Source organism: Aedes aegypti, chromosome 1, assembly GCF_002204515.2.
Source record: "Aedes aegypti strain LVP_AGWG chromosome 1, AaegL5.0 Primary Assembly, whole genome shotgun sequence".
Taxonomy (NCBI): Eukaryota; Metazoa; Arthropoda; class Insecta; order Diptera; family Culicidae; genus Aedes; species Aedes aegypti.
In genome coordinates this window covers 280,156,833-281,294,339 of record NC_035107.1, presented here as the reverse complement: position 1 = coordinate 281,294,339, position 1,137,507 = coordinate 280,156,833, and the positions used below count along the sequence as shown (strand labels likewise).

The 1,137,507-nt window shown below is 39.0% G+C and overlaps 14 protein-coding genes, 2 long non-coding RNA genes and 1 other non-coding gene across 28 annotated transcripts; 9 read left to right on the top strand and 8 right to left on the bottom strand.

Annotated features, from left to right (window-relative positions):
* Positions 1-1,590: 1,590 nt before the first annotated feature.
* On the top strand, positions 1,591-24,912 carry LOC5577197 (serine/arginine repetitive matrix protein 2). The gene is made up of 6 exons (XM_001663243.2): positions 1,591-1,851; positions 2,016-2,316; positions 2,471-4,551; positions 18,061-19,821; positions 24,094-24,354; positions 24,414-24,912. The coding sequence occupies exons 2-6, from the start codon at positions 2,043-2,045 to the stop codon at positions 24,519-24,521; spliced, it is 4,485 nt and encodes a 1,494-aa protein (XP_001663293.2). The 5' UTR covers positions 1,591-1,851; positions 2,016-2,042; the 3' UTR covers positions 24,522-24,912.
* A 14,284-nt stretch (positions 24,913-39,196) lies between these two features.
* LOC5577199 lies at positions 39,197-125,435 on the bottom strand. Of its 9 annotated transcripts, none has more exons than XM_021837972.1 (9): positions 124,987-125,435; positions 119,336-119,894; positions 74,502-78,737; positions 47,413-48,766; positions 47,043-47,348; positions 46,657-46,976; positions 40,781-40,982; positions 40,437-40,722; positions 39,197-40,231 (listed from the first exon to the last, which is right to left on the bottom strand). In XM_021837972.1, exons 3-9 carry the CDS (start codon positions 78,249-78,251, stop codon positions 40,042-40,044), a joined length of 6,408 nt encoding a protein of 2,135 aa, XP_021693664.1. In that variant the 5' UTR covers positions 78,252-78,737; positions 119,336-119,894; positions 124,987-125,435; the 3' UTR covers positions 39,197-40,041. The 9 variants fall into 9 exon arrangements, with proteins under 9 accessions (XP_021693664.1, XP_021693666.1, XP_021693665.1 ...); XM_021837974.1 differs by having other exon boundaries at positions 119,336-119,857; XM_021837973.1 differs by having other exon boundaries at positions 119,336-119,831.
* Positions 125,436-134,422: 8,987 nt separating this feature from the next.
* LOC5577196 (zinc finger protein 14) lies at positions 134,423-146,230 on the top strand. The gene is made up of 3 exons (XM_001663245.2): positions 134,423-134,655; positions 134,729-135,548; positions 143,801-146,230. The coding sequence occupies exons 1-3, from the start codon at positions 134,630-134,632 to the stop codon at positions 146,066-146,068; spliced, it is 3,114 nt and encodes a 1,037-aa protein (XP_001663295.2). The 5' UTR covers positions 134,423-134,629; the 3' UTR covers positions 146,069-146,230.
* A 10,577-nt stretch (positions 146,231-156,807) lies between these two features.
* On the bottom strand, positions 156,808-170,585 carry LOC5577198 (zinc finger protein 271). Of its 3 annotated transcripts, none has more exons than XM_001663246.2 (4): positions 170,378-170,585; positions 169,583-170,193; positions 157,490-157,573; positions 156,808-157,429 (listed from the first exon to the last, which is right to left on the bottom strand). In XM_001663246.2, the coding sequence occupies exons 1-4, from the start codon at positions 170,383-170,385 to the stop codon at positions 156,873-156,875; spliced, it is 1,260 nt and encodes a 419-aa protein (XP_001663296.2). In that variant the 5' UTR covers positions 170,386-170,585; the 3' UTR covers positions 156,808-156,872. The 3 variants fall into 3 exon arrangements, with proteins under 3 accessions (XP_001663296.2, XP_021693662.1, XP_021693663.1); XM_021837970.1 differs by having other exon boundaries at positions 169,583-170,190; XM_021837971.1 differs by lacking the exon at positions 170,378-170,585 and adding an exon at positions 170,274-170,334.
* A 15,827-nt stretch (positions 170,586-186,412) lies between these two features.
* On the bottom strand, positions 186,413-975,731 carry LOC5564746. Its single transcript, XM_021837966.1, has 8 exons — positions 974,453-975,731; positions 898,921-899,136; positions 791,374-791,585; positions 664,350-664,485; positions 608,606-608,739; positions 340,857-340,931; positions 340,258-340,384; positions 186,413-188,558 (listed from the first exon to the last, which is right to left on the bottom strand). The coding sequence occupies exons 2-8, from the start codon at positions 898,988-898,990 to the stop codon at positions 188,422-188,424; spliced, it is 891 nt and encodes a 296-aa protein (XP_021693658.1). The 5' UTR covers positions 898,991-899,136; positions 974,453-975,731; the 3' UTR covers positions 186,413-188,421.
* On the top strand, positions 248,954-249,709 carry LOC110674155. Its single transcript, XR_002498697.1, has 3 exons — positions 248,954-249,224; positions 249,292-249,506; positions 249,564-249,709. It is a non-coding gene; the product is annotated as an uncharacterized LOC110674155 (long non-coding RNA).
* On the bottom strand, positions 284,051-284,123 carry Trnaf-aaa. Its single transcript has one exon. It is a non-coding gene; the product is annotated as a tRNA-Phe (tRNA).
* On the bottom strand, positions 309,791-311,429 carry LOC5573134 (DNA ligase 1). Its single transcript, XM_021837967.1, has 2 exons — positions 310,910-311,429; positions 309,791-310,847 (listed from the first exon to the last, which is right to left on the bottom strand). Exons 1-2 carry the CDS (start codon positions 311,322-311,324, stop codon positions 310,438-310,440), a joined length of 825 nt encoding a protein of 274 aa, XP_021693659.1. The 5' UTR covers positions 311,325-311,429; the 3' UTR covers positions 309,791-310,437.
* LOC5579518 (extensin) lies at positions 539,223-594,616 on the top strand. Its single transcript, XM_021837968.1, has 2 exons — positions 539,223-539,388; positions 593,280-594,616. Exons 1-2 carry the CDS (start codon positions 539,374-539,376, stop codon positions 593,898-593,900), a joined length of 636 nt encoding a protein of 211 aa, XP_021693660.1. The 5' UTR covers positions 539,223-539,373; the 3' UTR covers positions 593,901-594,616.
* Positions 623,167-642,051, top strand: LOC5579517. Its single transcript, XM_021837965.1, has 7 exons — positions 623,167-623,446; positions 623,523-623,680; positions 625,449-625,517; positions 625,650-625,748; positions 626,099-626,259; positions 640,270-640,375; positions 640,501-642,051. The coding sequence occupies exons 1-7, from the start codon at positions 623,362-623,364 to the stop codon at positions 641,986-641,988; spliced, it is 2,166 nt and encodes a 721-aa protein (XP_021693657.1). The 5' UTR covers positions 623,167-623,361; the 3' UTR covers positions 641,989-642,051.
* Positions 682,105-697,221, top strand: LOC5577694 (alkaline phosphatase, tissue-nonspecific isozyme). The gene is made up of 2 exons (XM_001663428.2): positions 682,105-683,186; positions 696,565-697,221. The coding sequence occupies exons 1-2, from the start codon at positions 682,136-682,138 to the stop codon at positions 697,188-697,190; spliced, it is 1,677 nt and encodes a 558-aa protein (XP_001663478.2). The 5' UTR covers positions 682,105-682,135; the 3' UTR covers positions 697,191-697,221.
* Positions 975,732-1,082,239: 106,508 nt separating the features above from the next.
* Positions 1,082,240-1,083,917, bottom strand: LOC5577696 (cyclin-dependent kinase 2). The gene is made up of 2 exons (XM_001663426.2): positions 1,083,520-1,083,917; positions 1,082,240-1,083,461 (listed from the first exon to the last, which is right to left on the bottom strand). The coding sequence occupies exons 1-2, from the start codon at positions 1,083,642-1,083,644 to the stop codon at positions 1,082,666-1,082,668; spliced, it is 921 nt and encodes a 306-aa protein (XP_001663476.1). The 5' UTR covers positions 1,083,645-1,083,917; the 3' UTR covers positions 1,082,240-1,082,665.
* Positions 1,083,918-1,099,329: 15,412 nt separating this feature from the next.
* On the top strand, positions 1,099,330-1,100,459 carry LOC110674154. The gene is made up of 2 exons (XR_002498696.1): positions 1,099,330-1,099,693; positions 1,100,202-1,100,459. It is a non-coding gene; the product is annotated as an uncharacterized LOC110674154 (long non-coding RNA).
* LOC110674153 (heat shock protein 70 A1-like) lies at positions 1,100,337-1,102,691 on the bottom strand. The gene is made up of 2 exons (XM_021837963.1): positions 1,100,580-1,102,691; positions 1,100,337-1,100,484 (listed from the first exon to the last, which is right to left on the bottom strand). Exon 1 carries the CDS (start codon positions 1,102,488-1,102,490, stop codon positions 1,100,580-1,100,582), a length of 1,911 nt encoding a protein of 636 aa, XP_021693655.1. The 5' UTR covers positions 1,102,491-1,102,691; the 3' UTR covers positions 1,100,337-1,100,484.
* A 707-nt stretch (positions 1,102,692-1,103,398) lies between these two features.
* LOC110674152 (heat shock protein 70 A1-like) lies at positions 1,103,399-1,105,589 on the top strand. The gene has a single exon (XM_021837962.1). It carries the CDS (start codon positions 1,103,568-1,103,570, stop codon positions 1,105,479-1,105,481), a length of 1,914 nt encoding a protein of 637 aa, XP_021693654.1. The 5' UTR covers positions 1,103,399-1,103,567; the 3' UTR covers positions 1,105,482-1,105,589.
* A 9,217-nt stretch (positions 1,105,590-1,114,806) lies between these two features.
* On the bottom strand, positions 1,114,807-1,117,083 carry LOC110674151 (heat shock protein 70 A1-like). The gene has a single exon (XM_021837961.1). It carries the CDS (start codon positions 1,116,873-1,116,875, stop codon positions 1,114,959-1,114,961), a length of 1,917 nt encoding a protein of 638 aa, XP_021693653.1. The 5' UTR covers positions 1,116,876-1,117,083; the 3' UTR covers positions 1,114,807-1,114,958.
* Positions 1,117,084-1,118,050: 967 nt separating this feature from the next.
* LOC110674150 (heat shock protein 70 A1-like) lies at positions 1,118,051-1,121,542 on the top strand. Of its 2 annotated transcripts, XM_021837960.1 has the most exons (4): positions 1,118,051-1,118,217; positions 1,118,335-1,118,394; positions 1,118,470-1,118,537; positions 1,118,615-1,121,542. In XM_021837960.1, exon 4 carries the CDS (start codon positions 1,119,625-1,119,627, stop codon positions 1,121,539-1,121,541), a length of 1,917 nt encoding a protein of 638 aa, XP_021693652.1. In that variant the 5' UTR covers positions 1,118,051-1,118,217; positions 1,118,335-1,118,394; positions 1,118,470-1,118,537; positions 1,118,615-1,119,624; the 3' UTR covers position 1,121,542. The 2 variants fall into 2 exon arrangements, with proteins under 2 accessions (XP_021693652.1, XP_021693651.1); XM_021837959.1 differs by having other exon boundaries at positions 1,118,051-1,118,537; positions 1,118,615-1,119,011; positions 1,119,075-1,121,542.
* Positions 1,121,543-1,137,507: the final 15,965 nt, after the last annotated feature.

Below are 1,137,507 nucleotides of genomic sequence, written 5' to 3'. Positions count from 1 at the left end.
GGAGCGTGCCCCGCTCAAGTGTCACAATTCTCAGACCGAGTGAATTTAGTACACCGGTGGATTAGACCATTGCTGGTTATCAATCATTTGTCATATAAATTACTGGAAACCAGTAAACCTGATGATTTGACATGTATCCAGCAAATTTAATTGCTGAATTCCAGCAAATAATTTCAGAAGTGCTGTACATCAGCAAAATGATGTATTGCTGAATTGGTTTCAGCAAATGAAATTGCTGGAAGACTGATCAAAATTTTGGTGAGTAGGCGTGATAATTGTTATCATTACGTACAACCGGTACCAAATATTTTTTCGAAAAAAGTTCCCAATGGACTACCTGCTTTGCTTTTGTTCACAGTTGATCAGCAGAAGTTTTCTCGTTTCATTTTGTATGGGGAAAGGCATCTAACTTCAAATTTCTCGTAAATGAAAGCATTAGTCGAAAAAATATTTGGTAGGCGTGATAGTCGTTATCATTGCGTGCAACCGGTACCAAATATTTTTTTCGGGAAAAGTTCCCAATTTTGAGAAATAAATCGTTAGATGCATTTCGCCATACAAATATTTTTCGCGTTACCTTTTAGCGATTTTTCGTGCAAATAGCTAATCAGGGCATGTACACTGAGAAAAATCCACACGTTTGATCCATGTGTTTAAAATTATGGATCGATTCATGAACGTCTACATCGATTTGTTGTGATTTTCTTACAAACTTTGTGTGTGTTACACATTCAATTCTTTAGTTTTGCTTCATGGACTGATTCATCAACCGACAACATGAATTCCATAATTTTCCACATAAGTTACTGAAGCTTTCCATTTCAAATTCGTACACTGATAGAAAAGACATGGTAACGTTGACTATATCGAGAGTTGATTTTTGTAGAACATATTCCATTATTGAAAGAACGGAAAGAACAAAACGGTGGTTATTGTTACTATGTTCTGACAGCAACTCGTCATAGTAATACGAACCATGATTATAGTTATTATCATAAAATGAATAGCAGGCTCTAACCTCAGACTTTTTATTGAAAAATGATAAAGTTGCTCTTAAAGAGCTGGATACCAAAAAAATTGGCCAGCCGCATTTGGCCCGTGATCTCAAAAGGTCGGCCAGGCCTGGTCTATTTCATGCTCTAAATCGTCCGTGAGTGACAAAAATTCTTTGAAGTTCGTTTTTGCTCCATCATAAAGCTAAGTATGCTGTTCCGCTCAAGAAAAGTAAAAATTTCTGCCCAAGAAATGCTCAAGAAATTTCCTACAGTGAGCTCCATTTGAATTCACATTTCTTTTCAACTGCGTACTGCGATCAAAGAAAAATGCTTTTCTTGCAAGAAATTTCCCACGCATCGAGATAGGCAATTACTTTTCTGTTGAAGTGCATACTTCGCTTAACCACAGTGTTCATTTTATCACCTCCTTCCCTAACTAAATTTTGGACCAACAAGCTTGCGTGATTTAATTTTTACAGGAGTGCCTAATATGATAGCTTTCACTATTCACCGCTAGGTGGCGCACCGGTACCCAGTAAAGCGTCGCCGCGCGTCCATTTTTGTTGTTTTTGGTGCACGCTTTGTCGCGAACTAGCTGAGAAAGCGCAGAGAAAAAGCAAAGCCAGATCAAAGCAAACAACGGCCAACTGAAAACCGGATTCCAGCGACCGAAAGTCGATTCGCAATGAAAGTTTTTCGTGAAAATTCGTGTGAAATACCACCAAAAGTGCATAGGAAGTGAAATTGTGACATAAAGTTTGTGAATTCATCAAAGTTTTACCCGTTTGAATTCGATAGATTAGTGTAAACGAGGGTCTTAGGTGCCGAGGAAGCTCTCGCTTCGGGTTTGTTGTTGGTAAGTGCAGGGGTTTCCAATTTCCATCGCGGCGACAAACGACAGTGGAATTGAGGTTAGGGTTGCATTTCAAAAAATGGCGCTCCTTCCAACCGATGATGACGTCGTTCAGTTTGTTTTGACTCAGATCGTCGAAAATCTTTAATTTCGATTTTTAATTTTAGTGCGTAATACGCAGTCAGAAGGACGCAATGCCGGTCAAATCTCGAAAAAGGATCGCATCACGGCGGAGGGAAACCGTTTATCCCGAAAGTGACGTTTCGTTGAAGGAGTTTGTTAATAATGATCGTCGTCGGAAGGGACCACGAATTGACCAGCTGACGGTGCCTCCGGATTCGCCTTCGGTGATATTGCTTTCCAGTGCGGAAAATACGCCGAGGCCGGAGGGCGGTTTATTGGATGTTGATTCCGTTCAAGGCAGAGCCACCCGGCTGACCGACGTCGACATGGTTCTGGAAGAGACAGGTAACTTTCTAGTGTTGTTCCACGGCCGGTGGCAGATCTTATTGTAGAGACTTGTACACTATTTTACTTCTTTTTTTTAATCTGTTGCTACCAGCCCTGTTGTCAATAGAATTAAGTGAAAGCGTATAATAATTTATCCATGGTATAATTTCAGATGTGCGTTCGCGCAGAGGAGGCACCCAGCTGTTTGCGTTGAATGAGACCAACACGAGCATTGTAAATCTGGACGAGACAGATATGATTATTCGCGATCGCCCAAAATCATCCGTTGCTCAGCGCTGGACCAGAAGCGGATCTTTGGCTCCAGCTGAAGTCGGAGAAGCACGGCGTAGTTCAGTTTATTCGATGGTTACGAAGCGTAATCGAAGACGAGCACGTTCGGTGGCACCAAACTCTTCAGTTATAACCGAAGACACTGGGAAGAAGTCCTCTGCCAACCAGGACGTAAATGTAGATGGAGGGAAAAATCTGTCCCAGATTACGGAGGAACAATCGAACTCGTCGAGTTCTGACGGCTCGAATGTAACGCCAAAACCTGTTGTTCGAGAACTTGTTATCCAAACGAGAACCATGTTGAGGCAAGGAAAAAAGTGGTCACCGGATCTTAAGAGGGCAAAGTCTGCTCCTCGGTCGTCGATGGAAACGGAAGTGGACAAATCCCTTGATTCGAAAGTTTCTCGAAGAAAAAGAAAAGTTCCGGAACAGATTCCTGTCGTCTCGAAGGTAGCTAACGATAAAGGCCAAGTCATTGACGCTAATCGATCCATTTCATTGTCAAAGAGCAATTCACCGGGAGTAAACCCCGAAAAGGTGATCGATGGATCCACTGTAGATAATACGAATGCATCAACGAAAGTGTCCCATCGAAGGCGACACGACGATCAGAAAAAGTCCAAACGATCCCAGCCAGAACTACCAGGCGATGAAGTCCAATCTAATGTGTCGAAACGGAAACGTCCCAAACCTGCTCCGGATAAGAGCCAGGAAACACCCAGTGACACAAATCGTTCATTGGGAATATCTGGGAGTGAAACAGTTTCTTCAACGGATGAGTCTATTCGTAAAAGGCCTCCTGCAGGACGTGGGAAGAACATCTATTCGACTGTCGATAATAATTCTTCAAAATCTAAAGATTTAGACCTAGATTTGGAATCCAAACGCCCTCGAACGCGATCCGTTTCCCGCGGTCGTCAACCGCAGATTAATTTGCACACACGGGGAAGGTCCCGTACTCGAACCGCTACCAAAGCGCCTGCAAGCCCTGATAAGTCTGATCTGGATTCGACTTCGAAACGTGCCAGAACTAGATCTGCATCTCGAGCTCGTCTCCCACAAAGTGAAGGTCAAAAACGGAGGGGACGATCCCGAAACAGGGTCGTTTCCGAGTCTAACAATATTGAACCCCCAACCGAATCGAAACGGCCTCGAACTCGATCCGTTTCGCGAGCTCGACATCTTGACATTGGATTGAAAAAGCCTCGCCAGAAACGGAATGAGTCTGAGTCAAATGCTTCTATTCAACCGAATAAATCATCCACTTCCATTCAATCGGATCCACCAAATCCGCCTGCCATTGAATCTCAAACACCGAAAATCGAGTCGAACACGTCTAAATCCAAACGCCCTCCATCTCGCATGCGAAGCAAATCCGTAGTTCGTACCAAGTCTCCGGCCGCGGATCGTAGCACTGGAAGATTCCGAACCCGTACAGCGACAAAGCTCGCCACCCCAACCCGCTCTAAATCAGTTCCGCGGAATATTCTTTCGCCACCGCCATCTACAGGAAACAATTCCACCGCCAGCGAACACCACATTCCAATCTACCGGAAGTACGCCGAGCAGGTTCTGCAGCTTACTACGTCCCGTTCGGCTGCCAAACCAAACAAGCCACAACCCGCGACGAAAAACGTCGCCAAATCAGGTGACGACATCTACATGTTCGATTCGCCCAGTCAGGGATCTTCCGCAAGTGATGGTAACGAAGCCACTACCACCGGAACCGGCAAACCATCATCATCCAAGGGATCTACCGCCAAGAAGCGATCTCGGTTGGGCAGTGTATCGCGCAATAGCAAGAAGACACCGCTCAAAAAGTCGCACCATCAGCATCCGACCGTGTTCGGCACGGATATGTACAAAATTAGCAGCGTGGTTAAGAAGATCGGAGGCGGACCGGTAAGGAGGAAGCAGGACGATTCGACGATGGGGGGCGAAACGGCGACGAAGAATGTTGTGGTAAGTTTTAGGATTAAGGTTTGCTTTTCGGAAATTTGAGGTCTATTTATGCAGTTGTTATACGAATGATTGTCTTGTTTCTTATGAGATTTGTTTAGACAATTATGCGTATACCTAACGGCAGTATAATAATACACGGTGGAGCGTTTGTATCAAAACACAAGGTTGGTAGCAGGTTTCTTTTTTGAGACTCGGTCTTAATGCAAGTCCCTGAAAAATATTATTTTTAAATGAAGGTTTCTAAAGTTTTTATTGAAACCAAAATCACCTCATAAATCACTTTTTTCTTTATTTTGTTTGCACTGAATCCTGGTGCATAATTATAGAGGGCCCCAGAGGAACCTTCAAAGACTTTTACGCGAGTATTCCACAGGATCTTCAGGAGTTTCTTCCGAGATACCTTCAGGAAAAGCTTTAGGAATTCTTCAAGAGTTTCCTCTGTAATACTTTCAGAGACTCCTTCAGGTATTCCTCCCCTAATTCTCCTAGGAATTACTCCAGCAATCTTTCAAAGGATTCTTAGAGAAATTTCTCCAAAATTTGCTTCAGAAATCTCTTGAGCTATTCAACGCTAATTCCACAAGAATTACCCTGATTTTTTTTCCAGAAGCTTTCCCAAAATTTCTTACAGCTTTCTCGGATACTTCCACCGGTCTCTATATAGGGTAGATTGCCAATTATTGCGAGAATATACCACGTACAATCTTGTGACGTGGTATATTCTCAGGCAGTGTCCGTCCATTTATTATGTAACGCTAAAACTGAAATTTTTCAACCCCCTCTCCCCTCCGTAACGCTTTTTGATTGGAATTTGTTTAATTTTTCTATAAGCGTTACGCGTATGGAGCCCAAATAGCCGTAGCGGTAAACGCGTAGCTATTCAGCAAGACCAAGCTGAGGGTCGTGGGTTCGAATCCCACCGGTCGAGGATCTTTTCGGATTGGAAATTTTCTCGACTTCCCAGGGTATAGAGTATCTTCGTACCTGCCACACGATATACGCATGCAAAAATGGTCATTGGTACAGTAAGCCCTCAGTTAATAACTGTGGAAGTGCTCATAAGAACACATAAGCTGAGAAGCAGGCTATGTCCCAGTGGGGACGTAACGCCAGAAAGAAGAAGAAGAAGAATGAGCCATAACGCTTGATCCTCCCTCCCTCTAGAGCGTTACGTAATTTGTGGATAACGCCTTATGACACACAATACAATGATCGGTATCGGCCACTATGAAGAAGTGAAATTCAAGAACGGAAAGTCGAAAAATCGTTTCAATAAAATTATCGAGGATTAGTCGATTAAATGGAGTAATTAAAAAAATCACGATGAGGAGAGGTGTGATCAAGATTTCTTTTGATTTTGCAGCGCTATTTCCAAGCCAACCTGTTAGCGAAGCCCTGCTAAGCCTTCGTCGTTATTGCGTTTCGCCAAACCAAATGACTTCGAGGTCGACAACCAGAAGAAAAATTATTTTCAAGCGCTATGTAGACGATATTTTTGCACCTGTGAAAGGACGATGTTTAGACCAAATCGTGTTAAATTCCTAACACAACTCAATAAATTTTACAGTAGAAAAAGAAGTCGAAGGACACTTCTCTTTTCTTGATTTAATGATCAGCAGAAAAGAAGATAGCACATTAATGTTTGGCATGTATCGCAAACTTACTTCCACCCTTCCACTGTCGCTATATTACCTCCGACTCCAACCACTTCGATGTGTAAAAGCAAGCCGCTTTTGGAGCACCTATGGAACAAGACGCATTCAACAAAGAAAACACCACATTCACGTGACCACCAAAATAAACAGGTATGACCGATCATTTGTGAACAAAATTGTATCAAGAACCAAAAGCAAAAAAACACAGACAAAACATAACAAAAAATGAGGATCCAATAAGCGGACAAACAGTTTGCCTTTCTTCCCGAAATTAACGAACCCTATTAGAAGCACACTCTATCGGAAGGCCTACATAGGGGGACGGGCCTGGTGTAGTGGTTAGAATACACGCCTCTGACGCCGATGACCTGGGATCGAATCCCATCCTCGAGACAGTTACTTATGACATAAATGTTATAGTGACGACTTCCATCGGAAGTCGTTGGTCCCGAGATGAAGTCCAGGGCTTAAAATCTCGTTAATAAAGATATAAAGAAATAGTCAAGGTCGTGCCCAAAAGCTACAAGATCCTACGTGATTTACTGTGAAACCTTACAAGACAAGGTTCCACCGGACGAACTGGCCACATCGTTTAGGGCGCGGTTGGCCTGCTCAGTGAAATGTAACAGTTGCCCAGGCAAGTAATAAGCTAAAGAGAAAATCGATGAAGATAAATAGATCATTGCAGTTATGCCCTTATGATACTGAACGCGACATTGTTTCGGAAAAAGTCGATCAAAGTCGTGGGAGAGAGAGTTATAACATTCGGGCTGTCGCGCTGTTGTACTTTGTACAACAGTTGTGATTTATATGCTATCATTTTGCAACAAAGATATCTATCGCCACCAAACCAAAATGTATTCCTCAAAAATCATCTTAAGAACAATACTTGACAGTTTTTATTTACAGTATGACCCATTATAATAAGGTACAATCAACAAATGTACATGGAAGTCGCATAATAATGAACGCACTATGTACGGTTTGAGGGAACCACAGTTTGAAATCGTCATATCTCAAAATCCAGATAATATAGAAACTTGGGGTCTTTGCTAAAGTTGTTCTGGAGGTGAAGCGTTATTTGATGGTACCTCATTTAATTCGGAATTTGACTGCTAGGTGCCACTAGTGGGCATGGAAGTTTTACTTTTGTTTTGCAGATATTTCAGGATTATGACCATTTATCGGCAAAGTTGTTTAGTAAGGTAAGGACTATCATTTTTCGAGCCAGTTGATTCGAAATTTTGCCACTAGGCGGTGCTAGTGAGCATGAAACTTTTGTTTACAGATATCTCAGGAGCCTGGCCAATTAGAAAGATAGTGTCTTCGGCAAAGTAGTTCAGTAGCTCAAGGGCAATCATTTTTTGAGCCAAGAAACAGGATATTTTGCCAAAAGGCGGTGCTAGTGAGTATGAAATTTTTGTTTTGCGAATACTGCAAGATCTTGACTTTTTAGATTGGCACCTTCGGCAAAGTTGTCCAGAAGCTCAGGGACTATCATTATTTTGCAAAATCTCGAACTTTAAGGATTAAACAAAGAAAGAATTAGAGCTACTGAACAACTTTGCCGAAGACGCCATATTTCTAAGTGATCAGGCTCCTGAGATATTTGCGAAACAAATGTTTTATGCTCACTAGCGCCGCCTAGTGGCAAAATTTTGAATCAACTAGCTCAAACAATGATAGTCCTTGAGTTACCGAACAACTTTGCCGAAGACGCCATCTTTCTAAGTGGTCAGAATCATGAGATCTGAGAAACAAAAGTTTCATGCTCACTAGCGCCGCCTAGTGGCAAAATCCCGAATTTCTTGGCTATAATAATGATAGCCCTTGAGCTACTGAACAATTTTGCTGGAGACGTCATATTTCTAAGTGGTCAGACTCCTGGGATATTCGCAAAACCAAGGGTGTTGTACACAGTACAACGCGCGACTACTCGCGTTACAAAAATTCACGCGACGACCGAAAGGTTAAAAGTAAAATAACCAGTGTTGCATTTGAACACGTTCAATTTGCGTTCCAGTTCAAACATTTGAACGAGGAATTCATGTAGGCTTGAACAATGAGCAGTTCAAAAATTTGAACCCGTGCGAGCTGAAAATTGAACGTGAAATGAAAACTGTCGTCATGGTCAGGCTTGAGAACTGTGACCACAATTTGCCAAAGTTCATCGATTTTGCCAGTCAACCAAAACACAAAGCAGCAGCAGCATCAATACCATCAGGCGTTGCGCTGCCAACGGTTCACACTCTGCTTGACTGTTTTTGTCTCTCCACTATGACCGTTTTCGAGCAGCCATCTCGAGGTGAATGATTGAAAAATATGTTAAATCATTCAATCGCTAATATTTCGCTTGTGTTTTCAACTAAATGAAATCTATTAGCGCTAATAGCAAGAGCACAATCATTCAGTTGCAATACATATAAACAAGTTCAATTTCATGCTGCCTTTATCGAGCAAAAATGCAAAACCCCGAAAACCGGAAAATCCTGTCACCACTGTGTCCGAGTCATTTCGCATTCGGGTTTGAAAAAACGTTGCGAAGAAGAAGAATACAGTTTTGAAGAGCCATGACATTTTTTTGTTTTGAACGGTCATGGTTTGCTTTGGATTTTGATGGTCGTGTAGAAAAATGTGAATGTCGAGGTGGTAAATGTTTGCTACAGTACATTTCGCATCCCTGCACGAAAAAAAAATGTGCGGTAAAAACGGTCCTATAACACTTCCCCGAATACCATTACCCCGAAAACCATCTCCCCGAATGCAACGTTACCCCGAATGACACATTACCCCGAAAACCATTACCCCGAATGGTAAATTACCCCGAAAACCAGTTCCCCTAATACGACACTTCCCCGAAAATGAGAAGAAAGAAATTCTTCAAGGAAGCTCGCGAATTTGAGCCTGAAAGTTTTCGGCTTAGTAACTACAGTTATCTCTCCCTAACTCGATATTGAAAGGATCATCGAGTTAGGGAGGTATCGAGATACAGAACACATTTTTTTTCAATTTTCGAAATTTTGATTGTTTCGACAAAGTACATTTAAAATAGTAAATTAAATGTGAAAAATAGTAAATTTTTTGTACATTTGCCAACGTGACACTTTTTGCATAGTCTTCAAAAATTTAATTTTTTATCACCCTGAAATGACCTGTGAACCTTCATTTTACTATCACTATAATCATAATTATCAAATTTATGAAATTTATGAACATTTGGAGAATATTTGGAAATTTCCATGAAAATATCGAGTTAGAGAGGTAAACTTGCATAGGAAACTGAAACAGATCGCATCGAGTTAGGGAACATCGAGTTAGAGAGGTTTCAACTTACAGAGGGATCATAGTATGCTAGATTGAAGGGACCGCGCATTCCATCGAGTTAGGGGAAATATCGAGATACAGAATATCGAGTAAGGGAGAGTTAAGTTACTACTATTCCTATTGGTGATTTTTTATTCTTTCAAACATCGGCTGTTCTTTCGAGGTTGTATAATGGCAGTGTAAAAATTTTAATCAATGATTTTCTCTTCATTGAGTTATAGGCTGTTCTTTCGAGTTGTACCGTTTGAGTTGAAGTTTGAGCGATAGCGGTAAAAAAATCGACTGCCAAATTGTCTTGAGCGAAATTCAAAGTTGGCAGTGACTTCAAAAAATAAATGAAAATAAGCCCCTGCATTACTTGTCTGTATTACATCTTGTCAGTATTACAATTTCCAAGAAGAGATTTGTCCTTCTTTTAGTTATCGGCTATTCTTTCGGAAGTTGCACTAGCAAAGTGATTGTTGGCATCATAATTATTGACGCTTTCAACAGTGATTTTTTTCTTCTTTTATCATAGGCTGTTCTTTAGCGATGTACTTTTGAAATAGTGGTCAGTTTAATATCAGTTAACATTTTCATCTGACATTTTTCAAACCATAGTCTAATGACATTTTAGAATATGTTGAACTCGCATTGCCTCCAGCAATATAAAAATATAATTATACATTACCAAATAATATAACGCTTTTGAAAGAGGGCGGGAAATGTCTCTAATATTAACATGTCAGCATTATCATCAGTTCGAAAAATGATTTATTGCTGTGAACACAATCATTCTCACAAAATCAAGTACACGCCTGTGAGTAAAATTTGGGTTCTCACCTGGCTCATGAAGAATAGCTGTTGATTAAAAGAATAATAAATCTTTGATAACATTAAGAACAAAAATTCAAATGAAAATCAAAATTCTATGAAATAGGTATATGGGATTCATTTGTCGGATCTTCAATTTTTCGTGCCAAGAAAATTCGGGGTTATGGTCCATTCGGGGAAATGGTATTCGGGGTAACGGACTATTCGGGGTAATGGTTTTCGGGGTATTGGTTTTCGGGGTACTTGACCATTCGGGGTATTGACTTTCGGGGTGATGGTTTTCGGGGTAATGGTATTCGGGGAAATGTTATAGGATCGTAAAAACTACCATTTTAGGGGGTTAACTTAAGCGCTCGCACCGGCAATTTTCAGCAGACCAGAAATGCGCTTGATTTTACCATGTCTGTAGTTGGAATCAGATTGTTGTAAATTATTTCTGTCAAATGTACCAGTAATGCGGTAGGGTGTACCGTAAAGTAAATTGGACTGAATTTCCATGGTAGTTTTAAGAATGGGCGTAGTCAGCTAAAATAGTTATTTTTACCATAGAATTTTTTCCCGTGTGGTCATGGTAGATACATGACAAATTTTAATGCGGAAGTTTAGATGTTAGGAAAAAATTATGAATCCATATATGTGTAATGATATGAATTCAATGTGTTCTGATTAAGTTTTTTTCTGGTTTTCAACTTCATTGTGCATTTTGAATTAAACGGACCGTTTATGAGCAGACGCAGAATCTTGCACCAGAGTTCAATGCTTACTTGGTTCTCGTGCAAAATTAGAACACGTTCAGTTCACTTTTGGCTCGCGTTCAGTTCAAAATGTATCACTGAAAATAACCCTCAGTAACTGGCGCACTGCCGTCTGTGTCCTTCCTTATAGATTGGACGTATTAGGCTATCCATCTAACCAATAAGCATTTCTACGTCCTATCATAGCTTCCGAAGTTTTCGATGGATCGATAAAACTTGAGCAACCTTACAGTTCCTTAGGAGGGTACACAGCCGACCGTCATTGCTAATATTCACCGTTCAACAACTGTCACCGTCGTTTTACCGGTCAGAAAATTTCACTGAGATCATTGCACATGGCGGGCACTGGCATGATATTGTGACGCGTGCAATTAACCATTGCATAAAATCTCCGCATATCGTATATCACCTATCACACATTCTTTGTGTTGTCTATTTTTTATGTAGGGCAAACGCTCCCTTAGTGGAGGTAGCTCCAATAGTGGAGGTAGTGTGTTTTGGCATGTTTCGCGCTAATAAATGATTATGTGATATTTTTGTATTATGTACGATGCGAAAATGATACAAGTAATCGAATAATATTTATGAAATTTAACCGTAAAACTATTTAAAACAATTATTTTGCTTATTTTTTTGCTCCTTTGCACCTATAGTGGTGCATCAGTACCCATAGTGGAGGGTCCCATAAGAAATCAATGGTTTGCGCCACTAAAGGAACCATCCTTAAAATATACCTCCACTAAAGGAACAGTGTTCCTATTATTGGTGCAAGGCTTTTTGCAGGGAAATTTCAAATGAATCGTAATTTTTATACATTCGAATGATAGAAGGATTTGAAATCTATCGAATGATACATTAAAATCATATATTTCATGATCCTAACACCGTGTTTTAGCAGTTTTCCCTTAGGTGCACCACTAATGGTACACTTGCCCTAGATTCGCTTTTCTTCAACTATTGGGCACTAGCTAATGCAGTGGCGATTCCCTAACCTGAAATCTACATGTTCTACGGATCAGTGTCTGCATATTTCAATATACAGTCAACAACGCCGATCCTCAGTAGGATCCGTCATCGTTGAAATCTTCTTTGTTTGAATGTTTTTTTGACAATACATGCACGAATCTGGTTGAACGTGCATTCAGTTTTTCTATTACTTTTTCTACACTGATTCTCATCCACCTACTGACAGCAAATTCAATTTCGCTAGTGAAATAATTCATTTCCGTCAGAAACCCAAGGCGTCACATTGCCGTTTTCTTACACCAGTAATATAAAATTCATTTGTAATTTTTATATTCAATTTTCAATTTCAGTGCCTCTAGGTGAAATTGAATTTTGAAATGACACCAACAGTGGGTGAAATTGAATACGTGGGGGCTACCCCGTTTGGCATAAAGTCATTTGGCATAAAGCCGTTTGGCATAAAGTCATTTGGCATAATGGTCATTTGGCATAATGGTCATTTGGCATAATGGACGTTTGGCATAAAAAAAATTAGAAACATAAACATAAAGAGCTTTTTTTTGTATGGTATAAGGCTATCCATGAGGACTTTTCGTGATAGGACTGACAGCTAAAAGTGTGAATGCAACCGAAATGAAAGATTAAACAAATCATGCGAGTGTTATCGAATCTTCACATTTTCTTTTGTAATCGAAAAGTCACTCCGATCGCGAAACGTCTAAAGCACATGATAAACAAAGAAACCAGCTGATCGCAGCTGTCTCATGGATTGCCTTATTTAGTTGGAGCTGCCTGACAGCTTAACTTGTCAAGGCTGAACCCTCGGTCTGGTTTTTGCCAAGTTTCTCCTCTACCAGGACCAATACTCAGACGGATTAGGCAATGGCGCCCACATGAACACTATTTTTTTTATTAGTATTGTGACGTGGTAGTTTTTGCAAACTACCCATATTCCTTTGCTTCTGAGAAAAGCATTGTGAAAATCAGCAGCTCCATCAAAACTTGTTTGAAATAGTAATGTAGTAGTGTCATCACTAATACTGTCTAGTCGAAATGGTTTTGAATAATTTGTCATTCAAGTGCTATTCTGATTACTCCTGTCTTTTACGTAAGATTAGAGTCTTAAATGTCAATTGTCAATTGTGAAACCCTAATAATCGATCAATTGTGAACCCTAATGATCGATCTCAGCGTCTTACTTTCCATAGTCATTTTTATAGTGGATATTGAAGAGTAAAGTTACCTTAGGCTTCTATTACAGTCTCCTACAAGATTCACTTTTCGGTGGCAAATGCAATGCTTCATAAAGCCTACTGTCTACTTGTAAATTTTGCGAAAAAGAAGCTGGAATAAGATTATTTATACCCCTGTTACAAAAGAGGTATTTCTTATTATGGCAATGTAAAAACCATATTAAAATAAGATTGTCGTCACTTATTTCTACTCAGTGAATCTACTAGTCATTTTCCTAAGAGTTCCTAAGTATTCCCTACGTCGTATATGATAACGATGTATCTTGCTAGCTAATAGTAAGAGTGGCTACGGATCATTCTGGTTAGCAAAAGGCAAACTGAACGTCACCAATAGTATTAAAGTCAACTTCGAATAGATTTATTATTTGAAATGGGCATCAATTCTATCAATGACGCAGAATGTCCGTTGGATCACATACATCCGAGATATTATTGCATCTATGCCATATGAATTATGACGCGGCATTATGCAAAAAATGCCAAAATGTGATACCGCCACTACAGGTTACGCCTTTGGTTTCCATCATATGGGCTAATGGATTATGCCCTCCCATCGCGGCAAGGTCGCATAACCAAGGGGAGGGTGCTACTTAAAAGAAGAGCTTGTGATCAAAAGAAGGGAAATCGTCGATGAAAATGTTAGCGGTTATAATGGCAACGTAGGAAAGAAGGCAAAATTGTCAATGAAAATGTTAGTATTTACAATGCCAATCACTAGTTAAACAACTGAATTAGAAAGAACAGCATATGATCAAAAGAAGGAAAAATCACATATGAGAATGTTAACAATGATAACGCCAAAAACATAGTAGTATTTTCAGCTTTACAATGGTGCGCACAGACCACTAAATTGCAATAATAGGAAAATAGGAAGTATCCATAAAAACTTTTCCTCAACTCAGTTTTCAATGATTATTCCAAACGTCCATTGATGATTTTTTTTTTGATGATTTGGTTCTACCATCTATTGTAGCAAGGCATCTTCCTATAGCACTGGAATAATCTGAAAAGCGATTTGATCAAGATTGTGCTGTTGTTCGTGAGCAGTCAGTCTCCTGTATGAAGGGCCAAAAACGGATGTGCGGACCCGCAAGCAGAAACACTTGCACGAAACCCGCGGCAGGGGAAAAGAATCTTCTTCCAGAAGAAAGTATTCACGAACAATTTTACAACCAAGCCCTCGATTGACAGAATACTCCCAATAGATGGGATCGAAGAGCCCGCCCTCAATCCACGAAATGTTAACAACAGGGAGGAGGCAGTCCCAAGCTCCCTGTCCAAATCGCTTCATTCGGGTGCCCTGATGGTCCCTCCCAACCCAGTTATATATGATATAAAAAGATAAATAAATACAATATAAATTAGAACAATCTCACCAAGTTAGTTGGAACCCCATGCAGATTTGTAACACTTGATGAACTGGATGAATTCTCCGATGACCAATGATCAGGTCCGTCACACTCGGGCTCAGATTGGGTACCACTTCTAGTACTGCATTTGGTCCCTCGGTAGTGCAAAAGGTACCCAAGTTATGATTATGCCAAACGTCCATTATGCCAAATGACTATTATGCCAAACGACCGTTATGCCAAATTATTTTATGCCAAACGGCTTTATGCCAAATGACTTTATGCCAAATGACGTTCCCCCGAGCTTGTTTTTGTTCGTTTTCGCACTGATCGGGTATCATTCGCCTGAATTTTAACGACACTGCACATTGGTCCACGGAACGAAATTAAGTGGAATAAATTAATAACTTGAAAAATATAAGAGATAGGGTTTTGGTGTCTTCTGAACATTTGTTTGTCTGGTCAAGGCGCGTTATATGCAAAAGTGTCCTAAGCGCCAAATTTCATAGCTTTTGAAATTCGCTCTCAAACTTTTTTATTTTAAAAGATAGCGCAACAAAATGTTCTACAATATTGAAGATTATAGAAAATATGAAAACTTTGTAGAACATCATTTTTTCTATATCTGATAGTTTTAAAGATATAGGTCACTTTAGAACTTTATGGTCAAAAATCGATTTTTCCTCAATACTAACGAAAATGTCAATTTTTCAGGCCTACTATGTTCTGAAGAGTTTTAGATATGAGCAAAATACACATTTTCTCTGAAGACGTCATACCTCTAAAATTTTCATATGAAAAGATATAAGCGTTTTTGTAGTTTTTTCATCCCCTTTTCCAAGCGTAACATTTCAAAATGGCGCAAGTGAAATCAAAAAATTTTCCCGTTACTTGAATAAGCATATCTTAAAGTGCATTTTAAGAAAATTTGGTGATAGTGATTTTTGATTTTCTCTAATAAATGTGTTCTGAATTATCCCTTAATTTTACTTAGAAAACAGATTTTTTCAACTTCTTGAGATTCTTATTCAATTACAGTCGAACATTTTGTAATACATTCAAAAATATTTAATCATTCTTAGCATGAACAAGAAGATTGTAGATGTTTATCATGCCTATTTTTATTCATATCGTTAATAATTACAGAGATTTTCGTTCTTTGCCATACAATACCGTCAATGGAAGGAAAACTCGACGAATTTAAATGAAGTCCTGCCAATATAAGCTGCAGCTTTCACTAGATTGGACAATGCCAATGCAGTTGCATTCCCTTTTTTTAAGTTTATATAAGTTTGAACTAGTACACAACACTGAAGACGGCATTGAGATCGAAATACGCGTATCTGTCGAAGGATACAAATTCTGGTGGAATTAAATGGTGTTGTACTCAATTCGGTTTTTTATCTACTTAGTAAAAATGAGTTCAAAGCTACTAAAAATAAATATATGTACCCCGCTTAAGGTGATTATAAAACGAAGCCAAACTTAGAATATTCAAGTGCACAAGTAAGGAGAATCTGAAAACAATTCGCGTTGAAAATCAATCAAATTACTTCCTTGCTGGTGGTGGCCAGCAATGGAATAAATTTTCAACGTAGAGCGCTGTTTGGCTCTCAAGTCTTGTGCTCTTGAAAATTTGAGGTGCGGCTTCGTTCTATAATCACCTTAAATGAGGGATTAGTAAAGGTTATAAATAAACGATAATAAGTAGTTTTTAATATTTTAATAGATTTTAATCAAATGTTTATTTTCCAATGTTCTATTCATACGGAGGCCGAGTGCATATAATTGACATAGTTAAGTATTTTCTAGTTCAAAAAACACTTATACAAACTTTAAAAAAGGGAATGCAACTGCATTGGCATTGTCCAATCTAGTGAAAGCTGCAGCTTATATTGGCAGGACTTCATTTAAATTCGTCGAGTTTTCCTTCCATTGACGGTATTGTATGGCAAAGAACGAAAATCTCTGTAATTATTAACGATATGAATAAAAATAGACATGATAAACATCTACAAACTTCTTGTTCATGCTAAAAATGATTCAGTATTTTTGAATGTATTACAAAATGTTCGACTGTAATTGAATAAGAATCTCAAGAAGTTGAAAAAATCTGTTTTCTAAGTAAAATTAAGGGATAATTCAGAACACATTTATTAGAGAAAATCAAAAATCACTATCACCAAATTTTCTTAAAATGCACTTTAAGATATGCTTATTCAAGTAACGGGAAAATTTTTTGATTTCACTTGCGCCATTTTGAAATGTTACGCTTGGAAAAGTGGGTGAAAAAACTACAAAAACGCTTATATCTTTTCATATGAAAATTTTAGAGGTATGACGTCTTCAGAGAAAATATGTATTTTGCTCATATCTAAAACTCTTCAGAACATAGTAAGCCTGAAAAATTGACATTTTCGTTAGTATTGAGGAAAAATCGATTTTTGACCATAAAGTTCTAAAGTGACCTATATCTCTAAAACTATCAAGTATAGAAAAAAATGTGTTCTACAAAGTTTTCATATTTTCTATAATCTTCAATATTGTAGAACATTTTGTTGCGCTATCTTTTGAAATAAAAAAGTTTGAGAGCGAATTTCGAAAGCTATGAAATTTGGCGCTTAGGACACTTTTGCATATAACGCGCCTTGACCAGACAAACAAATGTTCAGAAGACACCAAAACCCTATCTCTTATATTTTTCAAGTTATTAATTTATTCCACTTAATTTCGTTCCGTGGACCAATGTGCACTGCTACGGATAGATGATTTCAGTTTTTTATCTTTTGCATCAATCAATGTATTCATTTTTTCTCCATGAAGTTCCACAATAGATTATTACAGGAATTTCTCTATTATATCATCCAATGATCAACGATCTTTCAAAGCTTTCTCAAGTTAATTGAGCGTTTCTATTAGGATATGCTACTATTATTATCCAATCAATTTCTTCGATTATGGCAATACAAACTTCTTCAGCGATTTTCCTCGAGGTGTCATTTGGTTTTTTCATCATTTTGTTACGATTAAAAACAGAATTGAAAAAATACTGGAAAATCCTAAAATAGTTCTTCAAGGGTTCAGAGATCATTGCAGAATAATTCAAGACTTCATTGAGATTTTTATAATATCTGTGGAGTCCGGGGTAAATTTTGAAGGTATCCGTAGAAAAAAGACATCGTATTCCAGAAGGTAACAAATGCATGAATCAATTTCTGATGAAATTCCAGAAAAAAAATCAGAAGAACGGAATCTATGTCGGCCGAAATCATTCTGCCACAAAAACTTTCCGCTTAGATCGAAAGGCACACACTTAGTTTCGATAAAGCCCACTTCAAGCGTTCTAGCAAAAGAATATTCAAATTCATGGCACCAATTTCCTTCTGTTTTCCAGCACACGTCAAAGTTGGTCGCAATGGTGCAGTCGCAACAGCCATCCAACGTCCAGCATCCAGTTCCTCGCAGTCCTTCTCCAACTCACGTCGACGATATCGACGACCATCACCATCACGACGAGCCTGAGGACCGCGGTTTCGAGATAGAGAACATCCCGGATGTCGAAATTCCAACACCTCTCTCTCCTCCCCGGCTAAACCCACAGATTCAACGCGTCCTGCAACAGAGGCCTGGTCCCCAATTGCACACTCCGGATAAAACTCAACCGAACGCAACCCTCAACTTTTCCCCCCTCGGAGCATCCTCGCCTTGGCGCATACAGAATGAAAACATCCTTCCGAAGACGTTCTACTTTGCGCGCTCCAAGGATCTTCTGCCATCGTACGAAAGTGATCTTGTCGTTCAGGACGAAAGTCGTGTGGTGAAACCTGTTACTCCCCCTGCACCGGTACCAACTCTTCCTGTCATAGCATCCCCAGTCAAGCCGCAGTCTCCACGGCCAGCTAACGTCACATCCAATAACGAAGAGAAACCACCTGCGGTCGTCTTTGCAAACATTCAGAAATCCTACGATCAGCTCAAAGCCACCAGCGAAATGAGCGAAAAGCTCATCGCCGCCATGAGAAAGTACAAATCGAACATTCACAATCAGTCGGCCTCGATGTTGGGCAACGAAAGCACACCCGAGGAACTTTTTGCCAAGTTCCGAGAGTACGAAGAGAACATGAAGAAGACGTATTTGAAACTGAAGCAATGGTACGACCGATCCAGACGTACGTACACCCAATCCATGAAGGCCATCGAGCAAGCCGCTCCGAAAACCCAAGCCCAGCAGGAACTGGTGGACAACTTTCGCCGTAGCTCGCAACGGTTCATAACGATGATGAACGATCTGGAATCGGCCATGAACGATTCCAACATCGAGAATCTATCTCCACCAAAAGCAGCAGAGAATCCCAGTCGCCCTGCTTTCAAGGATATCATTCTCACCGAGCGGAACATGAACGATCGCAATCGAAGCCCGTTAAAGTCCCTGGACATTGTGAATATACCACCGAGATTCTCTCCGATAAAATCGCCGCTGGTGAAACCCTCCTTCACGTCGTTTACCGCCAATAAATCCATCCCACACATTTCCAAAAGCAGAGAACTGTTCAGTCGATTGAGTCTGATGAAGCCAAGTCAGCCAGAGGTTTCGATCGCAGCCCCAGCGGAAAGTGTAATAGAAGTAGCTGATACGGTGGTAGAAGATCATCCTACGGAAAAAGAGCACGACCATGAACAACCACAGAAGGATCTTTTCGGTTTCGAAACTGACTGCGAAGAGGATGACGAAGACAATAACGTTTCCGTCGCTCCAACGTCAGTGAATATCACCCGCGAAACGCTCAAGGAACGGCTGCAGAGCGTTCGGAAGTTGCTTCCCCAATCCGTCCGGAAGGCGGGAGGATCATCAGTCAAGCAGCAGCAGCAAAGCATGCCTCGAATATTCACCAGCCCTCAACGGAAGCGAACGTACTCGATTCAGAGTGCATTCAGCTCCTCGACGCCTCTGCAGGACAAGCGGAACCGGTGGGCCAAACGGAACCGAAAGGAACCAGCGATCGAATCGACCGAAAAGGATCCTAATGTATCGGCTATCGGGGTGGTGGAGGCTGCGGAAAAAGAGACCACCAGAGCGCAACAGGAGAGTCCACCGGCGGCAGTGTTCGATGAGCCGGAGCAGGAGTTTGCGTCCACATCGCTGAACGGTGCTGCGGTGAGTAGAATTGCAGGGTGGATTTCGCAATTTTCACTTTTAAAAGAAGAAGTGATCGTGATTTACAGTCACCCCACAGTTATGGATAGCACACAGATATGGATCAGAGTTGGATTAAAATGGGAATATCTCATCATATACAGGTGCAATTTTGCCGAACACATTTTACCTACGTTAATCATAAATCTGTATAGCATGAAATAGGGGTGATCGGGGCAATATGGGCCGCCTAAGGAAAACGTCATAAAATGCATAGCAAAACAGCAAAATCTATCGTTTAAATGCAAGTGACTTGTACTACAACATGTATTCTTCCATGTTACGTCGATAGTTAATGTTAACATTGACTAGAAAATTTGTTTAGGGACCTTTTTGAAAACCTTGTTTATCTGCGTGTTCACCAACCATATGGGGCATTATGAGCCATCCAACGGGGCAGTATGAGCCACCTCATTCAATTGTATGATTTTCATTTAAAACAATATAGAGAACAGCTGATCATTAACTGTACAATATTAGAAAGGACATTTTTTAAAATTTGCTCGAAATTATTAAATCTAGCGCCTTATTTTTGATAGATACATAACACATAGTAGACAGACCATGTAATTCTAGTATTAAATTGTAACACTGTCCATACTCGCATAACAATCCCATTCATATAGGAAATCCCATATAATATGGGACTGTTATGCGAGTATGGGCAGAACACTTGGTTCAACTCGTTAATGAATGTTCGAATCCTCTGAGCAGAATCTCAAATAGAGAAAATTAAAAGTAGATGGAGTACCGTGTACCTTTTAATTCCGCTCCTAAATGCTTATCTTTGACAGATACGCGTATTTCGGCTACCACTTGCAGTCTTCTTCAGTGTCAGTTACTTATATCCACTGAGTTCGAGTAACTGACACTGAAGAAGACTGCAAGTGGTAGTCGAAATACGCGTATCTGTCAAAGATAAGCATTTAGGAGCGGAATTGAAATGTACACGGTACTCCACCTACTTTTAAGTTTCTCTACTTGGTGCAACTTATTTTCTATCGAAGTGTTCCATTTGTAATGGTGCACCAAGATTACTATGCAGTAAAAAAATATCTAGTAAATTTTGGCAATGTATATTTTATGTTCAAAACACTGTTATTATGGCTTAAATCTGGGTGGCTCATTTTGCTCCGCCCCTTCACTTTTTAAATAATATTCACTTTTCCAAAAAAAATTGTTTACTGGAAAATCTAATTTCGCGCACGAATTATTTAGTATTATCAGAAGTTTCAATGGATTGGTAAAATTTACCAGAATAATAGATAGAATTGTCTTAAAGCCTTAAAGCCTTAATTTCAACTTCTATTCATTTCTCTCGTCGCTCGCTTGCGATTCTATCCATCTTGTAATTTCATTACTTTCGTTACTCCCTTTCACTCTGAGTATAGGTATTGTTATTCACCGAAAAAAGCCATTAAATTTTCATAATAATAAAGCCTTAATTAAAAACTGCCAAAATTATAAGCTTTTCATGACAAAGGAAAAATGTGTACATTTTTGTGAATAATTCGAGTGTAGAAACGAATATTCTTACGTTTTTTTTATTATGGTGGCTATTTGAAGCATCCTCTAGCAGATCATAATGACACTAGACATTAAAACACTGTTTTTGAGGTTAAATTCGGGGTGGCTCATATTGCCCTGTATGTCCATATTGCCCCCATTGCCCCTATTTTTTCCGTCCGTAGGAAATAAAATGTCAACCATATTCCCAGAAGCGTTGATTTATAACTGTGGGGTATTGAAACCCATACCACAGTTATGAATAGAGATGTACCGAATAGTTGAAATATTATTATTCGGCGAAACGAATATTCGGCCGAACATTCGGCCGAATAATAACTTAATATTCGGTCAAATAAAATCTAAATATTCGGCCGAATAACACCCGTATGTGCGTCCAATTTCTTAAAAACTACATTTTTAATTCTGAGTCAATATAAAAAAGACAGTTTTTTTTAAGTAGGGAAAGCTGAAGTATAAATGGAAATGAATGATCGTCTTCTTGAGCTTTTGAAACCGTTTGCAGAAATCATAAGTTCTGAGGATTTCTGTATTTCTGAAGCTAGGAAGCTGTATCCTATTGTTGATTTTTGTTTAAGAAATTTGGTTTACTATTCATCCGACTTTTGGAAGTGTTTCATAAAAATTAAGGCAAATAGACCGCAGACCCCTGACTCTCATGATAATAGAAGAACGTGATCAGTAGGTTTTGCAAAGAATATAGAACGTATAGAAAGTCCTGATAATTGACGGACTTTAAAGTGAAGATGCATCGAAGCCAAACCTGCATCGAAGAGCATGAATCTAGAGAATCTGACAGCCGTTCGCGCTGAATATTTGAATGATTGGTCAACACCAGCGATTGACCAGAAAGTTAAATTTTCAGCACAAACGGTTGTCTGGTTCTCTAGATTTGTGCTCTTGAAAATGCTGGGTTTAGCTTCGATGCATCTATACCTTGAAAACAAATGTTCAAACGCTTCTAACTAGCCAAGCGGTACGTTACAGCTACTGCAAGATGAGATACAATTTGATTTGCTGAAAATGGTAACGACATAGAACAGAGAAATTCTCACTTTTTCAATATTTGACATCAAAGTCTATTCAAGGTGTCCATAAAAAGAAAACATTGGTCACCACTTGAATAAATTATTAATTTTTTAAATTTTTATTACATAAACATAATATTTGTTTTACAGTTTAGTTTATTTTGTTATTATTTGGTCACTATAACGGATTTCATTATTCGGCAGAACGAATATTTGGCAAAATAAAAAAAAATCGAGATATTCGGCCGGCCGAATATTCGGTACATCTCTAGTTACACTGAACCAAGGAATCATGTCATATTTATCTGAAAACACATATAGTTTTTTTCCATGTAGCTTTTCACATAACGCTCATCAATTTATCACATAAACTTGTTCGATTTCTTTTGAATTAAGTTCATCTGATAGAACACATACATTCAATGCAAATTTATCATACGAACCATTGGATTTTGCCAATGAGTTTTATGTGAAATTCAGATGACAGTTATTGATATTGTTAGTGATTTTTATAAGAAATTATAATGAATTTGAAATGATGCTTTGTCAGTTTTTTTTTTTCCAGTAGAATTGATGAACAATATAATCATAATTTAAAAAAATACTTTATTGATACATTATCCGCATTTGTGTGAATAAACGATGCATTAATTACATTAGATAACCGATTAATTTAGATATGAAAAATTAATTCTTCTGGGTAGTCTTCTGGATGGTCCTTCCGATCTTGTTCCATTGACTTCAGCTTGCAATGAAGTTTATGTATTCTGTAAATTCAAGTCCAAAAGGATTAACTTAAATTCAACTTTTTTGTTTATGTATAATCAACTTACCTTTTACTATCCTAATCAAAGTTTTATGATTCACTTCTTCAAACTATAATTTATTTCCAAATACACCGATGATTTAAGAGTCAAAATAGCCATCACGAGGATTCCGCTATGGAACAGTGGCTAAATTTTCACATCTGCAAATCCCATAACATTCATCGGATTAAATACATAACTTTTGTTCATATATGTTTCACAGGGTTGATAATTGAATATTATGAGGTATCATAATGAGATTTATGTGTTTTTTACATGACTATCAATGGACACACATGATGTGAATCGGATTTCATTTATCGGGAGAGTATGTGACGTTTTTAATATTTTTTATGATATTTGTTGGTTCAGTGTATGAATAAATGATAAGACGATTCCAAAAGAAACGCCATTATGTATGCTATCACTAACACACCATTCGTTTACTTTGCAGTTAAATTGCTTTTATAGTGTTCTGATCCATAATATGAGTCGATTTGATCCATAATAGGGATCTGCCTCTTCCACTGATCCACATCTGTGGGGTGGACATCGTTTGGAATTTCTATTGAAATCGACACTTTTTGGTAAATAAACGCGAATTTTGAGCTGTATTCACAAAAACAACTATATTCTGCAGTGTCAGGAAGGTAATTTCAATTTGTACAGCGTCACCATGTTTTTTAATCATATATTGTTCTGAAAAATGACCCTTAGTTGATCCATAACTGTGGGGTGACTGTATGTTAAAAAAAAATTTAACGCTTATAAAATTTTATTCAACACGAATTTGATTTTGGATTTCCCGTAACAACCCTTGCTATGTTAAATGTTAAAGCGCACAAGGTTTCTAACCTGTTACTTATCCACAGAACCGGACATACGGTCGGGAGCCGCGAAGGAAAGTCAAACGACACAGGAACATCTATCTGGCAAATTTGGGACTCAGCGACAGCGAGGTGGAAGAAGAGGTGGTGGAGAACGCGTCGAGTGAATCTGATCCGGAATGGGCCGGATCGGATGCGGAGTCTGCAGCAGGTAAACGTCGCAAAAAACGGAAGCTAAAGAAGAAAACAACCAAGGAACCGGAGCCCGGTGCGAAAAAGAAGAAACAGAAGAAAACCGTTGAACAGGTAAGGAAATCGTATTTGAAAATGGGTTATTGAAACTGACCGAATTGTTCCGTTTTCAGACGGCCGAGTTCCAGAATTTTGTCAGCGAATTCAACAACATGTGCGATCAGGTAAACCAATACGAGTTGGTGATCGAGGAGACCGATACTGTTCCACCGCCTGTCTAGTTAAGCAAACCAAGTGTCATTGGAGAACTCATCATGCATAGCGATACTTTGCTCTGAGTGAATCTATCTTTCAAAGTTCTTTATTTTAGTCCAGCATTTATTTTAGCAATCTTTTACAATCAGTGTAATTTTCGTTTTTGGTAGGTTAAGATTTATTCCTCCAGAGGATATCGTTTTTAATATAGACCGTTTTTTATTTTGTAAGCTGCACTTTCAACTCATTCGAGTATGTTTGTAATGCATTTTCTTCTTATAAATAAATATTGAAGAACTAAAAAAATGCAGTACAAATAGGAAATTTGTTGATATACAATTGTAACACATGACAACCTAAATTTTAACATCTATCTATATATTAACCTACTAAAATGAATTGTGAAACAACTTTTAATCAATTTTGAACGATCAATGTAGAGAAATTCCTTTCCCTCACAGGCTTTGGAGTTTTCAGCTGAAATGGCCCATCTTCTGACCTGACACATTTCACGTTGCCCAAGCCAAGACGTGAGAGGTGTTACTATCGGACCCATACCGTATACCAGCCAACAACGGGAACTGGGTGGCGGATAGGTCTCAACAGCTAGCAGCTATTGGGATGACAGGACGATACCCAATCCAAGAAGTAGTCTCTAGCCAAATGACGGTTTTGCGATAGCAAAAATCAGCGGCGTGTTCTATTACAGTTGTTACGCGCCCCCAAGGTGGTCGATTGAGGAATTTTCCCACATGATCGACAGGATGATAGACGAACAAGCTAATCGGCAGCCAGTAGTGATAGCTGGCGACTTAAATGCATGGGCAGTGGAGTGGGGTAGCCGCTGCACCAAGCAAAGAGGCCAGCTATTGTTGGAATCCCTGGCCGCATTAAATGTAGAGCTGGCAAATGTGGGTACAGTGAGTACTTTCCGCAGAAATGGTGCGGAACCGATTATAGACGTGACGTTTTGTAGTCTTAACCTTTTAGGTACCATGAACTGGCCACGGCGTGTATATGGGAAAGGTTTATCACAAAAAAATAGGCATCGCTAAATCTTTCACCATTCGAAAATATAGGTTCTTAGCTTTCATTTGACGTGTTCCCCAAAAAAATCCACCGAGGGATCCCGAACATTTTTTTATTTAAAATGTTTGTTCTTTAGAGTACATTATTTTTAAATGTAATCATTGCAAAAGACAGCTTCGTTGGATAAAAGTTTTATTTCCATATAAAAGTTTATAAAATAAATATATATACATATCTATTGAGTTTCATTTTGTAAAAACAAAACTGTCCTATGTGATTTTGAGGATTTATTGAACTATAGGACACTTATTCGATTAGATATGTTGTAAGTTCGACTGTTCACTTATTCATACTGTGGAAGTATATCTAACCGAGCACTGTTTCTTTTCATGGTTAGAATAAATTAAATTTATTTTTCTTCAGTCTGGCATTACACCTCTGCTGGGACATAGCCTGCTTCCAAGCTTAGAGTTCGTTGAGTACTTAGATATTGATTGAGAATTTTCTTTGCCAATCAACCGTTAAAGATTAAAAGTAGAATGGATCAACATTACAACGGCCTACGAAAGTAAATGGAATATGCTTAAACGCCCTGTTACCCAAGCCTTAGCAAAAAGCTTAAAAATCCTCATTAAGAATATTATCCAGGCACCCGGAGTAAATGACACTACACAGACTTTGTTAATTGTATTGAAGTTATTTTGATGTTTTTAGCTTGGAATTTCAAAATTTAATAAGAATATAGTGGAAGATATTTCCTGTTAAATCAAATCATAAAAATAATTCCTCCGTGAAAGTGGTTTTCTGACAAGCAGAACAACAATAATACAATTTTCACAATTACTGTAGTAATTAAAACACGTAAGTAGCTTTCAAACAAGAAAGCTTTACCATTTTATACTCCTTTAAGATTGATATCATATTCATATAATATATGGTTTCAACGTGAGATATGGTTAATTATATGATTATTGGCAACGGTAAGTGTTATGAGGAAGAATAAAAAGTTAAATTTCATGTGCCCACTTACCCCGTAGAGTTGAGTAACTGCAATTTACAGTAGATTTTTATGACTTTATTCTAAGGGTTTCAATATCTCGAAAGGATAGCTTCCCATTCGTGCGGACATCAGCGAGTACAGGGTGCAACTTTTGCAATTTTTTGGGCTATTTCATGAAAGCAACATCAATCAAGTGGCTGCATTTATTGGTCGTAACAAAATGAGCTCCATACAGCATGTATTTTACATTACCTTTTGGAGCTTTTTGGGGGGTTTTGCGATGATAGCGACTCAAGAGTCTGCCTTGAGCTCTACCTCTGTTTTTACAGAAGCTCATAAACTTAAGTCAGGAGGAGTCAAATTAGGATCTCCAAATTCAAATCATGTGTCACTTTTTTATGTCAGATGTCCATGGAATTTCCGTTGCAGAGACATAATGAACAAACTTCCAAAGATATCGAATTTATCGACTGTTTCGTACTGAATGAAAAAAAAATGACTCAATGATTCTTTTGGTCTGGTCCAAACTGTTAGTACTTACTTGGTCATGGAATGGCGTTTCTTGAATCTTGAATAGATTTTCTGTTCCTCAAATGTGGCATTTTTGATTATTTATGAAGCTAGATTGTGCCTGTTGACCACGATATTTTCTAGGATTTAACAGTTGAGTTAACACAACTGCAAGACTATTTTCAATTCAAAGAGTCACTATTTTGGCATGTTGCTTTTAATATCATATTAATTGTGGAAAACATGACAATATTAACCCAGCAGCAAGTGATATTGATTTGTAAAAATCAAGCATAATTTTTCAAATCGGCGTATCTAACATTTGGATGGATTCGAGAAATATGCGATGCAATATATTGTAAAGCATTTTAAATCTTTTTTAAAATGTTTTGTATTTTTTCTATTGTTGTGTTTTCTACAAGTTGAAAAAAAGAACACTGTTTCTAACCACTATTAAACAATTACGATTCGTTTTGAATTAGATTGAAAAACTGGTGAAATTATCGATTAAACCCTTTTGCTTTGTGCTGCTCACATACACCATGATGATTCGTCGATACCATACCTTGATTGATACATACACCTTGCTTGATGCGTCGGTTTGACAGTTCATTTTTCACATGCGTCACGTCATATACACCAGTATTGTTTTGAAGTTGCACATACACCGATTTGCAAATTCCCTTAAAACCTAATAGAGTTCGTTAATTCGACAGTTTCTACGTTCAACTACAGCGAATATTGGTTTGCGAATGTTTCCAATTTCAACTCGACTAACAGGAGCACCGGACGGAGCTGTGAGTAACAAAAGTAGATGGAGAACAGTTCTTGTGAGAAATTTGGTAAGACACATTGTCTAGAACCGAATACTGATGATGTTCCACATCAGTTTGCCGACGCGTCAGCTAGCTACAATTCTCGCATAATCTGAGATAACGCCCTAAAAGCCATTGGTAACCACCTGTGTAGCTCGTTGTTTCTGAGTAAATGAATGAATAAGCATCCAAACCAACACCACTGGCAGGTAGAGAATGATCCTTTCTTCACCATAGAGTTGTTAAATAACGAGTAAATCAATTCAAATACTCAGAAATAACGAGCTACTCACATGGTTACCAATGGCTTTTAGGGCGAGATCAGAAGTTATGCGAGAATTGTAGAAATCCGAATTCCTCGATTTCCAACATGTTTAGTGATTCGGAAACGGTATGACGTATCTGCTGATTCAAATTTTATGTTTTGATTCGGCATGTAGGTCGCTTCACTATGAGCATATGTACGGCGTATGTGCTAGCATGAAAATGTTGACAATTGAGTCGCTTTACAAACACAGGGTGTATGTAGCCAAACTAAAAACACTGAGTAAAGTGCACATAGGGCAGAATTGAAATTTATTTCAAAAAATCGAAATATGGTTTTAGGAATACTTTTGTTGGCTCAATATGTAGATTATGCGTTTGTCAAGCCCATGCAATGCAAATCTCGGTTTGTTTATTTTTGCAGATACGTCGGATTGAAGAATTATGGAGTTCTGTTTGATCTTTCGACCTTGACACTTGCTTTTGCCGGGGCGAGCGACGAGGGCAGGATCAAACATGTCGCGCGTTGGTCTAGTAAGTGAAAAAGTGGCGTGATCGGTGAGTTCGGTTGGAGTAACTGAAAAAGTGCCGCGATCGGTTAGTTCTGTTTGATCCTTCGACCTTGACGCTTGCTCCTGGGCAGTGCGTCAAGAAAGCCCGAACAGTTTTTTTTTTTTTTTTTTTTTTTTTTAATTCTTTTTGGGTCGCGCGCTTATTTTTTTTCCTGAGTGCTTTTTTATAGCCGAGCAAACGAGTGAAGCCGAAAGTGGATTGTGGCTGCTCAGTCAAGGATAACGGATCAATTGGTGAGCTCGTTTCATGCTACTATTTCTAATCTATAAAATATGTATGACTGCACATTCAATCGTTACAATGGTGGGATGTAAATATGATTTTTCAACAAACTATGGATGGTTCGTCACTGTGAGTGTCGACACAAACTCTGATTCAGGATTTTTTTATGTTTAACTTTTTTTTCAGAACACCTCTTATATACCTTTATTTTTGTAATTAAAAAAAAACTTTGAATGGTTCGACACTACAAGTGTAGACTTGCGAAAGGTTCACTTTATTCAACAAACTTTGGATGGTTCGCCACTGTAAGTGTCGGCATAAGAATAAGAGTGTTCTATGATGTCCCAACCAATTTTTTGTTTCTTTTCAAATGAGTAAAATATAATAACACATGCTTTCGTCCTGACAGCTGTAGGAATGTTACATTTAGGTATTTGTTCAACAAACTTTGAATGGTTCGTCACCTCAAGTGTCGGCATAATTTTCCTCTACATAGAAATTGTTCATATCAAATGAAAATATTATATTTACGTATAAGCATGTATATATCTCACAAATCATTGTTTATCATGGTCTAATCGCTTATCAAAGTGAATCCTATGACCCAACGATCCTCCCCATTAACAAACATCCCTCCCAGTAACCTTTGTGGAGATGCAGAGGCAAACACGGTCTCCAAAAAGCAAAGGTTACACACTAACATTCCTTCCCCCAATCCCACCTGACTGCAAGGACGTGGCCGGCGCCGTTATTGACCCTGTATAAATAGAGGCACTGAATTATGTACACTGAAGAAGATTATGGCCAATCCCAGCCGAACTTCTAGTTGATTCTTTGTGCATTTTCACTGACTTCGGTCAATTACGGAATAGCAACCATTGATATGTGTAGTCAGTCTAAGCTAAGCTAAGCTAAGCTACGTCGGATTGAAGAATTATGCTTGAAATGGTTCAAAAGAGCTCTATTTCGTATCAATCGTTTCGCAGCGTCCATTTATTACGTAACGCTAAAATCAGAAATTTTTGACCACCTCACCCCATCCCCCTCCGTAACGTTTTTTGTATGGAAAAATTAAACGCTATTCCCCCCTCTCCCTAGAGTGTTACGTAGTTTGTGGAATTTTCAGGATGGTTGATTAGATCTCATCGGTCGAGTATATATTTCTTACACACAATATATACTGCTTCGCGACTAAAAATGGGTGAACCAACGTGCGAAGTTTGATTTTTGACCAACTTCGCCGCGTCGCAAGTCGATTCTCAATAGTGCGCATAATACACACGGCGGAGGGCATAGATGCGCACTATAGCGAAGTGACTCGCGACGCGGCGAAGTTGGTCAAAAATCGAACTTCGCACGTTGGTTTACCCATTTTTAGTCGCGAAACAGTATAAAAAAAAATAAAACAATCATGATAGGCGAATCAAATTCTCAGTTAATGAGTAACCGAAGAACTCTTATTTGAGAACTTGGCTTTGACTCAATAGGGGTGTAATTCCAGAAAGAAGGAAAATAAAATTAATCTTTTCTAAATATGAACAGAAACAGTTATACACTAGAATCAAATACACACTTAAATCCGAATGCCGATCTCAGCTGTGCAAATCTCGGTAAAAGGTCGTTTGTTGACATCTTAGTAAAAGTGACGTTTGGTAACGGCACCCAAAGGTGCTGTTTTAAGTAAACTTGATGTAAGGCTGACATATCAGTTAAAATTAATTTGCTTACCGCTCAGCTGTGCGGATCTTGGTAAAAGAATGAAAATTAGTTGAACTCAACTGAGTGTGTCCTCCACTGTACGAGTAAGTGTCGTATCCCCAAGATCACATAGGACAGTTATGTCTATTACAATATGTAATCTTATATATCTATGTTATATCAACTTTCATTTGAAATTTGGGCTACCATCGAGCTTGAGAAAAAAAAAACTGTCTTTTACCATGATTATATTTGAAAATATTGTACTTCAAGGAACAAAAATTTAAAATAAAAAAAAATGTTCGGAATCCCTCGGTGGATTTTTTTGGGGAACCCGTCAAATGAAAGCTAAAAACCTATATTTTCGAATGCTGAAAGATTTAGCGATGCCTATTTTTTTGTGATAATATTGTTCTACCAGACACGCCGTGTGGCGCGTTGATGACGGTTATACTCATAGCGATCATCAATCGATTCGCTATAGTATAATATCAGGCGGGCGGAAGGCAGCGCGATGTAACTCAACCCAAGCCCGAGGATGGAGAACAGCGCCTTTCGACGGCGAAGTATTCACTGAAGCCCTGAGGCGCGAATGGAACACTCTGGACCTAAACGGTGAAGAGCTAGTTGCTAAGATATCACGAGCGTGTGATGCTTCTATGCCGAGAAAAGCCCCTCCTAGAGAGAACAGGCCGCCGGTGTATTGGTGGTGCGAATCAATTGCAAATCTTCGAGCACGCACAGAAACACAAAGTGAAGAACGCGGTGCAGCATTCAGAGAGGCAAAGTTGGCTCTCAAAAAGGAAATCAAGAGTCGAAACCGGGCATGCTTTGATAGTCTATGCGAGAGTAGACTCAGCTCAGTATGGGAGAAAAATAAATTTGTATGATTCCACGGGATTATTCCTTAGGATGAGAGAAAAATTTCCTGAAAATTTCAGCTCATTTGGTCGTTCCATGAGCTGGCGCATTTGAATTGAAGTTAATATGGGATTTTCAGCTTAAACATATGGAAAAAAGCACATTATATAGGAAAATTGTCGATCGCGTGCAATTGAACCCAGAATGTCAAAAACAATACTTCATATCATAGCGAACAATATTGTAGAAGATTGATATATTGATAGATATTGATTAAAATTAATTGATTTCACGGGAGTGCTGATCTAAGTCTAACTTTCGACACCTGAAAGGGTAAGGAAAATGAGCTTAAATCCAGATACAACCTTCTGCAATTATGTTCATTAGGCTATTAACTAGTGTATTTATCATTCTGGGCTCAATTGAACTCGATCAACTATTGTACGGTAAAAAAGAGTGACATATTGTCAGTTTTCAATATATGTGAAACGATTATCTCATACAAACTTCAAATTGAATGCGCTCCACCCGCTGAGCAATAGAGTTGAAATTTTGAGAGAGCCTTTTTCTTACCCTGAGGCTCATATCTAGGGGGTGCCCCGTTGAGTTTTACAACTTTTTTGTTTGGGGGCCAGTCTAATGCGAAAGTGCCAATTCTAGTCCATGGGGTGACGCCTACAGAGTGGTTATGGCTAAGACCTAAGGTACCATAGCGCCCCAAGAGAAGTCGCCCGAGTAGCTGCGATCGATAATCAATGTACTCTTCCCGCACCATCCCATAAGCCCATGGCTCCCAGCGCCGTATGCGGCAGATGAAGGAGAAGAAGTGGCGAGAGTGACGAACGAAGAGCTGGCAGAAGTCGTGAAATCATTCGCGTCAAACAAGGCACCGGGACCCGATGGTATCCCAAATGTTGCCTTAAAAGCGGCAGTGAACACGGATCCGGACATGTTCAGAACCACGATGCAACGCTGCATTGATCAAGGAATCTTCCCGGATGTATGGAAGCGACAGAAATTGGTGCTACTACCAAAGGCGGGGAAACCACCAGGTGACCCGTCGGCGTATAGACCTATCTGTCTACTAGATACGACGGGCAAGTTATTGGAGAGGTTGATTCTCAACAGACTAGTACCGTATACGGAGAGTGCGGACGGCCTGTCCAACAACCAGTTTGGATTCAGAAAAGGTAAATCTACTCTGGACGCCATCCAGTCGGTCGTTCAAACAGCTGAGGTGGCAATCGAGCATAAAAGGAGCGGCATCCGTTACTGCGCGGTTGTCACTCTGGATGTGAAGAATGCGTTCAACAGCGCAAGCTGGGAAGCAATAGCACACGCGCTTCACCGCCTCAAGGTACCGGTGCAGTTGTGTAAGCTTCTAGAAAGCTATTTTGATGGTAGGATTCTACTGTATGACACAGAGGAGGGGCAGAAAAGCGTTCGAATTACCGCGGGAGTACCTCAAGGTTCAATCCTGGGCCCGCTGTTATGGAATGCGATGTACGATGACGTACTGAGGCTGCCCCTTCCGACGGGTGTTAAGATTGTTGGCTTCGCCGACGATATCACCCTAGTGGTCTATGGTGAATCGATGGAGGAAGTAGAGTTGACAGCAGCGCACTCTATTTCCCTGGTTGAGGAATGGATGAAGTCTAGGAAACTAGGACTGGCCCGTCACAAGACTGAGGTGGTGGTGGTCAACAACCGCAGGTCCGAGCAACGGGCGCTTATCTCGGTAGGTGATTGCACCATAGAGTCCAAGCGATCCCTTAGGCATCTTGGGGTAATGATCGATGACAAGCTGAGCTTCGCTAGCCACGTTGAATATGCCTGTAAAAGGGCATCTACGGCTATAGCGGCGCTTTCGAGGATGATGTCTAACAGCTCTGCTGTAATTGCCAGTAAACGCAAGCTGCTGGCAAGCGTGGCGCTATCCATACTAAGGTATGGAGGACCAATCTGGTCAAAAGCGCTTAGAACGAACAGAAACCTAAAGCGGTTGGAAAGCACGTACAGGATAATGTGCTTAAGAGTAGCAAGTGCATACCGGACGGTATCTAAAGAGGCCGTGTGCATCATAGCCGGGATGACGCCCATCGGGCTCATCATAGAGGAAGATGTTCAATGCTTCAACCAAAGGGGTAAAGAGGAAACGCTTAGAAGCTGGCAGCAGGAATGGGATAACTCCACTATGGGTAGATGGACCCATCGGCTAATATCAAATGTGTCAGATTGGTATGGTAGAAACCATGGGGAAGTGAACTTCTACCTGACGCAGTTTCTGTCAGGACATGATTGCTATAGACCGTACCTGCACTCAGAATCTCCTGCGTGCCCCAATTGTGCTGGTGTGGAGGAAACAGCGGAGCATGGTCGTGTTCGATTGCCCCCGTTTCATTGTTGTGAGAGGTCGCATGCTCACTGCATGCGGAGGGGACACGTCCCCCGACAATATTATAGAGAGAATGTGTGCGCAGCACTCGGCAGGAATGCAGTAACTACGGCTGTCACTCACATTATGTTAGAATTGCAGCGCCTATAGCGCGCCGACCAAAAATTGGCTGAAGAGGATTAGCACTGCTGAGGCTGGTCTTTTGTAACATTGTTTAAGTCGGCTAGGAGAAGTAGTTTGCCTACGCTACTTCTGCTACACGTGTTGTGCTATTTGCACAGGCCCCTCCCCGAAGAAATACCGTAAAGTGGTTCCGGGGAGATAAGGGTCAGAGGCCAAGGGTAATGTCGATGTACTGTTTACCACTTGAGCAATTCTAAAAGAATTGCTCAAGCACAGTGCATATGCTGGTTTTAGCGGGTCGTCGTCATCCCCGCATTCGCTGAGTTACCTTCTCAGGGGATCTGTCTGCAGATTTCCACTTTGTAAACAACGAAAAGGGACGAAGATACTTTATGCCCAGGAAAGTCAAGGAAATTTCCATTACGAAAAAATCCTGGACCGACCGAGAATCGAACACAGACACCTTCAGCATGGCTTTGCTTTGTAGTCGCGAACTCCAACCACTCGGCTAAGGAATGTTAGTCAGAAAACCATTATTACTGGAGACCGAATAGACCTCTGCATCTTCACAGTTGTCATGGAAAGGATAATGGGTCAATGGGATAGATAAGGTAAGAATCTGGGAGTCAAATTCAAGGACGACCTTTCACATGGATTTCGAAGCTTTTCATCAGTACAGTCGATCATGGGAAATTGATTTCAATTTGTATTTTATATTCTCTAGGATCTACTATAATATGCTTTTGCATGTGGCTTTTCTTTTTCATTTTTTTTATTATATTTGTTGCCTTAGCTTATTTCCACAACTTTTAGAGGGAAAGTACGATTATTTCCAGATTAGGAGTAAAAACTGATGATTATCGCACCCGAACAACGCAGGTTCGAGTTGGAAACCGAAAATATTATTATAAAAAATATAATTATGCTGGTTTTTATGGTATAAAATCAATAATAATAATAATAATAAATACACAGTTTCGCTTGTGATTGACACCTTTTGACGGTTCAGTTCGTATTTCTTGTTCGCGTGTTTGAACGATCAAACGTGATAGAAAATAAATATTTGTAATTATTAGACGAAGGGTCGATTAACTCGAACCCCTCCTATTAGAATAACTTAGTACTCGCTCACTGTTCAATCACTCATATTAGTGTTCACGATTGCTTTTTACAAAAACAAGAAACAAAACCCTAAATAATAAACGGAACAAAATAAACAAGGGGGACTAGAATTGGCAAACTAACTAAATTGTTCTGATTGGTCGTCTTTCTCTCTCTCTCTCTCTCTCTCGGTCTTCATCACACTCTACGCCGCAGCACTGCCCATAACTGCATATTTGTAACATTCGACAAAAGTAGGAATTGAGTAAATGGGATACCAAGTTTGCATTTTACTGCAGTATGGGAGGAAACTAAAATTTCAAAAAATCATTAAAAATTCAAAAGAGCTTATTTGAGGCTGAAATTTTGTACAACTCATACCACATATTGGGTGAATAGTCAAAAAATAATTCTGATAGAAATTTCGTTGCCACTACATTATGAGGCTCATGTATAATCTCAATGTGACTATTATGCGGTTACAATTGCCAATGTGACAAAACAACTTGGTATTTTTTTCGAATTTTCTAGAGCAAACTCACAGATTTTAGTAAGTTGATCGAACGTATTTATCATTTGATGACTCTCCCCGGTATTAACTCCAATTTGTCAAAAATGTCGAATGTGACTGTTATGCAGTTATGGGCAGAGCAGTCTATCTTATCTTTTTTCGCCGTTTTGCTTTCTATACTTACTAAATTAGATAGCTGCTTTGCGTAATGCTTTCCTTTTTGATTGGATTACTCACTATCGCAACGTAACACCACACGGGGATTTTTTTTTTGCTTATTAATCTCTACAGTTAAATGCTTTTGCTTTTGTTCATTGTTTGCTTGTTTTATGTTTTTATCTCTCTTAAAATACGACTAACCTTTTGTGTTTTTCAATCGTCGGTAGATTATTTTCCAGGGGTTTAAGGTTTGGTTTACTGTATTTGATTTTGATATACATTGTTGCATTAATTTACTGGTTAAATTCTGATCGCTATTGGTTAGATTTTTTTCTTTAAATGGTAATATTAAATATTCATTTCTGTTTGTGAAATCGTACGCAGGGTCGCGCCTGTTTGGGGTTTGGGGTAAGCACTAATTTTCGACTTGTAAGAGTTCTGTGCCGATTTTCCGGCTATCATACAACGAAGTAGGCCAAAATCGTATGAATAAGTCGGAAATTAGTGCTATACTTCAAGATGTCCAGGTAGATTCAAGGAGAGCTCCTCAAATTTTGCTATCGGTTTTTGGGTTAAGAGCATAGAAAATAGGATACATGCCGCATTCGTCTGCCTAATGAGTATCCTGCATTGCACTGATTTGGATGGGTTTCGGAAATACATTAGGCCAGCACTATGTAGTAGGTAATGGTGTAGTAATACAATAGATAAATTCAGTTGAGTAGGATTCAATCATACGAATTAGAACTTTGTCTGATTGTTCCATGAGGTTCGTAATAGTTTCAGTAGATGTCGTTGGAGGCGCATGCGAATATGCTAAAAACCAACTTATCGCAAATCCTATGGAACTTAAAATAGCAGAGATGGTTGTATCAGTAGGATCAAATTGTTATGAAACGAAAAGGTATAAGTTTAGAGTACAAAACGTAAAATAAGCACTGTCAATATGTGTCAATGGATACCGAAAAAAGTATCAGAATCAGGCATAAAGTAAATATGAAATTCTTCGACAATGTGCAGAAAAGATAAAATTCATCTCAATAACATCTTATCCAAAGATTGTTTTAGGCTTTTCTTAAAAATTCCACAAGGTATTATTCCTTCAAGGTTTGGGGTTCAGTTTTTGAACATTTGGTCGCTATTTTAACGTAGTTCTCTAGAAAGTGATCAAAGTCCTTCAAATTTTGAAGAACACAAATCTATACAATCGAACACCCACTAAAATTGAAAACAGATGTTTCGTTCTTCAGATTTGTGCTCTTCAAAATTTAAAGTTTGGCTTCGATTCATCTTCATCTTAAGCCGAATGCCATCTAGTCATTTTTCCTTTTCCTCCTTGCAGCGACTCTTGATTGATACTCTGCATACTTTAGAGATTCGACATTAATTTGTTTAGGAATACATTCAGAGACTCGTCCAGATGTTCTTCCAGGAATTCATCCTAAAAATTTTCAAGTGATTTCTCAAGGAAGGCTTAGATGAATACCTCCAAAATTGACTTCAAATCTTTTTCAGCAGTCCAATGTAGATACTTTGAGAAGTTTTCAGAGGTATTCTTTCAAAGATTCATTCACAAATTTCTTAAGAAAATCCTCTAGGAATCCATTTTGTGATTCTTTTAATGATTTCTCTAGGATTTGAAGCATCTTCAAGAATTCAAGCAGTAAAATATCTGATTTCTTAGGATTTCTTCCAATATTTTTTAACGGAAATCTGGAAGACAAATATGCAAATAGAAATGCTGGGAGAAATTACTGCACTAACAGCTCTAGTGTTTGCTGATGTGAAGTCTTAAATGAAATGTTGAAGTATAAGTAAAACTTTATTACTTGAGAAAAGCTTGAAAAAAACTGCAGGAGTAATGAAGTGTGTGGATGAAATCGTAGAGAAAATTATGGACGAACTTCATGCTGAATCGCTGATAGAGTATATCAAGGAGTTCCTAGTAAAGTTATTAATAGATTTTCTTGGATATTAACTGGCGAAATGGCAAGTGAATTCTTTAAGCAATGCATATATCAATTGCTGGAAGAATACTTGAAAAATCTGCGTAGGAAATCCTGGAGGGATTCCTGTAGTTTCCTGAAAAAATCCTTCAACGAATTTTTTCATAAACTTGTGGACTTTTTGGGAGAACTCTAGTAGGATTATTTGGAAGATCCGCAAGAGTTACGACTGAAGAAAGCGGTGGAAAAAATAAGGAAAAAACTGGAGGAAATCGTAATTACGTAATTGCTGGATTTTCTGGAGCAAGTTCTGGATGAATCTCTCCCTTGCATCCATTGAAAAATTGCTGGAGGAAATTCTGGACGAATTCCTAAAGATTTTATGAGGAATGTCTAGAGAAGTTCCTGTAAGGATGCCTGGAAGAGTCCCTAAATGTATTCCAGAAGAGATCTTTGGAGAAATAACTATAAGAATTTATAAAGCTTGCCCTCGAAAAATTTAAAAATAGAGCCCCGAAGAACTTGTGAAATAATCGCGTAGCAGTTTCTGAAGATTTCTCTGAAGTCTTTTAACAAAGAGCTCTAATGTTTCCATTTCCATTAAAAGAAAGGCTATCTAGAGGGGCTGCGATGGGTAGAACTTATGCCAAATAACCCCAAATGCATAAAATATCGATCAAATTTTTTAAATAAGATCTTCTGCCAGCCCTGCTCAAAGGCTTCTCAGGTATTCCCCAAAAAAATCTCTCATCTAGGAATACTTCCAGGTATTTAAAGGGTTCTTCGAAAGTACTCGTCTGAAATTTGAAGTGAAATGATGTGGTATGAAGCCACAGTCGGTACAGAACTTGTTATCTTGTACGGATCCTTTATGTAGCTAGCAGAAGCAGGAAAATAGTCTTTAATGATAAAGAATTTGCTTTCAACAAAATAATCATGTTGAACAATTCAGCATCTCTCAATGCATATTTGTGTTTATTCTACGAGTGGCATGAGGTGAGAATTGTCGGTCTCGGATCGTACTCGTCCTAAAAATCAAATGGAGAGCTGTCTTGATATAAACTCCTCTGCGATGGAAAGATGAGGCGATATTCTGAGGAGTAAAAACTTAACTCAAAATTTTCAACACAGATCCTCAAGCGATTCGAGAAAAAGTGCAAAAAAATGCGAGTATTTTTTTCTGGTACTCTCTCTCTCTTGTTGCGATGCTCACCTTTACTCACGCTTCAAAAGAACTCTTGAGTGTTCCGTCCGAACAAGACAGTCATCGGAGAGTTTTAGCATTTTTCCGCTCCCTCGTAAAGAAGCAAAGGCAGCACGCTGCTCTAGTGTACGCCACCGAACTCTGATGATGTTGAGGAGTATTATCAAGCCTGAGGAGAGTCACTTCAACCGAGTCGAGGCCGACAATTCTCACCTCACGCCCCTCGTAGAATAAACCCAATTGAGATTCCCATCTAGCAATTTTGTAACCTTCTGGAATTTTTCCCAAAACTTCTTCTAGAAGTCCGCGTTTATCGAATAGTGGCGCCATTTTGAAATAAAATTTAGTCTGTTGTATTTGTATGGTAATAAATAACAAATTATGGACACACGTACTTTTCTAGTGCTGGATAATCACAATTGAAAACTCAACAAAACATATAAATCCGAAAAGAAATGGCACTGACTTGAAAAACATATGAAATTGTGAACGACAAACCTAAAACTGCGCCATCTACTGTACATCTGTTGCTGTACTATGTGTAACAAGTGTCGTTATTTCTAGCCTTTCTTTACCACTAACCGACCGAGTATTATCAATGAATACATTTCGAACCTAGCTGCTGTTTCTGTTTGGTATACTCTTTTGTCCTAAATACCGAGTAAAAGTGCGCTTCACAACATATTGGTGCATCCTCTGTTCACGATCTCTAACAGTCGTTCCCTTTCGTTTTTTGATCTTTCTATTGTGTGTTGCCTAAAGTAGTCTATATACGTACTCAGTTTCAAGTGGATTAAGTTTCCAAACTTTCTAAATTCTATAGCCAGAAAAAATAAATGCTTACCCAACAGGTCTCGCTCGTTACAGAATTTCAACCACTTCCGCAATCGAAAGGTCAGTACCCACGACACATCGCAATCCACAATTGTCCATAAAATTGGGTAGATTCTGTAGGCGCCATTTTCTGCTTTTTTGTATGTTTCAGTACTGTACAGTCTCTTTGTTTTTTTGGAAAATTTGTTCGATTAATACTTTCTTCTATGTGCAACACTGTTTCAAGTGCTCATCTTCTTCTCGGTATTTGAGTGCTTTTCACGACTTAAGATTCGAAAACCCCTGTTGTTCCTGGAAAGATCTACATTTGACTCTCCTTGCGCCACTGGAACGTGCCGGATTTGACTCCTATGCTGGACGAACCCTGGTTGCTGCCGCCACTCGACAGCATGTTGTTCGTCCTCCGGATCAGCTGGGCAGCCGAGTCGATCCGGTTGCGAATCAGCCGCATGGCCGGATTCGTTGCGATGCCACTGCGCTTCGAGGATTTTCTGTGGAGGAAAAATAAGTTTAGTTTTATCCCATTAGCCCACAGCTGGTAACAGATCTCTTTTTAGCGACAAGTTCTCAATTTTTAGCGAAAGGTCTCTAAAGACTCTATTTCAATCAAAACAGTCTCTAAGGTCACTTTTTTGGGTCTACCCCGCTTGGCACAATGCTACTTGCTGTCAGCCTCAAGTCGGTCCATCAACTTACCCTCCCTGCTGTTGCTCCTTCTGGTTGTTCCCCAGGATGATGCGCATGTGGGTGTCCCGCGCAAAGTGGTTATCCGGCGGGTGCATAATGGTGCTATTGTTCGACAGACTGATGTTCATCTCTTCGAACTGTTTGCCGAGCAGGGCCAGCGACGAGGGCGGTTGATTCTGGCCAGGTGAGCTCACGTCGCTGCTTGGCGAGTGCGGTGGAGTCGCGTACAGCGGAGACATACAGCCCAGATCAAAGAGGTCCGCGTCGTTCGGGTGGTTCATTCGAATGTTTGAAGCTATGGGGGCGAAAGTTAGTTGGGATCAGAAGTTCTCCTAATAGACTTGAACACTTACCGATATTTGTCTGGTACTCCTCCACGTTTGGCAGCATTTGGGAATGTTTTTTGCCTCCGAACTTGTTGTTAGTGCCGCTGTTGCCCGCACCGGAGACCTGCTGCTGGTGCGGTTGATGCTGCTGCTGGACAATGTGGTGCGACTTAGAGTTGTGATGTCGGGAGTGCTTCTGCAGCTGTTGCGTGAAAGACATTGGGGCTTGCTGGAAGACGAGGTTTAAAAGTAGTGGTAGATAGAATTAAAAAGTTTGAAGTGAATGAACATGTACCCAGGCAGTAGCCTGGGATAGTTCAACTCGGAAGTAAAAGCAGCGCTTGAAGGTACTCCCAAGAATGGAAAGACCATACAGTCAAATTCGACACCATAGCTGATACATTAAAGAACCTATGCAATGCTTATTATATTAACACCATTACTTTGTCTATAGCATCGTCCAAACTATTCGTTGACTGCCAAAATTGCTTATTGGCTAAGTTACGGGCTATCCCCATGTCGATAGCTTGGCAGTCCTGTAGACAGCAATAAAGGAATTCATGAACGAGTTTCTAGAGGAATATCAGGAAACGCTTCAGGCGGAATCCCTGGTGGAAGGATTACTAAAACCTATACTGGAGTTGGTAGAAACTCTAGATAAATTTATGGTGGAAATCATTTGAGAAATCCAAGGGTGTATCAAATCAATCAAATGAGTAAAATTGAAAAGCCGTCCTAAGTCCAGAACCAGTTTCAAGGCTTAACCCAGAAAAGTAAAAATCATCATTCGCAAAATTGCAGGTTATCAATGCGCTTGGAAGATATTGTTTACATGCAGTTATTTGCTATGTGCTGCTGCAGTGCGCTGTTAGCAATTTAATCAGCAAATTCTGCTATATTCCTAAAATGGATGTTTTCGAGAAAATTGATTACGCCATCATAATTGTTTGGTCGTTATATTGTATGGTTGTATACATTTTAGAGCCAGCGCCACGTTGGGGTAGCACTAAAGAGCCACCAGTACCTCTCTTGGAGAAATCATCGCTAGTTGTTGTTGTTGTTTGAGAGAGACTTTCATTGATAATTATCCTTTCTATTCTAAGTAAATTGTTAGCATTACAACTGCTAACACTGTCAACGATAATTTTCTCTTCAATTATTCAAGCTATTATTTTAAGTAGCACTCTTTATTTTTCTAATTCCCTGTGTTTTACGCCAAACGTCCATAATGTCATATGGCTATTATGCGAAATGACCTTTATGTCAAATGACTTTATGCCAAACGGGGTAGCCTTTTTTAACCCGAAGGTCATTCGTCCCTATAAACGTCATCGCTAATATTTACGGAAGAATCTCTGCAAAATCTGAAATTCCTGTAGAAATTTCTAGTGGAAAGTGTTGTTGGTACTAGAATCTCCCACCAATGGAATTCCTAATAAAATCTATGAAGTAATTTCTAGTAAAATGTGTGGCTAAATACTGGAACAAACTCCTGGCAAAATTGTTTGGTGGGATGCATGTAGAAATTGTAGGAGTTGGTACTAGTATATATCACTAATAGAATTCCTAATATAATCCATTAAGTAATTTCTAGAAAACTTTCTGATGAAATACTGGAACAAACTCATGGCAAGATATTTTGGTGGAGTCCTTCTAGAGAGCTCTAGAGGTGTCCATGGAGGAGTTGCCACTAGAATCTCTAACTAATGGAATTCCTAATTAAATCCATGAAGCAATCTCAAGAAAAACTTCTGATGAAATTCTGAAACAAACTCCTGGATAATTATTTAGAGATTTTTTTCAAAAGATAACTGTAATTCATGAAAAGATTGCTCTAAAAATTCCCGTTTGAATTTTTGAATAAAATTCTCCAGGGAATGCTGCAGAAACTTGTTGTGTAAACATTGACAGAATCTACATGAAAAGAGAAAACTGAAAAATTTGAGCGATTCAGAAGTGGCGCAACATGCTACATCAAATCGTCTTGAATAAAAATATCTATAATAAAATCCCTGAAACAGTTTTTGGTGGAATCCTTAGAGGAATTCCATGAAACTAGATAAATTTTAGTGAACCTTGTTGAATTTTTGAAGAATTGCCAAGGAGGAAACCATGCAGTAATGTTTGTTGGAACTTCTGGTGGTATCCCTAGAAGGGTTCCGATGGAATCTCTGAAAGGAATTCTGGTGATTCCTAGAGCATTTTCTGGTAGAATACCGGAAGGAAATTCTGGAGGAATTTTTGGAAAAAAATCCCTGTAGTGCATAGTTTGTTGAAGGATTCCTGAAGGAATTTTTGGATGATTTGCAAGACTAAAGGATTTTGAAATCAATGGAATCGCTATGAGTTTGTTTGGAGAAATTCATGGACGAATTTCTGGTGAAATACCAGGAAATACATTCGGAAAAAATCTCTGGAAGAATCCTTAGATGGTGGCATAATGGAGGAATTTCTGGTGGAATCCCTGGATAAATTTCTAATTGGATATCCGAAGGAATCCCTGAAAGAATATCAAGAGGAAACTGCACGGAAAAAAATATCTGTGGTTAAAATTACTATTGTAGCTGACTATGCCCATTCTTGAAACTACCATGGAATTTCGAACCAATTTACTATGTTTACGGTACATCCCACCACATTACTGGTACATTTGACATAAATAATTTACAACAATCTGATTTCGACAACAGACATGGTAAAATTAAGCGCATTTCTGGTCTGCTGAAAATTGCCGGTGCGAGCGCTTAAGTTAACCCCCTAAAATGGTTGTTTTTATCGCACATTTTTTTTGCGTGTATAGGGTAAAAGCACCGGTTTTGGCCAGCCTAAGAGAAAATGTCAATAAAAATTAAATGGGAAGCCGTATTTATACTACAAATATGTCAAATGCAAGGTTTCAATCCATATTATATGTGTAAAATATCAAAACTGAGGTAAAACCATTTTTCCGCTTTCAAAATCCCGTTGGTCAATATAGGCCAACGGAACCAGTTTCGGCCAGAGATTTAACTTCGGTTCCTAAATTGGCCAATTGCATTGATTTCTCATGAGAGTGGCCAAATTAGGAGTGCCCTGGCCAAATTAGGTGTATGGAACTTAAAATTATAAAGAAAATGAATTGTTTTTATTATGTTTTGAATCAATTTGGGCGAGTAAATGAATGTAGCTCTATCATATGAATGTGATCTACTGAACACAAAAGGTTTCATGCTGATTGGCTATGTAAAATGGTGTATAATCCACTATGGCTACAACTGGCGTATGGCCAAAACCGGTGCTTATACCCTTAAAAAAAAGACACGGACACCGTCTTCAGCCATTTAGCTGCACAGACTGTAACTTAACACTAGACAACGGACAAGCATGCTCCAGTGGCACAGCAGAGAAACATTCCTGACGAAAAGTTTCAATGGCTGCAGCGGGAATCGAACCCACACCCCATGACACGATGCGCTTAAATGCATGGTGACACTAACCACACGGCCACGAGGCCCCCTTTAAGAATTTCTAGAGGAATTTCTATTATAAGACCAATAGCGGAATTCCCGAGTTTTTTTTTTACACAATTTTCTAGTTGAATGAGTAGGAGTAATTCTTAGGGGAACTCCTGTAAAACATAATTTGTTAAATAATTTGAATTTCTGCAGGATTTTTTGGAGGATTCTCTAGAATATTTCTGGTGGATCCCTAGAAGAATTCTAGAGGATTTATCAGTTGAATTTTGAAATCCTTGAAAGAGTTCCTGGACGAATTTGCTATAGAAAATTCTGTGAATCTTTAGAGGAATTTCTGAACAAATTTCTGGTGTTATTTCTAGAGAAATGCTCGAAAATATCACGGGAAGAAACATCTGAAAATTACTGCTGGAACAATGATGATATTTCTGGTGGAATCCCTGAAAAAAGGCATAGAGGAATCCCTAACTATATAAATTTCTGAAGGAAAACTAAAGGAATTATGTGAGAAATCTTTGGAGGAATGTAAGGCAGAATCTGTAAAAGAATTTCTGGTGAAATCACTAGCGGAATTCCTGAATACTTGAAAGATCTCCGACGGTATGTTTGGAAAAGATTTTAAAGGAAGCACTTGTGGCTTTTTTGAAAAAAAAAAAAAAAAAATAATTTGGATGAATCGCTAGAGCGATTTCTGGAGGATTTTCCAGGAAGAATCTTGGAGGAATTCGTGCAGTAAATTCTGAAAAATACTCTGATGAAGAAATGGTGATAAAATCCTCAGGGAAATCTCTAGATTTTTTTTAGTTTAACTTTTGCTGGAATTCCTGGTAGTTCTTCTGAAGAAATTACTTGCGGGGGGAAATTCTTGAATGAATTTTATGAAAGATTCCCAGAAGTAATTTTTAACGGAACATCGGAAGGGTTCTGTGGAAGTGATTTCAGGTAGTAATTCCTAGAAAACAATTATAATTAGAAAACAAGATTTCAGGTAGTATCTAGAAAACAATTTAATTGAATTGAAAGGAATTGGAAGAATTCCTAGAGAACTCTCTGCAACTTATGAGGAATATCTTGAAGCATTTCCGGTGGAATCTTTGGAGGAATTCTTGATGGAATACTTAGGAGAATTTCTGGTTGAATCTTTGGAAGAATTGTTGATCCTATGGAAAAAAAAAAAATCCGGTAGAATCTGTGGAGACTGTTTGGTGTAATCTCTTGAATCCCTCGATGAACATTAAGGGGAAACTGGGTAAGAATCTTTAGAGAAATTTATAGTGAAATCAGTTTACTACAATTCCTGGACACCTAAAAATGTTTTCCATTGAATCCTTAGTAAACTTTCTAAATTAAATTCAGAAGGAACCACTAGATAAACTTCTGATGGAATACCTAGAGGTTTCATAGAAAAAAAATTCTGGAGGAATTAGTGCAGTAATTTTTGGACAAATCTGTCGAGTAATTTGTAATAAAACATTTGGAGAATTATCTAAAAAAATAGTAGAACTTTTGCTTAAACTTCTGAAGAAATGTCCTGAGTAAGAAATTCCTGCATGAATATTTGAGTTTTCCTGAAGAATTACCTGTAGTATTTTTGATGGCGGAACGTCAGCAAAATTCTCTGGTAAGATTCCCAAAGTAATTTCAGGTGGAATCCGTGGAAGAATTCCTACAAAAACTTATGGAAATTGAAGTAATTTCTAGATATATCTTTGCAACTCAAGACGAATCTCTTGAAAAATTTCCGGTGAGATCTATGGAGGAATGCTTAGAAGAATATCTAATTGAATCTCTTGAAGAGATGCTGTTGGATTCTTAAAAAAAAAAAAAAAAAAAAAAAAAAAAACAGAATACGCGGAGAATGTTTGGTAAAATCTGTGGAGGAATGCCTGGTAGATCTGGAGAAATACCTGAAGGAATCCTTAGAAAAAATCTGGTGCAATCCCTGCTAGAAATCCAGAAGAACAGAACGAATCTCAGTGATTGCGAGAGAACTTACTAAAGGAAATTCTAACTATTCCTGGAAACGTTCGTTGATTTGAAGTAAGATTGTGCTACTTTTCCCTGAATATCGTAAACTGAATGACCCATTTTTTGACGGCACAATTGTCATCAAAATGAGAACTAATAGGCTTCTAACGTTTAGCTCACTGACGTAGCCGTTCTTTTTGTGTATTCAGAGCTTCAATGTCTCTGTCTTCAGTACCATTCTGATGTTCATTGTAGTGCTGCTATCACCTTTCAATTGTCTACGTTTATCTGTCATCATGATCCCATCCTGATCCCTGCCCAATCGCAATCGTATCAGATAGTGTTGAGCTCATGTTAGAAATTGAGTGTTTTTATTCAAAGCTAGCACTTTTTCGTATTGTTCGACATTCAATACAACAGAACAGAATCAGAACATAACGCCATCGTGTGGCGACCTAATTTTTAACAACTCAAACTCACCTCATTGCTACTACCAGTGGATTGACTAGAGATGACACTTTTCCGCTTCTGCAGGCTACTGTTGTCCGATTGCATCGTATTTTCGTAGAAGTTACTGTTCTGCGTTGAGCTCGTCGTTGCATTCAGCGACGGGGAGTTGTTGTTATTGTTATTGTTGTTGCTGCTGCTGCCGCCGATACTGTTGCTGGGCATCAGCAAATTCGGATTCGGAAAGGGGCCCGAAGGCGACGGGTTGTGTATCGAGGATGACAGCGGTAGCTCGTCCGGGGATTTGAAGTTCAGGCTCTGGTGGGCTGCCATTTTACCGCCGTCCAGGTCGTCTGAAATAAGATGATTCAAAGTGTTGGAGAATTGTTTCTTTATATAACAGAGATGAAGTAACTTACTTTTGGTGAAATTCTCCAATATTCGGAGAACGTTGTTTCGGTTGGATTTCGCGGCCAATTTTATTGGCGTTCGACCACAGTGATCGGATTTATACGGGTTTGCGCCGTATTTGAGCAAATAGGTAACGCACTTTTCGTGTCCTTCCTGGGCGGAGATGCCCAGTGCCGTGGCACCCTGCTTGCAGGCATGATCCGGAATGGCACCGTAATACAGCAGCAGCTGCATCACCTCGTGATTGCCCTGCCAGGCGCACGAATGCAGCGGAGTCCGCGACTCGAGATCCATGGCGTTGACGTCGGCGTTTCCTGGAATCAGATAATTATATAAATTGTATGGAATGATATTACAGAAACCAAAGGAAGATCTTACCTAACGTGATCAGCAGTTTCACCATTTCGGCGTGACCCTGCCAGGATGCTACATGTAGTGCCGTTCGACCTTCGCTGTCCGGAATGTTGACGTCAACGTTCGAGTATTCCAGCAGGAACTTCACCACCTTGAGCTTATTCTCCAGAGCCAGAATATACAACGTTGTACGGGAATCGGCATCCTTTGAATTCACATCGCAGCCAAACTTAAGTAGCGTTTGAACGCACTCAAAGTGTCCTTCTAAACAGGCCAACCGGAAAGCTGTCTTACCATCGTGAGCTCGTTGATCAATGCAAGGCCGATGGACGTTCAAAATTGCTTCCAGCACAGCGTTGTGCCCTTCTTGGGCCGCCAAGTGCAGAGCAGCTTTGCCTTCATTATCACATTCATCAATCTTGGCACCGGATTCCAGCAGTTGAATGCAAATGTCGGCATATCCTTCGAAAGCCGCGTAATGCAGAGGTGTCCATCCTGCGTTATCTCGGTGCGTTTCATCCAAGCCTCGATCCAGAAGCTGCCTCACAGTTTCCAAATTACCCTGAGCAGCTGCTACGCTCAGAACTGTTCGACCCTCTGAATCCATACAATCGATTCCACATCCCCAAAACAGCAGCAGCTTCACGACGTTAGCGTGACCTGAAGTACAGGCTGCCCAAAGGGGAGTCCTACCCATATGATCAGCCATATCGGGATCCGCACCGTTTTCCAGCAGTAATTCACAAATTTCCGAATTGCCTTCGAATGAACTTACCAGAAGCGGGGACATTCCTTCATTATCCGTTTGATCGGTGTTTGCGCCATACTCCAACAGAGTTGAGATCACTTTACTATATCCGGAACTTCCGCACAAGGCCGCAACGCACAACGCGTTTCTTCCGTCCAAATCCGTATGGTTTACATCGGCTCCATTCTCCAACAGGATCTCCACGATATCGTAATGCCCCATGTAGGAAGCTGCAATAAGCGACGTCCGACCCTGCTTATCGATCGAGTTCACGTTCGCTCCGGCCTCGATCAGTATCTTGACGATGTCCTCGTTTCCACTCCAGGCCGCAGCCCGCAGAGCCGTTCGGCCTTCCTTATCGGCACGGTCTATTGCACAGGCACCACTCTCGATCAGTAGCTTCACCACATCCGTATGCCCTCCCCAGGAAGCCGATCGCAACGGTGTCCAGCCGTCCCGATCCGCGTGATTCACGTCAATCTTCCGGAATCGACCGGTACCGTCGTTGAGGGGCTGCTTGTAGTACAGTAGGAGCCGGACGATTTCGATGTGCCCGTTGCGTGCGGCAATGTTGAGCGCCGTTTGGCCGTTGAGATCTTCGATTTCCAGGTCAATCGGGTCCTTGCAGGCCTGTTGGTGATGAAAGAGGAGACGGTTAGTTAAGGACAGGCATTTTGTTTACTGGGTTTTAACCATTATGGTCATTCAGGACAGGTATGTATATCCAATAAACACACTGTCGTATATAATAGCACAATGAAGTACAAAAGTGGAGGCGATAAACGTACATTTTGCATACAACCTTATAGAACGGTCCTATAACACTTCCCCGAATACCATTACCCCGAAAACCATCTCCCCGAAAACCAGTACCCCGAAAACCATTACCCCGAATGCAACGTTACCCCGAATGACACATTACCCCGAAAACCATTACCCCGAATGGTAAATTACCCCGAAAACCAGTTCCCCTAATACGACACTTCCCCGAAAATGAGAAGAAAGAAATTCTTCAAGGAAGCTCGCGAATTTGAGCCTGAAAGTTTTCGGCTTAGTAACTACAGTTATCTCTCCCTAACTCGATATTGAAAGGATCATCGAGTTAGGGAGGTATCGAGATACAGAACACATTTTTTTTCAATTTTCGAAATTTTGATTGTTTCGACAAAGTACATTTAAAATAGTAAATTAAATGTGAAAAATAGTAAATTTTTTGTACATTTGCCAACGTGACACTTTTTGCATAGTCTTCAAAAATTTAATTTTTTATCACCCTGAAATGACCTGTGAACCTTCATTTTACTATCACTATAATCATAATTATCAAATTTATGAAATTTATGAACATTTGGAGAATATTTGGAAATTTCCATGAAAATATCGAGTTAGAGAGGTAAACTTGCATAGGAAACTGAAACAGATCGCATCGAGTTAGGGAACATCGAGTTAGAGAGGTTTCAACTTACAGAGGGATCATAGTATGCTAGATTGAAGGGACCGCGCATTCCATCGAGTTAGGGGAAATATCGAGATACAGAATATCGAGTAAGGGAGAGTTAAGTTACTACTATTCCTATTGGTGATTTTTTATTCTTTCAAACATCGGCTGTTCTTTCGAGGTTGTATAATGGCAGTGTAAAAATTTTAATCAATGATTTTCTCTTCATTGAGTTATAGGCTGTTCTTTCGAGTTGTACCGTTTGAGTTGAAATTTGAGCGATAGCGGTAAAAAAATCGACTGCCAAATTGTCTTGAGCGAAATTCAAAGTTGGCAGTGACTTCAAAAAATAAATGAAAATAAGCCCCTGCATTACTTGTCTGTATTACATCTTGTCAGTATTACAATTTCCAAGAAGAGATTTGTCCTTCTTTTAGTTATCGGCTATTCTTTCGGAAGTTGCACTAGCAAAGTGATTGTTGGCATCATAATTATTGACGCTTTCAACAGTGATTTTTTTCTTCTTTTATCATAGGCTGTTCTTTAGCGATGTACTTTTGAAATAGTGGTCAGTTTAATATCAGTTAACATTTTCATCTGACATTTTTCAAACCATAGTCTAATGACATTTTAGAATATGTTGAACTCGCATTGCCTCCAGCAATATAAAAATATAATTATACATTACCAAATGATATAACGCTTTTGAAAGAGGGCGGGAAATGTCTCTAATATTAACATGTCAGCATTATCATCAGTTCGAAAAATGATTTATTGCTGTGAACACAATCATTCTCACAAAATCAAGTACACGCCTGTGAGTAAAATTTGGGTTCTCACCTGGCTCATGAAGAATAGCTGTTGATTAAAAGAATAATAAATCTTTGATAACATTAAGAACAAAAATTCAAATGAAAATCAAAATTCTATGAAATAGGTATATGGGATTCATTTGTCGGATCTTCAATTTTTCGTGCCAAGAAAATTCGGGGTTATGGTCCATTCGGGGAAATGGTATTCGGGGTAACGGACTATTCGGGGTAATGGTTTTCGGGGTATTGGTTTTCGGGGTACTTGACCATTCGGGGTATTGACTTTCGGGGTGATGGTTTTCGGGGTAATGGTATTCGGGGAAATGTTATAGGATCTATAGAACATGTACGTATATGACCTCCAGTTGTTTTACTCCTATGCACTCTCGTATACGATTTTGTACCTTTGCGGTGACCTTTTTCAGCTTTGACCTATATAATATTTTTAATAATATTTTTTTTATATTTTGGCTCCAGTTTCCATTATTTCCAGGCAGTTATAATGGAATTTTGACCACAAAACTATTCACCAAAGTACTGTGAAGCCAAACTGCACGGTCGGTTACGGATGTCATATGGGGTCTGTTCGATATTTGTCGACAATTGGTCATTTGAGACATTGCAAATAGTTTTATAAGAATTTTAGACAAGATTTATTCGATTACTTGGACAACAACAACTGGATGGGTTACTTACAGAATTTTTAAGAGAGTTCTGAAATCTTAAACAGCATTCTTGCAGATTTCAACACATGATTTTTAAATTATTATGTTGATCGATTCTGTCACAATTCTAAGCACAGTTTTGCTGATCACTGATCCCTTTGGCAGGCTTCTCGCAAAAACTAGGACAGGATTATCACGTAGTAGATTTGGATTCTGTCAAAATCCTTTCCGATTTGTTGACAGAAATCTGAGGTTGAATTTAGGTTGAAACTCAGGGCTGATTTTTCATAACAATTGAATGCTAGATTCTAATGCAATCCAGAAATAAATTCTCACAAAAACCTGAGCAAGATTAACATTAAATTCACGGATGGATTGTCACATAATCGTGAGCAAGATGCTCTGTAGCAAATACATTTGTTCAATTTCTCCGGATTTTTTTCATTAGCTGACTCGTTCAATTTTAAGAAAATGTAGTAGAATTGTTTGTGAACTGGAAAATTTTGGCCCACCGCACAGTATTGTTTCTCAGATTCGTTGGGCTTGCCTGTCCTAGAGGAACTTCGGATGGAATTCCTGGTGAAATCTCTGAAATATTCTTGATTTTTCACAGATGAGCAATCTCTAGACTAATTACGGAAGGGAATCGATGATAAATATCATTAGAATAATCCCTGATAGTTATTTCTAGAAAAATTGTTGATCATTCCCACAGGAAGGAAATCGAGAATGATTGCCAACGGAATTTCTGGTATAATCACTGAAACAATGTTTGGGTAAATTTTTGGAAAATCTCTGTAGTAATTCCTGGATCTTTTTAGTGGAACATACTGAGGAATTCTACTAAAAATAACTACAGTCAACTTTTCCTTACTTGATGTTTTGTATCTCGATATCGAGTTAGAGAACCATAGTAAAAGTTTGTTTTCATGGCTACCTCGATCCCTTGAATCATATTTGCATTGATTTTTTGTTTTATAACTCGATACCTCCCTAACTCACTGATCCCTTCAATATCGAGTTATGGAGAGTTGACTGTACTACTAAGAAAAGAAGAAAAATCCCAAAAATTCTTGAATAATTGTAGGGAAACTGCTGGTAGACAACCTGAAGGTTTCTCCAGTTGAATCATAAGAACCTTTAAAGAGTTTCTGGATATAATCTCTGCAGGAGCTTTTGGGATTTTTGAAGGAATTCTTGGTAAAACAGCTGGAAAAATCTTTGAAAGAATCCCTAGAGAAATTACTGGAGAAATCCCTACATAAATTCTTAGAAGATTCCCTAGATAAATATCTTAGCGAATAGATGAAAGAATTCCAGGTGGATTTCATGGAGAAATATAAAGAGGAAGCGGTAAAACAATTCCTTGAGGAATTTCTGATGGACTTACTAGTGTGATTCCTGTAAAATACTCCTGGGAGAATCTCTAGATAAATTCTTGATGGAATTACTAGATGAACTTTTGAAACGAATTTCTGTTGCAATCACTAGAAAATTCTGGTAGAATTCATGTAGGGATTTCTGAAGGATTTCTCAGAAAAAAAAGAATCCTGGAGGAATTCATGCAGTAGTAGGAATTTTATTAGAAGTTTTGCTGGTATCCCTAGTTGACCGGTAAAATTCATGGAGGAATTTACTGAATAAATATTTGATAGATTTCCTAGATAAATCCCTGTAGTTATTTTTGGCGAACCTTTACAGGGTTCTCTAGAAAAATCCCTACAAGTATTTCAGGTGGAATCCGAGAAGAATGGAATTTATGGAGGACTGCTTGGACAAATTTCTGGTAAAATCTCAGAAGGAATTGCTGTTGGAGCACCCAACCCTGAACACTGTATATGAGCCGGACACAATCAACAGGGGACGAACAAGTGATCCACAAGCATATGATCTCCCAAGACGAACAAGCAGTTCGCCGCATCAAAAAAGCGAGTAAATGGCAAGCTCCAGAACACTCTACAGCTGATCCTATCTTTTCGCGGTACAACGCTTTCAGATCATGTCTGCATTGGGTTATTGGGAATTCCGGTGCCGACATACTTCCCATCTCCGCTACTGTGTTTCAATTGTCGATCATACGGCCACACCCGAAAAGCTTGTCAACAGCCCGGTATTTGCCGACGATGCTCACAACCGCTCCATTTAGCAGAAGAAGAACAAGGCAACAACACTCCACACTATAGTTCACGGGACTGCGCTAAATTCAAAGAAGAAGACAAAATTATCCGCATAACAGTTGACCAAAATATCTAATTTGGTGAAGCAAGGCGACTTTTCAACAAAGAAATTAGGAGAGAAACTGTTGCTCACTCGATGCAAAACCAGCTAAAACAAGAGCTAGCTGTGAAGGACAAATTAATAGCGACACTCCAAAAACATGGAACCGACTTGACTAAAAAGTACGCTGCCCTTACGCCAACTCCTCGAGATTCACTGGTCTCTATAGCACGCTATGCAACACCAACCAAGATAACAAGCTTTCCATGGTTGACGAAAGTATAGTGTCCTCAGCAACCCCTAAGCTTCCGAAAAAGAAACAGAAAAATGAGACGATTCAGGTATCCAACCCTCAATCCGTCGACCTTAAAGCTCCAATGTCCATCAATTGGAAAGTTCCAACGCTACCAGGCGCTGTCGTATCTGATTCCGTTGCTTACGACCTCTACAACAGAATGAAACCTGCGCCACCGTCTAGTTCTTCAAACTCTGATTCGCCAAGTGCGAGATCCTGACCAGGGATGTTCCGGATTTTTCCGATCAGCCTTTGGCGTGGTCAATTTTCTGTTAAATGCAAGTATTTCTGCACATTTAACTGTGAACCAGTATACTCCCTTGAACTTCTATATAGTATTCAAATCAACTACCACGCCAAAGAGTAACAGCATCCACAGCAAACCAAGTACCTCCAGCCCAGTTCGCGAGCGTCCTCGACGTGGTGAGAGAGCGTGCAGTAATCTCCCACCTCCCAAGCTTGGGAGTGGATATCTGAGAGGGACATGAATGAGGCCTGTAACGAGCGCTTTGCATTCTCGCCTCCCTTCTGGAATCCAAGATCCTCCTTCGAACGACGCTGAACGATCCCTTACTTCTTCATTCGCTATGCAGTCTTAGGGCTATGCAGAACTTATGCGGTATGGGCCTATTCACATGACTTTCCAAAACAGCTGATCGGGAAGCGCTTTGACAGTTCTTCTATGAAAATGACAGCCTCGTGTATGCACCGGCCATCCACCGATGTAAACAAATGCATAGACGGACCTGTCACATGATAAGGCCTATAGGCCTTTTCACATGACGTTTCAAATCAGCTGATCCGGAAGCTCTTTGACAGTTCTTCTATGAAAATGACAGGCTCGTGTTAGCATCGGTCATCCACCGATGTAAACAAATGCATAGACAGACCTGTCACATGAAAAGGCCTATTAGGTCACACCGTAGCGAGTTGCAGAATTGGAAACATGACGTCACTCTTATTTATAGGCACTCTACCCGAAACCTGTCGTGATTAGTGATCCTATATAGAGAGATACGCGGAAGTAAAATGGAAATATTTGGCAACAGACCAGCAGTGCTGATTTTGCTCGGCGTCGAGAACAATATTGTAACACGGACATGACTTCCTCATCGCTAAAAATATTATTTTTTGACGTAGAAGTACGTCTTTCTTCTCTATACAGGAGTGAAATTGGAATTTCAAAACCAAGAGCGTTACGCTGGCATGAAATATTTTAAACGTTTATAACTTTTCGCTGGCTTAACGAAATTTCTTGATTAGCACCTCAATCGAAAGATAAGAAATCAAAGCTTCATGTCGTTTTCTTACTGAATCCCACATACCTGTCCAAATAGTTAAATAACTGTTTTAAAATAGAACGTTGATTTCAAGCAAATCTATAAATAGGGGTGGCTAGAGAAAATTTGACGTCATTTGCTTTTCACTCTCCGATTGGCTCGCATCTCAGCAGGCGACAGATCGGCTTGCTCTGACCAGGCGTGCTTCTCAGGCACAGACATCGATAGCAAAGGACCCCCCGTTTGTCTTGCTTCGCTCAAATCAAACTGTCGAGCGAGCGAGAGAAGATGCCGTCCGAAGCCAAAACCATCACCGCTGCCGCCGCCTAGAAGAAGAAAAGGAAGCAGTCCACAGGTGAATTTGCGGTCAAACTGTGAACACGGTCGGGCGAGTCATTCTCGCTTTGTGCTTCACCGCTTGTTTGCGTTCACCCAGCCATCGTCATTGCCGCCGCAAATTTCATCGGCCGAGGAGCTGTTGACGCGCTTCAAAATTTCGTCTCGTGATGAAATCATCATTGGTGGTCAAGAAGCAATCCCGTTAGGAGCAAATACCAGAAGCCCCCTGAGTTTTGCTGGTCCGAGAAGTGTTATTTATCCGTAACAACATCGAAGCTAACAAAGCCATCGGTTCTTTTCAGAGCCATCAAATTTGTGGAAAAGAGTTAAAAGAGAAATATTTCCGACTTTATTTATAACTTCTAATATTCCTAAATCAATTTCACGGCTTCATACAAAATTTCATTTGTCATGAATAATTTATGACTCAACCATTTGAGATTGTAATCGCGGACGCTGCTGCAAAGCCGTCGAGGTGAGTGCTCAACATTTCACAACGATTGTAAAATAGAGTGGCTCTTCCAACAGCACCTTTTTTGTTCCATATTTTATGGGAACACTTTAATTAGGAAAATTATCCCATGTAACAAAATTGCGACATATTTAGAATGCTTTTGAAAAGACATTCTCATTGAACAATTGTAATAATTTTAGCACCCATGGATCAGAAATTTACCGTCATAATAAAGAAAACTATTGATTATCAATAGCTCGTATTGAATATTTAGGGAATGCCAATCATTCCAACAATTCATGTTCGACCAATTTCTCACGTATTAGTATTCTCCACAATTTTCAAGTAATTCCAAGCCCAACACATTATTAGCACATACCCATTTCCCAGATTGGTCGATCAAAAGGGAAAAGCACAAAAGGGAGGAGCATCATCTGCTATTCCAAGGTTATAAAACATGCTGCCTTCGTTGGATTCAGTTTCATTCCATTTCCGCTTTCGAGCTGGTAAGAGCTCCTCCGAACTTGCTTAGCGAGAAGTACCTCGCTGCTAGAAGTCTGCTGAGCTGTTAATCCAGAATCTGGTTTGTGAAATCGCTCAAGATTTCAAGATTGAGCTACGTTTCCAGATTTCAACTAAATCCCTGTGATCCGCTACCCTGTTGCTGTTGTGCACCCATGAAATATTTAGCTGGTTTGTCGAATAAACTGAGAACTTATTCACATCTTCTTATTCTTCTTCTTCTTGGCATTAACGTCCTCACTGGGACAGAGCCTGCTTCTCAGCTTAGTGTTCTTATGACACTTCCACAGTTATTAACTGAGTGCTTTCTTTGCCAAAGTTTCCATTTTTGCATTCGTATATCGTGTGGCAGGTACGATTATACTCTATGCCCAGAGAAGTCAAGAAAATTTCCATTGCGAAAAGATCCTGGACCGACCGGGAATCGAACCCAGACACCTTCAGCATGGCTTTGCTTTGTAGCCGCGGACTCTAACCACTCGGCTAAGGAAAGCCCCAACTTATTCACATGCATTTGCAACTTTTTCGATTTTCCATACAAAATGACCAACTTTGGTAAGTTAGATCTCAGTTATTTATGGAAATATTTTCGAAAGAAACTTTCACAGAACATCAGATGTAACTTGAGTTTTAACAAATATTTTTGAATAATTTTTCCAATCACAAGTTTATAAGTAATAACGGTTTGACTAAACTGTAATTTTTGACGAAAAATTCAAAACTTTTTATCTTAAAATCTGATAGCCTTACACAAAACTGTCTTCAGCAAACTTATTCATCTCGTCAAAATCTACAACTTTGCTGAAGATACCATGAAGCTATTCCTTCAATATGTTTAGTTATGTCAATTATAAAAAATCGTCAAAAAATTCACTTTAGTCAAACCGTTACTGGTTTTCAACGTGTGATTGGAAAAATCACTCAAAAGTATATGTTAAAATTTAAGTTATGTCTGATATTCTGTGAAAATTTCATTCAAATCGGTCCATTAATAACTGAGATATAGTTTATCAAAGTTGGTCATTTTGCATGAAAAATCAAAAGAGTTGCAGTTTTTTTTTTCTCAGCGACGAATCACACCATCAACGAAAATAGCGCGAAAGCAATAACCAATCGCGTGCGAGTAGCAAACGGAGTGACGAAACAACCAAGCGAGAACCCCACCACTCACCATCGGTGAACGGAGCTCGAGCAAATAAAACCACTGGTTGTTCTGCTCCCAGCTCATTCACAAATCGAACGGCATAATGAACGGTTGATCCGGAGCAGCAAAGAAGAGCGCGTGAAAGCCACAGCAGTGTGCGAGTAGCGAATGGAACCAGAGAGCAATGAAGCGAAAGCAACAACTGAAAATCATTCAGTGGACGGATTAGTAGTCAGCGCCTACCGGCGACCTGTTGGAAAGTAACGCCAGCGAAATATACACCATCTGCCTCTCCTTACCATTCATATTCTTGTACTTGATGAATTCAATGAAATGGTTTGGTTTGGCGATGGAGCAACAACTCGTTTAGGATGATTTTACTTGACAAAGAGTTGTTGATAAATATTCCAATCAATAAGAGTTGTTTTGAAAAGTTCACTTTTAGCAGAATTTTCCTCGGAAAATTTCTGCTTTACCAAAAAGTTGTTAATGAAATTCCTGCAGCAAAGGGTCGAGTTTCTCCCCACGAATATTTCCAGCCAGGACCAGTCATGGAGGACAATCCATCCCGAGCACCACGGCCCCAGCTTCCAAAATTCTCGAGTACGGAAATTGGAAAATGTATTAAAATTGCGACAGATTTTAAATACTGTTCAATAAACTGTTTCTTGACAAATTGTAATGAGCAACTATAGATCTGAATTGATTTTTCTACATGTTGTCTATTGCGTTAATCTGAGAAATAGGCTATATGAAATTGATGTCTTGGCAAGGGATGTACAAGATGAGCATTATGCTGTTATTGCATCCCGAGGGCAGCGTTCTCGGACCATCCTCAAATTGTCGTATTGTCGATTATTCGTGATAAATCAGATATTGTATGATGCTACGAGATGAATTAAGAGATTATAGCAAGTATGTGAGCACATTAAGAAATATTACTAGCTATACTGTGTTTATCACGAGAAGTTCTTACTAGCTCGAAAGTGTAAATGAAATGAACCGAATCCTGTTGTTGTTACAGAGGGATTTTAATCCGAAAGTCATTCGTCCCTTAAATGAACCGAATCTGTCGAAGATAGTATGTTTTACATAATTTGAATTGCAGACGATGCTCCTCCCTTTCGTATTCTTCGCCTTCTTCTGATTGACCAATCTAGGATAAGGTACATGAAGTTGATGTCTTGGTTAGGGATTTACATATCTTGGAAAATTCACATGCGCTTTCGTATGGACAGTAAAAATATCAACATTATTTTAATAGATTACAATAAATTAAAATCACGCATGTTTTGGTTTCGTGCACATTTTAAATATTTCTGATCAATGTTTAATGTGTTCTGATTTATATACTATGACATTTGCAATAAACTAACATGTAGAAAAGATCAATAGTTGCTCATTACAATTGGTCAGGAAACAGTTTATTGAACATTATTTAAAATCTGTCGCAATGTTAATACATTTTCCAATTTCCATACTCGAGAATTTAGGAAGTGTTCCCCCATTATATGATAAATCAACGATGCTGTTAGAAATACCATACAATGCTGAGTAGTATGATGTTATTACGGTCCGACGGCGCTGCAGCGGTAAATTCTCAAACTCATGTAATTATGTGGGGAAAATTATGTGAACCAAATTGTAGTATACCGCGATATTTAGATCATTATAGATAAATCAGTAAATATCATCCAATAAACCCTTTTATGAACGTATGTTGGCCCTGAAAAGGGCCGATTGAGCTTGGATGCTGTGACCACAAGTTTACCACGAGTCGAAATCTAGAAGCGCGGATCGGTCAACCTAGAAATCTTGAGCGATTTCACAAACCAGATGCTGGATTGGCAGCTTGGAGATTAACAGCTCAGCAGATTTCTAGTAGCGAGGTTCTTCTCGCTGAGCAAGTTCGGAGGAGCTCTTACCAGCTCGAAAGCGGAAATGGAATGAAACTGAATCCGGCGAAGAAAGCATGTTTTATAACCTCAGAATAGAAGATGATGCTCCTCCCTTTTGTGCTCTTCGCTTTCTGATCGACCAATCTGGGAAATGGGTATGTGCCAATAATGTGTTGGGCTTAGAATTACTTGAAAATTGCGGAGAATGCTAATGCGTGAGAAATTGGTCGAACATGAATTGCTGGAAGGGTTGACATTAACTAAATATTCAATACGAGCTATTGATAATCAATAGTTTTCTTTATTATGAAGGTAAATTTCTGATCCATGGGTGCCAAAATTATTACAATTTTTCAATGAGAATGTCTTATAAAAAGCATTCTAAATATGTCGCAATTTTGTTACATGTGATAATTTTGCTAATCAAAGTATTCCCGTAAAATATGGACCATCAAAGACACTGTTGGAAAACCACTCTATTTTACAATTGTTGTGGAATGTTGAGCACTCACCCCGACGGCACTGCAGCAGCGTCCGCGATTACAGTCTCAAAATGTATGTTAAATTATTCATGACAAATGAAATTTTGTATGAAGCTGTGAAATTGATTTAGGAATATTAGAAGTCATATATAAAGTCGGAAATATTTCTCTTTTAACTCTTTTCCACTAATTTGATGGCCCTAAAAAGGGCCGATGGCTTTGTTAGCATTGATGCTCTTACAGATAAATAACACTGCGGGATGTAATCAGTTGATTGCCATGGTCAAACGGGGAATCCTCAACTCAAATGTGTAAATTTGGGCAAGTGATTTGCTTATACGACGAACCGGAAGTTTCGTGGCGTGGATGGCGCACAACAGTAACAGGTAGTGGATCACCGGGCTTAAGTCGAAATCTGATGATGGCGGCGATGACGACGGCTGGGTGAACACAAACAAGCGGTGAAGCACAAAGCGAGAATGACTTGCCCGACCGTGTTCACAGTTCGACCGCAAATTTTCCTGTGGACTGCTTCCCCTTCTTCTTCTTCTTCTTCTTCTTGATGGCGGCAGCGGTGATGACTTTGGCTTCGGACGGCATCTTCTCTCGCTCGCTCGACAGTTTGATTTGAGCGAAGTAAGACAAACGGGGAGGTCCTTCGCTATCGATGTCTGTGCCTGAGAAGCACGCCCGGTCAGAGCCAGACGATCTATTGCCTGCTGAGATGCGATCCAAGCGGAGAATGGAAAGCAAATGACGTGAAATTATCTCTACCACCCCTATTCATAAATTTGCTTGAAATCAACATTCTCTTTTGAAACAGTAATTAAACTATTTGGACAGGTATGTGGGATTCAGTAAGTAAACGACATGACCCTTTGATGTCTTGTCTTTCAATTGAGGTGCCATTCAAGGAATTTCGTTAAACCAGCAAACAGTTATAAGATTTAAAAATATTTCATGCCAACGTAAGGCTCTAGGTTTTGAAACTCCAATTTCACTCCTGTATAGAGAATTTTTATTTTACTTTCAAACTGTGCGGCATAATCAAATGCAAACGCATTCAGTTCCCGATGGTTAGTGCCTGTGCTTTTACTGTTCATAAGTCGCATGGTGGAACTTTCCCCGAGGTCGTGTACGACTATGACAAAAGCCAGGATCAGCAATTGGTGTATGTTGGTTTGTCGCGGGTTGCTTCACTGCAAGGACTATTTTTGACAAACTCTACCATTTTTTTCAAGTTCCATCACGCCAAAGGCAGCATTTCTCCCAAGAGGGTTGACTTAAGGAATGAGCTGCAGCGCTTAGGCAATCATCGATTAGTGACGCTTTGAGACAAACTGCGTGAAATACTAAATGCTCATGCAATGGGTATTGCTACAGACCAAAGCACTGGACCGATTCTATCGATTCTAACAATTGAAGCACCCGAGCTATCAAACATCTAATCTACTGGAGGAGTTTGGCGAACTACAACTGGAGCCAGAAACCGATCACCCAACCAAACAACACAAGGAAGCAACGACCAAACAAACAAATTCAATCATCTGGCATTATTCCTGGAACACCAAACACTGGTTCTCGGAACCACAGAACGACAAATGGTTCTTTTCAGGACTACCAAAATGAGTCCAAAAAGAGTTAACTTCTGAAAACTTCATCCGATCAATAACAACACAAAACTAGTACACTTACAAATTCATACACATGACAAATCAAATTATTAATCATCGTAGTTCTACGTCAACCCCGCGGTAATGTAATAGACATTACCCACCCCAATTTTTTTTTTCGTTATAGATCTTTGAGCTACACATTCAAACTAATAAACAGCCCAAAAAATCAACAACTAAAAATCGCATTGAAAAAAAATCAAAAAAGAAAAATATTTCATTTATTTTGCTTCATGCAAAATTACTTTTATTTTTTTTACCGAAATAATTTCAAGTGGATAACATTACTCTTCAAGAAAAGTTCAAAACAAACATAACGCATGTTCGTTTGGCTCACACTTTGACAGCTCTCGCTGCTCGATTGGCTCACACTTTGACAGAAATGTCAGCTTCCGCGAATCTCTCTTATAAAGGATTTCTAGTCGTGATGTGTCTGCAAGAAACAAAATGTAGATGGACACAAGCTTCTTCTTCTTCTTCTTTCTTCTGTGCGAGCCATCACTCGACTTAAAGTAGGGCCAGTCAAGTTGACTATATGCCCTGTTTCTCCAAGGACGGGTTCCGCAATTGGCGTTACAAGTCCAGCTTACACTTTTTAACGAAATCTACCATTTCCTTATACAGTTCCATATTTTTCGTTTCAAACATTTCTGCTAAATTTCTATATGCACATTCGAAGCTATATCCAGCTCTAACGTTGTTGTATCGTGGGCAGAACAGAATCGAATGTTCTGCAGTTTCCTCCTCTTCACACAGATCACAATCACCATCTTCCACTATCTTCATTCTAGCTAACCAGTTCTTCGCATAATTATGTCCAGTCATGATTCGATTCAGTAGCCGTATGTCCTGGCCTTTGAAGTCTTTCCCATAATACCATGGCTTATCATATAGCTGTTGCTGTAGCTCAAAGAATCTCTTTCCTTTCTCTTGTGAGTATTCTTGATACCACCACTGCGCCGCTTGCGTCGTTTGTTCTCGGATCTGTCTCATAACATCTTTTGCGAATAGTTGATGTTCCATCACAGATGTTTGGTTTAAGCCTTCCGTCGCTAACTGGTCTGCAATTTCATTCCCAATCACACCTACATGACTGGGAATCCATTGGAATGTGGTTCGCCATTTCCGAGCTGTTTCCAATATGTAGGCTATGACTGTCTCTGCTGCATGCGACTCCATTGCGTCTGCCAACATGAAACATGCTGTCATAGAATCCGTATAAATGACGTAGTGTTGCAGTTGTCCTTCTTCTACAAACTGCATGGCCACACTCAACGCGTTCAGCTCCACCGCTGTAATACTAACATCTCCTTCCAGCCGAAAAGATCGCCTGATGTCAAAATCTTCGATAAAGATTCCTATTCCGCATGTTTCTCCTGATTTTGAAGCGTCCGTGAAAATTCTTCCACGGCCATGGTATTTCTCATTCATAATCGCTAGCGCTGATTGCTTCATTTTTACCGGTGGTAGGTTTATTTTCTTATGTCCTACCATTCCTAGTGTCGAGTTTATCTCAACTGTGTTCGATACCTGGTTCTCCGTATTTAACTTCTCCACAACCATTATTTTGTCAAACAGCTCCTTGTTTTTGAAAAATATCCTCTCCACGTAGGAGAACTTATCTTCACTTTCGTCCTCGATTGCTTCCATGTTTCTTAGTTGTTCTGCTATCACGTTGTTTCTCTCGAAACATCTTGCAATATTCTTACCAGTGACGTAGTTGAATCGTTCCTCTAATGGTTCTTGTCCTGCTAGTGATGTCAAAGCGTTCAGTGGAGTGCTTCTCGTGCACCCTGAGATTTTCCGTAGACATTGGTTGTTTACTACGTTCAACAATTTTTTGTTCGTCTTTTTGGTGTTAAATATTACCGTACACCCATACTCCATGACGCTTCGTATAAGTGCAACGTAGATACCATTCAGAGTTTGTGGATGACTTCCCAATTTTACTCCGCTTATCACCTTAAGCATATTCAATCTATCCACTATTTTTGCTCGGGTCTCTCGAACATGCTGACCGAAACTCAGGTAACGGTCAATCGTCACTCCCAGGTATCGGTGACACTTCACTGTTTCCAAGGGGACGTCCGCTACATTGACAGCCAACGCTTTGTTGTTGTTTGTGAAAAGTATCGCTTTAGTTTTTTCAGCGTTGATGCTAAAGTTTAACTCTTGCGATAAACAGCAAAACTCATCGAGTTTCTCTTGCACTTTGTTCTGCAGAGCTTCCATATTTCTACCGCGAACTAAGATACCGAAGTCGTCTGCGTACTGGACCAGGACGACGTCACCATCGGATATCCCGTGCAGCCCAGCCGTGTATAAGTTGAATAGGGTCGGCGAGAGTACGTCTCCCTGCGGCAACCCATTGCTGATTGTCCTTGATACTGTGCCATCTCTCAGATGCATAATCACCCGGCGATTGCGAAGAAATCCCGTTATCCATGTTACAATGTCGTTCGGCACCGAATACGACAACAATATTCGTTCCAACGTTTCCGTCTGCACGGCGTTAAAAGCATTCGATAGATCAATGCAGATCATCGCAGATACAAATCCTTGACGCTTGTTGGCCTTGATGAGATTCACCACGTAGGTGAGGCAAGTGTTTGTAGACGAATGTTTTCGAAATCCAAAGGAGGTTCGAGGTAATATACTGCGCGTTTCATCGAATTCTTGTAACCTATCCAATACTACAGTGTTGACTATCTTCGTTGTCGTAGGTACCAATGAGATCGGCCGCTTCCCTGCAGCAGTATTCTGATCCTTGCCTGGCTTCGGTATTGCTACCACTTTTATTGTCTTCAGAGTGTCGTCCGGACTTCCGTTCTTCCACATCCGATTAAGATCTGCTATCATGTTGCGTTTCACTTCTGGACTCAACTGCCGGAGCATTTCGTAAGTAATACGGCCCTCTCCAGGGGCTGACCGCTTCTTTTTTCTATTTAAAACATTCATCAGAATCTCCTCATTTAGTAGATCGGTTGTTGTTACTCCTCGTTGAAGTTGCTGGTATTCGTTTTGTCCGAAGTGGGTGTTCATGAACTCCTCTGCTTCTTCCCGTGAATCGTAGATAACATTATTTTCTTTTTGAAGCCTCTCCTACCCGTCAATCGTCCTATCTTGCCCCAAAGCTCTTTCGACCCAAAAAAAGGGTTGATTTCATCAGGAAAACTTTGCCACTTAAGTTTTATTTCCTGCCTTTTAGTGCGTTGGAAAATTGCTGCCTTCCTTTTAAAATCCATCATGTTTTCCAAATTGGATTCACGATTGAATTTCCTTCTTGCTTCCGTTTTCTGCTTCCAAGCTTCGTCAACTGTTTCCGTCCACCAGAATTTCGACTCCCGCGTATCCTTTTTTCGATGTTCTTTGCTAACTCTCTTAACGTTTCTCTGCAAGTCCTCGATCCCTTTTACAGATTCCCTTCTAATTGCGCCAACTTGTTGTTGATTTTCTGCTGATCATAAACATATCTTGTTGGTCTTCTTATTGCTCCTATGCTTACCCCGATCTCGATAGCTAGATGATGGCCTCCAATACCCATATCCAACACTTTCCAACCCATATCGGTGAATATGTTGGGTGAACTCATCGTAAGGTCTATAGCGGTTGCTGTCTGGTCTAGCCGAATTGGAACGTACGTTGGCGATCCGTCGTTCAGGATGAGAAAATTGAAATCGTCTACAAGTTGCATTAGCACCTCTCCTCGCTTATCTGTACGATCACCCCAGCAATGATGGTGTGCGTTTAGATCTCCACCGAGCACAACCTTTCGGAAAGGTCGCAATACTCCGAAAATTTTTGTTAGATCGTCTTCAACTACTTTGTATTCAGCAGTTGGACTAACATAAATAGACACTAGTACCAGCTCCAAAGATATCACTTTCAAAGCAGTAGCTTGAGTGAAATCTGACAGAGTAGGTAATGTTATGTGGGAAAAATTGAAATCTTTCTTTATCAAGATTCCTGCTCCACCATAACTATCGTAGCGGGAGTCTAGGATTTGGTGATATGTTGAAATTTGATATTTGGAAGTCTTCTCGTGTTCTTTACTTGTCCATGTCTCTGAGAGTAATGCTGCGTCATATTCTCCAGATGCCAATACTCGTTGTAGTTCTGCTTTGTTCTTGTGCATGCTTTGGACATTGCACTGCAATATCCTGAAGGAGCTGCTTATTTCCGACGTGAAGATCCTTACAAGATTGTCTTGGCTAAATCGAAGCATTGCTTCGAGATAGTTTTGAACTTATCTTGTACATCTTCTGGCATATCTTGATCAATACACAATGAATAAAATTTCATTACCTTTTTTTGGAAACCTCGGTTGGCGGTTTCCATTGTACTTCGCTTTGCTTCGCTGATCATCTTTTCCAGTTGTTCCTTTTCAGTGACTCGGTGTGGGTTGTTGAGCCCTACTCCGTCTTCCCGTTCGCTTCTGCATGATTGCTGCTCACTATTTCGCGCTTGCTTCTCTGCATTCGATTCCTCATCGGTGTGTCGTCGTTTCGTATTCTTCTTCTTTTCCTTTTCTTTCACGTCCGGCTTGTACAGCTTTACCGCCGGCTGAACTGGTTGTCGTGGAAAGTTCGTTCGCTCCCATTGCTTCTTCAGTGACTCCCGGTTCTCCGTAGCCACTTCCGCGAAGGTTTCCGGTAGGGTTGGATAGTCTTCGTAGTTGTTCAGCAGTTCAAACTGATTCTGACTGAACACTGAACACATATCTCTGGCTTCTGCGTACGTGAGGTTTTGCTTGGCACGGATTGCGTTGATGTTCGCTTGCTTCTTCTTCTCAGGGCATGTTGGGTCCGTTGTTTTGTGGTTCATCTTGCAACTCGCACATTTCGTCGGGTTTTCACAAGCATCGTACTGGTTTGTTTCTTCGTGACGGTCACCGCAATTCTTGCAGCGTCTGGCTCCTTTGCAGTTGAGTGTTCTATGCCCATATCTTAGGCACTTTTCACACAACTCCACCTTTCTGATGAACGGTACTATTCTGGTGATACAGCTAAACAGCCGCACCTTCTCTGGCAGTTTTGATGAACGGAAGGTTACGCTCATCCGGTTCAGTGGAATTTGAACATTGTTTTCCCTCTGGTGCAGACGGCGTACCCGAACAACGGGCCATTCACTGTCCAAACCTAGTTGTACCTCTTCCTCAGTGATATCTGCTGGTACTCCTGCAATGATACCAGCGATTGTTACCAAGTGGCTGGGGATGTAAGCTCGGTAGTCTCCTTCAGATGCGTTGATCATTTCCACGAGTGTGTTGGCCTTAATTAAATTGTTGACCAGGACCATGATCTTGAATCTGCCCAGGTATTTCATGTCGATGATGTGTCCGCGGAATCCATCCAATTTTCGCAAGGTTGCGCCAAGCGAAAATTTGTTGATTTTCGCGTTCTTTTCCGTAGTGTTCTTCCTCAGTTCGACATAGACGCGGTATGGCGCTGTGTCTCCGCAGGTGTATTGGAAGGTTTCTTGCTCTCTTCTCGCTTCACTGCCATGGTTTCCGTTGGGGTGTCTTATCTCCGTCGATTGGCCGCTTGTAGCCCATGATATTGGGGGACCGGTGCCCCCAACGGCTCCCTCGGAACCTTCCGGCTCCAGCATGTTAGCCTTAACCTCACTCTTTTCACTCCGCTTTTTCTTCCTCCTTTCCTCAAAAGAAAATGGCCGCGGTTTAGCAGCGTGCTCCCGCCGCGATTGCGAAAATTTTTCTCTTTTATCTCTTGTCACTTTCTTCACTTATCTCTATTTGCTTTCTCTAACTAAAACTATTAACTATCACTATTTTTCGATCACTTCACTAAAGTAATATTATACGAAAATCCAACAACCAAGATTCGAGAAAAAATACACTCTTCCTTTCTTCTCAGTGGCCAAACATGGAATGTTGGCACAAAACAAGCACGCAAAACAATGCGCTCGGGCGGTCGTTCGAAATCTGACACAAGCTTCGGAAAGAAAATCCTTGGAAACGGATACGAGTTTTTGTTTAGCAAATCAAGCATAATTCTTCAATCCGACGTATCTGCAAAAATAAACAAATCGAGATTTGATTTGCATGGGCTTGACAAACGCATAATCTACATATTGAGTGTACAAAAGTATTCCTGAAACCATTTTTGGATTTTTTGAAATAAATTTCAATTATGCCCTATATGCTCAGTGTTTTTAATTTGGCTACATACACCCTACGTTTGCAAAGCGACTCAACTGTAATATTGTTCATGCTAGCACATACACCGTACATATGCTCATAGTAAAGCGACCTATATGCAGAATTAAAACACAACATTTTAATTAACAGATACGTCATACTGTTTCCGAATCACTAATTATGTTGGAAATCGAGAGATTCGGATTTCCACAGCTGCTGCTAGCTGACGGGTCGACAAACTGATGTGGAACATCATCAGTATTCGATTTTAGACAATATTTCTCATAAGAACTGTTCTCCATTTACTTTTGTTACACACAGCTCCTTGCGGTGCTCCTGTTAGACGAGTTGAAATTGGAAACATTCTCGGATACCAATATTCGTTGTAGTTGAACGTAGAAACTAATGAATTGACTAACTATATTCACTTTTATGGGATTTTGCAAACCGGTGTATGTGCAACTTCAAAATAATACTGGTGTATATGACGTGACGCATGTGTAAAACGAACTGTCATACCGACGCATCAAGCAAGGTGTATCTATCAATCAAGGTATGCTATCGACGAATCATCATGGTGTATGTGAGCAGCACAAAGCAAAAGGGTTTATTCGATAGTTTTACCAGTTTTCCAATCTAATTAAAAACAAACCGGAATTGTTTAATAGTGGTTAGAAGCAGTGTTCTTTTAGTCAACTTATAGTAGACACAGCAATAGAAAAAATGCGAAACCTTATAAACAGGATTTAAAATGCTTTACAATATATTGCATCGCATTTTTCTCGAATCCTTCCGAGTGTTAGATACGCCGGTTTGAAAAATTATGCTTGAAATGTTCAACGCATGGGTGCTGGTATGGCAATCAAGACTGGAACGCCTTTCTAGCTTAAACCTTTATTAGTCGCCGTCGAGCTCTTTGCGTCCATGAAAATTACCGTGCGGAAGACGAACCGAACCAGGAGCTACAGAAGCAAACCGAAGAGGCGAAACAATTCTCGAACTGGTGGTCGAAAACGACATGATAATATTGAACAACGGTTCCCACACTCGAATAGATTCAGTAACTGGTAACTCTCAAGCGCTCGACATCTTTATGTGTTCCACATCCATCTGTCCTCGCTAACAATGGTAGGGATGAACCAGAAGCCTTAGCTTATGAATATGAAATTAAATCCTCCAATGCAACGTACCCTGATAGTTTAGACGGCAACATAAATCAGACTGGAATGCGTTCAAGCAAACTCAGCGACCGTATCTATATGAAAAAGTACAACCAAGACTTCACTTCGAAGAAACTCTTATGAATCCTAAAGTGTTACGATGTGAGAGTGAACCGAGAGTGATTAACGTAACAAACAAATATGATTTATTAACGGTACTTCTAAATACAATAAACGAATTAAAATGTGCGACCGGCGTGTACTGCTACGATTGCCTAGATGACAAGTACCACCCATCATCCGGTTGGATGACACCTGTCGGGTGACAGCCGTGATCAAAGGCGCATAGGGTGATACCCCAACACCTTCCCGTTTAGTAGAGCTGGTACGGTTCGTAGCGCACCGGTGTATGCCGCTGTCTTGAAGAGCGACGTGGGAGCGCTTCATCTAAATCAGTTGCTCTTGTTGGCATCCGAGCTCGACGTTGTTGACTTGCTGGTTCAAAAAGCTCTCGTAACAACTCTCGTTGCATTTGGTCGAATCCTTCCGGTTCTCCTGGCGGTGGTTCTACACTAGCAGCAAGGGAGTCTTCAGGTTGATTGAGACCCCATGCGCCTAGCAGTATATCCAACGGTATGGATGGTTCGACTTCACCTGGTGTTTGATTGACGTCGTTGTAGCGTTTACGAAGTTGATTACTGTGAGAGCGGATTAGACGTTGTCGCTCCGGAAGCCACACATTGTACATCACTCGTCCGACACTGTTTCTCGTTGAACTGACGATCTTGCTTGTTGTTAGTAGCTTTGGTGAACTTGCTAGGCGGTCGAAGGAGTTCCAGAGACGTGCGCAGTGGACGACCAATAAGGATTTCAGCGGGCGATTTCCCACCAGGTGCACTTCGACAGGGAGTTGATCGGTAGCAGGTGAGGAAGATGTCGAGTGCTTCGTCCAAGCCTTCCCCTCCCGCTTGGATTTTCTTGACGGTCCTTTTGAAGGTGTCAACGAAGCGTTCCGCCTGACCGTTGCTTTGCGGGTGAAACGGTGCTGTTTTGAGATGCATAATCCCATTTGCTTTACAGAACTCTTCGAAAGTATCGCTGGTTAGCTGTGGCCCATTGTCGGTTACCAGAACCTCCGGCATTCCGAACCTCCCAAAAATTTTCCGAAGACTGGAAATTGTAGCAGCGGTAGTGATACGTTTAGTCAGAATTATTTCCGGCCACTTTGAAAATGAATCCACTACTCGCAGGAAGTACGTGTCGTTGATAGGGCCAGCGAAATCTGCGTGCACTCTTTGCCAAGGTTTTTCGAGGATTGGCCACGATTCCAGTTTCGTTTTAGTTTCAGCTTTGGCGACCGAGGCACATTCTTGGCAAGTGCGTACCAAAGCGGTGATGTGATCATCGATGTTGGGCCAATACACGAAATTCCGTGCCAACGATCGCATGCGTTCAACGCCGGGATGACCTCTGTGTAGTTGTCCGAGTACTTTCTGCTGTAGCTTCTTCGGTACCACAATCCGATCGCTGTACATGAGAACTTTCTGGGCCACGTACAACGACTCACGACGCGCAAAGAATTGATTAACCTCCGGTTTTCCGGAGAGAGATTTTGCGTCGCTCGGCCAACCCTTCTGCACAAATTCCATGACTTTCTGTAACGTCCGATCCTGGCTGGTCTCGGCGGCTATCGTCTTGTACGAGATCGGGAGATGCTCGATGGATTGGCAGACGATGTTGCAGATGACTGTTTCGACCTCGATCGTAGCAATGATAAAATCCTCGTCTGGCTTTACATGGGAGTTGATTAGGCGAGAGAGAATGTCTGCGTGCCCGATGTGGTCTGTTGAGATGTACTCGATCCGGAAGTCATATAGTAGCATGGTGAGGGCCCACCTCTGAAGGCGGTTGGCTGTGTACGGCGGAATACCACGCTTCGAACCGAAAATCGCTAGCAGCGGTTCGTGATCGGTCTGGAGAACAAATTGCCTTCCGTAGATCATCCTATGGAATTTGGTGACCGCGTACACCAGACCAAGGGCCTCCTTTTCTATCTGGCTGTAGCGGGATTCGGCAGGAGTTAAGCTTCGGGATGCGTGGTAGATGGCCTTCTCTTGTCCGTCAGGAAACCGGTGTGCTATGCGGGCGCCTATGCCCACATTTGACGCATCTGCCGACACAACTATTTCCAAGCGAGGATTGTAGTGCGTCAGCATGAGCGGTGATTGAAGAATTTCCTTCAAGCGGTCAAAGGAACGTTGGCAAGCATTGGACCACTGGAAGCTGGAACCCTCCTTCAGCAGCTCGTCGAGCGGCTGTCGTAATGTGCGCATTTCTCGGATGTATTTTCCATAATAGTTTACCGCACCCAGGTACGATCGCAGTGTGGAGACATCGTGTGGAGGAGGCATCAGGGCGGGTGCCCTCCGAATCCAGAAGTTGACCCAGGTACTTGACTTGGCGCATGAAAAATCTACACTTCTCGAGCTTGACCGTGAAACCGTACTCTTGTAGGCGTTGTAGAACAAGGCACAGGTTCCGTTTATGTTCCTCGGCATTTCGTCCACCGATCAGGATATCATCGAGATATGGACATGTGCACGGGATACCACTCAGCATGGCATCCATAATCTGCTGGAAAGCGCCAGGTGCACTTTTGACGCCGGGGGAAAGCCGATTGAAACGGTAGAGCCCTTTATGGGTGTTGATGGTGACAAGTTTCTTGCTTTCTTCGTCGACTTCAACCTGAACGTCGGACGCGTATACAGATCTATGTGGCTGAACATCGTGCATTGCGCCATCCGGTTGAAAATGTCCACCGGGAGCGGGAATGGGTAGCTGTTCGATTCGAGCGCGCTGTTTAGCCCAGTGGAAAAGTCCGCACAAATGCGGACAGTGCGATCGGGCTTGCAGACTACGACGATTGGTGCTGCCCAATCCGCGTATGTGACTGGTGTGATGATGCCCGAACTCTCTAGGCGCTTCAACTCGTCCTCAACAACGGCCTCCATGTTATAAGAAACTGGCCGCTTGGGTTTGAATACGGGATGAGCGTCCGGCTTGAGCGTGAGGTGCACCTGTGTTTTGGTGCACCGTCCCATACGGTTGGTGAAAACATCGGGGAACTTTTCCTTTATTTCGAGTACTTGCTGATTTGGTTGCGGGCTGCTGACCAGCTTGCAGAAGGACGAAAACGGAACGTCCCATAGCCCAAACTCATCCATGAGGTCTGAGCCTAAAACATTCAGAGAAAGGTCAGCACAACAAACGTAGCAATTACCTTCCTTTTGAGTCCCGCCGATAGTGTACGATGCTCGAAACATGGCCTCGATGCCCAGTCTGTCAACGGAAGCCGTCTGCACATGACAATCCGGCTGAGACGTTTGAGGAGCTCCGACCTTCATCCAGTTCTGCTTAGAGATGATCGTTATGTCCGAGCCAGAGTCCAGTTGCAAATCGACTGGAACACCGTTGATTGCCGTCTCTACGTAACGCCGGCTGCGATTCACATTTTTCACGGTCACGATCTTGGCTGCGTGGTTTTTGTTTTGCTGCTTCCCCTTGTTCTTCTTGGAGCTTGGCTTGGATGCGAAACAGGAACAATAGCCTTCTTTATGGCCGGCGCGGTCACAGTCGCGGCATTTGTGGCTTTTGAAACTGCACTGGCTGGAGAAATGCATACCGCCGCATGACCAACACGGCGTCTTCGGCGTGTCGGATTTGCTGCCACCAAACCTGTCCTTCTTACGGCGGTTGCCGTTGGGAGAATTGGCACGAACAGCATGAGTTGCAGCAGCATCAGTGGTGGAGGCAGACTGACTGCCGATGAGTACGGTGTCTTTCTTCAAGTTGATTAAACTTTTGCATTCCTCCACTACCTTCTCCAGCGTTATGTCCTGCGTTTCGTTGATCTTCGATAGCAGGCGCATCCGAATATCAGCGTCCTTGGGTGACTTCAATCCGCACACGAAAATAAGGCACTTGAACTGGTCCTCTTTGAGCTCCTGTAGTTTGAAGTCGACACAAGCACGGTTGACTTTGCAGGAGTAGGAGATGAAATCTTCGTTCTCATCCTTCGCCGTCTGCAGGCATTGGTACCGGCGATGGAAGGTGGAAACAGGGCTACCAAAGATGGTATTTAGTTTGGCAACCGTTTCGTCGAAGGAAAATTCCCTCGACAGCTTGGGGAGAATGAACGAAGTGTACCTTTCGTGTGCGGCGGGATTGAGTTTGCGAAGCAGCAGTCGCACCTTTGCGTCGTCGTCCAGTTTGGAAGCGTCTTTTTCGAAAAGGTCCGCATATCTGGAGAACCATGCGTCGAAAGAGCAACCGCTCTCTAGATCGTAAGCAAACTTGGTGATATTGCTCGCAAAGGAATCTAGGACCAGCTCGTTCCGACTGGTGTTTTGGACATTGCCGCCATCTGCTCTGCCATTTGGGTCATCAAGGTATGCTGATTGTTGAGCAGCTGCAGGATGGTTTCCTTGAATGGTTGATCCGCATTGGAACCAGCTGCCTGCGCTGCTGGACCGAGTGGCAATGGCGTTGGCATGGCGAATACAATGCTGCAAACGACGCGACGTTTTTACGACGATTTTCGCGAGAAAAAACAATCGGTCCGACCTTTTACCGACTCTTGTGATCAAAGGCGCATAGGGTGGTACCCCAACATAGAGCGCAAAGCAGGATCAATATTAGGCACCCAATGCTGCAAAGGCTACAAATTTCATCGAAAGTTGCCATGCTGGAGTTTTATATCGTACCTGGGACAATGGAGCAATCCCCGATCCGTGGGAGCTGTGAAAAATAATGACAATTCCCAAACCGTTGCAGAGCGGACGGCTATAAACCAATAGCTGCTTGGGAAAAGTTTTCGAGAGAATGGACAACCATCGGCTCATCACGGAGCTGGAAACAAACCAGAGACAGGACCCACGTCAACACTTGACTGTTCTCGCATCGCTTTGAAAACGACGAACATGTTGAGATTGTGACTCTCGACATATCCAAGGCTTACGACACTACCTGGAAATCTGTCATCCTCCACACATTTAAAGTTTCCAGTTTTTTTGCAAACAGACGTTTCCAGGATGGTTTGGATGGATGGATCGCCAATGGATCTAAATCTAGCCTCAGAAAAGCAGACAATGGCGTGCCACAAGGATCTATTTTGTCAGTTACGGTTTTCCAGGTAGCAATGCAGCTTATTTTCAAAAAAAAATCTACGGATACTGAAATTCGTTTTTATAGGCTGATGATTTTCTTCTCGTAATGAAAGGAAACATTCGTCAATTACTTCACCAGAGCATGACTTCAATCGTAACAGAATGGGCAGCCAGCGCAGGTTTCTCCATTGCTCCGGCTAAACCTAAGCTTATGTGCTGTCGTCAATGCCACCGTAAACGAGATCGAGCGATCAACACCAACAGCATTCCCATCCCGCAAGTACGGAAAATTAAAATTTTTGGAATTCTGGTAGACTCAAAACTCAATTTTAAACAGCAGCTGTAGCAGTAGAATCAATATCCTTCAAATTTTGGAGGAGAATCCGGATCTCGTTTCATACGATTTGAACAAAATCAAAAATTAAAGAATGGTTCATACTTTGTTTATGTATATGCTTTATTATATATATGCTATATATAATATCAAATGACCTTCCGACAGACCCCACGAGACATACGTATAAATACAGTTTATGAAACTTGAACATTTTTGTTTGAATTTCATTACAATCTGTTCAAATTTCTGTGAAATAAAACGTTACGAGATTTTAGTTGTTCAAAATAAATCAGGGACGCAAGGAACAATTAAAAAAATACTCACATTTAACGCCCGCTCTAGCAGCGTATGGTTTCCTTCGTTGGCCAATATGTGAATCAACGCCTTGCCCTTGTGCAGCTCCGCATCGAACATATCATACTGCACCCGATCGTTTTGAATGTCGGACTTGGAGTCCCCGATGCCACTTCCATCACCCCCTCCCACTCCGCTCTCGCATCTTTCCACCATCTCATGATGTCCACCGTCGTACCTATCCACCCCAAATCCCCCGGAACCACCAGCAGCTACCAAGCTCAGTTGATCCCCACCCATGCACGGCTGCAGATTCAAGTTGATCGACTTCTGCAACTCCTGTTGGCAGCTCTTCTCGCTCGAGATCAGCAGCTCGGCCAGTTCGGAATCGATGTTCTGCGACCGGTCGGACAACACCGGAGAATTGATGGCCGACGATTCGCACGACAGCACCGTATCCGCATTGTTGATGCCCGTCTCGATGAGCAGCTTGAGCACTTTGCAGTCAGTCGGGAGATTCGGTTTGAAGAAATCGTTCAGGAACCCGATGAATTCCTCGTTGAGCTCGGCGTTCAGGTAGCGCTCGAGCATCTGGCGCGTCTTGGCCGCCAGATTGACGTCGTTTTTGCACTCATCCTCGCACAGGGCGCAACAGTTGAGCAGATTAGTGTAGAAGCAATCGCTCAGGTTGGATTTGGTTTCCAGCAGAATGAGGAGCAGATCGAGGTCGATGTTCTTGTTGGTGAGATACTCGCCGGTTTTTATGAGGTGGTACAGATAGAGGCGAAGCTTGTTCGGACAGAGCTGGTCGGCAACCATGGTGTAGTACATGGAGACCATGACGTGGCCCTCGTTCAGATCGCAGAGAAACTTCTTGGTGGAGAACTTGACGTCGATAAGCCAATCGCAGAACGAGTTGTGGAAGATTTTCAACGCGTAGGGATTGCGAGGACTGTACTCGACGATGTTCCGCATGAGATCAAGGCGTTTTTCGAACTCTTCCATTTCGAGGGAGTAGTTGTGGGTGCGCAAACAGTTGAAGAGGAAGTACTTGTCGACGTAGTTGTTGCACACTAGGAGGATGTTCAGGATGGGTCGGATTTTGTTATACTGCTTCTTGTTGAATGACTTTTGGCAAATGTACAGGTAGAGCCCATTCAGAGTGCACGGGATAAGCTTTATCTCCCGGAAGGTGAAGAAGTTCTCCTTGATTCCGGTTAGGACTTTGTACAGGTATAGGAGACACCCGTTGGATTTGATGTAGAGCTGATTCAGACTTTCAATAATATCTTTGGTAAGATTGATGCCACGGAAATCCGTATTCAGTCTATTGATGATGTACTGCTGGACGTCTTTGACCACGTGGCTCTTGCGCAGGTCGTCTAGCGTGAGTCGCTTGAACCCGGTGAACAATTTGGTAATGTTTTTGTTCTGCTTCTTCGCAGTGCAGACCATGAACAGCCACTTAGGCATCAGGTGTATGTGGTTGGAGAGCAGCTCGGCAATGTTCCGACTCTTGGTGACCTGTTTGCCTTTGAGAGTAGAGATGAGGTTCCCATCCTGGATATAGTTCTCGTCGATAGAATCGATCAGCAGCAGCAAGGCATTCTTGGGCGGGCAGAGTTCCAACAGGGGAAACAGTATTGCTTTCTTGAAACAATCATCCGGGTTCTTCTCGATGCTGTCGACGGTTATGGACTCAAAGATGTCCGGATTGCTTAGCAGCATTTCGTAGTACCCGTCGGCAATGACTTGCCGGCAGTTTTTCGACTTTGGTAACGGTGGCGGAATGTTGGCGGGTTCTACTGGGGACGATGATTCTTCCGCCGGGGCCGAAGGCTGAGGTTTTTCCGGTTCGAGATTTTTGATCTCCGTGGGGACCTCCTCGTTGATTTCCTCGTCCAGTTTGATATCGGACAGATCGGCAATGCCTTCGCCACCACCGTCCATGATTTCCTCGGAGTCCGCTTCGGATTTAGGGGGTTCTTTGCTTGGGGTGATTTTGGTTGGTGAGCGTATGCTGCTTCCGATCGCCACGGGGATTTTGGACACTTTTGATCGACCGGGACTCATCGTTTTGTCTTTCTTCGTAATCGATTCATCGACGGTTTGTGTTTTTTGCAGGGGAGGATGAGTAGTGTACGGGTAGTTGGGCATTTCCTTGTCTCGGCTAAGACTTTCCACCGGTTCGGACTGTTGGCGACATATTTTCTTCTTGGAACAGAACTCGGCGACCCGCTCGTTGATTTTGATTTCCGACAGGATCATTTCCTCCAGTTCTTCGTCGTATTCGACATTTTCCTTCTCGTCAGCTTTGGCTTCGGCGGCTTCCGGAGGTTTTTGGTCTGCCTCCGGCAGAGCTTCATTACTGCTAATTTTCGATTGAGGTTCAACATCGTTACACGTGAGATCGTTTGAATTAGGAGCAGCGTTTAGGTTGGCTGTGGCTGTGCAGATAAAGCTCGAGTGGCTCAGGATTTGTAGGATAATACTACGGATGAACATGCTCAGACTGTGACACTCGGGGTTCTGAGAATTTACAAAGTAACACGCCAGGAGGCGTCGGTTGAGCATACCTTTGGTGCCGGAAGTTCCGTCGATGATGTCGTTGCAGATCGATGTTTTGCCGGATCCATTGGATCCCAAGACTAAGTACCCGAGGGAAGGGAGATCGGCCCCGCGACTTGACGGTTGTACTGGTTGAGCTCGCGGGAAAAATCCCGATGTAGAAGATGGCACACATTCGGCAGGTTCCACGCCAGGCGGTACTGGAACCGGTTTCTTGGATGCTCGTTGCTCCAAGCACATGGCAATCTTTTTGAGAACCCATTCGCGGTTCAAATAGGCATTGATTTCCGAACTGAGAGACGGATCGTAGACCTTTGCGGATCGATTACTGCTTTCCTGGTGGGATCCACGGCCGTTGAGAAGCTGGTTGTTGCCAGAAGGAGGTTTCTGACTTAGAGGAGGATTCAAAGGCGCAGGTTCTAGGTCAAGTTGCTCGTTGTCTTCTTGACTTCTCTCAGCAGAACGATTCCTGTGTAAATTGGTGAGCATTTCTAGCTTTTCATTGCATCGAGCCTCGAGCTCATCCAGCGACTCATTTATATCTACATCCAAATTCTTGTCCTCCTCTTCGTTGGCTAGGGTTTTGTAACCGAGAAGGGAGTGATCGATTTGGTCTTCATTCGATTGAGGGCCGCCATTCATTGAATCGTTCAAAACGTTTTGCTGAACCAAATTCGCGAAATGCTCTTTCCGCGCCAGGTAGGAAAAGTTCGAGCCTTGGTATTCTTTGTGCAGTTCGATCTTTTTGTGCATTTGGGAGGTGTCTTTTAGGAAGTCCCGTATTCGCCTGTCCTCCAGTTCGGCGTTAATTATCTTCACGTCCCTATCCGGACAGCTATTGTTTAAATTATCGTCGACGGCACGCGTCGAGCGACGATGGTCACCAGCCGCCGATTGGAGCGGTGCTTTTGGGGTTGCCCCCTGCGGCGGTTTTGGACGATCGGATTTCTTCAGTGGTGTCGCGTACAGACTGTCTTTGCTGTTCATGGCCAAATTGTTCTGTATTTTGTTGTTATTTTCGTGCTGCTGGTGATGTCCCCTGCCTGAGGCGCACTCATCGTCTACTCCTCCACTGGCAGTCGCACTGCCACCTTCCTCCTCATCCTCTTCACCTGTTCCGTTGCGCAGCTCCCGACACGGTAGGTTTTCGTAGATGTCATCACCGTTCGACATTTTACCGTTGGCTATTTTCCCATTCATCGACGAGGCCATCGAGGCGTTAATGCTCCACTATTTTTATTAGCGTTGTTGTACGTCTTAATTGATTCTCCAAACTCGATCCATTTATTAATGCGCGTTTGCGTCCAATCGCTTAGTCATCGCGATACTGCTTTCCTCCTGAACCACGTTGTGGACTAACATTGCGCTTCCATCGTTTCTCTTTTCCTCCGCTATTCGTCCACCGCAGAATTGCACCAGAAAGTTACGATCGTTCACACACTTGTACTAACTCCGCTTCGGAGTGCAACTCAGTGACTGCAAAATGTTACCCAACTCTCTCACCGCTTTGTCGCATCCAATCGTCGAAAGTCGTAGGTCTTCACAAGTACAACCTCCAGGTTTCGGGTTCTCGTCGATTAGGGATCGTCCGTCAGTCTCGTCACCGACTGCGTATACGAACACGAAGATACTACACCGCGCACTAGTTTGCCACTATTCTTGCCGCTGGTTGAAGTCGCGGTTTTTGCGCCAATCGATCTAAAAATAAAACAAGAAGAAAACCGATGCAAAGATACACCCGATTAGTAATGGTGCATATGTGTGGTGGGTGCTATTACTGGCGCTCTGCGCATAATTGTCCCATGTTCCAAAATATGCAACCGGTAACAACATGATTGAAGATTTTAACACATTTGTGCCTTGTAATGGCAAAGTTTGTAAAATAATTAAATTAATAAGAATAAAGTGTTCAATGGAATAAAGAGTTTCATATAATAGAAAAAACGTAAGTTTAGCTACGAAATTCAAAGTGTAGTAGTTTGAGTAGTAAGATTGTTGTACATACACTACACACCGAATGTATGGAATCGCTGCAAAACTGAACTGCAAACCGAAATTAAGGAAAAAGGTTTTATCAGCTAAAATAAATAATCTTAGTGGCTCAAGGCAACATTTCAAAAGACGTTCCCGAAAATCACATTGAAATTGCTCTTTGGAATCTCGAATTAAAAATTTATTTTAGGTGATGCTAAACTTTTCAAGGTGCAGCAATATTCAGTATGAGTGTAGCAATACGCGATTTCATATTTAGGATGGGTAGTGTAAGTGAGATAATGAGAAAATTAATAAGTAAGTTAACATAGTTAATGGTCCTGATCATTTGGCTGAACGCCATTTGGCCAAAAGGGTCATTTGGCCGAAAAGTAACAATAATGGGAAACTATAAATGGCATGTCAGAAAAAACATGTGCAGCTCATGAAGATATGAGCCATATGTTATGAATGAAACTGTGCAGAGTGCGAATGTGAGTCTTCTACGATCATCATTTTTTCCACAATTTTGTCAGTTTTCAGAATAAAATCGATTATTACCGTGTAGTAATAGTAAATCGTCACTCAACTAGCAAGAAATCACCCTTTTGAATTGTTACGCGAGATAGGTAGTGTTCGGATGTAGAAGAACCTTGACAGCCTTTTTATCTTACGAGGCTTAAAGCTAAAACGATAATCTTTATTAGTTAAATATAGTTGATTGATAGTCATTAACTTACGATAGTCTTCTCGCATTGTTCCAATTTACGGCCTATACTGAACGATTCCGTACAAAGATTGATTGTCCCTTTTAGAGAAAAGCACGTTAATTAAGGGCTAATTCAATAAGATATAGGTTAATGTTACCTATTATCGAGCTCTATTATTTCAGAGGACTACAGCTAACCCGAATACATTTGCACAGTATAATTCACAGTTTCTGGGCAAATAAACCAATTTAATTAAATTCATATCAGTGATATTAACACGGAACTTACTTTTACAAAGTTTCTTCTCTCAATCAGCAAACTAATCTTTTTCTCAAATTAATAATTCAACGTTAACATTCAGTGTTTCAGAAAATCATCTCACCATGTTTCATACTTCGCTACATATACGCTATGTCGTGGTGGCTTGACAGCCAGTTCGCATTCATCGGCGAGTTCACTGCCTGCTCGTAATCCAGTGATGCCGGAACATCCCCCGCCTCGTGGATCCGGATGCTGCTCATTAGGAAGGTCGCCGGATACACTATCTCCAACCTCCATCACTGCCAGTTTGACCGCGCGACGTCTAAGTCTTCCATTTCCATTTGCCGTCTTCACGATGGCCTGCCTTACTCTTCCATCACGCCCCTGGATAACTTCTTCTACTTTGCCTCGTATCCATGTTCTGCGATCACCATCCGCAACGTAGACCAAATCTCCCACTTTTACAGAACGTACGTCGTCGAACCGTTTGGATCTACGATTGATGGTAGGGAAGTATTCTCTTATCCATCTCTTCCACAGTGCGTCAGATAAGTATTGACTTCTCTGATAACTGCTGCGTAAAGTTGCTGCAAGACTAGTGGGATTTATAATCGGTTCGTGCGAACCAGATGAGTTCCCAAGAATAAAGTGGTTCGGAGTCAGTGCCTCATCATTTCCACATTCCTGAGGCATGTATGTAAGCGAGCGAGAATTGATAAACCACTCTGTTTCTACTAGAACTGTTAACAGGATTTCATCGTTGAGCTTACGGCCATCATCGAGAGATCTCATGGATTGCTTTACGCTGCGCACCATACGCTCCCACACCCCTCCCATATGTGGACCAACGGGAGGGTTGAACGTCCACTTGGTCTTGGCATCTGTGAACGTGTTAGCGCATTTGTCGTTGATCTGTCTAATCTGCTGAGCCAATTCACGTTTGGCCCCGACAAAATTCGTGCCGTTGTCGGAGAAAATTTGTACTGGAGGTCCCCTCTTGTGGACGAAACGTCGAATTGCCATTACACATGACTCACTGGACAAGTCATAGGCCATTTCTAAATGGACGGCTCTAACCACAAGGCAAGTAAAGACGACGACGTATCGCTTTTCCTTGTGACGTCCAACGGTGATTTCCAAAGGGCCAAGGTAGTCCACACCTACGTAGCAGAATGGTCTTACGTATGGAGTCAGTCGCTGAACCGGTAACGGGGCCATTCGTGGAGATTGCGGTTGGCATTTTTTAATTTTACATCGCTGACAGGCCCTCATTACTTTGTTCACAACCGATCTTAAACTTGGTATGAAGAATCGTTGTCGAACTTCATCAACGATTGTTTCTTTATTTGCATGCCCGTATTGGCAGTGGTAGTGATTAATAAGCCGAAATGTAACCACATGGTCTTTCGGAAGGATTATAGAAAACCTAGAGTCGAAGGAAGCGTAGCCTGCGTTAGCAGTCCTACCGTCAACTCGTAAGACTCCGAATTCATCCGCAAATGGAGATAATTTGTACAGAGGGCTCGTTCAATACTCACCAAATTCTCAGGCGGGGAATCACGGTTCTTCAGGAGTACCTTTACTTCGTCCGGGAAGGTATCTGCTTGCGCGATGCGCCACAGAATGGATTCAGCTCTTTCGTACTCGTTTTTCTGGAGGGGTACGCTGATAACTGGAATTGATCTTTGCAGACACTTGAGCTGAAGATTCGTTGCTTTGATGGTTTCAATTGGTTGGCCCTTAATTCGCAGCCGGCAGTTGTTGATGAAACGGCACACCATAGCCATAGTTCGCAGCAATACGTTCCATTTTGAAATATCTTCCACTTTTATTAGTTCCTGCGGAATTGCGATGTGGTGGAGTAGATAGCAAGGTCGTAGTTCATCCGGAACATTCAGTGCTATCTTTCGTTGCTGAGGCCATGTTTCTTCTGGGCCGTATAAGAACGCAGGTCCATTTAACCACAAACCCATGTTTTCGGGGTCAGTGTGTCTTCCCCATTTGGTTAGACAATCCGCTACGTTTTCCTTTGTGGGCACCCAACGCCAGTCGGTTATCTGCGAATGCGAAAGGATTTCTCCTACTCTATGCGCAACAAATCGTTTGTATTTACGATTGTCCGAACGTATCCACGATAGCACAGTGCTCGAATCGGTCCATAGAATACAGCGGCCAATTGCGAGGGTGTGACATTCTATCGCACACTTGAGCATTCTTGCCCCCATAACCGCAGCCTGTAATTCCAGTCGCGGTATTGATTGGTGCTGTAAGGGAGTGACTTTGCTCTTCGCCATTATTAATGCGCAGCGTACACCTTGTTCATCAACTGCTCGAAAATACGCCGCACAACCCATAGCCAACTCGTTCGCATCGGTAAATATGTGCAATTGCAACGAGTTGAACTTATTTGGGCTTGCATCTCCAAAGTTAGGACAAGGGATTCTCAAATGTCCGATTCCGGGGAGTAGTTGTATCCAGCGTCTCCATTTTCCAAATTCTTCATCTAAAACATCCTGATCCCACATAGTGCCACTTCTCCAAAGATCCTGAATGAGCATTTTTTCATGTATCGAAAATGGAGCTAGCAAGCCGATTGGATCAAACAAGCTCATTATGCAGCGGGCAACAATTCTTTTTGTTGGACGACGGTTTCCAGATATATATGGTTCCAAGTCTCCATGGAATCGAGTTGAGAAGGAGAAGAAATCACCCTGAGGATCCCAAATCAATCCTAGAACACGCTCCCATTTCTCTTGCGTAATGCCGCCAAGCACAACCGGTTCCTGATTCTTGCCTTCTCCCAGCGCGTGTAACACGTCGCGACTGTTACTCACCCAGTTTCTCATCTCAAATCCGCCACGTGCATGTATGTCTCGTACCTGCTTTGCTCTAATGATAGCTTCGTCGGTAGTGTTGGCACTATCGACGTAATCGTCCATGTAGGTTTTGTTAATTATTGCTGTTACAGCATCGGGAAACACCGTTGCGTATTCAAGTGCATTTTTACGCATGACATGTTGTACGGAGCAGGGCGAACACGTGGCCCCAAACGTCGCAACGTCCATAACATATATCTCCGATGGCTGACTAGAATCGAATCTGAAGACGAATCGCTGAGAGTGTCTGTCCTTCGGGATTATCCGTACCTGATGGAACATTTCTTTAACGTCGCCTCCAAAGGCAATCGGTCTCTCTCTGAAGACGCAAATAACAGATGGCAGTGAATTCAACAGGTCTGGTCCTTCTAAGAGCTGAGAATTTAGAGACACACCATCCACTTGTGCCGCCGCGTCCCACACAAGTCTTTTCTTCTCAGGTTTTCTAGGATTTGTCACCACGTTGAGAGGCAAATACCATACACGATTCGGATCAGCGCTCGCTAACTCGTGGTCGGTGGCCTTGTGGGCGTACTGCTTTTCAACGTAATCTCTAATTTGTTGATGCACATTGGCGCGTAGATCAGGATCTCTGGCAAGCTTTGCTTCTAGACTTTTCAATCTCTTTACTGCCAAAGGCCAATTGTTCGGGAAACGCACCTCATCAGTTTTCCAGAGGAGTCCCTTCTCATATCTATCACCGGCAAGTCGAGTGGTGTTATCAAGAATGTGACGGGCGCGTTTGTCGTCTGCAGATTCTGGCAATGGCGAAACACAAACTACCGCTTCTTCCAAAATGAACTGTTGGCGTTTCAATTCATTCAATTCCTCAGTCGCTTTGCAGCTACAATCGTGAACGCCTATGAAATCATTTTCATTTTTATCGCTCCTGCATGGACCATAAATCACCCAGCCGAGGGCGCTTCTTACCGCCACTGGGTCGCCTGGTTGACCAATTTGAGTTTCAAGCGGTGTAAATATTTCCAAATTTCGTAAGCCAATTAGAATTTTCGGTTCGGCGTCAAGGTATGAGAGAGCAGGTAGGTCACGCAGGTGATTAAACCGTCAAGTTAATTCTTCCATCGACAGACTCTGCTTGGGTAGATTCAATTCACCAACGGTGTGAGCGCCTTTTAGGCTAAACCGTTGATTCTGTCCCCTCGCTGATATCAAAACATCCACTAGTTTTGAAGTTTTCTCTGTCCTCGTAACGTTCGAGGTCCAAATTAACTTCAACGGTACTGTTTCACCTGAAAGCCCGAGACTCCTTGCCAAACTCGATTCAATCAACGTCCTAGAAGACCCTTCGTCTACAAAGGCGAACGTGTCAATTCTTCGATCTCCATTGTACAGAGTGACTGGAACTACTTTGAATAGGACCGATCCAGTCACTGGACCATGGGCATTACATTCTGCATCAACGACTCTCGAAGCGGTTGTTGTTCTTTTTTCAGCTTGATGGAGTAGCGGATTATGACGCTCTCGACAATTTTCGATGTTGCAACGTATTCTTGATCGACACTTTGCACTGTGGTTGAACAAACATACCTCGCAGAGATTACACCTATCTACTGCCGCAAGACGAGATTCCAGCTTCATTCGCTGGAACTTTTCGCAGTTTCGCACCCTATGATCCGTTCCATTGCAGATAGGGCACGGTATCCTTGAAGGAAATTTGTCTACTTCATCGTCGTTGTGAGCATAGACGTGCCCTTTCTGATCGTGCTTCCCTTTTTCGTGCTTGATTTTTTCGATCTTCGGTTGTGTCAAGACAGTTACTTCGCTCGTATCGGCCACCAAAACATCCATAAATTTGGCAAATTGCTTCAAGGTCGGCATTGGGTATGCCCGTTTATATCGAACCCATTCCAATTTATACGCCGCTGGTAGTTTATCAACTAACTCTTCCATCAGCGTTGGATTGGCTAGGTGGCTCTGAAGGTCAGCTGCTATCATGTGGTCACTCAACTGTTGCACCGTCATGCCAAAGTTTATCAGAGAATCCAGCCTTTCAGGTTTAGGTGCTTCCAAGCGACGAACCTTGCCTAGCAAGTTTTTTACCATCAGCTCAAGTCGTCCATACAATCGTCGTAATGTCTCGATGATCGATGGCACACTCCTAGGAAACATGTGCTTCGAGACGACTGCTTCTCTCGCTGGTCCTCGAAGACACTCTCGAAGGCGGATGATATTCTCTACATCTGAGAAACCACAAGTCGCGTTTGCCCCTTCGTAGCTGCTATAGAAGATTGGCCACTCCTCAGGCTCGCCAGAAAATATCGGCAATTTCTTTGGCCAAACCTGCCGAGCGGCTATTTGATTACCAGTAGGTCCTACACCTTCCGGATTCTGAATCGCTTGAAACCTCTCTATAGACAGCCTCCGGAATGCGCTTTGTGGTACCTGTTCTTCTTGATCCTCGAATGCTTCATGATCTGACGCATCAGGTGAGTTCAATTCTTTGCGCTCCTCCGTATGATGGGAGCTGCGTTCCGACTTCTTAGAAGGAAGAAATGGTGGTACTGAACGACTCACACTGTTATCGTCTTGCTGTCGTTGGCTCGCTAGCCATTCTTTAGCCTTACGTATTCCGGTGGTACTGGTGTAGTCGGAGTCCTTTTCCTCATCAACGATCTCGTCAAGTTCTTGCATTTTCCGTAATAATTCCTCTTGCAATCGAATTTTTTCTTCTCGCAGAGCTCGCTGTCTTTCCTGCATGATACGATCTTCCTCGAGCCGCTTTTCAGCTTCAGCCAGTTTCATCTCCGCCAAGAGTTGCTCTGTCTCTATCTTTCTTTGTAGAGTTAGAGCACGGGAGCGCGATATCGACGAAATAGATTTGATCGTAGGGTAGGTGTACCAGTTTTGGCCACCCTAAGGAAAAATATTGTTTATACATAAATCAAACGACCTTTGGTTACTGTCAATACATCAAACGAAAGCTTTCAATCCATGCTCAGCAGGGAAAATATAAAAACTAATCAGAAACCTTGTTTTTGTATTAAAAATGGTGGTGGCGAATACTGGACCACTTGCACCAGTATTCGCCACGATTTTAATTTCGGTTCCTAAATTCGCCACTTACGTTGATTTCTTATGGAGGTGGCGAATCAGGAACAGGTGGCGAAAATTAGGTGCAAAGGAGCAAAAATTTTAAGGAAAATGATTTTTTTCTATTATTTTCTGAGAAAATCTTGCGGTTTCCAAGAATGTTTCCGTATCATCTTAAAGCAATTTAGCGAACACTAAACAATTAGCAATCATATATGTCGTAAAACGGTATATAATCTGGGGTGGCGAATAACTGGTACATGGCGAATACCGGCACACCTTCCCTATTAGCTTTGTTTGTAGCAACGTTAGGAGCCTCCGGGTGCTTTTTCGGGGTCACTCCAGACGTAGCCACCATGGGGACCTTAAGTCGATTTTCACCAGCACCCTTCTGCGATCTGGTTTTCTTCGATTTCTTGTTGATATCGGTGGGCGGTTGACACGTGCGACAATTGAACGATCTGTTCTCAACGCCGGGAGTCTCACCGACACACTTTAGATGAAACCAAACTTGGCATGCATCGCATTGGACCATCTGCGGGTCAGCATCATTGGGTTGATTGCAAGCCCCGCAATCGTGGTCCTGACTGGCATGGGGTGGGTCTACTGTAGCCATCAGAGTCGAGTGATATCCTTTAAGATTGTTCGGATGTAGAAGAACCTTGACAGCCTTTTTATCTTACGAGGCTTAAAGCTAAAACGATAATCTTTATTAGTTAAATATAGTTGATTGATAGTCATTAACTTACGATAGTTTTCTCGCATCGTTCCAATTTACGGCCTATACTGAACAATTCCGTACAAAGATTGATTGTCCCTTTTAGAGAAAAGCACGTTAATTAAGGGCTAATTCAATAAGATATAGGTTAATGTTATCTATTATCGAGCTCTATTATTTCAGAGGACTACAGCTAACCCGAATACAATTGCACAGTATAATTCACAGTTTCTGGGCAAATAAACCAATTTAATTAAATTCATATCAGTGATATTAACACGGAACTTACTTTTACAAAGTTTCTTCTCTCGATCAGCAAACTAATCTTTTTCTCAAATCAATAATTCAACGTTAAGGGGACACGGGAGACCGTGTTATTTTCCCTATCTTCCGTCTCTCTCTAACAATAATCATCAAAACTTTGTGGAAGCAAATCTCGAGTTTTAGTGAACCGATGAAGCTGAAAATTTATCGGGTTGTGCACTACATATACAGAATCAAAGTGATACATTTTCGCATCGATATATGGAGTGGTTCTTGGGATTTGCTTCTTGAAATGGATAGGGTGATTGTGATCACGTCCCGTGCGGCCTTAACATTCAGTGTTTCAGAAAATCATCTCACCATGTTTCATACTTCGCTACCTATACGCTATAGGCCTTTTCATGTGACAGATCCGTCTATGCATTTGTTTACATCGGTGGAGGACCGGTGCTAACACGGGCCTGTCTTTTTCATAGAAGAACTGTCAAAGTGCTTCCTGATCAGCTGATTTGAGACGTCATGTTAATAGGCCTATGTCGTGGTGGCTTGACAGCCAGTTCGCATTCATCGGCGAGTTCACTGCCTGCTCGTAGTCCAGTGATGCCGGAACAGGTAGTAACACTATAATATAAATTGACGCTTACATTGAGCTGTTCTTTACTCTTCCACAATACAGTTGTTGTGGAAGCGATGTAGGTACGATAGGCAAACAATTTCAACACTAAATAAATCGCACTCGCTCTTTCCGCGTGCGTAGTAACATGAGATGGATGGATATTAGCCTGGGACACGGTTATATGAAAAAATTAGATTCTCGCTCCAGTCCACTTTTTGAATTGCATTTAGGTCTTATAACAACTGTGCAAAATTTCAGCTCGACCGGAGAAACTATATTTTAGCGCCAGCCGTTCAAAGTTTGTATGGGATTTACTATGGGAAAACTTACTTTTGCAAAGAAATATCGCCAGAGGTCGCCTATTGACCTCTATAAAAAGTCTGAACACATATCTCGATTGGTATTTTGTAACCGTTTGGTTACAAATTGTGGATTTTTGTTTTTATATTTATTTGTATGTTTTGGAACCTTCACGTTTCTCGTGTAATGACTGCAGAAGATACCACAGAAGCGTTAGGGTTTGTGCCGCTGTAAATGTCTTCGTCCGCTACCAAAACATGTCGGAATATGGCAGAACGATGATTGATATGGAGCGAGATGGCATGTTAACAAATAAATTATGATGAAAGTGGGAATTCTTTATAAGAACGGCCATTGCCCATATTCGTCTCTTTGTATATCAGGCGTCCGTGTGCTGTGGTCAAGTGTTAAGTGCAGTGCAGTGAAAACGTTTACGTACAAACACCCCCCTCCCCCCCCCCCCACCCCCCTTTGTCCCTTAGCAGGAGCTAAGTGGACGTTTGGGAAAGAAATACGCTCAGGTAAAAATCCTGCTCTGCACCATTCCGAGCGAACATTTTGTAATTTGTCTTCGTCCAATAGGACCTCTTGTTCTTGCCTTTATTTTCACCGTCCAGCACACGGTTCGGCACGTGAAGCCGTCAGGCTTCCGCGTCTAATCGTCAAAGACCGTAAGTCCTCTACAGAGGACCAATATCTCGGGCCCTTGGCCCTAATCGCCAAGGAGATCCCCCTCTCGGCCGTCCAAGGTGGCCATGCCACGGCCGGCCGATTGCGTCTAAGAGGGAAGACGCCTGCATCCCACCGTCCAGCAACGCCCGCTGGCCCGTCAACGGACCGGAATACCAGCCCGTACATCTGCCCGCTTCGCCATTCCGGCGAGAGTTCCGGCCGCACAGCAGGATTGAGTCGCTGTGTCGGCCATTCGCATCCACCAACCAACGGCAGCGGTATGTACCGGTACAAGCATTAAAACTAGGTCACACTTAACAAATTAACACTGCAATTGAAAACACAGAACAACACGCACACGACACAAATAGGAATTTTAATAAAAATATATAAGTAAAGTGAAAGTTCCGTTTTGTTAGTTTTTGTACGTGAAAGTCCTTGATTACCCAGTAGCTAGCCGACCCTGGGATTGCCGGAGAGATCTTGCGTCTTGAGTTGGCCTGGCACTGTAGCATTTCCCGCTTAGTTTCAATTTCTACGATGAACAACATTTCCGAAGACCGCAAAGCAATCCGATGCTTATGAAAAAAGTTATTAAGCATAGACTATTGGGAAATTTTGTCCGATTTTGTTATTATTGTTATTCCTTTACGTGTTAATCAACGTCGCCTTGCCCATAGGTTTTCATTGAATAACTTTTTTCACAAGTGTCGGATTGTTTCGCGTTCTTCGGCAATATTCTCCATCGTAAAAATACCTATCGAGGTCTGTGTTCAGAGTTTTTATAGAGGTCAATGGGCGACCTCTGGCGATTTTTCTTTGCAAAAATAAGTTTTCCCATAGTAAATCCCATACAAACTTTGAACGGCTGGCGCTAAATTATAGTTTCTCCGATCGAGTTGAAATTTTGCACAATTGTTATGGGACCTAAATGCAATCCAAAAAGTGGACTGGAGCGAGAATCTAAATTTTGTCTCACACTAATGGATATGGGTTATGAACGGGGTCCGCGTGGTCTGAAGTGATTAAAATTCTAAACTTGTAGCCAACTCAGTTATTGGGTCACCAAGTGGCTCGGTAGCTTAGTTGGTAAAGCGCTCGTCTAGCATACAAGAGTCCTGGGTTCAAATCCCAGCCGAGCACGTGGATTTTTTTTTTCATAATTTCACCCATAATTTGTCCATCTTTACCACGCGTAATGAGTTAATTAATTTAATAACCATGCGGATTGGATTACCAAACAGCTCAATATAAGCGTCAATTTATAGATTACGTTTGTTTTCGGAAGTTCAAGGAAAATCTTAATAAGCCGTTGGACTCAAGACATGATAGATTATGTTTGTTTAAGTCTGCATGAGTATGAATCTTCTTCATAAACCTCCGAGAGTTACGCTAGTAGAATCGAATACCTTTACTCAAAGTCGTTTTTGAATAACCACAAACAATAGTTGAACTCGAAACTTTTAGAGCACATATTATTCTTTGGGAAATCTTTGCAAACCACTGTAAGCCCCTGTGAGGCCAGTCGGAATCACTATGAGTTCTTTTGGTACATATTGGGAAGTTATAAACACCCCAACAGTAACAATAACATACGACAATTACGCATTTAACGGCAGCACAGAACAGGGAAGTCAAACTACGCGCGCCTCGAGCGTTACATCATATTTCGTTATAAATGAGTTCTCAATGTTGTTTAATTTTTTGTGGGGCTCACAGCGCACCCAGCAGCTTTGAAGAAAGAGCAAGTGAACATGTGGGTTGCTTGCTGCTTTCGGTTTACGGCGTTTGCGGTGAATTGACGACGATGTTTTGCCAACACACGACGGCCGGCTGCCACCAGCATGTTTCGCTTCACTCTCGTGGGAGGCACGGCACAATACAGCAGTAATACGCTTCTCGTCTCCTATGGGCTTGGAGACCGCTACTTTGCGGTTCGTCGTCATCAGATTGGTAGCATATTGCGCAGACGGCAGGCGCCACAAGTGGGACTTTGGGTTTTATGGGACCATTCGGGGGTAATTTGCGCTTGGATTTTGAGTTGAATGCGTTCGATTCGATTCGGGTTTATCGGCAATCATTCGGCGGATATGAGTCAATCCAGTGCAATATTTCGAGAAGAGTTTAAGTTAAGCTCATTTACAAAATTGGCTGGGAATGGGAAATTAATTATGCTGACCTAGTTGGCTTTTGCTTTTTGATTGTTCGCACTGATGGTGACGAAACAGCATTAATTCAGGCTTGCTGGGGTAACGACTAGCTATTAATTATAACATCACTTGAAATCAATCTTCTCAAAAGACTAATTTTTATAAAAATCGTAAGGGACCGTCCATGAATGACGTATCATTTTAGGGATGGGGGGTTGGGTTACGACTTTGCTACGAATCATGTATTAGGTATGGTAAAATAGGCTACGATGGGGGTGGGGGGTGTCAAAAATTGACCAAAAAATGCTACGTCATTTATGAACGGTCCCTAATGTTTTTCTCAATTATCCAGCTGAGCTTGAAACTTCTTTGCTAGACAATTCACGATCTTTTATCTAAATAGGCGTAAGTAATTGGACCATTTTGTATGAACAATCTAAAAAGTTGCATAAGTATTATCCAATACTGCTTTCGATGATGCTATATCAACTGGTGAGCTCGTTTCATGCTCCTGTTCCCAATGAGTTAAATATGGCGGTTTTAATATTGACACAGCGATAGGGATACTACGTACCTATTTGTACTTGTTATTCAGCATCAACCAGTGCATAGTCAATTACGGTCGGAATGAATCTTACTTGAAATTCTGCATAGTGCTGGAATGCAACATGCCTTAATTTTGTTTATTTATTTTTAATAATACAAGATCCCCCAATGGTTTGACATTAGAAGAGTCGACTTTTTCTATAGAGATTGATGCATGACTGTTTGAATTGATGTTACGCGATAAGCATTATGCAAAATCTTTGAATAGTTCGTCATCAAAGCCCTATTGTGCGTTCAGTCATTTCTTTTTCAGACTCTTTCAATTGAAGCAACATTACTAACTTTATTATAATTGGGGACTGTGTAGTTTCTGGATCAACCCTGGGTCCCATACAATAAAGCGTGACAAATCTTGTAATTCAAACCATTCCCATTTTTTGCAAACTCCCAGTTATTTTCTCGTAGAAGTGTAGAGGAATCAACACGCTTCCTTAAAGCGACTTACAGGTCATATTTTCCTTCCATCCTAAATTGACCTGCATTCGAACGTAGCCGGCGCCGGTATTGTTAAGTACAAATAATAGGAATTCCAATACTTGCTCACTGAAAGCGTAACTAATCCCTAGTTGCGTCCTCGTGCAAGTATTGCTGTTCTTTCAAAAAGAGAGTAGTAATTGCGGCGGTCAATCATGCTAATGCTTAACTTTTTTTGATAAGCTTCAGTATTTTTCCTAATTTATGAAGAAGACTTTCCATGTTCTACGGAATAGCTTTCCGAGCACAGCACTAGGGAAAAATTTCCACATTTCTCGTGAAAGCTTTTTCCTGCTATTTGGATAAACTTCTCCAGCTCATTGTAGAAGTATTCTCCAGTTTCTTAGGAAGCTTTTTCAATGTCTAAGCATCGAAGAGAATCCTTCTTGGAATTTCTGGAGACAACTTTTCCTACACAATGGAAATGTTATTAGAGCTTTAAAGAACAATAATATTGAACTGAGGAGGAGTTTTATTCGACTTCTGATATCTCCAGCTCCTTGTGAGAAGTTTCAAGATTTTTCCAACTTTCAAAATTGCAGAAAGTGGACTTCCAGCTGGTTCCAGAACCAAGGAGAAGAAACTCGAGCTCTAGAATAAAGTTTTTATAACTCATTTGAACAACTTTCCCAGCTTTTCAGAGAAGCTTATAGAGCTCTAGTTAAATAGCTTTACTGTTTTACAAGCTTTAGAAGATACTTTTTCCAGCTTTTATTGGAAGTTTTCTTACAAATTCTTGGACCTAGTCGAGTTTAGTACACGCCACTGAAAACGGCCTTACAGTTGAGTTCGAAATCCACTATCTGCCAAAGGATACAAACTCTAATTGGAATTAAATGATATAGTACTAAATTAAATTTTCATTTACTTACAGGTATTTTTACTTTGAACAAGTTTGTACCTTAATCGTAGAGAAGCCTTCCTAGCTTTCAAAGGATTGCTTCCTTTGTTAGGGAAAACATTCCACAAGCTTTGTAGAGAAGCTTTTTATTTTCCGGTAGAAATTTTCTTCAGTTTCTTGGATAAACTTTTTTATCTTTCGGTAGGAGTTGTGCATTCTACAGCTTTTTGATAAAGGTATCTCTGAATTTAAATCTTTCTTTAGAAACTAGTCTTCCAGCTAAAATAAATAGCTTTTCAAACCCCTGGGAGAAGTATTGTCCACCTTCAGAGGGGAGATTTGATCAGCTACTTTTAGAAACGGTTTAAGCTTTTTCATCTTTAGGGAGTAGATTTTTTCAACTTCTTGTAGAAGGTTTTAAAGCTTCAGGACAAAAAAAATAGTTCCACTTTCTGAAAATAAATATCTCCTGCTTCAGCGAGAAGATTTGCATGGGCATAACCAGACGGGGGCAGCGGAGAGTAGTTTCAAAATACTATCCTAGCAAATTGTACAGAAAAGCTGATATGGCTTTTTCAAGGATTTTGCAAATGTCTTCAGGTTTCCTGAGGAAGCTTTAAGGATTTTTGCTATATAATTTTCCAAGCATTCTTGCTCGGACTATTCTAGGAATTACCACAGATATCGCATAAAGAGAAGATATAATTGTTCCAGCAAAAATTATTACAAAAAGCAATTTAATCTAAACATTTTTCTTAGATATTTTAGGTATTTTTTCAAAAATTCATAGAGAGATTTCCAAAATATGGAAATTTCCAAGAGTTTAAAGTTTCAAGAATTTAACCAGAAGTTCCTACAATTTTATGTTTTGATTTCCTCTAGGTATTATAATAAAGTGTACCCGGCACTTCCCGCAGAAGTTTCTTCAGGAGTCAATCCTGTTGCTTCCTTAAATTATTTTTTTCTAATAATTCATCAAAATATTGAAACAAGAATTCTACAAAGGATATTACTATAAGTTATCTATGAATATCTTTAAGAACTCTGCCAAAAATTAATCTGCAAAATATATAGGATATATCAGGAAAGCTATCACTTCCTGGATGTTTTAAATTTCTGCATGTGATATTCAGGCTTGATAATTCTCCTCAACATCATCAGAGTTCGGTGACATACTCTAGAGCAGCGTACTGCCAGTGCCTCTTTGCGAGGGACCCAAAAAATGCTAAGCAGCGAGGCAACGAAAAATGAGCGAGGAAGATGCAGCACAAAAAAACCGAGTTAAATTCCATCAAAAAAGGGTGCTCTCACAACTCCCCGAAGACTGTCTGTTCGGGCGGCAGACTCGAGAGTTCGTTTGAAGTGTGAGTGATGCATCGCAACGAGAGAGAGAGAGAGAGAGAGAGAGAGAGAGAGAGAGAGAGAGAGAGTGTCTGAAAAAATCCTCGCATTTTTCTGCACTCACACTCGAATCGCTTGAGGATCTGTGTTGAAAATTTTGAGTTTATTTTTTTCTCCTCAGAAAAACGGCAAAATCGCCTCCTCTTTTCATCGCAGAGGAGTTTCTATCAAGCCTGGTGATATTCTTAGAAAAAATCCTGGATACACCCTTGGAGGACTTTCTAATAGAATTCCTTGAGAATTTTTAAAGAAACTTATGCATGGACTTTTCAGAAATTTTTGGAAAAATGTATGTTGAAAATGAATGAATCTTTTTCAGCTTGTTCAAATAAATGCTAAGAGATGTTTCCGAGAAAATAATTGTGCGGAGTTTCTAAAAAATCTGCAAAGAAGCTCTTATATGAATCCCTGTAAGAGATTTTGGTTTTCAAATGTGATTCTTTATTCTTGAAATATTTGTTGAAATTAATTCTGAAATGACATAAATTTTCAAAAAAATTTCTGAAAATATATTAAAAGAATGTTTACAATTTTTCTCAAAATCGTCCCTGGAGCAAATTGTGAAGAAATCCTTAGATGTATTTCATGACAAATCTTTAATGAAATTCTTCCAGAGATATCGATAAAATAATCCTTGATAGAATTCTGAAACATGTATGGCAGATTGCTGGAAAAAATACTAGGAAGAATGTCTAAAGGAATATCGCAAAAAGCAAATAGAAATGTAATGTCGAAGAAAATCTTGAAATAGTTTTGAATTGATCCCTGAAATAAACATTGACAGTATTCCTGAAACCCTGTGTGTAATTCCTAAAGGAAATGAAATGAATGTTTAATTGTAGGAACCCTTAAAAAAGTACTTAGAGGAATTCAAGAAAAAAAAAACTAGAAAAATCTTTGGACGAATCTTTGCAATAAATGTTACGATTAAATTGGAAAATATCTGACGGACTCCTCAAACGAATACTTCGAATAACTGTTGAAGGCATGCCTGCAACAATTTTTGAGTTATTTTTGGAAGAAATGTTAGTGGAATTTTTATACTTGAATCCTAGGGGGTGCGAACTGGATATCAACAAGCAGCCAGGCTCCTGTCAAGCTCAAGTTTTCATCAATATGATCCGAGTATGCCTAGAAGTGTGCGGTCATTATTTCGTCACGTTAAAAATGCGTAATATTTTCAGAACGTTTATGAAATATATTTATTTTTAACCTACGGTTAGAAACTATCTGTTTCAGCTGAATCATTGGACTTATTGCCCTCATCAAATTGCAGAAACTTAGTGTAAAGCATTTTAAGTGTGCACCTTGAAAATGGTTTCCTGCGATACAAGCAAACAAAAAACGGTTAGCACTGGTGGAAAAATTTGTATTCACATTGAATGATCAAAATGTTCGAGACCGCACCCCTCAGCTCGAATATATGAAAGTACTGTTTGAACGTGTTATATCTTGTGTCAATAACTGGCCAGGCTCTCTACCAATCCAATTTTTAAACTTTTTACAATATTGATTTTTTCAAACCGGTAATGCTAATGAGGGATTCCACGGAGGCATGCAAGTCGATTCTGATCGACCATTTCAAAAATATCTGAAACTTTGCACAGTTTTTCAGTTCCATCTAAATCGTCATTTTCCGATATCAAATCTTAAAGTTGAGTCACGACTAACTTTTCAAAAGGGTGTATGTGAAAATGGTTCAAAAATATTCAAAAAGCTGCACAGCAAAAACGGTTCGTTCGATTGTTAGACAACTAAAGAAACAAAGTTAGACAACTAAATAAAGATTCCAAAAAAAATACACACAGTAAAAAAAAAAAATTGCATAAAAAAACATCATTTTTGTCACAAAAACTCAGATATCTCAAAACCCTATCGGAATACCAACGTAATTTTTTGAGGGAAAACGGTCCATTATATTAGCTATCTACCATAAAAATTTGGTGATGGTAAGCCAATAAACAAAAAAGTTATGACATTTCAAATATTTCACAAATTTGACACTTAGTGATTTTTTTTTTTTTTTCATTGTTAATTTTTTTTAGGACCGCAGTTTGTTGCTGAATTTTTTGTTAAGGGTACCACATGATGTTAACAAGTTGTTTTCATGATATTTTATTTAATTATTCTTAACTATTATAGCATCTATTAGAAAGTAAGACGCGATCCAGTGTTGTGATCTAAAGTCTTGATAGTGTCATATTTTTTATTGTACGTAACTGAAGAAAAATTCTCTCAATAGTGTTGAAACCTTTTGATAAAAGAAACCTATAAGAAATGTAATATTGAAGACAAAAGCTACAAAAAAGGTTTCTATACAGGTATACGACTAGTTTACCTGCAAAAAGTTTACCTCGTAGAGAACAAGGCGGGTCTATACCCAGGTGATCTAGTATACGTAAAGCAGGTCGGTTTTCTCGGCGCTGGTTTTCTCCACAAAGTTAAAATCTGATTACACCTGGGTATAGACCCGCCTTGGTAGAGAATAGACTTTGTTAATCATATTTGGGAGAAAGCGAGTAACTTCAACAACATCATAAACATGATAGGTACATACCATGAACATACTCACGAAAAAGCTAAAAATATACTACCACTATGGTTATAAAAGATTTAATTGTAAAATTTTTCTTCAGTCAAGCAAACGACACCAAACTAGTCAGTAGAAACTTAAAAGTGATTTTGTTTATTAAAATCTAACGAGCAACATGAGTAGTCGCTTTCTCAACTGTTGCAGGCCGTTTGCAAAAAAAAAAGTGTTCGAAAGAGCTACGAAATCTCACCGAAAGCACCATAGATAAACTGAAAGCGGCTGGTTATGCTCCAATGTCTACATTGAATACAAATTTACGCATTTGTACGTCCTGCCGTTTAAACGTTGACAAACGGGCAATCTGTACATCATCGGTGGATCAGGTTGCAGGAAGTTCGAAAACAACAACAACTGAGGAATTACTAGATGCACCGACAACAACTGAGGAGTTACCAGAAGTACCAAGTGCAGATAGTCTTGCCACGGTACCATCAGCGACATCTGTTTCAACAAATCAATCAGAAGATGAGTGCATCCAGAAGGTCAACATCGAACGCTTCAACGAAGGGATAGCTGGAATAAAAGTGACTCCGATTAAATGGACGAAGATGGGTTACGTCAATTATCCCGAGAAAAAATACCGTGAAATCAACGAAGCTGTACGAAGAAACCTTTTCAAATTAGGACATGAGGATGTGGAAAATACAGACTACGATGAGGTAATTATGAATATGAAGGAAAGGTTCTCGAATCTAGCCACGACAAAGAAAGAAAAATTATTGATTTTGTCGATGCTGCCAAGCTCGTGGTCTATTCAAGACGCCATTGATGAGTTCAAAACCAATAGAAATACAGCAAAAGAGGCAAAACAATTCAAAAATAACTGTCTTGCAACCAAAAATGCTAGGTCGAGTACTTCATTAACAGATGAGACAAAAGAAAAAATAATTCAATATTTGGAAGACGATGAAGTAAGTAGAGCTATGCCTGGCCAAAAAGATTATGTATCTGTAAAAAAAGATGGAAAGCGTCAAGCAATTCAAAAACGATTAATGATGACTACTTTGAAAGAAGCGTATACACGCTTCAAGGAAATTAACGAAAATATTAAGGTAGGTTTTTCCTCATTTGCAAGCCTTCGTCCAAGGCAATGCAAGCTTCTATCCAATTCAGGAACACATAATGTTTGTGTGTGCACAACACACGAAAATATTAACCTAATCTTACATAGTTTGAAAAGAATCAATTTATTAAAATGTTAAAATGTTAACTGGTAGTCTTTTGTGTGAAAATACAACATCAAATTGCTATCTACGATCTTGTTCGGATTGTCCAGATTCTTCATCATTGGAAAATACTTTATTCGCTGAGTTTGAAGAAAATTATATTGATCAGTTATCATTTGAGCAATGGGTGACCACGGATAGGTGTGACCTAGAAACTATTGTAAAACCTGTAGATGAGTTTGTGTCATTTTTTTGCTTGAAATTAGAAAGTTTAATTCCTCACGACTTTATTAAAACAGAGCAATCCCGCATTTTAAAAAATACGAAAAATACATTACAAGATGGTGAATTTTTAGTCATTTGTGATTTTTCTGAAAACTATAGCTTTGTATTGCAAGATGAAGTGCAGTCCCATCACTGGAACGTACAACAAGCTACAATTCATCCATTCGTTATTTATTTCAATGGAAGTACGCAAATTGAACATTTTAGTTTTATTGTAATTTCCGAAGATTTAAGACACGACTCAGTATCTGTAATTTTTTTTCTTTCCCAATTGATTAACTTTTTACGCGTTGATAAGGATAAAGAAATCAGAAAGATATATTTCATGTCTGATGGAGCAGCATCGCAGTACAAAAATCGTAAGAATTTTTCGAGCCTATGTCAATTTAAATCAAAGTACGGAATTGATGCAGAATGGCATTTCTTTGCTACGTCACATGGCAAAGGTCCTTGTGATGCTATTGGAGGAACCATAAAGCGCATGGCCACAAGAGCAAGTTTAGCCAAAGAACGTGAGCATCCAATTAAAACTGCAAAAGAACTATTTGATTGGGCGAATCGCAGAAAAGAAGAAGATTTAACAAAATTATCATTTTGTTTTACTACTACTGAAGAGTACGAATTAACGGCATCAGAGCTCAGCGAGCAATACAATAACGCGAAAACGATCCAAGGAACCCAAAAATTTCACTGTTTCATTTCATTGTCAGAAAATAAAATTAAAGCAAAACTATACTCGAACTGTACTGATAATGATGCAAAAGTGTTCGATATTGTAAAAAAAATTGAATAACAATAAATAAATAAGGCTGATACAAATATTAAATTTCTTTTATGTCCGAGACCACTTGGAAGGTACGAGGGGGGGGATAAAAATAAATAAGGAACAAAAAAATTAAAAAGGAAAAAAAAGTTATTTTTCGAATTTTTATTTTTAACGATAATTGTTAAACTTTTTAAAAACGTCCTCTGGATCATTATTTTACTTGTTTTTTACTTTAAAAATTGAAAAAAACCTAACTGATGTCAAAAAAATGATGAATCTTTTTTTTTCTCCCCTTCAAAATTTTCGGATTTTTGAAGGGGGGGGTGACATAAAAGAAAATTAATATTTGTATCAGCCTAAATAAGTATTAATAAAATGTTTTCATGATCTCATAACGCATACCCAAATCCAAAACTTTTAAAGTTTATATATAACATTTAGAAACTCATCGATCATACTCTAAAAAAAATATCCTGGTAAAAAAAAAAATATTTTCGTGTAATCTGTTAATTCATTTTAATTTATACATATATACATATACATATAATATTTATACATATAATATACATAATACTAATGAATACATGAAAACGACTTGTTTAATTCACGCAAGGCCCTTAACAATAAAATCAGCAACAAACTGCGGTTCCCGTAATAATTTACACCGAAAAAAAAATTTTGTTTCTACTAAATGTGAAAATTGTGACATGTTTGAAATGTCATAACTTTTTTGTTTATTGGTTTACCATCACCAAATTTTTATGGTAGAGGTTTGGCTAATATAATGGACCGTTTTCCCTCAAAAAATTACGTTGGTATTCCGATAAGGTTTTGAGATATTTGAGTTTTTGTGTCAAAAATTATGTTTTTGAATGCAAAAAAAAAAAAAAAAATTTACTGTGTGTATTTTTTTTGGAATCTTTATTTAGTTGTCTAACTTTGTTTCTTTGGTTGTATAACAATCGAACGAACCGTTTTTGCTGTGCAGCTTTTTGAATATTTTTGAACCATTTTCACATACACCCTTTTGAAAAGTTAGTCGTGACTCAACTTGAAGATTTGATATCGGAAAATGACGATTTAGATGGAACTGGAAAACTGTGCAAAGTTTCAGCTCAATAGAAAAAAATGAATTAAAAAATTTACCAAATTTCGGTGCTGTTGCTTGGAATCACTCTAATGACAAGCTAATCAGAAAAAAATGAACCAAGAAGGTTTTCAAACTTCACTTTGCTAACTGTGAATAAAAAATAAGGATGGATGTCTTTCATAGTTTAAAGTTTTGTTCAAAAATGGTGCAAATATTGTTGTTAATCATAATCAATTAAATAACATTTTTGTAGTGCTTGATTTCAAATCAAATTTTTGACGACTTCTCCCATAAAAAAATCTGTTTTACCGGTGATGAATTTCTGTGGACATTTCGGCGAATTTTAGTAGGGTTCCTTGAAAGGTATCTGACTACTCTATGGCATATTTCTGTAAAAAATGCTTTCTATAATTCTTGGATTTCTGAAGAATTTCCACCAAAACTTAACGAAATCATAGAAGTACATTCCAATACAACATGATTTAAGGTTACAAGCTAAGATTTGCGTGAAACTTATATATTCTCATGTCGCCAACTGCGAATATTTTTGCGAGTTTACATGAAAAGTTTCACTAAAGGCTGGAGCCAGCTTTCTACATAGCAACACATTCCTACAGGGTAGGCTTTACGCTACTCAACTTTTCACCATATTTGGATTACCATCCAGGGAAAGATAAAGTACAAAGCGTACAGCCATCCTACCGTAACGTCGAACCACTTTTTGTCCGTTCGTACTCCTATATTTGATCATTGCTATATTTGCGATAAGAACGCTTGATACAGAAGAAAAAAAAAACACTCATCCAAGCAAAGTTCTACCCTTCCATCGTTCTGCGGTCAACGGTTGGAAATAGAGTGATATACCTCTATATGACGAAACTCTTCTATCTACTAACCGCCACTATGTATCATATTTTGTTTGCTTTCTGCAGGATTGCTGGCAGCCAAAAATCGATTTTTCATCATTCTTTTCAACGAAACGTCGGTCGGTCGGTTGGTGTTGGTAGCCCGGTAGCAGCTGATGGCTTTGAATTTGAAACGTAAACGAGCTGTCTTCGTTCGGTCGTTCGCAGCTCAGCTCAAGTGGCTGCCGCTACTCATGTTTCATGTACGTGTGCATATTAGGGTGGCATGTAATGATCAAACTACACAAATTTTGAGATACACCCCCCAAATTGGTTGCTTTGAATCCAATGAAGCTATTGTAAAAGTTTGGGCGGAATCCGTTAGCTAAGGTTTAGTGCAAAATGTGTATGGAAGATCAGAACAATTGCTATAGTGCTTAGTGGTGTGAAACCTTAAATAAAATTACAGAATCTATTTTTTTGGAAGTATAACTGTAAAAAAAAACTCTCAAGGGATGTCCGAAAGAGTCCCTAAGAGTGTTCCGAATGAAATCTCTGGAGAAATGACTAGTAGAATTCCTAAAACTTTCCCTCCAGGAATCTATGAATAAAGTCCGAAAAGAATTATCGACAACGAATTTGAATTAACAGCAAGGATATAGGGAAAAAATGACATTGAAGACAATTTCAATCAAAAAAAGTCTAATGAAGTATTGAAAAAAGAGACTTATTAGAGTCTTATAATAAATTTGTGACGAATCCCTAAAAAATGGCTTGCTGGCCTGCAAATGAACAAATTTGGAGGGTGTCACTTAAGATTTTTGTATGATGATCATTGAGCCACCCTAGTGTACATACTCTGTGGCTATCTCGGTTTCCATCGAGTGAGTTATAAGAGCGGCACTGCCTACACTTACTTACTTTGGTGAGCAGACATTGTTTATTTATCAATGGCGAACCAATTAAAAACAACACAGAATCGAGGTTCAATGTCACGGTGGGCGACACTTGTTCTATACGCGCGTGAATCCTTGCCAGGCGTGACGTGTGAACCATGCCGCGATTCCCGGAAGTTTCGCGTGGTGACCATGACAAAGGAGGTACAGCCGGTCGGACACCGAAGAACTGTGAAAGCCGATACTAACAACCAGTTGAGTGGTCGGTGATAATTGGCTTTCCACTCATTAGCACTCTCATCCTCATTTCGCCATCATCGTGACTATCCGGTGCATTTTAGTAGACACAGGCATAGCCACCAGTGGAGTGTAATCGTGACGGAAAAGTGAGTGCTTCCGTGCATTATAGTACGCCTCTTCCAACCGTGGACCACAGATTATGGCCTCGTTTGCAGGAGATATAATGCATCTACAGTTCAATGTAATGGTCATGCATTAGCAGCCACGTAACATTGTATCTATGTATGTACCAAGTGTGCATCGCACTATTTTCCACGATAGGCAACAGTGCTAGTTAGTAGACCAGAGCGCCCACCAGTTAGAAAAGAGGTGGATTATCTGCCCTGGAGGGAAACGCCTCTCGAACTAATCACCAGATTACAAGTATGTGATGAACGCTCTCTGCAGCTAGTTGAGATTGCGCGGGGGGCTTTTACCGGGGGGGGCCTGGCGCTTCATCTTCGAGTGGTCATGATTTTCCGTGCATCAGAAGTGAAAAGTATGGGTGTATAGAAGGTAGAAGTCAGGAATCACATTTGAAAAGGTTCGACCCTGACATCATGGGTTGTTCTACTTTGATGAAAGCACTGTATACGATGTGTATAACTTTGCATATCCCTAGCCCTAATTTAAATATATGAGAACTGTCGAAGTCATATTAAATTCTAATAACTAATCAATGTTGTAATATATGCTTCGTTTCATGAAGTATAAAAGCAAGATTATATATCAGGAAGCTTTGAAACGCTGAAAAACCAATGTCAAAGACATTATTCTTTTAAACAGGCAAGATTATAAAATGGACATTTATAAAGTTCCGATTATGTCTAAAGGGGTCGTCCATAAATGACGTAGCTTTTTAGGGGGGAGGGGGGTCTTCACGAATTTGTGACGATGTGTGACGAGGGGGAGGGAGGGGTCCTAGCTAGTGGACGTAGCATTCTAAATCACTTTGGTAAAATAAGAGGCGCTGAAAAATGGCATACAATTATTTTTTATCAAACTTGTTTTTTTTACCTATAAAGTTGGGTTACTAAATGATGATTCAGCTTCATAACATCCATATGACAAGATTGAAGAAAATCTAAGAAATTTTAGATTTTTTTGATAAATGCCATCAACTTACTTTTACTTTTGCTGGCTCTACGTCCTTCAAGACATGACCTGCGCCACAATGTTTCGCCAACAAACTCGGTCCATGGCTACTATGATGAAATGCGATCAAACAAATTTCTTGAAAGCTTCAAATAATCATGTAAACATTATATTTTATTTATGTCCTAATAAATTAATTTATAAATCAACAAATTAAAAGTTAAATAAATAATTTAAAAATCAATGCTTTAACGACTTGGAAAACTTTGGATTTTCTGACAAAGCTTTAAAAAACATATGTTTGTTCTTGCTAATATAACATTAAAACAAGATATTTATTCCGTGATTTATGCTTTCAATGTTGCAGAAGATCTTCACCCTATCAACTCATCAATTTGTTTTGATCAATCAATAATCAATAATCTTGATAAAATAGCCTGGACAATAGATTTGAGTGTTATCGAAATTGTTCTATCATTCAATTTTCTTAAAAACTCGGTAATTTGAAGAAAGATTAGTTTCATTATATAATTGTTTCATATAGGTGGTGCAAGATTATTTCAGTATGGGGAACGATAATGAAGTTTAGCTGACATATTAATAAAGATGAATAATTTGTTTAATAATCGCTAAGTTTCCAAATATTATAAGTGTAATATTTTATATATCTGGCCACTGATTGCTGAATCGAATTGCATTTGGATAATAATGATGAATATCCATTTCGCATTAAGATGTTTCAATAATGTTGATCATTTTCATTGCAATCTATTTCCTAACAAAGAATAATTTAAAAACAATCTATTTTATTCGTTATTGTTAGGTTCATCAAACCAATTAGAGATTTTTCCTTTTTTTCTACATTTTCAGTTGTAAACTAGTTTTTTGTGGTATACAATTCAGCCAACATCTTTAGTTTATTCAAAACTATTTTGCAAATTACTCTTGAGCGCTACTGTATATCAAACAATTATCCGTTAGATTATCATTACGTTTCAGTCAGTAATTAATATCAAACTTTGTATTGAACTTCTGAATTCCAATTTTTTGTTTTGACCAAATTGTTAAGGAAAACTAATTAAAAAATGATAGGGGGGGGGGGGGTTGCTTGATATGCTACGTATTTTCCAAGGGGGGGTATCAGCATTTGTGACGAAATGCTACGAGGGGGGAGGGGGGTGTAAAAAATCAGTGAAAAAATGCTACGTCATTTATGGACGACCCCAAACAACCCGTCTGCGAAAATTTTGCATACAACGGCGATTTTGTTTTCATTTATAATCACGTTCCTACGAAACTTTAAAGCGAACAGCTTAGGTACTTGCAAATTGCATGATACTGATGACCGGAAAAATGCCTAAATTTATGCTCTGACTACAGACAAACAGACGTAACACTTAGAACAAATCTCGATCAAAATCATAGTCACGAGAACATGTACGCCCAATGCTAAAATTAGTGTATTTGGCTGACGGGCCAACAGATGGCGGTAGTGTGTAAACGTCAAACGCGAACAAAAAGGATGCGAGCGCCGCGGGTGGGGGATTGGCCACCTACCATATATTTGAAACGACCGTTAAAAAGGTGGTCGATGGACAATGAAGAGAGTGTGACGTCGGTTTGTCTGTGCTCTGACCATACTCTATAGAGCACGTGGCCTCAATACTGTTGTAATGTTCTAATCTGAAATATTTACAGCTGTATATGCTGTTGTAGTGTTGCTTTTGTTGTGAAATGTTTCAAAAGTTCCAGAAGATTCTATGAATAAAGGAGTATAATCCAGACTTGATAGAAACTTCTCTGCGATGCAGGTACTCTCTCTCCCTCATTGCGATGCTCACCATCACTCACACTTCAAACGAACTCTTGAGTCTGCCGCCCGAACAGACAGTCCTCGGGGAGTTGTCAGAGCACCCTTTTTTAAGGTAATTTACTCTGTTGTGTTTTGTGCTGCATTTTCCTCGCTCATTTTTCGTTGCCTCTCTGCTTACCATTTTTTCGCTCCCTCCCAAAGAGGCAAAGGCAGCACACTGCTCTAGAGTATGCCCCTGAACTCTGATGATGTTGAGGAGAATTATCAAGCCTGGTATAATCTTATCAAAAATTCTTGAATATTATCCTGAATAGCTGTTGCCCTGTTGTATGATGTATTGTCATTTTTCAAAATCAGAGATGTGATGAAAATATCATAAACTCATGAAAATATCGAGTCATGGAACAGGAATGTTATAGAAAGTTGTCTCTTACACCATAATAAGCTTAAATTTTTGTTTTTAGTATGGATCCATGAGTCGATATCAAGGTTTACTGTAAATTAATGAAACTCGAATCATTGGCGCATATTCATCTCATTCATATTTATCATGTTTTTGCATATGTCGAGCTCGTTTTTGAACCTGAGTTGGAACTGGAGAAACACGTTCCACATTTTTAACACCAACCCGATTCAAGTTCGACCGAACTACAGTTTACTTGAAGTTGATTTGTTTACGTTTCAGTCGACAACCAAATTCCTAAACACACGACAATGATGAAGGGTTCGAGGATATTCTACGAATTGGAATGAACAATGTTCCAGAAAACTCTAGAATATTCTGTCAAAAAGCTCAAAAAGTGTTCCACGATTTGCAATTTGTTTAAATATTAAAATTGACTATTGCAGCGCTCTTATATTGCTGTTGTAGCGCTCAATGAAACTTTTCGGTGAAACATTTCATAGCGTTACTGACAGACAGACAACTCTGGGATTTTATATACATGATAATGATAAGACTCCCTCTTCGAGGCATCCGCAAATACTCCATTACCAAATCACTGCCTGACGCAATGTCGAGAAGAGAGCTATCCCAAAATAGATAATATTGTGCTTATCGCGATGGCAGTACAAAGTGAAACAGCTGCCGAAAAAAATCGGTATCCAGCAAAAGACGCCAACGGCGAAGGAGCACAGCATGCACTGTCTAATATGCATGACGCGAAACAATAGTTGAAAGTTATGTCGACTCGCATGGTTTAGGTAGGCTAAACCCTCGAACATTCTTGCCCTAATTTTTAGCGAACTCCTGCCGAATTCCGAGTAAAAAATTCACGAACTTCACGCGAGATCCATGGATTATTGCACCTAGCAACCGGTCACGGATTTCTGGAATGATTGTTGAAAATTGGTAGGTTCTTTTTGGAATTCCTGAAGAAATTCTTGAGATAACTTAGACATCACAAGATTCATGGCGAATTATTCTCAAAATATATGGTTAATTTCCAATACACAACATTTTAGGCGCATTTCTGACATAATTTCCAACGAGTTCTGATTTAACGGATTCCTTGAGAGATATAAGATGCATTTGTCTGGTGATCTTGAATAAATTCCTTGCAAGACTCTTGGTTTAGACATATTTAACACTTGAGAAATGTCGAGAACCGGAAAAGATCCTTGACGGATTCAAGCCGCAATTTAAGAAGCAGATTTATCTTGATATCTTCGGTAAGATCTCTGTTGGAATTCGAGAATGATGCTTGGAATATATTTAGGTTATTCCTGGCAGGATTTTGTGCAGGTTCTTATTAAGATTACCAATTATTTTTCACCAGATTCTTGGTAATTGGGGATTCTTTCCTTGTTTCTCAATTTTGTTTTGTACAATATTTCTGGCGGATTATTGGCCTTCTGTAGATTTCATGCCGTTTTTTGACGATACTTGATAAATATTTTCTGGGATTATTACTTATATCCTTCTATGAAAAATCATGAGATTTGAAATTCAAAATACGAACGATTTAAGAGATTCGACAGATTCGAGGGATATGAGAGATTTGACAAGTATGACAGATTCGAAAGATACGAGAGATTCGATTGACAAGAGAGACAAGAGAGATTAAATATATTTGAGAGATTCCAGAAATTCGAGAGGTTCGAGAGATTCAAGAGATATAAGAAATTTGAGAGATTTGAAAGATTCGAGAAGTTTGGAGAGGTTCGAGAGATATGAGAAATTCGAAAGATTCAAGGGATTCAAGAGAAATAAGAGTTTAGAGCAATTCAAGTGATTCATGAGATACAAGAGATTCGAGAGATTCGGGAGGTTTGAGAGATTTGAGAGATTCAAGGGATATAAGAGTTTAGATAAATTCGAGAGATTCGAGGGATTCCATACAAAGTCGTTGGTAGATTCCTTGATAGTTTCTTTACGGATTTCTGAGCAGCTTTCAAGTAGCGACCTTTCAAGATCCTTTGGATTTGTAAGGAAAATTTTCAACGGTTTTATATGGAAGTTCGCAATGCATTTCTGAAATTTTTCTTCTTCTTCTTGCCATTACTTCCTCACTGGGACAGAGGAATCTATGACAAAAGGTCGAAAGACAAAAGGTAGAAAAGACAGAAGGTCGAAAGACAAAAGTTCGAAGAACAAAAAAGAAGCGACAAAAGGTCGAAAATCTTTTTTCTAAGAAGGAAAAATTTCCCACCAAGCAAATCACTTTCGACCTTTTGTCCTTTCGACGTTTTGTCTTTCAACCTTTGTCCATAAACCGGGACAAAGCCTGCTCCTCAGCTTCTTATTCAATGAGCACTTCCACAGTTATTTCCTGAGAGCTTTCTTTGCCAAATTTGCCATTTTCGCATTTGTATATTGTGTGGGAAGCACGACGATACTTTATGCCCAGGGTGGTTAAAGAAATTTACATTACGGAAATCCTGGACCGGCCGAGAATCGAATCCAGACAACCTTCAGCATAACGTGGCTTTGTAGCCGCGGACTCTAACTACTCGGCTAAGGAAGGCCCCCATTTCTGCAAATAATATTGACGAATTGGGGGAACGAGAAAATCATTGATAGAATTTTGGACACCTTTGTGACGATGTATTGAACTAAAATTTCTGCAGGATGATTTCTTGCAATCTCCGTAGCAAAGCACAATCAATCAATCAGAAGCATGGGAGTTTCTCTTCCAGAAACTTGGGAGCTTCTTTTCCAGAAGCTTAGAAGCTCCTCTTCCAGAAGCTTAGAAGCTTCTCTCCCAGAAGCTTAAAAGCTTCTCTTTCAGAAGCTTAAAAGCTTCTCTTCCAGAAGCTTAGAGCTAGAAAGCTCTTGCTGAAACTTAGAAGCTTCTCTTTCTGAAGGTTGAAAGCTTCTCTTCCATATGCTTGGAAACTTCTTTTCCAGAAGCTTGAAAGGTTTTCTTCCAGAAACATGGAAGCTTCTCTTCCAGAAGCTGGGAAGCTAGGAAGTTTCTCTTGTAGAAGCTGGGAAACTTCACTTGTAGAAGCTGGGAAGCTTCTCTTCCAACAGCTGGGAAGCTTCATTTTCAGAAGTCTGGAAGCTTCTTTCTCTGTAGCTGGGAAGCTTCCCTTCCAAAAGCTTGGAAGCATTTTTTTCTAGAAGCTTATAAGCTTCTCTCACAGAAGCTTGGAAGCTTCTCTTCTAGAAGCTTGTATGCTCCTCTTCCAAAAGCTGGGATGCTTCTCTTCCAGAAGCTTGGAAGTATTTGTACAAAAAACTTGGAAGCTTTTCTTCCAGAAGTTTGGAAGCTTCTCTTCCAGAAGCTTGGAAGCTTCTTTTTCAGAAGCTTGGAAGCTTCTCTCCCAAAAACATGAAAACTTCTCTTCCAGAAGCTAGGAAGCTTCACTTCCAGAAGCTGGGAAGCTTCTTTTGTAGAGACTAGTAATTTTCTCGTCCAGAAACATGAAAGCTTCTCTTCCAGAAGCTGGGAAACTTTTCTTCTAGAAGCTTAAGTAGGGAAGCTTATCTACTCAAATTTAAATTTTCAGTTCCAGAAGCTGGAAAACTTTTTCCCAGAAGCTGCAAAACTTCTCTTCTTAGAAGTTTCGCTTTAATAAGCTGAGAAGGTTTTTTTTTCAAGAAGCTTGGAAACTTCTCTTCCAAAAGCTCTTAAGATCCTTTTTAGAAGCTGGGAAGCTTCTCTTCCAGAAGCTTGGAAGCTTCTCTTCCAGAAAGAACGCGTAAATATGAATCTCACCCTAAGCAAGGGGTAGTATCTAAACTTCCAAAATGATGGAATTTCCCCAAGCAATTTCCACGATCGTTAGCTCGCCATTACTGTCACCATCCATCCATATATTACTGTCACTGTCTATTTTTTCATCCGCGACGACGACGACGACGACGACAAAGCAGTAAAAAAAAGTGGAAAACCGTCACACCGCGTGCTCAGCTAGAGCGTCAACAACCGCGAGAACATCATCGCTTGTCGATCAAACGTCTGCAGGTCAGGCTTGCATACAGTTAGTGGGTTCACCTAGATATAGCTATCTAGCTAGTTGGGGATGCATGCATGGTGACGAAATGACGAAAGGAAGAGAAACATTAAACTGAGAATGATCCGAAGCGGTCTTGCGTCATGAAAAGTGTTAAGTTCTTTCGTTGGTGAACGTGTGATCGTCGACACTCGTCTTTGATGTTGGTTACGATAGGGTCCGTGGTATCGGATGTCTGATATGATATCATTAAAATAGCTTCATTATCTCGATGATTTTTTGAGAATATTCCAACTATCCTAATGATTTTGTGACTCAGAAAAGCAATATTGGATTGTAATCTATGTATGAGAAAGAGTCTGCCATAGACAATCTGCTATTGGAATGGCATAGTTTATGGACGAGGGGGCCCAGATAGCCGTAGCGGTAAACGCGCAGCTATTCAGCTAGACCAAGCTGAGGGTCGTGGGTTCGAATCCCACCGGTCGAGGATCTTTTCGGGTTGGAAATTTGCTCGACTTCCCAGGGCATAGAGTATCTTCGTGCCTGCCACACGATACACGCATGCAAAAATGGTCATTGGCATAGTAAGCTCTCAGTTAATAACTGTGGAAGTGCTCATGAGAACACTAAGCTGAGAAGCAGGCTCTGTCCCAGTGGGGACGTAACGCCAGAAAAGAAGAAGAAGAAGTTTATGGACGACTCCAAAGCCGTTCCGGCGCAAACTAGGTAATCGAGTTTTCTATTCATCATGTAATTTAGAGCGATGTAGGCTACTAGTGCGGAGCACCATAGATAGGACGGATACAGTCAATTCTTCACAAATTGATACCTTCTGTAGTGGAAAAGGGGGAACACTACAAATGTATATTTTGTAGCTAACAAGAGTTTCTCGCTTCAATTGCGTCTTTGCTCCCAAGTCCCCACAATCCCTTCAATATCGCAATGGAACGCCTTGACTGTAGCTTCGATCTCTGTACTGCGGCGACCCGTGGTTTATGATGCTTTCCAAATGAGCCAGAACAAACGACTTCGAACGACATAACGATGGACGGGTCGGTGAAATAAGAACCGGCTCCATTGCCCCATTATCATCAGCGTGGTTTCCCTGCTGCCAGAAGACACGCGCTCACATAGTTTGCATAACTAGGTGATGTATAGATTAGCTGTGAATGCATCCTCTGCTCTTCGATCTACATATAGATATAGATAGGTAGGTGGTGGACAGAGAGCATACGAAGTAGGCGCTGACTGACTTGATGCAGCAATGCGATGACGAAGAGGTCTTTGTAGGGAGCCGGATCCTATTCTCGGCACTATTGATTCGCTTCGGCATACCAGAATGAATCTTGGACCTGCCCAAGTAGTTCTTTACCCTAGGTAGGGTTTGCTGTCGGCGACGAAAGAATCGATTCGTTAGGTAAACTGTGGCGGCAAACGAGAAGAAATATTGTTGTTTCCGAACACGTGACCTGATTTCCGCGTGCGGCATCTTCCGAGTAATGCTACCTGCGACTATATTTTGCAGAGCAAGTTGTGGACCCGGTGATGCAGTGTGGAAGTGCTTGCAACCGCATATACTCGTACTCAATAAGTTGAGGATTAACAGAGTTCAGCTGGAAGTAAATACTAAGCACATGAATGAGAGTAAATAATAAAGAAGACAACTACAGTTAACTCTTCATAGCTCGATAAAAAGGAATACAGTTAACTCTCCCTTACTCGATATTCCGTATCTCGATATCGAGTTAGAGAACCATAGTAAAAGTTGGTTTTCATGGCCAACTCGATGGTCCCTTGGAACGCAGTTGCACTGCTTTTGTGTTCTGTAAACTCGATACCTCCCTAACTCGATGGTCCCTTCAATATCGAGTAATGGAGAGATGACTGTATTTGTTCTACAACTCGCTATCAAGATTGGAACATCGAGCTATGAAGAGTTGACTTACAACCATTTACACTTGTTCTTCATTGTTTTGCCTTACATACCAACTGGTTAAGAGCCTACGTTTCAACTCAGCTATTTTCCACATCTCTGGAGTTATTCAATATCTCAACATTACATATTTTAGAATTCTTTATCTTTATAATCGCCTGTCTTGATATATATATATACTTTCATTAACAAAATGTAGATAATTAACTGTAGTACTGTAGTACATTCGACCAAACTGGAATTCAAATTCAGTCGCATTCAGTAAAGACTTGCTTTGTAGTTGCATTTCAACCAACAGAGCTAAGAAAGGCCCCACCCAGCTTACAGTGCTCAAATTGTGGCGCTCAGAACGCAAAAGCCGATAGGCAGAACGAATCCAGTATGACGATTGCTAGCCTAATTTAATGTGTTTATTGATTTGGTGCTTCATTTACATGCCAACGGCGAAGTGTATTGCGCTGGCTCGAGATTAAGTTGATATGCATTTGCAGGACGGCTTTTAATTGACAGCCTAGAGAGAGGGGTGGATTGCGAACAAATGATCTTCTATGCTATTTTTAGCGCAGCTACTCAGCTTGATTGGCAATTTCTTTCACATTCATTGGTTTTGTAATTGATTTGGATTTGTTTACTCAAACCCCCTTTGGAAGCTTGATGTAAGGTTAGTCACATCAAATGTCACAAATCCAATTATGAAAAGAGAATTTGAATTTACTTCTTTCTTATTAGACGGTCACTACTGAACTATAATTTTAGAGGGAAGCTACTGAAAAGAGATTACAAGTTTCTTCTACAACACAAAATCTTGCAGACTCTCAATTTGTCATCTAGATTATGTCACTTTCTATGTTTGGTTCGCCAAAAATTAAAATCTTCCCTAGAAGCTTAAAAGATCATCTTCCTAAAACTGGAAAATTTTTTGTTCCATGAGCTGGGAGGCTTCTGTTTCATGAGTTGGGAAGCTTCTTTTACAGAAGCTGGAAAGCTTATCTTCCAGAAGCCTAGAAGATTTTCTTCCAGAAGCTGGAAAGCTTATCTTCCAGAAGCTTGGAAGCTTCTTTTCCAAAAGCTGGGAAGCTTCTTTCTAGTAGTTGAGCAGTTTTTCTTTCCAGAAACTGAAAATCTTTCTTCCGGAATCTTCTTTAGGGAAGCTTCTCTTCCAAAAGCTGGAAAGTTCCTTATCCAGAAACTGGAAAGTTTCTCTTCCAGAAGCTGGGAATAAGCTTCCTTCCAGAAGCTTGAGAGCTCTTCTCAGTAGTCTTTGACAAACATGACAAGAATGCAATAAACTCGGAAACGAGGCCGTCTAATTCGCTTCAACTCAATTGCAAAACAACTCAATTAACTTGGACATGGACTTGGGATGAGCCAATCCATCATCATCATCACATGGAGACATTTTTTTCCGATTATTGTGATGGAATTCTATTTCCTTTTGAACAAAAAATAGAGACGAAGAATGATTACTGGTGGTTGGGTGGTGGATGCCAGAAGAGATCCGCCGAAAGAACGAAACAAACAACATATCCGCAGCACAGTGAGAAACTCTTCGGTTGTCATTTGTTGTCGCACACAGGAGTAATTCGGGTAAATCATGGCTTAATGATTTTTCTGTTTTTTGCTACTTTTTTCCAAATAACATTTTTCCCCGAATGGCTGAGTTCACGAGAATATACACCAGCACTATCTCCACCTTCAAGAAGGGAGCCATCAATATAACATACTCTATATTGGTTGATACTTCTTGCGAAATAGCCAGACGTCCGCTCTTCCCGTGAAGCGAATTGAGTGGTAAATGTCCTGTAAGGAAAGTGACAAGCATTTGAGTGCGCTTCGGATGCCCAAGCAAGCGTTTTTTTGTTTTCACCACTGCAGTGTTTTTTTTCGGTTTTCACTTTTTACTGGGCAGTGCTGGTGACGAAATGGATCAATCAAATAAACCAAACGGCTGCTATGGAAATCATAGATAACGTTGTGTGATTGACAGAACAGTAATTCTCGCGATGCTCTCAGAATGTTAAATCCCATAGGACAGTGACGGCTTTGTGGTCAGCGTCGAAAAAGTTACCTTCAATGATCCATTGAAAGTGATTGGAAACCGCCCTGTCAACGATGGATTGTCTATCAATTGGTGAGCTCGTTTCATGCTTCTATTTCAAATAACTTAAAATAATTTAAAGTTATGTAAAGACAGTTCTTTTTGTGACAATGGTTTTGATGTTACGTTTATGTATATACATTCAAAACCATTGCATAGTTCGTAACTACAAGTGTCGGCATATTCTTATTTATGTTTACATAGCACATTGAAATAAACATACCTATACATTTATTTTGAAAAGTTTGATACTAAGAGTGTCGATGTTTTCTGTATATACTGATAAACGGCTATCTGTTAAAACTATATGATGTAAATTGTGAATCCTCCCTACTAAAAAAAAAGTCTTTTCCTGTGATAAGCATGGAAATGCAGAGGTATACTTGGTCTCTTATAAAAATGGATATCACAAACATTCCAATCTTTAATAACGACCGTAACTTCAAAACACAACCTATAAATCTGTTTTTGTAATTACAGAATCCTTGTATGGTTCGTCACCATAGATGTCGACATATTTGATATTCAGTCTTCATCTATGTCAATATATGACTTTTTTAAAAGAGGTTACATGAATCGCATCACTTACCAAGGTGAATCCAGATTGTGAGCTATAACCCAATCACTAACAAAAACTCCATTCCGTTACAACCATGAAGATGCAATTAACATAGGTGCTATAAAAATCCTCAGTGGCAGGATGGTTAATTAGATAGAACGATAAGTAATCAAAAGCAGTGAATTAAATTATCGCGGAAATGAGACGAAAATAGGCATTTTTCAAGCAACCCGACAATTAGTTGCCGCCATTATCTGCGAGAAACAGATTTCGTGAACTGCTATAATTGTTGATCATTGTGCTGACGAGAAGCCAAGATCGATCCGATCATATGCACTGATCCAACTTTATCGGCTCTAAACTTATCGCGATAATTATCATACGAGAAATAAACAAAAATGTTTGCCGCCGGCGGGGTTCGAACCCATGCCCATGAGCAAAAACGTTTTCAAAACGCGCGTGCACCTTAACCACTCGGCCACGCCAGCTAAACGAAGGGGGAGAGAAATTTGGTATATAAAAGCTACATGCTGAAGCGAAGGACACTCAAAACGACGAAAGAAGAGAAGAAAAGAAGGAAGCCAACTTTTCGTTGCTGGTGATAATATAAATTCGCTGCTGCAGACAGGGATGCCAAGTCAATTTTTCAAAAATCTGGAAGATTTAAAAAAAATGTCTGGATAAGTCTGGATTTCCTATATCGCACATGGAGAACCATTTTATCTGGATCTTCCAGATTTTTGTAAAATGGGGCCTCGAAAATCTGGAATATTCCAGACAAATCTGGAAGGTTGGCAACGCTGGCTGCAGATCTCATGAGAGCACACTCTCGCAGTACTGGACGGGTAAGATATTATCGCACGTCTCTTTTCGCCGGAAAATCGGCTTGAGCGATAGGCTTATGATTATCGCAGTGACCGATAATTTCACTCCCTGATCAAAAGTAGGACGTATTTGGTCATTCTCGACTATTCAGATATTGCCAAAAATACTGAGTACGGGTCTTAATAGAACCGCCAATCAGTTAAAAAAGCTTCAAAAACTTTTCGGGGAAGTAGGCTATTCGGGAAAACGGGACATTCGGAGAACTGGCGTTCGGGGGAACGACATTCGGAGAAAAGTAGTACAACCTACTAAACACGGTTATAACTTAATTAAGATTGAATTCGAACCGGATTCAAGAACATGACGTTACAGTTCAACATCTTTCAAGTTTTTTTTATGATTTTTTAGTTGTCGCGAATTGCAAGCTTTTAAGAGAAATGTAATGGATGCTATCCAATACAATATATTTTGTAACATGAAATTCTTCATGAAACGTTATGAAAAAATCATCATTTACGAAGTTTTTCTTGAATAAAAGGTTCTAAATTGTTGTTCAATTCATTACTGGATTAGAGCAAGTGTTCTTTTACACCAACGGCTTTAGTTCTCTTCCGAAGGAAGTCGTTACTTTGACTATTTGTGTCATTAGTGACTATCTCGGGGTGGGATTCAATCCCAGGTCCTCAGGGCGTATGTTCCAACCACTACACCAGGTCCGTTCCCTTAATATATTACTTTGTTTGGTATCAGAGGATGGAAGAGATCTTAGAGAACGTTTATTTTATGTTCGCAATTTAATATATTGCCAGGGTCATGGTTTAGGAAGCATTTACGTATAATAAGTTTTATATGGTTTTATTTTTTGTTAAATTTTGATACAAAAAAGTGTAGAGGTCTAGAAGAGATTTTTGAGAAAGAAGTTTTGTTTAAAGACAACTTTCAATACTAGATCAAAAGTTTTTAGCAAAACAGAGCCGCTTATCACTCTGCTATGATGGTGCAATCACCTTAAATATTGAATCGACCAAAGCTTTAAATCAATTCTTCATTGGAACTGTAATCTTATATTCTTTGAGTAGCACTTGCAATTTTTTTTTTTGTGAAAAAATTTGAAAACTATTTTAAATGAAGTTCTGAACAATAGTTCCGTAATTCGGGGTGTAGTTGATCAGTGAGGAAAAGTGGATCATTCACGTACCCACATGTATAAACAGTCAAGAGTGCTTAATGACATTTGAACACACGTAAACTTCCCTGGCCACGATCACAGGGTTTGACGGTGCCAAAGTAGAAGGTGCACCATAATAATACCCGCCTGTGAAATATATCAGCTTCCCAATACTTTGGCACACCTCTAACGGTTCATGATTTATCATGAAACGGCTGCATTCAGGCGGAGGATCTGTTAATATGTTTCGGCATATTATTAGGTCCTCTTCGAACGGAGGGACCGCCAGGGCTCATTAGATACTTATAAACCAGCGCTGGTTGTTTATGGTTCAGTTCGTTTACCACGAGCTGTAGCATCCTTTGTACTAATCAGTAATGGTTGTTAAGTTTCGAAGCTAACGTGTGATCAATCGTGTTATAACGCAACATAAGAATGGGTGTTTGATGGAACTGCGCGTAACACTCGTTGTTATTAAATTTAGTGATTGTGAGGGTGCTAATAGTGATTTTATAATAAAATCTATGGTGATGAAAATTTGAAAATTAAATTGGAAGTGATTCTGATAGTTTTGTTAAAAATATAATAATGATGATGTATAATGATGTGAACTCTACTAATTTAATAAAGGCCATAATACATTTTGCAATCATTTCTCTGAATATAAACATTATTGCCTAGTTCTTCAAACATGCATGATAAACGTGTTAATAATGACAGCGAGTGCAGAAGAATGGATCTAAGTGATTTTGTTTTACTTTAACTTTTTTGATAGTGCTAAATTGTAGTTTGAATAGTAATGACTCTACAGCAACAAAAATAATGAAACATTTGAATTGAGTATCTTTTAATTACTTAGTAATGCTAACAGATGGTAAATGGTAATAACAATGAATTTATATGAAAATGGTGTGATATGAAAAGTGATATAATGGAAAGTTGAAGAGTGATAATCGGTGATATACGTGATAGTGTCGAAAATAAAAGTGACGATAGTGAGTGATGAAATGAAATGGGGAATGAGGACCTTTTAATAAAACTATTTCGTTCTTCACTTTAACCACTCTAGTAGCATTTCAGGCCTTACCATAGTTTGATAGTAGTCTGAACTACTAGACTGCAAAACTACGGTAAGGGCTGATTGCTGCTAGGGTACACAGTGACCATTTGAGCAACATTGCTTAGGAACGTCTGTGTGATGAACGTAATAGAGGCTTATAAAAGCAAATGTTGGGAAGGAGCTTAGGGCAGATTAAGAGTCCCAGTACTAACCCTATCGCTACTGACAAAAAAAAAAAAAGAGTGCTTAGTGACATTTGAACACACGTAAACTTGCATACGCTCGTCATACACAGTTTGTTTTTGTTTTCCTCAAAGAAACTTACACACAATTTCCAGACTCATCAAAATGCATATGGAAATATTACCCAATTTGAAAAATTTACACCCGGATTCTGGATGTTTTTCGAGACAGAGTGCATATTGTTTTCCTCTAAGATTCACAACTACATCTACGATAGGGCACTCATACCATTGGGCGTGATAACCACTAGAGAGCTATGATTCGATTTCAATTAGCACAATTTCTGTGACATTTTAGTAGTCGCGTTGCAGTATTTTGAACAACACTGCTGGAAAAACCTCGCTTGTTGTACACCACAGCAGCGTGGTAGTTCCTACGGTTGAAAATCGCGCAAAGTCTGAAAGGGTGAATTAATGACAACAGAAATATATTTTTATAATTATTTACTCGAACATAACATCGAAAACATGCCATTTGATTGATTATCAGAGTGGAGCTTGAGTGCTCAAAAGTGTGAAGTTTATAGACCACTTGCTTGGAAAAAGCAACGAAGCGGGACCAAAAAAGACCCAGAAAGAGATTATTCAGGAACAAAAATTAGTCTAAAAACTTCAAAAATTTTAAACAAATTCAAGAAAGTCTTCAGAATTCACTTCAGATTGCTAAAAAGATGTCACCTTAAAATGTACAGGAAAGTTCTCAGGTCTCCAGGAATGTATTCAATTATTCTTCCATGGAATTGCCAGGATTCCTCTATGAATATCTCTACAAAATACTCCAGAGGTTCCTTGAAATTCGCAAGGCAATGAATCCCAAGGTCTTCAATGAATTTTTCCAAAAATTCATTCAGTAATTCTTCCGTCGAATTTTTTTGGAGTTCCTTCCAGATTGTCATTCAGGACTTCTTCAACAATTAAAACAGTTGTCGGTATGAAAATTCCAGAAATTGCACCAGCAATGCTTCCAAGTATTTCCCCAGAGATTCGTACAGAAAGTGCATTGTCATTTTTGCACGATTTATATCTAGGATGTCTCCATAAATTCATCCAGTATCCTTTTATCCTTTCCAACGCATTTTTTTGAATCATTCAAAATTTTTATTTTTGTTCTCTCTTATATTTTTACCAAGTATGTTTTCTTGACTCCTTCAGGAAATTCCCAAGGAAGTCCTCACGAAATTTATTAAAAATATTGGAGATTTTTTGCATAATTTGTTAGAAAAAAATTCAGAAAAATTAAAACATTGAGAAGTATTTTCTAAAGAAAATCCTACAGCAATGCTGCCCAACGTACGGCCCGCGAGCTTATTTTGTGCGGCTCGCAAAGGAGTCGAAGATTTCCCTGATAAAAGCTCTTTAGCTACATCTGATGATCTCTTGCAGAAGATAACTCGTACAAGGAATTGTAATGGAACTTCGGACCTTTTAGAAAGTTTTATAGATTTATCTAGATAAATTTATGGAACAATCATTAGAAAAACTATCATACGATACCTTCAGCTTCAATTAAAAAAGCAAAAATAGGCGTAAGGTCTCCTTGAGGATTTCTGGTCTGGAAGATTTCTTGTAGAGGTCTTTGCAAGAAATGTTGAAATTTAAGGTGTGATTTCTGGACGAATCGAAGAAATCGTAAGAGAATCCCTGAGTTTTTTGTTTGCAACAATATCTATGGAAATTACTGGAAGTATCATCGTTAAAATCCCAAGAGCACAAATCTAGTGTACCAGACAACCGTCCTTGATCGATTGGTCACTCGCTGGTGGTGACAAATCAATCAAATTTTTAGCTCGAACTGGTGTATACTTCTTGAGATTTGTGCTCTTAAAAATTTCAGCTTTGGCTTCAATGCTTCTTTACTTTAAAATAGAGATGTGACTCAGTTATAGCATCTCAATATTGCATAGGTCATTCAACCTCGATGTTTAAAAACCAAATCGCAATCAAAAGTCCCAGTTTATCAAATTTAAAGTTATGGCCACAAATTTGTGCCAGCTACTCCTCTGTGCGTCGGTTCGCCGCGTGAATGACGTGCTCTAGACTTTATCGATTTTTTGCCTACACACTTTTCCCCTTCGAATCAGGCAGCAGGCAGGGCAGCCTTCCCCCTTCGGGCTGCTGCCATCATTGTTTCAAGCTGATACCGCAATTGCATCCCTGCCCTTACTACTTACTATGATGATGATGAAAATGTGAAATGATTGGTAGCAAATCAAATTCTGAGAGATGCATAATAAGCAGCGCTAAACAATGGTCGTTTATATTCCGTACCTGTTTCGAGACGGCGTTCGCGTTGCCGTCTGAAGTCTCGAACCGGAGATGGCAAGTCCTTTTTTGGCAATGTGCTAGATTGATCGGTGTGTGTCGCGTAGGAGTGTTCGGTTTTTTTTTGCCACCTTGCAATCTTCAATAACGCTTAGATGCAGTCTCAAACGGAAGCAGCAGTCTCTCTTCTCAGCATCACCACATAATGGCACAAAACGTCGTGATCCCAAGGTATTGCACTGGCTTCTTCCGCATCGAACCCATGAGTAATCATCATCATTCCTCCGGGGCGTTGTAGCTGTAGGTAGGCCTTTACTTTTACTGCGCTGCATACAATTGCATGTTGTTCATGTCTTCTCCTTTCGTGATTTTGATGGCTGAGGCTAAACTTTTGCACAATTCTCTCTCACATCTATCATCATCTTCAAACATTCACTGCGGAGCTTCTTCCCCGGAGCTCACCAGAAGACCCCAAAGGGCCACAATCCGAATCTGCATAGAGCTGTGGCAACGATTGTCACTACAGGGCTGGTAGCGAATGGGTTTCTTAAGAATAGGAACTTCACTAAAAGAAAATAAAAAATAAAAACAAATAGAGACCTAAAAGAACCATAAGATAAGACTTTCTATATGATTTTTTTTTAGAAAAGCCGGCCAGACATTTCTCTATGGAATTGTGACAAGTATTACTGTATGCATAAGGGATCCTCAGAAAAAAGAACTGCAGAATCGGCGTAGGAACTACTTGAAGAAAGCATGTAAAAATTAATGAAGGTAATTTCGTTGAATTTACTGGAGAAAATTCTGAATAAATTCCTTCATTTCTTGATAAATCTCCTAGACGAGTTTGTGGGAAAGCTCTAGAAGATTTTCTGGAGGTATGTCTGGAGCAGAGCTCCTGAAAGTACTCAAAAAGTTGACTGGTAAAATCACTAGAAGAATTCCTGAAGCTCGAGGAATTTGAAAAAGAAATTTCTGGAGAATAAACTCGTAAAACTTTTCCGAAAGTTTCTTGCCCGCGGCCCGCGGATTCATTTTGTGCGACCCACGAAAATCTTGGAGACAATTCTCATATCTGGCCCTGTTAACGCACTGCCAATTGATGTTTGAACATTCCAGGGCAAATTATTACCATCTTAGATACTTGAATATTAAGTATTATTTTATTATGAAGATTTTTTTCACATTATTTGTGATCCTCCTGAACATGCTTTATTCATTATTCAATAACTCAAACTTTTCATTTTCAAAACATTGGTTAAATTTTATGATTGAGTACAAGAAATATCTCTAATAACTTCTATTAGCGAAATTATATAAAGTTCGAACAAATATTGTCGACAAAAAGCTGTAGGCCAAACACAATCTCACTGAATAAGGTAGATTCCAACAGGCTTTCGAGCATGAATTTTGTAACTGAGAAAGATTGCTACAAACCTAAAGGTAGATCAATAGCTTATACAATTTTAGACAAAATGTTCACATCAATTACACGTAAAACTTGGGCATGATTCTCGCGAAATATTGTGCAAGATTATCACAGCATCCTTAGTAGGATTTCATAGAATCCTATCCATTAACAGCCTGGGAAAGGTTTCCAACAGTAATTAACGAATTTCTCACACAATTTTGATCCGGACTAACTTCTCTAGATTCTAGAACAGTATTTCAAAATGAGTCTAGATAGGATACTGACAATATCCTTAAAAATCACAGGATTATTGCAAAATCTTCATCCTAATAAACGTTGGGCACAATTTTCTGACAAAAGCCCAGGGTTCAGGGCAGAATTTTAAAAAGAATCGTGGGTTGGTTTTTTACAAAATCCTGAGCACAATTCTCGCAGAATTTTCGGCAAAATTATCAGAAAAGTAAATTTATATTTTCAAACTCTCCCAAATAAATTTTTATCGCTTTAATTTGATTTCACTAAAAAGTTTGAAATTACTGTACCAACTATATTTCACCCGCCACACAATATTGTATTTGAGCTACTCAAAAAATGTGAACAGGCCTGCTCTAAAATTCAGTACAGTCTAACCTCCTTGAGTCGATATATGAAGGGACCATCGAATCATCTAAATATCGAGTCACACAACAGAAATGCTTTGGAAATCTGTTTGAGGGGATGGTCCCCTCATAGAAACCATGAAATTTAAAAATTGACGCTTAAATTGAGCTGTTCGGTAATCCAACCCGCATGGTTATTAAATTAATTAACTTATTACGCGTGGTAAAGATGGACAATTTAAGGGTGAAATTATGAAATTTTCACCCATAATTTGTCCATCCAGGTTTTACTGTACCATGACTCACTGCAAGAAGAAGGAGGAAAACAGTGACTTTGGAGACCATTTTGATTAACAAAAGAAACTATAGAATTCATCTATTACAAATAAAGAGTTTTTAGAGATTTACTTAAAATAGATACCATGTCATAAAGAGATAAAAAATCTAAAAAGAAAAACACAATCTTGTTTTGTCATTTATTTTTAATTTAGGAAGAGAACAAAAAGATACCAGACAGAGACCAAAAATAGACCGAAATGATACAAAATAGGAATCAAGAGAACCAAACAGAAACCAGGATATAATAATTTTGAACATTTTTCTCAAACAATCCGACATTTTTTATGATCATATTTTTTTTTTGTTCTATCGATTTTTGTTTTACTGCATCTGTTCAGTTTTCATTTCATGCGCCCAGTTTTTATTGATCTTTTTTGGTATACCCATGTCCTTTGTTTAGTGCATGTCGGACTACTCCATTACTATTGAGAAATAATGAAGTAATCGTTTTTTATACAATTTTAAACATTGAAAAGCGCGCCCTGGTTCGGCCACTAAGCTGATTGAATAATACTGATTTTGACCATGCGATACTTTGGCATAACAAATTATAGCTCCTACTTATAAGGTTCAAAGTCGTTTCTTGTAACTATTGACAGATAGCATCGCATTAAACATTTAGATTCCTTGAAACAAGAAGCTTATTTTAGAAGATAGGAGGTGTGCTACTTCGTGAGGCCTTCCTTAGCCGAGTGGTTAGAATCCGCCGCTACAAAGTAAAGCCATGCAGAAGGTGTCTGGGTTAAATTCCCGGTCGGTCCAGGATCTGTTCGTAATGGAAATTTCCTTGACTTCCCTGGGCATAAGAGTATAATCGTACCTGCCACACGATATACAAATGCGAAAAATGGCAAATTTGGCAAAGAAAGCACTCAGTTAGTAATTATGGAAGTGCTCATAAGAACACTAAGCTGAGAAGCAAGCTATGTCCCTGTGGGGACGTTAATGCCAAGAAGAAAAAGAAGAGATGTGCTACTACACTGAACTTGCCTCAAGGATTTAAGGCAACCTCAGATGCTGATTGAGTCATTTTTTCATTTCGATCTCATCAACATGTAGGACAAATAGGTTGGTTTTAGTGGTTTGTTACTCTCCTATACTCTTCCGACCGTTACTTATTAGCATTAACGAGAACAGCTACAAGAAGAGTATGGTATGGTAGATCTTACCTCGTAACGAAAAGGTGATCTACTTGCGTTATGGGATTTACTTATTAAAATCTCCAAAAATTTCTTTCAGAAAATTGCGGGGATGACTCCACGAATTTCATAGAAATTCCAACCAAATTTTCGCTAAAGATTACGTTAAGATGTTACGAGATTCCTCTTACTTCAATGAATTTATCCAGAAATATCTCCAGCAAATTGTAGGTGTTTTTTTTTCGAAAAGCACTGGAGAAATTTCGATTTAGGAAATATTTTTAAACGAAATATTTAACTAATCTCTACTCAAACATCTGTAGAAATTCCTGATGAACGATCATTGCGTTAAAAAATCTAAAATATAGATAATTATTGGAAAAATAATCAATTACATCACTGGATAGTATCCTGCCCGATTTACTGGATTTTTTTTTTAATACGACGAAAGCCCTGACGAAAGTTTGTGCCTGATGGAAACAATAGTTGTCTTATTTGATGGTGTGAAACTTTAATTATGCAGAATTTCCTAGAGAAATGTTTAAAAGACTGCAGTAGTAACTCCTACATGAAATTTTAGGAAAAATCTTAAAGAAATCATGCGTATTTTTTCAAAAAGACCTATCTAACTTTGAGAGGCCCTTTTTGTTTATTTTTTCTTAAATCAATAACTGAGCCACATTAACCTTTTCTGTTGCGTTTTTTATGTGTATGAAACGCTAGCCAAGACCATTGTTTTTCGATTTATATTGAAAAACTTCTTAAAAGCTTTAGTATAGCACTGTTACAATCAAAAAGAGCGATAGAAGAGAGAATATCTCAATGTTTGAAAAGGTCATTTTGAACAGAATGATGGTCCACAGCAACGAAAATTAAATTAGGTTCGGATTTCGACATGGGCATTCGACCACTCATCAACTGGTTGGTCTTGCTCTTCTAGACATAGAAAAATCATTCGACATTGTTTTACATGAAGGATTGATTTTTTTCAACCAGTTTTGTTTGAATAATTCAAAATTATCTGTGAAATCGAACACTTCATGTGAATTATCAGAACTCCAAGTCTTAAAAACTTCCTGTGAGAGTAACACCAGCCTTAAGGCAGCATTTTGGATCCAATATTATACAATATTTTTACTCAGGTAAGAGTTACCTGAGGGATGTCAAAAATCTTTGATTGCGGATGACACAGGCCTCTCCGCCAAAGGACAAAGTCTGCGTGTCATCTGTAGTAGATTGCAAAAGTTTGGATAGTTTCTCTTCAACTTGCAGAAATGGAAGATTTCTCCTAATGCTTCTAAAACTCAACTAATAATATTCCCACATAAACCAAAAGCTCTTTATTTGAAACCTTCAAGTAGACATGTTGTCACGATGAGAGGGGTTCCAATAAATTGGTCAGATTAAGTTAAGTATCTAGGGCTCATGTTAAATAAGAATTTAACTTTCAAAAATCACATTGACGGCATTTGTAACAAATGTAACAAATTTTCAGGCCAGGCTGTACCAATATGGACTAGATGTTGTAATACCAGGGAGAAATCTCTGCAAAGGATCCAAAATTAAATTTTGAATGTGATTCTGAAGCTTCCTCCCTGGTATAGTACCAATGAGTAATAACTTGTAATATTCAATGTTGAAACATTGAAGCAATTAATGACAAGTAAAATAATTAATAATTTTGGAATAACTAAAAGATTTAGCGTAGGAACTCCTGGAAGTATTCCTGTTGGATTTTTATATATAATCCCTTAACGAATTTCTCACAAAAAAAAAAATCTAGAACAAACCACATGGATAAAAGAGATACTTAGAAGACCATCGATTGAAAATAAGATACTTTTAGAGGCCTGCATTAAAACAGACACCGTCTCTAAATAGAGACCCGCTACCAGCCCTGTAATTATTATCATATTCGTGTGTGCACTTTTTTCAGCTTTTCTTTCGTCGTTAGTTTTCGCCCAGCATCTTCTTTGTGCCGCTTTTTTAGTTAGTTGCCTCTGCACAGCAAAACCGGATTGTTGCCTCTGGCTGGAGCCCTTTTCACACACAAAAAAAAAAGACCCTCACAGCTTGGATCCCATCAGAGAACTTCCTTCTACGATTCTTCGCCCAGATTCTTTCCCAATATGCCACAAAAACAACAAACTCCCAGAGGAGAGTCCTTACCCTTTTTCACTAACACACCCAATTTTTATCGCGAGCTTTTCATCCATTCACTGACTGCTTCCTGCTTCCCCGAATCGGGTTTCGTCCCATTCACGCAAATTCAATCCAGGCAGCGTTCCGCCACCTCCTCCCTTTTAACTTCACTTCACTTCAATAATGGTGGGCGGCTGCTTTCATCAATTTCACAGGAAAAATCGCACAAAACTCCACTTTTGGGCGCCCACCCCGAATCTGTTACATCACTGGCTACGCGAAACGGACCACCGCGGACCGGAACGGATGCATTTTCCACCGAAAGTAAGCGAAAAACCAGACAGCAAGCACTCAACGCGTCGCGCTCGGATTCACTTGCACTTCTGTGTCTGTCGTCGTCGTCTTGAAGAAAATAAATTTTCACCACTGCTGCTTGCTGCTGTTTTTTCAGCATCGGCTCCCCGCTGCGCGCGTTCGTTTCATCATCCATCGACCGACAAAACGCCATCCGCGAAGAGCTGTCAAACATAGTTTCCACACGTTGCATGCAATCACGATCCACAAATTCCGTCCACTGCGTGCTGAAATACAGTCAGATCTCCTAAAGACGTTGCCACCCATTTTTCTCCAACCGCACAAGTTTCAAAGCGCTGAAAGTGGCGGATGGGTGTCCTTAATATATTATTTACGATGCTGAGTGAACTAAATCAGAAAAAAAAACACCAGTGGAGCAGCTGGCAACTTTGGCGCAAAATATCGAATAGAAGCCTTAAGGCCCAAACGCACACTGAAATGAATTTTATTGTAGAAACTACTGAATCCATGGTAAAATTAAGAACTGCACCAACGATTTTCAACCGACTACATTAAACTGTTAACTCTACCAAAACATAGTCAACATCACTACACAAGAAAATTTCTTCTGTTGATTTAACCAGAGGTGTAGTATTTTTGACTAGAAACATTCTTGATTTGAGAAGCTTGGCATCATACTTTTGACCATACTGTGTTGTACGGTAGGTGTCGCGGATTGAAATACAATGCTTTGTAGTGGATGCTACTATGGACATAGTAAAATTTACTGCACTGCTCAGTGATTTTCACCAGATTATAGTAAACTTAACAGATTTTTGTAGTCGGTTGAAAATCGTTGGTGCAGTTCCTAAATCTACCATGCACTGAGAACAGCGTTGCAGTTGAAAATACTATATCAGAGGGTTAAATTAAATACACAACGCCACTTGATTTGTGCAGACTAAATTCGCATTTATTTAGAATATTTAAAAAAAGAGAGAACATGTAAATTGATTATTTGTTTGAAATTCTATTTTCTACAGGGAAGTGCTTAAAAGAATTGCTGATCATTGAAAGAAAGAACATACAAATACTGTTTATATTGGAAGCTCATTTTTTCTGGGCTTGTCACTCGTCAGATTATGGTATCGGCTTATTTGAAGCCTGGTATATTTTATTTATAAAAAGCATAACATGCATTTTTTTTAGTGAAGAACATCAAAAGAAAATTTTCTATTTTTGTTACTTAATCTGATAATTTTGGAGCTTGATAAGTTAAGTGCGTAAAAAGCGATAAAAATCCACGACTTCTATGTGAGGTAGAACATGAAAAAATCAGCGAATGGAAGAACAGTTCAGTATCGTTGGATTCGGAAATTTGTTGAAATTTTCTGTGTTTGTTAGACAACTGATCTTTTTAAGCCAAGCAAGCGCTTATCTTGAGAAGTGATCAAAACCAGCGAATATTATAAGTGGAAGAACCTAAAAATATGGTATATAAACAATGTCAGAACAAAGCACCTTCGTTAGTTTAGAAGTCAACTGAAATTTTTAGTTTTTAATACAAGCTGGATTATTGGAATCTGGTAAGCTCCAAATAATCAATATCAGCGAACATGAGAGAGGAAGAACAAGTCACGTTAAGAAGTGATCGAAATCAGCGAGTGTTTTACGAGGAAGAATAGATAATTTTCATTAGTTTGGAGTTAGAATTCTTCTGATTTACTCGACGAATCTCTTTGACGCATGCGAAACTGAAGATTTATTAATCCAACGATTGTTTTAACATGAAAAACATATCAATTTGATATGTGATCAAAGTCACTTTTGAATGCATAAATTTCTCTCGTTCGGGAAATCGATTATGAATTGTCTTACTTTGTTGGTAGAAGTATAATTTTGGAGACTGGTAAGCTCCATTTATAAGACGTGATCAATATCAGAACAGATAATGAGAAATTATCAATATCAGCGAATGTTTTGTGTAGAAGAATTGAAATTTTCTAGTTTGGGTTTCCGACGAATCTTTTAAAACCGGACAAGCTCCATCCATAAAAAGTGTTCATACATACAATTGAGTTTCAGGACGGAAATATCAATTTTAATCAAAATCAGCAATAGTCTAGAGAAAGAACGACAATTTTTTTATGTACACTCAAGTAAGCAGCCCTCTGGAATACACGAGTACACGCATATTGTGAAAAGTGTGAAAGTTAGTTGTGATTTTATTCAGAATATCTCTTCACTCCTTCAAGTGATGTGCATTATAAATACATTCGATGGAAGTGACACATGAAGTGTATGTGTCAAATTCATTGATTACATTTGAGATAATCGTGCTTTCAATGTAAACAAAGATTGGCAATACAGTATTGATTTTGCACATACTATCCATGTGCAAAACTCCATTGCAAAACTCCATGTAGATTGGGACATGAATCAAATGGGAACTTTATTTTGAGTGTATGATAGGAATAACAAATTTGAGAAATGGTCAGAATCAGTTAATGTTTCAGAGTTTAAATTTTAAAACAGTCCATGTTACGAGATGTTTAAGAACAACTGATTTCTTATTTTATAAATGACGTTTTGACAGAAGGCAATGTCGTAACAAGTGAAAATAGTAGAAATATCAACATGGTTGTCGTTCGTAAAATTGACTTTTTTTGTTAGTTCAGGAAAATTAAAATTTTCTGGTATAGTAATGCGAAAGATCCTTTGAAGCCCGGTAAGATTCATCCTTGAGAAGTGAAGAAGTCCACAAATATTATGAGACGAAGAACATGTAAATTGGAGAAGTGGACAAAATCAGTGAGTGTTTTATGAGAAAGAACCGGTCGATTTTATTAGTTTAGGAAGCCCACTGATTTTTTTTGGTTGCGCTCTCGAAAAAAAAACTGATTGACTTCCATTCAGAAAATTGATTATAATTTTCTTGGAGTTGTTACCTTACGGATCTTTTAAAGCTTGATCTGTTTTATCAATGCACATAATGATCAAAATGTGTTAAAGGAAGAATGTGATGAGTAGGAATATAATATCAGATATGATCAAAATCAGTGAATTTCATGAATGGAAGAATAGGACAATCGCATCAATCAAGGAAAATCACTGAAATTTTCTGGTTTTGTTGCTCGATGGTTCGTTTGAAGCCTGGTAAGTTCTGTCGATGCAATGGGACAAACACCAGAGACGATTATAAATATTAAGTAAAGAAGAAATTGTAATTTTTAAGGCGTAGTAGGCCGTCATTGAAATTTGTACTGATTGAGGCTAATTCGTCTCATTAAAGAAAATCACTTGGTTTTGTACTGACATAGCTGAAAAAGTATCAGCATACTTTCTGCATGTAAGCGCAAGTAGTGACCCGGATAAAAACGTATCATTCAGTGAATGGAATAAACCATTAATGTACAATATAACGTATTGGATACAATACAGCGTATTGTAATTGAATGTCGAAGCAATATTATTCATGTTTGGATATACAATTCAAAAACAATATAATATATTGTAACAGAACATTGTATTGTTTTAAATTGGTTTTATACCTTACAATTTTGATCAAATTCCTATTTTCGCGTAAAACAACTGTTGCTTTTTTCTATGTAGCTTTGCTGAAAGAAATAAACAAAACAAGTTCAAAAAGCAAGAAATATTGGGTGGAAAATGTTCAAAAAGTCAAAATAAGTAATTTTTTAGAAGTCACTTGACATTAGCTGACATGCAACCATGATACAGTTTGTTGAATTGTTTTTGTATTGTACAACAATACACGAATTGTTTATCAAGACAATACATGAACAATATATCATATTGTGTTTTCAAAATGTTTGTATGAGAAAATATCTATATTTGTATTGTTACGATACTTAACCACCCATACATTATATTGCAAAAATCTCATATACCATACAGTGAACTGTTCAAAACAATATATTGTACTGTAACTGTATTGTCATTTTGCAATATACTGTATTGTATTTCCAATATATTGAATGGTACTGTTTCAATACGTTATATTGTTTTTGTATTGTATTTTTTTATCCGGGGATACTTTTCTGAATCAGTGTTGCTTAAGTTGACTGAGTTTTATTACTTTGAAATCGCAAGCTCCAAAATCATCATTGCGTTTAAAACGAATGACGGGCTACTTAGCCTTAATGTGATCAACATCGGAAGGAAGTACGTGCAATTTGCGATCATCTGCCAACATTATGAGGAGGAGGATGATTTAACTCTTGGAGATGATCAAAATCAGCAGATGTTTTGCGTAGAGGAACAAGAAAATTTTGTTAGTTTAGGAAATGCACTGAAATTTACTGATTTTGTTACATTAAATCAACGAATATCATGAGAAAAAGAACTTGTAAATATTAGAAATGATCAAAATCAACAATAGTTTTGCGAAAAGAATAGGTCAACAAGTTTAGTTAGTTTTAGGAAGCCCACTGAAATGTTTTGGTTGTGTTACTCGAAAATATGTAAATGTTTTCCGTTAAGAAAAATGATTATGATTTTTTCAAGGCTTGATGCGATCCATCCATACAAAATTAAGTGTTTTAAGATGAGGAGCATACAATCGCAGATACAATGATCATAATATGTAATAGTTTTAAAGGAAGAAATGCACATTCAATTAGAAGTCTTTTTTTACCACAGCTTAGTAAGCTGTGTCAAATGGAAAGATAAAAAAGAGTAGGAATTTATTATTTTTAGAGATGATCAAAATCAGCGAATGTGAGTGAAGGTACATGACAATTTCTTTATAACATGAAAAATTATTGAGAAATTTGCAGTTTTTATTTGATTTTATACTTAACGTATCTTTTGAAGCATGACAAGCTCAATTCATGTGGTATTATTTTTTCGAGAAGAACATAAATTTTGTCAGTTTATAAATTAGATTAAAATAACTAAATTTGTGGTTCTGGTGGGTAAATGATCTTTCTGAAGACTGGTAAAATCGATTCAAGGGATTCAAGGGCTTATCAATGTGTAAATTTGTTTTTAATCAAATTATATGATATCGGTGAATACAGTAAAGAAGTAAGTAGTAAAGTAAAGCGAAATAAAATCAATTAATATTATGTAAAGATGAACATATAAATTTGTAAAAGTGATCAATATTGAAAGAAAGTACGTACAAAGTTCGTTTGTTGTGTAAGTTTTACTGGTGTTTGTTATGAATTCTTTATTCTATCTTATGATTTTGGTACCTTTTATATGTTTCTACCTACGACATATTTGTACTATAAACAAGGCACAGAAGGGACTTCCCAGACTGTTTTATTCTTCATTAGCAGAATATAAAAGTTTTGTTACTTGATGAACATTTCTGGAGCCCGGCAAAATTACTCCATAAGAAGTGATCTAAACCAGTGATTGTTCTTAAGACAAATAATATGTAAATTTGGTAAGTGGTCAAAATCAGCGAATGTTTTGAATGGAAGCATAGTATTTTTTTAGTTTCGAGTAATTTACTATTTTGCTTTTATTTCGTTACGCAACCTATTTTAAGAGCCTGGTCATCTATTGGTTTTCATAAGAACATAAATTCTGTAAGATTATAAGCTAGATTAAAAAAAATGTGCCTTTGTTGTACAATGGATCTTTCTCGAAACTAGTAAGCTCGATTCAAAGAGAATGATTATTCTAATATCCAAGATTCAGTGATTGTTGCTTATCAGTGTTTAAATTGGTTATTTAAAAAATATTATGAGATTTTTAGGTGTGCTGCTCAATTTATCTGCCAACATCTAACTATGTTTCACTATTAGTATGAAAGGAAAACAACTAATGTTGTTTATTGAAGAATGTACAAACTTTGTTGTTGTTGTTGTTGATGATCAATATGGTCTTGCAGTTTTTTGCTAGTTTTTTGTTAGTGTCTGAATGAGCTTCAAACGACAGCTTTAAGGTGTTGATTAAAATTTAACAGTTTGTTTTGAATAGCTTATAAGGTTTAAAATAAATTTTAAAATTTTATACATTATGAAAAGCCATAAACGTTTTGTAGCAAACTGTTAGACAATTTCAGGCTAGCTTTAAAAATTTATCAACTTAAATTAAATTATGTATAGTATTGAAATTTTTTCTAGCTATATTAATAATATTAAATACATAATATATTATTATTGGAGTTACCTTGGATAAAATAAATTGAATTTCAAATGTTTGTTATTGAGTTCCCTAAAGAAGATTACATTTTAATATAATTAAGCTTGATTCAAATCAGTAGGAAGAACAAATAATTGGACTGTACCTTGAAAATCAGGATTAAGATTTTCTGGTGAATTTAACTCATATCAACCCATCCCTTTGATGATGGCTCAACAACTTACGACTTTATCCGTACGGTCATGAAGCTCACTTTTATATGTCTCTAACATAACTGCATTAAGTGTAAGAAAAGCACAGTAGTCACAGTTGTATAAAATAACAGGTAGTCATGCAAGGAATGATACAGAAGAGTGTACTTATATATTCTACACAGGATTCTAAGGAGATAAAAGGAGATAGAATCAAACATGTGTTAGAATCAAAATACAAATGGAGATCATAATTCCAATGTTAATTAAGAATAAGTGTTGAACAAAGCATTAGAAGTTTGATGTAGCAGAACAGATAGAAGTTTTAATTAGAAAACAAGTAATTGTAGACCTTCAATATGTGTTTGAATCATACGAGTTTGGATAACAAGATAATTGTTTGTAATAAATAGTTTTGGTTCTATGAGTAGAGAAGAAGGCGAATGTAGTGTAATAAATAAAGCATATCAGATAAGTTGAATAGAAAGCAATATATCCGAACAAAATCATTTAATTATTTTTCCAGTGTATTCTTTCTTCGCACAGATCCATCGAGAGTCGATCGAGAGTGTAGACACAAACGAACACGAAGATGTTCATCGATGCTCGGGAAGCATGCTCACGCTGTGCCGGGATGATGATATTCAGCGCGGCTACGAATTGGAGAGAAAGAGATGAGGAATAAAGCCAAAAGGAGATAGAAAACAACTTCGATGACGGGATGGATTTGGGGGTTTGACGAACATGATTGCGTTGAGCCAAGTCAGTTTATTGGTGATTTTCTGCGCGAATTGTTGGTGCGTGCGGTGTGATTCTGAGAAAAAAAAACACGTTTTGACGCGATTTGTTGTGTTTATAAATTTAATTATAATTTAATAATAAAATTCCAGTTTTTAATAGTGTTAAAAAATCATGGCTTTATTATTTTTGAAAATTCAAACGGTTTGTCGTAAATGTGTGAGAGGCGCAATGGTAAAAAATAGTGATGTTATCATAGCAATGATGTGTGCTCCCTTTGGATACTACAAACTAGAATAGGGGTGAATAATCGATAATTTGTCAAATATTTTTCCTTGTATCATAGAAGAATAATTTTTAAGAATTAGAGGAGTTTCAGCGTAATAAAGTTGTATAAAAAAGTTTAAAGTTTAAGCAATGAATTTGTGTTATAGAATTCTCTGATAATCCTTTACGGGATTCAGTGATAATTGAGCACTGAATTGAATCAAAACTTTTGTTGCAAATCTGAACTGAGGCTCTGTGAAAACATTATTAACTAATACCAAAAAATCCTGTTTAAAAATTTGGCCAGAACTCTCCACAGCTGATCAACGTATACTAACACGACTAGAATCGGTCACACGCGGCTGACCCATCCGTTCTTACTAAAGATAGAACCACCGCCAACATGCGAATACTGCGAATCAATGCTAGATGTCGGCATATGATCCTTCAATGTAGAAAATTCGACAGACAATGACAAAGAAATTACATTAGTTCAACAAGTTTACAAGATGCATTAGCGAATGTAGAATTAATTTTAAAAAGATTTCAAAGTTTCTTCATAAAAGAGGATTATACACAAAATTTCAAAAAAATAAAGGTAGTTAAACTGATTTCTTTAAGATTATAACATACTTTCTAAACTACACAAATGCACCTTCTTGGTGTCAAGTGTCGAAAATAAACAAACAAACAAATTACAACCAAAGAATCCTGACTAAAATTTTGTCCAGAACTCGCCTAGTATTCTTATATGATAGGGGTTATTTATTGTAAGTTTGTCAAAGATTTTTTTTCATAGAAATTATGTTCCGTGTTATGTGAGAATCCTTTCAACAATTCTGTGGAATCCCACTATTTTAACTAGGTATCAGTTGATATGTAGATTTATTCGTTTTGTGGATGCTTTTACATAGGCACCGTGCAAAAGCTGATTTATCATTGGATTTTTTATTGATGAGTCTGTACCTCAGGAATTTTCTTTTGACAAACTATTCAACACCTTTTTAAATGCTTCAAAAATGTTTTGTTGAAATCGTTCCAGATATAGTTTTAGTCTACCATGTTTATCAATAGAGCTTATTAATTCTATAGGAAGAGAGACGCGACGTTCGTCATCAGTATTATATCGCTATGTCTTTGATTGTTCTTCATGATTGTATGACTTCAAAAACGCTGTTTATAAAGAGGTATTTCCAAAACAATCTTGTTTCAAAATATGAATCTCAAAAAAAAAATCCCATTTTGGCGCCCTTGGCGGGTGCCAACCTGGCCAACCGCACGCTACGGCACTGGCTATTTGTGAATGGGCCCTAAGTAAGCCTATTCTTGATTGTAATAATTCAATTGTTGAGCATCGTGTAAAGAATATAAGTGGTTTTCTTGAAAAATCGATGTTAAATTGGAGAGACCAAACGGTATTGACTGATCCGCTGGATATGATACACCGCGCAGCTGTTGTAAAGTTTCCAAAAACGCGCATTTGCCCAAAATTCCACGTGGCAAATGATCCAGGAAAGGAACCACCGCGTTCGGTGAAACGCCGCAATGTTATCCCCCATAAGAATGAAGTAAAAAGTGAGCAAAACCGTGGTTATACGCCGCGTGTCATTTTGAGCAAACACGCTAATACTACTTTTATTTTCAACAGTAAATCAGCGTTGCTCTCAGTTTGTCGCAGTGTTTAAACAGAAATTAAACATGCGTAGTCCAACGCCAAAATTCGATAGCGATACGGCCCTGTTTCGACGGGAACATCAAAAAGAGCAAAAGCCATCATGTTTTATTCCCTTTTCCATGCTCCCACGCGTCGCAGCATACTTTTTTGACAACCGGTCGCCTGCTCGTCGGGTCGAGGGGGTGTGTGTACACATCGCGCATCGTGTTGCGGTGCGGGGTGGAGGGCTTCTTGAAGTGCATCGTTCTGCTGCTGCTGTCTTGTGTCGCCGCGGTGGAGAAGAAAAAGGCAAAAAATCTAAAATGTCCATCATCATCGGTTGCTGCAAATTTTGATCGGATTTGTTGCGCGGCTTTTGACACGGGTTTTGCCCCGGTTGTGAAACATGGACACGGACACCATCCCCGATATGTGAGTATGGATTACGTGGATTTCGAGGAATTGCGATGGGAGAATGAAATTGATTGTTTTTTTTTCTCCATAGCCCGAATGACAATCCGGAGACTTACTGCCGGTTGTGTTTTTCTGGCTTCTACGTGGAGCCGCTTTTTCCGCCGGATGGCCATCCGAAACAGGCGGTGATCGATCTGATTGCCCGGTTGGTGGACATCCACGTGACGATGGAGATGGACTACCGGTGCGCGGTCTGTCGGATGTGCCAGATGACGCTGGAGGGATTCCACAAGTATCGGGAACGGTGCCGGACATTGGATGATGTGCTGCAAAGGAAGCGCATGGAATTGATGCACTTCCAAGTGAAGGTGGAGCAGCAGGAGGAGCTGGCCCAGAATGCGGTGGGGTTCGAGGAGGACATGGTTTACTGTTTGAGTGATACCGATGATGAGGATCAAGGAACTGGAGGAGGTGTCCTCGGGGAAGGTCTTGAACACGAGCTGGAAGTAGGACTGGTGGAAGACGATGGGGAGGAGATCGACGAGGAAGTGGAGGAAGAGCTGATCCGAGGGGACATGTTGATAAAGCCGGAACCGTACGGAATGGACGATCATGCAGGAAAAACCGTCGAAGAGGAAGAATACGACGATGACGATGATGACGACGACCAGGAACATCATTCTTCACCCCCGAAAAATTTCGACACTGAGCAGGTTGTGGACCTGTTGGAAGATTCGGAGGGAGAGGATGAAAAATCAATGGAAGCGTCCACGAGGGCCAGTAGCGAAGCGAAGGGTGAGGACCGGGAAAAGGAGGAACCGCTGAAACCGTTGCCGTTTGAAGTCAGTTCGGATGGGGCCTATCGCTGTACGGTGTGCCAGGAGACGTTCCGGCTGATGAAGGAAATAAAGGTAGGTTTGATTAAAGGACATCGACTGACGCACTTGTTCATTAAGGGTCCAAAATGGCCAATACAACAATGAGATACCTCCTGGAGTTAGTTCTACTGGGAATTTTTTCAGGTGGTTTACTAGATATGCCTCCTGGCATTCCTCCAGGGATTCCTCCAAGATTTCCACTAGAAAAATCTTTGGCAATTTCACTAGGGATTCCGAAATGAATCCCTCCCAAAATTCCAATTGGGTTTTCTCTAGATACTCTACGAAAGACTCCTTCCAGGATTTTTTTTTTCATTATGAATTTTACCAAGAAATATGCAAGCAATTCCACTAGGGATTCTAACGTAAATTTCACCAGAAATATTTTCAGCAGTTTCACCAGGAATTCCAACAAGGATTTCTTCAGAAATTTGTGGAATTCTTCCAGAAGCTCTCCCGAAAAGTACTTTGAGGATTCAACTAAAGATTTCTACAAAAATTCCTCCAGTGATACTTCCAGCGATTCCTCCTGAAATCCGTTCTAGGATGCTTTCACAAACTCTTCAAGATATTTCTTCAGAGATTCCGCCAGTGAAGCATTTTTTACCAATTTCTTTCAAATGTTCCTCAAGGAATTTTTTAAGTCTTTTAATCTCTATAACCTTCTTCTTGGATTTTCTCTTAAAGTCCTGCTCTACTAGTTCCTACCAAAGTTCCTCTACGAATTGCTAATGGGCTTCTTTTTATTTTTTTCCATGGGTAGCTGCTGGTATTATTCCTGAAATTTCTTTATGAATTCCTATTAAAATTTGTGGGGGGATGCCATTTGGCATAAAGCCGTTTGACATAAAATAATTTCGGTCGTTTGGCATAATAGTCATTTGGCATAATGGATTTGGCATAATCATTGAAAACTAAGTTGCTATGTTTTTGGCGTTACCACTGCTAACATTCTCATATGTGATTTTTCCTTCTTTTGGTCATAGGCTATTCTTTCTCATTACGTCGTTAAACTAGTGGTTTGCATTATAACTACTAACATTTTCATTGACAATTTTGCCTTTTTTCCTACGATGGCATTATAACTACTAATTTTTCTCTTCTTTTGACCACCATATATTCTTATAAGTAGCACTTTTGAAATTTCTAATTTCTTCTCTTTTACGCCAAACGTCCATTATGCCAAACGACTTTATGCCAAATGACTTTATGCCAAACGGGATAGCCCTAAAATTTGTGCAGGGATTTTCCAGAGATTTCCCTAGATATTTCTCCGAAAATTTTGCAATGAATTCCTTTAAGAATTTCTGCGAAGATTTTTTCACGATCTCCTGTAGGGAACCCTCCAGGAATCCTTGTGTGGATAATTTTCCGATTAAATGCAGAGGAATTCCTGATGCAATTCCATAAGGAACAACTAGGGGAATTCCGAAAAAAACAGGAAATAATAACTGAAATAATTTTATAACGAACTTGTGGACGAATCCCTGGAAAAACTCCTATTAGAATTTCTGGAAACATTCCTGGAAGAATTGTTGAAGACATCTCAGGAGAATTTTTTGGTAGAAGTCCTGGCATTATCCTTTAGAAGTTTTCAGATGACGCTATGTACGAATCTCAGTAGGATGTTATGAGGTAATCTTTGGAAGAATATTTACAAGCATTTCTGAGTGTATGTTAGGAGTAATTGCTGGAAGATTTCTAGTTATTAAAACTTGAGAAACCCCTGATGAATTCCTGGTCAATCCGTTGAGGAATTATCGGAAGTATTTTTGGAAAAAAAACTGAAGTAAATACACAAATACCGGTAGAAAATTCTAAAGAAATCATTTCTCAATCAATTTATTAAAGAATCTCTGAAAGAAACACTGGAATAATAAAAAAAAAACATTTGAGGGATCCTTGGAGAAAATCTTGAAGGAATCTTATGTTAAATGTCTGAATATAATTCTGAATATGTTCTAGGAAAAATAATTGCACAACACTCTGAGAGAATTTCTTTACACATATCTTAGAGACTTCCTGAAGATAATCCAGTAGTATCAATCCTAATTATTTGGATTAATTCATGTGGGAATTTCTAGTGGAATCCCTGTAAGGCCGTGAATAAATTTCAGCAGAAATTTTTGAAGCAACTCTTAGAAGAATTCATTGCAGATTCCTTTTAAAATTTTCTAGACATGTCTCTGGAGAAATACCTGTACAACTAGAGGAATGGATCATTAAAATAACCAAAACGGCCACTATGGAAAGCATAGATAGCGCCACCGTAGCCTTGTGTGTTTGACAGAACAGTAATGCTTTCAGAATGTTAAATCCCATATACAGTGGCGCTTCTGTTTCGATGCGGTGAGCACTTGCAAAAACTACCTTCAATGATCCATTCCCGAATGAAAAAGCCAACCCATGAGTAATTCCTAGAAGAATCTATAACGGAACCCGTGGAGATATTCTTAGTGTCTGCAAGAATTGTTTAAGAAATTACTGTAGAAAATCAAAAGTCGAAATTGTAGAGAATTATTGAAGAAATAGATTTAAGAATCTCTACCAGATTTTCCGGAGGAACCTCTGACAAAGAGGCAAGAAATGTCGGGAGATCCCTGGAAGAAATCCCAAAAAGAATGGTAGCAAGAATTCTTCGAGGAGTTCATGCCTGGAGCCATTTATGGATAAATCACTGAAGCAATCCCTGAAAGAATCTTAGTCGGACCACGGACTCTCTGTATAAAACCTCGAGAGAATATTTGGAGGAATTGCTTGGAATATTGCCTGGCAAAATGTCTTGAAGAATTCATGTCATGAGCATCCTTGGAAGGATTTCAGGAAGAATCCCTTGAATTTTAAAAGAAACTCTTGTTCGCATCCCTGGTGAAATTCTAGTTAGAATTCTTAGTGACACTGCTTAAGATTTTCTTGGTAGAATTCATGGTGGAAACCCTGGTAAAATTCCTGAAAAAAATCCTGGTGGAATTCCTGAAAGAATCTTTGACAGAAAACCTAAAGAAATTCCTAGTGGAAATCTAGAAGGAATTCCTGTTGAAATTCCTGATGGAAATTTTGGATGCATCTCTGAAGGAATTTCTTGTTGAATTTTTGGTGTGAATATGCTGAAAAAAATCCTGGCTGCATTTCTAGAGGAAACTGTGGTTGAGTACTTGTAAAAATCCTAGTTAAATTCTGCTGGAGAGTTTACCTACTGGTAATCTTGGGGAAATTCCTGGTAGAAATCTTGGTGGAATCCCAGGTGGTATTCGAAATGAATTGCTCTCGTAATTCCTATAACAATTCGTGTTCGAATTCCTAGATGAATATCTTGTGGAACACCTAAAGAAATCCCAGTAGCATTCTAGGAATTATCCCCGGCAAAACAATCTTGGAGGAATCTCTGAAGGTGCTCTTATCGAAATCAGTTGCAAAAATCAGGTCGTGATCAAAAAAGTTCTTATAGTTGACGGTTTCTTTTAGATAAATATCACGAATTTCGATCATATCTTTGTGCCAAATTGTCCTGATTGGACAGGATCGGAACCAGTTCTGGGTGGGTTAACAGTTGTTATATTTGATCTGGGTTCCCAGATAACCGTAAATGCGCAGCTCTGCAATTCTTGTCGTGAAGTTAAGTCTATTCCATGCTGAAACACATATATGCTGACCGAATATTTCTCTGAGAATATCTTTATGATTTTTTTGGGGAATCCTTCGTGCCATTACGACAAATATTACTGCTCGTTTTATTGTATGCATTCTTCATATTTTTCCCACAAACTTTTATCAGAAATTAATTCAAGCATTTGTCCAATGTTTTATTTAGATATTACTCCGAACAATTCTTCATGGGTTCATTTAGTTATTTTATAAAGATTTCCTATGGAGTCCCTCTAAGAATTTCGCTACAGATGCCTTCAAGAATTCAACCTAGTTTTTTACGGATAACCATATACCGTAAGGACGTAATTCACCGCTCATGCTCCATTCACCGCTCATTGAATTATTTTGAAAAATTTGAACAAATTTTCGAAGTTAAAGTTATTAGCATGTATAAGTATACCAAAATAGATTGTATCACAATGAAATTCACATGATTCTATATTATAGATAATGAGCTTGAGCTTGAGCTTGATTGGCCGCTCGTGATTGCTACTCCAGTATCGACAGATCAGCTGCACTTACACAAGAAACCAACCAGATGACTGCTTGGAACTAACAGACACCTTGCTGGTGATCTTCTATTTTTAGGCGATAATGATGCCTGCCACGTCAGAATGCAGGCCAATGAGGGGAAGGGGGAGGAATTGATGATGCATTAAACTGGCTCCCACGGTAGACCGTATATACCACTGCGTCTACGCCAGTTCATGCGGGAAGGGTGAAGGTGTGGGGTATTTTTTATGGCCGAGCGGCTTGCTGGTTTGGTTAGCAGACTGCCTATGTATTTGGCGTAAGGAAAGGCGTACTATAATGATGAAAGAATGGAAGCGTAGGGAAACGGTTTATTTCTGTCCGTCTCAGGTTCTAGCAAATGCTATGAACTGTGATAGATCAACTGTAATATATTAGAGTGGTAGATAGAAGCAAGTGAAAGATACAACTACAAAGTACGGGCCTGGGATTGAACCCATGACCTTCTTTTTTTAAGGCACTCTATGCTCGTGGGTTGTGCTACTTTTTCCAGAATGTCGTTTCTCCGAACGCCAGTTCCCCGAATGCCAGATCCCCGAGTATCCCGTTTCCCCGAATAACCCACTTCCCAAAAAAGCTTTTGGAACTCATAATTTTCATATCTTTATACAGTTCAGGGTGGTGAACGTACTGGTCATCTAATATGCACTCTTCTTTATTTGATTGGCGGTTCTTACTTGTTTCCCAGTAAACACACGATCGTTAATAATAGCGTATAAGAGTACAAACGTGGAGGTGATATACGTACATTTTACATACGGCCTTATAGCATATGTGCGTATATAGCCTCCACTTTTGTACTCTTATGCACAATCATATCCGAATGTGTGTTTACTGGGTTTACCGTCCTCAGCATTTTTGGCAACATGTGTATAGCCAAGAATGTCCAATTACCTCCTTCTTTTGATTGCTCATCGTTCTTTCTAATTCACCAACCTGCCACTGAAAACTATTATTGTGCCTATTTGAACTACACCTCTTTTCGGGGACGGGAAAACGGGTCATTCGGGGAAATGGAATTCGGGGAAACGGGTCATTCGGGGAACTGGCGTTCGGGGAACCGACATTCGGGGAAACGACATCCGGGGAAAAGTAGCACAATCGTGCTCGTGGCCACTACTGTGCCGGATTCAGGTGATCTGTAGCTTCTTTATCGATACAGATCTATTTTTAACTTATCTATATTTACATCAACTTTCACTCTCTCCTACTCTTTTACTCTCACACCGAGCAGGTAGGAGAGAGCTCTGCTGTTTTTGAGGCTAGCTGCCTGCGAAGAGGGTCAGTTTGTCTCAGTCACCATCTGATACTGACGGAGGATGGATGTGCTCCCCAAAGCACAGTCCTCCGTAAGGCGTCTTCTGGTGGCTGGACGGGTTTTTTGTGGAGGGGCTGGGAATCGAACCCATGACCTTCCGCTTATGAAGCGAAAGCGTAACCTCAAGGCTACAGACCCCCCTAACCCATGACCTTCTGCTTATTTTTATTTTTTTTTTATTTGCAACGTCTTGCATAAATTTCCTACAAACTGATTTACTTAACGAATACTTCTTATTCTACGTTTAAACTCAACTCTGGACTGATTAAAATCGAACACATCATTCACAATACTAAAACCAAAACTACGAATATAACTAGTTTGTGGGCTATTCTGACCATAGGCAGTTCTATGCGTTCTAGGTGCCAAGAGTTGGCGACTACGTAAATAACGGCTTGAAGCGAGAAACCCTACTTTCGCTAATAAACCGCTACAATCGATATTGTGCGCAATCAAATCAAATAAAAACATTCGCTTTAATTTGGTTCTCCTAAATGATAGTGTTTCCATATTCAGCAACATGTAGCGACTCTCATAGTCCGGAAGATTGACAGGGTCGTTCCACGGTAGTGACCTGAGTGCATAACGAAGAAAGCTACGCTATACTTTCTCAATGTGGAGCACCTGAGTAGTGTAATAAGGTGACCACACACTGCAGGACTAACAGAACTAACTGCAGAAATGTTCTTTGGATGAAACTAGAGATGTGAGTTTATTCTGCGAGTGGCGTAACGTGAGAATTGTCGGTCTCGTATAGCGAGGTGACAATACTTGACTCGAATGAAGTGACTCTCCATTTGATTTACACACGCAGCGAACAGGACTATCGAATTTCATAAATTTTGCCTTATGAAAGGAGGAACGATTATTGCAATACGAACGCTTTATGTATCGTTTAAGCATCACTCCACATCAAGGCATCAATAGGCGCGTGGTGTACGCTCGGGCCTGTCGTTCGCAAGGTTCTTGGTTCAATTCCAGGTTGCTGCGTAAACGTTTTTCGTTTTCATATTCTGGTTTCATAAGGCAAATTTATGAATTTCAACCCGATTTCTTGTGACGAATTTTCATAAGGGATTCCTATGTTTATCGATAGTCCATTTGCCTGAGTGCACGGCGAGTCGAGAATTGTCACCTCACTATACGAGACCGACAATTCTCACCTTACGTCACTCGTAGAATAAGACCAATGTACCGAATAGCACTATTCGGCTCTTGACCGAATACCGAATAGCTGAAATATTATTATTCGACCAAACGTATAACCTAATATTCGGCCAAATAACAGTTATATTTTCGTACAATTTATCAAAAACAATTTTTTGATCCTGGAAGCAAGTTTTTCAAAGTAGAGTAAGCTTATTATACGGTAAAGAATTGAACGGAGTATGAATGGAAATGAATGATCGCCTTCTCCAACCGTCAAACAGTCAAAGAAATTATAAAAATCAGATTTTTAAAATCTTAAATTCTGAGGATTTTTGTATTTCTAAAGTTAGGGGACTGTATCCTACGGCAGGCACATTTTTGATTCACTTCACGTTTTTTAAGATATTTGATTCATACGTTGCCAGATTCCTAATCCGACTTCTGGAAGGGCTTAATAGAAAGTGGAGCAAATAGACCGCCGATCACTGACTCGCATTATAAAAGAAGAACGTGATCAGTAGGTGTCGCAAAATAAAAAGATAATTGATGGACTTAAAAAAGTCTAAATTTCCTAACGCATTAAACTAGCCAAGCATCAAGTTACCTTAGAGCTCCTGCAAGATGAGTGAAAGGTTGATTTGCAGATAAAAGTTTATGTATTGATCAGCCTAATGCCATATAACGGAACATTCTCACATTTTCGTTCATGGCTCGTTATCTTCCACGAACGATAAATGTGACGCGTGTTGTTTAAATGTAGGCGGATAAATGGGACGAAATTATAGCTCGTGTGTCAATGATCGTTAAATTTTTCAAAGCCTGATTAAGGCTAAGTAACCCATCATTCTTTTTGGCAACAATGATGACTTTTCAGCTCACATTGTAAGGTGATAAAACTCAGTCTTTTATTTCAAATCTTTAAATTGTGTATGACTGCACATCTAACCGTTACAACGGTGGGACGTAAACATGATTTTTCATCAACTGATAGGATTGAGAATCGCTTCATGGGATATTTGAAATGTAACAGGGCCATGATCAGTATCAAAATCAGCATGAGTGACCAGTTGGCTACAAAGGGGACTAGTCGGTTAAGGCATAATCAATCGTAGTAAGAGGAAAAACATGTAGGGCTATCAGGTTATTGAAATATCACGAAGAGGAGTCGTCAAATAAATGGCATGTTTGGCATTAAAATCACCCATAACAAAACATTTTTACTTATTGCGAGACAATTTCCGCAAGTCATTTTGAAGCAATCTTGCTGCCCAGTGCATTGAAAAGATTTGCCTGTGAAGCTATGAAAGTATTTTTACCAAGCTGTGTTTCAACAAAAACACTCAAAGTTTCAAAACTTTGTTTTCAAATGACGAAAAAAGTTGATGTTTTATACGCCTATGAATGATGACTGCAACTCACCCACATGCCATATCAAGTGATCATTATGATAAACAAAAAAAAGTTTGGATCTCTTTTTATTGGATCCAGGATTCAAATAATTTTAAGTAATAACTGCTATATGTATGTTATAAACTTTCTATCTTTATTCTCTACAAAGTTGTTTTGTCTTTACGGTGTCTATTGGCCAAAAATAACCTCAATGAACAAAAAAATTAATCATATTCTTTCCGTTTTGCAGAACCACATCCGCAAGCAGCACCCGGAGCAATCGATGATCTATTCTTGTCGCTTTTGTGCCAAGAAATTTTCGGACACTAATTCCCTGCGGGCGCACACCCGCTTCCACACGATGGATTTCCCCTTCTCGTGCGAGGAATGTGGCGCCAAGTTCACGATGAAGGCCCGTCTGGACAATCACGTTTCGCGCTACCACGACAAGAACTCTCCGAGCTATACGGACAAGCGTTTCAAGTGCACCTTGTGTCCTCGGATATTCCTACAGGAGTCGGGTCGCAATTTGCATATGTTGCATTTCCATAATAAGAAACCCGCAGAATTTCTGCCGACGGAGGCCATTCCGGTGTTGCAGGTTTTGTCTTGCGACGGGTGCAATGAGCATTTCGATACCCGGGAAGGGATCGATGCGCATTTTGCCGAGCACCACGCGAACGACGACGAAGAGTCCAGACCGAAGATGTCCAAACGGCACAAATGTCCGGATTGTCCGAAAGTGTTCCGTCACCGTACTGCGCTGCGTTCTCATTGTGTCATAAACCACGGAACCATGCCTCACAAGTGCGATATCTGTGGAAGCAGTTTCGAGCGAAGGACCAAGCTGGAGAAGCACAAACAGAACTGGCACGGGGAGGATTCCAAGAACAAGGTACTAGAGCGCTACAAATGTGACCAGTGCGAGAGATTCTTCGTACGGAATCAGGATCGCTTCCGCCACGAGCAGGTTGTGCACAACATTGAATCGCCCGCGAAATTGCCGACCGTTTGGGAAGGTCGTAAGAGTAACTTCCCCTGTTCCAAGTGTGAACGGAAGTTCCCCTCGATGAAGACCATGCGAATACACTTTGCCCTCAAACATCCGGATGTCCCGGTGCGCTTCAAGTGTACGGTTTGTTCCAAGCTGTTCAAACACAAGACCTCACTGCGGGAACACATGATGAACCACACTGGGGAGCATCCGTTCGGATGTGACCAATGTGAAGAGAGATTCATCCGCAAGAAGGACGTCGATCGCCATATGGAAGAAATGCACGGATCGGACGACGACGATGGCGAAAAGAAGGTTCGCTTCCCTTGCCCGTACTGTCCCCGGAAATTGATGACCAAGACTGCTCGCGCAATTCATGTCACGCATAATCACGCGGACAAGGAACCTATCGCGAAGCAGGTACTATCATCTCTTCCAAAATCCATGGCCTGTCAGTACTGCAAGAAGGTGTTCACCAATCGGAACACCCTTAAGTTGCATATTCTCAATCATCTGGGTAAGCTACCGCATCAGTGCGACCAATGCGACGCCGGATTCTACAAACCGGCCGATCTCCTACGTCACAAGCAACGCTACCACACCGGGGGATCATCCTTGTCGCTGGCCAATCGCTTCAAATGCGCCTACTGTCCCCGCATCTTCATCCGCAAATCTGCTCGCCGCTACCATCATACCGTATTCCACGGTATCGAAAGGCAAGCAAAGCTTACCGGCTCCGGTTCCAGCGGCCATAAACGGACAAAGATCAAAGTCGAACCGGACAGCACCGAGTATCCATGTTCGCTCTGCTCCCTGGTCTTTGTCACCGGACAAATGCTCCAGACCCATCACCAGCAGCACCATCCGGATCAGCAGTTCTTCTACAAATGTCCCCACTGTCCGAAGCGTACCGTCCACCGGAATGCCTACGTGTCCCACATTCGTCTGCATGTCGGTGGCTATCGCTATCCATGTGATCAGTGCAACGTCAAATTCGACCGGCAGGTCCTTTTGATTCAGCATAAAAAGCGCTACCATTCGGACGACTCCAAGGACGTCCAGCGGTTCCACTGTCTGATCTGCAACCGCGAGTTCCTCCGCAATCAGGACCGCGTTCGCCATCAGATCGTCGTGCACAACTATCAGGTGCAGAGCAGCGGATCGCAACCCGCTCCCAGTCCGGGGCCGTCGTCCGCTGGTGGCAAGAATCAGCTGCTGCTCAAAATCAAACAGGAACGAGTGCAACTGGACGTCCCGAGTGAACCGGCCGAGGAGGATTCCCAACAGCCGAAGAAGAAAGTATTTGCCATCTCCAGCGACGTGGAGGAAATCGATGATGATGATGATGATGAACAAGAAGCTCCGCCTGAGGCGGAAGAGGATCAGGAACAGCATCAAGAACAGGAAGAACACTATCATTCCGAGCAAGAAAGCGGCCAGGAAAGTCTGGTGCCAACGATCTCCAACGTGGTGTCGATCAAGCAGGAAGCGATGGCCGCACGGAAGGAATACAATGAATACTAAGCAGATGTCGACGTGTGAGTGTTTGCGCGTGTTTAGGGAGGTAAGGTAAGGTAAGAGATGCATTTATTTCGAATGATTCCTGACGATTTTCAAAAAAATATAACTTTAAATGCTGCTAAATAGTAATAAAGAGTTTTGCGAATTTGAGAAATTCGAAGCGATTGTGTGGACAGTTTTGTTAGGCCGAAATCATAGTCAATACTTTAATATAAATAATAAGCCAATCTAATTAGACTCGTTTTCGTATTCGAAATTCTTTCTTCCGACATTTGCACTAAATGACCAGCCCGCTAAAGTCTGCCGTATGTTATACGCTTCATAATATTCGCATTTTTAAACATTTGATATAACTCGAGATTCATTCATGCGACATCGCGGCACGAAGCCTTTGCGGGATGCGTTGATCTTCTGATAGAACTTACGACTGGCACAGCTGTTCCATCTCCTCGCACTCCGTCTCTTCCAGGCGGCTTTTTTTTCTCCTAAAAGAGGCGGGTCTGCTATTGCCGTTTCCGTCTATAACGCCTGCGCTGCATTCTTCTTCAGAATCTGCCTACACTAATCGTCAAACCAATCGTTCCATCGATTCCGGCCCACGTACCCGACGTTGCTCTCAGTTGCATTGTTGATGGCTGCTTTCACTGTTCTCCAGTAGTCCTAAAGAAGCGCTTCATCCAGCTCACCCTCTTCCGGTTATGCAGCCTCGAGGCAGGGAGTGAAATTATCGGTCACGGCGATAATCATAAGCCTATCGCTCAACGCGATTTTCCGGAGGAAAAAGGCGTGCGATAATATCCTACCCGTCCAGAACTGCGAGAGTGTGCTCTCACGAGATCTGCAGCAGCGAATTTATATTATTACCAATAGGGCGATTCAAATTTTAAAAATGTTTGAAAATCCAAGCTCCCGTATGCTCCTTACCATCCTTACCACAAAAATAGTGTTATGTGAAATTTTCAGCTTTCTAGGTGGTGTTTTAAAGGTGGCCCAAATACAATGTAACCAACATTCGATATTACTATGGAGAAATTTTGAGAAAATGTTCCAAACATACTGGTACTGTAATGTAAGTAGAAACTTATCATCCCATATTGAAAACTCATTACCAATGGCTTTTAGGGCGAGATCTCAACTGCCCATACTCGCAAAACAGTCCCATTTCAATTTTCATCACTTTTGAGTTTTCTTCATGAATCTTCTTTATTGTTAGTGTACTTCATGGTATCATACTTAAAATTGAATTTTTGTATGGACAAAATGCGAAAAAAATACCAAATCATGTGCGTCCCATATTGAAAGTATCCGCATAACAGTCCCACTAGTAGATTACGACAAAATTCATGTACCGTCAAACGGGGTGACTTGCAACGGCGGGGTGACTTGCAACACATTGTAATTTACAACTAAATTTCACTATAAAACACAAATTGCAAAAGAAAATTTGTTTTAAATCGGTGCTTCAATACATGTGACTTACAATTCAAGTAGGGGCCACGATTAAAGCTGTTATTATAAATATGTTTATACAATAAACATAATTCTTTTGAATGTCTTGAAAACTGAATCTTGATGGAGGTTCAAAATCGTGACCTGAAAACGTGAGAAGGATTCAATTTACAAAAGTAATACTCTACATGTTGTTTCTATAACTAATAAATGACAATATGACGAATTTTATTTTACGAAAATGTAGCAACAACTTTTTAATAAAAATATTTTTTATATAATTGTACCTATGCGGGGTGACTTGCAACACTTTATTTCTAACCCAGACAACCAAAATGCACGTATAACGAAATCACCTGGAGGCTTTGTATGTGCAAAATTTCACTTATAAGATGTCGCGAAAAGGCCTTCTACGTACAAAAGTGGAGGCGATATGCGTGCATATATTATGTGATGAATAATAACATACAATGCGAGTGTATAAATAATCTACCGAACTAACCTGTGACCTTATGCGACTTAACTAATGATAATAAATGTTGATTTGACAGCTGCTACGGATTGATGCGACTTACTTTGTACGAGTGTACGGGACGAAGCAAAATGTACAAATGAACTCAGAAAAGAAGTATTTTATGCGAGGAAACTCATCAATCTGGCGAGCTTATCCACGGTGTTTTGCGAGTTTGATGTAATTAGTATGAATAAACGAGTTGTAACGTGAACTTTAATGCGATTTCTGGTTGTCTGGGAAGCCATTTGAAGTTTTATAAAAGTTAAAAACGTTTGTGTTAGGTCTACATCGAATCAAAAGAGTAATAATTTATCATTCAACTACAAACACTCGTTAAAAATATTGTTCAGTTAAGATATTAGACCTTGATGATTTAACGCCTCTTTTTCCCATACAAAAATAGCTCAATTAATTTCTTACAAAAAGGTATGCAAAATGCTCTTGTACTGGTTCGAATGCTTTAAATACATGAATAACAATACTTAACAAGTGTGACTAATAAAAAATATCAACATTTTGTTGGAAAAAACTAAATTAGCATTGAGTGTTGCAAGTCACCCCGCACAAGGACATTTAAAAAATTTTACCTTTTTGATGACTTTTGATATGAAAAAATAATTCGATTCAATCTTCTACCATCCCATTCTGTAGGCGGGCCGGCCATTCAAAGTTCTACAAGGAATTTAGATTTTTAGATGACTTTTAGATCATGGTTATGGTTGATTGAAGTTGAAAAGTGTTGCAAGTCACCCCGTTTGACGGTACCCTTATTCCTATTATGATTTCTGTAATCTTGCATCGTAGTTTTCATCCCATAAGAAAAATAAATGCTACAAATTACAGTGTTTTAAACTATCTGCACTCCATAACAAATGTTGTTTTTTATTTTTGTCTAGAATGCTTCTGGTGCGATGAGTGATTGAAACATATCTAGTCCTTATGAGAGTCTAAATTGAAAATAAGATAAATAGCTTCCCTCTAAGTCAAACCTATAGCTGTCATAACTTTTGTCTTCTGACCAATTACCTAAATCTCCGGTAGGTTCATCTTTCTAATGACATGGAGTGGAGGCTTTTTGGGCTAACATGGGAATTAGCATACCATCACTGGTATCGTCGACTGGTCAAGCAGTACGTTTAGCGACACTAATGGTGATAATTAAGAAGGTCCAATGAAAAGCCAGCATTATGGATATCTAAGAAATGTCCAACAGCTTTTTCGAAATCAGGCTAATTAAAACTTACCCGCCTTAGTACCTGTGTGTCAGATACTACAACATGCTGCAGGTGAATCCTAACTACTTTTCCTATATGGCCGGCCGCAACGCATTCATCAAACCCAGGAATGTCTTGAGGACTATCACTATCACCACCATATTATTTTATATTGTATAATAAGTATTGCAATTAAAATATGAAAGCACTATAGTAGCAAAAGGAAAAGTCCCTTGGAATCCATGATAAACTTGGCAATAAATGTGTCAAGATGCGCGATAACTAAGTAAGCGAGTCCCATGTAATGGGACTGGTATGCGGGTATATTTGAATTTGAAGAGGAAAGTACTCGGATAACGAGTCCCATTGGCAAGTATCTTGGATTTGTATATAAAAAACAACCGTATTCACAATATTTTAGTAGTTGTTCATTTTCTTGTACTCTAATGATAATGTGTTGAGTAATGTCACTAGAATTTTCTGCTGCCTGCAGCGGCGTTACGAAAACCTTTGCAATAATGTTCAATTGCGTTTTTCTCGACATGATGATTTTCCTGATGGGACTGTATTGCGAGTATGGGCAGTCAAGTAATGCGAGAGTTTCTTTATTATGGTTTGAAGAATGAGTTTTTACTATGGGATAATAAGTTTGTACAAACATTACAGTACTAGCGTGTTTGGAATAGCATTGGGCAAATTTGACCAGAACATCGATGTTACTGAATCGATTCAAATAAGGAGTGCTGAATCAATTCACCGATTAAATCGAATCATTTGAATCGATGTTTTTGAATCGATTCGAATGTCAAGCTCATATGATAATTTACAAAAACAAGCATTCAAAATTAGACCAAATGAAATTGCATATGATTCTTCAATTTCGCCGATTGAATACCGCTTGAAATTGAAATTTATATATTAAACACTTCAAAACTATGTCAACTCGTTAATACAATCTTATTAATTACATCATTTTGAATCGAAACAAAAAATCGAATGAAGAAAATCGATTCACTCGATTTTGAGTGCTCCTAACATCGATTCAAAACATCGATTAATCGGAACAAAAAAATCGATTTTCGGAACATCGATTCAAAATCGCCCATCGCTAGTTTGGAACATATCTCAAAATATGTTCATAGTAATGTCCATATAAACCTACATTGTCTTTGGGCCACCTTTAAATCACTACCTATAGAAAGCTAAAAATTTCACATATGGGAGATTGGATTCTTTAAGATTTTTAAATTTTGAACCACCCTAACCACCAGCAACGAGAAGTTGGCTTCCTTCTTTTCTACTCATGTTTCGTCGTTTTGAGTGTCCTTCGCTTCCGCATATAGCTTTTATATACCAAATTTCTTTCCCCCCTCGTTCAGCTGAAGTGATCGAGTGGTTATGGTGCGCGCGCGCTCTGAAAACGTTTTTGCGAACATGGGTTCGAGTCCCGTCGGTGGCAAACATTTTTGTACTTTACCTTGTGATAATTATCGCGATAAGTTTAAAGCCGGGGCCTTCCTTAGTCGAGCGTCCACGGCTACAAAGCAAAGCCATGCTGAAGGTGTCTCTGTTCGATTCCCGGTCGATCCAGGATCTTTTCGTAATGGAAATTTCCTTGACTTCCCTGGGCATAGAGTATCATCGTACCTGCCACACGATATACGGATGCGAAAATGGCAACCTTGGCAAAGAAAGCTCTCATTTAATAACTTTGGAGGTACTCATAAGAACACTAAGCTAAGAAGCCGGCTCTCTCCCAGTTGGGACGTAATACGCCAAGAAGAAGAAGAAGAAGAAGAAGTTTAAAGCCGATAAAGTTGGATCAGTGCATATGATCAGATCGATCTAGGCTTTTCGTCAGTACAATGATCAACAATTATAGCAGTTCACGAAATCTGTTTCTCACAGATAAAGGCGGCAACCAGAGGCGCGTCCACGTTCGGAACCATGGGTAGGACAAACGTTGGCAAATCTTTTGTGCACAGTGAACCTCAGAAAAATTTCAACCCTATGGAATCCTAGACTGGGGATTTAAATTGACTATATTAGAGGGGCTCAAACACAAAGGGGTGTAAGCGTCAACACAAGAAATAACATAATCCTTGGCTTTTTTTGACTTTCATACAATTAGTATAGAATGAAAACTTCAAAGTAGATTTTCTCAAAACTAGTTTTTTTTTTCACTGACACATTTTCTATGTTAGTCGTTACCACAAGACTAAAAAGGCTTTCCGTCTTTACTGGGCTAGATAAGACTGAGTGCCTTAAAAAATAGGAAATTAGAGACCTCTTGCTTGAAAACGGAGACAAAAATAAATCATACGGTGGTCGAAAAAAGACCAAACAGGAACTAAGAAAATAAAATGATATCTTATAACAGCCATTAGATAAGAGTTTTATTCTTCATAGAATTACTTAATTTTCTCTAGGAATTTTATCTGATTTTTTTTCAGATGAAATATTCAGATATTACTCCGGAAATTTCTAAAGGATTATGACGAATTTTCCTAGAGAATTACTCCAAAAACATTGTTTTGGATGCCTCAAGAATTCAACCTGGATGTACCCAATAAATTCTCCAGAAATGCCGTCCAGAGATTTAAGGGATTCCCTATGAAATTGTCTTTTGGAATTCATATAAGATTGCTATTAGAGATTTATTTTCTAAAAATACCTTTAGCAATTGCTCAAGAGATTTCTTCCTAGGTTTCTGCAGAAATTCCTCCTGTAACACTTTGAGATTTTCTCAAGACATCCTTGAAAGTTTTTTTTAAGAATGTGTCCAGGGAAAGGCCAAGAAAAATTTTCTGATTTTTTTTTTAAGATTTTGCCCTGACGGGGCATTTGTCTCTGCTGATCCATGAGGCACTTTTAAAGAATCCTGAAGTAACCTCATATGAAACAAGTGAAACCTTTAATGTCACTCTGTATGAACAATGATCTCTGAAATAACGCCAGTACTCATGAAAAAGTTTTAGAAGATTTCCTAGATAATTTGCTAAGATAATCTAAATAATCAATCGAGTCACGGGATAGTATTTCGCAGGGTTTTCTAAAGGAATTTCTCGGCATTGGACAGAATCTTTAAAGAGATTTAATGTAGGAATGATTGGAGGAATTATTGGGAAACTTGTTGGAGTATTGGCTGGTGTGAAATCTTAAATAACCTTGTGAAATTGCAAGGAAATTTTTTGGGAAACTTTAAAAAAAATGAGTAATATTTGGATGAATTGCTAGAGAAATTCCTAGAAAACAATAGATTTTTTCAAAGAACCTCTTGAAGAATTTTGGATTTCTGGGAGGAATTGTGGATGAATACTTGGTGGAATTCACATGAACCTACGGAGAAATTCTTGCAGGGTTTCTTGAAAAACCCACAGCTTTTTTTTTAATCTCTGAAATAAACTTTTGAAGATTTCCTCGGGAGAAATTCCGTAGAAATCTTAGGAACATCTTCTGGAGTAACAACTGGAAAATTCAGTTAAAGGATTAGTTAAAAATTATCTGGTGAAAATTCTAAGATAGTTTTGGGGAATAAAATCAAGGTAATACATTAGAAACTTACTGGAGGTAATAGCTTTGGAGTTCTCAAGGATTTCCTGGAGCAAATTCTGGAGATGTTTTTTTCTGAATATCCTTTGGAAAATCTCTGGAAGAATTTCTGGGAGAATTGATAGAGAAATATCTAGAAGAATTTCTAGAGAGATCCCTGTGCGAGACCCTGAAAAAAATCTAAATAAAATCACTATGATAATTCCTGAAGCTTTTCCTTGGAGAATCGGAGACAAAATTCTTTAAGAGCCTGTTGAAACCGTTATAGTCTGTGAAGGTTTCTTAGTAACCTGTGCAATTTTGCAATAGAATTCAATGCGAGCAGAATTAGCAATGTATTAAACAAATTTGACAAAAATAGATCAAACTGCTCATCATTACAACCAGTAAGGTTGTTCTAAAAAAAAATGCCGTGAGTACCAGGTCCCTACGCACCATTTGTTCATCGATTTCAAGGCGGCATACGATAGTATCGACCGCATAGAGCTATGGAAAATCATGGACGAGAACAGCTTTCCCGGGAAGCTCACAAGATTGATCAGAACAACGATGGACGGTGTGCAAAACTGCGTGAAGATCTCGGGCGAACACTCCAGTTCGTTCGAGTCTCGGCGGGGACTACGACAGGGCGACGGACTTTCGTGCCTGTTGTTCAATATTGCGCTTGAAGGTGTCATGCGGAGAGCCGGACTTAACAGTCGAGGCACGATTTTCACGAGATCCGGACAATTTGTTTGCTTCGCGGACAGCATGGATATTATTGGGAGAAAATTTGAAACGGTGGCAGATTTGTTCACCCGCCTGAAACGCGAAGCAACAAGAGTCGGGCTAATGGTGAATGCGTCGAAAACAAAGTACATGCTGGTTGGCGGAACTGAGCGCGACAGGGCCCGCCTAGGAAGCAGTGTTACGATAGACGGGGATACCTTCGAGGTGGTGGACGAGTTCGTCTACCTCGGATCCTTGTTGACGGCTGACAACAATGTTAGTCGGGAAATACGAAGGCGCATCATCAGCGGAAGTCGTGCCTACTATGGGCTCCAGAAGAAACTGCGGTCAAGAAAGATTCACCCCCGCACCAAATGCACGATGTACAAAACGCTCATAAGACCGGTAGTCCTCTATGGGCATGAGGCGTGGACTATGCTCGAGAAGGACTTGCAAGCTCTTGGGGTTTTCGAACGCCGAGTGCTAAGGACGATCTTCGGCGGCGTGCAGGAGAACGGCGTGTGGCGGCGAAGGATGAACCACGAGCTCGCTCAACTCTACGGCGAACCCAGTATCGTGAAGGTAGCTAAAGCTGGAAGGATACGCTGGGCAGGGCATGTTGCAAGAATGCCGGACAACAACCCTGTAAAGATGGTGTTCGCCACGAATCCGGTCGGAACAAGAAGGCGTGGAGCGCAGCGAGCTAGGTGGATTGATCAGGTACACCAGGACCTGGAGAGCGTGGGTCACAGTCGAGGATGGAGAGAAGCGGCCATGAACCGAGGAAATTGGCGAAATATTGTTGGCGAGGCTTTATCAAGATAATTGATGTAAAGCCAAATAAGTAAGTAAGTAAGGTTGTTCTAATTTCCTAGATAACAAATTGATGAACAGCCAAAATTCTGTTAATTTGTGTAGTTTTTTTTTTCTTTGCTCCGAATCAGAAGAAAATGAATATTCTTGAAAAATATTTCACAGAAATCGTCCTCTGCTCTGAATATTTTTTATGAATAAGGCCACAAATATAAGTGGGAATTTCATCAAATCGTTTTTCAGAAACTAACTGTGGGAGTTCTATAGAAATAGTTTTGAAAAACGTCAAGAAATTCAGCAACACTTTGATAGAATATATCAAGAATGGTCGCACTTTCAGAAATACCTTTCGCCATCAAACGATGGGACGGGTCTTAGAGTAATCAATTACTTCATCCAGAGATTCTTCAACAAATTACTATAGAACGCTCATGGCAATTTGTCTCAGAATATTTACAGGGTTTTCTGTAGATATTTTGAGGAAATCATTCATTTAATCATTCAAAAATGCCATAATGGATTGGTTAATTTGTTCTTTTAACGGTTAAAGAAGTTTCTTGTAACAATTCTTACAGTTAGTTTCCTGTTGATATTCTCAATCGCTCTTCCCACAAATTCAAGCTTTCTGATGATTTTGTTTTTTTTTTTTTTTTTTTTGTTGAATCGTGGGTAGGACAATCCTTTGACTGTCCTACCCAGGTCTTTTTGTACGTAGTACATGTCCTACCTGTCCTACCCACTTCCCGCGCCACTGGCGGCAACTAATTGTCGGGTTGCTTGAACAATGCCTATTTTCGTCTCATTTCCGCAATAATTTCATTCACTGCCTCGAGGTGCTGCGCGTATGTCGCTGCGACATCCGGTTTTTTGAGCCGCTCTAGGTCATACCGGGGCGATCATCGGTAACGTACGTTGTTAACGACGGAGAGTTTTGGGCGCAGTTCAACCATCACCAGATGATGGTCAGAGTCGATGTTAGCGCCACGACGGGTTCTGATGTCGATAATGTCGGAGAAGTGCCGTCCATCAATGAAAACGTGGTCGATTTGTGATTCTGTCTGCTGTGGTGATCTCCAGGTGTATCGGTATGGAAGACTGTGCTGGAAGTAGGTGCTACGAATGGCCATATTCTTAGAGGCAGCAAAATCACTTAGGGTAGAAGCACCAGTTTTGGCCATACGTCAGTTGTAGCCATAGTGGATTATACACCGTTCTATAAAGCCAATCAGCATGAAACCTTTTGTGTTCAGTAGATCACATTCATATGATACATTCATTTACTCGTTCAAATTGATTCGAAACATAAGAAAATCAATTGATTTTCCTTTAAATTTTAACTCCCATACACCTAATTTGGCCAGGGCACTCCTAATTTCGCCACTCTCATGAGAAATCAATGCGATTGGCCAATTTAGGAACCGAAGTTAAATCTCTGGCCGAAACTGGTTCCATTGGCCTATATTGACCAACGGGATTTTCAAAGCGAAAAAATGGTTTTAGTTCAGTTTTGATATTTTACACACATAACATGGATTGAAAGCTTGCATTTGACATATTTGTAGTGTAAATACGGCTTCCCATTTAATTTTTATTGACATTTTCTCTTAGGCTGGCCAAAACCGTTGATTTTACCTTAGTCGTAAGCCGTTTTCGTTCGTCAGCCGGTGAACTTTCCAATAGTCGGTCTGAATTCCTCCTTCTGGCTAACCTGAGCGTTTAGATTTCCTATGATGATTTTGACGTCGTGACTTGGGCAGCGGTCGTACTCGCGTTCGAGTTGCGCGTAAAAAGCGTCTATATCATCAGCAGTGCATCCGGAGTGAGGGTTGTGCTGAAGTTGAAGAACCGGCCTTTGAGCCTCAACTTGCAGATTCTCTCATTGATCGGCCACCACCCGATAGCGCGCCTCTGCATATCACCCATCACTATAAAAGCTGTTCCCAGCTCGTAAGTGTTGTCGCAGCTCTGGTAGATGATCTAAACATTCGCATCATTGATCCCTTCCAACACACTTCTTGCAACGCTACGATGCCGAATCTGCGGTCCTTCAGCACGTCGGCGAGTATGCGTGCGCTCCCGATGAAGTTGAGAGATTTACAGTTCCACGTACCGAGCTTACAATCGCTAGGCCCTTTTACGTCGCTGTAGTCTTCGCCAATTGTTCCGGTTAGTATTCTCTGTAGGGCCTGACACCAACCCCTTAGATTTCCGGAGCACCATTCCCCCTAGATGGTCGGAGGGCCATAGTGCACAGTTTAGCTTAGAGTCCTTCTCTGACGCTCGGACGATGATCAGCCGCCTCTGACATGGGGAACAGACGCTGTTGTGATCCGCTCCTAACATGGAGTACAGGCGCTCCAGGTTTGCAGAAGCAAAAGCCATATGCAATGTAACTAAGAAAGCCCTTCGATGATGGTCATCAAACCAGAATACTGAAAATACTAAAAAAACAGGAAAAGTTCTCAACAAAGAATTTGCCAAGCTTTTTTCCGTAAGTTTCGAACCAAACTTTTATTTCCTAACCGATTATTAAAAACAACTAAAAGCGCTTCCCAAATCAGGAAACTATTGACGACTCCATGAAGTGGCCCATGCCAGCGGAGGACATAGAACCTTCAGACCCCCTGTCCGCCCAACCCATTTCCTCGTTCCCCAACTGGTTGTGCTTACTGCTCATGTGGTATACCACGCTCTGCTGGTGCTTGAACTCCTGCCCACAAATGCGGCACGGATAAACCTTGGCTTTACCCGCGCCGCCCTCAACCTTACATTTGTGCACGAACGTATACTGTTTGCCGCAGAGTTCGCAGTCGAACAGCTTCCCAGCCCCGTGCAGCTTGACATGCAGCTGGAAACTTTTGGGCGACCGGTAGATTTTCCCACAGTGTTCGCATTTGTACTCCGGAAGGATTCCCACCTCTCGACCGCGGTAGATTATCACCTCGTTGTGCTGATTGCGAAGGTGCAGCGTCAGATTGTACGACTGGGTGAACCCGCGGTTGCAGATTTCACACACGTATGGCGTCTCCCGGGTGTGGATCCGTATGTGGATCTTGAGCGTTACCGACTGGGTGAAACTTTTGGAACAGTATGGGCACACGTATGGTCGTTCTCCTGGAAAAGAAGGGGCTGTTAGTATTGGTCGGCTTAGTTGGGCATGTCGTTTAGTTGTACCTGTGTGAGTTCTCCTATGGAGTTTCAGTTTGGAATTCTCACAGAATCCCTTATCGCAGAACTCGCATTTGAACGGTTTTTCACCTGGAACGATAATGGTCAGATTTGAAAATCTGTTTAAGAAATGAGTAATTCTCGCTGAAATCAAAACACATCTTTAGAATTCACTTGTTTGTCGCTGTTCGTTAGAATTTGCTAAAACTAGGAGAAAAGCGTTTCCCTCTTTCCCATGGTAGCTCCAGAGCTCCACTGGTTTTCGACGAATTTTTCGTCTCAAATTCGATGAATACTTAGCAATAGTTACTAGAATATGGTTATATACTCATCTGATTAATCCAAAAGTCAACTAACAGTTTCAATATTAAAACTAAAGAAAAACAATCAAAAAAATTTAAACCGGTTTCGAAAAATTCAAACTATTTGCAATATTGTTTGTTCAAGTACTTGCTATAGTAACGCTTTTTTCGTAAATAGTCGATCAAAGTCGTGGGAAAAAGAGGATCAACTCGGATTGGTGAACCCCTTGTAAGCCAGGAAGCTTAACAGTTTGCAATAAAGGCCATTTTTATTAGAAAACTTAGGTATGCATTTCTTCACGCGATATGTACAGTTTTTAAAACCATTTTTTTTTTCATAAAACGACGTGTTTTTCTCTTGCCTGCAATAGCCAAATAGTCTATAGGTTACGGGCACAGGATTTCATTTTTGAAGAATAAAAAAAGTTGAATTAGAAGATAGAAAATGGCGTCTACGGCTCAGAAGGCAGGAATTACGCAGTTCGCTGGAGAAGGTTTTGATACCTGGCTGTTCCGGGTTGAAACGCAACTTGCGGCGCATGGGGTGAAAAAGGCAATTGGGTTGTTTAGTGAAGAAAAATTCACTGTTTGTTCCAGCTTGATCGAGAGAGCTCATCTTAACACGATTTTATTGCACTTCAATATCTCCATGTTGATTTTATAAATGATTAAAAAGATTTCAATCCGTCGAATCAATGACATTTCAATTTACACAATGACAGTACTGTAAGGGAGTAATGAAGAGTATTCAAGTGATCTATTCAAGCAACTACGCATTCTAAGCAGGCTAGGGGGACTGGGGGCAAGAAGGACACCTTAAGATATATAGGTTCAAATCATGGTTGATTAGCACAATTTTTGAAGATTATTCCAGTGTAGGGGCAAGCTCATCTCTTGTTCTAAATGATGTTATCGATAGATTTCAAAAATATAAGAATTACATGATGATTTGAGATTTTTGAAAATGTCCCTTCTTATGAGGTTTTTGGACGAGGCACGGGGCAAGAGTGCCACTGGTATGGGGCAAGAAGACCACCAGAGCAAAATGCCACAAATTTTGTGTATTATTATTTTTCCACCTAAACGATAAATTCTAGAGTAAGTAAAGATAAAAACTGAGGGATAAAAGTTGACTTATAGTTAAAAAGTTAAATTTTACGAAATTAATTCAGTTCCCATCTTATTTGGCGGTAACAATAATAGTGAAAAATTTCAGAAATTATTTTGAATGTCCAAGATGGTTTATTTTGATTTTATTTAGTAGGAAGCATTGATTTAATTCAATATTAAACAAGAAAAATAAAAGTTCATTTGATTTTATATGAGAAAATCGCGGTGTCCCTCTTGCCCCATAAGACATACTGTTTTTATATATGTAAAAATGAATGTCGAAAGAATTTTTTCGAAAAAGATTCCTTACAGGTATATTAAACAATTGAAAATCATCGATACTGTGCGGAAAAATAAAAATGTTTTGTATTTATTGGGAGTCAAACCTTGTTTTCCAGTCTTACATTCTTATAATATTTCGCATTTTTTGCGTTGGTGAGTTAAATACATTTTTCTAATTTTTTGTACTAAACATTTTTAACTGTTATATTTACACAACCCTCAATTAGTATTCAATTTATTCTTATCCTGCATTAAACATCAAAAAATTGATTTGAACTACGTGAAATAAGAGGTGGCACTTTTGCCCCGGGTGTCCTTCTTGCCCCATGTCCCCCTATATGCTACGAGATAGAAACCAAGTAACAAACATACTGTCAGTTATTGGATTAATCTTGGCTTGAAAAGACGCTTATAATTTACTACAATGGCGCAGTCGGTAGAATACAGGTGAGAAATTTAAAGTTATCTAGCAATCAATAATGCTTTCGATTAGCAAAAGCAGTAATCATATAGACTTATTATTAACTGGGAGGGAGAAACCAATACGAAATATATGTACGTCAAGGTGAGCCGGGATTCTGCTGTCACGAACTGTCACTGTGAGCCCAGATGTAAAACAATGGACAAACATGATAAAAGCGCGTAATTGATTAAAACGTATTTTTGCATTTTATCAAATGTGACAAAAAATCGATTGAAAAGCTATTCATGCTTATTCAAAAGTAATGTCACAATAGCACCTTTTATCCTGATTGAATATAAAGTGTTCAAATACGCATTATATTAATTTTTCCAATAAAAACGAAAATTAAATGCACAGAAAACTTTGGCCCTTTTTCAATGTTTGTCCAGAACGATCGAAGGAACACAACAAAAGAAAACTAGCGATTTCCATCAAGTCTGCCTTGAGTGTCGTTGGCAAGCTGGAGTTTTCTTGCAATTCTTAATAACTTTGTGTCATATTTCGTGTGTAATATCGGTGCCTCCCTCCCAGATTATTAATATAGTTGTCTCCGACGGACATGGGCGGAGATGACAATTATGATTGGATTTCTGATGGAAATAGGCAGAAATCCATACAAAAAGGTCTCTGATGGACAAAGGCAGAGAACCTAAAGCTAGATTCTGACGGAAATGGGCAGATATCTAGAATAAAATTGGTCTTTGATGAGACAGAATCTAATTCTGAGTAAAAAATAAATAGAAATTTTGCTTTGTGCGATAAAAGAAAAAGTCCAGAATAGAATAAAATTCGGAGAGGGAATAATTCGTCCCCTTGATGCTACAACTAGATAACTCGAAATTTGAAATTTTTGACTTCAATATGCCAAAACATTTTTATTAATTAGATCTGTAAAATACCTACAGCTCATAAGCGTGTGATACAAAATACACAAGTTAAAGTTTATTTTTCAACCATATCCTCTGCGATTAACCGTCACCTTGTAAAACGGTCATATTTTCAAATTGGCACATCCCAAAATTTTGATTTTCAAGTTATCTAGTTGTAGCATTAAGGGGACGAATTCCCAATTCCCGGTGTATCAATAGAACTAACAAACTTTTCCATGTTTGTTGATTATGCATGACTGTAAGATAATGGTGGCGAAAAATAAACACAGCTTGGCGAGTAAACACAAACAGACTAATGTAGTATGTGTGAAAATTGCTTATGGAATATTTTTCGGATTCTTAACTCGACTCTGCTTGGTGGCCGTGCTGTAATGGCCGTAAGGCTCTAAACCGCATCATGTCATGGAGCATGGTTTCAATCTCTGCTTCAGCTTTCGAAACTTTTAGTGAGAAATGTTCCCAAACGATGTCGATGTGTAGCTGGAACGGCTTAAATGGAGTCTGGGGTTTAAAAATAAAATATGATTAACAATCTTCTATCTAAAACATGCAAGTTTGTTTGTAGTAGATGATCATCAATTGCTGATGGAGTTCTGCAAGTGGTTGAAAACAGAGATTGTAAATTGTTGTTCCCTAGAAGGCTACAATGTAAAAATTCTGCTCCACAAAGCCATATAGGGACAATTCATGTAGATCAGATTCCGCATATACAAAAAAACAAGTTTTGAAAATTAACAGAAGCGTAATTTGACCAATCGTGCAATGTTGCGACGCGTTATCTTGATTTTAATGTGAATTTGTTCTATGCATATGCATGGTATCGTATGAACGAAATAAAATTTGACTAGCCGCATTATTATTTAATCACAAATAGTACAATTTTACAGTAGTCTCCGCCATATTGACAATACAATCTGTGTTAAAATAAAAGAATCTCCTGTGGTTCTGTGGTGTTATTTCTGCATCTGAAAATATAACTTCATTTTGGTGGCCAAAACAACCAAAATCTTACGCGTTGTCTGAATTTACATGGATATAAAAAAGTCTGTAAATGATTTTTTTAACATAGTGTAAATTTGCGTATTCCTTTCGTGTGTTTTAGAATTGGCGCAAAATAACATGAAATTTTTAAACCGTGTATATTCTTAGTGGTCAGTGTTAACCAAGTAAGCAGACTAGTTCGTCAGACATGACACATGCCTTTTATTAATATTAAAATCATTGTCGATGCTACAAATTTTGCTTCAGGTTGAGTTACGGTCATATCAATTGCCGTTCAAAGTGAGAATGGTTAATTGGAAGACAAAATCGTGAGTTCTGCAAATCTAAAAAAAAATATATAGAAGCGATTATATCTTGCATAAACTAATTCCATATATTATTCAAAACTACAGCAACCAAATACTTGTACAAGAATAGAAAGACAAACAAGAACAATACAAATACTTGTAAAAGGATAGAAAGAGGGAGTAATGTAAGGGAGTAATGAAGAGTATTCAAGTGATCTATTCAAGCAACTACGCATTCTAAGCAGGCGTAGAAAATACGAGATAGAAACCAAGTAACAAACATACTGTCAGTTATTGGATTAATCTTGCCTTGAAAAGATGCTTATAATTTACTACAAGTACGTCCCGAAGTAAAATTTGCCGAGGGGTGATTCAAAAGTGATTTCCATACTAATTTCAAATCTGTTTTAAAAATAGTTCCAGGTAACGGAAAATTGTGAAACTTTAGATTCTAGTTTAATTTTTAACGTAGATTCAGAATATGTAAGAAAATTGATACCCCTAAACAAGCCAATTGTTGAAAATCCACCAGCGGATGGAGCTACAGCTGAAGTGAAAGCGAGTTTTGAAGAACGAGATGAAAAAGCGAAGGTGTTAATCGTATCATATATTGCAGACAGTCATCTAGAATATGTTCACGACATGGATTCAGCTAAAGAAATGTGTACTAGTTTGAAGAGAACGTTTGGTACAACCGGATTTGCTGCTTTAAATTCCATTCGTCGTTGTTTACATAATTTTAAAATGCCGGAAGGAGGATCATTGAAAGAACTTTTTGCAAGTTTGATGAACGCCAGATGAGGCACGCAGGGTCAAAAATGTGTGATAAAGATGTAATAAGTGAACTATTCATGACTCTACCACCATCATATGACACGGTAACAACTGCATTGAACAATTTAAAGGACGAGGAACTCAAGATCGACATTGTTAAGGCAAGACTGGCAGAAGAACAGAAGAGAGCAGGACGAGAAGAACATTGTGGAGCAGCGCATGACGAGGCGGTTCTCGCAGCAAGATAAGGGCGAAATGGAAAAGATGAAGTATTCATTGGATAGGTATGGTGAAGCACGGCCAGGATTCAGATGCAGGAATATGGCAGGTTTTCCAGGAAATTGTTTCGGATGCGGTGAATTTGGACATCGGCGGTTCGAATGCCCCAAACTATTGAAGAAAATTAGTAGATCACATGTAGCTAAGGTATCAATAGATCGAAAAGTAGGGAAGAAAATGTACTGGAATGAATTATTTATAGTGGCGCAAGTCGGCACATGATGAATAACAAAGATTTATTTGATATGCTCGAAGATTTGCCTGAACCGGTGAAGATAGAATGCGCCAAGGATGGAGAGAGTATGAGGGCTTCAAAAGATGGAACTGTGTCAGCAAGATCTGTTATCGATTGGAGTTGGAGAAGTCGTTTACGTCCCGAATCTTAAGTTTAACCTGTTAGCATTGAGGAAGTTGGTAAAAAATGGAATAAACGTTGATTTTCAAGCAGAAAAAGCGGTAATAATGCAAAGCAATCGTATAATAGGAATTGCTGAAGCTCGTGGAAATTTGCATTACTTTTGAATGTGGAAACTGAGGAAAGAAGCTGTTCTGGTTACGAAAAAAGAAACACAAACGGCAAAGATATGGACAACTTGGATTTGAAAAACCTAGAAAAGCTAACGTAATTAGAAATGGTTGTTGGTTTGTAAAAGCTGAAGAAATGTGAGGAGATATTTTGTGAACCTTGTGCTGAAAGCAAGTTAGTTCGGCTGCCGTTCAATGGACCCGTGACAAGTCGAATGCTGGAAAGAATTCATACTGATGTATGCGGAAAAATAACGCCCCAACATATGCCGGAAAAATACTTTGTATCTTTTATTGATGATTTCTCACATTATGCTGTTGTATTTATAATGATTGAGTTTTCCAATATTTCAAAGTGTACGAAGCTATGATCACAGCCAAATTTAGAATCTACAGTGGCATCCAAAAAGAATCTACAGTGGGATATACACACCAGCAAAACGGAGTAGCCGGAAGATTCAATCGAATAATCGTAGAGAAGATGAGAACAATGTTAGTTTCTTCTGGTGCACCAAAGACACTATGGGGGAAGCTATTCTAAACTCTGTATATGTAACCAATAGAAGTCCTTGCGAAGCATTGGTAGATTCAATTACACCTGCGGAATACTGGAATGAAGAGAAACCTGCTGTTAGTAAGCTGCGTGTGTTCGTTCTTTAGGATTTTCCTGGATTCCGAAGCAGAAACGTGGAAAGCTGGATCCCATTGGACAACGATGCATGATGTTGGGTTATGCTACAAATGGCTATTAACTAAGGGAATATGAAAAACGAAAAAGGTTTGTAGACCGTGATGTCAAGTTAATTGAATCTGTATTTCCTTATAAAGAAGATGATACTGTGCCATCTGGAATTGCAGTTTCTGCTGAAATACTAGTTATGCAACCGAAGGAAATCTCATGTAGTGCTGAAGCGGATTCTGAAACCAGCATAGTGAACTCCAATCAACAAACTAATAAAATTGATGAAGAGGGTGCGGATGAAGATTACACTTCAGCAAACGAGGAAAAACAAGTTGCACTCCCGCCACAATCACATGGGAACTCTCAATAAAATGTTCCGACGTCCAGTGGCCGGGATTGCAGTAGACCAGGTTGGATGCATGATTTTGTTTCTTCCAATCGAACATTCTCTGCTGCTGTAAATGATTCACAGATCCCATCAAAATACTCTGATATAGAAGGTCACCCTAACCAGAACGATTGCAAAAAAAAGCAGTAGATGAAGAATTGAGGTCTTTAAAAAAAAAATAAACTTGGGATTTTGTCAAATGTCCAGAGGAAGCTGTTCGATTGGTGCCTTGTAAATGGGTTTTCACTATTAAATCAGATGCTGATCGAAATCCGGTAAGATATAAAGCGAGGCTAGTAGCGAGAGGGTTTTTGCAGCACAAGCACGTGGACTACGAGGAGACATTTGCTCTAGTAGCTAAATTGGCAACAATAACGACGTTACTTGCGGTAGCAAATGAAAGTTTTTCAAATGTATGTCAGGACAGCATTTTTGAATGGAAAATTGCAAGAAAAGGTGTATATGGCGGTACCGGAGGGAGTTACAGCTACTAGAGGAGAAGTGTGTCTACTAAAACGTTCTTTGTATGGCCTAAAACAATCTCCAAGGTGTTGGAACAATCGTTGTAATGATTTTTTGAATGGACTAGGTTTCTATCGTTTCCGCCATGATTACTGTGTGTATGTTAAAGAATTAAATGAAAATGCTGTATACTTGGTAATATATGTTGATGATCTACTACTTGCTGGAAAAATGTAGAAACTGTAAGAGGTATTCAAGAAAAACTAAAAAACTAATTCGAGATGGCTGATATGGGCGAAGTACCTACATCATTTTCTCGGAATCGAAGTAGAACGCAGTATAGAAAAAGGGTCGATGGCACTTTTTCAAACAGGACAAATTGACAAGCTTACACTTAATTTTGGAATGGAACAAGATCAAGACTCCAGCCAGAAGTTAGCCTAAATTTGGAGAAACACAATGGCGACTGTAAGAATCCTTATCGAGAGCTTATTGGCGGTTTAATGTATATAATGATGGAAACAAGACCTGATTTTTGTTACATTGTTGGATATTTGGCTCGATTTCATGATGCCGCTGGTGAGCAACGCTGGCAACAAGCAAAACGTTTCCTAAGATACCTACAGGGCACTGAGAATACGAAGCTGATATATCAGAAGCAATCAAATCAGCCAATGGTTCAAGTGTTTGCTGATGCAGATTATGCAAGTGATGAAACTGATAGAAAATGCGTGTCCGGATATCCTATGAAAGTTCATGGCAACACGGTTATTTGGTCATCGAAGAAGCAACAATCCGGTGCCATGTCATCTACGAAAGCAGAGTATGTAGCAATGAGCTCTTGTTGTAGTGAAGCTATATGGTTAGAAGTAGTGATCCTTTATAGAGAGATAAGCGGAAGTAAAATGGAATGATTTGGCAACAGACCAGCAGTGCTGATTTTGCTCGGCGTCGAGAATAATATTTTAACATGGACATGACTTAATCATTGCTAAAAAGTGTATTTTGTTTCGTTATAGATCTTTGAGCTACATATCCAATCTAATAAACAGCCGAAAAAATCAACAACTAAAAATCGCATTGACAAAAATTTAAAAAGAAATATATTTATTTTTTTTGCTTCATGCAAAATTACTTTTACCGAAATAATTTCAAGCGGATTACATTACTCTTCAGGAAAAGTTCAAAACAAACATAACGCATGTTCGTTTGGCTCACACTTTGACAGCTCTCGCTGCTCGATTGGCTCACACTTTGACAGAAATGTCAGCTTCCGCGAATCTCTCTTATAAAGGATTACTAGTTAGAAGGACTATCCAGCTTTATAAAACCGCTAATGGCTGCCGAAAGCAGGCTCGCTTTCTGGTAGGAATCGATCGATTTGACGTTTGGCTTGGGTCATTTATATGGAACAGACCCAAGCCAAACGTCATATCGTTTGAACCCTACCAGAAAGCGAGCCCATTTACGGCAGCCATTGCCACTCGTAAAAAGCTGGATTACAAGATATGCTGCCATTAGAGAATATAATGCTCAATACATGTGTTTGAGCACAACCAAGGTGCCATGGCAAAAACGGAAGAGACAAAACGTGTGAAGCACATAGACGATAAATATCATTTTATCCAGCTTTTTACGAGCGCTAATGGCTGCCGCAAATAGGCTCACTTTCTGGTAGGGATCAGTCGATATGACGTTTGGCTTGGGTCCGTTCAATATTAAACGACCCAAGGAAAACGTCAAATCGACTTATCCCTACCAGAAAGCGAGGCCGTTTACGGCAGCCATTAGCGCTTTTAAAAAGCTGGATTTGAGATGCTGTAGAATAACACAAAATCAATATTATGTTCCAACCCGTGATCAAGAGGCAGATATTTTGACGAAACAATTGACCATTCAAGCAAGTCAACAAGAGGGGCTGTTGAAGCTAATCAAAGGAGGTGTTGACTAGTAATCCTTTATAAGAGAGATTCGCGGAAGCTGACATTTCTGTCAAAGTGTGAGCCAATCGAGCAGCGAGAGCTGTCAAAGTGTGAGCCAAACGAACATGCGTTATGTTTGTTTTGAAATTTTCTTGAGGAGTAATGTAATCCGCTTGAAATTATTTCTGTAAAAGTATTTTTGCATGAAGCAAAAAAATAAAATATTTTTCTTTTTAAATTTTTTGTCAATGTGATTTTTAGTTGTTGATTTTTTCGGCTGTTTATTAGTTTGGATATGTAGATCAAAGATCTTTAACGAAACAAAATACACTTTTTAGCAATGAGGAAGTCATGTCCGTGTTACAATATTATTTTTGACGCCGAGCAAAATCAACACTGCTGGTCTGTTGCCAAATCGTTCCATTTTACTTCCGCTTATCTCTCTATAAAGGATCGCTAGTGTTGACTATGCTACAATTAATAGCCTATAGTATACAATACAATACATGTATACAATAGCCTATAGTTTTACTGGTATTCATGGTAAACATTCTCCCTTTTAAAAGGCACGAGTCTTCCACGGCTCAACGATCCATTCCTATCATAACGAAATCGTCCGCAAAATCTAGGAGCATATGTGACCGCGTGACGATGGTACCGCTTCTTTGCACGGCTACTCTCCTCCTTCGAGGGCAATGTTGAATAAAACGTTCGAAAGCGCATCTCCTTGCTTCAATCCATCTAAAGTTACACGAATCTGTCTAATCAGTTTTGTCGGAAAACCATGTTCTATCATTATCCGCCATAAATCATTTCTCTTCACTGAATCGTACGCCGCCTTGAAATCAATAAACAGATTGTGAATATGCAAGTTGTATTCCCGGAACGTATAAAGGATTTGTCGCAAAGTCAACATTTGATTCATTCTTGATTGGTCCTCACGAAAACCAGCTTGGTATTCGCCGACGAAGGACACCTCCAGCGGCCTCAATCTGTTGAACAGAATACGTGATATTATTTTGTACGACGAACTGTGAAGCCACTCCAGCCAGCTAGCAGGCAGTTCTTCCTCCCATATCCTCAACAGAGTAGTACCACTTCCCCTACGCTGCAGTATTTCGTACAGTTGCGCACTACCTTGCTTGAAAAATCCGGCAGAGAGCTCGTCTTTTCCAGCTCTCTTGTTGTTTTTCAACTATCTGATTACCTTTTGAAACTCCTCTGGTGACGGACCATCGCTGATGGTTAATCTGTTCTTAGACTCATGTTCTCTCCGATCAACAAATGCTCAAAGTGCTCTTTCCACCTGGCACCGACCATAGTTTCGTCTGTCAGCAAGTTATCTTCACTGTCATTGCACTTGACGTTAGACAGCGCTGTTTTTCTCCGCATGCCATTGACAGTTTCGTAAAATCTCCGCATATCATTTTATTCCATGCTGTTCCGCGCCTCAGTAATGATATCTTTTTCATACAGCTTTTTCTTTCTGCGGTGAATCCAGGTTCGTCCCACTTGGGTTCAGATTGGGAACCACTTCTAGTACTGCATTTGGTCCCTTGGTAATGCAGAAGGTACCCCAATTTGACAGATCGCAGTACACTTTTCACGGCATTCAGGATTTTGCTCTATTACGTTATGTGCCATAAAATTTTGGACAACTGCAAGCGACATGGAGGTCTTTATTTTGTCTTTGGTGAATCTTTTTCTCGATTGCTCTCGCTTCTTTGTACCACTCTCTATTCTGCCGGGTTCCAGACACTAACTTCCGGCTTCTGGCAACATTTTTCTCGTCTGTCACCTTTTGGCACTCCTCATCAAACCAACCGTTCCTAGGTCGTCTTAAGGCTAAGTAGCCCGTCATTCACTTTGACAGCCATGTTGGTTTTTCAGCTTATAATTTAAAAGTGATAAAACTTAGCCATCATAAGTAATATTGATTCTGAAAAGTATCACTACTTGCGCTTACATGCAGAAAGTATGTTGATACTTTTTCAGCTGTGTCAGTGTAAAACAAAGCGATTTTCTTCAATTCGAAATCGTTAGACGAATTAGTCGCACTCATCGATACCAAGTACAAATTTCGATGACGGCCTACTTCGCTTTAAGTATTACACCAAAGACAAAGACACTGTTATAATCGAAAAGAGCGGGAGAGGAGAGCATCTCTCATTGTTAAAAACGTCTGCTAGTAAACTTCAGTGAGATTTCACGTGAATAAATGCCTAAGATTTCTAAAAATGACTTTTTGCTAACTGTTCAGCTTAAGCAACACGACAGGTACACTATTTTTAGTAAACCAAGCTTATCTTCTAATTTCAACATCTTCTAGGGAACAGCAACAAACAAAATTTTTAACAATATATACTAATGACGGTTTGGTTTTTGCGAGAATTATTCAAATGTAAATAAAAATTTTGGTCTGGGATATTTGGCATTAGGGTGAAGATGAATTGAAAACAAAGCTAAAATGATCAAGAGCACAAATCTGGAGAACGAAATATCCATTTAAGCTGAAAACTTGATTGATTCGTCACTTGCTGGTGGTGACAACTCGAGCATATTTTCAGCTAGAATAGGTGTTAGATTCTTCTGATTTGTGCTCTTGAAAATTTGAGTTTTGGCTTATCTTTACCTTAAGGGCATATGGCATAATAACTTCATCTACAGACATCTTTTGAAAGAAGGGATGAAATTTCTAGTTATGCCAAATGGCCCGTTCCTTCAAAATTACCTGTATGCCACCGGACGTGTGTGGTCATTAGATATTTATCCGAAAAGCCCTTATTGCAAAACGGACATCTGTGTCGGATGGGGAAAGCTCGGTCTTTCTTAATCATGACGCCATAGGAAACTGATTCGTCCAGCTTATGCTTCCCTCGCTTAGCCTTAATCTTTGGCGCTTTCCCAAGCGTTTCCAAGCGCACATCACTTCCCTGCACCGTTAACCGATCGTCCAATCCGTTAAACATGAACCCATCCGCAGCGTCCTCATCGATCCGCAGTTCCGTTTCCGGTTCAAGCGGAAGCAGCTCATAATCTTCGTCATCGCTTCCGTCGGTTCGCCTTAGGCTATCGAAATCCACCTCGGGTTCCACCTTGATACTGACCACTTCCGAGCTGGGCATAATCTGGAAGCAACTCTCCGGGATGCGATACGACGTGATTATTCTCCGCCGACATTTATCGCACGTCTGATACCCCTCCGCGCCGAGCGGAAGTGAAGTCGTTTTCAATTCCACCAGCACCGGTTCCAAATCCGATCGGAATTCCTCGGCCACGCTCAGAATGTGACGAAACGGTCCACTGCATGGGTTGGCGCAAAAACTGCAATCGTCCATGCTGCTACGGAGTAGAGAACCAAAGTTGGCCGTGATTAATTCGATCGATTGTACAACTCAGTATGCCATGACAACTGCACTAACTGGCGAAAAATTACTGCGTAAGAAGATGTTGTCACACCATCATGGCTTACATGGCAACGAAAAACATCATCGGGCTTTGTCACACGAGCTAAAATTTTACTTACGGGTTCATCGGTAGCAACTTTTTCAATGTAGTTTTTTGTTACACATCGATACACTGAATATTTAGAAAATTTCTGATGTTGTTACTGGTTGAAAACACGAAAAAACTACAATATTTCGGAAATATAATATTATCCTGTTATGGCTAGGTGGCAGAATATTATTTTTTTTTGCTTTTTGTTGTGACCAAGATTGTGATTGTTTACCATTTTTCTTTGTTTGTTCCGTCTTGACATCCAAAAGTTTTGTTTGGGTGTGGGGGGCACGGCGAGAAAAAAATGCTGTTTAAAATCGTTTAAAGCCAGCTTATGGTAGCAACGTGTTTCACGCATATCGAAAGTTATGATAAACTTATATATGTTTATATATTACAGTTGAAAGACTATGTAATAATTCTTGTCATTAATTCTTATATATTTATTTTGTTTTTTTTTTGATAGTGAAAAGAGAATTGAAAAAACTTGAGCAAAATTCTCAAGGTGCTTACATTTATCAAAACTCAAACCGCTGTAATCAAAATGCGCATGACGGTTTACAGTTTGGCTAGTAACCGCTAGAGCCGCTAGGAGTGCAACAACGTTGCACAGTGGGAGAAACATAAATATTATGAATCCGGTAGAAATCAAGACCAATCCATTTATTTTCGGGCCCCGGGACTCGGGACTAATAGGCAAATATTTTCAAAGCTAAACGATCACTCCGACATCTGGTGGCTAGTAGGAAAACCGGCAAAAAAGAGGTTGGGTTGAGAACTTACCGTGAGCAGCATAGGAAGGACCACACAATTTACACTTTTTCTCGGAATAGTTATTTTGTAGACGATCAGAGATCATTGAGAAACAGAATAAACTTTGATTGATTATGAACTATTTTTTGGGTTGAAGAATTGAATTTTGGACGTAAACAAACATTTTCAGTGACATTTCACTCGTTCTTCCCCAGCGACCTCTATGACGGTGGCGCATTATATTGCGGCGCTTATATTGTGTATTTCTTTCACTACTGGACTGCGAAGTGCGGTCTCATAAGTGCGAAAATGCGAATAAAAGTGCGGGATTGCAATGAATTCTGTTGGTGTCTTCAGAGCACTTATTCTTTGATTTACGAAGAATAAGTCTCCCGAAGACACCTACCTGATTTGACGCAATTGCGCACTTTCATTAACGTTTCCGCACTTGTAAAAACTTCTGCGATAGTCCAGTGGTGAAAGAAATGCGCAATATTAAATCCACATCCAGCGGCGGCGGTAACGCGCAGAAGATATGCGCGCAATTCAAACGCAACGTCAAAATTCAAGTAGGCTTGGATTCTTTCGTTCTTCAAGGACGCAAATGTTTCAAATTTGCAAAATCTAAAACATTTGGTGATTTTCATTATCACTGCGACGGTATATCGACATTTTCAGATAATCGCATTACGTGGATTTATCTTGCAGAGCACAATATTTGCCTATGCTAATTATGAAATGCGTTCTACATATTTGAATCACTTAATTGTCTTCAATGATTTTTATAAGCTTTATGTTCACTACATACAAAAAAATTGTGCGGTAAAAACTACCATTTTAGGGGGTTAACTTAAGCGCTCGCACCTGCAATTTTCAGCAGACCAGAAATGCGCTTGATTTTACCATGTCTGTAGTTGGAATCAGATTGTTGTAAATTATTTCTGTCAAATGTACCAGTAATGCGGTGGGGTGTACCGTAAACATAGTAAATTGGTCTCAATTTCCATGGTAGTTTTAAGAATGGGCGTAGTCAGCTAAAATAGTTATTTTTACCACAGAATTTTTTCCCGTGTATGTATGTGTGGGCCATGTAAGATACTCTATGCCCTGGGAAGTCGAGAAAATTTCCAACCCGAAAAGACTCGACCTCGACCGGCGGGATTCGAACCCACGACCCTCAGCTTGGATTACTTTGATCTATTCTTCCCGCCAGGAGCACCACTGTTGCCTGCCGAGCAGTTGGTGATGCATGCAAAATGCAAACCCACTTTATGATTATAAATAGCAGTTTATCCTGACGTCCAATCTAAATGTGGTCTTCGGCAAAGTTGTAGCTGAAAAGATTTCATATGAGTAGAGTTTGTTCACTTTTTCATTAAATATTATGACGACGAGATAGAGGGCTGAACACAAAATGTTAGCGTTTTCCATAGTAATCTCCTTATAAACTTCAAATGGCGTGTGCACAGTCAATTTTCTTTCGAATCACTTCAAACTTTGGGATGATGCTATTTACTATAATTAAAATCGTTTAAGCATTGGGGAGCAAATATTTCAAAATTTGCATCACTCTAATGGGCTGTATCGCGCCCGAAACCGGTCGACGAAAAGGTAAATTTTAAAACTTTTTGACGATTTGTAAGAACGATAAGTGTTATGTATTATCTCCGTCACGTCTCGTGAATGTCTAATTGGCTTGTTTAGTGAATAAAAATTCACAGTTTTTTGTAGGTTGATCGAAAGAGCACATTTTCACGATTCTATTGCACTCCAATATCTTAATGTTGATATTATAAATCGTTAAAAAAAGATTTCAATCCGTCGACTCAATGACATTTTAATTTACATAACACAGCTCGACACGAAGTAAAATTTGCCGAGGGGGGATTCAAAAGTGATTTCCATACTAATTTCAAACGTGTTTTAAAAATAGTTCCAGGTCACGCAAAATTGTGAAATTTTGGATTCTAGTTCAATTTTCAACGTAGATTTGGAATATGTAAAAAACTGGATACCCTTAAACAAGGCAATTGGGATAGTTGTAGAGATTGGCTTCATAAAACGTTACAAGCATAGGAACATCTCGAAATAAATAAGCACGCACGGTAGCTCTAGCTATTGGTGCGATTAGGGTTAATATCGACGAAAATTAAGTTCTGAAATGCGGTAGACGTGAAGTTAACCTGCTTTTCAAATGAGTTTTATATCCTGAAAATAAACAATAAAATTATATTTTAATCTGTCCACAGCTCAGGAAGTCTCTCTTCTGCGCCTAGGTCAACCAGTATTTATAGCTCAGTAATCCCGTAGGTACGAACAAGTAAAAGGTACCAGAATCATAAGGAACAATTAATATAACTTGAGATAGGTAGACATGACAATGAGTAAAACAAAAAACACAATAAGCTCAACCAAAAGTTAAAAATTTTAAAAGTTTTCAAAAAAGTTGCCAAAAATGGATTCATTTTGTTGCCAAAAACTGGAGGTGCCAAAAAGAGAGTATGCCAAAAACGAAATCCCACTGTTGTTGATTATTTATCAATAGTTTTATTGTAGGTCACTTATTTCTGTATTGAATAAGATCAATGCGCCCATAAGTACTTTCTAATCATTATTGAGCGAATCGTACCAATTATATTTATCCAGTATTTGTTGAAAATGTGTGGATCACGTGTGTTATCATGGTAAAGAGGTTAACCTCCCAAGTATCATTATTAGCTGAATACCATAGTGTATTCGACTGAAACAAGCTTGAAAGTGATTTGTTCAACTCTTATTTAACAAAATGTTTGTTGAACTCCTTATTTTTTTTGTTCGGCTATTCTCAGTAATATCTGGAAAAGAATGCACTTAAGCCCATTTAGCAAAAAAGAATAGTACACCAATTTTTAGGGCTAAAAAGTGTACATGTACTCTAAAAAGAGTACGTCTGGTAACCCTAATCAGATTCCAAATTTTATCAACTGCGTAAAATCTACTATAAGCCATTTTTTTTATTTTTTTAGACGTTCGAATGATGGGTTTATGGACACAAGGTCGAAAGACAAAATGTCGAAAAAACAAAAGGTCAAAAATGATTTGCTTGGTGGGAAATTTTTCGTTCTTTAAAAAAGATTGTCGATCTTTTGTCCCTTCATTTTTGTTCTTTGACCTTTTGTCTTTCGACCTTCTGTCCTTTCGACCTTTTGTCTTTCGACCTTTTGTCATAGATTCGTTGCACCAACCAGTGGTGATTATGAATGTTATACATTTACCTTGAATGCCACACACTAAATTACTGCCAACCCTATTAAATCCTACCATGTTGATGTTACATATAATAATCTTGATTTGTTTTGTCTCATTCTCCCCGCCAATTAATCAGTTATCCCAAGTAACATTGGTAGCTGAATAACAGCTTATTCAGTTAAAATGCTGTTTATAAAACCTCTTTCAGCTGAATAAGCTGTTATTCAGCTACCAATGTAACCTGGAATTCTATTGTATCGTCACAAGTAACCACGCGAATAGAAATGGCCATCGAGTTCGTTCCTTAGTTCCGTGTGTTTTACGACTATAATCCGGAAAACTACTCTCGGCTACAACCATTAATATCTAGATAAGTTGTTTATTCACCATTGTCATCATCATGAGAACTTAAGGATACCAGCACCTCTATAATGTTGCTACTTGTGTTGCCATTTTAAAGGACCGATAATTGGCTTACACAGGTTTGAATTCGGACTTGAACGTCTGTTATCTGTGACCTGTCATGAAACTACTTTGGCAGTTTTCCAATCTTAGTGAAAAATAACGTAAAACGACTAACTTGTCCAAATTGTATGCACGTCCAAATCAAATATGTTACTCTATTTTATATCGGTTGTTTATAATGATACAGACTATCAAAAAAAGTTTTCATTTTCGAAAAAAATGAAGCTTGAAGCCTTATTCCATACAAAATAAATGATGTTACCACCGACAATCTGACGTGCCACTTTACTTCTGAACCTGGCAAGACATTTTCAACGATTTCATTCAAAAATTGAAACTCGAGTAGTAACGATCGTTCTGTCTTTTCTATCTTTGAAACGTAATTGACACGAGAAACTGCAGACAAGATGTTAAAGAACTGCGAAGAAATTTCCAGCTGATCGATTTAAACACCATGTACACATATGTTTCAATTAATAGAATTTAACCATTATTGGAGACTATTAACCTCGGATGGGAAATGTATTCTGACTAAAAACCATCAAATGCCGCATTATGGCAATACGCTGTTTGGTAGCGCTGTAACGTTTTTTTTTTCTTTTTTTTTTTTTTAGGGCACTCCGTGCTTGTGGCCACTACTGTGCAGGAATCTGTTTATCTGTATCTTCCTTACCGATTCCTTTCACTCTCTTCTGCTCTTTCGCTCTCACACCGAGCAGGTACGAGAGTGCTCTGCTGTTGGTCCAATCGATTTCCATAAGCCATAGTCCATTGCTCTTGCGGTGGTTCGTTTTGCCGTGTTCCTGAGTCGTTTGAGGCTAGCTGCCTGTGAAGTGGGTCAATTTCTCTGAGTCACCATCTGATACTGACGGAGGATGGATGTGCTCCCCTAAGCACGGTCCTCCGTGCGGCGTCTTCTGGTGGCTGGACGGGTTATTTTTTTTTGAGGGGCTGGGAATTGAATCCATGACCTTCCGCTTATGAAGCGAAAGCGTAACCTCAAGGCTACGGACCCCCCTGTTTGAGTTCTTACACAGCTTTGAAGCAGAAATTTGCTCCAGTTTGGATGTTTGTGATGACAATGATTTATTCCGTGATTCACATGTGGTAAGAAAACTACAGTTTTTTTTGGTAGATGAACTGTTTCGGAACAAATAAATAAAACACTATTATCGGAATTTTCTCAGCATTTTAGCGATTTATTCATCATCGGCCTCGTGGCCTTCTTTGTCTTTGGTAAATGTTGTTCGGTCTGAATTCGCAGCAAAAAAAAAAAAATCGATTATTGTTGGGATATATATTTACAACTTCTTAGCTGGACAGTTAGTTATTTTGTGTTACTGTTTTTCTCTATCCGTTTTGCTTATCGTACGTTTGATTCCGGGTTTTACTTTTTGATTTGCTACAAGAAATCTCACATTTATGTATTTAATCTCATTAGTTAAGGTTTTGTGACGTTTTTGCGCTAGTTTCTCCGGAATTTCAAACTGACTATTTTCAACATTGATTTACTCATTTTGACGCTCTATTATCATTGTCATTTCAATCATGTGTGGATGAAGCAGAAACGGCTTTCACTTTCAAAATGATGCCAATAGTGTAACTGATTCAGATCTCTTTTATGAATCCGTCTCTTTGTTCTGTCGCTCCCAGAAATCCATTTCATGTTATCAAAATAAATTTACCGCTTTTACATATAGTTTTACACAACGTTAAATACATCATTCAGCTCCCCGCAACACGTTGACATAGTGGTGCATCAGTTTCATTCAGTTCAATCATATTTATTGACACATATCCTCACGTGCATCCACATCCCTTTCAGCCAATCAATGCTTTAAATACGGATTTTCCTGCGCAATCCCTATCGGAAAAAATGCCATAGCATTCGCTTGTAACGTTTTCACGTGTCAAACAATCCACGTGGGAGCACATATTTTGCACTTCATTTATTTATGACGAGTCCCTTTACTGGAATTTTTAATTACGGTAGCATTTTTGCCCTTTTATTTCTCAACTCGTACTCATCCGGAGCTCTTTTCAGACCTTTTGTCGATGAAACTGATCACCAGTGACATTTTCTTTGTTTCATTGCTCTCATATAGAGAACAGACATCCATGTTAGAAATGAAAATCTTGTTAAAAGTTCTGTAAGGATTCAAACCAGGATAGGTGTCATTAAATGACGTACACCTCAATCAGTGGTGAAAAAAAAATCTAGGTGAGTTTATTATTTACCACTGTCAATTAAAGTTACCGTTTCTGTTTGATTTGTCACACGAATTTGATATCAAACTGCGATGTCTATTCGCTGTATTGAAAGATTAAAAAGTTGGATCTACAGCATGAACTATTTGAGAACTTCGACCCCAGAGAACAGTTATTCAAGTTGAAACATGTGTAAAGAGTTTAACGGTCATTCATAATCGCAACACAAGTATTTTATTTTGAATCCTCGCACTACATTTAAGGAGATTTTTGTTCTGGTTTCATGGATGTCTCTATATTTCGACTTTTAGGAAAGATGGTGAACACCCTTATTACATAAAACATGTCATCTCCAATCACTCTTACATTGAGGAGTAATCTTTTACATTACATTGATTACATTAGTTATCAAACACTCCCTCACTCAACCGTACAAACATTCATTTGCATCATTTTATTAACCTCGAGTACGAAACATCTAAATATTCACAACAAATCACGTTCACAGAAGTCTCTTTGCACATTTACGGATCATGTGGGACTTTTTTCATGCGATTTTTATTTTGCCTAATCGCTATTTCAATACAATTACAGCTCTTTACAACCTTGCATCTTCGGGACTGCAGAAAAGTTTGATGCTTTTCTTATATTTGAAAAAATCATTCGAAAACGTCTAATATTATAGCAAAAAAATGCTGCTCGCCTGGCAACACTTGTCTACGGAAAGATTTTCCAAATAATTGTAAATTAGTGTTTTTATCAAAGTTGAAAATAAGATTCTAGGGAACATTTCACAAAGTTTTTTTTTATTTGAACATCTGTAGATAATAGCTTTGGAATCATTGCCTCCTTTTTCCCAAAAGTTAGTGCCCGAACTTCACCTCAAACTACAGAACAACACGTTTTCCGTCCACCCGGATTAGACATTCCTTTGTTGCATTGTTTCCTCGAAGCTGAAGGTGGCAGTGAACTATCTCGAGGTGGTCCGCAATCGGTGCGGTTGGTGATGCAGGTGTAGGGCCACTGTCGCTACCAGGAACGCCAGGAGCGAGCTCAACCATGGGGATACCACTGGGGCCAAGCGGTGCGATCCGTTTGGGGATGTCACTGCAATGGAAGGGAGACAGAAAGTAATGAGATAAATTAGTATCAACTTATGGTCTTATTGTTTTATGGAAAGTATCCAAATCATGGATTTCTTTAATTATATTCTACATTTGTTTAGGCGATGATTTCGATAAAGGAAAAATTTAGATCTCTCCTTTTTTTCAAGACTTCCAGTGCTTCCAGTGGACGATTTGCCCTTTGAAGGAAGAACCACACTAGACAATGGACTAGTATGCAATGCCCAGTGGCACAGTCGAAATACGTTTCTGACGGAAGGTTTTTCCGAACTGAAGCGGGAATCGAACCCACACTCCTTGACTCGACTAAATGATTGATAACACTAACCGCACGGCCACGATTCCACCACGAATTTCTATGGGCGTACATCTGAAGATTCCTCAACGAAGTCCTCCAACTGAAATCTCCAGGAGCTTTTTTGGGAATTCTACCGAAATTCATCCGATATGTCTAACAGGATTTCTTTGGATTTCCTCCAGAATTCCCTCTGGAAATTTGCTTCAAGAATTCCTCCAGGGATTTCCTTAAGGAATTCTTCCGGGGATTGCATTATGAAAGTCCTCCAGGCATTTACTCTAGAAATTCATTCTGTGATTTGTTTCAGAGAATTCATCCGGAGATTTGCTCCAAAAATTTCTTTAAGAATTTTCTCCAAGAATTCATCGGAGATTTCCTCCAGGAATTCCTCCGGGGATTTTTCGCAAGATTTTCTCCAAGGATTTCAAAGGCTACCCTCAAGAACTCAGCGGGAAATTTTCTCCAGGAATTTCTCAGGAGATTTTCAATAGAAATTTCTCCGGTGATTTTGTCCAGGAACTCATACAAGAATTTCCTCCAAAAACCTTCTTGGCGATTTGCTCCAGGAATTAATCCGGGAATCGCCTTCAAGAATTCATGTGGGGATTTTTCCAAGAATTCCTCCGGGGATTTCTACCAAGAACTCCTCTGGGGATTTTCTTCATGAATTCCTCCGGAGATTTCGTCCAGAAATTCTTCCGGGCTTCTCTCCAAAGATTGCTCCGGGGATTTCCTCTGAAAGCATTTCTGGGAATTTGCTCCAGAAACTCCTTCGGAGGTTTCCTCCAGGCATTCTTCTAGACATTGCTCAGGAGATTTCGTCCAGTAATTCTGTCGGGGAATCGGTCCAGGAATTCCACGGGGCATTTCGTCCATGAATTCCTTCTCAAATTTCTTCTAGAAACTCTTCTGGCGATTTTCTCCACGAATTCCTCCGGAGATTTCTCCCGTAAGGTTTTCACGAGAAATTCCTCCGGGGATTTTCTTCAGGATTTTTTACAGAAGATTCCCACCAGAAATTTCCCTGGAGTTCAGAAATTCATCTGGAGTTCCTCTAGTGATTCCTCTGGATTTCATCCAGTAAGTGCTGAAAAGTTCCTCCGGAGCTCCACCAGAAATTACTTCGAATTTCGCCCATAGTTTCTCCAGGAATTTTTCCGGAGATCCTCAAGCAATTACCCCGGGGTACCTCCAGAAACGCTTCTGAAGTTTGTGAAGAAACGCATCCGAAGTTTCTCCAGAAGTTCCTCCATGAATTGCTCCAGAATTCCTCCAGGAAAACTCCAAAGGAATCGCTAGGATTTAGTCCAGATTTTCTCCAGAAATTCGACCGGAAATTTCTACAGAGTTCCTCCCGAATTCTACTATAAATTCCTCCTGAGTTCCTCGGAAGTTCTCTCAGCAATTATTATTATTATTCAGTATTTCCTCTGAAGTTCATCCCGAGCTTCATCGGGTATTCCTATATCCAAAGGAATATAGGAATACCTGTAGTTTCTTTTGGTGTTTTTCCAAAGTTCTTCCAGGAATACCTTCAGAGTTCCTTCTGGATTTTTTTTTTTCAGATTTCCCCCATAAGTTCCTCTGCAGTTCCTTCAGCAATTCATCCAAAGTTCCTTCAGAAATTTCTTGATAGTTTATTCAGGAATTCTTTAGGAGTTTCTTCAAGAAATCCCTCAGAGTACCTCCGGGAACCTCCGAGAGCTCCTCTGGGGGTTTCTTCATAGTTGCTCCGGACATTTCTTCAAGATTTTTTTTATGATTCCTTCAGTAATTCCTACAGATGTCCTGCAGGAAATCATCTAGAGTTCCACCGGGAGCTCCTTAAGAGTTCGTGCGGTATATTCTTCAGAGCTACTCCGGGAATTCCTCCAAGAATTTCTTCAGAATTCCTCCAGGATTCGCTTCATAGTTTCTTCAAGAATTCCTTCGGAGTTTGTCCAGGATTCCTTTCAGAGTTTCTTCAGGACACCTTTCGGAGTTCCTCAGAGTTTCTTCAAGAATTCCTTCGGAGTTTGTCCAGGATTCCTTTCAGAGTTTCTTCAGGACACCTTTCGGAGTTCCTCCATGAATTCCTTCGGAGTTTCACCGGGAATTCTTTCAGAATTCCTCCAGAAATACCTCAAGATTACTCCATAAATTCCTTGGAATTCCTCAGGGATTCTCCAAAAGATTTTTCAGGATTCCGGCGAGATTTCCTCCATTGTTCCATCAGGAATTTCTCCGGAGTTTCTCTGAAATTTCTTTGGAGGTCCTTCAACAATTTTTTCAGAGTTCCTCATGGAAGTTTTTCAGATTTTCTCCGGAAATAACTTTGGAGCTTCACCGGGAATTCGGTCGGATTTCATTGTTTTTACAGGAATTTTATTCGGAGTTTCATCCAGCAATTCCTCGCAACTTCCTTCAGATTTCCACCGGAAATTCTTCCAAAAAGTTACTCTGGAGTTTCATTGGAATGTCCTTCAAATTTCATAGTTTCTGCGGGAATTTCTGCGGAGTTCCTTAAGCAATTACCCCGGAGTTCCTACAAAAACGCTTCTGGAGTTCCTCCAGAAACGCATCCAAAGCTTCTCCAGGAATGCCTACGGAGTTCTTCCAAGAATTGTTCCGGAGTTCCTCCAAGAGTTCTTTGGGAGTTTCTCAAGGATTTTGTCCAAATTTCCTCAAGAAATTCTTCCGGAAATTTCTACAGAGTTTCTCCGGGAATTTCTTCAGAGCTTCACTGGTAATTCTTTCCGAGTTCCACCAGAAACTTCTCCGGAGTTCTTCATGTAATTATTATTATTATTCAGCATTCCTCCGAAGTTTCTCTAGAGCATCACCCGGTATTCCTCTGGATATCCTTCGTAAGTTCTTTTGGAGGTTACCCAAAAGAATTTTGGGTTCAGGAATTTTTTTTTCAGGAATTCTTCCAGAGTTCCTCAAGATTTTTTTTTCGGGAAATTCTTCCGGAGTTCTTTCAAAAACTTCTTAAAAGTTCCTCCAGAATTTCCTGCAGAGTTTCTACGGGAATTTCTTCGGAGTTGCTCCGGGCCAGTGTTGTGAAAAACTCAATTTCTCACAACTCACGCTTGAGATTTTTCATACGTGAGTTGTCAATCATGCAACTCAGCAGTCAAAAAATCATGGATGAGTTGGCTCGCCTTTTTAACTCATTGTCTCGTATTTCCACAGTTTACTCACACACGGCAATAATTTCTTGTTAGTCTGGTAAAATTATGGTAATCCTTTCTAACGTAAACAACAACACTCAGGTAACACGAGTTTTTGTCGGGTTTTGCGACTGAATCATTTTTTACGGTTTGAGTTGATTGAGTTGATTTTGCATCAACATTTCAAGCGTGAGATTTGCGAAGTAGATCTCTAATGAGTTTGCTCTCACGGGAGAGCGTATTGAATGAGATTTTGAGTGTGAGTCTATCAACACTGCTCCGGGCATTTCCAGACGTCTCCCGGGAAATCCTCCAGAGCTCCGCCGGGAACTGCTCCAGACAGACAAATACTTAGAACAAATATCAAGTAAACCATAGTCATGAGGACAAGTACGCCCCATGCTAAAGTCGGTGTGTTTGGCCGACGGGTCAACAGATGGCGGTAGTGTGTAAACGTCAAACAAATATTAAATCCACATCCAGCGGCGGCGGTAACGCGCAGAAGATATGCGCGCAATTCAAACGCAACGTCAAAATTCAAGTAGGCTTGGATTCTTTCGTTCTTCAAGGACGCAAATGTTTCAAATTTGCAAAATCTAAAACATTTGGTGATTTTCATTATCACTGCGACGGTATATCGACATTTTCAGATAATCGCATTACGTGGATTTATCTTGCAGAGCACAATATTTGCCTATGCTAATTATGAAATGCGTTCTACATATTTGAATCACTTAATTGTCTTCAATGATTTTTATAAGCTTTATGTTCACTACATACAAAAAAATTGTGCGGTAAAAACTACCATTTTAGGGGGTTAACTTAAGCGCTCGCACCTGCAATTTTCAGCAGACCAGAAATGCGCTTGATTTTACCATGTCTGTAGTTGGAATCAGATTGTTGTAAATTATTTCTGTCAAATGTACCAGTAATGCGGTGGGGTGTACCGTAAACATAGTAAATTGGTCTCAATTTCCATGGTAGTTTTAAGAATGGGCGTAGTCAGCTAAAATAGTTATTTTTACCACAGAATTTTTTCCCGTGTATGTATGTGTGGGCCATGTAAGATACTCTATGCCCTGGGAAGTCGAGAAAATTTCCAACCCGAAAAGACTCGACCTCGACCGGCGGGATTCGAACCCACGACCCTCAGCTTGGATTACTTTGATCTATTCTTCCCGCCAGGAGCACCACTGTTGCCTGCCGAGCAGTTGGTGATGCATGCAAAATGCAAACCCACTTTATGATTATAAATAGCAGTTTATCCTGACGTCCAATCTAAATGTGGTCTTCGGCAAAGTTGTAGCTGAAAAGATTTCATATGAGTAGAGTTTGTTCACTTTTTCATTAAATATTATGACGACGAGATAGAGGGCTGAACACAAAATGTTAGCGTTTTCCATAGTAATCTCCTTATAAACTTCAAATGGCGTGTGCACAGTCAATTTTCTTTCGAATCACTTCAAACTTTGGGATGATGCTATTTACTATAATTAAAATCGTTTAAGCATTGGGGAGCAAATATTTCAAAATTTGCATCACTCTAATGGGCTGTATCGCGCCCGAAACCGGTCGACGAAAAGGTAAATTTTAAAACTTTTTGACGATTTGTAAGAACGATAAGTGTTATGTATTATCTCCGTCACGTCTCGTGAATGTCTAATTGGCTTGTTTAGTGAATAAAAATTCACAGTTTTTTGTAGGTTGATCGAAAGAGCACATTTTCACGATTCTATTGCACTCCAATATCTTAATGTTGATATTATAAATCGTTAAAAAAAGATTTCAATCCGTCGACTCAATGACATTTTAATTTACATAACACAGCTCGACACGAAGTAAAATTTGCCGAGGGGGGATTCAAAAGTGATTTCCATACTAATTTCAAACGTGTTTTAAAAATAGTTCCAGGTCACGCAAAATTGTGAAATTTTGGATTCTAGTTCAATTTTCAACGTAGATTTGGAATATGTAAAAAACTGGATACCCTTAAACAAGGCAATTGGGATAGTTGTAGAGATTGGCTTCATAAAACGTTACAAGCATAGGAACATCTCGAAATAAATAAGCACGCACGGTAGCTCTAGCTATTGGTGCGATTAGGGTTAATATCGACGAAAATTAAGTTCTGAAATGCGGTAGACGTGAAGTTAACCTGCTTTTCAAATGAGTTTTATATCCTGAAAATAAACAATAAAATTATATTTTAATCTGTCCACAGCTCAGGAAGTCTCTCTTCTGCGCCTAGGTCAACCAGTATTTATAGCTCAGTAATCCCGTAGGTACGAACAAGTAAAAGGTACCAGAATCATAAGGAACAATTAATATAACTTGAGATAGGTAGACATGACAATGAGTAAAACAAAAAACACAATAAGCTCAACCAAAAGTTAAAAATTTTAAAAGTTTTCAAAAAAGTTGCCAAAAATGGATTCATTTTGTTGCCAAAAACTGGAGGTGCCAAAAAGAGAGTATGCCAAAAACGAAATCCCACTGTTGTTGATTATTTATCAATAGTTTTATTGTAGGTCACTTATTTCTGTATTGAATAAGATCAATGCGCCCATAAGTACTTTCTAATCATTATTGAGCGAATCGTACCAATTATATTTATCCAGTATTTGTTGAAAATGTGTGGATCACGTGTGTTATCATGGTAAAGAGGTTAACCTCCCAAGTATCATTATTAGCTGAATACCATAGTGTATTCGACTGAAACAAGCTTGAAAGTGATTTGTTCAACTCTTATTTAACAAAATGTTTGTTGAACTCCTTATTTTTTTTGTTCGGCTATTCTCAGTAATATCTGGAAAAGAATGCACTTAAGCCCATTTAGCAAAAAAGAATAGTACACCAATTTTTAGGGCTAAAAAGTGTACATGTACTCTAAAAAGAGTACGTCTGGTAACCCTAATCAGATTCCAAATTTTATCAACTGCGTAAAATCTACTATAAGCCATTTTTTTTATTTTTTTAGACGTTCGAATGATGGGTTTATGGACACAAGGTCGAAAGACAAAATGTCGAAAAAACAAAAGGTCAAAAATGATTTGCTTGGTGGGAAATTTTTCGTTCTTTAAAAAAGATTGTCGATCTTTTGTCCCTTCATTTTTGTTCTTTGACCTTTTGTCTTTCGACCTTCTGTCCTTTCGACCTTTTGTCTTTCGACCTTTTGTCATAGATTCGTTGCACCAACCAGTGGTGAATATGAATGTTATACATTTACCTTGAATGCCACACACTAAATTACTGCCAACCCTATTAAATCCTACCATGTTGATGTTACATATAATAATCTTGATTTGTTTTGTCTCATTCTCCCCGCCAATTAATCAGTTATCCCAAGTAACATTGGTAGCTGAATAACAGCTTATTCAGTTAAAATGCTGTTTATAAAACCTCTTTCAGCTGAATAAGCTGTTATTCAGCTACCAATGTAACCTGGAATTCTATTGTATCGTCACAAGTAACCACGCGAATAGAAATGGCCATCGAGTTCGTTCCTTAGTTCCGTGTGTTTTACGACTATAATCCGGAAAACTACTCTCGGCTACAACCATTAATATCTAGATAAGTTGTTTATTCACCATTGTCATCATCATGAGAACTTAAGGATACCAGCACCTCTATAATGTTGCTACTTGTGTTGCCATTTTAAAGGACCGATAATTGGCTTACACAGGTTTGAATTCGGACTTGAACGTCTGTTATCTGTGACCTGTCATGAAACTACTTTGGCAGTTTTCCAATCTTAGTGAAAAATAACGTAAAACGACTAACTTGTCCAAATTGTATGCACGTCCAAATCAAATATGTTACTCTATTTTATATCGGTTGTTTATAATGATACAGACTATCAAAAAAAGTTTTCATTTTCGAAAAAAATGAAGCTTGAAGCCTTATTCCATACAAAATAAATGATGTTACCACCGACAATCTGACGTGCCACTTTACTTCTGAACCTGGCAAGACATTTTCAACGATTTCATTCAAAAATTGAAACTCGAGTAGTAACGATCGTTCTGTCTTTTCTATCTTTGAAACGTAATTGACACGAGAAACTGCAGACAAGATGTTAAAGAACTGCGAAGAAATTTCCAGCTGATCGATTTAAACACCATGTACACATATGTTTCAATTAATAGAATTTAACCATTATTGGAGACTATTAACCTCGGATGGGAAATGTATTCTGACTAAAAACCATCAAATGCCGCATTATGGCAATACGCTGTTTGGTAGCGCTGTAACGTTTTTTTTTTCTTTTTTTTTTTTTTTAGGGCACTCCGTGCTTGTGGCCACTACTGTGCAGGAATCTGTTTATCTGTATCTTCCTTACCGATTCCTTTCACTCTCTTCTGCTCTTTCGCTCTCACACCGAGCAGGTACGAGAGTGCTCTGCTGTTGGTCCAATCGATTTCCATAAGCCATAGTCCATTGCTCTTGCGGTGGTTCGTTTTGCCGTGTTCCTGAGTCGTTTGAGGCTAGCTGCCTGTGAAGTGGGTCAATTTCTCTGAGTCACCATCTGATACTGACGGAGGATGGATGTGCTCCCCTAAGCACGGTCCTCCGTGCGGCGTCTTCTGGTGGCTGGACGGGTTATTTTTTTTTGAGGGGCTGGGAATTGAATCCATGACCTTCCGCTTATGAAGCGAAAGCGTAACCTCAAGGCTACGGACCCCCCTGTTTGAGTTCTTACACAGCTTTGAAGCAGAAATTTGCTCCAGTTTGGATGTTTGTGATGACAATGATTTATTCCGTGATTCACATGTGGTAAGAAAACTACAGTTTTTTTTGGTAGATGAACTGTTTCGGAACAAATAAATAAAACACTATTATCGGAATTTTCTCAGCATTTTAGCGATTTATTCATCATCGGCCTCGTGGCCTTCTTTGTCTTTGGTAAATGTTGTTCGGTCTGAATTCGCAGCAAAAAAAAAAAAATCGATTATTGTTGGGATATATATTTACAACTTCTTAGCTGGACAGTTAGTTATTTTGTGTTACTGTTTTTCTCTATCCGTTTTGCTTATCGTACGTTTGATTCCGGGTTTTACTTTTTGATTTGCTACAAGAAATCTCACATTTATGTATTTAATCTCATTAGTTAAGGTTTTGTGACGTTTTTGCGCTAGTTTCTCCGGAATTTCAAACTGACTATTTTCAACATTGATTTACTCATTTTGACGCTCTATTATCATTGTCATTTCAATCATGTGTGGATGAAGCAGAAACGGCTTTCACTTTCAAAATGATGCCAATAGTGTAACTGATTCAGATCTCTTTTATGAATCCGTCTCTTTGTTCTGTCGCTCCCAGAAATCCATTTCATGTTATCAAAATAAATTTACCGCTTTTACATATAGTTTTACACAACGTTAAATACATCATTCAGCTCCCCGCAACACGTTGACATAGTGGTGCATCAGTTTCATTCAGTTCAATCATATTTATTGACACATATCCTCACGTGCATCCACATCCCTTTCAGCCAATCAATGCTTTAAATACGGATTTTCCTGCGCAATCCCTATCGGAAAAAATGCCATAGCATTCGCTTGTAACGTTTTCACGTGTCAAACAATCCACGTGGGAGCACATATTTTGCACTTCATTTATTTATGACGAGTCCCTTTACTGGAATTTTTAATTACGGTAGCATTTTTGCCCTTTTATTTCTCAACTCGTACTCATCCGGAGCTCTTTTCAGACCTTTTGTCGATGAAACTGATCACCAGTGACATTTTCTTTGTTTCATTGCTCTCATATAGAGAACAGACATCCATGTTAGAAATGAAAATCTTGTTAAAAGTTCTGTAAGGATTCAAACCAGGATAGGTGTCATTAAATGACGTACACCTCAATCAGTGGTGAAAAAAAAATCTAGGTGAGTTTATTATTTACCACTGTCAATTAACGTTACCGTTTCTGTTTGATTTGTCACACGAATTTGATATCAAACTGCGATGTCTATTCGCTGTATTGAAAGATTAAAAAGTTGGATCTACAGCATGAACTATTTGAGAACTTCGACCCCAGAGAACAGTTATTCAAGTTGAAACATGTGTAAAGAGTTTAACGGTCATTCATAATCGCAACACAAGTATTTTATTTTGAATCCTCGCACTACATTTAAGGAGATTTTTGTTCTGGTTTCATGGATGTCTCTATATTTCGACTTTTAGGAAAGATGGTGAACACCCTTATTACATAAAACATGTCATCTCCAATCACTCTTACATTGAGGAGTAATCTTTTACATTACATTGATTACATTAGTTATCAAACACTCCCTCACTCAACCGTACAAACATTCATTTGCATCATTTTATTAACCTCGAGTACGAAACATCTAAATATTCACAACAAATCACGTTCACAGAAGTCTCTTTGCACATTTACGGATCATGTGGGACTTTTTTCATGCGATTTTTATTTTGCCTAATCGCTATTTCAATACAATTACAGCTCTTTACAACCTTGCATCTTCGGGACTGCAGAAAAGTTTGATGCTTTTCTTATATTTGAAAAAATCATTCGAAAACGTCTAATATTATAGCAAAAAAATGCTGCTCGCCTGGCAACACTTGTCTACGGAAAGATTTTCCAAATAATTGTAAATTAGTGTTTTTATCAAAGTTGAAAATAAGATTCTAGGGAACATTTCACAAAGTTTTTTTTTATTTGAACATCTGTAGATAATAGCTTTGGAATCATTGCCTCCTTTTTCCCAAAAGTTAGTGCCCGAACTTCACCTCAAACTACAGAACAACACGTTTTCCGTCCACCCGGATTAGACATTCCTTTGTTGCATTGTTTCCTCGAAGCTGAAGGTGGCAGTGAACTATCTCGAGGTGGTCCGCAATCGGTGCGGTTGGTGATGCAGGTGTAGGGCCACTGTCGCTACCAGGAACGCCAGGAGCGAGCTCAACCATGGGGATACCACTGGGGCCAAGCGGTGCGATCCGTTTGGGGATGTCACTGCAATGGAAGGGAGACAGAAAGTAATGAGATAAATTAGTATCAACTTATGGTCTTATTGTTTTATGGAAAGTATCCAAATCATGGATTTCTTTAATTATATTCTACATTTGTTTAGGCGATGATTTCGATAAAGGAAAAATTTAGATCTCTCCTTTTTTTCAAGACTTCCAGTGCTTCCAGTGGACGATTTGCCCTTTGAAGGAAGAACCACACTAGACAATGGACTAGTATGCAATGCCCAGTGGCACAGTCGAAATACGTTTCTGACGGAAGGTTTTTCCGAACTGAAGCGGGAATCGAACCCACACTCCTTGACTCGACTAAATGATTGATAACACTAACCGCACGGCCACGATTCCACCACGAATTTCTATGGGCGTACATCTGAAGATTCCTCAACGAAGTCCTCCAACTGAAATCTCCAGGAGCTTTTTTGGGAATTCTACCGAAATTCATCCGATATGTCTAACAGGATTTCTTTGGATTTCCTCCAGAATTCCCTCTGGAAATTTGCTTCAAGAATTCCTCCAGGGATTTCCTTAAGGAATTCTTCCGGGGATTGCATTATGAAAGTCCTCCAGGCATTTACTCTAGAAATTCATTCTGTGATTTGTTTCAGAGAATTCATCCGGAGATTTGCTCCAAAAATTTCTTTAAGAATTTTCTCCAAGAATTCATCGGAGATTTCCTCCAGGAATTCCTCCTGGGATTTTTCGCAAGATTTTCTCCAAGGATTTCAAAGGCTACCCTCAAGAACTCAGCGGGAAATTTTCTCCAGGAATTTCTCAGGAGATTTTCAATAGAAATTTCTCCGGTGATTTTGTCCAGGAACTCATACAAGAATTTCCTCCAAAAACCTTCTTGGCGATTTGCTCCAGGAATTAATCCGGGAATCGCCTTCAAGAATTCATGTGGGGATTTTTCCAAGAATTCCTCCGGGGATTTCTACCAAGAACTCCTCTGGGGATTTTCTTCATGAATTCCTCCGGAGATTTCGTCCAGAAATTCTTCCGGGCTTCTCTCCAAAGATTGCTCCGGGGATTTCCTCTGAAAGCATTTCTGGGAATTTGCTCCAGAAACTCCTTCGGAGGTTTCCTCCAGGCATTCTTCTAGACATTGCTCAGGAGATTTCGTCCAGTAATTCTGTCGGGGAATCGGTCCAGGAATTCCACGGGGCATTTCGTCCATGAATTCCTTCTCAAATTTCTTCTAGAAACTCTTCTGGCGATTTTCTCCACGAATTCCTCCGGAGATTTCTCCCGTAAGGTTTTCACGAGAAATTCCTCCGGGGATTTTCTTCAGGATTTTTTACAGAAGATTCCCACCAGAAATTTCCCTGGAGTTCAGAAATTCATCTGGAGTTCCTCTAGTGATTCCTCTGGATTTCATCCAGTAAGTGCTGAAAAGTTCCTCCGGAGCTCCACCAGAAATTACTTCGAATTTCGCCCATAGTTTCTCCAGGAATTTTTCCGGAGATCCTCAAGCAATTACCCCGGGGTACCTCCAGAAACGCTTCTGAAGTTTGTGAAGAAACGCATCCGAAGTTTCTCCAGAAGTTCCTCCATGAATTGCTCCAGAATTCCTCCAGGAAAACTCCAAAGGAATCGCTAGGATTTAGTCCAGATTTTCTCCAGAAATTCGACCGGAAATTTCTACAGAGTTCCTCCCGAATTCTACTATAAATTCCTCCTGAGTTCCTCGGAAGTTCTCTCAGCAATTATTATTATTATTCAGTATTTCCTCTGAAGTTCATCCCGAGCTTCATCGGGTATTCCTATATCCAAAGGAATATAGGAATACCTGTAGTTTCTTTTGGTGTTTTTCCAAAGTTCTTCCAGGAATACCTTCAGAGTTCCTTCTGGATTTTTTTTTTCAGATTTCCCCCATAAGTTCCTCTGCAGTTCCTTCAGCAATTCATCCAAAGTTCCTTCAGAAATTTCTTGATAGTTTATTCAGGAATTCTTTAGGAGTTTCTTCAAGAAATCCCTCAGAGTACCTCCGGGAACCTCCGAGAGCTCCTCTGGGGGTTTCTTCATAGTTGCTCCGGACATTTCTTCAAGATTTTTTTTATGATTCCTTCAGTAATTCCTACAGATGTCCTGCAGGAAATCATCTAGAGTTCCACCGGGAGCTCCTTAAGAGTTCGTGCGGTATATTCTTCAGAGCTACTCCGGGAATTCCTCCAAGAATTTCTTCAGAATTCCTCCAGGATTCGCTTCATAGTTTCTTCAAGAATTCCTTCGGAGTTTGTCCAGGATTCCTTTCAGAGTTTCTTCAGGACACCTTTCGGAGTTCCTCAGAGTTTCTTCAAGAATTCCTTCGGAGTTTGTCCAGGATTCCTTTCAGAGTTTCTTCAGGACACCTTTCGGAGTTCCTCCATGAATTCCTTCGGAGTTTCACCGGGAATTCTTTCAGAATTCCTCCAGAAATACCTCAAGATTACTCCATAAATTCCTTGGAATTCCTCAGGGATTCTCCAAAAGATTTTTCAGGATTCCGGCGAGATTTCCTCCATTGTTCCATCAGGAATTTCTCCGGAGTTTCTCTGAAATTTCTTTGGAGGTCCTTCAACAATTTTTTCAGAGTTCCTCATGGAAGTTTTTCAGATTTTCTCCGGAAATAACTTTGGAGCTTCACCGGGAATTCGGTCGGATTTCATTGTTTTTACAGGAATTTTATTCGGAGTTTCATCCAGCAATTCCTCGCAACTTCCTTCAGATTTCCACCGGAAATTCTTCCAAAAAGTTACTCTGGAGTTTCATTGGAATGTCCTTCAAATTTCATAGTTTCTGCGGGAATTTCTGCGGAGTTCCTTAAGCAATTACCCCGGAGTTCCTACAAAAACGCTTCTGGAGTTCCTCCAGAAACGCATCCAAAGCTTCTCCAGGAATGCCTACGGAGTTCTTCCAAGAATTGTTCCGGAGTTCCTCCAAGAGTTCTTTGGGAGTTTCTCAAGGATTTTGTCCAAATTTCCTCAAGAAATTCTTCCGGAAATTTCTACAGAGTTTCTCCGGGAATTTCTTCAGAGCTTCACTGGTAATTCTTTCCGAGTTCCACCAGAAACTTCTCCGGAGTTCTTCATGTAATTATTATTATTATTCAGCATTCCTCCGAAGTTTCTCTAGAGCATCACCCGGTATTCCTCTGGATATCCTTCGTAAGTTCTTTTGGAGGTTACCCAAAAGAATTTTGGGTTCAGGAATTTTTTTTTCAGGAATTCTTCCAGAGTTCCTCAAGATTTTTTTTTCGGGAAATTCTTCCGGAGTTCTTTCAAAAACTTCTTAAAAGTTCCTCCAGAATTTCCTGCAGAGTTTCTACGGGAATTTCTTCGGAGTTGCTCCGGGCCAGTGTTGTGAAAAACTCAATTTCTCACAACTCACGCTTGAGATTTTTCATACGTGAGTTGTCAATCATGCAACTCAGCAGTCAAAAAATCATGGATGAGTTGGCTCGCCTTTTTAACTCATTGTCTCGTATTTCCACAGTTTACTCACACACGGCAATAATTTCTTGTTAGTCTGGTAAAATTATGGTAATCCTTTCTAACGTAAACAACAACACTCAGGTAACACGAGTTTTTGTCGGGTTTTGCGACTGAATCATTTTTTACGGTTTGAGTTGATTGAGTTGATTTTGCATCAACATTTCAAGCGTGAGATTTGCGAAGTAGATCTCTAATGAGTTTGCTCTCACGGGAGAGCGTATTGAATGAGATTTTGAGTGTGAGTCTATCAACACTGCTCCGGGCATTTCCAGACGTCTCCCGGGAAATCCTCCAGAGCTCCGCCGGGAACTGCTCCAGACAGACAAATACTTAGAACAAATATCAAGTAAACCATAGTCATGAGGACAAGTACGCCCCATGCTAAAGTCGGTGTGTTTGGCCGACGGGTCAACAGATGGCGGTAGTGTGTAAACGTCAAACACGAACTAAAACTATGTGAGAGTCTCCGGGAATTTCTTCAGATTTTCTCCGGAAATTCCTCTGGAGCTTCACCGGAAATTCCTTCGGATTTCCGCCATAGTTCCTCCAGGAATTTTATCGGTGTTTCTTCAGGAATTCTTCAAAGTTCCTCTAGTAATTCATCGGAAATCCTCCGGAGTTCCACTAGGATTTCTTCTGGAGTTGCTCCAAACATTCCTCTAGATTTCGTCGGGAAAATCCTACAGAGTTCCTCCGGAGTTCCTTCAGAGTTCCTTCAGGAATTCCTTCCTTCCAGATATTCTTACGGAGTTGCTTCAGCAATTTGCTTGGATTTGATCCAGCAATTCCTCGGTAGTAACTTTGGAGCTCTACTGGGATTTCCTTTGGATTAGCTTCATAGTTCCTCCAGGAATTTCTCTGGAGTTCCTCAAGCAATTACTTTGTAGTTCCTAAAGGAACGCCTCCGGAGATCCTCTAAGAGTCGCTCCGGAATTCCTCCACCGAATCCTCTGGATTTCCTCTAGGTTTTTTTTTTATCAGATATCCTCCAGGAATTCCTCTGGAGCTCTATCGAAAATTCCTTCGGAGCTACACCGCGAATTCTTCTAGGAATTCCTTTAGAGTGCACCCGAGTACTCCTTCGGAGTTCTTTCGCGAATTCCTTAGAAGCTCAACCTACCAGAAATTCCTCAGCAGTTCATTCCGAAATTCCTCCTGAAATTTCTGCGGAGTTCCTCTAGGAATTCCATCGTTGTATCTCCAGGAATTTCCTAACGAGTTGCTTTAAGAGTTCTCCAATAAATTCTTTTAGAAGATCCTCCAAGATTTACCAAGGATTCCGTACCCGGAAATTCTTCCAAAATTTTCATTTTTTCGTTCATGAATTGCTTAAAACTTCCTTCAAGAATTCCTAAGTCCATCTCCTAAGTCGATTAGTTCCACCAGGAGCTCCACTAAGCAGAGAATTCATAAGCTCGCCAGAAATTCCGCCAGGAATTAGTTCATCTGTTTCGCCAGGAACTCCTTCGTAAATTTCTTGATATTTTCCAAAAGGCATTCATCCAGTAGGTCCACCAGTAAAGTTATACTTTCATTTGTTTTAAATTTCGCTCTTTGCATTTAACGTGGCCATTGACCGACAACCACTTTCAACAGCACTTTCTCGGCGCTGACCATATTCCTGCAGCAGTAGCGCAACCAGGATTTGGCTCTAGGGGGGGTTTTGTGAACCTGAAGATAATGTGTTTTTTGGAAAGCAACACGGATGTAAAAAAATTCTAACAGAAAAACTAAAAAAATTGCTAGATTGACAATAAAGAAAAACCATAACAACATTTGCAAAATTGAGCTTTTCTCGTCCACCCTGCACATCAATTTTTTTTTTTGGTGAAATCAGCAATATTTTGCTGAAATTTTTCAAGCTGATATGTTCTGAAAATCAAATTGCTGAGTTGCAGTAGAAACCTGCTGATTACTTAGCTTTCTGATCTAAAGATCAGGAAATCTGTCCTCTGAAAATGTCAGATCGACAAATTTTAGCAAAAATTAGTAATTTGGTGTGTTGGCATACATTTTTTCATACGAAAATTTGTGGTTTTACAGCATAGCAACGGAAATTATCTTTCCTGACATTTTTATTTGTGATCATTAAAAACTATGGAATTGCTTCTCCGTAAATTCGCTTACTCTCTGGGGGTGATAAAATTCGGCCAAATATTGAGGCAGCTTGAAAATTTTTCATAACATCGAATTTTGAATCAATCAGCTTTTCAAACGGTCTCGATATGCATACGTATCTGCATGTTTGTTTGACAAACTTCTCATAAAAAAAAACCCTGAAAAATCGAGAAAAGTAAGGTTTTTTTTTACTCTTTTATGGTTTTCAAATTAGAAAGCCACAACTTAGAATAACATTATTGTTAATACAACTTACTGTCCAGTGTTTGTGCATTTTAGTGTTGAATTGCAACAATATATTTGATAATTCTTAAAAAAAATCTGCTCTGGGGGGGTTTTGACCCCCTAAACCCTCCCTTGGTTGCGCCACTGTCCTGCAGCCCTTAGCTTTTTTTAAGCTTCGCTTTGATTGATGGCCATTACTTTGCCCTCTAATGGTGGTACTTTGTCTCGAATTGAGCGAAACAGTACGGTGAGACGACGACGGTTCATCCAAGTTTTCATTATGTTCGTTCCCATTGAACGATGAAAGGTTGTATTACCACCTTTAGATAGAAGAACCACAGATAACAAGACCACAGATAACAGACGTTGAAGTCCGATTGTAAAACCGTGTAAGACAATTAACGGTCATTTTGAATGGCAAAACAAGTAGCAACATAGTGGTGGAGCTGTCATCACTAAGTTCCCATGACGATGTCAGTGGTGAATATGAAATATTTCAAGATACACTGATTGACGCAATTCGCTGTGTGGTGGCGCTAGTGATTGGAAGGAGTTTCAATTTGAATATTTACACAGGTTTTCAGATTTTTTTTTGTTCTGTTATCTGTCATAAGACGTCTTTTCAAATGACAACATCAGTAGCACCATTATGGTGGCGTTGGTGTCTCTAAGTTGCCAAGATGATGACAGTGGTGAATAACAAACTCATCTAGATATTCATATTCACCAGCGGTTAACGCAACACGTTGTATGGAGGCGCTAGTGATTCCAGTGTATATCAGTTTGAATTTTTAAACGTGTTTTCTGAAGGTTTTTGTTCTAGCACGGATATCTGTTATTTGTGGAAGAATTTTCGATTAGATGAAGTTCATAATGTATGATCGACGAGCTGAGCTATAATAATGCATCTTAGGCAGACCCAAAAAAGTTCCTTTAAACACAGACAAACAGACGGAACACTGATGAACTTTCCTTCGGCCTTATTTAACCATCATTTGTGGCGTTCTTATCGCTAATTTCCCATGGCGACGTCCGTGGTGAAAATGAAATATTTCAAGCTACTTATATTCACCACTTATTGACGAAATGCGCTGAATGGCGGCGCTAGTGTTCTCAACGTATTTCAGTTTAAATCTTTACACAGGTGTCAGTAGATTTTTGTTCAAGCATGGATATCTGTTATTTGCTCCGGAGTTATTGATGAAAAGTCCATTCTTAGGGATGCCTAAAACGCTAGATCACTGTAGGACAAGCAGGTTTAGCACCCTCTTGGGTGAACAACAATCTTGAATGCAAAACGAGTCCATTTTCACCGCAGGTGAATCAGTCCAACTCCCTCATTCTCTTGTTGACCAAAAAATAAGTGAGGCGAGCGTTCATTGGTCAATCTTTTTTTTATGTAAAAGGATACCGCGCTTCCTTTGCGTCAGCGTTGTGATAAACTTGAAAGCCCGGGCAAGACACTTTCACCACCGACGAACGACGCTTGTTATCGGATGGAACAATGAGAAGCGTTAGAATGATGGGGAGCAGCGAAAAATTATGGTCAATTAAATTTAATTAAAGACGTTCACCGTGGGGGTGGTGCGAGTTTCTGGGGCCAAGCGCGGAAGATCAACTTGATTTGATGATGGGTTTAATATTAACTGAATGGGACGGGATGGAAGCAGGGGTGGGGTTCTCTTCCGTATTTGGATGATATGAGGTGCTTTCCCGTTCAACGTTATCGTTTCTTTCAGTCGAAGCAACAGGCAAAAAGGTGCGAGATGAAAGGGCACTCGACAATCCGAGCAATTAATCTAGCAAAATGCTTTTAGATCCCACTTTTGTTGAGGGTGTTTTTAGGGGATTTTATTGATAAATAAAAAAATTTACTCCTTTATATTCTTTATGGAGATAAAAGTAATGGCAATGAAAGCAGCAACATCATGGTGGCGCTAGTATCGCTATGTTCTCATGACGATGACAGTGGTGAATGGAATCTTATCTAGATATTTATTTTTACCATTGACACAACACGCTGTACGGTAGCACTAATGATTTCGAAGTATTTCATTTTAAATCTGTACCTAAAATTTTGCGGAGATTTTTGTTCTTACACGAATTTCCATTCTCAAGTAAATTATGTTTTGCAAGATCAAACATAACCAAATCACAGATAAAAGATGTTCATGCTACAACAAAAGTTATCTGAAAACCTGTGAAAATATTCAAACAAAAACAAATTGAAATCACTAGCGCCACCACACAGCGTATTGCGTCAAACAATAGTGAATATAAGTATCTTGAAATGTTTCATATTTACCACTGTCATCATCATGGGAACTTAGCGATAACAGCGCCACCACGATGTTGCTACTTGTGTTGCCATTCAAAATGACCGTTAATTGTCATACACAGTTTTACAATCGGACTTAAACGTCTGTTATCTGTGACACAACATTTGAGAAGTCGTTTGTTCTGATATAAACGTCTGTCCTTCTGTGAGATTACGACTATGAAAATAACTGCGATTCGAAGAACGCTCTACTCATTCAACGTCAATAATCAAGACGCATTCCTACTCCGATGATGATGATGCAATCGTAATGCTGTTTTTCACCAAAAACCCCTTTCCCACTGCTGACAGGAAACCCCACCGAAGTTCAAAGAACAAATAAACCCTCAAGCATCCTTTCATTCGCTTCAAGTCACACCATTAAAAGCCAGGACTTGAATGCCGCCTTTCGTCGAAAGCGAGCCCCACTCCTCTGCCGTGCCGCGTCACAGACAGTGGTATACTGTCAGCAGCTCCCAGTTTGCTGTTGCTCCCAGAACGCATTCTAACCGACCAAACGAGCGAAAGATATGATTTGATGCGGAAAATTTGGCCGGTTCGTACTAGGGGGTTCGTTCACTACGAGAGCATTAAAACACAGATAACAGAGGTTTATGCTAGAACAAAAATCTTCTGAAAATCAGTGTAAAGGTTTAAACTGAAATACGAGGAAAGCATTAGGGCCACCCCGCAACGTGCTGCGTCGATCAGTGGTGAATATGAATGTCTAAAGAAGTTTATTATTCACCACTGTTATAATCATGGCATCCTAGCTATATCAGCGCCATTATGTTGCTACTGGAGTTATACGGTTTTGTAATTGGATTTCAACGTCTGTTATCTGTGATTATGGGCACTTTGCGATAACAGCGCCACCACGATGTGGCTATTTAGGTTGTCATTAAAAATTACCGTTGAATTCCTTACACAGTTTTCAGGTTGACCTTGGTCACAGATAACAGATGTCCATGCTAGAACAAAAATCTTCTGAAAACCTGTGTGAAGATTCAAACCGAAACACGCTGAAATTACAAGCCGACACACAGCGTATTGCATCAATCAGTGGTGAATGTAAGTATCTTGAAATATTTCAAATTCACTACTGACATCGTCATAGGAACTCAACGATAACAGCGATGTTGCTACTTGTGTTTTTATTTAAGGGGCGGTCCACTAATTACGTAAGACAATTTTCGTGATTTTTCAAAATGATAAGATTTTTTGTATGAAAATCAAAAATAAATTGTATGGCGCGTTAGAAATCTCAACCCCCCCCCCCCACAACCCCTTACGTAATTAATGGACAGTCCCAAAAATGTCAGTTAATTGTACATGAACGGCTGTTATCTGTGCCTTGGTTGTCTGTTTGCTGTCGTTTAAATTACTAGCGATGATGATTATTAACATTTTGAAATGTTTCATGATATAAAATTTTTCACTACTGGTATCATCATCAATACCCGAGGTGTTGCTACTAGCCTATTAAATAGTGTAGCCATTTTAAAAGACTGTTATATTCTGTACATTGCTTTGAAATTCAACTTAGATATCTGTTCTTCGTGCGTAAACTTCACTTAGTGTCCATAGATCGCGCTTTATGAACGCCCCCCAAAGGGCCCCGATCCCGGAAAAATGTTAACGATACGATGAGTTTTCCATTGCTCTCGCCTTCTTGCTTGCTCATGGTGGTGACTAAAAAGTGACGGGAAGGGAGAAATATCGCGGCGGCAGCTCCCGGAGCGCAGCCGGTCTTCGGTTTGGGCTCGTTTGGTCCATCTGCCAACGAACCAACTTGAAGTCGCTTCTTTCAAAGGTTCATCTTCAACTTTCAAGCGACTGCGGCCACGCGCAACAGTTGGGTTTGGCCACAGAGAACAGACATGCAAGTCAAAAAGTTTAAGTGTTGTGAAAAAGACATTTCTTATGTTTGGAATGGCAACACAAGAAACAGCACTGGGATGGCGTTGCTATCGGGAAGTTCATATGAATTAGTGTTAAACGTCAAACCCTGAAAGACACTCGCGTAGAAGAAGCATGGCCCGGGCTCCCACATTTTAGGGGTCTTTAAAAAACACGACAACAATATTTATAGTTAAATTTTCACGCATGCAATAGTACATAATTTTCGGAAACGCACCATATGATTTGAAAGATTAATTTTGTTTTCAGTAAATCCGGAATAATGGGCTAAATTTTTGAAAGTAAACTCTAATATGCAAAATTACTAGAACAAAATATTCAAACATTCAAAATGGGATTTTGTCGACTTTACGAGAAACAATGTGATCAATAAAGATTCAAAAACGATTTGGATAAACAAGTGAGGTGCCATCTTTTTGCTTAAACTCTTAAAGATTTTCTAACATGGCTTTTCCAACTACAACGAAGTTTAAGACTAGATTCGAATGCAATTTATTTATCTGCAGATCAAGTAATAGATCATAATTATTTGATCATTTATTTTGAAAATTACTCTATCGATCACATCGCAGACCTGGTAGCGTTGAAGTGCCTTGACTATAGGAACTTTAGAGAACTCTAGCTTGAAAAAATGGATTAAAAAGATACCCAAAAAGGAAACAAAAAAGAGACCGAAAATGGATCAAACGGAAAACAAAATGTAACCTTAAATAAACCAGAAGAAGAGAGTGATGGCCTCGACATTTCTTTTTTTTTTTTTTGTAATTCTTCATTACGACAGTGTTACTGCTCGTACTACTGTATGTATTTTTTCATGATTTTTTCTAGGAATTTCGTGACAATTTAGGTATTTTCCCAAAGATTCAGAGATAATAATTTTTTACTGTGGAGTTCCTCCTGGAATTTTTCAAAAGAATTTCTCCAAGAATTTTGTTTCGGATTTTCCAAGAATATAACCTGGATTTAACAGGGATAATAATAGAAACTACCCATGCATTTCTCCAAAGATTCTTTAGATATTTTTCAAGGAAGGTCTAAGTCCTCCATGATTGTATCAGGTGATTCTTCCATTAATTTCCTTAGTAACAACTGTAGAATTCGGTTGAAGGATTAGTGAAAAAAAAAAAAATATCTGGAGGAACTCCTAGTATAGTCTTTGGAAAACAATCTCTGAGGAAATAACTGTAGGTGAATCGTTGGAGTGCTCAAGGTTTTCTTGGAGAAAGTCCTCTAAGCATCCTTTGCATCGCTGGAAGAATTTCTGGGAGTATTAGTAGAGAAATCTCTAGAAAAATAAATCTAGAGGGATCCCAGTATGGGTCTTCAGATGAAATCTCTGGAAAAATCACTAGAAGATTTCTTGAAGCTTTTCCATGAGACATGTGATAGAAAATTCATAAAGAACCTGCTGAAAAGCTGCAAAGCCTTTGATTTTTTGTCTCTCGAGCCCGTAGAATGTTGCATAAGGATTCACTGCAATCCTAATTAGGGAAAAAGAGACTCTTGAGATTTTGATTTAAGTTAAGATCTTAGAGATCTTCGATTAAAAATAGAGACTATTAAGAGACTTTCATTAAAATAGAGACCTACCCAACAAACATTAGTAGCTAAATAACAGTTTATTCAGCTGAAATATGTTTGACGGTGGTTGGTTTAACTCTTACTCCGTGAAAATGTTTGTTGGGAAGTATCTAGAAAAATACCTGCTACCAGCCCTACAGCAATTTCTTTAACTCTTACTTTTGCTGGCTCTACGTCCTTCAAGACATGACCTGCGCCACAATGTTACGCCAACTAACTCGGTCCATGGCTGCTAACCTCCAATTTCTCGATCGCCCCACACTTCCAAGATCCTGCTCCACTTGGTCAAACCACCTAGCTCGTTGCGCTCCTCTTCGTCTTGTACCGGCCGGATTTGAGGTGAACACCATTTTTGCGGTATTGTTGTCCGGCATTCTCACAACGTGTCCCGCCCATCGTAGCCTTCCAGCTTTGGCGACTTTCTGGATACTGGGTTCACCGTAGAGTTGCGCAAGCTCGTGGTTCATTCTTCTCCTCCATACGCCGTTGTCACATACTCCGCCGAAGATCGTCCTAAGCACATGTCGTTCAAAAACTCCTAGCGCTTGCAGTCCTCTTCGAGCATTGTCCACGTCTCATGCCCGTTGAGGACTACCGGTCTTATCAGCGTCTTGTACATGGTACACTTAGTACGGAAGTGAAGTTTACCAGACCGCAAGGTCTTGTGGAGGCCGTAGTAATCCGGCAATGCTACGTCTTCGAATTTCTCTGCTGCAGTTGTTATTCGACGATTATTTTTGTTATCTAAGTCAGAAACTTCCATATAGCGTTAAACGCCTAGAGGTATGCAGCACCCTATACATGTTCCGTAATTCATTCAATTTTGTACGATTTATACTCCATTATCAAAGTTACCCCAAAACAGAAAACTGACTTCTTATTATATGAAAAATAATATATCCATTCAGAACAAATCTTTTGGCAATCTATCAAGTGCTATCGATAGCTAGGATGTCAGTACTTGTTTTAAAAATATAAATTGTAATTCTTTGAAACAGCATGCATAAATACTGAAGTTATCTTCTAAAAAACTATCAAAGTTACCCAGTTTTACGGTAGAATAAATACGTTGAGATCATCAGCGCCACTACACATCGTATTGAGTCAATCAGTGGTGAATATAAGTAACTTGAAATGTTACATACTCACCACTGATATCTTCATTGGAACACATGAACACGACATCAGCGTCATCACGATGTTGTTAGTTTATTTGCATAGCTTTAAAAACTGAACTTGTATGTCTGTTCTCCGTGGTTGAATTTTGTATCACAGATAGCAGACATCCATTCTGAAATTTGAAATATGTCACAAAGACTACGTAATGAACACAACCGTCGTCAAAACTGGCGTGTTATGTCACGTCATGGTGAATAATAACAGAACATTTTGATAAGTTTCATAATTACCACTGTCATTATCATGGAAACTTTGTGATAGCAGCGCCACTAAATTGAGGTTTGTGTTACCAGTTCAAAAGCTTGTCAAATTCCTTACCCAGATTTGACATTGGATTTGGACGTCTGCTTGTTTTCTGTGTTCCCGCTTTGCAATTGATTCTCCTGTTCTCCAGAAAAATCTCTACCCAGTGGCTACTGCAGTTCGGAGCATTGTCGAGAAAGTTTTCTCCGACGCCTCGTTAAACATGAATTTTCACAGCTCATCCTCTTCTCTGCCTCTGCTTCATCCTCTTTGGAACACGCCATCATCCACCGCCCAGGAAAAGGAATTTTAATAAACAACTTAAAGCGAATCGGTCCGGCGACGACGGTCGCCATTGTATGCATTTGTGTTGGAATGTCGGCCGAGAGGGGCCTTTCCTCCATCTACTCCTAGAGAAATTATGGGAAATAAATCCAGAGCCAGTGCTCTTTGGAGACCACAGATAACGGACGTCCAATTCAAATATCAAAAATGTTTAGTCAAATTAACGATCATTTGAAATTGAAACATAAGTAGCAATACCGTGGTGGCGCTTAGTTGCTAAACTGTACAAGATAATCACCACTGCGTCACGTCTTACTTTGTTTGATGGCACCCGCGTTTTTATTTCGAATCCATAAACAAGTTCTGAGAAGAATTTCGTTCCAGCATGGATGTCTGTTCTCGGTGCGAAAACGAACCACTTCGGAGTTCGGAAAATTTACACATTTTCACGGCTTCAAACCGAATAAACATATTGTCCTTTTAAGCCGGTCAATCCGAGCACCCAGAGCACGCTCTCATTAGAATGTGTCCAATGCCGATAGGATTCCGTTTCAACTGAAGTGTGCGACCAAAAGAATCAGCTTGGCATGAAATCGTTGTCCTGAGGACTGTATCGATAATAAAATAGTAACATTCAAGACATTTGTTCAGACATTCAAGTCTGATAACAAAAAACTGTGTAAAACAATTAATCGTTTCAAATGACACAAATAACAACATAATGGTGGCGTCGGAATCGTTTAGTTTCCGTGATGATGACAGTGGTGAATAAATAACTTATCTAGATATTTATATTCACCATTGATTGACGCAACATGTTGCATGGTGGCGCTAGTGAATACAACATATATCAGTTTGAATCTTTTACTACACTTTCGCTCCAGTATGAATATCTGTTATCTGTGCTTGTTCTCCAAGCTTAATGCATCCACAGATAACAGACGTTCAAGTCTTATTACAAATCTGTGAAAGACACATAATGCACCCCACACACGCTCAGTCTGTTTGACCTACATGGCTCCACCCCCAAGTTAGTCAAACCAATTTATGCTCGTACGACCGCTTGACGAACTGTCAGATTTTGTTGCACCAACTTTTCTCACCTTATTTCGAGTGATCTCTGCTCGTATAGTGTAACTGGAAAGGAGGATATTTTAGATTGTTGTGTGAATACGATGCAGTAGAATTTTAAACAATTCGGCTGATAAAAACTCCTAAGTGCAAAAGTAAATTAAAATGCAAAAGTAAAATAATCCCAGGGGTTTATCCAGAAATTTCCTAAATGAAATTCTCCGTGAATCACAATACAGAAACTTATCTAGGGAATCCTGCAAACATTCCTTCAAGAATTCTTCCAAAAATTTCACCAGGATTTACTCCAGAAAATCCTACACGGATTCCTCCAGAAGTTAACATAAGATTTTTTCAGCGATTCCACATAGAATTCCGCTAGGATTCCTAAAAAAACCCTCCAGAGTTTCTCCCAAAACATCCTTCAGTGATTTCTTCATAAATTCCTAAAAAAAATCCATTACAGATTTCTACAACAAATTTTCAAATTCATTCCCAACAAAATTCCTCCAGAAAATCACACAGTGATTCCTTTTTTAATTATTTCAAGGGTTTTATCAGAAGTTTCTAAGTGAATCCTTCAGAGATTCCTCTAATACGTAATCCTCCAGAGATTGCTTTTGAAAATATTCCAGATTCCTCCAGAAATTTCTTCAGTAATTCATCCAGAATATTATGCAGAAATTATTTCAGGAATTTCTAAAGTATTCATAAAAAGAGATTCCTTCAGGAATTTCACTGAGAGTTCAAGCAAAAAATTCCAGCTCTCCTTCAGAAAATTCTCCAAAGATTTTTTCAGAGATTACTTGAGAAGTCACTTCGGGAATTCCTCCAAAGTTTTAAGCATAAGAGATTAATCCAGAAAATTCTTTATAAATTGACTACAGAGCTTCTTCATAAATGACTTCAGAGCTACCTCCTATTTTTTTTTTAATATTTCCCTTCAAATTTCTTGACATATTCCTCCAGAAATTCTTCCTCGAATTCGTTCTAAAAATCGTCTGGGAATGTATCCAGAAATTGCTGGGAAGAATTTACTCCAACAATTTCATAAAAAAAGGATTTCTTCAGAAATTTATACACAGGTTTTTTTTTTCAAAAATCCTACAGAGATTCCTGTACGATTCTTCTATAAAGTACTCCAGAGATTTTTACGGAATTTCCTCAAAGAACTCCATCAGCAGTTCCTCCAGTAATTTATTTAATAATATCTCTTGAATATTTATAACTAATTCTTTCAGGTTGTTTTACTTGAATTCCTCTATGATTTGGTTCAGGAATTTCTGTAGGAATTACTTGCAAGGGATTTTACAAGAATTCCACCAGTAATACGTCTAGAAATATTTCCAAAAGGTACTTCGAGAACTCCTTTAGAAATTACTTCAAAGCTTCCACCAGAATTCGGAAGAATTTCTGTGAGTGTGAATCGTGCAATTGTTGTAAGAATTCCAAAATGAATTGCTTAAGTGCTGCCTGGAGGATTACTTGAATATATTCTTCTTTGTAGAATCCCTTTGGAGGAATCTCTAAAGGAATTTCTCCAAGAACACCATTAAAAATTCCTGCAAATATTCCTAAAGGAGTTTTTGAATGATTTTCTAGAGGAATGTCTTGCGGATTTGGTGAAGGAATTTCCAAAGAGATTAGGAATCCCAACACAGAATCGCAGGAAGAAACCCTGAAGAGACCCCGAGGACAATTCTAGAAGGAATTTCTGGAAAAATCTCTAGAGGCATTCTCAAAGCAAATGTTTGGAGGCATGATAAATTACTGTAGGGCTGTTGTACAAATTTTCTGAAGTAATTTGTGGTGCGATCTCCAAAGAAGTTTATTGAGAGATCCTTGTATCCTTAGAGGAATTCCTTAATGCACTTCCTCAGAAAGTTTTAGGAGAACTTTGGAGGTTATTCTGAAAGGTTAACTGAAGAATTTTCTAAATAAACCCTGGCGTAATTTCTTCTTCTTCTGAAATAATCTCTACAGGATTTTTTGAAACTGTTCTTAAGCGATTGCTTAAGTAACCCCTAGAGCATTTTTGGGAGAAATCCGTGGAGTAGTTTCCGAAAAAAAGAGGAATTTTCATAACATCCCTGGAGGAATTTTTGGAAGAACCCCTGAAAACACGTTTGGAGGAATCTGTGAAATGATTTTGAATTTCTTATGGAACTTCTGAAAAATTTCTAGAGGAAACCTTTTAAACTTTTATACACGTTTTGAGGAATCACTGAAGGAATAACTGGAAGAAATTATTCAATAATAAAATTGAATACTTGGGAAGATATCTGAAGGGGTACTTGGAGAAACTTGTAGAGTGATTTCTTATGAAATGACTGGAGAAATACACGGAGTAATCCCTGCAAATATCCCTGAAAAAATATATGGAGGAATGCCCCAAAGATTTCCTGAAGTTGACCCTCGAGAAATTCATATAGGAATCCTTGAAAGAATTTCTAAAGGAATTTCCGAACTGACACTTTGAAGAATTTATAGATTTTTAGAATTTAGAACTTTGAGAGAATATTTTCAGCAAGATTTTTTTTAATGAATGTTTGAAGAAAAACTTGGAAGAATTTCAAGAGATATTCCTGATAGAATCAGGATAGTGCAATTTCCAGATGATACAGAAATTACTAGGGAAATTTTCAAAGAACTGCTTGGACGAATTCCTGGAGTAATTTCTACATAATTTTCTGGAGGAATGAAATATATAAATATAAACAATTAAAATAGTGACTTAACTTACTTTTTGTTGCAAATAATGAATAGTGACCAAGTCACTAAATAGTGATTCGCCACCAGCCCTGAGAATTCTTGAAGTAATTACTGGAAGTATCCTTGGAGAAATATCTCGAGGAACTCCTGAAAAAAGTAACAGGTTGTTTCCAAGATACGACCGCCAAGTTGACGTTGGATAACGTTAGCCTCTTCTATTTCCTGGCTTGGGACCGTCACGAACTTATGAAAGTTTTCTACTGCTAAAAATCCAATTAATTTTCACACTATTTGTTGCATGTCAATTCTGATTTATTATAGACATTTGTGTTAATACAAAATAATCACTTTACATGTATTCAGAAGCTTAGTCCGTTATATTGAAGAATTGATTTTTAAGTATAAACTTAATCATTGTTAGTTTGTATCAATTAATTCAAAATATTTGAATCATTCCTTAACAATAGAAAATATATTGTATTCCGACAGCACTGCAGTAGCGTCTTTGGAAACATTCTCAAATTGTCGTTTTGTCAATTATTCATAACTAATCAGAGATGAATAATAGCAAGAATGTGGTAAACACATTAGCAAATATAACACAAATAACTCTTTAGTACACATTTGTTAGCCCTGAAAAGGGCCGATTGAACTGTGAGAATCGAGTAACTATTATTTAGTTCACCGACAGTTCTGTTGCTGTGAGAATTGCCAATACTGTTGCGCTTCATGGTAGGAATATTTTCAAAACTCTTTCAAAATTGAATTGTCGTCCTGAAAAGGACGGTTGGGTTTGGATATCGTCGATCGCCATTCCATGCTCAGGTTTGATGGATTCAGTGCTAGTTTTGAATTCTGGTTTCGGTGATGGAGGTGATTTAACCTCAAAATCTGTACAGCGTACGGCCCTACCACTTCAGAGCGTAGCCGACAGAATTCTGGATGACTTCAGCATACCGCGGGTTTTCTCGTAGATGAGACCGAAGGTACGCTTGACGTCACCACGGCGAGCCAGACGGCGGTGGTTTTGTGATGATGCAATTGATGTTGTCACGCAAAACCTTGCGATGACGCTTGGCGCTTCCTTTTCCGAGTCCGGTCTATCTTCGGCAACGATTGTAATAAAACTGATGCTTGGCCGCCGGCTCGGCTCCTTTTATGCGGTACGCTATGGATGAATTCTTCTTGCTCGCTCGCTGTTCACTGTCCGTCTCGCTCGCTCGCAAGAGAAGGTCATAAAAGGGACCGGCAGCCGCGCACATTCAATCATTCATTTGTTTCAATCCGCCCAGAGAACACTACGACGATGGCTCTACCAAGCAGACTGCCCGTAAGTCCACTGGTGGAAGCGGCCCCACGAAAGTCGCTCGCTAGAGCGTCTCAGCCACCGGAGGAGTCAAGAAGCCGTATCGCTATCAGCCAGGAACGGTCTCTCTGCGTGAGATCCGTCGCTACCAGAATTCGACGGAGCTGCTGATCCACAAATTGTTTTTCCAGCGCCTGGTCCGTGAAATCGCTCAGGACTTCAAGACCGATCTGCGATTACAGAGCTTGGCCGTCATGGCCCTGCAGGAAGCGAGCTAGGCCTATCTTTGAGGCTACCAACATGTGCGCGATCCACTCCAAGCGTGTGACCATCATCCCGAAAGCCTTCTAGCTCGCTCGTCGTATCCGTGACGAACGAGTTTAAATTGAATTGGGACACAAGCAAAACGGCCCTTTTCAGAGCCACAACAATGCATTCCACGTAAAAGAGTTACGGCTAGAGATATTTCACCTATTATTATTAATTAATTTATTTATTTAATTGCCAATTGAAATTTCGGATGATTAGTTTTCCAGTGAAATGGCAAACAAAGTTTTACTTAGGTTCCCGTCGGGCGGCGGTAGCATTTTTGCAGTCTTCTCTGTGCGATTATTTGGTTTCGATCGACAATTTCTTACCAAATCAAATCATCAATGAAGCTGTTGCTGATAAGTTTTAGCTTTCAAATCGACAAGTTTATACTGATCGCTTTGTCATGCATGTGGTTAGCGACGACGACGACAACGGCATTATTCAATCATCGCTAAATGCGAGGCAAACCGGAATCCTCATTCTAGTGCCGTCCCCAATTTATCTCTCATGCACACAATGTCGAAGATTGCCCTGCAAGAGCACGATGGGAAATTGATTTCTTGGCCCTGTGATTCTCGAAAAGCACTAATGTTGACGCTAATGAAAGATTGCATGCAAATGACTGACCGAAATATGAATTCATCACATCCATTCACCAGTAATGTCGCTCTTAACGGTGTAAAATTCTCATAACTCTCTTTCAAAATGAAATTGTCGTCCTGAAAAGGACGGTTGGTGGTAGTCACAATCGATCGAACTGGGTTTTCATTCCATTGTTAGACAGAAACACACCAAAAGATTACCGAAGACGATTTAATTAAAATGCGGTCGTGCGCGTGAAGTGGAATTTGATTGGCTTCGACTGAACACGAAATAATGGAGAGGGTCCTATAACACTTCCCCGAATACCATTACCCCGAAAACCATCTCCCCGAAAACCAGTCCCCCGAAAACCATTTCCCCGAATGCAACGTTACCCCGAATGACACATTACCCCGAAAACCATTTCTCCGAATGGCATATTACCCCGAAAACCAGTTCCCCGAATGCGACACTTCCCCGAAAGTCGCGAATTTGAGCCTGAAATTCCATCTTTCTCGTTCTATGTAAGACAAGCGAGGTTTTCTTTGCAGTGTTAGAATAATTGTCGACGTAATAACTACTAACATTACTATCAGTTATTTTTTATTCTTTCAATCATCGGTTGTTCTTTCGAGATTGTATAATGCCACTGTATAAGTTTTAACCAATGATTTTCCCTTCTTTAAATTAAAGGCTGTTCTTTCAAGTTGAACTGTTTGTTAATGTTTGAGCGAAAGCTATCAAAAAATCCGACTGACATAATTGTCTTAAGCGAAATTAAAAGTTGACAGGGACTTCAGACGAACGATCTTGAAAATAAGCCCCTGCATTACTTGTCTGTATTACATCTTGTAGGTATTACAACTTCCAACAAGAGATTTTTCCTTCTTTCTTATCTTCGGCTATTCCTTCAAAAGTTGCACTTGTAAAGTGATCATCGGCATCATATTTTTTAACGTTTTCATTATTGACTTTTTCTTCTTATATCATCGTCTGTTCTTTAGCGATGCACTTTTTAAATAGTTGTCAATATAGTATCAGTAAAAATTTTCATCTGAGATTTTTCGAACCATAGTCTAGTGTCATTCCAGAATATGCTGACCATCAATCAAGCATTACCATCAAATAATATAATGCTTTTGAAAGAGGGCGGTAGAGGTCTCTAACATTAACATGTGAAAACGAAATCAGTATCAGCGCTATCAGCAGTTTGAAAAATGTAGCAATGAATCTGTGAACATAACCATTCTTACAAAATTAAATGCACGCCTGTGAGTGAGATTTTGGTTCTTACATGACCCTGAAATAAGAGCTGTTGATTAAAAGAAGAATAAATTGCTGATAACAAGAACACGAATTCAAATAAAAATCAATTAGTAAATTATATTCCATTAGCGTCTTCCAGGCTAGTACCGTTATTTAGTACCATTGAGTATTGAGGAAAAGTTTTCTATTTCCGAATCTTTTTATTTTTTGTCATATATATTAGCGACAATTTGATAGACAATGACCTCCCATGAACAAGAGAAGACGTGCTTAGTCTCAAAAAATTATTTTATTAAATGTATGGTGTTCATTTGTCGAATCTTCATTTTAAATTTTCCGGGGCAAGAAAATTCGGAGTTATGGTCCATTCGGGGAATTGGTATTCGGGGTAACGGACTATTCGGGGTAATGGATTTCGGGGTATTGGTTTTCGGGGTACTTGACCATTCGGGGTGTTGACTTTCGGGGTGATGGTTTTCGGGGTAATGGTATTCGGGGAAGTGTTATAGGATCATGGAGAGAAGTAAGAAGAAGACCGAAAGGGGCGTTTCCCTTTGAATGACGAAAGAGGCTAAGATATCGCGCAATGATGTCTGTGTCAGGAATACACAAGAAAAATGTGCTTTTCTATGAAAAATAAGACATGCTTCGATATTTCTCAATTTTTCAATAGTTTAGTCATGAGAATCAATAATTTTCATTATTGGAGTAGATTCGTAGAAAGATTTCCAATCGATTGGTGCAAGAATCTTGAAAATCTATCCGGGCGTTAGTAAGTTATTAACAGTCAAAATCTAACCACTTTTCGTGACGCGAGCGATTTTTCGTTTTTCGAAATTGTACCCCAGTATGTTGCCGTAAGACGTTATCCAACGTCAAAATCCAATTAATTTTCACACTATTTTTGTTGCATGTCAATTCTGATTTATTATAGACATTGTGTGTTATGTTATGTATTCAGAAGCTTAGGCGATTATATTGAAGAATTGTTTTTAAGTGTATACTTCATCATTGCTAATTTGGTGCGAATAATTCAAAATAACTCTTTTGCATTGATTTTGTGGCCCTGAAAAGGGCCGTTTGGTTTGTTTGTTGGTTGGTTAACATTTCAGCACTGATAGAACCGGTCGATGGAAGAAGAAGCCTGAGCGGTAAATCTTGCTCTCCAAACAAATATTCCGGGTGAACGTTAGATCCACGCATGATCCACTAAGATTGGTTGCTTTAGTGGGATCCGAAGCCAGTTTGAGGTTGAGGTACTTCTCCATGAAGTCCGCAAACTCCATGTTCTTCTCTTTGCTCATATCGATGTTGAAGTTGCCTGTCACGATGATTGGCATAGTCTCCTTGTGATACTTGAACAAGTTCCGCGCCATGAAGAACTTCTTCTGCTTCTTCGTTGTATCCGGGGAAATGTAGAGACAAACCAGTAGTGTCCGACAATTCATTGTAGTGATCTCGGCAGCGCAGATGTCACCATAATCATCTGACAAGCCCAGCTCTACATTATAACTGGTGCAGAGTTTGCGGATCGTGTGCGGCACAGCCATCGTTGTTGCTGAGTTGTTTTGATATATAGCGACACCTGCAACTCTAACGTTATTACGCTTAGCAGTTGTGATACAGGTGAATCCATTCAATACCGTGTGGCTTTGAGCACCATCCCATGCTTCGGAAAAGGCCAGGATATCCACCATCATCAGCACAGGATCGGCAGAGATATCGGATGCGTGTTCCACGAGGTTTTGAACGTTTAAGCTCATCAATCTGCAAGCAGACTTGCAGCGTTCGATGGCTTCAACGATTTCCAGGATGTCAAAGACCTCAGAAGGGCACGGTTCCTTCTCCCAAACTTCGGACATGATTGTTCACAAGTACAGAATGCAGTACACAAGCCACTTGATTTTAGATGTTGGTTCATTAATTGGCTGGATATATTGATTTGATGTCTGTGTTAGGGAAACCAATGGTATAAAGAGTGTAAAACTTGTCCAACCCTGTGTATGTTGACAATTCTCACAAGCCGAAATTTGACGATCTTTTCTTTAAATTGAGTGCATATATAGATTTAGCCACAGGTACCTATTTTCAATTTTACCAAAACCATTCTCCACGTCGAAGTGGAGGATTAAAGTGATATTTGTGATACATATAATAGGAAATATCGTTTAAGCTAACTCTTTATCAAAATGTTGGTGGCCTTGAAAAAGGCCGTTTGTTGTGAAAGATGATGTTGACGGTGTGACTGAAGGAAGGTCGAGGCCCATCAGATGACTCGACAGGACGGATTCGTTGTTGACTCTGAAAGAGTGGGAGAAAAGAGTTATATATTTCATAAAGTTTTGCGTTAAATTATATTTACCAGATGGTTGAGCCTTATATCACGGGTTGCAAAACATCCATGATATTTTGAAGAATGCATCAACAAAAGAATCAAGCATAATATTGCGATAGGTTGGTGGCCATGATCTGATATCCAAAATTAATCGGTACTTCGTCACAGAAACAGACTGTGCACTGGGCAGAGCTCAACTGCAGTTTATGAAACCTTCGAATAGACGATGTTCCACTGTTGGTGCTGAACGATTTGGAAGAGAACGACACGAATCACATATTATGCAAACCTTACATCATCAAATTACATTTACCAGATTATCGAGCCTTGAATCGCGGGTTACGAAACGTCTTCTCTCACGATGCAAGGATTTGCCAAAGAAAGCATATCGATAGACGGGTTGGAGATTTCAAAACCAGGCACAGCAAAACGGGAGGAAAGCCGACACTCTACCGTCATGAATGCACTGGCTGCAGGAATAGTTGTCGATGGGAACCATTTACTGGACAATGTTTCACTGTTAACGCTGAACGATGTAGAAGAGAACGAAAATAATTAGTTATTTTGTACATCTTAGCCTAAAAGACTATTTACCAGATAGTTGAGCCTTGTATCGCGGGTCACGAAACATCATGAAGAAAGCGTATTGATGGACGGAGTGAGAACGAAGTCAACGACGGGAGTAGAACTCAGAATAAGGCAGAGCTCAACTGGAGGCAGGCCGAGATTCTCAATTTGCAGACCGTTCAAATCTCAAGCACTGAGAGTATCGGTCGGTGGTATGAGAAATACGCACAGTATCTCTTGCACTGTATGCGAATGTTCCGGGTGAACGTCAGATCCAGACATGACCCTCCCATGGTAGTCGCTTGAGATCGATCTGAGGCCAAATCTAGGTGCAGGTATGTCCTCATGAAATCGATGAACTCAAGGTTTTCCGGCTTCAACACGTCGATGTTGAAATCCCCCGTTACGATGATTGGCATGGACGTTTTGCTGTACAGGACCAGATTACGCGCCAAGAAAAATTTCTTTTGCTTGATCGTGGTGCCTGTAAAAGAAAAGAATTTATTATGAAAATGAGAAACACAAACTCCGTTTTAGTCATACCTGGTGAAATGTACAACGAAAACAGTAACGTGCGAGTACCCATAACCGAGATTTCGGCGGCGCAGATATCACCGTACTTGTCTGCTTCACCCAACATTGCATCGTAGCTAGCACTGAGCTTGTCGATGGCGTGAGAAACGGCCGCGGTGGATGCTGCTGTGTTCTGGTAAATGGCCACACCGCCAGCTCTTGTTTCGTCACGTTTCTCCTGGGTGATGCAGTCAAATTCAGCCAGGACCGCCTGTGTGCCATTGTCCATCCATGTTTCACTCAGTGCAAGCAAGTCCACGGCACTGAGAACACGGTCTGTTGTAATGTCTAATGAGTGTGCGTTCAGGCTTTGCACATTTATACTCATCAACATAACAGCAGACGTGTTTGATGCTATTGTTGCCATAACATCCTCGCCGATGGTACGCAGACGGTGGTTATTTAAACGTACAAGCTCTGTTCGGAGATCTCTGATTCTTGGCGTTACAGCGGCTTTTCCGTGGTGAAACTTGAAATCGTTGCTCTGGTTCGTCAGGTACAGTCCTTCGATGGAAGTAACCCTTGAAAGGCCAACGTAAACCAGTTGCTGCTCCTGGCTTTTCTCGTAGTTGTACACAACTTCTGAGAATGTGCCTCCTTGCGATTTGTGTACCGTAAGGGCACAAGCGCTCACAACCGGAAATTGAACCCTCTTGCACTTAACTCCACCATTGAGGCTAATGTTCGCTGATCGCTTGGCGATTGGGGTCCACTCAGCTTTCAGAACACCAGGCTTGGAGTATACCAGTGGTCTGGCCTTCACTCTCAACATTCTTCCAATGGAGTCGTTCTCAAATTTTATCCACAACCTAGTAATCTGCTGCTGAGTATCGTCTTCGTCGCGTTCGACGAACATTAGTTCTCCGATCGCACCGTTAACGATTCCGTCTTCAACGTCGACATTGGTCGTCAACATGTACGGAGTACCCACAGCAAGCCGCAGTAGGTACGGCAGGCAACCAGTCTCTGCTACACTCATCTTATGCACCTTTGTGCGAGCACCAGCCAGCTGAGAGTTGTCCTTGAAACCGGAATAAATGTCATCCGCCGTACATTCAGCTGCCTCCCGATCCACTAATGCGATGGAATTGTATCGCTCCACGTCGACGTTTCGATGAAACAAGCGGATTGCACGCGGCACGTGTTGCTGACACCACTCCGCTGTACGGAATCTGCTCTCAATGATGACGACTTCGTCCGGAGACAACTGCTCTCCATTACCGATTTTGGTAAGGATGGTGGAGAATTGCTCATTGGTTTGTCGCATAACCTGGACCAACGGGTAGAACTCGAGAGACTGCCATAAGACGGCACCGTGCATTGAGTTGACACTCGGCTTGAAGACTGGGCGTGCGTTTACTGGAGGTAGCTGACGAAGATCACCGCAAAATACAATCTGCATTCCACCAAACGGATCATCATAATTCCCGGTGATTTCCTGGAGTCGAACGTGGACGGTGTTCAAAACATCAGCACCAAGCATGCTGGTTTCGTCGATGATGATAGCTTTCACGTTTGCGAAAGCGTTGCGGTACAACTGCAATGCCTCAAAGCTTAGCTTCGAACTTTGCCTCCGAGACATGGTGATCCGAAAGGCGGAATGCACTGTAGTTCCTCCGATAGCCACAGCTGCTTTCCCAGTTGATGCGCAAGCAACATACGCATTATTCTGGGAATTGTGTGCTTGGCTAAAGCGATTCACGGTCTCCATGAGTATTCGCAAAGTGAACGTCTTGCCACAACCTGCCGGGCCTGTGAAGAATATCTGCACGGGTTTGATACTGTCATCGAAGCTGTGCAAACTGTGAATGATGTGCAAAATCAAATCACGTTGCTCCGCATTTGTTGCACGTACCATCTCACAGTACTCCTGCTTGGACATGACGTTTGCACGCTGCTTGACGACTGCCGCCATGGGTCCATTGGGCAAGTTATTTATGTCGTCATCGTTCGGTTCCATGCTGATGGTGCGAACGTACTCATCGCGCTTCTTGTTAGCAACCTCTTGCTGTACGTCATCTTCATCAGACAGACGGATATACTCGGCTACGACCTGGTCCAAGTTCAGCTCGCAGTCGTACTCCTTGTGTTTGGCGAGTATAGCAGCCTCGTTGTCTTCATACAACATGAGGAACTTATTGCGATCGAGTACATCGCAGACTTCATTTCTGAATGGCAGAAAGAGCAGCACCATCTCCCGTTTGTACTCAACTAGTTCCGACATGTTGTATCCACACCAACGCAATATACGGGGAAATCTGCGTATCTTGTACGTATTCTTCGCCCTTCTTTCCTCCGTATAAAGTGCTGCAAAATCCGCCAAGCACACTTCGTCCATGCCTTCACGTGCCTCATAGCGTTGTATAATGTTGAGGGTCCAAACATCGGTGGAGTCTTCTTCGAGTTCTTCTTCGTCCATTTGCTTCGTCCGTTTCCGCGACTTGATCCGCTCGTGTGGCCACATCGTCGGAATGAATTCCACCTATAAGATAAAATAAGTGAGAATTATCATGACCTGCACCAATATGTAACAAACAAAATAGTACCTTACGGCTAGCTTCCGACATCGGTTGCCTGAGCAAATACCACGCAGCTTCCTGGGCGGACATTTCCACGCTGTTGAGCATTTTGATGCTAACTTTCTTCAGCAATCCATTATAGTCGTGATCGGGATGCTCTTCCTGAAGCTTTATCAGCTCGCGGTGTAAACTGCTTATGCCCCTGTTTGTTTTGTTGACATACTCAACAACATAAGCAGCACACGAGAACTCCTCCAAGACAAACTGCAGGTCCATGTTGGAGCGCAGAATCTTACCAATCCAGGGATTGAAAGGGTTGGTCCAGAGTTCTGACATGGAGCGTTTCAGCATGACTGTCGGTCGCCGAATCGAGGAACGGATCACGTCAAGGTAGTACTCGTACGTGCAGTTGCGGTCAACAAGGAACGCTTCCATGCTATCGTATGCCTTGGTTTCGAGAGCATCCCGCATGCTCACAGCAGCTCTGCGCAACTGATCAAGTCGGCCATCTCCTGTTGTGATCGGGAGTAGTACCCTGGTCTGATCCATCGGCCAATATGGTATATTGAACCGGCACCGCTTATCATTGCGTTTGAAGCAAGTAAACGTATGCTTATGGACCTAGAAAACATTATACTCATAAGTAATAACTCATCACACTATACATACTTTCAATTTACCTGATTGCCATAAGTTTCAGTTAGGTCATCTGCACGGACGGAGCAGAGCATGTCGATCAGTTGAACAGTGGCAGGCATATTCTCTGACATGTCTTCCCGAGGATCGTTAGCCAACCAGAGAAGAATGTGAGCGTGCGGACTGCCACGGTGCTGGAATTCTATGCGTTTGAAATAATCAACAACATAGTACTTCCCAAACGGACTGTATCGTGTGGACGAGAGCAGCTGCATGATCACATTCACCAGTTTGTTGAAATATACACAACAGGTCACGGGATCCTCGCTTACGAGGGTAGCACGCTGTAGCGCAGTCAGCTGCTGCATGATATCTGCTACACCGGCGTCACTGGATCCGTTTGACAGCTTATGCAGTACGGTGAGCAAATGCGGCCATCGAATTTCATTTGCGCTCAATGTGAGGAACATGGTTGGCTTCCCCAACTGGCGGATCATGGCAAAGACATCCCGCTTCCTTTGCTGCCAGTACTGGATCGAGTTAGGGATGGATTTAAGGAAGGACAGATTACGCTCGATACATGTCTCCAAAAACTCCCGGTCTTGCAGCTGAGCGCGAGTTATGTTGGCCGTACCCATGCATTTGAAAGTGTTCTTCAATCCCTCGGAAACTCGCAAGCGCATGATCTTCATCGCCATGAAGAGGATATGCTCCGGCTTTGCTCCTCGTCGATCACGGCGTCTTATTTCGCTAGTAGCCATCATGAATGGCGTTACGCGAACTTCAGGATTGAAGGATCTTGGATATCCCAGATATATGTCCGGGAAGGACAACTCTTCCGCAAATTCATCATAGATGATGGATAGTGGAGTTCTGTTCTGGCCTGGCGCAATTTCGAGACATTTGTCCTCATTCCACAACAGGGTATGCTGTTGACCAATGAGAAGCTCAACCTCGTTCGATGCGTCGATAACCTCCAAATCGAAAGATGTATTTGCCGTTTGGGGTATTCCAAGTTGCTGTACTGGCTCGATGGCCGCCAAATGTTCTTCACTAAACGTAATGCCGTTTCGCCTATACAGCGGTGTGGCGACAAGGTAGTTAAGCCAGGCATTAACCGTACCTTTCTTGACGTACCCGGACAAATAGCTTGACTTGTGTATCATGTGCTTCTTGATGCACACATTGAATGCACAGTCGTCGTCAAGCTGCCGTGGAAGCTCCTTCACCATCGCAGACACATCCACCGGAACGTTGATAATTTGACCAATAATGGCCAAACTACCTATTTAACAAAAATTATACAGGGAAATGAATAAAATATACCGTAAAACGGGGTAACTTTGATAGTTTTTTCGAAGAAAACTTGAATATTTATGCATGCTGTTTCAAAGATTTACAATTTATATTTTTAAAACAAGTACTGACATCCTAGCTATCGATTACAGTCGATATATTGGTAAAAGATTTGTAATGAATGGATACATAATTTTTCATATAATCGAAAGTTGGTTTTCTGTTTTGGGGTAACTTTGATAATGGAGTATGATTCGAACAAAATTGAATGAATAACGAACATTTGTAGGGCATTGCATACCTCTAGGCGTTTAACGTTATATGGAAATTTCTGACTTAGATTACAAAAATGGACCCAGTTTGTGAAAATGCTTTTCGCTAAGAGATTTGAGACCGATTTCAAGTTCTATGATAACTAGGCTGTCAAAGATGAGTGACCAACTATTCAAAACTATATCAAATAGTGATCGTAGAACAGATTGTTTGTAAGCGTTTCGAAAATGCTAAAATTGTGTAATTTTTTTAAATTCGTATAAAAAGCCTAAAATGTTCTTGATTCAAATGAAAATCGCTCTTACATGAAGTGTCATACTAATATTCTTTAGTTTTGCATTCGTTTTGCTTAACTGATTAACAGAAATTATGATATTTCGTTTAGTATGTGGTGGGTTACGCACTATCAAAGTTACCCGCATTATCAAAGTTACCCCGTTTTACGGTATCTATAAATAAAAATACCACTATAAACTACAAACCTGCTGCATGCCGCAGACGGCGCAGCTGCATAAAGCAGATTCTTGGTGAAACCAGTCTGGTGGTGATTGGATCAAGTGGAGGCAGATTTGACGGAAATTTTGGATATGTAAAGCCATTCGTCTGGGACAGTGTAGGGATCAGGCCACGTTTTAAGCTGCTTCGACAAGTAAGACACGCTGAGAATCCATCAACAGTTTCGAAATAGTTCGCTGCCATCAACACGGCACCATCGGCATTACTAAGTGGTTTGAGATCATTCTGAAACCAAATTCGTGCACACACGTCACAGGCATAGCCGAACTCGTTTTCGATGAAACGTTTCTCGAATTCTCGATCAGCACGATCCAAGTTGGGTTCTCCCTGAGTTAAATACAGCGAAGGATCCTCATCTTCATACCGATCATCGCCATCGTCTTCTTCCGGGATAACAGGAACATCATTGGCTTCTTCTTCCATGGGATACGATGAGGAATCACGAAATGCGTCAAGCACCACTGGAATATCACCGACGTTTGATTGTTCTCGAACATAACGTGGTGATGGGGTGCGTACCGGAATCGTACGAGTGGTGTTGAATTCTCCTCGAGTAGAACGTGATAGGAGAATAACTTTTAGACACAGTTTTTGACAGCACAATAAAAATGATAAAATTTAAAGCAATTGTTAAGAAACGATGTTATACGATGCAGACAAAACAAGCCGCATCTTCTTGAATATTTTATTTCAAAATTACTCGAATAGCTGATTAACTGAAAGTATTCAACGGCTAATGGGAGTAAGTGGTATAATCCGTGTTGTAAGCAATCACTGTATTCGCCACGTTTTCACTGATATTCGGCAGCGCTTTCCTTAAACATTCACGACACAAGCGATTAAACGGATGTCGGAAAGAAAAATGTCAATTGAATGCACCGACCCCGACCATTTCGCTAGGAAATGTTAAGGTTTAGTTTGTTTCTGACATTTTTCGTAATAGGCTGTCATGTGTTTCTCGATGTTCATTCTACCGCTCGTGCTGTGTGTAAGAGGTGACGGTAGCGGATGAAAGTAGCAAAATAAAATGACTGCTAATCATGGCAACGAAACGAACGTCGCGCAAAGTGTCGAATGTTTGCAGCACTGGTAGGGTACAATTCAATTGATAAATTAAACAGATATAACTTTAAGAATTTATTCAGCTCTGACCCCAAACATTAATAAAATATAATTGGATTAATACAATATTTCTAAATCATTTATTCAGTATTTATATAATATTTATTCAATAAACTTATTATCCTTTACCTTTTATTACATCAGAGTGAAAACTGTGGATTGATCAGAAAGACGTGTAAATGTGAAAAGCTTTTTAATCGATTGCAGCAACTAAAACAACACCTAATCGGTTGTTCCAGTATATGGATTTCGTGATCAAGCCTCTCACTCTTCATTAACCACCCATAAGTATGTGTTCCGAAAATAGAAACGTCAAATCAATCAAAATCAAAATAAATATTTGAAAATAGAAAATATGATTGAAATTATCGCAAGTAAAGCACTTACAGACCGTTACCAGACACAGGAAAGAAAGTAACAAATAATATCGAATTACAGGGTCCTACAGTAAACAAAAAATTACTTAAAAGAAAATTCTTCAAAAATGTATATTCTTATATCATAATTTCAGCGATTAAACTTTTAACGCTTTGAATGAAACGCAAAAGCCGGAAACCCAGATTTACAGAATAACATTACACTGCAATTCAGTAAAACGAACATAAGATATATCCTTATTTATTTCTATATAATTATTAATTATACTTTTGAATATTATATGCTAGATAGAACTAGTCGGGAATTCTCAACTACCTTTTAGCGGTACGAATTATTAATAACGATTAATGATAAATAACACTGCGGAACACGATTTTGTCTCAAGCATCAAAATACCGCTATTAACTTAACTAAGAGTTGCTCAGTCTAATGCCGTTTTCAAAAATATCACAGCACGACTAGTTTTTGAGACATTGGCTGTTGAAAATGCAAATTTTCCTATATCAGCCAACTTGCATGCAAGTTTGACAGCTTGTATGGAAATTTATTTGCTTAATTTGCCACAGAATTCAAACTTCATGTGTTAAACAATACTCATCATAAAAAATCATAATATTGTCGGCGCTCAAAAATTATTTTTTGATGGTTCTGAAAATAGTTGTATTGTGCCGTTTAAGAGAAACGAAGAATTTTGTATGGTGACTGCAAACATGGCTTTACATGTTGAAAAAATCAATTTAATCTAAAATTAACCGTGCAATTTCAACCAAATTATATCTTAAATGAAAGTGAAAGTCCTATTTTGCATGCTTGGTGGATAAGATCACAAAAAAGTTTGATAAATCATACTTTAAATTTTATGTCAACATCAATAAAACCAGTGTTTTGGTCATCTAAAAATTGTGACGTGTTGGAAAATTTCTGAGAACGGCATCAGATTCACCAACCACAAATCAACAAGAGACACACAATTTGGTTCTCTTGACAAGCCTAAATGTCATTTTTGTTACGCTGTGTAATCAGAGTAACAAGCGAATTCCCTACCTTGTCGCGAAGTCCCTTCACCAGCATCCCAAGCAGCAGATGAAGCAGCGTCGTCCTTGGCCATTCTCATTCTGGCTCGATAACACCGAGCCCTTTCTGCATCAGTTTTCGGTTGTTTCTTCGGTGCTTCGTCCGGTTGCTGCTCCTTTATACGCTTCCGCGAACTGCGCATATACTTCGCAGCCAAATGATCAGACATAGTATTCTGAATTCACTACTCACAGTTTCACAAAACTACACTTGAAAAAATATCACGCAACTTTGAATGATACTATCACGAGAACATTCGCAACAAATTGTACGAAATAAGGTGAAATACAAATCCTTTATTGATATGGTATGTGAATTTGATGTCTGTGATAGGGAATATGCCTTTTGCGTGCAATAGATTATGGTAAAATAGTTCTACTTTTATGTTATTTATTGTTCAAGAGAGGCAGATTTGGGAGCTGTTAATAATCACATTGAACTTTTAGGCAAGAAGAGGCATGTATGACATTTTTATAATTCGATCCACTACGAATTTTATGAATGATATCAATATTTATTCAGTAATTTGATAAATGCACCATTTACACTGGCTCTGAGTGAAAAGCAGCCAAATTGGCGCTTCGCGCTAGGGGAAGATTCAAATTTGACGTCCATCGTTTTTCGGGGTTTCACCCTCTCTCCCCCAAATGATTGACATCATTTTTGAATGACCCCTAGTGAAATTATTAAATTTTATGGTCGCATAAACCAAATTGTATTTGTATTGTACGCCATGTAAAAATTCCATCAATGATCACTATTACCAAAATTTTAGCAATTTTCAATAGTGTACCTATAACAAGTAATCCATAGTTTTTTGCATTGGCATTGACACGTAGATAAATATGCAATCAATTTGAAGGATTAGTTTTCTAATTAACAAGGTAACAAATGCATTTGATATTTTTTTTGTTTCAAAATACAAATAAATCGCACTACCAAAAATTCAAACTGGAGCAGTGTTATGTAATCAGAATTCTCAGTTATGTCAATAGTAGAGAGAAATTTGCAGTAAAATTGGCTTCCCCGTTTTTGCCCGTGTGCCTTAATGCTAGCGGATGAGTTAAATCTGCTTCTCCGGCAATTGATTGTCTGCTGGTTCGCGCCCGACCGCAATGTAGTCAGTTTCTCGTCGTCGCGATTGGCCAACTCAAGATGCGAAGAGTGATGCTGGTTTTCTTGTCCACACACTAAGGGTGAGTCACGAATTTCGATAATAACTCAGCAGCGGAACGTTCGGTAAACAAAATTTGTAGATATTGTTGGAATTTTACTGATTTTGGTAAAATGTTTACCGCAAATCACTAAAAATTTCACCAAAACTATTATTTTTGATTCACCGACAGTTCTGTTGCTGTGACTATTGCCAATAATGTTGCGTGAAATATTTTCGAAACTCTTTCCAAATTAAATTGTCGTCCTGAAAAGGACGGTTGGGTGAGGATATCGTCGATCGCCATTTCATGCTCAGGTTTTGTGAATTCAGTGGTAGTTTTGCTGTCGGTGATGGGGACGATTTAGCTTCCAAATCTGTACAGCGTATGGCCCTGCCACTTCAGAGCGTAGCCGACAGAATTCTGGATGACTTCAGCACACCGCGGGTTTCCTCGTAGATGAGACCGGAGGTACGATTGACGTCGCCACGGCGAGCCAGACGGCGGATGGCGGGCTTGGTGATGATGCACTGGATGTTGTCACGCTTGGCGCTTTCTTTTCCGAGGCCGGTCTAACTTCGGCAACGATTGTAACAAAACTGATGCTCGGCCGCCGGCTCGGCTGCTTTTATGCGGTACGCGATGGATGAATTCTTCTTGCTCGCTCGCTGTTCACTGTTCGTCTCGCTCGCTCGCAAGAGAAGGTCATAAAAGGGACCGGCAGCCGCGCAAATTCAATCATTCGTTTGTTTCAATCCGTCCAGAGAACACTACTACGACGATGGCTGGAAAGCAGCCCCTCGCAAGCAGCCGGTCACGAAAGTCGCTCGCAAGAGCGCCCCAGCCACCGGAGGAGTCAAGAAGCCGTATCGCTATCGGCCAGGAACGGTCGCTCTGGGTGAGATCCGTCGCTACCAGAATTCTACGGAGCTGCTGATCGACAAGTTGTATTTCCAGCGCCTGGTCCGTGAAATCGCTCAGGACTTCAAGACCGATTTGCAATTACACAGCTTGGCGTCATGGCCCAGCAGGAAGCGAGCGAGACCTATCTTTGAGGGTACTAACATGTGCGCGATCCACGCCAAGCGTGTCACCATCATGCCGAAGGCCTTCTAGCTGGCTCGTCGTATCCGTGGCGAACGAGTTTAAATTGAATTAGGACGCAATTTCAAGCAAAACGGCCCTTTTCAGAGCCACAACAATGTATTCCACGTAAAAGAGTTACGGCTTAAGATATTTCACCTATTATTAATTAATTAATTTATTTAATTGCCAATTTAAATGTCGGATGATTAGTTTTCCAACGGCAAACAAAGTTTTACCTAGGTTCCCGTCGGGCGGCGGTAGCATTATTACAGTTTTCTCTGTGCGCTTATTTGGTTTCGATCGACAATTTATTACCAAATCAGCTTTGGTTTTAGCTTTCAATTTGACAAGTTTATACTGATCGCTTTGGCATGCATGTGACAAATGACTGACCGAAATATGAATCCATTCACCAGTAATGTCGCTCTTCACGGTGTAAAATTCTCATAACTCTCTTTCAAAATTAAATTGTCGTCCTGATAAGGACGGTTGGTGGTAGTCACAATCCATCGAACTGGGTTTTCATTCCATTCTTAGACAGAAACACACCAAAAGATTACCGAAGAAGATTGAATTAAAATGCGGTCGTGCGCGTGCGCGTGAAGTGGAATTTGATTGGCTTCGACTGAACACGAGATAATAAAGAGAAGTAAGAAGAAGATCGAAAGGGGCGTTTCCCTTTGAATGACGAAAGTGGTTAAGATATCGCGCAATGATGTCTGTGTCAGGAATACACAAGAAAAATGTGCTTTTCTAGGAAAAATAAGACATGCTTCGATATTTCTCAATTTTTCAATAGTTTAGCCATGAGAATCAATAGTTTTCATTGTTGGAGTAGATTCGAAGAAAGATTTTCAATCGATTGATGCAAGAATCTAGAAAATCTATCCGGGCGTTAGTAAGTCATAAACAGTCAAAATCTAACACTTTTCGCGACACGAGCGATTTTCGCCTTTCGGAATTGTACCCCAGTATGTTTCCGTGAGACGTCATCCTACGTCAAAAGATATAGCTTAAACAAAGTGTCCGCTTTAAAACGTGAACAGTCCTTAACTGATTAATAATATAATCACTGAAATCTGTCCAAAACAACTCTTTAATCGTAATTTTGGCCCTGAAAAGGGCCGTTTTTGAAAGCTCTTCTTAGACTCTTCCGTACGTGATAGTAACAAGGATGTTACTACCGCGTCGGAAGACTGTCCTGTCGATACTTACAAATTGCATTTGTAAGTATTTCTTCCTTTTCCGTTGGCGTGCCTTCCTTTTGATCGTAGAAAGATTTCTACGATCAAAAGTCACGCGCTTCTTACGGACGGGACCTCCAGGTTGCGTCATCTCGGACGCTTGAAACGAAACTGATGGCAAACAGTTAGTTAGTTAAAATTTACTTTTATTCAATATTGTGTTTGTATTACATTGTTTCACGTTCGAGAGATTCAGTTTTACTTTTCAGCTCAGATTAAATTTGTGTTCAAATACATGTTTATCACTTGCTCGTTTGCATGTTTGACCATTTATCGACTAGGCGATTTGATTTTGAAACCTTAACAACTACTATTTACAATATTTACATACACATACACCTAAAACTACTATTTACAAAATGTACAAGGAATTAACTAAATCATATTCAGAGATACCGCATTTGTTCCTAAACTTATCAACATGTTTCCTAATGCGATCATCGATTAGATCAATCACAGCTTGTTCATGTACTTCCATCGTTGGGGTATGTAGGGGTAAGTTTAAAATCATTTTTAATGTTTTGTTTTGAACGATTTGAATTTTCCGCTTATGAGTGTAAGCGCACGATTCCCACACTGGAATAGCATAATCAATAATTGGCAAAATGATTTGTTTATAAACTGCCAATTTGTTTGTTTTAGACAGCCTGGATTTCCGATTGATGAGGGGATACAGAGCCCTAACCAACACTGAGCACTTTTTGACGATTTTATCAACATGGGAGCGGAAGAGAAGTTTCTCATCATACAAAACTCCTAGATAGACAACTTCAGGCGACCATTCAATTCTAGATCCATCCATAACTACTTTGCAATCACCTGCCGGTTTTAACTTTGGAGATTGCTTATACAAAAACATGATGGCCTGTGTTTTGGAAGAATTTATTTTGATCTTCCATGTTTTTGCATAATCGGCAAAGGCATCCAAGCTTCGCTGAAGTTTATTTTTGAGCTCCTTTGGAGCTCGGCCCTTGACGGTGATTGCAGTATCGTCTGCAAACAGGAAAAGACCACTTCCGTCAGGAAGTCTCGGTATGTCAGATGTATATATGTTATACAGAATCGGGCCCAGCAGACTACCCTGAGGAACGCCTGCTGGAATGGTGAACTCTTTAGATTCCCGGCCATTCAGTGAAACCTTGAAATGCCTTTGACTGAGGTAGTTTTGTATAATTTTGACCAGGTATGATGGTATGTTCAGATCAACAAGCTTGTAAACCAAGCCGTCGTGCCATACGTTATCAAATGCTTTCTCAACATCTAATAACGCCATGGCAGTCGACTTGGACACAGCTTTGTTTGATCTGATATTGTTGGTCAATCGGAGCAGTTGATGGGATGTGGAATGGCCGCGGCGAAAGCCAAATTGTTCAGGTAACATAATGTTATTTTCCTCTACAACGACTAGGAGACGAGACAGGATGAGTTTTTCGAACAGTTTGCTCAAAGAAGACAAGAGACTTATTGGCCGGTAGCTACTCGGGGACGTAGGATCTTTGCCAGGTTTGAGTATTGGGATGATTTTGGCGAGCTTCCATTTGGAGGGAAAGTAATGGAGCTCTAAGCATTTGTTAAATACATTGCTTAGTAACGAATACACTTTATTACTCATCCTTTTGAGTACTAGATTGAAAATCCCGTCAAGACCCGGAGCTTTCATGTTCTTGAGGCCCTTTACTGCTTGGCAAACCTGTTCAGGGGTAACTCTGGCTTCTTGGGGAACAACACAAGGAACGGTTTCCAAATGGGTAATACAATCAGTGACTCTATTTTCAAGAGGACTAGCGATAGTTGAACCTAGATTGTGCGACGTTACCAGGTGCTGGCCAATTGCTTCAGCTTTTTCCGCAGGAGTAATCAGGATAGAATTTTGAGTTTTGAGTGGAGGGATAGGCCTCGGCTTGTTTTTAAGAATTTTAGATAATTTCCAGAACGGTCTGGAGCGTTCGTCCAGACTTTGGAGAACTCGTTCAAAATTCTTGTTCCTAATCATCTCCATGCGGTCTTTAATGTGCTTATTCAGCGCAATGACTTGATATTTTTTATCAAGATTTCCAGTTCTCTGGAACTGTCTTCTACAGCTATTCCTAACCGCAATCAGATATTTTGTGTGGGAATCGATGCTTACATACTCACCCCTTACAGGAACCCTCCGTACACATCTTTCATCAGCCTCGTTGATAGCGGTCTGGAGCGCCTCAATAACACCGTCGATGTCTTCCGTGGTATCGATGACTGGATCCTCCTCAATAAGGTTGTCCACTGTTCGCTGGAAATTCACCCAGTTCACTCGATGGTAGTCTTTCAGTTGTCGAAGGGGAGCAGCCGACGGAGTAGCGCCTATTTCACACACCACCGGCAGATGATCAGAGCTAAGGTCGTTGATAGTGACTGGTTTGGTTATCGCGTGATTCGCCAGGAAGATGTCCAACGTCGAAGGTATTCCAGCTTGTGAGATGTAAGTGGGATCGTCTGGATGTTCAACGGTGTAGTATCCCAGTTGCAGATGATCGAAGAGAAGACATCCATTCTTGTTCCTCCGATGATTGCCCCAAAGTTCATGCCGCGCATTTAGGTCTCCACCAACAATTAGCTTGGTGTTGGTCCTGGTGATTTTAGCGAGATCATTCTTGAACTGTTGTGATGTACCGCTTTTATCTTGACATTGTTTGGGGCAATATGCTGCAACAATCGCCACAACGCCAATGGATGTTGCTACTTCCACTCCGAGAGACTCTATAACCGTGGTGTTTAGGTGCGGCATCAAAGAGAAACTTACTCCGTTTTTCACTATTATAGCAACTCCTCCTCCTGCTGAGCTGACTCGGTCCAATCGAATGGTGCTGTATTCCTGGATCGAGAACGCATCCTTCGGTGTGAGGTGGGTCTCCGTTATTATGCCCACATCAATGTCATGCTCTTTAAGAAACGCGCTAAGCTCTAACTTTTTCGCTCGAATGGAGCGAGCATTCCAATTTAGTATTTTGAAGGGCCTATGGTCCATACTTGATAACAATGTTGGCCAGAGCATTCAGCTGTTCAGCCTTTGTGCGGCAAGTGTAACAAGCCGCAGTGATCTCCATGAAAATGCTCATGAGTTCGGCTGTGGAGAACAGCTGAGTGGAAGGTGCGTCCTGGGGCGGAGGATCGGTGACTACGCTTGCAAACGTCCGGAATCCAGCAGGGGGAGTAGCTTGCCGTTGGTGGTTTTCGCTTTTCGCATTTGCACCTTGCTTCCTTCCTAGGGGTGGGAACGACTCGGGAGTGTACTCCGGTAGCTTCGGTGGCTTCCTTCCTGGTTGATTAATGGATGATGCCTGTTTCCGGATCTGTAGAAATTCGGCGCGTTTCGGGCACGAGCGATCAGTAGCTGGATGCTGACCTTGGCAGTTAGCACATCGGGGCATCGAAGTAGCATCTTGTTCACATTCATCAGTGGGGTGGGTGGCGCCGCAACGATTGCACCTGCTGTACATGTGGCAATTACGTGAGCCATGGCCAAAGTGGAGACAGTTTTGGCAATGTGTCACGTCATTTTTCCGTTGGCGGTACCGATCCCATTGTACCACAATGCTGTCGACCGTCTTGATTTGTTGCAGCTGTTTCAGCGTCGTCGATCCCTTCGGGAAATGGATCAGGTACTGCGTGTCCCTGACTTTGGAATTTCCTTCCGCACGGCGCGTCATTCTGTACACTGCGAGCGGCTCCACTCCGATTTCGAGCTTCAGTTGATCCTTAAGTGAATCAGGGAAAACGTTGGGAAGCCCGCTCAGAACCACCTTGACTGGACGAGAATCCACACGGTCGTGGGTGTAGAATTCTGCCTCCGTTTCCGCCAGGAGGGAAATCACTTTGGCGTGTTCCGCTTCGGTGCTGCAGGTCACTTTAATCCCGAATCGGGTGATCTTGAAGATTGGCTTGATGTTCGCCTCGTAGATCTTTTTCCGCAAATCGCCGAAGGAGTAATTCACCACCACAATCGGAGGAAGCTTCAACCTGGGGGCAGCCGCTTGGTTGACTGGTGCTTTGCTCACTGTGGCAGGGGTCGCCTCATGACCAGCTGCAATTTTCACCTCTTCTGCAAGTTGTAACCTGACAGAGGTCGCCGTATGACCATCTGCTATGTTGTTGTTCGCTAGCAAGGCGAAACGATTCCCCGAGAGAAGCGGATCGCTTCCGTCCATTCCGTCGTCCAACTTCTTCCTTTTCTTCGTGTGTTTTGGATTCACTACTGGATCAGTCGCCGGCTGCGACATGCTAACTCACTTCCGAACTGAACTTTGCTTTTAACTTTTTATTACGAGAGCTTCCAATACACTTCCGTACGCGACGAGTGTCAAACTTCGAATGATGGCAAACAGATGATGTCTGTATCTTTTATACACCCAAAATTTGGACCTAGGCTCCTCCCCTTCTATAGCCAATCATAGACATCATTAAAGAAGATTAATTGGCGAGATGGACCGTGATCGGTCTTTGCCGTCCAACTAGACACCCCAATGAAAAAAAAAAAAAGAAGATAACTTTTGCGTCTGCTAAGAAGAAATTGCATCTGGCGGTACTGAGGAAAATTTTATCTTGGCTTTGGCAATGACGGCGCATCACAACGGAGATTGGAAAACATGCGAACGCAGTGACGACATCAGGCCTTATCGTTCAAATATATCGTTCCGTCACAGGGGGAGGGAGAGGGTCTTCCATAGTGTTACAGCCCTTATACACAATTTAAATCTTCCATACAAAAGTTGTTACGTGGGGAAGGAGGGGGTCTAGAACTGGCACATTTTGGGTTATGTAATATTTGAATCATTCCTTAACAATAGAAAATATATTTATTGCATTCCGCCAGCACGACTCGGAAACATTCTCGATTTGTCGTTTTGTCAATTATTCATAGCTAATCAGATATTGTATGATGCTACGAGATGAATAAATGTAAGAATATGGTAAACACATTAGCAAATATTACACAAATAACTCTTTAGGACACATTTGTTGGCACTGAAAAGGGCCGATTGAACTGTGAGAATCGAGTAACGCGGACACATTTTGCCAGCGAACAGGTTGAAATCCTCCTCGCCCGATAAGATTTGCGGTGGCGATGATGATGGGCGCTTGAACAAGCGGCTTGAGCTGATTTTCTTCAGCCATCTCGTAGCCAGCGATTTCACAAACCGGACACTGGATTTGCAGCAGCTTAAGGTGAAGATGAATCGAAGCCAAACCTCAAATTTTCAATACATACGTTTAAGCTGAAAACTTAATCGATTGGTCACTCGCAGGTGGTGACCAATCGATTAAGTTTTCAGCTCAAACGGGTTTTCGGTTCTCCAGATCCGTGCTCTTGAAAATTTGAGGTTTGGCTTCGATTCTTCTTCACCTTAATGATTGCAAATTATTGATGCTGATTTTCTTGTCTACACACTAAGGGTGAGTTACGAATTTTGATAATAACTCAGCAGCGGAACATTCGGTAAACAAAATTTGTAGATATTGTTGGAATTTTACTGATTTTGGTAAAATGTTTACCGCAAATCACTAAAAATTTCACCAAAACTATTATTTTTGATTCACCGACAGTTCTGTTGCTGTGACTATTGCCAATAATGTTGCGTGAAATATTTTCGAAACTCTTTCAAAATTAAATTGTCGTCCTGAAAAGGACGGTTGGGTGAGGATATCGTCGATCGCCATTTCATGCTCAGGTTTTGTGAATTCAGTGGTAGTTTTGCTGTCGGTGATGGGGACGATTTAGCTTCCAAATCTGTACAGCGTATGGCCCTGCCACTTCAGAGCGTAGCCGACAGAATTCTGGATGACTTCAGCACACCGCGGGTTTCCTCGTAGATGAGACCGGAGGTACGATTGACGTCGCCACGGCGAGCCAGACGGCGGATGGCGGGCTTGGTGATGATGCACTGGATGTTGTCACGCTTGGCGCTTTCTTTTCCGAGGCCGGTCTAACTTCGGCAACGATTGTAACAAAACTGATGCTCGGCCGCCGGCTCGGCTGCTTTTATGCGGTACGCGATGGATGAATTCTTCTTGCTCGCTCGCTGTTCACTGTTCGTCTCGCTCGCTCGCAAGAGAAGGTCATAAAAGGGACCGGCAGCAGCGCAAATTCAATCATTCGTTTGTTTCAATCCGTCCAGAGAACACTACTACGACGATGGCTGGAAAGCAGCCCCTCGCAAGCAGCCGGTCACGAAAGTCGCTCGCAAGAGCGCCCCAGCCACCGGAGGAGTCAAGAAGCCGTATCGCTATCGGCCAGGAACGGTCGCTCTGCGTGAGATCCGTCGCTACCAGAATTCTACGGAGCTGCTGATCGACAAGTTGTATTTCCAGCGCCTGGTCCGTGAAATCGCTCAGGACTTCAAGAGCGATTTGCGATTACACAGCTTGGCGTCATGGCCCAGCAGGAAGCGAGCGAGGCCTATCTTTGAGGGTACTAACATGTGCGCGATCCACGCCAAGCGTGTCACCATCATGACGAAGGCCTTCTAGCTGGCTCGTCGTATCCGTGGCGAACGAGTTTAAATTGAATTAGGACGCAATTTCAAGCAAAACGGCCCTTTTCAGAGCCACAACAATGTATTCCACGTAAAAGAGTTACGGCTTAAGATATTTCACCTATTATTAATTAATTAATTTATTTAATTACCAATTTAAATTTCGGATGATTAGTTTTTCAACGGCAAACAAAGTTTTAGCTAGGTTCCCGTCGGGCGGCGGTAGCATTTTTGCAGTTTTCTCTATGCGCTTATTTGGTTTCGATCGACAATTTCTTACCAAATCAGCTTTGGTTTTAGCTTTCAATTTGACAAGTTTATACTGATCGCTTTGGCATGCATGTGACAAATGACTGACCGAAATATGAATCCATTCACCAGTAATGTCGCTCTTCACGGTGTAAAATTCTCATAACTCTCTTTCAAAATTAAATTGTCGTCCTGATAAGGACGGTTGGTGGTAGTCACAATCCATCGAACTGGGTTTTCATTCCATTCTTAGACAGAAACACACCAAAAGATTACCGAAGACGATTGAATTAAAATGCGGTCGTGCGCGTGCGCGTGAAGTGGAATTTGATTGGCTTTGACTGAACACGAGATAATAGAGAGAAGTAAGAAGAAGACCGAAAGGGGCGTTTCCCTTCGAAAGACGAAAGTGGCTAAGATATCTCTCAATGATGTCTGTGTCAGGAATACACAGGAAAAATGTGCTTTTCTTCGAAAAATAAGACATGCTTCGATATTTCTCAATTTTTCAATAGTTTAGCCATGAGAATCAATAGTTTTCATTGTTGGAGTAGATTCGTAGAAAGATTTCCAATCGATTGGTGCAAGAATCTAGAAAATCTATCCGGGCATTAGTAAGTTATTAACAGTCAAAATCTAACCACTTTTCGTGACGCGAGCGATTTTTCGTTTTTCGAAATTGTACCCCAGTATGTTGCCGTAAGACGTTATCCAACGTCAAAAATACTAATAGAATCAAACTTGTTTGATTTTGGCCGACCGATGCGCCAACCGTCAAATCTGTTTCACAAACTTTCAAAATGGTTCGTCAAGCAGCATCATACATGGTCAAACATAGCGCCAACATGACCAACAACCTGGAGGTGAAGTCAATGTTGGTCAAACCGTCTGGGCGTCTGTGGGCTGCATAACGGTTGCTACGATTGACAACACAACTAGCAACACAATGGTGGCGCTAGCAGCGGGACACATGAATGTTGCTTTATTACTTTTTGATACAGTCCTTATAACGAGCAAATGTCTCAAATGCTAATCCCCCTGTCCCTGTGGAGTATTATTTGGAGGGGGACACCAACCAACCGTCGGAGGCGATGGTAAATGGTTCCGACAGTCGGCAAGCAGCCGTAATGAAAAACGACTTTTCTGCTAGAAATTGGCCCCAAAACGGAGCCACTGGGCATCACGTTGTGAACAAAAGGGCGATTCTCGGAGTGGAAAACTTTTTGGTCATCGTCAGTGCGGGAGTAAGAAGGTTGGAGTTTCAGGTTGTTGGGGACAATTTTTGTCTGCACCGATGAGCTTTTGTCATTGGATTATCTGGTTCCGGTCAGCTGGTAATGTGGAATTTGATATTTGTTAATTTGAATAGTTTTGGGGGATTCAAAAAGTTTAATCACAGACAATAGGCATCAAGAACAGGATTTTTTCTTAAGGCAGTGCGAGAATTGAGACTGATTATTGTAACCCGTCGCTAATCAGCGTGTTGCTTCCGTCAGTGGTTAATATAAATATCTAGATAAGTTTCATATTAACCACATCAGAAAATGTTTTTTTTACTCGAGCATTTGTTTAGCAGGCTCAAAAGCCGTCAGGCATAATTAAGCCGAATTCATTTGATTTATTTTATATTCCTTCTTAATGAGCTACTTTAGTTTTGAAATATGTATTGCTGTTTGCATTAGAGATGAAAATGTTGAGAAAACGTCCTCCAAATGCGGTAACACAAAATAATCAAAGGACACCTAGCAACGATTAGAAAAATCATCGCCTCCATAGCAAGAAAAATCCATCTTTGACATCGCATCTCTTGTGGAAAATCTTACTGCGTTTGGTGTTCCCGCATTTCAAACGCAAACAGCAATATAAACATTGGAATAAATGTGTTCACCTGATCGGTCAAAACAACCGCCGTATTCAATTAAGTATAACTTACTGACTCAACCATTATTTTCCACCGACCGTCAGTTGTTTACAATGTCCCTAAACAACGAGCACAATAATGAAGCGTGACGGGGAAAAACTTTCCCGTTGCCGGTTACCCTAAATTTTGTGATTTTTCATCAGCACAGCTCTCGCTCCATCGTCGCCATCGCCAGTAAGGGCAAAATTGCCCCAGGTTACCCGGAAGAGCGCCTACCAATTTTGATCGATAAACTTTTCCTTGTCGCCATTTTTCCGGTCTCGTGCTCCATCCAAAGCGCCACCTGTTCCAGGGAACGAAACCCATATACCTACGCGCGGGTGGATGGATTGGAAAACTTTCGCTTTTTACCTTGCGGGCTGCGGAACACAAAGGCGCGACAGGTTAGTGAGTACCTACTGAGTAGCGTTGGTTGCGGCGCTTCAGGCGAATAACGGGGAGTGTTGTGCGAGAAGGTCGCTATCATCAGGCAGAACAGTGAACAGAGAGTTTGAGAGAGACAAGGAACCATGGAGAATAATAATCAAATTTATTTCGCCCTAACTGCCAACACGTAACCTATTTGAACTTTAAATTAATTTTCGAAACTTTTTTCCGCGTGTTATCCGGTGTCGCCAGATGGCGGTGATGGACTGTTAGCGGTAGAAATGGGTGATTTTCGATTGTTGGATTCGAGACTTTCCGATATTTGGTGGGATTCGGTCGTTTGAAATGGCAACACAAGTAGCAACATCGGGATGGCGCCGGTATCGTTGAGATCACAATATAATAACAGTGGTGAATGATACAATCAAACAAACAGACATAACACTCGGATTTATTCCATTGTACAGCAAAATAGCACTCAATTCTAATATTTAGTAGGGTAAATTGCCAATTATTGCATGTTTAAGGAAGCAGCGTCAAATATGTCACAAATCCCTAAAACTTTATTAAACATCGCTCATAACCTGCAAATATATTACGCTGTCAGATTTCCTTAGATGTTTGTGGCTTTAAATTAATTTGGTTGACATTATCCCACATTCATGAGTCCTTGCAAAAATCCAATTATTTCACACTTTAAAAACATCCTCATTCTATTATTGCATACTTGAGTCCAATTATTGCATACATCTTTATCCCTCCCCTTGGGTAACGACCACCAGTCGCGGTAGCAAGTGTACACTAGGGCGGTTCAAAATTTAAAAATGTTTGAGAATCCAATCTTCCATATGTTCCTAACCATCCTTTTCATGAAAATAGTGTTCTGTGAAATTTTCAGCTTTCTAGGTGGTGATTTAAAGGTGTCCCAAAGACAATGTAGGTTTATATGGAAATTACTATGGAGCAATTTTGAGAAATGTTCCAAACACGCTAGTACTGTAATGTAAGTTCAAACTTATTATCCCATAGTAAAAACTCGTTCTTAAAACCATAATAAAGAAATTTGCTGAAGAGAGAAATTCAATCCTACGGATAGCAGAACAGATATTCATGATTTTGTTTGCTATTATTTAGCTTAATATAGGATTAAAGTCCTGCAAACATGTACAAAAATCGCGAACAAAATTAGCTCAAAAGGAATTTGTTTCTTCAGCAACATCCTTCATTAAGGTTTGAAGAATGAGTTTTCAATATGGGATTATCATTTTTTACTTACAGTACAGTATTAGCGTGTTTGGAACATTTCTCAAAATTTCTCCATAGTTATTTCCATATAAACATACATTGTCTTTGGGCCACCTTTAAATCACCACCTAGAAAGCTGAAAATTTCTCAGAACACTATTTTTATGGTAAGGATGGTAAGGAGCATATGGGAGATTGGATTTTTAAACAATTTTTAAATTTCAATCGCCCTAATGTACACCACTATTGCTAGGAACAAGTATGCGATCACCAGTTCAGCTAATAACATCAATAGCAGTTACTAAGAACAAGTAAGCCAATGTGATGGATTGTACTCAGGTGGTCAGATCATTGATGCGTGCCACTAGTTCTCTCTTTTATTCTCCCGACATTCTTATCAAGCGCAAATATTGACGTCACTATTTGCGCTGCATAAGAACAGCGGGAGAATAAAAGAGAGACCTAGTGGCACGCATCAATGATCTGCGCCACCTGAGTAAAATCCATAACATTTGGTCAGTGTATCTCAGTCACCATCCAATACTGACGAAGGAAGGATGTGTTCCCCAATACACGGTCCTTCGTGCGGCGTCTTCTGGTGGCTGGACGGAGTTTTTGTGTGGGGGGATTGGTAATCGATCCCATGACCTTCCGCTTACGAAGCGAAAGCGTAACCTCGAGGCTACGGGACTTTCAGTAATGAGAGTAATGTTTATTGTTAAGAACAGTATTGTGGAAAACTCAAATTTTCATAACTCACGCTTGAGATTTTTCATGCATGAGTTGCCAATCACGCAACTCAGCAGTAAAAAAACATGAGTTATAGTAATCCTTTTTAACGTAAACAACAACATTCGGGTTTCACGAGTTTTTGACGGGTTTTGTGACTGAATCATTTTTTACGGTTTGAGTTGGATGAGTGATTTTGCATCAAAATCTTAAGGCGAAGTAGGCCGTCATTGAAATTTGTGCGCGTCGATGATGATTGTTGCTAATCATGGGGCAGGACACTAGATCCAGTATTAAAATATTAATATTTATTAATGATATTAATATTGATATTGAGAAGATTATCAAGTATGCATGGAGTTTTGCTGTTTGCCTGTTGCCAGAGTTGCCAAGGTAAATTGATTATCTATGTGAAAAAACAGGTTGTGTTTATCGTCAGATCGTCTGAGCAATATATATGAGAAATCCGTCCGAAGCAACATAGACCACACTGCACAGTGGTACCGCCCATAGGTCATAAATCAAATAACAAAATGTCTTGTTTGTCACTCCTTTACCTTTTCATGGATTAATTATGATCTCAAGATTGTAAAAACATAAACATTAATGCCGTTCCTGTATAATATTCATAGTAGGGCTATGAATGATGGAGTGTATTTTTCATGTGTTAAAAATACGTTGAAAATTGAGAGATTTCAGCACTTTGTTTATTGTCTTCGCAAACCAAAATCAATTTATTTATCAATCAGTTTAGATTACAGAATCTTAGTACAGATGTATATCTATCACTTCCAATACATTTTAGAAAGTTATGTGACATCTAGGAGTCAGTATTGATGTGAGTAATGAGGATAGAAATATACTCACTTGGTAACTACATCACTTTTTTTAAGTACATTTTTGAACATGTTCTTAGATTCTACCCCATTACCCCGAATGCTATTAACCCGAACGCCATTACCCCGAATTCCAAAACCCCGAACGACCCTGTAGTAACTTGATGGTCGCTTTTCTCAAAGCGTCTTTACGAGCCAAGATTAAACCAATAACTGACAGTCTGTTTGTTTCTTATTTTTCTCAGCTTGCTTATTTCTTATATCTCTAAGCCTGCTTATCAATTCAATTACAGTTCATTGCTTCCTCACAGACCCATCACCCCGAATGACATTACCCCGAATTCTAATATCATGGAGAAATGTCATCAATATCATCATGGCAAAATAATTGTAAATTCGGGGAAATATCATTCGGGGTGATGGAATTCGGGGTAATGGAACATTCGGGGTAATGGAATTCGGGGTGATGGCATTCGGGGAAATGGCATTCGGGGTAATGGGGTAGAATCAGCTGCAAATATTTGCAAATAAGTTAGCAGCGTGCCTTCAAAGTTGTTAGTTCTTACTAATTAAGGCAATGATAAAAATATTCATAGAATTTATTACATACCAGTATAATTGTAGCTAACTGGAATGAATGCACAAAATAATAAAATTTTCATCACTAATACTTCAATTTAATATGAATACACTTGCAACATTGTGTATTGATTTAATGAGTAGTTTTAGTGACGGCGCTTAGACAATAATAACCCTAATATATTAGTAATGGTATAACAGCCATTCTAATATATATGACATGACTTTCCAAAGTGTGGAAGGAACAGCATGAACGTGTTATTTATTTTTTGCATCAAAATAAGACCTTCAATGAAATTCCAGTATCTATAGATCCCGCGCTTAAAAATAAAATTGTGAGAATAAAAAACATATTAAGAAGCAACAATATATAAACAAGTAATTACTTCATTATTTCATAGTTATAAGTATTTGAAACATAAGGTTAATTACATTAGGTGACATGTTCGTTATTTGATTTTGGTAGAGATTTGATTTGAAATTGGCTTAATCAAATGATAAATATTTCAAGTATTTATTTGGTATATACATCTCCGGCATTTAGAAAAGTGTTCAATAGCTTTTTACATCCACATACTAAAAAGTAGGCTTTTGAACATGTGAAGCAACTCTTAGCAGGGAATCTTCTCGAGTTTGAAAAAAAAATCCTGATATATTGCTTTTAATGTTTAGATTTCATGGTTCTTTTCAAGATATTAAATACTTTAGTTCATTTTGGACTTGGAAGGAGAGATAATTACAAAGTCGATTTTAAGCACATATAATCATTCATATAACAGAGCCTTCGCATTATGATCTCCGCATACTAATAAGAATTTTTGAAGTGATATGAATTAAGACATCAACCTAGATAGAGTTTAAACAGTCAAAAATAATTATTTTGGCAATTTCTGATGGTATTTGCCACCAGATATTGAGTAAAATGATTTATGACCGCTTCGTAGAACAAATGGAACCACTGTGCACTGGCTAGAAGGAGACTGGCACCTTGTACGATGCATCACATTCTGTGAAGCTCCATTGTCATCAATGCCCCACATCTTTCTACGATCTCCGGGCCATTCCCCAACTCGATTCCGATGCAATTTGTCTCCTATGGTATGTCAGATCGGCAAGGCATACAATCCACGATCCCTAGCCTCTTGTTTATAAACCCCACCATTGACTTAAATTCAAGACACTTCTGTCTGATGTATTTAGGAAAATCGTAGGTAACTCGATGATATCATAAAAATAATATATATTAATCCATATTAACGGATATTAATACCATTATTAATGAGTGTCTTACCCCATGTTGCTAATTTATCTCACGATTTCAAATCAAAGAAAATCAGTTGGGGTTGCACAGACACAGCTGAAAATGTATCAGCATACTTTATGCATGTTAGCGCGTACAGTGATGCTTTTTCAAGTCAATATATACTGCTTCGCGACTAAAAATGGGTGAACCATCGTGCGAAGTTTGATTTTTGACCAACTTCGCCGCGTCGCGAGTCACTTCGCTATAGTGCGCATCTATGCCCTCCGCCATGTGCATTATGCGCACTATTGAGAATCGAGTTGCGACATGGCGAAGTTGGTCAAAAATCGAACTTCGCACGTTGGTTAACCCATTTTTTAACGCGAAGCAGTATAAACTATCAAGACTGAGTATTATCACTTTGAAATGCAAGCTGAAAAGTCATCATTGTTGCCAAAATGAATGACGGGCTGCTTAGCCTTAAGCGTGAGATTCGGGAAGCAGATCTCTAATGAGTTTTCTCTCAAGGGAGAGCGTATTGACTGAGATTTGAGTGTGGGTCTGGTTACGAATTGCTTTACTTAGAGGTATTGTGATAAAGATCATTAAATGAATATTAAAAACTTTATTCTTGGATAAATTTACGCAAAGCTTCTCCAATTTCAGAAGTAAGATATGTTTTGAACAACAACAGATGTTTTAACTGTAGATCTTTCTAAGCAAAATTTAAATGATCAATGCAAATGGCCTGATCGTTGAAACCAATGGATATAATGCTTGATTATTCAAAGAAATATTGAAATAAATAAATGGTTACTGTTTCAAACCATGTCCCTAAATGGTGGAGACATTGACAGAAATGTGTGAAATAAATACTAAATGTCATTTTTTTCGCGACCCATCAGAGATCGGCTCGCTACTAGGGGTTTGGTACCAGGAGTACCGGTACCGAAAGTAGCGGTATTACCGACCAATTTTTGGTACCGAAATACCGGTACTAGAAGGCATTGCGTACCGGTATTTTCGGTACTGAAGAAAATATAAAAATCGTTTGATCCAATATTTTTTCACAATACATACATGGTTAACGACGAACTCGTCAGGTCCATCAAGGAACGCATTACATGAAGACTTATTCTAATTATCATCTTTTCAGCGCTAAGGATGGTTTTTCTTCCTACATAGAAAGAACGCTCATTGTTTGCATCTTGTTTTCGTTAAAAACCTTTAAAAACATGTGTTGGAACATTGAAAAAAAAAAAAAAAAACTAAGGGTGTAACTATTGAACGAAAATGGTTCAGCAGATCCTATGGTTACCAACAAGATTATCTAATTTTTACCAATTATCGAATACAAATAAAGCTGCTGATGATGAATATCAAGCTTCTTGACAACACGCCATAAATATAAAACAATATTTCAGGGTATCGAACCATTTGAAAGTGCTTCAATTATGGCACAAGGATTGTTCGGAATAATTCATATATTACGAGTCTATTCAAAGCGAAATATATGTTAACACTTCACGATGCATGGGGAAAAACCTGATGGATTTAGAAAGAGCTTTTTCAGTGCCTGAAAGTTTCGTTACAAAAATACGCACATGTATGGCAGAAAACATTGAACTTTGAACATGTTTTGCATTTAAAGTCCCACTTTATGAATGAAAAGCAAATGTGAAGATAGTCAATAAATTATTCATTTTGAACGATTTTGGACATATTTGGTTAGAATTATAATTCATAAAAATGAAGAGTAAGCTTTAGCAAACTTGTGTTGATTGACGAATTAGAAAAAGTTGCAAATATTTTATCCAATACTGTGTGCTTTAGATTTATTTCAAAAAAAACTTCCAGTACCGGTATTTTACCAGTACTACCGGTATTGAGAGTTACAGTACCGTAGAACCGGTACTCGTCAAAAGGGGTCGGTACTAGGAACCCTACTCGCTACCCACAGCTTGGGAAACCATGATATAAGCTATCTTTATACCAAATATCATACTTCATATTTCCAGTGAAAACTAGATGTAAGATTTTTGATATTAAATACAGCCAGTGACAAAAGTTAGTAACCAAATGCTGTTTTTCCATACAAAATGCTCAAGTTTGGGGTGCTGTATCTCAGCTTCTGATAGTTCGAATTTGCTGAAATTTGGATGACGAACTACAAATAACTTAAAGTTTTACCTGTAAGGGAATTGTTACATTGCAGTCATTTTACATAGAGTTCCAGAAAGTTGTTCAAAGACAAAAGTAAGCAACCGAGAGACTTTGTAATTTAATTCTAAAACGGTAAGTTGTGGGTTGTTGGTCTGTTCCACAAAGTTGCACAAATTTGCAGAACACACCAACTTTCCGTTTTAGAATTAAATTACAAAGTATCTCGGTTACTTACTTTTGTCTTTGAACAACCTTCTGGAACTCTATGTAAAATGACTGCAATGTAATAATTCCCTTACAGGCAAAACTTCAAGTTATTTGTAGTTCGTCATCCAAATTCCAGCCAATTTGTACTACCAGAAGCTGAGATACAGCACCCCAAACTTGGGCATTTTGTATGGAAAAACAGCATTTGGTTACTAACTTATGTCACTGACTGTAGCTCTAGTCTGAATGCTCCAAATAGCAAATCCCACCTCACTGCAAGGACGTAGCCGGCGCGGTTATTAACCATGCACAGGCATTGCAGAATGCGCTCTCATTTGAGTATGAAGCACGATCAAAGCAAGCAAAGAAAAACATCCCATCTGTTGCGGTCCACGATCGTCATTGTTTCGCAAGGTGTAACAAGTCTGATAAATGGAAGCAGCGAGCGAGAGCGATGATAAAATGCATTTTTCTCGCTTGTTAACCGTTGGTTGTAGGTGTTTTTCTTTACTGGCACGATAAACCATCCACGAACTTCCAATAGCAATAGTGTCCCCCAGGCTTGGAGCATGTTTAGAGGGGTTTTGCACTACTATCCCCCCAATCTGATCAAAGTTGTAGCAGTATACGAAAAACAGTCTCTCATAAGCAGCATGTTATGGTAGTTACAGAAAGCGATACGTGAGAGATTCTCTCAATTTTCTCAGGATTCAATCCTTGACCATGCATAAACAGGGTTCTGGGTCATTTGACCGATTGTCGTTTGGCTGAACGCCATTTGGCCGAAATAGAAAACAGAAGTGAAATACAGTTAGCATGGATTTATAATTAATTTCAAAGCTGAATTTCGCGGAACTTGTTCAGCTTTTTTCATAAAGAAGGATAAATCATCATTAACATCAAAATAATAAGCTCTTAAGTGTTAGTTCAAGAAACAGTCAGTACTGAAAAAAAATAAATGTAAACAACTATTCACTTCTCTGCTAGCGACAATAGCCACCAGCAGATGTTTTCACATGGCGTTTGTAGTTAGCTTTTGACAGTAACTAAAACGGATTAAAACTTAAATATTCGTCTTTCTGCTAGATCGGGTTGCTTTGATCCTCCGAATCGTACTAAGTAATACATTTCATAATTCTAGCAACCGGGGCATTCCTTAGTCGAATGGTTAGAGTCCGCGGCTACAGAGCAAAGCCATGCTGAAGGTGTCTGGGTTCGATTCCCGGTCGGTCCAGGATCTTTTCGTAATGGAAATTTCCTTGACTTCCCCGTGCATAGAGTATCATCGTACCTGCTACACGATATACAAATGCGAAAATGGCAACTTTGGCAAAGAAAGCTCCTCAGCTAATAGCTGTGGAAGTGCTCTTAGAACACAACGCTGAGTAGCAGGATATGTCTTAGTGGGGACGTTAATGTCAATAAGAAGAATAAGAAGAATTATAGCAATCACAAGTCTTGGCTTCTTCTTTTCACAACGAAGAAACAGTGAGCTTCTTTGACGTAAGTGTTCACCGAGTCGTTTGGTTTACTGCTATACTGAAGCAACGGTGCAGAGTTCAGTACACATGCTGCAATCTTAATCAAGAAGGAGAACGACATCTTACCTTGGTTAACCGTTGAGCTAAAATATATGTTTTGAATAAAACTCTTTATGATAAAACGTTCAAGCCTTAATTCAAATAACTATGAACAATACGTTTATCCTGAAACAACAGCCTATGAGCATAAGTAGGAAAAATTTCTTATGAAAATTTAAGCAATTATAATGAATATAATCGTTTCATAAGTTCAACTACAAAGAACTACTGATAGTAATGACACCAGTATAACTCGGAAGAATAGCCTATGTTTAAAAGAAGAATAAAAAAACTGATGAAATCATTGAAAAAGACTTGAAGTTTTATTACAACGTTGGTAACCCAGAGACGAATCAACCATCAGCTTAGAGTATTGACGTAATGTGTGGAGTGCTCAACTTTGTCCTGAATTAACGGATCAATTTTAGCATTCTCTTGGAGCTAAAATCAACAAATCAAAATCAGTTAGTATGAGGCCGAACATATGAATTCTACACATCAGCGTTGTAACAATTTTTTTTTGTTCGGTTTTCGGCCAAACGACCCGTTCGGCCAGATGGCTTTCGGCCAAATAGCGTACGGTTAAACGACATTCGGCCCAATAGCCGGACACCATAAATAGAGGCACTGAATTATGCACACAGAAGAAGATTATGGCCAATCCCATCCGAACTTCTAGTTGATTTTTTGTGCATCTTCACTGACTTCGGTCAATCACGGAATAGCAATTGACGTTGCCTATGAATGATGATAGCAACTCCATCACATGCTCCATCCAACCGATCATTTTGTTATACAAAAAAAAACGGATTTTTCTTCTGAGTTTGAATCCAGGTTTAAAATAAGTCTAAGTAATAATTGCAATATGTATGTTATTAACTGCTAGGATATTTAACAGTTCATTCTCTTCACCATTCAACGGACTTGCTCCCAATTTAAAAAGTTCAAAAATTTATTTGGATCCATTAGAGAAACGTAATTCAATGAAAATTTAATTTGTAAATTTCACGCCAACTTGTACTGCTGTATAGTTGCGGGTTTGAACTTTAATCATTAATCATTTGTTGCAATTGTTCAGATGAATTCAAAACCAGAAGTAGATATATTTCGAGGATTTTCCTTTGGTTAAGAGATGAAATTGAAATTATGGAGGAGCAAATTTGGAATAAGTAGCGCCATTTGAGTTAAAAAAGTTTGAAGAAATTTGATAAAATAGGTGAATAGGTTAGATTTTTAATCAAACGATTATTAATTGAATAAGTTCTGGGAACGATTCACGATTCTGGTCATCTGTCTGATACGTGACTCCACAATTTGCTTGCGGGAATGGAAATCCCAATAAATCACTGTTGATTGCCTTCACACCCCTAAAATCTTATCACGAGGAAAATTGTTCAGGAATACTTCCAGAAATTCTATGGCTAATGAAATTGACATAAAATTAACCTGTTTCGATTTCAGATTTTCATCAGTCCAATCGAAACGCTCAATTGCATGCCAGATACCGTAGAAGCATAAAACTAGCTGAAGCGCTAAAGTTGCACTCGCCAATGTACTTTTTGGCAGTTAGCAGACCATCAAACGTGTAAGCACATGATGCTCGAAACTGCAAACAACGCCAACTACAACGAACCTTTACTGCCAATAGTTTCACAACAACCCATAAACCGACAAAACAGCTTATTAAGACCATTCCAGCCATCCGCGGGTCCAGTTGGTCTATAAAACACTTTCGGAGAAAATTTTCTCCCATCAACCAGTTTACAACACACAATTCACTGCCTTCAGCCTTTCCTCGGATCCCGACTCGAACCGCCATCCATTTTTCACCGTCAAAACGATCGTCTCGAAATGAGCTTTTCATCGTTTCCACTTACGGTGTCAGTCAGTCAGTAAGTCAGCCAGTCTCAACCAGGATCTCGAATGGCCACGCTCACTTTTGAGTGAATGTCCTTTTTATGGTCGTCCTTCTTCTACAACCCCACCCAGAAGGGGATCCGGGGATGGTCATTCCAGCAGAATAGATTTACGAGCTGCTTTTGGCATTTCTTTGCTCTGCGATTTTCCCCGCTGGCATGGTGCTGGTTGCCTTATCACCTCCCGGTGCGATGTCACTTTCTCAGCCAGACTGTTGGAAGGAAAAAAAACGAGAAGAAATCGCAGCCATAATAAAAGGGTGACTCACCCTGGCCGTCTTCTGACCGCGCGCCAAATCCTTGGATGGTAGGGTGTGGCTTTTTTTTTTTTCGAAAGTTCTCGGAACGAAAAGTTCGTGTGCTCTTCTGATTACAATTTGCACGACAAGAGAAAACTCAAAGCTCTCTGATGTCATCTATTCAACGTTGCTGTTTAAGAAGACGGGAGGCTTGGAAGCTTCTCCTCAGAAGCTTGGAAGCTTCCCCTCAGAAGCTTGGAGCGTCTCCTCAGTAGCTTGGTGCTTCTTCTCAGATGCTTGGAGCGTCTCCTCAGAAGCTTGGAAACTTCTCCTCAGAAGCTTGGAAGCTTCTCCTCAGAAGCTTGGAAGCTTCTCCTCAGAAACTTGGAAGCTTCTTCTCCGATACTTCTCCTCAAAAATTTGGAAGTTTCCCCTCAGAAGCTTGGAAGCTTCTTATCAGAAGCTTGGAAGCTTCTCAGAAGCTTGGAAGTTTCCTCTCAGAAGCTTGGAAGTTTCTTCTCAGAGGCTTGGAAGCTTCCTCTCGGAAGCTTGGAAGCTTTCTTTCAGAAGCTTGGAAGCTTCCTCTCAGAAGCTTCGAAGCTTCCTCTCTGAAGCTTAGAAGCTTCTTTTCAGAAGCTTGGAAGCTTCTCATCAGAAGCTTGGAAGCTTCTCGTCAGAAGCTTAGAAGCTTCTCCTAAGAAGCCAAGCATCCAAGATTGAATACTCACTTGATAACATTTATTTTATTCTTGGGTTTACATCACAGACAAACAGACATAACACTCGGATTTATTTCATCGTACAGCAGAATAGCGCTCAAGTCCAATATATGAGTGTGTATTTCTTATTCAAAAGAGAACACGTACTTTCACTTTTGAGCACCTACTTCCGGAAAGTAAGCCGCACTCTAATCGGATAGCCTCTAGCAGAGGCGACGAAAATCTAAGCCAAATGGAAATCTGGGCTTGCTGCTGCTGGCTGGTGCTGGTGCTGTCGTTGTCGTCTGACTGCGTTTATAAACGACCGACGAGCGCATGGTTGGTTGGCTGGAAAATTGTGGCAATTCAAAGCCAATGTGCCTCGCTTCCCGTTTGCTTCATACAAACGCGTTCGAGTGCGCTGCGTAGGGTGAGGAAAACGGGAGGCTAAAAGAGAAGAAATTTTATTCGGCTGGTGATTTAACGATAGGGCGTTAAGAAAATTTAACTAGATTTTTTTTTAAAGTTCATTTGGGTTTAGTCTATTTAAAGCTTTTTTAACAGGTTCTTAAAAGAGTATCATCATTGGTTAGAATTTTGCAACGCTGTAAGGCAACTGCCTGATTGGAGGAAGTAGGGCAGATCTTGATGACTTTTCCTTAATTAAATTCTGGTGACATCTTTAACTGACCCCTTGTTACTCTTCTTCTTGGCCTTGTGTTCTTAACGAGACAGAGCCTGCTTCTCAACTTAGTATAATAGTGTCCTAAGAACATTTCCACAATTATTAACAGAGAGCTTTCTTTGCCAAAGTTGCCATTTTCGCATTCGTATATCGTGTGGCAGATACGATGATACTCTTTGCCCAGGGAAGTTGAGAAAATTTCCATTACGAAAACATGCTGACCCGACTGGGATTCGAGCCCAGACACCTTCAGTATGGCTTTATTTTGCAGCCGCGAACCCACTAGGCTATGGAAGGTCCCGTTATATGGCGCAGTGTTATTGAATTTTTTAGAGATCCTTGGACGATTTTTACTAAGATTCTTAGTGGACACAAAACGAGTTCCTTCCGATACTTCTTAAATTTTTTTGAAAATGTACCGAAAGATCTTTGGCAGGTTCCTTATGAGAGAAGCATTTGCAGAAGCATTTAGTGATCTTTGGCAGATTAGTGCTGAGATTAGACCGAGTGCTGAAATACTGAAATGTGGGTTATGCCGTTAGGACATAAAAGTTCAATAAGATGACAAATCAGGCACTCGCAAGATCATCGTTTATAGGAACAGGCTGTAAGGTCAAACGCCATGAAGCAAAATTTCCGTTAACTCGAATTCTATTCGGCTTAATAGGTGACGACTGAAAAGACCGTAAGAACGATAGGTTCGTCAGATTAAATGAATTGCTATAGAAAAAAGCCAACGAGTTGCAATGGTAATATCTGGCCAATGGATTACAATGAAATTGTATCAAGATTCTATTCTATTCTATTCTTAACGCTTGCACAGCCAATATTGAAAAGCATCCTGGAAATACCAAAATTTCTTCTGATATTCTCTTGTCAGCATTAATGTTTGCAGCATATCAATGATATGATACAAATATTGAAACGGCCAGGCCCACTGTGCAGACTAGGGGTTTTGAGGTAATTCAAAAATAAACGGCGATTGGATTATTCACGAATGAATAACATGATAGACGGATAATTTTGAAATATTTTAAAGGAAGAAACGGGTACAATCGTATCAACGGTTCCCTTTAGGGATATAGGAAAAGTTGGTGGAAGTGGCGTTGCTAGGAAAATTAATGCGCACTCCGTTGTTGTTTGTAAACCTTTTCTGGGATGGGACACAGGTATTTCTCCCGTATGTCCTGGCTCTAGAACCTAGGCTTAAGCGCCCTTACTCGCTCTCTGAAACGATAAGATAACTAATTCTGACCTCCCTCATATTTTACAGCAATCTATGACGTGATGTAATAATAATACAATGGAAACATAAAATGACACGGAACAATCTCACCAATTTCAGTCAGCTTTAGTCTCAAATGATCTCTTCACTCAAGAGACTAACCGTTTCCGTAATTATCCATAACTCGCTCCTGTGTTACGTGTCCAATTTAATTTTGGTTGAATATTACACACATTTAGCAGCATTTCACTTTTATCCATGCGTCATGGTTTTTTGGAACGATTTCCTTTCACTCGTGGAATGTCACTTTTGTTAATACTAAACGCTGATCGAATTTCGAGATTAAACTCATAACAGATTGGAGAAGATTTTCCAAATTCCTTATTCCACACATGTTACAAAAGCTTCCTTCAAACTGCACAGAACGATTCACGGTCTCTTCAATTAACTCTGCGATTAACAAATGTAATGCACACCACGGTTGTCTCAACATTTAGGATCCGTTTTGCTCTATCCATTCAAATTTGTGTCGATCACTATTTAATCAAATATTAAAAATCTGGACTGGAAAGTTTAGGAATCATCAGCCGAATTTCACCAAACCGCAAATAAGCAACACAAGACAAAAAAAAACACGGGTTAGAAATTTTCAAGTCTTTTTTCGAAGCAGCTCCACCAGTTTTTTCGTTTTTTCTCCTATTAAAATAATAATTACCGCGATAACTAGAAAAGCACGATGCATTTCAATCTATGCTCAAATATTTCAGAAGAAGACACTTTTTTTTCGAAAACAGCACCAGCCGTTTCACCAGCCGAATCTAATTATTTGCGGAGATGATAAAAACGTGACAGAACAATTTTAAACACACCCGTTCGCGCGCACAGCTTACTGCGATCCCGTAGCACAATTATATCAAGATTTGTTACAAATAACAAATTTCGTTTCATTTTTGATAGAAGCACTTTGAGCTGATGGAGGAAATTATAACATAATGAAAGCAAAATCAGTTATAATAACAAAGGCTGTTTCAATCTTAAACATAATTAAAAAAAATGAGAGTAATTGGTTATAACAAATTTTGTCATAATTCAGTTATGGAGAAGAACAAAATTAGTTATATTTTTGTTTTATTTCAAACATAATCAATTACATTTTTGTTTAAATTATAACATATTTTGCATCAATTTTGTTTAGTGTAGAGGAGTTTTTTAAAATAATTTTTGTTATTTCAACCTGGGCTTGAAAAAATCTTGAAATTCACTCTACTGTAGCTAAGCAAAGCAAATCACAGTCAGCGAAGCTAGTGAAACTCACGCCTATCGCAGCTGTAGGCAAAAAGCCTTGAAAATAGCAAAACACCCGTTGCTAAGGGCAACCCAAAATTACGGTAGAAACATGTTTTCCGCTGCATTTCTCGCATTTAGAGCGTTCAATGACACTAATGATTTAGAAAACTCATGCACCCAACATAGGCTACTTGATGAGATTCATGTTTTTGAACTACTGTACTGGGAAGAGCCACGTGACTTCCTCGAAATTCAAGCCTACTACTATTACCATTCCCAGCATTTCAAAATTTTAACTACTAACCAGCCAAAATTATAATAAATTTTTTTTAGAAAAAACGCGCTTACTGAGAATCTAAATCTGTAACAACTCTGTTCTTTATTCTTTAATCTGTAACAACTCTCTGGTCGGGATGTCATGTAGTAGTATAATACAAAACAGGAGGTGCAGGAGCTACTAACCTGAACGACACACTAAACTGACTGTATGCTCGAATATGTTTTACATCATCAACCAGCTTAATAATTTTGATGCTACCTTTGATTGGAAGGCACACGGTTAATTTTCGTTCAGCATTTCGGTGATTGTGAAAATGATTTAAAGAATATAGAGAGCAATTACGAGCAAAAATTAGTAGATGACAAGTTATATTTTTTGTGACTCATTGTTCCTGGTATAATATTTTTTTCCTATTTATCGAATATTTAGAATTTGTGATGATCATCTCGGACCTCCCACAACATCCACAGCTCCTCAAGAGCATAAGAATAAATTGTTCAACAAATTTTATTGGCTTATCACAGAGATCAACACAGATTTGTAATATTATTATGTCAAAAAATGACTGTCTTAATGTATAATTCGAAGCCTATTGGGTTTGGCCGCATGTCTTTGTGACTTGTCGTCAATAAGGCAATCCATGAGACAGCTGCGATCAGCTGGTTTTTTGTTTACCATGAGATTTTGACGTTTCGCGGTCGGAGTTACCGTTCGATTACAAAGGAAAATTTTAAGCTCTGATAACACTCGCATGTTTTGTTTACCCTTCCGTTTCGGTTGCATTCACACTTTTAGCTCCCGCATAGAAAATTACGGTTTGGCTTGTTTTTGAAACAATAAATTTCCTATTACTGGTAATGTTAATGTACCACAAACGGTTGTTTTTATGTAGTACTATATAAGCTCTTTAGTTCGATACAATAAAAGATGGTTTAAGTAATGTTTACTGAAATGTGACTGAGAATCAAAACTTATAACCATTAAATATAATAAATGACCTATTTGGGAAACAGTAGCCACCAGATTTAAAAAAAAAAACACTAATAAATTTATACTTAGTTAAAGCAAATCTGATTGAGAAATAAAAACTTGCGTTTGTTTTTCGATTCGATTGGGATTTCAATTAAAACTAAAACAAATTATAAACTAAATTACGCCATTTATATAGAAAACAAAAATGAGTTTTTAATCTTCGAAATGAAAACATTTTCACCTTCAAAATTAAAACATTTTGAAACATCTGAATTAAATTTTCTTTAGTGTCTAGGTAGATGTTTTTTAAGAGTGTATTGTTTTCAGTGGCTAGCCGGGAGGTTGAAAACATCATCCTGCGGTAAGTTTTTTTTTCATTATTATGGTTTAATGCTGAGTTTTTTGTGCTGTTGGTGTTAATTTTGCAGATGGAGATCCAATTTATCGGTTGGTGGAAGAAGATTCATCAATTACTTAAAAAGTCTATCGGGATTTGAGTGACCAGGATGGCAGTTCCAAAAAGTTCCGTCGATGGCTCAAAGTTTCGTGGAGCAAAGGATCAACGTTTGCTGCTCTCATGCTACTGGATTCGAAGAGGCGATGTTGGGCGAGTTATTGATCGCATTTGAACCCGAAGTGTAAGGTAAGCGCCTTAAATTGTAAATTTATTGTACAAGTGATTGAACTTTGAAACTTCTAGGTTCAGATACAAGACCAAATTCGACGGAGCTTGCAATAAAGGTCGAAGAGAGCACAGCGAAAAAGGAACCGTTATATCATTTTCAAGAATACACCATATTTTTTTCCTAGAAAAGTTTAGAATAAAACGGCTTCCAAAAGAGTGTATGAAATGTTTTTCTTTTGATTCACACATGTAAGATAAACAGGAATAAAATACCGTAAAAAACAATAAATCGATTATACCACATACGTTATTTCTTCCCATGCAATTTTTATGGTTGAACAATTCTTCTACTGTTTGCTTTACATTGTTTTAACCGTGAAATGGATAGTATATCTACCATTTGTGAAACCATGAACGAAAAAATTTGTTCGAGAAAATCGGCGTTTTTTTATGGTTACATAACTTAACCGCCTATTCCCCACATTGTTATTTATCCAATTACCATTCACCAAACTGTCAAACCCGTTTGTGGTACTGTTCGTTTATTGTTAATTTGGATGTTTTACGAAACTGTTTTGATATTGTCGTAAGTGGTAGTGGATAGTTTGAGAAATAGTGCCTGTACTGTTTCGGTTTATCCGGGCTGTCAGTCCTATCGCGGAAAGTCCTCATGGATAGCCTTATTCCAAGAAGCTCGGTGTTGTGATTGACTATTGTTTAAAATTTAAAGACTTTAAAGATTGGAATCAGAAAAAAATGCGATACTTTGTTTTAGGTGTAACTTTTTATCGCGTGGGTAAATATTAATGAAATTTTGGGTAATACTAGTTTAGAGTGTTATGTTTATGAGCCTTTGTACGTGTCATAAATTCTTTTATTCTTTTGACTTTTACTGTGCCCCGTGTGTTGGTGCTGTCTCACTCTCTCTCACGGGCAACTTGAAAATAGAGCGCACAGTAAAAGTCAATTGTTTTATAGCATGCACAGGCGATCTGTAGTTTTCAAGATGTATTCGAAACAAGAAGAGCTACGCCAGCAAATTTTAGCGCGGTGATCGATAATCCTGATCAGTCGCACAGATGGATCGGCAAAAGGCTTGGAATCCACCATTCCACCGTGTCCTGCGTTGTAAAGATGTACCAGTAGACGAAGGACATCGAGCGGCGCGCTGGAAGCGGCCGAAAACCGAAAACGGAATATATACCCAAAGAAGGCGCGGAAGATAAGGCAGTACTTGAGGAATAACCCGAACCTTTCCACCCGAGACGTGGCCAAAAACGTCAATTCGTCGAAGTGGTTCGACCAGCAGACCATGAAGCGGGCTGGGCTAACCCCTCTACCAGCAGCATAATTGCAGCATAAACTTTTTTGTTTCTCTATATTTTTGCACCATTTTTCCACAAGTTCTCAACAATCTCTTCTAGATTTAGAATCTGAGTCGGTATTGATCATTGTTTAACTAAATCCGAAGATATTCCAAAATTCCTTGGGGGACCGACGCGTAACCATAACCCCCCGTTAATTTCTTAGGCTACAGAATTTTTGTCGCATTTGGATGTTCACTCTTCGGAACAATACATTAATGAGAGTACGTTGTGAACAAATGAAGCAATTTGGTGCAGCCGTCTATGAGTAAAGAGCATTTAGGTATCTGGTACCACACTGGCCAAATAAAGATCTTGAAAACATCAAAAAACATAATATCGTAATTTTCAGATATCACCGAGAATTCTTAACTGACTTGTATGATTTTTTCAGAGTAGCTTCTTATAATCTGGCGTTATATAGTCCATATTTTATTTCTTTTTTGATAAACTGACCAAATACAAAACGATTGCCTAAGACATTTTATATAGAGAATGTCGGTCTCCCAAGGAACATTGGAATATCTTCAAAACCAGATCACCAATGATTATTATCAACACGGATTCTTAAGTTAGAGAAGTTTTTTGAGAATTTGTAAAAAACTGGTGAAAAAATTTGAAAAACAACAAAGTTATAACGATTTGAATACATATATTGCGGTAAAAAATGAAGCTGCTGGTAGAGGGGTTAAGGTCAGGAAGGCACAAATCGAACTGACAAGCAAAACACGGTGGCCAAATTGCGTGCGTGGAAGCTGTACCGTGAGTGGCTGGTCAAGTCAAGCTGTCTCGATATGGACGACGAGACATACATCACTGCGGCCACCAAACAAATCCCCGGCCTCGAGTTTTTTTTTGTTGGGACGTCCCACATGGAGGTTCCGGAGAGAAAGATGGAGAAATTCGCGAAGAAGTACCTGTTGTGGCAGGTGAACTGCGAGTGCAGACGGTACAGCAAGCCATTCGTTACAACCGGCACCATAAACGGGCAGATTTATCGAGAGGAATGCTTGCAGAGTCAGGGAATTCTTTTTCCGGCTAACGTTTTTAAAAACCAACTACTTACACTGACAAGTGATAAAAGAGGGCGAGCTCCGATGCCGGGTCGCTTTTATTGAATTATTATGCTTAGCTAGCGCATTCCATGCCCTAACACCTGACCGCGTGGCGTGATGCGCCACGTCGTGCTCCTATTGGCTAATCCACCTAACAGTTATTCCTAACTACTCCCCGTCTACTCGAAAGCCGTCCCCGGCTTTCACGATCCTTTGCTGCTGCGGAGATTTCGTCGGCCCTTGTTATTGTGGAATTAGCCTCGGTTGCTTGATGAGATGGTCCTTGTTGTCTTCTTGGGTTGATGTCGGGGTCTCTAAATCCGTCTCGATGGTTCCCGTACTGGTTCGTCTTGGTGTCCAAAGCGTCTTCGATTTGCACGGTAAGAATGATAGAACGGTCCACGTGATTATTGCTGCTAGGAGTATAATTATTACTGTTGACAATGTTCCAAATGAGAGCCAGCCAACCAGATGTAATTTCCAGTGTATGTTGTCTGTTGTCATATTGAGATGCTCTATATGACTTCGGTGTTCCAGGTTAAAATCCTGTAAATACTCTAAAGGCATTTTGTTTATAACTTTTGAAGGAGTTACCGTAAGTCCCGTTGTTGGAAGATATAATTTCGGTGATACGTCAACATTACTATTGGAGTACTCTTCGTTGTTTAGCTTGATGGTACAACCGGAGAACTGGATAAGGTATGATCCTTGTAGATCTCGTCCCTGTCCCGAACAATTTGACGTCAAGGTGATGTTCGTTACGCTAATCAAGATGTTGGCATCGTTTATTCTCTTAATCACGTCCTGGTTGTAGACTTTTTCGATGGGACAACTAGCTGGTTTACCAGCGACTAGTTGTTGGATGCATTCACCTGGTGGTTCTAGTTGAGAGCTTTTGCAGACATATTCATTCTTATATCTTGTACATGGTGTACTGGATAGGAACGAATTCGGTCCCTTCAGGTAATACATTGTAGTTAAATGAATTCTATGGTTGTTGGAAATGACTGGTTCTATGTAGCATAATTGGTACTCTGTCTCCTTGACTCGTGGAATTTTGAGGGTATAGATAATTTCATCCTTACCAAACAGCACGTAAGCACTGGAAATATCTAATATGTTATCCAGTAGACTCATTCTAAGACCGCTGTTCTTGAGGAATTCCTGGGCTATGGTTATCTCGTCTGGTGAAATGATGCAGCTACTGGGGATGTTGCTTCGGGCCAATGTAACTGCTTCCTCTAGTACTTCTAGCTGATCAATTAGCTCATCTAAATTGAAAATCAAATTAACGGAGTCAAAGCCTTCTATAATTTTGTTCTGAAAATTGCCCTGAATATTTGCAATTGAGTTGATAGCTTCGGTAATGTTTTTCAATTTGATCTCGAGTGCGCTATTAATTCTGACCTGTTTATTGTTCTGATCAATGAGAGAATTAAGTGTGCTGTTAATAATTACCAAATCATCTGCATCTGGACTACCAGACACATATTTCCACGCACGGCCTAAGCTTTCCCATCGTTTCTGCCTAGAGGGTCTCAATTTTTTAAACATAGAGTGAAGCTTCTTAGATTTTACTTTAACAATCGAACTTAACATGTGTTGGTCAGAGATTTTCGCCTGAATTGTTGTATCTAAATTTTGAATAGTATTTGCGAGAAGATTTAAATTAATGTGGTGCCCTATTCTCAAGTAACCGCTGCTGATTCTGGCTGTACCTATTGGAATGATTATCAATGGGTTTTTCCCTACGTCGTGTATTAGTAAGTCCGCGTGTGTCGTCGTCGTCAGTAGACATAATCTGAAAAGTATTAATCAATTAAGTTCTCTTTACGTTTATTTTGTGTGATTTTATATTTTGTCCGTCTGTCACTGTCTTTTCAGTCTGGTTAACAATCTCTACTTGACGGTATCGATGACCATAAGGGCTCGGTTTTGCTTTCCCTTTCACTAGAATGGGATTTGTAAGAGTCTTGTAGTCGTCTTTATTTATTACGGGTAATTTGCTATTATGTTTGTCTGCTATGGATTTTATATGGTCTCTTGCAGTCTGTATCTTCCTAAGTTTCGAGGCATTAATCTCAGCTCGGTTCAAAGAAGAACAATTGCCGAAAATAATCTCTCGAGGCTTAAGGCTCGTCGTGCTATGGGTTGAGTCGTTGTAGAGTGAGGTAGTTAATGCTAAACCTTCAGGTAATGGAAGGTTCTCAAATTTTTGTCTGTTCGCCAAATACATCTCAAGTAAAGTATTGTGAAAGCGTTCCACAATACCATTAGCATTGCTATTGCTGGCGAAATGCAATGCGATGCCCTGTTGTTCTAGGAATTCTCTGAATCGGGGATTTCTAAATCCTGGTGCCTGATCACAAGTGATCATTTTTGGCAAACCAAAGAATTTGAAATACTCGATTAGAGTACTGATCAACTCGTCCGTAGTTTCATTTGAAATTTGGAAAATTTGCGCGAATTTTGAAAAAGAATCTACTAATGTTAAAAATTTATATTGTTCTTTAATATAGACGTCGATAAAAACATTTTCAAAAGGACCTTCATATATTCTTCTAGAAATCGGAATTTTGAAAGGTTTACGTTCGTATTTTGCGAATTTGCAATCTCCGCAGTTCTTGATGAACGTTTTAATTTTTCCTAACATACCAGGAAAGTAAGCAGATTTTCTTGCTTCCTCGTATGTCAGTTTATAGTTTCTGTGATTAAAGTTATGGCATTTTTCGATGAAGTCTTGTTGGTCCGTTCCTGAAATGATATCTGGTAAAAGAATATTAGAATAGTGAAACTTAAGGCGTTTAGAGAAATGCTGCTTGAGTATTTCGTCACATGTTCTGATAATTCCAGCTGGTGCGAAAATTCCGTTGCTTGTTGAAGGGTTTATGTATTTTTTCAGAATGTCAGTAAGATTTTCTTTAGTATAAGTTTCCTGATGAAATACGTGGCGGACTTGTCCAGGAAATATTTTGCATATGATGTGAGAGCTTTTCGAGGGGTCGTTACTCACCCTTATTATAATTTGATTTTTAAATTTGTTGATAATTTCTGGCCCGTATATTTCGTCATTATCAAAACATTCATTCGACAGTTCATGCAAATTTAATTCACTGGGTGGAATTCTTGACAGCCCATCTGCTACTACGTTTTGTTTGCCCTTTTTATAAATGATTTTGAAATCATATTGTTCAAGATATAGTCGTTGACGTGTCACCCTACCCGTGGCATCGGTCAACTTCAGTTCTTTCGTAAGTGGTTCATGGTCCGTGTAAATTACAAACGGTCTTCCATACAAGTATGGCCGAAACCGTTTTGCAGAAAAATAAATAGCAAGAAGTTCTTTCGCTGTAGCTGAATACTTTTCCTCAGCTTTAGAAAGTGTACGCGAGAGGTAGGCTATTGGCCTTTCCTTTCCGTCTACCAATTGAGACAGTACTGCTCCAATAGCAATGTTGGAAGCATCTGTCGTCAATATAAATGGTTTTCCGAAATCGGGATAAACTAGTAACAAGTCTGAGGACATGATTTGTTTAAGTTTTGTAAAAGCGGTTTCGAATTCATTTGTCTCATAATTTATTATTTTGCTCTTTCCTCTCAACTGGCTAGTGAGGGGCTTAGCAATATTAGCAAAACCTGGGATAAATCGCCGATAGTATCCTACGGTTCCCAAGAAAGATTTTAACTCTTTTGGAGTTTTAGGTAGAGGCCAGTCTAAAACAGCCTTTATTTTCTGAGGATTTGGCCTTACGCCCTCCGTTGTGACGATGTGTCCAAGGAATTCAACTTCTTTCCGAAGGAATTCGGACTTATCGCACTGAACCTTAAGGTTGGCATTACGAAGAGTTTCTAACACCATTGAAATATCTTTGATATGCTCTTTTAGGGACGTCGAAAAAATAATGATGTCGTCCATGTAGACGAAACATCGAATTCCTAGATGCTTCCGGAGTACTGAATCCATCAGCCTCTGGAACGTGGCCGGCGCATTTTTTAACCCGAATGGCATTCGAACGAATTCGAATTTGCCATGGTCAACATTAAATGCGGTTTTTGGCACGTCCTTCGGGTCAATTTCTATTTGATGAAACCCGCTGGCCAAATCCAATACGGTAAAATATTGGGCTTTTCCCAACCGGTCGAGGATTTCACTAATTTCCGGGATTGGGTACCGATCTGCAGGAGTTTTTTCATTTAACTTCCTGTAGTCTACGACAATCCGGTATTTCTTTTTGCCCGAGTTATCCAGCTTCTTGGGGACGACCCAAATGGGTGAAGTCCACGGAGAAGATGATTCCCTTATTATGCCCGAGTTGAGCATTTTTTGAATTTGTTCAGAAACTTCCGTTCTCAGATGATACGGATATTTGTAAGTTTTTTGGTGTATTGGCTTATCGTCACTTGTTTCGATACGATGTTTGACTTCATGTGTAAAAGTCAACTTTTGCTCTTCGTAAAAAAATACATCTCTGAATGGTTTCAAAGCCTTTATCAATTCACGCTTTTCCTCTTGGTTCAGGTGATCCGCGGGGAAATTCAATTTACAATGCGTTTCGTTTTGATTAAGAACGAAGTGTTCATTTTCGAAAGGTTGCAGTTCCTTTACCTTGACATGCTTGGTGCTAGATAAATGAACTTTAGCACGGTTACCTTTGGCTAAATACAGTCCAGGTTGTAACTTGACGCTGCTTGTTAAATTCATTTCATTTTCAATGAGAAAGGTGCCATCGGATGTGGTGCTTATCTCAAGCAAGTTATCCGATTGCTCATGAAGGTTAATCGAGCACGGACTGTATTTTGATAGTTGATACCTTGTATCTCCAATGACAAGTTGATGTTTACCGGAATCGATTTTGGCTTTCATCTTGGCTAGGTTCTCGTAGCCAACGAGACCATCAAAAAATTTATGAAATTTAAATAAATGGTAGGGAAGTGTTTCGGAGAATGATTCTGAAAACAAATTTGCGTGTACCAGTTTATCTATGGTAAACTTTCCATTTTTGTTTGTTACTATCGATGGATGTTTAGCTATTGAAGCCTTTTTAACGTGTTCCGGATTAATATAGGACTTATTGGCTCCTGTGTCGATCAGAAAATTCAGGTAGCCCTTAGTCGTCGGAAATCTGAAGTATGGTATAAAATTTAGGTCTTCGCGTTCTTTACACGAACCTGTTGAAAATTTAAATCATCTTCTACCAATTCAATTGCTTCTTCTTCAACTTCCTCTTCTTCTACATATTCGTCTTCCACTAGGTCTACTTCCTCGGTATTGTTAGTTTCTATACGTGGTCTTTGGTGGAACGACCGTCGCTGTGAGGCGGCATCAGGTTTCCTAAATTTATTTGCACTTGCACTGCTTGCACTGGTTTGTTGCGGGGCACTGAACGTTTTTTGCTTGTACACTGGTTTTCGCCTTTCGGCATTTTGATTCAACGTAACGTATTGATACGCATCCTCAAGATTGCTGGGATTAGTGGTTCTTATAATGCTAGCTAGTGGTTCTTGGATATTATCCAAGTATTTTGTTATTGTTATTTTCTCTAGCAATTCTATAGTTGATAAAGGGTTTAATTGCAGGTTGGACTTAATTCTCGTTTCCAACTCTTTAATTTCCATGTAAAACTTATTATGGGTTTTGTCACCCTTTCTGATATTAAATAGTAAGTTCAAATTTGTGGCGATATCGCGCTGATCGCCGTAGTGCTGCAAAAGCACTCTTTTTATCTCCGGAATGGAGGTCGGGTTGCCGTTTGCGCATAGTGTTACGCGGGCTTCACCCTTGATTTTGTTTTTTATTGCCTGCACGTAGTAGGCATTCATGGTATCGGGTCCACCATTCTGGCCCTTTATTTTAAATGTATCGTATAATTGGTCGACTTCGTCGAGCCAAATTGTTAATTCCTTTTTGTTACCGTTAAATTCCGATGACTGTTTAATGGGATCAGGGACGCTGTATGCATTAGCGTTGCCGCTGATTATGTTTGTAAGCTCAGCTATTTGGAGCTTGAGCTGCTCAATTTCACTGCTATTGTCACGTGGCATTGTGGTAGGAAAGCGAAGCGGTATTAAAAGAGGATTGGTACTTACAATAAAATCTGTAGCATCCGGTCCTCAGGTTCGGTGAGCGGATTGGTTGATGTCGTCCTAGTAGGTCGATGTCGCTGCGATGCTCGAAGGTCTGCAAATGTTGAAGTCCTCGTGCTTATGCCTAGCGTGATCCGGTCCTCCTGGAGCAGTTTCACCAATCACCTTTATTTTCACACTCACTATGTAGAAATCCCACTTCTGACACCAGTCAGGGAATTCTTTTTCCGGCTAACGTTTTTAAAAACCAACTACTTACACTGACAAGTGATAAAAGAGGGCGAGCTCCGATGCCGGGTCGCTTTTATTGAATTATTATGCTTAGCTAGCGCATTCCATGCCCTAACACCTGACCGCGTGGCGTGATGCGCCACGTCGTGCTCCTATTGGCTAATCCACCTAACAGTTATTCCTAACTCAGAAGTGTTTGTTGCCCTTCCTCCGCTCTCGCCGTGGTCCCACGCTGTTCTGGCCGGATCTCGCGAATTTATGACAAAAGGTCGAAAGGACAGAAGGTCGAAGAACAAACAAGAAGGGGCTAAATTGCGACCTTTAGACCGTTTTTGAAAGAAGGAAAAATTTCCCACCAAGCAAATCACTTTCGACCTTTTGTCCTTTCGACGTTTTGTCATTCGACCTTTTGTACATAAACTGTTATTAAATCCCTGAAAATTCAAGAGGTATCCTATTTAAAATTAATTTTTGGTGATCATTTTTGTTTGTCTCATTTTTTCTGAGTCCAGCCTTTGATTGTGTCCGTCTAGCCAATCTCAAGCTTCTTCTTCTTGGCATTAACGTCCTCACTGGGACAGAGCCTGCTTCTCAGCTTAGTGGTCATATGAGCACTTCCACAGTTATTAACTGAGAGCTTTCTTTGCCAAAGTTGCCATTTTCGCATACGTATATCGTGTGGCAGGTACGATGCTACTTTATGCCCAGAGAAGTCAAGGACATTTCCATTTCGAAAAGATCCTGGACCGACCGGGAATCGAACCCAGACACTTTCAGCATGGCTTTGCTTTGTAGCCGCGGACTCTAACCACTCGGATAAGGAAGGCCCCCAATCGCAAGCTATTGTTTTTTTTTTAAATAGAGCCAACGTACATCGCAAAAAGTGCCAGGCAAGAACGTCCCGCTGCACCACATTATGTCGCGCGTCCAATAGGGTCCTAAAGGCCTGTTCCAATTTTAATGCCAAACGCTTAAGTTTAGGCCAAAAACACATGTTTACTCAATTTTTTAACATGTTTTTTTTTTTGTTTAAGACCAAAAAACATTTTTTTTAGATTTTGTCACATTCCTTGGCTTAAACACAAATTTTGGGTGTATTTTGCTTTCCGTGTCCCTTCCGAAATGTCAGATAGGAACAACCCCAGTGTTGAAACTAAAAGCCCTGTGGTGTTTTTGTCGATTAAGCGAACGTCAAACATGATCAAAAACGTCAAGGTTCATTTATGGACCCAATTTTTAAATTAAAGTTTAAATATGATATAGTCGTTATTTGAGCGGGAAAAATTGCTAAAATAGTTGCAGTAACATGCTCTTTCGTGTCAATAAATAAAAACAAGATTTCATTGAACATTTTAGGACCCAATTCACGTTCTGGTGCGTCCACCAGAGTTCAGCCTATGCTATGTAGGGTGAGCTTCGCAAAACCGTAAGTACCTACGTACGCAACGTTGCATGTAAGTCACATAGCACTGGCATACAAAAAGCGTTAATAATAGAGAAGCTTAGAATCGCACACGTCAGCTAGAAAGGGGATAGTAGAAGAAGATAGGCCGATCGAAACGACCGAAAATGGAAACCTTAGCTAAATGTTCAAAAAATGTCATTTTTAAGTCCTTGTTTCTTTAAAAGCCATGTGTTACTTAGTGGTAGTTGAAAAAGTTGAAGTACGTTTCACGTTTCCTTTGTCTTGAGTTTTACCGTTTCTTGTTGAGGAATCCGCCTTACAAAGCGTTATGGAGTCAAACTGGTTGGGAGATCTCTGCCCGTGACCAGAAACAGGATAAAGTCGAGTTCTGAGATTCGGTTGTCTGTCTGGATTTGTTGGTTAGGTTTATGTGGGCCTAGTTATTGAAACGTAAGATTCCGTCGAGGCCAGGTTGAAGCCTGAGTCGGTTGACTTGTTCTCGAAAACTGTTGAGTATTTGGAAGCTGACTCTTCGGCCAATATGCCAGTATCCGGACATCGTAAAACACGACGAGTGATCCTCCTCGGAGGGGTCGCTCTAGCAACTTGTTCCAAATCAAGTCCGGAAGTAAGTAGCAGCATTGAGGCCCAGATAGCCGTAGCGGTAAACACGCAGCTTTTCAGCATGGCCATGCTGAGGGTCGTGGGTTCGAATCCCACTGGTCGAGGATCTTTTCGTAAAGGAAATTTTCTCGACTCCCAGGGCATAGAGTATCTTCGTAACTGCCACACGATATACACATGCAAAAATGGTCAATCGGCAAAGAAAACTCTCAGTTAATAACTGTGGAAGTGCTCATAAGAACACTAATCTGAGATGCAGGCTTTGTCCCAGTTGGGACGTAACGCCAGAAAGAGGAAGAACGTCCTGATCATTGCTGACGAATGGAAGTAGAATACGCGAAGTAAAAGGACTGGGCGAAGCAAAACCCAATGGTCTTATCCACTGGTGTCCTGAACTAACTCGATAGAAGAATTGTGACACTTGAGCGGATCCAGAACACGTGGGAAGCATACGGAAGCATGTCCCGCTCAAGTGTCACAATTCTCGGACCGAGTGATTTAAGTACACCGATGAATAAGAGCCCATGCACATATTTCATAACGCTGAACGGGGTGGGTGGGTGTCCTTAAGATGTTACAAAAATTCAAAAAATAATTATACAAAATGCGTAACGGTGGATTGGTGGTTGTAAAAAATGACCATTTTTGGCGTTATGAAATTTGTGAATAAACTCTAGTGCAAGAATGCTCGAAAGTGATTAGTCTAGTGAAAACGGTATAACAATTTATTATAGATTGCTTATGACGATAGCATGTTTCCTGTATCAATGTTTCCTTCAACTTTAATTGCTCCTTGCGGATGTAGAGCATTGGAGCATATGCATTTTTCGTGCCCAAATCTGCTTTCTGTGCTAATTTTCCGCTTATTGCAACGGATATATCGAGAATAGTCTTGGGGATTCAGTTGTCCGTATGACTTTCTTTCTCCTAAAGCGAGCGCCTAAAAGGCCGGAAAATATCGATTTGCGATAAACGGGAAACCCAATGGAACATAGTTCAAGTTGCCTCGTCGGATAAAGGGCTATGGTTCGTCTTCTGAATGCATGTATCGTTTCGGCGAATGACGATGCAAGCCTTTGGAACAGGCAATTTGTGGCTTCCTTCCCGAATTGTCCAATTATTGGCCGTAGGTTCTGGAAACCGACTGATAGAATCCAAAAAAAAAAACGGCAGAAGCAAAATGACGGATATCAGCATGAAAAAAGCATTTTTCAGACAATTTCTTACAAAATGTCAACTCCAAAATTCTTCGAAGGCAAAGCACGGGAAGGTTCAATAAAAAGTTTCCAGCCTTGTCGCAGAGCTTCTTCTGCCAAATAATCCCATATCGCTATATAAAGTGCAAAGTGCAGTGTGCTAGGGATTCAAGTCTAGTATAGGGTGTATTGCTTTCGATCGTAGTCCTCGGAGTCGTCGTCGTTTTCTGAATCACATATGTATTTCTTCGCTGGAAAACCCGGAAAGCAAATAGTCGTCGTTGGTGCTGACACTGAGGTTGGGCTTGATGGAGAAGACGAAGTTCTGAGGGTGGGTGGCGGTACAACAGCGTACAACCCGCAAAATCGACTGTTTTACGGAACACAGTGGAGATATAAATGGAATTAATTTGAAAATTAGAAGACTTTTCTGGAAAAACATCATTTTTGTGTGAAATTTTTTTTCGTTCATTCTAATCGAATTTTGATAAAATTTCTCACTGAGTGGTAAAAGAAAGTGCCGCCGAATTACCAAAAGTGCTCGCATCGAATTGTGTAAGGCGGCATCCATTTATTACGTAACGCTAAAATTTAAATATTTGCCCTCTCCGAGCGTTACGGAGCTCTTTGTATGAAAATTTTTAATTTTTTGTATGAGCCGTAACGCTTTAGCCTACTCTCCCCTACCCCTAGAGCGCGTTGAAATTTAGCGTGACATAATTTGTGTACTATCCCTTACTTACAATATAGGTTCATTTTCCAAGTGTATTTTGTGAAAAGTGTTATGGTTCATCCACTTGCACACCAAAACTGCAATAAAACTATTATATTTCGATAAATAACTTCAGTGCAATTAGTTCAAATATCCAGTGAGAAGTGGAAGTCACCGAAATCGCATGTACGAAAACATATTGCTGTGTGCATTTGAAATGCAAATATCAAATGCGGGAACGCCAAATGCGGTAAGATTTTTAACAAGGAAGGCGAAGTCAAAGATTGTTTTTCTTTGCTAGGTTGGCGGCGATATGGATCATGGTTGCTTAGTATCCTTTGATTAGTTTGTTTTTCCGCATTTGAAGCCCAGTCAGATCAGATTTGCACTTCAGACGCAAACAGCAATACCGACCGAAATCTGATTAGTGATCGACTGAGCCCTGCCACCCTGTGTGAATTACTCCACCGAATGCTTATTTACATTATGGAAAACTTCCAATCACACGCCGTAAAACTTATATAGTTCACACAATTTTAAGAAATTTCCTCAACCACCGCATATAATCGAGAAAGTAAACAAATTTTTTCATCCGTACGGACTGAGAAAAAAACATGTGCGCATCAATATGTGCGTGATGCTCGGCGTAGAAAACGATTCCTTTGATTGTGATTGTTTTCGTTGCATTGTGAGCCGTTATTGTTCGGTCAAAGTAATTGTGCTTACTTGTTTGGGCTGCATTTCGATGGGGGTTTCTCCAAACTCACGCGTGACGCGTGAAACCAATCGGAATCTTGTCAAAGCTCAATGTTTTCGTTTACATTAGAAGGGATTGATATATTTCTGGCAGGCAAATATGGTATTGAAGCTTTACGTGAAAAAACTGAGGACAAACAAGCCAATGAGACAAACGCATAAGTCAACTACAAATCAAGCGTGAAACAACTCAACCATGTCAATTGAGAATTTGAGATTTTCGCAATGCTGATATGAAGAAGATTTTACCGAAGTGCCAAAGAAAATTTCAGTGAATAATAGAGTTGCAAGCAAAACATAACCATCGAATTGAGGAAAGAATTCTCATTAAGTTTTGGAAGGAATTTGTCACTGAATGGAGAAAATTGTCACACTTAATTTAGGAAGTAATTCTTACCGTATTGATGGCGTTAAGGAAAGATTTCTCGTCAAAAAATATCTGAAGGAATTCTCACCGAAGTGCGTAAGGAAATCTCACCGAATTGTCAAAAATACTCTCATCAAATTTTTATGTGAATTCTCAAAGATTTTCCGACTGAATTCGAAACCGAATTAATAAAATCAAAATGTGGAAAGTTCTCTCTGAATTGAGTAAAAGATCATACTAAATTGCAGAAGTCAAGTCGTAGCATGGTGAGTGAATTAATTAATTTCTCACAGAGTTCGGAAAGGATTATTCATCAACTGGCAAAAGGAACTGTGATTAAATTATAGATGGAATTCTTACTCATTGCAGGAATTATCTCACCAAATATTTGAAGAAACTATCACAGGATTGCATAATAAATTATCAAATCAAACATCAAGTTCTATCTGGATCACGGAAGATATTTTCACTAAATTGCCGAGAGCGTTCTCACCGAATATGCTCACTGAATTTTGAAAAGAGTTCTCACTGAATCGCAACAAAATTCTTACCAAAATGTCACGAAAACTGTCATCTAATTCTCTAAGAAACTCTCACAGCAATTGCCAAACGAATTTTCACCAAATTGACGAAGGAAGTTTCACTGAATATCTGAAAGACTTCTCACCGAATGGCTGAAAGAACTCTCGCAGACGAGTTCCGGAAGGAATTTTCACCAATTGAGGATTTCTCACTGACCGACAAAAGGAACTGTCAAAATATTATCAAAGGAATCCTTAGCAAATTGCAGAAAAATCTATCCGTATTTATGAAAACATTTTCACCGAATTGCGTAAGAATTTCTCACCGAATTTCAGAAGAAGCTCTCATGCAATTGCCAAAGAAATTCCCACGAAATTGATAAACGAAATCTCACTGAATTTTCAAAAGCGAATTTCCTTCTGTGGAATGATTCTTACCGATTGGTCAATGGAATTTCAACGAATTTTTACATAATTTTACAAGGAGTTCTCACCAAATCGCCAAAAGTTTTACAGCCGAATTGTCGAAAGAATCCTCACCAAATTTTGGAAGGAGTTCTCATCGAATCGCCACAAAAACATACCAAGTTGTCAGAAAAATTCTCAACCAAAACTCACAAAATTGCAACAGGAATTCTCACTGTAGATCTTAAGGGACTGTGCACCGAATGGAAAGAACTCTCGTCGAGTCCCGAAACGAATTCTTACCAATTGAGGATTTCTCACTGACAGACAAATGGAACTGTCATAAAATTGTCGAAGGAATTCTCATCAAATTCCACAAAAAAATCTTGCCATATATCTGAAGAAATTTTCATCCCATTACAGGATGAGCTCTCACCGAATGGCCAAATGAATTCTCACAAAATTGCCGGAGAATTCTTTCTGATTTTTTTTTTAAATAATTTCGATTTGTCAATGGAATTTCAACAAATTTTCACAGACTTTGAGAATGAGTACTCACCAAATCGCCACATTTTTTTCGAATCGACACAAAAACATACCGAATTGTAAGAAGAATTATCACCCAAATCTCGAAGAAACTTACAAAATTGCGATTGCAGATTGACAAGGGAACCATTCATTCATTCTCACCGAATGGAGAGAACTCTCGCCGAATACCGAAAGGAATTCTCACTGACTAACAAACGGAATTGTCAAAAGAATTTTCAGCAAATTGCAGGAAAATAATCTTGGCGTGTATATGAAGGAATTCTCAACGAATGGGATTAGAAATTCTCACCGAATTCCTGGATGAGCTCTCACCGTATTGCCAAATAAATTCTCAAGAACTTTCCGAAAGAATACTTACTGAATTTTTAAACGAGAATTCCCTTTTGTAGTGGGAATCTTACCGATTTGTCAATGGAATTTCAACCAATTATTGCAGAATTTTAGAAGGAGTTCTCACCAAATCGCCAAAAGTTTTATAGCCGAATTGTCGAATGAATTCTCAAACAAATTTTGAAAAGAATTCTCATCGAATCGCCACAAAAATCATACCTAATTGACGGAAGAATTCTCACCCAAATTTCGAAGAAACTCACATAATTACCGAAGGAATTCTTGACAGTTTGACAAATGGAAGTAACTCTCGCCGAATATCGAAAGGAATCCTTACCAATTGAGGATTTTCACTGACCGACAAAAGTCATGAAATTGTCAAAGGAATTTTCAGCAAATTGCAGAAATAAAAATTTTGCCGTGTATCTAAAGAAATTCTCACCAATTGACGTAAAAAACTCTCACCGAATTCCAGAATAAGTTTCATCAGAATTTCAGAAGGAGTTCTCACCAATTTTTTTTTTCGAAAGAATTCTCACCAAATTTAGGGAGGAGTTCTCATAGAATCGCCACAAAAATCATACCTTATTTTTAGAAGAATTCTCACCCAAATCTTGAAGAAACTTACAAAATTGCCGAAGGAATTCTCACCAGATTGATGAAAGAACTCTTACCGAAGAGTTACTTACTCTCTCAAAGACTGCTCACCGAATGGAGAGAACTTTTGCTGAATACAGAAAGAAAATCTTACCGATAACTGAGGATTTCTTACTGATAGACAAAAGGAACTGTCATAAAATTGCCGAAGGGATTTCCAGCAAATTGCAGAAGAGCAAAAAAATCTTGCCGTGTCTGTGAAGAATTTCTTACCGAATGGCACCAGATATTCGCACCGAATTCCAGGATGAGCTCTCACCGGATTGCCAAATGAATTCTCACTGATTTTTGAAAATAAATTTCCTTTTGTGGAGGGATTCCCACCGATTTGTCGAAGTAATTTCAACGAATTTTCACAGAATTTTAGTTCGCACCAAATCGTTGAATTTTTCGAAAGAATTCTCACCAAATTTAGGAAAGAGTTCTCATCGAATCGCCACTAAAAACCGTACCGAATTTTCAGAAAAATGTTCACCCAAATCTCGAAAAAAAAAGAGTTCTCACCGAATGGATAGAATCAAATCGCCAAAACTTTTTTAGCCGAATTGTCGAAAGAATTCTCACCAAATTATTGAAGGATTTTCACCGAACCGCTACCGCAAATTGCAGAGAAAAAAATTCTCCCTGTGTTTGAATAAATTCTTACGGATTTTCAGAAGGAGCTCTCACCGAATTGCCAAATGAAATTTTCGAAATGCTAAATGAAATCTCACCGAATTTTCGGAAGGGATTCTCATAGATTTGCGGAGACAATTCTCACTGATTTGTCAATTGAATTTTAACCGAATTCATGAATGAATTTTCTTAGGAGTTGTCACCGAATCGCCGAAAAAATATTCATCGAAGTGTCGAGAGAATTGCGAAAATTTGTTTACCAAATTTCTGAATGGATTTTCACCAAACTTCGAAAAGGGTTCGCATCGAATTGCCGGAAGAAATCTCGCCGAATCAATGAAATTATAAGAATGAAATAATAGTCAAATTGATAATAGAATTCACATCTACCGTGAGGGATCGAAATTCGTATACCTAAGGTCGTATACCTAAATCTAAATCCGTCCACTTCATACAAAACGCCTACTATTTGTATAAAGTGTACAGATTTTGAGCCTGTACGAATTTCGATCCCCTACTGTATATGGAAGCAATTTTCACTGAAGTGACTCTTATCGAATCGAAGGCATTATTCATTACAAGTTAAATGAATTTCCACTGAATTTCGAATTGATTTCTCGCTGGAAAGAAGGAACTATCATCAAATTATCGATTGTGCTACTTTTCCCCGAATGTCGTTTCCCCGAATGTCAGTTCCCCGAATGACCCTTTTCCCCGAATGCCATTTCCCCGAATAACCCAGTTCCCCGAAAAGTGGTACTGTTCGAATAGGAGCTCTAATAGTTTTTAGTAGCAAGATGGTGAACTAGAAAGAACGATAAGCAATCGAAAGAAGGAGGTATTTGGTCTTTCTGGACTATACACATAGTGCCTAAAATGCTGAGGACGGTAAAACTTCTAAAAACCGCCAATCAAATAAAGAAGGCTGCATATCAGATGACCAGTACGTTCACTTCCCTCAAATGCAAATTGTCATTATGATTGCCAAAAACTTTTCGGGGAAGTGGGTTATTCGGGGAAACGGGATATTCGGGGAACTGGCATTCGGGGAACTGGCGTTCGGGGAAACGACATTCGGGGAACCGACATTCGGGGAAAAGTAGCACAACCCAAATTATCGACAAAAAACCACACCAAATAGCGGAAAAACTTCTTGTCAAACATCTTCAGAAATTCTCATTGAATTTCCGGAAGGGGATTCTCATAGAATTTCAAAAAACTCACCGAATTTTGAAAGGGAATCTCACTAAATCACAAAAAGGAAGCTCACCGAATTGTGGAAGTAGTAGTGAAAATTTATCAAACAGTTTCAACCGAAGATTGTTCCCGTTGACCCCACTGCGCAGCAGCTTCAGCAGAGCGGGCGGAAGCGAGTTCGTGTGTGCACAGCAAATTACACACTTGGTCGGTATAAGCCCAAGCCTAGCCTATATATCCTAGCGCTGTTTCGTCTAGAGAAGAGAAGAGCCCACATTACGCTTCCTCGTACCGGGATGATACTTATGGGATCGGATTTCAGCGTGGTTGCGTGGTTTCGAGAGGGCTGCTCTCGGGTCTTGGTTGGGTGTATTATTTGAAAAGTTTTCGCTGCACTGCATTTTTATAAGGATCGTCTTGTGTGTTTTATTTGGTTTTATATGGTTTAAACAATCGTTGGCCGGTTGCGAGGGGTACGAAGTACGGAGTTTTTGTTGTTGTTTGCGGCAGAACGTGGATAGAAAGCTTAATGAGGATGTAACTAGTTCGCGGAAAGTATGTCGTTGTTTACTAGGAGGATTGACGAAGAGTACACTCGTATCTACGGCTATACGTTAAGTTCAATGTGTAGATTTACCGAAACTCATAATTGCGTATAAATACAAAATAATTTTCGTCAATTGCGTCCTAAAGCCCTGCCCCAGTTTTAGTACCAAACGATTAAGTTTGGACAGAAACTACCCAATTTCAAAATGATTTTCATTCGCTAAAATCTCAAAAAGCGATTTTTCTGGCTTTTGAGACTTTGTCACGCCGCTTGGTTTAAACTCAAGTATTGGGTGTGTTTGGTTTTCAGTGTCCCTTCCAAAATGTCAGATTGGAACAACCCCAGTGTTAAAAAGTAAAACCCCTGTGGCGTTTTTGTCGACAAGTGAAAGTCAAATATGTTAAAAAATGTCAAGTTTCAAATTTGGACCAATTTAAAAATTAAAGTTTAAATATGGTATAGTTGTTGTTTGAGTGGGAACATTTTCCAAAGTAGTCGAACACGCTCTATTGTGTTATTGAATAAAACCAAGATTTTATCAAAAAAAAAAAAATTTGGACCCTATTACATATAACTTACAAGGTGTCAAAAATTACGTACAAATTTCATAAGAGAACACTTGTGAATTGATTTCTTGACTGGTTTTCGCTCTTCCATAAGATTCTTATGAAACACAAAACGTCCGATATTCAAAAGTAATTATTGTCGTTATCGTTAGAGATCTTTCATAAACTTTCATTTCTCGATAACTTGTTCAAATCAACGTAAGTAACTTTCATACGGTTTTGAGAAAAGTAATTGAGAAGAATCACAACCTGTCTTCTAAAACTGTTTTAAAATGAATCACCTTTTTAACATGTTTTCGCCGTGTATATCGCTCAAATTTGGCGTACAATCAGATCGCGTTCAAAAACTACGTAGTTTCTATTGTTTTCAACAAAAATAATTATAACAAAATGATAAGCCGTTTCATGCAGTTACTTTCGACGTTTTTCTACCAGTGTAAAATCGGCTCAAGTATTGTTTTGTTTTGATTAGTGGTTAAGTCACTTTGTCTCTCTATACAGCGAGGCGGCGAAAGTAGTGGTTAGGTTGTGAAAGTTGAAAATCTTACTTTCGTCGTTTCGTAAATCCGGAAATTAAACGTTCTAAAAGTGAAAAATCTAGTTGGATAGGAGCGGAACATGTGGAATTTCGTCTGCGAAACACGTAGGATCAATAAAGTAAGTTTATTCACTTTTCTGACTTGAGACTATTTGAATAGGAGGGGACGGATCTGGTGTAGTGGTAAGAACACACGCCTCTCACGCCGAGGACCTGGGATCGAATCCCATCCCCGAGATAGTCACTAAAAATTTCAGTGACGACTTCCTTCGGAAGGGAAGTAAAGCCGTTGGTCCCGAGATGAACTAGCCCAGGGCTAAAAATCTCGTTAATAAAGATAGAAAAAAAAAAATATTTGAATAGGTTTTCGAGATTTCTTTAATTCAAAGAAAAATTTTCTAAATATATAATGGCTCCAAAGAATTCCATAATTGATATCTATAACCCTTCATAAGAGTATCTTATGATATTACACCCATTTATATTATGAACGCAGTGATCGATTAAAGTTCACAAGTTTTACTTATGAGTCTCATTAGCTACTTCTTATGTCTTTAGTCCATTAGAAATTCGTATGAAATTCTTACGAATTTTTTGATAGGAAGACGACTCTTTTTTACAAGTGTAATAAATTGTTACGAAAATCGTACTCCATTAGATTGTCTTATGAAAGCCAATGATCAATGCTCATGATTAATAAAACGAGTTTCTTATGAATTTATATCTGTTTATCTTATGAGTATTGTTTCATAAGTCTGTTATGGAATTTCATAAGACTATCGAATTGAAAAACAAAATACTTCTTATGTCGATATTGCATAAGAAAATCTTGTGTACCTCATACGTTCCGTTTCCTCAGTGTACACATCCAATGTGTAACCGAAGTTAAGCGTGTACGGAATGCGAATCATGATCGAAACATATTTAGGCGAATGAAAATTTGCTTTTGCTTCAACCGCTAAATCCATTGCTAAATCATAGCTTAACTTTCGAAGCAAGTTGATGAATTTTGTATAATGAAGTATGAATTTCTATCCTCGGTTGAAAACTTTTGTGGTCGAACTCTATCAGCAATATTGCACTGTCTTCACGACATCGAACTGCAGATAATAGCTTCATTTAATTAAACTCCAGCTAGAGCAATTTATGGCGTGCTTCACCAGTGATCCCTTTCCTTTCGCCAGATGTCTTTAAACTCCCATTGCAAGTGCAAAAGGACGCGAGGAGAATAGTTCTAATTATGCTAAATGCTTTCTTCGCACTGCTCCTGTCTGACTGCATTATATTATCCACGTCATTCTGCGCTTCTATTGCGCTCGCCTTTCGATTATTATGGTTACGCTTCTAAGATGTTTGGGGAAGAATAATGGTTTTCAGGTCGTGCGGAAGAAGTTGGTAGGAAAGTGCAATTTACACCAGGGGTTATTCGGAAAAGTTACTCTGTCTGAAATCGGTGAATGCTTCTGTGGTATAGAGATAGCTGGGGATTTTTTTTTAATTCCGTACGGGTTTGGGCCGATAGGTCTCAGATTTTCATGAAACTTTTTCCACAGGCAGGGCTCATCAATATATGAATAAAAAAAAATTGAGAAAAATTCAGGGTCGCCTATTTTCCCGGAAAACTCAGTTGGAAATTTTTTGTTTTCCCCTGACACTACTTACTTTGAAAAATCATAACTCAAGAACGAAGCATCATAGAAACAATTTTTTTTTTATAAAAATGAAAGCCTATTTTTTTTAGAAAAAAAAACTGAAAACAGTTTTTTACAAAATATTCGACCGTTGAGAAAATTCGTAAAGAAAAGCCGGAAAAACTATGTTCCAACTCGTGGAAAATTTTCAAAAATATATTTTTGAGAAGATAATTTTATAAGTTTTGATCCCTGAAATTTTTGAAATGTACTTTTTTTTTCGTTTTTGAGTTATGGCCAATTTTGTGAAAAATGGCCATAGCTCAAATATATATTTCAATCGATGCATCGGAAAAACAAAGATTTTTTATCAAAGCAATTGCAAATTTTATAAAACATCTGAAAAAAAGATATGGGATTGGTTTTAATGAAGTATAAGTCGGAATGGATGATATTTTTTATGAAAAATTACACCGCTAAGAAAAACTGAAAAAAATGTTTCTGGCTCAATTTTTCATTACACTAAAAAGGGAAAAAAAATTTTTTTTGAAAATTTCCCACGAGTTGGAGCATAGTTTTCCGGCTTTTCTTTACGAATTTTCCCAACGGTGGAAAATTTTGTGGAAAACTTTTTCCAGTTAATATTTTTTTTTATTCCTGAGAAAATTTGCTTTCATTTTCATAAAAAAAACTTTGTTTCTACGATGTTTCGTTCTTGAGTTATGATTTTTCAAAGTAAGTAGTGTCAGAGGAAAACAAAAAAAAAATCCAACTGAGTTTTCCGGGAAAATAAGCGACCCTGAATTTTTCTCAATATTTTTTATTCATATATTGATGAGCCCTGCCTGTGGAACAACTTTCATGAAAATCTGAGACCTTTCGGCCCACTTTGTACGGAAATAAAAAAAATCCCCAGTTATGAATAAAAGGAAAGGCAAGGAAAAGAAATATGAATAGAAATAGGAATAGGAACAGGAACAGGAATATGAATTCTAACTAAGTGCTAAGCCGACTGAGGCATTTCTTATGCATCGAAGAAGCACTAAATTAGAATGCCGAGACGGAACTTCGCCGAATATTGGCTAACTAACCTCTAATTGTCAGCCGATTGTCAATATATGATTCACATATCCCATAATGTTAATATAAAGCTTGTTAGAAAACTAACTCCTACTGGCTAAGTTCTAGACTGAAAGAATGATCCTCAACTCTTAAAAGGAGTTCGTACTGGTTACTGAAACTTCGTCGAAGACTGTACTGCACTGTCTCTTAACAAAAGGAAAATATTCGACAAAACCCCCAAATGGATGAAATCTCATAAGCCCTGGGCTTACTATATTGCCCCTACCAAGTGTTTTTGATAAGGGACCTGACTATACAATGGTATGAACATGAACATACAGTTAACTCTCCCTTACTCGATTATCTGTATCTCGATATCGAGTTAGAGAACCATGGTAAAAGATGGTTTACATGGCTACCTCGATGGTCCATTGAATCGCATTTGCACTGGTTTTGTGTTCTGTAACTCGATACCTCCTTAACTCGATGTTTACTTCAATATCGAGTTATGGAGAGTTGACTGTATGTTCTATTAGATACAAGATACCGGTTCATGGACAAAAGGTAAAAAAAAACAAAAGATTGTAAGACTAAAGGTCGCAAGGACAAGAGGTCGAAAATGATTTGCTTGGTGGGAAATGTCCTTTTTCGAAAAAAAAAATTTTCGGTCTTTTGTCCCTTCTTTTGTTTTAACCTTTCGGTCGTCGCGCGAATTTTTGTAACGCGAGTAGTCACGCGTTGTACTTTGTACAACACCCTTGGCGAATATCCCAGGAGTATGAACACTTAGAAAGATGACGTCTTCGGCAAATTTGTTCAGTAGCTCAAGGGCTATCATTATTTGAGCCATAAAATTCGAGATTTTGCCGCTAGGCGGCGCTAGTGAGCATGAAATTTTTGTTTTTTTTTCAGATCTCAGGATCCTGACCACTTAGAAAGATGGCGTCTTGGGCAAAGTTGTTTGGTAATTCAAGGACTATTATTGTTTGAGCTAATTGATTATAAATTTTGCCACAAGGCAGCGCTAGTGAGCATAAAACATTTGTTTCGCAAATATATCAGGAGCCTGAACACTTAGAAAGATGGCGTCTTCGGCAGAGTTGTTCAGTAGCTCAAATTCTTTCTTTTTTTAAGCTTCAAAGTTCGAGATTTTGTAAAATAATGATAGGTTTTGAGCTTCTGAACAACTTTGCTAAAGGTGCCTGTCTAAAATGTCAAGATCCTGCAGTATCCGCAAAACAAAAATTTCATTCTCACTAGCGCCGCCTGGTGGCAAAATATCCTATTTTTTGGTTCAAATAATTATAGCCCTTGAGTCACTGAACTACTTTGCCGAAGCCACTATCTTTCTAAGTGGTCAGACTCCAAATATGAGATATCTGCAAACAAAAGTTTCATGCTCACTAGCGCCGCCTAGTGGCAAAATTTTAAATCAACTAGCTTGAACAATGTCAGTCCTTAACACACTAACTACTTTGCCGAAGACACCAGCTTTCCAAATGGACAGGCTCCTGAGATATCTGCAAAACAAAAGTAAAACTTCCATGCCCACTAGTGCCACCTAGCGGTCAAATTCCGAATTAAATGGGGTACCATCAGATAGCGCTTCAACTTCAGAACAACTTTAATAAAGACCCCAAATTTCTATATTATCTGGATATTGAGATCAGGGAATGTCTGAAAACTCAGTGCAGTGCCAAAAACATGCGTGCCACTCAGAAATTGATTGTGCGTCTCCCATTCTTTGCGAGTAAACTCAAAGCAAGGCGCAGGAGTCAATTTGTTTTTGTGCGAGACAAAGCAAAGCACAATCTCTACTCTTTCAGTCTCTTTCGTAAAAGCACAAAATCCACTCTAGAAAATTTTCAACAAAGTATGCTTTGAAAGCAGACAAGCTCAATAAGTGCTTTGCAAAAACTTATTGGTGTGTATCTTGACATATTTGGTAAAGTCAGAAACACAAGGTAGTGACGAATTATGTTCAACTTGTTTAAGAGTTTTGACAGTCACATATCAATGAAATGAATTCAAGTGAATTTGTTTACGCGTGTACGAAACGCAAAGAGTCAAAATGAGACAACTCGATACCGTGCATCCCAAAGCACATTGCGAGTCAGCACTGCGAGGGTGCAGTCAAGAGAAAAGTACTCCTGCACGTCTCTTTCGAATTTTGGGTGCTATCTCGCTGCAGTGCGTGTAGCACCGAAAGAGATTTGAGTCGCACCCCATCCCTGATTGAGATATAACGATTTGAAACTGTGGTTTCCTTTAACCGTATATAGTGCGTTCATTATTATGCGACTTCCATGTACATTTGCTGATTTCACCGTATTATAAAGGGCCATACTGTAAATAAAAACTGTCGAGTATTGTTCTTAAGAAGATTCTTGAGGAATACATTTTGGTTTGGTATCGATAGATATCTTTGTTGCAAAATGATAGCATATAAATCACAACTGTTGTACAAAGTACAACAGCGCGACAGCCCGAAGGTTAAGATCTCTTGTTCTTTAAATTTGATGCCTTTCGACTTTCTATCACAGATTCCAGGATATTAATTTGCGGCAATATTTTAAAAATGGTTGGTTGGTTTGACTTTATTAACGAGATTTTTAGCCCTAGGCTAGTTCATCTCGGGACCAACGGCTTTACTTCCCTTCCGAAGGAAGTCATCACTATAACTTTTTACGTCATAAGTGACTATGTCGGGGATGGGATTCGATCCCAGGTCCTCGGCGTGAGAGGCGAGTGTTCTAACCACTACACCAGGTCCTTCCCCATTTTAAAAATGATTTTATCATCATTTATTTGTTCATATAGGGTAAAATGTTTCGAAATGTAATACATAGATGACCCGATTTTGTCAGCCCCTTTTTCAAAACGTTTTTCAGCCCTCCTTCAAAAAGGAAACAAGTTATCAGAATTCTTTCTTCGCTATGTTACGCATAGTCACAATAACTTTAATACAGTTGAATAATATTTGGAGAAACTTTGATAATAAAACGGTGAGAGCAAAAAGTGCTCCGTAAAAAGGGGCAGACAAAATCGGGTCAGTACTGTATACCCAATAATTTGTATATGCCTAGAAAAGATTATTTTCTTTAATCTACGATAGAAATTAATTCTGTTCGATCATAACTTCACCAATACTCAACAGATATCAAATTTACGTGCTTTTCAATATTACTGTGTTGTTTTCAAAAAGATTAATAAAATATTAAGCATAGAAATAGTGTTGACTCAGTCATTGCACAAAAACTACATAAAACATAAACTTTTAATGAAACATGCAAACTGAAATGGATTGTTTTAATAGCGTCTTGACAATTTTCGACGAATAAGCCACACTCTAACATCAAGGCATCGTCATTGTTTAGATTTTCGTAAGTAAAACCTTGCGAAATCCAGTTAGGGATCATGCACAAATTACGTCACGCTCCAAGGGGGGGAGGGGGTCGAGCCAAGCGTGACATGCCTTACAACATTTTCGCAGGACTCATACAAAAAGTGTGACAAAAAGGGGGGAGGGGGTCGGAAAAGTTGAAATTTAGCGTGACATAATTTGTGTACCATCCCTTAATAAATTCACTTAAGATTTGAACGATGTTCATCATTGCGAAAAGAAAATCTTGTCTTCAATCACCTCCAGAAGACGTCCACCAAAATCGCATTCCGCCTCGTTTGATGGAAAAAGTTCAATCTCGACGGTCGGTGATAAGTGTCACCATCTGTGTGCGCTACGACGACGACACTTCTTCACTGCCTTCCAGTTTTGTGATACGGGCGGATGGGCTATCCAGGTGACAACCTGTTCCAGACATGTTTTTCCACGAAACTTTACTCGTTTGGCACTGGAACACAATAGTCTCGGAACCGCGCGGTTGTGGCTCCGCCAAGACAGCTCCAGCTCAGTCAAGAGAGGACTAAGAAACCACCCGCTGCACAATGGGTCGTGGACAGAATTTATCCGGACAAAACCTCTAGCGCTTTTTACATTACATTAATTTCTTATATCTAGGTGCTCTGTGTTCGGCAACACTATCATCCTTTTTTTGTTAGAAATAAATCAAGCTTGCAATAACATTTTGTTAACAACATTTAACATTTCATTTGCCGTAGCAGTTCAGAATTTTTATAGGTGAGTTGATTTCACCTGCTTATAAGAGAAAAAAAAGCTTCAAATCTACTGAACCTTAAGCGGTTTATGGACAAAAAGTCGAAAGACAAAACGTTGAAAGACAAAACGTCGAAATTTATCTGCTTGGTGGGAAATTTTTCCTTCTTTGAAAAAAGATTTTCGACCTTTTGTCCCTTCGTTTTTGTTCTTCGACCTTTTGTCTTTCGAGGTTCTGTCCTTTCGACCTTTTGTCATAGCTTCGGCTTAAGCACGGCTTTGGAAGCGAAATATTAAAAAGGTTGCATCGCAGCGCCATCTATGCGGAGAAATTTCAACTGTTGTCATCAAATCCAAGATCCAATAATTCCCAGATGAGTCTCTGAAGACTCCAACGCAAAAAACGCTCTTCTAAGACGCTAGAGGATTTGGCAGACTAAATTCTGTTCCTTGCTCAGTGTGCGCTGGTTACAGGGAGGGGTTGCCGGTAATAAAGTACCCAACAACAGCCAGAGTGCAGCACTGTCGGGCCAATTCCAGTGCGCTGATATGGTGGCGGTGGTGGTAAACATGTTTTGGTTGTCACCGAGACTGATGGGTAGTGGGTTGCATAGAACAACATGGCGTACATGGCAGCCTGAAGAGCGTTGTCGCTTCGGTTGACACCTTTTCGCGGTGATGGCCTTCTCCTGGCGGATATGGCAAAGGGCGGGTACCCACGGGAAGATACCACGGTGACATTTCACCGTAATGGAGAAAGTTTTAGCTTTTGGGATAGATTTCTCAAGAGCTGCAAAACGATGTTCTTCTGTGCTAATCTACTTTTTCTTCAAGTTTTTGTGGGGAGGACAAAGCGTAGTACAATAGGTGCCACGTTGCGAGTCACACTCCAAGATACATGTATGGGAGTGATGAATTGCCTTTAGGGATAGTGAGAAACAGATTGCGTGAGCCCTTTAACAGCTGTCAAGACACTTTGATTAACTCATGATTTTTCTTCTGGATTTCTTCTTCGTGGTAGTTTATTACTTCTGAAAAAGAGCCCCGGATGAAAATGAATATTGTATCTATTATACATTTACGATCTATCTGATTTGAACTATTTCTTGTTACTTTTAAACTATTCATATTGGGTGTTTTGGACTCATTCCAAAATTGTTAGAGTGTCACCCCATGTCTCGATAGCATTGAACAAGCGTGAACAAGATGGAAATTGAGCTGTCAATATACGAAAAACTGAAAAATGGTAGAAACTTCATTTATCATTCGCTTTATGGTTCAGAATGATTAATTAATTAATAAAGTATACAGTCACAAGATATGGGTGGCACTTGTTTTAAAAATATAAAATTGGCAACAATTGCATTTTCAAACGAAATATTCAAAAAAAAAGATCAATGTTACCCCAGATTATGGTAACTTGTTACCCATGGTTTTTCTTACAGTGACATACAGTTGGGTCTTCAATTAAACGTGAGTTTCTATAAGATACAGTTAAGTGTTATAGGAGACCTAGGGCTTTCATAAATCTTTGAATATCTTGTATGTATTAAGAGATGGCATAGTACTGTCTTTGGCGAAGTTTCCGTACCCAGTAAGATCTACCTTAAAGAGTAGAGGATTACTCTTTTGTTAAGAACTTGTCCGGTAAGAGCGCTTTTTCTAACTGTCATATGACATGCGATGATCATTTAGACACGGAATTCCGCCATCAGACGTGCATTAAAGTTTTGTTTTGCAGATTTCTCATAATCAATACGACTTAGCAAAATTATCGATGGTTTTATTTTTTCAGTAAGTTAATTGAAAATGTTGCCACCAGCAGTAAGCATAATACTTTTGTTTTGCAGATATCTCAGGATTTACATTACTCAGGTTTTTGGCCGATCTTTGTTCGAGCAAGTTGATTCAAAATTTTGCAACCAAGTAGCGCTAGTGAGCATGAACTGTTGTTGTGCAGATATAGCTCAAGATCAGTGAATCGATTCTCAGACTTACACGCAGCAACAGAGACGTTCTCCTCACCTATCATTATTGCAACAATATTATTCAGCAACAACAGATTATCACAACTTGAACCTGGCTCCTATTCGCGACGAAATTTTTTGCCTTTTCTCTCTATCAACGTTTTCGTTGAACACGTAGAACTTGACTAGAGACAGCCTCCTGACACCGTCCATACAACCCCATTTAAAAATAACGAGCAAACATTTATGGTTCCCACTTGGATGTGGTTCCCACTGACAGCTCAATGTGTGTAAACAAATAACCGTTTGAGGAATAACAATCGATGGTGGTGAAATCTATTTCTCCGAAAAATTTCTTTTCCCGCATAACAACAGTTATTCGAACAAACAAACGGTTGCAAACTATTGGATTGTAGTACAGCAAGTCAATTTGGGTTGATGAGATTAGCTAGAAACACATTTCAATATTGAAGGAAAAATTCCATAATATGATTAGGCCAACGTACGTTGTTGCTCTTGAGTTTGATGCTGACCACGAAAACATGGCTGCCTAGCGCCGGGTTGACAGAAAGGCAGGAAACTAATCGGTATGAATTGAATGGCCGACTAAAAAAAGGTCACAAAGAAACTTCAGGAGTTCAACCAAAAACCTTTGAATTATTATTAGCACGCTCCTACCAATACGGCCAGATCATCACCTTGAGAGTAAGGTTGCCCAATTGCCAATACAAGACTCGTTGTTGGCTAGCAGTTCGTAGCTTAGACTCTTTTTGTCTGCAATAGTGCGCCCGGTGACTGTGCGGTTTGTCAGTCAAAGACAACAAAAATGACGAACTTCTACGCGCTGATTTTTTTTTTGGTTTTTCGTCATCGGTCAGTGACGAAATTGATTATTACCAACCCTGAAAACCTCATCCAGCGGAGCAGTTTTTCCAAAAATGCTGATAAGTCTAAACATAACAATTGTAATTTCTAATGTCTACTAGGTTTGCTGGCATGGAATTTCATTCAAAAGGGTATTCATGCTTCGGTTTGAAGCAAACCCGATTGATTTGTGCTGAGACGTTCATGTGTGGGTTTGAATGGTTGGCTCATTGATTTATGTAAAAACGGTGGTAGGTCATTTGGTATCAGGTATCAGGTATCAGAAGGCCGGCTCCAAAGGCACGTTCCCCACCAGTTGGGAGATTTGTGCCATCGCCATATTTGAGCCTATTTCATCATCTACCCGATGGGAGAGGAAAGGGAAGGGAAAGATGGGAGGAAATAGGAGTGGGGTCCCTTGAAGAGGGAAAATCGCATAAGCGAAATGAGAGCATGTAGCTCCATACCACAATGGGTTCGAACAGCGCCCTAAAAAGGGCACTGCAAAACGCATGAGCGTAAAGAGAGCCTATAGCTCATTACCACAGCGGGTTAAGAATAACAGAATGTCCTGAAGATTCAGGCTTCTGTATTCAGTTTCACTTAATAAGTGTTTACCAAGTAATTGGAATCGCATTTGCGCAAAAACTGGACAGTTACATATCAGGTGATACGAAGTTCCATAATCGGAGTCACAACTATCACACACAAATGAGTCAGCACGCTGAATATTTGCCATGTGATAGTTGAGTCGGCAGTGGCCTGTCAACGCTCTGACCAAGAGACTGCAATTCTGCTTTGACAGATTTGTTAAATACTTCGCCACCTTTGGAGATGGCTCAGTAATATACAATTTTGTTTGACGACACGACTCCAAACTATTCCAATATTGCTTGTGCTGAGTTGCCGCCCAAGAGTTTATCTGAAGCTTCACCCAGCACTTCGAAATTGGAATAGCCGGCTCAGGGCCAATGAAGTCATGCGATGCTCCATCGCGAGCTAGCTCATCAGCCAATTCATTTCCAGCGATGGAAGAATGGCCAGGTACCCATACAAGGTTTACAGAGTTGACTGAATTCAGTTCCTCAATTTGAGTTCGACATGCGATAACAAGCTTCGACCTTGAGTTGGCCGAAGCGAGAGCTTTTATAGCAGCCTGACTATCTGAACAGAAGTATATGACTTTACCCATTACGCGCTGTTGAAGTGCTGATTGCACTCCACACATAAGGGCAAATATTTCCGCCTGAAAAACGGTGCAGTTTCTACCAAGTGAGTAAAACTGATTCAGCCTTAGCTCACGAGAATATACTCCTGCACCAGCTCTACCTTCAAGAAGGGAGCCATCAGTGTAACATACTATATTGTTTGATATACTTCTTTCCAAATAGCCAGACGTCCACTCTTCCCGTGAAGGGAATTGTGTGGTAAATGTCCTGTAAGGAAAGTTACAAGCAATTGTGAGATCACTTGGAGCAAGGACAATTTTGTCCCAATTCACCAAAAGTGGAAACAACGAAGTGTGTGTAGATCTACGATTCACTGGATTTTTCTCCAGTAGATCCAGTACCCATAAACGGTAAGAGCAAGAAAGTGCTTCTTGTTTAAGATATATGTGTAGTGGCGCAACGTCGAAAAGGGCCTCGAGCGCTGCTGTGGAAGTTGTAGAGAACGCACCAGACATCGCCATCAAGCACATCCTTTGGAGATGGCCCAATTTTGATTGGATTATTCTCACTTCGCCCTTTTGCCACCACACAAGACATCCATATGCCAATATTGGTCGAACAACTGTTGTGTAAATCCATTTGATATATTTGGGTTTGAGGCCCCAAGTTTTACCAAAGGTTCGCCGGCATTGACCGAAGGCCATGCAAGCTTTTTTGACTCTGAAATCGATGTGAGCTGTCCATAAAAGTTTGGAATCTAGAATGACTCCGACATACTTTACTTGATCAGTCACATTAATCTCAGTGCCAAAAAGACGTAAAGGTCGAATTCCATCGCGGTTTCGTCTTTCCGTAAAAAGAACAATAGATGTTTTATTCGGGTTAACCGAAAGGCCATATTGGCGACACCAACTCTCGACTACCTGAAGAGCACTTTGCATCAGGTCGAATAGGGTGCTTATGCACATACCAACTATCAGAGCTAGATAGTCGTCGGCAAATCCATAAGTTGGAAAACCGCAATTATTGAGTTGCCTCAATAGCGTATCTGCTACGAGATTCCACAAAAGTGGTGACAAGACTCCCCCTTGGGGGCATCCGCAAACACTCAATTTTCGAATCGCTGCTTGACGCAATGTCGAGAAGAGATGTCGGTTTTTGAGCATTTGATGAATCCAATTGGTAATCATTGTAGGTAGCCCATGGTTTCGTGCGGCTTCCAATATGGCATCGAAAGACACGTTATCAAAGGCACCCTCAATATCCAAGAAAACACCCAAGCAGGATTGCTTCTGAGCGAATGCTTTCTCGATATCGTATACAACTTTGTGTAAAAGAGTCACAGTGGACTTTCCAGATTGGTAAGCATGTTGATTCACTTGAAGAGGCATGTTTGCCAAATAAACATCACGGATGTGATGATCGATAATGCGTTCCAGACATTTCAGAAGAAAAGAGGTCAGACTGATTGGTCTAAAACTCTTCGCTTCCTCATACGACGCACGTCCTCCTTTTGGGATAAACTTTACAGTAATATCACGCCAGGATTTGGGAATGTACCCGGTAGCAAAACTGCTTACAAGTAGCTTTTTCAAAACATGTTTGATAGACTCAAATCCCTTTTGGAGCAGAACAGGATAAATCCCATCCGCTCCTGGAGATTTGAAAGGAGCAAAACTATTAAGTGCCCATTGAATCGATTCAGTAGTTACGATACTGCGAGCCGAGGCCAGAGACTCGTAACTACATGAAAAGACATTTGGTTCATCCGTAGATGCTATGTCCACACATCCGGGGAAGTGTGTATTGAATAAACATTCTAAAACTTCTTCATCGGAAGAAGTAAAGTCACCATTAGGTAAGCGAATTTCGTTCACTTGGAAATCCTTAGATTTTGCAAGAATTTTGTTCAACCGACTGACTTCACTCAAACTGGAAACATTTGTACAAAGGTTTTTCCAGCCGGATCGTTCAGCAGAACGAAGAGCCTTCTTGTAAGCCTTGCGAGCTGACTTGAACGACTCTGATCCAGCTGAACGGCGTCTGTTCCAACTCTTTCTACATTGTTTCCTGAGTCTAGTCAGATCGGAATTCCACCATGGGGTCCCTCTTGTAGTCTTTACAGACCGCAGAGGACATGCTTCTTCAAAAGCTTCCATAATGTAGGATGTTGTAGTATCAACGGCATCATCCAGATCACTTGGATTTTCAATGGACGGAGAATATCCATGAAATTTGGTCGCAACCAATTCAATGTAGAGTTCCCAGTTTGTTGACCGGGGATTCCTAAAACGCAAAGTCTGCGCAGTTACATTTGAATGTTCAAAGAAGATGTAGCGATGATCAGATAATGATTCCTCATCTGATACATGCCAATTCGTCAACTCGTGACTGATTCTATTCGAGCAGAGCGTTATGTCTAACACTTCTTCTCTATTAGAAACCATGAAGGTTGGGCGATTGCCTATGTTAAGTAATCCAAGGTCTGTACTACTTAAGTATTCCATCAGACTGGAGCCTCTCAAATTGATATCCGAGCTGCCCCAGATGATGTGATGAGAATTGGCATCACTGCCCACAATCAGCGGAAGGCCTTTTGTTACGCAGTGTACGACAACTCGTTTGAAGTCATCCGTTGGGGATGGTTCATCATGTGGTAAATATACCGAACAATAGACGTATTTCCTGTTGAGGTCACCAACAGAAACATCGATTGTGACAGCACATACATCTCTGGTAGTTAACTCAGAAATGAGTGTAGCAACGATTGCTTTATTAACGAGCACGCATGCGCGGGGCATGGAGCGCGAGTTTGCCATTTCAAGCTTGCTAAAAGTAGCAAAAACTGGGTCCACAAGGTTACCTAGATAGAAGTTCCCTCTACGAAAGTAGGGTTCTTGAACTAGCGCCACTTGGGCTGCACCATTTTGCATGAGTCTGCAAAGATTGATCGTTGCTGTTCTTTTATGCTGAAGATTGATCTGAGCTAACCTAACCGTAGCCACTACCCAAACTAGGCAGGATTAAGCTTTTTGCAATCTCAGCACGAAAAAGACCAGCAACGAAAAAACCAGATCGGTATCTATTTAAAGTCGCCAAAGGCGAAATAGCACAGAATACACTGTGTAAAACGCATAATGCGAATCCATGTAGGTGATTATTTAAATTAAATGTCAACATATTCATAATCCCACCCTTATTAAGCCTCAGGATAGAGACTGAAGAAGGGCAGCCGATTATCTCGGAGAAACACAAGGCCACCTGCACCATTGCTCCGGGTAGCACAGGAAGGACTCAATACTGTGGAGGGCGCCCTGGTACCCCACAGGCTCCGTTAGCGGTTAGGTTTTATTTAGACCCCCCTAACCATTCATTCCTAGGCACGGTACGCATCACACCATAAATTAGGGGTCACCTGTGAGGTGGACTTTTACCACCGGAACAGGCAGTCCGTAGTGTTAATTCTTAGCCAGTTGAAACAACCGCTACCGACACTACGCGGCTATCTAGGCTGCTCGGGAAAAGGAGGTTAATATTGATGATTAATTCCTGACGTGCCCAAGCAGCCCGCAAAAATCCAGCGGAGCAGTTTTTCCAAAGATGCTGATAAGTCTAAACATAACAATTGTAATTTCTAATGTCTACTAGGTTTGCTGGCATGGAATTTCATTCAAAAGGGTATTCATGCTTCGGTTTGAAGCAAACCCGATTGATTTGTGCTGAGACGTTCATGTGTGGGTTTGAATGGTTGGCTTATTGATTTATGTAAAAACGGTGGTAGGTCATTTGGTATAAAGTCGTTTGGCATAAAGTAGGTTGGCATAATGGTCATTTGGCATAATGGTCGTTTGGCAGAATAGTCGTTTGACATAATGAGTCTAAAACCAATATACTTGTTTTTTAATTATGAATCGTGGTTTACGGCCAACCAGCCGAGTGGAAGTTTAACAACTACCGAAAAGCTTAACATTACATATAATTTACAATTGGATTAGACGGACAAATATGATGTGAAGATTTGCGAAAAAGTTATACGTCTTCTCAGTGAGAATCGAACTCACGACTCCCCGATCTTTAGTTGGGGCGCGTTACCACTACGCCATGAGAGGACTCATGAACGCAGAAGTTAACCTGAATTCGATTTCAGCTTAATAATCACGTGGTCCTTTTTCGCAAAGTGCACCTCTTTCGGAAGAATTAGATGCCCATCCAAACACAACGCTTTCTATATATATCCAATGTCTAGCCCGAGAGCGGATTGTTTTTTATTCCTATACCTAATGGTTTTGATCTCGGTAAAAATTTAAAAAAAAGGCCGATATTCATTCTAAGTCACCATTTATAAATCATTTATAAATACAATCTGCTAAACGACCATTATGCCAAATGACCATTATGCCAAACAACTTTTATGCCAAACAACCATTATGCCAAACGACTTTATGCCAAACGGGGTACAATCTGTAAAAACAGAATGGAATATGAAAAGCTTAGCAATCATATAAAAAGTAGACCATATTCGCTAGTTTCGTCTCAGGATCAAAACCTTTCCTTTCATGATTTTTCTATTGCTATTTTCACCATAATGTCTCTGGTATACATAATGTTATAAAAGGTGGTGTTACTGTGAACTGTATGGTTTCTCTACGTTATTTTTTATACTACATACAATACTTCCTGACCTTGCGATGGTCAAATTATACCACTCGAATAACCACCACGATAAAAACCATACGCCGGGCGCCATAAACATGCGACGACTGTTGTTCTGAGCTCCTTTTTATGACGGTGTGGTGTCACTCTATAAGCTCAGGTGGGTCTTCTGCCCGAAAAACTTTCGCAGATCAGCGTGTGCCGAATGAGAGAGCGGAAAAAAAGGGTCGAGACAATAACGATAATGATTACGGTGATAAGCTGGGAGGCGTCCGGCGGCCATTGTGTGTGTGAGCGGTGGTTGACAAAATTGAGGGCGGTTTCGGTCTGGTGGTTGATGGTGCGTGAAAAAGAAAAGGGTCATTTCTTATACGACCGGGGCTTCAACTTAAAGTGGGGATTGGGCCTTAATCGCAGAGATCTTTTGTTGACGTTTTGCGGAAGGTTTTACGAAATGTTCAGCAGTTATGCTGTCTCTCTAATAAAATTTGCTACATCCTTATAGAAGTTGGTGATACGTTTTTATGCAGAGTTAATCGTCAATCGTTGTAACAAATTGCTTGGAATATACTATGTGAATTTTATACTGATGGTTTAGACATGGATCACATATCAATACGTCAACGTCATGTTATTGCTTTCCAACTTATAAGCTGAGGAAATTTGTCAAGTTTGTAAGATTGCCTCACAGGTATTGGAGACTTAACGTGCATATACTCGGGATTCGAATTACCTCCGTGAAAATGAAAATCAAATTATATTGAAATTGAATTAAGGACTCAATCATACACTGTATTCAGAACACCAAACAATCATTTTCAGGTGAAAAGTACAAACGATACCCTTCAGTTCGATGACACGTGTATCTGTAAATTCAAGCATAGTAATTTTCCCTAGAAGTTCCAAACCCATAGGACACAAAAGTGAATTATTTATCAAAGCCCGCATCATCATAGCTTGCAAATGATAAAATTATCTGGTTACATAAAACGCACCAGCTGAGGGCCATTAAACATGAAATTTCTTTGGAATTGACCTGCGCGACCACAAATGATTCCAGCTTACAATTTCAATGACTATTTCCGTGGCTTGTCATCAATAACGAGCTTGGAGTAAAATAAAAGAACAAGTAGAAATAGAAGCTCGATTAAGAAACCTATCAAATCGAAAAAAAAACCAAACTCTTTGGTTTTACTCCTGGCTCGCTGTTAGTCCAGTTCATCATGTACGAGTTTTCACCGATGAGAGAACAATATTCAACGCAGCAACAGTCAGCCAAATATAATGGAACGCGTAAGCTCTGCAAAAAGGGTGGAAGCAATTTTAATTAAATCCACAAGTTTCATTCTAACTTTGTTTAAGTCGTTATGATCACCCTTCGCCACCCTTCGCAATCCCATTGGATGAACGAATGTAGGAAGCGTGTAGCCCTAACAGAGTGCTTTCTTTGGATGGGCTTCTCCATGCGAAAGTCGTAGCAACAGATATCAGCAACACCAGCGATAAGCCGCGCTGCTGTAGCGATAGTGGAGCGAACTGTGGGTACAGCAAATAAAAGATCTCTCCCCCGCAATGGCAGCTACCGTGCCAACCCTTCCTCCGCAGCACAAATAATTTATAATCCTGATTATCCGAGCATTAATGCAATTCATTTTCAATAACCAGCAACATGGGAGTCAGCTGATGATAACGAGCGGGTGCATTGGGGAATGACACGGACGAAGTGCATCGTTGCGTTAGTTGCAGGCGGGAAATGTACCCTGTGGATTAGGGTGTGGATAATTTTTCGAACGTTCTCAAAACCAATCGTTCGTGTGCTCTTCTAAATTGCAATAGTTTGGAAGTTAAGCTCCCCCAGAGCAGAAAAAAATAAGGCTTAGAATAAGGCGGGGCAAAAGTTTGACCTGAGTGATATATTTATAAGCCTAAGCGTAAGCAATGATGACCGTACAATTCCTAGTTGCTACTCCGTGATTGACCAGAATAATCAAAGTTGCAAAAGGAATCAAGAGGTGTAGCTTGGTAGTTGCTTTCCATCTTCAATGTACAGTATCGAGAACTCCAAACATTAAAAGTCAATAACGGCGCACGGTGTGCTGGAACACACATATTATCGGACTTGCATGAACCTCCGATCTTTTTTCACTAAAAGTTAGCCTTGGTTGTCAAAAAAAGCTTGCTGAATATTAAAAAATCTTTCATCGGCAAAAAATTGAAAAAAGACGATTTTTTGTATTTTTCCATATATGAGTTCATAGGAGAATATTAGAGATACACTAATATGATGACTTTTAACGACCTAATGACCGATTTGACATGACATATCTTTAACATGAATGAATTCTTAGATTTAAGCATCATTTCCTACATACACTAACACAATATGACCAGCCCATGGTGGTATGCCGTATTTTATATAATGGAAATTTCACTTTTCACTTCAGAAAAGCTCATACGAACGCTTTGTATTCTTCTTTCTGAATCAAATCAGTAATATTTTACGTATGCGGTATAGTTTTCTAATCATAATAGGAATTCCCAGAAATTGATACACATGGCAGTATAGGCTGTATTCATGTGCTTATACGCGCACAAGTTTTGAAAGCGGGTTCACTATAACATGATTAACAGTAAATGGCTTATATAGCCTTAAGGTGGTCTCAAGCTCATCATGATACAAGTTTTGTGCAGTCACTTATCCACTCATATGCAATGGACACATTATATTTGGGGTTTGAAGTGCCTGATTTTGAGTAAAAGGGCTGGATTACTTCGGATAAATGTGGCGACGGTAACAAATCGATCCAACGTAATCCAGCCCTTTTATTCATGACTTCGCACTTATGGAGGGCACATTTTGCGAAATAGACACAACAATTTCAATAACCAACATGGACACATAAATTTTAGTATCGCAAAACGAGGTATCTTTGAAAATGCGGGTAACTTTGATAGTGCACGTACTAAACAAAAATTATGTTATTCAGTTAAGCAAAATGAATGCGAAACTAAGGAGTATCAGTGTGACACTTCCCCCTGAGCTGTTTTCGTGCCAATCAAGAGTATATGAGGCTTTATATTCGAATATTAAAAAATGATGAGATTTTGGTACTTTCAAAACGCTCACAAACAATCTGTTTTACTATCACTATTTCATGAAACTATAATGAGTTCGGTACGTATGCTTGATGGCCTAGCTATAGTAGAACATGAATCCGGTATCAAATCTCATAGCGAAAAACAGTTTTACAATTTGGAATCATTTTTGTAATCAGAGTCACAAATTCCCACATAACATTAAAAACCTAGAGGTATGCAACACCTCATGTACTTTACGGGATTCAGTCGATTTATACTCATTCATGTTCCAAAAACGATTGATTTATGGTGAATTCAATGTCGAAAATGATTATCGATAGATATCTATTCAGAGATATATTTTTATACCCATTATTATCAACTTATAATGGTGTTTATCATGTTTGTTTTGCATGAAAACCTTTTTAAAGATGTTTTTTGTTCAATAAATTCTGTACTTTAATTGATAAAATCTAATCCAGTTTCTCTATTAACATTCTCCAATCCAATTCAAACTGTGATGATGTCAAACAATAGTTTGGTTTGGATTTTCATGTGCTTATCTACTCATTATCAATATTACTCCATTACTAAAAAACTGACTTTCGATTATATGAAAAACTATAGATTCATTAAGATCGAACCGTTATGCAATCTTTCATGTACAATCGATAACTAACAAATCAGTGTTTGTTTTACAAATAAAAAATAAAATATTTCGATTTTCTCTCAAAAAACTATCAAAGTTACCCCGTATGTGAAGGTAATTAAGGATACGTTAATGATGTGAGGTTTTAGCAAACGCACCCAACCAGCGGCTGCAAGATTTCAATATAAATCGGCATGACAACTTTTCAAATATTATATAATATTGTTACTCATACAAGGAATATACTGCCCATAAAGGCATAACTGTCCCATATGGAAATAATAGGCATTGAGAAAATTGCGCTCAAAGTTTGAGTTTCGTCTTCCCATCTAAATGTTCATAATTTTCTAGTGCATTTCTGCATGCCTTATTTATTTAGCACCACCGCACACATAACACATTTTGCTTCTATTGATCAGCAAAAAATATAATCTTGCACAGCTCACGTTTTGCAATTGTTATTCGCATTGAAAGTCTATATGGAGACTATTATGCCTTGATTTTTCAATATGGGACTGCACACGCTTCATATTTTTCCGCAACTTTTCCGAACAAAGTGTGTTAAATTTTATATGCATAGTAAAGTACACATAAAAACATGAATGTGGCGACGAAGAAAGGTGTTGGTTCGAAAATCCATATGGGACAGTTATGCTTTTATGGGCAGTATAAGACTATCATAGATTTTTTTTTATTTTCACATCTTACATTTTCTGTATAAACCCTGTATATGTTACGATATTTTACAATATTTGTATGCGTTCTAGTTTTGGATGTAGACATACCGTATACAGGTTTGCGTAAAATCTTCCTCCATCTTTCAATCAAAACAAATGTGAATAACAAGATCAGCTAGAGTGAACATACCATACAAAATTGAAACAGTACATTGCCCTATATAATTGTATGGCGGTTTATTTTAATGGTTGCATGTAATTAAACAATTGTCTGTTATCTTAAAAAAGCTTTATGTTCAATAACGAACTCCAATGATTTCAATTATTCAGTAGAATAGGAAACATTGATTGAAACTTGATAAGTTGTAGTATGTTTACCTTAATAAATTTATGTAAAAATGCGATGTCGTTAATAAACGGCATACCACCATGGGCTGGTCACATTGTGTGAATGTAGGTATAAACTATGATCAATTTGAAACGTCTTGTAATCGATTCGTGATCTAGATATATTAAATAAGTCTTTGAGCTACTGCAATTCATCAAAATTAGTGTAACTCTAATATTCTCCTATGAACTCATATATGGGAGAAGGGTAAAAATACAAAAATCGACTTTTTCAATTTTTTGCCGATGAAAGATTTTTTAATACTTCGCAAGCTTTTCTTGACTATCAAGGTTAACTTTTAGTGAAAAAAGATCGGAGGTTCATGCAAGTTCGATAATATGTGTGTTCCAGCACACCGTGCGGCGCCGGTCACGTCCTTATACGGTCATCGGAGAAGGGAAGAAATGTTAGTGTGACATCCATTGTTACTAGAGACCGAGATCACCTCTGCATCTCCATGGTTGTCATGGGAAGTAGTTTTGATAGTGGGTAGAGATCATAGCTGCATGATCCGGATTCACCCTGGTAAGTGATGCAATTCATGTAACTTAAGTTTAGAAAATCACCTATCAGTACTCTTAAGATGTTGTTGTCTTGTTGTCCTATCACACGGTAAGTTGGCACTTTTAGCATCGAACAGGCATTGCATTTTATCTCATCTTTTGAGAAATATACGGATCGAATAAGACGATATCATCTTAGAGCTCTTTGATCGATTTTTCATCAATATATTTGGTTCATTTGATGCAAGATGATATCTTTCAAACTCAGCAGTCCACGCGCAGTGCATCGTTGCGAAAAATTGTCGAAAAAAGTGACAGTAATTTAAGGTGAATTCATAGTGCAACCACAGAGAACAGACGTTCATCTTTTCTTGTCAGCGTGTGTAAAGCATTGTACTGGTAATTTCAAAGTATGTCGTCATGCTCCTGTTACGCGGCGCTGTCGTTAGATTGAGAACGCTACAAATTTGCCGCTTTTTACATTTTGGCGCTAGTGTCGATATCAAAAATTGCCACTTGTCGCTAGCGTTGCTTTACTGTTTCTGTTCGGGATGAACCACTGCAACCAGTTTTCTTTGATCTTTTGTGGTATACCCGTGTCCTTTGTTTAGTGCATGTCGTTCTACTCCATTACTATTGAGAAATAATGAAGTAGTCGTTTTTTTTACAAATATCATTCTTTAATATTTTGCATAGAGCCTCTTTAGAAAAAGATACCACTATTTATACCTTTTGGAGAAAACAGTTTGTCACCATTAAACTCTCAAAAGCGCGCCCCTTAATCAGGTTCGGCCACTAAGCTGGTTGAATGATACTGATTTTGACCATGCATCGGTACTCTAGCGTATCAAATTATTGCTTCTACTTATAAGGTTCAAAGTCGCTTTTTGAAACTGTGAACAGGTTTTATCGCATGAGACACATGGGCGTAAATAGCCATCAGATTTGAGGGGGGCCACGGCCCCTTATCATGAGAATTAAAAGTTTTACATTAGATTCAGGATTTAGATAACTTTACAATGCTTGTTTCGATAATATTTGTGAACCGATTATAGTGGAGCACTTTCATACAAAGGTATATTAAAACTTGAATAAGGTTCAACATCGATTGATCAACTTTGTTACCAAATGTCTTTTTTATGGAAAAATAGTATATAGTATAACACTGCGACGTTTTACATTGCCAAGATGACGTATTCAACCCAATTAAATATATCTCGCATGAAATACAAAGATTTTAAATTCTGCTTTTCATCAGGATCAATCAGGAAACAAATTTACCTTTCCAATTCGATTTGAAAATTTTAGCAGAGTACTAAAACAAGACAAAGTTTCAAAGGTATCAGTTCAATTAAGGTTGAAGATCAATGTGAAATTCTATCCTCTTGAAACCGAAAAGCCAAAACAAAACCCAAAACTTCAAAGAAAAAAGCGCTTGCTAGTTTGAAAATATGGATTACTGTTGCTCAGTATTTCTGTAGCGAGCGATTCATTTGTCGTAACCTCTCGAAACCAAAATTTTAACATAGGATTGAATAATACCTTTTTTGTTCGAGTTGAAGACTTTACATCCCAAAGCTGCTTGGCTATCGTCATATTAAAGGATTGAAAGTTTTCTTTTCAAATAAAGCTGTCGTCATCAAATTCGTACGATAACAGTTGTTTGCAGAAAGAAATATGGAATTAATAATAAAGGATTTAATAATATTCAATTGGAGTAAGGTAGGGAAAAGGTTCGGCCTTAGTGGTATAATCAAAATTTTCATAAAAACAATAGCAGTTGAAGAGAAATAAATACCACACAGTGAACCTCATTTGCTATAATTTTGCTAAACAAACTTGTGTTAAAATATTTATCAAGTTTTAGTTATAAGAGTTTAAACATTGATTGTCTTCGTTGGCCGAAACACAAAATATCGACACTTTTACGACAGACATACTTTATATCAGCCATAAACTTATGTTTACAGAAAAATACACACTAAATTTTCATCAAAAAATTGCCCAAAACAAAGTTAATTGTAATATACCAAAAAACAGTTTTTCGCAAAACTAAGTGAAAATGTGAAAAATGTTGGCCACTTTTTTCGCACAATCAGACAAATTTCGCTAAACTTTAAGATAAAATGTGGATCCGGTTTATTTGTAAATTTCGTCGCCCCACTATGGGCCAAAAATTACACTCCAGAGCATTCTTACGATAGGCCTAGAAACGCCTAGAAGGACGTTTGTCATAAAGCAGTTTCATACAAGAACATGTAGCATTTTGAAGAAGGCATATAATTCTCATTATGCCAAAAGTCCAGATGCGAAACGTCTTTATGTGAAATGTCCCATCACCCCGAAAAATTCATGAGCTCATTCTTAAAAAACAATCAGTTTTTATACAGGCGATTGACATAGATGTGAGTAAAGGTCGCCTAACAAACGGCTGTTTCATTGGGCTTGGTAAAATAAGGAATCTGAGCCAAGAAAAATTTAAGAATATTTTGTGATTTTGCATGCAAAAATTCTAATATTAGTGTGACTTACAGAAAATCGTTTGCAGTTTCTAGATTTGTTCAAACTTTAACTTCTAGGTTTGTTCTAAGGAAACAAATAGTAACATTGAGAGGCGAATGACCGCTTTTGTGGTTAAAGCCTCGTTAAAACAACCAACCAAATAATAACATGGTCTTATTACCTTATCAATATAAGAGCTTCCCAAAATTGGTGTTGCGACCTCCACGACTTTACTCGGTTCGATGTTGTTTTTTTGTGCGAATCTGCCGCTATCTTACTATACATAAAGAAATTTCAAAGTTCACAGTTTTGCTGTCACATTTGAATGCAACTGCTTCGCTGTCGTTTACTAACCAGCAGTTCATATCTGTTCCCGACGTCTCAGAGACAAACTCATCGAATGGCTCATAAATTTGAATATACAGTTTTTGAAATTTCGCGAAAAAAAGAATACAAAATAATATTTGCTTGCTGCATCATTGTTTATTTTTGAAAAACATTTTTTTTCAAAACTTTACCATAACTTATATACACAATTTTTTTACAGTAACAACGATTCGTTCTAGATAATGGATCATAGCTGCGATATGCTTGTTTTAAAATTTCAAGAAACTATGGTTTTCTAATTAACATAGGAGTATTAAATTAATTAACTGAATTGGATTACCGAACAGCTCAATATAAGCGTCAATTTATAGGAGTATTGTTAATGGATCAAATCAGTTCTGCTATGTCTAAAACGTGTTTCAATGAATTTCAATATCGGGAAAGGCCAAAAAGTTAACAGTATGGCAATATGAGACGTTTTAAAACTATATATTTCTATTGCCTGTCATTAAACGCGTTCATAAGGGGGCCCAGATAGCCGTAGCGGTAAACGCGCAGCTATTCAGCATGACCATGATGAGGGCCGTGGGTTCGAATCCCGCTGGTCGAGGATCTTTTCGCAAAGGAAATTTTCTCGATTCCCAGGGCATAGAGTATCTTCGTACCTGCCATACGATATACACATGCAAGAATGGTCAATCGGCAAAGAAAGCTCTCAGTTAATAACTGTGGAAGTGCTCATAAGAACACTAATCTGAGAAGCAGGCTCTGTCCCAGTGGGGACGTAACGCCAGAAAGAAGAAGAAGGGCAAGTTTGATACTGAACACTAATTTCAACTAAATTGTTATTTCTTTTCCATTTTTTTCGAGGGGCCAAGACCATGATTCAGGGGGGCCAGGCCCCCCCTGGCCCCTCCCTATTTACGCCAATGATGAGACATTTAGATTCTTTGAAACAAAAAGCTTTTTTTTTAGAAGTTAAGAGGTCTGCTACTCCACTGATTCGGAATCGTTTCCCTTCTAGATATCGAAAGATAAACTCTTGAACTTGGAAAGAAATTGTATCATGCGTTGAAACCAACCTCAGATGCTGATTGAGCCATTTTTCCACTTCGACCTCCTCATCATCTAGGACAAATAGGTGGGTCTTAGTGGCTTGTTACTCTCTTATACTCTTCCGACCGTGACTTATAAGTATTCACAAGAACATATACAGCAAGAGTACAATTTGGTAGATCTTACCCCGTAACGCACCTCGAAAAGGTGATCTACCCGCGTTACGGGTTAGCGTTGCTTAGTGTGCTAATGTATTTTGACGTTCACTAGTGGCATCGTGTTGTCGAAACGAGTTTGTATGTCGGGCTGTCTGGGTTAGTGGCGCTGATGGTTGATTCGATCCTTTACACATGGTTTAGATGAAATTTTGTTCGAGCCTCCATGTCTGTTCTCTGTGGTGCAACTATGGATCCAGCGGAACACTATGGAACCCAAAACAATCAATTGAAAGTGAATCCATATAAGTTAGTAAATGATGCACTTTTAATTAGATCAAATAATCATTGGATTTTACTTGTAGATTTGCAAACCACCATGAGATACCATTCGTACCCGCTTCCTTCAGAATTTTACTTGTAGATTTGCGAACCACCATGAGATACCATTCGTACCCGCTTCCTTCAGAATTTTGCTGGTATTTTATCGAATATGTATCGACTAACTGAATTATCTTTTCACGATCTCCAAAAGAGATGCGTTCAGCAATAACCTTGGCTGGTTCTCCGGAAACTCAAAGTGTGGCTCTCCCTTTGGGTTTGAGAAAAAAAAATAGAAGAAATGATTTATGCAATACTAACGCCAATATCTTCACCAGATATTGTAACGAGCATGTCGTTAAGTTCTTTCCGTGAATGTTTATCCCCGTTGGAATTATTATTAAACTACCAATAGAATATAAAATATATAAAACTTTGAGCCAGCCTAACATGAATTCACCGCATGAGCGTTCATTTAGTTCATTCTACAGTCACCCCACAGTTATGGATCAGCTAAGGGTCATTTTTAAGAATAAAATATGACTACAAACCATGGTGACCTTGTACAAAACAAAATTACCCGCCTGGCAATGCCAAATATGATTGTTTTCGAGAATTCATATAAAAAATCGCGATTATTTACGAAAAAGTGTCGATTTGTCCATCCCACAGATGTGGATCAGTGGAACAAGAGGGTCCCTAATATGGATCAAATCGACTCGTATTATGGATCAAAACACTACAAAAGCAATTTATCTGTGAACTAAATGAATGGTGTGTTAGTGAAAGTATACATTTCGGCGTTTCTTTCGGAATCGTCTTATCGTTGATTCATAACTGTGGTACGGGTTTCAATGCTCCACAGTTATGAATCAACGATTCTATGAATACGGAAAACATTTTATTTCATACGGACGAATAAAATATGCTCGAAGATATTATGATTGATTGCAATGCTGTACAGATTTATGGTTCACGTAGATCACGGCGTGTCTGGTAGAACAATATTATCACAAAAAAATAGGCATCGCTAAATCTTTCAGCATTCGAAAATATAGGTTTTCAGCTTTCATTTGAAGGGTTCCCCAAAAAAAATCCACCGAGGGATCCCCGAATTTTTTATTTTAAATTTTTGTTCCTTGAAGTACAATATTTTCAAATATAATCGTGGTAAAAGACAGTTTTTTTTTTCTCTCAAGCTCGATGGTAACCCAAATTTCAAATTAAAGTTGATATAACATAGATATATAAGATTACGTATTGTAACAGACATAACTGTCCTATGTGATCTTGGGGATACGACACTTACTCTTACAGTGGAGGACACACTCAGTTGAGTTCAACTAATTTTCATTATTTTACCAAGATCCGCACAGCTGAGCTGTAAGCAAATTAATTTTAACTGATATGTCAGCCTAACATCAAGTTTACTTAAAACAGCACCTTTGGGTGCCGATACCAAACTTCACTTTTACTAAGATGTCAACAAACGACCTTTTACCGAGATTTGCACAGCTGAGATCGGCATTTGGATTTAAGAGTGTATCTTATTCTACTGTATAACTGTTTCTGTTCATATTTAGAAAAGATTAATTTTCTTTTCCTTCTTTCTGGAATTACACCCCTATTGAGACAAAGCCAGGTTCTCAAATAAGAGTTCTTCGGTTACTCATTAACTGAGAATTTGATTCGCCTATCATGATTGTTTTTTTTTTATATTGTGTGTAAGAAAAATATACTCGACCGATGAGATCTAATCAACCATCCTGAAAATTCCACAAACTACGTAACGCTCTAGGAGGAGGGGGAATAGCGTTTAATTTTTCCATACAAAAAACGTTACGGAGGGGGATGGAGTGAGGTGGTCAAAAATTTACGATTTTAGCGTTACGTAATAAATGGATGCTGCCAAACGATTGATACGAAATAGAGCTCTTTTGAACCATTTTTACAAATCAATATCACTTGCTGTTGGGTTAATATTGTCATATTTTCCACAATTAATATGATATAAAAAACAATATGCCAAAATATTGACTCTTTGAATTGAAAATAGTCTTGCAGTTGTGTTAACTCAACTGTTATATACTTGAAAATATCGTGGTCAACAGGCACAATAAGCAAAAATGCCACATTTGAGGAACAGAAAATCTATTCAAGATTCAAGAAACGCCATTCCATGACCAAGTAAGTACTAACAGTTTGGACTAGACCAAAAGAATCATTGAGTCAATTTTTTTTTCAAACAGTACGAAACAGTCGATAAATTTGATATCTTTGGAAGTTTGTTCGTTATGTCTCTGCAACGGAAATTCCATCTGACATAAAAAAGGGACACATGATTTGAATTTAGAGATCCTAATTTGACTCCTCCTGACTTAAGTTTATGGAGTTACTGTAAAAACAGAGGCAGAGCTCAAGGCAGACTCTTGAGTCGCTATCATCGCAAAACCCCCCAAAAAGCTCAAAAAGGTAATGTAAAATGCATGCTGTATGGAGCTCATTTTGCTATGACCAATAAATGCAGCCACTTGATTGATGTTGCTTTCATGAAATAGCCCAAAAAATTGCAAAAGTTGCACCCTGTATTCGCTGTATCCGCAAGAATGGGAAGGTATCTTTTCGAGTATCTTATCTTTTTGAAATTCCAAGATAAAAACATCAAAATAACTTCAATACTATTAAAAAAGTCTGTGTAGTGTCACTTACTCCGGGTGCTTGGATAATATTCTTCATGAGGATTTTTTAAGCTTTTTGCTAATGCTTGGGTAACAGGGCGTTTAAGCATATTCCATTTACTTTCGTAGGCCGTTGTAATTTTGATGCATTCTACTTTTAATCTTTAACGGTTGATTGGCAAAGAAAATTCTCAATCAATAACTAAGTACTCAACGAAGTCTAAGCTGGGAAGCAGGCTATGTCCCAGCAGAGGTGTAATGCCAGACAGAAGAAGAATAAATTTAATGTATTATAAGAGAACAGTCGAACTTACAACATATCTAATCGAATAAGTGTCCTATAGCTCAATAAATCCTCAAAATCACATAGGACAGTTTTGTTTTTTACAAAATGAAACTCAATAGATATGTATATATATTTATTTTATGAACTTTTATATGAAAATAAAACTTTTATCCAACGAAGCTGTCTTTTGCAATGATTACATTTAAAAATAATGTACCGTAAAACGGGGTAACTTTGATAATGCGAGTAACTTTGATAGTGCGAGACCCACAACATAATAAACGAAATAACAAAGTTTCTGTTTATCAGTTAAGCAAAACGAATGCAAAAGTAAAGAGTGTTAGTATGACACTTCATGTCAAAGCTATTTTTGTTGGAATAAAGTACATTTGAGGATTTATATGCAACTATTTAAAATTTGCAAGATTCTAGTATTTTTGAAACGCTTACAAACAATCTGTTCTACGATCACTATTTGATGAAGTCATAATGAGTTTGTTACTTATCCTTGATAGCTTAGTTGTAGTAGAACATGAAATCGGAATTTTTTATTGAACCGTTGAAAAGTTTTGCCACAATTTTTTCTTTTAAAGATGTGTTGTTCAATTGAGCTGTGCTGTGAAAAGATTTTTTTTGCGTTAGTCTGAAACATTTTAAACGAAAAATTATCTGCTCTCGTATGAAGACTATTTTTGCATTAAGTCGCATTAATAGATCTTTTGATTAGAGCTTTTGATATTTTGCAAAAAAAAAAAATCATTCTTTTATCAAGTAATTTTCAGCGAGTGTTACGTCCAAACTGGGACTGAGCTTGATTTACAGCGAAATATTCTATGAGCGTCACGAGTTTTATTTACACAGAAAAAAATCCGTTCTCGTATCCGTGAACAGCAGGCGTGAACTCGTCAACAACAAAAATACACCGTGAACTAGATCATGTATACGAGACCAATCATGGTAGTTCACGGTGTATTTTTGACAGTTCACGTTTTCCAGAACGCTTTTTTGAGCGTGTAGTAATGCTCTATAATGTCACAACAATTTTTGAAATTCTTAGCTCGGATAATCTCTGAACGAACACCACGCTTGTTTAGAACCTACCAAAATTGATTGCTGTGGGCTCGGTGGTGTTGATCTCGGTAAAAGCTTAAAAAATGCCAAAAATGCTTAAAAAATATTTATTTCAAGTCAATCATTATGCCAAACGGCCATTATGCCAAACGACCATTATGCCAAACAACTTTATGCCAAACGGCTTTATGCCAAACGACCTTATGCCAAACGACTTTATGCCAAACGGGGTACAATCCTGTGGCCAAGGCCGTCAAAACGCCCGACACACCACAACCCGATCGTCAGTGGCCATTTCTGACCCCACCGTCAGCTTCCGAAGTTTCCCCGGAGCACGCCGGAAGAGGGCCGTCCGTTACTTTACGCGCCCTAGGCAGGGCATATCGGCGAGTTCATCGCCCAAACGAGCACGTTTTCCGTTCCGTTGGTGACGACCAGCGGAACTCAGACGCACGTGCCGCGTCATCGCCAGCATCGATGAATCGCTAGAGGACCATCGGTTCACCCCCACACTGAGGAAACGGAACGTATGAGGTACATAAGAATTTCTTATGGAATAACGACATAAGAAGTATTTTGTTCTTCATTCGAGAATCTTATAACATTCCACAACAGACTTATGAAATAACACTCATTACATAGACAGATATCATTCCATAAGAAACTCTTTTTGGATATCAAACGCATTGATCATTGGCATTCATAAGACAATCTAATGGAGTACGATTTTCTTAACAATTTCATACGAAAATCTTATGAATTACGTGGAGAGATGCTTATAACAAAATATTCACGATTGAGATTCATAAGCGCGCGTATGACAATGATTAGTAACACTTGTGAAAAAGAGTCGACTTCCTATCAAAAACCACGTAAGAATTTCATACGAAATTCTTTTGGAATAAAGACATAAGAAGCATCTAATGAGACTCATAAGAAAAACTTGTGAACTTCCATCGATCATTGCGTTCATAATACAAATAGGTATAATATCATAAGATACTCTTATGAAGGATCATAGTTATCAATTATGGAATTCTTTAGGATCATTATGTATTTAGAGAATCGCTCTTTGAATTTAGGAAAATAAAGATATTCATAAGATCTCTAATGATAACGACAAGAATTTCTTGTGAATATCGGACGTTTTGTGTTTCATAAGAATCTTATGAAAGAGAGAAAATCAGTCAAGAAATTAATTCACAAGCGTTCTCTTATGAAATTCGTACGCAATTTCTGGCTCAGTGCATGACGAGCAGCAGCAGCAGCAGCGAATAGAAGCAAACCGCTTTCTCCCGCCGGCGCAAGGTGGAAGAGTTCACCGCCACCGCTTCCCGTTCATGCGTCGGTCGGGCGCCGTCATTAACTAAGGTCGTGAGTACTCACTTAAATGTTCTTGTCCATGAACCTATGCATGCTATAAAACGTTTGACTTTCACTGTGCGCCCTGTTTTCAAGTTGCTCGTGAGAGAAAGCGAGACAGCACCAACATATGGCGCACAGTAAAAGTCAAAAGAACAAAAGAATTTATAGCACGTACAGAGGCTCATGCGCATGTGATTTTTCCCGCCGCAACATAGTTACCGTTGCTAGGCGTCGATACGGCATTTTTATGCAAGCCGCGAATTTAAATTGAATTTGCACGAAACCCGTTTGATTTGCCATTAGAACCACACCGAGACAAGCACACACACGATAGGTAGTCAGGGACAGTAGATGGGAAAGGTAGAAAGAGAGAAGAGAGCGAGAAGCGAAGAGAGAAATGAACACTTTGTAGTTAGGAAAGATGAAATAAAAAGCTCAAATGGAAGCTCCGTTTTATGGCAGACAGAACAGAAGTATTTCAATGAACACTGCAGGCAATAAATGTTGATACCCCTGAAAATATTTTTGGAAATAATGTCCCTATGAAGTGAAGGTGATCGAAGGTTTCTTCATGTCGTTCGTGTTTCGTTTGTAGAGTTCTTTTTTTGTTTATTTTACTGGGGAGGTTGGCTCCGAAACCAACCGGGCAACTTTTTATTCGGACACATTCTGGTCCGAAGGGAATACTAGACTTGGCCAGTTATGATAAAAATCGTCATCGCTGTTTTGTCACCGACCGACGATCGTTTTCACGCTTCTGATAGTTATATTCAGAAGTCGATATTAGTAGTGGAATTTCTGCGAACCGTTTTAGTCAGCCACCTTACTTCCCGTCCAAATCTGGAAAACTGAGCCTTATTCCCCCTGAAAGGTCTCAACGGTCGGGCAACCCTAATCTTGGTGGATGGTCTCCCTCGGGAGTGGCGCTTAAATCATCCTTCTACCTGATTTTTATCATTAAGAAAAAAAAAAACCTTTGAATGGTTCGATGCCAGGCATTACAATCTCATCTGATCACTGAGATCATCTTTGGAGAGATATTATCCTCAATCCAAGAGTGCTTTGATGTGATTTTATCTTTTGATCTGATACTTCAAAAGATATTGTTGTCAATTGCTAGGGCATTTTAATCGTATTCTTGCAAGGCTTTTAGGAGGGCTGAATATAGCAGATTCTCTAATGAATTGGCAAATTATACAAACATGAATAGATAAAGAGAAGCTTATGTGAGTTAAACGATGTGGTATGTGATTTCTGGCAAAATATTAAGGATAATCATGTACATAATTCGAATAATTCCCTAGCAAATTGTTGAGCAGGAAGATGTTACTTTTGAAATTCTTCACGGATATTTTTTATGATCTATGGTTTTCAGGCTAAAATTTTAGTTGGTTCTTTACAGAATCACATCATCTCTCCCATAATCGATTTCTAGAAACACATTGCAAATTACATGCACGGTGATCCAGATTGTGGTTATGTTACTTGTGAGAGAATCATGTGATCTCGTGAGAAAGTATTGTAATCTCTGAGATAAAAAAATATATTTAATTTTACTATTTTCTTTATATTGCAACAAATTGTTTAATAGTCTAAACAATATTTAAGACTTATTTCAACAACAGTGTACCTAATATTCATACAAGGATAAATACTTGACACTCCATGCGCAACATTTTGTCGGTTGAGTATTTCTTCTCCTTTTGGCTTTTGGCCACCCAAATAATCTTTAAAATTGAAGCGTTCGAGATGCTGACGCTATCGGTGTTTCCGAAATTGATTAATCAGAATCGTCGTTTTCGATGTTATTCGGTTTGATGCTAGGAATCGAATTTATACATCTTATTAGCCCACCTTCTTGATTGAGGGGGTATGCTACGGCCGGAATAATAAAACCATCGACATAATCCTTTCAATTGCTCCTCCGGCAACTTTTGAACGAACTCAGTGTTGTAATCCAAAGGCACAGTCACATAAAAATGGAATAGATCCACGAACTTCTAGCAGACCCACTATTAGCCGATTTCACAATGAGAAAGTCATTCGAGCTAGGACGCATTCAAGCTCTCCAGAGAGAGAGATCAGAGAGCGAAATTTGATAAACAGGGAACTCAAAGTGACGTTTGAGGGACTAATACGACAAACTCAATTCTTCACAAGAAGCATGTTTCAAGATTTGCTTGAAACTAAAAAGGGATTCAATTCGCAGCACCCAGGGGGCAAATGCCCCGGGCCCCCCGATGGAGGGGGCCCCCCGAGGAATCAAAATGAAGAACAAAAAACATTTTGATACACCTCACAATATTTTATCTTTAGTGAAGTTAATTTTCCAATATTTGAGTAATTTTTTTTCTTTGCCTTTTTTTCTTTGTCAATTATCATGCTTGAATGTATTTTAAAAATGAATATTTGGCCAAAATCTTCTAAATTCTACTCTAATTAGTTTTAAAAATATATTTGAATTAAAAATGCGCTTAACGTTATTGCATGATCTGAAGAAATACGGCTAAACCTGTAAAGCACTGCTCAATTCAAAGAGTTGAGAGCGCTGTTTGGTTCTCAAGACTTGTGCTTTTGAAAATTTGAGGTGTGGCTTCGTTCTATAATCACCTTAAATACTTTTTTTTTTGTATTCCGTAGTTGATAAAGTTTTCTTTGAATTCAGTGAAGGCTTTGAGTAAAATTTGAATATAATTACAGAATAAGGACTGCCATGAATAAAGTGCATGAATATCGATTTTCATACAAAAATGGTCAAGTTTAGGGAATTGTATAACAGCTTCTAACGTGAACTACGTCTCATAAATAACTTGAAATTTGATTTATAGAAAATTAATAAAATTATATTCAAGAATTTGGAAGCTAATAAAAAAATGTTATTCTGAGAAAAATGACAAAATTTTCAAATTGGAATATTTTTGCAAAAGGCATGTTTTTGTCTGCAAAATATCTAAGTATCAAAATTTTAATATTTTTGTCAAAATGGGTGGAGTTTAAGTACTTAGACATATTTGCATAGAATTTTATGATTCATTTATATGTTTAATTTGAAGCTACAGTTAACTCTCCCTTACTCGATATTCCGTATCTTGATATCGAGTTAGAGAACCATAGTAAAGGTTGGTTTTCATTCATCGCAGTTGCACTGGTTTTGTGTTCTTTAATTCGATACCTCCCTGACTCGATGATCCCTTCAATATCGAGTTAGGAAGAGTATTTTCAACATGCAGTTCAAATTTCAGGTCAATCAGCCTTGTGTACTTTATTTTTGCTAGTAGGGGCACTAATTTTCCCCAACTGTAAAAATTTTATTTATTTATTTATTTTTTTTTCATAGAATGCGGTAACCGGAGAAAAACTGGAAACTTGTTTTGAATATAATCAAAAGTAGCTTTGGAAAAAAACGGCTTTGAAGATTTTAAGAGAAGGAGAAGAAAGCTTAAAAACAGTCGAATTTTTCAATGTATATCGCTAACAAACGAAAATGTCACTACTTTGAATTTGGCCCCCTCATATGTTTGGACCAATCATCTCGTTCAAAACTCAAATTCAATGCGTTAGTTGGAATCCCAAAACGTGCTGAATTTTGTATAAAAGAACCCCCTTCATGAGATCTGACCCGGGCCCTCCGAAGCCCAAATCCGGCACTGCTTACATAAACAATTTCATAAGAGTACCACAAAGTACAATAGAATAGTATTTTGAGCCGTTTTGAGTTGATATGTACTAATATTAAAAAAGTGGTCTATAACAGTTTGGATGGTGAAATTTTGAAAAAATCAAAGAAACTTTAGTAGCTTTTTACGCCTTATAGGGTAATTCGCCAAATGGAGTGCGGTTCGAAGAGCCAGAGCAAGCATGAATTGTTTTTCGTTGCGTCGCCGGTTTTGTTTTGTTTCTCGGTTTTCGCCCGGCAAACGGCAGTGCGGTTTGAAGAGCCTGAGCAAGCATGAGTAGGGTTTTGTTCTACTTCGTCGTAAGTGCTACAATTCGTCGTATCAAACTTTAAATGTTCCACCAAGGCGGATATTGAAACTTACCTGAAACATAGATTCATTATCCAAGTGTTATTTTGTGAAAGCTGTTATGGTTTGTACACTTGTACACCAAAAATGCAATAAAACTAATGTATTTCGGTAAATAACTTCAGTTCAATTATCCACTTTGCACTTTTTCACCGAAATCGCATGGACGAACACGATTTGAGAGAAATGCTTAGCGATCGACTGAGCCACACCACTTTCCAACACAAGTTTCTTTCCGCCCCCCGTGGGTTATTTACTTTGCCGGGCACTTATTTTCACTATGGAAAACCTTCGTACTTCATCACTGAAGGATTTCATTCCAATCACACGCCGTAAAAGTTCTATAAATCACCAAATTTTACGAAATTTCCTCAACCGCCGCGTATAATTGAGAATGTAAACAAAGTTCAATCCGTCGTACTGAGAAAAAAAAAGCTTGTGCGCATCAATGTGTGCGCGACGCTCGACGTAAAAATACGGTTCCTTTGATTGTGTTGTTTTCGCTGTACTGTGAGCAAATGCCATAATTGTACGGTCAAAATGAATTGTGTTCATATGTTTGGGCTGAATTTTGATGACGAACAATTAATTTTAAAGGAAATTAGTATTAGTACTATCATGCTGAAGGAATGGGGAGATGCCCGTAGATCTAAATATTCTAGTAAAACATTTTATATTAGCGTTGATATGTTGTGTTTTAACCACTCAATACACACAGTGAGCCGTAAGTTGTGAGACGAATCTGGAAACTGATTGCGACGGAGTTGAAAACGATACGACGGATTGAGAATACGGTAAGATGCATTTTATTTGCATTATTTACAAAAATAGATAAAGATTTATCAAAATGTTATTGTACAATGCTAAAGCCGTTTTGAGAAAGAATTTTTTGGCATCGGTTTGTATCAGCATCATTCACTGCAATACTGGGAAAATTGCAGTTCTCACTGATCAATGCTTAATACGATGGACACTAGCACATCACCCTATTTCATTGCGTCACCGGATTGTTGCGTTAAGTGATGCTGAAAGTGGATTGTGGCTACTCAGGCAAGGATGAAAGATCAATTGGTGAGCTCGTTTCATGTTTTTATTTCAAATTGTAAAATTTGACGTAAATATGATTTTCAACAAACTATGAGTTAGATAGCAAGACTGGCTCCGTGGGTGTGAACCTCCCAAAAGTGCAACGCAGCGCAATCCTGGGGTACCTCGCGGGGGTGGACTCAAAGCAAAGGGGCAGTTTATCACCGGGTTTTCGCGGTCTTTCGACGCAGCACAGTTGAAATCGGTTTTAATATAAACACACACCATACTATAACTGCAGTTTATTCGAAAGTTTGATATCTTTATGTTAAAATATTCAAAAGTAATCAGAATTTGATAATTTTTGATAGTTCAAATATGGCCAAATAGGAAACCATTATAGCCATAAATGGTACAGCTTCAATACTTAAGACAATTTGTGTATTTGTGCTACAAAGCTGGATATCGCATTCTCTCCGAAGAAAACTGAGTTAGTAAGGAACTCACTCAAAGCCATTCACAAAGAGCAATGCGGGGCAAAGCTTCGCACGTTACATTCCGCAGAAGATATCGATTGAATTGAGAGTATTTCAGCTCCAGCTTGTAGGGTAAGTTATACCTTAACATATCACTTTCAACACGTAGTACTGTTTTGTTCTGTAGTTGATTGTACTTCGAGAATATAATATTTAGTGCGTCTACTCAAATGCAAACTTTTCCCCATAGTGGCAGCAAATTTTCGCATTGTACGAGGCAAAATTTAACATTGAGTAATGGACCACATTATGACGTGCATATTGCTTAGACGGCTCTATGGACCGATACAAGAATTCACTATTTGACGTTTGAGCGGTGCCCTGTTATTTACGTGACCATGTCAACGAGTGAATTCGGCATCGCTCAAAAATGAAATGAGTGAACTCGTGCATCGGTCCATTTATACTCTTTTACTTTTCTTGTCTACGAAACGTTAAGAAGAAATTCTTGGCGCAAATTTCAGTTGAATTTCCCTGTCATAATGTTTTGTCTCTTAGTTTTGTACATTTCATCCATTTTTAGTGGTCTGCTTACATTATTGTGTCAGACTGAAGCATATGAAGGTACATTGATTGTTTTGCTTTGTAAATCTAATGCATAGTTCTGTCCACGGCGCCTGCGAACTTTTGCCTCAAATCCATGGTAATAACAAAAACGTCTCTAACTGAGAGACAAACCATTCATTTCTTTTTGAATAAAGTAAAAAACAATGCAAATCTCATAGTGTCTAATCACTCACAATTTCTTCGAAGTTCAAGGGAAGCTGCATTCAGCATCCCCTCAATCATTGGCTACCAATCTAACGATCGTTACCACTCTCAGCGATTGTTTGGTTTCTCGCTTACGCGGGAATATGCGAGAATAAGATGGCCTTTTGCTAAACCCCAAATTGCCTAATTGATCAGTTCTTTAGAAATTTGCAATCCGGGCAGTCGCTTTGCATTGAAGTTCATTTTGTTTCGTAATTATGTAAATAGTATAAGAATGATGATTGTTCATTTGAAAACTGTAAATACGAAACTGTTAATGGCGAAACATTGAACCATCATGTCCATAACTTGTACACCTACCCTGTATTGTAATAGTCTTAAATGTACATCATTCGCCCATGGGCCTGTTTTAGTCTGAGGCGTTTTAGTATGTAACGACGTTTTAAGCATTATCCTGCTCTACCCCGGATTACGGTACTTTATAATACGGGGCCTTCCTTAGCCAAGTGGTTAGAGTCCGCGGCTACAAAGCAAAGCCATGCTGAAGGTGTCTGGGTTCGAATCCTGGTCCGTCCAGGATCTTTTCGTAATGGAAATTTCCTTGACTTCCCTGGGCATAGAGTATCATCGTATCTGCCACACGATATACGAATACGAAAAATGGCAACTTTGGCAAAGAAAGCTCTCAGTTAATAACTGTGGAAGTGCTCATAAGAACACTACGCTGAGCAACAGGCTCTATCCCAGTGAGGACGTTATGCCAAGAAGAAGAAGAAGAAGAAGAAGAAGAAGAAGAAGAAGAAGAAGCACAAGAAGAAGAAGAAGAAGAAGAAGAAGAAGAAGAAGAAGAAGAAGAAGAAGGAGAAGGAGAAGATAATTCGTAGTGACATTAAGATGCTTCATAAACTTCAGTTTAATACTTAGTAAAAGTGTAATTGTGAGCAAAACCCCCAAACTCATTTTATTTTGGTTTTAAAATTCAATATTCAAGTTATTGTCAAATAATTTTGAATAGATTCATCTATTAGTCGCTTATGGGTGGCGCCATAAGTTTAATATGTTCAGCTCTATTTTGTATTTTCCTATGTGTTTTGGATTCAGAAGTGCTCTTCGAATTTTGGGTTTTCACAACTTTCGAAAAAATAAGCCACACCCTACTGTGGATTTATATCGGTACTGCTTCTAATTCTGGAGGGTGCATGGGAAAGCGTTGGGGATGGAACGGGCGGCTGCAACAGGTAGTACTTTTCTTGTTAAATATTAGCAACAATGGCCGTTCATGCGGGGAATGGCAGCGGCAGAAAACTCTGGAGTGTCGGACGAACATGATTCAGGGAAAGTGTGAACATTTCCCGCAACTGACTATTGGTGCAGAGTTTTTGCATTGAGGGATATTTAATTTTATGTATGTTTAATTAAAGTGATTCTTGATTAACGTTTCATAGCTGTGTAGAGCTTCTGCTTGCATTCATTTCAACTTATTGTTCATTGTCATAATGCATTGAACGGAGAAATTTCCATTTTTTTCATTTTTAATCATTACAACAAATAGTCTCTTACGAAGCACCGAGCAAAAACATCATCCATTGTTACCCAACTGCTGTTCAGCGGAAGTTGGTCCTCGGTAAACGAACTTTCGTCCAACAATGCACTTACTTCTCATTGTTATTACGCGGAAAGTGCCACACTCAAGTTGGAATATAAGTTCATCCGAGCGCCCAGTATTCCCAGGAATGAAGCTCCGCAAACCGGTTGGAACTAAGGTGTAAAACTTTTGTCCAGTTAAAGCGATAGCTGTTCCTCTGTGGACCGTTGCCGGGAAAGCAGATTCTCCCAGAAGCGGAAGCAGGAACCTTCGCCATGGAGCAAGTTTGTTAAGTTTTAGTTGTTTATCACCGAGAGGAAACGAATTTTTAAGACGGATGGCTAACGATAACATTGCAGGGCGGGGAAAGAATGGTTCAACTTAAAAAGTGCAGAACATGTTGTGAAAGCGTTACGCCGTGCTCGGAACAAAAAGTAAAGTTGACAAATCCTTCTGGGGGTAGATTCATAGATGATTTCCTGAGTATATGTTGAATTGTTGTATGAAATACTTGATCCCAAAAAAAGTGGTCTGATTTCCAGATAATCGACAACCGAGTGCTTTCTCCAGGAAACATTAAGATTACTCATTCATAGAACTATTAGATTTTTTGATAATAAATGCTGCAGTAAATTAGGTGCATTGAGAATTTGATCGTTATCAAAAGAATGTGCTATGTTTCTGTAAAATTTAATGGAAGCTCAGAGAAAATAACCCGGTGATTTCAGAATTTTATTTCCATGTGTCCCATACTTTGTCTCTATTTTACACTTCAGCCTCTTTTAACGACGGTTCTATTTTTTACAACCATTTTTATACGATCACTTTTTTACGACCGAAATTAACGATCGTTCAAATAGGTGATCAACATCTTAACAAGTCATCAAATTAGACGGTCATGCTTTTCCCCAAAGCTATTGAGTAGATAACATGCGGTGTCCATTGAAAAACGGAGTTCCTCCATCAAGCGGCGCTAGTGGGAATCAAAATTTTGTTTTTATTATACATTAAGATCCTGACTATTCAGAAGAATGGCGTCTTCGGCAAACTTGCTCAACAGCTCAATCGGTATCGTTATAAAAGCCGTGAGATTCGGAACTCCACCATCAGACGGAGCTAATGGGCATGACACTTTTTTTTTGAATTTTTTTTTATTAGTATTATTCCAAACATTACATTCATTCTTTCTTATATCTAGGTGTTCTGTGTTATTAGATAACACTATCATCCTAATTTGGTAAAACAAATCTAAGATTTTATTAACATTTTGTTAACAACATATTACATTTTATTTGCCATAGCAGTTCAGATTTTTTACAGGTGAGTTGATTTCACCTGCTTATAACGTTTTCAATATACTTAACCTAACTTAACCTAAACATATAACGCATTAATCGTGGCAATAGAAGATTGTAACGATTTTTGCTTGAAATTATTGATTATTTAATTTGACATTTGTTCCAATGTTTCAACATTGGATATTCTATGTAACTCATTAGTACTATACCAGGGAGGAAGCCTCAGAATCATTTTCAAAATTTTATTTTGAATTCTCTGCAAAGCTTTCTTCCTGGTATTACAACAGCTAGTCCATATTGGTACAGCATACAACATGGCTGGCCTGAAAATTTGTTTGAATATCAAAAGCTTGTTTTTAAGACAAAGTTTTGATTTTCTATTAATAAGGGGATAGAGACATTTTACATATTTGTTACATTTGGCTTGAATGCCCTCAATGTGATTTTTGAAAGTTAAATTCTTATCTAGCATGAGCCCTAGATACTTAACTTCATCTGACCAATTTATTGGAACCCCTCTCAGCGTGACAACATGTCTACTTGAAGGTTTCAAATAAAGAGCTTTTGGTTTATGTGGGAATATTATTAGCTGAGTTTTGGAAGCATTTGGAGAAATCTTCCATTTTTGCAAGTATGAAGAAAAAATATCCAAACTTTTTTGCAATCGACTACAGATGACACGCAGGCTTTGTCCTTTGGCGGAGAGGCCTGTGTCATCCGCAAACAAAGATTTTTGACATCCCTGAGGTAACTCAGGTACACTCTCCACACTATTATGGGTCACTCAAGGAACCATCTCACATTCAAATTGATCGTTTTTCTTGAAAAAGCGTCAACTTCTTTATTTTTTTTTTCACTATCCGATCATTGAAGGTCTATTCTTTCGTTTTAACCACATATATATTCATATTCTTTTCAAAACTTGTTCGGAAAAGCTCAAAAGAACCAAGGTAACCAAAACCACTATTATGGGTCAAAATCAAGTTCGTAACAATTATGGGTCAATCTGTCACATATAATGGGTCACTCTTATAAGAATTAAATGATGAAACTCCTGAAACTCTTACAACGCATTTCTTTTTATTTTGAATAAAGAAACAGGCTTTTGAACAAATGTCCGCATTGAAGAGATACTCTCATTAACAAACAGACATAACAATTAGGTTAAATATTAAAGAACCCCGCATAATCACAGTAAAATATACAGTTTCTTCAATAATTATGTAGATTGAAAACGAACAAATTTATAAGACACAGACATTTGAACAAAACAACCGCATTGAAGAGAATGTGGTCATAGACAAACAGACATAACTCTCTGATCAGCATCAGTGAAACCCATTTAATCACAACAAAAGAAGCAATTTCATTAATAAGTAGGTATGTAATTTAAAAAGAATCAAAAACAAAAACGTTTATTTTCCGAATTCAGTCTCATACATTTTTAACAATCAGCTGTCTGCTTCCTTGTAAGTTAAATCTTTTCTCTTTTCACAATGATATGTTTTAATGAAAAATCAATTTTACTTCAATTTAGCCCGATTTAGGCATCAATGTCCTCTTTTTCTTCTTCTGCCGAGGAGGGTTGTTTTCCTTTTCTTGCTGTTGTTTTTCCTTCTGTAACTTTTTCTCATCTCTTTTCTTCTTTCTGATGCTTTGTTCTTCCTCCTTCTGAATTCGAGCCAGTTTCCGCTTTTCAATCCTTGCTACTTTTGCTTCCTCTTCTTGTTTTCGTTCTTCGTCCTTTTTATCATACCATTTTCGCCATCTATTGCTGGTTGCGACTGATGGTACATGTTCCTTTCTCCTCTGTTTGTCATTTCCATTTCGCTCGTTGACCTTTGGCCAAATGAAAATTCCTTCAAACGGATCATTTGATGCAGCTTCTTCATCTTGGCTCATGTCGTCATTGGGTTGAACAGGTTGTGGATCGTTTATTTCATCTAAAAAAAGAAAAGGTTGTATAAAACGACTAGACCTTTGAGAAAACTGTCAATTGGCTTACCTTCTACAGCATTTTGTTGCACAATAGGTGTGCAAGAGCCATCCTCTCCAATCGTTAACTCCAGAGTAATACTTTGAAATTGCTGAAGAGGTTCTGTGAACATCAAACCTTCAGACTTATCCTTCAGAGACTTCCAGTAGTTGAAGAGTCCCAACTCATCTAGTGAGCCATACCAATAATCGTTTTTCCAGTCCATTGTGAATCTTGTTAGTTGATCCTCGCTGAGGCCCTTTTCAAAGTAATACAGTTGGACCTTGAATGCATCCTGGTCATCCTCCGGTTCAACACTATCCGATGAATTCTCTGCCTCCTGTTGTGCATCGCTCTCAGTGTTTTCCGTAAGAACTTTATTTGCATTTGCAGGCAGTCTACTGAAATCAACTTCATTTACATCCCAAGGAGAAAGACCACACATTTTGAACGCTTTTTTCAAACACTCCTTCGAGTTCGAAAAATTGTCCAGTGAAGTCTTCAGGAGTGAACAGAAATTGACCTTGGTTACTTTAGCGTCACTGCGTCCCAAAAGATGCTGTCGTAGAACTTTATTCCAAATTTGTTTGAATGGACCAAAAAACTGTCTATCCAATGGCTGCAGGATACGCGTAGAGTTGGGATAGAGTGCAATCAACATTATTTCGTGTGCTGTACAGAACTCAGTAAGTTCAATACTGATGTGACTTTTATGTCCATCCACAAACACAACAACGGGAAATTTAATGTGATTATCCAACAGCCATTTATAAAAATCGTTTGTCATGTATTCAAAAAAAGTCTTTGACGTCTGCCAACCTTCATCAGAAACGCCTACAGACCAGCCATTCGGTGTATTTTCAACGATTTCGCGGGTTACTCTTTTTCCCGGATACAGGATCATTGGTGGTGTAAGCGTTCCCTCAGCATTGCTTCCAAAAAGGACAGTGTAATTGTCTTTACTTGAATTGTTGTGGACGAAGTACGAGTTTTCGACATTTGGTCCACAAATCGCGTTGAAGTCCTGCGGAACAAGTTTAAAGCCCGATTCGTCGAAGTTGTAAATTCTTTCCGGCTCGTCAAAGATCGATAGATCAATGCCGTCCTCTTGCAGGGTTTCTTCCACCTCTAGAAACCAGTGACGGATTTGCTGCTCCGTAACGACCGCCCCGGCTTTTGAGAGTTTTGTGACGCGTTTTTTCCTCAAGTCCGGGTGTCTCTCCAAGAAACAACGGGTCCAGTTTCTGCCTATTGGATGTTGTTAAACGAAACACATTTATGTTTGTTATTCAATTAGCTATATTCAACTTACATGGAAAAGTACTGGGGATATTTCTCGTCTTCCGGATTTTTTCTGCATAATCGCTTACAGTGCTGAGTATATCCGACTCACTCAATGGAAATCCAGCTCTTGACATGTAGAGAACCCATGTCTTAATTCGAGCTTCTTCTTCCGCTGTCAAAACTGTTCCAGGACCAGGTTTTTGACCTTTCGGAGGCGTTCGAATGTAACGTTGGACAGTTGAAAACGGAACATGAAACATCTTAGCTGCTCTTCGCATTTTTCCGGTCTTTCGTGCTTCCTCAATAGCTCGTTCCAAATCCTCCGGATGGTACTGCTTCCGAGGGGAAGATTTGCGCTTGGAACCACTAGAAAAATCGTAGTCGACAATCACATTTTAGCATGAATTATGCAGGGTGAAGTTGCACATCATGAGTGACCCATAATAGTGAAAAACTATGTGTTTCATGGCAGTAAAATGGGTCACTTATGTTTTGCTTGAAATTTCGGAAATCTCGCGATAATCATTCGAATTTCTTTATGAAGAATGTGAATCATACCTGTTTTTCGATGTTGAAGCCATTTTTCAGCCGTGAATAAGATAGTTTCACTCTTTAGAGACTAACAAATCTAGAGCACAAACTTTAGAATGTTTACAAATCCAGCATTACTTTGACAGATGAATGGGCGTCTAGCGGCAATCGATTAAAAACGCGCTTATTTCGGTGTTGAAGCATGCGTGTGACGTATTCAATGCTACATAATAAATTTGTTTACGTATGAAACATAATTATATTGATAAATAGTTTATAATATAATAGCTTTTGACGATTAAAGTTAATAGTGACTAATAATAGTGTGTGACCCATAATAGTGTGATGAGTGTAAGTCAGATGTGAAAATATTGTATAATATTGGTCCTAAAATGCTGCCTTGAGGAACACCAGCTCTTACAGGAAGTCTTTCAGATCTGGAGTTCTGATAATTAACCTGAAGTGTACGATTTGACAGATAACTTTGAATTATTCTAACAATGTATGTTGTAAAATTAAAGTTTTTCAATTTTACAATCAAACCTTCATGCCAAACACTGTCAAATGCTTTTTCTATGTCTAGAAGAGCAAGATTAGTAGAATAGCCTTCAGATTTGTTGGAACGGATCAAATTTGTTACACGTAAGAGTTTATGAGTGGTCGAATGTCCATGGCGGAATCCGAACTGTTCATTGGCAAAAATTGAATTTTCGTTGATGTGGACCATCATTCTGTTTAAAATAACCTTTTCAAAAAGTTTACTGATGGAGGAAAGCAAACTGATTGGACGATAGCTAGAAGCTTCTGCTGGATTTTTGTCTGGTTTTAAAATTGGAACAACCTTAGCATTTTTCCATTTGTCAGGAAAATATGCTAATTGAAAACATTTGTTGAATATATCAACTAAAAATGATAAGCTATTTTCTGGAAGTTTCTTGATGATGATGTTGAAAATTCAATCATCACCAGGAGCTTTCATATTTTTGATTATTTTAAAAATAGTTCTCACTTCTTCCAAATCAGTCTCCCAGGCATTTTCGAAAACGTTCTCTTGATTGAGAATATTTTCGAACTCCTGAGTAACTTGATTTTCAATTGGACTAGTAAGTCCTTAATATCTTGATTTGTTTCTGCAAATCCTGCCATATAATTTTCATAGCAGGATCACGAGTACGTTGAAATTGCCTTCTCCTCACGTTTTTAAGACGGATCAAGAGTTTAAGATCATCGTCTATAATCACGGATTCAAATTTTACTTCACATTTTGGAATTGCAATGCTCCTGGCTTCAACAATGGAATTTGTTAAAGTTTCAAGAGCATTGTCAATATCAAGTTTAGTTTCTAAAGAAATGTTAACATCAAGATTAGAGTCAACATACGTTTGATATATATTCCAGTCGGCTCGTAAATAATTAAAAGTGGAACTAATAGGATTGAGAATCGCTTCATGGGATATTTGAAATGTAAAAGGCACATGATCAGAATTAAAATCAGCATGAGTAACTAATTGGAAACAAAGATGACTAGAGTATATTTACCAAGCTGTGTTTCAACAGAAACACCTAAAGTTTCAAAAACTTTAGTTTCAAATGACGAAAACAGTTGATGTTTTATACGCTAATGGGCATGAAATTTATATTTTGCAGATTTCTCAGCATTCTGTTCACTTAAATGTCGTAGTCTGTGAAGTTTTTCAATAGGTCAGAGGCATTTTTTATTTGAGCCACGAGACTCCAGATTTAGCCAGCAGGTGACGCTAGATATTTGCGAAATCAAAATTCTATGCTCACTAGTGCCGCTAGAATAATGATAGCCTTTGAGCTATTGAACAAACTGCGAAGACACAATCTTTCGAAGTGGTCAGCCTCCTTAGATATCCACAAAACAAAAAAAATCAAGCTCACTAGCGTCTCTTGGTGGCAAAATGTCAAATCTCAACTTTGTCTCGAAGTCGACATCTTTCTAAGAGGGCAGGATCCTGGGATATCCACAAAATACTAGCGCTACCACCGCATGTTAGTCCAGATCATCAGATCTGGAAATATCATGTTACAAAAGTCACAATTTTATCCCTCAAGAATAATGTAGTGCATGTTCGAATAAGCACCCCTGATGGCAGAGTTCTCAACTAAAACTCCCAAAGGTACTTAGTATAGATTTTTTTTCTAAAACTGTATATAACGCGTATTCTTATAACGCCCCCCAAACATGTGTCTTGTAGGAGATCTACTGTATTCAGCTTATAGTGTTGCCAGCATAAAAAAACGATTGTGTTTGCTATGTGTACCACAAAATTCATACCTAAACTTTATTCAAGGTTTGACTCAAATAACGTGCAGAAAATTGCATATATTGAGTATTATCAATTCTACTTGATCAGTGTTGCCAGCTACCATATAATTTTGAACTCTTAATGAAAAACTGAGGCTTTACCGAAAATCAAATTCACCACATCTGTATCAGCCGAAAGTGGAAACGGAGCCTTCTTGATGTGCGGAATAAACGTAGCGTTGACATCGCATCCGACCATCACCTCCTCATCGGCGAGGTGCGTCTTCGCATTGCGCGGATTCGTCGACAGGAGGAAAGAGTCGGACGTCGATTTAACACACGCCGACTGGAAGATGCCACAGTGAAAAGGTCCTTCGTCGAAGAACTGGAAACTCGTGCTGCTAATATTTCGGAAAGTGGCAGCGTAGAAGAGCAATGGACCGCCATCAAGAATGCCTTCATCACTACCAGCGAAAATAATCTGGGTGAGCTACGCACTCGGAGAAAACAGTGGATTACCGATGAAACCTGGAGGAAGATAGAGGAGCGGAGAGAAGCCAAAGCCGCGATAGAGCGGGCACGAACCAGAGGAGCCAAGGCACTTTCCCGTCAACGATACTCGGCTCTAGAAAGGGAAGTTAAGCGCTCATGTAGGCGGGACAAACGAGCGTGGGCGGACTCCCTTGCTGACGAAGGTGAGAAAGCCGCAGCAACCGGCGACATTCGTCTTCTCTACGATATCTCACGACGCCTTAGCGGGGCAAAGATGAATACGACGATGCCCGTAAAAGACACGACTGGACAACTGTTAACCGACCCCACTGACCAGCTAAAACGCTGGTTTGAGCACTTCGAAGAACTTTTCCAAGTGTCAACCCGGCCACCAACACCTCAGCATGATCCGCCTAGGGTTCGGCGTATTAGTCGCGTTAACACCGAAGCTCCATCACTGCATGAGATAGAAACAGCCATCCAAAGTATGAAATCCAACAAAGCCCCTGGGGTCGATCGCATATCAGCCGAGATGCTCAAAGCAGACCCCGCAATATCCGCTCAACTGTTGCATCAACTATTCCGCAATATCTGGGACACCGCGACTTTTCCGGCCGACTGGATGCAAGGCGTGTTAGTGAAGGTACCCAAAAAGGGTGACCTCACTGTATGCGATAATTGGCGGGGCATCATGTTGCTATGTATTGTTCTCAAAGTTCTATACAAAGTGATCCTAAACCGGATCCAGGAGAAGATCGATGCGACTCTCCGTCGACAGCAAGCGGGATTCCGTGCCGGACGATCCTGTGTGGACCATATTGTCACGCTCCGTATCATCTTGGAGCAAGTCAATGAATTCCAAGAGTCCCTGTATATGGTATTCATTGACTACGAAAAAGCTTTCGACCGACTCAATCACGAAAATATGTGGGGTGCCCTGAGACGCAAGGATGTTCCTGAGAAAATCATCGGCCTCATGGAAGCGCAGTACGAGGCCTTTACGTGCAGAGTATTGCACAACGGGGTCTTGTCTGAACCCATCCGGGTTGTAGCTGGAGTGAGGCAAGGATGTATACTATCACCACTACTGTTCCTCATCGTAATTGACGAGATCCTGATAGGCGCCATTGACCGTGAACAAAACCGTGGGCTGCGGTGGCAGCCTATTACTATGGAGCACTTAAATGATCTCGATATGGCTGATGATATTGCTATACTAGCTCAACGGCGCTCTGATATGCAGAGTAAGCTAGACGATCTTGCCGAACGCTCCTCAGCGGCAGTTCAATCGTTGGATGTAAACACGGCCGGCCCTTCCAGGTTCACAGTAGCCGGGCAAACAGTGGAGAACGTCGAAAACTTCCAATATCTTGGTAGCCAACTGGCGTCTGACGGCGGTACCAAGATCGACATAGGTGCACGGATCAAGAAGGCGAGGGCTGCTTTTGCGAGCTTAAGAAATATTTGGAAGAACAGTCAGATTAGTCAACGCACCAAAATTCGAATACCGTTTTGATTCATATTACGGACAGCTTCAAATTCCGGACACTCTACTTTGTATGGGAAACATTTCACACGAAATGTTTCATTTTTTGCCGTTTAAACGATCTCGATTTCAAGGCTCGTTTTAGTAAGCATTTTCCATAAATATCTTTGAAAATTTATAATGCCCAACTACTTTAGATGTCTCTTAAGTGGTTTGACGATTTCAATTGATGATTTGACTGTTACATTAATGATTATCATGAGCTGTCCGGAATTCGAATCAAAGTGTCCGGAATATGAGGCAAAAGTGAGGAAGCGTCCGGAATAAGAATCATGAAAAGGCCACACATTTTGATTTATTAAAAAATATTCAAGTTGCGCAAGCGAACTCTTTACCCACCATTCGAAAGTTAAGGGCTTCCAACGCTTGATAACGCTAAAGAATCATACAGAATGATTTATTTTGTATGCTCTTTGCTGGGTTATACTTCACTGAGACCTTAAGTGTCCGTAATATGAATCAAAACGGTATTCAATTCCAATGTCAAATCTGTGCTGTTATACGCCAGTGAAACGTGGTGTGTATCAGCGGAGAACACTCAACGGCTGCAGGTGTTCATCAACAGATGCCTGCGGTATATAATTCGGGCATGGTGGCCACACAACTGGATTTCTAATGCTGACCTCCATCGTCGGTGCCACCAGCAACCGATACAAACCGAAGTTCGACAACGAAAGTGGGGGTGGGTCGGCCACACTCTACGTCGCACAGTGGCCCAAAGCTGGCCAAAAGTCAAAAAAATAAAGTTTGCAAATTCCTTCTTGAATATATTTTCTTGATTTCTTCAGTATTGAATAACAATTCCCCAAAGTTTCAGATCGATCGGTGTACATTTCGATTTTTCACAGCATGTGACCTGGAGAGATGTCAGCTGAAATTGACCCTTTTGAATTCTTCAAATTTCGTGAAGGTTATTCTATAGAAATTGCAGTTTCTGTACTAAATCATGACCAAACCTTTCTCAACCGGTCTCATTCGAAAGAATATACCTTAAGCTTTGTTTTGAAGATATTTTAAACCATATTTGACATGTTTACCATTTGAGATTGTCAAGAAGTGTGTTACATAGAGCTCCTTAAAAAATAAGTCATTTTTTCAAAGGTAGTGCAAGATATCTGGGAAACGCTCTAAAATGATCAATTACCCCTCAATGTGTAGCAAATATTCCATAGTTTTCGATGTACTATGGCTTCACTTGCGCTTTTTTGCGCCAAGATAAGAAAAATTATTTTTAGTTACACTACGAATCAGCCCATTAGACCATCATACTTGATATAAATATCACATTTTTTACCTTTATAAGCTCCCGAATAGATTCAAAAACCATCTTGAGCTTGCCCACGATATTTAACTTCAAATTGGCATCAAAAGAATGACGTTTCATTTGATTTTGATCTGGATACGGATTTCATTGATTGAATTACAAAAATGTGCTATTTTAAACAAATTCTGTCAAATGTACCGGAAATATCGATTTTCTGTTTCAGCGACTATTTCTATCAAATTACCTCTAAAAATCATGTTTTGTCAAATATTTAGCATTTTTAAACGTTTTGAGTGAGAATTGTACTTTTGGTCAGCATTTGTATGGGATGCGGCCACTGTGGTCGGGGCGGAAACGAAATCTGCAAACAAGCGCTGGAATGGAATCCAGCAGGACATCGCAGCAGAGGCAGACTCAGAGGATCATGGCGGCGCAGCCTCAACAAAGAAATAAAAGAAGTCGACGGAAATTTGACCTGGCCGCAGGTCAAGGCGATAGCTAGCAATCGCCCAGGATGGAAATCTTTCACGTCGGCCTTATGCACCAGAATGGGTGCCCAGGACCCATAAGTAAGTAAGTAATGAAAAACTGGATTACAGCGGTAGAGTTTTGTTATCTCGCTGAGCATTCAATGTTTCTATTGTGCTCAAATTTTGAGATACTCAGCTTTTCTTAACTCTTCTTAAACAGAATTGCCAGCCATATGAATATTTCTACGTCGACACTTGCTTAGACTTTGGTGAACATTTGGTAAAGTTCCATGATATCTGCAAATAACTCCTTCATATAATGGATCATTAAAATAACCAAATCGGCCGCTATGGAAAGCATAGATAGCGCCACCGTAGCCTTGTGTGTTTGACAGAACAGCAATGCTGTCACAATGTCAAATCCCATATACAGAAGCGCCTTTGTTTTGATGCACGATTTTATTCAAATTTTTTATTAAAAACGATTGCAATAACTACCTTAATGATCCATTGCCCATTGCGCGGTGACGTCATCATAAAATCGCTCTCTTTCCCTCCTTCGGGAAATTTGAAAACAACGGTGCCAGTACCTGTCAAAGTTGACAGGTACTGGCACCATTGTTTTCAAGTTTTGTTGAAGAGCGAAAAAGAGAGAATTTCGCCGTGAAATGCCCAATTGGCTCTTTTGATTACAATCGAGCAGTGTTGCCATCAATTGCCAGAATACGAAAACTTGAATAGGCAGGCGTTTTGACAAGTTCTCAATCCATGCTTCAAGTTTGCCGAATACATAAAAATCAGTATTTCCACACCTAGACGTTGCATTTTTATAACGTATCTAAATAACCCTGATATGTTTACGGCCGATTCTTTTACAACAGTCGTGAAAAGGAGGTCAGGGTGTATTTGGGGTCGCCAAATTGAATGCCGCATTTAAATATTATTCCAGCACCGGAGGTCATATAAAATATTTCTTAATAAATCATTGATTGGTTTCTGGCGAGACCTTTAGCGGGTTTCTTGGGAAATCCTTGGCAGATTAAAGACTGGAACGTGCAAGAATTGGTCAACTTCAAATAGATGTGGTTTTGTTGAAAATGCATTAAAAAAAAACCTGAAATTTAGCAGTGTATATAAAATGGTTGCTATGCTGATTTTTCACTTTTTGATCCCCAGTTTTTAAAATGATGTCTATGTATTGAAATTTTGCTCGCGCAGCAAGAGAATCCGACATTCTCGTACGAATGTTATGCGAAGGCGGATTTCAAGCAGCTTCCGGAAAAGAAGTGTTATACTGCATCATGATAAGGGACGCAATTTTCAAAATCATCAAAGCATCGAAAATCCCGAAATAAAAGCTTGTCCTGCATGCCACATGCACGAGTGGTCTAAAAAGTGATATTGATGTTGATACGTCTAGGAATGCCTTGAAAAGCGGCTGCTACCATTCCTAAAGCAACATAATAGACCTATGCTGTTCTGGCCAGACATGGCGAGCTGTCACTATGGGGAAAAGCCATTCGAGCGTTACGATACAAACAGCTGTGTTTTGGTACCCAAAGATCACAACAATCCCAGCAACCCAGAATTGCGCCCTATCGAACGGTATTGGTCCTTGGTCAAATGGAATGTCAAAAATATTAATAAATCTATGGATAACAAGAAGCAGTTTAAATAAAACTGGCTTTCGGCGACAAATAACGTCGATGAGACCATTGTGCGAAATTTTATGGAAGGGGTTAACCTGAAGGCACGGCAGTTCGGATTTGGCAAACCAAAATAATAAATGAACGTTTTATCATTTGAATATATGAATTAAGCTACGAAAAGAACATAACAAGTTTTTTTTTGTATTATTAGTTTTGACTGAAAGATACGATTTTTTGTCAATTAATTTTTGTGCGTTCCTGTCTTTATTGCAGAAGCCTTATTGGTGAATTATTAGCGAGTTCTTGACGAGAACCTTATAAAATTCTCAGGAAAAAATTGCCAAGATTCTCAGCGACTTCAAATAACATTTCTAGTGGATTTCCAGCACAACGATTGATGTCTGACGAGAGAAGCAGGTCGTTAGGGTCTCTTCCCGTGGATACGAAATAATTCCTCGAAGATGAAACGTTCTAGCTCACGATTTATTTTAGACTGCTATGTACAACGTAAGTGTGTCCTATTTATACTCCACTCTTCCCTATTCACTTGTATAGAATTTTCTAGTAGTGTATTGTTGCATACAAAAATGTGTTGAAAGGTAAATGTTATACAATTGATGGATTGAATCTTCTGGAACTGTCAGACAATTATACAATGCAAGAAAGGTAAACAATGATTTACAATGATGTGATTGTGAGTAAATAAGGGTGAAGAGCCGAAATTGCATTTAATCATTCATCACATTAATCTGTGTTTTCCTTATTTTAAACAAAGGCTGTTCTTTCAAGTTATATTTCACAGTGGATATTGTGTGCTTTTGAGTAAAGAAAATTATCCAGGCTCAACAATCAAGAATTCATTTGATCTTAAAATTGTTTCAGCAGCTTCTAGGTAATGATCAAACCACCTTGACCTAACAACTAACAAACCATTGGATCTGAAAATTAATGCGCCTTACGATCTTTTGGAATGATCGGGAATATTCGACTTAATGATCATTTAGGATTAACGACCATTTCGGCTTAATGACCCTTTCGACTTAGTGGCGCTTTGGCCTAACGGCATTTGGTCTAATGGTTTTCGGCCTAAGACCAGTTAATTAAGTGCACATATGAATCAAAAAAATCAAAATATTTTTTTTGCCACCACGTTGCATAAAAGCCTACTTTATATCAAGGGGACGAAGTATACAACGGCCTACTTTTCCCAAAAACAAAAAAAAAGTGCTGAAAAGTGCTACTTTTCAGCACTCTTTTCGGTGCTATGGGAGTCATCAACTAAACATTTGCGTCTTTTCATACGCCATTTATGAAATAATCCTGTACATCTCAATGACTAGTTTTTGTCCATGCTTCTCCTTCTGAAACCGTTGCACGATCCGTATCCGACTTGAGTGAGCCCAGTGAGTCATTCAGATTCAGATGACCGCAGTATACTAAAAGGTTGCTGTAGAGTAAATCCTAAAATATCCTGAACCTAACTTCACGCTCTTCACGATTCGTGCAGGCAGTTTGGCACATGAGAAATAACTTAAAAAAGTGGGCTTTTTTAAATGGTCCGTCGTCGAATTTGAATCAATATTGGAGTGAGAAAATTTGTGACTGTTATACTCAAGATCGATCTGCTGTGTCACAGCCTACCTGTCGATGTCGATGCGTCGCATGGGATAACATGCAAATATTCTTGAAATATTATTGTGCTGTTGGAAATAATTCAATTAAACGGTATTACTCGTAATACCAAAACATGTTGCATGGAACACGTTGCAAAACTCGATGTTTTCAGCACTCGTTGTATTTATCTAACTCGTCGAGCCTCGTTGGATAAATGTACAACTCGTTCTAAAAAAACCGTAATTTCACAACTTGTTGCATAGATAACTATTAACAATTTTATAACCCTGTGTTAAATATTTAGGATGCTTTACAAATACGTTATCAATTGCACTGGGTTTCATTAAGGTTTTAATCAATCTCTAAGAAAAATAAAATTGAAAAAAATCGGATTTTGTTTGGAAACTATCAGGGATTGAATCCTGAGAAAATTGAGAGAATCTCTCACGTACCGCTCTCTGTAACTTTCATAATATGCATTACATTATGAGAGACTGTTTATCGTATACTGCTACAATTTTGATCAGATCGGAGGGATAGCAGTACATGATAAAAACTCTCTGAACAAGCTCCAATACTGGGGGACACTATTGCTATCTAAAGTTCTTGGATTGTTTATCGTGCTAGTAAAGTAAAACATCTATCCCCAACTGCGAACAAGCGAGAATAAAAGATTTTATCATCGCTCTCTCTTTGGGGCTCTCGTTTGATGTTACTATTTATCAAACTTGTTACAACTTGCGATACATTGCTGATCACGGACCGTAACAGATGGGATGTTTTTCTTCGCTAGCTTTGATCATGCTTCAAAATCAAATGAGAGCGAATTCTGCAATTCCTGGAAACTATATTCGCTCCCAAACCGACAATTCGTCCGCTGGGGTATGCTGCTGTCGTCATGATTATGGTTTCCGAGAGCAATGTCAAACCCTGGGAGGGAGGCACCAATACTACTCACAAAATATGGTACAAAGTTATTTCAAACTTCAAGAAAACTCCAGCTTGCCAGTGACAATCAAGGCAGACTTGATGGAAATCGCTAGTTTTCTTTTGTTGTGTACCTTCGATCATTCTGGACAAACATGGAAAAAGGGCCAAAGTTTGCTATGCATTTCATTTTTGTTTTTATTGGAAAAAATAAAATGATGAGTATTTGAATACTTTATATTTAATCAGAATAAAAGGTGGTATCGTGACATTACTTTTGAATAAGCATGAATAGTTTTTCAATCGATTTTTTGTCATATTTGATAAAATGCAAAACTATGTTGTTATCAATTACGCGCTTTTATCATGTTTGTCCATTGTTCAAGATCTGGGCTCACAGTGACAGTTTGTGACAGCAGAATCTCGGCTCACCTTGACGTACATAAATTTCGTATCGGTTTCTCCCTCCCAGGTTAAACCCATTCATGGTTTCAAAACATTCGGAACAAAATATTTATTTTCACCGCTTAAGTGAGGTAATGTACACTGGTCCCACAGTTATGAATCATTTAAGACTCAGCTTAAATTTGAAAAATTATAGAGAGCAAAATAAACAATATTTTTTATGAAATCAATGCAAAATGGTAAAGTAGGGTATATACCTGCAGTTTATGCACAATGATGTCATAAAAATTGTTGAAAACATTTGAAATTTTCACTTATTTGAACATTGTCTTAAACCACAATTTATGAATCGGCAAAAAAGTTGTCCACAAATATGAATCAATGTGAACCCGATTTATGAATCAGTTATTTACTTTCAATTATTTTGCAATTAAATGCTATATAGTTCATATGTTTATTAGAACACTGCCCCGAACAATGTTAATTATATCCGGAGATGAACCAGAACCAAGTATTTCAAGAATCTGCATGACATTGCATGATTTTTAATGTTGCTACTGAGCGAGCTGAACTAGTGTTGAAGAATTCATGAAAACATCTTTGAATAATTTTTAATTACATTGTAATCATGTTTTAGTCAACTTGGATTGTAGAGTGATTCATATTAATTTTAAGAGCACTGTAAAAATAGTGCACTAATAATTTTAAAAATTTAGTAACTGGTTCAAATTTTAACGCAAATTAGAAATATGTAAACAAACCAAGAAATAAATTATGTTCTCCTTGAGGTTTGTCTTGATGCTACCGTGAGGGCCCCTAACTCTGCGCAGCTCCTAACTCTGCGCACTTTTACCAAAATCCACCAAAATCTGGTAAAATACTTAAAATTTTGGTTTAAACTTTTTTCCATATATTGCTACAATAGAAACAAAAAATAACGCGAAGAATTTTGTTGACAAATTTACGTTTATTACTTTAATAAAAAATAAAATAGCTTTAAAACTATTGAAAAACGTCCAAATTGACTGCCCGTTAGCAAAAATGCTAAGAGAGTACCTCATCACTTAAGTCATTTGAAGCAAATTAAAGAGAATATACTTCAGATTTTTAGTATGTAAGCACTAGTTTATTTATCGAGCAATCATCACTGGTAAAGTGCAACTTATTTTCTCTTCATTTTCTTTTTCTTCTTTAGTGCGCATAATAAGGAACCATTTTTCAACTATGTTCCTTACTATGCGCAGCAGTTATAAAACGTTATTTTCAACATACTGAAGGGGGGGGGGGGTCTGGGAAGTGCGACATCCTTCACGATACAGCTGCAATCCTTTCTCCATCGGATTCTTGGCGGGGTTACATTCAGTCATACCGAACTTCTCCAAGATCTTCGTGGCAGCTGTTTCTTGGGTCAACTTCAGGTCACCATGCTCCGGATTGTAAGCGAGCCGCATCCCCAAGAAAAACCTTGCTTCGCCGCAATCGGTCATTTCGAACTCATCGGAAAGACGGCGCTTCAGCTTCTCAATTGTTCGAATGTTCCGTCCGGCTATCAGGAGGTCGTCGACGTACAGCACTAAGAAAACTTCATCGCCTTCAGTGTTGCACACGTAGAGACAGTAGTCACGGTGGGATCTGCTGAATCCCAGCTTCAGAAGCGCTGAGTTGAACCTTTCGTTCCAGCAACGTGGTGCTTGCTTCAACCCGTACAACGACCTCTGCAGCTTGCACACGCTGCCGGGCTTCGCCTTCACGCCTTGGGGTACTTCCATGAACAAATCTTCCTTCAGCATACCGTGGAGGAACGCTGTCTTGACGTCCATCTGGTGCACCTTGAAACCATGATGAACCGCAACGGCTAGCACCACTCGCACGGTAGACAGCTTAGCCACTGGTGCGAACGTGTCCTCGAAATCGATTCCAGGACGTTGAAGGAAACCCTTGACCACCAGTTGCGCCTTATGACGAACCGTCCAGCCTCGTCCTCCTTGAGTCGGAATACCCATTTCGTTTTGAGTAGCTTCACGCCGGCGGGCACGCCACTATCTTCCAGACATCGTTGGCCTTCATTGAACGGAGCTCGTCCTGCACCGCCTGGTTCCAGAGGGCACGATCCTCGCGGGTACGGATTTCATCGTATGTTTCGGGAACCTCTGAAGGGGAGGGAGGACCAACAGCACTAGCTCTAAATCCAGTAAGATAATCAAGGAACTTGACGGAAGAGTAAGGACGGGTCGAACGGACCGACCGCCGCATCATCAGGTTGGATGGCGTCCTCATCAATGGCTTCCTTGGCATGTTCTTCCCCCTCTTGCTCGTAGATCAAGGGTACCACCAGTATCTCTTCCACGCGATCTCTTGCATTGTTGGCCCACGGAAAGTAGTTTTCATTGAACTTGACGTCACGAGCAATCACGATTCTCCTTTCGTCCTTGTCCCACAGCCGGTAGCCATTGGGCGCGTAACCAACCATGATCAGCTGTCGACTCTTCGCGTCGAGCTTCTTCCTCCGTTGACACGGTGTCCAGGCATAGGCTTGACAACCAAAAACGCGCGCCTTCTCCAGACTTGGCTTCCGACCGTACCATAGTTCAGCAGGCGTAACGTTTCTTGGAACAGCCGAGGTTGGGCTCCGATTGATCAGGAACACGGCCGACAGCACCGCTTCACACCAGCACGATTTTGGAGCATGAGATTCAATTTGCATGGTACGTACCTTCTCGATAAGGGTCCTGTTGAATCTCTCCGCCACTCCATTTTGTTGCGGAGAGTAGGCTACAGTTGACTCGACCTGAATCCCCTTCGCTTTGTAGTAGTTCTTCTGGCTGGTTGAGAAGTACTCACGTCCCTGGTCCACGGTCAGTTTTGAAATCTTCGTGCCACATGCCGCAGTCGCCATCGCTTCAAATTCCTTGAATTTTTCAAAAACTTCCGATTTCTTCCTGATCAGGTACACCACAGCGAAATGCGAGTAGTCATCGATGAACGAGACCAGATAGCGATGACCTTCCCAGGATGCAGGCTCAATCGGCCCACACACGTCCGAATGGATACGCTCCAACGGTCTGGTCGCCCGGTCTCTTGCACCATCGAACGGGTCCCGGTTGAGTTTTCCCAGGACACACACGTCGCAGAACTTGATCTTCTCCGGCTTGAAACGCACACCAAGGGCCAGGTTCTCACGCACCAGAGTGGCCATTCCACTTTCACTGATGTGACCGAGACGACGATGCCAGAGGGTAGCACTATCCGCTTCAGCCAAGCTTGCATTGGCCCGTTGCACTGCGATTTCTATAACGTAGAGGTTGCCCCGCATATGTGCCGTCGCAATCGTCTCACCATCCTTCTTCAGCGTTACGTATTTTTCGTTCAAAATGACTTCCACGCCGGCCTTCGTCAGCTTTTTCACGGACATGAGGTTATCCCTGAGAGAGGGAACAAAGAGAACATCATTCGCATGCATCAGAACGCCACGGTTGCTCATTCCGCTGACAACACCTAATTCCTTGGCCACGAGGGATTCTCCATTCTTCGCTACATCAATGTGCACAGGTTTATCGAGGACTTCCATGGTCGAAAAATGCTGCTTCGTGTTCACCATATGGACGCTGGCCCCCGAGTTTAGCAGGAATTCGATCTTCTCACCGCATCTCTCCTTGCTTTTACCGCCGTCCGCACGGCCGCCCGCCATATAGACAACCGATCTTGGCTCACTGGCAACGTTGGCGTTCGTCTTCTTCCGGCAATCCTTCTTCATGTGGCCCCGTTTGCCACAGGCATGGCACTTCCCGTTGAACTTCTCGCTTCCTTGCTTCTTCCGTTGGTCACCGGCGAATGCAGTTGGTTTTTCGTCGTTGCTATGTATCCTGTCCAAACGCTTCGACTCGTCGCTTAGCAATCGGGTTTTCATCAACTCGTATGTCAACTCGTCCTCCGGCAAATTTTCAAGGGCTGTCATCAGGGGATCGTAGGACTCCGGGAGGGTCAAACTGAGGCCCGCACAGACGTCGCTTTCTTCTAGTTTTGAACCGGCCACCCGGAGCTGCCGAACGAAGTCCTCAAACTTCAGCAAGTGAGCACGCAACGATGCCCCTTCCTTCAGCTGCAGACGAGCGATTTGCTTCCGTATAACCGTTTGCTTTCCGGCCGACTTCTTGGCGAACGTATCTTCGAGAACCTTCCACATTTCCTTGGTTGTAGACTTCTTCCGGATACATCCCAGATACTCGTCGGAGATAAGGCTCACCAGCAGGGACTTCGCCTTACAGTTCATGTCCTTGAGCTTGGCTGCTTCCCCGGCTTCTGCTGGAACATCCTTGACGACTGCATCCCACACCTTCGAGGCTTCGAGGTAGACTTGAACGCGGAACTTCCAGGTATCGTAGTCGGTTCCGGAAAACTGCTGGATCCCGTGAACGGCTACTTCCTTCTTGCTGTCGCCCATAACCTCTTGAAATCTTGAGTAAAACGCAGCTTGAAGAACTGAAGCTTTATTACAAACGTCTTTATTGGATGACGGTTAAGATTGGAATGAATAAATTACATTACAGTTTATAAGCCTATGGTTGCTGTGATGTAAATCCAGCAGTCAGCGAGTGCTAGATTTCTAACACTCCCTAACCATGCAATAACATAATTTTGATTTTTTGTATAGTTTCATGAGTCAATATCGAGTAATGGAACATCGAGGTTTAATTGTATTTGCTGTATAGAAACGCTAATAAAGTACTGTTATTGATCTGCAATAGGAATCGTTCATTAATTACGTCACGCTTATACAGAGCGACGATACTTCTCGATTGAGCGATGAAAAATACATTAAGAATGGATTTACCCTTTCGCTTAAACTATTCCGTGATTGACCGAAGTCAGTGAAAATGCACAAAGAATCAACTAGAAGTTCGGCTGGGATTGGCCATAATCTTCTTCAGTGTGCATAATTCAGTGCCTCTATTTATACAGGGTCAATAACGGCGCCGGCCACGTCCTTGCAGTCAGGTGGGATTGGGGGAAGGAATGTTAGTATGTAACCTTTGCTATTTGGAGACCGTGTTTGCCTCTGCATCTCCACAAAGGTTACTGGGAGGGATGTTTGTTAATGGGAAGGATCGTTGGGTCACAGGATTCACTTTAATAAGCAATTAGACCATAATAAATAATTATTTGTGAGATATAAACATGCTTATATGTAAATTTAATATTTTCATTTGATATGAACAATATCTATGTAGAGAAAAATTATGCCGACACTTGAGGTGACGAACCTTTCAAAGTTTGTTGAATAAAGTGAACCTTTCGGAAGTCTACACTTGAAGTGTCGAACCATTCAAAGTTTTATTTTTGATTCCAAAAATAAAGGTAAAAAGAAGAAGGTGTATTGAATTTAGCGTTGGGCAAAATTGTCTATAACATCGATGTTACTGAATCGATTCACATTTGAACTGCTGAATCGATTCACCGATTCAATCGAATCTTTTGAATCGATTCGAATCGAATTCAAATTTAAAATATAGTTTGAAATGAGACCAAATGCAATTACATTCAATTTTAATATACCTCAATTAAATAAGTTCTGAAACTCAATAGAACAGATTTACTATTGCAAAGAGCTTATTAAAATTTGATTTATTTTTCATCATGCCATTAAGAAATATTCATAATTTTCAACAAAATGAATCGAATCCAAAAATCGAATAAAGAGAATCGATTCACTCGATTTCTTATGCCCCAAACATCGATTCAAAAAATCGATTAATCCGAATGAAAACATCGATTTTCGGAACATCGATTCAAAATCGCCCATCACTAATTGAATTAAAAAAATTTAGACATAAATAATCTATGAATCAGAGTTTATGTCGACACTCACAGTGACGAACCATTCATATTTTTTTGAAACATCATATTTACATCTCACCGTTGTAACGATTAACGGTTCAGTCATACATATTTTATAGAATAGGAACAGTAGCATGAAACGAGCTCACCAATTGATCCGTCATCCTTGAGCAGCAACAATCCTCTTTCAGCTTCAGTCGTTTGCTCGGCTATATAAAAGCACTCAGAGAAAATAGGCGCGCGACCCGTGATGGAAAACAACTGACGACTACTCGGGCTTTCTTGAAGCACTGCCCAGGAGCAAGCGTCAATGTTGGAAGATCATAAAGAACTAATCGAAAGCGGCACTTTTTCACTTTACTCGATCGACGCGCGACATGTTTGATCCTGCCCTCATCGCCGGCCCCCGCAGGAGCAAGCGTCAAGGTCGGAAGATCAAACACAACTCAGTAACAGTAATTATCATAGATTAAGTTATAAATAAAATTCACTTCACTTAGTAAACTTCTATGTTAGAGACATTCCACGCTCCACTGGGGACGTAGAGCCGTATAAAGCAAGAAAATGAATATTAATTCAGAGTTCAAATGCTAGTAATGCTTTTAGTAAAATACTTCAACTGTTATAAAGAATTTATCGAGTGCGCAGAGTTAGGAACCTAAATGCGTAGAATAAGGAGCATTGCAAAAATGAGTGCGCAGAATTAGGAACACGGACACCCTTGAGAAAAATTAAAAATTTGCAATAAAAATCATTACTTAGTAAAGCTTTTATATTTTTTCCTTACACATAAGATCAATAAGTATTTGCTCTCAAATTTCAGAGTATTGTGTTTTGTTTTCAATTAATTACAGCTGTTTGAAATTTGAAAAGCCTAAAGTGCGCAAAGTAAGGGGCCTTCACGGTATTGATGTATAAATATTGTTACGAGCAACAATTTTTCAGTTATTCAATATTGGCTATGTTTTGAAAAAGCACATTTTTTGTTCTTGTAGACATCCTAATCCATATCCGATCAGCAAATGGACAAAAATTAAAAAAACTGCCATTTCGGCAATTTTCTTCGAATTCCCTTAATGATAGCTCCAACGAACATTCAGGAATGTCAGGTTCAACAGCAGATTCCTTCATATATTTTCTTCTGAATTCCTTCGGGAATTAACGCCATCTATCTTTTGTCTTATGTCATCCTCAAGATATTTATTCAGACACTACTCTTGGAAATATTTCTATAATACAGTACTGACCCGATTTAGTCAGCCCCCGATTTTGTATGCTCCCGGTTTCGTTAGCTTATTGAACCGATTTTGTCAGCCTATTTTGAATACATAAAAAAATTGTCTTTGTCATGTTGTACCACGTTTACATTGATACTGATGATGATGTTCGATGTCATGCAAGCATGGGCTTAGTCAGAGGGGGCAATGGCAATGCCTCCTTCCCAGTAGAACATTTTTCTTCTTAAATTAATGTTGTGTTTGAATTCTTCAAAGATTGTCTCCAGCACCTGTATTCATACAATAGTTACGTCTATAGAATCTACCAAAAAATCAGGCTTTTTAAAACATTTTGCCATCAATTGTTCTAAGGTTTTATCAACAGCCCGTCATGGAGATATGCACAGCCGAGTAGTCAAACGAATTTCATAAGATTTGGATAATACGTAAATCGTGTTTCGTTTCTTAGCAACTTGACAATTGTCGATTAAAATTGAAAAACCGACACAGCCAAGTTCACGAAAAAGAAACTAGGTGTTCATTCGTGAATTAATCCAAGAATTTCTTTTAATACTACTCCTAAAATTATTCTATGCAATCTTGATGAAACTTTTTAGCCTAGGATTAAATTGTTGAAGAATACTTACGGTAATCATCTCACGAGATTTTTCCATAATACGACCAGGAACTAAGATCTTTTTCAAACATTTAACAGGCATAGGAATAATTTAAGATATTTATTCACGACATCATTGGATGTCATTTATCAATACCTCTAAGAACATAAAAAATAATACGGAAACTAATGAAAGTTTCCAAAAATATTACTGTTTGGTTTTCATACTGTCCAGGTTCAGTTGCAGGTCGAATTCTTGACGAAATGCCTGTAAATGTCTGAAATAATTCTATTAAAAACTTCAACACACTTCTGGGTATTTTTTAGTAAAATTTTAATGGAAATCTTAAATTGAAACAATCCATGAATTATACCTAAATGAATTCCAAGAAGAACTTCGAGGCAATTACTGATGCCTAGAAAACAAACTTTGAACAATTTTGTATGATTTTTTTTTAGGAATTTCGGTGTGCTAAGAAAATTCCTTAAAAAATTCAACGATCATATAGAACTAGGACTCCGATTGATTCCGGTTGTCTTACTTGCCAGAGCAATATTACCGATCAAATTTTTCCAATAAGTATCTTCATCTTCATTCGAAGCTTCAGAATATTTCAAATAAGTAATTCTCCAAGACGTTAAATGGACCCGTTACTCAAGATGCGAAGAACCATTCTTTGTTTACTGTGAAAAAGGAGGGTGTATATCCTGCATAGTTGTATGGTTCATGCAAAAAGGAAGCGAAGGTAGTGTATAAAGTTCGTTTCGGTGCGAAATTTGAGATTGAAGTTGTGAGGGCCGCTCTTCTCCCCCCTGATAAACAAAAAACCTGCCCATGTCCCTCGCCCCCTTAAAAGTCTATGTAGATTGTAACGTGGTTCATAAGCAAATATAAACGCGTCAAAATTTGAAAAACGGAAACAAAAAATATGACCCGATTTTGTCAGGTTCCCCATTTTGTCAGCCTAGAATTCATCAAGGGGCTGACAAAATCGGATCCCTACTGTATTCCAGGAATGTCACCAGAAATTACTTCAATAATCTATTTCCTGTGGAGTTTCTCTGGAGATTCTCAAAAGTTCCCCTACTGATGTGGCTGAGAAAACGTATAAAAATTATTTAATAGTTTTGTTTTATAATAATTTTCTCAAAAATCCTATTGCGTATTCCTACTGCGCTGCTTTCAATTCCGGAAAGCTTCAAATTCCAGACAAATTTAAGCATTCGTATATCACTTGGCAGCTTCTTTTTAACAACTACCGAAAAGCTAAACATTACATATAATTTGCAATTGGATTAGATGGACAAATTGATGTGAAGATTTGCGAAAAAGTTACACGTCTTCTCAGTGAGAATCGAACTCACGACTCCCCGATCTCTAGTTGGGGCGCGTTAACCACTACGCCATGAGAGGACTCATGAACGCAGAAGTTAACCTGAATTCGATTTCAGCTCAATAATCACGTGGTCCTCTTTCGCAAAGTGCACCTCTTTCGGAAGAATTAGATGCCCATCCAAACACAACGCTTTCTATATATATCCAATGCCTAGCCCGAGAGCGCATTGTTTTTTAGATATAGGAATAGCACACTACACTAGCCAGCAACTGCGCTGGCTGAGGTTTCTATTGTGTGGGCTTCCAATGGGTCGCGACGTTCTCAAACGACCGGTTACGGAACATGAGTCCGTTGCTCGATAAATACTTGTTTTAATTATGAATCGTGGTTTACGGCCAACCAGCCGAGTGGAAGTTTAACAACTACCGAAAAGCTAAACATTACATATAATTTGCAATTGGATTAGATGGACAAATTGATGTGAAGATTTGCGAAAAAGTTACACGTCTTCTCAGTGAGAATCGAACTCACGACTCCCCGATCTCTAGTTGGGGCGCGTTAACCACTACGCCATGAGAGGACTCATGAACGCAGAAGTTAACCTGAATTCGATTTCAGCTCAATAATCACGTGGTCCTCTTTCGCAAAGTGCACCTCTTTCGGAAGAATTAGATGCCCATCCAAACACAACGCTTTCTATATATATCCAATGCCTAGCCCGAGAGCGCATTGTTTTTTAGATATAGGAATAGCACACTACACTAGCCAGCAACTGCGCTGGCTGAGGTTTCTATTGTGTGGGCTTCCAATGGGTCGCGACGTTCTCAAACGACCGGTTACGGAACATGAGTCCGTTGCTCGATAAATACTTGTTTTAATTATGAATCGTGGTTTACGGCCAACCAGCCGAGTGGAAGTTTAACAACTACCGAAAAGCTAAACATTACATATAATTTGCAATTGGATTAGATGGACAAATTGATGTGAAGATTTGCGAAAAAGTTACACGTCTTCTCAGTGAGAATCGAACTCACGACTCCCCGATCTCTAGTTGGGGCGCGTTAACCACTACGCCATGAGAGGACTCATGAACGCAGAAGTTAACCTGAATTCGATTTCAGCTCAATAATCACGTGGTCCTCTTTCGCAAAGTGCACCTCTTTCGGAAGAATTAGATGCCCATCCAAACACAACGCTTTCTATATATATCCAATGCCTAGCCCGAGAGCGCATTGTTTTTTAGATATAGGAATAGCACACTACACTAGCCAGCAACTGCGCTGGCTGAGGTTTCTATTGTGTGGGCTTCCAATGGGTCGCGACGTTCTCAAACGACCGGTTACGGAACATGAGTCCGTTGCTCGATAAATACTTGTTTTAATTATGAATCGTGGTTTACGGCCAACCAGCCGAGTGGAAGTTTAACAACTACCGAAAAGCTAAACATTACATATAATTCACATCAATTTGTCCATCTAATCCAATTGCAAATTATATGTAATGTTTAGCTTTTCGGTAGTTGTTAAACTTCCACTCGGCTGGTTGGCCGTAAACCACGATTCATAATTAAAACAAGTATTTATCGAGCAACGGACTCATGTTCCGTAACCGGTCGTTTGAGAACGTCGCGACCCATTGGAAGCCCACACAATAGAAACCTCAGCCAGCGCAGTTGCTGGCTAGTGTAGTGTGCTATTCCTATATCTAAAAAACAATGCGCTCTCGGGCTAGGCATTGGATATATATAGAAAGCGTTGTGTTTGGATGGGCATCTAATTCTTCCGAAAGAGGTGCACTTTGCGAAAGAGGACCACGTGATTATTGAGCTGAAATCGAATTCAGGTTAACTTCTGCGTTCATGAGTCCTCTCATGGCGTAGTGGTTAACGCGCCCCAACTAGAGATCGGGGAGTCGTGAGTTCGATTCTCACTGAGAAGACGTGTAACTTTTTCGCAAATCTTCACATCAATTTGTCCATCTAATCCAATTGCAAATTATATGTAATGTTTAGCTTTTCGGTAGTTGTTAAACTTCCACTCGGCTGGTTGGCCGTAAACCACGATTCATAATTAAAACAAGTATAGCTTCTTTTTGTTCAGCGAAGTACAAAAATATTTCCGTTGAAAAAAGATCTTGGACTGGCCGGGAATCGAGCCCAGCATGATTTTAGGCTAAGGAAGGCTCCATGCAATTAGCTAAACGGTGTACTAAACAACGGATTGGGCATATAGAAGAAACAAGCATAAATCATTACGATACCTCATTGGAATGCTTGTTCTGATCACATGTTGTTATTTGTATAATCTTTGTCCCACTGATTGCGAACTGACCTCGTCAATTTCGCCTCCAGTACTGACAAACGGTTCAATCCCATAATGCGTTCATTGCAACAGCACCTACTGTCACAGCCCAGGTTATGCAACCCAATTCACGTTGACTCACTCACTCACGATCAATTGTTTACGCATACATTACCGGCCGGCCCCACTCCGATGATGACTTGTCAATTTGTGTGTTCCGATAAAGATACCCACCAACTGCATGTCCTATGCAAAACACATCAATCCATTCAACCGTAAAACCAGCAAAAGCCAAAGCTCACTTACCGTTCCTATACAACACTGGGATATCAAAGTGTACCGTAAAACGGGGTAGCTTTGATAGCTTTTGAAGGAAAGTTTTATTATTTCTAATACATTTTCGAGCTGTTCAGTGGAATACCTCTGAATAACTGCAAACCCGAATTTAGTACTATACTATTGCTCTTAAATTTTGCATTAGTTTTGCTCATATGATTAACATCATTATCGAATTTACACACATTACGATATCTACACATGTAGTTCATACAATATAGGTTCGATCGGTGTGTCGTCGCTTGGGGTTCGTTATGCCAGTCAACCAACCAGCCAGGCTAGAAGCAAAAGAGCCGTTTTACGCGCGCACGTTTCCAGCATGTTAAAATTTCAATTTATGCGTATTTTGCATAAATTAACAAGCGTGATTACAAATTTCATGCATGTCAACATAAGTGAGTGGGTGCGGGCAGGCAGCAGCGCTAGCAGTAGTAGGAAGTTATGTGGGGTAGGGTTCGACAGGTGATTACATCACTCCGGTGCATGAAAGCTGTGGCGGGTGTGGACCACAATGAATTCAATGCGAGGAGCGGTGATTAGGGGCACGCGATGCACTTTGTGCCAATTTGGGAAATGCGCTTTCTACAAATAAATGCTGGGCACAGTGGCTTGAGGCCGGTCAAAACGTCAAACGTTAAGGCTTCTAAAATCGTCTAAATATGTTTTTTTTATGCTATCGAAGGACGATTTCCCAAAATTTGCGAACGAACATTGATCAGCATTGTTTTCGATTTTTTGTAGCATTTTAAGTATGGACAAGTCTGCAAAATTTGAAATCGCAACAAAATCACAATCAATTTGAGCTTACCAGGCTTGATTTGAAAGTATAGTATTTCGATTTGATGATAGACATCCACTTTTCAATTAATTAAGGTGCATTTATTTTAACAGGGAAGTTGTTGTGCAATAATTTTCAAACCTATTGATTATTTTTGAGTTTCTGAAGTGTTTCGGAAAAATAAGACAATTGCTTTAAAACAGCAAATCATACTTACTTTCATATGTACAATAGTTTGGCATGCCCCTCTTTTCCCTGGAGGTAAAAGATTTCACATTCATGATTCGTTTAGCATTTAGCAGTTTTTGATTGGTGAACTTGCCAAATGCGAATTTAAATTTTATATTCAAATCTCCATCATACTTCATAATTCGGTTAAAATTCAAAGGTAAGCCATTCTAAGCCATTCTTACTATCTTTAAGCCGTACCAAGCCATTTTATTGCATTTGAAGTGGTTTTAAGGCATATTAAGCCATTTTGAAGCCATTTAGCCATTTTAAGCGATGTAAAGCCAATTTTGGGCCATTTTAATTAATTTAAGCCATTAAAAACCATTTTAAGCTTTTGAAAGCCATTTTAAACCATTTGAAACCATTTTAAGGTTCAGATGAATCGAAGCCAAACTTCAAATGTTCAAGAGCACAAATCTGGAAAACCAAACTCAAATCACTGTGAGGCGAGCAAACTCTTTAAACTCTAATATGTGTTAGAGTTCAATTTGTAGTTTTAAACATACTCTAATAATCCCTCCCCTAAATTAAATATAAAAAGGTCATTGCAAGCAATTTCAAGCCGTCCACGGCCCTGTTCAGGTTTTTTAAGACATTCATCAGCTGTTATTGAACGTTTTAGGCAAAATCCAAAAATCCCAAAATCCAAAGTCCAAAATCCAAATCCAAAATCCAAAATCCAAAATCCAAAATCCAAAATCCAAAATCCAAAATCCAAAATCCAAAATCCAAAATCCAAAATCCAAAATCCAAAATCCAAAATCCAAAATCCAAATCCAAAATCCAAAATCCAAAATCCAAAATCCAAAATCCAAAATCCAAAATCCAAAATCCAAAATCCAAAATCCAAAATCCAAAATCCAAAATCCAAAATCCAAAATCCAAATCCAAAATCCAAAATCCAAAATCCAAAATCCAAAATCCAAATCCAAAATCCAAAATCCAAAATCCAAAATCCAAAATCCAAAATCCAAAATCCAAAATCCAAAATCCAAAATCCAAAATCCAAAATCCAAAATCCAAAATCCAAAATCCAAAATCCAAAATCCAAAATCCAAAATCCAAAATCCAAAATCCAAAATCCAAAATCCAAAATCCAAAATCCAAAATCCAAAATCCAAAATCCAAAATCCAAAATCCAAAATCCAAAATCCAAAATCCAAAATCCAAAATCCAAAATCCAAAATCCAAAATCCAAAATCCAAAATCCAAAATCCAAAATCCAAATCCAAATCCAAAATCCAAAATCCAAAATCCAAAATCCAAAATCCAAAATCCAAAATCCAAAATCCAAAATCCAAAATCCAAAATCCAAAATCCAAAATCCAAAATCCAAAATCCAAAATCCAAAATCCAAAATCCAAAATCCAAAATCCAAAATCCAAAATCCAAAATCCAAAATCCAAAATCCAAAATCCAAAATCCAAAATCCAAAATCCAAAATCCAAAATCCAAAATCCAAAATCCAAAATCCAAAATCCAAAATCCAAAATCCAAAATCCAAAATCCAAAATCCAAAATCCAAAATCCAAAATCCAAAATCCAAAATCCAAAATCCAAAATCCAAAATCCAAAATCCAAAATCCAAATCCAAAATCCAAAATCCAAAATCCAAATCCAAAATCCAAAATCCAAATCAAAATTTTAAACCATTTTAAACCATTTCAAGCCGTTCAAGGCCATTTTAAAGCAATTTGGAAATCGAAAATCGAAAATCGAAAATCGAAATCGAAATCGAAAATCGAAAATCGAAAATCGAAATCGAAATCGAAAATCGAAAATCGAAAATCGAAAATCGAAAATCGAAAATCGAAAATCGAAAATCGAAAATCGAAAATCGAAAATCGAAAATCGAAAATCGAAAATCGAAAATCGAAAATCGAAAATCGAAAATCGAAAATCGAAAATCGAAAATCGAAAATCGAAAATCGAAAATCGAAAATCGAAAATCGAAAATCGAAAATCGAAAATCGAAATCGAAAATCGAAAATCGAAATCGAAAATCGAAAATCGAAAATCGAAAATCGAAAATCGAAAATCGAAAATCGAAAATCGAAAATCGAAAAATCGAAAATCGAAAATCGAAAATCGAAAATCGAAATCGAAAATCGAAAATCGAAAATCGAAAATCGAAAATCGAAAATCGAAAATCGAAAATCGAAAATCGAAAATCGAAAATCGAAAATCGAAAATCGAAAATCGAAAATCGAAAATCGAAAATCGAAAATCGAAAATCGAAAATCGAAAATCGAAAATCGAAATCGAAATCGAAAATCGAAAATCGAAAATCGAAAATCGAAAATCGAAATCGAAAATCGAAAATCGAAAATCGAAAATCGAAAATCGAAAATCGAAAATCGAAAATCGAAAATCGAAAATCGAAAATCGAAAATCGAAAATCGAAATCGAAAATCGAAAATCGAAAATCGAAAATCGAAAATCGAAAATCGAAAATCGAAAATCGAAAATCGAAAATCGAAAATCGAAAATCGAAAATCGAAAATCGAAAATCGAAAATCGAAAATCGAAAATCGAAAATCGAAAATCGAAAATCGAAAATCGAAAATCGAAAATCGAAAATCGAAAATCGAAAATCGAAAATCGAAAATCGAAAATCGAAATCGAAAATCGAAAATCGAAAATCGAAAATCGAAAATCGAAAATCGAAAATCGAAAATCGAAAATCGAAAATCGAAATCGAAAATCGAAAATCGAAAATCGAAAATCGAAAATCGAAAATCGAAAATCGAAAATCGAAAATCGAAAATCTAAAATCTAAAATCTAAAATCGAAAATCGAATGCTTTCGTGCCTTCGTGGAATCTCAAGTGCGGTACTACGGACAGTGTAACAAAATTATGAGCGACCTACAGCGTGAACTGGCCAGTTTGGGAGGTCCACAGCCATACGTCCCGGTGGCAGGCTACGAGGACGATGAGGCGAACGGTCTCTCCGGCCGGGTGAACAATATCGAACTGGGTGTCAATCCTGGTTACAAGCGGGCACGTGTTCTATGCTCGTACGATGCAAAGGACGGCACCGAGCTGAATCTCACCGCAAATGAGGTTATCTTCGTTTGTGAGTGCAATCCGTCGAACAGCGATTACATGAATGGCAAGCAGGGCATTTTTGGAGTTGTTGGATGATTAAATGTTTCCTATTTTGCGATTAAATTTAGTGTATACTATGCTGGAGTAATTTTTCAGTGTCAACTTAATGGGGGAAAGCCAATTTAAAAATGATTGTTATATACCCACTATTGCTTAATATTTATTTGGAGTTAATTTTTGAACGAATATAATCATTACGTTACGATAAAAAAAATTCGAAAATCGAAAATCGAAAATCTAAAATCGAAAATCGAAAATCGAAAATCGAAAATCGAAAATCGAAAATCGAAAATCGAAAATCGAAAATCGAAAATCGAAAATTGAAAATCGAAAATCGAAAATCGAAAATCGAAAATCGAAAATCGAAAATCGAAAATCGAAAATCGAAAATCGAAAATCGAAAATCGAAAATCGAAAATCGAAAATCGAAAATCGAAAATCGAAAATCGAAAATCAAAAATCGAAAATCAAAAATCAAAAACCAAAAATCAAAATCGAAAATCGAAAATCGAAAATCGAAAATCGAAAATCGAAATCGAAAATCGAAAATCGAAAATCGAAAATCGAAAATCCAAAGTCCAAAATCTAAAATTCAAAGTCGGTGGAATTGGATTTTGCATTTTGGATCTTGGATTTTGGATTTCTGATTTTGGATTTTAGATATAAGATTTGGATATTGAATTTGGGCTTTGGATTTCGGGTTTGGATTTTGGATTTTGTATTTCGGATTTCAAATCTTGGATTTATGATTTAAGATTTTGGATTTTGCATTTCGGATTTGTGATTTTGGACATTGGATTTTGGTTTTCAATGAATTATTTAATAAATTTTGTCCAACCGTTCCAACCATAGAAGCGCTCCACTGTGCATGGGATCGTATTGTTGGGCACTGGATATTTGACTGGTTTTGGCGCGAGAAATTGCTTCGGGGTGGAGGTTGATTGGGAAATGTTAGGGGGCACCAATAAACACCGATTAGGGAGTTAATTAAGTTTTATTGCAGATCGATAGGTGATTCCGCTCGTTTGTTTCAGCTCACAAGGAGATTAAATTTTGATGTGACACGGACACGATTGGTTTAAAATTAGTTGTACGAGATTTTTGTGATGTACGTTGGCTTAAATATTCAATCGATAGTATGATTTACAATTCGCTAATCACTTACCTCGTTCTGGTATGGGCTCTTTTCGACTGCTTTCCAGAGGGGCTTGGGATACTTCTGAGTAGACGGTTCCGACTTCGGCCAAGCATCGCAGTATTAGCTGTCCTGTTGAGTAATGCGAGGGAAGGAGCTACCGAGAAAGAGAATGGAAATTGTTGGCGTTAAAGTGAATAAATACACTGAAAGGATCCTGGAGGAAACTTTGAAAAGATTGGAGGGAAGCCTTGGAGGGATTTCTGGAAAAAAAATCCTGGAGGAATCCTGGAAGGGATACCTGAAAGAATCCTTGGAGAGATTCCTATAGAAATCATTGAAGAGTTTCCTGGAGGAATCCTTGAAAATTTTCCTGGAAGAACCTTTGGAGGGGTTTCTGGAGGTACTCTTGAAGGGATTGCTGGAAAAACTCTTGAAGGCATTCCTGGAGAAACCTTGAAGGGATTCTTGGATGAATCCTTGACGGCATTCCTGGAAGAACTCTTGAGGAGATTACTGAAGGACCCCTTGAAGGGGTTTAGTACACTCTAAAAATGAGAGTTTAAATTTATCTGATGGTCCAAATCTGGGTCAAAATTTGCAACATCTCATTTTTCATCTGAACTCACCTGTATTTTGAGATTCTTTGACGCCCAATGCAGATTGTCGTTCGTAGGATGCAGAACCGTTAGCTCAGTTTCAACCTGAAATAAAATACAGAGAAAAAAACAATCAATTTAATCAGTTCTGTCCACTTCTCTTCATCCCATTCTCATACAAAGAGTGAACTGAATTGACTGATGGCATTTTCACTCAGTCATTTGAGAGTGGAACGAGGAAAGTAGGTTCGTTTTATCGTGTTTGTGCGTTGTTATTTATTGCTGATGGATGCTGTCATCACGTGGCGTCACTATCTCTGTGTATACGATTTTATGATCCTTGTCAATTATTATTGCGAGTGCGACCACGTTATGCGAGCACATGACAAACGATGCTACAAAGTAGGCATCTCCGTACCTACCAACATGATGAAGACAGGGTAGTAAAAAAAATAATCAATTTGACAGATCTGCCATTTGCCTCGATGGCGTGTCAGTTCGGAGTTTTTATGACGTGCGTGAAAAGTTCGTAATATTTTGAGAATTGCGTTGTTGTTTTGTGAAACTTTCAAGCATGATAGATGTTCGCAACTTAAAAGTGTTGGGAACAGGGGTTGAATTCTGAGAAAATTGAGAGTATATCTCGCAATCATGATCCGCAATACACGTCCTGAGAGTTTGGTTATCCTCTACTGCTACAGCTCAGATTATATCGGGGGGATAACAGGGCATGTTGAAACCCATCTAAGCAAGCTCTAAACTTGAGGGACACTTTTACTATCAGATGTTCGGGGATTGTTTATCATACCAGTAAAATAAAACGCCTGCCCCGCGAGAAATAAGCGAGAAATGTGGGTTTTATAATCGCTCTCTCTATCTCTTTCATGGACCGATGCAGATATGATGTTTTGCTTCGCTTGCTTTGAGAAACACTGTAACGGCAGTAAATTTTCCTTGGAAATTCCATACGCCTAATCGATGATGAAAACCATCGGTGATGAAATGATCCTTGTCAATCAATAGCTCCAGTTGTCGCATAATACAGTTAAGTGTCACATAAAGCCGGCGTTGGGCGCCAATATTCTGAAATGCACTAACTTTCGAACTAAGCCCACCAAAATGTCCTCTAAAAACTTTTAAGCCGCTTGTTTTTGCCCAACTTTACACATTTCCATCAGCCTCGGAGTGGCGTGCTTTTAGGGGCCGATGTTATTAGGACGAGGAAAACCCGGCGTGTGAAGGTATCGGAAATTTACAACATTATGAGTACTTTTCCCCCGGTTGCCATTTGGTTGCCATCGCACTTTTATGAAGCATCCATCCATTCGGCGGAAGTGTTTTTTGCACCTCTTCCTCTTTGGTGTGCGAGCCTATTGTTTTACGGTCGTTGGAAATGAAAAATGGGCCTATGGTACCGGGAGGCTGCCATTAAAGCCTTTCCTGCGCTGCAGTTCATGGTGTAACCATTAGTTGGTTAACCAGAGTGGAGTGTATTATTATTTTTTGTCGTTAGACTGTATGGTCGGCAGATGGTGCCATTCCCATTATGGTTGAGAACTATTATTATACTTGGTTTCTCCTGCTTCTCCATATTTTCAGAGGGCTCACTAAAGATGTAATGCTTGTTTCCGGTTTGATAAGTGTCGATTTAATGAGGTGTGATAGATGTTCATTGAGGACGAAGAGTTGTGTTTTTCCAGATCCCAATTGTTTATTTTATATACTTTTGAAAGAAACTATGATGCCTAAAATAAGTTCAAAATATTGTTCATAAATCCAGTGAATTCAGAAATACTCACCACGATTGGCGAAACCCTTTTTTTTCTCTTTTGACTGATGTTCAAGCTTTTCCAGTCCTTTTATAAAATCACACACCATACCGTTGTTCTGCTTATCAATGAACCAAATCTACCCTGAAACCAGACTCTGTTGCGCCACCATTAATACTAATTTGAAAGAGCCGTATCGTGGGCCTACCTCGCCTCGTTAGTGCAATGCTTTTAACGCCAGACAAAAGCATTTGGGAATTTCGACCATTCGTTGACTTGGCTTCGACTGCATTGGGCAACAACATTCCGCACACACACACATATAACAAGGTCGGACGTGTGCATCCGTCGATATCGCGTAAATTATGATTCAATTTTGTTTTTGATTGAAATTGAGCCAAAATAGTGCCCACGTGACTTGTTTGCTTTCGGTGCCGCGATGGGTTACAATAATATTGCATTCTGCTAATAGATTGGATAAATTTCCGCTGCTCTCCTGTGGGTCCTATTAGAGCGGAAATAACAGCACCAATGTATATTGATGAATATTTCAGTCAATGAAACAAACTACATTTTCTTGCAATAGGCTTTGGATTGGATTTGGATTGGATTAGGATTGGATTAGGATTGGATGGATTTGATTGGATTTGGATTGGATTTGATTGGATTTGGATGGATTTGATTGGATTTGGATTGGATTTGAATTGGATTTGATTGGATTTGGATTGGATTTGGATTGGATTTGGATTGGATTTTGGATTGGATTTGGATTGGATTTGGATTGGATTTGGATTGGATTTGGATTGGATTTGGATTGGATTTGGATTGGATTTGGATTGGATTGGATTGGATTTGGATTGGATTTGGATTGGATTTGGATTGGATTTGGATTGGATTTGGATTGGAATTTGGATTGGATTTGGTTGGATTGGATTTGGATTGGATTGGATTTGGATTGGATTTGGATTGGATTTGGATTGGATTTGGATTGGATTTGGATTGGATTTGGATTGGATTTGGATTGGATTTTGGATTGGATTGGATTGGAGTTTGGATTGGATTTGGATTGGATTTGGATTGGATTTGGATTGGATTTGGATTGGATTTGGATTGGATTTGGATTTGGATTGGATTTGGATTGGGATTTGGATTTGGATTTGGATTGGATTTGGATTGGATTTGGATTGGATTTGGATTGGATTTGGATTGGATTTGGATTGGATTTGGATTGGATTGGATTGGATTGGATTTGGATTGGATTTGGATTGGATTTGGATTGGATTTGGATTGGATTTGGATTGGATTTGGATTGGATTTGGATTGGATTTGGATTGGATTTGGATTGGATTTGGATTGGATTTGGATTGGATTTGGATTGGATTTGGATTGGATTTGGATTGGATTTGGATTGGATTTGGATTGGATTTGGATTGGATTTGGATTGGATTGGATTGGATTTGGATTGGATTGGATTTGGATTGGATTTGGATTGGATTTGGATTGGATTTGGATTGGATTTGGATTGGATGATTTGGATTGGATTTGGATTGGATTTGGATTGGATTTGGATTGGATTTGGATTGGATTTGGATTGGATTTGGATTGGATTTGGATTGGATTTGGATTGGATTTGGATTGGATTGGGAATTGGATTTGGATTGGATTGGATTGGATTGGATTGGATTTGGATTTTGGATTGGATTTGGATTGGATTTGGATTGGATTGGATTGGATTTGGATTGGATTTTGGATTGGATTGGATTTGGATTGGATTTGGATTGGATTGGATTGGATTTGGATTTGGATTTGGATTTTGGGATTTGGATTTGGATTGGATTTGTGATTGGATTTGGATTGGATTTGGATTGGATTTGGATTGGATTTGGGATGGATTTGGATTGGGAATTTGGATTGGATTTGGGGATTGGATATTTGGATTGGATTGATTGGATTGGATTGGATTTGGTTGGATTTGGATTGATTTGGATTGGATTTGGATTGGATTTGGATTTGGATTTGGATTGGATTTGGATTGGATTTGGGATTGGATTGATTGGATTTGGATTGGATTTGGATTGGATTTGGATTGGATTTGGAATTGGATTTGGATTGGATTTTTGGATTGGAATTTGGATTGGATTTGGATTGGATTTGGATTGGATTTGGATTGGATTTGGATTGGATTTGGATTGGATTTGGATTGGATTTGGATTGGATTTGGATTGATTGGATTGGATTTGTGGATTGGATTTGGATTGGATTTGGATTGGATTTGGATTGGATTTGGATTGGATTGGATTGGATTTGGATTGGATTTGGATTGGATTTGGATTGGATTTGGATTGGATTTGGATTGGATTTGGGATTGGATTTGGATGGATTTGGATTGGATTTGGATTGGATTTGGATTGGAATTTGGATTGGATTTGGATTGGATTTGGATTGGATTTGGATTGGATTTGGATTGGATTTGGATTGGATTTGGATTGGATTTGGAATTGGATTTGGATTGGATTTGGATTGGATTTGGATTGGATTTGGATTGGATTTGGATTTGGATTGGATTTGGATTGGATTTGGATTGGATTTGGATTGGATTTGGATTGGATTTGGATTGGATTTGGATTGGATTTGGATTGGATTTGGATTGGATTGGATTTTGGATTGGATTGGATTTGGATTGGATTGGATTTGGATTGGATTTGGATTGGATTTGGAATTGGATTTGGATTGGATTTGGATTGGATTTGGATTGGATTTGGATTGGATTTGGATTGGATTTGGATTGGATTTGGATTGGATTTGGATTGGATTTGGATTGGATTTGGATTGGATTTGGATTGGATTTTGGATTGGATTTGGATTGGATTTGGATTGGATTTGGATTGGATTTGGATTGGATTTGGATTGGATTTGGATTGGATTTGGATTGGATTTGGATTGGATTTTGGATTGGATTTGGATTGGATTTTGGATTGGATTTGGATTGGATTTGGATTGGATTGGATTGGATTTGGATTGGATTTGGATTGGATTGGTTGGATTTGGATTGGATTTGGATTGGATTTGGATTGGATTTGGATTGGATTTGGATTGGATTTGGATTGGATTTGGATTGGATTTGGATTGGATTTGGATTGGATTTGGATTGGAATTTGATTGGATTGGATTGGATTTGGATTGGGATTTGGATTGGATTTGGAATTGGATTGGATGAATTTGGATTGGATTTGGATTGGATTGATTGGATTGGATTTGGATTGGATTTGGATTGGATTTGGATTGGATTGGATTTGGATTGGATTGGATTGGATTTGGATTGGATTTGGATTGGATTTGGATTGGATTTGGATTGGATTTGGATTGGATTTGGATTGGATTTGGATTGGATTTTGGATTGGATTTGGATTGGATTGGATTGGATTGGATTTGGATTGGATTTGGATTGGATTTGGATGGTTGGATTGGATTGGATTGGATTGGATTGGATTTGGATTGGATTTGGATTGGATTTGGATTGGATTTGGATTGGATTTGGATTGGATTTGGATTGGATTGGATTGGATTTTGGATTGGATTTGGATGGATTGGATTTGGATTGGATTGATTTGGATTGGATTTGGATTGGATTTGGATTGTTGGATTGGATTGGATTTGGATTGGATTTGGATTTGGATTGGATTTGGATTGGATTTGGATTGGATTGGATTGGATTGGATTTGGATTGGATTTGGATTGGATTGGATTTGGATTGGATTTGGATTGGATTTGGATTGATTTGGATTGGATTTGGATTGGATTTGGATTGGATTGGATTGGATTTGGATTGGATTTGGATTGGATTTGGATTGGATTTGGATTGGATTTGGATTGGATTTGGATTGGATTTGGATTGGATTTGATTGGATTGGATTTGGATTGGATTTGGATTGGATTTGGATTGGATTTGGATTGGATTTGGATTGGATTTGGATTGGATTTGGATTGGATTTGGATTGGATTTGGATTGGATTTGGATTGGATTTGGATTGGATTTGATTGGATTTGGATTGGATTTGGATTGGATTTGGATTGGATTGGATTTGGATTGGATTTGGATTGGATTTGGATGGATTGGATTTGGATTGGATTTGGATTGGATTTGGATTGGATTTGATTGGATTTGGATTGGATTTGGATTTGGATTTGGATGATTTGGATTGGATTTGGATTGGATTTGATTGGATTTGGATTGGATTTGGATTGGATTTGGATTGGATTTGGATTGGATTTGATTGGATTTGGATTGGATTTGGATTGGATTTGGATTGGATTGGATTGGATTTGGGATTGGATTTGGATTGGATTTGGATTGGATTTGGATTGGATTGGATTGGATTTGGATTGGATTTTGGATTGGATTTGGATGGATTTGGATTGATTTGGATTGGATTTGGATTGGATTTGGATTGGATTTGGATTGGATTTGGATTGGATTTGGATTGGATTTGGATTGGATTTTGGGATTGGATTTGGATTGGATTTGGATTGGATTTGGATTGGATTTGGATTGGATTGGATTGGATTTGGATTGGATTTGGATTGGATTGGATTGGATTTGGATTGGATTTGGATTGGATTTGGATTGGATTTGGATTGGATTGGATTTGGATTTGGATTTGATTGGATTTGGATTGGATTTGGATTGGATTTGGATTGGATTTGGATTGGATTTGGATTGGATTTGATTGGATTTGGATTGGATTTGGATTTGGATTTGGATTGGATTTGGATTTGGATTGGATTTGGATTGGATTTGGATTGGATTTGGATTGGATTGGATTGGATTTGGATTGGATTTGGATTGGATTTGGATTGGATTTGGATTGGATTTGGATTGGATTTGGATTGGATTTGGATTGGATTTGGATTGGATTTGGATTGGATTTGGATTGGGATTTGGATTGATTTGGATTGGATTTTGGATTGGATTTGGATTGGATTTGGATTGGATTTGGATTGGATTTGGATTGGATTTGGATTGGATTTGGATTGGATTTGGATTGGATTTTGGATTGGATTTGGATTGGATTTGATTGGATTTGGATTGGATTTGGATTGGATTTGGATTGATTTGGATTGGATTTGGATTGGATTTGGATTGGATTTGGATTGGATTTGGATTGGATTTGGATTGGATTTGGATTGGATTTGGATTGGATTTGGATTGGATTTGGATTGGATTGGATTTGGATTGGATTTGGATTGGATTTGGATTGGATTTGGATTGGATTTGGATTGGATTTGGATTGGATTTGGATTGGATTTGGATTGGATTTGGATTGGATTTGGATTGGATTTGGATTGGATTTGGATTGGATTTGGATTGGATTTGGATTGGATTTGGATTGGATTTGGATTGGATTTGGATTGGATGGATTTGGATTGGATTTGGATTGGATTTGGATTGGATTTGGATTGGATTTGGATTGGATTTGGATTGGATTTGGATTGGATTTGGATTGGATTTGGATTGGATTTGGATTGGATTTGGATTGGATTTGGATTGGATTTGGATTGGATTTGGATTGGATTTGGATTGGATTGGATTGGATTTGGATTGGATTTGGATTGGATTTGGATTGGATTTGGATTGGATTTGGATTGGATTTGGATTGGATTTGGATTGGATTTGGATTGGATTTGGATTGGATTTGGATTGGATTTGGATTGGATTTGGATTGGATTTGGATTGGATTTGGATTGGATTTGGATTGGATTTGGATTGGATTTGGATTGGATTTGGATTGGATTTGGATTGGATTTGGATTGGATTTGGATTGGATTTGGATTGGATTTGGATTGGATTTGGATTGGATTTGGATTGGATTTGGATTGGATTTGGATTGGATTTGGATTGGATTTGGATTGGATTTGGATTGGATTTGGATTGGATTGGATTGGATTGGATTTGGATTGGATTTGGATTGGATTTGGATTGGATTTGGATTGGATTTGGATTGGATTTGGATTGGATTTGGATTGGATTTGGATTGGATTTGGATTGGATTTGGATTGGATTTGGATTGGATTTGGATTGGATTGGATTGGATTGGATTTGGATTGGATTTGGATTGGATTTGGATTGGATTTGGATTGGATTTGGATTGGATTTGGATTGGATTTGGATTGGATTTGGATTGGATTTGGATTGGATTTGGATTGGATTTGGATTGGATTTGGATTGGATTTGGATTGGATTTGGATTGGATTTGGATTGGATTTGGATTGGATTTGGATTGGATTTGGATTGGATTTGGATTGGATTTGGATTGGATTTGGATTGGATTTGGATTGGATTTGGATTGGATTTGGATTGGATTTGGATTGGATTTGGATTGGATTTGGATTGGATTTGGATTGGATTTGGATTGGATTTGGATTGGATTTGGATTGGATTTGGATTGGATTTGGATTGGATTTGGATTGGATTTGGATTGGATTTGGATTGGATTTGGATTGGATTTGGATTGGATTTGGATTGGATTTGGATTGGATTTGGATTGGATTTGGATTGGATTTGGATTGGATTTGGATTGGATTTGGATTGGATTTGGATTGGATTTGGATTGGATTTGGATTGGATTTGGATTGGATTTGGATTGGATTTGGATTGGATTGGATTGGATTTGGATTGGATTTGGATTGGATTTGGATTGGATTTGGATTGGATTTGGATTGGATTTGGATTGGATTGGATTGGATTGGATTTGGATTGGATTTGGATTGGATTTGGATTGGATTTGGATTGGATTTGGATTGGATTTGGATTGGATTTGGATTGGATTTGGATTGGATTTGGATTGGATTTGGATTGGATTTGGATTGGATTTGGATTGGATTTGGATTGGATTTGGATTGGATTTGGATTGGATTTGGATTGGATTTGGATTGGATTTGGATTGGATTTGGATTGGATTTGGATTGGATTTGGATTGGATTTGGATTGGATTTGGATTGGATTTGGATTGGATTTGGATTGGATTTGGATTGGATTTGGATTGGATTTGGATTGGATTTGGATTGGATTTGGATTGGATTTGGATTGGATTTGGATTGGATTTGGATTGGATTTGGATTGGATTTGGATTGGATTTGGATTGGATTTGGATTGGATTTGGATTGGATTTGGATTGGATTTGGATTGGATTTGGATTGGATTTGGATTGGATTTGGATTGGATTTGGATTGGATTTGGATTGGATTTGGATTGGATTTGGATTGGATTTGGATTGGATTTGGATTGGATTTGGATTGGATTTGGATTGGATTTGGATTGGATTTGGATTGGATTTGGATTGGATTTGGATTGGATTTGGATTGGATTGGATTGGATTTGGATTGGATTTGGATTGGATTTGGATTGGATTTGGATTGGATTTGGATTGGATTTGGATTGGATTTGGATTGGATTTGGATTGGATTTGGATTGGATTTGGATTGGATTTGGATTGGATTGATTGGATTGGATTTGGATTGGATTTGGATTGGATTTGGATTGGATTTGGATTGGATTTGGATTGGATTTGGATTGGATTTGGATTGGATTTGGATTGGATTTGGATTGGATTTGGATTGGATTGGATTGGATTTGGATTGGATTTGGATTGGATTTGGATTGGATTTGGATTGGATTTGGATTGGATTTGGATTGGATTTGGATTGGATTTGGATTGGATTTGGATTGGATTTGGATTGGATTTGGATTGGATTTGGATTGGATTTGGATTGGATTTGGATTGGATTTGGATTGGATTTGGATTGGATTTGGATTGGATTTGGATTGGATTTGGATTGGATTTGGATTGGATTTGGATTGGATTTGGATTGGATTTGGATTGGATTTGGATTGGATTTGGATTGGATTTGGATTGGATTTGGATTGGATTTGGATTGGATTTGGATTGGATTTGGATTGGATTTGGATTGGATTTGGATTGGATTTGGATTGGATTTGGATTGGATTTGGATTGGATTTGGATTGGATTTGGATTGGATTTGGATTGGATTTGGATTGGATTTGGATTGGATTTGGATTGGATTTGGATTGGATTTGGATTGGATTTGGATTGGATTTGGATTGGATTGGATTGGATTTGGATTGGATTTGGATTGGATTTGGATTGGATTTGGATTGGATTTGGATTGGATTTGGATTGGATTTGGATTGGATTTGGATTGGATTTGGATTGGATTTGGATTGGATTTGGATTGGATTTGGATTGGATTTGGATTGGATTTGGATTGGATTTGGATTGGATTTGGATTGGATTTGGATTGGATTTGGATTGGATTTGGATTGGATTTGGATTGGATTTGGATTGGATTTGGATTGGATTTGGATTGGATTTGGATTGGATTTGGATTGGATTTGGATTGGATTTGGATTGGATTTGGATTGGATTTGGATTGGATTTGGATTGGATTTGGATTGGATTTGGATTGGATTTGGATTGGATTTGGATTGGATTTGGATTGGATTTGGATTGGATTTGGATTGGATTTGGATTGGATTTGGATTGGATTTGGATTGGATTTGGATTGGATTTGGATTGGATTTGGATTGGATTTGGATTGGATTTGGATTGGATTTGGATTGGATTTGGATTGGATTTGGATTGGATTGGATTGGATTGGATTTGGATTGGATTTGGATTGGATTTGGATTGGATTTGGATTGGATTTTTGGATTGGATTTGGATTTGGATTGGATTTGGATTGGATTTGGATTGGATTTGGATTGGATTTGGATTGGATTTGGATTGGATTTGGATTGGATTTGGATTGGATTTGGATTGGATTTGGATTGGATTTGGATTGGATTTGGATTGGATTTGGATTGGATTTGGATTGGATTTGGATTGGATTTGGATTGGATTTGGATTGGATTTGGATTGGATTTGGATTGGATTTGGATTGGATTTGGATTGGATTTGGATTGGATTTGGATTGGATTTGGATTGGATTTGGATTGGATTTGGATTGGATTTGGATTGGATTGGATTTGGATTGGATTTGGATTGGATTTGGATTGGATTTGGATTGGATTGGATTTGGATTGGATTTGGATTGGATTTGGATTGGATTTGGATTGGATTTGGATTGGATTTGGATTGGATTTGGATTGGATTGGATTGGATTTGGATTGGATTTGGATTGGATTTGGATTGGATTTGGATTGGATTTGGATTGGGATTTGGATTGGATTTGGATTGGATTTGGATTGGATTTGGATTGGATTTGGATTGGATTGGATTGGATTGGATTTGGATTGGATTTGGATTGGATTTGGATTGGATTTGGATTGGATTTGGATTGGATTTGGATTGGATTTGGATTGGATTTGGATTGGATTTGGATTGGATTTGGATTGGATTTGGATTGGATTTGGATTGGATTTGGATTGGATTTGGATTGGATTTGGATTGGATTTGGATTGGATTTGGATTGGATTTGGATTGGATTTGGATTGGATTTGGATTGGATTTGGATTGGATTTGGATTGGATTTGGATTGGATTTGGATTGGATTTGGATTGGATTTGGATTGGATTTGGATTGGATTTGGATTGGATTTGGATTGGATTTGGATTGGATTTGGATTGGATTTGGATTGGATTTGGATTGGATTTGGATTGGATTTGGATTGGATTTGGATTGGATTTGGATTGGATTTGGATTGGATTTGGATTGGATTTGGATTGGATTGATTGGATTGGATTGGATTTGGATTGGATTGGATTGGATTTGGATTGGATTTTGGATTGGATTTGGATTGGATTTGGATTGGATTTGGATTGGATTTGGATTGGATTTGGATTGGATTTGGATTGGATTTGGATTGGATTTGGATTGGATTTGGATTGGATTTGGATTGGATTTGGATTGGATTTGGATTGGATTTGGATTGGATTTGGATTGGATTTGGATTGGATTTGGATTGGATTTGGATTGGATTTGGATTGGATTTGGATTGGATTTTGGATTGGATTTGGATTGGATTTGGATTGGATTTGGATTGGATTTGGATTGGATTTGGATTGGATTTGGATTGGATTTGGGATTGGATTGGATTGGATTGGATTTGGATTTGGATTTGGATTGGATTTGGATTGGATTTGGATTGGATTTGGGATTGGATTTGGATTGGATTTGGATTGGATTTGGATTGGAATTTGGATTGGATTTGGATTGGATTTGGATTGGATTTGGATTGGATTTGGATTGGATTTGGATTGGATTTGGATTGGATTTGGATTGGATTTGGATTGGATTGGATTGGATTTGGATTGGATTTGGATTGGATTTGGATTGGATTTGGATTGGATTTGGATTGGATTTGGATTGGATTTGGATTGGATTTGGATTGGATTTGGATTGGATTTGGATTGGATTTGGATTGGATTTGGATTGGATTTGGATTGGATTTGGATTGGATTTGGATTGGATTTGGATTGGATTTGGATTGGATTTGGATTGGATTGGATTTGGATTGGATTTGGATTGGATTTGGATTGGATTTGGATTGGATTTGGATTGGATTTGGATTGGATTTGGATTGGATTTGGATTGGATTTGGATTGGATTTGGATTGGATTTGGATTGGATTTGGATTGGATTTGGATTGGATTTGGATTGGATTTGGATTGGATTTGGATTGGATTTGGTTGGATTGGATTTGGATTGGATTTGGATTGGATTTGGATTGGATTTGGATTGGATTTGGATTGGATTTGGATTGGATTTGGATTGGATTTGGATTGGATTTGGATTGGATTTGGATTTTGGATTGGATTGGATTTGGATTGGATTTGGATTGGATTTGGATTGGATTTGGATTGGATTTGGATTGGATTTGGATGGATTTGGATTGGATTTGGATTGGATTTGGATTGGATTTGGATTGGATTTGGATTGGATTTGGATTGGATTTGGATTGGATTTGGATTTGGGATTTGGATTGGATTTGGATTGGATTTGGATTGGATTTGGATTGGATTTGGATTGGATTTGGATTGGATTTGATTGGGATTTGGATGGATTTGGATTGGATTTGGATTGGATTTGGATTGGATTTGGATTGGATTTGGATTGGATTTGGATTGGATGGATTTGGATTGGATTTGGATTGGAATTTGGATTGGATTTGGATTGGATTTTGGATTGGATGGATTTGGATTGGATTGGATTGGATTTGGATTGGGATTTGGATTGGATGGATTGGATTTGGATTTTGGATTTGATCTGGATTTGGATTGGATTTGGATTGGATTTGGATTGGATTTGGATTGGATTTGGATTGGATTTGGATTGGATTTGGATTGGATTTGGATTTGGATTTGGATTGGATTTGGATTGGATTTGGATTGGATTTGGATTGGATTTGGATTGGATTTGGATTGGATTTGGATTGGATTTGGATTGGATTTGGATTGGATTTGGATTGGATTTGGATTGGATTTGGATGGATTTGGATTGGATTTGGATTGGATTTGGATTGGATTTGGATTGGATTTGGATTGGATTTGGATTGGATTTGGATTGGGATTTGGATTGGATTTGGATTGGATTTGGATTGGATTTGGATTGGATTTGGATTGGATTGGATTGGATTTGGATTGGATTTGGATTGGATTTGGATTGGATTTGGATTGGATTTGGATTGGATTTGGATTGGATTTCGGATGGATTTGGATTGGATTTGGATTGGATTTGGATTGGGATTTGGATTGGATTTGGATTGGATTTGGATTGGATTTGGATTGGATTTGGATTGGATTTGGATTGGATTGGATTTGGATTGGATTTGGATTGGATTTGGATTTGGATTTGGATTTGGATTTGGATTGGATTTGGATTGGATTTGGATTGGATTTGGATTGGATTTGGATTGGATTGGATTGGATTTGGATTGGATTTGGATTGGATTTGGATTGGATTTGGATTGGATTTGGATTGGATTTGGATTGGATTTGGATTGGATTTGGATTGGATTTGGATTGGATTTGGATTGGATTTGGATTGGATTTTGGATTGGATTTGGATTGGATTTGGATTGGATTTGGATTGGATTTGGATTGGATTTGGATTGGATTTGGATTGGATTTGGATTGGATTTGGATTGGATTTGGATTGGATTTGGATTGGGATTTTGGATTGGATTTGGATTGGATTTGGATTGGATTTGGATTGGATTTGGATTGGATTTTGATTGGATTTGGATTGGATTTGGATTGGATTTGATTGGATTTGGATTGGATTTGGATTGGATTTGGATTGGATTTGGATTGGATTTGGATTGGATTTGGATTGGATTTGGATTGGATTTGGATTTGGATTTTGGATTGGATTTGGATTGGATTTGGATTGGATTTGATTGGATTTGGATTGGATTTGGATTGGATTTGGATTGGATTTGGATTGGATTTGGATTGGATTTGGATTGGATTTGGATTGGATTTGGATTGGATTTGGATTGGATTGGATTTGGATTGGATTGGATTGGATTTGGATTGGATTTGGATTGGATTTGGATTGGATTTGGATTGGATTTGGATTGGATTTGGATTGGATTTGGATTGGATTTGGATTGGATTTGGATTGGATTTGGATTGGATTTGGATTGGATTTGGATTGGATTGGATTGGATTTGGATTGGATTTGGATTGGATTTGGATTGGATTTGGATTGGATTTGGATTGGATTTGGATTGGATTTGGATTGGATTTGATGGATTGGATTGGATTTGGATTGGATTTGGATTGGATTTGGATGGATTTGGATTGGATTTGGATTGGATTTGGATGGATTTGGATTGGATTTGGATTGGATTTGGATTGGATTGGATTGGATTTGGATTGGATTTGGATTGGATTTGGATTGGATTTGGATTGGATTTGGATTGGATTTGGATTGGATTTGGATTGGATTTGGATTGGATTTGGATTGGATTTGGATTGGATTTGGATTGGATTTGGATTGGATTTGGATTGGATTTGGATTGGATTTGGATTGGATTTGGATTGGATTTGGATTGGATTGGATTGGATTGGATTTGGATTGGATTGGATTTGGATTGGATTTGGATTGGATTTGGATTGGATTTGGATTGGATTTGGATTGGATTTGGATTGGATTGGATTGGATTGGATTGGATTTGGATTGGATTTGGATTGGAATAGAATTTGATTAAAAGTACATATCGTGCGACGTAAAATTAACAATGATTATATATTTGCTTCAAATTCTATAACAGAGCGTGATTTTCTATTGACCTTCAATACGATTCAGATTTACATATGTAATTTTGCACTATGAATGCCCCATCATCGTTATTCCTGTAAATTTGTCGCATTCCACTTTCCCCAAAAGAAATTACATTTACCGTTGTCAAACAACGATCAAAACACGAATCTGCACAGCGCTTCCCAGAGCACCGGAAATGAATTAAAACATTATGCAAGTGCCCTTAATTAGTACCCATTTACGCAAATGCTTTCCGCTGTCTGTTTCATTCGCCGATTTGGTTGGAAAAACGACGACGACGAAGCGACGGTTTTCCGCGACATGGGAAATCAACGCCGGCTGAAGCGAGCCCAATATTACCACCCAATTCCCGGTGGTAGGATTTTAACTTTCATGGCTTGGTTCCAAAACTAAAAAAGAGGCCCGGAAAAATGTAAATCGAACATAAATGTGATCGAATTTTGATAGCTGACTAGGTGCGATGATTTTATGACTTTTGGTCGAAAGACGTTTAGTCGAAAGTGCTTTTGATCAAATGGGCATTTCGTTGAATGATCTCTTCTGTCCCTTATGTCCCTTCTGTCTCTTCTGTCTCTTCTGTATCTTCTGCCTCTTCTGTCTATTCTGTGTAATCTGTCTCTTCTGCCTTTTCTGTCTCATCTGTCTCTTCTGTCTCTGCTGTCTCTACTGTCTCTACTGTCTCATCTGAGTCATCTGTCTCTTCTGTCTCTTCTGTCTGTCTGTCTCTTCTGTCTCTTCTGTCTCTTTTGGCTCTGCTGTCTCTGCTGTCTCTTCTGTTTCTTCTGTCTCTTTTGTGTCTTTTGTCTCTTCTGTCTCTTTTGTCTTTCTGTCTCTTCTGTCTCTTCTGTCTCTTCTGTCTCTTCTGTCTCTTATGTCTCTTTTGTCTCTTCTGTCTCTTCTGTCTCTTCTGTCTCTTCTGTCTCTTCTGTCTCTTCTGTCTCTTTCTGCTGTTTCTGCTGTCTCTTTTGTTTCTTCTGCCTCTATTGTCTCTTCTGTCTCTTCCGTCTTTTATCTCTTCTGTCTCTTCTGTCTCTTCTGTTTCTGCTGTCTCTGTTGTCTCTGCTGTCTCTGTTGTCTCTTCTGTCTCTTCTGTTTCTTCTGTTTCTTCTGTATCTTTTATCTCTTGTGTCTCTTCTGTCTTTCTGTCTCTTCTGTCTCTTCTGTTTCTTCTGTCTCTTCTGTCTTTTTTGTCTCTGCTGTATCTTCTGTCTCTTCTGTCTCTTCTGTATCTTTTGTCTCGTCTGTCTATTCTGCCTATTTTATCCTTCCTGTGTCTTCTGTCCCTTCTGTCTCTTCTGTCTCTTCTGTCTCATCTGTGTCTTCTCTCTCTGCTATCTCTGCTGTCTCTTTTGTCTCTTCTGTCTCTCCTATCTCTTCTGTCTCTTCTGTCTTTTCTGTTTCTTCTGTCTCTTTTGTCTCTCCTGTCTCATCTGTTTCTTCTGTCTCTTCTGTCTCTTATGTCACTTCTATCTTTTCTATCTCTTTAGTCTCTTCTGACTCTTCTGTCTCTTTTATCTCTCTTGTCTCTTCAGTCTCTTCCATCTCTTCTGTCTCCTCTGTCTGTTTTATCTCTTTTATCTTTTCTGTCTCTTCAATCTCTTCCATCTCTTCTGTCTCTTCTGTCTCTTCTGTCTCTTCTGTTTCTTCAGTTTCTTCTGTTTTTATGTCTTTTCTGACTCTTCTGTCTCTTCTGTCTCTTTTGTCTCTTAGCTCAAATGTTTTTTCAATCAAATGTACTTCGGACTAAATGTCATTCGACTAAACGTCATTCGACCAAACATCCTAATACTGTGTGCCACGTCTTTCGTCGATCTGCTGTGGAACCAAATCCTGCGGGATTAAAATCCTATATGCGGCTAATTGCAGTGACTCCATCTTGGCTGGCTGGCTGGTTTTCCCGTTTCAGTGTAAATTTCCTCAAAACAGCACTCGACAAGGACGCATCGATGGAGAGGGGGGGGAAAAAGCTTTTTTGGAATGTGTCCCATCCCTCCTGGGCTTCGAGTGTGAATGTGTGCAGCAGAGAAGACAAAGACAATGGAGCCACCAACGTGATGGTGTCACAGCCTCAAGTGAAAGAATCTGTGCTGCATTTTCACGCCAACTGATTCCCCTTGGCTCCGGAGCTTCACACGTGATGGAAGGGCGGTAATTAACTTAAACGTTCAAACAGTGCAACTTTGCTGGAAAAGGTTGAAAGTTTTGGGAAGAATAGAGCAAGTAAGCGGAGGAAAATTGTGTGAAATTTTAGCCCGGCTGACAGGCGATGTAATTCAGAATGGTTTTGCCGGAAATGGGATGTGGATTGCCCGGAATTGGCTGAAGAGGGTGAAAAATACACGTAATTATCGTTTGAGAATGCAGTTTGTGTTTCTAGGATTTGGATGGTGCTGTAAGGTTTTCACAAACTGTGGGATAAGGTACAAAAGTACCATACAATTTAATTATAGATTAGCTCTGTCGTGTTCCGTCTTCGACCTTCTGCACAAAAGATGCAGAAGAGACAGAAGGGACGGAAGAGACTGAAGAGATAGAAGAGACTGAAGAGACAGAAGAGACAGAGGAGACAGATGAGACAGAGGTGACAGATGAGACAGAGGAGACAGAGAAGACAGAAGAGACAGAAGAGACAGAAGAGACAGAAGAGACAGAAGAGACAGAAGAGACAGAAGAGACAGAAGAGACAGAAGAGACAGAAGAGACAGAAGAGACAGAAGAGACAGAAGAGACAGAAGAGACAGAAGAGACAGAAGAGACAGAAGAGACAGAAGAGACAGAAGAGACAGAAGAGACAGAAGAGACAGAAGAGACAGAAGAGACAGAAGAGACAGAAGAGACAGAAGAGACAGAAGAGACAGAAAGACAGAAGAGACAGAAGAGACAGAGGAGAAAGAAGACAGAAGAGACAGGAGAGACCAAAGATGCAGAAGAGACAGAAGAGACAGAAGAGACAGAAAAGACAAAAGATGCAGCAGAGACAGAAGAGACAGAAATGACTCAAGAGACAGATGAGACAGAAGAGACAGAAGAGACAAAAGATGAAGCAGAGACAGAAGAGACTGAAGAGACAGAAGAGACAGAAAAGACAGAGAAGACTGAAGAGACAGAGAAGACAGAAGAGGCTGGAGGTACAGAAGAAATAGACGAGACAGAAGAGACAGAACAAACAGAAGAGACAGAAGAGACTGAAGAGACAGAAGAGACAGAAGAGACAGAAGAGACAGAGGAGACAGAGGAGACAGAGGAGACAGAGGAGACAGAGGAGACAGAAGAAACAGAAGAGACAGAAGAGACAGGAGAGACCAAAGGTGCAGAAGAGACAGAAGAGACAGAAGAGACAGAAGAGACAGAAAAGACAAAAGATGCAGTAGAGACAGAAGAGACAGAAAAGACTCAAGAGACAGATGAGAAACAGAAGAGACAGAAGAGACAAAAGATGAAGCAGAGACAGAAGAGACTGAAGAGACAGAAGAGACAGAAAAGACAGAGAAGACTGAAGAGACAGAGAAGACAGAAGAGGCTGGAGGTACAGAAGAAATAGACGAGACAGAAGAGACAGAACAAACAGAAGAGACAGAAGAGACTGAAGAGACAGAAGAGACAGAAGAGACAGAAGAGACAGAGGAGACAGAGGAGACAGAGGAGACAGAGGAGACAGAGGAGACAGAAGAAACAGAAGAGACAGAAGAGACAGGAGAGACCAAAGGTGCAGAAGAGACAGAAGAGACAGAAGAGACAGAAAAGACAAAAGATGCAGTAGAGACAGAAGAGACAGAAAAGACTCAAGAGACAGATGAGAAACAGAAGAGACAGAAGAGACAAAAGATGAAGCAGAGACAGAAGAGACTGAAGAGACAGAAGAGACAGAAAAGACAGAGAAGACTGAAGAGACAGAGAAGACAGAAGAGACTGGAGGTACAGAAGAAATAGACGAGACAGAAGAGACAGAACCAACAGAAGAGACAGAAGAGACTGAAGAGATAGAAGAGACAGAAGAGGCAGAGAGATAGAAGAGACAGAAGAGACAAAAGAGGCATAAGAAACAGAGAATACATATGAGACAGATGAGACAGAAGTCTTCTGTCTCTTCTGTCTCATCTGTCTCACAGAAGAGACAGAAGAGCCAAAAGAGACAGACCCTTCGTGGATCGTTTGAATTCCGTCATGATTCCTTAAATCAAAACGATATGAATTCGCTGTCTGGATTGTTTCACACCCATTCGAACATGATCCCCCGAGATCCCACAAGACATTTTTCATCCACGAAATTCAATATGACAAAACGAAGGTCTTTGCGGGGCCTTTCATTTCCATCTGTCATTCATTCAAACCATAACGGCTTACCCGGATCTCCCCCCGGAAAAGAAAAAGCTGTGTGGCCTTCGGAGTTAGCTACCTACTTGGCTGACTGAAAAACCCACAGATGGATGGATGGATGGATGGTTGAATTGGTGGCGGCAGTTGTTGAAAGACGACGAATGGGAAATCGCTCTGTTCCGCATTCTTGCAGGGTTCTGGGTCGCTCCGGAAACCGCAAAATCCCGGCACCGACCGGACCACAATGGTTCGATTTAGAAGGAATGGCGGTCAAAATCTCCAACTCTCGTTAAATTGGATTTTGGATTTTGAATTTTGGGTTTTGGATTTTGGATTTTGGATTTTATATTTTGGATTTTTTTTAATTGTTTTTGCATTTTAAGGCAAGCTTTGATTTCTGTCGTTTTGATCTTCGTACCACTGTGCTGAACGACCGAACGCCGGCTCAGTGCGCCGTCGGGGATTTCGCTCGCTTAATAATAATAATGGCGTTTGGAATTTGATAAATATCTTTATGAAATGTTTTCCCGTTGGGTGGTTTCTCCAGTGCTGCGCGTGGAATTCCGGTTTCCGTTTCTTATGGGATTTTTTTGCTCGTTCCTTTGCTTGCGAGCTCGGAATGAATTGGAATGGAACTTGCTTCTTGTACTGAATCGGGTGCCGAATGGAAGCAAACTCTGATGGAACTTCGGATATGTTTGAATGATGTTTACAAGAACGAGTCGGGGGCCTCTTCTGCTGGGAATGCTGCAAAGCATACGGACATGTGATCAAAAGATTATGGATGTTTTTGAGTAATGGATTTTCGTTTCTGCCTAGCTGGAGGCAGGCGAGCGAATGGGCGAGTTCAAGGCTTTGAACGCCTTGTGATTTTGGTACAGTTGGTAGAGGCTCGAGGCTCCTTTCAAGCATTGGTAACTTATTACATTTCGTCAATGGCATTTCAATCAATTGATGTTAGGCTTCTGGGAAGATATTTTTCGCAGAAACTCACCCAACAATTCGTCATCAAATTTATTAGGAAAATTGACACAGTGCCATTTTTTTCTTGTTAGTTAAAGGATGAAATTCTCTGGTGTTAACTCACAATAATCTCATTATCAAAGTTTAGAAGCTCTTGTTCCCTAAAGCGTCAAAAACAATATGCGAAAAAAAAAAGAAATGCTATTTCGAGTTTTTCATCAAACATGGCCACAAAAATCCAACTTTCAGAAAGGGTTTGAAATACCAGGTACTTTTCTCAGCCATTCTCGCATTGAACAAAAAATCTCAATTTTTTGGGTAACGCTTTTTGTGTAACAGAAAAAACTTCGTTGATAACTTCAAGAATAGAAATTCATTTCTCTGTTGTAGGCCGCGAGCATTTTGCTTTTTCCCACAAGTGGAAAATTTATTACCGTAATCCGGGGTAACATTGATCAGCGGGGTAACATTGATCGGGATGACTCATCTTGTTAAACGTTCAAATAAAGATTTATTGATGAAACATTTTCGAACCATGAATGGTGCCTCTCTTTCGTATATTCATAAGCTAATGATTATTAAGGTTTTCGCCAAAATTGCGTTTAGTTCATGCGCAAATTTGTCAACTTTTTGAAACAATGATTTCTATCATTTTCACTGACACTACCGAAAATTCATGTCTCACATGAGTTCTGCAGACGATGTGATCAACGAAAATGCGGGTGTTACTAAAAATGGCATCGCCGAAAACGATTTCGTTGTCAAATCTTTCATAAGTTTATTCAATTAGGCAACATTAATTAATTACTATTACGAATGTAATGTTACGGTTCAAGGTGTTTTTAATTTTGAAATAACTCAAAAAGTAAATGACTTGTAAGAGTTTGGTCTTCATATTCGGCTTCAGGGGCCCTGATTTTAGTTAGTAACAACATTTCCAATATTAGCGAACGTTGTTTACTTGGGTGATCAATGTTACCCCATATCAGCTGAATCAAAAAATCACTTAAAACATTTATTTAAACAAGTTTAAATCTTTCGAAAAACAAAATAAAGTACATAGATAGGAGCAGTGGGTGCCAGTACTTGTTTTAAAAATATGAAACTTGTAGCATTTGTATTGTAAAATGAAAAATTTAAGAAAAACTAAAAAAAAAATGATCAATGTTACCCCGGATTACGGTACGTGTTATGTGTAGTTTTCTATTTCATCCGCTCAGCTCCCATTTCTTGGGTCTTCGGAGATTTGGAGGATGCAGGATAGCCACTGAATTCAACAAGTTCCACGCACTACGATTTTATTCTTCCTGCCAAGCTCTGTCGTACACTGTTTCTAACTGAAACCCCTTTTTCGCCCAGTCTATGCCTACTCTGATCTTATTATAATCTAATCATTAATGAAACCCAGGGTTGAACCCCACAATCTTTTGTATAACATCACCCAATGAACGCTTCTGGTTCATTTACAAATCCCTTAACACAATTAGTTCATTATGGTTCAAATACTATTCTATCATCAATTATGAAGAATAAACGTACCGGTATACACATTAGTCCTTGAACGTAACTGGCTCAATCAATTCTTTTATGTTGATCCTATGACGCTACTGGTTCATAATATACATGCTTCTGAACGCTTCTGGTTCACTAAATCCTATGAACGCTTCTGGTTCATTACATCCTAAGATAGGCTGACCATACGTACCGTATTTAACGAGACAGTACCGTTTTCATCCCCTCGACGGACTGTCCCGACGTTTTATGAAAAATGCTCGAATTGTCCCGTATTTTAGGAAATGGAGTATTGGCACATAATTTTCAACACCAGTAAAAAAAATAAAAATAAAAACATAACAAACAGTTTTTAGAAGTATTTCAGAGTTTATCGTCTTACTCATCTATTTTCCAAGCAATTATTCGTTTCTCAAACAGAGTTTAACTTGATCCGTACATGCTTCTGCTTAACTTTTTGCGTTTCTTTACTCATATTTATGCCAAATTTTGGTGGATTTCCAAAATACGGATCTTCATAAGATAATTATTCATATAATACCTAAAATGAAAAAGAACAACTATGTGTTTACTTCTGATACGCAATTGATTGGAATAACTGTTTTAATAGTGGATATTTCAATAAAGTAATGAAATATTAGAAAAAAATACGTTTGAATTTGAAAAATTGAAAAGTGTAACGATTTTTTTTAGGAAGTTCTTAAAAAACGCTGCCTTTCGGAAATCAAAGAATGAGCTTCAAGGTTTTTAAGTGATTTTTATTGAATCATACAAACATGTAGCTTGGGATTGCATAATCTGGTTCTGCTACTTTCCTTCGAATGGCATTTTCCCGAAAACACCGTTTCCCCGAATAGCTCAGTTCTCCGAAAATTTCTAACACTCATAATTGTCATAACCTTTTGCATTTTACTTAAGGTGGTGAAAAATATGTATTTAGTCGAGAATGATCAAATATCTCCTTCTTTTAAGCTTATCAATCTTTCTAATTCAACACTATCTCACTACCCGAGCAGAAATAAAGTTCTGACCATTAAATCGAGATATTGATTTGATTGAGATAAGAGATAAAAGATCTGGCTTCGGAGAAACGGGCCATTCGAGGAACTGGAATTCGGGGAAAAGAAGCACAGTCGCATAATCTACCTATGTCTTTTAAAATTGTTCCGTTTTTGCTTTGTATTTGTCCCATTTTTATCTGGTTGGCTAATGGTCAGCCTATCCTAAGAACGCTACTGGTTCAATACATCCTGTGAATCCTTATTGGTTCACGCTTACATTACACCATCATAAGAACGCTTCTGGTTCATTGTATCATAAGAACGCTTCTGGTTCATTCCATCCAAAGAACGCTACTGGTCGAATACATCCTGTGAATCGCTACTAGTTGACGTTTAACGTTTTCACACATACTAAGAACGCTATTGGTTCCTTTTATACTAAGAACGCTTCTGGTTCTTTGTATCCTAAGAACGCTTCTGGTTTTTTGTATCCTTAGAACGCTACTGGTTCAAACGAATATTCCTGAACGCTACTGGTTCGCATCCTAATTTACAAAACAACACGCTACAAGTGTTTTGCCATAATTCCTTATTGCTGCAGTTTCAACCAATATCAATACATAATTTACGTATGAACATTTTACAACAAATAAATAAAACGTTTAATTTACGATTATAAATATAAATACAGAAAAAAAACAATCAGAAAACCTTTTTTTTTTGCTTTATTTCTTTGTTTTTACTCTTTGCCATTAATACGCAAAAATTTAAATTCTTTCAAATCAATTTTAGCCAAATATATCGTTCATAGTTCAACATTGCATCTTAATTCATCAACCGCAACCGTTATTCTTCCAAACATAACTTGGTGTCAATTAGCGGAACCTTTCATTCATGATTCTACCCATCTTCATTTTTCATAGAGTATTCCGAGCCGATTCTGTTTTGTTTGAGTATTTTATATGAATGACAGTTTCTGATGACTAATGTTGTTTAGAAACCATCAACACAACCAAGTCCATATATGACAGATCGAGGAGAAACATACACCACTCCAGAAAAAAAAATCTATGTCATTCATACATTCATATCACCAATACACATACACGAACGTGTTACGCATGAAGAGCAGGTAGGCTCAACATTTCACCCTGTCGATTTGCCGTTCGCCTCCTTCAAGTTAATCAACAATAATTTTGATAGTCTTTAGAAAGAAAACCAAACTTTTGAACCATTTTTTCGTGAAAAACACAGTTCTAATGTCGTTTTTCTTCATTTGCACCGCCTGCACCGTTTTTCCACCGGTGTAGCAAAAGTTGCACCCAAACCGTTCTTTTATTCCGCAGGTAGCACACCGTTTCTAAACCCGATTGCCACCGGTGCAGGAAATCCTACGCCCTGATCGAGCTGGGTGTAGCAGGTAATGCACTCTTCTTACCAATACATATATGGTTCTTAACTGTCAGTGGCGTTCTTGTTTTGGTCCTTTTGGCAAATTTTGTTGTTTTCGGTAACGAACAAGCAAGATCTTCATTTGCGCTCTTTTTTCGACTGCGTGGATAAAATTGGTTTGTTTCGGAATTGTTTTTTTTTTATTCAGTAAAAGAATAAATATTCTAAGCATTTATTAATGCTACAATAAATACAGGCTTATAAGAATAATAAAGGATACTGAATATGTTTCATCATTAGTAGCTTTTACGGCTTATATTAAAAAAAGGAATTCTCTCAGATGTTTGGATTGCATGTATACCAGTAAGTGCTATATTAAAAACACTTGAGTTCAGTCAAATTTTCCGAATTTTGCTCATGGATGCATATTTTTAAAAATATTGACGAGTGATCGATATTGATTTTCCATTAGAATTCTATTCTAATGCTATTGATTTCCGTTGCTCTCTTCGCCTTATCACAAAAAAAAAAAGATTCACGTTTTGCATCGTGAGCTAGAAATATTGCGGAAGTATGAGTTTTGGCGAAATTATTACCTCGAAAGATTGGATGAAATTAAACAAGTTCTTACAGTATTGAAATATGAAAATTCTGAATTTTAAACATATATTATTCAATTACGAAACATGTATCATGGTATCAATTCTCAGGAAAATAAATTAATGTACATATACCAAACATTTATTTAAACATTTTATATTCAGCCTGCACTGTAAACACCATTAACAAACTATACAAAACACTTGAAGAGAAGAAGCACAAATTTTTTACTTATGACGACAAAACTGAACGTTTGTTCAAAGTTGTCTTGAAAGGTCTCTCAAGTGACTATAAATCACCTGAAGAGATCAAAAATGGAATAAATGATTTACTTGGATTTTCCCCAGTCCAAGTAATCATTATGAAAAAGAGAACCCAATCTGGCATTGTTTGGAAAGGGCTTTCTCAAGAATATTATTGAGTTCACTTTAACAAAAAAGAACTAAATAATATTAAAGCTTTAGAAAAAGCAAAACTTTTGTTTGATGTCCGTGTGACATGGGAACATTTCCAGAAACCAGGTGGAAATTACCAGAACCCCACTCAGTGCCGTCGGTGCCAAAAGTGGGTCATGCTACAAAAGTTGTCACATGGATGCTAAATGCATGATTTGCGGAGGTTCTTCTCACGTTAAGGACGTCTGTCCTGTGAAAGAAGATACCAGAAAGTTTGAATGCGCCAATTGCAAGGGCCCTCATAAAGCTAACTTTTGGGAATGCCCTTCACGCAAAAGGGCCATTGAGGCTCGTGCCAGGCAGATGAAAGATAATATCCGTTACGATAACGGTCGTTTCCGGAATTTGCCTGGTAGAGTATCGAACAATACTCATTTTTCAGTTAACGATCGCTTGATCATGAATCATACCCATCAGGAAGATCATAATCATGCTCATTCACAAACTAATTTTAATCCGTCGGGTAGCCGTTCGAATCTTTCAATTTCGAATGTATCTACCCACGGTAAATCCTTTGCCGATATCGTAGAAGGAAATTCGAACTCCTCCCCTGTTCGATCCATGGGTACCCATTCTACTTGTTTCAAATCAAATAAAAAAAAAAACCCTACCGCCACAGGTAACTCCGCTTCTTCGTCTACCGGAAATTCCAATGGGAAATCACATGACATGTCTGCCTCTGATTTTAATTTTCTTACTGAACAATTGAATCTAATGATTGATGCAATGTTCAAAGCCACCACTATGACTGAAGCAGTCCAAGTAGGTGTAAAATTTACAAATCAAATTGTTATTGGATTACGTTTTTCTAATGGATCCAAATAATAATTTAAATATTTTAAATTGGAATGCTCGTTCTCTGAATGGTGAAGAGGACGAGCTGTTTAATTTTCTTACGGTTAATAACGTGAATATAGCAGTTATAACCGAAACGTATTTAAAACCTGGATCTAAACTCAAAAGAGATCCTAACTTTTTTGTTTATCGTAATGATCGACTTGATGGGACATGTGGGGGAGTTGCAATCATCATTCATAGGCGTATAAAACATCAACTGTTTTCATCATTTGAAACTAAAGTTTTTGAAACTTTAGGTGTTTCTGTTGAAACACAGTTTGGTAACATTTATTTAGAATATAAACTTGATATTGACAATGCTCTTGAAACTTTAACAAATTCCATTGTTGAAGCCCGGAGCATTGCAATTCCAAAATGTGAAGTGAAATTTGAATCCGTGATTATAGACGATGATCTTAAACTCTTGATCCGTCTTAAAAACGTGAGGAGAAGGCAATTTCAACGCACTCGCGATCCTGCTATGAAAATTATATGGCAGGATTTGCAGAAAGAAATCAAGAAACGTTTTGCTCAATTAAGAAACAAAAATTTTGAAAATAAAATTTCTCAATTGGACTCTGGCTCTAAGCCCTTTTGGAAATTATCTAAAATCTCGAAAAAACCTCAGAAGCCAATACCGGCATTGAAAGAGGAAAACAAATTATTACTAACTAATTGCGAAAAAGCCCAAAAACTTGCTATCCAGTTTGAAAGTGCGCACAATTTTAATTTAGGACTAACTAGTTCAATTGAAAATCAAGTTACTCAGGAGTTCGAAAATATTCTCAATCAAGAGAATGTTTTCGAAAATGCCTGGGAGACTGATTTGGAAGAAGTGAGAACTATTATTAAAAAATTCAAAAATATGAAAGCTCCTGGCGATGATGGAGTTTTTTACATCCTCATCAAGAAACTTCCAGAAAGTAGCTTATTATTTTTAGTTGATATATTTAACAAATGTTTTCAATTAGCATATTTTACTGACAAATGGAAAAATGCTAAGGTTGTTCCAATTTTAAAACCAAACAAAAATCTTGCAGAAGCTTCTAGCTATCGTCCAATCAGTTTGCTTTCCTCCATCAGTAAACTTTTTGAAAAGGTTATTTTGAACAGAATAATGGCCCACATCAACGAAAATTCAAGTTTTGCTAATGAACAGTTCGGATTCCGCCATGGACATTCGACCACTCATCAACTTTTAAGTGTAACAAATTTGATCCGTTCCAACAAATCTGAAGGCTACTCTACTGGTCTTGCTCTTCTAGACATAGAAAAAGCATTCGACAGTGTTTGGCATGAAGGTTTGATTGTAAAATTGAAAAACTTTAATTTCCCAACATACATTGTTAGAATAATTCAAAGTTATCTGTCAAATCGTACACTTCAGGCTAATTATCAGAACTCCAGATCTGAAAGACTTCCTGTAAGAGCTGGTGTTCCCCAAGGCAGCATTTTGGGACAAATATTATACAATATTTTCACATCTGACTTACCTGAGTTACCTTAGGGATGTCAAAAATCTTTGTTTGCGGATGACACAGGCCTCTCCGCCAAAGGACGTAGCCTGCGTGTCATCTGTAGTCGATTGCAAAAAAGTTTGGATATTTTTTCTTCATACTTGCAAAAATGGAAGATTTCTCCTAATGCTTCAAAACTCAACTAATAATATTCCCACATAAACCAAAAGCTCTTTATTTGAAACCTTCAAGTAGACATGTTGTCACGATGAGAGGGTTTCCAATAAATTGGTCAGATGAAGTTAAGTATCTAGGGCTCATGCTAGATAAGAATTTAACTTTCAAAAATCATATTGAGGGCATTCAAGCCAAATGTAACATATATGTAAAATGTCTCTATCCCCTTATTAATAGAAAATCAAAACTTTGTCTTAAGAACAAGCTTTTGATATTCAAACAAATTTTCAGGCCAGCCATGTTGTATGCTGTACCAATATGGACTAGCTGTTGTAATACCAGGAAGAAAGCTATGCAGAGAATTCAAAATAAAATTTTGAAAATGATTCTGAGGCTTCCTCCCTGGTATAGTACCAATGAGTTACTTAGAATATCCAATGTTGAAACATTGGAACAAATGTCAAATAAAATAATCAATAATTTCAGGCAAAAATCGTTACAATCTTCTATTGCCACGATTAATGCGTTATATGTTTAGGTTAAGTATATTCAAAGCGTTTTTTTTTCTCTTATAAGCAGGTGAAATCAACTCACCTGTAAAAAAATCTGAACTGCTACGGCAAATGAAATGTAATATGTTATTGACAAAATGTTAATAAAATCTTAGATTGGTTTAACCAATTAGGATGATAGTGTTGTCTAATAACACAGAACACCTAGATATAAGAAATAATGAATGTAATGTTTGGAATGATACTAATAAAAAAAAAAACACACACGTCTACGGTGGCGCCATCTATGCATTTATAGCGGCCGTTTTGGTTATTTGAATGATCCATTGCTCCTCCTCGACGAGCTGCATTTGTGCAGCGCGCACACTCGAAGTCGTGCTGTTTACACTTCGCGAGAATTTAGATGCCAGTTGGGTTACCTTATTTACCGGCTTTAGGACAGATTTAGCCGTTGACGATCGTGAAGAGCTTCCTTCTGACGGCGGTGATTTTTTAATACGAGATGAAGACGTTCCGGAGATGACTGACTTTGCCTTCCATTTTCTGCAAATAAACGGTTGGTTTTTCATCGACTCGTCCACTCCTCCACAATGAAAATGTTCCCAAATGCTACATCCATCACACGCAACCCACTTTTCATCGTCGGTATCAGCCTTTTCGAAACTTTAGATATCTTGCTTCTCTGTATTATTGAGTTGCATTTGGATAGAATGATGGTGCACACCAATACTCACCAACATTCGGATTCAGGTATGGACATCTCATCAACTTTTACGTTGTAACGAAGTTAATTCGCTCCAATATGTCTGAAGGCTTTTCAACTGGTTTTGCTCAGACAGGCAGACGAGCTAACTCCTACTTTGTGTTTTGATTATTCAGCTGCTTTAGCAAGAATTCTCGCAAGCAAAAGTGTTGAAAATTTGCAATTTTACAAGTACAGGTCGGACTCGATTATCCGGAGACTCGATTATCCGGGGGCTCGATTATCCAGGATTCGATTATCCGGAATTTTTTTTGATGTTCTTGTTTTTCAATTTTTATGGATTAATCTGAGATAATTTATTATTGCAATATACAATATGGATGATTTTGCAGTTTAGAACGTATTTAAGAAAATGGGGGGTTTGAAAAAGTGTTTTTTTGGGTATGCTGATCAATTTTTTTTTATTGTAAAGACCCCTACTGTTCCTTGAAAAAATTTCGGGCTGCGCCATCGCATCATATAAATAAAAAAGCGAGAAAAGATAATATATAAGTTCTTTTATCAAAGATTTCAGTTTTTTTTCTAAGTGATTCGATTATCCGGAGGATTAGATTATCCGGAGTGAAAAAAAAATCGATACTCCAGTTAATCGAGTCCGACCTGTACTGATTGAGACAAAACTATTAAAATTCCTGAATCAATTTTGCTGTGTAGTAGAAGATTGATAGCTCTTTAGCAGAACCCATTTGTGAATACTTTCCGTAACCGAATTTATTGAAGAACCCTCGATCGAATTTCTTGAACAGTTTTCAAAAGTATTTCTCTTTGGAACTTTTAGCATACCACAACGGTGCTCACATGTGATAGAACATCATATTATTCACCCGGAGAATGCTAGTTTCCCACTTCAGTTTGTATGCTGAAGGCCACTGCCGCCTGCATTTCTTCAAACGATTCTCCAGCGCCAAAGCGTCGCCACCAGCCGGAAACCACCAAAACACATTTTTCAATGAATTCATCATCCCAACACAACAATTTATCACCCCCCTATCCCCCGTCGTCGCTGACCTCAAAATTCGTCAAGTTTCCCATTTTCTTCCCACCGGAACCCCACTCGTATGTATGTTTAGGGTTACCAGACGTACTCTTTTTAGAGTACAAGTACTCTTTTTTGCCTTGAAAAATCGTGTACTATTCTTTTTTGCTAAACGGGCTCAGGTGTACTCTTTTCCAGTTATTACTGATGATAATCGACAAATTACCTGTTGAAGAAACCAGATCAACCTTTTTCCCAAGATAACACAGATAATTCACCAATTTTCGACAAAAACTTGCTTAATCAAATTGGCTCGAGCAGCTAAAATAAAAAAAATGCGCTCTATACCTCACTCAACACCGTTATTGATAAAACTACTGATATACAAACAACTAGCTTTGAATTTTATTAAAAAAAAAGTCAGTGAAAATTCAAAATCACTTTGTTTTGTACAATTTAATCTTATTGAAGCAACTTTTTTTTATCAAGCACTTTCTTAAAACGTTGTTTTGGCGATGCAATTTTTTATGAACCATGCTGTGGAAATGGAAAGGGTTCGAAGTATAGTATGGAAATCACAAAAATAAATTGTTAAATCAATCATGTTTCTAAATTTCAAAATGTTTCATCAAGTCATTGATAAAACTTAAATCAAAGACAATGCTTGAGGTTATTTTTAGATCTATGTTCCAATCTTCTCAGTTCTTCTGGTTTCCGCACAAATTCATATGGTTCTGCATTTTCTTAAGAATATTCTTTCTAAGTATTAAGGTGATTATAGAACGAAGCCACAACTCAAATTTTCAAGAGCACAACACTTGAGAACCAAACCGCGTTTTGCGTTGATAATTTATCCCATTGGTCACCACCAGCAAGCAAGCAATTTGATTGATTTTCTACGCGGAGCGCTGTTTGGTTCTCAAGTCTGGTGCTCTTGAAAATTTGAGGTGTGGCTTCGATTAATAATCACCTTGGAAACAATTTGTTTAAAGAACTTTATATGAAAGACAATATTTTTACAAAAAGTCGAACGACTTTCGGTATAGTAAATGTAATTAAAAAATATATTGTTTGAAAAAAATCGGTTCACTGAGGTCAATGTTCAATATAGTAAGAAAGCATTTTCCTGAATTGGTGAGAAATATAAGAGTTGGAATTTGTAAAATCTTTGATAAAAAGTTGAGAATAGTGTTTCCATGAAAATCTTAATTTTAATTGACATGTAGGAAAATGGCTGTGATTAAGAGAAGGCAATTTTTTGGCAAGAAAATGTCGAATTTATTAATTAGAAGTGCATTTAAAATTTTTCAAGGTAGGCTAAGTGTACTCTTAAGTACTCTTTTACAGTGTTGAAAAAATGTACTCTTTTTAGTGGGAGTAAATATGGTAACCCTATGTATGTTAGTGTGTTTGTGTGCAAAAGTGTAGCTTCTATGTTTGCGCAAATCTGCACACTTTTCGGGGGCCAAGTACTTACACCATCATCACCATGAGTGAGTGTGGCATGGGAGGAAAAACTTTTTCAATTGCAACTAACTTCGTTTCCCATCACACGTATGCATTGGTGGGACTCCAACAACTTCGACTTCGAACTAAGGGTATGGGATATGCAATTTTTCATGTCGATATGAAATGAAACGATACGCGGAATCCGGAAACACTTTATTAATTTCATCAAAATGATATCAAATTTTGTTTTTCATAAGATTTCGGCCCAGATAGCCGTAGCGGTAAACGCGCAGCTATTCAGCAAGACCAAGCTGAGGGTCGTGGGTTCGAATCCCACCGGTCGAGGATCTTTTCGGGTTGGAAATTTTCTCGACTCTCAGGGCATAGAGTATCTTCGTAGCTGCCACACGATATACGCATGCAGAAATGGTCATTGGCATAGTAAGCTCTCAGTTAATAACTGTGGAAGTGCTCATAAGAACACTAAGCTGAGAAGCAGGCTCCGTCCCAGTGGAGACGTTATGCCAGAAAGAAGAAGAAGAAGATTTCGAAAATAGTTTTTTATAATTATTTTCTAGATGTTGTTTTATCATATTGATAATTGTTACCGCATAACAGTCACATTGAGATTATACATGTTACTACATTATGTTTCTATCAGATTCTTCATCTGGTCATTCACCCAATATTCGATAAGAGCAGTACAAAAATTTAAGCATCGAATAAGTATTGTTGAGTTCCAGGTTTTTTTTTAGAAATTTAAGTTTCTTCCCAAATTGATAAAAATTCTCACCGTGTTCTCCACTTCCTCAATGCTTACCTTTGTCGAATATTACAAATGTGGGATTAGGAATAATAATTGGTAATTTTTGATTTAAAACTAATTTCCGTATAATGCAGCTGCATTATATGAGTAATGACTAATTGCTTGAAAAAGGTTTTAAATTACATTTTTGTCACGAATTTAGCTTGATATTTCGTAATATTTTGTTTGTTATTAAAAATATCGGTGAAATATTTTAATTTTAACGAAACAAAACGAAATGGGAAAAAAAAACTATTTTGCCTCATTGAACTTTGTGGAATTCCATGGAATTTAGTTTCGAACACTACTTAACGGAATCTCTCGAAATATCGCACACTCTTACTTCCGATGAGTGAGCATAAGAGCGAAGAGATGCAGTGAAAGTAAATATTGGCACCGGAGATGGAGTGTGGCACACATTTCTTTACACCGGGAGATACCGAGCACAGGATTTTCTCAAGATGCTGGGTTTCATCTTACAACATGTTTGCCAAGAAGTTTCCCAGCAGCCACTATGGATCTCTATCCGGGCGTTTGAGAATCGACGAGCAGCAGGAAGAGTTTTCCTCTTTCCCGACACTGAATAGCAGAAGTATTCAGTTTGCAAATATGTGAGGAAAGATTTGCCTCAACTTAATGCATGGGTACACAAAAAATGGATCGCACTTCTTACTTCGGAATAACATGAAAAGGAAAATTCGAACTCTTTCATTTAAACTTTTAATATATCAGCGGTGTCGGGCCAATGTGAGATTGCCAATTTATGTGCAAGAAATTTGAACAACAATTCCGGTTTATACTTCAAGAGTTTCACTGCTTCCTTAAACGCTACAATGTTACATTGATAAAAGTGACTACTTTGCTTGCAATTTCTTCTTAGTTGAGACTGTTATATTCGCAATAAAAGAACAGGATTAAACGTATTAACTTAGTTTATTCCTCTGACGATCTTTACTCCACTCGCGAATACATGACAAAAATGGTCGTTCATCTTACTCCCGCTCTACTCTCTACACTGCGCTACCAATACTACTCTACTCTCAAGATGCTACCAATCTAGGGGTGTGTCAATGATACAACATCTTCCCTTTTCCTTAAAAGACTAATTAGAACTTTATCTGATAATCTATGAGCTTTTCCGGAATTCGAATTTCTCTCTTTGGACCTAGGACAGGACGTGACAGCTCAACTAAGACTGCCCAGTTGTTTTTCGGCCGATATCCTTGACGATACAAAAGCCAGTGCTACCAGTATTCATTTTAAGCAAATCTTGTGAACAAATTCAAATATCAATGCCCATAATTTGGTTGTTTCTTGCACGCTTCATTCATATAGTGCAATAGAGGATGCTTTATTTTTAAAAATTCAGGTTTATATCAGAAACCGGCAATACTTGTAGAGGAAATTGACACAATTTCCATTATATTGCTCTCAATTAAGTATATTTAATTGATTTTAGTATTGTAGGAGCACATGCGGAAAAGTTAACATGGAATATAAATGGATTCGAAACAAAAAGACTTCATGAAAAATTTTCAAAATTTTTATGAAACTTTAATTTATGATCTAGCAACACGGCCAGGCTAGCAACAAAGTGCCCTGTTGAAATCCAACTCGACGATGTGAAAGTAGGCCTTTGCCAAAACGACCAATGAGAAGTGGTCTTTTTTGACAGGCAATTGGTTTCATTTTTGTACTGTGACCTGTCACGTCTTGTCTTAGCTTTGGACGGTTATTCTTCGACGGTGTAATTATTGATTAGACGCAGCGGTTTGGTTTTATAATACGTGTTTATTGGTTAGTAGTTGGAATAGGAATGAAGAAGAAAAAGAAGACGTCACTTCCTCTATGGGTGCTTTGATCATGGACATGGACTTCCGGTTGCTTAGATCAACACCCCCGCTCAACCGAAGAGATTCAGCTTCTCCCGAAGATGTGCAAATGGTCCTGCTGGTAGGCCTTTGGTAAATATATCAGCAACTTGTTCTTTTGTAGATACATAAACTGGCCGAATAATCTTGTTCTGGATGCATTCTCGAATAAAGTGGAATCGAATATCCACATGCTTCATTCTTCGATGATCCCTAGGCTCCTCAGCAATTCGTATGCACGATTGATTGTCCTCAAATATTCTAGTCGGTTCGGAAATATCAACGCCAAATTCTTGTAGCACATTTCTTAGCCAAATTGCTTCACATGCTGCTTGACTTAATGAAACGTACTCTGCTTCTGTCGATGAGAGAGCTACGGTGTTCTGTTTTCTTGTAGTCCACGAAACGGTTGCATCATGGATTTTGAATGTAAAGCCAGAAATAGATCGCCTGTCCTCACCATCGTTTCCCCAATCTGCATCTGCGTATCCTATCAGCGGACTGGAATCAGCTCTGCGGCGATACACTAATCCATAATCTCTGGTCCCTTTTAGGTAGCGTAAAACCCTTTTCAGGTGGCTCCAGTGCTTATCTGTAGGTGCTGCTTGATATCGGCTGAAAGTGTTGACTGCGGCGGCGATGTCTGGTCTGGTTGATAGCATCAAGTATGATAAGCATCCTATCAACTCCTTGTAAGGCTGCTTGGTCAGTTCTATGTTTCCTTCATGTTCAAACTGCGGCTTTGGTTCCATTGGGGTTGATGTTGGTCGACATTCTTCCATTCCGAAACGTTTCAGCATTCCATCAATGTATTTGGGCTGACTAATCTTGATTTGATTCTCATATCGTTCAACTTTGATTCCGAGGAACTGCTTAACTTCTCCCATATCTGTCATTTCAAATCTTTCGGAAAGTTGATTCTTGATAAGTTGAATTTCTTCAAGGTTGTTTGTCATCAGCAAAATATCATCTACATACAGCAACAAGTATACGACCACTCCTCCAGTACGCTTCCAATATAAACAGCAGTCGTAGTTGGATCGTTTGAATCCCAAGCTCAAAACAAACGAATTGAACGCCTCATTCCAGCTTCGTGGTGCTTGCTTGAGTCCATAAAGCGATTTTTGCAAACGGCACACCATGTTCCGATCTCCTTCCTCGAATCCCTCTGGCTGGTACATGTAAATTACTTCCTTCAAATTTCCATTCAGAAACGCCGTTTTTACGTCCATTTGATGTATGGTGTACTTGAATTGATTCGCTATACTCAGCATAATCCGGAACGTTGTTATTCGTGCCACTGGTGCGTATGTCTCTGTATAATCATAATTCTTCTTCTGCGAATATCCTTTGGCAACAAGCCGCGCTTTATACCTTTCAATGTTGCCGTTGTCATCACGTTTGATCCGGAATACCCATTTACAATCCACGATGTTTTTCTCTTTTGGTTTCGGATGCAAAGTCCAAGTTGCGTTTTTCTTTAAACTCTGCAACTCGCTTTCAATCGCTTCCTTCCATCGGTCCCAATCATCTCTCTTTTTCAGCTCAGCAATGTTATTCGGTATTTCTTCAACAAAAGCTTCTGCATTCAACGCATAGGCTATCGGAGTTTCAACACTGCTATAGGACACGTGGTAGTCATTCATCCAGACAGGAGGATTCGTCAATCGCTTCGATACTGGTTGATCACTGAACGATTCATCAACAGCATGTACTCTCTTCCGTCTCGGATCAGATACAACATCTTCAACATTTCCAGCTTGTTCGACACCTGCAGCTTCTATAACATTCTGTTCATTTTCATCGTTATTCTGTATTTGTCGTATTTGATTTTCATCTTGTACTTTAGCTTCATTTTGATCATCTATCACGGGTTCATTATCGGTTTGCGGTTCTTCTTCTTCCAGTTCATCATTGAAATCTCTTGAACGTGTCGGAGGTTTCCTGCTATTCTCATCACACACAACATCTCTGCTCACAAATATTTTCTTCTTCCGGGGATCAAAGATTCTGTAGCCGTTCGTTGCATAGCCAACCATGTAGTTCCTCTCAGACCTTGGATCAAGCTTTCCTCTGCAATGCTTCGGCACATGGGTGTGTGCAACTGCACCAAACACTCTCAAATTGTCGATATCGGGTTTCTTGTTGTACCAAACTTCGTAGGGTGTCTTCAAAATTTCCAGCGCACTGGTTGGACTACGATTTGACAAATATGCAGCCGTTAGGACAGCTTCTCCCCACAAACTTTTCGGTAATCCAGCATCAAATATCATTGAACGAGCTTTATCCAAGAGGGTCCTATTCATTCGCTCCGCCACTCCATTCTGTTGAGGTGTATACGGAGCTGTATATTCCAACGATATTCCTTCTCTACGGCACACAGTGCTTCGAACGTATGGCACTTGGGGACAAAAGTCAGAACTGGATATTTTATGCGGTTTTGCCCTACGAAGTTGAGGAGAAAGTCGTTATACACAAAAAATCTCATTATTGGCATGAATGACACATATTACATCAGTAATGGCATAAGTGCATTATAGTGTCAAATGTAAAACGTACATTTGACACCATAGAACAGTGCTCAATTTTGAATAAATGTTTAAAATTAAAACGCATGAAAAAGTACCGTCGATGGGGGTGACAATGGGTCTAGGGGGTGAGATTGGGTCAAAACGGAAAAATATGTTTTGTGAAATATTTCAGCTAATAACGCTGATATTACTAAAATTAATAATTCATATGTTAGGGAACATATCATTGCACATAATTCATAACAATATACATTTTTAGAAACAGTAATTATTGTTTACTACATCAATAAACTTGCATGTTGAAACTAGATAAAATTTACAACATTAAATTTCGCCTGTACAAAGTATTATGCATGTACTCTAGCCTCTATCGTTGTATTAGTAGAATGTTGAAAGTCTTTTCATTACACATCACCGGTATTTTCCGGAATCTGTTTGATTTTCCCACAAAAAAAACATTTTTTTCGGTACGATGTCTAAAACATTGAAAATGGGGGTGAGATTGGGTCAAGCAAGAACGATAGTAAATGGAATTCCAAGTCCACTTTTTTGACATTTTACGGTGCCGGGTGTTCTCTTTTTTCATTAAGATGTGTTTATTCTTTCTAAATACAGCATCTCTGAAACATCAAACAAGTCTACTTGAGTATTCCGTGCATTGAATAACAATACAACGCATTTTGACAACTTCTCAAACCAGCAACTGTGTTTCGTGCGCAGCAACATCGTAAATTTTTATCAGAAGGGTGGTTTTTTCTAAATTTGATTATTTATCAGTGTTTTCATATTATAGAAACATCTCATGGAAGTACAAATGAGTTGGATCGCTGAAATACGGGGATTATGGCGTCAACTTCTGCCTGAAATTTATTGATAGTGGAATGTCGCACCGAAATTTATTTATTTGCGAAGGTTTAAAATAATCACTGTTTCAGTACACCTTTGGGGAAACTGAATGGGCTTTATAGCAATGGGGATGAGACTTTCAAGACAATTTGAGGGAAAAACCAAGAAAATTTATGTCAACTTGACGATAAATGTTGGGTTTACATATTTTTTCTCATAGCTCTTCAATTTTCAGTATAATCTTTCTTTTAAGTGGGTTTATCATACTTGTGAAACATCTTAGATATATGTTTGTCTTGTTTGCATCGTTTTTTGTCAATACTTTTCGGTTGTGAATGGTTTTGAAATCATATTCTCAAAAACAAGATATTTCAGTTACAGTGACCCAATGTCACCGCCTCTATGGGGTGAGATTGGGTCATTTTTCATTCACTTGGTGTGCCGCTGTGAATAAATATTTGTCTTTAATTTTTTGAACAGTTGTTAATGTATCATCAAAGTACATACACACCAAATTTGAAGTTTATTGGAGTTAAATTGCGATAGTTATTCAAAAAATAAATCGCACATATCCCTTTTTGACCCATTGTCACCCCCAACGACGGTACTTGAGTCGTTTGCATAAACGATGTATGCGGTATGCGTAAATGTAAAAGTGTCTCAATAACCAAATTTTTATAAACATATTAAAATACGGATTATTCCAACGACTAAAATCAAACCCAATAAAAAAGGTTATATAATTTATTTTTATTAGCAATACAATTCATTTACCAGCTATTAATCATCCAAAAACATATCAATCGAATCATTATCTTCTTTTCTACAAAGAAAGTTGAAATGTCGTGGGTTTCTATTTGATGATTATTGGAAACAGTTTGATACATAGGCTACGAACGCGAGCTCTTCAGGTTCATTATTGTTGATAAGATATATATAGGTTTTTCATGAACATTCATTGAACGGTATGAAAGGCCTTCCCATGCCAGCCTTTACAGTCGAGTTGGAAAACTTTGCTTCGTCAATTTTCTGTTTGCGCGGAAGCAAAACTGGCTTTTCTAATCAGTCGGAGTTTTGCTTCACAAAAATATCGTATGATCTTCTATATTTAGCCCATTTTTGGTGTATTTTGCAGCAATAAAATTTGCTAGCTTGTTTTCAAATATCTGGGAGAAAGAATCAGTGCTGTAACAACCGTACATGAAATCTACAACATGATTTTTTCGAATACGTGGATTGGCAGAATACCATTGCTTGAAACAATCTTTATTGATGATTGTGGCAGCATAACCTAAAAATCATAAAATGACATACAATCGGCAAACATATGCAGCTGGAATCACTATCAAAATTTGAAAAATACTGCATATTTTGTTTTAAAGTGGATTTCAGAAAGGTACTTTGAGGTACTTTTTTGTATGGGCTTGAAGAAGATAGGAGTTTTAATTTTCTTTTGTATTAAAGAGCTTATTGTTCAGAAGCATCTTTTTCCACAATTTTTAAAATATATCACAGAAAATTATCCTACTTACTAGTTTCAACACGATCCTTAACGGTTTTTACTTTGAAAATGTGATTAGTATGCGAATAAAGCGAATTAAAAAGGGATTTGATTGACACAAAAACAATGAATTATAAATAACGGTGAAACAACTTGTCAACACGTGGTGTTCTGGTTTATTTTGATAAGCGCACGAACTTTCTAGTATCTGTATTACACGCTCAAAACATATGTCAACATCATGGCCTACTTGATTATTTCGAATATGAAAGTTGATTTTTTGACTTTTGTCCAAGGGACGAAGCACTGTGCGGCATAGGGATCGAAACGCTTTGCTAGTATATTCTCCTCCATTGTCGCATCGAATTTTTGCAATCTTCACACCAAAATAAGCTGCTACCTTTGCGTTATATTCTTCAAAGCATTCTAAAACTTCATCTTTTGATTTCAGCAGGTACACAACAGTAAAGTGGCTGAAGTCATCAATGAATGTTACAAAGAATCTCTTGCTATCGTACGTTCCAGGCGTGAACGGTCCACTGACGTCACTATGTACCAGCTCCAGTACCCTAGTCGAACGTTGTCCTTCTGCAACTCCAAACGGTTGTCGGGTTTGTTTTCCGCTCAGACATACTTCGCACGGGTTTTGCTTCACACATTCCAGTAACGTAGCTTTCGTACTCACCATTCCGTTTTTCCACAGCTTTTGCAAATTCGCTTCTCCAAGATGACCATATCGTCGATGCCACAGACCAGCTTCATCATCTTTCGTCAATAACGCCTCAGCTTCCTTCTTCAATAAAACGTCTAATTGGTAGAGCCTTCCACATTTCCGTCCCGTTGCAACAGTTTGACCATCTTTGACTATCTTCACTTTCCCGCCCGCAAAAGTGAAGGCTCAAACGCAATGATAGCGGAACGGCAACGGAAAGCGGAACCGGTTCGCCAGCATGGACTACAACAAGCTTGTCGACTCAGTGTTAGTTCAATTTCATTCGTTGTCAACTCAGTCGAGATGGTGTGGTTCATCCTGGCGAACCGGTACCGCATTCCGTTGCCGTTCCGCTATCATTGCGTTTGGGCCTTGATTGACATACCTTTATCTTCAAGACGACTGATGGAGAATAGATTTAGGTGTAACCCAGGGACATACAGCACTTCTTCAACAATGGATGATATTATTCTTCCTTCCACCTCGGTACAGGTCCGGATAGTTCCAGCATATTTGGCGGTCAGCGATTGGCCACTCTTCGCAACAGCAATCGAAATCTCCCTTGGCAAACGATGTAGCTCCTCGAAATAACTTCTATCTCTCACCATGTGGTCCGATGCTCCTGAATCCAGAAACCACTGGAACGAATTGTCGGTCTTCTGTGTGACTGCTGCGGCCAGCTCCGTTTCACAGGTCGCCACAAACGCAATATCCGTAGCACAGTGCACGTTCGCTTTACCTCTACGTGGTCCGTTGTATTTCGTCAAGTTTCGTGAGTTTCCGCTAGCTTCTGAATACTTTCTACCGTTGTCTTCCGTCATCTTAACTCGACAGTCCGAGCGCTTGTGCCCTAACTTTCCACAGTTGTAGCACTTGAACGTGAACCTTTTTCCAGCAAACGCCGATTCGGTATTTCCGTCTTCATCGAGACAATCGTTCTTCACGAAACGCTTCGCTTCTTCTTCCAACAAACGGTTCTTGACAAACTCCATGGACAACTTATCGAATGACATCGTTTCCAGCGCCGTACACAGCCCATCGTATTGTTCTGGCAGGGTAAGAAGAAGTTGGGTAATCGCATCATCTTCTTCAACCTTGGCACCGGTCATCTTCAGTCCTCGCAGTAGCTTGTCGAACTCCAGCAAATGATTCTGCATACTCGCACCGCTCTTCAACTTCAGCAAACCAAGTCTACGACGGTAGTACAGCCGGTTGGCAAGACCTCGACGTTGGAAAGTTCCTTGGATGCTATCCCAGGACTCTTTCGCAGTTTTCCTTCCCATAACGTATTCCAAGTGGCTATCGGAGACGCGGTGGACGATCAGGCTCTTGCACTTCCGATCGAGCTTCCATTTTTCCTCGAGTTGTTGCTTCTTCCTCGTCTTGACTTCCATAGAGTCCTCAGGGAGTTCAGCGTAATCTTCCTCGTTAATGGTTTCCTCGATGCACTTCACAAGGCCTTTCTCCTCCAGCAACACACGCATCCGGTACGCCCACTGGTCATAATTCCTTCCGTCGAAAATCCACTTCTTCTCGTCCTCCATTACCTTGGTTCGCAAATCTTCCTCAAACTCGAATAACGTATCTGGGCCTATAACCTATTGATTAGACGCAGCGGTTTGGTTTTATAATACGTGTTTATTGGTTAGTAGTTGGAATAGGAATGAAGAAGAAAAAGAAGACGTCACTTCCTCTATGGATGCTTTGATCATGGACATGGACTTCCGGTTGCTTAGATCAACAGTAATGGGCTGAACCCACCCTTGCTTCGTCCCTGTCGGCACTGGTGATGCTGCTGTTGTAGTTGTTGTCATCGGCGTCGTTGCTGTTCTTTCCCCAGACGTACGCGATTGTTTCGGTGATGTACATGCCAATACTGATGCAGTTGTCGCGATCTCGGTCGAAGTAGGCGGTTGTCCGATTGTGTTATCATTACCAGGAATTACTTCACACATTACAGGACGATCTGGATGAGATGGCACTTCACGATCTGGCTGCGTAGCGGATTCCTTGCGTGGCTTCAGGTGCACCAGTGAACGACGATATTCCGTTCCGTTGGCGCTCACCAAGTACGATCGATCGTTAAACTTGTTTGACACTGTTCCTTGGGTCCAATGTTTATTTGATTCCGGATTCAGTTGCACGTATACGGGTGAACCAACGTGCAGTTCTGGTAAGTTGCGTGATTTCTTGTCGTAGTGCAATTTCGCTCGCTTCCGATTCTCCTCAATTTTAGCTGGAACATCTTCCTCTACCTTCGGGAGTAGATTCGTAGCCGCAGTTGGCACACCACAGCGTGTCGAACGGGACAAAAGTCGAGCTGCCGGGCTGGAACCGATGTTGTTTGGAATGTTACGCCAATGCAACAGCATGTACCAGAAATCAGCTTCGCTCTCATCCGCCTTTTTCATCAGGTGCTTGGCAATTTTCACTGCTGATTCGGCCTTGCCGTTGGCTTGTTGGTGATGTGGCGCCGACGTAGCCAATTCGAAATCCCATTCGGATGCAAAACTAGCCATTTTCTGATTTGCAAAATTGGTTCCATTATCGGTGATAACTCGTTGAGGAACTCCAAATCTTGCAAAGTTCTGTTTGCATACTGCGACAACAGATTCGGGGCTTAGATCCTTCAGTAGACTGACCTCAAAGAAGTCCGAATAGTGATCCACGGTTATCAGAAACTTTCTCTTGGCGCCCTGCATCTCACAGAAGAAAACATCCATGGATACTATCTGAAAGGGATGAATCGGTATCGGGTGGCTTTGCATCGGAGGATTCTGTTGGGATGGAGCAAACTTTGCACAAACGGGGCAGTTCTTTACGATCTCCATTATTCGACTGGACATCCCCGGCCAGAAGATGTTTGCTCGAGCTAGCCTAAGGGAAGCGGAAATCCCGTTATGACTAGCGTGACAGCAATCAACTAGTTTACTTCGCAGAGCATACGGAATTAAGATGCGGTCGTTGCGAAACACCAATCCATCCTGGGTAGACAATTCGTTTCGATAGCAGAAATATATCTTCACGTTGTCTGGTACTCGATCGATTGTTTACGGCCATCCTTACTGTATGTAGTTGATGAGCTGTTGAATCGATTTGTCCTTTTCCGTTTCCCGCATGATTTCATCCAGTCTTGAACTTGACACACTGATGAGGTTGCTCAGCTTTACTCCTTGGACTTCGTCAAACACCTTGAAGATATTTCGTTTTCTGTACTCGTCGTTGGGCTGAACATCATGCAACGGTGCACGCGATAACGCGTCGGCGATGACATTTTCTTTTCCGGTAACATACTCAAGAGATAAGTTGTACCGTTGTAGATTGAGCAGCATGTGTTGCAACCGACGAGGTGCCGACAAAAGCGGCTTTTGGGACACGTTTAGGTGAGGCTTGTGATCAGTACGGATTGTAGTTTTCGGATTGCCGACCACTAGTTGATCGAATCTTACGCAGGCGAAGAGAATTGCGAGAAGCTCTTTCTCTATCTGTGCGTAATTCTTTTCCGCAGCTGTCAAGGTCCTCGATGCGTTCCCGTCGTTTTGGAACACTGCTGCTCCAAGCCCGATGCTACTGGCGTCACATTCGATAATCAGCGGCTTATTCATGTCGTAATAACGCAGGGACTTCAAATCAGCTACCATTTTCTTCACCTGGTTGAACTCCTTCTCTTCGATCGTTGTCCATCTCCATGGTACCGACTCGGAAATCAGGTTTCGAAGGTTTGTTAAGCTGCTAGTTAGGTTTCGTATGAAGCGACTTAGGTATGTAACCATTCCTACAAACCTATGTACTTCCTTTCGGTTGATTGGCTGTGGGAATTCTCGGATTGCTGCTATTTTGGATTCATCAGCTTTCAATCCTTGATCGGTGAGTATGTGGCCATAGAATTTCACTGACTTTTCGCACAGTTTCAGCTTCGATCGGTTGAGTTTCACGTTGTGTTGATCGAGTCGGGACAGAAGTTTCTCCAAACACTCGTTGTGATTCTGTAGCGCTTCCTCCATAGTGTTACCAACTCCGTACACAAGAATATCATCAGCAATACATTCGACGTTTTCGAGGTCCTGGATCACCTCCTGCAACTTAAGCTGGAATATTTCTGGTGCTGGTGCCACTCCGAATGGTAGACGTTTCCACCGATAACGACCGAAAGGCGTGGTTAACTTGCTGCTAGGCTCGTCAAGAACCACGTGCCAGAAACCCTTCTTTGCATCAACCGTGGTGAAAACTTTTGCCTTCCCGAGTTCCGGCAAAATTTCGTCCAAAGTCACAAACTGCAAATTTTTTCGCGTCAAGGCCTTGTTCAGGAAAATAGGATCTAAGCATATACGAACGCCTGAACCTGGGCCTCCTCGTTGTACAATCACGATGTTACTCACCCATTCAGTGTGCGACGTTTCTTTTACGATGATGCCGTCTTTCTCGAGGTTCTCCAACTCAGTTTTCAGCTGACTTCTCTTCGCAATGGGTACACGCCGCGGGGGTTGAATCAATGGAGTGACGCTTTGGTCTATCTCCAACGTTACTTCTCCAGGAAGCCTACCGTAGCCTTCGAACAAACCGTGGTGTCTGTCCACCATCTGCTGAGCCTTCACTCGATACACGTTGAGAAGAACTTCCTGTGGTAGTTTAGATGAGGCGCTAGGAAGATTCGGTCCTTCAAAGGTAACGGTGTTGCAAAATTTTACGAATCCAAGTGCCTTAGAGGCATTTGCGGATAGTATCGGTCGGTGATCGACATCCACAACTTGCAAAACGAGACCGTACTTTCTGTCCAATCGGCGACATGGTACCTTAACTTGACCAAGGACTTTTAACGGGTTGCCACCAAAACTTTGCAATCGGATTTTGGACGGTTTCTATGGAAAATCTGGTAATCCAGATAGCTTCATCAGACACTCGTGACAAATCAGGCTAGTGTTTGCGCCTGTATCCAGTTCGCATAGTACTGATTTCCATGTGCCACCGAATTTCAGGTTCAGCTCCGCCAGGACGCTTCCTCCAGTATTAGAGTTATCGAATATATTCCCAATCTCGAATTCTTCGTCCGACTCTTCTGATTCCGATTCACTTTCCCGTGACGTGTCCGATGTATCATCCGTTTCCTTCACCTGCTTGACCCTCCTGGATTTTCAGCTTTTAGTTTGCACACTTTCTCGAAATGATTCTTCTTCCTGCAGCGATTACAGCGTTTCCCCAATGCTGGGCACACTCCTTTGGCGATTTCGTGGTAATCACCGCAAAGCTTGCAACGCGGCGATTTCCGCTTTGGTTGGCCTTTTGAAATTTTGTTCACTTCCAAGCTCGAAACCACAACTCCCAACTCCTGCGACCTTCTGGCAGCTATTTCCTCAGCACGACAAAGGTCAACAGCCTTATCCAGTGTGATATCTGTGATAGCGAGCATCTTCGTTCTTAGGTGAGGCCACTTGTTAGCTGTCACAAGCTTGTACGTGATCAGCTCGTTCTCCAGAGTATCAAGTTTCGCCATCTTGGCCATTATTCGTAGTCGAGTCTTAAAGTCATCCACTAACTCGTTCGAAAATTGAGTGGCCGTGAAAAAATCGAGACGATCGATGATGATGTTCCTTTTTACTACAACTTTGCTTGGTCCAGATCGACTAACTGCTGCTGTGTCAACTCGAAGTTGAAATACTTTTTTCTTGCCATTTCTCCGATAACCGATAGCAGTACACTCACTTTTCTTTCATTATTGTCCACTGGCCACTTGTCCATTCCACTAGCACTTTCATAGTTCTTCCAACTTCGCTCAAAAAATCAAAATTTTCGGCCATATCTCCTTCTACCGAGAACGACGACGGCTGAGGCACCGGTACGCTGGAAATCGGTGGCTGTGTCTGCTGGACTTGCGGCAGTTGCTGTGGACGCTGCTGCGTCACAGTGGTGATAAGCTGGGTGATCATATTTGATTGCTGTTCCATGAACAGCCGAAATTGTTCCGGATCCATATCGATGAGGAATCCCGCACAACACACTCGGTTGTAAACAAAAATCTTTCGACACAAAATGGCCACCAACGCGACTCGAAATGTACACGCGCGACGTTCAAACACTACTCTCGAAAAAAGTTCGTAGTTTTCCGCGATTTCACTTAATGACGCCGGAATTCACTAGAAGCTCACGTTTGCTTCTGACACCATGTTATATTCGCAATAAAAGACCAGAATTAAACGTATTAACTTAGTTTATTCCTCTGACGATCTTTACTCCACTCGCGAATACATGACAAAAATGGTCGTTCATCTTACTCCCGCTCTACTCTCTACACTGCGCTAGCAAGTACTCTCAAGATGCTACCAATCTAGGGGTGTGTCAATGATACAACAGAGACCATAGAGTAGGTTTCGACCGAGGAGAGATAGCAAACATTCAATACAGTACAACAGATTCGATATAAATCATACTAAATGAACGAAACATTGTAGGGTATTTTGAAAATAATTAGAGGTTTTTAAATTATGAACAATATTGGTGATGAAAATTATTCAAGTAACGCGAAGTTGTGGAATTTCCCAGATTCTTGGGACGTATTGAAAGCATTGTCTAAGAAACCATAGTTGCAGATGAGAACTGGAGGCTTGGATCTTAGCTTCCAGAAGTCTGGTTGACCTGAAATTTTCACCACAGTTTGGATGTAACTTCAAATAGGCTTAGCTGGAAATTTTGAACATTTAATTAACAAACTTTTGAGTTACTACAAATCGCAAATTTTGACACAAGTTTGTGGAATAACACTTTTCAGTAAAACTGATGATTTAAAAAACATTTCCAAACTAATTAATTTTTCACAAAATTATAGATCAATAATAGCTTAAAGTTGGTGATTCAAATATTGTGATGTTTCAGTTCAGTAAAATTCATGTTATTTCTGAGCTGTGGTGAGAATTTCAGATCCACTGGACCGCTAGAGGCATTTTGTATGGAAAATGACCAATGAGTACCTTATTCTGCCCAGTACTGTATGTCCTGTTTGACTTTTAAGGTGACGATGAATCGAAGGCAAACCTCAAATTTTCAAGAGCACGGATCTTGAGAACCAAACATCCGTTTAAGCTGAAAACTTAATCGATTGGTCACTCGCTGGTTGGCATTGGGCCAAACAAATTTTAAATTATTTCTAATAAGATTAAATTGAGAGAGTCGAATACGCTCAGGTTTTCTAAATATTTTCAATAACAATTCATATGATGAACATAGATGTTATACAGCCAAACCTCTTTTTACGACCCTAATTGGGGGAGCGCAAAAAGAATCGGAGCGCAAAAGGAGGGAGCGTAGGTTGGAATTCGGAGCGTAAAAAGAGGGAGCGAAACTTCGAATTTTGAGCGTAAAAAGAATTAGAGGCGTAATAAAGCTTTTCATTTTTTCTCGATAAGTTTTGCGAAGAGGTGGGGTTTATCCGTGGTACTTCTGAAGGGTATCAAAAGGGATGACGTAAACCATAGTCTGACGCCATTTTGAATCCAAGATGGCGACTTCCGGTTTGTGAAAATCACTTGAAACCTACTAAATATGGGTATTTTTGGAACGGGACCGATGAGTAGATGTTGCAAATCGATGTCCGACGCTATTTTGAATCCAAGATGGTGACTTTAGGTTTGGGAAAATCACTTGAAACCCACTAAATATGGGTATTTTTGGAACGGTACCGATGGATCGATGACGGAAATATATGTCTCACGCCATTCTGGAATCCGAGATGGTGGCTTCCGGTTTGGTTTTGGAACTGGGAAAACCGATTAAAACCCAGCAAGCCGCCATCTTTGATTCACAAATGGCGTTAGACATCGATTTTCGCCATCTATACATCGGTCACGTACCAAAAATACCCATATTGCATGGGTTTCAAGTGAATTTTCATAAACTGGAAGTCGCCATCTTGGATTCAAAATGGCATCGGACTACAATTTCCGTCATCTACCCATCGGTCCCGTTAAAAAAATACCCAAATTTAATGGGTTTCAAGTGATTTTCCTAAACCGGAAGTCACCATCTTGGGTTTAAAATGGCAATGGTCTACGATTTCCGTCATCTACCTATCGGTCCCGTTTCAAAAATACCCGTTTGTAGTGGGTTTCAAGTGATTTTTCCAAACCGGAAGTCGCCATCTTGGATTCAAAATGGTATCGGACATCGATTTCCGGCATCTACTCATCGGTCCCGTTCCAATAATACGCTACTAAATTGGTTCTCGTGGGTTATTATCAGGCAGGAGCGTAAATCGAATTTTTGGAGCGTAAAAAGAGGAAGCGGAATTTCAAGCGTAAAAAGAGGGAGCGTAAGTTGGAATTTGGAGCGTAAATGGAGGGGGCGCAAAAAGAGGGGGCGTAAAAAAAGTGAGCGCAAAAAGAGGTTTGGCTGTATTTTAAAGCATTGTTCATCCACAATGTTTCTCTAACATCAAAACTGATGATTTATAAAGGCACAGTATTGATGCTTTTCTTAATGGTTTTTGCAAAATCAACTCGATCAATCTCGAGCTATTAGGTTTGGACGGTAGCTGGTACTCAACATTCCATATCAATATTTCCTATCTTCCTTCTTGTCACTGGTGTTACGTCACCAGCAGAGCCTGTTTCTCAGCTTAGTGTTCTTGTGTGCTCTTCCACAGTTATTAACTGGCAGTTTTCTTTGTCAAATAATCATTTTTGCTTGTGTATATCGTGTGACATCTGTTCTCTTTGCCCTGGGAAGTTGAGAACCGGGAATGATCCTTTACCGATGGGATTCGAACCCACGACTTTCTGCTTGGTCATGCTCGATAGCTGAGCGTTTAGCGCTATGTCTTTCTGGGCCCTAATATTTCCTATACATTCTTTGATATTGCAGATTATGCTTTGGTAATTGTCTTCCCTGGCAATTGTACCTATTTTTATTATTAAAAGTTGAAAGCACGTGAGTCAATTTCTATGAAGCTCCTGGAACTTATTTCTAATGAACTATGGAACAAAAGTACGTATAAATTTCTGTAGTAACTATTGTACATTTATTTTGAAAAAATACGTTATTGGCCTCCTACAACTTGACGTTAGCAACGGACTGTGTTTTCTGCTTTCACTGGTCATATGAAGAACTGTTATTTGAAGTAGTGTTAATTTATGCCAGTGAAGATTCTATTACGTCATGCATTTATGTCAGTGTGTAAGATTTGTTTGTGTACAAACAATATATTTCATCTGGTAAGAAACTTTTGAACATATTCTCTTCAATTGACAGCTGGAAAGAAAACGAGTGCGAAAACTGATTTGAACTTCATCGCGTGGTCGACAAGTCAGTTTAGTGAAGGGTTTTGTGACGAACGGATGTGTTGATTTGCAACCAACACATGTGTATTCGGCTGATGGCGGAATTGGCGAGTAGTAGATAATTATAATTGACGGATACTACACCCATAAGCTCGACTATAACGTTCTGTTACTAAATCTTAGGATGATTCCAAATTTTAATGATTTGGATTATTGATGTCTTCGGCTAAGATGCTCATTGTTGTTGTAGCCTTTACACCAAAGAGCATCTTAGCCGCTACATGTTTGCTTTGTTTCACATTCTGCAACTGGAAGGCGCTATTGAGCCACAAATATTTCAAACTCACATATCACGATGAATGTGTGAATATTTTTACCGTTGTAAATAAACGGCTAAGCCTATCTCTTATGCACCAGTCACAAACTACAAAAAAAAAGCTATGCAACTGAGACGTGATCTTTACACCACATTACACTTCAGATGTTCTAATTTCACTGAGACGATTGCATCATCATCACTAACTATCTGTAGCACTTCACCCTGGCAAGGAACATAAAATACCAATATGAATTTACTTCGATGCCTGTTGTGTCAGTAATGAACAAAGTTTTTATTTGTAAGTTGTGGGCAGATTTTGATCACTGTTGATACTCGCAGCTTTCAAGTTGAGCTACAATCGAATTCAGTCATTGAAAAAAAAAAAAATAATACCATGTGCACAACCAGTCTTCCCAACTAGTTGTGCATTCCACTATTCGTTCAAGGTGTCACTTCTTAAAACTCGCTTTAACCCTATTGTCCGCTTTTAACGGTCCTCTCAACTCGCCATCAGTTTATTTAAAAGCGGTCCTCCAAACTCACTGTGTACTTTTATATAAATCAAAGATGGCGGTCCTCGAAACGCGCACTCAGCCTATTTTTTTCAATATACATAACATTACAATATGCATAAAAGGTGGTGGTCCTCACAACATGTACTCCTATCTCAGCGGCCCTCTCAAATTGCTATTAATGAGTTTACAAACGGTCCTCTCAACTCGTTATTTTTTTAACTATAAGTTAAAGGTGACGGTCCTCACAACGCGCTTTTACCCTATTGACTGATTTCTGCGGTCCTCTCAACTCGCTACAAATATCCACACAAGTGGTCCTCTCAACCCTCTTTACCAGTGGTCACCAAATTGCGGCCCGTGGGCCGCATGCGGCACTCAGCAAGGTTTCATGCGGCCCGCGGAGTGATTTTGAATATTGGAGTAGTGAAGCATCTTGTGATTTCAGAAGTTATCTTCTGTAATATCTGGCAAACGTTTATCTGTAGCCATTCGATAATTTTCCAGATTTTAACTTTCTCATACGTTAAGCAATAAAATGATTAGCAAGAAACGTAGGGAGATTGATATAATTTCTTATTTCTGGAGTTGGTTCGATAACCCAGAGTTTCTTCAAGTCTGATATCATCGTTTCTTCAAAACACCAAAGTTTTCAACATTCTAGCAGCGCAGTTTTCAAAGTGCAAGTGGAGAATGTGATTTTTCTAAGTATTTCTATAATAATTCCAAAATAACGCTGAAGTTATAGTTTTTATGTGGCTAAGGTTTTTTTTTTATTATATGGAAGTTAATTATTGGCATTATTATAATGTTTCAATTATTGTATTACAAATGTTGATGATAGAAATTTATCAAATCTATTCGCATCTCTGAAAAAATAATCCATCCGCCTCTCTTGAATCAGTATTGAATTGATTATGATCATGATGTTTCACTTTCGGAAATCCTATATTTTTTGATATTTACCTTTGCACGAAGAATGAACTCTTGAGAATCCAGGGATATCAGTGTTATTTGGAGAGATTATTGAAACCGCTAATAGCTGTCAGACACAATAACCCATTTTATGAGACGTTTCAAATCATATGTTTTTTGTTTGTTTTTCAGCTTTGAAACTTGCTGGCGGGCCCACTTATTTACCATTCTTCTAGCGCCACATTTGGGAGGAGCTCATTCAATAATGTCGTGCAACGAGCTTTTCAATCTTTCCCAGTAAAATTAAAATTAGCAGGTAGAGAAGAGTTTCTTGTATCTACTGGTAACATGAAATATATAACCGGGTATAAAAATAACCAGAAAGAGACGAAAACGTCATCTTGTTGGTGTTACCAGCGCCATTCACATATCATGCTAGTTTTTTAAAAAATAACAATGAGCGGCCCGTCAGAAAACGTCATCCGAACGTCTCGTAAAATGGTTTATAGACATGCATACTCCAGAAATCAACTGTCGATCCCTAAGACAAGATGTGACACCTGGCTTCGTATTACTTTTCTTCTTCTCTTGTATGGTCTTTGTGTTGCCAGCAAACTGGTACACATCATTGAAAATGGAAAAGGAGATAGAAAAAAGCTGAGCACAGAAAGTGCTGAAGTTACCGTACAATAATCATTGCTGGTAACGCTGTCTGGCGGACTAACCAGAGGCTGGTTCATTTTGGAACGACTATTAGATACGTAATGTGGAGTCTCGTTTCAGGTCGACCCCAATAGTTACTCATTTAAGTTGATTAACAAATGTCGAAAAACTCGACATATGAATCGTGTCAATCGTATTTTTTGTTCGCCAGTAATTCTAATGAAGTCGTTTTGATCAGACTTATAAAACAGATATCATTTACATCTTGTGACCCGCCACGTGTTATAAGCGTAAAGTGGTGGCCCGCACAACCAGTTAGGCTGAGGACCACTGCTCTTTACAATAAAAGTTATAAGTGGTGATCCTCACAGCGCGCACTTGCTCTTTTATCCGATGTCAGCAGTTCTCTCGACTCGCTATTAATCAATTTAAAAGCGGTCATCCCAACTCGCTATTAATCAAAGGTGGCGGTCCTCACATCGCGCTCTTACCCTATTTTGCTATCTCAGCTCACCATCAATCAATTTTTAAGCGGTACTCCCAATGAGCTTTTTTTCTCGGTTTAGTTTAGTTAAAAGTGGCGGTCCTTAAAACGCTCACTAACCCTATTTTCCGATTTCAGCGGTTCTCTCTACTCTCTATTATTTAATTTACAAGCGGTCCTCCCAACTCGCTATTTTCCACTATAAGTTAAAGGTGGCGGTCCTCACAACGCACTCTAACCCTCTTTACTGATTTCTGCGGTCTTCTCAACTCGCTACAAATCTTTTCACAAGTGGTGCTCTCAACTCGCTTTAGTGATAGGTGGTCCTCACATCGCGCACTTTTCTTATTTTCCAATGTCAACATTTCTCTGATCTCGCTCTTTGTTTGTTTGCAAGTTGTAGCGGCTTCCTCAACGTAGTAAAACTTAATCAAATTTTCTTACGACAAAAAAAAAATCGTTTAATTTTCGCCAATTTATTGCGATTTGAATGACAATATGACCCCTAGGCACCAATGTATTTTTTCCATGGAAATTGCTATAGAAAACTGTTTTAAAGATAATTTTAAAAAATCTATGCACGAATACAAAATCTCACGAAAGCGCATCAATGTGTGGAAACATTTTACAAATCGGTTTACTAACAAAACAGTTACAGCCCTTCAAAGTGCTCTGGGGCCATCCCAGAATACAGCCAAAGGGTCAAAGAAAGCATTGATAGCATTCTTAAGGTGAAGATGAATCGAAGCCAAACTTGAAATTTTCAAGAGCATGGATCTGGAGAACTAAACATCCGTTTAAGCTGAAAACTTAATCGATTGGTCACTTGCTGGTGGTGACCAATCGATTAGGTTTTCAGCTTAAACGGGTGTTTGGTTCTCCAGATCCGTGCTCTTGAAAATTTGAACTATGGCTTCGATTCATCTTCACCTTAAAGGATTTTTTTTTTGACCATACTCGTTTCTTGCAGTTGTTTGTTGCGTTCTTCTTGGCTGAGAAGCCGAAAAATTTCATGAAAAAATTCTTGAAGAAATATTCGAGAAGGTAGGGAGTCGGATCCTGTTTTTTGTACTTTTGATTCACTTCGGCAGTTGAGTTTTTGAAAGCTACTGAGCTCATATTTGGGCACAATGTGCGTCGTATTGAAGGGCTTCTGATTGCAAAATTTCAGACAATCGGTCAAGAAACCACCCCCCTCATGCCAAAATGAATCATGGAAGTACCTAAGTAGCTCTGCACCCTACTGGAGACATATAAAGGAGAAAAAATGTATTTTTTATATTGAAGTAATTTCTAAAGTTATTTAGGAAAAATACATTGAAAATTTTAACTTTTAAAATTGTAAAATTCTAGGCCTGCGAGAAAAGTTTTCGATGCGATTGCTGAGAATTTTCTTTAGATTTCAATTCTCAATTAATTTACGTTCAATTTCAATAAGCAGTTAGACATTTTCAGATCATCTGATCGGATACCTTAGGCGGCGTCCACAAATTACGTAACGTTCCAGGGGGAGGGAGGGAGCTCAAGCGTTACGGCGCACACACAAATTTGAAATTTTTCATACAGAAAGCGTTACGGACGGGGGGAGGGGGTCCACAAATTTCAATGTTGGCGTTACGTAATTTCTCTGCCGTTATACTTCTATTTTGGGATTTATCAAAACCTGATTCGAGACGTAAATATGAAGACTATTTCTACTACACTCAGTCTAGCAACACAATACTGCTACTGGTGTTCCGTAGAATCACAAACATGCATCCATTTCAATATCGCAACCAAATTTGATTTACCAGGAAAGGTCTATTCCGTACTCGTTTAGTATTTGCCAAACGACCGCTCTAGACGAAGTTTTCCTGAAACGAATTTATCATGCTGCTGCTGCTTCTGCATCCAAATCTACATCTGGTTGACGACGTTGCTGGTAAGCGTAGTGCTCTGTGGCGTGTAATATTCAACCTCAAATTAACTAGAAAACCGCACATTCTCACTACATCCCAACCAGAGCAGCCGAGAGAATCAGAACACCGATACTTATGAACCAGAAGCACCAGATGCTGGTCCATTGCACTGAGGGCAGGGATCAGTTCAATCGGTGTTGTTCAAAGTACCTGTGTACAAGGTAATGTGTTCCATCAAATCATCTCATCAAACATTTTTTTTTCCTGTTCAACTTCTTATAAACGTACAATAATTGATAATCTTGCGTTTGGAATTGATTACAAATTATGATGAAACGCTTTGAATGTATTCTGGTTTCAAGCTTTTGATAGTTTCTAAGAAAATATAATACTTTTCAAAGGATATGATATTTTACAGACTATTTCATACAAGCTACACAGAAAAAAATCGTTTCTCGTATCCGTGAACAGTAGGCGTGATCTAGTCAACAAGCAAAAATACACCGTAAACTAGATATATTGACGCGTTGCCTAGTTCCGAGAACGTTCATGTAAACATGATGGTAGTTCACGGTATATTTTTGACAGTTCACGTTTTCCAGAACGCTTTTTTGAGCGTGTACTGAAAGTAATTACACTTATTTTGGTGATTTTTCCTTGTTTAAATTCTATGCTGCTATTTAGGGTTAACAAATGATAAGGACTTACCGTTGTTTCTCAAAATCCAGACTCCTAATAACTGGACTTGTTACTGGAAATTTCATGTATATTTAAGCCATAATGTATTTTTACAACATTCATGCTATAATGCAAAGAAAATTACAATATACAAGAATTTAAGAGTTTATTCAAATTCCGGACACTTTCATTCAATTATAAAATGTAAAGATTTTGTAAGTATTTCAATTAAATGAAGTTTCACACGCTTTATCAAAGGCAAGGATGTAAAAAAATCGTCTCTAGCGAAAAACAACACGGTAGGGAGTCGAATCTTATTCTTGGCACTTTTGATTCACTTCAGCCGTGTTTTTTAAAAGCTACAGAGTTCATATTAGGCCACATTATGCGTCATACTAAAACGCTTCTTATTGCAAAGTTTCTGACAATTCGGCAAATAAAAACCCCCCATGCCAAAGTGGATCATGGAAGTGCCCAAGCAGCTCTGTACCCTATTTGAACGGTCTAAGAGAGCCGTCGCTCTTTCAGCAGGAAATCTGTAGTGGGACTGATAGGGTAGGTGTACCAATTATGGATGCAATATGTCAACAGTAGTAATAAAAATCAAGTTGTAACCGCGTTTCTAAAACGCAAGCATGACTTGTTGGTGTCAATTACTTGTTTGAAGCCTTGCGAATCTGTTGATTTAAACAGTTTTAGTACTAAATTGACTTTAAGCTTCTAAAAATGGATTTTAAAAAGCGTTGTCTTTGTACCCATTATGGCAATAGCGTTCCTAGCATTCGACATAAAAGTGTACCAATTATGGACTATCAAATATTTGCACGAAATGAACTCAAACGCCATAAAGAGCGAATGATAATGCAACGCTAATATCATTACATATTATATCGCTCATAAAATTTTCCAAAAATTTTGGGTTAAATAGATGTTAAATCAATTTTTTTGCAATGGGTTCATGGGAGAAAATTAATTTTCGAAAAAGAAGTCAAAATGTAGTGTAAATGCAAATTATGATACAAAACAGCATTAATGATCTCACATTACCTTTCCAGTGCCAATTCTTAACGAAAAAAGAGGAAAAAATCAAAAATTGAGTGTCGCTGAAAACCCCTCTCTATCATGAAATTAGCATCTTCCGCTCGCAAACGTGTGATTGAAAAATCTTAGTAATTGAGTACAAAACATAAAGATAATGCCTTACCGAACCGTCCCGTCGTGGAAGTCACCCGTAAAATAGCTTTACTTCTTTTATTTTACTGATCAAAAAATGTAAACAAACCGCCTCCAAAGTATTGCCATAATTGGGCTCTCATACACTCTTTGTACCAGTTATCGACATAGTGGAAATAACACGATTTCCAACTTAAAACAGTGGAATTGTTTGCATACCAGCTAAATTTATTTATTTGTTCTCACTAGGTAACAAACATTCATCGGTTGAAACAGTTTATCCGGATGAAACCATACATTTCGTAACGGAGGTCCCTTAGCCAACTGCTAAGAAGGTGACATATATGTGAGGCAAAATTTTCAAATGTTCATTTTTCGAAGCTTATTGCACGAATGTTCTTTTCAAGGTTTAGTTACCATCAAAAACAAATAGTTTAATCATTCCTGTGAATATAAGCCATTATAGTCTAGTGAAATAATAAGAAAAATCTCTTTTTGTTCCCACTATTGCCATAATTGGTACTATAGCCATAATTGGTACTTCTACCCTATACCTAGCCCAATCCAATTGCCTACATAGAAGTGCAATGTTGACAAAATTTTCTTTGTTTGCTGTCAGAACTGTCACAACATTGCTTTGGTTTGCTGTGAGAAAGCAAATATAAACAGAATTGCTGCCGAGCATTCACTTCATTGTTGGACTGTCGTTAACCGAAAGTTCAAATGACGTCAAGCAAACATCGATACGTTTTCATTCTGAGGAAACCGACTCGTGTAAGCTTCATTGTGCATTGGTAGTTGTGGTAGACCTCTATGCAGTTACTTTTCATTCGGGGGAACCCGTTACCTTGTGTAATCAGGTACTTTGGGTGCAGCCAGCGATTGGTTGGCAAAGGTAGGATTCGGATTGATGTCCGGTCGTTCGTTTTCGGTCCCACCGCTGGTCACCGTCAATGACTGGTTTCGGTTCGGTGGCCATTCGTTGGGTAATCAAACCAGATTGAGAAGCGTGGTAGAAGTTTTCCCTGGATCCCAAAGGGTGGGGTGGCAAAGTAGACTAGGAATAAGAGAGCTTTTGGTGCTGGTGTGAAGTGGCCATGAAAAATGACTGGTTTTGGTCAAGCGAATCGAATCCGATGGTGGGAAAAACGTTTATCGGACGGAAGAAGCGTTGAAAATATTCTGCCAAATTGATTGCAATGGGGAGTTAGGTTTTTGAATGATTTTTGATACCGACGAATTCTGATATAGGTTGCGATTCTGATTCAGATGGCGAGCCATATTTAGAATGAACTTTGATCTGATCATTAGTGACGTATGTAATAGAACTTGTAATTGTGAAAAGAACGCATGCATGCCTCAGTAATAAAGAAACGTTAAGAAACTATGCAAGAGAAATTTTTAGTAATGCAGTACATTCTTGTGATGTCTGTGATTGGAAAGCTGTAGAGCGAATTAGTTGTGGTATTGCCTATATTCAGGATATTTAGCTCTATTTACCATTCAGCCGATCAAAATAAATTGTCTGCCTTCAGGGGTTTAATTATCGATCACTTTTGCCTAAATATTGATCATTGACAAAGTTGAATTTAAAAAAATGCGTAATCATTATTATTATATTTGTTTTTCTTGGCATTATGTCTTCACCGCAGTGCACTGGTACTCAGCCTGCTGCTCAGCTTAGTGTAGTCCAATAAAAAGGGCGTAAAAACCCTATATCTTTTCAAAAACCAAACGGCAATGGATAACATACAGATTAACAATAATACATAAAAATATAAAATATAATTCGACATTTCTACGCAATAAATACTTATACAAAGCTATGAAAGAAGTAATCATTTGTCAAGTTCATACGCAGCAGTATTCGTCACTCGTTGTATTGATAGAAGTTGACCGAGAACAAAAAAAAAAGAACACTCGAGAAGCATCATTTAAAACTTTTAACATTATTGAACTGGGACTCACCTAATAGCGACACAATTTTGCTCACTCAGATTCCGGGTGTAGATGGAATTATCGAATAGATGATAGACTTTGTTGAATTCACGGTACAAAGCGATGATGGGTTCGTTGATTTCGTAATCTATTCTACGAAAATCCTGTCTGAGAGGATCTCTGGAACGCACAGTGCTTCGAATGTATGGGACCTCAGGACGAAAATCATAACTTCCGTTGTAGGCGTTTTAGCTCAATGGTGTTTATAGGAATGTTGTCAGGAATCATTAGGGCTATAATTTGTATGATTGACTTATGTGATAAACGTAACCGCATAAGTGACATAAGCACCAATTTTGTATATTGGTTTCAGAAAGATATTTGAAAAATGTTGAAGACGGCTTAATTTTATGTTAGCAAAAACTACTCGCAATTAATTGATCCCATGAGTGGCTCAAACGCCAAACAATCATAATTTATTTTCCAAATTATTACGGATAAAACAAAAATATAAAATCACTTTTGTAAAAATAATATATCAAGTTTATTGAGAGGTATTCTTTAGCGAATAAATCCAAGCAAAAACCTTGACATTGCATTTGATGATATTTTGTCACATATTTTTCTTTTCCATAAATTAGAGAATCAAAGTGTGCAGCATCTTCTTCTTCTTCTTTCTGGCATTACGTCCCCACTGGGACAGAGCCTGCTTCTCAGCTTAGTGTTCTTATGAGCACTTCCACAGTTATTAACTGAGAGCTTACTGTGCCAATGACCATTTTTGCATGCGTATATCGTGTGGCAGGTACGAAGATACTCTATGCCCTGGGAAGTCGAGAAAATTTCCAACCCGAAAAGATCCTCGACCTGCGCGTTTACCGCTACGGCTATCTGGGCCCCAAGTGTGCAGCATATATTGCATGAAATCCTTGTGACTATTGAAACCAAATAGTTATGTCTATATCAAACAAAATGTAAGCTCTTGTAAATGTAAGCTCTCCCTAACCTATGAGTGATGTTTATCAAACAATAAAAGCAGTTGATCGAAGATGTCATGTATGTCAAAGATGCCATGTTCGGCGTTATGAAATATGTGAATGAACCCAAATGACAAGGAAGTAAATTTTCACCACATAAATTCAAAACAGAGCAATGCAGGTCATTGCAAACAAATCAAAGTATTTAACCAATTAACGACACTATGTCAAGAAAGCTCTCAATTTATTACTGTGGAAATGGTTATTAGAACACTAAGCTGAGAAACAGGCTCTGTTTTGAACGTAACGCTTAAAGGAAGAAATTCTGAAGTATTTGTAATAAAAAGTGCTTATAATGCAGAAGTAATCCATTGGCACAAATGCTCTCAAATAATAACAGAGGAAATAGTTATTAGAACACAAAGTTGAAAAGCAGTCTCTGTTCCAGTTGGGACGAACGCCAAAAAGAAGATGTTCACGGCATCTATAAAAAAGTGCTTCCTCCGCCCTTGTTCAAACTGCATAGGAGGGATTCCACGGAGGCATGCAAGTCGATTCTGATCGACCATTTCAAAAATATCTGAAACTTTGCACAGTTTTTCAGTTCCATCTAAATCGTCATTTTCCGATATCAAATCTTCAAGTTGAGTCACGACTAACTTTTCAAAAGGGTGTATGTGAAAATGGTTCAAAAATATTCAAAAAGCTGCACAGCAAAAACGGTTCGTTCGATTGTTAGACAACTAAAGAAACAAAGTTAGACAACTAAATAAAGATTCCAAAAAAAATACACACAGTAAAAAAAATTTTTTTTTGCATTAAAAAACATCATTTTTGTCACAAAAACTCAAATATCTCAAAACCCTATCGGACGTAATTTTTTGAGGGAAAACGGTCCATTATATTAGCTATCTACCATAAAAATTTGGTGATGGTAAGCCAATAAACAAAAAAGTTATGACATTTCAAATATTTCACAAATTTGACACATAGTGAAAAAAAAAATTTTTTTTTCATTGTTAATTTTTTTTAGGACCGCAGTTTGTTGCTGAATTTTTTGTTAAGGGTACCACATGAGGTTAACAAGTTGTTTCCATGATATTTTATTTAATTATTCATAACTATTATAGCATCTATTAGAAAGTTAGACGCGATCCAGTGTTGTGATCTAAAGTCTTGATAGTGTCATATTTTTTATTGTACGTAACTGAAGAAAAATTCTCTCAATAGTGTTGAAACCTTTTGATAAAAGAAACCTATAAGAAATCTAATATTGAAGACAAAAGCTACAAAAAAAGTTTTCTATACAGGTATACGACTAGTTTACCTGCAAAAAGTTTACCTCGTAGAGAACAAGGCGGGTCTATACCCAGGTGATCTAGTATACGTAAAGCAGGTCGGTTTTCTCGGCGCTGGTTTTCTCCACAAAGTTAAAATCTGATTACACCTGGGTATAGACCCGCCTTGGTAGAGAATAGACTTTGTTAATCATATTTGGGAGAAAGCGAGTAACTTCAACAACATCAAAAACATGATAGGTACATACCATGAACATACTCACGAAAAAGCTAAAAATATACTACCACTATGGTTATAAAAGATTTAATTGTAAAATTTTTCTTCAGTCAAGCAAACGACACCAAACTAGTCAGTAAAAACTTAAAAGTGATTTTGTTTATTAAAATCTAACGAGCAACATGAGTAGTCGCTTTCTCAACTGTTGCAGGCCGTTTGCAGAAAAAAAGTGTTCGAAAGAGCTACGAAATCTCACCGAAAGCACCATAGATAAACTGAAAGCGGCTGGTTATGCTCCAATGTCTACATTGAATACAAATTTACGCATTTGTACGTCCTGCCGTTTAAACGTTGACAAACGGGCAATCTGTACATCATCGGTGGATCAGGTTGCAGGAAGTTCGAAAACAACAACAACTGAGGAATTACTAGATGCACCGACAACAACTGAGGAGTTACCAGAAGTACCAAGTGCAGATAGTCTTGCCACGGTACCATCAGCGACATCTGTTTCAACAAATCAATCAGAAGATGAGTGCATCCAGAAGGTCAACATCGAACGCTTCAACGAAGGGATAGCTGGAATAAAAGTGACTCCGATTAAATGGACGAAGATGGGTTACGTCAATTATCCCGAGAAAAAATACCTCTTCAAATTAGGACCTGAGTATGTGGAAAATATAGACTACGATGAGGTAATTATGAATATGAAGGAAAGGTTCTCGAATCTAGCCACGACAAGGAAAGAAAAATTATTGATTTTGTCGATGCTGCCAAGCTCGTGGTCTATTCAAGACGCCATTGATGAGTTCAAAACCAATAGAAATACAGCAAAAGAGGCAAAACAATTCAAAAATAACTGTCTTGCAACCAAAAATGCTAGGTCGAGTACTTCATTAACAGATGAGACAAAAGAAAAAATAATTCAATATTTTGAAGACGATGAAGTAAGTAGAGCTATGCCTGGCCAAAAAGATTATGTATCTATCAAAAAAATGGAAAGCGTCAAGCAATCCAAAAACGATTAATGATGACTACTTTGAAAGAAGCGTATACACGCTTCAAGGAAATTAACGAAAATATTAAGGTAGGTTTTTCCTCATTTGCAAGCCTTCGTCCAAGGCAATGCAAGCTTCTATCCAATTCATGAACACATAATGTTTGTGTGTGCACAACACACGAAAATATTAACCTAATCTTACATAGTTTGAAAAGAATCAATTTATCAAAGGATATTAAAATGTTAACTGGTAGTCTTTTGTGTGAAAATACAACATCAAATTGCTATCTACGATCTTGTTCGGATTGTCCAGATTCTTCATCATTGAAAAATACTTTATTCGCTGAGTTTGAAGAAAATTATATTGATCAGTTATCATTTGAGCAATGGGTGACCACGGATAGGTGTGACCTAGAAACTATTGTAAAACCTGTAGATGAGTTTGTGTCATTTTTTTGCTTGAAATTAGAAAGATTAATTCCTCACGACTTTATTAAAACAGAGCAATCCCGCTTTTTAAAAAATACGAAAAATACATTACAAGATGGTGAATTTTTAGTCATTTGTGATTTTTCTGAAAACTATAGCTTTGTATTGCAAGATGAAGTGCAGTCCCATCACTGGAACGTACAACAAGCTACAATTCATCCATTCGTTATTTATTTCAATGGAAGTACGCAAATTGAACATTTTAGTTTTATTGTAATTTCCGAAGATTTAAGACACGACTCAGTATCTGTAAATTTGTTCATTGCCAAAATGATTAACTTTTTACGCGTTGATAAGGATAAAGAAATCAGAAAGATATATTTCATGTCTGATGGAGCAGCATCGCAGTACAAAAACCGTAAGAATTTTTCGAGCCTATGTCAATTTAAATCAAAGTACGGAATTGATGCAGAATGGCATTTCTTTGCTACGTCACATGGCAAAGGTCCTTGTGATGCTATTGGAGGAACCATAAAGCGCATGGCCACAAGAGCAAGTTTAGCCAAAGAACGTGAGCATCCAAATAAAACTGCAAAAGAACTATTTGATTGGGCGAATCGCAGAAAAGAAGAAGATTTAACAAAATTATCATTTTGTTTTACTACTACTGAAGAGTACGAATTAACGGCATCAGAGCTCAGCGAGCAATATAATAACGCAAAAACGATACAAGGAACCCAAAAATTTCACTGTTTCATTCCATTGTCAGAAAATAAAATTAAAGCAAAACTATACTCGAACTGTACTGATAATGATGCAAAAGTGTTCGATATTGTAAAAAAATTGAATAACAATAAATAAATAAATAAGTATTAATAAAATGTTTTCATGATCTCATAACGCATACCCAAATCCAAAACTTTTATAGTTTATATATAACATTTAGAAACTCATCGATCATACTCTAAAAAAAATATCCTGGTAAAAAAAAAATTATTCTCGTGTAATCTGTTAATTCATTTTAATTTATACATATATACATATACATATAATATTTATACATATACATAATATTTATACATATAATATACATAATACTAATGAATACATGAAAACGACTTGTTTAATTCACGCAAGGCCCTTAACAATAAAATCAGCAACAAACTGCGGTTCCCGTAATAATTTACACCAAAAAAAAAAAAAAATTCTACTAAATGTGAAAATTGTGACATGTTTGAAATGTCATAACTTTTTTGTTTGTTGGTTTACCATCACCATTATTTTTATGGTAGATAGCTAATATAATGGACCGTTTTCCCTCAAAAAATTACGTTGGTATTCCGATAGGGTTTTGAGATATTTGAGTTTTTGTGTCAAAAATTATGTTGTTTAATGCAAAAAAAAATTTTTTTTACTGTGTATTTTTTTTGGAATCTTTATTTAGTTGTCTAACTTTGTTTCTTTAGTTGTGTAACAATCGAACGAACCGTTTTTGCTGTGCAGCTTTTTGAATATTTTTGAACCATTTTCACATACACCCTTTTGAAAAGTTAGTCGTGACTCAACTTGAAGATTTGATATCAGAAAATGACGATTTAGATGGAACTGGAAAACTGTGCAAAGTTTCAGCTCAATAGAAAAAAATGAATTAAAAAATTTACCAAATTTTGTCGCTGTTGCTTGGAATCACTCTTTAACTAAATTAGCAACCGGATCGAGCTTGTGTCGGATTTCTGATTTAGTTGTATTCATGTCTTTTGAAACCTTGGGCTTGATAACAACAGTTTGTTCTATCAAACCAACAGATTTGGCTTTATCATTCGACAATATCGCATGATCAGCAGGACGACAATAACGAGCAGAGGGTGTTACATTAATCTTAGTGAATTCAATATTCCAATTTTATAAAATCTTGAGTTATACATACAGGTTTCACGATATTCCTGAATATATTTGACCCAATTTCGCATTTTTTAAATTTTGATTTAATGGTTAACTCATTGTCTCGAAGGGTCAATTATTTTGTGTGAGTTTCAATGTTTGAGACAATTCAAATTACTCTGGAATTTGAATAACAAATTTACGATTTCATTGGACTATTACAGTGGACGTTGGACGTCTCGCATAGTGAAAAACATATGCCTTCTTTTTCTTGCCTTTCACGCTACCTGCTATTGTAAGAAGCTGACTTTTGTGAAACGTTTATTTAACTGAACATCTTCATATGAAATGTCTTAGTACGAAATGGGTTACCTCCCTCTAAGTACCGAGCTTATCATATTCGGGATTTATAGCCGTTCATGCTCAATATTGTATGCGGTAACTCACATTAGCGATTTTTCCTAAGCCATTAGAGCGTTTAAGATTCGAAAAGTGAGTAGGTGCACGAGCACGCCCTAGTATTTGGTGAACACAGTGTTCTTCAGGTGTCAAAAATCGAAACTTTCATTTATGATCGACGTAAATCCAAACCAGCTATAAGTTTCTCATAACATTTCATTGATCCCTCCTAACCGCACCCACAGCTTAATTAATTATCGCGGTCCCATTCTTACGGTCGGCGACACCGGTATTATCCCAACTATCATCCCAACCAAAAAAGCACCATTATTATTCGTGCCAACCCTCGAGTCCCATTTATCTTTCCTCTGTTATGTGTCACGCCAACTATGACGAAAGGTCCAAAGGGAGCGTGCTTTTTTCCCACTAAGTTGTGGCACTTTCCGGAATCGGAGAAAACTCCGAAAAGGAGCCAACCCATTTATGCACAGATGATGCACTAGGGCGGTTCAAAAGTCAGAAATGTCCCAAATGATGCTCACAATCTTAATGATGAACATAGATTTCTGTCAAATTTTCAGCCTTTTCGGTGACGGTTTAATTTAAAATTTAAAATATATTTTCTGCCTGTGAAAATAGATTTTCGTCAAATTTTCGGCCGTTATTGTAGGTTTATATAGGGTACTATGAATAATTTTCCTTATATTAATATTCATACTACGAATCGAACAAATTTTGATCGAACAAGATTGAGATATGAATCTGATATTGCTCTGATACTCAAAAATTTGATAAATCACAAGGCAAAAACCCGATATTTGAAATATTTATATTCTAGAATTTGACACAACTCTATTTTCATCATAAAGATGTTGAAAAAGTTGTTTGAGATGAAATCAAACTTATCAAACTTTTCTATTGTGAACCATCCTAATGATGCACACACATACGCCACGTGTGCTGGGCACACGTTTGTTGAGAGGACACTTCTTAGCCACGGAGCGCAGGATTTATGTCTTACCCGTCAAGTGCCCTAATTCATGTGGCGCCGTATTAGCGCGTGGTCGCCAAATGGGGGTTTTCTTTTATTGTCGTCCGTCGTGTGTGTTTCGTCATTTCCCGAGCAGGAACGAGTAAGTTGTAACTTATTTTGAGGTTCAGTAATCGAGTTATTGGCAACATCCCTATCCAGGATCATTATGGTTTTGAATTTATTGATTAAAACAATCAATAGCTATTTCAGGTATTGGTAAGCTCTTGAGGACTGCTTGAGGTATTGCACGACTATATATTTTTTTTACTTTTATAATGTATCCAATTTTGGTGTTAGTAGAATATGCATAATATAGTATTTTATATATATTTTTTTATTATGCTGGGCTGTTACATTTTTATTCATTTAGAAAGTATTGGAAGTTATCTGTCATTGATTTGGTATCTTAACACGGTATGTTGCAGCAATTCTCTCCTGCTCGGGTTCGGAGGTAGGGACAGGAAGAGACATTTCGTCGGATATGCTCCCAATCAGCGCGAGAGAATACCTCTTTCGCACCGGGCTGTGATTTATGAAGGTGCAAACGTGCGAGGAGGCGTACGCGAAGGACAACTATGTCCTTACGAAAACGTATTAGAAGGTCTTCTGAGTGGATGACGCGTGTTCGTGAGTGCGTGCGTTGTCATAAAACCGAGACAATTTATTGATGCACGCTTGTGCTTCGTTGGCCTTATTGTGTGACTCGACGTCGTCCTCGTCGTTGTCGCCATCGCTGACAGAAGAGTGATCGAGAAACAGGACAACGCAACAACGGCGGGAATGCGATTATGAAAAATGGGTTACCTCCATATTCATAGCTTGGCTTGATAGGATAACGTTCGTTATAAGAAAGCAGAAGAGGACTACACTAAAACCTCGTTTAATGTCTTTTCTTGCGTAAATTCAACATACTTAATTTTATTACGAAGTTTGTGAAGTGAACAGGATATTATTGGATATTATTTCACAATTAACCTCCAAGAGGCTGGACTTAACGATCTTAACTCATTTGTTTTACGAACCAATTCCGATCTAGTTCGTAAATTGAGGTTTCAGTGTACTGATGATATTCATGAGTTTTTCGGATGAATCTGTCTGGGACTAATAAATTGCTTCTGGTTGAATGTTATTGTTCGATTGAGAAGTCTAAACCAGTTTAATTGCCAAATAAAACATAACTCTAGAGAATTCACAATGTCACAACACAGGTTAAGAAATATTGAATGCACTTCGTTCAAATAGATGTTTTTCTTCCTCCGTGTTTCAGACTTCACAAGCCCTATATTCCTCAAATTATCTTATTTCGATCTCCATCTAACATAAAAGAAATTTTTCTCTCATTTCATGACCCATCATAACAGATTCCATGTTTCTTAAACATGGCCATAACCGTCCCGCAAAAGTGTCCACCAAACAGCCAACTAAAAGACTCCTGGCCCCAGCTGTTTGGCAAACAAATACACGCGCGGAAGCTTTCCTTCTCCCGCCCCTTAGATGGATTTCACCCTCGCAAATCCCTCCCCGCCCCATGATTGCGCTTGATAGAATGGTTTCTTTATTTAAATTCGACTTATGAATAATATATGAAGGCAGTAAGGGAGCGAGCAGAGGCGCCTTTTGTCGCCTTGGCCTTTTGCTGTGCTCGCGAATCAACCAACCGCCGGCCGACTATGGGGCGGATGATATGAAAATTCATAAACCGCCGAGCGTTCGTCTGCCTTTCGTCGTGCCAATGGATCATTAAAATAACCAAAACGGCCGCTATGGAAAGCATAGATAGCGCCACCGTAGTCTTGTGTGTTTGACAGAACAGCAATGCTGTCACAATGTTAAATCCCATATACAGTGGCGCCTTTGTTTTGATGCGGTGAGCACTCGCAAAAACTACCTTCAATGATCCATTCAACCGTGTGTTTCGTCACTTGTCGTCTGTAAGTAGGGACTGTGTGTCGTCGGGTCACCGGTGCGAGGCGGCCGTTACCACAACAACCGTTCCAGGACATCTTCAGGCGCGATGATGTTCTTTTGTGGGTTAGTTTTTCCAACGAATGAAGCCGTGACCTTTCAGTCTCTGGCAGGTTTTAGCAAAATAGAAGATCATGATGGAGTAATCTCCCTAGGGGTAGCTATCCAATCTTCCAGGCTGTTTCGATTCCGAGAACTCTCAATGTCTGAGCATGTCTGAAAGAACTTTGAACCTTTGAAAACCGGAGATACTCTCTGATAAAGGTGGATGGTTGTCATGGCTATGACCGTGGTCATCAGGTAAAGAACAAACGGACATTGATGTATCGTGTCAACACCGAGGAGGCAGTCCCTCTAGCATGGTGTAGGTAGCGCAACCCTGGTTAGGTGGCCTATTGAAGACATTTTACGAAGCTAATCATAGAGCCAATGGATTGATTTTACGGGAAACATACTCGGCAACGAATTAATATTGAATAGTCTTATGAGATGGAGCGAGTTATTTGATAGAAACCGGTAAACAATCGAATAGACGGAGTTGGTGGTCTAATTACTACCGCTTCTGCTTCATTATAATTCAATTAGGGTTTGTTGTTGTATCTTTCACTTGCTTCTATCTTCCTCTCCTTATCTATCACAGTTGATTTATTCGTTTATAGCATTTGTTAGAATGATAAACGGACAAAAACCCGTTTCATTACGCTTCCATTGTTCCATCATTATAACACGCATTTCCTTACGCCTTATACATAGGCAATCTGCCAACTAAAATGCAAGCCTCACTGCCGTAAACCTTACCCCTATACCTTCTCGCACGAACTGGCGATGAAGGGGTATAATTGGTTTACCGTGAAATGCAATATCAGTTCCTACCACCTCCCCTCAGTGGTCGACATTCTGATATGGCAGGCGCCATTGTTACCTAAATGTAGAAGATCACCTGCGCTTAAACACTGAAGGTGTCTGTTAGTGCCAAGAAAGTCATCTGGTTGGATTCTTATGTGCCAATCAAGCTCAAGCTCAAGTGTGTTAACAATTAAAAATAAATTCTTCAATACAGTGCGAACAGCAGGAGGTGAAGAGATTATTATTATCTTTATTATCGAGACTTTCAGCCGGTGAAAGTTGAAGAGAAGAGAAATCACCACAGGGAGAATAGGAAGCACGAAAAAAATGATGATTCAAGAATAAGACAACAAGAACCATGGAGCGATATGCAGAGATTTTACGTTACGGTCAACGGCTATTTGTTGACGGATTTTTTTTAGCAGTTGTTGAACTACTGCTTAGCGAGAAACTGAGTAAACATATGCGATGACTGTCAAACTGTGAACCAACCGACCATAAAAAAGGTTGAAGATATCTCGGTCGAGCTTCTCAAGCACGTAAGTGAACAGCTTTACCAATCGATTCATGCAGTACTTCATAAGATATGGGAGTACGAAGAGTTGCACAATATCGGTCATATTAGCGGATGGCTGATGGACTAAGACTATCAATATCAGTTGATAACTATCAATATCATTTTGATCTGACAACCAATAGCGGTGATGCGACATCGCACTCTAGATCACAATTACTGTATAATGAGTGATCACGTGGTAATTACCAAGAATATCATACTGATAAATTGCCATTTTATTTGCTTAATTTAAGGCTGAATTTGACCCATCAGTGATATCCATAGTCTATCGCCATCAATGCACTGATGATGGAGTAGACAGCATTATGTTGATGTGATATGAAATGATCCGAATTGTATCAAAGTCGGCCTGTACAAATCAGCAAATTTCGAGCGTTGATAGTGACAGCAAGCAACTCTGACGAAGAAAAGTCAACTATTTGATTCGATGGCCTTAAATCTACAAGAAAGGGTGGAAACTGGAATGTGTTAATTACAGAGGGATTTCCCTGCTCAAATCAACCAGGCTGGTTTTCATGATCACTTAGCAAATGCATTCGACTCATTGTAGTTCACACGGGGGCCAAATCTTGTGAATGATTTAAGATACATTTCGGTAGTATAGCTTGAAGACTGTGGGAATGATGTTTTTACAAATCTTGATAGCAAACACGGAAAGTGCTGATACAGCTTCAAGCTATAATTTAATTCATTTCTTAAACGTTGATTTAACAGTATTCAATTTATACCTACAATGTTGGTGATCAACTCAGCAGACAAGGATCGTTTCAAGGCCACCCTAGGTGCAGCAAATCAGCAATATGGTACAATTTTATACAATTTATATGAATCTTAAGATTTTAATTTTTACTCGAATTCAATCTCTTACTTACGGTAATATGAACAACAACGAGATTTTCTTTCTAGTCTGCATATTTCCATCTACTCACTATCTGTTCACCCTACTAATTAATTCATGAATCAGGCACAGACTGCTAATTTTATGCACAAATTTCGCCACATAATCTAAATAACTTGCAAAATTTTAGGATTCAATAATGCTGAGTATTCTACAATCCAAATTACCTTATCATTGTCTATCTCGTTGACGTTTGTATGTCCAGTATAGGTAGCTGTTCGACGTTCGGTACACTTCAACACTGGTATACGCTACTGCAACGAGGGGTATCGTCGCAACACAGACTAATAACATATTGGTTGATTTTCAAGAGAAATCATTTAGACTAATAAATACAACGCTGGATGGTTCAAAAGTAAAGGATTTGCTATTGAAAAATTAGTTCTTCAATACTATAGACAATGCACAGTGGTACGATCCAGAACAAATGTCGGCCAAAACCTCAAACTCTCTTTAAAATAGCTGAAATCATATATTTGATATATTCTATACCATATTTAAGTATTATGGACCTTTATTTTCAAATGTTTCTAGTTTTGGACTGATTATTAGAATATACAGGTTTGGACAATAAATTTTTTTTTTTAATATTTCATACAAAATGGTCAACTCGGGCAGGCTAGTTCTCAGTTATTTACTGACGGGTTTAAATAAAAAAATTTTTGCATGTCAGGCATAAGTTGTATTTCGACATATATTTTTGAATATTTTTTCCATACACAACTCCAACAGCTAAAACAACTAAGTGAATTTTATGCCGAAAACTTTCAAACGTTTTATCCAAAAATATGGAAGCTTTACATAAAAACCATCAAAAGCATTTTTTTTTTCATTTGGTCTAAATTTACAACTTTATCTTTTTAATATGTCATTGTAAAACAAATCACTGCGGTGAACTCGTGATTCGATAAATAAATATATGTTGCAATTCATGTGATGTCTAAAAAACTGTGGTCTTTTCATGCAAATTTATCAATAAATTTCTTATCAATTCAGATTTTAGTTCAAAGCACTTCAATACCATAATAATACAAATAATAAAGTGTGAACAATATTTAATTAAGTTTTAATTCCAAAATTTCATAGGGGCGCAAAGAGTCGTAGCTGTGAACGCGCAGCTATTCAGCAAGACCAAGCTCAAGTGGGTTCGGATCCCACCTATCTAGGACCTTTCGTAAAGTAAATTTTCTCGACTTCCCAGGGCATAAAGTATCATCATACCTGCCACACGATACACGGGAAAAATATCTGTGGTAAAATTTACTATTGTAGTTGACTACGCCCATTCTTAAAACTACCATGGATTTTCAGATAAATTTACCATGTACCATTATTGGTACATTTGACAGAAATCATTTTCGTCCATCTGATTTCGACTACAGACATGGTAAAATTAAACGCATATCTGGTCTGCTGAAAATTGCCAGTGCGAGCGCTTAAGTTAACCCCCTAAAATGGTAGTTTTTACCGCACAATTATTTTGCGTGTATACACATGTATAAATGGTTAATTCAGACAACCAAAATGTACGTATAATGAAATCACCTTTGCGTTATGCGATGCTTATGTGTGCAAAGTGTGCAATGTGTCGTGGAAAGGCCTTATACGTACAAAAGTGGAGTCGATATACGTGCATATTTTATATGATGAAAAATAGCATGATACGTGAGTGTGCAGATTTTATTGCGAACTAATCTCTCATGCTTTTTTAAAATATTTCCCATCATCATCATTCCACAAATAAATAATGATTTGTTTTTCAATAAGGACCTGGGGAAATTCCTGGACAAACAACTGGACTGCTTTTAAGCGGAAGTCTTGGAGAAATTTCAGGGAAAAATCCTCGAGGAATCTTTAATGGAATTTGAAAACCCAACACTATTGGAATCCCTTTAAAAACTTTTAGAGAAATATCTAAAGAAATTACAAGAAGAGCTAATAATGGACTGACTACACATAACAATGGTTGCTATTCCATGATTGACCAAAGTCAGTGAAAATGCACAAAGAGTCAACTAGATGCTCGGCTGGAATTGGCCATGATCATCTTCAGTGTGCATAATTCAGTGTCTCTATTTATAAAGGGTCAATAACGACGCTGGACACTTCCTTACAGTCAGGAGGGATTGGGGGAAGGAATGTTAGTGTGTAGCCTTTGCTATTTGGAGACCGTGTTTACCTTTTCATCCTCACAAATGTTACTGAGAGGGATGTTTGTTAATGGGGAGGAACGTTGGGACACAAGCATTACTTTCATAAGCGATTAGACCTTGATAGATAGTTATTTTCAATTGATTGAAGTCTGCACTAATAGTGTTGAACCATTCAAAGCTTTTTTTAAATTGCAAAAATAAAAGTAAAAAGGGGTATTTTGAAAAATAAATATGTAAAACATAAATAATTTATGAAAAAGAGCTCACAGTGACGAACCATTCATAGTTTGTGAAAAATCATATTTACGAATAAATGTGCAGTCATACATTTTTTACAGATTTGAAATAAAAGCATGAAACGAGCTCACCAATCGATCCATCATCCCTGACTGAGCAGCCACAATCCACTTTCAGTTTCACTTAACACATGCATATACTAACTGAAAAAGAAATCACACTGGAGACGCTAGAAAAATAATACTTTTGCTTTTCATTCAAAATATGGCTCTGAAGACACAAAACAAAAACACGAATGGCTAGGCTTCCGCAAAGCACTACCCATCAAAAACCGTGCGAACCGAAGAAAACAAAAAAAAAAAATACTCACAACTGATCCGGATTCCGTCGCTCGCTGACAAAAAAGCATGCAACAGATTCAATGGATCAAATACAACTCAGTGGAATCGTCGGAATCACTTCTGAAGGGAAATTTGGATATATTTGTAGATTAATATAAGAATATTAAGAATATTTTAAGGAATTTCTATGAGCATTCCTGTCCGAATTCTTGGAAGAATACCTGATAGAATACTTAGATTTATTACTGCAACAACTTATCGATAAAGATTTAAAGAATTACTGAAGGAATTCCTTGAAGTTTCAATAAAATACCCTTATGAGTATTTCAAAATGTCTTCATGGAGTATTATATGAGGAAACTATGAAGCATCTTCGGAGGGGTTCTAGGTAGAATCTGTGGAGGAATTTCAGAAGAAACATCTTGAATAAAGCCTTTGACGAGTTTTTGGAAGGAAATCCGAACGTAGTACCTGTTCCGTGTTACCGCCATATATGAAGGCGAAAGACAATTTTATCAACAAATCTATAAATTAAAAAATATCAATGTTTATATGGAACACTGAAGGGAGTAGCAGGCTTTATTCCACTGTGAACGTGAATGCTACAAATGGAAAGAAGAATTATGTTGCATCGCAATACAAATATTGGCATTATCATTGAGCTTACAGCTCAGTAAACATCGATTTATAAATGTATTCAGTGATAATAAGCACTTGCTCGGACTTGGTATTGGATGTTATCGTCCTTAGGTAGCATTGAGACATTCACTGTGGATTATGAGATATAGCCGTACTAAACGAAAAAAATGGACGTCAATCCAATGTATATACGAACTTAACAATTAACTTTCAGGATCTGAAGTCAGAGTTCTGTTTACATTCGATTACTTCTAAAGTGTTGCACTGTGAACATTTTTTTCCGGATATGCTGGATTTTCCGGAGGACCTCAAAGTGTTCAGTATTAGACAATGGTGATGACATGAATGTAATTATGTAGTCATGAATGCCACTTGTCTGGTATGATTCGCAGTTCACTATGTCAATTGTCAGGATGTGTCCATTTTTACGGATGTTTCAGATTTTCCGGAGAGCTTATATTGAACATTCAAGATCATACGAAGGAATCGATGTTGAAACAATTCTGAGTTAATCATGGAAAGACGCTGATCTGTAGGTTAACCCCACTTTCTCCGAATGAACGAGGGCCTAGATTGATTATTAAAGATCACATTGAGGCAACGCAGCTGTTTGGGTCACGTTTCAGAATAACCTCACTTTTACGAACATACTGGATCTTCCGGATATACCGGAGTGATCTTGACTGAAATCTGTTACCCAAAGATACCACTATTTCACCTAAGGATATATAACTTAGGTTTTCTGTTAAATTTGAGGTGCCATTCATTTGTATATCGTAGCACTGCTTCCAGCTTTCAACTACATAACGTTCATCCAATGAGATGCTACTATTCTTAATCATGCACATTTTGGTTGACGGGTATGGGTCATTTTTCATGAAGACGTTTAGCATACGTTTGGCATAGTGAGAATTACAGTCTGGTCTCTTATTACGTGCTGCTTTACGCCTACCACTATTTCTCAGCAGTCGTTCAATAGAAACAATGCTCTGCTTGATAGTTGTTTGACTTTCAGCCAACCCTCTGGCAATCATTCACCACAACCTGACATTTGTCCTGGACAAAATGGATCTCCTGCCCCAGAACACGTGCTGACGATTTTCTATCAAAACGTACGTGGGTTACGTACTAAGATCGAGGATTTTTTCCTAGCAGTAACTGATTCGCAATACGATGTCATCGTTCTCACCGAAACCTGGCTCGACGATAAAATTACTTCGGCCCAGCTATTCAACAATCAATTCACGGTTTTTCGAAACGACAGGAACCATCTCAACAGTAATAAAGCTCGTGGTGGGGGGGTCCTGATTGCTGTGTCCAGGCGACTAAGTTGTTGCCTTGATCCTACACCGGTTAGCTCTTCTTTGGAACATCTGTGGATCAAAATCAAGACCCCGTACAGAACTACAAGTATTGGTGTTATGTATTTACCCCCTGATCGCAAATCCGATGTGCGCATCATTGAGAGCCACATTGATTCGATTAATTCTATACTCTCGCATTTGGAAGTGAATGATTTCGCGCTTCTGTTTGGCGATTACAACCAGTCTGGATTATTGTGGAACACATCACCGAACGAAGCTCCTTCCATTGATGTTTTGCGGTCACACTTTCCAATTGGTTGCAGCAGTCTCCTTGACGGATTCAATCTCAACGGTTTAACACAAATCAATTCTATTTTCAATAGAAATTTGCGTATGCTTGATCTTGTGCTTACGAATGAATCTGTTCTACCATACTGCACAGTTTCCGAAGCCTTAGAACCGTTGGTCAGCCTTGATCTAGATCATCCTGCGTTAGAAACGTCTGTGAGGTTACCCTTGCCCACTCAATTCGTAGAGATGGCTGATTTGCCTCAACTGGACTTTCACAGAACAGATTACGAATCCCTAAAACGTATCCTCAACAATGCTGACTGGAATGCAATCGAAATGTGCACCTCCGTTAATGAAGCAGTGGATTACTTTGTTATGGTTTTAATGCAAGCTATTTCGATTTCTACCCCTCTGCGCAGACCTGCTCCGAAACCTCAATGGAGCAATAGTCATCTACGTCATTTGCGGCGTCAGCGTTCTAAAGCACTACGAAAATACTGTAAATCTCGTAACCCTTACAATAAGCGAGTGTTCTCTTTGGCCAGCAATGAATATCGGATATACAACAGATACCGGTATATGCTTTACACACGTCGCACACAGGAAAATCTCCGAAGAAACCCCAAGCAGTTCTGGTCGTTCGTCAATGAGAAAAGGAATGAGGGAGGCCTCCCAACTGAAATTCATCTGGGACAATTGGTGGCTCAGACGCCGCTGGAGAAAAGCAATCTTCTGGCTCAACACTTCAAAAGCGTATTCAACGATTACTTTGCAACTCAGGCTCATGCTGAGGAGGCTACAAGAGCAACTCCCACTGATGCATTCAACTTTACAGTCTTTGACGTTTCTCCTGCTCTTGTTGTATCTGCTATCAAAAAGCTGAAAAGTTCTAATGCTTCTGGTCCTGACGGTGTTCCATCCTGTATAGTGAAAAAGTGTTCAACAGAGTTAGCCGAACCTTTATCGATGTTGTTCAACCTCTCCCTACGGCATGGTGAATTTCCGCGACAATGGAAGACATCCTTCATGTTCCCAGTATACAAAAAAGGCGATAAGCAAAACGTAGAAAATTACCGAGGCATCACATCACTTAGCGCCTGCTCAAAAGTGTTTGAAATCATCGTTAACGATGCTCTCTTTGCTAGTTGCAAGAATTACATATCCAGTGATCAACATGGATTTTTCCCAAAACGCTCGGTATCTACGAATCTTGCTCCGTTTATTTCGTTATGTGTGAGGAGTATGGACGCTGGAACTCAAGTTGATGTTGTTTATACAGATCTTAAGGCGGCGTTTGACCGCGTTGATCATGTGATACTACTGGCAAAGTTAGAAAAACTAGGCGTGTCCTCACAGTTGGTTCGATGGTTCAAATCATACCTAACTGATCGTGTTCTCTGTGTGAAACTTGGTTCTGCTCAGTCGGACACATTTACTAATCAGTCAGGGGTGCCTCAGGGCAGTAACCTAGGACCATTGCTGTTTAGCATTTTTATTAACGAAGTCAGAATTATTCTTCCACGAGGGTGTCGCTCTTTCTATGCTGACGATGTCAAACTATATTTAGTAGTTCGATGCGCCGAAGACTGCCTTCGGTTGCAAAATATGATAAACTGCTTTGAGCAATGGTGCTCTTCTAACTTCGTTACATTGAGTACATCAAAATGCAATGTTATCACCTTTCATCGCAAGCTGAAGCCGATTCTACATGAATACAAGATTGGCAGTCAACTATTACAACGAGTTGATAACGTTCGTGATTTAGGACTCCATCTCGATACAGCTTTGACTTTCAACATTCACTACTCGGACATCATCGCTAAAGCAAATAGGCAGCTGGGATTCATGTTCAAAATTGCTAGCGAATTTCGTGATCCATTGTGTTTGAAAGCTCTATATTGCTCCCTCGTCCGGTCGATATTAGAATTTAGTGATGTAGTTTGGTGTCCTTATCAAATAACCTGGATTACTCGAATTGAGGCTATCCAGAGAAGATTCATTCGCTATGCTCTACGATCGCTACCCTGGGACGATCCTGTTAATTTGCCACCTTATGAAGACCGATGTCAGCTTTTGGGCCTTGAAACTCTACAGAAGAGAAGAGCTGTCAACCAAGCAGTATTTGCAGCTAAATCCTTGTTAGGAGAATTAGATGCTCCCGCATTATTGGACGAATTCGAGATATACGCTCCAACCAGGAATCTCCGCTCCAGAGCCTTTCTTAACCTTGGACACCGATCCGCCAACTATAGCTTGCACGATCCAATACGGTTTATGTCATCCAGATTCAACGAGTACTACGAGCATTTTGACTTCAACCGATCAGCTCTCGCCTTTCGACATAGCTTACAACGTAATACGGTACCGTAGGGCATGATCTCTTGATACAGTTGTTTGGCGATTGGCATTATGTTTAATTGATTTTAATATGTTTTTTTTTTGTGTGCTTAATTGTTATTGTTAGATATAAGTTGTAATTCTTGTGTAATGTTTTGTGAAGAAAAGATATGGGGTTTTTATGCTTTTTTGAGTAAGGTTTATATGTCAACCAACTCAAGGGGGCTTTTCCTCATCATATATTTCATTAAGACTGTGAGTCAGATGAAATTAAATAAATAAAATAAATAAATAAATAAAATAGATTGAAATGAAATTCGGAAAGCAATAAATTCATACTATGTGTCATGCACAAACAAAAAGAAAAACTACAATCCAAAAGAAATGGCTGAGAAATTGAAGTAGGAGGAAAGTAGTTGGCAGCGTCTCTTTGGAGACTTAACTGTATATGCCTTCCTTAATAGGCCACCTGTCCTTGTATTAAACTGCTTATGCGGAACGCCTAAAATGACAAACGCTCTTATGCGAAATGTGCCTGCGGTAGGAAGCTTTGGCGTGATACGATGAGCATCTGACATATCTTTGCACGCTTATCTTCAAGTACGCATTAGATGTATAAGTATTCCATGACACCCGAAAATTTCTTTGTTTTTGCGTTTAGGTAGATCCACACATTGATTATGTCGTAAAAAGACAAAGGCATTTTCGGAGAGACTTCTTGAGGTGTTTCTTGAGAATAACACCATGGAGGTGTAATGAGTGTTGCTGGATAGAAAGATAAAAAACAGTTTGATGCAATCTTCCTGAAGCTTGTTTTGTGCTTATCAATCAACATGTAAATCCTTGAGAAAGAATACTATATTGAAGAATGTATGATACACGAAAAGCCTCATCAATCCGATTTTTACCAATCTACTTCTAGGAATTAGGATTAAGAATCGAAGTAGAAATTATAAATAAAGCAATAATTTTCTGTGTAGAAATGGCATTCGAACATCTTATATGATGAAAATTTACATCTGCACGACACACTCCGATTTATCACGATAACAAAACCCTTCATTGGTTTGTAAGTGTTTTCTCCAAACAGTTTGGATTAAGATTCTTTTTTTTGTCGTCATTGAAATGTACATGCTCATGACATTGTACTTGCTTACCACAGGAAAAAAAAACTAAAACTCCAGAAAAAAATAGTTTGGATCTCCTAGTGCTAGAGTGGAGAGTAGAGCCTAAAATTGTGACGAAAATCGTATGAATACAAAGGATTATCCACCATCTTTGCTGCTGCCGGCAAGACTAGCGCTGGGCCATCAAAAGGATGGTGACAGCGTAAAAATGAGAAAACCCTCCACGTCCCCGCTCCTCTTGGCTATAAATCGTGGTTTACCATATCTTGCATATCAAATGCATGGGTTTGTAGGATCACGAACTGCTGCCAGTGGTTATCATCGGTCGAAGGAAAACGAACGACCGACTATTTGAACTGCCTGTAAAGGCATAACAACCTCATAATATAATAATGCTTAAAGTTTGAAGTTTGTCTTCTCATACAAATATACTTAACTTTCTTATACATTACTGTATGCATTTTTTAGTAAAGTATAAATTAAAACATTACTTTTGCGAGAAAAAATGTGTAGGCACGAAAATCCATATGGGACAGTTATGCTTTTATGGGCAGTGAAGAACACTCCGAAAAAAAAAAAAGGAATGATATGGGAACGATCTTGATGGAATCGTGTGTGGACAATTTGCATCGAGAAACGGCATCGTTAAACGGGTAGAAAATGGTGCTCTGGGGCATGCTGCCGGCCCAAATGGATGGAAATTTGCGGTCGGGGATAGATTTCCGTGTCCTTTCTGTTCCTGACCCACCGACCGCCATCCGGCGAAGGCTTAAGGGTTTATTGATGATTTGGGGAAGGACTGCACAATTGTAATGGCCGTTATAAAACCGAACGATGTGTCATAGCCAGGAAAGATGAATTGAGGTTGCTGTTTTGCAAGAGGGAGGAGGGGGAGAAAGGTGGTTTGATGTTTCTAGGGAAATACCTGGGAATGTGTTCAAATAAAGTTATCCGTTATTGTTATTGGTGCTAGCTAAGACCACATTTCATACCAGTTATAAGGATGTTTTCCCTTTTATTTGTAGTATAATTTCATACATTACATTTATTTCTTATTTCATTTTATACATTACATCCATTTCTTATATCTAGGAATTCTGTGTTGGACAACAATATCACCCTAATTTGGTTAAACTAAATTAGGCTTTTTTAACATTTTGTTACCATCACATACATATTACATTTTCGTTGATGTGGACCTTCATTCCGTTTAAAATGACCTAAAAATAAGAGATGTATAAGATAAATGAGAGATACTCTAAATTTTCTCTGAATTAAACCCCTGGTATGATGATATTTATCTCGTTCATCAATATGATTCAATCGTTCTACAGACTTTTATTGAACTGCTAAAAAGAATGCGTCAGGAATCGAAAGCTTGCTGGATAGCTTTCGAACCGAATAAATTTCTCACCGATGCGTGCCCATGGCCGATTGAGTTAGTTGCAGCAATGTGTATAGTTCCGTTGGCACCGGGATGCTTGAGGACTTAACAGCCCGTAGCCAAGCTGAGCCGTAGACGACGTCAACTTCCACCCGTAATGAAGAAGTGAAAAACTGTAAAATTTCATAATGGAAATACCTCATTATTTCTTTCGTTTTCGCGCATTCATGGCAACTGCTTCCCCCGACATTTTGTTTTGTTATATTTGCTAGCAATCGTTCCACAGTTTTTCACTATTCATATTTATCTTCCTGTAAGCTTACACTCTTAATAATTTGACGCGATGAAAATCGTGGGACCTTCTTCTCTATCTTTTCGTGAATCACATTGTAAAAATCATGAGCAATACAAATGGAATCACACGAAAACCTCCCTCAAGATTTCACCTTATGCCCGTTTAGAGTGCACTGCACCGAATAAGAATCTGAGCTCACACAAACGCCACCGCCGCGCCGCCATCACCGGGAAAAGGACGCTCTCCATAAAGGAAGACGGCTGCTTCCGGTTGGTTGAGCGAATTTCACGGAATAGGATAAACGGAAGAGGCCAAACTTAAGAGCTGGATCGGAGAGGAGTTCCGCCGTTGCGTTGCTGGATGCACTGGAATATAGTAACCGACCACCACCGTTCTCTGGGCAGACTGTGGAGCAGTTTAACAATACCGTTTGTGGATAATGATATTTTGCTGGAATTTCGTTTTCCGGTGCTGCAACGAACGGATGAAGAGGATAAAAAGTGGTAGAGACAGAGGTGGCTAACCGTCATCGTTTGTACCGTTTTACAAGGGAAATAGCTGAGTTTGTGCACTTATAACTCTAGTGGAGAAGCGTTCGGTTTGCAACGACTCTGATTCAATAACTGTACAAGATAATTTCTATTGAACAAGGTTGTTGGGTCTACATTATGGTAGGGTTGATACAAATTGGTGAAAGTTCTAGACCAATACAATCATGCGACAAGGAGCATGAAGTACAAAATGCATTTTATGAGTTTGAATTCGAGTACAGATCACTAAGCTCCTCCAAAGTCTGACAAAGTTGATCGACTGACTGGATGTAAAAGTTGTCTTCTCTCAGAATCCTGAACAGAATTTTCGTAGAATTCCGAGAAGGATTCTCTCAGAACGCTCAACAGGATTAGCTAGGAATCCTAAGCAGGATTCTCTCATCATCCAAAACAGGATTCTCTCAGAATCCTGAGCAGGATTCTCTCTGAATTTCAAGCAGGATCCCTCAGAATCCTAAGCAGGATTCTCTCAGAATTCAGAGCAAGATTCTCTCAGAATCCTGAGCAGAATTCTCTCAGAATCTTGAGCAGGATTCTCTCATAATCTTGAGCAGGATTTTCTCAGAATCCTGAGCAGGATTCTCTCAGAATCCTAAGCAGGATTGTTTTAGAATCCTAAACAGGATTGTCTCAGAATCCTGAGCTGGATTTTCTCAGAATACTCCATAATTTTTTGAATGATCAGTCTGCTTTAATTTTCCATTGACAATTTAAATGCTCGCTCAATAAATCATTCATCGGAGATATTACTAGGTGCAATTTTATTCAGCTGTTAAGCTGATACTGATTCGCGTGTGTATTACCTGTTATCCGATTAATGAAATGGAACATATATTGAATTAATAAATTATTTAACACGCTCTCTCTATGACTTGATGAAAAATCGAACGAAATTCGCAGTTAAAATTTTGTTCTTGCTGAAAAAAAATTCAATCCAGATATTGAAAATGCTGGTTGCGGCTGCTGCTGCTACCTTTCACTCAACGGAGAAATTTTAATTCACGCTGGATTTTTCTTCAGTCCATGTCCCGGCCACTGTCGGCTGGGACGGCTGCCACAATGTGTTGTCTAATCCATTGCATTCGCGTCAATTGTTTCTCGTCGATGACTTTTACCCACGCTGGCACATACCTATTCACTATTCACTCTAGTGGCCTCGTTAGGGTGAAGCCGTTATTCTTCAAACTGAAAAGTTTTGAATATCTTCCCACAAATTTGTGATTACAGGTCGGACTCGATTATCCGGAGTATCGGATAATCAAATCCTCCGGATAATCGAATCACTAAGAAAAACTAAATGAAATCTTCGATAAAAGAACCTAAATATTAACTTTTTTGTTGTTTTATTTATATGATGCGGTGGCGTAGCCAGAAATTATTTCTAGGAACAGTAGGGGTGTTCACAAGTAAACATTTTTTTGACCAGCATACACAAAGAACCACTTTTTCAAACCCCACTTTTCTCAAATACGTTCAAAACTGCAAAACCATTCATATTGTATATTGCAATACCAAATTATCTCATATTTATGCATAAAATCTGAAGAACAAGAACATAAAAAAATCCGGATAATCGAGTCTAAAATTCCGCATAATCGAATCCCGCCCAACTAACATTCACTCATTTAACAAACACCATTATGGCAGTTTTATCCAGCATCATGTTTTATAACATTTTAATAATTTCCATGGCCAACCTTTGTTAAAGCATTGTTCCCACAAATTTGGAGAAACTTTAAAGCATGTCGTTGAATACCAACTCTATTTTTCAGCTTTAAAAACGTTTTACAAGCATTTAGTTCAGCTGGTCTAAAAATAATTAAAGACTAATAAAAACAAAAAAATATTTTTCTAGGCACTTTGTAAATGTAGTGTGCACTATTATTATGATAGTATAACAATCTTATTTAAAAATCGCCTGTATACTGGATTCGAACTCGAGACCTTCCAATCGTCAGCGGTATGCCTTGCCATCTGCGCCATCCTAGAATTGATGACTAGACCGTCCAGTGCAAAATATAAACTTCTCATAGCTGAATATTGACCATGTTCGAGCTTCTATTCGACAACGTCTAATCAACACATGGTACGCTAATCTACAACTGAACAAGCATATTATTCAGCTGCTGTTTAGTGCTGATCCAAGCTGAGTTCAGTCGGCTATTTTTAGCGCACAGTGAGAAAATTTATGTCGATGTTGGTCAAAATAATGTTTATTTACACAAAGCAAAAACAGTCTGAAATGATTAATCTAATTTCATAATAAGTTTTAGTTTGTTCAAAACTGATTAATTAACTTACATATTTTTTATAAATTATAGTTTGATAATTTTTTTATTTGTATTTTTCATAAACATATGCATTGAAGTAAAAGTTCTCTGTATGAATATATTTGAATCATTTGAAGGGTTAGTCCTCAGAACCCACCTGAATAGAAAAATATTCGAATATCTTGATGCGATTTTTATTTTCGGAAATGGTCGAGTAAATCATTTTTCTTAGAGTGCAGTATTTATTCAGTTGTGAAGAAATTTCATTTCAAATGTAGCTGGCTATAGAAATTTATTTAATCAATTATGTCAAAGAAATTTCCATTTTTCTTGTACAGAAAAACATCCCGAGCAGGCGAAAAAAGCTTAGCAATAGAAAATATAATATGGGTAGCTAAAAGTGATATTAGCTTGATAGATATATGATATAAAATATCTGGAAATGATATCTAAAATAAACTACTAAAACAAAATTGGCATGTCATATTTAGATTTTACCAATAGCTGCGAGCTATTCATTAGATCTGTGTACATAAAATTTTTCATAGGTTTAGAAGTTCCAAAACAAAATTTTGATATTGTTTTCAGATATTTTATCCCTTATGTCAATCAAGTCAATATCACGCTTTGTTTGTCAGTACTTCGCTCCTACTCGGAATACTTGGCTTAAATGTTTATTTTTGTTTTTCAAAATAATTCTGCATTTCTGGAGACTGACCATGTTTATTTTCTGAACAGCTATTTCAAAAGTTTTGAGAAAGCATAATTTATGAGCTCTGAAATGCATTCGGAACTCAACACGAATTTCGGATATTTTGTCCATTTTATGAAATTTAGATTTAGTGTGATCGCTTTTACAAGGCTTATTTATTGCTGAACAATGTGTTTGTTAATCGTCATTTTGACCTCTATTGGATCAACTGTTCTTATAATATACTGAAGCTGAATTAGGATTTTATAAGATACTTATTCAGCTTTTATTCATGCTTATGTTAAACATGTGGGAATAGCTGAAGTGCGACGCAAGTAAAACGTTAGTTCGTTTTCTGAATATCGTTTTATACATATACACTTGTTTAGTGGAATATTGGCTTTTTAATTGGGGGAAACATGTCTTGTTCAGCTCATTTGTAGATCAATCTTGACTAGTCGAATGAGAATCTTTGGAAACGTTTAATAAGTGGCGATTCAACTTTTGTTCATTCTAATGCATAACGTTGAACATTGATCTAAGTTTGTGTTAAAAAATCACCTTCTCAGCTCTTTATAGAGCAAACTTTTTATTCAGCTGCCATTACCATTATTGAACAATAATTAAACATGCATGCTTGTTTGTGGCTCTGAATTGTTAGTTGGGCGGATAATCAATTCCCCGGATAATCGAGTCTCTGGATAATCGAGTCCGACCTGTACTATTTTTTAATTTGAAAAACATTTTACGTATCTTAATCTCCATCTCCATCTCAAACTCAAATTCAATGTCAATGTCAATCTCAAGCTGAATCAGAATCAGAATCAGAATCAGAATCAGAATCAGAATCAGAATCAGAATCAGAATCAGAATCAGAATCAGAATCAGAATCAGAATCAGAATCAGAAATCAGAATCAGAATCAGAATCAGATCAGAATCAGAATCAGAATCAGAATCAGAATCAGAATCAGAATCAGAATCAGAATCAGAATCAGAATCAGAATCAGAATCAGAATCAGAATCAGAATCAGAATCAGAATCAGAATCAGAATCAGAATCAGAATCAGAATCAGAATCAGAATCAGAATCAGAATCAGAATCAGAATCAGAATCAGAATCAGAATCAGAATCAGAATCAGAATCAGAATCAGAATCAGAATCAGAATCAGAATCAGAATCAGAATCAGAATCAGAATCAGAATCAGAATCAGAATCAGAATCAGAATCAGAATCAGAATCAGAATCAGAATCAGAATCAGAATCAGAATCAGAATCAGAATCAGAATCAGAATCAGAATCAGAATCAGAATCAGAATCAGAATCAGAATCAGAATCAGAATCAGAATCAGAATCAGAATCAGAATCAGAATCAGAATCAGAATCAGAATCAGAATCAGAATCAGAATCAGAATCAGAAATCAGAATCAGAATCAGAATCAGAATCAGAATCAGAATCAGAATCAGAATCAGAAATCAGAATCAGAATCAGAATCAGAATCAGAATCAGAATCAGAATCAGAATCAGAATCAGAATCAGAAAATCAGAATCAGAATCAGAATCAGAATCAGAATCAGAATCAGAATCAGAATCAGAATCAGAATCAGAATCAGAATCAGAATCAGAATCAGAATCAGAATCAGAATCAGAATCAGAATCAGAATCAGAATCAGAATCAGAATCAGATCAGAATCAGAATCAGAATCAGAATCAGAATCAGAATCAGAATCAGAATCAGAATCAGAATCAGAATCAGAATCAGAATCAGAATCAGAATCAGAATCAGAATCAGAATCAGAATCAGAATCAGAATCAGAATCAGAATCAGAATCAGAATCAGAATCAGAATCAGAATCAGAATCAGAATCAGAATCAGAATCAGAATCCAGAATCAGAATCAGAATCAGAATCAGAATCAGAATCAGAATCAGAATCAGAATCAGAATCAGAATCAGAATCAGAATCAGAATCAGAATCAGAATCAGAATCAGATCATCAGAATCAGAATCAGAATCAGAATCAGAATCAGAATCAGAATCAGAATCAGAATCAGAATCAGAATCAGAATCAGAATCTGATTCTGAATCTGGATCTTGGCGAATCCTGTTCATGATTGTTGATGAATCCTGTTCAGGATTCTTGGCAAATTCGGTTAAGGATTCTTGGCGAATCCGCTCAGGATTTTGAGTGAAGCCTGTTCAGGATTGTTGGTGAATCCTTCTCATAATTCCTTGCGAATCCCATTCAGAATTCTTGGCGAATCCTGTTCAGGATTCTTGGCAAATTCTGTTCAGGATTTTTGACGAAACCTGTTCATGAGTCTTGCCAAATCATGTTTTGAATGAGCCGGTTCCTCCCTCCGTACTCTACAATGGTACAGTTGGTTAAGTGTATTGTGCTCTCCTAGGCCTGGACCTCGGGTTAAAGCCTCGGCCTGGAACGGAAGACATTTACTGGCACAAAAGTGGTGAAAATTGGAATGTTTTTAGTTTTGTTTGGCATTGCCGTTTGATGTAAACTAAAACGTGAATTATTTCGTAGAGGTTGGTATTGAAATCATTTTAGGCATTATACGAAGGTTGTGGTGTGTTAGAAATATTTATTGGTTTTATGCTGGATTGCATAAGGTCACGATTCATAAATTTTTAAGATTTGTTATTTGTGTTGCTTGTCGTGAAATTAAATGTTGGATAAGAAATTATGTTATTCTCTATTTATGAATGACTCGGTATTATTCAATGTAATGTAAATAATTAAGTTGGAACTCATTCGGAAAATAATTTTGCGCGAACCCTTCAAGGCCATGCATAAACTCACCCGAGAGGGTAAATCAATTCCCCCGAGAGGGTAGAGTTCCCCTGAGAGGGTGAAGTAATTCCCCCGAGAGGGTAAAGCTCCCCTGAGAGGGTAAAGCAATTCCCCCGAGGGGGTAAAGTTCCCCTGAGAAGCACTATGGGCGGTTTCCATACAGACTGGCGGTCAAAAATATTTTTTCCATCTTATGTCATATTTATGAGTTTTGTGATACAAATTTGATATTTTAATTTCAAAAACAAGTTATGGAGATTAACTTTTTAAAAGGGCCTATAGCGAAATAATAAGTTTTTTTACTAATGATGCATATAAGCCATTTATGCGATTAACGTTGTGGAAACCTTCATAAATGTTAGAAGTTTTAAACTGAACTTACATAGAAATGGTGATATGAATGATTTAGCGTTAATAATTTATTTTCTGAATTAGTTTTTAGCTGTATGTAATAAAAAATGGTTAAAATTTTGGAAAAAATAAAAAAGCCCTAAATTAAAAAAGTACAAATTTGTGCAGCTAAATTCTTTACGATCCTTTAGTTCACATTAGTGATCCTTTATAGAGAGATAAGCGGAAGTAAAATGTAATAATTTGGCAACAGACCAGCAGTGCTGATTTTGCTCGGTATCGAGAATAATATTGTAACACGGACATGACTTCCTCATTGCTAAAAAGTGTATTTTGTTTCGTTATAGATCTTTAAGCTACAAATCCAAATTAATAAACAGTCGAAAAAATCAACAACTAAAAATCGCATTGACAAAAATTTAAAAAAGAAAAATATTTAATATTTTTGCTTCATGGAAAATTACTTTTACCGAAATAATTTTAAGCGCATTACATTACTCTTCAAGAAAAGTTCAAAACAAACATAACGCAAGTTCGTTTGGCTCACACTTTGACAGTTCTCGCTGAGCCAATCGAACTTTGACAGAAATGTCAACTTCCGCGAATCTCTCTTATAAAGGATTACTAGTTTACAACTCAAAGTACCCTTGGAAATAAATTTTAGCCTGGGACAACTTGAGACAAAAAAGTATGGGATGTGTAAAGTTTCGATGTAAAATCAAATATATTTTTTTCAGTGCACTCCCCGCATTTTGCTGACCTAAAGTACGAATTTTTATTTCATTTTTTTTTCTTAGATAGCTTTTTCAATAAGCTTTCGGGCAATGTATAAAGATCTGTATAAAATATTACGATTAGGCAGTATATTGTACTCGAAGTGTACCTTGTGTTTGCACTGAATTCTTCATTTTTCTTAAAAACTATAACTTTGACATACTGTATCAATTAGAATATAAAAGAAATTGCCCTGATATTCCAGGAATAACATTATAGAAGTGTCTACTATTGAATGATGTACAAGAAAAATCTATCAGAAATAGTCATTTTTTCGATCATTGACCACCTGTTCGCCCATAGTGAAAGGATGAAAAAAATTCCTCCGAGAGGGTAAATCCATTCCCCTGAGAGGGTAAAGCGATTCCCTTGAGAGGAATAAGGTGTAATGAATGAAAAGTGAGGAATAAGGAGTGAGGAATGAGGAATGAAAAGTGAGGCGTAAAGAATGAGGAATGATGGATAAGAAATGATTGTGGAATAAGGAATGAGAAGTGAGGAATAAGGAATGAGAAGTGAATTGTGAAGAGTGATCAATGAGAAGTGAGAAATGAGGAATTAGGGGTAAAGTATGAGGAATATGGAGTAAGAAATGAGTAATTAGAGATTTAGAATGAGGTATAAGGAGTATATGTGATGAGGAATGATAAATTAGACATCAAGAATGAGGAGTGAGGAACGAAGTTTGAATGGTAAGAATTTAACAATCAGGAGTGAGGTGTGAAGAGTGAGGAATAAAGAGTGACGAGTGAGGAATAAAGAGTGACTAGTGAGGAATGAAGAATGAGGAGTGAGTAATGAAGTTTGAGGAATGAAGAATGAGGAGTTAGTTGTACTCTTTATAAGTGAGGAATGAAGAATGACGAATGAGGCGTGAGGAATGAGGAATGTGGAGTGAGGTCTGAAGAGTGTGGAGTGAAGAATGGGGAATACTGAATGAGGAGTGAGGAGCGAAAAACGAGGAATTAGGAATGAAGAGTGAGAAGTAAGCAATGAGAAATGAGAAATGAGGAGTGCGTAGTGAGGATGAGGAGTGAGAAACGAGGAGTGAGAAATGAGGAGAACATAATGAGGAGTTAGAAATGAGGAGAGATGTGGAATGAGGAGTGGAGTCCTCACTCTCCACTGAGGAGTAGAAATGAGAAATCAGGAGTGAGGAGTTAGGAATGAGCAATGAGGAGTGAGAAATGAGAAATGAGGAGTCAGAAATGAGGAATGAGGAGTTAAGCATAAGGAATAAGGAGTAAACAATAAGGAATGACGAGTGAGAAATAAGGAGTGAGGAGTGAGGAATGAGGAATGAGGAGTGAGACTCGATGAATGACAAATGAGGAGTGAAGAGTGAGGAATGAGGAATCAGAAGTGAGAAGTGAAGAGTACGGGATGAGGAATGAATTTCGCGAAAATCACGTGGCTTTCCCAGTACTGTAGTTCAAAAACATGAATCTCATCAAGTAGCCTATGTTGGGTGCATGGATTTTCTAAATTGTTAGTGTCATTGAAGGCTCTAAATGCGGGAAATGCAGCGGGAATTAGAACATTTTTCTACAGTAATTTTGGGTTGCCCTTAGCAACGGTTTTTTTTTTGCAATTTTCTAGGCTCTTTGCCTACAGCAGCGATAGGCGTGAATTTCACTGGCTTCGCTGACTTCGATTGACTTTGTTTGGCTACTGTAGAATGAATTTCAGATTTTTTCCCAACCCTGGTAAGGAATAAGGAAAGAGAAGTGAGGAGTGATGATGAGTGAGAAGTGTGGAATGAAAAATGAGCAGTGAGGAGTAAGGAATAGAGAATGAGGAGGAAGGGATGAGAAACGAGAAATTAGGAATGAGGAGTGATGAGGAAGGAATGAGGAATGAGGAATCACGAGTGAAGAGTGAGACAAAAGACATGTGGAGTGAGGAATGCGAATTGAGGAATAAGAAGTAAGGCATGAGGAATGAGGAGAGAGAAGTGAGGAATAAGGAGCGACGAGTGAGAAGTGTGGAATGAAGTGTGAGCAGTGAGGAATAAGGAATGAGGAGTGAAGAATAGGAATAAGGTGCGAGAAGTGAGGAATAACGAGTGAGGATTGAGAAGTGGACAGTGAGGATTTGGGAATGAGAAATAAGGATTTGAGATTGAGGAGTAAGGAACGAAGAATGAGAATTGAGGAAAAGGAACGATGTGTGAAAAATAAAGAGTGAGTAGTAATAAAGGAGCAACGAGGATTGAGGAGTGAGGAACGAGGAGTGAGAAATTAGGAGTGAGTAGTGAGAAGTGTGGAATGAAAAAGGTGCAGTAAAGAGTGAAGAATATGGAATAAGGAATGAGGAGCGAGGAATTAGAGGTGAGGATTGAGGAGTAAGAAATGAAGAAAAATAATGGAGCAATGAGGTGTAAGAACTGACGAATGAAGTGTGAAAAATAAGGAGTGCGTAGTAAGAAACGAGGAATGAGGGTTGAGGAGTGAAAAGTAAGGAATGAAGAGTAAGGGAACAAAAATGAGGGTGAGGAATGAGGTGTAACGATTGAGGAATGTGGAGTAAGGTGAGAAGTGAAGAGTGAGGAATGAAGAATGGGGGGCGAAGAGTGAGGAGTATGGAATGATGATGATGATGATGTAGAAATAAAATGTTCTCACATTTTTGGAATATATGTATGTTATCTCTTGTATGTATGAACTAGAGCAGTGATTCCCAAACTTTTTAAACTTTCGCCCCCTTGAGGCCAATATTTATCTGAAATCGCCCCCCTGATATGTGATTCAAATATTTGTCTTCGCCAAAAAAATGTCTTCAATTCGCATAGAATCATATTACAATAACTATTATGTACATTTGAAAATATATTCTTGAATATCGATAACCCACCATTATAAGGAATGATTTACTGGACTGTAATTTATAAGAGCAATCAGTTTTCGTAACAACTTCGGCTCAGTATCAACTATTTAAATGTAATGTATGCATTGGCGCCAACTTCTGTTGAAGCTCTTCAAAGTTGAACCAAATGCAATGTTTTTCGAGCAAACGCGCTTATGCATGTCAATTTCGGGTGAACTACATTGATTTTGTTTGAAATTATGCGTTTTTGGAAGGTCCGTAATATGATTCTTTCATTGTGATTTCATACTGATTTATCTGCTACATATTTCTAAGATTATTTCAATAATTTTCAGAAATTGTGCATAATAAATGCTTAACGTTTCTTTGTACGCTTTTTTATCCAATCTAAAACCCTAATATTTGAAAATCCAGTATGGTTGTCAACTAATTTTTCAATGCAATATACCAAAATAGTTTGTTCTAGATTTTTTCGGACGTTCTGAAGGTTTCAATATGACAGATCTCTGATATTTCTTCATATATATCTTTAAATAGAGTGTTGTTCGTCTTGAGTGGTTTTATCGTTGGAATCTGATTTGTGTCTGCCATTTTTTTTAATTTGGTTTTATACCATAAGAAATATAAGAATGAGTGCAACAGAAACTTAAACATGGATACTGTGAGCTTCCTAACCTCAAGCTTCCCATAAAAAAAATCCTTTTATAAAATATTTTATATGATCATTTGCAAAAATTTCTAAAAATTCTCAGATGCAGGTCTTGTACATCCAAAATATGTTGGGCTTTTTAATTGTTATCTATGACTAATCAGTTCAACCTTCTGAAAACCTCAAATATCGATAATTCTTTAAATTGCACATGATTTAAAAAAAACCTGCATGCATAACACTGACATTTTGTGTTTGTGATAACTTTAAAATGACCATGATTAGAGATATAACGATCTATGGTAAAATAGTCCTGGAATTAGTTAAGTTTGGAATTGGTTATCATTCAGATGTGTGTCCTCTAAAGGTTATTAGTAATTATTATCAAACGCTCCCGTGTTAGCTTTTTCGCCCCCTTCCTGGATTTTTCGCCCCCCAAATTCTGTTTTACAAATTTTCGCCCCCTTGAGCTTGAAAATCGCCCCCCGGGGGGCGAATTCGCCCACTTTGGGAATCACTGAACTAGAGAGACAACATGGAATGAATGAAAGATAATATGAATGTATTTTTTCATTGAAAGACAATAGATGAAATAATCTTACAATTATAGGAGTAAATCAGAAGGAGAATGTAGGGATTGAGAGGGGTACTATAGAAGATATCAAATAAGCAGCAAGGCATATAGTTCCAGTAACAATGAAAAACTAAGCAAACGGGAAAAAACGAATGACACTTCAGTCTTGTAAAGTGTTTCGAACGATGAAGTTGCGCTGGAATTGCTCCTGTTGGAATTTGGCTGATCGAGCCATTAGTTTTGAATGAGCCGGTTCCTCCCTCCAGACACTACAGATTTTTACCGAATTCTTTTCAAGATTCTTGTCGAATTCATTTCAGGATTCTTGACGAATTCTTTTCAGGATACTTGCTGAATCCTGTTCAGGATTCTTGCCAAATCTGCTTCTGTCTCAATCTCTGCATCTGATTCTTCTTCTGCTTCTATTTCGGCTTCTTCTGCTTTTGCTCTAGTGTGCTTCTGTTACTGCTTCTCCTCTTTCTTCTGTTTATGCTTTCATTTGCTGTTTCTGATTTTTCATTTTCTGTTTCTTCTTCTGTATACGGTTTGGAAAATTGACTTACATATTGTTGTTTTAAATTTTCTCTAAATTTTCTACAAAGCGTTTATGTTGGGCTTGGATGTCTGTTCAATGTGTTCATAATCACACTGATTTTGCCCCACCCTATTTTAACAGGCTTAACCCAAAGATTGAGCAAAGGGCAGCTTTTATCCAACTCTCTGCCACTGTCCAGCCCGAACCACGAAATATATTTTTCGGCGTAATGCTGCACCAGTGCCATATATTTACTATTTAGACGAGCTTTACCGCTATAGTGACAGCGATGGAAAACGAAAAATGGGGACACCGTGTAAAGTCTGTCCAACGAGAACGAGTTTAATCCCGGTTAAAAATGGACTGAGTTGGTGATTGAATGACGATATTAGATATACAAATAGCGTTTCAATAGAGCATACTCGTTAGATTGAATTCTTTCAAATTCAAATATTATTCTTACTTTGTGGTAGAAATTATGTGATTTGATGCTATAACTGTAGACAGAAGTCAGATCATTTGTGATATCCGAAGCCTGGAGAACATCATTGGTTTTTGGTGAATGTTGGAGAAAAATTCAAATCATATTCATGGTTTAGGGGTCATTCAAAAATGACGTCCATCATTTTGGGGAGGGGGGGGGGCTTTCAACGAGCGACAGTACGTATATGAGGTATTGGAAAAAACGTGACAGAGGGGGGAGGGGGGTCTATAAATCCCGAAAAACGATGGACGTCATATTTGAATCGTCCCTTACGTAAACTGTCATTTCAAAGTCATATTTTCGATTGATGCTTTGAATGCAAGTGCAGTTCATGCTAGACAAGAGGCTATAAGTTTACTCTTAATGCTTAAAATTGATGCAACTTGTAAGTTGTGTCGCATTTAGCGGTACCGTAATCCGGGGTAACATTGATCAGCGGGGTAACATTGATCGGAATGACTCACCTCATGAAAAGTTCGTATTATCATTTATTGATGAAACATTTTCAAATCATGAATGATGCTTCTATTTCTTATATTCATAAGCTAATTAAGTTGATATTTTTTTGAAAATTGCGATTACCTTATGCGTGAATTTGTCAACTTTTCGAAAAAATGATTTTAATTGTTAAGGATGACACTACCGAAGATTCATGTCTCACATAAGTTCTGCAAACGATATAAGCAAGTAAAATGTGATTCTAACTAAAAATGATATCGCCTAAAACGATTCCGTTGTCAAAACTCTTATAAGTATGCTCAATTAGGCAACATTATTGAATTACTGTTAGGAATGTAAAATTCCCTTAGGAAATTGCCTACCTTTAGGCGTATTCCGTGGTTCGAGGTGTTTTTAATATTAAAATAACTCAAAAAGTAAATGACTTGTAAGCGTTTGGTCTTCATATTCGGCTTCAGGGGCTATGATTTAAGTATGTAACGACATTTTCAGTATTACCGAACGTTGTTTGTATAGGTGATCAATGTTACCCCATATCAACTAAATCAAAAAATCGCCTAAAACATTTTTTTTAACATGCTTAAATCTTCCAATAAACAAAATACAGTATGTAGTCTCGAGCTTTGGGTGGCAGTACTTGTTTTAAAAATTTAAAACCTGCTACATTTGCATTTTCAAACGATACATTGAAGAAACATTCATAAAAATGATCAATGTTACCCCGGATTACGGTAGTCGGAAAGTACCACACTTATCCAAAGATACAGACAAACAGATGTTACACTTTAAATTACTGTCTTTAAAACCCATTGCTAACTTCACACCATTAACATCAGGTGGCCATGAAGCACTTAATACGATTATGTGCAACAAGACACCTGAAGATGGTGCTCAATCACGACGAAAAATGATGCGCGCACCTCTGGTTGTGAAGTATGAAACAAAGGAAATTTGAAATGACCGTTTAACCTTCCAGTCGTCGCGCGGTTTGCCACCGTCAGAACCACCGCGCTGTTATTGTGAACGAAAAGCGAGTTTTTTCCAGCGGTGTTGTACAAAATACACTGAAGTGTTAAAGCATGATCGATACAAATTTCATTAGTGCTGCGTCTGTTTGTCTGTGTTGTTGCCTTTCTGGAGTCATGCACTCTCCACTGAACCATAACCATCCGACAGAAACTGCTTCATTATGGCACACTAAATGCGAATATTATTTGATATAATCTTTTACGATTATATTCAAGCAATAAATATGTTTATGACTTTATAACAAGCTTTCTGCGCTCGTTGTCACCCCAAGGTTCCAGTGTTCCCAGTGTTTCGTGTGCTGGAAGTCAACTCTGTTTCCGCTTTACAGCCAGCATATCGTCATCATTATCATATGGCTTTCGCTGTAGTCTGTAGTGGATGATGGCACTTGCGACATGGAACATACGCCCCAGCCAGACCGGGGACAACCGACAAGTCATCCATAATAGAATTCTGCGACGACGAGGATCCGCGACGCCAAAGAGTGGATCCTGTTTTTGTGGTTACAATTTCAGTTTTGAGCAAGCTATGGAGAGGGATTTCGAGAAGGGGTATTCTCGAATTAATACGTTGGAATATGTTTCATCCAAATTGATTTCCAGATAAGGGATCACCTCTAGCTTCACATCTTGGAAAATTTCCCCGAAGTTGTACTCCCCTATCTCATTTCTGCAGAACGCTTCTGACTTATATTCTGTATCGCACGTATCCTTCCCGTGGGATGCAAAGGACGACACTAGTCGACACGGTGTAAAAACTTTCATTGTTTAAAGTTCAATTTGTAAGTTAGTTGAAATATAGCAGTCGATCGGAAAGGAACACTTTCTCGCGTAGGCCAGTCGTGAGCCGAAACATCCGAAGTTCCCTAAAGTCCGGTCTTCCACAGTCGCGTTAAAATTCTCTATCGCTTCCGAGATCCGCGAGTTCTGGCAAGCGCCACCGTCCGCCGAATATCTTCCCGTGAACAATAAATTATTTGTCTCCTCCCGCTCACGAAAGTCATTTTTATCGACACTTGTCGTTTGGCGGTTGCCTTTTGTTTCCGAAGGGGAGCTTATTTTGCTCTTCTTTATGGCGTTACGTCCTAATCGGAACAGGGTCTGCTTCTCAGCTTGGTGTTTTAATTAACACTTTCACAGTTATTAACTGAGAGCTTTCATTGCCAATTGATAATTTTTGCATGTGTGGATCGTGCGGCAGGTACGAAGAAATTTTATGCCCTGAGCGCGACCGGTGGCATTCGAACCCACGAGCCTCAGATTAATCTTGCTGAACAGCTTGCGTTTGCCATTACGGCTATATGGGACGTTATGTTATATCAACCAAGAATGATAAGCTACTCTCTGGAAGTTTCTTGGTGAGGATGTACAATATTCCGTCACCGCCAAGGGATTTCATATTTTTGTTTTTTTTTTTTAAGTAATATTTGTCACTTTTTCCAAATTAGTCTCCCAGGAATTTTCAAATACAATCTCTTGATTAAAAATGCTGTCGAAATCCTGAATGACTTGATATGCACTGGGAAAATTGAGCCTTGTTTCAAAATTGTTAGCGCTTTCAAACTGCATTGCAAGTTTTTGAGCTATTTTGCAAAAGCGTAAATTAAAATATTTTTACTGAGATATTTGATTTTTTTTAAATGCATACTTTAATAAGGGCTGGGTCTTCAAATATAATCAATTCATAATGAAAGCTTGTATACAACGTGTTGCACCATTAATTGTTGTATTCAGCGCTGCTGATAACTTAAATTTGGATTATTTCAGGTAATTCGTTTGAAGAATCATCCATAATGCATGGGTTTTAGATCCCGGAATTGCAATCAATTTCCAGGATGTAGTCTCTCTGATTTGATTAATATTTTGGTTTGGCAAAACCAATCCCACTTAACCCGAACTCTGCTCAAACATCAGAGGCACTAATTTCCGCAATTGTTACACTCGCCACAATTTATTGCAAAAACCTGAAATCTAAATATCTCCCATAATCATCACACCTAATTGATGGTCGTTCACCGTGGAAGGGAAGACGGTGTGATATGCACTCCCTAAGGAAAAACTCAATTTGGTGTGAAATTCGTCGAAACCTGTGAGAAGCGTTTTATTTAATAGAAATATCGTATGAAATAATAGAATTTGACTAAACCACTTTTTATCTTGGAGATATTGCGGTAGCTGCTTTTATTCCGACGGCGGATTTAACACCTAGTTTCCCTACAGCCAACATTCATTTCCAATCCAGATTATTTGACCCGGGAGCGCACAATTAGCAAATTAGTTTCCATTAGCAAATGCGGGGCGACAGCTGCATCAATAGTAGCCTCCACTCCGGCCACCATTGTCCAGCTTCAACGATGAAACCCACAATAAGCACACACATAGTGCTTCTGCGTTTGGACGAGTGTTTATCCTCCTTCTCTGGCGCCCCGTTCGGAACCGGAGGTCAATATCCGTCTTTGCTCGCAGTTCTGCAAACGCGCGCGAGGTGGCAAAATTTAATGCGCGATTTGTTTATCCCGCTTCTTCCATGAGCAGCCAGAGGGGGCTGGGATGGGCCGTTGTTTCTCCTAACCTACGGATAAAATAAATTAACTGTAAGGTTTCAAACTTCCCGGTAAACGAAAAAAAGGTTATACCAAAAACCCCCAGGAACTCAGGAATTTCTCAAAAATTTCTTTTCATTATACAGCGGCAACATTTTTGAAAACCATTATATACAGTTGTGTTCAGAATAATAGTAGTGAAAGCCGATTTTCATACAAAATTCTCAACTTTGGCGTGCTGTAACTTTGTTTTCATATGAGCAATCGGCATGAAATTTTGGCAGTGAACTACGAATATGCTCAAATTCATTATCACAAAATTTGAAAATTTTCACACTACCGGCTAAAAAGTTAAGCACCAGGTGAAATCGCTCAAAATAATAGTAGTTTTTCTTATGTAAATTTTTGTTCAGCAACAATTTAGTAAAAAATTGTATTGTCTATACATTTGAAGCTTGGGTAGAAATGGTTGAAACGATGTGTAAAGAAAATTTCTAAAACTCAAAATATAGCAGATATTTAAATTATTAAAACTACTATTATTTTGAGCGATTTCACCTGGTGCTTAACTTTTTAGCCGGTAGTGTGAAAATTTTAAAATTTTGTGATAATAAAATTGAGCATATTTGTAGTTCACTGCCAAAATTTCATGCCGATTGCTCATATGGAAACAAAGTTACAGCATGCCAAAGTTGAGCATTTTGTATGAAAATCGGCTTTCACTACTATTATTCTGAACACAACTGTATGTAAATTTTTGTAAATATTTTCGTGTCTGTTGCCTGAGTCATTTAAATAACACGTCAACTTTTGAATTTGTTTATCGGCATATCGGTCTATTTTGTCTTGGTCGGCTGTCTAGGAAGTGTCATCCTCAAAACACACCAAGCCGTTCCCATAGGGGACGTTAGCCACAAGGAAGGACGTTTCAAGTAATACTGTTTCATATGGTATGCCCTCTTCAACATCTAATCCAATTTCTCTCACCGTTCCCTTACGGTACCTAACCATCTAGTATTCATTGCTTTTTTCTCCATGCTCCCTCTTACTTCGAGCAAAATAGATCGATATGCCGATAAACAAATTCAAAATATAATTATCACGGTCGATACCTTTGTATGTAAAATAACACGTCAACTCCACACCGATTAAATTCCAGAGCTCCATTTTCATCGATATTCCCCCAAATCTCACCAACTACTAAAGACTAGTGGGGACGTAACGCCAGAAAGAAGAAGAACGCGCGTATTATTTTCGGGATGGTTGGATTATGCATTCTTGATTTCATGAGGCCAATAATCTCCACTAGTATCTCAACTAGAGACCAATCTCTTTTCTTAGGCACTCTTACTGAGTGATCAGCCCACTTGAGTCTGCCTTTAGGTGATACACTAAAAACAATACTTTTCTTCATATTTGGAACAGCTTGTTTGAGCACAAGCACAGCATAAGAGTAACAAAAATTCTAGGACTCACACAGAGTTACATTCTAAAATTCTGTCTCAACTTTTCGGCTTACTGTTTTTATTATTATGGATTTACATGCATTGCGTATGTAAAAATAAGAGATATAAATACAGCAAAATGTCGTGTATCATACTTTTAAGGAATTTCATTATATATATTACGTTATTCTAGAGATTTGCAGAAGTGCCAATATATAATCCATTAAAAGAGAGGATATTTTACTAAATTTTGAATATTTTTTAAGGTGAATTCACAAGCACCATGACAAATGCGAACACAGTTCAAACTACACTTTATTCTCAAAAATATTGACAGTGTTTGAACTTTTTGTCAGTGGTATTGGTATGTCTATTGATCTTTCAGCGTTAACTATTTCGAGCTACATCCACTCTTTGTTACAGATGCTGTGAGACGTTAGATTTGTAAAGAGACGATCCAGAATTCTTTTATTAATCAAGGATACGGGTCTGAACATAATAAAAATGTTCCTTACGAGCTGGGTCTTTGAGCATCCTTTGGGGATTCAGGGTTCCTGGGGGAATTCTCAGAAAAGTAAACGGATTCTTGAGGACATCTGCAGATTACTAGCGGACACTATGGGTTTCTGGTGGGATCCTGAGAATATATAATTGGTTATCAGGGATTAGGTCCAAAATCTGGTTATTCCTAATAAACTCTTAAGATTGCTAGCGCGTCCCGCAAATGTGGATTGGTGATATTTTGAGTATTTCTGCACTCTTCCAAAAATTCACTTAAATTTACGTCTTCTTAGATGCACATAAAAGAAGTGACCCGTTAGACATAAAATTACATCACATCTTAAAATTACATGGCTCTGAAAAACCAAAAAAAAAAAAAAAAAATTACATGCCAAGACGTAAAAGTCATTCCCACTGACTTTTACATAATGGCATGTAATTCTGCTCCAATCTCTTCATTCAATTATTGGGTTATTGCGTGCGTACTTTGGGGACTCTGAAACTCATACCTTTAGGATGCCTTTTACGACCAAATCGAATCCGACAACAACTTGGAAGAACCAGTTATTACCTTTCCTTGGCACCCAGTGCTTGCACTACTTGTAAATTTCCATTACACTTTTTCATACATCACTGAAATAACAATTGATAACACTGCAACTTCGAAAAAAAAACGCATCGGATAAGACAAAGATTCCACCAAACAAACGATGGCCCATCGTAATAAATAAGCCTGCACCAAATAAATTACTTCACGGAACACTGCTGAAACGCGGCCAATTGTGTGTCAAAATTTACACCCTCGCACAATGCCGCAGAAAAACTCTTTCTCAAATGTTTTACAACTATCAGCCAACACAAACCAAACAATAATTTGTGCACTCAGATACTTGTAGATAATTAACTGGTTTACGGATCACAGCAGCACTTTAATGGAAGCAAACATTCAATCACGTTGAAATTACTGAAACAAGAACAATTAAATGTTACATTTTATAACTGTTTTCTCGCGTAAACACAAGAGAAAAAATCGCGTCGTGAAACACCGGCCATGTTCGAAAACCAACTCAATGATGCCGACACCAAGGCCGACGTCAAATCCAAAGACTATGTTAATTTACGTCCAGTCTCACTTTCATATTTGACCATAAGTGACATGTAAAATTAAAAAAAAAAAATGACATAAACGTCATACGATTTTGTAAATATACATTGTTGAACGGAATTCTCAATCTTGTTATTTGTAATCTTATTTTGTTGCATGATTTTCAACTATAAGTTTAATGGAATTTAAAATTGTGTCATAAATGCGATTGCGTCTCAAAGTATTCAAGTCAAGATTGAATTAGGTCGCATGTAAATTTCTAATTTTTTAAGAGTGTAGGATCTCGCCTAGAATTCTCAGGATCCCTCTAAGGATTTTGCTAGGAATCAGCATCTTTGGATTCCGCTGTAATATTGCTGAAAGTTCTCAAGTCTCCGGTGAAAATTTTCTAAAGTTTATTATTATTAGGCTACCACTTATCAAATTCCTCTGGAAACCTTTTCAAAATCACCAAGATTTCACCACACTAAACGGTACGGATTGCTAGCGAGACAGTCCTGACGATATCTTGTAGATCATTTACAATCACCTGAGAATCCCTATCAGGCTCTTGAAGATTCATAGCGCGATCATGTAAATTTCTGTTGATCTTATAAGGTAAATATAAAGCATATATCAAGCTCAATTATAACTCATTTCAAGTTAAAATCATCTTCTACATAATTACAAGTCGCATTTATGGATCACCTCAAGTTTAATGAATGCTTTACTTTATCAGCAACATAGATTTAAGGAGCAATTCTTAGCTTACTGAATTTTGTCAAATTTTCCTTTAAAATCTTAAAGTTAAACTAATTTAAAGGCCGGAGTTACTCCGGTGGGTCACTGGGTCAAGTCTGGTAAAAAAGGGGTATTTTTGAGACATGCCAAGTTACCTTTATTTATTTGCAATGACAATAATTTTGTTTTGCAAAAACCATTAATATCTGATTATCAACTAAGCCAAAATGAAATTTAAAATATGGGTTCCAATTTTGGCACTGTTCTATTTTTGACAACTGAAAATTTCGACCGTTGTTGCTTTAGATCCGAATAAGCCGATCGACCCATATTCGGAGAGTGTAACAGTTCGTGGCACTTCGCAATCGGAGAGCCTGCTATTCACTCTCTCGTTCGGTATTTGGTGAGAGAGTGTTCAAGAGCAGTAGCTCTCACAGCCTCAAACGGCATCAAGCCACTCGGATAATTCATGTTTTCAACATTTAATAATAACTTTCATATTTTCTGGTAATGCAACCTTAAAAAACTTGATTCTGGTCAATAGTTCATTTCATGGCGAAATTTTATCTTTTTCGCTCTTCAACAAAACTTGAAAACTGTTGGAATAAAGGTAGTGTCGCTCCTGAGGTAGAAGAATCATCCGTTGAGAAGCATGCGTCGTCGTAGGTTAGAGTGTTGAAGATTCGTTTAGAGAGGTCTGATATATGTGTAGGATGTTGAATTGTAAATATATACAAGGGCAGGCAGGTATCAGTCAGTAGCTGTCTAGTTAAAGAATACATTAACTGCATTGTATATTGTATTCGATTTGCAATCGCATGTGGCTAGCCTCGTTACGATCTGCGTGGTTTCAGTGTACTAGTTCTTCAACGTAAGCAACGGTGCCAATACCCGTTGACTTTGACAGGTACTGGCACCGTTGTTTTCAGATTTCCCAAAGGAGAGAAAGAGAGCGTTTTTTGATGACGTCATCGTGCAATGGAAAATTGCATCATCGAACCCTTTGATTGCAAACATAGCACAAATAATGGAAAATATTCGCCTCCGTTTCTTGATCAGATTTATAATGTATCAGTAAATGTTACAAGTGTTGACACACAGTGATCGGCGCCAAACTGTGGTGTGTGTCTGTCTTTTTTCCTATCGTGGCTCGTTACCTACCACGAACGATAAATGTCAGGCGTGTTGTGTGAATTTTCGGCACGGCAGTCTTTTTTTTTTTTGTTTCTTTATTAAGGTGAATTTTAGCACATTGACGTATGGCTAGTTCTTCACCTGACTGGGAATGCCAGATGGGCATCCCACGAAAAATGAGTAAAGAAGGATGGTCAGAGGTCCCAGCCTTTGAGCCCAACCATGGGGTCTCACCATTGTGGGTTTTTAACGTAGGACGATAAAAACAACTTAAAAAAGGGGTACCGTGGTGCATCAATATCTGGACGCTGAAGAGGCACGAAATGTTCTAGCTCAATTTGCACGACCTTATTTTCTCACATGATTAATGTGTGATATTTATACAATTAGCTTAGGATTATATCTCCACAAAAACGCAGAAGATTTCATGAAAAATAGCAAAAATAGCATGTATACCGTTAAAATAATGAAACAATGCTTGTCCTTAAATCCGGACACGTGAATCCATATGACGGACACTCGTAAATCAAAATCTGGACAACGTTATATTCATTGGCTATATCTATACAAAATTCATTAAAATCAACAAGAAAATGATTTTTCCGATAACGTAAAACATACATTTACTGTACAATATAATATAATTAACAACATTATGTTTAATTAGAATTTTTTTTACCTGCATTCATTTTTGTGGTTCGATTCTAAACATGAGCTGAAGCGCCACAGAAACAATCGCGTTTTTAAACAGTTTTTCAGTGCAAAACAATTGTCTTATCATTGATTACACTACTTTCCCACCGCTACTTTTAATTTATCTCATATGTTCTTCAAAAATAGTACTTTTCACTGCAAATATATTGCGATATCGTTTTGTGTCCGGTTAGAGAAACACTGGCTCACAAACCCGGACAGCGTCTTTTTGCTCTTGATTTAGTTATTTTTCACATCAAATCACTGTTTTTTCACAACAAATTTTATAATTCATCATCACATTCACTTTTCTGAACCAAACAAGCAGTAAAAATAATATCTATTCACACATTCGCGAGTGAATCAATTCTGATAAGTCAATTGGAAACTTTACAGTATGAACTTGAACGACGCAGGAAAAAGGCAAAACTGATGTTGCGAGTTTGTTTTCATTTTTAATATTTTTATGGCAAAGCTTAGATGGAAAATTATCGAGAAATGATAAAATAAGTTTAAATCTTAAGATACGAGGAAATATTACAAGATTATTGTTAAATTTCATCGATAAATCAATAAATATTATTTGAGTGTCCGGATATTGGTCCCGTCCGGATTTTGATTCATCACGGTACGTGCGCCTTTGCTGGCCCGACGTCTTCTGCAGCCGAGAAAAAGAGAAAGAATCGTTGGCCTGGTTGCGATTGATGACTTTGTTGTTGGCTGGGTCTTAACCCCCCAAAAAGGAATCTTCCGGGGAGGAGTTACGTTGGTTGGATGGGACTTACCCCCGAAAGAGAGGTCTTCAGGGTGCCCACCGATCGTCCAATCCTAGGTATTCTCTGACGTGGATCAAGTTGAGACCAGGTTGTAGAGTCGTCACGTGCGGGAGTAGAGTCTGGCTTCCTTAGGGAAGCAAATTAGGGCTGCCAATGATGCGGGGTCATTTGCGAGGGCATCGCGGATGCTCCCGGAAATGTTATTAGTGCTTCTGTGGTGTTCGTACAGAGGGCAGTGGCAGATTACATGTTCCGCTGAATTGTGTACACCGCATTGTTCACACTCTTGACGGGAGGATCTGCCATCAAAGTAACGCAAAACGGGTATATCCTGTCCTGAGGCGCGAAATTATTTTCTGGTCACGGAGCGAGGAGAGCTCTTTCCAACTAGAGGTATCTCCTTTTACTTTCCGAAGCTGAGCTGAATTATTTTGGATCCACTCGTGGGCCCAACAGTCTCTGACGGATTTAGCAACCCAGCGTTTTATGTCTGGTGGTGGAACGGAAAGGGTAAAACGAGACATTTGGTGACCCGTACCAGTCCTCAGCAGCCACATTTCCTTGGATACCGCAATGCCCAGGAACCCAGGTAAAGGTGACTGTCTCTGGAGTATGGCCTCGTATATCCTGTATCCACGGGTGGGACGGCCGTTCTGACTGCAAGGCTGATAGGACGCTTGCGGAATCGGTGATGATGAGGATAGGAGCACTCGCTGGTGAGATGGCTGCATAAAAGATGGCCGCTGCTTCGGCAGAGAAAACCGAACACGGCAGAGAGCCGTCTGTGTAACGGTGTATATATTCCGGGTATTCAGTGCGCAGAAGTTCCAGTACGGACGCTTTAAGCACCGTAGAGCCATCGCCACTACGGAAAGTCTTTTTATCTGCTCGTCTATGATTGGAGGGCGAAGCTGCCAACTGCTCGCTCCATGCCAGTGTACTCTAGCTACAGGGGGAAGACTGGAATTGGCAACCTCACGGAGGATACGATCGGCTTGATCAAAGAGAGCGACTCTATCGTTTCCAGCTGTTTTTGAAGCGTAAGTAGCCGCCTTGTGGCAGATGGCTGCGTGCACTCGATAGCGGAATGGGAGGATACCACCTTCTGCACAGGCTGCGTCGGTGGGGGTTGCAGGAAGTATACCGGAGATAGTGCGGACGTACCCGTTGAAAATCGGTGAGAGGATTTCAAGCACATTTTGTTGGCTCAAACAGGTAATCTCTATCTACTCTACTATCTGATCTACGATAGCTTGTGCTACCCTGCAGCGCATGGACCGATTGTTGGATCTATGCGGCTTGGATATCGTTTTAATGATTTCAGGAGGGGACGACAATTCGTTTTGACAGCATTGAAATGCTCCTTAAACTGCCGATTACGGTCAATCAAAATCCGTTAAGTCTTGACAGTTTTCCTGTTTGGAATGGGTTGCCCGTCAATTTTGATTCCTGGACTCACTAGTTTATGTCGCGAGTTTGCCTCAGTCTCGTTAATAAAGATAATAATAATAATAATAATGTCGCGAGTTACAAACATGGCCGCGGACGCTTTTAGCTGCGGAGAGGGAAAAACCAACAGAAGATGCCCATTTGTGTACTGCCGCTACAGCTGCTTGCGCTTTGACTCTAGTGCGCCTAGGAGTATGACCAATGGCTACCAGCAAGATATCGTCAGCATATACAAAAATGTAAATGTCTGGCGGCAAGTTTTCAAACACTCCGTTCATCGCTACTAGGAACAGCGTAACTGCGATGACCAAACCTTGTAACCTGTGGTTGCAGAAGAAAGTTTTTAAGGAAGCTGATCAGGTTCCCGGAGAATGGGGTTTCTCCGTTAGTTGTTTTAGTACCAAAGGCGTCCATGTTCTACTGAACGCTTTGGAAATGTCCAGTGAAACGAAGTCTGCATGCTGTCCTTTTGTTCGCGCATCATGGAGGAGGTCTCCAAGGGAGGCGAAGTAAGAGTCAGTGCCGTATCCCGGCCTGAAGGCATGCTGTCGATGCCCGAGGCGACCATCCGCTTCGAGCTGCTCTTTTAATCGTCGGTTAACCATTCTCTCGACCACCTTCGAGAGGCAACACGTTAGAGATATGGGACGATATTTAGATGTGTCCCGAGAGGCCACGTTGATTTTGGGAATAGGGATGACGAGACTTTGTCTCCATTCGTCCGGGAATGAGCGCTGGTGCCACATACAATTGATTTGCTCTAACACTTTCGCTTTACCTCCGAGAGGGAGGTTCTTTATGAGGGGGTAGCCAATACCGTCGGGGCCGGCGGATTTGCCAGTACTAGGCCCGAGGACAAAATTGAGCTCTCGCATGGAGAAGGAGCAATTCAACGGTCCTCCGGAATCGCGAAATTGGATAAACTAGATTGGTTGCTAGTGATTCTTTGGCGGAAAACTGGATCGTATGCATCGATGCTGACTAGACTACCAAAGTAATTTCCCAGGGCTCCGGCAACCGCAGAAGGCTCGGTGATCGTTGACCCTTGAATGTCCAGGGAAATTGGCGAGATTTTCTTTTAACCACTTAGGGCGTTAATCTTCCCCCATAAATCTGACGAGGTTTGGGAAGAATTCATGAAATCAAGAAATTCCTCCCATGATAACCGCTTAGCTGTCCTTATGGTGGAACGACATTTTATGTTGACGGCTCGGTAAATCTTGAGTTTATCTTCTTTCTCCGGATGGTCGTTGGGAAGCCTTAAGTGCTCTCAGGGCTTTCCGGCGTACTTTTACAATGGAGCGCGTGTCATCAGACCACCAGTGAAGAGCTTTCCTTCCTGGTCTGCTGCTGCTTTTGGGGATGGCTGAGGCAGCTGCCTTTGTAATAACATTGGAAAAGCTGGTTAAAGAAGCAGGTTCTTCTATTTCGAGGAGATGATTGATGTTTGATTGGTAGATTTGATTATGTTTAAGATTTTCTCTTTGATTCCAGAGAGGGAGTCGCAAGGAAGATAGCAGTTAATGATCGTTAGTTTAGTTGAGAAAATTTTACTGTTTCCAAGTGTTTTGACGATATTTTCATGTGATGCTTCCGCTCAACAGAAAAAATGGTATAACTCTTAGAAGACTAGCTTGTGTTTTTGACTCCCATACATGCCATAGAAAAGAAACCAAATAGAGAACTAAAAGGAATAATTATTAAAAAAAAGAAAAACAAAAGAACATGAGCCAAGAGAACAAAACAAAACCTAATACGATCCAGAAGATAGAAGTGTAATTCTTCCTAGCAACAGAGCGGACATCTTTTTAAGATATTATACCTTTTTTTAAGAATTCATCGTGACATTACGTCAAGTATTACTGTCTGTGTTTTTTTTTTCATGATATTGTGTAGCAATATCTTCAGAAATTTATGTAACTTTTTACCAATATGTTCAGATATTACTCCGGAAATTTAGTGATTATTCCCCAAGAATTTTTTTCACGAATTCTTTCAGGGAATTCCTCCTAGATTTTTTTTCGAGAATTCAACCTGAATTTTACCTGGGAGTACCACAGAAATGGAATTTCTCCAAATATTATTTCAGAAATCACCTGAATTCCTTTAACCATTCTTTGAGAAATTTTTCATGAAAGTCCTAAATCTTCCGAGATTCCCGTTCAAAACGTCTTCTAAAATTCAATCAATCTCCAGAAAGTTTAGGGATTTCCTTTAAAATTATCTTTTCGGGTTAATAACATATTTTAACTAGTGATTTCTGTAAAGATATCAGATTCAGAAATTGCAATTCCTTTTAAGATTTCTACAACAAATCCTCCAGTAATTCTTTGGAATTTCTCAAGTGAGTCTTGAACATTGTTTTCATGAATTCTTCCAGAAGTGTCTCCAGAGAAATGCCAAGGAAATTTTTCGAGAGGCATTTCTAAAGAAAATCGTTGATTAATTTCTGATAAAACTTGGTCAAATTTGAAAGTCACCCTTAATGAACAAGGATTTCTGAAATAACTCTTGGATTATTGAGGAAGTTTTAAACGATGTCCATGATATTATTTTAATCGGAAAATAAATCGAATTTCGGGAAAGGAATCTGCTGGATTTAAGAAAAAAAAAAAATAATAATAAAACATTAGACAGAATCTCTATGAAAATTTGTGTAGGAATGATCGGAGGATTTTTTGGTAAAAATGCTGTAGTATGAACTTGTGTGAAAACTTGAGAAACTTTTTAAGAAAAGTTCGGCAAAACTGTTGGAGTAATACTTAGATAAAATTTCCTGAAAAATCTAGGGGAAAAAACGAAGAACCCTCCGGAATAATTTTTGCAAGGCTTCTTAAGAATACCCTCAAGCTGTTTATTTCAAACACTCTACAATAACCCTTTTTGGATTTACTCTGAAGAAATTATGTAGGAATCTTTAGAAGATCTCTTAGAGTTAATGCTTGAGAATTCGGTTGAAGGAATAATGAGAAAATATCTGGAGGATATTCTAGGATAGTTTTTGGACAAAAACCAAAGTAATACCTGAGGGAATTACAGAAGGTGTTAGCGTTGGATTTCTCAAGGACTTTGTGGATTAAATTCTGGAGAAATTCTTGTGAACATCCTTCGAAAAATCGCTGGGAGAATTGGTAGATAAATGTTCATAAGAATTTCCCTGTAGGAGACTCTTGAAGTATGCTAAATAAAATCACCATTTTCCTGAAACTTTTCCTCGGGTATCTGAGACAAAATTCTTGAAACGCCTGTTGAACCCGTTATAGTCTGTGAAGGTCTCTTTGGAGCTTTAAAAATAAGCATCATGATTCAACGCAAGTAAAATAAGCAAAAAAGAGACTGTATTGATTGTTTTGGTTAAAATTGATAATTTTGAGACCTTCCATTGAAGATAGATTCTTTTCGACGATTAAAGCATAAACGATGAAAAAAGTTTCTTGTAGCTCATATTCCAGTTAGTTTCTCAGGGTTTTCACTATAGATATTCTCAATCGTTCTTCTCACGAGCCAGAACATTTGGGGTCTTGCACATGCGCAAACCCTGTCACGCTTTACAAGAGATGAGAATCCATGAAAAACCTTATCGTGCCTTTCATCCTCCATAACAATATTGTCGATGTTGATCGCGTTTGTATGTATATGGGACAGTAGTATTACTAAAGAAACTCCTTGTACATGTTTTGTCGGTATTCTGTGTCATATCTATGGTCGATGTTGTGTTCATTAAGTGCAATCCATCGATAATCCTTCGTGACATTTTCGACAGAGATCCGAGAATAATCTCTAGATAAATTTTGAATGTAATTTTCAGAGAAATACAATTCGGCATCACCAAGGAATTTATTGAATAAAATTTAGATAAATTCATGAAGCTGTTAGAATTGAAGTTCGTTGATAAATATGCATGTCTGCAGAGGAACCTGGTTAAATTGCAATTGGTGTTTTTACAATATTATTGAGGAATATCATGACAATTATTGGGAGTTTTTTTTTCGAAAAAGCGTTGGACAACAACTGGAAAGATTTCTCGATTTTTCATTATATTCTTTCTTTTACTCTATCACATACCGTAAGAAGCATAGGTTGGCCGATCGATTTAGAACTTCTTGTAATCGCAAATGGTCCAAACCGTTAACTGGTACTGAGCCAAAATAATTAAATTTGTATATTTGTTTTAAGAAAAGGAAGATTTAATGGCCTCCATATCGTCACGTTTTAATACCAAAACATTGGGTAATCATTAAAATGGGTAGCAAAGAGTGGTAAAATGGAACTTTTGCGTAAACTATGCGAAACCACTTTAAAGGTCTTTCATATCCCCCCTGACGAAAATCCTAGCTATGCCCTTGGTTCCATCCCCCAACATCGTTTAGAGCAGATTTGCGTTTGTGTTGTTCGCAGAACATCACTGATCCGAAACCACAAATGACAGAGCTTAACTAGCTTTTACCTACTAAATAGTGCCGGAACCGCGCGGTACGTGCAATGTGGTTTTATCGGTGCTCCCTATCGATTCGTTTGGCCGGAAGTGAATCGACACGGAGTCACCTGCCCCCTTTCCCAGATCCATTCGGAATCCAATCACAATGTCGGTATAGCTACTGGGGTTAGATCCTGGTAGTCTGGGCTAACAGTATGCGATATTCCTTTTTTCATGTTGATACGAAACGAAACAATAGAAGAAATTTCTTGCATTGCTAATGCCGAAGGTTTCGTGAAACTACGATACAAAATCCAAAGTTTGCGCGAAATATCGCAGAGTCGCATACCCTTAATCTGGGCTGGACTGGATCGCGATGCCGCACCCCAAAATGATTATTTGTCACAGCTAATTGCGTATTGATTATCTGCAGTCGGTTTTCTCACCGCAAATACAGTCCATTAATTTGCAGCGAATCATATAGTGTGCGATGTGTATGTACGTGTGGGAGGTTACCTGGTCCAATCATTTGAGATTGCACACGTCAACGCCGCCCTTTCGGGGAATGTGAGTATAAGGTTGGTTTTGGACCGCAAATCGCCATTGCAATTGGGAATGTTTGGCGAGGGATGTCGATTTCTGTTCGTGCGTTGTATGAGACTCATCACGTCATGGTGCATGTTTTAAAGCCATGTCTTTCAAGGTATCATCTTTTTTATGGAACTTTCTCCCAAAAGCTGGAAAGCTTCCTTCCAGAAGCTGGAAAGCTTCCTTCCAGAAGCTGGAAAGCTTCCTTCCAGAAGCTGCAAAGCTTCCTTCCAGAAGCTGCAAAGCTTCCTTCCAGAAGCTGCAAAGCTTCCTTCCAGAAGCTGCAAAGCTTCCTTCCAGAAGCTGGAAAGGTTCCTTCAAGAAGCTGGAAAGCTTCCTTCAAGAAGCTGGAAAGCTTCCTTCCAGAAGCTGGAAAGCTTCCTTCCAGAAGCTGGAAAGCTTCCTTCCAGAAGCTGGAAAGCTTCCTTCCAGAAGCTGGAAAGCTTCCTTCCTGAAGCTGGAAAGCTTCCTTCCAGAATCTGGAAAGCTTCCTTTCAGAATCTGGAAAGGTTTATATCAGAAGCTAGAGAGCTTCTTTCTAAAATTTAGGAATTTTACTCCTAAAAGCTGAGGCTGAAGGTTTTTCCTGAAGCTTTCGATTGTTTATCATAAAACTGAAAAAAGCCTTTCCTGGTGGCTGAGGAAATCTAAGAGGAAGCTGAGGGTAGAGTAACTGAAGAAACATTCTTTCAGAAACTGATTATAGTTTCCGCAGGAGTCAGTCAGCTTAAAGACGCATCATAGTTTTCTTTTCCATTTTCTGTTAAAAAATAGTATTTAAAAGCTCCACAGTACCCATCGCCAATAACCTGTAGAAGTGTGGACCTGAAAACAACCGCCGTTGACATCACGACAACGAACGATCAGCCCGGAGCCACATGATGTGAATTTATAATAAGCTCTCCCGTTTACGCACCACGAAATGCTCGCACACTTTACACGTCAACAGTACCTATTCCCTTTCCTACCGTTCTTGAGTTTGAGCTAGCCATTAGAAATATCTTGGATCGTGAATGGAAAATGAATGGTTGTAAAGCTAATTGCGTGCGAAGTGGTGAAAATTTTTGATGAAAGTGGAGCACCCCACCGTTTTTGGTAGGGATGCAAATTTCCACCACTCACCCCTCGGCAACTTCTCTGAATGAAAAGCTCTGTTTGTGTTGGAATCGCGAAAAGGAAGAGACAGGTGCTAGTAGGGGAAGACGGGGTAAGAGCGCCCGCCGGGGTAAGACGGACCACCTTCAGTTTGGCATGAAAATGGCGGTTTCTGCAAAAGTTCCCCAAGCACTTTCCATAAACACAATGTTTGTGACATTCCGAACCATTTAGGGTGATATTTAGATTGAATTTTTCATAATAAATATCAAAAATGAAGATTCTGCTCGTCGATAGCGAGTTTGATCTTATTTTAACAGATGCTCACTTAAGGATTTCGGAGGGGATTTTTGTAAAAACATAACATATTATCCGTCCATGCTTTGACAGAAATGTGAAATATGGTTCAGTAAATTGAAATAGCTTCAAGAAATAAATCAATTTTTACAAATACAACACCTGTGATATTTTTTTTATCATGCCTAAGGCTTCAAAAAACGTCGTGCTGCGTCGAAAAAGTTGTTATTGATTCTTAATTTTGACACATGAATTAAATTGCTTAGGCTTTCTTACCCCGTCTTCCCCTACAAAACGCTTTTGCTAATTTTTGCGTCGAAAATGTTGATTTTTCTCTTGTATTTACACCACCGAGCACTGATGGTGGTGGGGGTGGATCCCTGTCACCTGCACCGGGTCGTTCCTCAAACACAAAGCGGTTGCTCATCAGTAGTGCTGAGCACGTTTCAGCTTCAGTTTGATTTACAACCTTGCGTTGATTAAGTTCTCCTACTCACTCGCTTGCTCTCTCGTTCGTTCGTTTGTTGGTACGGTTGCATGGTGAGCCTCAGAGCTTTATTTTCAAAAAAAAATCTCTCTCAGAATTTATCTGATTATTGTCTCTATCCGCAATTTAAAAAAAAAATCAGAGTTATATTAACGATCATAACATCAAAAAAAAGATTCATAGTTGGCTTGTTTGGTTAATTGTAGCCTCTGGTAGAAGTTAATAATAACAAGATCTACCTAAGACGTGGCGCAAGTGACTTGAAGGTGATTTTACTTATGATCTATTCTCACTGATACAATAAAATGAACAATATTTTATTTCGTTAGTATCAACTTAGATCGCATGCTCAAACGAATATCTGTAGGTTGATGTAACTTGATTGACTGTAATAGTTTCAATTGAGTTAGATGAAAAGTATAAGAAGCCGGTTTCGTCGAATCATTATATTGCGGCAGACCCTCCAAAACTATCGCCAATATTAATTTCCTACGCACCACCTATTCATCGATTTCAAAGCGGCCTATGATGCCATCGACCGCGAAGATCTATGAAAAATTATGGACGAGAATAGTTTTCCCGGGAAACTGACTAGACTAATCAAGGCAACGATGGATAGTATACAGTGCTGAGTGAAGATATCCGGTGCGTTATAGGACCCGTTTGAAAAACGGAAACGAATACCTGTTCAATATTGCGCTAGAAGGTGTTGTGGAACGGGTGGGCTTCAACATGTAAGGAACGATTTTCAATAAAACCAGCCAGTTCATCTGTTTGGCTGACGACGTGGACATTGTAGGAAAATCCAAGGAATCTAGAAGTAAGATAGTCCAATATGTCGGATTTTCCATTCCACCATTTCGAAATATCAAATGACAGCTGGCAAGTACCTAACAGTCCATGTTTTGTCTTTCCGAATTTGAAAAGAAATGGTTCTTAATCAGAACATTTTCTTCTGCGATTCATAAAACTGGGATATTACAATTATGATGAGAGTACGAGTCGTGGCCAAAAACTTCATGGATGCAGGAAGAAATTTTTGCTCCACTGTATTTTTGTTTTTTTAGGGGCCCGTAGCGGTAAACGCGCAACTATTCAGCAATACCAAGCTGAGGGTCGTGGGTTCGAATCCCACCAGTCGAGGATCTTTTCGTTATGGAAATTTCCTAGACATCCCAGGGCACAGAGTATCTTCGTACCTGCCACACGATATACGCATGCAAAAATGGTCATTGGCATAGTAAGCTCTCAGTTAATAACTGTGGAAGTGCTCATAAGAACGCTAAGCTGAGAAGCAGGCTCTGTCCCAGTGGGGATGTAACGCCAGAAAGAAGAAGATTTTTGTTTTTGCAGTAAACAATTTCTAATAACGCCAATGAAACCATAGAGTAAAAAACATTGTGCACAAACCCGCCAGCTAGCCAGTTTGCCAGCTGGCACTTCCATTTGGTGGATGAATTTGTCTATCTCGGATAACAACTGTAGCAGAAAAATTCGAAGGCGTATCATTTCCGGAAGTCGAGCTTTCTATGGAATCCATAAAACCTTGCGGTCTGGAAAACTTAACCTCCATATTAAATCCTTTACGATATTTGGCGCAGTATATGAGAACGGCGTATGACAGAGAATAATGAACGAGCTTGCGCAACTCTACGGTGAACCCAGTATCCAGAAAGTCACCAAAGCTGGGAAGGTACGATGGGCGGGACACGTTGTGAGAATGCCGGACAACAATCCCGCAAAAATGGTGTTCACCTCGTATCCGGCCAGTACAAGACGAAGAGGAGCGCAAAGAGCTAGGTGGTTTGACCAAATGGAGGAGGATCTTGAAAGTGTGGGGCGATTGTGAAACTGGAGGCAAGCAGCCATGGACTGAGTTTGTTTGCGGCGCATTGTGGCACAAGTCATGTCTTCAATGGCGCAGTACCATGAAAAGTAAAGTAAGTAAGATGAAAAGGAACCAAAGAAGTTTAACGTGATTTTAATAACATAATTTACTAAAAGAAATAGTCATTAAATTTTGAAAAATTCACAAAAACAAAGTTAATTGAGAACAATTATAGGCACACTTTAACGTTACCGTAATCCGGGGGCAAATTGATAACTATATTGCAATTTTTGGTTGTTTTATCTTTTGGAATTCAAATGTTGTCCAATTAATTTCGACAAAATCACTACTCCAATGATGTTTATCAGTTCATGTAATTGAATTTTCATAAAATAATATTTAACATATCATAAGCATACTTCACTATACTTCGGACTTATTCACTAAAACTCAGATTATAACTTCGATAACACTTTTAACTAACTGTATTCAATCCAATTATTTTTGTTTTTCTTTATCTCTCGTATTCACTTTATTCAGTTCTCCATCTTTCTCTCTCTTCTTCATGTTATCTCATCTGTCTATCTTTCTGTCAGATCGCATCTCATCGGTTCTCGCTACGGCAGTGCTGCCAGAACAATTGACTTGTTGCGACATAAGCCTAATTTCGAATTGCTTTTTTTATACGAGAACAAACATTTTTCTGTCTATTGCTCCAAATATACAGTTTGGTTAGAATTTTCATATAACTGATCAAACTACAAGTGTTATCCCATGCTAAATATGTTATCTCATGTATCAAACAGTGTTATAGTTTTGATACTTTGTGATTGAAAATGTAAGCCATGTAGAACTCCTTTCCTCCTGACCAACTTTGCCGAAGACAGCACGTTCCTATACGACCTGCTCTCGTCCATTTTGATGATGACTGCAGCTTGCTGAACTGAGTGTGCTGTAATTCCAGCATGATCCCCTTCGTAGCCGATTTTTGATAGCCACTGGAACCGGTATTCCAAGTAGTGATCACAATATTGAGGAGTATACACACTTAAACGGTTTCACCGAGAATCCAACAGCTGATATCTCGGTAATAATTTGACGATTATCTAGGTAACGTTCACCGAGATCTCGGAAAAAAATTCGGATTGCCGAAATCTCGGTAAAATAAGTACCGAGATTCGGCGTTGAAAATTACCGAATTCTCAGCTGTTGGGTTCTCGGCGAAAAATTTTGCTGAGGTCGGTGAAATAATTTAAGTGTGTATCTTTCGAATGCGGTATAAATTGCATGATTCGATTGTTATTTCGCTGATCTGACATTTCTGGGTCGATAATGACCTCAGAATCTCATTCGTTTTTTCTTGTGGAGCCATAGCAAAGTTTTTGAGTTTTGCAGATCAGTACTTGTTTCGAATATTTCGTATTTTGGACGCTTCTGTTGGGAATTTGACATATTTTCTTTTAGTGGTAAGAAATTTTTCTTTGACGGGTACTTGCGTTTTTATATTCATGTAAAGCATTGTTTAACCGAAAGGGTCGTTAAGCCGAAACAAGGGTCGTTAAGCCGAATATCAAGTGTGCATTTTATTGCAGTATGGGAGGATACTAAAATTTCAATAAATTACTAGGAACTCAAAAGTGCTTATTTGAGGCTGATATTTTGTACAACTCATAACGCATACTAGGTGAATAGTCAGAAAATAATTCTGATAGAATTTTCATTGCTATTACATTACGAGGCACATTTATAACCTCAATGTGACTGTTATGCGGTTATAATTACCAATGTGACAAAACAACTTGGTATTTTTTTCAAATTTTCTAGAACAATCTCACAGATTTCATTAAGTTGATCGAAAGTATTTATCATTTGATGACTCTCCATGGTATTAACCCTCTAATACCCAACCCCGCCTTTAGACGGGGTACACTTTGGAATTTTGTGTATTTTTTCGTAGCTTCGAAATCAAAATGATTTTATTTTTGGCTTAAACCTTGACTCATAACACGTATATAAGAAAAGTTTTTTATGACTTTTGAAACTTTTTTGTATTTTTTTAAAATTGTTTGAAAAATTGTATTCTTATATAACCTACAAATGCCTGGTGTTCATTTAATATGTAATATACAAAATCGTATATTTTACATTTTTCTACAATAAAGCTATCACAGAAGAAGAGCTTGGTAGTATTAAAATAATGTCAAACCTGTTTTTCCGTTAATTACACGGAAAATAAAAAAAATACCAGAAAAAAATTGAAAATTTAATATTTTTAAAAGTACTGTAAAAATTTGAATTTTTAATTTTGGCAAAAATCATTAACTAGAAGAGGTTTCAAGAAAAAATGAAAAAGGATAGGGATGTTCAAAAATAAAAATTATAAAAATCAAAAACCAAAATTCATAGATTTGCGAATAAAAATGAATCATTGCTCAAAACATGTTTAGAACGATTTTAGATAACTAAAAATAATATTTAGATCGAAAATAAAAATTTGGGTATTAGAGGGTTAATTTGTCAAAAATGTCGAATGTGACTGTTATGCAGTTATGGGCAGATTAGTGTTTTTACTTTTTTTTTTAAACAAAAGCTGTTTTTTCTAGTTATATCTCACACTGCATATTGAGTGCTTCAAGGTTCACACTAAAATTATTTTTACGACCTCTCTCTACAAGTCGCCAAAAACCCAACATCTGAAAATTTGGTAATTCTTAAAACCGAATGTAGGAACGTATTTTACCGAGATATCGGAAAATCAAAATTTTTACCGTAATCTCGGCGAACGTTACCAAGATTTGGTGAACATTTACCGAAATTTTACCAAGATCAAGCAAATAAGCCAACGGCCTAACGAAATTCAGCCTAACTTTACTCAAGACCGGAATCTTAGAGATCGAAATTATTCGTTGGCGTATACTTGTGCTTAAAGTGATTAAAGTCTATTTCACTTAGAATTCATCAGCTTCTTATTGATTATTATGGCGCCTCTAGTAGTTGTTACTCGCGGGTCAGAAGGACCCGTTTGTATCTCTGTATGCCGGCAAGCTAGGGCCTGTGTGCTTTCTCTCAGAGTCGGCGTGCTTTGGCTACTCAGGAGTTCTTTCCTTCGCAATTAACTCTCAAACCCCCAACGTCTGACTTTTCATTAAAAATGGACTTTAAAAAATCATAACTTGGCCAATTATTAATCGATTTTGGATCTTTTGGTCTCAAACGAACCGCATACTCCTCAAGATTTATTAAGTTCCGGAAGAAATGGGATTGGCCACTTGGCTCCGGAGTTATTCCGGATACAAATGGGGTATATTCGTTCCGGAAGTGATAGTTCCCTAAGATTTTTCAAGATTAGCGGTAAGAAAATTATTCATTGTGTACTTTCTATAAGTAAAAAGCTGCCAGAAGGTCGAATGACATTGGTTCTCATTGATTCTGGCCATTTCGGATACCCGGTCACCTGGCACCGGTTCCTGAATGTACCCAGAAAGGACATTTTCTGAAACTCAAAGAATATTACCGTGCGACGGCTCAAAATTCCTGATTTTTTATCCGGAACATCATAGATATAATGCCAAAGACCAATATGAGGTTCTGGCCACATCTGGATATCCCGGAATCGGTTCCGGGAGGGCCTCAGTAGGAAACTTTCGTAATCCTACTCACTCATACCGTGCGACGGCTTAAAATTCATGATTTTTTATCCGGAACTTCGTAGATATAATGCCAAAGACCAATATGAGGTTCTGGCCACATCCGGACACCCCGGAATCGGTTCCGGCAAGGCCTCAGTGGGACACTTTTGAAATCTTACTCATTCGTATCGTACGACGGCTCAAAATTCCTGATTTTTTATCCTTAACATCATAGATATAGTGCCAAAGACCAATATGAGGTTCTGGCCACATCCGGATACCCCGAAATCGGTTCCGGTGGGCCCTAAGTGGGACACTTTTGTAATCTTACTCACTCATATTGTGCGATGGCTCAAAAATCCTGATTTTTTTATCCGGAACATCATAGATATAATGCCAAAGACCAATATGAGGTTCTGGCCACATTCGGATACCCCGGAATCGGTTCCGGGAGGGCCTCAGTAGGACACTTTCGTAATCCTACTCATTCGTATCGTGCGACGGCTCAAAATTCCTGATTTTTTATCCGGAACATCATAGATATAGTGCCAAAGACCAATATGAGGTTCTGGCCATATCCGGATACCCCGGAATCGGTTCCGGTGGCCCCTAAGTGGGACACTTTTGTAATCTTACTCACTCATATCGTGCGATGGCTCAAAAATCCTGAGTTTTTATCCGGAACATCATAGATATAATGCCAAAGACCAATATGAGGTTTTGGCCACAGCCGGATACCCCGGAATCGGTTCCGACAAGACCTCAGTGGCACACTTTTGTAAATCTTCTCCTTCATATCGTGCGACGGCTCAAAATTCATGATTTTTAAGCCATGGATCAATATAATATTCTGGTAACATGCGATTACTCCAGAATTGTTCTGATAAGACTCATATGCACTCTATGTAATCTTCGTTGAATCCATTGAAATAGCTTTGGATTCATATCGATAAGTCCATGAGACATTTCTGGCTAACCGTTTTTGTCAACATAAAAAAAAACACGATAAAAACCGTGTTTTTATTTTATTTCTTTTATCGCAGATTTAAATGTTGTTTTAGCGATTCGATTATCGAGTCCGACCTGTATTTGAATCTACAGACATATTAAGATTAGTTTGTTTTTCATTACACAGTGCAACTAAATTATCTATTGGTATTACAGATCGGACTCGAGTATCGATTGTTTTTCACTCCGGATAATCGAATCCTCCGGATAATCGAATCACTAAAAAAAGTTGAAATCTGTGAATAAAGAACTCAAATATTTTTCATTCGTTATTATATTTATATGATGCAGTGGCGTAGCAAGATATTATTTCTAGGAACATTTGGGGGTCTTGAGAAGAAAAAACCTTTTTTTACCAACGTACACAAAAAAAAACTTTTTCAAACCCCCTTTTCTTACCTACGTCCAAAACTGCTAAACCATTCATATTGTATCAGGTATCAGAAGGCCGGCTCCAAAGGCACGTTCCCCACCAGTTGGGAGATTTGTGCCATCGCCATATTTGAGCCTATTTCATCATCTACCCGATGGGAGAGGAAAGGGAAGGGAAAGATGGGAGGAAATAGGAGTGGGGTCCCTTGAAGAGGGAAGATCGCATAAGCGAAATGAGAGCATGTAGCTCCATACCACAATGGGTTCGAACAGCGCCCTAAAAAGGGCACTGCAAAACGCATGAGCGTAGAGAGCCTATAGCTCATTACCACAGCGGGTTAAGAATTAGCCTTTTTCATCATCTACCCGTTGAGAAAAGGAAAAGGGAAGGATTTAAAGGAAGGGAAATGGGGTGGATGAATGAAACAGGTTACGAAATGCTATCCAAAGTAACTATGTCAGTCATTATAATTATCTAAAATCTAATTGGTTCATACCATTATTTATTACATAAATCAAAGCGGACAAGCATAAAAAAAGTAAATAATAGTTTCATCAACACTGAAAACAACATAAAGGTTCCCATTAGGTTTCCATATAGGTTCAATAGTGAAATAGTTGCGGCCAAGGCGTGCGGATTTTTAGTCGTTATACACATATGTAAGAAAAAAGAAGATAAAGAAAAGAAATAAAAATCTTAATACAAAATATTTTATTCATGATTAAGTTTAAGAATTCATTATACAATTGATCGACTTTTAAATCTCAGTTTTCATTCATTTTTGGATAAATTTTCACTGTTACTTGCGAAAGTCCATAAAAAAGCTTGTTGCCTTGGTTTTCCAATTTAATAACAGAGTTTTCGTCAATACACATTACAACCGTACGCATTCCATTTTCCGGTGGCAACAATTTCGAAATTTTCCAAAATTTGGTGTCGAAATTTACGTTTAGACGAGTTACCATGCTCATAATTCTTTCGTTTCCACTTTTATCCAGTCTAGGAAAATGTGGAATCGAAAAAATTATGCGCCGTAACTGCGGGATAGGGGCATATGGCTTGACAACGAAGTCTTTTATAGTACCTTTAGTTTTGATATCATCCAAGGTAGCTTTTAACCATGATAAACTACTGGAATCGCATGCACAGAACCAGCCGATACCGTGCGTATGACCCGAGTTGTAAAATGTTGGAAGAAATTCTCCAGTCAAACGTTCTTGTCTGTCAAAGATCTCGCCACAGAGGTTATGGAAGTAAATCTCATCTATATCAGCATTCACTCGTTGGATCATAATTTTCAGCTGATTCCGAAGCGATACTCGTTGGCGTTTATCATCACCATTGGTGGGGGAATTAGCTGGCCGCTTGTTTCCTCCAACTCCTAGAGCCAAGCCGGCGACATTCATCACGGCTTGTTGGACAATAGAGTCATCCTCAGGTGATGCGAGCAACGCGTGTTCGAGGATCATGTCGTCGTTCTATTGTAGAAATCCAAATAATTGGTATTGATTTTATGAGTTCAATTATTGTGTTTTATCACTTACCATATTATTCGATAGATTTTTATTTTCCATTTGGTTTGCACAAATGCACTACTAACCGGCTTTTTATAGAATAAAATAATGAAGGAAAGGATACCAATCCGAACGACGACTGAAATTGTACAAAACGACCGAATGGCAAAAAGTATAGACAACTCGCAAAACAATATCGATTGTTACACACTAGTGTCTGTCTGTGTTAATAAAGATACAAAAGTAATAAAAAAAAAAAAAATGCACGCGTATTGGAGCTAATCGCCAACCAAGAGATGGTATTCATATTGATTCCACATAGGAGTAACCATTCGGGTGCATATACGTTTGTATGATATGAATATACACAGCAAAAAAAATAAATAAATAAAATAAAACAAATAAATAGTTATATCACGTCGTTCCCGATCCACATCACTCATGTTATTCACTTCGCGAGTGATGTACATCTGAAACAACGTGATATTAAAATTTATCCTTCTTTATTTTCTTTATTTTATTTTTTTTCTTTTTGCTGTGTAGGTATCTAATGAACGGTTTTGCGGCCGACCAACCGTGTGAGTCATAAAGGATTGATATCTAGGGAAATGACTATAGATATTCATAAAGATAGGTAAAACTGCCTAAAATGAGTTGGAGAAGTCAAATAATATATTCACACTATGTGCTCTGAAGAGTTCAATGCCAACGAAATTGCATTACGTGTCTAAAGTGGTATTCAATGTATACACATCACTTCAACTCTGACCCAGTATGTGGTTTTCTCAGTGTTGATTTTTGTTTGGATTGAATAGCTAGTTCGTATGTATTCAAATACTTTGATTTGCAGATGCAACTGTATTAAACAGATAAAACCCTAAGACGATTTTCTCACACTGTAATGTATATATGTATTACATACAAATAAAATGACGATACTTATCTGTACAAAGCTGTTTCTGGAAAGCAGCCATCACAACTCGGGAGATTCACATTATGTACGGAAATTAAATTGCAACAATTTCACTATATATCGAATACTTGTATAATAATTATAGGCCATAACTTTTAAGGTACCATTATGATAATAGTTATGAAGTGTTTGGCAATTATTGCTCACTTTTACTAAAAAAAACGCAATTATTTTTAACGAGTGTTAGATACACTGCCACACGGCTAGACACCAGTCTTGAAAACATTCGTTATTATATTTATATGATGCAGTGGCGTAGCAAGATATTATTTCTAGGAACATTTGGGGGTCTTGAGAAGAAAAAACCTTTTTTTACCAACGTACACAAAAAAAAACTTTTTCAAACCCCCTTTTCTTACCTACGTCCAAAACTGCTAAACCATTCATATTGTATAGTGCAATACTGAATTATCTCAAATTTATGTACAAATACTGAAAAACAAGAATATTAAATATCGTACTCCGGATAATCGAGTCTAAAATTCCGGATAATCGAGTCCGACTTGTACTGAAATTTATATACAAAAAAAATACATCATGGGTTAGTCCCCGATCTTGGTTATCGTAATGTTTCTTTTTTTTCAAAATAGTTGAATTTAATCCGTGTTTATAAATACAATAGTATGATTAAAAACAACTGTTTGATTTTGACACGGTTCGATATTGGCAACATGATTTTTTTTGGAATTCTGCCAAAATCAAACAGCACTATACCTTATCAAAATTTATAGGGTCCCTTTCATAAATGTTGTTGAAAAAAATTAACATTTAGAGAAAATTATAAGACATGTTCGCTACAAATTCTTTTGACTGTTTCATCCTATATATCCTTTATGACAACATGTCGTTTTTTGGAATTCGTTCGCAATGCTTAATACATTCTTATACAATTTTTTGTTAACCTTGATGCTATTGACTAGAGAAAAGTATAATTTTATTTTTAGAATATCAGTTAATCTTGTGGCAGAAGTGCTCCAAATTTAAATAATAAAGAAATTTGAAAATGTCTTTGAAAGTCATATGATTAATTCTATATCATTTGTTAAGCTTTGATGCTGGTTCATAAACTACATCAACGAAGAGGTTCTGCTTCCGCGTCCAGGCTCTGTGTCCTAGTCCAGGTTCTGTTTCCTTCGAACCAGCCTCAGCCTTTCGCTAAGATTTCAAGTACAGTGATACCTCCATGAGTCGATGTTCCATAACTCGATATCGACTCATGGAACCATACTAAAACCAAAATTTCATGGTTACTACGATGGTCCCCTCAAACTGCTTTCCAAAGCATTTGTTTCCACTACTCGATATTTCCATGAGTCGATGGTCCCTTCAGATATCGACTCATGGAGGTTTGACTGTATCTAGTCAGAACCTTTATATTGATTTACGGAGTGATGCTGTTGGATAAACAATTCGGGGTATCCGGATGTAACCAGAACCTCATATTGGTCCACGGCAATATAGCTATGATGTTCATGATGGCAATTCATAAATTTTGAGCCTTCGCACGATATGAGTGAGTAGGATTACGAAAGTGTCCTACTGAGGCCCTCCCGGAACCGATTCGGGCGTATCCGGATGTAGCCAGAACCTCATATTGGTCTTTGGCTTTATATCTATGATGTTCCGGATAAAAAATTATGAATTTTGAGCCGTCGCACGATATGAGTGAGTAAGATTACAAAAGTGTCCCACTGAGGCCTTGCCGGAACCGATTCCGGGGTGTCCGGATGTGGCCAGAACCTCATATTGGTCTTTGGCATTATATCTATGATGTTCTGGATAAAAAATCATGAATTTTAAGCCGTCGCACGATATGAGTGAGTTAGATTACAAAAGTGTCTCACTGAGGCCCTGCCGGAACCGATTCCGGGGTATCCGGATGTGGCCAGAACCTCATATCGGTCTTTGGCATTATATCTATGATGTTCCGGATAAAAAATCATGAATTTTGAGCCGTCGCACGATATGAGTGAGTAAGATTTCAAAAGTGTCCCACTGAGGCCTTGCCCGAACCGATTCCGGAGTGTCCGGATGTGGCCAGAACCTCATATTGGTCCACGGCAATATAGCTATGATGTTCATGATGGCAATTCATAAATTTTGAGCCTTCGCACGATATGAGTGAGTAGGATTACGAAAGTGTCCTACTGAGGCCTTCCCGGAACCGAATCGGACGTATCCGGATGTAGCCAGAACCTCATATTGGTCTTTGGCATTATATCTATGATATTCCGAATAAAAAATCATGAATTTTGAGCCGTCGCACGATATGAGTGAATAAGATTATAAAAGTGTCCCACTGAGGCCTTGCCGGAACCGATTCCGGTGTGTCCGGATGTGGCCAGAACCTCATATTGGTCTTTGGCATTATATCTATGATGCTCCGGATAAAAAATCAGGAATTTTGTGCCGTCGCACGGTATGAGTGAGTAGGATTACGAAAGTTTCCTACTGAGGCCCTCCCGGAACCGATTCCGGGATATCCAGATGTGGCCAGAACCTCATATTGGTCTTTGGCATTATATCTATGATATTCCGAATAAAAAATCATGAATTTTGAGCCGTCGCACGATATGACTGAATAACATTATAAAAGTGTCCCACTGAGGCCTTGCCGGAACCGATTCCGGGGTGTCCGGATGTGGCCAGAACCTCATATTGGTCTTTGGCATTATATATATGATGTTCTGGATAAAAAATCATGAATTTTAAGCCGTCGCACGATATGAGTGAGTAGGATTACGAAAGTGTCCTACTGAGGCCTTCCCGGAACCGAAACGGACGTATCCGGATGTAGCCAGAACCTCATATTGGTCTTTGGCTTTATATCTATGATGTTAAAGATAAAAAAATCATGAATTTTGGGCCGTCGCACGATATGAGTGAGTAAGATTTCAAAAGTGTCCCACTGAGGCCTTGCCGGAACCGATTCCGGGGTATCCGGACGTGGCCAGAACCTCATATTGGACTTTGGCATTATATCTATGATGCTCCGAATAAAAAATCATGAATTTTGAGCCGTCGCACGATATGAGTGAGTAAGATTTCAAAAGTGTCCCACTGAGGCCTTGCCGGAACCGATTCCGGGGTGTCCGGATGTGGCCAGAACCTCATATTGGTCTTTGGCATTATATCTACGAAGTTCCGAATAAAAAATCGTGCCGTCGCACGGTATGAGTGAGTAGGATTACGAAAGTTTCCTTCTGAGGCCCTCCCGGAACCGATTCCGGGATATCCAGATGTGGCCAGAACCTCATATTGGTCTTTGGCATTATATCTATGATGTTCCGGATAAAAAATCATGAATTTTGAGCCGTCGCACGGTAGTATTCTTTGAGTTTCAGAAAATGTCCTTTCTGGGTACATTCAGGAACCGGTGCCAGGTGACCGGGTATCCGAAATGGCCAGAATCAATGAGAACCAATGTCATTCGACCCTCTGGCAGCTTTTTACTTATAGAAAGTACACAATGAATAATTTTCTTACCGCTAATCTTGAAAAATCTAAGGGAACTATCACTTGCGGAACGAATATACCCCATTTGTATCCGGAATAACTCCGGAACCAAGTGGCCAATCCCATTTCTTCCGGAACTTAATAAATCTTGAGGAGTATGCGGTTCACCAAAAGACCAAAAGATCCAAAATCGATTAATAATTGGCCAAGTTATGATTTTTTAAAGTTCATTTTTAATGAAAAGTCAGACGTTGGGGGTTTGAGAGTTAATCTAAATGAAGTTGAAATTATCATTTAAACTTCTATTTCTTAACTTACATGTATGTGTGTCTGTATAGTGTGTCGTTGGGCCGGCCTTTTGGTGATGAAGCGCTGCTCTCGATGGGGTCATGGGGTTGTTGCTGGGAATGGAGACTAGGTGGATTCCAATCAAATCGGCAGTCCTGCTGGGGTGGATTTCCGCGACGCTTTGGATGGTTGGTCCCAATAGCACGCAGAGAGGGATTCAACGTGCCTGGTAGACGCAGAAGACTTCGTGAACTTGCTACCGAGGATGGCCTGATCGTCACACAATGGCTTGGGGATATCTGCCACAACCGCCTGGTATATCCTCACAATCCGGCGATCTGTGTCTATGGGCGTTCTCCAAAGAATCGAAGGATTAATCCGAGCTCTCAAACCCACAGACTTCGCGAACTGGATAATTCCGGATAATTCGCCCCGTAGATACCCAATTCGCTCTGGTACTTCACGTTGTCGTGGGTGAGAGCTTGTACCCTTGGGTCCTGATAGGAACAAGAATTCCACAATACGGCTTCATTAGAGGGTACCTGGGCTATTTTAGTTCCTTTGTTCATGCCTGATTCGCTTGCAGTAGACTCTAAGTCAAAATTGCACAATATCACGGCTTTGATTTTATCTTAACTAAATAGATTCCGACTCGCTCAAGAGGTAAAGTGGAAAGAAACTTTGGCTTATCAAGCAATAGCCAGGCAAGCATGGGAAACATTCACTCGAATATTGCATTTCTCTCGCTCACATCCACAAGCGGTCGAGAGCGAGATTGCCGTTTCTCCGACCAAGCTGAGTGTTTCAATTTCCAATGCGCTTTCTTCTTGTTCGCCGAGCGACAAGTTAGACAAAAACGGCAACAGAATGATTCACTACCGACTCCTTGTGCCGAAGGCATCCGATTGCTGTAGCGAATGATTCTTTACATTCCGATTCCGCACGAGTGGCATTCGTATTTGAGACCTGAAGAGCGTTCACTGACTGGTAATACACAAGGCGAAATGTTTCAGTGATCGCAAAATCTGTACATTTCGCAGGAAGCTTCCAGTGATCGAATGGCGAACGCGTTCTTTCGTGTCTCCAATTTAAGAGAGGATAGGTGCTCTCTCCGCTCCGTATATCTTTTCATTTTCGGTTTATCTCAATCGTTTACGATTCGTCGGGATTGCGCTCACCCTAGTAGCGTTCGGCAGTCATTGAACATTCGATAGCAGCAGATACTTTGCAGATATTTTATCGGTAGCATTCGGGTGAGTGAGTGAATTTTCCCATGCTTGTAGCCAGGTACCTCTAATTTACCCCAATTCAGCATGTTTGTCTCATTTTTTAAGTTATTTTTTATTACAACTTTTCAATATATTTTTAAAAAATTTTAAACATTTATTTTGCTATAAATATACTTTTGAGTATTGAATTATAAGATAAACACCTATTTACAAATCAAACATGGGATTTAATGTCTTGACGGTAACAAAGTCATAGCAAGTAACTTATTGCAGCCTTTAGATCCTGAAAAAAATTTCACTCAAAAGTAAAATTTTATCAAGATTGACACACATGTTCAAAAATTATCGAAGATTGAACTCGAAAGACGTGAAAGATCACTTCAAAATTACGTCTAAGTCTCAACACAGTTGGTAGTTATAATCGTGAAAATAGTTATTATAAATCAATAATTTTCCTTGTAAAACGTAAAGTAGATGCACTGGTTGAGTTAAAAGAGGATAAATTTGCTCGTCAGTGTATGATATGTAAAGCTATTTGCGGTTAAAGACGAAAATCATCACTGTTTTTAGTACTAGAGCAACTATTAATAAAAATGTTCACAAAGAAAATTGTTTTTTGAATCAAATTGTACAAAAATTCCGCGAAGTTATGATCCGCATCATGCATCTGCTAATACGGTCGCTATGTCCTAGAATGGTATAAGCAGAATAATGTCAATTTTACTGAGAGAAGTATCTATCAACTTTATGTCAGCAAAATATGTGGGCTTCGTAGTTAGACGGGGTTGGTGGTCTGATGGCTACCGCTTCTGCTTCATATGCAGAAGGTCATGGGTTCAATCCCAGGCCCGTCCCTTTCCTCGTACTTTGTAGTTGTATATCTCTCACTTGCTTCTATCTTCCATTCTAAATATATCACACTCAAACTATTCGTTCATAGCAAACGCTAGAACCAGAGACGGACAAGAAACCGTTTCCCTAACGCTTCCTACTTCCACGCGCTCGCCTTTCTTACGCCTGATACATAGGCAGTCTGCTAACCACAAAAGCAAACCTCTCTGCCATGCCTTTCCCCCAATCCAAAACACTCCCGCATGAACTGACGTGGATGCAGTGGAATATACGGTCTACGTGGGAGTCAGTTCAATGCATCATCAATTCCTCCCCCTTCCCCTCATTGGTCTGCATTCTGACGTGGCAGGTGCTATTGTTGCCTAAAAATAGAAGATCACCAGCACTTATACACTGAGGATGCCTGTTAGTCCCAAGCAGTCATTCGGTTGGTTCCTTGTGTAAGTGCAGCTGATCTGGCGATACTGGAGTGCATCCACGGGCGGCCAATCAAGCTCAAGCTCAAGCTCAAGCTCAAAATATGTGGGCTTCGTAGCCGTGCAGTCAGCGGCGTCAGTCGTTTAGGCGTATTGTGCTACGGAGTGTGGGTTCGATTCCCGCCCCTGTCGGAGAAAAGTTTTCGTCAAACGAAAAATTCTTCACTGGTCCACTGGTCGTTCCGTGTGTCCGTTGTCTAATGTTAGTTATGTTCAGTCTGTGCAGCCTTTGGCTGAAGACGGTGTAAATTGTCTTTAAAAAAAAAATAGGGTCCTAAAATGTTTAATGAAATCTTGTTTTCATTTAATAACACGAAAAAGCATTTTACTGCAACTACTTTAGCATTTTTTCCCGCTCAAATAACGGAGATTTTAAACTTTAATTTAAAAATTGGATCCATAAATGAACCTTGACACTTGAGATCATGTTTTACGTTCGCTTAGTCGACAAAAATACCACAGGGGTTCAACTTTTTAACACCGGGGTTGTTCCTTTCTGACATTTCGGAATGGACACGGAAAACAAAATACACCCAAAATTTAAGTTTAACCCAAAAGGTGTGACAAAATTAAAAAAAAAATTAAAAAAATGTTTTTTGGACTTAAACCATCGGAAAACATAAAAAAATTGAGTAAACATGTGTTCTTGGCCTAAACTTAAGCGTTTGGCACTAAAATTGGGACAGGGCTTTAGGACCCTATTGTCCATATATTCAATTGATCGAAAAATTCTGAGCAATTTTAAAGCGTAAACATAAAATAAGTCAATATAACGAAAATACCGTCTGATTTCGGATAATTTTTGAATAAAATGACACCTATAATAGACAATAGTACTCCGCAAGAATTTATGTGGAATCCAGCAAAAAGTAAGAAAGCTCAAGTGCAATGCTAAAACTATTTTTTCTCAAATTTAGTTTCTAAAGCTACAAAATGATACGCTAAGATTTTGTTGTAAGTTTTTTTCTTGTAGTAATCACAATGTTATCTAGACAAATTCTAAGCGGAACAGACTTTACAAGGGTTCATCAAACTATCCAACATATTGTGCTACACAAAACTAGTTATTATTGTTTTATGGCTATATCGGTCATGCGACTCAAAGGTAAAGGGAGTCTATAGAAGTAAATCATGTGGAATCCAGCAAGAATTTATGTGGAATCCAGCAAAAGTAAGAAAGCTCAAGTGCAATGCTAAAACTATTTTTTCTCAAATTTAGTTTCTAAAGCTACAAAATGATGCGCTAAGATTTTGTTGTAAGTTTTTTTCTTGTAGTAATCACAATGTTATCTAGACAAATTCTAAGCAGAACAGACTTTACAAGGGTTCATCAAACTATCCAACATATTGTGCTACACAAAACTAGTTATTATTGTTTTATGGCTATATCGGTCATGCGACTCAAAGGTAAAGGGAGTCTATAGAAGTAAATGATGGAAACGAATAGGTGCATAGGCGTCGCAAGGGAGCGACAAGATTGAAATTTAATTAGGTGGTGAAAACTGAGCAAGCCATTTTAAAGTCAGTATAGGCCAGCATCGATGCTTACTGACTTTAAAATGGCTTGCTCAGTTTTCACCACCTAATTAAATTTCAATGTTGTCGCTCCCTTGCGACGCCTATGCACCTATTCGTTTCCATCATTTACTTCTATAGACTCCCTTTACCTTTGAGTCACATGACCGATATAGCCATAAAACAATAATAATTAAAATCAATCACGGTCGAAACCTTCTCCTATATACAAAACTAGTTAAAAAACCATCCTTATGTCACGAAGACATCTGTGAGGCTTTCCAGAGGGGCGTCTGGCAAAAAAACATGGTTCATTCAAAATAGAAAATTTGTTCATGGACAAAAGATCACGAAGGGGGAGGGTTGGCTGAAAATTCTAAAAATATCATCACGTAGTTTCTGGGCAGTCCCTAAGTTACATGATGAAATTGGTTCCGCAATGCTTTATACCATACCCACACAGTTACGGATCACCCACAGTGACGGATCACTTTGGCGTTCAACATCGGATAACTCGCTCAAAACATAAACGTTGACGTAAAACATATTTTTCCCATGTTATACTATTTGTCTTCTACCATTTGTAATGTTAAGCACAACATTCGACCGCTAAATAACGGTGTATTTGACAAATGTTTAGTTGGTACCACACAGCTATCATTATATGGTTGTTTTCTGTAAGAAGTGCCGTCAGCATTCATAAGCTCCCACAGGTGGTAAAATTCAAATGTTATAACATATTTTATGCTCGTTCGCTTCGATTTAGTATGAATTCATCTTTGGAAAACATTTTTCTTGATTGTTGATTCTAAATATTGAATATTAGCACTTCTAACTAGTGATCCATAATATGGACCAGGAAATGATCGTTTACCACGGTTATGGATCACTTCCAAAGAATGTAGATTTCTGCTATTTTGTGCATTTGATTCGACATTTTCGGACAATAGCACTAAGGATAAAACTAATAAAACATCAAGGTTTGTAAATTTCATTTTTTAGCAGACAAAAATGGGTGGTAAACTTGGTGTATAGCGAAAACATTTCATGTCTCAGTTACTACAATGCAGTATCACAAAAAAAGGCCATTTTACCCTTGTTTCCAGCTCTAACACTGCTATTTTTTGCAGTAATATATGACACATTGTTAACTTTCGCTATACCATGCAATACAGATGCATTGAGTTGAAAATCTCTTGATTTTGCGCACTGATCCGTAATATATCACATTTTGATCCATAAAATGAAAATTGATCCATAATATGGTTTTCAGGAACCGATACAATTTTTAAGTTTTATGCAATCCTATGTAAATATTACACTCAAAACAGTTTACTAACCGAAGTTCCAATTTGAAACGATTCGATTCGTGCTTTTCTATTACAATTTTACGTTTTCCATGTCGTTTTATTGAATTTTATAGGTTGGACTCCACACTATTTGATCCATAACTGTGGGGTCATGGTAGCGTATGAGCCGTTTATAAATCAGTTATTTGGGATTATTTCGCTCGTTATCACGGTTTACTTTTTACTGCATTTTCACATGATAAGCGGTATAAGAGTGCCTAATTAAAATTAATGGTTTTGATGGTTACGTCGCAAAAAGGCGTAACTTAAATTTTTGTTGAACTTTTCATTTAGATGTGTTTTTTTCTAATAATAACGATCTAGTGAACACCGAAGTCCAGTTGCACACTTTTGCGGTAGCTCAGCCTGTGGGAAGCTGGAGAGCGTCACCTGGTGGGATTTTTCGCTTTGTTTTCTTTTCATCGAAGGTGACTTATTTCAGAAGATTACAGGAGGGGTGTCAGCCAGAGGAAGTGGGGATGCTCAGGGCGACGTTGTTGTGCAGACCCATTTTGCGAGTTGACAGCTAAATTGCATGCCATTGTTTCGCAACCCCACTGCCCCCCCTTTACCGCTACCGGTAACCAGCTTTTTACGGGGAGGGGGTGCAATCTGATGTGAGGGTAGCTTTCTGTTTGAATATTGTGACAGTTTCCAATCGAGGCGGGATGCGCTGCTGGTTATGATGGGAATTCATTTTGTTTTGTGACGGGTACTTTATGCCGGCTTTTTGCTAGGAATGGAAATAGTTTCGGTTGTGTGACATGTAAATCCGTATCTGCAGGTGGCGATGAGAAATGTTTTGATTCAGTGGCTATTCATCCTAAATTGCCTGCTTGTTATTGACTCACGTACTGTCGATGAATTGTCGGAAGTATTCAACCGACATTGATGGTAGTAGTTTACGCAACAAGGTGCAGAATGATGATTTTTGCAGCACGAGTCTTACATCAATATAACAAAGCTTTTCAAGTTGGAAAAGTATAACGAACCGAGCTTTCCAGCTTCTAGAAGGAAGCCTTTGCAGATTCTGGAAGTAAGCTTTTCGAGCTTCTGGAAGGAAGAATTTCTAACTTCTGGAAGGAAGCTTTTCCAGCGTCTTTTAAAGTCATGTAAATGTAACAAAAACGTTTGATTAGTTCGAATACACAATCTCAATCATTTGAAAGCCCATTTGGTGAGTTCAATACCAATATGCTCTCCTCACCCTATTTCTTCTTGAATTGTCTTCGACACGAATCAAATTAAAGTAAAACTTCGTGTACTTTGCTCTTTTCAAAGCTGCACCCAGCAAACCAAACGACGAGACAGGGCAAGGCCTTTTCCTTCTTCGTCCCATTCAAGGTTGAGTTCCATATTTGGATTGGCGCTCCGTTCCACTGTTGGCTGTTGCAAAAATTGATATGGACGATGCGTAACGATGACTCGAGAGGAGCGCGTTCGGTAATCGTTGGGCCACGATCGGAATTGGAATTTCCTGGGCGTTAGAAACGTGCAAAACCGGCTCTGAAGCTTTGCCAATTTGTTAATGGGCTTTTCGGGTCGTCTGTTGCCAACATTGGCATACAGTTTAGAGAATCGTCTAAGACGATGACAGTATTAGACAGAAGAGCCGCGTTTATTGCTGCAGATAATTTCCTTCCCGAGATACTGCACAGTAGGGAGGAGGGAAAATATTATTGAAATAATTGCCATGAACCGTGATTGGAATGACAACAATTTTCCACCCGTGATTTTCTTGTGATGCTCTCTCTCTCTCTGTACCATCGAATTCAATCACCTTTGCAGTGCAGAAGCATCAGGAGTCGTCGTCGTCGTCAATTACAACGGTTGATTGACAATTTCACTCGGTGCGGTGCCATATTCCTTCTGGCGAAGCATTCCACATTGATGGGTGGGGCTTCGGGGGGTAACCGCACTGGGTAGTGGTTCCCAACTTCCCAACAGTTGGGAATTGAAATGATGCATTGTGTTCTCATACAACAGATCGTGCATTCACCTAGTTGGAAAACTCTCGTTAATACAGGTTGCCGACAGTACCACTAGGGCGGTTCAAACAAAAGCAAAACTCATGGAATACCATCATGAATATTCTTTCTGTAAACCACATGACAGAAACAAAGGATATCATTTTTATTATGGTGAGTGTAGTAGTCAAGTGTTTATTTTGACAGCAGAAGAAAGTTGACATCAAACAGTTGTAAATTCCAAGCGATAGGTCGGTTTAACAAGACGACTCGCAGATTTATTCTGCACAAATGGTGTTCAGAAAAGCTGTCGTTCCGAGATTTGGCTTAAATCGCGATGTGTCCAAATTCCAATTTTTCAACGCTGTATCGAAAACAGATGCTTATGACTGTAGTAACGCTTAACCTTTTCAACCCGAAAATTCACACAATATTAAATTGATTTACACTGCTCTTTACGGCCAAACCTATGACCTAAAAAACACGTCTTATCGTGTTAACATTGTCCAATAGACTAAATTTACCGAATCATGACATCGGCCTCGAACCTCAGAAGCCAGGCGCCGATCGCGCCTTCCCGACGCGGTGTAGACGCAATTTGCATGCTCTCCTACTCTATCACACTCTCCACGGTCGCATACTATACTTCTCAATCTCATAGCGCAACCCCTAAATACACGAAGCCGAACGCTCTGATAGCTTCGTGTCTAGCTTCTAATTCTTGGCTAGTCATGCCATCCATTTCAACCCGAACCGAGTAGCCGATCTCTTCCGAGTAAGACTAGGGCAATCATTTCACGCGGTTTCTTTCATCTTGTTTTTTTTATAGCAAGTTTCAATTAGACCCTCGACACGCTAAACATTAGCAAGTGGCCTGTGGAGAATTGGCATTGTGTGGGATTAACTTGCGTGCCTATCTACAAAAACTAGTTCTCACTTTCGGCGCTAGCCTGGATCTCATCGGATTTCACTAGATGCGGCTTCTTCGGAAAGGGCTGTGCATCTGCACGTCTATTATGCAGCCCACAGACGCTCAGACGGTTTGACCAACATTGACTCCGCCCCCAAGTTAGTCAAACCGTTTTATGTTTCTGCAACCGTTTGACCGACTGTCAACGTTTGTTGCAGCAACACCATATTTCTTCGCATGTTTTGAATGCTCTCGGCAAGCCTAGTGAATATGTGATTGTTATTTTTTTCGATTTCTGTGGCTGTGGGGTGAATATTTCTATGGCAATAATCGTTGTGAGAAAGAGCAGAACTTTCAGAATTTATATACCGGAAGAAATGGATATTGAGAAGAAATTACAATTACAATTCGCACGAAGTATTCCGGCAGAACTCTAAAATTATGAGGGATCTCTATCGGAGATTATTCTCAGCAGTCATCGAAATGAGAATGGCTATGGTAATTTCTTCAAAGTTTGTATCCGGAGTCTTTAGCGGTTTCCTCTAGTTATTCTACTTTGAAGTCTTTCCAGAACCATTGATTATACTAGGGATTCCACCAGAAAGTCTTCCTGGGATTCTACCAGGAATTTCATCAGCAATTCCTCTAGAAATTTATCTACAGATTTACCCAGAAATTCCTCCGAGGAAAATTCTTCAGGCTGGCTTTCTTCCAGAGGTTCCTTCAAAGATTTTTCTGCGAATTATTCAAAGATTCCTTTATTTCCTCTAAAAGTTATATCATTATTCAGGAATCACATAAGGAATTATTTCAGATACTTCTCAAAAATACCCCAAGAATCTTTGAAGATATTTTGTGAGAAATTCCTTGAGAAATTCTCGATGGAATCTGTAGAGTTATTCCGGTAATAAAATGCTGAGACATTTCCGGAAAAATTTTAGGAGTAAGTCCTGATAACCCTTGAGTATCCTTGAAGATATTTATTCCTTGATGAATTTTGGGAGGCATCTCATCTGAGTGGTTAGAGTCCGCGGCTACAAAGCAACGCTATGCTGAAGGTGTCTGGGTTCGATTCCCGGTCAGTCAAGGATCTTTTCGTAAAGGAAATTTCTTTAACTTCCCTGGGCATAGAGTATCATCGTACTTGCCACACGATATACGAATGTGAAAACGGCAACTTTGGCAAAGAAAGCTCTCAGTTAATAACTGTGGAAGTTCTCATAAGAACACTAAGCTGAGAAGCCGGCTCTGTCCCAGTGGGGACGTTAATGCCAAGAAGAAGAAGAATTCTTGCAGGAACTCCAGATGAAATCATAGGAGGAACTCCTGATGAAATCCCTGGAGGAATTCCTGATATAATTCCTGCTGGAACTCCTGATAGAATGCCTAGAGAAAATTCTTGTGATATCACTAGAAGATCCTGGTGGAATTCGTAGGTGACCTCTTGATATAAACTCTGGAGAAACTCCTAATAGAATCTCGGAAGAAATGCTAGCTGGAATCTCTGAAGGAACTCTTGATGGAATTCCTGAAGGAACTCGTGATGAAATCCTCAGAAGAACTCTAATGGTAGCCCTAAAGGTACTCCCAATAGAATCCGAATTGGAATTCCTGATAGATTCCCTAGAGGAACTCTTGATGGAATCCTTGGAGGAATCAGTAGCGAATCGTAACCTCATTTTCTACCTGTTCTATGATTCTAAAAATGACTATTTCGACAAATTTAGAATATAAATCAAAAAGTAATCAAAGAGTAAATTATTGAAATCGTGCTTTCTAACAAATCTCTGCTCATTGCATGCAAATTTGTTGCTGAAGTTCAAGAATTTATATTCGTGGGACAGGTAGATTTGAGGTTAGGGAGTCGCCACTGGGAGGAATATAAAGATATTGTAAGAGGAACTCTTGATAGAATCAGGAGTCCCGATGAAATCTCTAGTTGAACTCCACATGAAATTTCTGGAGGAATTTCTGATAAGTTTCCTGAAGGAACTCCTGATAGAATCTCTTGAGGAATTCCAGGTGAAATCTCAGAAGAAACCTTGGAGGAATTTCTTGGAGGAAATCCTAAATATATTGTTGAAGGAGCTCCTGATGGAGGAATTTCTGATGAAAATCGTAGATCATCTAGTGATGGAATCCCTAGAGGAACCACTGATAGAATCTCTGGAAGAATTCAAGGTGGAATCTCTGAAGGAACTGCTGATGGAATTGCTGGAGAACTTTTAATGGAGTTGCTAGATATATTCCTGATGGAATTCCTGGAGAAGTTCCAGTTGCAATCGCAGAAGGAACTCCTGATGGAATCCCTGGAGAAATTTCAGATGAAACTCCTGTAAGAATCTAGAAGAATTCTTTATGACATTCCTAGAAGGAGTCCTGATGGAATTCCTCAAGGAATTCCTGATATAATCTCTGGAGGAAATCCTGATTGAACCTTTGGAGGCAATTCAGGTGGAATCTCTGAAAGAACTCTGGAGGAACTCCTGATGCAGTCCCCAGAAGAAATCTGATGGAAGCCCTAAAGGTATTCCTGATAGTATCCCTACAGGAACTCCTGATGGAATCCTTGGATTAACTCCTGATGGAATCCTAGGAAGAACTCCTATCTATAGATATTCTTGAAAGAACTCCTAATCATTGGAGGGACATCTGATGGAATCCCTGGAGGTTCCTGATAAAATCCCTGGTAGAATTCCTGATAAGTTTCCAGATAGAACTCCTGATAGAATCCCTAGAGGAACTCCTCATAATATTTCTAGAAGAAACATTGATGGAATTCCTCGAGGAACATTTGATTTAATCTCTTGAAAAAAACCCGGTTGAAATCTCAGAAGGAACTCTTGATAGAATCCCTGGAGGAATTCCTGATGAAATCTTCAGAAGAACTCTGATGAAAGCCCTAAAGGTACTCCCGATAGAATCCAGATGCAGATACATAAGTACAGAAGATATTCTTGAAGGAACTCTGTATGGAATCATTGAAGGAAGTCCTGTTGAAATCCCGAGAAGAACTCCTAGAACTAGAGCAACGACGGACAGAGTCCATGGAGGAATTCCAGGTGGAATCTCTGAAATATCTCCTGATTGAGTCCCTGGAGAAACTTCTGATGAAATCCCTAGTTGAGTTCTGGGTGCAATCCCTGATCGAATCTCTGGAGGAATTTCAGATGGAATCCCTGAAAGAATTCCTGATGGAATCCCTAGCCGAATACCTGATGATCCCCCCAAAAGAATTCTTGATGGTATTCCTAGAGGAACTAGAATCCCTAGAGCTAGTCCTGATAAAAACCCTGAAGGAACTGCTAAATGAAATCTTCGTGAAATTTATGATTGAATCTTTAGAAGTTCTCCTGATGGAATGCCTGGATAAAATTGTGTTTAATTCCCTGGAATAACTCCTGACTCTAGAGCAGAGGCCTTCCTTAGCCGAGTGGTCAGAGTCCGCGGCTACAAAGCAAAACCATGCTGAAGGTTTCTGGGTTAAATTTCCGGTCGGTCCAGGATCTTTTCGTAATGGAAATTTCCTTGACTTCCCTGGGCATAGAGTATCATCGAACCTGCTACACGATATACGAAGTTGAGAAGCAGGCTCTGTCCCAGTGAAGACGTAACGCCAAGAAGAAGAAGAACTCCTCATTCTCAGAGGAATCACTGATGGAATATTTGTAGGAACTCCTGATAGAATCGCATGAGGAATTTCAGTTGAACTTTCGGTAGGAATTTATAAAGGAATTCTTACCGAAATTTCTGGAGTTCCTCCAGTAATCCAATCAAGATTTTGTCTAGTGATAACAAGAAATTTCTGTAAGAATTCCTTTATTAATTCCTACCGAAAGTTTAACTGGTGGAATCATGAAGGAGTTTTGGAAGAATTCCTCAAAATATTACAAGAGAATTACCTGGCGAAATTCCTGGTAAAATTCTTGATGGAATCCCTGTAGTACAAATCCAAATACAAGCCATGGATGGATTTTTTTGAATCACAGGTAAAACTGCTGATAGATTCTTTGAAGATATTTCTGGAGAAATTGGTTCAGGAATAATTAAAGAATGCTTGATGAAATTGCTAAAGAAAACGGTTAGAGATAGTTGGAAACGATATTTCACTATCTATATAGAAACAACTCAAAAGCGCGCATTTGATGAATCACTATGGCATCGACGCTGCGTAAATTCACGCATTTTGACTTTCCACCCATCTGCATCGGTAGTTCATGGGACGAAACAAATCGAAGCTTCAATTTGACATGATGACGTCGATGTTCGTGCAATATCCCTACAGACGGTATGATCGGTTCGTCAAACATTTGGCTCCGCCCACCGGTGGTTTGAGCAAAATCAAACTCGTTTGATTTTGGCCGACCAATTCGTTAACCGTCAAATCGGTTTCACAAACTGTCAAATTGGTTCGTCAAGCAGCATCACACACGGTCAAACATAGCACCAACATGAGCATCAACCTGGGGGGCGGAGTCAATGTTGGTCAAACCGTCTGAGCGTCTATGGGGTTCATTACGCTCTTGACGTTTTCTTGCACAGGCTGCCAGTGGTTTGCTCTTGCATGTTAAACATGCTGCCTTTTCATCTTTCTCTGCTTATCTGTCTCTTTCTGTCGTTCATCCTCTTCTTCCTTTCTTGCTTTCTTCTCCTCCTGACCTCCCAGCGTTGGAGGTTGTCACCAGTACCGGTTGAGTAGACGTCCAGGGGAGATCTTCGTCTTCTTTCTTCGTCAGGCTGACTCAAGTGACAAGGTCGGTCAAACGATTGCGGTTGGGGGTTGACGTCCGGTTCATTAGCGCTCTGATGATGACCCGATGCCAGGCACTGCTCTTTGCCTCTCGTTTCGCTGCTCTTTCCGCCAGTTTCTCTGCAAGATAGACGTTATCTTCACCCCAGATTCCAAAGGTTAGAACCGCTTACCATTTAACTTACTTTCTGCATTGATGTTCTGTCCAAAAGCAGCCGCCGCTGCGCTTCGTTCCATGTTGAATCTCGGGCAATCGAAGACAACATGTTCCAGCGTTTCCACTTTCTCACTACACACGGGACAGAACGGTGACAGCGCGTGGCCAAAGCGATGCAAACACTATTTGAAGTAAATGTGATCTGACAGAAACGGTGTCAGCTTGAAGATCACTTCGCCATGCTCCCTGTTTACTCAGGTCGACACGTTCGGGATGAGTCTGTGGGCCCACCTAACTTTTTCAGAAGAATGGGATGCTTACTGCCACTTGACCAGCGAGCCGATCGTCGCCAATTTCCACACCTGTCTAGTGGTGCCTCTCCAAGAGTGATGCAAATCGGTCACCGGTGATATTGTTCTGTATGCGCTTACTACTCTCATAGCCATCAGCCGGAACGTGCTGTTGAGCTTGCCCCGATTGCGCTTGGTTTGCAGTACTGCACCCCAGGCCGGAACTGCGTATCTCAGTATCGACGATGATACGCTAGCCAGAAGACGCCTCCCACGAGCGTTCGGCATGATCCTTGTAAGTACGTTGTTCGCCTTTGCCGCCTTCTCACATGCACAGTCGATGTGGCTGTTGAAGTTTAGCCGATCGTCTATCATCATGCCCAGGTGACTGAGCGACCGCTGTGATGCTATGACATATCCACCGACGGTTATCTCAGCGTATTAAACCGCTTTGCGATTGCTGACTAGTAGCACCTCCGTTTTGCGGGAGGCTATTTTCATCCAGTTCCGACCGACAAAATCCGGCACAGATATTCAGGAACCCGCATTCTATGTAGCGCGATGGCCTCCCAACTGGCGCTATTGAACGCGTTCTTAACGTCTATCGTAACTACGGCGCAGTCAATATTTCCTATTCTTTTTTACTTCGATGAATTCTGATAGTCCGTTCTCGCTCTCCGTACATTTGACCATCCTGTTTAGGATGACCCGTTCCAAGAGTTTGCCAGTGTATCCAGCAAGCATATAGGCCTGATTCCTGCATCACCTTCCTGAATATATCCGGGTACGCTAGGTTTGCCACTTTAAGTGCCAAATTCGGTATTCCATCCGGTCCGGGGGCCTTCTTCACCTTCAACGCTTTCGCCGCTATTCGGCGTTTTCTTCTTCCTCTTCGCCCGTTTCAACTGGGTTTGATGGACCCTTGACTTTCGCCATTACCACTCGATAAGCGTACCCACAGGGGTTGGCGTCAGCTGCTTGACACAGCTCCTTGTAGCACTCAGACTCGCTCAGCGTTGTCTCGCGTTTGAAAGCAGCGCTGGCTGCTTCGAATACGAACTTTCACTCCTCTTTGACTTCTACGTTCCTTGCACTCTGGTAACGCCTCCTGGCTTTCAGGCAAGCAGCGCGGAAGACCTTGAGTGCCTCGTTCCACCAGTACGCGGTACGTTGATCGTTGCGGATCGTCCCGTTTTCGAGGCATCGTTCTATCACTTGCCCTTGCCATCGCTGTTGTCAGCCCTATCGCTGCCGGTGCGAAGTGCCTCAACGAAGAGATCTTTGTCGAAAGCCTTCGTCTTTCACTACCGGTCGTCAATTGTGTTCCTCTGTACTTCCGCAGTGTTCCGCTGGCGAATCCTGTAGTGTAACGCCAGGTGATCGCTATGGGGTGTACTCTTTGCTTACCCTCCAGTTCATGTTGCTCGCTTGTGATGGGCTACAACTTGTTAAGTCGATGATGATGATGATTACTGACGGGAAGTCTTTCCGAAATGTGCTAACAGTGCTTTCGTTGCACAATCGTACGTCTAGCTTTGCTTTAGCCTCCAGTAGGTTATAACCTCTGGCATTGGTTACCCTGCTACCTCACAAGAGGAGAGGTCTGTATTTTGGAAGATCAATGTTTCATTTTTATAGATAGCCTTAGCTTAATATAGGCTACTCGCACAAAGAGGCCGGTAAAGCACTCGTGGTATTTCTAAAGGGAACACCATCATCTCGGTTTGGGTTCCAGGCCAAGCACGTAACCTGGTTGTTCCAATTTGATGGGAGTAGGTTTAGATCCGGCTGTAAACATAGCACCCTATGAAGAACTATTTCAACCCTAGCATTGCATCCCTGCTTTCATAGACAACCATGGGATCACAAAAGTGACTATTCCAGCGAAGATAGATGCGGCTCTCAGGGACTCATAAGGGATGATCCATAAAAACAAACAACTACCGGAATGTGAAGGAGAGGCTTCTGTGTTTGGTTTATATGGGACAAGTGACCTACGCGGCCGTCCTCCAAAATGGAAAAGCTGGCACGAGCCAAGCTCCGCGATCAAGGGGACATGGCAACAGTGGAGAGGCCAACACCACGTCTTTGGCCAAGAAATCCGAGAAAAAAGAGCTACGGATTAGCCCGAGCCAGGAGGTGTTTTCAGTGGTATCTGCCGCTGAATGTTGTGGGTAATCCAAGAAAACCGGGCAAGGTTCGCAGCAGCGTCGGTGTATGGGATCTCCCTGAAGTCGGAGTTGCTGAAGGATCCGGATATGCTAGATGAGTGGCGAAATTCACCACACTGTCGATGGACGATCGGGTGCGGCCTGGGAAGGAGAACAATCGTCCAGGTGCACGAGTCTGAGCCTGGGAAGGAGAACAATCGTGCAGGTGCACGAGTCACAGCCGGGTTGCAAAATGGTGAGTCGACAACCAGGAAGGAGCGTCCAATATAGCTCTGGTCCTCACAAGCCCCTACCTCACGCTTCCACGGGTCTAACGATGACAAAGACCGCCAGCTAAGGGTTGCGTACTTAGCTGGTAGTGCAACCTGGGCACTGTTGTCCTTCTGACATCAGCTAGAGTGAGGAGGTGCCAGGTGGGAGCTTGGGATTTTTACCCTTTCCAAGCGAAACTCGTACATACAGCCGTATGGAATACCACCTTTAGTACTTCCTTCGGGAGGTGACCGAGCGTCTGGTCCATCTGACCAGGGCCTCAAGCATGGTCTACCTAGGATGTGGCGGGGTTCATCAGTGGGCTCTGGTGAATCTCTACAAAAAACCACATATCTGCAAGTAACCCTGAACAAGCGACCTGGTACCGCTTTCAAAGTACCTTAGCCCTCTGGAGTGCCAACCGGCACATCAGGATGGATGCCAGTAAAATCCTGATTATGGTATACTGGTCACAACGCAGAACAACGGACAGGACACGGATTACGGATTGGATACGTCGCCTAACAGTCGAGGGCTGGCAGCGTACTCTACTGTTCCCTGAGTAAGGAAGGGTGACACCAACTTGGAACGGCGAATAGGACTATGAGGAAACTGCCTCCGTCCTGATAAAACCTTGGCAGGCCTTCGTGTACGTTCGAAACTCGTCACCAACCTCGATGAGTAGGAGGCTCAGATGTAACATTCCTGACTTACGCCGATCCGGCTCTGAACACAACCCCTATGAAGGATTGTGTCAACCCTAGCATGGCCTCCCTGCTTGCATAGACAACCATGGGATCACGAGAGGCGACTATTTACAACGAGTAGAGATAGCGGCCCGAAGGGGGGGACCCAATCGAATGGAGCAAATAATCGATTTGGATGGAGAATCTAGTGGAGGGAACGAAGACGCGATAGTATTCGCAAGGAGCGGAAAGATGCAGAGATCGCCAGTGATACCACAGACGGTAGCAGCCAGCACTAGCAGATGCAGCACACCGAGTGAGCCACAGGGAAACCAGCGAGATGCAGGCTTCCTGAGTCAAGTGCTCACACCAAGATCGGGGAGTAACACCGCTCAAGACGACAGGCAGCATGAGAAGTCGGAGCTGTCGGAAGTAAAGAGGAAGGTCAATGAACTCTATGAGTTCGTCAAGACGAAAAACAACGTCCACCTCAGAATCAAGCAGCCGTTACAGCCGCAGAACGCGGACAGAAGGAATTGCGGAGTAGAGCGGAAAAAGCAGAAAAAGCATTAACTTCGGTGAATGCAACAGCCGTTGCACAGGAGACGCCTAGGAGCAATCCGACCACCCGCTCGGAAAAAAGAACGAGGGATACACCAGGAGCGGAGGAAGATCCCAAAAAGCAGAGAAGCGACGATGAGTGCGTCAGTGAGCAGAACGGCAGTGAATGGCGCACCGTGAAAGGTCAAAAGGAGAAGAATGCAGCTCGTAAGGAGAGGAAGCGGCAAAAAAAGGAACCGAAGAAGAAAGAAAAGCGTCGGTCACCTCGCGAGAGGTTCAGGGGCGATGCTCTTGTCATTGAGGCAAGCGATAAGACAAGCTATGCGGCGATTCTCAGGAGAGTGAGGGAGGACCCAGAGCTTAAGGAGCTGGGTGAAAACGTGGTGAGAACCAGGCGCACCCAGAAAGGACATGCTCTTTGAGCTTAAAAAAGATCCGTCGATCAAGAGTTCAGCCTGCTGAGAGATCGTCACGAAGTCACTGGGCAACGAGGCAAGCGTGAGAGCCTTATCCCAGGAGGCAGTGATCGAATGCAGAGAACTGGACGAGATCACAACAGAAGACGACGTGAGGGGTGCACTGTTATCCCAATGCAACCTGGAAGAAGCACCGCAGTCCATCCGGCTGAGGAGAGCTTACGGAGGTATGCAATTAGCGACGATCCGATTACCAGTCGCAGCAGCCAAAAAACTCGTCGAGGCTGGTAAGATCAAGGTGGGATGGTCGGTTTGCCCGCTGAAACTGATCCCTCGGGAGACAAATCCGGTGGAGAGATGCTTCAAATGCATGGATTTCGGTCACCGGGCAATAAACTGCAAAGGCCCGGACAGGTCCGAACACTGCAGGAAATGTGGTGAAAAAGGTCACGTTGGCAGGGACTGCCTGAATACACCTAGGTGCATGCTGTGTAAGGTGGAGGAAGGTAACGCCCATACGACGGGTGGCTTAAAGTGTCCCAAATATCAGAAGGCGAAGGCAGGACAGTAATGATGATGGAGATAACGCAGGTGAACCTTAAGCATTGCGACGCCGCACAACAACTGTTGTGGCAGTCGACAACAGAAACAAAGTGCGACATTGCGATCATTGCAGAACCGTATCGGGTTCCTCCCGATAACGGCAATTGGGTAGCAGACAGAGCAGAGACGACGGCGATTCAAGTAATGGGCCGATTCCCTATCCAAGAAGTAGTCGAACGCTCATACGAGGGCTTCGTGATCGTTAAAATTAACGAAATCTTCGTGTGTAGCTGTTACGCCCCCCCGAGATGGACACTGGAGCAGTACACCCAGATGTTGGATGTGCTAACCGACAAGCTGATCGGTCGAACGCCGGTAATAATCGGAGGTTTGCTTGAAGCTCTAGCGAAGCTCGACGTAAGGCTGTGCAACGACGGTCTCGCTAGCACATTTCGCAAAAACGGTAGGGAGTCCATCATAGACGTGACCTTTTGCAGCCCGTCGCTGATCACCAATATGAACTGGAGAGTTAGCGAAGAATACACCCACAGTGACCATCAGGCAATCCACTACTGCGTTGGCCAGAGAAGTTGTTCAGTATGGCAGAGAGATCCGAAGCCAGCATGGAAGAGCGTAAAGTGACCTACCGACTGGCCAGAACCGCGTTCAAACGGGAAATATCGACGAGTAAAACGAACTGCTACAAGGAGTTGTGCCGGGAAGCTGACGCAAATCCCTGGGGCAACGCCTATCGAGTAGTGATGGCGAAGATCAAGGGCCCAGTTACCCCAGCTGAAATGTGTCCCGAAAAACTGAAGGCGATAGTGAACGGTCTCTTTCCTACGCATGCTTCAACAGCGTGGCCGCCCACACCGTACGCTGACGTAGATGAGGAAAATGCTGGTATACATGTGTCTAACGCCGAGCTGATAACGGTTGCGAATGGATTGAAGCTGAACAAAGCTCCCGGACCAGATGGAATCCCTAATGTTGCGCTAAGGGCAGCAATCTTGGCGTTCCCAGACATATTCACGACAGCGTTGCAGAAGTGTCTAGCGGAAGGCTGCTTCCCAGACAGATGGAAGGTGCAGAAGCTGGTGTTACTGCCAAAACCGGGAAAACCGCCAGGATATCCTGCTTCATATAGACCAATATGCTTGCTGGATACTCTTGGCAAACTTTTGGAGAAGGTCATCCTCGGCAGGCTGACGATCTACACGGAAGGCGAGAACGGATTGTCGAAAAGGCAGTTCGGATTCCGTAAAAAAGACTTCGACGGTGGATGCTATTCGGGCAGTCATCGCGTGCGCGGAGAAAGCGTCCAAGCAGAAGAGGAGAGGCAATCGATACTGCGCAGTGGTAACAATAGACGTCAAGAACGCGTTCAACAGTGCCAGTTGGGAGGCTATCGCCGCAGCCCTACACAGAATGCGGGTTCCAGGATATCTATGTAAAGTTCTGCAAAGTTACTTTCAGAACCGGGTACTGGTCTACGACACAAACCAGCGGAGAATAAGCGGGCCCGAGAATTCCATGAGACGACGACAAACCAGGTAAGCGATTGTTTTGAAACGGGATTGTTGTCGCGCCCGGACAAGAGAAGGTTTCGCGTCAGTTACCCAATGGCCGCCGTTCGACGGATGAAAGTCCTTGACCGTAAACTGGCACGCAGTCCAACGCTGAAGGAGTACGTGTGTCGGCAAATTGAAGAGTACCAGATGAAGGGGTACGCACACAAAGCAACTGACGCCGAGTTAGCTGAGATGCCACAAGCAGCTGTGATACCATGCCGCTGAAATTTGTGATTAATCCAAGAATGCCGGGCAAGGTAAGCCTGTTCTGGGACGCTGCAGCGTCGGTGAATGGTATCTCCCTGAATTCGGTGGCTACGGTAGCAAACGTCAAGCGACGTCGACGACTACTACGACAGCGTGGACGCAGTGCAAGGAGCGGTTCAGCGAGCGAACGAGGTGAAATACATCCACTCCCGCGGAGGTTTCCATATCAGGAACTGGGTGTACAATTCAGGCGAGTTCCTGGAGAACCTTGAAGAGCGGAGTAGTGAGTCGTTGGTTCGTTTCAGCATGGATAAGAGTACCGAGTATGAGCCTGTGCTGGGAATCGTATGGGAAGTGCTCAGCGGTGATAAACGTCCGACGAAGCGAATCGTGCTCAGCACTGTGGTGGCGCAGTTTGATCCAGTGGAGTAACTAGCACCAGTCACCTTCCTGCTGATTCAGGACCTCTGACGGACAGTGTGTCCACGGGACGAAGTTGTGGATGAAGCATCGTTCGACAAGTGGAAACGGTGGACGGACATTCTGGCAGTGCGCGATTGGAAGAGATGATGTGTGCGCTCGTGATGAGCCGAGCGAAGCATCGTTAAAGCAGCTGTCGATTCCGCGCCTGGAACTTCTGGTAGCAGTGTTTGACGCACGGATGTCGCAGACAGTGCGAGAAAACCACAATTTTTGAAGACCCAAACAGCGCGTTGGTGTGAGGACAGCAGTTCCTGTACGAGAGCGAGGAAGAACGGCCGAAGAAAAGTTTGCCACCGGCGAACACGACGGGGAAGTTACGAGCTCACCTGCTGCTACCGGATGTGAAGGTTACAGCGGTACTAGTGGACGCGAACCGATTCTCGAAGTGGACGGTCCTGGTTCGAACGATGGCGTATGTACTCTGAGTCGTCTCGAATTGCTGGCGAAATAAAAAGAGGCTGCCGATTGAGACGCTGCGAGCAATGAGAAGTCATCTGAAGGTGCGTATACCAAAGGTTTAAGTTCACGCGCCGCTAAAGCAAGAGGAGTATTAGAAGGTGGAGCGCTGCTTGCAGTCGAAGAGTTTTGTCGACAAACTGAAGGTGTTGTCGAGGAACAAAATTCGACCGGCAAGCCAGTGGATGATGTTCGAGACGTCCAGTCCACTGTACAAGCTGACTGCTCTGGTCGAGGAACATGGCCTGATTCGAATGGAGGACCGAGTGGAGCGAGCGTTCGACTTGCGATTTCCAGTGAATCTTCTGGATGACCACCGGATCAAGAATTTGATAGTCCAGCATTATCACGAGAGTTGGGGCCACGGATACCGTCAGGCGGTGAAGAACGAGCTGCGACAGCTCGTATAGATGCATGATACCATGGGATAGCCCGTACCAGGCAATGCTTCCACATGAACCATGGGCGCAAAGCAATAGCGACCCGTGGATACGAGTGGGAAAGAATAAAGTAAGGAGAAACCGGAAACGGCGACCAAGTATAATCCTAAACCGAAGACAGTGAAACGTAGGAACAAAGGCGAGGCCATCGTTATCAAAACGGAGGAGGCGAAATACGCCGAGCTTCTGAAGGTGATGCGAAGCACAGAGAAGTTATAGCCATTGGACACAGATGTGCGGAGCATAAGGCGGACTAGAATTGGTGAAAGATGCTAAACAAAAGGGTGCAGTCTATTAGCAACTGACACAAGACTTACTTGGCGACGATCCCTGATTGCGATTCTCCGGTGTAAAAGTCTGGATGAAGTCACCGATAGCCAGTACGGCCACCCACCTTAGAAAGAGCTTGCACGGTACCCAGGTGCAGGCGTGGCGCTATCCATACTGAGGTATGGAGGACCAATCTGGTCAAAAGCGCTTAGAACGAACAGAAACCTAAAATGGTTAAATAGCACGTATAGGAAAATGTGCCTAAGAGTAGCAAGCGCATACCGCACGGTTTCTAAAGAGGCCGTGTGAATCATACCCGGGATGACGCCCATCGTACTCATAATCAAGGAAGATGTTCGTGAGTTGAAGAAAGAGGTACCAGAGGAGTCCCCAACACGTGTAAAGAGACAACGCATAGAGATTGGCAGCAGGAATGGGATAACTCCACTGAAGGTTGATGGAGGAGCCATCGGTCAATATCAAAAGTGTCAGATTAGTATAACAGAAACCATGAGGAAGTGAACTTCTACTTGACGCAGTTTCTGTCAGGACATGGTTGTTATATGCAGTACCTGCATAGATTCGGGCACTCTCCTGCATGCCCCAATTGATGGTGTGGAGGAAACCTCATCAAATATGTTGAAAATTTTGATAAATCTTCTTTTTCATCATAAGGATTGTAAAATTAATATAGAAGATCGGACTTTATTTTTTTTTTTAAATCTGTACCACTCTATTGTACCAACGTATCCGTGGCCAAGTTCCACACGAGTGGTTCGCCATTGTGAGGTTGTTTTTCCGTTTCCCACTCAAGCGTAGAAAGTAGACTGACTGCGGGTCTGCTGAAACATCATCAACATCTTTCCTCGACGACTGAACGTATAACATCAAGACTCGAGGGGTTCTCTTCACCGATATATGTGAAGCATTCCCCCTTGAGCAGCTGCATGCTGATGATGACGACTATAATGCATGGTGCTATTAGTGCTCGGGGATTCCCCTCTTCAATACTTGGAGCTATGGAAGAGGGAGTTGAATTCAAAATGGAATGGCAGCCGCAAAAAGGGACATCCATGCATGCTGTCGTCGTCCGTCAACAAATACCGTGCGGAAAAGCATGTCGTCGTCGTCGTTGTCGTCTTTATCGAATGCATGTATTAATGCATCTCAGAGAGCGTCACTCGGTTGGAAAATAGCAAGCGTAAACATAGGTAAAATTGGCATTATTTCAAGTCATAGTTGATTGCTAGGAGCATGCGTTACGTAAAAAATGTCGGTTCAGAAGACAAGCGCTTCATTATATTGCACATACGGCCCCACTTGGCAATGTTCTGGAATTAATTGGACTCATATTTATGATATTCTTCGAACGTAAGTATAAGTGATTTCTTTCGGCAAGGAAGTTTCCTTGCAGAAGTGAAGACTACTTCTAGAAGCTGGAATAGTTTTTCCCAGAAGCTGGAAAAGCTTACTTCCAAACACTGGAAAAGCTTCTTGCAGAAGATGAAAAATCTTCATTCGACTAGCTGCAAAAGCTTCCTTCCAGAAGCTAGAAAAGCGTGCTTCCAGTAGCTGGAGAAGCCTTCTTCCTGTAACTGGAAAAGCTTCTTCCAGAAGTGGGAAAAGCTTCCTTCAAAAAGCTGTAAAAGCTTCTTTCCAGTAGCTGAAAAAGCTTCCTTCCAGTAGCTAGAAAAATTTTTCCTAGAAGCTGGAAAAGACGAATGACAAAAGACCATATTGTGAATTACTACATTCAAAATCTCCCCTTCCCAAAACATACCTTTACTTCATCCCAGATAACTCCTTAAAGCGCACCCACTTCCTGACGGAGAATACACGTCGATCGAAATGACTAGGGCTCTCCGGCTGGTGCTGCTGCTGTTTAAGCCCTTCAGCGTCTGTATGACAATGTACTTAATATATGAAATTCAAATATCGAACATACACTATCGCTTACCTTCCAACCGACTGCTCGCCTGCCCGTCGTCGAGGGTGACTGTGCGGTGTGAGGAGTGTTTGATATATGTAGACGATGATGCAGAACCGGAAGAGCATGTGTTCGTCTGCAGTTTTCTTCGCCACAGCCACCAGAAGCAGCAAAAGAGTGAGTTAGGTAACACTGTCGGTACTCATAGTCTGCTGCTGCCGTGTCGTGACAAGGGTGTAGTCGGGAATTTTGTCAAGGAGGGTGCCCTTAATAAACTTGAGGATATCTCTAGGGTACATTTTTTCGAGGATTTCTCAAACGCATCTAATTCGAATTCTCGGGGATTCCCGTATTATGAATTATTTCAAATATTCTTCCAGAAACGTGAGGCATTTCTGAAAACAAAACTCTTGGTAGTCCATCAATAGTATTGCTTTTTCTGTTTCTCTAATATTTTTTGAATATTTTGAATTGGAATGCTCGTTCTTTGAATGGTAAAGAGTACGAGCTGCTTAATTTTCTAACAACTAAAAACACTGTGCATTTCAATAAGCCGGAAATCAAAGTCAATATCCTGGTGGGGGACTTCAATTGGTCCCCTTGATGCTACAACTAGATAACTCGAAATTTGAAATTTTTGACTTCAATATGTCAAAAATATATTCTTAATTAGATCTTTAAAATATCCACGGCTTTTTAGCGTGTGATTCAAAATACACAAGTTAAAGTTTAGTTTACAATCATATTCTCTGTGATTAACCATCTTCTTGTAAAACGGTCATATTTTCAATGTTGCTCATCACAAAATTTTGATTTTCGAGTTATCTAGTTGTAGCATTCAGGGGACGAATTGTGTTCTTGATGCTAAGGATTGCAAAGGAAAAATGTACAATTTATCAAGTGGGTTGAAGTCTGCCGTAGATCTGCTTGAGCTTCAAGATGTTGCGGTTGTGCTTTAAAGTGCAATAAGAGATTTTACGTTCTTCCGCGGAGAATCTGCCTCAAAGCTTGATCGTATTTTCGTGTCCAAAAGCCTTATTTCGGAAGTGAGAAGCTGTGTTACAGTGCCAGTCGTGTTCTCAGATCACCATGCGGTTATGGTAGATTACAAAATCTCACCCGATCAGCAATCCGACGTGAACGGTAAAAGTGGTTACTGGAAGATTAATGACTATTTGTTGAGTGATGCTTGTGTTCAAGAAGAGTTTCGAAACGAGAACAGAGAACTAAAGAAGAGAAGAAAATATTCTGATAGATTTAGTGAGTGGTGGTCCTTTGACGTGAAACGAAAAATTAAACAGTTTTATAACCGAAAATCATTTGAATTGAATGATGCTATCAGACGGAAGAAAGATTGTTGGAGGCAAAAATTAAGTGATTTGTGGCAGAAGCAGAGAAGCGGTGAAAATGTGACTGATGAAATGAGTATTGTTAAATCGCGAATTTTGGACATCGAAATCAGCAGAATGAAAAGTTATGCTAACAGATTGCATCCTTCGACCCTCCTGGAAAGTGAGAAATTTGGAGTGTATCATGTAGCGAAAATGCTTAAATGGAAAGTGAATTCTTCAACACTTACGCTTAGAGGAGAAAGTGGATTGGTAACGAACAGAGATGAAGTTAAAAAGATGGTAAGTGAACATTACAGAACATTACATTAAGAAAGTTGTCAAATCGAACAGAGTGCGCTGCATTGAATTACATAGACAAGTCATTTAGTGCAAATGCGAGGGACAAACTAAAAAGTCCAATTATGGAAAAAGAGCTATTCAACACGATCAGCAATGCAAAGAAGAAGAAATCACCAGGACCGGATGGAATGAATTTTATTTGGTTCATTTTGATTTGCTGAAGGAGGACCTTCTCAAACTGTTTAATGGGTTTCTGGACAATACAATTGTGCCGATAGAAAAATTTTCAAATGGAATTGTAACGTTAACATCGAAACAGGCCGATTAGTATGTTAAATACGGATTACAAGCTATTCACGAAATTAATGGCTAATCGCATTTTGGAATACATCGAAGAAGTAGTAGATGAAGGTCAATCAGCAGTAATTCCTTGAAAGTCTTGTGTAGATAATTTGGATTTTGTACGAACACTGTTTTTGAAAGCTCAACAATCGAAAACAATGAAATTCGCTTCATTAAGTCTGGATTTGGAAAAAGCATTTGATGTAATCGACCATGATCGTTTGTGGGAAATTTTAGAAACATTTGTATTACCACAAGAAATAATTAATGCGATACAAAGATTGTACTCTGAGGCAGCCTCCCAGGTGTTGGTTAATGGAAGTCTTACCAGTTTCATCAAAATTGGCAGATCAGTGAGGCAAGGATGTCCGCTCTCGATGGTGCTGTTTGTGATGTACATAGAGGCGTTGATCAGGCAAATTTATGCTGAATTGAAAGGTATTTTAATTGATAATCACTTCATCAAAATCAATGCATTTGCTGACGACATCACACATAGTAATCAGAAGTGACTTGGAGTGTGATAACGTTTTAAAGATAGTTGTCGATTTTGCATTGAGTGCAGGTATAAAACTGAATTTCAAAAAATCTGACTTCATCAGGTATAATAGTTGTAGAATTGGCCCTCAAATGATCTCAGAGAAAAATGAAATGAAAATATTAGGCTTGATGGTTTCTAACGTTTGGAAGAATATGGTGAACGAAAACTTCAAAATGTTAATAGACAGTTTAAAATATGCGGCGCAGTTATTTTCATCTAGGCGGATGAATTTGATCGATTAGGTAACAGTTTTAAACACCTTCATGTTGTCAAAGCTCTGGTATGCAGCACAAATTATACCGCCGAATAGAAAACTTCAGATATAACAAGTTTGGCCTCCATTTGTGTTGTCGATAGGCATCGTGGATACGCGTGACGATTTTTTCGGGTGATTCGGATCTGTGATGGATCCATTCTGAAGGAGCCTGTAGTTTTAATATTTATTTTATAACGTTCTATTAGAAAAGATAAAGAGGTTTTGTGCCCTTTTGAGAAAGATTTCGAAAGGAAATCACTCAAAGGGACTTTTCCCTTTTTCAAAACTATTGAGTTATTAAACAATAATAATAATGATAATAATAATAATAATAATAATAATAAACATGTAGCAGAGATAAAAATGATAACCGGTCAGTTTTTGTGGAGTCATCATACAATGGTTAGGGTTAATCGTGATCAGTTGTATTTAGATAGAGCTCAGGGTGGTTTAGAGTTGATTGATCCGGAATCACAATGCCAATCACTGTTTTACTGTATAAAAATTTACTGTATAAAAATGAAAATAAAAGAAATCATCCTCTAGTGAAAAGTAGTTTCAAAAACGTTTCGAATAATACAAAAAAAAAAAAGTTCAATCTTACTCAGTCCATACTTCCATTAGGCTATTTGGTAACGAATAAGCAAATTTACAACTACTTGCTAGCAAAAAAGAAATTTGAAGTTAAGGTTGTGCAGAAACATCCAAGTCTCCCTTGGGAAATAATATGGGATAATATAGCGAAATCGTATGTTTCTAGCTTTGCACAATCAATTTTGTTTGAAGATTTCAATGATGCGTATCCAAATAAGGTAAAAATGTACATACACAATTTTTCCCAAGTTGATAATAATTTCTGTGAAATCTGTAAAAAGCAAGATACTAATATACATAGAATAAAACAATGTGAACATTCAAAACCTGTTTGGGACTGGGTTACAACTATACTGAAATCTAAATTGAATCAGAAGATTAAAATACCAGAAGATAAATTTTATAAGGCAATCAGTGACAAAAACGTCAAAGCAAAAAGTGCACTTTGGTTAGTATCAGAAGTAATAGCTAACAATATGATTAACTTGAAAACCAGTAATCTGTTTTGTTTCAAAAAGCACATAAGAGAAAGTAGATGGAATAACAGAATATTGTTTAAGAAACATTTTGACAATTGTCTTAACATTTGTTAAGAATGACAAAACAGGGAATAGCAAGTGAGCTTAACAGACATTGTGATTGTATTAAACAATAATACAAAAATGTATGCAACCCTAGGTTAAGTTTGTAAAAATGTGGTAAAATAAATGAAAAAAGTTGGAGGGGTTGTGTGCAAGACACGACCGCAGTGTTGACGTTGGATAACCTTAGGCTGGTTCAAAAAGGATATGGTTTTGCAAATGGTCTTAATGAAGAGCCGATTATTTTGGGCGGTTTTACACATAGTTCAGTTTAACGTAGCATATTTCGATTATTCCAAAAATGGTTAGAGTGAGATAGTGATATTTTTGTAGAAAATATGATTTTAAACAACTTATACTCTTGGAGGCCCTGAAAAACTATAAGGGTACATCCCCATGGGGTTATGCGAACTGGTGACGTATGCATATTAGAGTGGTTCAAAAAATCGTTTTTGCTCCACACCGCTCATTCGATTCTAGATCAAAATTTGAGTGTCCTCCCAAAATTTGAGCTTTAAAGTTTATATGGGAATTACTATGGGAAAAACAAGCAATTCATTCAATCGATCATAGTGTTTGCCCATGTGCTCTTGGAGATTAGAGCTACGTTGATACTGTGAGTTACAATAATCACCTATTACTTCGCCGAAGACCGTTTCTAAATCGGTCGCCCAAGTAATTAGTTATTGATTTTTGAATGAGTTGTAAAACTTTGGCTATAATTATTTGGCTGTTGTGCAGGCATCACTGAATATATGCAGTGAAACATAGTAGCCATGATTTGTTCCTGCTATCTTTCACGCCAGGTGCAGCAATGTTGCCTGTTCAGAAGTTAAATGAGTACTGCTGAAGAATTTGTGACTGGATATAAATCAATAACTAATTATTGAGGCGTCCGATTTGAAAACGGTCTTCGGCAAAGTTGTAGCTGATGAATGTATCTCACAGTATCAACGTAGCTCTAACCCCCAAGAGCACATGGGAAAACACTATGACCGATTGAATGAATTGGTTACTTTTCTCATAGTAATTCCCATATAAACTTTGAAGGGCTTGTGCAGTCTCAGTTTTTATCCAAATGAGCTCATATTTTGGGAGGACACTCAGAATTTGATCTAGAATCGAATGAGCGGTGTGAAGCAAAAACGATTTTTTGAACCACTCTAATGCGTATAACAATTTGCAGCCAAGTGTACGTTTAATCATGTCCCAAATTTACATTATCTTTATCCGATTTGGCCAATCATTCGTCATATTTATCTATGAAAATGTGTCTATAGAAAGTTATTCGAGGATTGTAATGAAAGCTCAATTCATCGCTTTGTTGATCTTATGGTTTGAGAGAAATATTATTCATTGCTTGGCAATGTGATAAATAAAGTCAGAAAAATTACTTTCAACTCTTTTACGCACATTCGGTGGCCCTGAAAAGGGCCAAAGGTTTTGTTAGCTCGGATGCTGTCATAGATAAATAGCACTACAGGATGTTATCAGTTGATTGCCATGGTTTAACGGGGAGTCCTCGACGCAAGTGTATAAATTTGAATAAAGTCCCTGCTTAAACGACGAGCCAGCTGAATGTTTCCTGGCAGGTATATGCTGATGGCACACATCAGCAACAGGTATTGGATCACACGGTTGAAGTCGAAAGGTGGAAATGTAGCTCAAGTTTGAAACCTTGAGCGAATTTCACAAGCCCAACGCTCGATTTGCCTAATAATAGTGGTAATGGTACCTAACGGGCTTGATTCTTGACTGCACCACAGATGATGAGTTTATCACGAGCCAAAATCTGGAAGCGAAGGTCAATGCAGAAATCTTGAGCGATTGATGATCAACAGCTCAGCAGAATTCTGGCTGCGAGGTGCTCCTCGCTAAGCAGGTTCGGATGAGCTCTTACCAGCTCGAAAGCGAAAATGGAATGAAACCGAATTCGGCTAAGTGTTACTTTTTACTTTAATAATTCGTTTAATCATTAATTCATTTAAATTTCAAGAATAATTATATGAAGAAAAAGAAACTGAAAAACTAGACTAAAGAAATTAAAAAAAATTGCACTAAGAAAAAAACTTCAATTCAAAATTAAAAAAAAAAAACTAATTAACAAGCAAAATTTTCAAAACTATTTACACTTCAGCTCTCTCAGGGTCTATCCGGGAGAATCACTACTGGGGCGAACTCACCTCCCAAACTTGTATCGCTAATTCAATTTGCACAATTTAAGAGGTGGCGGAAAGGGATTTGCCCGTAAAATAATTATAAACTTACACTAAAATTAAATTTTAATTCACCGATTAGTTTTATTTAATATTAATATGGGGATTTCAAAGGGTTAGGAATGGGATAATTTGCACCTGATTTTCAAAGGAATGCTACGGTTGCTGGCAAACCTGGGAACCTCGATTTTCAGGTTTCTTCCTTGTGCCAGTCGACGTAGATGTTGCTTCCACTCCGTCTAGTCCGGGCTCCACCAGAGGGTCGTCTCTCACGCAGGGTTGTCTTTCCCCTCGTCCGGGTTAAAGAGACCTGGAACGTACTAATCTCCGGATGGTAACGGGTCACTTCACCCAGCACTCACGGCGCGAACTATTAATTTTTGTTCCTGAGGTTTGAAACCGCGGAACACTTTAACTGTTCGAATTTTTGTTACCAAAAGATCCCTTCGCCTACTCAAGCATCCCTTTTTATCTGGATTCATGACCAAGCAGAATCCTTGTCGGCATGACGTCATCCTATATTTTTCTTTGCGCAGTTATCATTCTGCAGAGAGGTGCTAACGGGCAAAGGATAAAAGGAATGGATTTGCTATGATACCAAGGGGATTTTTGACAGTAAGATAAGATTTAAATTTAAATTTGAAGTTCTATGAAGATGTTTTGTTATTTATTGACATTATAATTTAGAGAGCTTGGTATCGAAGGAAAGGAAATTCAGGAATTTTTATTTACATATTTACAATTTTATTTTGAGGAATCTTAGTGTTAGGGAATAATTATTTACAAATATAAAAGTAATTACAATATTATAAAAATATAAACCTAGTACAAATATTTACAAAAAAAAAAGAAGGAATAAAAATACAACAAAACGAAAAGAAAAAATACAAAAAAGCAAATACAAGATTGTGACCTATCACTTAGGTAACATAAGGAAGCTCCTCCATTTTGTGCTCTTCTCTTTCAAGTCGTCCAATCTGGGAAATGGGTATGTGCCAATAATGAGTTGGGCTTAAAATTGCTTGAAAATTGCGGAAAATGATAATGCGTGAGAAATGGGTCGAACATGAATAGTTGGAAGGGTTAACATTTACTAAATATTCAATGGTAAGCTATTGATAATCAATAGTTTTCTGTGGTATGAAGGGAAATTTCTGATCCATGGGTGCCAAAATGATGAAAATTGTTCAATGAGAATTTCTTTTCAAAAGCATTCTCAATATGTCGCAATTTTATTACATGTGTTCTCATAAAATATGGCAAGTCTAAGAAGCTGTTGGAAATGCCACTCTATTTTACAATCGTTGTGAAATGTTGAGCACTCACCCCGACGGCACTGTAGCAGCGTCCGCGACAGTATGAAATTGTCGTGCCTTCAATTACACTGCGGAACACGGTTTTGTCTCAAGCACCAAAATACCACTATTTACTTAATTAAGGGTTGCAGAATCCATTGCTGTTTTCAGAAACATCATTGCACGTCTAGGTTTTTAGATATTGGATGTTGAAAATACTAAATTTTACTATTTCAGTCAACTTGCATGCAAGTTTGCAAGCTTGTAGGGTAATTTAATTGCTTAATTTGCCTCAAAACTCATACTTCATGTGTATAAAAATACTTATCAACAAAGTTCATAATATTTTTGATGCTCAAAAGTTATTTTTTGATGATAATAAATCTTCGAGCTGTTTAGTAGAATACCTATAAGTAGATGAAAAAACCGAATTTAGTACTATACCATTTAATTCCACTAGTCTAGTGGAATTAAATGGTATAGTACTAAATTCGGGTTTTCCATCTACTTATTTTTTGATGGTTTAGTAAAGTATTGTATTTTGCCATATAAGAGAAAAGAAGAGTTTTGTATGAAGATTGTTAGTGTGTTAAACAAATCGATTTAATCGGAATTAAATCAACCAAATTATATTTGAAATGAAAGTTAAAGGCCTTTTTTGCATGCTTGATGGATGAGATCCCGAAAAAAATTGATAAATCATACTCTAAATTTCATGTAAACATCAATTGAACCAGTGTTTTTAATAACTTTGGCGACCTGTAGCTAAAAATCCTGACGTGCTGGAACATTTCTGAAAACGGCATTAGATTCAGCAACCCCAAATCTACTAGAGACACATAATTTGATCCTTGAGACACGCAAAAATGTCATTTTTGTTGCGCTGTGTTATTCATGACAAATTAAATTTTATATAAAGCTGTGATATTGATTGAGGAATATTAGATGTAATAAGGTCGGAAACATTATTCATTTAACTCTTTTCAAAACATTTGATGGCCCTGGAAAAGGCCAAAGGCTTTCTTAGTTTCGATGCTTCTTCTTCTTCTTTCTGGCATTACGTCCCAACTGGGACAAAGCCTGCTTCTCAGATATATTATATTAATATGTTCTTATGAGCACTTCCACAGTTATTAACTGAGAGCTTTCTTTGCCGATTGACCATTTTTGCATGTGTATATCGTGTGACAGGTACGAAGATACTCTATGCCCTGGGAATCGAGAAAATTTCCTTCACGAAAAGATCCTCGACCAGCGGGATTCGAACCCACGACCCTCAGCATGGTCATGCTGAATAGCTGCGCGTTTACCGCTACGGCTATCTGGGCCCCCCAGATGCTGTTGTTCGATGCTGTCACAGATGAATAGCACTGCGGGATGTTATCAGTTGATTGCCATGATCAAACGGGGAATCCTTAACCCAAATGTATAAATTTGAGCAAGTTATTTGTTTATACGACGAACCAGCTGAACGTTTCGTGGCGTGGATGGTGCACAACAGCAACGGGTAGTGAATCACCGGGCTTAAGTCGAAATCTGGAAACGTTGCTCACTCTTGAAATCTTGAGCGATTTCACAAGTCCAACGCTCGATTAGCAGCAGCTCCTCGGATCAGTAACTCAGAGGGCTTCTGGTATTTCGTTCCTAGCGGACTGCAAGCGCGGATAAATTTGCGGCGGCGATGACGATGGCTTGGGCGCTTTTCTGAGCGGCAGTAGTTTGCCGCTCGGAGAAGCGTCCAAGCCATCGTCGTCGCCGCCGCAAATCAACCTTGCGTCTTCCTCTTCCGGCGACACAAATTGAACTGTGACGCGGATGCAAACGCAAAGCAAAATGAATCGCCCGACGCCCGACCGTGTTCACAGTCCGACCGCAAAAAGAAGACTGAGGGCAGAATTTTTTTTTTATTAACGAGATTTTTAGCCCTGGGCTAGTTCATCTCGGGACCAACGGCTTTACTTCCCTTCCGAAGGAAGTCGTCACTGAAATTTTTAGTGACTATGTCGGGGATGGGATTCGATCCCAGGTCCTCGGCCTGACTGAGGGAAGAAGCAGGACTGGTGCGCTTTTACAGTGGGAAGCGGAACCCAAAAATGTGCTTGATCGTGATTGGTTAGATAAGAAAGGGGTCAACATTTTACAATTTTTCAATAGTTTGTTGCCAATAATCAATAGTGTTCGTCATTTGAATCGACGCGTAGATAAATTTACGATCGATTGATGGATAAATATTGAAAATCTATTGATAAATAGCTGAGTTATTAGCGGTCAAAACCTGACCACTTTTCGTTACATGCTCAATTCTTCGTTTTTTTGGAATTGTACCCCCATATGTTGCTGATGGACGTTATCCAACGTCAAAAAGCTGGTTTTCGTGAGGACCGATCGACGTCGTATCAAATGTTTACCCTGCGACAGATCCTTGATAAAATCCTGGGAGTACAACTTGCAAACTCATCATCTGTTCATTGATTTCAAGTCGGCGTACGATTCAGTTAAAAGAAACGAGTTGTGGGAAATAATGATGGAACATGGCTTTCCGACGAAGCTGCTTAGACTGATTCGTGCAACGTTGGAAGGATCGAAATCAAGTATGCGGGTTGCGGATGAGATTACAACATCCTTCGTAACCTTAGACGGATTGAAGCAGGGCAATGCACTTTAAAACCTATTGTTCAACATAGCGCTAGAAGGAGCACTAAGGAGAGCTTGCGTGCATAGGAATGGCACTATTATTACACGTTCGTATATGCTCCTTGGTTTTGCGGACGATATCGACATAATCGGGATTGATCGCCGAACCGTGGAAGAGGCATACGTGCCTTTTAAAAGGGAGACAACGCGAATTGGGCTCATTATTAATACCACAAAGACAAAGTACATGGTCGCTGGTAGACATCGTGATGTTGGTAGTGAGGTGGTGATAGATGGTGATATTTTTGAAGTAGTGGAAGAATTTCAGTACCTTGGAACTCTAGTGACTTGCGATAATCATGTTATCCGCGAGGTAAAAAGGCGTATTGCAGCTGCGAGTCGGGTTTTTTACGGACTTCGTAATCAGCTAAAGTCCCGCAGCTTACAGACGAAAACCAAACTCGCGTTGTACAAGACTCTAATTCTTCCGGCAGCTCTGTACGGCCACGAATCTTGGACGTAGAAAGAGGTCGACCGGAGAGCTTTTGGGGTCTTTGAACGTAAAGTGCTGCGAACAATACTCGGTGGTTAATTGGACAATGGCATCTGGCGGAGTCGCATGAATCACGAGTTATACCAAGTCTATGATGAAATGGATATTGTTAAGCGTATAAAACACGGCAGGCTGCGGTGGGCTGGGCATGTAGCTCGCATGTCGGAGGAACGTCAAGCTAAACTAATATTCAGCAAAGAACAAGGGTGAGGCCATCGCCTCCGTGGAAGGCCGCGCACCAGATGGCTTTTTGTAGTTGAGGAGGATTTAAGGTCGCTTAACGTTCAGGGCGACTGGAAGCGATTGGCCCAGGACCGGGTCCAATGGAGAAGGCTTCTTCATTCGGCGTGGATTCAATGCAATAGCAAGAAATTGTTGCCCATCAAAACAAAAAATATCTCTCAAATATGCAAGTTAAAATTCCAATCTGCTACGGCAAATGAAGTGTTGCTAACAAAATGTTAATAAAAGCTTCATTTAGTTTTACAAAATTAGGATGGTAGTGTTGCCCAACACAGAACACCCAGATATAAGAAATAAATGCAATGTTTGAAATTATAATTATAAAGGAAATAAACGAAAGTTTCCTCAAGATATTCGAAATTCTTGGTGAAAAAAACGTTGCTAATTTTTTGGAGTAATCTACGGCAAACTTCTGTTGTTGGTTAGATTCCTAGATTTAAGAATCCCCTTAGCTACGCCCATGCATGGTGCCATTATGTGTGGACTGATGTACTTCCAAATGGCAGAGCAATGATGTTATGCAGAGCATGAAGAAAAAATCTGCCAACAGAAGAGGCGCACTACACTGCACGACTGCACTACTGGTAGGCGAAGGTAGGTATCAAAATATTTCCTGTGCATATTTATGCATGTAATTTCCGTTGCTCATGTCGCAGGTTGCCGAACGGAAACGGTTGGAGCTGCGGTTCGTTGGCTGTGGATGTTTGCTCTATCGTCAATTCCGTCAACATGGAGGGATATTCCAGCTCGTTCTTTTTCCTGTGCAGGATTTTCCCGTATCTGCGGAGGATAATTCTACGTTACGCAGAGGTTCAAGGGGGGAACGAATCATTATTATCGATAACATCTGAAGCGTTGTTGGCAGCAGGAGCAGCAGCTTTTGGCAAACGATTCACTTGTGCAATGATATGCTGCGCCTTTGGGTCGTTCGTAAAGCCATTGCCTGTCTACCGAGGGATTGGAGTCATTTGCGTAGCACACAGATGACCTGATGGTCCATTCGATAAAGATCTGCTCTGTTTTGAATTGGAATGTAAATTGGTGGATCCATAAAGAAGCACAAGTTTCGCAATCTCATATGCTCGGGTTGTGTAATTTTCAGCTGCATTCGGAGGAATTTTGAGTCGTACATCTGAAACATCTGAATACGACAATTTCATTATGTAATTGTATACTAGCGGAGTGGTTACAAACCGCGGCTACAAAGCAAAGCCAAGCTGAAGGTGTCTTGGTTCGATTCCCGGTAGGTCCAGGATCTTTTCGTAATGGAAATTTCCTCGACTTCCCTGGGCATAGAGTATCATCGTATCTGCCACACGATTTAGCATAACGTAAAATATTATGAGGAAGATTATTCCGAAAAGGGATATTTTGGGGATCCAACAAATTGCACTTTTTTGTGAAGTTCGAATTTATACATTTGGGTTTGCTATCCAAATCCTAATCCTAATAATTGTAACACAAATCCCGTTTTCAAACAATTTGATATCAATCCAGGAAATTTCGTCGAACTGAATTTCGAGGAGGAGTGTACCAATGAACGATTTCAACAGGACGGCGCAGTGAATATCGCAATCAGCTTACAAATTAACGCTTCATCAACCATCATTCTTCCCACAGTTTGCCATCCGAAATTTACGTTTTCGCCAATCATCCATTCATGCGCGATGCCAAGTTGCTGAATATCAAGCTTCCATCCAAAACGTTATTCACTATTTTGGGACAGAGGCGGCGCTCTTTGAGCAGTCAAAGTTGTGCCACGTAGGAGCTGTATGTATGTTTCAATTAATTACACAACTAGAACCATGCAAACAAGCTCCAACGAGGAACCTTCGTCAAAGTTCCACGGCGGTGGTATCCTGATGGAATTGCTTCCAACCGTTAATAGTTTCTATCCCGCATCACCCACATCCAAACCAGCAGTGAAAATATCAGCAGGGATCGGTAGATATCAACCCCCTCAACGCAAAGAGGATGCCTAATTGAGTTTACATATCGCATATTGCTGCCTTGTTTGGATTGCATTGATACCGTTGGACCACCATCAGAGTAACCTCTCCCGCACAAAATGTCGGAAAACATAGTTTGTATCAAAACATCGGTAATGAGAACAAATTGTGGTTGAAAGGGCGGTCGAATCCCGTTTCTGGAGTATTTACTATCTCATTTAAACTTTTCGGTGGACTTTGAATAGTTGTAATCAGGGTTTACTTACGGTATCTGAGCCAATCAGTTGCTTACCTGGAATTAGATCGAAACAAATGAATGAGATATAAGTTGAAGCAGTTACAGTTGAAATATTTTCAAAATATTGTAGCAGGGGATTTTTTTTATTATCGTACAAATTGAACCGAAGGCTCTCAGATTTTCATGAAACTTTTTCCACAGGCAGGGCTCATGGATATATGAATAAAAAATAAATTGAGAAAAATTCAGGGTCGCCTATTTTTTCGGAAAACTCAGGTGGAAATTTTTTGTTTTCCCTTGACACTACTTACTTTGAAAAATCATAACTCAAGAACGATGCATCGTAGAAACAAAGTTTTTATATGAAAATTTAAGCAAATTTTCTCAAAAATTTTCCACCGTTCCACCGTTAGGGAAATTCATAAAGAAAAGCTGGAAAATCTATGCCCGAACCCGTGGAAAATTTTTATTAAAATATTTTTGAGAAGGAAACTTTATAAACTTCAATTCTGGTAACTTTTAGGATGTACTTTTTTTTGTTCCTGAGTTATGGTCAATTTTGTGAAAAATGACCTAATATGCCTTTTCTTTGAAAACCCATATTTCAATCGAAGCATCAGAAAAACAAGGTTTTTTTTATCAAAGCAATTGCAAATTTTCTAAAAGATCTGAAAGAAACGATATGGGATTGGTTTTAATGAAGTATAAGTCGGATGGGATTATATTTTTCATGAAACATTACACCGTTAAGCAAAGCTGAAAAAACTGTTTCTTTTCCATTCCAAGGGATTCTCTCTTTTCTATGGAACAAATAAGATTCTTTTCATATTTTTCATTAATTTTATTTATTCAATTATTCAGTACATAACTTACATTTTATCTTAAAACTATCTATTTTTTCAACCGGTAAGATTGCCTTGGGTTGCTACCACCAGAAGATTTTCGTTTCTTTGTAGTATTGAGAACAAAGCATGCTGAATTTTCTTGGTTTTCATGTGCATCTGAGAATTCACTCGCAAAAATGCTTCGTTCGTCTTTTGGAATAAATGAATGATATTTTTTTGTTCCAGGAATTGGAACAAGGTTAGAAAATCTCTCCTGAAGTAATTTTTCAGCCTCTGAATAGTAATTTTCAGTTGCATAGATGAATTCCCAATCTTTTTTAAATTGGTCTTTCACCTTTTGCGACACAGCCCAGTCAAAAAATTGTTTGGTTAATTTCCGCTGACTTTCTAATACTAGCATCTCTAGCCATTCGCTTAATATTGCCACCGATACCATCACATGGACCTTTTCCATGTGAGGTTGGGAAAAAGTGCCATTCTGCTCTAATTTTAAAATCATTTTCATGGTTGCATACATTTTTGAAATTTGATTTATTTTTGTACTGCTCTCCGCAACCGTCAGAAAGATAAATGATTTTTTCAAGCTCAGGAAATTTATTTTTCAATCTTGAAATTAGTTTTGTTTGAAAAGTATAAACTGATGTCGTGTTATGTTTTTTTATGTCAGCAATTACAACAAAATTTAAGACTTTGATCGAAGATTTGTCTTTGTAATAAATTACAAATGGATGTATTGTTACTTGAGGTCGTACAAAGTAATGGCTTTGAATGGAATCTTGTATCACGCACGAATAATTTTCCGCGAAATCCATCTGGCACATTATTTCTTTGTTTTCAACTAGTGATTTCTTTCTAGCTCTCATAAATTTATTTTGTTTATCTACTTTGAATTGATGCACAAGAAACTTTTCTGTGAGATTTTTCAAGTTTTCTTCAAAATCATTAACATTTTCCTCTTTGTTGATAATTTCACAACAAGGAGAAATAATCCAAAAACAATACTTAACTTCTTCAACGTTGTTTTCATCTGAGCGATTGGCAACAAAATCTAATATCTTTAATTTACAATCCTCACAGAACCTCAAGTAACAATCATCTGTACTGTCTGGACATATCATTTGACTAGTCAAAAAGGTGTTAAGTTTTTTTCTGTATTATGAACTTCAAAGCAATTAGTTTTTTTCAATGCATCAACCATGAATTTCATATTCTCATGTATCATGCAAACACGAACATTCATGGCCGATGAATCCTTTGTATAAACACATTGTTTTGGTTTAAGTTTCCAGAACGATGTGAATGAGACAGATTCCTGTTCACTTTTACAGGTTTCCAAATATTGTTTATATAAAGTATCCAAAGGGTCAAGCAAAAGGCGTTTTTGAACATTTTGGCGCACTCCATTGGGTAACCTTATAGATATGGTATCTTTCAAGCCAGGAAATGGCCGACTAATATCATCCCTTAGGTAAAAATTTGAAACTATGTCTTGGACATCTGATCCATGCGAGGGTCGTCCTACTTTTGAAAGTGGTTGAATACCTAAATTGTATTTTTTTGATTCAGTTATAACGTGATGAGACACGTCAAAATGAGCTTTAACTTTGGCATATGACCAATTCCTAGGAAGTAATTTTAGAAGTTCAATTTGCTTGTCTGGTTCGGCTTTTGTACCAGCTGAGTTCAAATTTAATAAAACGGAATTAAAATCCTCTGTTACATCGACAATATTAGGCGGAAACCAAGTCTTTATTTTACTCAAAATTTGATTGAACATTTCGTCCATAGAAGCATTGCGATAGTTACTACTAGAAGCATCCAAACGTGAAGATTTTACTTGAAAAGAAATTTCCAAGAATTTAGCAAGCTCTTGTGTTTTTTGTACATTATTTATAGAACCAACTGACTCACCCGAGGAAGGAGTTTCCTTTGGCACCGCCAACGAAGATAGTGGTGAAACTTGTTCCTCAAACGCCATTGCTTCTGGAAGATCCGTTACGAGAGCCTTCTGGTCACCGGTAATGGAGCACTTCACGCAAATTTTCATCTTTTCCGTAATCCACATGTATGGCAAATCTTTGCATTTTTTACAAAATTGACCATAGATCAGGAACTAAAGAAAAGTACATCCTAAAAGTTACCAGAATTGAAGTTTATAAAGTTTCTTTCTTAAAAATATTTTATTAAAAAATTTCCGCGAGTTCGGGCATAGATTTTCCAGCTTTTCTTTATAAATTTCCCCAACGGTGGAAAATTTTGTGGAAAACTTTTTCCAGTTCATATTTTTTTTTGGATTTTTGAGAAAATTTGCTTAAATTTTCAAATAGAATTTTTGTTTCTACAATGTTTCGTTCTTGAGTTATGATTTTTCAAAGAAAAGTCTTATATGGCACATCTGGACATTTTTCACAAAATTGGCCATTACTCAAGCTTAGCTTAGCTTAGCTTAGACTGACTGCACATATCAATGGTTGCTATTCCGTGATTGACCGAAGTCAGTGAAAATGCACAAAGAATCAACTAGAAGATCGGCTGGGATTGGCCATAATCTTTTTCAGTGTGCATAATTCAGTGCCTCTTTTTATACATGGTCAATAACGGCGCCGGCCACGTCCTTGCAGTCAGGTGGGATTGGGGGAAGGAATGTTAGTGTATAACCTTTGCTATTTGGAGACCGTGTTTGCCTCTGCATCTCCACAAAGGTTACTGGGAGGGATGTTTGTTAATGGGGAGGATCGTTGGGTCACAGGATTCACTTTGATAAGCGATTAGACCATGATAAATAATTATTGGTGAGATATAAACATGCTTATATGCAAATATAATATTTCCATTTTATATTAACAATATCTTTGTAGAGAAAAATTATGCCGACACTTGACGTGACGAACCTTTCAAAGTTTGTTGAATAAAGTGAACCTTTCGCAAGTCTACACTCGTAGTGTCGAACCATTCAAAGTATTTTTAATTACAAAAATAAAGGTAAAAGGAAAAAGGTGTTTTGAAAAAAAAATAGACATAAATAATTTATAAATCAAAGCTTATGTCGACACTCACAGTGACGAACCTTTCATAGTTTGTTGAAAAATCATATTTACGTCTCACCGTTGTAACGATTAAAAGTGCAGTCATACATATTTTATAGATTAGAATAGTAGCATGAAACGAGCTCACCAATTGATCCGTCATCCTTGAGCAGCAACAATCCTCTTTCAGCCTCACTGCCCAGGAGCAAGCATCAACGTCGAAAGATCAAAAAGAACTAATCGAACGCGGCATTTTTTCACTTTACTCGACCAATGCGCGACATGTTTGATCCTGCCCTCATCGCCGCCCCCCGCAGGAGCAAGCGTCAAGGTCGAAGGATCAAACACAACTAAAGGATCACGCCACTTTTTCACTTTCATTCGAACGACGCGCGACATGTTTGATCCTGCCCTCATCGCCGGCCCCCGCAGGAGCAAGCGTCAAGGTCGAAGGATCAAACACAACTCTTTTCACAAAATTGGCCATTACTCAAAACGAAAAAAAAAGTGCATTCCAAAAATTTCAGTGATTAAAGCTTATAAAATTACCTTCTCGAAAATATTTTTTTTTAAAATTTTCCACGAGTTCGGGCATAGTTTTTCCGGCTTTTCTTTACGAATTTTCCCAACGGTGGAAAATTTTGTGGCAAACTTTTTCCAGTTCATATTTTTTTTTGGATTTTTGAGAAAATTTGCTTAAATTTTCATATAAAAACTTTGTTTCTACGATGCTTCGTTCTTGAGTTATGATTTTTCAAAGTAAGTAGTGTCAAGGGAAAACAAAAAATTTCCACCTGAGTTTTCCGGAAAAATAGGCGGCCCTGATTTTTTCTCAATTTTTTTTTATTCATATATCCATGAGCCCTGCCTGTGGAAAAAGTTTCATGAAAATCTGAGACCCTTCGGCCCAATTTGTACGATAATAAAAAAAAATCCCCAGCAGTTAGGTAGATCGAGTAGGCGTAAGATTATAACAGATCAAGTTAGCATAGGCTCAGATTGACCCATAATTATAGAGTAAGGTGGGGCAAAAGTTCGACCTTAGTGGTATCATCACAGAACCCAGACAGACAATAGCAGTTTAAACAAAATTAATACCATACAGTGAACCTTCCACATATTGGCTATAATTTTGCTGAATAAACTTGTGTCTAAATATTTACCCACTTTTAGTTATAACAGTTTCAAAATTGATTGTCTTAAACTAACTTTTGCCCCACCGGTGGGGCAAGAGTTTTAATTTAGTGTGGGCAAAAGTTCGCTGGCAAAAACACAAAATATTGATGCGTTCATGACAGGCATATTTTATACCAGCCGTAAACTTATGTGTGCCAAAAAATACACACTAAATTTTCATCAAAAAATTGCTCGAAACTCGTTTTTGTTTAGTGAAGTGTTGAATTCAATGGATGTTCTATGTTTTTTAAGACTTTCCCGGAAAATAGGTTATAAGAACAATAGGCGGAAAAAGTCACTCCTCGATATTGCACTCCTTGATATTACTCCTTGCAGACACAAGGAGTTCTGTTGTATAAACATTGTTACGGACATGCAAGATCAAGACAGAATTTGTGGTGAAAAAATTAGAAACCACACAGCGTAACAAAAATGACATTTTTGGGTTGCGTGTCTCAAGGATCAAATTAAGTGTCTCTTGTCGATTTGGGGCTGCTGTATTTGATGCCGTTCTCAGAAATGTTCCAATACGTCATAATTTTTAGCTACAGGTCGCCAAGGTTGTATGAAACACTGTTTTTATTGATGTTTGCATGAAATTTAAAGTATGATTTATCAAGATTTTTTGTGATCTAATTAACCAAGCATGTAGAATATGACTTAAAGTTTCATTTCAGATATAATTTGGTTGAAATTGCACGAATTAATTTAGTTTTAACCGGTTTTCCAAACACGCTTGCAGTCTCCATACAAAATTCTTCATTTCTTTTATATGGTAAAATACAATACTTTTTGAACTATCAAAATAGTAGTTTACGGAACAAGTTGCAGAATGATGATTTTTACAGCACGAGTCGTAAATTTATCCTACGAGGCTTGCCGAGTAGGATAATTACGACGAGTGCTGTAAAAATCGAGTTCTGCAACGAGTTACGTACAACATTTTTTGTAATTTCGTTGAAGACCACTTGAGGGTATCAGAAATTTGTAATGGCATGAGCCATGCGGTTAAACCGCTGAACCCGCTGGAGTAAAGTAGGGTCTTGTGAGGAAATTATCAGAAGAATAAATAGTTGTTATTTTACTGCGAACTGAAACACACGTCTTTGCCAGTTAATACCGAAAGTCTTTAAACCCGGTTTTCCACATATTACAGTGGCGACGAGGTGAATTTTGTTTTCCGACACTCCGTGCATTTCACGACCGCTGGCGCTTGTGCTTTTGGCGTGGATTTTTCGGCGTAAGTTGGATTTTGGTGAAAAATCTAAAACCGTGAAAACCAAAAGGTTTTCTTTTCTATTATTCGCCAATTCTTATTGCGTGCAAAAGAAGTTCTTAAAATCTCGCAGTTTTTAGTGCCGGTATAGGTTTCAGTGAAGTGATTTTTCTTACAGTGTTGTGGTTTAGCGTGGCGTGAAATTTCGCTTTTAATCGTGAAATTGCCGCTATCCATTTTTTATTTTCAACGGAAGAAGCGTACTTTTGTTATAAGTACCATTATTTCAATAAGCAATTGAAATAAGAGGCTTTTTATTGTCCTCCATTATCAGCTCTCTTTCCTTTGTGAAATTCCTAAGACCATTTTCTTTTCATCCACAGCACAATAAAAGAACGCCGTTTGCAATCAGTGTACTGGTCAACTGTGGCAGTGCGGCGGTAAAATTGGCTGTCAGTCAACGAAGAGGAAAAAGCCGAAAAACGTCAGATTGTTTTCTGATTTGTGTGCGAGTGAAGTCGGTGCGAGAAAACTGCATCAAAACTGCATATTTTTTGTTGTTGCTGCTGGACGTTGACCCTGTGATTGCTGCTGTTGGTGCACTTTCTGGTGGACGTGAGGTGCAGAAAGAGTTCATCGACCTCTTGGCCGGTTGATGACCTACCATTGGCGTATTGGAGGAATCATTTTGAGGAGCTGTTGTTGCTGTTGGCTTTTGACCCGAGCCTTTGTGAAGTTGCTGCTGTTGCTGTTTGGCTTTTGACCCGTGTGCCATTGAAGAGTTTGCTGTTGTTGCTGGGCTGTTGTTTTCGGGCCGTTTTTATTGCAGTGTTTTGCCGTTTTTGCATTGCGGCCATAGCAGGTATGTGATTTTGTTTGTTTTTAGTATAGTTCATTTTTTCTGTGAATGCTAAAGTGATTTTTGATCGACGAAGACATTTCGGGGAAACTAATTAGTGCTGCATTTTTGTGATTTTCTTTGCTTTTTGTCTGTAAGGATGTCTTTGACTACGACTACTGAGCCCTATGTGCCAGGTACGATCCCATTTTCCCAGTATTTAGAGCAGCTTGAGTTTTTATTTGAGCACAATAACTACTCAGCTGATAAATATAAAATTTCCTTTTTGGCCGTTTGTGGCACCGAGGTTTATAACCAAGTGAAGCTTTAAATTCCGGGTCAGAATGTTAGAGATTTGACGTATAAGCAGATTACTGACGAGCTTAAGAAGAGGTACGATAAAAAAGATAACGACGTGATTCATACGTACAAATTTTGGACCCGTAGACAGGGACAGCATGAGAAATCTGAAGATTTCGTGCTCTCCGTAAAGCAATTAGCTGAATTATGTGGCTTCGGGGATTTTAAGGATCGTGCCATCCGTGATGCACTTGTAATAGGCACTTATGATCGGCAGTTACAGAAGCGGTTGTTTGACGAGGACGATCTAACTGCAGCCAAGGCGGAAAAATTGATCGTTAATCAAGAACTGTCTACTGACAGAACTCGTTTCGTGAACCGCGATGATGATAAGAGGGTCAGTGTTGTAGCCAGGTTGGATAGGCGTTTGGATCGTGGTCCTTCCAGGCAATCCTTCCGTAGCAGGAGTAGGAGTTTCGACAGAAACCGTTCTTTTTATAATCGAAGCAGGAGCGGTAGTAGGAGAAATGAGATTCATGATCCGGACAAAGTTTTTACGTGTTCCTTTTGTCACAAAACAGGACACACTAAAAAACTCTGCTTTAGATTGAAGAGGAAGAGTCCAAAAAAGACTCCTAGGAAGAGTAAACCTTTTGTTAAATTTATTGGTTCTCCTAAACCTCTGCCTTCCCAATCTTCGGGGCTTTTTAAACGGTTGAAGAAGGATTTGGCTTCCGATTCCGAAGATGAAGATTTACCATGCATGATGATAAATGCCAGAAGTAAAGTTAATGAACCATGTTATGTCGAGGCATTAGTTCAGAAAACGCGGTTGACTATGGAGATCGACTGTGGATCCGCTGAAAGCGTGATATCCGAGGCTCTTTTCTTGCGAAATTTCATGAAATGTTCCATCGAGAATAGTCGCCAGAGACTATACGTTATCGATGGTAACAGACTCAGTATTCTGGGGAAAGCGAGGGTCTCGGTACGGCTTAACGGTATCACGGAGGAGCTTTATCTGATTGTGCTGCAGGGAGACAAGGACTTTGTGCCGCTAATGGGTCGCAGCTGGTTGGATATCTTCTACAGTGGATGGAGAGACACCTTTTCTCGACCGGTGGTGCCAAATCGACGCGTGAATGCCATGACGGATGTTGATGCGAGGGACGAAGCAGTCGAAGAAATTAAAAGTAAGTTCCCAGAACTTATTGACAAGAAACTATTGAATCCGATCGTTGGTTTTGAGGGCGATTTGATACTCAAAGATGATACCCCTGTTTTTAAGAAGGCGTACGAGGTACCTTTAAGGTTGAGAGATAAGGTTGTCGAGCTTCGCCGGTGGTAGTGGTGATCAAAAAAGATAAAGGAATAAGACTTGTGATAGACTGTAAAGTCTCAATCAATAAATTAATAATCCCTAATAAATACCCACTACCATTACCACAAGATTTGTTTGCTGCACTTTCTGGCTCTAAAGTTTTCTGCTCTTTGGATCTTGCTGGAGCATATTCCCAGCTTTTGCTTTCAAAGCGATCCAAAAAGTTCATGGTTATCAATACCATTAAAGGCCTCTACGTTTATAACCGGTTGCCGCAAGGCGCATCGTCGAGTGCCGCAATATTCCAGAAAGTGATGGATCAGGTGTTGAAAGGGTTAGAAAATGTATTCTGTTATTTGGACGACGTTCTTATTGCCGGTAAGGATTTTGATGACTGCAGAAAGAAACTTTTTTTGGTCCTAGAGAGGCTTGCTAGGGTCAATATAAAAGTGAACTTTAAAAAATGCAAGTTTTTTGTTGATAATTTGCCCTACCTGGGTCATGTTTTGACCGATGCAGGTCTTCTTCCATGCCCAGATAAAGTACAGACTATTCGCGAAGCTCGCGCTCCGCAAAATGTTACTGAACTTAAGGCTTTTTTAGGTTTAATTACCTATTATTCGAAATTCATTCCAAATTTGTCCACCCGGATTAGAGTTCTTTATGGACTTTTGAAAAAGAACGTTCGGTTCGATTGGAATGCTGATTGTGACTTGGTTTTTAATCAATGCAAACAGTTTTTATTGAAACCAAACCCTCTAGAGTACTTTGACCCTGACAAACCTGTGGTTGTGGTAACAGACGCTTGTAATTATGGCCTTGGGGGAGTAATTGCCCACGTAGTTGATGGAGAAGAGAAACCTATCTCTTTCACTTCATTTTCTCTAAATGACGCACAGAAAAAGTACCCCATTCTTCATCTGGAGGCGCTGGCTGTCGTTAGTACGGTGAAAAAGTTTCACAAATTCCTGTATGAGAAGAGTTTTACAATCTTCACCGACCACAAGCCACTGATTGGAATCTTTGGAAAAGAAGGAAGGAATTCTCTTTCAGTCACACGACTTCAGCGCTATGTAATAGATCTTTCAATCTATGACTATGATATAGTCTACAGACCGTCAGCAAAAATGGGAAACGCGGACTTTTGTTCCCGATTTCCTATTTCTCAGGAAGTTCCTAAGGAGCTAGACCGAGATTACATCAAAAGCCTAAACTTTACTGGAGACTTTCCGTTAAACTATAAGGCGATAGCCACTGAAACGGAAAAAGATGAGTTTCTTTTGAAGATTATGGAGTATTTACGGAAAGGTTGGCCGAACCGCTTGGAGAATCAATTCCAGGACGTTTACTCGCATCTCCAGGGCCTTGAAATAGTGGACGGCTGCTTGCTCTTCAAAGATAGAGTCGTGATTCCGGATTGCATGAAGAGAGAGGTTTTGAAGTTGCTTCATAGAAATCATTCCGGGATGCATAAGATTAAGCAACTCGCCAGACGGACCGTGTATTGGTTCGGAATGAATGGAGATATTGAGCAGTTTGTCCGATCTTGTCGAGTATGCCAGGAAACTACTGCTTTGTCTAAAAGTGTTCCGTACATACCATGGATTTCTACGAAGAAACCTTTCAGCCGCATACATGCTGATTTTTTCTTTTTTGAGAAAAAGGTGTTCTTGGTGATTGTAGATAGCTACACCAAATGGGTCGAGGTTGAGCAGATGAAAACCGGAACTGACAGTAAAAAGGTGATCAAAGTTTTCCTCAGCGTTTTTTATAGGTTTGGTTTACCGGACGTGCTAGTCACGGACGGAGGTCCGCCGTTTAATTCTGAGCACTTTGTCAACTTTTTTAAGGGACAGGGTGTAGTTGTCATGAAAAGTCCAGCTTATCATCCGGAAAGCAACGGCCAGGCAGAGCGAATGGTGCGCTTAGTTAAGGATGTCCTGAAAAAGTTCCTGCTCGACCCAGAAACCAGGAAATTGGATATGGAAGAACAAATTTCATATTTTCTTATGAATTACAGGAACATTTGCTTAGCTTCTGACAATGCCTTTCCCTCTGAACGCCTTCTCTCCTACAGACCAAAAACAACGTTGGATTTAATTAACCCGAAGCACAGTTTTAAGTACAATTTGACAGAACCAGATAATGGTGACCAGCGTGCATGTTCTTCTAAAACTGACAAAACTCATGACCTGTTAACTAACTTGCGTAATGGAGATTTAGTATTTTACAAAAACCCAAACAAAACTGACATTAGACAATGGCTGCCTGCAAAATATCTAATGCACATCTCTCCCAACGTTTTACAGATTTCACTGAGCGGCCGGCTCGTTTCGGCGCATAAACGCCAGCTAAAGATCCCTCAAGACTCTCGCCGCCCACATGCCCGTCGTTTTGTTTTGAATGGAGAGAGTCCGACACAGCCCTCAACAGAGCCAAGCAACAACATTGAGTCACGCAACAGCAACAAACGAAAAAGAGATGAGGAAGACTTGTCTGAGGATTCCGATTCAGACTTTTACGGCTTCGCTGCCGACTCCTTTTTATTCGAGGAGTTTTTCCGGTTGGATCGGCAATCCTATCAGAATGTTAAATCGTTGGACCCTGCAACGGCCTCTAATCAGCAGGCTATCGAAGCTTTCCCTGAGGATGTTCGACCCACTTCAAGTGCTACAGTGAATAGGCATAGTAAGAGAAAGAACAAGAAGCGAAGATTACAAGATTTTGTTTATTACTGAGTTCATTCAGTTTTCGATTGCTTGAGCATTAATTTTTAAAAATCGTTTGTTGACATTTTGAGCATTAAATTTCAATTTGTGAATTTGATCTTGCATTCTGAAAGTTGTAAAATAGCAAGTAAGGTTGAAAATGAATTTGATTATGCGTTTATAAGACTGTAGCATGTTTCTACTTTAGGGGAAAGGAGCTGTAATGGCATGAGCCATGCGGTAAAACCGCTGAACCCGCTGGAAGGGTTCTCAGCCTTAAGCTGAGTACACTGAGTGTAAAGTAGGGTCTTGTGAGGAAATTATCAGAAGAATAAACAGTTGTTATTTTACTGCGAATTGAAACACACGTCTTTGCCAGTTAATACCGAAAGTCTTTAAACCCGGTTTTCCAAATATTACAAAATTATATCGGAATGCATTCACCATTAGTTTACAATTTCTGAAAAAATGTTGTGTTATGGATTTTTACGCAACTCAAAACAATTGCGTAATGAGAAAGCGTTGCGTAATGAATTATTACCCAGACAACCAAAATGTACATATAACGAAATCACCTGGAGGCTCTATATGTGCAAAATTTCACTTATAAGATGTTGCGAAACAGCCTTCTACGTACAAAAGTGGAGGCGATATGCGTGCATATATTATGTGATGAATAATAACATACAATGCGAGTGTATAAATATTCTACCGAACTAACCTGCAATATTATGCGACTTAACTTATGATAACAAATGATGATTTGACAGCTGCTACGAATTGGTCCGACTTACTTTGTACGTGTGTACGGGACGAAACAAAATGTACAAATGAACTCAGAAAGAAGAGTTTTATGCGAGGAAACTCATCAATCTGACGAGTTTATCCACGGTGTTTAGCGAGTTTGATGTAATTAGTATGAATAAACGAGTTATAACGTGAACTTTCATGCGATTTCTGGTTGTCTGGGTACAGCACTGGTTTCGGTTAGGTAATGACTATTCCCGCACTGCATACTTCAGTGCAGGAAAGTAGGCCGTTTCATGACAGATTGGCGTGATGAAAAACAGCCTATAACGATGAGAAATTGCAAAAATAACTTTTCAGCATTGAAACTATCATGAACTTTGTTGGTAAAAATTGTTATAGACTTGAAGTTCGAGTGCTGTGGCAAATTAGGCGAATAAATTGCCACACAAGCTGACCAGCTTACATGCAAGTTGGCTGGAAGAGTCAAATTTCGCATTTCCAACAGTCAATATCTCAAAAATTAGACGTGCTATGACATTTCTGAAAACGGCAATGAATTCAGCATCCCTTAATCTAGTAAATAGCGGTATTTTAGTGCTTAAGACAAAAACGTGTTCCGCATTGTAACCTTTGAGCACTGCCGGAGAACAACCCCATACCACCTTCAAAGCTTCAAAATAGCCTAGGAAAGTCTGTTGGAAGCTCCTCTGAACATCCATGTGAATTCTCGGGGTAGCCGCAAGTAACCTATAAGAATCCCATCAGGAGCTCACGGATATCTCTTAAAACCTTTCCGGAGCATTTTAAAATCTTTTAATAATCTCTTGAGCTACTGCGATTTACATGGATTTCTTACCAACTCCTTAGAATTTCTAGGAACCCTTAGAGAAATACCTAGATTCACTAGGAACTCTCCCCAGACAACCAAAATGTACGTATAACGAAATCACCTGGAGGCTCTATATGTGCAAAATTTCACTTATAAGATGTTGCGAAACGGCCTTCTATGTACAAAAGTGGAGGCGATATGCGTGCATATATTATGTGATGAATAATAACAACTAACTAACCTGCAATATTATGCGACTTAACTTATGATAACAAATGATGATTTGACAGCTGCTACGGATTGATCCGACTTACTTTGTACGTGTGTACGAGACGAAACAAAATGTACAAATGAACTCAGAGAAGAAGTGTTTTATGCGAGGAAGCTCATCAATCTGACGAGTTTATCCACGGTGTTTAGTGAGTTTGATGTAATTAGTATGAATAAACGAGTTGTAACGTGAACTTTCATGCGATTTCTGGTTGTCTGGGTCCTAAAGCCCCTAAGAACCTATAGAGAAACCATAATAAAATCCGAGGTATCTCTGATAACACTTCAAAACAGCGCAACCTCATTAGGTATTCTTTACAAAATATTTGTAACTCATGTAAACCTTTGGAAATTCTTTGGTAATCCTGGAATGTTCTGGACACCCCTAAGAAGCCGTTTTGTGGATATTTTTGATACTTTTTTGGGAACCATTGAAATTTTTTTAAGGATACCTAAGGAACAACTTGAAAGTTCACATGATGCAAACTAACTTTTACAAGATAGCATTCAAGTTTTTATATTAAGCATGAGCATAAGCATTGATGATCGTACAATTCGTAGTTGCTACTTCATGAATAAGCGAACTTGCATAATGGACAAACAGATGTAGCTTGGGGGTAGCTTCCCGAGCAAAGCTTGAGATTATGTTTAAAATTACTAATTTTGATGTTGTAGATTTTGATAATTCAGTTTGTTGTCATTTTGGTCATTTTAACGGTTAAAATATCAAAACTGAGAGCAGATAAATGTTTTCATGAAATCAAATTGAAAACTATTTTTATTGTTAGTGAAAGCCAATTGAAAACTGTTTGAGAACTCACTGACATACTTACAGTGCTGTTCTGAATAATAGCAGCACTTGTCGATTTTCATACAAAATGCTCAACTTTGACATGCTGTAGTTTTGTTCAAGCAATCGAGCTGAAATTTTCTCCACCGAACTACAAATATGATCAATTTTGTAACTACAAAATTTCAGTTTTTTCTGAGTCCCTGCCGAAAAGTGAGACACTAGATGAAATTTCCGAAAAAATAGCAGTTTTTCATTTTAAATTTTTTTTTCTACAAATATTTTAAACATTTTCGGTTTAGGTGTAGGTTTGATAAGTAGGAGAATATTGTTCCAATGGTAAGTGATATACAATTTAAAACTATAATGTCAAGCCGAAATTCAAATTTTTAAAACTGCTATTTTTTCGAACAATTTCACCTAGTATCTCACTTTCCGGCAGGGGCTTAGAAAATTTTGAAATTTTGTGTTTGCAAAATTGGGCATATTTGTAGTTCTGTGGAGAAAATTTCAACTCGATTGCTTTAAAGGGAACAAAACTACAGCATGTCAAAGTTGAGCATTTTGTATGAAAATCGACATGCGCTGCTATTATTCAGAACAGCACTGTATATATGTTTTCGTTTGATTAAGAACGAGTCTGCGTCAAGATATAATTTTTTTAATTTATAATATTATAACTTAAACAAAAATTTAAAATTACCCTCTTCAAAAGCTACATAATCAGGACTTACCTTGACAAATCATGCGATCCATGTAGCCTTTGTTGGAAAAGTTTCCTATAAGACAACGTGAACCTATAGTAAATCGATTCAAATATGCTTATGATATAACAAATATAAGGTTTAGGGCTATTTAAACGTAAGCAAGAGATTTTGTCGACACTTATAATTACAAACAATTCATATTTTGTTAAATAAATACATAAGAATGACTTTTCTTTTGTTAATCTGTTTGATAATATAATAAGCATTTAAAATAATAGCATGAAACGAGCTCACTAAATTGGTCCTGATAGCTGCTCACTCAAGGATGCTCAACAGCCATAAGCTACTACATCAACAAGCTCGATACACACGTAAAAAAAATCCTTGGACGACAAAAAACGAAACTAGCTTACTTGGGCTTCCAAAAATCACTCTTGAAGGGCTAAACGCGTGGAACAAAAAAAAAATCACTGGGGCACACAGTACGTTGCTCCATAGACAAAAATCAATTCACAAGTTATTTTATTCGACAATAATAAGTGTCTGCAAATATTTGTAGATAGCATCCATTATTGAAACAAGTATTGATAAGCTATACAATGGACTAAAACTACTACAACAAGCGTTGAAAGTGAGTGTATGTTTTAAGCATTCCTTTCAACTAGTACGGAGAGTGTTGAAACCAATCTATTCAATCAAAACCTATAAGAGAACATTGATGAAGATTGGTAAAGTATATTTGATGGGATAAGAACACCAATTTTAACTTTGAATATGAGAAATCGTAACGTTGAGTTGGGTATGAAATCAATTTTGTGACATACAAACACCATACCATTTTTATTTACATAGATAGATAGATAATCTGCAGATCTCTAAGAAATCTTTACAAAGTAGTGTAAGATATTGCTCTGTGATTATGAAAATATCTCATTAAAGTTTTAGCAATGATTTTTAAAAATTTCTCAAGGTATCCTTCGAATTTTCTCATAATTCTACATCCCATGATCTGTTCTTTCAGATTCGTAATTTCATAATTACGCCAATTGAGCTAAATTAAACGCATCATGTAATCAATTTAAGTACAAATGAAATTGTTGCTCCTGCTATATCACCACCGGCGATACCCATCTATGCGTGTGCAATCAACTCGTAAATATTTGCCAATAGCCCCTTATTCCCCCGCAAGCCCACAATAAACTGCACCCAAAATGGGTCCCCATATTTTCACGTTGTAAGCCATAAGCCCATAAACTGTGCTGCGCGTTCATTTAGCGAAGGCATTAAATGCAAATAATAATTCACCATGCATCACCACCTCCTCAGTGGCGTGTCGTTGGCGTCGCCTCGCTCGTCCCACACAAGCTCCCTGGTCCTGCTGCTGCTGGACGGTTCAGTTGTCTCCTCAAAACGGTGTCCAACCGCTTGGTCCGTAGCGTACAAAGGTCCGATGCGGTAATTAATTGTTGTCCAGCTCCACCATTAAAGAGACATCATCGAATGCAACCAGACATTCCTTCCGTTTCGTGTGGCCGATGCAAGTGTCGGTCGAACCAGAGGAAATGTAGGTCAAAGTGCCGGAACGGCCAGCACTGACCGACAGTGCGCCATAAGCAGGATACGAGCGAATGCGCTTCCAATTTTGTGTAAAACGCACTTTGCATGGATTACAGCGCCCGGCGAGCGAACAACGTCTTGGACACCAAATTGTGTGTAACCTTATTTTCGCACGCTGCCGATTGCCGCTGTAATGTGCAGACTGTAGTCGTTGGCCGTAACTCGAAACCACTTTGGGCTGGTTTTCACGCCGTGTCAAGGTGATGCTTTGCAGATAATCGTCACTCTAATTTAATCAGGGGTTGCACGTTGAACGCTTAGTAGTGGAGATAACCTCGTGCAGCACTCCAAATCAATATTCACCAAAATTCAGAACGCGTGGATGCTATTTGGACGACTACGATGCTCAATGGCCAAGTTTCTAAGTATATCAAAGCCATGAACCACCGACTTCAACGACGACGACGACTGGTGGCTTTTAATTCATCCCCTTGATCACGTCCGCCATTACGTATGTATATCTGAACGGGTGCGCGCTTTATGCAGAAATCGACGCCGCACCGGTTCGCAGTTGTTGTCATTTTCGACGCCCGCTATTGCATTATTGCTGGGCAGGGGTGCCAGGTGGTTTTTACCAATGTCTTCCAAATGCACAGAAACATGTTTCACATTGTCAATGACTCAAGAAAGCCGCCATAGATTCATGAAATCATTATTACGAAACTACTGACTTTTTAGCAAAAACTGTTCCAGAAATTTAAAATATTTCAGGAAACCAAATCATTTTGGTGCTCTGTATGGGAATTTTAGCAATAATGGATAATTAAAATATTCAATGATTTTTTTTCCAAAGATTCCTCCATAAACTATTATGCGGATTATCCAGGAATTTAAAAAAGTATTTTTTCTTAGAATTTCAATAATGACTTCTCCACGAATTTCTCAACATATTTTTCGAAATACTTACTTTTGAATTCTTTCAGAAATAACACGTAGAATTGCTGAAAGCATTTTTTGATATAACCTATTTGTTCTGGAAATAACTGATTCCCATAATATTTCCAAAAAACATTCAACGCAATTGCTTAACACATTACTCCTTATAATTCTCGTTAGAATCCGGAATCAATCACTCTAAGAATTCACGTCAATGATGTAGATTTTCATCTCTTCTGACGCGCTCGCTTGCGAACACGAAATTATTGCGACACCGAAAATGTCATGCCAATTTTCTTATAATGCTTCGAATCAAACCAAAATTTTAGGGTTTATCCATATATAGTTTTATTCATATATTTACTTCAAAAATTAGAAGAAAAGTTAATCGATGGAGCCGTTAGTGTAAAGTGCCCTCTATCAAATCCTTTACAGTGTCATCCGGTACCAGTTTCTCAGTTTTTTTTTCCATTTTCTTAACATGTCCTTCTCAGCTTTGACTGTCTTCTTGCTCTTCCGAAGTTCCCGCTTCATTATTGCCCAGTACTGCTCCACCCGGCGCAGCTCCGGACAGTTTGGCGGATTCATATCCTTTGGAACAAAGTGGACAGAATTGGCCTCATACCACTCCAGGACACTTTAAGAATAGTGGTATGATGCCAAATCTGGTCAAAATAGCGGAGTTTTGTCGAGCTGCTTCAAGAACAGCAAAAGGCGCTTTTCGAGGCACTCAGATTTGTAGATCTCGCCAATTACTGTGCCCTTTGTCACGAAAGGATCACTCCTCAGTCTGCAAGAGCAGATGGCCTGCCAAATGAGATATTTGGAGGCGAACTTCGACATTTTCTTATTCTTAAATTTGTCATCCACATCGAACTTGCTCTTGCCGGTGAAAAACCCCGGAATTTTCTTAAAATCGGCTTTTATATACGTTTCGTCGTCCATCACACAGCAGCCATATTTTGTCAGCATCTTCTCGTAGAGCGACATGCCGATCTTTTTTGATTTAATCATCCGCTTCACCTTTCCCTCGGTCTTTTTGTTCGCCGGTCCCGGTTTTCTTCCAGCTCCTTTGCCGTGGTCCAACGTCAACCGCTCCTGGAACCGCTTCAACACTCTGGAGACGGTTGAATGGTGAATGTTCAACATTTTTCCCAACTGCCGATGCGACAGGTCAGGAAATTACAAGTGTTTGGAAAGAATTTGTTCTCTCGACTCGCGTTGGTTCACTTTCATTTTCGTTGATTTGAGAAACACGACTTCCGAGTCTCCCTCTTGCGATGAACTTTCTTCCACTGAATCCGATTCTTCTTCAACTTCAACGATTTGCTTTTTATTCAGCAACGCTGGATGCCTTAGCGGAGTTTGCTTGTCGCTCACAGCAGGTAGCAAGGTCAAATCCTGCAGTACAAGCGGTGCATTGGCAGATGCTTTCGGTGTGGAGAACTTGCTGAAGGCTCCACGGTAATCCTCACGGTCTGCTTTCATCGGTTCAGCAGTTTTCCGGTTTGATTTACTTGACTTTCGTTTCACAGGCTCATCTTCACCCGGCTTTTCTATCTCCGACTTCGCTTGCTTGGATTTCTCCATTTACAGCCCCGAACACTCCTCTTTCCCATTCTGCTATCTCTTTCCTTGCCGAATCGACCTTCACATTATCCAGCATCGCTTGTACATGCCTCAGCATCTCATCGCGCTTCTTCCGGTGGGCTTCTTCTTCTTCTGTCACCTGCACGAACACGGACAATGAGACATTTCAGCTCGAAAGTAGGGAAAGTGTAGTACCCTTCCGGCGCAATTACAGCGCGTCTGTTTCGTAGATCTGTGCACGATTGTGGAAGTAGCTTCTCAAAATCTAACAAAGATACTCGGGGACCTCCAATCTGTGCAGCGATTCGGCGATCGCAGCCCAACTGGCACTGTTGAAGGCATTTTTTACGTCCAGAGTGACCACACCCCAGTACCGATTTCCTCTCCTCCTTTGCTTCCACGTCGTCTCCATAGCTCCCACGACCGTTCGGATGGCATCAACGGTGGATCTACCTTTTCGTAAGCCGAAATGCATGTCACACAGGCCGTTTTCTCCCTCCGTATATTTTGTAAGCCTGTTCAGGATTACTCGCTCCACCACTTTGCTTACTGTGTCCAGCAGACACATCGGTCTGAAGGATCTCCAGGAGGCTTGCCTGGTTTCGGCAGCAGCACCAGCTTTTGTCGCTTCCAAATGTCGGGGAAGTTACCCTCCTCGATACATTTTTGCAGCAGGATCCTGAACATATCCGGGTTTTCTTGGATTGCTGCTTTCAGAGCTACGTTGGGGATACCGTCTGGTCCCGGAGCCTTCCTGGTTTTTAAGGCCACCGCGATCAGCTCATGGTTCGTTACCTGCGCTTCTTCTTCTTCTTCTTCTTCGTCATCCTGAGCTCCGTACGGTGTGTGGCCGTCGGAGTGCTGCTCGTCGGTTCGTGCCGCGGGAATAGCGCTTCAATGATGGTCTTCATCTTCTCCGGACACCTATCGGGTGGTGCAGCTGGGCCCCTCAACTTCGCCATTGCAACTCTGTAGGCGTCACCCCACGGGTTTGAATTGGCGTTGCGACAGAGCTCCTCCAGACAGGTTTTCTTGCTGAGTCCGATTTCCCTGTTGAGAGCGGTTTTTGCCGCCTGATCTTCGATCTGCTCTTTCAGCGTCGTTGCGGGCTCTCTGCTTCCTTTTCCTGCCCGAAAGCAGCTTGCACGCAGATCGGCAATCGTCGAGTTCCAATAGTAGGCTGGGCGGCGACCATGTCTCGGTTTACCTTCCCTCTACATGGTTGCATCGCACGCTCGTGCTAATGCCACTATCAACTCATTCCCAGTAAAGTGCTGAGCGTTGCGCTCCAATCTCAACGCCTCCAATCTTTGTGCCTTGTCAAACTGCGACGGTTTCCACCTCCGCCGCACCATCGTTGGCAACATGGCAACATCTACGTTTAGCCTTGCTAATGCCTCCAGTAGACTGCTCCCTCTTGAGTTGGTGAAGCGACTGCCCCATTCTATGGCCTACGCGTTGAAATCGGCGGCTACGACGACTAGTCTGCGGTCTGTGAGCTCTTCAGTCAGCTTGTCGAGCATCTCGTTGAACTGGTCAATAGATCATCGCGGGGATGCATAGCAGCTACAGAAGAAGACTCCGTTAATTTTGGCTATAAAAAAGCCTTTATCTGCACGATGCACCACTTCTTGGAAAGGATATCTTCCCACCGTCCATATCGCCACTGATTTTGCGTTGTCTGCTATCCAGTTCCCATCGCCGGCCGGGACACGGTATGGCTTCGATATGATAGCCGCATCGCACTTGTACTCCGCTACAGATTGCCTCAGCAAGTGTTCTGCTGTTTCACAGTGGTTGAGGATAATTTGAATTACCTCCACTGTGGTTTGGTAGCAGTCGCCTTCATGAAGGCCGGGCATAGCAAGCCTCCTGTAACGTGGTTGTTATTCTCTTCATTAGCGCAGATCATACACTTTGGAGGCTTCCGGTAGGCTTGTGCCTTGTGGCCTTCTTCTCCGCACCTTCTGCATAAATTACCTCTGTCAGGCCCCTTGCAGAATCTAGCAAGATGGCCGTACTCGTGGCATCTACAGCATGCTTCCGGTTTCTGAATGGCCCCTTCCTTATGCGGATCTGTATCTGCACTTCCCCTGGTTTGCACTGCTCTTTCATGGCAACCCTTACATCTTCGTCCGTAGAGATTGCGTCCAAGTTCTTGTATTCAAGGACTGCCTCCAGACACACGGCTCTCACTTCTACCGTGTTACCCATGGCCTTCTCGGCGAGCTATTTGGTCGGCGTTAAGTCAGAGGGGACCAAGTACAAAACTTGGGAAAATTGGATTATTGTCTCATTAGATGCGAAATTACCTTACCTCCATTACACTTTGATCAGATTTGATGAATGCTGTGAACTGCGAGAGATATGTAATAAATTTACTTTGGATGATCAATAAAATCGATAAAAGTGTGCAGTCAGAGTGGACCAAGTGCTTATTACTATAGCAGCGAAAATGATCAGCACTCTGAGGAATGTGAGGAAATGAAAAACATTTCAAGAGATTTGTCAGATTTTTCGACATCGAATGATTCTTCTACTTTTCCTTCAATAGAAATTTATAAATATTACTTAATTAGATGCATTTTATTTTGATTTTTGACCATTTACCATATTCGGATGGGTGGTCAGAAATTGCAATAATTTCTGTGCAGACAGAGCGGACCAAGTGTTGAAAAGCAATAAACTAATTGATTATTGTATTTTTTGAGTCAATTTTAGAGTCCGATAGAAGCTTAGTAGTAGTTCTATGGTGTATGTATGGCATGTCCTAGGACCCGCTTATTGGACCAGCATATTTTGGTCGGTACTCAAGATTTTCACTTGGTCCACTCTGACTGAACGCATATTTGAATATTTCTGGTCTTTCATGCCCTGAATCTGCGAAACCTTAATTTTCAAGCTATCGTAATGCCACTGATTTCGGTATTGACTATATGGATCATTGAAGAATTTACGATACTGGTGTGATAATCTGTTTCTTTTAGAGATATGCCCCAAATTTGACCATGCAAGCATTGAATGCTTGTTATTTTCCAAGAAATTGTCCAGTCAGAGTGAACCAACTCACTGAACGGTGAACTTTGATTCAGTCAGAGTGGACCAAGTACACATATGCCATAAAAAAAAATCGTTCTATTAGAGGTTTGGATAATGATTTTTCATGATTATCACTTCACATTATATTGTTTGAAAGTAACACAAAGAGGTGCAGAAATATTGAACCAAAATTTAAACGAGTTCAAAAATTACAGAGCGTTAAATCCATTTTTCTCAAAATATCAAAAATGTCACTTGGTCCACTCTGACTTAACGCCGACCATTTGTAGAAAGAGCTGCTGGCCATTGGGTCTCTTTTTAGCTCCAGGATCATATCTCCGGTGCGGGTGCGCCTGACTTTCCGCACGTCTGCACCTAGCTGTTAGAGCTCCGGCTTTGTCTGCATTGCACGGAGAACCTTCTCGTACGAGTCATCGCTTGCCTTGACTATAAGCGCCTCGCCTCTCTTCCGGCTCTTGTGAAGGTTTTGTTTTTCGGATCTGCTCTTTGTTTTCGTCTTTCGATTTTTTGCCTTGACGATTTCCCATGGAGTATTGCTGCCTTCCTTGGTGGTTGCTGCGTTCGCTGGGCCTGACTCGTTTACGCGTGTGTCCTTGTGTTTCTTGGAGCCACCCGGTCTTGCATCTCCTGGTGATGCTCTTGGCCTCTTCGGCCGCTATCTGTTCTCTGCGATTTGTTCCTCTTTGCGTTGGTTTCCCTCGCAAAAGTGATTGACAACGCCGTTTGTTGAGTCGGCACTTGCCTTATTTCTAAGGCAGTCTTGGCCGCCGACAACTCCTTCTCAGTCGATTCCACTTTCTGTGAAACGGCCGCCCATTCCTTGACAGTTAGTCCAAGAGTTCCTTGGATCTTCAACACCAAAGTGTTGATGTCTTTGTGCACATTACTTCTCTTATCCATGAACTCGTGCAATTCGTCCACCAGTAGCTTTGGCACCTTCGACCATGCACTGACCTGAGCCTGTTGCTGCTGCTGCTGCCGCTGTTGAAGCTGCTGCTGTTCCTCCTGATCACGCTGCTGTTGCCCTAGCTGCGATGGTGGTGATCTTATTAAGCCATATTTGGCGAAAGGGTTCACCGCGCCTTCTTCGATTTCAATAAGACTCTCTTCCATTCTTCGCCGTCGGAATCCGTGTCCTGTTCTGCGCTGTGACCAGTATACCATAATCAGGACTTTACTGGCATCCATCCTGATTTGCCAGCTGGCACTCCAGAGGGCTAAGATACTTTGAAAGGGGTACCAGGTCGCACGTTCAGGGCTACGTCGATTGAAAGCTTTGACATCATTCATAAACATGTTGCAATCGAACAATAAGTTACAGAGATAAAAATAAAAAAAAAATCTCTCAAATTCCTCTTTTTTTAATTTGACAGCCCATAAATCTGAAAAAAAAAATTGATGGCAAGATCATTTTAAAACATACTTTTTTTCATTTTTCGGTATAAGTTTACAGATTTCTATATAAAATAGCGTAATAAAGTTTGATATTTGCCTTTTGTCGAGCAGTTTCCAGGACTTTCTCGCAAACTATTAAACTATTAGAAAAGGGCAAATAGGACATAGTCACAACATACAAAAGTTAAGTTATCTGATACAAGGTTTCAAATTAATGATGAAATATAATTACTGCAAACCTGTATAGAAATGTAAGAAGGGTCCAGTCTCACCATCGGTGGATTGAGTCAGGTTTTTTATTAATGAATAGTAGTTTACGGAGCAAGTTGCAGTATGATGATTTTTACAGCACGAGTCGTAAATTTATCCAACGAGGCTTGCCCAGGGATTGAATCCTAAGAAAATTGAGAGAATCTCTCACGTATCGCTCTCCGTAACTATCATAACATGCTGCACATTATGAGAGACTGTTTATCGTATACTGCTACAACTTTGATCAGATTGGGGGGATAGTAGTGCATAATAAAACCCCTCTAAACATGTTCCAAGCCTGGGGGACACTATTGCTATTGAAAGTTCGTGGATTGTTTATCGTGCTAGTGAAGAAAAACACCTATCCCCAACGGTAAACAAGCGAGAAAAATTGATTTTATCATCGCTCTCTCTTTGGGGCTCTCGCTCGCTGCTTCCATTTATCAGACTTGTTACACCTTGCGATACAATGACGATCGTGGACCGCAACAGATGGGATGTTTTTCTTTGCTTGCTTTGATCGTGCTTCATACTCAAATGAGAGCGAATCCTGCAATGCCTGGGCTTGCCGAGTAAAATAATTACGACATGTGCTGTAAAAATCGAGTTCTGCAACGCGTTTTGTACAACATTTTTTGCAATTTCGTAGAAGAGGGTATCAAAAATTATATCGGAATACATTCACCATTATTTTACAATTTCTGAAAAATTGTTGTGTTATGATTCATTACGCAACTCAAAACAGTTGCGTAATGAATCATTACAGCACTGGTTTCAGTTGCGTAATTACTATTCCCGCACTGCATACTTCAGTGCAGAAAACTAGGCCGTTTCATCACTGATTGGAATGATGAAAAACAGCCTATTACGATGAGAAATTGCAAAAAGACATATAAATCACATCTGCTTCATTACGTTACTGAAAAATGTTGCGTAATGAACCATTACGTAACTAAAATGCGTTGCGTAATGAATCATTACCAAACGCTTTTCAGTTGGGTAATAGACTCATACGACAATGCTGGAAAGTAGGCCATTCCATGACGGGTTGGCGTGATGAAAAAAAAAAAAAACATTTCAAAATGTCTTTCAAATGATGAAATGGATTTTCAACTTGGCATCCCTGTTGCTGGGGCAGCCACTTAACACCAAACCGAACCCCGATACTATTACGGGCCGCGAACATACACTTTAATGGCGGAACGTGATCCCTCTGCCGTCGTCGTCGCTGTCGTCGCCGATTCAAGTTATGCTTCTACTTCTGCTAATGTGGTTCGTGAGGTGGAATGTCGAACCACGTGCTAACTACTGCAGCACGTCATCGATGACATAAACGATGACAACGCGCGCGGAATGACTGCTACTATGGGGCACTGGGAAACTGGGATGAGAACATGAGGTGACGACACTAAAGTACTCTGCTGGGAGATTTTAGAAGTGATTGTCTTCTGAGCACATCCCGAGATGGAGATCAATATTGACTGCTTATTGAAAGTTATTTAGGGATAATGGCGCTACACCTGTGTGCCACTACGCAAATGTGGGGATTTAGTTAATCGATTTCACTTTGTGTTTGCAAAAGCAGGGTTGGGAAAAAATCTGAAACTCACTCTACAGTAGTCAAACAAAGCCAATCACAGTCAGCGAAGCCAGTGAAACTCACTCCCATCGCTGCTGTAGGCAAGAAGCCTTGAAAATTGCTAAACACCCGTTGCTAAGGGCAACCCAAAATTACTGTAGAAAAATTTTCTATTGCTGTTTGCATTTGAGCTGCAAAGCTTGACTAAACATCCTCCAAATGCGGTAACACAAAACAATCAAAGGACACCTAGCAAAGATATTCTAAATCACCGCCGACCTAGCAAGAAAAATGTATCTTTGACATCGCATTTCTTGTGGAAAATCTTACCGCGTTTGGTGTTCCCGCATTTGATATTTGCATTTCAAACGCACACAGCAATATTTCCCGCTGCATTTCCCGCATTTAGAGCCTTCAATGACACTATGGACCAATGCACGAGTTCATTATATGACGTTTGAGCGGTGCCGTGTTATTTACGTGACCATGGAAACAAGTGAATTCGGCACCGCTCAAACGTCAAATTAGTGAACTCGTGCATCGGTCTATTGATTTAGAGAAATTCATGTACCCAATGGACCAATGCACGAGTTCACTTATTTGACGTTTGAGCGGTGCCGAATTCATTGGTTTCCATGGTCACATAAATAACACGGCACCACTAAAACGTCAAATAATGAACCCGTGCATAGGTCCATATAGGCTACTTGATGAGATTCACAATTTTAAACTACTGTAGTGAGAGAGCCACGTGATTTTCGCGAAATTCAAGCCTACTACTATTACCATTCCCAGCACTGTGCAAAAGTACTTGATGTACTCACGTGCACGTTGTTTTCGTCAACATGTACATTTTGATTTTTAGGGAATATACTATGAAGCGTTGGTTTTTATGAAAACTTTGTATTAGACACTGTAGGAATTGTGCACATTTTTGCAGAAGCCACCGAAGAGCCATCAGCTATTTTCAATTATTTCACGAACAAAATATGTCCTCACATTTGTCTCACAATAAACATGCTGATGACTTTCATCGTGAAAATTTGTTCAGATTTTTCAAAACAAATCAATGAGCGGTGAATGGAGCATGAGCGGTGAATGGCGTCCTTACGGTAGGCTGCATAATGATTATTAAATATCCGAAACACTGACATTCAATATGACGAAATGAAATTGCCAATTTCTCATGCTTCCAGCAGCTGTTTTACCAAACAAATAGTCCCTGGCAGAGGGCACACAAACTCCACTCTATTGAAAATTAACTTTCCCGACTACAATATGTGTCATCACTTTGAATAACTTTTCCCCGCGAGTTGAATCGTTCAATTTTTCTCTGCACGCGCCCTCGATTTTTAATTTGGAACTTTTGATCCTGCTGGGCTCGTTAGCTCCGCACCTTACACCCACGTCACGTTACGGCCACACACAGTGAATCCAGTGTCAAACAGTTGCAGAGATGGCGAATTCCATCCAAAATTAGTCGAAATTGTCGGGAACCGTGCTCGACCATCAAAAATTTGGATTTGGCTTTGCAGTTTTCTGTGCAACCTATTCATCGATTTACAAACCATTGTGCTTATGAGGGAAATAATACATTTTGATGATTGAATATTAATTTTGAACTTATTTTGAATCATAATGATAAACTCTTCAGAAGTGGCATTTTAAGAGGATTGAGAATATGCTTAGAATCCATCAAAAATAATAAATTTTCAAAAACATGGATGAAGATTCTCGCAATTGGTCGACGAATACTATTTAAGATACTTTGCACTGATTGTGCGTGCTTTATCTCTTAAACTCAATGGCTCTCTTGATATCATATTGAAGACAGAGATTTGACTCGTGTTCAACATACAATCAACTCTCCTTAACTATATATTGAAATTAATTAACCTATTACGCGTGGTACTGATGGATAAATTATAAATAAAATCCACGTGCTCGTCTGGGATTCGAACCCAGGACTCTTGTATGCCAGACGAGCGCTTTACCAACTAGGTTACCGAACCACTTGGTGACCCAATAACTTAGATGGTTACAAGTTTCGAATTCAAATCCCCACAGATCACGCAGACCCTTTTCAAAACCCACATCTATCCATCTCATTAATACAACACACGCGCGCAGAGCGAGTGCGATATGTTTTGTGTTGAAACTGTTTGCCTGTCATACCTTTATCGCTTCCACAACAACTGTAGTAATTATGTCGTCATTTGAATGCGAATGGCACGTTGATGGCCTTGCCGAATCTTTACTCTTCCACAATACAGTTGTTGTGGAAGCGATGTAGGTATGATAGATTATACTTGAGGGGCTTGAATACAAAGGTGTGTAAGTGATATTTTGATCGGTTTTGATCTGAGTTGGGAAAATGATTTTTCTGCTCAACAGAAAACATAACACAATTATTAGCATATTGGCTTGTTTTTTTTTCTCTCATACAATTTGTAATGAATGAAAATTTGGTGAATAAACTTAAAAATAGATTGTTGTCGCTAACACCCCTTTGCTTATAACCTCCTCATTGTCATTCACAAGACTAAGAAAGTTTTTCATCTTTACAAGGTTAGTAGCGACTAAGTTCCTTTAAAATAGGAAGTTAGAGACCTATTGCCAGAACAATAGAGACCAAAAATAAGGCCTAAAAGAAAACAAAAAGGCCGAAAGGAACCTAGAAAACAAAACTAAACCTAATAGGAGCCAAGAGATAAGAGCAAACATGGGAAACACTCACTCAATTTTCGCGTTTCCCTCTCTCGCTTCCACGCATAGTCGGGAGCGAGAAAGCTTTATCTTTAACCAAGCCGACGAACGTTTAAATTTCCAGTGCCCATTCTGCTTCTTCGGCGAGTACTAAGCGGAATTAAAAACGGCAACGGATTGAGTCGCTACCTATTCTGAAAGCCGAAAGCAGCCGAATGCAATACCGAATGATTGTTTACATTCTGATTCCGTTCGAGTGGCATTCGGGTTTGAGTTCTGATGAGCGTTCACTGACTGGCAATCCACACCACGGAATGATTCAGTGAGTGGGAGTCCACACACTGTAAGACCAAAGTACCCTTTAAAGGGTAAAAAAGTACCCTTTTTGAGAGAAACTAGTTTAACTCATAAAAAGAGTAAAGGGCCTTTACTCTTTAAAGAGTAAACGGCTTGTACGTCAGATCAACGAGTGAATTTTACCCACTATCCAAAACATTTGTTCTGAGAAACAGAGTAAAATTTACTCTTTTTCCAGATATGAAAATTCTATTTGATTTTAATATTTTCTTCTCGGTTATAAAAATATCAACTAAACAAACATTATCATATACATAACTTTTATTGAATAAAATATTTGCAAATAATTATTGTTTAGGTGCGGGAGCATAATTAATTGGTTTACGTTGATGTTCCTAGCCTAGCAAACTGACATCTACTCTTAGCGATTTTGACATGCATACGGGATGTATATGGCAGCAAAAGTATCCTGTAATCAAATAATTGTTTCTTTATAATCAGAACACTAAAGGGAAAGAAATTATACCTACCATTGATCTATCCAAATTTAAAACACACTCATTTCATCGTGTTACTGCAAGAATGTCTCTGCTTCGTATTGTAAAATTGCAATATTTTTTTCACCCATTAAAGAGTAAGTCCGTGGAATATATAAAAGGGTATAAAATACTCTGTATCTGAAAAAATAAAGTACCCATCATTTTGACGTTTCCATATATCAGCAAATCATGGGTATTTTTTCCACATTAAAGGGTAATGCCGAGTTTACAGTGCACAATCAGTTCTATGCATTCGGCGAATGGATGCTAGATGCGTTCACTCGTGCATCGCAGATACACGGTTTTGACGCTTTCATGCTACACTCTAACCAGAGTCTATGAATAGAGAGTTGCGCAAAGAGTGAAACCAAATCTACCTATCGAACTGTCAAACCGTCTATCTATCGAGCAGACCAGCAAAACAGAAAGGGGCTATTTTCGAAGACGAAGAAGAACAACCATTCAAAGAAGTCTCTTCGCGCAACTCTCCATTCATAGACTCTGACTCTAACCAGTACGGTTCAGCTATCACTGAATATTCGGTAGCAGCGCATGTTTTGCTATTTTTTATCGGTGGGGTTCGGATGAGTGAGTGAATTTTCCCATGCTTCCCAATGGACCAATGCACGAGTTCACTAGTTGACGTTTGAGTGGTGCCGTGTTATTTATGTGACCATGGCAACTAGTGAATACGGCACCGCTCAAACGTCAAATTAGTGAACTCGTGCATAGGTCCATTACTAGCGCCATCAAGCGGATGAATTCTCAATGGACCGATGCACGAGTTCACTAGTTTGACGTTTGAGCGGTGCCGAATTCACTAGTTTCCATGGTGACATAAATAACACGGCACCGCTAAAACGTCAAATAGTGAACCCGTGCATAGGTCCATTCGTTCAGTACTGTCAGATAGCCCCAAGGGGTGGGACAGCCTACTGATCTCGAGCAGATCACAAGTTGATTTTAAGCAACTCTGAGTAATTCGATTTGCACGGCTGCATGTAAGCATAGCAACCATACGCGTGGGCTTGTTTATTTCGTAGTGAATAATTTTCGCGACTTTTCGTATGCAATCGGCAATCCTTATTGAGCTGACTGGGATATTTGAATTTCTTCCAGAATAGTTAAAAAACAACTCAACTAGTACTAGAAATTGCATTTAAGTTAGTAGAGCTTATGAACTTCAACACTGATTATTTTAATTAAGATTCACCTAAACCGAGACCAACTTTGCTACGATTCTGTTCAATTGACGTGACGATTTCGCCATTGAACCATCTATTGATGCAGTTTCCTAGAATTGTCACGCTGATCTTACAGTATTAATTGAAAAGTAAATACCATGCAGTAGATTAGTTATTTGATGGAGAAAATATACAAGTCGATTTGGAGAAACCTATAATCGATTATTCGATTTGAAAAAAGTGTTAAGTGATACTGATGAAATGTAGCGGATTTTTTGTTTCGAACACCATTTTTTGTTTCTAAATTTTGATACATCTAAAAATAAATAAAAAGCACCATTCAGAACTAATGATATCGTATCTTTCGAAGCTTTAAAAAGTATCATACAACAGAATAGCGCTTTATTCGAAGCAATAATCGATACGAGCTGCGTTTATTAAACGACAAAGAACAAACTTCTCTACCCGTCAATTGTTGAAAACAGATGCTACATCGAAGCATACTATCAGACTTAGAATAAGAATGTTTTTTATACATTGTCTACTAAAATTTGCTAATTTATGAGCAAATGAGAGTAACTCAAAGCTACTCGATGCGCAGAGCCTGCTCTGAGCAAAGCTGTCCTCCCCCTAGGATAGCCCCTAATCTGTTCATAACTTTACCGAAGACACCAAAAGAAGATTGAAGGGAATTTGTTACTAGCGCCATCTAGCGGATGAATTCCAAATCAGATTAGTGACTGCCAGTTCGCCGTTGATCTGATTATCAACTTTACCGAAGACACCAACCTTCTAGCTCTCCTCTAGCAATCCGGAGTGATCCCGGAATCACTAGGAAAATAGAAAAGTTTTTCGGGAAATTCTGAAAATGTGAACATAATCCATCGAGAAACAAAAACGTAATGTATATTTTAGTGTACGTTTCAGTATATGAAAAGTATGTTGGTTGAATGAAAGTTAAAATAACTTGATAATGTCCACTTCTATAGAGCTTATCATCACGATAATTGTATCTCAAAATGACATGGTCCTTGTCAAAATAAAATGAATTTGAAAAAAATCTTGACATGTGGTACAAAATAGTAAAAAATAAAAACTTTAACTTTTTTGCTCCTTTGCACCAGTAATTGTGAGACGTTGCTTTATTAGTGAGTCTTATTGGAAATCAGTGTAAACCACTATTATATGAACAAAATTTAGTAGATACCACCATGACTTGAACATGTTCCATTAATGGAGGCAGTGCTTTTTGAAAGATTCAATAGTTTAAACATTCTGAGATTATTTGTAACTTGAAAAAAATTGAAAATTCTTAGAATGACGTCCCTACCCTGATACCTTGATGGCTACAGCGTAGCGTCACGCTATTGCCGGGCGTATTGTAGAGCTTCATCTTCGTCGGTCTTGGGCGAAACTTCTCCAGTTGCCCTGAACGTTTAGGGTCGCCAGGTCCTCTTCCACTGCGTACTGCCAGCGTATTCGTGGTCTTACCCGAAGCCACTGACCTCTGCCTGGTTCCCTGCTGAATATTATTTTCGCAATTCTTTCTTCCGACATTCGCACTAAGCGACCAGCCCACTGAAGTCTGCCGTATGTTACACGCTTGATAATATTCGCAACTTTGTACAATTGATACAACTCGTGGTTCATTTTCGAATTTCCCACAGAGTCCGCAGCACTTTACGCTCGAAAACACCGAAGGCTTTCCGGACTGCCTTTTTCAACGTCCACGCTTCGTGCCCGTAGAGAGCCACCGGATGAATCAATGTTTTATAAAGGGCGAATTTTGATTCCATTTGCAAGCTGCGGGACCTAAGCTGGTTACGTAGTCCGTAAAAGGCCCTATTCGCAGCCACAACACGTCTCTTCACTTCGCGGGAAACGTCGTTGTCACATGTCACAAGTGTTCCAAGGTAAACAAATTCTCCAACAACTTCAAACACATCCTGCAACCATGTACTTCGTTTTGTTAGAGTTAATGGTAAGGCCTATCCTCGATATCTTTCTCTTCAAAGGCACGAAGGCCATCGGTTCCAATAAGGTCTATATTGTCCGCAAAGCCAAGGAGCAAGGGCGACATTATGAAAATAGTGCCTTTTCTCTGCACGCCAGATCTCCTGATAGCACCCTCGAGCGCAATGTTGAAGAGTGAATTCGAAAGTGCGTCTCCCTGCTTCAACCCGTCTAACATCACGAACGAGTTGACACCTCGTCTGCGATCCTTGATTTGAACACTTGATTTCGAACCATCCAGCGTAGCACGTATCAGCCTAATTAGTTTCGCCGGAAACCATCTGCCAAAGCTTATTTCTTTTCACTGAGTCGTACGCCGCCTTGAAATCAATAAACAGATGGTGAGTCTGCAAGTTATACTCCCGGAATTTATCTAGGATCATTCGCAAGCTGGACCGTTGTCGAACGGCCCTCACGAAAACCAGCTTGGTATTCGCCGACGAAGGACTCCTCGAGCGGTCTTAGTCTGTTAAACAGGATGCGCGACAGAATTGTAAACGCCGAATTCAACAGGGTAATTCCTCTGTAATTGGCACACTTCAGTCTGTGCCCTTTCTTGTAGATTTGGCTATGGAGCCATCCAACTAGCCGGTGGGCAATTCTTCGTCTTCTCATACCTTCAGAAGTACTCGGGGGATTGACTGGTAAAGCTGCTTCAATTTTTTTCTAAAAAACTCTGAAGAAAAAAAAATTAAAATGAATTGTTGAATTTGGAAGGTTAATGAAATTTCTACATACATTTATGCAGAAATCCTAAAATAGCTTTCAAAGAACCATTTTGGGGGGAATTTTTCAAAAAATCAATAAAATTCTTGAAGAAATCCTTGACAAATTTCTTGAATTAGTTCCTGAACAAATTCTTGGATAAATTATTAAAATTCCTGTAATTTATTGAAGGAACTCCAGTAGAATTGCTATTCGACGTCACTCTAAAATATCCTTATATAGTTAGAAATTATTAAAAATAACTTTTGAAATATTCCATAATAATCATGAAGCAATTCATGAAGGAACTCAAGAGTGATTACTGGATTTCTTATAAAAGATCACTGAAATCTATCATGGAATAATCTTCGAAATATTTCATGAAGTAATTTATTGAAAAAGGTCTCCTGGATTGTCGGAGAGTTCTAAAGAAATCTAAGAAGGAATTCCGCGAAAAATTCAGAATGCTACTCTTTTATAATTTCTATTTTATAATACAATTAACGACAAAAAACATTGTAAAAGTAATATAGAAATTCTTGGAAAGAAACCCATGGAAAAAATAATTATTGTGAATCAGTAAGAATTACAAGAAACATTCCTAGTTGGGTTCTTTAAAAATCGCCTGCTTGAAAACAAAGACAATTTTTTAGAGGATGATAAAAAAGCCCTGGAATCATTTTCGATAACATTCTCCGAGATACTTTCTTATACAGGAATTACTTAATTACCGTTAAGTCACCAGTCACCGTACGACCTCCATTCACCGTGTACATATACAATTTCCTTCAGAATATTCATTCAATTTTCGCAAATTTTTCTTTTGTCAGCAATATAAGATAAAATTGATGAAATGAAGTAGTTTTTGTCACAAAGCATTTAGAAAAAACTAGTTTATGTAGTCAAAATCATGTGAATTCTGTTTGATAATGAGATTTTTCAATACTCTTAGTGAAAACGCCAAAAAATCATATATTTCATTTTAACGATAGAGTATGAAATTTTTCAAAATGTCAACTAGTTTTCACTTTGGATACTATTAGTAAGATGTATTTCATCGTAAAAGCGATGAGATTTTATGCAAATTGGATTTTTTTTATTGTGTTTCAGTCGAAACCCAAATGCACGGTGAATGGATCCTTTTCAATTTATATGGTTCCTATTACCGTGCATTAGTGTAAAAGGCATGAAATTATTCAGTAATATTAGATTTATTGTTATGTCGTCATTAAACTAATTCATATTAAGTTTTTGAAAGAATATGGAATGGTTTGGACAATACAGTCAAACCTCCTATAACGATTTTAATGAAAAAATAATTATTTAGCCAATTTTTTAACTTTTTATGGTTTTTATTGTAAATGAAGAGTGTTCAATCTTAAAAATGAGTGCGCACACTACTAGCAACATAGTTGCTCCATCAACAACGTTTCTTCAAGATACAAAATTAAATCATGATGAAAACTATACGCACGGTGAATGGTGCACATGACATTTTCAAACATATTTTTTGAGTATTTTTTGTAATGCATCACTAGTTTTAGATTTTTCCCTGAATTATTATATAATTGCACGCTACCTAGTGGTTTTCTAGTACGCTTCAAATTATTTCGAAAAATTATATATTTTTTTGAAGGGCAAAACTTTTTTTTTAATGCACGGTGAATATAGTTATAAATTGGGGGTGGAGGGTGAATATAGTTATAAATTGGGGGTGGGACATTTCGCATAAAAACGTTTCGCATAAGGACGTTTGGCATAATGAAAATTATATAACTTCTCTAAAATGCTGCCAGTTCTTGTACGAAACTACATTACGCGAAACGTCCATTATGCCAAACGTCCGTATGTTAAACGTCCTTATGCGAAACGTCTTTATGCGAAATGAGTCACCCCCTTATGAATTATTGGGAGTACATTTGGTAAATATCCTTCAAGATCTAATAGAGGAATCTTAAAGACAATTTCTAGACCCTGAGATCATTTCTAAGTAGTTTGTATAGAAAAATTACTGAATGAATCTTTGGAAATTTCAGTGCTGGCCAAATTAGAAGTATTTAGAAAATCTACAGAGAGTGACATCTAAATGTTCAATATGTTATACATGTTTTGAATATTTAGAAAAAAAAGAACTTAAAAGTCTCAGTCATGAAACTTTGTACTAAAAATGTGACTCCTATTTAGTATCTAAGGTGAAAATTCAAAATGTGTTTAAGTTTGGGTCTATGTTTAATTTAAAGGAAATGTGACTATTTTGACTCAAGGGGATTTTTTTTTATTTCCGTACAAAGTGGGCCGAAGGGTCTCAGATTTTCATGAAACTTTTTCCACAGGCAGGGCTCATCAATATATGAATAAAAAAAATTGAGAAAAATTCAGGGTCGCTTATTTTCCCGGAAAACTCAGTTGGAATTTTTTTGTTTTCCTCTAACACTACTTTCTTTGAAAAATCATAACTCATGAACGAAGCATCGTAGAAACAAAGTTTTTTTTTATGAAAATGAAAATAAATTTTCTCAGGAATAAAAAAAAATATTAACTGGAAAAAGTTTCCCACAAAATTTTCCACCGTTGAGAAAATTTGTAATGAAAAGCCGGAAAAACTATGTTCCAATTAGTGGAAAACTTTCAAAAATATATTTTTGAGAAGGTATTTTCATAAGCTTTAATCGTTGAAATTTTTGAAATGTACTTTTTTTTCGTTTTTGAGTTATGGCCAATTTTGCGGAAAATGACCATATAAGCCTTTTCTTTGAAAACCCATATTTCAATCGAAGCATCGGAAAAACAAAGATTTTTTATCAAAGCAATTGCAAATTTTCTAAAACATCTGAAAAAAAAATATATGGAATTGGTTTTAATGAAGTATAAGTCGGAATGGATGATATTTTTCATGAAAAATTACACCGCTAAGAAAAACTGAATAAAAAAACTGTTTTTGCCTCAATTTTTCATTACACTGAAATGGGATTCTTTCTTTTCTATGGAACAAATAAGATTATTCTTATTATTATTTTTAATTTCATTTATTCAATAATTCAGTATATAACTTACATTTTCATCTTAATACTATCTATTTTTTCAACCGGGAAGTCTTTGTGTCTTTGGTTGCTAACACCAGAAGATTTTCGTTTCTGGTTAACCATAATCATGCACTTCATGCAGATTTTCATCTTTTCCGTAATCCACCGAACTCCATTCGAATAAACTTGGTCATGAGACCATGGCTAATCGAGCGTAAATTTGTCCTTACTGTTTTGTGGCCGTCCAGTCCGAAGGGGTTACAGCATAGCGAATAGTATTCGTAGTATTGAACTTTGTCCATTTCAAAAGCTTCGATAATAACGAGTAATATAAAGCTGACAACACTTGCACTTTTTCACTGCTCTTTGTTAGTTTTTTGGTAAACTTATGATTCTCAAGCCATTTCAACGCTTTAAACCAGAATTGGTAAATACCTAATTGCCATATTGTCTACCCATTGATTTAACTGTCAATTTTGTAGTTACCTAACAGGTAGCTGGAAAAAATGCCTACATTATGATTGAGGAAACCTTTGTTTCTATGATGTTTCGTTCTTAAGTAGTTTTGTTTATATACTTATAAATTTGAAAATAAGCTTTATAAACTTATAAATGTATAAATTTGTGAACAGCTCATCTTGGCCATATTTGATCATGTTTTAGGAACGAAAAATGAGCGTATTTAAAATATGTTTTGGATTGGATCTTATTGATCGCTCTTTTCAAATATACTTTGTTTGTAAGCTGGAATAGCTAATCAGGTTAACATTATTTATTTTCCTTAACGGTGAAAAATGTCCTGGAAAACTTATTTCATTTAAAAAAATCTCAAGGTTTTGAGAAAATTTGATTCCGATTTGACAAAAAAAAAATGTTTCTGTGACGCTTTTATCTTCAGTTATGATTTTCGAACGAAAAGACTTGTACGAGAAACCTGGGCATTTTTCAAAAAACTATGACCAAACGCAGGAATTAAAAAGTAGTACATCCTAAAAATTTCAGTGATTGAAATTTATAAAATTCTGTTCTCAAAAATATTTCTTTGAAAATCTTACACGAGTTGGAACATAGTTTTCCCGGCTTTCTTTACGAATTTTCTCACCGGTGGAAAATTTTGTAGAAAACTTTTTCCAGTTAACATTTTTTTTTATTCCTTAGAAAATTTACTTTCATTTTCATAAAAAAACTTTGTTTCTACGATGCTTCTTTCTTGAGCTATGATTTTTCAAAGAAAAGGCTCAAAATGGCACATTTGCACATTTTTTACAAAATTGGCCATAACTCAAAAACGAAAAAAAAAAAAAAACATTTCAAAAATTTCAGCGATTAAAGCTTATGAAATTACCTTCTCAAAAATATTTTTTGAAAATTTTCCACGAGTTGGAGCATAGTTTTTCCGGCTTTTCTTTACGAATTTTCTCAACGGTGGAAAATTTTATGGAAAACTGTTTCCAGTTAATATTTTTTTATTCCTGAGAAAATTTTCTTTCATTTTCATAAAAAAAACTTTGTTTCTACGATGCTTCTTTCTTGAGCTATGATTTTTCAAAGAAAAGGCTCAAAATGGCACATTTGCACATTTTTTACAAAATTGGCCATAACTCAAAAACGAAAAAAAAAAAACATTTCAAAAATTTCAGCGATTAAAGCTTATGAAATTACCTTCTCAAAAATATTTTTTGAAAATTTTCCACGAGTTGGAGCATAGTTTTTCCGGCTTTTCTTTACGAATTTTCTCAACGGTGGAAAATTTTATGGAAAACTGTTTCCAGTTAATATTTTTTTATTCCTGAGAAAATTTTCTTTCATTTTCATAAAAAAAACTTTGTTTCTACGATGCTTCGTTCTTGAGTTATGATTTTTCAAAGTAAGTAGTGTCACAGGAAAACAAAAAAATCCAACTGAGTTTTCCGGGAAAATAAGCGACCCTGAATTTTCCTCATTTTTTTTTATTCATATATTGATGAGCCCTGCCTGTGGAAAAAGTTTCATGAAAATCTGAGACCCTTAGGCCCAAACCCGTACGGAAATAAAAAAAATCCCCTCAATCGTCATTTTTGAAAAGGGTGTATGAATTTTTGCTTTTAATTTATTTGGAAGATTGTTGGTTATTGAGAAAAATGATCTGTGAAGGGGTTATAGTTGATTATTTAGGCTAGGTGAAAAAATATAAACTCAACAACAAATCGAACTAGAACTATTTTGTTATGGTGAAAAAAATGTCTGGGCTGCAGCTTTTTTACAGACCATTTTTCTCTAAACCCAGCAGTTTCGAAGAGATCATTAAAAAATAAAATGCACGAAGAAACTCATAGGCCCTCTTCAAAAGTTACTGTTGAGTTAAAATGGGCGTTCAATCTATGTAGAACACATATTCTACAACACCAAAAACATCTTTAGAGTTTATACACATCGCAAAGTTGGTCGAACTCGATGACTGGTCGATTTGGCATGGAATTCGTCAGTTGAGTATGGGTGCCTTTTCTCACCTCCTTCGGTCAAACGATGCGTGACTGCGTCCACCCCCACACATACACAAACACACACACACACACACACTGGGTGACACACCAATCGCCTCCCCCATCCGTCGCCAAAAATGCTTCTGCTTTGTCTAGAGGGGACAACTCAAATGCATCCCCGACTCTCGGCCAAATTAGCTAGAAGCACGATATAAAAGCAAATTGGTTCACACCGAACGACGACAGTCACCTAGTGTATCAATTTGAAACCAATTTCGGTTTCCATTTTTATTTTTTTGGTCCGCGCTTTTCATCCGTTGTCCGTGCTTCGTGCTTGGTTGCATTTTTGCGGTTGCTGCTCTTTAAATTTCGCGATCGTCATGAAATCGTTTCTGGTGAGTGTGTTGTTTGTTAACTCTGGACCGGTCATGTCTGGTGAATCACAGAAAGGGGGGAAGCAAGTGTTTAATGAGTTCGGGAAAAGGGGTTCATTCAAATGGGAATCGGAAAAATCGTGCAAATGTATGGCGTGGCCACTGGTGTGTGAGTGATTGCAAGAATCCACAACTGGAATTTGCGGAAAAATTCTGGCATCAAGTGAACCGTGCCTCAGTGGTTCCTGCTACATGGAAGGGCGCTCATCATCACAAAAGCGGACGAATAACTCATAAATTAGTGATATTTGAAATGGTTTCGTTCTACATGCGAAGTTTGAAAGTTAAGGGTAAAAGGGGGTTAAGGGTGCCTTAACTTTCCCCACGGTATATCTGAAACATTCTATTTGAAACAAAAAATGTAGAGATTCCATTCGGAATCATGTAGAGAATTTTGTCGGAACCTTATAGAGGTTCTTACCGGAATCCGACCCGAAGAGATTCCTGTCGGTAGTTTGTAACAGATTTAGAACTAGTAGAAGGTTCCTTTGGAATCTAGAAGAGATTCCTTTCGGAATACTAGAAGAGATTTCTGATAGAATCTTGAATTGATTTCTGTCGGAATCTTATAGGGATTTCTATCGGAATATTGTAGAGATTCCTAACGTAGTATTGTAGGGATTCCTAACAGAATTTTTCTAACGGAATATTGTAGAGATTCCTGTCGGAAATAGGTTTACATTCCTGTTAGAATCTTGTAGAGATTTTTGTCGAAATCGTGTAGATATTCCTATCGAAATCGTGCAGAGATTCCTGTCAGAATGTTTGTAGAGTTTCCAGTAGGAATATTGTCGAGATTCCTGTTGGAATCGTGTAGAGATTCCTGTTGGAATCTTGTAAAGATTCCTGTTAGAATTTTGTAGAGATTTAAGTCGGAATCCTGTAGAGATTCCTGCCGGAATCTTGTAGAGACTTTTGTCGGAGTCTTGTAGAGATTCTTGTCGGGTTCTTGTTTTATAAGTATTATATTAGTCATTGAACAAATATTTTAAGTTTGTTGAGGTAGGATTTTATGGATTTACGATTCATTGGGGAACCACTATGCTATGTTTTAAATGAAGAGCAAAAATCCCCATCGAAACGCGAAACATTCGGCATGTGTACATGAAAAAAAAAATCCGGGAAAGCAGAGAGATTTGCGATTCTAAACATTCGGCGGTGGCCGTCGAGCAAATATTAAACACGAAAACGTCAATAAATAAAGTTGAAATCAATGAAAAATTCACCCCTCGCCGGGATTCAGCGTGCTTCATTGGTCCGGCTCGTGTTGGCTTTCCGAATCCCGAAACCGAATCAATAAATCAGAGTGGATTGAAATCGAGCCTTCCCACGTGTACCAGCCTTCTTTTTTTGGTCAAACGAACTTTTTTTTTCTCTGCGGTCCACTTTTCTCCCTGACCGGGATTGGAAAATGGCGGAAAAATATTTGAGGAGTGCTGTTTTTTGGCCGCAACTGAAAAATTCCCGTGCTGTATGTGATTGAATATTTTGATCAAATTGAAAACGGTTCTATAAATGGATGGCGAGTGGTGAAGCGAGGATAACTTGCAGCAAAAATATGTTTCGGTCAATTTTCCGTTTCAGGGGAGATTGGGGCAGGTTTTATTCCCTTTTGCTGAATGAATATGGTAGTTGATAGTGATTGAAGTGGTTTTCGATAAATTTCTTTGAAATGTACTTTAACCTGCATTCATTGATTCATACAGGGAACTTATGAAGATTCCTTTTGGAATGATGTAGAGATTCTTATAGGAATTATGTAGAAATTCTTGTCGAAATCTCTTAGAGATTCCATCTGGAATTTGGTAGATATTCCTTTCGGAATCTTGTAGAGATTCCTAAAGAAATTTTGCAAAGATTCCTATAGAAATCTTGTAGAGATTCCTGTCAGTATCCTGTCAAGATTCCTATCGGAATCTTAGAGAGATTATCTCTTCAAAATCTTGTAGAGATTCCTTTAGGAATCTTGTAGAGACTACTGTAGGAGTTTTGTAGAGACTCCTGTAGAAGTCTTGTGGCGATTTTCGTCAGAATCTTGTAAAGATTTCTGTCAGAATTTTGCAGATATTCCAATCGGAATATTGGAGAGAATCTTTTGTGGGAATCTCTTACAGATTCCATCTAGAATCTTGTGGAGATTTCTTCCGAAATCTTGTACAGATTCCTTTTGGAATCTCATACACGTTCCTATCGGAATCTTGTGCAGATTTTTATCGGAATCTTGAAAAGATTTTCCTCGAAATGTTGAAGAGACTCCTGTCAGAAACTTGTTGAGATATTGAATCTTGTAGAGATTACTGTCTGAATCTTGTAGAGACTTCCGTCGGAATCTTATAGAGATTCCTGTCGGGATGTTGTAGGACTTTTGTTAAAATCCTGTAAACATTTTTGTCGCAATGTTGAAAAGGTTCTTGTTGAAAACTAGAGATTTTGTCGGAATCTTATAGAGATTGCTGTCGGAATCTTGTAGAGATTCCTGACTGAGTTTTGCAGAGATTCCCGTCAGAATCTTTAAGAGATTTCTGTCAGAATCTTTAAGAGAAGTGTGTCGGAATCTTGTAGAGATTTTCGTCAGAATCTTGAAGCGATTTTTGTTGAAATGCTGAAAAGATTTCTGTCAAAAACTTGCAGAGATTCCTGTTGAAATCTTATGGAGATTCCTGTAGGAATCTTGTAGAGATTACTGTCGTAGTTTTGTGGAGATTTCTGTCGGAATCTTGTAGAGCTTTTCGTCGGAATCTTGTAACGATTTTTTCGGATGTTGAAGAGATTCCTTTCGGATGCTTGAAGAAACTCCTGTCGGAATCTTGCAGAGGTTCCTGTCGGAATTTCGTAGAGATTTCCGAATAAGATTATGTCTAGAGATTTTTGTCAGAATCTTGAAGAGAAGCTTGTCGGAGTTTTGTAGAGATTTTCTGTCGGAATATTGTGATGATTCTTGTCGGAGTTTTTTTTAGAGATTTCCATCGGAATCTTTCAGAGATTTCTGTCAGAATCTTGTAGAGATTTCTGTCGGAATCTTCTAGAGATTTTCATCGAAAATTTGTAGAGATTTCTGTTGGAATTTTGAAGATATTACAATCGGAATATTGTAGAGCTTCCTGTCGGAGTTTTGTAGAAATTTCCATCGGAATCTCTTAGAGATTTCTGTCGGAATCTTGTGGAGATTTTCGTCAGAATCTTGTAGAGATTTCTGTCAGAATTTTGCAGATATTCCAATCGGAATATTGGAGAGAATCCTGTCGGAATTTTGTAAAGAATCCTGTCGGAGTTTTGTTTTTTTTGTCGGAATTTGAAGAGATTCCTGGCGGGATCTTGTAGTGCTTCCTGTCGGATTCTTATAGAGATTACTGTTGAAATCTTCTAGAGATTTTCGTCTGAATCTTGTAGAGATTTTTTCGGATGTTGAAGAGATTTTTGAGAAGCTTGTTGAAATTCCTGTCGGAATCTTGCAGAGGTTCCTGTCGGAATTTTGTAGAGATTTCAGAAGAAGATTTTGTCTAAAGATTTCAGTCGGAATCTTGTAGAGATTTTCGTCGGAATCTTGTAGAGATTTCTGTCGGGCTCTTAAAGATATTACGATCAGAATCCTGCATAGAATCCTGTCGGAATCATGTACTGATTGCAGTCGGAATCTTGTAGAGATTCCTGTTGAAGTTTTGAAGAGATTTCCGTCGGAACCTTTTATAGATATCTGTCGAAATCTCTCAGAGATTTCTGTCGGAATCTTGTAGAGATTTTCGTCGGAATCTTGTAGATATTTCTGCCAGAATATGTAAGATATTCCGATCGGAATCTTGTAGAGAATCGTGTCGGAATCTTTTAGTGATTCCTTTCGGAGTTTTTAAGAGATTTTCGTCGGAATCTTTAGAGATTTCTTTCGAAATCTTTTTGAGATATCTATCGAAATCTTGTAGAAATTTTCGTCCAAATCTTGTAGAAATTTTATAGGATGTTGCGAAGATTCCTGTTGAAAGCTTGTTGAAATCCCTGTCGAAGTCTTATAGAGGCTCCTGTCAAAATTTCGTAGAGTTTTCCGAAGAATATTCTGTCTAGAGATTTCTGTCAAAATCTTGTTGAGAATCCTGTTGAGATCTTGAAGAGAATTCTGTAGGCATTTAGTAGAGAATCCTGATGGAATCTTGTTACGATTTCCGTTGAAATCTTGAAGAGATTCCTGTCGGAATTTTGCAGATATTTTTGTTGGAATATTTTAGAGAAATCCGATCCAAATCCAACCCAAATCCAATCCAATCCAATCCAATCCAAATCCAATCCAAATCCAATCCAAATCCAATCCAATCAAATCCAATCCAAATCCAATCCAAATCCAATCCAAATCCAATCCAAATCCAATCCAAATCCAATCCAAATCCAATCCAAATCCAATCCAAATCCAATCCAAATCCAATCCAAATCCAATCCAAATCCAATCCAAATCCAATCCAAATCCAATCCAAATCCAATCCAAATCCAATCCAAATCCAATCCAAATCCAATCCAAATCCAATCCAAATCCAATCCAATCCAATCCAATCCAAATCCAATCCAAATCCAATCCAAATCCAATCCAAATCCAATCCAAAATCCAATCCAAATCCAATCCAAATCCAATCCAAATCCAATCCAAATCCAATCCAAATCCAATCCAAATCCAATCCAAATCCAATCCAAATCCAATCCAAATCCAATCCAAATCCAATCCAAATCCAATCCAAATCCAATCCAAATCCAATCCAAATCCAATCCAAATCCAATCCAAATCCACAAATCCAATCCAAATCCAATCCAAATCCAATCCAAATCCAATCCAAATCCAATCCAAATCCAATCCAAATCCAATCCAAATCCAATCCAAATCCAATCCAAATCCAATCCAAATCCAATCCAAATCCAATCCAAATCCAATCCAAAATCCAATCCAAATCCAATCCAAATCCAATCCAAATCCAATCCAAATCCAATCCAAATCCAATCCAAATCCAATCCAAATCCAATCCAAATCCAATCCAAATCCAATCCAAAATCCAAATCCAAATCCAATCCAAATCCAATCCAAATCCAATCCAAATCCAATCCAAATCCAATCCAAATCCAATCCAAATCCAATCCAATCCAATCCAATCCAAATCCAATCCAAATCCAATCCAAATCCAATCCAAATCCAATCCAAATCCAATCCAAATCCAATCCAAATCCAATCCAAATCCAATCCAAATCCAATCCAAATCCAATCCAAATCCAATCCAAATCCAATCCAAATCCAATCCAAATCCAATCCAAATCCAATCCAAATCCAATCCAAATCCAATCCAAATCCAATCCAAATCCAATCCAAATCCAATCCAAATCCAATCCAAATCCAATCCAAATCCAATCCAAATCCAATCCAAATCCAATCCAAATCCAATCCAAATCCAATCCAAATCCAATCCAAATCCAATCCAAATCCAATCCAAATCCAATCCAAATCCAATCCAAATCCAATCCAAATCCAATCCAAATCCAATCCAAATCCAATCCAAATCCAATCCAAATCCAATCCAAATCCAATCCAAATCCAATCCAAATCCAATCCAAATCCAATCCAAATCCAATCCAAATCCAATCCAAATCCAATCCAAATCCAATCCAATCCAAATCCAATCCAAATCCAATCCAAATCCAATCCAAATCCAATCCAAATCCAATCCAAATCCAATCCAAATCCAATCCAAATCCAATCCAAATCCAATCCAAATCCAATCCAAATCCAATCCAAATCCAATCCAAATCCAATCCAAATCCAAATCCAATCCAAATCCAATCCAAATCCAATCCAAATCCAATCCAAATCCAATCCAAATCCAATCCAAATCCAATCCAAATCCAATCCAAATCCAATCCAAATCCAATCCAAATCCAATCCAAATCCAATCCAAATCCAATCCAAATCCAATCCAAATCCAATCCAAATCCAATCCAAATCCAATCCAAATCCAATCCAAATCCAATCCAAATCCAATCCAAATCCAATCCAAATCCAATCCAAATCCAATCCAAATCCAATCCAAATCCAATCCAAATCCAATCCAAATCCAATCCAAATCCAATCCAAATCCAATCCAAATCCAATCCAAATCCAATCCAAATCCAATCCAAATCCAATCCAAATCCAATCCAAATCCAATCCAAATCCAAATCCAATCCAAATCCAATCCAAATCCAATCCAAATCCAATCCAAATCCAATCCAAATCCAATCCAAATCCAATCCAAATCCAATCCAAATCCAATCCAATCCAATCCAAATCCAATCCAAATCCAATCCAAATCCAATCCAAATCCAATCCAAATCCATCCAAATCCAATCCAAATCCAATCCAATCCAATCCAAATCCAATCCAAATCCAATCCAAATCCAATCCAAATCCAATCCAAATCCAATCCAAATCCAATCCAAATCCAATCCAAATCCAATCCAAATCCAATCCAAATCCAATCCAAATCCAATCCAAATCCAATCCAAATCCAATCCAAAATCCAATCCAAATCCAATCCAAATCCAATCCAAATCCAATCCAAATCCAATCCAAATCCAATCCAAATCCAATCCAAATCCAATCCAAATCCAATCCAAATCCAATCCAAATCCAATCCAAATCCAATCCAAATCCAATCCAAATCCAATCCAAATCCAATCCAAATCCAATCCAAATCCAATCCAAATCCAATCCAAATCCAATCCAAATCCAATCCAAATCCAATCCAAATCCAATCCAAATCCAATCCAAATCCAATCCAAATCCAATCCAAATCCAATCCAAATCCAATCCAAATCCAATCCAAATCCAATCCAAATCCAATCCAAATCCAATCCAAATCCAATCCAAATCCAATCCAATCCAATCCAAATCCAATCCAAATCCAATCCAAATCCAATCCAAATCCAATCCAAATCCAATCCAAATCCAATCCAAATCCAATCCAAATCCAATCCAATCCAATCCAAATCCAATCCAATCCAATCCAAATCCAATCCAAATCCAATCCAAATCCAATCCAAATCCAATCCAAATCCAATCCAAATCCAATCCAAATCCAATCCAAATCCAATCCAAATCCAATCCAAATCCAATCCAAATCCAATCCAAATCCAATCCAAATCCAATCCAAATCCAATCCAAATCCAATCCAAATCCAATCCAAATCCAATCCAAATCCAATCCAAATCCAATCCAAATCCAATCCAAATCCAATCCAAATCCAATCCAATCCAATCCAATCCAAATCCAATCCAAATCCAATCCAAATCCAATCCAAATCCAATCCAATCCAAATCCAATCCAAATCCAATCCAAATCCAATCCAAATCCAATCCAAATCCAATCCAAATCCAATCCAAATCCAATCCAAATCCAATCCAAATCCAATCCAAATCCAATCCAAATCCAATCCAAATCAAATCCAAATCAATCGAAATCGAATCGAAATCGAATCGAAATCGAATCGAAATCGAATCGAAATCGAATCGAAATCGAATCGAAATCGAATCGAAATCGAATCGAAATCGAATCGAAATCGAATCGAAATCGAATCGAAATCGAATCGAAATCGAATCGAAATCGAATCGAAATCGAATCGAAATCGAATCGAATCGAATCGAAATCGAATCGAAATCGAATCGAAATCGAATCGAAATCGAATCGAATCGAATCGAAATCGAATCGAAATCGAATCGAAATCGAATCGAAATCGAATCGAAATCGAATCGAAATCGAATCGAAATCGAATCGAAATCGAATCGAAATCGAATCGAAATCGAATCGAAATCGAATCGAAATCGAATCGAAATCGAATCGAAATCGAATCGAAATCGAATCGAAATCGAATCGAAATCGAATCGAAATCGAATCGAAATCGAATCGAAATCGAATCGAAATCGAATCGAAATCGAATCGAAATCGAATCGAAATCGAATCGAAATCGAATCGAAATCGAATCGAAATCGAATCGAAATCGAATCGAAATCGAATCGAAATCGAATCGAAATCGAATCGAAATCGAATCGAAATCGAATCGAAATCGAATCGAAATCGAATCGAAATCGAATCGAAATCGAATCGAAATCGAATCGAAATCGAATCGAAATCGAATCGAAATCGAATCGAAATCGAATCGAAATCGAATCGAAATCGAATCGAAATCGAATCGAAATCGAATCGAAATCGAATCGAAATCGAATCGAAATCGAATCGAAATCGAATCGAAATCGAATCGAAATCGAATCGAAATCGAATCGAAATCGAATCGAATCGAAATCGAATCGAAATCGAATCGAAATTGAAATCAAATCGAAATTCATCCAAATTCAATCTAGTTTAAAACTAATTGAAATATTTCTATTGCTTCGACACATTGTAGTTTATAACACATTTTACGCAGCTGCTTTTGCTTCAAATTTGAGCAAAACTCAATATCAATTTTCCTCATGCATCCAACCGTGGCTCTGCTGCTGTTACCAAGAATGATGATGATGGTAACGATGATGATGATAAAAATTATGATCACCATGCAGTCTGCTGCTGGAACAAATGTTTTATAACATGCTTCCTCACCCCTAGTGGTCTTCTCTCCCCTGAGTTTGATAATGAAAAGCGAGCATGCATTTTACAGTGTCAGAATAAATTTCTTCGACTTCTACTTCGGAGAAAAACAATGCTCCACAGAGCTCTCTCAGTATCATTGTAACCGACTCCCCAAAAAGCCACCGCCCGAGACGAAGAAGGTCCGGTCAGTGGGGCACCGAAATCAATTGTGTTCCATACATTCATGGGAAGGAAAAACTCGAATCCAGAAAACTCAGAAGCTACTGACTAGCGAGCTTCAGTCTCGGATGTTTTCCATTCCGAAAGAGGAAAAAAGGGGAATCTAAGTCGCCATGAGTGCCACACCACATCCATCGTGCCCGTAGTTAGGTGTATCCTGTCTCTACATGGGTTATGAAGAAAAGGGGAATCGATTACATACGGAGTCTACAAAATTGCAGAGAAGATTTACTGCTTAAGTAGTTGGAATCCGTAATAGTTCTACTTTTTTTTTGTGGAATGCATCCTTGGTAGAGGGTTGTTGTGACTAATGTGAGATGAGATTTCAGATGAAAATCCTCTTAACATTTGGATTCATCTAAGTAAAGGTGTTATAGAATCACATTCCAGGTGAAATATTGGTTTTAAAACGGTTTTAAAACCCAATTTTTGTTCTAAGTCGGTTATTAAGCCATTATAAAACCAAAACTATAGCTTGAAATGTTTAATACAGTTTTGTTTGAAAGGAGTAGTCGTCCAGACAACTATTTTGGTTTTATTATGGTTTTAAAGACCAGTTTTCCAATTTATCTCGGTAATAAAACCTCTATAATGCCAGAAATTTTTATTTGGGCTGTGATAAAATTATTTTCTTTTGTTTGCCATACTGAACTGGTGCATCATTTTTTTTGTATTAGTTTATCTTTGCTTTGACTTTTAAGCTTATTTCAAAGTGTCTGAATAGATGTAGTTTTAGGATAAGTTTTGCTCCATTCCTTCTAAAGTTCATTCATCTTCCTTCAACTATCCGACTCTACTTCTGCATGGTTACCTTAAGTACCCAATTTTGCTTCAATGTTATCGCCACCACCATCATGGATGGGAAAGGACGACGAAGCGTTGTCCTGGTGCCATCCTTTCGAGCAGCAGCTCATCGAAGCCCATTTGAGAGAATCGCATTGTAGACCGTTTCTGGGTTGGAATCACACATAGGTGGTAACGCTTTTGGCATCGCATCAATCATCGTCTTCTTTCTCGGAACACCCTTCCACCTTTCTCTCTCTCTCACTGGTCCCAATGGTGATACCAAGACGACGAGTGTCATAAATGTTGTCCAATGAGAAGATTATTCATTGGCACTGCTCCGGCCAACGGTTGGAACCCCAACTGCCATGGGGAATTCTCCTGCCCGCAAATGGATTGAATGGAAGCCACTTCTCATGCATGGATGCAGAAGTGGTTGTATGATGGTTAGAAGGATTGGAAAAATCATAAATTTTTGGCATATGCAAGCAAGTGAGTGACACGTGCTCCAGATGAAATGGTTTTACGGTTTGAAATAGGTGGAATTTATAACAGAATAGAATCATTTCACGTTGGGCTTAAGATTTGCTATATTAAGAGCAAATGATCTCAGACAGGCTTTAATAATGCTTCTTAAGACTACGTTAGAACTTTCAATAAAATTTGAAATGATAAAGAAAAGCACAATTAAAGAATTAGTAGAAAATTTCATCTTAAGCCTAACTGGTCTTAAATTGGCTTTATAATGGTCTTGAACGTTTTTCTACCAATATAATACCGATTTCATCCCTCCTAACGGTTCCCCAAAAATCCTAATGCTCCACTTTTCGGTCACGACCCAGTCATTCGGAACGTGACAATTTCTGACAGTTGACATCGATACCGTGCGGTTGATCGACGTTAAATGATTTTCAACGGTGGAAAGCCTGACATACATAAAAAAAAAACTCCATCTGGAAAGGCTTAATGTCCCCCGGTTGACACAAAACCGCAGTCAGCCCAAAGCAGCAAATGAATTGAATGTTCGGAGTCCGGTGATATGCCAGAAATCGATACCCCCTTCCAAACCCTTAGAGCTGGAGATGGGGCCCGCATCAACATATGCAGCGAGTCAAACTACTCGTATGAGTAGTGGGAAAAAGTTTTTCCTCCTCATCCTCCTCGATTGGTAGCACTGGACTGAACAAGTTCGATTCAATCGACGGGGACTGCATCGGAAAAAAGCACGCTGGTTCAAATGCTGTCAGGCAGCCTCTCGATTTCCCCTGGTTGATGTGAGCCGGGTGAATCGGAAAATTTATCAGTCAATGTGTTCGGTGTCATTCGAGAGCGGGGAGCGGGAGAGGGATTCTATTTCCGGTGGAAAAAGCTGTGACAGGTAAAATAGTGAACTTTGACGAACGATGGCTTAGTTTTTCGAGAGGAATTTTGTTGAGAGGATGCTTTGTTTGGGAATTTGGAGCTTTGATATCGAACATGAAAAGTTTCAAGTGCTTAAGCTGTTCCTGAGAATGTACTGCTACAATTTCGACAGTCTCGTTAAAATACCAAGCTTCAGGTAGTTTTTTTTTATTTCATTTCATTTATTTCAGTAAAAAAATACGATACAATAATTTGAACATTCCCTACTGAACTATTGTTCTTTAAAAGGTGTTGTTCAGTATCCTATCTGTCTAATAGTAAATTAGTTTGTAATTCAGATGACTCTTATCACTAGTTAATAACCAAATTTCTGTAATTATTAAGAATGTATTGTTTTAGTTTCCGTCTAAAAGTAAATTGCGTGGGAGCTGTTTTTATCTGTTCTGGGATTTGATTATATTTACTCGGACCTACATTGGCGAATCGATGTCGCCCTATCTCAGCTCGTTGATTCCCTTCCAGAGATTTTTTTTGGGTTATCGGTCGATAAGATTTTTCGATAATACGCAGACTTTACTCGTTTTTTGCATTCAGTCAGCTTCTTGTTCGAACGAGCCAAAAGAACTTTTAGTTGCTGATCCTGTCGATTGTGTTTCCATCTTTGATATAGTATTAGTTCCCACATTTCCAGGTTAAACCAAGGACAGCAGTTATTTTTGATACGCACTTCAACAGATCTACTACTTGAATGAATTTTACGATGATTAGTGTAATTTCCAGAGATCGCTACCAGTCGATCGTTTGGAGACAGTGTTCTAAAGTCGAACGAGTTAAGATAATTTTGAAACTGTTCGCCCAGTTGGTAATCGTCTGTAGTTAGTAATAGTTTTGGTAGCCATGGAAGTGTGGAACATAGTGAAGATATATCGATGATCACTGAAATTACAATCCAAGGTAAAGTTGGTAAGTTTGTGGGAGTTGTCTGCATCAGCAACTACATAGTCCAGTATATTATTGCTGCTGGATCGTGTAACAATCGTGTTTGTTACAACCATATTATATGCAGCGAGAAGCTGAAGATAAGTCTGGATTCCTCTAGAATCAGAATTGTTGATTGGCAAATTCATGTCCCCTAACACGAATTGACAATGGACCATTGATGCTATAAGACGGCCAAATTGTCTTTAACCTATCATCATTTACTCTTTCTGGTGCGTATTTTTGAAAGCGACTCCTACAGTACTAGTGATTCTTTCGCATGACACAATTTTACTCCTGTCTTAATTGAGCCCCAATCCCCATAGTTCCATGGGAATCAACAAAATCAAATCAATCAAGATCAGATATCAGGTAACTTAAAAAGTTTTGAAATTCTGCAAAGCTCAGATTTGGTGTCCTGAAATGATTACAACTGGAACTGAAGATAGATTCTAACTGGAATTAAAAGAGATTTCTTCAGCAATCCTAAAGATATTTTTAAGGCTTATGAAATTAAGATAAGTAACAAGTAACAAGTAGAGTAGAGTGTAGAGTTTTCTTTGAGAGTGTGGAGATTCAGTTCAGAAACTTGTAGAGATACCCATCGGAATCTTGTACAGATTTCTCTCAGAATATTGTACAAATTACTCTCGGAATCTTGTAGAGATTCGCCATGGAGTCTTGTGGACATTTCTCTCGGAAACTTGTAGAGATTCCATTCTAAATCTTGCAGAAATTCCTATCAAAATCTTGTATAGATTCCTCTTAGAATCATTCCTCTCAGAATCTTGAAGAGATTCCTCTCGGAAACTTTCAGAGGTTCCTCTCGGAAACTTGTAGAGATTCCTCTCAGAATCTTGTAGGGCTTCCTTTCAAAATCTTGTAGAGCTTCCTGTGGGAATCTTGTAGAGATTACTATCGGAGTCTTGAAGATATTCCTCTCAGAATAATTAAGAGATGTCTCTCAGAATCTTGTACAGATTCCTCTCGGAATCTTGTAAAGATATTTCTCGGAAATTTGTAAAGATTTCTGTCGTTATCTGGCGGAGATTTATCGCGTAATTTTGTTGAGATTCATCCAGGAAAAATGAAGAAAGTCATCTATGAATCTTGTGGCAATTACTGTCGGAAACTTGTAGAGATTCCTCCAGAAATCTTGTAGAAGTTCATGTCTGAATCTTGTAGAGACTTCTCTCGGAATCGTGTAAAGATTCCTCTCGAAATTTTGTAGAGCTTCGTCTCGGAATCTTGTAAAAATTCCTCTCGGAATTCAATAGAGATTCGTTCTGGAATCGTGTAAAAGTTCTTCTCGGAATCTTGTAGAGATTCGCTTCAGAGTTCTGTAGGAATTCCTATCGGAATCTTGTACAGAGTCCAATCGTAATATTGTAAAGATTCGTCTCGAAATCTTGTTGACATTCCTTTAGAAAAATTTTGTAGAAATTCCTGTCAGTGTCAGTGATTTCTGTCGGAATATTGTATAGATTCCTCTAGGAATGTTGTAGAAGTTTCTGTCGGAATCTTGTAGTGATTCCTTCGGAATCGTGTAGAGATTCCTCTAGGAATCTTGTGGATGATCCTGTCGGAGTCATGAAGAGATTCTCTCTCGGAATCTTGTAGAGGCTCCTCTCAAAATCTTGTAGATATACCTCTTGAAGTTTTGTAGGGATTCCTCTAGGAATCTTGTAGAAGTTCCTGTCGGAATCTTGTAGAAGTTCCTGTCGGAATCTTGTAGATATTCCTATCGGAATCTTGCAGAGATTCCTGTTGGAATCTTGTAGAGATTTCTCTCGGAATCTTGTGAAGATTCCTCTTAGATTTTTTAATCATTTCTGCCGGAATCCTGTAGAGCTTCATCTAGAAATCCTATAGAAGTTCCTGTCGGAATCTTAAACAAATATCTGTTAGAATCTTGTAGAAATTTCTTTCAGTATCTTGTTGAGATTACTCTAGGAATCTTGTAGAAAGTCCATTCTGAATTTCGCCGAGATTCTTGTCTGAATATTGTATAGATTCGTCTCGGAATCTTGTAGAGATTCCTCTCGGAATTTTGTAGAGATTCATCTCGGAATCTTGTAGAGATTCCTCTCGGAATCTTTTAGAAATTTCTCTCGGAATCTTGTAGAGATTCCTCTCGAAATATTGTAAAGATTACTCTCGGAATATTGTAGAGATTTCTCTCGAAATCTTTTAGAGATTTCTCTCGGAATCTTGTAGAGATTCCTCACGTAATCTTACAGGGATTATTATCTTAATCTTTCAGAGATTCCTCTCGGAATCTTGAAGAGATTTCCTTCGGAATATTATAGATTTCTGTCTCGGAATATTGTTGAGATTCCTTTCGGAATCTTGTAGAGATTCCTTTCGGAATCTTGTGGAAATTCATTTCGGAACCTTGTGAAGATTCCTCTCGGAATCTTGTAGAGATTTCTTTCGGAATCTTGCAGGGATTTCTCTCGGAATCTTGTAGAGATTTCTCTTGGAATCTTGTAGAGATTCCTCTCGAAATATTGTAAAGATTACTCTCGGAATATTGTAGAGATTTCTCTCGAAATCTTGTAGAGATTTCTCTCGGAATCTTGTAGAGATTCCTCTCGTAATCTTACAGGGATTCCTATCTTAATCTTTCAGAGATTCCTCTCGAAATCTTGAAGAGATTTCCTTCGGAATATTATAGAGTTCTGTCTCGGAATATTGTTGAGATTCCTTTCGGAATCTTGTGGAGATTCCTTTCGGAATCTTGTGGAAATTCCTTTCGGAACCTTGTAGAGATTCCTCTCGGAATCTTGCAGAGATTCCTCTTGAAATCGTGTAGAGATTTATCTGCGAGTTTTGTAGAGATTTCTCTCGAAATCTTATAGAAATTCCTCAAGAAAACTTGTAGAGCATCCTTTCGGAATCTTGTAGAGATAACTCCTGAAATCTTGTAGAATTCCCTGTTGAAAATTTTTAGAATTTTTCGTCGGAATCTTGTAGAGATTCCTATCAGAACCCTGTAGTGATTGTTCTCAGAATCTTGTAGAGATTCCTCTCGAAATCTTGTAGAGAGTCCTCTTGGAATCTTTAAAAGATTCTTTTCAGAATTTTATAGAGATTCTTCTCGGAATCTGATAGAGTAAAGATTTCACTCGGAATTTTCAAAGAACCCTCTCAGATTCTTGCAGAGGTTTCTTTTCGAATCTTGTAGAGATTGCTTGCGGAGACTTGTAGAGATTTCTTTAGAAATCTTGTAGAGATTTCTCTCGAAATCTTGTAGGGAGTTTTCTTGGAATCTTGTAGAGATTACTCTCGGAATCTTGTAGAAAGTCCTCTCGGAATCTTTCAAAGATTCGTCTTGGAATCTTGTAGACTTCGTGTGAGAAACTTGTAGAGACTCCTCTCGGAATCTTGTAGAGATTCCTCCTGGAATCTAGAAAAGATTTTTTTCGGAATCTTATAGAGATTCCTTCCGGATTCTTGTAGGAAGCTTGTAGAAGTTCCTCTCGGAATTTTTAGAGATTTGTCCCGGAATCTTGTGGAAATTGCTCTCTGAATCTTAGAGAGATTCCTCTCAAAATCTTGTAGAGATTTCTCTCGGGATATTGTAGGTATTTCTCTCGGAATATTGTAGGTATTTCTCTCGGAATCTTGTAGAGATTCCTCACGGAATCTTGTAGAGATTCCTCTTGGAATCTTGTAGAGATTTCTCTTGGAATCTTGTAGAGATTCCTCTCGAAATATTGTAGAGATTACTCTCGGAATCTTGTAGAGATTTCTCTCGGAATCTTGAAGAGATTCCTCTCAAAATCTTGTAGAGATTTCTCTCGGAATATTGTAGAGATTTCTCTTGGAATCTTGTAGAGATTTCTCTCGGAATCTTGTAGAGATTCCTCTCGTAATCATGCAGGAATTCCTATCGGAATCTTTCAGAGATTCCTCTCGGAATCTTGAAGAGATTTCCTTCGGAATATTGTAGAGTTTTGTCTCGGAATATAATTGAGATTCCTTTCGGAATCTTGTGGAGATTCCTCTCGGAATCTTGTAGAGATTCCTCTCGAAACCTTGTAGAGATTCCTCGTAGAATCTTGCAGAGATACCTCTTGAAATCGTGTAGAGATTTATCTGCGAGTTTTGTAGAGATTTCTCTCGAAATCTTGTAGAAATTCCTCAAGAAAACTTGTAGAGCATGCTTTCGGAATCTTGTAGAGATCCCTGTAGAGAAAATTTTTAGAATTTTTTGTCGGAATCTTGTAGAGATTCCTGTCAGAACCCTGTAGTGATTGTTCTCAGAATCTTGTGGAGATTCCTCTCGAAATCTTGTAGAGAGTCCTCTTGGAATCTTTAAAAGATTCTTTTCAGAATTTTATAGAGATTCTTCTTGGAATCTGATAGAGTAGAGATTTCACTCGGAATTTTCAAAGAACCCTCTCAGATTCTTGCAGACGTTCCTTTTCGAATCTTGTAGAGATTGCTTGCGGAAACTTGTAGAGATTCCTTTAGAAATCTTGTAGAGATTTCTCTCGAAATCTTGTAGGGAGTTTTCTTGGAATCTTGTAGAGATTACTCTCGGAATCTTGTAGAAAGTCCTCTCGGAATCTTTCAAAGATGATAGAGATTCATTCCGGATTCTTGTAGGAAGCTTGTAGAAGTTCCTCTCGGAATTTTTAGAAATTTGTCCCGGAATCTTGTGGAAATTGCTCTTTGAATCTTAGAGAGATTCCTCTCAAAATCTTGTAGAGATTTCTCTCGGAATATTGTAGGTATTTCTCTCGGAATCTTGTAGAGATTCCTCACGGAATCTTGTAGAGATTCCTTTCGGAATCTTGTAGAGTTTTCTCTTGGAATCTAGTAGAGATTCCTCTCGGAATATTGTAGAGATTCCTTTCGGAATATTGTAGAGATTTCTATCGGAATCTTGTAGGGATTCCTTTCGTAATCTTCTAGAGATTCCACTTGAATCTTGAATCTTGTGGAGATTCCTCTTAGAATCTTGCAGAGATTCCTCTTGTAATCGTGTAAAGATTTCTCTCTAAATTGTGTAGAAATTCCTCAAGAAAACTTGTAGAGCTTCCTCTCGGAATTTTGTACAGATAACTCCTAAAATCTTGTAGGGATCTCTGTTGAAAATTTTTGGAAATTTTTGTCGGAGTCTTTTAGAGATTCCTGTCAGAACCCTGTAGTGATTGCTGTCAGAATCTTGTTGAGATTCCTCTCGAAATCTTGTAGAGAGTCCTCTTGGAATCTTGAAAAAAATCTTTTCAGAATTTTAAAGAGATTCCTCTCTGAATCTGATAGAGTAGAGATTTCTCTCGAAATTTTCAGAGAACCCAGAATCTTGCAGAGGTTCCTTTCGAATTTTGTAGAGACTTCTCTCGGAATCTCGTAGGGATTCCTCTTGGAAGCTTTAAAAGATTATTTTCGGAATCTTATAGAGATTCCTGTCGGATTCTTATTAGAAACTTGTAGAAGGTTCTCTCGGAATCTTGTACAGATTCCTCTCGGAATTTTTTAGAGATTTGTCTCGGAAAATTATAGAAATTCCTCTAGGAATCTTGTAGAGATTCCTCTCGAAATTTTTTAGAGATTTGTCTAGGTATCTTGTAGAAATTCCTCTCGGAATCTTGTAGAGATACCTCTCGAAATTTTTTAGAGATTCATCTCGGAATCTTGTTGAGATTCCTCTCGGAATTTTTAAGAGATTCGTCTCGGAATCTTGTAGAAATTCCATTCGGAATCTTTAAGAGATTCCTCTCAAAATCTCGTAGATTCCTTTCGGATTCTTGTAGAGATTTCTCTCGGAATCTTGTAGAGATACCTCTCGGAATCTTGTTGAGATTCCTCTAGGAATCTTGTAGAAATTCCTCTAGGAATCTTGTAGAAATTTCTCTCAAAATCTTGTAGAGTAGCTTTTAGAGATACCTCTCAGAATCTTATTTAGATTCCTCTTGGAATTTTATAGAAATTCCTCTTAGAATTTTGTAGAAATTCTTGCCAGAAACTTGTAGAGATTCTTCTCGGAATCTTGATGAGATACCTCTCGTTATCTTGTTGAGATTCCTCTAGGAATCTTGTAGATATTCCTCTCAAAATTTTGTAGAGATTCTTGTCTGAAACTTGTAGAGATTCCTCTCGGAAACTTGTAGAGATTCCTCTCGGAATCTTGTAGAGATTTCTCCTGGAATCTTGTAGAGATTTCCTTCGGAATTTTGTAGAGATTTCCATGGGAATTTTTCTTGAAATTTTTGGAAGATTCTTCAGATTATAGAGCTCTTTTAATATTTCTTTGTTAGACGTTTGATTTTAAAATTCAATTCCGCTTCATTTAAAACAGCATTTTTGATATCCGTTCCTCAATAACTTGTAAACACCCAACACAAAGCATGGATCCGCCTTTCGTCGGAATTCCACTGAATCGAACGCTTAGCATCGTCATCGTCATCGTAAGCTGTTCCACCTTTTCGCAAAAGTCAGCAATCTCCACTCCCTACAGTTCATTCATTCCTTGGCAAGGAAAACGATTGATTGAATTTGAGCCGCTCAGCAGCAGCTTAGAAGGGGATTATCCCGTTTCTCGCTTTCGGAAGCTACTGTTGAGAGACGGCGAGACAAGTGTTTGTGGGAATCGTCTTCCACTGACTGTCTGTGCCCGGATGAGAATGGTGGAAACCGTTTTCCAGAGTCAGTGGCTGGCTGTTTTCTAATCGTGGGAGCATTATGGATGTTTTATATTTTAAAACCATTTTCAGGAAACCTATCTGGTTATACTGGGGTTTTGACAGCCACATAATTTGTAATAAACTGCAATAAAACAAAACAAATTATCAGGAATTTGAAAATGACTCGCTCAGGAAAGTTTAGTTTTGTTGTGGTTTTAACGGAAAAAAAGTGGCTTTAAAAAACTATTTCAAATCCCTAATCAAACCAGAAATTGCGAAATGAATCGCTGAGAAATGTAAGGTTTTATTAAGGTTTTAATAAACGAAAATTGGCTTCAAAACCACTTCTAAGCCTCAATAAAACCAGGAATGAAACTGGATTTAAAAACGACCTTCTGAGGAATGTTTTTGGTTTGGTTTTGGTATTATGGTTTTAGCAGACTTAACTAGGCTTTAAAACTGCTTCAAAGCCCTATTAAAAGAGGATTTCAAAATGACCCGCTAAGAAATGTTTGGTTTTATAGTGGTTTTAACAGACAAAAATTGGTTTTAAAACAGCTTCAAAGCCCTAACAAAACCAGAACTTTGAAGAGAATTGAAAACGATCCGCTGAGAATTGTTTGGTTTTATTGGGGTTTTAACGAAAAAATGGCTTTGGAGCTGTTTCAAAACCCTATTTAAACCAGAATATTCCCATATAATAGAATAGATCTCATACTTTACAATGAAAAGAAGAAAAAAATTGTTTTCTATTTCCGTGATGAAACCTGTGCAAAAAATATCTTCCAATCTTGTTCCGGCCCCAATAACAATGTTAAAACTAATTGCATCAACAATAACGACAACAACCGAAAAGAGGAGACGTCGATAATGGCCATTTAGTTTCCCACAGAAGGAATCTCATTGGACTCTGCGAAGGGGCCCAAATTGAATTGATTCCGTTGGTTGGTTCGATAAATTGCACTCGCAAGATGAGGCTTTTTTCTTTGGGATATCTAGTGGGAAACCACGTGAAGATATTGGGATCAGTGAAGAAGGTTGTGATATTACTCCATTCGATGTGCACTTTTCTGATTTCAAAGGATCTCCTACAAATTTCACGTAATTCCAACGACTCCGTTTTTCAAAAGAACCATTTCCACGTAGAATTTGTCATTTGAATCCGGTTCCCGGCCTGAAATTTCCCCCGAAATGGCTTTATCACAAGAGTCAATATGTGTCCGGCCCAAACAGGGCTCGCTTCGCCTCGGCTCCGACTTCGCCGCGCAGGCCATCCCCATGTGGACCCAGTCCGACCACAGTCAGTGCAGTTCTTCGTACGTGGTTGGAATTTTCGCCCAAAACCGGAGGCAAGCGGGCGCGTACACAACGGCGGCGGCGCCAAATATGGGGAGGCATGAATTTTATTAGCCCATATTTACATAGCAAACAATCAAAACCGACGAAATCGATGGGGAAAAATCCGAGTGATCCACATAACAGTCATAAAGCAACGTTTTAGGTTTTATCGTGGTTGTATCATGGTTTAATAACTGACTCAAATCCAAAAATGGTGTTCGGACCGCCATAAAACCATTTATTTTTTCACTTGATAAGGACTAGTCGAGGCATAACGGAATAGTGTTTTCAGTTTGATGGTAGTGTAAGAGTACTCTCAAACCAAATATTGTGTCAAAATTCCTTTATAAACCATACACCTAAAAACAATAATTAAAAAGCATTTTTTTGTTTTCGTAGAGTTTGTTCCTGAAGAGATATGACTCATTCCCACAAAGCAAAAAATACAACCAGATCCGAATCAATTTCGGAATCGAATCGATTGCAATACAAAGTGACAGCCTTCAGGCAGTGATTGAATCGGTGCCAGGTCGTAACTCATCCACTTGTCCACTGTACCACACTCAGTGAAAGTTGGACGAAATAAACTTACAAGGTCTCGCTCGGCCTCCCTCGGAAAATTATGCAATATGTATATATTTGCTGGGCCTAATTGATATTCAGCGCCGGTTCGTCACGTTACATCCGAAGCGGGGTCAATTGAATGTTTGCTTACGGGAGTGGGTCGTTGTTCGCGCGGGGATGGCAGTGATTTTTATCGGGAAGTGGGTCAATTCGGGTCGAATGTTTGTGATGTGAGTGTAGACAGTTTCTGTGTTATGAATCAGAATTTGACAAAATTTCGAATTTTCCCTCTTCGATGGCTTCTGTTAACTAAAATTGGTTTCGTTTTTTTTTCTTCTCTTCCCAGGTAAGCATTGGACAATCGAAGGATCTAAACTGGAGGGCTTCAATGCATATTCCGAACTGCAGTTAGTTTGATGAGAAACAAACTCGATATAATCGAGAGATTCGATGAAAATTTCACATACCGAAAGATGGAAGATTAAACTGGAATCTAAACTATATTATAGCAGAATCTTGGAGAATTCCATCTGGATTCTTGGAGAGATTTCAACTCTAATTTTGGAGAGATTTCATTTGTAATCTTGGAGAGATTCCATCTGGAATCTTGAAGAGAATACGTCTGGAATCTTGGAGAGATTCCGTCTAGAATTTTGGAGAAATGCCGTCTGGAATCTTGGAGAGATTCCATCTGTAATCTTGGAGAGATTCCATCTGGATTCTTGGAAAAATTCCAACTCGAATCTTGGAGAGATTTCATTTGGAATCTTGGAGAGATTCCATCCGGAATCTTGAAGAGAATACGTCTGGAATCTTGGAGAGATTCCGTCTTTAATTTTGGAGAGATGCCGTCTGGAATCTTGGAGAGATTCCATCTGTAATCTTGGAGAGATTCCATCTGGAATCTTGAGAGATTCATATGGAATCTTGGAGAGATGAAAAAAATCCATCTGGAATCTTGAAAAAAATCCATCTGGAATCTTGAAGAAATTCCGTTTGGAACCTTGGATAGATTTCGTATGGAATCTTGGAGAGATTAAGTTCGGAATTTTGGAGAGATTGCCTTTGGAATCTTGAGAAGATTCCATCTGAAATCTTGGAGAGATTCCATCTGAAATCTTGGAGAAATTCCATCTGAAATCTTGGAAAAATTCCATCTGGAATTTTGTAGAGATTGCATCAGGAATCTTGCAGAGATTACATCTTGAAGAAATCCCATCGATTCCAGAAGAAGATGAGAGATTCTTCATCTGGAATCTGGGAGAAATTCCATCTGAAATCTTGGAGAGATTCCATCTGAAATCTTGGATTGATTCCATCGGGATTCTTGGAAAGATGCAATCTGATATCTTAAAGAGTTTCCGTCTGTTATTTTGAAGAGATGCCATCTGGTATCTTGTAAATATTTCATCTGGAATCTTCCTTCTGAAATCTTGGAGAGATTCCATTTGGAATCTTGAAGACATTCCACCTGAAATCTTGAAGAGACTCTATATGGAATCTTGGAGGCATATTCCGCCTGAAATCTTGGAGCAATTCCATCTGGCAATTTAGAGAAATTCTATCTGAAATCCTGGAAAGATTCCATTTAGAAACGTGGAGCGATTCCATTTGGAATCTTGAAGAAATTCCATCTGAAATCTTGGAAAGATTCAATCCAGAATCCTAGAGCGTTTCCATCAGAAATCTTGAAGAGATTCTGTCTGTAATCTTCGAGAGGTGGTATCAGAAATCACGGAAAGATTATTTCTGGAATATTGGAGAGATCCCATTTGGAATCTTGGAAAGATTTCATCTGGAATCTTAGAAAGATTCTTTCTGAAATCTTGGAGAGATATCGTCTGAAATCTTGGAAAGATTCCATTTGGAATCTTGAAGAGTTTCCGTTCGGAATCTTGGAGAGATTCCGTCTGGAATGTTGGAGATATTTAGTTCGGAATTTTGGAGAGATTGCGTTTGGAATCTTGGGAAGATTCCATCTGAAATCTTGGAGAGATTCCATCTGAAATCTTGGAGAGATTCCATCTGGAATCTAGGAAAGAATCCATTTGGAATCATGGAGTAATTCCATCTGAAATCTTGAAGAGATTCCGTCTGTAATCTTAGAGAGATTCCGTCTGGAATCTTGGAGAGATTCCGTCTGGAATCTTGTAGAAATTCCATCTGGAATCTTGAAGATATTCCATCTAATATCATGGAGAGATTGCATCAGGAATCTTGCAGAGATTACATCTTGAAGAAATTCCATCGATTCCAGAAGAAGATGAGAGATTCATCATCTGGAATTTGGGAGAAATTCCATCTGAAATCTTGGATTGATTCCATCGGGATTCTTGGAAAGATGCAATCTGATATCTTAAAGAGTTTCCGTCTGTTATTTTGAAGAGATGCCATCTGGTATCTTGGAAATATTTCATCTGGAATCTTGGAAAGATTCCGTTTGGAATCTTGAAGAGATTCCGTTTGGAATCTTGAAGAGATTCCGTTTGGAATCTTGAAGAGACTCTATATGGAATCTTGGAGACATATTCCGCCTGAAATCTTGGAGCTATTTCATCTGGCAATTAAGAGAGATTCTATCTGAAATCCTGGAAAGATTCCATTTAGAAATTTGGAGAGTTTCCATTTGGAATCTTGGAGAGGTTCTATTTGAATACTTGTAGAGATTCCATTTGGAATTTTGAAGAAATTCCATCTGAAATCTTGGAAAGATTCAATCCAGAATCCTAAAGCGTTTCCATCACAAATCTTAAAGAGATTCTGTCTGGAATCTTCGATAGGTGGTATCAGAAATCATGGAAAGATTATTTCAGGAATATTGGAGAGATTCCATCTGGAATCTTGGAAAGATTTCATCAGGAATCTTAGAAAGATTCTTTCTGAAATCTTGGAGATATATCGTCTGAAATCTTGGAAAGATTGCATTTGGAATCTTGAACAGTTTCCGTTCGGAATCTTGGAGAGATTCCGTCTGGAATCTTCGAGAGATTGAGTTCGGAATTTTGGAGAGATTGTGTTTGGAATCTTGGAAAGATTCCATCTGAAATCTTGGAGAAATTCCATCTGGAATCTAGGAAAGAATCCATTTGGAATCATGGAGTAATTCCATCTGAAATCTTGAAGAGATTCTGTCTATAATCTTAGAGAGATTCCGTTTGGAATCTTGAAGAGATTCCGTTTGGAATCTTGAAGAGATTCCGTTTGGAATCTTGAAGAGACTCTATATGGAATCTTGGAGACATATTCCGCCTGAAATCTTGGAGCTATTTCATCTGGCAATTTAGAGAGATTCTATCTGAAATCCTGGAAAGATTCCATTTAGAAATTTGGAGAGTTTCCATTTGGAATCTTGGAGAGGTTCTATTTGAATACTTGTAGAGATTCCATTTGGAATTTTGAAGAAATTCCATCTGAAATCTTGGAAAGATTCAATCCAGAATCCTAAAGCGTTTCCATCACAAATCTTAAAGAGATTCTGTCTGGAATCTTCGATAGGTGGTATCAGAAATCATGGAAAGATTATTTCAGGAATATTGGAGAGATTCCATCTGGAATCTTGGAAAGATTTCATCAGGAATCTTAGAAAGATTCTTTCTGAAATCTTGGAGATATATCGTCTGAAATCTTGGAAAGATTGCATTTGGAATCTTGAACAGTTTCCGTTCGGAATCTTGGAGAGATTCCGTCTGGAATCTTCGAGAGATTGAGTTCGGAATTTTGGAGAGATTGTGTTTGGAATCTTGGAAAGATTCCATCTGAAATCTTGGAGAAATTCCATCTGGAATCTAGGAGAGAATCCATTTGGAATCATGGAGTAATTCCATCTGAAATCTTGAAGAGATTCTGTCTATAATCTTAGAGAGATTCCGTTTGGAATCTTGAAGAGATTCCGTTTGGAATCTTGAAGAGATTCCGTTTGGAATCTTGAAGAGATTCCGTCTGGAACCTTGGAAAGATTCCGTCTGGAATCTTGGAAAGATTCCGTCTGGAATCTTGGAAAGATTCCGTCTGGAATCTTGGAAAGATTCCGTCTGGAATCTTGGAAAGATTCCGTCTGGAATCTTCGAAAGATTCCGTCTGGAATCTTGGAAAGATTCCGTCTGGAATCTTCGAAAGATTCCGTCTGGAATCTTCGAAAGATTCCGTCTGGAATCTTCGAAAGATTCCGTCTGGAATCTTGGAAAGATTCCGTCTGGAATCTTGGAAAGATTCCGTCTGGATTCTTGGAAAGATTCCGTCTGGAGTCTTGGAAAGATTCCGTCTGGAATCTTGAAAAGATTCCGTCTGGAATCTTGGAAAGATTCCGTCTGGAATCTTGGAAAGATTCCGTCTGGAATCTTGGAAAGATTCCGTCTGAAATCTTGGAAAGATTCCGTCTGGAATCTTGAAGAGATTCCGTCTGGAAGCTTGGAGAGATTCCGTCTGCAATCTTGAAGAGATTCCGTCTGGAAGCTTGGAGAGATTCCGTCTGGAATCTTGGAGAGATTCCGTCTGGAATCCTGGAGAGATTCCATCCGGAAACTTGTAGAAATTCTATCTGAAATCTTGGAGAGATTGCATCAGGAATCTTGCAAAGATTGCATCAGGAATCTTGTAGAGATTGCATCAGGAATCTAGCAGAGATTACATCTTGAAGAAATTCCATCGATTCCAGAAGAAGATGAGAGATTCATCATCTGGAATATGGGAGAAATTCCATCTGAAATCTTGGAGAGATATCATCTGAAATCTTGGAAAGATTCCATCGGAATTCTTGGAAAGATGCAATCTGATATCTTGAAGAGTTTCCGTCTGTTATCTTGAAAAGATGCCATCTGGAATATTGGAGAGATTCCATTTGGAATCTTGAAGAAATTTAATCTGGAATCTTGAAGAGATTCTTAATCAGGAATCTTGGAAAGATTCCATCCGAAATCTTGGAGAGTTTCCATTTGGAATTTTAAAGAGATTCAATCAGGAATCATGAAGAGATTCAATCTGGAATCTTGGAAAGATTCCATCTGGAATCTTCGAGGCATCCCATTTGGAATCTTAGACAGATTCAATTTGAAATTATTGAGAGAATCCGTCTGGAAGTTTGGAGAGATAAACAAATTAAACTTGTGAAGATTCCAAATGGAATTTTTCTCGAATTCAGTTGTAATTCAACTCGAATTCCGTTGGTATTCTACTCGAATTTCGTTAAAATTCTACTCGAATTCCGTTGGAATTCTACTCGAATTCCGTTGGAATTTTACTCGAATTCCGTTGGAATTCTATTTGAATTCCGTGGAAATCCTACTCGAATTCCGTTTGAATTCTACTCGAATTCTGTTGAAATTCTACTCGGATTCCGTTGGAATCCTACTGGAATTCCGTTGGAATTCTACTCGAATTCCGTAGGAATTCTACTCGAATTCCGTTGGAATTCTACTCGAATTCCGTTGGAATTCTACTCGAATTTTGTTGGAATTCTACTCAAATTCCGTTGGAATTCTACTCGAATTCCGTAGGAATTCTACTCGAATTCCGTAAGAATTCTACTTGAATTCCGTTGGAATTCTACTCGAATTCCGTTGGAATTCTACTCGAATTCCGTTGGAATTCTACTCGAATTCCGTTGGAATTCTACTCGAATTCCGTTGGAATTCTACTCGAATTCCGTTGGAATTCTTCTCGAATTCTGTTGGAATTCTACTCAAATTCCGTTGGAATTCTACTCGAATTCCGTTTGAATTCTACTCGAATTCTGTTGAAATTCTACTCGGATTCCGTTGGAATCCTACTGGAATTCCGTTGGAATTCTACTCGAATTCCGTTGGAATTCTACTCGAATTCCGTTGGAATTCTACTCGAATTCCGTTGTAATTCTACTCGAATTCCGTTGTAATTCTACTCGAATTCCGTTGGAATTCTACTCGAATTCCGTTGGAATTCTGCTCGAATTCCGTTGGAATTCTACTCGAATTCCGTTGGAATTCTACTCGAATTCCGTTGGAATTCTACTCGAATTCCGTTGGAATTCTACTCGAATTCCGTTGGAATTCTACTCGAATTCCGTTGGAATTCTACTCGAATTCTGTTGGAATTCTACTCGAATTCCGTTGCAATTCTACTCGAATTCCGTTGCAATTCTACTCGAATTCCATTGGAATTCTACTCGAATTCCATTGGAATTCTACTCGAATTTCATTGGAATTCTACTCGAATTCCATTGGAATTCTACTCGAATATCATTGGAATTCTACTCGAATTCTGTTGAAATTCTACTCGAATTCCGTGGGAATTCGACTCGAATTCCGTGGGAATTCGACTCGAATTCCGTTGGAATACAACTCGAATTCCGTTTGAATACGACTAGAATTCCGTTGGAATACGACTCGAATTCCGCTGGAATTCAACTCTTATTCCGTTGGAATTCAACTCTTATTCCTTTGGAATTCTACTTGAATTACATTTGAATTTTCCTTTCAATTAGAATTCTACTCGAATTCAATTGGAATTCTACTCGAATTCCAATGGAATCTAACTCGAATTTCATTGGAATTCTACTCGAATTCCATTGGAGTTCTATTCAAATTTCGTTGGAGTTCTACTCGAATTGCTTTGGAATTCTACTCGAATTTCGTTGGAATTCTACTCGAATTCCGTTGGAATTCTACTCGAATTCCGTTGTAGTTCTACTCGAATTCCGTTGGAATTCTACTCGAATTACGTTGGAGCACAACTCGAATTCCGTTGGAATACAACTCGAATTCCGTTTGAATACGACTAGAATTCCGTTGGAATACGACTCGAATTCCGCTGGAATTCAACTCTTATTCCGTTGGAATTCAACTCTTATTCCTTTGGAATTCTACTTGAATTACATTTGAATTTTCCTTTCAATTAGAATTCTACTCGAATTCAATTGGAATTCTACTCGAATTCCAATGGAATCTAACTCGAATTTCATTGGAATTCTACTCGAATTCCATTGGAGTTCTATTCAAATTTCGTTGGAGTTCTACTCGAATTGCTTTGGAATTCTACTCGAATTTCGTTGGAATTCTACTCGAATTCCGTTGGAATTCTACTCGAATTCCGTTGTAGTTCTACTCGAATTCCGTTGGAATTCTACTCGAATTACGTTGGAGCACAACTCGAATTCCGTTGGAATACAACTCGAATTCCGTTTGAATACGACTAGAATTCCGTTGGAATACGACTCGAATTCCGCTGGAATTCAACTCTTATTCCGTTGGAATTCAACTCTTATTCCTTTGGAATTCTACTTGAATTACATTTGAATTTTCCTTTCAATTAGAATTCTACTCGAATTCAATTGGAATTCTACTCGAATTCCAATGGAATCCAACTCGAATTTCATTGGAATTCTACTCGAATTCCATTGGAGTTCTATTCAAATTTCGTTGGAGTTCTACTCGAATTGCTTTGGAATTCTACTCGAATTTCGTTGGAATTCTACTCGAATTCCGTTGGAATTCTACTCGAATTCCGTTGGAATTCTACTCGAATTCCATTGGAATTCTACTCGAATTCCGTTGGAATTCTACTCGAATTCCGTTGGAATTCTACTCGAATTCCGTTGGAATTCTACTTGAATTCCGTTGGAATTCTACTCGAATTCCGTTGGAATTCTACTCGAATTCCGTTGGAATTCTACTCGAATTCCGTTGGAATTCTACTCGAATTCCGTTGGAATTCTACTCGAATTCCGTTGGAATTCTACTCGAATTCCATTGGAATTCTACTCGAATTCCGTTGGAATTCTACTCGAATTCGGGTACGGCTTATTTTTCGAAATGTCTCAAACCAAAAATTCGTTTGCTTTTCTGAATTCGAATCGAATGAAAAGGGAAACCTTAAATTTTGGGCCAGAAATATTATTATTTAAAGGTGGCGCAACCGATGTGAAGGTGAATTTTCAAGTTATGAAAAATGACCTTCAGTGAAGTCTTCATAACTTTGTTTTTTTTCAATCAACTTTGAAGCTTTCAGCATCATTCTCTTCGAAATCAAACTTATAAAAAGTTTGAAGCATGTCAAATTTGTCTAAAATCAAAACTAAGCCTAAGTTAAAAGTAGATTTCCTCATATGCCTCTTTATGCTCTTTTTACAAAAAAAAGTATTTTGTTTGACAATTATTTTATGGATACTTATCCGATTCCAGATCTTTTCGCATGCTTTTGAAGCTTTTTCAGTTGTTCTTATACTGTATATACAACCATTTCTTTTTGCTTATAGAGACTTTACCGTTGTACGGCGTTCGTTTCTTTACAACAAATTTGACTATAACATGTTTTGACTTAGAAAACTTCTCAAAAACATGATTTTTAATGAAAAAAACATTTATTTTTGGAAATTACATTTTTACTGTTTAACAAAAGTTTTTGAAGCATCTTGGCATAACTTCATGTTGAAAAATGCAATTTAAAAAAATCAAAACGTAATTTTTGTTATAATGTATATGAAAAATTGCTTCTAAGACCTTTTTGAAGATTTAAGGAATAAGAAAAAACCCAGCTCCATCTCAAGTATTTACGATTAACTGACAAAAATTTCAAAAATATAATGTTCGTTGAAAACTTATGTTTTTGGGCAGTTTTTGTTAAATAAGTAAGTCAAAATAATTTTTTAATAAATGTGTTTGAACCTACAATTTGAAGCCTACTATATTTGCTTCAAAAGAATGTAAAGATATCTAGAATCGGTCAAGTATTCATGAAGTTATGGTTTAATAAAAATGATTTTTTTTAGAAAAAAAGGAACAATTTGGAGAAAACTACTTTTATATAAGAGATTTTATACAAATTTTAGACTTTTGATGAATTTATTTTTGAAAAGATTGATGCTAGGAACTGCAAATATGAATGCAAAATAACAAAGTTAGACGTTCATAATCGATTGTTCATCGGGTTTTTTTTTTCTCGCTAGAGCTCAGCATTTGAGTTATATTTTCATAATCAGAAAGTTTTAAAATTTCCATCGGTGAAATTTTTATTTATTCACTTTTTAGCAATTTTTCATACTAAAACCCACGGAAATCCCGTTTTTCCACGCATTTCAGCCCATAGAAAATGAATGGAAAAAAATCCCAGATAGAATATTTCAAAACCTTCCGATAATGAAAATATAGACCAAATACTGATCTTAGCGAGCAAAAATACGATGTACATTCGATTTTTATAATCGTCTGGTTCAGGCATAGCGTGCGACCGATAATAGATCCCAGACACCTTCAGCACAGCTCTCATATTATTGATCAAAACAACTGCCAAATCCTTACAGTCAGTTGGGATGGGGAAGGGATATTAGTGTATAATGATTGTTGCTTCCAGATATTAAGAATACCTCTGAATCTCGACAATCACTATGGCTAGGGTGTTGCTTAGTGAGCGAGGAAGATCTTTGAGTCACATGTTGGTCGATGATGCGATCCACGGATAAGAAGAATAAATACGATTCTTACTTAGAAATGGTCTTGCATTTTTGGCTCGCAGTAGATATTTGTAGAAGTTAGTAAAATATTAAAACATTATGTCACCATTTCAATGTCGAACTATTCAAACGTTATTTTTGATAATAAGGAAAAAAGATACATACTTTCTTAATTTTATTATAGGAATAACGATTTATATCGACTCTTGCAGTGATGTAATGTCAGCACGATAGAAATTTGTTATCATAAGCATGAAACGAGCTCACCAGTTGACAATCACGATTGTTCTTCATTTCGTCGCTCACCCCATAGGATTATGCAACGGAATAAAAAGACCACACACACCTTCATCAAGCCATAATAGGTGAAGAAGCGTATCATTATAGTGCAAAATTGTAAATTAGTGAATTGTTTTCTCCGGATTGTCGTGGTAAATTGTTCATTAGGGCGGTTCAGAATTTAAAAATGTTTGAGAATCCAATCTCCCATATGCTCCTTACCATCCTTACCATAAAAATAGTGTTCTGTGAAATTTTCAGCTTTGTAGGTTTATATGGAAATTACTATGAAGAAATTTTGAGATATGTTCCAAACACGCTAGTACTGTAATGTAAGTACAAACTTATTATCCCATAGTAAAAACTCATTCTTCAAACCATAATAAAGAAATTTGCTAAAGAGAGAAATTCAATCCGACGGATAGCAGAAGAGATATTCATGAGTTTGTTTGCTATTATTAAGATTAATTTGGGATTATAGTCATGCAAACATGAACAAAATTTTCAAACAAAATTAGCTCAAAAGGGATTTGTTTCTTTAGCAACACCCTTCAATAAGGTTTGAAGAATGAGTTTTCAATATGGGATGATAAGTTTCTACTTACAATACAGTACTAGCGTGTTTGGAACATTTCTCAAAATTTCTCCATAGTAATTTCCATATTAACCTACATTGTCTTTGGGCCACCTTTAAATCACCACCTAGTAAGCTGAAAATTTCACAGAACACTATTTTTATAGTAAAGATGGTAAGGAGCATATGGGAGATTGGATTCTCAAACATTTTTAAATTTTGAACCGCCTTATTGTTCATGTTTTGCTTCTTTGGTTGAAAATTAAACGAAATGCCGTAACAATAGATAAATTTGGATTATTGTTACACTTCATTAGAATTTAAATATTGTTATCTGTGTAGGCTTGCCAGCATTTGTAAAGTTGATGTAATGCGTACATGCATTTCTAAGACTGTTTTGAAACTTATTATCCGTGCCTATCGTTGCTCGAGATTTAAATTTCTATCTCGCTCGGTTTTTCTGGCACAAACCCATCCGAACGACAACGACGACAACACACTGCCTACTTCCGATCAGACAATAGAAAAGCAATCATAATAAATTTTCGTTTCGGAAGCTATTTCTGGTCACCCACCCCCACTTTCTTGACCACATACCCGTCAGCTCCCCCATTAGACGGAGGAATCGCTACGAGCAGCAGCGCGAAGGTAAACAATTTGCCCGAAATTGTCTGTTTTTCCGGTAGGCACGCATATTGCTTTGGGTCCAAGGATCGAAATCGTCGTTCTCGGAAACTGGCCCTCAGACCGTTACGCAGAATTAGGATCCGTTAAAAATTTACAAGTCGTGCTCCCCGGGGGAAACGGACCGACAAAAAAAAAATGGGAGTGAGACTGTCTTCGAGCTCTTTGAAGTGTTCTTGGGAAAGTTGTTTCTGGTCCGATTCCGGGTGTAATGTGTCGTCCCCCGTTCGGTCCTTTTTCCCCAGAAGACAGATAAAAGCGTCTCCATTAGGGTTGTCAAACCGGGTTCGTGGACGAGTAAATCGATGGATTCGGTTCGTGAATGCCGGGAAGGGTCGGTCAGAGGGTTTACAACCATATAGAGAGAGTCAAACGGCTTTATTCCCTCAAGCGGCGCTTCCCCGATCGTTTCGGTTTTGAAAAGCCGACGACAAATTGTTGGTTCTGGTTCTGAATTGGCCCCCGAATAAATCAACCCGCAAAACTTGGGGAAAATCGTAAGTTGTTTGGAAATGCCAGCGGCAGAAAGTTTTCAGCCACATTTTCCGGTGACATCAGCTAAAACAAAACCCGGAAGAGAATCTGACTTTGACTTCCCTGCCATCACAGTCAATTAGTCACAGCTTGAAATGGAGCGGGTGGCCGCTGGTTTGAACTGTTTAACACAATTATTGGAGCGTCGGAAATGGTTGCTGATTCACGTTCAAGGCGGGGTTAGGTTGCTCTTTTTATGGATTCGTTCAGCTTCCTGCCGGGGAAGGAGTAGTGCAATTTGAAATTCAACGAGTCGAATCAGGTCAGCTGTTATCATGACTTCTTTGCTTAGTCATTCATTTCGCAGATTGAGCATCGTTTGCAATGCTCTTTTTTAACATTTTTATAGCTCAATCAATTTATGGTCGTGTCAATTTAAATATTCGAGTGGACCTCCAACGGAATCCGAGTAGAATTCCAATGGGATTCAAATAGAATTCGGCGACAATTTGGCATGGAATTCAATTAGATAAGTCCAATCATTATTACATCTAATTTGAACACTTGAATGAAACTTTTGCTTTGATTTTCGATAAATGTCTGAGAACTCTATATCGAATTAGTTGAAAATAAATTTGATGTAAACTCCATTTGAATTCTAAATTATTTGGATGATACTATTGATACTACAATGTCCTATGGTCAATATGGAAGCTTTTTTTTTAACTAGTTCATTTATTTGAGGCTCAATCGCGTTTAACGCTTTACGGAGACGAAATCCATTTTTTGTATTATTTACCAATCATTCAATTTTTCATACCAAAATTAGTATGGGATGGAGCCAGGGTACTCGTGGCAACTCGACGTTAATGGTCACAATTTTTGGAAGGAAGGACATGGTAAGGATTGGGTTTAGGGTTTTCTGCAGCTCATCCGGGAGGTATATCGTGGTAACTCGTAATAACGTGTAATGGCGTTGGTACCTATTTCTTGCCGGTATTCGTCTGCCGGATGGCCAGGATCCTCAATCCAACATAAAGGGGACAAAACACAGAGAAAAAAAACTGGAGAAGAGAACACAAGAGAATTAAACTTATATACATATAAATGAGATCGCGGGTGCCCAACACATCTCCAACAGGAACATAGGGTTGTCTACCTCGGGCCGCAAGGGTATCCAAAAGTTGCGCTCTGGAGGCGTCCATATCCGGGCATTTCCAAACTATGTGATCGATGTCATCATAACCATAACCACACCTATTACAAATATTGCTCAGCGCGAGGTTAATCCTGTGCAAATGTGCATCTAGTGAGTAATGGTTGGACATAAGTCTTGACATCACGCGAATGAAATCTCGACTTAGATCCAAACCTTTCCACCACGCTCGCAAGGAAACTCTAGGAATTATGGAATGTAACCACCGTCCCAGTTGGCCATTTAGCCAATCGCTTTGCCAACCGTAAAGAGAACTTTGACGTACTAAATGAAACAATTCATCGTGTGAAATTCTTCTATCATATATCTCACCTTCCTCAGCGCCCACCTTTGCGAGAGAGTCCGCCTTCTCATTGCCATGAATTAAGCAATGTGAGGGGACCCATACAAAGGTAATCTTATATGATCTTTCGACCAGTGCACACATCTGCTCTCTTATTTTTGTAAGAAAGTAAGATGCATGCTTTACAGGTTTCATCGATCGGAGTGCCTCAATAGAACTGAGACGAGAAGATGAAGAAGTGGTCTGCGGGCATGTTTGAGATCATCCCCAAAGCGAAGTTGTTTGCTGCCAGCTCAGCAACGTAAACCGTGCAACGTTCCTGAAGTTTTCGGAAGGCGGAAGAGTTTTCATTGAAGACACCGAAGCCAGTGGATCCATTGATACGGGACCCGTCTGTGAAATATCTCCTGTAGGAGTCGACATTTTGGTACTTTGCGTTAAAAATACGTGGAATAGTTAAACATCGAAGTTGATCTGGAATTCCATGAACAGCTTGTTTCATGGACAGATCGTATTCAACAGAGGAACTGTCATTGGTGAAGCGTACACGTGAAGGGTTATAACATGAAAGACTTATGTCCGATGACATGTAGTAGAGATAAACTCTCATGAATTTTGACTGAGTATTCAGTTTGAGCAATTCTTCGAAGTTTTCAATGACGAGTGTGTTGCTCACTGCACACTTAATAAGTATTCTTAGCGAAAGCTCCCAGAATCGGTTCTGTAGCGGTAAAACCCCTGCCAGTACCTCCAGGCTCGCATTATGTGTCGAGTGCATACACCCTAAGGCGATACGATATTGAATTCGTTCCAATTTGATAAGGTGGCAGTTTGCTGCTGAGAGAAAACAGAAAGAGCCATACTCTAGAACAGAGAGAATGGTTGTTTTATAGAGTTTTATGAGGTCTTCCGGGTGAGCACCCCACCATGTTCCGGTAATTGTTCGTAAGAAATTGATCCTTCGTTGGCATTTTTCCATTAAATACCTAATATGGGTTCGCCAAGTGCCTTTAGAATCAAACCAGACCCCAAGGTATTTTGAAGTCAAAGACTGGTCGATGTCTGTTCCCAAAAGCTTAAGCTTTAGTTGGACTGGACTCCGCTTCCTAGAAAATACAACCAGTTGAGTTTTTTGCGGGGCAAACTCTATCCCTAAGTTTCTAGCCCAAGTGGATAGATTATCAAGGGAATTTTGCAATGGTTTTTGCAAGATTTCTGCTCGTGGGCCCTTTATAGAGACCACAGCATCATCTGCAAGTTGTCTAAGCGTGCATGGTTCTTCCAAACAGTTGTCAATATCTCTAACATAAAAATTATAAAGCAAGGGACTCAAACATGAGCCTTGGGGAAGGCCCATATAGCTTATTCTGGAAGTTGTCAGTTGGCCGAGAGTGAAGCTCATGTGCTTTTCTGACAACAAATTGTACAAGAAATTATTCAATAATCCGGGTAGGCCACTATTGTGCAGGTTTTCTGACAATATTTCTATGGAAACTGAATCGAATACGCCCTTAATATCCAGAAAAACTGAAGCCAGTTGCTCCTTGTCGGCAAAGGCTAATTGAATATCTGATGAAAGCAACGCTAGACAATCGTTTGTTCCTTTACCCTTGCGAAAGCCAAATTGAGTATTGGAAAGCATGTTGTTTGATTCGACCCAGTGATCGAGTCGGGATAGGATCATTTTTTCTAACAATTTCCTTAAACATGATAACATAGCGATCGGGCGGTATGGATTGTGATCAGACGCTGGTTTCCCAGGCTTTTGAATAGCAATTACTTTGACTTGTCTCCATTCAGGTGGCACAATGTTGTGCTCCATGAATGAGTTGAACAGGTCAAGCAACCGTCTTTTAGCGATATCGGGGAGATTTTTAAGAAGATTGAACTTGATCATATCGCGTCCCGGAGAGGAGTTGTTAGATGAAAGAAGAGCCATAGAAAATTCCAGCATAGTGAATGGCCTGTCCAAAACATCGCCTCTTGGAGTTTCCCAGAGAGGCGAATGAGCTGGAACTGAGTCTGGACAGACCTTTTTTGCGAAATTGAATATCCAACGGTTGGAGTATTCATCACTCTCATTTGCGGATGAGCGGTTTCGCATGTTGCGAGCCACTCTCCAAAGCGTAGACATTGAAGTTTCTCGTGAGAGGCCATCAACGAAACGCCGCCAATAACTACGCTTCTTCGCTTTGATAAGATTCTTCAGCTTTTTTTCGAGCTTCGAGTACTCTAAATAAAGTTTTGAGGTACCATATCTACGAAAAGCATTGAAAGCATTAGATTTTTCTCGATACAACTGAGTGCATTCATCATCCCAACCAGGTGTGGCTGGTCGTCTTTTGAAGGATCCACTTGGAACTCGTTGTATTTGGGATTCTAATGCACTTTTATAAATCAATTTTGTTAGGAATCGATACTCATCCAACGGTGGGATGGAGTTGAATGATTCGATTCCGAAAGTTACCGCTGATGCAAATTTTTGCCAATCGATATTCCTAGTGAGGTCAAAAGGAACCTGAATTGACTGTTCTGACCTTTCACAATTATTTCTGATGGACGTTATTATGGGTAAGTGATCACTTCCATGGGGATCATCGATGACCTTCCACATGCAATCGAATGATAGTGAACTTGAACCCAAAGTGTCAGTTCACCTGTGTTCAAAATGTTCAAATTGAAATCTTCACATAAATCATAGAAAATAGCCGCTCTACAATCGCCATAAGATTCGCCCCATTCAGTACCATGTGAGTTCATATCACCCAGTATTAAAACTGGGGATGAGAGCGTGGAGACTGCATTCCAGAGATGACGGCGGTTTATGGAAACTCTTGGAGGAATATAAACAGAAGCTACGCAAAGATCTTTACCCTTTACGTTTATTTGGCAAGCAACAATTTCTATGCCGGGATGGGTCGGGATTGGGATTCTGTAGATCCCTAAAGTACTCCCCCGTAATTATCATCTCGATCCTGGCGTATAATGTTAAAATCGTAGAAGTTAAGATCATCTTCAGAAGAAAGCCATGTTTCACAAAGTGCAAATATATCACAATCGGAATTGTGAAGCAAAAACTAAAATGTGTCTAGTTTAGGTTTTAGACTATGACAGTTCCACTGTAGCACAGTGATCATATCTTGTACCTCACTTGATGAATTATCCATCGAAAGATATGATCGAAGCAAAGAGGGGCCACGAGATAGTCAATTCCCTGAGATACTCTTCTATTGCGGGGAGAAAAAGATCGAGTATGCCTCTGAATGAGTCTGAAACTGCGAGGGCATCACATATGCGATCTACAAGGGCCGTAAAAGTTATCAGTCCTCGCTTGGCCCGGGGGGTTTTCGAGGAAGAGCGAGGGACTCCATTAGCTTTTTTCTTGCTATCTTGTCTAGAGCTTCTTTTTGAAGTATATTTAATCGGTGGAAGCGGGGGCGGCAAATCTTTGCTACAGCTCGGAACGGATGCATCAAAGACCTGTTTCTTCGGCATTTTCAAATTTGCCCCACCTCCTTTGGAATTAGGCAAACTTTTGAGGGAAGATTTCAATACCTTACGGCGCAGTCCCGGAGAAGATGGAGACTTTCATTTTCCGGGTGCGTGTACCTCCGAAGAATCCCTCCATCGGTTTCGTCGTCGTACGCTTCGTTGGAAGACAACTCTTGAAAAGAGTTACCAACTGGGATGGCTGATGAAGACTCTTTTGCTGGCGGATTTAAAGATTTCACCATATCCGCCTACGTCTTCTTGGAGCGCTTCACAATGGAGCGACTCTCATTTCGAATGCGCCTTTTGTATGCCGGGCATTTTTGCAAGTCATGCAGATCCTTGCTACAGTAACAGCATTTTTCAGCTTCCTTTGTGCAAGCATCTTCTAAGTGAGCTTGGTTGCATTTGCCACAACGGGGCTTGTTGTCGCAAAAGCTAGCACTGTGACCAAGTTGCTTACAGTTGGTACAATTGAATACCTTCGGCACGTAAAGGCGCACTGGATAAAAAACACTATCAATGCAAACAAATTTTGGGAGGACGGAGCCAGGAAAAGTCACTCGAAACGAGGCTGACGGCGAGAACACTTTCTTATTTCCTTCCATGGAAACTGATTGCAATTGTTTGCAATCCAGTATAGCCACATCAGGAATTGACCGGTTATCAAAAACGCCTTTGCCAGTCTTTATGTCTTCGCATGTCAGACTCGCGTCAACGATTTTCCCTTCCAACTCTACCTCTCGTGCAGAAATGTAGACGTAATATTCCACAGTTAAAGCCTCAGCTGAGCAATCTCATTTGCTGCTTTGTAACTAGGTGCAGTTACACGTAGCTTGGATTGTTTTACTTGATGAATAACGGTCCCAGGATATTTACGCGTCAGCTCTCGAGAGATCGAGAGCACATTCAAAACTTTACTTTTGCGCCGGAAATAGACAACCCAAGGCCCTGCCGAAGATGATTGATAAAACCGCGTTCTAGCAACAAGATCTTTAGGAGGCGTATCGCCTCCATCCGATTCGTCCATGCGGGAGAATTTTCAACCGCAACCAAATTAACAAAACAAAAAAAATATGTAAAAAAAAAAAAACAAAAAAAAATTGCAAAAAGAAAAAAAAAACTTAACTAATCAATGGGCTATTATGTACACACCTCCCCTATACGGGCAGAATAAAAAAAAACAAGAAAAAAAAAATTAACCGATCAGTGGACTATTTTGTACCCTACTCCCCTATTCGGTCGAAACAATCGAACCGGGAGAGAGACAGAAAAGAAGCGAAAACAAGCTTGACCTCAACACTGTTAATTCGGAGATGTGATAGCAATTCAATGGATATGGAATAGGTATTCAATTTATAATTATCCGTTTACGTTCGATGTACAGCAGGAGAACGTTCACGCACCGTAGGTAGCAGACCGACTTCTGCTTTGACGTTGCTCTCGGTGCGGAGGAAAAAAATCAATCACTTGGAGCTGGTTGTGATGACTTATTTTCAATGCGGTGGAACGATACTAGTTACACTAGTTCGCTTTCTTCGCAAAGCGCGATCGCCTAAGCACAAATATTGCACTAAACTAGTCGAACTTGGAAACTATTCGAAAATACTGAACCAAAAACCCACGCGGGCGGTGGGGGAAAAAGGTCAAAAAGTACTTTGCAAAAGTGCCGTGCGATGAGACCGGGAATCAGTCAACCGACTCGTTCAAGCGCTAAGCAAGGAATGATATGGAAGCTTTTGAAAGAAGGCTGGCCACACTTCTCATGAGTCATGATTAATGTCGAATAAATTTGTTTAGTTTAGGATTCTAACAACCTTACTTAGATAGAAGTTAGGTTCATACTGTGTTAACGATGTAGTCCCATTCAACTTCGTTCACAAACTGTGTTAATGACGAAGTACCATCTTCCTCTCATCTAAGTAATTCAAAATCAACTCCCATCTCAAGCAACTGTGATGATTCCGGAGCAAATTGGAACTAAAACCGATGTTACTCAACACTTGTGACAAATTTCTCGCCGAAGCAGAATTCAAATCAGCACTAATCAAACATAGCCCCGTCCCCTCCCACATCTTTCTGTGTTTGAGGTTGCAGCTCGGCAAAAACCGGTGTTCCTTGTAATCGAAATGTGCACAAACCACCCGGTAGTCTAGCGCAAATCAAATCCCGTCACATCCCGTGTATTCTCGGGGAAATCTTTCGCACAGACATCCCAACCATCAATTTCCCTTCCTCACGTGTGTATGTTCCATCCAGGTAAAACCGTGTCGAGAAGCTGTTCCCCAAACCGAAAAGGACGACGCCAACGCCGAGGAGAGCAGAAGGCAGTTGTTGAAGCGCATAAAAGTCACTTGATTTGTGCTTCGATTGTTATGCAAAATGTGCGCGATTTCTCTCTCTCTCTAGTTCGCTTCACTTGTGCGATTGCCGTCGATGCCTCCAGAGAGGGATCAGCGTCCGTGTAAATCCCTATAAATTTCATCCGATTGCAATTTTCCTCCTCGTTCTCCTCCGGAGGGCAAAAAAGGATTAAGAATGCAAATGCTGCATGGCACCTTCCTGCATGGGCGTAGCCATGGATTTCGGAAGGGAGCTGGACATCATTCCCCCAGAAATTTCGACCTGAATGCTCGGATTTTCATTCCTAAGATGAGTTGAGTTTTTTCTAAGGATTCCTGGAAGTATATCTGAAGGTTTAATTTATCAATTCACCAAAAATACATGCCAGAATACATTCGGGTATTTTTCCAAGAATTTCTCTAGTTACTCTTGTAGATACTAATCTAGAAAAACTGCTTCATAGGTCCTCCAAAGACTCCACTGAATATAGGTTTTGGGATCTACGACCGTAATAAGAGATCAGAGGTTAGTTTTCAAATACTCCCCAGGCCCCTAACCTGTGAGTGAACAGTGTATTGTATTGATTTGTGTGGCCTAGGTCCTGCAAGATCTAAATCGAATATAGGATCTACAAGCGTAACCAATTATCAATACATGCTTATTTGATATGGTATAGCCCTTATCTATATGTAGCAGAAAATGAGCATTGTCATAATTTGTACCTCTATCCTAGATCCTCCAAAGACTTCATTGAATATAGGCCTTTGAATCTACAAACGTGATCAATGGTCTATAGGTAGTTTTTTAATATGGCACAGTCTCTTAACCATTCATTTAAGACATCGGAATATTTTATTAATTTATACGGATGTTTTTGGTCCTCTAAGGACTCCATTAAATATAGGTCTTGGGATCTACGGTCATAATAAGTGATAAGAAGATAGTTTTCAAATACTCCAAAGGCTCCTAACCATTTCTGTGGGTGAACGGTGTATTGTATTAATATGTGCGGATGTTCTTGGTCCTCTAAGATCCCTATCGAATATGGGCATTAGAATATACAAGCGTAACCAATATTGTAAGGCCTCTTACTATCCATATTAGCAATCGAAGTGTTGTATTGACTTGTGTGGATGTTTTTGTATTTCCAAGGACTCCATGATATAAAGGCCTGAGTATCTACAAACGTTAGAAGTTGTACATTGATGCTACCTATTTATAGCATAAAATCTAAACTTTTAAGGCTAAGCAGTCCGTCATTCGTTTTAGGAGCCATGGTGATTTTGCAGATTACAATTTCAAAGCAGTCTTCCCAAACGAACACCGAACACGTTGGTTCAGGCGGATTCGGTACTCTCCTTGTACTCTGTTTTCGTGTGCAAACCGAAACGCTCGAAACTGAACCTAAACCCAAACATGTGTAAAGTGAACATCGGTGCAAATGCCGGTTCGAAAACCGGTCCATTTGTACCTCGATTGCAACCGCGGTTCAAATTTTGGTGCAAATCTTCGGTTGCATCCGAGGTTCAGAACGTTGACACAAACGGAGAGACAGAAAATTGTTGATATCCACGCTTATCAATTTCTACTTATCGTGTCTTATTTTTTGATATAGTAAAATCCTTGTTTTTTCATAAAGTTACCACTGAATGTTACTCAAAGTATTGATCTCAATTGATCTGCTTAAATGAAACATTTATTCAAGCCTCAAGGGTCTTGCGATTTAAACCAAGAAGTTCCATATATGATCGTAGAAATTTATCCGCGTGGATTTCAACCATTCTCTGTCTGCCCGCTTTAAACCATTATTTGAACTCAAGTTTGAACCAAACCAAGACGAAGCGGTTTGTGGTTCAACACAAGTTGCAAGGTTCAAACCAAAGTTGCACATCGGTTCGGTTCATGGGAAGACTGTTTCAAAGTGATAAAACTCAGTCATCTTAAGTAATATTGATTTAAAAAAGTATCACTACTTGCGCTTACATACAGAAAGTATGCTGATACATTTTCAGCAATATCAGTCCAAAACCAAGTGATTTTCTTTCCCGAGGTCGTCATCTAGAATTCCAAAATGGCGTCGGACATCAATTTTCGTCATCCCCTCGTCGTGCCCGTTCCGAAAATACCCATGTTGCATGAGTTTCCAACGATTTTTCCAAACCAGGGGTCGCCATCTTGGATTCCAAAATGGCGTCGGACCTCGATTTTCGTCATCCCCTCGTCGTGTCCGTTCCGAAAATACCCATGTTGCATGAGTTTTCAACGATTTTTTCAAACCAGAGGTCGCCATCTTGAATTCCAAAATGGCGTTGGATATCGATTTTCGTCATCCCCTCATCGTGCCCGTTCCAAAAATACCCATATATCATGAGTTTCCAACGATTTTTCCAAACTAGAGGTTGCCATCTTGGATTCCAAAATGATGTCGGACATCGATTTTCGTCATCCCCTCATCGTGCCCGTTCCGAAAATACCCATATTGCATCAGTTTCCATCGATTTTCCCAAACCAGAGGTCGCCATCTTGGATTCCAAAATGGCGTCGGACATCGATTTTCGTCATCCCCTCGTAGTGCCTATTCCAAAAATACCCATATTATATGGGTTTCCAACGGTTTTCCCCAACCAGAGGTCAATAATTTCCCACATTATTGTATAAATTCAATATACGCACTGCGTAAAAAATGTGACTTAAATTGAGTTACTTCGTAAAAAAGTGACTTAAATTGAGGTAGCGTAAAAAAAGACTTCGTAAATTGAGGTTTTAGTGTATTGTTAACATAAATAAAAATAAGTCATTGCAGATTTACTTATGGTATGTATCTATACTTTCGGATAGGCAACAAAAAAACATGATTTTCTCACGTTATATACACTTAAATATAAGGACTTGGATTTGACCTTTTCATACATCGACCACAACAAAAATCGGATTTTTAGTTTCTATTCGAATTTCCTATACTTAGGCTTATAATATCCTTTAAAATAAGTGTTAGTCTGACCATTTATCGTATAGGCAATGATAATTAGTTTTCCGATTTTTAGTGTACGTACTTGATGGCCTACCACAAATTTTGTATATTGTTATAGTCGCTCAGGTATAAGTCAAAAAATGAAATGATTTCAAAATCATAATTCGGCAGGTTCTGACCCCAACGGAATACACAATAACTCCGGAACCATAAGATGAACCGGTCCCATTACCCTTGCAAATTGGGACTAATCTGGATCATATGCCGTTGATTTTGTAAAAAACCAAAACGGTTGGAAAATGAATTTCTAACAGCTGATTGTAGATTTGAAAATCCTCAAAAACAGATACTGGGTATGCAAAGGTTAAAATAATTCTACATGATTCATTCTAGCAGTTCCTTTTAGGGATTAATTCTACAGTTTATTTAGGAATTCCTTCGATTTTGTTAACTTTGATTGCAAATTATCTTAAGACTCGAATAAAAATTGATAAATTATTTTCTTTATGGGATTGCAGTCAGGTATTCCTCTACTGCTTATTCAAATCTCTCTGGAAAAATTTTGCAGAGTTAATGTAGAAGAATGCTTGAAATTTTTTTAAGAAATTTGTGAAGTTATCACAAGCTAATAAGGAGAGCATTTAGGAAAAAAATTCTAAAGAAATTAGAGGAAGCAATATATTGAGGAATCTCTGTAAGGTATTCAAATGGATCTTTTTAGAGTACTAAAGAAATCGGATTGAAGCCTCAAAGGTTTATACCAAGAATCTGCCAAGTTTTGTTGAAAAAAATCACCCAGGAATTAAAAATTATGCATTGCTCTACATATTCCCTTTCTCCTCCGAATTACAATCCGAATTCTACTTTAGGAATTATACTTTGGTTAAGGATCATTTAAATATTTACTAATTCCTGATCAAATTCGTGTAGTTTTTTTTTCTCGGTTTCTTTAGTAATTCCTCAACATATTCCTTACTTTTTCCTCGTAACTGTCTCAATTCTCATAACTGTCTCATTCTGCTAGAATACTTCCAGAAAATCCATCAAGGATTCCCCTTAAAACTTATTTAGTTAATAGTCTCTTGAAATTTATGATGGAATTCAACCTGAGAATAATGAAAGTAAAATATCTGAGATATATCCTGGCCTGATAATACTCAACATCATTAGAGTTTGCTGAAATACTCTAAAGCAGCGTGCTGACTGCCTCTTTGCGAGAGAGCAAAAAAATACTAAGCAGATAGGCAACGAAAAATAAGCAAGGAAGATGGAGCGCAAAACACAACAGAGCTAAATTCCATAAAAAAGAGTGCCATCGCAACTCTGCGAAGGCTAGTTTGTTCGAGTGAGGCACTCGAGAGTTCTTTTAAAGTGTTAGTAAAGGTTAACATAGCAACAAGAGAGAAAGAGTGCCTCGCCTTTTTTGCACTCTCACTCGAATCGTTTGCAGGATCTGTGTTGAGTACAATTTTCACTCCTCAGAAAAATGTCAAAATCGCTACATATTTGCATCGCATAGGAGTTTCTGTCAAGCCCGAATATATCTGAGAATTCTTTCTAGAACACTTCTATGGATTTTTCTAGAAATTTCACGAATTTTCCTTCTTGAAATTTCGGAGTTCTTGCAGAACTAATGCTTAACTTGCAGACCATTATTAGCAACTAAGGGGGGTCCGTAGCTTTGAGGTTACGCTTTCGCTTCATAAGCGGAAGGTCATGGATTCAATTCCCAGCCCCTCCAAAAAATAACCCGTTCAGCCACCAGAAGACGCCGCACGGAGGACCGTGCATAGGGGAGCACATCCATCCTCCGTCAGTATCAGATGGTAACTGAGACAAATTGACCCACTTCGCAGGCAGCTAGCCTCAAACGACTCAGGAACACGGCAAAACGGTGGCAATGGACTACTATGGCTTATGGAAATCGATTGGACCAACAGCAGAGCACTCTCCTACCTGCTCGGTGTGAGATCAAAAGAGCAGAAGAGAGTGAAAGCAGATGTAAATATAGATTAGTTAAAAATAGAACTGTATCGGTAAGGAAGATACAGATAAAACTGATTCCGGCACAGTAGTGGCCACGAGCACGGAGTGCCTTAATAATAAAAAAAAAATATTACCAACTCTATCATAACCTGCCAAGGTTATCAAAATTGTCCACAAAACTCCACAACCAGGAATTTTACTTAATACATCTCCAAGCATTGCTCTCTAGGCAGTGATTCCCTATGAATGTACTGCAGGTGTTTTTCCAGTTATTTGCCTTGAGCAGCTTCAGGAATGTTTCCTTGTTATTTCGTTAGGAATGAGTGATGTGTTAATTTCCATCTTATTGAGCTTTGATCATAAGAGTCAGCAATTTTCCTAGTTTTGCACAGATTGGTGCTGATACAAACCGATGCCTTATTATTCTTTGCAAGACTGATTTTGCAAAGAAATTACCACTTTCCAATGTCTATATCCGTCATATCCATTTCTTATTTTGGTTGCAATCAGTTTTAATTCGTCCCACAACAGTTTACTGTGAAATTGACAGTGGTTAGTATACAACACTTCAACGTTATAATGAAATGTTTTACAAGACTATTAAGATATTAGGGCATCTCCCTCGATTCCTACGGCATGATGAAAATTGTGATTTTTTTTTCCTAAAATGTATTGGACCCATCAGAATACAGCCCAAACATATTAGCACAATTTCTTTGACCGAAAAAACGCATGGTGGATCACAGTGCAGCGTAAACAGTCTTTCACACTAAAATCAAAGAAACCGTTTTCTATGCCGAACATCACGCACACATTGCAGAGATGTATTTTGAATGCTTATGTTCTGTGAGCGTTCACAAATGTTCCTTTGATTGCTCTTGTGTTCGTGTTCAGTTTCTAAACAAACACAAGGATCACTAGACTGATCGCGAATTAGTATTCACCAACTTTTTTGACAAGCTCACATTAACGTACTTTGGCCTTACAGTTCCACGATTAAACTACACAATTTACAGGTTTTTGAACTCTGATTTTAGTATAGCGTGGATCTGTTGATTGGGCCATGGCTGCGCTCGAACAAAGGAATTGCATACGCTAATGGCGCCAACTGAAATTTGGGATGAATGTTCAAGAATCACACATATTGATAGAAAACCACTTTGGAACATGGAAATATTGAAACATACCCTGTATTTTTGCTCTTGGCAGAACGCGTAATACCGCAAGATAGTTAAACGATTAGATCTAACGTGGATAAATCGCAGGTGTTTGCTACCTATATTCAAAAACTTGTTGAGCTGCTGTCGATAACAGAGTCGATCAATATTCTATTAGTTAATGTGCATCATTTGTTGCACAAAAAATTGTAATAAAAGGAAACTTTTCAAAATACAATACATGTTTATTTAGGAATAAGTTAGAATTATCTGAAGACCCATGGTATGTTTTTCACTTTGAAGGGATGCATAAATGATCAAGCGGATAATGTTGCCAATGAAAACATCAGAACATGGGTCTGGAATTGATATCAGTCTGTCTGTCGTATCATTGATTTTCGAGTGTTATTAGTACGACCTGAAAAAAGAAATTGTAATAATAAATAGCTATACACTTTTCAATTACAGCATTACACTTCAATGAATTGTAATGATTCTGCCGTATCGAGGAGAATAACGAAAGACGGCGACGATTACCACGCGATGATCAGAGTCCTGTGATCAAACAACCAATTTGTTTGAACTTGAACACGGCTCTCGTGAGCACAAGTTTTAAACAGAACATGAACAGAACGCGTTCAAATGCATCTCTGACATATTGATGCGCACAAGTTTTTTTTTTCTCGGTTTGGACGAATGAAAAACTTTGTTTACGTTCTCAGTTATATGCGGAATTTCTTGGAAGTTCGTGAATTAAAGAAGTTTTACGGCCTATGATTGGAATGAAATCTTTCAGTAAAGATGTACGAAGGTTTTTCATAGAGTAAATAAGTCACAGGGTGAGGGCGGAAAGAAATTTGAATCGTCATGTGACGTGGCTCAGTTGATCGCCAATTAGATTTCGCTCGGTACGCCTTCGTCCATGCAATTTCGGTTAGAAAGCACAAAGTGAATAACTAAACTGAAGTTATTAATCGAAATACTTTTTGCTGTACAAGTGGACGTAAGTATTTTACAAAATAACAGTTGGAAAATTCAAGTTAGTTGAACATTTTAAGTTTGATATGACGAATACTAGCACTTGCGACAAAGTAGATCTAAACCCTATAAGATAAAATAAGTCATCAGTGGTTGACCTCTAAGAAAATTGAGAGTACTTATCTTATCGCTCTCCTTATCAATCACTACATCTATTGTTATAGCTTTGATTGTATCAAGGGGATTACAGTGCATGATAAAACGCATCTTAAAAGCTCCAAGGGACACTATTGCTACAGGATGTGCGAGAATTGTTTATCATGCCAGTAAAGTAAAACAGAGTAGATTTAAATAAGAGTGGCGTCAATGTCAAAATTTGAGCTGCGTCGATCTGTCATTTCCATACAAATCTGCGTTCCAATTGAGCAGGAGACCTGTCAAAATTGGAACGTGACGCACAGTGGTCCAGCTTTTAAAAATCATGGCAAAAATTGCGCATTCTCAATATTTCACTATTTTTACCTATCAAAAGTGATTTGGAACATGATTTAGGGTTGAAGACTCTATTTTGGACATCTTCACACTTTTTGGTTGTCATAGAGCAAAATTCCAACATAAAAGCTATTTTTCATATGTTTTTTTGGCTCTCAACTTATTCAAACAACTATCGTTTAGGCAAGAAAAATCTTCTTCAATCGATTCCATAGTCTTAAACGCGCGTTTGAGCAAGATATCTCCACGGGGAGTGGCGGGGAGCTATTTGTACGGTATATTGAAGCTCTTCTATAAATATTTGAGTTACATACAACAATAAGTATTAACATAATAAGGTTAACGACACTTGAATATACATTCGCATTCGAAGATGTTTAATCCATATGAGAATGAGTTATCGACCAGAAAAAAATATGCTAAAACCCAAATTTGTACGGGTTTTGGTGAAAATTGATTAGTTGAATTTTGAAGCAAAAATCTAGGTTTTTGGACATGTGCACCTATTTTACGTCCGAGCATGTAGAAAAACATTTTTATTTTTAAATTCTCGTACGTTTTCTTAACCATCTGTTATATTAGATCAGTGGTCCTCAGCCTAACTGCTTGTACGGGCCACTTCAATGGTTTCAAAGCATGACACGGGCCGCAAGTTATGTGAGGATCAGGGTAGACAATCTTCGCCGTGAATTGGAAAAAGTCAGCAACGAAACTAACGAAAGAATAGTCAACCGTTGTATAACTATTTGCTGTAGTGATCCGTAACATAGGCTTTGCGTCATGACGAACAAATAAGCTTCTTTTGCAATGGTAGAATCTTCGTTCGGGATCTCTGAGCTAACCAAAATATCAATCGTGTCGGCCACAGATTACGGGCTTTGAAAAAAATAAAATAAATAAATAAATAAAGCACAAACAAAGAGAGAAATGAGGAGAGAACAATGTGGAAAGCGGGTTCAATAGCCAATACAAGCAATTCTGCGATGGTATTCGTCGTTTGATGCTTAACAAGCAAATATACAACATACAACCCCTTTTTTAAGAAATAATATTAAAAGAAACAAACTACGTTAACTATTTTGGATTGAAGTAAGTCATGGAATCTTTCGTCGATGACGAAACACAGAGTCGGTGTCACCGACCTGCCTGAGTTGAACACACTTATTCTTGTTTACCGTGGATACAACTTTCGGTTGAATCCTATTCGTTAGACTCCATGGTCCACTTTATTTTGCTGGCGTAAACGTAAATGCTAAACGGTTTTCGATCGAAGATAATTCGAACGTAAACAAAAATAGGAGTAACTATTCTGGATGACGATTTTTTTTATTTCGTCACGATTATCAGCCTTCGTGAGGATTCATTTTAACGACTTTTTATTTTACTACAAAGATCTCTTTTTGAAGATAAGATTTATGGAATGTAAAGAAACGTTGATGACATGAAATATCTAGATTTACATGTACATTTAAATTTGTAAATCTTTGAAATATTTTCAACCAAGTAAAAATTCAAAATACATTTGTGAAAAAATTCTGAGGTATCCGGTCTTTCTTTGAAGACTTGAACACATTCTATGACCATGAACGCTGAACGTTACTGAGGAGTGAAGACATTTTTGAAAGCATGAGGAAATTTTGAAGCCACTAGTCTGCCGGTACATTTTTTTTTTGGACTCGAAATAACTGTAAGATTTAGGGAACCTTGGGATGACAAGCTGTTTCTGAAGAATTAAACACAGTTTATACCTCATTATTTCTTGTTAGGCATTCAGTTGTTGGTCATGTAGAGAAGCAGGCAAAAAGCCCGTAATTTTTGTAATCATTTGCAAGAACTTAAGAATTTAACCGTTGTCATCAATAATTCACTGCTTGCGGGCCACTTCACATTGCCATTCAAAATTTGTTCGCGGGCCGCACAAAACGCTCTCGAGGGCCGCATGCGGCCCGCGGGCCGCAGTTTGGTGACCACTGTATTAGATGAATATTCGACTTTGTTTTTCAACTAAAAACTAAAGTTGGGAAATGGGGTTTTTGCCAACTATTTGAAAATCTGGGCCAATGTGTGACGTCACTCTTGTTTATAGGCACTCTAAGGTAAAACACCTACGCGCAATGGCAAATGAGCGACAAACATGAGCAATAATTAGCTCTCTCTTTGGGGCTCTCTTTCGTAGCTGCTATTTATGAAGCTTGTTAGAGCTTGCAAATCGTTGCCGATCATGGACTGGTATAGATGCGATGTTTTTCTTCGCTTGCTTTGATCGTACTTCAAAAACAATTGGGAACGAATCCTGAAATGCCTGTCAAAGATTTTTTTATTTTTTTTTAAATTATGTTCAAATGAATTACAATAAGAGATCCAAAGGAATTCAGTGTTTTGGTTTTGAAGGAATTTTAAAGAAAGTCATGGATATATTGCTATATGAATTTCTGTAAGAATCGTAGAGTAGTTGTTGTCGTTAATTGTGAAAGCGTCCTAGAAAGTGTGATTGGAACATATTCTAAAGGAAATAAAAATAAAGATTTTCTATAGTTCTTCTCATACATATTTCTGAAAGAATTTGTGGAGAAAATTTTGTAAACTATTCAGAACGGAATAATCCTAAATAGAATTCATGGAAAACGTATTGTTAAGTCTCTCAAAAATTGCTGACAGTTATACCTAAAGAAAACACTTAATGATGCTTCAAGAACAATTTATGATATAAAATATTGACTCATACTAACATTTTGATAGTATCGCAGAAAGGGATTCGAGAGGTAACATTTGTAGGCATCTGTTGTGAAATTCGATGCATCATTAGTTGAACTCCTGGAAAAAACACTTGGTAGAATCCAAGAAACATTACTTGATAAATCTACAAAGTAGTTAACAAGACCAAGTCGGTATTTTTGGCCACTGGGATCTCAACCAATTGAATGTTCAGACTTTTTTGAATCTTGAGTTTTACAAGTCGTTGAATGGACCTGATCCTCAACCAATAAACTGAACAAAATCATGTTTTAGACTCTATTTTGCACATTGTATGTGAAAATGAGGGTGATTTCTCTTCGTATATTGACCGTTTTTAAGTGTAATTCAGATGGTCTTGGTGGTCTAATGTCAGCTAATTAAAGCAAGCTTTTCTGCCCGGCACCTTCTCGCATAGGCTGGCGTAGATGCAGGGTATATCCGATCTACTGTGAGTCAGTTTTGAAGACTGGACTCGGGAAAAATGAGACACACAAAAATGATCACCAAAAATGCATTTTAAATCGAATATTTCTCAAATTTTCAGGGATTAAATCACTATGTATTAACTAGGTTTTGGTATAATTTATTTATGGAATATACTTTCTCAAGCTGGATGCTCATACATTTCTATAAACACTGCTCATGAGATCTTGAGTGAGACTTTGATCACCTTTCTTATACAATTTCTCCCAGTTTTTTTTTTCAAAGCTTCATTGGTTCTGAATAATTTTCCGCTTTTTTGCAACTTCTTCTTTATTATCGCCCAAAGTTTTTCGATCGGGCGAAGTTCTGCTTCTTCGGGACCACATTAACGCCCTTGGCGTAATGGCACGAAGCGAGAACCAGCCAGAACAGCGCGGAACCACGGTGGGAGCGGAGGAAGGGCAGCAAGCGCTTCTGCAAGCATTCCTCTCGATAAATCTGCCCGGTTATGGAGTCGGTTGTAACGAACAGCTTGTTGTACTGTCCGCACTCGCAGATCGCCCTCCGTAACAGGTACTTCTTCGCGAATTTGTCCATCTTTCTCTTCCGGAACCACCACGTACCGACAAAAAACTCGAGGCCGGAGATTTGTTAAGTGTCCGCCTTGATGTATGTTTCGTCGTCCATGACGAGACAGCCTGGCTTGCCCAACCGCTCACGATGCAGCTTCCGCGCACGCAATTTGGTCACCGTGTTTTGCTTGTCAGTCCGGTTTGGCGCGTTCCTGACCTTAAAAACACGTTGCCTAGCCCGCTTCATGGTCTGCTGGACGAACCACTTCGATGAATTGGCCTTTCTGGCACGTCTGGGTGGAAAGGTTCGGGCTATTCTTAAAGTACTGCTTTGTCTTCCGCGCCTTCTCTGGGTATTTCGTTTTCGGTTTTCAACCGATTCCAGCGCGCCGCTCGATGGTCTCCGTCTCCAGAAACATCTTCACGCGGGACACGGTGGAATGCTGGATTAGCCTCTTGCCGATCCATTTGTGTGACTGATCAGGATTATCGATCACCGCGCCCAAGATTTGCTGGTGTAGCTCTTGTTGTTTCGAATGTATCTTGAAAACTACTTGACAGATCGCAATTCTGCACACATAAACATATCACTCTAAACTAGTATTACCCAAAATTTCATTAATTTTACCCCCACAATAAAATGTTACACCCAAAACAAAGTGTCACTTTTTTCCGAGTCCAAATGCAACACCAATTTCTCTCCCATCTCCTCATTGGTCAGCCTTCTGACGTGGCAGGCGCCATTGTTGCCTGAAAATAGAAGATCATCAGCACTCATACACTGAGGATGTCTGTTAGTCCCAAGCAGTCATCTGGTTAGTTCCTAGTGCAAGTGAAACTTGTTCGGCGATACTGGCGTTGCAACCAAGAGCTGCCAATCAACCTCAAACTCATGATCGTTTTTGAGTGAACTTTTAGAATTACTCTCCCCATCCATGAAAATCCTGACCACGCCCATGCCTACCATGCCAGCTACTACTATGGTCGGTCGCAATTTATGGCTCTTTGGAACAGATCCGTTCTTCCGCCGCATCAGTCGATGGTAATTTTGGACCCCCAAGCAAGGGGACACGAGGTGAGGATCGATCGTTGGGGAGCCGAAGTGCTCGGCGTTGATTAAATGCACAAAGAACACGATTTGGCAGAGGAAATTAATCAGCGAGCGGAACACAGTTGCTGACGGGCTCGGTCTTGGTAGTAAAAAACTGAGGGGAATCGTAATCTTCGACAATCAAATGAGAAAGGGCAGGTTTTTGGGTGGAGAATCTGCAATTTAAGATAGAATTGGTTCTAGTTTGAGACTATGTCAATCAAATCTTTATAAAAAGGAATTCCATGGATTCAAAACTGCTTCGACAATTGATTCGCACGCTATTGTAACCAAGCATGACGTAGAAATTTGTAGACCTGTCTCATTTTTTGCTTCAACGGCTTCAAAATGCTTGTCGGATTTCGTTCCTTAACGCCTATCTCACAACGACCCACAGTCCATCAAATTTTCTCGCCCCATTAAGCGCCAACCGCCGCAGAGAAAAAGAAATGTATTTCGACCGCAGCACGCAGAGCAAGCGAAACGCGAAACATTCCAGCCGGTATTGAATTATCCGGCCTAAGGGATGTCCGGTGGTTCTGGGAGCACAAAAAATAGATGTTCCCAAGAAAGGGAATTAGATTTAACCGCTGACCCCACTTTCTTCGGTGCTCTGACACGGGTCGATCGTCAGCGGTTAGAATTCCGACACGTGTGGGCTTTTCGGTGTGATTACTTGTTGCTTCTATATGATTCTACCGCAAAACTTATGACAAAGTTTTAGGCTTTGAAAATAACATAAGCTCAATGTTGCTTGTGTTATCTTGAGCTTATTCCACTGTGATACTACCAGAATCCTATTAGAATTTTCTATAGATCTTAATGATTTTAGTGGAATTTCAAAACAAAAAAAATCTCCCAAAGCTACAAACGGTTTCATCAAAACGAAAACTCAAATTCATCTCATCCCACTAGAACGCACTTTTTGCGGGTTACTAATAAAATGTCCATTTGTCGTATTGACCTGGATCTGAAACCACTCCCACTTCCTTTCCAACCTGTCCATCTTTCCTTCGTCCTTCGTCATTATAATTGATAGTGTTATTCGTAGCGGAAACTCCCTTGTCGTAACTCATATCCCTTCCCGAACATCAGTAATAGTCATCGACAAACAAAGAGAACCATTTCGATCGAGAAAAAAAAAAACAGCCCGAAACCTTGCCCGAAATTGTTTTCCCATCACCATCCGGGAGGGAGCCCATTAAGGCCCGAAACTGGACTACCTTTGTTCCTCAACTTTTTTTTTGCTCTCTGTCCATTTCACAATGTTCAGATCGAAATTATGTTTGGTCAAAACGAGTTGTAAAATCCTTATCGAAGAAACATCCGATTGGTGTTTTTATTGTTTCAGAAGCGATTTCTATAAAATACGTGTTAAACTGATTTTTTTTTTCAAAGCAAATCAGGAAATTTTTGCAATTTTCCCAACGTTCCAAGTGAGTTATTTTGGTTTTGGCCACTTTTGCATGAAGCACGATCGTTGTGTATTTGTATAAAGTTACATACCTGGCACCCCGAAAAAAAAAATGAAAATATGACGCTGAAAAACAAGGCAGATATTCACACACAAACAGAAAAAGCATTGAAACAACGACTCCGGAAAAAATAAACCTTTCCGGTTCGGTTGAAGTCCAGGACCGGATGAAAGCCACACGGAACACGTGTCCCGTGTTACGACGAGATGAGAACAAAAAGTTAAAACAGTCCAGAATGAACAGAAAAAAATGACGACGACCGCTTGGATAGCAAACAGAGGTGCGAAATTCCAGATCCGGTTCGGTGGCAGGTAGCCGATAGAAAGTAACCGCCATCCACCGTCAGATGGATTGGGGAATTTTTTGGCTTGATTTGGTACTATGGGAAAGAGAGGTTATGATCGATTGTGAGGTAGAGCCACGCGAGGGACATTAATTGTTTTCCGGATTTATCCGTTTTTTGAAGATAAAACAAGAGAACGAAATCATATGGCATTAGAGTTTCATGAATTCTAAGAATGAGCGCTGATATTTATTACCTTGATGTAATTTAAACACAATTCATAAAACTAGTTGAGTTTTATCGGTACATCTTCAAATTAATCAAATCCAGCAAAATCCATAAAAAGCTCTTCAGAAATGCTAGCAACGCTCCTCTGGCTAACTTGAAGCATGATAGTTTTACTCATATCTTTCCTCAACTATTAAAACTAATGTCTTTCCCAATTTCCTTATCTCAACAGGTAGTCCTAGCCTGCGTTGCTTGCGCAACGGCCTTCCCGGAGCCTCCGCGGGGTCGCATCGTCCTGCCGGCCAAGCAGCTCCAGCTGCCCGAACATGAGTACGGTGCCCCGAAGCAAGAGTACGGCCCACCCAAGGCCGAATACGGACCTCCTCCGGCGCCCGAGTACGGACCCCCGGCTCCAGCCTACGGACCACCATCGCACGAATACGGCCCACCACCGGTACAGAAGCTGATCACCAAGAACGTCTACGTCCACGTCCCACCAGAGGAGCCCACCGAGATCATCAAGAGCCCCGTCCTGGAAGCCCCCATCCCCAAGAAGCACTACAAGATCATCTTCATCAAGGCTCCGGCTCCTCCAGCCCCGATCCAGCATACCATTCCACCACAGCCCCAGGATGAACACAAGACCCTGGTCTACGTGTTGGTCAAGAAGCCAGAAGACCCCGCACCACTGGAACTGCCACAGGCCGAACCAACCGAGCCCAGCAAGCCCGAAGTCTACTTCATCAAGTACAAGGCCAACGACAAGAAGCCAGCCGATACCTATGGACCTCCAGCCAACACCTACGGACCACCCTCGGGCCCAACTGGACCTGCTCGTTACCAGCAGTTCTAAGTTCCCCCATGTAGCTCCCCAAAACCCAACCCAAGACCTCCAACAAAACTCCAAATAAGGCTATTGTTACTTGTTATTGTTGTTTGTTAGAATCAATTGCTAGGTTAAGTTAGACGCAATCGCTCGAGGTGAGATTACTACCCTAAACCCCCTCCAATCTCTCAATCAAGCTTGTAAATACGATTCCCTTCAAATTCCCATACGTCCATCAAAGCCCCAATGCCTCAATCAGGCACGTTCCGTCCTAATTCCAAACCCAAATCTACTTCCCAGAAATCTCACCTCGTGTAGCATTTAGGGAGAAATAAAAAACGAAACCACGTAGGTGTGCAAAGTGCCAAACTCTACACACCAAGGCACCATCGTGGAAGAGTTGTAGCCAGTAAGTGTTTGCCCAAACGCCTTGATTCCCAACTCCTCACCTATCCCCCTCCCCCACCAGGCAATAATCCGGTGATTGTGTAAATATTGATCCCTCATCCCTCCCCTCACGAACGGAAACCCGTCAGAAGAAATAGGAACGGAAAAAAACTCAATCCCATTCCCCTTCAGTAACCCCAACTCCATACCAAACCAATGAATTAAAACGTGACGAAAGCAAAGTGGACTAACGGAGAGAAATATACCCCCTCCAAAGAACCGCGCCAATATATAGCAGCTAGAGCTAGAGAGAGAGAAATAAAGAGCAGATGAAATAACGATTTGTCGAGTGTAAATATAGCAGTCTTAATAGGATTTCTTCCGTTGGAATATCACAGCCGTGGCAGACAGGTAGAAACGGTCGAAGAAGACAGAGATTTGGGTGGAAGAGTTGGTTGTGGAGGACCCTCGACTGCTGTACCGAGTTTTTTCTCATCTGAAGCGTCCGACTTCGAACTCAGGTGTGAAAATGAAGATGAATGGGCAAAGCTTATGACGTGGGCGTTGTGATTTGTTCATCGTGGCGATTTCCTTTTTTATGGATTTTTTATTTAGTTGTTTCAAGAAGATGCCGTTGAATTTAAGGAATTCAAAATGGGATTACTGTTATCCGCTTTTCAGTTTTCAAATCAAACATAGAATACAGATTTCATTGTTAAATTAGGTTATGTCCAATAAAAGTACATCTCTACTCTATGGGTTTCACTAGATCAATCTCGGTTCTGCCCCACGCTCGCCAAATCGATACGCACTTGATCCGCGCATCTAGCTCGCTGCGCTCTACGCCTTCTTGTTCCAACCGGATCCGAAGTGAACACCCTTTTTGCAGGGTTGCTGTCCGGTATTCTTGCAACATGCCCTGTTCATCGTATCCTTCCAGCTTCTGGATACTGGGTTCGCCGTAGAGTTGAGCGAGCTCGTGGATCATCCTTGGCCGCCACACACTATTTTCCTGCACGCCGACGAAGATCGTCCTAAGCACCCAATGTTCGAAAACCCCAAGAGCTTGCAAATTCTCCTCGAGCATTGTTCACGTTTCATGCCCGTAGAGGATTACCGGTCTTATGAGCGTCTTGTGCATGGTACATTTGGTCGGGTGTGAATCTTTTTTGACCATAGCTTCTTGTGGAGGCCATAGTAGGCCCGACTTCCACTGATGGTGCGCCTCCGTATTTAACGGCTAACGCTATTGTCAGACGTCAGCAAGGATCCAAAAGTAGACGAACTCGTCGACCTCCTCGAACGTATCCCCGTCTATCGTAACACTGCTACCTAGGCGAGCCCTGTCGCGCTCGGCCCCACCAGCTAACATGTACTTTGTCTTGGCCGCATTCACCACCAATCCATCCTTTGCTGCCTCGCGTTTCAGGCGGGTGTACAGGTCTGTCCCCTTTTCAAATGTTCGGCCGACAATGTCCATGTCATCCGCGAAGCAAACAAATTGACTAGATCTCGTAATTTTTCGGGTTGGAAATTTTCTCGACTTCCCAGGGCATAGAGTATCTTTTTTTTTTTTTCTTGAGTGACCCTCCGCTCTCCCCCATACCAAAAAGCTCATGACGAGCCCCCTGGTAATGGACACTCAATTCTCAGCCACAAGCAACACTAAATTAAGAAAACAAATATTTATAAGAGGCTGAGAATAATCAAAAATGACAACAACAGGGAGTATGAAACAAAATAACTAAGCTAAGTGCTTCTAGTGGATTGTAAATCCTTTTAAAGAAGCACATATGGAAAAGAAAATATTACACTACAAATACGAAATTATAAATAAATACTAATTATTATTATTATTAAACAGTTAAACTAATTGTTTGGAGACGATTTGGATTTGTGGGCTCCGTAGCCGTGCGGTTAGTGTCACCAGGCATTTAGCCGCATCGTGCTAGGGATTGTGGGTTCGATTCCCGCCTCAGGCCGGTAAACTTTTCGTGAGGAATGTTTTCCGACTGTACCACTGGGCGTCGCATGCTAGTCCGTTGTCTAGTGTGGTGCTTCCTTCAAAGGGCATAAATGCCCACTGGAAGCATTAACGTGTCAGTGTCTTTAAAAAAAAAAAAAAACAATCTTTTGTTTTTACGACATAGTTTCAATTCAAATAAAGTAAATGTGGAATTCTTCGCCGCAGGAATTCTTTAAGGTCAGTTTTGAAGGACAAGCTGTTAGTAATTTGTTGGAGATGTCTGGGTAAGACGTTATATTTCGAAGGACCAAGGAAGGAAAAACGTTTTTGACCAAAATTGGAATGCGCTCTATATCGAGAGAGAGTATTGAATTGTCTAGTATTATGAATACGAGAAGCAATGTTGAGGGTTATGTTATGATGTAATAACGGATTGTGGAGAACATTATGAACCATTTGCAGCGTTTGCTGTTTGCAGGTTCCTAAAATTGGTAAAGCGCTATGGGGTATACAAACGGACAGTTGAAAACAGGATTGGTAAATTGAAGATAATTTTGAGGCAGCGATTTTGAAGGGTTTAAAGTTTTTTGAGCTTAGATTTGCATGCTCTACCCCATGAAAGAGTAAGATAATTCAGATGAGAATGAATATGGGCATATTAAAACAGAAGTAAAGCTTTGTGTGGAAGGTAGGATACTACTCGTTTAAGGACTCCACACATTGCTGAAATTTTATTGCAGACCGTTTTAATATGTTGATCCCAAGATAATGTGCAATCAAGGGTAAGACCCAAATATTTAAAGGAATCAACTTTTTCGATAGTAGCAGTACCAATAATGAGGCTAGGTGTATTCGGTTGAGCTTTTCTTGGTGATCTGAAAATCATATACTTTGTTTTTTTTCAGGTTCAATGAAAGGAGATTGCAGGCAAAATAACTTTGAAGTAAACGCAGATCTTCACACATATTTGTTGTTATTAGTTCGGGATTTATATTAGGGTAAAACAATGCCGTATCGTCAGCAAATAGCCTCGAAGTACCTTTCAGATTAATATTGCAAATATCATTTATGTAAATTAGAAAAAGAAGAGGCCCAATATTGCTCCCTTGTGGAACTCCTGTAGATATTTTCTTTAGAGAACTGTTCACCCCATCAACTGATACCAACTGTTTTCTATTGTTCAAGTAGCTACGAATAATATTATTAACGACACCTCTTATTCTATACAGATCTAGCTTGCTAAGTAATATGTTGTGGTCCAAAGTATCAAATGCCTTTTTCAAATCAAGAAACAGAGCACCGACAAACTTTTAAGAATCAGTTTCTTCAAGAATCTTTTCGACTAGTTCAGTTATGGCTTTTGAACTGCTGCACCCAGAGCGAAACCCGTATTGCATGCTGTATAATACATTATTCCTGTCGAAAAACTTCATTAAACGTGTCACCAAAAGCTTTTCAAATATTTTGTTAAATACAGATAAAGTGGATATAGGCCGATAATTATCTGCTAAACAGCAATATCCTGATTTAAAAATTGGTATGACTTTAGCAACCTTGAGGCATTCAGGATATAAACCTGTTTCAATTATTAAGTTAAAAGAATCAGTAAGTATACGAGAAAAGGCTACAACATTGTTTTTGATTATTTTTGCCGGTATGCAATCTGGGCCGGAACTTTTGTTCGAATTCAAGTCGTTGATAAGAAGTGTAACCTCATTTATAGAAGCAGGCTGTAGAAAACATGATTCCGAAATTGGATTTATGTACTGCAATGGGTTTTCAAGTGTAGATGGAATTTGTTGGGCCAATTTACAGCCAACTGTTGAAACATGCTCATTAAAGGCTTCGCATACCATTTTTGCATCAGAAGTGTATTGACCATTCACATTTAGTGTCAATTCGGTATTGGTTTTCGATTTACCTAAGATAGAGTTGATATTTTTCCATAATGTTGAATGGGTGGTGTTATTCAACAAGTTCTCATAATACCTCTTTTTTGTTTGCTTTTTAGCGACATCTAATTTGCTCGATATATGTTTTAGAAGTTCGGCTAGGTGAGAATCATTTGGATATTTACGACACTTTTTCAAATAATTGTTTTTAAGTTTGATCAATTCTAAATTCATCCAAGGACAATGCGTACCTTTAATATTAACCGTTTTGGACATTGTTCTAGTACACTTTTTCAAGAGCGTATTATATTTAGCAATGATATTACTCAAACAAGTTTCAACATTGTCTATAACTCCGATGGTATCAATAAAAGATTTGAAATCTCTATGCAGTTTATCGTGATTAACTATGTTTTTCGACAGCACAACTCTATCTGAACGGAAACGTAAACCAAATTCTGACAATATGAGCGAATGATCACTAACATCATTTAAAATAGTATGATTATATAAGCGATGGGCATCAGACATTTTACATATAACATGGTCAAGAACATTGGAACTGGCTGGTCTGGTAACAAATGAATTTGAACATAAAAAGTTATAAGATTGCAAAAGATATTTGTATTTGAGAACAACATTGTTATTTATTAGGTTAACAGGTACATTAACATCGCCAAAGATGAAACAGGGGTGACTATTACTCTTATTAAGCCAGCATTCAATGAATTCATAAAACACATTGAAGTCAAATGATGGTGGTCGATAAACACCAAGAATTTCATACTTTTCCCCATTCATTTTAAGTTCAACAGATATATGATGGAATCCTCCACTAGATAGATTTTCAAGAACATTATATTTTATGGTGTCTCTAATATACACAGCCATTCCACCTGACGAATTTCCCCGACTAGAAAAACTGCTATTGTAACCATTTATTTTATATAATCCAGTATTATCGGCCTTGATCCACGTTTCTCCCAGTATTATAACGTCAATAGGTACCACAAAGTGATCAATAGACAACAAAATATTATCAAACTTACTCATATCATTTATTCCACGGACATTCCACTGTAAAACACGCAAATATTTCGAAGAGTTTCTTCCACAAGACACATTGAACTCATCAATATGGTTATGATAATAATTTAAAGACTTATCCATTACTAAAATTTATATTGAGACATAAACATACACGCCTAAGCCTACTGTTACATTGAAATTGATGATGGAACAAACTAATAAACATTCTTCTTTCTCTTTGGTGATGGTGATTGGTTCATAGCGACCGAGTAAGCATTCATAATACGGTTCAAATCATCTCTGGTTTTGATTACATCGGGTTTCGAATCTTCATGCTTTTTAACAAGTATCCCTCCGCCTCTTCCAGGCCAAACAAACTTAATCTTCAGTAATTCCTGGGACTCGCGCATTTTACGAAGAAGATCCAATGAGAGGGGAGTCAATTCGTCCCTAATACTAACTGTAGTTGGTTTTCCATTGACTAAAAAGTTTTCATTAATGTTAGTTGACACAATTTTACCAAACTCTCTTTTCTTGGACAGAACCATTTCTTTAACATTCACATCTTTAAATTCGATTTGTATTGGAATCATCACATTAGATTTATTGCTGACAAACAACCTAGTGGCTGATACTATCGAGTCATGTTCTATTTGCGCTCCGACTTGAGCGATAGTATTATGGACAGTAGCTAAAACGTTTTCATTTTGTATAAATGGGAGCCCTAGCAGAACAGCATTTTTTGAAATAGCTTTGCGGTCAGATATATCTACATTCGCTTCCAACTGATGGACAAAACTGGTTAGTTTTGAATGAGATTCAGTTAGTTCATTTGTACGTTGCTTTAAACATTCATTTTCAGTTTTGAGATCATTGAAGTCTGAAACAATGTCATCAAACTTCGCAGACAAAAAATCTTGTGATTTTTCAATGGCTGTAGTTACAGACCGAACCTCATTTTTAACGTTAACCATTTGATCAGCTACGACGCTCGATACCGTTGCTTTAAGCTCAGATGTTAAAGAACTAATCATCGACGAATGGTTCGTCTGCATGTCCACAATCCGTTTGTAAATTTCTGAGCAACTAGTGGTGCAGAAATACATATTTGCTCTCACCCGATTCTTCGTACCTGCCACACGATATACACATGCAAAAATGGCTATTGGCATAGTAAGCTCTCAGTTAATAACTGTGGAAGTGCTTATAAGAACACTAAGCTGAGAAGCAGGCTCTGTTCCAGTGGGGACGTAACGCCAGAAAGAAGAAGAATAACCCCCAAGTGTTTGACGGAGCGCTTCGAAGTGATCGTGCAGTCGCCTACACTGATCACCGCTTGCTGCACCGACTTTCGGTTGTTGACAACAACAGCCTCAGTTTTGTGGTGAGCCAATTCCAGTTTCCTGGAGCTCATCCACTCCTCCACAATTGCAATCGAGTGAGCTGCAGTCAATTCCACTTCTTCGATCGATTCACCGTAGACCTCCAGCGTAATATCGTCGGCAAAGCCAATAATGACCACACCCGCTGGGAATCTTAATCTCAACACATCGTCGTACATGAAATCCCATAACACCGGACCCAGGATGGAACCTTGCGGGACTCCTGAGGTTATGTGAAAGTACTTTCGACCCACCTCTGTGTCATAGACTAATACCCGATTCTGGAAGTAACTTCCGAGAATCTTGTTCAGGTACTCGGGTATCCCCAGACGCAGGAGCGCATCAGCAATAGCCGTCCAACTGGCACTATTACATGCGTTCCTTACATCCAGAGTCACTACTGCGCAGTAGCGAATCCCCCTCCTCTTATGTTGGAGTGCTATCTCAGCGGTTTTCTTAACCGTCAAAATAGCGTCTACGGTGGACCTCCCTTTCAGGAAGCAAAACTGATTGCTTGAGAGACCATTTACACCCTCAGTGTACCTCAACAGTCTGTTGAGGATGATCTTCTCGAGCATCTTCCCCGCCGTGCGATCCATCATATTGGTCTATACGCCGACGGGTCACCGGGTGGTTTTCCCGCCTTTGGCAATAGTACCAGGCTCTGCCTCTTCCACACATCTTGAAATACTCCCTCGTCCAGGCATATCTGCATAGCAGATCTGAACATACCGGGAGCCTCCAAGATTGCGACTTTGAGGGCCACGTTTGGAACTCCGTCCGGACCTGGTGCCTTCCCCATGCTTAGGGATTTTGCAATCCCTACAAGTGCCTCATCGGTTAGTCTATCCTCATCGCCAGCCCCAATCCCCGGCTGTCCTACAAAAGGAGGCTATGGGCTAGGGTTGTGGCGCGGAAAGAGCCCCTCGATGATCCCCTCCAGCATCTGTGGAGATTGCTCCGTAGGAGCAATTGCACCTCTTGTCTTCGCCATAACGATCCTGTAGGCATCACCCCAAGGGTTCGCGTTGGCACTCTGATAGAGTCCCTCAAAGCAGGCCTTTTTGCTTGCCCTTATTTCGGACTTCAGCGCGACTTTGGCAGCGGTGAACACCGCCCGTCGTTCTTCACGCTCCTGCTCGGTACGTGCTCGCTGCATCCGCCTCCTGGCCCGTAGGCAGGCACGGCGCAGGTTCGCAATTGCTTGAGTCCACCAGTACGTCGGTGATCTCCCATTTCTAGGGTGGACTTTCCTAGGCATGGTCGCATTGCATGCACGCGTAAGCACCGCTACCAGTTCGTCCCCGCTTAGGCCGAGTAGGTTAAAATTTCTTGCAAGAAATGGTCAAGAAAAGCATTTTTCTTTGATCGCAGTACGCAGTTGAAAAGAAATGTCATTTCAAATGGAGGTCACTAAAGAAAATTTCTTGACCATTTCTTCCGCAGAAATTATTACTTTTCTTGAGCGGAACAGCATACTTAGCTTCAATCCTTCAATAGCGCATTGTGAAAACCCATGAAATCATCGAAAATTCTTTAAACATTTTTGGGCGAGCCTTTGAGGACCCTTATGGATCGATTCAGCGAGATTGAGATCCGATTGATCTTTTGGAATCGTTGTGATATACAAGAAAGTTCAAGGTACCTATGAATTCTATGCAAACTTTTATTGACACTGCGAAAACATGATCACTTTCTTAAAAACCCTCTGTCAACCTTATGAGAACCTTTGAACCTGCTCAATTTGGGAGACCTTTTATAACCCTTGAGAGACAACCATATTTTTTGTTCCTCTTGTAGCATTATCAAGATGTTTTTACACCAATTTAGGGCAATAAGTAAACCAAGTTTTTGGGAGAAGGGGAAGCAGTCTTCTCAAGGTCTTCGCTCCCGTTCTTCTATGTGCAAATTTGAGGAACCTACATATCGCAAAAATTAATAGGTACGTCTATAGTTCAGATTCTATACACTTCAGGTTTGTTTTAGTTCAATATGCTTCAATCTCATAAAAATCTCTAATGTTTGAATACAGCTCTTTTTAGCGTTATTTATCTGTGACAATACAGTGCTATACAGTACAGAAGTTCTATGAGATGTTGCACCTACTTTTCGCCCACCTGAATTTATCAGTCGTTGGCGTCTAATCAATCATGTAATGTTTCAACCACTCATGCAAATTCAGCATCCTTCCAGTAAAACCAGCTGAGAAATTGCGGTGGGAGGACAGTGGGCGACAGTATCTTATTAAAGAACTAACTGTACGTCAAAAAAAGCTTATTTTATTTTTTGGCTCAACGAACAAAATATTCAAAGCATACCGTAAAGAGGAAAAAATTTAAAAAATGCCAATATTGGTAATCTATCTATCTTCTATCTATCTATATATATAAATAAAAATGAAGTGGTGTTTGTATGTCACGAAATTGCTTGAGAACGGGACAACCTATTTTTACAATTCTTTCACTGTTGTCATCTTGAAGGGTTCCGACGTGTTCGTGCGATGAAAAAGTAGACCCAAAAGCTAATAGTTAGCAAATACCAACTCCCCAATTTATGACCTTCTTGTACCACTAAAAGTATATCTTCGAGCTAATCATAATTAATGGCCTCAATAATGTACCTAAACAAATAAATCAAACCGAAAAACTTTGCCCCTGCAGCAAAAGCACACAAGAACGCGATGGTAATTGAATAATTAACAACCACACGTTCCCGTTCCGGGAGCCAATCAACGTTCGCCGGTCACCCCTATGGAACCACTCCAAAGCACTCCCAATACAACACACCAAACGCAGTGAGAGTCTTCTTCTTCTTCTTCTTCTTGGCATTAACGTCCCTACTGGGACAGAGCCTGCTTCTCAGCATAGTGTTCCACTTCCTCAGTTATTAACTGAAAGCTTTCTTCGCCAAAGTTGCCATTTTCGAATTCGTATATCGTGTGGCACCTACGATGAGATACTATATGCCCAGGGAAGTCAAGGAAATTTCCATTACGAAAAGATCCTGGACCGACCGAGAATCGAAGCCAGACACCTTCAGCATGGCTTTGCTTTGTGGCCGCGGCCTCTAACCACTCGGCTAAGGAAGGCCCTTGTGAGAGCCTATTTCTGCTAAAATTGTTTCGTAATTAATCACGGTCCGATACCTTCCCCGGTTGTGCTGCTAGACTTTCATCTAACAAGAACTCTTCGTCGGTTATGTTGTTTTCTCTATAGTAGGTATCGTCAGCATGTGGTTAAGCTTCTAGGTGAAGTATCAATTCTCGCGAGCAAGGGACAAGCTGCATGGCTGCGTGCTAACATTGAAGATGCAACAGTGATGCCAGATTGTTTCTGGTTTCTATCTTCTAGCTTCTAGCTTTTAGCTTGTAGCTTTAAGCTTGTGGCTTCTATCTTCTAGCTTCTATATTTCAGGTTCTATCTTCTAGCTTCTGGCTTTCATGTTCTAGGTTCTGGCTTCTGGCTTCTAGCTTCTAGCTTCTGGCTTTTATCTTCTAGTTTCTAGCTACTAGCTTCTAGTTTTTAGCTTCTGGCTTCTATCATCTAGCTTTTACCTTCAATCTTCTATCTGCTGTCTTCTATCTTCTATTTTTTCTATCTTCTAGCTTCTGGCTTTTATCTTCTAGCTTCTCTTATTTATCTTCTAGCTTTTAGCTTCTGGCTTCTAGCTTCTGGCTTTAATCTCCTAGTTTCCAGCTTTTGGCTTTAACCTTATTAAAAGCTTCTGGCTTCTATCTTCTATCTTCTAGCTTCTGGCTTTTATCTTCTAACTTCTATCTTCTAGCTTCTGTCTTCTAGCTCCTAGCTTCTACATTCTGGCTTTTATCTACTAGTTTCTAGCTTCTAGATTCCAGTTTTTAGCTTCTGGCTTCTATCTTCTATATTCTATCTTTTATCTTCTACTTTTGGCTTTCATCTTCTAGCTTCTATCTTCTACCCTCTAGCTTCTACATTCTGGCTTTTATCTTCTAGCTTCTAGCTTCTGGCTTTAATCTTCTAGCTTCTAGCTTTTGGCTTGAATCTTATAGCTTTTGGCTTCTGGCTTCTGTCTCCTAGCTTCTAGCTTCTATCTTCTACCTTCTAGCTTCTAGATTTTATCTTCTAGTTCCTAGCTTCTTGCTTCTAGTTTTCAGCTTCAGGCTTCTATCTTCTATATTCTATCTTTTATCTTCTAGCTTCTGGCTTTCATCTTCTAGCTTCTATCTTCTAGCTTCTGTCTTCTACCCTCTAGCTTCTACATTCTGGCTTTTATCTTCTAGCTTCTAGCTTCTAGATTCTAGCTTCTAAATTCAAGCTTCTAGCTTCTTGCTTCTATTATCTAGCTGCTTCAATCTTCTATCTCCTTTCTTCTATCTCCTAGTTTTTCTACCTTCTAGCTTCTGGCTCTTATCTTCTAGCTTCTATCTTCTGGCTTTTATATTCTAGCTTCTAGCTTCTCGTTTTTATCTTCTAGCTTCTGGCTTTTATTTTCTAGCTTCTAGCTTCGAGCTTCTCGTTTTTATCTTCTTTTGGATTTTATCTTATAGCTTTTGGCTTTTGCCTTCTGTCTTCTATCTTATAGCTTCTATCTTCTAGCTTCTAGTTTCTAGCTTCTAGCTTTCATCTTCTAGTTTCTAGCTTCTAGCTTCTAGTTTTTAGCTTCTGACTTCTATCTTCTTGCTTCTATATTCTAGTTTCTATTTTCTAGTTTCTGGCTTTTATGTTCTAGTTTCTAGATTCTAGTTTTTATCTTCTAGCTTCTAGCTTCTAGTTTTTGGCTTCCATTTTCTAGCTTCTATCTTCAATCTCCTATCTTCTATCCTCTATCTCCTAGCTTCTTGCTTCTTGCTTCTCGATATTATATTCTAGCTTCTGCCTTCTAGCCCCTAGCTTCTACATTCTGGCTTTTATCTTCTAGCTTCTATCTTCCAGCTTCTGGCTTTTATCTTCTAGCTTCCAGCTTTTGGCTTTAATCTTATAGCTTTTAGCTTCTGGCTTCTGGCTTCTGTCTTCTATCTTCTAGCTTCTAGCTTCTTGCTTTTATCTTCTAGTTTCTAGCTTTTAGTTTTTAGCTTCTGGATTCTATCTTCTAGCTTCTTTATTCTAGCCTCTATTTACTAGCTTCTTTTTTCTAGCTTCTGGCTTTTATGTTCTAGTTTTTAGTTTCTACTTTTTATCTTCTAGCTTCGAGCTTCTAGCTTCTAGCTTCTAGCTTCTAGATTGTATAGCTTTTGGCTTCTATCTTAAATCTTCTACCTGCTATCTTCTATCATCTAGCTTCTGACTTTTATCTTCTAGGTTCTATCTTCTAGCTTCTGGCTTTTATCTTCTATCTTCTAGCTTTCAGCTTCTCGCTTAAATCTTCTATCTCTTAGCTTCTGGCTTCTATTTTTAGTTTCTGCTTTTTATCTTCTAGCTTCTAGCTTCTCGTTTTTATCTTCTAGCTTCTAGCTTCTTGCTTTTATCTTCTAGCTTCTATCTTCAAGCCTCTAGCTTCTACTTTCTGGCTTTTATCTTCTTGCTTCTAACTTCCTTCTTCTAGCTTCTGGCTTTTTTGTTCTAGCTTCTAGCTTCTAGATTCTATCTTTTATCTTCTAGCTTCTGGCTTCTATCTTCTATCTTCTAGCTTCTGGCTTTTATTTTCTAGTTTCTCGTTTTTATCTTCTAGCTTCTGGCTTTTATCTTATAGCTTCTGGCTTCTGGCTTCTGGCTTCTGTCTTCTATCTTCTAGCTTCTACGTTCTAGCTTAGCTTTTAGCTTTTATCTTCTGGTTTCTTACTTCTAATTTCTAGTTTCTAGCTTCTGGCTTCTATCTTCTAGCTTCTAGCTTCTGGCTTTTATGTTCTAGTGTCTAGCTTCATGTTTTTATCTTCTAGCTTCTAGCTTCTAGATACTAGCTTCTAGCTTTTGGCTTCTATGTTCTAGCTTCTATCTTCAATCTTCTATCTACTATCTTCTATCTTCTAGCTTCTGGTTTTTATCTTCTAGCCTCTAGCTTCTATCTTCTTGCTTCTAGCTTCTAGCTTCTTGCTTTTATTTTCTAGCTTCTAGCTTCTGGCTTCTAACTTATAGCTTCTGGCTTTTATCTTCTACCTTCAGCTGTTGTCTCTAATCTTATAGCTTTGAGCTTCTGGCTTCTATCTTTTATCTTATATCTTCTGGATTTTTTCTTCTAACTTCTATCTTCTAGCTTCTATCTTCTAGCCTCTAGCTTCTACTTTCTGGCTTTTATCTTCTAGCTTCTGGCTTTATCTTATAGCTTCTACCTTTTGGCTTTTATCTTCTTGCTTCTAGCTCTGGCTTTTGTCTCATAGCTTTAAGCTTCTGGCGTCTATCTTCTAGCTAGCTTCTTTATTCTTGCTCTAGCTTTTGTATTTTATATTCTATCTTTTAGCTTCTAGATTTTACCTTCTAGCTTGTGACTTCCAGTTTTCAGCTCTCAGCTTCTAGCTTCTTTCTTCTTGCTTCTTGTTTCTAGCTTTCAGCCTCTATCTTCTAGCTTGCTAAAAGCTAGAAGATAGAGCTAGCAGCTAGCTTTAATCTTCTAGCTTCTGATTTCTGACTTCTATCTTCTTTCTTCTCTCTTCTTTTTTCTAGCTTCTTGATTCTGGCTTTTAGCTTCTGGCTGTTATCTTCTAGCTTCCAGGTTTTGGCTTTAATCTTATAGCTTCTGATTTCTGACTTCTATCTTCTTTATTCTCTCTTCTTTTTTCTAGCTTCTTGATTCTGGATTTTATATTCTAGCTTTTAGCTTCTGGCTGTTATCTTCTAGCTTCCAGGTTTTGGCTTTAATCTTATAGCTTTTAGCTTCTGGCTTCTATCTTCTAGCTTCTGGCTTTTATCTTTTAGCTTCTAGCTTCTAGCTTCTGAGTTCTAGCTTTCAGTTTTCAGCTTCTAGTTTCTTTCTTTTAGCTTCTAGCTTTCAGCCTTTATCTCCTAGCTTATAGCTGCTTGCTTCTAGCTTCAATCTTCTAGCTTCTGACTTCTGACTTCTATCTTCTATCTTCTATCTTTTTTCTAGCTTCTTGCTTCTAGTTTCTATCTTCTAGCTTCTAGCTTCTGGATTCCAGATGCTTGTTGCTATCTTTTGTATTCTATCTTCTATCTTTTTATCATTTGTCGACATTTGAAGTGCTGTTATAGTGCTTTTGTGCATTTTTGATGCCAACTTATTCGTGCTAATGGTTACTTGGAAAGTCTTCAATTCCGGAAGTTTACGTATATCTGGCATCTCTTCATCGACGACGTCTTCGTCGTCTTCACCAGGCAAAGCGAATCGAATCGCAAAAGAAGCAACTTTGCCAGGACAGCACGTCCTGCGAAGTGCTCAAGATTCACTCTCGCTAGGTCCGGGAATAAGGGTAACAAGACCAGTTCATGTCGTTACTCGCATGCTTCTTACGTTCACTTCCTCTCGCCTCAACAAGGGTCCATGTGTTAATTAAAAAGGAATTATGTCCGGTGCTAATGACTCTAATAAATAACCTTGCATACACGTAGTAGTCACCTAAGGGGGGCATACTGATTCAGCGCTGGAGTGTAATGACTACCGATGCTCAGTGGCATAGTATCAGCATGGTGGTTAGTTGATTACCACCGTGTGCCGAGTGTGGTTCTTTCCCGACCGAAGGATCCAGTTCGTTCGGTTTTCCATCGCGAGTTTCCTTAGGGCACATTCCGGTGGACAGAGAAAGATCCCATCCCCCCTCGCCAGCAAGGAAAGCGCAAGCAGCAAGAGTACTTCATTATTAATCACCCGCGCGTAACTGCAAATGAACCCCTACCGAGTAACTATCCTTCCTCCCATCCTCGCCTATCATCTAGAGGGGACATCTCGTGTCGCATTCCGAAGTGTGAAGACGACACTCAACACCGCATAGTGGTTGCACTCACTAAAAACTCTGATAAAAGCTTAAATAAGTTTTACTAAATTAGGATTATAGTGTAATATTCGAAATGATAATATCGATAACAGAATTTGCAAACTTCATTTTTTTACTTTTGGCCAGCTTTAGACCACGGTGAACCAGGAGGTTCGAAGGACGGAAGGCCGGATGGAAGACCATGTAAGGGGGAAGGATACCGCAGCAAAACTCACCGTCATAGTGTTCAGCAGGAAAGTGATGCTGGCCCCGGGCTTCGAGGGCGGTGTCGAACAGTTGGCCCGCAGGATGTCCCCCGGGTCGTACTTGGTGTGCTCGGTCCACAGGGTCGGCGGCGAGTGCGGAAGTTCTGCGGGAAGAGAAAATTGAGGGAAAAACAGGTGATGAGAAAGGATATTGTTTTAATTGGTATTTTTTTTCTCGTTTCCTGTTTTCTCCGGTGTATTTATGTGGTAGAAGCTGATGATTGAAGTGTGGGAAAGTTGATGTTATGTAAATTCTGTATAGTGTGTACATCTTCTGCAATTATTTCCCCATTCCCTGGTGAAAACAAATGATGCGGTATGGATAGCTTCGTATATTTTTCTCCAGTTTAAATAATTGTATTATTTTTATGATACAGATAGTAAGAAAGAAAATCAAACTCCCGAACATACGAAAAATAAACAGCAAAGCAGACGTGTTCACAAACGTTTGTCTCAACTTTTGCGGATTGGGATACAATCAAAAGAAAAATTGTCATAACAATCACAGAAGGCTAAATTGTTGCAACTTGTTCAACCCGTTTTTAATCAGTTATTTCAAACACAAAATTGAATTTGTTCAATGGATGCTGTTCAAAAATGTGACAATGTTTACCAACACGGAGCAAGTTCACAAAAATTGCAATGCAAAGCCAAGAAAATTGCTAGGCACATGGTGAGCGATTATTGTCATATTCTGTTCAAGTGTTCAGAATACAATTGTTGCAACAAGAAAAGGAGAACACGCTAACATGAAAATACCCATTAATGGGTACTATGGTACCCATTTCCAAGTAAAGTGGCTTAACTCATTAAAAGAGTAAAGTCGGTTTACTCATTATAGAGTATTCGCCTTGAACTTCAAATAATGGGTATTTATCACTTTCGGTCTCTAGAATGAAAGTGGGTACTAAAACCCCATTTCTTCATGAGCGATGGGACAGATTGAGGTTAAGGAATGAAAAAAGTTTCTTAAAATACAAAATGCAAAAAATAAAGATTGTTTTTACAACGTATCACATTTATTTACCACATTTAATGACATAAATTTCAATGCAACATTATATCATTGTAAGTTTCCCTATTGTATTTGTTCATACGGATTTTTCGAGCCGCTTCCATCGATCTCTCCGGTAATCTATGTCGAACGAAATTATGGTATCTCCGTAAAACTACTCAAGCATCACTGGAATCGCTGCAGCTAATTATCCTCGCCGTTGTTTAAAATCTGTAAAGAGAAAAACGATTTCAATTAAGATCAATTTACTAGAAAATGTTCAATTATAACACTTACGTGACGAAGAATCGTGATTTCTACTTAAATATTTTCTGCTACCCCCGAGTGGCAAGAAACTGAAATCCAAAAATGGCGATGTTGCTTCGAAAAGTATGATGTGTACTATATACCCATTATTGTTACCAGTTAAGATACTTCATAATGAGGCTAAAGTACCCTTTTTTATTTCAAAGAAAAATACCCTTTTTCTGACAACTTCATACTGGCTATAAAAATGGGTACGAGGAAAGTACCCATTTTAATGTTAGCGTAGAGACAATGTCTTTGTTGCTGCGTGTTTGTTGACAATCGCTTAACTGTAAATAACCCTTTTAGGATCGATGGATCATATTAAACCATTCCTTATATTTGACTGTATTGTATCTTGGATAGTTTCTAGGATAGGTAGGTAGATGGGTACATTTTTTTCGGCAAAGTTGTGCCTTCAGTTGTTATATCTGCAGCAAAAATAAAGACAAACAATTTAGTTATAACCCAAGTTCAAATATCCAAAACATATGGAAAAGTTTTGCTATTAGAAGACTTGAAACTGGATTCATAATCTACATTTCCATGTTTCTCAAATCTATCTATGTATTAATTCATTATAACTTATCATATATCGAGAGTTCAGGTCAGATGATCTACTAGATCTACCAAGGCTCTAATTGTTTGCTGTTTGACAGTATATCCAACCTGGGGGATGCGAATTGAAAATCAACAGGCAGCCAGGCTGCTTTCAATCTAAAATATTCGTATAAATGCCTAGAAATGTAACGGTTAGTACTCGTGGAAAATATTGTGTTCAATTTGAATGGTTTAAGATGATTATAAAACGAAGCCAAACTTTGAATTTTCAAGTGCACAAGACTGGAGAATCTGACAACAGTTCGCATTAAAAATCAATCAAATTGCTTGCTTGCTGGTGGTGACCAATGGGATAAATTTTCAACGCGAAGTGCTGTTTGGTTCTCAAATCTAGTGCTCTTGAAAATTTGAGGTGTGGCTTCGTTCTATAATCTCCTTAAATGTTCGAGTCCGCACCCCTTAGTATCCAACCATGCTTTGTGAGTATAGGTGCAGCATTAGAAGAATCTCCACATAAACTTATAAATAATAGTTCCACTAGATCGTATAAGGCGTTGATGATGTCCTCCACACTGGTAATGATCCAATCAGCGCCTAGAAGAGTGTATATAACTCCCATGAGTCTTATTTATTAATTCCAGATTTTCCTTATAGTTAGACCGTAGATTCCCAAACTGTGGTTTCCACAGACAGTTCCTGGTGGGCCACGAGAAAAAAATGATTTTTCGCTCCCACCTTCAAACAATTCTGTACATTTTTTATATATTTCAGTTCCATCACACACCAATTCATTCATTCATTACTTTTTCAGTGAACGAGTAATGAAATTGTGTGTGTACCATGTACAATCAATCATCACTGAACTGCGACCGCTTTTTTTCTCGTAAAAGTGTGCGTGGAAGCAATCAGCGTGATTGTTGAATACCAACCTATCTAGTTCACTGTGTGCTTTCTTTCTGTGCCCATATTAATTCATTTTGCGTTGATACCAACCGGTGACTTCATTGAGTCAGTTAATTATTCGAGTTTTACTTCGTTTCCAAACTAAAATTAAATAACACGTTAGTTATTTACATCGGAAATCAGAACGCGAACGAGGGAGAGTTGCCCAGTATCAGTGCTAAAAAGAAAACGCGACTATACGATCCAGATCTATTGTTTGGCCAGAGTGGTACCAGAAACCAAAATGCTCATTACTCAAAGACGGATGCACCAAATCGCTTATTTTTTTATAACATACCCTTATCAATGTATTGTTCCGAAGAGTGAACATCGGAAAGCGATACAAATTCTGTAGCCTTAGAAATTAACGTGGGTTATGGCTACACGTCGGTCCCCCAAGGAATTCAATATCGACTCAGATTCTTAAGGCGAAGTAGGCCGTCATTGAAATTTGTACGCGTCGTTGATGATTGTTGCTAATTCATCTCACGATTTCAAATCAAAGAAAATCTGTTGGTTTTGCACTGACACAACTGAAAAATATCAGCATACTTTATGCATGTTGGCGCATACAGTGATACTTTTTCAAGTCAATATAAACTATCAAGACTGACTTTTATCACTTTGAAATGCAAGCTGAAAACTAATCATTGTTGCCAAAACGAATGACGGGCTACTTAGCCTTCAACTAGAAGAGTTGTTCGAGTACCGTAAAACGGGGTAACTTTGATAGTTTTTTCGAAGAAGACTTCAATATTTATGCATTCTGTTTCAAAGAATTACAATTTGTATTTTCAAAACAAGTACTGACATCCTAGCTATCGATTGCACTTGATAGATTGTCAAAATATTTATTCTGAATAGATATACTATTTTTCATACAATCGAAAGTTAGATTTCTGTTTTGGGGTAACTTTGATAATAGAGTATAAATCAAACAAAATTGAATAATGTACAGAACATTTATAGGGCGTTGCATACCTCTAAGCTAGACCTATTCAAGTATCGGGAAGTTCCTCAGTCAACCAATATTTTGATTTTTCATGTCAAAATGAACTTCTGGTCAAAATTTCAGTCAATTTGGAGAAATTTTAGATGTGCTTCAAATTAATTATGTGTTTTTGAACTATTTTAAGCTTTGAAATATCGTAACTATTGAACGAAGCATTAAAACTTATCGAAATCACCTCTACATAGTAGTTTATTCAATTGTACAAACTTTTGTCGAACACGGTTTTATGGTTGGAGCAAGTTTAAACATAGTTTGTTTGAGGTTTGTGCTTCAAGGTTCTTAAAAATCACTATTTTTAGGGAGTGTGCTCCCTGAAAAACATACCTGTATGAAAATTTCGGATTTTGAATTTCCAGAACATGATGACTATGTATTTCTAAAACTCTATCCCGTTTAAAGATACCTTTCATCTTACGAAAATAAATTGTAAAAAATAGACAATTAGGAAGCACATTCGTAAATCCAAGAACATCACCATGAGCTCCAAGGAATGTAAAAAATGAACACGTTAGCATTGCTTTTTCACACTCGATGATCATGATTGTTTTCAAATCGTTCTGAATAGTCAGTGAAATACGATCAAAACAACCATTACTCGGAAAGAAAAAGCAATGCTAACTTGTTCAATTCATTTATTCGACGGTACATGTGTCATGCACGATTTAACTATCATCAGGTTGGGATGGGTTGTTCGATCTTTGTGCATTTTTTGTAATTTATTTCCTATCCAGCTTTTCACGCTCGCCATAAAAATAATATGCTATAAAATATTTGACAGATGCTGACTATCAGCACTGAACTGAAACTTTGGAAAATATCCTCAGCATGCCTTGACGAACCGTCAAATCTCATTGGTTTCCTTTCTGTCAATCAAACGAAAATTTTGTTTGAATTTGCGGAAATAATCTTATTCGTTATTGGCCCTGTCGTCTGGTTCAGAAAGGGGTATGGGCGCGTTCTGCCAACTCGGTCGAGGCAGATTTCTTGTGTGAAGGACGTTCTAAAGTGCCAGAATGAAGAGTTGTGCTTGTGGGGAGCACTTGAAGATGGGATGGATGCATTCGTGCTTTACTTCTGTTTATCTAAAAAGTTACATACTATAACCGACCCTTAGCTTAACTATCTAAATTAACAGTTACAAATACAATCATCATTCTAAGCTTACTAACATGTATTTTCAATGAGTTCCGTGACGTCACGCTTCCGACAAGTATCAAAACGACGATTAACCATGACGTTACGCACCACATTCAAACAAGAGGGCCGCCAACAGCAAGCAAGTGCCGTTGGCTAGCACCGGACAAGCTGGAAGTTGCCAAGAAAGAGTTCCATGTTATGAGCGAGTTAGGAATACGTCGCCCTTCCAGCAGCAGTTGGGCCAACCCTCTATGGACCGATGCACGAGTTCACTATTTTGACGTTTGAGCGGTGCCGAATTCACTCGTTACCATGGTCACTTAAATAACACGGCACCGCTCAAACGTCAGATAGTGAACTCGTGCATCGCTCCATACTGTGTGCAGAAAAAGAACAGTCAATGGATCTCACTTGATCTGGAGAGGGCGTACCATCAGATTCCGGTTGAAGAGGCGGATATTTCAAAGACGGCCGTTATAACTCCGTTCGGACTCTTCGAATTAACGCGAATGCAGTTCGGTTAATGTACCGCCACAATCTAAATGAAACCTACTAAAAAACAAAAGAGAATGACTATTAAGGCGAAGTAGGCCGTCATTGAAATTTGTACGCGTCGTTGATGATAGTTGCTAATTCATCTAACGATTTCGAATTAAAGAAAATCAGTTGGTTTTGCACTGACACAGCTGAAAAAGTATCAGCATACTGTATGCATGTAAGCGCGTGCAGTGATACTTTTTCAAGTCAATAAAAACTATCAAGACTGAGTTTTATCACTTTGAAATGCAAGCTAAAAAGTCATCATTGTTGCCAAAACGAATGACGGGCTACTTAGCCTTAAGCGATTAAAGCATTATCTATGCAAATCGGAATTAAATTTAAGTTTGAGTGACAGAAAAGCAACGAAAATTATTTCAGTGAGTGATGGGTTACTAAGGATTTATTTTCGAGTTTCAGTTCAGTGGTGATAGTCAGCTTCTGTCAAAGATTTTTTAGTATGGCTAGCGTAAAAAGCTGGAAAGCAACATGTAAGCTGTTAATGGTTAATGATTTCATAGATTTATTATGTTTGTTTCCCGTTGACTAGGGCCTGGAAAAATAATGCCAATGTGTGTTTTTATAGCACACATATTCAGAAAAACGTGATTTCTGGGTACTGTGGAGAACAATTCTCGATCAAACGGTGTTTAAGCTTAATTTAATATTATTAGCGAGTTCGAAAACTTTTACAGAATAAAATTAGCTTTCAAAAGGTGGTAATAGCAAGTGATTTTGATTTATGAGTATTGAGTTATGATTTTTTAAACCTTAAAATAAGCCTTAACACATTTTCAACTTAAAGCATAGTGAAATCCTTATCAAATGAGCTGAAAATTCTACCAGACATTGTTCTTAGCATGAGAATTCAGAATAATGCATGACCGGAAGATTTCCAGACATTTTTTTCAAATATGAACAGGTCTTGACGTTTAACGCTATATGGAAATTTCTGACTTAGATTACAAAAATGGTCCCAGTTTGTAAAAATGGTTTTCGATAAGAGATTCGAGACTAAATTTATGATCTGTTATAACTAGGCTGTCAAATATAAGTGACGAACTATGCAAAACTACATCAAATAGTGATCGTAAAACAGATTGTTTGTAAGAGTTTCGGAAATGTCAAAATAGTATCAATTTTAAATATTCGCATATAAAGTCTCAAATGTTCTCGATTCAAATGAATACAGCTCTTACATGGAGTGTCATACTAATATTCTTTACTTTTGCATTCGTTTTGCTTAACTGATAAACAGATATTATCTTATTTCGTTTTGTATGTGGTGTGTCCCGCACTATCAAAGTTTCCCGCATTATCAAAGTTACCCCGTTTTACGGTATCTTTTTCTAAAGAGGCTCTATGCAATATGGTAAAGAATGATAATTGTACAAAAAACCGACTACTTCATTACTTCTCAATAGTAATGGAGTAGAACGACATTCACTAAACAAAGGACACGGGAATACCATAAAAGATCAAAGAAACTAGTCGCAGTGTCATCCCAAACAGAAACAGAGAAAAAAAATCTACGGACATAACGACATTTTGTGGTTGAGATATTTTTTCAGCAGCAGGATTTTTTTCAAAGAGATTTTTAATCGAAGGTTTTCAGAGAGCTCATATTTTTACGAATTCTAATTAGGACACTTATACGAGTATCTCAAAATATTCTTGGCAGATAACAATATCTCATGAAATCTCTTTAGAAAACTAGTAAATTTCTAAACATATTCTCAACAGCTAACAATATCCAACGAATATTTCCTAGTTTTGGAAGGTGCATGTTGGCGCGGTTACACAACTGGTAACCCTATCACGGTGCTCCAATTACCGTTATTATCAAATAAAATATACCATTCAAACGGCAGTCAGCAGTTGATTCCTAACGTTGTTCTGCACCTCTGGATCGATTTTGAAAAAAATCCTTAATCAGAATTTTGAGTTACGCCCTTTTGAAGTTGATATGATAGAAATCACTTAAAATATGCCATTTTAACTTGTTTAATCAAAGAGATTATACAAAAAAAATGTTTTTTTATCTGGTTTTAGATATTGAAAACCACATTTTCATAATAAAAATTAGATCAACATTTGAAAAGGGCCAATGCTATGTTTAGTTATTACTTATCAACCAATACACGAAAAATTATATCTAACAAACTAACGCCTGATAGTGATTTTAGGAAATTGTCCAAAGCATTCAAATATAAATGAATAATTCTTGGACAGGATATGCAGATACGCCCTTTGGAAGTGTATGGAAAGAATATTGCATGGTGAATTCCGTTCCATCTATGATCAACGGTTAGGTGCATACATAATCATTACACCTCTGCGGTTGTTCTTATTTCATTCAATTCAGCAAGTTGCACAAAATTTACACGTACACATATTGTCTAGATTGACATTATAAAAGGGCCAAAGTATAATTGAAATATATACACATCAATATAGCTGAACATCAAAGTTGATCGCAACCTTCGAACATAACATATCTGTATCTACATAATTCTATATTCTTTTCAATTCTATTTAATTCTTTTCTATTCTAATCTGTTCTATTCTATTCAATTCTACTCTACTTAAATTTATTCTATTCTGATCCACCCTACTTGTTATTATACATATTTTCACAACTGCCAATGTTGTAATCAACAACTGCGCGCAAAAGAATTGAACGATACACTTTCGATGTTTGTTCGACTTTATAGCGCTGACAGGTCTGTGAAACAGCGCTATGCACAGACTCCGACGCCAGCTCATTATGTCAGCCTAGTCTTCGACCAGTTGCATTGCAGATGTCTTTTACGTTAAACATGGTGATATGATATTTCGAAGATTTTGTCAGACTCTGCTCTTCCCAGCTCTCGACAAACTTGTTCAAATTACCTTTAAAACGAAGATCCAGCTCAAATGAAAAGCATTTAATATAAAATGCTTAAGTTCGTTAAAAAACATAAAAACTATCATATATAAGTTGAAACCCACAACACAAACACAACACAAGGCTACAAGAAACGAAAAAAGCTGTATTTGCTGACCACAAGAAGCTACCGTTGATTGTGAAAATGCAACATGCAAGCATTGCTGGGAACAGCGGAATGCAAATCCAGGAGTACAAAAACAACAAACGTTGGTACACTACTTCTGGTGAGATCGTTTTAAATACTCAATATTATAGTTTTTGTTCAAATTGCGCACAAAATGAATTCATGGGAAACAGTTCCTGTACAGCGGGTTCCTATATAGCGGGTTTGGGGAAAAATAAATTTTCTTCTCGTTTCAGAGAGCGGGCAAAGGCGCTTAAACCAAGGCTCTAGAGCCAGGACATTAGGAAGAAATGCCTTTATCCCATCCCAGGAGAACAACAATGGAGTGTGCATTAACTTTCTTAGCAACCGATTTTACCTCTAACCCTGAATTGAAACGGTTGGTACGGTTGTCCCCGTTTCTTCTTTCTTGAATTGAATTTTTTTGTCTATCGGTTTATTCATGCGTGAATAACCTAATCGTCATGATTTTTTCAATTGCCTTCAACCCTAAAGTCTGCACAGTGGGCCTGGCCCCATATTCTGCAAATATTAATACTGACAAGAAAATATCTTAAATAATAAAGGTATTTCCAGGATGCTTTTCAATATTGGCTGTGCAAGCGCTTAGATAAGATTAGATTAGATATATAAGTTAAAACCCTTATTTGGACTTACTGTGAAATAATAATTCAAATCTTCATTTTTACGAATCATATGAGAAGCACGCATTAGGAGTCAGAATCTGTGCATAGCATTTTTTTAAAGAGCTGGGAGCGCTAAAAAGCCGTACAAATATCGAAAGAGTACCGTTCAAATCGCAGTTGTTAATTTTTACAGTGTCCATTTGTAAAAATATGTATAAGAACAAGTAGGGTTGATCAGAGTAGAATAAATTTAAGTAGAGTATAATTGAAAAGAATAGAACAGATTAGAATAGAAGTATGTATGTATGAATATATAATATAGATAAAGATAAGTGATGTTCGAGTGGTTCGGTCAACTTTGATACAGTCATTGTTCAGCTATATTTAAATGTGTATATTTCAATTATACTTTGGTCCGTTTTCAATGTCATTATAGACAACATGTGTACGTGTAAATTTGGAATCGTTCAAATATTACCCGTTCAAATATTACGTAACGAGGAGGTTCGGTAGTGTTACGGATCATACATTTTCCAAACAAAAGCTGTAACGTGGGGGAGGAAAGGGGGTCTCAAATTGGAAAATTCTGCGTTACATTTGAATACAATTTGAATCATTCCTTCTATGCAACTTGTCAAATTGAATGAAATAAGAACAACCGCAAAAGTGTAATGATTATGTATGCACCTAGCTAACCGTTGATTACAGATGGAGCAGAATCCACCATATGCCATATTCCATATTCTTTCCATACATTTCAAAAGGGCGTATCTGCATATCCTATCCAAGAATTTTTCATACAAATTTGAATGCTTTGGACAATTTCCTAAAATCACTATAAGGCGTTAATTTGATAGATATCATTTTTCGTGTATTGGCTTATTAGTAATACCTAAACATAGCATTGGCCCTTTTCAAATGTCGGCCGGGAATAATTTTAGAAAAATGTGGTTTTCAATATCTTAAGCCATATAAAAAATTAAAACTACAAAATTTTATTAAAATCTCTTTGTTCAAACAAGTTAAAGTGGCATATTTCGTGTGATTTCTATCATATAAACTTCAAAAGGGCGTAACTCAAAATTCTGACTAAGGATTTTTTTTAAAATCGGCCCAGAGATGCAGAACAACGTCAGGAATCAACTGCTGACTGCCGTTTGAATGGTATATTTTATTTGATAATAACGGTAATTGGTGCACCGTGCCTATCGTTTGATCACGCCAACACAAATGAATAAAAATGCGGTTAGAATTATGTATTGCACTGGAAGTGTTGAGATGTCTAATAGTTTGAAAGCTAAAGTTTATTGGGGAAGAAAACTGTAAATTGTGAGTAAATATAATATTATTTAATTAGACATAAGTTATATGATTGAATCACCGCAACAGTACATGAGGATATCATTTAAATCTTTGGAAACTATTCCTAGATAGAACTTCAACGAAATTCTGGGAATATATTTGACGAATTGTCGAGTTTTCTTCCCAGGTGTTTCTCCTACAAGGTATTCTTTAGAATTTTAGAAAGATCTGTTCCCTGTTAGAATTTTGCAAATATATTTGGTAGACTCATGGTTAATTCAACGCCTTAACATCTATGAAGGCGTCGATGAGCCGTTGACCTCTATTAAAGTAGACGAAATGGGCGTAGCCGGCAATGGAAATTGTCATGTCTTTTCATCTCTGACTTTCGAATGGATAGCTATTCCTTGCAAAATAATTTTCCATAAGCAGCAGAAATAAGAGTGGTAAATTTAATATCATGACAGTTTACAGTATGCTATCTATGAACTACTCCGCATCATAGCCTAACTCAATTGTGTACAACGTTTAAGAAGCTATTTGTATGATTGTCACATATTTCTTGTCAAATATTACTAAAGGACCTATGTACAAATGAGAGGCTCTCTTTGTATACTTTCTCTTTGATCAATAACTGAGTCACATTAACCTCTTCTGATGCGTTTTTTGTATGAAACGCTAGTCAAGCTAATTGCCATTCGATCTGTAGTGAAAAACTTCCCTAAAGCTTTAGTATTCCATTGTTATAATCGAAAGAGAGCTAGAGAGCGAGAGAGCGAGAGAGGAGAGAATCTATCATTTGTACATAGGTCCTTTAGTAATGTTTCGCGAGATTTTAATGCTTCCATCGATAATCCTTTTGAACTTTAAAATCATGTTCTAGACTAGGACAGTTAACTGCTACAAGCAACACAATCTTGTATCTTTAGTTATTTGCCATGTTTGTAAACCATTACGTACCGTTATACAGTCAAAGGCAAAAGTCATGAAGATGCAGAGGTATACTCGGCCTTCAGTAACAATTGATGTTACTCTAAAATGCCTTCCCTTCGCCGATAACCGTAAGGACGTGGTCAGTGCCGTGGAATTCTTGAAATTATACACTGGATATGGTAAACTACTCCCGAGCTCCGTCAATTGGTTCCTTGGTGAATTTCTATTATTTTAGTCGTGGTTCAAACTATCGTTCGTGTTCTACATGATTCATACGATTACAGCTCGAATTCTGAACAGGCATGGGAAACTCTCACTCGATTATTGCCTTTCTCTTTCTGCTCACTTCCACACGCAGTCAAGAGCGAAGTTGCCGTCTGGAATGCGCTCACCCTAGAAACGTTCGGCTGTCACTGAACTTTCGTGGTAGCAGATTAGCGTTGGGCAAATTTGTCCACAACATCGATGTTACTGCATCGATTCACTTTTGAAGTGCTGAATCGATTCACCGATTAAATCGAATCCTTTGAATCGATGTTTTCGAATCGATTCGAATCGGATGGAAATTTACATTTATGAAGCTTGAAACGAGATCAAATGCATTTGCATTCGATTTCCACATCTTTCAATAAAATTAGTTTTGAAAATCAATGGAACAGATTAAGGTGATTATAAAACGAAACCACACTTCAAATTTTCAAGAGCACAAGACTTGAGAACCAAACAGCGCTCCGTGTTGAAAATGTATCCCATTGGTCACCACCAGCAAGCAAGCAATTTGATTGATTTTCAACGCGAACTGTTAACAGATTCTCCAGTCTTGTGCTATTGAAAATTAAAAATTTGGCTTCGTTTTATAATCACCTTAACTACTTTAAGATTAGTTCAAAATATGGTTTCTTTTCCACAAACTTATTAAGAAATATATAAAGATTTCAACAAAATGAATCGAATCAAAAAATCGAATGAAGAAAATCGATTCACCCGATTTTAGGTGCTCCAAACATCGATTCAAAAAATCGATTAATCGGAATGAAAACATCGATTTTCGAAACATCGAATCAAAATCGCCCAATGCTATAGCAGATACTTTGCTATTTTTATCGGTAGCGTTCGGGTAAGTGAGTGAATTTTCCCATGCTTAATTCTGAATATTACTCCTCCGGTGATTGTCCTGTTTCCAAGCGTTAATATAACTCGTACCAGGTATCTCGTCTATGCCAATTTTAAACGATTTCTCGAAAGATTGCCTATTGCAATCCCTATTGGTTTTCTCAATTGAATATCTCAAAGATTTTGCAAAGATTTCGTTTTAGATTTTTTGTTCGAAAATCTATAACAAAAGTTATTTTAACGTGAAGATGCATCGAAGCCAAACCTCGAATTTTCAAGAGCACAAATCTCGAGAACCATACAACCGTTTGTGCTGAAAAAGCTACTCACTGGTCACTCGCTGGTGGTGACCAATCGATTAGATTTTCAGCACGAACCGTTGTCAGGTTCTCTAGATTTGTGCTCTTGAAAATTTGAGGTTTGGCTCCGATGCAAGTTCACCTTAAGTTTAACACACAAAAGGATAACCCGAGTTATTTGTTATCTTCTAATATCCATGGTAGAATCCTTGAAAAAAAGAATTAAAGCAAGGGATTTCTCAGGAATATCTGGAAAAAACTTCGAAATATTTCGCAGCTGATTCGTTGTGGAATTTTATATAATCTATATAAATAAAAATGGAATGGTGTTTGTATGTCACGAAATGGCTTGAAAACGGGCTATCGGATTTTGAAAATTCTTACATAGTTATGTTCCTGAGGTGTTCCGACGTGTTTGTGCATATAAAAAGTAAAGGATATTTAACGGGAAAGTTGAAAAAACTGGAGTGAACGGAACTTCCATTTTGCACAGTACGTTTCATGGCGTTTTTTCATTTCACTAGTTCCTAATAAAAATTTTAGAGAAAACACCGAATAAATTCCTATTAACCCCATGATATATACAAAAAGATTGAATTTCAAGGAACTTCTGAAGAATTTGAAGTACAAATTTTTCAAATGAACCCAAGCACATTATCCATAATTATTTTGGTACGAATATTTGGTGGAGTATTTCGTGAAGATTCTTCAAAGATTCCTCACGAAATGCTCCAATGCTTCTAAGAGGTGATTATCAAAAGAAATAATTCTAGAGAAATTTTTTAATGAGTAACTCAGATATCTATCGGACATTTATTTTGAAAACTCTAAAGGATCTATTGGAAAATGTTTTTGAAAAGTTCTATGGGCGACAGCTTTTTACGATGATAATTTAGTTACGGGCATAATTACGGCGAGTGCTGTAAAAACCGATTTCTGCTACGAGTTACAACATTTTTTGCAATTCCGTAGAAGACCATTTTAGGGTATCAGAAATCGCATAGAGGCCTTCCTTAGCCGAGTGGTTAGAGTTCACAGCAACAAAGCAAAGCCATGCTGAAGGTGTCTGGTTTCGAATTTCGATTGGTCTAGGATCTTTTCGTAGTGGAAATTTCTTTGACTTCCCTGAGCATAGAGCGAAAATGGAAACATTAGCAAAGAAAGCTCACAGGTAATAACTGTGGAAATGTTCATAAGAACACTAAGCTGAGAAGCATGTTTTGCCCCAGTGAGGACGTAGTGTCAAGAAAAGAAGAAGAAGAAATCGCATCTGAATGCATGCATCATTATGCTATTTCTGAAAATGGTTGGGTTATGATTAATTATGCAACTCAAAACAGCAACTGATTTCAGTTGCATAATGACTATTACGACACTGCATAATTCAGTGCAGGAAAGTAGGCCGTTGCATGACAGATCGACGTGATGAAAAACAGACATAGCCCCCATTAGTGTTACGTCTGTAAACTTACGCTAAGTGAATCATGATTTTGCAACTAGTTGCATAATTATCAATTTCCCATACAAAACACATAGAGCAATACAAGTATATCCTTCAATGTCAACAACCTTCTAGCAACGCAAACAGTCTGTAACCAACGGCAACCGTATCATAGCAAAACCGCCCACGCGCACTCGCCTTCTAGGTTGTATATCGTTGTGTCCTTATTGAACACATAAAAAAGAGCGAAAAACAAAATCCAAGCATTCTTCGCCTTACCCCCCCACCAACTCACCGATCAAGGTATCGATAACGGCACACAAAAGCGTCAGTATCGAATCAAATCCAATCGAGCTGATACAAAAATATTCGAACACAACAGATTGCAACCTCGTGGCACCACTTGCTGACCCCAAGAAAAAGTTTCCTTTCCTGGTCCGGTCAGTAAGCAGCGCTGGGGAGAAAGAAACATGGTCCTGCTGTCGGAAATCTACTGCCCGGAGCAGATTGTGATACCGGAAAACTTTAACAACGTGCTCAAAGTTTATGCCAAAGGTAATTTTCCCACCTTTCTGCCATGGGGTTTCTCTGCTTTCAACGAATTTTCTTTTCCTCCACCCACCCCCGGAAGCTGTCATCCGTACACAGCCGTTTGATTTATTGCGCTGGTCGGCGGCTTACTTCCGGTGCTTGGACCTGGAGAAGGCGCCACCGGTGAAGCCACGTTACGAACCGGAGCCATCGAGAGGGCGACTGTCGACCGGGGCCCTGAGGGTGCTAATCGATCAGGTAATTATTTACGGTCGCTTGTTCGGACGTCATGGGAACGCGAAGTGTACTGCCCATAAAAGCATAATTGTCCAATATGGATTTCTGAAACAACTTTTTTCCATCGAAACATTCATGTTTCAATATATACTTTGATACGCATATACAAATTAACACATTTTGTTTGAAAATGTAGAAGAAATATATGAAGTTGGTGCAGTCCCATATTGAGAAATAAAGACATAACGGTTTATATAAAACTTTCAAACCGAATAGCAATTAAACGTGAATTATGCTAATAAATCTTCCAGCTGTTTAGTGAAATACCTATAAATAAATAAAAAATAAATAAATGAACAACACTGAAGACGGCCTTACAATTGAGGTCAAAATAGATTTGACCTCGTATCATAACAATAGCTGTGTTCAATGACTTTGATCGAACTTGCTCGGGGTTGGTTGTACTAGCTCGTATTTTTTGTCAACAAATAACTGTCAAAGCTACTTCGAGCAACTCCAAGCTGCTTTCTCAATGAACGCTCTTTTTACTCTTTTTACTAATTTACCGGAATTACACGTGAAAAAAAAATTCGCGCACTTAACAATCCGTATCGCTTCGGAATTTTGCTTTTTTTAAAAATGTTTACGTTTTTAAACGTCAAAAACACGAGCTACTGCGAGCTGGTTGAACTAGCTCGGACTCTAGCTTCCAACCTGTTTCGAGCGACTCGGAGTTGGTTGGACTCGGCTCAATGAACACAAACCCGAGCGACTCGAAGTAGGTTGGAGTGGCTCAATGAACACCAAAAGCTGACTCGCAAGTGGTTGCAACCAAGTTCGAGCAGCTCGTTGAACACAGCTAATATTCACCTCACTGAAAAACAGCTGTGTTCAACGAGCTGCTCGAACTTGGTTGCAACCACTTGCGAGTCAGCTTTTGGTGTTCATTGAGCCACTCCAACCTACTTCGAGTCGCTCGGGTTTGTGTTCATTGAGCCGAGTCCAACCAACTCCGAGTCGCTCGAAACAGGTTGGAAGCTAGAGTCCGAGCTAGTTCAACCAGCTCTCAGTAGCTCGTGTTTTTGACGTTTAAAAACGTAAACATTGAAAAAAAAGCAAAATTCCGAAGCGATACGGATTGTTAAGTGCGCGAATTTTTTTTTCACGTGGAATTCCGGTAAATTAGTAAAAAGAGTAAAAAGAGCGTTCATTGAGAAAGCAGCTTGGAGTTGCTCGAAGTAGCTTTGACAGTTATTTGTTGACAAAAAATACGAGCTAGTACAACCAACCCCGAGCAAGTTCGATCAAAGTCATTGAACACAGCTAACCTCAAGTGTTCCGAGCTAAAAGTTACGTCAGTTCTAATTTTCAAACGTGATTTTCTAAAATCTTAGTTTTCGTTGATATTTTCACTTCAATTGCCCTACGAATCAACTCGAACACTCTGAATTATGCTCTAAATCGTCCGTGCGTGATAAAAAATCATCGAAATTTGTTTTTCCTCGATAAAAATCAAGGTGTTTACCACCACTTTCCCAAATGCACAACGCATCGCTGAATTAAAGACCAGCTCAAAATGCAATGCTGTTTGTGCTGATTTTGTGCGTTTATCATTTTATGGTATACATACTATAGGAATTATTGACGATGATTCACTATAGATTAAAAGTTTCTGAGACTACCGAAGTCCTTGTCACGCAATTTCCTCTTTTTTCACACTCCCGACAAAATCAAATCACTGCTTCCGTTCCGAACGACATTTTATTTTTCTTTTCGAATTTCATTACAGCTCGGCAAGGGCTACTTCGTGCAGAAACGGATCCTCCAGGACAAGTGGCAAGGACTGTGCCTACCGGAAGTAGGTGTCGCTGCAGTGCATTGAGTGCTTTCAATCGCACTTTGCCGGCCGAATCGTCGCAAGCAAAACTTTATCTCCTCCAGCAAATTGTTTGCTATCATCGTTCATTCTTCTTTTGCTCTCTCTCTACAGGACGATCTATTGAACATCCTGTCACTGCTGCGGATGTTGGACTGGTCCCACTTGCACTGGCTCAAGATTGTGGCCGTCTTCATCGGGCTGTTGAGTGACGTAAGTTTCTGAGGAGATGCATCTCCGCACTATGGGCCAGGGATCAATATTTATACAGACAATTTATTAGTTCAGCGTATGCTACACCCCTTTGCTTTTAATCCCCTCATTTTTTTTTCTTGAGAAATCTTAGATTTTGCCCTATGTTTGACCATAAAACCATTCTAACGGACTTCAATTTTTTTTTTGTACGATGTTCTAATTTTTGATGATTTCCGAAACACCTTGAATTACCAAATTGTTGTTGTTAATTTAGTCATAAAATTTCGATTTCTGGCCCATAGTGCCCCGTATTTCAGCTCCGGCTAGAAAAGTATCTTCCTTTTTTATACTCAAATGTCATCCCACAGAGTTTGCCTCGGACGGCCGAAATGATCTGCGAGCTGCTGACGGAGGAACCGGAAGGTGGCCCAGCACCGATCCCGCTGTGGATGTTCAAGGAATGCTTCCTGGCGGTGGCTCGGCTCGATTGCGGTTCGGTGCAAACGTTCGTCGATGGGAGAAAAGTTTTGTGAGTGCCTACCTTTCCCTCCCCCCTAGTTTGATTTCTCGTTTTGTGGCCCCCCGGTTGTTTGTTGCCGATGCCAGAGGACGGGAAAAGTTTATTAGCTGTGCATTATGGTTCGGGGGTTGGTGGGACGAGAATGGCAACACATGGGCGTGAGTGAGATTAGTTGGCCTGTGTTTCGGCGTGGCCGAAACAGATTGCACTGTGGGAAATATGAGCTTCGATAACAATTGGGTTACATGAAATGGGTCGAGCATTTATTAAGGAATATAAGGAATTTAACACACAACTCGTGCTTGACACGCAATCACCACCGTCAGTTGCATCACTCTCTTCTCCCCTGGGGCCACCTTCTGCAAAGGCCCTCCAAATTACTGGCAAAATTTATTCTCATGATTGTTCCCCAGGCATTTCAGACCTGGGCGGATCACCTAGTGATCAACATTGTTACTCGTGAATCTCCTGAATCTCAACCCATTTTTTCCCAAATTGGAAAAAACATGTTTGTTTGTCATTTACATGACGACAGTTGTTAGGATAAACAACGCCTTCCTAGATTGGAAAACGAACGAATTTCAACAGTTTGAAATGTTACCTTCACAGTTTATGCAATTACGTGAAAGATTCTAGTTAATCAGTTTAGCACGATATACGCGAGGGTTTACGCCGTTAAGTGAATACCCCTATTATAGCACGCCTTTCTTTACGCCTGATGCATAGGCAGTCTGCTAACCAAACAACAAGCCTCTTTGCCATAAAAAATACCACCCCTCTACAACCTTTCTTTATACAGTCTACTGTGGGAGCCAGTTTTATGCATCATCAATTCCTCCCCCTTCCCCTCATTGGTCTGCATTCTGACATGGCAGGCACCATTGTTGCCTAAAAATAGAAGATCACCAGGAGACAGCTGGCTTAGATTGCGAGCTCCCAAAAGTCAGGGGAACCTGTCATCAACCAACGCATTCAGAGGGCAGAACGTAGAAAAGCGTCACAATTTAAGTAAACGTAATTGGAATTTCTAGGAGGTGAATCAAGCTCAAGCTCAATTATACCAATTACGCAATGCTTTAGAGGGACTTGTCTAAAACAAAATGGCTTATACATTTTCCTGGGAAATTAGAATCAAGTTATATTATCAAAAGACGTTCAAGCTTACATCAAATAAAATATTTTGTAGGAAGCTTTAAAAATTTTTGAATAGATGATTTGGAGAAACCTAAAAAAAAACGGCAAGAAACTCCGAAGACTAGACAACTACAACTCCATAATTTATCGGAAATGCTTTGTTGAAAACTCTAGAATATACCTCTTAAAGGGGGCCTTTCTTAGCCGAGTGGTTAGAGTCCGCGACCACGAAGCAAACCTTACTGAAGGTGTCTGGGTTCGATTCCCGGTCGGTCCAGGATCTTTTCGTAATGGAAACTCACAGACGATGCCCACCAGTGCGTTCACAGATGCGTGCATAAAATGAATACGCAAAGCGGTTCTATTTTAGCTATTCTTTCATTTCTGCACCGATCGTTGATTTCAAGGTTGGTAGAGTACGACCCTGTTACCGCACCGGTTGTTGCTATTCTTGCTTCTTGTTTATCATTATTGACAGCTACAGTGTTTTTACGGCATAACGTGAAGTGTTTGTTCCGCATTGTTTGGACGTTTAGACAAAAAGTATCGCTAATGAATTCCTTTCCAGGAATTCTACCGGAATTTTCTTCAGAAACTCATCCGGTGATTTTTTCAAAAAAATCCTCCAGGGATGTCCCATGAACTACTCTTAAGGTTTCCCCTCCGGGGTCGAGGATTTCCTCCATGGAGTTCCACCAAAAAATCCTCCGGAGATTTGTTTTTCAAGAACTCTTTCGGGAATTTTTTTGCAGCTCCACCGGGAATTCCTTCGGATTTTCTCCATAATTCGTCCTGATTTTTTTCGAAATATCTCCAGAATTTTCCAGAGTTCCTCAAGTACAGGCAAATCTCCATGAATCGTTTACTGAAGTTCCCATCGACTCATAGAACAGAAATGCTTTGGAAAGTTGATTGAGAGGACCACCATAGTAAACATGAATTGGAATTCTTCTGAAGTTGCTTCGAATAATTCACTACATTCCCTCCGGGAGTTTGTCCAGAGTTCCTTAGAAAATTTCTCAAAAGTTTCTCCGGGAATTTCTCTAGACTTCTTCTGGGAATTCTGGGAATTCCTCTAAAAATTATTCCGGGTTTCCATCGGCAATTCTTTTGGATAACATCCAGTACCGTTTTGATTCATATTACGGACAGCTTCAAATTCCGGACACTCTCGTTTGTATGGGAAACATTTCACACGAAATGTTTCAATTTTCGCCGTCCAAAAGTTCTCATTTTCGAGGCTCGTTTTATTAGGGTTTTTCCATAAATATCATTGCAAAATTATAATGCCCAACTACCTTAGACGTCTCTTAAGTGGTTGAACGATTTCAATTGATGATTTGACTGTACCATTAATGATTATCATAAGCTGTCCGTAATTCGAATCAAAGCGTCCGGAATATGAGGCAAAAATGAGGGAGCGTCCGGAATAAGAATCATGAAAAGGCCACACGTTTTGATTTATTTAAAATTATTCAAGTTGCGGACGCGTATTCTTTACCCACCATCCGAAAGTTAAGGGCTTCCGACGCTCGATAACGCTAAAAAATCATACAGAATGATTTATTTTGTATGGTCCAAACTGGGTTATACTTCACTGAGGCCTTAAGTGTCCGTAATATGAATCAAAACGGTAATTCCTCGGAACGTCCTCCGGATTCCACCGGCAATTCTTTTAGATTTCTCCCAGAAATTCCTCCCGCGATTCATTTGGATTTCTAGAAAGTTCCTCCGGAGTTTCTTTCCAACTGTGGGAATTTTAATTTTTTCCTTAGTTTCTCCAGTAATTTCTTCGGAGTTCGTCAAGCAATTACTCCGTTGTTTCTCTAGAAACGATTCCGGACTTCCTCCAATAACACATCCGGAGTTTCTCCAGGAACGCCTCCTAAGTTTCTCCACGAATTGCTTCGTAGGTACTCCAGGATTTCCTTTGGAGATTTTCTAGGGTTTTGTCCAAAATTCCTACAGGAACTCCTTTAGAGTTCCTTCGGAGCTCCACCGGTGATTCCTCCTGGGTTGCTCCAGAAATTCCTCTGGAGTTCTTTCAGCAATTCTTTAGAATTTTATCCAGCATATGCTTCGAGGTTTCTTCAAAGCTTCAGGAAGAACTCCGGAGAAATTTCTGAAGGAACGCGGAAGAATTGTTAGAGGACCTACAGTGGAATTCATGGGGGAAACCCGGAAAATTCCTTGAGGAATACCCAAAAGAAAATCCTAGAAAAACTATGGAGAAACTCCGGATGTGTTTCTGGAGGAACTCTGGAGGCGTTTCTAGAGATACTCCAGGGTAATTGCTTGAAGAACTCTAGAGATATTCCTGGAGAAACTAAGAAGAAAATTCGAAGGAATTCCTGGTGGAGCTCCAAAAGAATTCCCGGAGGCATTCTTGGAGAATATCTCCAAAGGAAATCCCCGGATTATTTCTTGGAGGGAATTCTCGGAAAAGTTCTTGGAAGAAATCCCCGGGGCCATTCCTGAAAGAAATCCTCTAAGAAATTCATGGAAAAAATCTTCGGAAAAATCCTGTTGCAAATTTTCCAAAAACTACCTGGTGAAAATTACCAGAAAAATTCTCTGAAAAAAATCCCTGAAATAATTTTTGAAGAAAATCCCCGGAGAAATTTCCTTATGATTTTTTTTGATGAAATACCCAGAGGAAATTCTGGACGAAATCCCCTGAGGGATTGCTATTGGAAATTCCCTTGGTAATTCCCAGAGCAAATCACCAGGGAAGTTTCTGGAGGAAATGCTCAGGGGAATTCCTGAACCAATCTCCGGAGGTACTTCTGGAGCAAATTCCCGAAGCATTTCATGGAAAATAACACAAAAGAATTTCTGGACGAAATCCCCGTACACACTTAGATTTTTTTCACGAGCTCGGCTGTGCAAATCTCGGTTTCCCGATTTTAACCGAGACTCAGCTAACAAATTGTCCGGTTGCTCAGCAACGAAGCATGATTTACTGATACTCGGCTTATATTTGCTGAGATCCCAGGAAATTTGTTTGCCGACTACTCGGCTGTGCGGATCTCGGTTAAAATAAGCCGAGATTCGGCATTCTAAATTAAGTGTGTAGGAATTGTTATTAGAAGTCCCTTGGAGAATTCCTGGAGAAAATTCTCAATAGAGGTCTTGACGAATATCCCCGAAGGAATTTCTGTTTGATATTCTCGGAAAAGATCCTGGAGTTAATCCAGAAACAATTTTTGAAGAAAATCCTCAGAGAAATTTCTCAATGAATTTCTGGACGAGATCCCCATAGAAAATCGTGGACGAAATCTCCAGAGGAATTGCTATTGGAAATTCCTCGAGGAATTCCTGGAGTAAATACCGTGAGGAATTACTATTGTAAATCTCCTGAGAAATTCCTGGCGAAAATTTTCAGAGCTGTTTTTGGGGATATTGCCGGAGGAATTCCTGAAGAAAATCCCTGGAGAAATTCCTGGTTGAAATCCCAAGAAAAATTCCTAATTCTAATCCCAAGAGAAATTCCTAAAAAAAATCTCCGTAGGAATTGCTATAGAAATCCCCCGTTGAATTCCTGGAAAAAATCTCCAAGAAGGTCTAGGAATACCCCCAAAGAGAAGCCTTGAAATTCTCGGAGAAATTCCTGGAGAAAACTCCCGGAGGAGGTTCTGGGGAAATTTCCGAAGGAATCCTTGAAACCCCTGGAGAAAATCTAGAAAAAAAAATCCTGGAGAGAATTCTCGAATGAATTACTGGTTTAAATCCCAAGAGAAATTCTCGGAGGAAATCTCCGGATAAATTCTCTGAAAAAAATCCCGAAAGTATTTCTGAAGAAAATCATCCTAGAGAAAATCCTGAACCAAATCACCTTGGAAAAATCTTCGGAGGTATATCTGGAGAAAAACCCCGGCGGAATTCCTGGACGAAACCCCCGGAAAAAATCGTGTATCAAATCATCGAAGAAATTTCTTGAGAAAATCCCAAAAGGAATTTCTGGACGAAATCCACGGATAAATATCTGAAGAAAATATGGAGCGAGTCCCCGGAGAAATTCTTGCAGCAAATCCCCGGATGAATGCCTGAAAGACTGTACGTCACTTTGTTTTGCAGAATAGTAACGGTTGGATCGGTTGGATAGCGTTGCCAAATATACAAACGCATTGTTAACCGACAGGAGTGGGTTGCTGTTTCCCATACGTGTTTAGCAACGACCGGTGCAATGTCGCGTTATGATGGTCGTTAGCAATTTGTGTTTATTCACACTGCGGTGGGCATCGTGAACTGTGGAAGTGCTCATAGGAACACTAAGCTGAGTAGCAGACTTTGTCCCAGTGAGGACGTTAATACCAAAAATAATAAGAAGAAGATGCCTCTTAGAAAGGCTTCACTAGAGTCTACATCCGTGGTGCGATCAGACTCCGACACAGGTTGGCGATTCTGATGTGGGATCGGATCGTCCAGTATTTGTAGTCAGCTGCTGTCTGTGCTTTCTTACCTGTTCATTCCTATGAAAAAATACTGAACCGATACTACGCAAGGATGCCCACGTGGGTAGTCTTGATATATGTTTGTGCTAATAGAAATAATCCAACTGAAACGGCATTTCCGTAATAGCAAAAAATGTTGTATGCAACTCGTTGCAAAACTCGATGTTTTCAGCACTCGTCGTAATGTACGATTCGTGCTAAAAAAAATCTTCATTTTGCATATTGCTGCATAAATAACTATTAAGACGACATTTTCGAGGTACGATAAAGATACTAAGATCTGTATGCTTCTTCGTAATCTTCTTGTCTGATTCAACAGATTGATTATGGCGCTTGAAAGCCGGACAGACGACGATATATTGCTAGAGGTAAATCGAAGCTGGTGGACAAATATAACTGACAGTTGGAACGGAAAGGTTCTATTCTGGTACAGGAGTAGAGCGGGAGATGCGATCGGATGGGCGGTATGGAACTTTCAGAAGTTTTTGTCGACGCAGAAAATTGATGGATATTCTTCTCGTCAAGTTTCGGACAATTATCCGAAGGCAAAAGCAGCGCATGATGACTTCAGAGGAGTGGCGTTTACGCTTCGAGAGACGAATGACCTTCGGGTTAAAGTCCCTCTCAAACAACAACAACAACGTTTACGATTGGTGGTGAAAGTTCTTCGAGTTGGGTGGTTGAACAGTAGTACCAGCTCGCACATGTCCAACGACAAGACTTTCTTCGGGTCGTTGCGTGAATTTTCTGGATCCATTACGCTGGCCGATAACCAGAAGACCAAAATCGCGGGCGAAGGCACTGGTGTGTCCACGGTGTTCCGGAAAAATGGCTAGAATTGAAGTGAATAATGCGAAATATGTGGCTGGATTATCTACGAACTTGATCAGTGTTACAAAATTGACCGAGAAGAACTTCCGTGTGAACTTTATGTGAATGGTTGGTGGATTACATTACCTGCGAATGGCGGAGGACGCTATGGCAGCTTCGGAATCTATGCACAAAGTGGATTGCCAACACCAGAATTAGAGTAAGTGATTGCGGACAATTCAGTGTGGCTCCCATTTCCTCCGGTCGAAGATCGCATTGAACTCCGTGCGTTCTACAAATCTGAGGGAATTCAATCTCAGTTTACGAACCCTTACGCTCCTGAACAAAACGGCGTCGAAGACCGTAAAAATCGTTTCTTGATTGAAATAGCGACATCCATGCTGGTAGACACAGGTTTAGAGAAGCGCTACTGGGCGAGGCGATGCCCACCGCCACTTATTTCCAAAATAGGCTGCCTTCCACATCGATCCAGACAACACCACACCAGATGTGCTGGAACCGTAAGCCGGACTTGAGTAATCTTCGTGTTTTCGGAAGTAAGGCGTGCGTGCACGTGCCTGACACAAAACGCAAGAAGCTAGACAATAAAGCGACAGGTACACGATGGAGTAGAAAGTCCACCGATTCGTCGATCTCGAGAACTGGACTACGTTGCAGGCTTTGCAGCGTATGCAGTGGAAGAACCGGTCAGTGTGAAGGAAGCTCTAGCAGAACCGGTGTGGCGCAAAACCATGGAAGAAGAATTTCAAGCTCATCGTATCAACGAAACATGGAAGATCGTAAAGTTGCTCGGAGGCAGGAAGTCATCGGATCGAGGTGGGTCTGCAAGACGAAGAAACCATGTAGTGAAGTTCAAGGCCAGATTAGTAGCCCAAGGCTACGCGCAACGATACCGTAGTCGATGTATGTGAAATGTTTGCACCTGCTACCACTCAAGCAACATTCCGTACGCTCCTGACGTTGTGGCGACAAAGCACAACATGATCGTACAGCATCTTGACATCAATACAGCCTACCTACATGGGACTCTCGAGGAGGAAATCTAAATGCGTCAACCAACAGGACACGTGACAGCTGGAAACGAGGAGTTGGTGTGCACGGATTGCGTCAGTCCGCTCGCTGCTGTAACAAGCGCATGCATGAAGTGCTTGTGAAGAACGGATTAAAGGCCGCAGTCGCAGATCTCTGCCTCTATATTCGCGGTTCCGACAAGACAAAACTCCTGTTGATGGTGGACGTAGACGATCTACTCCTAGACCGAACTAAAGATAATCCAGGAGCGGCTGAATGCGGAGTTTGAGCTAACCAACCTCAGGTAAGTGTGACATTTCTTTGGAGTTGAAGTACGACGTGAAGATTAGTACACGCAACTACATCGACAGATTACTGCAGCCGCTCGGAATGAGCGAAGCGAGGCCTGCCAAATCACTAATGGATCCCGGGTATCTGCTCGAATAGAATCAGTCACGAGTTGACGAATTGGCATGTATCAGATGAGGAATCATTATCTGATCATCGCTACATCTTCTTTGAGCATTCAAATGTAACTGCGCAGACTTTGTGTTTTAGGAATCCCCGGTCAACAACTCTCTCTATATTGAATTGGTTGCGACCAAATTTCATGGATATTATCCGTCCATTGAAAATCCAAGTGATCTGGATGATGCCGTTGATACTACAACATCCTACATTATGGAAGCTTTTGAAGAAGCATGTCCTCTGCGGTCTGTAAAGACTACAAGAGGGACCCCATGGTGGAATTCCGATCTGACTAGACTCAGGAAACAATGTAGAAGGAGTTGGAACAGACGCCGTTCAGCTGGATCAGAGTCGTTCAAGTCGGCTCGCAAGGCTTACAAGAAGGCTCTTCGTTCTGCTGAACGATCCGGCTGGAAAAACCTTTGTACAAATGTTTCCAGTTTGAGTGAAGTCAGTCGGCTGAACAAAATCCTTGCAAAATCTAAAGATTTCCAAGTGAACGAAATTCGCTTACCTAATAGTGATTTTAATTCTTCCGATGAAGAAGAAGAAGAATTCAATACACACTTCCCCGGATGTGTGGACATAGCATCTACCGATGAACCAAATGTCTTTTCATGTAGTTACGAGTCTCTGGCCTCGGCTCGCAGTATCGTAACTACTGAATCGATTCAATGGGCACTTAATAGTTTTGCTCCTTTCAAATCTCCAGGAGCGGATGGGATTTATCCTGTTTTGCTCCAAAAGGGATTTGAGTTTATCAAACATGTTTTGAAAAAGCTACTTGTAAGCAGTTTTGCTACCGGGTACATTCCCAGATCCTGGCGTGATATTACTGTAAACTTTATCCCGAAAGGAGGACGTGCGTCGTATGAAGAAGCAAAGAGTTTTAGACCAATCAGTCTGACCTCTTTTCTTCTGAAATGTCTGGAACGCATTATCGATCATCACATCCGTGATGTTTATTTGGCAAACATGCCTCTTCATGTGAATCAACATGCTTACCAATCTGGAAAGTCCACTGTGACTCTTTTACACAAAGTTGTATACGATATCGAGAAAGCATTCGCTCAGAAGCAATCGTGCTTGGTTATTGAGGGTGCCTTTGATAACGTGTCTTTCGATGCCATATTGGAAGCCGCACGAAACCATGGGCTACCTACAATGATTACCAATTGGATTCATCAATTGCTCAAAAACCGACATCTCTTCTCGACATTGCGTCAAGCAGCGATTCGAAAATTGAGTGCGGATGCTTCCAAGGGGGAGTCTTGTCACCACTTTTGTGGAATCTCGTAGCAGATACGCTGTTCAGGCAACTCAATAATTGCGGATTTCCAACTTATGGATTTGCCGACGACTATCTAGCTCTGGTAGTTGGTATGTGCATAAGCACCCTATTCGACCTGATGCAAAGTGCTCTTCAGGTAGTCGAGAGTTGGTGTCGCCAATATGGCCTTTCGGTTAACCCGAATAAAACATCTATTGTTCTTTTAACGGAAAGACGAAACCGCGATGGAATTCGACCTTTACGTCTTTTTGGCACTGAGATTAATGTGACTGATCAAGTAAAGTATGTCGGAGTCATTCTAGATTCCAAACTTTCATGGACACCTCACATTGATTTCAGAGTCAAAGAAGCTTGCATGGCCTTTGGTCAATGCCGGCGAACCATTGGTAAAACTTGGGGCCTCAAACCCAAATATATCAAATGGATTTACACAACGGTTGTTCGACCAATACTGGCATATGGATGTCTTGTGTGGTGGCAAAAGGGCGAAGTGAGAACAATCCAATCAAAATTGGGCCATCTCCAAAGGATGTGCTTGATGGCGATGTCTGGTGCGTTCTTTACAACTCCCACAGTAGCGCTTGAGGCCATTTTCGACGTTGCGCCACTACACATATATCTTAAACAAGAAGCACTTTCTTGCTCTTACCGTTTATGGGTACTGGATCTACTGGAGAAAAATCCAGTGAATCGTAGATCTACACACACTTCGTTGTTTCCACTTTTGGTGAATTGGGACAAAATTGTCCTTGCTCCAAGTGATCTCACAATTGCTTGTCACTTTCCTTACAGGACATTTACCACACAATTCCCTTCACGGGAAAAGTGGACGTCTGGCTATTTGGAAAGAAGTATATCAAACAATATAGTATGTTACACTGATGGCTCCCTTCTTGAAGGTAGAGCTGGTGCAGGAGTATATTCTCGTGAGCTAAGGCTGAATCAGTTTTACTCACTTGGTAGAAACTGCACCGTTTTTCAGGCGGAAATATTTGCTCTTATGTGTGGAGTGCAATCAGCACTTCAACAACGCGTAATGGGTAAAGTCATATACTTCTGTTCAGATAGTCAGGCTGCTATAAAAGCTCTCGCTTCGGCCAACTCAAGGTCGAAGCTTGTTATCGCATGTCGAACTCAAATTGAGGGACTGAATTCAGTCAACTCCGTAAACCTTGTATGGGTACCTGGCCATTCTTCCATCGCTGGAAATGAATTGGCTGATGAGCTAGCTCGCGATGGAGCATCGCATGACTTCATTGGCCCTGAGCCGGCTATTCCAATTTCGAAGTGCTGGGTGAAGCTTCAGATAAACTCCTGGGCGGTAACTCAGCACAAGCAATATTGGAATAGTTTGGAGTCATGTCGTCAAACAAAATTGTACATTACTGAGCCATCTCTAAGGGTGGCGATGTATTTAACAAATCTGTCAAAGCAGAATTGCAGTCTCTTGGTCAGAGCGTTGACAGGCCACTGCCGACTCAACTATCACATGGCAAATATTCAGCGTGCTGACTCATTTGTGTGTGATAGTTGTGACTCCGATTATGGAACTTCGTATCACCTGATATGTAACTGTCCAGTTTTTTCGCAAATACGATTCCAATTACTTGGTAAACACTTATTAAGTGAAACTGAATTCAGAAGCCTGAATCTTCAGGACATTCTGTTATTCTTAACCCGCTGTGGTAATAAGTTATAGGCTCTCTTTGCGCTCATGCGTTTTGCAGTGCCCTTTTTAGGGCGCTGCTCGAACCCATTGTGGTATGGAGCTACATGCTCTCATTTCGCTTATGCGATCTTCCCTCTTCAAGGGACCCCACTCCTATTTCCTCCCATCTTTCCCTTCCCTTTCCTCTCCCATCGGGTAGATGATGAAATAGGCTCAAATATGGCGATGGCACAAATCTCCCAACTGGTGGGGAACGTGCCTTTGGAGCCGGCCTTCTGATACCTGATACGACGTGAAGGCACAGTGTTATAGATTGGTATACGCAGCTACACCGACGGATTACTCTACGCTCGGAATGAGCGAAGCGAGGCCTGCCAAATCACCAATGGATCCCGGGTATCTGAAACTGATCGAATCTGGTAAATCATTTGACGATCCATACGAACTATGTCATGCTTTACCTGACCGTTGTTGCAAGACCAGATATCGCAGCGTCTGCGGCAATTTTGGGAAGAAAGTTGTGCACCGCGAATAACTAATGAAAATGGCCTATTTTAATATTTAAACCACATTTTTTGCATTAAACTCGATATAATTCGAAAATGGCTACTTCTCATTACTTTGCATTAAACTCGATATAATTCGAAAATGGCTACTTCTAGAGAAATTTTTCATATAATCATTACGGCTTAGAATCATTTCAAAATGCTCACTGTATCATCAGAACGTATTTATTTTGACAAAAAATCAAAATTTTGAAATACTACCAAAAGTTGTTCTTAGAAAATGTTTTTTATTAAAAATTTCTCCATCATGAAACTTTGTCCCAAACATCTTATTACTATCAAGATTTATGGTGAAAATTTAAAAAAATATTAAAAATGGGGTTTTTGTGTAATTTTAAATTCAAGTTTTATTTTTTATTTTTCTATGAAAATAAATAAAATATTTTTTCAGTGTATATTTTTTTCTCATAGTCCAAACGGTTCACTACAACTTCTTCATAGAACATTTTTCTCTAAAATCAACAGTTTCGGAGTTAGAATTTTTCAAATAAGTTACATGCAAAATTTATAGGCCATTTTCAAAAGTTACACTTGAGTCAAAATGATCAATTTTTCTATGGAAAACACTTATTCTACCATACCAAAAACATGTGCAAAATTTAATCCAAATCGAAGATGGTCGAGGTCTGTGACTGACCGATTTGACATGGAATCCGTCAGGTGTCCTTTGATTGTTTCGTGTTACCGCATTTGGAGTACGATTAGTCATGATTTGCTCCTCAAACGCAAACAGCAATAGAGGCATTAACCTAAGAATTCTGATGTTGCTACTGTTCGTGTTACCAACATCTAGTTTGCCACGCGCTGACAGCTTGAGTACCGGTCCTCAAAGTGTCAAATAAATTTTAAAATCATCCACTACAACATGGCATCGAGCAAACAATGAAAAGATACAGTAAAAGGTGATAATAAACTAATTCAGTTTTGTGAGAACAGCGCTATTGGCGTTCTACTACTAATATTTATATTGTACTGGTATTTTAGTAAGTTTCAATTTTTTTTTTTGGAAAAGTTATATAATTTTTTGAAGTGCAAATTTTTCTTAAATGCACGGTAAATGGTAGCTTGACGGTACTTGAATTCTGACGGTTTTTCACGTTCAGCCCTTTGAATGTGTGGATTTTTTAGTGACAGAACCCCTTGACTTTTGGGAACTCGCAATCTAAGTCTTCTATAGACTTCCAAGGTATTACGAGCTTAAAAAAAAACAATCCTTTTTATACTGCCCTGAATCGCAAGTCATTCCCATCTGCATTTGCATCAAAATTAAGTTGAGTTCATTTTTCAACATATCTTCCAATGCTCTTTCAGCTGTCTTAATGAGATAATAAGATTTGTTCGGAAAAAGTATGAAAAAACAGCAAGTAAAATTGTCCCATAATGAGAAGTAATCGCATATCAGTCCCACTTAAGATTTCTGCACTGTGAACACAAAAATGAATCGTGTTTTAATCATTTTTATATTTTTCTTAGGAAGATATCGTAGTGGAAATCAAATTGTGAAAGTTTCATAAAAATATAAACATGTTCCAATCCTCTGGAATTTTTTGAATATTCGTATGTAAAACGAGTTTGGAAACTTCACACTCCATTTTCTAAATGCTTACTTTTTACAGATGGGAGTGACTTGCGATTCACGGCAGTATTATACTGCCGTGAATCGCAAGTCAGTCCCATCTGCATTTTCATCAAAATTGAGTTAAGCTCAGTTTTCAACATATCTTCCAATGCTCTTTCAGTTGCACTGATGAGATAATATGATTTGCTCGAAAAAAAATAGGAAAAAACAGCAATTCAAATTGTTCCATAATGAAAAGTAACCGTATATCAGTCCCACTACAGTTATCCGCACCGTGTAACACAAAAATGAACCGTGGTTTGATCATCTTTATATTTTTCTCGAAAAGATATCGTAGTTAAAAGTAAATTGTGAAAGTTTTATTAGGATTTAAACATGTTCCAAACCTCTGGATTTTTTTAAATATTCGTATGGAGTTTGGAAAATTCACAGCCCATTTTCTCAATGCCTACTTTTTACAGATGGGACTGACTTGCGATTCACGGCAGTATTATTCCTATTAAAAATAATCCATGAGAGACTTTCACTTCCCAAGGAAATCGTAAGGAGAGATTTTTTCTGTAATAGTGATCTGAAATATCAAGAGACATCATTTAGAGACTCATTGAGAGCGTTAGAAGAAACATGCAGAGATTTTCAGAAGAAATCACTGTTTATCACCAATAGGACTTTCAATGTAGAATCCTGGAGTCCTTCTGAAGAGATTTAAGTGAGGGTATATTATGAGGGCGTCTGGGACGGCCACTATTTTGTTTGTAATTTTCAAAAGAATTTTGTAGACATTTTCAGTAGTCTGATATCTATTTTTATTTTGCAGTGGCCCTATTCATAACGTAATATCAAAAATTGCACGATACGTATTGGTAAATTTTCGGCTACCTCTACGTCAAACGTATTCCCACAGTGCATAGCCGTGCCCCATCGAAAGTTAAATAACTGTACAGTTTCCTCATTTTCCCCTTTCTACCTTTGTCTCTTACTCAAATCTCAACCTCCAAATCCAACGATCCCCGCAGAGATGGCGGTCAACTGGAACCGGTTCGCCCGATGACGGAGCTGCCCAAAGTTTTATCAACAATTTCGTTTAAAAACGCCATCATCGACAAGTACAAGAACATCATGGTAAGTGCAACGAGCGACGATAATCGAGTTTTGGCAGAGTTTAGACATTGTTTGTCTTTTGTTCGTGTGTTCGGACTTTTCTCGTCATAACTGCATTCCCGGATTTTTTCTCCTTTTATCCATAGGGTTTAGATGTGCCATCCAGCACCACTTTTACCGATGGTGAACTACTCTTCACCGAAGATCGGTTTTCGGAAAAATCGGATGTCCCCTCCCACTTGGATTCGGACTTCAAATTCGTTGGGGACGAAACTGACCCTTACGAAGTGGTTCGTCGGGCTCCAGACTTCGACAGCGTCATTGTACTCTTGGGTGAACTTCATGATGACAAACTCAAGCAGCAATTGAGCTCGGTAAGCATCTCGGAGGAAAAATTGGAGCGAGCAAAAGAACGAACTCAACGATTGGAAGATCTGAAGGAAAGTCTTCCGGAGTATGACTTTGAGAAGCTCATGGAAGCTGAACGCTTGCAGCTACTGAAAGACATGGGACCTCCGTGGCTTCTGCTTTATCTGTTCTCGAAAACTACCAGCCGCGATCGGTCGTTCAACTACATCGAGGAAACCTCACTAGAGGATGAAGAATCCATTGCGGGTTATTCAAACGATAGCTATGAGCTACGTGGCGCTCATAAACTGGACCGCAGTCCAGAACCGGAAATGAGTGACGAAGAAGCTGACGCCGAAATCAAGTCTAGTCTCGGACGGCGTCGTTCAAGTTACTCCATTCCAGCTTCAGTTCGCTCCCGTATGAGTTCAGTGTACTCATCTTCCACTCGCATTGCGAACGAAGTCTTGTCCCGCATCATCTGTATGGTGGACGAAGCAATTATCGACGGGGAGTGTGAACTCTCGGTCAAGTCCATCACGAGCTTTGTCGAGCAGAAAAGTCGTGAAGACACTAACATCAGTCCGCAGGACTTCGGAACGCTGCGTGACTTTTTGGTTGAGGCCGAGAAGAAAGATCTGCAGGTGAAGGATCTCAACGAATTGTACCACTTTTTCGTGGGAGAAAGCTTCAAAGCAACAGGAGAGAATATCGACGATCAGAAAAGGAATCGCAGCCGAGAAATCACTTCGATATTTGAAGCGAGTGGCATAGAAGTTGACAACACCCTTCTGGATGCGCATATATCGGAGAACATGATTCTGGGGTTGGTTCATAAGGATCCGGAAGATCATAAAGAACAAGTCCCATCGAATCCAACTGTCGAAGTAACCGACGACGAGCCGAAAGATGAAGAAGCTGACGAGGGAGCTTCAGCCCTTGAACAGGAGTTACACACGCTGGTGGAGGTCGTAGAAGAAGCAGAACCGGAGCAGGAAGCCGAACCAGCTCCGGATGTCGCAACGCAAACGGACCCACTGAATGTCAAATGTATGGAAATGATGCGTCGGCGGTCGTTGACGAGAAGTGCCGACGTTATGGTGGAGTTCAGTTGTCGGCTGCCGGCGCTGCCAGGGATAGGACCGCCGCTAGATGAGGGTACCATTGAGGCTTTTCTTGCCTATTTGACCAAGAGAGCTGTCCATCAGCACGGGATGATCTATCCGAGGAATTTTCGTGAACCACCTTGTCCGAAACTGGATTCTGGGGAGGGTGAGGGCAAGTAGAATTTGACTTTTTGTGTGGTAATTGTAATATTTTTTTTTTCAATGAATAAACATGGATTTTGAGTAGAAATTTTAAATTTTATTCGGTGACTAGGACAAGGAAGAAATCCACCCTTGATTTTCTATCATGTGGAACATGGAAGCGAAACAGATCATTCGTGGGCAACGTTATAGGGTAAGTGTTCCCTAAGTTGTGGGTGTTCTTATAGTTGCGGTAGAGTCGTTTTCACTGATTTCATTAAATTAGCCACAGAACCGACACTGCCAATCGACGTATTGGTTTGTTGATACACGAAATAATTGAAAAAAGCGTTCAAATTGCTTTAAAACTGATGAAATGTCACTGAAATTGCTGTTATTGCTTGTACCAATAGTTACGGTGAAGTGTTCTTATAGTGGAGGATCCCATAAGAAAACCACGGATACCGCAACTATAGGAACACAAATTAAAAATATACCGCAACTAAAGGAACAGTGAACCAATAGTGGAGGTATTATTTTTCACTGACATGCCGTAGATTACTGCAATGAAATATTTTTTCTCATTAAGCCAATGGTCGTTACTTCTCGTTACAACACTAACATGTACATTAATTGCGCTTCTTGAATTTAGGCGGTTAAATGAAGTTCAATAGTGCTTATTACCTTCACTATTGGTACATCTACCGTACTTACATTAAGATATCTGGAACACCCAATCCATCTATGGAGCCTTACGTAATTGATGAACGAACCCCAGAATCATTCGTAATTTGAAAAGAAATTCCGATATCCAGTCCAAATCCCTCCCCTTGGTTATGCGACCATGCCGCGATGGGAGGGCATAATCCATTAGCCCATATGATGGAAACCAAAGGCGTAACCTGTAGTGGTGGTATGACATTTTGGCATTTTTTGCTTAAAGCCGCGTCATAATTCATATGGCATAGACGCAATAATATCTCGGATGTGATCCAACGGACATTCTGCGTCATTGATAGAATTGATGCCCATTTCAAATAATTAATCTATTCGAAGTGGACATTAATACTATTGGTGACGTTCAGTTCAGCCTTTTGCTAACCAGAATGATCCGTAGCCACTCTTACTATTAGCTAGCTAGATACATCGTTATCATATACGACGTAGGGAATACATAGGAACTCTTAGAAAAATGACTAGTAGATTCACTAAGTAGAAATAAGTGGCGACAATCTTATTTTAATATGGTTTTTACATTGCCATAATAAGAAATACCTCTTTTGTAACAACGGTACAAATTATCTAATTCCAGCTTCATTTTCGCAAAATTTACAAGTAGAAAGTAGGCGATGTGAAGCACTGCATTTGTCACCGAAAAGTGAATCTTGTAGGAGACTGTAATAGAAGCCTAAGGTAACTTTACTCTTCAATATTCACTTTGAAAATGACGATGGAAAGTAAAACGCTGAGATCGATGATTAAGGTACACTAGCTAGTTTCGAAAAATTATTGAACATACAAGGAAAGCGACTTTTTTCTTTAAGAATATATGAACGTAATGACCAATAAATACTTTTAACAACAACAAATGAAATTAACTAGAATTACTACTAAACAGCCTAATTTTGTTAAAACTTGACGACAATTGACATTTAAGACTCTAGTCTTACGTAAAAGACAGGAGTAATCAGAATAGCACTTGAATGACAAATTATTCAAAACCATTTCGACTAGACAGTATTAGTAATGACACAACTACACTACTTTCCAACAAATTCTGATGGAGCTGCTGTTTTTCACAATGCTTCCTTTTCTCAGAAGGAAAGGAAATATGGGTACTTTTCAAAAACTACCACGTCACAATACTAATAAAAAAAGCAGTGTTCATGTGGGCGCCATTGCCTAGTTCGTTTGAGTATTGGTCCTGGAAGAGGGGAAACTTGGCAAAAGCCAGACCGAGGGTTCAGCCTTGACAAGTTAAGCTGTCAGGCAGCTCCAACTAAATACCATACAAAACAAATTTTTTTGATATCCAGTCCAAATGTTTTTCCTTCAATTTGATATGCAATCTTCAATAGTTTTTTTTTATGTAAGGATATGCATTAGGGTACCCCATAATGATCAAACTGGTCGAAAAAAGTCGAAATTTAGGGTGACATTTACCATCTTATTGAACCCCAGATGCAATATAGCGCGATTCGTCAATTATAAGGGAGACTGAAGCAAACTGGATTTTTTTTCTTCAAGAAACAAAAAAAAAACCTATAAAGCTTGAAATTCAGTTCTTTCCATGGTGGAACTATATATTTGGTTGATTTTCTTCATATAACTTCTAGCACGCTTAACCACCCCTTACGGATTACGCTCATTTTTTAAAGATGTCAACAAAATTACTGCATAGTTTTCGTATAGGAATAATCAGTTTTTTGAAATAAATCATAAAGAAAGTTTTAGAAGAGTCGAATTGAAATCGGGTAGAAATTCCTGGAGAACATCTTGGATGAATTTATGTAGGAATTTCTTGAAGGAATTTTTGAGAGAAGCTCAGGAGTAGTTCCTATTAGGAACTCCAATAATGTATAATGAAGAACAACACCTGTTTAAATTTGGTGTTAAAATTCTTTATAATGAAAAACAAAAGCAAAAGATTAGATAATATCTTCAAGAAACTTTGAACTTCCAGAGGAATCTCTACAGATTTTTTTTTGCAAAACTACAGAGGGAAAACTTGAACTGAGAAAATACTCGTTGGAATTCCGCAAATTTTGTTTTTGTTTTTTTACAGGAATTTTTGACATGTACCCCAAGATTTTAAAGAAGAACACGACTAACATTCCTGCAAGATATGATCCAAGCATGGCATTGCTTCAGGATTATTTTATATTTTTTTTTTCTCAGGAATCCTACAGGAATAAGAATAGAAGATTCATACTCGGATTCCTTCAAGTATTTCCCTCTATTTGGTGACCCAAACTCACAACAATTAAGGTGACATGGGAGAACGTGTTATATTCCCTATCTTTTGTCTCACTCTAACAATTATCATCAAAACTTTGCAGAAGCAAATCTCGAGTATTATTGAACCGATGAAGCTGAAAATTCAATGGGTTGTACATTACACACATAGGATAAAGTGATACATTTTTCGCATCGATATATGGAGTACTACTTCAGATAATGATGACGTCCCGTGCGGCCTTAACTGCCAGACACGTCGTGCCCAGAGAGCTTCCTGCTTTCACCGGTGATCCATTCGAGTGACCGTTGTTCCTGAGATGCTATCAAAATACGACCGACACGTGTGGCTATTCCGGTGAAAATCTTATGCAACTGCTCTTTCAGCTGCACTAATGAGATAATATGATTTGTTCGGAAAAATTACGAAAAAAACACCAAGTCAAATTGTCCCATAATGAAAAGGTCCCACCACAGATTTTCGCACCGTGTAACTCAAAAGTGAACCATATTTTGGTCATCTTTTTTATTTTTCTCGGAAAGATATCGTAGTAGTAAGCAAATTGTGAGAGTATCATTAAGATTTGAACATGTTCCAGTTTTCTATAAATTTTTGAATATTCGTATGAAAAACGAGTTCAGAAACATCACAGTCCATTTTCTCAATGCCTACTTTTAACAGATGGGACTGACTTACGATTCACGGCAGTACAGGCAAGCATATTATACAACCAGTGTCGTGGACTTTGTCGCCAAACGATAAAAAAATGCCGGGTGTCCAACATATATACTTTGAGGGTCCAAAATGTATTGGTGTGTCCAAAAAGGAAATGCATTGGAGACAGTACGAAGTCATCTGACGCATCCTTCGCCGGTACCGATGATCATCGACCCGTTGAGGATGCTGTAAGGACGCTCAGAGCAGATTATCAACGCTCTCCACACTAAACTACATGCGACGCCAACGTCCAAACCGGAAAACTTGGAAAGCCTGATTGGAGTCGGTTTGGCGTACAAAATTCTGTGTAGCCATCTACAAGCAGTGGATCTCCAGGAACACCTTTCGAACCCCTTGTTGCTTCAAGAGTTGGTGAGTAAGCTTCCAGTCACGCACGAGCTAAATTGTAGAGATGGTCGAGTTTCACATTTTTCAAACCTGAACCCGACCCGTACCCGACTTATTTTATTCTTTCAAACCCGGACTCGACCCGAACCCGAGACAAAATTTGAAAAGCAAACCCGTACTCGACCCGAACCCGAAGAATTTTCGCTGTTCAAACCCGAGCCCGACCCGAAACCCGAAAAAGTTTTCTATGAAAAACCATAATAGAACCCGAGTTCGAACAGATGAAGAATTCATCGTTTCTGATGCATAGGGAAGCTTTCAGGTTGTTACTTTGTGAACAAGTCTCACCAAACCCGACCCAAACCCGGCTAAACCCGACTTTTTTCAAGCCCGAACCCGACCCGTACTCGATAACTTTTTAGCCTCCAAACCCGACCCGAGCCCGAACCCGAAAAAATATAAATTTTCAAACCCGAACCCGACCCGAACCCTCTAGGCTCGAACTATCGGCTGCTGTTCTTGGCGTAAGGTTTTCAAAATCTGTAATGGAAAATCACACGATTCCCAACAGTCGCAAAGTGTCCTGGAGTGATTCTTGCACCTTTTTTTTCCTGGTTGCAATCGGTTCCAATAAAATATCGACAATTCGTGGCATTCAGGCTGACAATCACCTCAGATAGTCGCTGGTTGGAAATTCCTCTATCAACATCCGCATCTGAGGCCGCAGCAAACAATCAAAGATAATTTCAAGAACTTCCCAAGGATATTTTTCTCTTTATTTCTTTAAAAGCTTTCTTCAGAAAATTCTGCGGGGATTTTGCGAATAATCTAACAACAGAGAAGCCAGCAACCCCCTCCCCTTTCCAGAATTTTAGATGATAATAGAAAAAAAAATTAACGTGAAGAAAAATCTGAATTAATTAGTTGACTCTTACAATTGACAAAAATCTTTTTAGAGATTATGTTCTTTCATTTTGTATAACATTAGTGCGAAAACCTTACAGTTAAACGGCCGCTAGAATCAGCTTTTTGTTGTGTGCGATATGCGCATCTCTGTTGCAAAAAATCCGTGCTATAAAATGCGTCAATATCCTGGAAATTTGGTTCCAGACAGTGGTGCGGGAAGTGGGTAGGACAGGTAGGACATGTACTATGCACAAAAACATCTGGGTAGGACAGTCAAAGAATAGATGAGGAAATGAGAACATTTTACCTGGTAGTAAAATCAAGCAGTTTGATCTATTTTTGTCAAATTTGTTCAATAAAATTGATTTAAAAATTGTGTATAATATAAAGGATGTTTATATTATTTACTATGAATGATATTGATCATCTAATGTTTATTTGAGACCCCGGTGGCGGTCGTATGCCCGAAATCCTAAAAGTGAACTGACACCCGCAGGGTGAAATGAATGGAAAAACTTTCCCACCTAAATTGAAAGCACGTGGTTTTCGCAGAATGACAGCGCTGTATCCATGTATTAGTGATAGATATCAGGAGTCACTGAACACGATGAGTGTGCTTGTTGTCTAGTGCATGTACTGTGTTTTGAAATAGGGTCCTAAAGCCCTATCCCAATTTTAGTGTCAAACGCTTAAGTTTAAGCCAAAAACACATATCTACTCATCTTTTCAATATTTTTCGTTTGTTTAAGTCCAAAAAACATTTTTTATTTTTTTTTCTTAGATTTTGTCACACCCCTTGACTTAAACTCAAATTTTGGGTGTATTTTGTTTTCCGTGTCCCTTCTGAAATGTCAAATAGGAACAACCCCAGTGTTCAAACTTAAACCCCTGTGGTGTTTTTGTCGACTAAGCGAACATCAAACATGATCAAAAGTGTCAAGGTTCATATATACACCAAATTTTAAATTAAAGTTAAAATATGATATAGCCGTTATTTGAGCGGGAAAGTTCGCTAAAGTAGTTGCAGTAACATGCTCTTTCGTGTTATTAAATAAAAATAAGATTTCTAGGACCCTATTGAAGGTTCTGTATGATCAGTGACCGCTGCGCTTATATTAGGAGACATGGGTAGACAATCGCGATAATTTAATTTATCTTGAGACAGACACTAACAAAAGTGGAACCGATGAATGATCCTAAAGACAGGACTGGTAGTAATTTTTTAGAGAGTTGGGCTATATTTTAATGCAAGTTTTTAAAATGATGCTTGCCTTGAATCCTGATGCAAAATTGTACAGGCTTCTTTTAAAGACGCTAACGGGTGAAACAAATTCTTCAGTATTTCCTCCAGGTGTTTTTAAAAAATATCTCTAGGATTAATTTTACAGGACTTACTTGAGAAAATCTCAAAGAATTACTAGATGAATTACTTTGAAAATTGTAGAATGAATCTCTGGAGCTGTTGCTGAGGGTATCTATAAGAAAATCCCTAGCTGGAATCTCATATAAATACCGGATTCTATGACACTACCCCGAACGCCACTACCCTGAATGCCACTACCCCGAACGCCATTACCCCGAAAGCCACTACCCCGAATAGGTCATTACCCCGAACGCCACTACCCCGAATGGGTCACTACCCCGAACGCCATTACCCCGAATGGATAACAATTTAAAAAATATTCTAGTTAGAGAGTGGGGAGATAATTGTACGATTCCTTTTGAGTATTTCACGAGTTTGGCTCAAAAATGTATTTTTCAAATATTAGAAGATACAAAAGCAGCTAGTTGTTCAGCAAATATTTTTACGCACTAAGTTTTGTCCTCTAATTTTGGGAAGATTCACACAGCCACATTGCAATGCTCTGAAGAACAGCCTATTTCGAAAAGAAGGGTGAATTTATTATGAGATGGATAGCTATAATATGTACAAAATTAGGATGTAGTAAAGTCTCTTATTGGACGTCGGTAGCCACTTCCTTTACTGATTTTTATAGGTGTCGGGCATTAAGATTAAGATCTTCTTAAAGTTTTTTTTTTCTTAAACGATGGTAATGGAAGTTCACCCTGAGATAGTCGCTGCAAAAGTTGTTCTATGGAACCCGACTAAAAACCAACCTAATAGACGACCGTTCCGCTATCGCACTTGCACACTTGTATACTTGTATACTTGTATATGTTAGAAAAATCGGCGGCCTCTGATTGACGATACAGTAAGAACTTTTGTTTTTTTGTGGGATAATTAATTTGAATTTCTGTGAGATAACCACAAAAAAATATTTTTTTGATTCAAGATAATGAAGAAATGATGATGGCAGAAAAGTGGTGAGTAAATCCATAAGAGACCTGTCTGTTTTAATACAAGAAGATAAAAGAAAGGGAAAATTTACGATTAGAATTATAGCAGGAATCACTTTAGTGCCACGTTTCTCCAACCATGTAAAAAGCACGCTGAAACGAACACCTCACAGCGAGCCATTTTTTCGCTGCTACCAAGGTTGAGAAACAGTGCTTTAGTGAATGCCTTCAAGATATATTCCTTTATAAAAAGCTGTTCTATATGGAAATATTAGTGACTAGCTTATCCAACAAAAACGTGAAAGTACAGCCTATTTAAAAAAGAAGGGAAAATTTCTGTTGAAATGTTTGCAGCTATGACGTGAATGATCACTGTAACAACGTGATGCTATGAGACAACCTATATTCATAAGAAAGAAACATATTTGTTCAAAAACAAAATTGAAATATGAACACCACCAACAAGTCCAAATACCGGTAATTACGCATCTGTTAAGCAACACCATATTGAGGGTTCGAATTCATTTCAGTCAATATAAGGCTTATTTTATTAAAGCCCATTCACAAATTTCGTAACGCTGAAGGGAGCAAAAAGTTTGTGGGTGGTTGTCCTCAAAATGTTACAGCCCATTCACAATATGTAGAATTTCCATACAAAAAAAAGTACGAGGGGGTGGGTGAATGAACCCTTGAATTGCGGAGGTGCCCACTGAGCTGATAAACAGGCACTGTCTCAGAAAGAATGAGAAGAATAAAGTTGCCATCAAGATATTTCGAAAGAATAGCTGGCATATAAAAGATGGGAATATATATGATGAACATTATACCGAGGAATTTTACGTGCCATTAATTACCAGCCTTCATTAGAGACGCATTTTTGCACGCAAAACAAGTATCTCATACTATTCGGGGTAGTGGCGTTCGGGTTAATGACCCATTCGGGGTAATGGCTTTCGGGGTAGTGACCCATTCGGGGTAGTGGCGTTCGGGGTAGTGGCGTTCGGGGTAATGGCGTTCGGGGTAATGGGATGGAGCCAAATACCGACAGACAATTTCGAAAAAAAATCATATAAATTATTGGAGAAGTTATTGATTGAATTTTAGAAAGCGTTTTTACTGGAAATCTTCGAGGATGTCCCAAGGTTATCGATGGATAAATCACTATATAAAATCTTGGAGACGTTATGCCTTTTTTGAAAAATGTTCACAGAATTTTTGGAGGATTTCATATGATTTCTGAAATAATAAGAAAATTCATTTCTGTAGTTCTTCTTGGCAAAATCCTGGCTGAATTCTTGAGGTATCCCAAACAAAATTCGTGGCGAAATTCCTTGGGAAACAATCACTAAATGAACTCTTTTTTAAAATTTCCGGAGAAATATCCGAACATTTGGGCAAATACCTGAATACATTTGTGATGAAATGCCTTATTGTCATAATGTCACGAGGAATAAAAAAATTAAAAAAATCTGTTGAGCGGAAAAAACAACTGACAATATCGTTAGAACGCTTGGACACAGTAAAATATCCTCATCTCAACTGACTCTCAAATAGGTATAGGAGCTTCAAATTTCCAGTCCAGGGTTAAACATTTTATTAGCTTCACTGTGTACAAAATATTTCCCAACATTTGTCCTACCCATGGTTTCGAACGTGGACGCGCTTCTGGTTCCAGGAGTCCGTATTTTCTGAGTAATGCATAAAAAGCTGTTTTAAATGCTTAGGATAACCATTCCTTATATGTCTACTTATAACAACAAATTGATTACAGAATACGTTCCCAGGAAAAAAAGTGATTCTGGCAAATCTTATACTGAGACATTTTGCTCATAGTTCTACTAGAAACTCTTCTTTGAAATAGTTTTAAAAGTTTTCCCAAAAATATCATTACAAATTCGTTTGCGCATTTCATAAAAAATCCTTCGGAAATTGCGTCAAAAATTCTTCTATGCTTTTTCTGGAAATTCTGCTCCAAATTTCAGAATTATAACGAGATTATTTACGAAAACTTTTGTTTCCAAAATGCGGTAATGGAATCCGTGGAGAAATATTTAACAAAATAAATGGGATGGAAAAGGGATTGACTGGTAAGGATCTGCCTTGAAACATGTCTTTATAAATAGTTTTATCACTTATTGAAAGAATCCATATTCTAGGATTGAATTCCTCTGCAATTCCTAGGCGGGATTCCTAGAGGGATTCTAATAAATCCAGAAGTGAAGAAATGAATTCTGCTAGATTTCAAGGATAATTTTTCACTAGATTATGATGGAGATTATTATTATCTTGAGAACATAGTTTTTTTTTTAATTATCAGGTTTTAATTATTCTGTAATAATTAACATATTGAGAAAAGTTCATGTTCTGTTCTTTATTAACGAGATTTTTAGCCCAGGGCCCAGTTCATCTCGGGACCAATGGCTTTACTTCCCTTCCGAAGGAAGTCCTCACTGATATTTTTAATGACTTTCTCGGGGATGGGATTCGATCCCTGGTCTTTGACGTGAGAGGCGTGTGTTCCAACCACTACGCCAGATCCGTCCCCAGAGATCATAAATAATCACTTATCTTTTGTTGTTCCTTTGTCCATCTGTTTCAACTTTTTGTTGTTTCTGCTTCCTTTGCATGACTCTTTTTTGAGGAATTTCGTACGAAAATCTTTGCATCCTCCAAGAGGCAACAGAATAAAAAAATAAGTAGTTTCTGGCTAGCTGAAGCTATCAAAATTATAACTTTATGTGTTATTTAGTTACACTATTTTTTGTAACACCGGTTGTTATAAATAAGCAGCAGGATGTTGTTAAATTAACTAAAACTTTGCACTACAGCATATTGCGGGGAAATTTAAAAATTTGGATAGCTTCGCGGAAATAACGCGCAGTGAGCAATACCCGCAAAGAGGAAATGCACCATAGTAAGCATTGCGATTTGGAGCACAATTGGGATGGAAAAAAATCGCCTCTAGCGACTAACAACATAGTACAGTCACCTCTCCACATCTCGATATCGAAGGGATCATCGAGATAGGGAGAGATCGAGACAAAGAACACATTTTTGATTGAAACTAGATAGAAAAACACTCCGTTGCCAAGAAAGTAATACACAAACAGACGTCATTGTGCGCTCCCAATTTGTTTTGAATCCCAAAACTTTGGTCTAGTAACCCTAGATATTGGTTATATCGACATACGGAGAGAAAATTGAGAACGAAAAATCAACAGATGCACATCGAGATATGGAGATATCGAGATAAGGAGGATATCGAGATATGGACAGTGAAAATGTATGCAGACTGAAGGGACTTATGAAATCATCGACATAGGGAGAGATATCGAGATGTGGAGAGTTGACTGTATTTGAATGGTGAGGGCCGTTGCTCTTGCAGAAACATGCTCACTACGCGTGCATATTAAAGATATATGGAGCATCAGATACACTGTTTGTCGCGGGACAAACCGTTTGTCGGATGTTGTAACAAGTTGCGATTAAGATGAATCAGAACGCTTTCTCGGCATAATTTTTCGCCCAAACCATTTCCCATTGACTTTCAGATCAGTAATGGCATACTAGAAGGCAGATCGCGAAATAAAAGCTTAAAAATCCTCCAAAAGTTTTGACGTTGGTTAGCGAACAATTGATCGTTAGCACACATGGCGAGCGATTCATTTTCCGAGGAGCGGAGTTTGTTGTTAGGACTTGACGACTAATGGTTTATCGTTGTTGCTATGCTCGCATGATAAAGAACAACCGCGATGCATCATTTATTTTGTCATGATCACTAGATTTCCATGCAGAGCCGCTCTGCACAAAAATCATTTTCTCTCTTTCATTCCGCCATGAAATTAGTAAACAACAAGGCCAGTAAACGTCAAAATCCCATACAAAACCAAAACAGTGTAGAGGCCTATTCAACCCATTGACAATTTGCATCAAATGTTATGTGAAGTGTGGAATGTCGTTAGACCAACATTTTTCAACAGCATTCTCTAACATTTTCAACAAAATTTTCAATCTTTTGAGGGGTATAAGCACGGGCCCTCCAAGCGTGTCAACCCCATATATATGAATCGTGGCCAACATGATTTTGAAATTTTTGGGAATTTTACGCTTTTGGGGAATCTGACAGTTTTGGGATGTACACGTGAACTTATAACTACTCATTAACGTGGGTTTAAGCTGGGTAAGGAGCATAATGACGAAATTGATTTTAGTGCGCTGTTGCTCAAAAGTTACACGATTCCTAGATATATGCAAGTAAATGAGTAAACCACTAAATAAAGGGAGAAACTATCTTCAACGTGTTTTTGTTGTAAGCTACGGGGAAATCGTCTTTTGTTGGCCCCCTGGGTATAGGGAATCATATTTGAGTATTGTGAATTACAGATCGCCATGTATAGGGTTTTACTATGGGTAACAACGTTCGAGACCAACGTAGCTAGAGACTGCATTTTACATGAGGAATTGTGTCACTACTGCTTCATCGGAACGGTTCCTAATGGCCCCGCCATGTACACCGTAAATTGTACATAATTTTCATCTGCGTGGTATCAATGAGCGTCACACATATTTATCGAAGACAGACCAAAATGAGAGCTAAACGTTTGTTTTAGGTACACTAAGCTAATTGAGATGAAGAACGTAATGATGCATTAAATTCAAGGGATTTAAACTACCGGGATCTGCATTGCCTAGTATTTTTCAGGCAAGGTCCATGTGAAAACAGAGGAATTCATCGAATTCCATTGAAATCATACATTTCACAGTGACAGCAGACACGACATAAACAGCTATAATAGTCTTCAATGTCATCGGTGACTATGATGATTTTGGAGGAAAATTTTGATGATCAATAGCTCTGGATTTTTCAGGAATCATAATTTTCCTTGCAACGCGTAATACCAAAATTGTATCATATTGTGTTCAAAATAGGAATGTTTAAATCTGTTCCACGGCTCCCATAAGTAGGCAGTTTTGAAAAAAAATATAATAAATTATTTTCAATAGTAAACGAGTTTAATTGATTTTTAGAGAAATCTGAAACATTTAGAGAATTTTATGTGAACAGAAATGGAGATAGATCTGTGGACAACTTCTCTGAGAAATCACTAAGCATATTTTGCTGATTCCTGTTTAATTTCTAATGAAAATCTTGTGAATTTTAAGGAGGGATCCTCAGAGTAAACCTTGAATGAATTTCTAAAGCATTCTCTGGCGGAATTCTTCATGAGATTTATTAATCAGTTTGATATAGATTCTACAACAAATTTTGTAGTAAGATCAGAAAGTTTACAGATTTTTCAGGAAAATTCTGATGAATGATAACTGCCAATAATTTACCGTTATGAAATTGAATTTTTCATACATTATTGATGTGGCGCGATTTAAAGTTAAACACAAACAAATAAAATAAATACAAATCTACGCCGACTAAGAAATTTGTATAATTTATGAATATTGCGATGAACATTGCAACATTGTCGTCATAATACAAGACTTTGCTAGGCCCGCTCCAGAAAAAAAATCTAGCTTATCCCCGTACAAAGTTTGAAGGGCTTGAGCAATATCAGTTTAAATTCAGATAAGCTCACATTTTTGGAGGATACTCAGAATTTGATACAGAATCGAATGAGTGGTATGAAGTAGAATCGTTTTTAGCCACCCTACTGCCTATTTTAAGAAATGGAATAATGCATAAAACGGCAGTGTATCTTTTTTTTCAAATGCTGTTCAGTCAAGTATAGATTGATACCCTTATTAGTCAGGTTACGTCATCTTTATTAAACCTTACTTCACAATCAAAAGAACTGGAAAAAGACGTCCAAAGTTGAGCACTTCTATTAATAAATTGCCTTCTTTAAGTAGCTTTCGTTTCAATGTTCCTCTAGCGAAGGATTAAGTAGAATCTTCGTCGCTTCTCGACCCATCTATCAACCTTCTCACCTGGCGAAAGAATACCAACTGAAACGGCTCCCCGTCAAAAGTGAATGGATACAAAACTGTCAAAATTGGAAACTTTTCCATATTTCACCGTCGTTCTTACTTCACAGGAAAAAGTAAAATAATTTCGGACTACACAGTTAAAAATAATGAAGATTATACGTCATGTAAACTTCATTTATGCGATGTAAACATGTCGTCATGTAAATTTAAGTCTGGAATCAAGTAAATTTGTGTTATATGTCATGTAATCACACAGAATCCTGCTGGATTACATGACATATAATTGAAGTTTACATGACATGTCATGTAAATATCCATTATATACCACGCTCCAATTTTGTGCATTATATGTCTCAGAAATTTACACGTTACGTTCAAACTGTGTATGTATCAAGAATTGGAGGAAAATCAATTAAAGCATATCCATTTTAGAACAATCTTATTTTTTTAGCGTTATGTCCTTACCGAGACTGAGCCTGCTTCACAGCTTAGTGTTCTAATGAGGACACAGTTCCTAAATGAGTTATTAAATGAGAGCTTTCTTGGCATATTGACCATTTTTGCATTCGTATTTATTTCATTCTCATTAATAACTCATTTCAGGTATTAATACAAAATTTGAAGCATATTGACCTCACTTCCTTTAGCGTATCGATATGACCGAGAGTGGTCGTGCGCGGCTCTCACTCGCTAGATCAGAGTTCAAAACTTGGTCAATTTTATACATCGGTTTCGTTATTTTCTCGACCCGGTTCTATCGATTGCTATACCCCAATTTTTAACAGTCGCTGACTTCGCGGCGGGACTGATGTACAGGCTAAAAGGACGTGATATTACAAATTATTTTCTGCTGTGTGGCTCTGTCGCAGTTTGGTTGATATGGAAGTTGGAGTACGAATCTATTGTTAGTTCGTTTTACGTTAACATCTTTCCATGATTATGTCCATGAAAAATGAGAAGTCATTTTGAGGACAGAGTATACAATAATTAGAATGAATATATATGATAAATAACACTTACTTTGGATTGATGGAATGACAAAACACTAAATCGCTAATCCAATCATTTACATATGAGTGTTGAAAGCAACTGACAATGGCCATTGTAATTAAGTTTATCACACTTCAAAATCCACTTAAACGCGACTGTCAGCCACTAGGACCAGTCAGTTTGAGTGCTCAGCTCATTTACCTCGGCGTGCTTTTCCAAGCAAGCTGTCACCATCATTAATCCGGCATTTAATATGAAGGATGTACTTTAAATCGCTCAGCTCTCGTGTAGCTAGTCGTCGTCGGAGTTTCATTTGCCACAAGACTCGATCGGAAAGGGAAGTCTGCATGCGGCGAAGCCCTGAGAAACTGTCCTTAATTTATCAACCTGGGCGCAATTTATCATTTCCAACGAGTGGTATCGTCGCACAGTGGGCCAGTTTTCTAAAGAGCTGGCAAAAACTATGTCCAAACATGTTTCTATGGAAAACAAAGTCAAACATTCATCCTAATATCAGAAAGTTAAAAACACATACGAGAATCTCCAAGGAAATCGCTTTTCTCCATGTTTGAACCCTTAATAAGTGCTCAAGACCGATTGCCTTCATTTTTGCTTTAAAATTTCACTTCTTCTAAAAAACTTGAGATTTTTTTCAATACAGGTCGGACTCGATTATCCGGAGACTCGATTATCCGGAATTCGATTATCCGGAATTTTAGACTCGATTATCCGGAATTTGTTGTTTGATGTTCTTGTTTTTAAATTTTTATACATAAATCTGAGATAATTTGGTATTGCAATACACAATATGAACGGTTTTGCAGTTTTGAACGTTTTTAAGAAAAGGGGGTTTAAAAAAGTGGTTTTTAGTGTATGCTGATCAAAACTATATTTTCTTGTAAAGACCCCTACTCTTCCTAGAAATAGTTTCTGGCTACTCCAACGCATCATATAAATAAAACAATGAAAAAAGATAATATTTAAGTTTTTTTTTTCGAAGATTTCAATTTTTTTCTTAGTGATTCGATTATTCGGTTGATTCGATTATCCGGAGTGAAAAAAAATCGATACTCTGGATAATCGAGTCCGACCATTAGTTTGAACAAAGGGAATTTCGTTCTACGAAAACCATAGTATTGTGACTATTTACCTGGCATTGTGCGCCAAAAAAGGGAAACCGAAACACATATTACACAACATTTTTCATGATCAGAGCTCGTAATATATTAGGAATGATTTATTTTTTGCCATGATTTTTTATATCTGAACCACTATGCGTCGTCGGCGGCGGCCAAACCGGATGATATCTACACTATCCGCTTTTGTGTGCCATTGTCAAAGCCGGGAAGCAGATGCCACACCGCGTTGATGGCTTGAGGAAATTTTCGGCTAGCGTCAACACGCTCGGTTGGTCCGTCGCTCTGATGATGCATAAAACAGTGGAACCTCCATTTATTGAAACTTGTGCTAAAAGAAATGAAAGGTAAAATCATGATCCATGTTCTTGAACTTACAAACGTTTTGGAGGTTTACACCTCGTATGCAATCTGAACACCTGATTTCGAACCCTTAAACGTAGCATATGTCAGCCTAATTAGTTTCGCCAGATAACCATGGTCCGAAATTATTTGCTAATGCTCATTTCTTTTCACTGAATCGTACGATGCTTTGTAATCAACAAATAGAGTGTGGGTCAGCAAGTTATACTCGCTGAATTTACCTAAGATCATTCGCTAGGTAAACATCTGGTTCGTTGTCGAACGGCTCTCATGAAAACCAGTTTGGTATTCGCCGAAGAAGGACTCCTCGAGCCGTCTTAATCTGTTAAACACGATGCGTAACAGCATTTTGTATTTCAGCTCTTCAAATGGCGCACTCCAGTCTATGCCCTTTCTTGTAGATAGGGCGAATAAGGCCATCCAAACAATCGGAATTTATTTGTCCTCTCATACCTTCAGAAGAATTCGGTGGATCAATTGGAAAAGCTGTTCACTTTCGTGCATGAGATGCTCAAGCGGGATCATTACGTAAGTTGGGCTTTCAGTGTACTTACGAACGACGGCACACCAGGAAGCAACAGAAGCTCTACTGCACACCCTCTACTGTAGTGTAACAGCTTAATGAAATTCTATAAACACCCTTTCATGTGCAGCAGCACACGTTGTTCCATATGGACGACGGTTCCCTCGGTAGATATGAATGGTTTCTGCAGAAGTGCACTGTAATGAATTATCTCTGGCAGATAGATAAACCGGAATACAAATTGGGAAAGTGATCTGGCATTGGCCATGTGGTTGGAAGTGTTTGCGATGTGTACGACAGTATGGAGGTGTGGAATTGCAGAGGAAATACAAAATTGTGAATCTTCAGGAGTTGGTTACCCAATAACGTATTACGTGTTACATTCTTTCAAAATCTTTGGATGCCTCTTCTAAAATCAGAAATCTATGTTTCAAATTAGGTCATTTGACCGTATCCAAAATGTTCGAACTGACTCTATCTCTAAATTTCATGAATCGAGTGCGTTGAAATAACTCGATTAGATGAGTTTAACATGGACTGTATTTCAGACTGCATGCTTTGCTCAGTTTTTGGTGTATACGCTACTGTGAATAAGTGGGTGGTTACGTTCAGAGGAATAAACGACACATTCCAAACGAAAATAATGATGATGGTTTCACGGTAATATGCAGATGGAATTTATACGATGATATTTTCGTTGCTTTCCGGAATGCTGAATATTGGTTCAGTTGGTTTCTTGGTACTGTGCCTTCGACGAAATAATGGACATATGATAAATAGTCAACCGGTATCAAAAAATGAAGGTTTTGTTCGTTCTCTTTTAACTATTATATCTTTATCAAGAGCATATAAAAAATCACGCTCGACTTTTGAGTTGGTGGCTGCTATGATACAGAACAAACTATAAGTGAAAAACCATTCTTATTTTTCAATAAATAACAAAAACGTAACCCTCTAATCATTGTCTTGATAAAAATGTATGTCGTAACATGTGATATATTTAAAATAAAAGCATAAAACGAGCTCACCAAATTGACCATTAATTCTTGGTTGAACAGCTATCTATTAGCTACTTTCAACTCCTTCATCAGTATGTTAACTCTCAAGCGACTACTTCATATACTCTCCCGAAACCACTAATCAGACTTCTCGAGGAATGGCTTCAACAATCTGATCCCTCCATTAACCTCAGCTTAAAAAAACTTAAAACGTAATAAAATGGTTTAATACGACTTAAAACAGGTTATAACGGCTTAAAATGGCTTAAAACTATTTGAAACGGCTGGAAACGGCCTAAAAGAGCTTAAAATGGTTAAAAACGGCTTGAAAAGTCTGACAATAACTTGAAGGCTTAAATTGACTTAAAATAGCTTAAAATGGCTTATATCGGCTGAAAATGGCTACAATTGGTCGGTGTTCAGACAGACCGCACCAGGTGATGTTTTGAAAATTGAAAATTGAAAATTGAAAATTGAAAATTGAAAATTGAAAATTGAAAATTGAAAATTGAAAATTGAAAATTGAAAATTGAAAATTAAAAATTGAAAATTGAAAATTGAAAATTGAAAATTGAAAATTGAAAATTGAAAATTGAAAATTGAAAATTGAAAATTGAAAATTGAAAATTGAAAATTGAAAATTGAAAATTGAAAATTGAAAATTGAAAATTGAAAATTGAAAATTGAAAATTGAAAATTGAAAATTGAAAATTGAAAATTGAAAATTGAAAATTGAAAATTGAAAATTGAAAATTGAAAATTGAAAATTGAAAATTGAAAATTGAAAATTGAAAATTGAAAATTGAAAATTGAAAATTGAAAATTGAAAATTGAAAATTGAAAATTGAAAATTGAAAATTGAAAATTGAAAATTGAAAATTGAAAATTGAAAATTGAAAATTGAAAATTGAAAATTGAAAATTGAAAATTGAAAATTGAAAATTGAAAATTGAAAATTGAAAATTGAAAATTGAAAATTGAAAATTGAAAATTGAAAATTGAAAATTGAAAATTGAATCCAAATCCAAATCCAAACCAAAATCCAAAATCCAAAATCCAAAATCCAAAATCCAAAATCCAAAATCCAAAATCCAAAATCCAAAATCCAAAATCCAAAATCCAAAATCCAAAATCCAAAATCCAAAATCCAAAATCCAAAATCCAAAATCCAAAATCCAAAATCCAAAATCCAAAATCCAAAATCCAAAATCCAAAATCCAAAATCCAAAATCCAAAATCCAAAATCCAAAATCCAAAATCCAAAATCCAAAATCCAAAATCCAAAATCCAAAATCCAAAATCCAAAATCCAAAATCCAAAATCCAAAATCCAAAATCCAAAATCCAAAATCCAAAATCCAAAATCCAAAATCCAAAATCCAAAATCCAAAATCCAAAATCCAAAATCCAAAATCCAAAATCCAAAATCCAAAATCCAAAATCCAAAATCCAAAATCCAAAATCCAAAATCCAAAATCCAAAATCCAAAATCCAAAATACAAAATCCAAAATCCAAAATCCAAAATCCAAAATCCAAAATCCAAAATCCAAAATCCAAAATCCAAAATCCAAAATCCAAAATCCAAAATCCAAAATCCAAAATCCAAAATCCAAAATGCAAAATCCAAAATCCAAAATTTAAAATCCACCTAAAATGGCAAAATTAGGCTTAAATCGGCTCAAAATAGCTTCAAACGGCTTCTAATTATTCAAAATGGCTTGAAGTGGTTTTAGAATGGCATAATAAGGCTTTAAATGGCTTGAAGCGGCTTAAATTTGACTTAAAATGGCTTTAAATGGGTTAAAATGGTTTACAATGGCTTAAAATGGCTAAAAATGGCTTAGAACGGCTTAAACCGAATAAAATCTGATTAAAAAACAGGGGGTTGTCAAAATAACTAGGACAGGCAAAAATTGGGCCAACTTTGGAATGCTGAAACTTTGACAAAAATTGACCGATTTCAATTCTTTAAAAAGTAATGGACGGGTCAACTAATCTAGTTTTCCATCCACGGAGATGATCTATGACCACCGGATACCGGTGATAATTCGGATTTCCGGAAGCATGTCTTATGCAGTAAAAAAGACGACGTGTTTTCAGCAAAGATCTCGGTTAAAAATCAAAATTTTACTGCACGGTGAGAATTTATTCACTCAAACTATATCACGCAATATTGTTTTCTCCCTAGCTTATCATTAGGGACAAAGGAAATTCGCGGCAAAATTTTTAAAATTTCGCGGTTGGCCCTGGTGATAGAACTTAAATTTCGCGGCTTTGTCACGGTTCCATAGTTTTGACCTTCAATAAAAGGTTTTTTTTAATTTTTCATTGAAAGTTTTTTCATTTTTCAAATTTAGATGATAATTTTATTTAAAATTAGATGATAACATTTCTGATGGTACCTCGAATCATAAATTAATTACCCATTTTCATAAGCAAACATCCTAAATTTACTGGAATTGTCATATAAATTCTCTAAATTTAACAAATTTTGTGGCATTTCACGTGATTTTCGGATTTTGGCGTCAATGGCCAAATTTCGCGGATTGCGCGGCTTCCGCGAAATCGCGAATTTCCATTGTCCCTACTTATCATAAAATACCCTATTATAAGTTGAAAATGAGTCCTATACAGATTTGACCACTCATGGCGCCGTCAAGTGCCCCGGGGAAACCTTGCATAGGGGACATTTCGATTTTGACACCAAAACATATCATGCGACGGCTCATTTTTCATGTCTTCGAACCCATGACCCTCAGCATGGTCTTGCTGAATAGCTGCGCGTTTACCGCTACGGCTATCTGGGCCCCTCATTGCGCGATATAGTTTGAGTGAATAAATTGTTTGATCCCAATTCGGATCCACTACCGGCACAGATTCCGGGGAAATGGCCATATCTTGGTTGTTTCTGGAACGATCTTAATACTTGGCGCACCAATCGCTTCAGCATTTGATCTTCTATCTTCATGTGCAGTAAAATTTTGATTTTTAACCGAGATCTTTGCTGAAAACACGCCATAATTTTACTGCATAAGACATGCTTCCGGAAATCCGGATTATCGCCGGTATCCGGTGGTCATAGTTCATCTCCGTGGATGCACTTCAAAACTAGATTAGTTGACCTGTCCATTTCTTCTTGAAGAATTTAAATCGGTCAATTTTTGTCAAAGTTACAGCATTCCAAAGTTGGCTCAATTTTTGCCTGTCCCAGATATTTTGACAACCCCCTGTAGCTTAAAACGGCCTAAAACGGCTCAAACAACTTAAAGTAATTTAAAATGGCCTATTACGGCTTAATATAGCTTAAAGATTGCTAAAAATGTTATAAAATATTATAAAATGGCTTTAAATGTTTCACTTGTTCACATGTTTCAATTTCATATGTATAAATGATTCAGAACTGCAACGGTATGAAAATATGTAATTTTTTTCCAACAAGAACTAAATCGTTTATATGTTTATTTTGTTGTTAATTTATAGTGATCGATGACACCTATCAACTGCAGTACAAAGTGTAAAGCTTTGAATGTTCCTAAGGTTTGTTTTTCAAATTGTATTTTTTTTACGCTCTTTAGATTGTTTCAAGATTATGTTACAGTTTGGATGCAATGATTTGATAGGAAAGGAATACTTTGTACTCGAGACAATACCTTTTTGGATCTTAAGATAATTGGGATAAAACTTTTTAAATAATCCATGATAATTCTATTTGCGCTTTTCCGCCGTCCATTTACGTGTTCATGTTCACCCATCTATTTACGTATAGACTTAAATCATGAATAAACAAATCCCATTAATTATGTACAGAGACCGAGAGACAGAATTTCTTTCTGTACCGTCCCAGTCTGTACCATAATATACACAAAATTGACACAAGAAGCAATTCTTCTTGCACCATTACTTTCTTAGAAGGCCTTCCACGCCGCTCTCATTCCAATTACGATGGTCAAAATCTGACACCCGAAAAGAACGCCATCTGAAAAAGCACTTTCCACCACCCCCACCCCCGTTGTCCATCCCACACGTATCATCACCAGATTAATGCAATTATTTTCCCCACCCCCAAATTGTTGAAAAAACCTACTTTTGGGCTGGCTGGCTGCCCCTCCAAATACCCATTAGCATTCCGAGTGCTGTTGAACATAAATTTCCACCTCGCGGCGCAGGGATGACAGCCTAACCGACGACGGATTGCTCAAATGGCAATCTTTCGCCCCCGCCTTTTATCGTCCAAACCGTGCCGTCGTCGTGACTCATTCAAAACGAGATATTTTACCTGGCCTTACGGGGAACAATGGGCCGAAAAGCAAAAAAATCGTGACACAAGTTTCAATAACTTTGTTTTATAAAATGAATTATATGAGATGAATATCTCATTGGGGTGTACCGAAAAACAGAAAATATGTTTATAAAAGTCATAATCCTAACAAATGTCCTAAGTTCAACTCAAACGACTTCTGTATGCATTTTATTTTTGCGTTGAATTTTGTTAATTAGTAGAAAGCTTGGAATTTCGACGTGAAATTTTAATGTATGACCCATAGTGCCAGCAGGATAGCCAGCGGTGGTGGTTGGTTGATGGTGGCCACTTGAAACCGAGCCTGCTGAAAAAGTGCTCAAGCAGCGGAAAAGCCAAACTAATTAATGGCCCTTCTCAAGACAGCACTTGACGACGACGATGGCGATGTCGGACTGGCGCCAAATGTGCTTCCCACGCAACTAAAAAAAAGCGACCGGTGACGATGGACACCATTGTCAGCAGGACTGAATCCCCAGCAGAAATTGATGACAAAATGATAAGAAATCTTGTTACCTGCAAATTATCATGATAACTGAGTTTGTTATCATCCTGGCTGACATAACAAAATTTCTTATTTGAATATCAAAATGTCACAAAATAATGTTAGGTATGACTTTGATTGCTCCAAACAAATCAAGAATAAAATGCGTAGAAAAAATACTTAGAGTATTGATTCAGAATAGAATAGAAAAATTGTATTATCATATAATTCATTAACATTTCTATAAATCTAGAATAAGTATCCAATTTTGTTATCAACCTGTTGTCACACATTACAGTGCAGTGACAATAATTATCGATATCAATTCGATATCAATACGATACCGTCCTGTTATCCGTCTTTGCTCGGGATACTAACGAAAAATGGTCCTAAAATCCGAGAGATGAGGGTGGGAAATTGCGTAGCCATGCAAATGATACTTACCGACAACCGTGAGGACGTTGGTGGCCACGCCGGTGTAGAAGGAAGGAGCGTCCGCCGTCACTTCGCAGGTAAAGTTGCCGGACAGATTGAAGCCTACATTCCGCAGGGTGACGTGCGTTGCATTGGAAACTGTCATCTGTGGAAGAGGAAGAGCGGAAAAACGGTGATGATGATTAATGGTGCTGGAGTATTTGGGGAGAAGGGAAATGCCTAAAATATCTTAAGATATCAACTCACTAATTTAAAATTTTCGGAGAAACAGGTTTCTTGAAGAAATTTAGCAAAGCCGTCCATGGATACATTGGAAATATATAACATGGAAGAAATTGAGAATTGGTGGATTGCTTCAGTATTTAATGTCGTAAAAGGTAACTATTTCATATATATAATTCATCTAAATATTTATTTGGTAACATCTCAACAGATAACACTGAATCAACAATTTTACGCTACAATACTCGGTTCGTGGCCGCATCTCTCTTTCGTCGGTTCTGCCCCACGCTCGCCCCATCGATGCGCACTTGATCCGCCCACCTAGCTCGCTGCGCTCCACGCCTTCTTGTACCAAGCGGATCCGAAGCGAACACCATTTTCGCAGCGTTGCTGTCCGGCATTGTTGTAACATGCCCTGTCCATCGCACCCTTCCAGCTTTGACCAACTTCTGGATACTGGGTCCGCCGTTCACCGACGTTCGAAGACTCAACGTGCTTGCAGGTCCTCCTCGAGCATCGTCTTCTTGTGGAGGCCATAGTAGGCCCGACTTACACTGATGATGCGCCTCCGTATTTCACGGCTAACGTTATTGTCAGCCGTCAGCAAGGATCCAAGGGAGACGAACTCGAGGACCACCTCTAACGTATCGCCGTCTATCGTAACACTGCTACCTAGGCGAGCCCTGTCGCGCTCGTCTCCACCTACTAGCATGTACTTGGTCTTGGACGCATTCATAATGTCTGTATCATCCGCGAAGCAAACAAATTGACTGGATCTCGTAAAAATCGTATCCCAGCTATTAGGCCGTCTCTGCATATCACCTTCTAGCGCAATATTGAACAACAGGAACGATAGTCCATCACCTTGTCGTAAACCACGGCGGGATCCAAACGAACTGGAGTGTTCACCTAAAACCTTCACACAATTTTGCACACCTTCCATCGTCGCTCTAATCAGTCTCGTGAGCTTACCGGGAAATTTGTTAATATATAAACAACTATATTTTTAATAATTTACGCAAATTCAGATTTTTACACTGTTTAATAAATGGACCGTTAGATAAGATTAGCCAAGTTAGATTCGGTTTACACAGTAGGCTGAAATGGTTTGAATTGGTCAAAAACTAGTGATGGGTTTGGCCCTCCGCTACGACGTTATATGTTATAAACTCTCACGATACACACAAGCCCGTATTTGTGAAGGGGTCAGAGAAACAATTGCCTTTCGCTCATCAAAACAATAAAATGAAATCAAAACTCGCGTAATTTATCAAAAAGTCGTCCTTAACAAATGAGCTCTCCTCTCTCGCTCTTTCGCTTATAACAGTGCACATTGGTCTACGGAACGAAATTAAGTGAAATAAATTAATAACTTGAAATATATAAGAGATAGGGTTTTGGTGTCTTCTGAACATTTGTTTGTCTGGTCAAGGCGCGTTATATGCAAAAGTGTCCTAAGCGCCAAATTTCATAGCATTCGAAATTTACTCTCAAACTTTTTTATTTCAAAAGATAGCGCGACAAAATGTTCTACAATATTGAAGATTATAGAAAATATGAAAACTTCGTAGAACATCATTTTTTTCTATATCTGATAGTTTTAGAGATATAGGTCACTTTAGAACTTTATGGTCAAAAATCGGGTTTTTCCTCAATACTAACGTAAATATCAATTTTTCAGGCCTACTATGTTCTGAAGAGTTTTAGATATGAGCAAAATACACATTTTCTCTTAAGACGTCATATATCAAAAATTTTCATATGAAAAGATATAAGCGTTTTTGTAGTTTTTTCACCCACTTTTCCTAGCGTAACATTTCAAAATGGCGCAAGTGAAATCAAAAACTTTTCCCGTTACTTGAATAAGCATATCTTAAAGTGCATTTTAAGAAAATTTGGTGATATTATATTTTGATTTTCTCTAATAAATGTGTTTTGAATTATCCTTTAATTTTACTTAGAAAACAGATTTTTCAACTTCTTGAGATTCTTATTTAATTACAGTCGAACATTTTTTAATACATAAATAAATACTGAATCATTCTTGGGATAAACAAGCAGTTTAGTATTGGTATTTTTATTCATATCGTTAATAATTACAGAAATATTCGTTCTTTGCTATAAAATACCGTCAATGGAAGGAAAAATCGACGAATTCAAACAAATTTAAAAGAAGTCCTGCCAATATAAGCTGAAGCTTTCACTATATTGGACAATGCAAATGCAGTTGCATTCCCTTTTTTTAATTTTGTATAAGTGTTTCTTAAACTAGACAATACTTAACTATGTCAATTATATGCACTCGGCCTCCGTATGAATATAACATTGAAAAATAAAACTTTGATCAAAATCTCAAAAATATTAACAACTACTTATTTTTGATACCTTTTCTAGTTTATATATAACCTTTACTAATCCCTTATTTAAGGTGATTATAGAACGAAGTCACACCTCAAATTTTCAAGAGCACAAGACTTGAGAGCCAAACAGCACTCCACGTTGAAAACTTATCCCATTGCTGGTCACCACCAACAAGGAAGTAATTTGATTGATTTTCAGATTCTCCTGTCTTGTGCACTTGAAAATTCGATGTTTGGCTTTTAATAAGTAGCATTTAATTCCACTAGAGTTTGTATCCTTTGACAGATACGCGTATTTCGACCTCAACTGCCGTCTTCAGTGTCGTGTACTAGACTCGACTAGTCTAATAAATGGAATACTACTAAATTCGGTTTTCTATCTATTTAACTAAACAGCTCGAAGATTTATTATCATTTTAATATTAACTTTCGAATATGACTGATACAAGCAAATAATGATAGATTTTGAATATTTTTCTTTTGAAATAAAAATTTTAAAACTCACATTTTATTTTCTTTACCAATAAATAATTTATTAAACGTTATATCGATTGTGCGATATTTGCCAGAAAACCATTCGCCAGAAAACTATTCGCCAGAATGACATCTGCCAGAAAACCATTCGCCAGAAAGTACCATTTACCAGAAAACCATTTGCCAGAATGTACCATTCGCCAGAAAGTACCATTCCCCAGAATTATTTTTCTTGTCGATTTTGATCATGAAATATCTCGGAATTCAAGGATGGTCATCACAATATTCGACTTGTGCCACTTTTCACATCTTCTAAAGCACTAAATTGAGCTAATAGTACGGTAATTATCTCGTTCTTCTGCATTCTACATCTCTTGCGAGAATTTTGCCTATGAGGTTTTGGAAAAATATTCTAAGCTGTTTGCATTGCATTTCCTTTCACCGCGAGATGTTCTTCATCAGAATATTGTATTGTACAGAACTACCAGATAATTTTTGCTTTTCAATGGGCAGTTTATTGGGGTTGTGCTATTTTCTCCCGAATATCGATACTCCGAACGTCTTTTACCCGAACATCAGTTCCGCAAATGCCAGTTCTCAGAGTACCCCGTTTTCTCAAGTGGCCTATTTGCTTGAAAATATTTTGGCACTCATAATCATCATAACTTATTGTATATTTCAGGGGGATGAACGGTTCATATGACATGCACCCTTCTTTTTTGATCAGCGGTTCTTTAAAGTTTCTCCGAACTTAGCATTTTTTCTTATTTTATTTATCGTACTTTCAAATTCACCACTCTTTCTTTGAAGATTGTTTCTTTTCCATTTGAACTGCATCCATTTTAAGGCCGTCCATGAGCCACGTGGTCGTTCAAGGGGGGTAGAAGTGCATGGTTCTATCCTAATACCACGATCCATACAAATTTCGGGTCATTCGGGAGAATGGATTGCAGGGAAAAGTGTTATTCGAGTAACTGACGTTCGGTGAAATGATATTCGAGGGAACAACATTCAAGTAAAAATAGACCAGAAGGTTTTTAGTAATAATGGTCATTTAAATTTCAGTACATAAAAAAGTATTCAAAAATGAGTCATTATGTACCGCTACTTGATACAGTTTACTCTCTACATCTCGATGTTCTACATCTCGATATCTCTCCCTATGTCGATGCTTGCTTCGGTCCCTTCATTCTGCATACGATTTCTCTCTCCATATCTCGATATCCTCCTTATGTCGATATCTCCATATCTCAATGTGTTCCTGTTGATATTTTGTTCCCAATTTTCTCTCTATATGTCGATATGAACATTATCAAAGGTTACTAGACCAGATTTAAGCGATTCATAAACATTTGGAAACTCGAAATGAAGTTTGTTTGTTTATTATTTTCCTATTAACGGAGTGATTTTCAATCTAGTGCTCATCATGTTCTTTGTCTCGTTCTCTCCCTATCTTGATGGTCCTTTTGATATCAAGATGTGGAGAGGTGACTGTATAGTTCTTGACCAATAAGAATTCTCCATTCTCCATGTAGAGGATGTTCTTATTAATTTTACAACTGTCTTATTTATCTGAAAGCTCCTGAAAGTTGTTATAGTAAATGCAACTTTCGTTTGTGAGTGGAGGCATTAATTACTCCATCGAACAGACGGCAGAAATTGTTGCAATGTATATCTAAATCTTGTAAATATCCAATGATCTAGCCCATAAGAAGCAACACAACTTTACAGAACAGTCTTTGATTAAAATAAGGGAGAACCACTTGTGAAATATTCCAAACCATAATTCCCTGTGAAACTTAATATAATTAATATAATAAAAAAGACATTTAATTGCAACTAAAACAAAAATCAGAAAGACAATTTTATAATTAGTATGGAGTTTAATAATTATAAAATAACATAATCCCATGCCATAACATTTGTATAACAAAAGTTGCTACGTATATTGAAATCTCGTAAATATTCAATGAATAAGTCCATAGCAACAAAACTTTAAAGAACAGCTTATGCTGAAAAGAAGGGCGAATCTCTTGTGAATTCTACCAAACCATAATACCATTTTACAGGAACAACATATATTCAAAAAAAAACTTACTTTATTATCCATCATGCTGAAAATCAAATCAATATACATCAGAAAGCAATATCTTTTGTACATAGTGGAGCAGCTTTTAATGAATGCCAGTTTTGTTCTATTGTATATTTTCTTATTTCTAGTTCCACGGTCCCTCAGGATTAAGTGTTGCCTTTTCAATTAATAAAGCTTCAAATGTTGATGTTGATCGTTGAATGCCCGAGAAATCGATATTTTTTACAATATGTACCTAGTCCAACAATTAGAATACTAGAACCACAATACCCAAAACGGATATTCGAAGCTAGCTCACTAAGTCAACTGGAGATGGTGTCCACTGTACTTTTTTGAGTATAATAACAAAAATAAACTCACAACTTTTTTAACGCTCTGGCTCAATTTTTTCTCCTACAATTGCAAACTTGATTTATCTGAAGAAAAAATTAAAACAATATAGGGGATGGTTAATTCTGGGGAATGGTACATTCTGGCGAATGGTTTTCTGGCGAATGGTACTTTCTAGCAAATGGTTTTCTGGCATATGGTACTTTCTGGCGAATGTAATTCTGGCGAATAGTTTTCTGGCGAATGGTTTTCTGGCAAATATCGCACAACCTATATCATAAGTGTGGTTTAAGTGCATGTTTGCGAATTTAAGTGCGGGATAATGACGTTTAGTGTATAAACTGTATTTATCCAACATGAAAAGAAGCAGTTTTATTTATGGTTATAGAAGTAGGAGAGGATCAAAATAGCAATTTATATTCTAGAATATACAATTTTACACCATTCAGCCAAAAAAATTTAACACTGACGATGTTGATTGAAATCACGATGATTCAAGTAGAATATGTTTTAACTTGAAATTTATAGGCAGCGGCACGATACTTACAAATCAGTAATTTATTGATAAATGATCGTGATTGTACAAATTATTGCGTACTTCCCCGTCGTACGGTGGACGGTCACACAATTTGCAGGGTGTAGAAAAGTGTGACATAATTACACGTCCGCATCAGATCATTCCGATTCATTCGCTGCACTTGTTACATTACATTACAAGGAATAAGTGCACCGAATACACTATAAGGATTAGATGACACACACGGTATGGGACGATTCAAATATGACGTCCATCGTTTTTCGGGATTTCTGGACCCCCCTCCGTCCGCTGTCTCGCTTTTTTTCAATACCTTATGCATGCACTGTTACACTTTCATAGATCCCCTCCATCTCCCCAATTGATGGACGTCATTTTTGGATGACGCTTATGCTATCACACTTTGAAGGAGCGTGCATATGCAATATGCATAATTTGGACCGCATTTGTGGCGTTACCATGAAACTTAGTGTAAACAGAAGTCTATAACGAAAAATCAAGGTAATTAACAGGCCGAACTTTTCTGTAAAGTTAAATTATTACCGATATTTATAAAAAATTGGCATGATAAACATCTACAATATTCTTGTTTGCGACTAAAATAATTCATTTTTTATGAATATATTATAAAATATTCTGCTGTAATTGCATAAGTATCACCAGACGTCAGAAAAATCTGTTTTCTAAGTAAAATTGAGGAATAATTCAAAACACATTAATTAGAGAATATCAAAATATACTATCACCATATTTTCTTAAAATGCACTTTAAGATATGCTTATTCAAGTAACGGGAAAAGTTTTTGATTTCACTTACGCCATTTTGAAATGTTACGCTTGGAAAAGTGGGTGAAAAAACTACAAAAACGCTTATATCTTTTCATATGAAAATTTTAGAGATATGACGTCTTCAAAGAAAATGTGTATTTTGCTCATATCTAAAACTCTTCAGAACATAGTAGGCCTGAAAAATTGATATTTACGTTAGTATTGAGGTAAAACCCGATTTTTGACCATAAAGTTCTAAAGTGACCTATATCTCTAAAACTATCAGATATAGAAAAAAATGATGTTCTACGAAGTTTTCATATTTTCTATAATCTTCAATATTGTAGAACATTTTGTTGCGCTATCTTTTGAAATAAAAAAAGTTTGAGAGCGAATTTCGAAAGCTATGAAATTTGGCGCTTAGGACACTTTTGCATATAATGCGTCATGACCAGACAAACAAATGTTTAGAAGACACCAAAACCCTATCTCTTATATTTTTCAAGTTATTAATTCATTCCACTTTATTTCGTTCCGTGGATCAATGTGCAGTGCAATAGGGGAAATGGTGAAAAAATGAACACCGAGCTTGCTACGCATGAAAAATAAACTTTAGTGATTTTTTATCACGCACGGACGATTTAGAGCATAAATTAGAGTGTTCGAAATGGTTTGATGTGAAATCAGACAACTTTAGAACTTTTTTCCAATGAGTTATAAATATTTATAGATGTACGCGAAGTAGGCCGTCATTAAAATTTGCACTGGGCATCGATGATTGTGGCTAATTTGTCTCAAGATTGCAATTTAATGAAAATCAGTAACTTTCTTTCTACATGTTGTAACTTGCAGGCCGTGTTACTCTCAGCCTAGATGATACCCCCCGTCTCCAAGCCTCAGGGTCGGAGCGACGCACGTGACACACCGCGAAAGAGAACACTTATAGATTAGCTCAAATAAAACTCCCTTTATTTTTCGGTCTCGGTGAACACTTCTATTCACACTTCCTTGATGTCCTACTTCCTGTTCCTGACTTCTAATCTTCCTTTCTAATTTTCCTTGCGTCCGTCCTCAACACCGGACGACGCACAGTGCGTTGCTCCATTGACAAAAATTGGTTATGAAATCAATCTTATGAAATACTAACCCGGAATTTTGATTATCGATTCAAAAAAAGCTCCACAGAAATCCACCCTAAATCACACACAGACATGTTTCATAGAGTGTCCTCTGGGAGGCCTGAACGACATAGCTGCAACTCTTTGAGATTTTTGACTATTTTTAAGTATACTCCTTAACCAGCACAATTATGAAAATGAGTTGTTTGTGATAAAAATACGAAAATCTTGCAACGCTATGTGGACTCGGCTCAACCAGACATTACACCAAAGTAAGTTAATGCCCTAAAATAACATATTTTAAATGTACTTTCCAAGATTTCATTAATTTTTTTTAGCTGGTAAATTGAAATCAAAAAGAGACACATTTGCAAATAACTTCTTACCGCATTACTGCTGTGAATCGCAAGTCAGTCCCATCTGCATTTTCGTCAAAATTGAGTTGAGTTCAGTTTTCAACATATCTTTCAATGCTCTTTCAGCTGCACTTATGAGATAATATGATTTGTTCGGAAACAAATATCGCATATCAGTCCCACTACAGATTTTCGCACCGTGTAATACTAAAATAAACCGTGTTTTGATCATCTTCATATTTTTATAGAAAATATTTTGTATAGTGAAAAGCAAATTGTGAAAGTTTCATTAAGATTTGAACATGTTCCAATCTTCTGGATTTTTTTGAATATTCGTATGGAAAACGAGTTTGGAAACTGCACAGCCCATTTTCTCAATGCCTACTTTTTACAGATGGGACTGACTTGCGATTCACTGCAGATTATGAACAAGAAAATGTACAAATTGCAAGATTTTAATAATGAAATTGGCGCTTAGGACAGTTTTGCGATTATGCGTATATTATATGTCATTTATGCAAATTGTAGCTCTTTTGACCAGAAACAACTTTTCCTTCCATACCAAGGTGCTCAAATGACTTGATCTTCCAGTTTTGATTTTTGTCCCGTATCTCTATACATTCAACGCACTGTGCGACGCCTCCCACTTTCTTATTCTATTCCTACCGTTTTGCTTCGAAATCCGGACACTTAAGCACTTTGGAGCATTAAACAGTGGTTTCGTTTATACATTTGGAGTCTAATGAATATTTTTTTCTGCTTATTATCGAAATAAATATTATTTTCGCCTGTTAGTTGAGTAAAAAAAGCTTAAAGTTTGGAATAAATCACTAAAAATATAGAAAAAGGAAAATGCGTTATGCATCGAAATCCGGACACTCTTTGGAGAGTGTTTCGAAATCCGGACACTTTTGCTTCGAATTCCGGACACTTGGATATTATCATTAAATAACATTTTTGAAAAAATACATGTAAATAAAGCATGTTAAATGTTATTTTTCTTTGGAAGAAATATTCCTATTTGTTTTGCTTTATATTAAATATCTACAAAATTACACAAACCATTTAATCAGTGTGTAACAGAAGGTCTTGATCCTTTTAATTTTTCCGTTGACTCTTACGTTCGTTATTTTTAATTTTAAAAGCTAATTAATTGTTTATTGGTTACCAAAATTCACAGTTGTGTTGAAGTACCAATGGTGTGTGATAAATTAATATACCCGTCGTTGAGAATTTAATATGCATCAGCAATCTATTTTCGGTAGTTTAATCTCCAAATGAAATCTAAATTCTATGCAGAACATAGAAGAATGCAATTAAAAAAAAGGCGGGTTTCAACAATTCATTCACCTGGTATTTGTACTGTTGATATTTTTCTAGGTCTCAAATAAGTGATGCTACAAAAATCGATGGTTCCTATTCTCAGCAGATAAATAAAACCATTGAATATGCAATGAGGTAATCCGTTGAGCATGTTCACTTTTAATAACCAATGAGTGGTTGTGGTTTGACATTTAAATAATTAACTTAAAATAGTATGTAGTTAACATACTCAAATATGATGCTTTTTTGTGGTACGCACAATTGACTTATTGTGAGCGAAGGTACTGGAGCACATATACCGTGTTGATTCTAAGTGTGCGGATGATTTGAATCCCGGATACCGACCTTGAATCACCCAAAAATATTGTTTCGACACTTTTTATGCTTGGAGAATGTAGAAGACATCGTTATTATGGATTCTAGGTAAACAAATAGAATTTGGATCAAAAACACCTTGAAAAAGACCAGTTTCCGGCTTTCAAAGCGACCGGCAATTAGATGCAGCACGGTATCGTCAAAGACAAATTAAAGACCCCCATGTCCCTTGCAGTTGCTCAAAATTTTATGGCTCATAAGGTAATCTAGAATGCCGTTCAAAGTGTACTGCGATCTGTCAAACTTGGGTACCTTTTGCACTACCGAGGGACCAAATGCAGTACTAGAAGTGGTACCCAATCTGAGCCCGAGTGTGACGGACCTGGTATCGTACTATTTCATTGAACAATTTGATTTCTCTGTCCATGTGGGATCGAAAATCGGAGTATCACCAGGTCCGTCCCACTCGGGCTCAGATTGGGTACCACTTCTAGTACTGCATTTGGTCCCTCGGTAGTGCAAAAGGTACCCAAGTTTGACAGATCGCAGTACACTTTGAACGGCATTCTAGATTACCTTATGAGCCATAAAATGTTGGGCAACTGCAAGGGACATGGGGGTCTTTAATTTGTCTTTGGTATCACTTTGTAGTTCAATACGTTTTTAAGATAAAGATTTACTTCACCATTTCTTCAATAAAACAATCAATTACAAATAATTTTCAGAACAATTGTTGAATCATATAAAACATATATATTGTTAAAACACATTATCATATCCTTATCATCCTATAAATGTGTTTTGAAGTCATTCACAGTTCATCTTCACATTGGGAATTGATTTTTAAGGTGAAGATAAATCGAAGCCAAACCTCAAATTTTCAAGAGCACGGATCTGGAGAACCAAACATCCGTTTGAGCTGAAAACTTAATCGATTGGTCACTCGCTGGTGGCTCAAACGGATATTTGGTTCTCCAGATCCGTGCTCTTGAAAATTTGAGGTTTGGCTTCGATTTATCTTCACCTTAAGACTGAAAACAATTTCTATTCGTTAACCATGTATGGAACTTAGCTATATAGTTCAATTATAAGTGTTTGATTACCTTTTCTTCAAGATTAAGCACTTTCACGTCATTTGAAACCACCAGGCAATAGGGAACATATCAGATTTCTATAATAAACATATCAAGAGTTAACGGAAGTGTCCAAATTTTGTTTATTACTACTTACCAGAAGCTTTAAACATGAGCGTCCGGCATTTGAAACATATCAGAATTTTGCCTCGAAATCCGGACACCTGTAATTTGTATTAAAAACACGCAATTTATCCATTTTCAAGACAATTCCACTACATGTCTCACTTACTCGAATACAATATCAATCGTTTAGAACACAAAACAACGTGTATAAGGTTTTAAACTTTGAATAATAAGGAAGAATAAATTCAACTGAATCTTAACCAACTGGCTAAGCAGTGCAAAAACAAGTTACGTACGATGACAAGCGATTATGTTTTTAATGTTTTTCCGGTAATTTTCGCCACCTACTACGATGCCAATACATTTGAAATGTTCAATTTTAATGTATTATTTGATTGGAATGCTAACATTTACATTTGATGTTATTTTCAACAGCAGAAAATGCTGAAATTGATCAGAGTGTCCGGCTTTCGAAGCGTCCGGGAATTCGATGCAAAACGGTACCTTACACTTTGTTCGCTTCTTCGGAGTCCCGCGCACTGCAGCACCTTCTCCACTCCTTTGCCACCACTGGACCAACTCCTGCTATCCAGAGGGCGGATGAATCCTTCCTTCTCATTTCTCCTCTTTCGTCTGCAGCCTCTCGTGGACCTCCTGCCTGTCCCGTGCGCCCCGTGAATGTGGTGACGGACTCGAGGCTTCAGCCTCGGATCGCTGAAGCCTCGAGTCCGTCACCACATTCACTGGAAAGCCTGGGTGCCCAAGCGCACTCGGTTGTCGTACTGGGGTACATGTCTTCATGGACTCACCCCTTAATTAGCGCGTAGGGTCAACGCAGGTAAGTTAGGGTGGTAATGGCTCAAACCGCAATGGCGTTTTTAAACAAAAACCGCTAGGTCCTGTGGGCCCGACGAGGTCAAAATGGTGGGTTAGGCACGGTACGGTCGAACTAGGTTCAGGGTTAATTTGGGACGGAGTTTCTCAGGAAGTTTCTCAGTCACTTCCTCTCTCCTTCTTTTTAAACTATCTTTCTTCTTGGTTAAGAGTTTCACTACTTAAACTTTAACTTGTTATATTGCTGTAAAGCGCGACTGCTATCGTTGAAGATCATCAGACTTATGAAGTGTCTTGCTGGTATGCGTTGACCCGAACCTTTGATCGTTGACCCATGACGTAATCCGCCTCATCATGGCCACCCATTCGTGTGGTGTACCGCCGCCCTGGTGGTGACTAGCGGCCCCACCGTCGTCCTAATATAGGGTGGAGCAATGTTGGCTGCGTTCGTGGGAGCTTTCGGGACATTCTACTTTAACCTATCTACAAACGTTTTCTTTTTTTGCAATACATTCACGAAACTGAACGCGACAAATCTCATCAACACTAGACATCACACTAACGCTGGTTACAATGTAACCGCATGTAATGATACTTTTCTAAACCAATATTACATATGAGCAATTCTCGCTGAAACCAGGCCGCCATCGGCACCCATCGTTAGAATTCCAATTTTATGTCACTGATCGCTAGTTTTCGATAAAACTTAAGGGTGGTCCTTTCGGTTTTCTCAAATTGGTGGACCCCTCGTACGCCAGCTAGCTACAGTTTGCGAGAAAGCCCATTTTTTGATAAATATTGGGTATTTCTTCACGTGATATGTCTCATATTTCTCTTGGAACGCATAGTAAACTTAGTTGCATCGTATAGAGAAAAGATATAGCTTTCATTTGAAGTTAAAAAAGTTTGACGGCCATTTTGAATTTGGCCACCATCTTGAATTTTGTTAGAAAAATCGTTTTTTTACCATAAGCACCGCTCGTTTTGAATTCTGAGATCACCATCAGAAAGCTGAGAAAAAATTGCGTAAGATAGGCTACAAAAACTTGGTGAGCAATGGTATTTACCCTATGAAATGAACGATTTTCTAAATCATGTTCTACGATATTAACGTATATGGCATGTGCAGTCCATGCATACATTATGTTTTGTACAACAAAGAAACAAGTATTCAATCGTTGGTTTTTTATTCGAGTTGAGTGAAAAATAAGAGTATTATTTTGAGTGATAAAATCTGGCGGCCATCTTTGATTTTGACGCCATCTGCCACTCAGCTTCATTACCTCAAAATCTGAGCCAAAAATATTAATATTTAGAGTTGGCGCAAGCGTCTTGAAGGTGAATTTTCAAGTTATAAAAATTGACCTTCAGGGAAGTAAACATAACTTTGTTATTTTTCAACAAATTTTGAAACTTTTAGCATCAATATCTTCAAAATTAAGTTTATGAAAGCTTTGTGAAACATGAAATTTGTCTCAAATCAAAACTTACTTACTTACTTTCTTACTTTACTTTTGCTGGCTCTACGTCCTTCAAGACATGACCTGCACAATGGCGTAACAACTAACTCGGTCCATGGCTGCTAACCTCCAATTCCTCGATCGCCCCACACTTTCAAGATCCTGCTCCACTTGGTCAAACCACCTAGCTCGTTCCGCTCCCCTTCGTCTTGTACCGGCCGGATTTGAGTTGAACACCATTTTTGCGGGATTGTTGTCCAGCATTCTCACAACGTGTCCCGCCCATCGTACCCTTCCAGCTTTGCCGACTTTCGTGATACTGGGTTCACCGTAGAGTTGTGCAAGCTCGTGGTTCATTCTTCTTCTCCATACGCCGTTCTCACATACTCCGCCGAAGATCGCCCTAAGCACACGTCGTTCAAAAACTCCTAGCGCTTGCAGGTCCTCTTCGAGCATTGTCCTCGTCTCCTGCCCGTAGAGGACTACCGGTTTTATTAGCGTCTTGTACATGGTACACTTAGTACGGAAGTGAAGTTTACCAAACCGCAAGGTCTTGTGGAGTCCATAGTAAGCACGACTTCCGGCAAAGATACGTCTTCGAATTTCTCTGCTGCAGTTGTTATCCGACGTTATCACGATCCGAGGTAGACAAATTCGTCCACCACCTCGAACTAATCCCCGCGTCTGCCTATGCGAGCTCTATCGCGCTCGGTTCCTCCAGCCAGCAGATATTTCGTCTTCGACGTATTTACCTTCAATCCAACCCGATCTGCTTCACGTTTCAGCCTGGTATACTGTTCAGAAATCACCTGGAACGTTCTTCCGAAAATGTCCACGTCGTCAGCGAAACAAATGAACTGGCTGGATTTATTGAAGATCGTGCCCCGCATGTTGAAGCCCGCCCGTTTCATAACACCTTCTAGTGCAATATTGAACAGGAGGCAGGAAAGACCATCGCCTTGTCGAAGTCCTTTGCGTGTTTCAAACGGGTCCGATAATGCACCCGATATCTTCACACAGCACTGTACACTATCCATCGTTGCTTTGATCAGTCTAGTCAGTTTCCCGGGAAAACCATTCTCGTCCATAATTTTCCATAGCTCTTCGCGGTCGATGGTATCATAGGCCGCTTCGAAATGGATGAATAGGTGGTGCGTAGGTACTTGATATTCGCTACACTTTTGGAGGATCTGCCGCAACATAAAGATTTGGTCTGTCGTCGATCGCCCGTCGACAAAACCGGCTTGATAACTTCCCACAAATCTGCTTGCCAGTGGTGATAGACGGCGGAAGATGATCTGGGAAACAGTGTTGAATTTGAACGCGTTCAGTTTGCGTTCTAGTTCAAACTTTTGAAAGGGGGATCAAGTAGGCTTGAACATTGAGCAGTTCAAAAATTGAACGCGGAATGAAAACTGTCGTCATGACAGACACACGACTTATTTCAATGTTGCAAAGTTCTGCAAAGATGTTAGGAAACATTTAAGGTGCCATATATTTGTAACGATTGGAATTCAATATGTTATGATGTAGTATTTTTCGTGTTTTCAGCTTCATTGTGCATTTTGAAGTGAACGGGCCGTTCTTGGGCAGGTGCAGAATCTTGCACGAGAGTTCAATGCTTACTAGGTTCTCGTGCAAAATTAGAACGCGTTCAGTTCACTTTTGGCTCGCGTTCAGTTCAAAATGCATCACTGCTGGGAAAGCACTTTATATGCTGCATTAAGAATGGTGATTGCTCGATAGTTCTCACATTCTAACTTGTCACCCTTTTTGTATATTGGGTATATTATTCCCTCCTTCCACTCCTCCGGTAGCTGTTCTGTATCCCAGATCCTGGCTATCAATCGGTGCAGACAAGTGGCACGTCTCCCTCATCCGCCGTACTGATGAAGCCAATCCTCCTGCTGTCTTGATCTTCCTCCTCTGCGCCGTTTAGGTGTTCATCGTAGTGCTGCTTCCACCTTTCAATCACCTCATGTTCGTCCGTCAAAATACCTCCATCCTTAACCCGGCACATTTCGGCACAAGCCTTTGCGAGATGCATTTAGTTTCTTGTAGAACTTTCGTGTTGAATACGATACAACTGCTCCATCTCTTCGCACTCCAACTCTTCCAGGCGGCGCTTTTTATCCCGGAATAGATGGGTTTGCTGTCTTCGCTTCTGTTTGTATCGTTCCACGTTTTGACGGGTGCCTTGCTACAACATCATTGCCCGCGCTGCATTCTTCTCGTCTAAAACCGTCTGACACTCCTCGTCGAACCAACCGTTCCGTCGATTTGCTTCCACGAACCCAATGGCACCTTCCGCTGCGTTGTTTATGGCTGCTTTGAGACTACTCCAGCAGTCCTCAAGAGGGGCTTCGGTGAGCTCTCCCTCTTCCGGCAACGCAGCTTCAAGGCTTTGCGCGTAATCAGTTGCGACTTCGGGTAGCTTGAGTCGTTCCAGGTTGTACCGTGGTGGGCGTCGGTACCAAATGTTGTTAACAACGGAGAGTCGTTGGCGCACTTTAACCGTCACTAGGTAGTGGTCCGAATCGATGTTTGCGCCGCGATAGGTTCTGACGTCGATAATGTCCGAGAAGTGCCTTCCATCAATCAAAACGTGATTTGTGATTCAGCCTGTTGGGGTGATCTCCAGGTGTACCAATACGGGAGGCTGTGCTGGAAATAGGTACTACGTATGGCCATGTTTTTGGAGGCGGCGAAATCAATCAGTCTAAGGCCGTTTTCGTTCGTAAGCTGATGAGCGCTGAACTTCCCTATAATCGGTCTAAATTCCTCCTCCTGGCCAACCTGAGCGTTGAGATCTCCGATAACGATTTTGACATCATGGCTTGGGCAGCCGTCGTATTCACGTTCCAGCTGAAAACTAAATCGATTGGTCACTATCTGGGGGTTACCAATCGATTAAGTTCTCACTTCAAACAGGTGTTTGGTTCTCCAGATTCATGCTCTTGAAAATTTGGAGTTTGGCTTCGATTCATCTTCATCTTTGACCAAAATTTTATTCAAAAATAAAAACTTTTTTGAATAGTATCACAAAGATCGTAAGTGATATATAATGTACAAATATTTTACCGAAATATTTTCCCGTATTAACAAACGATTTTGCCAAGTTGCGTGAAAACAAGCCAGTGGACACTTTATGTTGCCGGTGACTGTAGATATTAGAACATACATAATAAAGATGCTATGAATCATGATGCAATATATATTTATTCCCTGATTCTATTTTTAGCAATTATGAAAGGAAAATTATTGAACCATATTTAAAATAATCCTAAAAGCCTTGGATAAAAAAGTGCACATGTTTGCAGCTAAATTGTTTACGTTTCTTTTGTTTACACTGTAAAATATCCTTTGAAGTAAATTTCTGCCTGGGACAACTCGGAACAAATGAGTGTGAGATATGTAAAATTTGAATAAAAATCGAATATACTTTTTCAGTGTAGTCATTTTATTTACACGGACCTAAGTATGAACTTTTATTTTATTTTATTTTTTTCCTGAGATAGTTTTGTGAGTAAGCTTTCGATCAGTATTTAAAGATCTGTATACAATATTACGATGATGCAGTATGCATCATTCAACATATTCCTTGCGTTTGCACTGATTTCTATATTTTTTCTAATAACTCTAAATTTGACATACTGTGTCAGTGGAACTACAAAAAATCTTGCTGTTATATTCCAGGAATTTGTTAGAAGTGTTTACAATGGAATAATGAACAAGAATAAACTATCGGAACAAGTCATTTTTCCGATTATTGGCCACTCGATCACCTATAGTAGGGGGTAAAACGGCTTAATAGTAGTGGAGCATCTAGATTATTCGCTTATTATTCTCTACTCATCCGCTAGGTATGGAGGTAATCTTCCGACCTGTTCAACTGAAATAAAAAATATTGGTAGCTCTTGCCACCAATTCAGATTTATTTTGGTCAAGAAAACTATTGAAAAGTAAATTGAAGAAACAAAACGTTTCATGAATGAAACCAAGTGATTGCCAGTATCGAAAGCAACTATCTGTATTTTCTTTATCTCTTTATCTTTTCACGGGAAACGAAACTCGCTCAACCGCTATCGTTCATTATCGCAAATGATAAAATCCTAATCACAGAAACGATACACGACCGCACTCAATTGAACAAGATGTCTAGCTCATCATGCAATGAGATAAAAGTCTTCTTTTTTAAGTAAATAAAACCTCATTTCCCAATTTTTGAACCGTTATCAGGCAACGTTTATCCATACGTAAGCTTTCAGCATCGAGTTGATCAAAATGATAAGCACCGTTTCCTTTTGCTTGGATATCAACTGCATTGATAACGACGATGCTCCTCAACGAAGCCAATGTGGATAAACCCTAAGCAGTTAATTCTTTGCTTTCAATCCATCAAGAGACAAAATGGATCAAACTAAGCGTCTCATCATTCTTACGACCCTCGTCAACTATGTTTTCGCGATTCCAATCGAACCGGAGCTAACTCCGGCTCCCACACCATATCCAACCCACCCGATGGACGACCCCGACTGGGAACCTCCACAAGGTCCCCATCAGGAACTCGACAAGCAATTCTGGATCAATTCCGGCCAACAGCTGGTCGCCGATCAGCTCTCCAAAAACCACCCGAACCTCAATCTGGCTAAAAACGTGATCATCTTCATAGCGGATGGAATGTCCATTACTACGCAGTCGGCCACTCGAGTCTACATGGGCGGAGAACAGCTGGCGATGTCCTTCGAGGAGTTTCCTCATACTGGGTTGGCGAAGACCTATTGCATCAACTACCAGGTGTCGGATTCGAGTTGCACCGCTTCGGCTATCCTGACCGGAGTGAAGAACAACTACGGCACGATAGCTGTGAGTGGACACGTTCCGTTGATGAACTGCGAGCGGAGTTTGGTGGAGGAGAACCGGTTGACGTCGATATTGAAGTATGCTCAAATGAGCGGTCGTTCAACGGGAATTGTGACCAATACGAGGATTACGCACGCTACTCCAGCGGTGGCCTATGCGGTTTCTGGGGCACGGTACTGGGAAGACGACGAGGAAATCCCGACGGAGTGTGTGGACATTGCCAGACAGCTGGTTTATGGAGATGTTGGACGGAACTTGACCGTTGCTTTGGGGGGAGGTTCACGACATTTCTTCCCATCGGGAGTGCCGATTGAAGAGCATGGAGCAGTGGGGAGGAGACGTGACGGACGGTACTTGGTGAGTGAATGGTTGCAGCTGGCGGATTTGCAAGCGGAACGAGCCACTTACGTCAGTGATAGACGAGGGCTTTTGAATACTAACGTCAGTGGAATTGATCGATTGCTTGGGCTGTTTTCCGGCAATCATATGAGCTATCGATTGGAGAATGCCGTGAATGAACCAACGCTGGAGGAGATGACCGCCAAAGCACTGGAGCTGCTGTCCAAAAATGACAAAGGATACGTGCTGCTTGTAGAAGGTGAGTGATTGGTGAACATTTCCAGCTCAAAACGCAAATTGTGTAGTTCAGTGTTTCTTAACCGGTGGTCCCCAGACTCCTTTATTTTTACATTTCTTCTTATTCTTCTTCTTGGCATTCGTCTTCACTGGGGACAGAGCCTGCTTCTCAGCTTAGTGTTCAATAAGCACTTCCACAGTTACTAACTGGTAGCTTTCTGTGCCAAAGTTGCCATTTTCGCATTCGTATATCGTGTGGCAGGTACGATGATACTCTATGCTCAGAGAAGTCAATTTCCATTACGAAAAGATTCTGGACTGACCGGGAATCAAACCCAGACACCTTCAGCATAGTTTTGCTTTGTAGCCGTGGACTCTAACCACTCGGCTGATATATCGTGTAGTATTAATACACGCGTCATCTTTTATTAAGATTGAACAAACATGGTCTGTAAATGCCATTTTTAATTGCGTTTCAAACTGGAAGTGCTCTAGTGTTTTTGTCATTTTCCAAAACTTCCCAAAAACTACGACGAATCAATCGTTTCGCTCGACGTTTGACAGCTCGAGCGTCGCGTCAAAGTGGCAAATTTATGAGCCACCCCGATGATTCATGTTTTCTGCGGAAGAACAAATCAATTTCTCCGAAGGAAGCCAAAAACAGAAATCCGTTGATGGCTATTTTTCAATCGAATGAAAAATTGATTCGACCGACTTCTATGCTGGACCGTTTGAGATGGAGAGGGGGGGTAAGGGGTTCGTCGTACGCTTCAACGGACCCAGACTGGACTAGCGGAGACGACTCTTGTTGGTTGGATGGTTTGGAAGCCGGAAATTGTGCGAAGTGCATTTGTGTGTTGCTCCAGCTGAAAGCAACATCCGAAATCAATGGGAAATGGATTGCCGTTGCAGAGCCTGGGTCAAACTACGGGTTGTTGGGGCTCGATATGTGGAATGTGGAATGTTTTTCATTGGTTATTGCGTATTGTATACGTTTTCTACTTAATTTAAAATTGAATTGTGATTTCTTTGGAACTGTTTTATTTGTACTTGAAAAACGCTAGGAAATTTCAGTTGAGGAAGATGCGAAGAAGATTGTTTAAGATCTTTGTTTATGTGATTCGTGGTTTGGTTCCCACCTAACTTCGAAGCGAAGCGAGAAAACATCACACCTGTATCGGTCCATGATCAGCAATGTTTCGCAAGTTGTAATGAGCTTGATACATAACAGCAGCGAACAAGAGCTCCAAAGAGATAGCGATTGTAACACTTAATTCTCTCGCTTATTTACCATTGGAGACAAGTGTTTTATTTCACAAGCATGATATACAATCCCAAAACATCCGATAGCAATAGTGCTCCCTAGGATTGGAGCTTGCACTGTTCTTCTTCTTCTAGGCATTACGTCATCACTGGGACAAAGCCTGCTTCTCAGCTTAGTGTTCTTATGAGCACTTCCACGGTTATTAACTGAGAGTTTTCTTTCCCAAAGTTGCCATTTTCGCATTCGTATATTGTGTGACAGGTACGATTATACTGTATGCCCATGCAATTTGGTAGAATAATGACATTTATCTGCATTTTTCATCAAATATCAAAAATTGTATACTTATTTCGAATGGAAATTGTTAATATGCTCCAAAGCCATAGACTCCAGCACTTGTAGTTAGCCTCCAAAGATTCTTGAAACAAGTCGTTTCTGTAATATAACTACAAATCGCTAAATTTTGTGCGATTTAATGTGAAAACTTTTCAGATTCAACAAAATTGTCATTCTAACAGTAATTCAACCAGTCATTGTGGGAAAGTGTTGTGATCACTTCCCTAGAACTTTTTTTACACATAAAAATCTCATAATAATTATTGACACACTGTTATGGTTCTTTTAAAAAACGCCATATACTGATGAAACATATTCAAAAAATAAAAGAGATATTAACAAATATGATTTGCATACGCCCCAAATGACCACATACTTTTAAATGACATCTTTAATTACTATTTTACTAATTTTGTAACATTTTGGAGGTCATCGAATATAAACGAAATTCTGACTTCAAGTCATAAAAGTGCACACCCTAATTAGGTTTTGGTAACTTAATTAAAAATTTGGAGTTATGCACATTCCATATTTAGCTACGGTTTTATTTGAAATTTCTCAACGCTGCTTTCAGACAAAAAGTTCTTTAAATAATAATTCTTAAGTTTTGTAAATGTCGCGGTGGTATTTTGTTTCGTGGTTTTTCATACCAAATGAGCATGATTGACCACCCGCAGTTGCTACTCCGTTATTGTAAGAACAACTATACTTGCACAACGAATGCAGGTCTATTTGAGATGGGGAGGAGATGTTGATGTGTTACTCGCATTAACCCGTAGGCTACGGGGCTGACACACAAAATTCAAATTGTTCGTCTTTGAGCGTAACTCTAGTTTTTATTGAAATCTTGAGAATTGCTTCACTATTAGTTATAGTTTTATGAGTAATGGGGAAGCACAGACAAACAGACGTAATACTTAGAACAAATCCCGATCAAAATCATAGTCATAGGATTGGCCACCTACCATATATTTGAATCGGCCATTAAAAAGGTGGTCGATGGACATCGGTGAGAGTGTGACGTCTGTTTGTCTGTGGGGGAAGTATACATTCAGAGTATTGTTGACAAAGTTATTCCAGAACATCTCTGGGTCAGGTTGGGTAAAAATCGCATAAACTTCCTTTTAGAACTCATTCATCACTTGGAAACTAAATGTTTTCATACAAAAAGTGTACAAACTGGATGTCTGGAATAAGTTGCGATGCACCAGGGAATTTTGAAATGTATAATTAACCGAGAATAATGCTAAGGCCTTCAGAATATTCTGAAATTTTGATCAAAATCCACACAGGTTCAAAATTATTTTAATCGGGTGATGTCTAAGTTTAGTGCTTTACAGCACTCATGAGGCTTTAACAGATGTTTCCACAAATTTTGACAAGATGTTAGATATTGGAAGTCATCCAAATCGTCCTTGAGCTCAGGTCTTTTTGATCTACCAAATCTACTACCGTTTATACTCGGAAAGTGTACGCATAATTGTCCCATGTTCCAAAACATGCAACCGAGAAGAAACGCGTTGAAAAATAGCACGTTCATGTATCGAATTGGATAAATCTGAATAAAATTGTTGCAATAGTATGAAGTATAGCTTGTTCACTAGAATCAACAGTTTGTATTACGGGAAACGGAGCTCACGCGGAGAATGCAGTTAATATAATTTTATGCTTTGGGTTGGCAAGCAAAATTTTTTGTATGCGAGATAATGAGATAATGTATGAGTTAGTCAATGAAAGAGTAGATAAGTAGATTACAGAGCTAATAAGATTTAGTAAAGGTGATTAATTGCTATATCGACACTTCCAGCTAGAGGCTTGACAGAAACTCATCTGCTATTTTAAGGTTGTTCTGCAGAGTCAATACTTACCCCGAATTTACAACACATATCTTCACATTAATTTGACCTTTCTTTGGATTTGGACGCAAACCAGTCATCCGGATTAACCCAGTATGTAGCCACGTTACCCTAAATCTTTTGAATACTTGATTTTTATACTTGATATGCGAATTCATGAAGTTGGATATGTCGTAAGGTAAGTCTCAGAACCATCAATATAATGGCCACTTCCCCTGGAGAACAAGATATCCAAAACAACCTTGCATGTGATCAAGTCATTCAAAAAATCCTTTAGCCTTGATTTAGGAAGTCATGAAGATTGATTTGTCGCAAGCTAGGTTTCAGAATCGCCAATATGATATCCATTTCCACCAGGGAACCGGGTCAAGTCATCCAAAAACGCTAAAACTATTCTTCTTTCGACTTTGTTTCCAAAATCATGAGCTTTGATGGTCCACAAGCCCTGGACTTGAAATTAAGTGATTACTGATTCTTAAAGTTGGGTTACATCAGTGTACTAATCGTGATAAATCTGGAATAGCTTTAATTTTCTAATCGATTACCGATGTACTACTGTACGATAGAAGGGTTCCTGGAAATTAAAAATAAAAATAAACACCGATGGTTTGTAAAGAATATTGTTCAAATAAGTGGGGGTTCGCCGTACCATTGAATATCCGTATGACATTTCCAAAGCTTTGCAGATGTATCTAGAGCCTTGGTAATAATAAATGTTGAAAACAAAATGAGTAACAGAACCAGTAGATTCAATAGATATTGAAAATCTTGAGAAACATTTTTTTAGCCTACAACGGAATGTTATGATCAAAACATCTTGTTTGAATAATAAGTCAAGTTGTATACCGAAATTGATGCCCACTACTTCAGTGTTTTCTGAAGACCTTATGACTAACAATATTCATAGTAGTACTCTTTTCGAGTCATATCAAGCTTTATGGGTAGGAATGAGAATGTTGTACGAGAGTTGGGTGAGTATAGACTGTAGTGGATTTGGTAGATCAAAAAGACCCGAACTCCAGGATGATTTGGATGACTTCCAATATCCAATATCTTGTCAAAATTTGTGGACACAAATAATGGCTTTATGGTTTTATGAGTGCTGAAAAGCACTAAACTTAGAGACACTTGATTAAAATAATTTATGAATGGTTTCTTCCAGGGGATTCCTCCAATATTCACTCAAGGACAGGAATTGAATTCTGGGACTTAGAGTATCTCTCACTTACAATGTTGATAGGCTCACACTCAAAATATCAATCAATACGCTCTCCCGTGAGAACAAACTCATTAGAGATCTGCTTCGCAAATCTCACGCTTGAGATTTTGACGCAAAATCAACTCAATCAACTCAAACCGTAAAGAATGATTCAGTCGCAAAACCCGGCAAAAACTCGTGAAACCCGAATGTTGTTGTTTACGTTAGAAAGGAATTACATAATTTTACCAGACTGACAAGAAATTATTGCCGTGTGTGAGTAAACTGTGGAAATACGAGACAATGAGTTAAAAAGGTTAGCCAACTCATGCATGATTTTTTGACTGCTGAGTTGCATGATTGACAACTCACGCATGAAAAATCTCAAGCGTGAGTTGTGAGAAATGGAGTTTTTTACAACACTGCTCACTTATCGCTCTCTGTAACAATCATGATTCGTAGTACATTATGAGATTCTGTTTATCATCTACTGCTACAGCTTTGATTAGTTCGGGGGGATAACAGTGCATGATAAAACCCATTTAAACACGCTCCAGACCTGGGGGACAGCATTGCTATAGGATGTTCTGGGATTGTTTATCATGCAAACACTCCAATGGTCAAGGCAAGGCAGCTTATCGCTAAAAATTGCTGTGAGGGAGAAACCCAATATCGTGTAAGTGAGTTAGAATTCAGAACCTTGCCAATAGTACATAAGCGAGAAAAAAGGGTTTTGTCATCGCTCTCTCTCTCTCTCTTTGAGATCTCTCTCGCAGCTGCTATTTATCGAACTTGTTACAACTTGCTATTCATTTTCGACTATGAGCCGATGTACAGATGGGGTGTTTTTCTTAGCTTGCTAACTGTAATTGAACCTCCTTCAGCGTGGTGTAACTGAAATTTTTGACTGAACGAGCTTCTGCTTCTCCCGCCTTTTATCGCTACTACATATAAGAACATTCGACCTTTTTTCATTCGAACTTTTGCCTCTTCGACCTTTTGTTCATGTGACCTTTTGTCCTTCGACCTTTTGTCTTTCAACCATTTGTCATAGATTCCGCAGAGGGGAGATACGACTTTTATTTTCGATTTTTTTGGCGTCTAGCGATGTAATAAGAAACAAAAAAGGTTTTGCTACTTGTCCTCGAATGTCGGTTTTCCGAATGTCATTTTCCCGAACGCCAGTTACCTGAATACCAGTTCCAGGAATACTCAGTTTTCCAGGATATATCATTTTCCTCTAAAAATTTTTTGGCACTCATAATTGTCATCGCTTTATAAATTTCAAGGTGGTGAAACAACCGATCGTCTAATATGCTCCCATCTGTATTTGACTGGCAGTTTTTTCGAGTTCAACCAAAGACATATAGACCTCCATATCCCTTGCAGTTGTCCAAAATTTTATGGCTTATTAGGTAATCTAGAATGCCGTGAAAAGTGTACTGCGATATGTCTTCAAAATTTGGTTGCGGTATGTGGGCTTCATGGCCGTGGGGTTAGTGTTACCAAACATTCAGCCGCATCGAGTCAAGGAGTGTGGGTTCTATTCCCGCTTCAGTCCGGAAAACTTTTCGTCAGGAACGTATTCCTACTGTGCCACTGGGCGTTCCATGCTAGTCCGTTGTCTAGTGTGGTGCTTCTAACGAAGGGCAAATCGTTAATGCTTCCACGTGTCGGTGTCTTAAAAAAATGTAGTTGGTCGAGTAGGACCAAATATACAGTCGCCTCTCCACATCTCGATATCGAAGGGACCATCGAGATAGGGAGAGATCGAGACATCGAACGAATTTTTAATGAAAACTAGATTCAAAATCACTCCGTTACTAGGAAAAGTGAAAACAAACAGGCGTCATTTCGTCTTTGCAAATTGTTTTGAATCCGTGAAATCTAGTCTAGTAACCTTTGATAATTGGTATATTGACATACGGAGAGAAAATCGGAAACGAAAATCACATCAAGATAGGGAGATATCGAGATAAGGAGTACATCGAGATATGGAGAGTGAAAATGTATGCAGAATGAAGGGACCGAACAAACCATCGACATAGGGAGAGATATCGAGATGTAGAACATCGAGATGTGGAGAGTCGACTGTATCATTCTTTTGGTTGTTTATCTTTCTTTCTAATGCACCACCTTGCCACTGAAGACAATTCTTTACCATTTTAGAACTGCAGCACTTTTTGGGAAAACGAGTAATTCGGGGAGAAGGATCATTCGGGGAAATGATTTTCAGTTGAGGGTAGTATTAGGAAGGGATATATTCAGATTGCTCTTAGACAACAGGATTCTTTCAGAGATTCGCTATAAGTTTCTAGGGATGGCTTCCGGAATTCCTCCAGGAATTTTATAAGAATTTTCTGCACCAGATTTATTTTTAAGATATTTGTCAAGGGACTGCAAGGATTCCTCTAGGATTTTTTAGGGAGTTGCGCAGGACTTGTTACAGGGATTTTATGAATGGAGTCCTTTCGGAGTTTTTCCAGCAACTTCTCCAGGAATCCGGTTATGGGCTCCTACAGGAAAGCTTCCAAGGCTTCTTTTGGCAATTTCTCCACAGCACTTTTGAAGGAATTCTTCTAATGATATCTTCAGGGGGGTTACGCCAATATTTCGTCAAATTATTCGACCACCAAACCCATGGGCTTCATCAGGATTTCCTCGACAATATTTCCTGAAACACCTCCTGAAATACCTCTACCTGAGTAAAACACATGTTACAATTAATGCATATCAACTGATATGTGACCAGATAAGGTCATATAATTGTTGATTAGACTCAATTATAACATTAATTGATAGAGATTTCTTCAACAATTTTTCATAGAATCCCTGCACGGATTACACGATTATTTGTTAAAGAGACTCTAATAATATTTACTCCTGGGATTCTACATGGGATTACTCTTGCATTACCGCCAGGAATGCTTACAAGAATTTCACCAGGAGTTCCTAATGGGATTTCAATCCCGGGAAGCATTTCCCGAGAAATGTTTCCCTGGATTCTCGTGTTTCCTAGGACATTTTATTATTATATTCAAACATAACTACCTCTAATCCAACAATTGTCCCTTGTGCTATGGGATTTCTTATATATACGGCACAGTTATGCGATTATTGGCAGCCATCATACAACTTACTTTACATTTCAATATTTTCTTCTTTTTTTCTCGACAGCAAAAAAAAAATCGTGGGAAAATTAGTGAGAAAATTCATGGTAAAACCCAGAAGCAGTTCCATAAAAATGCCTTGGGAAACTCCCTGAAAATAATCCAGCTGTTCCGAATGGGAATTCTTTAGAGATTCCGGACTAATCTAGGGAGGAGTTTTTGTAGGAATCTGTACATGAATCACTGAAAAAAATCCCGATGGATCCACTATCCACTATTTATCATAACCTATCGTGTTATTTCGTGTAGAACTCCCTCTCATGAATTTCACGAACAGTTTCAGAAGGAATCCCTGGAGAAATTTTCGTTAATCATTCCAGGAATTATTTCGTATTGAACTCCTGAAGAAATGTCTAATGGAATCTCTGAATGAATTATTTGTGGATTCCTTTAAGGAACCCTTAGTGGAATATCTGGCGGAATCTCTGCATGAATTCCAGGAGAAATTCTTGAAGGAATCCTTAGAAAAAATCTTAGAGAAATTGCTGTATCAATGCCTGGTGAAATCCATGAAAGAGTTTCTTGTTAAACCTGTAGGGCAGGCCTGCCCAACCTTTTTGAACCGCGGGCCAAATCACAGAAACAATTTTGTATTGCGGGGCATATAATAAAAAGCTCAAATATTTGCTTGAAATCTGACTAAAGTAAATAAATGAAGTTCATAAAATCTGACAAAATCAGTGAATGAAGTAAATTTAATTTGAAGAAATCGAGAAATAGATAATCGATGCTAATCATTCTGCTGGATATTGTGAGGGGTTCTTTCAAAACTATACAATAATCTAGAGCAGAATATTTTCCAAATCTATTCCAAAAATGTTGGATTCCGTGTGAATAATGCCCAGGTCAAAATCATACAGTCGAAGCTCGTTATAACGACAACTTTTATAGCGACAAAAGCTTCGGTCCCCTGAAAAATATTTTGTTGTTATAACTATTCTCTATAGTGACAATTCCCTATTACGACGGTCCCTTGCGATGTCGTTATAACTTATAATAAGCTTTGACTGTACTCCTAATTCTGTCAGAATCCGATTCGGAATATGCTAAAATCGTGATCAAGCTTTTTCGAAAATCTTTGTAAGAATGTCCAGGATTTTACAAGAATAGTGCCTAGCACTCCTTCAGAATCTCACTCAAAAAACATTTCAAAATGCAACCTTGAAATCTTTGAGAGTGCTTAAGAGTATTTCAAAAGTGAGTTGCTCAAAATATTGTTATTTTGCTTGAGGTTCTGGAAAAATGCTATATAGTGGTATACTTTAATCTTGCCCAGGATTTCAGAAAATTATGTATCGAATTCGTTGTAATTCCTGGCTAGAAGTCTATGGAATCCTGGTGAAAATTCTGTGAGAATCTTGCCAATGTTATCCGTGAAAGTCGTGTCCAGAATTCTTAAAAAAATCTGTCCAAGATTTTGTAAAAATCGTGTCTTTTTATAATCCTGTCAATGAACCTACGTGAATTACACATTGCGCAGTGACGTCATCAGAAAATCGCTCACTTTCTCTCCTTAGTGAGATCTGAAAACAACGGTGCCAGTACCTGTCAAAGTAGACAAGTACTGGCACCATTGTTTTCAAGTTTTGTTGAAGAGCGAAAGAGAGAGAATTTCGCCTTGAAATGCCTAATGACGCCCAGGTGTTATTAAAATTTATTTCCAGGGTTCTGTGAGATTATTAGCCAATGATTCAGTGAAATTATGTATGAAAACTTAGCCTCTTGTACTGATGACTTTCCTGAAAGAATTCCTGTAAAAGTCTCAAGGAAGAATCCATGCAGGAATTCTTACTTGAATCTCTTGAGAAAATACTGATCGGAATTCCTGGAAGCATGCATGGTGGGAGCCGTATTGAAATTTCTTGTGCAATCCCTGACTTTGCTGAAAAATGTCATTGTACAAAATTATATGTGAAATTGAGCAATTTTGCGGAAGGGTATCGCGGTGAATCAAAATCCGGAAGATACCAATATCTGGACACTCTGATTATATTCACCATTTTAAGCTTAATTTTACTATTATTTCAATTGATTTTCAGCCTTAAGCGAATTATGCACTTCATCAGAAAAGTAATCGCCTTTTTAAAAAATTGTGCGGAAAGAAATGATCAAGAAATGTTCTACAGTGAGCTCCATTTGAATTGACATTTCTTTTCAACTGCGTACTGCGATCAAAGAAAAATGCTTTTCTTGAACAATTCTTGCAAGAAATATCTCACGCATCGAGATAGGTGATTACTTTTCTGTTGAAGTGCATACTTCCCAATACTCTTCACTTCCAACCTGAGAGAGAGGAGACAGCTTGCTTAGATAGCGAGCTCCAAAAAGTCAAGGGAACCTGTCATCAACTGTCACTAGAAAACCCGCACATTCAGAGGGCAGAGCGTGGAAAACTGTCAAAAATCAAGTAAATGTAATTAACATTTCTAGGTGTTTTTCGATCATTTCACATTTTAAAAAGTTGAATATCTAAGTTGTGTGTTGGCAAAGTGGTATGATATTTTTATATTCATATCCGTTTCATAGGGAACAACAAGTGAATATTATTTTGATCAAAATAATATCATCTGACCGTTATGCACAATCCAAGAATTATAGAAAGAAGTCAAAGAAAGCAAGAAAACATGCCAACTGTCAGTGAGCTATCCCCTCAGCTTTTGACATTATTGTTCATTTTACTATAATTTTGATTTTAGTTACCACTGCAATGAATTAAAAATAAACACGTTGTTTTCGTTGGATGTCATTTCACATCGCAGTTTATTCAGACTTCAGTTCAACGATCGACGAATGCACGAACAAGGCATTACCTACAAGGGTTGGCTGATAAAAAAGTGTGTGGATGTTATTCTCAAGTATAATTGTTTGCGGAGAAATATGAGCTTTGAATGTTCGGTGTTTTCACCATAAATTTCGATGCAAATAAGTGTTTTATTGGGTGTATAAAGAGACTGTCCGGGACTACGAGCCAGTGATTTGAAATCGAGACATCATATGAAACGCTCACTTTTACCTAGTTAAAGTGAATTTTGTGAAAGAAAAAATTAAAGAAGTCTTAAATAGTGATTATACAAAGCGTTGTGTTCAATTCAATGTGGAATAAATTACATTCTTCTTTCATTATTATATCTCAAGCTGCATGCATTTCAGTTCGAGCAAAACACCCGTCAGTCCAGGTATTCAAAACACTCATATTCCTTACATTCTATTCTTTTCAGCATTGTTAAGCAAATACAAAGAATGAATCAATTAAATATAAGAATTTCATTAAAGTTTGATTTATTTTTATATTGAAAATATACAGATATTTCATATTTTCACACAGTTCCGGATTTCTATCCAAAAGTGTTAAGGATTTTAAATCATCGTCACATATTGTATTTCATTCGTTTTCCAGTAAAAACATGACTAATATTGAAAAATTAATCATCTGCATTAAAATCAGGTATGAAGAAATGTGTAAAAAAATCAAACTTCAAGAATATTAGTTCAAAACATTAAGATATTGATGCATCACGGTATATTCCAATAAATATTTCTAAATAATAGGCAATTGCCCAATCAACCATGTATTATCAACTGGTGAGCTCGTTCTATGCTTCTATTTCAAATGAGTTATAGATGTAAACACAGAGCTCTTTTGTAAAAACGGTTTTAATGATACGTTTAAACAATTATAAAAAAATAAGCTCGTCACTACAAGTGTTGGCATTTTCCTAATAATGTTTGACATAATAAATTAAAAAAAAACCTACCTATACATTTGTATTTGTAATTATACAGTACTTGAAAAGGCTCGATGTTTCGAACCTCGAGTGTCGATGTATTTTTTAAATACTGATAAAGGGCTATCTATTGAAACTATATGATGTAACTTCTAAATCCTCCCTACTAAAAGAAGCCTCTTCCTGTGATAATCATGGAGATGCAGAGGTATATTCGGTCTCTAATAGAAGTGGATTTCACAAACTTCTCTTATTTTACTTAACGACCGTAAGATGATTTTTTTTATTTCAAACTGATCCTGATTTCGTAGCTTCTGAATCTTTTGCATTAACAAAAACTAATTCCCGTGACAATCGTGAAGTTGCAGAGGTCTTTAGTAGCAATGGATGTCACAATAACATTCCTTCTCTTCCCCGATAACCGTAAGGACGTGGCCGATGCCGGTACTGACTTGGTAATGTTTCGAATTATCGAAATTGTATACTGAAGATGGCATGCAACTATCAAGCTCCGTCTGTTGGTTCCTTGTGCAATTTTGATTTTTCTGGACAATCACGGAGAAGCAACTACGAATTGCACGGTCATCTATGCTCAATGAGCTATTGCTGCAATAACTATTGCTTGATCACAATTTTGCCATTTCTGTCATGCATTTGTATACGTTTTTAAATTTTTCATGAACACGAGAAAAGCTTCTTAAACTTTAAGAAAAGGTAATGAATTTAAGAGATGGTTGAGGAGATTCAAAAAACTACAGAACTTGTCTTAAATAAGGGTTTACCAACCGACCATCCACATTCAAAATAAATTCCGTTCCTCCTCATTAAGTCAATCGATTTCAAAACCGAACCGTATTCTTCTCGATTCTCAAATCCTTAAGCTGTTTTCATTCATCACATCTTGGCCAACTTGGTACCACCTCAACTGCAACAAACCTCCTGATCCGAAAATCCTTTTTCTAGCGTTTCCCATTTCATTCAGGATTTCCATCCATCCTTTCCTTACCTTTCTTCCTCCCCTCGCAGGGAGGTGACCTTCCGCAAAATGAACCAAACTCCCGGGAAAGGAAGTCATCCAGCATCAATCACTTCAAGGACGGACGGTGAAAACCCATTATAAGGATGGAAATTGTATGTTTGGCAGAAACGAAAAAAAAAATCCATATTCCTCTCAAGAAAGTGGGCAACGATTGAAAGAATCGGCAATCGAAAAACCGTTTCTAACATCTCTATAAATCGTTCAGTTGGACTCGAGAGAGAACCCACGATTCAATTCGGACGTTCATTTTTCCTCATTTTGGTTGGTTCTTGAAGTTTTCTGGGACGGAAGCGATGGATCAGGATGAGGATTTTGCATTTTTATTAGTTGAGGCGGGATAAATGAGATGTTGAAGGAGCTTCCGAACTGGGTTGATTCATTTTTACAAATCGTTTATTAGCATAATATTAAACATTATTATAATTTCTTTTAACTATGTGTTCTGTGTTAAACTTAATTTAACTAGTATTATCATTTTGTTAACAACATCTTCTTCCTCTTGGCATTACGTCCTAACTGGGACACTAAACTGAGCAGATAAGTGTTCAATGAGCACATCCACAGTTATTAACTGAGAGCTTTCTTTGCCAAAGTTGCCATTTTCGTATTCGTATATAGCGTGGCAGGTACGATGATACTCTCTGCCCTGGGAAGTCAAGGAAATTTCCACTACGTAAAGATCCTGGACCGACCGGGAATCAAACCCAGAGGTTTAAGAACTTCCGTCAGCAGAAAAATATGTGTACGCATATCACGAGAATACGACGTTTCAGAACGATTTCATACATAAAACTAGCGTTTTATCATTTTAGGTGGCCGAATCGACCACGCCCATCACGACAACCTGGCTCGCCTGGCCTTGGATGAAACGGTTGAGTTCCACAGGGCTGTTCAACACGCAGCTCGTCACACAAGCGAAGACGACACGCTGATCGTCGTGACGGCAGACCATTCCCACACCCTGACCATGGGAGGCTACCCGGTGCGGGGAAACAGCATTCTTGCGACCGGTGATTTTTCCCGATTGGACCGAATGCCGTTCTTCACCCTTACCTATGCAAATGGACCGAGCTATTTCGACCACTTCCCACAGACATCGACCGGACGGGAAAATCCTCTATTTATGGACTCGCACAACCCGGCTTTCACTTTCCCAGCGGCGGTTCCCTACGAAGACGAAACGCATGGCGGAGATGACGTGGCCGTTTTTGCTCGAGGTCCGTACTCCCACCTCTTTAGTGGCCTTTACGAGCAACATCTGATAGCACATCTCATCTGGTACGCTTCTTGTTTGGGACCGGAAGGCAGCCATCAGCCGGAAGACTGCTCGCGAGGAATGGGAGGGGCTGCTACCGCAATTGAAATTCCTCGTTTTGCTTGGATGACTGGCCTTCTGCCGGCGGTGGTAATTGCCCTTTCCAATCAACTGACAATTTAATAGAGTTAATAAAAATTCTTTTCCGAACGAACGATTTCATCGTGGTGGTGAGCCATCAATCTTTACGCATTGACAGGTACTTGTTGCGTGTTCACTTTCTTATGGTTTACAGTGATACCGCTCTTGAGAAAGTGCTGTGTATAGCTTATTTCCGCCCACTTGCACTCAATCTTATTTCAGTCTGATTTATTGCAGGAAAATTGGAAAATTTTTCTCTTTATGATCACAGCAATTGTGTGTAGTGGTCACTTCAACACACCGACGAACATAATTTTCAATACAGAAAGCTTTAGCTTAGCTTTAGCATAGCTTTAGCTTAGCTTTAGCTTAGCTTTAGCTTAGCTTTAGCTTAGCATTAGCTTAGCTTTAGCTTAGCTTTAGCTTAGCTTTAGCTTAGCTTTAGCTTAGCTTTAGCTTAGCTTTAGCTTTAGCTTAGCTTTAGCTTAGCTTTAGCTTAGCTTTAGCTTAGCTTTAGCTTAGCTTTAGCTTAGCTTTAGCTTAGCTTTAGCTTAGCTTTAGCTTAGCTTTAGCTTAGCTTTAGCTTAGCTTTAGCTTAGCTTTAGCTTAGCTTTAGCTTAGCTTTAGCTTAGCTTTAGCTTAGCTTTAGCTTAGCTTTAGCTTAGCTTTAGCTTAGCTTTAGCTTAGCTTTAGCTTAGCTTTAGCTTAGCTTTAGCTTAGCTTTAGCTTAGCTTTAGCTTAGCTTTAGCTTAGCTTTAGCTTAGCTTTAGCTTAGCTTTAGCTTAGCTTTAGCTTAGCTTTAGCTTAGCTTTAGCTTAGCTTTAGCTTAGCTTTAGCTTAGCTTTAGCTTAGCTTTAGCTTAGCTTTAGCTTAGCTTAGCTTTAGCTTAGCTTTAGCTTAGCTTTAGCTTAGCTTTAGCTTAGCTTTAGCTTAGCTTTAGCTTAGCTTTAGCTTAGCTTTAGCTTAGCTTTAGCTTAGCTTTAGCTTAGCTTAGCTTTAGCTTAGCTTTAGCTTAGCTTTAGCTTAGCTTTAGCTTAGCTTTAGCTTAGCTTTAGCTTAGCTTTAGCTTAGCTTTAGCTTAGCTTTAGCTTAGCTTTAGCTTAGCTTTAGCTTAGCTTTAGCTTAGCTTTAGCTTAGCTTTAGCTTAGCTTTAGCTTAGCTTTAGCTTAGCTTTAGCTTAGCTTTAGCTTAGCTTTAGCTTAGCTTTAGCTTAGCTTTAGCTTAGCTTTAGCTTAGCTTTAGCTTAGCTTTAGCTTAGCTTTAGCTTAGCTTTAGCTTAGCTTTAGCTTAGCTTTAGCTTAGCTTTAGCTTAGCTTTAGCTTTAGCTTAGCTTTAGCTTAGCTTTAGCTTAGCTTTAGCTTAGCTTTAGCTTAGCTTTAGCTTAGCTTTAGCTTAGCTTTAGCTTAGCTTTAGCTTAGCTTTAGCTTAGCTTTAGCTTAGCTTTAGCTTAGCTTTAGCTTAGCTTTAGCTTAGCTTTAGCTTAGCTTTAGCTTAGCTTAGCTTAGCTTTAGCTTTAGCTTAGCTTTAGCTTAGCTTTAGCTTAGCTTTAGCTTAGCTTTAGCTTAGCTTTAGCTTAGCTTTAGCTTAGCTTTAGCTTAGCTTTAGCTTAGCTTTAGCTTAGCTTTAGCTTAGCTTTAGCTTAGCTTTAGCTTAGCTTTAGCTTAGCTTTAGCTTAGCTTTAGCTTAGCTTTAGCTTAGCTTTAGCTTAGCTTTAGCTTAGCTTTAGCTTAGCTTTAGCTTAGCTTTAGCTTAGCTTTAGCTTAGCTTTAGCTTAGCTTTAGCTTAGCTTTAGCTTAGCTTTAGCTTAGCTTTAGCTTAGCTTTAGCTTAGCTTTAGCTTAGCTTTAGCTTAGCTTTAGCTTAGCTTTAGCTTAGCTTTAGCTTAGCTTTAGCTTAGCTTTAGCTTAGCTTTAGCTTAGCTTTAGCTTAGCTTTAGCTTAGCTTTAGCTTAGCTTTAGCTTAGCTTTAGCTTAGCTTTAGCTTAGCTTTAGCTTAGCTTAGCTTAGCTTAGCTTTAGCTTAGCTTTAGCTTAGCTTTAGCTTAGCTTTAGCTTAGAGAAAAAGCTATTGCACGGGTGAATTTATGGCAAGTTTTCCTAAAAACTTCCGCTAGGATTGCTCTTAAGTTCTGATGGGTTGATCTTGAGTTTTGCAAAATTGGCAGTGCAAAAATGCAAACATCATTTTTTGTACAACAAGGAAACAAGTTTTCAATAATAGAATAGAATAGAATAGGAGTATTATTTTGAGTGGAAAAATCTGACGGCCATCTTGAATTTTGACGCTATCTTTGGTTTAAGTAGTAGAATGAGTCGTCAAAATCAAAGATGGCTGCCAGATTCTATCACTCAAAATAATACTCTTATTCTTCACTCAACTCGAATAAAACACCAACGATTGAAAACTTGTTTCTTTGTTGTACAAAAACTAATGTTTGCATTGATTGCACTCGCCATATACGTCTAAATTGTAGAACATGATTTAGGAAATCTTTCATTTCATAGGCTAAATACCATTGCTCACCTAGTTTCTGTAGCCTATCTTACGCAATTTTCCCTCAGCTTTCTGATGGTGAACTCAGAAATCAAAACGAGCGGTGCGCTAATGACGAAAAAACGATTTTTCTAACAACATTCAAGATGGCGGCCAATTTTAAAATGGCCGTCAATTTTTTTTTAACTTTAAATAAAAGCTAAATATTTTCTCTATACAATGCCAATTAGTTTGCTATGTGTTCCAAGCAAAATATGAGACATATCACGTGAAGAAATATCAAATATTTATCCAAAAATGGGCTGTCAAGTGTCATATTTTAGCAGACTCTAACCGGCTCATCAGGATGGATGCCAGTAAAATCCAGATTACAATACTGGTCACGGCGTTCAAATTGGATTTTGGATTGGATAGTGATATTAGGCTGACAACTTGAAACGGCTCATGGCACGACTGCCTCCGTCTCGTTGAAACCTTGGCAGGCCTCTGGATACGTCCGGGACCCGTCCATTTCAACTGATGAGTACTAGGCTTGAATGACCATTCCCGACCTGCGCTGATCCGGGTCTGAACACGATCCTCATAAGGGATCGTGTCAACTTTAGCATGGCCTCCCTGCTTGCATAGATAACCATGGGATCATGAAAGGCGACTACGTACGGCGGTTGACGATAGCGGTCTGGATGCGGGACCCTTAAGAAAGGGGAGTATAAACAACATCGGAGAAGGCGCGGCAAATCCGTTTGCCAGAAGCGGGTTGGTAAGATCACCAACGCTTCAAACCCAACAAGCGCATGAACAGTACGAGCGTGAGCAAGAGCAGCATAGTAAGTAGTCGAGGTAGTTACAGCGAAGAAACTTGTGGAGGATCTGCACGAATTTGTCGACAAAAGAAGCAATGTGCACAAAGACATCAAACTGTTGGTGACGAAAATCCAAAGAGCCCTCAGAGCAGCCGTCAAAGGATGGAAAATCCTGGAGACAAGGGCTGACACAGCCGAAAAAGAGCTTGCGGTGGCCAAGTTCGCGCTAGAAGCAATGCGAGCCTCAGCATCGCGAAAAGTGGAAACCAGTACTGTAACGGGGGAAGCCGCCATGTCGAACAAAAATGTCAAAAGTGTGCACGCCGAAGAGGACAAGAGCGTCACTAGAAGATGTTAAACCAGGTGGCTGAAAAAAGCACAAGGACACCCACTGGGTATACCCAACAGCCGAGGAAGCTATTGGGTAACATTCCAATGACAATTCGCATGAGAAAAGGCCCCAGTGGGATGCAGTTGACGCAGGGAAAAAGGCCCTCAAAACCGGCAAGATCAAAGTAGGCTGGTCGGTTTGTCCGTTTAGTGTGTCTGAACGCTATTAGCTGGTAGCGTGCTTTAAGTGTCTTGGGTTAGGTCATATTGCACGGTTTTGAAATGGGCCGGACAGAAGCAAACTGAGTAGAAGGTATGAAAAAAAAAGCCAAAAGGTGCAAGATTGCCAGGAAACACTGGAAGATCTCATCTGTGCCAACAACGAGGACAACAAACACGTCCGGCCTTTAAACAAGCGTCTTCAAATATGGCACAGTGGAGATAATTAACATGAACCACTGTGAGGTTGCTCAGCATTTGCTGTGTCAGTAGGCAGCGGGAATGAAGTGAGACGTAGCTATAATCTCTAAGCTCCGAATTCCACCTAGAGATGGGAATTGGGTAGCAGATACAAATAAAACAGCGGAAATTTGGACGGTGGGAAGATATCCCTTTCAGGAAGTGGTGGAATGCGCAGAAGAAGGCTTTGTACTCGCCAAAGTTGATGGTGTGTACATCTGTAGTTGCAACGCACCTTCGTGGTGGCCATTAGAAGAATTCAACCATACGCTAGACAGATCAACGGAAGAGCTCACCGATCATAGACCATTCGTCATAGCCGGCGACTTCAATGGTTTGGCTATTGAGTGGGGAAGCCGCCTCACCAACGCAACGTCTGTGAGAAGCGTTAGAAAAGCTAGATTTTCATCTTGCCTTCGAAGGTACAATCATCACATTTCTTTGGGAATGCAGCGAGTCCATCATTGACCTCACTTTCTGCAGCCCGAGGCTAGCAAGGAACATGAACAGCAGAGTGTGCGAAGAGTATACCGGCAGCGACCATCAGATTATCCGGTATCGCATTGGAAAGATGGAAAACGGCGGACTTCAAGAAGGACTTGTTCGTCGAGGCGCTTAGACTTGAACACATCACTTTGAACCTCAGTGCAGAGAAAATAGCGGCAGCACTACTCGTGCGTACGATGCAATCATGTCGAGAGTTGGAAAACCAGCTAACGGTTGCCGTTCATCCTACTGGTTGAACTCTTCCACTGCCGATCTACGTGGAAGCTGCCTCCGAGCCAGAAGGAGGATGCAGCCAGCTTGCGACAACGCTGAAAGAGAGGAACGTAGGCTCTGTCGTATTCGTAGCCATAATTCAGATTGTCCTAGCAAAATACTGAATTGGAACTCCGAATCACACACACCGAAATTTGAAACGCGTCCGTATTCGCCAAAATTAGAACACTGAATGATCATAGCTTTCTTACTTACTTTACTTTTGCTGGCTCTATGTCCTTCAAGACATGACCTGCGCCACAATATTACGTCAACTAACTCGATCCATGGCTGCTAACATCCAATTCCTCGATCGCCCCACACTTCCAAGATCCTGCTCCACTTGGTCAAACCACCAAGCTCGTTGCGCTCCCCTTCGTCTTGTACCGGCCGGATTTGAGTTGAACACCATTTTTGCGGGATTGTTGTCCGACAATTCTCACAACATGTCCCGCCCATCGTACCCTTCCATCTTTGGCGACTTTCGTGATACTGGGTTCACCGTAGAGTTGCGCAAGCTCGTGGTTCATTCTTCTCCTCCATACGCCGTTCTCACATACTCCGCCGAAGATCGTCCTAAGCACACGTCGTTCAACAACTCCTAGCGCTTGCAGGTCCTCTTCGAGCATTGTCTACGTCTCATGCCCGTAGAGGACTACCGGTCTTATTAGCGTCTTGTACATGGTACACTTAGTACGGAAGTGAAGTTTACCAGACCGCAAGGTCTTGTGGAGTCCATAGTAAGCACGACTTCCGGCAATGATACGTCTTCGATTTTCTCTACTGCAGTTGTTATCCGACGTTATTAATGATCCGAGGTAGACAAATTCGTCCACCACCTCGAACTCATCCCCGTCGATCATCACGCGTTTGCCAATGCGAGCTCTATCGCGCTCGGTTCCTCCAGTCAGCAGATATTTCGTCTTTGACGTCTTTACCTTCAATCCAAACCGATCTGCTTCACGTTTCAGCCTGGTATACTGTTCAGAAACCACCTGGAACGTTCTTCCGACAATGGACGACGTGGAGTCAGCAAAGCAGATGAACTGGCTGAATTTATTGAAGATCGGGCCCCACATGTTGAAGCCCGCCCGTTTCATAACACCTTCTAGCGCAATATTGAATAGGAGGCAGCAAAGACCATCGCCTTATCGAAGTCCTTTGCGTGTTTCAAACGGGTCCGATAATGCACCCGATATCTTCACACAGCACTGTACACTATCCATCGTTGCTTTGATCAGTCTAGTCAGTTTCCCGGGAAAACCATTCTCGTCCATAATTTTCCATAGCTCTTCGCGGTCGATGGTATCATAGGCCGCTTTGAAATCGATGAATAGGTGGTACGTAGGGACTTGATATTCGCGACACTTTTGGAGGATCTGCCGCAACATAAAGATTTGGTCTGTCGTCGATCGCCCGTCCACAAAACTGGCTAGATAACTTCCCACAAATCTGCTTGCCAGTGGCGATAGACGGCGGAAGATGATCTGGGAAAGCACTTTATAGGCTGCATTAAGAATGGTGATAGCTCAATAGTTCTCACATTCTAACTTGTCACCCTTTTTGTATATTGGGTATATTATTCCCTCCTTCCACTCCTCCGGTAGCTGTTCTGTATCCCAGATCCTGCCCAGACAACCAAAATGTACGTATAACCAAATCACCTTTTGCTTTATGCGATGTTTATATGTGCAAAGTTTCACGTATAAGATGTCGCGAAAAGGCCTTATGCGTACAAAAGTGGAGGCGATTTACGTACATATTTTATATGATGAAACATAACATGCAATGCGAGTGTGTAGATTTTCTTGCGAATTGGTCTATACTCTTATGCGACTTTATTTATGATAACAAAGTTTATTTGACAGCTGCTACGGATTGATCCGACTTACTTTGTAAAACTATGCGGAACGAATCGAAATGTACATATGAACTCATAAAATATCGTTTTATGCGAGGAAACTCATCGATCAAACGATTTCACCCACCATTTAGTGCGGGAGTGATGCAGTTTGTACAAATAAATGACTTTCGTCGTATACTGCTATGCGACTTCTGGTTGTCTGGGTGGCTGTCAATCGGTGCAGACAAGTGGCCAACCTGTCCGGGCCCATTTTAATAAGTTCCGCTCCATTACCATCCTTTCCAGCTGCTTTGTTGTTCTTGAGCTGTTTGATAGCATCCTTAACTTCACCTATTGTGGGAGTTGGCACATCTCCCTCATCCGCCGTAATGATCAAGCCATTCCTCCTGCTGTCTTGATCTTCCTCCTCTGCGCCGTTTAGGTGTTCATCGTAGTGCTGCTTCCACCTTTCAATCTCCTCACATTCGTCCGTCAAAATATCTCCATCCTTATCCCGGCACATTTCGGCTCGCGGTACAAAGACTTTGCGGGATGCATTGAGTTTCATGTAGAACTTACGCATGTCTTGAGAACGATACAGCTGCTCCATCTCTTCGCACTCCAACTCTTCCAGGCGACGCTTTTTATCCCGGAATAGATGGGATTGCTGTCTTCGCTTCTGTTTGTATCATTCCACGTTTTGACGGGTGCCTTGCTGCAGCATCATCGCCCGCGCTGCATTATTCTCGTCCAAAACCGTCTGACACTCCTCGTCGAACCAACCGTTCCGTCGATTTCCTTCCACGAACCCAACGGCACCTTCCGCTGCGTATGGCTGCTTTGAGACTACTCCAGCAGTCCTCAAGAGGGGCTTCGGTGAGCTCTCCCTCTTCCGGCAACGCAGCTTCAAGGCTTTGCGCGTAATCAGTTGCGACTTCGGGTAGCTTGAGTCGTTCCAGGTTGTACCGTGGCGGGCGTCGGTACCGAATGTTGTTCACAACGGAGAGTCGTTGGCGCACTTTAACCGTCACTAGGTAGTGGTCCGAATCGATGTTTGCGCCGCGATAGGTTCTGATGTCGATAATGTCCGAGAAGTGTCTTCCATCGATCAAAACGTGGTCGATTTGCGATTCAATCTGTTGGGGTGAACTCCAGGTGTACCGATACGGGAGGCTGTGCTGGAAGTAGTTACTACGTATGGCCATGTTTTTGGAGGCGGCGAAATCAATCAGTCTAAGGCCGTTTTCGTTCGTAAGCTGGTGGGCGCTGAACTTCCCTATAATCGGGCTAAATTCCTCCTCCTGGCCAACCTGAGCGTTGAGATCTCCGATAACGATTTTGGCATCATGGCTTGGGCAGCCGTCGTATTCACGTTCCAGCTGCGCGTAGAAAGCGTCCTTATCGTCATCGTCACTTGCTAGGTGAGGGCTGTGCTCGTTGATTATGCTGATATTGAAGAAACGGCCTTTGATCCTCAACTTGCACATTCTGTTGTAGATTGGCCACCACCCAATCACGCGCCTCTGCATTTCGCCCATCACGATAAAAGCTGTGCCCAGCTCATGTATGTTGCCGCAGCTCTGGTAGATGGTATAACCATCCCTATATGTATGTACCGTCGACCCTTTCCAGCAAACCTCCTGCAGCGCTACGATGTTGAACTTGCGGACCCTCAATAATTCGGAAAGAATGCAGGTACTTCCCAAGAAATTGAGAGACTTACAGTTCCATGATCCGAGTTTCCAATCGTTAGTCCGTTTTCGATGCCTGGGTCTATGCCGATTGTTCCGGTCCGAATTTACATTGTATGCTTCTATATACTGTCTGTCAAATCCGATTCCGTTATACACGCTTTTATTTACATTCTGTGTTTCTCCTGGTTTGACAGTGTTTGATCAGTTTTTCACGTTTACCGTTAGCCCATTTATTACAGGCTCGTCTACAGAACCGCAAGATCCGCACTTAAAAGCGAAATCAGGCTTAGCAAAAAAGCTTGTCTTCAAGAATTCTGCGACAAACGCGGATCCGTGGGGCGACACGTACAGAGTAACCATGGCGAAGTTAAATGGACCAACCATGCCAACGGAAAAGTGCCCGGAGAGAATTAAAGTCATTATTGACGGACTGCTCCCGCAGCACGAAGCCACAACCTGGCGCCCATTCCTTACGGAGTGCAGGATGGAGACTACGAAGAATCTCGAGTATCAAATGAAGAGTTGATCGGCAAAGCTTTAGACATAAAGAAGGCTCCAGGACCAGACGGAATCCCAGATCTGGCTCTGAAAACAGCGATCCTCGAGAACCCCGATATGTTCAGGACCACACTGCAGAACAGCATTGACGATGACAGCTTCCCAGACTCCTGGAAGCGACAAATGTTGGTGCTGCTGCCAAAGCCGGGTATACCGCTTAGCGAATCAGCGTATAGGCCGATATGCTTGCATCCAACAAAGTGCTCTTGAGAGTAATCTTGAACAGGCTTACGAAGCATGCGGAGAGCAAGAATACAAGGAATGCGGTGAACAGCAGAAGTGGAGAGTAGAGCAGCGATATGAAGGGTAGCGATCAGTGCTTGGCTTCGGGACGTCGGAGTGCCAACGAACCGAAAATTATCCTGCAACCAGAATCGTCGGACAGACTTAGGCACTTGAATGTCAGCCTGACAAATAAAGAAGGAGAAATGAGTGCAGTTTGGCCTTGGGTCGTCGGGGTGCCGATGAACCGGAAGTCATCCCCCAACCGGAATTTTAGAACCGACATCGGCACCTGACAAGCCAGCCGACGAAGAATGAAGAGGAGCTTCGGGTATGTAGTGCACCGACAATGCGGACGTCATCCCCATTTTCGGCTTCTTCTTGGATTTCTATAAGAGTTTTATGTTGAATAAAATCATAAAAGGATTGTTCTAGAACTTTGTTCAGATAAAGGAACTTAAGTATTTTCGGCCACTTTGTTCTCTTTGTCATGGGGAGTATTCCACCAGAGATTCTTTGAAAGTTTCTTTTCTTCAAAGATTTCTTCAAGGATTTATCAAGATGTGTTCTTCTTCTTCTTTCTGGCGTTACGTCCCAACTGGGATAGAGCTTGCTTCTCGGATTAGTGTTCTTATGAGCACTTCCACAGTTAATAACTGAGAGCTTTCTTTGCCGATTGACCATTTTTGCATGTGTATATCGTGTGGCAGGTACGAAGATACTCTATGCCCTGAGAATCGAGAAAATTTCCTCGACCAGCGGGATTCGAACCCACGACCCTCAGCATGGTCATGCTGAATAGCTGCGCGTTTACCGCTACGGCTATCTGGGCCCCCAAGAGGTGTTCTATTACATTTATTGCTCTATTATATTATCTCTCTATTATCTATCTATTATATTTATTGCTCAATGCGTTTCTCCAGGAAAACTTCAAAAAAATACTCTGTCAGTACCACCAAAAATTGCTATAAGGTATGGTATTGGGATTCATACCAGGATACCTTTAGGAACACTTCCAGTAATGCTCATAAGCGTTTCCTTTGAAATTGTTTTTTATGATTTCTTCAGGGATTCTTCCATAAATTTCTTCACAGGGTTTCCCAGGGAGTCTGGAGGAAATTTCTCCACATATTCATACCCCATAGTACTACGACAAACACATGAATAGCGTAGAAGACACGGACACAGAAGATCATGACATACTGCGTCAATAGTGTGAAAACTACCGGGCGATCTTTATTCAAAAGGACTCCTACAAAATGTTATCCCACTTGAAGTCATGCGAAGCTTTATAGCTGCATCTGTTCACACCCGGATAATAACAGCAAAAAAAAATGCGGAAATTATCTGATTTTGAACAAGACATATGACATCATCAACTGCCAAGAGCACATAGACAAGAACAAAACCATTCCTGAGAAATTTAAGCAACCCTGCCTCCTTTTTTGATGAACCATACGTTCTAGAAAATTTGACTTATGAAGGCAAAATGGTTCGAAAGGTGAAAACAGCACTATATTGAACATCTGAACAGTGCTAAAACAAAAATTTGTAAAAGTGCAAAAAATGCTCCCTGTTGCAATTTAAATCAGAGTTCTAAAAGTACTTATATTCCAGATTTCAGGAACTCTTTTGCATAAAACAATAAGTTCAATGAGAAACGAAAGATATGATAAATCTTCTTCATATGGCCTCTCCAAAATTTAACACTATATTTAAGGAAACATAATTCTATTCAGTCCACTTGGAAACCCAACTTTATAAAAACCGACTAAATCTGCACACCATCCCACTCAAATATAAATCTCCTACTATTTGTTGGTAAAACTTTTCACCCAAGCATGGAAGCCAAATTTATTTTTCTCCATATACACAAACATACAGTGAGAGGCAAAATAAAGTGCCCACCTTACCAGTTTTCGAATTTCTCTCATTGATTTGGTTCAAATTAAAGTTAACACACCTAAATCTTTTGTGATATTTTATTTTTGATGTTCTTTTAAAGTTGCACTTACGAAATTTTGATAAAAAAAAGAATTTTACTTAAAGAAAAAGAAAATCAATTTGTATTGAAAAAAAAGTAGTGACAAAAATAAGTGCCCACTTCCTTCTTGGCCCCAGAAAAGATGATTTAAGAAAAATAAAAAGCAATTTAATAGTTAATGTGTCCTCCTTTGGCCTTAAGGACTTGCTGGAGGCTCTTCGGCATGCTTTTCACCAGGTTTTGTAGGTGTTGTGGATCTAGTTCTTCCCAGGCGCGCTCCAAGGCTTCAAAATAATTATTTTTGTTGGTAACACCAACAGATATAATTATCAGACGGGCCTTGAAGAGAAATTCATATTTCTCTAGAACAACGACCCGAAGCATACTGGAAAGAAGACCAAGTCTTTCTTCCGGTCTTGTCGGATTAAACCGCTGGAATGGCCTCCACAAAGCCCAGACCTCAACCCCATCGAGAATTTGTGGGCGATTCTCGATGCTAGGGTTGAAAAAACTGGTGTTACCAACAAAAATAATTATTTTGAAGCCTTGGAGCGCGCCTGGGAAGAACTAGATCCACAACACCTACAAAACCTGGTGAAAAGCATGCCGAAGAGCCTCCAGCAAGTCCTTAAGGCCAAAGGAGGACACATTAACTATTAAATTGCTTTTTATTTTTCTTAAATCATCTTTTCTGGGGCCAAGAAGGAAGTGGGCACTTATTTTTGTCACTACTTTTTTTTCAATACAAATTGATTTTCTTTTTCTTTAAGTAAAATTCTTTTTTTAATCAAAATTTCGTAAGTGCAACTTTAAAAGAACATCAAAAATAAAATATCACAAAAGATTTAGGTGTGTTAACTTTAATTTGAACCAAATCAATGAGAGAAATTCGAAAACTGGTAAGGTGGGCACTTTATTTTGCCTCTCACTGTACTTACTGAACCGAACTCAGCTCAGTCTGTCTGGCTTAGAACTGGGCAGAGGATAATTCATGTTGCTTTTTCCCCCTCGCATACCCATTCATTCCCCGAGCGGCCAATCATTCCGGCAAACAGACTGCTCTCCCTCGAGACAGAGGGACATCACCCCCCAACCACTTGCTGGGAGCCATCATTCTTCTTTGGCAGCGCAGCGCTCCGAAGCTCGGGTGGATTTTGGATTTGCCCGTTTTTCTTCTGTGTTTCACATTGTTGCTGACTCGAGCGAACTTTGACTGACCGGTTTCTGTTGGCTTACTGGTGGTGCTCTTCTTGGGGCAATTTTGTTTCGCAGAGGTTCTCAAAGTTCTGAAGGTCTGTGAAGCGCATTCGCTATGCACCCTAGACTATTATTATCAGAAATAAATCTTCTTGCACTCAATTGTTTTCTATGACCTTAATACATATCTAATCACAATTCAAGAAAAAATCGTGTAGCTGATTTTAAAATTACCCCCTTTCCATGGTATAGCGTTAGCGTTAGCGTTAGCGTTAGCGTAGTTAGCGTTAGCGTAGTTACGGTATACTTCGTAGATTGGATACTAGCAACATTCATGTTTCTTTTTAATAATCTCATCCTGACTACTTTCAAGAACAAGGCAGGGGAGTATACCTAGTTCAAATCATAAACAAGAAAACTAAAAGCATGAATATCGCTATTCCCGGCCACGCCCATCTTTACCGTAACTTGGGATAGGGGAAGGAAATGTTGATGTAGCACTTACTTAATGAGAGGCCACCGACTCAGCGACACCCTCATAAGTGCTACGGAGTTGGAGGTTGGGGAAGGTATATTGTCAGGATTCGCCTAGAAAGCTGGCGATAGACCATAAATATTTGTTGTTTAAGCGTTTTCAAATTAATCTTTTGAATGCCGGCAATCAAAAGAGAAAACAATAGCTTATTTATAGTATAAATAGTATTTCGCGAAATGCTTGTCGATTGTGATTGTGCAGTAATATTTTTGCTCAATAACCAGTAAAAAGCAAAACCGATCCCTCCAGGGTCATCGGATTGTATAAAATAACGATACGCGTAAAAAAAATCTCCGGCGACAAAAACACGCGCGAAACTGTGAGCAAAATCTATCTGACGACGCAAAACCGAACTGTCCTGCTTGGGCTTCACGAAGCACTACCCAGCAAGACGCTCCAAAACAGGAAGAAAAAAACAAAAAAAAAAAAAAAAAAAAAATCTCCAGCGACGAAAACACGCGCGAAACCGTGAGCTAAATCCATCGGACGACGCAAAACCGAACTGTCCTGCTTGGGCTTCACGAAGCACTACCCAGCAAGACGTTCCAAAACAGGAAAAAAAAAAAAAAAAAAAAACAAAAAAAAAAAAAAAAAAATCTCCGGCGACGAAAACATGCGCGAAACTGTGAGCCAAATCTATCGGACGACGCAAAACCGAACTGTCCTGCTTGGGCTTCACGAAGCACTACCCAGCAAGACGCTCCAAAACAGGAAAAAAAAAAAAACAAAAAAATCTCCGGCGACGAAAACATGCGCGAAACTGTGAGCCAAATCTATCGGACGACGCAAAACCGAACTGTCCTGCTTGGGCTTCACGAAGCACTACCCAGCAAGACGCTCCAAAACAGGAAAAAAAAAAAAACAAAAAAAAAAAAAATCTCCGGCGACGAAAACATGCGCGAAACTGTGAGCCAAATCTATCGGACGACGCAAAACCGAACTGTCCTGCTTGGGCTTCACGAAGCACTACCCAGCAAGACGCTCCAAAACAGGAAAAAAAAAAAAAAAAAAAAACAAAAAAAAAAAATCTCCGGCGACGAAAACATGCGCGAAACTGTGAGCCAAATCTATCGGACGACGCAAAACCGAACTGTCCTGCTTGGGCTTCACGAAGCACTACCCAGCAAGACGCTCCAAAACAGGAAAAAAAAAAACAAAAACAAAAAATCTCCGGCGACGAAAACATGCGCGAAACTGTGAGCCAAATCTATCGGACGACGCAAAACCGAACTGTCCTGCTTGGGCTTCACGAAGCACTACCCAGCAAGACGCTCCAAAACAGGAAAAAAAAAAAAAAAAAAAAAACAAAAAAAAAAAAATCTCCGGCGACGAAAACATGCGCGAAACTGTGAGCCAAATCTATCGGACGACGCAAAACCGAACTGTCCTGCTTGGGCTTCACGAAGCACTACCCAGCAAGACGCTCCAAAACAGGAAAAAAAAAAAAAAAAAAAAAAAAAAAAAAAAAAAAAAAAAAAAAACAAAAAAAAAAAACAAAAAAAAAAAAAAAAAATCTCCGGCGACGAAAACATGCGCGAAACTGTGAGCCAAATCTATCGGACGACGCAAAACCGAACTGTCCTGCTTGGGCTTCACGAAGCACTACCCAGCAAGACGCTCCAAAACAGGAAAAAAAAAACAAAAACAAAAAATCTCCGGCGACGAAAACATGCGCGAAACTGTGAGCCAAATCTATCGGACGACGCAAAACCGAACTGTCCTGCTTGGGCTTCACGAAGCACTACCCAGCAAGACGCTCCAAAACAGGAAAAAAAAAACAAAAAAAAAAAAAATCTCCGGCGACGAAAACATGCGCGAAACTGTGAGCCAAATCTATCGGACGACGCAAAACCGAACTGTCCTGCTTGGGCTTCACGAAGCACTACCCAGCAAGACGCTCCTTTAAAATTACCCCCTTTCCATGGTATAAGTCCAAAAATTCAAAGAAAATCGATTGTGTCAGAACAGTATTTCAGCTAGCGTTCAAGGGTGTCCACGATGAAATTGCCTCTCTATGAAATTGCTCTGACTTTTTCACCGTTGAGTAGAATTGAATGAAAATGTGGGTGGATTTAGTTCATAGTGCATTATTTCCATCCTGCAAGTTTTAAAGTCCTGTGATCAAAACTCGCGGAAATGGAGTCGAAAGAACAGCTCGTGCGTGATAAATCTTGCGCATTCATCACGAGTACAAGCATCTCTCGCATGGTTCCATCGCTAAAACGTTGGGGATCGCGAATTCCACGGTGTAGCGAGTGATTAAGCGGTTCGAGGAACGATTGACCACCGATCGGAAGCCCAGAAGTGAAGGAAAAAGTATTCCGTACAACACCAACAATCACAACCGCGTAGTTGGGGTCTTCAACCGAAACCCGAACGCCTCCGTTCGGGATATGGCTAAGAACCTGCACCTAAGCCGAAGTTTTGTCCAGAAGGCCAAAACGAAGGCTGGGCTTCGAACGTTCAAGGTACAAAAGGCCCCTAATCGCGACGAGAAGCAGAACAAGTCCGCCAAAACCCGTGCCAGGAAGTTGTACCTCAACATGCTGACGAAATTTGAATGCTGCATCATGGACGACGAATGTGAACGCCGACTTCAAACAGATCCCCGGCAACCTGTTTTTCACGGCCAAGGATAAGTTCAGCGGTCCGGATCATGTCAGCACTCAGAAGATGTCCAAATTTGCGAAGAAATTCCTGGTTTGGCAAGCCATCTGCACGTGCGGAAAGCGGAGTGCACCTTTCGTGACCCAGGACACGATGAACGGACAGGTGTACATGAAAGAATGCCTCCAGAAGCGGCTGCTCCCTCTCCTGAAGGCCCACAACGTTCCAACAATCTTCTGGCCAGATTTGGCCTCGTGCTACAGTGATATGCGGACATTAAGGTCAATTTCGTGTCGAAAATGTTCAACCCTCCCAACACTCCGGAGCTTCACCCCATCGAGAAGTACTGGGCGATTATGAAGCAGCACCTTCTTAAACGACCTAAGGTAGTGAAGAAAGTCGAGGAACTGAAGAAAGTATGGGTTTACATGCAAAAAACGGTTGATTCACAGGTTCTGCAGAATCTTATGACCGAGGTTAAGGCCAAGATGCGGGCACTTGCGTATGGATTGTAAATGAAATACGAGTAAAATGGCAAAATAAAGTTTAATAGTTATTTTTCAATCCCTGAAAATTTGAAAGCAATCAGATAAAAACTCGAATTTTGCGAATCAATTTTGTGTGTGGCAATTGCATCGTGAACACCCTTTATTACCAGAATAAATAGACCAATACACGCTCTGAAAAGAGTTCTGGAAAATGTGAACTGTCAAAAATACACCGTGAACTACCATTATGTTTACATGAACGTTCTCAGAACTAGGCAACGCGTTCATAGATACATGATTTAGTTCACAGTGTATTTTTGCTTGTTGACGAGTTCACGACTGCTGTTCACGGATTTTTATCTGTGTAGTATTTGATTCAAAATTTGATTGCATAGTCATTTGTAACAGCTGGAAGAAGCTTTAATTTGAAGGAGTAGCATTTTGAGATATGACCCTTCTCAACACGTAACTGTCGAACAAATAATTCTGATATCTATGACAAAAGGTCGAGATAAAAAAAGGTAGGAAGGACAGAAGGTAGAAAGATAAAAGGTCAAAAGAACAGACAGTCAAAGAACAAATAAGGGGTCATTAAAAAATGACGTGCATCGTTTGGGGGAGGGGGCTTGTCTACAAAAGTGTGACAGTACGTGTATAAGGTATTGGAAAAAGCGTGACAGAGGGGAGAGGATGGGTCTAGAAATCCCGAAAAACGATGGACGTCATATTTGAATCGTCCCTAAGAAGGGGAAACGTTCGAAAATATTGTATGTGCAAAATTTCACTTTAAAGATGTCGCGAAAAGGCCTTCTACGTATAAAAGTGGACGCTATATACACCCCAACCTCTTTTTACGACCGTTATCGGAGGGTCGTAAAAAAAATCGGTCGTAAAAAAAATCAGGGTTATAATTGTGTTTTTGAAAAATGCAACGTCTAGATGCGGAAATACTGATTCGACATATTCGGCAAAGTTGAAGCATGGTTTGAGAACTTTCCAAAATGGCCATTCAAGTTTTCATATTTTGGTAATAGATGGCAACACTGATCGATTGTTATCAAAAGAGCCAATTTTATGGGGGTGTGATATGCAAATACCAAAAAAGTTAAAGATAATGATACCGAATGTTCAACAAAGTTGAAGGAAGTGTTGCGTGCCATACAGTCGGCCGAATCACAAATGTTCATGTGGCTGGCAACACTGTTTAGGAAGAATAAAGTAAAGATCAAAACCATCAAACTTGAGCGGAACAGAAAAATATAATGCTTAGCAACATAGCAATACTCTTCATCTGTAATCCAGTTTTTCATGAAGGGTTCAACATTTTTTTTCGTAGCTGGCAACACTGCTTAAGTGAAATTGCGCCACCAGGCAGTTGCGGATATCTCAAGATCCTGACCACTTAGAAAGATGGCGTCTTCGGCAAAGTTGTTCAGTAGCTCAAGGACTTTTATTATCAAAGCTATGAGATTCAAAATTTTGCCACCAGGCGGCGCTAGTGAGCATGAAACTTTTGTTTTGCGGTTATCTTAGGATCCTAGCCACTTAGAAAGATGGCGCCTTTGGCAAAGTTGTTCAGTAGCTTAAGCGCTATCATTTTAAAAGTTATGAGATTCGAAATTTTGCCACCAGGCGGCGCTAGTGAGCATATAATTTTTGTTTTGCGGATAGCTCAGGATCCTGACCACTTAGAGAGATGGCGTCTTCGGCAAAGTTGTTCAGTAGCTCAAGGACTATCATTATTCTCGCCAAGAGATTCGAGATTTTGCCACCAGGCGGCGCTAGTGAGCATAGAATTTTTGTTTTGCGTATATCTTAGAGGGATGGCGCCTTTGGCAAAGTTGTTCAGTAGCTTAAGCGCTATCATTATAAAAGTTATGAGATTCGAAATTTTGCCACCAGGCGGCACTAGTGAGCATAGAATTTTTGTTTTGCGGATAGCTCAGGATCCTGACCACTTAGAGAGATGGCGTCTTCGGCAAAGTTGTTCAGTAGCTCAAGGACTATCATTATTCTCGCCAAGAGATTCGAGATTTGGCCACCAGGCGGCGCTAGTGAGCATAGAATTTTTGTTTTGCGTATATCTCAGGATCCTGACCACTTAGAGGGATGGCGTCTTCGGCAAAGTTGTTCAGTAGCTCAAGCGCTATCATTATAAAGGTTATGAGATTTGAAATTTTGCCACCAGGCGGCGCTAGTGAGCATAGAATTTTTGTTTTGCGGATATCTCAGGATCTTGGCCGCTTAGAAAGATAGCGTCTTCGGCAAAGTTGTTCAGTAGCTCAAGGACTATCATTATTCCAGCCAAGAGATTCGAAATTTTGCCACCAAGCAGCGCTAGTGAGCATAGAATTTTTGTTTTGCGGATAGCTCAGGATCCTGACCACTTAGAAAGATGGCGTGTTCGGCAGAGTTGTTCAGTGGCTCAAGGACAATCATTTTTCTAGCCAAGATATTCGAGATTTGGCCACCAGGCGGCGCTAGTGAGCATAGATTATTTGTTTGCCGTATAGCTCAGGATCCTGATCACTTCGAAAGATAGCATCTTCAGCAAAGTTGTTCAGTAGCTTATTCTAGCCAAGAGATTCGAGATTTTGTCACCAGACGGCGCAAGTGAGCGGATCGTGATAAACCTAAATAACAAAAGTTTCATGCTCACTAGCGCCGCCTGGTGACAAAATTTTGAATCTCATAGCTTTTATAATGATAGTCCTTGAGCTACTGAACAGTTCTGCCGAAGACGCTATCTTTCTAAGTGGTCAGGATCCGGAGCTATCCGCAAAACAAAAGTTCTATGCTCACAAGCGCTGCCTGGTGGCGGAATTTTGAATCTAATAACTTCTATAATGATAGCGCTTGAGCTAATGAACAACTTTGCCGAAGGCGCCATCTTTCTAACTGGCTAGGATCCTTAGATAACCGCAAAACGAAAGTTTCATGCTTACTAGCGCCCCATGGTGGCAAAAATTTGAATCTCATAGCTTTTATAATGATAGCGCTTGTGCTACTGAACTACTTTGCCGAAGGCGCCATCTTTCTAACTGGCTAGGATCCTTAGATAACCGCAAAACGAAAGTTTCATGCTTACTAGCGCCCCATGGTGGCAAAAATTTGAATCTCATAGCTTTTATAATGATAGCGCTTGTGCTACTGAACAACTTTGCCGAAGGCGCCATCTTTCTAAGTGGTCAGGATCCTGAGCTATCCGGAAAACAAAAATTCTATGCTCACTAGCGCCGCCTGGTGGCAAAATCTCGAATCTCTTGACTGATCCTGAGCTATCCGGAAAACAAAAATTCTATGCTCACTAGCGCCGCCTGGTGGCAAAATCTCGAATCTCTTGACTAGACTAGTCCTTGAGCTACTGAACAACTTTGCCGAAGAATATTGATAGTCCTTGAGCTACTGAATAACTTTGCCGAAGACGCCATCTCTCTAAGTGGTCAGGATCCTGAGCTATCTGGAAAACAAAAATTCTATGCTCACTAGCGCCGCCTGGTGGCAAAATCTCGAATCTCTTGGCTGGAATAATGATAGTCCTTGAGCTAGTGAACAACTTTGCCGAAGACGCCATCTTTCTAAGTGGCCTGGATCCTGAGATATCCGCAAAACAAAAGTTTCATGCTCACTAGCGCCGCCTGGTGGCAAAATTCTGAACCTCATAGCGTTTATAATGATAGTCCTTGAACTACTGTACAACTTTGTCGAAGACGCCATCTCTCTAAGTTGTCAGGATCCTGAGCTATCGGGAAAACAAAAATTCTATGCTCACTAGCGCCGCCTGGTGGCAAAATCTTGAATCTCTTAGCTAGATTAATGATAGTCCTTGAGTTGCTGAATAACTTTGCCGAAGACGCCATCTTTCTAAGTGGCCTGGATCCTGAGATATCCGCAAAACAAAAGTTTCATGCTCACTAGCGCCGCCTGGTGGCAAAATTTTGAACCTCATAGCGTTTATAATGATAGTCCTTGAGCTACTGAACATCTTTGTCGAAGACGCCATCTCTCTAAGTGGCCAGGATCCTGAGCTATCCGCAAAACAAAAGTTTCATGCTCACTAGCGCCGCCTGGTGGCAAAATTTTGAACCTCATAGCGTTTATAATGATAGTCCTTGAGCTACTGAACAACTTTGTCGAAGACGCCATCTCTCTAAGTGGTCAGGATCCTGAGCTATCCGCAAAACAAAAGTTCTATGCTCACTAGCGCCACCTAGTGGCAGAATTCCGCAATTTAATGACCACCATATGTTAGCCCTTGAACTACTGAACAATTTTGCTGAACATCATGATCCTCTATTTTGAATACTTTTCAAGATAATGATCATTTATAAAAACGGTCGTTAATCTGAATTTCGGTCGTAAAAAAGTGAACGGAAAAAGAACCGTCGGTAAAAAAACGGTCGTAAAAAGAGGTTGGAGTGTACGTGCATATATTATGTGATCAATAATAGCATACAATGCGAGTGTATACATTTTCTACCGAAGTAACCTGTGATCTTATGCGACTTAACTCATGATAACAAATGTTGATTTGACAGCTGCTACGGAATTGATTCGACTTACTTTGTACGTGTGTACGGGATGAAACAAAATGTGCAAATGAACTCAGAAAAAAAGCGTTTTATGCGAGGAAACTCATCAACCTGACGATTTAATCCACCCTGTTTTGCGGGTTTTATGTAATTTTTATGAATTAACTAGTTATTACGTGAGCTTTCATGCGACTTCTGGTTGTCTGGGTTGTGAACTAACCTATTGAACCTAAGATAAAGATCGGACACCTGGGTATAAAATTTGATCCAGTTTGTGATCCAGTCGCTGATTGGTTGATTTTGATGCCCCCGACTGCGTGTGAAAAATTACCATCGGAAGCGTTTGTTTTGGTTTTGCCTGTGTTGCCAGGTTACCTTGTTAGGTTGTTTTTATTTGCGGTTATTCATAAAAGTTCGTGCCAACTAGCCGACTGTTGTGAATGAAAGGAAATATTGAAGCGAAATCAGCTTGAAAATATAAGAAATGAAGTGCAAAGCCTTTAATTGTGTACGGAGCAGTAAATAGCATCCAGATAATGATTTTAATCGAAAAAGCCGAAAGTGCGAATGAAATAGTGTGCCGTCTTCCATACAAATGGCAACACTGTTTTAGCGTAACACGCAAGGGTGGGAAATTTACAATTGGGCTCATGGATGAAAAGAAGAACAGCTAAAAGAAGCCAGTTGTCCGATCTTATCTTAGTATTGAACAGCCCATTATGTTTGTGCGTCAGTAACAGCTCAGGCCATGCTGCTCTAGGTGCACTGATTCGGAGTGACAGAGCTGCCGCCTGTTCAGGAGTGACTAGACGGAACCGAAGATAAAAAAGCGAGTAATACAAGTTAAATTAATTCTGATAATTTTCCTGGTGAACTTACACTTCAACCAAAAATAAGCGTTATTGAAATCAGCCATTCCATGTAACACCGATCAAGTGAGTCACCCAATTCCGAGAAAATTTGCTATTTTGTTCCTTATCCAAAATAAGGATACACATGTTTTTGGATTTTTTGATTAGGGTTACCGTTTCCGAAATAGGGTGACCAGAAAAATAGCGATTTTGCAAAATTTTGATATTTTTGAAATATTATAACTTTTGAACCATTTGATCGATTTTTTTTTTGACGGAATGAAAGCTAAAGATTTTGACGTTTCAAGAAACATATAAAATTTCACAAAAAAAAATTCTACATGAAAAAATCAATAATTTCCGTTTCTTTGGTTTTTTGAAGGCCTCGGGACAAAAATTGTTGTTCATTGTTGTCTATTGTTGTTCTATTTTCTTCTTGAAAGTTCAGAAAATTTTACATTTACTGTCAAATTTTCAGCAATAATTGTTTTTAGTTTTTGAGATATATTTTTTGAAAATAAAAAATCAGTCATTTTTCATCGGCATACACTGTAGGTCTCAGCGCATTATATATTTTGTTTTTGAAAAAATCATAACTTTTGAACAGCTCAACCGATCTCCAATCTTTTTTGTGGAACAAAAGCTTAAGGCAAAAGATTGAAATATGTAACAATAAAATAAAATACAAAATTTATAATTTAGAAATGCTATATTACCTCAAATTTACGCACTATCCTTCAACACTTTTATCGAGCATGAGGATGGAAAAAAGAATTTGGTGTAAGTATTGATACTGTTCAATTTTACACTTTCGTAATTTTGATGATTTTGAACACGAAAAACAACTCTGGACACGTCATGTCGCCGCCATTTCGAATATTGCACATCAAAAAGGCATTACCCCGAATGCCACTACCCCGAAGGCTACTATCCCGAATGAGTCACTATCCCGAAAGTCATTAACCCGAATGGGTCATTACCCCGAACGCCACTACCTCGGATGAGCCATTACCCCGAATACTTCAGAATTTAGCTTAGCATTTTTTTGTGAGCAATAAAATTGGACTGAGCATAGTTTGTATGTATGTATATTGTAAGCTGGCAAGCAACGGTGTGGAAGGTCGGATCTAATATTTTTGTTGGTTAAATACTCTGTTGGTGGGTATTACCCCACTTTTATCTTTATCAGAGATTTTACTCTCTTTTGGCTGATATATCAATTCTTTTGTCGTGTTTACTGTCATTATTATTATTATCTTTATTAACGAGACTTCCAGCCTGAGATTGATTCATCAGAGATATTCCCTTCTTTCTAAATAGGCTGTTCTTTTGAGTTCTTGTTACAAAAGTTAGCCACTGATTTTCTAATACTGTTAATTTTAATGAAAAACAAACTATTTTTAATTAGTTATACTAATGTAAGGATTATTGATAAGAGATGAAGCAGCACTTTTTTCTCCAGTAAAACTTAAGGAGCTATAATTACGATCAAAATATTTAATTTATTTTGAGCATTGAATTCATTTTGTTATATGTAAGGTCAAATCTCTTGTTATCGGAATCTAGCTAAAGAATTTAATTTCTTTTCGAAATTCCGCTGAAGAATTCTGTTTTTTCCGTAACGGTGATGGAACTTTGTGATCATATTTTAGTGTCGACGCAGGCACAGTCTATTCAGTCTTCTATACTACAGCCCAGACATTATGGTCAAATCGGTCATCCGAATGGCCCAGATGGCGACCATTTATTGTCGCATCTGCAAATAAAATACGAGCGAGGAAATAATAGCATAATAAATAGTGTTTTTGGGAATCAATCAATTTTGGGATCAATTCACCTAAAGGATAATCATTTGGCCCCTACCTTTGTTACAATTCTCGCATAACCTGTGATCACGCCATAAAAGCCATTGGTAACCGAGTGTGTAACTTCATGTTACCGAGCAAACTAATAGATTTTAACGTTACTCAAAAATGTTACTCAAATGAAGAGAAGATCCTCCTGTATCTCCCAGTGGTGATAGTTTTCATACTGAGCCATTCATTTGCTCAGAAACAAGGAGCTACACACACGGTTACCAATGGCTTTTAGGACGAGATCACAAGTTATCACAAGTGAACCTCTTTTTTCGATTTCCCGGGGCGTGGAGTATCTTCGTAGCTGTTACACGATATACACATTGAAAATGATCAATCAACAAAAAAAAACTCTCAGTTAATGCTTGCGGAAGTGCCAAAAAAACACAAAAAATCTCCGCTGGAACAAAACCTGCTACTCAGCCTAATATTCTCACGAGCACTTCCACAGTTATAAACTTAGAGTTAGCTTAGTCAATAAAGCATTTTTACATAAGTATGTTGAGTGGCAAGCACAAATATACTCTATGCCCTCGATCGTCGGATTTGATTTAGTCCACGGAACAATGTTATTCAAGGAAATTGTACATTCGGGGAAATGGCATTCGAGTTAATGGGGTAGCATCGTCTCGTCGTCTGATGACAGCAAGGGAAGTATTCGCGGCTCTTTACTGCTACCACAGAGTGTCGCTGGTTCTTAAAAGTAAACAACCATAAACAATTACGCCCAGACAATGGTTAAGGTGAAACTCCTTTGAATCCACCAATAACTGTATAAAAGTAGTGGTACACAATAAATATTCTCCTATTTGTTGGTAATAGTGAAATTATAATTGATAATACGTTGTTGCCAGTAATCACTACTTCAATTTGAGTCTTTTCTCCTTCGACTAAATAAGATTGTTTGATGTCGTACGTAACCATCAACATATATGACAGCCCTGCAAGCGAGCAGCCAGCGTAAAATTATAAAAATAATAAAAAAAAGCGAAATGCTGTGATCAAGTGATTGTTTTTAGCACGGTTTGGTGAAATTTTAAGTTGTTTTTATCAGACATTAACTAGTAATTGTTCTTTATTTAACTAGTAGTGAAAGTAAACTGTGTCAGAGGTTCTACGTTTAGCGAAAGTGATAAAATTCGGCGAAAAGTGTTCTTCGTTCGCAGGCGGATAAGTGTAAACAATTGTAGCAAAGTTAAACGTCCGTGTTAAAAATAAGCACGGTTCATTAAATTTCCACCAGCTACTAGTGTTGAATCTACGGAAATTGTAAGGTAATAGTGTTCTGATGTTTTGATAGCAATTTGGGAGTGGATTTAGTGTAGGTAAGTGAATTATTTTGAAAAATAATGTGGACTTCCATAAATGTGTTTGTATATGTGAGGAAGCCATCTTCACTGCCATGGCAGGGATTCCTTCCTATATGTCCTTAAGGCGTAATCAATTTTCTCGAAAACATCCATTTTGGGAATTATGCAGAATTTGCTTATTCAATTGCCAACAGTGCACTGCAGTAGCACGTAACAAATAACAACATTATGTTTTAAGCGCACCTGTAATGTTCTGAATAATAATTTTTACTTTTTCGCGTTAAGCCTTAAAACTGGTTCTGTACTTAGGTTGGTGGCTTTTCAATTTTACTCCCAGTAAGGCTATCCATGAGGACTTTTCGTGATGGGACTGACAGCTAAAAGTATGAATGCAACCCAAATGAAAGAGTAAACAAATTATGTGAGTGTTATCGGAGCTTTACATTTTCTTTTGTAATCGAAAAGTCACTCCGATCGCGAAACGTCAGAAGCACATGGTAAACAAAATAACCAGCTGATCGCAGCTGTCTCATGGATTGCCTTGTTGACAGCCGCCCTCCAGCCTTAGATGACAGCAGTGTTGCATTTGAACGCGTTCAGTTTGCTTTCCAGTTCAGTTTTGAATGAGGGATAAGTAGGCTTGAACATTGATCACTTCAAATATTGAACCCGTGAGCAGCCTCCAAAGACCATCATTGCTGCACAGATATTTTGAAAAGCATGCTTTGAAAATATCAATGCTTCGCATAGGATTCACGCCTTTTCAATTCAATTGCTCCTGTGCTCTTAGCCAAAACATATAACGCATTAATCGTGGCAATATAAGATTGTAACGATTTTTGCCTAAAATTATTGATTATTTTATTTGACATTTGTTCCAATGTTTCAACATTGGATATTCTATGTAACTCATTGGTACTATACCAGGGAGGAAGCCTCAGAATCATTTTCAAAATTTTATGGCGGAGAGGCCTGTGTCATCCGCAAACAGAGATTTTTGACATCCCTGAGGTAACTCAGGTAAGTCAGATGTGAAAATATTGTATAATATTGGTCCCAAAATGCTGCCTTGGGGAACACCAGCTCTTACAGGAAGTCTTTCAGATCTGGAGTTCTGATAATTAACCTGAAGTGTACGATTTGACAGATAACTATGAATTATTCTAACAATGTATGTTGGAAAATTAAAGTTTTTCAATTTTACAATCAAACCTTCATGCCAAACACTGTCGAATGCTTTTTCTATGTCTAGAAGAGCAAGACCAGTAGAGTAGCCTTCAGATTTGTTGGAACGGATCAAATTTGTTACACGTAAAAGTTGATGAGTGGTCGAATGTCCATGGCGGAATCCGAACTGTTCATTGGCAAAAATTGAATTTTCGTTGATGTGGGCCATCATTCTGTTCAAAATAACCTTTTCAAAAAGTTTACTGATGGAGGAAAGCAAACTGATTGGACGATAGCTAGAAGCTTCTGCAGGATTTTTGTCTGGTTTTAAAATTGGAACAACCTTAGCATTTTTCCATTTGTCAGGAAAATATGCTAATTGAAAACATTTGTTAAATATATCAACTAAAAATGATAAGCTACTTTCTGGAAGTTTCTTGATGAGGATGTAGAAAATTCCATCATCGCCAGGAGCTTTCATATTTTTGAATTTTTTAATGATAGTTCTCACTTCTTTCAAATCAGTCTCCCAGGTATTTTCGAAAACGTTCTCTTGATTGAAAATATTTTCGAACTCCTGAGTAACTTCATTTGCAATTGGACTAGTAAGTCCTAAATTAAAATTGTGCGCACTTTCAAACTGCATAGCAAGTTTTTGAGCTTTTCCGCAAATAGTTAGTAATAATTTGTTTTCCTCTTTCAATGCCGGTATTGGCTTCTGAGGTTTTTTCAAGATTTTAGATAATTTCCAAAAGGGCTTAGAGCCAGGGTCCAATTGAGAAATTTTATTTTCAAAATTTGTGTTTCTTAAACCTGCAAAACGTTTCTTGATTTCTTTCTGCAAATCCTGCCATATAATTTTCATAGCAGGATCACGAGTGCGCTGAAATTGCCTTCTCCTCACGTTTTTTAGACGGATCAAGAGTTTAAGATCATCGTCTATAATCACGGATTCAAATTTTACTTGCATTTTAGAATTGCAATGTTCCTGGCTTCAACAATGGAATTTGTTAAAGTTTCAAGAGCATTGTCAATATCAATTTTAGTTTCTAAAGAAATGTTAACATCAAGATTAGAGTCAACATACGTTTCATATAAATTCCAGTCGGCTCGTAAATAATTGAAAGTGGAGCTGATAGGATTGAGAATCGCTTCTTGGGATATTTGAAATGTAACAGGGACATGATCAGAATCAAAATCAGCATGAGTAATTAATTGGCTACAAAGATGACTAGAGTCGGTTAAGACCAAGTCAATCGTAGATGGATTTTTACAAGAGGAAAAACATGTAGGGCTATCAGGGTATTGAATCGAGAAATATCCTGAAGAGCACTCATCAAATAAAATTCTGCCGTTGGAATTACTTTGAGAATTATTCCATGACCGATGTTTGGCATTAAAGTCACCAATGACAAAAATATTTGACTTATTGCGAGTCAATTTTCGCAAGTCAGTTTGGAGCAAATTAACTTGCTGTCCAGAGCATTGAAAAGGCAAATAGGCAGCTATGAAAGTATATTTACCAAACTGTGTTTCAACAGAAACACCTAAAGTTTCAAAAACTCTAGTTTCAAATGACGAAAACAGTTGATGTTTTATACGCCTATGAATGATGATTGCAACTCCCCCACATGCCCCATCAAGTCGATCGTTACGATAAACAAAAAAGTTAGGATCTTTTTTTTAGTTTGGATCCAGGTTTTAAATAAGTTTCGGTAATAAATGCTATATGCACGTTACTAGCTGTAAGAAAATAAAACAGCTCGTCCTCTTTACCATTCAGAGAACAAGCATTCCAATTTAAAATATTTAAATTATTATTTGGATCCATTAGAAAAACGTAATCCAATAACAATTTGATTTGTAAATTTTACACCTACTTGGACTGCTTCAGTCATAGTGGTGGCTTTGAACATTGCATCAATCATTAGATTCAATTGTTCAGTTAGAAAATTAAAATCAGAGGCAGACATTTCATCTGATGATTTCCCATTGGAATTTTCGGTAGACGAAGAAGCGGGGTAGGAGTTACCTGTGGCGGTAGGGTTTTTTCCATTTGATTTGAAACAAGTAGAATGGGTACTCATGGAACGAATAGGGGAAGAGTTCAAATTACCTGCTACGATATCGGCAAAGGATTTACCGTGGGTAGATACATTCGAAATTGAAAGATTCGAACGGCTACCCGACGGATTAAAATTTGTTTGTGAATGGGCATGATTATGATCTTCCTGGTGGGTATGATTCCTAATCAAGCGATCGTTAACTGAAAAATGAGCATTGTTCGATACTCTACCAGGAAAATTCCGGAAACGACCGTTGTCGTAACGGATATTATCCTTCATCTGCCTGGCACGAGCCTCAACGACTCTTTTGCGTGAAGGGCATTCCCAAAAGTTAGCTTTGTGAGGGCCCTTGCAATTGGCGCATTCAAACTTTCTGGTATCTTCTTTCACAGGACAGACGTCCTTAGCGTGAGAAGAACCTCCGCAAATCATGCATTTAGCATCCATGCGACAATTTTTTGTACCATGACCCCACTATTGGCACCGATGGCACTGAGTGGGGTTCTGGTAATTTCCTCCAGGTTTCTGGAAATGTTCCCACGTCACACGGACATCGAACATAAGTTTAGCTTTTTCTAAAGCTTTAATATTATTTAGTTCTTTTTTGTTAAAGTGAACTAAATAAAATTCTTGAGAAAGCCCTTTCCGAACAATGCCACGGGTTCTCTTTTTCATAATGATTACTTGGACTGGGGAAAATCCAAGTAAATCATTTATTCCATTTTTGATCTCTTCAGGTGACTTATAGCCACTTGAGAGACCTTTCAAGACAACTTTGAACAAACGTTCAGTTTTGTCGTCATAAGTAAAAAATTTGTGCCTCTTCTCTTCAATATGTCTGAGAAGAAGTTCACGATCTTTAATAGTTTCCGGCAAAACGCGTCAGTCTCCTTTCTTTGCGATTTGGAAGGAAACCTTGATTCCCCTAATGGAGTTCAAGATCTCCTGCCTAAATCCCCCAAATTTGGAACAACTGACCACGATAGGCGGCACTCTTTGCTTCCTCACTTGAATCAAAGAGCCTGGGCTAGAGGCTGCTTCGATTTGGTGTTCGGGAAATTTGTCTAGAGCATCTAACTGATTGCTCATTTCGATACAATTATTCATTTCACCCTTGGAAGAAACTTCGCATTCCGGGGAAGCGTCCTTTCTTCCATTCTTGCCACGTGTAGTGACAGTTTTAAAACCCACTTTTTTGGAAGGAAGTAGTGAATTCAGAGATTCACCCTTCCTTTTGTTAGTTGTTGATACCATGTTTAGTTAATAAACGAGAAAGACGTGACCTTCGAGAGGTTTTTTCCCTAGACGGTGTCCAAGAAGGATTACCACCGCTAGCTTTCGCCAACGGGTCCAACGAAAAGTCGAAGGCACGGGTCCAAACAAGGATCGTAAAGGGATCAATAGTAGAAAAAATAGTACTGAAAAGTACTGTTTTAGTAGCACTGAAAAGTACCGTTTTTAATTTTAGCACTGAAAAGTACTGTTTTTGTAGCACTGAAAAGTACTGTTTTATTGCTTTAGGTAGTTTTTAAGAAAATTTCCAAGAGCAAAGAGAATTCGTGTACGCACAGCACGAAGGTACGATGCGCACTGATAATGCATCATTGATTCAAATCATTTCACTGCAAACTGCATACATTTCACTGCAAACTGCATACCAGAGCCGAACAATTTCATTTCATTGAAAGCATTTTCAGTCCCCAGCTGACTGACTCAAGCTTGGCTTTCAGTTGAAACACTACTGCTTCGTTTCAAACCGACAAACTTTTCCGTTCATCACAGCATACGTAGTCTCTCCTTTCTTTCTTGCTGCTAGTGCGTCGCGCGACATGAATCGGAGTGTCACCGCAGCGAGCTGGCCTTTCAATCGGTTGTCTCTGTTTTTGGGAGCCGATTAATTTAATGAACGACGTCATGACCCATGTAGTTTCTCTATCTTTTTTCATTATGTAGCAAATTGCACACATCATTATTGTACAAATAGTTAAATTTAATTTTAAATATTTTGATGGATTTCAATGAAATTAAATGAAACGAAATTCTTACTCTTTCATTTCACCTTTCTTGTTCGTTGCTTTCAATCGGGCAACGAAACGAATGAGTGTGGAACGAAGGACGAAGCGACGCAGTTGCTCGTCACCATCGAGACGACACAGCCAAGCCTTCGTGTTTCACATAATGCTTTCGAAAATGCACAGCCCTGCTCTAGACCTCGGATTACCAGCCTCGGTAAGCATAAAAACAACCCCTTTCAAAAATGCGGTTTTCAGCGAGCTTTCAATTGGAACTTCTTGAAACCTATCTCAAACCTATCTAAAGGGCAATGTAAACAGTATAGTAAATAAATAAAAGTGTTGTAGTCTAATGTACTTACATTCCTTGGGTATAAACTTATAATTTATATGAGTTATATCATTCGTTTGAAGATTAGCTCTTTCTACGAAAAAAAAAACTGTTTGATGTTAAAGGTCAGATATATTTTCGCTAGTTGAGGTCATTTATGTCGTCAGTATTCTGCTAGTACTGCAGTATTAGCTTATTATCACATAACTCAGAAACATATTTCCTATTGGCAAGAGACAATTTATAGTGGGAATTCGCTCGCTGGGGGTCCACTACATGGAATGACTCGATGGTTAGATGTTCGCTGGTTGAAAAAAAAATCCAGCTTAAAAGCACTCGAATACCAAAAAAGATGTCAAACTGATTTGACGTCTGAGTACCGGCGCATTGAAGTATCCCTTTATAGAACAAATGTGTATGTACGCACATATTTCGTGAGGATTTGCGCTCCAGATGCGTTAGTCTGGAACATTTTCACCAGCTGTTAGTTGCTCCAACTAACGGGTCGGATTTGCTTGATGGAAGGCAGTCGTGTTCCAACCAGCGAATCCTCGCTGTATATGTTTAAAAACATTGCAGATAAGACTGTCAATAATTTTAATTGCTTTGGTTTGGCACCCAGTCTTACGGAATCAGAAGAAAACATTGCGCCGATTCATCAACTGGATAGGTACTGACAAGCACTTTTTGACCTTGCAATGAAAAGAAAACATTCTTGGTTGCTAAGCCTACCAACAATGTTTGTTATCCTCCTGCAGCCTAGTGCGCTAAGTCGAAGGAGCCACAAATGATTCACATAAAAGTAGAAGCATTAACCTAAGAATGCTAATGTCGCTGCTGTTCGTGTTACCAACATCTAGTTTGCCACGCTCTGACAGCTTGAGTACCGGTCCTCAAAGTGTCAAATAAAATTTAAAATCATCCACTACAACATGGATCGACCAAACAATGAAAATATACAGTTAAAAGTGATAATAAACTAATTCAGTTTTGTGAGAACACCGCCATTAGTGTTCTACTACTAATATTTCTATTCAAATAAATGATGCAGTATTTTCACCAAAATGATTGGAGTAAATCAAAGCCTTGTTGGATTGGAAAATAAGGATCGTGCATTCTCTTTCTCCATGTTTTATTGATGCAATTTTGGCAATTTTGCAGACTGCCCGTGAGTGCTGAAAAATGAACGCGCAATGAACCAAGATTTAGCAATCTAAGCAGTCAGTGGGTGCGAAGTGAGGTCAGCTGCAAGGGAAGTGGAAGTGACAGCTGGCGATCTGGTTAGCTGGCGGGTTTGTGTACTCTGTTCTGTTACTATGGAATTGAGTGTTGGGTCCGTTAAATCTGTTGCATGCTCCTTGTGAACGAGCGACGGAATCCGGATCCATTGGGGCCCAGATAGCCGTAGCGATAAACGCGCAGCTATTCAGCAAGACCAAGCTGAGGGTCGTGGGTTCGAATCCCACCGGTCGAGAATCTTTTCGGGTTGGAAATTTTCTCGACCTCCCAGGGTATAGAGTATAATCGTACCTGCCACACGCTATACACATGCAAATATGGTCATTGGCATAGTAAGCTCTCAGTTAATAACTGTGGAAGTGCTCATAAGAACACTAAGCTGAGAAGCAGGCTCTGTCCCAGTGAGGACGTAACGTCAGAAAGAAGAAGTGTCCAGTTTGCGCTGCGTGGAAGAAAAAATGAAGTGTTCCGGTGAAAAAAAAAAAACGCGTCAGTAGTGTTGGATCCGTTGAATCTGTTGCATGCTCATTGTGGACGAGCGACGGAATCTGGATCCATTGTGTCCGGTTCGCGTTGCGCGGAAGAAAAAACGAAATGCGCCGGTGAAAAACAAAAAAAAACGCGTCAGTAGAGTTTGATACGTTGAACCTGTTGTATGCTCCTGTCGAGCAAGCAACGAAATCAGTATCGTGTCTGGTTTGGATAGTGCGGCCATTCGTGTATATGCTCACGTATTCATTTCGAATTATATATTTATCGTTTACCAAAACGAATCCTTTCCCATATCCAAACTCCCAGTGTTTTCTTGTGGAAGTGCAGTGGACTCCTCGGCTTCTGTAAAGCAAGCAACACGTCAACATTTCCCTCCCATTCCCAAATTGACCTGCATTCGGACGCAGCCGGCGCCGGTATTGTTTATAATAATAATAAGAGCACCAGTATTTACACATTGAGGATGATACTGATCCCGAGTAGCGTCTGTTGGTTCCCTGTGTAAGTACAGCTGTTCTTGCAATAACGGAGTAGCAACTGCGGGCGGTCAATCATGCTAATGCTCATGCTCTGTTCTGTTACTATGGAATTGTTAGGGGTTGTTTATTGCTAGTAACAGCAGTTGAGTGAAAGATTTTTCTTGCGCATCCATGAGCCTACTTGTCGCGGCGTGAACTTCACCAAAACAAAGTCGCTAGCTGTCACTTGTTGTTTTAAAATGGCGGAAGGAAGAATCTGGCACACTGGATTACCTTCCTTCTAAATACCTTGCAGTGAACAATAGTTATATGGCAGATGCACAACATATTTCAATGCGAGAGATTTACGAAAGATGTTATGCAACGTTTTACTTTCCATGCATTTTGAGTGAGTTGACTTCAATACAGATCGATATAGTTTATTCGAGTTTTAAGTTTCATTGTGCATTTTGAATTGAACGGGACGTTCATGAACAGATACAGAACCTTGCACGAGAGTTCAATGTTTGCTGCGTTCTCGTGCAAAATTAGAACGCGTTCAGTTGCTCGCGTTCAGTTTGAAATGCATCACTGGATGACAGTGAGGGAAGCATTTATATTAAATTTATTTAATGTCGCGCGACATCCTCTACTTATATTGGCGCTTTCCAGCTCTGACAAAGCCGAGCAAAGTCCCGAGCCGTCATACGAAGTCGTGTTGGCGAAACGTGATTATCGCGTGCAATCCGAACTCGACTGTCAACGCGAGTGATTCGATTGTAAAACAAAATGCGTGTGTGATGCAACGATTAGTTTACGCGAGTCGCCATACGGTGCGAGTCGGAAAAGTAGTCGTCTGCCAGCTGAAGAATAAATTGAAGAAGAGAGTATTTTATTAAACCAGAGAGAATGAATACATAAGTATAAAATAAGTAGTTATTAGGGAACAATATTCACTCGACAGTATAGAATAAATTTCCAAGAGTTATTTAGAAAGAAATTCACAAATGAAGTCACTGGTTGTTGCTAACAACACGTCCACCTGAACCGCGTCGGAAGGAACCTAGAGTTCTTTCACCCAATCCGCTCGGTTCTTGAGGGAACGCGAGCAATTCATCTCTGTCAGTGCAGTGCAGTATGTTGCCGTTCGGTACACTTAATTTGTGCTCTTGCAAATTATAGGTTTGGTTTCGATGTATCTTCACCTTAAACAGTACTTTCCCCTTTTGATTTTTGAGGTTTGATTCGGATTTGTCCATGAAGCACGTGGTCATTTATTTTGGATTTTCAAGACAACTTTCTTTCCCCTGCGTGGTATTTTGCCCATACAAACGTTTTAAAATGTAAAAGAATTATAGTAATGAAAACAAAACTAAAAAAATCAGGCTTTTAAAATTGTATAAAAACTTTTCTAGGTTATGACCTATTCTGGAGAATTTTGTTCTGAAAAATGTCCTACAACCATCAAAATGGAATAACTCCAAATCGGGCCCTATGATTTTTTTTTAATTTTTCCCAAACATGCAGTTTAGTCCTAGAAAACAACCAATTATCACAGACTTGATGAAGTTTTTTTTTCGGATTTCGAACGGTCTGAGGAGCACCTTGGTACCGTCAACTAAACTTTGGGAACCACCGAATCCCACAATGGTTTGGCTTGCTAAAGCGGAAAACGATTTACCCAGCTAGCACTACACTACTGACACTGCAGCAAACAGCGTACTTTAGGGGTTATCGGCCGGCTGGATGGATAGCCGGCAGAAAAAAAAATCCAACAAAAAATCGACGATTTATCATAACACTTGTCAGAGTGCTGCCAATTAATGTCGCTTCATGGCTGAGCTAAGTCAAGCTTGACCGGTCTCCGGACGGTGGAGCTGCTGTAAACCTTCTTGTGCTTGTTTTTCGTTCTTCGCAGGATCTTCCCTGACCGTAAGGTTCAATGGATCAAACCTTGTCTGTAGAAGTTGAAATGGGAAAATGACATCGCACTCGTATCGGGTTGCGGTTGGTCATGGGGACGATTTAACTGAGTGGAAGAGAGTGATTTATTGGTTGATTGACTGTCAGTTTACTTTGAAACCACTTTGGAGAAGAGATTGGTTTCTATGAAAGTGGACACGAGCTACAAGTTGTTCAATACGATGTGGCTTCCTGGAGAATGGTTAAATAAATGTTTACACAGTGAATCAAATCGTATTACCACTGGGCGATTTATATGCTGTGCTTGCATGCTGACATCAAACCAGTATATTCTGAACAAAATTTCAAAAAGCATTCCAAAAAACTGTTTAAAAGAAATTAGTTTAGAAATTGAATTAGTTTGTCAAGTTTGAATAACTTACCTACCTTTTACCTTGACGACTACAACGTAGCATCACACCATTTGCCGCGCATATTGTAGAGCTCCATTTTCATCGGTTTTAAGCGGTACGTCTCCAGTTACCCCGAACGCTTAGGATCCACTGCGTACAGCCAGCGTACTCGTGGTCTTCCGAAGTCACCGACCTCTACCTGGATCCCTGAGCAGGATTCTCTCAGAATCTTGAGCAGGATTCTCTCAGAATCCTGAGCAGGATTCTCTCAGAATCCTGAGCAAGATTCTCTCAGAATCCTGAGCAGGAATCTCTCAGAATCCTGAGCAGGAATCTCTCAGAATCCTAAGCAGGAATCTCTCAGAATCCTGAGAAGGGTTCTCTGAGAATCCTGAGCAGAATTCTCTCAGAATCCTGAGCAGGATTCTCTCAGAATCCTGAGCAGGATTCTCTCAGAATCCTGAGCAGGATTCTCTCAGAATCCTGAGCAAGATTCTCTCAGAATCCTGAGCAGGATTCTCTCAGAATCCTGAGCAGGATTCTCTCAGAATCCTGAGCAGGATTCTCTCAGAATCCTGAGCAGGATTCTCTCAGAATCCTGAGCAGGATTCTCTCGGAATTCTGAGCAGAATTCTATCGGAATCCTGTGCAAAATTCTGAAGGAATCCTGAGCAAGATTCTGGCTGAATCCTAAGCAGGATTCTGTTGGAATCCTGAGCAGGATTCTCTCTGAATCCTAAACATGATTCTCTTGGAATTCTGAGCAAGATTCTGTCGGAATCCTGAGCAGGATTTTCTCGGTATCCTGAGCAGGATTCTCTCGGAATCCTGAGCAGGATTCTCTCGGTATACTGAGCAGGATTTTCTCGGAATTCTGGGCAGGATTATCTCAGAATCCTGAGCAGAATTTTCTCGGATTTCTGAGCAGGATTCTGTCGGAATCCTGAGCAGGATTCTGTCGGAAACCATAATCAGGATTCTGTCGGAATCCTGAGCAGGATTTCCTCGGAATCCTGAGCAAGATTTTCTCGGTATCCTGAGCAGGATTCTCTCGGAATCCTGAGCAGGATTCTCTCGGAATCCTGAGCAGGATTCTCTCAGAATCCTGAGCAGGATTCTCTCGGAATCCTGAGCAGGTTTCTCTCATAATCGTGAACAGGATTCTGACGAAATTCTGAGCAGGATTCTGTCGGAATTCTGAGCAGGATTCTGTCGGAGTCCTGAGTTGGATTCTCTCTGAATCCTAAATACGATTCTCTCAGAATCCAGAACACGATTCTGTCGGAATCCTAAGCACGATTTTCTTGGAATTCTGTATAGGATTCTATAAGAATCATGAGCAGGATTCTCTCGGAATCCCATGCACGATTCTCTCGTAATTCTGAGCCAGATTTTGTCGGATTCTTGAGCCAGATTCTGTCGGAAATTTGTGTATGATTCTGTCGGAATACAGAGCAGGATTTGAGCAAGATTCTCTCGGAATCCTGAGCACGAGTCTCTCAGAATTCTGTCGAAAACCTGAGCAGGATTTTTTTTCAAATCTCGAGCAAGATTCTCTCGGAATTCCAAGCAAAATTTTGTCGGAATTCTGAGCAAGATTTTTTAGGAATCTTGAGCAAGATTCTCTCGGAATCCTGAGCAGGATTCTCTCAGAATCCTGAGCAGGATTCTCTTAGCATCCAAAGCAGGTTTCTCTCAGAAAAATGGGCAGGATTCTTTCGGATTTCTGGGCAGGATTCTCTCAGAATCCTGAGTAGGATTCTCTCAGAATCCTGAGCAGGTTTCTCTCAGAATCCTCAGCAGGTTTCTCTCAGAATCCTCAGCAGGTTTCTCTCAGAATTCTGAGCAGGTTTCTCTCAGAATCCTGAGCAGGATTCTCTCGGAATCATGAGCAGGATTCTCTCGGAATCATGAGCAGGATTCTCTCGAAATCCTAGACACGATTCTCTCGTAATTCTGAGCAGGATTCTCTCGGAATTCTGTGTATAATTCTGTCGGAATCCTGTGCAGGATTTGAGCATGATTCTTTCGGAATTCTAAGCCGGGTTCTGTCGGAATCCTGAGCAGGATTTTTTCCGAATCCTGAGCAGGATTTTTTCCGAATCCTGAGCAAGATTCTCTCGGAATCCTGAGCACGATTCTCTCGGAATTCTAAATTTTGTCGGAATTCTGAACAGGATTCTGACGAAATTCTGAGCAGGATTTTCTCGGAATCCCGAGCAGGATTCTCTCGGAATCCTGAGCAGGATTCTCTTGGAATCCCGAGCAGGATTCTCTCGGAATCCTGAGCAGGATTCTCTTAGCATCCAAAGCAGGTTTCTCTCACAATAATGAGCAGGATTCTCTCAGAATCCTCGTCAGGATTCTCTCAGAATCCTGGTCAGGATTCTCTCAGAATCTTGGTCAGAATTCTCTCAGAATCTTGGTCAGGATTCTCTCAGAATCCTGGTCAGGATTCGCTCAGACTCCTGGTCAGGATTCTCTCAGAGAGAATCCTGCTCAGGAATTCTAGGAGAGACCTGCTCAGGATCCCGTTGGAATCCTGGGCAGGATTCCAAGAGAATTTTACTTAGGATTCTGAGAGAATCCTGCTTATGATTCTGACGAAATTCTGCCCAGGATTCAACCAGAATTCTGCTCAGGATTCCGAGAGAATTCTGCTCAGGATTTCGACAGAATCCTGCTTTGGATTCTGAGAGAATCCTGCCCAAGATTCTGAGAAAATCCTGCTCAGGATTCTGAGAGAATCCTGCTCAGGATTCTGAGAGAATCCTGCCCAAGATTCTGAGAAAATCCTGCTCAGGATTCTGAGAGAATCCTGCCCAGAATTCTGGGAGAATCCTGCTCATTATTCTGAGAGAAACCCGCTGATAATTCTGCTCAGGATTCCAAGAGAATCCAAGAAAACGCTTTTCCTTCAATTCCTCACATTATCCCACAAATACCAACCCCAATAAGCACTCCATTACGTTGTGCCTCTAAGCCACTGTCCAGCACGATTCTCTACGAACCGAACAAATCTTTCCAGTCGTTGTTTGGTCAGACAGCACTCATTCGCAGTCCTCCTTCTTGGCAGACACCAATCCAAAGCACATTCCTCTTCGCCAGAACAGCAAGATTTGCTTTTTGCCACTTGCATGTTACCAGGGGCCTTCCTTAGCCCAGTGATAAAATCTGCGGTTGCAAAGCAAAGCCATTCTGAAGGTGCCTGGGTTCGATGCCAGGATCTTTTAGTAATGGAAATTTCCTTGACTATCCTGAGCATAGAGTATCATCGTGCCTGTCACAAGATATACGAATGCTAAAATGACAAATTTGGCATAGAAAGCTCTCAGTTATTAACTATGGAACTGTTCATGAAGCAGGCTCTGTTCCAGTTGGGGCGTAACGTCAGAAAGAAGAATAAGAAGATGCTGCCAACTAACTCCCGGGAGAAACCGGCAACCACTGTGCTGGGAGAACTTAATGAGGGCTAGATTTGAGTCGCTTTTCCCGACCGGTTCTTTTCTCCTTCGAACGTCGAATAAATCTGTACAAATGGAACGTTTTTGCTGGCCACTTTCGCTCCGGAGACTTTTGCGAAAGAAACTTGCAGTAACCGAGCGTCTGAAAGTTTTTCTCGATAGTTTGTTCCAGGCGTTGTTTAGCTTTTATTTCTTGCCACTCGCTCGAAATCAATCCCCCGAGGACTCGGAGGAGGGAGAGAACGGGGCAGCTTTGAGGAATCATTAGAACCAAGAGTCAAAAGTTTGTCTCCTCCTATGACCGGGTGTCACTAATGAGAGTTAGTTCGGAACTTGGCAGACTTTTATCGGAAGGAGATTATTGCCTTTTTTGCTGGTTTGAGTGAAAGTTTCTCCACGAAGTGGAACAGGAGTCGGCTTTAAGTTGATTATTCTGCAACAGCCTTCATATTTCTTCAAAAGGAGGAAATTGAAGGAACCACATGAATTGCGGCACTCCACGCTTCTCGTCAAGCATTCAAAGAGAAACTGAACGGCTAAGTTATGATGGTGTTGGAGGCTCAGATACCGTAGCAGTAAACACTCAGCTATACAGCAAGACCAAGCTAAAGGTCACGAGTTCGAATCTCACCGGTCGAGCATCTTTTCGTAAAGGAAATTTTCTCGACATCCCAGGGCATAGAGTATCTTCGTATCTGCCATACGATATTTACAAATGCAAAATGGCCAACTGTTAAACATGTTCAGGATTCCGACAGTATTCCATTCTGAATTCCAACAAAACCCGGTTCAAAATTCCGACAGAATCCTTTTCAGAATATCGACAGTATCTTGAAAAAAAAACCTTTTGGCCTATGTTACCACTTTTAAGCATAATTGCCTTGATGTTTTGTTTTCCCTAACAAACTGATTTATTTTTTGATTCTCCTTCTGGATCTCACCTCAAAATTTGTTTCCAATAACTTTCTGTTCTTCCTTTTAGTAGTACCAAAGGATGGATGAAACTCTCGATAATACTGATACATTATAATACTTTCTATTTAGAAATAGATTATCATTAAAAGATTATCCTTCAGCAACATTTAATTCAATACAGTCAAGGAAGATTTTCTGACGTCATTACCCAAATGATCCCTCCCTCGTGTAAACTTTCGGCAATTTCATTATCGCCATTTGCGTTCATTCAGACAGCCTTGTTTGTCTAAAAATAAACCTAAAATACCAAATTCTCTTCCATATCCCCCCTCCATCGCTTCCAGCAATTCTTTGATCTTGCACCCGGATCCAAATCGGCTTCAACTCATTCAACTTTCACCGGCATTCGTGATTGTGTTGACAAATATTGATCTAAAATCAATTACCCTCCCACACAGAGGAGGAGAAATCGGAGAAACAGACGAAAAGTTTCTCCTCCCCGGGGGGACTGGAAGGCTATCGCCAAAAACTTCCGCAACCAGACCTGAAGCCTTCCTCGAAGAGGCATCACACTTCAAACAAAACACTTTGAGCACCATTCAACGCCGCGCTGAAAATCGCAAGGAAAAACGAAAACTTTCTCGGAAAACGGAGTGTTTAAGCGCCTTCCACTTTACTTTTGAACCGAGTTGGAAACTGTGCGAAAGAGACCTCACTGGGGGGGAGGTGGGGGCAGGAAACCGGAGATCCCCGACGAACAATGTGAAAACAAAAGGATTCAAGATCACACTCGTCGTAGGTGGCTTCCTGGACGCCTTGTCTGTCACCCCCTCACCTTTCACCAGAGTCAGACTTGGAGAAATGGAGAAAAGCTTCCAAATCTCTTTTTCAACACAAGCTGTTGACGACGACGCACAGTGGCCGCACTTCACACAAATTTCGACCAAAAGTAAAAATCTCACATAACTCGTTCAAAAATCATAATTCAATTGTTTATTTAAAAAAATAAAATCAGAGGGATACATAATACTAGAATTTCCGGATTTACCATTGATGAACAGATGAAAAAGAACCTTTATCATCATATCATCGTATCTGCCATACGATATACGAATGCGAAAATGGCAACTTTGGCAAAGAAAGCTTTCAGTTAATAACTGTGGAAGTGCTCATAAGAACACTAAGCTGAGTAGCAGGCTCTGTCTCAGTGAGGATGTTAATGCCAAGAAGAAGAAGTCTGGGTTTAATGCTGCTTCGATTTGGGTATATCAATAAAGAACAACGATACCAATGAAGAACAGCGAAGACAGCAGTGAAAGAATGTGTAATCCTAGATGCAAATTTCATTTATTCGACTGTTAGCCAGCTTTGGGTCACTGTGCGACGAATGCGACGAAAACGATGGGGCTTCCCTCGTTGTCTTAAGTCATCAGGCAGACACTTCTTTGACACGTGTGTTGTTGCAAGTGGCAGGCTCCAAAACGCTGCTGGCTCTGACACGTGAAAGGAGGCAGTGCACCCCCTGCCGGGAAAACGCCAGGAAGAGGTTTTGGCTTGTCTTCTTCGGAGATAATGACATCTTCTGCCGAGTCAAGTTTTTCCGTCATCTGCGCCCCTCCCTCCCTGCCGAGGAGGAGGGCAGCATTGTAATCGGAGAAGAGGTTTCGAATGAGTAATTTTTCTGAACGTTGAGCTCTGTATGGAAAGTTAAGAGGCGTAATCACTTCCATTCGCACATACGCACAATCAGTTTGGATGGGTGGATTTTGGTAGAACAAAGCATGGTGGCTGTAGAGAACAGAGATTTATGAAGAATGGGAATTTCTTTTCGTCATTTTGTTTGTGTTTTCAAATATGTGACTTGATAAATGGTTTTTTGTTTGGTAACGGATCATGATTGTTTTAATTAATCTTTGATCAAACCATTGTCAGATATATATATTTTTTGGTTGGAAAACAGTAACCATACATCTATGGATAATGATTACCAGTGGGATATATCAAATGCTCAAAAACCGACTTTGCGTCAAGTTGCGATTCGAAAAATGAGTTTTTGCGGATGCCCTCAGAGGGGATCCTTATCACCACTTTTGTGGTATCTCATAGTGGATATGCTATGAGGCAACTCAGAAGCAGCGGTTTCCCAACTTATGGATTTGTCGACAATTATCTATCTTTAATAGTTGCTATATGGACAAGCACAATATTCGGCCTGATACAAAATGCTCTTCAGATTGTCGAGAGTTGGTGCATCTATCTATTGTTATTTTTTACGGAGATACGAAACAGCAATGATAATCGACTTTTACGTCTTTTTGGCACTGAGAATAATGTGACTGATCAGGTAAAGTAGGGGAACTTACGTATTGTCGGCAGCCTAAGCAGCTGAACTTTGAAGAAGGCAGTTATACAGAACAATGAAGCACGAGAATTAGCAGGAGACACCTGAACTACACTTGAGCACTCTTTATTTATTATTTATTATGCACATAACACTATTTTGTCATCTATTTTCCTCACCAAAGTCACGAAGCACTTGTTCTTTTATCGGCAATGCAATTACTATTGTCGGCAGCTAAATTGTTCTCTTCGGCAATCCAAAACTGTACAAAAATTAAGTTATGTATTGGTAACTTTTCGTATTTGTTGACAATGCCTGAATATAACGTCACTCATTATGTTCTACTTATTGAAGGGCCAATGCAAAAAAAATACAGACTACACTGAGAACAGCATTGCAGTTATAAATAGAGTAGCTAAGAGTCATATTGAATACATAAGGTCACTAAATTTGTGCAGACTAAGGCGCCGTCCACAAATTACGAACGCTCTAGCGGGAGGGAGAGTGGGCTCAAACATTGCGGCTCAAACACAAAATTTATTTTTTTAATACAAAAACCGTTGCGGAGGGGGGGGGGGAATGGTCGAACACGATTCTCTTGATTTGTTTCTATTGCGTATCAATTCTACACGCGGCGATCTGTAGGCGAATTCCGGCGCGTATTTTCTTCGAGGAAAAGTCATTTTTCTTGCAGGTGAGTAATGGAAGAAAAATTTTTCTCTTCGAAGAAATTGTTCGCCGGAATTCACCAACTGGACTATGGAAATTCATACATTTTGCATTAAGAAAGAAGGAACGATTATTGCAATACGAAAGCTTTATGTATCGTTTTAGCATCACCCCACATCAAGGCGTCGATAGACGAGGGGAGTGCACACGCGCCTATCGATCGCAAGGTTCTTGGTTCGATTCCAGGTTCAGGCATCAAAATTATCAGATAGACGATAATACTATCATCTATCTGATAGACAACTGATACTGATAGACAACTGATACTATCAGTTCAGCCAGATGATACTATCACCTCTTGTCTATCCTGATAGTATCACTGAGAGAATGGTGTCTATCAGAGATAGAGGATAGAGTGATAGTATCCCTATCTCAAAAAATTCTCATGATGATACTATCAGTACAATATCTCTTAAATAACAATGATAGAGGTTCTATCTTTATCAATTGATAATATTATAGAAAACAAATTGTTGGACGATGGGTATAAAAAATTAACTAAATTCCATATTTAACAATACAAGGTGGTGGCTTCAGGAGTGTCAGAATTGTTGGAAACCCGTGCAATATGAGTATTTTTGGAACGGGCACGATGAGGATATGACGAAAATCGATATTCGACGCCATTTTGAAATCTAAGATGGCAGCCTCCGGATTAGTAAAATCATTGAAAACCAGGGGGCCGATATGATGGCCATATTTTGTTGCCTCTTATCTAACGCGAGCAGCGCTCACCAATACTATTACGCTATAAGCAATGCAGCTGGTGTGAATGTGGCAAAACGAACCTAGGCACACAAAATCTACGCATATTGTTCGTTATTATTTGGATAGATGGCTAAATGCCATTGCGAACGCGGATTAATCCACTGATAAGTAAATCGAAGACTTTCATTGCACATTCTCACATACCAGGTTTGGGCAGTTTTTGTCTTGTTTGGCGCATTTTGTCTCATTTTCACTCATACGAAGGTTAACATTCAACAAATATATGAGTGCGCGTGAGAATTTCAACTGGAGTATAAATTTATGCTCTCGATAAGAAGGCACAACAAGACCTGTCAAATACCATAGTGAAAAACCATGATACCATCCCTCTGTTGAAAACCCATGCAATATGGGTTGAAATAAAAATACCCATATTGCATAGGGTTTCAATGATTTCACCAAACCGAAGGCCGCCATCTTGAATTTCAAAATGGCATCGGACATCGATTTCCGTTATTCTCTCGTCGTGCCCGTTCCGAAAATATTCATGAGAACATACCTTGAGTTATTTATATTAGCTTTTCCCATTATGCGCAAGATTTTGGTATCGGTTTTTGTATCAATGATAGGAGAGATAAGGATAGCTATAGTATTTTGCAGATAGTATATGTTTCCCCAAAGATAGATGATAAAGATATTGATCCATCAGTGATGAAAAATGCTCCATCCGTCTATCAATTGATAGAGATAATATAGTCTATCTTCTATCCACAATTTTCAAGAAGTGATAGTATCCCTATTACTATGTTTATCGATAGTTCAATTTCCAGAGTGTAGTTTGTTTGGCATTATGTCTTTAAATTCGAAAGGTAAATAATTTCACCGTGAGTTGAACTATTCGCTGACACGCTGAATGGCTCGATATGGTTGTGGTCTGTAAAGGTTGCTGCTCTTGAACGCTCTATCATCAAGTTATTACCGAGAGAATGAATGGTAACATTAAAAAAATCCGATTGCTTGTTCCACGATCTTTTCGGATTCGGATCAAAATCCAAACTTTGCCAGTAAAATTTATTTGCGTTCCTATTATTCTCAGTGTAAGAGAAAACCAGAATAGGCCCTTTGCAAATCAATTCACTTAGGACTTGACACAAAAACATCATCCACTGATTGCCTGTAGAACAACAGGAGGGTTGCCAAAATAGTTCAACTATTGAAATACATATATTTTATATATTTCTCAGTAAATTGAAGATAATGCACTACAATCTTTGAATAAGAAAGTATTAAAAGGCTCAATTGTTACCAATGCATACTTTGTTGTCTAATTCCAATAAATTAATTAGTCATGTTCGTTGTTTTTCTGTGAATTTAAATCGTGAATAATAAATACACCGCAATTGAATATGGTTTTCTGGCAACCTGTTCCCGTAATAAAAAGTGATTGCCGAGGAAATCAAAGTGCATTAATTCAATTTGTGATTTAAAGCATAGAAATTAAGTATTATTGAGTGCTTTATACAAATCAAAAGTTCAATAGTGCATAAGTGATCGGTGCGTAGCTTTTGTGAAAAAATCGGCATTGGAGCGGAGAATTGGACCTTTTAAAGTGGTGAGTTTTTGTAAGCTGTTCTTGTATTGTTTTATTCAGCAGCTCACGAATAACAATAATTTCGTAAGCATTTATTTCATTCAACGAAAAAACCCATGTTATTTAATATTTTTGTGAAAGATGTGATTTACATGAAAGATTATAGTTCAAGGATTAAAGTTCACCTCACAATCAATTCAGAGCCAAGAAAGCTTACATGTCCTTCGGTCAGTGCCGGTGTACCTTGGGCATCAAACCTAAGTATCTATATCACATAGATTCGTACAACAGTCGTCCGACTAATATTAGCATATGGATGTCTTGTGTGGTGGTAGAAGAGCGAAGTGAGAACAATCTGATCAAAAACGGATCATCTCCAAAGCATGTGCTTGATGTCTAGTGCGTTCTATATGACTCTTTTAAACCTTGCACCACTACACATACACCTTAACCCCTCTACCGACAGCTTCATTTTTACCGCTAAAAAAACATTCAAATCGCGTTAACTTTTTTGTTTCTTGATATTTTTGCACCATTTTTTCACAAGACCTCAAAAAACTCTTCTAGGTTCTCCATATAAAATGTCTTTGGCGGCCATTTTGTATTTGGTCAATTTATCAGAAAAATAAAATGTGAACTATACAGTGCCAGGTAATAAGGAGCTACCTTGAAAAAATCATAAAAATCGGTTCAGTATTCTTGGAGAAATCTGAAAATTACGATATAAGGTTTTAAGAGTTTTCAAGATCTTTATTTGTCCAATGTGGTACCAGAAACATAAATGCTCATTACTCAAAGACGGTTGCATCAAATTGCTTAATTGTTTCACAACATACTCTTATTAATGTATCATTCCGAGGAGTGAATATCCGAATACAATAAAAAATCTGTATCCTGAGATATTTACGTGGGCTATGGCTACGCATCGGCCCCCCAAGGAATTTTGGAAAAACTGCGGATCCAGATGACCAATTATCAATATCGACACATATTCTGAAACTTTAAGAGTTTTTTGATAGCTTGTTAAAAAAATGGTACAAAAATATCGAGAAACAAAAAAGTTAACGCGATTTGAATATATTGAAGCTACCGGTAGAGGGGTTAAACAAGAAGCACTTTCTTGCTCTTACCGTTTATGGGTTCTAGATCTACTGAAGAAAAATCCAGTGAATCGTAGATCTACACACACGATCTCACCGTTGCTTGTCACTTTCTTTACAGAACATTTCTGGACAAACATTTCAAAAGGACACATCGGTACCTACTGGTAAACATTGGCTTTGCAAGACGCTGTTGAGCCCAATTCAACTCGATCACGCTCACCAATACCACTATCAGGAAGAGCTAACATCAATCTTTCGGATAGTGGTGTTAATTTGCGTAGGCGGGCTAAAAAGGCTCAACAGCAATCAAATTAATTAACTCATTACGCGTGGTAAAGATGGACAAATTATGGGTGAAATTAAGAAAAAAATCCACGTGCTCGGCTGGGACTCTTGATGAAGTTTAAGAAGATTTTCAAGATAATTATCGAAAGTAATCTAAAAAAACGAATCAATTGAATACTCGGGATAATCGGCAGAATTTTATGAAAAAATTATCAAAAAATATTGAACAAAGAAATTTGTATAGCAATGATCAGAGGAATTATTGGAAAATATTCTGTAGTATGAACGGTTGTGGAAACTTAAATAAACTTTTGAAGGTTGCATAAGCATTATTGGAAAAAAAATTATACAAATGTAAGTTAAAAAAGTTAAAACTTCGGGATTAATAATTGGATGAAGTACTGAAGAAAATAAAAAAAAATTGTTCGAAGAATCTGTCAAGGAATCTACATGAACAGGCAGAGGAAATCTTGCAGAGTTTCTTGAAAAAATCTAGCTAATTTCAAACACTCTGGAATGAACGTTTGTGTTTCCTTGGAAGAAATTCTGTAGAAATCTTTGGAAGATCTCCTAGAGTAGCAACTGGAAAATTCGGTGGAAAGATAAGTGAAAAAATATCTGGATCAATTTCTAGGATAGTTTTTGAAAAACAAAATCGAGGTAATGTCTGACGAAATAGAGACAGTAGCTATGGACTTCTCAAGGATTTTTGGAGCAAATTTTGGATAAATTCTTCTAAGTATCCACTGAACAATTCCTGGAAAAAAATATTGAAGAGTTGGTAGAGAAATTTCTGGAAAAAAATCTGTAGAGATCGCTGAACGATACCCTGAAAATATTCTAAATAAAACCACTCTGATGATTCCTGAAGCATTTCCTCGGGGGATCTGAGACGAAATTCTTGATGAGACTGTTGGACTCTAAATAGTCTATGAAGGTTTTTTTTGGCGCCTGTACAATTTTGCAGTACGATTTAATGCAAGCAGAATAAGGAAAAAAGAGACTTTAGAGACCATTTTGGTTAAAATAGATGCCTTTGAGACATTCCATCAAAACTATAGACTTTTTGGAGACATGCATTAAAATAGAGACCAAGTCTCTTAAATGAAACCTACCTACCTACTACCAGTCATGTCCTTAGGATCGTTCTTCCTTTCGTTATCATTCATATTAAACAAATATGGATATCTTTATACAGCCATTTCATGAAAAACCAATCTAAGAAACACGTGTATCCTCGTGTTTTTTTTTTTTGTATTATTTGATTAGAAAATATTCTCCGAAATAGAGTGACCAGAAAAATCGCGACTTTGCAAAATTTTTGTTTGTTAAGATATTATAACTTTTGAACCGATTTCCAATTTTCCAGGACGAAATAAAAGCTAAAGATTTTGACATTAAAAAAATGACATTTAAAAATATTAACAAATTTCGTTTTTTTTTGTGTTTTGAAGGCCTAGAGACCAAAGGAGCTATTGCTGTTCTCATCTTTCTTGAAAGTTCAAAAAATTTCACGTTTACTTGAACAGCACAACCAATTGCCAATTAGCTGAAAATATAAGAATTTATACATTTTTTCTTGTAGAAATATTTTTTTTAGAGTCTTATATTTTACTGAAAAGTTAAAATCTTAAGCTTTCATTCCACAAAAAAAGATTGGAAATCGGTTGAACTGTTCAAAGGTTATGATTTTTCTAAAATATGCAGTGTTTGCCGATAAAAAATGACTGATTTTTTATTTTCAAAAAAATATACCTCAAAAACTAAAAATCATACAAGTAAACGTAAACATCAAATTTATAGAACTTTCAAGAAAAAATGAGAAAATGAAAAGCCCCTGTGGTCACAAGGCTTTTAAAACACGAAAAACGGATTTTTTTCATGTAAAAAAAATAATCTATGTGAAATTTTATATTTTTCTTGTAAAGTCAAAATTTTTAGCTTTCATATCGTCTAAGAAAATAAAAATATTGCAAAGCCGCGATTTTTCTGGTCACCCTTTTTCGGAAATGGTCACCCTATTAAAAAAAATCCAACACGTGTACCCTATTTTAGGATAAGGAACAAATTAGTAAATTTTCTCGGAACTCGGTGACCCACTAGATCGGGTTTTCATAGAATGGCTGTATATTAATATCCTTTTTAATCAGTTTAATTGAACAAATTTAATAAAAAAAACAGATAAAATTGTTGTGTTTACAACAAAAGAAGTTGTTCTAATTTCCTCATCTATTTTTAGACAACAATAATTTGAAACTGAAAAACATATATTAATAGGAAATTGTTATTTTCAATTTAAGAAACTGCTGTGGGTAGAGCTTGAGGAAAAGTATGAAGCTAAAATTAGCTGCTAGTATTGCAACTCTACAAAATATGCAAACTTCAATTAGACGTGAAAAAATTAGAAAATCATTCGTAAATCTTCAAAATGAAGAGCTAGTGCTTCAGTGTATTCGGCAAAAATACACATTTTTCACAGAAACTTGAACGTTGTAGAATATTGTAGAAATATAGAAATCCAAATTAAGAAGTAATGGAGAAAATATGACTTTTAAGGAGGTGCCCATCATTTTAACCGCTAACTTCGTCAGTGTAAGAGATAGAGGATTTCCGTCTTCGACAAACGTTCATAAATTGATGTCGCCTACAATTCTTTCATAAACAGTTTTCAATTTCAACAATGAATAAAAAACAATAATTTGAACAAAAACAAATATTTTTGTATCACTTGAAGTGATTTTTTCAGTGTCTAAATGAATTACTCAACAAAGGATGCAACTTTGTCGAAACGCTTAACCCAATAGTTGCAGCACAAATACACATGTGAAAATTTTCTTTTTTATTTTTCATTCGTCCTACTATGCGTTACCAAGAAAACTAAAAACAAACAGACGTTATTTCGTCTTCGCAAATTGTTTTGAGCTCCAGTATCGCCAGATCAACTGCACTTACACAAGGAACCAACCAGATGACTGCTTGAGATTAACAGACACTCTCAGTGTGCTTGTGATTTTAATTTGACGATAATGGTGCATGACACGTCAGAATGCAGACCAATGAGGGGAAGCGGGAGGAATTGATGATGCATTAAACCTTCTCCCGCAGTAGACCGTTTATACCACTGCGTCTACGCCAGTTCATGCGGGAAGGATTAGGGCTGGCATATTTTTTATGGCAGTGAGGCTTGATGTTTGGTTAGCAGACTGCCTAAGTTTCAGGCGTGAAGAAAGGCGTACTAATGTGATGGAAGAATGGAAGCGTATGGAGACGGTTTTATGTATTCCGTCTCGGGTTCTAGCAAATGTCATGAACTGTGATAGATCAACTTTGATATATAAGAAGTGGAAGTGAAATAGCAAGTACTAGGAAAGGGACGAAGCGATAGTCATAGGACCACCAATCCCGTCCATCATTTCGTCTCCGCAAATTGTTTTGAATCACTAAAATCTAGTCTAGTAACCTTTGATAATGGGCATATTGACTTACGGAGAAATAATCGGGAATGAAAATCACATCGAGATAAGGAGGATATCGTGATATGGAGAGTGAAAATGTTTGCAGAATAAAGGGACCGACAAATTTATCGACAGAGGGAGATATATCGAGATTGTGAAACTTCAAGATGTGGAGAGTCGACTGTAGTATGTTATACTAATGGCTCCCTTCTTGAAGCGCCAGCTCTACGCTGGTGTATATTCTCGTGAGCTAATGCTGAAACAGTTTCACTCACTTGGTAGACACTGCACCGTTTTTCAAACGGAAATATTTGCACTTGTGTGTGGAGTGCAACCAGACTTTCAACAGCGCGTAATATGCAAAGTCATATACTTCTGTTCAAATAGTCTGGTTGCTATGAAAGCTATTGCTTTGTCCAACTTAAGGTCGAAGCTTGTTATTACTTGTCGAACTCATATTGAGTAACTGAATTCAGCCAACTCTGTGAACCTTGTATAGGTACTTGTATTCTTGCAACGCTGGAAATGAATTGGCTGATGAACTAGCTCGAAATGGAGCATCTTATGATTTCATTGGCTCTGAGCTAGCTATTCCAATTTCGAAGTACTGGGTGAAGTTTCAGAAATTCTTGGGCGGCAACTCAACAAAAGCAATACCGGAATAGTTTGGAGTCGTGTCATCAAACATAATTGTTGATTACTGAGCCATCTCCAAGGGTGGCTAAGTACTTATGAAACTGTCAAAGCAACGGTCAACGGTCAGAGATCCACTGCCGACGTGGCAAATATTCAGCGTAGGTACTGACTCATGTGTGTGTATGATCGTTGTGATACACGCTTGGGAATCTTTCAGTCGCATCTACATGATAAACTCAACCCAACTAATCAAACGTTGCTCTCTACGGCCTTTCCCTGGAAGCACCTTTTCAGTTACCCATATTGACGATTTTCACAAAATTCACCCGTCGGCATGGCTTCTGTTGACTTTCCAAAGTACAAAATGAGGTTTTCCGTAGAACATCGCGCTGCGATGGGTCTGAGTTTCGTCCGAAACTTTCAAAACTTCCGGCACATTCCAGTGGTGGAAAGAGAGCCAATTTATGTTTACCTAACCTGAAAGCGTCCCTCCATTCTCGACTGGCCGGAAACACTTGATTAAACCGGAAGGGACTGCTTGAAGGGACCCGTCCGGCATGGGAGCAATATTTTTACCGGGTGTGAGGTAAATTTTGAGGAAAATCCCTAAATTGGCTCGCTCACGGATGCGAAGTTTAATCGTCGTGAGATTTAGGAGCAATAAGCCCCCGGGCAATCGAAAATCGTTTTGCGATCGTTATGCCAAGCGAAGTTTCGTTTGAATCATTAAAACTGGCAAAATTATTCTATGTGGCACATGTTGGAATTTTATGATTCCACTTTCTTGAGGGGGTTGAAGATAAAATTAACCGTCTTGGGAACGACTTTGTTGGAGCAAATTTTATTTCACACTCAGGTACCTACTCGGAAACACTCTTCAATTAATTCCCACACGGTACTAAAGCACATTCTTCCCATCGACGACGGATGATGATGGTGTGCAGCTCGTGTGGCATAATCTCATTTGTCATAATGGGATAAGAGCCTAGTTAAAGAACCTGAAACCTTCTGTGTTTAACCTTTAACAGTTTCACAGCTAGGTGAAGATGATTCAAAATGCCAACTAAAGTTCAATCGCATTTTACAGAGAAATGACAAAGTTTTACAAGAGACTTGTAATGTATTACATACGTCTCTGGTATTACAGCACTTAACCTTCCAGTCGTCGTGCGGTTTGCCACCGTCAGAACCACCGCGCTGCTGTTGAGAATACAACAGCGCGTATTTTGAACAATACTGCTGAAAAAATCTCGCTTTTCATTTTCAACAGCAGCGCGGTGGTTCTGACGGTGGCAAACCGCGCAACGACTGGAAGGATAACAATAGCGAAGGAACAGTTTGGATTCCGACATGGAAATTCGATTACTCATCAATTTTAGAAATCCTGAGTAGCTTGATCTTCAATTGGACTAGTGGATCCTATATTAAAATTGTGCACGCTTTCATTAACGTGTAGTTCATTATCAAAATCATACTGATCCATGTTACCCTATCAGTGTGAATTTTAAATCACTTCCCTCTTATGGACTCACTCCTATGCCAATCGACATTATGCTTCCCGCAATTATAGCAAGTGACCCAAAACCGCCCCAGCTGCTCTCCCCACTCGGATAGATGCAATCAATTTCGAATTCCATCACCAAGTTCGGGATGCCGTTGCGCTTCATAGCACGCGTTGATCCAAAGGACGACGAAAGGAAGATGCTTCCGCTCAACTTTTAACGATGTGTTTGTTGCTTACAGCGTAAAAAAAAGCTGCTCCACTACCTAGTAGACACCGAACGGGAGCCTAAGTGGTAGGAGGGCGAAACGCGAGCGCTGAAAGCAAACCACTTCCCAACGACCACCACCCCAGAAAACCACGATTGAGAGGATACACATCGAACCACTAAGATTCAAAGTGGTCATAAATCATTTTACACAATATGAATTTATTGTCATTGAAAATACTTCAAAAATTCTTTGAAAGATTTTCTTCACAACAAAGGCAATGTTAAGATTCATCTTCTTCTGCTTCCTAGCATTACGTCCCAACAGGAACAGGGCCTGCATCTCAGCACCTACAAGAAGGAAGAGGAGCCATTTTTGGTACATTCGGTTCTGCCCAAATCGAGGGTGGCGCGTTTTGCCCCCTATGGGCATATTACCTCCAGTTCCCCTACATATAATTTGCAATTGGACTCATGAACGCAGAAGTTAACCTGAATTCGATTTCAGCTCAATAATCACGTGGTCCTTTTTCGCAAAGTGCACCTCTTCCGGAAGAATTAGATGCCCATCCTAGGCTAGGCCTAGGATATAAATAGAAAGTGTTGTGTTTGGATGGGCATCTAATTCTTCCGAAAGAGGTGCACTTTGCGAAAAAGGACCACGTGATTATTGAGCTGAAATCGAATTCAGGTTAACTTCTGCGTTCATGAGTCCAATTGCAAATTATATGTAGGGGAACTGGAGGTAATATGCCCATAGGGGGCAAAACGCGCCACCCTCGATTTGGGCGAACGGTGTGGTTCAGAATACTTTTTTTCACCCTAGGTTATAGAAAATGGATAAAAATGCCTCTTCTAATATATTTTGATGTGTTTTTCTCAAGAAAATCGTAAAAAAACGTATAAAAACGTTTTCCGCTATTTTCGTTGCAATTTTTTGCGATCTTCAAGGTCAAATTTTAGGTCGATAAATAACCAAATTTCTGAAACTATCGCCGGGAGCCAACTTGTGCACGGTCATAGTTTGTATAACATGCAAAAAATATGTTGAATTTGTCCTTAAAAAGCTTATTGAAGGACCTAAACTTTAATCAACTCTGGGGGCAAAACGCCCACCCCTATTTCATAACACCAAAACAGCCGTTTGAATTCAAATTGTACCAAACGTAATGCCATATTGAAGTTACGCTGAATTTGGAACCTTACAAATGTACATTTTTCGCATAAGCATGTATACTATTATTGAACAATAACATCTGAACAAACGCCCGGATGTATGCAACCCATAAACAAGCATGATTGTGTGCGTACGTTTACAACATGGCTAACGCCGAACTGAAGCGGGGCGTTTTACCCCACAAAACAATACATATACAGTTAAGCAAGCATTTAAAAAAAATGATTTACAAAACTCAGAATAGCTAAAATGGATAGCTGTTTCTACTATTTGATAGAAAAAATGTTTGTTTATCCGACCGAAAGAGCAAAAAATAATGTTTTTACATATAAAATCGCTGTACTACCTCCAGTCCCCCTAACTAGCGTACCCGACGTGGCTAGCCACGTTCCAACGAAATTTGAAAGCGAAGAGCTACGTATAATCTTCCAAATCGCTTGATACTAATAACCAAAATCCCCTAAATGTATGCTCTGACCATACTCCATCGAGCACGTGCTGTTGTAATGTTATGATCTGAAATATTTACAGCCTCAAATGCTGTTTTAGTGTTTCTTTTGTGTGAAACATTCCGAAAGTTCCACAAGATTCTATGAATATGAAAGAATAATTATACCGAAAATTCCCGAATATTCTGCTAAATAGCTGGGCTAGTGATCTACAATTCATTGTCATTAAAATCACAGTTGTAATGAAGGGGCCATCGATAAATGGAAACAACAGAAATACTTTGGAAAGCTGTTTTAGGGGCCTATCATGGAAGCAACAAAATTTTGTTTTTAGTACGCATCCATTATTATTGTTATACAGTATGAGATAGCAAACTTCAGACTGTGAGCGTTATTTTCTCAATGCCTACTTTTTCCATATGGGACAGTTATGCCTTTATGGGCAGCATAGGTCGATATCGAGTGGCGGAGATTTCCCTGTAAATAAAGAAAGACTCGAATATTTGGCGCACATTCATCTCATTCATTGTTTTCTTGCTTTTCCATATTTCGAATTCGTTTTAGAATCTGAGTTGAAATGGTTAATTCCGTTGTGAATCACATTTTCAACCACAACCAGATTTATCGAATTTCAATTTGCTTGAAGTTGGTTCGTTTACATTTTAATCACCAACTAAGTTCCCAAAACCAAAAACGATAATAATGAAAAATTCGAGAATATTCTACGAAATGGTAAGAACAATGTTCTAGAAAACTCTAGAATATTCTGTCAAATAGCTGTTGTTGCTCTACAAATTGCAATTGAAATGTTCTAGCACTCAAATTGGCAGTTATAGTTCTCTTAAATTGCTGTTGTAGCGCTCAATGAAACATTTCGAAGCGTTACTGACAGACAGACAACTCTGGGAACTCTATGATGTTTAGCTTTTCGGTAGTTGTTAAACTTCCACTCGGCTGGTTAGCCGTAAACCACGATTCATAATTAAAAACAAGTACATCATTAGATGTTTTACTCCAGTAATGATATTTCGTAGTCAATTTGATGCATTTGCAACATTAACAAGTACAATTTGAGTTTTACTTAGCTTACACGCTGTTCATCAAAAACTTTACGATTCTTCTTCTTCTTTCTGACGTTCTTTACGTCCCAACTGGGACAAAGCCTGCTTCTCAGATTAGTATTCTTATGAACACTTCCACAGTTATTAACGGAGAGCTTTCTTTGCCGATTGACCATTTTTGCATGTGTATATCGTGCGGCAGGTACGAAGATACTCTATGACCTGGGAATCGAGAAAATTTCCTTTACGAAAAGATCCTCGACCAGCGGGATTCGAACCCGCGACCCTCAGCATGGTCATGCTGAATAGCTGCGTGTTTACCGCTATAACTATCTGGCCCACTTTACGATGTTGTTCTGAATTTTCATTCAGAATTTCATTTCATTCTTTTTATTTTTATTGCATGATGGACGGAATCCATGAAAAATGAATGCATTTTGAGACACTGGTGCAAACATTACAAATAGGGAGACTTACGGCTTCGGCACCATTCGACTATTATCGGCAACCAGATTTCAAACGCCAAATAGGGGAACTTACGTTTTGTCGGCAGCCTAAGCAGCTGATCTTTTATGAGGGCAATTTTATGCAACAATAGAGCATAACAATTAGCAGCAGACACCTTAACTACACTTGAGCACTCTTCATTTGTTAATTATTATACACAAAACACTATTTTATTCTCTTAATCTTCTATTTTTCCTAACCAAAGTCACGAGGCACTTGTTCTTTTATCGGCAATGCAATTACTATTGTCGGCAGCAAAAATGTTCACTTCAACAATCCAAAATTGCGCAAAAACTAGTTTATGTATTGGTAACATTTCGTATTTGTTGACAAATCCTGAAATTAAACGTCACTCATTATGTTCTACTCGTTGAAAGGGCCAATGCAGAAAAATACAGACTACACTGAGAACAGAATTGCAGTCATAAATAGAAAAGCAGAGAGTGAAATTGAATACACAACGCCACTAAATTATGCAGACTAAGGCACCATCCACAAATTACGTTACGCTCTAGGGGTAGGATCAAACGTTGCGGCTCAAACACATTTTTTTTTTTCATGCAAGGACCGTTGCAGAGGGGGTAATGGTCGAAAATTGTAAATTTTAACGTTATGTCATAAATGGACGCTGCCTAATTTCGTCTTAATTTATTTTATCGAATATTTTTTTGTATTCAATCTCACTACACTGAGAACAGCGTTGCGGTTGAAAATACTATATCAGAGGGTTAAATTAAATACACAACGCCACTTGATTTGTGCAGACTAAATTCGCATTTATTTTGAATATTTTGTGCATTCAATTTTACCATGGCACCATTTGTATAGTAAAAATTACTATATCATGGTTAAAAACTTGCAGAAGACCAGAATCGAACCGAGGATCTGGCGATTGCCAAGCGCGAACGCAAGCCGCTCGGCTATCGACGCGGTTGGATTGAGAGGGAACAAAACGCAAATAAAAAGCAATCATTGAGCCATCATGGTGTTGGAATAGTAAATTTAAAAACACGTTAATGGTTCTCATTACTGCAACGCTTGTTTCAGTGTATGGAAGCATTTCGGCTGTATGGTCTTGCAGCAAGTGTGAATCCAGCCTACAAGTTGCAGCGTGACGTCATGGTTAATTGATTCATAATATTGTGCTCTGCAAGAAAAATCCACGGAACACGATTATCAGATTACTTGAATTTCAGAGTTGCGTTTGAATGTGTTACATGCATGCCCCTTTTCGCTACTCACACTACTGTTTATTAGGGTGCGGCTTATTTTTCAAAACCAAAAATTCTTGTACTTTTATGAATTCGAATCATATTAGAAGAGAAACCTCAAAGTTTGAGCCAAAATATTAAGATTTAGAGGGGGGCAAGCGTCTTGAAGGTAAATTTTCAATTTATAAAAAAATGGTCTTCAGTGAAGTCACCATAACTTCTGTAACTTCTAACCAATTTTGAAACTTTTAGCACCATTATCTTAAAAACTAAATTTATGATAACTTTGTAGAATATCAAATATGTGTAAAATCAAAACTAGTTTCAATAAAAAGTAGTTTACTCCAAATATTTCCTCATTTTACTAAAATAATATCTATGTTTGACCCAGAGTGGATCTAGATAAGAGTGGCGTCAATGTCAAAATTGGAACAGCGGCGAACTGTCATTTCCATACAAATCCACGTTCCAATCGAGCAGGAGACCTGTCAAAACTGGAACATGACGTCACTCTTGTTTACAGGCACTCTAGTTTGACCATAACTTCATGAATACTCAACCGATTCAAAATCTTTTTGCATGGTTTAGAAGCTTACTTATTAATTTCATACTTTTCATTCCACACATTTCACTAATAAAATGATTTGACCAAGTTATTCAAGAAAAACTGTAAAAAACCATAATTTTTAAACGAAAAACGTCAGTTTTTTTTAATTTTAGTCAGTTAAACAATATTTTTAAAGCTGAAACTGGTTCTCCTCATTTGATAAACCTTTAAAAAGGACTTGTCAGCAATTTTTAAATAATTTTGATATAATAATATTTTTGCTCATGTTAAAAAATATATGCACTATTCAGCTTGTAATTGAAACAAAATGCTTTATAAACACAAGTTTTATAGGAAAAATATAATTTTTGGCGAAAAAAAACATAAATAATCCAAAAAAATTGATTTTTTCTTTAAAAAATCATGTTTTTGGGTAGTTTTTGTTACAAACTCAGCCAAAACCATTTTAGGAACATATGTTGTATGAACAGTATGGAAACAACTATTTTTTGCTCCAAAAACATGTACAGTCGAAGCTCGTTATAACGACCACTTTAATAGCGACAAAAGCTATAGCGACATTTTTCGGTCCCTTGAAAAAGATTTCAATGTTATCACTATTCTCTGTAACGACATTTATCTATTACGACGCTCCCTTGCCATGTCGTTATAACAAGCTTTGACTGTACAAATATTTGAAATAGATTGAGTATTTATGAAGTTATGGTCAAACAAATATGAATTTTCCAGTAAAATGAAGAAATTTTTTTAGAAAACTACTTTTAACAATGATTTGTTTCGATTTTAGACAAATTTAATGTTCTACAAAGTTTTCATGAATTTAATTTTGAAAATAATGATGCTTAAAGTTTTGAAATTGTTGAGAAAAAACCGAAGTTATGGTGACTTCACAGAAGGCCATTTTTTATAACTTAAAAATTCAGCTTCAAGACGCATGCGCCACCCCTAAATTGTTAATAGGATAAGAGATAGAATTTAAGTAAAGTACAAAATATTAAGTTTTCAGTCTGTGTGACCTGTTGTCAAAGACAGTGAATAAATAAATACATAAATCTTAATATTTTTGGCTCAAACTTTGCAGTTTCTCTTCTAATATGATTTGAATTCATAAGAGCACACGAATTTTTGGTTTTGAGAACATTTGGAAAATATGCCGCACCCTAGTGTATATGCGCAAAAAATCACTAAAAGGTAACGCAAAATTGAAAATTCTTCAGGCTATTGTTACATATTTTTACGTTTATATTATTCTCAGTGTATGAGAAAAACAGAATAGGCCCTTTGCAAATCAATGCACTTATGACTTGACACAGAAACATCATCCTCTGATTGCCTGTAGAACAACAGGAGTGTTGCCAAAATAGTTTACTTATTGAAAGACGTATATTTTATATGTTTCTCAGTATATTGAAGTTTATGTGCTACAATCATCAGATGAGGAAAGTATTAAAAGGCTCAATTATTACCAATGCATGCTTTGTTGCCTAATTCCAATGCATTTAAATTGTGAATGAAAAATACACCGCAATTGAATATGGTTTTCTGGCAACCTATTCCCGTAATAAAAAGTGATTGCCGAGGTAAGCAACGTGCATTAATTTTAATTTGTGATTTATAGCATAAAAATTCATTATTTTCTAGTGCTTTATAGACAAATCAAAAGTTCAATTTGTGAAAAATTGGTATCGGAGCGGAGAATCGGACCTTTCAAAGTGGTGAGTTTTTCTTAAGCTGTTCTTGTTTTGTTTTATTCGGCAGCACACGAATGACGATAATTTCGTAAGCATTTATTTCATTCAATGATAAAACCCATGTTATATCATTTTTTTGTGAAAGATATGGTTTACATGGAAGATTATAGTTCAAGGAATATATTGAGTACATTGAAGGTAACTCTTGTTCCGTAGATAAATTTTAACAAGGACGATAAGTTAGTGCTGCCGAAAATACCCTCAGGATGCCGAAGCCATCATTTACCCTACATAGTATTTTTCTATCAAAACACATCAATAGAAACATTCAGATGATTCTTTGTTCTGCCCGCTTCCCGCTGATGAGATTTTCGAGACTGAACAAACAATATTGCCAAAGATGTCATCAATTAAAATGAACATGCCTCAAAATGCGATTGATTTGGAGCAGCCGAAGAGATTCACCAGCAGTTCTTATGGGAAAGTTGCCGAACAGAATGAGGCTGCTAACAACTGACAAGGGATGTTCGCAGCGTTGTAAAAACGTAAAGCATTTTGACAAATCAATCGGTGTGAATCGATAGCGGATTGAGCGACGCATAAATGTAAACAGGCAAACACGGAATTGGTCTGCTGATGTCCGAGAAAATTACATAAGAAGCGCGGCATCGGCTTAGACTGCCGAGAATACGTAAGTTCCCCTGTATCATATACCAAATCAATCGTTCCAAACATTGGGGACAGGAGTTGCTTGACCCTTATTGTAGTTCGTCCACTTTTAACTTAAATATGATACAAAATAAAGGGTGTCCACGATGAAATTGCCACAGTATGAAATTGCTCTTACTTTTTAACCGTTGGGTAGAATTTAATGAAAATTTGGGTGGATTTAGTTCATAGTGCATTATTTACATCCTGCAAGTTTTAAAGTCCTGTGATCAAAACTCGCGGAAATGGAGTCGAAAGAACAGCTCATGCGTGATAAAATCTTGCGCATTCATCACGAGAACAAGGATCTCTCGCATCGTTCCATCGCTCAAACGTTGGGAAACACGAATTCCACGGTGTCGCGAGTGATTAGGCGGTTCGAGGAAAGATTGACCACCGATCGGAAGCCCAGAAGTGAAGGAAAAAGTATTCCGTACAACACCAAAAATCACAACCGCGTAGTTGGGGCCTCCAACCGAAACCCGAACGCCTCCGTTCGCGATGTGGCCAAGGACCTGCACCTAAGCCGAAGTTTTGTCCAGAAGGCCGAAACTAAGGTTGGGCTTCGAACGTTCAAGGTACAAAAGGCCCCTAATCGCGACGAGAAGCAGAACAAGTCCGCCAAACCCCGTACCAGCAAGTTGTACCTCAACATGCTGACGGAAGTTGAATGCTGCATCATGGACGACGAAACATATGTGAAGGCCGACTTCAAACAGATCCCCGGCAACCTGTTTTTCGTGGCCAAGGATAAGTTCAGCGTTCCGGAGCATGTCCGCACTCAGAAGCAAGCATGGGAAACATTCACTCGAATATTGCATTTCTCTCGCTCACATCCACAAGCGGTCAAGAGCGAGATTGCCGTTTCTCCGACCAAGCTGAGTGTTTCAATTTCCAATGCGCTTTCTTCTTGTTCGCCAAGCGACAAGTTAGACAAAAACGGCAACAGAATGATTCACTACCGACTCCTTGTGCCGACGGCATCCGATTGCTGTAGCGAATGATTCTTTACATTCCGATTCCGCACGAGTGGCATTCGTATTTGAGAGCTGAAGAGCGTTCACTGACTGGTAATACACAAGGCGAAATGTTTCAGTGAACGCAAAATCTGTACATTTCGCAGGAAGCTTTCAGTGATCGAATGGCGAACGCGTTCTTTCGTGTCTCCAATTCAAGAGAGGATAGGTGCTCTCTCCGCTCCGTATATCTTTTCATTTTTGGTTTATCTCAATCGTTTACGATTCGTCGGGATTGCGCTCACCCTAGTAGCGTTCGGCAGTCATTGAACATTCGGTGGTAGCAGATACTTTGCAGATATTTTATCGGTGGTGTTCGGGTGAGCGAGTAAATTTTCCCATGCTTGCTCAGAAGATGTCCAAATTTGCGAAGAAATTCCTGGTTTGGCAAGCCATCTGCCCGTGCGGGAAGCGGAGTGCACCTTTCGTGACCCAGGACACAATGAACGGACAGGTGTTCATGAAAGAGTGCCTCCAGAAGCGGCTGCTTCTTCTCCTGAAGGCCCACAACGTTCCAACAATCTTCTGGCCGGATTTGGCCTCATGCCACCACTCCAAGGACGTGCTGAAGTGGTATGCTGACAATAAGGTCAATTTAGTGCCGAAAATGTTCAACCCTCCCAACACTCCGGAGCTTCGCCCCATCGAGAAGTACTGGGCGAAGCAGCACCTTCTTAAACGACCACAGGTAGTGAAGACAGTCGAGGAACTGAAGAAAACCCATACATGCAAAAAACGGTTGATTCACAGGTTGTGCCGAATCTTATGGTCAAGGTGCGGGCATTTGCGTATGGATTGTAAATGAAATACGAGTAAAATGGTAAAATGAAGTTTAATAGTTATTTTTCAATCCCTGAAAGTTTGATGGCAATCGGATGAAAACTGGAATTTTGCGAATCAATTTTGTGTGTGGCAATTTCATCGTGGACACCCTTTACATTCATACTTTCAAATTATGATTAAATTCGATCATGCTTGCGTGATCCAAATTAATTTGCCATATTTAAATTATTAACTAAATTTATGAATCTCGATTGTCTAGTTCGCAGCGTGTTTGGACCATGATTTCTCATTTTTTTTTTTTCAATTTTTATACTAGATTCGACTAGTACACGGCACTGAAGACGGCCTTACAGTCATTGGCGTAGGAACAGGGGGGGGAGGGGACAGGGGGGCCAGGCTCCCCCAAATTCTTCCAGGCCCCCTCCAGAATTTTGAATGAAAATAAATACGAAAAAAAATGTTTACATAATTCTAAAGTGAAGTAAAATCTTCTGAATCTATTGATAAACATTCTTCAGTAGTTGCGTTCTTTTATTTTGTTCAATAATAGTGGGAAAACCTAGCTTGTCGTTCACAGCATTAGTGTGGCGGTTCTGAATTTGTTGAATTGTGCGACCATCGAAAAATTAATCGTCCTGCTGTCGCTCGACATCTCCGTTTCAAAATACTGTGATAATAAAAAGCGTCAGTATCCTAGAAAATCGGTTCCTTAAATTCGTATTTTCTGAGTAGGGCAAACCATACTATTTCAAATGTTTTAGCATAGTGTAGCCTTTTAACTGAATTACGATTTCCTGTGCTCTTGGAGGGTGCCCTGATCGAGGTGTCTGGTGATGATGATTGTCCCCATAGGATTTCTTTAATTGATAAAAAAGGTCTCGGCAAAGAAATAAATAGGCAAAATTACTAAAAGAACTTCTAAGACGAAAAAAAGCTTTAATTATTGGCGAAAAACAAAACATATCTCTTCAAAGAATTTCGAACTTACCTAAGGCTTCAAAAATAAGTAAAAAAATCGACCATAATTTTTGATTCCAGCAATATGTTCTTACTCTGTTTTCGCTTATTTTTTTTTTAATAATTTCGTATGAATGCACTTTTTTAATTTATCTCTTTACTACGTTTTACCAAGTAAGTTTTTTACAGTCTCAAGAATTTTAGTGATTAAATTCGTTAATGTATATCGAAGAGTGGTTTATACCTTTTGCATCAAATCTTTCAAAAAGTAGTCAAATAATATTGAGATTTGCTAAAAATGGCTAAACCTTGAAAAAGTTCAAACTTTGCCCTAACATTTTTTTTTCGAAATAATCGTTGATTCTGTCAAATTCCTTCATATAGGGGAATTAACGTATTCTTGGCAGTCCAATTTTTTCGAACATCAGCAGACAAATTACGTTTTTGCCTGTTTACATGTATGCGCTGCTCAATCCTCTATCAATTCACCCCGATAGACTTGTTAAAACTTTCTTGGAGACTAATTTATAACGCTTCGAACAACCAATATCCGTGTGACTAATGTCGGCAGCCTTAAATATTCTCTTCGGCAGATTTTCCATAAGAACTGTTGGCAAATCTCCAAATCAGTCGCACTTTAAGGCGTGTCCATTTGAATTGATGGCATCTATGGTGAAATTGTTCGTCCAGTCTCGGCAATTTCGTCAACGGGAAGATGACAAAACAAAGAAACATCTGAATGTTTTCATTGATGTGTTTTGAAGAAAAAATTCTGTGTATCTGGCATTTGAAATTTGGTTGCCGATAATAGTCCAATAGTGCTGAAGCCGTAAATGACCCTAGTTTTCCTAAAAAAGTTATTAAAAACTTTTTCGCAAAGTTTATTATAAGTCCTTCAGAAATATTTTTAAAATGCATTGTAAATTGCGTTACAAATTCTCCTTTCTTTTTTTTTTTTGTAAATTCTACTTCAAATCCCCAGATTCTACAGGAATTATATACGTCAAGTATTTTTGGAATGTCTTTTGGCTTCGAATATCCAGAAGAAATTTATTGAAAAATCCCAGGCATATTTTTATTTCTGAAATTACCAATTTAGCAAAATAACTGGGCAGGGATTAACTAAGAAATTCATGAAAAAATTTGTGAAGATCTTCCTTAAAACAATGTTTTAGAAATTGTTTTATATATTGAATTCTTGTATATTTTCAAAGCGGAATTCAAAGAGGCTTTTTGGCTTAATTATGAAGATTCTGATGGAGCTCCTTGAGATTTTTTTTTTTAATATGAATTGAGCGATTTCAATTATCCTGCAGTTTATTGTTTATTTATCCAGCCCATTGATTCATCTCTAGAGAAAAAAATATAGATAATCACTTATCCTTGGTTGTTTCGATCTGATTTAACATTTTGTTGTTTCTCCTTCCTTCACATGACGTATTCTTAGGCACCTTCGTGCAAAAAATCGTACTCCAAAAAGCAACATTTTAAAGAATCTAAAGGAGAAAAATGAATTCCAGAAGTTTTAAAATTTTTCAGAGTTCTTATACGAATGGCTCCTGATTTTTGAAAATCCATCAGGAATTCCTCAACGAATTTTCAAAGTTATGCAAGTTTTAAAGTTTTAAATTATGAATTTTGTTATAAAACATTTTTAGCAGAGTTCTTGATAAAAACCGCCAATATTTTCACCTTCAACTTTTACAGTTCCACCACAATAGTTAAAAGTTTTTAGTTTAATCTGCCATATTAAAGCTTCGGAGTTCATGCGAAACATTTTCTAAAATGTAAGATACAAACACCTTCATAAAAATTCCATATGTTTTAACATAAACCATTGTCTGTTATAAAAACGATAAAAATTAACAAGATTTTTTGTAATAAATCCTACAAAAAACGTTTTTTCTGTGAGTAACATCGTCAGGACGTCAGAAAGTTCCAAAAATTCTGCAATTATTCTTGAGTTTCCCGATTACAGTTCAATATTTTTCGAAATTCAATTTGAACTTTAATAATAAAAAAAGAGAAATCTCTGGACAAATTTCTCGATTTTTTTTGAATATTTGTACGGAAGAGTTCATGAAAGAATAGCTGAACCCATTCCACTTAAAACTTTGAAACGATTGAATTAAAAAAATACGGGTAAGGAATTCAGGGATCAATATCAAATTGATTTTTAGACAAATCTAAAGAAACACTTAAACAATTTTCTAAAAAAATGCAGATAGATTTGTTGAAAACTTCTCTGAGAAATCACTAAGAACATTTTCCCAGTTAAATCCTATTTCATTATTTATGAAAAACTTGTGGAATATTAGGAAAAATCAAGATATAATCAATATTTTTTGCTGTGAATTTTTCAAGCAATCCTCTACAGGGTGTCGATTCAATTTGGAAAATAAAATTCCCTGACTTTTCCCGACCATCCAGTAATTTTTCAGAAACATTTAAGAGTACTGAATTTGGTTTAAAGACGAAATAAAAATATAGTTGTCGGGCTCAGAGCTGCATTTTGTTTACCAAGTTTGGCATATCACAGAACACTTTCTACGACATTCTAGATTTTGATGTATTACTTCAAGTGCCGTCAAATTTTGAGCAACTACAAGGAAAATTAAGGTCTTTGGACCGTAATAGGTCGTATAAAGAAAAAGCTTTCGCTCAGTTTAGCAAAGGCTTTCACTTTACTCGAATACAACTGTTAGATAATTTTCTAGAGCGTTTTTTAAAGATAGTATGATTAAACTGATCACTTGAGTGTTTTCTTTCAAAGCTTAAAGATTCGTATGAAACAAAAAATAGGTCAACCTGAGTAGAGACCCAGAAAATCTTGAGTCATCTTCTTACTCAGGTCAAATCTTCAAGATTTCAAATTCTCAATGTTTTTCTCTACATGTATTTGTTTAATATAAGAAGATGCTATTTCATACACTATTACAGAAAATCTTACATTATTCCTCCATTAACTAATGCGAATATTTCTTCAAGAATACTTAGGAAGATTTTTTCAAGAGTCTCAATTTTTGTTCACTCAAAATGAATTTTTTTTTTTGAATGGGTACTTCATATAATTTTTCGCAAAGATTTGTTATAATTTATTTATTTTAATAAAAATTTTGGACTTATGCCTCGGTTTTCTTCCCCGAAGAATTCATCTAAAGATGCTTAAAAAATCATTCAGGGATTCATTATTGTTCTAATAAAAACTTGTCGTGCCTCCAGCAATGCTGTGAGGAACTGCTCCAAGAATTCAATAATCGATTCTTCTAAGAGTATCTTCAAGAAATCTCACAAAATTTCTATCAATCATAGCAGAAATTCTATTTAGAGAATTTCTGGATTCTAAAAAATCTTAGAGCAGGGGAAAAGCACTAAAATTTCGACTCACAAGAATTCGGTAAACGTTCGGCAAATGTTACAATTTTAATTTCACCGGAAAAGGCCGATGAAATTGTCAATAAAATTAAATTTATGATAGCGGGGATGATCCAGACATAACAAATTGCAAAGAATTGCAGATTGAACACTTAAGGAGAATTTCAGAAGAATCTCCAGAATATCTGGGGAATTTTTTGTGTTCATTCTGCGATTCTAAACATCAGTATAAGAAAGCACCTACTGAAAATCCTAAAGTAGCGCTTGAAACCTTATTCATCACATTTTCAAAATTCGAAATTCCGAGGATTTTTTTATATGTAGTTTACTTTACCATACATAACACGCTTTATCAATGGTTAATAGCTAAGATTGATTACCCATTTCGTCCAACAAATTTATCGTATTCAATAATTTGCAGATAATCAACTCGTTTGATATTGTAATATAGTATTGATAGATAATTTTCCCTGACCTGTAGTGAAATTCCCTGACATTCCAGGGCAAAAATTGGATTTCCTGACATTCTCTGACTTTCCAGGTTTTTCCAGGTAGTCGACACCCTGACTTTAAGAATTTTAGAGAGATTTTTGAACACAATTTTGGTAGTATTTATTGAAATGTTTCTTGGAGAAATCCTAAGTTTTTCCAGAAAATCCTTAATACATTATTATTGAACAACTTAATTTTATTTTCAACATTTAAAATTTATGTGTGATATATACGTAGTTTAGCATCATGGAGAAATGTTTAAAATTCTGATGTTTTCTTTTGAACAATTTGATACAGTTTTTTCGAAAAGTCCAGATTATAAAGCCTGAAGAAACTCTGGGAAAAATCTGTTTAATAATAACTACTTATTCCATGGGAGTCCCAGCCAAAACTGAGTGAAAACTGGTAAAGGCGTTCTTGCACTGGAAAAGTACGAAAATAGTTCATGAAGAGATCCCCGATACTTGAAAAGTTTGTACAAGAACTTCAAAAGGATATTCTTCGAGAGCTCTTTGGAAAAATTCTTGAAGGATTTTTTACTGGATTAGACAAAGAATTGATATTTTCCGTATTTTTTTTTATTATTATTATTAATATTTATTTTGGACACTTTACCATACGTATGGCATTCGTGTCGAATATTCCGTAATGAAAATTGTAATTTACAAGCATTACTGATATTCAGAGATAATAGCTGATATGAGACAAAAACACAAACAGATAAAATCAACGCAAATTTTCGCAAACTACGAAATTTTCGAAAATCATGATTATTACTTCGGTAAATCAAGAATTTTCTAGGCCCCCCCTAGGCCCCCTCCAGGAAAAAATCCTAGCTACGCCAATGCTTACAGTTGAGGTCTAAATACGCGTATATGTCAAAGGCTACAAACTCTAGTAGAATAAAATGTTAAAGTACTAAATTCGGTTCTTCATTTGTTTATTCAAATTTATGTTTCTCTGTTATTTGGATTATAATTTATCCAAAAAAATTGTATGGAGGCGATTAACAAAACAACTAATTTTTTGAAATTTTGGCCTATGGGAGGTACCACTGTGGGATGGCGCGTTGCTTTGCTTCTGCTTCTGCGGTTCTGCAATGAGTCGAAATGGGTTCGAGGAAAAACCTGGGTCTCGATGCTACGCTGGAGCTTTTTTTTTCCTCTCTCCCCATTTGGAGGATGACACCCAATAAAGCAAATGTGCGTGGGAGGATGGATGGAATGGCATTGGGTTAGGCCCGGGGAAGATGTGGCGGGGTTTGTGTACGTAAGAAGCAATAAAGATAAAAAGATGCCTGTGCTTCTGACGTTAATTAGTTTATATTCCTGAGCGGCAAACTCGAAGTCGGTGGAGATGGTCTTTTTTTTTGTGCTGCTCAGGTCTTTCCGTAAATATTTTTCTTACTTTTTTCAAGCTGTTATTTGCAAGCTTGTGCTGCTTGGTTGGTGTAGATATTTTCCGCGAGAGCGTATCTAGTTGATGCGTCTTTTGACTGGCTTATTTTGTTTGTATCAATTCTTTCGAATAATAATGAGGACTTTAAAATTTAGAATTAAGAAATTCATCGATTGAAGAAGCAAAGAAATAAAGAAAAAATAAAGAGAGAATAAAGAAAGAAATGGAGGTTGTTAAAACCAGGTATAGCAAAATGAAGAGATGGAAGAAGAAGAAGCAAAATGAAGAAATAGAGAGAGATAGGGAAAATGAAACGAATAAAGATAAAGCGACATTGAGAGACGAAGAGAAAAATAGAGTGATGAATGGTTAATGTTTCCTTGGAGATATGATGTAGTTTCAAGTGACATATGCGATATAAGATCTAAGGCCAACAGAGTTACGAATAATATGCAATATTTAATATAATATAATCAATTAAATATTCGGTCTGCACTAGAGAAATTTCCAGATATATAAATGTAACATCAAAATGGTTGTTGAGAAACGAGTGAGAATTTCTTATTTCCTGAAGTCCACTTTACTTGTTCTTAAAGGAAAGATATCATTTCCAGATCTTCAATATGTTATCAAATCAATACCACTTTGAGGTATCCATAACAAAAGTTACCATTATTTAGCTTTTCTGCCTAAGAAGGAAATCATCCCTTAGAATAATAATGCAGCGGTACTTTCACCTGCCTTTGTGCAAAACATGTAACATATTCAAATTAATCTGCAATTCATGTGCGGACAGGCTTCCAGCTTCACTCAACAACAGCCCGAAGACCTTTCTTCCCATTATTTGACTAGCTTACCGTTACGAGTGAGCATTTGACAAACAATTCCCATCAACTGGGTCGGCACCCACACAGGTCCACAAAGCTCTATGTCAAATAATTCCAATTTATATGTCCGGGCCGAGGCCGACCCGATGTGGAAGCTTCGCCTCAATGCATCTGAATAACTAATCCTTTCCACATTAATCCTTTCGCTCAACAATCATCTATTTACCGTCGGAGTCGTCGTCATCATCATACCTCTTAGTATCCAAACCTGATTTGGTTCTTGTTTAGGGTGCGGATTATTTTTTAAAAGTTGTAAGTTCTGAAAATCTTAAAAAATACCATGGTGTTTATGAACACTCCCTTCGCCATATAACTAGGTAAAGACATTTTTTAACAATATATAATTATATTTGAAACACACTGAAAGGAATCAGCTTGTCTTGAAAAACATGTAAACATATTTGAAATCAGTTCATTATTCATGAAGTTAGAAAAGAATAAGTTGAACAAAGTTCTCAGCTATATTAGACTTTAAGACTTTATATAAATTTGGTGTTCATAATACTTTTCATAAACTTGTTTTTTTAGCGAATGGTGCTAAAAGATTCAAAATTGGTAGGATTTAAATAAGTTCAATAAACTTTATCATATTTCACAACTTGAAAATGTGCCTTCAAGTTGGTTCAAACTTCAAGGTGTCTCTTCTTATGTGATTCGAATACAGAAGAGCACAAGTACTTTTGGTTTCGGGAACTTTCAAAAAATATTCCACACCCTAGTCCCCATAGGTCCAACCGTCGTCGTCGTTGTTGTTTGTCGTCCATCCGTCGTTAGAAACCGATGGCGAAGTACACATTTCATCGTCCACATGCGTGTGTGCGAGTGGTGATCCTTACCCCGAAGGGGCCCCGATGCAAATGACTGGCAAATTGAAACTAAAGCCTTTGATCAAATATGTAATAAAACACTCTCCATCAACGGAAAGGAAGGAACCGTTTCCCACCGAGCCGTGGCAGCAAACAGCAATACACTCGTAATGATATCAACAAATCTAACATTTCCGGAAATTTGAGCAACGACATCGGATGAGGAAGGCCCAGACCGCATGGGATATCTCAACACCAGTCACCGACCGGAGATAGAGAATGGTGCACTCAATACTCGTTAGCGCGTAAACATCATCTCGCTGCCACGACACAAGGCGTAATTCTAAGGGCCTCAAGTGTAAGGGACAAATTGAGACACGCTTTCTGGGAGAATTACGCGTCCTGCACTAACAAGTAGAGTGTAAGTACAGAGTGATGTTCTCTTAAAAGGAAATTTATTTCCATCTACTTTCACGCACGAGCCTCACGAGCCAATGGTCAGAGGTGTATTCATGGTTAGACTGCAAGGTGGCATCATTTCGCAGTGCCGCTGACCTGAACTGTTGAAACTAAGTGTTTGCGGATGCCCCCAAGAGGGAGTTCTATCGAGAACTTAATGCAAATGGATTATAACGCATATTATTATCTTTATTGTATACCTATTGATACCTTTCCAATCCTTGTTAAGACCTGTGCCTCCGATTTTTCGTTGGACCCGTTAGTAAAAGCTAGTGATGGTAATCTTTCTTGGACACCGTCTTGGGAAAAAAACCTCTCGAAGGTCACGTCTTCTTTCATTTATTCACTAAACATAGTTGCAACTACAAACAAAAGGAAGCGTGAATCTCTGAAAACACAACTTTTTTACAAAAAAGTGGGATTTAAAACTGTCACCAAACGTGGCAAGAATGGAAGAAAGGACGTTTCTCCGGAATGCGAACTTTCTTCCAAGGGTGAAATGGATAATGTTGATAATTGCATCAAAATAAGCAATCAGTTCGATGCTCTAGACAAATTTTCCGAACACCAAATAGAAGCCCTAGAGACTGCTAGGCTCTTTGATTCAAATGAAGGAATTATAAGTGTCGCCAATCGGGGTCAGTTGTTCCGTTTTTCAAGGATCTTGATCCTTCCAAATCATAAATAAACGAGACTGTCGCGTTTTGCCGGAAACTCTGAGACGGAGAAATTCTTCTCAAACATCTTGAAAAGAAGAAGCACTTTTTTCACCTATGACGACATAGCTGAACGTTTGTGCAAAGTCGTCTGGACAGGTCTCTCAAATGACTATAAGACACCTGAAGAGATCAAAAATGGAATGAATGAATGGAATTATGAAAAACAGAACCCAATCTTACATTCTTCGGAAAGGGCTTTTTCAAGAATATTGTTTAGTTCACTTCAATGAAAAATATCTAAATACTATTAAAGCTTTAAAAAAAACATGACTTATGTTCGACGTCCGTGTGACATGGGAACATTTCCAGAAACCTGGAGGAAATTGTATTCATAATTTTCTAATTGAATTCAAATGTGAATTTCCAAGCCAATGTTGTCGCAGGTAATTTCAGTCCCCCCCCCCTTCAAATATTCTCTAGACAGGTAACCATTTTGAAATTGCCATGCTTATGCCGCAACATCTGGGGGCCCAGATAGCCGTAGCGGTAAACGCGCAGCTATTCAGCAAGACCAAGCTGAGGGTCGTGGGTTCGAATCTCACCGGTCGAGGATCTTTTCGTAAGGGAAAGTTTCTCAACTTCCCAGGGCATAGAATCGTATCTGCTTCACGATGTACACATGCAAAAATGGTCAATTGGCAAAGAAAGCTCTCTGGTTATAACTGTGGAAGTGCTCATAAGAACACTAATCTGAGAAGCATGCTCTGTCCCAGTTGGGACGTAACGCCAGAAAGAAGAAGAAGATGCCGCAACAAGTAGCTTTTATTCCGTCGCTCCATCAACGAAAATTGCAACAGAAAATAAAATTAAATGTACCTACTTCTAGTAACCTTTCTGCCTCTGATATTGATTATTTAACTTATTATTTGAATCAGATGATTGATGCAAAGTTGAAAACCGCCACTACGGTAGAAGCAGTCCTGGCTGGTTAGAAATTACTAATAGAATTGGATTGCGTTCCTTCAATTAATCCAAATATTTTGGATTGGAATTTTCTAACAGCTAATAACATACATACAGTGAAACCTCCATGAGTCGATGTTCCATGACTCGATATCGACTCATGGAACCATATTGATATCAAAATTTCAAAATTGATATGATGGTCCCTCTAAACAGCTTTCCAACTACTCATTATTTCCATGAATCGACGATCCCTTCAGATATCAAAAATCCAAAATCCAAAAATCCAAAATCCAAAATCCAAAATCCAAAATCCAAAATCCAAAATCCAAAATCCAAAATCCAAAATCCAAAATCCAAAATCCAAAATCCAAAATCCAAAATCCAAAATCCAAAATCCAAAATCCAAAATCCAAAATCCAAAATCCAAAATCCAAATCCAAAATCCAAAATCCAAAATCCAAAATCCAAATCCAAAATCCAAAATCCAAAATCCAAAATCCAAAATCCAAAATCCAAAATCCAAAATCCAAAATCCAAAATCCAAAATCCAAAATCCAAAATCCAAAATCCAAAATCCAAAATCCAAAATCCAAAATCCAAAATCCAAAATCCAAAATCCAAAATCCAAAATCCAAAATCCAAAATCCAAAATCCAAAATCCAAAATCCAAAATCCAAAATCCAAAATCCAAAATCCAAATCCAAAATCCAAAATCCAAAATCCAAAATCCAAAATCCAAAATCCAAAATCCAAAATCCAAAATCCAAAATCCAAAATCCAAAATCCAAAATCCAAAATCCAAAATCCAAAATCCAAAATCCAAAATCCAAAATCCAAATCCAAAATCCAAAATCCAAAATCCAAAATCCAAAATCCAAAATCCAAAATCCAAAATCCAAAATCCAAAATCCAAAATCCAAAATCCAAAATCCAAAATCCAAAATCCAAAATCCAAAATCCAAAATCCAAAATCCAAAATCCAAAATCCAAAATCCAAAATCCAAAATCCAAAATCCAAAATCCAAAATCCAAAATCCAAAATCCAAAATCCAAAATCCAAAATCCAAAATCCAAAATCCAAAATCCAAAATCCAAAATCCAAAATCCAAAATCCAAAATCCAAAATCCAAAATCCAAAATCCAAAATCCAAAATCCAAATCCAAAATCCAAAATCCAAAATCCAAAATCCAAAATCCAAAATCCAAAATCCAAAATCCAAAATCCAAAATCCAAAATCCAAAATCCAAAATCCAAAATCCAAAATCCAAAATCCAAAATCCAAAATCCAAAATCCAAAATCCAAAATCCAAATCCAAATCCAAAATCCAAAATCCAAAATCTAAAATCCAAAATCCAAAACCCAAAATACATAAATACGACCTGGAATTTAAACATCTTAAAACGGTTTAGAACGGCCCAAACGGCGAAAAAAAAGGCTTAAAACGGTTAAAATGGATATATCCCATTTGAAACCTAAAAAAACGCCTTTAAACGGCCGAAAACGGCTTTAATACGTTTAAACGGCTAAAAACGGATATAACGTTTTCGAACGGCTAAAAACATTTTCAAAACTTTGGGTGTTCCTGTTGAAACACAGCTTGGTAAACATACTGGAATAACTGTCTATCTGCCTTTTCAATTCATGAGAAGTATGTTAAATTGTTTCAAAATGATTTGTCATAAGTCGAAAATTGTTGACAACGGCAGAATTTCGTTTGATGAGTACTATTCAGGATATTCAGCTTGTTTTTCCTCTTTTAGCAACTCTTTTACGATTGATTTGGTCTTAACCTGTGGGATTTAGAACTAATGTGGGCAAACGGGAGCGCCACCGAAAGCTCGACGCTTCGCTTTTGACGTTACTGGAATAGTGAGGGGTTGGTTTGTTCACTATGCCTACTTGATTGCCTTGATTGCCTTATGTGGGTGAGCCCCATTTGAATTGACATTTCTTTTCAACTGCATACTGCCATCAAAGAAAAATGCTTTCTTGAGCATTTCTTGCAAGAAATTTCCCACGCATCGAGATAGGCGATTACTTTTCTGTTGAAGTGCATGCTTCCCATAACAGTTGTAGACAACTTTGTTTCAATCGGAAAGATAAGCATGAGGTATGCAGAGATGACCTTATTCTTAGTAACAGTTCAGTAATTAACAAAGATTCAATGAATGTGACTCAAAATTAACTTACCATTCTCAATGTGTTCAAATAGAGACCTCAAAGTCAAAGGAAGGAATTTTAGCCAGGAACCGTTCTGACTAGAATATATCTGTATCCTGGTTATATTGTTATTACAATAACAATATAACCTAAAGACAGCTGTTTTATATAAAACAGGTTTCAAGATGGTTTATTCTACTCCTATCTAGTTGAACTTTTATTCGAAAAGTTTACTATGTATTAGGGTATATATTTGCATGTATCTGTTAAATAATGTATTTAAATGTTTGTTACGAGAACGTCGTGTGAATAGTTTAGAAGGTGTTGGATCCAAATCATCTATAAACGACAATAGTTATGGTTTAGGAATGGTAAAGTTTAATATTGAACTGATTGACACACATTAATTTAAAATTGAGAATATACAATACAACATTTGAAAATAAAAAATTGCTCGACATAAGCATTCAGAAAGTCTCAATGTGAAGTAATAAAAGAAAACTACGCACACAATAAATAATTATTCTCTGTTCAAGCGCCGATTATCCATGTTGTGAAGTAAACCTGGGAGAAAGAAACCGATACAACATTTATGTACGTCATAGTGAGCCCAGATCTTAAAGAATGGACAAACATGCAAAAAGCGCGTAACTGATCAAAACATATTTTTGCATTTCAACAAAGTTGACATTAATCGGTTGAAAATGAATTTCTGCACACCCAAAAGCAATGCCACGATAGCACGTTTTAATTTGATCGAAATAAAGTACTGAAACACGCATCTTTTCACTCTTTGCCAATCAAAATTAAAATTAAATGCACATAAAATTAAGCATCAGAAGAAAACTAGCGATTTTTCCCAAGCCTGCCTTGATTGTCGTTGGTGAGCGGAAGTTGTCTTGCAATTTGGAAAAGTGTTGTTCAATATTTCGTGTGTAGTATCTGTGCCTCCCTCCCAGGCCCAAACCATTACAGCTCACTATGGGCCAGAAATCAAAATTTCGCGACAGAATTACAAACACCTGCAAAATGAACAAAAATCAACTTAAAAGTAATACAAACTTAAGAAAACATGAACATGTCATATATGGCACGACTAAGTTGCATTTTGAATTGAATTGAGAATATTTGTAAGGATCGTGAATGTTTGGAAAAATATGTTAATTAAGGCATTATCAATTCAAATCCACTCATTCTTCATTTTACAAAATACATAGAACATTTCAAAGATATGATTCCTACATTACTAAGTATTTTGAAGATACACTGTAAAGTTTCTCCGAATAATTGATAAATACCTGAAAAATGTGTTCATAGTTGTCATAGTTGTTTGGAATGTATTGGCAACTGTTTATTTAATATAGGAATATTTGTACTTAATTCATCACTTGCCTTATTGAATTTAATAACGTTTCCACTGTACTTAACCTATGACAAAGTCATAAAATCATCACAGAGTCTTATAGACATGCTCCAAAATTGAACAAGATAATATGAATTACATTTTTGTAGATGCTCTGCTGTTTTAAAAGGTGACAATTCACATTGTTTGAAGCGTTCCAATAAAAACCACTTTCGAAACATAATTATCGGAAATAATTTAGCTGCAATAGAGGCCTTACTAAATGTGTCAAAACATCAGAGCATCTAGTTTACACCAGCTTATTGAATCGAATAAATGATTATGTGCAGCAAATTTTTATATGAGAATCATGAATTTTTGTCCAGATCTAGCATTTTGTTGTTTTTGAATTGAAATAAATCAAGTAGAATTCCTAATCTTCATTTCTTTTTAACGAAATTAGATGATTTGTTTTGCTCAAAAGTAGTGGATTATGACTGCTTCAGTTGTATATATACCAATCAAACTTATATAATTTGTTAATTGTTTGAACAGCAGAGAAGTTAAAACAATAGAATTAAAAAATCGACTAAATTATCACATGTACTTGAACCGATGTATCTCGGCCATCCGCAAATATATGTAAAACCTTTTGGTAGCTCATAAAATAGGGGAGTCTAGGCTTCCACCTCAAACTGGTTTCAAGCCGAATACGATAGAATACCTTAACTTTTAAGGTGAATTAGTAAAAATATAGTAGATTTTACTGGTACATTGTGAAATCAATGCTAAAATTTTAAATTAACGTACTTTGTATACCAGACATGTAAAATGTACTTATTTTGCTTTCTGAAAATGTAAACACAATAATTTTTCTTGCAATTTTTCCTTTCAAACCAAATTTTCTTATGGTAGACTGAAATTCAAGTTTTTCAGTTAAGACAATATTGACCACCATAAAGTGCCATGAAATAATGTAAATAATCAAATAAGGTAGTTGGTATGCAATCACACATGTTCTCAAAAATGAGAAATTCATCTTAATAACTCATTTCATTGAAAAAAGGTTTTTGGACTTTTGTCGCGAAATCTTGATTCCTGGCCCATAGTGCAGCTGTCAAACTACTCCAGATGTTGAAAATACAGATCGGTGTATTAAGAGCAAGTTTTGTTTCTTCCAAACTCGACGCTTTTTATTAGCATTAATTTTTTTAATTTTTAGCGAATGAAATTATGAGAAATATTAAAACTATCGATTTTAATTACAGTTTATTATTAATATTATCTGCTTTTTTCAACCGTGCCCTTATTTATTTTTTGTCTTGTATCTATCGTGTTCAAAAAATAAGCTTATCCAAGTAGGCTGCTTGCACGCACGGATACCTGTTGAGTGGTTTTCCCGAAACTTGATATTGGCAATGCTCTTAAAACTTTAACTAATTCCATTGTTGAAGCTAGAGTTTTCAATTTTCCCGGGAAACGAGAAATAAAATTGTCATTTCCCGGGAATTCCCGGGATTCCGAGAAATTCTCAGAACGTAAAGATAGAGCTAATTTGATGTAGTTTTTTGAAGTATTTTATATTTTATGTGTGTTATGTTAAGCCCATTGCATTTGTACGGTTATTTTTATCTTTTTTTGTGAGTAATTTATTTATGTTCTTTAAAAAAATGTTGGCAGTTTTTATAACACAAAAGTTTATAATATCAAGCAAAATTCTATGTGGAGGTCATTCTTACCAAATCGTATGAAGTTCAAATAATATTTGCCAACATTCAGTTAGTAGTTTACGAAACAAGTTGCAGAATGATGATTTTTACAGAAATGTTCTGCAACGAATTACGTACAACATTTTTTGCAATTTGGTAAAAGACCACTTGAGGGTATTAGATATCATATCGGGATGCATTCACGATTATTTTCAAATTTCTGCAAATAGTTGTGTAACGATTCATTACATATCTCAAAATAGTTGCGTTATGAAAAAGCGTTATGTAATATTCATTAGGCAACTGATTTTAGTTGCGTAATGTCTATTAGCGCACTGCATAATTCAGTTCAGAAAAGTAGGCCGTTTCATGACAGATTGGGGTAATAAAAACTGAGAAAAATTGCAAAAAAAATCAAACACTATAAAAAAACAATCAAATAGAAACCTTGAAAACTTTATAACCCTACTCAATTCATAAAATATCCCTCAAAAGTTTCTTTATATTGTATTGCTAACTAGTAGTTGACAAACGTTGTATTGCCAATCAGTAGGATGTAAAGTAAGCCATGCAAAAATCACCTACAAATCGTTAGTGAATTGCATCCCGATTTGTTCTCTTTTTTCACCAAAATTTTTAATTTTAACTCATGATATTCAGAAGTTTTCAGTTGGCACATTTTCCTGTCAAATGGACAAATGCCAAGGTTGTACCAATTTTAAAACTGGACAAATTCCTGCCGCTTTCAGAACGTCTATCCTAAACAAGTTTGCCACGAAGTCTTTTTGTGCTTTCGTATTTACAGATTTAGATCATATCATAAACATCATAAAAATCATAAAATAAGAGTGTTTATGACCCTTAGTTTTTAAACATTATTTTGGAGTTCTGTTTGATCTTTCGACCTTGACGCTTGCTCTTGGGAAGTGCGTCAAGAAAGCCCGAGCAGTCGTCAGCTTTTTCCCTCTCGGATTGCGTGCCTATTTTTTCTGAGTGCTTTTATATAGCCGAGCAAAAGAGTGAAGCTGAATATGGATTGTGGCAACGCAATCATGGATAAAGGATCAATTGGTGAGCTCGTTTCATGCTACTATTTCTAAACTATAAAATAGGTGTGACTACACATTTAATCGTTACAACGGTGGGACGTGAATATGATTTTTCAACAAACTATGAATAGTTTGTCACTGTGAGTGTTAGCGTTAGCGTTAGCGTAGTTACGGTATACTTCGTAGATTGGATACTAGCAATATTAATGTTTTTTTCTTTTGATAATCTCGTCTAGAATGCCTTCAGGACCAAGGCTAGGGATTAGGCCTTGATCCAATCATAAATAAGAATACCAAAACCATGAATATTGCTTTTCCCGGCCACGCCCATCTTTACCGTAACTTGGGATTGGAGAAGGAAATGTTGATGTAGCACTTACTTAATGGTTTTTGTTTTATTGTTTTTGATTTAATCTCTTGAATACCGGCAATCAAAAGAGGACAAATGTTTGATTTACAGTATAAAGAATGTTGTTTTACGTCAAAATAGTCGATTACACGTAACGATCCGCTTTCTACTTAGTAAAAAGCAGAATAGATCCCTCCAGGGTCATCTAAATAACAAAAAAAATCTTTGTTATGATTCACATGGAACTGTCATTTACATGAACATACAACCGACCAAAAATCACTCACAATGCATAGCCAATTCCGCGATAAGCGACCGGTTGAAACGAACAAATTGCCGCACTTCAAATAAGCGAGAATAAAAAAACACTCGGGATAACCGCAGAAATATGTCCCACTCAGAATCGGGAAAATCTGATCACGAAACCGTTACATCTAAAACAAATTCGGGTATTCTGTTTAAAAGGAACGGACTCACCGAATGCTTGCAGCCTCTAGAAAAAAAGTTACTTAGGGGTCTATTTTCTAAATCGAGCGGATTCATGTGACTCGTCTGTAGTCATTGTCGATCAAAGTAAGCATGCATATTTCAGATGTCACCCGTCGACTCCCATGGACCAATGCACGAGTTCAATCGTTGACGTTTGAGCGGTGCCGTGTTATTTACGTGACCATGGAAACCAGTGAATTCGGCACCGCTCAAACGTCAAATTAGTGAACTCGTGTATCGGTCCATAGTAATCCAGTCACATAGAGTGACTCTGATTCATGAATTATTTATGTTTAACATTTTTTTTCAAAACACCCCTTTCTTCTTACCTTTATTTTTGTAATTAAAAAGCTTGGAATGGTTCGACACTTCAAGTGTAGACTTGCAAAAGGTTCACTTTATTCAACAAACTTTGGATGGTTCGCCACTGTAAGTGTCGGCATAAGAATAAGAGTGTTGGGAATGTTCCATTTAGGCACAGACAAACAGACGTAACACTTAGAACAAATCTAAATCAAAATCATAGTCACGAGGACATGTACGCCCAATGCTGAAATTAGTGTGTTTGGCCGACAGACCAACAGACGGCGGTAGTGTGTAAATTTCAAACGCGAACAAAAACGATGCGAGCGCTGCGGGTGGTCGATTGGCCACCTACTATATTTTTAATTTGACCGTTAAAAAGGTGGTCGATGGACAATGATGAGAGTGTGACGTCTGTTTGTCTGTGATTTAGGTATTCGTTCAACGAACTTTGAATGGTTCGTCACTCCAAGTGTCGGCATAATCTCTACATAGAAATGATTCATATCAAATGGAAATAATATATTTACATATAAGCATGTTTATATCTCATAAATAATTATTTATCATGGTCTAATCGCTTATCAAAGTGAATCCTGTGACCCAACGATCCTCCTCATTAACAAACATCCCTCCCAGTAACCTTTGTGGAGATGCAAAGGCAAACACGGTCTCCAAATAGCAAAGGTTACACACTAACATTCCTTCCCCCAATCCCACTTGACTGCAAGAACGTGGCCGGCGCCGTTATTGACCTTGTATGAATAGAGACACTGAATTATGCACACTGAAGAAAATGATGGCCAATCCTAGCCGAACTTCTAGTTGATTCTTTGTGCATGTTTACCGACTTCGGACAATCACGGAATAGCAACCATTGATATGTGTAGTCAGTCTAAGCTAAGCTAAGCTTAGCTTAGCTTTTAAACATTATTTTGTTGTTAACCCGAAAACCAGCATTAACTTTGCCATCGCATTTTATTACAATTGAGTCTGAAATGGCTCAATGCTTTAATTTTTACCCAGTATTCTGAAAGATTAGATCATCCTTCGTATTTCAACGCACGATACGCTTCTCAGCGACACTCGCATGGCACTCTATTCCAAGCGCATTATCGTCACAGGTCGCCTCTCGGACCGGAAATTTGTTTGCGATGGTCTTTGTCCTGATGTGGGCTTCCAGCGAAATTTGCCGGAGCCTGTTGCTAGTGTCCCAGTTTCCGTCCGGGTACAGGATATGCGTCTATGTTAACGCTTGACGTGGACATATGTTAACAACGTTCACGCCTGACTGCGTGGGACCCCAGTCAAATGCATTCGACAGCTGAATTAACAAGCATTTAAAGAAGAGGGAAACTCGGTGTTTAATTAACAAAGTTTCAAATAAATCAGTGAGACATAAGCAATAGTTTAAAAATAACAACAATAACACTGAAACTATATTTTCTAATACGAAATGATAAATTGGAGACTATCAATAAAAAGGTAATCAACTGACACAAAAAGATAACTAACAATTTAAAAGATTCTAAGGAAAAATAATATTTTCAACTACACAACTAAAACAAAATCCTATGCATCACAAACTTTGAAAAACAAACAAAAACGTTGCCAATGAACACTGCAAAAATTGGTAACTATTTATAGGATTTTAACTGATTTCTTTCTTGAAAAGTTTCAAATATTGTAGAGCTCATTATCAGTTTTCTCTTGTCAAAGTTTAATTCAAAAATTCTGATTTTCAATTCCTAATTATATTCTTTGGAGTTTTTAATTGCTAGTTTAACCTAATTACTGATGTTTTAGTTGTGTTTGCTTATCCTCTTCCTAGAGCAGAATCACACATTTCTCAATGCATTCAGCTCCGTCTGTCTCTATCTGTTTGCCCTGAGTACGACAATGAGCAGCCAAGGCATCGAGACATCATTGGATTTCTATACTGTGAAACAGTAACCGTCGCAGTTATTGTTGCTGTAGAGGGGCTATGAATACACGAATTTCCCGTGAAATGGTCCCCTTGGAGATGGTGCAATGTTTGTCGCTATGATGCTGATGTAAATTAATATTATCAACCAACTGAATGATTCAGAATTCAGATTTTAGTGAATGTTTGCGAGTCGTATAGTTTTGACTTAGTTACTAGATCTAAAAATACTTGGAACCGCAACATATATTCCCAAAACAGAATACGTTGTGCTCATTAATAATCTTTCAGCAGCCATTTTGTTTGAAACCCCAACGAAAAAACTTTGCTCAGGAAATCTTGGTATCGAGGTATCGAGTTATAGAACACAAAACCAGTACAAATGCGACCTAAGGAACCATCTAGGTAGCCATGAAATCCAACGTTTACTATGATTCTCTAACTCGATATTGAGATACAAAATATCAAGTAAGGAAGAGTTGACTGTATTATTGCGATCGGTGGTGATTTTGACAAAATCTGATGATGTATAATTCAAAATTATCAATCTTCGAATAATGGCCCTCAGTGGTAAGTGAAATTAATTTCCAAGACGATATTACTATTCTTCTTGAAATACCAATTACCTGTCAAACGGTTTCTCCTTCTATCGGTTAGTACGAAGGCGATAATGAGACGGTTGCCTTTCGCTTCGGCCAGGAAATGAGAAGCCACCCAGCCGCAAGACACAAACGGTTCGTGTTAAAATTAGAAAAAATGGCCACGGCGGCATCACCCGAAGCTCGGTTGCTAAGCCAAACGGTAATGTGCGATGAAGCGTTGAATGGCCGGTAGGTGGCAAAAAACGAATTCAACTTAATTGTTATACCAGTAGCTGGTCCGGAGTTTTACCGCTCGCTGCAATGGCTTCTTTTATATTCAATGATTATTATTTTTGCCTCATTTTAAGAAAACTCTAACCACCAATCTGGAGAAGAGCCGAAGGTGGCAACAAGAAAAAACGGTGGAACGCTCAAGAATGAAATGGTGGATTGCATCGTCGTGGGATGAGATTTAATTGCTGAGTTGAAAATTCATTTGGAACGTGCTTTTCACACCCTGTGTTCTAATTGTCCAGTTCAATTTCACTTCGAGTTGATGCTAAGAGAGAATTACAACGAAGAAATGGTGCTTTTGAATTTGATCAACATTTCTCGTCGTGTAGGTCTGATGTAGGTGTAGGTCGTCTTCTACTGATGCTCACATGTACACTTATCAAGCATAATTAAGGACATTTAGAAATCCAAAATTAGAATAATATAATATATTTAGCAAAGTAGGTGAATTTCCAAACTATTTTGTTGGCTAGCAACACTGGGCGAAGGGCACCAATTTTTGACCCATCCATACGATTTTGGCCTACTTTGTATGTAAATCTGAAAATTGGCACAGAATTCTTGTAGGTCAAAAATTAGTGCTGATTGATAATAAATCTTCGAGCTGTTTAGTGGAATATCTATAAGTAGATGAAAACCCGAATTTAGTACTATACCATTTAATTCCACTAGAGCTAAGGATATAAACAGATACGCGTATTTCTGAGTTCTGTTTGATCCTTCGACCTTGACGCTTGCTCCTGAGCAGTGCGTCAAGAAAGTTCGAGCCCCTTTGTGTGGTCCTTACCCTCTTTCCCAGCAACTCCTATGCCTACCTCCTCGTGGTACTGGCCAGGGTACGAGTAATCTTAAGAAAGATCGGGTAACCAACCCCGGTGGGAACTCTGGTCGTATGCTGACAGGGAAGGGGTATGCTTCAGCAAACCTGGAGCACGTTAGGAGCGGCTCACAAAAGCGTCTGTTCCCCATGTCAGGGGCGGCTGATCATCGTCCGAGTGCCAGAGAAGGACTCTAAGCTAATCTGTGCACTATGGCCCTCCGAACATTTAGGGGGAATGGTCCTCCGGAAATCTAGGGAGTTGGTGTCAGGCTCTGCAAGCAACGAATAATCAACGAGAGAATACGAACCGGAAAAAAATGGCGAAGAACACAGTGACTAGGGAATAGCAATTGGAAGCTCGGTACGTGGAACTGTAAATCTCTCAACTTCATTGGAAGCACACGCATACTCGCCGACGTGCTGAAGGACCGCGGATTCAGCATCGTAGCGTTGCAGGAAGTGTGTTTGAAGGGATCAATGGTGCGAACGTTTAGAGGTAACCATACCATCTACCAGAGCTGCGGCAATACACATGAGCTGGGAACAGCTTTTATAGTGATGGGTGATATGCAGAGGCGTGTGATCGGATGGTGGCCGATCAATGAAAGAATGTGCAAGTTGAGGATCAAAGGCCGGTTCTTCTACTTCAGCTAAATAAACGTGCACAGCCCTCACTCCGGAAACACTGATGATGATAAAGACGCTTTTTACGCGCAGCTCGAACGCGAGTTCGACCGCTGCCCAAGCCACGACGTCAAGATCATCATAGGAGATCTAAACGCTCAGGTTGGCCAGGAGGAGGAATTCAGACCGACGATTGGAAAGTTCAGCGCCCACCGGCTGACGAACGAAAACGGCCTACGACTAATAAATTTTGCCGCCTCCAAGAATATGGCCATTCGTAGCACCTACTTTCAGCACAGCCTTCCATACCGATACACCTGGATATCACCACAGCAGACAGAATCGCAAATCGACCACGTTCTGATTGATGGTCGGCACTTCTCCGACATTATCGACGTCAGGACCTATCGTGGCGCTAACATCGACTCTGACCACTATCTGGTGATGGTCAAACTGCGCCCAAAACTCTCCGTCGTTAACAACGTACGGTACCGACGGCCGCCCCGGTATGACCTAGAGCGGCTCAAGCAACCGGATGTCGCAGCGGCATACGCGCAGCACCTAGAGGCTGCATTACCGGAAGAGGGTGAGCTGGACGAAGCCCCTCTTGAGGACTGCTGGAGAACAGTAAGAGCAGCCATCAACGATGCAGCTGAGAGCAACGTCGGGTACGTGGGACGGAGTCGACGGAACGATTGGTTCGACGAGGAGTGCCAGGAGATTTTGGAGGAGAAGAATGCAGCGCGGGCGGTCATGCTGCAGCAAGGGACCCGGCAGAATGTGGAACGCTATAAACGGAAACGGCAACAGCAGACCCGCCTCTTTCGGGAGAAAAAACGCCGCCTGGAGGAGACGGAGTGCGAGGAGATGGAACAGCTGTGCCGGTCTCAAGAAACGCGTAAGTTCTATCAGAAGCTCAACGCATCCCGCAACGGCTTCGTGCTGCGAGCCGAGATGTGCAGGGATAAGGATGGGAGCATTCTGACGGACGAGCGTGAGGTGATCGAAAGGTGGAAGCAGGACTTCGACGAGCACCTGAATGGCGCTGAAAGCACAGGCAATGAACGAAATGCCTTCGTCAGTTCTGCGGAAGATGGAAACCAACCAGCCGCCACTTTGAGGGAGGTTAAGGATGCCATTCACCAGCTCAAGAACAATAAAGCTGCTGGTAAGGATGGTATCGGAGCTGAACTCATAAAGATGGGTCCGGAGAGGCTGGCCATTTGTCTGCACCGGCTGATAGGCACAATCTGCGAAAAAGAACAGCTACCGGAGGAATGGAAGGAAGGGGTAATATGCCCCATCTACAAGAAAGGCGACAAGTTAGATTGTGAGAACTTTCGAGCGATCACCATTCTAAATGTGGCCTACAAAGTATTATCCCAGATCATCTTCCGTCTTCTGTCACCTGTAGTAAACGAGTTCGTGGGAAGTTATCAAGCCGGCTTCGTTGACGGCCGATCTTTACTGTACGGCAAATCCTCCAAAAATGTCGTGAATACCAGGTCCCAACGCATCACCTTTTCATCGATTTCAAGTCTGCATACGACAGTATCGACCGCGTAGAGCTATGGAAAATCATGGACGAGAACAGCTTTCCCGGGAAGCTCACGAGACTGAAAAGAGCGACGATGGAAGGTGTGCAAAATTGTGTGAAGGTTTCAGGCGAACACTCCAGTTCGTTTGGATCCCACCGGGCATTACGACAAGGTGATGGACTTACGTGCCTGTTGTTCAATATTGCGCTAGAAGGTGTTATGCGGAGAGCCGGGCTTAACAGCCGGGGTACGATTTTCCCGAGATCCAGTCAATTTGTTTGCTTCGTGGATGATATGGACATCGTCGGCCGAACATTTGAAAAGGTGGCAGACCTGTACACCCGCCTGAAACGCGAGGCAGCGAAAGTTGGACTGGTGGTGAATGCGTCCAAGACAAAGTACATGCTAGCTAGTGGGGCCGAGCGCGACAGTGCTCATCTAGGTAGCAGTGTTACGATAGACGGGACCCACGTTCGAGGTGGTCGACGAGTTCGTCTACCTTGGATCCTTGCTGACGGCTGACAATAACGTTAGCCGTGAAATACGAAGGCGCATCATCAGTGGAAGTTGGGCCTACTATGGCCTCTAGAAGAAGCGGTCAAAAAAGGTTCACGCCCGCATCAAATGTACCATGTATAAAACGCTCATAAGACCGGTACTCCTCTACGGGCATGAAACGTGGACGATGCTCGAGGAGGACCTGCAAGCACTTGGAGTCTTCGAACGTCGGGTGCTTAGGACGATCTTTGGCGGTGTGCAGGAGAACGGTGTGTGGCGGCGAAGGATGAACCACGAGCTCGCCCAACTCTACGGCGAACCCGGTATCCAGAAGGTGGCCAAAGCTGGAAGGATACGATGGGCAGGGCATGTTGCAAGAATGCTGGACAGCAACCCTGCAAAGATGGTGTTCGCTTCGGATCCGGTTGGTTCAAGAAGGCGTGGAGTGCAGCGAGCTAGGTGGGCGGATCAAGAGCGTATCGATTTGGCGAGCGTGGGGCAGAACCGAGGATGGAGAGATGCGGCCACGAACCGAGTATTGTGGCGTGAAATTGTTGATTCAGTGTTATCTGTGTAGATGTTAACTAAATAAATGAATGACGCGTGTATGCCAGGCCTGCTAAACGTACGGCCCGTGGCCTGATTTTGTGCGGCCCGCGAAGAGTTTGAAAACTCTTCTCATATCTTGCCCGTTAACTAATTTTCTAACGTAATTTGAGATCATATACTGGTAAAACAGGTTCTTCCTGAATCATTGGATGGATTCTCACATAATTCTTGACAAGATTTCAATAGAACACTCAGAGAGGCTTAAACAAAGTCCTGGGCAGGATTATGACAAATATTATGCAGTTTTATTCCTCAAAAATTCTCTGGCATATTCTTACAGAATTCAAGACATTAAAAAAAAAGAGCTTCAGGATTCTTATTTAATGCTGGGGAGTTCTCATATAATCTTTAGAAGGATTCCATAGGTTAGCAAGGATAACAAAATCGAATCCGGAGCACATTTTGAACAACTCGTGAGCACAGTTTTCTAATAATATTAGGTGCACATCTGACAGAATCCAGAAAAAGACTCTGATAAAGTTCTGGACATTATTCTCAAGAGTCCAGAATTTTGAATATTTCAATACGTTGTTATATTGTATAACACTAGTAGTGAAACTTCGTTTATTATACACAGAATTTGTGCTATGGTTAACCCTTTAATACCCAACGCCGCCTTTAGACGGGGCACGCTTTGGAGTATGATGTATTTTCCGTAGCTCTAAAATCAAAATGATTTTATTATAGACTTAAATCTTGAATCATAAAACGCATATCAAGAAAATTTTTTGTGCCATCTCAACCTTCTCATGACAGAAGTAAGGCCTACTGATGTTAAATTTACTTACTATGTTTAAAAAAAAATCATATCTTCAAATGTATTGTAAAATCTATTTTTTTTTTTTATTATTGTCCAAAATTGGTAATGAAAAGAGGATTCAAGAAAAAAAAACAAAAAGGTTAGGGATGTTTGAAAAAATAAATCATAAATCTGAGCTTACAAAACCGGGAATAAAAAAAATGATTGAAACGTGTTAGATCGATTTGAGATAGCGAAAAATGAATTTTAGTTCAAAAATAAAAATTTGGGTGTAAGAGGGCTTAAGAATCCTGAACTACATTCTGACGTAATCCAGTGCAAAGGTGTCACAGCCACGTTTATCATATAATCCTGACAGGATTTCTTGTGGAACCCTGAATAGGATGCTCAGTAGCAATCATGATTTGAAAACAGCTGGCAGATTTTTGTTCTATATAACCAAAAACGTAGGAATTGTTTGTGCTCTAAAAAAGTTTGACCTGGTGTATGCTATCTCGTAAGCTTCCTTGAAAGTAGCTGTCTTCTTTGCTATACTAACAATCCGCAGCTCCTTGACTCAACCGGAGAACAAATTGTGCCACTGATTCCCCCGTTTGCTGGACGATCTGCCGGAACTTAATACTGTCAACGTATTTGTTCTTTATTTTTCGATCGAAATGATTCACCAGCGTAGTTTGCAGCACTTCGAAATCAATGTGGAAATTTGTATTATGGAAGCGGCAGCACCATTTACTTGATATTGGACTTCAGCGTTAACTTGTTGTATGGCATTACCAATCGATGCCTGGACCGGCTCTGCAATCATGGTAAAGAGCTGGCCTAGCAATTCAGCGTTTACGTGTGCCATTTTATTTATCGGGAAGAAGTTCGCGGTTTTAGAGAACGCCATCCCACTTCTGCCACCTGTCGTGTATGTTGAAATTTCCCGTGCGTTGTGTGTTGTTGAGAAACTGTATTGTTTTCATAGATTTAGTTAGTATTTGGTTAGTAGGATCAGTAGGATAAAATGTGTATGATAGTAAGTTAAGCAGATGGTAATTACATGTTTTGTGGAACATAGTAGGGCTCGATGGTAGAAAAAGCGCAAAGAAATGTGGTAAAATGGGTGAAAATTGAACTGGATGGGTGGTGAGCTACCTACAAGGAAGGATAATGGAGGGATAAGGAACGATTGTAAAACTGGAAGGAAAAGGAGGGCTTTGTAAGACTTGGGGAGTCAACCATTGCTCATTAGCAATCCGGCGTCAGTGCAAGTAAGTCGTGAGTGATTTGAACCATTTGTGAAACGGCAGTGAACGACCAGTAGTGCCAGCCATAGTTCGTTCAGGTAAATCTGTGAAGGCGAAATACCTAGAGACTTTATTTTAATATGCCTTTGGTCTTCAGGACCTTTTTTCTTGCTTTTGCGTAATCTTTGATTACCACAGCCTCACGCTGCACGACAGGTCAGGCTGAGTCTTGAACCAGTGCTCTCCGGCTCCGTATCCGTCATTGAGAGCTTCTTCTCGAACTGCACGGTTCTAATTACAAAGGAGAACCCTTCTCGGCATGACCAATACGGTCTCGTCCGTGGTCCGTCGATAGCGTCAACGAAGGGAACGCCGTAGACCTCCAAGCTACTTTAGTAGCTGTAAAATGACAAGCCGCCATTGTATCCTGCCAGAGCAATTCGCTATTGCTTTGTGCGTGCCCACAGCCATAAAACCGCCATCTTCCAGAAGACCAAGCTCACCAGAACATCAAGCCACCGAGCCATATGCGAGCGCTCGCCAACGTCGTCCAGCAACACCACCAGTACGTACCGAACAACGGAAACCATCTGTAAGAGCTGATGTTCCCCATAGCAGCATTTTGGGACCAATATTATACAATATTTTCACATCTGACTTACCTGAGTTACCTCAGGGATGTCAAAAATCCTTGTTTGCGGATGACACAGGCCTTTCTGCCAAAGGACGAAGCCTGCGTCTCATCTGTAGTCCATTGCAAAAAAGTTTGGATATTTTTTCTTCATACTTGCAGAAATGGAAGATTTCTCCTAATGCCTCCAAAACTCAACTAATAATATTCCCACATAAACCAAAAACTCTTTGTTTGAAACCTTCAAGTAGACATGTTGTCACGATGAGAGGGGTTCCAATAAATTGGTCAGATGAAGTTAAGTATCTAAAGCTCATGCTAGATAAGAATTTAACTTCCAAAAATCACATTGAGGGCATTCAAGCCAAATGTAACAAATATGTAAAATGTCTCTATCCCCTTATTAATAGAAAATAAAGCTTTGTCTTAAGAACAAACTTTTGATATTCAAACAAATTTTCAGGCCAGCCATGTACCAATATGGACTAGTTGTTGCAATACCAGGAAGAAAGCTCTGCAGAGAATTCAAAATAAAATTTTGAAAATGATTCTGAAGCTTCCTCCCTGGTTTAGTACCAATGAGTTACATAGAATATCCAATGTTGAAACATTGGAACAAATGTCAAATAAAATAATTAATAATTTCAGGTAAAAATCGTTACAATCTTCTACTGACACGATTAATGCGCTATATGTTTAGGTTAAGTTAGGTTGAGCATATAAAAAACTTTTTTTTTCTCTTATAAGCAGGTGAAATCAACTCACCTGTAAAAAAACTGAACTGCTACGGCAAATGAAATGTAATATGTTGTTAACAAAAAGTTAATAGAATCTTAGATTTGTGTTACCAAATTAGGATGATAGTGTTGTCTAATATCACAGAACACCTAGATATCAGAAATAATGAATGTAATGTTTGGAATGATACAAATAAAGAAATTAAAAAAAAAGTCTAGTTTCTAGAATGGCATTACACCCGATTCTGTTTTTGCACGGATTTTTTTTTCACACGGCCGTGCAAAAAAAAGTTTCCATACAAAATTTTTCACCAAAACCTTATTTTTGCATGAAACGTCGATAATTGGTGTTACTTTTTTGCACGGTTTTTGAAATTTTGAACTGAAAACTTTTTTTGCATCCCCCGTGCAAAAACAGAATCGGGTGTACTTCGAATTCCATTATAACGGGACAATGTCATGCAAGGTAAATATAAATTCGGGACAATAGCATTCAGTGTAATAGTGCGTTCAGGGTGATGACACTCGGGTTAATGAAATTCGGAGTTAAGGTATAGAATCTTCTCAAGAGACTTTGATTTTCATGTAACATAGAGCTCTGAAAAGGTTATGATTTTAAATTCAATGAAATCAAATAATTACTAATGTTTCTTACTTTTCTTAAGCATATTTCAAGTACTGAAGCTTTCTCTTCACGAGTTAGCAATTGATGAATTGATTGATTTATACAATTCTTTCACTATTGCATTTGTACAGAGCTCTTACATGTTTGTGTAATCGAAAAAACCGAGAGACCCTAAGGTAAAATTGTAGATTTTTAAAAAATATAAATTACGAAAAGATCCTGGACCAACTGAGAATTGAACCCAATCACTTCCAGCATGACTTTACTTTAAAGCCACGGACTCTAACCGGTCGGCTAAGGAAGGCCCAAGGTAGCTAGTTGGGCCATAACAATATTTTATGAATAATCATAATGACACGAAAATTGCACCGTAATGTCTTACAGCGCTTGAGCCTTTGAAAAAATAATCAATTGTGAAATACTTTGGCGACATGTAAATGCAATGTGTTATTGAAAACATTTGAACATGCTTGACGGAATGCCTGCTTAAAAGAATGCCTAACTAATGTATTGAAAAATTAGTCTTTTCAATGGTTACCCTTCCAAAAGGTCATAACTCCAAATTTCGTTCATCTTCTCATTGAAAACTCCTCCCAGAAGTTACAAATAACTATATAAACCAACTTTGGTTCAAATTTTAATATTATATCTATTCTGATTATCACGACCAATGAAAACTCGTTTAAATATCTCAGATTTCCTTTGAATTAGTGGACTTACACATTCAAAAGGGCGTAACTTCAAAACGGGCCCTACGATTTTTTTTAAATTTTGCCCAGACATGCAGCTTAGCTATAGAAATCGATTGATTTGATGGAGATTTTTTTTTCTGATAATAACGGTCAGGGGAGCACCGTGACACCGCTACCGTAGATAACCAATTAGGGATTACTCTCTCTTTCGGTCTTCAACAAAACTTGAAAACAATGATTGTTTTGGATTTGACGAAGGAGGGAAAGAGTGCGATTTTCTGATGACGTCACCGTGCAATGGCCAATACCAACGCCTGCAGTAATCGGTGCTTTTTTCACTATGAAGGGCGGCGTCCGGTGAGGATGCCGCGGAGGAGTATTTTTGCCGACCATAGATCGTGTAGGGGAAGTGGTGGTAAAATGAACAGGAATAGCAAAATGAACACCGTTCCTTTTACCGAGAAAAAAAATCAGTGGGCGTTGTGTACAAGACACGACCGCATGACGTTAACTACGCCATGTGATTTGCTGCATTTGAATTTAAGTCAATTGTCATATTAGCAACCTTCCAGAATGTAACGGTTTGTGAATTTAAGAACAGTGAGAAGCTCTTCGTTCGGAAAAGTGCTCAAGTCATCGATATCGTCATCGCCAACGTAAATTTCAATTTGTCGTATTGTCAATTATTCTTCTTCTTGGCATAACGTCCCCACTGTGACAGAGCCTACTTCTCAGCTTAGTGTTCAATGAGCACTTCCACAGTTATTAACTAAGAGCTTTCTTTGCCAAAGTTGCCATTTTCGCATTCGTACATCGTGTGGCAGGTACGATGATACTTTATGCCCAGGGAAATGAGGAAAATTTCTATTACGAAATTACCGACCGGGAATCAAACCCAGACACATTCAGCATGACTTTGCTTTGCAGCCGCGGACTCTAACCACTCGGCTAAGGAAGGCTCCTATTTGCAATTATTCATAACATATCAGATATTGTATGATGTTACGAGAAGAATTAAGTGATTATAGCAAGTATGTGGTATTAGGAAATATTACACAATAGTCTTATCCACCGGTGTACTAAATTTTCTCGGTCCAAGAATTTTAACACTTGAGCGGGTCCGAAACACGTGGAAAGCATACAGAAGCGTATCCCGCTCAAGTGTCACAATTCTCAGATCGAGTGAATTTAGTACACCGGTGGATTGGACCATTAACTCTTTAGTACACATTTGTTGGCCCTGGAAAGGGCCGATTGAATTGTTAAATTCGAGTAACACAGACATATTTTGACAGCACACAGACTAAAATTATCCTCGCCCGAAGAGATTTGCGGTGGCGATGACGATGAACGCTTCTACTGGCGGCTTTGGCTGATTTTCTTCAGTCATCTCGTACAAATCTTGCATTAGCGCACACTGATTCCTGCAGGGCCAATTTTCAAAGCGCGAGCCAATCTAGAAATCTTGTTCGATTTCACAAACCATACGCTGGATTGGCAACTTGAAAATCTACATCTCAGCAGGCTTCTGGCAGCGAGGTACTCCTCGCTAGCTCGAAAGCGAAAATGGAATGAAACCGAATCTGACGTAGAAAGCATGTTTTATTACCTTAGAATAGCAAATGATGCTCCTCCCTTTCGTGTTCTTCTCTTTCTGATAGTCCAATCTGGGAAATGGGCATGTGCCAATGATGTGTTGGGCTGAGAATTACTTGAAAATCTCAGAAAATGCTAATGCGTAAGAAATGAATGATTTGGCGGAAGGGTTGACATTTACTAAATATTCAATAATTAGCTATTGATAATCATTAGTTTTATTTATTATGAAGGTAAATTTCTGATCCATTATTACAATTGCCAGAATTATTACAATCTACTTCAAGATTATGAAACCGATTTTAGTACAATACCATTAAATTCCACTAGAGTTTGTATCCTTTGACAGATACGCGTATTTCGACCTCAACTGTAAGGCCGTTTTCAGTGTCGTGTACTAGACTCGACTGTGCAATCTTGTGATAATTTTCGTCATCGAAGTTGTCCCATAAAATATGGGAAAACAAAGACGCTGTTTGAAATGCCACTCTATTTTACAATCGTTGTGAAATGTTGAGCACTCATCCCAACGGCACTGCAGCAGCGTCCTCGAAAGCATCCTCAAATTGCCGTATTGTGAATTATTCGTAATAAATCAGTTATTGAATGATGCTATGAGATGAATAAAGAGATGTGGTAAACACATTAGGGAATATTACACAATCAACTCTTTAAAACACATTTGTTGGCTCTGGAAAGGGCCGATTGAATTGTTGAATTTGCGTAACACGGACACATTTTGACGGCGCACTGGTTGCAATCCTACTCGCCCGATGAGATTTGCGGTGCGGATGACGATGTGCGCTTCAACAAGCGGCTTTGGTCGGTTTTCTTCAGCCATCTCGTACAAACTGCTTGCCTCTGGTAGCGAGGAGCTGAGCAGGTTTGGAGGAGCTCTTACCAGCTCGAAAGCGAAAACAGAATGAAACCGAATTCAACGAAGAAGGGATGCTTTATACCCTTAGAATAGCAGGTGATGCTCCTCCTTTCAAATTCTTCGTTTTCTTATCTGGGAAATAGGCTATATGAAACTGATGTCTGGGTAAGGGATGTACAAGATTAGCATTATGCTGTTATTGCATCCCGACGGCACTGCAGCAGCGTCCTCGGAAACATCCTCAAATTGCCGTATTGTCAATTATTCGTAATAAATCAATTATTGTATGCTGCTATGAGATGAATTAAGAAATTATAGCAAGTACGTGGTAAACACATTAGGGAATATTACACAATTAACTCTTTAAAACACATTTGTTGGCTCCGGAAAGGGCCGATTGAATTGTTGAATTTGCGTAACACGGACACATTTTGGCAGCTTTGATCGATTTTCTTCAGCCATCTCGAACAAATTAAAGAATATTACACAATCAACTCTTTAAACACATTTGTTGGCTCTGGAAAGTGCCGATTGAATTGTTGAATTTGCGTAACACGGACACATTTTGACGGCGCACTGGTAGAAATCCTCCTCGCCCGGTGAGATTTTCGGTGCTGATGACGATATGCGCTTCAACAAGCGGCTTTGGTCGATTTTCTTCAGCCATCTCGAACAAATTTGGGAATATTACACAATCAACTCTTTAAAACACATTTGTTGGCTCTGGAAAGGGCCGATTGAATTGTTGAATTTGCGTAACACGGACACATTTTGACGGCGCACTGGTAGAAATCCTCCTCGCCCGATGAGGTTTGCGGTGGCGATGACGATGGGCGCTTCAACAAGCGGCTTCAGTCGTGGCGGCGTGTTGTTGTTCCATTCGCGTTCCATTGAAAACTGAGCTGAGAATGCGAAAGGCACTCGAGACTTGCTCGCCGACCATGTTCACAGTCTGACGGCAAAAAGAAGAATGAGCGAAGAAGCAGGAATCGGTCTGCTTTTATAGTGCGAAGCGGAACGCAAAAGAAGCGTGGAAAACTGCTTGCACGTGATTGGCTGCGTAAGAAAGGGGTCGACATTTTCCAAATTTTCAATAGTTTATTGTCGATATTCAATAGTTTTCTCCATTCGAGGAAATTGCTGTATACATTTCCGACCGATTGGTGGGAAAAATTTTAAAATCTATCGATAAATGACTGAGTTATTAGCGTTCAAAATCTTTCATAATTTCGTGACGGTCGCAAAATTTTAGATTTTCAATTGACACCCAGTGTATTGCCGTAAGACGTAGTTAACGTCAAAAACAAATTTCGATGATTTTCACCACGCACGGACGATTTAGAGCATAAATTTGAGTGTTCGAGCTGATACGGAGGTCAATTGAAGTGAAAATATCAACAAAAACTAAGATTTTAGAAAACCACGTTTGAAAATTAGAACTGACGTAACTTTAAGCTCGGAAGACTTGAGGTTTTTCAGTGAGGTGAATATCGTTATGATATGATGTCAAATCTGATACCTTTAGAATTCTTTTTGAATGGGTTACAATCATTAATTGATGTATTTTCGGTAGGGCAATGAAAACTTTCATAAATATTTGTTTTGCTCACGTTTTTTGCGTGGGGTTCATTTTATCACCAACCGCTGTTCATTTTACCCACATAGTGCAGGTAAAATGAACATTTGCATCGCTTTTTGATGGCGATGAAAAAATGTGAAAATTTAGCTATTTTAGTCTGAATCCATGTCGCTGCTATTGATTACATCCCTATTTTTGATGTTGTGCGATAGAACTATACAAATTCCTTGTTGTTCTATCACAAACAAGATGATTTCCTTAAGGTGTTCATTTTACCACCCCTTCCCCTACTTTGATTTGGACGCCTCGAGGTGCGTCCATGAAACTTTAAGGTTGGGTGCGATATGGTATAAACGATCACACGTAATTCTTGAATGACCACCCAACCAAATTTCTATTAGCCATACGGGTGCCAAGCATTTTTTTCGTCTGCCGGCATCGTCGAGGGCATGAGATGGAGAATGAATCCAGCTTTTTACGCTACAAGTGAATGCTATACTTACATCAACCTTGATCCCGGTGAAAGGGAAAATTTTCCCCGGTGGATTTTCGGACGGTGAGAACCGATAGAACTCCAGCGTGCCCCGGTACCACTTGACCGAGTACAGTGGGGCATTTTCCATCTCGTACTGGCAGTACAGCTGTGCTTCCTGACCCCGCCGGACCCAGGGCGGTTTTATAACCAGGGCCAGGTTTCGCAACCCGGGCGCTGCATCTGTAATTAAAAAGTTGGAAGAAATTGTCATATTGTAGTTATCAATTATTGGATGGTTCTCGAAAAAATCATTGAGTTTGATAATAAATCATCGAACTGTTTAGTAAAATACCAGTAGGTAAATGAAAACCGAGTTAATTTTCCTAACATTCGATCGCACTAGAATTTGTATCCTCTGACAGATACGCGTATTTCGACCTCACCTGTGTGTCGTATACTAGACCTAGACTCGATCACAGTTTGTTCTATTTAAAGATGAATTTCGAAATGATGACGCTTCATGTTAGTCACTCAATCGAAGAGATGTAAATCTGTTCACAATTCTTTCAACAGCCCTTTCAGAAGCTCATAACACTGGAAACGAGACTGAAAATCTGAAATCATGATGGAATAATCCTCCACCAACAGCTTTGACATTCGCGAGTTTATCGAATTTCATCGTTTCGACGCGCCACGGGACAATCCCCGCTAGGAAATTGAAGGAAACGGTTTCGGAACGGGAATTGTAGTCATCGCTGGAAAAGCACGGAGCGGTAAGGCACTGACAGAGCCTTAATCCTATTCCACCAATCGCGGGAAAAGCAAACGACGGCGCGCGACAGCGGGAAATCTTTTGAACTCGACTTCGTTTATTATTATTTACTCCGAGTCAAATTGGGAGCTGGTGGCTGCTCGACAACGTTGGGGGCAAATTGCGATTAAAAATGAGAAAGGGACTAACTTTTGCGTTTTTGTTCGGGAGATTTTATCAACATTTGGTAAACGTGGATTTCGATCGGAAATAGCGTGGGGATGAAGCCCCCAGTGCTTGTTGATTTTTCTTGAGGTTTGGTGGTTCCATTTTCTGGGTGAAAGCGGTGGTTGGATCTTGTTGTTCGAAGTCAACAACAGGGGGAATGGGAATGATGATAATAAAGTTGAGGTTTTGTTGTTTCAGAAGACAAAAGTCAATAGGTTAATGGAAAATGTTTAGGTTTCCGAAGATAACTTCTAAGCTTTGTGAGTACTAATTTTACAGACCGAGAGATTCTGGTATGATAAGTGGATAATTAAAAAGCCGATGAACGACAATATCCTAAGAAAAGCACAATTTGAATTCAAGTAGAAAATTGAATGATACATGGCGCTTTTCATTAATAGTTTAAAAGATAAAATTTCTGGATTCAATCTGAGCAGCAAATTCCGAAAAAATATCAACAAATTATTAAAAACGCATGCTACAATCTGGCCTATCAACAACATGTTTTATACTGTTGGTCTAGTGGTAGTTCATTTTTTAAAGACTTGATCACTATTCTAATGAAAGTCTCGAAAAAGTCCCTATTTTTAATGGAGGATCTCTAAAGTCTCTATTTTCATCAAAATGATCTCTAGAGTAACTTTTTTATGATTACATTAAGTCATGCTACAGTTCGAATGAGTTTGGTCCATCAATTGAATCGCTTCCGAGTAGTGTTTGATCCGTTCAATCTTCACAGGAGCAGAGCAATGGATTCAGATGCATGTCCGGTTCGCGTAGTAACCGCATTATTGGTATCAGTTATCCTTGTATATGCTCTCGTATTCATTTCATATTATATCTTCATCGTTTACCACTTCGAATCCTTTCCCAATGTTTTCTTATAAAAGTGCAGAGGACTCCTCAGCTTCCATAAAGCAAGTGACACGTTGACATTTCCCTCTCATCCTCTAATCGACCTGCATTCGAACGCAGCCTGGCACCGTTAATGTTTGTTATGAAAATTAGACCATTAGGGATGCTCCAGACCCGAGTTTCCCTGTGTAAGTGCAGCTGTTCTTGCAATAACAAAGAAGCAACTGCGAGCGGTCAGTCATACTCTAGAGTTAGTCATATTCTAGAGCTTTCAGAGTCACAGGTTCTTCAGTAATTTTTTCTCAGATTCCTACAATAAATACTCCAGAAATTTCTAGTTATTTCTCCAGAGATTTCTACTGGAATACTTTAAGGAGCTCCTCCATGAATCCCTCTAGAAATTCCTCTAAAGATTCCTTCATCAAATCAATCAGGAATTCGTCCAGCAATTCCTCCGGCGAATGTTCAAAAGATACTTGAATTTCTTTAATTTCTTCATTCAATTTATCATTCTTTAAAATTTTCCCTGGAGCATTTCCCACCGATTTTCCAGTTCTCTAGGAGATTTTCCAATGATTTCAATAGGAGTGCTTCTAAAATATTCTGCAATGGTTCATTCCTTAGCATTTGATAATATTCGTTTAGGGAGTTTTCCAGCAATCCCCTTGATCAATTTCTTTCTCATCCAACTTTTTTCTTCATTTTCTTATGGTTTTAATGAAGTTTTCGCTCACGGTTTCTCCCAGTCACGCATGCAGGAAATCTTTTGAGATCTCTTCCATGAATTTCTTAAGGCATTAGACCATAGATGCCTCATAAAACTCCTCTGGAACTTTACCGGCATTTCATGAAGTATTATTATTCATTTCTTTTTTCTCAAGTTTATGCATGTTAATTTTTGTTTATAAAATTTTATTTTGGTTTAGGAAATTTTTCCAGTAGTTTCTCCTCAAGTTTCTACAGAAATTTATCCAGATATTTCACAATGAATTCATTCACTATCTCCTTTGAAGTTTCTCCAGAGATTATGATAAAGATTGCTCAAACAGTGTCTTAACGGATTTTTCCAATAATTCTGTCAAGGATTTCACCTCAAATTCCTTACGCGATTTTATCAGGAGTGTCTTCAAGGATTTTTTCAGTAATTCCACCAAAAAATTTCCTCGGATTCTCGCAGGTTTTTCTCTAGGAATTTCCTCTCGAATTTCACCAAAGTTTCTTTAAAAGTGTCTAAATTCATTTCTCCAATGATTTCACCACGAATTGCGCTTCCAGGGATTTCTCCATGAAATTCATCGAGGGTTTCTTCCAGGAATCCTTTCAAGGATTTCTCCTGCATTTTCTCCAGGGATTTCTGCAGTAATTTCTCCAGTAATAGTTTCTCTAGGGTCATCTGAAATTTCTCTAGGAAGTCCTGCAGAATTTTTTTCAAGGAATTCAAAAGTAGGCTCCTCTAAGAATTCCTTCACAAAATTGAAATTCCCTGAGGAAATCTTCTATAACCATGCACGCAAGAATTTCTTCAGGAATCGCACCAAGGATACTTGTAGGAGTTCTTCCAGCAATCCGTTCAAAAATTTCCGAGAAAAATCCTCACGAGAGCTCTTTAATAGTTTCTTGAAAGATTCGTCCAAATATTTTTCGAGGAATTTTATCAGGGATTGTCCCAATGCATCATATAAAATCCACACTGGAATCCCAGGATACACACTGGAGTCTCAGTATCCAGACTAGAGTTCCAGGTCCCACACTGAAATTTCAAGAACCAAAATTGATACACAGGAACCTATATTCAATATTTAAGATTTATTGTAACATCAGATTCCACACTTCAACCCCACAAACCACACTGGAAACTCAACATTTTTTAAAGGAATCCTAGAATTTTCATTTGATTTATAGGATCTACACTGGAATCACAGTATACACACTTGAATCCCTGGATCCACACTAACAACCTAGGATCCATACTGAAATACCAGGATCCAAACTGTAATCCCAACATCCACACTGGAATATCAACACCCAAACTGAAATCCTAGGATTCACACTGGAACACGAGGATCTACACTGGAATACCAGGGTCCATACCAGAATCCTGAGACCCACACTGAAATCTGCAGATCCACACCGAGAATCCACGATCAACACTACAATCTTAGGATTCATACTGTAACAGCAGGATCCACTCTGGTACAAACAGTTCCGGAGCACAAAATTCTCATATATTTTTTGAAGATTTCGTATGAGGCCCCTAGAAAATTCTCACACGACCCTTATGCCATTTTTCTATAATTCCCAAAGTATTTCCAGAGGATTATCTCGGGAATTTCAATTGTTTGCCACATAACAGAACTGCCAAAGGATTTCCGCAGGATATTCACGTGAATCCCAGGATTCCAGTAAGATTTTTAAAATAGTTTTAATCGATTTTCTCAATGTTTCATAAGTATTCCCATAACTTTTGCACTGTATTTCCCCATAACTCTCACAGGATTATTGCAGTATTGGCTCTGATAGTTCAGGATTTTCAAAGGAATCTTTGGATTCTAAATTCCACTGCTAGAATCCTTACTATAATACTAGCATCCACATTGTAATACCAGATTAACCATCACTGAAATCCAGGGTCCATACTGTAATCTCAAGGTCCACACTGGTATCCCAATATCCACCGAAATCCTAGGATTCACGCTGGAAATCTAGGACCCATACTGGAATCCCAGGATCTTTACTAAAATCCGAGAATTCACACCGTTATCCTAGGATCCACACTCGAATCCATCATGAAAACCAAGGAACCATTCTCTAATCTCAGGATTCACACTGAACTCGTAAGATCCTCACTGAAATCTCAGGTTTCTCAGTGGAATTGCAAGGCCCACATTAGAAGCCCAGGATCCTCAATGAAGTAATACAATCCACACAAGAATCCCAGGGTCCACATTCAAAGCTTAGGATCCAAAGTGATATCCCAGGATCTACACTAGAATTTCATGATCAACACTGAAATCCCTGGGTCCACAATTGAATTCCAGTATTCACACTGGATTCCTAGTATTTACAAAGAATCCCAGGATTCACTATGATCCACCATAGTCCACACTGAAACCCAGGATCCACACTGGCATGCCACACCAGGATCCCAGGATCCACACTGAATATATTGGATATACTGGAAATTCAGGATCCACACTCAAACACCAAAATTCACACTAGAATTCCCGAATCCACATTGGATTCCTAAGATCCATACCAAAATCCTAGAATCCACATTCGAAAATCAGCATACACACCGGAATCCAAGGATCTCATCCTAAACCAAGGATCCACACTGGAATACCAGATTTTACAGTGGGACAGAATCAATCACGCTGGAATTTAAAAACCCACATTGGAATACCTGGATACTCACGGTAATCTAAGGATCCAGACACTGGAGTTCCAGGATCCATACTGAAAAATTATCACTATTGGAACCCAATTTCCACACTGAAATTATGCGATCCACATTACATCACTGAAATACCAGGATCCACACTAAAATGCTATGAGTCTCACTAGAATCCTAGGATCCATACTGAAAATAGAGGGTCCACACAGCAATTCAAGGATGAACAATGGATTCTTAGGATCCATACTGCAATCCCAGGGGGGGGGATCAACACTGAAATTGTGCAATCCACATACAATCTCACGGTCCACACTGCAATTCTACGATCCACATTACAATCCCAGGATCGTATGGAATCCCATGATCCATGCAGAAATCTAAGGAGCCCTTCTGAAATCTCACAATTCACACTGGAAACCACACTGGCTTCCAGGATCCATTCTACAATCTTTCAGGAATCTCTGATTTGGAAACTTCGCTTATTGTAAAAAAAGACGAGCGTAGTGATGCCGAAAAGAGCTACTGACAGAGTAGCTAGAAACATGAAATACATTATGCTAACAGCGAGTGAAAGAAATCTGAATAAAATAAAACTTGTCATTAGACTGCTCTTGAGCTCTTTCACCACTTTGCCGAAAGTACCATCCATCCATCTTCATGTATTTTGTCTAAACAATTAGCTGTATTCTTAACCTTCCGTCAGTCGCTCAAAAAAAAGTTACACCAACGGTCGCATCGTGTACTGAGTACACGCAGAGCAATTTTGATTGTACATCCAAAGCTAGGCAAGATAGAATATGGATGTCTTCGACAAATTTCTTCAGTCCAACGGTACCAATTGGTCAGTGGACAGAAAACACCTTGGAAACATCCTCATCATCCTGTGGCCATCGGATTGTGCCCCGGGGGAACCGATGTAGTGGACATTTCGCAATGCAACATCTCGTACACAAATATCTCAGGATCTAGATTTTTTAGCAAGATGGTGTCTTCGGCAAAGTTGTTCAGTAGGTCAAGGGCTAACATTTGATAGGCTGCTTGTTTCGAAATTCTGCCACCAGATGGTGCTAATGAGCATTTAATTTTTCAAACACCGATATCTCAAGATCCTGATTACCTAGAAAGATGATGTCTTCGACAAAGTTGTTTAGTAGGTCAAGGACTAACATATGATAAGCTACCTAACAAGAAAAACTGCCACAAGATGGCGCTAGTGAGCATGCAATATTTCAATCACGAATATCTCAGGATCCCGATTTTTTAGAAAGATGGTGTTTTCAGCAAAGTTGTTCGGTAGTTCAAGGGCTACCTTGTGATGATCTTATTGATTCGGAATTCTTTCAATAGATGGCGCTAGTGAGCATGATATTTTGCGAACACAGATATCTCAGGATCCTGGTTACCTATAAAGTTGACGTCTTCGACAAAAGTGTTGAATAGGTCAAGGTCTAGTATGTAATATGCCACCCAACTTGAAATTCTTCCACCATATGGCACTAGTGATCATGCTGTATTTTGATCGCGAATATCTTAAGATAATGATATTTTAGCAAGATGGTGTTTTCAGCAAAGATGTTTAGTAGGTCAAGGACTAAACATGTGATATGCAGTTTGATTCAGAATTCTTCCACAAAACGAAATTTTCGAATTGAATTATTTCAGGATCCTGGTTAGGAAAATAAAATTAGATTACAAAGATGGTGTCTTTGATGAAGTTGTTCTGTATATCATGGACCAACGTGTTAAGTGTACTCAAAATTCTTCCACATTCAATTCAAAATGCAATGAGCCGTTAGATTTCAAATAATTCCATCAGGCTAGAGAAAGAGCTCCTGGTTTAATTTTTTTTTCAAATACAGAATCTCAAGTTCCCGATTATTTTAAAACTTGACGTCTTCATAAAATTTATTAGGTAAAGAAAGTGCTCACATGTTATTGGCAATTATATTTTGAGTAACCCTGCGCCAGTGAGCATTTAATTTTCTGAACATCTTATGATACTGATCATTTGGGCTCATCAATACACGTTTTGTCAAATGTTAATACATTTCGCTACCAGTAAATTAATAGATAAGCACAAAATAAAATTTAAAAATTAGATTCAAATTGAACAATATTATTTTTATATTTAGTAGAAAAGTAGGACACTTCTCGTTTCTGGTGATAATCTAAATTCGTTGCTGCACATCTCGTGAGAGCACACTCTCGCAGTACTGGTCGGGTTTGATATTATGGCACGTCTTTATCCTCCGGAAAATCAGCTTGAGAGATAGGCTTATGATTATCGCCGTGACCGATAATTTCACTTACTGGTTGTTTACAAATAAATTCAAAGTGCTCTTTGTGCTAGTATAATCATAATTAGCCTCTGTACGTGCCATAAATTATTTTGTTCTTTTGACTTTTACTGTGCGCCGTGTGTTGGTACTGTCTCGCTCTCTCTCACGGGCATTTTGAAAACAAGGCGCACAGTAAAAGTCAAACCTTTTATAGCATGCATAGGCTTATATGGTTATACTAGCACAAAGAGCACTTTGAATTGATTTGTAAACAACACAGGCAATATCTATCACATTCGAGGTGATTCGAACAATGTTGTAGTGTGCGTGTCATCCCGTGAGTCGCCATGAGAGACCGAGTTTCTCATATCACTTTGCACTAACACATCCATCTTTGTTTTTGTGTAACAGCTTTCTGCCGCCCATGAGCCTCTGTACGTGCCATAAATTCTAGGCTCATGAGCCTATGCATGCTATAAAACGTTTGACTTTTACTGTGCGCTCTGTTTTCAAGTTGCCCGTGAGAGAGAGCGAGACAGCACCAACACACGGCGCACAGTAAAATTCATGAGAACAAAAGAATTTATGGCACGTACAAAGGCTCATTAGATATTTGATAGGCCTTCTCATTTTTTTTTTTCAAATGGAAGTAAAAATGAAAAGCATCGTGTACTAAGTCTAGCACCAGTTTTAAGGCTATTATTCGCATTATTTAAACCAATCAATGTGCTTGAAATATACTGTTTGATAGCAGAAAAATATCACGTGCTACTGCAGTAAGCTATTGACAATTTTATCAGGAAATTCAATTGAATTCACAGAATAGATGTTTTCTAGAAAACCGATTACGCCTTCATAATTATTTGATCGTTATTTTGTATTATTGTTTACCTTTCAGAACCACCGACACGTTCGGCATTTGTATAGAAGAACTGTCAAAGACCTTCCGAAACAGCTGATTTGAGATGTCTCATGAAAAGGCCTATTGCTCAATTGTAACCACCATTGACAGTTCTTTGATTTCAGCACAGACAAAAAGGCGTCACACTCTCATAGGTGTCCATCGATTTTTTTAACGACCGATTCGTATATATGCGACCAACTGCAGGCTGCAATGATTTTGATCGTCATATTTTTAAATATAGTCAAACCTGTATTAGTCGATGTTCCATAGTTCGATATCGACTCATGAAACCATACTTAAAACAAAAAAAAAACATAATTGCTATAATGCTCCCTTTTATCAGCTTTCTAAAGAATATCTGTTCCATGAGTCGATGATCTTTTGAGTATCGACTGGAAATTTGACTGTTCATGAAATTCTGAAGTATATTCTGATGGGATTTTCATGCTGAAGAGCACCATTTTCGAATCACACGATTCATTACATGGTAAACATGCATCAGTCTTGGACAGAATAAACAACTTAGTTGAAGACGCCATTTTCATGATTAAGCGATCACGATCCTAGATATTTGGGTTGAAAATTTAGCATACTCAGTGGCACCATCTAGAGGAAGAATTCCCAAACAAGTGTGGCCCATCACACGTTTGTACTTGACTTACTGAACTTTTGAGCCGAGAAGTTTATATTTAGATGTAATCGGGATTCTCAGATATTAGCAATCAAAATATGCATGATGAATAGCGCCACCAGTTGAAAGAATTTTAAAACTTGAGGTTCCTTGCATTTAGGCCTTCATCTTAGAACAACCTTGCGGAAGGGGTATTATATATTAGTAATGAAAATATCTCAGGATCATTTTTCTAAGCGATCAGGATCCAAATATATCTGCGTTCCAAAAATTGCATCTTCAGTTTCGTTTTGTGGAAGAAATCCGAATCAAACGGCACATCACATGTTTAGTCCTTAATCTACTAAACATCTTTGCCAAAAACACCATCTTGCTAAAATATCGTTATCCTGAGATATTCGCGATCAAAATACGCCATCTGTTGGTAGAATTTCAAGTTGGGTGGCTTATTACATGCTAGACCTTGACCTATTCAACACTTTTGTCGAAGACGTCAACTTCATAGGTAACCAGGATCCTGAGATATCTGTGTTCGCAAAATATCATGCTCACTAGCGCCATCTATTGAAAGAATTCCGAATCAAGAAGATCATCACATGGTAGCCCTTGAACTACCGAACAACTTTGCTGAAAACACCATCTTTCTAAAAAATCGGGATCCTGAGATATTCGTGATTGAAATATTGCATGCTCACTAGCGCCATCTTGTGGCAGTTTTTCTTGTTAGGTAGCTTATCATATGTTAGTCCTTGACCTACTAAACAACTTTGTCGAAGACATCATCTTTCTAGGTAATCAGGATCTTGAGATATCGGTGTTTGAAAAATTAAATGCTCATTAGCACCATCTGGTGGCAGAATTTCGAAACAAGCAAGCCCTTGACCTACTGAACAACTTTGCCGAAGACACCATCTTGCTAAAAAATCTAGATCCTGAGATATTTGTGTACGAGATGTTGCATTGCGAAATGTCCACTACATCGGTTCCCCCGGGGCACAATCCGATGGCCACAGGAAGATGAGGATGTTTCCAAAGTGTTTTCTGTCCACTGACCAATTGGTACCGTTGGACTGAAGAAATTTGTCGAAGACATCCATATTCTATCTTGCCTAGCTTTGGATGTACAATCAAAATTGCTCCGCGTGTACTCAGTACACGATGCGACCGCTCGTGTGACGGGCCTGGTAAAAAAAAGTTACACGAGCGGTCGCACTGGTGTACTGAGTACACGCCTAAAAACTAAGGTTAAAAACACGATGTTTTCGAATACTTTTCGTTGATTTTTTCGAAAAATTTCTTCTCTACAAGCAAGAAGAAGAGTAGATCTTGGAATAGGACCAACACCCGGATCAATTTGAAGGGATTTTCAACGTGTTTTTCGACTTTTCACAAAGTGCGTGTACTCAGTACACTAGGGCGACCGACGGTGGGTTAATAGTAACTGATCTCAAAATAAATCACTAACTTTCCTTACCCAAAAAAGATCACTGGACGTTAATGGATAGAATAATAGGATTTCAATCTACTTCGTCGCAAGCGCTAATATTTGTCGCATCAAACTTGAAATGTTCTACCACAGACAAACAGACGTAACACTCGAATTATTTTCATGGTACAGCAGAATAGTGCCCAATTCTATTATTTGGTAGTAGGCCGACGGGCCATCCGCGGTGCTCGTATCGGTTTCTGATATCTGATAAGCGATCGACTGAACTGCGCCACATTACGATTCATATTTCTTCCCACCTCTCCGTGTGACTAACTTTATCGGGCACTTATTTCCACTATGAAAAATTTTCGTACAGCTTCATTGAAAGATTTCATTCCAATTACACGCCGTAAAACTTATAAAATTCACAAAATTCCAGGTGGAAATTCTCTCAACTTAAAACGTAAACAACATTTTCCATCGTTCTGACTGAGAAAAAAAAAAACTTGTGCGTGATCTGAGAGAGAAGAGACAGCTCACTGACAACTGGCTTATCTTCTTGGCTTCTTTGATTTCTTAAGCCCCAAACTCAATGTGAACGGCAGCACGGTACAACGGCAAAACGGCAAGCCCATCTTGATCTACACCCTACTTGTCAAATTCATGTTGAATCTGATTGAGTCGACATTGATCAAATCATTGAAATGTCATTAAAGTCGGTGTTGCCGTTTTGCCGTTCTTGCCGTAATGCCGTTGCATTGTGTTTGACCCTTTATTCTCATGTTTGAGTTGTGCACAATGGTTCGGAGAGCACAAATGGGTCAAAACCATTTTCCCATTCCATTTGCTATCAAAAAATTCATAAAATTAAAGATTACAATATCAACTTGAGTTCAATTGACAATATTTAAATCAACGATTGCATATCTCGCAATCTAAGCCAGCTGTCTCCTCTCTCTCAGTGCGTTATGTTCAGCGTATAAAACGGTTACTTTGATTGTAATGTTTTCGCTGCACTGTGAGACTGTCATAATTGTTCGGCCAAACGAAATTGTTCTTATATGATTTGGCTGTATTTTGATGGCGCCAATACAATTTCATACTGTAGGAATAAAGGGATATGGATAACTTTCACAGCTACCTGGTGAAAATAGTGCAAAACTATCGGTCAGCGAGGACATTCCGGGTCTCGCTAAACGGAGCAATTTCCAATGCGCACGACATCATCCCAGGCGTTCCCCAGGACAGTATCCTTGGGCCCCTGCTATTCAACCTGTCCACCTCCGATATGCCCGCACTCTCACACGGAAAAAACATTTTACCTAATTTTTGAGTTGACTTTACTCAAAATAAAGTATATCGGTTATTCTCTCAACCCAAAATCTCTCGGTATTCTCTCTCTTCCCCACCAATGTTGTCAAAAATAGAGAGAGCTGCACCTGCCTAATGGGGGTAGTTTGGCCCAATAAGCCAAATTCGGGTGAAGTGCATTATTCGCAAGCTTGGGTTGAATGAACTGAATTTTGCGTTGAATCAAACCAAATTTAAGTATATTTTTATAATGGCTTTAAAGGCAAAGTACCTAAGGCCTAAGGAGGGCTTGGAAATTTAGCCAAATTTGGGTTATTGGGCTCAACTACGGTTTTGCGTTAAAACATCTCAAATTTGAGTAGATCTGCGTTGCCGGGCAGGAGGCGGCGAGCTGTCACTGTTCGCAGATGACACCTCCCTCGTCTACAGTGGAAAAGTGATCATAGCGCTTAAGTGAGTATCGAAAGGTATATGGCTAGTTGCCGCACGTTAGACCAGCGGGTCGTCCGCGCTATCAAATTTGGTTTAGTTTTCTGTTGTACATAGAAGTTATATAGGTTATCATTTTTTTTAAATACCAGCGCTCCAGAACGAGCCAAATTATTACAAAATGACATCCTAATTAAAAATTAAAATTAAACCTAGAGTGTAAGGCCTCTAGATCGACCACATTAGTTGTGATATTATTCTAACATCAAACAAAATATGATAAATAAATACGAATTAGAAAGATATGCCCGGAGATTTAAATATTCTAGAAAAACATTTTATTTATTGTAACGCTGAAGTGTTGCATTTTGACAACTCACTGTATCACTGTAAGACGAATCAAAATCGATTGCGACCGAAATGAAAATATGTATGACGAATATAAGCAACAATGAATAATAATTTCATTACTTTTTTCCAATAAACGATCAAGAGCCATCAAAACCTTCGGAGAGAATTGTTTGGCATCTGTTTGTATCACCATCATTTAGTCCAAAACTGAAAAAAATGCAGATTCTCACTGATCACAGCTGAATACGATGGAAATTAGCGTATCACCCTATAAATATGTAACCCGTTCACGATAACAAAGCTATTGTATACCAAATCCCAAAAGCTTCATTGTTCCCTAATGGATTCTAACAATAACCCCCAGTACCTTACAGTCCTGTGTAACTCATTCAGTTGCTGTCCGTAGCATGCGATGGGGCTCACAGCAACACTTCTCATTACACTGTTAACCATCCCTGAGGGCAACGAAGCTTACCGAGTGCCACCATGCTATCGTGTTCACCAGAGTCACCACATCAGGCAAAAAAACTACTACTTTGAGGGGCCGGTAGTAACCTGGATCGGCAACGATTGTGGTCACAACCCATTCAACGGCATGTCCGGTTCTCCTCACGAACACCACAACTGCTACCGACTGTACGTTACCATCGCCAGAGACCGGTACAACTTCACCACCTGCAGTCGCTGTAAGATAGATCCGAAGGACGTTGCAGTATGCGAAGGAAAAGCAGCGATTTTCAGTTGGAGTGTTGAGAGTTTACGGTTTCAGGTACTCCGGGATCTATCGACAAACAAGAGTATGCTGCAGCTGGATGGGTGTCATCCGACGGCAGGAGGTGTTGACAGTATTGGAGTTCTGGTGGCACTATCGGACGAAGGATACTACGAAAGAGACCGATGGACGAACTGTAGTCGTGTGACGGAATTCGTCATGTGGAGGGAAATCGTTCACACCAGAAGATTGATGATTATTATAATTTTGTTGGGAGCGCTGTTTACGGTACTGGTACTGGCCCTATCCAGAGCGACTTCGTGTAAGAGGTAGTTCTAGACTTGGATCGCTTTTATTGCTGGATAGAACGTTCTTGTTGTATTATGGAAATCATAGATAGGTTTGGCTACTTCTACTTACCAAACAATTATTACTTGATGCATTAAAATTAAGTATTTTTCGATTTCAGTCGAAATTAAAGTCCAAGTCTGCTTATGAGGAAGAATACTCACATGTGGCATTATGTACCTCTACTGATCAGTTGCATACCACTGTACCACAACTTCAGTAGTTCGCAAGCGCTCCGACGACCCAAGCCGGTGATATCTTGAGAGAGTGGTTAGGCTGTAGTCTGAAGAACGAATGAAAATTTATTTGCTTGTTTGTACAACTAAACAATCGTTGCTAGGGTAGGTATGGCTATAATGAGCCGATCGTAGGTTACTACAATTTACTCACATCTCAATACTCCCCCTCAACCTACGATCCCAAGCATTTTCTTGAAATGTTCATGATTCTGCTTGGTTAGAGGTTTTGTAAATCCGTCTGCCGGTTGGTGCTTCGTGGAAACGTAGTCCAGGGTAACATTTCCTCGGTTGAGCGTCTCCCGTACAAAATGGTAACGAATATCAATGTGCTTCGTCCTCGGATTGAAACCTTGATTTTTGGCCACGCAGATCGCCGACTGGTTATCGCACATGATCGAGATCACTTGCTGTTTGTCAAATTGCTTGATTAATTGCTGCCACCAGAGAGCTTCTTGGACTGTTCTTGATAGCGCAGTATATTCGGCTTCACACGATAAAGCCACAACGTCCTGCCGCTTGGAGTTCCAGGATACCGCTCCTCCCATCTTGATAAAAACCTACCCCGTTGTAGATTTTCGCTCATCTGCATCTCCTCCCCAATCCGAATCGGAATATGCCGTTAGAGTAGGATTGTCGCTTTTTGAAAATTGTAAACGGTAGTTCAGCGTGCCTTTTAAATATCGCAATGTACGTTTTCCCGCTTCCCAATGACGACGTCCAGGGTTGTTACTGAACTAGCTGACCATGTTCACGGCAAACGCTATATCCGGCCTTGTTGCGCACGCAGAGTACATCAAGCAGCTTACCGCTTCTTTGTACATCGCCTTGTCTAGCTTCGCTGAAGGGTCCGCACCGAATAACAGTTCACCATGTTGAACTGGTCCAGGATGTCTTCCAGATACTGCCGCTGATCTAGGTAAAGCCTTCCATTGGAACTATCTCGCGTTATCCGGAGTCCGAGACACAGCTTCGCTTCTCCTATATCCTTCATCTTGAAATGTTAATTCAAAAATTTCTTCAGTTTCTCCTTCAGTGCTTGATCATTTGAAAACAGGAGAAAATCGTCCACGTAAATAGTTACAAAAATCATCCGCCGACCTTCTATCTTGAAATACAAACAGGGATCTATTGCCGATTGCTCCAATCCAAATTCCTTCAATGCCTTGTCTAGCTGAAGATTCCAAACGCGACTTGATTGCTTCAAGCCATAGAGGGATCTCTTCAGTCGACAAACTTTGGTAGGATCTTCGGCAAAACCACCTGGTTGTTCCATGTAAATCGTCTCGCCTGTCAATTTCCCTTGGAGAAAAGCACTCTCAGCGTCCATTTGTTCTATCTCCAGATTGTGTTCCACTGCGACTGTCATGAGATATCTGATCGTCGAATAACGCACCACAGGAGCATAGACCTCGTCATAATCGACACCATAAAGTTGGAAGCAGCCTTTGATGACCAGCCGTGCCTTGAATCGATTCACTTCTCCGTTGGGGCCGTACTTCGTTTTAAACACCCACTTATTGCGAATCGCCTTCTTGCCCTTCGGTAAGTCCGTCAGTTCCCAGGTATCGTTTTCATTCAAAGCGTCCAACTCTTCTCGCATGGCCTTCATCCACCGGTCTCGATCTGGTCGCTGTACAACCTCCGCATAGTTCGTAGGATCATCAGTTGAACCAGTTCGCTCCGGATCAGCATTCACCGGGCTGAGTTCTGTAAAATCGTCGGGAACAGTAACCGAACTAAAGTACACAAAATCTGAATACTTGCCTGTGGGTTGGCGCTCCCGACCGCTGCGCCTCAATCCATGGTGCTCTTCAGCGGATCTTTCAAGTTGCGGTGGGAGCGCGACGGCAAGCTCACTCTCAGACGTCACGTTGAGGTTACGACCAGTAACTACTACGTTGTTGGTTTCTTGAACTTCAGTTTCAAAATTCTCAACGTCCAGCCAGTAATGCAACTCCATGAATTCGACTGGTTGATCTGGTCCTTCTGTTGATGACGTCATTGACGGCCGCCCTTCGTTGATGAACACTATGTCTCGACTAACGGTCACTTCATTTGTTGATGGGAGGTAGACACGGAAACCTTTTGAACCTTCACCGTATTCTACAAAGATGCCTTCTACGGACTTTGGGTCGAATTTACTTCCGTTTCTGCTTTGGAGAATGAACCATAACTCGGGATCCAAAAACTTGTAGGTGCTTCAGATTTGGCTTCTTCTGCGACCAGGCTTCTTCTGGGGTTTTGGCTTCCAACGCTCGAGTGTAACTACTGTTCACCAAATACGCCGCGGTAGATACGGCCTCCGCCCGAAACTTCTTCGGCAGCCTAGCGTCGTTTAACATGGATCTCGCTTTCTCGACCAGCGGACGGTTCATACGCTCCGCTGTGCCGTTCTGTTCCGGAGTGTAAGGGCATGTTGTTTGATGAACCACTTCATCCTGCTGCATGGATTTCTTCAACGACGAGTTGACGTATTCTACCCCATTATCGGTTCGGAGAATCTTGAGCTTTCGTCCCGTTTGTCGCTCAACCAGTGCCTTGAACTGTTCATAAACCTCCTTCACTTGGGTCTTGGATTCAACGAAATATAGGAACACCTTGTGGCTCGCATCATCAACAAATGTTACAAAATACCGGCTCTCACCAATCGATGGGACCTCGATCGGACCGCAAACGTCGGAGTGTACCAGATCCAAAACATCTGTCGCTCTAGAAGTACTGGAATGGAAAGAATTTCTACTCTGTATACCTTGAACACAAGAGATACAATCGGGCATGTCCGTCATCCGCAACTCCAGTCCATTCACCAGCGAGGTCGTTTTTCCCATGAACTGCCTGCTCAGATGGCCTAGTCGTCGATGCCACAACTCGACCTCGGATATCAAGCACGCTTTCTGAATTCTCTTCGTGGGCAGCTTGTACATTTCTCTTGAATTCCAGAAACAACTATGTTGCCATTTTCGTCACGTACCTCGCAGCCATTGTTCTTGAACAGCACCGTCATATTCTTCTCGCAGATCACGAAATGGCCTTGTTCAAAATATGATGTTTGCATTTAATCAGAAATTCGTTCATTCGGTTAATATTATTGAACAGTTTATGCAGCTGCTCAAACTCAGTTTTTTATAAGCTTTTTGATGCTTATCTCAGAATTCAAAACGAAGCGCTAACGGTGAAACACGTTTTTCTGATAAAATTCAAAATGGAGTCGAATTCGAAATGCCCCTAAGATTGCTTTTTGTTTCAAGGAATATATCAGAAGAAAGATACGTGAAGAAATACATAGATTTTTTTTTTTTCAAAAAACTGAGCTTTTTTCAAACTGTCAAGCCTAGGGTTCAGTATTTTGAGCTATGTTTTTGTTTTTTATTTATGAGGGTTTAAACTTGATTAGCCAGTTCATTCGCTTCGTAATTTTATTAACCAAAACGCTTCTCCTCTAGTTTTATGAAATTGAAGCAAAATACGACACATACTGTAATTCTAATTATGTATACCAATGGTATTCACATTTCAGCGATAATTACTCAACCATAACTCGAAATATTGTTTAACGAAGTTTTATGTGTATTCTCAGTCCTGTCAGACTAAGAAAATTTGATTAGATTTGATTAGGAAGCAAATAAAAGTTTTAGAGTTAAGCATAAGTAAATTAATACTTAAGATTCAATGTTTCAAATGATTGATTATATTTGAACGTAAAGTATTCATATATTATACATACATATAGAAAAATATTATATTTTTTCCTTTAAAAAATAAATCAAATAATTAAGTTAACAAAGACTTTTTTGAGTTTTTTTAAAGCAGGACTAGAACTTTCGAATTTTTTTTAACCTTAAGAAGAGGTGTTCAATTTTCAGCCAAATCTTCTTTCTGGCATTACGTCCCCACTGGGACAGAACTTGCTTCTCAGCTTAGTGTTCTTATGAGTACTTCCACAGTTATTAACTGAGAGCTTACTGTGCCAATGACCATTTTTTGCATGCGTATATCGTGTGGCAGATACAAAGATATTCTATGCCCTGGGAAGTCGAGAAAATTTCCAACCCGAAAAGATCCTGGACCGGTGGTATTCGAACCCACGACCCGCAGCCTGGTCTTGCTGAATAGCTGCGCGTTTACCGCTACGGCTGGCTTAAATTAAAATAAAATATCGATCTTGAAGTGATATCAAAATGAAAAAAAGTCAACAATTGCTCTGGATTTTAATATATTTCACTATGGTTTTATCTTTTGTAGTTTTATGTTGGATATATTTGTGCATCTTGGAATTGTCAAGTATCAATTACAGAATTTTATCAAATTTAATAAAACGAAAATGCTGCTCTTTTTGCATACTTGATTATGAAAGTTCACTTGAAAATTATTGGTTCAAAATAAACAAGGGTATGAGTCAGTTCATACATTCAGTCTTAAAAACATATAAGTTGAAAATATTTTCAGCTTTAAACATTAACATATTTCATCAAACTTCGAGAGTGGTCTTGGGCCTCTTAATAATCACGTGCTGTTATCAAAGGATCTCTCAAGATAATTTAACCAACAATTTCTTTAATAACACCGAATATTTGAGATAAAGCGCATACAGCCCTTTTAATTAAGGGATTCACTATGGCCAGTTTCCATACAGACTGACGGCCAAAAATATTTTTTTCACCTCATGTCGTATTTTTGAGTTTTGTGATACAAATTTGGTGTTTTATTTTGAAAACAAGTTTTCGAGACTAACCTTTGGATAGGGCCTATAGCGAAATAATATGTTTTGTTACTTATGATGTAATGATACTAATGATGAAGCCATTTATGCGATTAACGTTGTGCAAACCATTATAAATATTATAACTTACAAAGAAATGATGATATGAATGATTAAGCCATATTCAGTCATCCTTTGAATTATTTTTTAGCTGTTTTTAATAGAAAATGGTTAAAAATATTGGAAAATTTTAAAATGCCCTAAATCAAAAAAGCGCAAATTTGTGCAGCTAAATTCTTCACGATCCTTTTGTTTACATCTCAAAGTACCCTTGGGAATAAATTTTAGCCTGGGACAACTTGGGACAAAAAATATGGGATGTGTAAAGTTTCGATAAAAAATCAAATATATTTTTTCAGTGCACTCTCCGCATTTTTCCGACCTAAGGTACGAATTTTCATTTCATTTTATTTTTTTAAGATAGCTTTTTGAGTAAGCTTTCGGACAGTGTATAAAGATCTGTAGAAAATATTGCGATTATGCAGTATATTGTATTCAATGTGTACCTTGTGTTTTCACTGATTTTTTTTATTTTTCTTAAAAATTCTAACTTTGACACACTGTATCAATTAAACTATACAAGATCTTGCCCTTACATTTAATAGAAGTGTTTACTATGGAATCATGTACAAGGAAAACTTAACAGAACAAATCATTTTTTCGATTATTGGCCACCTGATCGCCCACTATGGGCGATTGTGCTACTTTGCCCTACACATTGATTTCCCAAATGCCGTTTCCAACGTCAGTCCCTTGAATGTCTGTTCTCCAAATATCCCGTTTCACAACTTCCTACATTTCAGAGTAGTGAACGGACCAGTCATCTGGTAGCACTCTGTCACTGAGAACTATTCTTGCACCTTCATGAACTGCATCACTTCTCGAAGTGACAGGTCATTCGGATAAATGGGATTCGAGGAAAAGGATTATTCGGAGAACTGTCATTCGCAGAAGCGACATTTGAGGAAAAGTAGCAAAATCGTTTGACAAATAGTATGGAAATATAATATGAGACAAAATATAGATATTATAAACAACGTATGGGCCCATTCACAAATATGAGGGGGTGGGTGGGTGTCGTAAGGATGTTACGGCCCATACAAAAATTGAATTCTGTTCATACAAAAAGCGTTACAAAAGGGTGGGTGGGTGTCAAAAATGGTCAATTTTAGCGTTATGAAATAAATGAATGAGCCCTACAAAACGGAAAGAACTCACCAATATAATAAATAAATTGCTCAGCATAAACAATCAACATTGATCTTGATTGCATCGCTTGTTCTCGCAAGAGTAGACGACGCAACTAAAGTACCAAATACTACTCTCCACTTGATATACGTTAGTTAAGGTCATAGAGCAAACAAAATTTAATTGTTTTTTTTTTTACAGGGCGTTAAGATGCAGCTGATCTACGTGAAACAAAGTATTATCACTTCAGAGCGTTGATACAAAATGAAAAATTTGATTGATTTTTACATGGCGTTACGGTTCAATTCATTAAAGTGGACTTAAGTTAAATTACTGCAGGATGTTGATAGAGCTTGGAATTTTCAAGTAATGACCTACAGAGCATTGAGATCTACCTGATCAAAGGTCAAATTACTCCAGGGCGGTAATACAATTTGGAATATTCAATTGATGTTCTAAAGGGCGTTAAGATGCACCTGAACTACATAAGATAAGCTTGAGATATTCCAGGACGTTGAACAGGCTAGAATTTCCAATTGATGGCATATAGGAAGTTAAGATATACGTGAGAAAGGAGCAAATTAATCCAGGGCGTTGATATATTTTGACAAGTTCGATGACATCAATCAGAGCGTTGAGATGCACCTGATCTTCAAAGGATAAAGTCAAATTACTCCAGGGCGTTGATACTACTAAGAAATTTGTATTGATTTTAAACAGGGCGTAAATATCCTCCAGATTTTGGAAAGATCTATATGGAATAAAACAAAATTACTTCAGACCATTGATATAGCTTGGTCGATTGATGTTATACAAAGTGTAAAGATGTTTCTGAACTATGTGAAATAACGCCAAATAACTCCAGGGCGTTGCAAAAGCTTGGAATTTTTAATTGATGTCCTATAGGGCGTTGCGATGTACCTGATCTACATTGAATAAGCTCAAATTACTCCAGGGCATTGATACAGCTTGGAACTTTCAATGGATACAGGACATTAGGTTGCACCTGATTTACGTAAGACAAGGTCATTGGACAAGGTCGTATGACAAGGAAAATAGATATCGAACAGGGCGTTTATATGAATTGATTACATGACACGAGTCCAAATTACTCCAGGAAGTTAATACTGCATGGAGTTTTCAATTGATGTCCTACAGGGCGTTAATGTGCACCTTATCAAAGTTCTACGTGAGACAAGGTCGAATTACTACAGGGCGTCAATACAGATTGGAATTTTCAATCGATATAGGGCATTGAGGTGCACCTGATCTTCGTAAGACAAGGTCAAATAAGTGAAGGGCGTTCATACATCTTAACATTTGTCCCACAGGGCGTTAAAATGCAGCTTATTTACATGTAACAAGGTCAATTCACTCCAGGGCGTTGAATATTCAATTGATGTCCTACAGGTTGTAAAGATGCACTTGATTTACTTGGGATGATGTTAAATTAGTCTAGGGCATTTAAACAGCTTGATTTTTTTTTAATAATGTTCTACAGCCCTGTACGTTAAGATGTTGCTGATCTATATGAGACAAGTTCAAATCACTCTAGGGCGTCAATAGATTGTAGCTTTCAATCGATGCAGGTCATTGAGGTACACCTGATCTACGTGAGACAAGGTCAAATCAGTCAAGGGCGTTTGTACATCTTGACATTTGTCCCACAGGGCGTTAAGATGCAGCTGATTTACATGACACGAGTCCAAGTTACTCCAGAGCGTTGATAAAGCTTAAAATATTCACCCTACATGGGCGTAAAGATGGGCGTAAGGATGCACTTGGTCTTCATAAGGGAGGTTAAGTTACTCTTCGGCGTTGATAAAGCTTGAATTTTTAATTGATGTCATACAGGGCGTTAGGATGCTACGGATCTATAGGGGACAAAGTAAAATTACTCCAGGGCGTTGATACAGCTTGTAGTTTTCAATTTTGATCTACGTGGAATAATGTGAAATTACTCTAGGGCGTTGATACAGCTCAAAAATTTCGATGGAATTTTTACAGGGCGGTAATATGTTCTATATGAAGTTCTGAAAAAAATAGGGTAACAGAGCGTTGGTAGGTACAGGTTGGAAATTTCGATTGATATCTTATGGGGCGATAGATTGTTGTTGATTTTGCTCATTTTTTTCTATGACTTCGGGTGAAAAATTTAAAAAAAATCTGAGAAAAGCTTCTTAGTCGTCGACTAAGCGCGACTAAGCAGGACGACAGGGCTGCTTCTGGGGGCAACTCACCGAAAAATGGACCGGCTTGTTGCAATTGAAGCAAACTCCTTTTTTTTATCTGCCTTCGGATGCCTTGATTTCGGTTTCGTATAAAGAGCTCCTCCTCCGGTACTTAAAGCATTCAACGGCCACATCACGTCTTGAATAAGTTTGGTTTTCACCACGTCAGCTGTGAGCTCAATTCCGGAAGCTTGAAGTCCCATAATCATCGGGTTATAATACTCCGGAAGTCCTTTGAGCAGCAAGGAAGCAAGCCAATGATCGTTGACTTCGAATCCTATTTCACTCAAATCGTTCGCCGTCGTCACCAGCTGATCCACGTAATCCTCGACCGATTCACATTCTTCGAGTTTGATGGATGTCAGCTTGTCCAGAAGTCAGAATCTTCGGATGAGTCCGTTGTCCTGGAACGCTTGCTGTAGCTTGTCCCATGCTTCTTTTGATGTCTTCGCGGTCTTGACCAGACTGTAAATCTGCTTCTCCAAACATAAACAAATGGTCGCCAACACCCGCTCGCAAATCTCCGGATCCACGTTCTGGTTTTCAGCCGGTTTCACTGCACGCCACGTCCCATCGCGTATGAGGATAATCTTCATTGCAAAGGACCAGGAGGCGTAATTCTGGCGTCCTTTCAATTTCTCCACAGCCGGTAGACTAACTGCGTTTCCAAACGATCGCACCGGCGCAGCTGGCCGCACACCAACACCACTGGTCGAGGCACCAACTCCTTCGCCGATTCCTGTCGATCCGCCACCAGTACTGCTACCACCTTGAGAACTTGAATCGCCCCTCGGAAGAACCATGTTGGGCACCAGAAAAACTTCCTTTTGATTGACTATTCTTCAGCTATGGCCTACGCTCTGGGCCCATAACCTTTTGAGAGAGTGTTAATAAAATACGTGTGGTTAGGCTGCAGTCTGCAGAACGAATGAAAATTTATTTGCTTGTTTGTACAACTAAACAATCGTTGCTAGGGTACTTACCTTACCAGTCAGGCTAAGGCCTGGGTGGCCTCTGCTGTACGTAGGAGACGTCTCCATTCGACTCGGTCCATGGCTGCCCGTTGCCAGCCACGCATTCTGCGAAGGGTCCGCAGATCGTCCTCAACTTGATCGACCCATCTTGCTCGCTGCGCACCACGTCGTCTTGTGCCGGTCGGATTGTTTTCGAGAACCATTTTCACCGGGTTGGTATCCGACATTCTGGTGACATGCCCGGCCCACCGCAGCCTCCCAATTTTTGCGAGGTGGACAATGGTTGGTTCTCCCAGCAGCTGGTGCAATTCATGGTTCATCCGCCTTCTCCACGTTCCGTCTTCCATCTGCACTCCGCCGTAGATGGTCCGCAACACCTTCCGTTCGAAAACACCAAGGGCGCGTTGATCCTCTGCACGTAGGGTCCATGTTTCGTGCCCATAGAGGAGTACCGGTCTAATCAGCGTCTTGTAGATGGTCAACTTCGTGCGATGGCGAACTTTGCTCGATCGGAGCGTTCTGCGGAGTCCAAAGTAGGCACGATTTCCAGCAACGATGCGTCTCTGGATTTCTCTGCTGGTGTCGTTGTCGGCGGTCACCAGTGAGCCCAAGTACACGAATTCTTCGACAACCTCGATTTCATCACCGTCAATATGAACTCGAGGTGGGGGGCGTGCCGTGTCTTCTCTTGAGCCCCTCACTATCATGTACTTCGTCTTTGACACATTGATGTTCAGTCCGATTCGCCTAGCTTCAGCCCTTAGTCGGATGTACGTATCTGCCATCGTCTCAAAGTTCCGTGCTACGATATCAATGTCGTCGGCGAAACCAAGTAACTGAACGGACTTTCTGAAAATCGTGCCACTCGTGTCTATCCCCGCTCTTCTTATCACACCCTCTAAAGCAATGTTGAACAGTAAACACGAAAGGCCATCACCTTGCCGTAACCCTCTGCGAGATTCGAAGGGACTCGAGAGTGTCCCTGATACTCGGACTACGCACATCACTCGCTCCATCGTCGCCTTGATCAATCTTATCAGTTTGTCCGGGAAACCGTATTCGTGCATAATCTGCCATAGCTGTTCTCGATCGATTGTATCATAGGCCGATTTAAAATCGATGAATAAATGATGTGTGGGTACATTGTATTCGCGGCATTTCTGCAACACCTGGCGGATGGCGAATATCTGGTCCGTTGTTGCTCGTTCGCCAATAAATCCTGCCTGATATTGTCCAACGAATTCTCTAGCAATTGGTGATAGACGGCGGCATAGAATTTGGGAGAGTACCTTGTAGGCGGCGCTCAAAATTGTGATCGCACGATAATTGGCGCAATCCAACTTGTCGCCCTTTTTGTAGATGGGACACACGACACCTTCCATCCACTCCTCCGGCAATACTTCCTCCTCCCAAATCTTGGAAATAACCCAGTGCAGCGCTCTTGCCAGTGCATCACCACCGTATTTTAGCAACTCGCTAGGAAGTTGGTCCACTCCAGCGGCTTTGTTGTTTTTCAACCGTCTAATCTCCGTTTCTACCTCTTGGAGATCTGGAGGCGGAAGTCTTTCGTCGTCCGCGCGTGCTCCCAAAGCTATTTCCGTGCCACCTCCGCTACTGGCCACATCACCATTAAGGTGCTCGTCGTAGTGCTGCCGCCACCTTTCGACCACCTCACGTTCGTTCGTGAGAAGATTTCCGTCAAAGTCTCTGCACATGTCGGCTTGTGGCACAAAGCCTTTGCGCGAACGGTTAAGCTTCTAGTAGAACTTCCGTGTGTCTTTAGCGCGGAACAGCTCTTCCATCGCTTCGCGATCTCGTTCTTCTTGATGGCGCTTTTTTCTTCGGAAGATCGAGTTTTGTCTGTTCCGCGCCTGTTTATACCGTGCCTCGTTCGCTCTCGTGCGGTGTTGCAGCATTCTAGCCCATGCTGCATTCTTCTCATTCTTCAACTGCTCGCATTCGCCGTCGTACCAGTCATTTCTCTGATTCGGGGCCGCTGGACCTAGTGCTGCTGTTGCAGTGCTACCTATGGCGGATCTTATGTGCCTCCAGCCATCTTCAAGAGTGGCGGCGCCGAGCTGCTCTTCCGTTGGTAGGGCCACTTCCAACTGCTCCCGTAGCCGCTCGATGTTAAGCCGCGGCGTTCGGCTTCGACGCGAGTTTGTCACCGTCGAAAGTTTTGAGCGCATGCATATAGCAACTAGGTAGTGATCCGAATCTATATTCGCACTGCGGTGTGTGCGAACATTGGTAATGTCAGAGAAGAATTTTCCGTCGATTAGAACGTGGTCGATTTGGTTCTCGGTTAGGTTATCGGGTGATCTCCAGGTGGTCTTATGGATATCTTTACGGGGGAAGAAGGTGCTTCGGACTACCATACCACGAGAGGCTGCAAAGTTGACGCATCGTTGGCCGTTGTCGTTAGATACGGCGTGCAGACTGTTCCGCCCGATCACCGGTCTGTACATCTCCTCTCGTCCTACCTGTGCGTTCATGTCGCCAACAACGATTTTCACGTCACGCGGCGAGCATCCGTCATAAATCTGCTCCAGCTGCGCGTAAAACGTCTCCTTCTCGTCGTCGGGTCTCCCTTCGTGTGGGCAGTGTACGTTGATGATGCTGTAGTTGAAGAAACGGCCTTTTATCCTCATCTTGCACATCCTTGCGTTGATCGGCTGCCACCCGATAACGCGTTGTCGCATCTTGCCCAACACTACGAAGCCAGTTCCTAGCTCATTTGTGGTGCCACAGCTTTGGTAGAAGGTAGCCGTTCGATGCCCGCTTTTCCACACCTTCTGTCCAGTCCAACAAAGTTCCTGCAGCGCTACGATATCGAAGTTACGGGGATGTAGTTCGTCATAGATTATCCTGTCACAACCTGCGAAACCAAGTGACTTGCAGTTCCATGTTCCAAGTTTCCAATCGTAATCCTTATTTCGTCGCGTGGGTCTTTGCCGATTGTTCCGGGTCGTATTATCTCCTATGTTATTCGCAATAAGGTTTTTTACGGGTGGCTTATTGGGCCTACGCCAACACTCCTGTCTCGCCGGAGCGCCATCGTGCCAGCTCTGTTTAATGTCCCAACTAACACTAGGACGATCGCGCTGATGGGGCTACCACCTTGGATTTAGCTGTGCGCGATTCAGCATTTCTTGCTCAGCCGCTGGATACCAGAACAGATGCTGTTTGAGCCGCACCTCCTGGTGAACAGACGCTCGAGACGTACCTCCTCAATCTAGCTGATGTCAAAAGGACAACAGTGCCCAGGCTGCACTACCAGCTAAGTACGCAACCCTTAGCTGGCGGTCTTTGTCATCGTTTGACCCGTGGAAGCGTGAGGTAGGAACTTGTGAGGACCAGAGCTGTGTTGAACGCTCCTTCCTTGTTGTCAACTCACCGTTTTGCAGCCCGTTGCTAGGGTAGGTATGGCTGTCGTAGGTTACAACAATTTACTCACATCTCAATAGATACGCTCGTACTACTCAGAAACGCCTCCGACGGGGGTTCTATACTACTTCGACGAAGATTTCCCTGGCGACGGAAGATCTCCCGACGATCATTTACCGATGCTACTACGCGATTCCTTTAGCTACTCTGAAGCTGGCCGGACAGAGGCCGAGGTCGGTCCTGTAATTCCGGTGGAGGGAAGCTTCCGGCTTACAAACGAACCGACGACCATTTGCCGGTGCTGTTCAGCTTATTACCGATACTATTTTAAGCTGATTCTACCCGATCTAGTCTCCAACGAAGGATCTAGCCTACTCGATGGTCTCCTTTATGTTTTCTCTTCAACAGACTGACTTGTCGAGTGCCGAGGTCGGTCCGATGATTTCGGTGGGAGGTTGGCTTCCGTTTCATCGGTGCTCCGACGACCCGACGTCAAACGCTGCTCTCTGTGTCTCGTTTTGCTATTCTGCTCACCAGTTGTGCTGTGAGCCAGACATTATTTGCACCACCATGTAGGTCATCATATTCCAAAGATCGAGATCGGTCATCATTCAGTGTACCCCTCCTTCGACGCCATAGAACGCGGTACCGTCTTGCGGGGTGACATTGGGCTATAAGGGTAACTTTGGGCCAAGATTTTTACAGCAAACTAGAACCAAAATGATGAAAACAATGTTGAAAGCTTCAAGAATACGTTATAAATAGCCACTGGATAGTCATAGATTAGTTTTTTGACTCCCGTACTAGCCTCGATATGCATCAAAAAGGGCGGTCAAAGTCACCCCCTAGGCCCAATGTCACCCCGCACGGCGGTACATTTTATGTTGAACTTTTGGAGTTTCTTCAATCTCCATTCACCCAGGATATGGTGAAGACGCATGGCCGAATCTATACAGATACTGCTTGAAGCAGCCGTGACCCGACAGGAACTGTATCAGGTGGAAGTTCACTTCTCCGTGCTCCCTGTTCACCCAGACCGATTGATTCGGAATAAGCCATCTGTTCTTGGAGGCATTCCATTCTTGCTGCCACTTAGCCAGCGAACGAATTGTTACCAACACAAATTCTTGTGAGGGCATTGCTCAGCTTCGCCGCCTCTCCCATGCATAATCGACGTGACTGTTGAACTTCAGCCGATCGTCTAGCATTGCAACCAGGTGTTTCAACGTTCGCTGTGATGTATGGCAAGCTCCGCGACAGTGATCTCGGCGTGTGTGACTGCTTTGCGTTTGCTAACTAGTAGTAACCTTCGTTTTATGGTGGGCTATCTTCAGCTTTAATCCTTACATCCAATCTTCGACCATCCCAATTGCCTCCGTTGCCAGCATTGCCCTCTTTTAGCACCATTAACATATTATTAATACATTGGGTTCTAAATCAGGCCAAAATGTGTGCAAGTTAAGGTCTTCAAAAAACTCTTTGGAGTTTGGGCATATGACTACATGAGTTAACGGAGATCAATTTATCATTTTTGTGTTGAAGAATATCTCACAATACTGGACCCTAGAAGATTGTTATATTTCTAAGAAGCGTTTGTGTTGTCAGATCCAAGTTTTGGTAAAAAAGTGAGTACAACAGGTGTTCTAGTTCATCCAAAAACTTCCTGGAATATATACCTGCAATGTACTGGCATATTTAGCGATCCTTTGATGTTTTTTTGATATGTCACAGGTCCTTATCTATTCATAGTAGTGAAATGAGTATTTTTATAATTTGTGCCGATGTCCTAGGTTCTCCAAGGATTTTTTTTTAAATCTGAGTATTTAGACGTTGGTATGCTTCTGCAAATTTGTTCACTTCGTTGAAATGCCAAACTTTGTAAAAGATTAAACTTATCGTAAATTGTTTGTTTTCAAAATATCTTAGTATCAAAATTTGAACATTTTTGTCAAAATGGAACCTTTGCATAGAATTCGATGGATTCACAGATCTAATTTGAAGTTGTTTTCAACATGCGGTTCATATTTCAGTTCGATCGGTTTGTAAGAAGCAGAGACGCAGATCTCCTAACTTGACCATTTTATATGAAAATCATCCTTTGTGAACTTTTTCTTGTCAGTACTGTAAATCCTTTTTTTACCAGAGACAAACTGGAAACTTTAGTAAGTAGAACCAAGAGGAGTTTAAACATTTTCAACAATTTATATGATCGGTGTTCAGACAGACCGGACTAGACGATATTTTGGCGTTTCAAAATATACATTGAGGACAACATCAATTCAGATTTTTCCGATGCTATCATTATCAAAATTTGTCATCAAATAGATAAGTTGAATTATAATAGCAAATAATGCAAATATTTGGATATTTTGAATGGCAGAGGTACGTTTTCATGGAGCCATTAAAAACAAAACACTTAGTTTAGTCCATCTGAACATCGACCATGTAGAAGCCAATATTCTACGAATTGTTATATTATTCCCATTGGACGGATAAATCACCTAAAAATAGTATTGGAAAGTTTGAAAACAGTTAAATTTTTCAATGTATATAGCTCACAATCGAAAATGTCGTACACCACTTTGCATTTGGGCTCCCCATATCTTTGGACCGACCATCTCGTTCAAAACTCAAATTCAACACGTTGGTTTGTGGAATCTCAAAACGTGCTGAATTTACAAACGTTATCAATGGTCTATGGGTAATTTTTTAATGTAGCTCAGTCTCTTAACCATTCATTTAAGGCAACGAAATATTTTATTTATTTATATGGATGTTTTTGGTGCTCCAAGGACTCCATTGAAAAAAAGCTCTTGGATCTACGGCCATAATAAGTGATTAGAAGATAGTTTTCAAATGCTCCAAAGGCCCCCTATCATTCCTGTGGGTAAACGGTGTACAGTAATGACCCAATTTTGTCAGCCTCCGATTTTGTCTACTCCCAATTTTAGCACCCTTTTTGATCCGATTTTGTCTACCCCCGATTTTAGCATCCTTTTTTGCCCGATTTTGTTAGCCTAAAATTTATCAGAGCAAACACGTCTATACTGGCAATATTGGGTGCATAAAGTCAATTATGATCTTGGCCACGTTTATACAATCATCTATAGACAGAAATTTTGAAATTTTGAATGATTATCTAAGAAACTCATCAATGTTACCTTGGATTACGGTACATAGAAAATGGGAGTAAAAAACTCTTTCCCAATTTTGTCAACCCTAAATGCAGCATGGGGCTGACAAAATCGTGACATTGTACTGACTGTATTGTATGAATGTGTGCGGATGTCCTTGGTCCTCTAAGATCTCTATCGAATATGGGCATTAGGATAAACAAGCGTAACCAATCAACAATAGATAGTTCTTCAATATTGCAAAGGCCTCTTACTGTCCATATTAGCAAATGAAGTGTTGTATTGAGTTGTGTCGATGTTTTTGTACTTCCGAGGACTCCACGATATATAGGCCTGAGTATCTACAAACTTAAGTAGTTGTACATTGATGATACTTATTTATAGCATAAAATCTAAACTCTTAAGGCTAAGTAGCCTGTCATTCATTTTGGTAGCCTCGTTGATTTTGCAGATTGCAATTTCAAAGTGATAAAACTTAGTCATCTTAAGTAATATTGATTCATAAAAGTATCACTACTTGCGCTTACATATAGAAAGTATGCTGATACATTTTCAGCAATGTCAGTGCAAAACCTAGTGATTTTCTTGAATTCGCAATCTTGAGACGGATTGGCCACAATCATCGATGCCCAGTACAAATTTCAATGACGGCCTACTTCGCCTTAATATAAGCAAATGGATCAATGTACTGATTTTCATGAATTTACTTCGTTAAACAAATGACGCCAATTGAATTTGCGTAAAAACAGACTTCGTTGATTGAGGTTATGGTGAATTAAATTTAAAAATGGCGTCAGACATCGATTTTTGTCAACAATATTCTCCAAACGTAGGTCCCCATCTTGGATTCCAAAATGGCGTTGGACATCGATTTTTGTCATCCCCTCATCGTGCCTGCCCATTCCGGAAACACCCATATTGTATGGGTTGCCAACGGTTTTCCCAAATCAGAGGTCGCCATCTTGGATTCCAAAATGGCGTCGGACATTGATTTTCGTCGTCCCCTCATCGTGTCCATTCCGAAAATACCCATATTGCATGGGTTGCCAACGATTTTCCCAAACCAAAATTCCAAAATGGCGTCGGACATCGATTTTTGTCATCTCCTCATCGTGCCTATTCCGAAAATACCCATATTGTATGGGTTTTCAACAGTTTTCCCCAACCGGAGGTCAATAATTTTCCACAGAATTGTCAAAACTCAATTTACGCACTGCTTAAAAGAAATTACTTAAATTGAGGTAGCGTTAAAAAAGACTTCGTAAATTGAGGTTTTAGTGTACACGGTTTTGGAAGTAGCTCTTCAAAATCTAGCACAAGTTGTCGGGAACCCGCAGCGCTGTGGCAATGGCCTCCCAGATAGATCCCCTTTCTGACAGTAGGTTCTTGATCTCTGTGCATTTTATCACACTGTTGAGGATAACCCGTTCCAAGGGTTTACCGAGTGTAACCAGTAAACATATAGGCCTATATGACCCTCAATCCCCGGTTAGCATTATCGAGCGGTACTCAATATGGCTCAGCTATAATCGCGGTGGCCTCACGGCTCAGTGAACGATTCTCAGCGGTCAAACCGAACATAAAATTTTCAATTTTTCCTTCTCTACCAGTTTGTTGGTTGCGGACACTGCATTTCTCTTCTCTGAGTACGCCTTGTTCTGACCACGTACTCTCCGAGGTCTTTCAGCTTCGGATCATCTCTGACCTTACGAACAATCGCTGCGTACGTGGTTTGGTCGTTTGTTCGTGGTTGGTCGGTACTGAATTCCTAATCCTGCTCGGTACTGGATTCCTAATCTTGTGATGCACATTAGTCCTGTCCTTCATGTACTCATAGAGTTCATTGATCTTCTTTTTGACCTCCGACTTGACTTCGAATTCCCCGTTTTGCCTTCCTGGCAAGTGCTACTGCTCGATTTCGATGTGAACGGTGGACTTTGAAAGCCTAGTGCTGGTTGGAATCTAAAATCCTCCTCTTGTAACGCCCTGCTGCTACTTGCTGGTGTCTGCTGCTGTGCTACCGGCGAACGATGTAGCTTTCCGCTTCTCGCGAACGCGTTTGCGTTCTCACCTTCTGCTTCTTCAACCTCCATGACGGTATTGACTGAGATGTTCTCCATTTTGTTGTCTCCCCCACCTCCACTTCGCCATTTCTTCATTTTTCATCCTTACTAGGGAAGTGGAATAGCACGGCAGTCAGCTCTTCATTATCGTTGTCTATATGTATTCCGTAATCGTGTCCATGTTGGTTGCAGCCAGTATACCATAATCAGAATTTTACTGGCATCCAACCTGATGTGCTGGTTGGCACGCCAGGAGCCTAAGGCACTTTGAAAGCGGTACAGGTCGGTTGTTCAGAGCTACTTGCAGGTATGTGTTTTTTGTAGAGACAGAGCTCACTCTTGAACTCTCACCACATCCTAGGTAGACCATGCTTGAGCTCCTGATCAAATGGACCAGAAGCTTGGCCACCTCCCGGATGAACTGCCTCTCTTCGAAGGGTGTAGCTCATCAGAGCGTCAGTTCTATATGTTAATAGTGGCTGATCATTTGCTGTGTAGTTTTCGGCGTATGGAATAGAACTACGGATGACCGGTTCCGGTGGTAAGAGTCCACCAAACAGGGTAACCCCAATTCAACGTGTGAAGCGAAAAACCGTGCTGAGGAATGAATTGTCGAAGGGGTGAAAAAGATGTTCGGCCATTAACGGAACCTGTAAGGCACCTGGGCACCTCTCACAGTATTTTGTCCCTTACCGCGTTGATGCAGGGCTCTGGCGTGGTGGACCTCTTTTCGCGTGCTACTCGTGGGATCCAAAAATGAGTACAATTACTAACATAAATCAAAATAGTAGTGGTAGTGCAGGTAGTAGCAGTAGTAGGGAAGCGAACCCCTTCGCAAGGAGTGGGCTAGCTAGATCTCCGTTGAGGAGAGTGGAAGCAGGAGGAGGCAGCAGTGCACGTAGTGCCAGTGCTGGAAACCATATTTCATCCACGGCTAACGCATCGGGTGAGGTTATGGATGGAGCGTGATTGATGAGGACCATCAATAAAAGTATTGACTTTGCGTCCTCGAAGTCTAACATCAGCAAGGACCTCAAGCAGGCCTTGTTCAGACTTCGTAAGTCAATGTTGGCGGCCAAGCAGAACCATGCTGAACCCATGGTGACTGTGGCTGCGGCAGAACCCGTGGAATTGAAGGTGCCGAAGTCTACCCAGACGGAGCCCTTCGTCTTCGCGGGTAGCCCCAAAAGCGCGGAAGCGAATGCTTACAACAAGCAATCGCAGAAGCGCGCGAGGCAGCCGTCAGGGGAGGAGCTACCCGGCGGCGCTCGCAAGGCCAGGCGGATACTTACTTACTTACTTATTTGGCTTTACATCAATTATCTTGATAAAGCCTCGCCAACAATATTTCGCCAATTCCCTCGGTTCATGGCCGCTTCTCTCCATCCTCGGCTGTGACCCACGCTCTCCAGGTCCTGGTGTACCTGATCAATCCACCTAGCTCGCTGCGCCCCACGCCTTCTTGTTCCGACCGGATTCGTGGCGAACACCATCTTTACAGGGTTGTTGTCCGGCATTCTTGCAACATGCCCTGCCCAGCGTATCCTTCCAGCTTTAGCTACCTTCACGATACTGGGTTCGCCGTAGAGTTGAGCGAGCTCGTGGTTCATCCTTCGCCGCCACACGCCGTTCTCCTGCACGCCGCCGAAGATCGTCCTTAGCACTCGGCGTTCGAAAACCCCAAGAGCTTGCAAGTCCTCCTCGAGCATAGTCCACGCCTCATGCCCATAGAGGACTACCGGTCTTATGAGCGTTTTGTACATCGTGCATTTGGTGCGGGGGTGAATCTTTCTTGACCGCAGTTTCTTCTGGAGCCCATAGTAGGCACGACTTCCGCTGATGATGCGCCTTCGTATTTCCCGACTAACATTGTTGTCAGCCGTCAACAAGGATCCGAGGTAGACGAACTCGTCCACCACCTCGAAGGTATCCCCGTCTATCGTAACACTGCTTCCTAGGCGGGTCCTGTCGCGCTCAGTTCCGCCAACCAGCATGTACTTTGTTTTCGACGCATTCACCATTAGCCCGACTCTTGTTGCTTCGCGTTTCAGGCGGGTGAACAAATCTGCCACCGTTTCAAATTTTCTCCCAATAATATCCATGTCGTCCGCGAAGCAAACAAACTGTCCGGATCTCGTGAAAATCGTGCCTCGACTGTTAAGTCCGGCTCTCCGCATGACACCTTCAAGCGCAATATTGAACAACAGGCACGAAAGTCCATCGCCCTGTCGTAGTCCCCGCCGAGACTCGAACGAACTGGAGTGTTCGCCCGAGATCTTCACGCAGTTTTGCACACCGTCCATCGTTGCTCTGATCAATCTTGTGAGCTTCCCGGGAAAGCTGTTCTCGTCCATGATTTTCCATAGCTCTATGCGGTCGATACTATCGTATGCCGCCTTGAAATCGATGAACAAATGGTGCGTAGGGACCTGGTACTCACGGCATTTCTGGAGGATTTGCCGCACGGAAAAGATCTGGTCCGTTGTCGAGCGGCCGTCGATGAAACCTGCTTGATAACTTCCCACGAACTCGTTTGCTATAGGTGATAGACGACGGAAGAGAATCTGGGATAGCACTTTATAGGCGGCGTTTAGGATGGTGATTGCACGATAATTTTCACACTCCAGTTTGTCGCCCTTTTTGTAGATAGGGCATATAACGCCTTGCTTCCACTCCTCCGGTAGCTGTTCCGTTTCCCAGATTCTGACTATCAGCCGATGCAGACAAGCGGCCAACCTGTCCGGGCCCATCTTGATGAGTTCGGCTCCGATACCATCCTTGCCAGCGGCTTTGTTGTTCTTGAGCTGTTGAATGGCATCCTTAACTTCCCCCATCGTGGGAGCTGGTTGATTTCCGCTATCCGCTGTGCTGACGTAGCCATCGCCTTCGCTGTCCTGACCTTCTGTGCCTGTGTTCTCTGCGCCATTCAGGTGTTCATCGTAGTGCTGCTTCCACCTTTCGATCACCTCGCGTCCGTCCGTCAAGATGCTCCCATCCTTATCCCGGCACATCTCAGCTCGCGGCACGAAGCCTTTGCGGGATGTGTTGAGCTTCTGATAGAACTTCCGCGTTTCTTGAGAACGGTACAGCAACTCCATCTCTTGGCATTCCACCTCTTCCAGGCGGCGCTTTTTGTCCCGGAATAGGCGGGTTTGCTGTTTCCGCTTCAGTCTGTATCGTTCCACGTTTTGCCGCGTACCATGCTGCAGCATTGCAGCCCGCGCTGCATTCTTCTCCTCTAAAACCTCTTGGCACTCCTCGTCGAACCAATCGTTTCTTGAGCTCCGTTCCACATATCCGACAACGCTTTCGGCAGCGTCGTTAATGGCTGCTTTGACTGTCCTCCAGCAGTCCTCAAGAGGGGCCCTATCGAGCTCGCCCTCATCCGGCAACGCTGCCTCAAGATGCTGCGCGTACGCATTGGCGACATCCGGTTGTTTCAGCCGCTCGAGATTGTACCGGGGCGGGCGTCGGTACCGCGGCCAGGCGGATATTGACCCCGAAAACCGGCAGAAGTGCTGGAAAATCGGACCCCAGCCAGGCGTCCCGGAAAGCCGAGAAGGGTGAGCCCAAAAAGGCTGGCCCCTCACGGAGTGATGGGAACAGGGGGTTGTGACCTTTGAGAGGCCCTCAATCACCACAGGTTAGGGCGGATCAGGGGGGGGGGGCGCCCCTTGGACAACCGTAGTGAAAAAGAAGAAGAAGAAGAAGCAGGAGGTTCTTCAGCAGGTTCAGGAGCGCAGGGATACCAGGCCTAAGAAAGGTAGGAGGGTAGGTGCCAAGCGCGAAAAGGGTGATGCGATCATCGTCAAGACGGAAGAGTCCAAGTACTCGGAAGTCCTGAAAGCGATGCGCAGTGACGCGAAGCTCGCAGATCTAGGAGCCGACGTACGCAGTGTCAGACGCACTCGTACAGGTGAAATGATCCTCGAACTTAAGCGCGACAAGGAGCGCAAGAGCGCCGCCCACAAAAGTTTGGCGGAAGAGGTCCTTGGCGAAGGTGTCGAAGTGAGGGCTCTGACGCAGTCAGTGACTCTGAAGGTGATGAACCTTGACGAGATCACCAACCCAGAAGAGCTCGTCACGGCACTGCGGCAACAGTGCGAAATTCAGCTGCCCACCGGCGCCGTTCAGTTACGGAAAGGTCCGGCAGGTACTCAGGTGGCCTTAGTACACCTACCTGTGGCGGACGCAAATTAGTCCGCTAAGGTAGGTAAGATCAAGGTTGGTTGGTCAGTATGTTCACTGAACATACATGAGCAACCGGTGATCTGCTTTAGGTGTAGGGAACCTGGACACAAGTCCTGGGGCTGTAAAGGCCCTGATAGGACCAAGTTGTGCAGGCGTTGTGGTGAGGAAGGTCATAAGGCACTAGGCTGCAAGAACCTTCCCAAGTGCTTGATTTGTTCCGGCAAGTCCGTGAACAACAATCATCCAACGGGAGGCTCAAGGTGCCCGACCTTTAAACGAGCCATTAACGAAAAGTCACAATGCAGGTAACGCAGCTGAATCTGAACCACTGTGACGCAGCTCAGCAACTGCTGTATCAGTCAGTTGCTGAGTGGGGGACGGACATCGCCATCATATCGGACCCATACCGAGTACCCGCCGGCAACGGCAACTGGGTCTTGGATGGATCCGGAAAAATGGCGGCGATATGGACAACGGGTAAATACCCTGTCCAGCAGTTGGTGTCTACTACATACGAGGGCTTCGTGATCGCCAAGGTAAACGGGGTCCTCTTCTGTAGCTGCTATGCGCCTCCGAGTTGGTCGACCGAGCGGTTCACGCAGATGCTGGACTGTATGACGACCGCGCTGACAGGGCGAAGGCCAGTAGTAATAGCGGGTGACTTCAATGACTGGGCCGTGGAATGGGGAAGCCGTAACACGAACCAGCGAGGTCAAATCCTGCTAGAGGCACTGGCCGTGCTAGATGGCTAATGTTGGTACCAGAAGTACCTTCAGCCGTAACGGAGCGGAGTCGATTATCGACGTTACTTTTTGTAGTCCTGGCCTAACGAGTAGTTCGAACTGGAGGGTAGACAATGCCTACACTCACAGCGACCACCTGGCGGTTCGCTACAGTATCGACTGCAACAACAGCAGGCAGCGGGTTGAGGAAGCGGCTAGGTCAAAGCCAAGCCCTCGTAGGTGGAAGACATCGTACTTCAATGATGAAGTACTTAGGGAGGCGCTCCGCCGTGAGCGTAACCTACTCGGCCTAAGCCGGGATCGTTATGGCGAAGACAAGAGGTGCAATTGCTCCTACGGAGCAATCTCTACAGATGCTGGAGGGGATCATCGAGGGGCTCTTTCCGCGCCACAACCCTAGCCCATAGCCTCCTTTTGTAGGACAGCCGGGGATTGGGGCTGGCGATGAGGATAGAGTAACCGATGAGGAACATTTAGGGATTGCAAAATCCCTAAGCATGGGGAAGGCACCAGGTCCGGACGGAGTTCCAAACCTGGCCCTCAAAGTCGCAATCTTGGAGGCTCCCGGTATGTGTGGAAGAGGCAGAGTCTGGTACTATTGCCAAAGGCGGGGAAACCACCCGGTGACCCGTCGGCATATAGACCAATATGCTTGATTGACACGGTGGGGAAGGTGCTCGAGAAGATCATCCTCAACAGACTGATGAGGTACACTGAGGGTGTAAATGGTCTCTCAAGCAACCAGTTCGGCATCCGGAAAGGGAGGTCCACCGTAGACGCTATTCTGACGGTTGAGAAAACCGCTGAGATAGCACTCCAGCGTAAGAGGAGGGGTATTCGCTACTGGGCAGTAGTGACTCTGGATGTAAGGAACGCTGTAATAGTACCAGTTGGGCGGCTATTGCTGATGCGCTCCTGCGTCTGGGGATATCCGAGTACCTGTACAAGATTCTCGGAAGTTACTTCCAGAATCGGGTATTAGTCTATGACACAGAGGTGGGTCGGAAGTGCTTTCACATAACCTCAGGAGTCCCGCAAGGTTCCATCCTGGGTCCGGTGTTATGGAATGTCATGTATGACGAGGTGTTGAGATTAAAATTCCCGGCGGGTGCGGTCATCGTTGGCTTTGCCGACGATATTACGCTGGAGGTCTACGGTGAATCGATCCAATAAGTGGAATTAACTGCAGCCCACTCGATCGCAATTGTGGAGGAGTGGATGAGCTCCAGGAAACTGGAATTTGCTCACCACAAAACTGAGGCTGTTGTTGTCAACAACCGAAAGTCGGTGCAGCAAGCGGTGATCAGTGTAGGTAACGATAAGCATACCTTCGGTAGCCACGTTGATTGTGCCTGCAAGAGAGCCTCCACAGCTATTGTGGCACTATCCCGGATGATGTCGAATAGCTCTGCGGTGTACGCCAGTAAGCGTAAGCTTCTGGCCAGTGTCGCCTCGTCCATACTGAGGTATGGTGGCCCGGCTTGGGGCACGGCTTTGAGTACCGATAGCTACCGTAGCAAGCTAGAGAGTACTTATAGGCTAATGTGCCTGAGGGTTGCGAGCGCGTACCGTACCGTGTCACACGATGCACTCTGCGTCATCACCGGTATTGTGCCTATTGGTATCCTTATCATGGAAGACATAGAGTGCTTCGAAAGGCGCGGCACAAGAGACATACGCAGGACTGCCAGACTGGCCTCCATGGTCAAATGGCAGCGTGCGTGGGACAGTTCCACCAAGGGAGTGTAGACTCACAGGTTAGATATCTGGGTCAATAGGCGCCATGGGGAACTAACATTCCACCTGACACAGGTCCTTTCGGGCCATGGTTGCTTTAGACAGTATCTACACCGTTTCGGTCATGCGGGTTCTCCCGAATGTCCAGTTTGTGCAGGTTTAGAGGAAACGGCGGAACACGTTTTGTTCGTGTGCCCGCGATTCCGCACAATGCGTGACCGCATGTTAGCCACATGCGGTCGGGACACGACTCCGGACAATTTGGTCCAGAGGATGTGTGAAGACGAGTTTGGCTGAAATGCTGTTTCATCGGCTATCACCCACATTGTCTCGGAACTACAAAGGAGGTGACGAGTGGACTCGAGGAGTGACTAGTGCAGACGCTGAACAACAGGTGGTCCAAGGGTTTTCAGTCGGCTACGTAGGTCATACCGGTGCCCTACTGTCGAAATCGACCCTTACAGCGATTAAGTGGCCGTGGGGAGAACATCGCTGCTGTCGTGGCGCCGGCCTACTAGGTTAGATACGAGCCTCTGGTTGTTCGGGGTAGGTGGAGACCCCTTCGTCAGCAATCCCAGCTGGTGCTAGCTAATAAGGCCTGAGCCTTCAGTAGGTCAAATTGCGAAGCCCGCAGTATCAGTTCCTGATACCTGCGGTGCAGCTGGGCGCGGGCGTAGTGGTCGACCCTGCCCGTCTTCAGCGGACAATAGGAGGTGAGGACCACCTGGGAAGCTGGCAAAGCGCCAGCATGCAACTTTGGTGGACCCCCCTAAGCGTGTCATCGATGTTCGTTGCTGCATGGCTACGCAGCTAACCTGGAGGATGCGATATGCAATAGCCCCTCTCCGAAGCAATGCCTTCTTGGTGGTCCCGGAGAGACGAAGGGTTTGGTGGCAATGGAAATGGTTTAGTGGGTCGGGGGTGTAGTCATGTTTACTGCTTGCATGTAGTAAATGGTCCCCAACCCCACACTCCCGGACTTCGGTCCGGAGTCTGTTGAGCAGATTATCCCCCATTGCTTAGAAGGCAAAAAAAGGCAATTCTCGGACATTATCGACGTTAGAACCTATCGCAGCTCAAACATCGACTCATGGACGACTCAAGCTACTCGAAGTCGCAACTGATTACGCGCAAAACCTTGAAGCAGCGATGCCGGATGAGGGAGAGCTTACCGAAGCCCCTCTTGAGGACTACTGGAGAACAGTCAAAGCAGCCATCAACAACTCAGCTGAAGGGACTATTGGGTTCGTGAAAATAAATCGACGGAACGGTTGAATGTCAGACGGTTTTGAACGAGAAGAGTGCAGCGCGGGCGATGATGATGGAGCAAGCTACCCGTCAAAATGTGGAACGATACAAACAGAAGCATAGGCAGTAAACCCATATATTACGGGACCCAAAAGCCGCCTGGTAGAGTTGAAATGCAAAGAGATAGAGCAGCTGAATGTTTCTCAAGAAACGCGTAAGTTCTACATGAAAATCAATGCATCGCGCAAAGACTGTGCGCCGCGAGCCGGAATATGCCGGGATAAAGATGGTGTTATCTTGACGGACGAACGTCAGGTGATTGAAAGCTGGAATCAGCATTACGATGAATACCTGAATGGCACAGAGGTGGAAGACAAAGGCAGTAGGAGTAATGGCTTCATCGGTACGGCGAATGAGGGAGATGTGCCAACTCCCACGAAAAGTGAAGTTAAGGAAGTTCAAAAACATCAAAGGAGCTGAGAAGGATGGTATTGGAGCGGAACTTGTTAAAATGGACCCGGACAGATTGGCTACTTGTCTGCACCAATTGATTGACAGGATCTGGGATACAGAACAACTACCGGTGGAGTGGAAGGAGAGTGTAATATACCCAGTATACAAAAGGGTGACAAGTTAGAACGTGAGAACTATCGAGCGATCACCATTCATAACGCAGCCAATAAAGTGTTTTCCCAGATCATCTTCCGCCGTCTATCGCCACTAGCAAGCCTCTGTGGGAAGTTATTAAGCCGGTTTCGTAGACGGGTGCTCGACATTATGTTGCGGCACATCCCCAAAAGTGTCCCTACGCTCCATCTATTCATCGATTTCAAAGTTACCTATACCATCGACCGCGAAGAGCTGTGGGAAATTATAGACGAGAACGATTTTCCTGGGAAACTGACTAGACTGATCAAGGCAACGATGGATAGTGTACAGTGTTGTGTGGAGATATCGGATGCGTTATCGAACCCGTTTGAAACACGCAAAGGACTTCGACAAACCGATGGTCTTTTCTGCCTCCTGTTGCGGGGGATGATTTTCAACATATCCATCCAGTTCATCTGTTTCACGGACGAAGTGGACATTGTCGGAAGAATGTTCCAGGTAATTGCTGAGCAATATACCAGGCCGAAACGTGAAGCAGAAAGGGTTGGTATTAAAGGAAATACGTCGAAGACGTCAGCTGGCTTCAGGAACCGAGCGCAATAGAGCTCACTTTGGCAGTCGTGTGATGATCAATTGAGATGGGTTCGAGGTGGTGGATGAGTTTGTCTACCTCGGATCTTTGGTAACGTCGAATTACAACTGCAGCAGACAATTTCTACGGACTTCACAAGACCTTGCGATCTGGTAAACTTAACCTCCGTACTAAGTGTACCATGTACAAGACGCTGATAAGACCGGTAGTTCTCTACGGGCATGAGACGTGGACAATGCTCGGAGAGGACCTGCAAGCGCTAGGAGTTTTTGAACGACGTGTGCTTAGTACGATATTTGGCGGAGTATGTGAGAACGGCGCATGAAGGAGAAGAATGAATCAGGAGCTTGTGCAACTATACGGTGAACCCAGTATCCAGTCGCCAAAACTGGAAGGGTACAATGGGCGGAACACGCTGTGAGAATGCCGGACAACAATCTCGCAAAAATGGTATTCATCTCTAATCCGGCCGGTACAAGACGAAAAGGGGCACAACGAGGTAGGTGAATCGAACATATATGTCCATAGCCTATGTCCTATCAAACTCTTTAGCTGTAAACAGAGATCTTTTGGAGATTTGTAAATAAAGCTCATACTCAAGCAGATTCGAACAAACATATTCTATCGGATTTGAAGTCCAACGGTAGACTTGGTAGGTAGACTTGGTAGAACCAAACTTTACTTATAATTATATAAGTCCGTACAGGTATCAATCACGTACATAGCCCTCTGAAAGTTTATTGGATACATATCATCCTGAGCATATACAGTGCCCGAAATTCCTATAAGCGCATGACCATTTTTCACCGGCACATGTAGTATGAAAGTCCAATACTTCAATAAATCATCTCTGCTTTTAGGTATTCGGATAATATGATATTTCTACCAACTACTAAGACTTTTCTTTCAAACAGTTTGGAATGAAGAGGAAAAAACGGGATTTGAGTATGGAAATTCTTATAAGCGCACCTTTATTTTCAGATCATAAAAAATCATATCACAAGAACACAACAACTTTAGTACTTGGTTTGTTTACCATTTTTCAGAATTGTTTCATAAATTCGTTTTGGCATTGAATCGACGAGGTTCTGCAGCATTGTCAAAGGAATTTTACGCCACTCCTCTCTAACAGCTGCTTCCAGCTCTCGAACTGATCCGAACTGCCGTCCTCCACTGTAAACCCGTCTTGCGAGGATTCCCCAAAGATTTTCGATTGGGTTTAGGTCCGGACTCCGCGCTGGCCAATCCATAACTGGGATGTCCCGCTCCAAAAACCATTGTGTGGAGGCCTTGCTGACATGGATCGCAGCGTTATCTTGTTGAAAAACAAATTCGTTTTCCATCACATCCTCCGTAAATGGGATCAAAACACTGTCCAGAAGCTCAACATAGTTTTCGGACTTCATTCTGGTAGTAATTGTTGCAATCGGGGTTTTACCTCTACGTGAAAATGCAGCCCAGACCATCAAACTTCCTCCACCGAAATTTCTGCTCAGCTTCACTTGCGGATCCTTCCGAAGATCGTGCCAATAATACGCGCAGCAGTCAGGACCATCAAGATTAAACTTCTTCTCGTCGGAAAAAATCACGTTGTTCCATTCCCGCTTCCAAGACATATGGTTTCTGGCAAAATCCAGTCTTGCCTGAACATGCCTCGGAGTAAGGTTGGGTTTTTTGGCCTTTTTCGTGTACACCATGTGTCCAGATCCACGTAGTATTTGAGATACTCGCCTTGTTGTGATGGAAAGACCCAATTCCTTCTTAATACCGGATGAATCCAGCTCCCCGGCTTCACCAAGCTGGATAATTCGGTTCCTCTCACGGTTGGTGATCTTGGAGTTGCCCTTGTTTTTCTTCCGGATGCCGTAATTCTCACCTTTCTTCAGGAAATTTCGCACGACCGTCTCTCCTCTACCGATCCTCTTGGCGATTGCACGGTTACTTTGGCCAACATCCTTCAATTCAAGGATTAATCTTCGCTTCGTTTCGTCCAAGAACTTTCCTTTCGGCATCTTGAAAACTGTCAACAAACAACACTGTGCACGAATCGCAAAACTTTCCGCACGCATCCGTTTATTGTGCTCTGCAAGATAAATCCACGTAATGCGATTATCTGAAAATATCGATATACCGTCGCAGTGATAATGAAAATCACCAAATGTTTCAGATTTAGTAAATTTGAAACATTTGCGTCCTTGATGAATGAAAAAAATCCAAGCCTACTTGAATTTTGACGTTGCGATTGAATTGCGCGCATATCTTCTGCGCGTTATCGCCGCCGCCGGATGTGGATTTAAAATGAGCGCCGCAATACATCGGCAGCAAAAGAAAATGACAAGTTTTTGTAGTGTGAGTGAAGCAAACACAAATGGCGTTAGCTTGGACACTGTGCGCTTATAGGAATTTCCTGGCCAAAAAATGATATTTTTATTTCACAAAATCGAAAAATTATTAATTTTGACTGTCTTTCATACAACCAAGTGGAAATATAGTAAATATCATTTTAGTAACAGATCGTCAATGTTTTATGTAATAACTAGTCGCAAATGTTGAAAAATGCGTGTACGCTTATAGGAATTTCGGCCACTGTATTGGTATTGCTAGTGTTCATAAACCTTTGACAGATCACTCATTACGCTTGTAGATCTGATATATAAGAAGGTATTGCATAACCTTAAATAATCGTTGAACTTGGTTCAGCCTAACCAAATGAGTCTGTATGGATAATATCTAAGATTGCAAGATTCTGAAAGATCACTCGTTACGCATGAAGATCGGATGACCTGCACTCATAGTAGTCCTTGGGTAACATGGTGGCATGGTGGTTCTCCTTATGTTTCATTATCCAACGGGAAGACTAACTGTACAATGTTACGGATAGCAAATGAATGAGTTGCACAGGACTAAAGACTACCATTGGTTATTGTTAGAATCCATTAGAGAACAATGAATTTTTGGGCTTTTGTATACAATAGCTTCTTATGTCAAATTAATTACATATTCATGCTATTCTTAATTGATTTAGAATATTTTCTCTCTCACATTAATACAACTGAATACATAGAATAGGTTACTAGAATAACTAAATCGTTCGTCCCACACATCAGATATTGGGGCCAACCAACTGTAACGGTGATCATGCAGCTATCCAGCAAGACCATGCTGAGGGTTCCTATCTTAATGCAGCGAAGGGTTAAAAGTAGATGTAAGGCAATATTAAACAATTTTAGTTAAAAACGAATTATCTAGTGTCCAACTCTGTTCGAGTGTGAACCCAATCCTAGACGGAAATCACGATGCTGCACCAACACTCCTAGATTTAAACTCAGATTTTTGCTGAATTTTGTTTGCTGTGTACCTTTTGATTGTCCCCATTTATCTTCCACTGTTGTATTAGTTTAAATTTTGTTTTTATTTCAGAAAGCGAGCATTGGCGCCTAGGCTAATAAGCCCTGTTAAAAGGGTGAATACCCTAGTCTTATCCCAAAAAATGTTGGCACCAATAAAGTAACGTTAATTTTCTTGCGGATTCCTCTGATCTGACATTTTCCTTGATGAAGAGCTAGATGAGCATCATTGGACAAATAGTTCTATACGCCGATGGGATACTGAATGGAAATTCGTTCGTATAACACTTTGCTTGCCCAAGAAGGGGAATTTGGTCTGTTTCTTGCTGAATCAGATTACAGACGCCCGCTCCCGTCTTGGGCGATTCATTCTTGCTCAGTGACTGCTACTTAATATTGGATCGATATTGTTCAACAACTGTAGGCTACGTTCCACGGATCAAGAACTCCCATTTCAAAAACCTCATAAGGTCTAGCAGGAACTCCTTGTCGATATCCAAATAAAAATGAATCAGATAAAGTTTCTCTAGAGACTCATTCTTTTATTTCTTGTTGCGGCCAGAGATTCGGATGTTGATAGACGAATTTAATGCTAGCAAGCAGCGACTATCGAAGAGATTTCAAGACATTTTCCCCACTTCGTTACCTCAATGGCAACATTCAAAGTTCGCGAATTCCAGCCAGATAACTACAAGTGTCGATATAATGATAGCAGTTCAGGAGCAACTACCACTCGATTGAACCACAAGCGACAACAAGGTTCCATCTTCTCAGTGACCCATCTTGATGGACGGGAGTTATGACATCGTTATTGTCGTCTCTGGTCCCACCACTCCCGTTCACTCTCAGGCTTCAAATTTATCCCTATCATTTATCATTATCACGTCTATCTTTTGATACTATCCAATGATACTATCCCTATGGGTAGTGATAGGGATACTATCACTTCTTGTAATATGATGGATAGAAGATAGACTTTATTATCTCTATCAATTGATAGACGGATGGAGATACTATCAGCTTTTTTTCATCACAGATGGATCAAGCCTATCTTTATCATCTATCTTTGGGAAAAATATACTATCAGCAAATTTCCATAGCTATCCCTATCTATCCTATCATTGAAACAAAAAAACGAAACCAAAATCTTGCGCATAATGGGAAAAAGCTAATAGAAATAGCTCAAAGTATGTTCTCATGGGTATTTTCGGAACGGGTGCGATGTAGGGATGACGAAAATCGATGTCCGACGCCATTTTGAAATCGAAGATGGCGGCCTCCGGATTAACAAAATTATTGAAAACCCATGCAATATGGGTATTTTCGGAACGGGCGCAGTGAGGAAATGACGAAAATCGATGTCCGACGCCATTTTGAAATTCAAGATGGCGGCTTCTAGATTAGTGATATCATTGGAAACCCATGCAATATGGATATTTTCAAAACGGGCGCGATGAGAAAATGACGAAAATCGATGTCTGACGCCATATTGAAATCCAAGATGGCGGCCTCCGGATTAGTGAAATCATTGGAAACCCATGCAATATGGGTATTTTCGGAACGGGCGCGATGAGGGGATGACGAAAATCGATATCCGACGACAGGGAAACAATGTCCATTTCTGGTTTGGCAGTGAATAAAGCATTTAACCAGTTAAGTAAGAGTAAACAAATATGAAAATAAAAATTTTAATTTTCAGTAAAAATAAGTGATTTTCGACCATTTGGATAAAAAGTTTTCAAATATATTTTTTTTAAATGCCAGCAACAAAATAATATTACTTTCTTACAAAAGGGATCATGAAAGAATTGGAAATACAGAAATTTCATACTCTCATTTTTGGATTTTTTGTCTCGGTATGTTCTATAACTGGATAATTCTATAATAAGCGATTTCTTCACCACCGCTTAGACCTTAAACCTAGTTTAATCATATGGGTAAACGTGGTTTACGGCTTAAGCGTAGGTGAAGAAATCAGCCCTAAGTCGATGGTCCCTTGAATATCGAGTAATGCAGAGTCGACTATATTCTAACCCATTCTATAGAACTAATTGAGGATATGAAATATAAGATAATTGTATGACATTGTATTGGATAAGATGGATGGGATAAGGATGGGATTTGAGAGTTTTAATGTATTGCATGGGTTTTCAATTATTTTACGGGGCAGTGCGTCAAGAAAGCCCGAGCTGTCGTCCGTGTTTTTTTTCGGGTCGCGCGCCTATTTTTTTTTTTTTTTTTCTGAGTGCTAGCCGAGCAAACGAGTGAAGCTGAAAGTGGATTGTGGCTGCTCAGTCAAGGATAACGGATCAATTGGTGAGCTCGTTTCATGCTACTATTTCTAATCTATAAAATATGTATGACTGCACATTTAATCGTTACAATGGTGGGATGTAAATATGATTTTTCAACAAACTATGGATGGTTCGTCACTGTGAGTGTCGACACAAACTCTGATTCATGATTTATTTATGTTTAACATTTTTTTTTTTCAGAACAACCCTTATATACCTTTATTTTTGTAATTAAAAAATGGTTCGACACTACAAGTGTAGACTTGCGAAAGGTTCACTTTATTCAACAAACTTTGGATGGTTCGCCACTGTAAGTGTCGGCATAAGAATAAAAGTGTTCTATGATGTCCCAACCAATTGAGTCTTTTGTTTCTTTTCAAATGAGTAAAATATAATAACACATGCTTTCGTACTGACAGCTGTAGGAATGTTACATTTAAGTATTTGTTCAACAAACTTTGAATGGTTCGTCACCTCAAGTGTCGGCATAATTTTCCTCTACATAGAAATTATATGAACAATTATATTTACGTATAAGCATGCGATCTCACAAATCATTGTTTATCATGGTCTAATCGCTTATCAAAGTGAATCCTATGACCCAACGATCCTCCCCATTAACAAACATCCCTCCCAGTAACCTTTGTGGAGATGCAGAGGCAAACACGGTCTCCAAATAGCAAAGGTTACACACTAACATTCCTTCCCTCAATCCCACCTGACTGCAAGGACGTGGCCGGCGCCGTTATTGACCCTGTATAAATAGAGGCACTGAATTATGCACACTGAAGAAGATTATGGCCAATCCCAGCTGAACTTCTAGTTGATTCTTTGTGCATTTTCACTGACTTCGGTCAATCACGGAATAGCAACCATTGATATGTGTAGTCAGTCTAAGCTAAGCTAAGCTAAGCTTGCATGGGTTTTCAATTATTTTACTTATCCGGAGGTCACTATCTTGGAATTAAAAATGGGATGACGGAAAATCCCCTCATCGTGCCCGCTCCGAAAATACCCATATTGCATGGGTTTTCAATAATATTATTGATCTAGAGGCCGCCATCTTGAATTTCAAAATGGCGTCGGACATCGATTTTCGTTATTTTCTCATCGCACCCGTTTCGAAAATACCCATATTGCATGGGTTTTCAATGATTTTGTTAATCCGGAGGCCGCCATCTTGAATTTCAAAATGGCGTCGGACATCGATTTTCGTCATCCCTTCATCGTGCCCATTCCGAAAATACCCATATTGCATGGGTTTTCAATAATATTATTGATCTAGAGGCCGCCATCTTGGAATTTCAAAATGGCGTCGGACATCGATTTTCGTCATCCCTTCATCGTGCCCATTCCGAAAATACCCATATTGCATGGGTTTTCAATAATATTATTGATCTAGAGGCCGCCATCTTGAATTTCAAAATGGCGTCGGACATCGATTTTCGTTATTTTCTCATCGCACCCGTTTCGAAAATACCCATATTGCATGGGTTTTCAATGATTTTGTTAATCCGGAGGCCGCCATCTTGAATTTCAAAATGGCGTCGGACATCGATTTTCGTCATCCCTTCATCGTGCCCATTCCGAAAATACCCATATTGCATGGGTTTTCAATAATATTATTGATCTAGAGGCCGCCATCTTGGAATTTCAAAATGGCGTCGGACATCGATTTTCGTCATCCCCTCATCGTGCCCATTCCGAAAATACCCATATTGCATGGGTTTTCAATGATTTTGTTAATCCGGAGGCCGCCATTTTGAATTTCAAAATGGCGTCGGACATCGATTTTCGACATCCCCTCATCGCGCCCGCTCCGAAAATATCCATATTGCATGGATTTTCAATAATATTATTGATCTAGAGGCCGCCATCTTGAATTTCAAAATGGCGTCGGACAACGATTTTCGTCATCCCCTCATCGCGCCCGCTCCGAAAATATCCATATTGCATGGATTTTCAATGATTTTAGTAATCCGGAGGCCGCCATCTTGGAATTTCAAAATGGCGTCGGACATCGATTTTCGTCATCCCCTCATCGTGCCCATTCCGAAAATACCCATATTGCATGGGTTTTCAATGATTTTGTTAATCCGGAGGCCGCCATTTTGAATTTCAAAATGGCGTCGGACATCGATTTTCGACATCCCCTCATCGTGCCCGCTCCGAAAATACCCATATTGCATGGGTTTTCAATAATATTATTGATCTAGAGGCCGCCATCTTGAATTTCAAAATGGCGTCGGACATCGATTTTCGTCATCCCCTCATCGCGCCCGCTCCGAAAATATCCATATTGCATGGATTTTCAATGATTTTAGTAATCCGGAGGCCGCCATCTTGAATTTCAAAATGGCGTCGGACATCGATTTTCGTCATCCCCTCATCGCGCCCGCTCCGAAAATATCCATATTGCATGGATTTTCAATGATTTCACTAATCCGGAGGCCGCCATCTTGGAATTCAAAATGACGTCGGACATCGATTTTCGTCATCCCCTAATCGTGCCCGTTCCAAAAAATACTTATTTTGCATGGGTTTCCAACAATTCTTACACTCCTGAAGCCGCTAAATATGGAATTTAGTTCATTTTCTATGCCCATAGTCCAACAATTTTTATTCTATAATATTATCAATTGATAGAGATAGAAGCTCAATCATTATTAATTGAGAGATGTTGTACTGCTAGTTTCATCGTGAGAATTTTTTGGGATAGTGATACTATCTCTCTATCCTCTATCTCTGATAGAAACCGTTCTCTCAGTGATACCATCAGGGATAGACATGAAGTGATAGTATCATCTGGCTGAACTGATAGTATCAGTTGTCTATCAGATAGATGATAGTATCATCATCTATCTGATAATTTTGATGCCTGTTCATTCTACAGGGATTTATTCATGCAGATATGTCTCCAGCAATTCCTACAGGGGTAACATTAGGACAATCTCTTCAAGGATAACTCCGGATATTTCCCAGTAATTTTTCCAGAAATCCCTCCAAGGATGCTTTCAAGGGTTCTTTGAGAAACTATTCCGGAGATTTCTTCAGTGATTCTACCGGAAAACCGTCCAGGTACTCCATCAAAAATGACTTCAGGAATTCCACCAAGATTTCCTTTAAGGATTAAACAAAAACATTTCAAGGCATTCCTCATGATTTTTTTTTTGTTTTGAGAAATCTCTTGTGGCTTTCATAGAGGAATCCCTAAAGTAATTTCTAGGAAGAATCCCTGGAGAAATCTCTGGTTAAATGCCTGCAGAAATTGTTACAAGACTCTTTAGAGAGATATTCGTAAAAATCTTTGGAGAAATTCCTGAAAAACTGACTAGAATGATTCGTAGAGATTATCGTGGATACAGAGGAGTCTTAAGTAAAATTCATCTGAGAAACTCCGGGTAAATTTCTGGTGGAATCAGAACTAACTGGGAAATTCGCTGAGGGAATCCCATTAAGCATTTCAGGAGAAATCTCTGGAGCACACTCTGAAGTTATGCTTGGAGGAATCACTTTCAGAATCACTGTAGCGCTTTTGCTGGAAAAATCCTTAGAGAAGTTCCTGAAGGTTTTTCTGGTGGAACCCTGGAATATTCCTTGGAAGGATCCATCAAAAGACATCCATAGAAATTTCTGGAGATATATATGGAGGAAACCATAAAGAGATTTCCATATAAGAATATATGTAGAGATTTTCTTGGAGATTTTCCAAATGCAATACATGAAGAAATTATTAAGATAATTTGGGTAATGGGGAAATTTGTAATGAAACTATTTGTAAAATCACCGGAATTTTTGGAGACCCAAAACGAATTTTTGAAGACATTTCTAGGGGAATCCCTGAAGGATCGCCTGGGAAAATGCTTGGAATAATTCTTGTAGCAAATTCCTTGTTATCAACAAATTATGATCTGTCATATCGAGGATAATGACGGCTTCATGAAGTCAAATGTTTGTGGGCTTCGTAGCCGAATGGTAAGTGTCACCAAGGCAATTTGTCGCATCGTGCTAAGGGGTATGAGTTTGATTGAAGTTTGATTGAAAATACTAAAAATCACTAGTAAGGCGAGCAAATACCTACGTAGCAACATATTAGAGTTTAAAGGTATTTTCTCACCTTACTAGTGATTTTAAGTATGTTTTTGTTTTGCCAAAGTGAAGTGAAGTGTTAAAGTTCGATAAGTTGTTTTTTTTTCCTTTAACATACTCTAATTATCCCTTCAATAAATTAAAATAAAGTGTAGTGCCATTGTTATGTTGAAGATATATAAAAAAAATACAAAAATAACTATTATAATCTCAGGATATATCCGCCAACCTTTTTAATAGACTACTGACCCCTCACATTACATGTATTCCATTAAATAAAATTTAATGCATCAACCAACAGTAATCTCGTATCCGTCATTCTCACTGAATCTCGTGGATCATCCTATTCCATTTCGAAACCTCCATTATAACAGCAACTAACATCCCTATCATCAACAGTCCCAGCACGAAGCATATCAACCTCATCAAAATCTTATTTCCCAACGAATCCCATTGCTTCTTCAATATAAACTCGTTCACGAGACTACATTTCCTCCCACCATAGCTACGATAAGCCTCAGCCTGGTCTCCACTTCCTCCACTAGCTGCCTGAAAAAAACCAGTGCTCTCCATCGCATCCAGCATCTGAACACATCCTTGAACACGGAGTGACGATCGGTTCCCCGAAAAACATTGAATCTCCTCGAGTTGAACATTATCCTCGCCCCAGATCAAACCCGATCCATCCTCGCATGGTTTGCTCCGGTTGGCGTTTTCTTCGCAGAAACTGCAGGTAGTGAAGTTGTACTGGTCTTCGGTGATCGTGACTTCCAGCCAGTAGCAGTCCCACTGCGATGGGTTGGACATGAGCGAGTTGAACGGATTGACACCGCAGTTGTTCGCCTCCCAGCTGATTACGTAACCCCTGAAGTGAAAGGGGACCTTCTTTGGGTGAAGACCTCCGTTGACCCAAGCGCATGCTGAACATGAGGTCGGCAGAGGAAGAAGACTGGATGCCAGGAGTAGGAATAGTGAAATTGGTGCTGTCATTGGTAGCTTCGTTAATGTTCTGCTTGAGGTGGAAACGACGTCCGCGGTTATTTATCACAATATCGAAGAATCGAAGAATCGAAGAATCGAAGAATCGAAGAATCGAAGAATCGAAGAATCGAAGAATCGAAGAATCGAAGAATCGAAGAATCGAAGAATCGAAGAATCGAAGAATCGAAGAATCGAAGAATCGAAGAATCGAAGAATCGAAGAATCGAAGAATCGAAGAATCGAAGAATCGAAGAATCGAAGAATCGAAGAATCGAAGAATCGAAGAATCGAAGAATCGAAGAATCGAAGAATCGGCGAATCGACGAATCAAAGAATCAAAGAATCGAAGAATCGAAGAATCGAAAAACTGGGCCTTTTGCAATACCAAGGGACAAAATGCATTAGGTTCGAAATTAAATGAGAACGAATTCTGCAATGCCTGTTTTTGGTCATAATTTGTTGGCTGCCCCACAAAGGAATAAGGGCATTAACGACTAAATGGAAGGATATATACTGAATAGAAGAAGAATGATCAACAACAAAGAAACAAAACTGTGGTTCTTAATGTATGCAGTTCATGGTAGCTAAGAAAATAATTTCCTCCTCATTCAAAGCACTACCGAAGCTACAAAAGGCAATACCACTCCTACAGCTACTGCTGCTTCTGACCTTCATACGACTGCCACTACCAACCTCAAGTAAGGCATGTTCCAAACGAGGACGCGTAGGTCGCTATCCACCGCAGGTTCCCTTTCACTTCGAAGGTCGCATAGTTAGATGGCAGACCAACAATTGCGGACTCAATCCGTTCAACTCGCTAGTTCTCTCTCCATCGCTACGGGACTGCTACTGGCTGGAAGTCACGATCACCGAGGACCAGTACAACTTCACCACCTGCAATTTCTGCGAAGTGGACGTCAGCTGGAGCACGCAATGCGGCGTGGATGCACTCGATGCGAGCTGGCAGGAGGACAACTTTTTCGTTCATAAAATCCGTCGCCCTTCGGAAAATCGAACGGGACTCAGAGTTCTAGGATGCTTTCGGGTGAACGCAACAGTGGACAGCACTGGGTTGCTGCAAGCGATTAGTGACAAAATTGGGGAGCAGTCTGAAGAATTTCAAAGAAGTAGAAACTGCAGTCGTGTTACCGAGTTCATAATTAAGAAACAACTGGGGTTTTTGGAAAATAGAACCATGCTGAGGTTGACAGGCTGCGTGATGGGTTTGTTGATGATTGGAGTGATATTTGCTGGATTGAGGGAGGTTTCAAAGTGGAATAGGTCGATTCATGCGATTTAGGGAGAATAAGATAAGATTAATAAATGCATTTTCTTCTGCTTGGCATTACGTCCCCCACTGGAACAGAGCCTGTTTCTCATAAGTGTTCTTATGAGCACTTCCACAGTTACTAACTAAGAGCTTTCTTTGCCAAAGTTGTCATTTTCGCATTCGTATATCGTGTGGTAGGGACGATGATAAGTCAAGGAAGGCCCAGGGAAGTCAAGGAAATTTTCATTACGAAAAGATCCTGGACTGACCGGGAATCAAACCCAGACCTTCTGCATGGCTTTGCTTTGTAGCCGTGGACTCTAACCACTGGGCTGAGAAAGGCTCTTGATGAATACCCTTATACCTCAATAAATCCAATTGAATTAATTGAAATGTAGAATTTGAGTTCATCAATCAATTTCTCCAGCAGTTGGGAAAGTTTTGTTCCTAAGCGGCAAAACGAACAAAATTATGCTGGATTCATGGCATGGACTCCTGGAGAAATTGTTACAGGCATGTTCGAAGAATATAATGATTGAAATGTTGAAGACAGTTAGGAAGAATCTGGAATAAATTTACCACGAACACATGAGAAAACTCCCTCAGGTATCCTTGGAAGTATCGCTGGATAAATCCTTAGCGTAATCGCTGAAAAACTTTTGTGAACATTACTGGAAGTAATAGACGTGTTTCGTCATATCGCAAGAGAACATGATAGTCCATCGTGCGTTTCTCGGAGCCTAGTACGGCCCCGACAAAACGCATTCAGTTTTTGTGTACCTTTTTTAGATTACTTACTTGATACTTGATGGGCAACAATTCCTTGTTATTACGTTGAATCTACGCCTAATGAAGAAGCCTTCTTCATTGGACCCGGTCCTGGGCCAATCGCTTCCAGTCGCCCTGCGCGTTAAGCGACCTCCTCAGCTGCAAAAAGCCATCTGGTGCGCGGTATTCCACGGAAGCAACGGCCGCTCCTTGGCTCTCTGCTAAATATTAGTTTAGCTTGACGATCCTCCGACATGCGAGCTACATGCCCAGCCCACCGGAGCCTGCCGTGTTCTATACGCTTAAAAATATCCATTCCTCTGTAGACTTGGTATAACTCTTGATTCATGCGACGTCGCCAGATGCCATTGTCCAATTTACCGTCGAGTATTGTCCGCAGCACTTTTTTCCAAAAGCTCTCCGTTCGACCTCTTTCAACGTCCAAGATCCGTGGCCGTACAGAGCTACCGGAAGAATTAGAATCTTGCATGAATCAGTCTAATCAGCTTCGCCGGAAAACCATTTCACTGAATCTTACGCCGCCTTGAAATCAATGAACAGATGATGAGTCTGCAAGTTGTATTCCCGGAATTTTTCGAGAATCTGTCGCAAGGTAAACATTTGATCCGACGTCGATCGGCCCTCACGAAAACCAGCTTGGTATTCGCCGACGAAGGACTCTTCAAGTGGTTTCATTCTGTTGAACAGAATACGTGACATTTAGCACTCCAATTTATGACTTTTTTTTTTTGAAAAGAGGGCAAATGAGGCCATTCAGCCGCTGGATACCAAAACAGACGCTGCTTGAGCCGCACCTCCTGTTGCACAGACGCTCGAGACGCACCCCCTCACTCTAGCTGATGTCAGAAGGATAACAGTACCCAGGTTGCACTACCAGCTAAGTTCGCGACACTTAGCTGGTGACCTTTGTCATCGTTTGACCCGTGGAAGCATGAGGTAGGAGCTTGCTAAGATCAGAGCTTTTTCCGGGTTGTCGACTCACCATTGTGCAACCCATATGGACCTTATGTGTATTATAAAACATGAATCAGCAACTGAGAGTTTCCTAAAGGATAACGTTGAGCTGAATAATTAGTTTTCACATATATTTTTTTGAATGTAAAATCTCATTTTAAAATTTATGAAAATGGCGGTAAAAATTAGAGTTCACCTGAATTTTTGAGGAAAAATTTTATTGATCTAAAGGGGTCGAAAGTCAAAAAAGTTTGGAAAACACTGCCTTAGGGCATACTTCAAAGCCGGAATCGAAGAAGTAATTCCTAGGTTAATTGATGGAGTAATCTATGCGAGAATTTCTGAAGTAGTCCCAAAAAAATGTATTGATATATTATTCCTATATGATTATCATTTTGTATGATTCCTGGGAAAATTCAAAAATATTTTCCCTGACAAGAGATTTATAATGATGCATGTGTTTACTGGAAAGTGATGAAATAATCTTTGGGAAAAATCTTGAGAGAATCTCTGAATTCATTTCTGAAGGAAGCCTCAGAAGTATTCATATGAGAATTACTAGAGGATCTTGGAGAAATTCATAGAGTATTCCATCGTGAAACTTCTGAAGAAATTCTGGAGGCGATTATTTGAAGAATATCTGCTCCAACACTTAGAGATAGTTTTTTAAGTATCCCTAGAGAAGGCTTGTAACGGAATTCCTGGAGGAAGCCTTGGTGAAATCAAGAGCTTGCTGTTAAATGTAGATCTATATACGCTTGGACAAAGCATGTTAACTCTAATGGAGCTTGGTAACACAAAAACCTGATGTACCGCTGCTCATTTATACGGTGGTGGATCAACTTGAAATTGTTTGACCGATGGAAAATCCGTTAAATTTTCAGTTCTCTGGGAACACCAAGTTTTGTGAACCTCAATTACAACTGATCAATGCTGAAATTTTTGGGAGTGGGTCGTCGTAATTGTGGCTCGTGCGATCGTACATATTCATAATCATGATATTCTGATTATGAATTTATTGTTATTTAGTTTAAATAAATGGATTCGCATTACGCGTTTTACACAGTGTATTCTGTGATTTTTGCCTTTAGCGATTTTCAATAGATACCGATCTATTTTTGTTCGTGATGAGATTGCAAATTGAACACTTTTGTCATATCAACACTTTTGTGGAATTTCGAAACAGATGCGCTATTGGGACAACTCAATAATAGCGGTTTTCCAACTTATGGACGACGCTTTGATAGTTGGTATACACCCTATTTGACCTGATGCAAAGTGCTCTTAAAATAGTCGATGTTGGAAAGCAGGTACATCACGCACCCTTCAGCGGAGATAAACATATTGTAAAACATAGGTTATAAATTCATTCGCTCAAATTGTAATATATACGCAGCTATTGAATAAAGCAGAGGTGCTCACATATCAGCTACCATATCAATCACTAACAAACGGATAGCTTGGTTGCTTATGTACATTGGCGTAGCTAGGATTTTTTTTCTGTAGGGGGCCTAGGGGGACCTAGCAATCTCTTTGTTTACAGAAGTAATGTCGGTCACAATTATCACGATTTTCACAAACTTCCGTTATTTGCATAGATTTGTATTGATTTTATTTGTTTGTGATTTTGTCTCATATCGCTGCACAATGATACTTGTAAATTTCAATTTTCACAACGCAAAAGATTCATTTCTTGTCTAATCCAATAAAAAAAACCGTCAAAAATTCTACCAAAGAACACATGAGGAATATCCCATTGTTATTCCTCCATAATTTTTCAGGTAGCGGTAGGTATTTCTTCATTAATGGTTTCCGTACTTTTCCAATGCATTTTCCATGAACTCCTTTACCTGTTTTCACTAAGTTATTCCTGAGATTCCCACTAGAAATCATTTCTGGGATCAATAGTTATTATTAGGCAGATTTTTTCCTTGAAGTTTTTTATGCTTTCTGATCTTATCACAATATTTCTCGAAGGGTATGTGTCAAATTGCTTAAAAGGATCTTTTGTAAAATTCAGAACCTAAATCATTTTTCCATGAAGGTCCTATACGTATTTATTTCATATAAATTCTTATTGTTAGTTAAAAACATCATTCAGTTGTTCATTAATAATTAAATAATCATCAAAACCGTATTCAAGATCATCAAGTAAGGATTCTTTCCACGAATTCTTCACCAACAGTTTTTCCAACTTTGCCTTTGAGATTCTTCCTAAAGTTTCTCTTCATATTCCTTAAACAAATCTTTCAGCAAAACTCTTAAAAATTCTTCAAGGATTGCTTGAGGTTACTCTAAGGCTTCCTCCTAATATTTCATAAGATTTTCTAAAACAATTAAATAAGATTCAATTGGGAAAATATTTTTCAAGATATCTCAAAAAAGATCTCCACAGATCTATTTGCATTTTTTCACAGAAAATTTTCTAAGTGGTTCATTAAACTAATCCAAAAATCAATTCAAACTCCTCGCAGTCCTTCAAAGTTCTCTTGGGAAAATTTTTTCAAAAATAACTAAGAAAAATTTTCAAAATTAAAACATTCGTCTAAAATTTCTTGTGAAATTAAGTTCTTCCGCGAAAACTTAAAAAAAATCGCGAGTGATTTGTATAGAGATTATGTCGGAAAATCATATTATTGTTTCTCTGGAATGTCGCCCTACGATTACGATACCCATTAGCGAATCTTCTGGGGATTTTTAGAAGACATTCTTCAACACATTTACTAAAGAATTTTGCAAATTCATTCTCGAACTTCTCGAAAAATATCTTTAGTAATTTCACCAAGTATTCTTTCAGGTTTAACAAATCACTCCATATTTTTTCCGAATGTTAAATCAGGGATTTTTCCAAAAATAATTTCAAGGAATCTATCCACTCCCCATGGGGCCCAGATAGCGGTAGCGGTAAACGCGCAGCTATTCAGCATGACCAAGCTGAGGGTCGTGGGTTCGAATCCCACCGGTCGAGGATCTTTTCGGGTTGGAAATTTTCTCGACTTCCCAGGGCATAGAGTATCTTCGTACCTGCCACACGATATACGCATGCAAAAATGGTCATTGGCATAGTAAGCTCTCAGTGAATAACTGTGGAAGTGCTCATAAGAACACTAAGCTGAGAAGCAGGCTCTGTCCTAGTGGGGACGTAACGCCAGAAAGAAGAAGAAGAATCCACTCCCCATATTTGGTTCAAAAACTACTCCAGCAGTACCTATTTTTTTAAGGGATTTCTTCACAAATTACTCTACGAATCACTCGATGTCAATATTTGATTTGGAAAGCCATTTTTCGTTTGATAATTTCAGCTTAAATTAAATTAGGAAAAAAAACTAAATTATTGTCGGAAAATTTACGGTTCAACGTAGAATTTCTGAATTTTTTTGACGAAAATCTTGACGTTGTACTCTACAGAAAAGCTAAGTTGTTTTTTATAAGATTAACAACATATTTTTTGTTTGCATTTATCCGTCTTTTAAAATCCAAATCAATTTACGTTAAAAACGATGGAATTTTCACTGAAAGTATTTGTACCTATTCCATGATACTGTGGCGAACAGAATGCTTCGTGAAGCCCAAGCAGGACAGTTCGGTTTTGCGTCGTTTGATAGAATTTGCTCATGGTTTTGCGCGTTTTTTCGTCGCCGGAGATTTTTTTTTTCCTGTTTCGGAGCGTCTTGCTGGGTAGTGCTTCGTGAAGCCCAAGCAGGACAGTTCGGTTTTGCATCGTCCGATAGATTTTGCTCACGATTTCGCGCGTGTTTTCGTTGCCGGAGAATTTTTTTTGGGCGTCTTGCTAGGTAGTTCTTTGTGAAGCCCAAGCAGGACGGTTCAATTTTGCGTCGTCAGATAGGTTTTGCTCATGGTTTCGCGCGTGGTTTCGTCGCCGAAGAATTTGTTTTTGTTTTGGGAAGGCACAAGCAAGACGGTTTGTTTTCGGGACGCCAAGAAGTTTTGCTGTCAGTGTCAGTTTTGTGTTCAGTCGAGGATGGATTACCAACTGGTAAGTTCGTTTCATGCTTGTGATAACACATTTTTTCTTGAAAGCGTAACTTTTAAGTAATATTAAAACAAACTTTGTATGGTTCGCCACTATAAGTGTCGGCATTATGCTTTTTTCTTATACAATTTCAATATACATATACAGCCATTCCATGAAAAACCGATCTAGTGGGTCACCGAATTCCGTGAAAGTTTGCTATTTTGTTCCTTATCCGAAATAAGGGTACACGTATTTTTGGATTTTTTGATTAGGGTGACCATTTCCGAAGTGGGATGACCAGAAGGGTCGCGATTTTGCAGGGTTTTTATGAATGAAAGCTAAAAATTTTGACTTTTCAGGAAAAAAATGAAATTTCACAAAAAATGTGTTTTTTACATGAAAAAGCTCAATGGTTTGCGTTTTTCCGTGTTTTGAAGGCCTCGGGACCAAAGGGGCTATCGCTGTTCTCATTTTTCTTGAAAGTTCCGAAAGTTTTACGTAAACTGTCAGATTTTCAGCGATGTATGTTTTTTAGTTTTTGAGGTATATTTTTTGAAGATGTAAAATGAGTAACTTTTCATCGGCACATACTGTAGATCTCAGCGCATTAGATTTTTAATGTTTAAAAAAAGTCATAACTTTTGAACGGCTCAACCGATTTCCAATCTTTTTTTTTTTGTGGAATGAAAGCCTGGTATTTCAACTTTTCAGAAAAAAAAAAAGAAAAACAATAGAAAACTTAAAAAAAAAATTTGCAATAAAATATATGAAAATTTCTAAAACATACTAGAATTTTTTATATTTTTTCACGTTTAAACATATTTTTATCAGATTGTTCAATTTTGTCTGAAAAGTTGAAATTTTAAGCTTTCATTCTATGGAGAAGGATTGGAAATCGGTTAAGCTGTTCAAAAGTTATGTTTTTTTTTAAATAAACAATCTAATGCGCTGAGACCTACAGTGTGTGCCGATGACAAGTGACTGATTTTTTGTTTTCAAAAAAATATAGGGGGAGATCCCCCAGTGCCGGACAGCACCCAATACCGGACAAAGTCGAAACATTGAGAAATCGTGGTCCAATCAAGATGGTGTATTAGTAGGAAAGAAAGCTATTATGTAGACTAATGTTTGCGTAGAATAACACATCCTTGAAATATGCATGCCTTTTTAACAAAGTAGAAAGGTTTGAAAATCTATAAAAAATTGACGTATTCTCTTAATTTTGAGCCTATTTAATAATTATTTTCAATACGAAAAAATACTTTGACCCACGCACGCATGATCGAACATAATCCTAATTTGATAGCATGAATGTATTTTGTACCATAATTGAACTAAATATGGACAAATTACAATTTTCGTTAAGCACCTCCTGTCCCTCAGTTTCGGACAGCTTGATTTGTTATATGATATCTTTGTAATTATTGCGTCAGTGTCTCAAAATACTTTCATTTTTCATGGGTTCCGTCGGTCATGGTATCAAACATGCAATAAAATTAAGAAGAATGAACATTCAGAACAACATCGTAAAATGTGATATTTCTCATCATATATGGAAGAGGTTGTTGATAGGCATCTTGCAAACTAAGAAAGACTCAAATTATTTTTGTAAATATTGCAAATGCATTGAATTGGTAATAATAAACTATTCCTATAGTGTTCACATTCAATGATGTTCAAATTTGCAGAATTCGAGGCATTTCCAGATCGTGTCCGGTATTGGGTGCCACCTTTCAAGATCGATCAATTTGGTGCTAAAATACATTATCAAAATGCATTGTCAAAATTCATATTTATATTTTCAAATTTATGTTTGTACACTATAAATATGATAATATTTGTCATAAATGGGTAACACGAGCCCACAAAATCAATAGTTTTCGAATTATGAATTTAGTGGCTTAAGTGTCCGGTACTGGGGGATCTCCCCCTATCTCAAAAACTAAAAAACATACATCGCTGAAAATTTGACAGTAAACGTAAAATTTTCTGAACTTTCAAGAAAAAGTGAGAACAGCAATAGCCCCTTTGGTCCCGAGGCCTTCAAAACACGAAAAAAACGTAAACTATTGAGTTTATTCATGTGAAAAACACATTTTTTTGTGAAATTTCGTATTTTTATTGAAGGGTCAAGGTTTTTAGCTTTCATTCTGTCCAAAAATATTGAAAATCGGTCGAACAGTTCAAAAGTTATATATTTTTTTTAAATTAAAATTTTGCAAAGTCGCGATTTTTCTGGTCACCCTATTTCGGAAATGGTCACCCTAATCAAAAAGTCCAGAAATGCGTGTATCCTTATTTTGGATAAGAAACAAAATAGCGGGTTTTCACGGAATTCGGTGACCCACTAGATTGGTTTTTCGTGGAATGGCTGTATATTTTTCTCTTTTTGACATTACTAAAAATTATCTTTTGAATTGCATCGAGACAAAATGCACAGTAATATTCATATGTAATTTTCAAACAAGCTATGTATGGTTCGTCACTACAAGTGTCGGCATTATTCCTGTTTCATATAATTTAAAATACATACATATAATTTTCAGTTTTCGTCATTGATAAAAATATCTTTTGAGTTGTTCGACGTTTTTTTTAAAGCTTCTGCCAAAAAAATCTCGAGACAAAGATACAAAACTAGCTTTGAATATAGGTCGTATATTTCCCCCTTGTCCATGGATCGCTTCATCGACCAGAGGTGACTCCCAGATCTTTTCCTCCCTCAATAATGAACACCCTTCCCGTGGTGATTGTGGAGATGCAGAGGTGTTCTCGGTCTCTGGAGGCAACAATCATTACACCCTAGCGTTCCTTCCCCATCCCAACTGACTGTAAGGACTTGGCCGGCGCCGTTATAGATCAATAATATTAGATCTGCTAATATTTCACTTCGAGAGATAGCGGAAACTCCCATCCCTTATTTATTTTGATCGTAGTGCAATTCTTACCAGTTCCGATCAATCACGGAGTACCAACCATTGACATGTACAGTCAGTCTATGCTATGCTAAAAGCCTCAGAAAAAAAATGCTTTGTAATCAGTTTGGTATTCGTTTTTCACCAATCCATCTTAGTCTCTTTTTTGTATCAATCTCGTATCATGCCTTTGTGTCAAATAGGTAAAATATTATCAAACACATTTTCATCGTGCCAAGAATAGGAATGCTGCGTTTATGTATTTATTCTGCAAACTATGAGAGGTTCGACACTATAAGTGTCGGCATAAACACTTGCATAATTTTAGAAATCACTTTTAATGGTTCGACACTGAAAGTCTCGACTTACGCGTAATCTTCAAAGATTGATAAATAACTTTTTTAACTGAGGTTGCATGAATCGCATCACTTACCAAGGTGAATCCAGATCAAGTAGCTTTTCATCCCTTCCCACTCCCAAAACTCCTTCCCGTGGCAGCCATGGAGATGCAGAGGTGATCTCGGTCTCTAGTAACAATGGATGTCACACCAACATTCCTTTCCTTCCCCGATGACCGTAAGGACGTGGCCGGCGCCGTTATTGACTTCATCATGTTAAGAGTCCTCGAAAATGTACATTGATGATGACTGGCTACTCCCAAGCCACATCTGTTGGTTCCTTGTGCAATTTCGATTACTCTGATCAATCACGGAGTAGCAACTACGAATTGTACGGTCATCTATGCTTATGCTTATGCTATTCCATGATACTGTGGCGAACAAATTGATGTAAAAACCATTTTTCCTAATAAATCTTTGAGCTGTTTAGTAGAATACCTATATGTAGATGAAAAACCGAATTTAGTACTATATCATTTAATTCCACTAGTGTATCCTTTGACAGATACGCGTATTTCGACCTCAACTGTAAGGCCGTCTTCAGTGTCGTGTACTAGAAGTCTAGTACACGACACTGAAGACGGCCTTACAGTTGAGGTCGAAATACGCGTATCTGTCAAAGGATACACTAGTGCAATTAAATGGTATAGTACTTAATTCGGTTTTTTCATCTACTCATTTTTTCCTACTTGCAAAAAATTCAAACAAACTTTTTGGAGGGACTAACTATTGTGCTTCAACTGCATTAGCTTACCGTTAGTATCTTTCCAAAGATGTCTTATGGTAAAACTCGTAATGTAAGATTTTACCTAATATAAAACTTGGAGGAAATTTTTGTATTACAGTCATCCCTCCTTTACTCGATATTGAAGGGACCATCGAGTTAGAGAGGTATCGAAATACAGAAAACATATATTTCAAATTTTTGAATTTTCGTAATAAATTTGGAATGACTTTTTTTTATTTTATCGTGAAAAATAGTAGCATTTTGACACAAGTTACAGTAGTCAAAGTAGTTACACCTTTTGAACAGTCAACAAACATTTAATAGTTTTACCACCCTGAAATAAGTTTATAATATAACTGTAAGCATTATCATAACATAAAAATTTAAAACATTTATTTATATTTACAGGGGAAACTCAAACAGATCGTATGGAGTTAGAGAACATCGAGTTAGAGAGGTATCGACTTACAGAGGGATCAAAGTATGCCAAATTGAAGGGACCGCACATTCCATCGAGTTAGGGGGAATATCGAGATACATAATATCGAGTAAGGGAGAGTTTACTGTACTTTGAAAATTTGTTGAGGAATTCCTGATGGACTTTCAGAAATCGGTAACCATACGTTTAAAAATTCTGCAAATTTTGACGATTCCTAGATTTTTTTTCTTTAGAATGTTGATTTTTAGAGCACGAAAAAAAATTGGCCGAAGTTGTTCAAGAAGGCGTTATGTGAAGGAATGAATACTGGATTAATAAAACCTCTTAAATGAGTTGAAAAAAGCTCCATCAGAATCTTTTTTAAAAATTATCTTTGAAATCTAGCAGAATTTTTTCTTCGATTTCTGAATTCTTCAGAATTCTGCCAGAAAGCCTCTTGGAATTACGTATTAAAATTGCACATTAATTCAATTCCAGAAAATTTATGATTGGCAGAACTGATGAAACTATTTCTAAGGAAATATTTTAAATGTTTTAATAAACTTATTTATGAATTTCTTAAGGTGAGGGTGAAACGAAACCATAGCTCAAGAGCAGAAATCTAGAGAACCAGACAACGCTTTGAGATGAAAACTTTATCGATTGGTCACCACCAACAAATGACCAATCGATCAAGTGTTTAGCTATTTTGCTAAATGTTGGTCAGCAGATTCCTTTACCGCTATGCTAATTTTGGAAGCAAAAGTATGCTTGGGGTTTTCCAACAAAATTAATCTGAAGATTCGAAGGCAACAGACATTCCAAAAATACTTTTCGTAGATAATTTCTCTATAATCCGGGGATTTAAAGAAGAATTTACAAAAAAAAATCATAGTACAATTTGTGATGTATTTTGAAAGAATTTCTGAAGAACTTTTGATAAACTTTGCGAAATAATGTTTAAAATATGGTCTTGTGAAACTATATGGAAAAAATTGACAAAATCAATTAATTTTGGAGGAACTGCGAAGGAAAAGTTTGAACTTTCAAGACCACATTTTTTTATATCCGGGAACATATACTGGAATCAATTTGTGGATGAACAGATAGACATAGGAGGAATGGTTGTCCTCCAGGAGGAATTCACGTTGAAAGTATGAACTAATCGCACATTATTATTTGACTTATTTCCGAAAGATTTGTAGCATAAGCTATGAATCCACTCTTCGATATTCCATGAGAAATTTGGTAATACTTATTTAAAAAAAAATTGATGCGAAATCAAAGAAAGAATTTAATGCTGGATACAAAAGTATGGCTGATTATGTAGGACTTTTCCTAAAAGTCTTAGCTAGGTTGAAATTCCTTGAAAAGATCTGTAGGGGATGACGGGGTAAGAGCGCCCGCCGGGGTAAGACGGACCACCTTCAGTTTGGCATGAAAATGGCGGTTTTCTGATTCAATATCCACGTTAATCAATTTAGAATTCAAAAAACATTATACTTTTTATTATCATAGGGAACTGATATATTTTTTCGCAAAATTGTGTACGAAAATCGTGGTGGTCGCTCTTACCCCGTCGCTTAAAATAATTGTGATAAGACATCACTTTTTTAAACGTTTAAGATGTAGATATTTTTAAGAAATACAACACCTGTGATATTTTTTTATCATGCATAAGGCTTCAAAAAAGGACATGCTGCGTCGAAAAAGTATTTATTGATTCTTAATTTTGACCTGAGAGAGAGGAGACAGCTCACTGACAGTTGGCCTGTTTTCTTGCCTTCTTTGACTTCTTTTTTAAATTCTTGGGCTGTGCACAACGGTGAGGTGAACTTATTTTGGTCAAAATCATATTCCCTTCTTGTTGTTCACCATGAAAAAGGATATGAATGTAAAAAAATCAAAAGCAGTTTTGCAAAACACAACTATATTTAGGTTTACAACTTTTGAAATGTGAAATCATCGAAAATCATCTAGAAATTTTGATTAATTTTACTTGAGTTTTGACGGTTTTTCACGCTTTGCCCTTCGAATGTGCCGGTTTCCCAGTGACAGTTGGTGACATTTTCCCGTGACTTTTTGGAGCTCGCAATCTAAGCCAGCTGTCTCCTCTCTCTCAGATTTTGACATATGAATTGTATTGCTTAGGCGGGCGGTCTTACCCCTAACGATTTCGCCAAATATTCCAAATATCTTTTGACAAAGAAGCTCCTGTAGTAATTTTGCTTATATTTCAATTAATTTTATCGAACATTAAACGAGTTTCCAGGATACAGACGCATTTTAGTATAACAGTATTTTTTGCAATGGAGATGTCAAAAATTGCGCTAATCGCACATGACATTAAGCTGGTCCTATCGGTAAGCGGTAATTGAGCGACAACCGGATGGTTAATATTTCGGTTGTTGCGCGATTCACAGAAGTCAGAACCGCCACACTGATGTAATGAAAGAATATATGTAACTACTGAAGAAAATTTAATATTTAATTATAAAGGTTTTTCTTCACGATAGAATCACGTTATATATTTAGTTTTAATTTTCATATATTATCATTCAAAATTTCTGGGGTAGTCCTGGATGGTTCTGGAGGGGGCCTGGCCCCCCTGCCCCCCCCCCTGTTCCTACGCCAATGCTTACGTATTTATTTATTTATTTATTTATTTTAACCAATAATTTTGAAAGAGGGAAAAACCCCTTTGAGTGATCTCCTTTCGAAATCTTTCTCAAAGAGGCACAAAACCTCTTTATCTTTTCTTATAACGTTACAAAACAAAAACAAACTAAAACTAAAGGCTCATACGGTAAAACAAAAACCATAACAGAGCCATATACTGCAATATAATGTAGATTTGAGAGTGTATTGATATCTTGAAAAATGGGATGAGGTTTACTAAACATCATTTTGGTATCCAAACATTATCTTGATATCTGAAAATAAAAAAAATACAAAAAAAAACGAGTATCAAACAATACATGAGATCTCAATTAGAAATTGATATATGAGTTTAAGTATAGGGTAGTACTTTGTACCCAATGAATCTATGACATTTGGTCGAAGGCATTTGGTCGAATGACATTTAGTCGAATGACGTTTGGTCGAAAGTACATTTCGTCGAACGGACATTTCGTCGAATGGACATTTGGTCGAAATCGAAAAGGTTTAATTGCAACAGAAAGCATAGCACATGTCGAGAGAAGCATTTTGTCACCAATACAAGAGTGATTGAATAATCGAAAAAGTATCAGCTATTTTACCAACAATCTCTATGCGATTAGTAATATTTTGATATTCAATCTGATAAACGCTCTCCCAACATATTGATCAATCTTGGGTTTTTAATAATTCATGTTTTTTTTTTTCGTTCAGGCTTGCTCTGCGATTAGCTGCGATAAGCTGATCCTAAATGGAAGCAATCCAACTTTTGTCTCCTCAGTCAACTCGTCATCACTTACCCGATACATAGAATTAGCACCTCTTTTCATTTTCAATAATTCCTAGCTTCTACAGCAAACTCTGTTTTTTACCCAAGGTCATCAACACTGCCAGTAAAGCCATATATTTGCTTACTGGAAGTCACATTAAGCCAATTGGCCATAAGTAAAGTGACCGACAGCTAGCGTTCATTGCGTCAAAAAAGTTTTCCTTAATGATTTTTTTTCCTGCCGTTTTAATTCTGATTTCCGTATTCAAAAATCTTACCTACGTCCGTAAGCTGGAAGACCCGGAATTCAAAGAAGGATTCCGAGCACTCATTCTGAATTCTTCCATCATATGAAGATCAGTAGTTCATTACGAAGAACGATGACATTTTAAAAGAATAATAAATAATGAAAACATTATGTTCACATCGTTGAGTAATAAAATAAAAGCTTGTGAGTAGTAGTAGTGATGATATTTTCAAAGAATAGTTAATTCACTAGAGATAAATATTTCAGTCAATGTACAAAAAAACCTACTTCTTAAAAGTTAATTTGAATAATCACCGATATCCTAGATTTTAACAAAAACTTTAAATTACAAATCAAAAGATGTATGAAATTTGAGAATAAGAATAAGAGTTAATGATTCAGATTACTCCAAAGAATACGTTATCTTATCAATTTTGCAAAACTAAGAAAACAATAATAAATTTTACTAAATAATCTTTGAATCCATTCGAAAATAAGCTTTCAACCAAATTTCCGTTCAACTAAACGTCATTTGACCAAAATAAATGTTCAAAAGCATTTCGACCAAATGTCCATTCGACCAAATGTCCTTTCGACCAAATGTACTTTCGACCAAATGTCATTCGACCAAATGTCATTCGACCAAATGTCATTCGACCAAATGTCATTCGACGAAATGTCCTAAAGCCGTACCCAATATATCCCGAATAGAAACAGGAATTGAATGACCAAAATTAATTATATTATTAAATAATTTTTCTCTCGGTAAAATATATCTTGAACATTGAAGTACAATATGATCAATGTCTTCATACGAGATTCCACACTCACACAAATTGGATCCTTTAATATTGATACGATATAAATGACTGTTACACAAATAATGATTTGATATCAGTCGTGAAAAAGAACAAATAAAATTTCTACTACCAATGCTTACGTAGTAGGGTGCGGCTTATTTTTCAAAAGTTCTCAAAATCAAAAATTCGTATGCTCTACTGAATTCTAATCACATTGAAAGAGAAACCTCAAAATCTGAGCCAAAAATATTAAAATTTAGAGGTGGCGCAAGCGTCTTGATGGTAAATTTTCAGGTTATGAAAAATGACCTTCAGTGAAGTAAATATAACTTTGTTATTTTTCAACCGATTTTGAAACTCTATAGAACATCAAATTTGTCTAAAATCAAAAATAGTTTTAGTTATAAGAGTGATTCCAAGCAACAGCACCAAAATTTGGTAAATTTTTTAATTCATTTTTTTTTCTATTGAGCTGAAACTTTGCACAGTTTTCCAGTTCCATCTAAATCGTCATTTTCCGATATCAAATCTTCAAGTTGAGTCACGACTAACTTTTCAAAAGGGTGTATGTGAAAATGGTTCAAAAATATTCAAAAAGCTGCACAGCAAAAACGGTTCGTTCGATTGTTGGACAACTAAAGAAACAAAGTTAGACAACTAAATAAAAATTCCCAAAAAAATACACACAGTAAAAAAAATTTTTTTTTTTGCATTAAAAAACATAATTTTTGACACAAAAACTTAAATATCTCAAAACCCTATCGGAATACCAACGTAATTTTTTGAGGGAAAACGGTCCATTATATTAGCTATCTACCATAAAAATTTGGTGATGGTAAACCAATAAACAAAAAAGTTATGACATTTCAAACATGTCACAATTTTCACATTTAGTAGAAAAAAAAATTTTTTTTTTCGGTGTAAATTATTACGGGAACCGCAGTGTGTTGCTGATTTTATTGTTAAGGGCCTTGCGTGAATTGAACAAGTCGTTTTCATGTATTCATTAGTATTATGTATATTATATGTATAAATATTATGTATATGTATAAATATTATATGTATATGTATAAATGTATAAATTAAAATGAATTAACAGATTACACGAAAATATTTTTTTTTTACCAGGATATATTTTTTTAGAGTATGATCGATGAGTTTCTAAATGTTATATATAAACTTTAAAAGTTTTGGATTTGGGTATGCGTTATGAGATCATGAAAACATTTTATTAATACTTATTTATTTATTTATTGTTATTCAATTTTTTCACAATATCGAACACTTTTGCATCATTATCAGTACAGTTCGAGTATAGTTTTGCTTTAATTTTATTTTCTGACAATGGAATGAAACAGTGAAATTTTTGGGTTCCTTGGATCGTTTTCGCGTTATTATATTGCTCGCTGAGCTCTGATGCCGTTAATTCGTACTCTTCAGTAGTAGTAAAACAAAATGATAATTTTGTTAAATCTTCTTCTTTTCTGCGATTCGCCCAATCAAATAGTTCTTTTGCAGTTTTAATTGGATGCTCACGTTCTTTGGCTAAACTTGCTCTTGTGGCCATGCGCTTTATGGTTCCTCCAATAGCATCACAAGGACCTTTGCCATGTGACGTAGCAAAGAAATGCCATTCTGCATCAATTCCGTGCTTTGATTTAAATTGACATAGGCTCGAAAAATTCTTACGGTTTTTGTACTGCGATGCTGCTCCATCAGACATGAAATATATCTTTCTGATTTCTTTATCCTTATCAACGCGTAAAAAGTTAATCATTTTGGCAATGAACAAATTTACAGATACTGAGTCGTGTCTTAAATCATCGGAAATTACAATAAAACTAAAATGTTCAATTTGCGTACTCCCATTGAAATAAATAACGAATGGATGAATTGTAGCTTGTTGTACGTTCCAGTGATGGGACTGCACTTCATCTTGCAATACAAAGCTATAGTTTTCAGAAAAATCACAAATGACTAAAAATTCACCATCTTGTAATGTATTTTTCGTATTTTTTAAAAAGCGGGATTGCTCTGTTTTAATAAAGTCGTGAGGAATTAAACTTTCTAATTTCAAGCAAAAAAAGGACACAAACTCATCTACAGGTTTTACAATAGTTTCTAGGTCACACCTATATAATTTTCTTCAAACTCAGCGAATAAAGTATTTTCCAATGATGAAGAATCTGGACAATCCTAACAAGATCGTAGATAGCAATTTGATGTAGTATTTTCACACAAAAGACTACCAGTTAACATTTTAATATCCTTTGATAAATTGATTCTTTTCAAACTATGTAAGATTAGGTTAATATTTTCGTGTGTTGTGCACAAACAAACATTATGTGTTCCTGAATTGGATAGAAGCTTGCATTGCCTTGGACGAAGGCTTGCAAATGAGGAAAAACCTATTTTTCGTTAATTTCCTTGAAGCGTGTATACGCTTCTTTCAAAGTAGTCATCATTAATCGTTTTTGGATTGCTTGACGCTTTCCATCTTTTTTTACAGATACATAATCTTTTTGGCCAGGCATAGCTCTACTTACTTCATCGTCTTCAAAATATTGAATTATTTTTTCTTTTGTCTCATCTGTTAATGAAGTACTCGACCTAGCATTTGTGGTTGCAAGACAGTTATTTTTGAATTGTTTTGCCTCTTTTGCTGTATTTCTATTGGTTTTGAACAGTAGAAATATTAGTAGTAGAACGCTAATGGCGCTGTTCTCACAAAACTGAATTGATTTATTATCACCTTTAACTGTATCTTTTCATTGTTTGTTCGATGCCATGTTGTAGTGGATGATTTTAAAATTTATTTGACACTTTGAGGACCGGTACTCAAGCTGTCAGCGCGTGGCAAACTAGATGCTGGTAACACGAACAGTAGCGACATTAGCATTCTTAGGTTAATGCTTCTACTTTTTGAATTCATCAATGGCGTCTTGAATAGACCACGAGCTTGGCAGCATCGACAAAATCAATAAATTTTCTTTCCTTGTCGTGGCTAGATTCGAGAACCTTTCCTTCATATTCATAATTACCTCATCGTAGTCTGTATTTTCCACATCCTCAGGTCCTAATTTGAAGAGATTTCTTCGTACAGCTTCGTTGATTTCACGGTATTTTTTCTCGGGATAATTGACGTAACCCATCTTCGTCCATTTAATCTTTTATCAAAAGGTTTCAACACTATTGAGAGATTTTTTCTTCAGTTACGTACAATAAAAAATATGACACTATCAAGACTTTAGATCACAACACTGGATCACGTCTAACTTTCTAATAGATGCTATAATAGTTATGAATAATTAAATAAAATATCATGAAAACAACTTGTTAACCTCATGTGGTACCCTTAACAAAAAATTCAGCAACAAACTGCGGTCCTAAAAAAATTAGCAATGAAATAAAAAAAAATTTTCACTAAGTGTCAAATTTGTGAAATATTTGAAATGTCATAACTTTTTTGTTTATTGGCTTACCATCACCAAATTTTTATGGTAGATAGCTAATATAATGGACCGTTTTCCCTCAAAAAATTACGTTGGTATTCCGATAGGATTTTGAGATATTTGAGTTTTTGTGACAAAAATGATGTTTTTTAAAGCAAAAAAAAATTTTTTTACTGTGTGTATTTTTTTTTTGAATCTTTATTTAGTTGTCTAACTTTGTTTCTTTAATTGTCTAACAATCGAACGAACCGTTTTTGCTGTGCAGCTTTTTGAATATTTTTGAACCATTTTCACATACACCCTTTTGAAAAGTTAGTCGTGACTCAACTTGAAGATTGATATCGGAAAATGTCGATTTAGATGGAACTGAAAAACTTGCAAAGTTTCAGATATTTTTGAAATGGTCGATCAGAATCGACTTGCATGCCTCCGTGGAATCCCTCCAATAAGATTAATATGACTGATTAGGTTAAGTTTTCCTTGCTCCAAATGATCTCAAGTTTGCCACTTTCCTTATAGAATATTTATCACACAAATCCCTCCACGTTGATGATCTATAGGATCTCTTTACGCTCCAGAGCCTTCGGAAACGCTCAATTTTAGAAATGACATTCGTAATCCGTACAGCTGGTGTTGAAACGGATGTGCTCTCTAACAAGGAAACTAACGAAAGATTCAGAACTAAAAAAATGAGATTGAAAAGACTACGAGGAGGAGCCTCGTGAACACAAGGCTATGTACCAGGAGCTTTCAACTCCTAGTCCTGATATCCAGTACTGGTACCTGATGTAGAGAATAGTCTTGAGAACAGAGAAGCCGAACACACCAAGAATAATCTGGTCCTTTTAACTGAGCAAAGTTCAGATACACCTACTTTGCTCAGTTGAAAGGACCAGATTCCTTAACGCTCTTACCGGAGAAAGCAAAGAAGCATTTCATCAACAACCACGCTATCGTTCAAAACTATCAGCGAGGTCAGACCAATATGGACCAAATCTTCACACGCTTTCCAATCCTTTTCCTATGTATCTTTCTACCAAATGACATCGTTTAACTCATTTCCAGTTGACCCACAAAAGTGCCCCACAGATACAATCGGCTATGCTTTTCTGCAATCCACTTTCGAATACCACACCATTCTGGAACACCACATCCCTAACCTTCACGCCGAGAGACGTAACGACAGCCAAACTGTTTTCATCAGCAGTAATAAATAAGATTCAAACCTCGGCCCGGAAGCACCCCTTTTCGGAATCCGGAATTGCAGCAAAAAAAAAGTGCGCCTCCAAGATCTGCTCAGTAAACCGGCACACGAAATTTGCATACTTTTATCAGAATCCGTCTGGATGCTGATTTATGGCTAACTGGGTAGCCTTTTCCTCCTTGCTCTTCCAGTTCCTGTGCCCTTTGGCTATCTCGCACCATTTATTCCCCGCTTTCTCCGAGGTCGGTTCCGATGCCGTTTTATTGGGTGATGAGTGCTGCTCGGTACTACGAAATGCTACTTAAGGGCAAATGGGGTGGTAAAAACTACTTTGGGAATTCTTCTGCGCCATTGGCGTAGCTAGGATTATTCTGGGCCTAGCATATTGTGATGTCAGAGATGTGGTTCCTCAGCAAAAATCACAATTATAAAGAATTTCATAGTTTTGAGGGGGATATCAAATAGCAGTTTTCATAAATTTTAAATATACAATTTGTGTACCCGTCTAGAAATTATACTCGAAGGGTTCTTGCAAGAATTCCTTCAGAAATTGCACTTTTAAGAATCTGAGAGAATCACAAGAATCGGAGTTCTTGCAAGGATTACTTCATAGAATAGTACAGGAACTGACAAAAGTTTTACCAATGGTTATGCATATTTTTCAGTAAAGTTTTTTGCCGAAGACCGTTTTTCAATCGGACGCCCCAGTAATTAGTTATTGATTTTTGAATGAGTTGTAAAACTTTGGCTATAATTATTGGGCTGTTCTGCGGGCATCACTGGATATATGCAGTAAAACATAGTAGCCTTGATTTGTGCGTGCTATCTTTCGCGCCATGTGCAGCAATGTTGCCTGTTCTGAAGTTTAATGAGCACTGCTGAAGAATTTGGGACTGGATATAAATCAGTAACTAATTACTGAGGCGTCCGATTTGAAAATGGTCTTCAGCAAAGTTGTAGCTGATGAATGTATCTCACACTATCAATGTAGTTCTAATCCTCAAGAGCACATGGGCAAAATCTATGACCGATTGAATGAATTGCTTGCTTTTCCCATAGTAATTCCCATATTAACTTCAAAGGACTTGTGCAGTCTCAGTTTTCATCCAAATGAGTTCAAATTATGGGAGGACACTCAGAATTTGATCTAGAATCGAATGAGCGGTGTGGAGCAAAAACGATTTTTTGAACCACTCTACTCTATATCTTTCCGCATGTACTGGCGTAGATGCAGGGGAATTTGTGGTCTACTTTGAGCCAGCTTCAAATGCAAAACCAATTCCTCACCCTTCCCCTCGTTGGCCTGCATTCTGACGTGGCAGGCGCTATTGTTGCCCAAAAATATAAGCACTTATACACGTAGGGTGTCTGTTAGTTTCAAGCAGTCATCTGGTTGGTTCCTTGTGTAAGTGCAGCGGATCTGGCGAGCAACTGGAGTAGCAACCACGGGCGACCGATCAAGCTCGAGCTGTGATGCGTTTCCTTGATTCTGCATGAATTCGGGGAATGTCTTACTTGAATGAGCTACCCCATATTACTTGAAACTAATAATTTTATTTTAGATTGCAATATCATGAAAATGTGTTGCTTAAGGATTCTTGGGGGCCTGGTCCCCTTGATCCCCCCTGTTTTTATACCAATGCTCTTCCCATTGCTTTGACTCAGCGCAAGATGCCGATGTGATTTTGTGTACAATCGTGCCCTTCTAGAAAAAAAAGCTAGCACCCCACTGAAAGGAGTGAAAATTTATGGCCTGCTAGTTTTGCATGCAGTTTGCGAGATTTTTTCTCAACGTTACTTCCGCGGATCGTCGCTTTCTTCGAAAGGCAACTTCCCAAAGAAGCGAGAACGACGCTATTAATCTCAACGTTAAATTAGTTTTTTGGTTCACATTATCAGTGAAGAAAATGGCTATTTTAACGCAACCGGCCATCTTTCGGGCTCATTTCTGTGGATCTAATAAATAACTCATTCGTTCCGACACACCGTGTTGACCGGTTGTCATTGTGCGCGCTCTCGGTAAAAACCAAGTTATTTTCGTGGTTTTTCGCGGTTTTCGCGATCGAAACGTGCACGAATTAGTGGTTGCGGTAGAAGAGAAGAACCAAACAGTGAAGGTTTGACAAAAATCGGTGATTAAACGGCCGAAAACGGCGAAAAATTGTGCGCATCACGTGTTGTGAACGGCAAAACAATTCGCCGTCAGCCGGCTCCTCTGCCGATTTCATTCACCGTTGGGTAGTGCGGTAGTGCGGGGCACGGTGTGCTTGAAACCTTTTTTTCGAAAAATAAAAAAAAGTGCTGAAAAGTTTGGGAATTTGGCAGAATTGAGAAAGTGTGTGATTCGTATCAGGAGCGAACTACAGTGCGTTCCGGTAGTGTCTACAGTGCGGCACAAAATTTTGTGAACGCCTGGGCATCGGTATCTACGCCCGAGAAGCCAAAAGGTAGGATCTTTCCTTTTACTTTTTCATCTTACATTTGGGGTAGGTAACGGGTGACCGTTGCCAGTAGAATTGTCTTCTACGTAATACAAGATGGCGCCCGCTAGTAGCGGCGACCCAGGTGGGTCCGTCAAACGTAGATTGCCAGAATTTATGGATCCAACGAACCAATTTGGCGAGCTGACGTTCCTACAGCTGACTGGAAAAAACGGAGTTGCGCTACCGATTAACCCGTACATTACCGGGAAATCGGTTGAGGCATGCGCCGGCGGTTCAATCGAGAGCGCGAAGTCCGAAGCGCAGGGTACGAAATACACTTTGCGAGTTCGAGATCCCGCCCCAGTTGCCAAATTACTCAAGCTGACGAAATTGATTGACGGAACCGAGGTAGAAGTTGTCCCTCACCCAAATCTGAATGTAAGTAGGTGTGTTATTTCTTGCTTCGACCTCATTCAGATGGAGGAAAAGGACATTCTGACGGAGATGATCAGCCTGAAGGTGATTCGTGTGCAACGTATCACCCGAAATGAAGCAGGTAGAAGGGTTAATACACCGGCACTGATTCTCACGTTTTGTAAAACCACGTACCCGGAGTATATCAAATTCGGTTTGCTGCGCGTTGCTACTCGCCCCTATTTCCCAAACCCGATGCTTTGCTACGGCTGTTTCAGCTACGGACACACTCGTGTTCGTTGCCCTGGACCGCAACGTTGCATGAATTGTTCACAGAATTTTCATGGCGAAGAATGCAGTGAAGCTTCGTTGTGCCGAAACTGCAACGGTGATCATCGGCCAACAAATCGACAGTGCCCGGTATACAAAAAAGAAGTAGAGGTTATCAAGGTTAAAGTGAGCGAAAACTTGAGTTTCCCCGGGGCTAGAAAACGTATAGAGCAACAATCAGGTAGCTACGCCCAAGTAGCTGCCCAGCAAAGTGTTTTTGAGAAAAAACTGAAAGAGCTTGAAGCCGCTATGCTGGAGAAGGACAAGGAGATCGCTAAACTCAAGGAAGAAAGCAAACGAAAAGATGAAAGAATAGAACAGATGATGGTTTTCATCAAGCAGGCTAAGCAGCAATCCCATCCAGAGAGAGTGCACCATGTGAGTGAAACCGTCGCCGTAGATAAGCCCCGCCACAGCCGAGAGCAACGTGTGGCCCACTTAACGGCTGGCCCCATGACGCGGTCAAGGAACAACTCCCCGGCCGTTCAGGAAACGAAACGCGGAAGACCAGCGAAGTTCAACCTCCCCAAATCAGCCACCTCGCCAGACACCAGCCCTCCACCGAAGAAGACTGTACCTAGCACACATGAACTCACCCAGATGGAGTATTCCGGTGAAGAGTCTGAGGCATCGGAGACACCTCCTAACCAGCGTCTTCGATAACCCAACTCTCGAACAACGTTCGGAAAACCACGACGACTCTCGCATGAACACGGACAACGAAACTTTTCGGTTCGGAAGCAGGGAAAGTGTAGTACCTCTTCCGACGCAAGTACGGCAGGCTGAGGAAGTCATCCGGGACGTCTTACCCCAACCCGTAGATGATGAAATCACCTCCGTAGCCGACGGACCCATCTATTATACCACGACATTGCATACTCGAAGAAGCCTCGTTCAATCAGCAACAACATCAAACATCAGCATCGCATCCAACAACCAACTCACCGACGATACTACACAAAGTCTTTCCCCAGTGCCGGCTATTGCCGGTGTTTCTGGAAGCAGTCGTGTAGTAGTTTCGGCAATGGCTGGCACTGTGGGACAAGACGTTCCACAGGTCAGTCCTACAATTTCTCAACCACAAACAGGTACTGCCGCGCCTGTAATCTTTTCAGATGCCAAACCACACCAAACTTCACCAACAGTAGCAAACCGCGTCCATTCAGTTCCAACATCAACCAACCGATTCGTTATCAACAATCAACTCACCGACGATACTACACAAAGTCTTTCCCCAGTGCCGGCTGTTGCCGGTAGGTCTGGAAATCGTGTAGTAGTTTCGGCAATGGCTGGCACTGTGGGACAAGACGTCCCACAGGTTAGTTTTCGTCCATTCCTTCCGCAAACAGATGCTGCTGCGGCTGCAATCTTTTCAGATCCCAGCCAAAACACACCAATAGTAAAAAATCCCGATCAATCTGCTCCAACATCAACCAACCACCTCAATGTCAGCAACCAATTCGCCGTCGATACTACACAAAGTCTTACCCGAGTGCCGGCTGTTGCCGGTGTTTCTGGATGCAATTGTGTAGTAGTTTCGGCAACGGCTGGCACTGTGGGACAAGACATCCCACAGGTCAGTTTTCATGCATCTCAACAACAAACAGATACCGCCGCGCCTGATATTCTTCCAGATCATCCCGCATTACCTTTGTCTCCCGGGGAAGGTCCATCCGGAATCCATCAAGTGAACATTACACAATGCTCTTCCCCAGTGCCGGCTGTTGTCGGTATTGGTGGATCTAGTGTAATGGTTTCGACAACAGCTGGTACTGTGGGGCAAGGCGTCCCACAGGCGAGTCTCATTTCCGAGCAAACATCGGCAGAAGTTACCGTGGCACTCTCTTCTTCCACAGTTAATCCACTCACGCGGAGATCATCAGTATCTTCATCAACCAGCTGTTCAATTGTCGATAGTTCTCCTGGCGACTGCATCGCCCTGCAATGGAACCTCCGTGGGCTTAGGGCAAACATCAACGATCTCAAACTTCTCATCGCCGACCTCGAACCTTGCGTGATAGCACTCCAGGAGACGAAAGTTGGCCAGCACGTCATCCCGCCCGATTTCATCGGCAAGCAGTACACGTTGCTGCTGGCGTCGAACACCGTACACTACTGGCAACACGGGGTAGGCCTTGCTATCCGGGAAGGTATACCCTTCGAGCGTGTGCAGATCGACACCACTCTACACCTTGTAGCTGCACGCATCTATACGCCCATACAGATGACCGTAGTTTCAGTGTACATCCCGCCGAGTGCAGCCCAATGTCAGACCGCTTTAGATGAGCTGTTTGAGCAGCTAGAAGGTCCGGTTCTGTTTTTGGGGGACTTCAATGCGCACCATCTTGCGTGGGGGTCCCACCAATCGAACACGCTTGGTCGGTTCATTGCCGAGACAACATTAGCTAAAAAACTTGTTATCTTAAACGATGGCTCAGCTACTCGTATCGACCCTGCTTCGGGAAAACCTTCAGCAATTGACGTGTCTATTTGTTCCGAAAGTCTGGCACGTAGGTTCACTTGGCGAACCCTACCGGACACACACAACAGCGATCATTTTCCGATAATGGTGTCTATGCCCGGTTGGTGCAAGCAACGAAAAACAAGGCAAAAGTGGCTCTACGACCAAGCTGATTGGTTGATGTACGAACGCATCACCGCGGAAACTATCCGCTCAGATGCTGAGTGGGACGTAGACAGTTTCACCAAGAAGATCATAGCAGCAGCGAAGAAAACAATCCCACGTTCCAGCGGCCGTATTGGACCGAAAGCGGTGCCGTGGTGGTGCCCTGAGGTAAAGGCAACAATCGTCAGCGGAGAAAGTGTCTTCGATCGCTTCGACGTCTGCAGCAGAACAACCCTGACCAACCCGAAGCATTGGCAAAATTCCAGGAAGCCAAAGCAGCAGCAAAAAAAGCGGTTAAACAAGCGAAGGAACAATCATGGAGTGATTTCGTGGCGAAAATTTCACCCAGCAGTACGACCACCGAATTGTGGCGTTCTGTCAACAAATTGCGTGGCAACCGACAACAGCGGCCAGTTGCTCTCAAGCAGTCGGACGGTTTCACGGATAATCCTGAGGAAGTAGCGGAAGAACTAGCTAAGTATTACAGCGAAAGATCAGCGACTTCAAGCTATCCTCCATCGTTCCAGATGGCGAAATCGACAGCTGAACGACAGTCCACAGATTTTTCGCCCAACACCGGCGATGTATACAACGCCGATATTACCCTAGCCGAACTTCTGTGGGCTCTCGACAAAGGGCGAGGTGCCTCAACAGGTGCTGATTGAATAGGGTACCCCTTGCTTCAACATCTCCCTTTATCCGTGAAGATGACTCTTCTTGATTTGTTCAACAAAATCTGGCAATGTGGCGAATTTCCCGCCAGCTGGCGTAACGCTATCGTTGTCCCTATCCCTAAACCAAACTGCCAAGATTCCGGGCCTGCTGCTTTTCGCCCAATTTCCCTCACTAGCTGCTTGGCGAAGCTACTACCAATGGCGAAGCTACTAGCTGATTACCGAGCTTGAGGACAAAAATCGTCTTGACATGCGGCAGCACGCTTTCCGTGCAGGACGAGGCACCGACACTCACTTTGCCGAGCTTGAGAGATCACTACCAACCGTTGATGAACACTGTTTAATCGCGTCTTTGGACCTGTCGAAAGCGTACGATACAACCTGGAGACACAACATACTACGTACATTAAAGTCGTGGCGGATACGTGGACGTATGTTCAACATGTTACAGAGCTTCCTTTCGGAACGAACATTTCAGGTGTCTGTCGGCGGACAGTTGTCCCACGCACATAAGCTAGAAAATGGAGTTCCGCAGGGCTCAGTGCTGTCCGTGACGCTTTTTCTCGTCGCGATGCAGCCTGTCTTTAGGGTAATACCGAGTGGAGTCGATATACTTTTGTATGCCGACGACATTCTTCTTGTAGTGCGCAGGGCGAAAACAGTCGGTTTACACCGAAAACTGCAAGCTGCCGTGAAGGCTGTCGACAAATGGGCTAAAAGCGTAGGTTTTGCCTTATCTGCAACAAAATCGCAAATTTTTTATTGCAGCCCGAATGCGCGTCGAGAGCCAACCAACGAGATCACAATCGACCGCGTCCCCGTTCCGAAGACCAACCGTTTGAGAATTCTGGGTGTAACTCTAGACCGAACGTTAACGTTTAAGCCCCATTGCCAAATGGTAAAAAAATCATGTGAATCTCGCCTACGGATACTGCAGATGATCGGTGCCAAACTTCCTCGTGGAAATCGGTCGACCTTACTGCAAGTTGGCTCAGCGTTAATTACTGCGAAGTTGACCTACGGAATAGGACTAGTGAGTCGAGCAGGAGCAGCAAATCTACAGATTCTAGCCCCAACTTACAACAGAATGGTTCGATATGCATCCGGAGCTTTTGTGACTAGTCCTATAAATTCGGTCATGGCCGAAACGGGCACGCTACCGTTTCAGTTCCTTGCAGTACAGTCCACAGCGCGAACGGCTATCCGTATTTGGTCGAAAAACCAAAACAATAGCAACCTTCCGCTGATTCGGCGAGCTTCGGATCGTCTGGAGGAACTTACGGGAAGCGCGCTTCCAATTGTTCAGCCAATCGTGAGGCAGAGCGATCGTGTATGGCATGCACGAAAACCATCCGTTATTTGGGATGTCAAGAAGAGTATCCGAGCCGGTGACCCACCGGAGAGAGTTCGCCCAGTCGTACAGCAGCTGCTGTCCACTCGCTTACAGCGTTCGACAATCGTCTACACTGACGGTTCCAAACTAGACGACGCGGTAGGGTCGGCTTTTTCTACCACTGGTTTGACAGGAAAATACAGTCTCCCAAAAGAGTGCAGCGTTTTTTCTGCGGAGGCCTATGCCATAAAGATGGCAGCCTCGATCCCAAACATCAGGCATGAGATGGTGATCTTAACAGACTCTGCCAGCTGTCTGCTCGCCCTTGAGGCGGGAAAATCAAAACACCCATGGATCCAAGAAATTGAGAGCATAGCGAGAACTAAAACGATCCGATTCTGCTGGATTTCCGGACATGCCGGTATCAAAGGAAACATCGAAGCCGATCGATTAGCGAATGATGCCAGAAGGCAGCATCCCATCGAAATCCCTATCCCAGGAGAGGATGCATTGCGAATGGTGAAACAGGCTATACGTCAACATTGGGGCAACCAATGGAATGACACAAGAGATGCAAAATTAAGGGAAATCAAAAACGACACGCACAGATGGAGAGACCAAGACAGTGCTGCCGATCAACGTGTACTCACGCGGCTCCGGATCGGCCACACACGATTAACCCACACTTTTCTAATGAAAAAGGAACCTCCGCCGAATTGTGAATGCTACGGATCGGTAATAGATGTCCGGCACATAATTCTACATTGTAGAAAGTATGAAGAAGAGCGAGTTAAGTATGGCATTAGTAGAACGAGCTTACAAGATGCTTTAAGTAACGAAGAGGATAAAATTTCGCAATTACTAAAATTTCTGCATGAAACTAACTTGTACAAGAAGCTCTGAAAATGTAAAAATGGTTAGAGGTAATTTTCTTTTTCTAAGACATGAATGCACCCTTCTGGTGTAAAATGTCTCAAATAAACAAACAAACAAACAAACAACAATAAATAACTCACTCATTGAAATTGTTTCTGTGGGAAGGGGTTCGAACAACGATGACAGACGACCGGATGAGAGCTGACTCAGGGGGATGTCGTCTGGTGGAATAAAGGATGAAATAAAAACCTTCATGTTCCTTGCAGTAACCCAAAATTGTATGGCGCAAAAACTGCCCTTAATCTTTTTTTTTTTTTTTTGGTCATATTCTACATAAGTAGCCGTTGAGGAATTAATACTCAGTGAGTTTTTTCTCAGTGAGCATACTTATTGGAGGCTGAAATTCTGTACAGCTCATATCGCATAAGGGAATCTGGGGTAATATGCACCTTTGGGGTAAAACGACCCACGGTGCTGTTTTAGGCTATTTGCGAACATTGTTTCCCATGAACTGATAGCGGGGATTCACAAAATACTGTTGGGTATTGTAGTAATGACAGTAAGTAGTATTAAAAACGATTCAGTAAGTATCTGAATAGTAATAAAATAATAAACAATTCAGTAAGTATGTATTAGAGAAACTTGTCATTTCAAAATAATTATTTTATTTATTTCAGTGTATTATTTAGGATCATCAAATTGTGACGGTTGCTAGACCGTACGCGCAGCGAGACGACACCAAAAGCTGATGATGATGACGACGAACGATACGAGACGATGATAGACGAACATGAACGAACGTTCGGGATCGTGTGATTCAGCACTGACTCGGATGGATCAGTTTGGAGTTTACTGTAGTGAAGAGCAGCCATGTTATGTGTTTGTGAAAATTATAAATGTAAAAAAATGGCAGAACAAAAACAGTAAAAAAAATATGATTGGAATATGATTTTAATTGTGTTTTGTCCATTTACGCTTATGATGAGAAGATTCCTACAAGTGTAAACTTCACAAAAAAAGCTGCATTTTTTTTTTCAAAATATTTATAAAAACCTTGAAGAGTTGTTTTGCTCCAGCGGTGCATTTTACCCCAGATACCCCATTGGGTGAATGTCAGTCAGAAAGTCAGAAAACGTTTTTGATAGAAATTTCATTGCTGCCACTGACGAGGCTATGTATAACCTCAATGTGGCTGTTGTGCGATTATAATAAGCAATGTGACAAAACACTATCATCCTAATTTGGTAAAACAAATCTAAGATTTTATTAACATTTTGTTAATAACATATTACATTTCATTTGCCGTAGCAGGTCAGATTTTTTACAGGTGACTTGATTTCACCTGCTTATAAGAGAAAAAAATAAAACGCTTTGAATATACTTAACCTAACTTTACCTAAACATATAACGCATTAATCGTGGCAATAGAAGATTGTAACGATTTTTGCCTGAAATTATTGATTATTTTATTTGACATTTGTTCCAATGTTTCAACATTGGATATTCTATGTAACTCATTGGTACTATACCAGGGAGGAAGCCTCAGAATCATTTTCAAAATTTTATTTTGAATTCTCTGCAGAGCTTTCTTCCTGGTATTACAACAGCTAGTCCATATTGGTACAGCATACAACATGGCTGGCCTGAAAATTTGTTTGAATATCAAAAGCTTGTTCTTAAGACAAAGTTTTGATTTTCTATTAATAAAGGGATAGAGACATTTTACATATTTGTTACATTCGGCTTGAATGCCCTCAATGTGATTTTTGAAAGTTAAATTCTTATCTAGCATGAGCCCTAGATACTTAACTTCATCTGACCAATTTATTGGAACCCCTCTCATCGTGACAACATGTCTACTTGAAGGTTTCAAATAAAGAGCTTTTGGTTGATGTGGGAATATTATTAGTTGAGTTTTGGAAGCATTAGGAGAAATCTTCCATTTTTGCAAGTATGAAGAAAAAATATCCAAACTTTTTTGCAATCGACTACAGATGACACGCAGGCTTCGTCCTTTGGCGGAGAGGCTTGTGTCATCCGCAAACATTTTTGACATCCCTGAGGTAACTCAGGTAAGACAGATGTGAAAATATTGTATAATATTGGTCCCAAAATACTGCCTTGGGGAACACCAGCTCTTACAGGAAGTCTTTCAGATCTGGAGTTCTGATAATTAACCTGAAGTGTACGATTTGACAGATAACTTTGAATTATTCTAACAATGTATGTTGGTAAATTAAAGTTTTTCAATTTTACAATCAAACCTTCATGCCAAACACTGTCGAATGCTTTTTCTATGTCTAGAAGAGCAAGACCAGTAGAGTAGCCTTCAGATTTGTTGGAACGGATCAAATTTTTTACACGTAAAAGTTGATGAGTGGTCGAATGTCCATGGCGGAATCCAAACTATTCATTGGCAAAAATTGAATTTTCGTTGATGTGGGCCATCATTCTGTTCAAAATAACCTTTTCAAAAAGTTTACTGATGGAGAAAAGCAAACTGATTGGACGATAGCTAGAAGCTTCTGCAGGATTTTTGTAAAATTGGAACAACCTTAGCATTTTTCCATAAACACTTTGGTTGTTTCTTTCGAAGTTTCTAGAACAATCTTACAGATGTCATTAAGTCTAGTCGAGTCTATTTTATTCTACTCATACATATTTAGCCAGTACTTGAAAAAATCCTGATGAATAAAAGACTTGACAACTTCTCTAATTTTTCTTGCCAACATTAATATTTGCAGCATTGAGTAACATGTCACAAAAATTAAAACGGCCAGGTCTACTGTGCAGATTTGGGTTTTTGAACTTAAAAACGGGAATAATTGTAACAATCGTTTCAGATTCGTGATTAAGATTCAGATTCCACCTTTTATCCGGGCTGATTAGTCTAGGCTTAAGTGCCATTGCTCGCTCTCTGAAACGAAATCAAATAAAGATTTGGAAGGAAAGGCGCACTCGTAACAGCCGTTTCCAATTGAATTTATCTGTGAAGCATTTACTCTAGAATTTATTTGAATAATTCCTGAAACAAAGTTCATTAATTTTTGTTTTCAAATAATATTTCAACAAAAAAAAAAAATTATAAAAATGGTAATGATCAGAACAATCTCACCAAGCGCTGTCTAGTCCAAATTGATATTTATTTCCTTCTTTAGCTTAATTTTCAATTCCTCCACCAGCATTTCTTCAAGGAAAAACTCCCATTTTTTCTAGAGATTTAGCTAGTATCTCTATAAGAAATCCTACAGAAACATATCCCGATGAAAATGTATAAGTATTAATGTAAGGATTTTCCACATTTTTTTATAGTTTTCCATTCAAATTGGATGCAAACTTAACAAGTATAGAGTACATCGAATGCTTTGAAGAAATTTTTTTAGAATTTTTTTGACATTAACACCAATAATCTTATGATTTCATTCAAATCAAAAAATAACTTACAGAGATTCCGCTTGTTTTTATAGAAACTTCTTCAAAACAATGACAACAAATTTCACAGGAAGTCGTGCTGAAATACCTTAGGGTAGAGTGGGAAAAAATTCCGCTAAAGATTTTTATATAAATTTTACCATGAATACTTCGAACACTCATACAGGAGTTTCTTGAGAAATACTCCCTAAATTCCTTTTGGAACTCCTCCAAAGATTTCAACAAAGATTGTTTCTGTATCCCTTGCAGAAAGTTGCCAGGACGCAATAGGTTCAGAACTTTTTTTTTTCTTCAATTGTATTTTTGATGTAGGACTACGTCTTTCCTCTGTATACAGGAGTGAATTTGGAAATTCACTTCTGGATTTTGGATTTCGGATTTTGGATTTTGGATTTTGGATTTTGGATTTTGGATTTTGGATTTGGATTTTGGATTTTGGATTTTGGATTTTGGATTTTGGATTTTGGATTTTGGATTTTGGATTTTGGATTTTGGATTTTGGATTTTGGATTTTGGATTTTGGATTTTGGATTTTGGATTTTGGATTTTGGATTTTGGATTTTGGATTTTGGATTTTGGATTTTGGATTTTGGATTTGGATTTTGGATTTTGGATTTTGGATTTTGGATTTTGGATTTTGGATTTTGGATTTTGGATTTTGGATTTTGGATTTTGGATTTTGGATTTTGGATTTTGGATTTTGGATTTTGGATTTTGGATTTTGGATTTTGGATTTTGGATTTTGGATTTTGGATTTTGGATTTTGGATTTTGGATTTTGGATTTTGGATTTTGGATTTTGGATTTGGATTTTGGATTTTGGATTTGGATTTTGGATTTTGGATTTTGGATTTTGGATTTTGGATTTTGGATTTTGGATTTTGGATTTTGGATTTTGGATTTTGGATTTTGGATTTTGGATTTTGGATTTTGGATTTTGGATTTTGGATTTTGGATTTTGGATTTTGGATTTTGGATTTTGGATTTTGGATTTTGGATTTTGGATTTTGGATTTTGGATTTTGGATTTTGGATTTTGGATTTTGGATTTTGGATTTTGGATTTTGGATTTTGGATTTTGGATTTTGGATTTTGGATTTTGGATTTTGGATTTTGGATTTTGGATTTGGATTTTGGATTTTGGATTTTGGATTTTGGATTTTGGATTTTGGATTTTGGATTTTGGATTTTGGATTTTGGATTTTGGATTTTGGATTTTGGATTTTGGATTTTGGATTTTGGATTTTGGATTTTGGATTTTGGATTTTGGATTTTGGATTTTGGATTTTGGATTTTGGATTTTGGATTTTGGATTTTGGATTTTGGATTTTGGATTTTGGATTTTGGATTTTGGATTTTGGATTTTGGATTTTGGATTTTGGATTTTGGATTTTGGATTTTGGATTTTGTTTGGATTTTGGATTTTGGATTTTGGATTTTGGATTTTGGATTTTGGATTTTGGATTTTGGATTTTGGATTTCGGATTTTGGATTTCGGATTTTGGATTTTGATTTTTGGGTTCTGAACTTTGTTTTCTAAACGTTGAATTCTGAACGTTGATTTCTTAACTGTGACTTCTGAATACTGCCTTTTGAACTTTTGTTTCTCAATTCTGATATCTAATGTACTTTAAATTCTTTACTTCTGTTCCTGAACTATGACTGTTATACATTGATTTCTTAACTTTAAAATCGATAGTTTGATATCTGATCTTTGATTTCTGAATATTCATTCCTGAATTATGAAAGTTTAGCTTTGATTTCTGACCTTTGGTTTTTGAACTTCGTTTCAGAATTTCGACTTCTGATTACTAACTCAAAAGTTCAAAAACTCTGATTTCCTATTTTGACATTTGGTTTTTGAACTTTAGTTTCTGAACTTTTATTGTTGAACTTAAACTTCTCAACTTTGAATTTTGAACTTCGATTTCTTATCTTTGTTTTCTGAAATTCGGTAAAAAAAACGCTTTAATTTAAAAACCGACGTAAAAAACCCTAAACCAAAAAAAAATCTACATTAGAGTTTGTGTAATCATGTAACGTCCAAAACCATAAAGTCTTTTTTAACGTCGTTTTATTTTCAATTAACGCGGTTTTTAATCAGTTTTTTTCCGCGGGACATTGATCGACGTGAAAAACAACTCAAGTGTACTTTGACTAGTTGAATGCTTTACTTTTAATTCTGAAAAAGGTTTCTGAACTTTGATTTATGGAATTTTATTACCTAAACATCGATTTCTGAGCATTGATATCTGACAATTGATTCCTGAATATTAAATTCCAGCTTTGATTTTTTATCTGCGATAGCGGAACTTAAACTTCTGAACTCTGATTTCAAAACCAATTAAATTTGATTTTTGTCTTTCGATTTCTGAACTTCATCTTTCAAATTTTGATTGATGAACTTTGAATTGTGAGTAGAGTTTCCCTCTCGGGATTCCCGTTTTCCGAGAAATAGTTTTCTGTTTCCTGGAAAGTTCAATTTAATAAAAGACCATCTCTATTAAAAAAAAACCATCACAAAACTTTATTTTCATTGCATACCATCCATCATCATTAGATCACAATACAATTTTCAATGTTTATTTGTTGTTTTTCGTAATCAATTAGTTTTTAATAAAATTAATATCTTTTCGACGATATGTCTTCCCAAGAATGGTTATATGCAATTCATTTTTTGTTCGAGGGACTTATTTCATAAATTAAGTCGGCGTATAAAACTCTTCATGGGTCCTGTTCAATGTAGCAGTCTCAATCAAGTTTAATTTCTAAACTTTGACTTTTGCCCTCTGATTTCGTAATTATAATTTCCAAACATAAGCTTTTAAATACTGATTTCTAAATTTTAATATCTAAACCTAGAATTCTTAATTATCACTTTGTTTTTCATTGATTTATACACTCCGTTATCTCTACGTTGATTTTGAAACATTGAATTCTTAATTTAAATTTTAACTTCTATTTGACCTAAAAATCTGATCTGATCTCTAATGTTTGAGCCATCTGTTTAGTATAGTTGGGAAGCCTTTGCATCCTGAATCCGGCAACGGCAGTTCCGTTTCGCATCGCAGAAACGGAATCGAACATTTGAAACGTATTTATCATATTTTTTTGACGTAGTCCTACGTCAATACAGCGATACCGAAAACAAAGTGTTATAGCACCCTCGTTATGTATCGAAATGTCAAAGTTGACTTCTGTTATTTAGTGAGGCGTCCCGTGCCCTTCAATCATCCTCTTACAGGCAAAGTTACACGGAAAAGGAACGGACTAATATTTCGCCAACTCGAACAGATGATGGCAGCACACTCTCAAATTTCAATGAATCTTTTCGGATGTGTAAAATGCAAATTTAAAGTCGATTAAAAGATGGCTATTTTCTATTTGGATGAAATTTTTTCTCAATTTTTGGGTTTCAATCCAAGGATGGAATCCTTACGAACCAATTGTCATTCACTTTCAGCTAAGATCAGCGTCAAAATGGTAAAGAAAAAAGGTAATTTTTTTATCTACTTGCTGGCGATAATTGCTTCATATCTATTTTTTTTTTTTTTAAATTTTTTTGTGGCCCAGACCGCCGTAGCGTTAAACGCGCAGATATTTAGTATAACCTAGCTGAGGAACGTGGGTTTAAAACCCGCCGGTCGAGGTAAACTTTTCGTAAAGTATATTTTCTTGACTTCCCTGGGCATTGAGTCCATAGTGCCTGCCATACAAATGCAAAAATGACCAATTGGCAAAGGACGTTCTCAGTTAAAAGCTGTTTAAGTGTTCATAAAAAAACCAATCTGAGAAGCAGGCCTTGTCACAGTTGAAGTGTTTGGTCAAAAAGAAGAAGAAGATTGTACGATCATTACTTCTTCAGCTTAGTTCCTTCAAAATCGAAGGTAGGGGCACAAGTTGCGATGGTCATCTTTGGGTTCCGGGATAATTCACCTAATAAAAAAAACTCATTCTCCATCTTGAATCACAAAAATCAATTTGAACCGTTCACTGTATTCAACCTTATAATTTAAATTTTCTCGTTCTTATTCCGCAACGATATCAAATTGATCTAATATGCAAATGTAAATAATTCCATCAATCTTTCGCAATCATAAATTCCATTCGCAATCACCTAATTGATTCGCACGTTAACGCTGCTCTGGCATGCCAAGCCGAATGGGCCTCATCAATTTCCAATATTTCCTCCATCTGGTGGAGTGTGAGGCACAAAATAATTCTATTGACACAGCCACAAACAGAGCCGATCTTCTGCTTCCGCATCCGGCGGCAAAAAGCAAAACAGAACACGGTCGGCCATCCTGTCTGTCTGCCTGCCTGCCTGCCTAATCAGCAAATTTTCCCAAAATAATCCACCGCTCCAATTTGCCACTCACTTATTTCCGTCCGAACTTGTCTTCGACATCAGCATCGTCATCACCATCTTCGTCAAACAAAGACCAACTGCTGCCCCACCATGTCCTTTGAATTCGAGAAAAATATTATCATGCCCTAGGAAGAGAATAACCACCACTAGTTTATTCAATAACAGCCAATAAAATAATTCGAAACAAGCAATAATTGGGCATGCATTAGCAATTGAAGAAAACCAAAAAAAAATTTGCGATCAATTTTTATTTTGTCAAAATATTTACAAATATTAGCAATAAAAATCAAAGATCAGCATATAAAAATTGAATAAATAAATACATCTATATAAATAAAAATGGAGTGGTGTTTGTCTGTCACGAAATGGCTTGAGAACGGGCTATCGGATTTTGAAAATTGTTCCATTGTTATATTCCTTAAGTTTTCCGACGTGTTCATGTGTATAAAAAGTCCAGGATATTTAACGCAATAGTAGGAAAAACAGGAGTGCACGAAACTAACATTGTGTACGGGACGTTTCTTGTCGTTTTTCAACAGCCTACTTGATAGCAAGACGAAGTTTGCTGGGTCCACTAGTTTATAATAAATTCAAAACAAGATTTTACAAATTTTGGAGATAGCTTCTTAATTTATTTCTTTTGGCGTTATTCGAATTTTCAGTGCTTAATTTCAACTCATCATTGATTTTTTTTAATTTGTTATGGCTTAAAATAATCGAAGTATTGCATACGTCTCATTATTGCATTGAATATTTTTGATTAAACCTTCTTTCTTCTTCTTCAAAGGCTTGTTACTTTGGTTGCCTTTTATTTCTGAACGGCAAAGTCAGCAGCATGGCCTGGGCCATCAAACTGACATTTCGCTTCTTTTATTATCTTTTTCGCTGTTGATTATTTTGCCCTCATAATGTTCCGTCTTCGCCTCGTGGTTTGGAGTGAATTCGTCATAATCGGCCTTCCTCGTCCCCTTCGGTTTGGGGCTATTCGAGGAAACGTTAAATTTGTGTTATTTAAAAGTCTTTTCAGGCTACGCCCTCTCCCAAATAATAGAGGGTGATGACAAACGAAACTTGTCTTCCAAACGGATGACCCGAATAAAAAGTGTTAAAATTAATAAAGTATCGTACAGCCTAAGCTGTACAGTAACATATATAACTTTGAAACTGTTAAATGTTTAAGCAACATTGATACATTTATTGTTCATTCATTATGTTTGTACTGTTCACCATAACGTATTATTGTTGGGTGAAACTACAATCAAACTTTAATTTTATCTTAACATTTTAAGCAGTTTTTCGCACAACTGCAGTAACATGTGTATTTTGTTTCCTTTCGCACACCATTTCAGGCATATTTAGCAAAATTTGTAGGTTTAGGTAATTTGGAAGTTTTTCGTGAGATAATATAGTGCTCGAACTGTTGCTCCACTGATTCGAACTTTTGTCATACTATGTGCCAAAGTAGGTTTCCACATATTTATGCGTTTAGAATTTTCCGTCAAAACTTTCACTTTAGTCAAACTGTTCTTTTAGTTTGAACTTGTGATTGGAAAAATTAGGGTAAGTTGGGGAGTTCTTGACCGTGTTTTATTTTCGGGACAGAATATGCGAACGAGAATGTGATAACCTAGCTGGAGATATAGGATTTTTTTCATGTTGGAAACATGGCGTTTAAGGAGAGTGCAAATTTCTCAAATTTTGGTGAGGTGTTACATACAAACCGGTAACGTCACTTTCCAGCTGTTCATCTTCAACTAGTTTAGCCTGTGATTTTTGATACTCTGGCTATTTCGTTACTTGCCAACTGGACACCGGGACGCACACTTGTCGCTAGCCACAAGAAAGCCCTCATTCAACTCATCGAATTCATGCCCCCTTGCTAGCGACTAGCAGCCATCCCGGTCCTAAGTCTGAGCAGTGAGACGGGGTTTTCCGAGCCTCTACCTCCGGCAAGTACGTTTTACATCCAGTATTTCCTGAGACTGAAAGTAAGTCAAATTCCAGTGCTTGCAATTTGTTGCTGCCATAAGAAACAACTTCCAGAAACAGTACAGTACATCAGCACCAGCTTCGTTCGATATCCTGCACTGAGAAAACGGAACGTATGAGGTAGGGTTTTGTTCTACTTCGTCGTAAGCGCTACTATTCGTCGTATCAAACTTTAAATGTTCCACTACGGCGGATATTCAAACTTACCTGCAACATAGATTCATTATCCAAGTGTTATTTTGTGAAAGCTGTTATGGTTTGTACACTTATACACCAAAAATGCAATAAAACTACTGTATTTCGCATGGAAGAACACTATTTGAGAGAAATGCTTAGCGATCGACGGAGCCACACCACTTTCCAACACAAGTTTCTTCCCGCCCCCGTAGGTGACTTACTTCGCCGGGCACTTATTTTCACTATGGAAAACCTTCATACTTCTTCACTGAAGGATTTCATTCCAATCACACGCCGTAAAACTTCAATAAATTATCAAATTTTACGAAATTTCCTCAACCGCCGCGTATAATTGAGAATGTAAACAAAGTTCTATCCGTCGTACTGAGAAAAAAAGCTTGTGCGCATCAATGTGTGCGCGACGCTCGACGTAAAAATACGATTCCTTTGATTGTTTTGTTTTTGCTGTACTGTGAGCAAATGCCATAATTGTACGGTCAAAAGGAATTGTGTTCATATGTTTGGGCTGAATTTTGATGACGAACAATTCATTTTAAAGGAAATTAGTATATTCCATCATGCTGAAGGAATGGAGGGAGATGCCCGTTGATCTATATATTCTAATAACATTTTATTATAGCGTTGATATGTTGTGTTTTAACCATTCAATACACACAGTGAGCCGTAAGTTGTGAGACGAATCTGGAAACTGATTGCGACGGAGTTGAAAACGATACGACGGATTGAGAATACGGAAAGATGCATTTACTTTGCATTATTTCCAAAAAGAGATCAAGATTTATCAAAATGTTATTGTACAATGCTAAAGCCGTTTTGAGAATGAATTGTTTGGCATCGGTTTGTATCAGCATCATTCACTGCAATACTGGGAAAATTGCAGTTCTCACTGATCAATGCTTAATACGATGGATACTAGCACATCACCCTACACAAGATTCTCTTATGGAGTAACGAAGAAGTATTTTGTTTTTCATTCGCTTTTTGAGTCAATTCGTCCATATTTTTTCGTGTCGTTTATATGTACACAGTAAGTCGAACCAATCCGTGGCAGCAGTCAAATCTACATTGTTTTCATAAACTTAGTCGCATAATTTGTAACCGTATACACACGCATAGTGTACCGTTTTGAAATCTGGAAATCTCGGATCTCGTTCACTACAGACATATCTTTTTACATGAACTTAAACAGCTGCTTAAAATAAGTCTGTTGTACTTGGAGCTTAAATTTTCTGAAGTACGTATGTGGTGAATAAAAGAAGCTTCGTTTTCCAAAAAAAAATATTTTCCTACAAATTTCACTTTTCAAATAATTGTATTAGAAAGTTCATATGAAATATTAATGTTTCAAGAACGATTTGAATTTTAGTTTGTCCGTGGTTTGCTCGAAAGTCCTTCATAAACTTTTTCTTCGTGATTAGAACACACGCCGAGGACCTGCACCCAAAAGTTGAAACCGTCATTATAGGCGTTTTCTGCGTCTATTGATGGCGGAAAAGTGTTCTTCTGAGCGACATGACGTTTTTGAGCGTCTATTGATAGGCAGATAATCCGGTCATTGAGTCGAGCAGTTTTTACGGTACAAATGGGGAAGTACAACTTGATATGCTTTTTGAACCACGCATACCCACAAGCAGGTTTAGTGCTGTGGTATAGTATTTGGTTCTCACGCTCATGACCATGGATCGATCCTGGTTGATGTCGCATGTGTATTTTTTTTTTCATGTGCGTGCATCACCAACACATGTATTAAAAAATAAAACTTCCACACATATGCCTCTTTTAAGTGCATGTATTGGAAGTATGGAAATACGCAAAAAACCGAGAGGGTGCAAACCAGATTCAAACCATGATCATCGGATCGACTAGCACACTGTGTATCTACTGCTCCAAACTTACCACTGAAGTTAAGAGTAACCAAAGTCGATGTGGTTTAACGTTTCATATGCATGATTGCTCATGCTGTTGATAAACATGTGAACATGTGTTATCCCCAGCAAAATAAAGATATACAGTCAAGTCTCCTTTAAAGCGTTAATCATCGTATGTTGAACAAGTTTAATGTATATTCATAATAATTTATTACCTACCAGAGTAGCCACATTCTCTATTGTAGAACTTACTTAAGGACTGTTCATTTTATAAAGTGGACACCTTGTGCATGCTATATCTTTATAATATATCAATAGAATCGTAATCGGTTTTCTGTATTCAGTATCGTTAGACTATTATATTATTGCACGATGGTGTTATAACAAAAAAGCCATCAAAATAATTATAATTCACACGAATAAGGAACAATGTTTAGAATGGTCAAAGATTGGTAGGTCTGGAGCCAAGTATAATAGTTGAGTATACCAAAACACAATTCATTCATAAAAATTCGGATTTTTGGTATGTGAAAAATATTGTTTAAGTTTGAAGAACATCTTTTCTAGGAAGTTTTTGTCGAAACTTCTTTGTTCTTCTTTGTAAGATCTTATATTTCCATATAAGAGGAAAATAATAGTATTACGATGCACAGAAAACCGATTATGATTTCATTGATAAACTAGCTAACCCAGCGTGGCTAGTCACGTTCCATAAGAATTTTCAAGCAAAAACCTCTTTCAATGATTAATAATGTTTATGTTCAATTGCAAAATGATAACATGGACAGAGAAATTTCTCTGTTGATTAATATGCCATTGGTGTATGAATAATAAGCTGAGACACGCATGATATTTATGAACGCAAAATCGCCCAAATTTATGCTCTAACCATACTCCACTGTTATAGTGCCGTTATTCTGATCTGAAATAATTACAGCCTTAAATGCTGTTGTGAAATATTTCAAAAGTTCCAGAAGCTTCTATATATTAGAGAGAAGAATCTGACTGAAAATTCTAGAATATTCTATTGAATCCCGATTAACCAGTGCTACAATTTCTGTATAGATCTTTGTGCTGCGATGGCGATCGTCAACGATAAACAACGAATCGAATTGTAATTAGGGGACTATCGACTAATGAATATATCGAGTCATCGAACAGGAATGCTTTGGAAAGCTCTTTTAGGGGACCATTATAGTTACCATATAAAAAAAATATTTTTATTTTGCCTTCATAAGTCGATATCGAACCATGGAACATCGACTCAAGAAGGTTGTGTAAATAAAAAAAACTAGAATATTCGGCCCACAAACATGTTTATCTTTCCTTTGCAAATATCTTATTTGGTTTTGAACCTTATATTGAAATGACGAAACCCGTAATGAATCACATTTTCAACTTGCATCGGAATTTAAGTGCGGTCGAACAGCATAAAGTTGGTTTGTTTACATTTTGATTACCGTCCAAGTTCATAAAACCGGAAAACTACAATGATAAAAAGATCGTGACTTTTATACGAATTAACAAAGCTCCGGAAAACTCTAGAACACCCTGTGCAATAGCTGTTATAGTGCTCCACAATTTGCAATAGGGTCCTAAAATGGTTAATTAAATCTTGTTTTCATTTAATAACACGAAAGATCATATTACTGCAACTACTTTAGCAATTTTTCTCGCTCAAATAACGGATATATCATATTTAAACTTTAATTTCAAAATTGGATCCATAAATGAACCTTGACACTTGAGATCATGTTTGACGTTCGCTTAGTCGACAAAAATATCACAGGGGTTTTAGTTTTAACACTGGGGTTGTTGCTATCTGACATTTCGGAAGGGACACGGAAAACAAAATACACCCGAAATTTGAGTTCAAATCAAGGAGTGTGACAAAATCTATAAAAACATAAAAAAAATGTTTTTTGTACTTAAACAAATGAAAAACATTAAAAAATTGAGTAAACATGTGTTTTTGGCCTGAACGTAAGCGTTTGGCACTAAAATTGGGACAGGGCTTTAGGACCCTATTGTAATGTTGTTACATTCAAATGGACTTTTGCAGTGCTCTTAATTTGACTGTTGTTGTGCTCTTAAATTGCTGTTGTATGGTGCTCAATGAAACTTTTCAAAGCGTTACTGACAGACAGAAAACTCTGGGATTTTATATACATGATAAAAAAGATATAGCATAAGCAAGGTGTCTTCTTTATAAAAAATAATAAATGAATAGTCTTTAAAACATGAAAACTCTGTGGAATCTTTTGCTGGTGCTATTCAAAGAAAACAAGATCACGGTTCTACTTTCACATTGATCAAAAAATATCGATCCAATGCTGATGAATGCTATCCAGAATGAGCCGATTATAAGAAACCGTGCCCCATATATGGGATTAAATTTTAACCATGGTTTTAGTATAATAGTAAAAGAGTTTTCTAAAGATGAATCGATCATTTTGACTCAAGAACAACTTCTGCAAATTGGCTATTAGTTTTTGCAAGCAATTAATTTTAAGAATTATGGCACCGATATGTTGATTTTAGAACAGAACGTTCAGTGGGGAGATTGTAGTAAACCGTTTGGAGAAGTCAAGAGAACATATATGTCCATAAAGGCCCATATTGAAAAAAGTAGGCACTGAGAAAATAGCGCTCAAACTTTGATGTTTTTTTTTCATACAAATGTTTATAATTTTCTATTAGGGGCCGTCCATAAATAACGTAGCATTTTCACTGATTTTTTACACCCTCCTTCCCTCTCGTACCGTTTCGTCACAAATGCTGATACTTCCCCTTGGAAAATACGTAGCATATCAAGCACCCCCCCCCCTTCTTCTTCTTCTTCTTCTTCTTCTTGGCATTGACGTCCTCACTGGGACAGAGCCTGCTTCTCAGCTTAGTGTTCTTATGAGCACTTCCACAGTTATTAACTGAGAGCTTTCTATGCCAAAGTTGCCATTTTCGAATTCGTATATCGTGTGGCAGGTACGATGATACTCTATGCCCAGGGAAGTCGAGAAAATTTCCAACCCGAAAAGATCCTGGACCGACCGGGAATCGAACCCAGACACCTTCAGCATGGCTTTGCTTTGTAGCCGCGGACTCTAACCACTCGGCTAAGGAAGGCCCCCCCCTTTGCATTTTTTATTAATTTTCCTCAGTGATTGGGTTGAAACAAAAAATTAGAATTCAGAAGTTCAATACAAAATTTGATATTAAATACTGACTAAAATGTAAGGATAATCTAATCTAACAGTATGATATACAGTAGCGCTCGAAAGTAATTTGGAAAACAGTTTCAAATAAGCACAGTTCCTGTTACATAATTTTGGTATCTAGTTTCATATAGGCTAAATTGTATTACTTTTGCTGTTGTCACCAAGACAAACAAGTTTACTATAGAAAATGTGAAAAAAAAAATTGATTGGATTGATGAAGCTCGTTATTGTTGAGTTAGGGTACAATATATTTTTAGTTTATTTTTAGTTAGAACAAAAATTTCGTTTTTAAAGGATTGTTTTTTTTTTTAAATTATTCTTTGTTAGGAAATAGATTTCAATGAAAATGAACAATACAATATATTAATTCGAAATGAATTATTATCCAAATTCAAATCCATTTGGCAATCAGTGGCCAGATATAGAAAAGATTACACTTGATATATTTGGAATGTTTAGAAAATTTTAGCGATTATTATACAAATTATATATCTCTATTAATATTTCAGCTGAACTTCATTATCTTTCTTCATAATAAAATAAACCTACACAACCTATAATGAAATAGTTAAATAATAAAAAATTATCAAATTACCAAGTTATCAATAAAATTGAATGATAGGGCAATTTCGATATCACTCGAATCTGTTGTCCTCATTAATATTCAGGTTATTCCATCAAGAGCATTGATACATCAAAACAAATCGATGAAATGATTGAGTGAGATCTCCTGCAACATTGAATGCATAATACACGGTATAAATATCTTGTTTCATGTAATATTTGCCGAAAAGAGCATATTTTATTGTCTTGAAAACGGCTGACTTTATGACTTGTTAACAAATGAGAAAACAATGTAATCCAAGTAGTTAAAGCATTGATTTTTAATTTATTTATTAAACTTTGATTTTGTTTATTTATAAATTTATCAATTAAGACACGAATATAATATAATATTTACATAACCATTTAAAGCTTTGAAAAATCTGTTTGATAGCATTTATCGAGAAAATCTAAAATTTCTCAGATTTCTTTTCAATCTTGATGAATGTTTTGAAGCTGAATCATCATTTTATAAACCAAGTTTATAAGTCAAACAAAACAGAGGACAGAGCCTGCATCTCAGTGTTCTTATGAGCACTTCAACAGTTATTAACTGAAAGCTTACTGTGCCAATGACCATTTTTGCTTGCGTATATCGTGTGGCAGGAACGAAGATACTCTATGCTCTGGGAAGTCGAGAAAATTTCCAACCCGAAAAGATCCTCGACCGGTGGGATTCGAACCCACGACCCTCAGCTTGATCATGCTGAATAGCTCCGCATTTACCACTACGGCTATATGGGCCCCGTAAAGATCCCCCTCCCCCCTAAATAGCTACGTCATTTATGGATGACCCCTTACATTTATTCCTGACATATTTAACACAACCGCATAGCTTACTAATTTTGCTTCTAATGATCAGCAAAAAATAATAAACTTGAACACAATTCACGTTTGCAGCTGAAATTTAAATTAAAAGTTCATATGGAGACTGGTATGCCTTTATTTTTCAATATGGGACTGCACCAACTTCATATTTTCCAATACATTTTCAAACAATGTGTGTTTATTTTTATATGCATAATAAAATGCAGATTAAAATAAGTTTTATTGCACTCATTCGATAACTGTCAAGCAATGATACATAGTTTTGACATCATGAATGCTCTAAAGCATGACTTTAAATCGACAATATGTTGAGCATTATTATTATAAGTAAATTTTCTGGGATGTAGAAAAAATATTGTTCGGAAAAGATCTTCACGAGTTTTATATAGTTATGCGGCTTGGCAAACCTCTGAACGAACACCAACACCAAAAAATCCACTTAAGGGTTGAAGAAATCATTTCGTGACGCGTTCACCATTATTTTGCGATTATGTTGTGCACTTAAGTTTTTTTAGAATTATTATTTATGTATATCAATTCCAAAAATATGGAAAATCTGGCTTTGGTGTAAAATGTTGAGTGCGATAATTAAACCTTATTGTAATTTCTGTAAATTCCAGTTAGGTACTATTGCATCTTCTTTACAAAAAAAAATATAACGGTAAATGTAAATGACTGCTAATAAGAGCGGTTTTAAATTTAAAAAAAGTTTGAAATTCCAATCCCCATATCTTTCTTAGGGGTCGTCCATAAACCACGTGAACATTTTTCCTGACTTTTCAGTCACCTCCTCCCCCCTCGTGCTTTTGTGTGGTTTTGACGAATAACCCCCCGCTCGCCCAATGATCATGTGTTTCATTTGTTCATGAATGAAACAGAAATTTGAAAAATGGGAGAAGAGATATTTATGAATTGGTTTGCTATTATTAAGCGAAATGTGAGACTATAGTGTGACAAACTTCTGCAAAAATCCCTAACAAAATAAGCTTCAAAAAGATTTGTTTCTACTGCAGTGTTCCTTATTATTGTTTGAGGAATTAGTTTTCACTTAGAGATAATTTTGTATTAACATTACAGTATTAACATGTGGGGAACATTTTTTTTTTTTTTCAAATTTTGTCATAGTAATTTCCATAGAAATCTTAATCGTCTTCTAATCGTTGTTGGTAAAGAAGATATGAAATATTGAATTTTAAAACTTTTTTTTTTAATTTGAACCATCCGACTGCTAATGAAACCTTTCAGGTTTAGTTGATGGTGGAATTTTCTTTGAAACACAAATGGGTGGACCATGGTCTTTGGCTAGATACCCCCTCCCCGCTAAATGATAACATAGTTTATCAACGGCCTCTATTTTGATAAGTAATTGTTAAAAGAATTACGGTAATCCAGTTTGCTGTATGCACACTTACATGTTTGATTACAATATTACATCGTCAAATGAATCGAATCCCACAAACCCTGGGTCTCCTACTTCGAGGAGTCTCATACCGTCCCCAACCATGCGAGTAATAGGAGACCGAAATGTAAATAAATGAAAAGTAAATCAATCAGCAAACGTCAACGATAAAATTCTGCTTATAAAGCGCCCGACTGTTATAGTCAAGTGTGTTTATTTGTTTCTCCCTAATATATTACCTAATCCAACACGCACGGCATGAAATTCTATTTCCACTGCAAATGTATAAGTCATTGCCGATAATAAAGATATACAAACATATAGATTTTGACTCTGGTATAAGTAAGAAATTACCGCAGCACCGCGTTGGTACTTTAAATATATTTAAAGAACATATCATCTCACCCCTTCTCGCACTTGGCTGTCCAACGGGTGTTGTATTTTGCTCCTCTTGCAGGTTGTCCTCCGTGACAAGATGGTTCCATGTTGTGTGATGTAGAGAACTCCATACATGAGAAACTGTGATAGGCGAGTTGTGTGGGTTTATGTTTATGGATCCAAAGGTTGCGGTGTCGAATCCAGTTACTGGTATTTTTTTTTTTGTTTTTCATATTTTGGTGTCTAAGGCAAATTTCTTGTGGCGGAGCCTTGGGGCAATCGGGTATATGGGGTAGCTAACAAGGGAAGGTCACGATGTGTTACACGGGGTTTTCAACCGGACTATTTTTGTTGGATTCAACATGTCGAAATATGTGAAACCCCATAGCCTTTCGGGTGAAGAGCCAGGGAGATGTAGTATGTTGTTAACAAAATGTTAATAAAATCTTAAATTTGTTTTACCAAATTAGGATGATAGTGTTGTCTAACACAGATCACCTAGATATAAGAAATGAATGTAATGTTTGGAATGATACTAATAAAGAAATTAAAAAAAAACATGTACATCGTAATGTTCTGAATGGCTTCAACGGATGACGCATGAATTTGGATACTAGGATCAAATAATGACTTATTCAGTAGGTACAAGAATGTTGACACTTTTGACCGGGTTAAATCCGCTCGATAAAGGCAATAAATACATTACTTAGAAAAGAGATAACTTAACTTTATATAAAATGAGTAGTAGAAAATCGGTAAAATAGAATGGTGTTTGATTTTCGATGATGTTATTACTTTTAATAAAAGTAACATTGTTGCTAAATAAATAACTTTACTCAAGAAAATTGTTTTAAAAAGAACAAAATGTTTATTATTTATGTGTGATTTTTTGTGTGTTCATACACTAACAAATGAGGCCATTTGAAATCACAGATCTGACTGTTATTTTTTTAGTTTCAGTTCAGTCATTTAAAACGACAATATTTTCACTTGTCCCACTAGTTTCCAAAATTTTCAATATTTACCTTGAACTTTGGCACAAACATTAAATTTAAATATAGCATAGATTTAGTAGGAAACAATCTGAAAAATATAGTAGATCTTATTCATTTTATTTTTTTTAAGAACCCTCTCTATACAATTTCCTTTACCCATTTGTCACACGGTACCTTATTTCGATAGTCACTCAAGCAAAATGATTATCTTAATACAGGGACCGGAATCTATTATGATAATTCGCCACAAGAAATCGGGTTGAATTTCATATATTTGCCTGAAGAACCAAAAAATAAAAACAAAATATATACTCGCGCTTATTCAGAATCGAACCAAGGATCTCCCGATTCATAAACCAGTACTAACTCCACGAACCTATCAACGACTTGATGGGAGAAGTGACAAAAGCAATATATAAAGCGTTTTATATTGCAATATTCATTCCATTCCTCTGACATGTCCACCATCCATTTGCCGCGTGACCATTTGCCTAAGTGTGCGTTTCCGATGCCATCATTCGGCTTCGGATTGGTTGTGCAATTGTGTGGGTCGGGCGTAAACATTTAGATTGCTCGAATTTTCAAGTCCAATGTGCTCGATTTCAATTGACGGGTTTGCCCGTCTACGCTTAGGAGGCGAATCTTACCATCAATAGGTGGATTTAGCACCTAATACGCTAGGAGGGAAATCCGCCATCCGAATTATTTTGGGTGTGGGATCGAATCCCATCCCCGAGATAGTCACTAAAATTCAGTGACGACTTCCATCGGAAGGGAAGTAAAGCCGTTGGTCCCGAGATGAATTAGCCCAGGGCTAAAAATCTCGTTAATAAAGATAGAAAAAAAAACTTTTTCTTCACTTATAGTTATATTTGGATGCCTTAAGGTGAAACAGCTCGGAATCAACTTCTAACATTTCACTCAAACTTCAATGGCACAAATCTCGCGAAGAAAGCATCCAACAACAGAGCTCTTTTTATTTTGGCTTTCTGCACTAACAGAAAGCTTAAAATAAGAAGAGCTGAAACGTTTGCCAACTATTTCTCCAGTTTAGTGTCTTTGAAAACATGAGTAGGAGCACAAGTCGGCCATTGTGACGGCCATATTTGGATTCCGAGATGTTTCATCTTAAATACGCTTTCTAGTTCTAACGATTAAATACGTTTTCAAGATTTTCATCGATGATAATGGCATTTCAGCGCGTCCAGCTGCAGAAGGAAACGATGTACACCCCTACTAGTTCGTTGAGTTCCGTTGTTACTGATCCTAAGAGCAACACCTGCCTGCCAGGAAAAAAATCATTTCGATCATCTTCATGCAGGCTCGCGTCACAACATGCAGGTGCGCCATGAATGACGTGGTTGTCATGCGGGTCAAGATTGATTTATCAATTTGAAAAAGATAATTAATTTGCATGTACCTACTGTAGTTTATTTAAATGGTAGAAAACCTGTCATTTCCCAGACCTCTCATGTTTTCAATAACATTTAGGTAAATCAAATTTAGCTCAAGAGCGGTCGCGCTCCATAACCAGCAGCACCCAGCCACGCTCGTGCTGCGTACTTCAAGCGTGCTTTTGTTGGGCTGCGTGGACTCAGTACACGATGCGACCAGCAGATTGTTTGCTTGACTTTGCGAGAAGAAGCAACCTTGCAATGAATCGCAGGAATGAACAGCGCATGGATAAATTAAGGCCTTTTGGTGCGTCATCACAAAATGGCTTCTTCCAAAATCATTAACATATTGTTATTATAGTATTGGTATTTGCAACATCGATGAAATATAACTACTTATCACCTGATTTAATGGATAATTTATGCGAAGAAAAATGCTTCAGGTGGTATTTCAATATTTAATCAACACTTTCAGATACAGCATTATCAATTTAGCGACAATATACATGAGATTTATACAGAGGCGTCACGTGGTCTAATTATCAACCTGTGCACTTATAATTGAGTGTCATTTTATGTTTGTCATTATTAGGTACCTTGGGTTCAAACCATTTTTTTATGTTAATAAACCAGTGGTCACTGACCGTCGTTTTCGAATACAATTTTCTTCTGATCTTTCAGTTGATTCAAGATATTTAAGACTAATCGAGTTGTTTAGTTTAATTTATCAACTCAACAAACAATTTTTCAATTTCAACGATTAGTCATCATTATGGTAAAATTGTTAAATTGAGTATGAAAATAATTTTAGGTTTAGGTATGATGGATATTAGCTAATATTGGGTATTTCTTTGACCACTAGACTGCGAATTGCAGTCTCATAAGTGCGAAAGTGTGAATAAAAGTGCGGGATAGCTTCAAATCATGTTAGTGTCTTCAGAGCACTTATTCTTTGATGTGCGAAGAATAAGTCCCTCGAAGACACCTAAACGATTAGATGCAAATGCGCACTTTTATTAGCGTTTCCGCATCTGTAAAAACTTCTGCGATAGTCCAGTGGTGCAAGAAATGCGCAATATTGCTGTAATCATAGCTTACATATCTTTACATAGAATTAAAAGATCGGTAGCATCGTGTACTGAGTGCACGCATCGTGAAACATGCTCGCTTTTAAAACACACTACAAGCGTCAAGATGCTGGCGATGATGGTACAACCGCTCTTGAGTTAATTTTCAGGTTGTCATCTGATTGACTATCGCTTGCAAGTGCCACCGCGCTAATACTGTATGTTAAAAGCGAGGTTTTTAACCAGTACTGTACAGAAAATAGCAGCGCGAGTACTGAGTGCAAAGCTTGAAAAAACTTCCTATCGACAGCCGTCTAAAAAATCGGAAAAATCGCACCTAACCTGCTTTCATACCCCAAGCGTGGTAATGCTGAAGGCGCTAGGGTAAAAAAAGAGCAAGCGGAATATATCTCTCCCGTAGATTGATTTTTCTCTTATCTCTCTCATTCGCACGATTGCACTGATCGAGTTGATTGATGTAGCAAGACTGTGCACCGGCCAGAGTTTACGCTTTGGCTACTTACACACTCGCATTTGTAGTTCAAAATGCTTTCTACCACATAGACAGAACTGCGTGTACGATACAAGGCAGCGCGTTTCCCGATGAGAGTGCACGCGTTGGTTTTCATCACAGCAACGAAGTGTAGCGTGGAACAAAGTGTTGCGTAGCATGCATCGCGATAAGCGCGAAGAAAAACTTAGGTCCCAGATCGTGCGTCGAAACAGCATTTTCATTTTATTTGCATAGCAAAAATTTAACAACAGATATTTTGCTAGATGAAAATTCCGTTGCAAGCTATCAATGAGAGATAATTGAAAAGAAATAAATTTAATTTTATTAAGAAAATTATTGAATTGTACTTTAAAAATAGTACATATTGTAGGTGGCTAGGATGAACGAGCTCCCACCTGTGCAGTGCACATGTTGCACATGTGGACGCGACGCCTCTGGATTTATATTCTCGAAAAAATCTCCGATTTCATGCCGCATTTCATTGCCTCACACAACTACACTTGTAAATAGAAGGTGCTTACCTTATCGATTGTAATTCAGCGGCAAGCATTTGTGTTTTGGATCCCATATTGCGTTCACTACACTTCCACTAAACAAATCTTTTATTCACTTTCCTTAAAGGAACACATTTCCACCGGGATTTCAATATTTATAAAGTTTTATCAACCGCATCACTCAAAACTATTATGGCGATGGTTTTCACTTGCTGCGAATCGACGCCGCCACAGCACACTGAGACATGCCTGTGTTTATAGTCTCTAAAATATCCAACTTTTTTTCTGTTGTATTATTTTCAATGCGGAAAGGTTGGGCAAAGCATAGAAACTTGAAACTCATACGTTGTTTGTTTTTCGATTCTCTCAAATTACAGAAACCATCTCTACGAAGCATAAAATCATACCAAGTGTTTATCAATTTGGACCACCCAAAATAATTGAAAAGCTGCACAGTGCGATGCGTCGGTACGCGTCTATCGTGTGTGCACAATCATCGCGATCGTTGAGCGCAGTGATGTCAGAGTTGCTATCTGTAAAATCATAGCATTTAATGTGGATTGATCACAAAAATCATTGAAATTTTATTTAAACAGTGATCTTATGATGGAAAACTATTTGCAAAATTATAAGTTTTAATAATATGCAGCAAATGTTCCGAAAACAAGCATATAACAATTGCAAGAAAAATCTGTCACCAATCACCTGGCAACACCGTCATCCCTTGCAAACATAAACCGTACCGATGCATAACAAAAATATGCAGTGAATCCAATGAAAAACACAGAAATTCCGTTGCTCTTCATTAAATTGTAATGTTTTCTTTTGATATGTATGATTGAACAGTTGATTTTGATTTCCAATACTGGTCAATCTACTAAATTTCCCATGTGTTTACATAAAAATATGCTTAACACAAATGTTATATTTTTTGTTTGTTTGTTTTGAAAATATACATGGAAAGGCGACACTACTACTGTTACATCAATGATGATTCTAATGATTCTTTGAGTTACACGCCGCTTCACCTTAATCCTACGAATGGAAGGGCTTCGCGAGTAACTTATCGGTGTGTTCATCTTGCCTCTTCGGCATTGCATCCGTTCGGTTTTTGCGATGCTCTTCGTGACGCGAAAATGAAAAATGAATTTTGGCGAATGTTGGATCGCGAAGATGCGTAGATTATCGTTCGCGATGAAGATCCACCGCAACACTGTCAAATCTATCAACGATGAAGTGAAGGATTTGAAAATCACTGTTGCAGGAATATTAGAAACCCTTTCTAAAATTGCTCCGATATCTGCTTTAAATGATCGTGCTCCGCTACATTCAACGCCCTTATCAACAAACGTGCATTTCGATACAGGTGCGAGTGATTTGGTAAGCGAGCAGCAGTCGACTCAGTATATGGGGAGAGAGGATTTTTCATTGTTTGTCTCGAACATTGATTCCACTGTCTCTGAGCTAGATATTCGTAGAATGGTTTCTCGAGCACTGAACACTCGCGATTCTGGACGCATCGATGCTTCAAAACTGGTGTCGAAATGGAACAACAATCAACCGCTGGATTTTATTTCATTCAAAATGACTCTTAATAGAAAATGGAAAGACCAAGCCTTGAATCCATTGATATGGCCGAAATATGTGAAATTTAGAGAGTTTATTCTACGACAAAACGTTACATGGAGGCCGGAACAGTAATGATTTATAGTATTATTGTTGTTGTTTTTGAAGAATGTGTTTTGTATAGTAGCTTATGTAGTTATAAAAAGTTTTGTTTGTGATGTTCGATGTTTATATTGCTTCATGCTTTTGAAAAATGTTTTAGGATAAGATTATTCAATAAGACAGCAAAGTCAGTTGGATTAAATATAAATACTCTTGTTTACGGTGGATCCAACTTTCGATCGAATCCTACTCGTACGTATCCATAGGCCTTTTTATGTGACATCTATGCATTTTTTTACATCGGCGGAGGACCGGTGCAAACACGACGCTGTCATTTCCATAGAAGAACTGTCAAAGAGCTTCCCGATCAGCTGATTGGAAACGTCATTTGAAAAGGCCTATAGATCAATTGATTTGGTTGTGTAAACGGTCATTCAAAACGATTTTCGAACGAAAGCGCATTCGAACGTAAACGGATAATCGAGTCCGACCTGTATATGGTGTTTGAAAATGTACCATCCGTACATTATTGGCAGCTTCTCAATTTCGTCATGAAAGTCTAATCATTCTTGAAAATTACAATAAAGGGTATGTAAATAATAAGTCAGAAAGAGTATTCAGCAGTGAATTCACTATAGGTCGAGGTGAGGGAGAAGACATTTAGTGTGCGTGACATCCGTGTATGGTGCAAAATGTTTCACAACTACAATCGAGCAAGCTCCCATAAGAAGCTGGGAAAATTAGTGACGTAGTTATTTCTGTGAACGTTTCTTCTCTCTTTACTAATACATGACCATTGCTTCTTGTTCTACACCATAGTATATATTCTCATTAGTCGAGAGTAAATGAAAAAATCGGGAGAAAATCAAAAGATCGTTGAGAGTAAATCCAGAATTACACAAAAGTGTAGACTAAGTTAAGTTTACATAAAGAGTCATCGAAATTATATAAAATTAATTAGAAAGCATCCTAAAAGATTGTTGATAGTTCTTTTAGTTCGACTATAACTCGGGTAATATAGGATCTGTCAGCATTATAGTACCACATATCAGCACGCATGGAAAATTTGCTTGGGATATACTTTCAATACGAAAAGTCTGTTCAAAACCACCTAAGGCAAAAAACAGCACAGCATACACTGTGTAACATGCACATTGTTTCAAATCGTTATTCGAACACATGATTGAAAAACATTGTTTACAAATATGTTGAAATTCAAGTTATGTCTGACATGCTGTGAAAATGTTATTGAAATCGGTCCATAAATGACTGAAAAGTAGTCTACAAATTTGATAACTTTGTATGAAAATCCGAAAATTTTGAAAAAGTGTGTCTATATTATATTATTATGATATTTTTTATATCGGGAGAACGCAACTTTTAGAGCATAGACGAAAAACATAACAAGCACCCAATTTGAAGGTCGTAGCATGGCCATGGCCGTAAATTGCGACGAAGAACAATTTTCTCGGAACAACTTTAGAGCGGAGGGAAACTTTATAGAAATAGAAACACTCTTCTTCAGACTTCAATCATTCTTCTCAATCAGTATCCTAGCACTCCATCAGTGACGCGCAACATGTTTTCGCCATTTATTTTCCACTTCCCCCCTCCCAGTTGGCGCCATTTCAATTTTCATTTTCCGTTCGCAATCGATACCGATAGTCTCCAGTTTTCATCTGTTCGATGCTGACTAATTGGCAACTTCTCCAATCGCAAACCGTCGTCTTAGTCGTCGTCTTCGTCGTCGGTAAGACACGTCTCGCTTGAGCAAATAGTACACAATGGAATGATTTTATAATTCGGAATTTAATTTTTGTTTGCTTTCTCCGTTCTTCGCCATTGTCCGCCGGATGTTGTGGAATGGCGAAAAAACTGAGATAGGACTAAGATTCAAGGCGGGTCTTTTCGAGAGGGGAGTTCGTTTTCAAGTTCGAGATGGCGCTATTCTTCTTTTCTTTCACGGCTTAAAAAATGGAAGGCTTTTCTTGAAACGTTAGGTCATGGCAGGCCCTTTCCAGGTATTCATTCAATTTTGGCAGAATGAAGGAAAATAAGTTTCCATCAGGGTTTAAAATTTACGGGAAAGGAGAACCAAGCCCACTCAAAAGATCAACTCAACAAAACAAAACATTTCAAATGAAATGATTTTTGAATTTTTCAAAAAAAAATTTCCAATTAATCACCTTAAGTCCTTTCATGTAGATTTTGCCATAGTTCAATCCATAGCATTCTTCAAACAATGAGAAATATCGATTTTTAAGAACACAATTATCGCCATAAACCAAAACCGTTCACATTCACTTCCGCAAATTAAGTGCTCCCATTGCTGTCCTCGGATGATATATGTGTTCTATAAATTTATTCGCCACCGGGTGAAAACCCCGCCCATTCCTCACCGGTTTTCCCGTGCCAGTCCAGACCATTATTATCGATGGCCTTTCACCCTTCTTCGATGCGAATGGCATTTCCCCGGAAAATTACTTACCGCAGATGTGAACGCACAGCAGCAGCACAATTATTGCGTTAATAAAGATCCATTTATCTTTATCGGCCATCGCGCTCCAAATGGACTTTTTGCCCTGGTTCTGGGTGCGCCCTCGGTGGGATGCTGCTTACGAGTTTTTACGATTATCCTGAACGGGTTCTCCCTCTGTTTTTTTGTCTGTTTTCGGCGAACCACTTACGGGTCCCGGGCTGTCGTCTGTAAGCAGAGAATAAAAAGGATAACATTCGGTTATAATTCCGTACCGAAAGCAGACAATACGATAAAACGAGGCTCGACTAAAAGGGCACGACGGAACATCGATGGCACAAAAACACAATTAGGTATTAATATTTTATCGTTAACTCTTGTCTCTGTTTTGGTGGGGGGCTGGGCTGCGGGTGGAAAAATGCTTACCACCCCAAAAGCGAGGATTCGAAGGAGGAGCATCATAAAAATTATGAATAATTCACTATAAATCAGCGCAGCGTGGCTAAATGACGGCACACTAAGGGGTATTTGGATAATCTAGCTGACCAAAAGTATTTCGAGCAATTTTGGCAATCTTTATGTTTAGGGGCACAGAAAGCCGTAGCGTCAAACGCGCAGCTATTCAGCAAGACCAAGCTGAGGCTCGCGGGTTTGAATCCCACCGTTCAAGGATCTTTTCGTGAATGAAATTTGCTCGACTTCTCAGGGCATAGAGTATCTTCGTGCTTGCTATGCAATATAAACATGCAAAAATGGCAAAGAAAACTCGCAGTAAATAACTGTGGAAGTGCTTATAGGGAAAACTAGAAGCTGGATTGATCCCAGATGGGACGTAACGCCAGAGAGAAGAAGAAGAAGATGTTTATTTATTCCCGAATCACGTTTTGAACGGTATTTTGATGTTTCATGGTCCTAACTTTTTTTTTTCTTTTTTTTTTTTTTTTTTTTTTAATTTCTTTATTAGTATCATTCCAAACATTACATTCATTTCTTATATCTAGGTGTTCTGTGTTATTAGACAACACTATCATCCTAATTTGGTAAAACAAATTTAAGATTTAATTAACATTTTGTTAACAACATATTACATTTCAGTTGCCGTAGCAGTTCAGTTTTTTTTACAGGTGAGTTGATTTCACTTGCTTATAAGAAAAAAAAAAGTTTTTAATATACTTAACCTAACTTAACCTAAACATATAACGCATTAATCGTGGCAATAGAAGATTGTAACGATTTTTGCCTGAAATTATTTATTATTTTATTTGACATTTGTTCCAATGTTTCAACATTGGATATTCTCTGTAACTCATTGGTACTATACCAGGGAGGAAGTCTCAGAATCATTTTCAAATTTTTATTTTGAATTCTCTGTAGAGTTTTCTTCCTGGTATTACAACAGCTAGTCCATATTGGTACAGCATACAACATGGCTGGCCTGAAAATTTGTTTGAATATCAAAAGTTTGTTCTTAAGACAAAGTTTTGATTTTCTATTAATAAAGGGATAGAGACATTTTACATATTTATTACATTTGGCTTGAATGCCCTCAATGTGATTTTTGAAAGTTAAATTCTTATCTAGCATGAGCCCTAGATACTTAACTTCATCTGACCAATTTATTGGACCCCCTTCTCATCGTGACAACATGTCTACTTGAAGATTTCAAATAAAGAGCTTTTGGTTTATGTGGGAATATTATTAGTTGAGTTTTGGAAGCATTAGGAGAAATCTTCCATTTTTGCAAGTATGAAGAAAAAATATCCAAACTTTTTTGCAATCGACTACAGATGACACGCAGGCTTCGTCCTCTGGCGGAGAGGCCTGTGTCATCCGCAAATAAAGATTTTTGACATCCCTGAGGTAACTCAGGTAAGTCAGATGTGAAAATATTGTATAATATTGGTCCCAAAATGCTGCCTTGAGGAACACCAGCCCTTACAGAAAGTCTTTCAGATCTGGAGTTTTGATAATTAACCTGAAGTGTACGATTTGACAGATAACTTTGAATTATTCTAACAATGTATGTTGGAAAATTAAAGTTTTTTAATTTTACAATCAACCCTTCATGCCAAACACTGTCGAATGCTTTTTCTATGTCTAGAAGAGCAAGACCAGTAGAATAGCCTTCAGATTTGTTGGAACGGATCAAATTTGTTACACGTAAAAGTTGATGAGTGGTCGAATGTCCATGGCGGAATCCGAACTGTTCACTGGCAAAAATTGAATTTTCGTTGATGTGGGCCATCATTCTGTTCAAAATAACCTTTTCAAAAAGTTTACTGATGGAGGAAAGCAAACTGATTGGACGATAGCTAGAAGCTTCTGCAGGATTTTTGTCTGGTTTTAAAATTGGAACAACCTTAGCATTTTTCCATTTGTCAGGAAAATATGCTAATTGAAAACATTTGTTAAATATATCAACTAAAAATGATAAGCTACTTTCTGGAAGTTTCTTGATAAGGATGTAGAAAATTCCATCATCGCCAGGAGCTTTCATGTTTTTGAATTTTTTAATACTAGTTCTCACTTCTTCCAAATCAGTCTCCCAGGCATTTTCGAAAACGTTCTCTTGATTGAGAATATTTTCGAACTCCTGAGTAACTTCATTTTCAATTGGACTAGTAAGTCCTAAATTAAAATTGTGCGCACTTTCAAACTGCATAGCAAGTTTTTGAGCTTTTTCGCAATTAGTTAGTAATAATTTGTTTTCCTCTTTCAATGCCGGTATTGGCTTCTGAGGTTTTTTCAAGATTTTAGATAATTTCCAAAAGGGCTTAGAGCCAGGGTCCAATTGAGAAATTTTATTTTCAAAATGTTTGTTTCTTAAATCTGCAAAACGTTTCTTGATTTCTTTCTGCAAATCCTGCCATATAATTTTCATAGCAGGATCGCGAGTGCGTTGAAATTGCCTTCTCCTCACGTTTTTAAGACGGATCAAGAGTTTAAGATCATCGTCTATAATCACGGATTCAAATTTTACTTCACATTTTGGAATTGCAATGCTCCGGGCTTCAACAATGGAATTTGTTAAAGTTTCAAGAGCATTGTCAATATCAAGTTTAGTTTCTAAAGAAATGTTAACATCAAGATTAGAGTCAACATACGTTTCATATATATTCCAGTCGGCTCGTAAATATGGTCATAACTTACACATATAAACGATTCACCGGTACCGTAAACGAAAGTTACATCACACTTTTAAATTTGACTAGGGGTTGTCCATAAACTACGTGATCATTACTTCTGTATTTTTAGAACCACCCCGCCTTCTCCCTCGTGGTATTTTGTCCATGAAAAAAAAAATAAAATTTGTGTGGCCCGTAGTCATTGGCAAACACCCCTTTCCAATCTCCATCCCCCTATATGATTAAGTGATTTATGGATGGCCCCCTATGCTCAGTGTACTATCGTCTGTTTTGTTCCTCAATGTCGTAGTTTATTTATTTATTTAAAAATCAAAGGACATCGCTGGTACCACCTCGCTCGAGCTGTGTATGTAAAGCGATCTCTTCTCTTGATGCGTGTATTCAGTACACGTATCGGACTGATCTTGGGTTGATTACGTCATACCAACTAATGGAAATTGTTACCATGAATGTGCCCATAGCTCAGCATTGCATGTACTTCTTGGTCTGTAGAAGGAAACTAAAATTTGAAATTAAATTTTGATTTTTTGGGTGGTACTTTTGTAATTACACAACACTCATTTGAAAAACTTTGTTGTTTCATAGCCATTTTTCCCTCTATCTAAACGTGTTCAAACCAAATTTTTGGGTTTTACTACTTTGTTATTGTTTTTCAATATAATATTTTTTTCTAAGCATATCAACACATGAGTTGCTCATGATAATGATTTCCTTGGTTTAATGTTGATGATTTTCATGAAAATTTTCAGAACATAAAGATCATTTATTATTATTTATAATAATTAGATTTTTCATATATTATTCTCATGCACTTTGTTCGCGCACAGAGCGAAGGTTTGTAAATATTTTAGCAGTCGCCTCCCTTTTGGTTAACACCCTGTTACATAAACACGCACTACCCACCCTAATGGCAATATTATGTATTGGCTGGCGGCTGATGAGCGATGACGGCGGCTAAACATACCGGAGAATGCAACGGCTGGCATCACTCAGACTGCGCGAGAGAGACGTTTGAGGAACATGTATGAACATGTTTGTTTCGTTGCATTGACCAATGAAGTTGAAGCTTGCGCTGATTGGTGTAGAGAATTATCATTCTGTTTTGGACTACCGTTCTGAGCGGACGTGTTTTTTCGATTCGTTCGTTTTTTTTTCAAGTTCGATTATTTTCTCTCGTGTGCGAAGTGCACCTTTTTGAGATTTCCCGTCCCCGCGACTGCTCCCCGGCGCTGCCTGCTTGGTATGGCTAGCGAGAAAGCCTCCCTGCAGCTAGCAGCAGTAGACCAACCGCGGCTTATAGCGATGGGTCGCAACCGCAAACAGAAGGCGGATCCCGCCTTGATCCCGGTCCCGCTGGACAACGGACAGACAAGCGCGCCGAAACGCGCAAGGAATGAGGATGCTAACCCGGCGTCGTACAGCAGGTTGCTGGCAAACAACCAGTTTGCCTCTCTGCCTGTGGACCAAGCCCCCCAGAGCGCGAAGGTTGCCACCCCGGTTCACGGCGTCAAAGGACATCTCGGCACTGCGGTCCGAACTAGCGGCCCACTATATCAAGCCGCTATGCAAGCTGTGCCACACCGGCACAAAAATCATGTTTGTTTCTGGTGCCGATTACCAGAAGGCCGGCAAGCTACTGAAGGCAAAAGGGGTGGAATATTACACCCACGATGCCCCCGGTAGCAAGCCGTTGAAGGTTCTCATACAAGGGCTGCCGGAGTACACCCCGGAGGCAATCGTCGACGAAATGAAGGCGGCTGGACTGAAGCCGACGAATGTGTTCCCCATCCGGCAAGCGCAAAGAGGAAGGCATCGGGACCAGCTCTACCTTTCCCACCTGGAGAAGGGTTCCATCACCATGGCGGGCCTGACGAAGGCGAGAGCGCTGTTCAACGTCGTTGTTGAATGGGAGCGCTACCGCCCGAAGAAACGAGACGTGACGCAGTGTGGCAACTGCCTCGCGTTCGGTCACGGGACGAGGAACTGCCACATGAAGCCCCGCTTTGGCAATTGTACCGGCGCGCACGCCACAACGACATGCCAACCGATGGAGGGTATCGAACCGAAGTACGCTAACTGCGGTTCCAACCACGAAGCCAGCAGCCGCAATTGCCCCAAACGAGCGGAGTTCCTGGCAATCCGCCAGCAAGCAGCCGCCAAGAAGCAGGGACGGCAACGCCAGCGCCAACCGCCCCCGTTGATTGAGGACAGGGATGCCAAGTCAATTTTTGAAAAATCTGGAAGATTTTGAAAATTTGTCTGGAAAAGTCTGGATCGCTTTTGTCGTATATGGAGAACCTTACAAATTATTTACAAAACCTAACAAATTCATTTCAAATTTTATCTGGATCTTCCAGATTTTTGTAAAATGAGGCCTTAAAAATCTGGAATATTCCAGACAAATCTGGAAGGTTGGCAACGCTGATTGAGGAGCACTTTCCAAAGCCCCGCTACCAGGTGCCCAATCTGCCACCGCTTCCACCATCTCACCGGCAGGCATCCCCAGCGTTGCCAACCTTCCAGATTTGTCTGGAATATTCCAGATTTTTAAGGCCTCATTTTACAAAAATCTGGAAGATCCAGATAAAATTTGAAATGAATTTGTAAGGTTTTGTAAATAATTTGTAAGGTTCTCCATATACGAAAAAAGCGATTCAGACTTTTCCAGACAAATTTTCAAAATCTTCCAGATTTTTCAAAAATTGACTTGGCATCCCTGGGCATCCCGCCAGCCGACCCCCTCCGTTGAGCATCGCCTCGCGGGCGCCGCCGCTGCTCCACCGATGCAGAATGCGCCCCCTCCTGGATGGGGGAATCCTGAACCCAGTGCCCCTGGCGCTCCTCCCTCCGACGACGGTTCCCTGTACACACCGGAGCAAATGTACACCAGGGACTTGTTCCAACGTCTGCGCGCCTGCCTTTCCAAGTCGGAACAGAGCAACGCTGCCAACTCGGTGGTAATTGCCTTCCTCGCAAAATATGGCCCGTGAGGCCATCACAAGGATCACAAATTGGAACGCTTGCTCCCTAAAGGCTGGTTTGCTACTGACAAGAAAAGGAATCGTCTATCTCGATGCGTGGAAAATTTCTTCCAAGAAATGGTCAAGAAAATCACATTTTTCTGATCGCAGTACGCAGTAAAGAAGAAACGTCACTTCAAAGGGGGCTCTCTGTAGGAAATTTCTTGACTCATTCAGTCAAGGAATTTCTTTACTTTTCTTGAGTGAAACAGCATACTTAGCTTAAAGCTAAGTATGCTGTTCCACTCAAGAAAAGTAAAAATTTCTGCCCAAGAAATGGTCAAGAAATTTCCTACAGTGAGCTCCATTTGAATTGACATTTCTTCTCAACTGCGTACTGCGATCAAAGAAAATGCTTTTCTTGACCATTTCTTGGAAGAAATTTTCCACGCATCGAGATAGGCGATTACTTTTCTGTTGAAGTGCATACTTCGCTTAAGGAGCAAAACCTGAGAGCTGTCCGCCTTCCTAGACAAGGAAGACATCGATATAGCCGTGATCATGGAGACGTACTTCAAGCCGGAAGTTAACGTCTTCATCCCCGACTTCGGGCTTGTGCGGCTTGACCGTTGCGGCACTGAAGGAGGAGGCGTTGCGATTGCGAAGCAACATAAGCTGCACCCTGCTGCCGAGCTGCCAGCTGCAAGCCATCGAGACCGTTGGTGTTCTGGTGGAAACCTCCATCGGCCCAATCAAAATCATCGCGGCGTACTGCTCGAAGCAAGCTATCATCAACGACGGAGCATCGGCAGCCCTAAAGCAAGGCAGAGGCAGTTCATCCTGGCAAGGCACGAGACATGGGGAAACACCCAGCGAAACAGGAATGGCCTTATCCTACAACAGCTCCTGGAGGAAAACCACTACACCAACCTGAGCCCGGATTCACCCACCCGGCTGAGCCGGTTCGGGGTCCACTCAACCATCGATGTCTTCCTGACCAACCGGTCGTTCATCAGGACCTCAGCTCGGACCAATACCCGGTGGTGGCAGAAGTTGGTCAACCAGCATAGGGTGACCCGACGTACCTACCACCGTGTCGACTGGGGTCGATTCCAGCAGTGTGTCGACGCCAACATCCGGTGCCGAGGCTCCTCTGGCGTCCGTGGAAGATACCGACCGGCAGCTGCAGAGCGTCGAAGAGGCCATCTCCGTGACCTGAGAGCAGCACGTGCCAGTATCTGATCAGGTATCGATCGTGTTTCCAAAGATCTCATTTGATTACGCAACACCAAACGTAGGCAGTACCAACGCACCAATCAGTGTCTCCGACTTAGCTACTTCCCCTCGTCGTGGAAGTCAGCAAAAGTCATTCCCATCAGGAAACCTGGGAAGGATCCTTACTCTCCCAAAAACTATCGACCCATCAGCCTTCTCTCAGGGTTATCAAAGCTTTTTGAAAAAGCGATCAACAGACGGCTGCTTTCGGCAGCTGATCAAAACAACATCTTACTCGAGGAACAGTTTGGCTTTCGACGCGGTCGTTCTACCGTGCACCAACTGACTCGAGTAACCAACATTCTCAGGTGGAACAAGTCCCTCGCCAAATCCTCTGCCATGGCATTGCTCGATGAAAACGCATTCGACAACTTCTGGCATGACGGCCTGGTGTACAAGCTGCACCGATACAATCTTCCCACCTGTTTGGTGAAAATCATCAAAAAATATCTCTTTGACAGGACTTTCAAGGTTTCCCCCAATGGAATCAACTTAGACCCACTCAAAAACCCCGCAGATGTTCCACAGGGTGGTATTTTAGGTTCTCTACTATACAACCTGTTCACCTCGGACATGCCTCAGTTCCCTAAAGGCGGCTTCGCTGACGACACCTCAGACGTCTACAGCGGCAGATATACGACTCCAGAGAGGCCTGAATGTCCTGTCAGATTATTTGAGCAGCTGGAAGATCTGTACCAACTTGGCGAAGACCCAGGTCATCCTCTTCTCCTATTCCAAATCTCCCAGACTTGTTCCGGCTGAGGGTTGTAGAATCACCCTCGGTGGATCAACGGTGGAATGGTCTGATGTGGCCGACTACCGCGGTTTAACGTTAAACAGCAAGCTTCTCTTCAGACAGCAGGTTGACAAAACGATCACCAAAAGCAACATCTTGCTTGAAGCACTATACCCACTGATCAACCGGAAGTCAACTCTGTCTTTGAAGAACAAGCTTGCTGTTTACAAACAGGTCATTCTTCCGGTCATCGAATATGGCGTACCAATCTGGGAGAGCTGTGCCAAAACCCACCATCTGAGGCTCCAAAGGACTCGGAACAATTTCCTCCGGATGATCCTCAACAGTCCTCCGAGAGTAAGAACAACTGAGGTTCACCGTCTGGCCGAGATAAAAACACTCGAGGAGCACTTTGGTGACTCGATCGATAGATTCAGGGCTCGTTTTTTTACAATTACAATTTTCTACAAGGGGTAGGTCACTCTACGCACTTCAGTCGGCACAACTGCGCCTTCAGAGCGCCAACGAGCGCCAAACGTGCTATAATACTACTTGCCATAAACATTCAATGAACTGAAATTACGGAAAAAATGTTCTCAGCAAGTATTGCCTTTAAATCCTTTTCTTAATGTGTGTCAAGGTATCTAGAAGGGAGGTACTTCAATGTGTCAGAATGTTGAATTCATTATTTTGAAATACCAGGTGACAGCTGGCGACTTTGTTTTGGTTTGAAGGTGCTAACTCAAGACGTACCTCCAAACGTTTTTCACAGCCACACTCCATCTCGTTTCGTTCGGCTTTAAATTCCACTAGTCATAGAAGAAATGTAGCATCCTAGTAGCTTTTCCTCACTTTAATCAATTGAACACTTGCATTTTACATCCTCTAAAACACACGAAGAAGGTAAACGTCAAATGAAACGCGGGAAAAAATGATCACTTACCGGTAAAACTTGTTTTCGGTGGTAAACAATCCCTAACATCCCCATAGAAACGATACATGAAAACATACTCGCCAGCTAGCCAGCTCGCCAGCTAGCCAGCTCGCCAGCTGTCACTTTCACCTCCCCTGTAGCTGACCTCACTTCGCACCCACTGACTGCTTAGATCAATATTGGTACCAATCTGGATACCTGATATCATCCCGAGGGCAATAACTGTCAAATTAAAAATTCGTTTTTCTAGTGAAATTTGTCCGAATTTTTATTTTTTTTTTCATCCGATCGAATAAAACAGGCTATTATTACAAAAATAAATAGGTTGCAATGCAGAAATTTGTGCATAAACCTGAACTAGAGATACGCATTTAAGCTCCTTTTAGTAAATTCAGAAAAATTATAAACGGGTTATGGCATATTATACTAATTTGCATGATGAAATAGATAATTTATAATGAAAACTGGAATTTTCACCTCTCGGAGCAAAGAAAGGCAAGAAAAACTGTTGCACCTCAGAAAGTATGGATGATTTGCTGCTTTATAGTGACACATTTTCCCGAAACACTTCACAAAAAACGGACGAGGCTTTGAAAATTTATCAAATTTTTGGAGAACCATTGCGATAAACATACAAATGGCTACTTAATATGTTAAAAACTATGTAATTAAAGTCAAGTCAAAGGCTTAAGATTACACTTTTAAATGAAAGCTATTGAGCATAAATCGGTTATGTTTTCGTAGAGATACACTCAGAAATGAAGAAATTTACCCAGTGAATTAATTTCATTCATTTGAGAACTTAACCAGATTTATTCATATCAAGTTCTAGAACATATGCATTTTATGCCTTTATTTAAGATTTGTTTTTACTATAAGGTACAGTGGGGGAAGTGTATCAGTGGGATAAGTGGATCATTTGTCAATATAAAGCATAAATACTTGAATATGTTGAATGTTTTTGCACCATTGCTTCGTTTTAGGTTATATTCTTACGCCCAAACTGATACTATTGCAAAACTGGTAATACACGTACACTAACACAAGCAAACTTGTTAGCTGCAACAAGTAATTAATTTGAAAATTGTTTTCCATCAATCAAAAATCCATTGTATCTCTGTTTCAAATCGAATTCTATTATTTTTTTCGACACATGGTGAGCATTTCAGTTCTAATTGAATGGATCACAATGAAAAATATGTCATTTTTATAAATAAATACAAATATATTGGACATGGTACACTTACCCCTATTTTTTAATGAGGTGGGGCAAGTGTATCAACAATAATTATCATTTATTGGCAGACTGCTTACGAGAATTTTAAAAAGCTTTAATATTCGCAAATGTTGTTTTCCTTTATTTTGTTCCATTCCCAGCTTAAATTTGTCAAATTGACCATAGAAAATTTGAATAATTCCACCTAAAAGTTTTTTTTTAACCTTTCGGGTATAAAAAATACAAAAAAAAAATAATTTCCAAATTCACACAAAGCTTTTCGTGGTTTATCTAAGCTGAGTTGTAAAAGAGCAAAATATACTAATTTTCCAATCAAAAGCATAGTATCGTACCTTATTTGACCATATAAATTACTCTAGACAGATGATAAACATATATTCATAAATAAAATAGAAGGATTTCAGCTTGTTATTCGAAAGTAAATGTAACTAATATTTTTAAATCAAGAGTGTTTTTCGAAAATATCGTTAGAAATAATCCTACAATGCTTCTGTATAACTTATGCGTATAAATGGATGAATTTTCCACAATTTTTTCCAGTTACAATGTTGTTTTTTTTTTGTTCAAATTAGTATGAACTTATATACATTCTTTTTATTATATTTTGATTAAATAAAAATACTTTTTAATTTTCAAGTATTAAAATGTAACATTACTAGCCCTAATAACTTGAACGAGGGTAATATCATTCTTATTAAACAAAATCACACTACATTTGTTTCGAGAACAGATTTTTTTTTAATGGTGATCCACTTACCCACCATTCGAAATAAATGACGATTTGAAGTATAATAGTCCCTTATTTGTTATTCACAAAAAAAGTTTGAGTTACATTACTCACGTTAGCTGTACATAACAATGAATTTAACCATTGATTTTGCTGTATCCACTTACTCCACAGTACCTTAGTGATTTAAGCAATAAAATGGATATATTTTAGGTTGGCAGTCAAATTAAGAATCTGATCGGTCCGCCATTATGGAAAATTCTCCGCAGTAATGAAAGTGTGTTAAATTAATGTGAAGCGTTTTTATGGTTGACAAGCACCGTGAAATAACAAGCATAAGTGGTAAGAAAGTTAATCCAATTCTTCTCCAGTAAAATCCTTAATCAGAAAAACTGCTTATTTTCCATAAATCTCGTTTCAGTCAGGATGTTCGGAGCAGATTAAAACACTTTCCAATCGCTGCCGTTACTTCCTTTGCGAAAAATACAAGCACCACAAACCCTAGCGCTGTCACTAGTTCGATGGAGGACTTACCGAGGATTTGCTCCTAAATTTTTACAATCGCCTGTCCATGTTCCGTCAGCCAAATTGTTCAAAAAGGGCTGCTGTCTGCCGATTCAAACAAAATTATGCGAATTTCCTGTATTTTATGTGTTTTTTATTAAATGTATATGTACGGAATTAATAAAACTACGTTTTGACCCATGATTGGCTCAAAGTAATGAGCTGCTATTTAAAATTTGGTATTTATAATTTCAACAATTACCAATCCAAGCATCTCGAAAATAGTCAAAAAATGTATAAAAACTATGCATTTTCGAATGGCGGACAAATCTACGATTAAGACAAAAAATAACTAAAAAATAGACATTGCTGAACTAAAAGGCATAAAGTTGACTCTATCTTCTCGCTTCTTAGATATTTTATGCATGAACCCAGGCAAACCTGCATTTTTTATGAAAAATATGCATTAATGACTTATTTTATTTCTGAGTGTTTGAACTTTGATAGGTAAACCATGGTTGTTGAATTTTAAGCAGTCTAATTTTGCTGACTTTTCCGCACTAACGATGTGGCCAAAAATCGAAAACAGATCACTATCAAATTTTGAGATACCGTCACTGAATGATATAGAAGTCTATAAAAATATTTACAAGTGATTTTGAGAACATGAATTTTTGAGGTTTTATCCGGCCATGCGCCATTGTGCGGCGTAGCTACCAAGCTGCAACTGGACACGGCAAGTGACATCACGGTGGTCTCGAAACATCTTGAAACTGTTTGGGCAACCCTCCGCCGATGAAGAAACCAACGATCTAAGCAATCAAAGCTTCATCTTCCAGTGCAACGTCAGCATCAACAGCAGAACCCATTTGAAGAACCGCTGAAGCTAAAAACTTGAGCGATTGTCATTCGCCAATGTAGATCTATCGATCAAATTTTTAGCGTGAACGTCTGTCATATGTTTTCCATGTTTTGATGTGTTAATTCGATGCATCATCACCTTAATTTATTGCAATAATCGCTGGATACATCCCAGGAAGGATTCTCAATGGAATCTCATCATTCAAATTTTCCAAGCCCTCAAATTTCATCAGAGGATGCTACATACTTTTATCATTCACGTAATTTATACTTAAAAGTTGTAAAATCATAAATTATTATTTTTGAAATCGCCACTGTTTGGAATATGAATTATGTTCGGAATTTGAAACAAAACAGTATAGCGCAATATTTCACAATTGTTTATGTGTCATATGTTGAACATTATTTAAAAATCTGCAACATTTTTAAAAATTACCTTTTGGCCTGCTAGAGTCGCCAAATATGCCTTAGTGCAATGATGCGACTCGTTGGCCTGATTCTGGAACTTTTCGGGGAACCTTTCAATCGAACAGCAGAACATCAACGAACGAACAAAAAAAGACACAAAGCTGAGTGGTAAACGACACAAATTACGACCACGCGATGATGGGTGGTGGGGGTGGCGTCGCCGATGGGCGGAAAAGTAAGGCAATGATTAACGACGCCGACGACCGACGTCAGGAACCAGAATGATGATGACGGTGATGGAAATGATGATGATGATGATGACGGATGTCGAGCACACTTTGGAACCCACTCAAGCTGAAGTTGAATGGTTGATTGAATTTTTCATCGGCTGGTGATGTTCAATGGGGTGCCGATGATCAGCCTTTCCCGGATAACGAAACGATTGAAATCAATTAATTGAAGGATTTAATCGCTTTTCGATTGAGTTTTTGGAGGGAGGATAGAGGAAGGGCAGGACGGAAGTGGGGCTGTGTTTTCAATTAGCTTGATAAAAATCAGATTTCGAGCGCTGTGGGGCAATAATGCATGCAATATTATAATGTATCTGCACCCCTTGGTGCCTTTCCGGGGGTTTTCAGGGGTTATCCTGAATCAATGGTCTATGAATCGAAAAATTTTAAGCAAAGGGATGTTTTTGTAACTTGAGTGCAACGTAACATTCCATGGACGCAAATAGGAGGTTCCATAGCCTTGTGGCAATGGCTACAAATCAAAGTAATACATAAAGTGTTTGGGTTCGATTTTTAGTACTGTGAGCAAATTTTAATAATTTAGAGACATTTCAAGCCGTTTTAAGCCGTTTGAGCCGTTTTGTACTGTTTTTTATATGTTTTGAGCCGTTTCAAGCAGTTTAAAACCGTTTAAAGCCATTCTAAGCCATTTTAGGTCGCTTTTGACCGTTTGAGTAGTTTTGAGCCGTTTTAAGCTGTTTTAAGCCGTTGTAAGTCGTTTTAAACAGGTTTAAAATCGTTTTAGGGGCACTTTGAGCCGTTTCAATCTGTTTTAAGCCATTTTGAGCCGTTTAAATCCGTTTTCAGCCGATTTGTGCCACTTTAGGCTGTTTTAAGCCATTTTAAGCCGTTTAAGCTTTAAAGCCGTTTCCAGCCATTTGTAGCCGCTTTAAGCTGTTGTTTCAGTCTGTTTTAAGGCTAAGTAGCCCATCATTTGTTTTGGCAACAATGATGACTTTTCAGCTTTTGGATTTTGGATTTTGGATTTTGGATTTTGGATTTTGGATTTTGGATTTTGGATTTTGGATTTTGGATTTTGGATTTTGGATTTTGGATTTTGGATTTTGGATTTTGGATTTTGGATTTTGGATTTTGGATTTTGGATTTTGGATTTTGGATTTTGGATTTTGGATTTTGGATTTTGGATTTTGGATTTTGGATTTTGGATATTTAAAGTCTTATTAATTTATCTGAGATCTCTTCAATACATTTACATCCTTGTAAAATTAGAACGCAAATTGTAAATTTCATCCTCCACAAACTCGCTTTAACTGAACCCCTCAAACGACTTTCAATGCCTTTCATGACATTAAATCCACCCCATCAATCTCGCCCTCGTTTTCAAAACACACATGGAATTGATTGATTCTCTAACCCGATTTCGATCTCGGGCTGTCATCGAAACGTGCGACTTTTTGCCTTTTCCATGTCAGCCATGCATGTACGGAACATCTATAGATCCTCCAACAATGCACCAAATAACACGAGATTGACTCGCCACTGACTGTCGCTCTCGATTGACGGCGACGCCCTCGAACCATTCTACACTTTTCCTTCTTCTCGCTGGTGTTACGTCCTAACTGGGACAGAGCCAGCTTCTCAGTTCAATTACTGAGGGCTTTCTTCGCCAAATTTACCATTCTCTTTTTCATATATCGTGTGGCTAGCCATATGGTACCTAAGGGTGTCGAAATTATCATTATGAAAAGATCCTAAATCGCCCGGGAATCGAACACAGACACCTTCAGCACCACTAGGCTAAGGAAGACCCCATCCATTCTGCACTTGTTAAGGCTTTTTCTGCCCGAGGACGGATTGAAGCGTGATTGAATGCTCTTGTGAAGGAAACTCGCATTGTCGCATCGTCATTCGTCAGAGCCCGTGTCGTCTGTGTGTGTTTTCGATTGTATTGTTGTTCTTAAATCAATTTCGCCAGATCGATGGGAAAAGTGGGGAGAGCGTCATAAGGCCAAGAGCGACATTCCACCACTTCTAGCAAGAACAAGGTCCTAATCGGTCCGATTGGAAACGCTCTTGGCCGTGCATATAAGAAGATAGGCAATCAATCAGCACGAATAGAGGGAGCGCGAGTGTTGCTATAGAGAGATTTGGCACAGGACGAAAATTTTCATCGATATGCAGAACGAAAAAGTGCATGAAATTATAGAGTGAAACCATCTTGCGAAAAAGTCATCAGCGAATCACCCTGGGGCTGTCTGCTGGTGCCGTTTTAAAGTTTTATGCGACATCGTATCAGAACTCTTGGTTTAAAAAAGGTGCAAATGGATATTCTTCTCACAGTGCAACACATTCGAGGTCATCGAATGTTAACAAAATTCTGATTTCAATTCGTGAAAATAAACACACATACACAGTAGCGTAGCTAGGGGGTGCGTTGGGTGCGGTCCACACCGGGCCCCGAGCTCCTAGGGGCCCCAAAATCGCAGTACGGATATCTCATTGTATTAAAAGTCCAACAAAGCTTATTAGAAACTGGAAATTTGTAAGATCCCAAAAAAATTGAGCATGACAAGCAGACTTGGATCTGCGATGTTCAGGGGCCCCTTGATTATCCCTTATTTTTAATATTTTAGAGAAGGGCTGAGGGCTCCCTAAAATGTGGGGCCCACAGTCACGGTCCTACCGGGGCCCTCAGCCCAGCCTAAATCTATCCCACATTTTACACATTTTAGGGACCTCCACGAATATTTGTATTGTAAGTTATTTCCTATGTTGTTGTTCAATCGATAGCACGCATGAGAAATCCGAGTCTTCTAATAGATAAACGGGGCCCTGATGTATATACTTAAGTTGTTAAGTCTAATTACGGCTTTGGATTCATAATTATTTATATTTATATATTTCTTCATGAATTATGATTTCCAATCAAATCTAACCAAGTTTGTAGGCCTCAAGAAATTTGGAGCATTGGTGAAATTTGACCCTGTATATATTTTTTTACGATATTGTCACTCATTTTAGAAATTTGACAGATACCTTCTCAATAGTATATACATGAGTCAAATGCTAAAGGTGTACATTTTGTTCAAATTTCAATGTTCGAGATATTCTTAAAAGCATGTAGAATGAGTAAGCCAACGACTTTAGGTCGACTATTTAGGCAGATGCAAATAGTAATTTTCTTTTAAATCCGAGACCACTACGGAGGGTGCGAAAAATATTAACGTTCAACGCTCCTTCATCGTAATCATTGTGATCATCGAAACTTCAAAAGCAGTAGTAGCGGTTGTAGAAAAGAATACAGAGAACACATTTTCCCGATAATTCCTTTGATTTTGAACGAAAAAATTGCTTTTGAAAGTTCCAAAATCAATGACGGATCCTGCCCCCTTAAGGTAGGCTTACCAGACGGAATCCTTTAGAAAGACATGTCCTTCTTTTTGTTCATATGTCCCCCGTCCTCTTTGCGCTGAAAATGTCCTCCTCTTTCGAATTAATTGAATAAGTAATTTGATATCAATTAGTTTCAAATTATTTTTTTGTTAGAATCTCCAGGTATTTTTTAACTCCGAATAAGGATGAAAGATCTTTGACTTTTAAACCCAATGGTAAAATTAACGAGTTTAGAATTGAATGTGAAAAAGTATTTTGGTTTCTTCTCTAGATTATGTTTGATTATTCCTTTAAAAGTATACCTTCAAAAACTTTATATTGTCCCCTTGCTGTGCATGTTAAGCGACTATTTCCATGCTGTTTGAGGACTTATTGATGGGTTGAAATGCTTTTGGATTTTTCAATGCACATATTTTGCACTCAATTTATAAATATATTACAATTACCTTATATTGGGATTAAATTCAAAAACAAGCTTATCAATCATGCTAACAACCTTTATTTTATTTTACAAAAATGATATTGAAAAATGAATACCATGGGTCCATTTACTAAAAGTTTTTTTTCGAATGATATTCTATGAATATCTTTTCCACAGAGGCACACACCCTCTTCATCTTTTAAAAATATATAATGTAACAAATTAACTTTAACTCTCATATGGAAAACAAGTTAATTGATTTTTTTCAGAATTATTCTCCAAAAATATAATTTTTGGAAAAAAAATGCTCTTTTTATATGAAATTAAATTTAATTCGTTCAAAAAACAGACAGAATTCTTTGCTTTTCTAAGACCTGTAGCAGTCAGGAATTTTGTAAATAGTTTTGTATTTAGTTTGTGTAAATATTGTAAATAGAATAGGTTGTAAGAACATGCAGACTTTAATGATGAATTTGAATTTTGAAAAATATTCCCTTAGCGTAGGCAAACGAGCATTAAACAACTTGCAAACGCTTCCCTGGGTCGAAGCCATTTGTTTTATTGATAAGGTGGGAAAAGGAAGGCAGCACGACTAGCATACAAGTTATCCAATGCAACTAGGTAGTCACGACAGTACACGAAGAGTTTCGGGAAATGACGTACTTCCGGGGGCGCGCCCGGGCGTTTGAGATACACTTTCCCTTATCTGAGGCTTCACAGACTCGATCATTTCGTCCGTGATCATCCAAAGAGTTGGAAGTGTCCGCGTTTGCTAAGTTAATGTTTTCGTGTGCCAAAGTAGGTGTTAGAAAAGTGATGTTAAGTATAGTTAAATAGTTAAATTTATGTTTCGTTCTAGTAGTAGGCTAAAAAGTGTGCGTCAAGAATTTTGTGAGCGATCTTAGAATTTGATAAGCTCAAGATCAAGATGAGAATCTGTGCTCTTTGTGCCAGTGCTTACGTTCCATGTCTTGCCAGATCGGCTTGTATTTTCCCGCCCGCAGCTCGTCGCACCCAGGCGCGGCAATTCCTTCCCCCAACGGACGAGAAGCTCCTGGTTATCGCCAACCAGCCAGAAGCGGATTGATTCGTCACTACATCAGTCCGAGGAGGCCCAGGGGACCTTCACGTGGACGGAGTCCACCCGCGGGCTCGTCAATCGACCGGCAAGACAGTATCGACCACCGAAAGACCACCATTCTAATTTGTGATCACGCCGTGACCACCTGTAATATCTCCACGATAGCCATCAACCAAGCCGGTGAGAGCATCGACCTGTCGAACAGGTCATCGACTGCCGATTGCGTTCAGCAGCAGCAATCCGGTTAGTCCAATCAATCTTTTTTCGGAACGAGGTGCGGCGTCCGGTGAGGGCGCCGCGGAGGTTTTTTTGTGCCAGTCAAAGACTGAAGAACCAATGTGCCATTGGTTCGTTTGAAGATCGCCATTGGATCGTTTGAAGATCGAGACCTATTTCGATAGCGTCTTGGGATCCGCCTTCGGACCCGTGAAAATGCGTGCGTGAGTCCTTTTCGTGACCGCCGCAAAGCAAGCTAATCACCAAGAGCGCAGACGGATATGTAGCTGAGCTTCCAACACGTGACGTCACGTAGAACTTAGAGAGCACTGAGCACAGTAGGTTAGATAAGGAGTGGTCAGAAATCACACACAAGCTAGGAAGAAGCTAGAGAACGAAACACACACAGATGAAGAAGTTAGCGTAAAATGATCGAATTATAAACATGTATTTTGTCCTAGGAATTTAAGCAAATATATATGTTCCCATGTTGTATCCGTAAATATATGCACGTTATGAGTTTCTTCCCTAGCCATTTGATTGTTTAATTGTATTTAACGTCACAGCGCGATTTTGCAGTTAGATGTCCCGTTCCCCACATGATCGAGTTTGTTTTGGTGGATTCTGATTCTCTTCCAGTTCGGTGAGATGACCACAGGTGAGTTGAGATAGTTTTCCGATGATGAGAACTTCTCTCTAGTGAGATGTTAGGGGTACGGGTGGTCTCTCACCAATTCTCTGAGTGTCGTCGTGCGTATACGGTTACGTTGCGATAATAGTGTTTTCCCATTTGGCCGTTTTAGTTCGTAGCCAGCTGGAACGATCCATAAATCCAGAATTAAATGAACTCGCCCTCAGGGAAGTCTCATCCGGGCAATTAGAAATTGGACGCGTGGTCTCCCTAGTGGAGTGGCGCTTAAGCTACGTGTTTTAGAAGCGGATCACCCTGTTGGCTACACACCAATACAAAATATTTTTCTTTAAGGTTGTTGTTGTCTTATGTTTTGTATCATAAATGTCATAAATTCAGACCAGCCATGTTGCATGCTGTACCAATATGGACTAGCTGTTGTAATACCAGAAAGAAAGCTCTGCAGAGAATTTAAAATAAAATTTTGAAAATAATTCTGAGACTTCCTCCTTGGTATATGTAGTACCAATAAGTTACATAGAATATCCAATGTTGAAACATTGGACCAAATGTCAAATAAAATAATTATCATTTTTTGGCAAAAATCGTTACAATCTTCTATTGAAACGATTAATGCGTTAAATATTTAGGTTAGGTTAGGTTAAGTAGATTAAATTTTTTTCTTTTTCTTTTTTATAAGCAGGTGAAATCAACTCACCTGTAAATAATGTGAACTGCTACGGCAAATGAAATGTATTATGTTGTTAACAAAATGTTAATAAAATCTCAAATTTGTTTTTTTTTTAAATCAGGATGATAGTATTGTCTAACACAGAACACCTAGATATAAATAATGAATGTAATTTTTGGAATGATACTAATTAAAAAAAGATATTTTATGCCAAGATATTTTTTCAGTCAAGTTTGAATTCCACAGATAATTTAAAATCCTTTTAAATACGTCCCTCATTTTTTCCAGGGAGCTCTTCATGGATTCATTCATTACTACAATAAGTCCTTCAAGTGATAAAAGCAGCAATATTCCCAGAAACTTCTAAAAAAAAATGAATTGCCAATAATTAAGTGTTTTTTTATTGAGGAACTTGTTGTCAGTTCTCCTTGCGCAACTTTCCATTTATAGACTCTGGTTGAAAAAACTGCTGTTTTTGCTGGGAACAGCTGATCTTTGTATATATTTTCCACCAGCACTCTTTAAGTAGTGTTGGTGACATGTAACGTACCGTCACGGAGTGACTTGCAACAGGGGTGAAACTTGCAACACATTGACATGTTATTGAATTGATGTTTTCTGTAGCATGGATTAAACATATTTTAACTTATTACATCGGTATAAGGTATAAAACAGAAGATTTTGGCGATCATTTGAGTATTTGAGTTTCTATTTTTGTTGGTTTGCTGTAGGTGAAAATTATATCACACGTTTAATCATATAAAAACAAAACTGAAAAACGTTCCCAGTACCACACAAACGATAGAATTATGCAATTCGAAGTACTTGCTATATGTTACAGTATTTTACAGTGTACAAGAAGACTTCATAAAAGTTTTGAAAATTTCATGCTGAAACACTAAAAAATAACATAAACGTTTTTGACGACCCCTATGGGGTAACTTGCAACAGCAATTTTATTCTCAACGGCACTACATTTCTTACCACTTGTCATCGAAAACACATGAAAAACTAAATTCAACATTAAAAAAGAGATTCGCGGAAGCTAACATTTCTGTCAAAGTGCGAGCCAATCGAGCAGCGAGAGCTGTCAAAGCATTAGCCAAACGAACATGCTTGTTTGTTTTGCACTTTTATTGAGGAGTTGAAATTATTTCGGTGAAAGTTGTTTTGCATAGGGGGAGATCTCCCAGTACCGGACACTTAAGCAACTAAATTCATAATTAAAAAATATTGGTTTTATGCCATAATCAATGGTGTTGGGATCCTTCCCAACATCGAATAGGGGGTAAATTATTGCACTTCCATAAGTAGGGTTGGCTGACCAGGGTTTGAGGCCATTCCGTTCCTTGGGGTCCAAAACTTCTTCTTTCTTCACAACAGTACACACGCATAGTCCAACATTTAATACTTATTATATTCACACTTTAAACATATTTTTTACTATCTATAACCCACATATATTTACAGGGTCAATAAAACAGCTAACACAACACAAAACACATTAAAATCCGTTTGGCTCTTCTCCTACCATCCTATCTTAAGAGTTAGAGCCTACTGAGGAGTAAAAATCTAAATTACGTGACGATCATACTCATTACTTCACTTGCTCTATGGGAGGAGAGAAATTTTCCTAGAAGAGGCTTTATCAATTTACCAATGAAGTAGCTAGAGTGGGTGAGTAGTGCGGTTCACAATTTAAAAATGTTTGAAAATCCAATCTCCCATATGCTCCTTACCATCCTTACCATAAAAATAGTGTTCTGTGAAATTTTCAGCTTTCTAGTTGGTGATTTAAAGGTGGCCCAAAGACAATGTAGGTTTATATGGAAATTACTATGGAGAAATTTTGAGATATGTTCCAAACACGCTAATACTGTTATGTAAGTACAAACTTATTATCCCATAGTAAAAACTCATTCTTCAAACCATAATAAAGCAATTTGCTAAAGAGAGAAATTCAATCAATCAATAGCAGAAGAGATATTCATGAGTTTGTTTGCTATTATTTAGCTTAAAATGGGATTATAGCCCTGCAAACATGTACAAAAATCCCTAACAAAATTAGCTCAAAAGGGATTTGTTTCTTCAGCAACATCCACTGGGTGAGCTTACTCCCAAACAAATGTGTTTTCGGCTTTCAATCTGTACGAATCATAATCGGATTTCCGTCTACACCTGGCGTTTCGATCACATTTATTGAGCCTAACCTTCCAAAACGGCACAATAAATGTGACCGAAGCGTCAGGTGTAGAACGAAAATCCGTTCATAATTAGTGCAGACTGAAAGTCGATAACCCATAGAAACAGAAATCCTTCGAGAAATTCCTGGAGTAATCCCAGTGAGGATTATACTGGAGGAAGCTATGGAGGAATGGAATCCTTGTAGAGATTTTACTGTAGAAGTCCCTGAAATAAGCCTTGGAGGAATCCCTAGAGGAAAATCTGACCAAATTCCTGGAGGAATTGCTGAATGCATACCTGGAACCCTGTCGGAACTGGTCTAGAAAACCTAGGAACGATCAAAAATTCTCCCTGGAGGAACTCCTAGAGGAATTCTCGGAAGAATCTCTGGCGAAATCCCTAGTGAAATTCTTAGTGAAATCGCCGTAAGGATTACGGTAGAGATTATCTTGCATAATTTTCTGATACAATCGCTGGAGGAATCTTCGAAGGAATTTTTCCAAAAAGTCTGGAAGAATGTCTGGAGAAAGTGACTGGTTGAAACATTGGAAACATTTCAGGAGGAACTCTTGATGGAATCTCTGTAGATTTTCCTGAAGGTGTTCTTGGTGTAAACATTGTGTTTGTGGTCAATAGTTCTTATTCGTCAGCGATAAAACGTCACTTCACTTAGAGGTTAAAAATATAAATAATAACGTGTCGAATAATGCTTAATATGTTATGTTAAGCTTGTTGAATAGAGAAGAATGAGCCGCGAGCTTGCCCAACTCTACGGTGAACTCAGTATCCAGAAAGTCGCCAAAGTTGGAAGAGTACGATGGGCTGGGCACGTTATGAGATTGTTGGAAAACAATCCGTGAAAATTGTGTTCACCTCTAATCCAGCCGATGAAACATTGTGGCGCAGGTCATGTCTTGAAGGACATAGTGCCATCAAAAGTAAAAGAACTATTTTCGGAAGTATTCCTCAATTTTCATCAATCACTAACTGATTCAATCTATATCGGTGATCACACATTTCACCAATGCATATGTCCCATTAATGAATATCCATCAAGTCTGTTATCGACAAACTGCATCCCATCCAAAGCCCAACATCGTACGCATTCATTGAGTAGTGTTGAACATGTCAAATCCCTCTCAGTTCATCACTTAACAAAAAGGCCCAAAACCAAAATATTTCACTTACCATCCGACCCCAAACCCAAACAGCGACCTTCCCCAACCCAAACCGGGTCGGAATTAGGTAGAACCACTCATCACCTGCCATCGATTGTGTCCAGGCGTTCTTCGTTGATTCCCTCTCGTGTTGCAAATAATAGCTCCCTATCCATCACACACACGTTATCTTCCCGGTTCCGAATTCCCATCACGTTTATGTTTCGATGATTTCTCTCATTAGCAGCAGCAGCCGCCCGACCCAGGGGAAATGACCCGGGCTCCATCGATGAGTGACTGTCATCAAAATGGGATTAGTCCGGGTTCATATCCTAGGTTGGGGGCTTAGTGCAGCTGCGGGGAAGAGGTGCGGCTGCACGCATGTGTTCTGGGATGCCAGATGATGTAGTTAACCCTCTTATTTCAAAATTTTAAAATTTCGCTCTTAATATTTTTTTTTATTGAGAAATAGAACTTTTAGCACGTTTTAGGCAATGATTTATGTTTATTCTCAAAAATTAAAATATGAAATATCTTCTTAAATTCTTCCGTCTTATGCTGTATTGAAATGTCTACATGTGCAATAAATACCTTAAAACCTGGCATCACTGCTTGTGATGCCTGCTTCTTTCACCGTCACATTCAAAGCAAAAATCGAACCGAACAGATTGATCTAAGGCTGGTCAGCAGCTAACTATACAAGGGTCCCTGACGTAACGCTTCATCCCACGTCAAGTGTCCACCGGTCCGTCCGGTACCATCACCGCAGCAACGGAACATTCCGGTGTAGAGATAAAACATACACACACAAAAGTCCACAGACACGGATGCCGGTTGATGAAGTTGGTTGATTTACCGCTATCCTTGAACTTTTTCATCACTCGCGTGCTCGGCTCCCATACGATGACACAACCCGAGCAGGAACGAATAACCTGCACTTATCATAGATGAGCTTACCATATTTTGGTATTATACCATAATATTGGAGTATTGGTAAGCTATTGAGGACTGCTTGAGGTATTGAACTACTTTTGAAAAAATACTCATGTATAAAAAGCTTTATTATATAATTTAGGTAATGCAATACCTGATCTAGTTATTAGTTAAGTGTTCGTAAAATATGCATGAGATATTAATTGAGATATTTTTTTCAGGGTTCTTCAATACCTTACTCATGTAGTAAGTATTGGAAATTGCCTGACATTGAATACTTTTAATTGGTAGTCGGCAGCAATTTTTTCCTGCTCGGGATGTGGATGGGATCCTGAATGGGAGATGTGATGTACCGTAAGGGCCGGAGTCGCTGGGCTACGGTGTGTGCTTTGACCATCCCTGCTTGGACATGGACATCCCCATTGGCTGCAGTTGCAGATTCTTTACACGTCCCAACCCGAGATAGATAGGAAACGATATGATCTGAAAGGTAGATAGATGTTGAGCAGGGCAGTGCATATCCAACAACGTATAACGAACTTTGATGTGGTTTCAATGTTGTGTGTTGGGGGAGAAGGACTGGGGAAACCGACAATGATGTTGGATTTTCACACTTGTTCGATGCCATTTCCCCTTTGCCGAAGGTGTGCGGTAAGAGTGGAGTTCTGTGTTTTTGTGTTGCAAATTTTGCCAATTAAGTAGCATAACAGTTTTCTGCCGATCGATATCAGTTTCATATGGAAACAGGGCGGCTACGAGAGATAATGTCTTACTTAGGAAGTGCCTCTAATTGGGGGTTTAGGGATACTGAAACACCAACCTAGTTTCGTGAATAGTAGGGCAGTTCAAAATTAAAATAAGCTCGAATATTCAAACTCCCATGTCTTCCTTACCATTCTTACTATACAAATAGCGTTCTGTAAAATTTTCAACTCTTCTGTTGAAGATTCAAAGGTGGCCTAAAGACTATGTAGGTTTATACTGAAATTACTATAGAGAAATTTTGAAAAATGATTACAGTGATTACAGTACTACAATGGAAGTACAGATTCACCATTCTACAGTAAAAACTTTTTTTCCGAACCATAATAAAAAAAATGCTGAAGAGAGCAATTCAATCCGACGGATGGAAGAAGGTGTATTAGACTGGCCCAGCTTAGTATGGGAGAAAAATAAAGTTGTATGATTCCACGGAAGCTTTTCTGATAAATTCAGCTCATTCCATGAGCTGGCGCATTTGAATTGAAGTTAATATGGGATTTTTAGCTCAAACATATGGGAAACAGCACATCGTCTACTGTTTGGTTCAGGAAAATTGTTAATCACGTTCAATTGGACCCAGAATGTCAAAAACGCTACTTGATATATTAACGAACAATATTGTAGAAGGTTGTAGGGGGACATGGGGCAAGAAGGACACCCGGGGCAATAGTGCCACCTCTAATTTCACGTAGTTCAAATCAATTTTTTGATGTTTTAAGCAGGATAAGAATAATTTGAGTACTAATTGAGGGTTGTGTAAATATTACAGTTAAAAATGTTTAGTACAAAAAATTAGAAAAATGTATTTAACTCACCAAAGCAAAAAATGCGAAATATTATAAGAATGTAAGACTGGAAAACAAGGTTTGACTCCCAATAAATACAAAACATATTTGTTTTTCCGCACAGTATTGATGATTTTCAATTGTTTAATATAGCTGTGAGGAATTTTTTTCGAAAATGTTCTTTTGACATTAAGTTTTACATATATAAAAACAGTATCTCTTATGGGGCAAGAGGGACACCCCAATTTTCTCATATAAAATCACACGAACTTTTATTTTTCTTGTTTAATATTGCATTAAATCAATGCTTCCTACTAAATAAAATCAAAATAAACCATCTTGGACATTCAAAATGGTTTCTGAAATTTTTAACTTTTATTGTTACAGTCAAATAAAATGAGAACTAAAATAATTTCGTAAAATAACTTTTTAACTAAAAGTCAACTTTTATCCCTCAGTTTTTATCTTTATATACTCTAGAATTTATCGTTTAGGTGGGGAAATAATAATATACAAAATTTGTGGCATTTTTGTCTGGTGGTCTTCTTGCCCCATACGAGTGGCACTCTTGCCCCGTGCCTCGTTGAAAAACCTCATAAGAAGGGACATTTTCAAAAATCTCAAATCATCATGTAATTCTTATATTTTTGAAATCTATCGATAACATCATTTAGAACAAGAGGTGAGCTTGCCCCTACACTGGAATAATCTTCAAAAATTGTGTTAATCAACCATGATTTGAACCTACATATCTTAAGGTGTCCTTCTTGCCCCCAGCCCCCCTATTATGATTAAAATTGACAAAGTTGATGTTTTAACTCTCTGAATTACATCATGCAATACTGCTTTATGTTTCTTAAACATAGCTTGGTGGTAGCCACCTGAGACGAGACTCGCGAAGACGGTCTTCTTTTTCTGTGATTGCTGAGTTTTTTTCTTATTCCACTTTGTGTTTATACCAATTATGCGCATGCTGTTCAAACTCTCACATGAACCTCTCAGCAAAAAATGATTGAGTTTTCATCACATCGAATCATAAATAGCCGTTTGAGTGAAATTTCATGCCAGCAAACGTAGCAGACATTAGAAATAATTAATCTTCTGCTTAGATTTATCAGCAACTTTGGAAAAAGTCTGCTCCGCTGACTGAGGTTTTTAATAACAGTTTACTTTGAACACAATACTTTTCACTTTTCCAGCCATAAAAACGGTGGGCTGCATTTGACGTTTCGTGAGAGGGGAATCTGGGCTGCATATGACGTTGATATTTTTCCTCTTCGCGAGTCTCTCTCAGGTAGCCACTAAGCGCATCATTGCCACCTTTGACGCTGGGCGAGCTGCGGCACAAGGCACATGCATACAAGTGATTGTACGGGAGTGCTGATCTATGCCTAACTTTCAACAACTAAAAGGGTAATGAAAATGAGATTAAATCCAGATACAACCTTCTACAATTATGTTCATTAGGGTATCAGCAAGTGTATTTGTCATTCTGGGCTCAATTGAACGCGATCAACTAGTATTGGGAACAAAACAGTGACATAAGGTCAATTTACAATATATTTGAAACGAATATCCCATACAAACTTCAAATTGAATGCACCAGTTGGCGGAGCAACCAATTGAGTTGGACATCTTTTTTCTTACCCTAAGGCTCATATCTAGGGGGTGCCCGGTTGAGATTTACAACTTTTTTGTTTAAGGGCCAGTCTAAGGTGTATTCATGGATTTGTTTGCTCTTATTTAGCTTTAATCTCACTAATAATCCAACAAACTTCTGCAAAAATCTCAAACAAAATTAATTCAAAAATTAATTTGTTTCTTCAGAAACTTCCTTTAAATATTATGGTTTGAAATTTCTAAAGGTATTTCTCCAAGAGTTTCTTCAGAGAGTCCTCCAGAAGTTACCTGAGGATTTCCTCTTTAAAAAAATCGTAGAATTTTTCAGGAGTATATACAGGATTCTTTTAAGGCATTCCTCCAGGAATTCTTGAAGGATTTTTCCAGAGATTTATAAAGGAATTCTTTCAGGGACACTTTAAGGGATTGTATCAAGAGTTCCGCCAGGAATACCTCCAGGAGTTCCTTCAGGAATTCCTTTAAAAGTTCTTTCAGGCATTCCTTCATAGAGCGCAGCTGGAGTTCCTTCGGGAGTTGCTGCTGGAGTACTTTCAGGAATTCCTTCAGGAGTTTCTTCAGGAATTCCTCCAGGAATTCCTTCAGGAATGTCTCCAGGAGTTCCCTCGGGAATTGTTCCAGACGTTCCTTCAGGAATTCTTCTAGAAGTTACTTCAGGAGTTCCTTTGGAAAATCTTTCAGGAATTGCTGCTGAAGTTCCTTCACGAATTCCTCCAGGAGTGCATTCAGGAATTTCTCCAGGAGTTCCCTCGGGAATTCCTCCAGGAGTTCCTTCAAGAATTCCTCAAAGGATTTCTTTCTGGAAATCCTCCAGGAGTTTCTTCAGGAATTCCTCTAGGAGTTTCTTCAGGAATTCCTCCAGGAGCTTCTTCAGGAATGTCTTCAAGAGTTCCCTCGGGAATTGTTCCAGGAGTTCCTTCAGGAATTCCTCTAGAAGTTACATCAGGAATTTTCTTCAGAATATTCTTCAGGAATTGCTGCAGAAGTTCCTTCACGAATTCCTCCAGGAGTGCATTCAGGAATTTCTCCAGGAGTCTGCAGTTCCTCCAGGAGTTTCTCCTGGAATTCCTCCAAGAGATCCTTTAGGAATTCCTTCAGAAGTTTCTTCAAGAATTTCTCCAGGAATGCATTCAGGAATTTCTCCAGGAGTTCCCTCGGGAATTCCTCCAGGAGTTCCTTCAAGAATTCCTCAAAGGATTTCTTTCTGGAAATCCTCCAGGAGTTTCTTCAGGAATTCCTCTAGGAGTTTCTTCAGGAATTCCTCCAGGAGTTTCTTCAGGAATGTCTTCAAGAGTTCCCTCGGGAATTGTTCCAGGAGTTCCTTCAGGAATTCCTTTAAAAGTTCTTTCAGGCATTCCTTCATAGAGCACAGCTGGAGTTCCTTCGGGAGTTGCTGCTGGAGTACTTTCAGGAATTCCTTCAGGAGTTTCTTCAGGAATTCCTCCAGGAATTCCTTCAGGAATGTCTCCAGGAGTTCCCTCGGGAATTGTTCCAGACGTTCCTTCAGGAATTCTTCTAGAAGTTACTTCAGGAGTTCCTTTGGAAAATCCTTCAGGAATTGCTGCTGAAGTTCCTTCACGAATTCCTCCAGGAGTGCATTCAGGAATTTCTCCAGGAGTCTGCAGTTCCTCCAGGAGTTTCTCCTGGAATTCCTCCAAGAGATCCTTTAGGAATTCCTTCAGAAATTTCTTCAAGAATTTCTCCAGGAATGCATTCAGGAATTTCTCCAGGAGTACCCTCGGGAATTCCTCCAGGAGTTCCTTCAAGAATTCCTCAAAGGATTTCTTTCTGGAAATCCTCCAGGAGTTTCTTCAGGAATTCCTCTAGGAATTTCTTCAGGAATCCCTCCAAGAGTTTCTTCAGGAATGTCTTCAAGAGTTCCCTCGGGAATTGTTCCAGGAGTTCCTTCAGGAATTCCTTTAAAAGTTCTTTCAGGCATTCCTTCATAGAGCGCAGCTGGAGTTCCTTCGGGAGTTGCTGCTGGAGTACTTTCAGGAATTCCTTCAGGAGTTTCTTCAGGAATTCCTCCAGGAATTCCTTCAGGAATGTCTCCAGGAGTTCCCTCGGGAATTGTTCCAGACGTTCCTTCAGGAATTCTTCTAGAAGTTACTTCAGGAGTTCCTTTGGAAAATCCTTCAGGAATTGCTGCTGAAGTTCCTTCACGAATTCCTCCAGGAGTGCATTAAGGAATTTCTCCAGGAGTCTGCAGTTCCTCCTGGAATTCCTCCAAGAGATCCTTTAGGAATTCCTTCAGAAGTTTCTTCAAGAATTTCTCCAGGAATGCATTCAGGAATTTCTCCAGGAGTTCCCTCGGGAATTCCTCCAGGAGTTCCTTCAAGAATTCCTCAAAGGATTTATTTCTGGAAATCCTCCAGGAGTTTCTTCAGGAATTCCTCTAGGAGTTTCTTCAGGAATTCCTCCAGGAGCTTCTTCAGGAATGTCTTCAAGAGTTTCCTCGGGAATTGTTCCAGGAGTTCCTTCAGGAATTCCTCTAGAAGTTACATCAGGAATTTTCTTCAGAATATCCTTCAGGAATTGCTGCAGAAGTTCCTTCACGAATTCCTCCAGAAGTTCCTTCAGAAATTCTCTGGAGTTCCTTCAGGAATACCTTCAGAAGATTTTTCAAGAATTCCTCCAGGAGTACATTCAGGAATTCCTCCAGAAGTTTCTTCAGGAATTCCTCCAGGAGTTCCCTCAGGAATTCCTCCAGGAGTTCCTCCAGGAATTCCTTAAGGAGTTCCTCCAGGAATTCCTTAAGGAGTTCCTCCAGAAATTTCTTCAGGAGTTCCTTCAGGAATTCCTCCAGGAGTGCCTTCAGGAATTCCTTCATTTTTTTTTTTTTTCAAGAATTCCTAAAAGAGTGCATTTAGGAATTTCTCCAGGAGTTCACTCGGGAATTCCTCCAGCATAACCTTCAGAATTTCCTCGAGGAGTTCAATCTGCAATTCCTCCAGGAGTTCCGTCTGGGATTCCTCCAAGATATCCTTCAGAAATTTCTTCAGAAGTTTCTTCAAGAATTTCTCCAGGGGTAAGGTCAGGAATTTCTCCAGGAGTTCCCTCGGGAATTCCTCCAGGAGTTCCCTCGGGAATTCCTCCAGGAGTTCCTTCAGGCATTCCCCCAGGAGTTCCTCCAGAAATTGCTGCAGGAGTTCCTTCAGGAATTCCTCCAGGAGATCCGTCAGGTATTCCTCCAGGAGATCCGTCAGGAATTCCTCCAGATGTTCCTTCAGGAATTCCTTCGGAAATTCCTCCAGCAATTCCTTCAGAAATTGCTGCAGAAGTTCCTCCAGGAATTGATGCACGAGTTCCGTCAGGAATTCCTCCAGGAGTTTCTTCAGAAATTCCTCCAGGAGTTTCTTCTGGAATTCCTCCAGGAATTGTTTCAGGCATTCCTTCAGGAGTTCCTTCAGAAATTACTCCAGGAGTTTCAGAAATTCCTCCAGGAGATCTATCAGCAATTCCTTCAGGGATTCCTTCAGAAGTTCCTTCAGGAATTCCTTCCGAAGTTTCTTCAAGAATTCCTCCAAGAGTGCATTCAGGAAATTCTCCAGGAGTTCCTTCGGGAGTTCCTTCGGGAGTTCCTCCAGGAGTTCCTCCAGGAAATCTTCCAGGAGTTCCTCCAGAAATTGCTGCAGGAGTATTTTCAAGAATTCCTCCAGGAGATTCGTCAGGAATTCCTCCAGGAGATCCGTCAGGAATTCCTTCAGGAGTTCCTTCAGAAATTCCTCCAGGAGTTTCTTCAGAAATTCCTTCAGAAATTGCTGCAGAAGTTCCTCCAGGAATTGATGCACGAGTTCCGTCAAGAATTCCTCCAGAAGTTCTTTAAGGAATTCCTCCAGGAGTTCCTTCAGAAATTCCTCCAGGAGATCCATCAGCAATTCCTTCAGAAGTTCCTTCAGAAATTCCTTCCGCAGTTTCTTGAAGAATTCCTCCAGGAGTGCATTCAGAAATTTCTCCAGGAGTTCCTTTAGGAATTCCTCCAGGAGATCCGTCAGGAATTCCTTCAGGAGTTTCTTCAGAAATTCCTCCAGGAGCTCCTACTTGAGTTTCTTCAGGAATTCCTCCAGGAGTTTCTTTAGGAATTTCTTTAGGAATCCGTGTATGAATGCTGTGATGAATGCCTTGAGCAATCCTGGAATATCCTGGAGGACTCCCTGGAAAAGTAAATCTCTGGTATGTATCTGAGTATGCCTTAAGTGTTTCACTCTTAACGAATCTTTCAAGAATTCTTCTGGAAAAACCTAGAGAAATCCCTAAAGACCCTAGGAACACTTCAAGTCTTGGAGGAATCCTTCGCACCACCCAAAAGGGTCCTATCCAGGCATTCCGCAAGTTATTTCTCAGGGAACTCCTCTAGAAATTCTTCCAAGAAAGTCTCCAAGATGTCCTTCAGATTTTTCTTCAGGATTTTCTTGGTGCAATCCTTGAAAGGACTCCCTCAGGAGAACTCTTGTTCCAAAAGAATTCCTGGAGAAATTTCGGGAAGAATCCCTGAAGGAATGAGTGGAAAAATCTGTAAACGGATTTCAGAAAACCCCTTGGAGAAATTGCTGTAGGAACTCCTGAGGGAATCCTTGAAGTGAATCACTGGAGAAAGTTCACCTGGAATTCCTCACGGGATGCCAGGAGGAGTTCCTCTAGGGATTCCTTTAAAAAAAATTACTGGAATTCCATCAGGAGAACTTCAAAAGATTCTATCAAAAGTTCTTGTGAGGATTCCACCAGGAATTTCTTCTGAGACTTCACCAAAATCTCCATCAAAATTTCTTACAGGGATTCCATCAGTAGTTTCTCTAGGGATCAGGAGTTATTGTAGGTATTTAAACATGAGTTCATCCTGGAATTTCATCAAGAGTACTTCTAATAATACTGTAATGAATTCCAAGAAGGATTTCATCAGGAGTCCCTCTATGGATTCCATCGGAAGTTCCTCTAGGGGTTCCATCGGAAATTTCTCTAGGGATTCCATCGGAATTCCCCCAAGAGTTCTATCAGGAGTTCCTCTAGGGATTCCATCAGGAGTTTTTCTAGGGATTTCATCAGTACTTATTCTAGGGATGCTATCAGGAAGTCATTCAGGGATTTTACCAGGAACTCCTCTAGGAAATCCATCAGGAGTTCCTCTAGTAATTCCATCAGAAGTTTCTACAGGAATTCCATCAGGAGTTCCTACAGAGATTCCACCTGGAATTCCTCCCAAAAATCTATCAGAAGTTCCTCTAGGGATTCCATTAGGAGTTCTTCTAGGGATTTCATCAGGAGTTCCTCCAATGATTCCATCAAGAGTTATTTCAAGAATATCTCTAGGAATTCATCCAAGGATATCAACAGAAGTTCGTCTATGGATAACATTACAAGTCCTTCTAGAGATTACTTCGGGAGTTCTTCTGGGGATTTCATCCACCAGAAATTCCTCCAGGGATTTTATCGAAAGTTTCTGTAGGGATTTCATCAGAAGTTTCCTTACGTCTCTCAATAGGAGAGCTTCTAGGGATTTCATTCGGATTTCCTTCAGAGATTCCATCTGGAGTTCCTATAGGGATTCAATCAGGAATTTTTCCGTGGATTCCATCAGGTGTTCCATTATGATTTCTTACAGGGATAGCATTAGAAATTCTTCTAGGGATTACATCAATAGTTTCTCCAGAGATTCTGCCTGAAGTTCCTACAGCGGTTCTCTCAGAAGTTTCTTTAGTGATTCCATCTGGAGATCCTTCGCAGATGGCACTTGGAATTTCTCCAGAGATTATATCAGGGGCTCCTCTAGGAGTTCCTTCAGGATTTCTTCTTGGAATTTTACAAGGAGTTCCGTCAGGCGTATTATCAGGAATCCCTCCAGGGATTTCATCATGATATCCTGTGGAGAGCCCTTCGACAGTTCTTTCAGAGATTCCTTTAGGAGTTCCTGCAGGGATTACATCAAAAGGGATCTAGGGATTACAGCAGGACTTCCTCTAGGGATTCTATTAGGAGTTCTTCTGGGGATTTTATCAGAAGTTTCTCCAGAGTTTCCATTAGGAGATTCTACCTGGAATTCCTACAGTGGTTCTTTCAGAAGTTTCTCTATGGATTACATCAGAGGTTCCTTAAGGTATTCCATCAGGATTTCTTCCTGGAATTTCATAAAGAGTTCCACCAGGCGTATTATCATGAATCCCTGAAGGGATTTCAACAGAAGTTCTTCTAGGGATTTTATCAGGAGTTTCTCCAGGGTCTCCATTAGAAGTTCCTTCTGAGATTCTACATGGAATTTATACAGGAATTCTACTAGGAGTTTCTATCAGGAATTCTTCTAAACGTTCCTTCAGGAATTCCTCTAGGATTATTCCATCAGGATATTTCCCACGAATTCCATTCCGGACTTTATTAAGGGATTCTACTAGAATTTTATTCCAGGGGTTTCTCTAGTGAATTCATCTAGACTCCAAGGATACCTCCAGAAATTTTTCTAAGGATGTCCTACCGGAATTCTTCAAAGGGTTTCTCCCGGAATTAATCATGGGATGCCTCCCAAAATTACTCTAGAAATTAATCTCGGAATGCCTTAAAAAATTGCTTCCGGAATATCTCCAAGGACTCTCGAGGGTTATCAGGAATCCCACCAGAGATTTTGCCATAAAATTCCTATAACAATTTAATTATCGGTATTACTCAAAAGATCCCTATCGGCATTTCTCAAGAGATTCTTCTCGGAATACATTGAGAGATTCCTCTCGAAATTCCTTAAAGAATCAATCCAGGAAATCCTCAAAGTATTCCTCTCGGAATTTCTCCAGCGATTTTGCTAGAAATTTCTTATAAGGATTTCACCAGTAATTAGGGAATTCACCGATATATCTTGCAGTGACTCTTCCAGGATTTCCTCCTGGGATTCGAAAAGGAATTCCTTCATGGACTTCTCTGAGAATTCCTTCAGTAATTCGAAAATTCCATTACGGTTTCATCCAAGGATTCCAACTAAATTGCCCCTACATAAATCCTCCGGGATTTATCGGAGTATTCCACCTGATTTCATCTGAAACTCACCCAGGTAATTCTCCAGAGCTTCCATCAGAAAAACCTCCAAATAATTTAGCTGAAATTTTTATAGGAATTCCTCCAGAACTTGTTTCAGAAACTTCACCAATATTTTACCGGGAACTCAAAAAATCTTCAACAGTTTCTTCCAAAACATTCTGAAAAAAACAAATCCTCCAATGATTTAGCCAAGATGATCTCCGCGGATGCCATACCGAATTTCTTATGGGATTTGACACGATTTCCTATAAAGATTCCACCAAGCAGTTCCTTTAGAGACTTCACCAGTATTTTCTCTAATTATTTCACCAGTAATATTTCGAAAGAGGAGTTTTAAAGGATTTTCAGCTAGAGTTTTTCCAGGGTGAACACTGGGATTATCTTCAGAGATTCGCCAGAATTTCCACCAGGAAAATCAAAAAGAGTTTCGCCAGAAGTCTACCAGAAAATATTTCGAAGGTTCAACTAGGATTTTCCTTCCTAGAATCTATTCACACTTTTCAGACATTCTTTCAGGGAATTATTAAAAACATCCAAATCGTCCACAAGTTTTTTTTTAATACCACCAATATTTACACGAGAGAATCGATCAGGAATTCCATAAAGGATTGCACTAGAAATTTTTCCTTCCTCTACTCTAGGTATTCCATCAGAAATCCTCAACAAAATTCTAAAAGATACTCCACGGATTTCACTGATATTTACTCAAAGGATTAAACAAAACATGTCTATGAATGCCTTCAGGTTGAGTCCCTGAAATGTGGAAGTATCACCTGGAAGAATTATTGGTAAAATTTCTGAAGAAATCCGTGGAGCGATTTCTTGAGAAATCCCTGGGAAAATTCCCAGAGAATTCTCTGGAGAAGATTCTTAATAAATCTCTCAAGTATCCTCAATCCTTGAAGTAGTTCCTGAAAGATTATCTGAGGTAATTCCTGGTGGATTCTTTGGAAAAAATCCCGCAAGAAATGTTAGAAGGAGCTGATGGATAAATTCTTTTAGGAATCCCCGGTGATATATATGGTAGATTCTTAAAGCAATTCCTGAAGAAATCCCAGGACGAAGGAAGAATCTTTGAAGTAAACCCTTCAGTGTTATGAAAAAATATCGAAAATTTTTTTGGGAGAGCAATATCTCATTAATTTCTATAGGAATTCCTGGTGGAATCGAAGGAAAAAAATCCTAAAATTTTGCTGCAGGAATTCTGAAATAAATCTTTGGATGATTTTTTGGTGGAACACTCGAAGGAAGCATTGGATGAATCACATATCCCTTGAGAAATTTTAAATACCGGAAGAATCTGTAAAAAAAAATACTAGAAAAAAAAGCTGAAGAAATTCCTGGTGGAATTTTTGAAGTAACTCTTTTAAGAAGGAATCTTAGGAGAAAACCATCATTGCTTTATGAATTCCTTGGGAGAATTTCTGGTGATGAATTCCTAGATTTTTGGGTAATGCGTGATGAAACTAACTTCTAGAAAAATTCCTGAATTTCAATTAAATGCACAAATAGCATCCGATAGGTAGGCCAATCATTATTTGAAAACGAGTTGTGGCTTTATTCATGAAAACATTGATCTATCGAATATATTAAGGATAGCAAGCCATTGTAATATCGTCTCAACGAACACCATCAATATTGCATCAAGCAACTTTCGAAATGATATTTTCCATGGACCATGGTAATACTTCGTTAGTTTGTTTCCGCCCAATAAAGCACAAAAAAGTATGCATATTAAATTTACTGAACTGTGCTCGACCGAAAGTATAGCTACACGTGTCTGTTTCGATAAAAGTTCGTCTACTCCGGAAGAAGGCTGAACCCACCATCCCACCTTAGCTCGTTTATAGGCACGTTGATCAGCGTTGCAAACCGCCAGCATCATCAGCGTGCACAATAAAGTGCTCGGAATATTTATACATTTTTTGGGGTCTCGGCAGATCGGAGATAGCAACCCACATCGTCACGGAGGGAGTTTTCCGACACAGCAGCAGCAAAACCCGGAAGAGAAATTCCGTTCGGCTCCGTCACGTAGATATGTGCGCCAAGTTCACAGAAGGCAATGTGCAGTTCATGTATCGGAGTTCGTTTATAGGCACATCAAAGTTTGATTTACTGTACCCTTGTCCTGCCGTTGTTTGGTCGGAATGAAGCATGCATATGCGGTGGTGGTGGAAATTGTTGCTTTATGCAGTAGCACGTACCAAATTGGGTATGTACACGATATACTCTGCAGAGCAGTTTGATGGAAACAATAGTAGTAGCAATAGCAGCAGTAGGAAAGAATAAGGTTAGATGAGCTGGACAAACATGTCTCCGAGGGAGATTAAAGTGCTGCTTTTGCACAACTTCACTTGAGTGGTCTGGAAAAGTTTAAGAATCTTATGCATCATGTGTTCTAGTGCTTGACGAAGAAGAGAAATCCTTTCCAGACTTGCAGGAAAAAAAATCTGGATGATTTCAAGGAACAAATGATTTAGAGAAATTACCAACAACTCTTAAGGAATAGATGATCGAAGAATCGAAGAATCGAAGAATCGAAGAATCGAAGAATCGAAGAATCGAAGAATCGAAGAATCGAAGAATCGAAGAATCGAAGAATCGAAGAATCGAAGAATCGAAGAAGAATCGAAGAATCGAAGAATCGAAGAATCGAAGAATCGAAGAATCGAAGAATCGAAGAATCGAAGAATCGAAGAATCGAAGAATCGAAGAATCGAAGAATCGAAGAATCGAAGAATCGAAGAATCGAAGATCGAAGAATCGAAGAATCGAAGAATCGAAGAATCGAAGAATCGAAAATCGAAGAATCGAAGAATCGAAGAATCGAAGAATCGAAGAATCGAAGAATCGAGAGAATCGAAGAATCGAAGAATCGAAGAATCGAAGAATCGAAGAATCGAAGAATCGAAGAATCGAAGAATCGAAGAATCGAAGAATCGAAGAATCGAAGAATCGAAGAATCGAAGAATCGAAGAATCGAAGAATCGAAGAATCGAAGAATCGAAGAATCGAAGAATCGAAGAATCGAAGAATCGAAGAATCGAAGAATCGAAGAATCGAAGAATCGAAGCGAAGAAGAATCGAAGAATCGAAGAATCGAAGAATCGAAGAATCGAAGAATCGAAGAATCGAAGAATCGAAGAATCGAAGAATCGAAGAATCGAAGAATCGAAGAATCGAAGAATCGAAGAATCGAAGAATCGAAGAATCGAAGAATCGAAGAATCGAAGAATCGAAGAATCGAAGAATCGAAGAATCGAAGAATCGAAGAATCGAAAGAAGAATCGAAGAATCGAAGAATCGAAGAATCGAAGAATCGAAGAATCGAAGAATCGAAGAATCGAAGAATCGAAGAATCGAAGAATCGAAGAATCGAAGAATCGAAGAATCGAAGAATCGAAGAATCGAAGAACGAAGAATCGAAGAATCGAAGAATCGAAGAATCGAGAATCGAAGAATCGAAGAATCGAAGAATCGAAGAATCGAAGAATCGAAGAATCGAAGAATCGAAGAATCGAAGAATCGAAGAATCGAAGAATCGAAGAATCGAAGAATCGAAGAATCGAAGAATCGAAGAATCGAAGAATCGAAGAATCGAAGAATCGAAGAATCGAAGAATCGAAGAATCGAAGAATCGAAGAATCGAAGAATCGAAGAATCGAAGAATCGAAGAATCGAAGAATCGAAGAATCGAAGAATCGAAGAATCGAAAGAATCGAAGAATCGAAGAATCGAAGAATCGAAGAATCGAAGAATCGAAGAATCGAAGAATCGAAGAATTCGAAGAATCGAAGATCGAAGAATCGAAGAATCGAAGAATCGAAGAATCGAAGATCGAAGAATCGAAGAAATCGAAGAATCGAAGAATCGAAGAATCGAAGAACGAAGAATCGAAGAATCGAAGAATCGAAGAATCGAAAGAATCGAAGAATCGAAGAATCGAAGAATCGAAGAATCGAAGAATCGAAGAATCGAGAATCGAAGATCGAAGAATCGAAGAATCGAAGAATCGAAGAATCGAAGAATCGAAGAATCGAAGAATCGAAGAATCGAAGAATCGAAGAATCGAAGAATCGAAGAATCGAAGAATCGAAGAATCGAAGATCGAAGAAATCGAAGAATCGAAGAATCGAAGATCGAAGAATCGAAGAATCGAAGAATCGAAGAATCGAAGAATCGAAGAATCGAAGAATCGAAGAATCGAAGAATCGAAGAATCGAGACGAGAATCGAAGAATCGAAGAATCGAAGAATCGAAGAAGAATCGAAGAATCGAAGAATCGAAGAATCAAGAATCGAAGAATCGAGAATCGAAGAATCGAAGAATCGAAGAAATCGAAGAATCGAAGAATCGAAGAATCGAAGAATCGAAGAATCGAAGAATCGAAAATCGAAGATCGAAGAATCGAAGAATCGAAGAATCGAAGAATCGAAGAATCGAAGAATCGAAGAATCGAAGAATCGAAGAATCGAAGAATCGAAGAATCGAAGAATCGAAGATCGAAATCGAAGAATCGAAGAATCGAAGAATCGAAGAATCGAAGAATCGAAGATCGAAGAATCGAAAGATCGAAGAATCGAAAGAATCGAAGAATCGAAGATCGAAGAATTCGAAGAATGAAACGAAGAACCGAGATCGAAGAATCGAAGAATCGAAGAATTCGAAGAATCGAAGAAATCGAAGAATCGAAGGAGTCGAAGAATCGAAGAATCGAAGAATCGAAGAATCGAGGAAATCGAAGAATCGAAGAATTCGAAGAATCGAAGGAATCGAAGGAATCGAAGAATCGAAGAATCGAAGAATCGAAGAATCGAAGAAATCGAAGAATCGAAGAATCGCCAGATCGAGAATCCGAAGAAATCGGAAGAACGAAGAATCGAAGAATCGAAGAATCGAGATCGAAGAATCGAAGAATCGAAGAATCGAAGAATCGAAGAATCGAAGAATCGAAGAATCGAAGAATCGAAGAATCGAAGAATCGAAGAATCGAAGAATCGAAGAATCGAAGAATCGAAGATCGAAGGAATCGAAGAATCGAAGAATCGATCGAGAATCGAAGAATCGAACGAATCGAAGAATCGAAGAATCGAAGAATCGAAGAATCGAAGAATCGAAGAATCGAAGATCGAAAATGAAGAATGAAAATCGAAGAATCGAAGAATCGGAAGAATCGAAGAATCGAAGAATCGAAGAATCGAAGAATCGAAGAATCGAAGAATCGAAGAAATCGAAGAATCGAAGAATCGGAAGAATCGAAGAATCGAAGAAATCAAAGAATCGAAGAATCGAAGAATCGAAGAATCGAAGAATCGAAGAATCGAAGAATCGAAGAATCGAAGAATCGAAGAATCGAAGAATCGAAGAATCGAAGAATCGAAGAATCGAAGAATCGAAGAATCTAAGAATCTAAGAATCGGAAATTCGAAGAATATTCCAATAGATTCCAATGTTTCAAGATATCCAAAAGATTCAGGATTTAGATGATGTAAACTTAACGAATCAGTAAAGGAAAAATGTAAGGAATCAGAGGAAATAAGGACGACCATTTTTACCCATCTTCTAGTCCCACCTCACCGTCTTTCACTCTCATATTCAGTCTCCAATAGGCGACTGCAAAAAGTAGTAGGTATGCATATTTACTTCCCTAGCTAATGTACAAGGCATCGGCATGGCTCACTTAATATATTGGCATGATTATCATTCTGAGACTGGTGCCGGAGCAATTGAACCGGCAGCTGTCTACCAAAAGGTCTTGGCATCTCTCTGCCTTGCCTAGGTCCTAGACTTTGCTGCACCATGAAATCCAACCCTGACGACTGACGGAGACTCTGGTGCAGTGTGCAAAGACTAAACGACGAACGTGAGGGCATGGTGAAGGTCGACCGTACACGTTGTACTCACGTTTGTTCTTGCTGAGTTGTTGATTCAATCCTACACGGAAGAGAGTACACACAACGGCGATGAACACGACGAAGGACGCATGGAGCCTTTCCAACGGAAGTGCGTTGTGTAGAATAAGTCATACACACATAGTGATGTATAGTGCTCTTCGTTTCTGAGTAATGAGCTTTGGCACGAATTGTTAAGTTTCTTCGATGCAAGCAAACTGCTACGCAAATTGAAGTAAAAAAGAACTGTAAGCGCAAGAAAATAAATGAAAAAAATTGAATCAAGTTAAGCAAACTTGAGTTCTTTTCAACACAGGAATGTCTGAATCAGAATCAGAATCGGAATCAGAATCAGAATCAGAATCAGAATCAGAATCACATCGTCACGGAGGGAGTTTTCCGACACAGCAGCAGCAAAACCCGGAAGAGAAATTCCGTTCGGCTCCGTCACGTAGATATGTGCGCCAAGTTCACAGGAGGCAATGTGCAGTTCATGTATCGGAGTTCGTTTATAGGCACATCAAAGTTTGATTTACTGTACCCTTGTTTTGGCTTGGTGGGTCGGAGTGGAGCATGCATACACGAGGTGGTGGAAATTGTTGCTTTATGCAGTAGCACGTTCCAAATTGGGTATGTACACGATACACTCTGCAGAGCAGTTTGATGGAAACAACAAGAGCAGCAGCAGTAGGAAAGAATAAGGTTAGATGAGTTGGACAAACATGCCTCCGAGGATGATTAAAGTGCTGCTTTAGCGACTTCACCTGAGTGGTCTGGGAAATTTATATAAATGTATGCATCATGTGTTCTGGATCCTAACAGATAATTTTTTTAAGAAATTTCTTAGAGAATTGACAGGAAAAGTTCTGGATGCATTCAAGAAAAAATAGTTTCGGAGAAATCATTGGAAGAACTTTTAAAGAATCGTAGAATCGAAGAATCGTTGAATCGAAGAATCGAAAAATCGGAAAATCGGAAAATCGAAGAATTCTCCAATAGATTCCAATGTTTCAAGATATCCAAAAGACTCAGGATTTAATATGATGTAAACTTGACGAATCAGTAAAGGAAAAATCTAAGGAATCAGAGGAAATAAGGACGACCATTTTTACCCATCTTCTAGTCCCACCTCACTGTCTTTCACTCTCATATTCAGTCTCCAATGGGCGACTGCAAAAAGTAGTAGGTATGCATATTTATTTCTCTAGCTAATATACAAGGCATCGGCATGGCTCACTTAATATATTGGCATGATTATCATTCTGAGACTGATGCCGGAGCAATTGAACCGGCAGCTGTCTACCAAAAGGTCTTGGCATCTCTCTGCCTTGCCGAGGTCTACACTTTGCTGCACCATGAAATCCAACCCTGACGACTGACGGATACTCTGGTGCAGTGTGCAAAGACTAAACGACGAACGTGAGGGCATGGTGAAGGTCGACCGTACACGTTGTACTCACGTTTGTTCTTGCTGAGTTGTTGATTCAATCCTACACGGAAGAGTACACACAACGGCGATGAACACGACGAAGGACGCATGGAGCCTTTCCAACGGAAGTGCGTTGTGTAGAATAGTCATACACACATAGTGATGTATAGTGCTCTTCGTTTCTGAGTAATGAGCTTGGGCACGAATTGTTAGGTTTCGTCGATGCAAGTAACTGCTACGCAAATTGAAAGCAAAAATGACACTGTAGCGCAAGAAAATGAATGAACAAAATTAATCAAGTTAAGCAAAGTTGAGTTTCTTTTGAAACATCTGAATCAGAATAAGAATACAAATCTGAATCTGAATCTGAATCTGAATCGAATCTGACCAATCTGAATCTGAATCTGAATCTGAATCTGAATCTGAATCTGAATCTGATCGAATCTGAATCTGAATCTGAATCTGAATCTGAATCTGAATCTGAATCTGAATCTGACTGATCTGAATCTGATCTGAATCTGAATCTGAATCTGAATCTGAATCTGAATCTGAATCTGAATCTGAATCTGAATCTGAATCTGACATCTGAATCTGAATCTTGAATCTGAATCTGAATCTGAATCTGAATCTGAATCTGAATCTGAATCTGAATCTGAATCTGAATCTGAATCTGAATCTGAATCTGAAATCTGAATCTGAAATACTGAATCTGAATCTGATCTGAATCTGAATCTGAATCTGAATCTGAATCTGAATCTGAATCTGAAATCTGAATCTGAATCTGAATCTGAATCTGAATCCTGAATCTGAATCTGAATCTGAATCTGAATCTGAATCTGAATCTGAATCTGAATCTGAATCTGAATCTGAATCTGAATCTGATCTGAATCTGAACTGAATCTGAATCTGAATTCTGAATCTGAATCTGAAATCTGAATCTGAATCTGAATCTGAATCTGAATCTGAATCTGAATGAATCTGAATCTGAATCTGAATCTGAATCTGAATCTGAATCTGAATCTGAATCTGAATCTGAATCTGAATCTGAATCTGAATCTGAATCTGAATCTGAATCTGAATCTGAATCTGAATCTGAATCTGAATCTGAATCCTGATCTGAATACTGAAATCTGAATCTGAATCTGAATCTGAATCTGAATCTGAATCTGAATCTGAATCTGAATCTGAATCTGAATCTGAATCTGAATCTGAATCTGAATCTGAATCTGAATCTGAATCTGAATCTGAATCTGAATCTGAATCTGAATCTGAATCTGAATCTGAATCTGAATCTGAATCTGAATCTGAATCTGAATCTGAATCTGAATCTGAATCTGAATCTGAATCTGAATCTGAATCTGAATCTGAATCTGAATCTGAATCTGAATCTGAATCTGAATCTGAATCTGAATCTGAATCTGAATCTGAATCTGAATCTGAATCTGAATCTGAATCTGAATCTGAATCTGAATCTGAATCTGAATCTGAATCTGAATCTGAATCTGAATCTGAATCTGAATCTGAATCTGAATCTGAATCTGAATCTGAATCTGAATCTGAATCTGAATCTTGAATCTGAATCTGAATCTGAATCTGAATCTGAATCTGAATCTGAATCTGAATCTGAATCTGAATCTGAATCTGAATCTGAATCTGAATCTGAATCTGAATCTGAATCTGAATCTGAATCTGAATCTGAATCTGAATCTGAATCTGAATCTGAATCTGAATCTGAATCTGAATCTGAATCTGAATCTGAATCTGAATCCGAATATGAATCTAAATCTGAATCTGAATCTGAATCTGAATCTGAATCTGAATCTGAATCTGAATCTGAATCTGAATCTGAATCTGAATCTGAATCTGAATCTGAATCTGAATCTGAATCTGAATCTGAATCTGAATCTGAATCTGAATCTGAATCTGAATCTGAATCTGAATCTGAATCTGAATCTGAATCTGAATCTGAATCTGAATCTGAATCTGAATCTGAATCTGAATCTGAATCTGAATCTGAATCTGAATCTGAATCTGAATCTGAATCTGAATCTGAATCTGAATCTGAATCTGAATCTGAATCTGAATCTGAATCTGAATCTGAATCTGAATCTGAATCTGAATCTGAATCTGAATCTGAATCTGAATCTGAATCTGAATCTGAATCTGAATCTGAATCTGAATCTGAATCTGAATCTGAATCTGAATCTGAATCTGAATCTGAATCTGAATCTGAATCTGAATCTGAATCTGAATCTGAATCTGAATCTGAATCTGAATCTGAATCTGAATCTGAATCTGAATCTGAATCTGAATCTGAATCTGAATCTGAATCTGAATCTGAATCTGAATCTGAATCTGAATCTGAATCTGAATCTGAATCTGAATCTGAATCTGAATCTGAATCTGAATCTGAATCTGAATCTGAATCTGAATCTGAATCTGAATCTGAATCTGAATCTGAATCTGAATCTGAATCTGAATCTGAATCTGAATCTGAATCTGAATCTGAATCTGAATCTGAATCTGAATCTGAATCTGAATCTGAATCCGAATATGAATCTAAATCTGAATCTGAATCTGAATCTGAATCTGAATCTGAATCTGAATCTGAATCTGAATCTGAATCTGAATCTGAATCTGAATCTGAATCTGAATCTGAATCTGAATCTGAATCTGAATCTGAATCTGAATCTCTGAATCTGAATCTGAATCTGAATCTGAATCTGAATCTGAATCTGAATCTGAATCTGAATCTGAATCTGAATCTGAATCTGAATCTGAATCTGAATCTGAATCTGAATCTGAATCTGAATCTGAATCTGAATCTGAATCTGAATCTGAATCTGAATCTGAATCTGAATCTGAATCTGAATCTGAATCTGAATCTGAATCTGAATCTGAATCTGAATCTGAATCTGAATCTGAATCTGAATCTGAATCTGAATCTGAATCTGAATCTGAATCTGAATCTGATCTGAATCTGAATCTGAATCTGAATCTGAATCTGAATCTGAATCTGAATCTGAATCTGAATCTGAATCTGAATCTGAATCTGAATCTGAATCTGAATCTGAATCTGAATCTGAATCTGAATCTGAATCTGAATCTGAATCTGAATCTGAATCTGAATCTGAATCTGAATCTGAATCTGAATCTGAATCTGAATCTGAATCTGAATCTGAATCTGAATCTGAATTGAATCTGAATCTGAATCTGAATCTGAATCTGAATCTGAATCTGAATCTGAATCTGAATCTGAATCTGAATCTGAATCTGAATCTGAATCTGAATCTGAATCTGAATCTGAATCTGAATCTGAATCTGAATCTGAATCTGAATCTGAATCTGAATCTGAATCTGAATCTGAATCTGAATCTGAATCTGAATCTGAATCTGAATCTGAATCTGAATCTGAATCTGAATCTGAATCTGAATCTGAATCTGAATCTGAATCTGAATCTGAATCTGAATCTGAATCTGAATCTGAATCTGAATCTGAATCTGAATCTGAATCTGAATCTGAATCTGAATCTGAATCTGAATCTGAATCTGAATCTGAATCTGAATCTGAATCTGAATCTGAATCTGAATCTGAATCTGAATCTGAATCTGAATCTGAATCTGAATCTGAATCTGAATCTGAATCTGAATCTGAATCTGAATCTGAATCTGAATCTGAATCTGAATCTGAATCTGAATCTGAATCTGAATCTGAATCTGAATCTGAATCTGAATCTGAATCTGAATCTGAATCTGAATCTGAATCTGAATCTGAATCTGAATCTGAAATCTGAATCTGAATCTGAATCTGATCTGAATCTGAATCTGAATCTGAAATCTGAATCTGAATGATTGAATCTGAATCTGAATCTGAATCTGAATCTGAATCTGAATCTGAATTCTGAATCTGAATCTGAATCTGAATCTGAATCTGAATCTGAATCTGAATCTGAATCTGAATCTGAATCTGAATCTGAATCTGAATCTGAATCTGAATCTGAATCTGAATCTGAATCTGAATCTGAATCTGAATCTGAATCTGAATCTGAATCTGAATCTGAATCTATGAATCTGAATCTGAATCTGAATCTGAATCTGAATCTGAATCTGAATCGAATCTGAATCTGAATCTGAATCTGAATCTGAATCTGAATCTGAATCTGAATCTGAATCTGAATCTGAATCTGAATCTGAATCTGAATCTGAATCTGAATTCTGAATCTGAATCTGAATCTGAATCTGAATCCTGAATCTGAATCTGAAATCTGATCTGAATCTGAATCTGAATCTGAATCTGAATCTGAATCTGAATCTGAATCTGAATCTGAATCTGAATCTGAATCTGAATCGAATCTGAATCTGAATCTGAATCTGAATCTGAATCTGAATCTGAATCTGAATCTGAATCTGAATCTGAATTGAATCTGAATCTGAAAATCTGAATCTGAATCTGAATCTGAATCTGAATCTGAATCTGAATCTGAATCTGAATCTGAATCTGAATCTGAATCTGAATCTGAATCTGAATCTGAATCTGAATCTGAATCTGACATCTGAAATCGAATTGAATCTAATCTGAATCTGAATCTGAATCTGAATCTGAATCTGATCTGAATCTGAATTCTGAATCTGAATCTGAATCTGAATCTGAATCTGAATCTGAATCTGAATCTGAAATCTGAATCGATCTGAATCGAATCTGAATCTGAATCTGGAATCTGAATCTGAATCTGAATCTGAATCTGAATCTGATCTGAATCTGAATCTGAATCTGAATCTGAATCTGAATCTTGAATCTGAATCTGAATCTGAATCTGAATCTGAATCTGAATCTGAATCTGAATCTGATCTGAATCTGAATCTGAATCTGAATCTGAATCTGAATCTGAATCTGAATCTGAATCTGAATCTGAATCTGAATCTGAATCTGAAATCTGAATCTGAATCTGAATCTGAATCTGAATCTGAATCTGAATCTGAATCTGAATCTGATCTGAATCTGAATCTGAATCTGAATCTGAATCTGAATCTGAATCTGAATCTGAATCTGAATCTGAATCTGAATCTGAATCTGAATCTGAATCTGAATCTGAATCTGAATCTGAATCTGAAATCTGAATCTGAATCTGAATCTGAATCTGAATCTGAATTCTGAATCTGAATCTGAATCTGAATCTGAATCTGAATCTGAATCTGAATCTGAATCTGAATCTGAATCTGAATCTGAATCTGAATCTGAATCTGAATCTGAATCTGAATCTGAATCTGAATCTGAATCTGAATCTGAATCTGAATCTGAATCTGAATCTGAATCTGAATCTTGAATCTGAATCTGAATTGAATCCTGAATCTGAATCTGGAATCTGATCTGAAATCTGAATCTGAATCTGAATCTGAATCTGAATCTGAAATCTGAATTCTGAATCTGAATCTGAATCTGAATCTTGAATCTGAATTCTGAATCTGAATCTGAAATCTGAATCTGAATCTGAATCTGATCTGATTCGAATCTGAAAATCTGAAATCTGATCTACGAAATCTGAATCTGAATCTGAATCTGACTCTGAATCTGAATCTGAATCTGAATCTGAATCTGAATCTGAATCTGAAATCTGAATCTGATCTTGAATCTGAATCCTGAATTCTGAATCTGAATCTGAATCTGAATCTGAATCTGAAATCTGAATTCTGAATCTGAATCTGAATCTGAATATGAATCCTGAATCTGAATCTGAAAATCTGAATCTGAATCTGAATCTGAATCTGATCTGAAATCTGATCTGAATCTGAATCTGATCTGATCTGAATCTGTAATCTGATCTGAATCTGAATCTGAATCTGAATCTGAATCTGAATCTGAATCTGAATCTGAATCTGAATGCTGAATCTGAATCTGAATCTGAATCTGAATCTGAATCTGAATCTGAATCTGAATCTGAATCTGAATCTGAATCTGAATCTGAATCTGAATCTGAATCTGAATCTGAATCTGAATCTGAATCTGAATCTGAATCTGAATCTGAATCTGAATCTGAATCTGAATCTGATCTGAATCTGAATGCTGAATCTGAATCTGAATCTGAATCTGAATCTGAATCTGAATCTGAATCTGAATCTGAATCTGATGAATCTGAATCTGAATCTGAATCTGAATCTGAATCTGAATCTGAATCTGAATCTGAATCTGAATCTGAATCTGAATCTGAATCTGAATCTGAATCTGAATCTGAATCTGAATCTGAATCTGAATCTGAATCTGAATCTGAATCTGAATCTGAATCTGAATCTGAATCTGAATCTGAATCTGAATCTGAATCTGAATCTGAATCTGAATTGATCTGAATCTGAATCTGAATCTGAATCTGAATCTGAATCTGAATCTGAATCTGAATCTGAATCTGAATCTGAATCTGAATCTGAATCTGAATCTGATTGATCTGAATCTGAATCTGAATGAATCTGAATCTGAATCTGATTTGAATCTGAATCTGAATCTGAATTCTGAATCTGAATCTGAATTCTGAATCTGAATCTGAATCTGAATCTTGAATCTGAATCTGAATCTGAATCTGAATCTGAATTCTGAATCTGAATCTGAATCTGAATCTGGAATCTGAATCTGAATCTGAATCTTGAATCTGAATCTGAATCTGAATTTGAATCTGAATTGGAATCTGAATCTGAATCTGGAATCTGAATCATGAATCTGAATCTGAATCTGAATCTGAATTCTTGGAATCTGAATCTGATCTTGAATTCTGAATCTGAATCTGAATCTGAATCTGAATCTGAATCTGAATCTGAATTCTGAATCTGAATCTGGAATCTGAATCTGAATCTGAATCTGAATCTGAATCTGAATCTGAATCTGAATCTGAATCTGAATCTGAATCTGAATCTGAATCTGAATCTGATCTGAATCTGAATCTGAATCTGAATCTGAATCTGAATCTGATCTGAATCTGAATCTGAATCTGAATCTGGAATCTGAATCTGAATCTGAATCTGAATCTGAATCTGAATCTGAATCTGAATCTGAATCTGAATCTGAATCTGAATCTGAATCTGAATCTGAATCTGAATCTGAATCTGAATCTGAATCTGAATCTGAATCTGAATCTGAATCTGAATCTGAATCTGAATCTGAATCTGAATCTGAATCTGAATCTGAATCTGAATCTGAATCTGAATCTGAATCTGAATCTGAATCTGAATCTGAATCTGAATCTGAATCTGAATCTGAATCTGAATCTGAATCTGAATCTGAATCTGAATCTGAATCTGAATCTGAATCTGAATCTGAATCTGAATCTGAATCTGAATCTGAATCTGAATCTGAATCTGAATCTGAATCTGAATCTGAATCTGAATCTGAATCTGAATCTATGAATAATCTGAATCTGAATCTGAATCTGAATCTGAATCTGAATCTGAATCTGAATCTGAATCTGAATCTGAATCTGAATCTGAATCTGAATCTGAATCTGAATGAATCTGAATCTGAATCTGAATCTGAATCTGAATCTGAATCTGAATCTGAATCTGAAATCTGAATCTGAATCTGGAATCTGAATCTGAATCTGAATCTGAATCTGAATCTGAATCTGAATCTGAATCTGAATCTGAATCTGAATCTGAATCTGAATCTGAATCTGAATCTGAATCTGAATCTGATCTGAATCTGAATCTGAATCTGAATCTGAATCTGAATCTGAATCTGAATCTGAATCTGAATCTGAATCTGAATCTGAATCTGAATCTGAATCTGAATCTGAATCTGATCTGAATCTGAATCTGAATCTGAATCTGAATCTGAATCTGGAATCTGAATCTGAATCTGAATCTGAATCTGAATCTGAACTGAATCTGAATCTGAATCTGAATCTGAATCTGAATCTGAATCTGAATCTGAATCTGAATCTGAATCTGAATCTGAATCTGAATCTGAATCTGAATCTGAATCTGAATCTGAATCTGAATCTGAATCTGAATCTGAATCTGAATCTGAATCTGAATCTGAATCTGAATCTGAATCTGAATCTGAATCTGAAATCTGAATCTGAATCTGAATCTGAATCTGAATCTGAATCTGAATCTGAATCTGAATCTGAATCTGAATCTGAATCTGAATCTGAATCTGAATCTGAATCTGAATCTGAATCTGATCTGAATCTGAATCTGAATCTGAATCTGAATCTGAATCTGAATCTGAATCTGAATCTGAATCTGAATCTGTCTGAATCTGAATCTGAATCTGAATCTGAATCTGAATCTGAATCTGAATCTGAATCTGAATCTGAATCTGAATCTGAATCTGAATCTGAATCTGAATCTGAATCTGAATCTGAATCTGAATCTGAATCTGAATCTGAATCTGAATCTGAATCTGAATCTGAATCTGAATCTGAATCTGAATCTGAATCTGAATCTGAATCTGAATCTGAATCTGAATCTGAATCTGAATCTGAATCTGAATCTGAATCTGAATCTGAATCTGAATCTGAATCTGAATCTGAATCTGAATCTGAATCATGAATCTGAATCTGAATCTGAATCTGAATCTGAATCTGAATCTGAATCTGAATCTGAATCTGAATCTGAATCTGAATCTGAATCTGAATCTGAATCTGGAATCTGAATCTGAATCTGAATCTGAATCTGAATCTGAATCTGAATCTTGAATCTGAATCTGAATCTGGAATCGATGAATCTGAATCTGAATCTGAATCTGAATCTGAAAGGCTGAAGATGCTGTGTACATGAACACTACAAATGTTTGCTTTTCATCTATCTTAAGCTAAGAAATTGCCCATTTCAATTTCGACGGTCTAAACTTTCCATTCATCCCAATAACTTCCAACTTCCAACAGAACTCTTCCTCATCCCACCAACCGAATCGCAAACCGCACAGAACAAATTATGATGTTCTGATATTTATGATGATCATCGTAAATACCTACCCTGCCACCGAAATGAGTAAAAGCAACGAGAAGCAACACGCCAGCTTGGAGCACACCTTCGACTTTGAAACCGCACATCCGCCTCTAAGAAAGACAAGAAAGACGTGCGGTCGTGTCGATGATTCACACGCGAGGGAAATTTGTCTTCCCCAAAGCTGGGGGACGCTGCGCAATTTGAGTGCCTCGGTGTAATAAATGATTGTCGGCGGCAGTATGGGTGTAGCCAGAAGTTTCCATCAGGGAAGGGGTGAAGAGATTTCGAAAATTCTTTCACAAATTTCATCGGTCTGGCCATTGAAACGCAATAATTGAATTTCCAACAGTTCCTCCAAAAATTTCCTGAAATAGATTAGAACAGCATTTCTTCGAGAAATTAATCCCTATTTTGTAAAGTTTTTTTAACCCCTCATATACATTTTCAAAGTATTCTCCTAATAAAACTAACAGAAAGTCTTCTAGGAATTTGTCTAGGGATTTTTGTAGAAGTTTCTTCAAGATTTGAAGCTACTCGAGACACAACAAAATCGGCGTCGGCTGCGTCCGAATGCAGGTAAATTTGGGGATGACAAGTAAATGTTGAAGCCGAGGAGTCCTCTACACTTCCACAAGAAAAGTTTGAATATGGGAAAGGGAACCAGTTGATTGAGATTTTGTCCATCAACCAGGAAGGGTCAACGGACCCCCTCCCATCCTGTCCCCCTGGCAACGCCCATGGGCGGCAGCGTTTATGAATTCACCCCCCACCCTCTCTTCAATCGGGTTCTGAATTGCTGGGCTGATGATGGGGGGATGCGATGCGTGAAACCTCCATCCCCCCTTCCATCCTAACAGTCAGCGGTGATGAAAGCTGCGAGCTCTGCCTCAGTATGGCAATATTTGCTCTGCGTTTCCTTTGACGCGTTCATCAAGTTTACCGGAGTGTATGATTTGTTTGCTCTGGCGATTGAGCTTTTGGGGTGGGGTGGGGGAGGTGTTTGGGTGATCGCCTGGGGGTGGGGTGGGACCCAAAAAGGTAGCGATTGCTGATTTGCGGGCTTTTGTGTATCAATCAGAATCAATGATTGAAACAGCGTGATGGCATATTTTGGGGCGATGATGTTTGTAGGCGTTCGACTCTAATTTGATTTGGCTTGGCAATATAATCAAATGTGATTCCATTGTATTCAGGAAACACTTGTCTTTCGAGGAAGCAGATTCCGATTGGAAAATGTAACATTCCTTCATCATGGCAAAATTAAGTTATGGCTCGAATTAGTAGCGTAATTGAACCAAATGAACCTAGATTATTAAGAAGATTATTTATTCTAATCTATACCTCCATAATAATGATTAACTCTGAAAATCTAGGGATGCCAAATTTTTTTAACAGATCCGGTCTATTTGTGTGCTTCGCGGATGATAGGAACATTGTCGACTGACCATTTGAAATTCAGATGAATCTGATAATTTGGCATATTCAACACATCAATTATGATTTTTTTTAATAAGATCAATCAAGCATTGATCACTTAGTGCGATAGTCCAGAATCATTTGAATATGAACTAAATTAGTCCTAAATTACGTGCGTCAGACAGAAATCGCTAGAATAATACTCAGACCTGCGACACTTGAATACGAAGAGAATAAGCCCTGGGTACGAAATGATTCAGAGCTGAATCACTAGGGAAAGAAGTGGTTGAGACCTAAGCCTTTTGAACATGGGGTGAATCAATCCTGAATTACTTGAATACGAAGTGAATCAGACATTCATCACTGAGAAGTAAATCAAATCGAATAAACTCGAATCGAGAGGAAGACATTTGCATTCCCTGTGTCATATAAAAATCAAATAATTCAACCAATTAAAATTCCACACAAATACCATCAACTCCATAAAGCGCATTTCCCGAGATGAGTACGGGAGCACGGCATTTATATTCACTTTTTCGATTTTTCGATAAAGTCACCGGAACCCGAAGTCATTCCCGTTGGTATCATAAAATAAATTACTATCCGAAAAATATATTCTTTCGTCGAAGTCCGGATACCAAAGTACGATTCCACCATCATCGGATCCATAAATTCCGAGCACATTGCGCTGCAGCATTAAACCGGGAGGCCACTTATCAGGTACAATTGCAAAAAGTCATCAATTCGCTTTGGATGCCCGCCATCGACCTGTGTACGGGGATATGATGAGCACAGGGCTTGCGAGTCAATTTCTACTGATTGCTGCACGTATCGAGTTCTGAAGATTACCCTGGATGCCCCGCCGAATGGAGTCCATTGCCAAGTCGGAATGGCACACGTTCCACCGGGTCGACCTTCTGAAGGTTCCCAGTTGACGTGCTTTGGCATTTCTCTATTGATACACTGAAAGCTCCATTTACGTAATGGATCCATAAGGTCATGGGAGTACGTAAATATTAATTTTATGTCAGGGCTGGTAGCAGGTTTGTTAGTTGTAGTCTCTATTTTAATGCAAGCATCTATTTTTAGGAAAGGTCTCTAAAATCTCTATAGAACCAAAATTGGTTTCTAATCTCTTATTATTCACTTTTTCTTATTATGCTTGCAGTGAATTCTGCTGCCAAATTTTAGAGGATTCAAAGAAAACTGCAGAGACAATTACGCCACTATTTCGTAGGTTCTCCATTAAATTCTCCTCAGTTTCCTCAAGGGAAAGCTTCAGGAATTCCGCTAGGGATTTCGTTAGAGATATAGGTTCCTTTAAGAGTTTTTGAAGAAACTTGTTTAGAATTTTTTCCTGGAAGATCCACAAGAATATCTACGTAATTCTTTTCTGTTATCCGCCACATTTACGCCAAGGAACTACTCTGAAAATTCCTCCAGCGAATATTCGAGTAAATATATCATATACCCTTCCAGGTATTCCTCGATTTTTTTGACGTGTATTTCCTCTCAAAGTTCCTCCAGTAATTTCTCAAGAATTTCATTTGAGTAGTACTCTTATTCCATACAGTTTCTCTATCCACAAATGTTTGTTTAAGGTATCAAACCTGCTAACACTTCTAGTAATTCCTCAGATCATTTCTACACAAATTGCATAAAGGATTTCGTTCGATTTTTTTTAATTATCTTAGCAAATTGTCTAGGAATCCTCCATAGCCTCCACAAGAGTCCGGGATTCCCTCCAGAGGTTTATTTGGAAGTTAATCAAAAGTAACTTCAGAACCTAATCAAGTTTCATCAGATGCTACTTAAGGATTTACTTCTGGATTCAAATATATTATATGAGAAAAATCATTGACAAGAAAATTAAAACAGTTTGAAGACTTCCTTTATAAACTACTCAAAAAATTTCAGGAATAATTCCTGAAGAAATCTTTTGAGGAGTACACTCTAACCTTAATTTACAGGCTAGTTCGAGGGTTCGTAAATTTAATCAGTTCTTAAAATCCAAAAATTGCCTGGAATGAAAAACTTCAATCTACTGGTGCGATAAGTAATCTTTTGATGGTTTTTAATATGGCACAAACCCTTTACTATTCGTATAAGTAGACAAGGTATTGAATGGAGTATGGATGAGCATCAATGTTCTTGGTCCTTCAAGGCCTCAATACAATACAGGCCTAAGTATCTACAAGCCTAAATAACTGTATATTCTTTTTAGCTCTTTTCAATGTATTCAAACCCTTTTAGCAGAATCTCAATAGAGAATCAAAAAAGTAGATTGGAATACCTTGTACCTTTAAATTCTGCCCTAAATGCTTATCTTTGACAGATACGCGTATTTCGACTACCACTTGCAGTCTTCTTCAGTGTCAGTTACTCGTATCTTAAAAACAGTGATTACGAGTAACTGACACTGAAGAAGACTGCAAGTGGTACTCTATCTACTTTTAATTACCCCCCCCCCAACTTAAACTTTTGTTCAACTACCACGGCTGTTGTAAAGCTTTAGTCAAGCAGACAAGTTTATTAATCGCCTACAATTGTTTCTTGGGGTATACGAGTGCTTAAAACAATGCAGCCAACTTTCCCTTACTTGTAAGTCGATATTTCTCCAACTTGATGTTCCCAGATTTGATGCTGCCTCTTTATTCCGATATTTCCATGCAAATTTCCGATGTGTTGAAAATTTACTAAATTCAACATTAAAATGACTTTCTCGAATATATTTTGTCTACATAACAAGAATTTACAAAATTGAAAAACATGAGCTCTTCATCTAGATACTCCCATATACGATTAAATATTCAAAATCAAGTTAGGCAGAGTTGACTGTACCCAGTTTTAAACTAGTTACACTAATTTCGGTATCAGTTTCATACATTTTACTTGAGCTAGTGCTGACTCGAATTTAATTGAAATTTATCGTGCATTGAGTTGCCCTGTTATGAGATAGCACGATAGCAATACAATTTTGTATCTCTAGTTTTACATGTTGCATCGAATAAAGCACTGTGTAAAATCTTCCTTTATGTTTTACTCTTCAATAAAAATGTAAACAACAAGACCAGTAAGAGTGAAAATTTCATACAAAATCCGAGAATTCATACAAAATCCGAGAATTCTATATAATTGTACAGATGTTCATATTTACAACTGTATGTATTTGTATACATTGTAGTTTAATGTACTTTTCTACTGTCTTAAAAATGCTTCTTGTTCAATCCATTGAGGGATTTTAAACATTTTTTTTTTAATTTTCGTTTCTTAAAGTACATTTTCTTATGTAATCATTGTAAAAGGCAGTATTTTTTCTCTCATGCTCGATTGATAGCCTAGATTTTCATTGAAAATTGATAGACAAACATATATAAGGTTATTTGATGTAATGGACAAAATGTCCTATGTTGTTTACCATGATTAGAAAACATTAGCTCACTTCTTCTTCTGTCTGGAATTACACCAATATTGGGACAAAGCCAGCTTCTCAGCTTGTATGTAATATTTTTTTTTTTTTTTGACCGGTGAAATCGAACTAACCTGAAAAAAATGTCGTAATTCATAACAATTTCACGTAGCTTTTCGTTCAATTACATATTTCAGTGTGCAATTCCGTATAAATTCAAGCTGTTCATGCGTTATAAAAAATGCTACCGCAACGCTTTTTGTGCGATTTTGTTCTGCTTTTGTCCCGTGGTCCATAACGTTTACATAGTGTGTGATAAGTGTGTGCTTCACTAATGCCGCGTAGGCGCGAACGCACACACGTAACAATACGTAAATGGAATTGCGTATATGAAATCTTCTTCTCAAATCTTCTTTTTACGTAAGATACGTAAAAAGGGGTTTTTCACTTTAGTAAGTAAATATTCTAATAACACTAGCGAGCAATGATTTATTTTGGATTTCCAAGTCAGGAACAGTAATTTCGATTGATGGTTTGGAAGAAAATATGATTGAATGCCCTACATAGAACAGTCAACTTTTGTTCGTTGCACTCAAACTGGGCTAGAAATGGTCAAGAAAATTTCTACAGTGAGCTCCATTTGAATTGACATTTCTTTTCAACTGCGTACTGCGATCGAAAAAAAACTGCATTTCTTGAGCATTTCTTGCAAGAAATTTTCCACGCATCGAGATAGGCGATTATTTTTCTGTTGAAGTACATACTTCCCATACCTAGTGAAAGACTTTCAAAAATCAGGTTGAGTTTTGGGCTGTCAAATAATGTATAGCAAAAGAAATTAAATGCTATAAACAATGACAAAGTTCATTTTATGTTGGAAAGTAATGTTTGCTTTCATTTTAGTTAGGCTATGGTCCACCTAACGGGAGCCCAATTAAAACGTAGTACAATTAAACATAGTGCAACGAACGAAATTCAACTGTACATCTTTGTATTATAAGTACATACAAATTCACATGACCTCCACAGTGCATTACGTTGGAGAAGTAAACTACCCAGACAACCAAAATGTTACGTATACGTATAACGAAATCACCTGGAGGCTTTGTATGTACAAAATTTCACTTATAAGATGTCGCGAAAAGGCCTTCTACGTACAAAAGTGGGGGCGATATGCGTGCATATATTATGTTATGAATAATAACATACAATGCGAGTGTATGAATTTTCTACCGAACTAACCTGTGATCTTATGCGACTTAACTTATGATAACAAATGTTGATTTGACAGCTGCTACGGATTGATTCGACTTACTTTGTACGAGTGTACGGGACGAAACAAAATGTACAAATGAACTCAGAAAAGAAGTGTTTTGTGCGAGTATACTCATCAATCTGACGAGTTTATCCACGGTGTTTTGCGGGTTTAATTAGTATGTATAAACGAGTTGTAACGTGAACTTTCATGCGATTTTAGGTTGTCTGGGTAGTTTTTTTAACCTGTGTTAGTATGAATTGCAATGATAGAGCTCCCGATGATCCCTGGTTACTAATCTTAAGATTAACACTCTTAATAATTCGTGATTTTACAAAATTAAAAAATAGGGTAAGGTAATATATTATCGTCACATATGTGTGACAAGTGAATAATATCAATGTATCTGATCAAAGTAGGCTCAGACAATGACTTTTTTTATTAATTTCTTTAGAAGTATCATTCTAAACATTACATTCATTATTTCTTATATCTAGGTGTTCTGTGTTATTAGGCAACACTATCATCCTAATTTGGTAAAACAAATCTAAGATTTTATTAATATTTTGTTAATAACATATTACATTTCATTTGCCGTAGCAGTTCAGATTTTTTACAGGTGAGTTGATTTCACCTGCTTATAAGAGAAAAAAAAACGTTTTTAATATACTTAACCTAACTTAACCTAAACATATAACGCATTAATCGTGGCAATAGAAGATTGTAACGATTTTTGCCTGAAATTATTAATGATTGTATTTGACATTTGTTCCAATGTTTCAACATTGGATATTCTATGTAACTCATTGGTACTATACCAGGGAGGAAGCCTCAGAATCATTTTCAAAATTTTATTTTGAATTCTCTGCAGAGCTTTCTTCCTGGTATTACAACAGCTAGTCCATATTGGTACAGCATACAACATGGCTGGCCTGAAAATTTGTTTGAATATCAAAAGCTTGTTCTTAAGACAAAGTTTTGATTTTCTATTAATAAGGGGATAGAGACATTTTACATATTTGTTACATTTGGCTTGAATGCCCTCAATGTGATTTTTGAAAGTTAAATTCTTATCTAGCATGAGCCCTAGATACTTAACTTCATCTGACCAATTTATTGGAACCCCTCTCATCGTGACAACATGTCTACTTGAAGGTTTCAAATAAAGAGCTTTTGGTTTATGTGGGAATATTATTAGTTGAGTTTTGGAAGCATTAGGAGAAATCTTCCATTTATGCAAGTATGAAGAAAAAACTTTTTTGCAATCGACTACAGATGACACGCAAACTTCGTCCTTTGGCGGATAGGCCTGTGTCATCCGCAAACAAAGATTTTTGACATCCCTGAGGTAACTCAGGTAAGTCAGATGTGAAAATATTGTATAATATTGGTCCCAAAATGCTGCCTTGGGGAACACCAGCTCTTACAGGAAGTCTTTCAGATCTGGAGTTCTGATAATTAACCTGAAGTGTACGATTTGATAGATAACTTTGAATTATTCTAACAATGTATGTTGGAAAATTAAAGTTTTTCAATTTTACAATCAAACCTTCGTGCCAAACACTGTCGAATGCTTTTTCTATGTCTAGAAGAGCAAGACCAGTAGAATAGCCTTCAGATTTGTTGGAACGGATCAAATTTGTTACACGTAAAAGTTGATGAGTGGTCGAATGTCCATGGCGGAATCCGAACTGTTCATTGGCAAAAATTGAATTTTCGTTGATGTGGGCCATCATTCTGTTCAAAATAACCTTTTCAAAAAGTTTACTGATGGAGGAAAGCAAACCGATTGGACGATAGCTAGAAGCTTCTGCAGGATTTTTGTCTGATTTTAAAATTGGAACAACCTTAGCATTTTTCCATTTGTCAGGAAAATATGCTAATTGAAAACATTTGTTAAATATATCAACTAAAAATGACAAGCTACTTTCTGGAAGTTTCTTGATGAGGATGTAGAAAATTCCATCATCGCCAGGAGCTTTCATATTTTTGAATTTTTTAATAATAGTTATCACTTCTTCCAAATCAGTCTCCCAGGCATTTTCGAAAAAGGTTCCCTTGATTGAGAATATTTTCGAACTCCTGAGAAACTTGATTTTCAATTGGACTAGAAAGTCCTAAATTAAAATTGTGCGCACTTTCAAACTGCATAGCAAGTTTTTGAGCTTTTTCGCAATTAGTTAGTAATAATTTGTTTTCCTCTTTCAATGCCGGTATTGGCTTCTGAGGTTTTTTCAAGATTTTAGATAATTTCTAAAAGGGCTTAGAGCCAGGGTCCAATTGAGAAATTTTATTTTCAAAATTTTTGTTTCTTAAATCTGCAAATCCTGCTATATAATTTTCATAGCAGGATCACGAGTGCGCTGAAATTGCCTTCCCCTCACGTTTTTAAGACGGATCAAGAGTTTAGGATCATCGTCTATAATCACGGATTCAAATTTTACTTCACATTTTGGAATTGCAATGTTCCTGGCTTCAACAATGGAATTTGTTAAAGTTTCAAGAGCATTGTCAATATCAATTTTAGTTTCTAAAGATATGTTAACATCAAGATTAGAGTCAACATACGTTTCATATATATTCCAGTCGGCTCGTAAATAATTGAAAGTGGAGCTGATAGGATTGAGAATCGCTTCATGGGATATTTGAAATGTAACAGGGACATGATCAGAATCAAAATCAGCATGAGTAATCAGTTGGCTACAAAGATGACTAGAGTCGGTTAAGACCAAGTCAATAGTAGATGGATTTCTAGAAGAGGAAAAACATGTAGGGCTATCAGGGTATTGAATTGAGAAATATCCTGAAGAGCACTCATCAAATAAAATTCTGCCGTTGGAATTACTTTGAGAATTATTCCATGACCGATGTTTGGCATTAAAGTCACCAATGACAAACAATTTTGACTTATTGCGAGTCAATTTTCGCAAGTCAGTTTTGAGCAAATTAACTTGCTGTCCAGAGCATTGAAAAGGCAAATAGGCAGCTATGAAAGTATATTTACCAAGCTGTGTTTCAACAGAAACACCTAAAGTTTCAAAAACTTTAGTTTCAAATGATGAAAACAGTTGATGTTTTATACGCCTATGAATGATGATTGCAACTCCCCCACATGCCCCATCAAGTCGATCATTACGATAAACAAAAGAGTTAGGATCTTTTTTTAGTTTGGATCCAGGTTTTAAATAAGTTTCGGTAATAACTGCTATATGCACGTTATTAACTGTAAGAAAATTAAACAGCTCGTCCTCTTTACCATTCAGAGAACGAGCATTCCAATTTAAAATATTTAAATTATTATTTGGATCCATTAGAAAAACGTAATCCAATAACAATTTGATTTGTAAATTTTACACCTACTTGGACTGCTTCAGTCATAGTGGTGGCTTTGAACATTGCATCAATCATTAGATTCAATTGTTCAATTAGAAAATTAAAATCAGAGGCAGACATATCATCTGATGATTTCCCATTGGAATTTTCGGTAGACGAAGAAGCGGGGTGGGAGTTACCTGTGGCGGTAGGGTTTTTTCCATTTGATTTGAAACAAGTAGAATGGGTACTCATGGAACGAACAGGGGAAGAGTTCAAATTACCTGCTAGGATATCGGCAAAGGATTTACCGTGGGTAGATACATTCGAAATTGAAAGATTCGAACGGCTACCCAACGGATTAAAATTTGTTTGTGAATGAGCATGATTATGATCTTCCTGGTGGGTATGATTCCTAATCAAGCGATCGTTAACTGAAAAATGAGCATTGTTCGATACTCTACCAGGCAAATTCCGGAAACGACCGTTATCGTAACGGATATTATCCTTCATCTGCCTGGCACGAGCCTCAACGACTCTTTTGCGTGAAGGGCATTCCCAAAAGTTAGCTTTGTGAGGGCCCTTGCAATTGGCGCATTCAAACTTTCTGGTATCTTCTTTCACAGGACAGTTCTCTTTAGCGTGAGAAGAACCTCCGCAAATCATGCATTTAGCATCCATGCGACAATTTTTTGTACCATGACCCCACTTTTGGCACCGACGGCACTGAATGGAGTTCTGGTAATTTCCTCCAGGTTTCTGGAAATGTTCCCACGTCACACGGACATCGAACATAAGTTTAGCTTTTTTTAAAGCTTTAATATTATTTAGTTCTTTTTTGTTGAAGTGAACTAAATAATATTCTTGAGAAAGCCCTTTCCTAACAATGCCAGATAGGGTTCTCTTTTTCATAATGATTACTTGGACTGGGGAAAATCCAAGTAAATCATTTATTTCATTTATTTCATTTTTGATCTCTTCAGGTGACTTATAGTCACTTGAGAGACCTTTCAAGACAATTTTGAACAAACGTTCAGTTTTGTCGTCATAAGTAAAAAATTTGTGCTTCTTCTCTTCAAGATGTTTGAGAAGAAGTTCACGATCTTTAAGAGTTTCCGGCAAAACGCGACAGTCTCCTTTCTTTGCGATTTGGAAGGAAACCTTGATTCCCCTAATGGAGTTCAAGATGTCCTGCCTAAATCCCGCAAATTCGGAACAACTGACCACGATAGGCGGCACTCTTTGCTTCCTCACTTGAATCATAGAGCCTGGGCTAGAGGCTGCTTCGATTTGGTGTTCGGAAAATTTGTCTAGAGCATCGAACTGATTGCTCATTTCGATACAATTATTCATTTCACCCTTGGAAGAAACTTCGCATTCCGGGGAAGCGTCCTTTCTTCCATTCTTGCCACGTGTAGTGACAGTTTTAAAACCCACTTTTTTGGAAGGAAGTAGTGAATTCAGAGATTCACCCTTCCTTTTGTTAGTTGTTGATACCATGTTTAGTTAATAAACGAGAAAGACGTGACCTTCGAGAGGTTTTTTCCCTAGACGGTGTCCAAGAAGGATTACCACCGCTAGCTTTCGCCAACGGGTCCAACGAAAAATCGAAGGCACGGGTCCAAACAAGGATCGTAAAGGGATCAATAGTAGACAAAATAGTACTGAAAAGTACTGTTTAAGTAGCACTGAAAAGTACCGTTTTTAATTTAAGCACTGAAAAGTACTGTTTGTGTAGCACTGAAAAGTACTGTTTTATTGCTTTAGGTAGTTTTTAAGAAAACTTCCAAGAGCAGAGAGAATTCGTGTACGCACAGCACGAAGGTACGATGCGCACTGATCAGACAATGACTTAGATTTGCATCCTTAAGATCACCATCGCATATTTCCCATGCTTCTGATTTTACAGTCAATACTTCCACGGCACTCAAAACGTACTCAGATGCAATTGCTCACTGATCCCAAGAAAACCCCCAAAACCATCAATTCGAATTTATTCCCATTAATTCGAAAACTCATTTCAATAAATCTCAATAGCGGTTAGCCATCAAACCAGAAGCAGGGACACTTCTTCAGCACCGATCTTGCCCACAACTGTATTTGCACAGGCATATGTTTCTAACAACCCAACTTTGGATGAAATAAATTTTCCCTGCTGAAATCTTCCCCACTTTCTATTTTCCGGATGTGTATGTACTCCAGTGGCAAGACCGGGTAGTTTTGTGCACTTCATAAATTCTATTTAATTAAAAGACTTTAAGTTGGGTCCGTGACGCTGCACACTGGCACTGGCATTGCGGGACGAAACAGCAGTAGCCTCGATACTCGGAAACTGCAGGCACAGACATCCTTCGAAAGATGGGGGGGAATTTTCTTCACCCCACCACTGCACAGTGGGATAATGATTGAGAATAAGGAGTGTATCGAAAAATAGTCGCAAACAAATTTGAAACAGTATGTCTCAGAGCATAGTTGATTTTTTCTAAACTTTTTTCAATTAAATCTTTATTATGTCATCAATTATTGAAGAAACCAAAACTATATTTAAAATTTACTAATGAAATTGTTATTGAACTAGGTGTCCCTAGTGGATCCAAATAACTTTTATTTTATTTTTTTTAGTTTGATTTTGATCGTTCTTTGAATGGTAAAGAGGATAAGCTGTTTCATTTTCTAACAGCTAATAACATACATATAGCAATATTACTGAAACTTATTTGGAATCAGTATCCAAACACAAAAGGGATCCAAACTTTTTGGTTTATCGTACTGGATGGAGCATGTGGTGGAGTTGCTATCTATATTCATAGGCGTATAAAACATCAACTTTTTTCGTAATTTTAGACCAAATTTTTCGAAACTTTGGATTATATACTTCCATAGCTGTCTATTAAGCTTTTCAATGCACTGAGCAGCAAGTTAACTTGCTTCAAACTTACCTTTCGGAAATGGACTCGCAATAAGACAAAAAAGTTTGTCATTTATGACTTCAATGCAAAACATCGCTCATGCAAAAACTTACAAACCAATTCCAACGACAGAATTTTGTATAATGAATATTCTTCAGAAAATTTCTCAATTCAATACATTAAAATTTATTTTTTTCTTTGCATCATTCAATGCTTTGACGTTTTGGTTTTAACGTGGAATTATGGAGGTTGTCGAGAACCGCAATCAGACCTTTGGGTCCATATTTTCCCACAGTGCACCGGTACCGAGATTTCAGTTCTTTGTACACTGCCACTTCCCCTTGCTCTATTGGGGGAAGTCTATCTCGGTGAGGGCAAAGTGGTCGTCGTATCTCCGGTTCTTAGTGGTTGTTTTTGCTTTTCTCTATTTTTTTCTCTCCCAGTGGGAGAAACATTGCAGCTGTTTGTTCGAGTCGAAAGCACCCCGCAGCTGTAGGGCAGAAGAAGCTCCCCAAGAACTTTGGTTCTCGGCAACGCAAAACCGAAAGGCTTTGTTTCTCGGCACAAACCGGTCACATTTAACGAGAAGAATCTTCTGCTGGCCATCTTAGTTGAGGCCTTGAGGGAAGGTGCGGCATACACACGACAAACAGAACCACAATTATCGTCTGGAAGTGAGCAGTCTTTGTGAACTTCCCAGAAGAGACGCTAGGACATTAAAGCCAAGTCTTAAGCGTGGGTACCGGGAATTTGCTTCGATTTTGAAATGGTGATTTCAAGGCTTGTCGAGAAACGGTCAATGATAGCGACGTCTGGTGGAATTAATTTCGATTGAACGCTTGAACAAATTACGATTGAAGATGAATCGAATGAAAGCGCAGTGAGTCGCATCGGGAAGCTTCTTGTCGGAACATCAAAAGAGAATATGCTATGCCTATGATTTCAATGACATTCTATGTCATCGATATGATCATTTCTATTCAATACTGGGGAATTATAAGTATAGGCGTGCTGAAGATTTTATGATAGGGACCAGAACCTACACAATGGGGATTACTTTCCGACAAACAACTTTTGAAGAGGATATTTCAATGTTTCAAAGAAGCTTCTCAAACTTTTGAGAAGAAGGATCTTAAACGATCTGTGAGAGTTACTTTTAAGTTACTGAGGAGAAGCTTTTCAAACATTTGATTGGAAGCTTTCCGAGCTGTAGATGTAACGCTGTTGAGTTTTCTGAAGATAATGTTTTCAAGCTTGTGAAGCTTCTCAAGCTTCGAAAGAGAAGCTTCTCAAACCAACGAAGAGAAGCTTCTCAAGCTTCTGAAGTAGAGCTTCTTAAGCTTCTGAAGAGGATCTTCTTAAGCTTCTGAAAAGGAGTTTCTCAAACTTATGACGAGAAGTTTCCCAAACTTCTGAAGAGAAGCTCCTCAAGCTTCTGACAAGAAGTTTCTCATGCTTCTAAAGGGGAGATTCTCAAGCTTCTGAAGAGAAGCTTCTCAAGCATTTGAAGAAAAGCATCTCAAGATTTAGAAAAGGAGTTACTCAAGCTTCTGACGGGAAGTTTCCCAAGCTTCTACAGAGAAATTTCTCAAGCTTCTGAAGAGAAGCTTCTCAAGCTTCTGAAGAGAAGCTTCTCAAGCTTCTGAAGCTAAGCTTCTCAAGCTTCTAAAGAGAAGCTTCTAAAGCTTCTGAAGAGGAGCTTTTCAAGCTTCTGAAGAGGAGCTTCTCAAGCTTATAAGAGGAGATTCTCAAGCTTTCGAAGAGAAGCTTCTCAAGCATTTGAAGAAAAGCTTCTTAAGCTTCTGAAGAGCAGTTACTCATGCTTCTGACGAGAAGTTTTCCTAGCTTCTAAAGAGAAGCTTCCCAAGCTTCTGGTGAGTAGTTTCGACGAGAAGTTTTCCTAGCTTCTAAAGAGAAGCTTCTCAAGCTTCTAGTGAGTAGCTTCTCAAACTTCTGATGAAAAGCTTTTCAAGATTCTGATGAGGAGCTTTCATGCTTCTGATAAAAAGCTTCTAATGTTTCTGATGAGAATCTTCTCAAGCTTCTGCTGAGAAATTTTTAAAGCTTCTTATGAAAAGCTTTTCAAGCTTCTGATGCGAAGCTTTTCATGCTTCTGATAAGAACCTTCTCAAGTTTCTGATGAGAATCTTCTCAATCTTCTGATGAGAAATTTTTCAAGCTTCTGAAGAAAAATTTTTCAAACTTCTGATGCGAAGCATTTCATGCTTCTGATGAGAAGCTGCTTAAACTACTGCAGATAAGCTTCTTAAGCTTCTGAAGAGAAGCTTCTAAAGCTGCTGAAAAGAGGTTTCTCAAGCTTCTTAAGAGAAGCTTCTCATGCTTCTGAAGAGAAGTTTCTCAAACTTCTGAAAAAAAGCTTATCAAGCATCTCGAGCTTCTGAAAAGAAAATTTCGAAGCTTCTGAAGAGAAGCTTCACAAACTTCTGAATACAAACTTTTCAAACTTCTGATGAGAAGCTTTTCAAGATTCTGATTAGGAGCTTTTCATGCTTCTGACGAGAAGCTTTTGAAGAGAAGCTTTTCAAGCTTTTGATGAAAAGCTTTTCAAGCTTCTGATGCAAAGCTTTTCGTGCTTCTGAGAAGCTGCACAAGCAAGTGATTCCCGATCCCGGACTTCAGACTCCAGATTTCAGATTCCAGATTCCAAAGCCCAGATTTCAGATACCAGAATCCAGATTCTAAATTCCAGACTCCAAACTTCAGATGCCAGATTCAAGACTCCAAACTCCAAACTTCAACCTCCAGATTCCAGATTCCAGATTCCAAATTCCAAATTCCAGTTTCCAGTTTCTGGATTCCAGTTTCCAGATTTCATATTCCAGATTTCAGATTTCAGATTCAAGATTCCAGACTCCAAATTTCAAACAGATGCCAGATTCCAGACTCCAGACTTAAAACTCCGCTCTCTAGACTCCTGGTTCCAGTTTCCATATTCCAAACTCCAGACTCCAAACTTCAGATTGTTATATTGCAATATTCGAACCCCCTGCTGTCGATCTGTCATCGAGATGCGAGCGTACAGTTATACAGTACAGTTATATTTCACACGTTGTAAAGTTCGTTCTTAATGAACCAGAAGCTATTTTCTTTGTATTATCGCGTGTTTCGCGTCTTTATTCTGATATCACTGAATAACCACAACTCATTACAGATTGCAGATTCCAAATTACAGATTCCAGTTTCGAGTTTCCAGATTACAGATTACAGACTTAAAACATCAGACTCCAGATTCCAGATTACAGCATTCAGATTACAGATTCCAGATTCCACATTCTAGACTGCAGATCCAAGATTCGAGACTCCAGCCTTTCTGCAAACTCCAGGTTCCAGATTCCGGTCTGCAGACTCCAGATTCAAGACTCCATAGTTCAAAATCCGGTCTCCAGACTCCAGATTACAGATTACAGTTCCCGGTTACCCGTTTCCAGATTGCTGATTACAGATTTTGGATTCCATATTCCAGTTTCCATACTCCAGATCCTAGATTCCTGATTTAAGATTCCAAAATCCAGACTCCAAACTTTGGATTTCAGATTTCAGATTCCAGACTCCAAACTCCAACCCCTGTCTTCAGACTCCAATTTCCAAATTTCAGTTTCCAGATTTCAGATTCTAGATTCCAGTTTCGAGTTTCCAGAATCCAGATTTCAAATTCAAGATTCCAGACTCCATACTCCAGACATCATATTCCAGACTTCAGACTCCAGTTTCCGATTACCAGTTTCCAGATTCCTGATTTCAGTTTTCAGTTTCAGACTCCAGATTCCAGAATTAAGATTCCAAATGCAAATTAAGACTCGAAACATCAGATTCCAGATTCCAGACTCCAAACTCCAGACTCCAGACTCCAGATTACAGATTCAAAATTACAGTTTCCAGATTCCAGATTCTAGACACCAGATTCCAGATAACAGCCTCAGACTCTAAACTCCAGACTCCAGATTCCACATTACAGATTCCTGCTTACAGATTCTATATTACAAATTCCAGATTCCAGTTTCCAGACTCCGGATTCCAGATTTCAGATTCTAGGTTCCCGATTACAGATTCCGGATTCCAGTTTCCATATTTCTGATCTGTACCAGATTCCAGATACCAGATTCCAAACTCCAGTTTCCAGATTCGGGATAACAGATTCCAGAAACAAAATTCCAAATTAAAAACTCAAGAAAATATTCAAGCTTAAAATTTTAAGCTCCATGATAAATGATTCACATATTCGTCAAAATAATTCCGAACTTTATTACTCATACAGGTTTTCAACCTAAGGCGGGCTCATATCTTCAAGATCATATCCTTCAACTACTCAAACCTCCAATATTCCTTCAAAAGTTCCTATCAGATTCCTTCTAGGAATTCTAATGTTTAAAAATTTCAAAATTTCATAAACATTGCAAGCTCAAAAGCAAACTTATTTAAAAAAGTTGCTAAAGTTTTCTTCAAGAAAATTGCTACTTTTTTTTTTCCTAAAAAGTCTTTCTGTATTTTCTACAGATGTTCCTAATGAGATTCCTACAATAATTCATCCAAAATGTCTCCAAATTATCCAGCAGTCAAACCATGATTTCTCAATCAATTTTACATCTTACAAATTTTGTGGGTTGCTTTCGACTGTAATGCACTAGTATTTTCAACGGTTTTTGGCTCTTTCGGTCTTGAAAAGCAGCTAAAACGCCTTGTTCATCTAGTTTTCTACGTTTCGGTGCATATTTAACCTTCTTCTGGGAATAAGAGGTTGCGTTATATACACCGAACCGTAGGAAAGTACAAAAACAAAACGCAACCTCTAAATCCCAGAAAAAGGTGAAATGTACAACGAAACGTAGGAAAGTAGATGAAAGAGGCGTTTTAGATGCTTTTCTATACTAATAGCGCCGAAAACCGTTGAAAATATCTTACAAATCGATATTAGAAACATTTTGATTTTTTACGAATTATAATTCATTTATGTATTTCAACAGAAATTCTGGAACATCTCTCGAGTTATTTCATCACTAATTCAAAAATTAACTCATTTGAACAAATTTCCAGAACGTTCTTCAAGAAATCCGCTTAGAGCTAGATCTGTTGATTTTTTTTCTTTATAATTCGTCCAGGACTTTAAACAGATGTTCCAGATGAGATTCCGACCCTAATTCTACAAAGATTTCTACAATGAAAAATCTCCACAGATTTTACCATTATTTCACCAGGAGTTTTTTCGAGCATATCATCTAGCAAGTTGGACTTAAAAATCTTTTGAGTTTCTGCGAAATTTGATACAAATGATTAAATTGGACAAAAAAACATCGAAAATTCACCCTGAAGTGAAAAAACGAAGTCCTGTCCCTGTATTTACGTAGAATTTGACTTCCCCCATCTATGCCCGGACACTTTTTGTTTTTTGGTAATATTTTAAAATCTACATTAGTTTTACCGTTAATTTTTGTACAGTATTAAACATTCACATTATTTTAAGTAAAAACTCACATGAGAACAAAAATAAACCTTTACAATTCATTTGTATGGTGGATATCATTATGTACCAAAAATTCTGTGCACTGAAATGTGTCCTCTATGCTCGGACAGTATGATTTACATCGTCAAAATTTACACAAAACCCATAGAAAGGCCAAAGGGTGCTTCGTATGTCAGCACATTCCTTGTGCGAGATCAGTTCCATAAACTCCTTCTTGATCAGCGCCATAGATCCATTGTCGCCAAATGTCGCCGTCTATGTTGCATAAGCGATTGTTCGTATTCAGATGAAAATTTCTTCGAGAATTCAACGCGTTTATAGTTCTTCACAATTTCTTTGTCAGATCGAAGCTTGAAGTGTGCTCTTAGGTACAGTCAACTCTCCCTTACTCGACCTCCGTATCTCAATATCTAGTAAAATTTGGTATCCATGGCAACCTCGATGGTCTCTTGAATCGCATATATGCACTGTTTTAGTATTCTGTAAAACGATATCTTCTTATGCTTTATTTTTGTTTCTGTTTGTTTTTTGTACCCTACATTTATAAAAAAAGCGAATTATAAATTGAATCCCACTTATTAGGTTAACATTTTCACTATCCGGTCATAGAGGACAAGAGGTGTCCGGCCTTAGAGAAGACGAATTCCATCCAGAATGAGTAGAAAAAAAAATAAAAATCGTGCTCGATAGTCTTCGATTTGGATTAAATTTTGCACATGTTTTTTGTATGGTAGAATAAGAGTTTTCCATAGAAAAAAATATTATTTTGACTCAAGTTTTACTTTTGAAAATGGCCTATAAATTTTTGCTTGCAACTTATTTGAAAAATTCTAACTTCGAAACTGTAGGTTTTAGAGAAAAATGTTCTATGAAGAAGTTGTAGTGAACCGTTTGGACTATAAGAAAAAAATATACACTGAAAAAATATTTTATTTATTATCCTAAAAAATGAAGAATAAAACTTAAATTTAAAATTACACAAAAACCCCATTTTTAATATTTTTTAAATTTTTCCATAGAATCTTGATAGTAAACAGATGTTTGAGACAAAGTTTCATGATGAAGAAATTTCAAATAAAAAAGTTTTTCTAAGAACAACTTTTGGTCGATTTTTAAAATTTTGATTTTTTGTCAAAACTAATACGTTTTGATGATAAAGTAAGCATCTTGAAATGATTCTAAGCCATGATGATTATATGAATAATTTCTATAGAAGTAGCCATTTTCAAATTATATCGAGTTTAATGAAAAAAATATTATTTAAATATTAAAATAGGCCATTTTCATTAGTTATTCGCAATTCTCCATCAAGGAAAATAAGTAAGTGGAAAGAAATATGGTCTTTACTCTCAAAAACGTATTATTATAAATGGAGAAACGCGAATAACTTATGAAAACGGCCTATTTTAATATTTAAACAATATTTTTTGCATTAAACTTGATATAATTCGAAAATGGCTACTTCTAGAGAAATTATTCATATAATCATTGTGGCTAAGAATCATTTCAAGATGCTTACTGTATCATCATCATTATTTTGACAAAAAATCAAAATTTTGAAAATCGACCAAAAGTTGTTCTTTGAAAATCTTTTTTATTAAAAATTTTTCCATCATGAAACTTTGTCCCAAACATCTGTTTACTATCAAGATTCTATGGTGAAAATTTAAAAAATATTAAAAATGGGGTTTTTGTGTAATTTAAAATTTAAGGTTTATTTTTGATTTTTTATGAAAATAAATAAAATATTTTTTCAGTGTATATTTTTTTCTCATAGTCCTAATGGTTCACTTCAACTTCTTCATAGAACATTTTTCTCTAAAATCAACAGTTTCGGAGTTAGAATTTTTCAAATAAGTTGCAAGCAAAAATTTATAGGCCATTTTCAAAAGTTACACTTGAGTCAAAATAATATTTTTTCAATGGAAAACACTTATTCTACCATACCAAAAACATGTGCAAAAATTAATCCAAATCGAAGATGGTCGAGTTCTGTGATTGACCGATTTGACATGGAATTCGTCAGAACTTGCAATGCACATTGGGGAATTCCGAACCCAAAGGTGGAAAAAATTGATAAATTTTACAATAGAAAGATAAAAAATAAGTTTTATAGCTCATTCGAAAGGAAATTTTCTCAGGAATCGATTGGTGATGGTTTCATGAATGTGGGGCCACTCTGGAATAAGCTATGGTGCCCGTTTTGCCCCAATTCCTTGAAAATTTTAGATTTTCATGTTGTTTTGAGTAAAACTATTTTATTGTGGAGATTATTTCCCATGAAATCCATCATTTCTAGTCCAATCAACAATGTTTCACAGAGAACGTTATAAAAAGATGGAAATTTAGGGGATTATGGGGCCAAATGTACAATAAATTTTTTTAGAAGAGGAATTTTTGTTTTAAATTTTTTCAACGTGTTTTTATATTGAAATAAATTCTAAAATAGTCATATAATCATGAATATAGCTTGCAGAAATAAGTTGTAGTAAAATTTGTAGAATATGTATTATAATTATGTATGCTCTATGCAAAATATTGTGAATAATTTACCTTCTTATATCACAAATTCCAAACATTTCCAAACGATGTGCGATAGTTTGGGTAAACGATATTGATCTAAATGATCGATTGCCGTTAGCCTCATTGATAGGAGATAGTGGGAGCATATAGTTTTTTGGCTATTTTTGCCCCAATTCTCCTAAACACGATTTCTTTCGTAATTAATTCAACTTTTTTCCTAAATCAAATTTATTGTGTACTGAATTGTTTATTCTGTATCTGATACAATATTTAAATCCTAAAACATAGGAGATTTTGGGGATCTTTTACACATAAACAAAAAATTAATCAAATAAAAAAATCAAAAATGAATGCATCAAGAAATCATCAGCCGTTTTTTCTGATTGCAACAAATTACTCAGGATCAGGTTAGTTATTCAATCATTACTGTAGCAATTTCGTGAGAGTCAAATTGCATTTTACAAGAAATTATTCGGAAATAATTTTGTCTTTTTATGGATATTTGGTTTTCAATATTCCAATTGCCATCATACACTACAGAAAAAGTTATCATAAAAGTGATAATGCAGTTGTTAATAATGCTCAATTCTAGATTTTTCCAAAATCGATCATTAATTGCATTAGTATAATTTATAGTTACTATGTTTGTTATGTTGCCTCTACATTAGCTGTTAACAGATTGCTTGTTGGTTGACATCAATGTTCCTCGTGGTGAACCTTACTTTGTTAATATTGTAAACAGTAATTATGGTTACATCTGTTTGACTGAATTTCAAGCATGTTCAAGAGCCTTCTAAAATGCATAGCATGAAGAAATTGAAATTAATTAACTCATTACGCGTGGTAAAGACGGACAAATTATGGGTGAAAATATGAAAAAAATCCACGAGCTTGGCTGGGATTTGAACCCAGGACTCTTGTATGCTAGACGAGCGCTTTACGGGTTCGGTAGCTTAGTTGGTAAAGCCCTCGTCTAGCATACAAGAGTCCTGGGTTCAAATCCTAGCCGAGCACGTGGTTTTTTTTTTTTCATAATTTCACGCATGATTTGTCCATCTCTACCACGCGTAATGAGTTAATTAATTTAATAACCATGCGGATTGGATTACCGAACAGCTCAGTATAAGCGTCAATTTATTTTTAATTAAGCATTATTAACTACTACATCTTCAATCAAAATGTGCCATATTGAAATATATGGAAGACTTTGTTTGTTTATGATCACTTTTTCGTGAGTAGGGTGCAGGCAGAGCTACTCGGGCACTTCCACGCAATTTTATTCTCATGAAATTTCTTCAAAATGCAATTTTATTGTCATGAAACTTCTTCAGGTATGATTGTGTAACTAATTTAATTCTGAGTGATTTGTTTCAATCAGAAAAAAAAACTGCAGATGGTTACTCAATGGATCCATTTTTGAGTGTTTTTATTTGTTTTTTTTTTTTTAATTTGTGTGTATTAGATTATGGGGATCAATCTCCTATGTTATAGGATTTCAATAATGTATCAACTACTGAATAAACAATTTAGTACCGTAAAACGGGGTAACTTTGATAATGGGGGTAACTTTGATAATGCGAGACTCTCAACATACTAAACGAAATAACAAAGTTCCTGTTAATCTGTTAAGCAAAACGAATGCAAAAGTAAAGAGTATTAGTATGACACTTCATTTTAAAGCCATTTCCGTTGGAATCAAGTACATTTGAGGATTTATATGCATATATGGAAAATTTATAAGATTTTAGCAATTTTGAAATGCTTTCAAACAATCTGTTCTACGATCACTATTTGATGAAATCATAATGAATTCGTCACTTATACATGATAGCCTAGTTACAGTAGAACTCGAATTCGGTCTCAAAACTCTTAGCGAATACTATTTTTACAAACTGGGACTATTTTTGTAATCTAAGTCAGAAATTTCCATATAGCGTTAAACGCCTAAAGATATGCAACGCCCTACAAATGTTCTGTAATTCATTCAATTTTGTTCGAGTGATGCTCCATTATCAAAGTTACCCCAAAACAGAAAACCGACTTTCGATTATATGAAAAATTATAAATCCATTACGAATAAATCTTTTGGAAATCTATCAACTGGAATCGATAGTTAGGATACCAGTACTTGTTTTAAAAATATGAATTAAAATTCTTTGAAACAGCATGCATAAATATTCAAGTTTTCTTCGAAAAAACTATCAAAGTTACCCCGTTTTACGGTACAAAATAAATTTAATTCGGAGATATCTGTTCAATTAATTATGAAAGAAATCGTTTTAAGGGGAATTGGGGCAAAAATAGCCAAAAAACTACATGCTCCCACAATCTCCTATCAATGAGGCTAGCGGCAATCGATCATTTAAATCAATATCGTTTACCAAAACTATCGCACATCGTTTGGAAATGTATGGAATTTGTGATATAAGAAGGTAAATTATTCACAATATTTTGCATAGAGCATAAATAATGATCATACATATTCTAAAAAATTGATTACAACTTATTTCTGCAAGCTATATTCATGATTATTAGACTATTTAAAAATTTATTTCAATATAAAAAAACGTTGAAAAAATTTAAAACAAAAATTTCTCTTCAAAAATATTGCATTGTACATTTGGCCCCATAATCCCCTAAATTTTCATCTTTTTATAACGTTCTCTGTGAAACATTGTTGAATGGACTAGAAATGATGGATTTCATGGGAAATAATCTCCACAATAAAACAGTTTTACTCAAAACAACATGAAAATCTAAAATTTTCAAGGAATCGGGGCAAAACGGGCACCATAGCTTATCCCAGAGTGGCCCCACATTCATGAAACCATCACCAATCGATTCCTGAGAAAATTTCCTTTCGAATGAGCTATAAAACTTATTTTTTATCTTTCTATTGTGGAAGTTATCAATTTTTTCCACCTTTGGGCTCGGAATTCCCCAATGTGCAATGGTTTATAAAAAAAGGTTGCTTTTTTTTGAAATTCTACATTTTCTAATAAATGTTGCATTGTGATTGATGCATAACTTACTAAAGTCAACGTACTGAGACAATTCACCTTCAATTATAAGAAACATTTGTGGCTACACTTGTATGAAATTTTATCGTTTCACACTTTTTTGGTAGATCGTATCAGAGTGAAGCTTTTAACAGCTACTGTTTGTTTACGAACATGAAAACGTCATAGTTTGTATATACTGCAAAAATGTGTTTTGGTATAATCCTGGAAAACTAAAATCTTAATATCATTATTCGTTTTTGGAAAATTCAAACTGTCCGGTCATAGAGGCTGTCTGACTATAGAGGAATTATTTCTAGTCCAAATACTTTTAAAATTTCATCAGAAACGATTCAATGTTATTTAAATATTCTTCAAAACACTGTCTAGCATATTGCCGAATCACTATGATTTATTGTGTGAATAAACTACAAACATGCAGATAGTTGCTAAGCATAACTGCTGCAGATAATTCAAAATTGTGTGAGATTAGAAAATATTCAAAAAATTTCAACGAAAATTTTCTCATCAAAACTTGTCAAGAAGTCTGCCCGATCATATTCGTCAGTAAACTTTATCTAGCTATTTGATACAATTGTTAAACAAACGAAACCCTGTCTGCCGTGAAGGTTGAAAAATTCATAACAGAATTAATATGGAACGAGCTCACCAACCAATTCATAAGCATCTCATCCATAATTGTCATCTGGAATTCCAGGAAAACTTCGATTGCTTAGATGCTTTTAGACTGAGGCGGGGTTCACTTCCATGCATAAGATTATTTTCGCCATATACTCAAACTAGATATTCCAGCAAAGATTCCCATCGAATTTTCCATAGTTGTTCTGCCAGTTACTGTTCAAAATTTTCAGAAGAAATGATGAAATATTTCTCGAATTATTTCATCACAAACTCAAAGACGCTATCCATCAAACCCGTGGTCATTTTTAATGGGATTCTCCCCTTTCCCCTTGTGATCATTTATTCATACAAAAAGTATAAAATTTGTATGGACCGAAGTCATTGGCTGGACCCTATCAATTACCACGTGATTTATGAAAGACCCCAAAGTAAACTCATTTGAACAAACTATCACATTTTTCTTCAACTATTCCGTTCACCTTCCGTTTACCTTAATAGGTTTCTATTTTTTTTTTTGTCAAAATTTTTCCAGGAGCATCTACAGATGTTTATGATAAGATTCTGGCCGATTTCAAGCTTAACTATCCAGGAGTTTGACTGCGATTTTTCGATTTATGTCATTCCTCACAAGTTGTTTGAGAAATATTTTAAATGTATGCAAAATATAATATAGGTATAATTGTTATTTTATTTGAACAACACATTAAAAACTACAACAGAAACCTATCAGAAGAATTTCAATAATTTCCTTGTTAAAACATGTCATGTATACAACCGAGTCACTACGTTTCATGGAGCGAATAAACTACAAGATTGAAGATAGCCACTAAACACAACTACTTCCGAAGATAAACGTGATATATATGTGTGAAATTCCACCAGATGGAATTCAAAAAATTTCAACGAAAATTTCCCCATAAAAATTTGTCCATTAATCTACCTAATCACTAATTTCAGTTATGCCAAAATTATATGAACGTGAAGTTCATTTTGTCTTGAGTTTCGATACAGTTATCAAACAAATCAAAGTCTTCTATGATAAATCCAAAGCAAAATTAATATGGAACGAACTCACCGATAATTCGGAAACATCTTTCGAAATTTGAAGCATCAACATTCAACAATATCTGACGTATTGAATATTACTATAATCCTTGTAGTCATCTCTCTGAGAAATTCATTGGTTGGATACACAGACACACATAAACTTTAAAAATCATCAGCATCGCTTGTGCTCAACAACCGTCTTCACCCAAGATGACCTTCATTTCTTTAAAAATAGCTACGCCTTCACTATAAGAAATCTCGCTACCAAAGCTTCCTCACTCGTTCGAAACGCTCCGGGAGCCAAAGATCAAGATTATCGCCGCCGTCGGCGGCATCTCAAGAAATACTCACCCACTCAAATAAAGTACGGAAGCACGAGCAGCCAAGGACGCCTTTTCACTGCCAACCCACTTCTGCCAGAATCCGTGTGTATTCCGAAAACGACGACGACGAAACGAGCCAGCCGGAATGCCTCCCGGGGGTGTTTTGTTTCTTCTTACTTTTAGCTTTCTCTGGAGCTCGACTCACTGACACAGAACTGGGCCCCCTCCTCCAACACTCACTACGATACAGCTAGTGCTGCGTTAATCCAAGCTAAGTACCGACGTCGACGACGACAGGCCAAGGAGCGATTTGCTTGTCTTTTGTGCTCTTTGATCTGACGAAAGGGAGTTTAAGACTATTGCCTTACTTCTTTCTTTTGGATCTTCAGAAAGACGCCTCCGGTAATGCTTCAGACACACGTACGAACCACCAGCAACACTCTCTTGAGCTACTTATTCAGACACCGGAAAATCGCTTTTTCACGTATCCTTTTCTTTCTGCATCTTCTTAGAAGCTCACATCCACTCCCCCGGAGGCTTATCGTTCCAACGCCTAATCCGTATTATAAACTATCATCACGTCGTTTTCCGGCAATCGAAGAACAAGGCTAGCGAGGCTTAACTCGTAACTTGAGGCTTAAGAGAATGATTTTGTTTTTCCAACACTTCTCCTCCCAGGAAAAACACGGCGTGTGAACTTTTCCAGACTAGAAATAATCACGTTCGAATCACTGAATTAATTCATCCAATAGAAGACATAGATACACATACACAGCCGGAAACAACATCTCATATTCCGGGCGAAACAATCAGGAAATCAGCATTCGTTAGCGGGCGTCGGTACCGTTCCACTTGCACTGTTTGATACTTCCCAACATCAACATCAACCCCTAATGAACAACCATCTGGGAAATCCCAAACCACCCAAAAGCCCCACTCCTCTCACGCGATGTCAAAAGCAAACTAGACGCACTTCACACCCCGGTTAAACGACCGAACGAACAAACGATCTCAACGACCGCCACCTCCGTCGTCACCGCCTTTGGTCGCAGTATTCAAGCGACAATTACACCGATTGGGCCTTTGGGATCTTCATCCACCCACCGACTGGAGGCACACCGCGCATCCAAACCAACCAACTAGAAAGCCAAGTGACCGGAAAACCGGAAAACGCCTGCCTGTCTGCCTGTCTTCCGTTTGTCCTTTCGCACTCACACTTTCAGATCACGGATTCGAAGCCCGGAGACGTTTCAGATTCGCGAACCGCGCCGTCCGAAGGTATTCCGCAAACTAACGCAACACTTGCGACGCCCGCCAGTGGAGACCCGTTCCCATCACGGATTCGGGGCCCATGCCTCGGTTGGGAGGATCAGCTGTGTGAGACCATGGTGGGAAGGAAACAATGTGCGTTTCGATTCGGTCGGAATGTGCGGGAATCGGATTCGGAGAGTTAGGTGATTTGCTCTCGTGAGGATGCTGAGAGGGAGATGTTGGCATGGAATCGAGAGGATGCTGCGAGAATCAGAACGACGATGATGATGGTTTGGAATCATTGTTTTGCTCAAAGGACTCTGGGAGGTAAACACTGCCAGAATGGTGATAGGGTGGTTCATAAATCAAGAATCAAGAATCAAGAATCAAGAATCAAGAATCAAGAATCAAGAATCAAGAATCAAGAATCAAGAATCAAGAATCAAGAATCAAGAATCAAGAATCAAGAATCAAGAATCAAGAATCAAGAATCAAGAATCAAGAATCAAGAATCAAGAATCAAGAATCAAGAATCAAGAATCAAGAATCAAGAATCAAGAATCAAGAATCAAGAATCAAGAATCAAGAATCAAGAATCAAGAATCAAGAATCAAGAATCAAGAATCAAGAATCAAGAATCAAGAATCAAGAATCAAGAATCAAGAATCAAGAATCAAGAATCAAGAATCAAGAATCAAGAATCAAGAATCAAGAATCAAGAATCAAGAATCAAGAATCAAGAATCAAGAATCAAGAATCAAGAATCAAGAATCAAGAATCAAGAATCAAGAATCAAGAATCAAGAATCAAGAATCAAGAATCAAGAATCAAGAATCAAGAATCAAGAATCAAGAATCAAGAATCAAGAATCAAGAATCAAGAATCAAGAATCAAGAATCAAGAATCAAGAATCAAGAATCAAGAATCAAGAATCAAGAATCAAGAATCAAGAATCAAGAATCAAGAATCAAGAATCAAGAATCAAGAATCAAGAATCAAGAATCAAGAATCAAGAATCAAGAATCAAGAATCAAGAATCAAGAATCAAGAATCAAGAATCAAGAATCAAGAATCAAGAATCAAGAATCAAGAATCAAGAATCAAGAATCAAGAATCAAGAATCAAGAATCAAGAATCAAGAATCAAGAATCAAGAATCAAGAATCAAGAATCAAGAATCAAGAATCAAGAATCAAGAATCAAGAATCAAGAATCAAGAATCAAGAATCAAGAATCAAGAATCAAGAATCAAGAATCAAGAATCAAGAATCAAGAATCAAGAATCAAGAATCAAGAATCAAGAATCAAGAATCAAGAATCAAGAATCAAGAATCAAGAATCAAGAATCAAGAATCAAGAATCAAGAATCAAGAATCAAGAATCAAGAATCAAGAATCAAGAATCAAGAATCAAGAATCAAGAATCAAGAATCAAGAATCAAGAATCAAGAATCAAGAATCAAGAATCAAGAATCAAGAATCAAGAATCAAGAATCAAGAATCAAGAATCAAGAATCAAGAATCAAGAATCAAGAATCAAGAATCAAGAATCAAGAATCAAGAATCAAGAATCAAGAATCAAGAATCAAGAATCAAGAATCAAGAATCAAGAATCAGATTCCCAGATTCCCAGATTCCCAGATTCCCAGATTCCCAGATTCCCAGATTCCCAGATTCCCAGATTCCCAGATTCCCAGATTCCCAGATTCCCAGATTCCAGATTCCCCAGATTCCCAGATTCCCAGATTCCCAGATTCCCAGATTCCCAGATTCCCAGATTCCCAGATTCCCAGATTCCCAGATTCCCAGATTCCCAGATTCCCAGATTCCCAGATTCCCAGATTCCCAGATTCCCAGATTCCCAGATTCCCAGATTCCCAGATTCCCAGATTCCCAGATTAGATTCCCAGATTCCCAGATTCCCAGATTCCCAGATTCCCAGATTCCCAGATTCCCAGATTCCCAGATTCCCAGATTCCCAGATTCCCAGATTCCCAGATTCCCAGATTCCCAGATTCCCAGATTCCCAGATTCCCAGATTCCCAGATTCCAGATTCCCAGATTCCCAGATTCCCAGATTCCCAGATTCCCAGATTCCCAGATTCCCAGATTCCCAGATTCCAGATTCCCAGATTCCCAGATTCCCAGATTCCCAGATTCCCAGATTCCCAGATTCCCAGATTCCCAGATTCCCAGATTCCCAGATTCCCAGATTCCCAGATTCCCAGATTCCCAGATTCCCAGATTCCCAGATTCCCAGATTCCCAGATTCCCAGATTCCCAGATTCCCAGATTCCCAGATTCCCAGATTCCCAGATTCCCAGATTCCCAGATTCCCAGATTCCCAGATTCCCAGATTCCCAGATTCCCAGATTCCCAGATTCCCAGATTCCCAGATTCCCAGATTCCCAGATTCCAGATTCCCAGATTCCCAGATTCCCAGATTCTCAGATTCCCAGATTCGATGATTCGATTCGATTTCGATTCGATTTCGATTCGATTTCGATTCGATTTCGATTCGATTTCGATTCGATTTCGATTCGATTTCGATTCGATTTCGATTCGATTTCGATTCGATTTCGATTCGATTTCGATTCGATTTCGATTCGATTTCGATTCGATTTCGATTCGATTTCGATTCGATTTCGATTCGATTTCGATTCGATTTCGATTCGATTTCGATTCGATTTCGATTCGATTTCGATTCGATTTCGATTCGATTTCGATTCGATTTCGATTCGATTTCGATTCGATTTCGATTCGATTTCGATTCGATTTCGATTCGATTTCGATTCGATTTCGATTCGATTTCGATCGATTTCGATTCGATTCGATTCGATTTCGATTCGATTTCGATTCGATTTCGATTCGATTTCGATTCGATTTCGATTCGATTTCGATTCGATTTCGATTCGATTTCGATTCGATTTCGATTCGATTTCGATTCGATTTCGATTCGATTCGATTTCGATTCGATTTCGATTCGATTTCGATTCGATTTCGATTCGATTTCGATTCGATTTCGATTCGATTTCGATTCGATTTCGATTCGATTTCGATTCGATTTCGATTCGATTTCGATTCGATTTCGATTCGATTTCGATTCGATTTCGATTCGATTTCGATTCGATTTCGATTCGATTTCGATTCGATTTCGATTCGATTTCGATTCGATTTCGATTCGATTTCGATTCGATTTCGATTCGATTTCGATTCGATTTCGATTCGATTTCGATTCGATTTCGATTCGATTTCGATTCGATTTCGATTCGATTTCGATTCGATTTCGATCGATTTCGATTCGATTTCGATTCGATTTCGATTCGATTTCGATTCGATTTCGATTCGATTTCGATTCGATTTCGATTCGATTTCGATTCGATTTCGATTCGATTTCGATTCGATTTCGATTCGATTTCGATTCGATTTCGATTCGATTTCGATTCGATTTCGATTCGATTTCGATTCGATTTCGATTCGATTTCGATTCGATTCGATTTCGATTCGATTTCGATTCGATTTCGATTCGATTTCGATTCGATTTCGATTCGATTCGATCGATTTCGATTCGATTTCGATTCGATTTCGATCGATTTCGATTTCGATTCGATTTCGATTCGATTTCGATTCGATTTCGATTCGATTTCGATTCGATTTCGATTCGATTTCGATTCGATTTCGATTCGATTTCGATTCGATTTCGATTCGATTTCGATTCGATTTCGATTCGATTTCGATTCGATTTCGATTCGATTTCGATTCGATTTCGATTCGATTTCGATTCGATTTCGATTCGATTTCGATTCGATTTCGATTCGATTTCGATTCGATTTCGATTCGATTTCGATTCGATTTCGATTCGATTTCGATTCGATTTCGATTCGATTTCGATTCGATTTCGATTCGATTTCGATTCGATTTCGATTCGATTTCGATTCGATTTCGATTCGATTCGATTCGATTTCGATTCGTTTCGATTTCGATTCGATTTCGATTCGATTTCGATTCGATTTCGATTCGATTTCGATTTCGATTTCGATTCGATTTCGATTCGATTTCGATTCGATTTCGATTCGATTTCGATTCGATTTCGATTCGATTTCGATTCGATTTCGATTCGATTTCGATTCGATTTCGATTCGATTTTCGATTCGATTTCGATTCGATTTTCGATTCGATTTCGATTCGATTTCGATTCGATTTCGATTCGATTTCGATTCGATTTCGATTCGATTTCGATTCGATTTCGATTCGATTTTCGATTCGATTTCGATTCGATTTCGATTCGATTTCGATTCGATTTCGATTCGATTTCGATTCGATTTCGATTCGATTCGATTTCGATTCGATTTCGATTTCGATTTCGATTTCGATTCGATTTCGATTCGATTTCGATTCGATTTCGATTCGATTTCGATTCGATTTCGATTCGATTTCGATTCGATTTCGATTCGATTTCGATTCGATTTCGATTCGATTTCGATTCGATTTCGATTCGATTTCGATTCGATTTCGATTCGATTTCGATTTGATTTCGATTTGATTTCGATTCGATTTCGATTCGATTTCGATTCGATTTCGATTCGATTTCGATTCGATTTCAATTCGATTTCGATTCGATTTCGATTCGATTTCGATTCGATTTAGATTCGATTTCGATTCGATTTCGATTCGATTTCGATTTCGATTCGATTTCGATTCGATTTCGATTCGATTTCGATTTCGATTCGATTTCGATTTCGATTCGATTTCGATTGGTTCCTACGTTTATCGCATTGGCTCAAGCGCCATAGAGCAATACGGAGCAACATAGAAAATTGTTTCACGTTGAAATTTTTCGTATTTTTCTTTTAGTCTTTGGTCCTGGCTCTTAGTATCATAAACAACTGAATCGATTCAAAAAAAAAATTATTTTCAAATCTCCAGAAGCACATTGGATATATTCTGTTCTGCTCCAGAAGGGATTTAAGTTTATCAAAAATGTTTTTTGATTTGATTAAATTCCATTCACCCTAATGTGTTATCATATCAATAAAAACAACACATTTTTGCCCTTCCACTCTTCAATTTGAACGTGAAATTTCGAGAGACCAAAAGTTGATTCTCGGCGATTCGTTAACTCTCATCTCCGACAGCTGCCTGAGCATCCCTAACCCGCAATGCTTGACATGAAATTTCTCTCGTATCTGGACCGCTCTCTCCCACGTGGTCGGTTCGTGATGATGCTCTTTCAAAATCTTACCGTGAGAAACAGTTGACCCATCATCAATATCATCAGCATCATCGCAGTCATTGTTTGGGGCGACCCTTTGTGGGGTGGTTTGTTTTTGTTTCAACTTCAGTGACTCGGTCAGTAGCAGCACACGTACAAAGTAACCGAAATGAAGCTTGCTAAACAGCATTGCTTGTGTGTTCGCCAGCTATAGAGACACAGGTGAGTGAGGGGTCAATGCTTTAAATTAGGGCTTGTTTATCGGTTCTAGTGGGATGGGTTAGTAGATAGATAAGGGCGCAGTAGCTATCGGGTAAGGCGAGAGCAAAAATCAAGTTGAGACTGGAGCATAATGTTTGTCGTTTAATGTGTAGCTGAATATAATTTAATTTTCCAACAATTAACATTTGAACAAACATAAGAAAGTGTCTGAGAAGCCTTCCTTTGCCGAGTGGTTGGAGTCCGCGGCTACAAAGCAAAACCATGCTGAAGGTGTCTGGGTTCGATTCCCGGTCGGTCCAGGATCTTTTCGTGATGGAAATTTCCAGTGCTCATAAGAACACTAAGCTGAGAAGCAGGCTCTGTCCCAGTGAGGACGTTAATGTCAAGAAGAAGAAGAAAGTGTCTTATAAAAATATATGAAGAGAGATCGGAGGGAGGGAGCATTGGAGCTACCAATTTCGGCGCTGCAGTCGTAAATAATCATATAGACTATTTGAGATTTTTTTTCCGATATTCCCAAGTATTCTCTCCTTGAAGAAGGCTCGAATTAGAGTCGAAACGTCGGAAAATGTCTAAAACAGCTGTTTGATTACTCAAGACCGCAGTTTAGAAATTTGTAACTCCAAAGAAAGTATCAAAACATGACTGAGAATGGTTTGCGTTTATGTCGGATGAAGATAGTCTCTTGTTATAAATAAAAAATGTGTGAGCAATTTCTTATAACAAATTTTGTTATAATTAAGTTATGGAAAAAAATGAGTTACACTTTTGATGAAATCATAACAAAATTTGTTTTAATTTTGTTTATTTTAGAGGAATTTGTGTTATAATTTTTGTGACTTCAACTACTAACCAGCCAAATTTATTACAAATTTTGTTAGAAAAAAACGCGCTAACCGGGTAACAAAATCTTTTACAACTCTTTTATAACTCTGCAAAACTTTGTTTTAGTATGTTATCGATTGAAAAAAAAAAGTTTGATGCTCATAAACAGTTTGCCTGCATAATATGAGAAATCTTATCGAAAACCTGATGAATTGAGGAATTCGGATAAAATGATCATGATAACGATTCGTGCGGTCCGTTCCAGCTCCTGTACGCATCAACTTTTACAAATCGTCGGTAAAATGCGGTTGAGAACGATGACACAAAACAGACAGACAGAAAACATTAAGGTAAAGACTGTTTATTTCGTTCTTAACCTTCCTAATGCATTAAGAAAAAGTCACACATTATGCATTAAGGGTCAAAAATGACCCATGACTTTAAAACGCTCTCAAAGATCCATTTTTGAACCGATTTTGGTTCTTTTAGCTTCATATGAAAGGTATGGAACTCAAGAATGGAACCCTGGAAATTGTTTGTCAGTATGGCCATTCTGGGCACAATGGCACAAGGGAACCTGGAACCTGTTTCAGAAGGAACTGGCGTATATCATATTCAACAGTTCATTCACATGTATATAACGACGGTTCAAATTTCATGGTGTTTCATTCCGATTTACAAGAGCACCAAGAGGACCAACATTTAGATTTGGCCGGTATTTCGGAGTATTCCGGAACCGGTTCCGCTAGGGTGTGATGTGGACATTTTCAGACCATCATATAGTACCATCATGCGACGGCTCAAAATACAAGATTTTTCATCCAGACGTAAATGGACACCATGCCATATACCTGGCGTTACGCACCTAGTGGAAATGAGTCTGCTTCTCAGCATTTATAAACGGAGAAGTTTGCCATCTGACAATTTTTGCCTATGTATATATGCCAAGGCATGATGATATTGTATACCTGGGAAGTCGAAAAAATTCCAACCCGAAAGGATCCTCGACCGGGAATTGAACCCATGCCCATTAGTTTTATCCTACTAAAAAGCTGCGCGTTTACCGCTGAGGCTACACTCTTAAAAATAATGAAAATTACTGTGGACGTAATTCTGGTTATGACTGAATGACACATGATGTAAGTGATGGAACGACACAAAAATATGTCCATGAAGATGTATTGAACAAAAAATGTAATTTTACATGCTAATAGACACGAAAACGATAGAACTGTGATCGATATTTCCCGAATCAGACACTAACGTATTTTAAATTCGAAACAAATTTACGTCATTCGGCTCGCTTCTTTTATGTGCATCCTAAAAGACGTAAATCACATGAATTTTTCGTAGTGTGTATGTGGGTCTCTTAAACATAAAGTTATCATACTTGAATTTTATTTCCATTATTACCAAATTAGTAAAAAAAAAATGTAATATAAGGTATCGAAATCATTCGACATAATTCTAACTTATAACTATATAACTTTTGACATCAATCGCAATTTTAAGACCTGTTCAAATAGGGCACCAGACATGCTTTTAGGAAAACCTTCAGATATTCCTTCAAGAATCACTCTCTAAATATCTCCAGAGGTTCTTCAGAGAATTCTCCAGGAATTATTTCGAATATTCCTTCACGAATAATCTCTACCGTAATTCTTACAGCATTTTTTTCATTAGGGCTTTTGCCAGAGATTGCTCCAGGAAGAAACATTGTTTTCCATGATACATTTTAGACCAGTTTTGATAGGGATCTTGATAGGCTGAATATCATAGCAATTGCTCCTGGAGTTTCTCCAGGGATTCGATAAGCAATTCGTCCCAGGATTCCTGCAAACAATATTTACAGGTATTAACCCTCTTATACCCAAATTTTTATTTTCGATCTAAATATCATTTTTAGTTATCTAAAAACGTTCTAAACACGTTTTGGGCAATGATTTATTTTTATTCGCAAATCTATGAATTTTGGTTTTTGATTTTTATAATTTTTATTTTTGAACATCCCTATCCTTTTTCATTTTTTCTTGTAGCCTCTTCTAGTAACTGATTTTTGGCAATAATAAAAATTCAAGTTTTTACGGTACTTTTGGAAATATTCTTTTTTTTTATTTTTCTGGAAATATTTTTATTTTCCGTGTAAGTAACGGAAAAACTGGTTTGAAATTATTTTAATACCCCCAAGCTGTTCCTCTGTGATAGGTTGATAGTAGAAAAATATAAAAGGTACGATTTTTTATATTACACGTTAAATGAACCCAATGCATTTGTAGGTTATATAAGAATACAATTTTTCAAACAATTTTCAAAAATAAAAAAAAAACTTTCAAAAGTCATAAAAAACTTTTCTTATATGCGTGTTATGAGTCAAGGTTTTAGCCAAAAATAAAATTATTTTGATTTCCGAGCTACGAAAAAATACACAAAATTCCAAAGTGTACCCCGTCTAAAGGCGGGGTTGGGTATTAGAGGGTTAATTTGGATACCGGAATATCGGTCTATTTTACTTGAAGTAAGAGGGAGCATGGAGAAGAAAGCAATGAATACTAAATAGATAGGTACCGTAAGGGACCGGCGAGAGAAATTGGATTAGATGTTGAAGAGGGCATACCACATAGAACAGTATTACTTGAAACGTCTTTCTTTTTGGCTAACGTCCCCTATGGGAACGGCTTGGCGTGTTGTTCGAATAACACTACCAAGACAGCCGAGACATTTACAGGGATTTCGCAAGGAGTTTCTGCAAGAATGTCTCTAGTGATTACTAAAGTAAATTTTTTACTGGGATTCTTCCAGGAGTTTCTTCCAAAAATCCTTCAAGATCTGTTCCAGGAATTCTTTCAGGAAAGCTGCGGAATTTCTCCAGATAATTTTTAGGCGATTTTTTCTGGTATTCTTTCAGAGATTCCTCTAGGAAATCAAGGATTCTTGCAAAGAATCTTCAAGGCAACACTTTTTTATGAAGGGATTGTTAGAGTATGTTAATGTTTAAATCTTCAAGGTTTCCCCCAGGAATTTCTCTAAGAGTTACACTAGGATATTTTGTTTCAATGGTTACTCAAGATATATATCTAGTGATTTCTTCAGAATTTTCTCTGATGATTCCTCCACGGAAACATACAAAGATATCTCCAAGTAGTCCTCTCAAGATGCTTCCAGGAATTATTTCGAAAATTTCTTCTTGGATTTTTCCCGAAATTACTCCAGGGATTGTACCAGGAATTTTTACAGTTGTTTCTCAACTTACAAATTTCTCAAGAATTTCTTGGAGGAATTCTCCCAGAGTTACCACAAGGAAAATCGTGACATGAATTATTTTAATAATTTCTCCAGACTGACTGGGACTCGTTCTGAACCACCAACAGGGATTGCTCTAAGAGTTCTTCTTGAAATCCCTTCAGTGATTCTACAATGAATTCCTGCAGGAATGAAGTCATACATTATGCTAAAAACTACTTCAAGGATTATTTTCGTCTACGCAGTCTTTATTATAAAAAAGCCGGTAAAAAAAATGAACAGCGGAGCCATAAAGCATATTTTATGTTCCAGGGATTTTTTCATGAATTCCTGTAGAGAATTCTTCTAAGAATCCCTCGATTGGCTCTTGCAAGAATCGCGTTACATTTTTCCAGGAATTCAACCGGGGATTCTTCAAGGGATTACTCTATTTTTTTCGAGAATCACAACGCATTTATCCGCATCGACCAAGGAGTGTGGGTTCGATTCCTGCTTCAGTTAGGAAAACTTTTCGTCAGGAACGTGTTTCGATTGTGAAATTGGGCGTTGCATGCTAGTTCGTGGTCTGGTGTGGTGCTTCTTTCAAAGGACAAAAGGTCATCTGGAAGCATTTACGTGAAGGTGTTTTTTTAAGGTATCTCCAGGGATTGCTCTAGGAATCTCTTCAGGACCTCATCTATTTTCTTGCAAACATCTTCTTGAGAAAAGGAGTTCCTAGAGGAATCTTAAAAAAAAATCGCAGATGAAATTCAGGACGAATTATCATTCGTTTTGATGAAATCTCTGGAGGAATTCATGGGTTAACCTATGTAGGAATTTATAGAGGATTCTCGAAGAATTGCCCGGAGGATTTTTTGTAGACCCAGAACGAGTCTCTAAAGAAATTTGAAGGGGAATTCCTGGAAGATTACCTGAAAAAATCCTTAGAAGAATTCATGTAGCGATTTCCTGGATGCATGCCTGAGTGAATTCCTAAAGTAAACTTATGAGGAATCCCTAAAGGAATTCAAGAAGTTATTTATTGTAGAATCCCTAGATGAATTTCTCCAGGAGAATTTCGGGAGCGATCCCGGAGGAAGTCTCAGGAATAATTCGTAGAAGAATCTCGAGAAGACTACCCGAGAATATTCTGGAGAAACAAATGGAGAAATATCTGGAGTAATGCTTCAAGAAATCGTTGTATTGTAACTTGGAGGAAGCTTTAAAGACATCACTGCATAAATCCTTGTAGAAATATTCCTGGAGGAATGCTTAGAAGAGTCCCCGACCAGATAGAAGAAACAAGATTATAACAGTTTTGCTCTTATATGATTTTTTTATAAGACCAGTTGTTATAAAACATATACCGTTAGTAATTGAAATAACAAATGTAACGCCAAATAAATATAGAATATAACAAATCCTATTAAAATTATACCAATATGATTACAAAACGTGTTACCGACCTGTCACAACAAAACAACATTATTGCAAATTTTGTTATTGTTCATAACTTTAGATGTTATTTACAACCATGTGCGCTTTTATTCATGTAAAAAACAACAAATTGTGTTATCATTAAGTTATGAATTATGACAAACTGAGTTATATTTTTATTTGATTACATTTTTGTTTAAGTTATAATATATTTTGTTTCAATTTTGTTTAGTATAGAGGAAATTGTATTGAATTTTTTGTTATTTTATCTACTACCGACCAGTGGATTACAACAATATTGTAGCACGATTATATCAAGATTTATTACAAATATCAAATTTTGTTTCATTTTTGCTAGAAGTACTTTGAATTCATGGAAGAAATTTAAACATAATTGAAACAAACCATATTAACAAAAGCTGCTTCAAATTTGTTACTAGTTAGAACATAATTATAACACATTTTTTATAAAATTTGTGAGAGCAATTGCTTATAACAAATTTTGCTATAATTCAGTAATGGAAAATAACAAAATGAGTTATATTTGGGTTTGATTCGAAACATAATGAGTTACACTTTTGTTTGAATTATAACATATTTTGTTTCAGTTTAGTTTAGTTTAGAATAAATTGTGTTATGATTTTTATTATTTTAACTACTAATAATTAAATATTATAACATACTTATTTAGAAAAAAACGCGCTAACGGAATAGCAAAATCTGTTTCAACTCTGTTGTCATCCACTGGTCAGGTTACTCTAGCTTTTACTGTATACCTACCTTGTTCTCTGGTCCGTTCAAAATCCAGTTATGCTGAGTTGACTGTATAATCATTTTTGTTTTCTAATTTGGCCGTAACGGAAATGATATTCTAATATAATATTTTTATGTTTGGGAAGCCCAGCGGTAAACACGCAGCTTCTCAGCTAGACCAAACTAAGGGGCATGGGTTCGAATTCCACCGGACGAGGATCTTTCCGGGTTAGAAATTTTTTCGACTCCCCAGGCATACAATATCATCGTGCTTGCCAAGCGATATACATAGGCAAAATTAGTAAGATGGCAAACCTTTCGTTAATAAATGCTGAGAAGCAGGCTCTGTTCCACTAGGTGCGTAACGCCAGGTATATGGCATGGTGTCCATTTACATCTGGATGAAAAATCATGTATTTTGAGCCGTCGCATGATGGTACTACATGACGGTCTGAAAATGTCCACATCACACCCTAGCGGAACCGGTTCCGGAATACTCCGAAATACCGGCCAAATCTAAATGTTGATCCTCTTGGTGCTCTTGTAAATCGGAATGAAAAACCATGAAATTCGAACCGTCGTTATATACATGTGTATGAACTGTTGAATATGATATACGCCAGTTCCTTCTGAAACAGGTTCCAGGTTCCCTTGTGCCCTTGTGCCCAAAATGGCCATACTGACAAACATCTTCCAGGGTTCCATTCTTGAGTTCCATATCTTTCATATGAAACTAAAAGAACCAAAATCGGTTAAGAAATGGATTTTTGAGAGCGTTTTAAAGCCATGGGTCATTTTTGACCCTTAATGCATAATGTGTCACTTTTTTTGTAGCGCCGCCCCTAGAGGTCGCTGGAACCTTCTTTTAGCACGAAAATGTTCGTTTTCAAAAGTTAGGAAAAGTCAGAAAATTTCAGATTTATATCTCTTTTCTCTACAAAGTTACAGCATATTTACCGTGCCGATTGGCCAAAAATGACCCCAATGCACAAGGAAGGTTAAACGCTAACAGTTGCTACCAGCGGTAAAAAGTACAGACAACAACCTTTCGAACATTCAGTTTATCTCACTGACCGCCGAGCAGCGTCACTGATGTTTGTATTCAACTCACTGATCGCGCTGGATTCTTAAATTTCTGAAACTTCCAGCGCAAGCGCATGGAGGAATGGTAGTCGAGAGTTGTCAAAACGTATGGAAAATAATTTAAAACGTGAGTTAAAAGAAATTAGACAGGATCAAAAAAGTAAAGATTAGAAATCAAGCGCAATGTGAATACATAGCTTTTCGTGTTAAGTTCATATACCATGGTGCTTTCTTTGCTTCAGGATTTTGTTTTTACTACCATGAAAGAATGACATCTATTGCCTTTTCAGTTTTGAATATCGCCCTATTGAAATCCACGCTTATCAATTTCTACTTATCGTGTCTTGTTGTATGATATAGTAAAGTCCTTTGTTTTTTTTTTCACAAAGTTACCTAAAATAGTGTTTCTAGTTGATCTGCTTAAATAAAACATTAATTCAAGCCTCAAGGGTCTCGCGATTTGTTGCAAGAAGTTCCATATGTAATCGTAGAAATTTATCCGCGTGGATTTCAACCGTTCTCTGCTGTCTGCTTTGTGCCATTATTTGCACCTAAATTTGAACCGAATTTTAAACCAAAGTACTCTTATACGGTATTTGGCATGGTACACTGGTACAGAGACGAAGGGCGTTTGCGGTTCAACAAAAGTTGCAAATCGGTTCTGTTTAGGGGAAGACTTATTTCAATAGCTCATACACAGTTTTCCTGCACATAATGTAAGAAATCCTATCAGAAACCTAATAAAAATGTGAAATTTGGTAAAATGGGCACGAACAAAGTCCGAGCGGCCATCTGAACCACTATCATTCGGTTTCTTCGACAATTTTTTATAAGATACTGTTATTTTAACTGTTAACAATATTGAGAATTTTTCGTCGTTTTTTTTTTCACTTTTTTCCCACTGTGCTCTTTGGTGAAATGAATTAGCAGAGAAAAAACTGTCTTGGCTCGCACTTTCTAATCCAGGATACGAATATAATTCAAACTTTACATTTTTCTAATTTTTTTCCATGCTAGTTCAATCGATTGGTGGATCGATTTTCTTCTTTATTGTTTTGAAGAACTTCAACCCAGAGGTCATTCGTCCCTGTTTCAGATTTTTCAGTCATCTCTTGATAGATTTTTTTTTACAAGCCTCTACACTTCATCGGAAATACACGCGAACTATTTTATACTTTATTAGCTAAATAATATTAACTCTATTGACTCTGTTCACTAGCTTGGGCATCAGAAGAGCGAACTCTGATTGACAGTTATTTAAACAGTAGTTCGCTAACCCTGAGAGCATAACTGCCCCATATGGCTCATCGAACCAACAGTTTTTTGCATCGCATCATTCATTTTTTAATATATAATTTGCTTCCCATAAAGGCACAACTGTCACATATGGCAAAAGTAGGCATTGAGAAAATAGCGTCCAAAGTTTTATATTTTTCTCGTCATACAAAGATTTGAAATTTTCTAGTAGCATGCAATATCATTCAGCACTACCGCAAAGTTTACTTAATTTACTTATATTTAGTAGCAAAATATTTAAACTAGAATATAACTCATGTTTCGCATTTGCTGTGGGGGTCAAAAGTTCATATAGAGACTGTTAAGTCGTCATATTTCAATATTGGACTGCACCAGCTTCATGTTTTTGCACACCATTTTCAAATAAAGTGTCTATTTTTATCATGCATAGTTAAGTATATATTAAAACAAAAAAATTGCGATGAAAAATATGTTGGTTTGAAAATTCATATGGGACAGTTATGCTTTTATGGACAGTTTACTATGCATATAAAAATGAACACACTTTATTTGAAAATATTGTGGAAAAATATGTAGTTAGCGCAGTCCCATAGGGCCCAATTAAAAAATTTCATAGCATCGATGGGGGTGGGAGGGTATCCTGAAGATGTTACAGATTATATGAAACTGAAAAAATATTCATGCGAAATGTATTACTCGAAGGTGGGTGGATGTCAAAAATGGCCATTTTCGGCGTTCCTCCACTGACCTACGATCGATTCCGAAAAGGTCGATATCATCCGCAAAGCCAATAAGCATGTATGACCGTGTGATGGTATCTACTAATAGCACACTCAAGTGCAATGTTGAACAGTAAATTGCAAAGTGCGACTCCCTGTCTCAACCGGTCTAACGTCACGATCGAGGTTGGCACCTCGTCTGCGATCCGAACAATTGATTTCGAACCATCCAGCGTCGCTTGTATCAGCCTAATTAGTTTCGCCGGAAAACCATGTTCAGATTTTATCTGCCACAGCTCATTTGTTTTCACTGAGTCGTACGCCGCCTTGAAATCAATAAACAGATAGTGAGTCTGCAAGTTATATATATTGACAATTCGAGTGACAATTAGAAGTTCGGCAGTCAAAACTTCGGCGAAGTTCGGCGTCGGCATTCTAATATGGTGCTTCGCCAACGCATAAGGATTGCCTTTGTCGGCGTAGCACTTCGGTAGAATGCCGACGCCGAACTTCGGCGAACTTTCAGTGATATTTCATTTCTCTTATGAACTTCGGTCTAAAGTTAATCTGAATGCACAATATATCATTCGCAAGCTGATGAAGCTGAATTCACGAACACTGCTGCTTTTCTATGCGTCACGTATGAGAGAAGCCACCCAGTGATGTGTTCAGGAAATCCCTTGTGCTTCAGCTTTTCGACGGCGTACACGTGTGGAACAACGTCAAAAGCCTTAGAGAAGTCAACATAAATTGAATCAACCTATGCTCTTAAAAACCATGTTGGTGTTCTATACAGTGCATCTCGAACCATTGATTCAAAAACTTTTCCGAGGGAGCAAAGAATAGAAATGTCTCGATAGTTTTCGACGTGATTTGAGCTGCCCGATACCTACACATGCATGCGGCTGCTTTGCTTGAACAACCAAAGTGATGGTGGAAGGAGGGCCCACGGCGGATGGTGATGTCAAGCAGTTTGTCTTTGGTTTGACCGTATTCTTCTTGGGGATATGCGATGGTTAGAAACTGGGAGAGAGGCACAGATACTACACACGAAATATGAAACAACACTTTTCCAAATTGCAAGATAACTCCTGCTCACCAACGACACTTGGGAAGAATTGCTATTTTTCTTTTATTGTGTACTTTCGATCTTTCTGGACAAACTTGGAAAAAGGGCCTTAGTTTTTTGTGCATTTAATTTTAATTTTGATTGGAAAACAGTAAAAAGATGCGTGTTTCAATACTTTATATTCAATCAAATTAAAAGGTGCTATCGTGGCATTGCTTTTGGGTGTGCATGAATTGATTTTTAACCGATTGTTGTCAATTTTATTGAAATGCAAAAATTTGTTTTAATTAATCACGCGCTTTTATCAAGTTCGTCCATTCTTTAAGATCTGGGCTCACAGTGACAGTTCGTGACAGCAGAATCTCGGCTCACTATGACGTACATTAGACCTGTGCGCCGCCGCGCCACGCCGTCGCCGCCGATTCATTTCATGTCACGCCGACGCCGATTGATGTTTCGGCGGCGCGCCATACGCCGGTCGGCGTTCCGCCGTCGATTTTGTATTTTCACGCCGAGTAATATTCCAGCTCGAAAAATATAATAGTATTTGAAAAATGGCCCAGGAAATATTTAGGCCTTACAGGGCAATATTTACAGGACATCGTACATATAATGCGTCATATGGATTTCTTCAAGAATTTCTTCAGAGAATTCATTTTATTCTCCAGGAGTTGTAATACAGATTGCATCGAGAATCAGAAATCTGATAATTCCTTTTGCAATATCTTCAGAAGTTCTTTAATAAATGTGAATTTGTTCAGAATTGTTTCCAGGATTTTTTTTCTACAGATTTTTTTTTTAAATATAAAGATTAAGTATTTGTCCATAAGCTTCTGTATAAGTTACAATAGGAAATCTTCCAAGAACACCTCCGAGTTTACATTCAGGAGTTTATTTCATGAAATCTCTTCAAGGATTTTTTCTATATGTTTTTTATTGATTCCTCTAATGATATATTTTTCTGGAACACTTGCATTTTTTATTCGGATCTTTTTCAAGGATTATTTTTGATATTTCTTCATGAATGCTTTTGAAAACGTTCCTAAAATTATTCCTGGAATTTGTCCATGCATTTCACAAAAATATCTTAGAATTCTTCCGAAAACTTTCCAAAGATATGTTTAGATATATCTTTGTAAATTTCTGCACGCAATTAATAAAAAAAATCATGCATTTAACTCCTAGATATTTTCCAACAATTACTCCATACGTGCCTCTAGTGACATCTAGAAATTAGTATAAGGAATACACAAAGAGATCTCTTCAGTGATTCTGCCAAAAGTTTTCCATTTTTTTTCCTCAAGAGATTCTTTCAAGTATGACTTGAATAAAGGCTGCTTTAATTTCTTCAAAGAATTTATGTGGAAATAGGACACCTCTTGGAATCTTCAAAAAATTAAAAAAAATCTTCATCGAGTTTTTTCAAGGATTCTAACAAATATTTCATCAGCGATTTCTGCAAATAAAATGTTCAAGCATTCTCTTACATATATCTCCTCGAATTCTGTCTAGGATTCCTCCTCGGCCCTCACAATGTATTCACCTTTGTCTATGTTAAGCCGTTCAAAGGTTGTTCCAGAATTAATTATCGGATTGCTCAAGTGATTTCTTCGTGAATAGTCTAAGAATTCCGCTGCTAATTTCTTCTTTCTTCTTTCAAGAAACTATTCAATTTTGTTAAGAATATTACTATATATTATTGTAAGAGTTCTTTTTAGAATTCCTTAAGAACTGATTTTAAGATTCCTGCAGAAATTACTTCTATGATCCATTTTACCTACCAAATGCGTGAGAAAATATCGTTTGTGGGCACCTGCATGATTCGCTTTGCATTTGGAAGGGTTTTGTATGAATGCAATAATAAGCACTTCAATGCAACGCATATTTTAGCGAAATGTGTCCATAGGTTTGAAAATACTCCTTGCCGAAGTAAGTCACAAGTGACAAGATCCTGTAAAATTTCTCAATGATGACCAATGAACCTGAAGGACTCTTAAATTACTAGGGGTAATTAGTACCGGATTGCACCCAATACAGGACACCGTCGAAAAAATGAGAAATCATGGTTGAATCAAGATGATGTATTAGAAGAATAGGAAGCTATTAATTATAGAGAGGAATGATTACGAACAACACGTGAAATGTGTCATTTTTCATCATAAATGAAAGAGGTTTTTTGATGAATCTCTTGCACACTGAGTAAAACTCATTACTCTTGTGAATGTTGCAAATTCATTGAATAGGCAGTAAAATACTAATCCTAGATTAAAAACATTAAAAAAAAACCACTTTACGGAATTCGAGGAATTTTCAGATCGTTTCCGGTATTGTGTGTCGCCTTTTAATATCGGTCATTAAATACCGTAATCCGGGGTATCAACGGAGTAACATTGATCGAAATGACTCATCTCATAAAAAGTTTGTATCATCATTTATTGATGGAATATTTCTAAACCATGAATTGCGCTTCTTATTCTTCTATTCATAAGGTAATAACAATTAAGATTTTTGAGAAAATAACGCTGAATTCATCAACTTGAAATTTGTCAGCTTTTCGAAACAACGATTTCAATGGTTAAGGATGCCACTGCCGAAGATATCTCACACAAGTTTTGCAAGCGATATGAACAAGGAAAAGCGGTTCTCACTAAAAATGACACTGCAGAAAACGATTCCGTTCTCAAAACTTGCATAACAATGTTCAATTAGGCATCTATTACTGTTGAGAATGGGGTCTTCCTTAGCCGAGTGGTTAGAGTCCGCGGCTACAAAGCAAAGCCATGCTGAAGGTGTCTGGGCTCGAATCCCGGTCGGTCTAGGATCTTTTCGTAAAGGAAATTTCCTTGACTTCCCTGGGCATAGAGTATCATCGTACCTGCACACGATATACGAATGCGAAAATGGCAACTTGGGCAATGAAAGCTCTCAGTTTATAATTGTGGAATTGCTCATATGAACACTACGCTGAGAAGCAGGCTCTGTCCCAGTGAGGACGTAAATACCAAGAAGAAGAAGTACGGTTGAGAATGTAAAACTTTCTTGGGAAATTGCCTACCTTTAGGCGTATTCCACGGTTCGTGGTATTTTAATATTGAATTACCGTAATCCGGGGTAACATTGATCATTTTTTTGAAAATTTCTTGAATATTTCGTTTGAAAATGCAAATGTTGCAAGTTTTATATTTTTAAAACAAGTACTGCCACTCATAGCTCGTGAATATACATTGTATTTTGTTTCTTGGAGAATTTAAGGATGTTTAAAAAAATGTGTTAAGCGATTTTTTTTATTTAGCTGATATGGGGTAACATTGATCACCTATGTAAACAACATTCGGTAATATTGAAAATGTCGTTACATAATAAAATCATGGCCCCCGAAGCCGAATATGTGTGTGTGTGTGTGTGTGTGTGTGTGTGATACAATCCACCTCCCACTGGCCGGCAGTGCTTTTATGGAAGAAAATTGTATGCATGTATTTAATAATACCCTTCGATATCTTTATATCTGCAGACAATTTTAGCCCAGGAGATGAAAGGTGATAGCTCTACTGAAATTCCAACGACCCATTTCAAGAATGGCAGTAAATACACACACATTCTGAGGTCATTTTCATTTACAGTAAGCCCCGCATAAAAACATCCAGATATCAAATGGATATATGCAATGTTTTTACACTTCCCGAATCGAAAATTATATTTTCGACCCTGGCACGTATTTAGTTTGAATTGGTAATAAGTGAGTAAAGTAAACCATAATAAAGAACGATTTTACCAGGATGTGAAGCAGTTTTTCTCCGTCGCCGCACTGGGGTTTCCGTAAAATACTATACACTTTTTCACCGCACTCCACGCGTAACACGTTCGATCCTGACCGCATCACCCGCCCCGCAGGAGCAAGTGTCGTAGTCAAAGGATCACACACTACTCATGGCCCCCGAAGCCGAATATGATGGCAAAACGCTTACAAGTCATTTACTTTTTGAGTTATTTAAAAAATTAAAAACACCTCGAACCACGGAATACGCCTGAGGGTAGGCAATTTACTAAGGGAATTCAATGTTCTTAACAGTAATTCGTTTATGTTGCCTAATTGAGCATGCTTATCAAAGTTTTGACAACGGAATCGTTTTCGGCGATGCCATTTCTAGTAAGATCCGCATTTTGCTCATATTGTTTGCAGAACGTATGTGAGACATGAATCTTCGGTAGTGCCATCCTTACCCATTGAAATTATTGTTTCGAAAAGTTAACAAATTTTCGCGTAAGGCAAACGCAATTTTCGCAAAAATTTCCACTTCCATTAGCTCATGAATATAAGAAAAAAAAGCACCATTCATGATTTGGAAACGTTCCATCATTAATTGATGATACGAACTTTTTACGAGATGAGTCATTCGGATCATAAAGGCATAAAGACATTAGGTATAATTGATGTTAGGCATAAAATACGTTAGGCATAATGGACGTAATTCTTATCATATCGAAAATTATTCGGGTCTAATTACAAATTCTATTACATTGATGGGGGTGGTTGGGTGTCCTTAAAATGTAACGTTTCGTAAACAATAGTGGAATATTCATACAAAAAGCGTTACGAGGGGTGGGTTAATTGGTTGATTAGAAATTATTATTTCCGGTGTTATGAAATTGACAATGCGTTCATTATCGCAAGATATGGAAGAAGATTGTTATCATGGTCATTGTTATCATTCTAAAGTCCAGTTGGGGGACGGGCCTGGTGTAGTGGTTAGAACTCACGCCTCTCACACCGAAGACCTGGGATCGAATCCCATCCCAGAGATAGTCACTTATAACAAAAAGGTTATAGTGACGACTTCCTTCGGAAGGGAAGTAAAGCCGTTGGTCCCGAGATGAACTAGCCCAGGGCTAAAAATCTCGGTAATAAAGACAAAAAAAAAATAAAGTCCAGTTCAATCAATTTTTGAAAGTGTTCATTTATATTGGCGATGTGCAAGTGTTATTTATTTCTAGCGAAGTTTGGTTTGGTGAGTATATGATATTTTCTGTTTTATTTCTCTTAATTGGGTTAATTCTAAAAAAGGGAAATCTTCCATATAATTGTTAGTATCTATAATACTAATGATTAACTTGAAGACAACAATCTAGAATCAATTCAAAATTTTATGTCATGATAGGTGACATTATCTTCAACAATAATATGCTGGTAGTGTGACGTCCATAAAAGCGTTACATTTTCACTCCGAGTCTGCTCATAAATTTAATGTGGTGAAAACAAGTCATTTGGCTCTTCTGCCAACAATTTTCAATGATTTTCAAACATTTTCGATCAGCCACGTATGAAAGCATTGCCGAAAGCACCTTGTAAATATTTGATATTCGTCGAGTTTATCAAGCTCAAATTTAACATAGCATTTAGCATGACGGGCATGGGAATATTCCAATTACAATTCCAATAACTATTAGAACAGCAAGAGTTCACAAAACAGCATATAATTGTAATAAGGTCCCATTCTTACAGTCATTTAATTGACCGTGTAAGTATAAAGAAAAGCCTATGATTTAAAGAAAAGAAAATGTATGATGGAAGTATTAAGAGCAATAGTGATATAAATTTTTTAATATATTTGTCTCGAAAGCATAGTTTAATTATTTAATTAATTTAATTACAGCGTCGTTCATATTCTTGGCATTACGCCCCAACCCAAGCTCTTAGCTGAGTGTTCTAGGAACACTTCCACAGTTATTAACCAAATGTTTGCTTTGCCAATGTGGCTATTTTGCATTTTTATTTGTGCACGATACATGAGTACATTTATACTTCATGGCCAAGGCTCGACTTGAAACCGAACTAAAATACCTTCAGCAGGGCTTTACTCTATGGTCACAGAAGTTACCACGAAGCTAATGAAGGCAATTACCGTAATTCGGGGTGTAGTTGATCAGTGGGGAAAAGTTGATCATTCCCGTACCCACATGTATAAACTGTCAAGAGAGCTATGATCCGATTTCAATTATCACAATTTGTGTAATGTCACATTACCTGATATCTGCTCATGATGTTTTTAATTTTAATAAATTACCAATTATTCCCTATGAAATCTCTGTAGCTGATAATTCATGGATTCCTTAGAAGATTCCTTAATATATGCCAGTGATAGTTTCTTCAGGTTCTTCCAAGTATCTTTTTACAAAATATTTCTTGACTTTATCCCAGATTTTCTCCAAAGATTCTTGTAAGAATTTCTCAAACTACTATTTATTTTCCGACAGATAATCCTCCAGATTAATCTTCAGACATCCTCCCAGAATTAAACAAATCTGACAGGAATTTTATCAGCAACTGCTCAGAGTATTCATAAAGGAAAGGTTTTGAAATTTTAATAGGAAATCCCTATGAATTTTATCAGAGATTGTTACAGATAAACAATTATAGGGCAACACTTTCATTTGCTCTATTATTTGAAGAAGACACGCCCAAAATTTATAAATAGCCCACAAATATGGATCAATATTTGATGAAATACATAAATATTCATATTTTATTTTAAGGACTGGACAAGATACATGATTACTTACTCATTTTTTTTTCTTAAATAACGTTATACACAATTAACATATGTTAGCTTTAAACCCATACAGATTCGCTATCAGTTTTAATAGAATTTATTTCATTTTTCCCGTCGAAAAAAAAAATTCGAAGTTGTTATTTTGTATGTATTGCTTTTACCATATAGTTCGTAATAAAAATATTCATTCAGCGGCTCTGCTCGAGCTTGAGTATTAAGATTTGGTTATGTATCTTTTTCATATTTTTTTTTATTTAAATATAAAATACCTAGCCGAAGTTTCATTATAAAATAACCTTGAATGCTACCTCTGATGTCTTACCAAAATGTCCGAAAATTCGACAAAAAAAAAACCAATTTCATATAGATATGAGAATGGTGTTTTAAAAGTTTTTTGTTGTTTGACCCATATGCAAATTTTTTTGTTCGATTTTCCCCACGCCGATGTACGCCGCCGCCGAAAATGGTCAACGGCGTGACGCCGATGACGCCGCCGCCGCCGGTGCAAAAATACCCTGACGCCGCCGCTGATCAAAAATATTTCGGCGCACAGGTCTAACGTACATACATTTCGTATCGGTTTCTCCCTCCCAGGTTAGAAGGACAGACGTGACATCTAACACTTTTAGGGGCAGACCAGGTCCGTCACACTCGGCTTCAGATTGTGTACCACTCTAGTACTGCATTTGGTCCCTTGGTACTGCAAAAGGTACCCAAGTTTGACAGATCGCAGTACACTTTTCACGGCATTCTAGATTTTGCCATGTGTCATGAAATTTTGGGTAACTGCAAGGCACATGGGGGTCTTTAATTTGTCTTTGGGCAGACAGCTCGAAACCAGCTGATTCCATTTGTAGATCGCGTTTATTGCACCAAACCCAGACAACCAGAAATCGCATAAAAGTTCACGTTATAACTCGTTTATTCATACTAATAACATCAAACTCGCAAAACACCGTGGATAAACTCGTCAGATTGATGAGTTTCCTCGCCTAAAACACTTTTTTTCTGAGTTCATTTGTACATTTTGCTTCGTCCCGTACACTTGCACAAAGTAAGTCGAATCAATCCGTAGCAGCTGTCAAATCAACATTTATTGTAATACTAGTGGTCCCGGCAAACTTCGTCTTGCCATCAAGTATTCTGTTGAATAATGACGTGCAAAAATGACACCTTAGTTTTCTCCCGTTTTTACGACTATTTCGATGACTTTCCTTGACTTTTTCATCGCACGAACACGTTGGAGCTCTTGACAAATTCAATAATGAAAAAAATTAAAAATCCGTTGAACCGTTTTTAAGCCATTTCGTGACATACAAACACCATTCCATTTTTATTTATATAGATGTTAAGTCACATAAGATCACAGGTTAGTTCGGTAGAATATTTATACACTCGCAATGTATGTTGTTATTCATCACATAATGCATGCACGCATATCGCCTCCACTTTTGTACGTAGAAGGCCTTTTCGCGACATCCTATAAGTGAAATTTTTGCACATACAAAGCCTCCAGGTGATTAAGTTATACGTACATTTTGGTTGTCTAGGAGGTAAGGTAGTAAAAATGCTGTTCATTGCTGTCAAGAAGAGTGTGGCAGGTACCACGGACCTCTGTGGCACGCGCCGGTCTCTCCGGGAAAGAAGTCGGATAGATAGTCTCCAACAACGACTCAGAAAGATAGGTCAGGCAGTAAGTTTTGAGAAAATTGCAGAATGTGACCGGAGAGTGTCCATTCAACTAGCTGACGTAGCAATAGTGGGGTCCAATTTATTTTTAACAAATCCAGTCAATATGTTTGCTTTACAGATAACATATGGGCAATGAATTTGAAAAGGTGACCTGTACAACTGACTGCAACGTAAGGCGTTAAAAATCGAACTGAAACCATGCTACGCATAGATTAACATTGTGTATGCCAAAACAAGAAAAAGAAGAACTTAAATTAGAGAGACATTTCACCCATAATCATCCCTCAGATTTTCAAATCTACATTTCCTATTAAAATTCCTCTTAGAACTATCGTAAGAGAACCCAGAATCCAGTCACAAAGCAGCAGACCATTTTTCACATAACCATCCACCCGAAAAGACATCCCAAAAATCCAAACGGCAAATGACCACACGCTGCTCATTCTAGTGTGCCAAAAGAATTAACTTAATTAAATAGTGGTGCGCTGATGGGCGAGTGCTAACATTCGATTGCTAGCAAAGTCCTTTCCTCCCTTCCACAGCTGCAACCTTCCGTCGCTTCAGCAAAAGTAAACCTAAAAAATAAAATTGAATTTCTCCGGAAAATCATCCAGCACTGAGTATTGATGGGAAAGCGACGGGAAAAAAAACGGATCAAACTAGTGATGAAAAGCTATTTACGTTACTAGGGTAACCAATATATTTTGGACCCCTATATATTTTGGACCCCCTGGGCCATTTTCCTGAAAATTTCCCAATTTAAATTGAAAGATCAACTCAATTCGCATGCCATTTAGAAAGATAGGACTATTCCGCACTTGCATCAACCGTTTGTTCAAAGAAAATGCGTTTATTTTATCTGAAATCAATTTAATTTAATCGGTTCATCCATGCAACCGTTACAACACGTTACATACAAAAATTGAACCGTCAGAAATTTTTCAAATGTAAACGAAAACTTTTTTCAAATTTCTGGACTTAAAGCGTAGAATTTCTTCAGTTTTCCAATGTCAATCGATTGATTAGACCATGGGCAAGCATATTATACAACCAGTGTCATGGACTTAGTCGCCAAGCGATAAAAAATGCCGTGGGTCCAAAATATATACTTTGAGGGTCCAAAATGTATTGGTGTGTCCAAAATAATGAGAAACAGTGCTTCGCAATTCAATTATTTTCGACGATTTTTGGATCCTACATGACTGTATCGGCATTTTTATCTCGTACAGGAAGTTTTTCTCTGCATTTTGACATGTTCTTTGACTTGATTACGCTGTGCAATTAAATGTTTGGGACAAAAAACTAGAATCACTTCCTAAGGGGGTCCAAAATACGACCGTTACCCTATTTTCCTCTGCTGCTTCCCGAGCAGGAACGACTAACTCGCATCTATACATACCATACTTTGGTAGTATATCTTAATAAGGTATTGTTCAGTAGTCCTGATTTTGTCTACTCCGGAATATGGTTTTATAACTGTATTGAAAATATTGTTTAAAACAATTAAAATTATCTTCAAGAGTAATATGAAAACTAGGAGGACTGCTTTTTACGGTTGCATAAAATTTGAATCACCCCCTTCTGACATCTCTTGGCAACACTATGAGCCTCTGTACGTGCCATAAATTCTTTTGTTCTCATGACTTTTACTGTGCGCCGTGTGTTGGTGCTGTCTCGCTCTCTCTCACGGGCAACTTGAAAACAGAGCGCACAGTAAAAGTCAAACGTTTTATAGCATGCACAGGCTCATAATTGTTTTATGGCAGGATCAAAGTAAGCTTACTGGTATTGAAAATATTTTACGCTGGTTAATTCTAGGATTAATTCTTGATTTAACAAATTAAAAAACACTTCTTAATCTAGATTTAATAATTTCTTTTTTATATTTTAGGTCAAAACATTGCATAATAGCAACTTACACGGCATACAAATTTAACAATTATCAATCATGTACGCCATGAGCAACTTGGAGAATAAATTTCTGTTTACTATGAAGAATTTACATGCGAATGGGATCAAAAAAAGTTGCTGTAATGATTTATTTGGAGAGACTTTCCACGGATTTTTAACGGTCTGTTTCTTTAGTGGATAGTTTAGAGGACAAAGGTTTAGAAAGTGGTTGATTTCTCGCCTGAACATGGATATTAAAGATAGTGATGCATTTTGAACTGAACGCGAGCCAAAAATGAACGGAGCGCGTTCAAATTTTGCACGAGAACGCAGTAGACATTGAACTCTCGAGCCAGAGCCTGTCGCTGCTCTCGAACGGCCCGATCAGATCGCAGTGCATTACAATGGTAATCAAAGCGTAGATTTAGGATTATACCAGGGAAAAATTTCTTGGATTTGTGATAAGCTCAATTGGATTATAATAAATATAGCATTTCTTGCTTTGAGCATCTTCAAAACAACTTTGGCACGTTGAGATGCCGTGAAATCTGTGAAAACCATCTGCGTTCAAATTTCTGCTCATTTGCGTTCAAATTTTTGAACCGAACAATGAGCAAGCCTACTTGATCACTCCGTTCTATAAGTTGAACTGGAACGCGAACTGAACGCGTTCAAATGCATCAATATAAAGAGACGTATGTCGCAGTCATGTCGATTGCTGGTACTTCTGTTCGACGATGGTGCTCTGCTGTTTTTTTTTTTTTTAACTAGGCCTTACTGTGGGGAACACCTACACAATTCCCTCCCTCTCTTTCCCACAATGATCCTATAATCAACCTTATAATTTTCATAGACTTCTCGCTTCTAAATGATGATTTCAATAATGTTCTGATTGTGTATATATTTAAGCTTTGTTATAGCATAACCAATCATGTACTGGCTTATAAAGTACGTCCATCACGACGCTTATACGTTTTTGTACATTTCAAAACGAATTTTCCTAGTATTTGTTAAAAAATGGATAATTTGTTTTTGAATAGATTTTTGCTGGCTCCTATTATTCGCAGAGTCCATAAGAAGTTTACAAATGGCTATCTCAAACAAAAGACAAGCAGAATTGTGGACGGAACCGTATTGGCTTCGTTGCACACCATTTAGTGTAGGCCTCTATGTAGACGCTTCAACTTAAATGAATTATTCCGAAAATGCCTACAACTGTGAAGATTATTGTTGTCTCTAATGATGTATTTACTCGTTCAAAACTTTTAACATTGCTCCACATTGCTCTCCTCGGATTCCTAAAAAGAAATGCAGTTATTTAAAGCAAATGTTTAAAATCCGATATTGAGCTCCCTAGCTACACGAAACAAATGTAAATAGTGAAAATTCTTGACAGTTCAATCAACAATCTTAAGCCACAGCCTACTAAGATCGAGCTATAAAACTTATAGGCAAGAAATATCAAATTCAATTCACCCCCTGTACTTTTATAGCTAGCGTAAAAAGCTGGATTGAACAAATATTGCAAAATTTCACTTTATATGAAAATTCATATAATGTGTTTCTTAGGTATTGCAATATCTGATTCAATTATCAGTTTGGCGTTAGAAGAATATGCTTGAGATATTTAGATAAAATATATTATTTAGGTGGCAAATATTGAAAAAAAAATCTGGTATGGAATACCTTGTTTAGTTATTCTGCAGCAATTTCCTTCCACTCGGGTTCCCAAGCTGCTACAGAGAAACCGGATTTTCCTCCACAAAAAAAAAACGCACGTTCGATTGCTCAGCATCATTCGGTTACCGTCTAGGTTGTACAATTTAACTCTACGGACACAAGAACCGCTAGATGTTTGTCCGAGCACTTACGTACCTACTGCTTTCCCCAGAACGGTTTTGGATAGATGAATTCTTCGAGTCACGAAGCAACCACGTAAAAACGTAAAAACTGAGCATCTGTAAGAGAGGAAAAATTGGAAATCATCCGAATTCTCGAGGAACGGATTGGATCTAGAGGTTTTTGTTACCGCATTTTCCGAACGCGGCGACAATATGTGCTCACTCATTTTGAAGGAGGGTGCTGATTCAGAACATTGGAAAAGATGTGCTGTTCGGTCTTTTGCGCAGATATTCTATGAAGTATCGGAGACAAATAAATGTGCTGTTAAGTTAGTTTCGGTGTGTTTGACTTTTACTTTTGGAAGCGTTTTCAATTTGAACGTAATAGCTCAGTACTCAATGATAAGTAAAATGTTTTCCGATGAACGTTTTTCGAGAAAAGCAAATGAACAATCATTGAGACTTAGTTGTGCTCATCCAGGGTGAGAAATTGGAGTTTCTTGGCTCTTCCAAGACGAAGTACATGGTTGCGGATAGAGACATAGGCAAAGCTAGTGGAGTTAGTATTTGGTCATTATGAAGTGAGAGAAAAATGTTTTCAGTTTCTGAACAAATTTCAGAAGCAATCCCTCTAACAATTATACAGAATGAATTATTGTTGAATGTACTGACGGAGTTTTAGAATAGTTTTAAAACTCATTCAACCCCCCAAACCTAATGTTTTTGAATTAAGGCGAAAATGAATTGAAGCCAAACCTCAAATTTTCAAGAGCACGAATCTGAAGAACCAAACATTCGTTTAAGCTGAAAACTTAATTGATTGGTCACTAGCTGGTGGGGATTTTTTTTTTATTTCCGTACGGGTTTGGGCCGAAAGGTCTCAGATTTTCATGAAACTTTTTCCACAGGCAGGGCTCATCAATATATGAATAAAAAAATTGAGAAAAATTCAGGGTCGCCTATTTTCCCGGAAAACTCAGTTGGAAATTTTTTGTTTTCCCCTGACTCTACTTACTTTGAAAAATCATAACTCAAGAACGAAGCATCATAGAAAAAAAGTTTTTATGAAAATGAAGGCAAATTTTCTCAGAAATAAAAAAAATAACTACAATCCCCGAATTTGTAGTTCGTCATCCAATTTTCATCCAACTTGGACTACCAGAAGCTGAGATACAACTTCCTAATCTTGGGAATTTTGTATGGAAAACAGCATTTGATTACTAACTTTTGTCACTGACTGAAGGTGTGGCCTCATTTAATCTTCGCCTTAAAGCGACAAAAACCGCATATTTCCGTTGAGGATGACCTATAACGCAAACTAAATTTAGGAACTCATCCCTTTAATTGCCAAAATAACCATCCTCATTCCTTCACGCTCGTGTCGCGCCCCAAAGCCCGCAACACATTTAATTAATAACTTCAAAATGGATCTCATGCATCACCTCTAAGCACGATAAAAGTCACACCTTTCATACACGCAACACGCAAAACTTTTTCACAACCCGCACATAAATTTTCTTTCATCAACCCATCAGGACATGGACCGCTTTTTTATTTTCCGGTGCGAGATCCTTTGACCGAAAATGAGACGGAGACGGAAAAAAGTTCTCAATGGGCAAATGCCACCGGCTACGCACCGAAGACAATTAGATGAAATGTTCCGTTCCGTGATAGCTACGTGGGTACGACGCGGCGTAAATCTCAACCCAGCGATGACCCATAACGTTTATGCACGAATATTTCCACACCCGACTAGAGAACCGTTTAGAGGAAGATGGTTCACAATGCTCACTTAAGTTAAATCGTGTTTTACAGAGAAATAGCAAAGTTTCACTAAAAATTATTGACGAATGAAAATATTGGGATAAGACGCACCAATATATTGGTGCAATAAAGTAAATAAATGTAAATAATGTAAGAGGGGGGGGTCATAATAGATGTTAGAGAATTTAAGTATGTGTGAATAGAACATCCCTGAAACACAATTGAGTACCCTACATAATCCTCTAGAAGTTAATCAACTTTTCCTGGTACTCATAAGGGGGTATGAAAAGGGAGTCATACTGAAAGGGAGATCATAATGAATTTTACGAGGATTTGAGATGTTTCAAATATAATTTGATTTTTTTCACATGAGTAAATCAGATAGTCCCCCCTACTGGAATCAAATATGCCTACCTTTTGTAAAACTCTTCAAACAGCCAAACACAGAAACACAATTTTTGGGCGCCTTAAACCCTCTCGGACACTGAGCCTCATAAAGAGGTGTAGAAAGGAGGAACGAAGGATGAGGGGGGAATAATGAATGTTACGAATAAATTGAATTATTTCACATGAAAGAATCAGCTAATCCCTCACTAACGCCCCTACTGAAATCTGGTATCCCCCTCCTGCAAAATCCATTGAACAGTCTTATAACACAATTTTTATCAGCTTTAAACCCTCTCGTACACTGATAAACTTCCCTGAACCTCAAAAGAGGGAGTAAAAAGGGGGTCAATTGGAAGGGGGTCCTAATGAATGTAAGGGTCATAAAAGATTTTGAAGAAAATTTGAAAATATTTGAAAAGAATTTATATTGAGGGATGAGAAGAGGATTATAGAAACGTACAGTTGTGTTCAGAATAATAGTAGTGAAAGCCGATTTTCATACAAAATGCTCAACTTTGGCATGCTGTAACTTTGTTTCCATATGAGCAATCGACATGAAATTTTGACAGTGAACTACAAATATACTCAAATTTAATATCACAAGATTTGAAAATTTTCACATTACCGGCTAAAAAGTTAAGCACCAGGTGAAATCACTCAAAATAATAGTAGTTTTTCTTTTGCAAGTTTTTGTTCAGCAACAATTTTGTAAAAAATTGGGTTGTTTATATATTCATAGCTTAGGTGGAAATGGTTGATATGATGAATAAAGAAAAATTCAAAAAATTAAAATACAGCAGATATTTAAATTATTAAAACTACTATTATTTTGAGCGATTTCACCTGGTGCTTAACTTTTTAGCCGGTAGTGTGAAAATTTTCAAATCTTGTGATATTAAATTTGAGTATATTTGTAGTTCACTGTCAAAATTTCATGTCGATTGCTCATATGGAAACAAAGTTACAGCATGCCAAAGTTGAGCATTTTGTATGAAAATCGGCTTTCACTACTATTATTCTGAACACAACTGTATATACAATCCATGGGCCTTCTTTAGCCGTGTGGTTAGAGTCCGCGGCTACAAAGCACAGCCATGCTGAAGTTGTCTGGGCTCGATTCCCGGTCGGTCCAGGATCTTTTCGTAATAGAAATTTCCTTGACTTCCCTGGGCATAGAGTATCATCGTACCTGCCACACGATATACGAATGCAAAAATGGCAACAAATGGCAAAGATAGCTCTCAGTTAATAACTGTGGAAGTACTCATTTGAACACTAAGCTGAGAAGCAGTCTTTGTCCCAGTGAGGACGTAATGCCAAGAAGAAGAAGAAGATATACAATCTGATAGTTCCGACTTACGCTATCACTGATATCTGATCTGACCCCAATGAAAAATTCATCTTCGATCAAATTCATTTTATCCATTCTACCTCATGAGTGCAGTTTGGACCACTTTTCCCTAGTCTAGAGAAGATGGATGTTAAACGTTGTGATGACGTAGGAAGCCTGGGTCCCCTCCGGAAGTGCTTGCTGCTACCCCAATGTTGGTTAAGCGCAAATCGTCGGTGGCCGCAGATTCCTTTTTGATCCAGGTCGCTATCTTGATTGCTGGGTACGAGCCCATAGCGAAGAAAGCAGCTGTTGAACTATGATTAACACTCCTGGAAGGATTATTGCAGGAAGTAGATTGAGGATTATTTGTCAACTCAAATCCATTTTCAATTTAGTACATCTAGTGATCCGATAATGGAAAGAGGAATAATAAGAAAATAAATGGCAAGATCGATTGAAAAATCATGAAGCGTCATTCAACAAAAAGTTCTAACAATATTTTCAAAACGGCACTGAAAATCACATGAATGTGAAGTCCAAAGAGAGCCTATAGCTTCTTAACCCTTAAAAGACGTGGGCAACTTTGTTGCACTCATTTGCTCATATCTTTTGAGTCAATAGGGTAACGACTGTTTATTTCGTTCTTGATCGCTAACAGTTGGCGCCAGCGGCAAAAAGTACAGACAACAACTTTTCGAACATTCAGTTTCTTCCACTGGCCGCCAAGTGACGACACTGTTGTTTGTATTTCACCCACTGATCGCGCTACGCTGGATTCTCAAATTTGTCAACCTTCCAACACAAGCGCATGGAAGAATGGTAGTCGGAGAACTGTCAAAACGTATGGAAAATAATGAAAAACGTAGATTACTAGCAATTAGGAAACTGGATCGAAAAAGTAGTGATTATAAATCAAGCGTAATGTGAATACATAACTTTTTGTGTTTAGTTCATCTGCCATGGTGCTTTCTTTGCTTCAGGATTTCGATTTTATTACCAATGAAAAAGAGCCATCTATTGCCTTTTCAGTTTTGAATATCGCCCTATTGATCAATTTTCAAAATTTTAATAATTGAGAATCGTGGAAGCAGGGATGAGAACCCTAAAGGTTCAGATGAAGCTACTTAGGGATCTCTCAGAATGCACACCAGTATCCTCACATGATTCTCATTGGACTCCTTGTAGGATTCTCGTCAAAATCATTTTATTCTCATCAGAATCATCGCAGGATTCTCATCAAAATTCTCACAGAATTTTCTTCTAAATTCTCATCAAAATCCTCTCAAGGATCTCCTCTTAAGATTCGTATAAAATAATTATTCACAATAGAATCCTTCTAGGATTTTATCCAAATCTTCCCAGGATTCACATCAAAATTCTTCAAGATTTGTAATCGAAATCCTTCCAGTGTTCTGTAAGAGTTTTTCCTGGAATTTTAACAGAATCCTCCCTGAATTTTTATAATAATCCATTCAGGATTCACATTAATTCTTTCCATCAAATCTTTTTTTAATCTTTGTAGGATTCTCATCAGCACCATTGCAGATGAATTCTGGATTTTCCTCACTGTTCATGCAGGATTCACAAAGAGATTCTTCCAGGTTTCTCAAAGAAATTCTTCCAGGATACTTATTAGAATATTTCCAGGGTCCTCTTCAGAATCCTTCTAATATTTTCTAATATTTTCATCAGACACCTTCCAGTATTGTCACCAGAAACTGTCCAGGATTCTTATCAAAAACCTTTCAGGGTTCTTATCAGAAGCTTTCATCAGAAACCTTCTACGGAACTTAGCAAAAACCTTCCAAAGATTTCATTAGAATTAGAAATTCAGGATTCTCATCAGTTTTTTTTTTCAGGGTTTTCGTTTGAATTCTTCAAGAATTATTATTAAAATCATTTCAAGATTCCCAAAGAGCCCCTTCCAGTAAAGCAGAAATTTTTAAAATAAAGCCGTTTTGAAATCGAGGAACAGATGGTGCGAAGGGATCTGTGTACTCACGACATTTCTAGAGTATTTGCCGCACGGAAAAGATCTGGTCCGTTGTCGAGCGGCCGTCAATGAAGCCTGCTTGATAACTTCCCACGAACTCGTTTGCTATAGGTGATAGACGGCGGAAGAGAATCTTTTTGAACCGAAATAGGCGGGTTTGCTGTTTCCGCTTCAGTCTGCATCGTTCTACGTTTTTCCGAGAACCATGCTGCAGCATAGCAGGCCACGCTGCATTCTTCTCCTCTAAGAACTCCCGGCACTTCTCGTCGAACCCATCGTTTCTTAAGCTCCGTTCCACACATCCGACAATGCTTTCCTGGCCAATCTGAGCGTTCAAATCACTTATGATTATAATCATAATTATCTTGACGTCGTGGCTTGGGCAGCGGTCGTACTCGCGTTCGAGCTGCGCGTAAAATGCGTCCTTGCCATAATCAGTGGTTCTGGAGTAGGGCTATGCACGTTTATGATGCTGAAGTTGAAGAACCGGCCTTTGAGCCTCAACTTGCACATCCTTTCGTTGATCGGCCACCACCCAATCACGCGCCTTTGCATATCACCCATCGCTATGAAAGTTGTTCCCAGATCAATGTGTTGCCGCAGCTTCGGTATGAAACGTGGTGTTTTCGGCCGGTTCAGTCTTTGAGAGCAGCAAGAACAGTTTTGCTTCAATATCCGACGATTTCGGTAATATATTTTACCTTTTTCAAGGATTAGAAACTATTTTTGTACATATATGGTAGTGCTCTACGTTTTTTGTACATATATGGTAGTGCTCTACATTCATTTGTCCATACATGAAACTAGAAAGGCGCCCGTTTTGGTGCATGTATGGCGATATTTTTGCCTAGTGCTGTAACGTGGGAGGCTTTTTTCTATAAACCTAAACGCTTTAGCTTACGCTTTGTGCTATAATATCACAATTTTATCTCGCCTACGCTTTTAACCGTGGCAGCTTCTTAGCTGCCCGCGCTAACCCTGGTAGATGGTATGATACCTCTAAACGTTCGCACCATCGAACCTGTCCAGCACTCCTCCTGCAGCTCTACGAAGCCGAAACTGTGTATCTTCAGTACATCGGAGAGTAGCGTGTGCTTCCGATGAATTTAAGATATTTGTAGTTCCACGTTCCGAATTTCCAATCGCTAGTCCATTCCGTCGCTGTGGTCTTTGCCGATTGTTCCGGTCCGTATTCTCTCGTTGACGTTCTTGTGCTGATGTGATTGAATGATGAAAGTGATTTCTATTTTCTGTAATTCGCTGGAGGATCCAATTAGGAAACAAAAGATTATACCGTCTCAGTCGATTGTGATAACGTTGGATGCGTTATATCAACACATTCACAACGTCAGTGATTCAGTCACTCAGTTGTTTAGTACTGATTCCACCGTTTGTTTTGCTCAGTGTTTTCACACGCTTCTTCAGGAGTGGTGCTGCTCTGTTGGATAGAGTAGCGTATCTGGGTGCGTTCGGTGGTCTCAAAAGCCGAAACACTTTAATCGAGGCGCACGCTCTGGTTCGATATCGGCTTTGGTGAGAACACATTTGGGGTACGTTTGCACGCTGCTGAGCGGTACCGTCTAGTTGGATAGAGGAGTGTGTCTGGGTGCGTTTGATAGTCTCAAAAATCAAAACATCTTCATTGACGCGCATGATCTGGTTCAACTGCGGTTTTGGCAGATGTACTTTAAAGAGCGAGACGCTTGGTTTGCTTTGGGAACACGCTGTGCCTGCTTGAACACTGCTTTATAGTGTCTTTGTTTTTATATCGTTTTCAGAATATTACTTAAATCGCACTGCTTAAGGGAAGTCCATTTTCCTAATTGTTTTCTTCTAGTGTTAGAAATTTAGGAATCATGGATGCATGTAAGGCTTGCGCTAGGAATTTTGTGAGGTCCGATAGAAGTGTTTTGTGCAGTGGGTCGTGCGGAAGAGTTTTCCACCCCGGTTGTGTCGGCTTAAACGCGACAAACTTTAAGTCATGGACTGCCAATGTCGGTTTGCTTTGGTTTTGTGAAAACTGCCGAGTAAATTTCAACCCCAGCATCATGGACCGGGAGGCAATCATTATGAAAACATTGCGTGATCTCCTTTTACGACTCGACTCAATGGATCTTAGAGTGGGTCAATATGGAGAAAACCTGAAGGTGCTCAACAGCTTGCTCACAATGTCCACATCAATCAGTCGCGAATCAAACTTTTCACCAAGACTGCAACAATCTGGAATGTCTGGGCCTACCACCTACGATCCAACAGATTTTCACAAAACCATCGATCGTTTCAATCTCGACCTTTCGCTCCGATCAAATGTTGCCAATAATACCATTGTCGATGCAAACGAAGGACTTGATGCTTCTTTGGATAATGATGACGACTGCAACGATCATCAAAGTGGTATCAACTCCACAATTGCTACCACCGCTACCACCACCGTTTCTGCTGTTGCTGCTGCTGTTGTTGCCGGTGCTGCTGCTTCTGCCACTCCCTGTCATGTCACCACCGCTGCGACGACTAACTCCGCTGATACCAACGTTGTCTCCAGTTATGCCAGTATTGTGTCAAGACCCTCTGTTGCTGTTGATACCGCTACCAATAGGAACTCGATCTCCAACAACAATATGACGCATGCCATCGCCACGCACAGTGTCGCATCGACATCGAAAAACGTCATCGTTCAGGATGCCGTACAGGATTGTCGTTTAAGAGTTGTAAACCGAAACCGAACTCTGCGCCAGCGCCAACCGACGAGTGATGTTACGATGAAATCGTTTTATGTAGCTCCATTCGATATTGAACAGACTGAAGAAGATGTTATCGAATATTTACGCGAAACTATGAACGTTGATAATTCCACTCTTAATTGTGTTAAACTTGTGCCGCGGAACAGAAATGTTAATGAACTTACGATCGTATCGTTTAAATTGTCGGTTTCAGAAGATCTTGTATCAGTAATCAGTGATCCATTCTATTGGCCTGAAGGCGTTGAAGTTCGTGAATTTCAGCCAAAAAACGGAAGTTTTCCCAACCGCGTAGTCTCAATTTGATAAATGTAAGTAACTCTAACACCAATGTACCAGTTCTGTCTGAACCCTCCTTGAATGCTGCTCTTTTGGCTCCCTCTCTACCTGAATCAATTTATGAATCAAAGAGCAAGTTGCATTACTTTGATTATCAGGGTTTGAAATGTTTACTCAAAAAGCATTCAACAAATTTCATCAGTATTGGGGTTCACAATGCTCGGAGTCTGATTTGTAATGTTGAGAATTATCGTGAATTGATAGGAAATTCAAATTTAAGTGTTTTGGCAATTGTTGAAACCTGGCTTAAACCATCTCACACTAATAAATCAGTGGAACTTGAAGGTTACACACTGACAAGATCTGATCGAAATAGCAAAACAAAATCTAGAGGTGGAGGCGTTGCGTTCTATTTGAAAAAGAATGTTAAATTCTCAGTCATTGCCAAACCTGAAAATGATAGTGAAATTGATTATTTATTCATAAAATTAAAGCACGTTCATTTGGTTTGTGGAGTTGTTTACAAACCTCCTGATGTGAATGACTCTAAGTTGGAAATAGTATTTAAGCTTCTGTCTGAAATTTCCTCCATTGAGCCTAATGTAATGTTGATGGGAGATCTGAACATAAACCTGGAAGCGATCAAAACATCTAAAACTTTGAATTTCTTTGAAAATTTGAATGCTTTGTCTTTTAAGTTGCTCCCGACGTACCCTACATGTCACAAATCTGATTCTTCATCGACTATTGATCTTTTTTCCGGCAATTGCACACACAACGTGAATAATGTTTATCAATCGTCGGCAGGGGGAATCAGTGACCACGATTTTATCTGTCTTGATTATAAATTCAAAAGTTCAAAAGCAAAATCGGAAGTTTATTATACACAAGAATACCACAAAATAGATACTGATTTGTTCATATCAGATCTCCGTGGTGTTGCATTTGACCAAGTGTATAATTGCACCAACGTTAATGAAAAACTCCGTTGTTTTACCAAACTATTTGTTTCAATTCTTAATTCGCACGCTCCGCTTAGAAGAAAATTAGTTACGAATCCGACTAGTCCTTGGATCAATGGTAACATAAGCCGACTATTCAAAAATCGATCAGACGCATATGAATGCTGGAAGCGGGATAAAAGTGATTCTCAAAAATGGAAAAATTTCACACGCCTTCGCAATCTTACCAATCGTGAAGTTGAACGCACCAAAAAAGAATTTTTCGCCTCAAAGCTTAGTGCTGATCTTCCCGCGAAACAGCTTTGGAAAAATATCAAACGACTGGGGTTGAAACAAACAAACACTACTATTGGAGGTGGTGATGTATGTGCCGATTCATTGAACACATTTTTCGTATCCCATAATGTTCCTATCTCGTTCAATCCGAATAACAATTCTTCTGAACTCGAACCAAACTTTTCCTTCCGATGCGTAAACAATGATGAAGTCCTTAAGGAGTTCATTTCCGCTTCATGTGATGCTATTGGTGTTGATAACATTCCGTTAAAAATTCTGAAGATGTCCCTCTGCGTTACATTACCTTACATTACAGATATTTTCAACTTTGGCATTATCACTTGTGAGTTTCCTATTGACTGGAAAGTGGCTAAAGTCATACCAATTGGTAAGATTGAAAATCCTGTATCAGTAAATGACTACCGTCCCATAAGCATTCTTCCTGCTCTCTCTAAAGTTTTTGAATCGATTCTTACGAACCAGCTCAACGAGTACTTAAGCCAGGAAAATCTGTTATGTCCTTTGCAATCAGGTTATAGGAAAACATGCAGTACTGTAACTGCCTTGATAAAAATTGAAAAAGACATTAAAGAAGCTCTAGACAAAAAAATGATTACCATAATGGCCCTTCTGGATTTTAGTAAGGCATTTGACACCATAGATCATCGACTATTATGCAACAAGCTGAAAAATATTTTCCTGATAGATAATCTTTCCATTAATCTGTTAAGGTCCTACTTACAGAATCGTGTCCAGTATGTTGAATTTAACTTCCAACAATCTAAAACGATTAATGTAGAAAGTGGAGTCCCTCAAGGGTCAATTCTTGGTCCGATACTTTTTTCAATGTATATAAACGATTTGCCTTCTGTACTATCCTACTGTAAATTTCATTTGTATGCAGACGATTGTCAATTATACATTTCAGGAAATCATAAAAATATTTCTGACATTGTAAACCTCATTAACATGGATATACGTCGCATCTTGATATGGTGTGAGCAAAACGGATTACAACTAAATGCAAAAAAGACGCAAACTATAATTTTCCGCACCAAGCGAACAGTTCTAACAGATATTCCACTGATTAGAGTTAATGATAATCTGATTAACTATACAGATGTGGTAAAAAACCTGGGTCTTCTTATGGATTGTAATTTAAACTGGAACGCACAAGTTAATTCCTTGTGCAAAAAAGTTTATAATGCTTTGCACTCTCTAGTTATTTTGAGACATTGCACTCCATTGCATATAAGAGTTCATCTTGCGAGATCACTTTTAGTGCCCCTGTTCGACTATGGTGATGTTCTATTTGGTCTTGTATCTAAGAAAAATTTAAATAAACTAAATCTAGTTTTTAATGCGGTCACCAGATATGCATACAACCTGAAAAAATACGATCATATATCAAACTTTAGAAAGGCAATAATTGGATGTGAATTCACAACTCATCTAAAGTTCAGAATGTGCATTCAAACTTACAAAATATTGAATAATCCTCCACCTTATTTACAAAACTTATTTACTTATGCTCGATCATCACGTGTATCTTTATTGTCAGTCCCTCATTGTTCCACCAATTATTTGAAAGAATCTTTTCGTCATCGCGCTGTAAAAATTTGGAATGAATTGCCAAGAGATTGTAGAACTGAATTAGGATTCTTTTCATTTAGACGAAAAACTAAAATTTACTTGAATTCTGTTTAATATTACATTGGTATTAGAGGTAACTTATATTAAAATACAGGCATATACTTTGAAAATCAATAGATGATTATTTGTGCTACTGTAGTTTGAATAAATAAATGAAATAAATGAAATGTGTTTTTACGGTTGGCTTGCAGGGGCTGACACCAACCCCCTACATTTCCGGAGAACCATTCCCCCTAAATGTTTGGAGGACCATAGTGCGCAGTTTAGCTTAGAGTCCTTCTCTGGCACTCGGACGATGATCAGCCGCTTCTGACATGGGGAACAGACGCTGTTGTGAGCCGCTCCTAACATGGAGTACAGACGCTCCAGGTTTGCTGAAGCAAAAGCTAAAGCAAAGCTCCCCTTTCCTGTCAGCATACGACCAAAGTTCCTACCGGGGTTGGTTACCTGATCTTCCCCAAGGTTACTCGTACCCCGGCCAGTACCACGAGGAGGTAGTGATAGGAGTTGCAGGGGAAGAGGCTAAGGACCGCACAAAGACCAAATTTTATTCCTGCAGGTACGCGAGGCACACTGGGGCAGATCGCTGTTTTCGACGGCCAAAACCTCTAGTACTCTAGATATGCACCCTAGAGCTTTGGTGTCTTTGACAAAGTATTTTGGAATAACTTGTACTATATTTTTACACATTCAGATTTGATCTAGATAAATGAAAACTGATCTAGATCAGTTTTATCTTTTGATAGGAGCGTCCTAGCAAAAAACTTTCTTCTGCAAAGTTGTTCATTGAGACATGTTTGACATTTCTTCGGAAGACACTTACACACATCACTGACGTGGATTACAATATATGACAATTTAATAAAAACAGTAAAAAATCGATATTGACCATTTTTTCATAAAAAAAATTATGAAAACATTAAAGATGGACAAATTATGGGTGAAATTATGAAAAAAAAAAACACGTGGTCGGCTGGGATTTGAACCCAGGACTCTTGTATGCTAGACGAGAGCTTTACCAACTAAGCTACCGAGACAATTGGTGACCCAATAACTGAGTTGGTTACAAGTTTAGAATTCAAATCCCTGCAGACCACGTGGACCCCTTTCATAACCCATATCCATCCATCTCATGTTCCTACACACGCGGAAGGAGCGAGTGCGATTTATTTAGTGTTGAAACTGTTTGCCTATCGTACCTACATCGCATCCACAACAACTGTATTGTGGAAGAGTAAAGATGTGGGAAGGCTATGAACACAGAACAGATAGCCATCTTAGAACAAAAAGCCATTTTCGGCTAGAATACGAGGAAATACGAAGAAGAGTAGGCGAATAAAACATTGTTTGCCTAATCGGAATTTAGAGTGCACGATATTGACGTTAATTTCGTCTAAAATGGTTTCCTTGGCTCGTATAATTTGTTTGACGTTATATAAACATTATTGATCTGCCATCACAGTAAGCCTTGAACCTAAATTGGAACATTTGTCAACAAAGGCCCGAAACTTTAAGCATTACAAATATAAACAGTTTTCCCCTGATAATTGGCTTTCACATCCTTTTGGATTGGGAAAGTGTAGAAACATGGTATGGCAACTCGTTACATGCTATATGTGGGACCGGAGTTTTTGACATGAACCAACAACTATCAACCTTCTTCAGCCCCTTGCGGCACGGTGTACGAATTTGTTATCGAAAAAAAAACGTGAAATTCAATCATGTGCACATTTTTCTTCCATCGTGTAATGCTCAAGCATAAACCATTCCGTATGACCAATCATCAAACAAAATTTCGTTCGAATTAAAGCCAATTCTCATGGAAATCTATGAACGCATTTCAAATTTCATGTGTAGTGCAATGAAACACGCAGCGGCTCTTCCATCACGATCGCATCAACACTCTCGTGAAGGATGAGGTTGACATTATTCATTCATTCCTATGAGTTGAGTTTTCTTTATTGTTTTCCACCAAAGGTTTGCTATGATGTAAGTAAAGCAGAAAAAATAGCTGTCAGTCTGTTGTGCAAGTTTTTAGACGAGTGCAAGGTTGATTAATTTGTCGTGGTGTTATGTTATTTAATTTCATTGATATAAATGAATACAATTTTAGTTTTGCACCGGAACCATTAATTTGAAATGCATGAAAAAGATTTTTCTCCAAATCCTCAGACTCAGCGCCTGTCATGGCACGTTATATAGCGCATCAGATTTGCTATCCATATGACAATTGATGGCTGACTTTCGATTCATAGCCAGTGAGGAGAGCGTTCTCCAAAATTAAAACAAATATAGCGCATTTATTAGTTCTTGTTTCTGTAGTTTATTAAAAGGAATTTATACTAATCGTTGGTAATTTTGTTGAAAGTGTATGTATGTTACAATCGAGCGTCCCTCGTATCAAGACAACTTCTATGTTAATTAGTACACCATGGTTATGTGTGTTGTCGATTATTGTATTGTTTATGCTTATATATGATAATAAATCAGTCGTTTGTGTACAGTGGAATCGCTCGGTCGTTGTTACTTTTGATCCGTAAGCCTCGGTGTTCCTCTCTCGATCCGCTGTTTATTGTGTCCACTGGTAGTTGCTTTCAACAGGTTATCGGCCCAGGGATGGACGAGAGAGTGAAAGTCGCCGCGTTCGACGGTTCCGGCTTCCACAATTGGAAGTTCCGGATGGAAACTGTGCTCGACACTTGTGATCTACTCGATTGTGTCGAACGAGAGATTGTCGAGATAGAAGAATTGCGCGATGTGGCTACGGACTCCGCGGTTGAAAAATTGGAGAAGAAAAAGCAAATGGTTGCACGGAAAGCCGCGGAGAAAAGGTGCAAAGCGATTGTTATTTCGGCCATTGCCGACAACCAATTGGAGTTGGTGAAAGATTGTGCGACTCCAAAGCAGATATGGGACACACTGAAAGCAGTGTTTGAACGACGTGGTGTTGCCGGGCAACTGTTTATAAGAAAACAGCTCCTAACGTTAAAATATGTAGAGGGAGTCGGTGACGGTTTGTCGGAGCATTTGCTCAAATTTGATCGCTTAATTCGCGAACTAAAAGAAAGTGGTGCAGCAGTGGAGGATTCTGATGCGATCTGCCATTTGCTCTTAACGTTGCCATCATCGTTTGACCCAGTGGTAACTGCAATTGAAACGCTCCCCACCGGTGTGACAATGGCATTTGTGAAAAAGCGTTTATTGGATGTGGAAATGAAGAACCGGAATCTGTTGACCTCTGACGTTGAAACCCATGGAGTTGCCATGACAAGTAGGCATGTCTGGCATAAGATTAAGTGCTTCAGGTGTGGGAAACTTGGACACAAACAAGTTAACTGCCGTGTTCGTTTGGTTCCCAAACAGAGTGACAAAGAAAATGTTAAATACTGTGAACGTAAGACTGACGTAGTACTTGAAGAAGATGGTGCTCCGGATAGGACAAACATTTGCTTTGTGGCATCAGAAGAAGAAAAAGAAGAAGTTGTGAAGATGCAATGGTTTCTTGATTCCGGAGCAACAGACCATATGCTGAAAGATTCCGGTTTGTTCAGTGCAATGCGGAGATTGGAACGGCCGGTGGAAGTAATAGTGGCGAATGGTGAGAAGCTGGTAGCAGAATATTGTGGTGATGTTGTCCTGTATTCGGTTGTTGACGGGAAGAGGAAGAAATGCGAAGCGAGGGATGTTTTGTATCTCCCTGGACTCAGCTGCAATCTGTTTTCTGTAAATCGGGTAGTGAGATCCGGTTTGCAGGTAAGATTTGTCGGTGACCGAGCCGAAGTGACGAAGAACGGAAGTGTTATGGCCGTTGGATGCTTCACAGGGAAGCTTTATGGCTTGGATATGCTTTGCAAGCGTAGCATGAGCAACGTAGGAGCAGCTGTAGGAACCACGACCAACCGAAAATGGTGAATTAGAAGTTTATTTTGTTTACGATAAACTTTTGTTTTGATGAGTGTTAATTTGTCGTTTTGTGCTATGCGTGATCGAAGTGTTTTTAAGAGATGTAATTGATTGTTTTTTTAAACATTTGATGTGCCGATGAGATGTATGAGAACCGGCGAACTGAACAATAGTTAATTTGATTTAAGAATGATGATCAAAGCAGCGATACTTTGAACAGAACTTGGAACAACAAGTTTTCGAATACGATTCGGACTGTGATATGTGATACGATGGTTGTCGACTTGAGAGGGAGTGTTGAAAGTGTATGTATGTTACAATCGAGCGTCCCTCGTATCAAGACAACTTCTATGTTAATTAGTACACCATGGTTATGTGTGTTGTCGATTATTGTATTGTTTATGCTTATGTTGATAATAAATCAGTCGTTTGTGTACAGTGGAATCGCTCGGTCGTTGTTACTTTTGATCCGTAAGCCTCGGTGTTCCTCTCTCGATCCGCTGTTTATTGTGTCCACTGGTAGTTGCTTTCAACAAATTTATCTCCACGAATTTCTTAAAAAATGCGGGTCGAAGTGCGGAATTATATCGAACCGATTAGGCGTCTTAAGCTAAGTATGCTGTTTCGCTCAAGAAAAGTAAAGAAATTCCCTGACTGAATGGGCCAAGAAATTTCCTACAGGGAGCCCCCTTTGAAATGATTTTTCTTTTCTCAATTGCGTACTGGGATCAAAAATGTGATTTTCTTGACCATTTCTGGGGAAGAAATTATCCACGCATCGAAATAGGCGATTCCTTTTCTTGTCAGTAGGAAACCAGCCTTTAACCGCAATGTTGAGTGTGATATGAGCAATAAGCGTGGTATAGATACCAAACTAATCCGATATTTCTAATATGATTTGTGGTTGTATCATAATGGTCACCAACTCTAAACTAACTCCACTTCATTATTTTTTTCTCAATATGTACAGAATAATTATTGTTTGTATAACTGATATTAGGGGCCCAGATAGCCGTAGCGGTAAACGCGCAGCTATTCAGCAAGACCAAGCTGAGGGTCGTGGGCTCGAATCCCACCGGTCGAGGATCTTTTCGGGCTGGAAATTTTCTCGACTTCCCAGGGCATAGAGTATCTTCGTACCTGCCACACGATATACACATGCAAAAAATGGTCATTGGCATAGTAAGCTCTCAGTTAATAACTGTGGAAGTGCTCATAAGAACACTAAGCTGAGAAGCAGGCTCTGTCCTAGTAAGGACGTAACGCCAGAAAGAAGAAGAAGATAACTGATATTAACATGAAAAAATTTAGAAGATAGTTTTTGGTGAATTTAAGTACAATTGCTAACCTGACATCCCAAGTATCACTATATTAGCCAAATAACTGCTCTACATATTCAAATAGGCGAATTAAAAATCAATAGACCTGATGAAGAGAAGTTTTTTTTTGTTCAAAATCCTCTGAATAGCAAAAAAAAATCTGCAGACTCTTGAACATATACACCAAGCGTTTAGGTCACCTACCATTTATGTTTAATTTAAAAAATGTAAGTTTTAAAGAAATCTTCCTTTACTCTCTTCTTAGTCTGATCATCAAAGAAAAGAAAGACCCGAAAAAGTTGAGGAAATGTTATCGAAAATTATGTTCAAATTGTAAAATAACTTACTACACACATTGTTGTATAAAAAAAATAAATTCCAAATCTGGAATATCGTGCGAATTTTGCATGGTATTATTTGTTTAATACAGTACTACACAATTGTCAAGTTTGAAGGCTACTAGTGCTTCGTTTGACCTGAAGTTTTCACCACAGCTTGTAAATAAATTGACAATCGCTCAGTTGGAAATTTACAGTATCTCACAAAAAAACTTTTGAGTTATAACAAAACACAAGTTAAGACGAGAATGGCAATAAATCCTCCTCTGCAAATATGATACATTTGTTGATACTTACAAATTTGTTAATAAAATTTTACAGTGAAATTGCTTGTTTTCAAAATATTATATGCCGTTTTTGCTAAATGTTATATTTGCAATAACTGAACAACTGTGTAAAAATAGTGAATTTTATTTCAGGAAAAGTTATGTCTGAGCTACGATTAAAATTTCAAGCTAATCGGAGCACTAGAAGCCGAGGTCTATGCTTCTAAACTTGGTCATTTTGTGTTCAGTAACTGTAATTTAAATTTCCGGAAAAAATGCAGATTGACGTTCAAGGCTCCGTCATTGAAATCTTCGTCATAATCGAAACTTCAAGAGCAGTTTTTCTGTTAAAAACTAAAAATTATTCGATGAAAATGTGTTCAGTGTATTTCGGTTGGAGAATAGAATACAGTGAACACATTTTCCTGATAATTTTCTTGATTTAAGCCTGATATGCTACTGAAAAGGAATTGCTAAAGAAATTTCTCGCTGATTCCTTGAAGAAATTTTTCTACAGCGACTTCTATTTGAACACGGCATAAAAATTACTGATATAAATATCAAGTTTGATTGTAAACATGTGACGTCACTCCTCATACCATATACCTTCCGGACCACTAGATCATTTTTTTTTATTTGTTCGAGGTGGATAGGAATGACGTCGTCAAGTAGCTGTCAGTTTTCGGAATATGTCACCTTCTTAATATTTGTACATCGTGCATTTGAACTGACATTTCTTTTCAACTGCGTACTGCGATCAGAAAAAAGCGCATTCTTGATCGATTCCTTGCAGAAATTTTCCATGCATCAAGGTAGGCCGAGAAATTACTTGTCAGCAGCAAATCAGGCTTTAGAACGAAAAAACTGCTTTTGAAAATTCCGAAATCAATGACGGATCCTGCCCCCTTAAATTAAAGGTAATGACATTCCTGAAAGATCTAAAAAATGGTTTTAACGAACATTTATCTCATTCGTATTTGAATTCAATTCTATAAACTATTGTACGATCTTATTACTAAAACAGGGAGGAAATTCAAAACCATCTATCGCTAGACTTAGAAAACATTTCACTTTTTCTGGCGATTACCTTTCTTTTACAACAACCTTGGAGTAGAGATCTCAAAAAATATTTAGACGAGTTTTCTCGTCTAATTCAGTACATTTTTCGAAAACTTTACAGTGTAAAAAGCTTGCCCGCCGCCACCAGGTGCGCTAGTGTTCGCGTTAATTTTGGCAGCTGATTTTGTTGTCATCTTTCCCATCTGTTCTGTGATTTGAACCCAGGACTCTTGTATGTTAGACGAGCGCTATAAGTGTCAATTTATATTAGAGTGTTTTTGCCTCTCTGTAGTAGTCATGTCGTCACTTGAGTGAGAACGACACGTTGATAGCCATCCCACATCTTTACTCTTCCACAATACAGTTGTTGTGGAAGCAATGTAGATACGATAGGGGATCGTTCAAATATTACGTAACGCAACAGGGGGAGGGAGGGGGTCTTGCATGGTGTTACGGTCCATACAAAATTTTAAATTTTCTCATACAAAAGCTGTTACGTGGGGGAGGGAGGGGGTTCAAAATTTAAAAATTTTGCGTTACGTAATAATTGAATGAACCCTAGGCAAACAGTTTCAACACTAAATAAATCGCACTCGCTCCTTTCGCGTGTGTAGGAACATGAGATGGATGGATATCAGGGTAGACAATCGTCACCGTAGAAAGGAAAAAGTCGTCGACGAAACTAAAAAAAAGAATCGCCATCGTCACTCAATCAGCGTTGGATTACGATTTGCTGCAGTGGTCTGCCACAAAGGCTCGGCGTCATGACGAACAAATAAGCCTCCTTTGTTATAGTCAAATCTTCGTTCGGGAGCTCTGAGCCGACTAAAAATATGAACCGTGGCGTCGATAGATTATGAGCCTTGTTTGAAAAAAAAAACAAAACGTGTCCGGAATTGAACAAACGATCTCTGAATCGTCGACGTCACGCGCTTACTATCTGAGCTATTGTTGAAGCATGAGGAGTACGGGTTAAATCGCCAATACAAACAATTCTGGGATGGCATTCGCCGTTTTGTGCATATCAAGCGAATATACAATAAACGCCTCCTTCGTTTGAGAAAAGGTAGCGAACGGAATGAAGACAAAGTTGTTCGTTGACGATTTTGGATTGACGTTCGTCGTGCATTATTTCGTCGATGACGAGACGACGACCTGCCAGAGTTATTATACTGCATGACGATGTCTTTTTTTATTTCGTCATCGCACTGTGACGAAGCTGACGATTGCCTGCCCTGATGGATATGGGCAAGCTTCCGAATTCTCACTCACTCTCACGATAATGGATTTATCCCTCACAGCAATTTTCAGCGATTAGCTGCCTGGCGATTTTATCCGTCCACAAAACAAAGCGAAAATATATAATTGCACATTTCCGCAGCTGTGAGAAGTTTGTTTTCTCTTTCTCCGATCCATGGAGACCTTTTCCTGTATGCATCGCCACAAACAGCAGTTGCTTTTATGCACCAAATTAACCACTCCTTTTGTCAAGTTGGTGTGGTAGTATGGTTAGCGTACACGCAACGCGCTTGTTTTTAGCAATGTTCTAGGTTCGAATCCCGTCGCCGGCACTAGTTTTTGTTTATCCACATAGTGATAATTCTCGGGAGCAGTTGGTGAGCGAAAATATGGTGGAGTGAAAAATATATTATCCCCGGAGTGGAGTGATTTTCGGTTATCCACCATCGTAGCTTCAGGGAAAATAAGTGTGAGCGATAAAAGATGTTCACGTGAGGAAGCGAAAAATGCATTCTCCTTACGTGCGAAAAATCGTAGATTTCGCATCATTGATACGAAAATTCAAAACCCTGCCCATAATTCAAGATGACGAAGTGGTTAACTGGTAAAGTACGTGGCTTTCAATCAAAAGCTTCTTCGTTCAAATCTCAGTGTAGTGTTTTTTGTTATTATTTTTATTTTGTCAATCATAAACGGATGCGTGACTCAGCATTTTTGGCATTTGAATCATGATTCCGAGCAATCAGCAACAAAAACGTAACGCGCGTGTGGCGTTACGGCAATCTGACTCATGATATAATGCGTCCAAATCATGGTGTATTTTCGTAGGATGAAAATACACTGGAATCATGATATCATGAGTCATAATCTTGTTTTTGGATTCTGATTTCTACCCGTGTAAGGTCGTGTAAATAAGCTGTTTTTGTTTTCAAACAATCAATCATTTTGTAGAGAAATTGAATTTATATACTCTGGACGGTTTTGTATTCTAATAGAACTACGGCATAGGAGCATACTGTCTTTAAAACATACACAAAATGTGAAGACCGAAACTTCACAATTCATCTTGCTTCGAAACCTTCAGCTATGCTCAGCATAGTGGACATTTTTGGATGAGGTTTATACACTTCAAATAGTACTTTTCGTTAACTTTTATCATAAAGCTCTGGTGCTTTTTACTGTCCAAATAATAAAAAAAAACTTATAGACTTTCTAATCTATTTATTAAAATCACACTTATCACAAACGGGAAAACCAACAATCCGGGTGGCGTAGCATCTGCCGAACTATGAAAAAATAATTTAAAAATCTAACACGCAGAATGCCACAAGCTTTCTTTTGATATAATAATCGCAAAGATTTTTTTCACAAAAACAAGTTTCCACTGAATATCGCATCCGCCGCATCAATTTTTCTCCAGCCGGAATGAATAAGTCGCGGAACCGAAGAAAACTGTCCCGTGTTCTTAAAATATGTCACAACATTTCTTTTGTTTGCTGTGATAAAGTAAATATATGAAGGATGACTTCTGAGCATTCACTTCCTTATTAGACTAACGTTGACCAAAAGCACAAATGACGTCAAACAACCAACGATATGTTTTGATTCTGAGGAAATCAACTTGTGTAAGATTGATCATGCGTTTGTATTCTTGACATTTTGCTTGTAGACCTCTATACAACAAAACACTTCTGGAAAATTCCATCCAAGTAAATAGGGAAGAGCGAAGTATATAAATAGGACAGCTAATGTCATGTGCGGGAACATAAATTGTTTGAAAAATACGATGAACAATATTTTGAATAATTACGAGTCGAATTTGAAAAACTTGGTGAAGAAATTTCTTAAAATGACACAGAGATTTTGAAAAATCTGCAAAGAAGATTCCATATTTATCATTTCAATTTCAAAATGTAATCCTACAAAATTCTTGTTAATAATAAGAACACACTTAAAAAATCATATAAATTTACGTCATATGTACCTAACATATTGAAGCACGTAAAATTACGTAGTTTTCCGTCCCATTTGATTAAATATTATTTGGATCACAGCAATTTTCAGTTTGTTGACGTATGACGTATTTTTCATCAAATTCAAATCAAAATCAAATTCAAAAATCACCAAATTTAGAAAGTGAACTGTTTAAAGAATCCAGAAGTAAATGCCACAGATATTTATCACCAACAATACGAAGGAATTCAAAGCAAAATTCAGGAGGAATTTATTAAAAACTAATGGAGCAGTTCCTGGAGATACCTGAAAAAATATCTTAAGGAATTCTTATAGAAACCAACTGAAATTTATTTAAAAGTAGTTATTTTTCAAGGAAGCTTTGAAAAAATCCCTGAAAAAGTCTTTAAACGAATCTCCGAAAGAATAGCTTTAGGTTCTAGATATTGTTTGTAAAAGTCCCAAGAAACCTATCCGATGGAGCATGAAATAGATCATGAGCATGGATGACCGCTTCGTAGTTGTACTCCGTGAATGACCAGAACAATCGAAACTGCTAAAAGATTTAATGAATAGGGCTTTGGGATTAGCTAGCTATGTTCAAAGTGCACAAATCGAGATATCAAAGTTCAAAAGTCAATAACGTCACCGGCCACATCTTTACGGTCATCGGGGAAGGGAGGAATGTTAGTTAGACAACCATTGTTACTAGAGACCGAATATACCTCAGAATCTCCACGGTTGTGATAATGGTTATGCAGTCCATGATATAATCACGCCTATCCCGATATTAATCGATTACGCATTGCATGCCTAACGAGTGTACTTGCAACTAAAAAAAGAGTACCTTTTTGACTCATATTCCGACACTTAAGGCCAACAGTGACTTCAAATGCATCTGATTGGAATAAATTGGCTGATATTTGTGTAAATTTTAATTTCTTCGCAAAGTCTAACTGTTAGCTGTTGGGTGTACCGATAATAATGTTGATTTAGATAGTTTTAGTATTGTTTTTAAGTAAAAGTATGGAACAACATTTTGATTCAAATGCCGAACACTGTGTTCATTCTGTCTCATATTCCGAACACCTTGATTCAAATTCCGAACAGCACGAATAAATCGTATTCAAATGAATAATTTCGCAAATCAATTCATCTGAGCTTGTTCTTCTGGTCTCAAACTAGAGAATTATCACTACTCCCGCGGAATAAATTATATTGGAGACGTTAAAATTGAATTGCAATTGACAACCATTTCCTTGTTATTTGATGACATATTTCAGCGAAACATTTCAACGCAATCGCCATACAAAAACCGAATGTTCGGAATATGAGTCTGTTCGGAATTTGAGACAAAACGGTACACAATATTATAAAAGATACTTTCAACTACAAATCAATTAGAAATCCGAATTCTACCAAGAAATCATAAAATGATTACGACGTTCATAAAAATGTAACACTGCTCAAATACAACTCGCATAACTATTCTTCGGTTTAAGAAATGTGGTTAAAACCTACATTTAGTATCTCACGCTTTTTCCCGAAAAATGTTTTGCCCATCTGACCAACCACATTCGTGTCGTTCGAACCACTGAAAAAGGATTTACCGTTTTGATTCATATTACGGACAGCTTCAAATTCCGGACACTCTACTTTGTATGGGAAACATTTCACACGAAATGTTTCAATTTTTGCCGTTCAAAAGTTCACAATTTCGAGGCTTGTTTTAGTAAGCTTTTACCATAAATAACTTTGAAAATTTATAATGCCGAACTACCTTATGTGTCTCTTTAGTGATTTGACGATATCAATTGATGATTTGACTGTTCCATTAATGATTATCATGAGCTGTCCGGAATCCGAATCAAAGTGTCTGGAATATGAGGCAAAAGTAAGGAAGTATCCGGAATAAGAATCATGACAAGGCCACACATTTTGATTTATTTAAAATTATTAAAGTTGCGAAAGCGTATTCTTTACCCACCATTCGTAAGTTAAGGGCTTCCGACGCTCGATAACGCTAAGGAATCATACAAAATGATTAATTTTATATGCTTTATGCTGGGTTATACTTCACTGAGGCCTTAAGTGTCCGTAATATGAATCAAAACGGTACTATGGAATCTAATCTACACGGCCAGAGACGATCGCCTCTCAACCAAACGTGTTAACGCAACGAACAGAAACGAATGCCGAGCGAACGGGGTCAAAACCCCATTAAAAAGTTTTAAATGGACAAAAATTTTAATTTAGACGGTCCCTCCTGGAGGAAGTGAATTTCTGCCGAAGGCGGGTGGTGATTGTAAAATGGATTTAGAAATTCGAGCTTTTAGAGAAATTCCGTAGACTAGCTGCGTAGGTTTGGTAATGGCTCTCAGCGAGCTATTTGATTAGCTGGAGTGAAATTCGACCAAATCCAATCGAATGTCGAAATGTGTTCCTTGCTTTGAAATGCGAATTAATTTTGAAAATGCGTGGAAAATTGCAGGATATTGCTGAAACGATGGGGGGTTCTCTTCTATTAATTGAACTAAAGCATGAATAATTCAATTCATTAGCGAGGATGATTAGCGCCTGTGCAAACGCATGGAATATAGTTTCACATTTCATCCAGCACAGCAATGATATTCTCGTTTGCCGTCATAGTTTTACCCCTCATTCCACCTCCAATCAGTAGTGTGTATGAAGTTAGTAGAACAACTCTTACGGAACCGAGTACAAAGTGCGCGATGATTAGCGTGAGCCGTTTCACAAGCATATCTGTCGTTTTACTTTGCTTCCATCTCGCCCAATGAACCCCCATAACCGACCGTACCGTGGGAAGGCACCACAGCACAGAGGTTCAATTTGTTAAAAAGCTGGCAAAAATTTAATGAACATTTACCACCAACATTGCATGCAACAAAGTTGATTCGTTCCAACAAATCTGAAGCATATTCTACTGGTCTTGCTCTTCTAGACATAGAAAAAAGCATTTGACAGTGATTGACGTGAAGGCTTGATCGTAAAATCAGAAAACTTTAATTTTGCAACATACATTCTTAAAATAATCTAAAGTAATCTGTCTAATCGTACATTTCAGGTTAATTATCAGAATTATCCAGGTCTGAAAGGATCGTAGTGTGCTGTGCGCGTGTACGGACGCATTTTTTCAGTTTGCTTGCTTTTTCTTCGTTCCGCGTATCGCGATCCACAGTCAGCCGAATTTCGGCTGGTCATTCATTCTAACCGCGAACGGCGGAAAATCTACCGATGATTTTAGTGAATTTAGTGTTTTGCCATTGGCCACATTGGTGTATGTTGCCTGATATTCAGTGGAAGCAAGTAAAATGTAGTTGAAAATTCATCTGAAATTGATGGTCGGCGCGTGTGTTTCACTACGAAATATCTTTCCGGTTGAGTTAACAATCAATTGGGGAAAAAATAAAGTGAAACAAGGAACATCTTAAGATTGAAGAAACATTGAGTTACAATGAACTGTTAGAGAAAGCCTTGGCAAACGAAAAGGTTTCCCGCTGCCAGCCGGAAGGGGAAAAATTGATGCAGACCATGTGTTACCAAGGTGATGGTTTGATGGTTGACGCAAAGAGGAATGCACCTTATATTCAAATGCGATGGGCTGCTTTGATAAGTTTACGATTTTGAGTAAATTATGAGTATATGATACTGGTTTTGTGAAAATAAGTTCGAAGTCATAAAGTTTGTTACGCGTGTACGCTAAAAGATTTGTTCAATCATGAATTTGTCAACATTCTGTTGTGAGTTAGCTGATGAATTACGCTAATGCTGTGGCATACGTATTGGAGCCGAGCTGCTACTTTGGTGAGAGATTTCCAATTTATCCTTATCCTTTCAACATTGCAGTAAATTTAGGGATTTTACATACGTTTGTCTTAAATGGTTGAATAATGAGAGAGGGTTTAAAAAGTTTTCTTTTCGTTTCAGAGAGCGAGTAATGGCGCTTAAGCCAAGGCTTTCGAGCCAGGGTATACGAAAGAAATATCTGTGTCCCATCCCAAGGCGAGAATATCAAACAGCAATGAAGTGTGCATCAATTATCTTAGCTACGCCACTTTCAACGATTACCTATCCCCCTCAATGAAACGGTTGGTACGGTTGTCCCCGTTTCCTTTCTTGTTAAATTGAAAAGTTTTCGCTCATCATGTTATTCATTCGTGAATAACCTGATAGTCGTGAATTTTTTAATTATCTTCAAACCCAAGTCTGCACAGTAGGCCTGGCCATTTTGATGTTTGTGTCATATTATCGATATGCTGCAAATATTAATGTCGACAAGAAAATACAAGAATTGTTTCTAGTATTTCCAGGATGCTTTTCAATACTGGCTGTGCAAGCGCTTAGAATAGAATAGAATAGAACTCTAGGTCTGAAAGACTTCCTGTAAGAGCTGATATTCCTCAGGACAGCATTTTGGGATCAATATTATACAATATGTTCACATCTGACTTATCAGAGTTAACTCAGGAACGTCAAAAATCCTTGTTTGCGGATGACATAGGTCTCTCCGCCATAGGAGGAAGCCTGCGTGTCTTCTGTAGTAGATTGCAAAAAAAGTTTGGATATTTTTTCTTTATACTTGCAAAAACGGAAGATTTCTCCTAATGCTTCCAAAACTCAACCTATATTATTACCACATAAACCAAAAGCTCTTTATTTGAAACCTTCAAGTAGACATATTATGACGATGAGAGAAGGTCCAATAAATTGGTCAGACGAAAAAACATGTATCTTTTCCCATGATTTTCTCAATCCGAACCACTGCTCACCACCGTTAGGTTTATGATAGCATGGTGTGATTATTAATGTTAATGAGTTGAAAAAGCTTTTCCATACTTCCTCCTCGATGATAATGGTGACTTTGTGTGTGAGTGCGTGTGTGTGTGTCAATGTATCCTTTTCCCATAATGAGGACCAGCAGAACCGAAGCGAACGGATGCCGCCCGATAATGAGAGATTTAATCATATTCTGTGGCTTCTGAAACTTTGTCACTTTGTTCCGTCAGCCGCGTGCGTGGTGGCGCTAATAAGCTTCGCCCGCAGTGGTTTTCGCACTAAGTGGTCGGAAGCCTGTTCCTTAGGTGTCTAATATTAAAGCAACACGTATTATTTAACGGAAACAGAGAGAATCAATTAAAGTGGCTCTTTAATCAAGGAGTGTTGATCGATGAATCAGCAACTCCCAATGTTTTCTTGTGGAAGTGCAGAGGACTCCTCGGCTTTTGTAAAGCAAGTAACACGTCAACAACATTTCCCTCCCATTCCCAAATTGACCTACATTCGGACGCAGCCGGCACCTCAGAAACTGAGATTCTAGGGCGGTTGTTCGGTCATAAATCTTCTAGTTGCTTAGTGGAATACCTATATATAAATTTAAAAAAACGTATTAAGTACTGTACGATTTAATTATACTACAGTTTGTATCCTTTGACAGATACACGTTTTTCGACCTCAATTGTAAGGCCGTCTTCAGTGTCATGTACTAGACTCGACTCTGGTCGACACATGATGAAATTATCTGAAAATGACTTTAGTTCGCCTTCAATCGCGCCAAGCTGCACCGGAAACACTAGCAGTAAAAGCGATTGAAGAAAAAATGTCAGATCCGTTATCCTTGAGCTTTTTTTTTCGGTTGTCGTCTTTCGGTCGTTGTCCCAAGCCAGCTCCAAATCACATGCCCCGGAATCGAAGGAAGCAAAAAAGGAACCGAAATGATACCGTATTCATGGCAGATGATTTTCAATAATATATCAAATTTGTATCACGTTTCTTTCCTCATCTGCTACTGATGGGCTGCATCCTTGCTCCTGATGGTGCGGAGTTGACCTAGCCCAAAAATTGAACAAGCAGTTGACTCCCCGCCTCGGCGAGAAGCTGAGAAGCTTTCAAGTCTTCATCCGTGCAGAAATGGAGAAAACGAGATACATATCGCAAATGGGGATGAGGGACAAACATGTGACCGGAATTGATTACCATTTCATTCCACGTCGTCGATAGTATCTCAGAGTTCCCAAAAAAAACGAAACTGCCAAACCGTCATAATCTACGGCGCGGAGGTGGCGGCGATGGAAGGAACACTGACGACAATTTCTATCGCTAAATAGCCGTATGTTTGGGTATAGTCACTAGTCATCCGCCATTCAGTCGTCGCCAACCGGGCCATTTCTTGTATGGGAACTCATGTGGGCTTGCAAGCCAAATAAAAATTAAGACCCACAATTTATCCATCTAGTGCAGTGCTCTTCAATCTTTTTCATTCCACGCTCCTATTTTGATTGTTATACAAACTAGTTGGGTAGAATTTGAAGCTTAAAGGCACTTCGAATTTTCCTAGTTTCTCTGCAAAATTGAAAAAACGTTTTACAGTAATGTGATCACAATTAGTTTTGAAACTTTTATGAATATTTCCCAATTTGACATTTGAATTATGGTAAAACAGAAGAATATTTAATATTTGATTCGCTAATATTGCCCAACAACTCAGGTCACTAGTTTTACCAACTATAGATAAGGGTGTCGCAATATTTCACTTTGTCAGAAAACTTGGGGGCTCAACCTCCAAAGGAAGTTACAATCAAAATTTTATGTGAAAGGAACTTCGATTTCCGTGAGTTATGTCAAACAAATAATTTTTTATTTTTCAGAGCCGTGGAGGCCCAAGCTATCATGGAAAAAACATTTATCACGAAATTAAGTACACTGATTTTTTTAATGTTCTTCAGCTTAAAAAAGATAAGACATTTTGCAAGGAAAAACTTTGACGAAGACATCAAAAGAAGAAAACCCTCATTTACATATGGGAATAATTACGCCAAGAAGCAGCTATCATGTCCCCACGTGTCCATCATTCTCCGATTTTCACTCATTGTCATGGAAAGCTGCGAAACGGTTTTCTGTTATCGTTAAGTCACGGAAATTATACGGTGGTCCATAGCTGCGGTCAGCAGTTACTCCGGATGCCTTTCTACTAGATACCGTGAAAAAACAGTCAACATTACATTCAGCATCCCAGTGGAGCATATCACAACAATCCCTCTCCTACTTAAACCAACAGTGAACTGGACATAGGGGTCGTCCATGAATTATGTCAAAAAGAATTTGGCCATTTTCAGTCATCGTCAAACTTCTTGCATCGGAAATTCGTAAATGTTGTGTGGATCGTCACGTTGCTCTGAACCTCCCCTCCCTCCTAAGAGCGTAACGTGATTTGTGGACAACGCCATACAAGACAAACACCCATTCCGATCCGAGTCCGACATGAGTTTCTGTGCACTGGGGCTGCGTTAAATGCTCATTTGAATAAATTTCCTATCTCATTTCGCTTCTGTCCACGAATTCCCTCGTGGACGTCGTTTTCCGCACTCGGATGCCACTCTTCTGCAGCTTGTGATTTCTGCTGCCACAACAGTCCCATTGCGCATTAAATGAGAACTTCGTTGCTTCGCTTCTCATCTATGTGTGTAGAAATAGCTCATTTAAGGATTTTATTTGCTTTTAATTCATGCTTCAGTTTATGTTTAATACACTTAGATGGCCGGGACGTTCCGCGCCACACAGCGAGCAAGAGGACATCTCATTTGCACACTTTTCTAATTTTTATTCGACTTTGGACGGTCATCTTTACTACTTCCATTGCGGGTCCCATATGTACAGGCCATACAGATAGGTCAGTCAGGCGCCCAGGGGAATTGTATAAATATTCATTCTGGGTACACTCCACAAAATATCAGATATTTTGGCTGGAAGTAGCTGTAAAAGTCATTGCTGAAATTACGATAAAACGATAAATTTGTCACATTTTGTCGACATTCAGTTCACCAAATTTTCGAATTAAATAACAATCTATTTTCTTCTTATGTAAGCTATAAATGTGTTTTTTCCTGTGATGAATGCGATAAATAGTACATCGAAATACATAGAAACTCCTTATGAAAATTCGCCACAAGAAATCGGGTTGAAATTTGCCTTATGAAACCAGAATTTGAAAACAAAAAATATTTGCGCGGCAACCTGGAATCGAACCAAGAACTTTGCGAGCGATGGATTCGTGCGTACACCACACGCCTTTCAACGCCTTGATGTGAGGCGATGTTAAAACGATATTTAAAGTTGTAACGGTTACCCGTTGCATTTTGTAAATAATTCAATCTGTAAATATTACATATACCGTCAAGCTACCATTCACCGTGCATTTAAAGAAAATCTGCACTTCAAAAAATTATATTATTTTATAAAATCATTCAAAGCGAACTAGAATACCAGTACGAGGCGTACAATTATACCATAATTCAGGAAAAAATCTAAAATTAGCGATGCATATCAAAAACTACTCAAAATGATGTTAACAAATGTTATTTTAAGGTCGCCTTGTACCGTGATATGTCACCATTTACCGTGCACACTGGTGCACCATTTACCGTGCGTATAGTTTTCCTCATGATTTAATTTCGTATCTTGAAGAAACGTTGTTGGTGGAGCAACTATGTTGCTAGTAGTGTGCGCACTCAGTTTTAAAGGTATTCAAATCTTATTTTACAATGAAAGCCATAGAAAGTTGAAAAAATGGCTTAATCATTATTTTTTCATTAAAATAGTTATAGGAGGTTTGACTGTATTGTCCAAACCATTTCATATTCGCTCAAAAATGAAATATTGAGTTGTTTATTTACGACATAACAATAAATCCAATATTACCCAATAATTTCAAGCCTTTTACACTAATGCACGGTAATAGGAACCATAAATATTAAGAAGGGTCCATTCACCGTGCATTTGTGTTTCGACTGAAACACAATAAACAATCTAATTTCCATAAAATTTTATGGTTCATACGATGAAATACATGTAACTAGAAGTATCTACAGCGAATACTTATTGAAATTTTGAAAAATTCGATACCATAACGCTAAAATGAAAAATGTGTTTTTTTGGCGTTTCTACTAAGAGTTTTAAAAAATTCCATTATTAAACAGAATTCACATGGTTTTGACTACTAGAACTAGGTTTTTTAGAAGGCTTTGTGACAAGAACTACTTCATTCCATCAGTTTTACCTTGTATTGCTGACAAAAGAATAATTTGTGAAAATTGTATGAATATTCTGTAGGAACTTGTATGTGTGCACGGTGAATGGAGGCCGCACGGTGACTGGTGACTTAACGGTACTTCATATAGGATGCGTTAGAAACTGTGCGAATAGCAATAATAAATTTACGACTGACAGCAAATTAAAATGCACCCAAATCATGCTCGGCGCCTGCGCGTAGGCAATCAGTAGCAATTTCAAAATATTTATGCCAGAATATGCTGAAGAGGAGTGGTATCACACCCGTTGAACCTCTCGCGAGAATTAAATGCTTGTCGCGATCGGGCCAAGAAAACCGAAGGTCACGTTCTGCGAAAGACCTTGAGGATTGGGGAGGAGAGCATGAATGTCGCATTTGACGATTACTGGTGGGAGTGAGATACCGAAAAACCGGAAAGGGAATAAGAAAACCGACCCGAACTGTTCGTTAGGAGTTGTTAGTTTGTCCGAGGTTTCCTATCTGAGGACTATAAGATCCTAGATCACTTTGCCTGAACAATCGTAACGATTAGAAAGTGTTTCTCCCGTGTTCCGTAAAATCCATAGTAGTGAGTTTTTTATAACCTAAAGTATATTGTTCAGTGAATTGATTGCCTTAAACATTACAGGAAAGAAGTTATTCCCGTGTGCGAAGTAGTGCAAGAAGCCTGTGTAGTAATACCTTAGTGCAGAATAGAAAGGTATAGAAGTCGTGCTTGATAGGTTGCGTTGCGCTCTTTAACCCTTTTATTGTATAGCCATGCGACAGCTCTATTTGTTAACTTTAGAAGCCCGCTTCTCCCAGCTAGCAACGGTGATCGACAGTCCAGCAATCCGCCGGCCCACGCCGTTCTGTGGCCGAAGGGGCCGCGCCGTCAACATCGCGCCCAGCATCGATCGTCTTCGAGAAGCGTTGGACCAACCACGTGACCAATAATCGGATGGTCCGAAAGTTTCGTTCGCCCTGGTAGGTTAATTATCCACGCTCGACCCTCTTTCGTCGTCCTTCATTCACGCGGTTGAAATTTTGGCAAGCGAGTCAACCCAAGCCGACGAACAATAGGCTCAAGCCACGCCGACCAACAATAGCGGCCGCCGTCGCTGACCACCTCGCCGCCTGCTGACGCAATCAGCGTAGGTACACCCAATAGAATGCAGTAAAAAGTGAGTAGAAATCATGTGCACATGTAAAGCTATTTGGGGAATGACATGCTATCCGTTATGAGTTTTGAGTAGGGGAAAGAGCACGCACGCATAGGAAGAATTAGGCCTAATTAATATTTCGAAGTACTAGGAATAAATGTAGCGCTGTAAATATGAATAATTGTGTAATGCAAAACCCCTAATGAAAATCTCTATTTGAGGTGTAATGTTCTCTGGTTGTCGGTTCACTTGAGCAATCTCCTTTTTGCGCGCGTTCGTAGTTCCATTGAGTAATGTGGTTGAATGATGGTAAGCTTTCTGGTCGGTGTCGCCATCTCTGGGACGGTGTCGGGACTTCCAATGACGATAAAACTTTAAATTTGGAAAGCTTCTCTTCGCACGTGCAACTAGGGTCGAGTAAGTAATATTCGCTTTGGGTTTATTTGGAATCTAGTAAGTCGGACGCTACGAAAGTGGAATAGACGGGATTGTTCTTCGAACCTTTTATCAAGGTTCTTCAATGGACCAACTTAGGTGGGTCTCAGACCGGGCAAACAATTAACGTGAGCGGGAGGTCCTCTAACGAGGTGGCGCTTAAGCTTCTCGCTTTACAAGGAATAATCGCGTTAATCCACGGTGGCGGCAATTGAATTCCGGTTGTATTTCGGCCGACCACGAACTCCGTAGTTCGTGCGGCTACAAAGTGTTCGTATTGCAATACACGTTCCACATTTCATAAGGCAAAATGTATGATTTTCGATAGTCCAGATAGCTATGTGATTCCGAATTCAGGGTGTCTCTTGGTTCGCAGCTTCCCCGAAGATGCAAAGCTGGCGATCGGTACTACTCATCGAAGTTACCGACGGTAATCCTAATCAAATAAAGAGGTCCCTGACAAATATCTCCAACCATGAGTTGGAGTTGCTGGCCAATAGAGCGCCACAGTTATTCCAGCGATTCCGGGAGGAGGATGATTTCCGACTTGTTGACGCCCCGATGACTCAAGTCGGTGATACGCTACGTACTGGAAATAGTCCACGGCGATGGATCTATTCTACTCCGGCGAAGGATTTACCGAGGGTAGGAAATCTTCCTAATCGAAAAAAAACCCGGACAGATATCTAGGTCACTCATACGATTACGGTGGAAGAAGATTTCCAATTGCGTAGTTGATCGGGACTAGCTCTGACATTAGTCGGAAAGCTGTATTCAACAATCAGCATCTTACAATTCCGCTTGTTTTCAGTGCTGTGCCTCAAGCAGGAACCCTATGCGCAAAATAGGTGACGAGATACTGGCTAGCAGACGAAACATGCTACTTCTTGCGCCCCTGAAATCTGACAGGATCATCGCTGTTGCGTGCATTGCCTTCGCCGGCTTTTCGAATGCGTACTCAACGTGAAGGTTGAAGTTCAGCCGATCGTCAGTCATCCCTCTTAGTTACTTTAAACACGCTTCGGTGCAATCGCATACCCTCCGATTCCGACGTTAACCCATATAGGCCTGAGTGAAAGCAAAAATACTAAAACCCTTACCACTCAGCGAATACTTAACGGATTCAAACGGATTTGTCAGTATACTGGCCCACATATCTAGTTTCTAGAAGCGGCCAGAGGAACTCGGAAATACTCCTATAGCCGGAGTTATTGCGGTGGGTTACTGGGTCAAGTCGGGTAAAAAAAGGCGATTTTTTGGTACATGCCAAGGTATCTTTATTTATTTCCAATGGCAATCATTTTAATTTGCATAAATCATTAAGATCTGATATTGAACATAAAAAATTAATAGTTTTGCACCGTTTAGAGTGTACCAGAAGCGGCCACTCGGACTTGATGTCCTGAAGAACCGGCTCTATATTTGTTAGGTAGTAAACCGTTTCAAATCTCTAAAAGTATAAATTGAACATAAAAGTTCACTAAAATGCGTTCCCATAAGCTTGACACAGATGTTGAGATACAATTCTGAACTCTATTGTCGCACCGCCACCAAACCGGATCGCGCCAGTGAGACTCGCGACGCGCCTCAACTCGCCGCATTTTGAAATCTGTTTTTTTAGTGTGGCGCTGCATTCTTATGATTTTTATGAACACAGCGCACTATTCACATATTAGCTGCGACGCTCGGGGCCCGAGAAAACAATAATTTTTAATAAATGTTGGTCTTGATTTCTACCGGATACATAATATCATCAATTTTAGGCATCCCGGAGACCCGAAAATGGTCATTTGTAGGATCAATCAAATGCATTTAACATAATTATTCAATTTAATTGATTATCAGAAGGTTTACGCTGATGCGTTTTTCTTAAAACTCTTTTATATAGTGGCCACATTATAGCCGATTCTGGAAATTATCTATGACTTGAAAATGCCTACCTCCAGGGGTACAGAAGCACAAAACTCTTGTCACCCGACCTGACCCAGTGATCCACCGCAACAACTGCGGCCATATAAACATTTCCGATATCCTTTTACCACTTTTAGAAACTAGATATGTGTACCAGTATACTGACAAAAAATCATTGAAATCCGTTAAGGATTCACTGGGCGGTGAGAGTTTTAGTAACTTTTCTTTCACTCAGGCCTATACGGGTTAATCTCCATCCACTGGATCGTCATTAAATTGCTGATTCACTACACCTATGTTTCATAGTAGGTTGTCTGCAGTATGACTCAGCCCATCCAGTTCTCGATTGCGTCTATTATTACCGTCACTGACATCTCCTATTCTCACAGCGTCTCGCCCATCACCGCTAGTGAAAGAACAACGTCACATGCAACCTTTAACCTCCTGTACAATCGCGGTGTCAAGACTCCATCATACAACCCGTTCCAAAAAGTTACTCCGAGAATGCGACCTTGGACCGGGAGCATTCTTTACTTTCCAGCGCTCTGCCTCTTGTTCCAACTCGTCTTTCGACACTTGCCGATTCTTCGCAGTTGCTTCTTCTTATTTACCGTACAGTGTTGATGGCGAAGTCGTTGTGTCGTGCGTCGGAAATAGACCCCTCACGATTACCTTCAGCTTGGGTCTCAGCTCCCGTCGAGGGACCCTTAATCATTACCATAACGATTTGGTAATTTCCTCAATTCAGAAGAATCAAAAAATTCAAAATCTCAACTAAAATAACCCTACATTTTGACCTTTGACCTGACTTTTTTCTTCACGTGTGCTACATGCAAGCTGGACGCGTCTAAAAATTCTGATTTTCTATCATTTTCCACAAAAACTGAAAGACAAAATGATACGCCGTTCAGTTCAATTACTTACGATGTTTTTGGATCAGTGTATCAGTGCCTCAAGTAATGATTTCTCGAAAACTTATTCATATAGACTCAAGTGAAAAAAGTATACAAACTTACTTTATCGATTCTATGTGTTTCACAGACGAAATTCTACACGTTTTGTTCTGAACCAGCTCGTTTTTTAGCTTTTAGAACGTTTAATTTCCGGATTTACAAAACGACTAAAGTAAGATTTTCACCTTTCGCAACCTAACCACTACTTTCGCCGCCCCGCTGTATGGAGAGACAAAGTGACTTAACCACGAATCAAAACAAAACATTACTTCAGTCGATTTTACACTGATAGAAAAACGTCGCAAGTAACTCAATAAAACGGCTTATCATTTTGTCATAAAATTTTTGTGAGAGATCATAGGAACTCCCTAGTTTTTGATCGCGAGCTGTTTGTATGCAAAATTTAAGCAATGTATACGGTGAAAAAATGTCAAAAAGATGATTCATTTTAAAACAGTTTTAGAAGACAGGTTGTGATTCTTCTGAATTAATTTTCTCAAAACCGTCTGGAAGTTACTTACGTCGATTTGAAAAAGTAATCGAGATTTGTTTTGACTCGTGGTTTGTCTTTCCATATAACAGATCGGTGAAAGTAGTGGTTAGGCTGCGAAAGTTGAAAATCGTTCTTACGTCGATTTGTAATTCCAAAAATTAAATGTTGTGAGAGTAGAAAACGAGTTGGTTTAGAGTGGAACGTGTAGAATTTTGTCTGCGAAACACGTAAAATCGATAAACAAAGTTTGTTTACTTTTCTGACTTACGGCTTTTCGAATTAATTTTCGACGATTAAGAATTTTCTTATTATATTTTTTTCTGACAAATCTTCATTTGTCATCTTTTGTCTCATAATTCCTTTCTATTTCTAACCTAATATAGGTCTTAACTTGTACAGGCCTGAGTGAAAACAAAAATACTGAAACTCGCACCGCTCAGCGAATACTTAACGGATTCAAATATGTTTTTGTCAGTTTACTGGCCCACATATCAAGTTGCTAGAACTGGCCGGAGGAACTCGGGAATACTCATGTTGCTGGAGTTATTGCGGTGGGTCACTGGGTCATGTCGGGTAAAAAAGGCGATTTTTCGGGACCTGTCAAGCTATCTTTATTTATTTTCAAACGCAATCATTCTAACACAGACAAACAGACGTAACACTTAGAACAAATCCCGATCAAAATCATAGTCACGAGGACATGTACGCCCAATGCTAAAATCGGTGTGTTTGGCCGACAGGCCAACAGATGGCGGTAGTGTGTAAACGTCAAACACGAACAAAAATGATGCGAGCGCTGCGGGTGGCGGATTGGCCTACCATATTTTTGATTCGACCGTTAAAAATGTGATCGATGGACTGTGATGAGAGTGTGACGTCTGTTTGTCTGTGATTCTAATCTACATAAATAATTAAGATCTGATATTCAACATTATCAAATAATAGTTTAGCGACATTTAGAGTGTATCGGATGTGCCCATTTGGACTTAAAAGTAGAGATCGAACATAATAGTTCACTAAAATTCGTTCCCATAAGCTTGACACATATGTTAATATACAAATTGTCCACTTTATCATACATTTAAGGGGTCCTGGGGACCCGAGAAATGGTCATTTTTTAGATTCATTCAAATGCAGCAGACATGGTTATCCAATTGAATTGTTTATCAGCAGGTTTACGCTGATGCGTTTTTCTTAAAACTCCTTCATATAGTGGCCACATTATAACCGATTCTGTAAATTATCTGTGACTTCAAATTAGCCTACCTCTAGGAGCAAAGATGAGCAGAACCCTTATCACCCGACCTGACCCCGTGATCCACCGTAATAACTCCGGCCACAGGAACATTCCCGAGATTCTTTGATCACTTTCAGTAGAGTAAAGTGGGGCAAAGTTCGAGAGGGGAAAGAGTTTCTTTTTAAGATTTCTAGCTCAATTCAAAACAAATCTTATAAATGTCATGGTGGTAAGAATGCTATTCAAGTAAGAGACTTTCAATCCAAATATCATAAAAATCGATTAAGATTTGGAAAAGTTATGGCTTTTTGTTGTTTTTCGACGTGAATATTGTAATTTTTGGTCAAACTTTCGTTGCATGGAACCAATTGAAGATAAAATCTTTTTCAATATTTTATGTAAGAGCGTTTCTAGGCCTATCATAAGGTTGCTTTGAGGTGTATTAGTTTTTGCATAAATGCTTGAAAACAATTTTTAACCCATAGTGGGGCAAAAGTTCGAATCAGCGGGGCAAAAGTTCGACCCATGTATAAAATCACGGAAAATTTTGCAAATTGCCTAAAATCCACATATTATATTCAAATTTATTAAAATTTGTCTGATCGTGTGAAAACTGTCACCAAAATTTTACATTTTCACTTAGTTTTGTGAAAAACTGCTATTTTTAAGTATATTACAATTAACACGGGTTTGGGCAATTTTTTGATGGAAATTTAGTGTGTATTTTTCGTCAAACAACAAAGTTTACGACTGGTGTAAAGAATGCCTGCCATTAAAGGATCGAAATTTTGTGTTTTAGACAGCGAACTTTTGCCCCACAATAGATTCGAACTCTTGCCCCACCGGTGGGGCAAAAGTTCGAATAAGACAATCAATTTTGAAACTGTTATAACTAAAAATGGGTAAATATTTTGACACAAGTTTGTTCAGCAAAATTATAGCCAATATGTTGAAGGTTCACTGTATGGTATTTGTTTTGTTTTAACTGCTATTGTTTTCCCTGAAACTTTAATTATACCACTAAGGTCGAACTTTTGCCCCACCTTACTCTAACTAGATATGTGTACGGGTGTACTGACAAAAAATAATAGAAATCTGTGAAATATTCGCTGAGCGGTGGGAGTTGAGAAAGGCAATCATTACATCCATTTGATGTACGAGCATATTTTTCACTACAGTCATAGCAAGAATAGTTCTAATAGTTACCAAAAAGTTCATTGTAATCCAAACCATATCATTGGAAATATCCATTAGCATTACCTTGTTTATCAAACTCCACGTGTTGTTTGCTTCTAATGTCTCTATTATTTATTTATTTAGTTGGTGTTACATCAATTAATTTGATAAAACCTCGTTAACGATGTTACGCCAATTTACTCGGTCCAAGGCTGTGTCTCTCCAACCTCGATTTTGGCCCACGTTCTCCAGATCTTGTTGCACCTGATCAAGCCACCTCGCTCGCTGTGCTCCCCGCCTTCTTGTGCCAACCGGATTCGACGCGAACACCATCTTTGCAGGATTGTTGTCCGGTAGTCTTGCAACATGCCCTGCCCAGCGCACCCTTCCGGCTTTCGCAACCTTCTGGATACTGGGTTCGCCGTAGAGCCTAGCGAGCTCGTGGTTCATTCTCCGCCGCCACACACCGTTCTCCTGCACTCCGCCAAAGATCGTCCTAAGCACCCTTCGTTCGAACACTCCAAGTGCTTGCAGGTCCTCTTCCAGCATGGTCCATGCTTCATGTCCATAGAGGACCACCGGTCTTATAAGCGTTTTGTACATGGTACATTTGGTGCGGGGGTGAATCTTTCTCGACCGCAGCTTCTTCTGGAGCCCATAGTAGGCGCGACTTCCACTGATGATGCGTCTCCGTATTTCACGACTAACGTTGTTATCAGCCGTTAACAAGGATCCGAGGTGGACGAACTCATCAACCACCTCAAAAGTATCCCCGTCTATCGTAACACTGCTTCCCAGGCGGGCTCTGTCGCGCTCGGTTCCGCCTATCAGCATGTACTTTGTTTTTGACGCATTCACCACCAGGCCGATTTTTGTTGCTTCACGTTTCAGGCGGGTGTAGAGGTCTGCCACCGTTCCAAATGTTCTGCCGACAACATCCATATCATCCGCGAAGCAAACAAATTGGCTGGATCTTGTGAAAATCGTACCTCGGTTATTGAACCCGGCTCTCCGCATGACACCTTCTAGCGCGATGTTGAACAGCAGGCACGAAAGTCCATCACCCTGTCGAAGTCCCCGGCGGGATTCGAACGAACTGGAATGTTCGCCCGAAATCTTCACGTTATTCTGCACACCGTCCATCGTTGCTCTTATTAGTCTTGTGAGCTTCCCGGGAAAGCTGTACTCGTCCATGATTTTACATAGCTCTTCGCGGTCGATGCTATCATAAGCCGCTTTGAAATCGATGAACAGGTGATGCGTTGGGACTTGGTATTCACGGCATTTCTGGAGGATTTGCCGTACAGTGAAGATTTGGTCCGTTGTCGAGCGGCCGTTGATGAAACCAGCTTGATAACTTCCCACAAACTCATTTGTTATTGGTGATAGACGACGGAAGATAATCTGGGATAGCACTTTGTAGGCGGCATTCAGGATAGTGATCGCACGATAGTTTTCACATTCCAGTTTGTCGCCCTTCTTGTAGATGGGACATATGACCCCTTGCTTCCACTCCTCCGGCAGCTGTTCGGTTTCCCAGATTCTGACAATCAGCCGGTGCAGACAGGCGGCCAACCTCTCCGGGCCCATTTTGATGAGTTCAGCTCCAATACCATCTTTACCAGCGGCCTTATTATTCTTGAGCTGGCTGATGGCATCCTTAACTTCCCTCAATGTGGGGGCAGGTTGGTTTCCTTCATCCGCCGTGCTGACGTAGTCACTTCCTCCGCTGTCGTGACCCTCGTCGCCTGTGTTCCTCGTGCCATTCAGGTGTTCATCGTAGTGCTGCTTCCACCTTTCAATCACCTCACGTCCGTCCGTCAAGATGCTTCCGTCCTTATCCCTACACATTTCGGCTCGCGGCACGAAGCCTTTTCGGGATGCGTTGAGCTTCTCGTAGAACTTTCGCGTTTCTTGAGAACGATGCAGCTGTTCCATTTCTTCACATTCCGCTTCTTCCAGGCGGCGCTTTTTGTCCCGGAATAAATGTCTCTAGTTCCTCCTGAATTGGAATCCCTCTCATCGTGACAACATGTCTACTTGAAGGTTTCAAATAAAGAGCTTTTGGGTTATGTGGGAATATTATTAGTTGAGTTTTGAAAGCATTAGGAGAAATCTTCCATTTTTGCAAGTATGAAGAAAAAATATCCAAACTTTTTTGCAATCGGCTACAGATGACACGCAGGCTTCGTCCTTTGGTGGAGAGGCCTGTGTCATCCGCAAACAAGGATTTTTGCCATCCCTGAGGTAACTCAGGTAAGTCAGATGTGAAAATGTTGTATAATATTGGTTCCCAAAATGCTGCCTTGGGGAACATCAGCTCTTACAGGAAGTCTTTCAGACCTGGAGTTCTGATAATTAACCTGAAGTGTACGATTTGACAGATAACTTTGAATTATTCTAACAATGTATGTTGGAAAATTAAATTTTTTCAATTTTACAATCAAACCTTCATGCCAAACACAGACAAATGCCTTTTCTATGTTTAGAAGAGCAAGACTAGTAGAATAGCCTTCAGATTTGTTGGAACGGATCAAATTTGTTGCACGTAAAAATTGATGAGTGGTCGAATGTCCATGGCGGAGTCCGAACTGTTCATTGGCAAAAATTGAATTTTCGTTAATGTGGACCATCATTCTGTTCAAAATGACCTTTTCAAAAAGTTTACTGATGGAGGAAAGCAAACTGATTGGACGATAGCTAGAAGCTTCTGCAGAATTTTTGTCTGGTTTTAAAATTGGAACAACCTTAGCATTTTTCCATTTGTCAGGAAAATATGCTAATTGAAAACGTTTGTTAAATATATCAACTAAAACTGATAAGCTTCTTTCTGGAAGTTTCTTGATGAGGATGTAGAAAATTCCATCATCGCTCAGAGCTTTTGAATTTTTTAATAATAGTTCTCCCTACTTCCAAATCAGTCTCCCAGGCATTTTCGAAAACGTTCTCTTGATTGAGAATATTTTCGAAGTCCTGAGTGACTTGATTTTCAATTGGACTAGTAAGTCCTAAATAAAAATTTTGCGCACTTCAAAACTGCATAGCAAGTTTTTGAGCTTTTTCGCAATTAGTTAGTAATAATTTGTTTTCCTCTTTCAATGCCGGTATTGGCTTCTGAGGTTTTTAGATAATTTCCAATAGGGCTTAGAGCCTGGGTCCAATTGAGAAATCTTGCCTACTTTGGATTTTTCCATTAAAAAATATCTAGCATTATAGAAATATTGGGAAATACTTATAGAACGATTCCTACATAATTTTCTTGAAAAAATTCTGAAGTCCTTGGGTAGTCCTTGAAGAAACTGCGGTATTCATTTATGAATTTGAAAAAAAAAAATATGTCACTGATCGATTAGCCAGAAAACTTAAAGGACCTCATTAATGAACTATGGCTTCCTTGAAACGCTTGATTCCTGGAAGAATCTCCGATTCTGAAAAATATTTTAACATAATTCTCTCAAAATGGACATATATGATACAACCATTTGCAGAAAAATTGTAATAATTCTAGGGAAACTGTCGAAAAAATTCAGTGGATTATTTGAGCTTGAAATATACATTTTTTTTTAAATGTGCTCCATTGGTTCTAATGGAAAAATCTATCAGAGAATTTATAGATAACTAGCTAGAGATAATTATGCTAAATATGTTAAAGAAATCACTAGCAAAATTTCTAGATAAATTTCTGGAGGAACTGTTATAGTAATTCTCCAAAGGAAATCCATAAACTCATCATTTTATGTTGTCTATTTAAAATTTAAATTAAAGATTGTTAAATATGCAAACAATTAAAATAAATATTAACAACGACTAAAAATCCGCAAAAACTTCAAGATACGAGAAGAAAACCTTGCAACGATAATATTCAATTTTTGTATAAGGTCTTGTTTTGAGTGTGCTTTCTGCAGAATATTGTGCGTTTAGATCAATTTGGTCTGATGCTCATAGGATAAATGAACTACCACGGATAAAAGTTCGCCGACAAGGGCAATTTTTATTCGTAGACGAAACATTATATTAGAATGCAAACATCAAACTTATTAAGTATTAACTGTCGAATTTCTAATTGTTGCTCAATGCATTTTCTTAAATTGGTTACTCTGCTATCTAAGTATATAAAGCATGTATGTATTAAAATTCTTCCAGTTTAAAAGTACTTCATCTCCGCTCGTAACCGATATTTATTTAGTTGCATAGACAAATATAGTTAATTCGAAAGTACGATTATCAAAACCCAAACCAATTAATCTCCTCCCCTGCATAGTGGTCAAAATCAGTAGAAAAGAAAGCAATCAAATATCCCATCAAATCGCATAATCCAACAACAGATTACGATGCTCGATGGCTTCCAGCCGTAGGCTTTACTTCCCCTTCTAGACGATATCCTCCGAGGAACAATCAGCCGACTGACCGACCGGCCGACCGGTGATGGTGTCCGTTCTTATCCCATGAATCAGTGTGTACCTAGGGAGTGGCTTATTTTTCGAAAGTTCTCAAAACCAAAAGTTCGTGAGTTCTACTTTGAGATTTCTCTCTTTATATGATTTAAAATCAGTAGAGCTCCCGAATTTTAGGCTCTGAGAACTTTCGAAAACTAAGCCGCACCCTAGTATATACACCCACCCACACCTAAAACTGATCCAAGGTATGTACGCAAGGTTCGTATTACCACATTAGCCGAAACCCTCATGGTAGTTTTAAATTCCGACAGATCCTGCTTTATGACGCCCGGTTTCGGCTAGCTTTGGCCGGAATTGTTTCGGTGGACCTGAGATTGAATCGTTTTACGACCCGGGTCTCGTATGAGGCATTTATTCTTCCGGCGCCTCTGACCGCTCGGATTCCGAACCCGGGCCCGAAAAAAGAAGAAACAGAAGAACATGTGCTTTAAGAGGATTACCTTCGGGGGGAACATCTGTAACCTGGCGAGGAGTTTTTTATGCCATTTGGCATTATCCAGCACGGACGAAGAAACCGCCGTGAGAATAATGACCACATTAGGAAATTTAGAGAGACTGGGGGCAACCTTGTTTATGGACAATGAAGCAAATGCTCTCTGGAGGATTCGGTGCGCATTAAATTTACATTTTCTCATAAGTTTTAATTGCTTTAATTTACATTTTTAGATAACGCTCAGCTTAAATATGTATCGGTAAATTTATGGGCCAACAAATATGCACAAGGAGAGCTCCCACAGCTATTCCCGATAAAACAGGAGACTTTTTCCAGGATTTGTGATTGCTGGACTTGCTTTCCGGCTTATAGAGATTACAAATTATCGTTTATTAAGTCAATGAGCTTGGACAAACAGTAAATAGCTGTAGGAGCTGCCATGAGTCGCACTTTCGGGATTGCAATTCGTATTAAGTGGATGAGCGGGAATCTTTTTGGTACATTCCAAGCTTCTTAGAAAAGCTTGCAATCTTCTGAAGAGTAGCTTCCAAGGTTCTGTAAGAGAACCTTCCAAATTTCTCAGCTTCTGTAGAGAAGCTTCCCAGCTTATTTGGTAAAAATTCTAACTTTAGCAAATGCATTTCTCACACATTCCTATCGATTCAATAGCTCCGAAAACGAGCTCGAATTAATCACAAATCCATTATTCTTCCATCTCGCTTCCGCCGAGCAACCGTGTTGCACCGAAATCCGATAGAAATCAAATTTTCTCGGCTCGAGAACACGCTCCGCTGGTTGCTAGAATCCAGCCCAACGATCATTACCGGTGCACAGTGGTTCAGAAACCGAAAACTTGTGTTTTTAGTTTAATATAATATTATTAGCATTATATCATTTTAGCCATTACATTCATTTCTTATAAAAAAAGAGTAATTACTGTAATGCGGCATAGTAAAAGTTTCCGGATTCTGAACCAGTGTGCGCGGTGGAACGTGGTCGGCATTCGCGGATCCGACGAGTTTCTTGCTCCAATTGGACCATTAATGTTTCTTTCGATTTGAAAACACGCTCCAACCTCGTGCCTCACATATCCATCCACACCTTCAGAGCCAAAGGGCGCATCTTTCCTTTCACCGGTTCCCTGTGGCATGCCCTTGCTGTCATTCCGGTGTTAAACAAGATTCAATAATAGGACAAATTAGATTCCTATCCGGTTCCTGTTTCTTTCCGGCGCGGGCTCTATCATTTTCGCAAAAGACGATCCACTGGCACCAGACCCTCTGTTGCTCATTCCTAGATGGGAACGTGATTTTCATCTTTTCGCGCTGAAAAGCGACGGAGACAGATTTTTACGATGAAATTTATTGAAAAAGGTGCCCGATGGACGCTCACGATTTCGATCGATTGAATTGAATAGTGTAGAAGTGTGCGATGTTTTCCATTAATGTCATCAATGACAAAAAAAATAATTTAGCGAGACAATTTCCACAAGTTATTTTGAAGCAAATTAACTTGCTGCCCATAGGCCTATTCACATGACGTTCCAAAACAGCTGATCGGGAAGCTCTTTGACAGTTCCTCTATGAAAATGACAGCCTCGCGTATGCACCGGTCCTCCACCGATGTAAACAAATGCATAGACGGACCTGTCACATGAAAAGGCCTATAGGCCTATTCAAATGACGTCTCAAATCAGCTGATCGGGAAGCACTTTGACATTTCTTCTATGAAAATGACAGGCCCGTGTTAGCACCGGTCTTCCACCGATGTAAACAAATGCATTGACGGATCTGTCACATGAAAAGGCCTATTGGGCTTATTCTACGAGTGGCGTGAGGTGACAATTGTCGGTGTCGTATAGCGAGGTGACAATTGTCGACTCGAGTGAAGTGACTATCCATTTGATTTGCACGGCGAGTCACTTCACTCGACACCGACAATTGTCACCTCACGCCACTCGTAGAATTAACCCGTATTTCTTTCGAGCTTGGATTCAGGTTTCAAATAAGTTTCAGTAATAACACAGACAAACAGACGTCACACTCTCATCGTTGTCCATCGACCACCTTTTTAACGGTCGATTCAAAAATATGGTAGGTGGCCGATCCGCCACCCGCAGCGCTCGTATCGTTTTTGTTCGTGTTTGACGTTTACACACTACCGCCATCTGTTGGCCCGTCGGCCAAACACACCGATTATAGCATTGGGCGTACATGCCTTCGTGACTATGATTTTGATTAAGATTTGTTTTAAGTGTTACGTCTGTTTGTCTGTGGTAATAACTTTTACATTAGCTGTCAGAAAATTAAACAGTTCGTCCTCTTTACCATTCGAAAAACTAGCATTCCAATTCAAAATATTTTGAAAAATTATTTGGATCCGTTAGAAAAATGTAATTCGATAACAATTTTATTAAAAAAATTTACACCAACTTGGACTGCTCAGAGGGAGACATTTCATTAAAAGTAGGTACATTTTTTGATGGTTTTTTGTTGGGATTATTCATTAGTGAAGATACGGAATAGGAGTTGCCTGCGGCGGCAGGGTTTTTCCATATGATTTGACACAGTTAGAACGATAATCCGTAAGTAGACAGTTTGAAGGGGAGGAGTTGAAACTGCTACAATATCGGCAAAGGAGTTTTCTTAGGTAAATTCGTCCTACGGAAGAAAATTAGCTTGTGAAGGAGCATGACGAGGTATAATTCATCTTATGGATATGAGCAAGCGATCGTGAACTGAAATATGAGCATTGTTGGAGGTTCTGCCAGGGGAATTCCGGGAGCGAAAAACGTTCATTGGCGTAGCTAGGATTTTTTTCTGAAGGGAGCCTAGTGAGGGGGCTTAGAAAATTATTTTTTTCACAGAAGTTGTGTCGGTCGCAATCATCACGATTTTCACAAATGTCTTTTATTTGTGTGTGTTTATTTCTTACGATCTTGTCGGATTAAACCACTGGAATGGCCTCCACAAAGCCCAGACCTCAACCCCATCGAGAATTTGTGGGCGATTCTCGATGCCAGGATTGACAAAACTGGTGTTACCAACAAAAATAATTATTTTGAAGCCTTGGAGCGCGACTGGGAAGAACTAGAACCACAACACCTACAAAACCTGGTGAAAAGCATGCCGATAAGCGCCTCCAGCAAGTCCTTAAGGCCAAAGGAGGACACATTAAATATTAAATTGCTTTTTATTTTTCTTAAATCATCTTTTCTGGGGCCAAGAAGGAAGTTTGAACTTTATTTTGTCACTATTTTTTTTCAATACAAATTGATTTTCTTTTTCTTTGAGTAAAATTCTTTTTTTATCAAAATTTCGTAAGTACAACTTTAAAAGAATATCAAAAATAAAATATCAAAAAAGAATTAAGTGTGTTAACTTTAATTTGAACCAAATCAACGAGAGAAATTTGAAAACTGGTAAGGTGGGCACTTTATTTTGCCTCTCAGTGTATCTTCATGAATTATTTCCGTACTTTTTCATTGTACTCCCTAAGAACTTTGTTTTTGTTGTTCTTCTTCAACAAATATTTCAAAAATCTATCGGAAATTCTTCATTGATTGCCTGAACCTGAATTCATAGGATTAAATATCTAAGACTTCCTGCAAAAACAACATTTAATGATTCCTCCAGATTTCTCTAACGATTTCAAACATTCCATAAGCAATTAAATAGGATTCAATTGGGGCAATGTACTGTGACCAGTCCATTTACTCCGACACATAATACTATGCTAACTTCTTCTACTATTAAATGAATAAAAAACAAGTTGTGACTAGAACTTATCAAAAAGCTAGATAGACGAATGGCATAACGTTTAAATTGAATAAACACCTCCCAACTAACATTCACTCATTCAACAAACACCAACATGACAGTTTTATTCAGCATCATGTTTAATAACCTTTTAATAATATTCATGACCAACCTTTGTTCAGGCGTTGTTCACACAAATTTGGAGAAACTTTAAAGCATGCCGTTGAATACCAACTTTATGTTTCTGCTTTAAAAACGTTTTACAAGCATTTTGTTCAGTATTTATACGACTTGTGTAAAATAATTAAAACAAGTAAAAAACAAAATTTTATTTTTCTAAGCACCTTATAAATGTAGTGTACACAATTATCACGATATGACAACCACATTTAAAAATCATCTGGATACTGGATTTGAACTCGAGGCCTTCCTATCGTCAACGGTATGCCTTGCCATTTGCGCCATCCTTGAATTGATAAATATACCGTCCAGTGCAAACTTAAACCTCTCATAGCTGAATAGTGATCATGTTTGAGCCTCTGTTCGACAATGTCTAATCAACACATGGTACGCCAATCAACAACTGAACAAGCATATTATTCAGCTGCTGTTCAGTGCTAATCCATGCTGAGTTCAGTCGGCTATTTTAAGCGCATAGTGAGAAAGTTTATGACAATGTTGGTCAGAAATAAAGTTTATTCACACAAAGTAAAACCAGTCTGAAATAATTAATCTAATATCATAATAAGTTTTAGTTTGCTCAAAACTTGGTTCAAAACTTCAATTTGAATAATTCATTAACTTAAATTAAAATTTATTTATTTGATAAATTATTTTTTTGTAAACTTATAATTTTTTAATTTGTTTTTTTTTCATAATTTTATTAAGCATTAAAGAAACACTTATCGGTATGGAATATATTTAATATATTTGAAGGGGTTCTTAGGAATTAAAAAAAATCTTAAAAGAAAAGTAATCGAATATCTTGATGAGTGCGATTTTTTTCAGAAATTCAGTCGAAAAGAAATTTTATTTCAAATATAGCTCACCATAGAAATTTCTTGAACCAATTCTGTCAAAGAAATTTCCTCTTTGCTTGTACGGAACAACATCCCGAGCAGGTGAAAAAAGCTTAACAATAGCAAATTTACTATGGATAGCTAAAAATTAATTTTACTTGATAGGAAAAAAAGATCTGGAAATACTATCTAAAATCAACTAATACAACAACATTAGCATGTCATATTTAGATTTAGTAAGTTTTGACCAATAGCTGCGAGCTATTCATTAGATCTCCGAACATCAAATTTTGCTTTGGTTCGGAAGCTCCATGAACAAAATGTTGATATTGTCTTCAGATCTTTTATCTGTTATGTCAATCTAGCCAATATCACGTTTTGTTTGTCAGTACTTCGCTCCTACTCGGAATTAGCTAAAATATTTTTTTCTTTTTGTTTTTCAAAATAATCCTATACTTCTGGAGGCTGACCATGTTTATTTTCTGAATATCTATTAAAAATGCCTAGCTAAGCATTAAATACAGTAGGTAACACTACACTGAAACAAGCGTTGCAGTAATGAGAACCATGAATGTGTTTTAAAATTTACTATTCCAACCACGATTGAGCTATCATGAACGCTTTTTATTTGCGTTTTGTTCCCTCTCAATCCAACCGCGTCGATAGCCGAGCGGCTAGCGTTCGCGCTTGACAATCGCAAGATCCTCGGTTCGATTCTGGTCTGCTGCAAGTTTTTAACCATGATATAGTAATTTTTACTATACAAATGGTGCCATGGTAAAATTGAATGCACAAAATATTCTAAATAAATACGAATTTAGTCTGCACAAATCAAGTGGCGTTGTGTATTTAATTTAACCCTCTGATATAGTATTTTCAACCGCAACGCTGTTCTCAGTGTATACATAATATCAGCACTGGTTGACAGTGTGAACGACGCTGAACAGTGTTGGTAGCCAAATTTCTCTGTTTGGGAGGTTCCGGGTGGATTACACACCCATACTGTCTCAAAGGAACGCCTTCGAATCGGCGGTCGAAGGTGCCAGAGCCAGTGAAATGTAATCGACTCGTTCACTTAGTTTGAGAAGTGTCTGAAAGAGATTCAAGAAAACCCAAGTTCAGTTAAAAACTGACCAAGAATCTCAACCGTAGAACCGGTTGTAAAAGTATTCCCGGTGTTCTGTCACCATTCTACATTACCCCTTCAAGGCCGAAGCCAAAGCAAGAAGCCTGCTGTTCCGGACACGCACGAGTTCAACCCAAGGCCGACGATGTGTGCAAGCCCGTTTGGGAGAGGGTTCCGAGCCAGAAGCCTGAGACCGACCCCTAGTTCCGAGATATCCCTGAAGCGATTGGAAATTCAACCGGAATCCGAAGACACGTACCATCCAAGGCCGCACGATGGAGTATAGGATTCCGGACTGATCGACGACCCGCCAACCGGAGTGCAGCGTACGGGCCCCAACGAGACTACACCTACACACACCCACACAGATAAGTTCTCCTCAAATCTATCTTCATGTTTTGATTTCATGTTGTTCTATTTGATTTTGCACCCCGCATTCCTTTAAAAAAATTTCAAAAATATTATTATAAAAAAAATTACCTAAGAAAATTTTAAAATAATTCAAACATTCCTATAAAGCGTTGAGTGGAATTCGTTCAACTGTTCTTTTATAAATTCTTCTACGAAAATGCATAAAAATTGCCCTAGAAATTTGTTCAGGGATTTCTTCAAGAAATTATTAGAGATTGAAATATTATCCTTTTCCCTGGGATGTCGTCCCAGTAGTATTTTGCTAGAGTTTCCTTTTTTCTTCAACAGTACTACAATTTATCTGGGATTTTTTTTTCCACAGGCTTACTGAAGGATTTTGCAACTCGTTCTCTAACTTCTAAAACAACTCCTGAAATTCCTTCAGGTATTCTTTTAGGTTCTAGAAACAACTTGCTGTCTTGAATGATCATCCCGGGATTTTTACGTGAATAACATCTAGAAATAACTCTTCATTTTTGGTTCAAAAACTACTCCAGGAATACCATAATAATTTTCTTAGAGATTTCTGTACAAATTACTCTACGAATATCTTCATATCCATACAAAAAAGTATTTAAAGAACTTCTAAAGACTTTGTCGGATAATTTCAGTTTAAATTGTATTCGGAAAAAATACTAAATTCCTGACGGAAAATTCGAGAATTAGTCGTAGACTATGGAAATGTTATGCGAGAATGGGCAGTATGGCTCGCAGAAATTCCAAAGAAGCTTATATTGCAGGAAATATTTTAAATTATTGTGGTAGAACTGTAGAAGTTCAATAAATTATGGTAAGTTCGTAATATCAAATATTACTAATTTTAAAATTATTATTTTGAAAATATGTTGAAGTTTTTCTAATGGAGTTTCAGAAACCTAAACTATATTTACGTAGAAAAATTCTGTGATTTTTTTTAAAATTCTCAGAATTTACCTTTTTTAGATTCTTTTAAGTGTTGCCATTTTTAGTAAAATAAGATTTTCAAGAAGAAGTCATGCGAAAAAAGGGGAAATAACAAAATATTGAAGCAGGTAGAAACAACATATATACAATGGAAAAACAAAAAAAAAGTGATATGTCATAATATTTTCTTCAGAGGTAAATGATTAGAGGATAACACAGCGCAACAAAAATGACATTTTTGAGTGTCTCAAGGATCAAATTATGTGTCTCTAGTAGATTTGGGGTTGCTGAATCCAATGCCGTTCTCATAAATGTTCCAGCACGTCAGGATTCTTAGCTACACGACGCCAAAGTTGGTTAAAACACTGATTTAATTGATGTTTACATGAAATCTAAAGTATGATTTATCAAAATTTTTCGTAATCTAATCCATCAAGCACGAAAAATAGGCCTTTAACTTTCATTTCAGATATAATTTGGTTGAAGTCACACGATTAAATTTCGATTAAATCGATTTTTCAACATACTAACAGTCCCTATACAAAAATCTTCATTTCTCTTATATGGCAATATACAATACTTTACTAAACCATCAAAAAATAATTTTTAAGCATCAAAAATATTATGAACTTTGTTGATAAGTATTGTTATACACATGAGGTATGAGTTCTGAAGCAAATTAAGCAAATAAATTGCCATACAAGTGGACAAACTTGCATGCAAGTTGGCTGAAATAGCCAAATTTAGTATTTTTAACATCCAATAATTCAAAATCTAGACGTGCTATGATGTTTCTGAAAACGGCAATGGATTCAGCAACCCTAAATTAAGTGAATGGCGGTATTTTGGTGCTTGAGACAAAACTGCGTTCCGCAGTGTAATTAAATCCTTTTCAATTAATTAAAACACATTTTTCTCAAAAAGTTCCATTACAATCCTTTTTCGGAAATTATTCTTGATATCTAGCTGGATTCCTTTCTTGGCTCCTGGATTCCTCAAGATTAGAAAAAAGGGGCCCAGATAGCCGTAGCGGTAAACGCGCAGCTATTCAGCAAGACCAAGCTGAGGGTCGTGGGTTCGAATCTCACCGGTCGAGGATCTTTTCGGGTTGGAAATTTTCTCGACTTCCCAGGGCATAGAGTATCTTCGTACCTGCCACACGATATACACATGCAAAAATGGTCATTGGCATAGTAAGCTCTCAGTTAATAACTGTGGAAATGCTCATAAGAACACTAAGCTGAGAAGCAGGCTCTGTCCCAGTGAGGACGTAACGCCAGAAAGAAGAAGAATTCCTCAAGATTCTGCCAGTTAGCCTCTAGAAATTGCACCCTGGAATTGTACCATTCAATACCAGAATATGGATTCTGTCAATAATTGATAAAATTATTTCTAAACATATGTTTTAAGAAGATCCCTACAAATTTATTTATGAAAATCCTCGTAAATCCCTTCCACCTGCCCAGATATTATGCTGAATGTTTTTCCACATATTTCTGAAGAACTTCGCGAAAGAATATGTAATAAAATTTTTGGGATAACTATTTAAAGGAATTCACAGAGGAATTTCTAGTCGAACTTTCAGTGAAATATCTCAGTATAAGATTTGACAGAGTCAATGTTTTCTTTTTGAGAAATTGCGAGGGAAAACTATGAACTTTTGGGGGTTTTCTGTTAGTAGATTCCGGTAACACATTCTGGAATTAATTTGTGGATGGTTGTCCTCCCGAAAGAATTCACGTAGAAAGCAGGAACAAATCTCACAATATTGTTTGTCTGTTTTGCAAGAGATTTGTTGTAAAAGCTTGCTACAAATCTGCAACTTGTTCCTTAATAGTAGTTTACTGAACAAGTTGCAGAATGATGATTTTTTACAGCACGAGTTGCAAATTTATCCTACGAGGCTTGCCGAGCTTACATACTATCAAGCTTGTTTTTGGAATACTAATCGAAATAGAGAATTTCCTTTCATTAGAATTCATCAGAATAAATAAAATTAGCATCAATACAAGCTCCTTCATAGGATATCGATCTCAGATCTTACTCTCTTCAATCTTGCAGTACACCCCAACTTCTTTTTACGACCGTTATCGGGGGGTCGTAAAAAAAATCGGTCGTAAAAAAAAATCAGGGTTATAATTATGTTTTTGAAAAATGCAACGTCTAGATGCGGAAATACTGATTCGAGATATTCGGCAAAGTTGAAGCATGGGTTGAGAACTTTCCAAAATGGCCGTTCAAGTTTTCATATTTTGGTAATCGATGGCAACACTGCTCGATTGTTATCAAAAGAGCCAATTTTATGGGGGTGTGATATGCAAATACCAAAAAAATTGAAGATAACGATACCGAATGTTCACCAAAGTTGAAGGAAGTGTTGCGTGCCATACAGTTGGCCGAATCACAAATGTTCATGTGGCTGGCAACACTGTTTAAAAAGAATAAAGTAAAGATCAAAACCATCAAACTTGAGAGGAACAGAAAAATAGAATGCTAAGCAACATAGCAATACTCTTCAACTGTAATCCAGTTTTTCATGAAGGGTTCAAATTTTTTTTCGTAGCTGGCAACACTGCTTAAGTGAAATTGCGTCACCAGGCAGTACAAGTGTGCATGCAACAATTGTTTTGCGGATATCTCAAGATCCTGGCCACTTAGAAAGATAGCGTCTTCGGCAAAGTTGTTCAGTAGCTCAAGCACTATCATTATTCTAGCCAAGAGATTCGAGATTTTGCCACCAGGCGGTGATAGTGAGCATGAAACATTTGTTTTGCAGATATCTTAGGATCCTAGCCACTTAGAAAGATGGCGCCTTCGGCAGAGTTGCTCAGTAGCTCAAGCGTTATCATTATAAAAGTTATGAGATTCGAAATTTTGCCACCAGGCGGCGCTAGTGAGCATAGATTATTTGTTTGCCGGATAGCTCAGGATCCTGACCACTTAGAAAGATGGCGTCTTGGGCAAAGTTGTTCAGTAGCTCAAGCGCTATCATTATAAAAGTTATGAGATTCGAAATTTTGCCACCAAGCGGCGCTAGTGAGCATAGAATTTTTGTTTTGCGGATAGCTCAGGATCCTGGCCACTTAGAAAGATGGCGTCTCACTAGCGCCACCTGGTGGTAAAATCTCGAATCTTTTGGCCAGGATCCTGAGATATCCGCAAAACTAAAGTTTCATGCTCACTAGCGTCGCCTGGTGGCAAAATTTTCAACCTCATAGCGTTTATAATGATAGTCCTTGAGCTACTGAACAACTTTCTCGAAGACTCTGTCTCTCTAAGTGGTCAAGATCCTGAGCTATCCGCAAAACAAAAGTTCTATGCTCACTAGCGCTGCCTGGTGGCGGAATTTTGAATCTCATAGCTTTTATAATGTGGGGCCCAGATAGCTGTAGCGGTAAACGCGCAGCTATTCAGCAAGACCAAGCTGAGGGTCGTGGGATCAAATCCCACCGGTCGAGGATCTCGACTTCCCAGGGCATAGAGTATCTTCGTACCTGGCACACGATATACACATGCAAAAATGGTGGCAGAATTCCGCAATTCAATGGCCAACATATGTTAGCCCTTGAACTACTGAACAATTTTGCTGAACATCATGATCCTTTATTTTGAATACTTTTTAAGATAATGATCATTTATAAAAACGGTCGGTAATCTGAATTTCGGTCGTAAAAAAGTGATCGGAAAAAGAACCGGCGGTAAAAAAACGGTCGTAAAAAGAGGTTGGAGTGTACCAGTAAATAACCATCCCATACGATGTTACGCTTCGCTCGACTTCACATCAGACGTAAGCAATGATGATAACAATATAATGCTAATAATGACACTGCCCCCCATGTCTGGAAGAAAATCGTTCAAATTTCATTCCACGTTTTGTCATCGTTCCCAGACGTCCCTCTATGAGTAGAACAAGCAAAGGAAGTAATCTGACGTTTTCATCAGGATGTTCCCCCACTCTACACCCCTCTACTCTCTTATCATCAATTGCCCCAAATACAGTTCTGTATCTCCCATAAATCTAGTCAGAAGAAAGCATCGTTCAAATTTTTCAAGATTCCTCAATGTGCATCTTCCACCCCCCCCCCCCCCCCCCCGAGTGCTGTCAGAGACGAAACTTTTTCGAGACCGGAAGCTGCTTGAGAAACTGAGTCATTTGGTTGTTTTCTCTCTGCATACTATCGGCAACGTGTTTTTTGTTTTCTTCTATAAGAATGCAAACGTTGACTGTTGGGAAATCACTTCCGCATCGGGAAGCAGCGCTCACTAAATAATTAACGAACCGCAGGAAGTGAAACTGCATTTTTATTAAAATTTGAAAATGTCTCATTCGGTCCGGACTGGCTAATTACTATGCAAATTACGGGAAGACATTGAGAAATGAGTGATCGCGTTCTTCAGTGCGCATCATATATTCGTGATCAGTTGTACCGAATTTGGGGTATACAGTGGCCCAATTTCATATTCGTACAGGATACTGTTTTAACATCAAGTTAGTAAAAAACTATTAAATGATGTATTGAGTTAAAAATACATTATCCACATTGAAGGTAATAGGTGTCATCTATTGTTTGCCAATCACAAAATGTTTCCATTTACATTCATCTTTGGATTAATGGAAAAGTATTGAATTGATGTCTAAAATTCACCCAATAGGGTCCTAAAGCCCTGTCCCAATTTTAGTGCCAAACGCATAAGTTTAGGTCAAAAACATATGTTTACTCAATTTTCTAATGTTTTCCGATGGTTTAAGCCCAAAAAACATTTTTGATTTTTTTTTTTTTTAATTTTGTCACACCCCTTGGTTTAAACTCAAATTTTGGGTGTATTTTGTTTTCCGTGTCCTTTCCGAAATGTCAAAAAAGAACAACCCCGGTGTTAAAAAGTTGAACCCCTGTGGTATTTTTGTCGACTAAACGAACGTCAAACATGATCTCAAGTGTCAAGGTTCATTTATGGATCCAATTTTTAAATTAAAGTTTTAATATGATTTATCCGATATTTGAGCGGGAAAAAAATGCTAAAGTAATTGCAGTAACATGCTCTTTCGTAATATTAAATGAAAACAAGATTTCATTAAACATTTTAGGACCCTATTCCATATTGGTACACCTAACAAAATTCAAACGCACAACATGCAAAACTAAATTTTAAAACTCTATTCGATTGCTGAAGTGCTTTATTATGATGATCAGATGGAGTGAAGTACATTTGGACAATTTATTAGCGGACTTATATGAAATTTAGGTAAAATTATGAGAAATGCCAGTTTTCCAATGATTTTTGCTATAAAATCTAATAATTCGAACAACAACGTTTATTTTTAACTTTGTATCCAATCTATTAATTATATTCGTGAGCTTTGATAGAAATTTAGTTGAAATGTATACAGTTTACACAAATCATAAACAGTTTTTATCCCATTTGAGTTCAGAAAATTATTGTGCCATAACTTCAAAACTCTTTTAAAATGATATTTTTAATCAACGTGAACCAAATTTTCATTCTAAAAAACAGGTAAAGGTTCATTTTGAACTTGTCTAAAAAAATGATTTGAAATACGAACTTTGTTTTACCATAAAGTACCCTAAACTACGCTGTACATTCCTCCAAATAATTGATGCCATCACAATATTCAATTATCTTTGAATTGATATTCAAATTATGTTCAAAATAGCACCCTATTTTGCAATTTATTGATTTTATAAGAAAAATACAAAATAACTTCAATGAGCAGAGAGCATTGATATACTTTTTACTATTCTGTTGTATTCATCATTTAAAAAAAACGATTGTGTTGCGGTTACGGCAATAATATTTATTCTTTAAATCTCTATAATCGTGATTGGTAGAAAAAGGTAATTTCAAAATAATTATTACGCAATGTTTTGATAGAAATATTAACTGTGGATTATGTATATCCATTTAGGAGTAAAACTGAGAGAAATAGACTGAAATTTTTGGTTTTGGTTTTGTTATAAATGTTATATTACCTAAAATTCAAAAGTATAAGTTGTCGATATCCACTCCTAGCTACTCTAAAACTTATTATATTTTTTTGAAACTTGTGCAATATTCGCAGTTATCATTCTTTAGGAAGTGATGTTGAAAAAAATGTAATTTATTGTTCGACTTACCGAATATTTTAGCAAAAAAACAATGGAAAAGTGGTATTTTGCTTAAATTTACTTAAGTTTCAAATATGTCCGCTTTTAAATTTTTCAAATGTACTCTACTACATCTGAACAACACAACGAAGAGCATTAGCAATCATCTAGTCCATTAAAATTAGTTTTGAATGTTGTATATTTCTTTTTGTTAGGTGTACTAATATGGAATTGGGTCAATTATAGACACAAACTGAATACTTTCTCATTATTCCAAAAATTTAAGCAAATGAATACAAATTGTCATTGCCAAATAATAGATGACACCTATGACCTATATTTGTTTATTTGTTTACACCAACAGACAATTAGTCCCAATGATGTGTGGTTACTTAAAATTACGACAAAATAGGTCAAGATATATAAAAACAAGTACACAATAAAAATCAAACAATTCTTCGAGTAAGTATTTCGGCAAAATTACGGCGGACTGTATGTCTTGGAAGATGAAAGTCGAACGCTGATGCTACTCTGTTGAATACGCGTTGCAGCCCATTTATAGCTACATTTTGTCCAAAATTTCGTCGTAGAGGTGGTCGTAACATAGAATTAGCTCGCAAATTCCGGTGGCGAGCACTTATATCTACCTGCAGCCCTGTCGTCGTAAAATTTGAGCTTCTTAGTCGTCCCTTTTTGAGGGGGGCGTTGCTATAGCCCAGGGGGCGCTTCTATTCCCAGGCGTTAATGATGTCGGCTCATAAGAAATATCACAAATATTTTAATATATAGGGATCAACTGTGGTGGAGGTTATGTTGCTATGGGTTTTCGACTTTTAGTTTATATAGATCATAAACGGAAATCCAAAAACCCTTGGCAACATTTTGATGTATAAAAATTGCAAATATCACAAATACTTTAATATACATTCTTAACGAACGAAATCCAAAATACATTTGCACGTATTTAGTTTGTGTTCCATTTCTATTGAAATATGGAACGAAGAGATCAAGTACATGGACTTAAACATTATTTAGTTGAAAAGTTTGCTGATGTAAAAAGTGAATGTTATTTTGTCCTAGTATCAATTGAATCTACCTTAACCATACCTACTATATATGCTATGTGGCTATTTCCTAGAGTCATACTATTACGATGTACCATTCAAATAGAAATCATAATCCATGAAATAAATTTAGTCTTGTAGAACCTATCACGCAGTGTAAAAGGAATCATCTAGTGCCAATCTAAAAGCCACATAGAACCGTTTTTGTGTCTCTCTCAAATTTATTTTTTTTTTAAGATTGTTTGTGTTTCAGGAAATATATGAGAAGAAGATACGAGAAGAAATACATAGAATTTATCAAATACTGAGCTTTTTTGCCAACTGTCAAGCTATGGTCCAGCAATTTGAGTCAACCTAAATGCTTCTCCTCTATTTTTATAAAGTTTAGGCAAAATACGACGCAAACTGTAATTCTAATTATATATGCGGATAGTAACCGCGTTTCAGCGATTATTACTCAACCATAACTCGGAACATTTTTAACGAAATATTATGCGTATTCTCAGTCATGTCAGACCAGAAAAAAATGTAGACTCGACTAGAATGTGAAGAAAAGTTTCAAAGTTAAACATAAATAAATCAATACCTGAGATTCGATGTTTCGAATGTTTGATTATGTTTGTACGTAAAGTAATATATTTTTCTTTAAAAAAAAATGAATCAAATAATTAAGTTTACTAAGATATTCTTGAGTTTTCCAAAAGCAGAACATCTAGAATATTTGAACTATTTTTTTACATAAAGAAGAAGTGTTCGATTTTCAGCCAAATATATGGCTTAAATTACAAATAAAATATTGCAGTTGAGGTGATAACAATATGGAAAAATGTCAACAATTTCTCTGGTTTGCAATATATTTTGCAATGGTTTTATCTTTTGTTGCGTTTTGCAGCGAATTGCCGGACGCTTCGAAAGCCGGACACCTTGAACATTTTCTTATTTTTTTTTGCCATGTTTAAGAAAGTGTAACTGTAATGTTAACACTCAGTTCGATTCTTTGATTTCAAATGTTTATTGTGAATGTCAACGTATCGCAGTAGGCTTTAAAATCATAAAAACAAAAAAAAATAAACTGCGCGTGAAATCGTCAGTTGATTTTCCGCCTGATAAACAATTTCTTAACGTTGGTGCTCGGATATGTGCTCGAAGTTTTCATAGTCAACATACGTTTCTGTGTTGTTAAACGTGACTAATAGGAGGAAAAAAGTGTGTTTTGTTGCCAGCTAGTGAAATTTACCGGTATTTATATGAATTTATATGCACTTCAACAGTAAAGTAATCGCCTATCTCAATGCGTGGGAAATTTCTTACAAGAAATGCTCAGGAAAGGCATTTTTCTTTGATCGCAGTACTCAGTTGATCATGTCATTCCAAATGAAGCCCACTGTAGGAAATTTCTTGAACATTTCTTGAGCAGAAATTTTTACTTTTCTTGAGCGGAACAGCATACCTAGCTTTAATGGTTAAATTCAAGTGTCCGGATTACGAAGCATGATTTCCAGTTGCTTCAAAAGCCGGACATCCGAGAATGTGAATTGAAATGTGCCTCTTTTTTAATCATAATGATCAAAATGGACAATTGATTATTGTAAAAGTGATTTAGAGAACATTCGGTAAAAAAACTAAATTGTTACCTTTCGTTTCGGAAAAATAATTTGAAAATAATGTGTATCGTTAAGCTCCAGATGTCGCACGTCACTGAATCTCATGCGGCGATAGAAGAGAGTGGTGTGATTTGTCTTTGTTTTTCACATCAGTTTTGACTGATTAATAGTCCAAAACAGTTTGACAGTTTAATACTGATAGCTGGTGATATAACCTTAAATAAAGTGCTAAAAATTCAATTCGAATGAAATACATACAAAATCATTGAGTTTTTAATTTAATAAGAGTGTCCGGAATCCGAAGCAAATATGTCCGGAATTTGAATCAGCTCGAAAGCGATGTCCGGATTTCGAAGCAAGACATACAATGGACCATTTTTTTTTATTTTACCGTGATGCATCAATACCCGGACGCTTAAGCGGTGCAGCATGATCTAATTCCAATATCAATATATTTGCATTAGATTTGATTACCGCACTACCGTGTCACGAATTGTTTCGACTTTTATCTTGATGATAATTGCAAATATTCTAGTTAAAATAACGAATATAATATGGAAATAATGTTTTTTATTACACATGTCTTTTTTTCAAATCCGGACATGTGAATAAAAAACCGGACATTCTTGAATCAATTTCCGAACATCCGTGTTTAAGCCAGCTTAATTCAAATAAAATTAAGAAAATCCAACTTAAATGTGACTATTCTATCATATTTTTTGTTGTTAAATACAGGGAACCACATAATAATGTATTTAAAAATGAATAATCAAGATTATTCTGTATTTCGGTTACTCATATCTTTTGGTTGAAGCCGCGAGCAAATAATCTGCAACAATCGTCATCATTAAGTCGACTTTTCCACTACAATTTAGTTTCATACACGACCATCTACTTTTTCTTGCATTTATTTCAGTTTTCGGTGCATTTTTATTACAAAATAGATGTTCACTCAAGCAAACTACAAGTTAAACGTATAGCGGATTTCAAATCCATGGTTCACAAATCCGGACACTCACTTATCACACGAAAAAATATCCTTTTACACTTGTTTCCACAGTTTTAAAGTGTTTCAATAATTTATCTTACATGTTCAAACACAAACTATGGTTTGCAACAATTCGCATACAATGTCATTGAAATAAATTATCGTTAACTTGACCACTCTTTGTTTTGCTGAAATTATATGACAATGGCTACTAGATCAAATTGTAGTCAAATCAAGAGCAATGTTATAAAGCTCAGATGTGAATCATTAAAACCACATTATTATTCAAATTCACATTGTATTCAGTAGAAGTTACCAGAGTGTCCGGATATTGGTACCGTCCGGATTTTGATTCACCACGGTAGTGAGATTTTCCTCAAACATTGTATTTTTCTTTGCACAGCAACGAAAATTGAACTACGTACGGTGTGGAAATATATTATAGCTTCAAGATATACAAGAATTTACTTATGAAATTCAAGTTTGAAGTTGCACTGCCTCTTAGGTGTCCGTATTTCTAAGCAAAACGGTAGTTTTACGATAGATATATTAGTGAATCTTGGAATTTTCAAGTATCAATTACAGATGGTTTTCAAACCTATTTCATCAAATTTAAAAACACAAAAATGCTGCTCGTGGTGCATACTTGATTATGAAAATTATCACTATCACATGAAAATTATTGGTCCAGATAAAAAAAAGACAGAGAACTATTCTTGCACCTTCATGAACTGCATCACTTCTCGAAGAGACAAACCATTTGGAAAAATGGCATTCGAGGAAAAGGGTTATTCTGGAAACTGTCATTCGCGGAAAGGACATTCGAGGAAAAGTGGCACAATCGTTTGATAAATAGTAAAGACAAACTATAGATATCATAAACAACATATAAAACAGAAAGAACCAAACACTACTCTTCACTTGATATAGGGGGAGATCCCCCAGTGCCGGACAGCACCCAATACCGGACAAAATCGAAACATTGAGAAACCACCCAAGTAACCAGTAGCCCGCTAATTCGCCTTTTTGGTCTTATAGGGCTATTATACGGCTTATATAAGGCATGTTAGCTTTGTAATAGCACTATATTAGCGCGGAGGGCGAATTAAAGTGCTATTTGGTTACTTGGGTATGGTCCAATTAAGATGGTGTATTAGTAGAAAAGAAAGCTATTATGTAGACTAATGTTTGCTTAGAATAACACATCCTTGAAATATGCATGTCTTTTTAAAAAAGTAGAAAAGTTTAAAAACCTTTAAAAAATTGACGTATCTCCTTAATTTTGAGCCTATTTAGTAATTATTTTGAATATGAAAAAATACTTTGGATCACGCAAGCATGGTCGAACATAATTCTAATTTGATAGTATGAATGTATTTTGTACCATAATTGATTTAAATATGGACCAATTACAATATTCGTTAAGCTCCTCCTGTCCCTCAGTTTCGGAAAGTTTGATTTGTTATATGATATCTTTGTAATTATTGCGGCAGTGTCTGAAAATACTCTCATTTTTCATGGGTTCCGTCGATCATGGTATCAAACATGCAATAAAATTAATAAGAATGAACAATCAGAACAACATCGTAAAATGTGCTATTTTCCATCATATATGGAAGAGTTTTTTGATAGGCAAACTAAGGAAAACACAAATTATTCTTGTAAATGTTGCAAATGCATTGAATAGGTAATTATAAACTATTCCTACAGTGTACACCTTCAATGATGCTCAAATTTGCAGAATTCGAAGCATTTCCAGATCGTGTCCGGTATTGGGTACCACCTTTCAAGATCGATCAATTAGGTACTAAAATACATCATCAAAATGCAATGTCAAAATTCATATTTATATTTTGAAATGTATTTTTGTACACTATAAAATCAATATTTTTCGAATTATGAATTTAGTAGCTTAAGTGTCCGGTACTGGGGGATCTCCCCCTACATTAGTTAAGGTCACAAAGCAAACAAAATTTAATTGGTTTCCTACAGGGCGTTAAGCTGCAGTTTATCTACATGAAACAAGGTATAATCACTTCAGGGCGTTGATACAGATTAAAAAAATTGATTGATTTTCACGGGGCGTTACGATTCAATTCATTAATGTGGACTAAGGTTAAATTACTGCAGGATATTGATAGAGCTTGGAATTTTCAATTAATGTCATACAGGGCGTTGTGATGTACCTGATCATCATAGGATAAGTCAGTCACTCCAGTCAAATTACTGCAGGGCGTTGATACTGCTAAGAAATTTCAATTGATTTTCAACAGGGCGTAAATATGCTCCAGATCTCACAAAGATTAATATGGAATTCAGTCAAATCACTTCAGACCGTTGATATAGCTTGATCGATAATACTCCAGGGCGTTGATACAGCTTGGAATTTTCAATGGAAACAGAGCATTAAGTTGCACCTGATCTACGTAAGACAACAAGGTCAAAATGCAAGGAAAATAGATATCGAACAGGGCGTTAACATAAAGTTGATTTACATGACACGAGTCCATTTCAGAGATGGAATTTTCAATTGATGTCCTACAGGGCGTTAATATGCACCTTATCTAAGATCTACGTGAGACAAGGTCAAATAACTCCAGGGCATCAATACAGATTGGAATCGATACAGGGCATTGAGGTGCACCTGATCTACGTAAGACAAGGTCAAATTAGAAGAGGGCGTTTATACATTTTGACAATTGTTCCACAGGGCGTTAAAATGCAACTTATTTACATGGAACAAGGTCAAATCACTCCAGGGCGTTCTTAAATCTTGGAATATTCGATTGATGTCCTACAGGGCTTAAAGATACACTTGGTCTATGAAAAATGAGGTCAAATTTTCCCAGGGCACTGATAAAGCTTAAATTTTCAATTGTTGTCCTACAGGGCATTGAGTTGTATTTGATCGATATGGGATAAGGTCAAACTACTCCAGGTCGTTCATAGAGCTTGGAGTTTCTATTGATGTCATACAGGGCGTCAAGATGCACTTGATTTACATGGGTTGAAGTCAAATTAATCCAGGGCGTTTATGCAGCTTGAAATTTTTAAAAAATGTCCTACAGGGTCGTAAAATGCAGCTGATCTATATGTTCAAATTACTCTAGGGCGTCAATACAGATTGATGTTTTCAATCGATACAGGGAATGGAGGTGCACCACATCTACGTAAGACAAGGTTAAATTAGTCAAGGGCATTTATACATCTTGACATTTGTCCCTTAGGGCGTTAAGATGCAACTGATTTACATGGCATGAGTCCAAATTACTCTAGGGCGTTGATAATGCTCGGACCATTCAAGTGATGGGGAGCGTAAAGATGCACTTGGTCTACATAAGGTGAGGTCAAGTTGCTCCAAGGCGTTGAAAAAGCTTGACATTTTAATTGATGTCATACAGGGCGTTAGGATGTTACGGCTCTATATGGGACAAATTACTCCAGGGCGTTGATACTGCTTGGAGTTTTCGATTTTGATATATGTGGGATAAGGTCAAATTATTCTAAAACGTTTACAATGCCTGGAATTTCCATTCGATGTGGTGAAATTACTCTAGGGCGTTGATGCAGCTCGTAAATTTCGATTGATTTTCTACAGGGCGGTGATATGCTCATGATATGTATGAAATTCTATGCAAATAGGTCTAAATTACTCCAGGGCGTTGGTAGGTGCAGGTTGAAAATTTCGATTGATATCTTATGGGGCGTTAGATTGTTGTTGATTTCATACATTATTTTTTATGTCTTCGGGTGAAAAATTCTAAACAAAATCTGAGAAAAGCTTCTTAGTCGTCGACTAAGCGCGACTAAGCAGGACGACAGGGCTGTCTACCTGTCCAAGAATAGCGGGGCAGTCGATTCTCCCTTGCAACAGGTCTGCAACTATCATCGCTCTGTTTATGTCCCGGCGTGACTGTAACGTCTCAAGATGGATCAATTGGCATCTACTATGATAGCTTGGTAATCGGTGTGGATCGCGCCAAGGAAGTCGGCGGAGTGCGAAACGAATAAAACGACGTTGAACCGATTCAATCCTTTGAACGCCGTTCTGATAGTGTGGGTGCCAAACCGTCGAACAATATTCCAAAGTCGCACGTACAAGCGAACAGTAGAGTGACTTGAGGCAGTATACGTCGGTGAATTCCTTAGCAATACGGAAGATAAATCCTAAAGTTCTGGAAGCTTTCGCGATGACGTAGGACATATGGTGCTTGAACGTTAGTTGGGCATCCAGAATGACACCTAAATCCTTCACATGATCAACTCGTTGAAGTATTTTTCCGAATAACTGGTTGTTGAAATAGACAGGCTCTTTTCTCCGTGAGAACGATATAACATTACACTTTTCAGGATTCACCAAGATGCGATTCAAACTACACCATCCTGCAAAAGCATCCAAATCGTTCTGTAGAGTTATAGCATCACAGATGGAACGGACACGGAGATACATTTTTAAATCGTCGGCATAGCTTAATCGTGGCCCTTTAATTACGTAGTTCACATCGTTAAAGTACAATAAAAAGATCACAGGACCCAAATGACTTCCTTGAGGTATTCCAGAAGTAGCCGTGAATGTTTCTGAAAAATGTCCTTCCAGTCCGACCGTCAGCTGTCTCTCTGTAAGGTAGGACTTAAACCAACGTAGCATTAGTCCGGAAATTCCGAGCCTTTCCAGTTTTGCGATCGTTATCAAATGGTTGATCTTGTCAAATGCAGCAGTCAGATCCGTATAAATAACATCTGTTTGAACACGTTCAGTGAAGCTATCAGAAACGTGGGATGTAAGACTCAAGAGATTGGTGGTAGTAGATCTCCCAGGAATGAAACCATGTTGCTCATTACTTATAAACTGCTTACAGTGAGCTATTAGCGGTTCCATTACTACTAACTCAAAGAGTTTTGAAATAGCACAAAGTGACGAGATCCCACGATAATTACTAACATCCTTGCGGTCGCCTTTTTTGTGAACTGGAAAAATGATAGCATTCTTCCAAACCGATGGGAACGTTCCACTCGTTAGGGACAAAGCAAACACATGACGAATAGGTAAGAGCAACTGCTCGATATACGATTTCACGAAGGAAGAAGGAATTCCATCGGGGCCGGGATTGATCGAAGATTTCAATTGGGTGGCAGCTCTAGCAATCATACCATCATCGACACTAAATGCGTTCAATGTCTCCATGACCAACGGAACGTTACTAGCAGCAAGTGCTACATACTCCTCTAATAACATCTCGTCACAAAAAACGCTAGAAAATTTTTTGGCAAAAAGCCGACAAGCTTGATTTCTATCAGAGGCCACTTCATCGTCTAGTTTCACAGTAGAAGGCAATCCGGATTCCTTTCGTTGTTGGTTCACGTACCGCCAAAATGATTTAGGTTTGGTTTTGAGATTTTGCTGAATGTGCTGCTGATATCGTCTGAAACAACGCCGGCTAGTGCTTATATATTTGTTGTTAACACTCACATAGTGATTACGGTGAGACTGCGTTCCATGCTTGGAGTATAGCCTGAGGGCTGCTCTCTTGGAAGTCTTGAGGCGACGGAGCTCTTGAGTTTGCCAAGGTGGACCAGCGGTCCCATGGACTTTTTTTGGGTACATGTCTTTCAATTACATGCCCTAAGATATGCCTAAAAGTTAGGGCAGCATTTTCAACGTCATTCGTATCAAGAACCTCAAGCCAGTTTACAGAGGCTAAAAATTCAACTATTCCCTGTTGATTTGCTCTATTGAAATCGTATGGAACCGGAGATATGGTTAGCGATCACATGGTTCACTATCGGCGAGCAGGAGAACCAACGGCGGGTGATGTGAAACGTTCTTAACCAAAGCTGAAGGGGCGATTGCTATTGAAGGTGCAACATCCTGTGTGCTAACAAAGCAGAGATCTAAACATCGTCCGTTTTCATTCACTACGTCATTGACTTGCCGTAACGTAGCAGCATTGTAACTGTCTAGAAGGCGTGATGATGACCTTCGTTATTGATAAAGTATATCGAAGTCCATGCATCATTTATTAGTTTTATACTAACTTGATATGAGAGTACTGCCCCGTACGAAAATGAAATTGAGTCACTGTATAGGCAGGAGATTTTGAACTCCATACACTGAGGCAAAAAAAACTTAATAATTTCTTAAGGAATAATTATGATTTGACGCCACAACGATTCTTGTTAAAAATTTTAAGCTGTACTTATGATTTTGGTGAAGAATTTGAGTTATAAATTTCATAAATCAATCAATGAAATTCGGTAATAAACGCAATGATAATAAATTAATTAGAAATATCAATCGATAATGTTGTTCGCCTTTAATTTCAGGCGAGCTCAAAAATTGACATGTTTTGATAACATGTGATCTGTTTTCGATTAACTTGAAGCCAACATCGAAAGCGGAGTAGTTCTTCTAGCGATTGCTGTGATAATTATTTCAAGTAATTCTTGTTAAAGAATTCAAAGCTCTCACTTATGAAACTTATGATCCCATTTTCGAAATGTTTAAGCGTGCAATGAAACCATAATTTGGCTGGTTCATAAGTCTTGATTTATGGAAAACCTAAGTATTTTTGCCTCAGTGTAGGAGAATTTTCTTCCAAATCGCAAAGAAAAGAGACTGTCGCGTATTATCGAAGACTCTTGAAGATAGGAACTTTTTCTCAAACATCTTGAAGAAAAAAAGCACATTTGTTTTACTTATGACGACAAAACTGAACGTTTGTTCAAAGTCATCTTGAAAGGTCTCTCAAGTAGTCACTTGAGTCACATAAATCCAATGTGTCTTATAGTCAAAACTACAAATATCTTTCAACTGAAAAGATTAGTGTATCACGAACAGTTGTTATGTTGTAAAACAATAAGGAACCCAAAGCTGTAGACTGTAAGGAACAGCTTGAGTAACCCATATCAAACAGTGACAATATATCGAAAAGCACAGATATTGTTGAACAATATGGGGATGTGAATCTGTGGAAAATAGTAGAAACATTTATGCAATGTTTGTGGAATGGTTTTTGTGTTTATTAAGCGAACATCACTTACACACGTGCATTTAACTATATATAACTGTTTTTTAACAGTTTGGCAAACTGTCGAACGCATTGCTATTTGTAAGAACATTTCATAAATTTGTCAGGCACGCGTAAAAATGCTATTTAGCTTTAACGCAATTATCAATTGAACGTCATTCCATGGTTTCACACATTTTAACAAAAAATGTGGAACAACGCGATTTTTATGATGGTCGTTTGTCTGTTCCTTATGTTTTAAGGTGAAGATAAATCGAAGCCAAACCTCTAATTTTCAAGAGCACAAATCTGGAGAACCGATCATCCATTTGCGATGAAAACTTAATTGATTGGTCATCACCAGCTAGTGATCAATCTATTAAGTGTTCAGCCTAAACGGATGTTTGGCTTCGATTCATCGTATTTTTAGCTGGCTGACAGTGCGCCGTTTTTCCTTCAACTATTTTTGTCCGCGTATTGTTTTTTTTTGTTTTTTATTGTTTCTTTTTTTAACGATCCGATGACCCTGGAGAGATCGGTTCTGTTTATATTTACTTCTGAGCAGAAATATATTCGCGATGACGGAGGCAATTACCACAGTTGACCCTATGCATGAAACTCCGATTTCTTTACATGGCAAAGCATAGGAAGTCAATTGTCAAATGCTTCTAAAAAATTCAAAACTAAATTTAATAAAATTCTGTTAAGTGTACCGGGTTAGATTTATGATAAGCTATAGACCCCGCATAATATTGAGGAAAAAATATAAAAATCAAAATAACGTGTCTATAATGTAGCCCATCAATAGTCTATCAACATGTACTGAAAAGAATTTAAATAATTTTAATTTTATAGAAGTATTTGAAATTTCACTTCCTATACCGTGCACCCCCGCTAATTTGAACGGTACCTCATGCAAACCATCGGGGTTCATTTTTAATTTGAACATTTAGTCACCCTAGAAACGTGTTTCTGGTTACCTCTTTCACTGTTTTGTTTTCATTCTGCGTTCAGTTCCACAGCGTTCCATCTCACCAGGTCTGTCGCACTCGGGCTCAGATTGGGTACCACTTCTAGTTCTGCATTTGGTCCCTCGGTAGTGCAAAAGGTACCCAAGTTTGACAAATCGCAGTACACTTTTCACGGCATTCTAGATTACCTTATAAGCCATAAAATTTTGGGCAATTGCAAGGGCCATGAAGGTCTTTAATTTGTCTTTGATCTCAATTCACTCCGTTCCATGAGCTAAATGACGTTTGAACCATTTTTAATCTGAACGATGTGCAAATTAGCGGGGTACAGATTAAAAAGTGTTCAGATTAAATGTGGTCAAACCAACGGGGGTACCCGGTACCTTGCCGGGTTAAATTGTCGACGCTTCACGCATAGAGTAAACTTTTTTCAGATGGCAGCACCGTACCTTTGTTAGAACGAATACCTGAATTATCGAAATTAAAGAATCGAGCTCTGCATAGCACTACTAATTCTTGATATAATTAAGGCTAAGTAGCCCGTCATTCGTTTTAGCAACAATGATGACTTAGCTGCTTGCAATTTCAAAGTGATAAAACTCAGTCTTGATAGCTTATATTGGCTTGAAAAAGTATCACTGTACGCGCTAACATGCATAGAGTATGCTGATACTTTTTCAGCTGTGTCAGTGCAAAACCAACTGATTTTCTTTGATTCGAAATTGTGAGATGAATTAGCAACAATCATCAACGACGCATATAAATTTCAATGACGGCCTACTTCGCCTTAAGGGGACAGGATCCGTCAATAAATGAAATATAGAAGATTAAGACGATAATCACATAAATGTCCTTTGCATCATAAGGTGCGTCATATTTGTAAAAATAACAAGGAAATGGGTCAAGCTGATCATTTTTTTTTTTTCAAGAAAGATTAAACAAGAAACAACTTCTTTTTCTACTGTTCACCCTTCTGCTTCTTCTTCTTATTTTTATTGTATTACATCCCAACTGAGAAAGAGCCTTCTTCTCAGCTTTGCGTTCTTATGAACACTTCCGCAGTTATCAACTGAGAGCTTTTATGCCAACGTACAAGTTTTGCATTTTTGATCACACCCGATTGGCGATTAAATAAGTTGTTGCGAAAGTTTTGCAAACTGAAATGAATATTTACGGTTTCCTGTGATTTGAATTGCCAAAAACTTATCAGTAAAACGATTGAGGTGATCTTTTTTCTAAAGTCATTACTGTGAATTGCGCGATTATTTATCGCGACGGCGATCTTGAAAACTTCTTAAAATGCGTATAGATCGCCGCAGGTACTTCCAATCGTTTTGGTGTCTTCTGCGCGATTATTACTGATGTTCCAAGGCATGATCGCGCAGAAGACACCAAAACGATTTGAAGTACCTGCTGCGATCTTCAAGCGTTTTTTTAAGAAAGTCCGCGGGAGAATTTTTCCGCGCCACGCATAATACTGAAAACTTCGACAGGGATACACTACACGGTAAAAAATCTGCACGCTCGATTGAATAGATTGATCACTTGACTCAATTCAAAACACCAATCACCATGATTTGAAGGGTTCTAACTTTGGATTTGCTCTACTGTCTCTAGAACTAGACTCTGAAGTGAAAAGCCGTTGATTTTGAACATCATGTCTTTTGTATGAAAGCAATCATTGGCACACAGATAAACAGACGTAACACTTAGAACAAATCCCGATCAAAATCATAGTCACGAGGATATGTATGCCCAATGCTAAAATCGGTGTGTTTGGCCGACAGGCCAACAGATGGCGGTAGTGTGTAAACGTCAAACACGAACAAAAATGATGCGAGCGCTACGGGTGGCGGATTGGCCACCTACCATATTTTTGATTCGACCGTTAAAAAGGTGATCGATGGACAGTGATGAGAGTGTGACGTCTGTTTGTCTGTGATTGACAGCTCGTTGTAGAAACTGATTGAGATCAATTCAACCCCTTTCAACAGATGCGAGTTGGTGTCGAGGTAAGATACTAGACTTGCACTCCGAAGATTGGTGGTTCAAATCTGGGTCAGGCGGAAATGTTTATTTTAACTTTTTTTTTAATTTCAAATCAAAACATGCAACGTTGAATTCAAGTGCTGTTACCTTGATTTTGTCAAGATTCAACAGTAGTGCGAAACCAAGTGCAGAACTATTGATAGCATGGTGCTTATTTTTTACCGTGTAATCGCCAATCTAGAACAGCGCCATCCTCATCAATTTTATACACGTCAAGGTGAGCTCGAATTTTGCTGTCACGAACTGTCACTGCGATTCAAACAATAGTGGTTTTCAATAGTAGTTGGTATGGGTACCCTAGTGTAGATGTAGTTGTGAACCTTAGAGGAAAACAATATGCACTCAGTCTCGAAAAACACGCAGAAAACGGGTTTAAATTTTTCAAATTGGGTAATATTTCCATATGCATTTTGGTGAGTCTGGAAAGCGTGTGCAAGTTTCTTTGAGGAAAACAAACTGTGTATGACGAGCGTTTGCTAGTAACGTTGGGCAATTTTGTCCAGAACATCGATGTTACTGAATCGATTCACATTTGAACTGCCAAATCGATTCACCGATTTAATCGAATCCTTTGAATCGATGTTTTCAAATCGATTCGAATCGGATGAAAATTGACATTTATGAAGCTTGAAATGAGACCAGATGCATTTGCATTCGATTCCAACATCTTTTAATCAAATCAGTTTTGAAAATCAATCGAACAGATTAACTACCTCAAGATTACATCAAAATTTGGTTTCTTTTCTACAAATTCATTAAGAAATATTTAACGATTTCAACAAAATAAATCGAATCAAAAAATCTAATTAAGAGAATCGATTCACACGATTTTAGGTGCTCCAAACATCGATTCAAAATATCTATTAATCGGAAAGCAAACATCGATTTTCAGAACATCGATTCAAAATCGCCCAACGCTATTTGCTAGTCTACGTGTGTTCAAATGTCACTAAGCTCTATAGACAAACATATTAAAAGCGCGTATTTGATCAAAACATAGTTTTCCCGGATAAAAAATACAATACAAAAACAATATAACGTATTGAAACAGTACCATTCAATATATTGGAAATACAATACAGTTTATTGTAAAATGACAATACAATTACAGTACAATATATTGTTTTGAACAGTTCACTGTATGGTATATGAGATTTTTGCAATATAATGTATGGGTGGTTAAGTATCGTAACAATAAAAATATAGATATTTTCTCATACAAACATTTTGAAAATACAATACGATATATTGTTCATGTATTGTCTTGATAAGCAATTCGTGTATTGTTGTACAATACAAAAACAATTCAACGAACTGTACCATGGTTGCATTCGTCGTTACAGCTAATGTCAAGTGACTTCTAAAAAACTACTTATTTTTACTTTTTGAATATTTTTCACCCAACATTTCTTGCTTTCTGAATTTGTTTTGTTTATTTCTTTCAGCAAAGCTACATAGAAAAAAGCAACAGTTGTTTTACGCGAAAATAGGAATTTGACCAAAATTGTAAGGTATAAAACCAATTGAAAACAATACAGTGTTCTGTTACAATATATTATATTGTTTTTGAATTGTATATCCATACAAGAATAATGTTGCTTCGACATTCAATAACAATACGCTGTATTATATCCAATACGTTATATTGTACATTAATGGTTTATTCCATTCACTGAATGATACGTTTTTATCCGGGTTGCTATTCATCAAAGGTGACAAAAATCGAATTAGAATCAACTCATGCTTATTCAAAAGTAATGTCACGAGAACACTTTTTATTCCGATTGAATATTAAAATACGCATCTTTTACTATTTCCAATTAAACATAGGAGAAGGTTTCGACCGTGATTGTTTTCAATGAGCCTCTGTACGTGCCATAAATTATTTTGTTCTCTTGACTTTTACTGTGCGCCGTGTATTGGTGCTGTCTCGCTTTCTCTCACGGGCAACTTGAAAACAGGGCGCACAGTAAAAGTCAAACGTTTTATAGCATGCATAGGCTCATTATTATTGTTTTATGGCTATGTATTACGGTCATGCGACTCAAAGGTAAAGGGAGTCTATAGAAGCAAATGATGGAAACGAATAGGTGCATAGGCGTCGCAAGGGAGCGACAAGATTGAAATTTAATTAGGTGGTGAAAATTGAGCAAGCCATTTTAAAGTCAGTAAGCATCGAAGCGTCCTGTATTTTGCTTAACTTCTCTACTGGAAAAGGGTTGGCTCAAAGCTTTGAGCTTTGCTACCAACACAGGCAAAATACAGGAGGCTTCAATGTGCTCTTATACTGACGGCAATCAACCGAACGGTTCTATCGATCGATGACTGATATTGGGAATTGACACGCAGTCAGAGAATTTGTCTCTTTCATGTGTGCTCTACGCACCTATTCGTTTCCATCATTTGCTTCTATACTCCACTGCACTGTGACGTCACGCATCAATTTTGACAGGTACTGGTCCTGTTGTTTACAGTTTGGACTTAGTACTTTTTTCGAATCATTCTTAATTTCGTGAAAGTTTGCTGCGAGGAGAGGTCAAATCCACTGCAGATACCCACGGATCGTATTATTCTATCTTCCTACCGTGGAAAATCGTCACCATCAGCATGCTGGTGATAGAAATACGAAGATGAAAAAATGATGGAAAAAACGTCCGAAACGTAAACAACAGGACCAGCAGCTGTCAAATAAGTGAGGTTAGGCTCGTCATATGCAGCGCTCTATAGACTCCCTTTACCTTTGAGTCGCATGACCGATATAGCCATAAAACAATAATAATTTCCAATTAAAATTAAAACTAAATGCTTAGAAAACTTTCGCCCTTTTCCATGTTTGTCCGGAAAGGAAAAATCGAAGGCACACAACAATATAAAACTAGCGATTTTCATCAGGTCTACCTTGATTGTCGTTGGCAAGCAAGAGTTTTTCTGCAGTTTGAAAACACTTTCATGTTTCTTTTGTAGTATCTGTGCCTTCCTCCCAACACTTGACCAATGCAACAGAAAAATATTCATGCAAGTTTATTAGCCTGTTCTTAAGCCATTTCGTGACACACGAACACCATTCCATTTTTAGTTACAGTGAAACCTCCATGAGTCGATATTGAAGGGATCATCGACTCATGGAAATATCGAATCATGGAACAGCAATCCTTTGGAAAGCTGCTTCTAGGGACCATCATAGTAACCATGAAATTTTGCTCTTAGTATGGTTCCATGAGTCGATATCGAGTCATGGAACATCGGCTCATGGAGGTATCACTGTATATAGAAGTTAATCAAAAACACATAAGTGTGCAAAATTTAGAACAAGCATCACCAAATTTGATTTTTTTGGTAAGAAACTCTTTTGCAAAGTTTCATAAATAACTCCTAATTAACCTTTTAGCCTCCATGTGGGGAAGGGGTTCATGTCTGCACAAAGATCATCCTAGCAAATTTGGGGGACGGACCTGGTATAGTGGTTATAGAACACACGCCTCTCACGCCGAGGACCTGGGATCGAATCCCATTCCCGAGATAGTCACTTATAACGTAAGAGTTATAGTGACGACTTCCTTCGGAAGGGAAGTAAAGCCGTTGGTCCCGAGATGAACTAGCCCAGGACTAAAAATCTCGTTAATAAAGATAGATAGATAGATAGATAGCAAATTTGGGATGGCATCGTGCGTCACGTGGGATCAACAGTTTCCAAAATTGTCAGCCATTTCAGCCCTTCACCCTCTTCCTCGATGCAAACACATTTCTTTTTTCTGGACCTCTCCCCTACCCCTTGGAACAGAATCTAATCAATGACTGTTTGCTATAATTTGTGCAATGATATCGAGTTTGAGTGATAGAAGATAATGGCCAAAATATGACGAGGTCGACAAGCTTACCAAAAATAAAATAAACTCGAATAGTTCTTTTGCCGTTGCCCAAACATTCTTAAGGTTCATTCTTAAGTACATCCCTTTCAAAAAATAACTGAACATAAATGGGATTGTCTATTAATCACAAAAGGAGTTATAGGGGGAGTAGGGGTTGAGATATCTTGATGTCATGTTATGTATCGTAGGTGCTCAACATTAACATGATGTCGAAAATTCAACTCTGATTTTATTGAAATGCATTTAAATTGTTTCAAAATAAGTATTAAGTTTATATTCTTGACATCTGGAATATTAAAAAAAAAAATCTATTTTTGTGTGTTGATAATAACGGAATAATTTCAAGACCAACAATTGAAAAGGCCTCAAGTCCAAAATGTAAACAAATCGGTTTTCTGCTTATTTCAGTGTATAAGAGCCTATTCTTACTAAAACATACAATAGTCATTTAAAAATATGCTTAAAAGTTGAAAAAATAACATTTTTCTAAAAGGCCGCATCTCATTTTCCGCTAACCAGGATACCCGGATAAAAAATACAATACAAAAACAATATAACGTATTGTAACAGTACCATTCAATATATTGGATATACAATACAGTATATGTAAAATGACAATACAATTACAGTACAATATATTGATTTGAACAGTTCACTGTACGGTATATGAGATTTTTGCAATATAATGTATGGGTGGTTAAGTATCGTAACAATACAAATATAAATATTTTCTCATACAAACATTTTGAAAACACAATACGATATAATGTTCATGTATTGTCTTGATTAGCAATTCGTGTATTGTTGTACAATACAAAAACAATTCAACGAACTGTATCATGGTTGCATTCGTCGTTACAGCTAATGTCAAGTAACTTCTAAAAAACTACTTAATTTTACTTTTCGAATATTTTTCACCCAACATTTCTTGCTTTCTGAACTTGTTTTGTTTATTTCTTTCAGCAAAGCTACATAGAAAAAAGCAACAGTTCTCGATTACTTTTTCAAATCGACGTAAGTAACTTTTATACGGTTTTGAGAAAATTAATTAGGAAAAATCACAATCTATTTTCTAAAACTGTTTTAAAATGAATCACCTTTTTAACATTTTTTTGCCGTGTACTTCGCTCAAATTTTGCATACATTCAGCTCACGTGCAAAAACTAGGTAGTTCCTATTATTTCCCACAAAAATAATTATAAGAAAATGATAAGCCGTTTCATTCAGTTACTTTCGACGTTTTTCTACCAGTGTATAATCGGCTCAAGTAGTGTTTTGTTTTGATTCGTGGTTAAGTCACTTTGTCTCTCCATACAGCGGGGCGGCGAAAGTAGTGGTTAGGTTGCGAAAGTTGAAAATCTTACTTTCGTCGTTTTGTAAATCTGGAAATTAAACATTCTAAAAGTGAAAAGTTGAGTTGGTACAGAGCGGTACGTGTAGAATTCCGCCTGCTTAACACGTAGGATCGATAAAGTAAGTTTGTATACTTTTTTGACTTGAGTCTGTATGAATAAGTTTTCGAGAGTTGTTTTACGCGAAAATAGGAATTTGACCAAAATTGTAAGGTATAAAACCAATTAAAAACAATACAATGTTCTGTTACAATATATTATATTGTTTTTGAATTGTATATCCAAACAAGAATAATATTGCTTCGACATTCAATTACAATACGCTGTATTGTATCCAATACGTTATATTGTACATTAATGGTTTATTCCATTCACTGAATGATACGTTTTCATCCGGGTATTCATCGCAAATGCGGCCTTTTCTCAAAAAGGCCTCATTTCTATATCTGACGGAAACCGAGTTGAGGCCTGTTAAACAAACATCAAAATTGCAATGTACACGGAGAAAATGGAAAACTCTAGTTAGCATAATATATATTACATTTTTAACTTAACTCAGTTTTATCCATTGCAATGAATAAAAGATATGCTTTGTCAAAATAATTTTATGCATTTGGAAGCATATTGAAAATTTATTTGTTTGTATGCGTATTGTGTACTTGTTTTCACTCTGAGGACTTTATCAAATCAGCAATGAAATTTAATTCAGACATTATCTTTTTGCGTCCTCAAACTAAGTGATCGTAACTCACAAAACCTAATAATTGTTTTAAAAAATACGCGATCAACGGTTCCGTGTTAGCTGTAATGTTACGGTAAGTTTTTCCTGCATTTCCGTGATTGTACCTATAGCAATATGTTTGTTAATTTAGAAATCCTTTCGAAGCTGCCGGACATTGGATTTGGAGTTCAGTGACATTGGATTGTTGCTGTTCTTGAAACGAAGCGGTAAAATCTTCTCAGCAAGCAGAACCTTGAGAAGATCCAGGCAGATTGTGTGAATGATGCGGAATCATTTAATTTAGCTCGTGTCCATTGAGAGTATGTGAGCAAGAGCAAAAGTTGAACCGGTGTCTCTTTACTTTTTTGCCGTGGCTAAAAGGAACAAATCTAAGTTAACTAATATTACTTGCGACACGACGTGAGGCCACGAAGGCCAATTAGAAGGTGATTAAGAATCTATGTTTGAATAAAAACATTGTTTTCTCTTAATTTTGTTTGTTTTGTTGTTTTCTTTTCTAATTCGGGTAAAACCTTCTTTTTAACTGATTTATTGAATAATTATCTTTTATCCATCGAAAGGATTATGCTCATAATATGCACGATCAAAGATAATGACCGTTTATACTAGCAATGCATAATGCTTTTTTTTTTTTTTTTAATTAAGGCACTCCGTGCTCGTGGCCACTACTGTGCCGGATTCTGTTCGTCTGTATCTGCTATACCGATACAGATCTATTTTTAACTAATCTATATTTACATCTGCTTTCACTCTCTTCTACTCTTTTACTCTCACGCCGAGCAGGTAGGAGAGAGCTCTGCTGTTCAGTCCAATTGATTTCCATAAGCCATAGTCCTTCACTGAGCCAGAAATTGCGTACGAATTTCATAAGAGAACGCTTGTGAATTGATTTCTTGACTGGTTTTCTCTCTTTCATAAGATTCTTATGAAACACAAAACGTCCGATATTCACAAGAAATTCTTGTCGTTATCATTAGAGATCTTATGAATATCTTTATTTTCCTAAATTCAAAGAGCGATTCTCTAAATACATAATGGTCCTAAAGAATTCCATAATTGATATCTATGATCAGTGCTGGAAAAGTTCGCATCACGAAGCAGCTCACGAGTGTATACCAACGCATAACAAACATCACAGACTCGGGATCTGGCTAGGTGTGAGTAAGCCCGCACCCGTCTGCTCGGGAGAACATGTCAAAAGAAGTAGCAACAAGCTCGCGAGCGTTTACTCGCGAGTAACCGAACAAGGTGTGATTTATTATGGTTTTGACAGACAAATTAATTGTATAACCATCATATCGACAGTAAACTACTAGTTTGTAGTCAAAAGCCCTTGAAAACCATTAATCTCGGAGGGTAAGCAGCTTTTTTCCCAAAAGCACAATATGACTTTGAGCAGCTCCGAACACGTTCGCGAATCACTTTTAGCTTCAGTTACTCGGGAGTCGATAGATGCGAGTAAGCCAGCGCTCTGACGCTCGGGAGCGTTTGGTTTTGTTTTTGTTCTAGTTCAGATGAAGCGTTCGCCATTTTCCATCACTGTCTATGATCCTTCATAAGAGTATCTTATGATATTATACCTATTTGTATTATGAACGCAATGATCGATGGAAATTCACAAGTTTTTCTTATGAGTCTCATTAGATGCTTCTTATGTCTTTATTCCAAAAGAATTTCGTATGAAATTCTTACGTGGTTTTTGATAGAAAGTCGACTGTTTTTCACAAGTGTTACTAATCATTATCATACGCGCGCTTATGAATCTCAATCGTGAATATTTTGTTATTAGCATCTCTCCACGTAATCCATAAGATTTTCGTATGAAATTGTTAAGAAAATCGTACTCCATTGTATGTTCGGTCACAGACAAACAGACGTCACACTCTCATCACTGTCCATCGATCACCTTTTTAACGGTCGAATCAAAAATATGGTAGGTGGCCAATCCGCCACCCGTAGCGCTCGCATCATTTTTGTTCGTGTTTGACGTTTACACACTACCGCCATCTGTTGGCCTGTCGGCCAAACACACCGATTTTAGCATTGGGCATACATATCCTCGTGACTATGATTTTGATCGGGATTTGTTCTAAGTGTTACGTCTGTTTATCTGTGGTTCGGTTTTTATCACGTTCCGATTCCGTCAACAAATCAAGACTAACAATTCAAAAGGCCTCATCTCCAAAAAGTAAACAATGAGAAAAATGCAATCTTGTTTTGTCAAACAATAAATCAAATTTAAATTATGAATTTAAGCATTGTATGTTATTTTATCGTCCAGAAAGTCTATGGATAAACTGATTTATAGCTATGAATATTCATTACTATCATTTTAGCAAAAAATCCTGCTTAAAAAACGAGTCAAAGGAAATGAGGCTTTTATTTCACCAAAAGCTGTGCAGCCCTTTTCATTTGTGCCCATAGACGCCGGCTGACGCTGATGAGGCCTGTGAGTTGACGCCTTTGTTTACTCTAAAATGTGTTGAGGCCTTCTAGTTGTGGCTTGTTTTGTCATCATCTTCTGATGTGGCCTTTTGAAAACCATTCAAAATTGATGATGAAATAAGAAATTTGAAGTGTAGAAGAGTGTTAAGTGGTGAAGTAAAGTACATGGAGATCCCTACAGCAAGAGAAGATTCGTGCGGTCGATTAATAAATATGTGATTGATTGAACCCTTCGTCATCCATGAACATTATTAGTTTGTCGTCGAGAAAATGTATGGAAATATTGGTTCAATTGAAATAATATTGCAATTGAACGTTATTTTTCATGCAATTGAAACCAAATCGTGTTTTTGTTGATTATTGGTGAAGTACAGACAGGCTGACACAGGTATTATTAGGTAGTATCGTAGTATGATACAAATACATCAGTCTACAGGAACCCGACGGAAAACTTGATAATGTTCACCGTTTAGACAACCACTGTATAAAATAATACAAGGAGCAGTCGCTCCGTAGTATAACCTGCATCTACTTAGTTAATTTGGAACGTTTTTCGCAATCTATAGGTTTACCTGTACTCATTAGTGTAGCTCAAGAGCATTGAAAGATTAATGTTGAACTCAACTTTATTTTGATGAAAATGCAAATGCGACTGACTTGCGATTCACGGCAGCATAATTTACTAGAGGCACATTGCCTATTTCGGTTTTTTTTTTTGCAAAATTGACACTGTTTACTGTACCATTTAATTCCACTAACCTATGCTTAAAATAATGTAATAATACCTATGCTAATGAGGAGTTTTACGATCTTTTGTGGTCGAGTGTTGCCAGAATTACATACGATAAGCCTTTTTCATAAAATTCACTGACTTCCCTTAAAATTCCCAACGTGATTCACATATCGAACGTGTGCCAGAATAAGGACGAAAGAAACGTGATTGATTTTTCCACTATGAATTGAGTTGATAAGATACCACAAAAATCGATCACGTTACTTACATCCCCGTGCCAGTACTCTTCTCTTATTCTACTGTCCGTTAGTTTTTCCATTCAAGGGTCCAATCTCCGGTGGCACCAGTTCCACATCGTCGAAGTACGGCTGCTGCATGGCGTTCCGGGCGGAAATCCGTTTCGTCGGATCGTAAACCATCAGCAGCTCGAAAAGGTCTTTCGCCTGGTGCAGGGCGATCTCCTCGGGAACCGACTGCCCGTCCCAGCGGGGGAAACTTCTCTTGTAGTCCGGTAGCTGGGACACCCCGGGCCAGTTGCTTTCGTCCGGAGTTCCTCGCGTCCGGAATATCCGGTACAGTTGGTCGATTTCGCTGTCCCCCGGAAAGAGTGGCCTCCGCAGTATCATCTCGGCGAATATGCACCCTAAGCTCCAGATGTCCACCCCGGTCGCGTAGAACTTGGTCCCCAGGAGAATCTCCGGCGCCCGGTACCAAAGGGTGACCACTTCGTGAGTGTAAGTCCGCATCGGAACGTTAAACGAACGAGCCAAGCCGAAATCGGCCAGCTTCAGGTGCCCCTCACGATCCACCAGCAGATTCTGGGGCTTGAGATCACGGTGCAGAATTCGGTGCATGTGACAAAATGCAATTGCATCCAACATCTGGTGCATGTAGCTTTTCACAAGCTTCGGCGTGAAGGAGGATTTGTGCCGGTCCAGAAGCTTCTTCAAGTCCATGTCCAAATACTCGAAGATCATGTAGATGCTGGAATCCATTACGGCTACGTCGAACAGTTCCACAATCGAGTGGTGCTGGAGATCCTTGAGCAGCGAAATCTCCCGGATGGCAGTCGACGGAACGCCCTCCGTTTCACTACAATTTCAAGAACAGCTGATTCAAATCCCACTCAAAAGACACACAAAGGACTCACCTGTCCAACCGTATCCGCTTGAGGGCCACATACCGCTGCGTGTTCACATCTTTGGCCTTATACACCACTCCGTAAGTTCCCTCGCCAATCTTCTCGATCCGCTGGTAGTCGCCTATTTTGTGCATTCCTGATTCCTGACCGAGGTTTCATTGGCACTCGAATTCAAAACGCGCTAATCAATAAACTATCGACACAGGGATTCGCGTGACCATTGCCCCCGCGAAACAGCTGGAACCAGATTTTGGATGGGAATCCCGTTTGCGGTGAGTGCAACATAAAATAGTATAACTTTACAGCGGCTGGGACATCGGTTTCGCGCCAAAATCGCTGTCAAGTAACGGATTCGTTGTTTATGTTGGGAGTTAGGGCGTTGCTGAAGGGCGCTTACACGCTCGTTCGAAACTACTCGGAAGTACACTAAAATTAGGATGATTCAAGCATATTTTTTTTAAAACGGCATATCTAAAACTCGGAAGGATTCGAAAATATGTGATGCAGTATTGCGCATTTTTCCATCACTGGACTATCGCAGAAGTTCTAAGAAACGCAGAAGCGCTAATAAAAGTGCGCAATTCAAATTGGGTGGTGTCTTCGGGGGACAGATAGCCGTAGTGGTAAACGCTCAGCTATTCAGCAAGACCAAGCTGAGGGTCGTGGGTTCGAATCCCACCGGTCGAGGATCTTTTCGGGTTGGAAATTTTCTCGACTTCCCAGGGCATAGAGTATCTTCGTACCTGCTACACGATATACGCACAGCCCTGTCGTCCTGCTTAGTCACGCTTAGTCGACGACTAAGAAGCTTTTCTCAGATTTTTCTTAGATTTTTTCACCCGAAGACATAAAAAATAATGTGCGAAATCAACAACAATCTAACGCCCCATGAGAAATCAATCGAAATTTCCAACCTGTACCTACCAACGCTCTGGAGTAATTTTACCCTATTTCGTATAGAACTTCATATATAACAGGGGCATATTACCGCCCTGTAGAAAATCAATTGAAATTTGGGAGCTGTATCAACGCCCTAGAGTAATTTCACCATATCTATCGACCTGTAGAACATCGATCGAAAGTTTCCGGTTTTTTCAACGCCCTAGAGTAATTTGACCTTATTCCAGTCCAAGCAGTATCAACGCCCTGGAGTCATTTCACTTTGTCCCATATAAATCCGTAGCATCCTAGCGCCCTGTATGACATCAATTAAAAATTCATGCTTTAACAACGCCTTGGAGTAACTTGACCTTACTTTAAGAAATCCAAGTCACTTGAATGTTCAAAGCATTATCAACGCCCTGGAGTAATTTGGACTCATGCCATGTAAGCAGCTGCATCTTAATGCCCTGTGAGACAAATGTCAAGATGTATAAACGCCCTCGACTAAATTGACCTTGTCTTACGTAGATCAGGTGCACCTCAATGCCCTACATCTATCGAAAACTCCAATCTGTATCGACGCCTAAGAGTAATTTGAATTTGTCTCATATAGATCAGCTGCATCTTAACGCCCTGTTGGACATTATTCAAGAAAATCAAGCTGCATAAACGCCCTGGGTTCAATTGACTTCACCCCAAGTAAATCAAGTGCATCTTGATACCCTGCATGATATCAATAGAAACTCCCAGCTCTATCAACGCCCTGGAGTAATTTGACTTAATCCCATATCGATCAAATACATCTCAACGCCCTATAGGACATCAATAACGCCCTGGAGTGATTTGATCTTGCTCCATGTATATAAGTTGCATTTTAACGCCCTGTGAGACAAATGTCAAGATGTATAAACGCCCTCCACTAATTTTACTTTGTCTTACGTAGATCAGGTGCACCTCAATGCCCTGTATCGTTTGAAAATTCCAATTAATATTGACGTCCTGGAGCAATTTGACCTTGTCTCTCGAAGATCTTAGATCAGGTGCATATTAACGCCCTGTAGGACATCAATTGAGAATTCCATGCTGTATCAACGCCCTGGAGTAATTTGATCTCATTCTATGTAGATCAGGTACATCTCAACGCCCTGTAGGACATAAATTAAAAATTCCAAGCTTTAGCAACGCCCTGGAGTAATTTGGCCTTATTTCATGTAGTTCAAAACCATCTTAACGCTTTGTATAACATCAATCGATCAAGCTATATCAACGTTTGGAAGATATTTGACTTTATTCCATATTAATCTTTGTGAGATCAGGAGAACATTTACGCCCTGTTGAAAATCAATAGAAATTTCTTAGCAGTATCAACGCACTGGAGTAATTTGACATGATCCAATGAAGATCAGGTGCATCTTAACGTTCTGATTGATGTCATCGTAATTTTCAAGATATATCAAGGCTCTGGATATGTTTTTTCTTTTCTCACGTGTATTAGGTACATCTTAAGAACATCAATGGGAAATTCTAGCCTTTTCAATGCCCTGGAATAATTCAAGCTTATTTTATGTAGGTCAGGTGCATCTTAACACCCTTTAGAATAATTTGACCTTATTCTATGTAGATCAGGTGCAACTTAACGATCTGTAGGGCATGAATTGAAAATTTCAAGCTGTATCAATGGCCTGGAGTAATTTGACCTTAGTCCACATTGATCAGATGCATCTTAATGCCCTGTATGGCATCAATCGAAATTGTCAAGCTGTGTAGTAATTGATTTTGTTTCATGATAATATTAACACTTTTTAGAACATCAATGCATGTTAAAGTGTTAAATAAGCAATATCAACACCCTGGAGTAATTTGACCTTATTCTATGAAGATCTGGTACATCTCAACGCCCTGTATGACATTAATTGAAAATCCAAAGCTCTATAAATATCCTGCAATACTTTTACCTTAGTTCACATTAATGAGTTGAATCGTAACGCCTTGTAAAATCAATCAAATTTTTCAAATGGTAATTTTGTTTCCCGTTTCCCGGGAAATCAAATCCCGGGAAATTTGTAAACTTTACTAAAGACCACTCTCGAAGTTTGAAGAAATATGGTTTAGTTTAAAGCTGAAAAAATCTTCAACTTATATGTTCTTAAGATAGTCAGTTCATACCCTTGTTTATTTTGGACCAATAATTTTCATGTGATGGTGATAAATTTCATGATCAAGAGCATTAAGAGCAGCATATTTGTGTTTTTAAATTTGATGAAATTAGTTTGAAACCCATCTGTAATTGATAATAGGCAATTCCAAGATTCACTAATATATCTAACGTAAAACTACAATAGTACTACAACCATAGCGAAATATATTGAAATCCAGGAAAAATGTTGACTTTTTTCGATTTTGTTATCAACTTAACAGCGATGTTTTATTTTTAACTAGTGGCCCCGGCAAACTGCGTTTTGCCATCAAGTAGGCTGTTGGAAAACGTCAAGAAATCTCCCATACAAATTACACCTCAGTCTTCTCCCGTTTTCCCGATAAATCCGGCGACTTTCCTGAACTTTTTCTTTGCACGAACACGTCGCATCCCTTGAGGAGTGCAACAGTGAAAATCTTGCGGCAATCCGTTGGACCGTTCTCAAGCAATTTCGTGACATACAAACACCACTCCATTTTTATTTATATACAGTATTGGACAAAACATTTGCAACTTTTTTGATTTTCCATACAAAATGACCAACTTTGATAAACTATATCTCAGTTATTTATGGACCGATTTGAATGAAATTTTCACAGAATATTAGACATAACTTGAATTTTAACATATATTTTTGAGTGATTTTTCCAATCACAAGTTGAAAAGCAGTAACGGTTTGACTAAAGTGAATTTTTTGACGATTTTTTATAAATGACATAACTAAACATATTGAAGGAATAGCTTCATGGTATCTTTAACTAAGTTGAAGATTTTAACGAAATGAATAAGTTTGCTGAAGACAGTTTTTGTTTAGGGCTATCAGATTTTGAGATAAAAAGTTCTGAATTTTTCGTCGAAAATCACACTTTAGTCAAACCGTTATTACTTATAAACTCGTGATTGGAAAAATTATTCAAAAATATATGTTAAAATTCATGTTATATCTGATGTTTTGTGAAAGTTTCATTCGAATCGGTCCATAAATAACTGATATCTAGCTTAACAAAGTTGGTCATTTTGTATGGAAAATCGAAAAAGTTGCAAATGTTTTGTCCAATACTGTAGATTAAGGCCATATATTTGGCTGAAAGTAGAACACCTCTCCTTTATGTAAAAAAAAAGTTCAAACGTTCTAGATGTCCTGCTTTTGAAAAATCAAGAAAATCTTAATAAACTTAATTATTTGATTTTTTGTTTTTAAGAAAAAATATCATACATTTCTCTAAGTATGCACCATATATTACTTTACTTACGAACATAATCAAACATTCGAAACATCGAATGTCAGGTTTGAATTTATTCATGTTTAACTCTAAAACTTGTCTTTGCATCTTAGTCAAGTCTACATTTCTTTCTGGTCTGACATGACAGAGAATACGCATAATATTTCGTTAAAAGATGTTCCGAGTTATTGCGTCGTATTTTGCTTGAATTTTATAAAACTAGAGGAGACGCATTTTGTTTGACTCAAATTGCTGGATCCTAGCTTAACAGTTAGCAAATTTAAGAAGAGTTATAAAAAAGGGGAAATTTGTAGTCTTATTTAGAATAATGTTGGCGACCATTTGAATTTGGCTTCATCTTGAATCTATATCTATATATAAATAAAAATGGAGTGGTGTTTGTATGTCACGAAATGGCTTCCGAACGGGTAAATGGATTCGAATGATTTTTTCTCAGTTTTGTTCGTTAAGGGTTCCGACGTGTTTGTGAGTATAAAAATCATAGGATATTCACCGGGAAAGTCGAAAAAACGAGCGTGAACGGAACTGTCATTTGGTATGGGACGATCAACAGCCTACTTGATGGCAAGACGAAGTTTGCCGGGACCACTAGTTTTAAATAAAAAAAACGTGATTCACCGTTAGCGCTTCGTTTTGAATTTTGAGATCAGCTTCAAAAAGCATAAAAAAACTGAGTTAGAGCAGCTGTAAAAACTGTACAATAATATTTACCGAATGAACGATTTTCTAATTAAATGCACACATTATATTTTGTACAATGCCATTTTGTTCTTAGTCAATTTGTCAAACAAAAAGAAATACAATATCAAATTAAAAAAATCATACAATTCAGTTGTATTATCAAAATTATGCTTTTGAAGAGCTTTATACAGTACCAGAAACATAAATGGTCGTTACTCGAAAACTGTGGAATCAATTTGCTCAAATTTTTCACAATGTTGTTTAAAAAGCGGAATGCAATAACAATATATTGTTTTAAAAGCGAAATGCTGAGAAAGGTATTGAAATTTGAGGCAGACACAAAAACGTTTACAAATAAACGGTTCTATGTGGCTTTCGGATTGGCGCTAGATGATTCGTTTTACACTGAGTGATAGGTTCTACAAGACTGAGTTTATTTCATGGATTGAGATTTCTATTACATCGTAATAGTATTAGTTGTATGACTCTAGTAAATAGTCAATAGCATATACAGTAGTCAATGTTAAGGTAGATTCAATTGATACAAGGAAAAAAAAACTTTCATTTTTTACATAAACAAATATTTCAACTAAATAATGTTTAAGCCAATGTACTTTCTCTCCTTTGTTCCATATTTTAATAGAAATGAAACACAAACTAAATACGTGCAAATACATATTGGTTTTCATTTGTTAGAAATGTATATAGAGATATTTGTGATATTTGTAATTGTTATATATTAAAATGTGTTTTAGGGTTTTCGGATTTCCGTTAACTATCTGTATAGACTAAAAGTCGAAAACCCATAGCAACATATCCTACATCACAGTTGATCCCTATATATTAAAATATTAGTGATATTTCTTATGATACGACTTCATCTATGCCTGGGAATAGAAGCGCCCTCTGAGTTATAGCAACGCCCCCTCAAAAAGGGACGACTAAGAAGCTCAAATTTTACGACGACAGGGCTGTATACGCATGCAAAAATGGTCATTGGCATAGTAAGCTCTCAGTTAATAACTGTGGGAGTGCTCATAAGAACACTAAGCTGAGAAGCAGGCTTTGTCCCAGTGGGGACGTAACGCCAGAAAAAATAAGGTGTCTTCGGGGGACATTGTATTTTACAAAACGGCAACATTGATGATATTGCTGTTACTTTTACACGTTACGACACGGCCTTCTGTCAAAATTTCATTCATAAATTAAGCAATCAGCTGTTCAAAAATCGTAATCGTAAAATCAATACAGTACCAGAACAACGGCCTAACTGACAAATGTAAACAAATTGAATTTTATTCACCTAACAGTTTATTTGGTAAACTACAATCATATACTGCACAACTATTTCTTAAAAATAACGTTTTTCACGAAACAAGTGAGAAAAACATAAAAGCGCATTTGATATTCTCTTTCGATACGAACTCTGATGTCAATTTCGCCCACCTTCCCTCCCAGCGGTAACCGGGCGCTTTTGCGATTGAGTGTGGCAGCAGAGCGCATTTAAAACTGAGTGTGCAGAAGGTCGATAGTGAAGAAGGTTCGTGTGAAAGAGCGTAGCAAAACGGCGAAACTGATGATAGTCAAACCAGAAGGATGAGGTAGAAAGGCGCAATCGCTGCTGTCAAACTGAAGGAGACGAAAAACCGAGGGGCGCAACAATCCTCAATTTTGATGAATGGCGCATGATGCTTTTTTATTTATTTTAACATGTTGTCATAATATGAAAATAAATCAAATGGTTTGTTACAAAAGTAATACCGGGTACCCCCGTTGGTTTGACCACATTTAATCTGAACACTTCTTAATCTGTACCCCGCTTATTTGCACGTCGTTCAGATTAAAAATGGTTCAAACGTCATTTAGCTCATGGAACGGAGCGAAGTGAGATGAAACGCCGTGGAACGGAACGCAGAATCAAAACAAAACAGTGAAAGAGGTAACCAGAAACACGTTTCTAGGGTGACTAGATGTTCAAATTAAAAATGAACCCCGATAGTTTGCATGAGGTACCGTTCAAATTAGCGGGGGTGCACGGTATTGTAATGGATCATACAAAAATGCATCATGCGATTAAATCGATCGGAAACATAATATAGAATTGATATTATATCCGCTGAACTTCAAACCGATTTTACTGACAATGTATTAGTGTTCATATTCGCCCTAATTCTGACTCTGTATTGAAATGGACAATTCAACGCAAATCAAAGAATACACGCAACAAAATTATGCTGTAGAAACTACCATTTTAGGGAGTTAACTTTAGCGCTCACACCTGTGAGAGTGAGTGCTTGCAATCAACACTCATTACACTGTTGGTACTCGATGGACCAAATATATATTCAGTATGAATTTGACTAGTACAAAGTAAAGAAGTATTTTCTCAAAGGTTAATCCGAAAGGTCCCCAAATCATCAATCCTCCGTCGTAGCAGTTCTGGTGACCAAGTTGAAACGGCGCGAATTGCGTGCACGGTGCGTGAAAAATTTGTGAAATTTTAGTACTAGGTGCACGGATTGGGAAAGATCAGACCGTTTAGTATTTTAACGTGGTGGAAGTTGTTTGAAGAACAATGCTTGGTGGGTCTGCGACCGAAGACAATAAGCCAGTTACAGTGATGGTGGACAAAAGAACGAAAGGAAGGTTTGCTTTGCACGATTATCAATAGACCATTTCCATGAAAAAAAAATATTTGCTCATAAGCTTTCTTTTAATTTACTGGACAAACTCTCCCAAGGAACTTATATGTTTTGAAGCCTCTATTATTGAAAAACATCGACAAACTGGTGGCACACTAGTTCACCCCACTGTCCCCTATCATTTATATCTCTCCGATGTTTTAAGGAACCCCTTTTTCCCCTATGAATTTATCTTCACGCTATGGTGAATTTTGATCAGCTGTTCCTCCGCGGTCTACAGTATGTTGTTCTTCGAATTCGTACATGGTGACGTCACGAAAAATATTGCTATCTCTGTTGCTCTTTCATCATGGTCAACTAACTATCCTCTTTGACATTCCTTGCAGGAATTGTTTACATACTGTTATAAGGAGTTGTCATTCACTGCAGGAATCATTGGCATTTTTTTTTTGTTTCAAGTTTCGAGGCTATGTCTAGTAATATCCATCTCCTCCTATTATGCCACTTCTACAGTGGCTGGGATTCCCACATTCATCCCAAAAATCATCTTGCTTGTGTGGGCCGTAGGAATTTCTATAATAACAGGTTCTACAACGAAGCCATGATTTTCATTGCGCCAGCATAAATATTTCCTCGTTTTTGTTGTTATCAAAACATCTTTAAACATTTGCCATCATCAAAGTTCTACTAAATAATATGATGATGGAAGAGAACCATCACGACAAAATCCTTCACGACCAAGATCCTTCATATCCGTGGAAGCTGTGGTGTTCCGGTTGAATGGTTCACAAGAAGGGTTCTGCTCTCTCTTGGTATTGTGGCCAATGGAAAAATGGCGACGAAAATTTTACTGCGTGTCAGAATACCTTTTTTGAAGCCGTTTGACCCCAACTGTAAATCCGGAGGAGTTCCCGTGTCGAGGATGCAAGAGCTCTTCGACTGGTATTTCACTTGACCCGGATTCCCCCTGAGTATCTATTACCGATCAATAAGAACAATATGCTACCGCACAGTAAAATAAAATCTTTGCCAGTATTTTCCGCCGGTCGCGAAACCGGAAACGAGCAGGACCCTTCTCGGAACCCATATCGAGAACTATCGCGGGGCACCCCAGCAGTTTCAGGCAACAAGATGAAGGCGATGTAAATTGTGGTCTTGTAGGATTTCGTACTGGATGCAGCCACGATGATGGCCATTTTTCGGGTAGTCCTTATCATTCCAGTGACGACGGTTTGAGGCAATGAATATCAAACAAAAATAACTTCTTCTCATTTTTTTATAGGCAAGCGAGTCAGTTTTGCTGCTGGTGCTGGTAGGGTGGGATCAAGGGTGAGTTTTGACATTTCATCATGTCTACAAACATTCAATGCAGGGATGTTATTGAACATTGTGGAAAAATCTCCGTTTTGAATGCCCACAGTGTTGAAACAACTGTGCCGCACAACGATTATTATCTGAAAAAGTGGTGAGTATCCATGCTTTTAAAAATTTATAAGAAAATCAGGAGTGTACCTACCTTGATACCTTGATCCATCTTCGTCGGTCTTGGGCGAAACTTCTCCAGTTGCCCCGAACGTTTAGGGTCGCCAGGTCCTCTTCCACTGCGTACAGCCAGGAGTGTATGTAAACAAAATATGAGAGCGTTGATATTCATTGAAAATGATTGTCTTTCGAAGAAAAATACAAGAACTATGGGTTAGATCTGACGGAAATGGTCGATTTGGTTTATTGGGCCAAACTATCCCCATTAGGTAGGTGCAGCTCTCTCTATTGATGACAACATTGGTGGGGAAGAGAGAATACCGAGAGATTTTGGGTTGAGAGAATAATCGATATACTTAAGGCGCAAGAGAAAATGGCACGACAGCCAGAACTGAAAAAGCAGTTTTCTCCTTTTAAAACAACATATTGATGAAAATAAAAACACACAGCCTTTTTATTTGGCAAATAAAAGAGCTGTGTGGTTTTATTTTCTTCGATTTGTCTATTTAAAAAGAGAAAACTGCTTTTTCAGTTTTTTTGCACCATTTTTACTTGGGCTTTAATTGGGTCCTAAAATTTTTAATGAAATCTTGTTTTTATTTAATAACACGAAAAAGCATGTTACTGTAACTATTTTAGCAATTTTTCCCGCTCAAATAATGGCTATATCATGTTTAAACTGTATTTTAAAAATTTGATCCCTAAATGAACCTTGACACTTTTGATCATGTTTGACGTTCGCTTAGTCGACAAAAACACCACAGGGGTTTTAGTTCGACCACTGGGGTTGTTCCTATCTGACATTTCGTAAGGTACACGGAAAACAAAATACACCCAAAATTTGAGTTTAAGCCAAAGGATATGACAAAATCTAAAAAAAAATTTTTTGGGCTTAAACCAACGGAAAACATTAGAAAATTGAGTAAACATGTGTTTTTGGCCTAAACTTAAGCGTTTGGCACTAAAATAGGGACAGGGCTTTAGGACCCTATTCAGGGTAAAGTCAACTCAAAAATTAGGTAGACTGTTTTTTCCGTGTGTACACGCAAACAAATTTTCTTGTATTGACCGTTCAGTTCCTAACTGTTCGCGACCGTTTGAAACAGTCGTTGCTCTAAACGGTCGGTGAAACAGTCGCTGTCAGATTTGGCAGCATCAACGAGCGAGAAGTTTTTCGCGCGCAAACGAGAACCTCTACTCTTTCAAGTAGAGCAACAAGGACAGCAGAGTGGGCGTCGAGTCAGATTTCCAAAACAGCTGTTGTTGACTCTCGGCTGCCGGCTGCACGACTCGGAAAATGAGGGGTGGTTGGATGGAATGTTTATCAAAGTATGTTTCACTAAGGGACGATTCAAATATGACGTCCATCGTTTTTTTGAGATTTCTAGACCCCCCCTCCCCCCTCTGTCACGCTTTTTCCAATACCTTCTACACGTACTGTCACACTTTCGTAGACCCCACCCCCTCCCCCTAATGGTGGACGTCATTTTTGGATGATCCCTAAACAAAATAAATGTTGTAATAAATGTTTCTAGTGGTCAAAATACAGGTTCAATGAAACAATTCAATAACAGGCAATATTTTATTGCGCGTAATGTATGTATAGTTAACCGAATTATGTGTTTCTACAACACTCGCAAAATTGTCTCGTTTGGATGGAATACATTGAGATTCCCCTCGATTTTTGACGACTGTTTCGAACAGTCTTCTGAATAGCCGGGATAATCCAACATTCAAGTGGATATACAATATAATCTACCGAATCCATGGTAGAATTGAGAACTGCACCAACGATTTTCAACCGACTACAAAAATCTGTTAAGTTTACTATAATCTGGTGAAAATCACTGAGCAGTGCAGTAAATTTGACTATGTCCATAGTGGCATCCACTACAAAGCATTGTATTTCAATCCGTGACACCCACCGTACAACACAGTGTGCTCAAAAGTACACGCCCCCGCAGGAGCAAGCATCAAGGTCGAAGGATCAAACACTACTAACGAACCGATCACTTTTTCACTACTTCACTACCGACGCGCGACTTGTTCGATCTTGTCCTCATCGCTCGCCCCCGCAGGAGCAAGCATCAAGGTCGAAGGATCAAACACTACTCTATTCAATTAAATTTTATTTTATCTATATAAATAAAAATGGAGTAGTGTTTGTATGTCACGAAATGGCTTCCGAACGGGTCAACCGATTTGAATGCGTTTTGTTCGTTAAGTGTTCCGACGTGTTTGTGTGTATAAAAATCCCCGGATATTCACCATGAGAGTCGAAAAAATGAGCGTGAACGTAGCTGTCATTTTGTATGGGACGATCCATAGTGTTTTTCAAGAGCCTACTTGATGGCAAGACGAAGTTTGCCGGGACCACTAGTTTAGAATAAATCACAATGCATATTTTACAATTTATGTTCACAATTTACTACATTCAGGTATGATAATGAACATTGGCATGGGTCAGGAATATAGGTACTGAGGAACAAACTGTGTAATGAGTACCTGCTGCTGCCTGCTGGTTCACTGCTCCAAGTCATGCTTTCTTGAAAAAACAAAAAAAAACATTGTTAAAAATGGGTCCTCTAGCCAAGGCTGGCACACAAACTTATCTTGATTTATTGCTGCGCGTCGGAAGTTCTGTACCAGATGCCGATAGATTTTTCCTTGTTCCTTGTTGAGAAACAAAATAATCATCTATACAAAAAAGGTCTGAAAAACTTCGCATTACTTACGTTTATGAGATTTTGGATCGCCGTTGAAATAAATTTTAATTCCAAAGCCGGTTTTAATCGCTAAAACTTGAGTAAAAATTAAGTTTATCCCGGGAAAAAACAAAACACACGAATGACAGTCGCTCTGGTATTCGACATCGCAACTGTAACTATTATGGTTAGGGTATTTTCGCGAATGGTTCGCAAATGTATGCACCGTAAAAAAAAGTATGTGATAATATCCAGAATGTTAATGTTTTTTTGTAAGATTTCGTTATTGTTTTACCATAGTCGACTGACCATTTAAGTACCGTAATGATTACGGTAACTGTACCCTGAATGACCACGATGGTGTTTGAACCAGGGTGGGTGTACGGCTGTCAACTAAAACAAAGCTCGCTTAACGATCATCTCTCGGGTGGGCCGTCCCAAACAGCATCATCTCTCACGCGGGCCGACCCAAACAGCACAGGTCGAAACGCGGGCCATGCCAGGCAGCAAATGCTGATGCATTTCAACACCCAAACAGCGGGATGCCTAGCAGCGTTGTGAGCCAAACGAATACACCCACAAAACATGAGCGGTAGGCGCATCTCGTTGCGTATACCCCCCCTGGTTTGAACTGTTTTGATAATGGTAAATTTCTATGCGGGATGTTGACTATGTTCTGGTAGACTTAACAGAATAATGTAGTCGGTTGAAAATCATTGGTGCAGTTCTTAATTTTACCATGGATTCAGTAATTTCTACAACAAAATTTATTTCAGTGTAGTTGGATTGGAGGGCATTCCTTCAAGGATTCCGATTTTCAATCTGCAGATCATGCTGTCTAGCTACGATTTAGATACAATACCGGGAACGATTCGTTTTTTGGTCTGCTACTTGATTTTTACTGCTGCTGGCCAACAAGATTTTGAACGATCGATCAAGCGTGGATTTGGTTGATGCCATTTATTGCTTCCGTGGCGCTAGAAAAGATGGAAAAGTTCGGCAAGGTTTGGCACTGGAATAAAATAATTAATCTACTTACCGTTCCTCATGTTGTCCATAAAAAATAAGTTCTACCTAATGAATACCGTCAAATGAAAATTCGCAAACACGTTTACTAGAGAGCCATCACACTTGTTGCTCATGTTGAGGTTAAATAAAAATGAAGTCCCAAGAGTAACATCAGCAGACAAAAAGCACGAGAAATATTTTTATATAAAAATGCATAGTAAAGTATAAATTAATTGACAACAAGTATACTAAGTAAGCTTTTGAATGAATATGTTTCATATATATCAAGGATGTGATAAAAGGCACACTATTTAGTATTTTCTTTCTATCCGTGTATGATGCTACACTTCTCAAATCTATAATGTTTCTAGTCATAAATACTACAACTATGGTTAAATTAACAGAAGACATTTTTTTGTGTAGTGATGTTCACTATTTTGACTTATTTTGGTAGAGTTAACAGATTAATGTACACGGTGAAAATAAAAAATACTATTTATTATGGCATTTAATATGTCCTTGATATTTTTCATATTTATCCTTTATAATGTATATCATTTTATACAATATAATGCATATCAGTGATTAATATTTCACTAGTCATATACGTTTCCGGCACCTATTCTTGGGACTTAAGAAGCTACATCATGGTTTTCAATTCACATTAGAAAGCAAGTAACGACGCGTTTCCTGAGGGATATCTAGTTCCACGTTCGTCAAAACGTTTCAAAACATCCATATTTCTGATCTTTTTCCGGATTGCGTGCTCTATGGCCTTCAGGTATGTATCAAGGATTCCACAAATCTACTTGCTCGATTTTCAGATTTTCTAAACATGCATTACAGGGAAGTTGCCGCAAAACAGTTTTGGCGCAATACGCAGAAATCAGAGCAAATCAAAGACAGTATTGTGAACAACAAGGAGGTGATTTCTAAAAGATCTCTTATTGAATCTGCTTATCAAGATATCAAGACATTATTATTATTGTTTTCAGCGGTTTTCATGGAACGGCAGCAAGAAACATCGGTGACATGGGAGACACAGAAACCGCAAAAATTCACTCGTAGGACCAACCAAGCTAACAATGGAAAGCAAAGTTAACTTATTGGGAGCTTAATACAAGATTTACATATGATTAATATAAAAATAAATTTACAACAGGAAAAAAATCATTTTCTGTCATTTTTCTTTACTTTTGTTTACAGCAATTTAATAACAATGGCTAATTGTATTCAATGTGCAGAATTTTAGAACTTTAAGCATTGAATGAATAATTTGCAAAATATCGTTTGCTGATATAAAATACGTTTATACTAGGCTAAGCTTAATACGTTAAAATGCATCACAATGAGTGAATAGACGGAATATGGTTTTAGAATAGTATTTAACTTATCTAGTATTCTATTTTCTTAGCGTGTACACGGATAAAAAGAAAAATACTAGTTAGTGTGCCTTTTATCACACTCTTGACATATTTGATAAATATGCATTCAAAAGCTTACAAAGTATAATTTGTCGTCTTTTATTTTATACTTTATTATGCATTTTTTAATAAAAATATTTTACGTGCATATTTTGCTGCTGATGTGAATCTTGGGACTTCATCTTTATTCAATCTCGCCATAAGCTACAAGTAATGGCTCTCTCGTGAAAAAAAAATCAAGTTTGTAAATTTTCGTTCGATTGTACAGATTTATTAAAACAAATTTGGATTGGCGGCATGTTTTACAAGGCGAACGGTAAGTTGATAACATATTTTTCTTCAACGACAAGCATTTATAAGGAAATTTTTCATCTTTTTAGTTCCACGGAAGCCAGAAATGGAATCATCCAAATTCAGCAGAACCCGACGGCCAGCCATCCGATCGTTCAAAATGTGGCTGGCTCTTGGATTGGCCACAATAACAGTTGAAAAACAAGTTGCTGAACTGCCAAAAGCGGATCGTTCCCAATCTGAATTCAATACGCAGCCCGGCAGTTTCATCGGCAGACCAAGAATCTACATCTTTGAAGGAGCGCCCTCCAATAGGGTCCTAAAATGTTTAATGAAATCTTGTTTTCATTTAATATTACGAAAGAGCATGTCACTGCAACTACTTTAGCATTTTTTCCCGCTCTAATATCTGATAAATCATATTAAAACTTTAATTTAAAAATTGGATCCCTAAATGAACCTTGACACTTGAGATCATGTTTGACGTTCGCTTAGTCTGCAAAAATACCACAGGGGTTCAACTTTTTAACACCGGGGTTGTTCTTTTCTGACATTTCGGAAGGGACACGGAAAACAAAATACACCCAAAATTTGAGTTTAAACCAAGGGGTGTGACAAAATTTAAAAAAAACTAAAAAAATGTTTTTTGGGCTTAAACCATCGGAAAACATTAGAAAATTGAGTAAACATATGTTTTTGACCTAAACTTATGCGTTTGGCACTAAAATTGGGGCAGGGCTTTAGGACCCTATTCTACCCATGCTTTCAGCTCAAGAGCTTCCAAACCGAGCCAGCCAACGTCTCAGCTTCAGGAGCCCCGTGAAACCAATCACTTACGAAAAACTAGACTGATGTATAAGATCATCGACGGAAGGAGAGGAGTGCACGTAAAATATGATTGTTTATTAGAAAAATGAATATTTCCATCAAATTGTTTCATTTGTGTTCTAGTCTCATTATTATGGATTTGTTTACACATATAAGCGTGGTTTTTATATGCATGATTGATAATACCGAGCCTTTAATCATACAACGCATTATTGCCGGATATGCATCAGCTAAAATAAATAATGATTATACTAGCAAAGTATAAAATGCATAAATGCATTCCTTGGGGTGAATAGACCGATTATGGTTTTAGTATGACAAATAAGCTATTTAGAATGTTTATATTTATCCGTGTAGTCGGTTGAAAATCGTTGGTGCAGTTCTTAAATTTAACATGGATTCAATAGTTTCTACAATAAAATTCATTTCAGTGTAGAACTTCGTTTCCGTGTATCTGATTTTCCGCCCTTCAGAAACACGCTAGTTTTTGCCCTTATTCCTGTTATATACTTGTTTTCGTGTAGATTTCACCGAGTGCATCGAAAAACGGTGTAATCGCATTATAAACAAATCATTACACCGCTTCATTGCTGGAAGCGTGTTTATCAACATCAACATAAATTCAAAATTTTAAACTAAAAAAATTATTGAATAATTGTTATTTCGTAAAAATAATGGAAGTTTCAATAGCATGTTGAGTTTTTCATGAAACGAGTGTTTTGTCTACATGGCGAGTCTTTTGGAAACGAATTCAAAAGCGAGTTATTCTTTGTGCTGCTCTGGATGCCGCAAATTTTGGGTGAGTCAAAGATGGTTAAGGGGAAAGTCACCTTTTAACCAGAGCTTTCAGGTGAAACATATCGTAATGAACATTAGCCTGCATGTGCCCCTAATCACGATTTCAAAGGCACAAATCTTCGTACGAAGTCGATCTTATCTAAACTTTCTGCTAGTGCTAAAACATAAATTGCATTGTCTTTCGATATTTCTTGTTCGGAGATTTGTCTTTTAGTACATTATTGAATTTGGATTCCAAACTGTTTCACAATAATTAATGCTATTAATTATTAAACAGCTTGGATTCCAAAATCAATTATGTACCACATCTTGGAAGGCGTAAATCTCGCGAAAGAAGCATCAAACGATAGTGCAATTTGTAAAATTTATCTAAAAAATTCTAAAAACTTATCATTTAATAAAAGTATGCACAAAACTCCTTAAAGTATGCAACAAGCTAGATAAAAATAAAAATTGCTCATGATGTAATGTTTTAAATTTATGATCAATCATTCATGTTTTGCTTTTAGCCATCTTTGGGTAAGTAGGTAGATACCGAGAGCTTAATCTCCGACCTTCATCCGAGAAAATGGACCTTCGGAACTTCAAAGATGCCACACATCAGTAGCTGGGTTTTGAGCAACTCAAAACTTTTATTTCTAGGGTTTTTAAGCTTTAGCTTGAGTCGTCAATCTTTAAGATTACTGATTAGACATAACACGTAACTAGAACTAGAATCGGTAACAGGCAGTCACAGCTACTACACAATAAAGAACTTGCTTAAAGAAGTTCCCGGCAATGCTCAGCTAGTACCTACAATATAATGGTAGAAGGTTAACTCGAAAGAAACGCCCTTAATCGTTATAATGGTTAAATATGTGATAATGAGTTTAAATGCCTTGATATACTTAGTCCACTTCCTCAACGGTGGGTCCCTGTCGTCCTCCGTAACCGGCCCCGGAAGTGGATCTGCTTCCTGGTGAGGGTCCGCTGCCCTGGTGCAACCGTGTCATGATCGGACTGCAGATACGGCTCAGCTCGTCCATCTTGTGGTCCATCTCATCCTTGCTGGCCAGCTGGTTCGCGTCCAACCACTGCAGCGTTTCGTCGCATTTCTCCTTGACGGTGTTTTTGTCCGATTCGCTCAGCTTGTCCTCGGCCGATTCCAGCGAATGCTTCAACTGGAAGCAATAGTTCTCCAGCTTGTTCCTGGCGGCGATGCATTCCCGGAGCTTTTCGTCCTCCTCGTGGTATCGTTCCGCGTCGAACACCATTCGATCGATTTCCGCCTGGCTGAGGCGACCCTTGTCGTTTTTGATGGTGATGTTCTTCTCGTTTCCGGTGCTTTTTTCTTTGGCCGATACGTTGAGGATGCCGTTGGCGTCCAGATCGAACGTGACTTCGATTTGGGGAACGCCTCGAGGGGCTGGCGGAATTCCTGAGAGGTCGAACTGGCCCAGGCGGTTGTTGTCCTTGGTCATGGCTCGTTCGCCTTCGAATACCTGGATGGACACGCCGGGTTGGTTGTCCGAGTAGGTGGTGAAGATTTGAGTCTGCTTGCACGGGATTCTGGTGTTGCGTTCAACCAGTTTGGACATGACTCCTCCAGCGGTCTCGATTCCCAATGAGAGTGGAGCCACGTCAACGAGGAGCACATCTTGAATCTTCTCGTCTTTGTCTCCGCTGAGGATAGCTGCTTGAATTGCTGCGCCATATGCGACTGCTTCATCTGGGTTGATTGATAGATTTAGCGATTTTCCTGAGAAGAAGTTCTGGAGCAAAGTTTGGATTTTTGGGATGCGAGTTGATCCACCAACCAGAACGATGTCGTGGATGGAAGCTTTGTCCATTTTGGCATCGGACAGGGCTCTCTCGACTGGTTGAAGGGTCGAACGGAACAGATCGGCGCACAGTTCCTCAAATCGAGCCCGGGAGATCTTCGTGTAGAAGTCGATTCCATCAGCAAGGGCATCGATTTCAATCGTAGCTTCAGTGCTGGACGATAATGTCCTCTTGGCGCGTTCGCAAGCCGTTCTGAGACGTCTCAAAGCCCGCGCGTTTGGTGTGATGTCCTTTCTGTACTTGCGCTTGAACTCCTCGACGAAGTGAGCAACCATGCGGTTATCGAAGTCCTCACCTCCCAAATGAGTATCTCCTGCCGTGGACTTCACTTCGAACAGCGATCCCTCGTCGATAGTCAAAATGGAGACATCAAACGTTCCACCGCCCAAATCGAAGATCAGGACATGACGTTCGCCTTTGAGGTTCTTGTCCAAACCGTAGGCCAAAGCGGCGGCCGTTGGTTCATTAATGATTCTCATAACGTTCAGCCCGGCAATCGCTCCGGCATCCTTCGTGGCCTGACGTTGAGAATCGTTGAAATAGGCCGGAACCGTAATAACTGCGTTCTTGATGTTCCGACCCAGGTACGCCTCGGCGCATTCCTTCATCTTGGCAAGAATCATCGAGCTGATTTCTTCCGCAGAGAATTTTTTGATTTCACCCTTGAATTCCACCTCGATCTTGGGTTTCCCATTATCGTTGATGACCTTGAACGGCCAGTGCTTCAGATCGGCCTGAATCTTCGGATCATCAAATCTACGGCCAATCAATCTCTTCGCGTCAAACACCGAGTTCTTTGGATTGAGGGCCACCTGGTTATGGGCCGCATCGCCAATCAGTCGCTCCGTGTCCGAAAATGCCACACAACTGGGAGTGGTTCGATTTCCCTGGTCGTTTGCAATGATTTCTACCTTGCCATGCTGGAACACCCCCACACACGAGTAGGTCGTTCCCAAGTCTATACCGATAGCGGACATTTTCGCACTTCACCGTTATCCGCCACTATTCTATTCACTTTTCCCCACTATCCAAACGAAAAATTTCCGAAATTTTCACTTTGAAAAAGATTTTGCGTTTTAACTTTTTGCGCTCTGTTGTCGCTTTTACCGCCGAATTCACGTTTTTGCTTGCGTTTCGCTCTTACGCTTGAACTGATTTGGACGAGAGCTGCTCGAATCGGTCCTATATATAAACGTCAGGATCGAGCAGCTCCAGAACATTCGAGTGCTTTCCACGTGTGTTTTTCTGGTCCCGCGGGAGTGGCAGTGGAAAATTCCACGTGGTGAGCAGATATGTTTGTGCTCGAATGCCTTTCAGTGTGACCCCGAAATTAGCACGTGGATGTGTGCGGTTCGTAAATATTTACAACACAACTATAGGATAATGGGGTTGGGGAAATATGTAAACACGATGTTCGATTTCTAGAAAAATTCTGATGGAAGTCCATGGAAAGTCTCAAGAAAAAGCTGTATCTACTACTACAGAACAATTCGAAAACAATGACGGTGATTTTATTCACAAAAATTGTTTAGATAAACGATAGCTCAAGGACCGAAGCTTCCTCCTTTTGTATACCAGAGTGATCCTAAAGACAGAGTTTGAACACCCCTGGGCACGTGGGTTAATGTGTGAAACGCACACTATTCTTGACATATATGGTATACGCAACAGAGCATCCCAGACATATAACGAAAATTCGATCTGATACTCGAAACTGCTCGATTGGTTCTAGAATTTGCTGCACCTATTTCGTTCTGGTAGCAGTCGAGTAAGCCAAGACAACGAAACTACTCGAACATTTATGGAAACTGCTCGAACTTTCTAGATTTGCTCGCTTCCACTATATAAGCGCTCGGTTCGAGCAGCTCCCGTCATAACAGTTCAAACAAGAGAACGAATCACAAGCAAGAGAGATAAAGCGCCAAAACGCAAACCTACGCAAGTGAAAACAAAATTTCAACGTGAAATAAATTCAAACAGTGAAATAAGTGAATACAGTGGAAAAGAGTATTATTTCGAATCAAAAAGTGTTAAACATCAGTACAAAAGCAAAAATGTCTGCAATCGGTATTGATTTGGGAACGACCTACTCCTGTGTAGGAGTGTTCCAGCACGGCAAAGTGGAAATCATCGCCAACGACCAAGGAAATCGAACCACCCCCAGCTATGTGGCATTCTCGGACTCGGAGCGGCTGATCGGTGATGCCGCCAAGAACCAGGTGGCCCTCAATCCGCAGAACACCGTTTTTGACGCCAAACGATTGATTGGACGCCGTTTCGACGACCCGAAAATCCAGGCCGATATCAAACACTGGCCCTTCAAGGTGTTCAACGATGCTGGCAAACCGAAGATCGAAGTCGAGTTCAAGGGAGAAAAGAAACGATTCGCTCCGGAAGAAATCAGCTCCATGGTTCTGGTCAAGATGAGAGAAACGGCCGAAGCCTATCTGGGAAAGAGTTGCAAAAACGCAGTCATCACAGTTCCAGCATATTTCAACGATTCCCAGCGACAAGCCACAAAAGACGCCGGAGCCATTGCGGGACTCAATGTGATGCGAATCATCAATGAACCGACGGCAGCTGCTCTGGCCTACGGTCTGGACAAGAATCTCAAAGGTGAACGAAACGTCTTGATCTTCGATTTGGGTGGTGGAACATTCGATGTCTCCATTCTGACCATTGACCAGGGATCGCTATTTGAGGTACGTGCCACTGCCGGTGACACTCATCTGGGAGGAGAAGATTTCGATAATCGCATGGTGACTCACTTCGTTGAGGAATTCAAGCGCAAATATAAGAAAGACATCTCATCGAATGCACGAGCTCTGCGACGACTGAGAACGGCATGCGAACGAGCAAAACGCACATTGTCATCCAGCACTGAAGCAACGCTGGAAATCGATGCCCTTGCCGATGGAATCGACTTCTACACAAAAATCTCCCGGGCTCGATTTGAGGAACTGTGCTCGGATCTGTTCCGTTCCACGCTTCAACCAGTCGAAAAGGCTCTGGCCGACGCCAAAATGGACAAGAGCTCAATCCACGACATCGTCCTAGTTGGTGGCTCGACTCGCATTCCAAAAGTACAAAATCTGCTGCAGAACTTCTTCTGTGGAAAATCGTTGAATCTATCAATCAACCCAGATGAAGCAGTCGCATACGGTGCAGCAATTCAAGCGGCCATCCTCAGCGGAGACAAGGACGAGAAGATTCAAGACGTTCTACTGGTTGATGTGGCTCCACTCTCATTGGGCATCGAGACAGCTGGAGGAGTCATGACCAAACTGATTGACCGCAACACCAGAATCCCGTGCAAGCAAACCAAAACCTTCACAACCTATGCGGACAATCAGCCAGGAGTATCGATCCAGGTGTTCGAAGGAGAACGTGCCATGACCAGAGACAACAACCGTCTGGGCCAATTCGAACTATCAGGCATTCCGCCAGCACCGAGAGGCGTTCCCCAGATTGAGGTCACATTCGACATTGATGCCAACGGCATTCTTAATGTAACTGCCAAGGAAAAGAGTACCGGTAAGGAAAAGAACATCACGATCAAGAACGACAAGGGCCGTCTGAGTCAGGCCGACATCGATCGAATGGTGTCCGACGCAGAAAAGTACCGCGAAGAGGACGAAAGGCAACGGGAACGCGTTTCTGCCCGCAACCAGCTAGAAGGATACTGTTTCCAGCTAAAACAATCCCTCGAATCGGCCGGAGACAAACTGAGCGAGTCGGACAAGAACACCGTGAAGGACAAATGTGACGAAACGCTCCGATGGCTGGATGGCAATACGATGGCCGAGAAGGACGAGTTCGAGCACAAGATGCAGGAGCTGAGTCGAGTATGTAGTCCAATAATGACTTGGTTGCATCAGGGTGGAGCCGGATCGGGAGCCTCTAGCTGTGGCCAACAGGCAGGAGGATACGGTGGCAGTTCGGGACCCACCGTTGAGGAAGTCGACTAAAGCGAATGGAGAGATTAGAATGAGACTGAATGCTAGTGAGAGTGAGTGATGTTGAAAGCAATATAGAATATGCATTTAAACTGGAAGTTTGGTAATGTTCCTATTATGTTAAGCTTGTTTTAAAATAATAAATATGAGAAACAAAATAATTTTTGTTTTAATACCTTTGAAATAAACATACCGAAAGCCTCAATTAAATTTTTAAAGCAGTGTTCAAAATGGTCTATACTTGAGAGTCTACACATTGCAGTTTAGCTGAACTGAGCAAAAAAAAATCTAGTTTGCAAAATGTGTTGTTTCCAAATCAGCATAAACTTGAATTTGATTAAAATTAAAAAAAAATAAGTTCACGTTTTTCTTATTTAACATTTAAGCCCAGTCTAATCTAACATCTATAGCATTGACGAACAAGAGACGGAGCTATTTACTCATTTTGTCATTCCCACTAGTTGAAATTGTCCCCACCTTGTCGACGATCAGGAAGTAAGCGTTGTTATTACACAATTTCTGCAAGTAAAAGCAAAATTATCGGTGGTGCAGAAGTGTTATGCACCTTCAACACTAGTTAAATGTAAACCCACAAATGCTGTCTATTGTCTCAATACCAGCCAGTAACATATTTTAATAAAGTTGTCTCTTGCTTTTCAGGCTCAAAGTGTTCGCGATATCTAGCGAAATTATGACGATCCATGAATGTTTCGTTGACTAAATGGAGCACAAGACGGAAAGCTTGATATGTTTGAAGATCGGACCAACATTAGAAATAAGCCTAGATCATCATTTCTATAGATAACTATCACCCTGCCTAATGAAATTTAAATTCCCTGCCTAATGAAATTTAAATTCTCAAGACTCAGCTATACAGAATTTTACGATGATGTTGAGATACAATCAACCTCAAAATATAATCAGCGCTGCAAACTTCGAACTGGAAACCAGTCCATTGAATAGATGTGGTGTGCGATAAGCAACTGGTAGGCAGCGATCAGCCAGCGTTGTGAAAGATTACCATAATCGCTAACCATCCTAAGCAAATGATCAATGCACCGAGAGGAATCCAACAAAAATAAGCAGCTTCGCATGGTAACGGTATGGTAGGTTGTTTGGCAACACTGAACGAGCTAGCAAAAAGCAATGTTTATTCCGTTTTTTATGCAAAGCAAAAAAAATGAAATCCATAGCCAAAACCAAAAGTTTAAGTTTACCAGAAATCAAGAATGATATCCTAGATCTAGAACATCTGGAAACGAATCAGGTGTAAACTGATAAAAATGAACACGTTTATCCGTGTGTTTAAAATTATGAATCGATCCATCAACGTCTATATCAATTTGTTGTGATTTTCTTACAAACTTCGTGTGTATTATACATGCAATTCTTTAGTTTTGCTTCTTGGATTGATTTATCAACCGACAACGTCGGTGAGATGGCAGCAGATAGTTGAGAAATTTCTCGTCCATCGGGACGCTGAGACTGCGCAGCAAGTGCCTTACATTCAAATCATCAAATCTCTGGCATCCTCATTCTTGGAAAACCAGCAGTCGGAGTTTAGTCTGTTTTTCGGGTCGATGTCCTTGATGTTAGAAGCGAGTGATTCGAGAATCTTCTCTGGAGCGCTTCGCTAAGCTGGTGCCTCACGATTCCCGGTGAATTATTCCAGAAGCATCCCCAAACAGTTGCTCTGATGAGCCATTTGATGCTTCACCTCCGACAGCGAAATTTCTCCTCTAACAGCTCCATCCTCGGATTTGACTTGAGTCGGCCGGATTATTGTTGATTCGGATCTTTAGGCTTGAAACTCGTCGTCAAAATGTTACCTTCTTAAATAGTCTTGAGGAATGAAAAGAGCTTGATAATTAAACGTCTTTATTACTCGGAAGGTAAAACTAGAATGAATAATACAACTCACAAACCTGTTCATAGTTTTACGGCATGGCTACTACAATTGGTGTTTGGAGATCGTAGCCATGGTAACACAAAACTAACGTGTTAGGAACATTTTTTTTTAATTTCTCCGTAGTAATTTCCATATAAGCCTACTACGTCTTTGGTCCACTTTTAATGCACCGATAATGCTGCACATCTCACAGAATCATATTTTTATCATAAGGGTTGTAATAAAGAAATGGGAGATCGGATTTTCAAGCTTTCTTGTAAGTAGATTCGCCCCAGTAAATATGTATCGTGCAAAGTTTTCAGGAATCGATTCAAGTTTATTTTTCAATACATCCAAATCTTTTCTTGAGATATCCTCTAGATATCCCTTAAGACAGTACACCTTATGATGCTTCATGAAACTCATAAATAATCTAATGATTTCTGTACAATATTTCTCCATGGATTATTTTCTGATAAATTTCTCTGCATTCTTGATGAAATACATTCCGGAAGTTATTCCAGGAACTACTCTAAGAATTTGTCTTGGAATTTTTTTAAAAACATCCCTTGCAGCCATTTTAGTTATATCGTAAAACGGGGTGAATAGAAAAAGTGGGGCGAATTGAAACAAAGCGACCTACAGTTAGAAATTACTATTGTGCAATGGTAAACTTTGAATTCATCATGACATATATTTTCCCATTAGTTCAGTAGCAACAGAGTATCGATAGACTATTTTCAAATTAATAATTTTGCTACATTGCACATTATAAAATTGAGAAGAAAATATTGAAATCTCAACCATTTTTGACAGCTTAAAACATCCGCCATTTTTGCTGATATCTAACATGATCAAAAATTGAAATTGATTTTAAAAATTTTAATTTTCTTCTTCACTGGGTAAATACGTTGGGATATTTCTTTGAGATACATATGAAAAAGAGGTTTTTTTCCATTTTGAAATGAAAAATTAATGAAAAAAGTATTGATATTTACTGAACAGTGTTCTTATTCGCCCCATCGTGGGGTGAATAAAAACATACAACATTTTCATAAATCTTTGTACCGTAAGTACGCCATTCACCGCTCATTTAACAGCATTTCAACACAATGAATTCTGTCAAAAATCGGTTTTTCGATATTTTTCGCAATTTTTTGCGCTAGACGCAAGATTTTTTTTTTTTTTTTTAATATCTTTATTAGTATCATTCCATACATTACATTCATTTCTTATATCTAGGTGTTCTGTGTTATTAGACAACACTATCATCCTAATTTGGTAAAACAAATTTAAGATTTAATTAACATTTTGTTAACAAATATTACATTTCATTTGCCGTAGCAGTTCAGTTTTTTTACAGGTGAGTTCATTTCACCTGCTTATAAGAGAAAAAAAAGTTTTTAATATACTTAACCTAACTTAACCTAAACATATAACGCATTAATCGTGGCAATAGAAGATTGTAACGATTTTTGCCTGAAATTATTAATGATTGTATATGACATTTGTTCCAATGTTTCAACATTGGATATTCTATGTAACTCATTGGTACTATACCAGGGAGGAAGCCTCAGAATCATTTTCAAAATTTTATTTTGAATTCTCTGCAGAGCTTTCTTCCTGGTATTACAACAGCTAGTCCATATTGGTACAGCATACAACATGGCTGGCCTGAAAATTTGTTTGAATATCAAAAGCTTGTTCTTAAGACAAAGTTTTGATTTTCTATTAATAAGGGGATAGAGACATTTTACATATTTATTACATTTGGCTTGAATGCCCTCAATGTGATTATTGAAAGTTAAATTCTTATCTAGCATGAGCCCTAGATACTTAACTTCATCTGACCAATTTATTGGAATCCCTCTCATCGTGACAACATGTCTACTTGAAGGTTTCAAATAAAGAGCTTTTGGTTTATGTGGGAATATTACTAGTTGAGTTTTGGAAGCATTAGGAGAAATCTTCCATTTTTGCAAGTATGAAGAAAAAATATCCAAACTTTTTTGCAATCGACTACAGATGACACGCAGGCTTCGACCTTTGGCGGAGAGGCCTGTGTCATCCGCAAACAAAGATTTTTGACATCCCTGAGGTAGCTCAGGTAAGTCAGATGTGAAAATATTGTATAATATTGGTCCCAAAATGCTGCCTTGAGGAACACCAGCTCTTACAGGAAGTCTTTCAGATCTGGAGTTCTGATAATTAACCTGAAGTGTACGATTTGACAGATAACTTTGAATTATTCTAACAATGTATGTTGGAAAATTAAAGTTTTTTAATTTTACAATCAAACCTTCATGCCAAACACTGTCGAATGCTTTTTCTATGTCTAGAAGAGCAAGACCAGTAGAATAGCCTTCAGATTTGTTGGAACGGATTAAATTTGTTACACGTAAAAGTTGATGAGTGGTCGAATGTCCATGGCGGAATCCAAACTGTTCATTGGCAAAAATTGAATTTTCGTTGATGTGGGCCATCATTCTGTTCAAAATAACCTTTTCAAAAAGTTTACTGATGGAGGAAAGCAAACTGATTGGACGATAGCTAGAAGCTTCTGCAGGATTTTTGTCTGGTTTTAAAATTGGAACAACCTTAGCATTTTTCCATTTGTCAGGAAAATATGCTAATTGAAAACATTTGTTAAATATATCAACTAAAAATGATAAGCTACTTTCTGGAAGTTTCTTGATGAGGATGTAGAAAATTCCATCATCGCCAGGAGCTTTCATGTTTTTGAATTTTTTAATAATAGTTCTCACTTCTTCCAAATCAGTCTCCCAGGCATTTTCGAAAACGTTCTCTTGATTGAGAATATTTTCGAACTCCTGAGTAACTTCATTTTCAATTGGACTAGTAAGTCCTAATTTAAAATTGTGCGCACTTTCAAACTGCATAGCAAGTTTTTGAGCTTTTTCGCAATTAGTTAGTAATAATTTGTTTTCCTCTTTCAATGCCGGTATTGGCTTCTGAGGTTTTTTCAAGATTTTAGATAATTTCCAAAAGGGCTTAGAGCCAGGGTCTAATTGAGAAATTTTATTTTCAAAATTTTTGTTTCTTAATTGAGCAAAACGTTTCTTGATTTCTTTCTGCAAATCCTGCCATATAATTTTCATAGCAGGATCGCGAGTGCGTTGAAATTGCCTTCTCCTCACGTTTTTAAGACGGATCAAAAGTTTAAGATCATCGTCTATAATCACGGATTCAAATTTTACTTCACATTTTGGAATTGCAATGCTCCGGGCTTCAACAATGGAATTTGTTAAAGTTTCAAGAGCATTGTCAATATCAAGTTTAGTTTCTAAAGAAATGTTAACATCAAGATTAGAGTCAACATACGTTGTATATATATTCCAGTCAGCTCGTAAATAATTGAAAGTGGAGCTGATAGGATTGAGAATCGCTTCTTGGGATATTTGAAATGTAACAGGGACATGATCAGAATCAAAACCAGCATGAGTAATCAGTTGGCTACAAAGATGACTAGAGTCGGTTAAGACCAAATCAATCGTAGATGGATTTCTAGAAGAGGAAAAACATGTGGGGCTATCAGGGTATTGAATTGAGAAATATCCTGAAGAGCACTCATCAAATAAAATTCTGCCGTTGGAATTACTTTGAGAATTATTCCATGACCGATGTTTGGCATTAAAGTCACCAATGACAAAAAATTTTGACTTATTGCGAGTCAATTTACGCAAGTCAGTTTGGAGCAAATTAACTTGCTGCCCAGAGCATTGAAAAGGCAAATAGGCAGCTATGAAAGTATCTTTACCAAACTGTGTTTCAACAGAAACACCTAAAGTTTCAAAAACTTTAGTTTCAAATGATGAAAACAGTTGATGTTTTATACGCCTATGAATGATGATTGCAACTCCCCCACATGCCCCATCAAGTCGATCATTACGATAAACAAAAAAGTTAGGATCTCTTTTGAGTTTAGATCCAGGTTTTAAATACGTTTCGGTAATAACTGCTACATGCACGTTATTAACCGTAAGAAAATTAAACAGCTCGTCCTCTTTACCATTCATAGACGCAAGATAAAACATTTGTTTTTGTAGGAAAGAAGTTGAAATGTGAACAACGTATAATGGTACATGTATGCCAATGATACATGTGTAGGGCGCCATTCACCGCTCATCCTAAGTATGAGGCTCTATATACACAACTAGTTTCTATTCACCCTATTTCACGGTACCTTTCTTATAAAATCAGTGAAATTATTTAAGGAATTTCATAACGGGTCGCAAGACTGATTTCTGTAGGTATTTTTGAAGGAATTCTCGGTTAAATCCTAAAAGGGACAGTGCGCCGAGAAAACCCGAGCAAGTGTCATTATTTTCCTCTCCGGTTGCGCGTTCTTTTTGCCCGGCAGTGCGTCGAGAAAGCCCAAAGCAATCCCAGTGTTTACCCTCCTGGTTTGCGCGTTTTCTTTTTGTTTTTGAGTGATATATGGTCCAAGCAAACGAGTCGGTTTCGTGCCACGTGCCATAGAGAAGTTCGAAACAGTTTCTGAGAAAATTGTTCAAAGAACGTTAATGCTTCGAGTGGACGATTTGCCCTTTGAAGGAAGCACCACACTAGACAACGGACTAGCATGCATCGCCCAATGGCACAGTCGAAATACATTCCTGACAAAAAGTTTTTCGGACTGAAGCCGGAATCGAACTCACACTCCTTGACTCGATGCGGCTAAATGCTTGGTAACATTAGCCACACGGCCACGAAGCTCAATTCGTAGAAGCATATTTACAGGAATGTGTAGAGGAATTTAGAAATCTATGGAGGCATTCCTGATTGAATTGTTACTTTTTGGTTACTAATTCAGTTAATCATTCATCCATTTTGTAATTTATTTAACATTTAAGAATAATTCGCGAATTCCATTTTCACAATTTTAGAGGTGGCGGAAAGGGAATTGACTAAAATTGAATTTTACGGTTAGGTGACAAAACGTCGAATAACAAAATGTCGAATGTCAAAACGTCGAATGCTAAAACGTAGAATAGAAAAACAAATGTGAATTTGTGGTAAAACTTCAATTTATTCGATTTTATTCCAAGAAATATGAAGAAAATCTATAAAAATGCAAATACTAAACAATGTTTTGTAAAGTTTAGACAGTGAAAAATATATTTTTCTAATTTCTAAACCTTGACACCGTAATTTCTTGGAAAGGATAATAAAAATTCAAATTGAAAATTGCTGAAACTTGTTGGATTTGTTTAGGTTTTTAATTTTCAGGTTACAAAACACTTTCATCAAAGTGCTTGTTTTAGTCAAACACATGTTTTGAACTGAAACTATCAATTACCTTTAGTTGGAATTAAATGGTGTCCAACTTAAAACAGTTAACATTTACTCAACGATACCTGTATCGTTTTTACTATTTAGTACTTTTTTATATCGTACAATTGATCAAAGTATATAAATTCTCTACACATAAAATAAATCAATGTTTAGTACTCCACTCTATAGTACATATTGGAAACTTGCTAGAGATCCTGATTTCTATATATATGATATTTTGAATATCTGTTTCTGAAAAGGAAATCAATCATTCGATTTAAGTGTACTTATCAAGGAAAGAATGAGTAGATTATTAAAGAATAAAGAATTCAATAACTGTCAAAAATAATGTCTTAGTTGACAGTAATTAGTTCACATCACATTAAATTAGTTAAACATGCAAACGAAATTAAGTAATTTCAATTATCATGTTCAGAAATATCATGCCATGTCTAGATTGGGAGTGTTTGTAAAACAATAGTTGAAAAGGGATTGAAGTTATTGGGGAAGAAAAGGAACACGATTTTTCACACAACTTAGGGAGCAGCGGCGTCTCTCACGCAGGGTTGTGTCTCTCTCCTCGTCCGGTTTAAGGTGACCGGGAACGCACTAATCACGGTCTGTAACAGGTCACTTCACTTTAGTACTCATGGAACGAACTATTGATTTTTGTGTTCCTGTGAAATAAATTTAAAATTGGTTTGGAACCGCGGTACACTTTTACTGTTCGAATTTTTGTTTTGTTGAAAAGAGCCCGTCGTCTACTCAAGCATCCCTTTTTATTTGGATTCATGACCAAGCAGAATCCTTGCCAGCATGACGTCATCCTATATTTTTCTTTGCGCCGTTGTCATTCTGCAGAAAGGTGCTGACGGGCAAAGGATAAAAGGAATGGATTTGCTATGATACCGGGGGGATTTTTGACAGTAGGATAAGATTTAAATTTAAATTTGAAATTTTATGAAGATGTTTTGTTATTTATTTACATTATAATTTAAAGAGCTTGGTATCGAAGAAAAGGAAATTCAGGAATTTTTGTTTACATATTTAGAATTTTATTTTAAGAAATCTTAGTGTTAGGGAATAATTATTTACAAATATACAAGTAATTACCATCAGTGCACCAGTACCCGCTCATGTTCCACTAACCCGGTCACACCGATAAAAGATAAGTTTAAACAATGTTAATATGAAAACTATAGCCACTAGACGATTCAAATCGATAAATTGAATTATACTGTGGACAAACTTTTGCGTATTTACTCAAATTACCTTACTTTTTAAACTCGTGAACGGGCTACTGGAACATGAGCGGATACTGGTACGTTGACGGTACAATATTATAAAAGTATAACCTAGTACGAATAGGGGCCCAGATAGCCGTAGCGGTAAACGCGCAGCTATTCAGCATGACCATGCTGAGGGTCGTGGGTTCGAATCCCGCTGGTCGAGGATCTTTTCGTAAAGGAAATTTTCTCGATTCCCAGGGCATAGAGTATCTTCGTACCTGCCACATGATATACACATGCAAAAATGGTCAATCGGCAAAGATAGCTCTCAGTTAATAACTGTGGAAGTGCTCATAAGAACACTAAGCTGAGAAGCAGGCTTTGTCCCAGTTGGGACGTAACGCCAGAAAGAAGAAGAAGAAGTACGAAAATTTACAAAAATAGAAAAAAAAAAAATACAACAAAACGAAAAGAAAAAAAAACAAAAAAGGCAATACATGATTGCGACCTATCACATAGGTAACAGAATATATCGACGAATCTTTAAAGAATTCTTGAATTCATTTGTTTTTAGATAAATAAAAGTCCTGCTGGTAAGATCTTTGGTAGAAGGATTCTGAAATTCAGCCATAAGAATTTTGTGAGAAGTTTTTACATCGCTTGAAGACAAAAGCTAACCCTGCCATAATCTAGGCAATTTCGTAGCTCTATTGACATGTCCAAAACATCTCTTTCAGAATGCAAGTTGAGAAGTATAGAGGTTTATTTTCTTTAAACTATTATTCACATTGGTAAAATGCTTATAAGTAAATCATTTACAATTTTGATTACAATTCTGTGACGTAGACAACTGTCGATCTGGCAAACTTTGCTTATGTTCAAGGATTTCGGTATGTTTATCAACACTTTTTGAACGCATGTAACGTTAGTTTTACCCGATATAATTTATTTTCGTAAAAACAAGCTGTACACATTAAATAACTTTCTAACTTTGTACAAGAAAATAATATTCTACATTCCTCTCAACATCACTCACTATCACTAACATTCAGTCTCATTTCAACCTCTCCATTCGCTTCAGTCGACTTCCTCAACGGTGGGTCCCGAACTGCCACCGTATCCTCCCGCCTGTTGACCACAGCTAGAGGCTCCTGATCCGGCCGCTCCACCTTGATGCAAACGAGTCATGATCGGACTACAGACTCGACTCAGCTCCTGCATCTTGTGTTCGAACTCATCCTTCTCGGCCATCGTATTTCCGTCCAGCCATCGGAGCGTTTCGTCACATTTGTCCTTCACGGTGTTCTTGTCCGACTCGCTAAGTTTGTCTCCGGCCGATTCGAGTGATTGCTTCAGCTGGAAACAGTAGCCTTCTAGCTGGTTGCGGGCAGAAACGCGTTCCCGTTGCCTTTCGTCTTCTTCGCGGTACTTTTCTGCGTCGGATACCATTCGATCGATGTCGGCCTGACTCAGGCGGCCCTTGTCGTTCTTGATCGTGATGTTCTTTTCCTTACCGGTACTCTTTTCCTTGGCAGTTACATTGAGAATACCGTTGGCATCGATATCGAATGTGACTTCAATCTGGGGAACGCCTCGAGGAGCCGGCAGAATGCCCGATAGTTCGAACTGTCCCAGACGATTGTTGTCTCTGGTCATGACACGTTCTCCTTCGAACACCTGGATCGATACTCCCGGCTGATTGTCCGCATAGGTTGTGAAGGTTTTGGTTTGCTTGCACGGGATTCTGGTATTGCGGTCAATCAGTTTGGTCATGACTCCTCCAGCTGTCTCAATGCCCAGTGAGAGTGGAGCCACATCAACCAGTAGAACGTCTTGAATCTTCTCGTCCTTGTCTCCGCTGAGGATGGCCGCTTGAATTGCTGCACCGTATGCCACTGCTTCATCTGGATTGATTGATAGATTCAGCGATTTTCCACAGAAGAAGTTCTGCAGCAGATTCTGTACTTTTGGAATGCGAGTCGAGCCACCAACTAGGACGATGTCGTGGATTGAGCTCTTGTCCATTTTGGCGTCGGCCAGAGCCTTTTCGACTGGTTGAAGCGTGGAACGGAACAGATCCGAGCACAGTTCCTCAAATCGAGCCCGGGAGATCTTCGTGTAGAAGTCGATTCCATCGGCAAGGGCATCGATTTCCAGCGTTGCTTCTGTGCTGGATGACAATGTGCGCTTCGCTCGTTCGCATGCCGTTCTCAGTCGACGCAGAGCTCGTGCATTCGATGAGATATCTTTCTTGTATTTGCGCTTGAACTCCTCAACGAAGTGGGTCACCATGCGATTGTCGAAATCTTCTCCTCCCAGATGAGTATCGCCGGCTGTGGCACGTACCTCAAATAGCGATCCCTGGTCGATGGTCAGAATGGAGACGTCGAATGTGCCACCACCCAAATCGAAGATGAGGACGTTTCGTTCACCTTTGAGATTGTTGTCCAGACCGTAGGCCAATGCAGCTGCCGTTGGTTCATTGATGATTCGCATCACATTCAGTCCCGCAATGGCTCCGGCGTCTTTTGTGGCCTGTCGCTGGGAATCGTTGAAATATGCTGGAACTGTGATGACTGCGTTTTTGCAACTATTTCCCAGATAGGCTTCGGCCGTTTCTCTCATCTTGACCAGAACCATGGAGCTGATTTCTTCCGGAGCGAATCGTTTCTTCTCTCCCTTGAACTCGACTTCGATCTTCGGTTTGCCAGCATCGTTGAACACCTTGAAGGGCCAGTGTTTGATATCGGCCTGTATTTTCGGGTCGTCGAAACGGCGTCCAATCAATCGTTTGGCGTCGAAGACTGTGTTTTGCGGATTGAGGGCCACCTGGTTCTTGGCGGCATCACCGATCAGCCGCTCCGAGTCCGAAAATGCCACATAGCTGGGAGTGGTTCGATTTCCTTGGTCGTTGGCGATGATTTCCACCTTTCCGTGCTGGAACACTCCTACACAGGAGTAGGTCGTTCCCAAATCAATACCGATTGCAGACATTTTTGCTTTTGTACTGATATTTAACACTTTTTGATTCGAAATAATATACTTTTTCACTGTATTCACTTATTTCACTGTTTTAACTTGTTTCACGTTGAAATTTGCTTTTCACTTGCGTAGATTTGCGTTTTGGCGCTTTATTGCTCTTGCTTGTGATTCGTTCTCTTGTTTGAACTGTTATGACGAGAGCTGCTCGAATCGGGCGCTTATATAGTGGAAACGAGCAGATCTAGAAAATTCGAGTGCTTTCCACAAGTGTTCGAGTAGTTTCGTGTGCGTATTGTTCGAACGATTTCGATGCGTCTCCACTTTTCGACGGGTCACATTTACGCACAAGCTGGTGCGTTTGTAGGGTCGATTAGACTGGTTCATGGAAACAGGCTACCATTAACTGATGAGTCAGTGTCATAGTTGCGAGCTTCATTCGAAACTATTGGGGCCCATTCACAAATTTCATAACGCTGAAGGGGGTGGGTGGGTGTCCTTAAGATGTTACAGCTCATACAAAATTTAAAAAATATCCATGCAAAATGCGTTACAAGGGGGTGTGTGGGTATCAAAAATGACGATTTTTAGCATTATGAAATATATGAATAAACCCTTGTATACTGTATTCAAAGTATGGCAATATATAGATTTATTATCAAAATTGAAATTGATTTTTATTTGATAGAGTCGTTGCTAGCCCAAAAGATAAGGTTCAGATGACAATTTTATTGAGTATGAGTTACGTTTAGCAAAAAAAAGTACAAGTATTATTTTTGTGAATTTGTTTAGTTACAAAATTTGCAATTGAATTGTCTTAAACATTGATCTTCAGAGTCTGAAAAACTTAAGTAATTGAGTAAGTAAATGAAAAACCGAATTTACAACACTGAAGACGGCCTTACAGTTGAGGTCGAAATACGCGTAACTGTCAAAGAATACAAACTCTTGTGGAATTAAATGGTATAGTACTAAATTCGGGTTTTCATTTACTTATAGGTGTTCCACTAAACAGCTCGCAGATTTATGATTAAGTCATTGTTACAATCAAATAATCTCAGAAAATTTTCCTCATTTTTCTTAATTTGTTAATAGATTATCCAGCATTCAATAAATGAACCAGTCTAAAGAGGACCGCATCTTTCGTCAAGCAGAAACATCAAGAAGATTCGCCCGCATTCTAGTATGTGTGAGTGTGCGTGTTGTTATTGTCGTGCTCATGCGCGCCATCGTAAAGTTTGTTTTGATTCATCGTTCAGCTTCATATTTTGGAAATATGTATCTCTCTAGTACTTTGCCAACGTGAACTGCTTCGAAGTGATTCACCGATGTATTTTTAATGGTTTGATTAATATCGGTCGGTTATATCGGTTACCTTGATATCTTCCTTTTAAAAATAAGGAAATAGCTTCCAAAAAATTTATCATATCCACTCGCCCTATTACCAATGATTATTAACTCTTACATTTTTTAGGTCTTCAGACGAAGATTCAATGGCAGTGAAACGTATAATTGTTGGAAGCAAAATATAAACGTATGTTCTCGACTTTATAACAATTATATTAGACGAACGCCAACAAACTTAAAGAATATTTGGTTCATTATATAGAGAACTACCAGGAGATTGCTGCAAAAGGAAAAATAAAATTTGATGCTACTCAAATCTAGTATGTTTAGGTATAACACATTACGCCCAACAACATGGAGGAGAAACATTCATTCATATTTTCATATATTCAAATGATCTAAAACAGGCCTGCCCAACCTTTTCGAACCGCGGTCCAAACCTCAGAAACATCATTTGATGGCGGGTCAAATTGCTTGCAGTGCACAAGCAAATCCATTTTCATAAAATCTAACAAAATACAGAAGCTTTTTTTTTAAATGATCCCACCGAGAACTTTTTGAGAATACTCTGGATTGATACATCTAGCCTAGCTTTTTGATGGAATTCGAGATTTTATAAGACACCTTCTCATATATTTTTTGCAGAAAACCACATAGTCCCCTGAGAGAGAATCATGGGCAAGTATCTTTAGGAGATTTTTTGTTCTAAATCTAGCACTTAATTCTAACAACTCTTAAGGATTGCAGGCTATTTTCCAGTAGGAACATATTGCCAACGAAAATAAGAAGTTAACGCTAATAACTGTGAGTATGGCAAAACATAAAACTTCGAGAAGCGTCATCATTGTTCCAGTGACCTTATTTTAGTTGGGTAAATTCTTCTGGATGCGTCTCTCCCTCAAAACATTCATCGATAGCAGCAACAAACAAAATAAACGTTCTCCCTATTTTCAAACGTCGAGACCATTCTCGCCCTTTCTGTAGCTATTTGTATTCATTCAACCAGTTCAATGAAAGAACCACTGTATTTGCCCCTATCTCGAAGCATTACCCACTCACACAAAGCAATGAAATATGCGACATAAAACCGAACGAACGACAGGCAGTCAGGCAGCAGAGACACCGAGAGCGGTCGAGTAGCTCATCGAAACTGCTCGATCCTTCATGGAAAGCGCTCGAACTTTCTAGATCTGCTCGCTTCCACTATATAAGCGCCCGGTTCGAGCAGCTCTCGTCATAACAGTTCAAGCAAGAGAACGAATCACAAGCAAGAGCAATAAAGCGCCAAAACGCAAATCTACGCAAGTGAAAAGCAAATTTCAACGTGAAACAAGTTAAAACAGTGAAATAAGTAAATACAGTGAAAAAGTGTATTATTTCGAATCAAAAAGTGTTAAACATCAGTACGAAAGCAAAAATGTCTGCAATCGGAATCGATTTGGGAACGACCTACTCCTGTGTGGGAGTGTTCCAACACGGCAAAGTGGAAATCATCGCCAACGACCAGGGAAATCGAACAACCCCCAGCTATGTGTCATTCTCTGACACGGAGCGGCTGATTGGCGATGCCGCCAAGAACCAGGTGGCCCTCAATCCGCAGAACACCGTTTTTGACGCCAAACGATTGATTGGACGACGGTTCGACGATCCAAAAATCCAGGCCGATATCAAACACTGGCCCTTCAAGGTGTTCAACGATGCTGGCAAACCGAAGATCGAAGTCGAATTCAAGGGAGAGAAGAAACGATTCGCTCCGGAAGAAATCAGCTCCATGGTTCTGGTTAAGATGAGAGAAACCGCTGAGGCCTATTTGGGAAAAAATGTTAAGAATGCAGTCATCACAGTTCCAGCATATTTCAACGATTCCCAGCGACAGGCCACAAAAGACGCCGGAGCCATTGCAGGACTCAATGTGATGCGAATCATCAATGAACCGACGGCAGCTGCATTGGCCTACGGTCTGGACAAGAATCTCAAAGGCGAACGAAACGTCCTGATCTTCGATTTGGGTGGTGGCACATTCGACGTGTCCATTCTGACCATCGACGAAGGATCATTGTTTGAGGTAAGAGCCACAGCAGGCGACACTCATCTGGGAGGAGAGGACTTCGACAATCGCATGGTGTCACACTTCGTTGAAGAATTCAAGCGCAAGTTCAAGAAAGACATCTCAAACAATCCTCGTGCTCTGCGACGATTGAGAACGGCATGTGAACGAGCGAAGCGCACATTGTCATCCAGTACTGAAGCTACGATTGAAATCGATGCCCTGATCGATGGCATCGACTACTATACGAAAATCTCCCGGGCTCGATTTGAGGAACTGTGCTCGGATCTGTTCCGTTCCACACTTCAACCAGTTGAGAAGGCTCTGTCTGACGCCAAAATGGACAAGCGCTCAATCCACGACATCGTTCTGGTTGGAGGATCAACTCGCATTCCAAAAGTACAAAATCTGCTGCAGAACTTCTTCTGTGGCAAATCGCTGAATCTATCAATCAACCCGGATGAAGCTGTGGCGTACGGTGCGGCAGTTCAAGCAGCTATCCTCAGTGGAGACAAGGACGAGAAGATCCAAGATGTGCTGTTAGTTGATGTGGCTCCACTCTCACTGGGCATCGAGACAGCTGGAGGAGTCATGACCAAACTGATTGAGCGCAACAGCCGAATCCCATGCAAGCAGACTCAGATATTCTCGACCTATGCAGATAATCAGCCAGGAGTATCGATCCAGGTGTTCGAAGGAGAACGAGCAATGACCAGAGACAACAACCGTCTGGGACAGTTCGACCTATCAGGCATTCCGCCTGCTCCAAGAGGTGTTCCTCAGATTGAGGTCACATTCGATATGGACGCCAACGGTATTCTGAATGTATCAGCCAAGGAGAAGAGTACCGGAAAGGAAAAGAACATTACGATCAAGAACGACAAGGGTCGACTTAGCCAGGCTGATATCGATCGAATGGTGTCCGACGCAGAAAAGTACCGCGAAGAAGACGAAAAGCAACGCGAACGTGTCTCTGCCCGCAACCAGCTAGAAGGTTACTGCTTCCAGTTGAAGCAATCCCTCGAATCGGCCGGAGATAAGCTGAGCGAGTCGGACAAGAACACCGTGAAGGACAAATGCGACGAAACGCTCCGATGGTTGGACGGAAATACAATGGCCGAGAAGGACGAGTTCGAACATAAGATGCAGGAGCTGAGTCGGGTCTGTAGTCCGATTATGACTCGGTTGCATCAGGGTGGAGCGGCCGGAGCGGGAGCCTCTAGCTGTGGCCAACAGGCAGGAGGATTCGGCGGCCGAACGGGACCAACCGTTGAGGAAGTTGACTAAATTGGGTTGACAAAGGAGACTGAATGAGAGTTAGACTAAGTGAGCCTGGAAGTATTTCGAATAGGTTCAGTAAGGAATGTTGGAAGACGCGTTTTAGAATATCAAATTTGAGTTATGCGATTCTTATACAGATTTTAGGATTCGTAGATCGTATTTGCAATTATTATCGTTGTAATTTATTTTCGTGAAAATAAAATGTATACATTGATCTCATATTTGCTGTTTTTCGAATTTCATTCTAAGACATATCGAAATATTTTCCTATTGCTACAGAGATGTTTGCAAGTACTACTGCAGGAGTTTTTGAGAAATCATTTGGTATATTCATGTTCGAATTTGAGCTTGAATCCCTAGAGGTATGTTGAATGAAGTTATAAGAATAGCTTCTACAGAAATCATTGTTTTTTCAATCTGGAGGAGTTTCGAAAGGATGATCAAAGAAGGGAATTTTGGTGATTTGAAGAAAACTATAGATTCTCATAGTAATTGCTGATTACAATAAAGAAAAAAAAAAACAGAAATTATGCTTAAATCATGTCTGTAGAGAACACTAAATTGAATTATGCGTTTTGCTCACAAGCTCAAGAGAAAGAGATCCGTGTATAGGATATTTTAGTAAATTTCATAGAGTAATGCATGGTCTTATATTAGTTTTACCAAATTAATATGATATTGTTGTCTTGCACAGACCATTTAGATGTAAGTAATAAATTAAATGTTTCAAATGATGCTAAAAAATTGAAAAAAAGTACAATCGACTCTCCATAACTCGATGTTTAAGACCATTTACTAATAGAATTATTTATATATTTATATAACACACCGATACAAAAATTCCAAAATTTGAAAAAAAAATTATCTCTATTTTCAATACTTTTATGATCATTTCTGAGAGCTAGCAATACATTTTTTTTTGATAATATTTTGTAAACTATTATTTGGCAAAAAAAATGAAAAATAGATATTGAATTGAAATCGTATTAAATAATTTTGTTTATAAGAATAGCTAAATATATTCTCTCAGGAAGCCCAGAAAAATTTCGGCAACGAACTCCAATTTGGCAAGAAAATTAATCTTGGAGAATGAAGAAAGAATTTTAGTAAGAGTTCTCATGGAATGAAAATTTGAAGATATCTCTCAAAAAATCCAGAAAAAGTATATGAAAAACTTCTAGCGGAATTCTTGAAGTTGCATCAGATATTATTGGAGGAATTCTTACAGAAATTATGGGAGGAATTCATGAAGTTATTTCTTGGAAAATCATTGGAAAACCGAAAAAAATCGCTGATAGATTTTTAGGAATTTTCTTACGAATCTCATGAAATTCTCATGAAAGGATTCACTTCAAATTCTTCAAAGAATTCTTCAAGGAACATTTAGAGGAGTCTTTTGAGAATGTTTTACATAACTTCCAAAAACTTAAAACTTAGTGAAGTGAAGTGTGGAAACTTGGAAGGTGTTAATTTTGTTTGAGAATTACTTTACAGCAAATATGCAATCAAACCTTTTTTTACGACAGAGAGACCAGATTTAGACGTTTCATTTTGTACTGAAACTTGCACTGGTTCGGAAAACGGATTGAAAAGCGTCAGAGAGGCCCGCATAGTCAGTAAGGCCACTGCACCACTACATTAGAGGAAAAAAAAAGAGTTCCTGTAGAAACGCATGGAACAATCTCCGGAAATACTCCTCTAAATAAAATCCCTCGTGAACTCCTGTCAGAATCACTGGATGGAAGGATTTCTGAGAGAACTTTCTGGTGCAATCCATAGAAGAAGTTTGGAAATCTCGGGGTAGTTCTTGAAAGAATTCTTTGAAATGCAGAAATTTTCATTGATTTCTTGAAAAATGTCTGCAAGATTCTCATGATAATTTTCTGTGTAACGATGTATAATCCAATATGGCTACAATTGGCGTATGGCCAAAACCGATGCTTCAACCCGACCTGAAAGTATTCCAGAGGGAATCTCTGGAGAAATCATTAGAATTCCTGAACCGTTCCTCGGGATCTGAGAAAAATAAAATTAATGATATATGAAATAGTTGCGTAATAGTCTCTAAGGCTTTCTCTGAGGCTTCTGGATTTTTTTTACCATAATTCACTGTAAGTACAGGGTGATTACTAATTCCTGTCAGTAAAGTAAATGATCGTGAATAAAAAATGTATGTATGAATTTTAATATTCGGTGTACATCCTGTTTTGCACATCTATAAAAATTGTTTTGACAAAATAAAGATTAAATCATTTTTCATTTACCTTAGTTTTTAGTCATATGTGTTGTTTTAAAGACATTGCACTTAGCACGCACGTTTTCCACAGATATGTATTTTTGACTGAACTTCGCTGAAAAAAATTGCCTGATTGAAACAGCATGTTACCACAATCTTTTAGACTTACTAGGGAACAGCATAGGACAGATTATGGCAAATTTTAGCGAAAAAATATGTCTTTTTTGGTTAAATTGTATGCTTCTGAATAACGTGCGTTTTAACTGTAATGCTTCTGAAACAACACTTGTGGTTGGAAATTGAGGTAAAAAAATTAATATGTTATCTATGTATAGCAAAGACAAATGTTATAGATGCCCAAAACTGGATATGCACTGGTAATTAAAATTCATACAACCATCTTTTTTCTATGATTACTCATTTTGCTGATAGGATATAGTATGTAGATTAAAACAAAAAAAAAATGAATTTAGAGACCATTTTGATTGAAATAGAGACTCCAGGACCGTTATTATTATTATCTTTATTAACGAGATTTGCAGCCCGAGGCTGGCTCATCTCGGTGAAAAAAAAAAAGAAAAAATGAGTGTACCCGAGAGGTATCTCTCACCAATGTTGCTGTACAATTTTAAACGTAATCCAAATCTCAGTCCGTTTTTTGTTCCATCCTAGGTCTTCATCGTAAATCATTCGTTTCCTGTTTTTGTGTTACCGTTTCAGTGCCATTTTCGTGTCCGTGTCCGTTGCTGTGTTAGTTGTCCAGTGGGGTGTTTGACTGTATTCTTCGAACTCGTCAAAGTTCGTCAAAGCTCGTTGAAGATACCTGCTTCCTTGAGGAAGTTAAGTAGGATTCTCTCGCAGGCGGGGTCATTTTGAAGCGCTCGGCTGGTGGATGTTATGTCGTACTGCCTTCTGGGGTATTCGTAGATAGGGCAGTTGCTGATGATGTGCTCGACGCTGTTCCTGGTGTTACAAGTCTCGCAAAACTTCCGGAAATTCCTGCCGTCCCCCATGTTGTGGGTTGCTCGAGTGTGGCCTGTTCTCAGGCGCGTTAGCACCCTTTGCTCTCTCCAGTCACGCACGTCCGTCCACGGTAAGACGTCCGGCTTGATTTGTCGAAGGAAGGAGGATCTGTCCCGCGTCCACTCAGTCGCCCATGCATTCCATATAGTGGTTTTTACCCAGACCTTGATGTCTTCACCCGGGACTTCATTTGTTCGAAAACGGCTTTGCCGACCGAGGCTAGCCAGTGCGTCGGCTCGTTCGTTGCCGATTATGCCGCAGTGACCGGGTACCCACATGAACGTTATTGGTCCGCTTGTGTTGTCCAGTTTAGTCTGCGTGGCCTGAATGTAGGGGTGCCTGTTGGTACATGATCCAATTGCTGACAGGGCGCTAGCAGAGTCACTCACAATAAGGACCGGAGCCTGGCTATCCTTAGCGACCGCAAGGTAGATTGATGCTGCTTCGGCGGAAAACACAGAACACTGTTCTGGCAGACGGTATGCTAGATCTAAGCTGGTGCCGTGGATACCAATGCCCACTCGGCCCGCTAGCTTGGAACCATCCGTGTAACGTACTTCGGTGTCACTGTATCGTTCCTCCAATATTTGCTGGAAGCATGTTTTAACCGCTGTTGCCGGGGGTTGCGCCTCTTCTGAATTGGGACTTGATCGTGGAGTCGAAGGTGATCTCTCTGGCCTTCCAGCTTCTCGGTCCTACACGGTGGAGCCCGGCCACCGGGGGAAGCGTGGAACCGGCCACAGCTCTCAGGGCATAGTTGGCCTGCTCTTCGAGAAAGCAAACCTGCCCGTCGCCCTCCGTGCGCTCCAGATAGCTGACTGCACGTTTGCAAATTGTCATCGCTGCCTTGTAGCGGAAAGGAAGTATACCGGCTTCTGCGCAAGCGGCGGCGGCCGGAGTTGAAGGAAGTAGGCCCGATAGTGTTCTCACAGTACTGTTATATGTCGGAGACAGGCAGGACACCATTGTGTCAAATGTTCGGCAGGTTAGCTCAATTCCGTAAAGGAGTCGACTGTTGATTATGGCGTCAGCTACGCGCAGTCGGGTTGCTCTATCGCTTGTGGTACGTCTACCTGAGATGCTACGGATCAGTCTCACCCGGTTTTTGCAGGCCTCTTTGACACGGTCGAAGTGAGTGCGGAATGTCAAGTACCGATCGATGTTCACACCGAGGACTTTGACGGTTTTTCTTGTTGGCATTGGTCTGCCATTGACCGTGATTGGTTTTTGTGGTGGCTTGTGCCTGGTTTGGCACACGTGCAGCCTTGCACACTTTTCCGCGGCGATGTCGAAACCGGCGTCCTGTGCCCACTTGGTCACAGCCGATACCGCAGCCTGCAGCTTGCGTCGGATGCTCTTGGGGTGTTTCCCTGTAACGATTAATAGTATGTCGTCGGCATATAGTAAGATGAAGATCCCCTTTGGGAGCGCCAAGAATACGCCGCTCATTGCCACTAGGAACAGGGTAACCGCTAGCACTGATCCCTGTGGTACGCCAGTTTCTTCTCTCACTACCTTGGATTTGTGGTTTCCCACAACAACTTGGAATGATCGCCCGTCAAGGAAGTTCTTGACAAACAAAAGCATGTTACCTGTTATTCCCCAGCGGGCTAGTTTGTCAAGCACTCCGGGTGTCCACGCTCGGTTATAGGCCTTGGCCAGATCAAGTGCTGCCATTTCCGCGTGCTCGCCATTCTTCTGAGCATCGTCTAAGATTTGGCCGAGAGAGGCCAGATAAGTGCCAGTGCCGTACCCTGGTCGGAAGGCATGCTGCCGATGGTCCAGCTTTTTCTTCTCCACGAGGTGCTCTATCAGTCTGCGGTTTGCCATCCTTTCCATGAGTTTGGCCACGCAGCTCGTCAGAGCGATTGGCCGGTAGCTTCCAACATCGTTGGCGGGACCGGAGCTTTTTGGTATGGGCACGACATAGCTGTGCTTCCAGCTATCAGGAAGCGTACCGGCGGTCCACTCATTGTTGATGGTTGCCAGTAATGCGGCTTTACCGCTTGGAGGAAGATTTTTCAGCATCGGGTACCCGATTTCGTCGGGTCTAGCTGATTTTCCCTTCGCTTTTTTGAGGGCGTACTCAAGCTCTTTGAGCGAGAAAGGACGGTTGAAAGGTTGGCCTTTGTCTGGAGGAACTTGGAAACGGTGAACCGCTGTTTCTGGTTGAGTTTGGTGGCGGTTGAGGAAAGCGTTCGGGATATTTTTGAATTGATGAGAGCTCATGAAAAGCATCCGCCAGAACGTCGGCTATGACACCCGGGTCTTTTGTTGTAACACCGTCAACTTTTAGGGCCATACCTTTGGCCCGTCTTTTGCCATTGAAGCAGTTAATGCGCCGCCAGAGCTCAGATGACGACTGCTCTTCGGTAATGCCGTCCAGGAAGTTTGTCCAGGATTTGTCTTTGGCCTCTCGAATCACCTGACGGCAGGTGTTACGGGCAACCTGGTAGCTTTCTTCGGCAAGGGTCCAGTCCGGATGGTCTTCGGGAAATCTCTTTTTTGCGCGTTGGAAGGCCCGGAGCGCTTTCCTGCGGGCCTTGACTGCTTTTTTTGCTTCATCGGTCCACCAGTGGAGCGCGCGACGTCCCGGGTTGGGGCTTGTTTTAGGGATGGTAATAGACGCAACTTCGTTAATGAGGGCGGATAGGTCCGAGACGGACATGGGAGGGTGGTGTTCTAACTCGGTTTCGAGCGATGTTTGGAAATCCGGCCAATTTGCTTGCTCATACAACCAGCGTGGTCGCCGCGTTGTTTCGGGTGCCGAAGTGTTTTCCAAGGTTAACATGATCGGTGCGTGATCGCTCCCTCGGAGATCGCTCTCCACTGACCAGAGGAAGCGGTTGCTGATTTGAGTTGATACTAGGGAGACGTCAATCGCGGTGTCGACTCGTCCACGGGAGAAGGTTGGGGAACCGTCGTTAAGGATCGTTAAATTGAACTGGTTTGCAACATTAACAATGATGGAGCCACGCGCACAGTTGCGGCGGCTGCCCCAAGCTCGATGGTGGCCATTGAGATCGCCTAGGATCATCATTGGCTCTGGAATTTGCTTAAGAGCATCCTTGAGTCGGGATTCTAAATTGGGCTGCTTGCCGTTCGGTAGGTAAATGGAAGCCACCGAGACGGAGAAGGGCCACGGGAGGCGGATTGCAACAATCGGTAGATCAGTGTCTATCTTGATCTCGCTAGCGGAGAGTTCGGCGGCCACTCCGATGGCAACCGATTGGTAGATGTTGGCGTAATTCTTAGTGTACCATTGGTATTTTTTGCCTAGTGTATTGTTCATTACTTCAGGTGTTGCTCTGTGGATCTCTTGTAGAGCCAGGACCACAGGCTGCTGATCCCGCACTAACATTTCTACGTCTTGAAGGTTGTGAAAGAAGCCATTCACATTCCACTGCGCGGCAAGGGCGATTCGGCCACCGCGGGCCATATACGGGTAGGTTCTATTGGAGGCGATGTTCTGGGAGGGGTTTGGGCTCGTGCTCAGCGAGTGGGAGACGGAGGTTGAATAAGACAGAGCTTCACCAATCAAAGGTGGTGATGAGCTACCCGCCGAGGGCAGAGTACTCTGGTTGGTGGTATTTTGGGTTGGATTAACAAGGGATTCGTCACCCGGGTTTGGGTTTTCGGGGAGACCGAGGTCCGTACTGTGTGCATGTAGGAGTTGTGTCATGTCGTTAGCACAGGGGTGGGACTTACCGCCCGGGTTGAAGTGCCCGGGGTGCCCAGGAGGTAGGGCAGGGGTGTCCGCGGAAATTATTGTCGCTGGACCGTAATGGGTTATGTACAGGTCATCGTACTTATCAGTGTTTGTTGCTGGTGGGGAGAAGCGTGGTGTTGTGCCCGAAGAGTCTTGGATTTTTGTAAGGGATCGATACTTGCTTGGACAATTTCTGATAGGGTTTCTTCTGGGGTGAGGTTCATCACTCGAGTTAAGGCCATAGAAGGGCCTAGAGCTGCCAACTGGCTTGATCGGTTTTTCCTTTAAGGGGTTTGCCACCGGACGACGCCGGGGGATGTTCTCTACTTCCGGTGGGGCAATGACTTCCGCACTAGGAGGGCCCCGACTAGTCGAGACCTTATCCTGGAGTTTGTTTCTAAAGTTGTTAACCAGGGGGATTGTGATGTTATCACTCGACCCTGTAATTCCCTCATCATCCTCGCTACCGGAGTTTGCCCACGAGTGCCGGAGGTTGTTCCCTGATTCCGGTGGGGCCTTGACTTCAGCATCAGGGGGGCCCCGGCTACCCGAGGCCTTATCCGGGTTTCTTGGTCCCTCGTGGTCCGGTAGGGGGAGTATGAGGTGATCACGCGACCCTTTCTTATTCGTTGGATTTGTTTTTGCATAGTAAGATGCGGCAATGTCGATGAAGCAGCTAGTTGTTTGTGCGGACTCCGACAGAGCCCCACCGGTAGAAGCTGACGGTGAGGCCCCCGCTACCGGCAAGGGTGTCAGACCCGCTGTTAAGAGGGACGATACCCCTGAAGGACCGGCTACTGCCAACCGAAAGTCGCCAACTGCAGCTCTCCAAAGGTCGTACTTCCGTGCATTTGTTAGTGCATCCTCCGGGATGCGGTGTTCTGATCCTCTTGGGTCAGGTCTGTTGTGATTAGCAACGTCTTTGGTCTTTGGGTAGATATTCTTATTTCCGATAGAGCTTGCCGTCGAATTCCGGGAGATGTACCCAAGTACCGGTGGAGCCATGACTTCCGCATTATAAACGCCACGGTTTCCCCAGGCCTTATCCTGGAGTTTGTTTCTAAAGTTGTTAATCAGGGGGACTGTGAGGTTATCACTCGACCCTGTAACTTCCTTGTCGTTCTCGCTACCGGAGTTTGCCCACGAGTGCCGGAGGTTGTTCCCTGATTCCGGTGGGGCCTTGACTTCCGCATCAGGGGGGCCCCGGCTACCCGAGGCCTTATCCGAGTTTCTTGGTCCCTCGTGGTCCGGTAGGGGGAGTATGAGGTGATCACACGACCCTTTCTTATTCGTTGGATTTGTTTTTGCATAGTAAGATGCGGCAATGTCGATGAAGCAGCTAGTTGTTTGTGCGGACTCCGACAGAGCCCCACCGGTAGAAGCTGACGGCGAGGCCCCCGCTACCGGCAAGGGTGTCAGACCCGCTGTTAAAAGGGACGATACCCCTGAAGGACCGGCTACTGCCAACCGAAAGTCACCAGCTGCAGCCCTCCAAAGGTCGTACTTCCGTGCATTTGTTAGTGCATCCTCCGGGATGCGGTGTGCTGATCCTCGTGGGTCAGATCTGTTGCAATTAGCAACGGCTTTTGTCTTTAGATAGGTTTTCTTATTTCCGATGTGGCTTGTCACCGAATACCGGGGAATGTTCCCAGGTTCCGGTGGAGTAATGACCTTAACACTATACGGGCTCCGACTGCCCGGGACCCTATCAAGAGTCTCGATTCCGTGGATGTTCCTTAGGGGGATTGTGAGGTTATCATTCGACTCTGAGCTTCCCTCATTGTCCTGTGGTGAGCGTTTTAACGTCATGCTATCAGGGGACCGGAGGTTGTTACGGTGAGGTGCAAGAGTAACATTGTAGATACTGGTCGTTAGGGCAGATCCCGAGAAAACTCTAGCGGTGGAAACTAACGGTGAGGCCTCCGCTAACTGCAGGGCCGTTTGAGCCGCGTGGAATGAAGCTGATAATCCTGAATGGCCAGTTATTGGCAACGGAGAGCATCCATCGCCAACCGGCCTGGAGTTGTACCGTGAGAAGTTGGTGGTATGCCTTTTGGGTGTATAGTTTTCCTTTCTTGAGCCTTCTTGTTTTACCCGTTGATCCTTTGGTCGATGTTCTTGTTTTTTGGTAGCCATTAGTGGATGTTATGGCAGTGTGCAGAGTTTGGTGGGCGGCTTAAGAAGTGATAACTTCAGACTTCATCGTTCATCTCATCCGACGAGAACAAGTCGGAAGGGATGTATAGTTCTGATGTTTGGGAATTTGTTTTCGGAGATTCGTCCTCTGAGATTTCCATCGTGGTTTGGTCTGTTTTTGTCCGTTTGGTGATAGTTTCTGAACTATTTCTATTACCGAGTGACTTTTTATGGGAAGGATTACCATTGGTTGGCGTTGACGAATGGCTATCGTCAGCGTTGTGCATGGTGGTGGCCGTCCTCTTTTCTGACCCCTTTCGAAGAGATTCGATTACCTGGCTCTGAATCACGTCCTTTTTCTTCAATAGCTGGTTCTCGGCTACTAGGTCTTCAATCGTGCCATGCTTTCGGGTTAGTTCCAGCCGGTCCATGGCAGATGTCGTAGCATCGGCGGAGGAGCAGTTTTCTTTTGTGCCTTTTTTTCCCTTTTTGGTACGTTGGGGTAAGGCGATTTGGTCATTTGAGGATCCCTTGAAGGAAGCTACTGCGGTGGCGGTCGGCAGTCTTTCATTAACCGAGGTAAACGCAGCCTCCAGGGCTGCTATTCTTATGTCCCTTTCTGCGATCATTGTGTCCCGTTCCTTAATCGAACTGATAAGTGCGTTAATTTGATCGTCCTTTTCTTGATTTTCAGCGATTAAGGCACTTAGTTTCGCGTCTTTTTTTCCAGTTTCGATGAGTAACCGGTCGAACTTTGCATTCAGTTCAGCAAAGCGTTGGTCATTTCGGCAGCGACGATGGAGGCGGCAGTTTGTGTGCGGTGTTCACTTTCGTAGATTCTACGGGCTGCTGGGTATCCGATACCCATGTCGACCCGAAGTTTTCCAATTTCCACTTCCTTAGCGTACGTGGGGCATTTTCTGCTTGACACCGGGTGGTCGCTCTTTTTGCAGTGTTTGCAAAATACTGCTTCCTGGCATGGGGCCTCGGGTGTATGTGTGTGCTCACCACAGCAGTTGCTGCACGTTGGAGTTTTTTGCTGGCATCGGGCACGCGTATGGCCGTAGTCGAAGCACCCATAGCATAGCATAGGTGCTGGATAGTACGGCCTTGTTTTGCAGCGAATCCAACCGAAGTCGATATTTTGCGGTGTCACTGTTCCGTCGATCGTCAAGATCAATGTCGGTGTTGGTACGGATTCGTTGCCCTCTCGCCGTGTGATACGACGGACCGCGGTAACTCCCTGCTCCTTTAGTTCGTCGAGAATCTCCTCCGTTTCATAGTTAACCGATTCGCGGCAACTGATCACGCATTTGCTCTGATTAAGCACTGGGTGCTCGATGATTTGGATTGGGAATCCGTCGCTCAGCTGCTTCATTCCCTTCAGCTTCTCTGCGTGTCGCTGGTTTCGTACCTTAACCATGTAGGAGATTCCTTTCCTTTCCGGGTAAGCATCAGTAATTTTGACGCCCAGATATGCTTCGACCGACTTCCTGATTAGGGTCGGTCTATTCGGCAGATTTCGTTCGGCCCCTTGAATCCGTAGGATGATCACTTGCCCGTGGTCGCCCAATGGATCAGCCCATCCTGGCAGGGTTGGTCCTGTGTGTCTTCCATCCCTTTTATTGGAGGAACCAGGGTCCCCCGGGGAATGAGAGAGATGAGGGTAGGCCCCCGACATCATGTCGGGAGACTACCAGTAGTTGTTTGCGTCTTTGAAACTTTCCGCAATAATAACACTCCCGGGCAATGGATTTATATTGTTTACCCTAAATTAATAATTCTTCTACCGCGCCACACAGAGCTTTTAAGAATCACCAACCGTCAATTCAAATTCCAAAGGACCCTACTATGTCGATATCTTCGCCACCGCCAAGCGGTGGGTAGTCGAACCAACGTTCGTTAATCAAGTTGTGAACGTGCTCCAATAACGACTCGAAACACGTGATGGTGGACACAATGGCCGCCAGCACTTGTTCAATAAACGTTTGCCCACTTTCTTAACTGTAAAAACAGCTCACCTGGCCGATTTCACGATGGATGCCCACAGTTCCGTAGTGGTCCGCGATCCCAACTGCACTTTTAGCCCAACTCACTGGGTAAAACTCAGTAAAAAATCACTAGCGACGGAGAAAATACTCTACCTCGAGTAGGAAAATGCGACTGGTCGCGGTAAAACCGAACTGTCGAATGACCAGGACCGTATTTAAAGTAGACCTTTAAGAGACTTGCAACAAGACTCATAAAAAAGTGGTGTTTATTGAAACTGTGTCCTGCGACGGAGGATACAAAAGCAGAACACTTCAAGAGGACTGTCAAACTGAAGACTTCATCAAGTACCCCATTGGAACGGAATCAGAAGATGTATCTGAGCGAATTCCAATGTGAAATACTGAAGTTGGTGAGTTTGTTCCAGTTGGAAAGCTTATTCGTCAATTATTTTTATTAATTGGTGATCCGATGACTATCGAGTATCTGCATGGAAAACAAACGTTTTTAGTTACATTCTTAAATTTGTTTCACTGTGGAAGTGTATAAGTTTCATATTTTGTATCAGATTTCCGTACCTTAAGTTCCCGCTTCTCTCTTTCTAATCCACTATTGATGTTTTTGGTCGCCAAAACATAGAACACATCCTCTGTGTAACGAAATTTGCGATTACCAATTTTACACGAAATCTATAGTATAAAGGCTACATTGGATCATTATACGTTTATTCAATCGTTAATCAAACTATAGATGGTTCGTCACTATAAGTGTCGGCATAAGCCCTTATTTTAATTTGATTGTGATGCACATACTTATTCTTATATTTGTCGCAATTACTAGAAATAACATTTGAATAGTTCAACATTCAAAATGTCGACGCTTTGATACATAACTTTTTAAATTGTGGCTACATGAATCGCATCACTTACCAAGGTGAATCCTGATCATGTAGCTTTTAAACCCTCCCACTAACAAAACTCCTTCCTGTGAAAGCCATGGAGATGCAGAGGTGATCTCGGTCTCTAGTAGCTATGGACGTCAAACTAACATTCCTTTCCTTCCCCGATGACCGTAACGACGTGGCCGGCGCCGTTATTGACACAACTAAGCTTGGAGTCCTCGAAATGGAACATTGAAGATGCTATGCTACTCCCAAGCTACATCTGTTGGTTCCCTGTGCAATTTTGATTATTACAGTCAATCACGGAGTAGCAACTACGAATTGTACGGTCATCAATCATTATGCTTTATGGTGGGCCTAGTGTGGTGCTTCCTTCAAAGGGCAAAATGCCCACTGGAAGCATTAACGTGTCCGTGTCTTTAAAAAAAAGACTCTAAAAAAATATCTACTCACTTGAAAAATGTACAGTTTTTCGCGTTTGTTTTATTTTTTGCTTTTTCCCTACAAAGCTTAATATTTTTTGTAGATTAGCCAAAAAAATATTATAAAATTTATGTTTCGTGTGCTCACGGACGACACCTGGACTGGGGACTGTACTTGCATTTACCATCTCAAGTAGATGAAAAAACCGAATTTAGTACCATTTAATTCCACTAGAGTTTGTATCCTTTGACAGATACGCGTATTTCGACCTCAACTGTAAGGCCGTCTTCAGTGTCGTGTACTAATAAAATTTACCATCTTGGCAATCTTAAGTTCTGCTTCATTGTTCAAATATGCTTCAAACTGAATAAATCAAAATAACTAAAAAATTAAATGACTGAACATCGCAAGTACCGTTTTGATAGCGGCGTAGCCGAAAATTTTTTTATTGAAGAGATTTTGTGTCACAAGAGAAACCTATTCTACAATGTATTACTAATTCATAAAATTTCCCTGATTGTGCACGAATTTCCTTGAGAATTCCAAGTTTTTTCCAGGTTGAAAAAAAAATTCCCTGATAATTCCAGGTTTTTTCCAGGTTCTGAACCCTTCCCACTAACAAAAACTAATTCTCTAGATAACTGTGAAGATGCAGAGGTAGGGGGAGATCCCCCAGTACCGGACACTTAAGCCACTAAGTTCATAATTCGAAAAATATTGGTTTTATGGGCTCGTGTTACCCATTTATGATAAATATTATCATTTTTACAGTGTACAAAAATAAATTTGAAAATATAAATATGAATTTTGATATTGCTTTTTGATGATGAATTTTAGTACCAAATTGATCGATCTCGAAAGGTTTCACCCAATACCGGACAAGATCTGGAAATGCCTCGAATTCTGTAAATTTGATTATCATCGAATGTGTACACTATAGGATTAGTTTATAATTACCAATTCAATGCATTTGCTACATTTACAAGAATAACACAGTTCGACAAAAAAAGTCGATCTGAATGCACAGAGACCGGACAACCCGGGCTTGACAGTATAAAAATAAACAAAAATAATGGCGTTTTCAGAATGTTCGTGTCTGCCCCAGGTCATTTTTAAAATATACTTGAAATTTTTGCATTTTTTATTTAAAAATCTAATCTGATCAATAAACCGACACAGTGTTTTATATTCAGGACAGCGGAATTCATGTACCATAAAATGTTTTAAACGTTAAGTGTCGAGCACTCGACACTGAAGAAGTCTGTAAGTCGCAGACGAAATAGGCCTATCTGTCAAGATAAGCAACACATATTAGAGTTTAAAGGTATTTGCTCACCTTAGTGATTTTAGTATTTTATTTTTTTTTTTTGCAAAAAGTGAAGTGTTAAAGTTCATTTGTAGTTTTAAACATACTCTAATAATCCCTCCCAAAGTTTAATATAAAAAAGTGTAGGCAATATGAAGAGTTGTAATAAGATTTGCAGGAAGCCCTCCCCCCTTTTTTGCACCCTCCCCATTTTTAAAGTATCCCAAATGATGGAATATTTGATGTACAGGGGGTTGTCAAAATAACTGGGACAGGCAAAAATTGGGCCAACTTTGGAATGCTGTAACTTTGACAAAAATTGACCGATTTCAATTCTTTAAGAAGTAATGGACGGGTCAACTAATCTAGTTTTGAGGTGCATCCACGGAGATGAACTATGACCACCGGATGTCCCCAATGTCAGGTTCCTCCGGGAAATTACGGTGGTCCCAAAAGAGGCCATTTTGAGTCTACAGTTGCCCTATTTACGACAAGACATGAAGAATGAGCCGTCGCATGATATGCTTTGGTGCCAAAATCGAAATGTCCCCTATGCAAGGTTCCCTCGGGGCACTTGGCGGCGCCATGAGTGGCCAAATCTGTACAACACTCTTTTTTAATTTATAATAGGATATTTTATGATAAGCTAGGGAGAAAACAATATTGCGCGACATATTTTGAGTGAATAAATTGTTTGATCCCAATTCGGATCCACTACCGGCACCGATTCCGGGGAAATGGCCATATCTTGGTTGTTTCTGGATCGATCTTAATACTTGGCGCACCAATCGCTTCAGAATTTGATCTTCTATCTCCATGTGTAGTAAAATTTTGAATTTTTAGATGAGAACTTTACTGAAAACATGTCATAATTTTACTGCATAAGACATGCTTCCGGAAATCCGGATTATCACCGGTATCCGGTGGTCATAGTTCATCTCCATGGATGCACCTCAAAACTAGATTAGTTGACCCGTCCATTACTTCTTAAAGAATTGAAATCGGTCAATTTTTGTCAAAGTTACAGCATTCCAAAGTTGGCCCAATTTTTGCCTGTCCCAGTTATTTTGACAACCCCCTGTACATCAAATATTCCATCATTTGGGATACTTTAAAAATGGGGAGGGTGCAAAAAAAGGGGGAGGGCTTCCTGCAAATCTTATTACAACTCTTCATATTGGACTTAACGTTTTAAACATTATATGGCACATGAATTCCGCTGTCCTGAATATAAAACACTGTGTCGGTTTATTGATTAGATTAGATTTTTAAATAACAAATGCAAAAAGTTCAAATATATTTTAAAAATGACCTGGGGCAGACACGAACATTCTGAAAACGCCATTATTTTTGTTTATTTTTATACTTTCAAGCCCGGGTTGTCCGGTCTCTGTGCATTCAGATCAACTTTTTTTGTCGAACAGTGTAATTTGAGTTTTTCTTAGTTTGCAAGATGCCTATTAAAAACCTCTTTCATATATGATGAAAAATAGCACATTTTACGATGTTGTTCTGAAAGTTCATTATTCTTAATTTTATTGCATATTTGATACCATGATCGACGGAACCCATGAAAAATTAAAGTATTCTGAGACACTGATGCAATAATTACAAAGATATCATATAACAAATCAAGCTGTCCGAAACTGAGGGACAGGAGGTGCTTAACCAAAATTGTAATTTGTCCATATTTAGTTCAATTAAGGTACAAAATACATTCATACTATCAAATTAGGATTATGTTCGATCATGCTTGCAGGATCCAAAGTATTTTTTCATATTCAAAATATTTACTAAATTGGCTCAAAATTAAGTGGATACGTCAATTTTTTAAAGATTTTCAAACTTTTCTACTTTTTTAAAAAGGCATGCATATTTCAAGGATGTGCTATTCTACGCAATCATTAGTCTACATAATAGCTTTCTTTTCTACTAATACACCAACTTGATTGGACCATGATTTCTCAATGTTTCGGCTTTGTCCGGTATTGGGTGCTGTCCGGCACTGGGGGATCTCCCCCTATATTTGGTATTTAGTAACAATGGATGACATACTATCATTCCTTTCCTTCCCGATGGCCGTAAAGACGTGGCCGGCGCCGTTATTGACTTTATAATATTTGTAATTCTCGAAATTATACACTGAAGATGGTAAGCTACTCCCGAGTTCCGTTGATTCCAAAAACATTATAGTGTTCTGCTCAATCACGGGGAATTGGGTCCTAAAATGTTTAATGAAATCTTGTTTT

Coding starts and splice junctions, on each gene's coding strand:
- LOC5577694 (XM_001663428.2), top strand. CDS start 682,136: ATGGATCAAACTAAGCGTCTCATCATTCTTACGACCCTCGTCAACTAT. Junction 683,187..696,564: donor ATACGTGCTGCTTGTAGAAG/GTGAGTGATTGG, acceptor TTATCATTTTAG/GTGGCCGAATCGACCACGCC.
- LOC5577198 (XM_001663246.2), bottom strand. Junction 157,574..169,582: donor ACACGTCCGGTGGCATACAG/GTAATTTTGAAG, acceptor TTATCGTTCCAG/GTGAAAAACCGTTCAAATGC. Junction 157,430..157,489: donor CCATAGGAGAACTCACACAG/GTACAACTAAAC, acceptor CTTCTTTTCCAG/GAGAACGACCATACGTGTGC.
- LOC5579517 (XM_021837965.1), top strand. CDS start 623,362: ATGGTCCTGCTGTCGGAAATCTACTGCCCGGAGCAGATTGTGATACCG. Junction 625,749..626,098: donor TCATCGGGCTGTTGAGTGAC/GTAAGTTTCTGA, acceptor GTCATCCCACAG/AGTTTGCCTCGGACGGCCGA. Junction 640,376..640,500: donor ACAAGTACAAGAACATCATG/GTAAGTGCAACG, acceptor TTTTATCCATAG/GGTTTAGATGTGCCATCCAG.
- LOC110674152 (XM_021837962.1), top strand. CDS start 1,103,568: ATGTCTGCAATCGGTATTGATTTGGGAACGACCTACTCCTGTGTAGGA.
- LOC110674151 (XM_021837961.1), bottom strand. CDS start 1,116,875: ATGTCTGCAATCGGTATTGATTTGGGAACGACCTACTCCTGTGTAGGA.
- LOC5564746 (XM_021837966.1), bottom strand. CDS start 898,990: ATGGCCGATAAAGATAAATGGATCTTTATTAACGCAATAATTGTGCTG. Junction 791,586..898,920: donor GCTGTGCGTTCACATCTGCG/GTAAGTAATTTT, acceptor TTTTAATTACAG/ATGCAGCGCCCGGGTTGCGA. Junction 608,740..664,349: donor CAACGTCCTCACGGTTGTCG/GTAAGTATCATT, acceptor CTCTTCCCGCAG/AACTTCCGCACTCGCCGCCG.
- LOC110674153 (XM_021837963.1), bottom strand. CDS start 1,102,490: ATGTCCGCTATCGGTATAGACTTGGGAACGACCTACTCGTGTGTGGGG.
- LOC5573134 (XM_021837967.1), bottom strand. CDS start 311,324: ATGTGTGGTCTTTCTCCTTGGGATGTAAATGAAGTTGATTTCAGTAGA. Junction 310,848..310,909: donor GCAACAAAATGCTGTAGAAG/GTAAGCCAATTG, acceptor TTCTTTTTTTAG/ATGAAATAAACGATCCACAA.
- LOC5577197 (XM_001663243.2), top strand. CDS start 2,043: ATGCCGGTCAAATCTCGAAAAAGGATCGCATCACGGCGGAGGGAAACC. Junction 2,317..2,470: donor CATGGTTCTGGAAGAGACAG/GTAACTTTCTAG, acceptor GTATAATTTCAG/ATGTGCGTTCGCGCAGAGGA. Junction 24,355..24,413: donor AGAAGAAAACCGTTGAACAG/GTAAGGAAATCG, acceptor TTCCGTTTTCAG/ACGGCCGAGTTCCAGAATTT.
- LOC5577199 (XM_021837972.1), bottom strand. CDS start 78,251: ATGGCCTCGTCGATGAATGGGAAAATAGCCAACGGTAAAATGTCGAAC. Junction 40,983..46,656: donor CCACTGGTAGTAGCAATGAG/GTGAGTTTGAGT, acceptor CTCGTCTTCCAG/CAAGCCCCAATGTCTTTCAC. Junction 40,232..40,436: donor AAGGAGCAACAGCAGGGAGG/GTAAGTTGATGG, acceptor TTTCCTCCACAG/AAAATCCTCGAAGCGCAGTG.
- LOC5577696 (XM_001663426.2), bottom strand. CDS start 1,083,644: ATGCACAAAATAGGCGACTACCAGCGGATCGAGAAGATTGGCGAGGGA. Junction 1,083,462..1,083,519: donor AAGCGGATACGGTTGGACAG/GTGAGTCCTTTG, acceptor TTGAAATTGTAG/TGAAACGGAGGGCGTTCCGT.
- LOC5577196 (XM_001663245.2), top strand. CDS start 134,630: ATGGACACGGACACCATCCCCGATAT. Junction 134,656..134,728: donor ACGGACACCATCCCCGATAT/GTGAGTATGGAT, acceptor TTTTCTCCATAG/CCCGAATGACAATCCGGAGA. Junction 135,549..143,800: donor GGCTGATGAAGGAAATAAAG/GTAGGTTTGATT, acceptor TCCGTTTTGCAG/AACCACATCCGCAAGCAGCA.
- LOC110674150 (XM_021837960.1), top strand. CDS start 1,119,625: ATGTCTGCAATCGGAATCGATTTGGGAACGACCTACTCCTGTGTGGGA.